Genomic DNA, 1,153,433 nt, shown 5'->3' on the forward strand with positions numbered 1-1,153,433 from the left:
TCGACCAAGTTTCTATTTTTACGTTTTCTCGACTTTTCAAGACCCCTAGAGTACGAAGAAATAGGTCTCCCGTTTTATGTGTAGTCTGTAGTCACTTATTCCCATTTATTTTCACCTTAGAAACAAATATTTTTTCATAAAATGTAATGCGCACTCATAAGCGTTCAAATGCGCACTCTTGTGGAATGAACTGTCTAAGAGTGCGCATTTACACATCTTGACAAAAATTGAAATTACTCTTAAAATATAGTGGTCTTGGGACGTACAATTAAATATATCTGATCTCTAAACATGTATATAACGAACCCATATCATAAAATTTGTCTATCCAAAAAAATTAAAAAGTTGTTGACAGTTTTACACTAAGTGCGTACTGTTGTACACATTTACCCTACTACTTAATACTTTTTACGTAAATAATTTGTCTAAAATGTACAAATATCTTAAAAGATCTTGATATGTTTCTTGACTTTTAACCAACTTACTGCTGATTTTAACAACATTGTGTAATTGTATTATATAATTCCCCAAGCTCTTACCTTTTGTGTCTTTTGTTGTAGAGAACAAATTTTTACAACAATTTGTTAATTTAATGTAATCGTCACATTTTTTAGATATGTAAAACCTCTCAAAATAGTTCTCATTCAAGAGATTTATTTTTTCTGTGTTAACTTTGTAAAGTGTCTGTCACTGAATTAAATTGAATCGTGATTAGTAGATATTGAGTTTATAGGTAGAGTCTCCATTAAAGGGCGCTTGCGAGAAATAATTGCAAAATCAGCCCGTAAAGCTATGGTCGGCCCTGCTCTCAACTGGGTAAGCATATCGTTTTTACCTGGTTTCTCCGAGTTTCTGAGCGACTCCCACAATACGAACGCATTTCGAAGTGCGACAGTGATCTCCGATAAGTCTGTTTTACGTGTATTTTTTTCGTAATAACTGAATTCATTGCAATAATAGACCTCTGAAATTTGAAATGACAGCTTAAGATTAAGGATGATATAAAATAAAATCAGAACTCTCGTGAGAGTTGCTCTCCAGTGGACACGTACAATACTGACTGTTTTAGCCTTTCGAAGGCTCCAAATTTTTAGTTAAAATCTCTTTAGCAAAATGAATTTATTTTATTCGATTTCATCTTCATGATGTACAAAAAGAAATACGTTAGCCAAATTTATCGTCTTCTTTGAATATGAATATTATATATAGGAGACCATATAATAGAAGCGTACTCCATTCGCGACCTACAGTAGCTAAGATATAAAGTTTTTAATGTTTCAACATCATCAAACTTACGGCCATTGCGTGTAACAAAACCTAAGGATTTATAAGCTGCCGCTGAAATAAACTGAATATGATATGAAAATGAAAGTTTCGAGTCAAAAATTACACGGAGATCACATATCACTTCTGTTCTATTAAGCGTGGTACCATCAATATTATAATTAAACAATAGACTCAGTTTTTTTTTGTAAATGTCATAACATAACATTTAGATTTGTTGAGTTTTAAATTATTGTTTTCAGACCAATGATAGACTCTGTCTAGACATTTTTGTAATTGTAGTAGTTTACAGGAGTGTCTAATCTTTCACCATAACATGATTAGAACACTAAAACTAAACTCTCCCACTTACAAAATGTGCCCATAAAAACACGGGAATAACTTTGCATTCTGGAGTATTAGAGAATAATTCTCATTATAGACTACAAGTAGGTAATCAGACAACCTACAAAATAAACGTATTTTTGGTACCGTATAACTCGCGTCCTAGTCAATTAAAAAGCTATAAAAGGTACATGTCATTTTGATCTTAGGAAACAACGTATATATTTTCTTTTATTTTGTTTGTATTAGTTTGAGATGTCCATCGTGTTTCCCAAATTTTCAATTAAAATACAATCAAGAATAGCCGGTCAAAACATGCTCTCTCAGCCTCATTCACCAAGAACCATCTCCGTAGGCGGTATTGATTGTCGTCGTCTCGGAATATTTGAATGTATAATGAAAAAGTAAGCATAACAATATGTTCCGAGCATATAACACACATTCTTCTGGTTTTCTTTTCCCTTTACTACATAATAAGGCCCTTTTACTGAGCTGGATGGGTCGTACAGATCGTGTCTCGATCGTAGTTCGCTCAGCACCGGGATACGTTGAGCCACGTTAGGTTCCGAGAGAATAGACCATGCTGGGGCTAAATTGATCAATTCAATAACCACAATGTGCTACTAAAGTTTCTGCCTCCGCTGTTATATTTATAAGCTAGACTATTGCATACGCTATACGGGAAATATTACACACGTAATATGTCGACATTCTCTACTCTTCTATTTATGTCTTGTCGCAGTTTCTACTCCTTTGGTAATTGCTTTCCGATACCAGAAGTTGAGAAAGAGGTAGGTGAATTAGATTTTCAAAATATGACAATGTGGATATCGAACTTCCATATTCAGTCATGTTTACGGCTTTCGAATATCTTTAATTTGTTATTTTATTGTTGTGGCCTGAAAAACGCTGTAAATAATGCAGTTTGTGCTTTCAACACGAGCCGAGATAATCACTGCAATATTATCGAGCGCTGTATTGTCACCACGGTGTTGAAACTTTCACGGGGCGCTTCTGCGTTTTATGAAATTTGAGCGATCCTGCTGAAATTACAATATGTAAAGATCGTAAGGTGACAGTATCGTAAGTTAATCTTCGTTGTAAACTGAATATTTTTAGTTGAGGATGCTTTTTTAAAAATTAACATAAAAGCAAAATCATAAATTTTTGCCTCGATGAGACAGCTTTATTAAAAATTTTTGTGAAACTTGACGAAGTGAAAACTGAAAAACAGTCATGTCTGTATAGCGCATGTTTACAACTGTGTCTAGAGGAGGAGTGGAAAAGTGGGAGTAAATTATGTTGTGTTGTCTAATGTCTCAAAATCGATAACAAAGAAATTTAATATATACTTTATTGTTGCCCCATTCGTAAGTAGACAAATAAAACTTCTGCAGAAGTTGAGAGCTGGATCTGTAAAGTTATTAACACCGAACTTCCTTCGCCTCTGAAACACAGTACTGTTTTTTTTTAATCAATAAAATAAATTGGCCCATACATTTATTTTTAAGATATCCCGGGTAAGTACGACATAAATTATGTCAGTAAAACAAAAATAATACGCTGTAGCATGTAATATTCAGTTCAGTACAATTTTGAATATTTTTGTTTTTTAAATAAACAACATATGAGCGATAACAGACAAACAAAGAAATGGCGCGAAAGGAACTCTTCATTTTCGTATTATACCGACTGTGAAACGCCCGAAAACACGCAAGAAAACATTTACTAAAATGACTCTTAGCTTAGCTATCTATCGCTTTGGAAGTGAAAATGTTAACGTTCCTTGAATTTGTTAGTTTATTAGCCGACATACGACTAAGTAGCACATATTTATAAACGCTTGCTACCTTATTTATTTATTATGGCAAACTGGTATCAGTTATGGACGACACTGGCGACTGACTCACTTACACTAAAAAATCGTGTTACAAATGAATTTAAAATTTTATACTCTAAACACGAAAAGTCGCACGTTTTTTTAATAATACTACCGATTGAGATAAGATCGCGTAGGCGTTGTTGCATATTTGAGAATTAATTACTACTACTTATACTTCCAACTAAATTTCATTGGTAACTAATTCATTGCTCAGTAAAACTATATTCCTAATAAAACAAACTGCTTTTCCATTTTAAATTAAAGTTTCCCCTATAGTACCCAAATTGTAGAAACCATGTGTCTGCAACAGTTGCTACATTTTTGCGTAAACTGAAAATAATAGTTAAAAACGAAAACAAGAATTAAAATAAATTGTTTCGATTTAGACCAGATTTTTTCTCAACTTTGGTAAAATTGCAAGCGAGAATATGCGAAGTGTCATTTGGGCTATTAAGAAGAATTTTATTTTGTATTAGATTCGAAAAATAACAATAAGGTGGACGGGGTAGTTAAAGTTACAACGAAAATGTGTAGTGGTAATGGACAATGCACCATACTATTCGGTGCAGTTAGACAGACCACTCGCATTTTCTAGCAGAAAAAGTCAAATGGAGTATACTAAACTCACTTGACATACACCATGTAAAATTTTTATAACTTAAACGGCTAAAGCCAAAGTACCCTTATAAGTCAAACTGGCTATTGTATAACTTAACTCAGCACAGCTCCATTATGACAACAATGGACAGTAATAATCCTTGCTGTTCGGGTCCATAAAGCTTACAAGTTTGACTTATAAGGATGGTTTGGCTTAAGCCGCTTAAATCATAAAAGTTTTACAAGGTGTATGTCAAGTGAGTTTAGTATAGTTGGGGTAATAACAGTATTGAATTTGATCAAATTTTTCGAAAAAACAACTGTGGGATTTAAATCAGTTTTTTAAAATTGATCGAAAAAAATTGTATTTGGCAGACGAGATTTTACGGAGAAATTGTAATGAGGCACTTAGATTCCCCATTCCAGTAAGGTCTACACTACAGTTTAGTTATTTTAATTATTTCAGCTAATTGGGAAAAACACATGGGAAATTTGTTGTTTGAGAACATACCTTGATTAATTATTTCATTGGAGGAATCTGATTCAGCATCAGAATTAGGCAATAGTAAACAGAATTAAATTATTAGTAAGTGAAAATAACTAAAACTGCTAATACTTCTTATTAAGATTTACCATCCGGGAAAGACTTTTTACTTGTACAATACACATGAAGAAAAAAAGCACGATTTTTTGTGAAAATGTGCTAGAAAAATATAGAATGTGACTGAATCAATAATTTGAGTTCGCTGTTTTGAGGCTACGAGCTCATTAAAATGAAAACAAATTTCTACGTGACATTCTTCCGATGTATAAACAAGCAATTTCAGGTTGAAGCTTGTTATTACTGCTGGGAGACCGTTGGTTGTCTGCTTTAAATATGTTTCACATTGTCCGTACTTGTGAAATTTGCACAATCCCTTGCAATTTGTGCCCCCACGGTGCAAAGGCTGCGAGAGTCTTATTTGTGACACCGGTTTTTACTTTATAGAGGTTATGACAAAATAAACATAGCAAAATAAAATTTTATAATTTTTCAAAGAAGCGCGAAAAGTTCTGTCAAAGTAAACTAAAGTGTTTTAACTCACTAGTTTAATAGAATACAATAATAATAATTAAAAGTAAAGCTAAGCTACTGCATTTTAAATCTGAAGATTTGAATGAGGCATATTCATAAAATTGTGCCAGTTTCATTTCTACCTGCCAGTACCACTAAGAAAATTGTTTACTCTGTTGATAACAAGTGTGGGTTTCATGTAGACAAGCGTCTTTTAGCTTGTATCCATGGTTTTGCCAGGATGAAATTATTATTTGGGTATTATGAAATTATTCTTGGTAAATCTTCTAAACGCTAGGCAGCTACTGAAGTGTACTGTGCCTTTCGGGACAGAATTTTTTAGCAAGATCTTCTGAAATTATAAGTTTCCTTTCCTTATTTTTTCTAGAAATTTTTATCCTTTTCTATACCACATGGCCTACCCCAGTATATCACTCATTTGAATAGGCGGAATTTCGTAATTTAGGACCGTTTTTTTATTAACACAAGAGAAACTATACAGCGTCTTCTTGAAAGGTACGTACAAAATAAAATTGGCAATTGGTCTCGAAGTATGAGTGCTAAAAGTAAAAAAAAGTTCAGGTAAAAGTGTTCAATATCATCTTTTGTTTCTATAGCAACATTTACTCTTGACAAAAGTTTTATTGTTACAGTTGCTGGGATTTACTAAAATAAATTAATTTTACCTATTTATCCTTCGGTAGCGTCTAAAAGGTTAGATAAGGGTTAATTTTCCACTTATAATTTTGATAACACAAAATAAGTTTTTCCTACTTCTTAGACTTCGCGAATAACTGTCAATTTTGTTGTACGTACCTTTCAATAACACCCTGTTTAATGAATACATATACTATTAATATTATATAGTCTTTGGGAAATTAATCCACTTTTTCTATTCAAATAAAATAAATTACATTTTCGAAATGAGTTAAATATAACGCTTTCTTAATTTTTTTAGTGGTGGACTACTTGGTAAGTAACTCATTTCGTTCACTGCTTAAAAAAAATGTAAATTACGACATTTCTGCTCTACTCTAATATATCTCAATTATTTGAAGTAGTTTGGTTATCTAAAATAGTAATTGATAGGTATACTTTTTTCTACAGAAATATCATTTTTTTTATTTCAAGTGAAATAGGATATTTTTTTAACGTTGAATTTTTCAACAGTGATGTAACACTATAAAGTATTACATCGATCGGTGAAAAAAGAAAAATGTATACCGTTTAAAAGTCATATTCCATTTCATTATCGGAAATTCCAGCATCAGTGTAATGTTATAACTTATAACACATTTTACAATCTTTTCCAGTATTGATGGTAAGTACTAAATTATAAAAATTCAAATAATTGAAATACTTAATACAATGTAACAAGTAAAATTAGATGCCACAAGTCAAAAATGTTGAAAGAATTTTATAAAACAAATTCGTACCAAGTGTTAGATTACCGAAAAAAATAGAAACATATTTTATTTACTCTACTACAGTCAATTGAGAAAAAAAAAATGACAAAACTAATATAACATTCAAACTACACCTGTTTTATACCTTTCTTTGTGTTGATTTACCGTTCGAAATGTTGTATTTGTACCTTTTCAAATGATACGAGTTTGGCGTGGAATATGTAAACTGAGTCATTTAAAATCATTCAAACGAAACGAGTTATTTGTTGTCACGTGCTACACCACTGAAAAATTAAAATTATCGTTGGAAATAATTGATGACAGTGGAACAGGCACACTGGAACACACGGTATAGTTTTTTTTGACAGGAAAACTGTTTATTTGTTTCACTCTGCGAAATTGGTTTATCTTCACTTATGGTCATCAGTTTTTTTTTTCTATTTTTTTAGCGGGATGTACCAATGTTAATTGTGTAAATATCGCCATAACATGCATCATTAACAAACTGTAATTTTTTTCATATGAAGTTTTATCAGTTTTGTAAAGTATAACTTTTATAATTTTAATTGTTTTTTTGTAGTTTATAATATTCGTAATTTTTAACGAGTACATTGTTTTACTTTGTCGCCATAACCCAAGCTTTCCCTTTAGAGATTCGACCGAAGTAAAAATGTCTGTTTGGTCTTTGCCATGAACGACGTGTTCGCACGTCCTTCATCCGATATTTTTCGCAGACAATACATCGCCATCTCAAGTGACCCGTAAATTTGAAATTATATTGTTATTGATGATGACATCACATTTCGGAAGATAAGTTTTTTATATTTTATTGAACTTAATAAATCCCTATTTTCATATTCCCAATTCACAGTGCTCCGAGATTGCCCTTAGCATTAGGGAGTCACAAATTACATTTCTCCTGTCAAACGCAGGTTCTGCAACGCAAGAATGTTTTATAACTTTTGTCACGGCCTTTTATTTTAGTACCCACTCCCACCGCTATTCCCCGCCGATGTATATGCAACTATTTATGTTTCATTGAAATATATTCAAAAAAACAGACCCGCCGATCGTAAATTACGGATTTTGGAAAATATAATTCATTTTGATAAAGCTATAAATTACATGCTAAGGTTCGATTCCGGGTTTTATTGCTTTTCTATGGCGTTAGACTCTGAAAAGAAATATTTATTGCACATTTTTTTACGATCTCGTTTGAAATTATTATTTTACGTCGAGAAAAGCAGTTTCGATTGATAAGGTTAATAGTATGCAAACCCAATATTATGCAACGACTTTTTAATGGCCCGAACCAGATTGCAATGCTTATTACTGCCAGACTTCATTTGAATAATGGACTCTTGCTCTTGTTACGTGCACCCTGGAGTGCACGCATTTTTATTGAGCTGCAACAAAATTTGACGGGATTAAAACGCTACGTATTTTGATTTAATATCATCAAAAAGTGCTAATTAGGGTTAGCTTAGAATTTTCTGTTGCTGGAATGGATAAAAATCATCTGCTATATGTACATACAGTACAAGATAAGATAATCTGACACTTGTAAGGTGTGTCCTGATAATGCAAAATAAGTTCAATAAAAATAAGAGTGAAATTTGAGAAACACTTTCAACTAGGTGAAAGCATTCTTCAAAAGCATTCAAGAACAAAATAATGTTAGTATTTTTTACTTAACATTGTCAACATCTTTATTAAATCGTAACTTAATTCTTTATATTTAATTTAATTAAAAACAGGATACATTTCTTTGCATATACAGTTCTAAACAGCTCGATTTAATTGGGAATGTAAAAGAGGTGAGGAAATATTAGGTAAAAAAAAGTATGCGCATTGAAATATTTAAGACTACAAAAAAAAAACAAATTTATATATAATTGTTGGAGAAATTTTATAATAAAATGCAACAACAAAACTAAATTGTCTTGAAACTGGGAAACGTGTTAAAAATTCTAATAAGGATTACTAAATAATGTTCATATTAATTTTAACACTCCCATTATTAATTCCATTTATTGTTATTTAATTTTAATATGATCTCATATTTCTGTGGCAACTTTTAAAAACTAGCTTCCTGTAACACCACCCAAATTAATAATTTCTGCAATTTAATACTCGATTAATTTTCTCACTTGCTTATTCCATCTTAATTATAGTGGACATAAAAAAGTTATAAAAATATATGTGCATTTAATTGTCATTTAAAAAACATATTTATATTATGATTCTTAACAACTTTTGACTTAACTTAAAATGTTCACATAAGTTCCAAAAATATAAGTAATGTGTTACTGATTTTTTTGTCTGGTTGAAATGTTTTGCATGTACTTTATTTAATGAAATATAGATTTTTTTTAAAATAAGTTATTTAATTATTCCATTCTTTTTTAAATATGCACCATAAGGTGGAATTACCTTTTAAATAATTATGCAACTTTAATAGGTGCTTGTCTTTCACTTTTCTAAAATAACGTAAAATAAAAAAGTTTGCCAAGAATTTGCCACAAATTCGTTCGTCCCAGTGTTTACGGGTCACGTGATATTCTTTGAGCTAGTCGTTTGCACTGAGAAAATATCGCCCTCAATTACAGAGTTATAAAATTGGACATTTCTACTTTCCGAGCTAAGGAAGTATTGTAATCAGGTGAAGTTCGAAAACATAAGTCTCCCATTTACGTCCGTCTGTCTCTCTGTCTTTCTATTGGTCTGTCAGTCTATCCGTCGCCTTTGTCGATTTTTGTTAGACAGATAATCTCCGAAACTACGAATCTATTGTTGTCATATTTTATATCTGTGTTATGAATATCATGTAAACTTGTTCTAATCATCCTCACCAACAATGTGATCACCTCAAAATTGTACATAAATGTGTTTTCACTTTGATAAAATAACATACTCTTACACGTGTAGTTTATGATTCCGTGTTGAGTTTTTAACCGAGACATCCAAATTTTAAAAAAGAATCAAAAATGTATACCTAACAACATTTTGCAATTTAATTTTGGAGCTGCAAAACCGATTGCTCTGATATCTTGCATCTGTTTTAAAATTATCGTAAGCATAGGAAATTTTTCATCAAAATGTAGTGGTTTTTTCAACCCAAAAAATTGATAGTAACATCTCAAAATGTTGCCGAGTAAATCCTATCTAAAATGTGCAAATTATGATGAGTCTATTCTTGTGATTTATCATTGCATTCATATTTTTTAGAATTGCTTATATAGAATGACTAAAAAAAAATAATGAATGAGTCAATTTATTTTATGGATTACATCAGTAATGGCTCACCCCACTTTTTCGAAAGTTTATGAATAAAATACTGTTATTATTATTAGTTTAACAGTGCAGATATCCAAACTGATACTACGTGTAGAAACGTCGATGACGTCATTAGATTTTTTAATGCAAACACTCTCTAGAAACATACAGATAGCGTGCTCATTTGCCTTTACTTTAAAATTTCATGCATAACTTTTTTTAACTTATTGATGCTATCGTCAAAAAACTGCATTTGTTGTATTAAATATACTTCAGGAGCAAGGGAAGTTATGTCTAAATAACCTTAGATCAATTTTTTGAACTAACTTTCATTATGGCGGCATGTCACATTAATAGACAGCGGATTTCTGTCGGGCTACGTCACGATTATAGGTGGGGACGCGCTGGATCGCCGGGACTCAGTAGCGGGTGATAGATAATCACTGAATTTAATTGTCACTTATTCCATAAATACAATTAACGATTTATTAATCAAGCGGCTAAGTAAATGATAACGGGAATTAACAGCAGAGTGCAACGAAGCAGGGTTATTCTAATCTCAAATAAACGAAGTGCAGCCCGTAACTGCAATGAATTCCCATCCCGTACGAGCCGTACCGAGTTTGGCCTTGTCTAGCCCGACAGAAATCCGCTCTCTACACATTAAACATTGTACACAGTGTAAACTAACAAAACTAATTTTTTGTATGTAAATCGATAACTGTAAAATTTATTCTCCTATACATGGTAAGTGTAATTAAAAAACTACAATTTTAAAAATTATAAAACATCTATGGAATCCGTATTTTCGATTTTAGTTAGTTAATTTTATTGGTACAAATTATTATTAAGCTATTAAGCCTGTAGGAAAGTTTCGCAATCTATGTACTCGAAAAAAATTGTTAAAACAAATCCTCGAATCAAACTTTTGAAAATATTGATTTGTTTTCATGAACTGTATATCTAATAGACAGTTAAATAATTACTTATTAATAATTTAATAATAATTTGCTAGAATACGATCCATAAATGTCATTTTTACTGTTGACAGATGTCATTTTTGACAATTAAATTTACATTAAAACATATCAGAATTATGAAGTGAATTCTGCGACTTTGAAGTTTAATATTTTAAAAAATTTGGTTCCAGGTCTTTTTAATCATTTTTTCGAGTTCTTCAGAGCCTTCTTAACAATGTTCCATTAAGCTTATATGTCATTTTTTCATCACCATGTATATTCACATTAATTTTATCTCCACTTAACTTGTACTGTCCTGTAAAGCTAAAAGCTGTAATTACTGTGTAAATAAGCCGCAGATGAATACCAGTAGTGGGTAGAATCCCGTGCCAGGAACGCATTTTTCAGATTTAAAAAATATTTTCAAGAGCAGGACATACGAGTATTCATAAAAAAAAGAAACATAGGTTTTATGTTTTACTACTTTGTCATATTTTTTGCCACGCGTTCTTTTACAATCGTCACTAACCCCTATTATTGGGGCTATCCAAGTCTTACAATCACGTTATAATTTTTTTGTAGTTGTAAGAATAACGTCCTGAGTATAATTAAATTCTTAAGATTTTAAACATTTTTAAAATTCGTCAAAAATCGAAAAATGTGTTAAAATATGCAAAAATATGTACATATTAAACTAATTACGTACAGAAAAATTTAGTTCAAAACAAACGAAACCTTAAATATCTGAAAAATTGTCTTTCTTTATTCTAGTTCGCGCAAATCCATTAATAAGTATAATCGATATGTAAATTAAATATACATATTCCGGAACTGCTATTAATAAGACAAGTCTGTAATTATTCATGTCGTAAAGATACAGGAGCAGTTAAAATGTGTCAGCATTAGTAAAAAATTTTAAATAATATTTGTTTATAGTACTTGTCATTTCCTCGTCGTTAAAGCCATATAAAATTTCTAGAAATGGCTTTATTTTTTGTCCGGATATTTAAGTGTATTATTTTCCGGCGTTTTTATTGTCATTTGATGATATCTAGAAATAACAATTAAAATAAAATGTTTAGGCACCGTACAAAATTTGTTAGTATCTGAATGATCACAGACGTCTAACCACAATTCCGATAGGTGCAATTTATGTCTTCGCCTATCTTCAGGTTCAGACTGTTTATGTGTTGCACAATCCAGTACATTTTATGGCCCGTGTCAAACATGGCAGGTAATTTTTCAATCGTGCAGGAAATTTTTTATCCGTTTTCAATTGCTCATTAGCACATAAAAGAGATCAAGCCGCCGTAAAAGCCATACCCAAGTGTCATCTCCATGGTATATTGAGAAATCCGGACCCCCCGTCAATAAATATTCCGATTTTCTATTGGACTCTTCAGGCAACTTCTAATTTCATGGTCCGACACCGGCGCGTTCTTTACCCCTCTTTCCAATTTTCGAACCCCTGTATCTAATTACAGTATTTCTCTTTGAAGGTTAAACGATCCAAAGAGATTGGATCTGTTTCTGGGCCTGTTCGCTCTGCACCGACTCGCTATTTTGCTCGGATACCTGGCTCTTTTTAGCTTTCTTTTTCTCTTTAATTAGAGAACCTTGGCGAACTGTACGTTATCTGACATTGCAACGTTTGTTCCACCCACCCAAGATGCCGGGAGAATATTTTACCGGAATGGCCACACACAATATATTATACCTTTTTTTCTCGTCTGTGAAACTAATTTACTTCGCCTTTTATCGGACAAAATTTAACTTTACCTGGAAGAACTGTTCCGCCAATCTTCGGACCGTTTTAATAATGGACGATTTCCAAAAATGGGACGGGAAGAAGGCAGATTTGGTTCCAGCCGCCGTATTAATTTGTTTAGAGGTTGGAAAAAGGAAAAGCTGAAATAACTTTTCGACACTTGCTAATAATGGATGCCAAATTAAATTCTGCTGTACACATAAACGTGAATACCTGCACAAACAGGAGATCAACGCAAGGTTATCATGCGACCACGTGTCTGTTTACAACCCTGTCTAAATGAAAAAGAGGAAGAATATAATCTGCATAGCATTAGCAAATTGTTTTAATACAGATTTTTGATAGTTGATGCAATTACATATTATTTAATTCTCAAATATCTCGTTGCCGTTTTAAACTACAATTACCGACCCCATCTGAATTTATTTTTATGACTAGAATGGAAAAGATATAAATATAGCTATTTCTTTATCTCCGATCTTACATGAAAATCGATGAGACTTTATTAACAGATTTATTCCTTTTTATTTTTTTTTTCAATTTTGCAATAATTTGCCACATATTTTTTCGTATAATATAAAATTGACTTTTGAGTGGGAATGAGTATCTATCTAAGCATTCTAAACAAATTTGAATCACTGTTCGGTAAACTCCGGATCAATATTAATGCATTTCTAAAATATTTATTGAATGTCTAAAATTATGTACATACCCCCTGTAATGAATTACTTTAGCATTAACACCAATTTAATTATCTGAGATAACCTGTATGCATAATTTAAGCAAGGAGACAAATTTTTAAACCATGGTAAATAAGTAGGTACTTAAGCCTTAAGAAAATCATGATCCACTTTTAAGGTTCGATTTATTTAATAGTATTTGAAGATGATGACACTTGTATTTGGACGGGAGGAGTAGAAAATTTTGATCAACGTTTTCTCATGCAGACGATAATCTTTTTTTTGGATTTGGATGGGTAGCATTGAACACAATTTCATCTCATAAAACAAAGTAACTTGTATTTTCATACATATTTTAGAATTTGTTAGTCTCTAGAGAAATCAGACACTTTTTAAATGACCCTATCACAATACTAACTTATTTATTTATACACATATGTCGTATTGTCAATACCTAGATAAGTTCGTATTAAAAATATGGCAAACTTGAATATCAGATGATTATATTATTATAGTATATAGGAGTAATTAATAATTATAATTAATATTTTCTCACCAACAATCCAACGTAATACAACTTGTATTTTTTTAGCGTTACTATTGCGCATAACATATTGTGTTTTAATGGAGATGTGAAACAACCCTGTATTGTCCTAAAATATTGTGAGATCTTAAAAAAGTCATGTGAAGTTCGCTATGATCTTGGAATTCAACAAAATTCAGCTTTGTGAGAATTACTTAATTTAGATCAGAGTTTTGCCGGCCAAAATTACGGTTGACTGTAATTTATGTTTGATCAACATAGTACCTATTTTCTCACCATATTAGAAGAAAATAAATATATAATACTTGCAAAAATGTATTAGCTGAAACATACATTTGATTAATTTCATATTTGTGACAGAAAAAAGTGAAATTTTATGGTTTTTCACAATTTGAAAAATGTTTGATTATATAAAATTAAAAAAAAAATCTCATTAAAAAACCAAAACAGGGTATTTATAGTTTTGGAAATTTCTTTGTACCCTATAAAATTTTATTGACAATAACGAGACGAACAGTAGTACAATGATAAGAAATATTTATGGCTTACACCAGTGCATCCGAATTTGTCGGAGAACATTTAGCAAGTAGTTGTACTCATGAAATAATGGTCATTTTCGTTCGTGAGTAACGGTGGTCCCTGTTCGGACCTGGATTATTTTGCTTTCTAACATCTGGGGATTGCCGGCACACGACAAATTTAAGTTGTAAATATCTTTTGCTATTGTACTGCTGTCCGCTTCGTTATCGCCAATAACATTTTATAGGGCAGAAAGAAATTTCCAAAACTATACTAAACATGCGTCAAATATTCCCTGGATTATTATTTTAAGATTTTTTTGCTCTTTAATGATTTTTGGAAAGACGCTTTCGAAGATTTTATTAGAAATCGGACCATTGAGAAGTTCAAAAAAGAAACATCCCGGTATTTTTGAAAAAATTCGGCAGTAAACGAGGAGAAGACTGAATCCTTGCTGATGACAGTCATTTTCACCAGTTTTTGTAAATTAAGAATCCTTACCTACGTGTAATATGAATTAATAAATTATTGTTTTTTTCTTTAGAAAAGCTTTTACCGCCTGTATCTTCGAAAAAAAACGTCTCTCCGAAAATCATCTAAGCATAAAAAAATAGGTGCAAAGTCATTTCGAAGGAACTTTCCTCACCCCTAAAGTAGAATACAAACCCTCCTTGGAAAAATTATATAATTTGATTTTGAGATTTTTTTTGATAACCTCCCTAAAGTAAAAATTGGTGGCGTAAATAACACCCCCGAAGCCCTTGCGCTGCGAGGGCGCATATTCCAAGGGGATGTAGTCTTTAGTCCGCACAAGTGCAGACAGTATGAAATATATTTAAAGCAGATAACCAAAGGGAAAAAAATGTATTCCCAGTACACACTTAACTTCAAGGAGAGGACTAACTAATTCATTAAGCTACAATGGAACAAAATGTTCCAAATATTATTTTGGGTGTGTAGTTGTTATGACTATTATGAGAATTTGGTTTTGCAATTTCGCATTTAAATTGTAAAATGTTATACAATTTTGATTTCAATGCAGCTTTACAAGTCACACAAGTAGGAATATGCTATTTATTAGAAGAAATTTTAAGATGACATCATTTTTTGAATAAATTTTGATTGAAGATGTACCATGCTTACTATAATAACCTTAGAACGTTTGCAGATTTCAGAATATTCGATGTTCTAGATTCAAAGTTATATTGCAAAATTTTGACTTTTTTTTTCCAAAACTCTGCATGTCTGGGGAATAACACAAGATGGATTTATAAATCACACATATTTTATAAAATTTAAATAACATTTATTCGGCAAAATTGTAAGACGATTTTTCGTACTCTAGGGATCATGAAACACCGAGAAAAGTGGCCTATTCGTCGGGTTGTCCCTAATACAATACTTCATTAGCATACATTGGGGAAGCAAAAATCTCAAAATAATTCAAGGAATAGGTAACCCCTGCATTTTTGCCGCATATCCTGCATATTTTCTACGTTTTACAATAAATCAATTAGGAAAATTGGTATGCCCCATGTATTCAGTATTCGGAGATTTTTGACACATTACATAATATGACATTTTCAGTTTGTTTACAAATACTCCCAAATTTTAATTTACATATTTTTCACATTCGGACTTTTATAAAAATAGAAATTTTTGATGTTAAAGTTTCTGTTTTGTAGACATCCAGATCTTCTGGTATTTATTTCTCTTTTTGAACAACCATCATTAAATAATAAAACCAAAAATAGTCGCCGCTTAAATTCCGTAAGTTATAACAGAACTCAAAGAAAGCCAGTTAATTTCACAACTTTAGAACTTGATAAAATGAACCAATTTTTGTAGGGGGAAGAGTAAAATTTTTAAATAAACATGTTTTGATCATCAAAAGCCAAAATTGGGGAACAATAAGTTCTACTTTTGTTCTAACTAGATTCAAACATCTAGAAGTGCAAGGCGTTCCATTAATAGAACTACAGCAGGGTGCATCTTTGACAAAATCAATAGTCACAGAGCACCGGATGGAATGCTAGAATTCTCAGAATATTCGCTTTTTTACAATTGGTAAATACGATTAAAAAAAATAAAGTTCACAATAATATAGAAACATCAAAAACTAGAAAAAATAATAGGTATTTCCGGGTATTCCTATGGTACATTTCGAATACTAAAATCTTAGTTACATGTACTTTGAAATATTTTGAATCCAGTTTTAAAATGTTTGAAAAAGTCGAAATTCGTCTTTGTAAGTAGATTTCGAAAGACTACGCTTAAAACTCTAAAAGAAAAAATTGAACCTCAAGAAAATATGTTTGTCTAAAATTATTAATTATTTATGTACACAACGATTTGTTTAGTGAAATTATGAGCTAGAGTCATCCCTTTTAGGGATTTTGTTTCAACTCTGTTGTACTTGTGGTACTCAACAACGCAACATTTTTCTTATCAAGACAAACTACATTTTTTAAAAGTTAAACAAACGGACAACGAAATAAGTTTTTGATAGCAGTTTGTGGTAATTTTTAATGTTTAATTCTGTCGACATGTAGCAACTCAAAAAAAAAATTGGTCGACGATTATTTCGACGAAACTTCCCTCGCCCCTGACGTAAAATAAAATATCCAATTTTTAAAAAAAATACAAAATTTGATTTGGCGAATTTATATCATGTATCTAAATGTTAAAGTAAACGTAAAGCAGCATGCTATGCATAAGTTCCAAATGAGTTTTTCCTTTATACAAGTTTTTGATAACGCATCAACATTTTTACAAGAACAGATATATCAATATGGATAGGTGCAGTGTAATAATAATAACAGTAATGTATTCCCAAATTTTCGGGAAAATGGATTTAATATAAAAAAAATACTCATTCATTAAGTCATTTTTTTGAGTCATATTTTGCGCATTTTCGCTAGGATTTATTCGAAAAAAAATTTGTGAAGACGTCAACAGTTTTTTCGAGGGTCGTAATCGGATAATTTTGGTTAGCTTTTTATCTCTACACGTGGAAAATTTGACAACAATCGGCGGATAGTTTATAATACAAGGAAAATTTTTTAATGAAAGGAAATATGCTCCACAAACGGGCCAACGTTATATCGCGTTACACTGATACCTGGAGTGTCTTAATTCCTCGCCGGTCCAAACTGATCAACTGAAAGGCACCTATTGCAAATTTTGCATAAATTTAGCTGTCCCTTTTTAAATTGCAATTTTCAAATCTATGCCAATAGAAAATAAACGTGAAACTAAGTGAGAAAGTAAACGTGTCATAAGCAAAGAAATCAGGCAAGGGTAGAAATTTTTCTCACAAAATTTTTTTCAATATTATGAAAACCGTGTTTTTAGATACAATTAATACAAAAACATAACTCTATTATGTTGTAATTTATAACAAATTTAAAATTAAAATTAGGTATGGCAAAAAATATTTAGATTTTATATTTTTTGAGCAGTTGAATTTTGTATTTGTTATAAAATCAGATGCCCAAATTTTTAAAAACGTAATTTTTATACTTATTTCAGAATTCAGAATATCGTAGTTGTGTAAAGCAATTAATATAAGAAAAAAGTGGGAATAAAATTGGCCTTTATATTTTAAATTTTAAATTAGAACAATTTGAACTGCATTTAAATTAACGATAAATCTATAACAAGACTAAATCGTCTTAAAATATATAAAAATGATCGTAAAACAAAAACAAAATGCCTAGAAACGGCGTCACTATTAACGACACGAAATCCCCTTTTTTGTGTTTTCTGTTATCTAAACTCGTTTACTTACCACATCTAGTACAAGTTCTCCACTTTTTCCACAAACTGGACTTATTTATTTACAAATCAGGTCTATTAAGTAAATGGCCGTATTTTTCCTTTCTGCAGCCACTTCGTGTGACGACGGCTTAACAGCAGCGTTGACAATCCAGTATCTCCAATAAATCCGGATAATGGGATCATTCCCTCCTAAACATCGATAAGACAATCGATTATTCCCTTATGATCCCGCAAGCCGACCATAACCATTTGTAACTCGTTTCAAAAATTTACATTGAAATGTTTTGAATTGATAAAAAGATAAAAACTGCGATAAACAACAATAATGTTGTCTTTAGAGCAATAGAAAGTTTATTTAAGTGCGAATAAAACGGTGGCTATTAACACTTAGAAAAATGTAGGCGATATTTCACCTGGCAATGACCCACAAATTATACTTTTTCGAATTCAGACTCTATTTCTTTCGGTGATGCATGTCTCAACGCGTGAAAAAATGCGAATAATTATGTAAGTCACAATTATGCAATTTGCCGCAGTAATGGACTTCCTTATTGTTTATTACTTAGAACTTCGCGTCGTTATGGATGGAAATGAAACACAAAGACGTGCGCATCACAGAAACAATGTTGACTAATGACCAATTCCACTTTGACTGATTTATAAATACATGAGTTATTACATCGTAAATCAGAAAATGACTTATTTATATCCTGCTTTGTCCTCGTACGCGCGAGCAGGACTTTTTTTCATGAAACGTGAAACCGAACGCGATTTAAACCTGCATTTGCCATTTTTAAAGGATCAAAATCACGTGGAACAACGGATGGCCACATTTTTGTATTTTATAAGTTTAAATATAAGTATAAAGACCTTTTCTTCCGTTCTAATTATCTAATTTATTCAGATGGTGTTATTTTTTGTAGGTATTGTTTCAACTATAACCTAAATAGTTGTAGTAGGTACTACTTAATAGTATTTTCAAGCGTTTTCTTCTGTCGAAATTTTGTTTTTAATTTGTTAGAAGATGTAGATGTGCAAAGGTTTTAACAAATTCCTGGACGCGAATTTCCTTAGAATTACGCATTTTTAGAAGCTGATTAATTCTAATTAAAAAAAATCGCTCATTATGCTAAATGTTGTTGATTGCTGAGAGGGCATTAAAAAATTTTAAGTACCAAGTTTTAGATAAAAATTTTCATCGTTGGCTACAGCTGAAGTCTTTAAAATTTTCAACCTTTTCAAAACAGAGTAGGTACTTCATTTTTTTGAATGGAGACATTGGTTCATATTTTATTTCCCTTTTAAACTTCGATGTTTTAACCTTATTGTAATTAGCTCTGATTTCTTTTTACTTCCCGAGTGTAGGCTAAGGAAGTATTGTAATCGAGTCCTTCTGGTGACTGGTTACTTTCATATTTTCTCAATAGGTCATCACCTCTAGAGTACGAAAAAAATAGGTCTCCGGTTCCCGTCTCTCTGACTGACCGTCCGCCGTCCGTGTGGATTTTTGATAGACATAATCTCCGAAACTACCGGACCGATTGGTGTCCGGTTTTATCTGTATATTATGAATATCTCGTGGATGGTAAAACGATAACTTTTTCTATGCATCAACCCCAACAGTGTAAAATTATACATAGTAAATGGGTTTTAAATTGTATAAAATAACGTACTCCTACACGTGTAGTTTATGAATATATGTATTGAGTTGTTACCCAAGGCATTCAGATTTTTGGAAAAAAAAAAAAATCAAAATCGTATAAAAACATATTACAGTTTAATTTTGAAACTACAAAATCGAATGTTTTGAAATTTTGCAGACGATTCAAGGTTATTGTAAACATGGTAATTTTTTATTCAGAATATACCTGTTTATCCCCTTTCAAAAAACTGATGACGTCATCTCAAAATTTTGCCGATTAAATGCTATCTAAAATGTGCAAAATATGATGAGTGTGCACTTGCGATTTATCAGTGGATTCATATTTTTCGAATGCAGGATGACCTAAAAAAATAATAATAAATTTATGTTACCGATTAAATCAGGAACTGTAAAATCGAATGTTTTGAAATCTGGGAGACGTTTCAAAGTTATCGTAAGCATGGTAACTTTTTATTCAGAATATATCTGTTTATTCCCCTTCAAAAAACTGATGACGTCATCTCAAAATTTTGCCGATTAAATCGTATCTAAAATGTGCAAAATATGATGAGTCTGCACTTGTGATTTATCAGTGCATTCATATTTTTCGAATGCAGGATGACCTAAAAAAATAATAGGGGAGTAATAAATTTATTTTAAGGATTAAATCAGGAACTGTAAAATCGAATGTTTTGAAATCATGCATTGTTTCAAGGTTATAGCAAGCATGGTAAATTTTTCATCAAAATGCAAAATATATCTGTCTAACCATCCTACCACCTTTTTTCATTAGATAAAATAAATTTAATAAAACTAATCATTCTCTAATTTTTTATCGATCAAACCAAGAACGAGTCACCAGATTTTCTAGGAAATGTGAGAATACGCACATCTTTATTTAATAATCATTAAATAAGAATAATAATAAAAATAATCAGAACATTTTGTTAGATTGTGGCTTAATTAATAATTTTAGTCTGTTTTGAGACGACAAGCTCATTCAAATCAAACAAATTTCTACGTGACATTCTTCCCGTGCATAAACATGAACACTGCAAGTTGTTATTTTTGCTGAGAGGCCATTTTTACTTATTGACCCTAAGCTAAGGAAGTATAGTAAATTTCAGCTTTCAGCTTTTCAGTTCAGTTGCACCTCTGCTAACACACATTGCGGACGTGATTAAATTGTACCGTTATTATTAGTATTACACTAATGCTTGCAATAAAATATTGATGACTTCATCACAAAATTTTGTAATGGAAAAACTCACTTGAAACAAACGCATAGCACGCTTCTTTACCTTTAGTTGAACATTACATATATAGTTTTCTTCTATCTTAGAATGGTTATCACAAAAAAAAAAATTGGCAAAATCAAATCTTATAATTTTTCGAAACAGCTGGATTTGATGTGGTTATGGGCGAGAGATCTGTCGAAATAATCTTTGTCTAACCAGACGATTTGATTAAAAATAAAAAAAATTACAGTTTTGGCAATACACTAATATAGCTGTAAAGATCACGGAACAATAAAATTTTACAGTTTATCATAAAATCTACGAAGTGAATTTTTTGGAAAATTTGGCAAAATACGAACATCATTTTAAGTACTACAAAACAACGACCTATTTACTCATTCTCCACCGAATTTTAATGACGTTGTGGCAAAATTTATGAAATAAGTAAGTAGCTATCTTTTAAAAGATGTAGCTCGAGTTGTAACGTTGTTTGCGTTTTTAATATACCTAAGTATATTTTTATTTATTAGTATCATTTATATTTAAAAACATTAATGAATCAATCAATTAATTTTATAGAATAAATATGAAATGGTTTACCTATATATTTTTCTAAAAATAGTCATGTTTTCTACTTTAATGTATATAATGTTGTTGTTATACCTATAAAATAAAATTTGGAGAATCAACACTTAAAATTTAAATAGGAAACTAAATCATTTTGACTGCAGGCTGTCTAAATAACTTTGGACAATTTTTTGTGTATGGGCTGGATTAAAAAGATTGTCTCATGTAGGTACATCTTATTAAATGTGCGTCGTCATGTGGTTCAAAAAATATTTGTCATTGGCGCATGTTATACAAGATAAATTTTGTTTTATACATACAATAGGTTTCTGTATGTATTGGTGAACACAAAGTCAAACAACCCAGTTTACGGACGTACTGACCAGCATACTAAGGATATGGCTTCAAAATAATGTAGAGGTAATAGAACCCGTTTTACTTTCTAATATCTAACGCATTTTTCTGACTTTCTTTGCGACATACTAAAAATAATTTTATGTAATGTGCACTTGTATTTTTTTGAAAATCAGTGCAAAACATATTCTTATGCAATATACTTCCTGAAATATAATTTTTAAGTCTCACGTTATTCTTTTTATTTCACTTGCCATGTGCTGACATAAAAATATTAACATTCGCTTTTAAATCATAATTTTTTATTTGATGTAATTATATCATTTTTCTTTCTTAGCTTAGTAGGTCATAATTTTTGTTGGCACCGTTACAAATAAAAATAAAAATAAAAAACAAGAATATTTAGATATTGTATAGCTATAAATTTCAAAATTATTTATCTTTGATTTCAAAGACTTAAATTAACAGCAGAATAAGTGAAAGTTTTACAATAAATTCTCATACGCATTATGAAAAGTAAAATTGTCAGATATTTCCTCACCTTGTTAAAAAAATATTTTAGTGGTTCTAAGCATTTTTCAATTTTAAACTGAAACCAATTCTGGAGGTTAATCCCATCATTTTTGTCCATCCACCGAAAGCATTCTATAATAAGTCAGACTTCCTTAATCGATTTTAAAATAGCCCCGCCAATAAAATAATTACTAATTATTACCAATTACAGGAGTCGTAAATTCATAACAAACGACGTATTGATCAGTTCAACTCGTTGTAATTGGGTATATATTTTAAGTAAGTATACGGAAAATGATAATGCGTGTTACCCATTGAGTTATGGATATCTTGCAGGCATAAATTACAGTAAACAATCGTTTACAATCAATTAGAAAATTAATTACTGCGCGATAACGTTGCAAAAACGTGGTAATTGAGTCGTTATCGTTCTGCAAAGCGAACGTTTTATGAATTTTGTAATAAGATTTATAACCTATCAATCTCGGCGACCATAACTTGAACAAGGCTAAAACCGTTAAGTAAGATTTAACATCGAGGTACTGCTGTGTGATGGACAAAACAGTGATTAATTTATCTATATGGTTTTAAAATTAGTTAGAAAGTAAAAGAATTATCGACTACCATTAGAGTGAATATAACTTCATTGTGTGGTGGCCATTATTTTTGGGAAGAGAGGTTAGTCCGGTACCTGTAGTGGACATACTGGTTATAGCCCCGCTACTATGGGTTCGGCCATATTTTTCTAATTCGTGAGATCTGAAGGCCGTTAAAAATGTGACTGGGTGTTGTTCTCATAATAAATTATAGGTTAAGATATATTGCGGCTCTAGTGTAGTTTATTTTTATTTATTATAAAAAGATATGTGTTTAGATTTGTTGTAAAGAAATTTATAAATTTGCAGTTCCTTGTGAAAGTCATGTTCGAGAATGTTTCTCTAACAGTTAAAATGAAATTTTATATACATATTGGTTACACATAGGTACAAGTTCGCCAAATTCTTAACATTCTCGCTAGTTTTTAAAAAAAGTTTGCACATAAGTACATTGATCTACGGATCTTATTAAAAAATAAATTTCAAAATTTCTAGATCTGTTATCTATTATAGCTAACAGTGACGAAGTAGTGGCTAGGTGACGCAAAAGTATATGACCTATCAGACGCCCTTGGTGATATAAAATAAAAACGGTAATAATTAAATAGGCTTTTTAATTTTAGGGCTTTCTTTACGGTGCAATTATATCAAAAATATAAAAATGAAAGAAATGTTTTGTTGTAGTTAAAATTAATACATAAAATGCACGAATTAGAAACAAATTGTATAATAATGTTATTCGTTGGTACAATGAAATAAATTTTAAATTAAAATAAAAATATTTAAATAAAGCACCTTTCATCTGTAGCTTGGAAAAGCCCCTCTCTTCTCATATTTTCATTATATCCACTGACACATAACTATACAGAAAATTTCCTGAATTTTGTATACCAAGTATACACCTACAGGTGAAATAAAAGTAAGTTGTCTCATAACCCTCGAACGGAACGCTCTGCATAAAAATGAAGTACACAGTAAACCAGACCTATACATTTTTTAATAAAAAATATGTAGTTAGTAAATTTATGCCATAAAACTCTGAAACTAAAAACAATTTAATTTTTAATTGTGTTCATTCACATGGAGAATCATTACTGTAATTAATTTTGACACTTGATGAATTATTGTTTTATGTTAATAATACAAATTAAAAATTGGGATAATTAATCCGACTAATTGTAAAAGTTACCATCTTCTTATTTAAAAGGTGTCAATAAATTAATCACGATTTGCAAACATTTGTTAAGCAAACTGTCACGCTTTATCGTTTCAACTATTAAATACGTGGTACTTTTTAATAACGTCAGAAAAGTAAACGAAAAATAAATGTTTCCTCTGTAAGCCAACTTCCATAAAATAAACAAGGCCACGCACCGCTTCTTAAATATTACATATAATAATATTTTTTAAATATGTGAAAGCAACACTCATAAATTAAGCAAACGATCCCTACACAGTCCTAAAATTTAAAAATAAATCGGCCAAACAATGACGTTTAAGTTTTAAATTATAAGTACAGAGGATTTCTTTCCGCCGGATAAAGAAAGTCGGGCGATTAGAAATGTAGCTCAAGTTCAAGACCATCTATAGTTTTTAAAGTAGCAAAAATAGAATTATTCATGATCAGGAGTGTGTTTCTTTTTGCTTGAACTCAAACTGAAAAAATGCATAATTGCAGAGATAAAGTTACAATTTATTGGCAAGTTTTCACTCCTTGACTGAAACATGTTTGTTTTCTTATCACGCCTGACACAACATAAACAAAACAACAAGTTGTTAATTTTATGATTATTTATAAGCAAGAATATGTATAAATAAGAAATGCGATTGTGATGCCTTCCGTGAGCTGAAACAGGCACGTCTTCACTCGTAAAAATTACGGAAGGTAACTGGAGATTTTAAGTTATATTTTTGCGGCATAATCCTGAGCTCGATGGCCAATATTCCGCAGAGTAAAGTTTCTGAAGTGACAATTTTAACGAAATCCATTTACTAAAAATGACTTCATGTAGAACGATTGAACGAACGATTGCCTATAGGCGGTGAAACGAGCCAAGTTGATGTAGAATTTCCATGTTTTCCTTGTTACAACGCCTTCGTGTGAATAAATACATTCGGAATAATTCGCCCTCTTCCCCAACCGGCGGATTTTTTAATTCCAACAATTAGGCTAATGGCACATTTACATACATGCTTATTAATTTTTTTACCGCGCGTTAAAAAATCCCGCAATTTGGACAGTTCTCCAAGAGTGCGACCGTGAGGGCCATAAACCTGGAGCTCGCATTAAAATATAGTCCGTGTCAGAAAGTAAATAAATCCGCGTTTACAATACCGAACACGAAAAAGCCATAAAAATAAATTTTACAACTTCACGCACTAATAAATCGGCATTAAAAATTTTTCGCCGCCGGCAATTAAACGAAAATTTCAAACAAATCGAATTTCTCATCTCGGGAAAATAGTTGGTTCATATTTTAGGTGGGGGCCTTGAAGAAGTGACGTCACAAAGCTGGTACCGCCTTTACAGGGGCAATGGGCGGGAAATAAATAAAATTTACGATGTGCTATTTAACTGCTATCTGGCGGCAGAGTAACGAAGCGTGCGGAGGCCATTACGACTCTGCTATTGGCTGGAAGCCGTCGTGGACAAGCGACCGTCTCTCCCCCTCCCTGTCGGCGTGCCCCAGAGCGAAACGGAGGCGCGACGCTTGTCGTTGATTGACCCGAGAATCGATTCCGAACCGCTTTAGAGGCAGAAGTTACGACACACGTTCCGAGTTCTATTTCGTTTTAACGCGACGAAAAAACAATGATGGCGACATAAACAAGGGTGGAAGGTTGTGTTTTATTGCAGCAGCTGCGTTTCGCGGGATATTTGAGATTATTATTGCCGCTCAGGTTAAGCCGGAATTTGTTCCTAAAAAATTAGGGATTAAGCGAGGTGTGAAGGGGTAATTGCGCGGGGTGAGTTACAGGGCCGGCTTTATGGGAAATCGGGAAGGGTTAATCAGGGCGAATCGATAATGCGATGGCCCTAAGACCCGTGCTTCCCTCTACTTTGCAGACTGTAAAATAGGCGCTGGCGTAACCGCAAGGGTTGAAAATGTTCCATCAAACGCGCTGTTAGACTGTCTCCATTGCTTTGCGTCAATTTCCACCCTATCCCTGTGTTTGTTTACGTACGCGAACAAAGACGGAGGCTGGCAGGTCGGGGGTGTCTTATCTGGAGCTCTGGGTCCGTCCGATAACGGCTTATTGTTTCGTCCGATGCAAAAAGAGGAGATTTTTATTGGGCGCTTAGAGCAGTAAAGCATTCTACCAGTCTGAGTAGGTAGTTGCAATAAAAAGGTCGTTAAAGCGACTTTTACTGCAGTTAAAACTGTAAAAGTGCGTCCGAATAGCCGAATAAAATACGAGCTTCTCTAGGCACGCGCCACAATCATCAAACCACTGTTTATGAGATGATAATAATAATAAAGGCCAGATTAAACCGATCGTTAAAATAAGTTTAGAGCCGTATAAACGCCAATTTTATACTTGTTGTGTTTTATGGTTCAATTCATTGATAATATACCTGCCTTTTTAAATTAACAGCATTCTTTATTTACGCCAATAACTTTATTATTGTGCTTTATTTTTTTACGATTGTGTTAATGTGTGTTTTACAGCATTCTAAACATGATTTATCTTTCACACGCTCTCTGCCATCTGCTGGTCAGAAGCTGCACTGATTGAACCGCCGCTTGCAGTAATCGCCGGCAGAGGGTAAACTATTGTAAAACATTATTCTCAAAGATGGCACTCCCAATTCCACACGAGGGATTTCTTGGGGGTTTCTACTTCCCCAACCCCTCGCAACAATCGGCGGATTCACATCAAATGGAGATTTTTAAAGTCCTCGTAAAAACGGCGTACAAGCTGATTGCAGATAGCGCTACCATGAAAGAGATTCTTATCTTTTGGCTAATTTACTAGACCCATTAACATAATATTCATAATTACAACGAAGCATCATGCACCGGTCACATTAAGCTGATTTACGGCCTCAAACTTTAGTTTTAAATTTAATTAATTAATTTGCGCTTTACATTTAACTTTTACTAAACTATACAAGGCGTTAGAATAGTATAAAAATAACACTAACCACAGGATTAATTGGACTTTCTATACCTTCGAGGCAGGCAAGTGATTCCAATTCTGTAGTATTTAAGTATAATTCTAATTACCTACTATTACGACCTGTTAGTAATTATTATTAATTTAATTAATTAGCATTTTGCAACATACGGTAGATATGTAGGGTTCAGTATTGTAAATTGATCATATTTTACGAAAAATGACTGTAAACAAGATATTGAAAATGAAAAAATTGTAACGGGACATATCAGAAAAGAGAAATTTATTAAATTGAACGTTACTGCTTCTGCATAAACTACTTGTCCGAAATTACGTCGTGCGATAAACAGATGTTTTATCACACAAGTGTCGAAAGGAGAAACATATGATAAATTGATAAATCAGAATGTGGGGTGAGATCGAGGTCGAAAGTCCAGCGATCCATATAGTGAGTTGTTATTATTACCTATTACTATGCTGCATACATTTGGTAAGTAGTAGGTATACAATAATTTGTATGCTACTAGAAAAATCTCATTTTAGTATTATATTGGCACCCGATAAATAGGTATGTTTCGGCTAATCATTTGTAACTAAATTTAACTTCAAGGATGTAAGTTAAGCAAGTGTGAAAGCAGTTTTTTTTTTAGGTATTGTAACGAAATTTTTCGATCCACAAAATGGGAAACAAGTTCTTTTTAATACTTAATAGTTCATTTTGGAAGGAGAATTTACTTTAGATTTGTGGCAAGTATGAGCTTTCTATTTTCAGATATTTTTTTTAATTGCAGCTTTAAGGTCAAAAGGTTCTAGTTTTGTTGTGTAGGTACGTAAGTATCTATTATGGAATGTGTTAGGTTAAATATAAGCATATACAAAGTTATTAAATTAAGCAAAATATAAAAACTGAATATATATCCGAATAGTTTCTACAGGACCCACAGTAGATTTGTAATTGATTAAAACTACTTAGAATAGAAAGACGAAAAAAATATAAGCAGATAGTTGCAGAAAAGAGTGCACTTCGTTTATATCACGAAAACAGAAAGAACAGTTATTCGTGTATCAAGGCCATAAAGAAGATCTTTTTTGGCCGATCTGAAATCTGAGGCCGAGATGTAACCGAGACCTACAAAACAGATGAGGCCGAAAAAGTTCTCTTTGGCTGAGGTACACACAACTTTTTTAGGTGACTATAGAGAAAAATAATTTGTTATGTAGGTAAATGGTTTTGAGCTTAGAAAATATTTTTTTACGGTGTTGGAGGAAAATCCCTGCAGATTTGATAAAAACCAAAGTGCTATCTATTTTAGCCTCTACTAAGAAAAAAATGGTACCGTCATTTTTCATAATGTTATTCAATAAAGGTGGAGTTCAAATAACAGCGCTTTTGGCTATATACTAAACAAAAATGACGCAAAAGTAAGTTTTTGTCATACATGTGACTACAAAAAAGTGACAAGTTAATCCAAAAACGTGACAAGTGGCTCCAAAAAATTTAATAATTTTTGACATTTCAGTACAAAAAAGTGACATTTCGTGGACGTGACTGGAGACGTAAAGCGTCTATATTTGTAATTGTCGCGTAAAAAAAATCTTATTGTGTATCATTTTACAAAGAAAGAAAAATATACGAAATTAACGTGTCGAAAAATTTAGAAAAATTACCTAAGTCCTGTGTAAGAAAGAGAATGAAAGAAAAAAAAATTATCGAAAACATAACTTAATTTAATAAAGGATATTTCATACAATTATCAAAAAATGTGCCGATTATTGAGGAAAACCTATTATGGACAGTGTTTGGAAAGAACTTTGATGTCATTAAAATCGGTTAGTTATTTAGCTGATATACCTAGTACTTTATAACAGTGTAACATCTTTGTTATTTCATTGTTTCAACATTTAATTAAAAAATAATACATATTTTCAAATGTACCTACGGCTATTAACTGGACACCTGTTTAACAAACACACATTTTTTCATTAATTGTACGTATTGGTATGTTTAAAATAAATTCGAGATATAACCTTTAATATTGACATTTGTTCTATATACATGTTGTCTATTTTGTATAGGAATTTTCTGATATTCAACAACTAGTATAAAATAACGAACAACTTTGCTTGAGTTCTCCTCATTTTTTAATCTGTCTGAATGATAAGCGAAAAATGACTATGAACCCAACGTTTAAATGTTTTCAAAATTTTTCTGTATATTTCGTCATGACACGTAATTAATTTAATGAGAATTTACTGAAAATCTCGATTTCCGTGACGTACCTAGCAGTATTTTCAAAATGAGTATTCCTCATTTCGTCGCATCCTAATTGTTGACGTCGGTTTGCTTCATTATCCAGTTATCACTCCACTCACCACACTTTACTCTCGTTCGTCCACTACTAACATTTGCTACATTTCGGGGTAGAAACTTTCCTTATTTTTACCTACCTTTATAACTCTTTTCGGGGAAAAAATGCACCGAGTCCAACTTTCTACTTTTCTCAAGCTGCAATCCTTTTTTTATTGCTTTATTGTATTCCTCCATCTAATTCAAGTTGTTCCGTTATTGGAAAGGGTTCGTGTTATTTGTAGCTGTATTTACAGTCTGCTTTATGGTCTATTGTTACACTTTTTTTGTTGCCCAACCCATTTTATGGTGTCGTTTTCTCCAAAATAGGGGAAGAGGGCCCAAAGCGGGCACCATAAGGAAAAATATTAAAAAAAGTAGTTTATGGATAATCTAGATCCTTTAAATTTTTATATTATAATGCTTGGTTTAACCCTTTTCAATGATGCATAACTAAAATTGAAGAAAGTTTATTAAAAAAAAAGTTATAAGCAGAAAACTAAATCTTTACAACTGCCCGCTTTGCCCTACGGGGAGGCCTAAAGCGGGCATTCAGCTAGGGCAAACCAGGCAATGGTTAAGGTTGGCGTCTGGTTCGGTTTCGCTCTATACTAAATACATTGAAAACATTGTCGGGGTTTCCGGAATTGCATTTTAGAAATACTGAAGTCTGCAACCAAACCAGAAGTTAAGTAAGCTCATTTTAATAGATTTTGACTTTTCGAGAGTTATTTACCTCAGTCATGGATTTTTTTAGGATTATAAATGGTATCAAAAGAAAGCTGACACTTTTCCCCAGAGGACCTTCTATCTCAAAATGCAAACCTCTTCAGCACTTCGTCAAAAAATGCATCAATGTGCCGATTAAAGTGTGATGTAAAAGTTGCTCAACTTTATAATTTTTTTTTTTGTAAAAACTGTAGACTAGATATGAATATAAATATGAAGGTCCCCTGGACTGAAGTTTGGTAATTCGAAATATAATTTTTTTAAAGCGATATATCTCGTATTTTTCTTTTTGGTTTTTTCACTTCTTAGACTTCGTTTTATCTTCAGCAAGTTCTTCTTTTATAATTTGTTTCACAGACTCCACATTGCCTTTGTTCTTCTTTTCGAAACAACTATAGATATTTAGTAAATACACTAGAAGGACAAACCGGACAAGTGCCCGCTTTGCCCTGCCCGCTTTGCCCATTTCGACAATTAAAATTGCAAACAACATCTAAACTCAAAATGATGCGACGAGTGGCAGTTAACTGCTACCTTATGGTAGCCGAATAAACACAAATTGATTAACGAATTTCATTTTTAACTTAAAAATCACAAACATAGAAAAAACAGATGTGACACACTTTGCAATATTTTTCAAAATCATGTGAAAATTATTTATTTATTACAGCACATAATTGGGTACTCGCAGGAGACCCGGGCGACTGATGTGAAGTATGCGGGGGGGGATGCACTATGTCCGCGCTGTTAGGGCGCACCATCTTTTGAAACGCCAAAACTAAAGAGAGTGCCCGCTTTAGGCTCTATGTCCGCTTTAGGCCCCCTTCCCCTAAATACTGTACTGGAATCTATTCGGAAGTATGGATTTACTGTTATGGAATTACGAGCTGTAAACCGCGTTTACGGCTTTCGTTATTATTTAATATTTATTAATAGGTTATTTATTTCTTGTAGCTGTGAAGTTAGGAACAATAAATAACAACAATAACGGCGTCTATTTAGAGAAATTATGAACATTTTATTGTTGCATTATGAAATATTCATGATGAGAAATGTTTGCGCGGGGATTCTACATAATTAATTGTAGCTTGTATGTTCGGATGGAACTTTGGCCAATTTTTCACTTGTTGGAAATAACGTTAATTTTTGTTTATAATTGGAGGATTTTTTATCTTTTCATCTGTTATCTAAACAAAGCCGGATACAACAACACAGCTAATTATATCTTACCTAATTAGTCTAGTTTATGAAATATTTTGCAATTAGTTGTCATAAACGTCTAAGAAGAGTTCACCTGCCGTGAGGTAATTGTACACATCTTCCTCTCAAAAAATTCAAAAGCACCGCTCTTGTTCTAAAAAAAAGCTCTCAATTAATTTTAATGACTTTGTGCAATTTCAACAAACTCTATTGAGTAAATGGATTTATATTGCTTTATAGATTAAATGGGAAAGTTTGCCGGAGAGTTTATTTGCCTTTGGAGAGAAACTTGCAGTAAAATAGATTAAATCAAGTTTTAATTGAGAATTGGCTGAAACTACTTTCATCACTCAAGATTAGAACATGCGGAAAATTAATATAACGGAAAAAACGGTCTTCGCTGGTTTCTTCTTATCGCTTTAAATTAACAATATTTTTGCTAATTAAATTGTTTCATTTCAACGACACTTTAGCTAGATATGCTGAATACAGTAAGTAATTGGGCATTTTAGTCAAATTTGCATTTAGTTTAGATAAGCAGAGAGTGTCTTTTATTATAAATTATTATAGTGTTAAAGGCAACGAAACATCAGATGTCTACAAGTAAACTAATTTGGAAAAGAACAGATGCTAAATATGTACTTTAAAACTAAAAAAGAAAGTAAAACGACTTTTAAAAATACAGTTTTATCTTATAATATTTATAAAAAACTGTTCAATAACAATTAAACTTAAAATCATTTTAAAAATAAAATAACGAGGGGTACCTACTGTGTTGTTTTTCAATAAAGAAATCTTGGCTCCAAAAACTTTCTGATTGAAGTAATTACACCATTTAAAAATTTTTCTGTGATTTATATATATAGTCATGCTTAAACGATTTCGAATGCAGAATAGCAATCAAAATAATGTCACTTAGTAAGTAAATTTTTGTAATACGTGATAAAGCCAGATTCCCGAAAACGTCACGTTTATTTTTTATTTTGAAACTTAAAGCTAAAAAAATATTTCTCCATTTGTATTAAAATTAGCATAACAAAATAAGTATTTATGATAATAGTAAGTAGGTATATGAAAAAGTAGGTCTCCCGTTTTCGTCTGTCCGCCATCTGTTGGCTGGTGATGATTCTATTAGACATAGATAATCTTCGGCATTATTGGAGTACCTACCTAAGTGTTGAGAATTTTTAAGGGTATATAAAAAATATCTTGTAGATGGTAACAAGCTAATCAAAATTTATGTTAGAGAACCCGGAGCTCTGTACAACTATTGTCAAAATTTATCTATATGATTGTTCGCACCAAAAATTTTGTTATTTCAATCTTTTGCAAAATGTTCAAAACATTGTGTCTATTCTTGTGATTCATCAGTATAACCAAATTTTTTATAATTGCTTGTGTAGGATGTCTCAAAATATTAATAAATTGAGCAATTTATTTTATCAATCAAATAAGCAATAGTTTTCCTACAGTTCGGGCATAGGTACAGTACTGATACATTATTAACTAGTATTACATTATTTGTCTCCATTAAAAGGTTAATGATGTACTTATTAAAAAAAAACTCATTTGGAACATACGCACAGCATACTACTGGTTTAATAGTCCACACCTAATTTTAGGAGTTACCATAAAAAAATCGCAGAACCAAATTTTATTATTTATCAAGATAACTGTAGGTATATACCTAATGTGTTTGACTGTACTTAGAAGGTGAGGGAAGTTCTCTGCTAATAACCTTAGACCCATTTTTTATTACTGACGTCAAACATGTTTATATGAGATAAATATTTTTTAAAGGATAATTAAAATATTTTAGATTTAACAACATTCATTGGTAAGTATACAGGTACTTACCAGTTTCTTCCCTTTCAGTGAAGAAACCAATATTGATAAAGCTTGATACATAATTGTAAGTATGATTTGATAAATCTGCTTATGGAAATGTTATTTTTATTTATTGTTTAGGTCTGCATTGAAAAGGTAAAGAACGAAAAGAAAATGAAATGCATCTTAAGGAAACTAACACAATTTTTTTCAATGTCATAGTTATTTGTGTAACTAGTGCGCGAAAATAAAGTTTTTTTATGAGGCGTCTGCCGTGTTAAAATATTTATTCCAGGAAGATAAACACGTTTTGGGAACACACTTTTTTTCTTTGTATTTTAACAAAAGATAATTTGGTCTGCTCTTTATTTATGTCATCTTCCTTTTTTTAATATAGACATTATAGAGATGTGTCAGATAAAACTCTACACTCTTATCTGAGAACGGATACCTAGAGATATTGAAGTTCCTTAAACGGCATTGTTTTCAGCCTGAAGAGGGATGCTTAATTTAATTTATTGCAAATATGGCGTCGTGACGTAAACCTATGTTTTTTTAAATTACAACGTAAGTATAGGTATATTTTTTAATTTTTTTGGTAAAATAAACCTGTAGTATACTTGTCCAAAAGGTATAAGGTTATATGACCATCATAAAAGTAGTTGACCGCAAATAAACACCCCCTTTGTGTGTTTCGCACTAAGCTTACCGGTTGGCAATAAATCGTCTTCTAAACATTTCTTGCTCACATTTAACAGGGCCGGGTTTCAAAGCGAGTGGTTATTTCGGAACCCTCAGCGGCTGCAGGCAGTAAGCAAATAGTGGAGTGGTGGATTTTCATATTTAGTGAAAGCCGCTCCTGAACGAAACCACAACAGCCGGTCGAGCTGCAGTGGACACGTTATTTACGACCCTAAAATCTTTTATATTGTAAACAACTTAACTTCGACACAATGGGATGATTTTATTATGGCCATATAACCTTATAGCTCTTGGTCCACTATACCTATTTTATTTCACTCAGCTGAAATTTTTTTATGTTACTCTTAATAGATTTTTTTTTTCTTTATATCATTCCAATCATAATTTAATTATCTATCAAAATCCGTTATAAAATATAACTATATTTAGTAATTTAATAAAAGTATGATGCATAGCTGCATCATATTTGCAGTATACTAGTTAAGCTTGAAAGCTAAAAACAATGGCGTTTTGGTTACTAAATAAAATAAATAAATATACTCTGAACTGTACGCGAAAATATAAAAGGAATCGTTAACTAATTACATATCTAAACATATATTTTAAGACCACATTATAAATTAATAAAAAACGTTAAATCCTAACTAAATTTGAAACTATTAAATAATAAATACCATTCCGAAATACACTTTATTACGTACCTATGTCTAGCAGGTGATTGTGGACCAAGCCCATAATAAGTAATTGTTTTTTAAACTGATTTAAAAGCTTAAGTAAATTTTTAATACAGACATTATTTCACAAATTTATTACATACCTATTGGTATAGATTATTTTTTGCTTGTGTAATTTTTATTTATATAAAAATGTATCCGAAGTACTTTGTGTGTTTTGTCTAATTATACCTAATAAACGAAGAGTGAACCTAATATTTGCTGGTAGATTTCCTTAGAATAAGTGTTAAAATAAAAAAATCGTTAAAGTTAGGCAAGACGACGAGTTTCTTTTGTGCATTATCATATAAAGCAAATTAGGTACGTAATATTTGTGAAGGTTTCGAATTTTATTAAACTCGTGAAAATGTTACCTGAAATAAAATCGTTTTTAAGAGCAAACTGCGCTTATAACTCGGCCGTTTTCAGTGAAAACATCCACTCAGCGATTCCAAGTATGTTGTTTCTCCTCCATCTCATAAAAAGTAGATCACCACGAATCAATACTCCTCGATAGCCATTAAACTTATTCAAGACACATTTCTAGCGTACATCTCCTCTCTGCGGCGATCCCAAAAATCCAAACGATTTTTAACGAGAATAGCAATACATTAGAGACACTTTCCCAAATGAACAAGGGCAACATTAACAAACTCATTAACGGCCAAACGTTCCTTAATTATATGCCGGAATGTTCTTTAATCAACGGCACAGTAAACAAAAAGTGGATCTTCCAATTTCCATCCCAATTTAAATTGTTATTTTTAAAATTTATATCTCGGAGCGGCTAGCCGCCCAAAAATTCGGTAACAAAATTTTCAAACAAAACATATTATTAAGATTCCTCGAAAACACATAATGTACGTTTTTTAGTCACCGGCTGCCCCACCTTGACTTGCTCGAAATATTTATGAGAGGAGATAATGAGATTCTAACAGCAGCCCGACAATACCTGGTCGGCACGACAACCATCTGATTCATCAGCCACTGTCAAGACGGCCATTTTGAATAATAAAAGTAATTTTTAATGTGCCATGAATAAATTTGCTTTAATAACTTTCCGATTTGATGTACGCTGCACGAGACAAGCTTTTAATGAAAATGGGATATTTTATTGGGGCCTTTTGCCGTTTTCTCAGCGGAGTTATGCTAAACGATTAATTAGACCGCTGATTAAACTCTCTATTAGGCGTTTCATTGGTCTACTTGCCATAAAAAAATTAGGAACTCGTGATTGGGAGACAATAAACAAGCCAACAAATTTTAATGACTTTTATTATTCAAACATAACATTTTGAGGATTAATTTATGCGTTTTATGGTGGGTGTTTGAAAATAAACTTATGTAATTCCTCTCTTATGTAGGCTCATGCTGTTTACAATTTATCTGTTTTAAATCTAGTGGAAACGATTTGAACTTGGACGGAGTTTGTGTGTTGGCTGAATGGATAGATAATCATCCGACAGGATTAAAATATCCGCAGTTACTTGCGTTAATTAACTTATTTATAAAACATAGGAACGAGTTTTTTGTGAAGATTGAAGGTGGGAAGTTAATGATATAATTAAAATTTCTTAATATTTCTGGTTTCAGCTGAAAGTTACAAAAGTAGGTCATTAACAAAGAAATAGCCTGCTTTGTATTTGAAATTGAATGTTTTTATTAAATCAGCCAGTTTATACAGACTTCTCTTATTTTACAATACTAGTTCAGTTGGTTGCTTTGTTTTTATTATTTAATTAATTGATTAATGTTGGTTATTGTCGAATATATGGATGTTACGAATTTATTTAGATTTGATATGAATGAACAGTTAAAGCCGTTCTTTTTCTTGAATTTATTTTTACATCCTTTCTAATACAAAACAAATAAACAAAGTACCTATGTGTATGTGCTATAATAACTTTTCATCTCGTCCCTCTGATCCAGATTTTATGATCCGCGTATCCAAGAGAAACTTTGCATAATACCTACTCATTAATATGGAAATATTTTTTCTTTATATTAACACATATTTCTGGGGTATTAAACTTGCTTTTCTCTGTTTGTGCAATTGGTTTTTTGTAATGTTAATCTAAAAGATAATTCTTCCGGTTATCCTAGTAACACATTTCTTTAGCTTTTTCCTTTTATAAACAATTATACATACTTTCATATTCAATATCAGATTTTATTTTTTTTTGATGTGTAAATCATGAACTGCCAAGTAAAATATTATGTACCTAATCTAAATTTTGTCCTAACTTAAGTGTACTTAAAAGTATCTTATTATTTAAAAGGGAAATCTTCATTCTGGTTTTAATATAGTCTGACAAAATTACGGCGTTTGTGTATTAAGACAAATTAGGCACAAATTTACCTAGGTATAGACTTCTGTTTATTATATGAAATAGAATAACAAAATATTTTATTTACGTTTTACAGTTAAATAGATTTTTTTAAATTTAATTCCATCTTTATAATAAGTAAAAATAATAAAATTAATTGGTTGCGGTATAAAATAGTCCGGTTGATAGGTTTCTCTCAAAATCATAGCGAATAAGCTTTAGCTATGGTATTATGAACATAAAATGAGGAAATTTTTGTCAGTTTTTTAGAAATGAAAACTTAGTTCGAGGGCTACATGTTGGGCAAAAACAAGTAAATAAACAGTTTACTCAAGTTGTGCCCTTTTTATTTTTTACCACATTTTTTGAAGCTTACCTACTCACTAACACTAATTAATTTTGACTGAAACATTATCATGATAACGTTTTTTTACACCACCGTTTCTTTCAAGGAAGTACAGATTGATGGAACTAGGTACAGTTTTTAGTTTTTAAATTATACAAATAGGCACTCTAATTTTTGCAAAATTTAGTCGTCTAAATTTATGTTGCATAAAAAAATAAATTAACCTATAGAAAAAAATTAGAGGTAACAGTAGGTATTTAAGAACAATGAATGATTAAAAGTAAAAAAACTAATATTATCTAACTAATAATCTAAAGCTATGAATTAATCTTGATTTACATGCTCTTTGATATATGAATTTCTAAAACATTTTTCTGCTTATACAGATTTCATTACAATTATGAAAAATCTAGTGCTCTCCAAAACTACAAAGTCTACAAACACAATGGATATACCTAACAAAATAATAATTTTCAATATTTAAAAAATTATCCGGAAAAATTTTGTCATAATTATCAAAACTATTTTTTTTATCTCACTCCATTTGTATCAAATGTAACTTACATCTAAAGATGTTGTGATATAGGTGAGGTCTCGATAAAAGCGCAGACCCAATCATGACTTAGGGGTCTATTTTGTAATTTATCGCTCCAGAACGATCTCGCTCCCAAACGATAATCGTTAGAAGCAATCGTAAAATCAGGTTAGCGAGATTGTACAAATTTCCAATTTTATAAACACTATCGTAATCGTAAAGCTTTGAAATCGTTAGCGGAACGATGAATCAAATGTTTTTAGAATCGGTAGTATTTAAATTTGTGTAGCGTCTAGATTACGTTGTTCTCTGTTGTGACATGTGACATTTGTTTTGCTACTGATTGAAGTTTGGACAAATTTGTGAACTTATAACATGTAAGTAAACAATAATTATAAAAGAAAAACATCAAAATAATCACACTAACACGAAATTCAGTTTACAATACGTTCACGGGAGCAATGGAAAAACGTAAAAGGGCCCAGCGTATTACCCAAGAGTAACATGAGTTGTATGTGGAGGAGTTAGAAGGTAATGCAGATTTTAGGGCCCAAAAGTTCGTAGCGGACAAGCCAGATCTTTTAGAAAAGATATGGGAAGGGTTGGTAGGAAAACTAAATTCTGTGGGAGGACCACAAAAAAGTGTTCAGCAGTTCAGAGAGGTATGTGTAATTAATGAATCTCCCGAACACTCTTTTTAAAAATGTGTACTTTACTATAATTTATCGTACAACTATTAGCAATTATTCTGCTTACATCAACACTTTGGTTATGACAAAGTGAACATCTTGTTTAGTCATGACCAATCAATTATGAGAACTGAGATGTTTAATCTTTATAAATACTGTTACACAATAAACCATAACCTCTGTGTTTTTTAGTACACCAAGAATATAACATAGGGCACTCTAATTACAATGTACTGCCTGGTAAGTAAATGTCACTGTGTGTTCCAGAGATTTGTAGATTGGAAATTCAATGTTTGAAAGAAGACCAGAAATTTAAGACTATGTGAAAGAGGAACTGTTTAAAATAATTTCATTATGTTGTAAAAAGATAATAAATACATTATTGAAAATGCTGTATTATTAAATTATTTCTTGTGATATGCCATTCATGTAGTAAATTGTGTTCTTCGTATTCAAGTTCTTCATTATTATCGTTCTCCTTGTCATAGACAATATTGATCTCGTCATTTTCGATATTTCTTATGCGTAAGATTGTGTGAAACAGCACATGAGTATGTAATTTTTCCTGCAACATCTGGTGAATAATACAGAACTCTGCGGCAGTATTTCTGGAAATGTATCTCTCGCCGCTTCCCATTACAGTTGGTAGGTCTTCCTAAAGGTTTCTTCTTGAACGATCAAGGGGTCGTTACATCTCTTAAGACCCGAGACAAATTTCTGATTCTGTCTCTGCAGTAAAAAAAATATATAATAAGTTATCAACCTAATCCAAACATACATTAATTACTTACATTTACCTTCTCTACCCATATTTGCACCAAAACGTTCCTCTTCATTGTATAAATACTTTTCTAACGTGTTCTGACACTTCTAACGGTGAGCTGAAACCTATCGTTCCGGAACGATGACATTCTAACGATACGATCGCTATGTAACGAGACGATAGATGTTACAAAATCGCTATCAGTCCCAAAATCGTTATGGGAACGATTATCGTAAGTTAACGATGCTCTAACGAGATCGTTAAGAGTTACAAAATAGACCTCTTATTTAGACTTTTTGTTTATACCATTGCATTGGCATGGAAACCGCGGCTCTACTCGCTGTATTTGGCTGGAATCGGGTTACATTTGAAACAGTGACTAGCAGCAGCTAGCAGTAATTATACTACGGGAGTTCATTTTCATTCTGCACGAGTGAAACTGATTTTAAATAAAAAGAGTGAATTCAGTTGAATATTTAATAAAAAATCATCCTCTTTATATCTTTATATTTAAGTCATCCATCACATCGTGTCCCCCCATTTCAAAAGGTCCACTGCCTTGTAATAGAAACAATATTTTAGTTTTTTAAAACTACAAAAGTGATTTAATGATTAAGTCGTTTGAATATTGCACACTTGCACAGTAAGATGTGTCGATACATCGCTACGTAAAAAATTGCATTAGTATGTAGTCGAGGTTCAGTAAGAATAAAAATTCACTTAATACACTGACAATAAAGTCTTTAACATATTATTAATGGACGTATACGACGATACGATCTGCATTGAAAAACATTTGTTTACACTCAGACGGCATGTCTCATGTCCTTCCATTACTTTGAAACATTGTCTGACACATGGAATGCTTAAACATTTTCGGCTGACTGATTCACAAAGAATAAAAATTTGGAAACAACTGATTTATGGTTTGTTTACTGAAAAAATAAATAAACAGTACAGCCTTGTTTGCTGCCAAGTTTTTGCTACAAATGTATTTAAAAACTGGCACATTAACTTCTTGATAAAAAAAAAAAGTGACAGATATTAGACGGAAAATGAACAGTTTTATTTGTTTTATTTATACCCCACTAATTGAATGTGGTACTGCATTGGAATGTACTTTCAATAATTCAAAACAACTTTCAACTAAGCAACAAATTTACTAATTTAATAAAACTCTAAAACCACTTTAAATTGGATGCGGTATATTCGGATATTATTTACCTAGAATAGGTACTGGATTTAATTTGAATTAATTTAGGGCACTAGGATATGTCTATTTAATTAAAATTTATATTTTTCTATCTAAGGTAAAAACAAATATTTTACTGACCGTCGTTGTTAGATTGACTTTTAAAACTGATTCGTCAAGAATTAAATCTACAAGGCAAGGTTTAATTTCATGTTTTCGGTGTTTGTACAGCTCGTAATGTACAAAAATTTAGATTCTTCGTTTCGTTCTGCTGGTCTGTCTTTAGGTACCTATATAGTATTTTAAAGATGTAATCGCTAAAAGTATAGCACGGATTAATCTGAAATTTTAAGTTTTCTTTAAGGTTATCAAATTTCGTCTGTTCATCCTCTCCAAAAATTAATTACGTCAAAATTACTTAACATAACATTATCATTTTTCTATAATTTAATACCTCATAAGTATTTATTTTAATTTTAGGTATAGGTACAGCTAAAAAATAATATTTAACAACAAATTAACATGACAAATTGTTGATGCCATCACAAAAATTTATTGATTAAATAATATATGTAAAATAATATACACTGGGAGTGCTTTTTTAGTAATGTATAATGATATTTTCAGAATATAGGTATGTGGCAAAAGTAACATGCTTATCTTCCCCAAAATTCTGCTGACGTCAGTTTAAACTTATATTAAAGAAATTTTCACTGAAAAATTTGATCTGAGGTGCAGTACCTACGTATTACGTTTATTTGTAGTTTAGTACTAGTATTTTTATCAGTTGTTTACGGATAGATGACATTTAAAAAGAAAATATGAATCGATCTACTTATGCAACAATGTATACATTTAATATTTTTTATTTATTTATGTACTTTATACGATATACATGTATCATCATCAAGCTTCTGATGACGTCATCTGGAAGATTAACAAAATAAATAAATCAAAATATAGGTACGACCTAAGATAATAACTTTTATGGATGGTATATAGTTTTTTCACCGATTTTTGGTGATAACGAGTTTTCTAAAAATTAAAATTGCCGCGGTCCTCGATGTCTCTTTAATTATTGGGGATAGAAAAAAAGTCAAGAGACGAAAAGTTGTACGGCTCTTTGAGTAGCGTACGTTAAAATTATTTTCGACTCTACAGAGTGTTTTGTTTCGACAACTTGTTTTTTTTTTAATAGAATAGGTATTCTACTTCTATATTTTTACATATTCTTATTAACCTCTTCCTTAGCTTAGTAGCCATTGTTCAGTTTTGCAATTCCGTTGAGGCGTTGTGGAGTTATTCCTTTTTTTATTTTTTTTTAATCATGCAAGAGTACACAAAAAACTCAAAATTCAAACAGAGATACGCGGTTTCATGGTATCAATTAAATAAAATTTTAACATGTACCTAGTGTTTATAAAAAATTAAAGTTTACAATTTTGAATATCGATTTTTTTGTTTTATTCAAATAGAACACCTATATGCTTTTAATGCATTTTACTGTATTTTTTGTTTTATTTCTTACGTAACAAAAACGAAAGAGAGCAAAAAAAAACAGGAGAACATACAGTAATAAAATACATGGTGTTCCATTTGGAAAAAATGAAATATTGTTTTAATTTAATTTTTTATAACCGCCCTACATATTGAAACCAAATTTTATATCTAGCACAATAAGGCGCGCATCTTTATTTATCTCTCCAAAAAATATTGTAATCCAGATTTTGAAAATACATAATTCTATTACAGTTTTTTTGTGAAACCTAAAATATGACAAAGAAATTGGAATAACTTTAGCATCGTCGTATCGGAATTTCGAAAATAACCAATGGTTATAGGTAAAGCCTAATAACAGGCCAATCAGAATATATAAAAATATATAGGGTATTCTATTGGAAAAAACGAAGTTGTGTGTTACGCCTTAAAAACAGAACACTCTGTATAGTTTAAAATAATTTTAGTATGTGTCCTCAAATTATTGTATAACTTTAGTTTTGAAGTTTTTTCTATTTCTAATAATTATCTAATGAGAAATAGAGAAGCGCATATAGTGACTCATCCTGTAATATATTCTATTCTCATAGTCCTACAACAAAATTCCCTTCTTAAGCTTAAATAATACAAGAATGAACATTCTAGGTGGGCTTTATATTTTTTAGAAAATAACAAGTCGGTGGCCAGCGTACTTCTAATTTTTTTCAGAGATCGTTAAATTTTGTCTATCTAACTGTCTAAACTGTCTATTAGGTACATCTTTCTAGACGTTAAAGAGCAAAATTTGATTACTGGAAAAAACTGATGTTACAACAAATAAATTTGGCCATTGTGGCAGATATTTTATTTTATAATATTCAATAGTTCAATTGTTTAGTTGTTCAATAAAAACCTTAATTTTTTAATAATAATTATACTTAACTAGAATCTCTAAAATTAACAGAGAAAATGAGGCTGAATGGGTTTGATGACATCATAACATAGCTATCCTAGCCATCATATACCTATGTAACTGTTTTTGTCTTTCAGTATTGTTGCACATATTGATAATACTGTAGATGATAATGATTCTACATGCGGCAGATTTTAATTCTTCGTTAGTTCTGATTGTGGCATAAATGTAACAAACTCTAGTTTAACAAAAATGTGAAAAATTGGCTAGCAGATACTAATCTCCCAATTAAGCTTCCACAGAATACAACATTCGCGAAATCGAATACACCCGTACAACAGGTTTGGAATTTATAATTAGATATTAATCTAAGTTTTTATAGCATTTGCCGGTCTCTTTGTCGTGATGATGACATTTAAAAAAAAAAACTTTACGAACATCTCAACGCGTCACTAAATAATCATAAACTTGTCGTACGACGACGTGAAAATTTCGTTAATATTTCCAACATCTACATCATCGACGTAGGCAGATCCGACCTCGTGCAAATCCCAATAACTTCATTCCACCAAATCCGTACGATCGAACCGTTCCTCTTTGTCGCAATTGCTCATGTGGCCATTTTTATTTTCAACAACAACAACCAGCAGAACGCAACGTCTGGGCAATTCTTCTATCTCCATCGTAAACAAGATGGTATCGAATCCTGGCGTGGCATGTTTGTCCTGCGTCGGTAGGACAACGTCGGAGGCATCCAGACCAATTTAAAAGAGATACGATCCGGCGGAATTTTAATCTTATAAAATATTCGAAACCATTAATTTGAATAAAGGCAACATTAAAACATCTCAAGGTGGCGATGAATCAAGCTGGTGCAGCCGAAGGTCTCCAGCATGTTCCTCCTCGTTGCCAAGGCAACGGGAGGATCTCCGCCAATCCGCGAGCTGCAGGAGGCGGCCGCGGATGCTTTAAGACCCAGATACGCATTCTTCTTATTTCCAGCATTCCCATTACTGCGGAATCCCCTGCGATGCATCGCTCCTGCTCGGGGTATTGTTCTTGTTTCCTTAACGGCTTTTTCGGACAGTGACGTAATGCCGCTACGCGAACGCAGGATGTTCCCCGAAGTCCTGGAAATATATTTTTTTACTCTTTCATACATAAATTCATAGTGGGAAAGGATAAGGCGGCGGAGGCAGTTTATACGAATTATTGGAGCGGAAACCAGGGAATAACTGATTGCGTATGATCACTGTTACTAAGGAAACTGCTGACGACTGACAAAGGTAGCACTCAATGTAATATGGTGAAGAAAACTTATTATCTAGGTACCTTCTGATCATCGGTTACTTGAACTACATTTATGAACTATCCATCAAAAAAAGGATACTGACGTTACGCAGAAAATAAGTGGTGCTATTATATTCAGTGATGTGTAATTTATTACGTGTGTTGTATTAATTACAGAAATCACAATAATTTTTTCTGACTGTATTTTTTCTGTAACTAATATTAGACATTTTTGCAGTTTCCAGCTTATCTTCGAGCGACTTTTCCAACTAACCCTCTTTTATAGGATTAGATCGGCACCCTCCTCTCGCTTTAAATTCATGGTGTGCATGTCCTCCCAAATCTACTCCAGTGTACTCATTATGGTTTGGAAGTTGTAGGTTACTCAGTTGCTTCCCTTATTCCAAGGAAGTGAACTGAATGTTAATAATAATAATTAACAAACTGTGCAGTAGCTTCTTCCACTAAAACTACCTACAACAAATGAAAAAGTCGTGACTTTATATAGATAGGTACATATACAGAGTCGCTAAAAAGTATGGAAGCAGTTGAATATCGCGGAACGGTTTCTTAGATCTTTTTGAAATTTGGGCTGTCCCTAGGAATAGTCAAGTTCTATTTTAGGCAATTTTTTCAAATTTTATACTTCATTTGTCTTTGAGATGCAGGGCTAACTTGATTTTTTTTTTGATATAAATAGTAGTCACATGTTTCGGTTTTAAATTGTGCATTTTTTTCTAATTTCAGAAATGTATTTGTAGTTTATTAATCAAATCATATTTGTGATATTGTAATATTAGCTTTATGCACTTTTCTTTTTTTTATTTTTTTATACAAGTGTCTCAAAAGAATTAACGATTGAAATAATTTATTTAATTTATTAAATAAAAACCAGTTTACGTAATTTTCCAGAAATTTTGGATACATAGTAGGTACTCACTAAAAAGTTGTAGAAGTTCTAAAAAAATTAAATTCCTTTATCGTACCTCTTAGAAACTTGATTTATAATTCTTCTTAAAATAACTTTACCCCACGCAACTCACATCCTTTTGTTATTATTTTAAGAGGGCTGTTGCTTTTGAACACTTGCTTATGTCCTACGAAGAGTTCATTGTGTTAAATAAAATACGCTGAAGGTCACTTTGTGACCGAGATTTCGGTAAAAAAATGTATTCCTTCTCGTACTTTACCGATCACTTTTTCGGTAATAGTTGTAAAACAGCAAACCCCGTTATTTCACTTGGTTTACCTTCATTGCTGAGTTCATCGCTTTCCAGGACCGGATTTCAGGAGACGCGGGTGTGTGGGGCCCGAATCTTTGAGCGGTCCGCACTACGGAACTTAAAAGCATGTATTAAATTTCTAAGAATTTCTTTATTGCATTCTTGGCCAGAAAGATCCACGTGTTTGCACATCAGTCACTAACGTTTGGCTTATGGTCTTTTCTGGACCTCACTTGTTGCAGCTAGTTGTAAACAGTATATAATCCATTCGAATTTTGAATAACATTTGATATCATTTTCGGAGATAAATAATGTGTTATTGTCTAACTGTTGAAAATATTTTGCTACTTTTAGATGCACCTTGGAAAAATATTCAGCAACATTTTCTACATAACTATTTTACTGTGAATCATAATTACTATATGTCATGAATGGGCTGTGATTTTTGTTTACTGTGCATAGCAGATAACAGATGATTATCTTTCAAAGAATAGGAATACATGCGTACTAATTTCTTTGTAGCAGTAAAATTTAATGTTCTGTAACACTATTTTTAGAGAAACAGTTTACTCAAACAATGCTTGTTAAACTATTAAATAACTGAGTAGTTTTTTTTAATGTTGTTGCAGTTCTGTGAAGGATAAAGGCATCTAGAAATAGCAGTTCAATTTTAATTTCCTTTTTAATTCCCGAACGTAAGCTAAGGAAGTATTCTAATCGGGTCCATGGGACGACTGCCTACTTTCATATTTTCTCGATGGGTCCCTTAGATTACAAAAAAATAGGTCTCCCGTTTCCGTCTGTCTGTCTGACTGTGTATTCGCCGTCTGTGTCAATTTTTGTTAGACAGATCATTTCCGATAGGTAGCTACTACAGACCGAATGTTGTCAAATTTTAATGTGTATTATAAATCTCCTGTCGATGGTAAAACGCTAACAAATTCTGTCTAATCATCCCCGCAAATAATGTGATGACGTCAGCTCAAAATTGTACATAGTAAATGGATTTTAATTTTTATAAAATAACATAGGTAGGTACATGTTTCATTTTTACCTGAGATATCTTAGTTTTTTTTTTTTTGTATTATTGTAAAGGCTACAAATTTTAAGAGAAAATATATTACAACTTAAAATAGATCCATTAATTGGGCTAAGTTATAAGATGTTTTCAAGTTCATTTGCACATATTTAATTAATTATTTTTTGTAGGTATTTTTCAAGCAAATTATCTAAAATTAGAGGTTTCTATTTGTCTGTCTGTTATCCGAATAATCACCGAATGTGCCAAACTGATTACTTTGGAATTTAAAAAATACGATACAGCAAATTTAGCTTTCTGTATTTCATACCATTTAAGGAGTAGGTATTAATATTATTAATAATTCTGAATAATATCGATAATAAAAATGATTTTATTTTGTACTTCAACTATCTGATAAATTTTACTTTTAAAGTTATTTAGAAATACCTAATTAACAGTAATAAAAATAATAATAGCAAACTTATAAAAAAAATATATCCCTGGTGGCCTGATTACACTTGTCTTTTCGAAAATATTTATCTAATATAGTGAAAAGACGATTTATGGCAGCGACCACGATAATTCAAGGATTTTTTCCCCCGAACGATCACCCAAGTAGCAGTAATTTCGCAATTAGAGGCAGTCAAAAAGTCAATCAAGCATGACCCCTCAAATGCCTCCATCTCCATAGCCAGAGATCAGCCTAACCGAGCGTGTGACCTCAAAACAGGTAAAACCTCTTTCAACGCAATACATAATCAACTAGATTAACACATTTCATTCCCATGGCAGCGTACGCAGAAGGCATCTCTAATAGAAACATTAATCTATGAAACCAGTTCTTGTAAACAAACCTGGTCGGCCATAGCTGGATATCTTAATCTCTTTGTTGGAGCAGGCCATTATTCATTTCGGGGGGTCCAGCAAGAAAAATTCCAAAGCAGCGAGAACGTACATCATTTCTTTTATTTAGTTTCTTTCGGTGGGGAGATTTAGGTGGTACTGTTTTGGACGCGATATTAGAATGATCCATTAAAACGGCGTCGTGTGGTGTTTTGCTGGAGTTGTCTGAGGGGCGGTTCACAGTCTAAGCGATGAAAATGCTGCCAGCTATAAGAAAACTGATAAATCAGCCAGAACTCAATTTAGTGAAACGAAAGTTACGGCTTTTTCAAATGATGAAGTCGGCCGATTTAGAAATGGTGTTTTGCAATTTGTGAGAAATACAAAACGGAGAGTTCCAATCCACAGGTGCATTTTTGCTAATTTATTGGCACTTTTCGAAGGGATTTGCATAAAGATTGCGGTCTGCATTTTTATTGTGTGTTTAAGTAGGAATGGAGTTAAACTGACGTTTACGACAATAACAGACATTATCATAAACGTATTCAAATAAACATCACGTGGCAAGAGGTCTTAACAAGCATCCTCTTCAAACTGATCGTTTGAATAATTGTGAATCTCACACGCACTTTTTTAGACTTGCAGCAACTTCAGTCCCCAGAGTGCGAAAAATAAAATGTTCAATAATAAGGAATTTGTAAATTTAAAAATTAGGACGAATTAGTAGGCACATTTTTTACATTCTTAAACGATATAAGGGGTAAAGGCACGGATATGCGATACAAGGGTACTGGATTTTGTAGGTATATTTATTATTAATTATTGAAACTGTATTTAGATTTCCCAAACGTAAGGCAAATGTTGTAATCAGTTATTTTGAAGAATATCTCATTTATAAATGTGTGGAAAATCTTACCCGGTGAAAAAGGACCAGAACACAACGTCAAAAGTCGACAACTAGTTTATTTCGTTTATTATACCATAAACATCCTCAGGTCTATAAATTTAAAATTCAACGTATCAGGAGAATAACATACAATAGTTCCTTACGTAGACTTTTTTCATACTACAATTATTCGAAGTGGAACATAATTAAAAATTATATTAAATCTTGATAACTTATTCATAGTGAATTATTGTTTTGAATTGAATATATGTTTTGTCCACGTTTTGTGACACCCAGAATACCAAAAAGTAGGCCTCGCGTTTCTGTATGGCTGTCGTCGGTCTGTCGTCTGTCTGTCGTCTGTGTTAATTTTTATTAGATAGATAATCTCCGAAACTACTAGACCCATTGTCTAATTTTGTATGTATATTAGAAATATCATGTAGATGGTAGTTCAGTATTATAATTAGCTAACCAAAATTTATCTGATTATTCCTCACTGACAACACGCCATTGAAATTTGATAAAATAACGTATTTCTATATTTGTGTTTTATGAATCTGACTCTATTTTTTCCAAGGCATCCAGATTTTCGCAAAAGAAAACCAAGTTTCAACATGACATTTTATGTCAATAAGAGCGCTGACGTATGATGAACTCTGTGATCATGTCATAAAAATGTTAAATTATTAAGCAAACGACGCTGGTTACGGAACCGTTAACGAAAGGTCAACGAAAGGTTAACGGTAACCTTCGGTTCACAGTTTTTTTCTCACAGTAACTTATTATCAACACTAGAAACAGGCACAGCCTAAAGCCTTATCAATGCCTTCACCCTTTCGGAGCAATTGTGCATCCGATTTCCGCGCACTCCGTGCCAGACCAAATATAAACAAGTGGACACAGTGTGCTTTCACAACATAATCTGTTCGAATCAAAGGTCGTGGCTGAGTATGGGTGAGTAAAATATGATGCATTATTGAATTCAGAAAAACAATCTCTACAAGAATATCCAAAAAAATACAAACAATCACATTTTTACTCCCCGAGTTTTCTTTTAATGTGTACAGGTTATCACAAATAAAATTTCGCAATATCAAATTTTATAGTTGTTAAAAAAAATGGGATTTGTTGGCCTGTACCTACTTCAGGGGCGAGGGAAGTACTCTGGAAATAATCTTAAACCAATTTCTTTTAGAATCACTTAATCGACCTGATGTCTTAGAAAATTTAACGAATGAAGGAATTTGTATTATAAAAATAATTGAAACAAAAACAGTTTATTTAGTTTTTGTTACAGTTTAGGAACACACTGGTACTGGTAGTTTTATTATTACCGTTAGATTGTACATATTGAAAAAAATAAAATTAGAAGGTATCCTAATGATCTGGCAGCAGCAAATTACTCATTCCTCGTGCATTGTGGAAAAAATTCTCTACTCAAACTGCAACCCATTCTGATAGAATGGGTTGCAGTTTGAAATTATTTTCAAATATACAGAGTGTTTCGTTTGAAATGTAGACGCCATAGTTGTATTTTATTTACGTATCACCCTGTATATTTTAAAAAATGTAGATTTCTATTAAAAAAGAAGAAAAATGATACAGAGGTTTTTTCAGTAACGGTTTTGCGTTTTTGTGTAAAAAATATGACATTTATAAGTTCTTAAGTTTTAGTTACCTTATCTCTTGTCTAATAATAAAATAAAAATTGAAGAGTGTTTTAATTCAAGACAAGGTGATTAAATAGTTATTTACATAATTAGTTATGAAAAGTGGGATATTGTTTGACGAGTCCTAACAGTTTGCCAAAACGACCGAAGGGAGTTTTGCAAGTTAGGCGAGTCAAACAATACCCATTTCATAACGTATTATGTACAAAATTTTATCCGATTTTGTTGAATTTGACCATTTGAATGCGTTTTTAATTTTGTTATCACAAACCTGTATAAATATGACAATTGGGTAAGTAGGCAGTCGTCTGAAAAACAAGTGAATCATTGTTTTGAACCAAAAGTCAAAAGTGACAATTGGCTTTGTAAAGTGAGCGATTCTGACTGTGAATTGCCTTCGGACGTTGAAGAAAGTGCTAATGTAGCATTCAATTCCTTAATATTAGTAAATTAAAAGGCAGGTAAGACGGAGCATACAAAAATTTGAAGAGTGGTGCCAACAATTGCCACAATTAATGAAAAGGTAATGTTGGCCTATTTTGAAAGCACCAAAAGAGCCAGGCCAAATTGTTTTTAAGAATTGTACTTGCACTAATCAATCTTGTGTTTAATTTAAATAATAAACCATAAACACGTATTGCTTTTGAGTTTTTAACTTCCCCGGAGAACCTCCGGGAAGTTATTTCATATCAATTAAACGAGTTATGAAATGAATTCTCATTACGTAACTGAGTTATGAAATGAAGTGACAGTCATGAAAAAATTGACTTTTGACAACTGTCAACAATTTTGAAATAACCTAGCTTTCATAACGAAATTGGATAAAAGTTTTGTACACAACTTCCAACTTCCTTTTTTAAAAATGGTGGAGCTAAATATGATTACATTTTTCAATAAAATAACAAGGGAATACTGCTATTAATTTATCCATCTTGAAATTATGTTTAGTAAAAGCTGATTCAAAAATTTGTTTGGAATGTAGCCTGCTTAAACTCTACTATAGTTATAATTTTCCACTATGGTTCAAAACAACACGTTTTCATAATCCACAGGTGTAGGAGTATATTAATTTATAAAATTCAAATAAAATTTATTTGGCAAAATTGTGAGATGACATCATCTGTTTGGTGGAGGATAAACGCAAAAATTTTGGTCAACGATTTACCATGCTTACGATAACCTTAAATCATTCTCAAGATTTCACACTTTTCGATTTTGAAGTTTTAAAGTTAACTGAGTGAAACACATGAGAATAAAATTTCAGGATATTAATCAATGGACGAGGGCGTATTCGGTAAGAAAATCGTACAAGACACAAACCGCCCTAATTTGAGTCATTTTATTCAAATCCATGTGCCTAACCGATCTAGACCCAAAATATAATAATTTTAGTAACTATAATAATTGTGTATTTTATTTAAATCAACAATAAATTTTATCCAAATTGTGATTATGTCAAAAAATTTCCACTTATTAATTTCTGTTGGGTTAGTAAGGCGACAAAAATTTCCAGGAAATTTTTGGTTGCTGTGCAAACAGTCCTAAATTCTATTTTCTTATTGGCCTGTATTTTCGTAAAAATATTTATCCGTAAATAAAACACAATTTCCTGCTCCATTATTTAAAAAATTAAAGCAGGGTATAAAAAAAACTAATTTTGAAACATGTACATATATTTAAAAAAATTAAGTTCCAGGGGTTCTATTTTTTTTTAACAACAAATTGTTTTGTTTAGATATTCCTTACTTCTGTGTTACGTGTTGTGTATACAACAATACCGAATTCAAAAATTAATCTTAATTAAAAATAGTACTGGAACAAATTATTATGACTTCATTATTTAATACCTTTGGTTTCAAACTCTGCTTTTTTTTGTAAAATGTCTTACAAACATGTATACTTTATGAACCACTATGTTGTTTGTTGTGAGATATGTTTTATACTCATAAATTTAAACGTAGGTATATGATATATTCGAATTTTATCTAAAGATCTAATACTACCACCCATTGGCACAACAGTGGTGACCGCAGCATACCTTGTCAAAAATTAAAACTTAAAATGATGTGTTTTTCAGGATTCATAGGGAGAACCTACATTCTGTGACTGAAAATAAATGTGTAACTTTAATTAATATACTGCACGTGCTGTAAACAAAATCTTACAGTTTTCTTGATCGACATTACCGTCGCTTGAAAACCTACATATTTATTTACAACGGTTAACACACACTAAAGATTTACACTTATTATATAACATTCTAGACCATATGGACCAAAAGACACTCAATTTCAAGATTATACATTTTAATATGTTTTCCTATTATTAATATCACTTTTTAACGTTATTGTCAAATATAGTGTCTATCTAAGTATTTACATTTTTTTTTAAAGCCCAGCAACACAACTTGCTTGATGTAATTAAATAAGAATTTGTATTCAGATAGTGAGAACGAAAATGAACTAAAGAGGCGATGAGTTTAAAACAATAGTCCAGAACAATGATTTTTTAAGACTTACTTAAATACTGCAATTTTGTTCATTTATTGATAATTATTAAAAATGATCTAAACCCAACATAACAATGTTTACTACTTACATAAGGTGCAAAGAGAAATTTGTGTTGAACATCACCATGAATTATTGCTGTACAGTTGTAATTAATTACAATTTCTCTGCTTGTTAAGTAATTTAATAATTTAAATCGATAGAGTAATGTTTCCAATAACTGCCGGGACGCTGAGGTGAAATGTCATAAAAACGCAGAGAAAGCTACTTATTTAAATTATGTATACGAAAGAATTTAATTAAAAAAATCAGGCACTAATTAATATTTGAATTTTAATATGAATATTTAAGAACTATATAAGGTCAAATTTAAAAAAGACTCCCGACGATGTGTTACAAACGAAATTTAAACTTCCCATTAATTAAAATGAACGATAACAATAACAATAATTTCCATTAAACAGCATTTTAAAAAATCCTCAGTGAATTGTTATTGGTTCCTTCCCATCCGTTAAATTGTTATGAAGACAAAACGTGAATGCCTCCTTAACAAGAAAGCAACAAGCAAACAATGTGAAGGTATTCCAGCACATTTGAAGGTGTTTTATATTTATGTTAACTGCAGCAGTAAAATGATACACCCATAATAAAATCCCCGACTACCGAAACCACTTGCACACTGAAGATATTAAAAATTACGAGCAGTAAAGCTAATTTCGCGCAATAAAATATATGTTATGGGTTTTAGAGCATAAAACATCACGCCTTCTGTTTTTGAAAAATGTGTCAACAGCAATCAATTTTACGACTGATACTTATTAACAGTTACGACCGTTTTACGATCAGTAAAAGTCATGGTTTTGTCAGTGGCCGTTTATGGGCGCCTTTATCGCTTGTCCCTCAACACCCGGTGGCCCAACGGAGGCCCTTCGACCATTAAAGGGAGATTTAGGGGAAAGGTGACTGAGCTCAGATAATGTGCTAATTTCGGCTAGACGACACTCAAAATTACCTTTCTTAATGGAGTTTTACTTTGATTTTAGCTCGGAAGGAAATGTAGTGTGTCCAGTCTGTGCATTCGTAAATCATAATGTTTAGTGATAAGAAAATAAGTATGTGTAATTTTGAAATGTGTTCTTAATTGTTGTATATACGAGCAAGACAATGACTGTTTATTGATAACAGATTAAGAACTTGTTTATGCGAATTATATTCAACTTTAAAAAATTAATTAAAAATAAAGATTGTGTGCTAACTGGAATACACAAATAAAATTAATAATGATTTCCATCTATATTTTTCTCCACTTTAGGAAAATTCAGGACGCATGGAGACTTAGGTACATAATTCTTACAACTGTAATAATTAGAAGGTAAGAGAAAAATCATGTTAATTCAGAATAAATTTAAAATTCTGACATTTCTACTAGAAATACAAAACAAAGGAAAGGGCAAGAAGTTCGTTTGATATTGAAACAAGAAATTAACGAAATCAAAACATAAGAAATATGAGTTGTCATTGGAAGAAAAATAGAAGAAATAAATGAAAACAACAGGAAAATTACGAATACCAAAATAGTGCTTGAAAGGACAGCGGTTGAGAAAGGTACATCTTAAGAAGAAAGAGCAAGAACAGTCGAGTATAAGCTAGAAAAATTAAAAACCGATGACAAAGACTACAAAATAGTAAATGAAAATGCGAAGCGTTTTAGTAATAAAATTAATTACACAGATAGAACTTTCTTCGCCTTTGACGTACAGTACAACATCTCTAGTTTTTTCGAAAAATTATAAAGTTTTTCCTATTGCGAATTAAATTTGCTATGCGTATGTTTCAAGTTGGTTTTTCCGTTACAAAATGTTGTAATGACGTGATCAACATTTTAGCAAGATATACATATCAACTTGGCTAGTTGCATCGGTGTAATACCGCTAATAACAGCAGTATTATATTTCCAAAATTTGTGAAAAATAGGGTGGGCCATTCTTAATTTGATCAATAAAGTAATTTGCTTGATTTATTAGTTTTTTTTTAGTCACCCTGTATAAGCACCGCTAAAAAAGTATGAAATTTTGAGATGGCGTCATCAACTTTTGGGGGGCGTAAAGAGATGAATTTTTGATTAATGATTCACTATGCTTACGACAACTTGAACACGTTTCCAAAATTTCGGGGCATTGGTTTTTTTAGATTTAAAGTTAAATTGTGAAATGTTACAAAATTTGGATTTTTCATCAAAAATTTGTATGCCTAAGGTAGAAAATCAAAACGGATGCATAAACCACAAGTGTAATAGTATATTAAGTATTAAGAACGGTAAGGGGTGTTTACTGGTCGAAGGGAAAAGTTTGGAGACGGAGCGAAGCGACGTCTCCAATTTGTCTGAGACCAGTAAACCCCCTTAACGTTCGTGATGCTTATACTATTTTTTGTACGACCATCAAAAGATTTGCGTCTTTTTATCAAATTCATAAATTAAAAGAATTTATATCAAACATCAACAAGGTCGTTTTTTAATTTAAAATTTGTTACTATGGTTTCGATTAATATAAACAACAATTTTAAAAATCAGTTTCCATTTTGACCGCTGTCGATTTAGATTTGATCTGGCTTGATTTCGAGTTAATTTTCTTTCCGCGACTATTAGTGAGTGATTTATTTGCTTAAAATATCAATCATGAGTGATTCTGAAAGCGAAAATGTCGAAGTCGAACACGCATGGAATTTAAAATAAAAAAAATCTTGAATGCATGAACGGTAAGTAATTTACTTACCGTTCGCCTCTTAGTTGTTAGTCGTAGCAACCCGTAAACTGAACTTACTGCTATGGAAACCTATACGGTAAATGATCGAAAAAGCAATGGTCGTACAAAAAAGTATGTTATTTTATAGAATTTAAATATAATTTACTCTGGGAAATTTTGAGGTGGTGTTGCCACATTATTGGTGGGGATGATTAGACAAATTTTGGTGAGCGTTTAACCATTCTATATTACTTTATTTATATTGAATTTTGTTCAGATAGATTAATGTAATGGACACTTTTCGTAAATAAATTATTATTATTTGATAACAATCGGTAGAGTAGTTTGAAAAATTATTTGTCTAATAAAAAACGACAAAGACGACAGACAGATAAATGACAGATAGACGACAGAGACAGACGACAGAGACAGACCACAGACGGAGGTCCATTTTTTTTTACTTTATGGGTTATAAAACGTCGAGAAAACATGAAAGTAACCATTCTAAACAAATAGAAGAAGATAGTTCAATACATCAATAAAACAGGAATAAGAAAATAATACAAGAACTAAATAACGCTTTAAAAATAAATGCAAAGGAAGTAAAGGTAAAGTGCTTCTAAAGATATTTGGAAACAGAGTTAAATATTTTTATTGCACTCTCAGATATAAATGCCTCTAACATAAATGTTTCAAAGCCCCGCGCCCTAGGTCAGAATTCTACACTCCATTGCATGAGAGCCGAATTGTACCTGGGTATTTTTATCGGGATTAAGCTCAAGTCGGTTCCAGCTTGACCAGGAAGTAATGACACTCACAAAGTGATAAATTCTGTTTCCAAATATCTTTAGAAATATTGTATTTGCCAAGAAATGAGGCAGGAATAGTGTTCATAGTTTGCTAAATTGGGAAATCAAGAAGAGATAGAAAGAGATTACTAAAAAACCGTTAAAGATGGAGGCAGATAAAACAGGAAAAAAACAGCAATCAGCTAGACTGACCTGTAAATCCTTTAAAAACAGTTAAAAAGGCAGAAGAGGTCTGAATCACGGTTCATGAGTGAACCATCCAACAAAGAACAGAAAACGTTATTGGGAAGATGAACTGGATTTAGGACTTATAAGCCAAAGTAAATACTACAAAAAATTAACAAATATCATAGAGGTGTTATGCTATGGAATGATTTTTCCAGAAAGACGTACCTACTGTTTGATTTGCAGCTATTTTCGAAAGTCGAAAGGGACAATGAATTTGATATTTTGAATTAGCTGGATAAAATTACAGGCTGATTTCAATTGTATGTAATTTTGAAAAATTATACTTATTTGAAATTGTGTTGTATAACTATAAGCCAGAAAGGTTTTTTAATCAATTTATTAAAAATATAAAGCTCAATTTGTGTCCGAAGCGGTACTGACGTCCTCCCATTCCCCCGCATCGTCACCCAAGGCGGTGATATCATTACCACCATCTCGGAGTTCGGGGAACTACCGGCATCAGCTAAAACAGTTGCCGCTTACATAACCGGATTTATTTTCAAATGAAGAGTATAATTTTCACCACTTAGCATGGGTTCATAAAAGGTTAAGTTGTTACTATTTACTAACTACATTAGTAATCGCAAACGATAGGTGGATCTGGTGTACCTCAGGGAAGTATCTCGGGTCCCTTACTTTTCTTGGTTTTTGTTGATGATTTAAATCTCATACATGTAATCTGTAATTTATTTAATAAGATAGCTAGCGAGTGTGATAATAAGAATAACAAGATAAAATGTTTCTTAAATCATCCCGTTAGAAAATAAAAAGATTATAGTACTAAAATAAGTCTAGTAATAAGCTAAACAATTACAAGGTACTTATAATACCAACGAGAGAAATATAGTCAGAACGTAAATGAAAGAATTGTTTTAAAAATGAAATTTAGATTGTAACTTAGGGATCGAGTTTGAGTAACGAATTGTTTGAAAGAACTGTGAAAAGAAGTCTAACATTATTCTAAAATAGATTAAAAGATGTTTAAAAGATCTTTTGCTATACACATCCGACATATGAGAATAGAAACATGGAATAGAATAGAATAAAAATTGTTCGAAGTTTATTTCGACAGACCTTCCTTCGCCCTTAAGTTATAATCCGACAATTCCAATTCTTTAAAAAATTATAAAATTTAACTTTGCGATTTTCGTTTTATCATAACCTCTATAAAGTAAAAACCAGGGGCAGAAATAACACCTCCGCAGATCCTGCGCAATAAGAGCGCAAATTCATTCTTGGAATTTGCGCACCCAACTACGGACACTGTAAACTATACCTATAAGCAGATAACAAATGGGATAAAATGTACTCTCAACACTAATAACAAACGTAACTCAAGTGTTTCTGCTTATAGATCGAAAGAATGTCACGGATAAATTAGTTTGATTTGAATGAGTTTGTGTCTTCAAAATAGAGGAATATAATAATTATTAATTAAATATTCTGAATATATAATTCTTATTTTATCATTATTAAATAAAGACGTGTGTATCTTCACATTTTCGAGAAAATGGGGGTGACTCGTTCTTAATTTGGTCAAACTAAAAATCCTAATACTAGTCAGAACAGGTTGACGTTCTCCGATAAATACAATGTACCATAAATCCTTATAGTCCGTGTTGGTAGTATAATGTTATTATAATATCTTGCAACTGTTTTTACGAAAATTTGAAAGTTTAGAGACAAAACTCAAAGCGGATTTGTACATCACAAATATAGGAGTATATTGTTGCATCATATTTAAATCATTGTAAAATAGAGTTCATGGAAATGACGTCATCAAATTGTTGGTGGGGATGATTGGCTGAATTTTCGTTAGCGTTTTACCATCTACATGATATTCTTAATATACCTACATACCAAATTTGACAACAATCGGTCCGATATTTTTGGAGATTACGTGTCTCATAAAAAAGGATACAGACGACAGACAGACGAAAACGGAAGAATACTTTTCCGTACTGTAGAGGTCATGACATGTCATGAAAAAATGAAAGTGGCAATTCGAATGATGGACTCAATTACTATACCTACTTCCTTAGCTTAAGCTCCGCAATTAAAAATACTTTTTAGTTTAAACTGATTTATTTTGAGAGATATTCTTTTACCTTCAAGTTTAGTTATCTGCATAAATTTAACACGTGTTGAAAAGTTTTATTACAATGTAAAACAAAGTGCATAAACTTGCAGTCTACTTGAATCTATTTTACTTTTTTACCGCTGTAGATTTCAGTGCTTTACATTTCAAATTAAACTTATAAAATACAACAATATTAGTGTAATTAAAACGACCATGTAGTTGTATAATTGTATATATTTTTTTAAACTATTACTGAGATCTCGTTATGATTGTGTATTTGAGTACATACTATGGAACACTTTTTTTTATTATTTTAAATTTTAATTAAACTGTATATCTGATACCTTCGTTTCAAATTTCATACAAAAAAAAGTTGTTTTAACATTGAAGGAATGCCCGTGATAGGTTACATATTGATTTTTACACTTTTAGATTTGAGAGATATCATGATGAAATATTGTTTCGTTCAAATTATCAATTTTCGACTAATTTTGCAGCGAAAATATAATTCTTGAGATTTTAAGTTAGTCATATGATAGCTAGATGCCGACACTTTGAGCGTTTTGATCCGCAAGATTTGTATCATATACGAGTAGAATTAACTTTACTACGTTGAAATGTAAAATGTTTTATTTGACAATGAACGTCTGTAATTATAATTGCGTCATTTGTATTATATTTACATCACAACTTACGAAAAATAAATTTATTGTAAAATTAAAATGATTTTTATCTTTATCGTACTGTTTCGATTATAACTTTTTTAAATTTTATACCTAAAAGTTATTTAACATTTGTGGTGCTACAAATTAACTTCTCATTTGATCCCCAGCCGATAATTTAGGAATATTATTCAAACAGTTACAGAATTTATCAGCGGTTAGCTTGCCTGGATAAACACAATTCTTTTTTTTATATTTCAGAAAACATCATCGGCACTTAATTATGAAAAAGCACATAATTACTTCGTATAATTAATTTAATAATGTGAAATGCATATTTCAAATGGTTAATTTAGAAATTCATTTGTTGCCCAAATAGATAGCTATTTGCAGCTATCCAGGGTCTTAAAGGTAAGACTCCAGTCTCGACTAAACTATACACACAAAAACGCTTGTGTGGATGAAGTTTTGTTTTGATTTTCCTTCGCGAAGGAAGTGAAATGTGAGCAATCTGTCGAATCGTCGTAAGCTTCCGAAGTCTGAAGAGTTTAATAAAGACTTGTAAAAAATTTGCGATGCCATTGGGCTTAGCATTGACGGATATATTGGTTGGTGAAATGTTCGAAATTAAATTTTCCCCTCGCCTTTTAAAGTATAATCTATCTGAAACGCTTAATATTCCTCAGACTGGCAAGATTGCTTTAAACGGCCAATAACAATAGACCTAATTTAAAAAGGGGGCATAAAACTTAAGCACAGCTTTTGGCGCGTACACCGCGCGTTTCATACCCGCTCAACTGCCTCAACTTCCATTAAAATCAGAAATTTAGTGGCAAGATAAGCGGCAAAGTAAAACGAAAAGAAACGCTTTAACTCACACATATAACTGTCTGCCGAAATGAGCTTACTTGCCCGTTTTCGCGAAATATTCCTAACTCGGATATTATATGACGCTTTTCTACAGTTTTTCCGGGCGCCCGACGACTTGTGCAAACTGCAATGAGAAACGAAAACAAAACGATAAACCATCTGATATACGATTTTCAGTTCATTTTCTCAGCTTTTATCCAAACAAAGCGTCTGCACTTTCAGACGGACGAACGACCTTGCATCTTGCACGCGATGGACGTTTCAACTTTTTCGAAATTGCGCATAACATAAAGAAGGGGGAAATATCAGACAACGATAGTTGTGTTCTGAAAACTCTTTTCCACAATGAATGTCATAACTTGCTGCTGATCAACTACTTCAAGGCTTCACAGTTCTGATGGTATCAAGTGCAAAAATAAGAAACGAGACGTCTTTATTAACAATAGAAATCTTGGCTTAAAAAGACTGCAGGATTCCAAAATTAGTTTCAGAAACAACTTGGTTGAGATGTTGATTGTTTTCTAATAATGAGACAGAACTTTAGAAGTCGAAAGGTCAGGGGCATCAAGATTTAAAAAACAGACCACTCTAGTAGATCCAAGGGATCTCGGAACTGAATAATAATTAATAAACAGTAATTAAGAAAAAAATCAAATTTCTTAATAATGTTAATAAATGTTTCAATACATTTTTGAAATGATGTCATGTTCGAGGACTGTTATGTATTTTATTATGAAAACATTTGGCTCACTTTAATTTTGTTCACGTAGAACTGGCTAACAAAAGAAATTTCATATATTTCATATTTTCTTGCCATTTTACAGTTTGTAGAATACGAAAATGATAATTTTTATATACATAGGTAATAAAACAGGTGATGAGATATTAAACAACTTGGTTTTTTAGAAAGTAAACCGATAGCCACAATCCTATATGAATTCGCTTAGTACATAGTTAACACAGACAGTGAAGTGGCAAAAGCATTCAATATTACAATCGGTATTCTACTTATGTCTAGAAAGTATTTAGTATATAGTAGGGTTATTCAGGGGTCGTCTAGGTTCTAGGTCCAATCTATTCATTTCTTTTTTCAACGACAACTTCGATATTTTTCATTACTCAGCTCTGTGTAGATAGACGATAAGTTTTAATCGTATTAGCTCCAGCGAAGTTTACATTCAATTATCTACAGCTGGAGATTAACAGATTTAAGGACTGTTTTGTTTTTAATAGGAAACTAAATAATGTGCTGTTCAGTTAGGTAAGGTAGGTATTAGATGGCCCGATTATTGAAAAGAACAAATAAGATAAATGATTTAGCTATTCTTGATCAGCCACTGTTTTTTCTACTCCACACTTAGGCACTGGGTATTTTAAAATGATTCGTTTCATTAAGTGCAATGCAATACAGATGGTTCGTTATCACTTTATAATTGAATAACACAGTAATAGTAACTGCCAGCATCACATGGAATCTTTTACGCTTATCAATTATCATTATCAATCACATAAGTTACTAGATGATCGTCTTTTTTCCTAGGTCCTAGAGAATCATCATCATCACATATCCACAGATTTATTGTCACTAACGTCTGTCGTTTAGATTTCCGTGTTTCGTTCAGTTGATTGTACATTAAAAAGCGAGTCACAGGAAATGTTTAGAAGCCGTCAATATTTATTAATTAAATAAACACTCTAATAAACGAAATTAATTTTAATTCGCTTCGCTAGTATAACCCCGTTTTTTGATATATCATGTTGGTGTAAATGGAGGCATCCGTTTTAGTGACAAAAAATTATTAACTCGTAGCTAGAGAGTTTTTTATCGCTCGTTATTATTATTATTACTGAAACGCATACAAAGAAAATGTTGTCTTTTTTTTTACTTAAAGTGATGATGATTATATAGAAAAATTGTATGAAATTTGTTTTTATTTAAACTAATTCACGGTAATCTAAACTGCAGTACCTATATGCAATAATATGCATGTGTTATAATGAGATTTACCAGAGAGTTAATATATTTGTGAATAATAAAAACATACTTATTTCTTAATAAAATAAGGTGGCCTTATATTTGTAAGCCACTGCATAAATATTATGTTTTTTACTTATCGAGGGTAGACTAAGGAGGTATTGTCATAAGATTTATCTGTCTATCTGTGTCCGAAACTACCCGATTCATTGTTGTCAAATTGTATATGTATATTAGGAATATCACGTAGATGTTAACACGTTAATCAAAATTTTTCTGATCATCCCCACTAACAATGTAATGATGTCACCTCAAAATTTTACATAGTAAGTGTTATTTAAATTGTATAAAATAACATACTCCTACACGTGTAGTTTATAAATCTGTCTTGATTTTTTTGCCATAGACATTCACATTTTTTGAAAAAAAGATCAAAATTGTATAACATTGTTTCACAATTTGACTTTGAAACTACAAAACCGATTGCTTTGATATTTTGCCATCGTTTTAAGGTTATCGTAAGCATTGTAAATTATTCATCAAAATTTATCCGTAGTCTATATTTGAGGTTTAACAGTGCGTTAATATTTTTTAGGACTATTACTATTATTACTCTCGTCCACCATATTTTTTCAATTAGATTATCTGTTTTTTTTTTCGGGACACGTGGACTTTAAAAAAGGTAGATACATTCTACGTCGACGGTTCTGCCGTTTATTTACAGCTTCTTCAGGACATTCTAAAAACCCAAAATTTTTTGGAGCGAACTACAACTACGTCTTAAAATTAACATTAAAAATCAGTCAAGTGACATGTGATGGTACAGCTGTATGAACTGTTGCGCCGTCATGCCGAAAATATCCATTCTGCAATTCTTCAGGATCAAGCTAATCAAAAAATTCCTGCAGCGTGTTCTGCTATCTCTTAGCTTTAGCTACGTCCACGTAGAAAATGGGTGCAAATAGTCGTCTTTGATAAATGGCACAGCAAACTCCAATTTTTTGGGGGTGTAATGGCTCATATTTTCCGAATTTATATACCCTGACAGATGAAACCAGGCTTCATCATTAAAAATTAAGATCATGGTTCATTGCTAGATTAAACCAGTTTGCAATAAATTATTGTTTTCACATAATCTGGTGGTTTAAGTATGAAAATGAAAACAAAGCACAATTTACGTTGTTAAATCGAGAAATTATACATAGGTAACCCACCTCAACACAAGTTGTATGTTCTAAAAAACACCTACGTAATTTGGAAATAAAAAAAAACACACACTAGAGCAAAGGTTGGATTTGTTATCGAATTGAAACAAATTATTATTATTAAGTACGGAAATTCAAAGTCTTCTGAATCACCAAATTTTGTTATGAGATGTAAAGATGTAGAAAATACAAGCTGTTCGAAGGAATTCGACAACATCCTGCAGGAAAAAAAAGTATAAAAATAATAATGTAGCACTTACTAGTTGGAACAGCTCGTAAAAATTAATATTTGCAAAAAAGTTATGAAAAGAAATTATTTTATGTTTATTTAACAGAAGCCCTGAAGTACAGTCAAACACATCTAATGTTTTAGAAAAGAATGTATGAAAAGTACAGTACAGTAACGTTATTTTTAATTAAAGTAGCATTTACCACGCAAAATTTTGAGGTAACATCATCAAATTGTTGGTGGAGATGATTTGGTAAGCGTTTTACCACTTACACAACATCCCTACCTACCATATTCATAAAAATTGGCAACCGGCTTCTTTCTTTATATGCTAGGGGCGTTGAAACAGACGTGGAGAAAACATGAAAGTAGCCATTCACCGGATGGATCGTATTACAATAGCTTCTAAACTTACGCTCGAGACATAAAAAGAATAACAAAGTTTGTAAAATGTATAATATTAACATTGTAAAGGATGCATTTTTTCCAGTGCTTAGGTATGTATTGCTGCAAAATGCTCCGGTTACAACCGACGAAATCTAATTGATTGTAGCTATCTTGTTTCTACTAACAAATGTTTTCTGCATAGATTACAAAGGGGGATAAGACCTAAGTCAAACATCTTGTACACTTAAAAATAAATATGTATACGTATATAATAAAATAAAGCTATAGATAAGGAGAATCTCATACATATTATGATAGAAATCCATTAAGGAGTATTGAAACAAGGAAAATGATCATGTAATTAAAACAAATAATACAATACATAAAACCAACGTGGAAACTAGAAAATAGGGAATGGGGTTATATTTGAAGGAATTGATTAAAATTGTATCATTATAGACACATCAAAATGTGATATAATTTATTTATAAAATAACAAATAAAATCTGGAGAAATAAGTAAGTGTGGGCGAAGTACGTAACTGATGCAGAAGAAGTAGACAAAACGAAATCTGAAATTGGGCATATCGAGTAATAAAAATGAATGGAAATAGGGTTGACTGTGGTGTGAATGTCTGGCAATGTTGATGTAAACGTCACAGATGTGTGTTGTGATATCGACGTACTCCTAATTTTAACTTAAAAACACAATGAAATCATGAGAATATTGATGAAACAAGATGTCAGTAATTATATATCAACCAGGGTTTTAAAATACAATCAACGCTTTTAACCTTATTTTCTATTTTACAGTGCGAAAATTTTGTTACCAAATTTACGAAAAATTTAAAAAATCTACCTATGTTTGAGATCACACTTGACACGGAACTTCATATCTACTAAATAAGTTGACAGAATGTTGCCCATTAAGAGCTCATGTCTTTAATTTTTTTCCTAGAGCATACTTAGATATTTGTTAAAGTAACCATTAACTTTAATTTTTTAATTCACAACTATTTACTGCATATATGTACGAAATTGAAACAAAAATAACAATAGTAATAATAAAAGTAAAACCTTGCAGATCTTAAAATATTGGAAACCAAATGGTACATAATTTGACTTTTGAAATTCAACGAACAAATTGATTTTTAATTTAAAATTTCGTGAAATTCTGCCACTTACTCTTAAACATGTTAGAGCCCAAAAACTGATTCATATGAACACCTTTTCCTAATTTGAAACGATTTTTACGTATATTTGGGAATTACCTAAAGAATCTTAGTGTTGAGCACTGATAATTCGCTGGTGTACTAGTCAACTGTAAATTGAAAAAGTTATTTTTGTAATTAAAATAGGACTTTACATGCCTGGAGTTGTAAGGATCATCATTGTAATTAGAGAAAACTTTAGTCAATTTTCATAATTTCAGAGTCTCTTTCGTGGCTCGTAGAATATGAAAATTTTGTCAATTTATTAAATAGATCATTTCTCATGTGAGTGAAACATTAATTTTGCCATTTTACTAATTTAAGATTATGCATCTCCACCACAAAAAATATACGTGCTATTAAAATATTCTTAAACAAATCTCAGTTACAGTGCCGTCGTGACTTGTTCCTTTACCTGTATCTACCTATGTGAATAATTTACCCCCATTTTTAATTTTCTTTAGGGTTTGTTCTAAAGTCATATAAGTTTGGGTTGTCAGATGTTACAATGTTATCTCGCAGACTACATAGAGGATTTTTTATTACAAATTTTGGTAAGACACTATTATCTTCTACGGAAAATCGATGATATCATTTCAAAAAAATAGTTAAATAAATCGTTATCGAAAAATGCGCCCTAAGGTGCGAGATCGCTTTAGCTTCAGTAACATTTTTTCATTTTTATGGAATTAGGATGTCTCAAAAGCTTCGTGTGGATTGAACGTCTCATCTAATTTCTCTGAAATAGTGGGAACAGTTTTTATGTGTACCGTATTTTATACTATTTATTATTATTTTTCTAGGTATAGAGATGCCGTATTATTTGTTTCCGACAAACGAAGAAAGTTGTGTACATAAATTTACTAAATTTTTAAAACATATCTTTAGATTTAATTTGTTATTTGCATAAAATCCTCTCAATTTCCAACTAAATCCCGCTAAGTGCAATTAATCCAACCGTACTCCGCCCTCTCCTCCTTTCCTCGATGATGAAATTTAATCATAATTTTTTAAAGAGCCTAGTATCTACTACGTACAACAATGACCGTGAGCCCGAACCCTCCTTTAAAATGGCTCCAGTAAATTTAAACGCTTTACTCACCCTGTAAATTAAAATTCAAATTGGGTAGAATCCTCCCCTTGCGTAATCCAACGTCCAATCTTCGGCGATATATGATTATATGCGAGGTTCCGGTCGATCTCTCACACAAGGCCCTCTGGATGTGTGGTTATGTGAGGACATACCCGTCCATCACCCTTTATCGCTTCAACAAATACAACCCTCGCATAAACGCTGGACGATCTAGTTGTCTGCGTCCGTGTCCACCTCCCCCTTTTCGTGATTATGGAGTGAAGCCTTTCGACTGGAAACAATATTTTCCTATTAATTGGTGAGGGCTGCGGGTGGACTGCGGGGGTGGGGAATGGAATGGAATGACTCTTTTCGGGGGCGACGATGTGGACGCTGGACGAAAGGGACATTTTTCGCTAATGAAACAAGGGTTGTTTATTTTAATGCCAAGTTTAACTCAGGTTTTGCGATTCTGTTTTTATGTCAAAGTTCAACTTTCACGTAGGTAATATTTTGTTTTTGGAATTTTCAGTTTTTATTACTATCAGAACATGGTGTAACGCTGAATTTTTTTTGTGTTAATAGATACATATTTTATATATGCATAGATGGTTAAGGGCAGTACATATGTTATACTGTAACATTTCAAGGATTTTTTTTTTCAGTCAACAGCTGGTTGTGACACGGCTTTTACAAATATTTTCAGATACTATTAAAAATTGTTTCTTTCCGCAAATGTCTCGCAAACACTCGAGACTTGAGTTTGATACAACGAAAATTCCATCAACAGAAAGTATAATTATATTTAACAGTTGACAGTTTTACCATACTACACTACTGTACTACGTTTCACTCTTTGTACACAATTTTGTTATACCTACTAATATAGTTTACAGTAATTTAGGTTAGTAATGCTCGAACAACCGTCCTAGTAAAGATCCTCGTTACTAAGGGACAAACGACACGTGCTGTTTTGAAATGTTGATGCAGGGTTCTATGAAGCAAAATATTTCTTGGTCACTCCCAGCTAAATGCTGAGATAAAAAATTTGTCCAAGGTTATTTAAACAGAACTTCCCTCTCCCCTGACGGTACAGTCGAAGAAATGCAGCTTAGAAAAATTATAAAATTTAATTTTGCTTGCGAATTTAATTTTTTATGATGACCCCTATAAGTTAAAATAGAGCTATCTGTGGATTTTTAAACTACAGCTAAAGAAGCATGTTATGCGTATGTTTCAAGTGAGTTTTTCCTAACAAAATTTTGTGACGACGTAGGAAGGACACTTGTATCCATTGAATAAGTGTAGTAATATTAATTACAACAGAACTCTCAAATTATCGGGAAAATGGGATGAACGATTCTTGATTGCTTATCGTGTCTAAAGAACAAGACGATTTAAACACTAAAAATAATTAAAAATATATGTTATTTTATAAATTTTAATGACCTTTACTAAAAAACATTTTGCGTGGACGTTATCAAAGTGTGATTAGCATTTTACAAACTGCATGACACTCCGAAAATATTTATACGTCATATAAAAATTTTACGGCAATCGGTTCAGCAGTTTCGGGGATTATCTGTCCAATAAAATTCGGCACAGACGACGGACATGCGGAAACGGGGAACAGGCGGGAACGGGAGAACCCTTTTTTCGTACTCTAGGAGCCATTAAATGTCGAAAAAATATTAAAGTAGCCAGTCGCCCGATGGATCTTATTTCAATACTTCCTTCGCTTACGCTCATAGTGCTGAAAGTCAAGTACGTAAATATGTTTGTACTTGACTTGAGATACAATAACTTAAAAAATTCACAAAAAAAATGTGATACTTCTTGACGCAAATTAACTCTCTTAGATATATTATTTATATAACTTACGTTCGAAAAGTAAAAACTAACAGATGCTGTCAACTGTGTACGAGTTTCTCGACCCTGTATTAATTCAATCATATGAATTTATTATCAGTGGTATCATTCGTTTAAATCGTTTAATTCATTAACGGTGTGTTCACCATTTCCATTTCATACACATTTTGGTATGGTAATAATATATAATATTTAATTTCAACGAACCAAAACGCCTATCCAGAATAACAAAAAAAAGAAAAAATATATTAGGGGTAAATGATTAATATAAATTAGATAGAACTATGCAATTAAACATGCAAACTAAATTATAATGATTCTATTTGAATCTATCTAATATTCTTTTAATAAAACAACTACAAACATGTCCAGCATGCGGCACAAAAGAAAGCTTATTATCTAATAGTACTTAATAGTACTCTTGAATCTCTAATTTCATGCACTCTTCCAACAAGCTGATTGTTTATGTTGTAATTATAAATTATATCCTCTGTTTTTTTTAGAAAATATTATTAATTTATGTTGAATTTCCGGAAGCGGCCCTTGACCCTTTTGGGTATTTTACCTGGTTTTGTAAATATCACTGTAATTTTAGTACTTCTGTAACCGTCCTATATTAAACATCAAAACCGAACGCTGTCCATTATTTCAATTATAACAAACAAAGGTCCTTCGAGCAATATCAAGGTACAATTCGGAAGACTATACATGGTCGTATCAACCGGATTACAAAAAACGTTAGTACTACGATTCGGATTGTACGAAACACTGGCACTTCAAGCCGGAACAATTTACATTTTTACTTCCCGAGCGTAAGCTAAGGAAGTATAGCAATCGGCCGAAATGATACATTTTCTCGGCGTGTGACCTCTAGAATACGAAAAAATAGTGTCTCGTTTCTGTCTGTCTGTCTGTCTTTATCCATTTTTGTTAGACAAGTAATCTCCAAAACGACTGGACCGATTGTTGTCACATTTTGTATGTATATTCGGAATATTATGTACATGGTTAAATTTAGCTAGTCATCCTCACCACCAATAGGATGACGTCATCTCCAAAATTTATAATAAAAAGTTGTATTCAATTGTATACAACATAATACTCCTGCACTTGTGGTGTATGAATCCGTGTCAAATTCTCACTCTAGACATCTAGAATTTTTGGAAAAAATTCAAAATTGAATAACAATATTTCCCAATATAACTCTGAAACTGCAAAACGGATTGCTCGGAAATCTTGTAAATATTTTAACTTTATCGTAATCATGATAAATCGTTAGGTAGGTAAGTAAAATTTATTCGTTTTTCTCCTCCCAAAAAAAAAAAATGTTATCACACTAAAATTGTATAAACCACACAGATTAGTATCGTAAATACTATCACAAGAAAATACATTATCATGACACCCACTCTCACCAAAAGCGCTCTTAAAATACGAAGCGATGCCTTCCGCTATTTTTTCCGGTGTATTAAGAGATGTATTATTTTATACAAAGTTACTGGGGATACTGGACACGTTTTTCTTAGTGTTGACAAAATTCCAAAATTTTGTTGGATTATCTTACAAGTGGTCTGCGACAGATTTAATGCACCGTACATATTGAGCTTTAACTTCCTTTTTAATTCGTTTACTTAGTGCATTTACATGACCAAAGATGATATCTACTTTGAACTTGTACTTTATCCAGAGGTTTTTTTCCGCTTAAACCATAGTGGATAACACGAACCACACAGTGGCGTTTTCGAAACATGTTGGTCCAATAATTGTTGATATAAAATTTGGTACAATTTTTAACGCCTTCCGTTGACATTATTAGTGAGAAAAATTGAATTCCAACTCCAATGTAGAAGGGATTGGTACAAACCGATATAATCCGCTCTTCGAATTCATATTCTTGACCTTAGTGTTTGATGATGTAGGTATCATTTATGCTTCTTCATATTAATGAGTAAAGACGGACAATGATTTTCTTCCTTAAGTAACGAATTCTCACAATGAAGTCGCCTATTATGATAGTGTTTTCAAACAAGGAGCAATGATATTCAGTGTTGTTGCGGGTGAAATATAGACATCAATTATAATATTTAGATTTTTGAACTCATTAGAAATTTTAACACATAAAACACCACCATTGGGAATAGGAAAAATAAGTTCCATATTTCAGTCACCGTGTATTGACGTATACTCACTTTATTTGAAGTAGTAAGACAAAATACGAATTGCTTTTCTCTTTTTGTAAAAATTGGTAACCATGTTTTACTTGTTTGACAAAACGGATCCGTTTGTCTTTAATCTATGTAATTTTAATAAATATATACATATATTATAATTTATTACACTAGTTTGCAAATTTTTAATCGTCGAATTTTCCAAACTTGCTTCCGTTACCCGAATTCGCCCACTTTAAGGTATAACACACATAAATCTTCTCGCTATTCCAGTAAGCCAAAAATTCCTGTTGCACCAGCAATTCCCACCCCTTGCTCACTTAACTAAACACATGAAAGGGGCAATGCATGAATATTTAAGCCTCAGGCGGGTTAATTTTTCGCCTTAATACCGTCATCACATAAAACCGGAAGTTAAATCTAAATGACCGTAGACGTTGTTGTGTTATTTTGATCTTCATTATCGCCAGCTAAATTCGCACGCACTCTGCGATCAACATTTCGCGTGACAATTGCTGGTGTGATGGGACGAACCGGGGGCCGAGACGGCAGTTATCTGTGTTAAATGAAGTGTACGGTGGAGGTGTATCCGCGGGCTAAGCCCTTTGCTAGAGCTGCAATTCCCAGCTCGCGCGGATAAGGCCCAGGATTGGGAAGTGAAGCGAAACTCGATCCGCTAAGAGATATTGTCTGTGCCTGCGAGATAGCAGCTTTGCAGGGCCGAATCCAGACGGGTTTAGACTTGTCTAACTCCGAACTTTCCGGATTAGGGCTGAGGTTCACCGGAGTTTCGGGGAGCGATGGAAGTTGGACCAGAGAAAATTGGTGGATGCGCCGGGTTAATTAAGCTGCAAGTGGTATGTCGAATTTAAAGCTTCAAAACAATTGTTTAAATTACACTTTTGGGGAACGTTAAACAGATGGTTGTAATGGTGTGGTCGATTCTATTATTCTTGCAGTGAAAAGTGTTGTTTTACAATGAACGGTATCCTGTTTGTGTTGTTTGTTCCGGTTGTTTATTTTCACGTGTCTTTATTTAGTTTCAGGTTTGGAACTGACTCTGCATCGCTGAATTTATGTAATGTTCTAATGTTATTGTAATATTAAATTAATACTGACACGGATTTAAAACTTTATTTGTGGCAAAAAAGAACAAGCTTAAAGAAGACAACAACAGCTAAAGCAAGCAAGATTTAATGGGTACAAACAGAAGCTCCAAGATAAAATATAACGTGAATATAATGTAGTATAAACCGTAATTTTAAATTTTATTGACAATGTATATTTCTTTCGTCTTTACTGTGGTAACGATGTATTTGTGAAGGGTCTTGTTATGTACTTTTATATACTTTTATTTTACGACTATTTATATTTTATAGAATACACCTCTACATAATTTTAAATGACTTTATTTATTTATATTGTTATTATTATTATGTAATGCGATCAGGCCGAGGACCGTTGCCTGTTATGCCCGGGTTTTATCGGCGGTTTTCTTTTCAATTAGGGATCAAATCTGATACGTGCCACTCTTACGGACAAATGTATCATAATTAATTTTAAACGAGCATGTGTTCGAACTAAGTACGAGTAAGTACTAAGTACTTAATTTGGCAGGGACTTCCAAATTTAAAAACCCTGTTAGTGATAACGAATTGCCTAATATTAAAATAGAAATTGTCTTTCGTAAGCTTGTAAGAATGCCCTCTGGTTCGAATGTCGGTATGAAGGGGCAATAAATGTTTTATAGGATTCTAGCCCATAAGAGTATAAAATAATGTTATAATATCCCCTCTCTTACGTCGTTTTGCTGATGTCGGAAGCTTTGAAAATATTGAGATCTATTATAGTACCCAAAACGAGTCCTAGTGGCTCACCGATGGACTGATTCAAGTTGATGAGAAGTCTAACATAAATTTTGTTGATCTTTGCAAACACTTTACTCAAAAGATAGAGTATTTTATTAGCTCTTTCAATAACCCTATTAATGTGTTTTGACCACGTACCACGTCAATGTAGGTTATTTTTACACCTAAATCTAGACATATTTCCAACTTGACAAGTTCAACTACAGCGATGTAATATGAATAGATTGGATTGTGATTTCCGAGATGTAATGCACTACACTTCTTATTATTGAGACCAATCGTCTGACCATTTATAAACTGTGCTAATGTCATTTGATAAAGTTCTATGGTGACCAGTTATATTACAAATTTTCAAGTCATCCGTAAACATCGCAAAAGGAGACTTTATTAACATCCCCAAATCAGTCGTATAAGCAATAAACAAAAATGGGCCACCGACTGATCCTTGAGGAAGAGAACTAGTTACCGAGCCATAAGCCTCGCCTACTTTGACGTTACAATTACCGTCTATAAAGAATTTATCAATCCACGACAAAAACTTCCCCCGTTTTCCAGATGTTGTAATTTATATAAGAGCCGTCTTTTGGGCACACGATGAAACGCTTTTGAGAAATCCATATATACTACATCAACTGGGACGTCTGACAGAGAGACAAAGTTTATCGCCTTTTATGAAAATGTGTTTGATAATGGTTGGTAAGCTAAGAGGAATTAAAAGACTGTGTGAACAACATAGAAATCGGTTTACATAGAAGGCCGGCAAATTGCGTAAAATTAAGCTCAACAAGGTGAACAGAACTCAGCTTAGAATGAATATTAGCAAAATTAACATCAGTTTCAATTGTAAAATTTTGAGAAAACTGTCGGCAAAATGGTCCGCTACAACTTGACAGTCCTTTTGAACAAAACCATCCTGGTCTTTCAGTTGTGGAATCTTAACAGGACTTGATAATTTAGAACGAATATATTTATATAAACTTTTAGGATTTATACACTCCGCTATTCGTTTTTCGTACGTAGTTCTAGCTTAGTCTCTAATCATTATAATCATAAATATAAATTTGATTTAAAAATTGTAGAAATAACCAAAAATCACTAGTTGCTTCAGTGAAATTAACCTTGAAAGTGTCATAATTTTAAATTCTTCAACATTGCGGCCAGTAATTTATTTAGATAACGGGTGTTCAATTGAAGAAGTCATCAAGTTGACCATGATTTTTCATAAACGTTATGAAATATGTGTACAATTAACCTAAAATTTAATCGGTGATAGCTGACAAGACGGAAATGGCAATTATACATAACAGTATGAATTAATAAAACACATGCGTTTTTGGCTATCTTTTCCTCTATTACAAAAGCAACTCCAACTTGATGACTCTTTGAACTGAACACCCTTTATGTCTGTGAATGAAGTATTTTATTTATTTTAATTCGACTAAAAATCTAGGCGTAAAATTCGTTAAACTTGCGGATTTTAAAATATGATAACTAATAGTTTTCGTTCAATGTACCGTGTAATCGAAAATAAAATGAATCAAAATTGGCACTGCCTGTCAAGCTTTGGATGGTACCACTGTCCTCACTTTGACGTAAATCGGTCTCAACATAACTTTTATTTAATCAGTAATTACTTTTTATCACTGGATGTTGACAATGTTTTGAATTTCTTAAAGAATTGTTTTTATGTTATTCTGTTCGATGTGTTAAATTTTTTACCGAGATGTGTTCTCTAAACTTAATACACAATATATTATAGGTTTTTAGGAAATCTAGCCACTAAAAGACGGAGTTAAAAATAAATGAAGTAAATATTACAGCATATTATATATGATTTAGTTGTTCTTATTGAAATTTAAGGAGCAGTTTGCATAGGGATAGAAAGGATGCTCATAAAAAGGTTTGAGAAACATTTTGGCATTCAAGAGTTGCAGTTAAATTCTGTCTGAAACTGAGGGCAACTTGAGTGTTGCAAAAACGACCATAAAAATCGTCCTCAAGTTGTCTGTGAATACTAAACTCATTCTCATTCCCTGTTACGAATAGTAAACGACGAGAAAACAGCTAACTCGTCCAGTGCAAATTTGACGCCGTTTTTTGTTGATTACCGGTAAAGGTTGTGTACAATTAATTATTAATTAACTAAAATAATTCAGTTTTTCATATCAGAGTTCTTGGAACAGCTAAATTTTAAAATGAACTTTCACATTATTTTTATTACTAACTTATTAGTTGCCTCCTGACAAAACATAAAAGTACAGTTTTTAATAATTTATAAATAAACCATACTTAACAAGCATTTGGATGCAAGTGTAAGGTTATCAGAATTAAAGCTATTTGGTGGAATGAAACTATAGTGAGAAAATCCAAAAAAAGGAAATAATATTTTGTATCACAAAGTAATGTGATATAAGAATTTAAAGAAACATTGACATCTAGTTTTCCTTTTTGGCCCTTTATAGAGGTGCTAAACACCTGAAAGCATCGTCAGTATTTAACATAATTTCTGATCGACATCCGGCTGGAGAAGGTGGAGGTCGTTTCTAAAAAATAAAAGCAAACGAATATCAATTTTTGACGAAAATCTGAAGTTACCTTACAATCTTATTGTAAATAATTTCTAAAGTCTTTTTCTGACTCATGCTGATCCGACTGGTTGAACAAATCGTCAAGACCGTTTTTTTTTCGGTTTTTTCATTTAGTTCAACTTTGTGACTGCGTCTAGCGACGTTGTTACTTCGGCGTCGCTGCATATTTGCTTTGTTTTCTGTTGTACGCGCTTTTAATTAGGAACTACGTCTGCGAAAAATAGAACGCAGCTTAAGCAAATGTTCAGAGAAAAAACGCGAAATTATGAAGGGAGAAGTCTAACGTGTTGTAAACGCCATGGGTTCCACTTTGTTCGGGCGAGAATTTTTTTGTGGAGAGAAAAATTATCGCCACGATTATTAATACAAAAGTAAACCTCAGGACCAGTGAAAGTACACTTACCGAAGGCGGACACTGAAAGCACATATTTTATTAATTTCTAATAACACGTGTTTCAGCTCGGCAGTTCAGCGTAAGGCACGAACTTCTTGTCAAGTAGGTGCAAATTTGCACTGAATGGAACAAACCTTAAATAAAAAATGTTCAACAGAAAAAGGTGGCCATGTGTTTAATTCTCGATGCACCGTTATTCAGTGATTTTTTTTTAATAAAAGCTTAAATTCTCGATTCCTTGGCATATCTGAATTTAACGGTGATTAGAAACTTGAAGCGTATTAAACTAGACAAACATAGCAGGTTATTAAAAATGGAAATTTTTTCTGTGTTAGAAATACCAATATTTCAAATTTTAATTTAACGTAAGTAATTGTAAATGAAATGAGTAAAGGAATTAATGAATCGGCAAGAATTTGTTAAAAGGATAAAAGTTCTCAAAGCAAAAAGTCAGCAAAAGCGTAATGCAAATGAACACTTATTGTTAATATAATAAAGGGCGTCCAAATACGTGTGTAGGTGAGTTTTAACTCTTTGGGCAAAGCAATTTGCTTAAAATTATTAATTTTAAACGACTGCTGAAACAATATCTGATTTGAATGCAAAAGGTATAAGAAATTAAGAATATATAAATAACAGTGATTCCGTATCTTTATAAACTACAACATCAGAGTTTCTGTAATATTCTCTAAGTGGTTGTTAAATTATTATGTTAATTTGTAGAACTATAATAGGAATTTCTATTTGCAAATCAAGTTCTTTATTTGAATCTCTTTCATCTCGTATCAGTCAGTAACTTGTAATATTTAGGTTTTCAATTTTGTATGTCTTAGTAGTTGAAGAGATGGATTTGGGAAGACAGATCTTAAAAAGTTTAATATCGATTTCACCGTTCATTGCAAATTCACTATAGGACTCATCTTTTGTTAAACGTTTTTCTTCCTTTTGCCGTTTTTGGGTTGGATGCATATCTGTGCGAAATCATCATGGTTACTCTTACAACATTGACGACCCAGTTACGTTTTACCATATCGATTTGGAAGATGTTCAAATAACTGCATATCTCACAAATTAAATTTCTGTTATTATTGTTTCTGGGGAAAGCTATTCGAAAAATTGCATTTTGTTACGACAATTGTGGGTTTTAACGGAAATCCCTATCTATATTTTACACTCTACGTAGCTGAACTGCACTGCACCAGTAGATATTTCTATTGACGCTAGGACTTCTACTTTTTTGTGGTTAAAACTTTCATTTTCAGCAGACAGCAATGAATTGTTTCGGTTTTCAATTAAAAAATAATAAATTTAATGAAAACAATATATCTCAAATCACGAAGATGCAAGAAGTTAGAATTTTTTATATAGGTGGTATGTGTTTTTCTTCTGTCTAACTGTGACACTCTTGTCATTGTTGAAATTTGCAGTTCTCTGTTATTTCCAAAGAAGATGGACTGGTCAGATGGTAACAAATTTTTTATTGCAGGTTGGACTGGTGTTATTTTGTAGGCTGGAGGACCCATGTATTGAAATAGGTACATTATAAAGAAAACACTAATGATATTTTCTAGTAAATTTGAATTTCGTTTTTAAATATTTAAGTAGAATTCAAATAGAATAAGATTTTTCGGTAATAAATAATATTTTGTACATGTTTTATAATCTTCAGCTGATTCTAGAATTTACTTTTAATTAGATTATTATTAAATACCTACTGTTTTCACAAGGCGTCACATGGATTTTGATATACTGTAAATACACTGCCAGACAAAAAAACCCTGACACTTTTTCAATTTTTTGTGATGACCTGCAATTGGTCGAACTTTTGTAAAAATATTTCAAAACACAAAACATTCATTAACAGAAAACATAACTTTCTTCCAAAAGTTGTGGGAACAGAAAGAAGGTAAAACAAGTTATACCGGGTGTCTGGAAAGTGGCGGATTAACTCTTCGCTACGCTCTTAACAATCAACTGGTGAGTCTGGAAAAAATAGTAAAACAAATCCTTCTCACATTTTGGTGGAGAATGGTTTTAAAATAGGTTCGTTTGCTACGTTTAACAACTAAACAACTCATTAATTCTCACAATAACTAGTAATAAAGCTTTTAGTTAATATTTTTCTCGCCGATGGCTATGTTTAATTACCATTTCAGTTAGAATGCACAAAGATATGGTTGTGTTGTTTTTGTAAGTAATAATTTGATAAAATTCCATTTGACAACAATGTTTGCCTGATATAAAACGAAGGTGGATTACAGTTACCATCGTTACTAAGAAATCAGAAAGTAAGCCGGAGGTATTCACGCAATAGATTTGTCCAGTGTTGCTAATTTTACTTTTATAAAATTACGTTTCTTTCGTAATCTACATCATAAAGAATTTTTTTCTTATTTTTTTCGGACGCCCGAAGAGTTAATCCGCCATTTTCCAGACACACAGTATAACACCAAACATTAGTGTAAAGTTACAAAAATTCAAGTGTCTGGGTTTTCTTGTCTGGCAGTGTATAATGTACAGTTCCACGAAAGTTTTAGTGTGTACTCAACTTGCAGGAATTTTTACAAATATGTTACAGTGGGGTGCAGTAAACCTGCTTACCTAGGATAACCTCTCCTATTGTAAAAATTAAGCCTAAAAATGATTTCAATAGGGCACTTGGCGTACTCAACCGTCTGTATAAAGTAACCTCATTTGACATACACCTGTTAAAACTTTTATGACTTAAGCGGCTTAAGCCAAAGCAGCCTTATAAGTCAAACTGGTTATTGTAAGCTTTGTGGACCCGAACCGCAAGATAATCACTGTCCATTGTTGGCATAATGTAGCTGTGAACTGAGTTAAGTAATGCAATAGCCAGTTTGACTTATAAGGGTGGTTTGGCTTAAGCCGCTTAAGTCATAAAAGTTTTAACAGGTGTATGTCAAATGAGGTTACTTTAACGTGCTATTGCTTGCATTTTTTGAATTTTGTGAGGGATCCGCTACGAAGTCAAAGTCGTAAACGCACTAAAACTGTCTGCGTACTTTATTTAGATTTATAGAATTTAGTTTTTGTTTACGCTGAGCATTATTTTTTTTTTATAATAAATAAATAAAATTTATGACAAAAATTGAAATCGGAAGAAAAAAATAACGCAAACACTTCTAAATTATGAAGACAAAGAAAAACCCATAGGAACAGTGGGTTTTTAAAAGACTGCTATTTCCAAGTATGAAAGAATATTTACAAATGATCATATGTAACAAATCAAAATGATAACTAAAAACACATTTATAGTTACATCTCTAAAAAAAAAATTTCAAGAATGACAAAATATGTATACCTACTTGCGAGTTATTACATTTACTTAATTAAGATTTTTTTACGTTCTGTCTACATAAAATAATTATTTATGTAAAGCCATAAAGGAAAACTTTTTCGACCGATATGAAGTTTGAGGCCGAGGCATAGCCGACACAACTCTTTTCAAGCGACGAAGTTAGGAAAATTCGTACCGTCCTGTTTCATAACGATATTCAGTAAAGGCGGAGTTCAAATATCAGAAAGATTATCTTTGTCAACGGAGCTTGTTTGAGTACAAAAGTCAGTCCAAAAAACCGACATTTCATGGGCCTGATTGCCAAATTTAGAAATTTCGACCTTCTTCTCAAAGTGGCCATATTTATCCATATTAAATGTAAACGGTGGATATACTTAATTAGGTCGACACCATATTAATAATAAGTTTTTATTAAAAAAGTTTTGTGATAAGTTTGATAAAGTAATGAGAAAATTTTCTCACCGCTCCGAAATTTTTATATTTACGTAAATTTTTTGTTTTTCCTAAGGTAAGTTTATCTTTATCAATGTTTTTGTAATCTAATTCACCTTTTCTTTAGCTCTAATGACCGTACTAATGGGTATCGAAACTTTTCAGCCAACTTTTTTAATAAAAAACTTAATATTAATGTGGTGTCGACTTAGTTTTATCCACCGTTTCTATTTGACTAGATTTGTAATGATCGCCTAAATAAGAAATTATACTTACAAAAACATATTCTTAGAAGATCCATAATTATACCATTTTGAGTTTTAAGATGAAATATACATACCTAATTGTTGTTAATATTTTTCGACAATCAAAAAGCTGTGATACTTCTCATCAGTGTCGATTATTTTGAACATCAGGTAAAACTTTTTCTCTTTCTATCTTGTACAAAATTACCAAATTTTGAGTATGTCGTAGAAATTTAATATCAAATTTTGAAATTTGTCATAAGAATTATTTGTCAAATAGAATCTTTGCTTTATTAACGTTTTACTACTCTACTTAATTCTGAACAACGATACGATTTAGTGATCAAACAAAACAAGTTATATTAAATGTGTTGGAATATCTAGAAAGAAACCATGATATTGTGTAATTTAAAAAAAAAAGAAAAATAGAACTGGCGGCCGAAATGTTAAAAATTTACTGAAAAATATTTAGATAATTTACAAAAAAATACAGATTCAAGTGATATGAAATACAAAGAGAATATCTCCACTACTATTGGAAATACAAAAACTCAAGTAGGTAAATATTCCAGAATCGTCTCTTATTACAATGGATAATGCAACTTACCAAAGTAGACTTACGGTGTTTATTTTAGTTTTGATAAGTACACAATACTTTTCTGCTTTGTTTGTAGGAAGAAATTACTCGAAAGAATTGGACAAAGAAAAAAATGGTGGCGTGGTTAAACATAAAAAGGACAGATGATTTTGGAAAATTGTATCATTTAGATCACTATGCTCAAGAACATGGACATTGTGTCCTAAGACTTCCGCCATACTACTGCCACTTTATTGTAGTTGCAATGGTATGGTCGGAATGTAAACGAAAGTAAGTACAATAAAACTATTCCAAAAACTAATCCTTCTTCTGTTGATATACTGAAAACGTCGGAAAATGTAATAAACCAAGTTCCCAATATACCTACACTGGGAGAATTATATTAAGCACACGCAAAAATCATAGATTCGACATGGCAAAACGGAAAGATTCTGGACAATTGTAAAACAAATCAAGTCATTATCAATTTTAATTTTGTTTGAGATGATAGTGATAGTAAAGATCATGACAGTAATGAAGATGATTTAGGAAGATTCGACTTCACAAACAATTTTGGGAAAACAAAGTTTTTATTGAACTAGTAAGAATTACAAAATAAAAAAAAACACATTTTCATTAAACCCAAAGAATCTAAAGAAGTACTGAAATATAAAATATCTTTATAAGAAATATGATAAAAACCTATATAATTGGAAAATAATCAATATACTACAGTAAAATGTGACGGTGAGGTTATGCCGCATTTCTAGTTTAGTCTAAATCAAAATTTCCATCTAAAATTACTTTCCGGTTGTTTCGGAATTTTGCAGAGTCCTCCCCTGTCGAAAAAAGTATACGATGGTACAGCACAGGAAAAGGGAAGAGAAGGAAAACTAGTCTGCTCAGCTATGCGAGCCTGAAGTTAGGTTAATGGCCAACTGGAATTGCGCTTTCCATCTTGTCCCATCCCGCCTATTCCTTGCACGTAAGGAACTCAACTCATGCGACTTGTAATATTTGTTCTCGACTGTTCGCCATTCATATGAGTTTTATCTGCCGTTACGAGGCGCCGCAAGCACGTGGGGATTAGAGCCGCCTTATGACGAACATGATTGCAGAAAAACCATCTGCGAAATCCTTACATTTTTATTACTAATCATGGATGTTGGCTGGGAGCGGGAAAAGATACAGAAATCTGACCCCAATGTTCATGTAGCTGGAAAATTATTTCTGGAGGAGTGTTTCAGAAGATTCGTACTCATATAAAGAAGTTTATGTGTTGTAAATGGATTTTGATGAGGGCCACAACTACATACAAATATGTGTCAAGGAATGCTAAAATAATTCGTGCTCACAGTTCTAACAGCGCTTGACAAATTTTTCCGTTTGTGGAACTGAATTGATGAATTAATAAATATCATATGTTATTTAGCCCAGATTTAGACTTTTTGAAAAAGCTAGCTGGGTCGAGAATGTTAGATGGTGCTGTAGGCGAAATACCGAAAGTTTATATTTTACGTTAGACACTGCATTCACATAAGATTTCCAATCAAATGAGTGGGAATGTAAGTGTTTTATAACAACGGAGTATTATTTTACTCGTGCGATTACACATCTCGGCTCACGCCTCGTCGTGAACAAATTTTACATTTAATGTCTGTTTTTAAACGATACATTTTTTAGTGATTAAATATTCTGAGTATGTCGGCCCAAGCGAATGTTTAAAATTTTGTTTTCTTTGGAGTTTCATTCGAATGGTATTTTTCCGTTTTTAATGTGTTTGCTTTCGTATTGGTGGAAATTTTTCTAGATTTACGGCGTGGATGAAACGTCGTTTAAACAAATAGTTGCGTTATGGCGGCTCCGCTATCGATAAATATGTTTTAATGGCGGCTGAAGCTGGAACCGCCATCATCTAGTGCCCAAATGGAGTGTTAATCCTGCTTAAACTGAACACTTTAACGGGATTTTCTGACTAATAAATTTACAGCTTTATATAAGCTTTCAAAACGTGAGACGAGCCTTTCTATGGAAATTCTACAATCCTTGTCCCTCTCAAGTTTGCGGAGATTTGCATATTTGAATTTCAATTTTATTGCTACCTTCGCATCTTCAGGCCCATAATTCAAATAAGTTTAATAAAGATTTAGCCCAAGTAATATCCCTCGGGAGTTTTCTAATTAAAGTTGCCCCCATCGTCGCGCATACTTACACAATGGTATCAAAAGCATTGTTGTCGTTTTTTCATAATGCGGAGGGATGATTGTAAAATTTTCCACTATCTAAATATGGCTTGTTGATATTGCAAGTTATTACTTTAAATTGGTTATATATTTAGTAACAATGGGTTTTATGAGCTATCAGCGCCGTACTGATGCCATTACTGATGTAAAATCTGCCCACAAACGGTTATAAAACACGTTTTGATATCTCGTTTATCGATTATATTGATCCCCTCCAGTATATCGAATGAGCCGTTCTTTTTTATAGGCCATTCCAGACCTCATCGGTGTCACATCTCTCCACATGCGACCCCAGGTTACATTCATAAATGTTAAAAAAGTTCCCATAGGTACTCTAGGAAAATGTCATCATACGGCGCGTATTTAAATTTATGGCACCGCAAACCAAAACCGCAACACTGCCATGAAGAGAGATGAATTATTTGTGTTGACAATGAGCTTAGAGATTGCTTGCTGTTCAATGATTTTAGAGTGACAGTGGTAAAATACATTACGACGACCATACCGAAAAAAACGTTAAAATAAACTCATGTTTATTCGAATTAAGGTCAAAATCCGTTGGAGTTGTATTGGAAATTCGAATCCTCACCACTGTCTACCTACCCTTCTTATTTAGAATTTTAGAAAGCTAACACAGAGGAGCCATCGTAGGAAACGTATTAGGCACTTATAAGCTATTAAAACAATGCCACCATTATACGATAATTCCCATTTTCTACTGACTTTTTAACTGACTTTTTGCATTAAATTTGCATTTCGTCTGAAATACAGTGCGTTTTTTTACGAATGCATCATAAGGATTTACATGGTATAAATTTGAAGTAATGTTAATGGTTTTTCTACGGCCAATCTCTAAATTCTTTTTGATAGACGCTTTGTTTATATAATTTTTTACACGTTCTGACAGTTTTTGAAGCCCAAGAAGAACACTTTTCTAAAAAAAAAGAATTATAAAATTACTCCGGTTTCTAAAGCGTTTGTTAAAGTTAGTCGATTGCCTAATTACAGAAAATACTTAATTGTCATCAAAGGTTGTCACAATAAAATGATAATACTGGCCCCTAACCATTTGATCCTTTTCTTGAATTGTATAAATGGACATTTATTTTATTTATGTGTAAGTGTCAGGCACACGTCATCAAAAACAAATATTAAACTGATATTTAGTATTTTTGATGATCTGACCTGACTTGACCTGATGGTAAAATGATTAAAGTAATGGAATTATTTTAATTTTTAACTGAAGCATGTTTACTTTTTCGATTCCAAAAATTATCAGAATTTGTAAAAAGTGAACTAGGCGTGTACCAAAAAGAATTAACACCATTAACACGACTCACAGTTTACACCATGTAAATCCCTGTGATGCATTCCTTAAAAACCTGCTGTATATTTGAAATGAGAATAAAAGATTAATATTTCTTTTCTGGTTCATCGTACTGAGTTATTGTTATAAACAAATTCCTTCATTTAATGAAAAAAAGGTTCAACCTTTTTATTTGCTCTTGAAAATTGCTGTTTCCGCGTGTGAGTGCGCCTTTAGCTACAAGTAGGTATGATAAATGATTTGAAAATGAACTATACTTGGAACTAAAACTGTTAAATATGCGTTTGTTATTTTCTTACTTGCAAATGGGAAGAGTGTTGTTGTACATTGCTATGAAACCTTCAGCTCTACAACGCCATTTAAACATCTTCATAGAGTATTTAATGTGGTTTTAAGTTTAGTTTATTCCATTTCGTAAAAAGGAGGGTATTTATAATCTGTTCAAGAAGTGTTGAAGTATACTTCCCCACAAAATGAACGCACCATTCGTATTTTACCATGTTTTTTCATATTTGTTGTATTGTTTTAAAGAATATTTATTTAAACAATTGACAATGTAATGTTCGTACATAATAAATCACTTTTTTCCTTTCAACAGTTTTATTTTTAAGTAAGCCTTTAGAAATGTGACAATGCAAAAGTTCAAAAAAATTCAATTTTCAAAGTGGTATGTTAATTTTGTGAGTAAGTGGATATTAAACCTACTACATAAAGAGCGACTCAGAAAAAAGTAGGAGACTTTGAATTCGTAAAACAAAATATTAAAGTGTCCAAAAATAAATATCTGTCATTCTATATCTCATTTCCGACAAAAAAGTCAATAATGTTTCTTGCGTAGTGTGTAGGGTAAACAGAAAACAGTGGAGAAATCTGTGTTCCAAAATTTTACCAAAATTTAAAAAATACCAATACTAAAAAAATAATATGATGGTAAACTGTTTTTTAAAAAACTGCCTTTGTGTCATATAGAGAAATTTGTGGACAAGCTATTTTATTTATTAAATATAGGCGGGCGCAACATTACTGTTTGTCAAATTTTCGAGAAATTGGGGTAAATCTTTCTTGATTTAATCAATAAAAAATATTGTGACCCATGAGTCAACCGAACTACTGACCTTCGGGTTAGTAATTCGATATTTTACCGCACAACCACAATCACACATCAGTGCAATACTATTCTTGCGAAAATAAGAATGACAATGTTAAAGAATCAAGGCGGATTCATAAACCGCAAGTATAGGAGATTGTTATTTTATAAAATTTAATGGCGTTTACTAAAAACAAGTTTGAGGGTACGTCATCAAATTGTTGGTGTGGACGATTAGCCAAATTTTGGTTAGGGTTTTACTATCTACACGATATTCCCCGATAATATGTATTTATCTGTCAAATAAAAATGGAGACAGACTACAGCCGGTAGTCTCCAAACAGACGGACAGACAAAGAAACAGATAGACAGACATACGGAAACGGAAGACCCATTTTGTCATACCCCGTGGGGTCATGAAATGTTTGAAAAAACATGAAAGTAACCAGTGGCTCGATGGATTCTATTACAATACTTTCTTAACTTATCCTCGCGAAGTATTAACATAATAATATTCTTACAAAAATTGAGCTTAAATCGAACGTAAGTAGAACATTATACGTAGATCAATCTATTTGTTTCGAGGAATTGCGTTGAAGTATTTGGATTTTCGATACCTGTAGGCTGGTTTATTGAATCTTACCTCACTGGAATAGAATACCTTCAGTTAAATACTGGAATTTCATCTCAAAATCTTGGCATTGTGATATACATACACCAGGGATTGATCCAATTACCGTTATCTTTTGTGTTATTTATTAATACCGTTTCATTTATTATGTCAGACACTATTTTCGTGGATGATTTAGTGCTATTTTTCGTAATAGAATGTCAACACTAATTAGGAGAATCTCTAAAAATATGTGAAGACAGTAGATGTTTAAAATGAAATTAATAAACTTTCTCTTGACAAAAATGAATAACGCGTGTTAAATTGAAAAAGTCATCAAATTTGCGTTGCCTCTTTGATAGAAGAAAACATAATGTGTTTTATTAATCCAGACTGTCGTTTTTCAATTTCCGTGTAGTTCGTTATTGTCGATTAAATTTTAGGTTAATTGTAGACATACTTCACATTGTGTATAAAAAATGAGAGCCAATTGATGACTTTTTCACTTGAACAGCCGATACCTTATCTTGTCATATAACTCACGAACTGAATGTTGTAAAGTTTCTAGCACCTTTAGATTTAGAAAAGTCCTTAATAAATTCAATTTAGACACTGGTTCATACAAAATATTCATCAGTTAAAACTGAAATGTTTAAATCAAGGTTATCATCAATATTTAACGAAAACGTCTCAGTGGCGATGGCGTTCTGACAAGAATTACTTACTGGCTCATGGATTCTGTAGGAAATTATAATAATTTTAAGGTGTTTCCCGATTCATTCAACAGTCGGAACCTGAGATCGACATTGCAATAATATTTCCTACAGTATTTGATTTTTTCTGTAAATGAACACCCTTAAGAGTTAAGGGGTGAAATATTGTCGCAACAATTTGATAATAATTATTGTGTATTTAATTTCAAATTTTCTTGATATTTCACAATTCGTAGAACATGGAAATACAGTTTTTCCGCTGTCCTCTGCCCGGGTGTCAGTTCCTCTGTGTAAGAATTGTCAATCAAAATTATATTATTTATTTCTTCCAAGAAAAAACGATGCCATGCCAAAATGTTGTTAAATCTCTTATTCAAAAATGTATGAACTCATATAAGTTTTTATCGACTTTCTTTGCAGAACTAATTTTGTCCTAGAATATGTCCATCTCTCTGTCAGTCATATGATATTGTCATCTGTCGTCTGTCGTCTGATATCGATTTCATTAGACGAAAAATGTATGCACGTCATCTCAAACTTTTGCTAAGTAAATTCTATATAAAATGTGCAAAAGATATGTGCTTGTATTTTTCTACAAAATTACAGTTTAGCTTAGAAATCATATTATTGTGGTAGACCGCTAAACAGGGTTGGTAAAAAAATAAATAAATAAGTATTAATCCGATTGATTGAAAAGTCTAATTTTTCCAAAGTGCCAGGAACGCAGTCCTAGTATGCATTAGAACATACAGGTCTTTTGTAATCCTTCTAGATTTATTTGGTGGTGCTTCAAACGAGAGGGAAATTCTGTCTAAATAACTTTAGATCAGTTTCTTTATATAGATTATTCTTTTGGAAAAAGAAAAACAAACACAAGATGCTTGTAATTTATTGATTTATTTTAAATCGTCAGTCTGTCAAGAATTCAAAACTGAATACGGATACAATTGTTGTTGATAACTGGTTATTCGAAATACTCTTGGACAAAAATATGGGAAATACTTTGAAATTTTAATAAACTTTTGAAATCAACTTACACATTTTTTGTAAGCCTTACAAAATCTGTATTTATAGAACAGAATTATAACCAGATCCATCATACTCTAACTTTAGTAAATATTACTCCTATTTATTATTTTCAAGTAACTATGTTAACAAAAAATATTCCATATTTTTACCCGTGAGTATACTTACATATATTACACTAAAAATTTTCTGAAAAACATTAGGTTGAAAATTTTCGTTACCCATATTGTATTTTCATTTTTAAATAAAAAATTGAAAACACAAAACTGGTGTCACCTTTAATGCTTACCGAGTCAAACTAATATTTTCAAAGCGTAAAATATGAGATATGATCGAAAAAAAGTGCTCTGATGGGCCATGAAATCTATTTTGCGGTCAAATACCTGTCAAAGAAAGTGTCTACATCTTAAACATTTTAAAAATAAATTTCATGACCTACTAGAGGAGTTTTATTTCGATCAAATGGTATTTGTTTTCAAATATACATATTTAAACAAATAAGAATTTGAAAATATTGAAAAGTTAATTATGGAGAATTTTGAAAATTATAACATATTTATAACACAGAAAAAAGAAAACAGGAAGTTTGACATGACACACTGTATATGTCATATACCAAAATAATAGAATCAATTAATGTAAGTATGTACTCTGAAAAAAGAAAAGTTTTTACTGCAATAAAAAAAACGACGAACCAAAATGTACGCACATTTTGACGTTATATGCTGTTAAATTTATTTTATTTTAATTTTTGATAATATAGCTACTTATGTTGCGTACTGACTAGAATTGGTGGAGGTGTGAATAAGAATAGTGTCGTTCTGAAATTAATTTAGGAAACGGTTCTTCTAATAAAATTTTTCGAACGAGCTTTTCAAATCTCCTATTCTCGCGTCGTTCACGGCCGATAAATCAGAAAAGCTTGGATAATTTTCGTTGAACTTCACACCTAGTTTTATCGGCAGTCGATGGAAATATAGCTTCGAATTCCAATTTCACTCGGAAGAATCCGAGTGGGCTATTTTCACGTGCTGGCGATCTATCTGATGAGTTTTTCGCTCACGTTTTAAAAATTCCCTCGAATTTATCGTTAGTTTTGTTTGCGCGAAGTTCTCCTCGAAAAATCGGGATTTTGAGCGCGGAAATGACGAACGAGTCGCGTTAAAATTTTTCGGAACAAACACAAAAGCAATCCAATGAATTTAAAAGTTTGCGAATGAGATCTCCGAGTGGAATTTGTTGTCAGAAAGTTTGTACCTACTCTAAATGCAAATACAACTGTCGACAAAACAAACAACAAAATACTTCCAGGACGCCTACAATCCCCCATAACTCGAGAGGAGGACTTTCCTAGTGAAATTTCAGACAATCAGGAACGGCCGCATTTAAATATTCATGAAAAATAAATTAAATGTAAATATCCGAAAGTTCCCGACGGAGCGGAATTGTTGAACTTTCCCTGCAGACACATCTGCAATTTACATCCCTCGAAACTAATTCCATCCGAACCGCTGATTTACTGTCGCGTAAAACGTTTTATAAAAGTTATTTCAATCGAGATTCCAGCTCTAATATCATCTTAATGCGAAGAAGGGGGAGCTTTACTCCTTCGGCGTAGTAACACATGTCGGATAGGGCCGTAAGGAAACAAATCCGAATTTGAGTAAAGAAACTCCCCTTGGGATGGAAGTAGAGGCGTCAAATCCGCAAAATCATTTTGCAGATCTGGAAGTGTAAATAAAATAAACAGTTCGCTTTGCAGCCGCCATAAAATTTATCACGAAATTATTTCACGTTCGCGAAAGCCGCAATAAAACCTTTAAAAATAACGAGAAAACAACATTTATGGGGTTGTAGAAGAATAACAAATACTGGTGCGATATAAAAGTAATCGTGCGATTATCACTTTAGGCAAGGTCACAAAATGGCATTACCATATCATATTGATCTTCTCCGATAGATTCTAAATTATTAAAAATAAATATGCAATCGACATCTCAAATAAATTTGGTCACACCACACCATAAACTCCGTCGGTGATAGCCTTGAAAGTACAAGTAAATACATTTTTCAGCCAATATTTTATTTATAAATTAGCCTACAATATGCCAGCTCTGCATAATTCAGTGGCATACGATCGTTAACTGAACTCTTAGAAGGAGATTAGTGATTTTAAATCTCGTAATTAAGCAAATAGATAAAATTAACAAACTTCGGCAGCTTTTTGAAAATTATAATTCAAGTATTATATTTAAAGTTTTAATTTTATGAAGAGAAAAGTTGAATAATGTGCGTTTAAGGCGTTCTGTTTGGAAACTAGAAAAGAAAATTACACTTCATCACCAGATTAAGTTTGAACGAAGATGTTAACTGCTTAGTATGAAATGAAAAAAGTGCCAGAAGAATTCTATTCGAAAACGGAAAGAGCTTGAAGAATCTAGTCTGGAGTTGGGAAGAAAGTAAGTGGGAGAATAGGGTAAATACAGAACAACATAGCTTCTAGAAAATGTTCAAAAAAGAAAATTTTGTCATGGTTTTAAAATATCTGGAAACTAAAGTAACAGTCAAGAATTAATTTTAAAATGAATACAGAGAGTAGTTGCAAAAGAGTGTATTTTGCCGAATGGAGAAAAATTTTCAAAAAATTCCAGTCTAAAACAAGATTAACGTGGGAAATTTCGATGGCGTAGGACAAATCCACTATCAAAAGGAGTAAATACAGAAATGTTAGGAACAGTCGAAAATTACGAGAACAAGAATTCTTAAAAGCTACGAAAGCGTACCGAAAGTAAAATTTCGGTAAAGGTTAAAGTGGTGGACGAGAGAAGTTAATTAAAAAATCCAGAATATTGTACAACAATCCACTGAATGAATCCTGAAAGGGTCGAACAAGTCGCCAAATAAAAAATCAAAGGCAGATTCTATTCAAATTTTTAGAATAGAACAGAAAGAAGATCCATGGAGTTATTAGGTGTGTTCTTATTTAGAGAGTGATACATAGAACATAACAAAAAATACCAATGACGAACATTCTTGATATACTTAGAACAAGTATTGCCTAAGTTCAGGAAATTTGTGTTTGCAAGTACAAGGATAAGGGGACAATATATTGTTGTCGAGACTATAAAGAGTAAAAGAACAAATAAAGCAATCGGCGTTCACGATACAAAGAGTGAGAATACGGTCCTAAAATAAAGAAACAATATTGAAGACAAAAATAAATGAGTAAGAAGAAATACGGAAATACAAATAAATGTAGCACCACGGTAACTGGTTTACAAATCTGAACATTTGTTAAACTGCTCAATAACCCACAATACGAATCAAAACTGAGAAATAAGATACTGAAAATGAACCTGATTTGAAAATGAAAACATACCACGGAAAGCAAAGGGAAACACATGTAAAAAGAAGAGTGATCCTTCTTTGTTTGGAAATGACAAACTTTTGTTAGATCAGACTTAAATTTACTTAAATAAAGTAAAGAAGAAGAAGGAGAAGTAGAAGTCGATGGTAGTTGTTCTACGTTGATGAAAAAGTTTAAGAGGAAAGACAAAAAAAATTGAAACGTCATGTTCGATTGAAAGAGTCTTCTAAGAAGAAACAAAAGAGTATATGAGGCGCAGCCAGATGGAAGCAGTATGTTGAGAAGTTCTGAAGAAGAAGACATAAACCTCATTCACTTAGCATACCTAACATAACATAAACTACATTAAATACAAAATTTCTGAAATACATTAATTAATTAATTAATTTTTATGTACGTGTTCACCTAATATTTTAAATTCATCCGGCAGTCTAGTGTTCTTCAGGGATCTGTATTAGGGCCATTGTTCTTTATTATTTGTATTAATGACATTATAGACTCCTTTACTGTGCACTATTTGCTTTATTCTGGTGACTTTACCTATTAAATGATTCCTACCTATTAAATGCACGAATGATTGCCTTATTCTACAACAGGATATCGACAAAATTTACAACAGAAGTTCTGAAAATAACCTTATTCTTAATAGAGATAAATGTTGTGTAGTATCATTTACTAAAATAGTCATTAATAATATTAAGTACAATTACGTAATTCATAATCAAGTCATAAAAAGATTCAATACATTCAAAGACCTCGGTGTTATCTTCGACATTAAACTTTCCTTTAAATGTCGCATTGAAGCAATTGCTTAAATAGCGTAAAAAATGCTAGGCTTTGTTTTACGTAACTTTAAATATTTTAATAATCCCAGTATGCTTCTTGTCTTATAAAACACTGGTAAGAACTAAACTTGAATATGCTAGTGTTGCATAGTCTCCTATTTATAAAATTCATATAGATGCACTTGAAAAAATTCAAAGACATTTTAGCAAAAATGTTTTATTTATAATAATTAAATCCTCCTCTAGGGTATCCTCAAAATATTATCTTAGAAAGCGTTCAGCTTCCGACTCTGGCTAGGAGGCGCAGACATTTTTCCTTTAAATTTCTGTATCTATTGTATTGATTGTCCTGAACTGATAACAAATATTTATTTTAGGGTATCCAGTTTCAATTCTAGAAAAAATTGTCTTTTGTACCGAAAACAAAATATTCTGATACTGTCACCATTGCACCAAATCATCAACATTGTAATAGGATCTATCCGACAAATGTCTACTTTTATGTTTTCTCGACGTTTCATGATATCTAGAAAAAAAAATAGATTTTCTATTTCCAGTTGTCTCTCTTCGTCTATCTAATATGTCTATTTTTATTAGGCAGATAATCCCTGAAACTAAGGGACTGATTGTCGTCAGATTTTAGGTATACATATTAGTAATCATGTACATGGGAAAATGATAACCAAAATTTGTCCGGTCATCCCCTCCAACAATGTAGTGATGTCACCTCAAAATTTTAAATAGCGAATGTTGTTTAAATTGTATAAAATAACAAACTCCTACAGGTGTAATTTATGAATCCGTCTTAATTTTTTACCCTAGATATCCAGATTTATAGAAGAAGTTAAAATTGTATAACATCATTTACAATTTATCATTGAAACTGAAAAACCGCAAACTTTGAAATCTTGCCAACATTTTAAGATTATCGTAATTATCGTATACCGTTAATAAAATTTATCCGTTTTCGCTTCACATAAACTGATGACGTTATCTCAAAATTTTTGCCGAGTTAATCTAAAATGTGCAAAATATTTTATACTTGTTTATCAATGCTTTCATATTTTTTAAAAGTGCTTATACTCACAAAAAAAAAAGAATTTTCCACTCCATTTTCTGGGAAATTTGGGAATACAGTACTGTTATTAGTGTTATTACTAATATTACATTGCACTTATCCAAACTGTTCTATGTGTCCATGCTAAAATATTGATGATGTCACCACGAAATTTTGTAATGGAAACTCGAAACATACGCATTCTTTACTTTTACTGTAACACTACACGCAAACCTTTATTTTAAGTCATAGGGATTATTGTAAAAAGAAAGGTAAAATTCGCAAAATCACATTTTATATGTAATTTTTCGAAAAAATTGGATATGTTGTACTGTACTTCAGAAGTCAGGGAAGTTCTGTTTTAAATAACCTTAAACTAAATTTATGGTGAAAATAAACATACTAATTTTAATACATTACAATGTAACACTAAACACTAAAATCTTATAACCTTATTACAAACTCAAAAAATTGGTCTAAAGAGTTTAGACAGTACTTCCCTCGCTGTCGGAAACCTGACGACTGCATGCCTATTATGTTTTTTTTTGCATTAGATTTCAAAGCATTCGGTTTTGTAGTTATTGATTAAATCAATTTGCGCATTCATTAAATTTTTTGGGTCACCTGTATATCCAAATCCAAAAAATATGATTGAGATGATAAATTACAAGACGAAACTCGTCATATTTTGTACATTTTAGATAGGATTATTCGGCAAAATTTTGAGCTGACGTCATCAATTTTTTGGAGGGATAAACAAATATATTTTTACTAAAAATTTATTATGCTCTTTATAACCTTAAAATATGTGGAAGATTTCAAAGCATTCGGTTCTGTAGTTCCTGATTAAATTAATAAAATAAATTTACCCATTCATTAATTTTTTGGGTCACCCTGTATATGCAAATCCAAAAAATATGAATGGAATGATAAATCACAAGAAGAGACTCATCATATTTTGTACATTTTAGATAGGATTTATACAGCAAAATTTTGGGGTAGCGTCGTCCATTTTTTAGGGGGGATGAGCAAATATATTTTGATCAAAAATTTACCATGCTGATGATAAATTTAAAACATTTCCACGATTTCAAACCATTCGGTTTTGTAGTTCCTGATTAAATCAATAAAATAAATATGCGGATTCATTAAATTTTTTGAGTCACCCTGTATATGCAAATCCAAAAAGTATGAATGGAATGATAAATTACAAGAAGAGGCTCATCATATTTTGTACATTTTAGATAGGATTATTCAGCAATCTTTTGAGCTGACGTCATCAATTTTTTGGAGGGGACAAGCAAATATATTTTGACTAAAAATTTATTATGTTATTTATAACCTTAAAACATTTGCAAAACTTCAAAGCATTCGATTCTGTAGTTCCTGATTAAATCAATAAAATAAATTCACGCATTCATTAATTTTTTTGGGTCACTTGTATACGCATATCCAAAAAACATGAATGGATTGATAAATCACAAGAAGAGACACATCATATTTTGTACATTTTAGATAGGATTTATTCAGTAAAATTTTGGGGTGACGTCATCAATTTTTTGGAGGGGATAACTAAATATATTGTGATTAAAATTTTATCATGCTTATCATAAATACACACCATCTGCAAGATTTCAAAGCATTCGGTTTTGTAGATTCCAAATTAAATGTTAAAATGTTGCTTCCTAATTTTGATTTTTTTCCAAAAATCTGGACTTTTCGGGTAAAATCTCGATCCGGAATCATAAACTACATGTGTAAGACTATGTTATTTGATACAATTTAAAACCCAATTACTATGTACAATTTTGAAGTGACGTCATCACATTAGTGGTGGGGATGATTAGACAAATTTTGGTTAGCGTTTTACCATCTACATGATATACCTAATATAAATACAAAATTTGACAACAATCGGCAACTTTCGGAGATTATCTGTCTAATAAAAATCCGGGACGGCAGACAGACGGACAGACGGACAGACAGATGGAAACGGGAGACCTATTTCTTCGTCCTCTAGGGGTCATGAAACGCCGAGAAAACGTAAAAGTAGAGAGTCGGCCGACGGACTCGATTACAATACTTCCTTTGCTTACGCTCGGGAAGTAAAATTGGTCGAAAGTTGTTTCGACAGAACTTCCCTCGCTCCTGAAATACAATGATAATTATTTTGAGTCATCCTGAATACGCAAATCCAAAAAGTATGAATGGAATGATAAATCACAAATACAGATTAATCATATTTTGTACATTTTAGATAGGTTTTATCCAGCAAAATTTTGGGGTGACACGTCATCAATTTTTTAGGGGGCGATGAGCAAATACATTTTGATCAAAAATTTTCTATTCTTATGATTACTTGAAAACATCTCCAAGATTGAAAGCAATCGGTTATGTACTTCCTGATTAAATAAATAGAATAAATACACGCATTCATTAATTTTTTGAGTCACTCTGTATATGCAAAACCAAAAACTTTGAACGGAATGATTAATTGCAAATACATACCTACTCATCATGTTTTCTACATTTTATAGAGAGTTTTTTCGGCAAAATTTTGAGCTGACGTCATCAATTTTTTGGAGGGGATAAGCAAAAATATTTAGATGAAAAATTTATCATGCCTATTATAACTTTAAAATATCTGCAAGATTTCAACGCATTCGGTTTAGCAGATTCAGGATGAAATCACAAAATGTTGTTTTGTGGTTTTGATTTTTTTTCCAAAAATTTGAACGTTATTAGACTATTTTTGGTTAGCGTTTTACCATCCACATGATATTCTTAATATAAGTAGAGTATAAAATTTGACAACAATCGGTGTAGTACTTTCGGAGATTATCTGTCTAATAAAAATCCGGGACGGAGACGGAGGGACAGACAGACAGACAGACGGAAACGGGATACCTATTTCTTCGTACTATAGGGGTCATGAAAGGTTGAGAAAACGTAAAAGGACAGAGTCGGCAGACGGACTCGATTACAATACTTCCTTTGCTTACGCCTGGGAAGTAAAAAAGTTTCTGGATAAAGCTTAAACAAAGTCCGCATTTTAGAGGACACTTTTTAATACATTGTACCTATGTACCTATGTATAACACCATATTTTGATTTAACCCTCCAAATTTTGTGTTTAATTTTTTCAGTTTATCAGTTCCTGTTCTATGAAATAAGCAGGAAATGTGAAATATTAAAAAAAAAACAAAAGTTGCCATTAATCAAAATTTGAATGAATTATTATTATCAATGCAATGATAAAATGATACAAGTTCCCAATTTTATATATGTTGTGGACTCTGTTGCCGACTTGTTATAGGAGATGTGTAATTTAATTAATTATCAAGATTTATAGTAATAAAACTTAAACTTATGAGAATAAATCGACTTGATATCTTCAAATATACGACAAATATCACTTTAAAACGTCATTTGAGTCAGGTATACATTAAGATGATTCCAGTGCCACTTGTTAGTTACGCTTATCTAAAATCTACATCAAACAAAGCCTTCTAATTAAATCTGTAAATGATATTGTGCCCCTTACTACATCTAAACGCATAATCCGGAAATATACCTTCGAATCTTCCAGATGACTCTGAAAATCTGTGACCATCAGCGTGTTTCTTCCTCCCCCGGACAAAGTTTTAGAACGTCTGGTTTAATAACGCCAACAAGACATCTCTCCCCCAAACCGCAGCCAGCTCGTCTCAAATTACATTTACACAGCATGGAATGGATACAATTATTTTATACTCTGATTCGATGTTCTTAATTGCTACTTGAAACATTTAAGGGCATGTGTTTCGTCTCGCAATCTTGTTCATTATTACTCCACACGATTCTACGTAGATAACCCCATTTCGATATTTAGACACAAATATTCATGGACAGGGAGGACATAATAAAATGTCAAGTATAACGACGACTTCTCTACTATAAATTTCGTTATCTTTCCAATCTCGACAGTGTACCAGAGCTTTGTTCGGAGCCGTCGAGTTTTACATTAATTAAAATACCATCGTTGCGACGTACAGTTCGCTGAAAGGTTTCGGATGAATAAAATTAATACAAATAACCGTTTTAATGGTGCCGTAAATTAATTTTATTGAAGAACATGTGGAGATGGTTATTATTGTGGTTACAAAGATGTATTAGTCAACTGTCACTGGTGCAAATTTAATGATTCAATAAAACAGGTCTTCCTCAAAAAAAAGGTTAGTTAGGTACGTATGATCTTCTCCTGGACATACACGCTCTTATAACATTTAAAAGATTTACTATTAATCACTAATCCAGAGTATTACACGATTTTTTTAATTTGAAATATTCGAATATACATTTAAATTATTTACATACATAGATTCTTTGTACTTATTAAAATGTCACACGACATTCAGGACTTTTTATACAAAACTTAAACTATGAATATTTGAGATTTTAATATGAAGTTAGTTACTAAACTTTTTAAAAGTTAGTAATTACAAACAATTTGTGAGATACAGGAAAAACATATAATTTGTTGTCACATTTAATGTCACTATTATCGAACTCCGGACTACCAAAATCGAATGATACTTTTTACGAGATTTAGATTGTTATTGTTACTTTATTTATTATTTTTACTAACAAATATTTCATTAATTGTGCAAGTTGTACTCATCCCTTCATAGAATAGTTTCTATAATGCATCAATATTTTAGAATTTTTAGAAATACCTAACGTTGGACTTAAAAAAATTCCGATATGGGTTTATTACTTCCTGAACGTAAGCTGAGGAAGTATTGTCATCGAGTCCACCGGCCGACGCCCTTTCGCTACCTTTCATGCGCCCTAGACTATCCGAAGAAATAAGTTTTCTGTCTGTCTGTCTGTCTGTCTGCAGTCTGTCCGGATTTATATTAGGCAGATAATCTTATAAGATACTTCTGCACTTATGGTGTATGAATCTGTGTTGAGTTTTCACCGTAGACATTCAGATTTTTGGAAAAAAAATCAAAATTGTATGACAACATTTTGTAATTTAACTTTGAAACTGCAAAACCGAATGCTCTGAAATCTAGTAAACATAAGGTCATCTTAATCATGGTAAATAGTTACTCGTTTTTCCCCTCTCAAAAAATTGACATCTCAAAATTTTGACCCTCTTTGAAATGTGCAAAAATATCATGACTTTATACTTGCGGTTTATCAATGCACTCATACTTTAAAATTACTTATACAAGCTGACTCAAAGAAATTAATAGAGATAATTTCTTGTATTGATTAAATCGAAATCAAGAACGACTCACTCAATTTTCACGAAAATTTGGGAATATTGCACGGTTATTATTAATATTACACAGCATTTATCAAAACTGAGAAACGTGTCCTTGCAAAAATATTGATGACGTCATCACAAAATTTTGTAATGGAAAAAAAATCATAAAAAATAAAATTCGCACAATCAAATCTTATAATTTTTTGAAATCTAGATCTATTTATTTACGACCAATTTTTTGCTATCAAAATTTTTTGTTTTGGTTTCATAGTTTTTCGTTTTTACAGCTTTAATTTTTAATTTTTCAATTTCTCGACTTCCAGATTTTTTAATTTTTAGTTTCTTTAAATTTTTGATTTGCAATTTTTCAATTTTGCGATTTTTCGATCTTACAATTCTTCAAATTTTTCAATCTGTGATTTTTCATTTCCTCGTTTTTCCAATTTTGAATTTTTTCAATTTTGCAATTCTTGGAATTCTCAATTATCCGATTTTCCGATTTCTTTAATTTGCAATATTATTTTCGATTTCAAAATAAGTATTACGTTTTTTCAATTTTGCAGTTTCCCACTTTTTAATCTTTCGATTTTTCAATGTTTCGTTTCTCCAATTTTTCAAATTCCATGTTTCCAGTTTTTAGATTTTTCAAAGTTTTCGTTGTATACTTTTTCGTTTTTTGATTTTCTATTTTTCAATTTTACAATTTTGCCATTTTTCCATTTTTTTTAACTCCAAAAGTATAGGCGAATAAATTAGGGTTTTAAATTCCTTGTGCAGAGATGGGGTGATTTTTATTCATAATGTTTAAATCATTTATATTTATTATTAGTATTTTTTTTTATTGAATTACGTTCCCCTACAGACTGGAGGCCCAATTGCAGGGGAACGGGGGACATACACAACATCCAGAGCAGGACGGGAATCGAATCCACGACCCAAGGTGTAGCGGGCAAGCACGTTGCTTCCTAATCCACCCTTATTTAATTATATTAAAAAAAAACGGAAAAAATTTGAAAAGTCGAAAAAGTGGAAAAACGAAAAATTGCAAAATCGACAACGTGGAAAATCTAAAAATTGCAAATCAAAGAAACTTAAAAGTCGAAAAACTGTAAGAGTGAAAGATCGAAAAATTGAAAAAATTAAATATGTACCGAGAAACTGAAAAATTAACAATCAAGAAAAAGTTTTAATATCTAAGAATTGAAAAATTGAAATTTTCTAAAACCGTAAAACTGAAAATGTAAAACATTTTTAAATTTATAGAAGTAATTATGATTATTAGATACATATTTAAAATGAAAATTAGAAAAATTGCAAATCAAAAATTGAAGAAATGAAAAATTGCGAATCCAAAAATTGAAAAATTAAAAAGTGAAAAGTCGTGAAATTGCAAATCGAAAGATTGCTAAATTTAAAAACAGATATATCCTAAAGTTGGAAAATCCGAAAAATGAAAAATTAAAAAACGAAAACTCAAGTAGATGCAACAGAAATAATGAAAAATTGAAAAACACTAAATTGAAAAATTGAAGAAACGAAAAATTAAACAAATTGAAATTGAAAAAATAAAATTATAAAATCATTGAAAATTCTAAAATTTTTAAAAATTAAGAAAATAGAAAACCGAAAGGAAAAATTGCAAATCGAAAATTTGAATAAATGAAAGACTAAAGCATTGAAACATTAACAAATTAAACATAGAAAAGTCTAGAAATTTTAAATCCAAAAATTGCAAAATTTAGAAATTGAAGAAACAAGAAAAATGAAAAATTGAAAAATCGCATATCGAAAAACTAAAGGAACGAATAATTGAAAAAATTAAAACTGAAACAACGTAAAATTATAAAATCGAAACATTAAAAAATCGAATAATTGAAAAAATAAAGAAAATAAAAATTCGAAACGAATAATTGCGAATTAAAATGTTGAAAACTAGAGAAACTCAAATCGAAACAATGCAAAATCTAAAAATTGAAAAATTCAAAAATTCAAACATTCAAAAAATTGGAAAACTTGAAAAATTGCAAATTGAAGAACTGAAGAAAAAAAAAATTGAAGAACTGAAAAATTCAAGTCCAAAAAGCTGCGGGAGTATTATTTACGCCACTGATTTCTACTCTATAGAGGTTATCAGAAAACAAAAATCCCAAATTTTTTTTATAATTCTTCAAAAAAGCTACATTTATTGGGTTGTACTTCAGGGCTGAAGTGAGGGAAATTCTATCGAAACAACCTTCGATCATTTTTTTTTAATTTCTATAGTAAGTAGTTGTAGGGTAAGAAACATTCGGTTATACATATAAAAAAACAATATAGGCACAAATATTTTTAAATTACCCGATTCAGGATCAAAGAAAATAAGGAAACTTCTCCTAATATTGGAGTTTAAAAAAAATATTTGTTATTATTAAAAATGAATGGAGTTTTTAGTTTTAACGTCGTCAGTGTGACTGTGATGCTATTAGAATTTAAAGAACTAGAATTATGCTAAATCCCATATACCTATAATGCTATAAAATTGAGATTGTTAAAAAGTTAAGTAGAATAATTTCTTTTGATATATTCTCAGAAGTCTTGAAAGGTGATTAAGATAAAATAAGTTTCAACAAAAATACGAAAGTTTAAATTTGCATCCGGTTTCCCTTGCCCCGATGAGGATTGTTAAATACTGCTAATAACCAATCCAGTAGTTTTGAAGATTACCTGTCTAATAAAATTACAAATGACCGACGCTGAACGACAGCCAGACCGAAGTGGGGACAATTTTTACAGATCCTACAAGCTATGAGACGTTGAGACCATATGCTGTTCGTCAAATGGAATCATCTACCAAGCTTACGTTTGGCATATAAAAAATAGATAGTACTACCAAATGTAGAGTTTTTTTTAATAATATAAAATTTCGATAAAACCGCAGCTAATTAATAATTTCACACAAAGCAATTGTACGCTACTGCTTTGAAATTTGGTTGATGGATGTTGGTAGAAATATAGTACCTATATATAGTCTGGATAAAAATCTATGTCTGCCGCAAGACCGCAAGAGTCTGCTGGAAGACTCACTATGGAAACAAACTCGTCGCAATTAAATGAATTTAAATCGGAGAAAAAAATGAGCAGAGTGATTTTTTGGTTCCATGATCAGATGGCTAAATATTTTATCTAATATTAAGAATCATAGGAACAAAAAATGAAATGTGGTAGTCTTATGATATAATATATTTTCGGTTACAAAATTATTTTTAACAATTTTAAAAGAAATTGTAAAAATATCTCCATTAGAAATTCACAGCACTAATAAAACTTAGTGCATATGTCAGAGCGTTTGACTGACAAGTTGGCACCAGTAAGAAAGTTGTGAGTTTTAAATGTAGCAACTGACGATCTAAAATCGTTACACTGGATTTCACTTTTTGTAAAACACGGTATATTCTTAACGACAGCCCAAGAGAGCTAATAAATGTCATTTTTGGCAATGAATTGTAGGCCAAGTTTTATAAACACCCTGTTTATATTTTTCCAAACGCTTGCTTTCGCAGCAAGTGTATCCTCGCACCATGGGAGCTTAATATCGGGGCAAGATTAGATAAGTTCGCGTTGGAGTTTGGAGATAAACGATACTGGAATTTCATTTAAGATATAATTTAGTGTGTTAATTAAAACGGTTGTTTAATTAGAGTCGGCTGGTTGAAACATGGCGTGGGTGCGCCTGCATACAGCTGATATAAGTTTGCAAACTTCGGTTAGCTCAAGGATCTTGTTCTCGCTATATTGCTGTGGTTTAGAAAATGTATGGCAACGATCTAATGGCGCGTATGCCGCATACTCTACACGCTTAATGAATGCGAAAACGACTCACTTATCATAAACAATAACCCAACATTACATTATAACAATGTAGAACAAAGCACTAATGTGCCTTTTAGAGTGAAATTGGACTTAGACTTGTACGTTCATCGTCCGACGATTTTCGAAATTTATTCCATGGGAAAAATTTTTCTTTTTGTTGAGTCTAGTGTTAGTAGTACTTGTGCCTCATTAATTGTACATACTAACCCAACACTTCGTTATGACCACAGTCAGGAACAAAAAATGTGCATTGTTATGCTCCGATGATGTTCGAAAAGTTTTAATAGAACAAGTTTTAATGTTTCTATTGTTTTGGAATTATTGCATGTTTCGAATTATAATAAAAATACTCACGAGTCTGGGGCTAGCAGATACTTGCGAACACTGGATTTATGGCAGCAATTTCCCCTTGCCACGTCCTTCTGCCCTCCAGGGTTTGTGTTCCTTCCAGTTTCCTGCTTCCTTATTTCGCCGATGTACAGTCAAGAGGAAAAGGTTACGGGATACAGTAATGATAAGAAGTTGCAAGGGCGAGAAAATTTCGATGCCCGAGAACCAGGAATGGATTTTATGTATCCTTATTACAGTCGTGATGTTGTTAACTGAAAAAGAAAAACGGAGGAAATGAAGTTTGACTGTATGAACAAGGTGTGATTGAGTAAGATGTACATAAATTGCAACATATCTTGTCTTATATATTTTTTTAACCTTAAGGGATTGTTAAAAGATAGGTATGTATTTTTTCGAGAATAATTTCAAAAAATATCTGTAACAAATTTTGTACAGTTACATATATTTTTTTTTTAAATCAATCAAATTAAAAATGTAATTTTAACATTAATAATGACAACGTTTATTTTTTTTAGTTACCTATGCTATATAAGCAGTTCTAAATAATATGAATGCATTGACGTCATCAACTTTTTTGGTGAGACAAACATAAACATTTTAAGTAATAATTTAGTTAAACGTTTACAAGGTTTCAGAGGATTTGGTGTTGCAGTTTGTAAAATAAATTGTTAAATGCTGTTAAATAATTTTGATTTTTTTCCAAGAATCTGGAGTCCAAAATAAAAAAAATCAAGTGGATTCCTAAAGCACAAGTATAAAAGTATATATGTTATTTTATAAAATTTAAACAGCAGAATACTGAGATGACATCATGAAATTGATGGTGGGGATGATCAATCAAATTTTAGTTAGCGCTTTACTATGAACACAGAATTCCTAAAATATAAGTAGGTATATAAAGTTCCACAACAATCAGTTCAGTATTTTCGGAGATCGTATCTCTAATAAAATTGCCAATAAACTATAGGCAGATAGACGGAAACGAAAACGTATTTTTTCAAACTCTAGAGGTCATAAAACGTTGAGAAAAAATTAATTTAGTTGTTCGTCGAATGGACTCTATTAGATATCCATAAGTTTACGTTCGGGAAGTATAAATTACTCTTAATGCACCGGAAAATACCTATATATTAATTTTCCTATCTTGAATCGTAAGTTGCATCTTAATGTCTAATCTTGTTTATTTGTTGATAATAGGAACAAGTATAGGGGTGTTAACAATGGAAAAGAAGCGACAAAATTGCATTAGCAACAGGATAACAAAAAACTCCGCACATTTCTTTTTATTGTAACATTTTTTATCTTTACGTCTTGTTGTTTGTCGTTTCTCTGTCATGCAGAATTTATATTCAAATTTTTGCCTCTCGTTCCGTCATTAGATACTCATTCAATTGGAAAATTATGGCCAAACCGAATACCTTGAAGATTATCTTACAAACTAAGAAAATAAAACAAGCCAAAAAGAAATAGAACCTCTCCATGTAATCTCCTTTATGGCTTTATCCACCGTTAAACGAATTTCCCGAGGATATTTGAAGCGTTTATTTATTATTCCAATGAAAATAATTTTAAAAGAAAGTTTGCAAATACATGTTTCATTTCACCCGGAGACGACTTTTAGAATAGACGTAAGAAAGATCAACATAAATCTGAAATGCGTTCAGAAAGGATTTAGAAGATGTATCGAAATAAGGTAATAAAGAAGGGTTATACGAAACTGAGCTTAAATTTAGATGTTATACCCTGCTCGGGGAAACGTTACATAAATATGAGACTTTATGTAGAAAGTTTAAAAATTATGGATATTTATTTTACGGAACGAACCAAGTTTTAAACTTATTCTTCCACACGTCGTTGTGAATCAGAAACGTCGATTAATTTAGTGCGTGCATGTTACGTGTCCATAAACGAAAAATAAAAGACCAATTCATTAGGAAACGTCATACAAATTGTGGCTATAAAAATCAAAAGAGCGGCGCTGCAAGTCTATTAATATATTTTTAAATTTTCTAATGTACCGTTCGCATGGCATTCTCCCATCTACCAAACGGCTTAATTTTTTCTTTCCACCGTGCCGCAAATACGCTCCGAATACAATCCATTATACTATTAACAAAACATTCTAAATGAAAAGCACTCGGGCCAACAATGGCCGATTATGGCCATTATTCGTAATCTAAATTATCTTTAACGTCTGTTGTAACAGCGTGGAGAACAGCAATAAGCAATAACTTTATCCAGGTAGGTGAGCGAGGGGTAAATCTTACCTCCACTCAAATTTATTGCCTCCTTCTGCTTGACTTATTCTCCAACATGGCCGTTCTCGAGCCGGGCTTTAAAAATATGAATAATTACCTAATTATTATTCGTGCTTGCGTTCGAAACACATGCTGTAATATTTTTTCTCGGAGACTAATTAACGTAGCGTTTATGTTGATACGTTTGCGATAAACCTAATTTAGTGCAGAGCGGCTTCACGAAATAACTTGCGAAAAAATGGGGATATGGACGTCGGTTCGATGGGGATAACAGATGGCTTTTGGGCTACCGAATAACTCTCTTAATTTCTATCAAATAGCTATTGAATGCGACAAACAAGAGTATAAATATAGCCGAGAAAGAAACGTCACCGTTTTGGAGTTTGTATCAAGTTTCCGACACGGGCTAAAGCAGTAAAACACTCCATTATGGTGACATTTCAATGAGTCGCACCTTCTGAGCTGTCACTTTTATTGCCAGGGAGACATCAAGTAGCCTCCAGTCATGAACATAAACAACTGAACATCAAACGCACCTGAGTTTCCCACAATGGTCCATTCGGAAGGAAAATACTACTTTTATAGTATGTTGTGTAGTGGAAAAAATGGTGACACTTGAGGGGACAATAGAGTTATGAAGTTGTTTGTATAAGTTAACTAATAATAATTTATATTAATAATTTGTGTCTAGGAAGGCAGTTCTTTTCCAGAATCCGAAAACTTTGTGTTTTATTTATAAGCAGAGTGTCATCTAGCACATAATTTTATTTTAATTAAGCCGTATACATATAAATTTAGTACTTTTTTTTTATTTAGTGAAGATTTGCATTAACGATCAATTTATTAGTGTTATTGCTGAAATTATCAATATCGTATGCATTTTTGTGTGCACATATCTCCTATTTTATGAACTCGCATGTCATCTCACATATCTTTTCTAAAATCTGGTTCGTTAAAAAATTACATACCGGCTAGTTAGTTACTGTCATAAAGCTTTTCGAATATTAAATTAACATATCAATTTATCTTTTTTCATCAGGACATTACTAAATTTAATTAAGAAACAACGTTCATCACTGTAATTTAATTAAAATATTTTTGCTTTGTACTTATTTATGGATTAATGGTATGAGGAAAAAACCCGTGGGTGCTTGTTTGACATTACATGAAATACAACAACTGTTTGAGAGAATAATTTTCCAGCATTTAGAAGTTGTTATTATACGAATAATACAAAACAAGATAAATTTCATGGATATACCTATTGGTACATATGAGATATTTAATTTTATACGCTCTATTAGGTATTATTAAAGCATACCATTTTTGTTAATAATTATCATGTAATTAGCAGAATTCAGCGTTGAAGAATTATCATTAATTTCTATTCTAGTATATATCTATTACACTTGTGCATTTTTTAATTTTGATTTTTAGGTCCTTAGGAGCGGCTCTAAACATAGACGCGATGTCAGTTTCTTCTGATCTAAAACGAATGACTATTATCAGTAGTAATATTTGATGGAATAACATAATATTAATAATAATAATTTAATAAAATTTGTATTTAACGTCATGAATTTACTTCTCGAGGGTAAGCTAAGCAAATATTGCCACTTTTACATTTTCTCAACGTTTCATGACCCCTAAAAGACGAAAACCTGGTCTCTAATTTCCGTCTGTCTGTCTGCTGTTTGCCGTCTTTCCGCGTCTCTGTCGATTTTTATTAGACATATAATGTAGATGGTAAAACGCTGACCAAAATTTGTCTGATTTTACAACAGGAAATGTAAATAACATTTCCTATTGTAAATTTAAATAAAATTTTACAAAATAACGTACTCCTCCATTTGTAGTTTATGAGTTCGTGTTGAGTTTTCATACTTTTTATTTTAGGCAACCAGATTTTTGTAAAAAAAAAACCAAATTGTATAACAACTCTTTACAATTTAACTTTGAAATTGCAAAACCGAATGTTTTGAAACCTTCCAAACGTTTTAAGGTTATGGGAAACATGGTAAATCAAAATTTCTGCGTTTATCCCAAAAGAAGTTGATAACATCATGACAAAATTTTACCGAATAAATCTAAAATATGCATATTATTACGAGGATACTTGCGGTTTATCAAAGCAGTCATATTTTTACTTCCTATTTAGTTAAATTTTGAAAATCGTCGAGAATAGGCCGAAATTTGGATAATAGAGGTAATAACATGGAAAATTTCATTTTTGAAAAATTCATCAAAAATTCTGAAAAAATTCAGGGAATAAATCTCAGCGTGTTGACTTCAAAAGGATAGCGTGTTTATGGTCAGGGAGTAATATTTTTTTAGAATGTATCTATTATTTATCCATTGTTGCGTAAGAATTCTTTAATTTTGTTTAATAAAATCAAGGTTTATTTCTTGAAGTTTGTTTTCAACTGTGTATGAAGTTGTTATTCAATTCCCTTTCAAATTTTTGAGAAAATCGCTGATCCGAACAAATCGTTAATCCGAACACACCTTTTTGCTGATTAATTCGGATTATCGAGGTTCTACTGTACACTATAATACGTGTAACGAAAACATCCCAATGTTACCCATGTTATGTGAAAAAGAGTATACTAGATTGCCCCCCCCTAAACGAAATCCTGTATCCGCGCCTGTGTAGATGGTCAAATGCTAGCTAAAAATTGACTAATCATTTCCACCATCACCAATAAGATGACGTCATCTCCAAAATTTATAATAGTAAGTTTTTTTAACTGCACTTATGATGTGCGAATCCGTGTCGAATTTTCGCCCTAGATATTCAAAATTTTAAGGTTACTTGTTTATCCCCTCCCGTAAAATAGATGACGTCATCTCAATGTTTTGCCGAATAAATCTTCTCTGAAATATGCAAATATTATGACTGTATAGGTACTTGTGGTTTATCAACGCACTCATAGTTTTTAGAATTACTTATACAGGCTGACTCAAAAAATTAATTAATGAGTTTATTTTATTGATTAAATCAGGAACTGCACAACCGAATGCTGTGAAATCTGGCACACGTTTTAAACTTCTCGTAAGCATGGTAAATGTCAAAAGATATCTGTTTATCCCCTTCAAAAAATTGATGACGTCATCTCACAATATTGTCGAATAAATCCTATCTAAAATGTGCAAAATATGATTGAGTCCATACTTGTGAATTATCATTTCATTAAAAGTTTTAAATTCTTACACAGGGTGACTCATAAAAATTAATTAATGGGGCAATTTACATACAATACTGTTATCATTAGTATTCGACTGCACCTATCCAAAATGATGATATACGTGTCTTTGCAAAAATCTTAAGGACGTTATCACAAAATTTTGCTAAGGGGGCTGTTTTACATTTTTTTTAAGGTTATATCTTTATTTTCACTTGTAAGTGTTCTCACAAAAAAGTTAAATTCGTGTAATAAAATTTTATAAGTTTTCGTAAACGCTTGATTTGTTTTACTGTACCTACTTCACGGGCGAGGTAAATTCTGTCAAAATAACCTTCGAATAATTTTTTTATTGCTTATACTACGTGATTAAAAAAAGTGGACATTCGTCCGATGAACTCGATTACAATATTTCCTTCGCTTACGCTCGGGAAGTAAAAATTAATGAATGAGGCAACATGTTTTATTGCCCATCCCATTTTCCTGAAGATTTGAAAGTTCAGTTCTGTTATTGATGGTATTAAATAAACCTGCGCCTATTCAAATTGATATACGTGTCCTTTCTAAAATAAAAATTTTTGTAATAACTCACTAGAAAGATATGTATACGATGCCTCTTTACCTGTACTTTCATCCACGCATATCCCAATTACTGTACTACAATCTACGCATATCTTATTAATTTTAGCTCAGGGATCATCATCAAAAAGAGTAAACTTCTTAAATTTAGATTTGATAATTTTTTGAAGCTGTATTTTTTCACTGCGATGGAAGTGCTATAGAAATAACCTTCGACCATTTTTTTTACTTCCCGAATGTAACTTAAAGAAATAATGTAATAGGGTCCATCCAACGAATGCTTACTTTAATGTTTTCTCAACGTGTCATGACTCGTAAAGTACGAAAAAATTGATCTCCCGTTTTCGTCTGTCTGTCTGTGTCGATTTTTATTATGCAAATAATCTCCGAAACTACTGGACCGATTGTTCTCAAAGTTTTTATATGTATTTTTGGAATATCATAGATATTAATGGAAAAACACTGACCAAAATGTGTCTAATCGTCCACATCAGCAATGTGACGAAATCCCCTCCAATTTTTTGTAGCAAATAGGAATTAAATTTCATCAAATAACATACTCCTGTACTTATGGTTTATGAATCGGCCTTGAGGTTTGTGTAATAATCATTTATACTAATCAGCGGAGTTCGCGTGAGGATATTTGATAGCGCCGTGTTTACAGTTGGCCACTTCGAACCTGTGAAACGAAGGTCCCGTGTTCAATTCTCTCTTGAACCTTTTTTTTCGTACAGTGTTACTATTATCTATATTTTTAACATATAGAGGTTATCACAAATAAATTTTCTCAAAAACCAGATTATAAATTTTTTCCAAGAAGCAGAATGTGTTGGATTATACTTGATGGGCGAGGGAAGTTCTTTCGAAATAACTTTCGATCAATTTTTCTACAGTGTTATCTGGGGGAATACCATGTTTTGTGTGTAATGTTACACCCTAAGTAATTTACTGTTTTTGTCTTATTTAAGACAGGAAAACTTGATATTTATTTTGTGTTTCTTAAAATTTTGATGCAAATATAACCCCTTTATTGTATTGTATTGTCCCGCACCTGTTTGTTGTACATTTTTTATATAAATCATATTTTGGGTTACAACGTGTACCACTTCAGATTTCAACGATGTAGGAGTTTATTTCTTTCTTTTAACTGATATTTCCAAACATTATAGACAATTTGTTCTAAAGTTATTTAGACAGAACTTTCCTCGCCCCTGAAGTACTAACAAATCTCGCTTCTTCGAAAAATGATAAAATTTCAATTTGCAATTTTTATTTTTTATAATAACGCCTATAAGTTACAAAATATAGAAAATACCAGTCACAGTGTAAGAAAAAAAATGGCGCCCCAAAGGTGACTAAACCCCCGACCTTTGTGTTACGTGCACCATCACTATTTTATAAAATTTAATTACTATATCAGGAAAAACTTTGAGGTGATTAGCTAAATTTATTATCTATTTAATAAAAATAGACATAGACGAGAGGCCGGCGGTATGTATATAAAGTACAAAGGTATCTTCTTTATGAACGAATGGCCAAATTGGAATGTTTGTTGTTCTTTATGTTTACGGTCTGAGATATAGAGAGCCAATGTGTATTGGAAAGAAATAGGACAAGCTTATGTAATTTAACTACAGCCTACCCTACATAACCATTTTATCAACAACATGATATATTTAATTTATTAAATTATTATTCTTCTCATCATTAAAGTAATATGCTGTATTTTCTTATGTCCTAATATTTTTTCGGAGAAGATTGTTTTATTACATCTATCTATCCGCTCATTCTAATAATAAATATAAGTATTTGCCAATATTTTCGGTGCATTTTTTCATTTGCTTTTAAATATCTAAACAAATAGGAAATTTATAGAACATTGTATTGAAAGAAATGAAAATTCAGGGTTTGCGTTACAACCGGAACGCTCTATTTATGCATATAATAATGATGAGGAAATAATACCATATAATAAAAATAAAATACATGGCTTACTAGAGGACATTTTTTCGATAGTATGCTGTATATTATACCAAAATATTTCTTTAATCACTAATTGGAACATCCTGTATATATATATTTAAAAATATCTTCACACAGTATATACATTTTAATAACTAAACTTTAATGATATGCACGCTTAAAACACGAATAGTACAAAATCTTTGACAGATTTCAGTTTTCGTACAAGTAAAGTGCGTAAAATTTTGCAATAAATTATTTTTGTTGAATTACTTCCTTGGTTTTTATTATACTAATAGTATACTTGATAAATAATTATAAGTAGTAGATGATTATTTTTTGTAGAATTTTGCTGCATTAAATTAATAAAAAATGCCAAGTAATTAATTTTATTTATTCTTTTAGGAATGTTGCAGTAATTCAAAATATGTAGAATCACAAAAATCATTTATTTTAAATATTTTAATATGAAACACAAACTACATTCGCAGAGTTTAAAATATTAATTCCATTAATTGGTAAGGAGAAACAACAGGTGTTAGGCGTGCTTATTTATCAGTATTTAACAAAAAGTACTCATATTTAAAAACTGTAATTTAAAATATAGGTGGTAGTTAAGAAGTTAAAAAAGTTGTTGAGTGTTTATGGGTTATAATATTTGAAGGAAATATTTAATAAAGGGAAACATTTCTGTTAACCGTTGTTGTTTCTCGGATAAAATAAAGAATAAAAAACTGTATAATGAATGTGCCTTTTTAAGTTGATAAAAGTTAAGTACGAATATGTGTTTAAAATATGTAAGTTCCGCTCGAGTGAGTGTCGCCGGCGTTATTAATCGTTAATAAAGGGCACAATGCACTAGAAAGCCCAGGGTAAATTATAGTCAATTTAATGACAATTTACAAGCAGTCAAGTGCCTATATCTGTCAGCAAGCCCGCGATTTGGTCTACTTTATAGCCCCGCCCATTGGAAATGTCCATCAGGACTATTTCGTTCCTCATTAAAGGCTTTGTAAATCGTTATCTTCGTCCTTGTTTATAACATCACATACAAACTGACGAACTCTTTCTGACTCGTTAACTTGTCCTCGATGTTTTTATTGTTTTGCTCCCTTTTTCGTATCTTTCGAGCTGGGCCATAATCACGACTCAACTCGAACCGAAAACAAACAGACCGCTGTTGTCGAAAGAAGACAGATAAAAGAAATCCAGTCGTATGTGATCTTTAGATGGGTCCAAATTGCCATCAGTAAATGGTCCGTACTTAATGATTAAAAAAGAAGGAAACATTATCCACGAAGTGCACAAACTGAAAGGACAGACCGAAGAAGAGGGAACACAAGGGAAAATTAAAGTCCACACTGTGAGGACGATAACACACTGCCTCCTGCATAGACGAAAGTCATTTGCCAAAGCTCGGCGACGACGTTACATCTTATCTTCTCGCTAAATAAAAGTGAACTTTAGATAAATATAAAGATAAAGGAATGAGCCAGATCACTTCAAGTGTCTCAGAATTGATTAAAATGGTACTACAAACAGAGGGGTTAAGCTCTTTTACTACGCCAGACTTTTATTAAACAAGGGGCATTTCTCCGCACCCGATCGGACCTAACCGGATTCCTCCCCAACTCGTCACAAAAATTTTAAGACACACATGTTGCGTAGCTGTTTTGCATGAACAGATGAGTGAATTTGATCGAGACTGAATTTTTATAAAATTGTATTACTATTACCATTTACGATAACCGAATATATTACAGAGATATACAGTATACAGTAACGCAGCTCTAAATGCAGTAATTTCGTTTTAATCGTAATATATCTAAATACATACATACAGGTGGAATGAGAATTAAAGAAATATTAAAATACGGAAGCTAAATATGAAGATAAAATAATACATTTGTCAATCAACATTAAATTCCGTTTTAATATCTGACCGATCCTGCAAAATTTATGAGAATTTGTGTCAAACAATGCATATTATTTTAAAGTTTATATTCATTAAATGTTAAATGGTTTTGTTTTTATTGTTTTTAAAGCCATACCCTCTCACAATTTGTGTGAAAATTCTAGAAAAACATGACAGAATTAACTTAACTGACGGTACTATATTTTACTGTAATTAAATTTGCAATTATATGATAATTATACTTCATGATAAAAAGGACATCATACTCCTTGTGTCGTTATTCAACAAAGTTGCAGAAATGGAAATAATTAAATTAAACATAGATGTTGATTTATGATAACTTAGATTATTATACAAAATTATTAAATTTTGAATCATAACAGTTGTCAAAAAAAGCCAAATTATCAAAGTTAGGTCATTATTATATACACAAAATATATTCAATGTTAACAAGGCATTATTTTTTATACTACTCAAGCTACAGCTAAAGAACGACTGTACACATCGTGTCATTTCCACGACTATTTAATAATGTGTTTTATTGTAATTTTATAGCTCACAAGCTACAAAAATGCAGTTTTCCTATTTCCATCTGTTTGTGTTTGTCTGTACGTGTTTCTGCTTATTTATACTTTTAGTTTTCAGCTAATTTTACGAATTAATACATATCGAGCATGCATAATCTTTTAAGTTTATTTTTTTAAACCCTTCCACAAACTAATGATGACTCTAAAAATGATTTAAATATTTAGGTACTAAAAAATTAAAAAATATAACCTAAAATGCCATACTATTTGTACTTTAGTTATAACGTTCTTTACATGTTTAGAATTTCTTGCAGGAAAATGTCAAAACTATCAGTGTGCGGGCGCGTTTTGTTTTATCAGTTATTTTATGAAATGTATATAATTCTCCTACAATGGGAATACAGTCACCTTATGATTAGCTTTACATTGCGTATACTTAACCTTACATTTGTAATGAACAATATGCTATTAGATATATGGGCTATTATACTTGTGTAGCACTAAAAGGGGAAGTTAATAGCTTTATAGATTGTTTAAGTAATACATTTTTTAAGTTATGAGGTGCTTTTGCCTTTTATTTTATGAAGGCTAACGTAACAGATAATTTGGAAGCTCAGTTTGTGTCTTAAGTGTAAAATCAATAAATATTTTTCCGACGGAATTTAAATCTAATTTTCTTTTATAGGTTTAATGCCCTGTGAATTGGCATTTGTTTGCGCAGATATTTTTCTACGAGAAGTTCACTAAAAACAATCTTAAAAGCATTTTCCTTTTTCTTTTTTTAATCGTAAAATTATTTTTTAGCAGTATCCTATTTCGAGAAAATCTGTTTTTGCCACTTTTCAGAATCCATTCACGTTTTTATATTTGTAGTACCTACATTCAATAATGCATCAATGCATAATCCACGATATCACAACTGTTCCGTCTTTATTCTAGACGTGAGTCTAGAAAAAAGTACGTACCTACTAAAAAATTCTATGTTCATACCATATCACGAAGGATTTTTCGGTGCTAGTGTTATTTTTCCATAATTTTGATGCACGAGCGTAAGCTGTAATAGGCTCTATCTGATGAATGGTTACTTTCATGTTATCTCAGTGTATCCCTAGAGTACAAAAAAGTATTTCTCGTGTTTCCGTCTGTCTGTTGCTTGTCGCTTGTCTGTCTGATGACGTCATATCCAAAATTTACAATAGGAAATGTTATTTAAATTTTATATAATAGGATAGAGGGAGCAGTACGGCTCAGATAGCCCCTAAGCGCGGCACAGCGATAGTGCTCATGAAGCAACGCTGTCCGCAGTCACTTTGTGGATGGGTGGCTAAGATCGCCATACCTATCTGAGCGGCTCGGTGCGTCTCCCCCCTCGACACCCAATGGGTAAAAGAGGGTAACAGATTATATAATAATAGGATACTCCTACATTTCTGGTTTATGAATCCGTTTTTGGAAAAAATCAACATTTTGCAATTTCACTTTGAAGCTGTTAAGCGGATCGTAAGCATTGGAAATCGTTAATCAAAATTTATTCGTTTATCCCTGCTATCCTAAAAAAGAACGTCATATCAAAATTTTGCCGAATAAATCCTGTCTAATATATAAATATAATAAATCTATACTTGTGGCTTGTGAATGCATTCATATATTACAGAATTACTTAAATAGAGTGCTTCAAAAAATTAATGAATGAGGCAATTTTTTTTTATTGAACAAATTAAAAACGGCATACCCCGTTTTTAATTTGTTTATAATAAAAATAAAATAATAAAATTTGACTATATAGTGCTGTTATTGTTGGTATTACACTGTGATAAAGTGTTGACGACGTCAGCACAAAATTTTGTTATGGAAAAACTCACTTGAAACGTACGAATAACATGCTCCTTTACCTATACTTTAACAGTGAATACATATTTTTACTTTAACTTACAGGGGTTATCATAAAAATCCAAATTCTCAAAATTAAATTTTATCATTTTTCGAAGAATCGCTGTTTGTTCGCCTGCAATTCAGAAGTTGTGTCTAAATAATTTTTGACCAATTTTTTTTTTATTTCCCTAATGTAAACCAGGGAAGTATTATAATAGGGATCATCCAAAGAATAGTTTTATGTTTTCATGACTCCCACAGTACGTAACAATTGTTTCCCGTTTCCGTCTGTCTGTCTACCGTTTGTCTTCTGTCTGCCTTCTGTGTCGATAAATCCTGTCTCAAATATCCAAAATATTTTGATGGGTTATCGATGCATTACAGATTTAATATTACTTATAAGCTAATGGGGCAATGTATTTTATTAACTTTGTGAATATAAAGTTCGCTTACTATTAGTATTAATTACACTGCATCTATTCAAATTCAAATTGATATATGTGACTTGTTGATAACGTCATTACATTATCACAAAATTTTATTACGGAAAACTCATTTGAAACATAGTCATAGCATGCTTTGTTACCTTTATTTTAACACTACATGCATATCTTTATTTTATCTTACAAGGGTTATCATAAAAGAAAAATTCGAAAATCAAAAATTTTATAATACTTACATGTACTTTAGTTCAGGGGAGAGGGAAGTTCTATCTAAGTAATCTTAGACCAATTTTTATTGTTATGGATTACTGTATGCAGTCCACCATATGTTACATTAAGACCTGAGAGCTTTATTGTTCATAACACGATTAATATTTCTTTAGTATTGGTTTAAATGGAGTAACTCCAAGTTACATTAAACTTGGACATTTCAAAAAATTTGCTTAAAAGATATGTTATTGATAAATGCTTTGTAATACAATCCTCTTCATACGGAAGAGAACACAGGAATAGAATTGTTGCTAAACTTTTGTATACTGAAAAATTAATTATGGCAAATTATAGACCCAGTAGAAATACGACAATTTCCAAATGTCCTGTATTATTCTTTCATGGAATGAAATCAGGTTTGTTAAAAAGTGTACGTCATTAATTTTGGTTAATCAGTTAGCCACCATGCGATATTTGTTGCTACAATATGACTGACTCTAAACTAGTCCATTGAACTGTGGATAAACTTTTTTCCAAAGGAAGACAATAGTCCAAAAATTATTCGTTGAGATTCTGCTAAGATGACTTAAAAGTTGGAAGCTCTGTACAAGCAATGAAGGATAACAATAGGAAATGTGCAAAAATGTTGAAGTTCTAGATCTTGAAGACTATCGAGGCACATTTCGTTTATCGTATTTGAGTTAAAAATTTTTGAAAAAAAGCGATTGGAAGATTTTACAGAATAAACTGCGAATGTGCATAATTTCGGCACAATGACCAGAGTTTGCAACCACAATTTGATTGTGTAGAGGCAGATTCTGGCTTTTTTTCTAGAGGAGACACTGCTGACAATACTTGGATATATCACGGGTAACTTGGCAGCAAACTAGAGATCAAGCAATTGTTTTATAAGAAAGTTTCCACCTCTCAGGTATGTCGGACTCGCTCTTCAGCAGGAAAGTTAATAAGAACAATGTCGAAAGATAATTGTCGATAGGGTACTTGCTCCAAGGATTGCCGATTACTACAGATACTGCTATAAATGTCTTGAAAAATCTGAGAGCAGCCATAATTAATAGAAGGCGATATTTGTTTGGAAAAAATATTGGTGTTGCACCACAATCCCAAAAAAAGTAGTAACTGTTAACAGCCAGTTCCAGAACCTGGATAACTTCTCCTACCAACCTGATTAAGCTTCCTCCGGTTAGTCACTACCTATCCATTTAGTGAATTGCTAACTAACAGCGATTGTGGAATGAGGAGCTATAAACATCAATTAGTATCATTTTATTACTTGTGAATTAATCATTGCAGCTATTATTCTAATTTAAAAATATTGTATTCACGTTGTCATTATCATTTACTTAAATGCAAATATATCCAAAATTGCTACAAAGTAAGAATCACCATCGCATAGCGTAACGTGAGTATCATGAAACCATGCGAAGAAGATCAAAAAATCTAGCGAATTAGTGCCCAGCAATATCCGTGGCAATTGAAAACAGTTTAAAAAACTAGGATAAGGGGGACAAATTTCAAGGAATCTTGATAGATTTTAATGTTTTTTCAGCCACAGGTGAAGGAGCTTCGAGCAGAGTCAAGAACAGAGCTTGACGAAATGCTAACCATGACCAACCAATCATAACTTATGGTTACAATGATTTTTGTCCTTCATCATACTAATATTTCCTTGAATTTGCCTTATTCTCTATTTTGAAGACTAAACCAGAGTTTTTTTTCAGTCTGTTTTCATTGAAATTATACGAACATTTTACATCAATTTCTTTCAGCAATACATCATTTTGACAAGAAAGATCCACAAAGTTATAAATGTAACAAAATTACGAAAAATTATGTACGTTAAAAAATATAGATAATACCAGTCACAATGTAAGAAAATAGTTGCTCATAAGGGGATCGAACGGCAAGTTTCACGTTCGATCCGATGCTTCTCCAACCAAACCAAGCGATTATTTGGAAAGCGTTTCTTTTACACTGGTAAAGATGTTGTTAGGTATGCAATTTGGACTTCTTTTTTGAGACAGTCTGGGAATCCAGCGTCAAAAATCAAGGCGAATCCATAAACCACAAATACAAAAACTTTAAACACCATTAACTTTGCAAAATTTTGAAGTGACGCCATCAAATTGTTAGTGGGGATGATTAGACAAATTTTGGTTGGCGCATTATCATCCACACGATATCGTCTACAATTTTACAAACATCGCTCCGGTAGTTTCGAAGATTACTTGTCTAATAAAAATCGACACAGACAGGCGACAGATCGATGACTGTTTTTTGGAAAAAGGCCGCAGTTTTCAGCAAAGCCGTACCTCGCCTTAAAAGATTGCAAATGAGACTAAATAAATTTCACATTATTGCCATAAAACCAGCTCTTCTTTACTGTGTATTGATTAGTGCATCAACTTTGTGCCGTAATTCCCAAAGTGTGCACTTTAAGAGATAACAACGAGCGATAAATAAAAATTTACACGGTTTTATGGAGCACTTAGTAATAAGTTCGTGCATTTACGATGTGGTATATTTGGTAGGAACGGCGCACGACTTTATGCAAAATAATTATATCTGATGTATAAATGGTTGTTTGAAAATTCAATGCATGTAAAACAGGCATGTTACTCGGTCGACACGAAGGAACGAACAAAGAAAATGTATTCATAGAGTAACACAGACGGGAAGTCGTTACTAAGACGCATTGTCGTTCGCCGGGTAAACGGTACCCGAGGGACATCTTAAGACATTTTCATTTTAGTTTTCTCTATATCTCACCCAAACGCAATATTCAACACTTGAAGTTTATAAAAGAAGGCAATATATGTAGGTAATACGGGCAACATGATTATCATTTTATTTGGGTACCTTATACGAAGTAGATGTGGCAAAGCGACCTGCTGGTTTAATGCTATTCTGAAATAAATTGAAAACAGTGCCGCCCAAGAAACACACTTCATTTTATATTAAAATGCTCTTATACACCGCAACGCCCTGTTTTTTAATCGAATGCCTCATATATACACTTAAAAAAAGATGATGTTTTAGTGGAAGCTTTGTTCGGTATTTTATAAAGAGTAGGTATACAGGCAAATGATGTCGGATAAATCTACGAACCTACACGCGGTAGATTTGTTGATGAACATTTGTTATTGTTATCTGTTATTACGTAAGTCATGCAACGGTAATTTTCAAAAGGGTCAATTAATGCAAGTTCCTAAAATTTAAACATTTAATTTCTAATTATTTTTTAAATTTAGAGCTTTTGCTACAATGGAAAAAAAATCTGTTTTGCAACCGATACACTAACTTGTCAATGAACGAGTGTAAATCCGGTAACATGAATTTTTGCCGAAATAATATAGCTCAAAATTTTCGAAAAATTAGTTGTGTATTTTTGTTTAATTTACTCTGAGACAAGCTTAATATATATTGTGACATATTTTTCCCCTTTGCTTTCTTTAGATAAAAAAAAAATAAAGCAGCCACTTTTCGGACCTTTGTGGATACATAGCAGCAAGCTTTTCGTCAAATTAAAAATACTCTCTTCTTCTCCGAATAAAAACAAAGTTTAGTCATAAATATCTAAGCTGAAGATGTTTAGATGTTATCAATTTACTTGAAATTAGTTTTTGCTCCTTTTGCTAAAAACCTCACGAACTCAAAAACCAAATTTAAACAAAATGTTACTAGACAGTTGAAAATTTGTACTTATTGCCGAATACTAGATCCACGTGCCGATTTGGGGCAAGTGTCTTTTACACTGTAAACATAATCTTCTTCTTTATAGTGTCATAAAATTTTATTGGATATGTTTGAAACGTTTTTATTTTTATGCATGAGTTTTTTATATTTAAACACTGGTGTGATATTTGATATATAGCTGGTGAAATATTAATTCGCAATTTCAGAATAGTAATATTCTAAGTGATTTCTAGGCTTATTTCCGATTGTTTGTTACTGGGATTTTCATTGCATATAATAAGTATTGTGTTTGGTCCTAAGTGACATTTTTTCAAATATGGAGGGTGCTGAAAAAATGGCGAACCAACTCTATGACACGTTGTTGACAACTGTTTAAAGAACCGAAAAATAAAAAAAGAAAATAATTTATAAAATTCTTGAGCCCCAAATGTACATAGACAGTTAGACTTATTCAAAATAATTTTGGAGGTATCTTGTTTTCATCCACAGTTTTCTTCATTTTATAATTTAACAAAAAACATAAAAATTGTTTAGGATGATTTGGACAAGTGTGGCTAATTTTTAGAGTGTTTTTATTTATCGGTCTAAATCGATATTTTGTTTCTGTAAGTGAACGTCAAATTGACGTAAGGAATTTTTTAATAATTTTTCCCAAACTTACACTTGTGAACTTAATAATGTACCGTTGATTTGATGCGGCATTTTTTCAGCACCCTGTAGAAGAAGAAACTAAACTTAAATGAATATTATAGGTATCAAAACGCTATTATCTATAATTATAACTCACTGATTAAATGTATTTGATTTACATTTGTAAGAAAAGATCCGAAAATATCCCGAGAGCAACAGAAAACACCATCAAACACGGGCATTGATTTTTGAACTCAAACTTTGAAATTGACGGTAATTTGACAAGACAAAACTTCTATCAAAGACAAATCATCAAAAATCCATTACTGTCTTTGATCGTGTTTTCTCTCGGTATATTTAATGCTATGTTGCAAGTAAATTGCTTTTGTAAGGCTATAAATATGTTCAAGACATATTTACCCACCGTAAAATCCTCATTACCAGTCTGGAACCGCAAAATATAGCAGACTTGTTGGGTTAAATTTATTACAGGATAACTCAAATGTAAAAACGTTTTTATATCCATCATTCCATCTGACCTTGCAATTAACCGTCTGATGAACAAAATTCGTATTTTGAATATGTTATGATATTTTTAATATTTACATATAAAATATAACCTGTAGAAAAAAAATTGTTTGTTTTTCTTTTTATAGTGCTTTTCATAGATACTTGAACTTAAAAACTTATTACCACAAGGGAGATATACATATATCTAAATACTAGTATAGATATTACTTAAACTGAAAATTAGAATTGTTAAGTTACGATAACATTATTAGTATAGTTCCCTCAAACATATTTGGCGTTTATGACTTTACACCAATTTGACTCCCATTATAATTCAATAGGCCGTCAGAACCGGATGTCTTAAATCCGCTCACCGATACCTACCTGAAAAGACCTTTTCTGGTAAAAGCGCAGGGCAGGACTGAGTTTTGCATTTACCGACAACTGCGCCTTTTGCGCAGTTTTCTATGATTGCGATCGTACTTATTAAAGATTTTATGTTTTTTGCTTTCATTATCTTAATAATATTTTCAAATGTGCAGAATAATGATTAAATAATTAAGGTACGGAAGAAACAAAATTACTCTTAGTCCGGTCCTTCGTGTCTCGGCCGTCCCTGGCACGTGGCATGGTTTACATTTACTAAGCTTTATGAAGGGTCGGCTGTAAAGTACTTTAAACGTCAAAGCCATAAACGCCGTATAGGTTTGAGGAAACTATACTACACCGTAATTAAACACGTAACTATCGAAATATGAAAATTGTAATAATTTATTTTTTGTATAATTAGTCTTAATTTTATTTATACCAAAACAAAGTGCATCCGTTATTTATCTCTCCACAAAATATTGTACCACAGATTTTAAAAATTATTATCGCAATTTTTTGTGAAACATTTCAAGAGAACTGGAATAACGTGGCAACGTCGCAATGGAATTTCAAAAATAAATTCTGGTTATAAAGCTTACAACTTTCGTTTTTCACTTTTTTTTTTCGATTTCTAATAATTAATTATCGAGAGGAGGGCGCTTAGCGACTCACCCTGTATGGAGAATTAAAACAGGACGTAGAAAAAATTTAGTGATTAAAACGACCAGATTGAACCAGTGTAAAGTAATTTATAAAATGTTTTAGTTAAATAAAAGTAAAGAACATTTTTTATTTGCCCGTTATATTTATGGAAAAAGATAAATAACTTTTGCATAAGGGACTATTTAAAAACCCTGAATTAATTTCCAATTTTTTTCCAAAAATGCGTTTTGCATTAATCATTATTGAATTTGTTTACAAATTCGGGGTGAATTGTTTGCGTCACTCTTGTCAAGATTTTATTAATGATAAAATTTCATATACTGTGGCCACAATTAATGAAAAAAATAAATGAATAATCACAGACTGAAATATATTTTTGCGTTTAAAACTGTAAGAACTGTAAGGTGGAATATGTTTTTTCACTATCACTGAGTGATTTCACACCGAGGGAAAACTAGAACTAGACAATAGGAAAGGTTTAGCATAGAAGACTGCGCTGGCACTGAATAAAAACGTTTCAGGTATAGCTGAAAATATTACAATCGGTTTTAATATACAAATTCTTATATATTTTTAAGGAAGCTTAAAGAAAATGTCGCTCTTATGATTTGAATTTATGTTGCTGTAAATGAAATTGCCATAATAGGACATGACGTTAAAAGAAGAATTGAGGAATATTTCTCGTTTCTTAATATCTGAAATCCACTTCATACAAATTATTGTTATTTCTGAAACATTCACATTTTCTTACTCCTGAATTACTGCTAGTGGATTTGTAACATCAGTCATAGTTAATGAAATCAAATATGTACTTCTACAGTATATCATTGTGTACATAAACCTGGATGGAAGTTAGACTACTTGCCATTTTGGCAGGATATACAAGGTGTCCCATCAACTATGGCTTATGTAACAAAATTTTAGCATATAATTTGTAATTTTTCAGGGCAAATACTTATTACAAACAAAAATCTACAAAGAGCTAGTAATTAAGTTTTTATATGTTCTGTATTTGTACAATTATTATTTTTTCTTATTTTATCATATTCCATATTCGTAATTAGCTTTAGTCAAATAAATTAATTAAGAACATATTAAATACGTAATTTTATTTTTTTTAAATCTTGACTATTTTACAGCCAATATTTCCGATAACCACAGACACAATGTCAAAGGCCGGTAATGTGAGTTTGAATTGGATGAACATATTTCAACTATTTTGTCCACTAATTTCTTGTAGCCTAAATTCAATTCAAGTTTTTTACAAAATCTTCGGTTTTTAAAACAATTTGAAAAACAGGGTAATTTTTTTGAGAAGCATATAGTGATTTTACCACGTGCGCACGTATATATGGACATGTGCGATATGAAAATATTTAAAACTATGGCCACCTCTTAAATTAGTGTCGATAATATTAATTATGAAAATTAAAATTTCTATATTAAAAAAAATATTGTTTTATCGGTACCCGCAACTGATGATGGAATATCTTTGTAACTTGTAAGTTAAGACGTGGTAAATATAGAAATACACTTCCCATTGTTTCAACATCTTTCAGCTATTAGTATAGATATACTGCAAAAATCCATAAATAAAATAGTACACATTTATTATTTTTTTTTTAATAAACCATGTATCTAAATTAAATAAATATACTTACTTTAATTACTAAGTTAAAAAATGATTTTTAGCATTATGTGCGACACCTACCAAATAATTTTCATTATTTTTTAATGAAATATCTTTTTGTAATACATAATTTAAGACTTGTCCCCTAACCGAAACACAAATCAATAGATCACTTCAAGGTTTAAAATGTAACCGACATTGATATTTAAATTTTTCCCAAAAAGTAGATTTTGACAAAAATCAACATTCCACCAGCTTCCTAAACCATTTATTTAAAATGCAAATTAAAATGTTCCTTAACTGCTTGTAATTACCGAAAAACATGCTTTCAACAATTTCAGACAGAATGAAATAAAACCACGCAACATCTTGCACGTAAATTTAGGAACACCTACCCGAAATATAATCAATTTTTTGGCCAAAAAAACCTCCACGTTCCAGCATCTCGCATAACGACTTGTGTTGCTTGGAAGCCATCCTTTAATTTTTAACACTTAATTATTGCATTTCCCTGTCTTCCTCATTACAATAATGTCTTGAAAAAACCGAAATAATTATTATAAGCATTAAGTTCAGCAAAAACCTAAATTAATTCCGTGTATTCAGATGCGAACGTTCCATTTGAACTTTTTTCGCTTTTGAATAGAGAGCTTCTGAGTTTTCTCGTCGACTTTTATGGGCCATTTCGGAGAGTTATGTAGATTAAAAGTTGCAACTGTAATTGCTATTTAAAACTGGGAAACGAATTCAGTTTCGAATATAGAAAATTCATGAATAACTTAAACCATTTTATTCGAAACTTTGCGAATTGAGACAAATTAAAAAGCAAATTTCGAAGCCATTGCTGTCGCCTATTTTAAAAATAGTAGAAGTTTAATGAATGAACTAATATGTAGATACAGATTGTTAAAAGAAATTCCTTAATTTTAATATTTCGTATTTAAAAATTAACTGTTCGTACGTGAGGTACAGTTCTTCGATTCAAAACTGTTACACATCATTTGCATAATTCACACTTTCATTTTCTTCATAACTCCCTCCTCCCGACTTTAATTTCCTCCCTCTCAACCCCATTTTTTCACTCCGTCTTATTTCATCATGATATAATATAAAGCAGCGCATGAGCACATCGTAGTTATGTGTTTGATGGTTTTCTCTAAAGTGAACTAAAACCTTTATCTTTATTGTTTCACATTTGTGAAAGCGTATAAGGAAAGAAATGTATAGCGCACGTTGTGGAAAAAACAACAAGATAGAAAACGCTTTTATTGATTTCAGTAGCGCATAACTGGGTTTGCGTGCAGACTGTGAAGGCTGATTTCCCTGCGTAGAAGGAAAAGTCACATTCTGGACGGCACGGTATGAGGGGAGACGAAATGGCCGCTTCAAGCAAGTCGTGTGGGGTGACTGGTGGGTGGTGATGAAGGAAAAAGGAAATATTAAAGATGTTGAAAGGCCGGTTCTTAATGCGAGGTTTAATGTATATCAAGCCATTGGCAGGCCTGAAATTTAGACGAGATTCGAGACGGAGATTTGCATACGGGAAAGGTGGTAATGATGTAAGAAGCGATATGGAAGGAGGAGTGAAATTAGCGGTAAAAGTACCACGCAAATATGAAGTCGAGTAGCTTTGGGCTCATTAAGGAGCTGTTCCTTGCATATGGTATTTTAATTATTACGAAACTTAAGTGTTTATTATTATTGCATTGTAGAGAATAGACTTCCAGACATATTTAAGCGTTATTTGTTTTTGATTGCGATTTTATTTAATTATATTGCTTGATTTTAATTTATCGGTAACCTGTCATACGACTACATAATTTAAAAAATCTAATACTGTAATAAGATATTAATATTAACATTAACATTAAATACTGGTTTTCGATATCGATTCAAAAACATAACTTATAGCCCGTTGGTCCAGAAAATGTCAGCATATATTGCAACGACAGAAAACGTACTTGCTGGGTGACTCACATTTTCGAACAATCCATTTGTTATAAAATTAAGTTATAAGTAGATCCTCTGAGATGTACATTTTTGAGAATTGAAATGATTAGAAGAAAAATTCAAGGCACTAACTGCGTACTTGTTGCATATTTAATTTGTTTTATAAGTGGAAAAGCATCACCTATTTCGATTTCATAAGAATTACTAACAAACATTTTGCTTAGTCACCATGTATAAATTTTAAATTTATACAGTTACAAGATTAATTAAAACCACAGAAATAATCTACAACCAAGATATATACTTAGGTGCATATTTCCAATTTTCAATTATTCAATTTTTTGTATCAACAGGATTTAGAGATTTTTTATTTTTTGCTTTTTACATTGTTATTTAAAACATAATTATACATTGTATTAATTATTATCAATTTCTTTAACTGGGTTTTGAAAACAGGGTTCCATATGTAGTTTAGTTTATGAAATAAACGGCAAAGGAAAGTATTTTACTAACTATATTATATATACCGTGTGATTTTTTTTATTTCTGCTCTAGTTAGCCATGACACGTATACTGATATAACCCGACATTATAGCTTAACGTTCTAGGAATAGATACATTTATGAATCTTTTCAACATTGTAATATAAATTTAAGTGAGTAAAAAAGTTTAGGTATTGAATAAAAATGTTGAACCTGTTTTACTTTGACATAACTGCAGAAACATTTCTTGAAGAAAAGGACAACTTTTTGTACAAATATTAAAATATTACAAAAATTGAAATTTAAGACATTTTACAGGAACATTCACACAATTAAATCCTCAGATTCACAAGTTAAGCATATATGAAATTTTAATTCGAATTAAATATTTAAGTGTTTTTATTACTAATTACGATCGTTTATTTTGTTTCAGATTAACCTGAAATATATGCTGTCAACTGTTAATAAGGTAAGTTCTTTAGATATAATATAGGTACAGGCAGAGCGTCTCAGATAAAACGCTTGAGAACGAACAGAAACATATTGTACCTATTAAAAGTCTGTAAGCGTCATTGTTTTTAGTTAAGGGAAGCCTAATTTAGTACTTTCCAAATATAATACATGGTACTGTCGTCGAGACGTAAACTTATCTTTTTTTAAATAGCAATGTTTGATATAGGTATTATTAAATTACGATTAGAATGATAGATATAAAATACTTAGGTGTCTATTTCATTGTCACTTGTTAAATAAATATGTAATATAAAAATTTGTTGAAGGTTATTTTGACAGAACTTCCCTCGCCTTTAAAGTCAACAAATACGGCTTCATAGGAAATTATAAAATTAGATTTTGCAAATTTAATTTTTTAATGATAAACCCTACAAATTAAAATAAAGATATGTGTAGACTGTTGAAGCACAGGTACAGGAGCATGCTAAGCGTATTTTTCAAGTGAGTTTTTCTGCAACATTTTATGAAGGACAGGTATGTTAATTTGAATAGGTGCATTATAGTGCTAATCACAACTACTCACTATAATATAAACACAAAAATATTATGAATCCGTTAATAAACCATTAGTAAAGAGTCATAATATTTTAAGTATTTTAGTTAGGATTTATTAAAAAATCTTGAAATGACGTCATCAATTTTTTGGGAGGGGATAAACGGATAAATTCCGATTACTAATTCACCATACTTACGATAACCGTAACATGTTTGTAAGATTTCATAGCGTCCGGCTTTGCAATTTCAAATTAAAATTATTGCAAAATGCTGTTGTACAAATGTATTTTTTTTCTAAACCTGCATGTCTAGGATAATACCTCAACACGGAGTCAGAAACTGCACATGTACCTAGGTGTATGTTGTTGCATACAATTTAGGTAACATTTATTCCACAAAATTGCAAGATCATCATTTTTGCGAGGTGAATGGTTTTTATTTTATAAAGGTTATCACAAAACAAAAATCGCAAAATCAAATTTCATAATTTTTCAAAGAAGCGGGAATTGTTTCAGGGGCGAGGTAAGTTAAGCCAAAATAAAATACGACCAGTTTTTTTTATATTCTGGGAGTGATTATTAAACGTCGATTAAACATGAAAGCAGCTAAATTGATTCTATTACAATACTTTAACTTATGCTCCGAAAGTAAACATTCAGCTTTTTTGCATAAGTTAACTGGAACACTCTATATGCTTGAAAATAATTTTAAATTATAGCTCCATTAGGCTGCGTTGAAGAATTTTTTCTCTAATCTATAGCGAATGTTTAATGTTGTGCCCTTTGACCGTTGGAACACCCCGTATGAAGCATTTTACATGAGTATTTTCACAGAAATGGTGAAAAAATTTTAATTCTGTGTTGTGTTATTAATTGTCGAAAAATAAAATATTTTCGAAAGACGTATTTTAATCGTGTTTTCTAACTTGTTTTTGACGTTTTGTATGTAAAATTGGTAATTTATTATTCATCCACACAAGCGAAAATCATGCTCTGCTAATGAACGATGTTGCAGTATTTCAATTAAAATTCATTTAGTGTCCGATGCGTCGATGAATAAAAACGTTGCAAAAAATATCTGATATGGTGTCCGTTTGACTTTGTTGAGGGCATGTATGGTGTGTAAATTAGTTTGTATAAATTAAAAATAATTTGGATTCGGGCTTAAAGTGAAATATGAGTGTTATGATGTGGTCTTGAGAAAGGAGTCTGCAAGGATCGGCGGGTAGGAAAGGAAATCAGGATTTAAAAGGTAAGTGTGCTTGCTATTAGGCTTTATATATCGGTCTATTATTCAATGTATAGTGCCTTATTTCTTCAGTTCTTTTATTCTAAATTCATATAAAAATACGAGCATTAAGGGAGAGGTTGTTGTATTATAGAAATCGTTCCTTAACGTCTTAATAAAATATGTTTGTATCAATAAGAACTCAAACGTTAATATCTAGGCAGATATTAATTCTTTAAAACTGGTCTTTTAGGCCTTTAGGTTTTTATCAATGTTAATTATTTAAATTAAACCCAATTTTGATTTTTATCTCATTACGGGCCGTTTTTACGTTTTACGCATCACTGCAATTAACAATATTATTCATTGCTATTATCTTATTCTTTTGTGAAACATTTAAATTTCAGAATTGTTTTGAAAACATTTTTGTATTCGGTACATACTTAACATGAATTAAAAGAGTTTCAGGGGTAAGTTAACTGAAGGAATTTATTATTATCTATTTTTTCCTCTCTCTTATTATTATTCCCTCTCCCTGAAGTAGGTACAAAGCTCTTTCGAAAAAAATATTTTGTGAATTTTATTTTTTTATAAGAACACCTATTAGTTAAACAAAGATATGTAGGTATGCAGTGATCAAGTAAATGTAAAAAATGTGCTACGTATATGTTTTAAGTTTTTTCATTACAAAAGTTTGTGATGATGTCATCAACATTTTTGCAAGAACACAAATGTCAATTTGGATAGATGCAGTTCAATACCAATGTGTTTCCAAAATTTCGAGAAAATGGAGTAAGTTGTTCTTGATTTAATAAATAAAATAAATGGCCTTGTTTGGTTAAGAATATCATGCTAACAAAAATTAATCTAATCATCTTCGCCAACAATTAAATGCCGTAAACTTTTTTTTCAAAGTAACTCATATTTACACTTTATAACATAACATACTCCTATATTTGTGGTTTATGAGTTTGCCTTGATTTTTATCACAATGACTTTACAGACATTTTTGTTCACAAAGCTGATATTTGTTCGTTAGTTCGATCCCATCCTTGTCGACATTTTCTTTTCTAGCACATTTAATTTGTTTGAATGACTTTAGACGAATTTTTTCTCGTGTGATCATTTTATTTAATAAACAAAAAACCTTAATAGACGTGGCAGTAGGACGAGTTCTCCAGTATATCATTTAATATTTCTTGACCAGTATATGTATGTACAGTATACACTCATTACAGATATTAGTTGTGTCAGAGACGAAGGAACACACATTTTTGAAAAACAATAACATTAATTCAACTGGAGAAAGTTTTAAATAAATATTTTAAAAATTTGGTTTTTCAATAATCGTGTGTAGGCAAATTTGTTTGACACCCGCCATAAAAAATATTTTTTTTATTTGAATGTTTTATTATCACTTCTTAAAAATGTGGTATTATTTCTTTGCAGAATCGACAATGTTTCAAGAAAATAAGGTAAAAAAAAACTTTCCTTGTAAGACACAAAAATCGTTTTCCTTTTTGGAGAAATTGTTACGATCAGTTTTTTATACCTTTGAACAGATTTTATTCCGTAGAATCACTCCTAATACGTCGTTTAATTCATGTATAGGATTAGTTGAACCAGAAGACTTATGTGGAGTTTTTTATTAAATATATGAAAATTATTCCGTATACAAAAATTAGTTTTCCATTTTCCATTTTCTTTCGTAATTTATGTAATGTAAATACGACTTATAATCCACCTGTTTGGCAACTCATCAATAAACGTTATGCTAAAAACAAAAATTTATTATTATTATTAGAGATTTTTTAGAGGTTTGAGTATCCATCGTTGTTGTCACTGTCCACTCACCTCTTATATGCATTACATATTAAAACTACTGGGTATGACAAAAAGATTAGCCCACTACACACTTTTGTGAAAATGTCTACTTAATTCCTGTGCAGTCCATAGTTTATCGGTTTATCATTTATTCGCCCATTTCGCCACCCATCTCACGTTTTAATTGCCAAACGCTTTCAGACCTCCACCGAAACAAAACAAAAAAAAATCTCCCGATAACCCGTCCAGTCGTATCTGTATTTTCGCCTCTGCATTAACATACGAGTAAAATTAAAACGGGATGATTCGAGAAGGGCAAAATATTTAATGGGGCTTAAACCGGAATGAATCCCAAACGGGGTCTGAATCGAAACGCTCCGTATATCCAGATAATTGGATCGCTGCAAAGCCTCGGATCAAGTCAGCTAGATAACTAACCCGCTAGCACTATGAAAACAGGATAGACTGTGACAGGGCTCAACGGGGTAATGATGCGTTCGTTCACATTCTGAAAGTGTTGCCGCGGAAATGATACTCATATATTTGAGGCGGCGGTCCGAAAACAATCCACGATCTGGAGAATAAAGAGGATCGCGCGTTATTAGTTCAGGTGCGAGAGAGACGGAGCGATGATGAGTTGTTCATTTGGCGAAGTGCGGGCATATCGCAATGCGGCCTGGGTGCCGGGCAATTCAAACGGCCCATTATCACCTGAGTTATGACAGCACTGTGTCGACAGAGTTGTTCTAGACGACGACATCGGATTTACCATTCATCTGTATTGATTGGATTGTGTTGGCTTTCTTGCGCTTCGCACCTGCCGCAAACAAACTGCATGCGAGATTCAGGTGTAGATGGATGCGTCGCCTGTCAAGAGAGCTTTTCCAAAGATAGGGATCTGTGCTTGTAGTGGACAAATGGGATACATTTAAAACGGGAATTTCTGGCTCAAAAAAATCCACACATTATTCGTGGGTAATCTTATGTGACTTGAATTATTGAAAGCTGTCAATTAACACTGTCAAAACAGTTTTGACTATGAGCATAGGTCACGTAAAGAATCTGGTACGATGATCTATATTTGACTGTTCGGTGTCACAGAAAACCACAGTTCTTTACAACCTTCTACAAGGTAAACTCGTTAACTTTATAAAAATTAAATTTATTAACAAAAACTTTTAGTTGGTAATAATCTTATACATTCTAGTACTCCATATTTAATAGATGTGAGTGTTAAATTAAACATTAAAATATGTACCTATATAGAGTTGCAATAAATTATACCTATATTTTTTTAATTAATGTTATAAAAACTGTAAATTAAAGTTCTACTTTTTTGCGTATACAGCAACAAACTATTGTGTTAACTGAAAAGTCAGTTGGATGCTCCCTACACAGTAGAAAGAATTTCTAAATTAATGGCTTCGGAACCATAGTCGATCCAAGATCTATTAATCTTAATTTAGAAAATGATTGCTTGGTAAAAACAAACAACACAATACAGGGTCGCTAAAAAGTATGAAAACAGTTAATATCGAATATTGAAATTTTATACCTCCTTTGTTTTTGAGGTGCAGGGCTAACTTGATTTTTTTTAAATAGCACTAGTAGTCAAATGTTCCGTTTTTAAATATGTATTCCATTTTTTTCTGAATTTAGAAATGTAACGCATGCATTATTTTATGTTTTCCCAGCATGGTAAAATAAATTGTCAAAATAAACATACAGTATTCCAGTTTAACTAGCATTCTGAAGAAGTCAGTACAGGATTTTTGGAGCCAAGTTCGTTATCACACGTCTCACAGCGCTACTTGGCGGAGTAGAGCTAGCCTGAAAAAACCATAAGATGCATTCAACATACTTGCTATAGTCAGGGCTATATGATATATACTATAGTATTGTTACGATTTATTGGTGAATAAAATCGGCGTACACGACTGACTATTACAGCGATTATGTACAAAATAATTCTGGCGCAATTTCACTGGACTGGCTGAATTGGCTGCATAATAATCGTTCCCGACGATGGCCTCTATTTAAACCTACGTATATGTTTCTCTCCATACATCGAGAATGCCGCTTCGAGGGTTTTCTCGGCCCGTTACGACATCCGCTTCCAAGCTTTCCGTTAGCGAGCGCCGGGCCGCTCGGCCGATGAGTCATACTACATACTAGAAAAAACACATACATAGTAGAAGACCCACAGGCGTCGTACCGGGGCGGCGTATTGTGTATTTACAAGCCGCACAATAAAGTAATTGTTATAAATAAATATTTTAATAAGTAAATATTAATAGACTATGGATTGTGAAAGTGATTTACTAAAAGTTGAGGATAGTGATAATAAACTCAGGTAAGTATATGTTTTTAAGTGACAATAAGGGAATAGTGAAAAGTAAGAATGAGTTCTTTTTGATGAACTATAGAACTATAGATGCAGTCTTCTCGAGGTATTTGAACAAAATTTAATCTCAGACGAATGTATCATACTTCATTTGTTATAAAGTTATAATTCCTATGATGGAATGTACAGATTTTGTTTGTAATTATAGTAAATATTTTTGTAATAATTAATACAAAAATGTTCATTTTCATTTATTTTTCGATTATTATTACAATTTTATTACCATTCCTTCATTTATTTTATTGTACTATTTCAACTTCGTTCCATACGGGTACCCCACGACACCTCACATCTTTTTTATGCCAGTTATATGATTAGTCTTTACTACATATTTCACATTTATTGTTGTAAAATTCTTGTTAACAAATAGTATATTGTTATAGAATAAGAAAGTTTCGTCATTTACTCGAGAGTGAGGTTTAAGGAACACGAGCCGAAAGTGAGCGTGTATCATAGGTAAAACGATCAATTCTCACTATAATTTTTCTACTGTTATAAAATTAGGACAAAAAAAATCTAGTTTTGTTTACTTAAATTTTTGATTTTTTTAAAGAAATTTTAAATTTAAATTAAAATTTTTATTTGTGCTAGAACTGATAGAGTTGCTCACTGTCGTAACACCACCGCTTGAAGACTGCACTCCTTCATGGATATTCTGAGCAGAATCCACTTTACTCTTCAAGTAGGGTAAATGTGTACAAGAGTCCGCACTTAGTGTAAAATTGTCAACAACTTTTTAATTTTTTTGGATAGACAAATTTTATGACATGGGTTCGTCACATACATGTTTAGAGATCAGATATATTTAATTGTACGTCCCAAGACCACTATATTTTAAGAGTGATTTCAACTTTTGTCAAGATGTGTAAATGCGCACTCTTAGACAGTTCATTGCACAAGAGTGCGCATTTGAACGCTTAGGAGTGCGCATTACATTTTATGAAAAAATCTTTGTTTCTAAGCTAAAAATAAATGGGAATAAGTGACTACAGACTACACATAAAACGGGAGACCTATTTCTCCGTACGCTAGAAGTCTTGAAAAGTCGAGAAAACGTAAAAGTAGAGAGTCGGTCGACGGACTCGATTACAACACGCTCAGGAAGTAAAAATTAAAAAAAAATTCACCATAACCACCACCACACAACTTGAGAAGCAGTACAAAGTAGTAGAGTTAAATAATTCATTATCGTATGATATGTATCTACAAGACTATTAGACTACGTATCGCGCACTCTTATACAATACCTCGCTGCGCACTCTTGTACATTTGTACATAACCTAATGTTTTCAAAGTTAAAAGCTTTTGATTGATAGAAAATATAAAACTGCTAGTGTATAACGACACCTTAAAAGTTACAGCTTATGAAAATTATTACTGTAAAATAAAAGAACTGGTACGTACCTTACAAAAAACTAAAACTATGAGCGGTAAAAATTACATCCACACAACGTGTGAACATAAAATCGTCAGTACGATCAAACTATAAACTATATACAGGTCACTTTTGGACCTTTATCTCAGGTTTAGCATTAGATTCTGAATGGTATAACTTCATCTTACCCAGATGGCACTAATAAGCAGAAATCATCAGTGCGTACTCTTATACATATTCGCACTCTTGTACACATTTACCCTAGGTGTTTATGTAACTTTCAGCCACGAAGGTATCGCTTGCTCTACGGAAAGCTGTGGCCTGTGTGGCCGGTGTATTTCTCTACTTCTGTTAGTTTAAAAAAATTAAAAATGAGTCTTGTCTCGTCCCATTCCAGAAATTGTATTTACTCGTATAAGTAGCCCAAAATTAAACATTTTGTTATACAAAGGATATTTGTTTACAACCTCTTGAAATATTATAATGACTGCTACATAATCGGATAATCTGTATTCAAGAAACCAAAAATAATGATGAATAGTTTTTATAAGTAGTTGGTCGCTTTTTAGATAATGAAGACACTTCCGGTAACAATTAGGTTCGGAGCATAATATGTCAACGGGCGCAGTATAATTACATTAAGGAGGACATTTCTCAGGACGTCATTCGGATGATGATTAAGATGAATAGTAGGTAAACGGGTGTCTGACATCATACTAAGAATACTGATTTTTCGATAAATATGTTTAAGATGGATTTTATTTTTGTTTTCACTAAGGCATAAAGTAAATACTGAAGACAATTTTCTATTTATAAAAAAAAAATCGTTTATGATATGAAAAGCATAAATAATGGTTCTATTTATATAACGATCAAAATATCTTTTGTTTTTTTTTGTTGAATCAATAAATAATGATTTATGAACATGTACTCGTATACTCAACTCCCTGTTCAGCGGCCTTACCAAAATGCTCATAAAATTATTATTATGTATTTTATTGACTGACCAGTTTTACATCGATATCAAAGTCCTAAGTTAGATTTTACGTTGGTTTTTATCCCCAAATAAACGGGGAAAATTTGTAAATAAAAATACTCTTCAGCAATTTCAATTTCTGTAGAACTACCCGTCTCCCTGGAAATGAATTAGAAGCCTGATCGACTAATGTGTGCCTTATATATTTTAATGCTGTTTATCTACAATATATTCATTTTCTCCTTCATATTCAAACAATTGTATAGAAATGAAGATGATTTTTCCTTTGTAATTGTAATTTGAAATTTCTGTCAAAATTAGGACATCTACTCCCTACAGTGGTGCTAATTCAAGCATATAAAGTATTTTAAATATACTCGCACTATCACAATATGCAGAGCAATGAAAATAACCTCTGGAATTTTGATCAAAATTAGTTTTTGTAAACTCATTCTGTTCTTTGCATATTTGTTATGGTCGACGTATTTGGTAATTACTTGTTTTGATTTTTAACTGAGTAATATTTCTGCTCATATACACGTCATCCAATCTAGACAACATTTCTATCAAATTTTGTCAATTTTTTCCTTCAAAATTTCTAGATCGTAATCGGATTCATTTGAACTTTGTCGGTTCTTGTGCGAAGAGTTTCTACTGATTATTTCCTGGCATTTTTTTTCAGTTTTGTTTTTTTAATTGTGGATCGGAGAAGCCCTTTGTTTTTCGTGTGAAATCTTCATAAAACTGGTATTAAAAGTTGATAATACGGTAAAAAATAAATTATTATGGCATATAGGACAATAGGAATATATTTTTTTTATTTTGCTTCGCATAGATAGGTAGATAGTATATTATACCCCGAGGTAGTGAAGACAATCATTATAGACCGAACGCAGATTAGAGCCCGAGACGCGAAGCGTCCAAAGTTAAAGTGTGAAGTGTATAATGTTCTTCACTACCGTGGCGTATATACTTTTTTTTCACTAGTAGCGCACTATAAAACACAGATTTGAAAAATTTTCAATTTATTAAAAGTACAAAAAATCCGGACATTTGAATTTTCTGTGGTTACCTGCAATTGGTCGAACTTTTGTAAAAAATATTCCAAAAAGCAAAACATTAATGTATTAATTAACAGGAAACATAACTTTATTCTAGAACATGTGGTAACAGAAATAAGTAAAAAAAAGTTATAACACTAAACATTAGCATAAATTTACAAATATTCAACTGTCCGGCTTTTTTTTGTCTGGCAGTAACATCACAGACATCACCTAACTAGGTTTTGATGTTTTCCGTCATTATTTTTCGACGTTTGAAAAGTTCGTTTCTTGGTCAAACTTAATTATTATTATTGACTTTGGTCGAGAAAAACGAATTCACTACTCACAGACAAGCACGATAATGCATTTCTAGGCTACTAGTGAAAAAATGGTTTTAAAACTAATTAAATCAATATTTAAATAATTAAACATTTTTTGCTTATCTCTAGATATGTTTTGAGTTTATACCAAGTTTGATTAGTTTACCGAAATAAAATCACATGTTTGTTATCGTGCTTCCGAAAAATTCGACCGCCACATTAGTGTTTGTTATTTTTATTGAACAATTTACGTTTTTGTTTATTTTAACTTGGTTATTACAACACAATTACTTGAGCTCTTGTAAAGTACTACCTAATGATACCGTTGAAGAAGCATATCCTTATTACAAACATGAACTTCAAGAGTGACCCAGTATCGTTGACATTAAATTGCATGTTTATATCTGGTAAGTGGTAATTGTGCAAAGTAGGTTTTGACCACTCTGCCACACCATTCGCACACCTGCTAGGACTGCTCCTGTAAAGAATTCAAAGTGGCCGCAGATTACGCCGTGACATTATTGTGAAAACCCGGGAATGTTATCGTGGCATATGAAGAGTTATAATAAGTATCACGTAGCAATGTAACTCGTCAGAGATGAGTCTAATAAGGAAACAAAGAGTTGTTTAGTGCAGATTTGTAGGTGGTAGTAACCATAAGGAAGTGAAAATGTGGAGTCAAAACGGGTATTAAACAGACGTCCAGTTAAGATGTCCAGACTGTGTCTACCAACAATTTTACTGAACATACGACAAATATTATCTACATTTTATAGCAGACACCTCAAGTAGCAACAAATATAACCATAATGAAAATAAACTCAATGTAAGCGTACACGTCGAGTTTACAAAAGATTTCAGTTTCTATTTACCCGTATGTTGGTGTATCACAATGAAAATAAACTAGCTAAGTAGATTTGGAAATTAAGTATTGATTGTTGACGAACGTTTTCAGATTGTAAAGGTATAGTTATAGACGCCCTAGATGTGCCTAGTGCAGGTCGTTGTCAAATTGTAATTTAAAATAAAATATTTTCCTGGAAAACACACGAAGTTGTCTGAAGAAATGTTTAAAATATTAAGTCCGATATTGCCCCATGTTAGGAGCGCCAAGATCAAATAATGAAGACCATGTCAATTTCAGTTTTACTTGTGACAGGGGCGCAATGGCTACCTTTGATCGTAAAACGTGTCCATAGAACAATTAATTAAACTTCTGTGACTGAAACTGTCAATTATAGTGTGAAATGGTGCATGTACTAGCTACTACACAAGCTTTTATTGTGATATATCGAATTACCCTATGCTTCTTTACAATGTTATTTGGAAAACCAGAAGCTTATGTATTACACTTATAACTAAAGTGCACTTATTTTCGTAAATTGGGATTATAACTCATAATATTTAAATGTGTAATACATAAAAACTAATATTGTAGCTCGATTAAGTATGCTAAATATATCAAAACAGATAAAAACTATAACATTGACGTACATTAATTACCACACTTTAAATCAAACGTCATTTTATAAAAAAATATCCGTTTCTCTAATAAGACTTTTTTACACAGTAACTGCAGCGCATTTTATGTATTTCAGTGGGAATTACGTATTTAACCTACAAACGACGTTCTCATTGCATTTTGCACTTCTGGCACACTGTTCAGGGCAATAACTCGTGGCACTCCATGTTTGTCTAGGCAAACGAAGCTGCACTGTGTTATTGTATAATATTATCAATTTAAACTCACTTACATGTACCAGTTATAATCATGTTGACAGTAACGTTGTAAATATATTTTGCCGATACACCTACTTTGGATGTCATCTAATTTCAGTTATCTTTTTTTACGGATAAAAGCCGGAGGCATGTTGCAAAATTAAATCAGTGGGCAACGTCATTGGTAAACCATACAACTAAAAAAACTTAAAAATACTAGAACAAAAGCAACCAGTTGTATTGTACATACCTATACTACCTACTAAGTATAATATAGGAGTTTGATAGTTAAAATTCTGCAGCCTAATACATGTCTTGAGAACGGATAGAGATATCGAAATTCTGTAAACGCCATTGTTTTTAGCTTGAAGCACTTGCATTTTATTTTATAATCAACAAGATCTGTTCTAAAAGTAGTTATTTTAGCATATGTTGGAACTGCCGTAAAATAGTGGTATAGTTCTTTATTTCACTCAAGTTTCATTTTTTTATTTTTATTTTTATCAACTGAAAATGAAATAAATATCTTAGTGTTCTATATCATTCTAATAGCAATTTAACGGTTTACCAGAATCCGTTAAAAATATGTATATACCTTGCAATTTAAAAAATATAATTATACGTTTGGGTCGCGACTCCAACGCCATGTATGTGTTAAATTTGCAATGTACTAAATTAAGCTTCCTCCCTGAAGCTAAAAACAATGTCGTTTACAGAAGTATAGCTGAAACACCTGTATATTAGCACTTACGACCAGCTTACTGACTTTTTAGCAGTTTTGTTTAAGTTAAAAATTGTATGATTTTTTTCTTCAATAGGTGTTTGGAGGGCAGTTTGAACGAGATTGTCAGCAGAAGCTGATGAAATTTTTTTTAAAAACTTTATAGAAAGCACTATTTTTTTATTTATAAATTTTATTACCACGATACTTGTTGTTTGAACGTGTTTTATACATATCCGAACTCTGCAAATGTTTTTTTTTTTGCTAACGTCATCTGTTGATTTCAAGTTCGTTTAACAAAAAGAGTTATTATTAATCGCATTCTAGTGTTAATCTCGAAGCATCTGATAATGTAAAAATTACTTAGTACCGTTTATATGAAATAAAATTTCCACTTGTGTTTGCATAAAAAATCATTTTAATATCAATATTCTACATTTACATGTCCATCATTCTAAACAATGTCCTCAACAATATATCTTACATAAGAAGTTCACGAAAATAACGTAGGCTTGAAATATTTACGGTTCTGAAACTGAGAATAATTGAAAAGATTAAGGACTGGTTTATCTTAGGTGAATTAAAAATTTAATTCGAATTAAAATTTAATGTGCGATTAATCCGTGAATCTAAGCAGTAATTGGGTGAATTTTATCATGTAATCAAGTAACTGCGTGATTAAATTTATGGCCTGATTAAGTACTTCTGTAAACCGGGTCGTAATATCTTAAAAGTCGTAAAGTTAAAATAGGATACCTATGCATATCGCCATAAGAAAAAAAAATGTGGCGAGGGTTTATAGGAATTAGTTTCCGAAAACTTCCCACCACCGGAGTATTTGAATCTAGCTTAAGATGATTATCTCGATAGCATGTGTAAAAAAACTAAGACAACTGAATCCATAAACAGCGTCGAAGATGAACCTACAACTGTTTGACCTGTGAGTTGTTTTTTAAAGTTGGTACTTGGTGAATTAACGTTAAAATCGGACCTTAAACACAATTATAAGATACTATTTTCAAACACATTGAAGAAATCTCTAGTAATACATAAGAAGAAGAGATTACCGTCATTGTTTTTCTCTGAAAAAAAATCTGAATCACTATTTGCATCTAAAACATTTGCATTTTCTTCGTGGGATGCAAATTCTCGCCGGGAAAGGACAATTAACATGCAGTTTCCCAGATAAATGGTAATAATTTAGTTCTACAACACTATTTTTTCGAATAACTCGCGTAGGTTAAGTTGAAACTAGAGAGGATTGTTATCAGGTATGCAAGTGTCTCAGATAAAACTCCGCCGCCTAATATCTTGAGAACGGGTAGAGATATTGAAATTCTGTAAACAACATTGTCTTTAGCTTGATTTCCCTTTTAATTTAGCTCGTTGCAAATATGACGCTTATATGGAGTCTATGTCGCGACGGCTACCCATGTTTTTTTAAATTTGCAATGTATTAAGTTAGACTTCCTCTTTCAAGCCAAAAACAATGACATTTACAGAAGCATAAGACGACGGAATTTTATCATGAACACTCTGTGTATACATACTTAACTATATATGTAAATTTCATGTAATAAATTATTCTTTCTATGATAATTGTTATATTTAAAATTTCACAATTTACTAAGAAAAAGTTAAGCAATTTCGAAATTATATGTGTAATAAAACAACACAAATGGAAAAAACCCTGCATTTTCATTTTCTGTAACCTGTAAAACAGAATGGGCAGAATGGGACAATGCAGTCTCATATTTAGTCGATTAACACTCATAGAATAAGCATCAGGTATGGATTTTATGAATTAAGTAATACTTTTCTGTTAAGATTACTTAAAATGTGATAAGTACAATTTCACTCTAATAACACTTGATACCTAAGTGTTAAGGAACTCTGGTTGATATAGTGACTAACTGTGCAACAATAGGTAATATTTTTTATAAATATCCATCCACTACGAGTCTACTATCCATTTTAACTAAGTACTTAAAAACTACTCAAAAAATGCTTTGAAAAGTATTCTCAAAAATTAGGCTCAAAAATTTCTTCTGGTAAAAATAGGAAAAATATGTCTTCACACAGCATAAGATATTAAAATGTGAAAACATCAGTACTAGAGATGTACCGACTGCAGTCGGCCGACTGTTTATAAATGCAACAGACAGTGGGTTTTTTTTTCTATTTCTCTGACTACCTTAAAAACTTGTTTTATTTTAATAAAAGGATTAACTGAAGTTTCTTTTTTTTCCAAAAAATGTGTTAAATTTTTTTGGATAATTTTAACATTTAATTTTTTGTAGTAACTCAGTACAAAAATAAAGAATAACACAATTTAGGGCAGTTTATACAATACTTAACCAATTTTAACCACTTTTTTGGAAATTTTGAATTCGCTTTGCGTGTTTATTGGACCATATATCGTGACGGCGATTTCAGAATCGTAACTAGCGGAAGATTATCTACACTTTGACACCAATTTTGGGTCGATTAAACTAATTTTAACCGGTTTTGACAAAGCCGACTAGTCGGCCGACTGTAGTCGGTACATCTCTAATCAGTACAAAATGTGCAGGAACAAAACTATTTCTAAGGAAGTTTGAGACACACTCTGGGTGGCGCTAATTTCAATAACAACATTTTTTTAAATATGGTAATAAAAAAATCGAATATTTCTTAAATTGATAGTTGAATTTGCAAGTTTTGCTGCTCTTTTACGCTGACAATTTTAAACAATATGTATTTGTAAAATATCGACTACACTTTTTGGAATATAAATAGAGAACAAATTTACTTCGCAATTTACCTCCATCGTTCGTATGTATAACTCTAGTACTGTATAAAACTATACAGCTGGAATCCTGTTGATTTCAGGAATTTAATCACTGAAACAAACGCAATCAGAGATTCTGTGAGCAATCAATAACAAATGCTGCCATCGTGCCAGTCAGATGACTTTTTTATTATTAAACATCACAAAACGTATTTCAACCTACAAACGAAAACTTGATTAATTTTTAATAAATTTATCACCCCGTTATTCACAGTTTCCCCTTCGGATAGCAGAAATAAGGATAATTTATTGTATCTTTATAATATGGTTTTCATTGTAAGAATAACAAATAATGCTTTACAGACAGCGGAAACCATAAATTTTGCAATGAAATTTTTATAAAATAAGTGTTTATGCTCATTCTCATTATAAAACTAAACTAACTCACAACGACAGAGTTAAAGTTCAACTTACAGAACATGTTTTTTACTTCGTTGCAAAACTGATCGATTTAATACACAATGTAAAATGATTTGTCTTCCATTTATTTCTATCATAAACCCACAGTTTGCGTGAGAATTCCTCCGGAGTGTTTCTTTTTTTAAATAGCAAGGGTTGGAATTTTCGGCATGCAATTTCCAACTGCCATTACCCTCAAGGTGCTTCATTCTGAACAGATTCTACATTCTACGTAAGGAAATTACAACTGGAATGTGGGGATAATCTAAATGTCGTCCTTAGAATTGCACTTAAATTCCCAAGTCACACGTTAACAAATAATGCACCCTCTACACAGAACTAAACATAAACCGAATCAATCCCGTACAAAAACCTTGACCTGACTAATTTAATTTATTTAATTTCGTCGAGTCAAATTGCCTAGGTCAAAAAGGAGAAACATCAGCACTACAGCAAATTAGTTTCATGAAACATAATTTTCCCATCGTTGTCCCTTATCTAATCAAAACGTCACTCCGCAACTCTCCATTACATCCGCTTGTCTGGAGCTTTTATCATCGACGAGTGCTGTGTTTTTTCTTCTTCAAGGCTAAAGGAGATAGGTATAATGGAAATTAAAACAAATTTTCACAACTGATGGTTCTTAAAATTATCTAATACTCGGAGGTTTAGTAGTTTGATAATCTTTTCAAAAAGTTGCTAACTTTATTAAATTACACCAAAAACAAAACAGTTTTATGAAAAGTTGATAATGCTAAATTGACCCCGTCAATATTTCATTCACAAAAGGAAAAATTTAAACATAACGACCACATTTATAAATTAGAATAATTTAGTTAAAATAAATATATAAATAAATAAATAAATACAAAACTAAATTAACTAGTTCTCTGATTTAACTTTCAGCAACTGTTAGACCTAGAAATTATAAATAAATAATTAATTAATCATATCTAAGAAACAAAGTCTATTTCGTTTAAACTAATCCTTGGGTAACTTTAGATCGCACTATACTAAATTTAAAATTCAAAAAATTTTGACTGTTCAGTAGTATTGTATTAGGTAGGAATTATAATGTGATTCTGCATATCACGTGCTTTCTCAAAATGCCTTGTACATATCTATTTTGTTTGTTCCAAATGTTGCTGAATTTCAGAAACAAAATCGATAATAGATATCAATGATACTGACATCTGATTACAAAAACCACTTATTATAAAGTCGAAATTTTCTTATAAATATAGATATTATTTTCAATCCTAGATTTATATTTATTTAACAATATTACTGCGACGATACAGAGTGTTGAATCTGAACCAGGACAAACACCCACAGAATGTCATAAGTACTCATAAGTCATGTCATTACATAAAGTTTTTGCTAACAAAATTGTACTTTGAACATGCGACCTAACATATTGTTCTCCAAGTTTTATAAATATGATAATACATAGGTACATAGGATTTTTCCTAAAAAAGTTAACGGAATCAAAGTTGTTATTTATCTAATAAACTATGTAATGAACTTCTTTAAAATGTTTAATAAACATGAACTGGCTTTGACTACGTGATTACAGAATATTAATAAAAATTTACTGAGTATACACATTATTTTAAAAAAATTATGGGATTTTAAGCATTATGATTGGTGTTGCTATGTCGTTAATTCAGTCTGCGGCGACGTACAGTCAACTGCAAAAAGCTTTCTAAATTAGTCAATTTAATCAATAAAGAAAACATTTACCTATGCTAAAATAAAAAGGTAAAATCAAGTAACCTTAGCAGAAACTTACTTTTATTTGACAATGGATGCCCCAAGGTAATAATGAAGGCGTTGCCTAAATAAGAATATTGGAGATCTTAGATTCTAAGACAGAAACTTTGTTAATTAAAGTTATATTGGCCACAAAAAATTGGTCTAAGGTTAGGCAAAACTTCTTTCATCCCTGTAGTATACTCAAACATACCCAGTTCTTTCGAAAAATTACAAAATTTGTTTTTTATTTTTATATAATATAAGTTGAAGTAAAAATATGTGTGGATTGTTAAAGTACGCATGCTACGTTTATGTTTCAAGTGAGTTTTTCCATAAAAATTTGTGATTACATTATCGACACGTACTTATATCAACTTAATAGGGGCAGTGTATAATATTCAAAATAAAGTATTGTAGTCCTAAGTTTTCGGAAGACTGGAGTGAATTGTTTGATCAATAAAATTAATTGCTTCGTTAATTATTTTTTTAATCACCCTGTAAAAGCAATTTAAAAAAAAATATGAATCCACTGATAAACCACAAGTATAGTCACAATATTTTCTACATTTAAATGACTAATCTAGCAAAATTTTGATATGAGGTCATCACGTTTTTGTGGGCGGATAAACCAATAAATTTTTATTAGCGATTTATATCGTAAAACGTTTGAAAAATTTCAGTACGATCGATTTTGCAGTGTCAAAGTTATACATTGTTGTTACACAGTTTTTTTCCAAAAATTTGGATGTCTAAATTAAAAATCAAGACAGATTCATAATTCGCAAGTGGGTATGCTGTTTTATAAAATTTAATCATTTTTAAATAAAGTTTTACCCCGTCGTCATCAACTTTTTCGATAGAAAAAAGGTGTAGGTATAATATAATAAAATAAACTTGTGTGTCCACTCAGTTGTTTGAGGCACATTACCGCAAATAAAAGAGCTTGTCACACTATCTCCATAATTTAATTTAAACTCATTTTAAAGCGAGATTTATTTACTTAACACAATTTTGGGACGACGTCATCAAGATTTTAAAGGGTTCAGTAAGTCACTTCTGATTACTGATCGACCACGCCCCATGATAATCATAGAGCGTATGAAAAGCTCCAGGATAATAATTTTTGTAAAATTGAATTTTAAAATTTTATTGACGTACCTATTTAATTTTTTTTTAAAGTTTAATAAGTTCGAAATGAGTTCATAATCATAAGTTTAAAACATAGGTGAAAATAACTCACATATATGGTAGCATACTATTTTGCAAGTGTTAAATAGGATTTACTAGCAAAATTTTTAGATGACGTCATCAACTTTTTAGGGATGATCAGACAAATTGTGGTTTGAATTTCACCATCTACATGATTTCTTAAAATACATCTAAAATTTAGCAGTTGCCGAAAATCCCTTTAATAAAATCGCTAATACGACGACAGATAGACCTTCAAGAAGTAAACTTTGGTTCAGCTTTTTTTCACAAGGATATATTTGTCAGGAAAATGTATGACAGAATTGCTGTACAAATGCTTTGGGCCAATTTTATGCATGATGATATTACTCTCTGACTATTTTTGACAAATCTTAACACGACCTTATATAGGGAAAATTCAGATATGATACTATATATGGAACAGTTATCAGTTAAATGTCCAAATTTTATGTTTTTGTTTTGATAATTTTTATAAAGACAGTACTGTAATTTTGAATTTCAAAATTGTTTATTAGAGACACATCTAGGTATATCTTTAACTTAAAAGTTCGCTGAGAGGTGTCGCTCCCAAATTTGCCACATACCTCAAATTAGATATAGAATTATTGTTCTTTATCTATACTACATACTTCTGTTTGCAAAAATATTATCCACATTCCTATTTAAAAGAAAGGAGGGAGACTTATCATCATATTTTGTTTTATATGTGTTACATATCAGCAAGAAGTAACTGTATTAGCTCTAAACACAGGTACTCACTAAACGTCTCGAAATTATTTAGTAGCAGGATTTCATAACTTTTGAATAATTTTTAATCGGAACGTAAGCGAAGGAAATATTATATTAGAATCTATTTGGTGAATGGGTGCTTTAATGTTTTCTTGACGTTTCATGGCCCCTTCAGTGTGAAAAATAGGTCGCCCGTTTCCGCCTGTCTCTGATCTGTGCCTATATTTTATTAGACAGATAATCTTCAAAACTATACTGGATAGATTCTTGATTTGGTATGTACTTTAGGAATATCGTGTAGATGGTAAAACGCTAACTAAAGTTTGTCTGATCATCCCCACCAAAAATTTAATTACGAAATTTCAAAATTTTGCACAGTAAATGTTATTTAAGTTTTATTAAATAACATACTCCTGTATTTGCTTTGCATATGAAAGATCCCGGCTTCGATTCCCGCGAGTTTAAATTTTTTTTATTGATGAAATCAACTGAGGTAAGTGTCCTTACTAAAATGTTGATAACGTCATTGGAAAATTTTGTTATTGAAAAACTCAGATAAACATTTGCGTGGCATGCTTCTTTAATGTATTTTCATAGTACACACTTATCTTTATTTTAACTTTTAGATGGATTACCATAAAAAAAAAATCGCAAAATTAAATTGTATAAATTTTCGAAGAAACTGGATACCAAGAGCGAGAGAAGTTTTGTCTAAATAATCTTAGACCAATTTTTAGGAGAACGAATCTTGTATAAAACAAAAATTTTATAAATAAGTAGATAGTTTCGAAAGCAGAAGGATGTAAAACCTTACAATCAAGACGATCGAACACTGTAGTAGTTCTAAAGTTTGAGTGTCCATGTAATTCCATTGATGTGTTCCTAGTTTAGTAAAAATTGGTTTAATGAATTAAATATTTGTACAAATAAGATGCCTACAAATTGTAAGTAATTAGTAAAATCATAAAATTCCCATATTAGAATTAATTTCATAATTTATAAAAAGATTTGGTCCTGCCTATTTCTTTAAAAAAATTAAGTAGATAAAAAAATAAAAATAAAAATATGTTATTGATTTTTATTATTATTAATCGATTAAATCTGTTTCTTTTTATTCAAAATGAAATCGATAGTCCATTATTATAATTGGAGGTAGGTTCAGGATTTACTGCCGATAAGGAGTGGCGGTCACGAGGATTTCGTGTCGACGAAGTTTACGACGTCATCAGCGTCTTCCTCCAGTGTATGAATAACATTTGAGACCATCATGTTTTCAATAACGAGACTAAATATTCAATGGGGCACTCGGAGCGCTACTTGCGAGAAGATGGGCCATTCTCGAGCGCATTGCCCATTCCGGTCTCGGGAGGGCCCATTTCAGCCGTTACAATGGTCGTTGCGTTCAGCACTATGGGTTCTCCATGAGCGGAGAATGCGGGTTCTCCACAAAATTATGATGATTTTATTCAAATTCCGTTTTAAATTGCAGGTAAAGGAAAATATTTTCATAATATTAAATGTTCCTTGCGTTATCCCGGTGCATCCGCAATTTTTTCATTGAGTTATTGCCCGGATTTTCGGCGATTTTCGGCCGCTGCCGAGTCGTACTGGATACTGCATGATTATGTTATGAGTTGATCATAAAAGTTAAATGATTATTTTATCGTGTTTTAAGTAATTACGGGGGATTTTTATTCAACTTGTTGCTGCTTTGATTTCCAGAAAACACATACTTACGCTCATTTTGTCGATTTATGACACGATACAATCTGTTACTTTAAAAAAATTGCAGCAATCGCTCTTAATTTAGAAGAAGGGGAGAAAAACACGAACGCCGTAGCAGTAACCAATTTTTGTTGAACATATATATGAGTTATTATTATTAGATACCGTAACAAAAGCATTTTGTCCGAACAGCCATGAGAACCTTAGGAACTTGGTAGATCCCATCTATCACTTGGTCCCTCCCTTAACATCTCAATGTGCGCTTTCTTACAATGCCCCTGTCATTAATCTTGAAAAGATATTTGTGCGCACGCTTTATAAAACTCCCTTGAACCGTAGAAAGGAAACTATTTAAATTGTAATTATAGGTTAGATTCTCTTAGCGGAGGTATGGCTTTATGATATAAAGAAATGGGAGAACATTTAAAATGGTCCTCTAGATGACTTATTTACTAGTTCAGAGACATTATGTTTTATTCAGCATGAATTTTCACATCACAGGTAGGGAGCGGCAAAATGGTCCTTTGGTGTTTTTTTTTGCTTGAGGTTTTAACCCTCATTAAATTAATTAAAGCTTGTTCCGGAACTGAAATACCAAGGGCGCACTAGCGACTATGGGTTTTGTCTCGACTTTCCAAATTAATACGTGGTCGAACGTGTGACGTTATGGTTTTTTTGTCATATTACATTGTAGATTATGATTTTCTTAATTTTGCTGTAATTTTAGAAAATTTAATTATTAATCACAGGAACATTAATAACGTAACGACCCACCTTTTTAGTCGTTATTTATTTTAAAAAGTAATTATTTTTATTTTAAATTCTATACATTAAAATCAGTTATTGTTAAATATATATTTCACCTTTTTGAATGAAAAAAATACTTTCCGAAATATTCACATCTTTGGCATTCATAATTACATCTACTGGGCGTTTTGCTTCGACTGATAAAAATAAAAACGTAAAACCTTAACTATACTCAAATGTTTTTTATGGACATCGTTGTTTTGAAGCTGATTTTAAAACGAGCCAATGATAAAACTTTATATGTGGATACTGAGTAAGTATCACACTACATGGCAATTTGTAGGATCAATAAGTAAGCGAGTACCATAAATTGATTATATATTTTTGTTCCAAATTTAAATCCACTTACTTAGTTGATGGTATCAGAATTGTGGCATTTACAATATTGTTTTCTTAAATACAAAATATTTTAATTATTGCAAAAAACGGTATTTATCCAGGTCACGGTTTTCTACCTGAGATCTGGATTCAAGAACCTGCAAAAGAATTCTGGATTCCGTGTTAATGAGAAAAAAAAAATATTTGGTGCGTTTTAACACCACCTGTCCACAGTTACTTTAGTCGAACATCTACATCACATTTAAGAACTGCAAATAAATTTGAAGTTGATGTTTTTTCTTGCAGTGTTTCACATATTAAAAATTAAATATGTAGGTACATAGAATTTATGTACCTATTAGATTATTTTTGTCTAGGTATTTATCTATTTTATTCTAATTTTTTTATGTAAGTAATCCACTAAGTGGGCATATGTCTGTTAGATTACACTGTTATTATTATTATTACAAATAGTTATGACTACGATTTCTCCAAAGGTCGCAGAAGGTAGATGATTGATTAAAAAGAACTAATTTTTTTTGGAAAATTATTGTCAATTACGGGAACGAAAATCTATAATAGCTTTATTCCATTGCTTGTAATTTTTAGGAAACTCATTTTATTTGTTTTCGACAAACGGGCATACCAACACACACATACACATACACATCAAAGCAGCATCGAGGTGAATCCTGTCATAAACGACGGAAATAAAAAAATAAAATAAAACAGTTACCGCATTCTACAGGGCCTTTATAAATGATTCTAAGGGCGTAGTTGGCCATGGATTTCGAAAATTCCGCTTCGTTGAAATTATGCCTCACTATCACAGTTCTCACTTGTCATTAATGACGTTTGTAACCTGTCATTTAAAGTTGTCTTTTTTATTGTTTTAACGTTTTTCAGTGTGAATTACAGTAATTCTCGTTGATCGAAACTCAAAACAACAAAACAGTCGTTTTCAAAGTACTTGGTGGTTGCGTACGAAAATTTTGTTTTGGTGCTAGGAAGCGAACACCGTGAAAATGGTTTATTTTGTTGAACAAGACATTTTCATTGTTATGTCTTGTTAACGCAATGGGACTTTGTAAACGAAAAGTTTGTGTATTCTATAACCGCTTGTAAGCAAGAATATCTGGCCAAATACCGTGATTTATTAATTTAAGAAACATCATTAAAGGCTCATCATTAAAGATGTAATCAACAGATTTGTTCGAACTGGCAGTGTCAACAAAGAGACATCTCAGGGAAGACGTTGAGTATCTGAAGAAGTTGTTGATGATTTGAGACGACTTGCGCAGAATCTATAAACATCTTTGACATAACTTCCTCTGCAGTCAGGAGTTTCTATTGCAACATGAAATTGAACAATGAGCCTTGAACAAAATGGTGAACATTTTCAACATTTACTGTGATATTTAACTGCAATAAATTTGGTTCTTTTCATTGTAATGAATTTGCTTTATTTTTTAAAAAGATATGAAGCATTTAGGCAACCAATTATATAGATGCGTCTGGTCTTTGTCATACGTCCTTGGGCATTTAGTACGGTTCGAATCGAAGAGGCGGCACGTTTACATGACCTACTGCGACCCTATAATCATTTATAGGAACCCTGCATAAAGTTTTTAGAACTGTAAAAATGCAGTAAAGTTATTGCCTAACTATTTACATAGAACCTTCTTTGCATCCGAAATACGAAAGAAATATTTCATGGATGAACATCTTTTCAGAAAAAGTTTGAATACTTAATGTGTGAGACGATGTCACCAATTTTGGTAAAGAAAAATATAGTAGCTTTAATGTGTATCTATGTAGTATGAGTCTGGCCATGGGTTAGTTGCACGCCACGTTCAAAAAAATCTGCAAGTTATCCTGATCCCACTAGATAGTTGCCCACAAACTACCTGAAAGGTAAGGGACAGTTGTCAGAAAAATTTGCATATAATTTTAAGTAGTTTAACAGTTGTTGACTGTCGTAATAAATTATGTGGGCGTTAGTCACATTAAAATAAATAAGTTTTCAGAGAAATTGTTTAACTTCCACACAATTACACACGTATTTATTAATAATTGAATAACTATAAATAGAGCTGAAAACATTTTTATTGTTCTTAAATTTTCTACCAATAGGTTCACCTCATAAAAAATTATATAATTATACGGTTAGTTGAGAAATTACTTATTTTTTTTTACAAATCTGTAAAGAACATTTTTTACAAAAGCAAATCTACTGATGTTTTTATCCCTGTACTGCTAGACTTACCATGAAAATCAGAACTATAAGCAATGACAACCCTTATATGTAATCCGCTATTTGCGTGCAAGTGTCTTATGATATTTTTGGGGATTGGACCTGCCACATGGGATAAAGTAACCGCGGCGCACAAGTGACCAACACACAATGGGTTTCTGTGATAATAAAAAAAAAACTTAATTCTGACGTACAATATGTACATACTCTATGATTTGCAAAACTTTTATTTAGTAAGTTTTAATAATTTTTATTGTGTAAGAAGAAATCATGTAAATCCTACAACATAACCTCAAATTTGCAGTGTTACTATATCGCCTAAAGAAGGCTTTAAATTATATAGTAAAACCCAAAACATGTAGCGGAAAATGAAACAATAAAAGTTGAATTGACGGAAAAAGGAAAAACCTTTTATTTAATTTTTATTAGGATATGATCAGCATACGTCGAACATGATAGACAGGAAGTTAATGTTTATTGGAAAGAAATAGTTTATTAATCACAACCTTTGCGAAATAAAAATTGTCTGGATTATATTGTACGGAGAAAGCAAAATAAAGCACGATCAAAGGCAGCCATGGATTTTTGAAAAGTACCTCACCATGTTTGTTAGTTTTTCATTCTGGGCCGGGGCTTTTTTGGATTGATAGAAAAATAAAAACACTTGTTCCCATTGTTTTTTTGATCAAAAAAATTTTAATGTCAAATTTGAGTTTTGGGCACTGTCCAATTTAGTGGACAGCGGTCTGTGGTGACAAAATTTATATTTTAGAACCGACGTCCAGTTAAGTAGACGTGGTTTTTTTGATAAATTTCGAAGTCTTTCGATCAGTTATGTGATTATTTACGAGTATATCCGAAAGTAAAAGCATACCAAACTGCACAGATGGCATTTTCTCATTTTTTTCTAAAAATTTGACCATATACAAATGGTTATGAGAAGCATCTGTATCGCCATCTACGCAAAATACATAAATTTGTTTTTACAGAAATCTGCCAATTTTGAATTATCTACACTTTTGAACTGGTAGAAAATCATGGAACAGTTCCCCAGACCGTACAAACAACCGTTCCTTGAGAATTAAATATAAATTTGCGTCCAGTATACTGGATGCGGTCTGTGAGTAAAAATCACTGTGTCCAATAAACTGGACGGCGGTACTTAAAGTGTTAATTTACAAAATGCCGTTTTATTATATTTTTACTATTTTGAAGCCGTTTTAAAATTTTAGAGCGATGGATTTGGTAGTTTCAAAAATGAAATATTTGCTTTGTACCAAGAGAGCAATAAAAACCACGATCAAAGATAGCCATGCATTTTTGAAGATTTGTCTTTGATAGAATTTTCGTCTTGTCAGATTACTGTCAATTTAAATGTTTGAGTTAAGAATCAACGACAAATCTTAAAAAAATTATGGCCGTGTCTGATCGTGTTTTTTATTGTAATTAATTTCATTCACCGAGTAGACTCTACGTCCAGTCCTTATCTTAATTAGTGCTTGTCTTCACACTTTAAAGAATTATTAACTCGTAAGGTTTCATCAGTACAGCACATTTCAGTAGTTCTCTAGCATTTGAAAGTAGGTATTTATAAGTAAATACCTTATATGCTTAAGGGTAACAATTTTGTAGTAGATATTAGGACTTAGTTACCGAATCAAACTAATGCAGTGGGGAGAAACAGCTACTTCCCGGACAACAGCCCCGACGGACTCTAGATTACATCTGCGCTTTTAGCGTCACCCCTTTCTTACGGAAAACTACCGTTTGGTTTATACTGGGCTCAATTAAAATAAATGCGAAATATTTGTGACAAAAATGTAACCCATCAAGTCACTACCGGTACCTTATATCTCGTTCATGCTGTCCTTTGTAATCATAATTTGAAAGATATTTTGCAATTGTTGTTAGAACCTAAACAACACTGTATGCAACACCTTTGATATGAAATTATTATATTTTTTAGATTTTGTGGAACCTCCGTGTGGACGATTTGCTCACCTAAAAAGTTCTTTTTTTTTGGATGTATCTTTGTATTAAATTAGCAGTTTGTCTTAAAGATATTGACTGTCAAAAAAGGAATATCAATATTTTTAACCGACGTGAAATTTCCTTCTTTGATTCGCAAATGTTTCTTTTGCCCTTTTTCCTTGCGCCTACTTCTCGATTATCACAAAACATAATTCAAGGCTAACGCCTAGTTATTAGAAGCAGATAAGCCCTCACCCCATCCAGCCCACTCCGTCCGCCCCGACCCGACTCTCCGTCCATCGAATTCGTTACTTGGTCCCTTAATTTTCACGGTCCATGATGTCTTTATCCTCCGCCGTTCGAAAAAACAAAGGCCGTCCGTTTTCTTAGCGGCGAGGTCCAAGGGTTGTGCAAAGAGGGGCGAAGGCGCGGCGCGGCGCGGCGGCAGGCAGCCGACATTGTATGGGGTTCAAAGCGTGACAGCCGGCCATTACTTCTTGTAACACAAGACTTATAGCAGGGGAGCGCGCAGCAGGGAACCATTAAGTAAATTACTGAAGAAGCAACCAATGGGGGCGCGCTAAGATTTAGACTTGGCGGAATTGATTACCAGCTCAGGTGCCGCTCCGGTAACGCGCATTGGAAACTATGAAACTTGTCAGGATTAGATCTATGGCGATTACCCACTATCATTTCCAGAGAGAAACCCGCTGCGTTTTTATATCTCAATTTAGATAATGTTTTATTTATGCTCCGCACATGATCGGGACGATACGCACGAAATACAAACGCGCTTTTATTGCCGACTTCAGATGGGATTCTTATTTTAATGCGAATTTAATTTATTGAGATGAGATTTCAATGACGACGGAGACGTGCGGGTTTGGCGTGATTTTTTTATGGAAGTGGACGGGTACGCAGACGGATTAGCAAAGATTTTGCCAAAGACGAAATTCTCATAGGTCTGTGCTCCGTTACATAATGAATTTTTTCTACTCCCACATAGTAATCCATGAATTACGAACTGTCTAGCCTCATAGTAAAACCATAGTTACACCCACTGGCATGTAATGAATGAACAGGCACGTAATATATATATATTACGTGCCTGTTTGGGTAGTTTCCATAGCAACTATAAATATTTGCTTTCCCAAAAAAAATTCTTCTGAAAGTGATTCTTCATTATAGATCGTAGAAAAAGTATATGACACAACTCTGGTGGTAAGCTAATTACGAACTCATATTACATCACTCGCTCGCTACGCTCGCTCGTGTGTAAACTTCGTTCGTAATTAGCTTCTTACCACCCTCGATATGTAATATACTATAGATATATCATTAGCTGTAGGAAAAATACTGCTTTTACACACAGTAAAATTAATGCAATTTATCAGTGATAATATCATATTACACAATATCATTTATTACAATTTATTTTGTATTTATTCCACTACGGTACGAAGGGTCGAGTAAATTCTGTGCTGTCTAAATTTTCTGTAACAATGATTTCTTAATGATATTTTTTTAGTCATAGGTAAATTATAGTTAGTTAACAGACATTTGCGTCACTGCGCATGAGTTTTTATAAATTATTAACAAATAAAATATACTGCTTAGTATACAGGGTTAGTATACCTAAAGCCCCGGAATGATCGAATAACTTTGTTATTTGAAAAACGTTTTTTGGAAATTTGGTGTTGATATATAGTTAAACATGGCGATTTGATTACAATATTTTTTCTTGTTTATCGCTTACGGTTTGAGACACAAGATGTAGAATAAAAAACTAATGTTAGAAATTATTAACATGTTTATTTCTAGTGATACAAAAAATAAAAAAAAAATCACAAATAAACAAATATTGTAAAATCACGTCATCTATGTAAATAATAGATAATAAATAATAAACTCTGAGTGGGACTACAATAAATGTTCAAAGTGTTCTCGGTTTACAATTTAGCAGTGATGTAATCGATCAACAAAATGTCTTAATGAATTATGTAAGATTTTACAATATTACTAGCTGTTTTTTTGTGAATTTTTTATTCAATTTTTTTATCAGTAGAAATAAACACGTTGCTAATTTCTGAAAGCAGTTTTTTATTCTGCTTCAGAAAATGTAAAAAAAATCTGGGTGTTCCATTAAAAAAAAATAGGCAGTCCTCTGTCAAACCGAGAGCGATACAAAAAGGAAAAATATTGTCGTCAAGTCGCCATGTTTAACTGTATAGGTATCTAAAGGAAATTTCAGAAAAAAAACTTCAAATAACAATATTATTCGACCGTTCCGGGACTTTATACTAACCCTGTATAATATTTAAACAGGTTTTTGAAGAATATTGTGTTTAGACACGAAAGAAATTTTTGACTGTTGATTCTATGAATTGTTAATTTTTTTCTAGTTTATTTCATCATAGTTAATGATGCAATAAATTGTAACACATCACACAGGTTATGAGAAACGAATGATAGTTTTTAAGTTCCCCTGCATATACTTATACAAAAAAGCAAAATAAAAACGTCATTAAAATTTGTAAATCTGATATAATTAATCAAACACAAATTAATTAGCTAATTTGGGTAGGCAAACATGATGTGTGAATAATAAAAGTTGTCTAAATTTAGTTAACCATAAACTAAGATATTAACATATGTAGATACCTATACAAACCTTAAATTTAAAATACATGCACAAACAAATATGATAAAAAAGTTAAAGTAAGATGGGGGTGCAAATGAAAGGCAGTACCTACCTCAGGTTACGTGCACATGTGAGTAGAAGATTTTGCACTTGTATCGTGCAAATAAAAAAAAAACTATTTTATAGTTACTTTAACTTAAAATAATAGTTTTATGTTAAAGTGTACCCAGATTTTGGAGTTGTGTTCTTTTATTGTATTTTTAAATTTTTCTTTATAAAGGGAAATATGTAGAATAATTGATCTTCTCCAAGACGAAAATGGGGCATTTTACGTTTTAAAAGTGAAAAGTCATCAAGTAGGCATTGTTTTTTTTTGCTAAAAGAAAGCGTAGCGAAAAACGCACGTGCTTTATTCGTCCATGCTGTCGTGTATAACTGACATTGGGCAGAGTTGCTGAAAGCAACTTAATTTTATTAAACACCCTACATACAAGTGTCCAACGCCTTGTACCTTGAAAACGAATAAATATATTGAGATTCGGTAAGTGCCATTTTTTAGCTTGAAGGGGGCGGCTTACTTTAATGCATTACGTACCTATATGGCGTTGGTGTCGCAATGCAAATCAATTTTTTTCATTCAAACGTATATATCGGGTGATTTCTTAAATTTCTGTTCTAGTTGCCCATGCAGACGTTTAAACGTATTTTGGCAGATCATTAAATTACGATTAAAATAGTGTATAACACTTATTATTTAGTGTTAATTGCAAAAAATATAAATTATCGAAATGAAGGCTACTGTTAATTTTTGCCGCCAGAAATCTTGGATTATTGCAATGTTTCTTACTGCCCATTGAAAATGGTTAAAAGTTTCTTAATTCTAAAAAACATTTATTATGAAAACTTATGAAAAGAAGTTCTATGTTCATGGTGAAGAATATATACTTAAATGACTGTTTTTGAAACAGATTTTATTAATTTTTAACTACTAGCAAGTACTTTGTCACTTAATTTTTTTTATACCTATGTATAACTTTTATTTTTTTTATCGAGTGAAAATGAAATAAACACCCAAGTGGTGTGATCGTAATTTAATGATTTAAATGATGTATCAAAATCCGTTAAAATATAGGTATACGTTGCAGTTTAAGTAAGCATAGATCTGCATCATATTTGCAATGCACTAACTTAAGCTACTTTCTTCAAGCTAAAAACAATGGCGGCTACAGAATTTCAATATCGCTATCAGTTCTCAAGATATTTTGCTCTGGAGCACCTGTACATAAATATTAGTTCTCATTCTCAAGATATTATGCTACGGAATTTTCTCTGGAGCACCTGTATATAAACATTTATTTAGGTATGCCCTGTTATGAAGATGTCTACGTTCATTCCAACTTCCAACCATACATATCTATCTAGATCTTGATACAATCAAATTTCTGAATTTTTAACGTAAATCGGATCATTTAACAGCATAAAATAACAAAACAAACACAACTGGAACTTTAAAGAGATAATTGGTTTGATAAAATTTTCAAAGTATCTACCTAATTGTTATTAAAAGTCAGGTTCAATTGGTAAAAATAACTTAAAAAATAACGTTTTTTAAGACAGAGGAAGCTACATTATACTGAATTTAGTTAAATTATGAATTGATTAAAATTCGTTTTTTTTTAATTCACTCGTAAAGGCTGAAATAAATAGGCCTCAAGTAATGCAATTTATTTGATTATATACCCACTATTACCAATTAAAAAAATTATCGTTTACCTATAACAGAATTTTGAAGAACTGAAGGTAGGTCTTTTGAAAAATAAGATATTCGTGTATGTGGAAAAGAGTTTTGTACAATCTTACAAGAAATAAAGATGTCTTTGATTAATTATTTTCCAGCTGAAAAAATTTATCTAAGGTTATTCAAACAGAACTTCCTTCGCCTCTGCAGAACAATACATTAAACAACAGGATATTACTTCATTGACATCGTGTATAAATAATTCTATAACTATAAATTTACTTTGAAACTGGGTGGTAACGTTATTAAATTTTTGGAAGGGATGAATATGTGATTAATATCTATTACCAATTCATGGTGATAACCTTAAAATGTTTGCAAAATTTCAGTGCAATTATCTTTGTACTTTATAAATAAAAATTGTAAAATTTTGTTGTGTTAGTTTTGTTATTGAATTTTTGGTGGAGATCCTAGACAAATTTTAGTTGATCTACGCTATTTTCCTTTAAAATTTTATAATGATTCTCAATATTGCGCGCTTTAGTCTCAACTCTTGCTCTTATATAATAGGTGAAGACGCCTTATCAGTTCAACCAATGTTTTTAGCACTACTTTTCGATTTTAAAATGGCGTTTATTTTATGAGTCGGGAGTTCTGAAGTGACATACCAGATTTCGAGGTCTCTTCGGCATCTACATAGTTCATTTGAAGTATTACGATAAAAATAAATAATCTATTTTAAACTGGAACTTATTCGTAGCTATGAACTTCGTCAAAGCCGTGAACAGATTTTTAACGATGTATCTATAATAGAAAATTAACAATTTAGTATAAGCCGATGAAAAAATGAAGTGAAAAATGTAAACAATTTAAAATGTTGTTAATGATGTCGGATATTATTTTAACTCGGGTAGTACTATAATATTTAAAACTAACTCCTTTCGGTGAAAAAAAGAATTTTTATTTTATTGCTGAAAATTTGTTAACTTAATATAATACTATAATTGTTTAGATGTGCACTAGTAATAATAAAAATAATCGGAAATAAAAAACAACATACAAATAAATAAATTTGTTTTCACATCTGCAATTTTTTTTCAAAGTGATCCAAAGTGATATGGATTTGAAGTTATGGCAAGACGAAAAAAATGTGATTTTCACTTTATAAAAAAACGTCGAAAAAGTAGAACAAAGCTGTTTCAAGGAAAAATCTCCTAATATTCACACTGTACTAACAAGAAGAGTGAAAATGGCTGTTTTAGCGATGGTTATTTGCAAACAGGTATTGCAACTCTGCCATCGCTATTCAACAATGTTTTATTAAAACGCAATTAAAACTGTGTTACATAACGATACGCAAATACTTTTTCGAAATATTAATCAATAGCCATTTATCATTGTAATTTTGCATAACCGCAAATTTTAATGGTTTATATAAAATTAATATCTCCAAACTAAGTCGGCACGCCGCTCATTAAATCAACTTTACAACCACACAAAACTAAAAAACCTCACAACAATTTTAATTACCTCATAACTCTAAGCCTCCTTCCAACAAATTCGTCTCTTCATCTGCGGTTTACCATAATTTTGTCAACGGCCATTTCCCCTACTTTCAACAACAGTCTCATCTCTAATAAAGTACACGTGCAATAAATAAAAATAACACACCTTTTCGTTGACTACTTTATTTCGTTTCACAAGGTAGGTGGTCTCGGATAAACACCATATCTCGCCCCCGATCTGAGGAAGACCTGTGCTCTTCATTATTGCTTCATAATTCCTTTAGGAATGCGTATGAACCGTGAGTGGAATGGCAATATCCCTTAATAGCGTAACTTCCCTTCCAAATATTTAAGACAGCCTCGATTACCTGTCTTTGCGAGAGTTGTTGTTATGGTTTTACCCCATAAAGTCACTCGCTGGAATTTATTTTAAAGGATAAAGGGAATTTGCAAAGTTAACACTCGATTTGTGGTCGTCCAGCTGGGATGTCTTCGTAAAAAAGCGCGACAAAGAGGATAAGGTTTTGTTATTTTAATGTGGTACCAATAAATTGGATTTGCGACAAAGCAACATGAAGTAAGAGCGTGAAATATTAATTTTTAACTTCTTAGAGATGTAGCTGTTATATAGGGGATCTTGTACGTATTTTTATTTGTAGAAATCTAAAATCCGACAAATCGGAAAGGAGCTGGTAGCTTTTTATAATACTTTCTTTGATTTATTATTTTATCAGAATTGTGGATAGTAAATTGTTCTGTCTAGGCAGATATTTTTTGCGTTTTATGAATGTAAGTGTGGTATTAGTTTTAATACAGAATTAATATAATATACAGGTTTGTTAAATATTTAGAAAACTGTTTATCAGAACTCATTGAAATTTGGTACACAAGTAAAAGTACTCGAACTCTTTCCCCTGAAATATTATTCAAATTTCCATTAACATTTAGTTTGGAGATACATCCGTTTTTTTTAATATTTATCATTTTGTCAGCCAATTCTACTACTTAGAAAATGTCCAAAGAATTATCATTAATAAACAAACGGGTCAATTTGTTTTCGTAACGTGGCTAAATTTATTGTTTGCGAACTCAGAAAAAAAAACGAGAAAGGAATTAAAAGACATTCTGCTTTTAAAATATTCGTGATAAGACGAGATAAAATAATCACAGCATAGCTTAAAAACTTAAGTATAAGTAAACGTGCGGAAAAGATGGAAATGAATGGAGACAAGAAAAACGAATAAAAACTGTACAACATTAGAAGCTTCAAAATATAAAAATCAGTCGATAAAATTAATAATACATATTGATGTAATTTGAAACAAACAAGGAAAAACACAAAAAATCAAGCAAATAAGGTATATAGAACACACAAAAATGATAAGAAGAAATAAACGGTTGCAGAGTGTGATGAAATAAAATAAGACACAGTGGTAAAAAGAAAATAGATAAGAAACATGTTACAATTTTTAGTTGGAAAGATTAAAAAAATATTTAAATCATCGTTCTTTGAGAAATACATTTGTAACCAAACATTCGCAATTCTCCTTTATTAAATAAAAAAGCAAGGTATTCATGAAAAATGATAAAATTAAGCCCTAGCTAAAAATCAGTGTGAATTGAAACTGACAAAGACACAATTATATACTTCGTTAGTTATCTTGCTGATTCTGTAGTAAATCCATTTATTCAATTTTAATGTATTATTTGAACTATCAAAAAAATTCCTAGGAAATTTAGTTGTAACAGCTAGTATTCGTTTGTTATCCAAACTTCTAACGACGCTAACTTTGACTAATTTCGGATCAGGGAGAGAGAGAGAGAGACAAAACAACACGAAACATAACAGAAAACTTTCCGATTAGAGAAATTAAATCAAAGCTTAATAGATTCTCAAGTTTTAATTAGCTGGATGGGGTCTCCTCTTATCGGGTTCGCACATTAGAACTTGCGAAATTAATATCACATAACCATTAATTAAAAATTAATGGAAAGTGAACACTATTACGGTTGCAGTTTTTCTTTTCTTTTTACTATCGATAAATAATGTGAGTCAACATTTCCTGTTTGAATAGTTGGTTATTTCGACATCCTGCTCTAGAAAACAAATGAAAGAGAACTTTTTTTAATTCAAGTTTATCTTAATTTATATTGTTTTGCTTGAAATGAAGGTAGACTTTATCTTCACGACAGCGTAAATGTGAAGGTAGATAATATATTCCTAATTAAGACCAAACAAATACCTAGTTTATTTATTTTTTATAAAAGTAAAAATGTTTACTCTAAGCACTTACCACTCGCAGTATTTCGGCAGCGACCAAACACGACTAAACTTACAGGAATTTGTGAATTCTGAAAACTCCAACCTTGTATAACGTAATAAGAAACCCTTTGTTAAAAAAGGTAAAGGACAAATTTTGGGTAGGGTTGTAAAGAATTACGGATGTCCTAAAAACGTGGAAGGTCATTCTGCGAACACTATAAACCCATCAATTTTTCACCGTTACCTTCAGATTTTTTTAGTTTTGTGACCTTGCAAACAGTCACAATAGTAACCCGTCGGACAACCGCCGCGTACCCTTTTTACCCAAAAAAAAACAAAATTGTCTGGTCTAGATTTATCTTTGTTCTGTTCATTTTTACCCAGACGACAATATCTTAATACCTTAAGCCCCATAAAACACCTCCCGACGGTTGATACAGTTGATACCTCAGAAATAATGGGCGCATTAGGGGTCTCCGTATACCGTGCACTTAAACATTTTTATCTTTAAGAGGGTGTAAAATATACCAATTGAAACCCGCTCTAAAATTAAACGAATGAGCCATAAGACATCCAAACCCCTAAACACGACATCAGCTAAATTGAAAATGGCTTCATAGCGATAAATAAATTACCCTTGAAGGTGTTCAAAATCACACTTGTCGAAACATCGCTAATATTAATGTTTCCTCTGCAACCCTGTGCACCTACGATATAGAAAATGCTGGTTTAATGGATTTATTTTATGCGATCGTAAAAGGAAATGTCTTTGCGAAGCAACAACAGCTGAGATAACAAGTAATGACGATTGACAGAGTTTGGTGTAGGGTGTTTCTGTGATAAAATTATATTTGCAGGTATCGAATTTGTATGTGCGTACGGGGCGGTGCTGGGATTTATGGAACGATCATAACCATAATTCACAATGGGGGCTGCGTTGGGGCTAACACGGGTCCATAGCTCTGCATTCTCATTAGTCTCATTAGACTTACACGTAAATGCGCTTATACTCCCTGGATACGATGTATTAGACCCCTAATAGTACAGTGTGTGTTTCCCGTTGACATGAACTGCTTCCCGGTTGTAATTAGCGGGGTTCGAAATTGCGCAAGCCTTAAATTGATTCCATCTATAAATATTTTAACGTAATTTTAATTTACTTTGATTTTTACGGAAAATGGAGTGAAGAAAAGTATTATATTAGAATTTTGATTTTTTGTGTTCTGAATTAACCATTGCTACGAAAATAACTTTCCGACCCTATCTTCTCTTGTGGTTTTATTATACCTAGCTGTCAAAATTTTTTCGTTTTGTCACCATTCTTTAAAGTGGGTTACTGCATGAATTTTTTTTTTTTTTTGTATAGTTTAGACGATTATTTTTTCATTTCATATTTTTTTAGTAGAAAACTCCTCACGGTCAGTGTCTTTCTTCCTTTTCACACAATAAGTCCAGTTTTTTAAGTAAGTTTTGGGAAATACTGCTTCTACATATTATATAACTTGTATTGTCAACCAATGTTTAACTTTAAAATTAGGTGCATACTCAAATATTTCCGGCTTGTTAGCTTAGGACAAAATCTGTTAAAACTGAAAGTAATTAATTTTATCAATTTTGTTGTTGTTTTGAAAGAATTTTAAGTGATATTGTATAAAATATTAGTCCAAAGAGTTTATAGAGTACTTCCACCTTCTTCTGAAGTACGCTTTGGTACGTGTGAGGGTTTTCATTGTTCCTTGAAAAATATACATCCATAAATTTTAAAATATGGGTGGATTAATAAACCACACATATAGACGCAACTGATTCAAATTTTTGAAGGCAGTAAATGGATAAATTTTGTTTAGTGATTTACCATGTTTACGATAATCTTAAAGAGTTTTCAGGATGCAAGAATAGCCTAAGATGAATTTTTAAATTTTCTTATCCAGTTTTGACTTTTTTCTAAAAATCTAAATGTTTAACGTAAAAGAAATATATAGAATTTATCTACCTACATTTTGAAATAATGTTATCAAATTCTTGTGGCAACAAACAAACAAATTTTGGTTAGGTTTTAAAAATTTACACAATCGTTTTAAAAACTACAGTAATCAACCTAGTAGTTTCAGAGATTACAACAGTCATCTTACACTCGGGAAGTAAAAGTAGTCTTAATATTTCCTGAGAAATTAAAATAATTGTTAAAGTTCTTGCTGTAAAATTTTTACGAAAAAATTTAAGTGATAGATACTGATATAGAATGATTGCTACCATCTTGATTCTTAATGTAACTAACAGCCACAGAAAACAAATTAGGAGTTTCAATTCCGTTAACTAAAACTCTCATAGTTGTTGCTGTGATGAAAATTATTTCTTTGTCAGATTCGTTTATAATTCTGGGGTTTATAGTTTAACGTCTAAAATATAGCTATTAGTGAGATTTTACTTTCGTTTTAAAACCATTATCTGAAAAATAGGTGGACAAAATCACGAACATTTCAGTCTTTAATCAATTTATCAGTTTCAGAGTTGATCTATCTAATAAAATTGCTGTTGAACAAATGAATTAGTAGAAAAAAAATGTTTTTTAATGTTTACTTAAATGGTTCCAACTATACATTTAGACACAGTTTGTGTCTTTTACATGTTTCTAAGCCAAGAGCAAAATATTGACAACCGATTAACTATAAGAACTAAAAATTGCTCTAAAGTTATTGAGACAGAAATTTCCACGGCCCAGTCGTGCAAATCCAGTATTTTCGAAAAATTACAAAATTTGATTTTGCAAAACATAGATAATACCAGTCACAGTGTAAAAAAAACATTCGATAAGGATGGAGTTCGAACCGCCCACGGGAGATTTGATGCATGAACTAGAAATCGGGTACATGAACCACGTGGAAAATAATACACACATTTTTTTTAAGTAATTGTGATAAGAATCAAGGCGGATTTATGGACTATGGGTACAGGTGCATACTATTTTATAAAATTTAGATAACGATGGGACGACCTTAAAAATTTTGGTCAGAATTAACCATATACACGATATTCTTAAATAAGTAGGTACATATAAACTTTGACAATAATGGGTCCAGTAATTTAATATAAATCTACACACACACGGAAACGGGGGACCTATTTTTTCATAATCTATGAGTCATGAAACGTCAAGAAAAAATGTAAGTAGCCATTCGCCGGATGGACTTCCTAAGTTTGCGCTCGGGAAATAAAAATATACCGTTCGATTATAAAATTCAAATTATGTTAAATTTTAAAGCTTTTTAATATATTTGTCAATGGAATGAATACAATTTTTTACTGTGTTTTTGAAATTTGTTTGTGGAAGGATTCTGGTAGATTTAAAAAAACGTGCGAATTTTTAGTCCCACCAATTGTTTTTAACATTAACAACATAACATTGTAATGAAAATATATACGTAGAATACCACTCCTCTAAATTTCATTGTCATTTCAAATATGGATTTAACAGCACACCTAAAAGTTTTACGTTATTAGTTGTCATCCTGCTGACAAAAGGAAATTATCATTTTCTGAGTTTTATCACAGTTCATCTTAAGTTTATTACCACTAAACCACTATTCACTTAATTTTAACGTAACATTGATTTTACGACCAGGATCATCAGTTCCTTTTTTATGGACATTACTGATATTAGTTAGTCGTGTCGTTCGCAAGATCGATCGAGCAGAGACCGTTTACTCATTAAAATTATTAATATAAATAATAAATAAGAGCGTTGTAAATCCCATTTCTGGGACACGTCGACACTTGATTCTCTGAAAGAGAAATTCAGTTTTATATGCTGGTTTATATGCGATTAATAAGGATCTTAGAAGATGACTAATTCCACAAGATTGTTAATTTCCTAAGAGAATACAACGGAAAATCCAAGTGAAATCATAAAGCGACAGTTCTCAATTGCATCTTCGACTAGAGTATTTATTTTTATTGTGTTATCTATTACAATATTGTAGATACACGAAACATGTTTATTTAGTCTGGGGATAGTTCATTATTAATCATCATTAAAATCAGTGCACATGTAGGTATGTGTTTAAATATGTTTCAAAATTATTATTATTAAATATCATTAGTCAAGAGGAAATGATACAGTATGAAAATTACAACTTCTGGAGTTTTTTAAAAGACCATGGAGAGTAGCTTATGTGGCGTAGTGGCGTAGTCATTAGAAACTAGATCGACATTTGCGACATATTGAACAGTACAACGAACAAATTATGAGTGTTTCGCGCCAAAAGATAATTTTTGCACGTATATTAGTTGGTCCGGACAGACCCGTTATACAAATACATAGGTATCTATTTTTTCGTGACTACTTTCAAATTACTTGTTAGTGTCACGACCATTTTAATATTTAATTACGTATACCTATGTGTGAAATTATGTAGACATAGTGTTCATGTTTTTTTAAGCACACAAATATTTCAAAACAATCTTATGAGTAACAAAAAAACACTATGCGAAAATCTTTTACTGATTTTTCAATATTACTGTAATTTACTAATGACCCAAAATTGTACGAACGCACTTGTCGTTTCGTCGGTGTCTTTCACAGTAAAACTAGCTGCGTTAACACACATGCATTGTTACAATTATTTTCATACTAAATAACTGTCACGTAAATTTCACTGTAAGCACTGAAAATGGCCCATAGATAAGTGTTACGTGCACTAAGGTCAGGGAGCGGTAAAATATTTGTTTATGCAGCTGAGCCACGAAAAAGTTATACGAACGAGCTTGTTCAATTATTTCAATCAAATTGTGAATCATGATGACGTGACAATTACTTTCTTAAAATAGTGGATCATTAATATTTTTTACAGTAAATGTCGGTATGTTCTTTGTTCTGTATATACTCGTGAGATTTATGTTATTATCTATTTAATTAAATCGTTTTCCGTCTTAATTTAAACAAAAACAAAGTATACTACTTAGTTTTTAAAAAATTAATCATTAATAAAAAATTATGAGGTATTAATTATTCTTAGGCACTACCACCTTGTCTCTCTCTGGCGCATAAATTAAAAACTCATACATGGCACACAACTCCCAAATTATTAACTGAATTGAAACCCCTTCGACTGTTGTTCGGTTAAGTTCCCTAAAGCGTTCCAGATAAAAATAGCAGGTAAGAGTTTTTTAAGCCTTGAACTTCCGCAATAATACCAAAGTGAAGAGCGTCAAATGTCATAGTGAGAGCTTTAGAGCCATGTCGGGGAGCAAATAACCATCATGTGTATTACCCCGTAACAGGCTTTTTTCTAGCTGCAGACGGATCCATTCGACGTGCGTGTTACGTCCCTTACGAAAACACGTACGAAACCTCTTGCCAAGATTTACAACGTCGGAAATAACCACGTCTTATAATAATTACAAGAAGATTTTGATTTCCGTGAACACACAAAAAAACGGAAAATGCAAAAATATATTTGTTGCACAACATTTTAATTTAGAGTTATAAACTTGACGACGATGAAGCACGTTATGCAATAAAATCTACACAAGTAATACAGTGTCTATGTAAAAAAAAAAGTTTCGTTCGAACCTTGACATCCCAGCAGGGCTTGTACTGAACTAACCAAAGCATCAAATATGGCATATGTCTGGGATTGTTTTATCCAATGTAATATGTCTATTAAGTCTCAACCTAGATTTTCAAACGAAAGATTAGTTTGAGTGTAGAATTTATTTATAATGTATTTCTGTCAGAAATGTTGAGAGGCTGTACGTACTTTGAATCTTTACTGACCTGTGTCGCTGTATAGTTCATTTCTTGATAATGTGGACACGGTCATGACCTAAGTTATGGTTCAAAACAATTAACTGGGCTAATAAAATCATTAACTCATTATTATTGTGTAATTATTTATTAACTGTGTAATATAATAGGTTTTTGTTTTAAATAAATAATTTGTACCAGTTTAAAAAAACTTTTGGTAGTGTAATATGATAAGTAGTGCGAATGTGGTGCTAGACGCAGACTTGAAAATGAACAAGTCAATTATACTTATATTTATTTTCAGGATGCACATATTATTATTTATTATTACAATTGAAACCGGATCTATTACTGATTAGTTACAAATTTTTGCAAATGTTTTATACTTATCTAACACAAAAAGTGTATTTTCGTATATTTTCTACAATACAGATAATGTGTTAACAGTTCTTCTGTGAATTGATCTACAAAATTCCAAATACAAAAATCACTAAATAACGGCCATTTTTCGAAAAATAATTTGTACCTATAAATTGGATATCTTCTTATGCATACTGAGGAGTTCTGATGATGTTAAGATACGAGTATTACATATGTTTTCTAAATAAATTCCACAGGATTCATGTTTTCAAACTTCTTCAACATACCGTGTGATATGTTTTTAGGCAATAAAGACATCTGATGGAGTGTTGAGTTCGTTTATATTTCATCAGAAACATAACAACTAATTCAGTTTCATTTTCAAAAAACAATTCTGTGTTAAGTTTGCGTTAGATATGATTTATTGATCTTCAAACATTTATTGAGTTTTTCTAAATTCGAGATCGCTTTTAGTTATAATATGTAACTAGTTCGAATACAACAAATCAGCATCGTCTTAAATGGTCCATTACTTTCTTATATTCAATTCCTGCTGTGAAAAAATATGGTCCTGGGAGTTTTTTTTAAGTATACCTTTGAATACACAGCAGTTTCAGGACGGTGAAAACTAGAGTGGAAGTTCTTCATGCTCAAAATGGAATTGGTACTTTAAACAATCAGTAGAGTGAAAATGACTCCAAGTCTGTTCCATATATATTTTTATTTTCAACACATGTTTCGAGAGGTTGCTGTTCGCATCTTCAGTTGAAAAATTAAAATTTCACACACATCGTGACCTAACTAAATGATATTCAAACAGAATGTTGTTCAGTTACTGTGAAAATTAGTAATTTGAAAGGGGAATAGATTTCTTTTGCAACTTCAATAACGTTTCATTTTTGCTCCTGTCCACTCTAATTGGTGATATCAATTAAAAATTTCGGTTTAACTCAGGTCTTACTTAATCTTACTAATTCGTTGGGACTGTCAGCCTACATTCGATGGTCTATTTACAAACTGGCATGTTGATTAACCTATCAATGATGCCAAAAATTATGTATTTAGCTTCTTAGCTTCTTTATGTCAATAATAATAATACATGGCGTTACATTCTATGGAATTGCAGCTCCCTTGAGTTCTCAGAGACTTATTTAGTCGTCCATTATTTTTCTTCATTCGTTACAATCGCCTGTTCCCTTTAGCTCTGGTGTTTTTTCCCACTGTTTCCGATCTATTTTTTTTTCCTACAGTCTCCATCCATTCTCACTATGTCTTCTCCTCTGAGGATGTCTATTACTTTATGATTTATTAATCTTCTATATTCTTCGTCTGTTAATTTTTCAATCCTATTATTTTTCGAATTATTTTTCTTTCGGATCTACTCAAATTCTTTTGCTGCTCTTCATGATGTTATGATACTATTTGAAATATACCTTGTTTCCTACTTGTTTTCTTCGTGGTATTTACATTTGGTGTTTATTTTCACTGTCAATGATTGTTCCCAAGTACCTAAAACTTTTTCATTACTTTAACTTCTTAATTGCTGCTTATTTTGCCTTTTCCACATTAATGACAATGATCTATCCTCTTTCATTTGGTTCATCTGCAATTAAGTATGGATGATTTGTTTATGGTTGTTCCTTCCGTACTACCAGTGCCAGTGCATTATTAATAACGGCGCTGACATACCATCACCTTGTCTGACCCCGGGTTTGATAATAAATTTTTCAGACTTTCCATCCTTTGTTGCTATCATCGCTTATGAATTTTCATAGATATTCTGATTAAATTTATTAACTTTTTGTGTATTCCTACCTTTTCCGTGTCTTGCATAAGCGTGTCTGGATTCAGGTTATCAAAGGCTTGCTTAAAGTCGACGAAGAATATCTTGTTGTATACATTATATGTCAATGTTATGTTCATAGCATTTTTCAGTTATTAGTTTCATACTATGGATAGCATCGACCGTTGATCTTCTATATCTGAATCCATATAGTCTTCCAATGAGTAGGCTGGTTAGAGAAATTCTCTATGATTTTTACATATTATGTCTGGGTTTTCTTTTTTCAGAACTGGTATTATCATTCCCATATCCCATTTCGTTGACATCTTTACAATACTCCATATTTTAGTAATTATCTCGTAAATCTTCTCTTTTAATGCTTCACCACCATATTCGATCATTTTATTTATTATTGTACTCCAAGTTTAAAGTGGTTTTTATGGCAAGATAATAAACATTATCACCTCATTATTACCCCACGACGGACAATATGAGTTGAATAACAACGTACGGCCCTTGCAAGGAACCGACTATTTTCTTATTTATGGCTAGGGATTTACTCCATTGTCCCCACCATCAACTTCGACACAATGGACCTATCATAAAAACCACTTTAAACTGGGAGTACAATACCTCATCTTTGCTTGCTGTTTTCGTTCATCTTCATTTGCGACAATTATGCCATAATCTCTTCTCAGCAGCTTCTGAAAGAGTTCTTCTCACTTTTTGATATTAAATTTACTCTTATCTCTTTTATATTCTGCTTCCTGATGTACTGATATATCTTCACACTGGTCTTATTGTCTTTTTCTGATGCGTCAATTATCTTTTCAATCAATTTCGTCCTTTCATTTGTTAGTAAATCTGATGTAGATACGTTTTTTCTCATGTTCTTGTTCTCATATTCATTTTGTTTACCTGTTTTAGCCATTTAATTTTCGCGCTTTTCTTCTTCTTTAGGCTTCATTCACACTCCCCATTGAACCATTTCTTGAACTTCCTATTGTACTTTCGGCATATTACTTTTTCCGACGTAATTAATAAAATAAAAAAAAAAAAAAAAAATAAAATTACTTTTTCTGTTGTGTTTATCATACTGTTCTCTACATAATCCCATTCCTGGTCAAAATCAGATTCCGTTCTTTTTAATATCAACTGTATTCTCAATTCATTTTCATATTCATCTTTTTTCTCTTTTAATCCATCTGAGTTCCATGTTCTGCCTCTGTCTACTCTTTTTTTCTTAAGTGCATCATGCTTTGCGGGTTTTTCACATATTCTCTCTAATTGATCATAGAAATCATTTTTATCGTCCTCATTTGCTTGTTTAGTAGTTATGATATTAGCTACTTTATCTGTAATTCTTATATAAAATATCCTATCATTGATTTTTTATATTCCAATCCAATACTTCTTCTCTGAATTTTTTGCTGAGTAAATCCTATTCCGTTTCTTCCTTGCTTATCTTCCTCCCAATTTCATAGAGTGAAATCTTCCTTGTCAATTCTTCTTCATCATAGCTAGTATTCCTACTACCTAGTCGATTTGGAGTAATTTGGATACGTCCATTAGCATTGCGTCAATACCTACTCGTCAAAATTTTAGAAATTTTTGTTAAACAGAAACTCGAAAACTATTTTGAACGATTTCAGTTGCTCAGTTCTCCGCCCAATTTATATTTCGAAATGAAAATCCCGCCTATCCTGTAGATTTTCATTGATTTTTTCTTTAAATCGCAATATTCCAGGAATATTCACTAGTCACTTACAAAAAAGCACATTTAAGTCATTTTATCTTAACTTATTCACAACCCATTTCTTTAGAACGCAGATATATTGTTTTCCTTCTTAGAAAAAGTCATGTTATGTCAAATGCATTAACTCTTAGTTTTCCAACACCTAGAACAAACATGCATAACTGTGTACCACAAAGCTGTGATTTAACTGATTATATATTTTGTGAACTTTGCTTACATTCATTAATGATCTGTATAGGTATAATTTTCGTTAAACACATTGTCCTGTAACTGGAAATAAAGACTGTGCAGTAGAACTTTTATAATAATAATAAATAAACAAAACACGCGCTGAAACTATTTTCAGTTTCTGAAACATAAATTTATCATCTTTATTTCTGTTTTCGCCAAAGCGAGAATTGTAACACCCTTGTTCTGCCTGGAGATGAGAGCATCAGATTTTACCATTTTACCTATTCTTTCGGTTCATTGCACACTACGAGTTTAAGGACAAAACAATCGCCAAAGCATTACGAATTCTGGGTTTCCACATCGACCTTCCTACCTTTTTCTAATTTATAAGTGTGCATGAGCAAATGACTACCAAAGCGATTTTGTTTTACATAAATTACCTAAATAAAAATAAAGGCTTACTTCAGGGAGGTACCTTATAATCGTTCCGGATGCATCGACTGTGTGCTATAATTTGAAAGTATTTTAAAGCAGCCATCCAGTTCTTTCGTGAGTCGGATAAAAGTTCAATTTTCCCCCGAAACTTTTCAACATTGTGCTGTATCACGGAAAGCTAATTAAAATTCGGACCCCATTTCATAATAATTACAAGGCGATTTTCATTTTTCGCGCCCAGAAAATATTCACGCTTTCGGCAAAGGGGATTTTGCAGATTCCTCTCCTGATATAAACACGTCCAATAACTTGAAAATAATGCGATGGTACAAGAAAATAAACACAGTCAGTTTTCGCGCGCCGTTCCAAACAAGTATAATTCAGTTTATGGCCCTTCAGAGCGTCATATATGAGTCTTCCTTAGGGAAACACTGAATCGCCCGGAATAGGAGACAGACTGTGACTCGAACCGTGGCTTTTTTTCAAGTTACGTACATTCTAACAGTGATTTTGGAGCCGGGACGGTAGCGAAGGATCAGAATGTGATAGTAGATTTGGGGAAAATGGTGGAAGCGTCACAGTCGTCGTTTCATGCAAATTGCCGAACGGACCGTATCGTATGACTTTGCTTCGCTATTTTGTTTGAGTTTGGACGAGAGGATCATGATTGATAACATAATTAAATTGTGATGATCACTGCTCTTTTATTGCTTCGCCAGGGTTTTATTTCTGGAGATTTGGGTTTCTGGGCGTCGGCAGTTGTGCAGAATAAATGATTTACATACGAAGGTCGGGAATATGACAAACTTTAGTTGCTTTTCTATTTATAAATGTAGATATGTCGGTTCGATAGCAACTTTGATGGAAGTGTATAAGGTAACAATTAAACCATTAGATAAAACTGCGTTTGGTGAATTTAAAAAACTAATCATATCTCTGTGATCTATCAAATGTGCAATATCATATTGTTTATTTAATATTTCAGTACCTTTGCTTTTAAAATCAACCTTTTTTTTAACTAAATAGTCGTTCAAAGGTGAAGGTTTAGATTAGCTTTTTAGTTAACGAATTTCAAAAATAAAAAATTAATTACTTATGTGTAGGTATGGCAAATATTGAAATAAAAAATAAATAAATAAATAAATAAATAAATAAATTGGTCCTAAAATCAGAAAATTCTATTTTAGAAGTATAAAATTAATGAATGCAGAAAAAACAAAATGCAACGAAGACCATGATAGTATACCTTTCGACTTCTTCATTTCAAAGATGTTTTTCATTTTTTTGTTGATGATAAATTCAATGTTCGTTGCTAGTGGTAATTTAAATCACTTCAAATATCGGTTAAAATGAATATGCAAAAAAAAAACATCTAACTTATTGTTCCCTAAACATGAGAATGAGGGTAAAACTTGGCTCTTAGCACGGACGACATTAAAAGTTTTAGTTTTCGGCAGTTTTCTCTTGACACTGGACTTGTTGTGAATTATCTATGCGTTAGTCCTTTTTTCTTAATGTTTGTCTTAAATTTCGATTAAGAATGCTGCACAGTTAAAGGTTATATACCTATAGATTACAATTAAGAATCTAATATTTATGTAGTGTCTGTGGATATAATGATGCTTTTAAGAAGTAATTAAATGCCACTTTTGTTTTGTAGACTGTAAAAACCTAGTGCAATCAGATTAACAGTTTTCAGATTTAAGCTACGTTTGGTGGATATGTAAGATTATTTCTGTTAAAAAGCTCATTAGAACGACTTTACGCCATACTTATTTCACACTATTTAATAAATGTTAAAAAAATCGAGTTTTTTAATGTGGATAAATAGAAATTTTGAATGTTTGAAAACATTTCTTAAAGTTGAAGAGTAAACTAGAATTAAGTTTAGCCCAAATGGTATTGTGTCAAGTGTTTAATAATGTTACACATAATGTAGGTATATTTTTAAAAATATAAAAAGATACCCAAGAGGCTGCTCATTTTTTATATTGATTTTTTTTCAGTTAATTTAATTAAATCATTTTTTAGCTATGATTTGCATATTAAAATTATCTGTAACAGAGAGAACATTCTTTCTGATAGTTTTCAAAAAAATTAAACTACTGTTTTAAAATATAACTACAGTCAAAATTTCATAGTTCGATTCATCCTATAAAAATTAGATAATTTTCCAAACATAGTTGTGAAAATTTGGACGTTTAGGAAAAAACTCAAAGCGGATTCGTACATCACAAGCATAGAAGTATATTGTTGTATAACATTAAATCATTCCAAATAGATCCTAACCACCAACAATTTGAGATGACGTCATGATTAGCCACATTTTGATTAGCGTTTAACCATCTACATGATAATACTAATACACAAAAAAATTTGACAAAAATCAGTCTAGTAGCTTCGGAAATTACGTGTCTAATAAAAATTGACAGACAGACAGTCGGAAACAAGAGATCACTTTTTTACTCTAGGGATCACGAGTCGTCGAGAAAACATGAAACCGGAAAGTCGTCCGATGGACTCGAGTACTATACTTCCTCAGCTTTCGCTCGGGAAGTAAAAATACATATTAATAAATATTTTCCCTAAAAATTAAAATATATACCTACTAGATTAAAAGATACGCTAATATACAGTTGTTCCAGATAAAATTCCGCTGCCTAATATCTTGGAACGGGTAGAGATTGAAATTCTGTAAACGTCATTGTTTGAAGGGGAAGCTTAAATATGTATTATAAATATGGCGCCAACCCATGTTTTTCAAAATACAATGTAGGTATCTATATTTTTTAGCGGATTTTGGTAGGTCATTTAATTACGATTATAAAAATATAAAATACTTGAATTTTCAACCGACAGAAAAAATAAATTCATATACTAAAAAAAAAAACGATTGAAATAAAATACTACCAGTTTATTTTACAAAAAAAAAATTATAAAATCTGTTTCAAAACATAGTAATTTAAGCCTCCGTTCGAACTATGGTCCTTCATAGTCAACACAAAACTTCTCATTAGTTCGCGATTAATAACGTATCACGTGCTAAAAAAAAATCATTCTCAATTTAGTTTTTTTAATTTTTTAATTGCGGCCAGGGTTACAAATGCGCCAAATTTTTGTATGTATCTATCGCTACAACAATAAATCTAAGAGCCTTAAATCTGGGCAGCGAGCTGTTCATGTAGTGGGGCCTCTATTACCGATGGAATTTTCATAACATGATATGTTTTTTATAATTTAAAAATTTAACCACTTTCGACAGATAGCAACATTGCACATCTGTTCCCATGACAATATATGTCAATTCAATATATTTCTTCATTTAAAAAAAATATATTTTCTAAAGTTAAAACTAGTACTGTTTTACATCATTGTGATAATAATTGAATGATCAATCAAAATCTGTTAAAAAATGTAAACGTTGCAATTTAAAAAACAAGAGTTTGCGTCGTACTTGCAATGTACTAAATTGATCTCCCCTCTTTAAGCTAAAAACAATGGCGTTTACAAGAATTCAATGTCTCTATTTATTCTCAAAATATAAGGCCGCGGCGTTTTATCTGGGACACTTGTATAACATATAAGACGTGTAAATACTTTACTTTTTGTCCTTTAATTTTTTATATGTCGGACAGGGAAAAGTGACAAAAAGTTTTTCTCAAGATTGACCAATGCATTAAGAAAATGCGTTAAGAGAAGTAAAACTTGGATATATTTTTTTAATATTTTCTAAATGATAACGTTAATCAAAAAAGTTGTTTAGCTAAATTAGCTTCTACTAGATTTTGGCAACTCAACTTTCACAAACATTTCCACTCCACGCATTTCAGATATGTTGATGCGTAAATTTATCTAAGTTAATGAATGACTAAAAGTTAATTTAGCTTTGTTAGATTTTAATGTTTTCTAATTAAGGAAAATTACGCATCAGTCAGTTTTCTGTCGAAATCAAACTGCGATTATATCAGTGATAATAAGTCTTCGTCCATGACAGTGGAGGCCAATAACAATTGAATCTACAAGCCAGATTTAATCTTTTATTCCTTATCTCCCAGTCTTCCAAAATTCGTGACAATTTTCCATTTCGAACCATTCTCTTCGATGACAAAATTCCCGCAGATTTACAGCCGATTTTGCGAAGTCAACCGCCTTAAAAACTCATCTCCCCATTACCACCTCCACAAAGTTAAACAAAACGGCCGATAAAAACTAAACGCTAATTACAGGTAAAAGGCCCGATCTCAACCCGAGCACAGTTCCCGAATAATCTCACAGATGGCTGCAGCATTTTAAAACAAAGCTCACCAAGATACCTGCTTCGATCGAGCTCTTCAGCTTGATTGCCGTAACGACCAACAGAGTGAACTGCTATGGGGTCATTTAGCTCCCAACTTCCCATCTTATCCTCCATTTTCACATGCTTCGTTAAATTTATTCGGCAAAAAAACGCGAAAAAAACTTGTATATTAATGTTTAATTGTAGATGAGATGTGGGGTCATACGGGTACCGGCGTGCTCATAAATCTGAAGCAGCCATTGACCAAATCCTCGTAGTCGTAGTGAGCGTAATTAGGAGATAGTAGGATTACGTGTTCATTAGGATAGTGGATATTTATTGCAATTTCGGCAGGATTAGGGTGTCGACAGCGGTGCGGACAAATGCGTCAAGTTTAATTGCTCTTGCGGGGTCTGTGCAATGGCGTAACGATAAGAAAATGGAATGAAAATTTTCTTGGGGATTAGAGAAATAGCGTACATAATTTATACAACTCAGTCGCTTCTGGTATATGTTTTATTATTGTTTGTTGATCTACACAATTTCCGCTTCTTACGTGTTATGGACTTGGCAAACGACTTCGTTCGAGATAACAATTTATTTTTAATACGTAGGTACTTTTAAAATTCATTAAGATATTATTATTCCGCATTATATGAATCCAATTTTCACTAAAAATACTTTCTAGTAAAATCTAAACTTTACCAATTAGGTATACATAACCTGGGTTTTTTATTATACGATACTGTCACACTATGAAATTTATTTTTGTGTGAAAAGATTGATTACATAACTTATGTTTATTGGAAATATCTCCAATTCTGATTAAAAACAAGATCTTCCATAATAATTAATACATGATTAGTGATCCCCTATTTACAACGATAATGAGGCTTTATTGATATCAATGTGTCCTGGGATTTCTGCGATGAGGGGACGGAAAGTTCTGCAACAATAAAATAATGTAATGTAAGCACTTTTGTGTGGGGCTAATAAAGCTTGTATTTAATTTCGATATAGATATTTATGCTTTCAAGTTTCTTTTGCTCTGAGATTCGAGATTATGAAATTATCCTCAAGATGCTAATTTTCTTATAAATATAGGTATCTGTAGCTGGGAATATATCTCCTAACTAATATATGTTACATTTATGCGAAAATTTGCAGCGAATTGTTAGTTCACCCTAAATTTCAGAGATCAGTAGGTACTACATGAATTCTGCGCAATTTAGTACAAATTTTTTATCTCTCCACATCCATTAGATCTGATTTTCGTTTATTAAGTACTTAGGTATTAAATATAATTTATTATTTCTCCTAAATTTCTTTTTTTAGATACAGTTCAACTAAACACTATTTAGATGTGTGTATGCTGTATTTTTCATTGCACTAACATGATTCAACACGAATTATCTGAATTAGCATTAGTTTGTACAAAAGATATATTTTTTATTTGACAAAAATAAAAGAATTTGCACTCATAACAACACCAAATTTAGCAGAAAAAACACTTTTCAATGAAGTGAAATTTATCTTCTGGTTCTATTAAAAAAGTAGTCCAAAGTTCAGTTTCTTAGAAAAAGTATAAATTTTGATTCTACAAATTTGATTTTTTTATGCAAGTAGGGATAGAGAAGCAAAGAAGCATTCTATGCGTATAATTATATGACATCAGTGTCAAATTAATAACATTATTGTGTTCTCATACTTCATTTACTAATTTTTTGGGAGAACTTGTAGCAACAATGCTAAAAAAGGAAAAACGTATCACAAAAACACATATACATTTTTTCGCTTCATTAGATTTTTAGGGTAGGATGAATTCTGATGAAGGAATAGGTTTAACAAGTGTCCAAAATTTTAGAGCAATCGGTTTCGTAGTTCCCAACATAAATTGTAAAACAGGTCTGAATTTTCTCCAATTACCTATCTATTTGCCCATGATTAGAAATATAGCTGCATTAATGAACCACAGGTGTGGAAACATGGTGTTTACATTGTATTTATTTTGCAAAATTTTGAGACAGTCATCAAATTTTGATGGAGATGAACAGAATTTTTTTAGCGTTTTACGATCTAGATAACATTTTCTAAAATAATCTAAAAATTCACTGCAGACAATCAAGTGGTTTCGGAAAATACACATCTAATAAAACGCTAATACGCAACAAGCAATTAAAAAACGGAAGACTTATTTTTTCATACTCTAGGAATTATGAAAGCATGCCTACGCCCGAAAAGTAAAAATAGCATTGACTTTGAACCTCTAAAATTGGATTGGGTAAGAAACTGAAAATATTACTTATGTGTTATGAATCTTACACAATGCAAACAAATTCTGTGCAAAAGTGTATAGGTACAGTTGCGATAAATGGTTTTCGTAATTCCGATACTGGGCCTTTATTAAAATTCATTCATATATAGTGTAGTTTTGTCATTTACAAATTTCAAATAAGACATCCTCGAAAAAATTTGAAATGATGTCACCAAATTTTTGAAGGAGATGAATAGAAGAATTAACATTAGTCTATGTTTTACTAAGATTTAAAATATATATATATATATGTTATGTGCTTACTTAAACAAATCGTAAATCTTATTGCCTATGGTAAAGTAGAATAGAAGTGTATTAGTAACTCACAGCTAACTCAGCATGTGGTGGATATTTAAAAAGACGTTTTTTGATTAAAATTACTTTTTATCATTTTCTTTTTATGAAGCAAAAGATTTTTATGAAGAGAAATAATCTCGTCAAAATTTTGGTGAGGATAAACAGACAAGTTTTTTTAGCGCTAATCGATATCAACCATATTCTTACAGGATATATTGTGAAACGTTAAGAAACATAATACGGAATCAGACGTTTGCTAAATGATCTAGTATTCCATAGCTTACGGTTGGGAAGTAAACATTCTTGTCTTTCATTTGCAACTCAAATAAATCGTCACCAAAAATAAATTATGCAGGACTCAGGTACCGACCTCTTTGACACTTTTAGGTGTTTTGACTTGAAGCCACCACACGTACCTTCACATAAAATATATGGCTTACGAACCTTAGATATTGTAAGCTAACGTGAACTAGATAACAGTTGCGACACATCGATGTAAAACTAACTACGCAACAAGCAGACAATTTAACGAGCATTTTACCATCTTCACGATACTTGTAGGAACCACTTGTCATTTCTAGTTTAGTTGCTGAACTGAATTTTTTTAGAAAAGTACTGTAAAATACTTATTCAGTTTTTACAGATTATTTCAAGGTTGCAACAAGTCTAATAATTTTTGGCTAATAGCCTCCCTGTAGTGGTTAAAATTTTAGTAAATATATTATACATATAATCAATGAAGTCATTACCTGTAAAATAACAAATTACTTATAGGATCTCAATTTGGCTTTAGAAAAGGCTACTCAACAACAGCCGCAATTGAGCACCCGTAAATTTGCTCACGACAAGCTTCGAAGAAGGACAAATAGCTTCGGTATCATTTCTAGGCTTATCTAAGCCCTTGATTATGTAGCACACCTATAGCATAACTCTTATAACATCATATTTAAATAATAGAATACAGTTAATAAAATTCAATAACGGAAAATCTAGTCCTGGTGTTCCACAGGGATCGATTTTAGGTCTTCTTTTGCTTATACATTTTATAAATGATCTTCCTTATAATATTCAAGCAGAAACTATATTATTTACAGTTGACACGACCATTTCTGACAAAGCAACTAGTTTTCAATCAGCAGTTGGTACGAGTGATCAATGGTCATTCACAATCGAAGGCTCTGGACTGATTTAACAAAAATCAACTTATATTGAATTTGAAAGAATCGACTAAAATCATGTTTACTATATAAAAATGCGAACAGCCGCTAGACTTCGTAACATCTGCTAAATTTCTAGGTGTTCATCTAGATTCTGTTATGTTTGAATGTCCATCTAGAAAAAGTTACTTTAAAAATAGGTAAAAATATATTTCTGTTACGAAACTTAACATATCCGCTACCACTGAATGCTCTACAAACAGCTAATTCTGCGCTGTGTGAATCACCTGTCACATCTCACTATTAATTTGGGGGCATGCCAACATAAAACAGATTATTGCAATTACTACTAAGGGCGATCAGAATTTTAGCCGGATTAACCTACAGGGAGGACTGTAGATGGTAAATATATGTTGATCTCAAAATACTTACATTTCCATCTTTATATACATTAACATCTTTAGTTTACACTAAAAAAAATCTGAGTCACTACTATTGCCATAAAGAGCTCCATAATTCCAATATAAAAATTAACTCGCATAGGTAGGTATGTGTCAAAAAATTAAGATTAATAAACCACAAAGCGGAGCGAACTTTTTTAGTATTAAATTTTATAATAAACTACCAGCTTCAGTAAAAAATTTAACTAATATTGCCTACAAACGAATCATAAAACAGTATTTAGGCCTTTTACACTATTAAAGAATATTTTGCGGAGCGAATTTTTAAACTGTGTTAATTATGATGACTATATACAAATTTATGTTACTGTAATTGTTGCGATTTTGTTGTTATTTGTATTTAGTTTTTACTAAATGACGTGTGCTAAACCTCTGTACATATGCATGAATAAATTATTATTATTATTAATCAAATCAAAAATGATAACTCCAACACTTCTATCTTTGTTTGCCTTATATACCTAATGTTCCATTTAAAATGCAAGATTTCATTGTGTGAAATACACATAAAATTGGTTTTGTCAAATTCTGACATATGTTTTAAGAACCAAGAGTTAAAATAGAAACAGAAAAATATATGTTCTAGCAAAAGTTATTCATTCTTCAACACTAAAGACAACCAAAACACCGCAGTGTTGATGTTTAATGGGCCTCAAATACTTATCATATTATGCTCAAAAGTAACTACGAGGAAGAATTAACGAACAAGATAATTTTCTGAAAAAAAAATTTTTCTGTAGATATGTGTAGTAAGAATTAAAAGAAAAACGTGTTTTCATTAAGACTCACTAAAATTGTAAGCTTTAAGAATTTTATAACGCGATAGTACAAGGAATTCGCCAACCAAGATTGTAGTTAACAAAGAAATTCCGGAAAAGGAGTTGCTTGGCATGTTATGTAATTGTACTTACATCGTGCGGAAAGTGAAGAGTGAAGGGTAGATACAAGAAAGGTAGCGCAAAGAAATACCATGGAATTTTAGTTGCAAACACACCCTGCATAGATAGTGGAAGTAGGTTAGCTGAATTATTGGTTCTTTGGAGCTTTTGGGTTATATTTCATGCAACAACATATGTACGAATTTCTAATGAAAGATTTGTGCAAGCAGCTTTGACTGGCTTGGAACATATAAAACGGGTGACTGAAAATTATAAACAATATCGTCAGCAGTTCAGCAACATTGCTATAGGGGGTATCTTTTGCAATTGAGCACTGGTCATAATTCATCATGAAAAGTTCTGAAATTTTTCAAGTGAAGGCGAACGTGGAAGTGGGCACCAGCTGGTTGAAAATATTTTTCTTAGTTCTTTATCTTTCAAGTCTATTTCGACTGTTAACGTTATATACGACAGTTGAACTTACCTAATATACATACTAGGGTGATTCAAAAAAAAAAAAATAATTTTTTTTTTCGTGCAAAGAGGTTCAAAAGTTTCTTTTCAACGTAAAAAAATACCAGTTAAAATTTGAGCTCTTAATATTAATATTAAGACCGTCCGCATCGCGTTTTTCTATTTCCCATAAGAATAACATGGGAAAATTTTTGTTTGCACCTTCTGATTTTTATTGCTAGCCCGTCGTGTGTCGTGAAAAAAATTCAATCACATATTTTTATAGAAAATTGAACGCTCTACAAAAAGTGTCTCCTATGATTGTGCGAGAAACCTGATAGTTGAAGAGTTATTTTAGGCTAAAGTTAAATTTATCCAAATTTTGACGTTTTTGATGCATTACAATAAATTTGATGGTCTTATTGGAATAAATCACCACAAAAATTTATACACATTTTAAATTTAGTTTTTTAAACAGTAATTGTTTATAATTTTATGCTATAATAAGGCCAGTAAAACTCTTTCCGAACATTTTCAGCATCAGTGGGTTAAAAAATCATAGTCAGGTTTCTCGCAAAATCATAGGAGACACTTTTTGTAGAGCGTTCAATTCTCTATAAAAATATGTGATTGAATTTTTTTCACGACACACGACGGGCTAGCAATAAAAATCAGAAGGTGCAAACAAAAATTTTCCCATGTTATTCTTATGGGAAATAGAAAAACGCGATGCGGACGGTCTTAATATTAATATTAAGAGCTCAACTTTTAACTGGTATTTTTTTACGTTGAAAAGAAACTTTTGAACCTCTTTGACACGAAAAAAAAAATTATTTTTTTTTTTTTGAATCACCCTAATACATACATATTTTAAAACAGCTAATTTGCTTCTCTTAGAACCACCACTAGACTATACTATCAATTTAGAGTGCAGGTAAATATATAGTTATACATACAATAAATGAATTTTTTCTGTGAATAAATATCACAATTTCATATTGATGATAAAGGAAAGTAATTTTATATAAAAATCTTACGAAAAATTTGGTGGAAATATTAGTGACTATGGTACTAAAAGGTCCAAATGTATAATTTTGGTTTGAATTATGAAGCGTCATACAATGCTACTACTAGTGAAGTGTATCATCTGCTCATTTGCCTCGAGTAAGTCGAGATCAAACCGAAAAGTAGGAAAACACTCTAACAAACAAGCTAACGAAAACTTATTCGTTTTCTACTTCTTTTTTAATCTTTTAGCGTTATTATGCGTTAAATTTTCTAAAGTATTGTCGCTGGAAATGTTGCAAAAAAGTAGTTGTAATAAAACAGATCGCTCATTATTGTAAGTAAACAATACAAATATATACCTCGAACTTAAATAAACACTGGGGTGGACTGGTCGGTTTTGGTCGATCCATTTATAGTTACAATATTACTTTAATATGAAGAAAAGCTGATATCGTTATGGTCATTGGCACCCACCTTGTATTGACTTTATGTCATCTAAGGTTATCCTTTTTTTTAATAAAATGGTAATAAATTATAGTCTAAGAAGTAAGACAAGAACATGATCGGCGAAGGTTGCGGAAAATACCACTTGAACTGTTTTGGCCCCAGAAACAGGTTATTATTTACCTTTGACAGCATCTGCTTTATTTTACGCCCGCTCCCCCTAGTTTTTTTAGCGAAATCGAAAACGGACTCTGCAACGATGAAAAAAATTCACCACTTCCATCTCCTCCCGCTGTAATCTTTCCAACCTCGAGGAGCGCCATTAATTTTCGCATTATCGAAGTTCGCATGATTTATATCCGGCTGAAATGTTCATGAATAAATAAACCGCCCCCATGCCCCCATCCTGGGAAAAAAGCACCCTCCTCCGATCCGGAACCGGCGCAAACATATAAATATCTTCCAGTGGAATGACCTCTTTGACATCCGGTTGTCTTCCATTGGCTCCGGCGTCTCTTTTCCGCTTCCGTCGGGTTGTTTGTTCTGGATGAGGTAGAGGACGCGAGATTTGGGGGAATTCGGGATCCCCTGCAGCTTTGTCTGCAGATGAATGATAACGAGAGGCTACGACACTATTGTCGCTGCGCGGCCATACTGTTCTATCTATATGAAAGTCCATTGTTATAACGGCACACTAAATCTGCGCCATAGATTTGAATAAAGCCGCAGGAAATGCGAAATTGTAACCATAATGGAACGTCTAATGGACTACTATGTACTTGATGATGCCTGGAGGATGTTTTTTTAAATTATGGAAGCGCTCTCTGCTCCGTATCTGTCTGGGAATCTACATCACATTTGCCTTTCTAATCAATTCTTCTTCCCTACGTTAAATAAAACATAAACAAATATTTATTCAGGAGACTCGGGTTTATTTATGGTAAAAACTACGACGCGGAGATCAGCAAAAAACTCGACTCAGCTAGGAGCAAGATGAAAATGTTTTATTTATGCCAGTTACCAATAAATGGCGACTAATACGTGATTGTTACAACGTAGATTTACATTTCAAAGGAACTTTTCGACCGATGTACTCATTTTTCACGACGTGGCGGCCATAAAATTCCGCCAGAATACAGATTCGGAATATTCGCTTTCATTGGGAAGGTCGCTCGGGCAAATATTTATTTATGCTAGTAGAACATAGAGATACCGTATCTCGATTTGGAATTTTATTGAATCGGTCCAACTCAATCGAAAAATCGTAATTATGACATTAGTCGCTTCAACCAGCGACGTGGAATTTATTTTATAAAAACTTTGACAACCACTGAAACACAGAAGCCACAAAGTTGAATTTATAACTATTGACTCAAAAAGTAAAATGTACGTATTTAAAAGCTGTTATAAATTTATGCTCTTTAGAATGTGGTGGGATGAATAATATAAAAAGTGTGAGGAACACGTTGTCAAATAAAAATTGGCAGTTAGCCATGAATTTAAAACAGGTTAATGATATAGTGGTGGAGAATTTTTCAGTAAAGAAAGTTTTGTGAAACTAGTGAAAATGAAAAATTAAATGGATTAGCTAAATATAATATCATCATTAAAAAAATAAATAAATAAAAATTTTATAAATTTGTAACAAGAATAATATTTTCAAATAATAAATGGAAACTCTTTTTATATTATTTCTGGAGTGTGACTGAACAAAATCCGAGGACAGCTTTAGTTTATGGCAAGCAAAAAATTAATGTTTTATTGATATTTAATAGGGCAATAAGGCGTCATGTTAAGAATTTAATTGATTTGAACATAGAGTGTGGAAGGTCAGACCACAATATTTTTGGGACAACCCGTCATGTAGGTAGGGTGGTGATGCTATTGAATGGGTTGAATAGACAAATCATTTTGTTGGAAGTACACTTAAAATATATCAAAGTAATCTAAGTATTCGACAGTTTCACCATCTCAGTTTCATGTTATCCGGGATGTGAAGGAAAACATTAAATTTCATCTTCGTCAATTCATGGCCTCATTACATTGTTTCTATCTCTCTAGAAGTATTAACGTTTAACTGACCATGTATAAGTGTTGTGAATTCTATAAATAACTCTTAGTGAAAAGACAATTTTGTCTCAAATTATCAACTTCCTCTAATACTGAAAGTCCTTCAGGAGATTTCCCTTTGTTGACACTACCAGTTCGAACAAATCTGTTGATGACATCTCTAATGTGAGCCTCTAACGATGTTTCTTGAATTATTAGATCACGGTATTTGGCCAGATATTCTTGCTTACAAGCGGTTATAGAATACATCTACTCTTCGTTTCCGAACGTCTTAGTGCGATAACAAGACATAACAATGAAAGTGTCTTGTTCAACAGAATAAACCATTTTCACGATCTTCGCTTCCTAAAACAAAAGGAAAATTTGCGTACGCAAGCACCAAGAGTTTTGAAAACGATTGTTTTGTTGTTTTGAGCCTGGATCAACGAGAATTACTGTAGGCAGGTTAAAAATGACATTAGTGACAAGTGAGAACTGTCAAAATGAGGCATAATTTCAACGAAGCGGAATTTTTGAAACCCATGGCAAAGTACGTCCTTAGAATTATTTATAAAAACCCTGGACTAATAGTGATTATTACCATGGTGATAATTTCATCAGTGCGTGTGATTAACGGGTAAATCTTACCTGAATAATGGTAATGATATTTAGTATAAAAATAACCTAACTATCAACATCATTTTATTAAAAGTGACATTGCAAGTCAAAGTAAATATGCATAAAAATAATAACATCAACTGTCACCAAATTGTCAATACTGTGTACTGTCAGTTGTCAGAAGCATCCATCATTGCAATATAAACACAAACTCGGTAAATCACATGGCGGGCTGGTCAATGATTTTTGAAATAATAATAAGCTAACTTGAAAAATCATGTAATTTAATCACATAATTTAAAGGCGCCTTAAGTTAGTGATATTAATAAAAACAGGTCTACATCCTGGTATAAAGCCGAAACTAAACGTCAACAACATATTCTAACATAGATGTATGTATATATAGCTACTCATATATCTTATACACTATTATTAAGCAAACATGATTCTATTTACAGTGGCAAACATTTTATTCAAATGGAACATTGTTTTTTGGTAAACAGACCAACGATGGCAGTTTTAGAAAAATAATTCTTTGGAATTACATATAATCCGAATCATCTAGGTACAAAATAAGTAGTATATTTTTCAGTGTTCAGCGGAACAACTATTATGGTACTTATAATCTTCAACAAATTCTTAACCGTCCAAGTATCACTTTAATCCTTATACAGTTTCGTGCAATCAGCGAGTAATCTTCAAGAAAATTGTGATCTGTCATACGATGTTAGAAGTAAACACCGTCGATTTGGATGGAACTCCGTTTACATTAAGGGAACCCTATGAAACGCTAACCTTAAATAAATATAACAGCAGTAAGAAAACTAAATATGTAAGCAAATTAATTAAAGGACGACATCTGGGTTTCAAAGGCTACATAACAATTTGGAATAAACTCGTGCTGACTCTAAGGAGATTATAAATATTTGAATAGACATACCCGAAAGTTTAGTCAACAAATTTTAACAGTTTTTCAAGAGATTAATGATATCATTGTCAGAGGACATTATCGATTATTATCGATTATGGCTTAGTCAGTTCACCGTAAATTATCTCTTCAGAAAAGTCTGTTCCTAGTTTCGGTGGGATTGTTACTTATATAAAGGAAACAACCATTCTAATCCCTCCCGGAAACTATTTTGATCAGCAATTCACTCCTCGTATTTTATGGTAGCTGTTCTAATGATAATAATTAATTTGAGCTTGTATGAGAAGGCCCTTCAGTTGCGTAATCGACCCCTGTACCTGAACGTTAAATACCCTCATAGACTTCGTTTGGCTCGAATTAATTCAGACAAAGTTTGTCTTGTAACAATAAAGCAGTTTCGTTTAGCTAACTATGAGACCGTAATAAAAGAAAGAACTGAATCAGAAGTGCATAAAATGTAGGTCTTATTGAAACTGCCAAACAGGAATAATAGAATAATAGTAATCCTAGTTAGCTTCCAATGACTAAATCACCGAAAATAAGTAGATTTTTATGGTATACATACGTACACGTTGAAAACACAAAATTAATATTTTTACTTCCTGAACATAACAACTAAGGAACTATAGTACTCGAATCTATCGGACCAATTGCCACGTTGATGTTTTCTGGACGTTTCAAGAGTTAAAGTACGAGAAAAGTAGTACCCTGTTTCCGTCTATCTGTGTGTCTGGGGTCTGTGTCGATTTTTATTAGACGTGTAATTTCCGAAACTACTGAACGGATTGTTGTCAAATTTTGTACGAATGTTAGGAATATCACGTAGATGGTTAAACGTTAACCAAAATTTGGTTAATCATCCCCACCAACAACTTGATGGTCTCATTTCAAGGAATTTTATTTTAAAATGATTTAAATGTTATACAATAATATACTCCTATACTTTTGGTGTGCGAATCCGCTTTGAGTTTTTTCCCTAAACGGCCCAAATGTTCACAATATACGTTTTACCATTAACATCTGCCACTATGGTTAAGTGGTTAAAGCGTCAAGATGCGGACCGCGTATCAATGCCAAATTTCGCCGTTTCTTCTTTTCTCTTTTTTTCTCACATTGTGTAATTATTCATGTTTATAACGTCATAACAAATTTTTTATGATCAAATAAGAATAATAAGTAATAGGTAATCTAAATCAAAACATTTTGTTCCATTGTGGCTTAATTAATAATTTTAGTCCTCTGTTCTGAGGAGACAACTCATTCAAATGAAACAAATTTCTACATGACATTCTTTCGATGTATAAACATAAACAATCGAAGTTCAGCATGTCGACTGATTATAATACACTCTTTTCCGTTGGTTATTTGCTTTTACTTGTCCGTATGTCTGTGGACGGCACCTATTTGGAATTTGCGCCCCCGCACCGCAGGGGGTTCGAGGTGTTTTTATAATATAAAGGTTATCAGAAAACATTTTTTTATTAATTTTCCAAAGAAGCCGAATTTATTGGACCGTACTTCAAGGGCGACGGAAGTTCGGTCGAAGTAACCTTGGACCATTTTTTTTTACTTGCGATTTTGAAATAATGATACATTGACCTGAAGCTGCTTAAAATTTTGGTACTAGTAAACATTAAAAAAAATTAATCATAACATTTTAAAGTGCATTTTTTTAGTTCTAAAAAACACTGCTTTCGGGTTTGTATAAATGAGGTGACGTGATCTGACATTCATTTTGTCGATGTCTCGCCTTCTGTTTGATTAAATATTTGTCCGCATAGAAAAAAAATTACCCTTTGTTCCTCTTTAATACCACATTTAACGTAAATTTCGCGCCCAGTGCGAATGTGTAAAAACAGCGCCATTTACAAAAAAGTTATTTGTTCAGTGTCAAAAAAACAGAACAAGCTTCTATTAAAAGTGCTTCTAAATTAGTCTCAGTGCGCTTTTGAAGGGTATACGAGGTCGTGAATCACATCAATCCCTAATAAATTTCGAGAGCTCTGGGTTCACTCTCTCCATATACCTGCCAAAAGTCCGACAGAGATAAAAACGTCCTGCGTTGCAGCATTTTTTCACGCATAATCACACATATTTGCATCAACTTACGACTTTGAACAAGGAGACCACGGAGTGGCCAATTTCCATGCTCTTCTTCGCGAATAAATTACGAAGAGTGTCTGATGGTTAAAATCGGACACGCACTTCATATACCATGTCAGAATGGTATTTATTCGACGAGGCGAGCATTAATTCCGAGACCGAGATGTATTTTTCTCCAGACTTCTAGAAAGTTTCCCTGTGCGTTCGGAAAATTTATCGCGTTGTTCCTTGGCCTCCGCCTGCATCAGACAGATTATAAATTAATTTATTCCGAACGATTAAGCTTCAATCAGCTGCGCTAGAAGACAATAAAAATGTCTTCGCCACTTGCTCGCAATTAAATACAAGTTCGCTGGAATCGATAACGTCGATTGCACGTGAAATTGTATATATTTTATTTTTGAGTTATTTGACAGTGGCAGACAGTCGAGCTTCACGCACCATTTGCCTTTCCGTGTTTTTAACGAATATTGGCGTCGGCGTCGATGCGACGTCAGCGACGGCACAGATTTCAACGTAGCATGACGCAGAATGGCCGGGACTGCAAAATGGAACTTCCGGTAAAACACTAATGCCGGCCCATTCGGAACCCTTATTCAGCTAGGAGCTGACTCGATAAAAACTTGCTGAATGGTAGATACGGACGAAAGGAGAATGTCAAAACAAAGAGTCATGGTCAACATTCTTTTGTGTTGACTTTGGACACAGATAAACGCGGTGTTAAATGGCTTATGCTGATGCTTTAAGTGCAATGAAATCGCGACCTACAAGGATTTAGCCTCGTTGGAATTTCATCAAGATCAAAAAGTTCAACTGTCTTTAATAAAAACAAATAAGGTTTTTACGAGTGTATGATGTTGTCAAACATGGTGACGACAGCCGGAGGGAATTTTCGTTATTTAGCCATGAGTGACGACGATGCAGCAATTTTCATTTGTGTGCAGAGGTCGTGATTTCCTAGACTCACAAAAAATGAAAATTTACGCTAACGTTTGCTGGCTTCCATTTTTCATTTCGTGGACTTCTTGGATATTGGAACAATAACGATTTGGCAAATTTTCAGATATTTAAGAGCTTTTTGTCATTTGTTGTGTAATATTTTAATGTTGTTGGTGACTGGTTTCTTTTGTTTCTAAAAGTGAATGATTGAACAGCGGCTGCAAAGATGTATTTCCTATAAATTTATTTATGTTGTCAGGGACGGACTACGTGATCCAGAGACGCAAAAGGGGCTTAAGGCTCGTTTTGATTTACAAAATTATTACAGTTTAATTTAGCTCAATTTGAGGATGACTTTCATTTAATAAACAAAATAGAAATTAGGTAGTAGTCAGGTGGCAAATGATGTACAGAATTGCAATGAAAATTATGATTTCAGTTTTTGTCTGTGAATGAGGAGTGTTAAGCTTTTCCGCACCAACCATTTTAAAATTTGCTATAAAAGTATTTGCATTTGCACTTCCAGCGAAACTATCACACTCTTATCTGATTCTCACTTTTAGGTCTTCAATTATTGCATCCACTGACTGTTTAAAACTAGTGTTTTTCAAAGTCGGGAACAGGAAATAATCTAAGGGCGCCAAATCAGGTGATCGAGATAGATATGGTCTGTGTGCTAATTAAACGGTCATCATAAAATTTACCTAGAAAGTTCAAACTTGTTATGAATTATGTTGCGCCGTCATACTGAAAGAAACCATTCTGAAATTCTTCAGGATTAAACCGGTCAATGAACGTTCTGATATCTCACAGTTCTAACCGAATCCTCGAAGAAAATAGGTCCAAACAGTCATCTTCGAGAAATGGCAATTGTAGGTGTAGCGGTCTTGCTTCAAAATAATGAGCATTTTCTGTACTCCACATCCTCATATTTTGCGAGTTTACATACCCTAATAGACGACACCAGCTTTCATTTTTTATTGTTTGATTAAACCAGTTACGATAAATCATTCTTTTTTCATAATAATCAGCAGCTGGTTTACATTTTTGCAACATCTACATTTTGTAGGGAAACAGCATCAGATCCGTTTTAACAGTTTTGTGAGAAATTGAATATGACAAGTTAATGTGCGACTTCCTTTACATAACTGAGGGCCCTTAAATAATTACCTTCAAGAACAGCAATATCAACAAGCAATTTTTCACGACATTCCTGAAAACAGTGTCAGGTTTCAAACACCTATTGATTTGCTGACCGCTACGGAAAAAATATGATTCAGTGCCAAAGTACACCTGAATCAATTTACTCTCAGATAAAGATGTAGCCTTAAAAAAACTGATTTTTGTCGAAAATTGGAAAAGCAATAAGCAAAACTAATTTGCGAACGGAAAACAAAGCATAATTTACGTTGTTACTCCCCAAGACTATAGATAACCCACAATAACAAAAGTTACATGCTCTAAGAAGCGATCTACGTAATTTGATGACATAGGGTAAATGTGTACAAGAGTGCGAATATGTATAAGAGTACGCACTGATGATTTCTGCTTATTAGTGCCATCTGGGTAAGATGAAGTTATACCATTCAGAATTTAATGCTAAACCTGAGATAAAGGTGCAAAAGTGACCTGAATATAGTTTATAGTTTGGTCGTACTGACGATTTTATGTTCACACGTTGTGTGGATGTAATTTTTACCGCTCATAGTTTTAGTTTTTTGTAAGGTACGTACCAGTTCTTTTATTTTACAGTAATAATTTTCATTAGTTGTAACTTTTAAGGTCTCGTTATACACTAACAGTTTTATACTTTCTATCCATCAAAAGCTTTTAACTTTGAAAACATTAGGTTATGTACAAATGTACAAGAGTGCGCAGCGAGGTATTGTATAAGAGTGCCCATTGCTTGCAATACGTAGTCTAATAGTCTTGGAGATACATATCATACGATAATGAATTATTTAACTGTACTACTTTGTACTGTTTCTCAAGTTGTGTGGTGGTGGTTATGATGATTTTTTTTTTATTTCTGCTTCCTGAGCGAGTTGTAATCGAGTCCGTCGACCGACTCTCTATTTTTACGTTTTCTCGACTTTTCAAGACCCCTAGAGTACGAAGAAATAGGTCTCCCGTTTTATGTGTACTCTGTAGTCACCTATTCCCATTTATTTTCACCTTAGAAACAAATATTTTTTCATAAAATGTAATGCGCACTCATAAGCGTTCAAATGCGCACTCTTGTGCAATGAACTGTTTAAGAGTACGCATTTACACATGTTGACAAAAATTAAAATTACTCTTAAAATATAATGGTCTTGGGACGTACAATTAAATATATCTGATCTCTAAACATGTATATAACGAACCCATATCATAAAATTTGTCTATCCAAAAAAATTAAAAAGTTGTTGACAGTTTTACACTAAGTGCGTACTCTTGTACACATTTACCCTAATGGGTAGCGAAAACTATATCACAGCTCAAAAAAATCACACGGTATAAACATTTTATTTGCTTGTTTTAGGGAAAGACTTAATTGCTGGATTTCAAATAGTTGTTGATAGGTTTGCTAATTTCATTTGGTCTTTGTCAAAATATAGATAATAAATAGTTAAACAATAAACACAGTCAGAATTTATTCGTTACTTTTTTCTTAAAGTTTTTAAGTTTGTTCGTGTTATGGCTAATATCAAAATAAACCGTTATTTCCTTAACATCTTCCACAGCTCTAAAACAACTTGACCATTTAGTTCAGATTATTCTACCGTTTCATAATTTAGAATATTTTTGGTGCATCACTTCTGTTATATAAAATCAAGTCATAAAGTTCCTCGCTCTCTATCTAAAATAGACACCTTGAAACCTCACGTTTTATGTCCATTTCTTTTATTATCGATAAAATCATATGCGTCAATGTAAGGTGTTATCGTTTCATCTACTTAAATTTCTTCTGGTTGTATGGTATTTTAAATTTTTTTCCAAAACTGTCATATTTTAAAAGAGCATCTGTCATTCATTCTTCATAATTATTTATAAAATGTAGATATAATTACTACTCACCATTCATTACCCAACACTTGTTGTTCCTGTTGAGTTCCTGAACTGAATTTTTGTATGTAGAAGTTGGATTTTTCCACTGTATTATAAAATTGTTGTCATATTTTGTAAAATATTCATTTTTTTTTTCTAGTCCAGTGCAACTGGTCTTGTAAGTCCCACAACCAAACATACTGGAGTATCGTCTGCCTAGTAAATGTTCTTTTGGTAGTGAGTTTTCAATTAACGCTCTTATTTCTTCAACATCGTCTCTTTTATGTTTCATTTTCGAGTATAAAGTTGCCAGATCTCGTTCAGGATTTAATTTCTCCCATTCGATTAGTGTAAATTTCACCTTCCTCTTGAATTTTTAGTTCTATTTCACGGTTAATAGAAAAATATACTCTGGTACGCTGTCTTTTTATTCCCCAAGCGTAAGCTAAGGAAATATCAATCAAGTCACTACTACTTTCATATTTTCTCGACGTTTCTTGTCCCCTAGAGTACGAAAAAAATGATCTCACGTTTCCGTTTGTCTGTATGTCCGTCGTCTACATCAATTTTTAATAGACACGTAATCTCAGAAACTACTGGACCGATTGTTGTTAAACTTGGACAATCAACCCCATTAACAATTTGATAACGTCATCTCAAAGAATTCATCCAAATTTTTAAAACTCTGTTTTGAGGAGACAAATTCATTCAAGTCAAACAGATTTCTACGTGACATTCTTTGATTAAATAAATACTTGAAGTTAAGCACGTTGTTATTACTGAGAAAACATTGTTTCCCATTGACTATATACTTTAAATAACGAGCGATCCACCTGTAGTTACATCTCGAAGCTTAAATGTCGAACAATAATTTGAGGTTAGATCGACAATTCGGATAGCTAGGTGTAATTATTTTGGGGAATAAACAACACACTTTCATTATTTGATTGTTTATTTAAATACAACAAATGTTGAAAATGCCCGCCACCACCTTCTAGGTATTTTCTAACTCCTCGCTTCGTTCCATCGAATACATTTCGAAGCATATCTGGAGTGTTATTGATTTCATTGATTTTTTCAGCAATTCTTGCCTGAAGTTCCTCCAAATTGCCAATTCTCTGGCGAAATATGGAATTCTTTAGATATAAGGCCACAGAAAAAATCACAAGGTGTTAAGTCACATGATCTAGCAGGGTACTTCGACTAATAATTCGTTCCAAAAAAAATTGCGCAAGGAGCTCTAGATTTTCTCGCGTACAATGAATTGTTGCGCCATAATCATTTTTAAGTTCAGAATCGTCAAGTTCATTCATGAAAGGCAGCAAAATTTCTTGTTGGTACCTGTTTACATTAAAGTTCGCGGAACAACTTCACCCAGTGTGTTAAGAGTTGTTCGAAATTGATCGTACTGAAAAACAGCTCCCGGAAATTCATTTCTAAACTCTTCAAGGCAATCTGGAATGTTGGACTGTCAGACGTCATCAATTTTCCTACCATTTCGAAAATATGATTCCATCATAAATGTTTTCTGTTCTTGTGAAAACGGCATGGTTCAACACAAAACAACTTTTTGTGAAAAGCACTTCTAGTAACCCAAACAAAAGAGCAGTAACTAGGGGTGTTTTATTTTTGATCGCACGTTAAAAATTAAACATTGTCCGTAGATGTACGGAGCAGGTCTCTTTGATTTGCGCCACGTGACACAAAGGCTGCAGGAGTGGTATTTATGCTTTCTTCGACTGGTGATGCTCTGTGACACAAGTGTTTTCTATGTTGATGACGTCATAACAAAATTTTGTTATGGAAAAACTAACTAAAAAATTTCATAGCATGCTTCTTTGTTTGAAGGCAATCGCATGCGACAGCTGATGCTTGGTATTTGATCGTGCTAGTCGTTCAGTTCCACTATAAACATAAACACTCGATGTTATTATTACTGAGAGGTCATTTTTCCCCTTGGTTATCTGCCTTAACTATATTGTACATTGTCCGTAGTGTTATTTATGCCGCTGGTTTCTGCTTTATAGAGATTGTAACAAAACAAAAATCTCAAAATCACTGGGTATTTTAACATGTTCAGTTTGTGGTCATGTAGCTCTATCAATATGCGAAGATATTGTAAAGAGATCATCTTATTACTTTATTTAAAGCAATTAAAATACTTAATTAAAATGCATTATTTTATTCTAAAAATTTTGATACCTATAGGTACAGTTGGAATTCTCTTCAATTTACAAAATGCTTATATTTAGCATAGTGTTTAATTATGCGGCTAACGTACTACGTACGTGCTAGAGTTTGCAATATTTAAATAAAACATCTTTTTTTAGTTTTTTATCGGAAAGAATGCGGACACCCTTCTTAGATCTAAGATGTGCGATAATTACCTACCTCACCTTAAAGTGCAATTACCGTTCGCCATCCCAAGAAGTTACAGCTTCCACCACGTGTTAGCCGCTCCCGTAATGTAGACATAACCGTTGATAAAAGCAAAAAATTTCTATCTTCAATCTCGAAATTTATAACTGCGTAATTACGTAATCCTATTACGACAAGCGCCATTTGTTAAATTGCGATAATGAACCATCCAAATTTGATAACGCAAACGAGATATCATATTTACGGATTATATAAAGTAGTAATGTCTAACTTTACCCTTGCTGCACTGGTGCCCCGGGGTTTTACTTAATTGAGAACGAAATTTATTTAGCCTTAAGGCTAGGCTGAAAATCCCTTTAGAATGTGCATCTAATATTAGAGCGAACGAGGTCCCGAGACGGCACACTCACAGTCTGAGCTTCCATGCTTTACTTTGAGTTTGTATAAGAGCCGCTCGCGATGGTGGCACGTGAAGTGCATTCTCAATAGACGCCATTAAAAATAACACGACGAAGTTGCGAGTATTTATAACTCCCTCGTGCGACTTTTTAAAATTTTACCTTGTTTATTGCCTTTGGAAACGCTTGCCTCACCTTCGGAGCAAAATGGGCGAATGCATAAAAGAGAACTTCTATTGTCTTATGTTCGATTCGATTCTCCTTATTTTATTCTTTTTAGTTTAATCTAGACGAAGAAATAAACGCAGTGCTTGAAGCTCGTATTAATGTAGTCGTAGCTGAATAAGTAGGGTAAATGTGTACAAGAGTACGCACTTAGTGTAAAACTGTCAACAACTTTTTTATTTTTTTGGATAGACAAATTTTATGATATGGGTTCGTTATATACATGTTTAGAGATCAGATATATTTAATTGTACGCCCCAACACCACTATATTTTAAGAGTAATTTCAATATTTGTCAAGATGTGTAAATGCGCACTCTTAGACAGTTCATTGCACAAGAGTGCGCATTTGAACGCTTATGAGTACGCATTACATTTTATGAAAAAATATTTGTTTCTAAGGTGAAAATAAATGGGAATAAGTGACTACAGACTACACATAAAACGGGAGACCTATTTCTTCGTACTCTAGGGGTCTTGAAAAGACGAGAAAACGTAAAAATAGAGAGTCGGTCGACGGACTCGATTACAACACGCTCAGGAAGTAAAAATAAAAAAAAAATCACCATAACCACCACCCCACAACTCGAGAAGCAGTACAAAGTAGTAGAGTTAAATAATTCATTATCGTATGATATGTATCTCCAAGACTATTAGACTACGTATTGCAAGCAATGCGCACTCTTATACAATACCTCGCTGCGCACTCTTGTACATTTGTACATAACCTAATGTTTTCAAAGTTAAAAGCTTTTGATGGACAGAAAGTGTAAAACTGTTAGTGTATAACGACACCTTAAAAGTTACAACTAATAGAAATTATTACTGTAAAATAAAAGAACTGGTACGTACCTTACAAAAAACTAAAACTATGAGTGGTAAAAATTACATCCACACAACGTGTGAACATAAAATCGTCAGTACGACCAAACTATAAACTATATTCAGGTCACTTTTGCACCTTTATCTCAGGTTTAACATTAAATTCTGAATGGTATAACTTCATCTTACCCAGATGGCACTAATAAGCAGAAATCATCAGTGCGTACTCTTATACATATGCGCACTCTTGTACACATTTACCCTATGTATTTAGATTAATAGAATAGGTATTAATTTTTGCCATTTTGTAGAATTGGGTATTCTAAATAAATTGTCAGACTAATTAATGATGTGTGATACTAATTTATTCCATGGAACTGTTACTGCAGAGGTGGCGGCGACATCAGAAAATAAAAACTGTAAATTGTAACTCCACATAAGAAACGAAATCTCATTTAAAATAAATTGGTTGAAGAATATTCAAAAACATAGTGGGAAATTTATTTGTATGATAATCTGAGTTTAAATAATTATTCTAACGTTCTCTAATGGTAGCTTCCAACCGATTAGGAGCGTTTCCTAACATACTACTAATAGTGAAGAGTAGTAAAAGCTTGAATGTAAAAAATTCTTGGTGTTGCATGTTAAACACCCATAATTTAATTCCACCACAACCACTAACTTTTTCTAAACTTCTCAACTTTTAAAATAAAACAAATCCCCCTGCTTTAATCTGGCCAGTGAATATTCTCCTTTATTAAGAGACTAAAGGGAGATGCTCGAGTCTGAGTCATGTTGAGTGTGTTTGAGATCTTGAACCTTAGTATATGTCCCACAATGTTAAAAACGAAAATAAAGGAACGTGACATTTAAATCAGTCGTAAGTTACAAACAAAATATATGTATAAACTTATATATATTTGTAAGGAAAATACGGCTGCATACAATACGTCCAAAAATTATACAACAAAAATAAAAAATTAGAAATGACATTTGACGCAAACACGGGTCACATTTTAAAAGTAAACTTAAAATTTTTTTATGGGTATTTTTAAATTGAAAGAGTTACTAAAGTGCTTATAATATAACGACATTAACTGATACGACGTAATTAAAATTACATATTAGATTAAAATCAATTAATAGTATATTACATTGTAAGGAAAGTAAATAGGATTTGGAAATCGAGGGAGCTTGCTCGCGAGATTGAAAATTGAGACAGGATTAATCCGTTACTTCCCGAATAATGTAAGTAGATATATTATTTTTTCCCGAACCAATCGCTAAACCAACAAATAATTAATTCAATATTGCCTAAATGCATAATATCGAATGAAAATAGTTGGCCTCCTTTGTATTGCTAAGGGTATCAATTAAAGGTAATTTCAAAAACACATTTTGTTAATTTTTGTTACAAAAATCATAAAATTAAACGGTGTTGTTGTTTTGAGTCCTCTCATTTCACTTAGTTCTCTAGCGAGGTAAGTAGCCCTTACGAAGGTAAGTGACACTATTTCACTATTTTCTAGGCAACCAGAATACGATTAGTAATTTGAATTTACATCAAATGTGACTTTGTAAAAGCGACTTACGAGAAGGGTCGGGAAAAAAAATATTAACAGATGTATAAGTTAAGAATTTGTTTCCAAACGCATGTAACAAAAACATTTGTTGTTAAATTTGGTTCCTAATTTGGCTTCGATATTCGCTGTATTAAGATATTTTATTAAATTTTACTGCCCTTTTTATATGCGTAAAAATATGCTTTTCTTGTCTTATTTAAATATGAGATTTTAAACTTACTTTTTTCAGATGGAATATTCTATATATTTTTGCATATCGTGATTGACCTCTTAGGTTTTATAACCACAGTTTCTGCTTTAAATACCGATGCGACATTATTCCAATTTTCGTGAATTTTTTTACCAATGGAACGATTTACAAAAAAAAAAAAATTCAGTAGGGTTGTTTTTAAAATGCGTGGTAATTCGTAAAATAAAATTGAGTTTTAATATTCAGAATGTAAAAATAATGCATGCAATAAATTATTGGAATTTTCAATTATCGATTTCAGTTTTTTCAAATAGAACAGCCTGTGATTTATAACTGGTGTTGTTTGTTCTCAAGGTGTCCTATTAGAAAAAAGTATCGATACCTATTTGAAAATTGCAACGTTCTACAAAGTTGTCACAAACCCGCAGTATAGTAGTCCAAAAGCTATAAGGTTATATGACTATTATAAAAGTAGTTGACCGCAAATAAATACCCCCTTTGTGTGGTTCGCAGTAAGCTTACCAGTTGGCAATAAATCGTCTTCTAAACATTTCTTGCTCACGTTTAACAGGGCCGGTTTTCAAAGCGAGTGGTTATTTCGGAACCCTCAGCGGCTGCAGGTAGTAAAGAAATAATGGAGTGGTGGATTTACATATTTAGTGAAAGCCGCTCCTAAACGAAACGACAACAGCCGCTCGAGCTGCAGTGGACACGTTATTTACAACCCTAAAACCTTTTCTATTGTAAACAACTTAACTTCGACACAATGGGATAATTTTATGATGGCCATATAACCTTATAGCTTTTGGACAACTATACCTACATCCTACATATACTGAAATTTTATTTATTGGATACGAAATTACAGCGCATACCTCAGTTAATCTCTACATAAAATATTGCAATAGAGAGCTTAAAAATAATATTGCTAAAAAAACTCCAGAAAATTATCCGTGCAAACTATAGTCCTAGAGCCTAAGACGAGGTTAATAAGAATATGTAAAAATATGTAGGGTGTTCTCTTTAAAAAAACTTTTTAGTTTATATGCTGTCTCGAATATAAAACACTCTGTATAGTCAAAAATCATTTTAATGTATGCTACTCACGGTACTTTAGTCTCCAACTCTTTTTCTGTTTTTAATAATTATATTTTATGTATCTACTTTATGTATTAATGTACCATATATGTAAAAAATAAAAAAATTATGACGTAAGGCTTGATTGTGCCAGATTTAAAATCTGCATTTACATTTTCAAAGTTATCAGTGCAAAATCATAGAATTTCAACGATTTTAAATCATAATTTAAACGTCACGTGTTCTCCAAAATATTTTAAAATCATGGCTGAATTTATAATACTGTTTGGGGATGGCTAAATCGAAATGTTCTGATTTCTAGACATCATAATATTTCGAAAAATATAGCTCATATTAAGATTAACTGATTTGCAAATTGATCTAAAGTTATTTAGACAGAATTTTCCTTGCCCTTGAAGTACAGGCGAACAAAAATTGCTTCTTTGAAAAATTATAAAATTTAATTTTGTGAATTTTATTTTTTCATGATAACTCCTATAAGCTGAAATAAAGCTATGTATGGAGTTTTAAAGTACAGGTAATGAAGCATGCTATGCGTATGTTTCAAATGAGTTTATCTATAAAAAATGTTATGACGTCATCAAAATTCTAGTAAGGATGTGTAATACTAATAATAAGAGTAATTTGCGTTAAAATGGGGTAAACCGTTCTTGATTTGGTCGGTAAAAGAGATTTCTTCAACCATTTTTTTTTGAGTCGCCCCATACAAATAATTGGAAAAATATAAATGCATTGATAAATCATTCATAACATTTTGCATATTTTAGATAGGGATTATTTGGCAAAATTTTGAGATGACATCAATTACTTTGGAGGGGGATTCACAAGTAAATTTTTGATTAAAACGATTTACCATGCTCATGCTAACCTTAAAATATTTGCAAGATTTCAAAGCATTCGGTTTCGCAGTTTCAAAGCTAATTTGTAAAATGTTTACAGTTTTTTTTTGCAGAAATCTGTATGTCTCGAGTAAAAACAAAGCACAGATTCGTAAACCACAAGTGTAGGAATATGTTATTTTATATAATTTAAATAACATTTACTATTGTAATTTTTGGAGATGACGTCATCCCATCGTTAGTGGGGGTAACTAAACAAATTTTGGTTAGCGTTTTACCATATGCACGATATTCATAATCATGATATTTATCTCTGAAATTTTACAACGATCGATCCCGTAGTTTCAGAAATTAACTGTCTGATAAAAATCCGGCCACACGGCAGACGACAGACAGGCAGATAAAAACAGGAAACCTATTGTTTCGTACTATGAGCATCATCACACGTCCAGAAAACATGAAACTAGCCATTTGTCGAGAATGTACCCTATTCCAGCTTACACTTGGAAAGTTAAATGAATAGGTGAGAATATATTGGAGTTTTATAATCTTTTGCTACCAGGAAGAGTGGTTGTTTCAGTTTATTTCTAATTGTTGATAATCATTTATCCCCGCTTCGGTACGTAAGTTCCACTTAATCGCTTAATGGAAGATGCCGTCAAAATTTAAGTGGTTCTGTAGTTATGCACTAGATTTTATTTCAAGTTGATATATAATCTCCTTGTAGAAATAAAATTTGGAGTAAATTTACACTTAAAATACAATCCCAATACCTATATATATTATCAAAGAAAATGCCACAAGAACCATAAAGTATTTATTAAATAGAACAATTTCCCAAAGCCATTACGTTTGTGGCATGACCTCGAATGTAACTGTAATTTTAAAAAATGACGAAATTTTTTTTATAATCCACGTATACATATCTTGAATGAATTGTGAACAATTGAATCCCTCCATCTCTTTTTGACAATTATCTTTCTACCGAAGTAAAAAGCGATAAATCCGTATTTTCAAGCGACTATATCCTGTAAAATAACTCGGCGACCTGGCCGTAAAATATTTAAAATACTTGCTTTTCCTGTTCACTTAACTCTTTGTATCCTGACAACCCGCAGTGAATTGCTGCAGAGTCACGAGATAATTTTTATTCCAGCTCGCAAATACGCAAACTATTTGTACTTGTGCTTCCATGATTTGTTTGTCTCAACTTACTTTACATAATTTCCTACATGAATTCTAAACATCCACTATCGGTACATCGTAAACAACCGGCGCAATTTTTCTTCCTGTGAAACCTGAGAAGTGTAAACTTGCGCTCAATACACGAGCAATTATTCTGATCAAGCCGAAATTTATGGCTAGTAAACTTGTGGCTTGTAGTTCTATGATGTTATGCCAGGGTCAAAGCAGAGGTCCTCATATTGAAATTCCCGAGGAAATTCCTCGACCGTCTGATCCCTTATCTTTTTTGTAACAGAAAAAGCATGGCGGATTTAAAGGAAATGCGTATATCTTTTAACAAAATTGAGTGTTAAAGGCGTGCGTCTTTTCAATGCAGTAATGAAGTGTAAGTTGACACAACCCCGACTGATAAATCTCAGCCACTTAACATTTCTTTACAACCACTTGAAATGTCTTGAACAAATCATTATTAAAAAGATTTAAAGTGCAGACAAGACATTGTTGCTGGTACGTAGGAGCGGAATGAAATTGATTTAAATATTTACTGGAACATACCGTGTTGGACTTTTTCCAGCAATGGATGCTTGTGGGTCTGATTGTTATGCATGCTATCGAATTATCCACAAAAGCTCATAACTAATGTGAACTGAGAAGTGATGAAGGTAGTAGATAACGATGTACACAAAAACGGTTTCTTTGCTTTTTTTTAATCAAAATGTACACACCATCCAAGTTTGATCATGGTGGTCATTCATCCTAAAGAAACAGTTAAAGGATTTTTTAAAACTAGTCGTGTACCAATTTCTCCAAGTAATGGCTATATTCTTCGTATACTGCATACGACTTTTTGTCCTATTTCTATCAGTTTTTTAGGTTATATTACCACCTAATGTTACAAGTTTTCCCCACAAAAGTTGTGTTGATATTTTCCAAATAATTAAATTTTAATAAGCTTTTACTGCGATACGACTACACTGAACAACACTACTGAACCGTAACTGGAAAATAGGGTTCACGTCATTTTCACACACATGTTATTCGATAAGGAAAGTTCCATACGATAGTTCCATTTGCTGCGCTAAATATCGTTCCAATATTTTCTGGAGTTCTCTTATTTTTTATATATCTTTAGACTTGCCAATTCCTCTTTTCTTTGTAGAGATGACGTCACTCGGAATTTTGTCTCACATCGTTGTAATGCGTTGCAAAAATGGGCATAGTCAGCGATGTTGTTGGAAAATTTTTCCCGGAATTTTTCCCAAGCCAGTAGAATCGAGTACTCTTACACACCGTTTATCTTTTGCTTCAATGGAAATGCAATTTTTCGGTGAATACACAAAGTTCTGAAAAGAACTATTTTAAATGTAAAAATTATTTCTCCAGGAAGCAACAACTAGCAAGGAAACAAGGAAAATAAGGTTAGAAGGGACGTTTAGTAAAAATTAATAGTAAAAAATGAGTTTATAACCTTCTTAGTTTTTTTAGGTGTCAAAAATTTGGTTCATAAAATTATTATCGGCAATTAAAATTAATTTGATTAAAAAGTTTTCTATGACGTAGCTTTAGACGAAGCGTTAAACGAGTCATTTCAGAACAGATATACGGATTCAGTGCCAAGGATAACGCGATTACGAATTATGTTGCTCACTATTATAAAAAAAAATGTATCCAAAAAGTATACAGTTGTCGCTTACAAATAATTAATTGTACGATTTTCTTTTATATAAAATAAAAACTATCCCATTTTAAATAAATAGGTAATAATCTATTTGTAAATGGATTTCTTCATTCATGTTTTTCAGAAAATATCAGCCAAACAGTACTTTGTTATGTGAAAAATATCGACGATCGTGTTCTTGGATTAGCCATGAAAAATTAAAATGTCAAAGTGAATGTAGAAATTATTCCTCGATGATCATTCAGAAATAAGAATCACTGAACAACTCAAATTGAACTATTTTATCCAGTGCTGGTTATTGTAGGTCAAATTAAAGTGAATGAATGCACTAACTCCTGATCGTAATGCCATCTCCGACTACACCTAGGCTGTATCCAAGAAGCTCGTGATGAAGCCCTTCGAGCAGCTCCTCTTCCTAAACGTCTCTGTCGACACCGTCATGGACACGTCTTGCTAGATTATTTTATTCGGTGTGATGATTATTGCAACACAAATTAAACGGAATAAATGTAGAAATTGCAATAAATATTTTAAGATTATATTGCTAGTACCAGTCAATTTTAATAGCTTTTTGTCACTAAAATCTCATGAAAACGCTATGTTCTACTGCGATTAGATGAAAAAGCGAGGGCCTGTTTGTTCTTTAATGGCTACTTTAATTAGTAAGTACCTAATAACTTTCATGACAATGTTGTAAGATGCATCTACATACACGTTTGTTCGCATTTGCTAGGTATCTTAAACAGATGGGATACAAGAGTTTCAAAAAGCATCATGCCCAAAAATTGAGGATTACTTCTCACGTGCGGCGTTTTGCAAAAGGTATGCTTGAGAGATTCAGGGCTGCCGAATGTTCATTTGGTCTTACGGGAGGTTCCATTTGTCAGAACGATCGAATTTGGGCATTATAGAACCCTCACATGATCATCGAGATCAGTGGCATGCAACTATCAATACGTGGCTGTGGCTTTTAAGGCATCATGTTATTGGAACTATTTTCATTAAATGCTCATGCTCAGAAATAACAACATGCTAGTTGAGCAAATACTTTTTGGGATTCGAAGGGTTTTACATGCAGGGCGGAGTCTCCAGTTCACATAAATGTTGCTTATTTGAAAGTTTGGACCGACCCATTGACCTATGCATTTGCCGGATTTCAATCCCTGTGCTTGTTACTTCCTAAGCGTAAGCTAAGGAAGTATAGTAATCGAGTCTATAGGACCAAGTGCCACATTTATGTTTTCTCGATGTTTCATGGCCCCTATAGTACGAAAAAAGTAGTCTCCCGTTTCCGTCTGTCTGTCTATCTGTATGTCTGTCTGTCTGTCTGTCTGTCTGGTGTCTGTATCCATTTTTGTTAGACAAGTACCTAATCTCCGAAACTGCTGGACCGATTGTTGTCAAATTTTTTACGTATATTAGAAATATAGGGTAAATGTGTACAAGAGTGCGCATATGTATAAGAGTACGCACTGATGATTTCTGCTTATTAGTGCCATCTGGGTAAGATGAAGTTATACCATTCAGAATTTAATGTTAAACCTGAGATAAAGGTGCAAAAGTGACCTGAATATAGTTTATAGTTTGGTTTTACTGACGATTTTATGTTCACACGTTGTGTGGATGTAATTTTTACCGCTCATAGTTTTAGTTTTTTGTAAGGTACGTACCAGTTGTTTTATTTTACAGTAATAATTTTCATTAGTTGTAACTTTTAAGGTGTCGTTATACACTAACAGTTTTACACTTTCTGTCCATCAAAAGCTTTTAACTTTGAGAACATTAGGTTATGTACAAATGTACAAGAGTGCGCAGCGAGGTATTGTATAAGAGTGCGCATTGCTTGCAATACGTAGTCTAATAGTCTTGGAGATACATATCATACGATAATGAATTATTTAACTCTACTACTTTGTACTGCGTCTGAAGTTGTGTGGTGGCGGTTATGGTGATTTTTTTTTTATTTTTACTTCCTGAGCGTGTTGTAATCGAGTCCGTCGACCGACTCTCTATTTTTACGTTTTCTCGTCTTTTCAAGACCCCTAGAGTACGAAGAAATAGGTCTCCCGTTTTATGTGTAGTCTGTACTCACTTATTCCCATTTATCTTCACCTTAGAAACAAATATTTTTTCATAAAATGTAATGCGTACTCATAAGCGTTCAAATGCGCACTCTTGTGCAATGAACTGTCTAAGAGTGCGCATTTACACATCTTGACAAAAATTGAAATTACTCTTAAAATATAGTGGTGTTGGGGCGTACAATTAAATATATCTGATCTCTAAACATGTATATAACGAATCCATATCATAAAATTTGTCCATCCAAAAAAATTAAAAAGTTGTTGACAGTTTTACACTAAGTGCGTACTCTTGTACACATTTACCCTAATGTAGATGGTTAAATACTACCCAAAATTTGGATAATCACCCCCACCAACAATTTGATTGAATTGTATTTTAAAATAATTTTAATGTTATATAAAAATATACTACTATATTTGTAGCGTACGAATCCGCTTTCAATTTTTTCGCTAAACGTTCAAATTTTCGCAAAAATATTTCAAAGGTTCAATACGCGTATATTGCCAACACCGGGGAGGAGTCCCCATGGCGTAGCGGCAAGTCGAGACCTCGGAAACGGCCAGCGAATCCGTACGACATTGCGGTAGTGATTCGATGCCGAACTTGGCCGTTTACTTTTTTTTCCTTGCATTGGTCATACGCTGCGACTACTTTTCTTTTGTACTGTGACTAGTATTATCGATGTCGATGACTTCATTACCTATTTCTCATCTTTATAATATTAATAAAATAAGAATTATAATATTCAGATCATTTGGTCGACTGTGGTTTAATTCAAATCAAACTAATTTCTACGTGACATTCTTTCGATGTATTAAGATAAATAAACACTCGAGAATGGTGGATATGTTTCAGTACTTTAGGAGCGAGGGAAGTTCTGTCGAAACTGTAGGAACAATAGGGAAGGACTTGAAATGCAATATCTTAATACACGTCAGTCGAGAGTATATTTTTTACATCAATTATTATATCAACAAAAATGTGTCTCTATGCATACTAAGTTGACAACCTTAAAGTATGAGGGATGAAATAAATGTACACACATTACCAACACTACCCCTCAAACCTCAACTACTTTATACGTAAACACTTCACTATTGTTCCTATAGTTCTGTCGAAACTGTAGGAACAGTAGGGAAGGAATTGAAATGCAATATCTTAATACACGTCAGTCGAGAGTATATTTTTTACATCAATTATTATATCAACAAAAATGTGTCTCTATGCCTACTAAGTTGACAACTTTAAAGTATGAGGGATGAAATAAATGTACACACATTACCAACACTTCCCCTCAAACTTCAACTACTTTATACGTAAACACTTCACTACATCGCGTCTCATCCCAAGACCTTGTATGCACTTCTCATGCTTAGCTTTGGAAAGTCCTTTGGTTAGAATGTCCGCTGTCATCTCCTCAGTAGCGACGTGCTCAATTACAATCCCCCTTCTTCTTCACACAGTCTCGAACAAAATGGTGTCGTATATCTATGTGCTTCGAACGAGCGTGAAAAACTGGGTTTCCCGATAACTTTTCAGCACCAATGTTATCATTCTTCAAAATTATCGTCTCGAGGTTAACACCCAGACTCTTCAGTAATTTCTTCATATAAATGGCCTCTTTTGCCGCATCACTTAGCGCCATATACTCAGCCTCTGTCGATGAAAAAGCCACAGACCGCTGTTTCCTTGATCCCCAGCTCAATGCTGTACCCCCGATTAGGAAAACATATCCTGTATAAGACTTCCTATCAACCAGACAACTGCCCCAGTCAGCATCAGTATACATTACTGGAGATTCGCTTGCGCTGCCTCGTGAGTACACTAGATTCAGATCTCTAGTCCCTTTAAGATAACGTAATACCCTTTTTGCTGCCTTCCAATGAGACTCTCTAAAACAACTGCTAAATTGACTGAGGTAGCTTACTGCATTTGTTATATCTGGTCTAGTTCCCATAGATAAATACATGAGTCCACCGATGAGTTCTTGATAGGGGATATTCTTCGGGCAAGCGTCTTCTCCTTCGTCTATCGTCAAATTAATCTCCAACTCTAATGGCGTAGAGACCGGATTGCAATGACTCATATCAAATTTCTGAAGTAAATCGTCTATGTATCCCCTCTGGCTAATACCTAGATAATTGTCCATTCTTTCAAATTCAACACCTAGACAGTACTTAAGATCTCCCAAATCTTTGACTTCAAACTTTTCACAAAGACAACTCTTCAATCGTTCGATTTCGACTTCACTGCTCGACATAATCAATATATCGTCAACGTAAATGACTATAAAACTTGTGACGTTCGATGCCTGGACGACGTATACACAAGGATCTGCATCGGATGGAACCGCTCCAAGACTTCGGAGTTCTTCATCTAATCGATCGTTCCAGGCTCTGCCAGTTTGTGGTAGACCGTAAAGACCCTTGTTCAGTAAACAAACCATGTCGCCTTTACGCATTCGCTCCATCATTTTTCTTGCTTCTTCTCTGATTGTCTTTTCCTTCTTTTCGGTTCGCACGATGTGGTCAAGTATTTCTTCTAAATATTTCGGAGTCTCCATAAAGATCTTCTCTTTGATAATTGACCCTTTTCCTGTAAGATCGTAAAACTTCCATAGTGACTTTCCGTGCGCACGCATCTTCAAAACCACGTTGGAAATAGTATCCGGCACTCCGGCAGCAGAGAAAAGGCCTGTGACAACAAACCGCTTTAACAGAATGCAACCAGAAACACATGCGTAATCTGTCGCTCATTGGTTAATTTTAACTTGGCGCTCCAAAAATCTGACTTCGCCTGCGCGATGTTGTCTCACTCTGTATCATTGGAATTTATATAATGTCTACTCACTTTGCTTACAGGAAAAGGGTCAATTCCATTCAGGTAAGCTGTAGTTATATCGAGTTGCCAAATCTTCATGTCTTTAGAGAAAGCTACTGCAACCGCAGCACGTATAGAAGCCAATCTTGCCACGGGAGCAAACGTTTCGTGAAAGTCTATTTCAGGTTTCATACCAAACCCTTGAGCCACCACGCCAGCCTTGCGCTTGTCTATCGTGTCGTCTGACTTATACTTGTTCCGTAGAACAAATCTACTTCCAATGATCCGCTGACCCCCTGGCCTGTCTACCAAATACCAAGTATTGTTTTCAATAGGGCGGCGCTAGTAAAACCCTAGGTCCGCAGGACGTGCCCTTATGCGACCGATGAATGTGTTGGGGAAAACGAGCTGGTCGAAGGGCTTCTTGGATACAGCCTGGTTGTAGTCGGAGATGACCAGGAGTTTCGTGGAAGTATTCTTGTATTGCATCCAGCATCAATAAATAAGTAAATGGACCAATTTGTGCATTTATTCCGTTTAATTTGTCCTACAATAATCATCACCACACTGGGTAAAATATTCAATTTGAGTTGTTCACTGATTTCTGAGTGAGAATCGAGGAATTATTTTTAAATTCACTTTGACATTTCGATTTTCCATGGCTAATGTAAGGAAGGAATCGCCGAATTGAGACCGAACGTTTCGCGACAAATCGGACCGAGCGCTAATTTCAAAAAACGATTTTTAAAGTCTTTTTACAGTGAATGCAACGATTTGAAAAAAATATTGGTTGGTAGCCTTCCTTTACTTCCACAAATTCATCACTTAATAGTAGCTTTAAAGTGATCTGGGAAGATATTATAAAATAAAAATCAATTTCCCATGTTAACTCCCTATGTCCAAACTTGGATACGGTACCTTGTATTAGAAAAGGACATGATATCAAAAAAAGGAGCTTTATTACAGTAGTACAGCTGCTCTGTGATTTTGAAAAAGATTCGATAGAAAGGGAAACAGAAAATTCTAAAAATATACAGTGTATCTCATTTAAAAACATTCATCAGAAATTTTTACTACTTATACATGTCTGATCTTAGAAAACTGAATGGGCACACAGGCTTAAAATAGAAACTGATTAAATTGCAAAAAATGTAAATATACAGAATAATATACTTAATAGAAAGTAAAAGGTGATGACAAGGTTAAACCTCAAGCATATTTATATGCGATGGAACAAGCAATTTTGTACCATATATTTCAAGCCTTTAATGTTAATTTGCCTTCACTTGAAGTTTAATTTACAACTTCATCTCCATATTTCTGTAAAATTAATAACACTAGTTGTCAACGTAACACCACGTAGCTTATCCACTAATTAAATTAAAACATAGAAAGGTAGTTTCTTGTAAAACCACAATATAATGTGCAATATTTTATTCTAAAATATATATAAGTAAGTGAAACGGGACGAGAAATATTTATTAATGCTATTGACAATTAATACTCCTAAATGTAGGTATATTTGTGAGAGACAAAAATTAAAGGAAGAAGAGAACAAACAGTTGTTGTTTTAGATGACAGTGAAGACAATATTTGGATTATAAATAACTAATACAATCTGTCAAAATTTGTTGATTAATTTTTAATACGACCTATGACTAACAAGAAAAAACTTGGGAAAAGTGATAATGTGAATAGCAATGAAGATGAAAACAAGAACTCATGACAATATTTTTGACAGATGGTGAATAATGAGTTCGTGTATATTTTATATTGACGCAAAATTCCATAAAACTAAATAAATAAAAATGTTTGCTTTGCCTGTGACGGAAGACAATGTCAAATTGAGTAAAAGAAGTTAAAATCAATGATAATGCCACTAATTTTTTAACGAGCATGAAATCTTAGAGCTGAAGGTAAGTAGGATGTTACAAGTATCCCTTAGGCAGGAAAATAAAACAGTTAAATTAATTTTGTCTTTCAGTTCGCCTGAATTTTTGACCCGTAAAACTTTAGTGATTCTCGTTGCTGGCAAATCACTTCAAGACTGGTTGGGCGAATAGAAGATATGAAACTTTTATTTCTAATTTAGCTGCCACGATTAAAAAATGGGATCCTTACTTAAATCACTTCAGGGAATTATATATGCTTTAGTATGTGTGAAACAGAGACATTTTCGGCTGCAAACATATTTACTCGTATCATTTTCATCATCAAAATATTGGAAAAAATGTTTTCAAGGACACTGCAAAATTGCAGAAGATCAAAAAAAAAAAAGTTCAAAAGTAAAAACGTTGGGGAGTATTAAATTAACATAAATATTGTTAACAAAAATATATTGAACAAACTAAAGGTCTGTAGTAAATGGCACATGTAAAATTTAATAGAATTAAAATATCATCAATATTCCCATCTAATTTAGAAAATGACCACAGGTCATAACGGTTAAAATTGTAAAGCGTCTAAAAATTGTAAATTTCTCGGTGATTTAGAATTTTTCATCCCTCATCATATTTTTCTATCTAGTCTCACGAAAGCCCGTTGGGGGGCGGGGGCGGGGGACGTTTAGTTAGTCTTTAAATATCGCGACGATATTAGCAAAAATTGTTAAAATTTTGTGTGTAAACCTGTATAAAATATTAATTTTTTGTAACGATTTCCTCATTTGCCTCATTAACGAAAAATAGTTCCACTTTTTAAAAGAACACATGTAGATTTGTATACGATACAAAAATTTATCTTTATGGCCCCATTATATCTAAGATAGTCCGATCACATCGAGCCCCATCAATATTTACGACTTCTGACCAAGCAAATCCGCCCATAACTCGTCACCAACTTATGATTTTCTCTTAATTATTCAGCAGCAGATTCCGATCCAATCACTCCTCCATTCCCAAGATCTATGTCTTAATCCATCCCAAAACTCCACTCTCCCTATCCCGATAAATAAAAACCTGAATAAAGACATTAAAACAAAGCCTCGCAATAAGCATAATGTAAATGCAGGCAAAGAATGGTCTCCATCGTGCGTTCTTGCGGCCCACCTCCGACCACCTGAGCGAGGTGCCGTGTCCGAAGATGTAGCTTGCCGAGAGGCGAGCATGATTTAAAGTAGAGCTTATTTACGAGTCTTCTTTACATAAAACATAGACACAACCCGTCTGAGTGCAGCGCCCTCGGATCCCACCAGTGGCGTGCAGATATCACTGCACTGCGCCAAGCACGCAACGATTATAGCGTGCGAAGTGGCAGGTGCTTTGCCGAAATTTTTCGAATAAATCGCGCATCGCCTGAGTTATGGTTATGAGGGGAGGCATGCATGCGGAGGCAGGGATAAATGAAATAAAAGTGCAGAAGATGAAGAGATGGAATGTAATGGTGGGTATGTGTGGAGGGGAAGTGTGGGAAGGAAGCGGGACTAGGATTTTCATTAAGATGGGTGTTTTCATGTCTTAAGTCTACAAGAAATATAAATAAGGGATGTGTTGTGGACGTAAGAATTTGAAAAATTTGGCATATTACGAAGTCGTTTAATTTGTAAAAACTAATAAATATTTGTATGTTTGGACGAGAAAATTAATTTAATAAGTAACATAATTATTCATTAAATTAATTAAGATCACAAAGATACAAGTTGAAGTATAGTTGAAGTAAGCAACTAAGTATAAAATAAGAACAAGACCTTTCCGAAAGCTTTCTTCTGGAGGTTTATGAAGTCAGAACACCCTCTCCTAGATTTGCGAAAACGTCAAAATTAACAATTTGGAGCAAAATTTGTGGCCAGAAGGGGTCACTTCTCGTTTCATCGGGAGTTGTTGTACCTATCTAGTTTTTTATCCTGAATGGTACATTGTGTATTCTGCCCATAAACAGACGTCGTGAAACATTACCTGCGATATGAAATTTGATAGTCTACATTAAATAATAACATAGGTTCAGAAAAAAAGTTATAAAACCAGAAATTAAGACCAGGACCGGGATGTCATGTTGCGCAAAGAGTGCCCTATGTTTTTTTTTGTTCTTTAGAAATATAGAAAATACGTTGTTTATTTTTTAAGCCAGTTAACATAATAATTGTTACATTCTGTTATACTAGACGCAAACATTTAGTGAGTTTATGGCTTTGACGTTTAAAGTACTTTACAACCGACCCTTCATAAAACTTTGCAAATGGAAACCATACCGCGTGTCAGGGACGGCCGAGACAGTATACAAAACTCACTTGACATTCACCTTGTAAAACTTTTATGCTTAAGCCAAAGCATCCTTATAAGTCAAACTGGTTATTGTATAACTTAACCCATTCACATATACCTAGTAAAATTTTACAGCTCCATTGTGGCTACAATGGACAGTAGTAATTCTTGCTGTTCGGGTCCATTATAAGGGTGGTTTGGCTTAAGCCGCTTAAGTCGCTTAAGTCATAAAAGTTTTACAAGGTATATGTCAAGTGAGTTTTGTATATACTGCCCTGTGCTTTTATCAGAAAAGGTCATTTCAGGTAGGTTATCAGTAAGCGGGTTTAAGACATCCGGCTGTGACGGTCCACTGAATTATAATGGGAATTAAATTGGTGCCTGTAGTATAACCGGAAAGTCTATTTTGCAACTCAGTTTTAACCCTTTCAAATGTTTCTAGAGCGTGGTACCAAATTCTAATACACCAGGATATAGCAGGCAGAGTGGCCATTCCGTCCACTCCCGTTGAACTATATTGCGATGAAGTTCCACCATACGCCTACAGCATATTCATCCTCGTTTTTTTCACTATGTGCCTCAGTTTTAGTATAATTATGTTTTCTAACGTGACCAGATATATTTCGAAATTTTTTTGTAAAAATCTGAGACCAAAGTGTGATCTAATGTACCTACATAGTTATAGCTACATATGTGTTCAATATTTGAGAAAATTGACTGTGTCTTGCACAAATCTATAATTTTTGGCTACTTCAACATTATTAAATTTATCTTTAAAAATAAAAATCAAATTATATTTGTTCCACGTTCACAAAAATCACAACGTTATTTCACCTAGGAATTTTTTCTAGTTGACAGATAACAATCACATTCGGTCTAGATTTCTAGTCTGACCAAAAATATCTCCTTTATTAAAGAGGCAGTGAACCAAAATTTCAACTTTTTATCAAAGCAGTTAAGATGGCAATTTTCTACCACTTTCTTACATTTTGTTTGATCTCAATTAACTAAAGCATATCTAGTAGTTGACGACTTTTGTGAAAAAAAAAACGATTTCCTTTGAATTTTAAATGTTATACAATATTCTAAGTGGGATTATGTTAATCACGCATTTAACGAGGCGTTTAGCGACGTCTGATTGGCGTAGAGTCGGCCACGTGATACTTTGACGCCCTATTAAAAATTTAATCGCAATTAAATAAATATTTAAATGAGCTTCTGTAAAAGGATCCAAGCGTTCATTCAAATAACTATACGAAAAGATACCTATACTATAGTACGCAGCACAAACGTTATGAATTTTCAAAAATTTGCCGAATTTATTTCTTCTTAAATTTGAAGATAGAAAACTCCAGTGTACAGCTACAAAAATTTCTTTTTTGATCGTTTATTAAATTTTGCTCAACAGTGCACTTGACCTCTGCGGCGATACAAAATGCAGTAAATAGTTTTATTTGTATATATGTGTCCGTATAGGTACCTCATTCCCGAAACACAATAAATCAATCCAGTCTTTTTAGAAAAAAAAAAATTGATAACAACATTCACAGTGTAAAAAAAAAGTGGACCATGAGTTAATCGAACCCGCGACGTTTGCATTATTAGCACGCGCCCTATCTATCGGTTCTTCAAACCGCAAGTACAGGAGTGTATTACTGTATAAAAGTGCAATAACATTACTATATAAAAGTATACAAGTTTAATTATTTTTTTTTAATCTCTATGCCTGGTGTAAAAAATTGGTCTGAATTTATTTAGACTACCCTCTACAGCTTCTTTAAAAAAATTATAAAATTTAATTTTGCCAATTCTATTTTATGTGATAACCCCTATGAATTAAAATAATGATATGACTGGATTGTTAAACTGCAGGTAAAGAAGCATGCGATGCGTTGTTTCAAGTGAGTTTGTGTATAACTAAATTTTGTAATGACGTCAGCAACGTTTTTGAATAGGTGCAGCGTAATACTAATAATAACAATACTCGATACCCAAATTTTTGGGAAAATAAGGTGAGTCGTTGCTAATTTGATCAATAAAATAGATTGCTTCATTCAATGTATAATTAATTCTAAAAACTATGAATATATTGATAGACCACAAGTTAACACTTTGCATATTTTAGGTAGAATTTATTTGGCAAAATTTTGTGAGGATGTCACAAAATGTTTATTATTATGTCGGGGGACAAAAACGGATCAATATTCAATAATATTCCTCAACAAGTTATCCTGATTTCCATAACCTTATAACGTTTGCGGCATTTCAGAGGATTCGATTCTGCATTTTCAAAATTAAATTGTAGGTATAGGTAGGTACAATTTTTGATTATTTTTTAAAAAATCTGCTTGTCTAGAGTAAAAACTCAACACTGATTCATAACTCACAAGTGCAGGAGTGTGATGTTTTTATAAAATTTAGTTAACAATCACTACTGTCAGTTTTAGAAATGACGTCATCCCATTGTTGGTGACTAAACAAATTTTAGTTAGCGTTTGACCATTTACGTTCTGCATGATATTCCTAACGTAAACGTAAGCATAGACAATAAAGAGACAGACAGAAACGGGATACACATTTTTTCGTGCTCTGGAGGTTATGAGATGTCGAGAAAGCAGAAATGTAGTTAGCCACCCGATGAGCCCTATTACAACAGGTATTTCCTTAGTTTGCTCTCGGAAACAAAAATCAAGGCGAATTTATAAATCACAAGTACAGGAGTATATTACTGTATAAAACTGCAATAACATTCACCATGTAAAATTATGAGGTGATGTCATTAAGTTGTTCGTGAGGATGATTAGACAAATTTTGATTAGCGTTTTATTACCTTCACAATATTCCTAACATACCTATATAGTATAAAAGTTGACAACAGCCTGTCGTCCGGTAGTTTCGGAGATTATACCTACCTATTATGTCTAATAAAGGATAATTAAATAAGTGATGCTGCATTACAAAAAATCCTGTGTATTTTATTTGCATTTACTAGGTATGTCTTTCATAATTTCCGCTAGAGCTATTCAAAATACCTTTTATGTAGGAGTATTTTTTAGGAAAACCGTGGATTTGCATCCTAGTTAAACACACAAGTTTTTTTTTCTATGTACTTTGTTACCTGAACAAAAACGTTTTTAAACGCAAAATAGCAAATTTGGAGGAACTAGGGAAGGAAATTGTGAATCATTGTAATAATATACATAGATAAACAAATGATTCAAAATATTTTTGAAAACAAAAGGAGGAGAGTTAGAATGTGTTTGAAGCAAAGCCGATAGAATTTTCAAGTTTTTATGTGAGAAAATTTAGATCAAAATTTTAGTTGCCTCCTTTCGAACTAACACTGAAACTATCATTGCAGTCATACATATCCATGGGCGCCCATAGTAACCCCCCCCCCCCTTCTTGAAATTTTTGTGTCAATTTCCTAATAAGGATGAGGCAATGAATCAATGGGGACACATCAGCAATAAGGTCGTTTCTTTACTAACAGTAAATCAGCAATGCCGGGCAAAAATCAGCCTTTGCAGCTAATATTAAATTAGTGTTTTGTAACATTACAACACTGATCATAAACCTATGCTACCATGTACAATCAGTGGACATATAAAACTGGTACAAAACTGTCAAAAGAAAATATGGTATCCTATGTAAATTTCTTTTTTTATACCAAGGTTGTATATCATTACAGATGGATAACGCATGAGCAAAATAAACGTCAGAGCAGGTATGGAACGAGTTCACGATCTTCATCTTCGGTAACAAGTTTTTGACGGCCTGCGCTTGGTTTCCGTATTGCGGACCCAAAATTTTCAATTTTTTTCTTCGCCAATAAAACTGTACCTACCTTTGCTGACATGCAGTTCGTCAGCAATAGCTTTTAGAAGCACACCATCGTCAAGTTTCTGTTAAATTATATGCTTCTGAAAACCAGTTAAATGTATTTTTAGATTTCTATTGCAAAACTTGAAATTATCAAGAAAACAAATTAAATTTTTGATCGACAGTTGATTGACAATTAAGCAGATTGTTACACACTGATAATATTTTAGGTGTACCTACAAGGTTTATATATCCACCTGTATCAATTTGCGCACTTGACTGTAAAGTTGTTATTGTTAATTTTTCAAACACAGAAAGTTAACCCGAAACATTTGTACACCTGTATTTTTCGTGAAAAAAAATTACAAACTGTGTTTTTGTGTAATAGCAGGATTGCATTTAGACGAAATTGAGAATTTAGAGAACTTTAAAATCCAAAAAGAACTGACACTGTAAAGTCAAAAAGAAAGAAAAATGACGTCCACATATCACTACAAAATTGAAAAAGGAGAATCATAAATAATGTGCACAAATAAGTTGGAGGTGTGTTAACCATATCTTTCATCAGGTGATAATTTGAGAGGGGACTAATAAATACGTTTTTCGCTCTAATAATATATATGCTTGTGGAGTTACAAGAATGCGACAAGGTACGTCTATTTACGTCTAAACATTACACATATGGTTTTGAAAATAATCACCTTCTTGGGTTTTATATTGTGCGATCAATACAATTTATGTATTGTATTGATTTTAATGCCTTGAAACTTTTTATTACACCTAACATTTATTTCATCAATACCAAGTTCAGTTCCGTGGAGAAGTGACTATTCGACTGAACTGAAAGTACATACATAAAAAATAATTACTTCCCTAGAATGAGCGAATATACCTGTGACGGAATGAACTGATAGGTAAGTTTTCCAGCGCAAAATACTTTTAAATATTGAAACTCTTGACACAACCAAAAATATTGCCAGAGCTATTCAAGGAACTTAAATTAGTAATCCAAAATATATATATTAGAAAAATTTGAATTAACCTGCTAAAAGTTTGTATGTAGTAAAATTACATTCAGTTATCTTCAGATTATAAATGCAAAACCAAAACATGTCACATTTTCGTGAAGATGGCATGCAAACAGACGGTTGAACCTGGAGTTATAATTTGAACTGTTTTTGTAAAACAATTAAAAGTTCGTTAACATTCCATCTCTGCGATAATCGCCATAAATAAGGATTATCTAGACATTTCAGCTCGTGACTTTTTTGAAATCAGCCCTGTTTGCTCCCGTTCCGAATTTATTTTCGCTGAAAATGTGTGCATGGGTTAACCGCCAACGGTAATGTAGGAAAAATAATCAAAATACCCGCAACGGAACGGTACAATGCTTCCTCAGTATCTATACACGGACGATGTGTTTTGAATTGCCATGATAAAATGTCGCAAATGTCCATAACGCCGATCATTGCAGGTGGAAACGGCCTGGAAGATAATACAAAAGAGAAATATGAACGTAGTTGAATAAAAAGGACGCGATGTGTAGGATCAACTCGAAATTCAAATATATCACGAATGTAATCATATGTGTTCGCTACGTATACTTGAAAAGGAAATTACCAAACAAAACGTTTGTTTTGTTCTCGTTTCCTCTTGTTCATAATTTACATTTTGCGCCAACTTTTGCACACTTTTTACCTCTCGCGTCGCGATAAATTATAGATTATCGAGAATAATTTTGTCCGCGGTTTATTTGCATTTTATTAAAAAAGATTGACTGCTGATGGGTCGTGGCGCACGCATCCATTATTAAAATAATTGTTTTCATTCATGAAAGCGCATCCAAGGATGAAATTACTGGTTTAAACTTGATAATGAACGACAGAAAACCGCACTCACAAATCGAATTTCGTTTTAATTAAGTACTTCCGAAGCTTGTTCAATTATTTTCAAATAATTACCAGGAATTATGCTATAGGTACAACCATATAAGTGCATTAAAAGCTTTTTCTTGCAAATTTTATATTTACACAATAAAACTTAATAGCTATTTAAGTCAAATTATAAATTATAAAGAGATAAAATCTTTTAATGAACGCTACTCCATTATTTCTTCTTTAAAGACATTTATATATTATTATTACCATTTAGGATTTCGTTTCAATTTTTTTCTATACCTATATTTTACAAAAAATTGAATTAAGGACACTGCTCCAACTACTACAAAGGAATAAAGTTGATATAAATCAAAGAACATGCGAAATTTATGACCAGCGTAAATCAAACCACATGTAGATTTGTCTTTCTGTTCATTTTGTTTGTATTTAAGTATCACGAAACCATAAATCAAAAAATCACACAGCAAAATTGGAATAAATTTTAAATATCAGTCAATGATCTAATGATCCTATCTTTATCTACAAATCTACACCCTCGTATTATTTTTGCAATAAATTCCGAGTAATTACCTCCGAGTTCCCAAACTGCACTTCCATTGCATACCCAAAGGCCACATTTTGAATTTTTACAGACACAACATGATTATTCAAACTACTTTATTAATTGCGAATATATGTGTCAGATGACACTATAAATCGGAATAGGGTTTCTTGAGAACGTCGTAACTGCGGAATTTATCACTTTATAATGGATATTTACAGCTAGGGGAACATTACTTTAGCCTTTACACTTAAAATCTCGGAATCTATACCTTACGTATCGAAATAATTTATACATACGTGAACATAATTCTAATACCACACGCGCACCCAACTTTCAAGACGATAATTTATCTTAAATAATTACTTTTGGGGAAGTGTGTGATCGTAAAAAGTATTGTGAGGGTTTTCATACAAATCACGGTATGAGGTTAAAAAGAATTAACATAACAATTACGAAGCAGATAGGAGATTGTGATGTCTTGTTGAGTGTGGAGATATTAACGGTTTATACAAAGATTTATTAATAATTTAATAAACACGCACTACTAATAGTGATTATTATTATTTTTCACACCGAATCTTCTATGCAACTATTTATTTACATACGAATGTGGCCATTACGATGACGATATTATTGACACAGCAATCGACAAAGTGTCAGCGACAATGTTGACCACTCAGGTTAACATTAACATAAACTGTACACACAATAAAATAGTGTAAAATAAGATGTGGCATGCGTAACACAAGTAATTAATAACATCTTTAAATGTTTTTCATAAACAAGTGGGTGTGAAGGAGAGAGCGTTCATGCAGCTATTTAGCTTGTTAATTTTTCACAAGAACCACATAAAATTAATACTTAACTGCAAAGGTAAGAATTTTCCCGGTAAAGTCTCCCGTAAACAATTTACGTAAAATAAATTATTTGAAAGGTCGCTCGACTTAACATTGTATCCTGTGTTAATATGAAATTTACATCTGAAGATAAAGAAGTATCTTTTACTATTTATTCAGCGCGGTATCTAGTTTCCTAGTTTTAATTACTAGCAAGTAGTTATTTATGCATAGTGTGCTTTACATTTACCATATTAAAACATGCACCACATGGCTATAAATTCTAACGTGCAATTTCGCTGTGGTTTTCTCATTGCGAAATTTACAGCATCACACGCGGTATAATATCAGCGCAATAATTAAAAGAGCACAGACTTGCACATTGTTGGACATTGTGGGTCTTTTTAACAGAAAAAGGTATTTTTTAATAGTATACACAAGTTGATGAAGCTATCAAATTTGCATATTCAAGTCTGATTTCACAATGTTTTCTTTTATGGACAACGTCTTGACACGAAACAACTTTATATTTAAAAGTAAATTTGGATAATTCAACTGTTATCATGTCAAAAGTATTTCAGTGTTAACCCTTATGTTCTATCAAATTTTCATACTTTTAGCACGTAATGTAATTAAACAACAAAATGAGCTGATTTTTTTTTATTGGACTGGACCCAAGATAAACCGTCTTGGGTCTATTGCTATTCTCCGTTTACGTTACTGATCTTCCTAGTGAATCGTCTTCCACGATTTTAGTATGCACTGAAGACACTAAACCTTACCGTAAACTGTTTCTCAGTCATCGGCAACTCCGCAGTACCCTTATAAAAATAAGCAGGTGGTTTAATTTCAGCAAGTGCACAATATTACATTTCAGTAACAACACAACTCCTTATGTGTTTTATCAATATTATTAACGTTACAAGTGTTAACGTGTAACACGATCTAGACACTTAACGTTGTACCATATCTAAAAAGGAAATATCATATCATATTTGTTATAAAACAAACGAGCTGCATACTATTTTTAATTAAACGTGCATTGTTTCCAAAGACATAACCGCTGGAAAAATGCAACGGCTGAAGATCTCTCAAGCTGTGAGGAACCTCGACTACGATGAGCGGTTACATAAAATGAAACTGCTCACCCTTTACAAACGACGTATTCGTGGCAATTTAATACTTATTTTCACATCATTCAGGGATCTACAAATAATAAATTTCTTCGAGTTAAGTGAGAACATCCGGCTACGTGGACACTCCTTCAAACTCAAAAAGAATCCTCACACCCCCGCTCTCTAGCATAACATCTCATGTCGTCTGAAGTAGTCATGGCACAAATCGTTAGCTACATATTTTTCAGAAATGTTCTAGCTAGATTGCCTTGTCAATTTTTTATTGTACCTGTGTCTTTTGTTTCTGATTGGGATTAATTTTATATAGATTCATAAACCTCACGAATTTAGTTAATTGTTTAATAATAACAATTAAAAGTGTACCAACATTACAATGTTGGAAAATATCTGAAAACACCAGTTTCAGTTCATAAATCTTAAGTTTGTACAAACTAATCGTACTTGGTGCAACTAAAATTGTTTATATCACATGTGTAGGTATGTAGTTTTGTAGAGGCTTTAGCATTTATTATAATCAAAATTATTTGCAGTTACCTTTTTTTAAATTTCATTCTAAAGCGAAAAAAGGTTAGTTAATTTTTCCCTCTTTGATATAAAAAATTATTACCTTTGCGATATAATGCCATATTTTGAATCAAAATAGTATATTTTACACAAAGAGACGAAAGTTACGCTTTTTTTTACGGTTTTGCAGTTCCTGATTTATTCAATGAAGTAAATTGACTTATTCATTTTTTTTAATGAAGTATAAACTCATCATATTTGGTACATTTAAAAGATATGATTTATGCGGGAAAATTTTGAGATGACGTCATCAGTTTTCATTCAAGATTCAAAATTAAATTTCAAAATGTTGTTACATATTTTTTTTTTCCAAAAATCTGGACGTTTCGGATAAAAACGTAACACGGATTCATAAATTACACGTGTAGGACTATTAGGTATATATTTATTATATACAATTTCGAGATGACGTCATCAGTCATCACATTGTCGGTGGGGATGATTAGATAAAGTTTGGTTAGTAATTTACCATCTACACGATATTCATATCACACATATAAAATTTGACAATAATTGGTCCGGTAGTTTTGGAGATTATCTGTTTAAAAAAGATTGACATAGACAGGAGGACATTTTTTCATATTCTAGTCATGACCCTTCGAGAAAATATGAAAGCAACCGACTCGATTACAATACTTCCTTAGCTTACTCTCGGGAAGTAAATACTTACATACCTAATAAATGTTTAAAAAAAAATTATACTTAATATGACAACCATTAATAAAGATGGTTTGTAAAATCTGTTCCAAGTGGCGACTAGACAATACAACAAAATTCTTGGAAAACGAACTCTGGGTTTATTTTGGTTTTTTAGTTATATTTTTCTATTAGAGAATAAAATTTATTATGGTTGTTTTGCACGAAAATAAAAAAGAATAAAAAGAAAAAAATATAACGTTACAACTAGGTGCCTATATCGATCCGCTCGGTGGTTAATTTTATATTTTCTCGACGTTTCGCGATCCTTAGTGGAGTACGAAAAAATAGGTCTCTCGTTTCCGTCTGTATGTCTGTCGCATGGTAGAAGGAGACATGGTATAGGCATACGCATCGGGTGTGACGTCAAGTGGGGTGAAATTAGCGCGAAATTTAAAATACAAACTTTCGTTATCCGACAACTAGTAATTGACGTATTGGACAGAACAATGACAACTTAAGCTGAAATTCCCTAGACTTCCCTAGCGAAGCTCACAAGAGTCACAAGGTCGTTGATGCCACCTAACGTCACAAATGGATGCGCAGACCATTTTTAAATTGGTACATCGGATGCCTATACCATGTCTCCTTCTACCATGGTCTGTCGTTTGTCTGTCTGTGTCGATTTTTATTCGATAGATAAACCCCGAAACTACTGGACTGATTACTGACAAACTTTATATATATTTTAGAAAAATAGTGTAGATCATCCCCACCAACAATGTGGAGATGTAACCTCAAAATATGGTAGAGCAAATGTTATTTAAACTTTATAAAATAACACATTGTGATTTATGAGACCGTCTTTATTTTGTATCGTAGATATCCAGATTTGTGGAAAAAAATTATAATTATACTTATAATAAAATTTTACAGTCCAATTTTGAAACTGAAAAACCAAATGATCTAAAATCTTGCAAACGTTTTAAAGGGTTTACCCCTCCCTCAATTGATGACGGTATCTCCAAATTTTGCCCAATAAATCCCATCTAAAATGTGTAAAATTCATATTTTTTGAAAATATTGAATTTGAAAAATTTCTGAACAAGGCAATGTATTTTATCGATCAAATCAAGAACTTCTCGCCCCATTGTCCAGAAAATTTGGGGAAAAAGTATTATTATTATTACTACACTGTACCTATCCAAATTGATACACGTGTCCATGCCAAAATGTTAATAAAGCCTTCACAAAATTTTTTATCGGTAAAACTTATGCATAGCATGCTTCTTACTTTTACTTAAACTTAAACTACACCCATATCTTTATTTGAACTTGTAAAGGTTATTTATCATAAAAAAATATCGCAAAATAAAATTTTATAATTTTTCGACAGCGCTAGATATGTTGGACTGTATTTCTATTACCTTATTAAGAAGTTCAATTTCTGTTACAAATTCAAAATTTTTTGCATGTTTTTGTACATTTTTTTTATACCGTCTGATACAAAAGTTAATTGTTTTTTTTTCAATAAACCTTAGGTTCCTATTGATCATCTCCTACGTGCGCTGATCACAGCCTCACTTTATATGAAAACTTTTCGATCATGTGGTAGTTTAGTACACAGATAAAATACATTCAAATATGGTGTCTGTCATACACAGATAAAATATACTTATTCAAATATGTTGTCTGTGTTTTAAGAACGAAATAAATTTTTTAGGCAACTAATACAAATACATACATATGTTTTACGTTTCCAATCACGTCCATGAAGTGTCACTTTTTTTGTACTAAAATGTCAAAATGACGTTTTTGGACTCACTTGGCACTTTTTTATACTCAGATGTCGAAATCTTACTTTTGCGTCCTTGGCTTTGTGTTTTTGACTAACATTTTCACAAATAAAAAGGCAAACGTGCCATTATTTCAACTCCACATTTAGTGAAGATCGTTATGAAACATGGCGCTACCAATTTTTGTCTTAGTAGAGGACCAAAGTAGTATTTTGGTTTTTAACAAATATGCAAGACTTTTCCTTCAACAACTGAAAAACATTTTTTTAACTCAAAACCACTTACATAACCAAATATTTTTCTGTATGGTTGCTTAAAAAACGTTGTGTCTGCCTCGGCCAAAGAGAACTTTTTTGGCCTCAACTGATGTGTATAGATAGGTCTTGGCTACGGCTCAACCCCAACCTTCAGATCCGCGTAAAAAGTTCTTCTTTATGGCCATGGTATACAAATAACTATTTAAATTCGTTACTTCCTTTGCAAAAAAGAAAACATAGTGGCTATAAAAAGCAACGTGGTCAATAGTTCTTATATTTAATGTGGTTTAACTGTGATCAGTATCTGGTCAATTTTAAAACTAGAGGAAGATATTGTTGTTAAAATGTTATCTGACTTTGTGAAAACTGACAAATTTCGGTTAACCAAAAACCAACAACAGTGCAAAATATTTGTGTTCTCACAATAAATAATAAATTTAATGTTCATTGTAAAAAATGTGTCAAATTCAAATTTTACTCTAATTTGCAACTAAGTAAATAAGTTTTAAGTGGTAATGATAGAATTTTGTATTGTGGAGAAAAATTTAAAACGGAATTGATTACTGTTCAAACAATGCCGAGTATTTCCAGTACTCCAAATTCGAACTTCTGGATCAAAACTAGTCAACGCAAGTGAAAAAGTGACTTTTCCTTTGTCTATATATTGCATGTGTTTGTATTTCAAGTATTTCTTTTTTCTCCTGTACCTGCCCAGCATATCAAACCCTCCTTCCCGTATTTTGCCCATGTGTTGCTCATTGTTGCAGGATCGCGACTTAAATCCATATACAATTCTCTGAAGTGAAGCCGGTACATTAGCAAGCAAACGCCCGAGACAAGATTTACAACGACCATTTTCCTGAAATACGAGCTATTGTTCCCATCAACCCACGGGATATTTTACAAACAACGACACCAAATTTGGCCACTCCATAAACAAATTTCAAAATGGCTTCATTTGTGATCGGCTTCTGCGCCTAATTTAGATACACGCCGATATTTAACATAACTAATTCGATCGTCGGCTGTTACTACCCGTGTTAAAAAGAAAAAGACTCGAACACTTCCTCTACCAATAACGACGAGACGCATTTATCAGAGGAGCTGCAAAAGTAGGTGTCTTGAGAACAGCACGCTGTTAGCGTGTTTGATATTAAGAATTTTTTCGTGGTGCACATAAACGTTGTCCTTGTGTACGAGATACAGTCTGTGCCTAGTACGTACCTGACAGATAGAATTATTGCCGGAGATAAACTTTGCTGAGATGTTATGTAAAGATGCATGGTATCTAACCCACGTTCTTTTCCATCAACTGGGCTCTGCGAGGTTTATTTACAGCGGGGACAGTACCGGAGACCTTCGGTGCATGTGAATGGACGACAAAGCGAATATCCGATGCAAACTTCAATTGAGCACATTTGGGATGAATACATACGTGGGTTACACATGTAGCAGGAGCTAAACAATATTTTTTTAAACGACTTACTTATGACATGAACATTAGTAATATATCTGTAATTTTTTGCAAACTAAATGCAGGTTGCCAACGTGTTGGACGAGTAGAAATTAACATTATTTAAAACTAAGTTTTGGATTATATCTGTCAATAATATATAATTAATAATAATCATCAGAGACCGGACTAGTGCGAGTAACCTTAAAAATTTTACTCAAAAGCTAGCGCAGCACTTAAAAAGTTAACACTTAGATACTATCTAATTATTGAAGTAAAAGCCTTTTGTTTGGAGGGAGGGAATTACAAATTAGCAAGGAAAACTAACCCTTTTTTGTAAAGTACAGTTAACCAGCTGATGGCTAACCACTCCAACAGGAGGTTCAACTGCACCATTGCGCTGGCGGTTTGTCTTGTTATACCCACTACGATCGGGTCTATCATCATCATGGACCATTTTTGACTAGACTTTAATTTTCTTAAACTTCTGGTAGTAGATTATGATCAGAAATACAGTGGACGCCGCTTAATGTGATCACTTTGGGACTCAGATAAATTGATCACACTAACCGACTGATAATAATAAGCGAAAACCACAATCAGAGACAGTAAAATTCGAAACAAAACAAAATCGTGAACAAGACAGTGTTTATTACGCTGGTAGATGAAGGTACATAAACATTAGAATTTATTTTAAATTTTGGTTACCATTCTGAGAAAGGAACTCTCGATTTCCTTTGGTTGTTGTAGAAATTTGTTAAGTAAGGGCTGAATTTTTTTTTTTCTCTGATAAACTGAGATTTCGTCGTTCGCGACGTGTTAATTGTTACATAAGTCTACTCAGATTTAAAACAGAAAAAATTCGTTCGTTCAAAAGTCGAAAACGCACTGATTTTAAGTCTGTTTTTGACCACTGATTGTGGTTGTATAAAATGAGTAGTACCTTTTGAGAGCAATAAATGTTCATTAAAACACAATACTAGTTTCAGTCGTCTCGCTTCTCCAAAAAAGCAATTTCCGTTTGTTTAAGAATTGCGAGATTGATCACAATAAGCGAAATATTGATCACAATAAACGGAAAAACTGTAATGCATAGGTATTGCGTGGGCCCGTTCCAAGCCATTTTGATCACACTAAGAGGTTGATAACATTAACCGTGATCATATTAAGCGGCGTCTACTGTAAATGAAAATTACTGTAATACTCTACGTATATGTATTAACTTTTAGGACCCTTCACAATGTGGGTGACTGCAAACCCAAATAAAAGGTTGTATATCTATATCTACATTGCGGAACATGCATAGTTAAAAGGTACTACTTTTGAATTTTTATAACATTCTACCCAGTTGAATCGATATTATCGCATGGACATCTACTCTTTAGGATACCCTAAATCATTTCTATCGCGTGAAAATCGCAATGGCACGATTGCAAACGAAAATTTCATTGACATAGTTTTCGTGTTTCTTGTTCGACTATATAATTGTTGACGTAATCTCCATAACCGCTGGTGTTCCTTTTGTTTGCCTGTAGATAAAATCTTAACTGAAATGAATTTGTTATCGACATTGATGTACTGACGAATTTAATTTTTGGTTGAATCTAACGATTTTTGCTTTCCTTTTATTTTTTTTTATATACCTTCCTTTTTGTCTTTTTGTATTACACAGTCGGTGATCAGTGATCACCTTTTTTTCAGCACTTTTATTAAGGTAAGAACAGCGTACATTGATACATTAATCGACTGAAACTTAATGCAGAAATTTCCAGTACAGGAATCAAACTAACTTATGGAAACAATGCATAAGGCTGTAAATTGAAGTTTTCTGAGGAAAGAATTTTAGTTTGTCTAACTCTAACATCTAGACCAAAAATATAAAATTGAATCAAACTACATTAAAGAAACCATAAAAGTAATTTTAATAAATCAAAAAAACAACTACAAAAAATGAAATCAAAATTTCAAAACGGCATTCCCCATTTGCCAGACAAGTCTCCGCTCACCTAATTAAAGAATATCCGGATTTTATTTAACTGATGCACTAACAAGCTCAAGTCCATTTGTTAAAATTCTTCTACAGTACTGACAGGGATTTGGTATATGAATTGCTTGATGCGGCTCCACAAAAAAAATCGCACGCATTCAAATCAGGAGAACGAGGCGGCCACGGCACTGGGGCATTTCTTTCAATCTACGTCCTTGGGTAGTTGTGGTTAAACCATCTCTGTATTTCACGAGTGTAATGTACCGGAGCTAGGGATATCCTCTAGTGGGTTTCTTAAATTTGTATTTAAACATTCCAAATCAGCTGCAGTTTTCACGCGAGGTGGTAAAATGTATGGACCTACTAAATTTTCACAAATTATTCCTGCCCATACATTCACGCTAAATCGTTTCTAAGAAGGTGTCTCTTGATTTGTATCTGACCAAATATGGGTATTATGGACGTCGAAAAGCCCGTTTCGGTTAAAAGTCACTTCATCTGTGGATCAGATCTTTTCTACAAAAGACCACTGGAGAAGAAAACTGAATGTCCTCTGGTAGTACTGTCCCCGGGAATACTTCATTGCAGAGACATTGCGCCTCACAAAGATTCCCCTACCGATTTTTTATGTATCTACATCAAAAACAAGCTACGTATTATGTACCATCTTTTCTGGCTTTGACAACGATTAGACAGAGATACATTTTCTGGACTAAATTAATTAGAAAAACAGTGCAAAGTTTAAATTTTATCAGTAGCTCTATGAAAATTGCTCAAATTATCAGTTTTCGCGGCTTTACTGGTGTTTTGGTCAGTCATTAATTCTAAATAAGAATGCCATCAAAGAGAAAAGATAGTGTAGTTAGAAAACTAACAGGTTTAGGTGTCATTGGGTCGGTTTTTCAGTCGATGGTAAACTCAAAACTAATAGTTTACTAGAGGTTTTTTCATTATTGTAACAATGGTTTCTATAGCGACATACCAAAACTTTAGTTTACCATCGATTGAAAAACCGGCCCATTAAGAAATATAAACTCAACTAAAAATATATTCTCAACTTTTAGTGAAAACAAAGTTTCTGACAAAGAGCAAACCTCGAAAGAATTTTAGACAAAGTCTTCTGGCTTACCTAAAAACGACAGAGCATGGACGTATGACAGATCTTCGTTATTTGCTGTGTGGAAATGTTATGCCATGGTAAAGAATTAAAAGTAACAGTTAATATTTTTTAACGTCGAACGAGATCAGAAGGGGGAACAGAAAAAAATCGATGAAGATGATTTTGAAGTTTTCGGCATAATCGAGAACGCTTCCCCTTTACTAAGTGGGTTGGGTGTCTGAATCTGGTGAAGGAGCAGATAATGAAAAGTTTGTTTGTTTTTTTCCTGAAGACCATATCATTATTTATTAAGCAATTTCCAATAATCTAAACTGAGTGTGATGAGCTAAATATTATAGACCAACTTTCAAGACAAAAGAAAAACCACATATTATTACTATTCCTTCTTCCGTCATCTACTGAAGAAAGCACACAAAAAAAGAAGGTATGAAATAACTTCAAGCTCTTAAGTTTGAGCAAGAACTAAGTCTAAAATAACACAGAAACTGGTTTGTTCTTCTTTTTGTTGGAGGATCAATCTCTTGATTATTTTCTTTATCTTCAACATTCGCGTTATCGTCTATTTGGTCTTCCTCTGCTTACTATCTTCAAACGAAATGAGATTCTGGTCCTTCTCTCTGTCAACGGAGACATTATGTAAAGTCGCACAGGCTCTGTAATACAGCTTTTGCATCTTTCTGCAGCTTCATTCAACAACGGTCAACGTAAACTATTTCGTGGTCGGTGGAACTATCCACATTTATTAAAGTCCTATCAATGCATCCACAGACACATGAAAATCCGCTCTTTCGTAAAAACTCAATTGCAATTTCCTGTGCATTTATTGGTTATTCGATTGTTAAATATACTTATGGTGAATAATTCCATTAACAATTTTATTATTGACTCTGCAGACTGTCGATTTTCTGACACCATACACACCTACTGTTTCGTATATTTGTACTCTGTTACCCCACCAATGGAACGTTAAAAGAATCTGTTGCACTACTGTCCAAGGATAAATTTCTGCTACCCTTGGGATTTAGGCCACCTCAATTCTTTTCGCAATATGTTCTACTTGTAATTTATTCATTCTAAATGCTTCCTTGAAAGTCAAAATCGCTTTCCAAATTAAAATTAATTCTTTCTTGATATTTTTTCTGTTTTGGAATCCTTGAAGGTTCGTCTTCACTAATATCATCGCTTTAAAATATCATTCTTCTAATCATTTTTCTGCTACTTTGAAATAGCAGAATACGGGGTACTGATTCAATTGATTCGCTGTTTTTCTTCTTTGCGATCAGTTACATAGGTTTATTAAATGATTAATAGTGTTGCGGACTTTTGCCAATCTGTGCACGGATGATCTCTAGGAAAAGATTACGTAGACGCAGAATCTCGTTCAAGATAGTATACCATTTATGTAAAACGTATAAGGTATGAATAGTGGCGAAACTGAACAAATGACTTAACATGTGCTTCAAAGAAAATCAATTATTTTCTGTTTTAGAATTTGTTTTTCTGTAGAACTTTCTTCGTTACAATATTGCTTAACATGACATTTTATACCGACCCAATTAAAAAAATCAAGTGAACACAATATGTCCAGCACCAAAGAAAAAAAAAGATAAAAATGAAACAGATTTTTTAAGCACCATAAAACTCACAGACTCAGGCATCTTTAAATTAGATCTAACAAGTATACCACCAAGCAAAAATTTATAACAACTGCAAAATTAAAAAAAAAAGTACTCAAAAACAAAAGATACCACAATTTAATGATGAAATAATAATTTTGATTTCACTTTTATTATCCCTATATTTCACTCTTAACAATTTTGTTGAATTTTTCAGTTGTCCTTGATTAACAGCCACCAATTTACTACGTGACAACCATAAACCTGGTGGCAACAAAGGAAAACATGTTTTATGGCGAAAATAGTGAAGTATAGGTGCTGACCTGTGACACCGCTAGTGTATAAATTTATGGCCACGGATCCACTAGTTCTAGTCCGCCATGTACGTGCGTCATAACAGAAGCAACTGTTACATTCTATCACATAAACATGATGAATGTAAATATTATTCTCTGTAGCTAAAGCAATAAATAAAATTAAATAGGATTCGCAAACACGCCGTAAAGGTTACGTTTACGTTAGCTCCATTTTTGTAAATCCGTGCCTAACATTTTTGATTCGCGGTGGTTGTTTATCTGTTTGATCTAAAGAAATAAAATACGCGGAGACCGTGCATAAATAATTTTTCCTTCTCTTCGTTCCAAAAGTTACGCTTTTTATTTCCATTTTCGTAGCTATTTTAAATTCACAAATTTATGCGGTCACGACTGACCAATTTTTGTAAACATGCCGATCTATCAAAATTGATAAAGCTAAAAGTTTTGCGTTGTAGAGTTAGTGATTTATCACGGATCAATTTAAATTCTTTCGAATACGTATTTTTATCAGTGTATTAGTGACAGGTGTTTGGAACTTGGTGATCAATTGATTACGAACAGCAGCAACTTCGCTGCTAAGGTTTATTATGGTTATGTCTGCGGCGTTAATTTGTAACACGCGCTATAAATTTATAAACTTAATTATTCATCTGGTGGACTTAATGTTGAGAACTAACGCAAACCTCATAAGGAATTTACTTTCCGTGCATCAAAAATGAAAAATAAAATCGCGTGGTAAAGAAGCTTAAGATAACCACTGAGTCTCTCACCTAACGACTTCGAAGTGACGCCTCTGTATAATTTAACGCTGGCTATAAATTATAGAATTCGGCGAGAAAAGGAGTATTGTATTTAATAAATAGCTAGCTCGTTTTTCGATTATTTGATTGATCTTTGGACCATTGACATTCACGAAACTTAGATAAACGTGATTTATTCTTTCCTATTTCAAGAATGTTGTCAAAAGAAATCTTTTAGCCGATAAATAACACGAACACTAAAATATACACCTCACTGAAAATATAAATAATTGAAATTCTAATTCATTCCACATAATTCAACAATCACGTCATTGGGAAAAATTAGGTGTTGTAATGGTTGTAGGTTGGGGATTAGGAACTAGTAAATGTGATTCAAAAATATTTGATGATGTTTTACGTTATGTTTTCGTAATCTGATGATATATGATGTCCGTCCAATCGAATTGAACAACGGCCATAACAGCTTCTCCCATGAAGAATTCATAGTGCATAACATGTTTCCATCTTCCACTTTGAGATCAAATTGACTGATAAAGATGAATATTTTATTTTCCTGCCTACTGTAAGTACAATTTTTTTATCTACTGTAAAGTGTCAACGCGGAGAACATTAAACTCAATTCTTATTCGCTCGTTCAGTTTAGAAACAAATAATTCCTAATAACAATTAAATGGTAACTACTTTTTAATTTACGCTTTTCCATTCTCCCTTAAGAGAATGACAAACATGTACTAGATAATTTCTTAAACTATTTTTGATTCATATAAACGTCTGAACATGTGAAAAATTATTACAAATAGAGGTAGTGGGTTTAGGTTTACCCAAAAAATATTCGAAAGCGGTGAAAAGTATGTCATTCCACTAAAGAAAATCATATGACGTGAACAAGTGAAATTTTAATGACTTCACCTCTAAATCAATGCCGTCAAAACTTACTTCTTGAACGTTTTCGCAAAATACTGATGATAGGATAAATCTGTAACAGTACACGCTGATTTCAGATTATAATTGTTTCAACAGTACTGAAGAACTGTAAAATATCTGTTAAGGCTAATTGATTATTACAACGAATTATAACAGTCCTTGTCTTACACATTTCAATCTAATTATAGTTTTTCAGAGAGTCGTTAGTGTTATTGAACTAGTAACATAGTATCACAATGAATTGTTGCCACATTACAAACTCTAATTAGAATAGACAATATTTCATTCTTCAGGAAGCAGTCGCAATTAAGCCATTAATTTTATACTCGTAAAGATAACATTTTACGATCGAGATCAAAAGTTCATAGTAATAATAACAACAATAAATCATAACACTCAAGATGATAGATATTTATTAAAGTCAATCAACTGCTCACTACAACTACTTTCACATATTCAAACCAATCAGACCACGATCCTCTGTAACGAATCACGAATTATCTCAGACATTTCCGTTGGTTATACCTAAACCTTCTCAAACTCTACCATCTTATGTACGATTTCAACAATGCGTCTCTATAAATCACTCACGCTTTTCTTTTAAGAACTTTCCAAATATTTATGTTAGCGCTTTCGAGCTACAAGTGAAAGATTAATCATCATTTGTTGAAAATAAAAGCAGTGAAGACGAAATGAGCCCAACCCTTTGCCTGTATTTACGTCGTTGTGATTAATTGTGATTAAAAATAATTCCTGAGGGACCGTCAAGATGATCGTAATTCTTGAATCGAGAAGAAAAATTCATCGCTGGAACAGATGTGTGGGAGAAGTGTTGATTTTCTTTATCTTGTTGCCGGAGGCCATTCGTGTCAAGACCTGATTTTGAATTATCGTTTTGATTCTATTGTGTAACTACAACTAACAAATAATAATTAATAAAAGTGTTTCTTTATGGTTGTAACTTTTGGACAAATTATCTTCTTAATTATATGTATATTCTTTTATTTGTTTATAGAGTGGGCGAGATCTGTTCAAAATCGATGTCTTTTTCTCAGAGGTAGGTATACGTACATTTGCATGTTGAAGATTATTTTTGCAGAAACACATGGTTTAAAAGTGTGTTCACGCTGAAAGCTACTGCTAATATGGTTGCCATTATAATGTCATAATGATGTTTATTTTATGACTAATCAGAATGACTTAAACACATAAAACGCGAGTTTTATCACCAAAATAATGCAACGTTAAAACTAACATCGAAAGGCTTTAATTTTTAACAAAAAAATTCTGTGTGCAACACTAAAGAGATTTGTTTTTTATCGTAGGTATAACATCGCACATCACGCTTAGTGAAAAAAAAGAAATAGGACTTCTTAATGATGGACAGATAGTCGTTATGTGCTTCCGGCGCAAAAAGTCAAATATCTTTCTATGTATTTTGGCATCAAAGTGTTCATAATTAGAACTGCAAAAAACATTTATCATAGGAGTATAAATGTAACCAAAAACTTGGCACAGCAATATTTATTTTCAACTAAAATTCACTTAGATATTAGCAACACACAGCTACTGTCACGTGTTGTGCATAACATAATCGTTGACTTAGAAGTAATATCTGACTACTTTTTTTTTCAGAGCACATTTAAGCTTACAAATTTAAATCATTTACATTTGAAATGATTATTATAAATCTTAAATGTTTTAATTCCAGTTGATTCGACACAGAAAAATTTCCATCAATGATTTGACAATTGTTTTTATCATTGTCAATGCGCAGTTGTTATCACTATAATAAGCTAGTTTTAAGTTTTAAAAGTGCTAAAATCAAAGCTAAGAGAAATTAAAAAATAGATAAAATCTACGTCTCAATACAGAATCTACGAGTATTAATTATTATTAGACGCTTTTAAGAATTTCACTATACTTAAAAATTCTTAGAAATAAGGACATTTTTAATACAAAAAAGTAATATAGATCAACAATTTACTTTTAGTTTTAGGTGGTTGTTGGTTGCTCAATTTTAATTCAGTATTATTTTTTCTGTAAAACTCATATAACCCCGTTGTCTAAATAATGACTTATGATTTTGGCAACTATAATATTATTTATATTTGTGAATTGTTCAATAATCAAGAACATCAGAATGTTTAAAAAGGCTTTAAATGTATAAAATTTTGTACTTTTTGAAATGCACATACCATATAGTTATTATAGCAACTACCAATATTTTAATGTCAAGCTCTACATGGCGAGGGTGTAAATTCCACGAAGATAAGTATGCAATCTGGAATATATTTATTTCAAGCAGATAACTAGCACGAAAAATGTAGATATTCACAATCTCCCAGTACATGCTTAACTTCGACTGTTTATGTTCATACTTCAAAAAAATTCAACTATTAGCAGGTTTCAGATTACAAGCATCAGCGGTAAAAAAAAATAAATTTGATTGATTTTACTTCCTCAGGGTAAAGGAGAAGACTTTTCCCAAAAACACTCATAAATTTGAAAAATTTGCCAAAACAGTAAAATGACCCACAACTTTTGATTAACGATTTACAATGCTTCCAATAAGCCAGCAATCGGTTTTTGAAGACGTCATCATTTTTAAGGGGGTCATAAACGAATAAATTTTTATCAAGATTTATCATTTTCCTAAAACCTTAAAACGGTTACAAAATTTCAGAGCATTCGAGTTTACAATTTCAAACTGAAACTGCCGATATAGTTTTGATTTTTTTCCTATAAATTGAGATGTTTGGGTAAAAACTCAACACGGATTCTTAAATCACACATGTAGGAGTATGTAATTCTATAAAATTTAAGGAATATTTATCCCATAAAGTTGTAAAATGACGTCATCATTTTTTAGGGGAGGCATAAATGAAAAAAAATCTTTAGCGATTTACCATACTTGCGATAACCATAAAACGCTTGCAAGTTTTCAGAGCACTAGGTTTTGCAATTGTAAAGTTACATTGTAAAATGTTGTTATAAAATTTAGTTTTTTTCCCGAAAATCTGGAACTCTAGGGTAAAATCTCGACACGAATTCATAAATCACATATGCGGGATGCTGTAATTCTATAAAATTTAAAAAACTTTTATGCAGCAAATTTCTAAAATGACATCATCACTTTTTTAGGGAGTCATATACGAAAAAATTGTTATGAACAATTTACCATGCTTACCATAACTTTAAAACGATTGCAAGCTTTCAGAGCATTAGGTTTTTCAGTTTCAAAGTTAAATTGGAAAATGTTCTTATACAATTTTTTTTCCAAAAATCTTGATATCTAAGGATTGATAACCACATGTGAATCTAAGGAGTATCTTACCTATTTTATAAATTTTAAATAATATTTCCTAATGTAAATTTCGGAGATGACGTCATTCAAATTTTGGTTAGCGCTTTACCATCTACACTACACGATATCACTAACAAACATAGGTAGGTATACAATTTCATAACAACCGGTCTAATCTGTCTAATAAAAATACGGACAGACGGCAAATAGACAGACGGACAAACGGAAACAGGAGACGTATTTGTCGTACTCTAGGGGTCATCAAACGTCGAGCATCCAATCCAATAGATTCGATTACAATACTTCCTAAGCGTAAGCTAAAAAAATTATGAAAGTATGTAACAATAACATCACACTCAAAAATTATTTAGATGATTTCTGCTAAAATTTGAAAAGTATAAAGGTTTCCAAAATTTATAAATATTTTATTTTTCATACCTTGTCAGCTCTAAATACCAAAGTTTTCTAAATATGTGGGTATATCAGTGCAAAGTTGTTTTGGAATAAATTTTTAATGACATCTAAATTATAATCATTTTCAAATTGCTACAAAGCATTGTCATATTGTCAAAATTCGAACATTTTTTTCGAATTGTAAGAAATTTTTTACACAGCAGAACATCCTACGGTCGACTGCCAACTTGTTTATCTTGCTTTACAAAATTTTTAACCTTGTGACAGATGTTAATTCCTCTAAATCCAAAGATTAAATGAGCACTGCTCGTTGACCTTATTTGTCGTTTCTTGTATGTATTTTTCACTTCAGAGGACAAAATGAAAAATGAAATCTTGTCCTATTTTTGTCTTCAAATTATTATTTCTTTATCACTTCACTGAAAAGTAATTAAAACGGTATGATTTTTTTTAAATGGCATGAAATCAAAAAAAAATTCTAAAACTCGCCATTTTGAAATTACAAGAATTAAGGAACGAATAACAAATTAATAAGAAAGAAACTTCTACTAAATCTATAGAGAAATTTATTATTTCGATGACCTTTCTTATTAGTTGTCACCAATCGCAAAACTGCAACTGACATACTGTTCATAGTGCTAGCATATAACAAATGTCATATAATGTTCAAAGAAAAGAGTCTCCGAAAAAATAGCAGTTCTCTGACGTGCATTATTCATCCGGATGATTTACTACACTCATCTGCACTGCAACAAATCATCCTCATGAATAAAATCACTATCATTATATTACTGACGACCTAATGTGTTTATTGTGTGTGATGTATTCCTGACTTTAGTGTAGGGTGCTTTTCATTTCGTACAGATTGAATACTAATCGAAGGAAATGGGTTCGTTACGGACAAACGCAGTTCGAGTGTCTTCGATCACGGAAGAAGATAATTATATGATACACATTTTTTAGTAAGAGTAAATCTCGTATTGTAGATTGTAGATTAATTTCGATTTAAGTTTCCGGTCTGTTTGTTAATAGAAGGCTTGTAAACAATTAATATACTTCACATATTTTCTACGAACATAACCTACGGTGTGTGTAATAATTCCCTCCAGACCAAAGAGCGAGTTTTAAATATCTTCTAGTTTCATTCCAGAGCCGTTTCAGTACAACCTGCCAATTCATAACCACCCAACCCAGTGCACTAGTTCAAAAAATCACAAACTCGTAATGAGAAAACCATGTGTGTTGTTTCATTGAATGGCGCGAGATGTCTGAAATATTTACTGCGGCCGGTGAACCTGGCCAACCAGCCAAGCCTGGAGCATTCGAAGGAAATAAACCAGTCTTTCTGGCTCCTGCCAAGAGAGGGAAAAAACAACTCAAAACTGAACTGATATTTTTTTGTTCTTAAGCTGATCGATTACGCATAGTTTAATTTTTTTCCTCGCTTGCGATAAATGAGTACAAGCGATAAATTCAGTCCCAGCTCGCTGCGAGATTGCGTGCGAGAAATAAATGATGGCTGCGAATCGCTAATATATTTCTCGCCGTAATTTACATGCTTGACATACATACATTACCAGGTAGCTAAGTACAAGTTTCATGTGCATTTATATTATTTATTTTGTGATTCTTTCAGATGCGATATTCCAGCACCCGCCTATGAATAAAACCGGAATATGGAGGGGCTCTAAGCTGGATGAGATTAAGTTTCAAGAAGATGGCGAACTGATGGCACTTTCACGGCTATATATTGTTGCACTTATCTGCATCCATACACCTCGCGGTTCGACAACGGTTTAATCTAAGGACTAGATAAAGCTCGAGTTTTACAATTCTGTATACAGAGAAGGAGATGCATTCGTGTCTGGTAGAAGCGATGATTTATAGTCCTAACTTTCTTTTTGTTTTTGTTACTGAATTGTCCTTGTGGCCACATATTACTTCTATACTACTAGGTATATGCTGTATCATTAAGAGAGAAATAAGGGGTCTATTTACGAGTATAAGTATACCTACAGTTTAGCTGATTATAGGTATTACTTACTAGGGCTTTGCAGCCGTTTTAAAAAAGATGCTTCTAACTTTTTGGACCATATAGTAACTATAGAAAAAAGATTTATCCACTATGATTCGGAAGCCAAAGAACGGCAAACGAAAAAAACATTCGTTCTCAAAAGGCGACCGGAAAACCCCTCATATGATTTTTTGGGGAGAACAATAATAATGGAAAAAAACTTTGTAAAAAGCAGAACAATTAAAAAAAATATTTTTATTTGGATTACTAATATATAATACCGATCACGTGATAAGTTAAAAAGTACACCCTCAGATCTTGAATAGTACGTATATAAGTACTTATTTAACAATACGTAATCAAAAAAATATATAACCATAACAGAAGCGGGTAACTACTGGAACAGGTGGTCGATTTTTCAAGACATGATTCCAAAGAATGTGAAAACCAAGGATAAGAGTAAATATAAAATTAATTATGTGTTCTAACCCCTTTGACAAGAATAGTTCCTTACATGAATTGACAGTGTACCTGTTCCCAAATCTACTAATATCTAGTGTTAGAATACTATGTTAAATCTACCTTTCCTTCTTTTTTTTTTTCTTCTTTTGCATGTCTCCCTCTCTCCTGTCATTTTCCTGATTTGTTATTTTTTCTTTACCGAGTTTACCTATTGAATTTGTTTAATTCATCTCTTGCGTGGTCTACCCCTTTTTCTTATGTCGTCTCTGCCGGTGTCTATTATTATTTTTCTCAGTATTGATAATTCTTCTGTCTTATTATGAGACCATACTATTTGAGTTCTTCGCTACGAAGTTCGTTCTTGTTTGTTACTTTCCTTATATCTTCATTCGTTTCTCTACCCTATTTTGGTTCCTTGACGATTTTCTTCAAGAAGGAACCTGCTGTTCTTAAGTTTTATTTATGGTCCACGTTGGCTTGCTGTGCTGTTGTATACTTTTATTTCCATTTTTTGACTATTTCATCTTTCTCTAACATCGGTTTGTATTACTACATTGTAAATACTTATTTATCGTTTTTCTCGATCTGTTTTCATTTTTAGTTACTTCCTCTATCTCTTCCCCGTTTATTAGTATTTTATCGCCGGTACTCCTTACTTTTTACTTTCCGAGCGAAAGTATTGTTGTTGTTTGGGCGAATGGCTACTTTTATGTTTTCTAGATCTGTCATAACCCCTATATTAAAAAAATGTATGTCTCGCGTCTTCGTCGTCTGTCATTTGTTATCTCTGGTTTATTTGTTTGAGTCGATGTATAACAATATTTTAACTTTGAAATTGCAAAACAAATTCTCATAAAACTACTACTCACCACAAATAATATTCGGAACATTTGACTCCATTGTAACTTGATTAATTAATTAGTCCTTTCCTTTGTTTTAACGAAACAAAAATCAATCTCAGTGCCTTGTATATGCTGCGGCTAATGCTTGGTATCTGAACGTGCTAATAATCGAATTTTTTCGAAGTATAAACATAAACAGTCGAAGTTAAACAAGTAGAAAGCGAGAACACATTTTTTTTTCGTTGGTTTACATATATTTCAAATTGCTTTTTTTGTGCCACTGCTTTTTATTTTATAGAGGTTACCACAAAACAAAAAACGCAAAAAATCTAATTTTATTTGTGGATTGTATTTCGGGGGCGAGGAAAGTTCTGTCTAACTAACCTTCGAAAATTTTTAAAGATTATTATTATTAACTTACATTTTTTTCATTTTAACTTCAATGCCCACATTTTCAATTATACTTTAGTATCCATTCATGTTTTCTTCATTTTATTAGGATTGTCGGCAAACAAAACTATACCTATCATTGGTATTCAGAAGACTAACGATTTTGACTGCTTTAATTGGTTATGTAAATCCTATTAATACTTAGTTGTTCGTGTTCCGTCTCTTTTAGTGTTTTCTTTCTCCATTACTATTATGATGAAAAAGGCATTCAGACTGTTCCTTTGTTTAATCCCCTTTTCCGTCCTAAAGGTTTCGTATTTTTGCCCTGCCATTTGAATGTTACTGTAGGTATACATTTTGGTACGTGTTTCTCATAACTGTGTCTAATGTCGTTGGAGTTTCTTTCTCTTCTAAAGTCTAAAGATTCCATACCTTCGTCCTGTTTATTGACTCAAAACCTGCGCTCAAGTAGGTATATTCAGTTTTTTCAATCTTCTTCTGCCTGTTCTCTTTTCTTGTCATGCTTTATATAAAATTTCCATTAGCCATAATTCTCCCTTAATCCTAGTCCTTTAATCATTTCTGGTTTCATTTGGTCATCTTCGCATTCTTTCCCTGTTTTTTGTTGGCAACCTCAACTTCCAATTCTTCTATTGTTATCTTCTATTTGTTCTGTATTGTAACACTCTTCGAGGTTTTTCAATTCCTTTCCTATGTCTTCCTTTTTCTTTTACTGAAATTTTATAGTGGTGTAATTTCATCCATTCCTTGTTCGAATTCCGTTTAGGACTTCTTTTATTTTCAGTCTGTTAGTTGTATTCTTTTTATCCGCATTATATTTAGTTTCAAAAGATGTTTACCGCATTAGTTTATTTTTCTTAATTTCCTATTTCACTTCTTCATCTCACAGTCGAGTCGCTTTTATATGTTTTCCGTATTTTTTGATTCCCCATATATATTTCTGTTCTTTATCTCTTTGAAAAATTTCCATTTTTCTTCTAAAGTTTTCTTGTCCTTTTAGTTCTTTGTACTTTTCGTGGAATATCTCTTCGCGTCTTCTACCATCAGTTAAAGTTCTATTATATTATTTTTTCTGTTTCTTCGTCTATTTGCATGTTGTTAATTATTAATGCTTTTCTTTTATTGTCCTCACTTCTTCTATTTTGGTCTGGAGACTTTTTGTGTATGTGATGTAGTAGGGGAACGAGGGGCTTGTTGTAACAGTTTTTAGGAAAACGAATATAATTTGGTATCTATTAGCTGTTTGACCATTATAAAAGTATCTATCGGTAGTCTCACTATTCCCCTATTGGACTGAACAGGCAAAAGGTCAAAATTGTTCATCTTCACTTCACACCAGGCATTTTTTTAAAAAAAGTGCAGTGTTACAACTTGCCCCGTGGTTGGGGCTAGTTGTAACAGCCATAAGACAAGTAGTAACAGTAAAAATAAAGCTGATGTTGATACATATTTAGACTTTATTTTTCAAAAATCAACACAACACTTCATTATATACAATTTTTTTTCAATAAAACTTAACTAAACTTTTAGAAGAAGAGTCAACATTAAAGATTTGAGTTTTGTCTTCCTTTTTCTTAATATATCTGGAAAGCAATATATGGCATAGGTCAAAATTTTGGCTCGCTTTTCGTATGCTAGGTAAGAGATTTGTAGAAGTGAATTTGGGATAAGTTGTAACATGTTACAACTTGCCCCAAGCGTATTGTTACAACATGCCCCGTAGTACAATTTTCTACATTTAATTACATTTCGACAAAATTATGTGGCTTAGCGTTAAAATGTGTAAGGAATATTAAAGCTGAGTAATTTTTGAGCTACATGCAAAACTAAACGTTTTAAATTAATTAATAATTGATACGAAAAATCAAATTTTACTAAAGCAATATTTTACATTACTTGGCCAAAACGAGACACGTGCACACATCCACTCATTGCGTTGGCTGAAGGAACAGTGGTTGTGATGACATGATGTCTTATGGTGGAAGAATTAAATTCAGTAAAAAACCTGACGTTAAAAAGTTTAAATTCTGGGTAAAAATTTAGTGTTACAACTTACCCCTGTTACAACAAGCCCCTGGTTCCCCTATATTATACTCTTGCCATCTCGTTCTTTTGTAATGGAAGTGTATTTATCGTCTTGTAATTAGTTCCATAAAAATTTAGATAGTGATTGTAATTTTCTTTCCATTCCTATTCATAGTTTGGTCTCCGTATGGCTCCATCCTACTTAATCCGTCACTTCTGTCTTTCCAGTCTCCGATTATTATGAATATTTTATTACTCTATTCTCTGATTTTATCTATTACTGCCTGTAGTTCTTCGTAAAAAATCCAACATCTTTTCTTCTTCCATATTTTCAACCCGGGTATATATGTTTATAACAACACCTACTTCTAGTTATATTCCCAAGATTTTGGGGCTTTTTTGTTTATTCATTTCGATTGGATTATTATTATTGTTATTCTCTCCCCAGGTGTTGGTCCTGAGAAATATAGTGTATATTCGTTCGCCAATTTCTTTTGGCTAGCATTTTCGTCTCGCTGATGCCTAGCATAATATTTAACTTCCAATTTCTGATTTGTTCTACCATATCTACTTCTTTGCCTGTTAGTGAGTTGACGTTTTAAATGCCTATGTTAATCTATTCTTCTTTAGTTTCCTTTTTTTTATCGGCCATTTTTAGTTCTCCGTTCGATGTTCTTGTTTTTATTCACCATCGTGTTTTGGAAGCGTTCCGGTGTATGTTGTATTATCCGATCTACTTGGAGAAGTTAATTCATTGTAGGTTCTACTTCCCTGGTTTTTCAGTCCTCTTTGTTGTGTTTTTATGAGTTCTTTGTTCCTCTTCCTAATTCTTCGTAAGACCTATGGTCTTCACTGTGTATGTATCTCCTTTAATGATTATCCACATCTTGCGTTTTTCATGTTTTATCTTAAAATTTTTCTTTCGTCGAGATTCGCTTTGAGTACCTAATGTTCATTTATGAAAACTGTTGCTCCTTTCGAGATCTTGGATGCTCTCGGTATTTCATTTCTCAGGCTTACTGATCTTAACTCCACTGCCTGTGTTCTTGGTGTATTTGTGTCATTGAGCCATCTCTTCCGAGCCTTTTTTGCTTCAATTAGGTGTGTCCCCGAATTTTTGTGATGGTATGCAGAAATTTCCATATTTTGGGAACAAATGAGGTGTCCAATATCACTCAAATTCAGTTTCGGCATAGATTTTTCCCAGAAGAATGAAACCATCAACAAGGTGATTTTCATCAATACATCAAGCAGTGGAAGGTCTGTGGATATTCATTTCTTGATTCATTTTTTACTAAGTCGGTGCTAAACGTGAAGAGTTCGCAGATATGTTTCGTAAATATAATGATATTCAGCTCATTTTCAACAAGGATCTAGTCGGTTGTATTATTTTTTTAGTTTATTTAGATATTTTTATTTTCTGATGGTTTGTTGACTAGTGATGACGAATCAGATTGTTGAAAAACGTGGTTGTCTAATGTCAGTTTTAAAACAGTAACGATAGTCTCGACAACAACACACACCAAATACAATTTAATCGAATTTTATAAATTCACTAAACTTTTCCAAAAATGTTTACAGCAAAGTGAACATCTACTAACAACGTTTGGTTTCATTTGTTTTAAGTAAGTATGTAGTAAGCCAATTTCAGGAGACTGCAATTGCAATATATCAATTACGCATAATCTCGATTTGGAACGAAGGCAAAGACGGTCATGAAATATCTGCTGCAAAATTAGGGTCATTTCTCGTATACGTATTACTACAAATTTACAATTCGTTATGAAAACCACATGTGCTGTCTAATCTCTGAAAACCTAGAAACAAGCTCTGTGCTAAATTTACAGGGAGTTGTTTCCAATGAAGTCAACTCGTACAAATATCTGCATGACCTCAATGTTTGTGTTTTACTTTTTTGACTTGCGTTCAGTGTATTATTAATGATACCCAGATGTCAATAAAATAATTGTTCCTTAATTTCAACAGAAATTCACGTTTTGGGGAGTTTTGTGGAAAATATATTCAGTGTTTCTGAATGCAGATTTTTTTGTTCACAGATAGTTTAAAAACACAAAGGCAATGGCAGCCAATACATAAACGTAAGTTTTGACAACAATATTACAATATGTTTAAAAAATGTGCTAATATGAAGATATAAATTTCTTACGTAAACAAGTTGGATTCTTGACAGTGCATTTTAAAATTTTAAAAAAGGTGATGGATATATAGACTCATTTTCTAAGAAATCTATTGTTGATCCAGTTCTTTCCATAGTAATTAGACAGATATTACCTCGATGACAATAGTTATCAAATGTTGGACAATAACGTACGTAGTATCCTGTTGTTATTATGGCAGCACTTCAGAATTGAAAATGTGTACAAAATAGTACATACGTTGCCTAATTAGTGACAATCATACCCATTACGTACCAAAAGTTAGTTTTCGTTTTTTATTTTTAGGTAGCTATTTTTTACTTTTATATTTCTCCATCCTCTACATTCCTGTTTGTCTCATGTAGTTTTGTCTTTAAGCTTATGACATTAATGAATAAAATAACAAAATCCAATTTCCTGTCGGCCTCACAACCGGATGAAATGAATTTTTTATGTATATTCTTCTTGTTTCACATTATTCACTTTTAATCTATTAATTATAATCTTTAATGGGTATCATTCCCTTATTTCATCCTTTTTAAATTTTTTGCTCTGTGAACAGCAATTTTGAGCTTTGTTAACTCCTTTTGCATTTTATTCAATTCAGTTTTATTATCTAGTCAATGGTTTAATTTCTTTTTTTTTATCATATGTTAATCTCGGGCGTTTTCCATTTAAACCATTATAAAACCAGATTTACAAATTCACTTAATGATGTCATTACCGATTGCCCAGATGCGTGGGTTGTCATATGTTAATAGTTAATTGGAATTAAATCTTTAATTTACCTTTCATTAACTGACCCTTAATCAATTCATTGCTTAATACTGTATAAACTTGCATGTTTACCTTTTCTTTTCTCAGAGTTAGTATCTACTTCATTAATATTATATATTCACACTTTTAAAATTTATATATTTCTATTTTCTCACACAACAGTATAACGATATTCTATTTTGCGCTTATTAAATATATATATTAGTCTCCACATGTCACGCAATACTTACTTGTTACTGTATAAAAATATCTCGTTATAAACTAGAAACTTAACAAATTAGTTTTGGTTTTACAGAAAATAAGGCTGTTTTCTGTTTTAATTATTTTGAAAAAAAAATGTGCAGGTTATATGACAAAATTTGGAGTAAATTCAGATAGAATTTTTTTAACTCTCTAAGATATCCCGACACTTACCTTCTAGAAACAACTACACGTGCGATCGTAATTTATCTTGTACATTTAATAACCATCAACCGAAGTATAACGAAATAAATCATTAAAATTAACGTAGGATAATATCAGTTGTATCTAGGTATTACTTGTAACTTCACTTCTTCTGCTAGTCGTTATAAATCACAGCTCACTTTTTTCTCTTCAGTGCTAATGTCCTTGCCTTTTAAAAAGAACTTACCTCTTCTCTGCCTACCTGTCCAGGTATTTTTTAAGAAGGTAATTGAACCTTGTGCTAATAGCTGGCAGTAAATCAATAACAAAACCATTTTCCGATTCGGCCCAAGTTGTATTTATGAGTGCATAAATGGGAAAGCAAATATTTGGTACCTAAACCGATTGAAATAGGAGTGCAATTAAAGTAAACAACCTCAGTTAATTGACGTGAACAGGTATTGGCCAGTATCCGAGTTAATATTTAATGATAAGTGATGTCAATACGGGGGTTAACTGGTATTTAACAGGTGCTATTGCTTTGGTGCTTGAAATATTTACTGGCCTTTCGTGAATGCTACGTAATTTGAACAACAATTTAATACAAATCTACGACAATAATAACTACTATTTTATCTATATTTTTTCGTTAAACAGATACATGCTTATTAAAAGGGATAATTGTTTAATAAATTACTCTCTGAAAGAACTATGCCAAACGGCGCTGAGAAAATAAACATTTTATTACGTCCTTGGTCGTTAACATTCATGAAGTGTTTTGAATGCTATTAGCAATTTTATGTGTACCTTTTTGCAATCAACCGCTACCGAAGCTTCATTATAAAAACATTTTGCATAATTACAAAAGATAACAAACATGATACATTCCAAAATAAATAAGTGTAATCAAAGTAATCATGTTTGCGATAATCTCGTATGCGTTATTTTTCCGAAATTTTTTTGCAATAGTCTGTATTTTATTTTTATTCTTTGTTACTACTGCAATAACTCTAATTAACTGTAAAAAAATAACATAAGTAACAAACTTAGATTAAAAACTTTGCGCATAATGGGTGGTCTCCTGCATGATGACATTGTTTTTTGAAATTTTGGTTCTTATCTTAAGTATCTATAAAGAAGCTCCCAAATTGTGAAAATGTAGGTCTCCTGTTTCCGTCTCTCTGCCGTCAAAAAGTTGTCTGTCGTTTGTCTGTCGTCTGTTGGCAATCTTACTGGATTAACTGTTTTGAAACTTTAGGTGACCCTTTATAAAATGCGCAAAATATTATGTATCTACGCTTTTGTTTTATCACTCTAACCACATTTTTTCGAACATCTCGTATAAGCAACTCAAGATGTTTAAAAAATTAGAGAATGAAGCAATTTATTTTATTGATTAAACTAAAAACGACTTATCTCATTTTTCTAAAAATTTAGAAGTGCTTTATTATTAGTATTACAGTGTACCTATCCAACTCGATATATTTGGCCCAACTAAAAAGGTGAGATACATGGCGTCATTACAAAATTGTATTAACAAAAACTCACTTTAAATATAAGTACTTAGATATCCACCATATAGCATTTCTTTTCCCGTGGTTGTGGGTTTTGTTATCAAGACTAGCATTATCAACATTAGTGACGCAAGGCAAGGAAAAATAACTTTCAGTATTCGTTTGCATTTTCTCACAACTTATTTTAAGTTACAACTTCATTTACACTTTTAGTTTAATAATATGAAACAATTAAAATAAAATAGAATCAAAAATAAATAAAAATAACATTTACTAGATAATTATTGTTATTTAAGTACCTGTGGAACCGCCTGTGTAATCGAGCCCATTGGACGACTGGCTGCTTTTATGTTTTCTCGACGTTTCATGGCCCTTAGGGTACGAAAAAATAGATTCCCCGTTTCCGTTTAAGACAAACAGACCTCTGTCTGTCTGCCTGTCTACCTGTCTGTCTGTCTGTCTGTCTGTCTGTCTGTCTGCCGTGTGTCCGAATTTTTATTAGACACATAATTTCCGAACTACTGGACCGAACGTTGTCAAATTGTTCATGTTTATTGGTGATACCGTGTAGATGGTAAACCGCTAACCAAAATTTGGCTAATCATCCCCGTCACCAATGGGATGACAAGATACTCCTGTACATGTGGATTATAAATCCGTATTGAGTTTTTACTCCTGAAATCAAGATTTAAAAAAAAAAAATGTATGACAATATTTCGCAATTTATATTTAAAATTGCAAAACCGAATGCTTTGAAATCTTGCAATCGTTTAAGGTTATCGTAAGCATAGCAAATCGTTAAACACATTTTTTTCATTTATGCCCGCCTAAAAAATGATGACGTCATTTTACAATTTTGCCGAATTCCTAAAATTTTATAGAATAATCCTGCATGTGTGATTTAAGGATCCCTATTAAGTTTGTATACTCAAGACATCCAGATTTTTGGGAAAATAATCAAAATTATATTTTACAATTTAACTTTGAAATTGCAAAACCGAATACTCTGAAATTTTGCAAACGTTTTAAGGTTTTAAGAAAGATGATAAATCGTAATCAAAATTTATTCGTTTATGGCCTCCCCAAAAATGATGACGTCATTTTAACAAATTCTTTAAATTGTATAAAGTAACATACTCCTGCAAATGTGATTTATGAATCGGTTTTGAGTTTTTACACTTGGCATCCAGATTGTATAACAACATTTTACAGTTTAAGCTTGAATTTGCAAGAACCGAATACTGTCAAATCTTGCAAATATTTTAAGGTTATTGGAAGTATGGTAAATCGTTAATTAAAATTTGTCCGTCATCTTAGAGTTTTGCGGAATTCTTCAAATTTATGAGTGTTTTTGGGAAAAAACTGAGTGTGGTTAATTAAATTAGTCAGTTTTTCCTTTGCGTTCAGAAGGCAAAACCAGTCAAATTTTATTTTCTTTTAACCTCTTGTGCTTGTAATCTGAATGTGCTAATAGTGGAATTCTTTTGAAGTATAAACATAAACAGTCGAAGTTAAGACATTTAAAATATCTACAATTTTACCCGTTAGTTATTTGCTTTACATATATTTCATAGTGTCCACATGCAACTTCTCTCTTTTGTACTTACATTAGGCGTAAATAATGTAGATTTGGTTTATTTCTCCACATCTGTGTTAACTAAAAGTATATTTTGTATTTTAATGCAAAAATATATCTGTTTCATCTAAAAAACCTTATGGAAATGAAGGTTTAAAAAGTATATAACTTATTGGTAGTATTATTTTTGTGTAATAAATTAATAGCGGCAGTAATATTGCTGGTTGATAACTTGAGTGACAGATCATTATATAATATATAAATAAGAGCGACTAAATTGTGGACCCTTGTGTCACGTCATATGATATATCAATAATTCAATATACAAAGAAATATTGCTCTAGAGTATTCTATGATTTTTGTAATGAAATGAAGTAAGACAACACTACTACCGTCGAAGGCAATATTGTTACGAAAGAAACCCTTACGCCGCCCCGGTACGACGCCTATGGGTTCTAGTGTGTACGGCGATGATGACTCATCGTCCGAAACGATGACCGGGCAGCGTTCGCTAAAGAAAAGCCTGGAAGCGGAACTCGCGATGGGTATTCCAGAAAGATCCCGATCGTCGAACATTTAGAAGGAAGTATGGATTTAAATAGATGCCACCTTCGGGACCAGTCAACTTGCGTCGGAATTATTTTGTAGATAATCTCTCGGTAATTAGTTGTGTAAATCCGAGTTACTAAGAAATATTTTGTTGAGTTTAACCCACGCCGATTTTAAACACCCATACAACATAACAATATTTAAAAGCTACACCTCGTGGACAAACTCGCTTTCTTGTATGTACTTCAAAGTACGAAAACTAAGGAAACAAATTACATAGTAGTGTCCAACCGTTACTAGTTTTTACAATCGAAGCCGAAACTTTCTTTTGTGATAATTCCTCATTGACATTTCTTAGTCTGAGACTACTTTTTTATCAATTTTAGCTGCAGATACGATGATTAAAAAAAATCTAATTTGTAGTACACACTCTATACTTGCATAGAGTAAAACTTTGTCCTCTTTTGGGATTTAACTTGACCAAATTAGATTTTTCTGAGCACGTACATATATCTACAGCTAAAATTGACAGAAACGTAGTCTCATATTAAAAAATGACAGTAAGGAAATACGATACAAGGAGCTCTAGATTTCGGCCATAGTTTCGGTCGAAATTTAACTTCACCCGAAATTTGAATTTTAGCCTGGAACTAGCCGAAACCGCAACCAAACCTTAGACAAATTGTTGAGATGACGCCATTAACTTTTTGGTTATCGTTTTACGATTTACACGTCTTCCTAAAATTCCTATAGAATTTAACAACAGTTAATCCAGTAGTTCGGAAATTAGATATATGTCTAATAAAACTCGACACAGACGCCAGACGACAGGCAGATAGATGGAAACGGAAAACCTATTTTCTCGTACTCTAGGAGTAAAAATATTAACAATCTACATAAGGATAAACCTTTTTTTTTGGTAATATTTGGTTTTTACATTATGCATAGTGATTTGCTCGTTTGAAAATTAAGTGTAGTATGTATGTACATAATTTTGTATAAACAAAATAAACCAGTTGCTTCTACTGTTTCTTTTTATTTAGAGGCAAATGTTTTTCAGACTTTTCAACATTATCATTTGGTGTTATCTTTAATATTTACTTAAAGTCTATAAAAATTCAACACGTTTCAGTCACTTTATTTTATGTTTTGCTACAAATAAATGAAATATTTTATAAACTCGGTATTATTCGATACTGACTCACCACAAGTTTACAAAACCAAACAATTCTCAGCATCCCAATACAGCTTCGGTCCTTTCCTCTCGACCGTTATTCGGCTCGCATCCCAGGTATCCAAAGACAAACATAACATTCATTGTACGAAACGATCAAAAGTTTAATTAACCCAAGAGAAAACGAAGAGGCGGTGGAGTAGATTGCTTTTGCTGTTGGGGAAAAGAGATAAGAGCAACGGTATGAAATGTGGCGCAAGTCGGAGGGGAGACGTTAGTTAAATTTATCACTGCAATTTGATGGCGCTGCCCGGCAAAGTAAGGAGCCAAGTGGGATATACGAACACTGCGGAATAAGCCATTCCAGAGACGTATCGCCAGAGAAATGGTAAACAGTATAAAATTACTAAAATGGTTTAGGTAGCCCAAAATTACGCTCTCCCTGTTCACACTTGCCCGTTAAGCATTACGTATTATTATCGTGGACCCTCTTTTTATACCGCCATGGCGCTCGAGGATAAGGCCGACTTTTTGGTGGGCCTTTGTGGTAAGGGTAATGCACAGGGCGAATCGATAAGAGCATAATGGATGCTTATGGAGTCACGGAAATGGGAAGTCAAAACACTGCACTTGGTTTTCCGTATAAGCTTCCGCGGTTTAATTTCAAGTGGTGTCGTAGCTAAAAGAAATAAAATTTTATTAGTTTCATGAAAGTGTGAGAAATCGTCACTTGTTGGAAGAACAAGCGAGTGGGAGAATGTTCCCCCTTTATTGCCAATAAAAATAAAAATTTACCTAAGATTTTGTAGCGAAAAGTAAACATGAAGATTTTGTTTTGAAAACTTTTCGTTAGTATGCAGTGACTAATAATTATAAGATTATCATCTGATAAATTGTTTAGAAGATGGTACAACATTCTGTGCAGTTAACATATGTTTTCTTTTTAGACACAATCTAGTGTAATTTGATATTAGTTACGATACGCAAAACAACATTAAAGAATTCGTTGAAATTTATCTAAACGAAATTTTGAATTTGGCATTTATTTTAAATTTATAACACAAACAAGTAGCCTGGAATTAAGTATTACAGACAGAATATGACACGATATTGTAAAAAGGAGTACCAGTCATAAATCAGAATTAAAAAATATGTTCTAATTTTTAACAACGAATATTTCCTAAACACTCAACTCATACTTTGAGGTGCCCTAAATAAATAAGTTGGTATAAATGCAAAGCTGGCTGTAGGACGAATGGATAAGTACGGTACAATGTACCATCGTAGATGTGCTCTCCGTAGGGATAGGACAGTAAAAATCGTATGTGTAAGCAAAATAAACTATTGTGGTAGTGATGTTAATAATACAGGCACCGTAACTCCGGAAGGAGACGTATTGTAAACGAAAATCTATTTCCCAACATGCATAATTCAGCAAAAGTACGTAGTGATAGAAAAACTTCGTGGCAAGTTGATGTTATAGGAAAATATACCTAGTGCTACGAAAATTAGTCAAATAAAATTTCTTTTAGGAAATAATACGTAAAAGTAGTAGCAGGTAAGCCCAGCGAAAACAAAAATTATTAAGAAAACTTAAAAAAAGACCCTCAGTACCGCTTTCTTCTGGTCTTAAAGACTTCCACGACTTTTTGTGATATCTGGAATTACTAAAAGTTCTTCTACGACTGAAGAGGTTTGCGTATAGAAAGGAAGCAAAACAAAAAAATACAAATTAACGAAAACACTTCAGCAAGTTAAGCAAAGGAAACAAAGTCGTAGATGATACCTGCAAAAATTGGTGTGTAGGTACTACGTAGGTACAATAAATAGAACTAACATCACATTTGGGTATATTTATGTTACTGATACTGACGGATGTTGATTAAGTTCAACACCAGGAGGACCATTCTTTTTGATCTTCTGAAGATACCAACAGAGTTATTATATTTTAAGAATTCTGCAATATGAGACTTCAGTAAGTAGTAAACACAAATTAAATGAGTGAATAAACCTATCGAACCCGAATTTTACAACAGAGAAAACGAGACAAGAATATAAATGTTGTTATCAAACACTTGAAAAATCGCTCATTGTCGCAAAGATGCTTTGAAAAAATAAATATTTAAGAAAAGGAATTTGTAACCCAAAAAAAACAAACCTTTATATTCACTTTACGTATTCTACGCTATAAATTCATTTCCCAACGGTTGATTGTGTATAGAAGGGTGTTATTGGAGAGTTTGAAATTTTCTTTCATTGAAGTCATCAATTATCAGTTGCATTGTAATTCTATTATAATTACAAGCAGCATTATTCAGAGAAGCACCTGCACATTTTAGTTGCCTTATTATCGTAATATAACATAAACATAACATAATATGGTACACTAATGATTTTATACCCGCACTTTGCACATCTTCACAATTTTGTTTATTTTACTTGAAATTAGTTTATTGCAGCATATTTGTAGTCTAGAATGGCTACAAAAGTAGTAATAGTCAACGTGCAAAAAACGTAAATTGTAAATAAGGTGTAAGATAATAAGTTTCTATAAATTTATTTAAATTACACTAATTAATAATATAATTATATCACAGTCATATTTCCTGTGATTTTGTACTAAATATTTATGTATCTGTTTGTGAAAATGCCGATTTTTACCCAAGATAGATATGCACGAGTGAATAGGTAATAATATAAAAATTCAAATACCTTATTTATCCGAATCTATGTGTCACTAAAGATAAAATAAACTAAAGAAGAAAATACTCCGCATTGCCGCTGTAACAGAATTAAAATAGAAATAGAAGAATAACAATGAGCAAAAAGGAGTGTCGAATATATTTGCATGACGCGAAAATTTTTAATTCACGTAGTTAAAGCTGCTTAATCAAGATGAAATGAGAAAATAAATTGCAGAAAAATTCACCACTGTTATCCTCTAAATCCTTAAATAATTATATTAAATGCAAATGCTAGGACAAACGATAAAAGGGTAGATAATGTTTCACTTTATCTAAACAGGGAAAAACTGGGTTAAGATAAACAATAATGAATTGAACCTCATTGTGAACAATTCGATCCAAAAAATAAACTTAAATTATCTAGAGAAGAACAGTTTGACAAAAATGTTTTATACGCTTTTAACGTGACCAGTCAATATTTACAACAGGTTCGCGTAGATCGTTATTGCAGAATTATAATTTATACACCAATTTATACACCATTATGCTGTGTTATATAGTCGTTAATAATAATAATTAATTCATCGTCGCAAATGAATATCTACCCTCAGGACAGTTTAACGTGATTCGGAATATTCGTCCGAAATTTCACTTTTCAACCTTATTTATGTATTTCTAATTAACTAAGACTGCGATTAGTCTAAAAATAACCAAATTCTTAATTTACACTTTTTTGCAAAATCATTATGAGCCATTTCACATTTTTAATGGCAATATTTAAAATTTATAGTGAAAGAAAGCCATTATAATTTGAAAGGCAGTTACAAAAAACCGATGACAACCGCAACATTAACAAAACCGAATAAAATTTTTGTGTAATTCTCTGGAACGTGAAAAGGATCAAGAAACTGTTTTTCGCAGTCCAGACATGAGATACCATTACATTATAGAACTGTGAGTCAGATATTATGATCACGTGATGTGAATTCGTAGATAAGAACTTCAACGGTTCTTAACCTTTGAATATTTGTCGGCCTGCAATGCAAACATTTTATCACGATTCTTTCCCACTCATCAGCAATAATTCTCCGAACTTACTACAATCACCGTTTTTACTACAACTTCCTCCACCCACCAATCCATTCTCTGCCCCTTATTTCGACACCCCTCGAAGCCCCGACAAGATCTCATCGTCTTTTTATTGACTCCAATAAATTTGCGTCAAGCATAAACAGCTCCGAAAAAATAACGAAAATAGGTAGAGTACACTTTTATAACCGCTCAATTTGGGTCAAGCAAAAAACGCGCAGACCTTGTATTCGCCCATTGTGTAAAAAACCGTAACAAAGGCTTAGGGACTTCCCAGAATGCCATAACCTTCCATAACCCATTTCGTCTCGGTTTATGGCCTGCATCCCTTTGATTTTTTTCAGCTTGTCTCAAAAATGCAAGGACCTTCGCCGCTATTGCGGCTATCGACATGCGGTCGATGCCGACCTCCAAAAGGCTATTTAGAAATTGTAAACCAGATATTAGGGTTGTGTGTAATGCTGGAAGTAGGGGGTGAAGCACCCCGAGTGGTCATCCGCAGGTTTTTGTCAAACAGTGGTCTAGCAAACACCCAAACTGCTAAACTTTGTGCCGTTTCTGAAAGAAGATAATTTCTCGTGTCTGTTATGTGAGTTGTTAAGTTACATGTAAGTGGTGCGTTTAATTGCAAATGCGTCTGTCAAACGCTCAAAATTCATATTTAATTCTCAGTGTTTGTGTGCACGCAAAACCATTATTTTTGCCGCTAATTGGATATAAATTGTGGCGTTTTCTTTTTTCGATGTTTGCATTCAGAGGATATAAATCGCACGTGAGATATATTGCTACTTGCACTACGTGGAAGAATCGCAATTATTGTTTGGAACCTGTGGCGACTCGTCAAGGGAGGCAGCTCATGTACTGCCTACCAAAGGTAAAATAAATCAAATTTCGTTCTTATTAATTAACGAATTTAAACCCCAATTCTTCTAAACATCCGAAAATTTTTATTTTGTTCTACACAGTCTTAAATTTTGGGTTACCTATTTATATTCCTAAATTAATTATAAACACTTGTTTTTGTCTGAGTTATAGATTGTCAACTACTTTTTGTTTTTATCACATATCGATATTTTTGTTAGTCAAAATGTATATTAGTAATTTCTACACGGACCGTATTAAATGCAGTCTTAACACATATTTCCTAAATAATAACATAGTATAGTAATAAACTGTAAACGCATATTTTTCCTTAAAAAAATATAACCACCCAGTAAATACATATTTAAATAATTTTTAATCTAAAAAATATAACCGTTCGATTAAAAATAAAGAAAAGTTCCGACTTCAAAATGATTTACAAAGTAAGAGGGATTTTGCAGAAAGAGTGATTAAATTACTTTTAAATTCACTCAATTTGAACTCTCTCATTAAATTAAATGAATAGATAATTACACCCACCCTAAATTAATGTCAAATTTATTATTAATATTATTTGCTGTGCAATAAAATTTAAAGAGTGAGAACAATCACTGTACTACCACAAAAACGTATACAATCAATACATAATAATAATAACAATATAAGTAGTATTCTTTTGTGTCCCCGACATAAACGGACCCAGCCGCCATTGTTGGTATCTGTGAATGAGAGATGGGACAGGTTCAGGACTACCATTTGCATGACTGAAATGTGCTATTTTTAGATTAGTAAAAATAAAAACGAGTAAATTACACAGTGAGTTTAAACTAAAGTTAGATTTAACCCCTGAAACGGTCTGTTAGCACGGTTTCAGGCGCGTTCTCGAAGCGACGGAAAACGACTTGCAGACGTGAGAGAGCGTTATATACTGTATAAAATCTTGAAGATTACAAGTCTTGATTGTTCTGGTGCAGATTCACTTTCTACGACTTTTTGTTGAATGTCGATTGCATTTTATGTTGCGCTTATTGAATAAAACTGAGATAACAAAAGTTCGTGGGTGTTCGGTTCTCATAATATTATAATTAATTATTTTATTATTTCAATTTGTTTATTTCTTGGAAGATACATTAATCTTTACCGGGAATTGAGCAGTGAGGCGTTCAATATTACGCCGATTGTTTTTGCATTATCGTTTCGAATTATAACTGCAGTCGATACACTTGAGTTGTGGGTAGATGACTTTTTTGACTTTTGTTTCTCTTTATAAATTTTTTTAATGTTGTTTTATTATTGATAAAAATGTGTTTATTATTAACATCCCATTTCGTAGATTGTTTATTACTGTACGGATCTGAAAAACTGATAAATGCGGTGTCTTTAAAAGTTCGAAAACGACATCTAGTCAAAATACGTACTAAAAGGGTTAATGTGATACTAACTTTGGCTGTCGCATATTCACAAAAGTGATCAATTGTGATTGTGTAAAAATTCCAAAAGGTTTTTAGCGGTTGCTTGTTTCTAAAACACTTTGTTTTATGTGGCTGTGTAAGCACTTAAAATTTAATGAACCGTTAAAATACTGGAAACGCAAAATCCGTAATGGCTACTTATTGCACTCGGTCCTATAAAGAAGATATTAACCTTTGTGTTAAGTCTTACAAATAATTATCGCTCATTACTGATGAGTGGGTTATTGTCCTTTGTTTTCGGATGAATAAAGTTTAGAAATGCATTCACCTAATCACCTAATGCATAATATTATCATTTGAATAAATCGATTTATCAAAATTACCTCTTTACTTAGTCTCATGAATATATGTAAAAGCGGAATTCTAAATGATTTCTGCTTATTGTGATTTTAGTGACTATGTGGAAAAAACTAAAACGATGAGTAACACACTGTGGTCATATGTACTTTACTACTTTTATAGATTCCCACACAATAAAATTGTAAAATTAGTAGATTCATACAAGTGCAAGAGGTAATACATTAATAACATAATAACCATTAGTGGTTATGGTGATCCATGTTTGAGGTTATGATTATTATTCTATCACTACCGGTTTTCACCGCTGATCATTTTCTTTCTTATACCTAACGTACGTAAGTAGGTACGTGGAAAATGATTTTTTTTTTCCAGCACACTAATAAGAGATTCTAAATCTATATTTTCACCTACCTACACTAAAACGTTTAAGATGTTACTAAGCTGAAGACCGAATTTATGTAAGCTTTACATTTCAAACACGGTATACAAAGCTGAGAGCACTAACAAATTTAGCACGTATTTGTATACACCTTAAAAAGAATTACAACGTAATGTGCCACTTTTAGTAAATGCCGATTTTTTGTAAAGCTATAGTTCATTTAACTGTTTATATATTTGTTGTTACTAAAATTAGAGTCTTTTACGATAATGTTTATGCACGTTATAGTTAACTTACGTAATCTTTTTCTAAGAAAAATCGAACCCGTATTTCTATGCGCTCAAAGCAAAGTTATTCTCGCCTGCTGATATTGTTTTCTGTTATTTGTATCTTGTCTTATTTATATCATTTCTTGTAATCAATAACTTCTTTGTTTAAGATTTTCATCATTTCGACACGTTCTTCCACACCTTGTTTCTATCTTTCAGTATATCTACTATCATAATAAATAACATAATAATATAAAAATAAAAAAAAAAGGTTCAGATGACAAAAAGTACGAGTATATTTACGATCAAAAGGTGACGTGTACCATACATCATAATTCTAAAAAATATTTAGGATGTAGACTTTGCCTCCTGAGTGGTAAATCTTTTTTTTGTGCTAAAAAAAGGTACAAAATTTGTGAAAACTGAATGTGCTTTTAACGTAAATAGTTATTAAGCAAGTACTAGGTAGTTACCTAAGTATATATAACTTAATTTCCTCAAAATTAAAAAAAACTGACATTTTTTGACGTAGGTATTCATGATATTGTACATTATTGAAAAAATGTTTTGACACAGCCTAAAATAACTCATTTTTAAATGGAATGTTGTAAGTATACATTTGCACCGATTTATATCCCTTATGAAAAACAGTAATGTCAGATATTTACAAAGGGTTTTTGACCAGCAGTTTTCAAGATAATTTCACTTTTCCAAAATTTGATATTAAAAGGAAGCTTCCTTAGAGATAAGCCACAATAAGTCATAAAATGATACAAGTGTCCTATTTAAAAAAGATAACTAAAAAATTCCATACACACCTCCATTTCTATCTTGAAATATTGTGGAGTTGGGAATTTTTATATGACCTTTTTGTATTAAAAGCAAAAATTTTTGACAATTCTATTGATGTGTGATGTATTTTTTTCTAAATCTGTAAAATTATATTAGCTAACGCGTACAAACGAGTACAAGTACAACTGTACTGTGTAACATTCAAACAAAACACGCTGTGTATTTAAAAAATATAGTAAATTGTAGTTCTAAATCAGTTCGATGACACTAAAGGTATGTCAAAGATTTTTTTAGATAATTCCCAGGAAATGCGTGATCTTCCGCTGCTATACTGGAACACCCAGTATAGGTATATTTAACATAAAATATCTGAAGTAACCCTGAAGTGACGAGTACAACTAACGTTCTTGTCCGGTGAGCCTTTTTTGACAGGAAATTAGAAATATCCAACATGAAAGAAATCTGATACCTATCAGTTTTGTCATGATTGTTACTTTATCATTAGATATAAACTTATGTACATACCTATATATTTATGGTGTTTTCTTTCTTTGGAAGAAGAGAATTGGTATCGATTATATAACTAAGTCCATCGTACTTGGAAGACTATTTATTTTACAGAAAAAACCCAAATTTTGAATTCAGTACCTACTACATTAAACAAAATACATATGTAATTCTCTAAAAACAAATTGTGTAATACCTCTAAAGTTATCGATGCAATAAGAAAAATTAACAAAAATAACATAAGTAGATATCTACCGCAATTATAAAAATTAATTGATTCGAAGTTTGTACATTTTGAAACAAGTTTTTATTATTGCTAACTGAGCAGGTCTGGTATAATTTGAAACAGTGATATTGACATCTTTATTAACATTTTTGCTCTCTAAAGATCGCACATCTGCAGATTTCAATCGAAATTTAGAACATTTTAAAATTTATAAAGCCATTTTTAGCTCAGCAGAAATAGTGTCGAATTTATTACCTAAAACTGGAAAAAGCACGTTTTCCGACGCTCCAGAAAAAATGAATACTTTTCATTATAGCAAGCCAACAGCAATGTTAATAGATTTTTTTTTTAAGAAATAGATATATTTTCGCAAGAATTTATGTATCCGAATTTCTAAACACCGGAAAATTATTGTCGTTTAGGAAAATAAATAGCCATATTTACTCTAAACACTTGTAAAAATATATATAAACCACGTGGTTGTTAAACTGCCACTAAATTATTGATGTGGCATGCTCCCCTTATCTGAGCTCATAAATGTCGTGTATTATCAGGGTAGTAAAGTACCCACTTTGTGACACTCCATATTTTGCCAAGTTTAGATACTTAATAGCCTGAAAGAAGCAATAAAACGAAAATCCCAATTTACACCAGCCTAATGAGCCCAAAATATTCACGTCTGCATAACGGCGTGCAGGCAGTGGCTCCTCGATTATGCAAGTAGTCCGTCGGAATTTAGCGCCAAATTAACATCAACATATACAATAATAAAAAGACCGTAAAATAATAATTTCATTCAATTTACAAGGTGGAATAATAAACAGACCATCAAACGCGTCAATAAAGCCGACATTGATGCGAATGAGAGTGGCGAGTAACCGCCTCTAGGTTGGCATAGGTCTGGGTGCATTGTAACTAAATCCTACATTTATTACCACTAAACAGTAGTAAACATAAACAAGCCATAACTTAGATTTTTACGACCAGTAAAAATGATCGTAAAATCAATGGGAGCAAATGTTTTCTTAACAGCTCCTAAACGTTATGCGGCCGGTATTTAAGGATCAATTTTCTGAGTTGGAGCAGTTCCGCATTACGCCGTGACTCGATTTCCATGTGATTCAATTATCACGATTTGATCCACGATCATTTTCGTTTTTTCACGATGACCTCTCACCTCGGTAAAGGGGACACCGAGCCGGTACGTTGCAACGTTTAAAAATCGATTTTTATTGGACGTCTTTGACAAATGTCAAGTTTTAAAACGTGATTATTTGCGTCCTGCTGACTTGCCACGTCGTTTAAAATAACTCAGTGTGAGGTTTTATCTTTTGCGGATTTCTCATGGTAATTAGCCGATAATAAAAGGTTGGATCATATTTTTCGGATTTTATTGCCGGTTTTTACACAATGGTGCAGAAGCAGTGGCGTGCCAGGTTTCCCTACGAATCATAGAAAATAAAGAACTTACTACTATAAACTGTAATTTAGTGGTATTAGCTGCGGCACAAATTTAAGTGTCTTTCTTGGCTGATGATCACTTAGAGCCAAATTTTTTTCTTACGGGGTCAAAACATGTTTACCGCATTGAATGAAATGGAAGTTCACCTCAAAGTCCTTCGAAGCATTGGCGGATTTCCACCGTTTGTTTTAAAACAGTTCATAAAGCGCTGGAAGATATATTACAAAAGATATGAGAAAAACTGTATCCAAGTTTTTTCTAAATACTTAACTTCATAAAAAATACAGTATAGTAAATACAAAAATCAATCCTCACTCTTTTTGAATTTGGTTATCGTACAAGTTATGAGCCACTTTTTAAAAAACCAAAAATTCATCATTGGCCTCTTTGTAAATAAGTATATACTTTTAATTGTCTGCTCATAAAAACTCAAATTTATGTCAATATAGCTAGAATTGTTGTAAACTGATCAATTCGGCAGCACTGTTTTTCAAGTAAAGAGTTCAGGGCTAAAGAAGGTCACAGTTAAAACCAAATTAACCCTAGACAAATGAAATATTGCACAAGTCTAGCAGACCATTCACCTAAAAATTTCATGCTGTGATATTTGCACTTAACTGTAGGTAAGGGATTTGGATGGCATTGGCTTCAGTCTTCCTGGAAAGTTCCTTGTAATTTCATGAAACAGGTGTGGATTCTTGTTTTAAGATACTGTGCTTTGTTTAGTCATGACGGCGTAAAATTATCGAGGAAGTACAAAAGTGGCAAACATTTTTTTATAGTTGCGAAAGTTATTATTTTACATGCATTACTTACCAAATAGAATAAAAACATTCTGAACCTTTTTCTGAAAAAAAAAAAATGAAAAGCGTTACTTACTCAATTAAATTGCCATTTTACATGCGCTGTACATGCACATCACTGCAACACTAGCATAGGTAGGTAGGTATGAAATCCTACTTTTCAGTAGCTGATTTTAATATAAGATTGTTTAATATAAAATTTTTTCACTGGTCGACTATTTTTGTACAGTAATAAAATTTTACACCTTACTATCATTTAGGCCAAGCAAGCTCCAACAACTTCACCGATTAAGATCCTTGTCAATAGGTGACAGGCACCATATAGATAAGGAGATAAAATAATGTCATTATGTTGAAAGTCAACTAGTTAAGTATCTATATACAAATATAAACAATAGGTGAATATTTCAACACTGTGCACAACCGCTGCATATACCTCAGTAATATTCACCGCAGAATATTCCAGATACGGTCATGTTCAGGGTTTGAGTACAGCCATGTTTAGACTGAAGGTTTTTATAATTTATAACATTATAACTTGGACTCTTTTAGATTGCATTGTTTTTAATATACCTAATTATCTAAAAATAATCAGTGAGTAGATCTATTTAAAAAAACGTTATAAAACAGATGTAGCTACTTAATTTTATATTCAAAAGTGGGTAGGTAGTTCCGTCAACAAAAAAAAAAAACAATAAAATATTGTAGTAACGACTATTCCTCCAGTTCTTGTTTCAAATCGAACCTATTGGTTAGTAATTTAGTATACAAGTTGTTATTCTTAATGTCTGATATACAGGGTACTCTAGTAGAAATTTTTAATTACTTAATACGAGTATTTTAGGATCACTTTAAATGCATCGTAATAAAATTTTATGACATAATTAGGATTAGGTATCTGCTCGACTTTTCGCAGTAGGGTCCTTGTAAACTTGTAAGCCGTGTCGCGTGCCTACAGAATTTCCGTTCGTTACAAATACGGCCCTGTATTGCCCCAAGCAGACGGTCTTTGGTGGTCGTACCTGTAAATTTATGGGTTTGGAGTTTTGCGGGTTGGGTTCTTTGACTAAAGTTATAAAATATTATTAGTATGTATTTAAAGTGATCTTAAATTTTGGTTGCTGTTGAACCATATGCAACGGCCTATTTTCTGAATTTATAAATATCATCGTTTTACTACGTTTATTACATCTTAATGCAGATTTGTTTAATGACGTTTTGGAATGACGCATCCATTTTTTGGAAGGGAAGAATAAATAATTCTTGTAAATAACAATAAAAAAATAGGTAAATTTTGTTTTTCCCCTCCTGACATGTAAACAAGACATTCACACACGTTTGACACGGCGCGTAACAATGACTTTACGCACCAAACATCAATTTACCGGTGCTTTACCGCTTTGGGTGCCAAAGAAACTCAATATGCATTAGCCTCTAGAAGCTATAATAAAAAAATAAAAGAAAACATACTTCCAGTACTTTACATCATGTTTTGTTCAATCAAAACTTTTGAATTAGAAAAAATAAATTATATACACAAATTTTACATGACACCATCTCGTGGCCGTCGGTATTATAGATTCCTTCAGTACACGTCAAATCTCGAAACTGTCACTTCATTTATTTCCATTTCAGAGAATATTTTTAAAAATAAGTATTTTTTAAAATAAACTCAATGTCGGGGAAAAAATTGAATACAATTTTCGTGCGTTAGGCATTCTGCAGGTTTCGGTCCCATGCCACCCTCCGCTTCGCGTAGGGTGGCAAATTAGGACCTCAACCTGCAAAATGCTACCTACCGCACTCATAATGTAAATAACAATTAACGTTTTAGATCTTCGCGATAATATTCAAGCACAATTAAAATTTTAAGGCGATAGGTTCGCTAGTTTGGAATGTTGTCTGTACGAAAAAATGTCCAGAAAATCAACACTATAGTCATCAATGTGACCCCATCTTTCCTCATTTTTCAAATAAGACTGAAATTACCAGAAATTTCGTAACAGGTAGATATAGATATTTGTTTTTTTTTTTTTTAATAATGTGTTTCAACTACAGAATGTATTTTTGTGGATATTAATGAAGATGTGCCGTAATTCAGGTGAGACGAATTTCCTGTGCATTTTTTATCTTCTCTGGAATATTTTTACTTTCTGAAACTACAGGAATTGTGGGTATATTTTAAATTATCATGTACATACTACCCGAAATTTGTTTGCTCATGCCCACCAATGATTTGATGACGTCAGCTTAAACTTTTGCTAATCCTACATGGTGAGTCACGAAATTCCTCGATATCTCATTAATTGTTACCTATTAGAGAGAAGTTGTACGGTTCTCTGTACTATACCAGACTAAATTATTTTTAACTACACAGAGTATTCTGTTTTTGAATTGTAATACAGAACTTGTTTTTTTTTTAATTAAACACCCTATATATTTCTACATATTGTCATTAACCTTTTGTTAGACTTTAGAATCACAGTTTTTATTTATTTATTTTCTTGAACTTTTTTGGCAATGTAAAGATTCACAAAAAATTGCAATGGGGTATTTTTAAAATCTGTGTTACGATATTTTGTGGACGGATAAATAAAGCTATGCGCCTTGTTGTGGTACCAATTAAATCAAATTTTGACGTCAGCTTTTTCGAACAGAACACTATGTATTTAATTATTGTATCTTACTCTATCTTTTTGTCCTCATTCTTCGAAGATGTCGATGTGTGTCTTAAAAAAATAAAAAACCGTGGCAACTATCAACTTTAAATATAGAAAATACTTAACAAAAAATATATATATAGAGAACAAAAAGTCGAATAAGGTGCAGCAATAAAATACATTTCAAAAAACTGAAATTGTGATATGTAATTAAAAACATTTTTATAAACACTATATATGAAGCTTGAATTTTATTTATACCACAAAATATTGTAAAAATTAATTAATGAAGCGAACTGTTTTATTGGTCAATTCAAAAATGGCTTATCCAAAAATTTTAGTATCTAATTATAATATAACTGTAATGTAGGTACTGTTATTAGTATTACACTGCATCTACTTAAATTGATATAGCTATGTATAGTAGTCCAAAAGCTATAAGGTTATATGACCATTATAAAAGTAGTTGACCGCAAATAAATACCCCCTTTGTGTGGTTCGCAGTAAGCTTACCAGTTGGCAATAAATCGTCTTCTAAACATTTCTTGCTCACGTTTAACAGGGCCGGTTTTCAAAGCGAGTGGTTATTTCGGAACCCTCAGCGGCTGCAGGTAGTAAAGAAATAATGGAGTGGTGGATTTACATATTTAGTGAAAGCCGCTCCTAAACGAAACGACAACAGCCGCTCGAGCTGCAGTGGACACGTTATTTACAACCCTAAAACCTTTTCTATTGTAAACAACTTAACTTCGACACAATGGGATAATTTTATGATGGCCATATAACCTTATAGCTTTTGGACAACTATACGTGCCCTTTTGTTAACCTTGGCACGTTTCTTTCACTTTAGCAGTCCACACATATTTTTATTTTAACTCATAGGGGTTATCATAAAAAAAGAAACTTCGCAAAATTTAATTTTATAATTTTTCCAAAAATCTGTCTCTGTTCGCTTGTACTTCAGAAGCAAGGGAAGTCTGTCTGTCTGACTAAATGAATTGAGACCAATTTTTTGTTACCAGCAGTACCTATAGAATGTCTTATAAACGTACCTACATTAAGCAGGTTTTATTGGTAACTTATCCTACAATTAACGAGCTCGGCTTGAGGTTTTCAATTAAAATGTAGATTATTTTGAACATTTATTACGAATATAGCATAAATTTATTGCTATTTAGTTGTAATTTGAATTGATTTAAACACAAAGTTGAATCCACTTGAAATATAACATCTTTTCGCACTTATTCCGTTAGTACCTACACATTACAAAAATAACCAATTCAGATATTCAGGATTCAACATTTTGTGGGCTTGTTTGGCCACAATATAAAATTTTAACCCATCATCAGAAATACGTGATTTAGTAACTACACACAGATTTAATATTTCCACCTGACTGCAGGTCTAAAGCGTTTACGTCTACAATGCCAGAAGCATGTCGGTTAAGATGACACAATAATATTTTTTACCTCATACTTTATGAAAGTTTTGGGTCAGGTGTCGATAACACACATAATTTCTACCTTGGAATATTCGAACTTTTCAAAAAACTATAAAGGGCATATTTCTTATAACGATGACTGAAATATGCCAACCTTGTAATTAAAACTCGCATAATTTAACAATATTAATATTACAATACATTATATACGACCGCACTCATATGTCTAATAAATAGTACATAGTAATAGTTAATCGTTTTCAAGCATTTTGGTGGTATTTGTAGAAATATAATTATACCTGCGGCATATAAAAATGTCCTTAATCCGTCGAGTTCAAGGCTACCTTACGTTCTTTTCTAAACCGTTCCAGTTCCACCTTACTAAAATATTCATGACTTTGTCTCAACATTTCATCAAAATTTCGATACTTTCGCACACAACAGCCGGCTCGCCTGATTTTCACCCCGCTAATCACCTCCTTCCCTAAAATTGACCCATTTTCGGTCTTCTCGAGTCCATGATGCGGTACGTAATCGATACAATCAAGCTGCCACAATCCCTCTGTTTAGTAAGGAACGAAATAGATAATAATAATACACGAAATGAAAACGAGGCCCTTTGCGCTTCGGCACAGGTTTATAAACGCGCTATTCTGGTCTATAAACGGAACATAACATGGAGCAGAGCGCAGTAAAATGGCGGCCAACCGGTCCCTTGCGGCCCAGACACCCTTTCGATTTCGGTGGCTCGTTTTCACGACCGTTCCTACGCCCAAGTTGACCATTCCGGTTACTTTTTACTCTTCGACGAGAATTTTTACAATCACGTCCTTAATTGAGTCGATTTATTCCGGGGTAGTTGATGCTTTGCTCGCAAGGCCGATTTTTAGATATACCTGCATAGGGTCACGTGGACAGTTTCAACGTCAGTACGTTGTCAGCATAATTCCAGTTATACTTACTAGTCGTTAGAAAACTGGCCAGTGGTAAAAGGGTTCTTATTAGCTACAGCGTGATGATAGGCGCCTCTAAACTGACGGCATGGTATAATTACTTCCGTGTCCCCCACTCCGTAAGAAAACGTATAATCGCTAGCGTAGTATATTCGCCTGTGTTTGTGCTTCTTCATTATTATCAGAATTTACTGTATTGATACATTCCGTACAATATTTAAAAAAAAGTAATTTCCTATATGCATATTTTAAAGCGAATTTACCTATATATCTTGCGTACCTGGTAGTATATAATTATTATTATTTAATTATTTTGAAAAATGTTTCAGATAAAATAAAATAACTCGGGACCCTTATTATTGACCTTATTGACTATTTTATAATTGTTTAATTTTATTTTGTTACACATGAACAAACTCCTATCGGATTTCCAAAAAAAACACTATTTTTCGGTACCTTTCAACCGGCGTTACCAAAAATAGGAAAAATATTTTGAAATACAATCAGCAGCATTTCCACTCAAATCCAGTTTTTCAGATGGTTGTGACTTCGTAATAGTCACAACCATCACACTATAAATGCGCTTATAAAAAACTGGTCGAAAGTTATTTCGACAGAACTTCCCTCGCCCCTGAAAACAATTCCAGTTTTTTCGAAAAATTATAAAATTTGATTAAGCGAATTTTATTTTTATGAGAACTCTTATAAGTTCAAATAAAGGTATACGTTAAAGTAAATGTAAAGAAGCTTAACAAAATTTTGTGATGACGTCATCAACAATTTTGCAAAGACACGTAGGTATATCACTTTGGATAGGTGGAATATAATACTATTAACGCTAATAATACCGTATTCCCAAATTTTCTGGAAAATGGAGTGAGCCGCTCCTGATTTAATTAACAAAATAAATCGACTCATTCATTATTTTTATAAGTCACCTTGTATAAGAAATTCAAAAACTTTCAATGCTATGATAAATTACGAGTACAGACTCATCATAATTTGCACACTTTACATAGGATTTATTCGCCAAGATTTTAACGTGACGTCATCAATTTTTTGGGGGGACAAATAGGTAGATATATGAATTTTGATTAAAAATTTAACACACTTACAATAATTTTAAAACGTCTGTAAAATTTCAAAGCATTCGGTTGTGCAATCCCTGATTTAATCAATAAAATAAATTGACTCATTCATTATTTTTTTATTCACCCTGTATAAGTAATTGTAAAAACTGTGAGTGCGCTGATAAACCACAAGTATTGAGTCATAATATTTTGCACACTTCAGACAAGATTTATTCGGTAAAATTTTGAGATAAGGTCATCAAATTTTTCTTAACGATTTACGATGATTACGGTAACTTCAAAATGTTTGCAAGATTTCGGAACATTCGATTTTGAAGTTTCAAAGTTAAATTGCAAAATATTGTTGTAAGTACAGTTTTTAATTTTTTTCTAAAAATTTGGATGTCTATGGCGAAAATTCGACACGCATTCACACACCACAAATGCAGGAGTATTTTATTTTATAAAATTAAAAAAATACTAAGTAGGTATAATAAATTTTGATTATGACATCATTGATGGTGGGAATGATTAGCCAAATTTTAGTTAGCGTTTACCAATCTACATGATATTCCTAAAAAATTTGACAATAACTGATCTGGTAGTTTCGGAGATGACTTGCCTAATAAAAATGAATTCAGACGCCAGACAGACAGACAGACAGACAAACGGAAACGGGAGACTACTTTTTTCGTATTCACGTCGAGAAAATATGAAAGCAGCAATTCACCCGCTGGACTCGATTATTATAGGTACTTCCTTAATTTACGCTAGAGGAGTAAAAATGGTGTGAAACACATTTTTGATGTTTTTTTTCTCCCGATTTACAAAGTATTAAATATCTCCATCTACCTAAGTATTTAAAAATTTTCGCTTTATTTAAACGTGATATAATCCGAAAATAAAACAAATTACTTCAAATTTTAAAAAGTTTAAATGAAATAAACTTAATCGACATTTGCATGACCAAAATGTGTTGTTCACTAGCGCCAATATAAAAATGTGTGTTAAGAAAAGAAAAGGATAAATTTAAAGATTAAATCAACTACATACGAAATGGGAGTTCATGTTTTCTGCTTTTATGCTTCCATAAACTGACGTTTCATTAATTTTATATTTTCATAAAGTGACGTTTCATTAATTCAACGCACGATAATTAATTATATACAAAGTCCATGATTCTGATTTACGAGATTAATTTAAGCTTTTAGCACACTTAATCGACGTATTATAAAAGCTCCTATGGAAATTCATAAAATTGTAATAAGTAGTAGGTCCGAATTTAAAATTTACAAACGCCAACTTATCAAACGACAACTTTGCATATGAATATACCCTATATCTGGTAGTATATTTTATTTGCTGAATTATAATTAGTTATAATCAGCTTATAGAGCACAGCAACCGAAATTGACCTTTACAGAATCGTGCAATTAAGCAATGTATCTTTTCAAAACGGTCAGCTTTCTTCTTCGACACATATAACACCCACATGCACGTTTTTTTAATTTTCGCTATTTTTTTCATATCTCATATGTATTAAAATTGTAATTATGTAATATATGTATAACTTTTCTCTCCGTTTGCGTGAGCAGAGACCACACTCGCATCTGGGCAGGAAAACGCGTTTTATGATGGAGGTATAAATTAGGGAAAACGAATTTTAAAACTCTTGTTTATGCCGAAAATTTTAAGTGTAGCCAAAGATAAAGAATGGAGAATGAACATTTTACGAAAAATAAATCCAGTTTGACCTTTACCATCTCAAACTTCTATAGTGTGGTGTCTGATGATTTTCTAAAATTCTTTGGGGGTGGGTATTTAGCTTTATTTAGCAATCAGTGACTACGAAAATCTTAACATAACATTTTCAACACCAGTTGACTAATTCCAAGGTGTCTTCGGGTACCAAATTGTAAGTTGCGATGGACTGTTATCTTGAAAAATATTTGGCTGACCTAGGTCACACCAAGCGATACATTTTGCATAAATTGCGCTTACACAAATTAAATCATAAATTTTAATTTTTTATTAATATTCTCTTCTTTTGATTTAGTCATTTTTAAAAATCACACGCAAAACGTTTTATGTTAAAATAAGCAAGGATGAGATTCAAAATTTTAAGTTCAATTTTTGGCACAATTTGACCTCCATAAAAAATTATCACACATTCAAAATTTTCCAACAATTATGCAGTTCTGGTGGGTACAACTAAATTAACCTGACGTAATGTAATGCATGTACATATTTTGGTCATAATGTATATGTGTAGTAGGTGCAAAGCATATAGTTTTTCACGTGAATTCCAGTTTCTCCACTTTTTGAAATAAAAGTGCAAAAGATCGCCTTCTTTTTGTCATAATGCTCCAAAAACCGATCATAAATTCCGATTTTTATTTGCCCACATTGGGCTTATAAGAAATCGACGTTTTCTGTTTTCTGCATAATTTCGAATGTTAATTAGGGAACCCTGGCGGTTAAATGTTGTCTCTATTTTATAGGCTTGATTGTCGAGGTAATTAATTCCTACTTAAATATCCGTTGCTTAATTTCTTACTTAACCGTTTCGATTTTTAATAGCTGATGCAAATCCCACAAAAATGTAAATTAGGAAAAATCACGGAATAGCTCAGCGTGGAGTCGGTTACATGTTATATTCGGCAGTGGCGTCACAGGTGGACGTCAAGTGGGGGCGGATTGCGCAAACTGAAGCTGAGGACAGATAACATTTACCTTAGTCTTCGTGCTCTTAAGAAGAAAAACATGTTAGTCATACTTAATCTGTGTAAGCTAAGCATAATGTTGCTGAAATATTTCTATACAAATGTACCATTACTTATGTATTTGATGAGAAAGATATAGTTTGGCGCTGATATTATTATGTAAGTAGTTGCAAAAATCCCGTAGTTAAAACAGAACAAATTATCTCTTTTAATAAGTAACACAACTAAATTTATTTACTCAAAATATATATTCCTTTTACTGAGTATAATATGTTTTCCTGGATCATAACTCTCAGAATATTACAAGACGATATATTTAATTACATTTTTTAAATTTGATAACCCCGTTCACATAAAGAAAACATAGGTATGGCTCAGCACATTTCGTGCTAAAACCGGCAAGTAAGTTACGTTGGAAGTGAATCAATTACGCACGCTATCTTTTTCCTTAGGGGGTACTTAACTTAATAACATTGAATATTATAAAATATACAGGCACCTACCAGATATTATGAAAATTATACAACGGCCAAGTGTAGTCGTTGATAGTCCGCGTATATTCTATGCATACTAATTTTAAATTTTCGTGAACATCATCGAGCGTAAAATCTCAAAAAACAAGAGGTAATTACTGTAAATAATAGTTTATTAAAATTATAAGATGCGGCTTATTTTATTCTCGCTCCGCTCAACTTGCTTATTATTTTTTAGTCCGTTTAGCTGAAGATAGTGCGTGATTTACCATTTTATTATCTCAGACGGTTATCATGATTAAAAATTTGGAGCGATGAGGATTACACTTAGGAAAGATTATATAGAGGTTTACTATTTTTTCGTATTATGTATGAACTCTGTTTACAAGTTTACGAGTTGTAAACAGAGTACACGGCGCAAAAAAAGATAAATGTTGCAAGTAAGATTAACATTCCTTTCGACTGGCGCCTCCTTGTATTTCTACAAAAAATACTCTTAAATTTGAATAATTAATCGCTTGTGATGATAAAAATAAAGTTCATTTTTAATAAATTAGGGTTTTAATTGAAGCGAAAATATAAGCATGACTAAGAAATATATACAAAGCGGAAGGTGCAGTATTGGAGGAAGTATTATTCAGACTGTTTCTGTGGTAGCGTATAAATTTAGTAGCCGAGGCCAAGGATAGGTTTATTGTTTATAGAAAATGTAACCGTTGAAATATTTAAAGCTAAATAAAAATAAAGAAAATTTATTGTGTGCAAGGAAAATAAATACTGAATCAAACGGTTTGGATTTTAAAGAAGGAACAAAGAAAATTAAACTAACACTAAAGATCGCTACTGACGTAAGAATTATGTTCGTTTTGAGTGAAAAATGGAGCTGGAAGTCTTGTCACAAGAAGGTAAAACGTATATCTAGCTTTAACTGAATTTATAGCTAGGTTGTGGTTAGGTACACGTTCTACAATAATTTTTGCAAAAATAAAAGGGCGACGAAGGAGGAATTTAAAAATATACCTACGCACCTATACAATCGAAATTCTATTCAAAACATAATTATGAAACTTTAACAATTATTACCAAAACATTGTTTTTGTTACAAGTAGATGAATTTTTTTTACACCGTTCATTTGTAAATAATTTTACAAATATGTACGGTATATTATTGTTATTTTACATTGACGAAGATGTCTAGGTTGGATGTAAGTTAGAAAATTGATGAATAAATAATAATGTAAGATAATAAATAAAATATTCTGTCAAACGTAGTTCAGTAAACCAGAGAGTTTTTTATTACACGGGAAACAGATTTTAGACTTTTATGTCGTAGAATTTATAGTCACATCTGCTAATTTTTTATCGGCAGTTATATCAATTGATTACATATTTTAACAGAGATTAAAAGCTATGCGCCACAAAAAAAAAATATGAAACAAAGTGATGAAAGCAAAATTCGAAATAAACATAATAAAATTGCTAGCGATGTCAGATTTACGATATCATTTATTTTTCTATTCAGTGCTAAATCATATCTATAAAGATAGGTCCTAGAAAATAGTGACGTTTGTTCTATTCCATAATCTTATAATCAGATTATTATTTACAACTAATTTTTCTCATACGGGAAACACAGTCGACTACAAATGCTATTTTGGAGCGAATGTTTCAAACACATCTATTTATTTATTAAGTAATTCTGACTAAAACTAATAATGATGTAAACGGTTCCAGTATAGTCGTAAAATGTATTATTTGCTCATAATTTTTAACATCTTGTGTAGACACTTGTAAAATACAACAACAATGACTAAAACAAAAATAATTCCCATGTATGAGAGTATTTTATTTGTTTTGAGATTATGTCATCAGTTTTCAAGAAGGGATCGGTAAATAATTGTTCTGTAATGATTAATGTCTTACCGAAATTTTGAAATAGTGCCTTATGTATAGTTTCTAAATTAAGTTGTTTTGTCTATTAAATTGACTCTCGGTGTGCATTTCAACTGGGATTTAATTATCCAGATTTTAAGATGACGTCATTAATTTTTCGGATGGAATATATAGAAAAATTATAGTTTCAGAGATTACCGCTTCCAATGTTTTCAAAAATGGAAACGGAAAATCATTTTTACATTAGAAAAGTGAAGTTTAAGTAAGTTGTTACATGTATGTCAATAACGTTGCTAAATCATGCTAATTTTATTTTCACTACTTGCCTTTGAAAATTGTATTTCTATATTTATAAATTTTTGTTTGAAGCAATAATATGAAAATATCGAAATTATTCCTAAAAAGGAGCTAAAAATTAATTAATGTGCTGCAAGACTTTTCCGGATTTCATTTTTTTGTTATTTAGGACTTACTTATCTTCTTCTCTATCTACCTTCAGTTTAGGATTGTTATTCATTTACTTGTTTAGATTTTGTAGAGTATGATCACTGTAGGCTCCATATTCTGAACTTTCTCGTCATGGCGTGTGCATTTTTTTCTATTTTTTGTAAAGCATTTAATGTAATAATTTTATTTTGTTGTTATTAGTACTTTTTGGGGGCTTTTACTAGAAAAGGGTGTGCCTTTTTAAGAGAATCAGAACGTAAACAGTTGGTTTTGTTACAGATTTTGGCATCTTTGAAACTTGTGAAAAATGAATATTCATTCTTCAACTTCAAGTATAAGGTAAGTGGTTTAATTTTTGTCCTTCCAAAAAAAGAGGATTTTTTTTAAGTATTTAATCTACAAAGCAACCAATAAATTAACTCCAAATAGTTTCCTGTACAAGTAATATTATTATCAAATAAACATCATTAATTAAGTAATTGAAGAATTCATTTGTGACAGGGTACCTAATACGGGTATATAAATCCATATATTTGATTCAGATTTCTCAACTTATTTGAATTTTTAGAGCGAGTGTAGGTTAAACTAATTTAAGCTAATCACTTATTGCTTCTTCACATGTGAGGATGTCGTCGCACTAGTAAAATTTAAAAAAGAAATCATAAATATTTATAAGAGTAGTCGTAGGATGTATAATTCTTAATAATAAAAATTATATTTTGTAGGAAGTAGCTCGCAAGAGATCGGAAAAGTTTAAGAGAACGCAAGCACCAGAATAAATTGCATGAATTAAACAGCACGATTACTTCCTTTACAACCCCCCGGAGCACCCATCTGGGCGCAAAATTGCGAATAAATTATTTTTACGATTCATCGGATTTTCCACATTTTCCCAGGCAATATCTTAAACTTGCACGAGCTCAATCAAAAAAACAACATTTCTACATCTCAAAGAAAGCTAGTTTACAAAGAACTTCATGCACGTCGCCATATTGTCAACAACAACGAAAAATTCACTACGTTTACGTCACAGAGCCTACAGCTTAGCCTCTACAGTTCCAACTTTCAAAAATCGTGTTCACTTACCGAAAAAAATTAACAAAAAAGCTCAACCGAAAACGAAAACTAGCAAAAATGCGCCAACATAGGAAAAGAAATGTGGATGTCCTTTAGCTTGCTGCACGCCGACGGGAAGGGGAAAGCATCCAATATGGCCGCCCAGGCTAGACATTCTGAGTTTGTGACCGACCCGGATTTCGTGGATTCCGGAATTTTTTCACTTTTTTCCCGGATTTTCCGCAAGGAAATGGCTTTTTGTAGAACGTTGTTGACGTTGTCGGGCTCGGACTGCTTTCGGTGAGTCTTTAACAACGTTTCTTACTGAATTTTTGGCGGTGTGGGCCCGGTGCGAGGCTACGGCAAGCCACGCCTCTTCAGCATGTTTTCGTTCTGACAAAAGACAGGCGGCCATTAAGCCGACTTCAATGCATTCTGGGTACAAGAATGGAAGTTGGATTAGGGAATTCGATAAGTGTGGAAATAATTCGGATATTAGGAGTTTGTGGCTTAATTAACACGGTTGTAAAGGAGAGAAGACGAGCATGCAAGCCTTGACGGAGGCTCGTAAACAATACCGTAAAAGAAAGGCTGAGTTGATTGCCGTAATACTGGATAATTAAGAGCGCTAGGAAAGGAGTGGGCGGCGATTATGTGACTTTTTATGTACGGCTGTGTAATTATCACACACTTAAATTTGATTGATTTTATGCAGATAAGCAGCGTTTGTCGCACCTTGATTTCGTATTGTCTTTGTTCTTTAATTTGACGACGTGTTAATTGAAATATACGAATAAACTGCGTTTCGATGTAAATAACTGACGTTTTTTTTTCACTATTCTTTTAAGAAACAATATTTTTATCAAAGAAAATTTAGACTCACGATTTATTAATGAAAGCAAATACCTTATGTCCTTTGATATCTTTGACTCGTTCAAGTTATGATTTATTTGTTACTTTTAATGACCATTTTTCGTTTTCTTTTTTTATCATGGAATCTGATTATTTTATACCTTACCTTGAATCAAATAAGCTTGTTGTACATATTTTAACCATTTGTTGTTTTCAGTTGACAGTTTCTTTTTTTTTTAGATAATGTATCCACTATCTATTATTATTTTTTGACAGATAGGTACTTTATTCATACATCTAATGGAACAAATATTTTTCCCGTAAAACCGTTATCAACAACTCATAATAAAAAACATCAAGAAAAAAGTAGGTACTTAAAAGTAATATTATAAATAGTCTAAACGGTACTAACGAATTCTTTACCTCAAGGGCATGTAGTTCAGGTGAGTAATTCTTTCGTACCGTTAGTGGCCACTGCTGTTTTACAACAATTTATGTAACGCGAAATACTATAATTTTCAATGTAAGATATTTAAAAGCTTTATAACGTTTTTCATTTGATTTTCTATTATTTGAAAATACACAACATTTTTTTTTAAATGATTTTCGCCTAATTATGGTTATCGTGATCCATGCAGTAGATGTTTCCTGATTTACTTGAATTTATACATATTATACCTACCTATCAATTTAAAATTTCAATAAGATTTATTAATACTATTTTTTGTAAAAAAAAGCATATTGTTAATAAAACCATTCGAAAAACAAAGGGGTTATTTATTTATTATTTTAAACGCATTTAGGATTTGTTTTGTCTTTTGGCATACAAAGTGTTTAAGAATTTGTAAAATATTTAGGACATTAATGATCCTGATTTATTCAGAAAATTTTAGAAATTATCGCTCTTGTCAAATTCAGAATATATACCTACAATTTTTGGACAAATCAAAATTTATAAATTTTAACCTTTTTTGTAAACAAGGTAAAGTACGCCAAATTCTCAGCGTGCTTTTTCAGTTAGCCACAACATACCTTCTAATTTATTTCCAGTTAATTTTTTTTAAACACCTACGATATAAGAAACATTATTACATTGTATGTAGGTATAGGTATGTTTTATTTTTTCTAGTACATAGGTATGTCCTTAACATTATATAAAGTAGCTATTTTAAAATTTAGAAAAATATCTACATTTTGATATTTGCTTTAATCACGCAGATTTAATCGTATTTAATAATATTTAATATCTTGTCTAGTAAATAAAATTGTATGACTTTCTTTTGCCAACGCCATGTTCAACCATTGCACCCACAATTGAGGTACAAATGAAACAAACAGAGTTTACCTACTTACTATGTCAATTATTCTTAATCAATAAAAACAAATCTGTGAAAATAGATGTAGGTACTTACTTAGTTTTTGAAAAATAAACGCAAGAAATTAATGCAATTTTTTTTTTAAACAAATTTTATTTTCGAGAGAAGGCGGATTTTTTTGTTATAAAGAGGAAATGCGAGAGACGACAGATAGAAAAATTATTGTTATAATAGTTCAACTGAAGTCACTCGTCCATCTACTTATAAAATAAAGTCGGAGAAACTACATCTAGCGACATCGCAAAATCTTTACCCATGAGAGAAGTAATTATTATCTATAGGTGAAATTAACATATTTCATATGTTATATATATCCACTAACATACTGCGATTAAGTACCAATAATACTATAAAATAAATATGAATCCATATTTCTATATAGGTACCTAGTTAAATGAAATAACATTAGTACCTATACGTTATACCTACCTACCTTCTTAGGTTTAAATATTTTCATGTCGTAATTTTTACTCATGAAATTATTTTGGTTGGCAATTATCGCTACATTGTAAAAGAAAACTATTTTTTATGTGGTTTTTGATATAACAGTAGTAGGTATGTTAAATTAAATCGTTATCTCTGTTTTTTTGTTAGAACTAGAAAATATTTCAAAAACTTATAGAAAACGCAAAATACTAATAATAATCTTTATGACTGATGATTGATACTCTTCTTAGAAGGAGCAGTCACGAAGCATAAGTAAGTAAAGTGTTTCTAAAAATATTTGGAAACAGAGTTAAATACTTTCATTTCACTCTCAGCGGGATATAAATGCCCCTACTATAAATGTTCCCGCTGCAGGTTAGAATTCTGCACTTCGTTGCATGCGGGTCGGATTGTACTCGGGTACTTTGATGAAGATTAAGCTCAGCAGCAGGCAATTGAAAGTTGACCAGAGACCAGTGACACTCATAAAGTAATTAACTGTGTTTCCAAATATCTTTGGAAATACTGTAGATATATTTGATTTCGTGGTTGTCTATTAGATCTGAAACCTTTTAGTATCTAATAGTCCCTATATTATAATTTTGACATTTCAAGGTCACAACGCATCACTGTGGCATGAATGAGCATCATTTGATTACTTATCCAGTAAGTTTTAAATTTCAAACCTATATCTGAGCGATTCCAAAGTTATAGGAGGGAGGGTGGGGGTGTAAACTAACTTTACAATCGCACTGTATAATTGTCAGCATAGCACTACTTAACTTTTAAAAAAATATATAAAATGTTAAGCCAATTTGGTGGCGAAAAACAAAGATTATGGCGAATGAAATTATTTCAGTAAAAAATTAATTATTATTTAGGTATGTAGGTATAAATATTAATCTCTCGAGATCATCGTACGCTCTACCTACTCTACGAAAACGAATCCTTTGTAGAAATTAAATTTTTACACATTTACATATTTTAAGTTAATGTTTCAATAAAAAAAAATGTAATAACTTACACGTAATCTGCAGAAACTACCTAAATAGTGGTATTTAATAATACCAATCTGTACTACAGTAGGCACAATATTTTTTTTTATTTATGTGGAAATATAGTTCTTAGAATTGGGTAGACAATGTTACTTTGTTTAATAATACATAGAAAACAAACAAAAGAGATAATAACTATATCTGTAGAACAAATGAATTCTTCTTTATTTTTAGCAAAAACGAAACATAATTATTAGCCATCAAAATACATGAGTTTTTAATTGATAGTGATCATATGTCATGGTTGGTAAAATCATGGTGATTATTGGTTTGATTTTTACCCTAAGCACTTACCTATTTTTCAGTTTAATAAACTTTTAGGAGATATATTGTGATTTTGCTGCTTTTTTTGAAAACCTCTTTAAAATTAATTTAAGGACGTAGGTACTGTTATTATGGAGTGCTTTTATTTTAGTTCCAGGAAATGTCATGCTTCAAAAATGAGATCCGAATTTTGTTCAAAAAATTAATTTTGACAGACTCAGACCCATAATTATGTAGGTATACCTACTTATATTTACCTACCTAGTTATTTAATTGGCTCAATGTAATGTAAAATATCGGACAAGGATGTACCACGAATAAATTAAATATTCTCAGTTTGTGCAAAATTAAAGTGATAGAATACAATAAACGTAGAATTTTAACAGCAAACAAATGAATAAAAAAATACAAAATTTATTTAAAAACGTATTAGCGTGAAACTATTTTCCCATCAAAACTTTAATCGGCTTTTGAGATTTCACGACAAAATTTTGTTATTCAGTTGTATTGATTTGCAATTGAAGCAAATTGTAATATTTGATTTCTTTAGAGAAAGAGTCTAATAACTAACTGCATGGAAAATATTCTATTTGTTGAGAAAGATGTAAAATTTTAACTAAGTTCACATAAAAGCAAGACACAACGGCATTCATAAAGTAAAGCAATAAAAAATATAAAACGAAAATAAAACAATAAAATGAAACAACCATCAAAAAACATCCGGCATCTGCATCTATTTTATTATTGTCTTCTTTCCTTGAATTTTTAAATACCACAGCGGGTTAATTGACTGCAACAGCTTTTTCCTTTTAAACCACAAACATTATATCTAAAATTAATATACGGCGTGCTGCGACGTGACCAGTTTGAATAAGCTTTGATTTCGCCGCACAAACAGTCGAATGGCAACTTTTTCATCTATAAACAACCTTCAGACGAAAGCCCTTGTATAGAGCAGTGTTTGTTTAACTTTTCAGCCACTGAAACAGTCGTAATCTTTATCCAGTTCGTAATATGGGTTTATTTGTTTTTAAAATAACCCAGCAGCAATGTTATAATGCAGCTTTTCATTTAAGTAGTAATTTTATACAGCGGTTTGTTTATTGTGTCACTTCTTACAATATTTTCTGTTTATTTGCGAATCGTAACCGCCGCTGTAATTTATAGATTTCGATAGCTAAGTAAATGTTAACGAGTTTCTGAGACTAATTAAATGGATATTTAATTAAGAACGGTTACATTTTCGTACTGAATAACATGAACGCGATTAATTTTTTGTTGGGTGCTAATTATAAAGTTTATAAGCAGAATTTGAATAATTTATGGGGATTATTTTTCAAGAAATTAAACCGTTTTGGATAGCTGGTAACTTGAGCACCTTATGAGCATAACTTACCCAAAGCGAATTTGTTTTTATTGGGTTTTATTCAGGCGAAATGTGATACACCGCCGAGATTCTTTCATTGCTTGATTTTCTGTGTCTGCTACACTGAGAGAAATATTCTTAGAGGCATTTTATTGGTGCCTGAACTCTTGTTGTTTTTTATTGTTTTTGTTTCTCCATAAGTAATGAACGGAATTATGAAATTTTGCTGAAGTGAAATAAACGTATGACAAAAACTTAGGCGTAAGGATATCTAAATACATTGTAAGAATGAATATTAGTTCATTTAATACATCAAAGTTGATTTTGAACAAGTTTATAACTACAAAAGTCACAATTATTAACGAACCTAATTTCACTTTGACGAACACTAAAAATAAGTACATATGTAACAGTTTTATCGTACATATACTTTAAAGGGGAAAAATAGGAAAAAACGGGCTTAAATAATTGTATATACCTACTTAAATCACTGAAAAACATTCTGTGATGCAATCTGATAAAATTCAGTTAAAGTTACAATTTAACATTATTTTCAGATATACAGGATGTTTCGTTTGAAAATGCAGACAATGGTTAATTTTTATTTAATGAAACACCATATACCTATTTATGTATGTTTTACAGATTTATTTTTCTTCTTAAAAAATGGAGGTAAACATCAGACATAGGTAACCTTTCTTAGAACAGCGAAAATTTTATAATATGGTAATCCAAACAATTTTTCAATAGTTCAGAAAAAATGCGTATTCTTCAGCTATCAGATCGTTGGAACACCCTGTAGATACTGTTTATTGAGAAAATTAAAAAAATCCGAACGCCCAAATGTACAAGACAGAAAAAACTTGAGACTAGTTCAAAATGAATCTGACAACAAGCGACTAATTCTTTTCTTTTTTTAATATATCTAAATCGATATTTTGCTTTTGTAGGTGAACCTAAAATTGACGTAAGGAACTTTTTAATGATTTTTTCCAACTTAGACTTGTAAACATAATGGGGTTCCGTTGAGTTAGTGCGCCATTTTTTAATTACCTTGTATGTACACATATATTAGCATGTTTTCTTAAAATTTTTTTGTATGATTGTTTTTGGGTTTTGTTCAGAATGACGCAGTGCGACAGTAAGAAATTGTCTTTGGGATTTTGTAGCCATCCATGATTTGGAAGTATTTTTTCTTGAGCAGCAATTTTCTATTAAAAATTTCACGTGTTTTCAGTACTACTACTACAAGAAAAATTAAAATAATAATTGTATTTATTTAGAATATAATTTGCACTAAAATCATTACATACTTATAATTATTAAGTAGGTATGTACATACATATTATACACATTATTAACGATGATAATTTAATAAAAGTTAACAATTTCCCTAATGGCTTTGTTCATCATTGTCCTTAATTTATGTGTATCATTTTTTCTAATATAGTTTATCCCACGATTTTAATGATAAAACTAAAAAACTCTCCCTAGGCGTAGTAAAATGAAAAATCTGTTGGTCAGTGCGGTCCCTGTGGTGCTCTGTCGCTTAAAAACCAGCCCCTAATACACACAACGTATTATTGGCCGTAAAACAGGCATAAAAAGACAATAATTGTTTACGTGCCATAGTGCCAAATCAGACATCTGCACGAACCAAGTCTTTAACAGCTATAAGAACCTCTCGACCTTACAGGAACTTTACGGCTAATAAAAAGCCGCTTTACGACATTTTAACGCGCCGTTACCACTTTTACTAACTACTAACAAGCCTCATTACGATACTGCGATGGGTGCTTTACGTAGTAGATATTATACCCACCCTATAGGTGCGATTTATCCCCTCTTCGGAAACGCGGCTTAAACTCTTTAATATCCATCCAAGGTAAACACTTGACAATTTCATTTTTATTAAACTACACTTTTATCGTCAAGTGCTGGAGAAAATGTTCTTTAATCTGGAGAGGATGCGTGCATATGGGCGGTTATTTATTGCTCGTGGTCACGACATTTGTGCTGATTTATAGTACAGAGAATAATTGTTACTAATCAATGCGGACAAAAAAATAAATAAGCTTTAAATCATACCTTATCGCGGCGAACTCGTGGAAGATATTAAAATGTTACATTTATAAGACGAGAAATTGTTTTTTTGCCAGTTTTTTTTTTGCTTTAATGAGTATAATGAATACACCTACGTATCGATTTCACTAATTAATTTTTGATGTTGTGGCTTCTTTAGTGTGCTCATTAACATTTATAAATAATTATTAAGATATTTTCGGGTCTATTGAGTGCTAAAGTTATTCTTCGTTTCGTTTTGAAGGTTGAGAATTATTTTGTGTTCATTTACAGATCGAAAACCTCTGCGGTTAAAAATACAGGCGTTCCAAAATTGCATTTATTTTTAGCGGTTTTAAGAGAGTGTAAATAAGAAGGCTTGTAATCCACTTGCTAGCGACCGATCTGTTTAATTTGCTATGATATAATAAATATGTACCTACATTAAACTATAAAGAGTTTTTAGAAATTAAAGGAAAACAAATAAAATTAGTAATTAGAAAACAAAAATAAGTACTTACTTTCCAAAAGTTTTTTTATATAATACAATAATGAGTTACTTGTAAAACAAAACATTTCATAATTTATTTGTCAATGTAAATTTATTGTTAGTAGGTACTCACACCTGTTATTGAAAAATGAATCAGAGCTTAAAATCTGTTGTTGGATAACCTTCTAACGTGGTTTACGTTTTAACTTTCCCAGATAAGTAATGTTGAATGAATCATGTTAACTAATAGCCAAAAGGTTCCAATCTTTATTTAAAGCATCAATAAATTGTCCATATATTAGGTATATTATGCAATATAGTCATTAGTACTCTGGCTTCTTTAATTTTTCATGTTTTTCTCTTCTTGGCCTTAATTTCTTTTGTATCTTCCATATTCTCCAGTATATATTAAATGTTCTTGCATAGTCTTCATTTGTTATCCGAGATGTAGGTATGTGATCTTTTTAGTTTTCCATGTTTTTTAAGAACTGAAAATAAAAAACAATTTTTAAACCCAAATAACCATAACAAAAGTGGTAATAAAGTACGCTATTCCAGTTTTAATTTGTTTTCAATCTATGATCAATTTTGTGGTAATGAATTTCTAATTACAAATAAATATGTATTTATATACATACATTTAGTTATAACCTATACATTTCGAATCTGAAGTGTCTGACACATTTTACATAAAGCAGTGAGGATCCATATTTTTTGTTCTTGTAGGATCTAGTGATTGGTTTTAGATGTATGTTGTGTTGCATTCAAAGGACGTCCGAGTCGTCCTCTAAAGAGACTCACCCTGTATAGTTATTGTTACAGTTATTAATTAATATAACAGATTATATTATTAGAACAAATTCACAGTGGTAAATAACTGAAGTATATAACCATATACTTACTACACTAATCAGACTAAGAAATAGTAATTCTACATGACGTTATTCTAAAGGTAAATCGCTTTGTCCGATTTACCTTTACAATACAATTACAATTATTATCAGTGTTAAGGCACATTTACGCATCATAAGTTTGCCAAGTTAACCTTAGCAATTAATTAAACAAATAAACCACAATTAAGATGTTTTATTATGTTGTCAATACCAATGTTTAAAAAATTTATCTGGTCGTCTTTAACTCGCTTTGTTTATGTTGAAATTGTTCATTTTATGTTGCTAGTGCCTTCGACGGCATTTTTTACCCAAAGCGTAAGTAAGAAAATGATGTTCCGACATTATACTTGCATTGTTTTGGGATAGATGGCGCCGCAAACACTTGAACTTATTATGTCTAATTAATAAAATTATGCTGTAATACTTCGATAGTCACATTTTTTAAAAGAATGAGATGTAAATGGGGTCATAGTGAAGTCAGCTACTTTGAAGTGAACGAATCAAATCCTAACGTGAGCAGCGTATTAAAAGATGCTCAGTGTCATACTGCCATCAGTGCCATCCCGAACGCAATGTAATTTCTATATTAAGTCTGATAGGTATAAATTCAAGCTTGTTTTGCTTCTATGTAGTTGTATAAGCGGCACTCTAGCGGTACTTGAATTGTTTTTCGGAGTAAACCACACAAATTTGTAGTAGGTACGTATATGCAAATAATAATTATCTAATTGAAATTAAAAACTTATTATCCACTAGTTCGCGTACCTATTCTTATTTAATTGCTCTAGCTACAATATGGTGTAATTAATTTTTAGATGGAACCGCACTGTTTTGTTGATTTAAATGTAGCAAAACAGAATGGGGGTTGCTTTGTTCTAAAATCAAACATACATTTTTCGTTAATGTACAATAGTATATACAGGGTTATGATAAAATAAGGAGAAAATTAATAACAAACGAAATAAACATAATATGAACATGAAACAAAGTGAAATCCAAATAACTAAAGTTTAAAACAAAAATCTGTCAAAGAGAATCGCTTTTGTCAGTTTCTTAAGTTGGTTTAATAAAATAAAGAATACTTTTTGGCTATAATCCGGTAGTTTGTGACTTGTAAACAAATATGTTTTTTGTTTGTTTATACTTTTGCCAAAGTCGTATAATAATGGCTCGTTTAACCGAAAAAGAACGTTAAAGAATCATCCTAGTGATGATTATGGTAGGTTATGGCGATAGGCTTTGAAGTCACGAAGAAGTGTGTGCTTTGTTCAACGAAGTACATTTTGAACGACCTCCAATCGCTAGAAGCACAGTTAGCAGAATTGTTGCAAAATTTAATCAAACAAGAAACGTGAGTGATGTTCCAAGATTCGGAAAACCACAAATAAATGATAACATCATGTTGAATCTTTTCATGAACATGAACTATCAGAAGGTGATCCTGCCAGACGATGGGAATTTTGTGAAACCTTCATGAGACATTGTGACAACAAACCCAATTTTTTAAATAGTGTTGTATTTTCGGATGAAGCAGCATTTTATTGTCAATTGTCGTTACTGGGCTCGAGAACAACCTTATTGGGTTCAAGCGACACACACCCAACGTCTCCAAAAAATTAATGTTTGGGTGGGAATAATAAACAGAAGATTTAGTCCTTAGTTTTTTCACGGAAATCTAGTAGCAGGTCGATATTTAGATCCTCTTAGAACCGTAGTGCTTTCGGATCTAGTAATTGCTGCGTTTCCTGATTCAGATATTCCACAAAATTTAGATCGCAGGATTTGGTTCCAACGGGATGGGGCACCACCATATCACGGCGTAAATGTAAAGGCTTTTTTTTGGTCAATCAATTTGATGGAAAGTGAATTGGAAGGCGTGGACCAATAGAATGGCCACCTAGGTCTCCGGATCTGACGCCCCATGAGTTTTTTTTTATGGGGACATTTAAAAAGTCGTGTTTACATGAACAGACCCGATAATTTAGACGAATTGAAAGCACGAATTCGTCATGAAATGACTCGTATAAGTCACCAGAGTATTGAGAATTCTGTCAGTCAGGTCTACCATCGTCTGGGTTTCTGTCAGATAGTGAATGGGGAACACTTTAACCAATTTCTATAGCATAAATTTTGACTTCAAGGTATTGTTCTATTTATCTAATATTTATCATTAAAATCAAGTTTACTTTGTTTGTTATTAGTTTACTCAATTTTTTTGTTATGCAACCCCACCATCGAGCTACATTTTCGTATGCAGAAAAATAAGCTTTATTAAATAAATAATGCAATCAAAATTATACCTTCCTATTTAAAAAAATCATAGCATAACTTTTACAAACTTTTACAAATTTGACATGAATTTTTTTGACATATGTCAAAACATAGAGTAAAATAAAAACTTAAAAAGTTTGTCATGTTTTTGCATTTTTTTTTTTTTTTTAAACAAATGCTGAATTTTGTGCTTTACTTTATCATAACCCTGTGTAAATAAAAAACGTTATAAAAACCACAAAAATTCATTTCTTTTGATAGATTCTGGTTTTAATTTTAAATGCAATTTGATGTTGACTAAGATACAACCTCTTTTTTTTGGTTCATTTGAAAATAGTTTAACTGGAAAAATTGTCCATCATCTAAAATATAGCCCATTTTTAGGTTAAAAACGGCTTGAACTGACCTCTTTATAGCCTTATTTATATTAATATTGTTGTACTATTAAGTAGAACACTACTTAATGGTAGTTTCGTATTTTATCTCACACTATTTAAAATTATATTGCAAGACTTAAGATGCCTCATTGCATTAAAGAAAGATTCCAGCACAATGCATGCTTAATTTATAAGTTGTTGATTTTGTTTAAAAGCACTCTGATCCGTTGAAAATAATTCTATAATTTGTTCCACAATCTTACTTACAATCACTTCATTTATTTACTCATGCTGTTTTTCAGGTACAATTCTGTGAAGTTTTAAAAATGATTTTTATGAATCTAAAGTTTAATTTAAAAAATATGATCGTTTCTCTGTGAAGTACTAATTTTGCCGTTAAAAAATGTCAGAATGTAATGACGTTTGAATATCGCAAAAGAATAAATAATTGAAAAAATGATACTCCTATGTAGGTATATTGGAACATCAGTTTGATTGCAATGTTACATTATTTTTGTATAATGATTTCTGACTTGTGTTTTCTTTTTTTAAATTAACTCATTTAAGAAATAAAATATTGAAATAGGTTTGATTTTTACTGTTTTTACTTTGTTGTTATTATGAATGCTATTATATGGCTAGCGAGCGAATGAAGACGAATATAATAAATATGGTTAGGTCTTGTGAACTTATTTTTTATATAGGTATGATAAGTTGGGAAGACCTACCTGACCATACTTATTTATTAAATATTACTGAACAACAACAATGGATCTCAACACAGTATCTACAAATGAAGACGAAGGTTATATGACCCTTTGGATGTGTAAGCGACAAAAGCATCACAGCTTGAGATTTTTGGGCAAGTAGACACATCTATAGAACATTGTAAGGGCATTCTCCTCAATTTCTCTTAAAGTCTTACTTAGTATATATTTTGATAAAAAATATAGGTAAAGAATTATCTATACATTTTCTGAACAAACGGTATATTTTTTGCATTTTGTAAGTTTTTAAATTATATAAAAATATAAGTATAATTCTACATAACACAATAATATTTTCATAGATACCTACAATTTGTTTAAGTTGTGGTTGGCGTATGAATTATAATGTCACTCTATTTTGCCCTTTTGTTTAGTTGTGTGTCACAAAACTCAACTATTCATAATTTATTTTTATCTCTGGCAAAAGTGCAAGATATGCATATAATTAAGTAAATATATCGAGATAAACATGTTGACATTTGTTATTAAACCCAAAACACGTTCCCATTCATGTTTCTTAATTCAGATCAACTTGTCAATAGAAAAAGTCCACTAATACGCCAGAATTATGATGTTAAAACACCCACATTAACATGTCCAAACCCATTCTTCACAAAAACAAAAAGAAAGTGAAATGTCACTTCAGTCAGATGAAACAAATTACTGTCTGCACACATAAATTGAATAATGTCTGTGTTTATATTAAATCCATATTTTTCAATTGGGTTGATAATTGGTAGGTCGTGACCTTTCCTTTGTTTTCGTTTATGAAGCCTTGTTGTGACATTCGATACACATCCAAACCATATATGCACATGAATATTTTATTTTCGCATTATAATCGCATTTTTTTCCAACAGCTTTATTTCTTTAATTTATAATTGGTAATCAAGTCAGCAGGTTTTGTAGTTAATATGCTAATCCTGTAAATAGATACATCTATTATTTCTCCAGAATGACGTACAAATTAGGTATATATTCTCGCGAGCATTTATAATTGCATAATGTATTTATATTGCCCATAGTTCGACTACAGTAACACTCATTAACTAATCTCTTAACTATAAACGCGACTATTGCCAGCTAATTAACCTTTAAGCGCCAGATCCACTTCAAAGAGTTGAAGTGTTAAACCGTGAATACCGTGCAGAGAGTAGGTGGTGAAAGTGCTCTTTAATAATAAGTAAGTTCTTTAGGGCGAGTAAACAACATAACTGGAGCTTATTTCGTAACCTTATCGCAAGTAGAAACATTTGTGCCTCATTTTACAAGCCGTTCCGTGCAGCAACGACTTCTTATAGACCATAAAACTCCCATCGTATTGATTGTAAATGTTTTCGGAATATGGTAACTGCGCCTTAGCCACTTAGTTCCGCTACTGTCTGGTAGAGAGCGTCCGCTTTTTACTCCATCAGGTTCTTCGCATTTCAACCGGACGGCCTTCATTCCGAATTTTTCTTGCAGGTAGAGCTGCATCATCGCAGGAGGATGCTGCTGCAAAAACAAAAAGGTCCATTTAGCTACTCCTGTTCGACACTATAATTAAGTTAAACTCAAAATGAAATGATGGCAGTTAAAGTGTTATGGGTAATGTAATCGGGTTTATCGGAGGACGATCACAGAGATCTGGGATTTATTTTAGAATGATGTTGGATTGATGGCGCTATTATTTTTGAAATTGTACGTAGTAATGGCACTTTTATTAATTTGACCGAGGATTGCTGGAGTTCATTATCTGATAATGCTTTCATTAATGAAGTTTAATTATTGTGGTCAATTGCTCAAATGAAATACGCGGGCTGGCGCTTATTTTTTTTATTAAAAATGTATTGAAGTGCTGTTCATTGTGTAGATTTAAAATTATGAGCGAATGTCTGAAAAATATTAACTCAGATTCTAGTTTAACGATTAAGATTGTAACATGAGATCTAGGAGTTAGATGAATATCTATCTATTTTACTTGGTTATAGTCCGTGCCAGTAAGATAAATAATTCATTTTAACTTTGAAGATTTGTTTAATCTTGGGACAAGATAGACCATGTGTTTTAGTTGGATTAGAGATTTGTAACAATCTTGGTACAAAAATTGCAAAAAAATTAAGATACGTGCGTTTTCTTGTGTAACCAAGTATACAAAAAATTATGAAGTATTTAATCGTTAAAAAAAAATAATAAAAACAGATATATTTAAAACTGCTATTAGAAATAAATATTATTATTGAACTAAATATGCCAATTTATATGCCAAGCAAACATGGAGATGTATGTAAGTACCTATGTAATTTAAAACAAGATAAATCTCTGTCGTCGTATACGATCTTATTCTTTAGTTACTGTCTCTACATCAGATGTTAAAAACATTTTAAACACTCCTATTTATACATCTAGTTTCTCAGTAAGTTTTAGAATTAGAAAATGTGGCACAAAGTGTGTAATATTTTGTGCGTTTATGTTTAAATTAAATTTCTTTGGTCATAGACTTTGCATTACGACGAATAAATTTTCTGTAAGTTTTAGTTTTCTTAATGTAATGAAAATAATGCGAAATTATGCCCATTAACCTTTTGTGTAAAATTAAATTATTATTGTATCTTTGTATATATTACTCTTCTTGTGGATGGTTTCATTATGGCAGGTTAAAAAGGCATTAATACAACTCCTTGTCGATAAATTTTTAAAAGCCAGTTCCGGAAATAAGGAACTGGCTTTGTTTTGTTCCATTGGCAGCAAACACAATTACAGAGAACTCATGTAAAACTTTATGTACTTGTGTTTTGCTTTATTTAGCATTTGTCTGAAATTAGGTTAAAGCCTAAAACCAGAACCCAAAACTCAACACTTTTTTGTACTAAATTTTGTTTACTTATCTTACTAAAATAATTCGTAAAAATGGTATTAAAAATTAATGTATTAAATCTAGAACAATTAATAAAAAAGCTTCATTTTCAAATTATCTTAGGTACTGTTTGTTCAAAACATAACACATAGAAGTCGCTAACTCGTTACTCTTTAAAAATGGTTTATTATTGACTTTTGTTAATTTTTATATTTGCTCCTGTTGCTAATTTTCGTTTCAGTATTAAAAATACTTCCAATATGTAGATCCGGCTCGAAGGACCAAATATTCGAGAGCTGAGAGACCGAACGTTAATTGCTTCGAAGGGTCATATAATAAATTGAAATAATTTAAGGATGAACTACTTGCACCATTTATTTGCTACTATCTATTTATACGGGGATCCTAGATACTTACTAACTAGTATGTTCAAATACAACTTGTTACCTGTTATTTACGTTCACAAAGCTAATATGAAAAGTGGAGTGGGGGGGGGGGTTGTCGTAGCTATCAATCTTCTTTAATAAAGCATAAAAAATAAATCTGACAAAAATTAGAAAAATACGCTTCATAATATCTGTATTGCGTTTCATTACTCGATTACAGAGTTTCGTATCAAATTTTAGGTCCCGTGAAAATTAATCATCTTTTGAAAGCAAATGTATTGTTAAAATCACCTATTATGTTAATTACTTTTCAATTAAAATTAAGCGTAGTGATTATTTTCAGGGTTGAAGTTTTTGTCTTTCACGTTTAAATATTTTACCAGACGTTTCACTTTTCAAGCAACCTGTCAAATGAATGTCGAATTTTATTATATTTCAGGAGTTGTAAAATACGAAAAAGCAGGTTCACCACTTCGTTTAAAGTTGGTGATAAAACTTAACAAAACAGATTCGAAATATTGAAACTTCAGCCACTATATTTGAGTAAGTACCGGAATAAAATGTAAAAATTTTGAAAAATATTGGGCACAACGAACGATTCATTAAAAACTGCGATTTACTAGAAATTAGTTTCAACGATTTCATGCATAACGCAATGATTCTGTCGCCGTAAAATTAAAATAAATTTATAATAAGCGACGCTGCATTTAAATTAATCGATGTTTAAGATGAATCAGCTCCATCATATTAGCATATTATAGCATTGAATAAAAAGAAAAGAGTTCTAATAAATCTTTATAAACCAGTTGTATATGAAGTCGCGAGTATAACATAATAGGACTTTATTGAAAAAACGACCCAACATGTGAGATAGTACTAAATGCCTGGACCCCAAATATTATAATCCTAATTTAGTCAAACATATTAACATTATCGTTTTACGAAATAAACTACCCTCCTAGGAATAATGCAACAAGGTGGAACATTAACTTCACTGACTTTTTGGACGAGGTTGTTACTTGCCATTTTTATTAGAGACACCTATTATTTTTATATGAAACTCTACACAAGTATTTCAACTCTTCCCTAACCTGTTGTATTGTTAGGGATATTTGATACATTTCACAGAATTTAATCATTCGACTTGACAATTCGATCTAAATTGTGGTTAAAACGCACGCCCCTGAGTGTAATTTATAATATACAATTCCCCCGAAAATCTTGACATAAATGATCCTCCTATTTATTTGTCACTAAGGTTCTCTGTTGAAAGTTTAGACAAATCAGTATTTCTGTAACTACCGACCGAATCGACCGAATTATCGTAAGAATAATGACGAACACTAATCAAAATTTGTTTTTTACTTTCCGAGCCCGAGCTAAGAAAGTACTTATTATAATCGAGTCCATCCGGCGTTTTCCGTTGGTGTCTGTCTGTCTGCCTGTCTGCCGGTCTGTTTGACAGTCTGTCTGTCCGCCGCCTGTGTCAATTTTTATTAGACAAATATTATCCGAAACTACCGGACCGATTGTTCTAAAATTTTATGTGTATGTTACGAATATCATGCAGATGGTAAAACTCTAACCAAAATTTGTCTAATCATCTTCACCAACAATGTGATGACGTCACCTCAAAACTGTACACAGTACATGGGTTTTAAATTGTATAAAATGACATACTCTTTCCTACGCGAGTAGTTTACAAATCCGTGTTGAGTTCCTACACAAAACATCCATATTTTTGGAAAAAAAAATCAAAATTATATAACAACATTTTGCCATTTAAGTTTGAATCCCCAAAACCGAATGCTTTTAAAATCCTGTAGACGCGCGTTTAAAGCGTCGTATTGTGGTAAATTATTATTAATCAAAATATATATCCCCAAACATTGATAACGCCATTTTAAAATCTTGCCGAATCCTATCTAAAACGTGCAAAATATGATGAGTCTACACTTGTGATTTATCATTGCATTCACATTTTTAGAATTGCTTATACAGGATCAGTCAAAATTAATGAATGAGTTAACCGAATGCTATGAAATATTGCAGATGTTTTAAAGCTATCGCAAGCATGGTAAATTTGTACTCAAAATATATCTGTTTAACCCCTTCAAAAATGAATGACATCATATCAAATTTTAGGGAATAAATGCTATCGAAAATGTACAAAACATGATGAGTCTATACCTACTTGTTATTTAACATTCCATTTATTTTTTTTTAATTTCCTAATAGAAGATGCAAAACCGAATGTTTTGAAATTCTGCAGACCTGTTAAAGTTATCGTAAGCATGGTAAATTTTAACAAAAATGTATCTGTTTATCCCCTCCAAAAATTTGATGACGTCATCTCAACAATTTTGCGAAATAACTCGTATCGAAAATATGCAAAATATGATGAGTCTATACTTGTGATTTAACATTATATTAAAATTTTTTAGAAATGCTTCTAGAGAGTGAGTCAAAAAAATTAATGAATGAGTCAATTTATTTTATTGATTAAATCAGGAACGGCTCACTCAATTTTCCTGAAAATTTGGGAATACAATACTGTTATTAGTATTACACTACATCTATCGAAATTGATACAAGTGTCCGCAAAATCAAATTTTATAATTTTAAGGAAAGTTCTGACGAAATAACATTCGACCATTTTTTTTTTAGTTTGAATGTTTAGAACTGCGTACTTCTTTGGTTAAGTTTACTTAAACAATCAAATTTTACAGTAACTAAAATTTATGTGAATAGTGGAAAGTTGATGACTTTAGAACATTCTGCAATAAATGTTTGTTCACAATACGCTTTACGAGTATGGGCAGCAGTGATTCTGTGTATCTAAATAACTTTAGAGATTTTCTTGTTTCATATGGGAAAAACTTTAAGATTATTTTAAGGTATGAGATTATATGAAAGTTTGGGTTTTATTTCTGTAGCGTCTGAGCATGCGATAAATTTAATATTAATTATTTAAAAATATCACAAAAGATAATATGAAAACGAATCGTTATATAATTTAACTAAGTAACCATTTTCTGAGGTCATAATAAGATAAATATTACTTACCAGTAAGGCCCAGACTAATTGGTTGGGAATACTCGTGGTTGGTTCCTGTTTATAGGCAGCATTGCAGCAACCACTGTTTGGCATGTAATTTTTTACGTTGTAATAGCATGAAATAAAATTCCAAAAATTCTACGATTTAATAAAGTTGAAAAAATGTGATAAACTGGTATCAATAATAATTAGCAAATATAAAACAGTGGGGTAGATGCATGGTACTGGAATATAAAAATATGCTACTGAAATTAAAATTGATTTGACATAATTTGGTCACTTTTAAGTTGTTCGCGGTTTGGAACTATGTTTTTACATTCTACCTGACAGAAAACTGTCCGAAAAGCTTTGTTATTTTAAAATAATAAAATCATATTTTTTTACTTTTCAGAGATGTTGTTTTGTTCGTAACAGTCAAAATCTCTTATGAACAAAATTTTAAAAACATTTTGTCATTCTTGTGAACATCAATGTATAATGATGTTTGTTTTTCTTGCGTTTGAATAATAAATATTCTGAAATTCTGCGTATATTGAGGTATCACAAAATTCGAACGATAGCGTAATAATGGCGGTATTGGCTGCACTATTTCTAACATATTGATTTAAAAAGCGTTTTAGTTGTAAGTGGTGTAATTTTCTTCCCCGATAACAACGTCGTAATTATTTTTAATCTAAAATCGTCCGTGTCAGTAATGATATGCCCCGGCATCACGAATTTTTTTGAATTTTTAGGGAGGTGATAATCTCCACCGAATATCTTTGAACTGAGAATAATCCTGCCTTTGGATATTCACTATTCGAACTTCGTGAGTTATGATTTAATATCTACAAAAGCAATCACCACAAGGCAGTAATTGACTACAATTAGATGAAATAGTTTGATTGTATAAAATTTTGTGTAATGTCTAGAGGAACTAAATGATTATTTATCAACGTCTCCGATAAACTTAGCTCCGTTATCAATGATAAATGTAATTAACAAAATCAATGAAGGTGGATATAAATTTCTTTAATGCTCTTGAAGTATCTCTATCTAGTTGAACTTTCTCCACATAATAAAGCACTGTTATGAATATAATAATTCATTATTATGTAACAAAGTCAAGGATAACTAAAGTAGTAAAAGCAGAAAGAACACGAAAAACCTTAGTTATGGATCAAAGTTGTAAAGTTGCGGAATGGTTCATCCGCGTTAGAACTATTTGTGGGACTTTTCTAGCAGTGATCTCAACTATCGGAATAATTTAAGACAACATTTTGGAAAAATTTTAGACAAAAAAAGTGGAAAAATTAAATGAATTCTTATTAATGTTGATGCTATAGTTGCTTCATAAAACAAGTCTTTTTGAAATATTTAATGTATTATATTGTTGTTATATTTCTTGTAAAAAGTAACCGCTACTATAGAAAATATATATATATATATATATATATTTTTTGAGGAAATTAAACACATGTTGGCGGTACCGAAGAGGAAGTGTTAAATTCTGTTGAAAATTGTTATAAAAAATACTTCTTTTAAAAAAGGGTCGATTTTGATATTTTCATTCATGTGCATAAGTATGGATGTACCGAAATAAACTGTTTCCGTAACCAGTAAATACGTTGACGATAACTTTAATAAAGTGATGTACAGTTATCGTAACATCAGGTTAATAATAATTTGCAAAACAAGATTGATTGCTACCGCAACGGTTTGTCAAATTTCCCTTTCGAGAGCGTTAACTCGGACCATTGTGCGACATTTAAAATACATAAAGCACGGAATTAGGGCCGTGCCGAAACATAAACCTAATTATCATTGTTTATAGCGTTCTAATGGTATGTAGATTGCTTTTATTGCTACATAAAAGTTGTGCTTAAGCAGGCAGCAAAAAGTATCAAATTATAAAATTATCACCCAAGAATTACTTATCTTAAACATAAAACACATAGAACAAACCTACCGGCTATTTGGGTGTCATTATAGTAGCTATTATGCGGTCGTAAAAATACAATAAAATTTGGTCCGGCCAAATTCATCCTTATGTCGACCGTCAACAAGAAACCGGGGTGGGAAAGTGTCAAGTTCGGCACTTTCAATATGCACAGAGGTAAGACAGCAATAAAAGTTGATTTTATTAGGATTTGAGTGATCGTAAATGTCACCTACGACCATGGCAGAATTATGGAGCTGGCACTCCATAAACTAAAAGAAGTCACACCCAAAAGCGTGCCAGCGCAATAAAATTTTTACTACCAAAACGATCGGTTTGTGTAAAGTGTGTAAGTTTTATCGCGTATAATTTTTATTAGATTTTTTTTCTTTCTTCCTCTTCTCCCTGGGGCCCGCGTTTACGAGTTGCGACGGCCCGTTTACGGTCCCGGTTTTATTTTGAATGAATTTTATCTTTTACGAGTTGAAGTGGCAATTTGATGTTGCTCGTTTCAATGCCGGAAAGTGTCTGGTTTCGTCGGGTTGAGCAATTGCCCGACAGCTGGCGCCACGCGCCTTCGCCGCTGCACGCGGTGGTGGGGCGGCTCTCTCGTTAGGGGCCACTTGCGCAATGCTTGAAGTGGGCGCCAAGGCTGTGACGAATTCAATTGCTATTGGCTCATGTATGATCCCTTCCATTAGTTGCGCCTTCCGTCTCGAGCACGTGCTCGATCGGAAAAATCGCGAAAATCGGGCCGGAAGGGCCGGAAGCGGGCCGGGGGGCCGTGGCGCTGGGGCCAATTAGGCGCGACCGTGTCCGATCCGGGCGGCAAGACAGGTAGCGCTTTCGCGGGCCGTGCGGCGGCCGCGTGCTGCCCCGGGTAGGGGGGGGAGGGGCAATGGGCCGGGATGTGTGGGCCGGAGCAGACTCCGGAGCTCCAGTGGGTTCCCATCCGCGACAAAAGCAGCTAACGCGCGCATTCCGGAGCGAGCTGCCGCGACGTGTGCTCGTGCGAACTCGATCTCGTACTCGTAGCCCACTTGGTCGCGATTGCAATTATCACCCATAATCGCCGCAACAATCATCCCATATCGTGACGTCATTGATTTAGTATGTCGCTGAGCCGCGTGTCGGCCCGGTGTGTCCGCAGCTTCTTGGTGCAGTGACATTCCAGTGAGCGCCATGAATTCGTACTTCGAGCAGAGCGGCTTCTACGGGAGCCACCACCACCAGAGCGGCTCCGTCGGCGGCGCCCACCACCACGAGCAGAGCGCGGCGGCGGCGGCCGCCTACCGCTCTTTCCCGCTCAGCCTCGGCATGTCGCCGTACGCCTCCAGCCAGCACCACCACCACCACTCGCTCCACCAGGCGCGGCCGCCCCAGGACTCCCCGTACGACGCGTCGGTGGCGGCGGCATGCAAGCTCTACTCCTCGTCCGCGGACGGCCAGCAGAACTCCGTCAACTACAGCACGTCCAACTCGAAGCCGGACTGCTCCAAGGGCAACGCCGACCAGAACGGTTACGCCTCCGTGGTGGCGGCGGCCGCCGTCAAGGACGTTTGGCAAAGTGCGACTTCTGGCGGTGGCGCTAACTTGACGAACAGTTTGACGGGGCCGGTGCGGCCGGCGGCGTGCACGCCGGACTCCAGGGTGGGATACGGGTCGGCGGTGGGACTCGTCGGCGGCGACCCGGCGTCGAGCCCGGGGGCGGCGGCTGGCAGGACCGCCAACTCGCTCTCGTGGAATAACCCCTGCTCCATCAACTCTAGCTCGTCCCAGCCGGTCGGCACGCAGATCCACCAGCAGACGAATCACACGTTTTACCCCTGGATGGCCATTGCAGGTGGGTGGCGAGGTTAGTACGCTGCTAAGGGCATGGACACGCGGGAGCGTTACGGGATTGTGGTGCGCGACGTCGGTTTCAAAACTTCGACGAAACTGCCGTTTCTCAAGTGAAAACGAGACGAAACACATTCAATCGGTTTTCATACATAGAATTTGCAATAATTGTTGCCGAAGTAATATCGATAATAATAATACTATAATGTGTATACGAGGCATATTTACAAATTGTCGAGGATTTATTTTCATTACAAATAGAAAACTGAACCGACATCATTTATTTAACTGATTTATAGTAAAATATTTTTGATCGTAAATCAAAGTAGCAGTAAAATAAATTCAGTAATTTGAATCGTTAATTTTGACCAAGTTTTGAATAGCGTGGTTGTAGAAGTTTCGACTTAGTATGTTTGGCTCCTGCGAGTTCGACCGAGGGTCATGTAATGCTGTAAACTCATTTTTTCACCCAAGTGGATATCTCTGTGTCAAAGATATTTTCTATAGTTTCTTGACGTAAATAATAGTCGCGTGAAGAGATTTAATTAATTGTAAGATTTGAACTTGATAAACATACTAAGCTGTGGTAGATTAAAATTTTATTTTTAGTTCAACGTTCGCACTATAGAAACGTTGAAAAAAATCAGTGTAATTAGTTTTTACACTCTCAGCAAATTCCCTGTTTAGAAATTTTAGCTCTCTGAAAAATAATTAAAATTTTTATTTTTGTACAGTTTCTTTTTTTTTTCATAATAATGTAAAGTAGTGTCCCTAGCCAATTTGTTTCTTTTTCAGTTCCCTTTTTAATTGAACTAGTTTTCGTATTATAAATATCTATATATTATATTTCTGTTGTATTAATTTGAAATTTGAAAAAAAAAAAAATTCTTCAACTTATCTATGTACTTAAATATTACATTTATTCTTAAACTGTTTACCTGAATTAACTTCATCACTATTTTTCTATTTTCTCAAAAATCGAGAGCTATAATTTGAAGTGATTGCTTTCTTGCCAGTGTGCAAATGAGTAAAGGATTTTATGATTTCTTCGGTAATATAATTTTTCCAAATAAAAAGGCGCGAAATCACTAAATGATCACCAAATCTACCTCTATGGAGAGAAAAATTATGTGATCTGTCAAGGTCTGTTTTGCATTTCATTTTTAGTAGTTTAAAAATAAATTTCAAAAAAAAAAAAAAATTAAATCGTCAAAGTTTTTTCCATAAAATTTATTCAGTTTTAAAAATAAAGCAATTTGTTTCCATGTGGAAACATCTTTCACAATTTAATAATTTAGAAAATTAGGGGAAAATCATTCAAATAATAGTCGAACATTGAAAAATACACAAACATATTTTAATAAAATTTAAATGATGAAGCTAAACAATTTCGCCCCCTCAAAATTTTATTCCCATAATATTTTTGTACATCGAAGGCGTCTTTCCAAAAATACAAAAAAATTGTATCTACAGATTTTGTCACTTATTTGCGTGTATGCAGTCTTGATATGAATCAACAGGAGACGAACTGATGATTTATTATTGTTCATTTTTAGAACAAATACACAAGTATTTTACATTCATTTTATTTTCGTATTTTTCGCCATCATTCTGCGACTTCAAAATTTTTTTTTGTTTGCGATGCAAATTCAAATTTATGCCTCAATTTTTACCTACCGATTTTTTAAAATACAACTGAAACAATCGAGACAGCAAAGATGTTATTTCACTAAAGTCGACTTCCTATTGTAGGGAAGAATTTTTGGCTGAATTTTCCTTCTTATATGGTACTTCATTTTGTTATTTTTGGTTAGATAATCATATATTTAAATGTAATTATCTAATTGTAGAAAATTTTGTCTGAATGTAAAGCTTTGGCTGATAACGAAAGAGAAAAAATATATCAGTTTTAATTTAATATATACCTATACATTTTTTGAAGTTGAATTTTAAGCGTTTTTAAAATTTTGTAATTGATGCCATAACAATAATGTAATAAAAAAAATGTAAATAGGCGTTAATTAAATGAAACAAAATAAAGAAACACTTTTAAAAAGATACTTTCACTGTAGTTAGGTAAGGTACCCTTATCGGAAAATTAAAATGCGAATGGTTTAGCAGCATACCCATTATTAAATATAAATAAGGAATACACACTTTACTTGGTACAGTTTTTGGGAATTTTTGGCGATTGTGTGCGCGTGGCGCCCCGGAGTAGCGGCACCTTAACCCGGAAAGTTATGTAAATGTTGAACCTGCACCCGGCCGAAGTCAAGTGCGTGTAAAATCAGGGTTGAATGTGTCCGATTGTCTCTGTCGCGCCCTCGGCTTCACCCTTGGCGTTCTCTGTCCGACAAAGCGGCTCTTCTGGTCCTTGTCATTACGCGAGGGGCGATCAGCTGTTCGGTAGCCCATTTCCAGCGGGGTCGTCTAGACGGTGTCGAAATTAGCGCATTTATGTGTGCCACCGTCCACGCGAAAAAGAAAAACTCGAAAGCTTGACCAAAATAATCCCTGTTTTGAGAGCGCGGCAAGTGTGTTTGTTTTCGTTAGTCCGTGAACCTCGTAATTCTCTCGTGCTTGGAAATAATAGAGTCGAAGCGTCTTGGGTCAATGGAATATAATTTGGTTAAGGTCGTTTCACATTTTCGGATATCGCTAACGAGCGCGAGAGCGAAAAATGCCTTTTGCTCGTTATTGCGGGGAGGGTATTCAGCGGAGTAAAATATTATTACCAGATACGGACCACTAAAGTATAATGAGTTTGATGTGCTTTAGGCTGCAGCTCTAATGTTGCTAGGTATCTTTTTAAAATTACTCTTTCGTTCTCAACAACGTCGCTGAAGAGTTATTGATTAAAGAAGCGGCTGTGGTTTCACGGGCCGCCGATTGCTTAAATTGTTTTTATTTATAGGTTGATTTATTAACGGCATTGCCGAGAACGCTAGCTAAATTCCACGAGGATTAGACCAAAATATCCAGAACCGGGCGAGGGGTATCAAAACATCGTTACTATTCGTCAAGTCGTTTTCGCGCCATCTGCGAAGAAGAATAACGCTAACTCCTATTTCTGAGACGCGAAAAAAATGTTACGAGAAAGTTTTGTCAGCCCATTTCAGTTTTTCGGTAAATGCTTATATAATAATAATAATAATAATAAACGGTACTTAACTTTATCGGTAAGTCAAAAACAGTGTATTAAATAAAGTACACATTCCATTAGTGGATAACAAAAAAAAAAAAAAAACACTCAGGTAGCAACGCAATTTGCAGAGAATGAAAAATCAGAAAAGACACAAAAACATCGTAAAATAAGAAAAAAAAAAAACGTAAATATGATGGAGCAAGACAACCAAATGCAATATTAATTTTCAGAAGGAACGTAGTCCGTTTGGTCTCCAATACTTAAATACAGGCTACAGAAGTAATGCTTTCGAGAATTACATTCAAGACAAATGTTAGCAGAATAATGTTAATGATTAAAGTAAAGTCAGTCCTAAATAGATTAGCTATTTTTAAATATTAAAATTTTTTTCCTTATTTTATTCTTTTTGTTTATCATTTAAACTAAAAAGAAAAAATTCAAGTGTAAACTAAGTATACCTACCTACGTAGTTAATATTTTAAATCTTGAAAATAAATTATGCATAAAAATTGGTTTTAAAACATAAGCTTGAAATGAAATGTTTTCCAAGAATATGGGGTCATATTGGTACAATTTTCGCTATACTGTTGTGTAACATATACATGCTTTGTACTTACTACGGGAATCACAAACAGATAATTTGCTACAATTTATAAAAAAAGTTTTACCCTCATATCCTCCTTTTTTGTTGATGCGAATTTCGCCCATATCGACTCATAATTAAAGTAATAAGAAATAAGTATTAACTCTTTAAGCCATTAATGTGACAAATTATCGGAAACCATATCATGTATTCAGTTATTCTTTAATGGCATACATCCGTTGCATGCGAGTTTTTAGATTATTTCTGTAATATAATTAGTATAAAGGAATTCTTTTTCTGCACGCGCCTAGCAGAAAATGGTGGAACTCAGCCTAAAACATACCCACATCAAGACTACGTACTTGGTTAAAACTTAGCATGTCTTTATATGAACAGTAGTACCATCTTGTTTAAAAAAAAACTCCATTCTAAATAGAAGCAACTGGTGATTTCTAATTTTTAGATATTTTCGTCAGAGTAGAAAAATACAGTTATTAATTTAGTCTGCAGCCAGGACATTTTCATCTGAAAAATCAAAATTAATGCAAAATTATAGTCCTATATTAGGTATCAATTAAAAATGCAGCAAAGAAAAATAAAACACACTATCAACACAACACGATAAGTTTTTATTACATCTTGATTAAATATAAAATAAAATAACAAAATATAAAATTAACAAAAAAATAATACATAAAGTTAACTGTGGTTAATATAGGGTGTATTTTATCTGAATTTATTACCACAACTTTGCCACATTTTTTGTTTTGACTGAAACGAACCCATGTAATCTTGCTAAGCAAAAGAATCATCGTTTTACTTGAAAATGAAAATTTTAATAAAAAAAGGACACTGATAAGTTTTCCTTCTTAAAACGACTGTTAATGATTTTGACGTTGAATACCTTTTTACAAGTTACAATTTTGACAAAAACCGAGTAAAATATATCAGTCAATTGTTTTAAACTTCTGAACACCCCCTGTGTCAAGCACTTAATTTTTGTCTACCGCTAAACATCTATCAATCCAGAGGAGCAGCGACGGTTGTTAACGCCGCTGATAATTACCCTTTAACTCTTCACCCCTAAGACGCTCATTCAAATTCAAATCTCTTCTCATAGACAACAGTGCAAACCAGTGCAGTGCCCCGGAGCCCCGGACTTCTCCCGAATTGTGCCGGACTCAGTCCGGATGAGCGATGACGTATTACCGTGGCCCAGTCAGTTACACCCCCTTTGTATTTTACTCGCTACGGTCCGCACCAAAAACATTTGCTTGTCTTTGTCGACCAAGGTGTTATGGTAGGTCAGGTGTCGCAGTCCGGCCGATGGGTCCGTTTTTCGGTTGCGTTACCGCCGCGAAAATGGTATGAATCTGAAACATACAAACACTGAACCATAAATAATTCATATGTTGGTAGAGTGCGTTAGGACGTTTCACTTTCGGACGAACGCGCCTTGTTCGTGCCAACATGAAAGTGTAGAATTGATTTTTAGCCGTTTACGGAAATGGTCGTCAAAAAAGCGAGGGGGTTGTGGGAAGGGGGAGGTGGCCTAAAGTTGGGAAGTGACGTCAAAGACTTTTAATTAGGGAAAAATGAGTAATGGAGTGGTTGTTTTAGTAGGTAGGGTTGAAAACGTCTTTTCGTAGATAAAAAGTTTTGGTTAAAGATGGTAGGAGATTTAAGAAATTTAATTATTTCATTTGCCCTTTCACATAAATCGAAAAGGGAAAAATTTATGAACGGTGACTTGTTCTTGTTTTGTTTAGAAAGTAGTACCAAGTCTGGTACTAACGAAGAGTGTCTTAAAGCCCATATTTTATTGTGGTCATCTCCCCAATTTTTTCAACAGATGACTTCGAACTATGGGACCTATTACTATGGGTTCGTAATTGTGGCTTAAGACTAGCTATTGTTAAGATTACCATAGGTCAATCAAGGTGTGTGGTTCAGTGATTACTCATCCAGAAGCAACTTTTACATTTTATTTTATAGATTAGATGTACCTACAAGATTTTTTTTAATTTTGGAAAAATATTGACTTACGCATTACAGATATTAATTCAAATTTATTTACTAGTCTTCATCTTAAATGTGATGACGTGACCACAATAAATTATTACTGATTTTTTTGTGACGCAGGTGTCTTAAAATTGAATAACCGGTATATTCTATCCATTACCTATTATTTCCTGTTTCAGTTCTCTTGAAGTTTTGCTAACACAATAGAATCACATTTTAGATTTCCAAATTTGTATATAACCTCTCCCCTCTTCACATTTTTTCGAGAAAGTTATTTCAAATGTCTATTCTAATGTGCATATCACTCGTCATTTAATGTTCTATGCTTTAAAATAATAAAATTTGTGTCCGAATACTACACATGCAAGGAACCTTCAGTGTAAATTATGCAGATTTATTTTAAACTTAAATTTAAAACAAAATTTAGAAATCCAACAAATAGGTACTATAGTTTTGGATAGGTTTTTAGCGAAGCTGGTAGGGGATGTTTTGGCTATTAGTTTGTCTACTTGCGAACAGAGGGCGTCACATTGATCCAAAGAAACGTTTTTATGTAGAGCACTGAGGGGATCACTGTGAATACAAATGGAGGGTTGCAGAGTGCAATGTTGTTGCGTGTTCATCCACAACGTAACCCACTTAGTTGTAAGGTTGGACAGTGATTTACAAAATTTTAGTTTTGTATCTGCATAATTTTGTTTAATGTTTTACCGACTACATACACAAAAAACAGAACATTAATAAATAATAGGTGTCGGCGATATTATGCATGCAAAAGTTTCTAAGGATAATTAATCCTAATCAATTATGCTGTAATTAATTAATGATGACTTCATGCATCTATAATAATAATTTATTGGAAGTTGTGTGCAAATTAAAGAAAAATGGGGCAATCAAATTTATGTGGCAACCATCAATCGAATCTTTTGGAGACAGGTGTTTTCACAGTTAGGTACGTTTTTTCAAGTAGCGAATTTAGAAAGTTTTGTTAAAACAGCGAAAAAAAAATAGATAGTTTTCCATATTAAACAAGTACTGCGTGTGTTATTAAAAGAGATTCTTGTTTTGTGTTGGTTGTGGTCATAGTTTTTCTCAAATTAAACTTAAAAACTACTAACCTAAAATGTGTTGGGGTACGGTTAGAACTGGACAAATTATAGCAGCTAGGTTTATAAAAACAGTGTGTGTGGTTACAGAAACAACCATTTATACCTATGTACCTACCGTTTCAAATTTTTTAATAATTTTTATCTAATTTGAGTAATTTGTAACAGTCGATTGTTAAAATTTTCTAAATTTTATTAAAAATATTTACCATGTTTTCAGTTCTTCGACCTTGCTGCATAGTGTCATTTGAATAGGTAACTTTGGATCCTATGCTTGAGGTCTTTTTTGTTCACTTTGAATACAAAGCACCTTTTACAATGTATTTTAAAAGGTGGTCCGTTAAAGAATACGAAAAAAAATCAGGACCTTCCTACAAGTGATAATAAAAAAAACTAATTCCTGTTGTGTCAGATTTTAAATAGAAAAGAACACAACCTTTTCTGCCCCAGCACAAATTTTAAGACTAATTCCACAGACATAGTCACTGAAATATCGTTTCTACGGCTGTTAGGTCCTGCTTTGTAAATAATCGATTAAAAAACCCGTAAACAATACATCCCACGAAGAAATACACCAAAGATATGTTAATGAAGAACGCGTAGGTCGGCCGAAAATTCGATTACTCCTCTGTGAAAATCCCTCAGCTTAAACGAACTCGTAACAAATCCCGAATCTGTCGAAACAGAAGCAGAAGCGGCGAATCGAAGTGGAATAATAAAATTACTGTCCGGTAATGGAGCAGGTATCATAACAAAGCTATTACTCCGCCTTTATGGCATAACAGTGAAGAGTTGAATGAAGATAGTACGACTTGAGGTCACGGTGATCTCTCATCAACTGCAATTATCAAATCTACACAAGCAAAACACAAATCTGTTTGCTCGTAACTTATCCAACGCAGCAATGAATAACAACTTTGAGGTTCACAGTGGCAACTGCGCCAACTATTTTAATATTTTCGTCTAGTAATTAAGCCATTAATCAATGGTTTTTGTGTCGGGGATGATTTACGTCTTACAATAGAATTTCATCTTTGGGAGAGCCTAAATCATGCTTTAATACTATTAATTTTTTCGGGGGGAAACTGAGAGATAATTATGTTGTGGCCTGGAATGAAGACGCTGGAATGGGTGTAACGGGGCTGTGACACGATTTTAGGTTGTCTGAAAACATTTGCTCGTAATCTCGGTGTTTAAAAAATGTTAAAAGTTATTAACCAATTGTCCAAGATTTTTTTGTGAAACTACACTAGACGACGCCAGTTATGACACAGTTTGTTTTAGTCAATACGGTAACGTGTCATTGATTTTACGTATAATCGTTATCTTTACAAAAAATAAAGCCGCGATTTCTCTGAATTTTCTTAAAATTTCTGCTTATTATTCTAAAAGTCTCTTTCGTTGTTAGATCACTTAAAATCGGGTTTTGACTTATTAATACAATGTAAAAGATGCTTTTGTTTATTACTTCCCGAGCGTAAGCTAAGGAAGCATAGTAATCGAGTTCATCTGTAGAATTGCTACTTTCAGCGTTTTATGATCCCTACAGTAAGAAAAAGTGATCTCCCCTTGCTGTCTGTCTGTCTGCTGTCTGTATAGAGGGTCCAAATTTTCGCAAAAAAATCGAAATTGGACTGCAAACTTTTATACTAGTATAAGTTAGGAATCCAATCATGGCGAGTGTTTAATTTCAAACATATTCGTATGTCTGTTGTTTTTTATCTTATTACTGCCCTCCCCTAGGTATATTTTTTATTGATCAAATTTCAAGAACTGTACATTCTTGTGTTTTATTATTGCACTTATAGACTCTACCTTTATCAACGCATTCATATTTTTGGAACAATTGTTAATCCGTTTTCTGTCGTGGTCACTCCAGAGAAAATATAAACAAAAGTGTTTTCGTAACATAATGCACTCGAATGCGAAGTGGCAGGATATAGGTAATTAAAGTAAAATACATCAATGAATTCGGAATAACAAGCTCTACAAAAATCTGGAAAAAATTTATAGAGTATCATTAAAAAAGTAGGATGTTTTAGACAAACCAAAACAAGTAGAATGTCAAAAGATGTCATTTAGCTTTTTATGTATTTAATGTATAGAGGTTATCATAAATAAATGTTTGGAAATTCAATTTTTTTTATTTTTCAAAGTAACGGGATGTGTTGGGGTGTACTTCAGGGGAGATGGAAGTTCAGTCGAAATAACCTTTGAATAATTTTTTTTTTAAGATTTATTTAGTTAAATTTTGTTAAGAACACAATTTATACTGGTTGTGTTCAAAAGTAATATTTTAATTAAATTCACAACAAATACGACTTGGGCTCATAAAATCATTGCTTTTCCCTGTATTGTACAATTAAATTTAGATTTCTCATGTTCCATGTCAAACCAGGACCAACGAAAGTTTTCGATGTTATTTTTTATTTTTTGTATATTTTTTTAGCAGAACATTAAATATTTCCACTTTTTATTTGATTTTGTTATAACAGATTGGTTTGTGTCGTGACAAAAATTGTCCCAAGTTTGATAATTAATATACGTTTCTTGTTAATGAAGTATTTTCTCTACCTTCACCTATCAAAAAAAAATAAATAAATTATAGGTACGATTGGGAGTACTTATACACAGAAATTATTTACGACCGTAATACAGTCCATAAAACTGACCAAGGTGCCAAAATAGCCACAGTAATAATTTATTAACGTGCAAAATATTTTTGAATGGACTGATGATACGTGAGATGTTTGAACGGACATTTGCATACAAAAGGGGTTTATAGGGGTACTTTTATATGCGTTGATGGGGTTCCGTGACCCACTGTACACACGTACTTCCAGTTTTACCCGAAGTGGGACGTTGGAGGACGTCTTTTTCTAAACAAATTAAGCTGCGTTTTTGAAAAATTTGTTGCTATTTCTAGACAGCAATACATGTATAAGAGATCATATAACAACATTTTATTTTCTATGTGTTGTTAAGGGTAGTTGAGATGAAATATCGATTCTTTTATTCGCGTGCATTACAAGTTACGTAGGCCACAGTACCGTAAAATGCGACCTGTTCCGCCAACTCTTTTGACCTCATCTCCAGACAAGATCGAATGGACCACCCTGTATATGATATATAGACTTCTGTAATAATTCACTTGTGTGTGTGTATTTAGTTTTTAATGTCTATCTTTAATCTTTGGAAAATTAGGAATAATTGTTTTTGAACGTACAACAACGTCGCATTACTTACAAGAAAGTATATTTAATATTCAAAACGACTTAAGTGGATAAAATTACGTTCAAGTTTAGCATACCCGCAGCCATAGCAACAGACATTAATTTTTGGTGCAGAAAACAGAGATAATTATGTTGTGGCGTCCAAATAAAGACATTAGGATGATCCTAACGGTTGCTGTTTTACTAGGACGCCATAAATTTTCCCTCTTCGTTCACCTATACTCTACCTGAAAGATCGACTTCTTTGTTTGTGCGATTATCGGTGAGAAACCGATTCCATCCGGGTCTGCGCGAAAGGGTAATTTGATTAACATTTCCAGGTTCGGATTTATGTCCCCTTTAATTATTATAGACGTGTCGTCGAAGCTTAAAAGTGGCCCTCCATGGACCCGCTCCTCCGAGAGCAACTTTTCGAAATTCGTGAACTGGCCTAGGCGGTAATAATAGGTCTGAATTGCCGGTAGACCTGGTATTACAAAAGCGAGTTTTTAATGGCGACCCTGAGTCAAAGCCCTATACTTACACAGGGGAGAGTCGGATTGTCGTTAGTCCTCCTCTGCAGGCCAAAATGTTAACACCGCAATTTTTTTTGTGCTCGTGATGCAGTGAACCTGTGCAGTGTGCAATTTCGCAAAAATCGCCATATTGACCCATCTCAATTAATACGTTGCCGCCGCCGCATACTAATGTCCACGATGGTATGCAAAGGGCGTTTGCGTCGACATGTGCGGATTAGTTAATCTGGATTCGAAAAACGGCCATTGTGGCATAAACAGAATGAGTTATCACCGCGACTCTGACAAGTAGAATGCCGTAAATCATGGTAGTCTTAAAGGAAATGTTCCGAATGTCTTCGAGACAAGATGTATTATGTTTTCTCTTGAGCTCTTTTCTCTCTCTGGGTTTTAATGTTACATAATTTGGACGCGACTAGGTACGAATTACACAAGTCAAAATTGGGCCGTGGATTTATCTACCAGCTAATAACAAGTTCGTGCCTAACTTGAATTCAGGGACGATACTAATAGTCGTTACAAGTGAAGCATGGCGCCGTTTCATTTATACAAACACCGCGCGGTTTAGATATCGGGTATCTGGTCTGTTTATATTTTACACATTATTGCCTTAATTATTAGGGGAGGAAAAAAAACGAAGGTGCGAGAGATAGTACAACGAAAAATACATAAAAAGCCCGAGTCGGGAGATTTAATAGTTAAGGAACGAGAGTCGCTGCTGGACTCGCGGATATCAAAAGTGAACGTTTTGTTCAAAATTTTACGAAATTATGCAGCAACAAGAAAAAACTGAAATGTTATTCCACTTTCATTTTTTCTACAACCAATGAAAACTATAGGTAATGGAATAGTAGTTTTATTAAGACTTTGTAAAAGTCATAGACTGTGCTAAACTGACAGGAAGCACTAGAATTTCATTAATGTAATCACAACTTGTTTATTTTAAAATGCAAATGAATAATTATAGAAAAATTTAATAATATACCTACTCGTATGTTGAAAATCCTGTCAAATTACCATCTTAAAACCGTACCTACTCCGCTTGATCCACTGGTTTAAATCCGTCGGATTTTGTAACCGAGAAAGAAAGTCATTTTTGTAATTTTACAGTGGAATAGTCGTATTTTCGACTTTTCATTCTTCATGGTGAATTATTTGATTATATGATGTGTTGGCACGTGTCACACGTACATGTAGACTGTACAAAATCAGTAATCACTGTTTTCAAGTGCAGTAACCGCAAAGCGAATAACCTTTCCATAATAATTGTTCCCAAAATTTAGTACGTAAATGCACTTTGTAACAGATATTTAAACATAATGCAATAAGATCTTTTCAAATTGCTTTTAAACTTTCGAAAATTATAAGATACATGTATAAGTGCATAAAATAAAAATATTAATCCGTTTAGATGCATAATGATAAGCGCAAAAAATTCAGTTTACGAAATTCTTCTTTTACATCAACTAATGTAATTAAGTGAATAAAGTAATTTTCTGAAATTCTATTTCTGGCAGGCCATATCGGGACAAATTTGATAGAGGTAACGATTTAATTGTTATACAAACCATCCATTTTCGTATTTATAAAAATGTCTGGCAATCTAAAAATCGTTCATTTCACAATATTTCCTTAAAATCGTGTCTACGTTAGCTTACGTAAAATCGAAAAGATTATCTCATGACACCTAGAGCGTAGTACATTAAAAACATCGAAAAACACTACTTATCTACCGCTAGAAATTAAAAATTGTTGATCTTTAAAATTTATGACGATTGTATAAGCCACCAGAACATTTTTTATATATTTTTTTAGATAATTGGGAATTCACTACGACATCATTTTTGCAGTTTTGATATCTTATCTAAGGCTCACGAGCCTTTGGTCACGAGTACGAGGACTTGCAATAAATTCAGGCAGCGTCTTCATCACTGTCTTCATTACTTTGATCAGTTTGTTTATCATCTCCGTCGTGTCCGGCATATATTTTCTTCGTGGTCCTATTAGATTTTCTTATTTCAGGCGTAACCTGACTGATTTTTTTCTGTGGCTACAATTTTTGAGTGCATTGTTCAAAATTATCAAATTCGTTGCATTTTTTTACAACTGACTTAATTTTTTACCCACTGTTTGTCTAGGTCCTGCTTTGCACAGGGCCATTCTTCTAGAGCTTTTATTGAATTGCTCTTGGGGCTACGGGTTCAACAAATCCAAAAGCAATTGATGGTAAATTGTAGCTATTAGCTGTTGCATCATCTATAATATCTTCGTGAAGATGATTAACGCTGTTGAGGGCGATTAGTAACTTCAAAACTAGAAAAATTAATTTTTTAAGTTTTTATAGGTTAGAAGCGAAAAATCAGAGGTGGAGAAACCGATAGTCACGAATATTTTTTTTAGAATTATGTATACATTTATACCGACCTGGTGGTGGTAGTGTTATATGATCATCGCTTCTGTATACATCTACTATACTTTAAAAGCGTAGAACTTAAGAGTTACTGAACTCAGTAGAGCATCTGGCGTCATATAATATTGGATGAATTGGAACAAAAAATCGATTTCAGTAGTCACTTTTTTGCTTGTTAGTCAGTTTTGTCCGCACTATATATAGATTCAGATGCAAAACTTTCCCCTTCAAACACAATACAAATGTTGTGGCATAATTTTACATTTTGAACATTAATAGCTGTACTGAATTTGTTGCTTCCGTGTTTTCGTGACTAATGATGACGTGACATGAAACCTCTTGACCAGAGTTTTTAGGTGCAGATGCTTTTTTCATTCAGTTCCGAAGATTTTTGTTTATTATTTTCGCTGATAACAGGAATCACGTTACGGATTAGTAAGTTTCTTCTTTACCTTTGTGGCAGTTTGACAGATATAGAAACCAGGAAGAAAATCAGGAAATGAAAATTTATTTTTATATACTCGAATGTATTTTTCATTTTTCCTCACTGGTTTTTGATTTTTCTGGGAACTGGGAAACGACCAGTTATGTAAAACGGAAAATGAGTGAATGAATACTCGTAATCTATTGCCAATTTTGGCACACATTTTACTTCCCGAAACTAGGAAAGTTTCATGTTTCCTTGACGATTCGTAACATGTAGATAAGAAAAAGTAAGACTTCCATTTCCTTCTGTGGCGATTTTATTGGACAGTTAACAATAATTAGTTCATTGGACTTTTTAAATTTCAAATGTATTTGAAGAATGCAGCTTAATCCCCACCAAAAATGTGATCACGTCATCTTAAAATTTTGCCAAGTACCTACCTACTTAAATCTCATTTTGTGCTTATTTTTCTTTTGAGTAATACACCGTTTTGTCAGTATTTTGATTATGTCTTTTGTTAAACACTTCCTATTTTTAAGCATGTATAAGTAGATTTTTGGGAAAAAATTCAAAAAACGCACCACAAAATTTTACAATTTAAACTAGAATCTGCAAAAACCGAGGACTTGGAAATTTTGTATGCGCTTTAAAGTTATCGTGAACATGACAAATCACTAAAAGAATTCATCTGTTCATCCTTATTTGTGGTTTAATGCTTATTTTCGATTATGTAGGAGTTGTTGTAAAAAACATAAAATATTGTATACAAATTTGTCATGGATTTTTTTTTTGCAAACTGCCAACACTGATTTAAGGATTATAAAGCAACGGTTAAAATTTATTTTTTCGTCTCCTCTAGAAAGTTAATAACGCCATAGTAGAATTTACTAAAGATCTAAATGTTTAAAAAAAATGTATATCGAGATATAGGTACGTAATGCTATATTATTTTTTAATTTTAATACGTAGACGTTCTATTAATAAAAAAATAAATTTGTAAATCAACGTGTCAAATTTATTTAAGAAATTGATAGAGAAAATCTCTTTATAAATAATTGTTTTCAATTTTTGAGTATAATATGTATCTGTTTAATGTCTCTAACCTCCCTTTTCATGTTTAGGAATGTTAGAATATTCAGATTTTTTTTAAAATTAGTGGAAATAATCAAACTTGCAAATTTTCGTTAACTTCCAAGATAAACCATTCCAGGACATCAACCTTTAAAAGTGATGAAGATTTTATTTTTATAAGTGTTGAAATTTATGAAAACGTTGAATCGATCGATAATATGTAGGTACCTACCTATTGTAATTCAGATTTTGAAATCTTATTTATTTTCTCTAATTATTGGCAAATCTAGCAGTCAGTTCAAAAATAATATAGGTATAGGGACACAGTATGTATTATTTTTATTTATACGAAGTGTTTGATAAAATAAATAATAGAAATACTAACAAGACCGAAAATAATTGTTTTCTCCGTTGTTTTCTATTTCTTTCTTTCTTGTTTTGTTTTATTGTTTTTCTCCTATGTTCTTTTTGTTCAAGTTTCATTTCGAATGGTTAAATATCTAAGTTTAGAATTTCAAAACTGAATTACCTCTATAACTAAATTTTTTTATTCCTTTTAAGCACAAAAGATTAAAGGGAGCGATAATATATAAACAAAACACACTATACACCTCATTTGAATGGATAAAATCTGACTGAAAAATTTATCATGCGACCTACCAATTACGGCGCTACTAAATTAATGTGTATAATGAGAATTAAGCATTTTAAATTTGACGCCGAAAGAAAAATAGGTCTACAGACCCATCGTGAACAATATTTCAATCTATTTTAACATTCGCAGTAAGAAAATGAAGTTGTTCTGATTTTATTCTTAAATTAAGTAATATAATAATAATTTCAAGTCACATCGAAAGAAAAAATGACTTTATTGTTGCTAATAACCTTTGATAACTGATTATATTAATTTTCGTTTTAGTGAGGCCTGGAGATGTTTTATAAAATTTTGAGAAAAACGAAACTTAAGTTTCACGTACGTGGAAAAGCCAGTTTTTTATTTCATTGTAAAGAATTAAGTATAGCTCTACCATTACTAAATCGATGCGATTTCGGCCAGTTTACATCAGATATTTCGAAGCTCATGTACCCAAAAAAGATAGTACATCCTGCCTGAACCATTCATCTTAGTTGGTTCACCCCACATGCCCCAAAGCCCTCGAAATTACACCATAATCGAACCGCCTAACATTTTTAACCGTTAGTTTTAAGAACAAAGCCCGATTAGCGTTGATCAAAAATAACCTGACCGTTGACTTACTACTTCTCAAGCAAGCGTTTGTTTTCAGTTTGTAAATCACGTTTAAAATATAAAGTCCTTTTGTTGTTCTCGTTAACATGTCTCAAATGTAAACTTCACTTTTTACTTGTGTCGTGTTATTGTTCCGAAAGTAAAAAACTCGTTAAAGAATGACGCTCTTAGCCTTCGATTAAATTACATTCGAAGGACATAGTATAATTAGACGACCTTTTTCACCAAACGCTCTTTTTGAAATATGTTTTTACTTTACGCCCATAATTGGGATCTTTGCATATAAAGTCGCTGTCCGTCAAGTTTTAGAGATTACGTTGTTATTAACGGCGGTATCTAAATTAGATCAGAGTTTGTACGAAAAATGTACGCCTATTCTCACGTCATGAAGAAATTTCGGCTCCGAGTGCTAAAAACAGTTGAACGTGATCAATTTAGGATTAAGATGTGTGCATGGATTCACAAAAATTACGTAAATTAGCGTGACTGATGACGTCACTCATTTACATTTACATCAATTATGTATTGATTCGTAACTTACAAGTAAATAATTATGTTAAAATATGTGGCGTTTGACTAATGTGCTAATAAATAATTACACATTAAGCCTTGCAATTAACTCCTGAATTAATTCGGATTGTTTTGATAATAAATATCCGCAATGGCATAATTAGGCACGTCTTGCCAAAAATGTTTAATCTATGATTAATGTCGTTGAGTAATAGTTCAAACTAAAATCGTAATAAACAAGCACTCATTCAGGTGATTAATTAATTCATCGTAACACCAAGACTTTGATAGTCTCAATAAAATGAAGCTGACTATTTCACAACGTCTTTCGAATTTTACAGGAAATATTGGTTCCCTTTAAATAAAAAAAAAAAATAATATATTTTTTATTTCTGCAAATTTTTATAAGGTATTTGAAAAGTTGTTTTTAATTTTATAGGCATATTAATAATAAAAACGATAAATTATTTTTATATTTGTGAATATGTAGTAAAATAGGCTGTTAAATCAATCAAAACAGTAGGAATACGCAATTACCCTATTTACAAAGCTGCTGATATCTACTGCATATCCACATTAACTTTATCCGAATACAATGACGTAAAGAAATCTAAATAATAGGTTAAACTGAATAAGTTAATGACTCCCCAATAACACAGTTATATAAAAATAAACTAAATTTATATTTTGCAAAAGTGAAGTTCGGATTGTTTTGACAATAAATATTCGCAATGGCAATTAAGCAAATCTTGCCAAAAATATTTTAAACTATAATTAATTTAGTTAAGTAATTCATCGAATATCATAGTAAACAAGTTCTCGTTTATTTAATGAAGCCATTCGTCGTGATTTTAAGATTTTGAAATCGCCGAAACGCGCAGTAGTGATTTAATAGTGACCGAGCGTAAAACCCCGAGTGAGATTTTTTAGCTTGATTGTTTTTACCTGATCCATATTTCACAACGTCATTCGAATTTTAGTAGAACTTTCGGGATTTCGTCCATCCAGGGCTGGTCGAGGGGGAGAAGGAGAAAGGAGCTCCATTACAGCGCGCGGCGACAGGTCATGAATCAACCCCAGTCAGCTTGCTCTAGGATGTGTTCCGCCGGGGTTGCTTCTAGTTGAACTGATAGATGTAAACCATAAGAGCTATAAGCAACATAAAGAATTAATCGATGTTATTTTCGCAGTCGGGATTTTTTTTCACAGATTTATTTTGCCAAATTTTTTCAACGGAGTATCAAAAACAACATTAAAACCCTTATAAGTGAAAACACGATGTTATGCCTAAAAATACTTTTTTCTTTCAGACACATCACAGACCCACGTGGTACCCATAAGTTATTCTAAATTGGATTTGAAAGCAGTCCAAGATAGTGTCTTTAATGTCGGTAGATAATAGATACATCAAACCCAAAAAAAGCTTACCGTTGGTTTTAATGTCAAAAGAGGTGATAATAAATTTGTTTTGCGTTTCAATAGCAGTTGACAGCCAAAGAGGAAGTGTTTTACAATTTGTACAATTAGTGCTGTTAAATGATGTCTTCATACTTTGAAGGTTGATGCACTTTTACGTCAAATAATAAAAATTAGTAAATTTGACCTTAGATGCTTATCAGATGACCTTGGCTGCTATTCGCCACGAATTGTCTACGCGATAATGAATGCATTTTACACGGAAATTGTTCCACTGTGTTAAATATTGTACAGACTATGCGAGCTTCCACGTTTTTTTGTTATAAACAAGATTAAAAGTTAAAAAAAATATTTTTCAAGAGATGAAGATCTTACAGTCTATATACTTAATTAATGTTTTTCCCTTCCAATATATGTAATAGATAATGTTATAAAAAAAGAATTTTAAAATCGAAATTTGTAGATTGTATAAAAAGATTTTCAAAATTTTCAAGATTCTAAATGTTATATGGGCTCTAAAATCTTTAAAGAGGAAGATTCAAGTATCTTCAGACGCTGCATGTAATATTGACAATGTTTGAGTACATTAATTTTCTGTTTCCACTTTTCACTTCCTATGCAGGATACTTGAATTAACAAAAAAATATATTTAGTTGAACAAATGGTGACGCAAAATATCATTTATAAATAGTTGAAACTTAATACATATTAAGGCTTTATTTTTTCTATTGTTTTTTAATATTCTTCGACGTATTTGCAGCGGTACCGAAGTAATTAATAACCTCCATAGAACGATACTTGCAAAACTTTCAACAAACGTTCTTTTATAAGAACGTAAGAATTGACCTGATTGCATTTGTGCATATTCCATTTGTAATGTTGTCTTCATGGTCGTTTTTATTATAAGCTGTAATTCTGTATTGTCTCGAATTATGTTCTTTTTTCCCCCTATTTTTTTAAAGTCTATTGTGTAGTTAGCTTACGAATAATGCCGTATCCATTTTCCTAGCCACGATTCGTGCTCTACCTTGAACTTCTCCTCCACCAATCAAACAATGCATTCTCCTATCCTCCAAATTCGTAAAAACTTGCCCATCACCGAAACTTCGTTCTCCTCACGTTCCTCTCCAGACCAACAAATACGCCGGTCAAAATTACAAATTCCTGCGGTTTGAGCAAGACAACATAGCTTGTAATGGCAGATTCCCATTTTTCCTCGCATTACACAACACTAAATTAACCTAAGAAATTATTAAACGCATCCATCATAAATTATTTTATTTTCATTCTTACACCGCGTTTCTGCATGCCACGCAAATCCTTCATGTTACGCAAACTACCATTTTTACGCTGCAGACAGCTAAATTACACGGTGTGAGCCTCAATTTTTGAATTTTATCGAACCATCGCGGACATTTGTTAATGCTGAATTAATGACCGTTCATGGGCAAATCGTGAGGTGTTTTTGACCGATTGCGCGAGGAAGATAATTTAGGAGTTGCAAAATTGTAAATTTCGGCTAGAAGTGAATTAAATATAACTAGAGGCTGAGTCAGCTAAGAGCTTAAACATAAATATTTCGGCGGCTGAAAAAATTGGCACGACGGGACAATAGTTCTTGTCTGGTTTGTGTTTATTGGGGAATATAAATAGAATGCGTTGTATGAATTTGCGCTTTCAGTTATAAAAAACATTTTTGTCTTAATTGTAAAATACGGCTGGGATATGTTGTTAAAATTTTTGCTAGACGTTTGGTAGGCTTATATGTTCTCGACAAAATATTTGACTTGGAGGTATTTAGGACAAAATTTCTAAAACAAAGTTAATTCATTTGAATGGCGGAACCGCCAAATGGCCACACGAGAATCTAAGACATTATCTTTGCCAATTGAATTAACCGTCTATATTTGATATATTATATTATTATTAAACTACTAGTGTTGCTACTATTAAATTATCATTTAATGTTAATCAAGAAGACGACTTTACTTTGTTTTTGTTTAATTTTTGACTTTTTCATGTTTTTAAAACTAACATTTGTCGAATCGTCTTATCCAAATATATCAAAACCTTTAAATAATACTTAATTAAACCCTCTGTAACAAAACTATGTAAATTTTAAATTTATGTTTAATTAATTTGTTGTTGTCGACACTGTAAAACCAATTATGCAGAAATATTGAATAATATATTTTTTTGGAGTATTATTTGTACATGTTTGCCTTCATGGTCATTAATTTAATGATCCATATATAAATTATAAAGTACCAAAAAACATATCTAAAATAATATTATTGCCCTTTTACAAAACGAGACAAAATTAATTTCCTTTATTTTTAACCAATATCCCGTGTTCGTTGATCTCCCAAGATAATGTCACAAACACTTACAACCGCGAACAATAGAATTAAAAGTCCAAAAAATTAAAGAGTTTTTTATTAAATACCGTTCTTTACTTCTCGAGCGTAAGCTGAGAAAATATTTAAATAGATTCATTTGACAAATGGCTCATTTCATCTCAACGCCTCATAGCCCCAAAAATATGAAAAAGTACATCTGTTGGCGATTTTGTTAAACAAATGCATACTTTCTAAAACTGGTATACTGATCTTTGTGGAATTTTAGATGTATTTTATGAATTTTGGTGGAAATGGTAAATCGCGAACCAAATTGTGATTAGGTATTCATACTGAAAATTTGATGAGGTTATTTCACAATTTTACTAAGTAAATCACATTTAAAATGCACAATATACCTCTAATACTTGTGATTTATTAATCCAATCTTGTTTTTAACCTTATGCATGTAGGTAATTGAACAAGGTAAATCGCTAATCAAAATTCACCTATTCATCCCTTTCAATAACTTGATGACATCATCTCAAAATTTTGTGAAGTAAATTTGGTTTGAAATTTAATGTATAGTGTCACTCTACAGTTGTTTATTTTATTGCTTAAACAAAAATGTTTATATACTGAGTTTTCGTGAAACTCTACGGACACAGTGCTGGTGCAATTATTACTGCTACTGTATCTCTAGGTGTGGTAATCCACCTCTATATTTTAATTGTAATATACCATACAGGGGATATTGTAGAAAAAAATGTTTTTAAGTTCCACAGTGTAATTTTCATTTTCTTCATATTCATATACTGAGAAAGATTTTTTACTTTCAAGTAGAGATGTACCGACTGTAGGTCTGGCCGACTAACCGACTAGCCGATTGTTCGGCCAGTAAAAACCGACTAGTCGGCCGACTGCTCGGCTTTGCTAAAACCGGTTTATAAATGCAACAAACAGTGTGTTTTTTTTATATTTCTCTGGCTACCTTAAAGGTTTGTTCTATTTTAATAAAAGGAATAACTAAAGTTCCTTTGTTTTTCAAAAAATGTGTTAAATTTGTTTAGATAATTTTAACATTTAATTTTTTTTAGTAACTCAGTACAAAAATAAAGAATAACACAATTTAGGGCCAGTTTATACAATATTTTAACTGAGTTTAAGTTGATCGCGCATTTAACAAGGCCATTAGCGACGTCTGATTGGCGTAGAGTCGGTCACATGATACTTTAACGCGGGGCTAAAAATTAAATCGCAATTAAATATTTAATTGAGGTTCTGTAAACCGGGTTTAATTGTTTTATATACTATTTTAATTTTAATAAAAAAAGCCGACCGATCGGCTGTTTAGCCGACTAGTCGCCGACTGCAGCCGACGATGAAAAACGGCCGAATAGTCGGCTTATCCGACCGGTCGGCCACTAGTCGGTACATCCCTACTTTCAAGGCAAGTAATAACGTGGAATTTTTTGAAATATTTTCAGTAATGTCAGAACTATCCCGAAACTCATACTGTTATTTTCGAAAAAATTGTGTAAATTTTAACCATCAAGTAAATCACTTCCTGTTAATTCTATAGATGCATTTTTTTTTGTCAATTTTTGACTTTGCATACGAAGGTGGAGCAAGACGGAATATGTACACAGCTGCTAAATTACGTATTTGAATGTTAGTTTCCATTTTGTGAATGAAGAGCCTTTGATAATTTTTACCATCTTATTAAAGAAAAAAGGACAAACTTCAGTGGCATATTCATAAAACTTGCCTTTTAGGTATACAAAATGAGTGATTAAGCGTGCGATCCTCAATAGGTATCTCATTAATTATTGCAAATAGGAAAAAAGTTAAAGATTGAAGTTATATGGATCTTTGAATACCTTACACTCAAAATATGCTTAATTATACAAAGTGTTCTGTTTTGGAAGCGTAACATACAACTATTTTTTTTTAATGAAACACCCTATATATTTTCACATACTCTGATTGGCCTCGCTTTGTAAGTATAGTCTATTTTTGTAATTCGTTATCAAAATTTTCTTGATTCAATTCTTGTTAACAGTGCAAGGGTTCACAAAAAAATAGAATAGGTTTATTTTTATAATCTGTTTTACAACATTTCAGGGAGAGATAAACAGAGATATGTGCTTTGTTATAGTATCAATTAAATTTTATTTTATGAATAATAATAAAATAATATATAAAACAATAAATTTTCAAATAAACTTTGGTACATATTTTACTTTCACATAGGACACCCTGCATTTTATTACTGCATCTTACTATATTTTTTGTCCTTTTTTTGGATATCTTGGTGTTTCTAGATGAACTATAAATTTTAGATGTAGAAAATACTTACCATAGAAGAAAAAAAAAGTAAACAGAATAAGATGCAGTAATAAAATACAGGGTGTTCTATTTGAAAAACTTGAAATATTGTTATTTAAAAATTGTAATCTTTTACTGTATAAGATGCAATATTGTAACACAGATTTTCAAAATTTCAACAGTGCTAAAAAATTTTGAGAAATATAAAAATTTAAATACAATAACGTGGCAATGTCGCGTCATATCTTCATAAAATATACACGATTTTAAAGTGTAGAAAGAGGCCTATGAGACAATTTAAAAAAAATATATAGTGTGTTTTATAAAAAAAAAACAAAGTTATGTCTCGAAAACAACATTCTGTGTAGCTAAAAATAATTTTAATGCATGTTACTCCAAGAACCGTACAGTACTTTCTTGACTTCTTTATTTTCAATAATCAATGAGATATCGAGGAATTTATTAGCTCACCCTATATAAGTAAAACCAAAAGCATATAAAGTGAAACAGTACATTTTCTTAGCAAAATTCACTTCACTGTATTTAAAAAAAAATCGTAAACCTTTGCCGACGTTTAATGCTTATACTAGATCATACAACTAACAAAAATTTAACATTCAAAAAGGGGCATTTTATTAGTTAAATTAATTGCAAATCATAGGTTTTACCTTTCTTTAGAAAATTGAACTCTTGTGTTGGTTTGAATGTAATTATTTCATCCAATATCTAATTAAAAGATTAGCCTTGTTGAATGATATCTCACACAAGTCACAACAATTTGGAGGGTTTTTTTTTTAATTCAGAAGGTCTAAGAGTGAAAAACCAGAATTGTTAAGAATGTAAAATAATTGTCAATTTGACAAATTTTAATGTACTAGGATTCATCTGAGAAGTGGCTAATTTCGTTTTCGGAACTTTTCATAGGTGGTAGAATATCAAAAATAGATTTCCTGTTTCCGTCTGTTGTTCATATTTTCCAAAAATTTTATGATGTCATCTCAAAATTTTGCAAAGGCAATCTCATTTGAAATATTCAAAAAAGCATGTGCTGTTTGGTACATGTAGTTTCTTCATAGTTTCATACTTTTTTATAATTGTTTAATTAAGTAGAGATAATTAGGTGATTAGTCAAAAACGGCTTATCTCATTTTCTCAAAATTCTAGTAACAGTGCTATTCTCGTTAGTATTACATTGTATCTTTCTATACAAACTGGCATATTTGTCTGTGCTACAAAATTAAACATAAAATATATGTAGACTTATTAGACTTGTTTGGTGGTGCTTGAATGGCGAGATAATAATGCTCCTCGTAATAACCTCCAGAACGGTGATACAAAATATCATGTATTAGAATAATGATGCACTAGTTGTATATTTACACTACACCTCGTTTATTTATTTTTAAAAGCTAACGTGTCACGAATTCAAAGCACGATAGTTACTTGCACACATACAATTTACAATTGCCATGATTTACTAATCCCATTTAAGCCTTCAGCATGTATAGTTGATGTAATAGGTTTTATCGAAATTCGCTACAATTTTTTACCCCTTGCGAATTTAATAACTACGAAAATTAATTCATCATAGTAAATGGGGTGTTAATGAATATTAGATTTGTCTAATTATGAATACTTTTTGTCATAAAACGCACATCGTCGCCAGACACAGACATCGCTACAACTGTTAGTGTAAATCAGTTCTATAAAGTAGGTACCCCGTTAGAATTAATGTCCAATAGATATAACTACATTTTTATTGTGTTTTATTTAGAAAAAAATTAGTGGTATAACGACTTGAGTGATGCGAGAAAAAGAAAAAGCGACCGCTTGCTCCTTGTATTCTTCATGTTTTCGTGCGTACTTTTATTTTGTAAACCACCCGGGTCGGCAAGACCGCCCTGTATTTAATTAGTAACGTTATTGGATTTTAATCGCGCGATTTATGTGCATCATAAATCGCGTAAATAAACGAAAAGTATTAGGTACCGATGTTACAATTGCCATCGAAGGAACAAAAAGTAAAAGCCAACCATCAGAGGAAATCTTGGTTTTAGTTTCTCCCAACTTTAATGATTCCGCGCGACCAATAAATAATACCGAAACGTTTCATTAACGTGCTACAGTTTCAATTATGTGGGTAAAAATGCGCGATCTACAATTTCGATACAACGCCAGAGATAAATGCAGCGACTTCGTGCAAGCATATGAGTGCAGCAAAACAATCCACCCACCGTTTTAAATCAATAAATAAACGACCTAATGCATTTTTAATAAGGCAAAGTGTTATTAATATAATAGGCATATACACGACCACCAACGTCGCTGGATTATACCAGGCTATTCTATTAGGCTCAATCTGAATTCGCGATACCATCGCTTGCTCGGCCGGTAAATCAAAATTTCTCACACAACGTTTTGCATCTCCTTCTCGGAAGCTCGCCAAACGTTTGCCCTCTTGTTCCAGCGGGATACGTGCAAGACTTCGTTCCACGAAAATGTTCAGATAAGTCAACTAGCACGCCGTTATATTGTTGCACAAGATTAGGGATATTTCACCCCGGATCGTTTCAATTGCGCAGGACGTAATTTGCAATGATTACTTGCTCGTTTGCACGATCTTGACTTTTTTTGGCGGCATGTAAGGTGCTCTTGGCTTGATGAGCTTAAACCATTCAACGTACGAGGTGTAACTGGATTATAATGTGCCACTGGACGCACGCAGGTTACTAAACGGATTTTACGCCATCAGCTTCCCGACATGCTAATGCCTCTATGGCGTATGCGTAAGTAGTCGCTACCATATAATTTTTGAATGAAATCATTTTGTTTGCTATCCACGAGCATGGAAAAGGCGTCGAAGCAGACGTCCGCCGACGATTGAAGCACGTAAAACTTGTCGTCGTTGAACTTCTATTGACATTTAATCGAAAATCATGTTAGAGCTGTTGCACAGTGCTATGAAAATCGTGTTCATTTTAACCTTACATACAAGTTGTATGTAGTGCCAACTGAATCGGACTAAGAAAATAACATATGTCACACGTTTTAACTATCTGAACTATACTATACTATACTAAGTTAGAGATACCAAGGTTCTTCAGATACAGAGTTTATTTCGAGTAATATACGTATACTTATTATGGTATCTATATAAAACTGTCTATTGTGATTTGTTTAATCTCTACGTATTTTTCAGTTCCTTTTACGTAATTAGGTTTTGTGATACAATATTACAACATTGAAAAGAAGATTTTTTATTCCAGAGTATAAGTATTGTAGTAAGGTCCATTTGACGAAAAGATAATTTCATGTTTTCTCCATTTTTCATAATCATCAGAGTATGAAAGAGTAGGTCTCCAGTTTTGGTGTATCTGTCGCCTGTTAGTGATATTATTAGATAAATACCTAATCTCCAAAATTATTGGACTGATTTAAAACTTTAGGTATACCTATTCAACATTTTTTGTAAAATTAAAAAAAAATGTCTAAAAAAGAACTTAATGAATGAAGCAATTGATAACGTTGTGGTTATTAGTGATACACTGTACCTATCCCAATTGATATACTTATCATCTCCTACCAAACAGTTGATGACGACATCACAAGATTTATGAATGCACACTCACTTGAAACACACGCATGATATGTCATTTTACACCTATTTCTATTTTAACTGAAAAGGGATTATCATCAGAAATGAAAATTCACAGAATCAAACTTTTTTAAGGATTGAAAGAGTCGTGGGAGCTGCTATTCTATTTTTGAAAGAATTTGGAAAAATTTCCGGTAACTCCAGTGAAACAGTTTGTCTTTCTTTTTAAATAGGTGAAAGAGTTTTAGGCGTCTCGTTTGCTTCGTTTTTGAAAGAATTTGAATTTGGTGTTCTTTTCTCAAAGAATTTTAGGTGTCACTTTTTCATATTACGAAGAAAGAAAATTCGCACAATTAATTTTATTATTTTATCTAATAAACGAACCTTGTTTTATTGCCTGCTGCAAGGGCGAGGGAGGTTCTGTCTAAATAACCTTAAAACCAGTTTTCTTACTAAAAATTGTAGTAAACAAAATTTGACTTTGTTCTTAAAACAATAGAAGAAAATTATCAAAAAACAAAAACGTCATAGCAACATTCAACCGATTCGGGGATTCAAAAGCAAAATTAAAAAAAATATTTCAAATTTGAACTTAGAAGTATCCTATCCACTATGGCATTTTTTTTTTAATAAAAACCTATAAAATATTTTTTGATAATGAGATGCAGTTAAAAACAGCTTCTTTGTTATAACCGGCATCCCCTTTTTGAAAAAAAAGTCGACAATGTTTTTAATGTGATTTACCGAGTTTTGTAAGTTAAAAACAGTGGCGAATACCGCGTTCCGAAATTGAGAAAAATATAGATTTTTTAAACATGCGTGATGAAAAATTTCACCAAAATAAAAACAGAAACAGACCAAGTACGATATTTTCTTAAAAAAAAAAAAAACAATAAAGGAGGTTGTTGTTATGTGCTGTGTTTTTAATAGTTTGATTATAAATTATAAGGTTTGGCAATTAATAAACGTTTTCACGCGAAAACAATTCCATTAACTCTTACGGACGTCTCTCAAATTGTCGCTCTGTTTCTGTTATTTTGTTAAATTAAATTTAATTCTGCGTTTATTTGTCTTCTTTTTTTTGCTAATTTATACATCATGTGTCAATAGTGAATGGTTCTTTAATAAAATAACAATCACTAGTTAAATTAATAATTTTTAAAGTTCGGTTTTGCAAACTTTTTCAGGGTGGCCGGTTTTTTTGCCGGTCAGTGTATGTAAGTAACTGCTAAACATTTTTTCTTCCCAACGTAAGCAAAGTACATACATGTAATAGAATCCATCCGAGGAACGGCTACTTCAATATTTTTTAGACGTTTCATTACCACTAGAGTACGGAACTACCTGATCGATTGTTGTCAAATTTTATACAGGGTGTTCAAAAAATGACGCATCAACTCAACGGTACATTATTACGTTCACAAGTCGAAGTTCGCAAAAACTCATTAAAAAAATTCCTTACGTCAATTTGACTTACAAAACAAAATATCGATTTTAATTGATCAAAAAACTTAATGATTGTTGTCAGATTCATCCTAAACAATTTTTAAGTTTTTTGTTACATTATAAAATGAAGAATACGGTGGTTAAAAACAAGATATTTCCAAAATTATTTTAAATAATGAAAGTCCCATCGATTTCAGGTACTCAACATAAATTAGTGAATCAAAATATAATGAAATTTCGAATTTCGAAACGAAAAATTAAACTTTATCTTCGACATTTGGACAAAAGAAAGTTATAACTTTTTTCTGCTCCATAAACAGTCGTGAACAACATGTTATAGGATTGGTGTTCAATTTTTTTAACACTCTGTATGTGCGTCAGTAATATCGTGTAGATGCTAAATTTGTCTGATCATCCCCACCAACAATATGATGACGTCATCTCAACATGTTTAATAGCAAATGTTATTTAATATATGATCGTTTTCATGGTTGGGACAGTGTTAATTGAGTTTTTGAGCCCAACTGACTCCGACCGTGGAATCCTCCGAAATTAAATGTTATTTAAATTTGATGAAATAACATACTTGTACAAGTGTGGTTTATGAATCCGTTCCCACATCCAGATTTTTGAGAAAAGAATCAATTTTATAAAAACAGTTTGCATTTCACTTAGAAACGGTAAAACCGAATGCTCTAAAATCTTGGACGTTTATATTTTTGAAAAAAAAAAACAAAATTTTGAAACAGTTTACAATTTAACTCGGAAACTATATAACCGACTGTTTTTTAAGTTTATAATAAACACGGTAAAACGTTAATAAAAAATAAAACATTATATTCCTTTATTTCCTCCAAAAAATTGAAAAAGCTCTTTTAAAATTTTACTCTAAAATAATTCACATCTAAAACGTGCAAAATTTTATATGTTGACACTTGTGTTTTTGTCAGTATACATATTTATGTATATCTTTTAGAATTGCTTATAAAGAATGTCTCAAGAAATTAATATGAAGCAATTAATTAATTAATTAATTAATTAATTTAGTGTTTTTTTTAATAGATAAACTAATAGGAATCTTGAGGGTTTCTTGTGTTTTGTTTTTGAAAAAATTCGAAAACAATACTTTGGGGATTCATAGTTTTTTAAGAATTTTGGGGTCCCATTTTTACATTAACATAAAATTAAATTTTTTGTTCTCTAAGAAACTGTAATTGTTTTATTGCCTATGCTGCCGGTGCACTGGAGATTTTGTCTAAACATTTGATTTGAGAACAAAATTTTTTAATTCTTATGTACCTACTTACTACCTGAATAATTTTTCCATTACATATACTAAACTCACTTGACATACACCTAGTAAAACTTTTATGACTTAAGCGGCTTAAGCTAAACCACCCTTATAAGTCAAATTGGCTATTCTATAACTTAACTCAGTTGCCATATGCCTAGTAAAACTTTACAGCTCCATTGTGGCAACAATGAACAGTAATAATCCTTGCGGTTTGGATCCATAAAGCTTACAATAGCCAGTTTGACTTATAAGGATGGTTTGGCTTAAGCCGTTTAAGTCAAAAGTTTTACTAGGTGTATGTCAAGTGAGTCTAGTATACATATAAGCAAATAAGGATAGGTGAATGCGCCAACCAACATTTTTACAACAACCTGTTATGCGTTATTATTTCTCGTTAATAAGTACTTAGTTACTGACTATCTCGTAACTACTTGTTCCTCCATGAACAAAAATTTATAACTTGTTTTTGCTCGAATTGGTTTTAATGTCCAATAGATTAAATCTTATTGTGTTGTACTGGGCGCATATCACAACTTTTAAGAGAAAACCTAGGCATAAAAGTGGAGTTAAGTATAACTTATAAATTATATTTCAGAAAAATTTTAATTCACAATATTATGGTTGGCATTTCTTCAACTTCACCATCATTACGAATTTTGAAAGTTCCAAATTCGTTGTTGTTGTTCTCATTTTGAAAAATAACTTATTTTATCTTAAATTATTCTTTACAGCGCAAAAAATTTTGACTGTGTGTGATTTTCCGATAGTCAAAATTTAAAATTCTACGATTTATAGATTACACGTACATCTAATGTTATTGATATTTAGACGTTTAAGCTACATAGAATTATGTATTGTTTCAGAATTTCTGTTTCTTAATAGTAAGGCCATTTGTTTCATTTCATACTTAATTTTAAGAATTATAATTTTCATCAATCTTTCATTTTAGTGTCGGCAACTTCGTCTATCTAAACGCAAAGCAGAATTCACAAAATTCAAAAATTTGAAACTTAACATCTTTTATCTTCCCAGAAATTTTTCAAAACATTCCACCTTTCAAATATGTGACATTTAAATATTTTTTAAATTCGTACCAATTACTAAAACATTTTAGAGTACGAAGGGAAGCCTAAATTTTTGTTTTCAACAGAATTTATTTTAGAAGATATTTTGTTCCGAATTACTTACTGAAAAAAAGTAATACAGACTTTTGTAATATGATTTCTTCAGCTTTGTCACTATGACATGTCAAAAATGTTGATTTTTACTACATCCGAGATCCTAATTTACACTTTAACCTACACTAATGCAGGCTGATCATTTACCAAGCCATTGCACTGCATAATTGGCCGATTGAAACCGTCCATAAATTATTTGCCATTATTTAGTTCACGTGATGGACTCCTATAATGAAATACGGCACAAAAGTCCGTGAGAAGTAAATTCTTGATATCGTGGAAAGATAGAGCTAACGGCAAAAAAATCCCCGCTTATCCGGCTCTGGCTCGAGTTTAGAAAAAAAATAATTATCTTGGATCTCGAGTGGTCTTTAACTGTGGAACGTAATAATTGTGCCAATGAAAACCAGATAAAGTGCTCTGGGCGATAAAATATCTCTCCGTTGCCGAAAATAAATAACAGGTAAACTATCCTCTGTTTTAATTGTAACGAAACGACGTCCACAATTATTACAAATACAAAATCTTAATAACGGTTGCGTCTATCAACAGCAGATGGCGATCAAACAAAGTGAGGTGTTGCCAAATAAAAATATATGGTGTGTACTCAACGTTTTATTGTCAGACGTGTCAACGCCGTAATTTAGAATTTTACTTTTGCCATCAAAACATCTGTTAGATTGTAAATTTAGCATAAGGAGCAGGTTGATTTTGTTGTGGTTTTCAATGTCAGTGAGAATGCAGTTTTGTCATTCCTTTTATTTCGAGCGCGGAAAGTTTTTGCAAAGTGACGAAATTTTTAGGGCTGGTCGATTGTCATTTTGAAAATAACTAAGGAATAAACATATCTGAACTAATTTTTATTTATTAACAAAGACAGTTTTTATTTCGCAAATTTCGGTAGAATAATGAAACAGATGTAAAGGGTTCGCGTTTCCGGGGTCGAATCACTTAACACGTACGGGTTCTTTTGTCGTTTTTAAACAAACTCACATTTAAATACTCAAGATGATTTTTATTCACAAGTCACGGTTCTCGATTTCTACCGCATTACAGTTCTATTATTAATATTGTTCTGTTCTTACAATGAGTTTGGGGATATATATATATATAACGGTTGCTATCAGTACAAATATTAGGGTACTGGATCATCACATGATGTCCAAGGGTTGAAATCATCACATGATGTTCAAAAGTTTCCCATAATTACTAATTAGTTTAACAAAAGATAAATGCTAATGTGTATAGAACTACTATTAGAAATAATGTTGATGCAGTGTACATAACATTCCCTCCCCCCTTAGAGAAAGGTAACAAGCTCAATTAAAATGCGCTCGAAGATTTGCACCAAGTTGCACAAAATCACTTTGATTAACACGCGCACTAGCACTAGCACTTGTTGATGACGGTTGTGGAACAACCATCATTGGTGTTGATGCAGTTGTAGTTGTAGCAGTTGCAGCTACTGGGGTTGGAGATGTTGCTGGAGCAGTCATCGGCTGATTTAAGACGTTTAAACACACGTCTCGACCTGCATTATTTTTGCGCATACACATTATGTATTTACAAAGAAAACTTCGTTTCTGATAACATTTTACAAAGATGTAGCAACAAATTATTACACAAATTAAGTACGTTATGATTTGTGTGAACCAAGAATGATGAATGAGGTGCGGAGATATTTGAGAACTAATAATTTCCTTATGTACAACATCTAAACGCTGAGACAAAGAGTTGATTACATCGAAATTAACATTTTCAGTGTGTAATTCCTTAATAGGGTATCTGTCAATAGCATTTTTAATTTGTTGGGAAGTACAACATGTATCATTTAATAAACTTAACCTAGGTGAAAATGATTCATATTCGGAAATAAATGATTTTGATGGTACAAGGGTTACCGATTTACTATACGCTTTACATGAATTATTATCTAATGAAAAAATTCCAATGCCTAATAACTTTATGTTTAGATTTCGTATATCATCATTACATATTATATTCAAAGTTTGTTCTTCTGATAACACAAATAACCATTTATTTAAATGCTGTAGCTTATACCAAGTGTTAATATTACCTCTAATGAGATGGATAATACAAGATTTTGGAATGGTTCTAGTGTTTAACATTAACTGAGTTTCGCACATGGGATGATTATGAGTTTGATAAAGAATGTTATTTTGTTTACAAATCCTAACATTACCAGTGATGATTTTGCAAAATTCTAGATCCGACATTACCAAATATTGTAACCTGTTATTCGACATCGCAATATATTTATTTTGCGGTTGGATAAAAACATAGGTTGTGTTACTGTCGTGGTCTTTGTCGTGTGGTACTGGCAAAGGGATTAAATGGTATATAGTAAAGGTGATATCCATAACTAATGGAACTGAAATAATATAGATTAATTCCGAATGGGAGTAAAATAGTTTTAATTCTGTAAGTTTTAGAAGATCGTGAGCATTTCCAGATATTAAGGGTAAAGGATATTTTTTTGAACTGGGGACATAAGAAAGTGTGCTCTTTAATTCTCTAAGAAATTGTTCAGGAGTGATAATAAATGGATGTACTTGATTCCTTTGAGCAAATAAGACAACGGATATTAAATTGTCAAAATCTTTATCAAGTGAATGCGTTAATTGTAATAACAACGTCATATGCTCTGTGACTAGTTGACTTACTTTAATGCCATCTGTAAAATTCTCAATAAAGTTTGTAAAATTATTAAAAACTGCAATATTTTCGTTTAGTTTTTGCTTATATCTCTCAAAGTTAGTGAAAGTTTTATTAAAAGTAGTGAGGCTTTCTTGAACAATTTGTGTTTGTTTTTCTAATAAATCTTTAATATGAGCATTGTTTGAAATAACTTTGTTTATTGCATCAGTATAATATTGAGCATCTGCATCGTCCATGGTACCAAATAATGTTTTAAGAACACTGCCGACGCCATTTATGATTCCCCGCTTTTTGCGTGATTTATGACCAATTAGCTCACTGAAAGATGAATATTTGACGTGAATATGGTTGATATCATGTTGAATAAGTGATAAGGATTGCTTACATAAAGTTTTTTCAAGATGAAAGGGAACGATTAAACATATGTTCTGGGTTGAATGGAACGTATTATTAACAAAATTAAATTTTTCTAAGACCGTGGAGACGTTGAAATGGACTACCAAATTCCAAGTTTCCGAGTAAAAACTTGCCGGTCCTAAATTTTCAAAGAAAATCCCAGACGATGAATTGATGTTCAAGACATGATAGGTTGCAATCACTGGTGTGATGCACCTGGAACAATAGAATCTTGATAGTGCTTGAGCCTATTTACATGGACATTATGATTTTTGTTTTTGATACGGATGGTGAAATTTGTAGGAGAGTTTTGTTTTATGATTTCATATGGACCTGTGTATTTGGATGTTAGTTTTTTTGATTTGTTGGGTTTTGATGCGTCATTGGAAAGTAAGACCTTGTCACCAAGATCATAAGAGATGTCCCTTGCTTTTCTGTCGTAGTTCTGTTTCGATTTTACCTTAGAATCTACGAGATTGTCTCGAGCTATTTGATGACTTCTATTTAGTTTCAATTTAAGTTGGTCAACATATGAATCGTAGGTATATTTAAATTCGGGAGTTTGAGTTATTGACGATGGTAATTCAGGTTTATTTCCAAAGACGAGTTCATGAGGGGTATATTTAGTGGAAGTATGGACCGAAGTGTTGTAAGAAAACATGGCGAAATTTAACCATTGGTCCCAATCGGTCTGTTTATCGGAAACATAATGTTTGAGATAATCGGCTAGGGTTGCATGACTTCTCTCCAAGGCGCCATTTGTTTGGGGATGATAAGCGGATGTTTGTATTTGCTTAATACGGAAGAGACGTGCAACTTCTTTTAATAATAATGACGAAAAGTCTTGACCTCTATCAGTTAGTATTTGCTTTGGAATACCGAATTTACAAATGAAATGATTTACGAGTTTATTAGCAATAGTTGTTGCCTCATGATTTTTGATAGGAAAGGCTAAGGAATATTTCGTTAGATCATCCTGAAGGGTGAGAATATATTTTTTCCCTGTTTCGGTGATAGGTAATGGTCCCACAATGTCAAGAGCTATGCGCTCGAAAGGTAACGTTGACGTAGTTGTGATTTCCATTGGATGCCTACGAACTTTGCGTTCTGTCTTATTTCGTTGACATAAATCACATTGTTTAACATATCGTTTAATGTCATCTTTCATGTTTTTCCATTTATACTTGTATTTAATTTTATTTAATGTACGTTGATAACCGGGATGTCCTGCCGACGGATTATCATGATACTCTTTAAGAATAACAGGAATCTGGTCACGAGGTGGATCAACGATTTTATTGTGACAAATTTTTAGGACTGATTTGCGTTCTTCACTATTAAGATGACTCGTGTCAATAGCCTTATTCAAAATCTCATTACGACTGATGTCAATATTAATTGCCTTATCGTTTCTTGGACAATCTATTAAGAATACATTATCTTGATCAAACTTTTCCTGTGTGCGATCTAATTTGTTTATTTGGACTAGTCTATCGTTCGTATTTAGAATGGTACTTAATGCTTTGTTATTCGCATTGACAGTTGTTATACTGTGGGATAGGTAAACACCATCTACGATTTCTACATTGGGTGTTATTCCTTCTTTGATTTCCGGATTTAGGACATTGAACTCGATAAGAGTTTGAGTACGTGGTTGGATAATGTATGATTGCGAATTTTCGCATTCTGGATTTTGAGATATTTCTTGTGTTTCAGAACTTTTTATGTCGTTGGTTCGGAATTGTAATGGGATTCGTACATTGCGAAAAATCAAGGTATTAGATCCGTAATCGACAATAGCTTTTGCATTACATAGGAAATCATTGCCTAGAAGTCCGTCAAGGGGTATATTGGTTTCATGAGCAAGCACGTGAAATTTGTGTTCGTATTGTAAACGATCGAAATGTAAATTAAGAAAACTGTAACCAACACTCTGAACTGGATTTTTGTTTTTATTAATACCGTTTAATTTAAGAGTTTCATCGGTATAAAAAGGAGTTTCTCCATCAAGTGCGTTCGATTTGACTAAACTGATATTAGCTCCGCCGTCTAGCAACAGCTTTAGTGTACGTTTCCGCGATTCATCTGCAGGAATTTCGATAAACGCAGTTGTTTCGTTAATGTTTAAAATTGTTGCGTTGATGTTTTTTATTAGAGAAGGTGGTGCATTTCGGTTTGCTTGATTTCCGATTTGGCCAGAATTCGATTGAGAAGAATTTGGGAACGAAGAAGATTGTTGTGATGAGATGTTCGATTTTTTACTGTTATTGTAAGCACGTTTTCTGCATTCGTGGATTAAATGACCTTTCTTTTTACAGTAATTGCAAAATTTATTGGAGTTAGGGTTATGTGATCCATTTTGCGATGATGACGAAACCTGATTAACGAGCTCGGGTTTAGCCCTGGAATTAGATTTGTCGAAACTAGAAGAGTTATTAGAGTATTTGGAATTACGAAAACAGTTTGATGATGTATGACCGCTCTTATGACAGACGGTACAGAATGGTTTCGATTTAGAAGAATTTTCAGCCATAAACAACAATGTTTGCTCCTCGTGCAAAGCGACTTGATAAGCGTCTGGAAGAGTCGTTACGCCACGGGATCTTAATATTAGACTGATATCGGGTTTAACACCTATCAAAAATGTTTGTAGAGCAATTTGCTCGATTGTCGCAAATCTACCTTTAATTTCGGAATTGTCTTCTGCCATGCTGCGTGCAGCTTGTAAAAGACGAGTGGTGCAAGTTTCTAATCTTTGTATGTAATTAGCGATAGATTCCTTACTGAATTGTTTACATGATTGCAATTCTAACAAAAGATGTCCGTAATGTTTGTGATCGGAATACGAATTGATTAAAAATTCTTTTAATTGTCGCCAAGACGTGAGATTGTGATTGTTTACTGCAAGTTCGGCTTTATCTCTTAATTGAGAACAAATATATGCATAGAGAATAGGACGTTGAACTGATGATGCTAAGTCATGTGCATTTTGACAATTTCTGATAAAGCTTTGTAATGATTCCCGATCTCCTGAATAGGGTGAAATAAATTTTAATAAAATTGATAAGGGAACTTCTTCTCTGACAGAAGGTGTTGTTGTAGGGTTAAAACGATTGGAGTTGCTTGTATTAGCTTGATGCGGTAACGGAACAGAGTTTGTCGTTAGATTTCGATTTGGAAATAATGAGAACTGATCGACTTGTGATGTCGTAAAAAGGGTTTGCATTGGGACATTTGGTTGTGAGATAAGATTTTCTTGAGACGAGGACGACTGTTGGGAAACGGTAGAGGATTGGTTGTCAGTACTTTGTTGTCCTGTCATTTGTGTCCTTAGTTGTGATAAAGGTAAATTGTCTTCGTTAGTATCTTTCATGATTAAGGATTTGGAACTTTTGACTCTTGTAAAAATTTCTTTACAACCCGAAATTCGGTACGATTTTGTCGAATAATAGAGTTAGAATATTAGGTACTTACAAAATGAGAAAACGAATCTTCATTCCTTCCTCGGATGTGGATCTCGATGAGAGCGACCTAAATGAACTGATAAAATGAAACCGCGTGTTATTTTCGTATAATTCACTTTCCGGATTAGCTTTTACTTTTAACACTGGTACTACACTATGTTCGCGACGGGTTGGATTTTTGTCGATCCTCCGTGTTGATTTTATTATTTTGCGCAATTTCTTACACAACGATTTTGTGCAGTATCCCGCTTCTGACACCAATTTGTAAAGGGTTCGCGTTTCCGGGGTCGAATCACTTAACACGTACGGGTTCTTTTGTCGTTTTTAAACAAACTCACATTTAAATACTCAAGATGATTTTTATTCACAAGTCACGGTTCTCGATTTCTACCGCATTACAGTTCTATTATTAATATTGTTCTGTTCTTACAATGAGTTTGGGGATATATATATATATAACGGTTGCTATCAGTACAAATATTAGGGTACTGGATCATCACATGATGTCCAAGGGTTGAAATCATCACATGATGTTCAAAAGTTTCCCATAATTACTAATTAGTTTAACAAAAGATAAATGCTAATGTGTATAGAACTACTATTAGAAATAATGTTGATGCAGTGTACATAACACAGATGTAAAGTTTTAAATAATAACTCTCGTAACACATTTCGTCTGAGATAAATGTTGTTTTTAGGTTTACGGTAATAAGTAACGCTGAACTATGTTTGCATAATTTAGTAGAATTTAAATGGCTGGTTCGGCGACAATTCATAGAGAAAATCAGTCCATGTTTTTTTTTAACATCCTGTAGAGCAATCTTAAAAAATACGAAACTACTTATTATTGAAGAACAAGTGGTACCATGTGTTTTTTTTTTAAATAAAGATTTATTTAATAATTTTTTAGTGGTGCACTCCCTATTTCAAAGAGATTTATTTAATGATAATTGGATATGACGTCATAATTCTTCTGAAAAGGAGGAGGAATAGATGAATTTTAATTACTTATTTATCGCCTTCACGATAATCTTACGGTACAAAAATTTTAAATTAATCATTAAAGGGAAACCTGCGTGTTCGTGATCTATGAGCTGTACAACGGAACGAAGCATGAAGTTTGACGTTGGTTAAAATAACGCTGCTATAATACTTTCCCTTTCTTTCTCTCGGGAAGTAAAAATCATAAATCTGTCTTACCAAGAGGATCACGTGGTCACTTCTCCCGGAACTACCATATCAATTACACTGCAGACCCCGGAGACCACCTCAGCCCGTTTACATATACTGTAGTCATAATCACTAACTTTAGCAAGTGCCCACCTCTAATTAAACCTCGCAAAAGTGTAAATTATGAATGAAAACAATCGCCGTTTGCACTGCCGCCTTGATACCCTTATTCCGTGTCCGTTATTAGAGGTGTGCGCGGCGAGAGGGGTTACCACACTCTAATGGCCGCTCCAACCCTATGTCCGTCATGGAGGGGGGAAAGATAGATCATCAATCTGAGTTATGTCCGGCGTTGCCAGATTTCCGTCGTCACCTCGTAAACAAGACTCGTACACGAATAAAAGACAGCAATTAAATTTGCATTTAAGTGTGCGTCTCAATTTGAGGCCGTCTTTTATCAAACAGATTCCTTCTGTCGTATACAATCACAATGCATCAGGTTTTATTGTCTTACACCCATTTGCCGCTGAGAAAACCTAAGAAAGTGCCGATTGAATGAGCAATAAAACTTCGCGACGATTGTTTCCACAGCCATATATTAACACCAGAAGAGTTACTTTAATTCGCAATATCATTTTGCCAAATAGAGGGCGTTGATTGGTTTTTTAATTAGTTCGCGGTTTTGCGTAAGAAACGGCGTTGCCGCGTCTAGCGCAATTATGGTAATTGACAGGAAATTCATTTTTAATTTGTACAGTAATTCAATTAGATGGTGTCGCCAATTTATCAGCATGTCAGAAAGGATGAATGCACTTTTACAGACGGGTTAGCCATAAATTTTCGGAGGTTGTGATGCCTATGGCGCTATCGAGAAATATCTACTTGATAAGCATAAATATGTAAGTTAAGTGCAACAAAAATTTCGATTTTAAACTCGACTATATTCATTACGCATGCTAATAAATTTTTCGGTGATAACAGGTTTGTGATAACGTTGACGCAAATCTTGATATATTCCACCTAAATGCAGCGTAAACATTTATCGCTATTTTATACAATTTATTGTTTTAAGAGTTAATATATTTTAGATTAATTTATGGACAGTCCGTCTATTTTCCTTTTTCAATTTTTGTAATATACAGGGAAAGTGTAGGTAATGTAAATTCTGTTATCAACACAAATTCGGAACTGGACACTATATAACACTTGAAAGTCAATTTTACTGTTATCATAAGGTATGTTAATTCTGCTACGGAAAACTATGAAAAATAGTCTTATCAATGGATAAATAAAATAATAGCACATTTGATAACAAGTTGTAAAAATCACGTGATTTCTATTTTAACAAATTGTCAATGCCAGAAAAAAGAAGAGAATGTTTTATTATATTTTTAACTACTATAATGATAAATTGTCTTGATAAAATCAGTAATATAGACATTAGAAAGCCTTGGCCAAAAAGCTAAATTTTATTGCCTACACTACAATTATTTATCATAATTGACTAGCCAGCAACGAATGAATGTAAAATATACACGGTGTTCTATCGCAACTAAATAAAAATGAACATTCATATGCGAGTCAATTTGTGAAAAAATCATATGAAATGTACATTTATTAAGTGATACTAAAATTTTTAAATAAATAAAAATAAACAACAAAAAAAAAACACGGTAAAAAATGTTTTTGAACAATGCTCGCCATGCCGTTGTCATGTAAATTGATGAACGAAAAAGTAGTAGTAACTATTACACTTATGGTTTTATTTATAATTTCAATTTAATTTAATCTAAACTCTTGTTATGAATCTTGGTACAAAAAAACAATTTTTTTGCTATTTTCCTATCAACTGCAACCGTTTGTTCGTTCATTCGTATATCATAATTATGGGACATTATATTTTGAATCATAAATTATAAAAACTATGTTATTAATTTTCAGTCTCCAAATCAAATCAAAGTGTATAGTATTCGCTTTATACTACTCTATTTCATTTTTTATCGCCTTATTTTCAGCAAGTTTTTGTGCTTCTTCCACGCAACAAATTGGACAAATTGTAAATTTGATTCCATGATTGGATCCGTGCGTGTTTTTGTTCTTCTTCCAGCATTTCATATTCGAGCAATGTTTGAATTCTGTACCTGCCCCCATAATTTATGTAATTTCGAGCAACAGTAATCACAGACAAGGTCTTACGATTGATTTATGACTATATAAATTTCGCCTTATTATTTGTCTCTCTCTTGACACAATCGGTTGGAAACAAATATCCACTCACTTTAAGGTTTTAGTGTAAGTAATTTGTACGTTTTACTAATGCTCATGACTGCTAATAATACAGTTTTACCTTTTGTTACTTCTCTTTAAATTCCGACCGAAATAATTTCGTTTGATCTGATCAGATAGCCCGGACTCGGCCATATGCCAGACATTTATCAAGTAGCGACGGAATACCTAATACGCCGTGGAAAAATTACTTAAAATTTAATAATAAACGTATTACGAAACTTGTCCGAATAATGTTAATAGGCCGGAACTCGTCGGTCCAATTTTGGGTGGGGCCATCATCATATTAAAAAAAGTCTTGGAGAAAATTGCTTCAGGAATCTAAGATCTAACCGGTTCACCGCTCCGTAGACATTTCAATAAACCATCCATTTTAACCGTTTTTAATTTGTCTCTTTGATGAACATACAAAAATCGTTTTCATCTCGACGGGATTTGTTCATTAATTAAATAAAAATACATTTTTATAGCTAGTCCGCTTGTCGGCGGCAATGCCATCATTTATGCGTTTGTCCTGTTGTTGAAAGTGGTTACGATCGTGGATTTACATAATTGAGAATTAAAAAACAATGAAACGTGGTGATGAAAACAAAAGTGCGGTCCCGTTCCGGCTGTCGACCGGTCGTGATGAACTTATCTCTTTAAAAAGTGTAAAATTCGCCGACGGTGGACGCACCTTTATGGGTGTACGTTTTTTTGAAGCTTTCAGACTCTACCTGAAAGGCGGCGACCAGCGAAAAACGCCACTATCGACGAACGCATCATATAAATTTTAAAATCAGTTTATGCTCGAGCGGCACTTCCAACAACCAACGTTTCAGTTTTCAAATATTATTAACATAGCAGGAAAGAGGGTTCTACAAGGTGACGTTTTAAACCCACCGCTGTGCGTTGAAAATAAGGAATGATCAAGGAATGGACAAATAAATCACACATCACTCACTACTTTCAAGGAGACGGGAGAGTTATAGAATCATTTATTTTAAAATTGCATAACAAAAGTTACTTCCTGACTTGTGGTGAATTATGATCCACAGGTATAAATTAAACAAGTTTTTTTTCCAAAAAAGGAAACTCAACCCACATAAATATGTTGACAACTGTTCAGGGAAAATAAAATGTTGTAGTATTACATGTCGGATTGTTAACCGATGAGTATTAAACTGCATAAAGTTAGATCCTGTTAACAGGACGCAATTCACTTGAAATCTGGTATTTCGATTTAGATATTTTTTGTAAAGGTACGAAATTGTACCTTTACCTATATGTATAGGAAGAAAAAAATTAAGAGAAAGATTCTCGTAATATTTTTGGAAAGATTTCTCCATTACGGCAATTCTAAATTTATATTGAAAATCTAAAAAATTAAAAGAAAATTTTATGTGAAACATGTTTTTCACAAGGTATGGTTTGGCTGACCATTTTTGAGGAGGCATGAACAAGTACAAAATTTAAATTAACTTATAATTTATTAAGTAAAATAATTTTTTTTCCACCAGGTTGGTATATTAATGGTGATACATTGTACAGTTTTTCTTCTATTTCTGTTTGTCATTCTTCCGAATTATGCTCTGCTTATTTGTTGGCAAGCCTGTAAAATTATCATAACTAATCCCTATGTGAGGTCCTGTCCTGTGTTAATACAGACCTCGGAGGCCATTCAATCAAAGGACTATTACGGCTTATCCAACTTTAAGGAAAGGGTTGATTTAGCAACTGTTAATCGTTCTTGAGGCATTGTTTTCTAACACAACAAGTGCGCCTACAATATCTGATATTTGAAATTACATTTGTTTTTATCCTTCGCTTATTAAATGAAAAATATATTTTGAGTTCCAAATCAAAATTGTAAAAATATCTATGAAAACATCAAGATCTGTAATACAGTTCAACATTTGGGAGTATTTTTAATTTTTAAACGTAAAAAAATTTAAAAAATTTTGCGCAACAGGTATTCTTGGTCTACATGCCGTAGAACTTTCAGAGCGGCTTGTCAGGCAAAGTGGAATTAATGGGGTGTTCCCACTTTATGTACTGTATGATCGAACGTGAATTTAATGTTCGTGTATACAGGAAACATTTTTTCCAAAAAATATTAAAAGTAAGGATAGTCCAATTTCGAAAAAGAGAGAGAAAAGTTTTCTTCACTTGTTGCGACAATTGAGGCGCTAAAATCAATTTTGAATACCTGAATACCTAATATGTATTCGGTTTCTATGGTTACTGCTTGTTTGATTTTTTTTTGTGACATTTTCAGTAATTAAAAAACTAAAATTTCTCATTTTACAGAATTTTAAATATTTGCTTTTATTTAAGAGAACAAATTATGTTTGCAAGTAAGATGACATCACGGATTTCAAACCGCCAATAACCTAGCTTGCTAGATTTCGGAGCTATGAATGCTGTATTATTTTATATACCTATTTTTGTAAAAAAATGCAAATATCTATTTGAATATGGTACGCTACGGTGGTAACATATTATAAGATTTTCCTTCATATTTAGGCTTGTAGTGATCAGACGATACTCAGTTGAAGCATAATGCGTTAAAATTTTTGATGCAAAGTTAAACGTAGGTATCCAAAAAAAAATTTGAACGTTATTCAGTTTTCAGAAAAAAGAAAACAGTATGAAGTCATCATAAAATTAATTTGCGCGTCTTTACATTACGACGTTACATACAGATCTTTATTTTAATTTACAAGGGTTCCCATAAAAAAATAAAATTCGCATAATCAAATTTTATAATTTTTCGAAAAAAACTGGATTTGTTGTATGTATTGTAGTTCAGGGGCTAGGAAAATTCTGTCGAAATTACCTTCTATCAATTTCTTTTCGAGTTCTTCAGTAGTTTATCAATAATATACCATCGAGCTTATACGTAATTTTTTGATCATCCCCTGTATATTTAAAAAAAAATAGATCGTTAATAATAATAATCATAAAATGCGTTTTTTTTTAATTACTACTCCATACCTATTATACCTATATGTATAGAGCGATACATTACGGGATCAGACTTGTAGGCTACATAGGCTAGCTATGATTCACCGTCTGTAGGTAGATCTTTCGCAACTAATTTTGATGATTTTGTTTAGAACTGGTGTTATCCAGAACAAGTCAAAACTGGTATTTAACAAGTAGGTACGTAGTTAAATAGGGTAAATGTGTACAAGAGTACGCACTTAGTGTAAAACTGTCAATAACTTTTTAATTTTTTTGGATAGACAAATTTTATGATATGGGTTCGTCATATACATGTTTAGAGACCAGATATATTTAATTGTACGTCCCAAGACCACTATATTTTAAGAGTAATTTCAATTTTTGTCAAGATGTGTAAATGCGCACTCTTAGACAGTCCACTGCACAAGAGTGCGCATTTGAACGCTTATGAGTGCGCATTACATTTTATGAAAAAAATCTTTATTTCTAAGGTGAAAATAAATCGGGACAAGTGACTACAGACTACACATACAACGGATCCATATTTCTTCGTACTCTAGGAGTCTTGAAATTCGAGAAAACCTAAAAGTAGAGAGTCGGTCGACGGACTCGATCACAATACTTCATTCGCTTACGCTCAGGAAGTAAAAATTAAAAAACAAACATCACCATAACCACCACCACACAACTTGAGAAGCAGTACAAAGTAGTAGAGTTAAATAATTCATTATAGTATCATATGTATTTATAAGACTACGTATCGCAAGTATTGCGCACTCTTGTACATTTGTACATAACCTAATGTTTTCAAAGTTAAAAGCTTTTGATGTATAGAAAGTATAAAACTGCTAGTGTATAACGACACCTTAAAAGTTACAGCTAATGAACATTATTACTGTAAAATAAAAGAACTGGTACGTACCTTACAAAAAACTAAAACTATGAGCGGTAAAAATTACATCCACACAACGCGTAAACATAAAATCGTCAGTACGATCAAACTATAAACTATATACAGGTCACTGTTGCACCTTTATCTCAAGTTTAGCATTCGATTGTGAATGGTATAACTTCATCTTACCCAGATGGCACTAATAAGCAGAAATCATCAGTGCGTACTCTTATACATATGCGCACTCTTGTACACATTTACCCTATTTGTTATTTTTAGTTCAAATAAATGTAACACATATATTTGAATTATAATAACATATTCTGTGACAAGAAATTATTAATTTTTTTAGTAAACGCAAAATGTAAATAAAAAAAATCTACAACTATGTTCCTCTACGGTAGTTTCCTTTCGCAAACTCCAAGATTGAGGCTGCACTTGGAAATTTTGGTTAATAACTCAGAATACAGTGAAATCAGTAAAATAAATTTTGTGAACGTAGAAATATTACCTAGGACAAAATATTCCCTAGTGTGTTTAAAATTTCGGACAGATTTAAGAAAAATTGCCAATCTGAAAAATTACCGATCCATCTCACTTGCTAGAAACGATTTTAAAAATACAAAGAAAAAACAAGTGTAACAATATTTACGTGTTAATAAATATTATTTTCTCACAACGTCAACATTGTTGTGGAAATAATTCCGTCTACCACTCTCGTAGTGACGATACTACTGATCTTCTGAGAAATATCACAGCTTGTTATTATGATCTCCCAAAAGTGTTTGACTGCTTCACTCATGATATTTGGTTTTATTTATAAACTTTACGTTTTTGATGTTGGTAATAAAATTACTAATAGTAGTTAAGTAGGGAATAATTTGTGATTCTTGATGAGATATTTAATATCATAAAAGTCACCGTTTAAGTCCTTTGTTATTTATTATTTACATCAGTGATTTACCTTGTTTTGCATGTATTTCACGCGGTTTGTTGATACTAGTATTTCTGTTGCGAATAATAGTTTACCATAATTAATTCTTGAAAAACAAGATGTACAAGATATAATTTTTTTGTATCTTGAGCCAGTAATTAGTGCTAATAAAGACACTATATTCAGTTGACGTAGATCTGTGCAAATGTGACGCACTATTCAGTTAATTAGTGTTAAATGCATACTTTGTTTGCAATAACACTACCTGCTAAACTTGCAAAGGACACTACATGTGGTAAAACTGTAAACACTTGACACATGTAAATCCACTTCCTAAATAAATACGTTTCCTAAAACATCTACCTAAAATGAATTTAAGATTGCTTTAATTTTTTTAAAATAACCAACCCAAAGAGATTATTACTCTTGATGTATTTACGCCTTTGTATCATTTTAAGATATTGAATAAAAGCTTTTAACCACTAAATTCCGCTGTTTTGTCGTATACCTATAATAAACAAGTACGATTAGCTGCAGTTTTATTTTGAAGTGTTTTATTACGATATGCAGTGAATAATTTTTTGCGTTTTAATGACACTCGTATTCAAATTAATGTAACTTTCTATGTATTGGCATTGTTTAGTGCTCATATAAAGTTTTGTATAAGTAATACACTAGACGTCAAAATTTGTTTTTGTTTTTTTAAAGGCCGATGAAAAATGTAGTGCTGAAAACAAAAGTGCGTTCCGCCTGTCGACCGGTTGTGATGAACTTATCTCTTTAAAAAGTGTAAAATTCGCCGACGGTACACCTCCTCCGCGGGTGTACATTTTTAAAAGCCCTGAGATTTTTACCTGAAAAGTCGTCGACCGGCGAAAAAACGCCAATTTGGACAAACTCATTGTATGCACGGTGCTCTTTTACTATAACGGCTCTTCTGACCTTGCTGTTTTACGATTTGTTTTTCGCTCTCATTGAAAAGTTCGCATGCAAAAAGTTTGGCCTAGGTCGGCGCATTCGCTTCGGCTATTGTAGGCGAAATTTTTGCACGAAAACGGCCCTGAAAAACGGATTTATGGGGTAGCAGAGGGAAAACGGAGCGATTATCAGGAAATTTCAAATTATATCAATTCAATTATTAGTGCTGCAGTTTGAATGGGGCTAAGGATGCGAAACGATTTGGGAAGCGGTTAGTTGGGAGTCCACACCGCGACAAGGATAGTATTAATTACTCGAGGATTAATGTGATATTGATCGAGGTGGGACTATGCAGGCTGGATTCGGGTCTGGATTAAAATTCTTTGCTTTGGAAACCGGAGGGATCCTCTTTCGCCCAAACTAAAGCGGAATTTTCCGACAAAAATACAAAGAATGTTTTACCGCGCCGAACTTGGTACGCCGAAATCTTGAAATCGTTATCGTTTTCTGTGATAACGGCTAATGTGACCCGTGGTCAGCGGGTTTATCAGAAATTCACTGCACTCGGTGCAGTTCTTATGAACGTCGTCGAGAATAAGGTTTAATGCGTAGGTATTAAGCGTTGTTTTTTTCAGACATTTTTGTCACCCGCACGAGATGAAAGTCAAAACAATATTTCGAGTTTATAGAAAGTACTTGGGATTTGTAGTTTCTTGAACCAACTGTGACAGATTCCAAAGGCTCGGTTCGGCATTCTTTTATAAAAGAAAAAAGAGTCTATTGCATTTCTGCCATTAACCCAATTTCTGGAGCAAAATGTTTCGATAAATTCGCTATATTTTATAGTGGCAGCAAACGAAATATTTATGGATATCGCCGGAAAAATGTTCAGTGCATATTCTTCACTTATAGCCTGTAATTTCTCAAAATTTTGTTTTTGAAAGTAAGAATACACTTTCTCAGTGTGATTCACTCGCAAGAAAGTACCATTTACTGGTTGTTTTAATGCGGAGCTGAATTGGACTAATAATTTAATTTCGTGTGTTCGTGATGAAAAAATTTACAATCACATTGAATGTAATTCGTTTTTGTTGCGATTGGAAACTTTCTTGTCCTTTTCTTTTTCGTTCAACGGTAAATTAAAGTAATAACCTTTCTCTTAAAGTTCATGATTGGTCAAAATCTATCATTTTGGAACTGGCCGAATCAGTAGTACCTAATGTTTATTTATATATATACTGAATTTGTTTTTTGTTATTTATGTAATAAACTTTAAAGATCAACAGCTTCTGGTTGTATATTTATGTTAACATTTATTCATCAATGTATAAATGTCAATGAAAATTATACCCGGTAAAAATAAAAACAATAAAAAATAAAATAAAAATTTAAAAAATTTACAGAAACTCTTTGTAATATTTTTGGCGTTTTTAACTATTGTCATACCTATTTATTACATCTAATTTTTGTTTTTCAACAGCTGGTTTTAAAATCAATTAATTTTACACTGTGTACTATCAATTTTAAGTATGAGATATCCAGTACAAAATATTTCCATCTTACTGTTACATATTTCTTTATTTTTATATTAATACCAAAACTCAGGAACAAAACGAGCAAGAGAGGTCAGAATTTAAAATAACTAAAAGTAACACTTCGAAATTCTTTTTAATGTGTAAAAATTTGCTGGTTATAAAAACGCAAATTTTTATGCTTTTTACTTTACTTAGTCCATCCTGTGTTGAAGAAATATATTATAGGTACATATAATAAAAAATTCAAAACATAGTTCAACAAAATATCTAGAAGGAATCAATTACATTTTTAAAACGTTTTGATAATTACTTTAATTGATTTAATACTTTTGTATGATTTAAGTGACAAAAAAAATGAATGTACTCTAAGAAAGTGTATTCTAAATTTCCAAGTAGAACAGTGCTGAAAAAAGACAGTACAATAACATCACAAATTACATTAAAAAAATTGAAGTTTGGCATCTCAAAGATCTATCTATCTAAAAACAATTTGAAAAAGTTTTTGTTGCTCTTTTCAAAAGTTATTACGTCATAAAAATTTATAAAACTGATTGTCAAGTAGAAAAGTTGCAATGTGTGTTAGAATGTAGTTTGTGTGGCAAATCATTTTCTTTCAAACATTAACAATATAAGTTTTATACACGATTCATTTAACTAAGTATAAAACCTTTAAAAAATGTACTCCACATTTGGTGGGCATACTGTAGGATTTAGTAGACATTGATTTTTATACTACAAACAAATGTATTTCCACATTTACATTATAGGACCTAAGGTTGGGGACATCATACTGTATATCTTACGACATAGAAAGCTGATAACTGATTTACCCGTGAAGTGGCATTTTGTGTTGCTACTAATTTCAATTTATAACTGTCTAATTATATTTAAGGTGCGATAAGTTTAGACACACAATTTCACGTACCACGATCCCTCGATAACGAGTTTTCTTGATCACGCAACATTAAGCGGGACACCGTTCATATGAAGGTATTGCAGAAAAATATTGTGATTTAAAAATTAAATATTCTGAATGTTTAGTCTATAACAATTAATAATACACTTATTAGCCATCGTTTAAACCATGGGGGCTAAATATTACGCCGATGAGGGCGCTAATAAAGATGAATATCTTAATCTTCACCGACTGAAGTATCTTTGTCACCTGTTATATATTAAGCTTTTCTAACCATCACCTGTTCCATTGCTACAAATAAGTACTTTTACTGTGAAATTAAAATCATTCCTATTCTATTTTAAAGCTACTTAGGTAATTTTCCTTTTAATAATTATGCTTAATCTCAAGAGAGAGCAATAAAACATACCCCAGCACTTAACCAACCAGCATTACCTGCTTATGGAACATACGTCGTGAAATCTTCAACAAATACATCATTCTAGTACTTTAAAGAACTCACAGAACATAGTGCGTTCTTCCTTGTAAACTCACTTACATACTACTAAAAAGAGCAGTGTACTCAAAGCCATGGTAGATTTAAATGTCCTTCACAACCTAACGGAACCATCCTGTGCGTGTCAAAATTATCTAAAAGGTGGTACTCGCAGCGGACTCGTACCTCCTATCCGCTTTATCCATCTTCTACCAATAATAAACCTCCATTTAATTGGCGAAGTTCTAAACACTTTATTTTTACGCTCGACCGAACAATTAGGACTGTATTAAAGCCGTGATCGTACGAATTCACCTCGGTTTCGGTGGAATCGAAAAAAAATCTTACTTCGCCGGATGCGGTCGGCAGAAGAAATGAAGTACGTTGCTGGCTACCGGTATGTGGGGATTACTGAAATCTATAAGGTTTGTTCGGGTGGTCCATGCATCATCTCTGCAGGCGCCGATGTAGGATGTCTTTGAGGATCCTCGAATCGATTAGCATGCCATATGGGATAACCAGTGGTCTATGATTAATCTGCATACAGGTTTAAGCGGCTCTGGTGTGTGAAAATCTTAAGAAAAATGCACCGATTTGGGCCATTTAACTATTGATTTTAAGGGAAAGCGAGGGTCATTTGCCCCGAATTACACTCATTTGGGTCTTATACTAATGTTAGAAAACAGCTGGAGGAAAGCGCTGGTAAGAGTTGCAAACAGAAGGGCTGGAAGTGGATCAGGGTCTTTTTTTATTTCGTATGTTTGATATAAGTGGCTACGATAACGGAACGCGTAAAGCGTTTGTGGTGCGGGACTATTCCAAGTATTTTTGGGTATTTTCAGATAACAAGGTCATTAATATATTACACTAAACTAGTGAAACAAAAAGGATGAGGAACACCCATAAATTTATTTTTGGTATGTTAATTTGCATAAATATTCAATTTACGAATTTAAAAACGTCGGCGCAGTAAAACCGTTGAGGTATTGTTTGAAATTCGATAGGTAAAATGAAACCAACTTGTTTTGTAGTGAAGCTAAAATATTATTACATTTGCAAAAGCTGCGGTCGTCGTTTGGTGCCTACTTTTATTACAAACACGTTGTTTCTCTAGTGATAATGTTGTTCTGATTTGCAGAATAGAAACAAAGATTGAGACAATGAGACAATTTGTTGTGAAAATGAACAAAGGGAAGTTTTTAACACACTTATCATCGTTGCATCAGTTGCAGTCTCGTATAGTTTATTTAATATTGTCTTTTGTTAGTTTTCTTGATACTCAGGTCATTACCATTAAAGCTGCAGTGTGAATTACCGTATTTTTTCTACTTTCAAATTTCTTTCTTTGCATTCTTCCTTCGCATTGGGTGTATATAATTTTGTTAACTGTTCAATGTCACTGACCGTCAAAATCAAATAATAATAGACACGTCAGTTATTTAAATGCTGTTCTTAGGTTATGCAGCTAAATACTATGCGTGCTGTGGTTAATAATCAGTAATTTTCTTATGAATTTTGAACATGGTTCTGCATCTGTTACTTAGCACGAAAGGTTTGAAAAAGAAGTAATACGTGTAGATCAGCTTCGGATTAAACCTAGTTGTGTGTATCGTTTAAGATTTTATTATGTATATAAGGAGAGCACCTTGGTGTAAAACATCTTTTATTCGTTTACTGGAATGGATAAAACGTATTCCGACACAATCAAATTATCATAAATTTAGTCTGACACTTGTGTCTTTTTATAAATCAAGTAAAAATGTGGTCAAAATCATAATGAAGTATTTGTAGGTGGAGTGGTGAAAAGTTCTGCTTAGGTATTAGATATTTAAATTATGTATGCAGAGTATCTACTGATAAGTAAATAAAATTATGCAGTCTTTATTCGCAAAACATACGAAAGTACTAACCGAACTGGTTAAATGTTTATTGCTCTATGATATAGACAAACAACCTACATACAGTTTCTCACAAACAGGACTATTGAGTAATTTTTTATTTTCACAATTAGGGTTGTTGGCTCTTAAGAGCATCAGCCAGCTTCAGTCCCTAAATCTTTATTTCTCTGCCTAGATTTATAGCACTTGTGAGTAGTGAGCTTCAGCAATTTCATAAAAACTTCCAGAAAGTTAAGAGCTTTCAAAATTAACAGAAACCGATTCTCCATTTGCCTTTTACGTTCTATTTGTAAGTAAGCCTGTAGGTGGTATCGATCTCCAGTTTTTTTTTTTTTTTAATAAAACGCTTGAACCAAAATATTAGTTTTATTGATTTACCGCAAATTTCTGCTAGCAGAAGGGTAGTGAATGTTATTCCGCGAACCACCGTCCTGTTCGAACAAATTGGTCGAGTTCTGAACATGTTAACAATTTTCTCGAAAAATTAATTTTAGAGGGATTTGCACTTTCCATGACCTTCCTACGCACGAAATCGATGGACAATTTCCACGTTGTTCATAAACTCGGCCATCCTGACCGGTTATGCAGATTTAAAAGCAATACATCGTGTGCAGTGTTTCCAGTGGTTAAAAGGCTGCAGCAGTGGCGCACTCAAGGGGAGGACATTTGGCCAGGAACACTCTCTAGCGCGACTTCAAAAACAAAGCATATGAGTAAATTGGAAAACAGTGATTTCTGCATACGAAAACACAGATTTAGATACGTTAAGGCCACGGTTTTTCTGTTACGCAATTATGACTACAATGGCAGTTCTGTCAGATCTGGCAGTTGCATTAAAAAAATTGCATAAAAGCTGACCCATCGTCGCAAATTTGGAACTCGTCCTACTCGTTTTTAGATCATCTAGCTATAATTGTATTGGAATTAAAGCGATGAATGACCCTAATTGCGGTAAAATTTTGTGTTGACAACTTCCAATAAACAAAAAAAAAAAATAATACAAGTTATATCTTAGTATCATCCATCAGCTTAGTGTTATTTTATTACTGTGATAAACGCATCGGGTGATCCCATGGACTTTGGAAAAAAAGTAGTTTTGACCCCTACGATTTGACGGCGCTTGTATGGACACACAAGAACCAATAACAGATCGAGCTAAGCTTCTAGCATCAAAAAAGTTCTGTTTTTGTGCCCCTCCCAGCAGCGGTGGATTTTCACGCAGGCGCAAGAGCAGTGCATCGGCGTCTATAATCAGAGTTCCCCAAAATGACTACAAAAACAGATTGCTAAAGATTTTATTTTAGAACCTTTCATTTGCACGAAATTCAATTCAGGGTAATTGTGTCCTAAAAACCTTCCACTGTGAAAAATTGGTAGTATATACCTACTTACTCAATAATTATTTAACTATTTTAATATGTTTGTTATCCTTTAAAAATATGCACTTTAATTTTCTTGTTAATTGTGGACATAATATTTATTTTATCTTATTTTATTAAACGTGTACAGATTAATTGTGCCGTTTTTTGGAAGAACCACAAATAGAGCACGTAAAAACTAGGATGAAAATTTCGCAAAATAATGTGTGTTTCCGGGCCCTGAATTTAGGTAACAGATTTCAAGACTTAAAGATCACTGCACAATTTTGTCAAGATAAAATAGTTTTAGGTAGCGGCAGGTGTAATACTATTTAGAAGCCGAACTGTTACATAAAAAAGTAGTAGGTACTTTAAAAAAGCGAGAATATTTAGAGCGAACGGTGTACTGTCGTTGACACAGGCACGTTATTATCCCCATGACGAAGCATTTCAGCAGCTACGCTGTCGTCTTCCCGGAGTAAGCAAATTATAATACGAGCGCTACAAAAAAAAAAAAAATGAGTATCAGCTGCAACTATGGCTGTCACCTAATAGTGTAAATGTTGTGATTGTAACATTTGTTACGTAGTTAATTTCATCGCATACTGTTATTTCTGTCGCTCAAAATAAATAAAGGTATTTGTAACTATTCAAATTGACAATTCATTATGGGTGTAATTTGCGTGATATGCATAATTTGAAGTAAACAAGAGTTGCCACAAGGTATTTTTAACTTTAAATGTCTGTTCACACTTCATCCGTACAGGAAAGTTTTTCGTTAATTTTTGTTACACATTGCAGTCTTAACTCCCATGTTGTTGTTCATTGTATTTTTCGGATTGCTATTAATATTACCTAATTAAAGTTGTGTCCACGTATCTACTAACGTAACTCCACCCGTAGTGAATTTGTGCAGTTTAAATTGTGTCATGCAAGAGCATTATTCTTTTGTTCCGAGAAAATTATTTTACCTGTGTCTGCGGTCACAATAGTAAATGAAGGAAAGTTAATGCTCGCGTAAGTGGTCACTGTGTCTCCGAAATGAATCCTGGGTGCGCCTCTGGGCTGCAGCCATAGGCGGTGGATATCGGGATCCAAGGGGAACTCTGAAACAGGGTCACGAGCGGAAAGCAAGTCTCCAATTCGGTGATGTATTGCCGGTTATACATCCACTGGTTTTCCTAGCCTTTGTTTTGGAGCCGTTTTGTGTATTCTTCACCAAAAAGCGCACTTCCACTTTAAAAACGAGCGACTCCGACGTCCTAATAACTTGTTTTGATCGTATCTCCGTAAACTGATGAAAATAAAGCGACGTTTTTACTCCCGACATGGTTTTATTGAGGACTCCTTCCTTATGGTGGATGCCCTGATTTATGCCGTGACGATGTGAATTTTTTGAGCCCGAACTGGTGCGTACAGCCCCTGTTGAGAATCATCTTGTCATATCTCTGTAGAACACGCACAGCGTGTTTTATGTTCTTCCCTGACATTAATGCTCTTTTTATTAGCCGTTAAGTCGGACAGCCTGAAATCGGATCTATAAACTAATTTTGTTTTATGGATTTATTCGGCAATATAATTTATTTTATTACTCTGTCTTTATTTATACAAAACGCGCTTCAACTTCGCGGGATTAGGCCCATTATGACCTAAATGAATTTTATGTGTTCTTTGCGCGGATGTTCAACCTGGGCTTTGCTGAAAGCTACATTCGCATAAAAAGGACCTGGATTACCCCGTTGTGTTCGGTATGGGATGAATTATTGCCATCAGAAACATTTGCTGGAGGTGGGAGCACGTCTGCACGGGATGGACACTGCCTTTATTTTATATTATCACCTGTCGCGATTATTCCACAATTATGCAGAGTAGGTACTTGCATTGCAACCTGCGCTTGTTATTAATTGGACATGGAGCCATGTAACCGCGCGAAACGTCCAGTAACGCCCAAAGGGACCTTATTTTATTTAGCTAAATAAATAAAACCCGCCGCCAACTTTTAGCCCAATTCGGAGTTCCTCGAATCAAATTAGGCCGAGTGCGTAAATGCCATAAGGTAAGGCGGGGTGTTCGGGCAAAATTTTATACTTCACACAGTTTCATTTAAAATAATAAATTGTGTCAAAACTAAATTAATTATTGAGTTATGTCTACAGCTCATTGCTACCCTACTTTAATAATCACGTTCAATCTCATGAAAGTTTGAGAATTGAGAGATATCTGTACTTTTACTCAAAAATTTCAGACTTTAACGATATAGAGGTACCTACATTTTTTACTAAGCAAAAAAACATGTGTATTAAAAATTACGGAAAGATATCTGATCCAGGTATCTACTGCTTAATGTCTATTTACCGACTGTTACCGACACTCTTAAATTTTATATCCCCGGGATATAATTTTGTAATTCAAACTACTGACAAAAAATAAACTGAAATAGATTTGAAATTTATGAAACCTGGTTTATAATTTGAAAAAATCACGACAGCCAGTTTTACTTTTAGTGGCCCGTGGATAAATTTATATTATTGTTAATAATTTAAAAGTTCGATTTTACTTTTTTAACTAGCATTTATTTATTGTGCATGATAAAACGTGATTAACAACTAAGCTGCTTTTCACACCTTGCAGTGGGCAATGCTAATCTGCGCCGATATACCTACTTAGGCTTAATCCCATTTACAGTGTGGGTATCCCATTTAGTCCGATCACCCTATTTGGAGGGGCGCCTAAACGTCAAATTAAGGTGTTTTCCTCATGTACTTAACACATGACGATACAAGTATAGTAGTCAATGTAAAACTCCTCACTACGGGAAATTTTACCAGGGTGATCCTTCCTAGTAGGTAGAGAAATTGTTAAAAGTACACTGACTGTAGTTTTTAATGACACTAAAGATTGAATTTGTCGAAGAAAATTTAATGCCGTTTACCTTTGTCAAAAAAAAAATTATATCGTAATTGACAAAAATTACTGAAACGTCGGACAGTTTTTGTTAATTATTATTTTGATATAAAATTTTTAAGTTGATTGCACGAAATACTTACATAGTTGAAATCGTTTTATTTATCGAAACTTGCAATACGTGTTTAGAGGTAGGTGCACGTGAATCCACTAATATTTTTTGGCCACTTTTGTATTGTTAAAAAATGTCAGGAATAAAATTGCTATTAGGGCCTAAGAATAGAACTCAAGACGTGTAAAAATATATGGGTGTTCCAATAAATACTAAATTGTATGTTGTGTCTCAAAAATACAACACTGGTTGAAAATAATTTTAGATTATAAAGTTCAAAAATAGTATGGTTTATTAAATTCTATTTGTACTTATTTTATTGCGAGACTCATACCAAGGGTAGACTTCCGTGTTTTTTATTGATTTATTTATTTATTTTTTTTTTAAATACATTAGACACCTGATAAATTTTAGCATTAGCTTTATTAGGTGGATCGACAGTTATGAACCATAAAATTCATGATGACGCAATTTAGGTAGTCCTGGTTTTCAGGTAAAAGATTTTATCGGCGCAGTTTGGATACACCGTAGAGAATAACGGCAAATGACATCAGAACAGTAAGCTCTGAAGTCCAACTGTTGCTATTCTGAAATAGCTGTGATAAGAAGTTTTGTGAAGAGTTTCGAAATCAGGTTTTTCATTAATCATTACACAGACGTGTCTACTTTTCAGATGTCGAAAACCAAAACGAGGTTTGTTTACTGTATATGTACAAGTACCCATGGATACAATTAATAATTTTCTCCTAATCTACCTGAAAGAAACGTACAAAATCTACCAAGATTACAAATGCTAAATTATTTTCTCACATATCAATGACTGAACTTCTTATGGATTTTTTTTTTTCTACACAAATAAAACTATGAAACCTTTATTGAGAAGGCTTTTCGGGTAATATTTTTGAATAGATTCAGAAAAAAATGGAAAGAATATGTAATTCAGTCAGGTCAGGTTAGAATTCATTTTTTCAAAGCCGAAAGTAAATATAGTCTTTGAAATACTACAAAGTTATATGGCTGTTGTAAAATTAGGGTATTGTAAAAACGAGCAGTTAATAAGGCAAACTCACAATTGTAAATCTTTGCGACTGTTTAAGCGGATTACCCAGCAGTAGATATTGAGGTGGCAAGACAACTCCTTGATCATCGCACAAATGGAATTATAACACCCGATTATTAAGTCTAGTGGGGCCATATAACCTTGTAGTATTTCGGAGACTATACATATCGTCGTGGTATAAGAATTACATATTATACTTGACGTATTTTTGTACAACTAAGTGTTTTCTAGATTTTGTTTCTCAGGCAAAAGTTTGCTTATTTCTTAGCAAAGATATCGACTTTTAGTTAAAACCAAATTTAATGAACTGCTGTGTAGTAAATAAAAAAAGGAAGATTTAAAACTGTTTCTTAACTTAGTGGAATTAAAACTGTTAAAAGTGAAGGATATATAAGTATTTACCTTTTTTTAATGTGTTTGTAACAGCTATATTAATTGATATACCTAAACATTTTTTTTTTAAATCAAAGTATGTATGAGTAATTAATGAGTATACTTACTACACTCATTAATTTGTTAAAAAAATCCTGTTGGATCTTAAAAAGGGGATGGTGGACCAGCAGAAGGGTTACTGTCTTAAGACTTTTTACTCTGCTTTCATATATGTATTAGTCAACTTTTCATTAAGGATCCATATATCTGTTAATAACTAACTTTTACCAGAGGAATAAGATTTGGAACACCTCATATATTCGAGTTAATAAGCAGTTTTAATTTTGTGATTTAAGTAGGTATGAGTAAGATCAATACCAGATTTATCAAGACACCGCAAAATGAAAGTGTTTAGTAAAAAAAATATATCCAAACTTTGACATAAAACTACAAAGGTAAAAAGGAAAACTATCTTTAATGAAAAATTTTCTACCTGATTCTCAAACGCCAAAAAAGTATCGCAATTAATTCAAAAATACTGTTTACCTTTAAAAATAATGTCTCTCTTTGACCTTTTATGAAAAGAGAAAAGATATATTTAACGGCACTGGTAGACATAAAATATCATTTTGATTCTTTTTATTGTATCTGTCTTTTAATTTTCTTTCAATGGATAGATAGTGTGGTCGTTCCTTCCTAACAATAAATTCTTCTTCAGATCTGCATTAGATTAAATGCCTCTCTCCCCTTGCCATTATCATTCGAGTGGTGTTCCACCGACCCAAATAAAGCAGCTGACCACCCGTTCGGTTATTCCCTTGCACGAAATGTCAGATTTGTACGTCGAAGCGTCGAAAGCATGAATTTGGAAATATGTTTGTGAACCTGCGTTCCAGAGAGTGAAAAACGATCCGGTTCAAACCTATTCATCGTAGACGAAAAAACGCTGAATAAAATAGCTACAACATAAACACCGGTAGCAATATTAAATTAGCATTTTACAGGATTTATGGAGCAAAAACAAAATAAAAAGCGAATGCGTTGCGAATGCATCAAGGAAACAATTATTGAAATTTATCGTTTCTGAAAGTTTGGAAAAAAATCTTTCTGGAAGGATATGCACATTGACATAGTTGATATGCATAAAAATGCGTTTGTTGGATGCATTTTTTCGCGATCGGAGAAACGAGTCGAAACGTCATTAAGGAAATTTTTTCGCGTCATGTGCATTGTTCGCGGCCCGAGATTTTCTTAAATACATAAATTTATTCCTTTACCATGTTATCTCTTTTCCTGTTACATTGCCTTAACTGAAAATTGCGCCATAAATAAGCCGCAGAGAAAGCTTTTACATTTGTAATGAATTAATTTTTTTGCCTTGCATAATGAACGCAAGATGACACAAGCTGCGACATCGCGTGTCCTCTGACCAATATCCGTTCGGCTATAAATAAAATAGCTAATGGACAAATTTACCTGCAGGGGTGTGTAAAAAAGCCCCGACCAAATTAAAATCTGTGTTTAATTAAAACCTACAGTTTCTATAGCCGTGATCGATACAAAAGACATTTAAACACGCGCCCTGCGAAGTGTCGACTGAACTGCCATCTAGCATGCCACGCTCATGGCACACTAGACCCGAACAATAAAAATACATCACTCGCCAAACACACCTGACAAATGAAACACTGCATCTTTGATTTATAAGCTCGTAAATTTCCGCCATATATTAAAGGTGTACACACGAAAATATTAAAACGAATGTATTTTTAGTTACGTGATAATATTAAATAACTCTTCCGGAACACTGGCTTTGGAGACAACTTCAATTCATTTTAATTATGCGCACTTTCAACAACTTCACTCGGATTTTCGGACGCGCGGTGTATACCTCCGACAGGACCGTACTCGGAGAAAGAGGCCCGTCGTAACGACTATAAAAATTGATTAATCAAAAGTGCAAAATTTTTCTGCGGCGTTGCCTCGTTTGATGGGTCCTAAGCAATTTTTTTTCCACGAATCAAGACTGACCACCCAGCCTTTCAATGGCAACACACGTCACATCCATCATGTTCACACACACGCATTTTCCTCTTTCGATTTTTATTTATTAGACTCCTCTTTGCCCAAACGCCGACTGTTACGAAATAGACAATGAACGTGAATTATGTTGTGAACAACTTCTAATTAATTATTAGAGTACGTATAGCCAGTCCGAACACCTCGGGGGGTGCACTACACGATCGTAAAAACTATGGAAACTACCCTACAACTTCTTCAACAAAGAAATTGAAAGAAGAAAAAAAAGTGCCAGCCCGTCTCGGAAGTTGATTTATATATTCATTTATTAATATGTATGTGCTTAATAATTACCCAAAATAACAAGAACCAAATTACACACATAATTACTGTAAGCTAATTCATAAGCAATAATCAGCGCTATAATAATTAATTTTAGACCAGATCGACCGCAAGTACTAAAACTTTAATCACCATTAGTCAGCCTGGAAGTAATTTATCTACTACAACAAAATAAGCCAATAAATCAAAAATTGAACAAAAAATCGTTCCACTTAAATCATTCTCCGATTTTTGCCCTCGTACGTTTCTAAGTAATTATGTAACATCGAAATATTCCTTCTACCTTCAATACATCGAGGCGTCAGCATAATAATTTCGTCGACAAATGGGCTTGGCATTGACCTTGGCTTAAAATTTCTTTCTTGCACTTCGTTATTTCGTACACAGATCAGCTATTTGTTCGAAATAAAAGCATCGCGTGATGGTTTTTCTTCCTTATGGGATGGCAGGAACTCGCATTTGTGTGACCATTATCTAATGGTAATTAAATGGGCTAATTGTGTCGCATTACTTAAAATTGTTGTTTAATTGAAAGGGGGAATCAATATGAAATGTGATACAAACAACCTGAAAGTTTATATACTTTCAAGAAGGAAATTATTATTCCGAGATTGTTTGCGGTGTTGCTGGAACTACACAATGCAATCATTTTTCGGCAGGATGGCACTGCTTTATGCGTGCCATATATTGCTTATTAAGTGTTATAGCTCTATTAAAGACATTTTAGTTCCTATATACAGAGTGTTTCACATCAGAACCATTTCTTGTTCTCTTTAATAGCAGAAAAACAGTTTGGTCGTCCGGCGCCAGCTTGAGGATATTTGTGTCGATCAAACCCTTTGTTTAATCAGAAATATTTTACAATAGTGTCAGATAGTTCGCTTGTTAAGATAAGTAACTGATGATTTTTCGATATACTTACTGTAATAAGACTTTTTAAATGTAGCAAATTAACATTAAAAAGTCAATTTATTGGAAAAAAATGTCCAAATAAAATGCTTTAAAATATATACAATGTTTCGAATTTCATCCTTGTATAGAAAATTTGGAACGGTGTAATTATTACGTGAAGCACTAATAATTTTAATCAAATTACTACCCAGCCCCATTAAAAACATGAGTTACTGACGGAAATTTTATCAGATTCATCAGGCAGAAAATAAGAAGATAAAAACCACAACATCATTCCCATTGTAAATATTAAAACCTCAACAACAGGAAAAAATATTAATTACTTTCAATTACGAACGTCTTTCAATAAACGTGCAGCGATTATTACTCCGGCACTCTTTACCACTATAACTGTTATTATATCAAATTACCCGAAGATTAATTACTTACAATAAATTAAACGTTACTACACACCATACATCAGCGGTGTAATCATAACGGACGAATCAAATTATTTTAAGTGGCCAAATTTAATTTTAATTTTATTTAATTAATTCACGGCTTTATTTAATCCCGAAGCGTAAATCCTGTACCCACCCATCACCTTGTCGTTAATTACATCAGTCCTACCATTTACGAATGCATAAATAATTTTTTAGAGGTGCGTATTAAATTTGCGCGCGCTCGAGAACAGAATCGAATAGTTGGCGGGCGTCGACAGCAGCGCCAGCGGGAATTACTCGCAACTGAAACAGAATTGACCGTTGCTGCCATCTGTGACAAACGCTCTCAACTAGCAACTATGTGGTGGGGGAATCATGTGCTTCTGGAACGTGGTGGGGACTCTCGGGAGGTGAATACACAAAGGGGCGTTTAACAGCGTGTGGATAATAAACGAAGTAAACAAACAATTGACGGCGTGACTGAAAAAAGACGATCGGCCGGCTTGATTTTGATGCCTGTTCAATTTAGAACGATTGCGCACAAATGGTTTTTTTAATAAACGTGTTGACACTTTTATTTATGCATTAACGATAGACTAGTGCGTATCTAGTGGTAGAGTTTGATGACATATTGTATTTTTTATTTACATATTTATTTTTCGAATCAACTCGTGTGTATGTAACGAGAAACTGCATTTTTGTTTAAGCGGAGGGTTAGCGAATGCATTTGCAAATCGCATAAATCCGTGGAGGATTTGGCGTAATTGATTGCATCAGATATGCTAATGGCGCATAATTTTTATCGCTGCTCATCGATTTAGAGGTGTATTCAGCAAATAAATAAGTACGGAGTTAAATATTTTTGTGAATAATCATGGCATCCGATCTCGCTTATAAATCATTTGTCATATCTAACACGAGCCAGGTAGGTGTTTTGCCAATATGGCACGCGGTGTTCTAAGGAAAAGTCATCCTTATGGGTACCTTACCCTCGATGGGTTTTTGTTTGCACCTGAGCGATTTTTCATGGTAGGCTCCTTACGCCGAACACCCTCTTGGAGCGTGCGATAAATCAGGAGGAGGGACAACCCTCGGTGCAATATGTCAGTGGTTGGCACCCGGAGTGATACAAAGTGGGTGGTAATATGGCCGATCTGTAAAAAAGAAAACACACGAATTGTAGAATTATTGTTCATAAATTTGCTTAAATTCTGGGTTCGGGCAAAGATTAGCAGAGACATGGCTTTTAGCCGTTTTTACATGCGCCACTAATTGAGTACACGGCGAATAAGAAAAAAAGCGCTTTTGTTTTGGTACATGAAGTCATTTGCATTTTAATTAATAACTTGGATGAGTTATAGCTTGCACTCATTTCATATTGCTCGTTTTTGACATGTTTTTGCCCGGCTGTAATCGAATGTTTACAGAATTTTATTTAGTTTTAATGAATTATATAATTGGGAAATTAAGCGTTTCGTCTAGCTTATCGCTCTACTTAAGCAGCTATTTTGATTGATTTCGTCAATAATGACTTACTTAAGGAAAGGTTATCACCGATACATTTTATTATCAAAATACCACAACAAAACGAACGTTATTTATGAGGTTACAACCCACGTTGATGTATGTTTGTATTGAAATAAAATATTGAGAATTTGTGTAGGTGTTGTGCGATTTTTCTTCTGTTAACATTTTCCCTTTAGTCTTGATAGTATGCAAATGTAATTTTAAAGTCATCATTTAGACTTGCTGCAGGCTAATGGCGTTTTACCAAACCAACTGCATTAATGAACTCTTCTAGAGTCCAGACAGACATGTTTATACCCACACGAAGTTGCACGCGCTCCGGACCATATCGCTTATTTATTATTACAAGTACTTGTACAGAACGTGACCTAGACGATGGAAGAAATCACTAAATTATTGCATTTTAGTTACGCCTAGGTAGGAAAACGTTGGAAATTTACTTACGGTTATTATCTCCACCATCACATATTGAAGTTCTAGCTTTCTAACAGAAAAACTCATTTACGAGGAATAATTTGTGATTTTGCATACAACAGTGTTAATCAGTTTCACTATCATACCTTAACTTACAACATAAGGAAATATATCATAGTAGTTTACTTCTTTTTCTTAAAATTTGTCCCACTAAATAGCGTACATTTCTTCCCCGTAATAACAATACCGTTACCACACTTATCACTTATACTTCAGTTACTTAAAACGAAAGAAATTATTATGTATAGATAGATAAATTCTCCCAAAAAATCATTCAAGTTTCAAATAAAATAATCACTCCACAGTAAATGACGATAAATTTTGGGTTACGACCTGTATAACTTCACTAGCTCACAATAAATAGTTTACTATAAAAAATAACATTTGCAGGTTGGAGAGGTTTACTGTTAAGTAAATACATGTGATAGTCGATTTGAATTTAAAATTGACTTTAAATTTATCAAAAGCTTTCGTGGAATGATACGTAGAAATGAAGTAAAAACGTTCTCCATCGGTTCAATTTCTAATATTTACAATTTTACAGGACGTAGTAAACAAATTTTATTTGAAAAATAAAATTAATAACAATATTGTAATAATAACCGTCAATAACTGTTGCCCAACGAAATTGAGTAATAAATTAGTCATTATTTACAAAAAAAATATATACAATGAACGACAATCTACACAAAATATCTAAAGGAACATCATAACTTTGATCGTCGCAATCTGATATTGTTGGAGTAAAGAAAACTTTCTTCGTTATTAAACGACGTTGGCGATTTTTCACTATATTTTTTTAAGTACAGGGAGGTTTATTCTTACTAAGTAATATTAATGAGTACAATTTGACACAATCGGTTTATTTTCTAAAAGTGTACCTACATTGTGAATGTTGATGATGTTTTCATTTATAATTAATTTTACGTGTAATTTTTTGTCATTTCCGGCATTTGCCACAGGATCTCAACTTAGATTTTTTTTACAAATGACATTGCTGCTAGTTTTGAACGTTTAGTGGTATTGAAGGAAGTTTCAGTGGAAAAATGACAAATTTTTCCAGTAAATTCGGTTTAAAAAACGTTTTTGACAATCAGTGAATAAATAAATAATTCCCTTAGATGTAGAACTCTTTTAGAGCTTAATCTGTTTTAGAAAATAAAATTTAAAAAAGTGCCCATTCATCCGATGGACTCGATTATTATTATTATACTTCCTTAGCGTACGCTCAGGAAATAAAAATCGCTAGAGACAACTGGGTGATCCATCTTTTTTTATCGCACTAGTGTTTAAAGCTCATTCTATTTGTAACTTCATAATACCTATGTGAAAGTCGCTTATTTAATGTTTGGTTATTTTTATATAACCCTGAACATCGATTCCTAGCCTATAATTTCTCAAGCACATTTTGTAATGCAGTAATGGTGTGACATCACTTAGACTTCTGATGTCAAACGTTGAAGAAAAAAAAAATGTCCAATATTATCACTAGGACTGTTTAATAAAATTGTTCACACCTCCACCAATTGTCCCGCTGATGCATGTTGGATTAACAGTTGTGTACCGTGAGGATAAACTGCTACCTACATTATAACTTGGTTAGAAACAACCTGGAAAAACCGCAGTGATTGCAGATTTGTCGTTAATTATAGTTAAACAAACATCATACATTAAGTACCTGTTTACATTTGCGGTTTTGAAAATACATATTACTGTTCCTCTGTAATTTACAACATTGTAAATGTGCAATTTGTATACACTGCGGCAATAGTCAAACGTGCAACCGCAAACCGAAGTAAGTTTTTATATCTATCATCACGAAAATCCTAAGCTACAAGGTACGTAAAACAGAAGAATTAAAATCACATCGTTATTTATAACATTTTTGTCCAGACAATATACTGCATGCAGTACTTTCCTGCTCACTCAGTCGTAGCGTAGTACTGTTACCATGCATCTGTTAATAAATTATTGCCTGTCTTTATCCGCGATTTTATACAACTTTCGATTAACACCACACACGATCACTTCCTCTTTTTTGAAATGAATGTAAGTACCATTAAATACTGTTAACCTACTGGTACATTTCTAATAGCTACTTCTAAACCATAAAACGGATGCGGTTTTCACAAAACGTCCCATCACAGAATAAAATCGCACTTTATGATCGGCATTCAACGTTAATTTCTCCAAGTGGCTTGTAACGACACGGTTTAAAATACCAGCGGATGCAAAAATGAATTTGCAACGTTATTACTTAAATAACGAGGTTGTACGACGTAATGCGCTTCGTTATTGGGCTAATCGGATAGTTGTTTATTCTAATGGGTTTCACACAGAGGAAAATTATGGATGTAAATCCGAAAATAAACACGTGTTTCGCTCTTGTCATGAGTAGAATTTGAATAATATGACCAAACGGACAAACTACCTCTAAAGCTTTAGTGGAAGCGTAAAACATATCCCAACAGACACAACATTCCGGTTATGCATCATAAACATTCGAAATATTTATAGAAAAACCAGTGGGAGTGAGGTCTATTTTCAAGTTTTCGGCGAATTTATTGTAGACGAAGGAAAGTGAATGAGAACCGCTATCTCTTGTTATCGAGACGAAAGACCCGATGACGCACTTTTTTAATCCGAATCGAAAGTATGGAAACAAATTGGCTGTCGGTTCATTATCTCAAAGTTCCGCGATCTGCCTCGTAAGTACGAGATAAATAAAATATGCGATAAATCGTCTGGCAAACTAGACATATTTTTGCCGAGATCAGCAGCACACAACCGGATTAATATAAGTTTTTGTAAGTTTTGCTGTATTCCTCGTCCTTCTGCCTCCGTATAATACGTAAAGTAAGACGAAAACAACAGGCTATCTTTTCAGATAGCAGCACGCCATACAATCGAGTTGATTAAATAAGCTCGTTGAATTCAATCTCAACCCAAGCAATCTATCCAATTTTCTACTAGTCTTATCTTTTCAACCCTCCCTTATGATGTTAGCCAATCAGGGGTCATATATAAGTCACGTGAACGACCTTTTGTACTAGATTTATTCAAATAGTTGTAAATTAGGTAAAAGTCGTCCTGTTTATATTTAGATGTGAGGGTGTGTTATAAATAAATTTCTAATAAGACTCTTCTACAGCTGCGTGCAGTAAACAACAATAATTATGAACCAAGGTGGAAAAAGGGTACCGTGGACGCCAGAGACGTACTTGAACATTTTTAATTTCATTTCCAAAAGTCTCTTTGTCTCCACACTGTAAAATATACCTACACTTCCAATGCATATTTATATGTACGTATATGTTTAATGCATTTAATTGGAGTGAAAGTACAACATGTCAAAAATTAAAGAATTAATTTCATTTCAAAAATGACATTTTAAAATGAACTGGACAGTTGGTTAATGTAATACTGTCTTCTTTTCTATGTACCTACTGTACACATTTTAAATTATATTTGTATTCCCGAAATAGCTGTTTACACGATATTGCGAGTGGTACATCACTAATCAATTAATCATCATTGCAATTGTTGACCTGACGCATTTAATAAATTAAACTATCCCGAGAGGGTTTACGATAAAAGTTCATAAGAGCCCTGAATATAACAATGGTGATATAATATAAACCCGAGTAACAATATATGGACTAGTATTTTATTACTTTGTTTATTTGACGGTGCCGTCTGAGGTATATGTTTTAATTTGCGGAAGCGTTGCTTCATCACGAATTGAAATTCAAGTTGAATCGTCATTTAAAAGTGCATGGTGTTTTTTAATAAAATAAAAAATTTCATCAGTTTTTGGTGTAAAATAGACAAAATCAAAATTAACTCTGGAAGTGGAAATGTAACAGATATAATGGCGCAAATTTCTTCTTCTGGGCTGGCTCAAGTCCGGCCCTCGCAGCACCCACCAGTGAAACGTGTCGATTACGAGCGAACGATTTACATAATTAACAGTTGCAATTTATGCATACATGCCTCTAATTTAATTATTCATAATTCGCATGCTTTTCCGAACTCACATTCCCACGTTTTGTGCAGAAGCAAAGGTGAGGGGTCGTTTGCATTAAATGCCACCCTGTCTGCTGTCACTTAGCATTAACTGGCGGAATTCGCAGGATAATGTCACAGGATTTGGTATTAGAAAGAGCAATTAAAGCATCGGTCGTATCGACCTCACACCGCGAACATATTTGAAATGGTTCAGATTTCAGCAAAAATGACGTGTAAACAATGTCAGCATTTCCTTTTTTGTATTTCTAGGTACGGATAGTTTCTTTGTTAGGATCAGCGTGCCATACCGTTAGCGACAATTGTAATCAAGTTGAATCTTAATTAGTGACCACCCAAGAGAATAGTCTTGAAAAGAAATCAGTCTTGCTGCAACACCTAGACCATTAGCACGAGCTAATGGTCGCTATTTTCAGCCAGCACGCAAAAAAACTCTTCGCAGAAGAGCGTAGAAGTTCCCTTTGCGTTAATAAGCCATAAATCAAGAAACGCTCAGATGAGATAAATCGCATGAGCCAACAAGGTGTTTATCTGATGGCGCTGGTCGCGAAAAAATCGGTAACGAAGTCTGTAATTGAAAATGTGGTTAATTAACTAGGATTCTTCAGCTTCCGAAGAGCTATTCCCACGTTGAAAAATAAACAACACGAGCAATGCATCAGGATCGTCTTTGAAGTTATAAATTATGACTACCGCAGTATTAAATTCTGATATTCTGGCCTTTATATGGTATCATTTCCCCCGTAATGAGAAGGAGTGAGACGGTTTCGAATCCGATTGGTAAAAATTAACAGAAATGCAGTATAGAATGGAATTCTCTTCGCATGCAGGGAAACAAAAACAAGCCGAGTTTGCGATCGAAAAATCAAAATAAAAGAGATGAGTAATGGCGTCAGACCTGCTGAACCTGTATTTCATGCTCCACGTCGACTTCATTTAAGGTCGTCACATGCTTAATTTTCAGATGCTCCGAGTACTTACATTTTTTTAATTGCTTTCTTTGCATTCAGGCCCATCTCGGCGAAGGCAAATTAAGCTATTAAACCTTAATGAGATTCACGAACAACTACAAAGAATTTTCGACAGGGGCGTCCTTTATCATTTTCAGCACATCGCGGCTGCTGCCGGATCGTGAACAGAAGCTCTCGGACTTTTTACGGGGGCGTTGCACTGATAAACCTAAAAACGCAATTAATAAGACGTCGAATGTTCGAGAAGATCGGACGGAAAAACAGAAAAAGGCGCTTTTTAGATTTAGATCACTTGCGGTTTTACAGAGGATGGGTAACAGTTTTTAACTTATCTTTTATCTTGTTCGACTCGCTATGGTCATAATAACGAAGTGTTAAAAAATGCAATAAGATAGTCTCGAAAAGGATGTACGAGTCTTTAGTTTTCGCTGCGGTGTGTAACACGTAAAATAGTAGATTGTTTTATTAGGATTAAAAGTGCCATTTTTTGCGACGAGCAAATTTTGCATTTGCGAGGCGGAGCGAAGCGAAGCCGAGCGGATGCAAAATTGCGAGTCAAAAACTGACTTTTAATCCGAATGAAACATACTACTTTTTCGCCAGCCAAAAAGTAAATCTCAAAAATACAAAATATTGATAACAATAATATCGAGCAGAAATGAATCAATCTGCAAAGTAGTCTGGTATCCACGTCGTCAAGGCTTTTTTTGTTTGCTTACATACCATTGTTTTGTGAAAACGTTTGCAGTGTTAATAATGAATCCTGAAGAAGAGTTACCTCCCGATGTGCTAGAAGAAGCACAAAACGTGGTACTGAACTTGTTACCAACAAAATCGCGCGAAGTGTATGAGTGCGCGTATACCCGCTTCATCAAATGGTGCGAAGGGAAAAAGATTCAAACTTATTCTGAGAACGTCCTATTGGTATATTTTTCCGAATTGGCTACAAAAATGAAGTCATCCACACTGTGGTCGCAGTATTCCATGGTGAAAGCAACTTTAAATATAAAAAATGGCATAGAAATCGGAAAGTATTCAAAATTAAAAGCGTTTATAAAGAAACAAGGAGAAGGATACGTTCCAAAGAAATCAAGGGTTTTAACTAATGAACAAATAGAAGTTTTCTTAGACACGGCTCCGGATTTCAAATTCCTGATGATGAAAGTATGTTTATAACCTAATGAAGAGCTTATATTTATTTTACGAATTTTTTTCAGATTGTTGTAATCTTTGGCGTTAGCGGAGCTTGCCGGTGTCACGAACTATTACAAATAAAAACTGAAGATATTGAAAATATTAAAGCAGGTTTATTGGTAAAAATTCCTGATACCAAAACGAAAAAACCCAGATCATTTACGGTTATGGGGGAAAAGTATTTGAAATTTTACGAAAAGTATGTTGCGCTTCGTCCAAAAATGTTTAATGAAGGTCGGTTTTTTATTAAATATGTCGACGGAATGTGCCATCGACAAGTAGTTGGCATTCATAAAATTAGTGGTGTACCCCAAGAAGTAGCCAAATATTTAAAGCTAGAAAACTTTAAAGAATACAGCGGACATTGCCTACGTCGGACTTCTGCCACGCTTTTTGTGGATTCTGGCGGTGATATTACGTCCCTCAAGAGGCACGGTGGGTGGAAATCTGACAGTGTAGCCGAAGGTTACATAGAAGAGTCTCTTAAACACAAAAAAGATGTAGCAAAAAAAATTTTTCGTTTGGAAGAACCAGGTACAAGTAGTGAAACCACAAGTAAAATACATGAAGACGCAACGAATAGGAATGTGAGCGAAGTAAACCTAGAAGAATCAGGTACAAGTAGTGGAACTACGAATAGAATGATCACACGTGAAGACGGAATAAGTAGGAATGTGGGAGCAGTAAACCTGAATTTTGACACTGTGACCAACCAGACAGCAGGAGCGGTAGAAGTGTTAGCGCAAAATATTATTACTGACCGCATGAAAAATGATAATAGTGACGGAAAATCTTTAATCCAAATCAATCGCAGTTGTTCTTATTGTACATTCAATATTAATTTTAAAATTTAAATAATTAATAACAATGTAAGTTAATAATAAAATTGGAAAATATTAATAGCATTTCATTCTCAAAATAAAACAATTGGAAACTTTTTAAGGCTAGGATTAAAAAAAAAAATTAATGCTAGGATTAAAAAGGCAAAAATGACGTTGTTACTTTAGTAACGCAACTTTTTTTTACTCTCACAAAAACGTCAAGTTTTCCGTCCAAAATTGACGTTAAAAGTGACATCTTTTAAGACGGCTGGCGAAAAAGAATATTAGAATTCATTTTATCAGTTGTCTATATATTTTTCTGTAGCTATTTATTTAAAGTTTGAGTTACTCCTGGTTTCACTGTTGTTTCTCTCATTGGTCAAATGCGCACTTTGTACTTTGAGCACGAAGTTCTGTATTAATTGTGTTTGCCCTACTTGCAAACTTTTGACCAATCCTGGTGCTATGTACTTATTTTTATTTTCGACATTTCGTGTTTGCCAAGTAACTGTAGGCAAAAGATATCGGATGATTTTTTAAATTTATGTCCTTACGCTTACATCAGTAGTTTCAATTTCACTGCTGACGTAAGCGTCATGGGTAACTAGAGTAGAAATTAAAAAAATCACCCCATATAGTGTAAAAATGTAATTTTTTTCCAGAGTTAGATATTATTAATAGAACATTAAACAATTTAAAACAGTTTTTTTAATCAAATACACCACCGGGTGATTTCTTTAAATTTCTGCTCTAGTTACTCATGATGCAGTGAAATTGAAATTGTTGACGTAAGCGTCTTGGGTAATTAGAGCAGAATCATTAAAAATATACTTTTTTCCGGGCCTTAAATTATTGCAGTACTGAAATGGCACTTTTTTGGTTTCCAGGCTTTTATTGTGTTGTTCAGTAAATATACTTCTAGTAAAAAAAAATTTGTGTGAATTGGTGAACTTCATAAAAATAAGTAGTTACTGTTTTCATGAAATCTGAATATCTTCCAAAATTGAATTGATTTAAAGAATTTGATAAAGTTTAGGAATGGGTCGTCGAATTTTTATTTTTTCTTACTTTATTGTCAGAATTTTCGTAAACTCTATTAGTAAACATATTTTTCTCTGTAAGTAGAAATACATACTTAAGAAGATGTTTTTCTTTAATTTATTCTACGTCAAAATTTTCTGCCAAGAAGATGAATAGAGTTTTTAAATTGAGCAATTATTTGTCACTGTTATTTCCACTAAAATCTATAGAATTTGAAGAATTGTTCGGGACTAAACTATACAGGATTTGGGTGATTGAGTTAGAAGTTAAACTGAAAATTAGAGACAACGAAATAAATAATGAAAATAGTGGTTATGTGTTTGAAGAACAACACGGATAGATACATGTAGAAGGTTCAAAATTTACGATAAGTCATCAACGTTTTGAATACGGCACTGGCAAGTACTGTAAGCATGTTCATAAACTAACTTTTGAACTCAAAGATGACAAAAATAACCGTAAAAGACTGCGTGAGCTAAGAAAGTATAGTAATCGTGTCCATGGGGCGACTTGACCACTTTCATGTTTTTTCGACGTTTCATGCCCCCTAGAATAAGAAAAAAGTGTTCTCTCTTTTTCCCTATTAGACAGAGAATCTCCGAAACTACCAGATCTATTGTTGTCAAATTTTGTGTGAATGTTAGGAATGTAATGTGTTTGGCTAATCATCCCTACAATGGGATGATGTTATCTCCTCTTATAAAATAAGATGCCCCTGCACTTGTCATGTATGAATTAGTGTTGACTTTTCATCCTAAATATCCAGATTTTTGGAGAAAAATACAAAAATGTGTAACATTTTGCAATTTAACTTTGAAACTTCAAAACCGAATGCTCTAAAACCTTGCAAACGTTTTCGGGTTATCGTAATCGTGGAAAATAATTAATCAAAATGTATTTGTTTATCCCTTTCGAAAAAATTGATGACGTCATCTCAACGTTTTGCAGAATAAATCCTCTCTGAAATATGCAGAATATTATGTATGATGCTATACTTGTGGTTTATGAATATAGGTACTTATTGCATATACCAGTGACTCAAAAAAATTATTGATTAAATCAACGACTTACTTACTACATTTTCTCGAAAATTTGGGAATATAGTACTGTTATTATAAGTACTACAGTGCATCTATCCAAATAGGTATATGTGTTTTTGCAAAAAGTTCATGATGTCATCACAAAATTTGTAAAAGAAAAATTCACTTGAAACAAACGCATAGCATGCTTCTTTACCTTTACTTTAACATTACATACATAGCTTTATTTTAGCTTATAACGGTTATCATAAAAAAATAAAATTCGCAAAATCAAATCTTACAATTTTTCGAAAAATGTGGATTTATTGTACTGTACTTCAGGGGCGAGGGAGGTTCTATCGAAATAACTTTTGACCTTTTTTAATATAGACTCATTGTATATGGACGAAAACGACAAAAACAACGGGAATGAGAATAGAGGCGGCGAAAATGATAAAAATACATACCGATAATGAAAATAAAGACGAAGACGATAAGAATCGATCTGAAGAAGATAAAGAAAAAAAAATCTAAATCTGAAGAAATTTGGTAACCAAAATTATCTTGAATTACCAATGTTTATTACGAGTAGGAGGGTACAAGACGATTAAGAAGTTTTATCGCACAACCGAAAAATGGATACAAGAAATTTGAAGTTACTAGAAAGTGTTTTATACAAACAAAAAATATTAAAACCTAAGAAGACTTAAAGAAAGAGGAATTCTCAATGGAAACGAGTAACATGTATTTTCATGAAGAATATTAAAAGAAAATTAAAAAACACAGTCGTTGGAAGAGTTCAGTCGGGAATGTATTTTCTTAATGTGAATTTAGAAGAAAAGATAAAACGTACCTATATATGTGTAACTCGTAACCGGTAGTAATTTTCAGAAATCGTCAAATATGTTTCAGAGCTAATGTATATCACTACACTCATTATGTATTTCATCATTATTCACAGATTGACTAACTTTACTATACATAGATGATAGCAATACCAGTAATACATGAAAGAAATTCTGTGTGTTGACGGAAAAATTGCTTTCCAAATTCAATCTTGAAGCAAATGACTGTTTTGTAAGAAGCGAGTAGAGTTTTTAGAACAACTGGCTGAAAATGTAAATTATTTCCATCGACGACATCAGCAGTAAGAGGTTTTCTTCAGATGAAGCTGTTAGAAGTTCAGAAAGTACCAAAAGCACTATTAACACATTTCGTTGTTCTACAAAATTTGTTTGGTTGTGCTACACGGAATTAAACTCTGTTCGAGAAGGTATTGAAAAGTATCCACTGGAAAAAAAACGGTTTTGAAATTTATCGAGTAGGTACATAGCAGATTATTTATTCTTAATTAAGAGACAATTTAAGTAGGTACATGGTGGGGTGTATCTGATACGACTGGCTGACTATCAACTAACTACTAAGGGGTGCTTAGGGTCGGAATACTGTCTTCCCTTCTCTAAACAATTCATAACAGTTCCGTTGAAAGATCTAATAAAATCAGTATTTCCGTCTTGGAAATTGTTGTCAAGAACAGAACCCTTTAAACTATGTAGTATGAATAGGTAGATAATTCTGAGCTAAGACTCACATTTACTTATCAACGAAGTGTCAATATTACACCTTCTCTGTTTTCTGTGCAAGAAGAGATTATAAATTCTTCAAAAACAAAGAATGATGCCAAAGCACAAAATAAAAAAACAAGAGTGTGATACAATGTTCAAGGACCAGTCGGTAGTGAACACAAGTTAATGTATTTTTGTAATAAAAAAGGATAATCAAAGACAATGATGCTGACAATTATATCTTGAAGTGTTGCTGTTATAATTTGTTTCGATTACTCCTCTGGAATTATTGTTGCTGGATTTCGTTTCGATGTTGTAAATTAATTTTTTCGCTAAGAATTTCGCAGAAAGGGTTAAAAATCTCTCCCCCTCGGTTTTCCACAGCAACCGTCCATCGACAAGGCAACTTTTAGGCATACGGGGGTAATTTACACAAAACAGTAACACATTGGGGTTCTCATATTCATAATCACGTTACCCCGAGCGTAATAAGCGCAGTTGTAGGTACAAATGAGAAATTGCGCCCGGCCGCAAACATAACTCGGCGCAGCCGGCAAGTATATCACAACCCTGCTGAATTATGGGTAATGAACATTGTGTTTATTTAATCTAAAACGTAATACTGTCCATAAAATAGATGTCCGCTTGTATCCTGAAAAATTGCCGTTTTGTTGGCATTTGATGGTGAGCATTTTGCTTTTTTACCGACCGATACTATCGAATAATGCACTCTGAACGAAGCAAATTTATTACTTTTAGGACGCGTTTCAATGAAAAATTGAGCGAAAGAAGGGCGCAGCAACTGGACAAGTCTATTATTGTGGGCAGTACTCGTGAAAAAATAATTTACAACAAAAGCTGTCATCAGCGTTGCGCTAATTGTTAAATAATGAAATTTATGAGGCTGTACGACTAGCAAATTCAATGTTCAAGTAGGTATACGGCTTTATTAATGCAGATTTATGTTGGCTGTCATTTTGTTAATCAAATAGGAAACCTGTACTACGCGAAGTATGTTCTAGTGCATACAATAACGCATTCCGGAAAGATTTCGCATCGATAATATTGAGTACATGCATTCAGTGAACGTCCGAGGCTGCTTACTACTTACACGTTGGAAGTGGTGCAATTTTTACCTCGTTACGAGTGAAAAGCGATAATTCAATATCCATTACATAAATTGTTATTTAGGCAGCCGTAATCTGTATTAATGGTAATTGCATATTTGACCCTCTCTAAGTGTAAAATGCCGCAATCTCTCCTCCCCAGTAAGTGCGAAGTAAGAACTCGAAATGGAGAATTAGAAGTTAGAAGAGCTTTAGGGTTGGGCTGACACTAATTTGAAATTTAAACTAGCCATAAATTAGTTTGTATGAATTTTAGTGAGGCAGCTTTGAATTATCGTCGCTTATGGTGGCTCGAACTTTAAAACTTGCTGGTGATTCGTTTCTAATAACTTGCCCGGATTTGCAAAGCGGTTTGGGGGTTTGACCCGAAACTGTAAGAAGAAGCGAAGCGGCATAAAAAATTACAGAGAGGATAACACTGGGAGGGACTTTCCGTAATCGTATCGAATCAGTTGATCCGTTGAAAATAGGTGCAGTTTTGAGATTATAAAATTAGATGAAGAGTAGTTATTGTGGACCAATGAGTTTTTAGTCCAAATTTTAAATCAACCCCCACATCGCCGCCGAAGTGTCACGTAATTTTTATAGCTGTTTAGAAAAAATAGTTAACTTATTAATTAATTTTCTACTGTATTATAAATGTTTGTTTCAGTCACAAATATTTGTTTCATTGACAAAAAAGCTTCACTTTAAAGGGCAATCATCAACTCCGGTCCAAAGTCTTGTGTCGTTACAGTGGTAACTGGAGTGCTTTCATCCCTCGTCTTAACTCCGGTTCAAACCGTAAAGAGTACCTACTCATTAAACTTTGCATAAATTTTAGGTTCTCTTTTTAAATTCCAGTTTTAAAATCCATGCAAATAGAAAGAAACGTGAAATTAAATAAGGCAGAAACTAAACGTATAATAAATAAAGAAGTTTGACAACAGCAGAATTTTATATCGAAGAAATGTGTGCAGTATTATGAAAACCGCATTTCTAGATACGATTTTGAAAAGTGTCTCATATATAACATTATTATATGTTATAACTTATAACAAATTTTGTAACTCAATGAATACATTCTTTAATTAAACAATAATTATTAAAATAAATTTTAAGGTACTTCGCTTAAACGTAATTAGAGTCAGGTAGATATTGACCGGACCGGAGTTATTGCCATGCTCAAGGAGCGAGATGACTGGATGAAGGTATCGGATTAATAAACGCCCGACCTAGACCGGAGTTGAGGTTCTCCGACTTTAAACAGGGAGAGAGAGAAAAAAAGAGAAACAATTTATGAATACCCACATGTTAGGTACCAGAAAAAAAAGTACTCCAGATCATGTATTTTTTTTGTTCACAGTAGGTATACTATCACAAAATTATTTCTGTATTGTATATTTGCAGCAGATCTAATAGTACTCGGTTTTTAAAGGAAAACATATTCCGAACGTAAACTAAAAGAAAGTATTGTAATAGGTTCCATCCGGCGAATGGCTACTTTATTGACCCTTAGTGTCCATCGTCTGCTGTCTATCGTATAGATGGTAAGGCGCTAATCATTCCTAAATTTCTCCACCAACGATTTGATCACGTCACTTCAAAATTTGCATAGTAAATGTTATTTAAATTTTATAAATTAAGACTCCTGTGCTTGTGCTTTATGAATCCGCCTTCATTTTGTTTATTATTATTGTAACCTTGGTTGTTTAATGCTCCTTGTTTAGATACATAATATGAAACTACGCAAGCGTGCCTAGTAGAGCTGTGGTACGCTTTGCATCTGAAAGGCCCTGGCATTACCATTTTTCATATGAAATCAAGAACCGCACACTGTCCTACATTTGAAAATGCAGTTATCTCGCGTTTGCCTATAATAGGAAAATAATAATTTTCATAATAACAGCTGTACTTACACAAAATAATATTCAAAACGTTTTGCTTTATTATAGCTTAATTAACATTAGTCTTTTCATGTGTTTTGAGGAGACAAAATCAAATTTGATTTTTTTTTTAACATAGATTCTATTTACCGCCGCTTATTCTGGTCAACTAGCATCTATGGGTACATACTTAATAGTCGAATTAATTTAGGAGGCTTCCACGGTCGGAATCAATACATGATCGTTTTCCGGGTTGGAACCGTGTAAATTGAGTTTTTGGACTCAACGTTTCGCACACTTTCGTAAGTGGCATCTTCAGGAGCAGGGTTAAGAATAAGGCAAAAGGGTACGGTAACTCAGTATGTCAACCATACCAGAGGCGAAACTCTTTTTGAAAGTGTGCGAAACGTTGAGCCCAAAAACTCAATTTACACGGTTCCAACCCGGAAAACGATCATGTAATAGACGAATTGTTGCGATTGTTACAACAGTTTAGTTTATCTGTAGCCCTGAAAATGAATAATAATTTTTATGAGATTGCAATGTTGGCGGTAACGAGTTTATTACTTCATATCCTCTGTTCGAAGACGCATTTAATTATTCAAAATATGTTCCCAAGGACGTATGTAGGATGAGAAACATAATCTATATGAAAATCTTCTTATTAGATATCTCCTTCTACAAAAATTCTTTCGTGACAGATTTTAAATTGATTTAATATCAGATGTTTTAAGGGAACATGGAATAATATTTTGACGTTTTATTATAAAGCTAACCATTACTACAATTTTTTAAAGTTGTGCAGAAATAATAATTTGTTTTGATTATTATTAGATATTCAACTAAGAGTTATCATGAAATAAGCTCTTCGAGGAAAATAGAAATACAAATATTCAGGCTATGACTATGTCTTAATGTTGAGATTTCATTTGATATAAAAAATACGTCCGAATGACGTCACAGAAAGATTCAGTGTTTAGTAGGTGCTTGCTCGACAAAATAGCTACTCACACACATCATTGACCACAAGTGGTTGGCATTCCTTTTTGAAAGCTTTTATTCCAACATACAAGGTTAGCGGCGAATAGCTATTATGAATTTTGAAAACTAGAACGGCCCACAATTTTAGATTTGTTACAGAGCCATGTTTATTAAAAGGCTTTTAATTGAAAAAAGTTGAAAAAACATCTTGGCGAAAAAATACTCAACATTTAAAATGTGTATTTTGCCTATTATTATTATTATTAATGATATTATTATTGTAGTGTGTAAGCCAATGTTGATAAGTATTATCCAAAATGAACTGTAGTTTACTTTAGCTAAAGACTTAAACATGTTCGACATTGTACCAAATTAATTAAGTACATAATAGTCATTTAGTTGTAAATAAAACCGGCGATAATGTTGTTCTCCCTTGTGTCATATGTTATACCGGTTTTACAACATTGGCTGTTCAGTTTAAAGCCTTTTAGTTCTGTTTATAGGATATCCGGCAATTATAAAACTTGATTTTCATGTATAATCCATTAAGAGATTATTTTGATTTCCGTTATTCTAGACTAGACTATCAAGTACCTATTGTTTTTTATTTTAGTAGCAGGGGAGCTGGGCACTCCTAGGGTGGTCCTCACAACAAATTAAAATCATTACCAAAATGAGATCTATTAGAAAAATTCACATTATATCAGTTTTAGACAAACAGATACATACAAAATTTCATAAGTGTTGAAAAGAAGAGGTCGGTATGTGATCCTTATAAATCGCCACTACTGCAGGACGATTCAAATTTATAGAATATGGATTTGAAAATAAATAAATAAGGTAAACATAAATTCTTTAATATCGTTCATAATAACTAGGTACTTGACAAATTAATTTTTACGTCAATGATGTACAATTCTACAGATTGCGATTCCATTTTAAATCCCTTTTAGTAGACATTTTTTTGTTTTTTCAAGATTTAAGACTACAACAGATCGTTTCCCCATTTTCAAATCTCAAACCTCCTCTTCATTCAAAGAATCCTCTTTTGTTTGTAATAACTCTCCGGTCATTTGGACTCTGTTGCCCGGATTTCGGAATCAATGAACCCCCGACCGTCGAGCTCGCAAAAAGCAAAAGCAAAACCTCTGGCAAAAACCAACACAAATACAAGATCCAACGCGAAGGCATCATGCATGCGCTTCTCCGCTATTTACCATGGGGGCTTAGTTGGCCGATTTAATTCCCCGCCGAGCTTTACATCAGACAGTTCGGTTTGCACTTGCCTAAAGCGATAGAACATGCATACACTTAAATTATCGAAAGTCCCAGGCAATTTCGAAACGATGTATTGCCCGTCTCTTTCCACACCGCAACTCGGCTCCCGGTCCGACGAAGATGATAGAGCACGAGTTGGAAATTGGTGTAACGGGGCTTACAATACGCCGCCGCCGCCACCACAGAAGGCCGCGGAGGCGGGGAGAGAGATTAAACACCAGCATAAATGAACGGCCAATAAACACTACACTACACCCGGACCCGTAACCCGGAACATATTGCATCCGATTTTATTATAAACGGCCATTCATACGTGCGGACCGAACGAGCGCATCGCCTTCTGCCGATTGCAAATATGCAGTTCGTGCGGGGAAAGCCGGAAAATGCTGAACAAACTCAGGAACAAGAAGCGTTTTCGGCAGTTGTTGCGTTTTATTGTTTGAACAAACGCGAGGTTCAGATGCTTCGGATTTTGGATCACCGGCTATAACGCTATAACAGAAGTGTACCTACTATTTTGAAAAGTGGAAATATTTGAAGTTTATTCTTGATAATTTCACTCCAATTAATCATTAGAAATGTCAAATTTGTTACTTTGCATTCACACAAAAAGGAAGGTTATTTTTAACGGCGGATAAAAGTTGGAGTTCCTTTTTATTTATGAATCTAATCATCTTTGGAAAAAGTTTCCATGGTATTTTTTCAACTACAAAAAATTAATCATTTTAGTAATGTTTCCAATGAAGGTATTATAGAAAAAATAATTAGTACATACCATTCCAAAAACCCAAGATCTACGAAAAACAGTATCTGGAGACAATTTGAGGGGTTCTGCAAGGAAAGAAATTATGAACTTGTTCAATCTACTAAGACGTTCGTCACTCAGTTAGCAATCATCTTGAGAGATTGGGCATTCAATATGAAAAAGTTAACGGGGAAGGCTATAAAGCGTATGTCATCAAAACCATGTGGATTTTTTCACATCGTATCCTTTATGCTGAACTGGAGAGGTGGCGAAGGTGTGGATTGTATGACGTAGGTATTATTTTAAACATGAGAAGATAATTAATGGGGAGTTAACCGGGGGGATTGAGTGTAATCCAATTTTTGCTAAAACTGCACAAGGTGGGATGAAGAAATATTCAGACAGTAGGTAAATGGTTGGCGTAAAACAAAAATGATGAAATTATTTCATAAGATACAAAAAATATAACAACAGATCGTCTATTCCAAACCCCAAATCTGTTGTGGAAAAACGATTACTCTAAAGGCTGGTACAAGAATGTGCCATTTGGTATAAATATAATTTCAAAGTGGACCCAAAAGTCGGCAAAGCTGATTTGACTTGATATCGGGCAAGTGCGGTAACTCAGTTAAGCTAGAGCGTGTGACCAGGACCTTATAAAAATAACAGGACAGTAAACTCTTCTTCAACTAGCCCTTATCTCCAACTTGACTCTACATATCACAATAATTTAATATCAAATTTAAGATACGAGGGATCCTCTAGTTCATCACAAACTAATATTTTAACAATTCCTTTTAATTCCTGTTCAAGTCCTAAAATAATTTATAGTAATTGTGTTTTCAATGATTTTTTTTAATTGTTAAAAACATTTTTGTGTGTGATTAAAACGATTCTTTTGACTTTCGTATTTTTCATATCAGTTGTCATGAAATTATCTTATTGAATTACACTCGAGCTGTTCATTTCTAGCTAGGTAAATTTTTATTTTACAAACTCAATCAACTTTTCTTTGAACTCGAAAATATACCAAAATCTTTCGACCCCTGGAAGACTTTGACCGCAGCTTTTCTCGTCAAATTGCTAGAAAATGGATTTTATTGAAAATAAAAATTTACCCGGCTAAATGAATAGCTCTTGTGTAATTACAATAACATATTTCTTAATATAAACAATATTTCCCCATTTCCATCTTACGATAGATCTTTGCGTGTGCGGTAATAGCTTCCTTATTAGTTGAAATATTCAAGGACGGTAAAAGCTAAGTTTAGTGACAAGTTGCGTATTATATAAAAATAAAGTCTAAATGATAGGTATATTAACATAACAAAGTTATGTTAGTTCCTAGTGAATGACTACTTTCATGATTTCTAAACGTTTCATGACCCTTGAGTATAAAAATAGGTCTCCCGTTTCCGTCTATCTGTCTGAAACTATCAGACCAATTATTATTAAATTTTATATGTATTTTAGGAATAGCGTGTGGATGACAAAATGTTAATCAAAATTTGTCTAATCATCCCCACCAACAATGTGATGACGTCACCTCAACATTTGAATAGTAAATGTTATTCAAATTTTATAAAACAATATACCTTTCCGCTTGCGAGTTCTGAACCCACTTTAAATTTTTACGGTAGAAAAAAAAAATTTTAGAAAAAACAATCAGGAGTATACAGAGTGTGTCAGCTAAAAGGGACACATCGAATAAATTTGTTACACAACTTCATTAACATGAAATAATTGATATAAAGTACAATAATAATTTAAAAAATCGTCAGTATATATTTTTTTTATTTCTGTAAATTTTTATTTTACTATAAAATTGAAAAACAAATCTGCAAAGTTCAATTAAATTTCTTTGGTATGTTTTATTTGTTTTTGTAAAATAATATTTTCTTAAGGCATTTTTTTACACTTATTATGCTTTTCTGAATAATATAATCGAACATTTTACCAATTTTTACCTTCAGTTACAACTGGCGAACAATGTTGGTCACAAAATTAACAATTTTTTTTAGAGAAATGACAATAATTTATGAATACTTTCAATAGTGAAGATAATACAGGTATTTTTTACATTGTTTTTAATAAAAAAAACTGAAAAATTGAAAGACAAAAAAAGTTAAATGATAACGTTTTTTGTTGCTTTTTTTTAAAACAGTGAATTTACATATGCACGAGGGCTACTAGTCTCCATTTGTTCCTTTATCTCCCCCTCTCCTCCCCTTCTTAAATGATGTCATGTTAGAATTTTAAGTCCATACTTATAATTTATCTACGCGTTCATATTTTTTAGAATTGCTTATATTGGGTTGTTCTATTGATCAAATCAAGAACGATTCATTCCATTTTTCGGAAAATTTGGGAATACAGTATTAGCATTACATTACGTGTCTTTGCTAAAATATTATTACAAAAAAACTCTATTGGAACATACGCGTAGCATTCTTTTTTATTTGTACTTTAACAGTTTACCCTTATCTTTATTTTTTAGCGAGAGTTATAAGGGTAATAATGAACATAATCTAAGACTATACTGATTTAATTTCGTTTTTGGTGTTTTACGATGGTAATTTTTTTTCAAATAAATGGGAAGTACCACCATTTAAAATGCATCAAGATCTGCATTTCAAGTAGGTACTCCAGTACAAAAAAAAAAAAAAACTCTATTTAATGTACTTAAAAACACACTGTACACTATTTGAGAAGAAAAATCAACGGTGATATGACGCTATGTACCTATTCATATTATGGATTTCTTTATGGTACTTATTCTATATTTTGAGTCTGCCATATATTGTCCGCAAATAAGATAGGTATTTAAATAGAGTCGACCAAATTGTGAAAATAGATTTTCTGTTTCCAAAAACAGGAAGCACCTAATATACACATATGAACGTGTTTTTTTTTAATTTACTATACTTAACTTTCAAGTATGAACGTTAAACAGAGTGCTCGTTTATTTATTTTTTTCTTTGAAGTATGTAATTTAGAACATTTCCTATTTGTCCAAAAAAATGGACAAAAAAGCTCAGTTAAACATAATATGCCGAAACCAGAACAGAAAATGTGGGAACTCGATCGAGTTATGGAAACTGAAATAGAGCTGTTAATATAATAATTAATTTAAATAGTGAATAGGAGTTGTCAGACTCAGGATTTTTATGTACTATTGTTATCAATGAAAACTTTTCAAAAAAGTGTAGTAACTTTCACGATCTCGCAAAATATTAAATGAGTTACATTTATTCGATTAACAGAAATCTATTTAAATGTAACTTTTTGTCATCATTCAGCTAATAATTTAAATGTCATATTTCAATTAAAATTTTTTGATTTTAATTGGCACTCGTCTAAAACCATTTAAATGGAGAATAGAATAAAATTATAAATAATTAAAGCATTTAGTCACGAGGTTTGACATCTAGTTGGTTAATTATAAATGAATTATAATTATTATTATCCCCAGAAAAAAAGCAGTTATAACAAATATGAGTCCAATAACATGACATATTTTACTGTTGTATAATTTTGCTAGTATGAATTAAACATCCATTTAAAGGCTTTACACACATTATTTTTTCAACTTTCACGTAATCACCGTTCATAGACCAATTTGGGTATAATGACCACAATGCAGGTAACCTAACTTTTTCGTTTATGGTATTATTATTGTCGATTTAATAAGTAACAGAAATAAAAGTTCTACATAAAACTGCGAAAATAAGATACTCCAACGCAAAACAGGCTGAACCAGATACACACTATCGACACCACTACAACATACCAAATAAACCAACTGGCAGGATTACAATGCGAATTTCACTACCTTAGTATAAATTTACATTAATTTTAAAAGTAGCGCCGAAAACACCTATGATGTAGTAAAATTAAAACAAATTCAATCTGTCAGCATACATATAGACTTAATGATTATTTACCTCAAAGTAACACAATTCTGTCAATTTGACACATGTACAATTTTATGTAATGGAACCGAAATCAATTTAAATAAATTGCAAAACAAGAGCAGTTATCCAGTCGAAGGTTTTTGAAATACCGATTATGTCGCTAAATATAATCCACTCAGGCTCCCCGATGTTTATTTTATTTGGATGTGTATTGGTGATGTATTCACCCATTCTCTCCCCTTTCTGATTTTCGGGTCTTTTGTTGCAGGTGAGTGAGCAGCGCATACCCAGTGGCGGCGAAGGCGTACCCTATTATCCTGTAAGTGAACGTATCAGTTCTCGTAATTTAATTCCGAACACATTCTCGATTTTCTTGAATTGCTCACATTTATTTGCGGCCTGCATTTATTCGTATGTGACATGCAGAGAGAGGTATGTGCATTTTGATTTTCTTTTATGACGGCCGTCCGTCATCTTAATGGCTACAGGTTTTCTTACAGGGAATTATTGAGAAAGCAGTTTTTGCTAAAATTGCATTGTTCGCGTGATTCTTTAATGATCGTGTTTTAAAACTATTACGCCGAGCTGCTTAAAGAAATGAGAGCTGCATGCACATGCTATTATGGTGGCCATTTAAAAATTCCGAACGTTATAAAATGGAATAGTAAGGTACTTCTGATACAGATCTCATATACAAATGCGCGGAGAGCGTGGAGAAGAATCATACTTCACGGCGTAATTGCCAAGACATAAATATTTTCAGCTTAAAGTACTGTTCCCTGAAAATGGGAATCGACGTTTTGACGTTCCGATTTGAAGTTTCCTACTTGCTTTTTCAAGTTTTCACTACATTCAACCATTATCAAACAGTACCTGAATTGTACCTTTTTATGCTACTCTAATTTTTTTACTGTAGAACATTCTTTTCCAAAAAAATGTGGCTTGGCTGTTGCTAATTAGGTATCAAAGCCTCGCACACGCGTATCAGGATCTGTATCTCCGGCATTTCATGATTTCATTCACCTTATGCGGCTCGCGTAATTGGATCCAGTAATCCGATAGGTAGGTTGATAAGTAAGAAACCTTCGTACTTATCAACTGTGGGAAATTGGCTTCGTTTAAGAAAAATCTGGTAGCTCCACTTCAAGTCGAACGATCAAGTAAATATTAAATTGAATTATTTGATGGCACTGACAGGACAAGAACAGTCGGTGACGAGAATCGAGCTGAAGTCCACTATTTATCTTGCGGCCTGTCAGACTTGAAGGGAACAGAAAGAGTTGAGATTCTTCGACTCGAGAGTAAAACGAAAGAGGTATTCGTGCGATCAGGATGCGGTTTTGAAATTTAAATGTTGCGAGAAATTTTTGGAGCTGAATTAAATATATAATTAAAATAGTGTTGTAGTTAAAACCTGATAATCGACTTACATTGTGAAACAAACGAGAACCACTTAACATATTTATTAAACGAAAAAATAATTACCTTTTTAATTATTATCTTAGTGATAAATATTAGTGGTTGTATATATTTTAATGAATAATTATAAATGAATAAGTTTCAATTTTAAATATCTAATGACTTTTCAGTTTTAAAAAGCTTGAGGGGATTTTAATGATTTCTTAAAAACAGGATGAAACAAGCATATGTGAAACCTTTGTTTGCTTATGTATGGCAAAAAGATCTTCTCACTGCTTTAGTTACGAAGGAAACATTTCTACATATCATATATAATAATTCTAGAAACAATTATGTTACCGTCTACAGTCGGTTCTGGAGTTTGAAAATTCACTGCACGAGAATAGTTTCAGTATTCTTTAATCTCGAAAAGGACATAACCTGATTCGCACACCTATTCGAGAAATTTTCATGCAATTCACAAAATGAAAATTTTCAGATATTACCTAGGTCCTTTTTCTGTTGATCGCTTTTTGAAATTGTATTCATAATGAATGCAAATGCCACATCAAGGGTCGCTACAATGCTTCTCTTTTCTTACAAAAATTCATGATACCTACGTGTTTTGGAAAATCTTAGCCTTTCTGTTCAAGCCTAGCTTTATCGAACAGGAAGACATTAGATCTATCAAAACCCCCGTTCCAAGCAACAATTTTTCATAAATTACAAAATACTTATGATCCGTGTGCATTGGACTTGGATTTTCTACTAAGTTCATGAATTTTTAATTCGTGATAAACCTGTCTTAAGTGTGTAGTTTTATTATACTTATAAGTAATCACTATTTTAGTGTAATATTTGGTTTGAAGTGTGAAAAATTTTGCTCACGGCTTCGTGAATTTCCGAAGATGTTGGTAACTGTTAATGGGAAACGGATCGACTAATTTTAATCTCGAATTGAATTATGTCCAAAAAGGTTTACTTTGGTTCGTTTGGTTCTCGAAGTCGTATAGGTTTTGCAGTTGATCTTGTTTGTAGTATTTTTATTTACACCACCTCACAAATCAACAACAAATTGCACTAAATTTTGCACGAGCTCTAACGTTCCATTCAGATATTGAAATTATCTTTAAGATTATCATACTCTTGCCCTAAACTAAATTTTTCCTTTTCGAAACGTGTTTCTTTTTACTTTTTCATACTTCTAGTAGATTCAGTAACATTAGACATGGGAATTTTCTAAATGATCATATGCTATTTCTGTTATGTCACTCGATTGTCCCTTTTTTTCATTATCTTAAAAATTTTATTCATTTTATGCTTTGTGCCACAGTCACAAATGTATACCTAAATATTTAATTTCTATCTCCAAGCAGAATATCTATGAAGAGTTTGAAAACCCCTCTTTAACAATTCTCGCAATAGTAGGTAGTAGAGTACATAACTTTGCCAACGTTTCGGCTACAAGTTATATTCTTCGTGTGGCTAAAATATGAAAGCAGGTTGTTAGTTTTTTATTTTCGGAGCGTAAGTTAAAGAAGTATTGCAGTATTGTCCATCGGGTGAATGACTATTTTCATGTTTTCTGGATGTTTTATACCCCAAGTGTACGAAAGATATGCCACCAACGGAAACGTCCGTGTGTGTCTATTCTGTCGTCTGTCAACTGCTGTTTGTCTTGATTTTTATTAGGCATATAATCTGTGAAACTATTGGACCGATTGTTGTCAAAATTTACATCTTTCTTGGGATTATTGTATAGATGATAAAACGCTAACTAAAATTTGTGTGATCATGCCTACCAACAGCATGTGTAATTTATGAATGGACCTTGATTTTTTACCCTAGACATCCAGATTTTTAGAAAATAAAAATCAAAATTATATAACAATTTACAGTTGCATCCAAATTCCGGTGGAAATTTTGCTCAGATATCAGGCAGTTAGTTAGTTGGATACTTCTGTCCGCATTACGGTCGATTTTCGGAACGTAGAAGTTCAGGGGATTAATGCATTGTCCTTAAAGCAATCAATTCGAGGATTGAAATATTACGTAGTGTTAGAAATTCAAACATTTGGAAGAATTAAGTTCTTTGATACTCAAATAGTAAAAAAAGTCGAAACAATGACAACCACCAACCAACACAAAAACACGATCATGACAGCCATAGATTTTTGAAAATGTCTTTGATAGAATACGTTTTGTTAGAGTAGTGATTGCTATCAATTTCAAAGTTTCACTGAACGATGATGATATAGATACCTATAGTTTCTTAAAATTCGACTAGAATGTTGCTATATAAAAAGTCGTTTTGTGCGATTTGAAAAAAAAATGGAAAATTTTAAAATTTACAGGTGTATCTGTATACATGAGAATCCTTAAAAAATATATGTTTGGAAACGATACGATTTTATCTCAAACATTTTGTTTTTTGAGGAGGAATGAAAATATTGATCTTTTTTTTTGAGGACAGAAAGAAACACCTAGACAAAATACAACTGTAGAAATAACATTAAGCACACAATATGGGAAAAAGTTGTAGTTTTTAAAATTACGTTCTAAAGAATGGTGGATTATACAGTATTTTAATGAGTGACATTTTTGTAAATCGTCTAAGCGTTTGAACGTTTAAGAAATTAATCTCTATTAGTCGGCCCTCTTCCTACATTTATTTGTTGGGTTATAGAATGATAAAAAAAATCATATACCTATTGTTGATCTAAAATTAAAACTTATAAATACTATCTATCGATCAAAATTCTAATTTCTTGTTAAAAATGAACTAGAACGCAGAAATGCAAACAATATTCCAAAATTTTATCCACAACGATGAGCATTCAATTTGTCCCAAACGAACCCGCAAGGTGACCGACATAAACATACACGACATCATTACATTACCTGTCATAATGTGTCCTAGTAGAGATGTTAAAATATTATCCATTTCCACGGTACCTACCCTGTATTCCATGTTTTGCCATAATCACTTCATAAGCGATATTAAGGCATGTCGTTAAAGACAGTGTCTTTTCAACTCTCCTATTCTCTTCAACACAGTTTGTCTTAGCAACCTTCGGAATAACCGACAAAGAGAAACGTCAATTTATTCGCTGATAAATTCCAAGTGTTAGCTAGCACTCTTGGTTTTATATATTTTTCCAGTCAGTCCCACCGTATTAGGAAATTTGCTTCGTCAGCATAATTTTCTAAGTCGGTGGTCTTTCATTAATGTTTCATGAAAAGTAGCCCACATATTCTACGCTTCCATAATCAAGACGAATTTGTTTTTCCTGTCTTCGCACAGTTTAATGAAACGAAAAATCATCTTGTTTCAACGCACAAAAGATTCCTTTCCCGCAGCACAAAAAATTAAAGATTACTGTGTGATAATAATAGATAAATTAATGTGTGCTTAGTAGTCATTAATCGAAACACCTGTGAGGTGTCAGCGTTCTAATTTTATTGTTCTTGGTTTTACATTTTATCTCTAAGGTAGTGTATATATTATTTTCTAGTGAGTATTCGCGTTTAATTTTGAAACTTGTCCATGTTTGGCTTTCAAGGCTGGCAGATGTCCTTCCCGCTGTCCCGATGTGTAGCGATTGCGCCGATGGAGCGGCTGCAAATAAGAAATGAGGGCGGAGTTCGTAATGAAGTTTCTTTCTTCAGATGACAATTTAAGGCGGTGGACGCGGCGGCGGTGGCGGCGGCAAGTGTCTCATTCTGGGGGACGAGCGCCTGGGGACCAGGAGGCTTCGGCCCCGGCCTCAGGTTCCTTCCTTCCTATATAATACCCCGTCTACTCTGTCTGGCACGTCCCGCCGGAGATATATTGCTCCCAATGCCTCGTACATAATTTCTCTCGAGCTCGGGGCCGCCGCTCCCCAAACCCTCCCCCAGTCTTAGATGCGAGTTTCAGATGTTGCCCCGCAAACCACGACCAATATCCGCGCAGAACAGATATCAATGCCCTTTGCTCCTCGTTCGCGACCAAATGGCATTTTTGTCACCGGGTAGTACCGGTGCGTCCTTCACTGTCTCCTTTCCTTCTGCCCTTCTTTATCGCGGCAATTAAGTCGCAAACCAATTTATTAATTCCGCCAACGGGCCCCGATAAACTTCCGGGGGGCGAACAATTTCGATCTAAAATGGAAATTGGACTGTCACATCCTTTTGTCTTTTCTTTACGAAGGAGTTTTTGTGCCTGTGGCGTTGCGATGTAGTGCCAACCAGAGATAACCGAAGATTGATGGCGGCAGTCAACGTGCTTGAACAAGAAAAATATTTCGTTCCTAACTTTTCTTTGTCTTCCCCTTCAAGATTTCGGTTTAATGCCGATATATGGGCGTTATAACGTGTCATTTGACTGCTATTTCAAGAATTTTCCAATATGCCATGATATATGATTCTATATGCTTCGATAACGACTTCCACTTTTTCAGAATTGACTAATTCTGGTGACTTACGCAACGAATTGATGTGATTTAAAGAGTTTATTTACTAAAATCGCATTATTTTTACACCTGGAATGCTGGGTTGTCTTGTGAACTCACACCTAAATATTTAGATAAATTATTTAATTATCTAATTAAAAAATGTTTTAATGCTAAGACCGATGGACCAGTGGAATGAAATTAAATTTGTAGTAATTTACATCAATGTTACATGTGTTAAAACGGAGCAAAAACTTTCATTTTCGCGTTAGTTGTGAATTTTGGAGTGCAATGTAAAAGTTTTGTGTAGTTTATATATATTTTTTTTTCTAGATAAATAATGCACTTCATGACTAATAAATTTTAACGTCATTAATAAATGAAGGCATTTTTGACTTTTCATTGCTACAGTTCATGTAGTTGGACAGAAATATTGTTTGGAAGTTATAGCATATACGGATCCCAAAGTCTATATTGCAAAATATTTTTAATGAAAGTGAAGAAAAGTGTTAAAAAAAAGCTTGCTAAAAGAATGTTGTATCAGTTATTCTAATGAAAAAAAGAAGAAAAATAACTGATCGAAACTAAAATACTTTCAAACATGATGCTGCGTGCAATCTTGAAAGTTGTTTCCAGTGATTTACAAAAATACCATAGTTATATTTTGTTTTTGTCTTTTATATTGTTTTTCGTAAAAAGGTATCGAGATGTAAATTTCAGTCAAGTTTTCTTTTAAGAATAAGTGCTAGAAAATATTAAAATATGTACATAAAAAATGTTGGATAAAAAAGCTGTGGTTAAAATTTTTCCTGATTCTTGATGGAACTCCGTTATGATTTTTTTAAATAATTTTTGAACACAATTTAGGATATAAAATATCTTGTGAATATTACACTGCTGTAGGTGTTTCAGTGACATCAAGCTTTTCTTTTCAAATAGAGTGGAGTATGTTTTTGAAGTGTGTTAACAGAATATTTATCTTTTCAGTTTTGATACATAGTCTGTTTGGTTTAATGTTTTAAAAAATATTTGTATGACAGGGTCATTTAAAAGGAATATATTTTTGATGCTGGATTACTGTCGGTCTTTTCGGAAATGATTTTGATATTGTCTTTCAACCAAAATCTGGTATGTTTTAAGGATGCGTTGAATTTGTTTTTTTTTATTAGTACATAGGTATAATAGGAGTTTAATTCATCAAATGTTGTACAAATTAAATTGCAGGATCCCATTTCACTTGATCCATTGTAATATTTTATTTATTTCAAAAAGTTAAGATTATCAAAAAACACGGCCTTAGAAAAAAGTTGTTCGTGTTTTGGAAACGCTTAATTTGAAAAATATGTTCCAAAATTAATAATAATAAATTTCCCGGCCAAGTTCCCAAAATTGAAGCAAAATCGAGTATATTATATACTTATTTTTTTTTAAATTTGAAAAGAATTTTAAAACATTTTTATAAACAAAAGATACCTATATCATTTTTAAAACACTTCAAAAATATATCTCTTCCTATTTCAAAAAAAAGTTATCTGGCAAAAGCAACGGTATTTCTTTTTTTTTTTAATACAGGACTATATTATTATCACTGTATCTTATATTGTATTTTTTGTTCTTTTTCTTTCAATATGTGTGCGGGTCTCTCAAAAAAATAGAAAATCATAATAACTGTCAACTTTAAATGTAAAAAATACCTAATAAAAAAACAGAAACCGGAATAAGATGGAATACTAAAATACAAGGTGTTTATTTGAAAACAAAAAAAACTAAATATGTATATTTGAAAACTGTATTAATTTATACCGCAACAAAGCGTGTATTTTTTTTAACTCCCCACAAAATATTGTAACAGATTTTAAAAATATGTAATCCCATTGCGATTTTTTTATTAATCTTTCCATTGCTAAAAAATTTCAAGACAATGGAACAACGGGGCAACGTCGCATTGTAATTTAAAAAATAAACCGTGTGGTTCTAGCCTAAACTTTGGTCTTTGAGGTTTTTCTGTTTGTAAGATATGGAAGAGCGCACACTGTGTATTAAAATAATAGAGCCTTGACGATAAATTTAACGTAGGTAAAATTTACAGCTGTTAATTATTAAGTTAAAAAACAATTTTGGCCGTCTTACAGTTGGACGGATTTTGGATGTCATACCTACATGTAAAGATAAAATTATTGCCTAGGATCATGTATATTATTGTATATACATTGTTTCTTTGTTGTTTAGTCATGTTGAGGCTGATACACTCATGTCAGAGAAACTTGTCCTTATGGTTAAATAAATATTTACAGACATATATGATGTTTACCAATTTTTTGATCACTTTAATGCGGTTCAATAAAAACATGATAACCTGGCGCCCGAATGATGACTAAACAATGCGGTACTACGCTTTATAAAAAAAGTCGATGTGATTAACGTAGGAATTTCTTTTTCCTTGAGCGCAAACGATAAATGAACACTCATTGTATATACTTTGAAGATGTCGTCAGATTTTTCTGTATAATTGGTTTCGGTTCAGTTAAGATTATCAATTTTCTTCAAACGCGGAAAGTTTCACCACTGTTGCAATAGCGCACAACTTTCGAACTTTGGAATTGATCACCATTTAAAATTTTTTGGATAAAAAACATCAACATCCCTATTTTCTGCTTCACTATAATCTTGAAACATATACTGATATACCTAAGTATATTAATTGTTACCTAATAATAAAATTTTGGCGCTTTGTGAAAAATCGTGATATCGTTAAATGTGGACTATACTTATCCTATTCTGTGGTGCCAAGGTAACCGGGAATTTTATGCAGAGAAAATAGAAAGGATTCCAAGCTATTAAATTGAAACGCAAATCGAAATTGGAAAATGTAATTTTAGCACGGTGTGGTATGTCTCCTTTAGTGGTTTCTTGCAATTGCCAGCAATTGAGACAAGTTAAGACAAAATGAATTCCAGCGTTTATCTGTCTCTAATTGTTTAGTAACATTTCGTAATATACATACCTACGTATTTAATTATTAAGAAGTACCTTATCAACGGTTTCAACGTGTAGATCGTAAACACCTTTTTTCAGAAAGTTTTGTTCCGCACGTTACCTACTTTCACGAGAGTGATGCCCCAGCATGATTTATCTTGCTTTGCTGTTGTCCGGATCCCAAGCTAAAGATGATGTTATTAAAATTATGAAGTGTCCGCATTCGTCCCCGCGTCGTGGCGGATTCTGGCGAAACTCCGCGGTAAAAAAGGCACATAATTGGCTGACATTAAGATGTATCTGAAGATGTTTTTAGAATGCCTTGGCCTGGCGCGGATGCCTGAATAAGCGGCAAACTTCGGAAAGCTCTTATAAATAAAAATGTACGGAGCCAATCAGATCGCTGAGTAAAAAGTACGTCTTTTCTTACACCAGAGGATCGCAGCTGCCGCAGAATCCGGTCGCGGATAAGAAATAAGAAGTGCTGCATAAATGCATTGATCATTCGCCGGGTCTCCGTCTGCCTGTTCCTCAGCGAGAAAACGGGTTTAAGTCTGGATACTTTTGGCCCTGGAAAGCGCTTTTTGCATTAAGCTGCCTGCAGAGAATAAAGACGTTTGCGGTGTCGACCGTTGACCAATGTTGCTTGCCGTTGTGCGTAGTGGTTTAAATCTTCCACTTTGCAAGTAAATCGAGACGAACACTGAATATTTTAGAGGATGACTGTTTTATAACTAAAGGCTGAGTTTTTCCGAGCGTTCGTCACGCCAAATCTTGAGCGGCGCCCATAAAGAAATTCAACTAGAAGGCGTAAATTCTGGGAGCTTTTGCGAAAAACGACAGCCACTGAAGGCGAAAGTCTTGGAATACATTTCCGGAAAGCTGCAGCGATGGCTTTTGCACACAGAGAGGGAACAGGAAAAAGACAAGAGAAGTGTTTGTGAAATTAACAAAGAAAACGGATGATTTTCACGGGTCCGCTACCATTACAAGTCAAGTTTTCAAAGCATGTATATATGCATTAATGTGACTTTTAACTTTAATTAGGGTTATAGCCTCAAATGAGTATAGTTATTGTCGTCATAATAGTAGACATAAATGTGTCACTTGCAGCAGTTCCTGCGTCAGCGACTTATCGCTTTAGGCTACTCAAAGTTTCTTACAACAGGTTCAGATGAAAATACAGTGCCTGTTAAATTTTGTAAGTGATTCGTAATTTATTTTCTTTACTTCCTCATGTTACGTATTGTATAAGAAACTTCGATGGTGTGTTTTTACAAGGCATCCGTTTTAAGATAACCCGAAATCGGTGAGTGAAATATTATTCTCGAACGTACTGTATAGGTATCAACATGTCATGGAATAAATTTCATAAAGTTCATGAATGAAATGTATTATTAACAAAAATAGGATTCAAGAGCAAATTTGAATTTGAGTTGGTCCTTTCAAAGTGAGAACAATTTGCTGTAAATAACTTTCTTAAAATGACAACTGTAAAAGAAGACAAAAACTACTCACGTACAATTTTTGGTGACTGATTTTATTATCTTAAGTTAGCAATTTAAATTTAAAAATTGGTCAAGATAACACGCCATATAGTATTGAACGTAATTTGCGTACCGCTTTAGAATAATTATGTCTTAATATTTTGAAAATACCTAAAAATTATTTGGAACCAGTTATAGGTACTATACAAACAGAAAACCAAGTTGTTGAAATGAAATTTACGAATTAAAATATAGTTTACATTGTACATAATAGGACAATAGAAGATTTTTGGTTAACACTTCGTGGTCACGTAGTATTGTTTGAAATTATAGCTTTAGTTTTCCGGATACATAAAACTTGCAATTTTTTTTGCTACTCTCATGAAAAATTGCTGATTAACATGATAACTTTGAAAGTTTGATTCCATACTACTTAATAATGGAAAAAATTTTGACAAAACACGGTAAAAAGGCTCAAACTGATGCAGATGTATGTCTGTCAGTCAGATATTTGTCTAAATTGGTGATCTACAGCTTTTAACTAAAAAACCTCCATTTATTGTCAAAATTTTTTGTTCATGGTAGCCTACACAAAGAATGTAGCTTCAGTTTATTTATTGTCTTACAAGAAATGCAGTCTCACATGAGCTCTTTTTGTAAACAATAATTTATATATGAAGGTATATTTTTCAAATTAACAGCAAAAAAAAAAAATTAAAACTTCTACATTTCGGATTACTTCTAACTTCACAACTTCACTACAAAACAGGGGAGTGGTTTTTTAAAAAAACGAAGCTCATTAATTCCTCTACGGATGAAAGTGTTCATTTTTAAAGAATAATCTGACAATAGTCAGTCAATATTTACCTACTTATTTCCGTATAATATTTTTTCATTAATACAAAAAACATCGTTTAGATATTTGAGAATATTATTTTTAATTCACTACTTAGTGTAGGGTATATGAAATCGATCGGACTTTAATAATTCAAAATAATTTTGGAGGTATCATGTCTATCCATGGTTTTCTTCATTTTAAAATATGTAGATATTACAAAAAACTTAAAAGTTGTTCAGAATGAATCTGACAACAATGGCTAATTTTATTTAAGGAAGTATTGTAGTCGAATCCATCGGGCGACTTGTTTCTTTCATGTTTTCTCGACGCTCCATGACCCTAGCGCACGAGAAAAGTGGTCTTCCGTTTCCGTCTGTCTGTCGTCTATATCAGTTTTTATTAGACAGACAATCTTCGAAACTACTAGACCGATTGCCGTCAAATTTTGTATGGAATATATTTTAGGAATATCATGTAGATAGTATAACGCTAACCAAAATGCTAATAATCTTCACAATTTAGACGCAGTGAACATTTTTTAACAAAATTTATGGAAAAATTGATCGAAATATTGTAAAGGAAATGAAGCGAATGATTAACAGAAATTAAGGTAAATCTTTTCCGAAGTCCTTGATATTATAATTAATCAAACACAAATTAGATTTTTGGCATTGAAATTACATATTTTTGTCTCACTTAATATTTCTAAGATTTAATTTTTTTGCGAAAAAATTCCCATGTCAACTTATAAAAACGCAAATGCGATAATTTAATAATTTTTACGATATCTCGATAGATATTGGAGTATATTATGCCTTGCCCCGTCACCTTCTCATTTGATAAGCCACCCCTGTTCTTTTCCTAAGGACAAGTGCACTCCAAACCAAATACAAACAAATGTGACATAAAACGTTCGAATCATACATACATACAGTAGCGGAGTATGAAAATGCAGTGTCATTAAAAAAAAGTTGGATGTGGTGGACAAACTAAAAATTACAAGTTGTGAAAGCACATTCATACGATATCGTTTAGCTTCTTACACGCTTGCTGGAATTCCTTATCTAGATTTGTTTCAATGCATAGTGATTCACAAAAAAATAATAGTTGGCAAAATCAAATTTTTTAAGATTGTCAAAGAAGCGGGATTTGTTGAACTGTACTTAATGGTTTTTTTTTAACTTCAACTGAACGTAATAAGTAAACTAAATTCGGTTGAGTTAATGTGTCATTTGTGAATCAGCCTGTACATTTAAAAAAAATCACATAAAAGAATAATGACATTTTATTTGAAGATTAATGTCTATAAAAATTGTGTGGAAGAACATAATATAAATTCTCCTTTTTATCTACTTACATATGTTTTATATACACAATATAATTCTATCAATAATTTATGATGATATTGGATAAACCGAATTTTATGAAAGAGGATCAACAATTTTAATATAAAAAAATCCGTATTAATTTAATGAAATAAAGGTCTGATACGTCAATGACCTGGAAAGAGCGTACTATTTGCAAATTTGTCTTTATTAGATCCTAAAGTAGATAATTAAAAGTAGATAAGAAATTGATTTTGCTACCAGCGATTTAAATTTTTACTTTTCAAGCGTAGGCTAGTTATTTAGGTAGGTATAGTGTAGGTAATTGCCGTCCTGAAGCATTTCTTTCCGTTTGCTACATCGATCAAATTAATCCACATTGTTTTAATAGAGTTCATTTGACGAATGGGTAATTTCATGTTTTCTAAAGGTTTCATAACCTCCAGTGTATTAAAAGTAGATCTCCCGTTTTCGTTTTTCTGTGTATTTAGGAAAATATTTAATGACGTCATCTCAAATTTTGCAAAATAAATCGTACTTAAATGCTATAAAATAACATGGTTAATGTACGTGTGGTCTCTTAATCCGGCCGTATTTTTATCCTTGATGTTTGGATATTTGTAAAAAAAAAAAATTAAAACTGTAAAAAAAACAGTTTGCAATTTGAGTTAGAAACGATAAAACCGACTGCTCTGAAACCTTGCAAATGTTTTAAGATTATAGTAAATCGGCAATCATTTTTTTTATTTATCTGCTCCAGAAACTTGATCACCGTATTTTAAAATGTTGCTTAATCAATATTGTCTAATAGGTGGATTGTTAGTGTATTCTTATTTTTTAAAATTGTGTATAGAGGGTGTCGCAAAAAATGCACTACAGTGTTGTTATTAGCGTTTGTAGCGTACATATCCGAATGACATATTATATAATTTAGCCAAGAAACTGGATTTCTTTGATTGTAGGTACTTTAAGAGCTAGTGAAGTTCTTCTCCCAAAATAACTTTAGATTATTTTTCATATGCGTAAAAATCATTAAGGTTTGGACGGAGAAGAAAATGTGATGGAAAAAGAACCACCGAGAGAAAAACAACTAGACTAACTTCTAATGGGCAAGTTTTGCTTTTGTGGTTTGAATTTTGTATGCTTTTACGCCCGTTGTAGATGATACGTAAAAAGCTCCACTTATTCCTTAGCTTACCATTTCATGTAGAGGAAACAGTTTTTATCATTAACCACAGTAGAGAAAGAAATTTACCTTTTTACATAATATATAAATTATGTATAAATTAAAATAGGAAGTCTATGGTGTACAAATTGTATATTTAAACTAATACGACACTGTCTCAAATCACCACAGATGTCAGAGTTAACAATTTAGAACCAATTTATAATTACGGCGACATGTAAATGATGAAACAAAACAACAGGATAACGTCGATGTTATTAAGTCTATTATCATCGTAACTCGAAAATAACGAAGTCATATTCTGCTGGAATGTAAAGTACTTAATGATTCATTGTATTATCAGAACTTGCCATAAATGAAGAAAATATCGAACAGTAGGTTTTTTCAACTTGCAACATTTGTAATCAAGCAAAAATTGCAATCACTTTCATGTGTTTAATATAACGGCGTATATTTTACTCGTAACTGGAACAATCTTAAGTATAAGCCGGCAGTTTATTGCTGTAGATTAGTCCAACTCCTTATGTCTTCGCCCTCTGGCCCTTCGGTCACTTCATTACGAATTCACCAAATTTCCTATCCCTTTTTCACCCTCCGTCTAAAGAAATCCGACAGGCCAAATTAACGACGAGGTGCGTTTCAAGCTGATTAAATTACAGAGGTAATTTGTAAATGCAACAGAAGAAGAGGTAGAGATAAGATGGCGAAGATAAAGGATAAAGGCCTAAATATGCGGAACGGGGCGCAAGAAGAAATCCGCGGGAGTTCGGATCGGTCGACACACACGCTACAGACGCATGCAAATGTGTTTCCATGGCTACAAACTGCAAGACATAAATTTTACTCTGCACTCAGCTCGCGCGAATATTTCATTTCGAAAATAAAAACGTTATCAGACAATTATTTGACCTTGCCATTGTGAACCCGCTTATTTGCTCCTCGCGGTCATCTGATTCGATGCGGTGGGCGCCAATTTCAATCAATTCGGTGCTGATGGAGTTGGTGGTGGAGGTGGGAGGAAATGTACTACAAAAAGAGAAAATTTTATGTAAGAAATAAATCATTTTGATCAGGAATTCCAAGTGCCGCATGAGTCATGATGGTCTAAGTGAACCTCGTTAATGTGTTAAATTTCTAGAGATTGTAGGGCGTTTTTTTAAAACTTTTTTTCAGATTTTTTTATTATGTAGCGTGGAAATTGATCTTATTACCGATGGCCATTCCAAGTAAAATTCTGACATTAATTCAGGTATTAGGTAATCATATAAATATGTATATGCATAATGTACCCATTTCAACTTTTGTGTTTCAAAGATTTTTTTGTCATAATATAGAAAGTACCTAATGATTGCAAAAAATGAAGAAGTGCATCACAAAAATTCATTATCAAAAATTGTTATTATCGCGGGAGAAATTTGACAGAAACTCTTTAATAATTTTTCAAGCGTTTCAAACATTTTTTCTCGTAATATTATAACTATTACGTAGATAATTTATTCTCCCAAAATATCCATGAACTATAACATTAATTAAAAATATGTCTAAAAAAACGAAACACAAGAAAAAAGTATTTATAGGACAAACGACAAAATACGGTTTTCATTTTCCACTAACAAGAATGTTCAAAAAAGTTGGAATACGGTGCTGTACGAATGAATAAATAATTGCCATAAAATTTACACTTTGAAAGAATTTTATGATGACACGTGACCTATTGTGTTGTAACTTGTTATGTGTTTCTACTTTTTATTGCGTTGCGTTTGTTTGTTAATTTATTTAGTATAATGTCTTCATATTTACATTTATCTGTTTCTTTAACAGTGTTACTGTCTTAGAAGTGATTAATAAATTGTTACTATTGATAATTTGCATGAGTTAAGTAATTCTGCATATAACATGCAAATATTCTGAGCAAATACGAATCGAACTTGAATGGAGCATATGGTGTATTGCAAGCCTTATTACTGAGAAAATTTACGCAAATGATTTTTTTTATTTCATGTGAAATTATATTGAAGTTCAAATAGATGTGAATAAAGTAATGTATTTTAAAATTTATTCGTAGACAAATATTGAAAATTAAAACTGTTCCATGAGTCATCATTATTTCAGAGTAATGAAAATTTGTCAAATATTATAGTTGTCCCAACAAATATACAACTGTATATCAGTGAACACTCTGATAGTATTGTAATTGATGAGCCAAATTATTATTCACTTTGATGATTAGGAACCACGACAAAATCGTTTGTCGCAATATGATTCCCCGGAGAGCACCTAAAGACATTATTTATCATCGCCAAAAAAGCTTTGTCTGATTAAACCACGACAAACTGGGTATTTTTTAAATGCCACTAGTTTCCAAAAAAAAATGCTTTCGGTAACAAAGTGAGATATATTAATGTTCATCATAGCAAAGACTCGAACACATTTAATTAACGGGAAATAACGCTTCTAAGTTGTCCTACAGAATTGCTTTTGATTTTATTACTATCTCTACCATAATAGATTACGAATTTATGGATTGCGTTTTCAACACTTCGAAGTAGTTTCTATTAATTATGATTCTTTGTGTGATTATTTATTATAATTTTATATATAACGATATAAATAATTTTTAAATGTTACTGTTCTCGGTGAACTGATATTAAATCACATTAGTTCTTGATAATTATAGTAATATTTTAGTTAACGTTGTATTGTTTGCGATAAATTTCTCTGTTGTAGCACAGCTCAGTGAACTTTTAGAATTACTTGTAAAAATACTTTACATCGCTAAAGAATCGTGTTGTTTTTTTTCTAAGCTTTTCACCATTTTTTGCTAACCCGGTATACTGAAGTCAAGTGAAAGCTGTAATGCACATATGCCAATAAATCTCCCAGTTCTCCTTTTGGATTTTGGACGTATAAGAGAAATGTCAGTCTTTTATGTGTTTGTTCAGCAACTGAGACGAGTTTTTTCATATTTGTTTACTAAAGAAGTATCCCCTTTTTCCAAGTTCTTGTGAGAAATTATAGTTTCAGAATTAAATTTCAGCGGGGTCACCAGTTACGCTTAGTTTTTTGAGTCTTTAGCAACTGTAAATATAACAATTTTTTCATTCGTTAAACTTTTCAAATGAATTAGTTCTGGTCCATTAAATATAATTTCGATTTTTCAGTTGGCCAATTCCCGCATAAAATACGAGTCAATTAAAAATCGCTCTTAATTCTCCCATATTTGCATATAATTCATTAATTTGCATTACCGCCACCCATAAACCAAAAAATTTGAATTACACTGCATATTAATACCCAAGCTGACTGTAATTTATGACAGATACACGCGTTGTTAGACACGATTTTATTAATTTACGACTACAAACGGCAAATCTACTTAAACGACCACGATGATTAGTGGTAGTCAACCGACCAATTTTTAACCTCGTTTATATACTTAATTGGACTTTTCTGGCCCGAATAATTTATCGTGTATACCTTCGACGCAAAGTAAAGGCCCATCTTCGCCGTTCAAATATAATAATTTTCATTTAGTGGCGATATAATATAACGAGGTAGTAATGTGTCAAGCGTAATATTGCGCTATTCATTGCGGTGTCGAGGATTGTGCTAATCTGACGGAATTACACAGGCCGTAATTTGAACGGGCAAGTTAAAACCCCTTTTAATACGATCCATTGTCTAGAAAACGCACCAATCTCTATTAACTGGATAGTGGCGCATTTTTACCGTAGTGGTGAGCAGGTTCGAAATAATTACACGTTCGATCAAAACAATAATCATGTTGAGTTTTTATTAGTTTCATCTCTAAATATGCGGCTCGTAATGACATTGTCGTCAACTAATCGACTAGATAAAGATCGAAGTACCGCAATTAAGGTGAATTATTGCCATTATCAAGGTTTAATTGCGTGCCTGTCATACACGTGAGCATTTTTTCGCCAAGGTCCGTGGCTTGTGCGGGAAAAAGCGGTAGGACCGGAACCTCTAAGTTACTCCCCTTTGCTTTTAAATTCAATTAAATCGAAACTTCCCAGCATTTGGAACTGTCTCGTTAGAGAAGCTTAGATCTGCGGGTGACGTCACGATATTCGACCAATTCGGGATGTGAAGGCCCGTTTTGTCCATCACCAAATTCCATAATTTTTCAAAGCATTTTTAAAAATTTATTTTAATAAAATCAGTTCTTCACATCCATCCTGTGCAAGCAGTTTTTTGAAAAAAAAAAAATTGATAATTTCTTGAGACGACGTTATCAAGTTTCCGAAGAAAATGATTAAATAAATATCGCTGTTGTTCTATAATCTACAATACAGCAATGTTGGTATCGCATCGAAATTTCTAAGAAATCCACTATCTAATCTAATCTCTGGAACAAATTGTAGATTTCATAATTGAAGCTGGATTTGCTTAAAATAACACATTTAGAACCTCAGGGGCTACTTCATGGACTAGGATAGAGCCTTAGACAGTCCGCCAGACAGAAGTCTTTAATTATATGTGAAACCCGCAGTTGTTCCGTCCAATTTCAATTAATTTGCATCAGCCTCTTTGCTTTTATTTCGTCTAAGTAAAATTTAAAGTGCGCAAATGTATGCGCGAACATCCACCTGAATAAATTGACTCGAGATACGCGTGGTAGTCTATAGAGGTATGTAAATGCGGAATCAGTAGCTGTTGTAATCTAGATCTGGAAGTAAATACAGGTATAGGTGGATTCGCCCTCTTTTTGTCGGAGGCTAGTTCTTGATTCTCGCTTTTCTAGCCGAGTGCATAAGAAAATGCAACGTTCCGCATAATTTATTGGAAGAATTCGCGAGTTTGGAGAGGTAGAAAGCGCCGGGAAACTTGCAGGACGGAGAAAATACGATGACGGCTACTTTACGAATTGCTCCACGTTAAAAAGAATAAAACTTGCCAGAGAATCTTATTTATATTTTTATCTGGAAGGACGATGTGGAATAATAATAAGAAGAAAATCATTTTGTGCGAGGGTTCGGTATGAACTTGTTTTCGTTCCGCAAATCGACACTTTGCGAAATTTCTTTACAGCCACTTTCCATAAATAGAGACGATATTTGCTGGTGGCGGTTGTGACGAAGTTTATAGGGGGCGGGTTGTCACGTGCTCGAAGAGTTTTGTGGAACGGAAGAGGTTTTGGTAAGATGGTGAAATGTAAATAGAACAGTGATCAGAATCGAATAAACTCTTAGTTCGATTTTCTACATTTGATAACTGTAAGATTTTATAAGATTTTTAGAATTAATTGTGGTTTGAGTTCGAAAACTAGGTTCTTTTCGAAATTTCACGAGGTACCTAGAGATTTTTTTTTTTGAAAATTTTCAAAACATTGGTTTTAGAAACTAACTTTTTTTCATAACAAAAACATTAAAGTATTTTATATTAAGTATCTTATAACGATGTGTTCATTGGGGCCTAGATTTCGTTTTTCAAAATTTGTGCCGTTTTCAGCATTTCCGGAATTGTTGAACTTTTGAATTTCTCTTCTTGTTTTTTGGAAAGGAAAGTTTTAGAAGAGAATTCTGTATACAGTTTGGTACACAGATTTTTTTGACAGGTCGATCACTCGTTTACAAATTTTAATCTAGTTTTGTTTCTAGATGTGAAAATAGCATTTCGTTTTTTTGACCTGAACTCAAATTCATTAACTAAAAAAATCCACCACGTCCAACTTCTGAGATAAAATTATACCCTACACTAACTATAAGAGAACTGATCTTTTTCTAGTTGCATTATATATTTGTATTTGTTAATTGTTACATATGTACCTATATTATTGAGTGTTGACCATAATTTCACTAATAATTTTTACTTCCCAAGCGTAAGCTAGGGAAATATTGTAATATGGTTTGTCGGGCGAATGGGTACTTTTATGTGTTCTTAGCGTTTCATGACCCTAGACAGATAATCTCCTAAACTACATACATGCTGGAGACCAACAGTGTAATGATGTCACATTAAAATTTTGTATAGTCTGGTACATTCTATAGAATAATATACTACTTGTGGTTCATGAATCGGCGTTGACTTTTGGGAAAAAATCGAAATTGTATAACATTTTACAATTTAACTTCAAAACTGCAAAAATTTTGCAAACGTTTTCGGGTTATCGTAAGCATGGTAAATCGTTAACCAAAATGTATGCCTTTATCTCCTCCTAGAAAATTTATGACGTCATCTCAAAATTATGCCGAATAAATCCCATCCAAAATATGCAAATGTGATGAGTCTGTACTAATAGTTTTATCAGTGCACTTATAGTTTATTAGAATTATTTATACAGGGTGACTCAAAAAACTATGAATGAAGAAATCTATTTTATTCATCAAATCAGGAATTGCGCACCCCATTTGCCTGAAAATGTGGGCACAATATTATGATTGTTAGTATTACACTATTCCACGCTAAAATGTTTATGATGTCATTACAAATTGACTTGAGTTATCATGAAAAAAATTTATAATTTTTCGAAGAAGCTGTATTTGTTCAATTGTATTTCAGGGGCAAGGGTTCTTCTGTCTAAATAACCTTGGACTAACGTTTTTATCTAAATGAGAGTTGAATAACTTCACTTAGATTTTGTTAAAACTGAACAGTTTTTATTTGATTGGAAAACTATGTGTTGAGTAAGTCTTTTTAGTTAGAAATAATATACTGATGGGCAGAAAAAAAAAATAAAACCTTAATTAATGCGATATACCTACGACCAAATAATAAATAAAACGTTTCTCAATACACGTATGATTCAGCATACAAAATTCCTGTATGTATTCGTTGCATAGGGGCAAAGTTTTGTAATCTAGTGTCTACAGATAAGTAATGAAACACATCTTATTGGCAAACTCCGTAGTAACGAAATACTTATATGGTTTCCCTGGTTGTGCAGTTTTGCTTGTGTACCTGATTAAAAATTCCCGAATAAGAGGAAGAATCATATTATTTTTGAAACACTTGAAAACTTTTTAATTTTAGTTAAGTTTTATTTAAAAGTAAGATGATATCTACAATTTTCGTTAAAATCAGTCTTAAATTTGATCTTTTTTCTTGAAATATTTTTGGAAAACTTTTTTGATTATACATATACCTAATTATTATCCCCCAATTGGCAAACAGCATAAAAATAAAAAAAAACTTAATAAAAAAAAATTAAATTTGTAAAACCTCAAGTCAAAGTATAATTTTGGTTATATGCTGAAGAATGATAGAATAACGCAAAATAAAAATACCCATCAGGTCCAATGAAGAAATCTCGTAAGGACCTACATACAGCGGGATCATGTAATCTAACTATTAATTTGGAAAAAAAAAATACATAAATAGGTAAATGAATAAATAAATAAATGAATAATTAAATGAATAAATAAATAAATAAATAAATAAATAATACAAGAAAATAAATAAATGAATAAAGATCTAGAATAGTTTAATTTTTTTTTAATGTCCTGTTGTATTAAATTATAATTTTTCACAACTAATCGGTGTCACAGTTTTCAAAATTTGCTTATTTTTCAAGAATATTCCGTATTTCAGGTTTATTTCAAATTTTGTAGTAGGTTTTAAAGTTTTTCAATTTTTATTTTATTCTTCTATTTAATTTAATGTTTTTAAATAGAAGTGGTCATTCGTTCGATGGACTCGATTAATTATCATACTTCCTTAGCTTACGCTCAGGAAGTAAAAGTTCAAATAAGAATTTTGTAATTAAGTAATTTTACAGCTGTAGGCCTCTTAACTGTACCTAGACACAATTTTTATAGAAAAATGTCTGGCTGAATATTTAAGTTAATCTGTTGAATAACACACCTGCGGACGATATTATTAGAACGGTAAATTTTTGTTGAAAGAAAAAGCCTAATGGACCCTCACTTTCTCTCACTTGTCCCTTTCCTAGAAAACTTTCACGACCCCCTCAACAGTACTTTTTAAAATCTCACGCCGGGTTAACATCCACCTTTTTTACGGTGCCGGCTAACGGTAAAACTTTCTCTTCTTTTCAGCCACAATATTTCACCACTTTGAAGAAACGTATGGTAAAAAGAAACATTAAAACATGTGTCTTGTGAGATTTCGTGCAATAAGGGTAGTTTGAAAAGTCGTTAGAACCAAGTGTGGCCAATTTCTTGTCTGCTGACTTCGTTCAACTTAAATCCATACTGGATATTCTGACGGCTCGGAATGAGATCCGAAGGCCGTATTTTTCCTACTTCAAAAATTGCATGCTGGAAATGGCGTGCTCTAAACTTTTCGATGATTGTTCTCGAGAAATTAATGCAGGGACGCACGAAATAAATTACCTTCGCATAAATAAACTGTGATAAAAGGGCACGTTAAGTCCAAGTAGGAGACATATTTTAATTTAGAGCACGCACGGTGGGAAGAATTCGGAGGGAAATATATCCATCCGGGTTGGTAGACACAACATGACATTTTTTCAGGGAGTTATTGGTATTTTTGTAGAACATGACGGGCTGGATTGAAGGGTTGTGTTGCGCGCTAATTGGATCCCGGGAGAGGGGGCGGCGCCGGATTTGTAATTATTTTTTATGAGGAATGCCTAAAACACTCGAAATACGATAAAATAATAAGGTCTTTTACGTAGACATGTGCTATTTTTGAGTATTGAGGACTGCATCGAAGGGTTGCATTTGCGGTTTAATTAGTCGAGAGGAGCAGAGGGGTGCAGACGTTGGCCTTGTAATTATTTTCTTTGTGATTAACTCGTTTGTTGATTTATATTTGCGCGAGGGTTATTTATTACTCCGACCACTTGACATGTTGCATGCATGTAGGCTCAAAGCATGTCTGTTGCATGTTAATTTGGTATAGAGTTTAGGTTTAAGCAGAGGTCACTAAAACGCTTCCTTTCAACACTTTTATAATTTAATCTTTGTTTATTGTTATTATTTCTTTTATTGTGGTTTATCATGCGCGGACCTGTTTGATTTATCTCATGTATAATTGAAGTCAGCAGCCACTTGTATTGCATATGTGCATTCTATAATAGTGATATCTGTTTTTTGTTGACATAAATTCCGCTTTATTATACGCCAAGGTTGGAAAAAAATTCTACATTCTAAATTTATGTCGAGATAAATTATCTAAAATCGAATGGTAAATAGAATGTATATAAAAGCATAATTTTTATTGCCCATTTAGTATCGACAGTGCTATATTTTACTTTTTTGCAGAGCTATTAAAAACAATCACCTAATTTTACTCGGTTGTAAATTATTCCAAACAAGGAAGTGCATCTACTGTAAGGTTTTATTTATTCTTGAATCTATCGCTGGAAATAAATTTATTTAATAGTAGGACGGATATGGTGTAAAAAAATTTGAATTGAAATGCAAAACTCGCGTTTTTAATTGAAACAAAACGTTGAAATACTGTCAGCTATTAATTTCCTAAGTAATTTACTACCATATTTTGAAATATTCCATTGTTTTTTAATTTTAATTGATGTTTACATTATTATCTTTCCGTAGCGCCGTGTTACAACTTGCTGAAATTACAACATTCCATACTTAATTACTTGCTAGAACACGAGCACGGATAATCATAGAATTTTTTTCTCGAACCTAATAATTAAGGTTTTCCTGATACAGGTCCATCGACACGTTTTCAAGGATGAGTAACAACATCGCGTGAAGGTCGAAATGTCAAAAACTTTTTCAGAGATGTGGATTTTGAGATAAGTCATGCGATGTTTATTTTTCCCCTTATCTGCCGATTCTAATTGAGCTCCTCTGAAGTAGCGGTTTTTCCAGTTCTCTCAATCAGCATTCACATCTTTGTCTCCATTAAAAAAAAAAACTGTCAGCAGCTTAGACTTTCCGTATTTATCAATCAGCCTTAGGTCACACGCTTCAAGTAATTTTCATTATTAAGTTTTTTGATTTATCGAAGTCCGAAAAATATCACTGAGTAAATTGGGTGTAATTATTTGTTTATGATTTATGATTTCGTAGATATAGATAGGCATTAGAGTGGCCCGTAAGTGTTTTGAGTCTTCTTTTTTAATTAACAAAGAGGTGTAAGTTTTATTTTAGACCTGTTCTGGAAATACAAAAAGAGTTGACATTTTCACTAAAAGAATTGCCGTATATCATTTCGAGTAGGTAAATACCTGCAGGTATCTTGCTGGGATCATTATAAAATATGCAAATTATGTTCCCTTTCGTTTTGTGGCCTCATAAATTATATTCATTTTGTTAAAAATGAAGAATATTGTGGTTTTGATATTTTTCAAGTCAGGTAATGGCAACAAAAAGCGCCATTTTCTGAATAACAACACATGGCATGTGATCTGATATGAAATTTTAAAATATTGTGCTTGGGGAGTGCATCAGATTTACCATCAAATTAATTAATAAGTGCTGCACACCACAGGCGTTAAATTATAAATACTTTGCTCAGATTTATGTATACTACACTATTTCAAAAAGTCACACCACATGTAGCTTTAACACGATGATGTACAGCTGCTTTAGACCAAGTATTTTCTTATATTGTGGTTGAAAAATTTGATATTACTTTATTGTGTGAAAAAAACATGTTTTTTCACAATGGGTACCTACTTTACAAATATGGAAGTTATGCTGCATAAAAACTACTATCAGTAGAAAAAACTAAAAGTTATCATGAAAAATTTTTAAGGGTTATACTTTCGAAACAAGTTTTCTTAGCTGTCCCGACATTAGTTTTTGAATTTTTTCAATAGCATCTGTGTTATATAAATATATTATGTGAAATGAAATAGTGAATGAAAAAGAAATCTAGAATGTTTTAACTTTGACTCTACAAACTCTTCCAAATTTTATTTATTTCCTCATATATTTTTTAAATATTGTTTCGTAACTTCCCAACGGTCGCAGTGTGGTGATAACCTAAACGTTAAATGCAAATAAGTATACGGTAATTTAGGCAATAAAATTTTGAAAAATACTGTCTCCGCAGTGAATTAATTTATAGAACTAAATTTACATCTAAATTTAGGTTTAAATGTAACGTCATGTTAAACGGGCTATAACAAAAATAAAAAAAAAAGCAGTTACAATGATTAAGTAATTAAATAAACCTCCAACGCATGTTTAACAAACTAATTTATTGTAAACCATGCTTGAATTTACATAAACTTTTGTAAGACAATATTTTAATTTTGACTGGTTTAATGATCATTTTAAGTGCATTTTTTAAAAAGATAACACCGTAAATAGGCATCATTAACACATTATTCTAAAAGAACGCAATTAGCTGAACGATACTGTAGTGTCAATGAAATATTAAAAGAAAAACATCAAAATAGTCAATGGTGCTAATTCAAGACATGTTTCCTTCACTAATTTACTTTTTTATCGCACAATATTTCACTGGCGCAGCTTTTTACCGTGACAGCCCCCATTTTACAAAGCGAAAATTCCATTTCATCCAAAAATACCATAAATTTCTCTCTAAATTTTCATTTTTCCAATTCCAGCTTCCCACCATCACGCCAACAAAAAGCTAAAAATCACCTCAAGTGCGTTCCACTCATCTTGCAGTCCACAAAAAGCCCACAGTCACTCGAGTACGACCACTCAACTCCTTGATTAAATAAAATCAGTCCAAAGTGTTTTTACGCGCGCAAATAGCGTATAAAAGGCATATAAAAATCCAATGAAATGAAGTGTAAATGGTGTCGTATCATAAAGGTGAAATGGCCGTCGCTGAGCGCGCAAATACCGGGTTGGGACCGGTTACGATCCCGCCGGTGAGTTTAGGCCTCACATCTAGTGAGCGCATGCCGAACAAGCGCCTGCTCGTAGCATGGCTGACTGCGATTGCCTTATTCACGCATTTGTTTTGAAGTTTTATGGGCGATAACGCAATCAAAATACACCGAAAAAGCGAAATTTGGAAAAAATGGAGTATGCTGAATTTTTTTTCGATAATAACGCGTTATTTACCTTTTTTGGTTGAAAGTTTTGTGGACTTTATTGTTCGGACTATATCTACACGAAAAACAAAATGTGTGTTCCGTATTATAACCTAACTTTCTGTTGACAGGTGTCCTTCGAAAATTATAATTGTAAAACGACATCTTTTATTCAAATTTGATGCTTTTTGTATTTATGGAAAATTAAACTTCTGTCTATATTAACATGAAATTAAATACTCGCACATTATTGTTGCCAATATCTCACTGTATATTATAAAATCGCTGTAGGTACATATATGGTAACGAAAACAAAAATGTCACAAACCTAAACCGCACTTTGATATGATAAATTAGTGTAATAAGTTGCACCATTTTAATTTTTCATAAATATATTTCTTCAATAATCAATGCAATTATTTTATCGCCCAATAGTGTATATTTGTTCCGAAGTTGTAGAGTTAAAAACTTTTTTTTGTATCATTCTAATTTTATATAGGTACCTAGTTACTATTCTTATGTTAGTTAGAAATTAACTTGTCTGCAAAAGTTATTTGCTCTTATCGTTTTACAATTTGTTTTTTTAAGTCTCGAAATGACTGTGAATGTTATTACAACTTCCTATATTTCATTGATTAAAAGGAATGAAAGTTTGCCAAAAAAATCACTTTCAAAATGATAGGTATAAAAGAGATGCACTGTTTTTTATTTATATAAAAAAAGCCGCATTTTTTTATAGATAATATTTGTACCATTTAACTGAATTTATATTGTTTGTTTTATTTTTCCAACAATTGTAAATCATTGACAAAACTAGAAAAAAGAACGTAGTTGTAGATAAAAAAATCGTGATCTGATGTAAAATGTAGGTATAACAAAACAATATTGTTATAATCAACTAAACTAGGAGAAAATGGACAGCCAAAGAAATAAACATGTTTAGAGATATAAAATTTTCAAAAATGTTTATAGGTATCTAATTAGATTTAAGCACAAAATCTTAGGGCTTTGTAATTAAATATAAAATCACGGTAAATTATCTAAAAAAAAACCAATGTTTAAAATACATTCCTGATTTTGAAATGAATAAGAATTGAATGATTTGTAAGCCAAACGTTTTGAAATAAAAAAAATATATATATAAATTTGATTATTATTATTATTATTAATGTATATTTTTCTAATAAATGATAATTTATTCGGTACATATGTGCACATTTTAACGGAACTCGATATTAACACCTTTAGCAGACAATAATGCGATCATTTACTAGTCAGTACACTTGAAATCATGTTGTTTTCGGTAAATTAAACATGGTTTTTGTTAACTATGCGGCATAGCTCAATAAAACGAATATTTTCCGCTTAATAAAGCAATGCACTGACATTTCGTTGTGTAATCAGAAACCATAAAACCGGTGAATTGTAGAAGAAGTGCACCAAGATAAATAAAATTTGTTGGTTGTGGAAGTACCGGTCATGGATGCTCCTGACGTCACACATACCTCATTTTGGAAAACCGAAGCGTTATCAATTCTTTCTTTGATAATAAAGCGCTACGCGCAATTTATTTCCATGGACTGGAATTATAATATAAATATGGTCATAATTCTTTTAATTAATTAATCATTTAAATTAGATTTATATTTTATGAGCGAGATAACAGTCGGTCCGGGCATAAATCAAATGTTTGTTCAGCATGCCGATCTTAAATTTAATTTCGCTAATGTTTAAGAACGGTTCATGAACTTTAACATTGTCGTTTAATGTTGTCCGTCTAACCGTAATTGAAAGCGGTATCTATAATTTGATCTTAATGTGCGTTATGCATACGCGACCGGAAAAATTATGACTAACCTGATCATTTTCACCTTACGATCACAACACACCACCACGACAAAGATCACAACAACAAACTGAGTACCTGCGTAAAAAAGCGACTGCCTAGACTACCCAAAACTTTCTACTAAAAAACATCAAAGGGACAACTTTCTATTTTACAACCTACTTGGCCAATGATTTTTTATTTGCTTATCTTCACGTACACGAGGTGAAACAAAGACAAAGTAAGTACCGCAAGATTGCATCTAACCTGTGAACTTTCCACATGCAAATATCCCACTTGCAACTTTGTAAGATAACCTGTAATGTATACTCCAGCTGGCACATAATCTATTATGACAACTTTATTCGATTCGCTTCTATTTAGAACACCACAAACCTAAAAACCAACAGAATTAGCAACCACCCGGAAAAAAGCATGCAGAAATCGTTTTAATTAGAACCGCGCGTAAACCCGTCAGCGGATGCACTCAACATCTTTTAAATAAACAAGCTTATTTTAGAAAAACATCGACTTTTTAATTTGCAAAGTCGCATTTACCTAAAAAATAAAACGCGTTTCATGCGCATCCTGTGAAAGACGCTCTGCTATCGCAGCAGGCCATGTTTTTGTGTGCCGGCCATTGCGCAAGTTGGTGCTTCGATTGTTTCGCTTAGCCGCCTACTCGATGCGAAGAGAATGCACAAAACCAACACAACATCACTGCAAGACATGGAGGTAATTAGAGAACACTCGATTTTCGAAAAAAATTTTCAAAATTTATTATTTTTGGCGAAAACACTGACAAGAGAGCAGCACTGTCGGGAATTCAACATGGCTGACGTGAGCCGGCGCGATCACATGTGGTAGGGGAGACTCCGGAATGCTGCGCCGCGGTCCGGGCGAATTCAAACTTTGGGTATTTTTCGGGAATTTTTTTTAATTCTTCCTCATTTTTTCGTTTGGTTAGTTTGGTTGCGCAACCTTTGGCGTGCTTTAAAGGACGTCGGCGATTTCCTGGAGAACTCGTGTACGTCATGTACGTGTCATTTTATGAATGAATAATGTTCGCATGCACGGCGATTTTATCTTTCTAGTCTCTGGTGGAGGATAGCGGATAATTTGCATATACATAATAATTCACTTAATCCGCTTTTCGCGCACATTTTCGGAACGGCTAATACACAACTATTTTAAAAAGGTTAAGTGTTGGGTTGAGCGAGGGTCCCATAATAATAAGGACTACCTCTGGCCCATCCGAGGCGGCACCCAGTCATTTCATAAAACGCGTTAAAAACGGACGCTTTCTTTTTTCTCTTGTTGTTCTGCTGTGTTTTCTCTTCTTCCAGGTATGTTTTTTGATTTTTCGTGCGATATCCGGGATGATTGCTTAGTTTTATTTGTGTTAGAGCGCCGGCAAGTATTGATTTAGTTGGGAAAAAATAAGTCCATGCGCCATAAAGCTGTGAATCCGAAGCTGCATAAAACGAGGCTCTTCCGTTGCGTTTGAGCGCGTTAGGAATTATGGAAATTGCATGTTTCGCACTCTGCAAACACTTGTTTTTTTATTAGTTTAATTAGCGGGTAAGCGACGATTCATATCGTCGCGTTGTGGTAATGAGATACGAGGTTTTGCACGTCGATATGTTTTCTTGCCGGTTTTGTTAATTATTCATCTTTGCTGTTGCATACAAAGGGCTCGGGTTTGTTTAAATTACGCCGGCGGTGGTATATTTCAACGAGGTCCTTTGTACACTGTAAACATAAGTTTCAGGATGAGTGCAGATTATTATGGAAATGGCTTAGTGAACTCTCACTAGCGGATATATGTATGCAGGTTTTAGTTTGAAAATAAACGGTTTGAGGTGATTTGGTGCTTGGCTAAATTTAGGAGGGCTGTAAATTTAGAGCGTGTTTTTGCGAAAACCGAACCACTCACAATATATTAAATATTTGTGCTTCATTGTATGCACTTGCAGAAAGGCGAGACGTGTTATTTTATTGCATCGATTTTGTAAATGTGCTCTTGCTTGTTCATTTAGTGCAAGATTGCACTAGTAGTACTCATGGCTACGATCTTCCTGGAATTTATTAACTTGAAACTGACAAACCTATATTAATGTCGAATTTATTAATAATTGCGGGGATGTGATGCATTTTATTTGTTCTCAGGTATCTCTTTGTCTATTTTCTTCTAGCTAAACTTGAAAAACAGACTTTTCTAAAAACTACAAAAACAGTAAAATTTCGGGTTAAGTTATATTTAGATTTTGTGTAGAAGTAAAAAAAAATACAACAGTACTCTCTTACAGATTTTATAGCATAAACGCAGTGGTTATTTCACTTTCGTTGTAACTTTTATTTTTTGAAATTTTCGATATACAATACCGAATTTTCTTGTTGAACAAATTTCATAAATTTGATTTAAATTAATGGAGCCAACCTAAATAAAAAAATAGTTATACATTAACTTGACTTTCGTTGAACTTTTTGTTGCTTAATTTATGCATAATCATTACATTTTTGAAATAAGTTATTTCTGGAAATTCTGCCTGCCAAAATAGAAGTGTAGGTAACTGTCAGGTGAGCGGATTCTTTGTCTTATGTTCTTAGTGGCATTAAACTGTATAGACAGCACCATTCCCATTGTTAATAGTTATTTAAAACAGAATTTAGATATTTTGTTTTAGAATATTATTACTCTTTTCTATCTTTCCTAAAAGAGGTCGTAGGGATTCCCATGTTAATTTTTATATTCCATGTTAACTTACGTTTGACTAAAGATTCAGAGTTGAATTTTTTACTGAATGTACTTTGGGTCATCTTTTGTCGATTTTATTAAAAGTTATGCTTTAAATTAATGAATATTTCTTTAAAAAAATTAAATTATTGAATATTTTTGACAACCATGTAAAAACAGACATTTACCTGATGGTACTAAAATTTGATTACTTGTTACATTACTGTTTTTAGTGACCGAAATTCGCCAACATGCCACAATACGCAATTAAAAAATGGAAATATTATCCTCTCATGCCTCATACTCAAAATAATAAGTCAAAATCTATGACATACCAAAATTTTTTAAATCACAAATTAACAATTTACTGGAAAAAGTGGTAGTAGAAATTAAAGTAGAACCCTAAATAAATCATCTCTGGGTTTTCACCCTAACAGAAGCTAACATGGGGTTTAAAATTTAAATTAGGAATTCCTATGGCACTTTTAAAAAAGATGTAGGTATAGTACCTATCCAACATAGGTATAAGATAAGAGTTATTTGAAAATTGTCCATGGTATTAGGTATTTATGTTCATTCGCAGAACGAATTAATCAACATTTAACTTCAGCAATAAATGAGTATTGATAAAAAAAAATACTGTATAGAATAAAGTCTAATAAAAATTGCGTTCATTAGCTATTTAATAACACTTTTTAGTGTTACAGGTCGAGTATGAAACATATAATTTGTTTTTTTTATTGAAATTTTCTTTTTACCAGTTAGTACACGTATTAATTATGAAAATTAACTTTTATGAAGACATTATACATTTGTAAATAATCGCTATAATTTATATGGTAGCATGACGTCGAATATATAAACGGATCAGAAGGAAAATGGTGCCTGCTTTTTTAGAAGCTATGTACCTACCTAATAATGATATCGAAACTTAATAAAAAACTACTAAAGGTAGATACATTTTAAAATGACAAAAAACTATGTTTTGTTCATTATTTTTATTAACAGAAATTCTGTTTTTGTTGTCGCTTGTTTAGTCATTTATTGTTCACACACAGGTTGTATCTTTAAGCGCACATTAATTAATACTAGAGATAAAAAAAAGTTGGACGGTTCTTCCGAGGCAACCGTGCCACGTTATTCCAATTTTCTTGATATTTTTTTGGCAATGGAAGGATTCACAAAAAATCACAATAGGCCTCTTTTTAAAGTTTGCTTTACAATATTTTGTGGAAGGATAAACAAAGATACGCGTTGTGTCGTGGTATCAACTAAAACAAATATTAATGTACAGAGAGTTTATAAAAACTAAAACTTTACAATATTCAAATATCGATATTTCATTTTTTTCAGATAGAATACCTTGTATTTTGTTATTGTTTCGTACTCTGTTTTTAATTTTTTTGTCCTCATTCTTCTAATATGGCGACGTGTCCCTTAAAAAAATAAAAAAATCGCAGGAACTATTAACTTTAAATATAGAAAATACCCAGCAAAAAAAAAAACAAAATAAAATGCAGTTTAATAAAATATAGGGTGTTGTATTTAGAAAAACTGAAATATCGATATTTGAAAATTGTAATAATTAAAACATTTTTTATGAATTTTGTGTATATGAAAATTTAATCTCATTTATATCACAACAGAGCTCGTATCTTTCTTTATGTCTGTACAAAATGATGTAAAACAGATTTTAAAAATAACTCTACTGTGATTTTTTGTTTTTCCAAAAAATTTCAACAACACCGGAATGACGTAGTGACGTCGCATCGTATTTTCAACTGTGGTTGTAAAGCCTAAGCGAAGGTCAATTACAATTTGTAAAGATATATAGGGTGCTTGTTTAAAAAACAACTAAGTTTTGTGTTACGCCTTAAAAACAAAACACTGCGTATTGTTAAAAATAATTTTAGAGTACCTATATTTCTCAAAGAACTGTACAACATTGGTGTTTATTTTTCAATTTCTAATAATTAATGAGGTATCCAGGAACACGGGCTTAGTGACACACCTGTATATTAAATCGATTAATAAATTAGTTATCTAACAGGTGAACAGCCCGAAGTATTAAACTTAATTTTGGTTTTTATACAATTACAATTTAATTACACTTTTAACATCAAACAAATTAATTCGTGGATATTTAAATTGTTATTGCATAATAACAAGAAATAAGTTTACGTATTAAAAAAATATTCGTTTTTAATAAGAGTTTTCTAATGATTATTTTATTTACACTTTGACTGTCGTCTTTAAATCTTGCTAGGTAAATGCTATATAAATTTGATAAAATAAAATGTTTCTAAAATTGCAAAATAATAACCCGACTGTCCTGAAATTTCGAACGTTAAGTTACTATAAATATGATGAAACCCCAGTCAAATTTCCCCTTCAAAAACTCCATGACGTCATATCAAAACGTTGCCAAATAAATCCTATGTAAAATATGCGTCTGCACTTGTCAGTTAACAATGCATCCATACTTGAATTTTAATATCAAGATCATGAAAAAATATAAGTTATATTATGTCTGTTACAGAATAAATTCATTTAAATCAGAATGAGTAATCTTCAAAAACTCTGGACCTTTCAATGCAGATAATGTGAAATAGCAAAAAAAGAACACATACTGGCGTACTTGATTGTTTAAAAAAAAATGGAATGTGACTATTAAAAATCAGTCAAAAAAATTCATTATAGGAACAGAACAACAACAACAACAGTAATTTGGGATCAACGGTAGAATGTGTACTAAAAAAATTGACCTCAAGTGCTTTTGAAAAATTTCTTGTATTTTTTTAAGTCGTTAAGTTTACATAAGTTTATTTTACAACGCCACAACATCCAAACAATGGTAGAGAAAGAACTCCCACAACACATTTCTGTTATCTCGCCAGAAGGATGTTTTAAATAAAAATAATAAGAGTAAAATAAGACCACCTGAATCGCTTTTTAGTAACACCTAATTAAACGCATCAAGATCTGTTATTAAAAAATAATTCCAACTTGCCTCGAGTTGCTTCCTGCGCTTATATTATGTAGATTAATGCAAAAATTTCCGTAACACGCACAATTCTGCGCCAAGTATAAGCAATTTTTACATTAGGGTAATTGCTGCCACTAGAAATTAGTAATAATTAACAATAAAATAAAAATTCCGCTAATTAGCTGCGTTTTCAAAATTTTGTTATTCAAGTATAGGAGTGTGTTTCTGATAACACAATCTCAAAAGATCCAGGCCATGCACCTTCTGGTCCGATGTGTGACGCGGATATCTCAATGCTATTGAATTCTGAAAATCGCGTCTTGATACAGTTTGTTATAATTTACTGTTATCATGTTGGCATCACTCCACAGCATGTATGGTTTATGTCTTGACCAGACATGGATTGTAAGAACTCCGCCTTATGAAAAACTGGCATATTGCAGTCTTGAACTCGTTTCAATTTCAAAATGGCAACTTCAATAGAGAAATGGATTTTATTTGTAACGTAACGTCTAATATATCGCAGTGTTTCACTCCTAAATCAACCTAATATAATGCTTACATTAGTGCGCTCTATTGGAAATTTATGGTAAATCTCCCTCACATGTGTCCGCTTCTTATGTATTATTTATTTTAAACTTTGATGAAATGGGCCTCGCCTTTTCTCCTTTTCCTCCGATATTAAATCCGGGAGCGAAAATGAAAACATGGGATATTTCGAATCGAATAATGAGAACGTTTAAAACACTTTAACCAGGGCCATACATCATGTTCGAGGATCTTCTTCAAACGACTTGGAAGTTGGTTAAAAATGCGGTACACCACTCCCACTTTCTTAGCTTCTTAAGCAAGACCCGTGTTTATACATATTTTTTTTATGTTGGGTCCAGATTTATTGCTGGTGATTTCATTCCGTTGATACGTTCTACAAAAGGTGGGTTATTTAGGACTGGTCAAAATAGAAAAAAGGGGATTTAAATATTCTTTATTTTCATAACGGCCGTAAATATTCGGCTGTCCCAGACCCAAATTGTTTTTCTTTGCTTAAGCGGAAGTGTACCGCTTTTCGGATACGTCATTTCGTAAATGAACAAGTTTGATGCGTGTGGGTGAAGAACATACAAACATATGTCGATTATTATGTGTAAAAACACAGCCGAAAGTATCACGTGACGTAATAGCTGCCGGAGTCGATGTGGTGAATCATTTTCTAATTTAAATTCGGATCAACTTCTTATCAAAATGATGTATACGGTAGATAGAAGTTTTTATTTATGGAGGTGAGTAGGTTCGCTGAATTCGAATTTGAATATTATTTGTTTTGTATTGCAAATTTGAAAAACGATTCGTGGAGGGTTTAGTCCACTAAAACTAATTCTCTTTGGTAATATTGGGGTCCGAAACGTTTCCTAAACCTGTTACCGACTTTCATATGACGTTCTTCTTCCGTTTGCAACACATGTTGCAGGAATGCACGCGCGATGTCTTTATGTCTACCGCAGATTCCTATGGAGATATCATACTTGTCCGACGAATGTCAACAGTAGAAACACTAAATCACTCGTTGTCCAACTTGTCAGTGCAAGTGTTCCATTCTCTGTTAGATTTTAATTGGTAGAGTCAGGGTGTCGAGAACCAACCATTCTCTTCCTCCGTAACCTTTAAAGAGAACGTCATTTTTTATGGGAATTGCGGCACGACCATGCATCTAGTTGTCAATGCAGTTGCACAAGCTTGTAGCAGAAAATCTCATGTTTTCATTCTCCTTTCAGGAAATGTTCATTATGTACGCGCACAATCAAGTAAATTATGATGCAAGAAGCGTTCTTCGGTGGTCTCAATCTCGTTTTAAATATCGATATTAGAGACTCCCCATAAAACACATCAAGCGAATAACTATAAAGCCCTTTTAGGCTTCTTTACGACTTTCTAAAGTATGGGATTTCGAGAAATATTGCCCTTATAGACAAAGCTTTATTGCGTTGTCGGCTATATCAGTGCGTCCAAATGGTGACAAACTACGCTCATAGCTTCTCGTAACGGACAGAGCCCATGCCGGACATATTGCGAAAAAATGCTCATTTACATTTTCACAAACAATGCCGGTAGATTAATAACTCTTATTAAAAATATATTCACGCATGTAGGCGCGTTTATCCGGCTTGTATTAAAATTTTCCCTTCACTGCACAATATTGATACTGGTAAAATTTGCATTAAAAAGCTTCACTTCACTATCTGTTTCTTTGTGGTGTCTAACTAAGTGTTACTACACTTCGATACTAGTTTTCTGAAAGGTTTTCGTTCTTATTTAAATTCCTCAACCGAGCAATCTTATTCTATCTAAGTGTATTACAATCTTAATTTAAAATAATTCGTTGCCAGTAATTAACGCTTTTCAAAAAAAGTGGACTGTCGTTGTTCTATTAAAAGCATTTAATGAGGTTTGTTTATTTACTAACTCGGGCGGAATATTTTGCACCACTTTAATTTTACAGGATTTTTCTAGAGCGCTTGTCACACTTGATGACAATTTACTGTATGCTTTCGTACTTTGGTCTTAATGCTATTGCATCCATTTTGTTCCAATTCCACTGAGGTGAGCTAAATATTGTCGGAAGTAGAACTTTACTAGTACTCTTCCGAGCAGTTTCTGCTGCTAGCGTCTTTTTGCAAATATACATACAGTGTGTTCGTCTCAACTGATTTAATAAAAGTACTTCAAAAGTGTTTCCACTGTAGAAAACGTATTTGGTAATACTGAATCTACAAAATATTTACAGACATTATATAGCGAATTCTATTGATCTATCTATTTATTTATTAGGTTTTTGTTAGGTTTGAAAGAATAAGGAGATTTTTCAACATTTCCGCATAAATTTAAATTCAAAATAGTTTTAGAAATATCTGGATCTGTCCAACTGTGTTTTTAAGTTTTGTTAATCCCAAAACCCCTGTTGTAAAAGATGATATCAATTTCGTATTTTTATACTTACTTAAAATTTCATAAACGTTTCAATAAAAATAAAGATGTGCTTTGCCACTTCCATAGAGGAGCAGTTTTAAGTAACAGATAAAAATATAAGTATCTGTTGTTTTTTGATGTTTTTCGTATTAAAAAAAAGTTTTAAAACTATTTTACTTCTAAATTTTTGACTTGTTCATTTCTGTTTGCTATCATTTCCAAGATCATCAACTCCGGTCCAAAGTCATATCTCGTTACACTGGTACCTGGAGTGCCTTAATCCCTCGCCGTACTGTAGTCCAGATTGATAGGTAAGAGCAGCGATAGTAAACTTTATATAAATTTTAGCTGCCCCTTTTTAAATTCCAATTTTAAAGTCCAGAGAAACAGGTACAAATGTGAAACTAAATAGGACAAAAAGTGGACATATATAGACACATAGTAAATAAGGAAGAACTTTATATCGCACACATTTTTGAAGTAAAATGAAAAGTAGATACGATTTTATAAAATCATAATAAGTAGTATTATGTTATAATTTATAACAAATTTTGTAACTCCATGAACAACTATTAGATACAATAATTTTTACTTCGATTCTTAATCTAAAATGAATTGAATGTGTTCCCGCCTACCTCCATGGTTCCGCACTAAATAAGCGTAATTAAAGGAGCGAAAATGATCGTTTAAGGTGTCGGATTAGTAAACGCCCAACCTGGATTGGAGTTGAGCTTTCCCGATCATTTTCTTTCAGGATTTCGCTCATTGCTTTCACCTGGTGTTCATTTTGTTTGGAATTTTTGGAAATTTTATTACACTGATTTTTTTTCTTTGTTAGCTTGAATATTTGGCCCAAAATGTATTACTTAGTTGAATTACGAGTGTATATTATGTATAAAGCTTCAAGAATACGATTTGTTGAAGTTAATACCTCTGGTAATAATCAGTTAGGTATGGATAGAATTTTTCAAATACCGGCCATCGTGAAATATTTTGCAAATTTTGAAAATTATATTTTAACAAGGGATTTTATTTATTTGTCTGTTTCTTTTTTCAGCTAATTTGTATATCCTGTGTCTACAGTGAATAGTTCTCTAAATCAAATGAGAGTCACTAGATAAATTATCTGATAATTTTTATAGCGATTTTGCGAAATATTTCAGGGTGGTCGGTTTTTTTTGCCAGTCAGAAGGTATATTTTTTGTATTTTCAGAATTTTCTTGAAAAAAAATCGGCTTTGTTGATTTTTAAATACCACATTTTAAGCACTTCTTAGGAGTGGCGTATTACTGTTTCACATTTTTATCAAGATACTAATTGTTAAAAAAAAATTCTGTTTAAAAAAAAAATTATTGCAAGCCTATAAGAAGCTGTGCAAAATATGTTTTATTCACACGGCATTTTGATTTCATGATTTGTGTAAAAGTCTATTAAACCGTAAAAAATGCAAAAAATCTCTTTATAATGCAACGCAGTGCACATACAAAACAACACCCCGTTGGCGATGATCAGGCTATCTTACAGCTTATCGTAGTAAATTTAGCGCGTTTTTATTATTTAAGCTTTTAATGTGTTGCATTGCAGTCATCACACAACACACACTACATAGTAAGAATAATTCACGCAAAAATGATCTAATCAAATGTTTGGAGCGAGTGTAAGATCATACTGACTCACATTATAACTGCATGGTTTTAATGCAAAATCTGTCCACAAACAACGTCCATTAAGATATTTTTGCAACATTCACATAGTGTGGTGCGTGTTGGAAATCTTAAAAATATTCAAATGAAATGAGAATTACATATATACATATATATTTGAAGTCTCAAGTATAGGGGAAGAAGTGCTTCCGTTGCTTCCACTGAGTGTGATACGTTTGATTGTCCAAGTAAAAAAATGGAACAATGTTTTTCTATCCCAAAATTGAATTTAAATTGAATTCATTTAAAATTTTACCTATCACACGAGGACAGTTCCGAATTTTAACTTGTCACCTTGAAATGTAGAAATATACCCGGTAGTACCTATACCGAAAAAGTAATAGTTGCTTTATTTTGTATTATTTTGTTTGTTTAAAGTTTAACAATGGTTGTGAAAAAATGTGCCATATAAATTTCGTTTGATCCTTCTTTTTTTAAGTTGATTAAATCTTAAGTAAAGAAGCAATATTTTTTTTTTACATTTAATATTGAGAAAAGTAAATATCGGGTGATTTTTTAAATTTCTGCTCTAGTTGTCCATAGCGCTTACATCAACCGTTTGAATTGCAGTGCTTAGGTACGCGTCATGGCCAACATGACTGTGTAAGGAAAACAAAGTTTTAGTTGACAAATTTAAAAACACGTTTTCACAAAGCCACTAATTGCTCGCAAAATTGATAGAACATGGATGGGACCGTTTAACTTGTGGTTTTGCAGACGCAATCAGCCCACAGAAATAATTGTTATGTAACAAGCATAAAACAGTAAAGGTTATCACGTAGTAATTCTACGGTATTACGGTAATTACCATTGTGGATGTTTCTAAGTATTAGGTATGTTTATACGAGTCGTACAATTTACGTAGCTACTAATTCGTATCGACGAAACGCATTAATGGCGGTGCCATTTTAAGTAAAGTTAAAAGACTGGTCATTATCTTTACGTGAGTTCCCATTGAGAAGATTTGCGGCAAAAATGAGAAGTTGGCTAGATTCTTTTGTGTTTTATATCATAGACAATTAAAATGTGGCATAACAGCGAGCAGTTTATGAAAACCCCATAACAAACTGTTTGTGGGAATTACTAAGTTTTCACTGTTAGCACATGTTGCTGATGGTTTAAGTTAGCGACAAATCAATAAAACTTGGTGTTCAAATTACAGTAGCAAGTTACATGACGCTGTGTTTGTCGAATTAGATGAAGAAGAAGAAGAAAGAAGATAGTAGAATTTTTGTCATACAGATTTTCAAGCTCTGCAATATTGCTACTATTCTCGCCCTACGTGACGTCGGTTTTTTCGTCGACGGTCTTAAATCCACAAGCTATCACTCGATATTTTCATAAGTTTGGAAACTGGGTTGAAATACATGTGGAACGCGATGACACACATCTAGAGTTTCTTTCGTATTTGACGAATAGGATCAAATATGACTTTTTTTGACAACGTGCAACTAGAAATTCTAAACTAAAATCGTCCTCTGAATATATTCCTGATTGTAAGCTGCTCTGGTGCATCTAGAATTTATTTAGCACATACTTTTTTTTAATTTTTTGTTTTTACTTTTCCTTTAATTTAATGTTCTAGTTAGAGCAGTAGCACCAAATTGTATCTACACCCTGCAGTTTCCTTAGCAAACCCGTTCTTAATATTCTTATTATCATTAAGTCGTTTTTAATGTCATGGAAATTTAATATTGATTTTTTGGTAGACGGTGTCACTATCACAGTCGTTTTTCTCAGTGTAGCTTAGGAAGGTATAAGGTATTTGACATCGCTACCAAATACTTATTACATTTCGTATTTCACCCAAGTATTTATCTTTGCGGTCACGTTCCATTCCTCAAACCACGTCTCTCCTCCCATCCACACTCTACTTATTGCTGTTGGGGTTGCCACACCCCGCCGAATCGCCCTGATGATGCAGTAGAAGAACATCATCTGTCGCGCCAAAATTGAAAGATTATTGCAGCGAGAAAATGAAATTTTTATCAGTTTAATAATGGAACCATGTATTCGGTCTACTTTATCATTAGAAACCCGACTCACTAAATTAACAACAAAGCGTATTTAACAACATGCTTAGTTCTTGCTGGCGTTGAACGCGAGTCTGCGGTGCATCATTAGTCTGCAGTGCCGGTATATATCATGCCTTAGAACCGCAATGTGAGTAACTGCAAGCTTAATAATGTCGAGAACGCTGGATACATTACTTCTTGCGAATATGGCCCTTGTAGGGTGCTCGGTACCTGTCTTTGTGGTTTCTATCAAACGGCTCTCGAAAACTTAAACTGGTTTATTAATTGTCGGTACAAGTTCTACTTCTTGTATGATGGCTGGGAGGTCGTTTAATGAGGCGGCGATGGTCTTGGAGGGGTCTTCGGGTTGTGGATGATGAACTGACAATAGATGGACTCTAATTAAACTATTGACCTAATACATGGGTTAGCTACACTCAATTTACTGCCTCCATTTACCACAATTAGAGAGTCTAGTTGCTCCAAATGAGTTATTGAGCAACCGAATGATTTACTGGGAGGATGGAGCCGTGTGTTTGTTTACAGAGAATAATAAACTTTTCATTTTTGTGCTTTATCATTCGGTTCAAAGTTATAACTGACCACGTGTTAAAAAGACGCTCGTCATTCGCACATCGCAAATTCACCGCATAACGCAACAAAGAGACTCACATGAACAGAAATTCGCGTCAACGATCTCAGAGCAAAATTAGCATCACTGGTGGTTCTAAGTTTCCTTTAAATTTAATTTTTAACAACCGCCAATACAAGAAAAACAAATACCTATAAAACCATAAAAAAAGCTATATAAAAGTGGTGACGTCCAGTAATGTAAATATAGAATTTACACATGAACAGTTTTAAATTAGGTTTTTTTTAATTGTAAAACTTATGCTGCGATTTCTGGAAACGCGTTATACCGTTACGATATTTCTGATATTCCACTTATTTTTATTATAAGAGCGAAGAGCTTCCAGTCGTATCGATCATTAGATAAAACTGGCCAAGTTAATTCATCACGATTACCTGATAATCATATTAATATTCAATGCTAAACGGGAAACGTAAAACGTCATAAATTTGCATTATGTCTACGCCCGGTAAATGCAATATGTCAATAGATAATTGAAGTACCTCTACCCAACCACCGGTCATAAATCTCAGGTACCTCACCCAGGCCGTTATTGAGAAAGCGATTCATTTCGCCCTAAAAAATAATAAGAAAACGACCATTTGCCCCATAAAAAAGAGAAATCGTAAACCTTTTCTCGACACTTTGGGGTGCAACAATCGACATTTTTCCAGAGAAAGTTTTACGGCGGGGTTTACTGTATGTTCTTAAAAAACGCCTGCATTTTTTTAAACCATTATTAAGTTGGAACGAGGGTATAAATCATGGAAGATGCTTTCGGGTGGTTCCCTTTTTTCTTAATGGAAATACAGGATGCGGAGACGCGAAGTGATAATATATTTAGCAATTAATTTTGGTAGCAAAGCATGCGAGAGATTTATTTTTAAATTTAAAATACTACCAAGTTTCAAACTAATTCACGATGAAAGATATATAAATGTGAGACCGGCAAGCGCGCTATCATAAATAAGACAAGTGTGTAAAGCATAAATTCTTTACGTCTCGATTAAACAGTACCGTATTTCGCTAAAATTAAACCTAGAGGCTGCGAGGGCCCGAGTGTTTACAACATAATCGACTCTTGCATCTTTTTAAATAAAGTTGTCGCAGGATTGATAAAACGACGCGATCCGTTGAATTTATTCAAATTTGGTGATTTGAGCGGTGGCAGCAAATGCCTTCGAACTTGGTTAGTTAGCGCATAAATAAGAAGTGAGTGAACGATAATTTTGTAAACATCCATAAAGCGCGGAATTTACGAGCAATTTTTGGTCCATTTTCGACTTTCGGGAGCCGAGTTATGGCCCTGATAACAGATAAAATCTCCGTAAACATTCCTGCAGAAGTAAAATTTGATGATTTGCAGGTGAGTGGTCATAAGGAGGAGTCGTCGAGATCGTAAAGTGCGTTTCGGTAGCTAATGACTGTTGAGTTTTGAAAGTGGCATTCGAGATATGTGATTTTGCTAATTGTGCCATTATATTACTCAATAACGGTTGTTAAAGGCTCTGGGCCGGCACCTAAAGAGCAAAGATAACCTTATCGAATAGCTGCGAAGAACAGCAGGATTGGTCGAGTAATAAGAATCTGCATCGTGGAGCAACCGGTTCTATATAAGGTCCCTACACGACAAGCCTTTGCTGCTGTCACCGGCATTTCCTTCGCTAATGAGATGGAATTGGACGGACAAGCTTTTGCTGTTGGCCACTTTTCTGCGCTTCGGCGAAAAAACGGAATAACATCAGTTCTAATAATATTCGAAGCACAGCAACTTCTAACGGCGATGCCCTATTAAACGAGTCCATTCGTATAAAACAAGAGAATGCCCGCGGATTCCTGACAAGCCCACTATATGAAAAATGTATCACTGCGGGCACAAAAACTGATTGGTTCGTTCGGGTTGCTTTTTGTCCTTTAGACTTGCTGATGGCGGCCTACCCTTTGTGCCGCAATGGACTGTGATGGAATACCTAACAGTAATAACAAGGACTTTATTGAATAGTTGTACACTAATTAACCACTAAGGCCAAATCTTTTCGAGAAACTTTTTTACAACTTCTATGACAAAGTGAAGAATCAAGTACATAGTCATATTCATACATATGAAAGGTGAAGGACAGCGGATCCTAAAACGAGTAGGTGTTTTACAATACACTTTAAGTACGTAATCCTTTCGAACTCATCTTGATGCCTGAATTTTATAATGTTACTTAAGCCTTGTTTATGTTCGAAATGTTGGGTACAAACGAACATACGGAATCTGGAAAAATTAATAATATTTTAATGAACAATAGTAACAATTGTATAATGCTGGATCATCCTTATCTAACGCGTAGGCATTCCTTTTTGATTTCATTCTTTTTTAGTCGATTTGGTTTTATGTATGTGCTGTGTACTATGCTGTGTAAATTGAAACTCGTGTAAGAATATTTGTTATCCTGTGTCTCTTAACAAATTGTTGTGGGATGGTGTGATAAATTGGATGATACATGACTGCCACAATTTTTTTTGCAGACCCCGTACCCTGACGTTCGTATACTCACAGCTTTATTTCGGTCTCCACTAAAATTTTATGACCTGATTATGAGGGGCGGGATGGCACAGTAGCTGGGTTAGTGACGATTACAATATGATTCGTGTCGGGTAGCCTTCGAAGATAATGTAAATGTTGAAATTAAGAGATCCACAGAAAAATTTTAAAAATTATTTACAAAGCGGCTCATTAACTTGGATCGCTAAAACTGGATGACTGAAGAAAGAGTTTCCAGCGTTTTTACAGTAATGTGCAATCAACTTCAGATGCACGGCTGAAGTTGAATCTGAATCTTGCGCCACCCCTCGTTATAGACCGATCGCCGTATGCACGGAATATCGAATGACCACATTGCCACAGCGCTGAATGGAGGGTTATAACTCATGAATAAATAAATAAAATCAAAGTTGCGTTGCGGGAAATACTCTTGTATTCCGTACGATTTATGGAAGTTCGTTAGCTCGTAAACACTCGACGACCATCCAATGTTATGGACTGCAACATCGCACCCCGTAACTAAGCGAGCGGCTCCAAAGATTTGTTGCACAATACGAACCAGCAGTCTCAATTAGCTGGATCGAGTTCATACATCATACGGGACAAATTCTTCAATATTTTGGCAGAGAAAAATACCGAGCTGTGATCAACGAGGACACTCAACCGGGAATCGTACAAAAAACCAATTTACAAGAAACTAGTTAGTGTACGCCTCGAAATAATTATTTCGGTAATTTCATATAATAATCCACTTGGATGTTGTGAGTAGTAATTTTCTGTCTTCTTGGAGGTCCGGACATGGTATTTTGTAAAGAAACTTAGCACATATATAATTTTAGGTTGAGCCAATTGCTCTTATCCTGTCGTAATTTATAAGATGGATGCTCTTTTATCAAACTTTCTAGCTGGAGTGTTTATTCTCGGAAATTTCGGGCCATGGAATTTGTGTCATTCGACGTTATTTGAACAAAATAGGAATTTTGTATATGATGTGCTAGAAATGGCAAAATAACCGGGCCGTTAAAAATGTAATAAAATGCCGAGACCGTTTTATGTTGATGTTTTATATTCTGAAATGGTCCATACGTTATATCTAAAATTTTAATCATAAAATTCCACCACGCGCCTTCTGCATGTTATTGGGAAGAAGAGAAATGCCGACATTGAGGTTGACAAAGGTACATTTTTTAATTTACGACCAGAAATAAAAATTAACGTGACGGTTTCGTTTATGAATGCTTTGCATGTTTTTTAAATGACGATATCAACGTATGAAATACTTTCAAGTTCATAATATTTTAAAAACTGTCCAAATAACCCCAGGAGGAAATAATGTTGCATTTGTTACAAATCTGTTTGATATCAAAACGATATCTGTTCAACAGTGACCAATGGTATTTTAGAGATTTCCTATTAAAAAAATTGTCACAATTAATGTGATTTAAGACAACAACGAACATGTTCATTTCCGATATAATTCTGGAAGAGTTCGTTGTAGATGTGAAGTTTTTACTTTTGAATGCTGTTTTTGCCGAGGATTTCAAAATTTATGTAAAATACTCAGTAATAATCAATTATATATGTGCATTAGTCAAGTTAAAGCTGTAAGACATTAGCATCAGAAAATGCCACTCCTATTAAATATGAAGCGGTGTTTCGTTTTTGTATCTTACGCGATTTTTTTTTTCTAACAATTCGTAATAGGTAACTGATTTCATGGACTTCATTTAATTTTTTATCAAAATATAAAATTTGAAAATATACTTTGTTTGCATCAGTTTTTTAATTAAGCTTAATTTTTTATTTGTGTGAGATTTTGTCATTCTCTTAGAAATACATATAAGTATTATTGGCTGAAGTTCAGATAGAATAAAAAAAAAATATGTGTTCTAGAATTATAGAAACGTTTGTGTAAATTTTGGATTGATAATATTGTATTAAACTGTACCACTTTACAAATTTATAGGTATTTCAAACTTATTTCATGAAGCCAACTTTTTTCGGAAATTACAGTCAGCATAAAAAATACTGGGTGATTGTTAAGGATTGAAGAAAATTTTGTGTTGGTAATTCTGAATTATGGCAGCAATGTCAATTCCTAGTTGCCATTTTGACATGAGCGCCCCTAAAAAAACGTGTTGAGAAGACGGAAACTATTAACTGATGTCATAAATATCAATTTGACAAGCATGTACGCCATCATAAAATTTTAAATATATTGCCATCCTGGCAAAAAAAATCGCAAACATTAACTAACAGTCATATACATATATAAAAAAAAAAAATACAAAATTTGAAGTAAAATTCACGCCCACTATGTAATAAGAACTATTTCGAAAATAATAATCTTCCCAAGTTATTATGTCAGTGGCAAAAAAAAAAACGATTGCAACCTATATACATAGAAGTAACACTATTACGCTGAGTTTTAAATTTTTTAAATAAGGGTATACAATAAGATCTACAATTCAGAAAATTTCCATAACGGTACAAGTTTTATACCGCGAATTAAAAAAAAAAAAATTCGAAATACATTTAACTTTAAAAAAAACTTGTCAAGTGTGCTTTGGAATTTAGTTTATTCAAATCGGTCAGTTTGACATTACGTTTGACACGGAGTGAGTTATCATTGACATGGTTTACATAGCCCCAAAAAATAAATGTGACACTTCTCATACGAAAATGACAGAAATCGCTAGTGTTGGCAATACAATATTTTTATCCATTTTTCTATAACCTGCGAATCAGGCGTTTATCGTTCACATCAAAATAAAACTTTTAAATGTTAAAACATAAGACGTAACCTTGTTCCAGTTAAAATTCAAAGAAAAAATTTTCATGTTTATTTTTTGTATGGAATTAAAGTAAATTATTTATTTAGTTTTTTTTTGTTTGCCAATTGGACGTTATGAATAGATTTCTTGCATTGATTTTAAGATACAACGATTAGTGCAGATTATTGATTCTCAAATTGCAGTCGGGACAGTTTGGTATCGCCCTTTTATGTTTCCCGACCACTTCGTAAGGACAGTAAATCAGTATATACACTTTCGAAATTTGCTACACTTTGTTGTTTTTGTTCTAACTTTTGTATTCGTTTCCAAATATGCACATGTCTCTTGACTGCATTGATCAATTAATTTTTTAGATAATAACAAATGGTTAAAACATACTTTTAACGAGTGCTGCATGTAAATAAATTCATCACTTCTTATATTGATAGTTAATCGTGTAAAGATGATCTCTTGACAAGCTTGATATCAACCTAATCTAACGTTTTACCTTCTACAAGTAACATGAAAAGAAGAGCACGACTAATTTAGTTCTCAGAGTGAAAATTGAGAGGGCTGATTAACCCCGTAAAACAGAGACCAGTAAGTTTTCCCAGTAGGGTAAACCTTTATTAGAGCAATTTGGTCAAATATTTTCTTAAACGGTTAATGTAAGTAATACTATTTACTTTTCTTACGAAAAAGAGTTATTTGGTACATGGAAGTTATGAAACGTGGATTTTGATTAAAATAGTAGTTTGTAGTAAAACTGTTTTAATTTATTAGTTGCCAAAAAAAAACCACGGAAATGGAAATCGTTGTTTGTACTTTTGTATTTTTATCAGAAAACAGCAAAAATTTAACTCGATCCACACACCATCAGCAGTTTTTATTGTGTGGCAATTTGTCTCTATGTATCCCCATCATTTCCCTCCATAAATTCCCGTAGTATTAATGCAGTTCGTTTATTTCCAGGTGAGGAGCATAGCATGTTTGGAAGTTTATCACTAGACACCCCGTTAACTGGTAATTAACCGCTACAATGGCAACCGTGAGTACATATCATGATCCATCTCGTTCGCAAGCACAGAGCCTCTCGTTTTCAAGACCCCATCTCTCTCTCCCTAAGAGATCGCGCATTGTATTCGTGCTAGGGCTGATCCATCCGCCCGTGATATTATATTACCCTCGACTATTGGATCGTGTAATAATCCGATATACAAGGGAAGAATAAACTTGATGCAATTATACCGGGCATAGATGATGACCTCTCGTTAAAAGTTGCCTCTTATCTAAACTTGGTAGATAAAGCGGTTCTCTCCCCGCGGCAATCCGTTAATCGCCTTCCATCAACTCCGTCTCCGACTATTCTTTCGGTTTATCGTCGGCCCAAACATGTTTTTTGGGATTATTAAATGTTTTCGGAAATTATTTATCGGGAGAAGTTCTGTAGTGTCTTTTCGTTATTTCGGGCACGATCGAAGCAGAGGGATTCGGGGAATGGCGCGAAGGGCAATTTGTTGTCGAAAATTTTAAGGTGGTGTTAAACAGATCGGAACGGATCAAGGAGATTTGTGGGGTAGTTGAGATAAGGCGATAAGGGGTCATCGTTTTTATGACGGCGGTGTGTGGAAAAGAAATACGGAAATTATGTACAGTGTGGATGTAAAGGTAGACCAGCAAATTCTCCAATATGTGGAGATAAAACGAGCGTAGATAATGGATTGAAGAGGCCATTTACGAAGGGTATATTTTTTTCAAACTGTTTAAAAATGAAGTCGTGTGTTATAGTTCTGCCTCAAGGGTAAGACTGAAATTCAAATTGAAACTGAATTTTAAACCACAGAGAAGGGTTAACTACAAAGATATTTGTATTACACGGCAGACAAATAAAGAATGGTCGCATTTGAAAGTTCACAATGAGTTAAGTTTGTCAAACTTTTTTACATTTTTTTTCGCTCTTAAACAGATATAAATCATCCAAACTTTCTGTTGCTATTGGAGCTAGCAGTCAAAACAAGTTTTTTTATTTAGTAGTAATACGTATCTTTTAATAAAACCGGTATTTCAAAAATTTCGATTGGATTTTTTCACTGGACCAATACTGTCTAAAATACCACAGTTGTTAGGATATTAAAATTTAAGAATTCTTCTTAAACTCGTAATTTTGGTTTACATCAGATTTTCAAAAATATAGGTAACTATTTTGAAGTTTATGTTAAATAGTTACGACTCTTTAAGATTTTTACAATAACACACAAACTTACGCGACCATTTCTGAAATTTTCGAGACAAAAATTACTGAATATCTAAAATCCCAGAGAAAATTATTTTCGAAAAAATTATTTTTGTTAGTGGGTAATTAAATCTCAGCAAAGTATGAATGAGTTAAAAAAAAATACAATGAGTTGTCTGGTCGAAATTAACTATTTGAGGAAACATAGCTTTCTGGAATGTTATTTTTGTGGTCCGGTTTTTTCGCAAACTAAATTACCAATTTAAGTACAATACCCAATTTAGCAAAATGATTTTCGTAATTGTCATAAGCTTCTCTTTTCTTAAAAATTTCAAATCTATATAAATTTAATTCTTTGACAGCCCTATCATTTAAACAGTTAAATTATTTATTTAAATTACAAAAAATCGTGGTTAGTAATTTATCATTTTGATGTAAAATCATTAATAATTTTGAGATGAAAAAAATGCGAAATTATTGTATAGTGTTGATGAGTCCAATGCAAAAAACAAAAAAAAAATACTGAAAGCATCCACAACCAACTCCATGGAATATTCACCAATGACTTTTGAATTAAAAAAATATTAATAAACATATATGTATATGTAATTTCATTTTTGTGAGTTTTTTTATTTTCAGATTTCGCTTTGAGTATACTTTTTCCTATGTCTTGTCAATTTATTTTTTAGTATAGTTGATTCAATAATCAAACAAGTTTATTTCTTGGGTTATATGTAGCCTTTAACGTATTGATGTTTTATAAAGCCTATAGAATTTTCCCAATTGTCCAACACCTAATTACAAGTCGCGTATATTGTGCGAGCACTTTTATTAATAGAATGCTTTTTAAATTTCAATAATTTTTTATATACTTTTGATGCCGTTTGCTGAAACGAATATTAAATTTGTAAAATTTTTAACGATGGAAATAATTTTCTTCAGGTGTTGGGGCTCATCTACATTCGTATAAATATATTTGTCACACTTGCAAAAATATATAAATTATTTTAATTAAATCAAGAGAGAATTCTTAGTTTATTTTTGACCCCCGCTTGTGGTGTATTCCTAATTTTTTTGGTCAAACCATTTTTTACTGTTGTAGTTTAAATACTGTCCGTTTTTTCTTTTTTAAATTTGCTCTATATTAATACATAAAACGCTATATTAATATATTGATATGCCTACATCTACACAAACAAAAAGATCATTGAAATTTAACTTAAATATGAACATAGGTACTTCAAATGGACTTTGCACTATTTTGATATTTTTATTAGACAGAATTAAATCTTTTGTAAGATACTATTTTAAGCAATGTTACACCTCATCAAAACTAATGGCTCCTTCAGAATAATAAAATTTAATGTTTTTTTTTTTTTTAGTATATACCTACTAATAATAAAAAAACTGAAAAAATGCGAATCTGGCACAACTAACTCTTTCTGAAACTAAAATTTGTAACATTTGATTTTCGAGTTAATTTTCGTACAATCCACACATTCGACTTTTGAGCCAGCGTATAATACAGCTTAAAAGTAGTACCGTTGTAAAGACTTCGCTTAATGATATAGCATTCTGAAATCCCCACAAAGAAAATTGAATAGAATAATGACCATAATGCTTGATTTTAAGTGTGAGCTTGACCTCGACCTCCTCCAATACGTATCATTTGTTGGAACACGGTTCCTTCATTGTTATTAACCATACCTGCAACTTTAGAACCCAATGGACCGAACCTGTAATAAAGTCTCACCAGAAACCGTCTTCGAATCACCACTGGCACTTTTTCTCGTCATTTCCTCCCACTCCCACTATCGTTAGTTATAATTAATTACAATTATTAGATAACGTCATAGCTAATAATAAGAACTCCATGATTTATTTCCCAAGTTGTGAAGGTCGCTATTCGAATTTTTTTTGCTTCTCGTCGACCGTACATCTAATTAATTTGCATACGTCGGCTGGAACTTATTGCATGTGCTGTCTAAACTCATTAGCGGAAAACATAGTGACCGGAAGTGGGTATAAAGTAAAGGATTAAGGCACAATATATTATTTTCAATCCTTGCTCTTTATATTAATGAAGTGCAAATGTTGGCGATATGCACGCTAGAAATGATTGAGGTTAGTACCTGTGAGGTACCCACATTGACGTCCATGCCCATAGACGTGGAACCTAGCAGTTGTCAATCTGTGATTGATTCGCGTTATCGATATGCGGCGCATTCTATGTAGATTGAGACATATAAACTCTCTCTGGCATATTTTATGTCCATGATACAAGGGAAAAGTTGCGATTAGTTGTTATGATCGGACTAATCCGTTTTGGAAACGTAACTTTTACATCATAGGATTACGGTCACCCCAATTTCCATAATAGAGTCATACACTGGCGTTCTTCTACTCTCATATATCACAAAATTAACGTGGGTTTATGAAGTGACTCACGCGTAAGGGAAAAGTAACGTAGACATATTGCATTCCCTGTCACGTATCGACATTTATTGCTTATTGATGGGTTCGAGGGACCCCCGATTGGTCATGAAATGCCCAATAGGACAGATGCAATTTTTATTATTCGATATATTTTAAATTAGCAAAAGGCGTGCGGTATTGTCAGAAGAGGGCCTAAATCATGTTTGACAGTTTTTAAGTGGTGACCTTTGTCCGACTGATCGTTTGATTGTCTAACAACAGATGTTTGATTTATTCTTGCACGTTTTGCACCTCACCGTTCCAACGGAAATCTATTAAAGTGTGAAATTGAAGAATTCTTTCTCGGTCGATAGCAATTACGAAGTTTTTGCTCGGTTTGCTGAAAATTTATTTTGAGGATTTATAGCTGCTAAAATACATTCAGAAGTACAATGGGATTAAAAAACACCCGATTCAAAAATGGGCGCTCCCATCATGGTGGTAAGAGAACGGCAACCATCACTTATTGTTAATAAGGAGACAAAAGCAATAGTAAAATGAAGGAGCATTTTGTTTAATAGAAGAGGTATTTTTTTTGTAATTTAAAAAGACTCTTGCGGCTATAAAGTTCTTTTAGTAGGTGAAGGTTTATGCAGCATATCTTAAACGATTCGACCAAGATGGGCGATAATGTAGGATGTTAGCCATTTTCAACTCCACACAACTTGTCTAAAAGACCAGATATGCTCTTAATAAATGATCCTTTTAGATACGCTTCAGTCGTCAGAACAGGTCTTTAATGTGATAGCTACATAAAAGATTCATGGCTGAAAATTACACTTGAAGAGTGAAACTGTCATAAGACGTAATAGTGCCATCGGCAGGTGATATTAACGCCCATTTAATGTAACATCGGTAGCAGTAACACTAGATTTATCGCACCGTAATTGCAAGATTATTGAAAATCATGTAGCAGATATTACTTAAGAAGGAAAATTATTGATTGTAATTTTTGCGAATTGCGGAGATTTAATTGAAACTGGCGGTATCGGTAGAAGTTCGCAGCCGCGTTAGTTTTGTGCAGTCTTATCTAAGAATTTCAGAAGAATGTAACGCGTTCATTTGCTTCGAAATATTGCTTCCTGCCAGTTAGTACAAGTAAAACCTTAATTGATCTGGCTTTGCCCCGGTGCAATTCCCAGCTTAATTGGCATAGTCACCCCTGCTGAGAAAGATTATCGCTGTCGTAAACCAGGTTTTCGGTTTGGTTTTCCGATCTTTCGTCTCCCACAAAGCGAACGTGTTTATCTATGAAAAGTCGTCACGAAGTAGATCAACCCATAAACAACCCATGGGAAAATTAGAAACTCGTTACGCCACCACACCACATTCCAAATGTATAATTCTATAAAAGGCACCACCACACCGTCCGGCATAATTTAATCTGGATCGGCAAGGTTGTTAATGTTCGCATTAAAAAATTGCAGTTAATTAAATAATGCAGCCGTTGCACAAATACTGCAGTCTGGAAGGCACCGGCTGAGACCGCAAGAACTTGCACCTGTCTTGCAACTGGTGTTCCGGTCTTTTTGCCATTGCAAATATTTTAATAATATTAAATAATTCCCGTTCGCGGACCATTTCTCGATGATAAATCGAAAGCCGCGACTCGACCAAAAAAGGACTCGGCCAATTAAAATTTTCTAAGTGTTCGTTATAAAGAATAAGCCGACCTTTATCGCCATTCTGAATGCGTCGGAAATGAGAATCCAATTACAAGTAAAACGAAGCAAGCGTCAGGCATGTCCCGACTTCGTGCCGCTGGAACAACACAGCGACAGCCGACAGACTTTCCAAGCAAATAAAATTCCGAGACCAAACAAAGAATTAAAATTCTTGACGGTTGTAAAACGACGCGAAACTCGACGAAGGACTTAGATGCACCAGCGCTGAGGGATTGGGTTTGATTAAGCGCACTTGCTGATTTATGGACGCTTTCCTTTGGAAATGCGGGGGCGGAGAGCCTCGGTCTTAAGGTAAAACCGCTAACTTTGCCGTTGAGACGTTTTCAGAGAAGTTCGAGTTCTTAAGGAGAGCTGTTGTTGGAAGTGAGCAAGTTTCCAAATTAACCAACTGCGATGCTCCGTAATAGTACAATTTTTCAAGCACGCGGGAAACGTGAAGGAACAAAATTTTAATTTTGAAGTTTTTGCACGAAGATGCAAGTTTAGATGATCTCACTACGCATGCGTTTATTTTCATCTTTGATTGGCCGCTGTAAGCTCCACCTTCCCGATCCCCACTATTCCGCAGGTTTTATGCGCCACCTTGTGTTTCCATTGGATTGTTTAAATAGGCCGCTCATTTTATTATTCCAAACAAAGCGCTTTACTCACTTTGCTCAAACTTACTGGTTAAAATTAATAATTATCGTAATTATTGTGTTAAAATCGAATAATTCTGCAAAATTTTATTTCCCTAACTAGCTTTAGCTAATCTCAACTGTTGTTATGTTTACATTCATTCGTTTCGTGTCGGTGTGGACAATTTAACATGGATATCTTTTTAACTAATTTACTTGAAAATTTTATGTTTTGTATCTACTAATATTCCAATTATAGGGATGTACCGACTAGTGGCCGACCGGTCGGCCGTTTTTCATCGTCGGCTGGCAGTCGGCGACTAGTCGGCTAAACAGCCGATCGGTCGGCTTTTTTTATTAAAATTAAAATAGTATATAAAACAATTAAACCCGGTTTACAGAACCTCAATTAAATATTTAATTGCGATTTTTTAATTTTTAACCCCGCGTTAAGTACCATGTAACGGACCCTACGCCAATCAGACGTCGCTAATGGCCTTGCTAAATGCGCGATCAACTTAATCTCAGTTAAAATATTGTATAAACTGGCCCTAAATTGTGTTATTCTTTATTTTTGTACTGAGTTACTAAAAAAAATTAAATGTTAAAATTATCCAAACAAATTTAACACATTTTTTTGGAAAACGAAGGAACTTTAGTTATTCCTTTTATTAAAATAAAAAACAAATTTTTAAGATAGTCAGAGAAATAGAAAAAAAAACACACTGTCTGTTGCATTTATAAACCGGTTTTAGCAAAGCCGAACAGTCGGCCGACTAGTCGGTTTTTAATGGCCGAATAATCGGCTAGTCGGTTAGTGGGCCAGACCTACAGTCGGTACATCTCTATCCAATTATTTTTGATCAGTCTACAACGGTTCGCCAAATGCAGATCAATTTTTCTGTCTACTATCTCTACTTAAGTTCAGAAATTTGCTATACCTAACTTTTATCTGAAGGACATACTCATATATGCCAGATGCAAAAATTTGCACAGGATAAAGATTTACAGTATTTTTCACTTTTATTGTTTTAATTCTGGAGGACGAATGGATAAACAATATGGAATTTAGTTACGAATATTTTGGAACGTTAGACGTACTATGATTAACTGCATCAAAATTCATTTGAAGAAGTATAAAGGTGACAAACGTTTGCAAAATTCAGTGACATATTTTTGTAAACAGACATGATATGTTGATATTTCTGTTGACAGATAAATAATATTGCTATGTAAATGGAAAAATTCTTAACGAAAGGTTGCTGAAAGCACTAAAATCCAAAACAAAAATTATCCGGATTATTTGGACACAACTTCGCTTGCTCCTAAAGTATAGGCAAACAAATAGATTGGTACAGCTCCTTCTAAAAATTATAAAATTAAATTTTATTTTTCTTATGACAACCGCTACAAGCTAAAATAAGAGATATTGTGGAATGTTAATGTTCCTTAAAAAAAAAAAAAAAAACATCATGATGTTATTAATACTTTAAGCACACTTAGGTACATATAGATATCAATTTGAATAGATGCAGTTTAATACTAATAATAACAGTATTAGATAGGTACTCTAATTTTGAAGAAAATGAGGTGACCCGACCTTGATTTAATAAAAAAATAAAGTGTCTCCTTCAATTTTTTGAGCCACCCCATATAAGTAATTCCAAAACCACGATGTATGATAAACCACAAGTATAGAGGGTTTTATTGAAAGGTACGTACAACAAAATTGACAGTTCTTCGCGAAGTCCAAGGAACCTGAAAAACTTATTTTGTGTTATCAAAATTATAAGGGGAAAATTAACCCTTATCCAACCTTTTCAGACGCTACTGAAGGATAAATAGCTAAAATTAATTTATTTTAGTAAATACTAGCAACTGTAACAATAATAAAAAAATAAGACAGCCTTTTGTTTCTATAGAAACAAAAAATGACATGTTTATCAGAGGCGTACAACAAATTTGGACATAAATTTTAATAATTTTTATCTCTAAAAGGAGAACACTTTTACCTGAACTTTTTTTTAAATTTAGCACCCATACTTCGAGATTAATTGCCGATTTTATTTTATACGTACCTTTCAATAACACTCTGTAGATATTGTACTCTACTGCATATTTTATACAGGATTTATTCGGCAAAATTTTGAAATGACTGATGGTGATTAATTTTTTTGGGATAAATTTTACTTAACGGTTTATCGTGCTTACGATAACTTTAAAATGTTAAAACATTTAAGAGCATTAGGTTTTGCAACTAAATTTCAAAATGTTATTATAAGTACAATTTTGAATTTTTTCCCAAGAATCTGGATGTTTAATGTAAATACTTAACATTGATTCATAAAACAAGTGCAAGAGTATTATTATTATTAACATTTACTATTGTAAATTTTGACATGACTTCATCCCATTTGGTAGAATGATCAAACAAATTTTGAAAGTATCGATTCGTCAGATGGACCCTATTACAATACTTCCTCAGCTTGCTGGGGAAGTAAAAGTACGCAGTAGAAGTAAAAGGCCAATTTTAAAAAAATGTGTCACCTTATAAGTATATCAACATATTTATAAATTAAAACTTTGAATATTTAGGAATAATAGAACTTATTAAAAACAAAAAAAAAATAGTTAATTCTTCAACATGTGATCAAATTTGTTATGCGGAAAAGTTTCGGCTGATTAAAAATATTCACCACTTCAGTCAACACTCCCACAAGTGTGTGGTACACACTACTTTTTCCAAGAACATCAAAAACCTGTAAAAATCACGTTTTCAATGTCAATATGTTCGTTTCTAGTGGAAAAAATCACGTTTTTCACAGATTCTGATTTTCTTTAGGTTTGAGAATTTTATATTTTTGCTTTATACCTAATCATAATTGGATTTGAAATGAAGTTCTTTTCAACAGTGTTGTAAAATATATCTAACAACTAGTTCAGTTGGTTTCAGCTTTGCTCTACGTAACTTATTAAATCATGAAAAATGATAATACAGATACAAAAGGACGGCAAAGCGGACCTGCACATGCGTGCACATAAACTGCGCGATACGGTATCGATCAGTTAGTTGGCCGACTGTATTTCATTGGATCGAGTTGTTATCGCGTGTTTGCACATGTCGAAAATCTTGAGCGACCACCTGTCGTATATGCAAACGTGCGACCTTGATTACCGTTCGCATAGTTGTGCATGCATATGAATTAAGACGGCGTCACCGCTGTTTAGTTATGGCTGAAAAGTTGAAAGAAGTGTGCAATTATATAATGAATCATAATTACACTAAACACATCAAGACCGACGATGATTTTTTAGAAAAGATGATCATTATGATAAGGAATACGGTGGTAATGGAACGAAACTGCACTGCAAGAAACAACATGCAATAGTTCGTTTGTAAAAGAATTAACAAAGAAAAGACTGGTACACTTCACTGACCAGAAAAAATTGATGATAATTTAAATTTGATAATAAATGAAAAACCTTCACAAAGAACAACAATATTCAGAAAAAAAAAACAAATGAAGTTATTAAAACCAGATACGATGTCAAAAACATAAACTTCCAGTTAGATAAAAAGTAAGATAAATAGGTATACCTACTTGGATTAGCGCTCCAAAATTTATAAGACAGATAAAAATAAAACTACTATATATTGGTAGATAATCGAGTCATCCTGGACTTTCAAGGTGCATGTCTCTGATAAACTGGTTGTTGATATGTCAAATAAAATGATAAATCTAAACAAAAAATGGCGAATATGAAGATGGTGATTCTTTATCCTGTGAGGTTCACCCATATTCATACACAAAAATCCGTTTCATGTTGGAAAAATTGACTTTTTTATTATTAATGTTTTCACATGATTTAGAACAACGAAATAAATATGTGACGTTTGAGAAATGTATGCAATAAAAAACGAAAACGTATTTTATAACAAGCTACAGTACCTAAATGTTGAAAATGTTGGCCATTTTATTTCAGGCCTGAATAGCATAGCATGTAAAGATTTTCCGCCCATTTTGTTAATTAAGCATTTTAATTCTTTTATTTTGCCCATGAGGGAATGATAAATTGAGTTCTTCAGATATGACCATAATATATGTAAATTCTACCTGCATAAGATGATAAGACGTGGTGGCCAGAGCTTTTCTGTGTTTCGACTGAAGAGACGATTTGCAAGAAACTCTAGTAATCAATCGCCATGATCCATGATCATGGATCATGGCGATTGATTAAAGGCGTTACAATTATTGGGAAACTGTTCACGGAAGTCCCGAAAGTAGAACTGCCAAACACTTTTCACTTTTTAGCCACTGCGAAAGTACGCCTCAACCAACTCAACGGTTTAACTTTCAACGAAAATGTCATTTTTCAACAGGAGCGTAACGAATACGGCGGAGGTTATATGCCCATTTTCAAGTGTCATTTATAAAGTTGAATTGTTAACAAAAATTAAGCATCAAGGCTGCAGCAAACTTGACGTGTAGACACCAATTACGATAAATATTACAATTTGATTTATTTAAATTTACTTATATCCTACGTCTGCCTGACTTATAAAAAGTGCCGTTGTGTTGTTAGACACTACAATTATCCATAGAGTTAACCTAGTTTAAGGATGCTTCGACTACAATCAATATCGATCACTCCATAGAATTTGGTAGCATGACATAAACGCAATCACAGAGATAAATTTTGGCCTCAAAGGAAGCTTTTGCACCGAGAACAAATACAAAGACTTTTTTCAAGTAGATATGTAAAAGAATTACAAGAATGATTGTTTTTAGATTCTATAAAGATCATGTTTTTGTGTACGCCACTGTTAAACAACTTTTTTCTCCAACGCGACCTTGATGTAAACAAATAAATAATTTATAGACCCACTCTTAAAAAAATTCAACAATATACCATCACCTCATTAGCCTCCACAGCTAATATTTCACACAAAGCACTTCTGACATTTTTCCATTCAACTTTTTCACCTCCACCGTGTATGTTTTCCAACTCCGTCAGTTTTCATACGAAATGAATAGAAGATGAGGCAATCAATCACTCAGAGCTTACCTAAAGGATAAAGAAGCCATTCACACCGCTCGCTTGCTTCATTAGATGCTATAACCGTAGTTAATATGAGATATTGTCAACGCTCACTACGATGGCTTAGCGGTTAGTCACGTGGTCATTGCTCCGCCCTTCATTGTTTATAATTATGGGTTGTGTGTACATTTGCTAATGTACGCAATTACGCTACCGTAAATTACACTGTAATTAATCGCTCCGTGATTTTCCTTGAATCCTGCAGCTCTCCATACTGATGCACATTCTGCGGATTTAACGGATTCTTTCTTTTCATCGCCTTGTCTAATTGCATTCTTGCTTCATATATTTAACTAGTTTGTGGAAAATGGGAATGGCGGGTTTTTGTGGACGGTGCGGTTTGTATACATAGTGTGTTTGAAAGAATACTCCATAGATTATTTCTTTTCAGATTCAATGAGTAAGTGTAGCGAGACATTTGCTTTTAAGGTATGTGATCATTCATTTTGGGGATCAAATCTTGCAACGAAATTGTTTTCTTCGGTTTTGCCGGAGAGAAAGAGGTGACCAAGCATGGAAAGGAGACGCTTGACCGAAGAAAAGTTTTGTTGCAATTTTTTGATTCTAAGTTTATCCTGTACTACTAACTCCACCAAATTAGAAATGAGTCGTTTGATGAAATGGTGACATAGCGCGTGCGGGGTAGGTTTTTTGAATTTCAGTAAGTAGTATAATGTGACGACGAACTGATTGAAACATGTTTTTTACTTTCGCTCATTAGGTTGCATTTTAGTTGTTTCAAAATTTCAAACAAACGTATTTGAAGTAATTATCTTTTGAATTTTGAATTTCAAATTTTTTGCTTAATTTTAATTTGTGTTTTCTTTTTGGAATATTTTTAAGCTTGAAAAGAAAATTTGAAAATGTTGAAGGTTTTGATAAGACTGTGCCTCTGTTAAAAAACACTGTTTGTTTTTTTTTTATCAACATACTCGCAAGAAATATTCCATTTTTGTTATCATTTTGAATTCTATTAGATTTGAATACATTTAAACATTAAAACCATTGAAGATCAAAGGATTCAATTTTACAGATATTTGGAATGTTTGTAAAAGTGTTTGTATATTTATTTTCTTGTTGTTTGTGTTTTTGAGGTGTTTACATTCAGTTTAGTGATTATATGATCTGCTATAAATTTACATTTGCAAAGCTTCTTTACCTGTATGTCGATACATACCTACATATTTTATTTTATCGTTATCGGTTTTATTACTGACTGATGGAAATTTATTGGACATAATTTGTTGATCGTATCAATTAATCAGCTTAAAAATTTTAAATCTGATTTACTGAAGCACGTATCAGTCATTAATTTAATCACGCAGTTAATCGACCACGTGACCAAACTTAATCATTTCATGATTTGTCTACTGATTCCTCGTACAGACTGATGACGTCATCTTAAAATATTTTGCTAAACTAAATCCGACACTTACATAAATTAGTATAAGTTTGAAAATAAATTTTGGATTTTCAAATATTAGAATTTTTCAAAGATAGCATCGATACACCAACTAGAATTTATTTACTGTCACTTTTAGAAAGCGCATAACGTCATTTTAGAAAATTATCAAACTTAAGGTGCTAGAAATATGGTACACACAATAGATTGTGTCTTTGTGGCAAAGGAATTTCGGTTTAAATAACTTTGTTCAACAAATTCTCTTGAAGTGGATCATTGATTTAGAAGATTAGAAGAAAGGATCAGTGAAGAAATGGATGGTTGAAAAAAGCACACTTAATGAAAAATACTAGGTATGTGGTTCTAGAAAATACATTTTTCTTAAACGAAAAGATTCATTTTAATCAGGTAGATTGAATGAGGAGGTGTTTACACAGTGTGTTTAGAAATTTTTAAATCTTTTAGTGTTTGTTTTACGTTTTCGACATGCACTTTTCAAGCGAATGTTCGTTGTTTTCTTGTCAAAATACTCTAGTTCAATTAAATTTTCAGTCATATTAATAAATCAGAAAGGTTTTTGTGCTCACTTTTTTAAAGACTTTTTATAGGTGTTGAAAAAAAAAATTGTAGGTACTATTCAGAACTGTGCAAAAATGTGAAGCCAAGATTTTGAAAATACTTTCTCGTGAGATATAAAACTAATTTTGAGTCACGTAGACCTAGTCATGGGTCATAATTTTTATTTGTGACGATAAATTCTGTCTGGAAAAGTTATGGATGAATGAGTTTTTGGTGACAATGATAAATAAGTAGACATATTTTTTTCTAAATTGAAAGACATTATTAATAAGTTGGTATAGATAATTAGTGCTAGATTCATTGCGACTTAGCTTTAAAGATTTTGACACAAAGGATGCAGTACCTAGTCCAATTTTGCTAAACTCTTTTTTCAATATTAGATATCTACATTATGATCGAGAAGAATAATAATAAACCTACAAACAGAAAACAATTGTATCAATCATTAAAAAAGACACCAGAACTGAAAAAGGTTATGACAAAGTAAATTCGATAAATTTTTGTAATGTGAGAATCTAATTAACAAATGGAACGAAATTGAGAAAGACGTTCAAAAATATGATAACCTTGTTTTAACCGTTTACGAATATCGATAAGCCCCGCAAGCATATATTTTGATAATTTTAATGTTGCCATATTTGTTTTTAGTAGCTTACGAATGAAAAGAAAACGCATGAAGTGAAGGGTAAATTTTTCTATTATGCACAATATTTTGTCCAAAAAATATTTTTTCTTATGGTGTTATCAAACGTTAAATTAAAAGTTAGGAACGAATCTCATAGATGCAAGAAAAATTGTCCTTTAATGACATTTAGTTTGTTTTTCCAGTTGAAATAACATTAACGGTTTTCAAAGAATTTAACTGCTATATTGGAATCTCATTTTCTTACGTTAAAATTATCACTACATTGATAACAATACCTTGAAAGTCACAAAAACAGTAATCATAATCGCGTTTACTATAAAAGAACACTAAAGTTATCGGGCAACCTTCAAAGATAAAATTAAACATCAAACAACTATTTATTACTTTTTTTCAAATAAAAATATATACTTGGGTACATATAATTATACTTAATAACCCTGTTGAAGCATTTGTAGTCGGTGCTCAACTTAAAACACCTACATACCTCGTACGCGATTTGTCGCCTTTTTATACAAAAAGACCGAACATAGTCACTCTTTCATCAACACAGTTGCACTTTCAAAATTGTCTCTCACCCAATATAGCCCCATTTATAGGACTATATTGTCACATCTCTGTAAAATATAGCCCCACCTCGTCGACACGCACCCTATTTACAATAACCATTTAAAAAATAAGAAATATCATTTATGGAGGACATTAGCAAGCACTTTGGAACATTAGGGGTGAATTCATTTCTTGCAATACATCTTCTCGCATTCCCACTTTTTAAAGCCGGATTTTAAAATCGTCTAAACGGCCATAAATACGGATCTATTCCGCCACCATCGAGCATTAATTATGGAATAACAAAACCCAAACGATCATTTCACGTGCTCGAAAGCTAATTTAATAACCGCGCGCATAATGCAGTAGTTTTTGTAAAGGGCGTCGCGACGCACCAATTCCCTGTGTAGCGTCTGCAAAAATGGCCATGCATCACTACGCTGCTGCCATTGGCCGCCAAATGACTTCTACAATTGCAATATAAGTTATCTGGGAAATGATCTACCCTACGATGAATAATGGAAAAGAGCGTTTGTCTCGAAGATGTCGTTCGTGCGGGGTGTTTTTATGCCCATGACGGCTGCCACCTATATCCTTGTTGCCATTTGCATTAAAATAAACGCGCGGAGGGAAGTTTTAAGCTAGCAGATTTCGCGAGTTTTGGAAATGAGGCAAAGTCGGATTTCAGTTTCCGCATTTAGAGTCGTGTCAGTTTCGGCGGGGCTTGGAACTAAGCGGATCTGCATGTGGAATGGGTGGGCTGCGGATATGGGCGATGGGGTGATATGACGGAGTCAGCCAAACGGTTTTATTGGGTTAGTTGAGTTGCGGGAAGTGAATTAATTTTTAGTTTCTGACTGAACTGAGAATAGTGTTGGAAGAGGACAATAACGTCGTCTCATATTGACTGGAAATGCAAATTTCTTAAAAACATATAAGGCTGAATCATATCCCTGTACTTTTTTAACGTTGTGCCTTTCTTTTTTTGTAAAAATATTTTGAAAATCTATTCCTCAAACTAAAAGGAGATCATCAAAGAGAGTTAGCAAATGCTGTGAGGTATTTTAAAATAAAAATATATGTTTCATATCTCAAGCTATAGTTAGGTGCAGTTCAGAAAAAAATTAAAAGAGAGATAATTGGATTTTTAAATTTTGTTAAAACACTCGCGTCTATTTAGGACGTTTAGAAAATTCATCACATCATTGCATTAAGTATAAAGTGAGTCATCCATTTTTTGTCGTATTAAATAAAAATAAAATTACTTTTCGTACTACTGGTAGTCTACATTCCTTGAAAATCAACAATAAAAAAATTATAGTATGCCCTAACTTTACAACTTTGGATTCACTGCAGGTACAGTTTCGAAATTTAAAATTAATGGATGAATAATCAAATGATGCTAAAGGCCCTCATAGTGACGCATTGTAACCTTTAAACGTCAAAACTTTGGGGAAAAATATTTAACTGGAGTGGAGAGTCGAGTGATCCCTCTTTTATTGTTTATTTGGAAACAAAAAGTCAATTTTCACTATTTCGCGGACTCTACTGTACCTGGAGCGGTTCCAAAGTTGAACTGACTTTAAAACAAGTAATAGTCTAGCAGTATATTGTAATGGCAGGAGTAATTAAAAAAGAAGATCCAACCCTATCTACACTGAACTTCCCTCTTCTCTGGAATACAGTATAACATAGACAACTTTTTCGAAAAATTATAAAATTTGATTTTGAGAATTTAGTTTTGTTATGATAATCCCTACAAATTAAAATAAATATATGTGTGTGGTATTAAAGCAATAGTAACGAAGTGCATTATACGTATGTTTTAAATAAGGGTTTCAACAATATTTTGTGATTATGCCATCAATATTGAACAAGGACACGCATATCAGTTTGGATAGCTGCAGTTTTAATACCATAACAATAGTGTATTCCCAAATTTTCTGAAAAATAGGGTGAATCGTTCATGATTTTTATCAGTAAAATATATTACTTCATTCATTAATATTATGAGTCACCCTATATAAGCAATTCTAAAATTATGAATGCATTATTATAGAATCATATTTTGCAAATTTTACATAAGATTTGTTGGGCAAAAATTTAAGAATAATCTAGCAATTTTGAGCGGTGGGAGGGGGATGAACGGAAATATTATGATATATATAATTAACAATTTACCATGCTTATGATAACTTTAAAAAATTTGCAAGATTTCAGAGCATTCAGTTTTGCCGTTTCAAAATTGAATTGTAAAATTTCATACAATTTTGATTTTTGTTTTCAAAAAATTTGGATGTCTAGAATAAAATAATGGAAACAAATCCATGGACTTTAATGGTAGGAATATGTTATTTTAAAAATTTAAATCAAATTTTCTTTGCACAATTTTAAGATGACGTCATCACATTGTTGGTGGGACTGATTGGATAAGTTTTGGTTAGCGTCTTACCATCTACACGATATTCCTAAAATATACATATAGGTACATCTGTGTACATCTGTGTAATAAATATCGACAAGGCGACACGGTGACGGAATCGCGGGACCTACTTTTTCCACCCTAGGAGTGATGAAACGTCGAGAAAACGTGAAAGTAGCCATTCACCAGATGGACCCGATTACAATACTACCTTAGCTTACGCTCGGGAAGTATTTCTACAATTTTTATTATTTTCATCATTTTCAAAATAGGTGTTGGACAGAATATTATTTTTTGATAAAAATTAATTTGAAAATTGAGCTTACCTAATAATATAGGTAATTATCAAAAATTATGAGGAACAAAAGTCATAACATTAAGAAATCTACTGCAAATATACCGAAATATGTTTTCAAATGCTGCAGTCTGGATATTTTCTGAGTACCTACCTATATTTTTATAATATTTGGAAAGTGTCTGTTTTCGGTTTTTACACTTCCTGAAGTAAATGATTTCAGACCAGAATCTTAAAAATATTATAAAGATTGAAAATTATTTACACTTTTGTTATTCCACATCATTTTTATTGGAAGGAGTATTAATTGTGCCCAAAATGTTATAAACCTATAAACCAGACCAGAACTAACCGTCAGATAACCAGGTTGAAGTTAAATAAAATTGTATGAAAATCCTGGTATCAATTTCGAAAAAAACTGATAAGATTCAATATAGTGACATTTATTTAAGGCAATATTATTTTTTCAAGTGTCAAAAGAGAACAAATTTGAAATATTGTTGTTCTTTCATAAAACCATATCTTTGTTAAGAAAAACAAACAAAGAATGATTATGTTTGGGGTGGGCATATTTTATTTTAATTGAATTTAAAAAGGTATTTAAGTAGATAGTAGTATAAAATTTCCAAAATTTGTGTTAACTTATGGAAATAAAAATTGTGGTAATACGACTCAAAACCGCAAACAATTTTGACTAATGTTACGAATACATATTTGGTTTTTAGACCGACACTGGTCAGAAAAAGAACTTATATTTTATCAACAAGAATTCTCAGATATTAAACATTATTTCATTGTTGTATATTATACATATAGAGTAAAAAAGAGTATGTATCAGAAATTTGAAGTAAAAATATGCAATAAATTTCGTTTTAGAAAATATAGAACGTAGAGATTTTGTTCCGTGTAAATCCCGGTTATTATTCCTTTAGTTTACGCTTTTTAGGTTTATCGTTTTTGTAATTTTTATCAGCGATTGATTTTAAATTGACATCCAAACTTTATTTTTAAAACTTGATAAAAATGTTTAAAACTTTTTCGAAAGAGAAGCATATATTTCTGAAATATCTACAAAAAACGATTGTCAGTTCGGAAAAAGTGATGTCATTAGAATTTGAAAATTCCGTATAATTATATTTGAGTGTATAATGTACCTAGTGCTATTGTATGGAAACTTGAAGTTTCATTTTCCAACATGAAAGAAAAATATTTGGAGGTTGTAGATGCTAAAAGCTGTAATATAAATAAATAAAATTTAAGTCAAAACTTCCTGAAACCGCGAAATTTTAAACTCTTCGCACGGAAATGTACACCTCTCTGGAAATAAAGAATCAAGTGGCGAAAAGTGATATTTTTCACACAGCGTTAAAACGCGTAATGATGGTTGCCCCCCAGTGGTAGTTTCATTTGGAATTCTTGCAACGCGTCGTTTCTCTTACGGTCTGGTGAAGTTGTTATAAACAATAAAAATGTTTGCGGTCGTAAATCGTCACCTGGGAGGTGGGTGTGAAGTTGCAAAACAGCGGCCGTATGCAAAGCAAAGCGCTGAGTTTTATGAACATCTATATACTTTCCAGCGTTTGTCCTGCAAATTGTGTGCAAAATCGCACCTTTTGGAATAATACCCAATTACAATATCGAACTTGAGGCTACTGCACTGGTCTTTGATTAAAATTACATGTAAACTCCGTTTCAGCTTGTTTTACATTCCATTGTTTGCAGCCGAGAACAAAGAGATTTCGTGCGGCGTTTCTCTTACTGCCGTTGTAAGTCTCAATTTTTATCCACCTTCTCTCCTGATTATTTATTGCAATAATGCATTATGCATTTTACATCATTATTTAGCGCATGAATTTTAATAGGCTTCGCCAAATTACATGAGCGGGCTTAGACTTGCGCATATCTTACAGTAAGAATTACCATAATAGCTTCATCCAATATGTGACTTATCAAAATTGAAAGTAGCACCACAAATCTAGTCGAAATCTTCTCATATTTGCCAAGTCGTTTATCCCTGTCGTGTAATAATGAAGAATTATCGCTACGACTATCTTCTGAATGTCCGTAGAGTTTGAAATCCCAAAGTTGCGTAAGCGAATTTGTCGAATCCTCACAATTCGGGTTCTCCTGAGAGAAATAACGCCCCGCCTCTAAGTCGGTAGATCGGGGGTGAAATATTTCGAAAAGAATGTTTCCCTATCGTGATAGTTTTACAAATAATATTCTTTTAAATGCCGGATTCGATAAATCAATAAGGACGGAGGATCAGATGTAAAGATACCATGCACTAGTATTTCTTCTTTTCAGGCATTTCTGAATTTATTGGCATTGTTTGTGGTTTATCTGCTGTGGTTGATCAGACTTCGCCGGTTTTGAAATTAAAATAAGGGGCTCGTATGTCGCAGGAAGGGAGAGAAATTTGTTTACGAACTTTCACAAGTAGTGGATTTGAGATTGTCATTTAGCTTAAAAGGGACGAGTCAAATAATCGAACAGTTGAATGTTTCTCAACTAATTAAGTATTAGTTGTAGAATATAATTACTTACTGAAGTTTTCTGAAATTAAAAAAAAAAAAATATAGACGTGTTTGTTGAGGCGATTTTTCAAGTGGTGTATGATCAGTATAATTTCTAAAGCCTGCACCCGATAAGAACAGTTGAATTGGATCGTATGTACATTCGTTTACACTATTGGAAGAGCATCATATTCCAAACCAGTGTAACAAGGATAAGTTTCCAACGTTGTCAAAGGATCTATTGTATGTACAGCTTCCTCGTTCAAAATTTAAACGACATACACACACGAAAAAGTATAATTTAAAAAAATTCAAAGAAAAAAAAACAGATCAGGGTTTGTCTAGAATTTTTTTCAAAGAAACGGCGAGAAATGAAAAAGCTGTATATCACTTTATTATTACTAACTCCAGTCTTAGACCGAGTTAAGCATTTTGATTTATTAGTCTTACAAACTTTCACTATGGACAAAATGAGATGCAGAAAGTTTACAAGTAGGGAGCAAAATGATGAATTTAGTTTAATAATTATTTCTTCTGGACAAAAGTTAAAAACGCGTTTGTGACATTGACATTCATTTGGAATTTAGTATTCATCGTACGATTATAATTCTACATAGGTACTTTGTTTTTGGGACCATTTGGAAAATTAAAATTGTTGTAGCTTTGTTTAAATAAACTTACGTAAAACTTCTATTTTTAGACACTGTTATGTAAGGCAATTTGCAACAGGATTTTCCATGTGTTGCTAAATTTTATGAAGTAAAATTTCATGTAAACCTGAAAACAAGTTTACCAGAAAAACATCAAAAATTATAGTAGTGTGTGTGGTTATTTTAATGACAGAAAAATTGCTCTTCCTGGACTCTTTATTATTAGGTTGTAAGGTGTAAAATAGTCAAAATTTTCTTCGAACATGGAAAATCAGTGAGATGTATTAGAGAGAAATGCGTTATTTATGACGTGCGGTAATTCTTGTTATAAAGCAGAGATCAGATTTTATATGTGATTTATATGGAATTTCCAACGTTTTTCTGTGAATTCAAGATGAAATTGACGTCACTGGATAGTGTTAAAAGCGCTGTTAATTGACCGGGTTTTATATTTCTTTGAGTTAATACCAATTGCATGTTTTGAAATAACATTTAAGCTTCATCAATTAATCTTGCATGTCTCTCTGTGATTAATTCATCGGTGTGTTGGATTATTTATTTTCTGTTAGTGTGGTGTTTTCGGTAAAAAAGAGACCTCAAATTCTCTCAATAAATATCAAACAAGTTAAAATGTCGGTCTGAATTCTGTGATGTCTGCGTCCTCGAATTTCTGTATCCCCTGATGTCACCCTTATGCACCCTTGTACTGCGTGGTGTAACATATTTTATAACCGTTTATTTTCCAAAGCCATTATTTCCATGTAAACTTACTGTTCATTCTTGATTACACTAAGTGTAGTTTTCAATTTGAAAAGTAAGTAACTAACGAAAATCGACATCTACAAACAGTATTACTTATATTCTTAAATTAATTCAAACGAGTTCGTTCACTCTGTTAACATTAAGTATCATTTTCTTATCGCGTCTACATAAAAAGGTTAAAAATTCAGCCACAATAATTCTGAAGAGAATTTTATACATATAAAAATATGTGGAACGTAGAGCCACATGAATATAAGCTAAATGTGGACCCAAAGATAACTATTACAATTTACTATTTTAACCATTTGCATATATTCTGAGAAGAAGTTCAAAAATTAGGTGTGTCAGATTTTTTTTGCAAACGTAGGTACAGCTATAAATGGCAGATAATAAAAATTTCAAAATTTTGATTTATGACGCTTAGATATGTTTTAACTCTACTTTGAAGACTGATCACTAGCCAGACTAAAAATAGCTCTTTTTTTTCGGATGGACGGAAATGTGTCAGACTTACATCTGCAGATGAGAAAACTATAAAGTGTCCTTTGTGCACTGATAGCAGTGTTACTCGATCATTTTACTAATAAAGTTCGGTTAAGATATAGTGTGGTTATGTCTTTTTACGAGTTTGTCACAGTGGCCTGCAGTAAATCCGCTTGCCTGGAAAGACCCTCCCACATTGTAATAGTAAAATGCTTATGAAATCATGTAAACGCATCGTAATTTTTTTGGTACACTAGCATACAGTTGGAAAATTACCAAGCAGGAGCAGTTCTGCCTTATTTTAGTAAGATCAAATCATCTTAAAGATGATAATCAAACAAACTTTAGTGAAGCTTGTATGGTTTTGGAAATTTCATTGTACCTATAAAATTTTATTGGCAATAACGAGACGGACAGTAGTACAATAGCACGAGATATTTACAACTTAAGTTGTCGCGTGCCGGTAATCCCCAGATGTTAGAAAGTAGAATAATCCAAGTCCGGACAAGGACCATCGTTACTCCTGAACGGAAATGACAATAATTTAATGAGTACAACTACCTGCTAAATATTCTCAGACAAATTCGAGTGAACTGGTGCGAGCCATAAATATTTCTTACCATTGTACTACTGTCCGTCTCGTTATCGTCAATAAAATTTTATAGGGTAGAATGAAATTTCCAAAACTATACCATGGACATGGACATGATATCTTTAAAAAAATTCTCGGATATTATCTAACAAAATCGTCAACAACTGACACATAGGCGGAAACGGGAGGTCTACTTTTTCATGTTCTAGGAGATATGAAATTTATTGATCCAACGGGATTAATTTGATCGATGAGAAAGCAAATGGCGAAAAAAGCTTGAGAACGGCAATTATACCCAGTTTACAATACTTGCAAAATCCACGCTTACCAAGATCTCTTTATGGAAGTGGCAGTCCAATTTAAAAGTACAAGCTAGAAAAGAATGTATGTTATTTCAAATATGGTCGACAATGCAGTAGAAGACGCTTGTTTATTTTTTTGTAAACAAAAATGTTGAACTAACAGACTTGGAATGAAACATTACTCTGAAGAAACAACCAAAATAAAGTTCTCCAGTATACGTGAGAGAAAGTGAATTAGTAGATAATAGAACTGGGAGTGGAAAGTGTGAACATACAAAAAACAAATTTCATTCATTGAAAAACCTTTTTGAACGGGATGATGTACTTAAAAAATACGTATCCATCATTTTAAATTGCTTTTCACAGTTCACATAAACAGTAGGTCTGTATTGTTGCATCGTACACAGTTCCAAAATTCTATCGAACCAAATACTCGTTAAAACAGTCTATATTGTATGTTATTTAAAGTTTTGATATTTTGAAACTAATAACAATTTTGTTTTGAGTCATTAAAAGCCTAACTAAGTATTATTCAAAAAATTTTTAACCAACTTTTACTAGACATTTACTAATTAAATCTCCCATCTGGTAAGCACGGCCGCTCCACTTCGTTTTCTTTTTCCAAGGCTGGTAGAACGCTCAAAACGCATTAGCACTACCCATTCAGCGAGTAAATTACCGGCCTGCAGAGACCCGTGATCGATGGTAAATTCGTAATTACGCCAATGTATTACACTGCTTAATTAGAAGCGCGATTGTCCTCTAATTTGAATGATCATGTAGCTCGCCTGCAAATAAAATAACACCGTCCGGTCAGTCGCCCCAAAGAGAGCAAGTCGCGAGGTTAAGATCTCTTTTAGACGGCCCATATAACAAAAAGATGGAGTTATTCATTTGGAGGGTATGTTCAATCTATGATGTATATGGTTGCTAAAAAGTATAAAACGTTTATAAGAAATGTAGCTGCAGACCTCCCAAGTTGAGATCACTTGGTCCGACCAACCAGCTCAGTGTTATACGCGAAGATTGGTAATCATGCGGCCATCAACTTTTCGCGAGAGATATAATGGAGATGTTCGCTGGATCTTCTTTTTACATATATTATTCATGAAAATTGAGAAATTCAGATCCTCGAATTGTATATTATTATTCAAATTATTTAATCTCTTGGCGGTGCGTAAGCGTACCGACGTATAATCACTGTAAAATCCTAAACGATATTATTTTATTAAGCGGACAAGTGTGGAAATTACGTTGATTTTATGGCACGTAATGTCTACGAAAACCCCTCAAATTTAAACATTTCTAAATCAAAATTTTAGACGAATAAAGTACTAACGCGGTTTGAACACGAAAGCCGGCCGCTTGATTCAAATCACGATAAAACAGAATTATTAACTTGAACAACGTCAACACCTCAAAGAAGATAAGAAGAATAGAAAAAAATCGAATTTAGTTTTAAATTAAACACTACAGGTGTCCGGTTTATGCAAATGTGGTTACTGTTTAAAAAGCGTATAGGTATTTTTTATTAAGTCATTTATTAACCTTATCTAAGCTCATACAATAACTCACCGGTTTAATGGAAACAAGGAAAAAAGATTTGTTATAGGAGTAATTCTCCAAGTGTGATCGCAACTGTGAGCGTTATCTTATAGTGTTTTAAGATAAATAGTGAAAATTTAAGGCCGTCTTATAAAATTTTGGCAAAAACTTGTGTTTCCGTTGAGTAATACACATTTGAAACAGATTTTCACCTTTATCTTAATTTTAAGCAAACGTCTCGGTTTTTTTTACAATCTTGGCAATTAAATCTTAGCAACGTTGATAATTAACACACAAAAAATACATAAAGATAACTAATTATAGTTTTTTTTTTTTTGTATAAATAAAATTTCACACTAACCACAACAGACCCACTCTTATCTATCAAATGAGACGCTTTGAATAATTTATGAAGTTCTTAATTAAATAGGACATTTGAAAAAAACATATAAGGCGTTCAGGATACTTGGGTGTTTTTTTATGATATACCTACTACTCCTGATGCTTTTTCTGAAGCCCAAAGGAATTTGTTATATTTATGTTTATCAGTGATTCCAAAATGGCTTCAGTATCTTGATTTGTATAATGGCTAGCTTATACATATTTGACAACAGTAAAGTAGTTTAAAACAAAATAATTATTCTAAGATTACGCAACTAAAGGAAAATAATAAATACATCTTTAGTTTGATAGTTATACAAAACGTGAATCACTTTACTGTATACTAAGTATCTTAAGTATTTGGAAAGATAATATGCTGGTTAACTTCATTAGAAACAAGTATACATCAGGGAAAAATGTCTAGTATAAAGTGTTAATTTTGGTATTTCTTCTGAGAAAAGTCAATTCTTCGTAAATCTAAGGAACAAATCATGAATCAGCTTTTCGTTTTAAAATGTTGTATTGTGTAGAAAATGGAAATTTTGGTGTGCTATTACTTATTAAAACCTTATTTCAAAAAATCTACGCCCACTCAACAGTTGCCCAGCAAAGCTTCATACTTACCACACTCCATTATTGTTGTTAAACGGTTGGTTCTTGTCAAGCGACTAAAAAAGTAAAACATGTTCATTGTGTCTGATTTCATTAATGCAAAAAATTCTCATCGACTAGTGTAAAATTTCAAGCATTTGGAACAATTTTGGTGTAGTAAAACTAGTAATTTTTCCTCCTTGTTAAAAATGTTTTAAATTTACAGACTACATGGCCATATCTAGTTAATGAAAAATACAAAATATCAAATTTATACGAGTAGAAAAATTAATAAACGAGAATTATCATATTTCAATGTTAAATGCTATTTTAAAAAATATTTATTTAAGTTTAGTTGACTTTGGGATATGCAAGTGTCAGAATTTCTCTCAAATTTTCAAATGAAGTCAAAAATAACTATATAAAAAGTCCACTCAAAATACTGACGACTCCATTATATTTGTATAACCTGAAGTGCCTTTAAGTCTTGATTTTAAACTTTGCACAATTTTTAGCTGTCTCTTTTCAAATTTCAATTTTAGAATCCAGGCAAATTGATAATGACGGAAAACTAAATAAAGCAAAGAAGTAGACGTGTAATAAATAAGTAAGTTAGACAACGGCAAAACTTTATACCGCAAAAAATTTTGCAATACTGGTAGTGAAAACTAAATACGATTTTGTAAAATGTGTCTCATAAAAATATAACAGTATTTGATATGTTACAATTTATGACAAATTTTGTAACTCCATGAATGCTAACATTTGTTTAAATAAACAATTATAGTTAATTAATTTTTACTTCGCTTTTTTAATGTGCTCCCGGATTAGCGTAATTAGTTAACTATCTACGTAACTAGAGTTAGGTAGATATTTGCCGGAGCGGAGTAAATGCCATTGCGAAAGGACGAAAGTGACCAGAGACCGGACTTAATATGTTGGATTAGTAAACGCTCGACCTAGACCAGAGTTGAGGTTCCCTGGTGCGTACATAGATCTCAAAAACCGATAGTTTTGTCCAAAATCATGAATATTGCTGCGAAAAAAATTGATTATATTGCTATTTGTTAAAATTAAAATTCATAATTGTTGCAATTGTGTACATTCTGATAATAAGTAAATATGAAATAATGATAAATTTGGCAACACACGAATTCTTTTGTCGACAAATTTGGACAACAGCTTTATTAAAAAATAGTACAACCAAAAATATTAACCTGATTTGTTTGTGGTGACAAAAAGTACTAAGTATAGAGTGTCTCATATAAAAATCCAGGGTCATATAATATATTTTGAGGATGGATGGATATAACTATCGAAATTCTGTAAACTCTATTGTTTTTAGTTTGAAGGGGGAAGCTTTAATTTCAAATATGACGCATATATGGCGTCAGCGTTGCGACCCAAACATACCTATTTTTTTAAATGGCAACGTATATTTGTTTTAATAGATTTTGATAAATAAATTAAATTACAAATTAATTGCAATTTATTTTTAAAATAATGTGGACATTGCAGCTAATTGACCCTTTATTAAAGAATTATTTGACAGTAATCGTATAATAGAGGAGTTTTTTCTTGAACATATGATATTAAGAAACCTGAAATCTTACAGCTTTACACAACTATTACTCTATCTTAGGTTAAAGAAATCACTTCAAAAATAACAAAAACTAACGTCAAATATTGCAATAAAAAAGACACAAACTCGTGCTAATAGATATAGCATGCACAAAGTGATTGTAAAATATTGTACATCTGGTTGGCTTTGAAATTTCCTGGATTTTGCCGCTTCATTGTGATGATTGAACACTACTTGTTGCTGCCTGTTAAATAACGTCAATCCTAACCTAACTTTCCTAAGCTTTTTTAGTGATTTGCTGCTTAATTGGTAGTAGACAACCAATAAAGTGGCATGATAAATGCTCCATGGAAGCGGCAAATTCAAATTTTTATTAGAAATACACCACTTTGGTTCATACTGGAAATATATTTGTAAAGTTCTTAAATATAGGTTACAGTGATGGCTTTTCTCTGTAAGAAAGAACTGTACTGGTATAGTTCGGGTTCTCAAGTGTGAACATTTAGTATAGTGCATCTGATGAGTACAACATTAAATATTTTAGAAATCTGATCAGAGTAAAAGTAAAAGTTCCCGATTTATTAGGTACGTGTTTTGTGGTTTACTTGCGGAATTTAAGGTTATTTGGATATCTAATATTAAAAAATTCGTAAGGATCTGCAAATAAACTATTAAAAGTTATATGGTCAATGTTCACTTTTTCATAAATGGAAGTGTAAACATCACATCAGAAAGTTGCACAAGTTCTAGAACTCATGGCGCACCCCTCTATTTCATAGATGACGTTTATTACAGGATGAATAAATAAGAATAAGTATCTTTATTTCTATAAATTGTAATCGTATGAAATTATTTTCCTTAATTAAACTTTGCTAAAAAAGTGTTTTAGAAATATGCTTTTTAACTGACATTTTTCGTAACGACATGTATTTTGACAAATAACTTACGCTGATCACTAGCACAAGCTAGGTCATATTTTAAAATAGAATAATAAACTTTGTGGTTAGAGAAGAATTTTTCTATTCTTTATTCTATATTTAGAATATTTTTATTTAAAATTGAGGACGATATTTCCGTTGAGCTCTTCAATTATCTTTTCCCATTTCCTGATTATAATGCTTAAAACTGATCGGTCTAATTTTCCAATTACACCGCCAAAGAATTCCTACCCTGGAATTCACAGCGGGGTAAATCTTTCACATATTTTCTAAATGTAGACGTTTTTAATTTGCATGCGCAAAATGCAGGCGAACATTATGAGAATTTAATAATCTAACATCTAGCAGTTAATTTGAAAATTAATATTCTGCTAAACTTCATCTCTGACATGTGTTGTACACAAATTGGGCAGTAGACAACAGGAGAGAACATTTTTGCAAGTGTTAACAGCATAGCTTCACAGTTCATTAAAAGTTTACACTGTAGAGATGTGAAAAAATCTAAAATGTAAGGATTCACTCTGGATATATCTATTCCTTTCTATTTTGTGTAACTTTGACACATAATTTAGAAAATGTATGATATTTCTGTGATTGGTGGATTTTTTTTAATTATTGAAAATATTAGAATAATTATAACTGCCACATACTGTCATTTTTTTTCTGATTTTACGAAGATGTATGCACCTCTTATAATTTCCTATACTACAAAAGCGAAGAAAATAGTCAGGCATTTTGTACAGGTTTGTATAGACATATAAAAACCGAAAATAAAAGAAAACAAACAATAGTAGTACTTCTCTACTTCTGAATCAGGGAAGATAATATCTTTTTGGATACTTTTTGTGGAACATCTTTCAGTTTTCGTTTCATGCATTTTCAAATGGTTGGGTTAAGTTAGTTTGAAGGTAAACTATTAGGAGTATTTTTTTTTGCATTTGATGCAATGATTTCCGGAGGTAAAACTAAAAACTTTTGAGAGCATTATACGTAAGTACTAATAAGGAATAAAACGAAACCGTGTACTGATGGGCATGGTCGCTGACCACTTTGGGGCCTCAACCGTGCTACCGCTTTCCGTTTAAAAAATTCATCTTTCCTGTCGGAGAGTGGGGCGAAGTTTAGTGCCGGTAGTTCCCCATTTACCATATTTTAATTTTTAACTCACCTGCACCCTCCCGCGCAAATTTGCTCTCCTCCCTATAAATTAGTTTGTTGTATGTGGCGCAACGTTTTAGAGCGTGAACGTGTGAGTTCGGTCCAAACGTGTCTGTGAAGAAGTGGCTGTTATGATGCCTCCTTACTAATTTCGCGAAAGATGGTGGCTGGCTTAAGTTCAAGACATGTTTACAGCCCCGGGACTTAGGTAAACTTGTAAAGTTATGCGCAACACGTAAATACCGCGCTAGTAAACTACCATTTGGCTTTCATTATGGGCACCCCCCTTCCACCACTAAATCTTTGTTTTAATTGCGGCTATTAATTACGATCACAGTTTATCTTGTGCGAGTGTTGGTTGCGTATGAATTAGTTTTCAGGAGCGAACTAATTAGAAGAAAGTCGATGTATCACCGGGGGGCCCTCCGCTCAAAATGGCTGGCGTTCTGACATGGGAGCTGCCCGCTGTTCCAACAAGAACTGTGATTTATTGCACCACTCATTTCTTTCTTGGACTTCACCCCGTCCATGCCGAGCCGTTTTACATACACCCACTTGGAGGCGCTCTCACGCCAGAACAACGAACCGACTTTAGAGATTTTCTACATGTGTCGCCTTTTTGTGAGAGCCGAAGTCACTTATTATGATGGATAGTCATTGTCGGTTCCTCTAAACGCCTGTTTATGCTCATTAATGGCCCTTCTACCCGGACGGAGAACATAAATTTTCGAATAATAGAACAGACGATTCCGATCATAACGAGCCGATATGCTGGATTTTCACGAAATTGCCTGCCTTAGCGCCACACAAGGAAGGCACGTCTAGCCAAAACTCATTTTTTAATTTGGTGGATTTTCTACTTTCTGAGGTCAACAAAAAACTAATTATAAAATTTACACACCTGCATTTTTTCTTTGTAGTTCTTTTTTCTTCTTCTTTAAATGGATATTTTAATCATCTACTGTCTTCTTGTATTTTTTTGATATTCTGAGATTGTTCTACGTTCATGACGAGTAATAGCAATCACGGTTTTTCCCCAAACGTCAAAAAAGTCCCTGTTTTTTTTTATTGTTTTTAGACAAAAAAAATAGTCAATTTTGTTATACCTAAATAATGAAAAGCAATTTAATGAAAATGTTAGAAATCTTCAAAGAACCGGAAGACCAAAAAGTGTTACAAATGGCGAGAACTCCTTTAATATTATGTTAGACTTCACTGCAGCAATTGGTATTGATTAAACCACAATATGAGTATAGAGGCTCAGTTCAAAAAATACTCAAACGGGAAAAATATCACCCATACAAAATCTAATTTTGCGAAATGATGACAAACTGACTAGGTCAGGATGCCAACTTTATAAACCAATTATTATTTTCTGATGTGTCTACTTTTTGTTTGAATGGGCATGTTAATCGCCATTACTGTAGATAGTGGTCCAATACAAATCTACACTGGATGGAGGAGGTTCAGTTATCCCCAAAAAAATAAATGTTTGCTACGGTATTACTGGTCGCCTAATTGTAAACCCCTTCTTCATTAACAGAAATTAAGACAAATACCTTCAGCTTTTGCAACAAAGTATTATTCCTTGACTTATTAGACTAATATTTCCCAACTATGAAAACCAAAATTTACCTGCAGAGTCCATCTGGTTCCAACAAGATGGGGCACCGCCTTATTTCGGACGTTAAGTACGGCATTAATTGAATGAAACTTTTTCTGGGAGGCGGATAGGACGAAGGAGAGCAGTTGAGTGGTTGGCTAGGTCACCCGATTTAATCCCACTTGACTTTTTTCTGTGGGGTTATGTAAAAATCGAGTTTATGTTAATAGACTACAAAGCATCGAAGAACTCCAAGAAGAATATTAAATGTGATTGCTGATATCCCTCCTAATATTCTAACAGATTCATGTGAACACTTTGTGCAACGTACGTATTTACTATTGCCAGGAAGTAGGAAGTAGGAGAACATTTCGAACATTTGTTGTAAATTTTTTTCAATAATGTAATTTTTTATTTAAATTTTTCAAACAGTTTTCATAACAGTGCATTCGCTATTTAGAATCATTAAATCCAAGTATTGTTATTTCTAGAATATTTTGTAAATTATTTGGAAATTTAAGTGGTTACTTTATATTTTCAAACATCTCAGCAGAAATTGACAATAAATTAATCAGTCGATAGTTTGTTTACCATCAGATTTAAATACTGGAATTACATCAGCGATATTCTAATTATCACAAAAAGAAACTGAATTCGTTGAAGCAGGAAATAAACGTGTTGAAAATGCAATAGGTGTTTATCACAGAGTTTTTAAAGATTGTAGGTAGATTATCTGGTCCAGCACCTACACTACAATTAAATTTAACAAACATTGCAAACTAGTGCAAACCATATTACAAGTAATGTGTACGTTATTCATGTAAACAACAAAAATAATGTCATGGCCATCTGATAAGTCACAAGTTGTTTTGGTATGAAAAACAAAAAAAAAAGTAGCAAAAACGTTAATATTATTAGTGTATCCACTAATATTACAGTATCATTAAAAATCATGACATCAGATAAATGATCAGATTTTCTAAATTGATCTAATATAATTCCAGAAGCTCCTACAGATAATTGTGGAAAACGTACTTAAATTGAGTTCATGGCAAGAGTTCTAAGTATTTGCAGGGGTAGTGAAACACAACCCTATTTCACTTGACACAATACCGAATAATACTGATTTTACTACAAACTTGTTTTTATAAGTGAGTTGTAATTATGTAAATGTGGCTTAATCGTATCATTTTTTGCTCCAAGTCCTTCACATGGACGTTGACCGCCACGTGTAACTTTCCCTTAGACCCAACTACCTCTCCATAAATCTGTCCCATTCCTCCGAATGCGCGTTAGATTAACTCACCGCTGGCACCAGACAATCCTAAGTACTTTTCGTAGTACAAAGCCTACACAGTAAAAAATGTAGAGTTGATCCAACTACAAAATGTTGCTCAAATAGGTCCACTACATCTTTTTAGTTAATTTGACCACATGGCTTAAAGCAGTTTTTTACTAAATTAATTTCGTAAAATTTAGCAATGCCTTTAGTTCAAAATCAGTTGTTTTATTGTTAAGTATTCTACTTACCGTTGTTTAAATTAACATTATCGTAGTATGAATACAACTACATTAGCCTATGGATTAGAAACATTTTTGATTGTATTGCACGTTTATATTGTTGCTCGTACCATTTGTTTTTGCAAACATATCTGCCACTAACTGAATTTTTAACAACATAAGCTGTTGATTTTGCAAGAATTATCGTGTTCGTTTGTTTTTGCTTATAGTTAATAACCATCTAGTTTGTGGTCTTTTGACAAGCTCGAAAGTGATACATTATCAAATTTGCTAGTTATTTTAACCAGTGAACTTGGTTCTTCTAACAAAATAAACTGGTTGTACTACACTTATTCTGATGTCTTGGATGTATTTTGGCATTATCATTTTGTTAACTTAACAGTTATTTTGTTACTTTTACATTTTATTGTAGTTAATGTTCATGCCCCTTGTTGGTTACTTAACTAAGTAATTTTGTTCTTCTGACCAAATTGTATCGCCAAATTACCCACCCTTGAAGTCCCAATGATTTAATAATAAAACTCATTTATTTATATTTTTTTATTTTCATATAAATACAATATACATTCATAGAAAACAAATAGATTTCCCGAATTAGGTTTTACACAGATAACAAATTATTGTACATTTACATTTATGATAATATAGAATACTTAGGAACAATTGCATTAATATTGCTACCAAAAGGATGATGTAACTCATATGAGACAAAGTGATTTACACTTTTCAAGTCAACAATTTCAAATATTGTGTTATTAGGGCTGCGTATAATGTAAGCTTGATAAATCTCGTTAAATGTAATTGTATCCCAAGTCGTACAAATTAAATATGGACTATTATTAATAATAAGTAACTCAATTATCTCGGAAAAAAGTGGGTATTTTTCATCGTGTTCTAATGTAACAAACATTTTCTTTTGGAAGAAAGTACTGAAGGCAGTTACCGAATTTGTAACAGTTACGGAATAATTGTCTTCAACACCAAGTATTGAATCAACAAAATGTTTTCATGAAACAGAATATAATTTATTTTTGTAATTAATTTGACTGCATTTTCCGTATAATGTTTGATAACCTAAATTTATGTTGTTCCATTGGTGCCATATGTGCTCCTGATGTCGAAAGCTCAGAGTTTTGCATAAAGATTTGTAGTTTTTTAACTTGGTCACGAGATTTTTAAAATATCCATGTTTGGCTTCAAAACGCATGCAACACAAGCCTATTAGAGGTCCCATTTTTAAGATTATGTAAGGATAATGTATCATGAAATGATGTTTGGGTGTTAAATTAATATTGTACTCTTTTATAACTAATTCATGATGTTGCCTAATTAATTCCTTTAGTTCAGAAACACTTGCTTTTGTATTCACTGTAGAAAATACTATGTTAACAATTTTTAGAATTAATTGAATAACTTGGTATTTTCTCAGGTGTTGTTCGGATAACGATAGTATTTTATCCGAAAAAATTAAAGGTATGAACTTCAATAAACAGAAAGTCTGTGCGGCACGTTGGCCTATAGAATTACCTAGTTTATCAAGACTTATGGGGCTTGGTTTAGTACACTGATAATTATGTCCAAAATTGAAAGATTTTATTCTGTCATTAATATCTTCGAGGGTTATGATTTTTTCTGAAATAAGAAATTTGAAAAATAATTTAAGTTCCAGTTGTATAACACCTTCTAATAAGTCATGCATAATGTCTACAGACTGATTATTACATAACTTAAATTGAGTAAGATTATTTAAGGAACTTCGGAATTTAATGCCACAGACCGTATTATTAGATCTTTTCGAAAGATCGGTTTCCTGTTTTAGCGATCTACAATGTTGTTCATACATAAAATCACTTCTTAATAAACTTTCATCTTGAATGGCTCTACTTTGTGCGTCTGTTTTATTAGCAATGCAAATGCGGCAATAGTTAGTTGAGGAAAAAGATTCTACCATGCCAAAAATTTGATTAGCACCCAGATTGTCATGACTAAGTGAGACAACTGTGCCTTTTAAAAATGTCTTTGCAACGTCATCATAAACTCCTTGCTCTTCTAAAATTTTAATATCTTTAACAATGATATCTAGAACTGAGTTCATGCCAAATTTCTTTATGTCATTGGAATAGAATAAAGCAACTAAATGAATATTCTCCAAAACTGAATTTAACTGAGCGGGTAAGTTCTTTATCATCATATAAATTGCTCCAATTTTGTGTCCTCCCGTTTTGGATCCTAATGGATTTACCGTATCAAATTCATCGAAGTAGAGCTGCAGCTGAAACGCATGAGGGTTTTCTTTAAAAAATGCACTCTTTCGGAAAATACTTCCATGTGAAAATTCAGAAAGAATGTTGGGGTGACTTTCTTTGGGTTTTTGAAATAATAATTTTCGAAAAGAGTCATTTTTTAAAAGGAATTGTAATGTTTTTAAAATTGGAACATACATAAAATGACATGACATCAGGATTTGTTCGTAGACAAACTTTTCCTTATTCCATATTTGGTCGTATCTTATGCCTATTGGAAGTTCAATAGGTTCAACTATATGTTTTTTAAAATACAACTCTCTTTTATATTTTGTGTTAATATCTGAAAATGCATTCTGAACAGCTATGGTGCTACTGATTCGTGTATCCGAAATTATTTTTAGTAATTTTTCATTCATTTCTAGGATATTTTGAATGGTCGAGTCTGGTAAACCCAGAGAGTATAAACTCGAAACATATGACGCACAGTAATCACTTAACAATTTCTGATTAGTATTTGATGTTAGGTTACATCCAAAATCAAAATGTTCGTTAGTAGATGCAAATATTAACTCAGTTTGAGTTTTACAACATTAGAGATTGAAGAACGATCCTTATTAATTTTGTGTGTGTTACATTTTTGTATGTGTCTCCTATATCCACTAAAAGTTTCATATATGTTGGTACAACTAAAGCATTTTAATCTTAATTTTTCGTTATCGTACAAAGCATGCACCTGTCGTAAATGTTTCAAAAATTTACCTAACGCTAACTTACTAAAGTACATAAAAAACAAGAAAACATGTTTAAAACTAATATAAAAACTAAAAAATACTTCTAAAATGTTAACACAACAGTGTAAAAATGATATTTAGGTATTTCTTTATTCAGATTCATCGCTTGATGGCGACATCAAGTGATCCATTTTAGTTCTCAACCAACGAATTCTATCGGATATTGTCTTTACTTCTAAATTATAAAACGCATTTTGAACAAATTTATAAAAATACTCTAGAGATTTCTCAAAATCTAAATTAAATACAAAATGTACTTTAAAACAAAGATCAAACGCAGTTATTACATTTTGTTCAGGAGAAGGGATTATGTGTTCGTCAAATACTACGTAATATTTACTTATTGCAGCTTTGGATGTTCCAATTGCCAGTATGAACGGTTGTTTGGATGGTCTTTCCTTCAAAATAGTAGTGAAAGGTATTTGCATATCTTTAAATATTATAAGTTTGTTTGCAGCTGTAGCGGCACTTTGTTTTCTTGCATTTTTAGAGCTAGTTGGGGGTAACAAGTAAACCAACATTAAAATTGCATTGGTACTTGCATTCCAATCTGAAAATAAAATATGTTAGATACATACCTCTAAAAGATAAAATCTTTTAATTAATCTGGTACCTTGGGGGTCCTTATTTTCTTCGTGTAAAAACTTTGTGTTTATATTTGTTGCTGTTGTTGTGTATAGTTTTTTAATTATGGAAATATTTTTTGAAAAAGTTTTATGAAATATATCATTTTCAGGAAACATTAGAGAAAATTCCAAACTTATCTAGAAAACAAAATTTCAAATAAATTAACAAAAAGTATTTTCACCCTTACTAAGCCAGGCGTATCAAAAAACCTGGGAAATAATTTATCGATATCTTGTCTGTGACTGTTTCTAAAGTCAAATGTCTGTCTTGTACGTTCAAAAATATCTTTTATCTGTTCCTGCGTTGCTGCCTTCAAAAACTCTATGGTTTCTTGAACACTCTCATCATACTCATCACTACTGACTGTGGAATTCTCTTGAATTGTAGAATTTCCTTTTTTCACTTTTTTATCTCTAAAAACAGTTCGTAAGCGGCCAACGATGAATCCCCTAAATGCTTCCTAAAATATTGTTAATAACATGGAACAATTTATTATCTGTAAGGACCCAATTTAAAGTCGGATTTGCGATAATCACAAGTCGCATTGTATCGTAACTACTGTCATCGTATCTCCCATGGTAACGGAGACTTGCAACTATCGCAAAATTCAACTTGAAATTGGCTATACTAAATAGACGGTTATACTAAAGCTACTGCACTAGATCGGCAGTACAAGTTGATGTGGTGACCTTAGAATGTACAAGGTATCTTTTTTATTGATAAATATGTGTAGTTTGAATAATTTGTCATGCATTTTGAAATGTGAAGCTCGTCGTTTAAACTTAAATAAATATAAAAAGACACCCTGTATCCTAACATTTTAAAATACGCACGATGAAGGCATACTTACATATCCTTCGTCAGTATGTACATCTTTCAATTTTGGGAACAGTGTTACTATGCATTTAGCATATTGTGTTCTCGTTTCAGCAGAAGGTAAAGTATTGGGGGGCATAAATTGTAACATATGATCAACTGCGATATGCACCAATCGTATCCTATGTTTGTCATCTAATGTTCTATTTTCTTTATAGTAGCTGATTAGTTGTTTGCCCCAAGCATCAGATAACAAATAGTTTTTGAATTCCTAAAACGTATCATTGGTGATACATATATAGTAACTTGTTACCATTATAACGACATACGTGATCAGTTAAATTGTGGTATGAAATTGATGATGTCTTTAGTCGCTTCTTACCAGTAGGGGAAACTATTAATGAATAAGAATCATCATCTTCATCGAAATTTGAGCAGATATCGGATGGTGCCGGGGACGTAGGCAAGGACTGCAAAGTTTCCGTACTGGCACTACTAACTCCTCCGGTATATGCCAATGAATAGGTTGAAAAGGCAGGAGAATTTATATTTCTCTCCGTAGGCAATTGTTCTAAAATTTTAATTTTGATGATTAATGGAATTATTAAGAGTGCAAAAACGAGCAAGCACTATTTTTCCTACTATCGATTAAAAAATACTGCCAGTAATTTTAAACATTGACTATTATTTATGATCTGACAACTTTCTAAACTATATCTACTATACTGATATATCTTTTTGAGTAAAATATTGCAATTTTAAAAGTTTTAAATGTTTACCACCATAAACTCTTTGTCTCTGATATTTTTTTAAATGACTGAAATTGCCTCAGTTTTACGTGTTTTTTGAGCAGAACACTATTTTGTATTTCCATATAGGTACATATATAGTGCAAAGGCAAATGGACCAAATACTCTCAAAGCAATTGTAAACTCGCTAAGCGATTGGAGTGGTACCTTTCAGTATTGTTATTTAACACGTTCAATAGTTTACCTTATATAATGTCTAATAGTTTTTAAATAATTAAAATACCTAAGACTTCATCGTCCTTTACAAAACTCAGTATTACCCCTTTGTTGGAAATGTTTAAAAAGTCGTTTATAAAATCCTCGTTTATTATAGCTCCATCCGAATCACGTATGTTGAAAGAGGATCCCAATAATTCTGGGAAACACTGAGAAGCTGAAGTGTATTAAATTAGGTATATATGCATTACTTTTTTAACGCAGATCATACAAACCTTTAAGTTTAATAGATTCATAATTGCCGCTAACTGAAGCCCATACCAGTGTTTCTTTATAACGTAATCTTACATAATACGTTGTGGATGTGGAAGGGCACGCGTTTATGAAGGTATTTGTAAAGTCGATTTCGTAATTGTTATCAGTCTAAAGAAAATATTTTCATATGAGATTGAAAGAGAGGGTACTTTGGTATAACACAATTTCAAGGTTAACGTATTGGTCCAAACCCAAATATCGCAGCTTCAAGAAACAAAGGAGCAAAGTGGTGCGTAGTTTATCGTTCATATGTCACGTAGCATACAGATTACACTAAAACATGCAATATTTGGCTTTGGCACCGATTAAGCAATTGATAAAAAGGATCCCCATTTAGTTATAAAATAAAACATTGTTAATACTTACCATTGTGCAATCTTTTTGGAAACGAAACTCCACGCAGAGCCCAACAATGCACACACAATGCACCGAATGCTGACGCTGGAGCGGGAAACACACATACCTAACTCATTCGTGTAGTCGAATTAACCCGAATACAGTTGCAAGTATTAATTTTTACAACATAAATGGGTAGTTCAGCACTTCCCGAAGTCAGCGGCACTTTTGTATGTGCAAGTTGACAATATCCAAGTTGTTGATTTCACTTGGCTTAGTTGTGAGGTTGGTTGATGCATTTTGTTAAAAACAGAAACAAAATGTGGTTCGAATCAACAAGTAGGATATTTAAACTATCCCGATTGGGACATCTATGAACCGGAGTAATTGTATGTCCACTTAATTTGCGAATGATTGAACACATGCAAGTTGTTGGTTTCATCACTTGGGTTCTGTTAAAATAGCAGTGGTATGTTATTGCATTATCAAAAATATCTGCATTCAATGAACAACAAAAGAGTGAAATGTAGCCTTTACCAAATGAAATTGTACCATGTTGCTTGTGATCTAAAATTCTTGGTCGTCCATTTACCAAGATTAAACAGTTAATTTAGTCATAAATATTAGTTGTGGGAGCTGTTCCCTTAACAAAACACAACAAAAAGTTAGTTTCACTATTACTAACAATAATGTCCAATTTACATTCAGAAGGGCAGAAATGTACCGTATCAGTTGCGAATTAGTACAAACTTTTTCGTTATATGAGCAGCTCAAAAAGGACAAAAATATAATTGTTAAAACAACAGAATGTAACGGGAAGTCAACAATATTCCGATCAAGCAAATTTTTGAATTCTAAATTTTGCTGTTCCGACAGCAATTTAGTGTTAAATTTAACTGCGAATTATTAACTAAAACTGTTGTTGTAGAAATTAACAAATCATTTTTTACTGTGTACGTTCAAGTTCGGTTGATATCAGATACATGCTTTAAATATATCGTTAAGAATAGCACATTCATCTCTGTCACGGGGGTAAAGCGGCGGAGCCCAAAGACGCGCCGGGGTGAGTTATGGTATCCGAGCTCTTGGAATGGTTGGGGTGAAGGTGCGTAGGGGGTGGGTGGTGCACGTCGGGATGGCAACGGAAACAGAAGCGTATTATGGCTGCCAGGTCAGCATGGCCCATGAGGGATTTTCGCACAGGGTAAAAGCCATTATGGATTCTGACGGGCTTCTGATGAACTCGCTGCTCTCACGCCGTGTTTACATGTAGATGCGGAACGCTATATAGTTAATTAAACAAATCAAATCAAGTTTTACTTGCTTTCTGCAGGAGGGTTTTAACAAAAAGAGGCAGTTTGGAGTATCTGTATAATGTCTACATATAACAGATGCAGAATTAACAAAAATATTTACTAATTAAAGAATTATGAATACATATTTTTAAATTCGCTGTTCGCTACCCCAGTAAAAACGAACAAAGGAGCAGGACCAGATTAATACATTACTAACAACTGTTGTTTTAGTTTGTTAAGAAAGTTATTAACTTTGTTACCACAAAACAAAAAAAGCACAACTTTGAACATATTAAAACATGAAAAATTGAAAATTGTGTAGCATAAAGTACTGTCTAAACTCTTTAGACCAATTTTTTAATTATTAAAATAGCATTTGTTTGGGTGCAAGACATTTTTAAAAAAACATTTTTGGTCGCTTTGCCAGTTCTTCTCAGTTTAAAATTGATAAAATTTTGAAGTTGTGGGCTGAATATTAAACAATTCAATTTTAACCCTGCATTATTTTTGTTTTTGCTATAGTTTTATGGCACTTTTTTGGTTTAATTTTTTTCTGTGGTAGTTCTTTCAAGAACCGCTTTTAATTTCTATTCAACTCCTTCATTGCCTACCTCGCCTGTCACTATTATCGTTCTGTTCCAGCCCTTTCTCCCCGTTCTTATTTTTCTTTCATTTCGTGATTTTTTGTATCGAATTCATCTCCCCCCATTGTTGTTCTACATTTTCGGCTTGAACCTTTTACAATTTTGAACATTTTCCCAAAAATATGGATGCCAAGGGTAAAACGTATATATAACACGGATATATTTTAATCAATGATTTATCATGCTGCGTATAACCTTAAAACGTTTACAAAATGTTGTTATGTTTGATTTTTTTCCAAAAATCTGGATGTCTGGGGTAAAAATTCAACACGGATTCATAAATCATACGTGCAGGAGTTTCTTATTTTATAAAATTTAACTAATATTTCCTAATGTAAATTTTTGGGATGACGTCATCCTATTATTCCTAGGGATGATTAGCCAAATTTTGGTTTTACTATCTACACAATTGGTTTAGTAGTTTCGGAAATTATCTGTTTAATAAACTTCCGGACAAACGGCAGACGGACGGAAACGGAAGACCTATTTTTTCGCACTTTCGGGGTTAAGAAAACATGAAAGTAACCACTCGTCCAATGGACCCGATTACAATACTTCCTTAGCTTATACTTGGTAAGTAATATTATTCCTAAAAGCAAATTTCACAATTTGGTTTTGGAATTGGCGAAACGGACTGTTTTGGAAGTTTGACAAAACATTGATGGTGACGGTTACAAAACAACTATTAAAATTTATTAATTCACCCCCTCTAGGAAATTAGTGATATCATGGGAGAAATTTTTAAATGTTTGCTTCGAAATGCAACGTTGTTGGCGCATTAGCAGCACGTACATTTCTGTTTTTTAGAATTATTATCCATAGAGGACCAATCAAAAATTGTTTGTCTAGTTTTAAGCTCTGTTACACATTTTTTACTTATCGGTCGTTTTGTTCTTGTTTTTAACAACTTCATTGTTAAAATAAAAAATAATTTGAGTTGGCTTTACTTTGATATTTTCAGTTTGTATGACTGGTTTGTGAACGCGGCTATCGTGTTTGCTCTAAAGCTAAAATTAAGTAGCACTCTCGGAGTGAATGTCGACGTGACGATTAATTTCAATTCGAAAACATGATACAGCATGTACGGACGTTTACAAGCACAATACAGTCAACTTGAACTCCGTTTTTATTTGCTCGCACAGTGTTTGCAATATACCGATTCCGGTGTATCGGAACGTAAGTAAATAAACGCTCTTTAATTAAACAAAATCTGGTGCGAATCGTTCGTTTTTTGCGCTCGGGGGTGTTGTTCTGCAATTAACCAGCACACGTTTATGAGGGTCAGGGCGTGACCGGACGGAAGCAATAGATGGTCAATAACTCAGCGATTCCGTGTGTGAAGGGAAGCACCGCAAAATGCGTAGTGCACCCCAGATGTTTCTAGTTTCGGTGGTGTAAACCAGTGCCGATGGCAAATACATGATTTACGTTTGTTGTTTTACAACCATAAAAGTCTTTCCTAAATTATCGCGTTGAAATATGTCTAATTTGGAAGCGGGCTGATCTACGCCGTACAGATGTATAGGGCGCTGGGCACACATGTGCTGCCGCGTATTTATGATGGTGGCACCCACCGAACCGCAACGTAACTCACCGTGTGAAAGCTCATCTCTTGCCATGAGCTAATGAGATCCAAGTGATGTTATTAGTTCAAGTCTGAAATCTATTTGAGGTTCGAAGGAGTCGGCCAAAGGCGTTCGTTCAACCAATTAGGCGAATGCATTGCAGATAAAACTAACCAGTTTAATGCTTTTGCTTACTAATTAGAAATATAACGAGAAACAGACATCGTTCGGACGCACGCTCTTTCATTTTTCTCCTCTGTACTTTTACTTCTCCCTCACCGACTATATCAAGATTACAACTTTTTTATTTTTATCTCACCATTGAGGTTTTTCCAATTAAAAGGAGGGCCCCCTGTCCCATGTGGCCCAAACAACTATATAAATGCATTATGCGTCCCTAAAATAAAGAAATGCTGACGGAGCACTTATAGCTTAGACGTATATCACGCTATCTCCAGAGACGTGAATCTTCCACCAACTTTTAAGTATTTTTGCCACTGCAGTTTCCCTTATCCCTATGACGATCTCAGAACTGTTTGTCCGCATTGAGCTTCAAAACTTGTAAATTTCGATTTTTTGATCCGCGCAATTTCGCCGTAACCCACCAGAACAACAATCACGTTGATTATTGCGTCAGTCCGTTGTATCTCATTATAATGGGGTTAGTATATTGCCGCAAATGTATAACACATTTAGTTGTAGTTAGTCTCGTGTAAACATGCCCAATTCACGAACAATACAAAATTATGGAGCATCCCTGCAGTCACATTGATTCGGTAATTGTGTTTACATCACGCCACCAGTCTATTCGTTGTCGGGTCCGCAAACTTTACTGTCCCCCATATAAACTGCCAATTCTAGGGTTAGTTTGCGAAGTGGCTGGTAGTAAATAAAATTACCCGCCAATTAACCGACCGCCATGTCTCAGTCAATCTCACTTTATTAGCTTTGATATAATTGATTTTCTTGGGAGCTCTGCAAGAACGGTCCAACTTCTAATGGTCGTGATGCTTTTTTTGATAGTAGAGTCTATCGAATAACGTTTCAGGCGTTAATTTATGAAAGTGTTGAAAGTACCGACGAATTAAGACGTTTGATAAGACGAGTTAATTAAAAATCATCTGACAGTTGATACGATGAAGACCATCTTTCACTTCTAACAAGTGTCCAAGAGAAACTTGTTTTCACCGCGTTTAAAGAAACGTGGATCATATCACTGCACTTAAGATGCCTGTTTTTACTAATAAGAAAGCATTTATTTTAAAGTTCGTAACGACTAAACTTTTTTTGTGTGTAGCTAAATCAAGTCGAAGTTTCTACAACTTCAGTTATTCACCCCTACTAAAGGGAAAAACGAAAACACGAGAGATGAAATTTTTGTTTATTGTTTTTAAAATTGTCCCAATTTTTGTCGTTTATTGACCTTCAATTACCTGCACGTACACTTAAGTTTGAAAAAAAAATAGTTACTTTACGACAGAAAAGATCATGTTTAGAAAAAAAAGTAGTTTTTGTATGCTGTTTAATTCATTTTCAATTAAAATCTAAATAGCAAAATTAAAAGAAAAACTTTTCCACTAAAATAATGATGCCCACTCACGTTTAAATCAAAGTCAGTACATAAATCGTTTTCTAAAGTATTACGTGGCTTGAATGTTAATAAAGTATTGAGTAATTTTCCCTCAGAAAGGAAATAAACCACTTACAATCACACAGTTTCAAAGAAATACCTACCGTTATTGTCGTAGAATAATAATTGTTAAATGCCGAAGAATTAGTAGTCAGAATTGTTTCAAATACCTAGAATTTAAGAAGCACCTTACAAACAGGAGTATTTTTATGAAATGAACTAAAACTTTTTGTGTTTTTCCTAAAAGCATAAAATTTGAGTTCATATTACTAAAGTGAGCCAGAAAAAAATGCTGGATTTACATTTGACAAAATGTCCCAGCAAATAAGTTCTACAGCAATATTCGGTAATAAGATAACAAGTTTATTAAAATTTCTAGTATAAAATTAACACTTCAACGGTTTTTACATTATAGATAAGGGTTTTAGCTTCTAAACCAAAAATTAATGAGGAATTAGATATAACAGGATTATTTGGAGGAACTACTAAATTCACCTTTTCTTATGTGTTTTTGATGTTTCAAAGTACGCAGAATACGAGAAACTGGTGACGCTTTTCCATTTTTCTATCTTCTGATTTTTTTTTTCCGGAACCACAATACCGTTTATCCTGAAATTTTCAGTAAAGTTAATTATTATCATAATGGTGGTAGCTAGAACAATGACAGTAATATGTTAATACACTTTGTTGCTGAACAGAAAACCCCTTTTAGCAGTGGCGGCTCGTGACCTTTTGAAATGGGGGGGGGATACAATTTGATTGATGAATTAAATATGAAGATATAAAACAGGCTGTTACCAATTAATAGACGAAATTGTGTGACGGAATAAATACAAAAATACATTCAAGAAAAGTAAAAAAAGTACTTGTCACGATACCTTTGGTTTTAAATGATTACTGAGGAGACACAAAAAACAAAACAATTTATTATTTTTTTCACAACCGCACATCCACAAAAATGTACCATGCTTGTTATGTCTATTAAATAGTTATCTATGAAAGTGTCTCGTTTTGTCATGAACATTTTTTTTTTATTAATAAGTCGGAAGTGGGTCTCCCTAAATTTTTTAATAAAATTTTACGGTCGTAAGACGATTTTTTATTAAATATTCAGCTGAATTCATTATTTTTATTTAAAATCAAACAATTTCACTCACGCAGAATGAAACGGTAATCCCGCAGTTGAGTTATTGGTAGTGGTCACTGTTCGAGCAGGACCCGATTCCAGCTGAATACAGCGACTAGACGCATGGTTTCCATGCATTGCAACGGTGTAAACAAAACGTCTAAATGGGGCATGTCTCATATATCCAAGACACAACATCTTTAGATTAAGTTTTGATTCATTTTATACAAATGAAGCGTGACAAAAAAATTAGTTTTGATAATAATTATGTCGAGTGTGTTTGTAGACGTTGTAATTTGGGGAGGGGGGCATGTGCCCTTGTACTTCCGGCACCGCCGCCCCTGCCTTTTAGAGCACAAAATAAAAAGTATACATATTATTGTATTCTGTTAACATGTTAACAGCCTACCTACTCATAAAGGTCAAAAACAAAATAAATTATTCCATAATTACAAAAATTAAAAAAAGGCTTGTGGTAAATCGGAAGCAGATATTATTCAATCGAAAACTAGTGTTTGTGTTATAGAATCTATGATGATCAATAGAGTTAACATTACCGTGGCTGCTCTCATCTAATTCTCTTGATGTATACTAGGTAATTACGGCTAAATTGGTAGCTATCAAGCGACACGGCAAAAAAGTCTGAAACATGGTGTTCAATGTTCTGGAAAATGTTGTTTCTGTAAGCGAGTATGTTTCAAGCATTTTAGCGAAAAGTATGTAACACTTCATCAGAGAACGATTATTGTTTTCAGTAAAGTTGTAGTAGTTTTTCCTGTTTTCACAGTATTTGGAAAGGTATGTCATCTAAAAGCTAGCAGCCTGTAGCAAAGGCAATTCAGTTTTTCAGGAACTTATAGTAGGTACATTTTGAAAAAGAGAATTTGTGGATACTAGTATAAGTAATAATTTCGGAGGCTTCCACGGTCGGAATCAATACATCAGCGTTTTCCGGGTTGGAACCGTGTTAATTGAGCCCAAAAACTCAATTAACATGGTTCCAACCCGGAAAACGATATTGTACTTGTATAATAAGTATTTGCAGATTTTAACAATCACAAGGAAAATGGGATGAATGGGCAACTTCTGGGTTATGAGTGTTTAATGTACATTTAAGATTTACGTTGGAAACACTGTTCAAAAATAGTGTTTTAATCCCTCGCCTCAAATCTGGTCAAAACTGATAAGAGCACCAATTGTAAACATTGCATAAATTTTAGCTGTCCCTTTTCCAATTTTAAAATCCATGTACCTAAGTAAAAACAAACATAAAAATAAAGAAGTCAGAAAGTAAACGTGTAATAATAAAGAAGTTACACAACGACAGAATTTTATGTCGCAAAAACTTTGCAATATTACGAAAAACCGTATTTCTAGATATTATTTTGTAAATGTGTCTCAGATATAACACTGTTATGTTATATGTTTAACTCCATGAATTCTAATGTTGTAAATAATTATTGAAATAATTTTTAAGGTAGTTCGTTTCCTAATTCATAGTGAATCGGATGTATTTCCGCATTAAATAAGCATACATCGGGTCATCGACCATGCCCAAGGAGCGAAGATGACCGCGGCACGGTTATGGTGTCCTATTAGTGAACGCCCGACCTGGATCGGAGTTGAGGTTCTCCGTTTTGTTAATTTTTTTTTTGTAAGAATACTGATGAAACTATCCCAAAAAAAAATAACGTAATAATAATAGAACATTTGAAGTGGTTCCAAAAATTTTCTGAAAATTTTTATCAAAAAATGTTCTCCCAATGCTGTATTTTTTAGTTTACGAATTGAAAATAGATTTTACATAGAACAACAGAACACTTCTGAAACCAGTTTGTCAACTTTGTCATTCTAAAAATGCCTACATTTTGGTATAACTAAAATGCATAAAGTTTTCTGTGAGTAGGTACTATTTAAAAAGCTAATATACCTATTTGAATTTCAGTTTGAATGATCAGATATTTGTGCTCCCAAGATTTATTTGTAGGTTTGAAAATAAAAAGTAGATGTAATGAATCAGAAATTAGAATAGAAAAAAAAAATTCATATTTTACAACGACGAAAGAATGAGCCGAAACCAGCTTGATAATTCTACATCAATTTTGTAGCCACTTGTCTAGTTGCAAATTTCTTATAATGAACTCGTTTATTCGTCTTAGGGAAAGAGACATTCCGCCCTCCGGGCGATCGTCTGGGGTGGCGTGGTGCCCTTCCATATATTTTTATGAACATACGCGGCATTATATAGGGGTGCGTAGGCCCGTTATCCAATTTAACACAAACGCGCACCCCAAATTTACCGTGCTGTAAATAACTTAGGCATGTCGTGGAAGTAATATTACTTCCACTTACTGTTGCATGGCGAATAAGAAGAAGGGTAGAGGATCCGTCCGAATGATTTGTCGTCGTATTTTTGCGACTGCATGCAGGTTCTCCGGGACGAATTGCGAGGGCCGTTGGAAAGAGTGGCGGCTCCCAATTAAACCGGGGGCATAAATCGTGGAGCGAACGCGCGCTCGCAAAGATGGACGGCATCTGCCGAATAAGCGAATAAACAGATGAGGTTAAATAAGTTCCGGAATATCGGGATTATATAACTTCCGAGGCAAAAAGTTTGCTGCCCTGGGGCTAAGGCGGAAATTTACTGCTTCTGTTAAAAGTTCGGATGAATTGGATGCGAACAAAAACAATGACGCAGAAGATCGAGACGGACTTACGAAATTACCGATGGACAGACCGACCACCAAATGACGCGTGATAGATTCGGTATTCCGAAAACGCCAAGATTGGTAACAGTTTTGCGCTAGTAGAAGTTTTTGGAATAATAATGCCCGGTGACACTTTAATGGACCGTGGATAATGGCGGACAGAACGGCCTTTATGAAGGGTCCGGCATAGGTAAACAGATAAGGGAACTCTTTACCTTTGATGGACTTTATCTTTTCATTGCACGATACATCGTGTGCCTGTGAAACTTATCTCTTCAGTAGTTGGGTTCCAAGTTCTTAATTATTGTAATAGATGGCTTTTTTGTAGGTGGTGGACGGACACTCCTTTGTGCTCTTTTGTTATATCGATAATTTACGACGTTTTGTCTTCTATTTTGTCGTAGATGAACCGGATTCTGACCAGAACTAGGTTAGATCTACACCGTAAATGTAAATCCATAATCTTGCTTAATCATTCATCAACAGTTTAATCGCTGAGTACGTCGGGGTAATTACACGCCTTGCTCTTAATGTTTCGCTAACCACTTCGTTCTTTCATTCCCATTCATTTGAAACTAATTTTCTTGCTTTTACATGGCGGCTAATTCTGGAGATGCGAGATAGGATTCATCTTAAAATTATTCGGAAAGTGCTTGACCAATTACGGATAAAATTCTAAACGAACACTGTTATTACAAGAATGTAATTATACTAGAGAACCTAGAAGTAATTATATACACTAGTGTTAAGACTTTCATATATGAAACCGGTTGGCTGCTTATTTTTAATGAACTTCGAACCTTCTAAAATTTGGTTGAATCTATGAGGATATTCCTGTTTTCCGCCATAGCGTTGATTAGAAAAGAAACTCGAGTTGTTGTCCTAAACATATAAGTTAATCAGGTCAGCATGCAATCTTGTTTTTCATTAAAGAAGGTAAGTTTCGGTTTCATAATATTCAAAAACCACCTAACGAAAAAGACAGATTTTTGCATGGCGACTTAATTTAAAAGGAAGTCTGTGAAGACATGGCAACTACAACATTGTGTTAAAATTCCTTTTGAAATCTGCATAAAGTTTGAAATGTTTAATGGCACAGTATATAATAGCCATTCTTGGATAAATGGGTGGTCCCTCTAGATGACACCCTTTCCCATAAAATTCTTCGGTATTTGCAAATATTTACCCAGGTAATCCTCGGCAGAATAAGTGGCTTCGTCGACCATCCCTTAGCCTAAACCAATAGCACGCAAGCATTTGTGGAGGAGGTTGCGGTCACGTGCATCTCATTATCCAATTACGTTTATGGCTCATTTCAAGTCTGAAGCACCGGGCAAACTTGGGAGTGATTTGTGATCGCTTCGGAAAAAGTGCGGCTCGTTGAAAAAAGTTGAACGATGGGATGTTGCAACCTGTAGGTTGATTATCCGGTATCTTGCAAATAATAATTATTGATTCTCGTGCAGTGTTAGATATTTGCGATGTTGATGGTATCTCGGCCGATAGATATTGATGGACCAGCGAGCACCCGTCGATACCGTCTTCATTACCTTCGCCGCATGTTCTCGTTTTACATATCTCGATGCACGAAGATTACTAAACGACTTTTAATGCGTTAACTCATGCTATTAACGAAATATGCTCCGCCATGGCAATAAAACGTATTCAAGTAGCCCCAGCGTCTAGGGAAATATCTCAATCAGCCTCCGTGCACGCAATTATCGATTGCCTCGTAAACATCGCCAATTCTATGCAAAAGCTCCCGATAAATTAATACCATTCTTATTAATATACGAGCATACGCGTTCGTTTATCCAGACAAATACACCCATAAATAACCCACGGCTTCCAAACCCAGGAGATTAATCGTCGAGACTTTTTGAGTTATTTCGTTGTCGGATGAGTTATCGGAGGCGTGACCTTGGATGATAAGCCTTTCTAGAGATTCTTTCTACCTGGTGTTCCATCTTCTTGAATGACGGATTTTTAAGAGGAAACCGCGGGGCGTCTACCTGTACGCCAATGGCGAGCACTGGACGGACTCTCTTCCACTGGGACGACTTCCAACCGAACTAAGTTAGTCGGGTTAATATCGTGCAGAATGCCGACACGCCATCCGGGGTTAATTAATGGCCAAGAAAAAGAAATAGGGTACGAGTTGTTGCTTGGATTTGCTAGTTTTGGCGAGATGCGGTGAGTCTTGTCTTGATAGATTAGAGCGTTGAAATCTCCGGATTCGCGGGATGAAAGCCAACTCGTGACGACATGGCGTGATTTTGGGTTGGAAATTTTCACTTGTGAGTCGTCTTAAATTAATATCATTAATATTATTATTAGATATAATCTACACGTGCAAGATTTTTTAGATTTCGTGCCAGAATTTAGGTTATACGATTTTCATGGCGAATACATTTTGATTTAAAGAGAAATGTAGAGACGGTAAAATTAACGCTAAAAAATTCACGAATCCTACCTAAATAGTTGTGGGCTATACAATTATGCATTTTTGGAAAATTTTATTTGTAAATAAACAGATGCTTCTATTAAGTATAAGCTTGATAGAAAAACTATTTATACTTACTTATTAGGAAATATGTTGTTATTCTTATTTTCTTGTTAAGAATTTTTTGTTTTGTTTCAATAATTAATTTATAGTCGACTGTCTTATTTTGTTTTTTTTTTTTCAAAGTTTGCAAGAATTTTGATTGATTTCGTAACCAATTTACATGGTATTAAAATGCCTTACTTAATTGAGTAGATAATAATCGATCAAAATGAACACATCAAACTGTGGGTATACCTACACCCAGGATGTTTCATATTAATACTGTGATCGTCAGCATTTCTCATTTCTTTTAGAAAATTAAGACAACTTTTTTCCATTAATTATTATTATTTTTTTTTTAATTACAATAAAGTATTTATTTCGTGTAACAGATTATGTGAAGAAAAATTCGGGTAAATAGTATCTGAAAGGTCTTCAACAACGTTCGAATCTTTTGCCATAGACCTAAATTGATTATCCTTAAGAAAAATCTTACTTAAATAACAAAGTAACAAAGGATACCACCATACATTTTTTAGTAACTCTAGACAGATTTTTTGTTACCAAATTTATTTTGTATTTTTATTTATGAAACGACAAAAATAACTAATAATAATAATGTAATATTTGTCCATAGTGGGAAACTAATCATAAATAAACTTTACAAGATAACATCAACAAAATGTATTCTATTATCAAATATTCTTCATTATTACACTACTGGAACTACATAACTGTCTGTGTAACTTACTAATACTTACATTTATTGAATTTTATGAAGAATCCATTGTCAAATGCTTATGAAGTCAAAGTCGTACACAGACTGAAGCTTTCGGTGTACTATATATAAATATTAATTCTGGCAAACACAGTGTAAAACCTATGTGAATTTCTTAAATTGGGACAGCGAACATGAAAATACATTTCATATAATAAGTTTGGACATTTAGTTATTCCGTGTATTAATTTATGTAGAGAAATAATTGTAATATATTGACGCTTAAGATATAAATTTGGTAAATTAAATTCATGAAATAATAACAGATTTTGGGGACAATCTATATCTATGGATAATATCTGCACTTTGTATAAAACAAATATTTACAAAATTTTCTATGAAGCTAGCTTTTCTAGTGCACTTATGTGAGTACCATAAGATCTCCTAAGTACACAAAGATAATTTAGGTAATTTTGATTGTTTATACATGTTAAAAATAGTTAACAAAGGCTCAGTGCTATGAAAATCCCTACTACCACTTATACGATACATGACAAATGTAATTTAAGTGTATTACGAAAAACGGTAATAATAATAATTCAGGATTCTTAACAATTCTAAATTCTAGAAATTCACAATCTCTCAATTTACATACACTTTGAGCTATTTTTAAGTCATCAGCATATAAATTGTAATATATTGTAATTTGAGAATCATGAAAACTGCTTTGATTTGTCAAAATTAAATAAATCCATGCCGATGTAGTTGATTCTTGAAAAACTTGAAATGTAACTCGAAATTATTACTTACTAGCATTATCGCATCAAAGTGAGCGCTGACTTTGCCGCCTCGTCGAAATAAAAATTATAATTAGACTATCAAACTAATTGTTATTCAATGGTGTCGTAGGGCGAGCGGCAAAATTAGTTTTTAATGTTTCTATTTATATTATTATTATTGTTATTATTATATGTACGAGTACGAAAACATAGGTGTCCCGTTTCCGTCCGTCCGTCTGTCTGTTTGTCGCCGTCTGTACGAATTTGTCTTAACATATAATCTCTGAAACTACTTGACCGATTGTTGTGAAATTTTGCATGTATATTAGGAGTTGCATCTAGATAGTAAAACGCTTACCATCTAGTCATCCCCACCAACAGTGTGATGACGTCACCTCAAAATTGTACACAGTAAATGGGTTTTAAATTATGTAAAATAACATATTCCTCCACGTGTAGTTTATGAATCCGTATTGAATTTTTATCTGAGGCATCCAGATTTTTGAATTTTTTTCTTAATATACATTGTATTATTTGAACAACACGATACTCTAAACATGTTTTAATTTCTTGTAAAGAAATAAGAATTTTGCAGTTAAGCTTGGTTCACGGCGAATAAAAAGAAACCATCACAATAGAAACAGGGCGCGTGGGCGGGGCTTATATTTTGCCTTTTTGTTTTAATATGTGCAGACTTCTTTTCACAACATGTTTAAAATGGAAAATTTGTGTAAGGATGACATCCAAAAATGTTTTCAAGCATTTTCCACCAAATCTTTCTGTTTCTTTATTCCATCTTTGTTTCAGTGGTCAAAATTTTCGTAGGAATCATAAAAGAAGAGAACATCGCGATTTAGTCACCAATATCCTGGACAAACACAATTAAGAATTAACATGAGCATTAAAATTCATCATTTGTTGCGTAGCCATTTTGATCGATTTTCTCACAATTTTGGCGATTACAGCGAACAGCGGGGAAAATGTTCTCACAAAGACATAAGGGTAATGGAAGAAAGGTACCAATGCCGGTGGAATCGCAATGTGATGGCAGATTGCAGTTGAATTTTACAAAGAGATTGTCCTGATCAGAAATATTGTAGAATATCCCGCAAAAAAACGTTTTTCTTGTTTTTTTTTAATCATTAATTAATAATAATGTATGCCTAACACATATTAGCAGTTTGATTTAAAAATAAGTCTTAAAATAAACAAGGTGCATTTTTCTAGAACAAGAGTCAATTCGGCAAATATAATATTTTTTTCGTATTCAGCAGACTTAAAATATCCTGAATCGACTCTCAAAGTAGTTGCCGCAAGACCAGTGTTCCCGGTGAATCGATCATATCGTTGATAAATGTAACGACCATAAGTGGTCTCAAATTGCAACCTTCAGCTACACCGCAAGATGATTGAAAAGTTATCCATCTAAAACCTTTATGCTCTACATATTTACTCCTATCAACGATAATTGTATAAACAACTGAATACAAACCCTATGAGTGTAATTTATTAAGTAAAATGTACAGATGAGGGATTCCGTGATCTTTAGATCATGACGTGAACAGTGATCGTTCTCTCTCAGTCACGGTGATTTGTAGATCACGTTTTCGACAACCCACTTTACATGACAAGCGGTATGATATGAAAATAGTGATTGGCTTTTTTGACTACGGAAGATCGAGGATCACTTACTTACCTATTAGCTGAAAATGCCGATGCATCGTGAATAGTTATCACTACCTAGATGTTATCCCGAATTTTAGAGCAAATTGTTGAAAAGAACATAAAACCATAATTTTCTATTCTTAGTTTGTCAAAACGTGTCACTGTTAGGTACCAACAGTGAAAAACAGATCACGGTGAAATATCATTCATCTTTAGGAAAATTTTGTTTTAGAATGTTCCAAAGAATAGTTTCAAAAAAGTTGCAGAAATTTTGGGTCTGCGGTTCGCGATTTTTGATTTATTCTAAAGACTGTTCTATAAGAACAGGACAGACTTTTGAAAACTTTCACTTTTGTGAACTGAAATGACAATATTAATTTTGGAACTGTGAAGATTTTTCAGTTTTCAGTCATCAACACATTACACCTCAAGAGTTCTTCTTTTCTTCTTTTTTTACAGAAAGTATCTACTATAGGATGATGAGAGAACAAAACATTTTTCTAAATATCAGTTCATACTGACCCTAGTATTAATTTTTTTGTTTTCGTTTCAGGTGCGAATGGCCTTAGAAGGAGAGGCCGTCAGACGTATACCCGGTACCAGACCCTGGAACTGGAAAAAGAATTCCACACAAACCACTACCTGACCCGGCGGCGGCGGATAGAAATGGCGCACGCCCTCTGTTTAACAGAACGACAAATAAAAATATGGTTCCAGAATCGGCGAATGAAATTAAAGAAGGAAATTCAAGCCATCAAAGAACTAAACGAACAAGAAAAACAAGCACAAGCTCAAAAAGCGGCGGCAGCGGCAGCTGCGGCGGTGGCTTCTCAAGTGGACCAGAATTAGTGGATTACTTCGGTGTTGTTGGCGGATCAACATAATTCTTAAAACAAGGTAAGTTCTTAGCAGCTCGTTTGCAGATATCTAAATATATCCGGTGTAGCTCTATTCAAATACGGGATTTGTGGCTTCCACTTGCGGTGGACTATTGAAACGTGCGAATGGGATAAGAAACCGCAACGTTGTGTAATAATAATAAAGGAGGGTGGTTGTGTCAATAATGGATTACCTTCAATAGGAGACCATCGAATGACTTTGTTTACAACGAGCTGGGGAGAGGAGAAAGCAAGATGGCAATCAAACCCGTTGTGGCCCCGGTTTACGACTTGACAAAGAGATGATAATTCTCGGGGGTGTTTTCATATGAACGGCTTCGTTTTTTGGGGAAATTAGTTAAAGTCGGAATCATCACGAATAACCACACAGTAAAAAATATCTACAAATTTTCGTCCAAGACTTTCAAATTATTGTTGCTAATTGCTAACCAACCAATTTGAATAAGTAGGACACAAGTAATTAATGCAAGTTTAAACTTGAGTTCAAATTAACACAAACGTTTCAAAGACCGTTTTTCTCTTAATTTTGACTGCCCATACATAGTTCCATGATTTTCTTCTCAAAAATATTCTATGTACCCCAATATACCTATAAGAAACGCGAACTTAAAAGTAGGTACCTATAGTTTCCTACACAAAAAAACAGTTGTTTTATTCAAGTTTAGATGTGGGTTTCCTTATACTAAAACAAGAAATAACGGGTAGACACCAAGTTTTATTTAATTTGAACAAGCCCTCCGCAACCCATGTGTTGATAGTGTCCATAGTTTCACTACTTTTATTTAGACTCTTTCCAAGTGATCGAACGAAAACGTGGTCAAATTTTCACGCGTAAATGGCACTTTAGTTGAGTTACTGGGGTTAACTTGCGGTTTATATAACATATTCGCCACCATACTTTTTTGCTGTGTGGGGGTTGTTTGGGGGAAAAATCAATACTCCATTGCCGATGTACTCGAACGCACCTAATTATCATTATGGACCGGCCCTCTTTCTCTTTAAATATTCAAAAATAAGACCAGTAAATATTATAAAAATTATCTCCCCTCAAGAAATGCCGGCAAAAAGAAAATTAAGATAATTGTGTTTCCATTCGGCTATTTGTAATGCCTCTGAATTTATGTACGGAATTTTAGTGTTTAATCTTCGAGTGGAGAAAATCCCCTTGCGTAATTACTTGGCGTGAGAGATGGCGCCCCGGTTGCATTCTGGCAAGCGTTCCGTTCTGCCATAGAGTACACCCCTCCAATGTTTCATAATTGATCAATTTAATTGCATTTCTTACACTATAGAAAATCTAACTTGGGGCATTCATTTGTTGGGACCTCCAGAATTGTAATTAAGAGAGAGACCGAATCAAATAATTAAGCTCTCGGCTGGGAACGGGGTGACGAATTGGAGCTTTATTTGGGTTTTTAAACCGTATTTTTTATTATTATTTAAAACTGAATGGGGGAGCTAATCTAGTGTTTCTGTAAACAGCTTATATACCTAGTTTTTTTTAAACAAAATTTTTTAACCCTTTAAATCTAACGACGAATACTTACACAATTTTTGTATTATTTACAGCTTAAAAGATCATAGTTAATTGGGCTACAGGGGACCGAAGAATAGTGTTTGTTGTTTTTAGTAAAGCACAACAAAATTTCATAATATTATATCATGTTTCTTTTGTCTTATCTTAAATTATCATAAATTTTGATTGTTCTTTGTTAATACATAGTTAAAAGTTTGCAATATTAAAAGCGTGTAACGTATGTTTTTGTCCATTTTTTTCTGTGTAACTAGCAAGCGTTTTTGCTAAGTTTAAAATTTAATAATAAACAAATAAAATATGCCTATGTATTTTTTTACTGAGTAAACGAAAGCTGTGAGTTTTGTAGATTTAAAATTATTTTTTTAAATCTCGTTGAATGAGTTGAATGTAATTTATAACTTTTAGTTTCATAAATAAATATTTTACTAAATCTCTAACGCTGAAATAAATTCGATAAACAATTTTGGAATAAAATATAACAATAAAAGTCGCAAAATGGGTTTAGTTTTTACACGGTACTACCTATGTACCTATATTGTTGAAAATGCTATACAATCAGCAAATAAATGTTTGAAAGTCTGGTTTTAACAGGAATAATAATGATTAAAATAAAGAGAAAAAAATTATATATTTCGAAAAAAAATTAGACGTTGCTTCTAATGAATAATGAGAGAATGGGTTCATAGAGCACTCACAAGAATATAATTATACTTAAAACGCTGTACGTACAAGATTATAATGACATTACATCAATTATACGCTGTTATAGATCTGCATAAATCGTGCTGATAAGATCTAAATTACATACTGTAAATTTTGTTCTTTTTTGTTTACACTGTGGAATATGTTTTTAATTAATAACACGAGTACCTAGGTGCGAGATAAAAAGAATGTACTATGTAATTTATTTAACGGTATTTAATGTGGAGCAAACAAATTAAATTTTGGTCCATTTTTTAAGCTTTTTATTATATTTTGACACTTCTTTAGTGGCCAGTTTCGCTATTAAATTTAAGTTATTTTTACGACAAAGTAAATTTATTTATATAAATAAAAATATCACATCATTTAAAACACTCTGCCTTAGATACAAGCGAAATTCAAAATATCAAACTTTGCAAAAAAAAAATATTTTCATTATTCACTAGTAAGTGAGTATTTTTATTTTGCCTACATACCAACAGTTAAAATTCGAAAAGTATTAATTAATTATTTATGTCTTAAGCATACATGAAAAATACTTGTTTATGGAAGAATAAGAACAAATCAGATGTTGTGTAACAAATAAACTACATATTCATTTTTTTTATTGTAGTTTAAAATATTATGAATGGAAAAGAACATGTATCTAATAAATAACATATATATTAATAACTTTAATTTAATGAGCTAATATAGAAAAAACTGAATAATGTAGTAATAAATTAGATCGCTTTGTTAGAAGATTTATGCGACTTGTAAGTTTGAGGTAACTAGATATAAACAATTTATAATTTATGACTTGCATATATTTTATTTTAATTATCGTAGTACAAGTTTAGCGTAATATTCCAGCTAATTATAACTTCATCATAGAAAATCGCTCCCATAATTATTTATGTCTTGCTATGTCATGAATTTCAATGAGGTATGCAGTATCGATAGAAATCTGATTAGTCATAGATAGTTAAATCCTAATTAATTATGTAGGCAGAGAAGAAACATGTTGCTGCGTAACGCAAATTAAAAAATAAAGAAAAATTTCGGTTTACTCCGGTGCGGCTTAATTAAAAATCATAGAATGTGAGATAACACATCGTGCTCGATTTTTTAGTCTATTAAAATTAAGTTTTTTGTTAAAAGTGCAAATATTAAATAAATCAAAATTGCGTATCGTTGTTTGTACCTATAATATAGATGTTATGGTGGCAACCAGTAATACACAAATTTATGACTTCTAACCTAATACTTTATCCACACTGTATGAACTTCCGTAAATTTTTCGGCATCAACACGATCATGTTTAATTTTCAACATTTGCCAAAATGTTATTTAAATAATTGATTAATGTATTAAACTTGCTCCTGATTTTATTATTCTAAATCCTCAGTGATAATAAATTAACAACTCTAATCAAATTATAAACACGCCAATAGCCATCTAATAAATAAACAACGTGGGAGAAGCTTTCAACACGCGAATTCTCTAAACAATTTCGGAACACAGTTGTATTTGGCCCCGTAGTGCCCTCTGTCGTCGTTTACATTAACACACTCCTAATTGAGCACAACAACACGAACGATAAATCTGTCCAAATTAGTCAAAAATTGCCCAACTCGAAAATAACACAATTATGAAAACAATGAACAAAACCGTTCCGACTTGCGCAAAAAAAATCGTTTTAAAACAAATGTCGGTGATAAAACGAAAGCGCGTCGTAACTCGTAGGCTTTATAGCAACCATTAAATTGGTTCTGGAGCAGGCTAGAATAGTGTGCGAGTCGTTAAACTGTTTATATGGCGTATAGTTCGGCTACTAGGGGCTAGGTGGCACTGCTGCGGTCAAGGCTCGCTGCGATATTGAAAGCCGATATTTTATGGCTCAAAAGTAAACAGTCGAGAATTGTTCGTGAAGGTTTTTCAGAGATGCGAATGTGTTTTTTTCTTGCGCAAACGTTGCTAGCTTTTAATGAATGTTTTATTGGTAAAATAACTTGTGTTTGAAATAAATTTCGAAGGTGGCGTCAGTCTAGTTGTTGGAAGGTGTAGGTAGACTTTCCCGGAATGGAAATCGCTTAATTAAAATTTTCTTTTCCGTTCTTTGTAATGGTATGCAAGGTGGGCGTGTCTGTATGGAAGTGACTGTTTTACAGTTCCGATTGAATTTGTTCCCATAAGTCCAGATTCAAACCCTTCGGGGACAGACGACCCTAAACGGTCGTTTTCCTTCTCTTCTATCGGCCGTTTTATTACAAATCTCTAACAAGTGCCTTTGAAATCTACCAGAGGGGATTGGCAACGTAGCAAACGGTCCTGAATAAATATGGCGCCCATTTTTTATTTATCGACGTTTCGGATGTGCAGTCTGATGAAGAAAAAACGGAATATAGACGTCGGTTAATAAAGAGCGGCAATTATGATAATTTTATGAGAGTTATAAAAGTTGGGTACGAAGAAAGGCGCTTGACGTCGAGGATCATTCACAAATAAACTAAATATGAGTAACGACCAATAAAAGCTGAGTATTTGTTGATTCAACTAACTGATGTAGTAAAGCATGTAAACATGCAACCGTAATACGAGGGACATTACGACTTTACGACCACGTTTACAGGTCATAAAAATCAGTTTAACTACCGAGAAGTGTGTTAGGCTTTTATTACATGTTACTTCTTCATTCTGGAGGTTTATGGCGTGTCACTTTTGAGTGCTCTTTAATGGCTTTTTAAGTGGTACATTAGATTAGCCATTGATGCTTTATCTTATCAGACCGCGCCATTCATCAGCCAATAATTAAAACACCATAAAATTTTCGGGAGTTTTACATAAACAGATGTACCTCGATTTTATTACTTCATTTACATTAATGTCTTTGTTACACGATTTTACGACCGGTTCTTCCTTTAGCGACGCCCAGTGGATATTTTATGACTGATTTTTCACCTTTTACAATGTTCTGACATGTTTTTGCCGGTTTATGGCTTTTAATCTTTATGGACTCGAAGTGATCATTTCGGATAATGAACTAACACTTCATCACGGTTCTACATCATTGGACTTTTGACAAATGGCTTTTAATTTTTAACCTGTGTCCTTACGTTGATGCCTTTTCTTGTTCTATTTACTTGTACAATTAAATACAAACTACTTAATTGTTTTTATGATCTGCAATAATACACAATTAACAACATTGTCATCTACCTATTGTATAATAGGAATTTAATTATAATAAAGTTTTTCTTATTTCTTTGCTTGCAGGACAATTTAAGTATAAAATGTTATTAAATGTTGTTTACGTAATGTATAAATATACAACATGAAAGGCGCACAACTGCATTTAGATGATTAACAAAAAAGCTAGGTAGGTTTTAAAATGACCAATAATTCTTTTCAAAAGCTTATCAGTTCTCCGAAGAAGGATGGGTTTAAAAGGGGTGGTAATATTTTAAGTAAACGGTAGTGGTAAATTTATTTGACAGTTTCTCTCTTTTAACAAACAAACTTGGACAACCAATGAGAGTCTGTGGTGTTGTTAGTGAACCCTCCCACTTAAATGTAAACAAATCCTAAATGGTATAGGCACTATAGACGTTACAGAACCAGCAGACCAGAATACTAGGACCAACCCTTAAAAAAAAAACTAAAATTGTTATCAGCATGTAGATAGTATGGTTGGCATAAATATTATTGACAAACAGTCTACGACATACATATCTGTATGTAAATTTGGATGAATTTAAAAATCGAAGTTTGGTCATTCTAATTCATGATTAATTGCGAACCTTGGACACAAATCGGTCCACTGACGATTAATTATTATTATTAAAAACAAAATATTTTACAACAAATAGATGTTGATTGAAGAAACTGTACGATAAATATGTTACATGTTATTCCATAGGTACATGTAAGTATTTTATTATTATTATTAATATTATTATTATTTTATTAGTTAATATACGATCGGGCAGAGGCAGCCGCCTGTTATCCCCGCGTACAACTACTACTATGTTTTTACCACTCCTCTTGTATTTTTTACTACTTTATTTTTAACCTTTTTCATTGTTTGTTTTCGTAGAAACTGTTTTGCTTCTAGTTGATAATCGTTGTCGATTTTAACTTACAACGGTTTTATTTTAATATTTTTGTTTATTTTTGAAACACATAATTAATTTTTTGGTGATGTTTTAACTTTGTGGGTTTCTATTCTGAAAAACAACAATTTAACGCACATTGTGAAGTAACTAGAGGTGTTTTTTATTTGATCGCTCGTTACTTTCAATTTTTGACCCCATTGGCATAAAGCGACACTTTTAGCGTTTCATGACAGTGCTTTTACCTAAACCTTGACGTAAATTGTCCATTGAGACCACTGGAATTAAAAAAAACGAGCAAAGCGGTTTATCTTAAATTTTGTTAGAAAACCAGTATTTGACGTATTGATGCTAAAATAATTTGTCTGCTCATCCTTACCAAAATTGTGATGACGTCATGCCAGTTTTTTCGTGTTAATCGCTATTAAAATGTGTAAAATGATGTGTTTCTATATGTGTGATTTATTAGCTTGGATTTATATTCAACAATGCGTATGTAGGTACGTTTTTGGAAAAAAAAGTTGTATAACGAAATTTTGCAATTTGTTTTAGAAATTGCATAACCAATTACACTGAAATATTGTATGGGCTTTAAAGTTACCGAGGAATACATGGTAAATGGATGATTAGAATTGATCGGTTTACCTCTTCCAGGTATTTGATGACGTCATCTCAGAATTCTGCAATCAAATGTCATTCGTGTTTCCGAACATACATTTTCTTCATAAAGCTTATTTTTTCGATTGCTTATACAGTATAGGATATCGAAAAAAAAAAGGAACTTTTTTTGTTAAATCAAAAAAGACTTATCTTTGCTGTTGTTATTAACACTACACTTATATTCAAATTGTTATGATTTACCAGTACTAAAAAGGTGCGCGGGCGGTTTAATAATCCACACCTATGTATATTTGGCCATCTTAAAAAATAAAATTCTTAACTAACTGGACTTCCGTTCCTGGAAGTTCCGTCTAAATCATTTTAGATCATTGTTTTAAATAGAAAGTTGTTTCCATCAGGTCAGGTCAGGTCAGGTCAGGTCAGACCTACAGTTCGTGTCAACATTATTCATATCTAAAACTAAAGAAAATTGAATATCTTTATTTTGTTTAAATTAGTTAATAGTGTACATTTTTTTTATCAAAAAAGTTTTTTTAAATTTTTCGTATCTACATATAATTTTCAAAATGTTGAAGTATAATTCCTTATGTACTTTCGGGTCCTGTATATGCTCCTACCTCGAGATTTTTTTTAAGAAGTCCTAACTGTAAACAAATTACATTACAATTACATACTCTGGTATTTTTAGGTACTCGTCATATGCCATATATTTTTGGTAGTACTAATATTGTGTCAAAATTATGTTTAGTATAGCTCAAGTTTTGTTTGATTCTCTAACCTTCTTGCAAAAACAGGTCTCGTAAATGTAAATAGGACAGAGTCAAATAATTGTCCGTACCTAAATAACATTGTAGAGTACGACGAAAACTTTTGTGCATACAGGGTATTATTGAAAGGTACATACAACAGAATTAACAGTTATTCGCAAAGTCTAAAAGTCTGAAAAACTTATTTTGTGTTATCAAAATTATAAGGGGAAAATTAACCTTTATCCAACCTTTATAGACGCTACTGAAGAAGGATAAATAGGTAAAATTAATTTATTTTAGTAAATCCTAGCAACTGTAACAATAAAACTTTTGTCAAGACTAAATGTTGCTATAGAAACGAAAGATGATTTTTTTATTAGAGGCGTACAACGAATTTTGACATAAATTTTAATAATTTTTATCTCTAAAAGGAGAACACTTTTACCTGAACTTTTTTTTACTTTTAGTACTCATACTTCGAGACCAATTGTCGATTGTATTTTGTACGTACTTTTCAATAACACGCTGTATATACCTTTGACTTCATAAGCGATTAACCGAGGCCTAATGCCGTATTGAAAGAATTTCTAATTTTTACTCTGACAATAATATTCCTAGGTAAGCGGATTTACTGCACCCCACTGTGACGGACTTCAAGAAAACACTTGTAAGTTTCGAATACTTAGAACAAAAGTTTAATTTGTTACTGAAAGTACTAAATATACCTTTTGCCATTGGTGTTAAGCTTAAGCTATTCTGAGTACATGCTTTACAAAATTTTGCTTTTTTTTTTTTAATTTGTTTCAGTTGTACTGTGACATTACACATAGTTACACAAAAATACCTGTATATATTCAAAATAATTCTAGAAACTCCAGATTGAGACAGACTATAGATATAATAACAATTCTTATAGGTATAACGATTTTAGAAACCTTGATGTACCACAACCATAGAGAACGAATATTGTTGAATTCAATTTAATAATAAAAATATTTTTTTAAGTTGCTTTCTGTTCAAACAATTATTGTTAAGAAGCAATAGGATATGTTGATACATTTTTACTAATTTTTATTATTTGACCAATAAAGCTAGATTTTCAAATTTTTGCCAAAGATATGATTAAATTCACTACCATTGATTTTTTTTTATTGAATTATATTTTTTATTTCAGCTATTTTCATATATTACATGCAATAATCTATCTTATCGAATTCATGTACTTTTTCTAAATTTTCATATTTTGTACTTAATTAGGTACATTAATTTTTAATAATATAATAATAATTAATAAGTTGTACTCCTTGTGATTTGCAGCAATTTTTTTTAATAACATGTGTCTGTGCAGATTAAACAAACAAAAATCACGTGATCGTGTCCAGAAGCGAGCGAACTTTCAAATAAATTGTTACTTGACCCCCGTTGCCACTTAATTTTTTCATCAAAATCTTCGTCACTACATTTTAAGTTGTAAATATTTACTGTCCTCTAGGGTGAAATATTTTTCAGTTGACTGGTGTTTTAAATTTCGTGCAAAATATTCAGCTTCTTAAAAATTAGTTGAGAGAAGGGGGAATACTAGAAAGCTGACTCCACCACCGTAAGAAAAGTTATCTATTGTCAATTGATTTTTGCAGTGTTTTTATTTTTTCCGTGAAGAAAGCCAGTTTTAGTCTATCTAGTACCTCGAAGTTCACCTCGGAACGGTCCTCACTAAGAAACGCGAAACGACAAAAATGGATTTAGAGCAGGTTGATAAAACTAATTGTATGTATCACGTTGTTAACATGTTGTGGCGATTAGATTATTAAATGTACATTTTCACAGAAACCTAATAGATGATGTATATTATAATGCGGACGGTTAAGTGTGTGTGAACAGCTCCATTTTGGCGAGTGTCAACATCCTCTGAACATCCGTCGCCGACTACCATTTTTCGAACCTTAGGGGTGCATGGTCAGGTAAGACGGACATATATCAAAAATATCATCCATTGTATTATGGCCTCAGCCAGATGTGTTTGCAGATAGCGCATCTGACACCATTGGCGTCCCGCTAAGCGCAATATTTATACCCGATTCCTATATGCGAAGAACGGAATTTCTGCAAATGACTTAACAGCGTTTTAATAGGTAAAGCCCAAACAAGCGAGATATAAACAAATGTTTGGAACACAGGAGGTCCTGTGTCAACTAAACCGAGGTGAAGGTCTTAGTCTTTTTTGGATGTACAAAAACCGGATTCTTGTTACATTGTTACATATTCATAGCACTGTCAGTTGCTGTGCTTCACGGCTCATGAAAGAATTTGATGTACCTACGTAGTTTCGGACCACCATGTGTCTAATAATAGTTACGAAATTCCATCTACATGGCGGCCGCAAAGTGAAGTTCGTTGGTATTTTGAAAATTATTTTTCCCTTAAAACGCATTACGCAACTTTAAGGAATTCTTAGACACGCATTTATTAGATTCTTCACAAGTAACGATTTTCTTTCTGTGGATGTGGGGGTGGGTGACGTAGGGGAGATGTTTTATTGATCAACCCCCTCCTTGGTCACGTGTTGTGTTAGGGGCATAACTCAAGCTAGACATTCTCCCGCACTTTTTCACGACGAAGTACGTGGATTTAATTAAATAACGCAGAAGAATCCCAGAAATTGTTGTAAACATCTGCTATTAATTACGTTATTTATTTTAAATGGCCGATTCGGTATATTAATATCTGGATTTGTTTTTCTTGACGCACGTATTCCTTCCTTTTCGCTCAGCGGCTCATAAATTCATGATTAGAACAAGATAAAACATTCAAGGCGCACACACCTATTGTTGTTTAGGCGCTGGCAAACCTCAATCTACTAAATTAAAAAAATGTTTTATGTTTCTGCGTAACTGTTATCGTCTAATAATAATAAAAATCTTATGATTACCACACTATTAATATAGGTTATAATTTTCATGGAATAATAAATTAACAGGGTTCTGGAAAAAGAAAATGTATTGTTGTGATAAAATTACAAAATGTCAAAAACAGGAAATTATACTTACATTTTTTAATTTCTTTTAATAGTGTTATTAAAAGTTTTTTTGGCACTGTCAAATGACACATATTCGTTAAAATACTTTTTAAATATTGACTCAAATTTATTTACAAACATTGTCCTGTGCCATTTGGAGGTTTATTGTTGTAAGACACTTCATTAATCATTGTTGGTTACGCCTCTATATCTTTTAAATTTTCAATCTCTATCTTATTAAAATTATTTAAACTTCCGGTAAGCTAGTTTTTTTAATTCAGCAATGATTGTATGAAAAATAATAGTGATAGGTACACGTGTTTAATGCTCCTTGATTTGGAAATTTTCCTACAATTTTACCCATTGTGTCACAAATATAAATTTGTTTCAATTTCCTACAGCTGTTATACCTACCTAATTGCGAACATCATTACCTAATTAAAGTTTATATAATAGCCCACATACCTACTAAGCATTTATTTCCAGTTTCGATATGACAAGATCAAAATCTGTCCCAACTTAAACTTAAGTGGTATGACAACTGTATTTTTCCTCTGTTATTTATTTAAATGCCAATTAACTAAAAAATATGTTGTGAAATAAGATACTGTGTAAATCTAGATCTGTAAGGTTGTTAAACAAACGTGGATTTCAAATGACATTACAATTATTGTTTGCCTACTCCATATGTGCTCTTTAACATAATAACGAAATTATATCACGACGTCCAGTCCTCTTTATACTGATAGAGTTTAAAGATTTCATTCTCCCCTTCTCCAGGTACCACCCGACCCAAATTTGAAATCATTGTATTACATTGAATAGAACAAAGTATCAGGGAACATTAACTTTTTGTTTATTGAAAACTATCAATAGCCTACGATTATGGTTATGATAATTTACAGCGCTTACCTCGTCTCCAATTGTTTGCTTAAAAGGAACACAGATTCTATGAATCAGATGTGAATGAACACATTGTTTTCAATAAACATTTCAGAAACCGAAAGTCAATGTTCACTATTTGGTGGACCCTACTTTACTTACCCTAAAACGATTTGGTAATCTCAGGTTTATCTGTTTTTTCGAATAGTTTAAACACACTAAACCATTTGCGATAGGGGGAGAGGTTAGAGTTAAAGCATTATTATCAGACTTAAAATCCCAACAATCGCTTGCTTTATTAGTGGAGCAAGACATGTAGAAATGATTTGGTAATATTTTTTTGTCATAAAATTTATTTTGTTGCAATTTCATAATTAATTTGGAAATTAAATATTAAAAACTGAATACCTAAGTATTAAAAGTTATTTAACAATTTTGTTTTGTTCGTAAGAAAACCGTTTATCCATTATTTTATTTCATTTGGTGAGAATTCATATTTTTTTACCAATGAGTTTAAACGTGCTAAAGAGATAATTCAAATATACAATATAAAAGTATTAAGCGTACAATAAAATGGACGATAGTCGTTTCAAAAGAGGTGACTTGAAATTTAAATTGTTGAAGATTATTAACATTTTATTACGTATGTTTACCTAAATTGTTTTGGTATACCTACATCGGTATTTTGTGTATTTTTTTTTAAATAAATTTGATTTAGTGTACAGTTTTCGTAATGTCTTATTTTGAATACATCACGTATTGTTATAAGTAGGTATTGGGAAAATTTCCTATGGAGTATCCAGTCTTAGTTTGAAAGAAATAGTTTATAACATTTTAAAACTACAATTTACAAAAAAAATCATACAAATATTCACAAGCGTCTGTAAACTAGATCAGAAAATTAAATTAAAATCTGTAAATTATGTAACAGTAAAGTTTGTTGGAAAAAAACGACATGTGGAGCGAAACAATGGGTAAGAATAAAATCCAGTTTTGTCTTATAAATGGAAACAGGAAGTGTCAATGGATCTACAATAATATGTAAACTCAAATTATGCTCCAAACGAAAACGTTACTAACATACTTACTTGTCGTTTTTATTTATTTCTTTTGGTATCAGAAACGTCACAAAAATTAGGTAACTGCTTTAATTAGATATTGTGGTTTAGATGATGTAATTTATTCAGTTATATGTGTGCAGTAATATGGTAGGTATTTCTAGTTTGTTTTTTTGTAAAATACCTTCAGTCGTAAAAGTATTTGTGGAATGTATTCTACATGTATGTGATAACCAATACATCATGTTCACATGTCGAATATTTTCAGAGAACGAGTTGAAATTCTTTCTTTGTAAATTTTTGTTGACTAATCTTGATTTTTTTCTTCGTTATTAGTTAGTAACTTTTATACAAATTCTCATTATTCGGGATTAGAAGAAATAAAAGGGGCGACGAATTGAGTCAGATATAAAATTCCAAAGAAAGACACTGAAATTAGAGATATTTTAAGTTGAACTATGTGATGTAGGTAATGATAACAATGCACTTATAGAACTGTTTATTATTACAAAATAGAGTAAAGCAGATGTTTTATTCAATGGATTTCAGCGATACCATTAATATTTGAAAATGTAATCAATGAAATCCAGTTTACTCAATAACAGTAAAAATTAAGTTTAGTATCTGCAATTCTGTAACGACATTAAATATTTTATTTTGAAAAATGTTGCCCCGGTCGATTCCCGGCGACAGCGAAATGAATTTAGTTATTTTTTTCTCAAATAAAAAATTAATATATTGATGTAAATATAAGCGCGCTTTCAGCAAACATGCCAAACCCGGTAATAAACGTAACAAATTATAAAACTCAATTTATCTGACTGCAAAAGAGTCTGCAAACTTCGAACATAATTTTTACAGCAATATCCTGGCCACTGATTTATACGAACTATCAATTCAAAGAGAGTACTCAGCAAATTTCATTCATCCATAAATTCTAGGACTAACCCAAAACTGCTTTTATGTTTGTATAGAAAGTGGATACTGCAATTCGACATCTACAGAGTATAATGCATAATCAGCCGCCATAACTCTCCTCAACTTGGCCCAAACATTGAAAATAAAGGTGAGAGGAAAGAAAATGGCATCCACTTCGAATTGACTCGTCACAAGTTCCCCGAATTCTCAGCTCATGAAGAGGAGTCATAAATTTTCACTTGCTATCAGATAAAAGTGACACAATAGTTTCTAAAACTTAAAAAGGTACTCAATTGCGTCCAACCAACCGGGAAATGAGAAGACCACAGATAAAGAACGGTACGGAGAAGGGGATGGTGAACTTTTAAACCGGGCCGCTATAAATTGCTGAATACAGATGGCAGTGCTGTCGCAAAGAGGCAGCGGCATCTGCAGATAAAGTTGTTTTAGTTGCAATACGACATTTTAATTCTGACATTTGTTTACTAAGGCAAAAACGTCAGAGATGCACCGATAAGTTTTTCCGAGATTTGGACTTACAAGCCAGACAAGACGGATCGTTTAATTATGACTTATGGGTTTAATGCTGGATTACAACTGCGTGATTGCGTCTCGTACTAAATTTACAGATTTGTCAATTTAATATGGGGTTATGTAATTATTTATTGCGCCACCTGAGGCTAGGCCAGTTCATGACGTGTGTATTAAGACGTAAGTTTCGAGCGCTGGCGGCCATGGAATATCGAAGATGCAACAAAATTGTAGACTCGCCAGGGCCGTATTATCTAAAAAGTGCTAAAGTGACCATCACACATACTTCTGTTTTTTTAATATAGATAACAATAATAATAATATTAATAATATCTGATCGTATTATATATTAACAGTATTGATTATGTACAACAGAAAATAATGACACATGCTGTAACAATGAATATACATCAGTCAAAATAGTAAATGACAACATTAATTCCATATAAATTTCCAAAATGAAGTAGAAGACAAATTTGAATTGGTTTTTAAACATATTTCGGATTAAAACCCATTCACTTCTACGCCAACGTTATCCTAAACAATTTCTAGCAAATTTTGAGATAATGAACTCTTACATTTTTTCAAAATATCACTTGGGAAATAAGACTAAACTATAAAATTAATATCTGACATTAGAAAACAACTAGGTGAACTCACACAATACCTTAGAGGAGTTAAAACACTACCTACATGCATGCGTTCAATATTCAGCAAAAATAATTTACCCAACTCATTAGGATGAATAGGTATAACACAACACAATTTCAAATTAAAGATACTTTATTTCAGAAACTTAGCCTATAGCAAAAGACTTAAAACTTACAAACACATCTCAGAAAAATTCATAACACACTGTTTTTTAACAATGAAAAATTATTCTATTGAAGTTTCACTAACACAGACAAAACTTAATACAACTGTTTGTACAATTTAAAAAAAAAACATTCTGTTAAAGACGAAAATATTTTTGGCAAATAAAAAAAGTTCACTCGCAGCATGAAACTTCAAAGATATGTCTACATAATATAAAATGTAATAATAAAATAATATGGTTATATTAGGTACTAATGCTGTTGGTAGATATTTAACCGTGACGCAGACCTTGACATTCAAGACGTGTTGTCCACAAAATAAAGATTTCCAGCACAGAAATATGTCTTTTTGGGTTGTGTATTTCTATAAAAAAAATACATTAATACCTTCTACGGATAATTTTATTTAATAAATTAAATAATTTCAATGATTTTCAAATTCACTTTTTATAATTGTAATAACTTTAAAGCCAGACACAAAAAAATCATGTCTTGTTCATTTCCATGATGGAGTTGCATTCGCCCTAAAATTAGTTTAAATTGAATGTCGTACTAAACCAGCTTAATCGCTTTGGACAATGCTAATCCAATCGAAGTAACAGATTAATATAAATTAAACCTAAAATTATTTGTTTCTATGTCAACTCTTGAAGATATTTTTAATGGTAAAAATTTCACAACTCTTTTTCACTTTTTTTTTTGTTGTAATATGTGCACTGTTTTGGATAATAAAAGTTATGTTACCCGTTGTAGAGTGTTACATTCCGGATAGGATTTGTACGTTAAAAAATGCGGATACGGCCCTGCCTCTGACCAACCTTTCGTGCGTTTGTATCGGGAAAGCGTGTATGAGAATAACTGGTTTTAAGAGAGTTCCGGTGCGACATGCCAGGTAATTAAGAAATGAGGTGGTTATTGTCGTCCGGAATTCAAGAGAGATAATGAGCGTTCCGGGCGCGATCCGGTGCGCGCGGAAAGCTGGAAGATATCACCACAAATTGAAAAACGTTATTATAAATGCGGGTGCAATAAAAATGTAAAACAAAACCATATTTCAAAATAACGCGCACCCCATTTGTGAAGATTAGCATTTTAAACCAGACACCTTGGCTTTAAGGAGACGTAATGTAGCGGGAACAAGGGTATCGAGTCCCGGAACTTGGGGGGAAAAACCTGGAGAGCGAGTTTCCGGTCGACGTCAAGTCGGGACCAGTTGTCAGTATCACCTTTCTGAGACAATACTACATATAGTGTTTTTCATTTTCTTTATATTACCCTTGATAGCCATAAAAGCATTTGCCGTGACCAAACTTCTACAGTAGTTTAGATTGTGACTTGGTAAGAGTTGTCGCTGGTGAAATATCACAGTCTAAAAGCAGCCCGATATGAAGCCTATCGCTCTAGTTTGTTGGAATACTTTTCAAGTACAATTTCTTTGTTTCGATACACGGCATGCCACAACTGATTGAGTGGGGAGTTTGGGACCACTATCTTCCACTTTGGCTCCCGGAAGACCCACAATTCTAATTGCCGATATTTATCCTCGCTCGAAACGCTTTAAAATTATGTTTTTCAGCTTCGGCAGCGCATGTGTTCGATTCCAATTATCCCATCCATTAACAGGTCCTCAGATATTCGCAAACTAATTAGTTATCATAATTAACAATATTTAGATTACACTCTTTTATTTGTTTCTTGTACATCAAAATTCATGACAATACGTTTTTAACTAAAGGGAAAAAATCTCATTTTTTCATAACTTTAGGTGTTTGTGCTTTACTTATTTTCAGAAATTATAATCGTGATCTAAAATTTGACCTAGCTGAACCTTGGAAATATTAAAAGATTTGTAAAAGAAATCAAGACAAGAAAATATATGGTTCTATTAAAAAACCGTTAAATGACGTTACATCGTTACCTTGGCAACAAATATAGGTCGCTCAGTCAGTGGAAGATGAAGTTATTTATATCAAAACAAAAACAAAATAAAAAAAAAGATTCGTTTGTTCTATTCCAAGTTGTGTGTTTGATTAAAAAATAAATTTTTAATGTAAGGGCTTCCCTAATTATAGATGCAGCATTAGTATTTTTTGTGGTATAAATGCGCGCCCTCCCTAAAGCTACCCTATTGCGTTTGCAATTAGCATATAGCGTGAAATTAAGTTCTCTTCGCATACCTTTTTCGCAGTTGCTGTCCCTTCATTTCTTAAGATGCACCGTTTCGAGACCGCTCCTTGCGAAATTGTTAGTCGAGGCACATCTTTTGATTTATGTGTCTGTGAAATATGCATTATCTAAATTTGTGCTCTATCTTTTTTATTATACTTTCGGCCGACCACAAATCATTCCGATCAGGACATTATGTGTATAGAATACACGCGCCATATTCCGTTTCGTATGTGCACATTACAATAACTCAAGTCCTTGTGGTAACCTTTTTTAAATATATTTCAATTAAAACTATCGAGTCTCGTCTGGAAAATAATGTTATAAATTACGTAAACATTGCCAAGGCGCTGGGGATGTATCCATTCACTGAGCACTTTATCATCTAATATGTCTTCCGGTTGGCATCGGAATATTCACATTTTAGAACTTTTTTGTTTATGTGCTTTTCATGCTAATCGTACATTTGGCTGATATATGCGTTTGTCGGGCGGTTTTTGTTAATGAATAAATATAATTTTTATAGCCTGTTGATATCGGTATTTTTGCTCTTTTATTAATTTTATTATCGGTACTGGAAGCAAACAAATTCACAGGAAACGTCAGCTATAAACAACCGACATAGTCATAAGTTGTGACATAATGCGATTTGAAAATAGACGAGGGACGCAAATGATAAATAACAAAAAGCGCTAATGTCATTTAGTACTATAATTATTGTTATTAACTGGCGCGGTACCGCCAAAATGTTACAATGCTGCTAAGACTGGAGAAGATATTGGAAATAATAATCTCATGCATCCGCATTATTTATGGATAGAGCTAGTTCCTGAGAAAATAAAGTGTTTGAAATAGATGGAAAGATAGGGCGCCTAGCTGGTACTACTACAAGGTACAATCGTTGACCGCAATATATAACTCTGCAAAGCAGCAGGGTGTTTCTCAGTACTGATACAAGAAATACGAGAGCTGTCCAACGGCGTTATATGAAGATATCGCCATGTTATACATGCTCTACCCGCACAAGTTATGGCTGTGCTGTTCAACACTCGGATATTTCATTTAAAACAATAGCTCAAACCTTTCCGTTCATAATTCAATAATCACGCCAGTGAATAATTTCTTCGAAGGCAAAGCGAGCAACAAAAAGCGCAGAATTATCGAGTTGATGAGGATAGATCGTTATTTATTAAATATTATAATTTATTCAAGCACAAAAAGCCAAGGAGTAAATCTAAGTCCGCTCTTGACGTACAACAGCGCACATTTTAAATCTTGATTTATCGAGCGTAAGGTAAAAAACAAACCGTTTATAAAAAATCGCGTGTTACACACAAAAAGCTCTAATTCGTGGAGACATCAACGCTACAAATTGTTGCCTGCATTACAAACTAATCTGGTGTGTTAGCCATAAATTAATAATTATACAAAATAACACTCTAACAGCGCTCTCCCACAGATGTCAACTTAATCTAAATAAATATCTCTTCTTTCCCCACTATGCTTTAAATTCTCGACAATTCTACCTACATACTTCCAAGTTTAAAATGAAGATGTAAAACTCCTCTAGACTTATTGTGCACACTATGACACTACCCTCAAGGTCTACACCTCTACATCTTCCCTTCGCACAAATTTCCGGAATATTCCGTTTTTAATTGATTCTGTATGAGATAAACCTGCGATAAATTAGACAAAGTAAATAGGCTAATGGAGGGAGTTTTGTTGGTTCAGGCTCTTTACCTAAAATAAGGGGCAAGGTTTTCGTGAATGTGAAATTGTCGAATGTTAAGCCTGATTTATAACGTCAATAATACATTCTAAAAATAAGGACGGAGAATCTAACGAGTGTAAATAGAAAGAAACACTTGTAAGCGTGCTCAGGTTGATTGTGAAACTTCGAAATTTATTCATTTAATTTATTCATGCGTTTTTAATTTATCTGCCACTCTCTTCTTCCTCAAGATGAAGGATGCCCATCTGCCATGCCATGCTAGGATAGGAACCTTAAATAGACAAACAAAAACCTTTTATTAATATACATTTTTTAATTGTCATCGATTGCTAAATAAATCAGTTCCCCCCCCCCCCCCCCCCCCCCATTACAAATGTCAGCTTTCCATTAGTCCGACGTTCATTTTCACACTAAGTGGGAGAAATAGTGTCAAACTTGGCGACATTGAAGTCAAGCTAATTTTTGTGAACAAAATAGTAAATTCAAAAGCTGAAAAGAAAAAATCAACATGACGCGTAGGAGTAGAGGTATTTATTTATTTAACGCAGGGAATGTATGACGACCTCTTGTAAAACATGTGTTTTGGTGTGTGTTAAACGCGTGATGTGTGTCGTATTAGTAACAAAATTGTGAGGTTATGTCTATTGGTTAATTTTTCAAATTTAATTTAAATATTTTTATTAAGAGTTTTCAGAATAAATATGTAACTCAAGAATACATATTTTATATTACAATAGCCAATTCTTCAATAATCAACATCGTAAATTAATAATTACGAACATTATCTGTCAGTAAAATTGCTGCAAGTCAGTTATTTTGTACAGGAGAAGAACACGTTTTTTTAAATAAATTTTTGACATTTTAAGAGCCTTGATCATCCTACAAGGCGTTGCAAAAGTTTGGAACACATTTTTTTTTTTATGAGACAATGTACTTTAGAATTCAAGAATATTCTACACGTTGAAGTTTTATTTGCATTCATTTTTGAATTTAGCAATTTTTAGTATATTTTTCTAACCCTAGACCCACTTGTGGTACATCAGGTTTCTATCAAATGTCTAACAAATCTTGGCAGAAAAAGACAATCCTTTGATTTGTAATCACTTATTTTATTCTCCGTTACGAAGTACCTATTAATTTCTCGGTTCTAAGTAGCAGTATTTTGTAACAAATTAAAATTTCCAAAAATCAATTTTTCCTCCTTTACGTTTTTTTACGGGTGCCAAAATCATATAGGTATATATAGTTGAAATGGGTTATGCTTTTAGGAATAATTCTGATTAGTAATAAATTAGTGTACCTAATTGATACGGTCAAATACCTACATTAATTCTTATTTCTTCCTTACTTCCCGAATTTACTCAATTATTCTTAAATAAGGTTTCATTTGACGAATGATTAATTTCACGTTTTCTCGACGTTTCGTCGGACCGATTGAGGGTCAAATTAACCAAAATTTGTTTGCTCAACCTCACCAACAATTTTATAACGCATTTAAAGTGGGTAAATATGATTCTATATATATATATATACACCTGTCAGTACCCTATGTTTGGCTCATATGGCGATGTCAATACATGTTCAGAATGTAATATCTCCATTATTGTTATTCAATTTTAAATATAACCTCCCCACAACTTTCATTATATAATGCGAGGGCCGTTTAAAAAAAAAACAGTTTATTTATATATCTGTTTTTTGAATTTTGTTGAAATTTTTGCATTACGTATATTTTAAAATCAATATTTCAATTGTTTATGGAAATTTCGGAACGCGGTTTGCACAACTGTTTTTAGCTTACAAAACTCTAGAAATCAATCAGATAGACTGTCGAATTTGTTTGTTGGAAGTGACATACAGTCAACAGAAATTTCTAGTGGCTTCTACGACACAAGTTTCTTTTTACTGTATTTCATTTTCAACAAAAAAAGTTGACAAAGTATCTCGTACATAGTTTTAATCGTGCATGTGCTGACTTTGGAAACAATTTGTACAACAAAATTTTACAATTCACATTAGAATCCACCAATTGTCCTGACATTTAGTATATGCTTGGATAATCTTTGATATTCTACCCGTACCCACATAAATTTGCAGGCGTTAACTCAAAACTTTGTAAATACTGAATATTTAAAATTTATAAGACAATTTCTATGCATATTTTTAAATGTCTACATCTAAATTTTAGGAAAAAAGCACCATTCCTTTGCAATTTTACAATTTTCACTTTTCAAACTGACTTTGTAGTCTGCTATGTGCCTTTTATTTTGTAAATACAAAGCATATTAAATTGAACAGAACTTCTAAGAACCTTGCACTTTATTTTTAATTTTCGTTCCACCAGCACGCATTGTCGCAAAGTGAATTGAAAAATAAAAGCTGCATATTGCAAAGTTCCAAAGCGAATGTTAGAATAGGGCCAAGATTTTTAAAATGGAAAAAGACGTAAGTAACTGTTGAATAATTTTTGGACAACAATTATTCAAAAATCATCAAGTTGTGGCCTACAATAAATTTTACACAACAAATAATAATAATCACAAAAATGCATTTCAGTCACTGTTTGGCGGTTAAATGAATGAAAAAGTATAGGTAGGTACACAGCATTGTTTTTGTACTTATTTTATGAACATTAGGTAATGATTTAGACTTTCGATTTTGGATTCGGTAAATAACAGCTGCTATAAAAACGAACAAAAAAAGGTGTAATTGTTGTTTATTATTATGTGTAATTTATTACAGAAAAATGTTAAATTGGCTGTTCTACAATTGTTAATCTTTGGTTGAAACATGCAGGAATTAGCAATGCTATCATTGTCGGTAGAACTATTGTGTACGGGGTTTCTCTCTTGTAGCGCCGTCATCATCACCAGCGTAACATGCAGAAATATGTGCCCGAGGTTGTAGAAGAGGAAGTTGTAAATTTGTAGTATGGATTTTTTATTTTAACACTTATTATAAATAAAATAACCTTGGCTTTAGTGACTGAAAGAAACATCTTTAGAACGGTGGTGACATTTGCCGTGCTTCGCTGGATGAAAATAGCTCCTTGACGGGATCGTCGAAAGAATCCCCTTTTTAAGCCTTCCCTGTTTAGGGGTCCGCCTCCGTGTGCAACAAAAACAGAAGTAGACTTATTAAATTTGCATTTGGTGGAATTTGTGTTCCAAATGAAGTCAGTTAATCATGTTGCCGCTTGGCGGCGTGCGGAGAACTGCAGACAAAGCCAGTTCAGTTTTCTGCGTTACCCACTCAGCAGCGCCAGCAGTAAATTATTGCATATTAATCTCTTTGCTGCAGTATTAGTTACGTTAATTATACTCCGCCATATTGAGAGCAGCAGTCGAGATGAAGGCGGACCACAGTGAGGCAAGGTCGATTTATAAAACCAACTGCAATAATTAATACGTATTGAAAAGCAATGACTTATGAAAATTTGTTGTCTTGTAATCTCGTACCTGTGTAATTTTCAAAATTAATTCCAACAACAAATTGATATTTGCTGTAACGGATGGGTTATTAAAAGCGTAATAACACGTGCTTAATGCATATTGTAATTCAATTAATTGAGAAATATTAAGAGCACTCTGCTGTAAATTCATTTGCATGAGCTGCAAACTTTCATCATTTCGACTGAACGAGCGCGCGACGGGTTATCGAAATGGGCGCAATCAGAAAAATGGGCGTTTTTTTTTCTCCTGTTGATCTTTAGTTGCGATAAATCCCCGATGACAGCCTTCGTTTTTGCACAAAGGCTCGATTCTGAGCCGTCCGAAATTCAATTAGCGCGCGTTACCTGTTTCGTCCGCCCATCTTCTCGTAACGTCCTTCGGACATGCGACTCCACCATCCCAACATACTTTATTTCCCTTATAATGCATTATCACCTCGTTGTTCGGACCAACAAAGGGTTTCTCTTCCGTACGAGGGGTTGGGGCAAGTGAAGTTTTTCTGTAGTGCGGGCGTAGGAGGACCTTTTGTTTGTCCATAAACATGCGGACATATCTTATTGTAATTTTATAGGGGGTTGATACATTTTAAAATGTGCTGAGTGCGCAAAGAATGAGCAATGTGACGTTCGCCGCCATGCTGTCGCACCCCTTCCACTTACGCGACCCGCATACACATCGCATCCGTCTCTTATCTCTCTCTTCAAACTCAATAAATAGGAAACTGCACAACTCCTTTATCCATCTCTCAAGTTTTCCACCCAACTTTTTCATTTTCCGAGGGTTCGATCAGATTTGGCTTTTGGATACGATGGAGAGACGAGACAGGAAGCTCAAAGTGCCGACACGTGACTCACAATAAATGCGAACGTCCAAGAACTTATTCGAGACTCAAAAATGGATAAGGGTTTTGCAGGATAACACCTCCAGATAGACAGCGATCTGAATTTCAAATACAAAAATGGCAAGTGCCCATTAAAAAGTGGAAAAATACTTTCAAAGTTGATACTGTACGAGGTAAGGTATAGAAATCTTTGGTTTAACTTGGACCATATAGTGGCATTTTTGCTAGGACAAGGATCGTCCAGGTAAAAATACTGGAATTGTTATTATAAGTTTCCTCGAATTCTTATTGCAATATATTCAGGGTTTATCATTTTTTTATAGTTTCCAAGACTCAATTCGTCCAAGCATCTAAGGGTAAAGCATGTTCTTAGTAACGTACTAATTGCACGACTGAAAAATAAGTAAAGGGCCGTTTCAATAATCATCATTGGGTAGGCCTGACCTTAAACCATAAACAAGAATATATGTTTTTAATAAATATGTTGATCAAATAGAAGAAGCAGCTCTAAATTGTATTAACAGGTGACTACGATTTTACTATTAGCACCTCCTAAATGTTATTTTCGACTCAGTTATTTTTGTTTATAGTGGGAACCATCTGTCTATAAAGTTCTAATGCATAAATAAATTTTTATATGTATCACATTTTCCGTTAAAAATAAACATGCGTGCGATGTGTTTACAGTGTATCGTTACATATTATTTATTAGATTCTAACCAATTCGAATATGTATTTAGAACCAAGATGGAAAAACGTTCTTGATTTGATGCGGTACATCAATTTTTCGTTCCTTAGAATTTGCACAAGTGACAACAATGCATCTGCAGAATTGGAGACTCGAAGCGATTACTGTCGGGAAAATTCTGTAGTATCAGTTGTGACTACTTGGTTTTTCAAAAATCTATGGCATATTAAAAATAGATTTGACTTCAAAGAATTTAAAAGGACAATAGTGCCATAGGGAAGAAGGACTTTGGATTTGCAAAATGTTGTATGTTTACATGCACACCATGAAAACGGTTTGTTCTTGATAGTTTACTAAACTCAACCCACCTGTTATTTGGTATAAAAGATGAATTACGTCATACAAAATACAACGAAGATACTTTCTATGGATACAAATTACAGAACTATTCAAATGGAAAACGAAGTTTAAAATCTAATCGCTGCGATTAGAAAACTTTTTAAACTTAAAGAAAATTGAGAAGTAGCAAAAAGGTTGATCTTTCTAGGTTAAAATCAGACTTCGAAGATAAACTATTGAAGTAGTTTGCACAACTGTGGGGAAAATAAAAAATGCGACGTCCAAAATGGAAAACACTACAGTTTTACACTATAACAGTGCTTTTTGTGCTCTTTAAAAGCATTAAATTTAGTATACAATGGTTAATTGGTCCAGCTGCTTGTAATTACTTGAATCCTGTTTTTGTAGTGAAACAGCAATTAGAATTTCCACCTGTCTAGTTTTTTACATTTGTAACTAGTTGTATTGAAGTTGAATAATGAATATTACGAAAATTGAAAAATGAATATGTTAGAGTAGGTACTCACAAAAATCGTCAGCGTCTATAGGTTTCTGTAGAACAAAATGTTATATTTATTAAAAAATTAACGCGACTTTTGTGTTAAATGGGATTATGAAAAGACTAGTGTAATTTTATTTTGAAACTTCTGTTATTATATTGCATATTTTTCAGAGAAGCTTTTTGTATTGAGTTCTGAAATTGTAGTGAGAATTGACAAATGGATTCCGCTGCCTTTATTGTGAAACCTCCACAAACCACTGATAGGAATTGAGTTGTAATAATTTACACTTACAGGCAATGCATCTAAATATTTAGATGAAGGACATATCAGAAATCATTTGGTAATGTTACCATTTCAGAACTGCGATCTGTCGACTTTATGTAGGTACTGTAAATTTTGTATCGATGTTAATATCATTCAGCAATTTAAGAAGTATTGCTAAATATTGTCACTGAGCACAAGTAGGTACAGTCGAAATCACAAAGTTGAACAGTTAATTCCGACCAACATGTTGAAGTTAACGTTACTAAATTTAAGTATTTTCTTGATGGATGCCATAGTGTGATCAACAGTCAAATGTAGCTTATGTTGCTTGGGATCATATTTTTTTACGCAATGGATTCGTAGTGGAATTGGGACACATTCTACCTTGTAATTTTTTAAATTTTTGCTCTAGTTGGCCATTACGCGTACGTCAGCAGTGCAATTGAAACGGCTGACGTAAGTCTCATTTCCAACTAGAGCAGAAATTTAAAAAATCATTCGATCCATTAGAAATCAGAACGTTGTAATCACACAGAGTATTGTAGCTTAGTTTAGTATGTTTAGTATTTAATCTAAATTCGGAATAGAAGGCGCAGAAGCAATATGTAAGTTTAGTTTTATCATTCTGGAAGTAGAAGTAAATTAAATGTCATTACTTTAACCCCATAGATCATGGTTAACAAAACAGTTGAGCTTAAAATATTTTAACCAGCAGACTGTTACATGTATGTACGTGTTTCGGTACGCAGCACCTAGACTAGACAAATTAAATTAGTGAATTTAAAATTCGCAAGCGAAGTAAAAATTACAGATTTTTTTACGCTCATTGTAATTATACACACCATGGCTGAGATACTGGTTTAATTTTTTCGAACATCGTACTGTGAATATCTTGTGAATTTCCAAATTCTTCACGGTCCCTTCTTTCCAAGCATTTGGTGCCTGTTGCATCTCATTAATTGTTCAATACATCATCGTCTAGTGAAATTTCTTTTGTAAAGTCTTGAAATTTTGCTTCCTCCATTTTGAAAGTATTGCTTGGTTTGTAGATAACATTATTTTCAAACAAAGTGGTTTAAATTCATTCCCTTCCAATAAATTGTAGCAATGTTGTTACTTCTCAAATGTCAAATAGAAAGTGAACTTCCATTAACACTTTCAAGGTGTTTAATAGTAAGCTCCTTTGCCATGTGATGGGACAGGTCAGTTTTTTTAAGCTTCTTATTATGTTATACAGTCAAGTGTCTGTGCTTACAAGTTGCCTTTTAAGGTATTGATATTTCTAAGTTTTTGAAATTTTTCCAATTCCTAACGGTCGCAACCAGAGAAGTATACATCCTTATTGGAGTAGACAGTAAGTATTTAGTCGTGTACATGTTTTGTCCACTGTAGATGATATCTCGTTGAAACTTGACCTGACCTGATTTGACTGGACCTGACTTGGATTACCCTGGCCTGACCTGGCCTGACTTGACCTACACACAAATAACCTTATAGAACGAAAATATACAAAAATTAGTAAAACAACGGAAAACCTAACCTAATGGTTTACTTTTCTCGCTGGAAAAGCGAAAATTGACTTTTAATTCAGGCTGTAAACTGTGGACCCTAGATACATATTCTTATATTATTAGTTTAACTGTTGTTTTCTCTATGGAGTTTAAATCTTATGTTATTTCTCTATTTTTTGTTTATTTTGTTCTTCGGCTTTTAATAACAAGACAAGTAGATATCAAGGACCAATTCTAAATTTGTTATCTGGTGAAACCGCAATAAGAAAAATCGATTTTAGAAGTTTTGCAGACGAGCGGCTAACAAAAACAAATTTCTAATAAACAACTAATCTAAAATTCCTTACAAAGTTATCAACGGCTCCAGCTTTTAATCTCTTTAATGACTGTAAGTCGTGTTATTGTTGTGTATATAATTGTGCTTTGACAAGCGTGCGCCCCCTTCCGTTTTATTTGTCGCTTTTTGTGCGCCATCGATTTCAAAGTCTCTGCTATCATTTCTCGTCTATTCCGTCCGATTGTCGCAATCGACATCCGGCCTTCCTGTCTAGCCCTGAAAGAGGGAAATTTGTGTTTATGCCGAGACGAAGAGCATGCAGAGGCCAGCAGAACTCACTGGGTTGGTTCCAATCTTGATCTATTTGTTTTGTGATCCTTGCCGGCGGGGCAACAATCCGTCGCTCCTTATCGCTCCCCGGCACTACCCAACTTCGGAGGATTTATCGCGTTCTCGAAATTATATTTCAAGGTATAATAATGCATCAAATTTCGAGGATGTATGGCCAAATATAAATCCAGAATTAAATATAGAATGGAAGCGCCGGTAGATATATCGAGCTGCAAACGCGAACCGACGCGGCATTACTCAACTGTAAGCCGGAACAATCCCCCAATTTATCCTAGGCTTGGAAGGTAGCGGATCTCATTGGGATTTGATGAAACTGTGCGCGTTTGCTAATCTGGCGGTTAACAAGCTTTGCAAAATAGATGCAGCGCAAAAACTTCCGCTGCAAGCCGATCGGCGACGCTCCGAGGGGAGCCGTTACCTGAAACCCTTTCATTTTAACGTTATTACGGAAAACGCGACGAACTGCATTTTTTAGAGGCTTGTTGCATGACGAGCGAGAGCCCGAATTGTCATGAATCATCAACTGACCTCACCGACTCTCTGTAATTCTGTTTTTATTTTAACACAGGTGCTTGGGAATTTTAAGTAGCCGCGATTCCGTCGCCCAAGATTTTCCCGTTGCACCGTTTAATTCGGATTTATAAATTTAAAATGAAATGGATCCAGCGACCATTGTTCCATTGAACGGCCCCTGACAGTAATTAGTGGTCTCGAAAGAGAGAGTAATAAGTCCGCATCCGGGAATTCAATAACAAAAATGCGGAAAAATGGAACCATAAGTATAGAGGAGTAGATAATAAGTCAAACAACATCTGTTGCAGATTCACGATCGCACAAAAACTGGAATTACAACAGACTAATCTAATTGCTGTGAAATAACCATAAAGCTATCCTCTCGACGATAGAGACATCTTGCGGCCGCAAAACGAGTTCTACAAAATAGCCATAAAGCAACTTGCTAAAGACATAAATTTCGCGGGCCCGCTAAGAGGGATACAACACATACAAATTCTCAATTAGCCTCAAAGCTACTCCCATGGATTTTTATTAGCCGTTCGTCAAGCCTCTCCGGAAAAAATTCCAACGTCACTTATTTTAAATTAATTAAACGGAAGGCCACCGGGGCTCTACCTCACTGTCAGAGGATGGAACTCGCGAAGATCCGCTTCTTGTATTTACATTTATCTCTAATGAGAACAAGATCGCATTTGCATGATAGCGATCGGGTCACCGGTTCGTCATTTTGGGAAATCGCTAAAAATGCACGAAAAGAGTCGAATTGAACACACATCTCCCACTCTAATTGATAATCGTGCTTAAAGCAGGTTTGCAGGATCAAAGTGGGATAATACATTAGTTCGTTTATCGTCTGAGCAATCGACGGACTCCGCGACGTTCTGATCTGAAAAATACTAGCCATGCACATAAACATGGACCGTCTTTATCTGCTCGTGTATCCCAGTGCATACAAGAAGGCTAGCATGTGCTTTACTGCCGCAACTTTGAGGAAATCTGTACCCTGTATTGAGATGTTACCTCGAGAATCTTGATCAGATTTCTTCTTCATTCAATTCGCGGCCGCCAACGCTGTGATTTCACATACGATCAAGACATGAGCACGAACTGGTTAATTAGAGATAACGTGATAACTGGCACCCCACGATGGAACGGAAAATTGTGAGAAGTGGGAAACATCGTGACGGCGGAACGGACACATGCGTCAATAAATTTACTTCTCCGATGAAAGTATTATAGATTCTTAATTGAAATGTAAATCGTGCGAAGGCTTAAGGGTACGGGTGTTGGGTAAAAATGAGATTTATGAGAAATCATTATTTCCATATTACAATTTCAATTTGCCGGGGCTAATTTATGTGGTGGTTACCATACGTGGATGAATTGGAAGGGAAAACACAGCAACCTGATCCTCACAGCAAATAGTGAAAAAATTTAAACACTCATTTAATTTATATTAATGCTTATTAAAATGTACGTAATAAAATGTTTGTATTTTTTAGTTTTAACAGGTCATTACTTTTGTCGTTATGTATTCAACATACGCGTTTGCCTCCTTAGAAACATTTTATTTTCTTTACGAAGCCACACCCTGTATCTGCACCTCCTCGAAATAAATAATGCAAAAACAACATTTTGTTTGGAGAAGAATGAATGTAATATCACCGATCCTCCGTTGCTCCTGCCATCATTTTGCGCAAAAATACCGCCTATCCGAACCGATAAATTATAAAAATATATAGAAGGAAGAAGAGAAACGCCAATGACGGATGTGCGTGCAAAAACCGATTTTTCATGATTTCACCTAGTTTGTTAATTCGAAAGCCGTTATAGACGTCAAAAGACACCCCGTCTTAAAAACGGTCGTCCCTCCCAATTCCTCGAAATTTAAAGTACACTTATCGGTCAGACAATCTGTATTTCCCATTCTCCCTCGCTACTTATATCTCTGGTCCTTTTCCCTGCAACCCTCGCCAGCCATGTGACCGGCAATCCTTCACCAGGAGACAGCTAACTCGTTGCTATGGTGATAAATCTTCAATCTTGCCACTTCTAATTGGCTCTCTTTTAGGCGAGTTTAATTTCATGTTAGCTTGGTATGCCTGAACAATTTACTAAGGTAATGGCGTACACTCTATTTGGGTTATTTAGATGAAGGAGAATATTCATGTTTACAACTTAAATATGGGAGTTATAGGAGGGAGAATGAGTTATGGAGGAATTATGTAATGGCTCTTCGTCACCTGTGTTTTTAATTTATCGTCCCATTACTTTTGTTCATTAAAGCGGGGACGTCTTTACTGAGAGATGGGCTTCCAGGGGTTTATTATTACACTTTTATGTAGGTACCGAAGGCACTGACCTTAACCATGAAAATTAGAAAGAATCTTTTTTTTAATGCAACCTTCAAACGAGATTTTTACCTGTGACGAATTTATACAGGGGTGTGACGCAAACGGTGCAAAGTCAAGGTTGTTAAACCAAACTACAATATAGGAATTTTTTGTATCAGGGCCACTTCTCGGCCACAAAAGAATACTTAACGTTGAATTTTTCTCCTCGTTTTCGCACCTTTTTTAAATCACTACTACGTTCATTCTCGCTTTGATTTTAATTCTAGGACGCACTATGAGGACCTCATAAATTTTGCATCGGAGCACTTACAGCCCAGGTGTCTTCCCTACCGTACACGGTTTTAATTAGAATACCAAGATACAATATAAAAATTTTACGATCGCATGACGCTGAGAATAAATCAAGAATTTATTAGCCGGCATCGCGGTTAGTAAACAATATCGCACTCAAAAAGCACGTAGTATCAATACAAAGATAGGTACGTGATTCTATTTTTATCACACAGTAAAGTTGCGTATCAGACAAAGATCGAATAACAAGGATGTCAACAAAAGGCAAAATCATACGTGGTTTGCAATTTGCCTGCGGGTGGCGCTCATCGTAGTGTGTGGCGAATTCTAAACGGATCTTCCGGTGGAATACTTAAACTTGACCTAGGGTAATGGTCAAGGAAAAAGTTGATATGTGTCTAGTTTTAGTTATACCGGGAGCGAGATCGGTTGACAAGGTAAAACGCATTTACATATCGACTACATGTTCAGTATTGGAGTTTTGGAAGTTTTATAGTTTAAATGCTTTAGTGGCCAAATGCTTCCTGTTTCTAGACTATATTTTGATGTCGACATTTATATTAATCACTCTGTGGTTGAGTGGCTAACAACTATTTTGTTTTAATTACAAGAAGAATTCAAATTATGTCGAGGGTGTAAGGTATATATTTTCCATTATCCAGTGAAAATTAAAAAATATTGTAGCTTATATATCTCATTGTTAATTTTTGTAGCCGTTTAAAAAGGAGCAAACAAAAAATGTTACGTATGTTTTAATTTATTGTTGGTTGATTACTTGTATTTTATAGACCAAAATCTTGGTCTTAATAGCAAAATTTAAAAAGAGATCACAGAAAATAGATTGTGTACTAATTGTAGGTATATTAGGTATACGTTTTAAAATAATGAAATCAAGCTCTTTTTGATATGGCCAAATTTAGTCTGTACTAGTTACATTTTTGTTTTGCTTTCGTCTGTAATTTTCAGGCCTTCAAAAATACTAATGATCAAAATTTAAAAAACTATAATTTTCTTTAAAATAAAAAATGTTACTAAATTTAATTTGGAAAAACGGTAAATAGAGACCCGTCCGTGTTTACATTTTATGTAAATTTATTTTCATTTAAATTATCCGGCAAACAAGTTGTATTCGCGAATTTTTTAACAGTTTAAATATGCTAAAAATTGATGATCTTTTTGAACCGCACTTTAAAAATTGAAAAACCTAAAAAACACGTCTTTAGAATTATTGCATCTATTGTTATAATTATAACAGTTTCTGTTGTTTTTGAAGATTATTACTATTTTTCAACTCTAAAGATTTAAGTCAGAATTTGCCTTAAAAAATTTTGAAAAAATTACGTGGGTTGTTTGATTTAAAAAATCTTCTCAACTTCATCGGGCCTCTTTTAGACTTCCAGAAAATTGGGAGAGAAAAGTCTCTTTTTCCAAGATTTTCTTTGTAATTTTTTTAAGGCAACGATAGATTTTTAAAACTGTAATTAAAATTTCATTTACCTACTTACCTAGAATATCAGTGGCAGTTTTAAATTTTTTTGAATATGCATATGTGAGAAAATCATTTTTCTGCAAAAAAAGTACAGGTATTAATTAAATTAGTAAAAACGAGTCAAAGTCCTAATTCTTGAAACAATAAATCTTGTTGAAAAAAGTTCCAAAATACTCAGTAGAAAAATTTTCTGAGAAATTTTTAAACGGGACGATGGATTTTTTAAAACTGTAATTAAAATTTCATTTACTTACCTGGAATATCCCATTGGCAGTTTTTTTGAATATGCACATGTGAGAAAATCGCCTTTCTGCAAATAAATCTTCCAAAAAGTTCCGAAATACTCCATGGAAAAATTAGAATAAAATTTATTACCATACACCATTTACGACTACTTTGAAAATTTATTTAAACAACAATTTGTACTTCTAACAATGTGTATAAAGGGTTTTAGCTTTCATTTTTCTATGTTTATAAATTTTATTTTTTAATCAACTGAAAATGAAATATGTAAATATCGGAAGAAGTTGTATATCATTGTAATTGCAATTAAAGGTATATCAAAATCTGTTAAAAATTTACATTGTAATTTAAAAAAAAATCAGGTTCGCGACGCCGATGCCATGTGTGTGTCATATTTGTAATATACAAAATTAAGCTTTCTCCTTTAAGCTAAAAACAATGAAGTTTGTAGAATTTCAGTGTGTGTGTGTTTCCAAGATATAAGGCCGTGGAATTTTAACTGGGACATCCTGTATACAGTATTCGGATATTATCCAAAGGCGCTTTTGATTTCCATTTAATTCATATTTTTGTACATACATCTGGACTGTTGTGAATTTTATTTCAGCTACTTCATACATTCAGTGTGGAAATTCCTTATAGAATAAATTCAGCCATTGAAAAGCTAATGATATATTTTTAAGTTCTTCACTTGTTCATGACATCATCCACATTTGCTATATTTTTTGCTTTAGTTTTGTGTAGTACACGTAAGGACTTTTTTTATAAATCCAACATGTATGTTTTTCACTAGTGTTAAACTTTCTTAAATAATAACAATATTGAGATTGGTTACTAATGTGGTAGCAACTTTTGACACATTTTAAATTTATAATTTTTTAGATTATGTAAACCAAAAAGGGAGTAACAAGTGTGAGTTCCTTAGAAAGGCCTCTGAAAGTACTGCCTACAAATAACATAAAAAGTATAGCATTCCATTAAAAAAATGCATATGGTGCCATTGTTCGAAAGGCGAAGAACAAATCTGTATCCTTGGTTTTGCAATTTCTGAATTTATTCCAAAAATAATTTCCACACTGTATATTCTTTTTTTTTCGTTATACATATGTAACATTTACGTATTTTGTTATATATGCGCTTTGTTTATGTTTTGAGGTATGGGAAAGTACTGAGTCAAATGGGGTTCTTGGGCGGATGTACCAATTACAGTGCACTGTGTGCGTTAGACTCGTCATTCATGTTATTTTTCAAGCCCATATGTGCTGTCAGACCAGGTGGCCATTTTGCTTCATAGGACTGAAAAATTGCATTCATTTATTACATGCTACAAGATTTTTTTTTAATGTAGATGGTAACGTAAATTTGAGGTAGAATTTTATCCACTTATTTAATTAATTACATTAGTTGTTACAAGTGATATTGCAGTTTAAATTTGCTTTATTGACATAGAAGTATGAGATGTTCTCATTAAGTGTTTCCAAATTTTATTCTTGTGGGGCTAAATCACTTGAGTTTACTTCTTGTTCTGTTAAAATGGTAACAAATGATGTTCGGAAAACTGTATTTAGAACATATGAAGATAGCATTCTATCTATAGGTACGTAAACAATTAGAAAAATTTGATCAGATTAGAGTAAGGCTAAATCTTACTGGGTTAGAAGATTTATTAATGCTTTGTACCTACGAGAGTTAACTAGAATTTGGAGAATTTGACCATTGTTAGACATATACAGGCAATAGGCCGTTATCACGTAACGCTGATTGATATTCTAATTATTATCTGCTGAAAGAATCATATTTTATTTTGACTTTTTGTAATTTTGTAATCTATATTAAAAAAAAACACTTTGTTTTCTACTTCAACAATCTTGATTTACTATTATAAATGCCATAGGGTAAATGTGTACAAGAGTGCGCATATGTATAAGAGTACGCACTGATGATTTCTGGTTATTAGTGCCATCTGGGTAAGATGTAGTTATACCATTCAGAATTTAATGCTAAACCTGAGATAAAGGTGCAAAAGTGACCTGAATATAGTTTATAGTTTGGTCGTACTGACGATTTTATGTTCACACGTTGTGTGGATGTAATTTTTACCGCTCATAGTTTTAGTTTTTTGTAAGGTACGTACCAGTTCTTTTATTTTACAGTAATAATTTTCATTAGTTGTAACTTTTAACGTGTCGTTATACACTAACAGTTTTACACTTTCTGTCCATCAAAAGCTTTTAACTTTGAAAACATTAGGTTATGTACAAATGTACAAGAGTGCGCAGCGAGGTATTGTATAAGAGTGAGCATTGCTTGCAATACGTAGTCTAATAGTCTTGGAGATACATATCATACGATAATGAATTATTTAACTCTACTACTTTGTGCTGCTTCTCAAGTTGTGTGGTGGTGGTTATGGTGATTTTTTTTTTATTTTTACTTCCTGAGCGTGTTGTAATCGAGTCCGTCGACCGACTCTCTATTTTTACGTTTTCTCGTCTTTTCAAGACCCCTAAAGTACGAAGAAATAGGTCTCCCGTTTTATGTGTAGTCTGTAGTCACTTATTCCCATTTATTTTCACCTTAGAAACAAATATTTTTTCATAAAATGTAATGCGTACTCATAAGCGTTCAAATGCGCACTCTTGTGCAATGAACTGTCTAAGAGTGCGCATTTACACATCTTGACAAAAATTGAAATTACTCTTAAAATATAGTGGTGTTGGGGCGTACAATAAAATATATCTGATCTCTAAACATGTATATGTTACAGCTAATATCCGAAATCCGTTATTATGCATAATAACTAGATATTTTAGGAATTATGCGTAATAACTAAACTTGTCAGTTATTATGCATAATAACCGGAAAGATTAGGAATTATGCATAATAACTGAAATTTTCAGTTATTATGCATAATAACGCAAACGTTTAGGCAATACTGATAATAACTAATAGAGGAACAGGAATTATGCATAATATTTTCAAAAAAGCTACCCACCCTGCCTCGCTTTCCCCTACATATCACATGTACAGTTGATTTAAAAAAAAAATTGGTCTAAATAGTTTAGACAGTACTTCCCTCGCTGTCGGAAACGTGACGACTGCATGCCTATTATGTTTTTTTCGTATTACATTTTGGTAGCGGGACATTTTAAAATAAAAATTGAGTAAGTATTATTTTTTTCAATTTTATCATTATTTGCCATTGACATCTTTGTCATTTTTTTTGTGATTCCTATGATTGCTTATTAAAAAACGAAGTCGTCTCTGGGGTGTATAATATGTCGCCTATACAAAAATTGTCAGGCGTGAACAGATAAAAGGAACATCCTGTATAGTACTTGTAATTTAAGACAAATAACCATAACACTTATCAACCTGTAGACGTGACGGTGGAACATAAACTAAACTAAAACATGTTTTCCACGAATTGGAATAACCGGATGACAATGCCGAGGGACCAGACTTTTTTATTGCTCTGATTTCCGTTTATTGAATAAAACACTACATTTTATTCGGTTTTTGGATGCTGTAATTCACATTTGGTTAATTATAACTTGTCTAGATCTAGGGGAGCATCCCCTAACCTCCCCCTAGCTACGGCCTTGTCTAAGGGTTATGAAATGTCGAGAAAATTTGAAAGTAACAAATTGCCCAATGGACTCCATTACTGAACGTCCTTAGGTTATCCTTGATAAGAAAAACAACTTGAAAGTGTTTATGTTTATGCATCGAAAAAATGTCACTTAGAAATTAGTTTGATTTGAATGAGTTCGTCCCCTCAAAACAGAGGATGGAAACAATTATCTAGTAAGCTACAATCGACATAATTTTGGGTAGAATTTATTCGGCAAAATTTTGAGATAACGTCATCAATTTTGTGGGGGAATTAAACAGATTTATTTTGATTAATAATAATTTGCCAAGTATGTAGTATTTCAAAGTATTCAGTTTTGTAATTCTTGATTTAATCCATAAAATTAATTGATTGAGACACCCCGTATAAGCAAATATCTAAAAAATATTAATGCAGTGATAAATCACAAGTATAGAGTCATCATTCGTTACACATTTAGGATAGGATTTGTTCGGTTAAATTTTAAGGTGACGTCATCAACTTTAGAAAGCAAATATATTTTGATTAAAAATCCTACCATACTTATGATAAATTTAAAACATCTCCAAAATTTCAAAATAATCGGTTTAATTAATAAAATAAATTCACGCACTCATTAATTTTTTAGATTCACCTTGTATATGCAAATCCAAAAAATATGAATGTAATGATAAATCACAAATACAGTTTCATCATATTTTGCACATTTGAAATAGGATTTATTCAGCAAAATTTACAATGCCTATGATAACTTTAAAATATCTTCAAGATTTTAAGGTATTCTGTTTTGTAGTTCCTGATTAAATCAATAAAATAAATTCACGCATTCATTAATTTTTTGAGTCACCCTGTATATGCAAATCAAAAAAATATGAATGGAATGATAAACCACAAGTACAGACTCTTCATAGTTTGTACATTTTAGATAGGATTTATTTGGCAAACTTTTGAGCTGACGTCATCAATTTTTTGGAGGGGACAAGTAAATATATTTTGACTAAAAATTTACCATGCTTATCATAACTGTAAACCATCTGCAAGATTTCAAAGCATTCGGTTTTGCAGATGTAAAATTTAATTGCAAAATGTTGCTTTATATTTTTGATTTTTTTTCCAAAAATCTGGACGTTTCGGGTAAAAACTCAATTCGGAGTCGTAAACTACATGTGTAGGACTATGTTATTTTATATAATTTAAAACCCATTTACTGAAAGTTTCAGTTATTACGCATAATTCCTAATCTTTCCGGTTATTATGCATAATAACTGACAAGTTTAGTTATTATGCATAATTCCTAAAGTGTCTAGTTATTATGCATAATAACGTATTTCGGATATTAGCTGTAACATATATAACGAACCTATATCATAAAATTTGTCTATCCAAAAAAATTAAAAAGTTGTTGACAGTTTTACACTAAGTGCGTACTCTTGTACACATTTACCCTACTTCTCTAAGGACTAAAAACAATTCCGATTTTTTTTGGGTTCGAAGATGTGATAAATCATGATTTTTTTCTGAATTGGATAACAGATTTTTTAATAGCAAACAACAGTTTTATATAAACAATTTGTTTGAATATTTGAGTAATAATGAGAATTTAATTTACTCCTTAAAAGTAATGTGGCACATCCGTTCAGTATAATTTTCTACGGCCTTTATAAATTAAATTACTCTTCAAACATCGCATATGTTTCCCCATTGTTGTTAAACTTGTTGGCTCGCATCCTGTTCAAACAGCCCGAAAAATGCAGTACTTGCACAACTCATTAATATATCATTTTTAACATTGGGGTGTTTTCGTGTTTTTATCAGAGCTGAATGCGAAATGAGTTATGGACTGGAATTGGCGGAGATCACAGGTCGCAGGGTTGTCACTGGTCAGTGTATTTGTGTATTATGTGATTGTGTTTTGTTAAATGCTTTATGATCGCATTGTTTCGCCCATAATTCGCATATTTCAACCATTTGCTTGTTGTTTCCGATCCCGAAAGTTTATTCATAGAATGGGAGTTAATCTTGTCTTTTTTTAATGAGAGAATCTGTAAAAATGTTCATGTAAACAACGTCTCCGCCCTTGATGTTTATCAGCTCCCACGGTTCTTCAACAATGCGTGATGTACTGCCACCGAACAATTATTCACATGAATCAAAAGTTAATAATTCATCAGGAGGGATATTAATCATCCATTTGACAATCACCTTAATGTATCAAATCACGGCATAATTGATTTATAGGTGGTCGGTAGCATAAGCAATTGATTTGCATTAACAATGTGTAAACTTGTTCGGAATCTCATATTTCAATATATTGCGTGGTCGGAAATCTTTCCGAGATCTCCACCGTCTCTCGGAAATTTATGGAAAAATCCGCCATGATCGATCGCTGTTAATTAGCGCCATTGTTAAGCAAGCAACTTTTTCATAAATCACGGCTCGCGCACATTAAATCAATTTATTTAAAAAATTTCCCCACCGAATGGTTCCGCGAAAGCAAATAAAAAATTCTTCTCTGTCGGAACGCGCCCAACCAACAGTACGGTGTTTATTTTAATATAAAAAGCGAGGGTGAAAGCAGAGATGAATATCTGCGAATAAAGCACTTTAATTTTAAATAACAAGTGTAAATGACATCCTGCTAATTATGGTTTATCTTTTGCGCTCCCCTCGCGTTAATCTTCATATAGTTGAAAATTTCATAAGCATACACTTATCGCACTTTCTTTCGACTTTGGAGAGGACACCGGTTTTGTTAATTTATAATAAATGTATAATCAACAGTTGCTGATACGATCACGAACGTCGACCCTAATTAATTCCATCATTTCAATAAAGTCATAATGGTTTTAGGTCGGGTAATTATAAAACCCGCCGAAAATACGCTGGGCTCAGAAATTAGTAGATTAGATCAAACGCAAGCAATTTTAGACTGGCACGTCATCGGATTTGGGGAATATTATTTCGGGTTATTGCGGCACGGACTCGTTTAAGATTGCTAAATACAGGGGAGCCATAAAGAAGACAAGCACATCATATATCACTTGTTATATTATTTTTCATGTGGATGTGTAAAGCTGAAAAGGGTAATCTAAAATGCTGTTATAATTGTGATTTTACCTTATTTTGATAAATGTTTTGTTCTTCACAGGCATCGATTTGCAAAATTTATACTAACTTATTTATTTATTTATTTATTTATTTATTATGTATTGTACTGAAGATGACTTACTTATACGTGAGGTCAAAAGTGTACTTCGCACAATAAGTTATTTCAGCACGTGGGTTTGACTTTAATAGAATTTTTCCTTTCCCTGTGAGAATTAATTAACTTAATTTTTGATTTATTGCGATTCCATTTCCATTTTTCTAATTTTGGGTTACATCACGTGCTTTCCAATTTTAACATCCTGTTCTTATTTTTTATTTCGTATTAAATAAATAGATGGCAATATGTCACGGTCGTCGTCTAGTCTGTAGTGTATGTTCCACGGTTCCATATCCATTCGCTTGATTTTTTTTATAATCGTTGTTATTATTGTTGTAAAAATTACGAACATCAAGAACAAATATTACTATTGTTTTAATCTATTAGATTAGGCAATAGTCTTTAAAATTGGTTAGTATGCAAAATTATACTTTAATGTCACACGTAGAAATGTAGTCCTGTCCATGAATAAACTGTTACAGTGGACAAAAATTTTAAAGTTGAAGAAACCAAGACGGTGTAGTAAATATTTTTGATGACAGCGCTGTCAAAATAGGTAAGACCAATTTGGTCCCCTAAAAACTTCTCAAATATTTGAAAGATTTTTTTTAGAGAGACTGTTTTCTTTAATTGACCCTTGCCGCAAAATACGTAACAAGGTTTTAATAAACATGACCATTTAAAACAGTCTAGAAAGTAGAAAACAAACATTTTCCAAAAATTTATTAAATTTTTCGGAAAAGGCTTACTAATAAAAAAACTGTCAATACAATAATTAGTACAGATTACATATTGTTTCTTCCCGAGTGTAAGCAAAGGAAGTATTTAACCGAGTCCACCGGCTGACTTGATACTTTCATGTTTTCTCGACGTTGCATTACCCCTAGAATAGGAAAAAATGATCTCCGGTTTCCGTTTGTCTGTCATTTGTTTCAATTTTTATTAGACATATAATCTCTGAAACTAATAGTTTGTATGTTGTTAGAATGTCTTGTGGATGGTAAAACGCTAATCAAAATGTTACTAATCATCCCCACCAAGAATTTGGTGACATCATCTCAAAAGATTCTACGTTAAAAAGATTTAAACGTCATACAAAAGTCCTTCACTTGTGATGTACGAATCCGCTTTGAGTTTTTCTCTTAGACATCCAGATTTTCGCAAAAAAAATCAAAATTGTATTTTGTACTAGTATAAGACAAGTCCAATTACGTATCAAAGGTAAATTCGTCTCCGCCGTATAACTTGAAGGTCTCAGGTCAAGGAAGCGTTGGCTTGGCTTATTTTTGATCTTAAACTGTGACTCTTATTATCTTTTTTTTTTATTAAATCAAGAATGGTTCATGGTACGTATTTTATTGACTAAATTACTACACTGCACGTGTCGGAATTAACATACGTGGCCTTGCTGAAATTATGTTGATCGGAATTAAACTTGCTAGAAATACAGGCATAACCTTGTTTTCTATCAATGAATTCATATTTTTGAAGTAATTGTTAATCCGTTCTCTCCTAGAGACAAGTGCACTCCAGACCAAATATAAACAAGTGTGTTTTCGTAAGATAAGGCTTTCGAATCATAAACACTGTCGGAGTGTGGGTGATCAAATTTTCATACATTCAAAAAAACAAGCTCTACAAGAATTCTAAAAAGTATATAGTGTCATTATATAAAAAATTGAATGTCCTAACCTAGACAAACACAAAAAATGTATACGTTGTCAAAACACATTTATAGGATATCATTTAGTTTCTTACACTTTTGCTTACATTACTCATCTATGACTGCTAAGCTTTTTTTTAAACTCAAACGAATTTATTACAAAGTTACTTCAGATGAAAATTTTTCAACAGGCTAAAAAACTGGTAAAATATGATTACCTACACAAAATTATAATGGAATTTTTATTGGCGAAGCAACATAATATTTTGGGAGTAGCAAACTACAAAACAAAAAATTTCAGACACAAAATATAACTATCACAAAATCAAAATAGTTGTAAGAATTTTATCTAGAAGATAAAATTGAGAAAACATTAAAGCAAATATTGAAATGCTAACTAACGCGCTACAACTTTGACAAGAAATTCTAAATTGGAACAAAGTGGAAACAGGAAAGTAAAGAAAAAGTCAATAAAAAAGAAATTTGTACTTAAACATACGAACATAAAAAGTCTGCACTTTCAAAGAAAATTTAAAACAGCGTAATTTCTAACTAATGGAACTTACTTCTCCAATTTGGAAGAATTACTCAAATAGCTGAAAACAATATTTAGACACTATTCCTTTTTGCGTTTTATACGTTTTAGTAACTTTTTCTCTAGTTACTACGTCTTTACGCATCGTCCGCTAATCTAAATGGATACGGTTGCGAAAGTTAAGTTTCAGTAAAGAGTGGAGAAAAAGATCAATTCTTGTCTGTGATCGGGATCAAGAGTTAAAAGAATAATCGTTCAATTTTGTCAGATATTGATATGAAATAGGTCCACAAATATAAGTAGATATATATTTATCATTCTAACGGTTTTGTTACAATGAAGTGAAATGTCAAAAAAAACTAAATAGGAAACTTTGCCGCCTTTCTTAATGTAGGTAAGCACTGTATGTACACGTACCTCTTACAGGATGTTATACTAGTCGTATTTATGGCAATAATTACAGTTTTTATACAATTCAAATAATGATTTAAATGTCCTGATGTTTTTTGTTAAGAAATGTTGGACATAGAATAAAAAAAAATGAGTAGTATGGTTTCATCATATTTACGTTTTATTACAGGATGGAAATAATCAAAGTTTGAAACATGAAGGCAAACTACATAGAATAAATTTGATGAAAAAAACTTTAATTAGTAATTGATCATAACGTTGTAATGACTACTTCATTATTGTGAGTATTAGTGCTATGTGATAAAACGACTTAGAATACATAGGGGAGTACCATTTAGACGGAAACACGAGCACCTGTTAGAATCTAATAACTTTTTGTTGAGGAAGTTAAAAGTAAAAAAGATAAAGTAGGTTTAAGATATACACACTCAAAGAGTTTGGTTTAGTGCAAATTTTCACTCAAATGATGCTGGATTTACACGTCCCTCGTAAAACATATTTCTGGAGAGTTATTATGAGTAAATGCGTTCTTGATATCGAATTGTATACAAAACTCACTTGACATACACCTTGTAAAACTTTTATGACTTAAGCGGCTTAAGCCAAAGCACCCTTATAAGTCAAACTGGCTATTGTATAACTTAACTCAGTTCACATATACCTACTAAAACTTTACAGCTTGAGTATGGCAACAATGGACAGTAATAATCCTTGCGGTTCGAGTCCAATATATAAAGGTGGTTTGGCGTAAGCCGCTTAAGTCATAAAAGTTTTACAAAGTGTATGTCAAGTGGGTTTTGTATACGTTTCTACTTTACTAGAATTGAAATTGAGAGTTGTCTAGAAATATCTTAGTTTTTCTTTAGAACTTAATGTAATCATAACCATACATATTACCAACTTCATGTATTAATGTGTAACGTTAAACTTAATACGAGCACAAATTCTCTAATTATATTGGTAATTATCATCTATTGAATCAATTCAAATTTTTAACATGCTTAGCCGATGTTCAATACATATTAAATAATTAATAAAGTAGAGATTTATATATATGTACCAGTTTATTAGTGTAAACGAACTGTGGTTAAGAGAATTAGAACAATGAAGTCTTTCTGAAATAGTTTCAACTTATCTACTTCGAATGGGAAGTAGGGATTATGTAAAGCACTATTTTAGCTATACATAGGTTTTAGAACTGCAAGTAGTTGAATCAAGGACATTTGAATATTTTTCATTTATTTAATGCCCCCACTGATCACTGCTGAACACATTTTTTTTTAATTATGACGAATTTTTGTTATCTTTTTGAATAATAAATGCGATTAAGATATATAAACTTACATAATGTGGGAAGCTCTTGTATAGCGGATTTCAAGTCACGGTTTTGTTTTGGAATATTTGGGCTTCCCTCAAGTTTAAATACTTATTATAAAAAAAGAAAATAGAAAAAATATTGTATTGCTCTTTTCTTTTTGTATTGCTAATTGGGTCAAGCAACACTAATTACATTTAAAAGTAGAATATAGTGGTGTCAATATTTTGTTTTTGCCAAAATCGATAACTTGATATACAACTTTAAAGAATGATTATTAATCGGTCAACTAATTTGAAAACTCAAAAATATCGCTAAACAACTTAAGAAAACTTGTTGAAAAGCTCGCTTTGAAAAATGCGAATATCTCTGTCCAATATTAAGCTTCTTAACGGTCTCAATTACTTTAAAAATGAAGTAGACGCTACAGTGTTAATGTAGTACAGTGTAATGGCGCAATATATCCTCAGCACACTATAGACGAAATTTAATTGCATAGCCAACTCTGACTTTCAGTCCGTCGAGACTTGGATCCTTTTAAAAATCACAGTAGAAGCTTGAACCAAAAGCAACATATACATGAGTGTTTAATGGTGCGACAAATTTCATACAGCAGCGTATTATATGTCAGGATAAATATCCTCAGACATGGTCTCTGAGATACGGCCAGAGCCAACTAAGTGAAGCGGTTCAAGAAGAATAGAACCCAGATAAATTTATAAACGCTGATTTATTGCCGCTTGTATCGTCTGCACTGTAAATCGCAAATAAAATTTATTCCAAGAATACGTTCTCAGACACATTTTTATATCGTTTTTGTTTACAAAATCTCTGGCATGCTCGACGGAAAAATCCTCATTTGAATATATCTCGAGTCATTCGTTCTTGACGGATTAGATTTTAGAGCGTACGTACATTCAAGGAGGTCAATCAGCGCTTTATCCTTATATCTGCAACGACGTATTCCAAACACGAATGGGGTCGTAGAAATACAAAACTAAATCTAAACTCTGCACTACCGACTTTACTCAAATACATTTTATCAAAATATATCGTCATGGCATGAGTTGCTTTTGTTAGGCGGACGCCGGGCCAGGTCCATCAATAATTTATCGACTTTTGTTTTATTTTCTGACAAGTTGTATGGCAATATTTTTCAAATAAAACTTTCAAATATAAATGGCCCGTGTGCGTATATATCTGGTTGCGTTGTATCTGCCGAAGTCATCCTATCGAAAAATGCACGGTTTATTGTACAGGAAATATTTTCGAACACTTTCAAAATTTATCTAGCGTAATATTTAAATCACTCTTGTTGTAGATTTAGGTTTGTTCACGGCGAATTTTACATATTTACAGGGAATGGTATTTACTGTCACATTTCTAGATCTATAAATGGTAAGGAGCTTAATGGGTCTTCCTTTATACGCACGAGATTTTAATAAGTTGATAATCTCAGGAAGGTTGGTTCGGGCGCAGTATGGTACGCAAATGAGCTGAAGGAATTTTAAATTAACTAAGGCAAGGTGAAGTAGATTCAACTATTTAAGGTTGGCTGTACAGGATATCGTGATATCGACGTCCTTTATACTGGAATTAAAAACATAAATATTTATTTTAGAAAAAATCTTCATTTTTTTATTTTTATTAATCTTGAAAGCCGAATTGTTTATTGCTAACGAACAAAAATAGATATCCTTGTGTTGTGAACCCTAACATCAATGAGTTTCCACCTACATTTTTTTAACTGGAAAAATAATGTTTAGTATTTTTCTAAAGAAAATAGCTCATAAAAATTTGTATAGTTTTTTCTATGTTGTTTACGACTTTGGATCTCATTGAATAAAATACCAAGTTTTCTTTTGTCGTAAAAGTAATATTTGATCATTTTTTATTCAAATACTGTTTGTTTATTCTGAAAGTAAATAGTTTTTCTTACTCCTAAGAGGAACTTTCTGAATATCATTACTTTTGACCTTCGTTTTTGAAACAAAAAACAAAACAGTGTTTTTAATGTCGCACTGTTTTGTTTTGATCTAAATTAAACTTTATTTTGCTACCTTTCGTGATGACGCAAATAACATAACCATTGGATTTTCCTAATAGCTAACTACATTATAAACGCATTTCATTACAGATCGAGTTACAATATTATTTTTTAATAGAACAGGTGTAGTTTATGTTTTCAAGATTGGTAGTCATTACAAATGTCAAATAAATGAAATACACGGCAAAAGAACGAAGTGACATTTTTAATTAGAATTCAGGTAAAGTGATTCATAATATTTTCTGAAAATTACTTTCAACTCCCGCCGTGATTCATCTAACTGCACCTGTGCTATAGAGCTCTGGAGTATCCAGATAAGTGGAGCTTTAGCACTGCTGGATCCAAACATATCGGGTGTTATTTTAGGCAGTTTCATGTATTTCAGCGTGCGTAAAATTTTCTTCAGATTCACACATTTAATAATGGCTTACAACTGACATTTGTCATACCAACCACTACAAAATTGTCGAAAATTTTAAAACTTCCAATTTTTACTTTAAAATGGAAAAAAAGGTGTGAAGTAGAATAGTTCCATAAGATGATGTGGAGTTTTCATCCCTTAGAAATTTCAATTCAATTCAATTTTGAAACATTTTTTGTAATCCAGGCTCAAGTGGAATCGGTATTATGGGTTGCCTATTTTAAAAACACAAACGAGTCATCTTCGCTGAATAACTCTGTATTTTTACAAACCAATATCTTAATTATTTCTGGAAATTTTGGAGCGCAGTTTTCATCGCTATTTTGAACTTGCAATACTCTAGACATCGTACCAGATATATTGTCGACTTTTTTTGTTGGAAATGATATACAGTAAAAAGAAGCTTGTTGCAGCTTCTACAAACACAGCGTCTTTTTATTGTTGTATCTCATTTCTCAGAAAAAAAAGTCAACAATGTGTGGTACGATTTTTAAAGTTTTGTAAACTGAAAATGGTGCTAAAAGCCACGTTTTGAAATTTGCATAAATAATAATTGAGTTAGTCGTTTTTACACGTGACGCTAACATTTTATTAAAATAAAAAAAAAATCAAACACTTATTAGAAAATAAAAGTAAATACACACACAATGTATGAATTATTCCGTCATAAAAATAAAACATAAATTTGAAACGTAATGTCATAAAAATTATATTAGAATACATAAGACATCTATACTATTACTATACGTACTAATTGCATGAAAAATATTGATGGTTTCTAAAACTAATAGATACAATAAAAGTTTTATGAATAATGAATGATGTTTTATCGACGTTTCATACCGTTCAGAATAATTGTAAAATATCTGACATCGGTTTACCGTCTGTGTGTCCTCTGTGCTTGGTTTGTCGCCTATTCACGAATTTCTTAGATAAATAATCTCCGAAACTACCTTTGAGATTGTGAAATTTGATATACATTTTTAGGTTATCGTGGACACGGTAAAACTTTAACCTAAATTTGTGTGTTCATCCCTATCAAGAATGTGATGATGTCATCTCAAAATTTTGCAAAATAATTCACATTTAAAATGTAAAAAAAATATGCTTCTCTGCGTGTAATTGATTAATCTGGCTTTATATTTAATCGTACGCATATATACTTTTCTGGAAAAAAATTAAACATTGTACAACAGAATTCTAACATTTATCTTTGAAACTACAAAACCGGTGCCTTTGATGAAATTTTATTTATTCACTTATTCCAACAATATTGTAAAATTAATCATATTTGAAGTATTCAAAATATCACGATCATCCAGAATCCAGAATCTTGTCCGCCCTCATTTTATTTTAACTTACGGGGTTATCATAGAAAAAAAATTAAATTCCAAGAATCGAACCTGTACCTATATTTTAATTTAAAAACTGGACTTATTTCATTCACTAGAGGAAATTTTTATAAATTGTGTAACGTTTTGTCTCTTCAAAAATAAAAAAAAATTAAAATGCTGTTCCATCCCATTTACTCAAAAACTCGGAAGATTTTGGATATTTTGTGTGGTAGTTTTATATGTTACTGTTTGATGAATGTGGAACAGATGAAGTCTTCTCCCATCAGTGCCCGAAAATGCAGTTGTTTTGTTCCATTAATGATGGCCAGCCATTCATCTCTCCATTAATCATAGTTTGGTTATCATAAATATTATTTGGAAACACATCCCATGACGTGCTAAGTTATCGGCGTCCAGTCAACAAAACCGCGCAGGATAGAAGCGTTTGAAGTCGAAAAGTCATGCAGCGCGTTGTGCAACCGATCAGAGCTAGCTATTCATCCGATATGTTTATTTAAAATGCAAGCGCTTCTATCCTGTTTTTTTCTGATCGTTTCGTAACGTTCGGGTCAACTTTCTCGAAAGCTTGAGGCTTGTACGTCGATTAAAAATAGCTGAATGTGTGTTTTTTTGAATTGGCCTTACTAAATGACTGAAATTATTGCAGAGTCCTGACACGGCAATGCCTCAGGCCTTCGTTGACCAGGAAGTTGGCGCCAACCTCTACCGGATTCATCGACTAAATCGGACCACAATGTGAGAACACTACTACATACGTACTACGCCAAAATGGACCCGTCATGTGACATGTGTATACTTTTAGTGGTTAGTGTAAAAATTATTTATAATCCAAAGTAATTAATGTTAACAGTGACGAGATATTTTTCGAACTGTACTTTTGTTTTATAAAACTATTGTAAAGAAACATGTGCGAATGATTACTTATATACGTAATTGGGTTTATGTGCCATAATTCAGAAAAAGTTAACGATATACGTAAATTATAATCCTAGTAGATGTAAGAACTAAATTATGAGGAAATATAAGTAAGTGACTGAGTATTTTTTCTATTAGTGAAGATTTTTATTCTGTACATATTGTTCAGTAGTGGTCCCACAAGATCACAAAAATGTGTATTAATAAAAATTGTTCAAAACCAGTCGAAACTGTTTTTGTGGTCTTGGAACCTGTTTGTCGAATGTCCACTTGCAATTCTTCATGGATCTCTTAATTTTGTTATTTTACATTATAAATATAGGCATAATTGTGTAAACTGTAAGGGAATTTTCGAATGGCTGCTGCAGTTTATCGATGTTGTCGAATACTATGCTGAAAACGCCCAGCCACATTGGAAAATTGCGACCTGTAAATATAGAACTCTGTTTGCTATTTTTCTAGAGCACCGCTTGTACTAATTTAAATTTTGTTTCCTGTATATGCTGTAAATAACAAAAATTAAAACCTCTTTAAGAATTTATGCATCTGTGCGTATCGTACCTAAAATAGCTTAAGAAAATATACATTTTATATTTTAAGATGTATGACTTTAGTTTAATTGTTTGAAACGAAAGTACAAGAAATGTATACGTAAATGTACTAATTACGCAGAGGAACTCTGTACCTTGCAAACCAGTGTGTTTGGGCTGAAGCTACATCTTCGTAATCCTAAAACTTTGTACATAAGCTGTAAAATTTTCATAGGGTAAGGATAAAATGTATACTGTTCATCTAGAGTATTGTTTGTTTTTCTTTCTCGTTTTTTATCGACATTTTGTTGCTTATTTGTTGCTCAAGATTTAATTTTTCATGTAATATACGCTCCCTATCTTCTCTGTCGTCTATGTGTGACTGTAATTTATTTTAATAAAAGTCATGTTCTAAACTTCTCTTTTATTTTTATAACCAACCGGCGACCGACACTTACAAATTGTTACAAAACACCTGAAACATAAACTGTTATGTCTACGTAAACACCGCACACCTAGAAAGTTGAACAGAGATGATTCCCACCTCTTGTGCTCACACATTTAATTTTACGTAGTTTTAGTACAAGTTAGTTTAAGTCACAACTACAAATTGCACTATCGATTCTTAAAAACCAATTTATTATGCTTACTTTTCAACACCCACCTTCACTCCTAAATTAACCACGAAAGAGTATTAATTTTAAATACAACACTTAGGTACACATTTTGAGAAACGATAATTGCGTATATCACAATCGATCGTCCAATTAAAAAAGTCATCAAGTGGACCTTAATTTTTGTGAACCTTGTCTGTGATTAACATAAAATTTAATCGATGATAACTGACAATGAGGAAATAGTGTACCTAACCGTCACTTCTTCATGCAATAAAATTAACATTTTTTAACGTTTTCTGTCAAACTGAATACATAACAGTGTGAATTAGTAAATACGTGGGTTTTTGTCAACTTGATGACTTTTTCAATTGATTAGATTGTTATCAGATTATCACATTTATCGAAGCAAAAAATTATTTTAGTTAGCACTGGTTGCAAAAAAAAATATTGAAATTTATGCTAACAATAATGATGTTATGGCACTTCAGAACATAATGTTACATTTGCAATAATTGTTTTAAATAATCATTGATAGCTTGTCATATTTTTTATCCCCGGTGGCACATGTGGGTTGACCAAACAAAATTAAGCTCTCGACGAGCCATGGAACAAAGTTACTGCATTAACATTACGATACTAGACTGTAAATACTAAACCAATTATTGTCGCTGTAACAAACTTAATTACAATGATTGAGGTTTCTGTTGGAATTATATATAATCATTAGATTTCTAAAATGTTGGAAGATTATTAAATATAAAGCAGGATACAGTAGGGTTTTTCCACAGTATCCAGAATCTACTGATTTATTGATTCCACCGGAAATATGCGGTTAAATTTAAATTCGATTTATCCTCATAGTCTGAAAAAGATCAACCAAAAGATTTAATGAATGAAAAATCTTGAAAAATTATTAACTGGGTGTCTATTAACAGAAAACCATTTTGTCCACTGGTCCGTCGATATTAGAATTGTTTGATTAATTTATTTATTATAAAATCATTTTGTTAAAAGAAAAAATGAAGAACGTAACTAGATATTTAAAAACAAAAATTACCCTTATCCATCTTTCGTTAAATCCTAAATTTTCAAGTAATTCTAAAATGTTTTAAAATATTTTTTTTTAACAGGTTTATATTTATTTTCAATGTAATACCTCTTGAGGCGATTGATCGTTTAGTAAACTTTCAAATTTAAAAATCAATGAAAAAAAAAATGAATCGGCTGAAACTGTAGGTAAGGCATTAATGTCAAAAAAAAACTGTAGAGTGGAAGTAAAATAAGCAAAGATGTACCTTAACCAAATATAAAGTAGAAACTAAAACGTGATACTGGCTTGAGGGAAGGCATATAGTTAAAATGTAATACAAAGTATAAATGATTAGTGTGAAAAACTAAAAAAAAGTATTTAAAAAAAATGGTGTAGGTACAGTCGAATAAATAAAAGTTATAAAATTTAATTTTACAAAATTTGTTTAAATTTTTATGATAACCTCTTTAAGTTAAAGTAAAAAAGTGTGTGTCCTGTTAAAATGCAGGCAAAGAAGCAAACTATGCGTATATTTCAAATGAGTTCGTCCATTACAAAATTTTGTGATAACGCCATCAACATTTTAACAAGACAAGCGTATCAATTTGAATAGGCGCAGTATAATTGTAATAATAACAGTACCTACTCTATTTTCAAATTGTCGGGAAAATGGGGTGAACCATCCTTGATTTAATCAAGAAAAAAAAGTTGGAGATACGGGCAGTGGTGTAGCTAACTTCAACTGCGTCCCCCCGCATTTATAATAAGCGCCCCCATACACCAAATTTAAAAAATAATCTTAAATATGTACTTACTCGTTTGCACATTTTAAGAAAATATATCGGTTACGTTACGGTCTGCGCCCCTTTTGGCGCTGCGGGGTCTGCGGGGGTGCTATTTACGCCACTGGAGACGGGGGCTCTACTACAGCCACAGCCCACATTTCACATTGCTTTGTAAAATATATCTAAAGAACAGTTTCACTATTAGAAGGATTAAGTACAGAAGTATACCTTATTTCATAAAATTTGAATAGGATTTACCATTCAAAATTTGGAGGTGACGTTATCAGACAAATTTTGGTTAACGTTTTATCATTTATACGATATTCCTAACATACATATAAAATTTCACAAGAATTAGTCCAGCAGTTTCGGGGATTACCTGCCTAATCAAATATCAATGCAGACTACAAACGACAAACAAACGGCAACACTAGATCTATTTTTTTAGATTTTAGGGATCATGAAAGTAATTATTCGCCGGGTTACAATAATATTGCTTCAGCGTACGTTCGTGTGGATGCGGAATATAATAAAAGACATAACCATATGAACGTGCACATAAAACACACAAAAATAAACATTAGTAAAAACAATATTTTAAAAATGGTTGAATGTAGACCAAAGTATAATTTGACGGAAAAAATGAAGGGATGTGATTGGTTATATAACCAATATAATACCTATACAAGCAAATTCCAGGGTAAATAAAATATTTTTTTTATAATTGTGTTGTAAGTTGTACCATATAAAATCAACAAGGGGAGATCAAATTTTGCAAAAATTTATAATGAGAATCGATTAAAAGCAGTTCATTTCTCGGAGTGTACGTTTGCGAAGTGTCGTGTGACTGGAGCTACTTTTATGGAAGTATGTTACGGGCATAATAATTCTAAACAAGAACAGGAAAATGCAGCACTTTCCAAATTTCCTCTGTTTGTGAAGTAGCCAGGAAAGCAATCAGCTTCAGTAAATAATAATTTTCAGCGAGGTGCATGCTGAAGCCGAACATATATTAGAGCTGCAATGAATCAGAGTTTCAGTTAAATCCACCTTGATGAATGTTTTTGGCTTCATGCCTGTATAAATCCTCAATGCATACCAATGAAGTACGCTCTATTCCGATTTAAGTAGCGACACATAAATATCCTTTTTCTCTTTCTAGCCACCACTGTACGATATAAGAATCACAAAAGGCGAGAAAGGCATCAACCGATATTTCCACTTCTTATATATAAGGACATTCTTCAGCGCTTTCTATTCTCTAGGAGATTTTAATTTGTGAAACATTTGCTTTAATTTTCCGAGATAGCGTTTCGTCTAATGGTGTCCATATTTTCAGCAGCAAGTGTGACAACAAAGGCCCAAAAATGTGTTCTTGTTTCGCGAAACGCATGAGCATGCATGCAACACCTGGTAACGCCATCCCTCATCGCTGTCAGGCGGCTGATTGCCTCATACCGCAAATCTACCCTACACAGAGGGGATGCTTCCACCCGCTCTCATCCTGCAGGGGCAGACCGGACTAAATTCGTATACGTTCATTTCACAGTTTAATCCTTGTGGATTATTACAACCTGCATGCAATTTGATAGAGTGTTGTGCGGTTTCTTGCGTAGAAATGGATGACCCCACATATCATAATGACCAGAGGTGCGCTGCTGTAGAAGCGGATGCTGTAAAATGTTGTTTATTGGAAGGTTGATGATTTATTTCTGGTTTTATTGTATTTTATTTGGGACGAGTTTAATAATTAATGTGTATTGTTTTGTTTTCTATTTAGCGCGATCGGTTGCTGAATTTGGAGATTTGAATAATTGCAGGCAGAATCCGAATTTTTGTAAACTATGTTGTGCATACATAATTGACCCTTGTGCTTTGTATTTACGAGCGTTTATTTTAGTGGGTACTATGGTTACTGAGAAGCCACATATATATTTTCAGAATTTTTTTCTTATGTGAAAGTCAAAATTTTAGGGAAGTACTTAAATTTTAGATAAGATTTTAATTGAAAATTATAACAAAAACTGTAGCAGCAGCAATCAACGAGTGTATTTGTGTTGTAACTTGAAAAAACAAAACTACTTGTATTATAAGTTTACATTTGCCTTTTACTTTCCCAAGTGTTTGGTCTTACTGCTGTGTTCAAAAACAGGAAAGTGTTACGCTCCGGAATTTTTAAAATCAGTTATAAAAGCTGATTTAAATATATCGAACAATTAAAATTCAAGGAGCACATGTTTGTTGTAAACTTAGCTCCATCTTAACATAACATAACGACAGAAGGGCGCATATTTACACTACTACTGGTGCTGTTCCGTGCTCCGATTTACTCGGTTTAGTAGAGCGTAGACGAGGGGACGTAGTGATAATGTGACTCGATCTTGAAATGTGTGGCAATTAGTAACTTTTATGAAATAGAAATATATCTGTGTCCTTGTTATGCTCCGTCTTTTCGACAGCAGGTATTTTTTGCTTCCAGTATGGCGATCCTGTTACTGTCAATTGGCCGTCAATTGCCTTGGTGGTAACACGTCTTCCACGACTGTTTGCTGGTTACCGGTGACACTTTCTCGTTGAATAGGGCTGGAGTTACTTTGGGACTGGAATAGTGTTCTTTCCGGTCCGTTAACTCAATAATTCTAGTACAGTCTGTCGTAACCTCAAATCGTAAACACATCAAACTTTCGTTGACAGATAGCGAAAATTACTAGCCTCGCGCTATCTTTGTTTAACACATAGGTTAGGTTCCTCTCTGTCGAATTCCGACCACAGGCAGTTTGCCGTACTTTCTAAAAGTAATAGTAGATCTAGTGACTTTACGTAGTGAGGAATACTAGGTAAATATATGGGTTGGATACTCAGGCAATATGGAAGGTTAATTGTGAAATTTGGTGATAATGTTAATCTAATTAGTAAAATATGTTGTTATTTTGTGTTAAGCTAGTGTTTTTGGGTGTTATCTTATTGGTGTGACAAACACACCAATTAATGATCAAATATTTGTTGGACAAGATTTGGTTCATAAAAGAAAATTTGATATAATTTGATATGGACCAAGCTATTAAAATTATTTGGTTCTATTGTTATTAATAACTGAAATTTATGAAAACATAATTTTTCAATATAAATCTAAGAAGAGACCTGTTTCTACAGTTATTACGCAAAGAACATTTTTAAACCTTCTTGAATAACTCATTTTACAGTTTTAAAATAAGTATGTTATAATGGTGTACGCATGCGTGTAGTGGGGTCATGAAACATTTGTGCTTCACACTATAATCATGACCATGACCATGACTCATTTGTTCTAAACATGACAGCGTAGCTGCTGAAACACGGGACAGTTTGTTGATATTTTCGGTTTTTGATATATAATAATATGTTTGTAATTTTGTTTAGTTTTTTGCAAAATTTGAATATTTCTGTCACGTAGTGTTGATCACTCTGACATCATTTAATAATAGATGAGTATAGAAAAACTGGAGGAAATCGAAAACACGTTAGTCAGCATCACTTACTTCAAAGCGATGATGTTGACCACTGAAGCCTTTTTGTTTACTTGATGGTAGCCGTTTTTTAATTAAATTATTTCAACACTGTTAAGAGGTCCTAAATGAAAATTTTTTAAAGTCCCGGATACCTACTTTGAAATGAGCAAGAAGTGGCGTCAGGCGGTTTGTTTTAAAGAACAATGGTAAAATCACGGTTTGTAGTAACGGTTAGATTCGTTGGTCAAAATATTTCCCATATTGAAAATTAATATAAGTACATAAAGAATTGTGCTGTATCTTTGTCTTTATTCTTTCGAGAATGTCAAATGGATAGAACTTACTTGAACTTGGTCTTCACCTCTTTTACCCATTTGAGCGTCGAGGTTTTAAGGCTTCTCTTGGTCGAATGTTTTCCATATCTTCCTATTTTTTTCCATTGCAGTCGGCGCAGTCCATTTCATTCCTACTCTCTAAGGTAACCGTTACACTGCTCTTCCAGGTCTTTTTTGGTCTTGCCTTTGATCTTCTTCTGTAGATTCCCATTTTCCAGATTATTTTCAGAACTCTACTGTCGGACATTCGAACTAAATGACCCAACCACCTTAACTGGTTTTTCTCGGTAGATTTTAAAATCTAATTTATCCCGTGCCTGCGACACACTTCACCGTTTCTTATCTTGCATCTGCGCCGTAACACTTTCATTTCGAAGGAACTATTTTGGACTTGTGTCTAATACCCAAAGAGGTTCTTTTCAATAAGCGTTTGTAACAGTGCTTACTCTACTATTAAGTACCCCTCCTCTTTTAATTAGGCCCCCAGATAGTTGAAACCATCGACTTGTTTTATTTTTATACCATTTACCTCGATATTCATGTTTCTTGACTTTTTAGAGTCAGCCATTAATTCAATTCTCTCTGCTTTAATTTTTAGGTCGTACTCTGTTCAAAACGCCCTTTCTGGCCCTGTTTTTCCTTTTCGCCTAAACTCACTATATTATCTGTGTACATTAGTTCTCTTGTTATGACAAGTTCCAGATTATATAGTCCTATCCTATACGTGCACCATCCACTAATTTGTCTACCTCTCTCACTAGGTCATCTATCACTGCAACAAATAACAATGGACTCAGTATTTCACCTTGCCTCACATCTTTGGTTGCTGTGAATTTTCTTGAGTTTATGTTATTGGTTATTACATAATATCTGCAGTTGAGATACTTACATCGCCTTTATGACCTGAGTCAGGTTTTGGCTTAAACCATTATTGAAAAGAGCTTACTATATTTTGTCTCAGGGAATACTATCAAAAGCTTTGTGTAGATCTACAAAAAACACATACAGTTCCTTATTACGTCCTGTATTTTTGCAAGGAATTGTCGAAAAACAAAAATTAATCCCCACTGGGTCTGAAACGGTGCTAGTTGTCGTCTATTTCTTTCTCTAACTCAGCTCGCTATCTTTCTCTTCACATTTCTCTACAATTATCACGTCTTCCACAGTCACCTTTTTTTTAAATCGGTATTATTATTATTGCATACGCTTCTCCATCTGAGCTTCTCTCTAACGGTATTCTTCCGAATGTATCTGTAGTATCTACATCCTATAATATAATAGTACTTTAAAATGATCTGCCCGTAATTGTATTCTTCTGTATATATTTCTTCATACTTTGTCCTGATGTACCTTATTTTGTTTCTGTTCTTTCTTCATTTTTTTAGCATCTTGTAAAATAATTTCTGGTTTCTCTTGAGATCCGTCTCTATTTTTATACTAAAATCCTCCCATTGTTTCTTTTTACTTCCCGAGCGTTAGCTAAGGAAGTATTGTAATCGAGTCCATCGGGCAACTGGCTACTTTCATACTTTCTCGAAGTTTCATGACACCTGGAATACGAAAAAAATACTCTCTCTTTTCCGTCTGTCTGTCTGTCTTTCGTCTGTCCGGATTTTTTATGACAGATAGGTAAAATCTACAAAACGACCGGATCGATTGTACATCTTGGCAGTTTGTGTTACGGCGCCAGATATGAGTAATTTAAGATTTCCGAGCGTTCGAATAAGGTGTGCAGGAGTGAATTGGAATCACACATCCTCGCTGACATTTTTTTAATCATATCAAAAACGGTTCATCCATTGCCGCACTCACCTACATTTGATAATTATCGTAATAACAGCTCCTCACCCAATGTGAAACTCGGAGCGCTTGCTCCTTTGAGGGTTAATTAATTAATCAATGCTCGACTCTGTTTTAAGGAGAGAAAATCAATCAAATGTATGCGGCCGCCGATGCTTATAGTGTGAACGCAATGATAGTCGAATTCTTTCGAGGTATAAACATAAACACTCGAAGTTAAGTATGTAATTACTAAGAGTTCATTTTTCCAGTTGTTTATCTGGTTTAAATATATTTTATATCGTACCCTTGCAATTTACGCCCTTGCGGCGCAGGTTTTGCGGTAGAGGTCACCACAAAACAAGAAACGCACGACCTTACTCTCTCTTTATTTCTCGTATGTGTCTGTATTTGCTTTTTGACTTAACAAGCAGATTTATTCAGATCACCATGATTTTTACTTCCCAAGCATAAGCAAAGGAAGTATTGTAATCGAGTCCGTCGGCCGACTCTCTACTTTTACATTTTCTCGATATTTCATGACCCCTAGAAGACGAAGAAATAGGTCTCCCGTTTCCGTCTGTCTGTCCGTCTGTCCGTCTGTCTGCCGTCCCGGATTTTTATTAGATAAATAATCTCCGAAAGTACTGGACCGATTATTGTGAAATTTTGTATTTATATTAGGAATATCATGTAGGTAGATGGTAAAACGCTAACCAAAATTTGCCTAATCATCCCCACCAATAATGTGATGACGTCACTTCAAAATTGTACATAGTAAATGGGTTTTAAATTGTATCAAATAACATAGTCCTACACATGTAGTTTATGACTCCGAATTGAGTTTTTACTCGAAACGTCCAGATTTTTTGAAAAAAAATCAAAATTATGAAACAACATTTTGCAATTTAATTTGGAATCTGCAAAACCGAATGATTTGAAATCTTGCAGGTGATTTTCAGTTATAATAGGCATAATAAATTTTTATTCAAAATATATTTTCTTGTCCCCTCTAAATTGATGACGTCACCTCAAAACTTTGGCGAATAAATCCTATCTAAAATATACAAAATATGATGAGTCTGTACTTGTGATTTATCATTCCACTCATATTTTTTGGATTTGCATATACAGGATGACTCAAAAAAATTAATGAATGGGTGAATTTATTTAAATGATTTAATCAGGAACTAGAAAACCGAATGCTTTGAAATCTTGGAGATGTTTTACAGTTATCATAGGCATGGTAAATTTTTGGTCAAAATATATTTTCTCGTCCCCCCCTAAAAAATTGATGACGTCACCTGAAAATTTTGCTGAATAAATCCTATCTTAAATGTGAAAGGTATGATGAGTCTGTACTTGTGATTTATCATTCAATTCATATTTTTTGGATTTGCATATACAGGGTGTCTCAAAAAAATTAATGAATGCGTGAATTTATTAAATTGATTTAATCAGGAACTACAAAACCGAATGCTTTGAAATCTTGGAGATATTCTACGGTTATCATGGGCATGATAAATTTTTAGTCAAAATATATTTCTTCATACCCCGTTAAAAAATTGATGACGTCACCTCAAAATTTTGCTGAATAAATCCTGTCTTAAATGGGCAAAGTATGATGAGACAATACATACTTGTGATTTATCATTCCATTCATATTTTTTGGATTTGCATATACAGGGTGTCTCAAAAAAATTAATGAAGACGTGAATTTATTTTATTTATTTAATCAGGAACTACAAAACCGAATGTTTTGAAATCTTGGAGATGTTTTACAGTTATCATAAGCATGGTAAATTTTTAATCAAAATGTGTTTGTTCATCCCCCCTAAAAAATTGATGACGTTACCCCAAAATGTACATAATATGATGAGTCTGTACTTGTGACGTATCATTCCATTCATATTTTTTAGATTTGCTCAACAGGTCGCTCAAAAAAATTAATGCATGAGTCAATTTATTTAATTGATTAAATCAGGAATAGTTCACTCCATTTTCCCGATATTGCATGTAATAAAATAAATGTAATAAAAAAAAAAAATAGGCATGCAGTCGTCATGTTTCCGACAGCGAGGGAACTACTCTCTAAACTCTTTGGACCAATTTTTTCTTCTTTGTAGTGATCTTTACTTACATACTTCTCCGTCGGTGTACGACGTACTTCTTTGAAGAGGTCTCATAATTTCTCTGGTTCTTTATTTTCAACAGGACTTCAACTTTATATATTTTTGTTGAATATTTTTTTGGAAATAATCTTTAGATTTTGCAGATTTTAATTTTGAAAAGTTATAACACCTATTTGTTTAGTTTTTTCTATATTTGGTTTACCCTTTATTCTTTTTTCGAAAGTCACCACCAATAGGAAGTGGCCTCACTACCGATTTTGTATCTTCTTTTGAGTCGTATGTCCTTTACCAACTTGAACTCATCAACCTCAATAAATTCTAAATCGATTATAGATTTTTCGTTTTTGGTTTTTTCTGGTACATTTCTCTATGTTGGATGAACGAATTACCAATCACTAGATTGTTCATCAGACAAAGTTGTGTTATTTTCTTTCCAGTAGTATTTTTACGCCGTTCACTGAATTTTGCCAATGTTTCTCCATGTTTTACTCCAACTCTATCGTTGAAATTCTCAACTACGGCAACTTTTCTCTTTTCCGTGGATTTAGACTATAATCTAAAATTAAAAGTAACGATTTTAATTTTTTTATGTCAATCATATGTAAATTTTATAAAATAACATACTTCTGTACTTGTGGTTTATTATTTTTTACCTTAGACGTCTACATTTTTGAAGGAAAATCAATAAATCGACTGTTGTAAAATTTTGAAAACTTTTTGGAGTTATTGTAAACATCTTAATTTTATGTTTATCTCCTGTAAAGACTTGAAGACGTTATCTCAAAATTTTGTTAAATTAAATCTAAAATGTAGAAAGTATTGTGGGTCTACCTTTGTGTTTTGTCAGTGTATTGATTAAATAAAAAATTCAGGAACTACAGTGATGTTGTTAGTATTACACTGCTTATTTAAACTCATATATTCGTCCCCACTAAAGAGTTGATGACGTCATAAAAAAGTTTTATTATAAAAACTCACTTGAAATATACGTATAGGCACTTAGTTTTATTTTAACTTATATTCGTGATATTATAACCACTAGATAACAGTAAAAAAAGAACTACTAAATTAACAAAGACAACGTTCAGTTTTAGAAGTTAACTACTATTTTTAGTGATATTTGCAATGTTGAGGTGCTTTAGTTGCTTAATATCTATAATAAAATATTTTTTAATTCAACCATAATTGTCATATTTTGAGTAGCGGAACAACCTTAAAATGTAAGCAGTTCTTAAATCACAAACCTAGGAGAATATAGATGGGTTAGTAGGTAATATAAATTTTACTCCAAAATGTTGTTTCAGTATCAGTAACTCTTAATTTGGGTTCTTTGAGAAAAATCATTTTATGTAAGTAGTAAACTTTTAGTAGTCGGATTGTAAGGGAACACTCATGGATGCTACAGTTTTTACTGTATCTTAATTTTTAAGTTACAAACATACGTAGGCTGTATTTTTTTAGGTCTTTGAATAATAGAACTAGGATGGACAAAGGCATAATACTATTTGATTTAAAAAAAAAAAAAAAACTGGATAAAATGAGTAAATCAGATTTCCATAGATCAATGAAAAGCAATAGGATGTTTATGATACTGGCGTTTGTCCAGTTTTTTTTACAAATTAGTACATGTTGAAGCTATTGGGATTACCTTCCCTTTAAAGAGTTTAGGCTGTAAAGGCAGTATACAGGCGATACTTACTTATACTTTATAAATCTGACTTGCACAATCTGAAAATTTGCAACAAAAATTAATCACCACACGGTATGTAGTAAAACTAAGTAGAAAAAGCGAAGTTGTCGTTTTGGCTATAAGTGACCAAATCTGGCAGCACTGAAGAATTCAAAATTCATTTGTGGAATCTTTAATCTCTGTTTACACTTTCAACGACGGATTGCAGTTATTTTGCTTCATCCTTGTCCATGCTCAGTAATTCACATTTAACAGCTAATATCATGTATACCACAAATTGTCGCTCCTGTTAACATCAGTTCATCTACAGATTGTGAAATTATTGCAGCACCAACATAGCTGGAAATTCTGTGTGAGTGAGCAATCGACGTAATTGCTATCTTGACGCGAACTAAATAGTAACTTGTCATTTAGATTCTTATGTTCGACTGTTTAAACTGAGTAATGAAGCTACACAATAATTCAGATGACGCGGGGGATTGCGCGTCGTATTCCACACCGCACACCGGTAGGTGTAAATGTTGTTTACTTTGTAATACTCTAATTTTATAAATATCTACCACGTAACTTTAGAAAATAAGTATATAAGTAACTTGTAAAATTCCGTCCGAATAAAAATTTACATTAACCAAAATTCTCCTCCTAAGTTCCTCAATTGTCATTTCCAAAATTTGCAAGAATTTTTTGATTGCACATCGTTCAACAAGTTTTTTATTGCACTAGGTTCTATTTATAGAGTTATTAGATCTAGATTAGATTATTTTATGTGTCTAATCAAATCATTTTGTTCTTGTTTAGTTTATTCATCTAGAATCACTTGTGTGATCCACCGCCTGACACGATTCAATTTAGACTTGTCTTTAAAAATGTTGGTTCTCTTTTTACATAATACTTAACCTTTCAACATCACGTGATACCGCCACATTATATGAAAAAATTACTGGTGTGGTTTTGCGTGAGTGCCAATTTGATGGTATGTTGACAGTAGTGCTATGAAATTTATTGTAAGTATACTTCGAAATAATTTTCAGATACGGGGTGTAGTTCAAAAGTTGTTGCAAGAGAAAAATAAAAAAAGAGATGCTAAAATGTTTCGTAAAGAAATAATAGTAAAACAATAATAAAAACTCAAAAAAAGGTTAAGAACTAAGCTGTTTTGATAATACCGATCAAATTATGAATACATATAGAAAGTGAGATTGGTTGCAGGTATAAATATAATATTAATTGTAGACCTACAATAAAGTTGTGATTACATTAAGATGTGCGAATTTTAGCCGACGACCTTAAAAAATTTAAGTCAATGTAAAAATCAGAAAGTGAAGAATGTATAAAAAACATAATACTTATTCAAAATTAAAAACTATATAAAGAGAAAGATAAATGTGAAACACGAAAAAAATACTGTTCAGCTTAGTTTCTGAGTGATCATTATAAGAGTGAAAATGGAACCACTGCCCCTGTTGGTCATGAATTGATGATGAGAGGGAACACTCTCTCGAGCAGAATCAGAATCCACAACGTGCTGTCAGAAATCATTTTCCCGAACCGCCAGCAATCCAAAAAAGAAATGATTGATGTAAATCCCTTCCAAATCACATCATCCGAACAGATGGCAATAAACAGCGCATATTGATGAGAGCATAACCCGTCGGTCAGGTCTCTATGAAAATATTTGAATATCCAAATAGCTGATTACAATCAATATTAGAATGCAATTACAACGTTAAATTACGATCTTGATTAGCTTATGCATTTGTAACTACCTGTCCGCATAGTGCATCCCATTAAATAATAACGATGCAATATTCATCAAACGTCCTATACGCTATCTATGGCTTTCATTTCCCGAAATCGTAATCAATCTCTGGGAATCGTCATCGATTTCATTGTATCTAGTGGGGGCAGTCCATAAATTTCCATAAGAAGCGTATGCATATTCATCATCGATGGCCGCTTAGGCGGTGAGTTTGAGAATGTGGCTCACGCATGCAGCTACGTGTGCAGGTCTACTACCTACCATCCCCTCGCTGACTCCATCCCCGAGCGTGACTCCGCATACGCAATGAGCACGCACCCTGAAAAATGTCAATTTGTTCTTCATTAATACGGGATATTAGTTCTGACAACGTCGTAAATTCACTAAATGCCGTAATGAGTTTTAAGGTATCTCACGACGCCATTTCTATTTTACCATTTACAGATTCCCGACCACCACCATATCGCGTTTATTAAAACGGTACGTCATTGCACCCCACCGACTATTTTGTGAAAAAATATTTCGTCTTCGCGTTGTCTTTAAGGTGATATTCATCCACCGAATTTAGTAGTTAGGGACGCATCACCAAACAACAACCCCTTCTTCCATAGTTGTAATATAGAGCTTATACTAGGAAAATTTTTATAGGACATAAAAAGGGGACGTTGTTTTTAGCGAATTTTTAGTTAATGTTTTCGAGCCCCTCGTGCAGTTAGGTACTGTGCCTGCCCTTAATTCGGCTCTGTCTGAATCCGATGCAGAGTTCCTCTAACTTGCCTAATGAATATGATAAACGGCGCAGTTTTCGACTTACCATGACCTATACAGAGTAGTGCGGCTACTACAACTAAAACATGGTTATTCTGGTTTTCATGCCATTAAAAGTCGAATAACTAGAAATCAGTTCTAAACAATGCGGGACGAGAATTTTAGTGATATTGAACTTAACTTTTGTTTGAAAAATATGCAAATGTAAAGTTTCTGTACTGAAATTTGTTCCTGTACGGTCAAAGTATCCGATATAGATATTTTGTCGGGTGTTAAAAAAATATTTGGAATTACCTAAAGTGAAGAACTCCGAATTTTTTTTCGTTCAGTTGTAACTAGATAAAAAATTTTTTATTATGTGTTTATTCCAAAAATTTGTTGCGCAGTTTCGAGTTTTATCCACAAGGTCTACGACGTGGTCCTTTGTAGATTTTTCCTTATTTCATAACCCAGTTATTAAAGCACCCAGATTGAATGCTTTAATAAAACTGGTACTGGGCTTTAATACCTAATTTATGTTTCAGGATTGGGGTCATTACAATAATTGTCACTATCAGATAACAAAAAGAATAAAAAAAATTTTGTCATGAAATTTGTCTTGCATGCATACTTAGGATTAATACCAGGTAAGATATTTGTTAATATTTTGCTGAAAATTACTTTCACTGCTACTCACTTTTCTGCCACGTGAATCTTCTAAGTGCTCCTGTGGAGCCCTGGAGCATCCAGATAAGTTTAAATTTAGACATTGCTGAACCCAAACACATCGGGTGCTACTTTGGGCAGTTTCTCGTATTTTGGAGGGCGTAAAATTGTATTCAGCTTCACACATTGTTAATATTACCTGCTCAAAAATTAAAAGATCACTCAAACGGCAACATAGTACAAAAACTCATCCGAGAACATCGTCTAGGGAGACTTTTGGTGCCAAAATATGCTGTCAAAAAAAATTGAGGTTAGGGCATGTGGTTTTTATTCATTTTGTTTTGACATCTTTGTCAGAAAATTTCAAATTTGAAGTTTAATTGCTACCAATTTATCAGGCTTAAAAATAAGCGCTAAAGGAGTTTTATTTGGTACCAACCTAATTCAACAGGTTGTGTTTTTTTAATTTTTGAATCAACAATAATAATAATTTCTTGTAGTGAAAATTTAACCTTCAAATATTACACTAACCACGACAAAATTGCCCAAAAATTTCAATTTGCATTTTAAAATGGAAAAAAAACTTGTCAAGTACTTAGAAAAGAATAGTATAAAATAGGGTAAATGTGTACAAGAGTACGCACTTAGTGTAAAACTGTCAATAACTTTTTAATTTTTTTGGATAGACAAATTTTATGATATGGGTTCGTTATATACATGTTTAGAGATCAGATATATTTAATTGTACGTCTCAAGACCGCTATATTTTAAGAGTAATTTCAATTTTTGTCAAGATGTGTAAATGCGCACTCTTAGACAGTTCATCGCACAAGAGTGCGCATTTGAATGCTTATGAGTGCGCATTACATTTTATAAAAAAATATTTGTTTCTAAGGTGAAAATAAATGGAAATAAGTGACTACAGACTACACATAAAACGGGAGACCTATTTCTTCGTACTCTAGGTGTCTTGAAAAGTCGAGAAAACGTAAAAATAGAGAGTCGGTCGACGGACTCGATTACAACACGCTCAGGAAGTAAAAATTAAAAAAAAAAAGCCATAACCACCACCACACAACTTCAGAAGCAGTACAAAGTAGTATAGTTAAATAATTCATTATCGTATGATATGTATCTCCAAGACTATTAGACTACGTATTGCAGGCAATGCGCACTCTTATATAATACCTCGCTGCGCACTCTTGTACATTTGTACATAACCTAATGTTTTCAAAGTTAAAAGCTTTTGATGGATAGAAAGTATAAAAATGTTAGTGTATAACGAGACCTTAAAAGTTACAACTAATGAAAATTATTACTGTAAAATAAAAGAACTGGTACGTACCTTACAAAAAACTAAAACTATGAGCGGTAAAAATTACATCCACACATCGTATGAACATAAAATCGTCAGTACGACCAAACTATAAACTATATTCAGGTCACTTTTGCACCTTTATCTCAGGTTTAACATTAAATTCTGATTGGTATAACTTCATCTTACCCAGATGGCACTAATAAGCAGAAATCATGAGTGCGTACTCTTATACATATCCGCACTCTTGTACACATTTACCCTACACGTTTCATAAGACATTTTTAAGCACTTATCCCTTAAAATAATTTTGGAAACTATATGTATACATGAATTTAAAATTTTTATTTTAGAATTTCAGTTAAAATCTCTAGAGCGCTACGTTTGCTAGAGTTTATTTGAAGTCAGAAGTACATCGAGTGGGAGGGATGAATGCGCGAAGCGCGAAGATGGGCGAAGACTATGGACTAGTCAGTGGCGGACCATTAGTGTTGTTATTGGGGTTTGCACGATGCACGCGTTAGGAGCAGAACGTTCCAAACAGGTACAAAAAGTAAAGGAAATTCGTTCTCGACGCCGCTGATTTTGTGAAAGTACTGCTCATGCGCATTGAATTGTGTTTCAAATACTGGTATCTGTGCTCTTTTATTGATGTGTACTTCTGATTTCAAATAAGCTCTACCAAGCAAATTCCACTGTTTGCCGAAGAGTTTACAACTCTGTCACCTCGAGTCTTAAATTTAATCTACTTATAGCCATTATAGACGGTTCTCCAATTAACTCAGTAGCTTACGTCTACTGTTAAAATGTTAGCCACCCGTAATCTAACTTAACGCAATATGAATTTAAAACGACTTGAAAAAATTGGTAGAAGATTGTTCCGACAGAATTCCTCCGCCTCTGAAGTACAGTCCAACAAATTCTGGTTATTTGATAAAATTTCGATTTTTATTTTGTGATAACAAAATAAAAATCGCCAAATAAAAACAGATTACTAACGGGAAAAAAGTATTATCAGTATATTCTTAACTTCAAATGTTTAATTTATGCTATGACTAAGCCCGCAGTAATCTGCCTGATGTAAACGATTTACTCTAGGCATAATTTTCCATGTCTTCGAAAGCTGTAAAACTGAATCCAGTGTATAAAAGTCAGCGACCACACATTCCGGAAAAGCGGCATTAGTTAAATAACATTGTACCTGTCGCACGCTATCTGCCAAGGGATGAAGTTTTTTTTTCATTGTAAGTATTAAATTTGTAACCTTTTTAAAATAAATATCCCCAATTTTTTTGTCAGTGTCAGACAAGAAGAATGCCACTGTAAATTACTTTATTATAAGTAATTAAAATTATACTGCTTAGAAAAATGATCTGTTGTAATTAGTACCTAGGTAATATTACCAAGTTTAAATGTAAAACTGATCTTCAAATCTTGCTTCTCCAAAACATCCATATCAAATAAACACTTTTTGAACCATTCCTTTTTCACTTACTTGCCTCTTGCCTCTTTTGTCATTCTAGGTTCCGAAAAAGTTTTAGGCAACTCGACATATTTACCTAAATGTTTTTAGATATTCTGTTGACAAGTGAAGAAAGAGGTCTCTAAACCTTTTGGTTTTTAAAGAGAACAATCAGCTGTTCTAGGACAGAAAAAACAATTTCGGCCATAATACCACATACCTACCCTCGAGATATCAAACCTACTTGGGCACGCCTTCGTAGGTTATTATACTTCTGGTAATATCTAAAATAACCCACTTAAACCACAAATAACCATTACATGGGCTGTTTTCTCTTCTCCAGGCGAGTACAAAAAAATTACAACTGTTCGTGTAGCTTCTGGGAAGTGTGTTCCTTTCATACGACCACCATTTTTCCATATTTTTTTTACTGGTATTGAACTATTAATTTTTTTCCGAATAAAACTGCAATAGTTTTAGCTTCAAACTAATTGGTTGATGGGTAGATAGTAGTTATTATTCCGGGGGGGTTTGTTCAGGTATTTTGTTATTGTTTTCTTAATTTAGGAGTAATTACTCTTTTGTGTTAATGTGTTGTTCAAAAGGTGGAAGGCAATTTTATCGAAGCTTCACAGAATATCATTTCAATTGAGTTTTGTTATTTGTTAATAATATATTCAGATTTTATTGTAGTAGTACGGGATTAAAATAAATGAGAACCGTATATTTATGTTGTAGGTATATTGGTTATTGCTCAAATTAAAACAGTTACTTTAAAAAGTAAAATTTTTGTTAAATTATACTATAATTCATACTACTGATTAAATTATAGCTTTTACGGGAATGCCTTCAAAATCAACTTAGAAGTTGATTGATGGCGGTTTTAGAAGCTTTTTTGAGATGCGTCAAACAACATGAATTTAATACCAACACGATTTGTAGAAAACATAATCTATAGTTATATTACTCTGTGAATAATTAAATCCTACATTACTCATCGGAAGTTGATTTTGAAGTAATGTAGAAGGGAAAACCGAAGAGGAAGAAGACAGAAAAACTATTGACATACCTCCGTACATAAAGTTAACCAATAATAATACCTTTCTGGAGACAACTGACACCTTGAATTTTTGTTAAAAACTACCTAAATTATGGAAAGATTATTCTTTTATCTTTAAGTGAAAACATAGTTTAGTCTCTAAATTTGTTACAAAATGTTATAATTTGACGATAAACAAACACACTTTGGTAAACATTGAAACTTGTATTCACGAAAGAAACAACACTGTTTGTGTAATAAGAAATAAAGCTTCTAGATATTACAACAGGATTAAGAAATAAAAAAAGAAAGTTTATCACATTTATTAAATCTCCAAAGATAGCAGTTTGAGTTTTACAATTGCCGTATTATGAATGTCTGTGCTTAATGCTACCCATTTAAAGCATTTTATTTTAATGCCGGAGCGGACGTTTTATGCAGTGGATAGTTAAATAACATTGGTACTGGAGCAGATATCTAATACTCAGCATATATCACGAGTGTTTCAATTCAGCTGTCTATAGGAAAGAGAAATGTTCACCTTAATTTTCTCCTGGACAAAACGTGGTCTGATTTAAGAGCAGCAAAGTTCAACTGGCACAAGTCCTAGTCTGGATTCGTAGGTATAACGGACAATTTGTTCTGGTCAGATTAATGGTGGAAAATATATTCGCTGTAAAATGCTCCTTTCACCTAAATCACATTACAACAAACGATTTTGAAACAGCTCTTCCGCAGAACTCAGTCCACATGTAAGAAACTGGTGGTGTTCACCTAACGTTGATGAGACCAAGTTGTGGTATTTATTACAGCAGTCGTTGAATAGTAAATTCCTGGAAGGCGTTGGCATATTTCGCAAGTTCCGTAATGCGACTAGGAAGCTACATTTGATGGAATGCGCTCAGACGGGCGACATTCCTCGGTTCCTGCTAGCGTGATGTGCCCCGGGGCTCAAACTAGACAACATTATTATCTTTATAGTGTTCTGGATTCGCAAATGCTTCTTACGTGTTGCTGCCAACAATTTTTGCCATTCTTGCCGAAATTAACAGCAGAAAACACTTATCTTTGACAATGAACTGATAACGAAGGAAAAGTGACGGCTTGTCAAGCGAGCGAAAATAAGTAGCGCCTAGACAGGGGATTCTAACCCAAAAACCTTATAGAATCAATAATCATAAATAAATAAATAAACAAAACAAAAATGCTCGTTTTTCCTCTATATTACATACAACATTGACTTAGCTTGTGTTTAAAAAGTACCCAGTCAAATACATTAAAATTTAGAATTACTAGAAAGAGGGGTATGATTAAATATCTGGGAAAAGTATAAAAGATGTAATGGCATTTTATAAAAAAAGGATACCTAAGCATTTTTACTTCCTGTATAGTATATTAATCGAATCCATCGGACGACTTACCACTTTCATGTTTTCTCGACGTTTCATGATCCCTAGAGTACTTACTCATTGATAGATACACTTGAAACATACCCACAGCATGCTTGTTTACCTGCAGTTTAACAGTCCACACATATCTTTCTTTTAACTTATTTATCATAAGAGAATAAAATTTTATAGTAGTAGTCATTGATCTAAGAAATTCTGTCTATATAACCACGATTGCCTGTTTGTCTATCTGTCTGTCGTCTCTGTCGATTTTTAATAGACATATATTCTCCGAAACCACCGGACCGTTATCTAGGATACTAGGCTCATAGTCTTGTGGCTTAGGTGTCACCAAGCAGACTGACGGTCCCATGTTCGATGCCAAAATTGGCCGTTTCTTTCTCTTCTTTTCTTTTCAATAACAACCAGTTTTTGACGTGACTCTACTTTCTAACAAAGCCGCAAACAACTGAATTTTCACCACCTGTTCCAAATATATATTTTATTTTACACCCATTATTAATTAATTACTTGAAAAAAATAATAAATGCGATTCCTTCATTGCAAATAGTACTTTATTGATCCAAATTAGATAATGTATTATAAAATTTTATAACTTTGTATATTTTATATTCAGTCTCATGACCACTGTCCATATCTAATTCAGATATTTTTCCAAAAAATTATTAAAAACAAAATTGTGCTTGAAAAAAAGTATATAACCGTTGGTAGAAAGTTAAATTCCATCAAACTTCATGTTTAAGAAGACGGAGAGGAAACTGAGGTTTCTAGACAAAAATTGAAATAGTGGGTGAAGCAAGTGGTCATAGGGATGATAATTATGTTTTTTTTTTTAAAGCAGATAAACTACATGTGTATTTATTTTTAACATTTTCTTGATTACTTTTTTATTTTTTGCACAAGTTAGGGCAATATTGTATATATGTAATGAGGATGATAGGGTTTATGCAGCAAACAGCTAGCTTCATGTTTTGTCGACGTTTCATGACCCGTGGACTATGAAAAAATAGATATCCCGCTTCCGTCTGTCTATTTGTAGTCTGTTAGTAATTTTATTAGACAATCTCTGAAACTACTGGACTGGTTGTGGTAACATCTTGCATGTATATTTTAGGAATATGGAGTAGATGGTAAAACGCTAACCAAAATTTGTCTAAACATCTTCAGCAGCAATTGACGACGTCATCACAAAATATTGAATAGTAAATGCTATTTAAATTTTATAAAACAACATATCTACTTCTTAACTTTTTGGAAAAAATAACAAAATTGTATAAAATATTTTACAATTTAACTTTTAACGGCAAAACTGAATGTTTTAAATTCTTGTAAGTATCTTAAGGTTATCGTTAACATGAGAAATCACTAATTAAAATTTATCTCTTTAACCTCTCCACAAACTTGATGACGGCATCTCAAAATTTTGCTGGATAAATCCTATCAAATTATCTAAAATATTATCAGTGTATATCTACTTGTGGTTCACCAATACAGTAACATTTTTTAGAATTGCCAATACAGGGTTTTTAAAAAAAATTAATGAATGAAACAGTTTATTTGGTTTAGTCAAAACAACGGTTCACCCTATTCCCGAAAATTTTGGGAATGCACTTATTCATTGATATATACGTTTGAAATATACCCACAGCATGCTTGTTTACCTGCAGTTTAACAGTCCACACATATCTTTCTTGTAACTTATAGGGGCTATTATAAGAGAATAAAATTTTATAGGAGTAGTCATTGATCTAAGAAACTGAATTTATTTTATTTATTTTCTTCAGACGTCAGGGAAATTCTGTCTATATAACCAATTTTTACTTCCCTAGCGTAAGCCAAGGAAGTATTGTAATCGAGTCCATCGGCCGAATTGCTATTTTCATATTTTCTCGACGTGTCATGACCTCTAGAAGTCTAGAGTACGAAAAGTGATCTCATGATACAATAAGGTTTAGAGGTATGATACTCATGCGACGCAGTCTCGTCCGCTGCGCGCAGTGACGCGAAGTGGTGACCACTTCTCACAGATTTGTAGGGGAATACTATTGTAAAACAAAAATTTGTCGGTATTTTTAGAAAACTGTGGGTGATAAAGTGTTCTAATAAAGAATTATGTACGTATTGATCAAATTTCAACACAATGTACATATGTACAACACCTTTTGAGGTTTCTCTAAACGTATTGCAATAAAAAAACAACCAAATATTTTTGTGGAGAGTCCTTATGTCGGAAATAATTAACAAATAACTTTCAAAATTGATTAGTCCAAAGGCTTTTTCGTAGTAAAACATTCAACATACATTATTTATTTACTTATTATGAAAAATAAATAATATCCACACACTTATAAAAATACATTTAGAATGAGAATGCATGATTGAAATGATAAAAAAATAAACGGACATGCTAAAATAAAATAAAAATAGTTCACTCTATTATTATAATATAAAATAATAAAAAATAAAATAAGTGTTACAACCGACAGGAATATTACTGTAATTTATGTAAAAAAATATGAAACAAAAAAATGTAGTGCTTACTTACAAATTTTAGATTTTTTTTATTTATTTCACCCCAATTACATCCTTTAACGAGCGATTAAGTTGTTTAATTCTAAAATATATTCTTAATCGGAAAAATATTTTTTTTTTTTACATTCTTGCTACATTTGATGATCGTAGATTTTTGTAACAACTGTTTCATATAATTATTGGTAATTTTGAGTATATCTTGCTTTCGTAGAAATTTCTTTGCCTTTAGGCAGAAACAATGAAGGAATCCCAGTTGACTTAAATTTTCTTGCATTTTTGGGAAAATAATTTTGTAGTTCGTGTTTAAGGTTTCTTTCATAATCGTCGACCACAAAATTTTTGAAACAATTTGTGCCTAGTTTGTACTTATTTTTTAGCGCTACAACAGGCAATAACCCACAATTTTTGTATTTCGGCATTTTTGGGAAACCGATAAAAGTGGATACCTTGTTCAAATGTTGTGTAACGACTATTGTTGTTGCCTCCAAACCTTGTACAACGCATTGTAGATGAAATTCTCTCAGAAAAAAGCGGAAAAACAGTAACAGAACGCGCAAACATGCTCGATCTACGTCTGATGGTGATCGAAGTGGTCACCAGGGTGCCCAGATCAGTTGTCACAGCAATCGCCAATAGAGGGACTCGAAAGCCGCCAAAATCGCCAACCCAAAACCATATATTAAATATAGGGACTATAGCCCCTAGAAATACCAGAGATATAGAGAAATACATAGTACCGTTATCCATTGTTGTACGAGTGGAGCAAACGGAGTTGGTAACGCAAAAAATTTCCCTGGTTTAGAACCAAATTGTGTCAGCAGAGAGTTGACAGCGCGTAAACCGTTGTTGTCACGTGGTCTTGGCGTGGTCTTTTTGTTTAAAGTCAATTAATTGTCAATTAATATAACTAATAATTATTAAATAAGATTTTATTGATTAAATTTTATATTTTATTCAAATTAAAAATCCATATTTTGTACATAAACTACAAACTTTAAATCCAACATAAAACCATTTTAAATTTCGCGATCTGTCAAATGGTGTTAATAACTTTTGTTTTTGTTAAGTTTCCGCCAGGTTTGCTCCACGGTGACGATACTATGTGTTTTCTAGAGGCTATAATAGGGACTTTGCCAACAAAATATATTGTTGAAATCTAATGAAAGCACTTATCCTTTTTTTAATATTTATTTTAATTAAAAAATGCATTGACCCTTTCAGTGTGATGAACTGACGAGTGATGACTAATGACTGACGAGCGACTGTGAGGGGATGAGAGTGAGAGTGATAGTTGATTGTTGACTTTTTCGATTTTTTTCATTACTTAACTGTACACAAAAATGGAAAAATAATAGAGTCCCCAAAATTCGCCAAAATCGCCAACTGGCGCCGACATTAAAAAACAGCGCTAATCTTGGGCGCCAAGTCGCCAAAATGGCGATAAATCGCCAAATCTGGGCACCCTGGTGGTCACCACTCGGCGTCATTGCGTGGCCTTGGACCTGCGCAATATCATTCCTTTAAGATATTTATTCCATGAGTGATCTCCCGTTTCTGTCCGTCTGTCTATCTGTCTGTCTGTCTGTCTGTCTGGTGTCTGTATCGATTTTTATTAGACAAGTAATCTCCGAAACTACTGGACTGATTGTTGTCAAATTTTGTATGTGTATTAGGAATATCATGTAAATGGTTAAATACTAACTAAAATTTGGCTAATAGTCCCCACCACCAATGGGATGACGTCATCACCAAAAGTTATAATAAAAAAAAATTTTAATTGTATAAAATAAGATACTTCTGCACTTGTGGTGTGTAAATCCATGTTGAATTTTCACCCTAGGCTTTCAGAATTTTTGGAAAAAATTCAAAACTGAATAACAATATTTTGCAATATAACTTTGAAACTGCAAAACCGAATGCTCTGAATTAGTGTAAATAATTTAGGGTTATCGTAATCATGGTAAATCATTAAGCAAAATTTATTCGTTTATCCCCTTCCAAAAAATTGATGATGTCATCTCAAAATTTTGCCCAATAAATCCTATCCAAAATGTGCAAAAATCTATACCTACTTGTGATTTATCACTGCATCAAAAGTTTTTAAATTTCTTATACAGGATGACTTATAAAAATCAATGATAGAATCAGTTTATTTTATTGATTAAATCTGAATCGGCTCACTCCGTTTTTCCGAAATTTTGGGAATACAATATGGCTCACTGCACCTATCCAAAGTGATATACGTCATGTTTTTGCAAAATTGTTGATGACAAAATTTTATTAAGGGAAAACTCATTTCGAACGTACGACCAGCACGCTTCTTCACATTTACTTTAATGTTACATACATACCTATCTATATTTTAACTTATAAGGGTCTTCATAAAAAAAAATAAAATTCGCATAATCAAATTTTATAATTTTTGAAAAAACTGGACTAGTTTTATTGTATTTCAGGGAAGTTCTGTCGAAATAACCTTCGACCAATTTTTTTATAGATTGTGCGTAACTCTTGGCATCACAGGGATTTCGTTTGTTGATGTCTGACATTTGATTAATCACAAGTTATGAAATAGACTAAAATATTAGGTATGGACTCATTTCTCCACGCGTATAAATTATATTTTGATTTCCACAAGTAGGTATGCATAAATTTTCTATAGTGCGGCTTAAAGTCTTTCGTACTTTACAAATCTTTTAATTAATGAAATAAACGTGTTAATATTTTGGTTAGTCTCAAAAATGCCGAATCGATTTTTTTTAATGTGGAAAGTACAAAAACATAATCATTAGTATTCCTTTGAACCTACCTGTGTACTGCCCGCTCGAAGCAGTTAGTTAACATGGTTTCAAAAATATATAATAAATAATTATTCTTTCTTGATGTAGGTATATTCGAAAAAAATGGAAAAAATGCCCTGCTCATCTCAGAAATGATTATCTAATTTTTCGAACATTCTGGAATAAGAGTTATGGCTATGATTGTTTTTTCATTGAAGATATTAAAATTAATATATTTATCTTCGAACAGATTGTGACAGCATCTCAAAAGGCATTAAATCAATCGTTGAAAAATTCAAGCTTAATCTTCTTTTTAAGCTTATAAACATATTATTCGAGTCAGGTTACAGATCTGACATTCGGTACACTGCAACTAATCCAGCTCATTTTCAGAAAGGAGCAAAGCGTGCATGGTCAAATTCTCTGGTCAAGCGTTGATATATAAACTACTCCAATTTATTAATTATAACGATAACCGTAATAATAGTAGCGATATTAGAACCCAAACTCACCTGCAAGGTGGATATAAAATACGACCAACCGCCACTGTATTTTCGTACCGTTCAATTAACGCAACGAAATATGGCGCGAATGAGCGAACAAGCCAATGAAATGTAGCCGAGTCATGATCGCATGCGATCGAGCAAGTTTTTCGGCGAGTCGTCGCCACACATATGACATAATTTCCCGTTACCTGATTGGTCATTATTTTCGGGTAACTGCCAGCCCACGCATTATAAGACATTATTATGTACAATCATGCAAACGATAAATCATGCAAGCTTTACCAATGCTTGAAAAGTTAAATTTGAAGGAACTTGTAATTATTATTCTGAGGTCGAAATTACCGGCCATTTTTCCATAGTTTTCGGCACGAATTAGAAACGGTAACGTTAGATAAGAAACTTTCTATCGAGTTTATGACTTGACAATTTATGTACTTGCGAACCCTGTGGTGTGCTACACACTCTGAACCAGCATTTTCCAAACAAATCCCCCGTAATCTGAGATTTTCCCTAAACCTATAAAAATAAAATGTTTATTTTTTTCTTGACCGGGTCTTAAGAAAACCGGCTCATATATCTCTATTAGATTGTTAAATTGTCCATGGTATGTCGTGTAGCAATCAAACATTAAGTATTCAAGCAAGACCACGCGGGACATTTATCACTCCTGCCCTGATGCACGCTATCCGACTATCCGGCGACTCCACCATTTCTCTTCATCAATGTCTTATAGTTCTGCGTGATCGTACTATGTCCTTATTGGTTTCTTTCTCTAAATCCTAAATTAGAAAATATAACTTCAACTACTGGCCTCTACCGAATTACGAAAAGTACGAATGTAATACATAGTTATACCTTTGGTTAAAGAAAAACACTTAGCTAAGGTTTATTACTACATTTCGGGTCCTAATTTTTGTGATAGGTATCAGATAATTATTACACGATTCTCGCTCTTATTTATAATATACACTAATTTTTCTAAATAAGTAGGTATATAAGTATACATATTAAAGAATAAGCATGACATCTGTTTGAAAAGTATCAACAGGATTTTTGGTTTAGTGGGTATTTAATTTGTCAAAGTCTGAAAAAAGTTGTGTCAATGAATTTTAGAGTTTATTAAAAAAAAAAAAAAAATAATAAAAATTTAACTAACAACGAAGAATAAGGATTTTTGAAACTTTATAACTAAATACAATGAGTCGAGTGCAAAGTGTGGGGAAATAGAAATAATAAGCTCACTAACATGAATATTAAAATTCTAAGAGTCGATACCCATATGTTTACAAACATAAAAATATCGCGTGATTAACATAATTTATAGTCGAGTCATCCTTGGAAATGAACATCGGTGATTAAATTACACTGACAAATGTCAATAAATGACAAATGTGAAAACTAAAATGGTATAGATTTTTTAAAAAGCGTTTTAATAAAATAGGTGTAAAATTGATGAAAGATTAATTTCATTAAATAAATGAAATTAAATTATAGTAAGAGCTGAATTTTTTTTTTTAGATATGGAAGAGCTCTTCGTTTAACTCTGTCGATTACATGCCTCAGCATTTCTGCATTGTTGTTTATGTCGTCAATTATTTTTGTTATTTTTAACCTTAATTCCTCCAAATTAGTGACAGGTGTTCATTCTTTAAATAAGGCCACCACAGAAGTCTGGAGGAGTAAGATCTCAAGGTCGTGGGGGCCAGCTATTCTGTGTATTTCGAATAACAATTCTCCTAACATTGCTATTGGTCCTAGGCGAATGAGCTGTAACCCCATCTTGTTGAAAATAATCTACTTACTTCCACTTCATCATCGTGAGGTTATGCTATAACATTTGCCAAACATTTCTGATATGTAACAACGGTTACGTTACCTTTAAGAGGATTACTTTGAAGAAGACAGTTAATTACATGATTATTATTACCATGATTGCCTTCAAAAAATAAGGACCTTATTGTCCGTGGTTGACTAACTGCAGTCCAAACACCAATTTTTGGAGAAAAAAGAGATTTTCGGTTCCCTGTATTCTCATATTTTGAAAAATAATGAAGCCACTCAAATGAAACTAGGCTTCGTCTCTAAAAAAGGTTTTCACCAACAGCCGGTAATCAAATATCTCTAAAAACCATTGGTAATAGCAAACCATAGCTGATAAGGAGCGAATGCCAAATCTTTTTGCGATACGTCGTATGGATGTTATAGGGGTTTGCTCCACTACATGTCTAACATTTCTATTATTACTGGATTTCTCTTATTTCTCACACATAGGTAGTTGTTAATGAGTGGGGCATACTTGACGAAGTTGTTGGAAAATTCTTCCCGGAATTCAGACCAATCCGCTGGAACCGAGTACTCCACACATCTTTTACCTTCTAGGTATCCATTTCAAAAATGCGGATCGATCATAAACACTTTCTGCTCTAATGGAAATGTAAATACTTAACTTTGTTCATATACTGAACTTTTTGAGAATTGTTTACGTACATAAGTACGATAACTCAACAAAAAGTGAATGAAGTAATTTATTAAACTTTATCGGTTTAACAACATTTTTATTTATTAATTTTAACTAAATTTGTATAAAAAAATTGAAGTAAGTATGTATACATTTTAAAGAAAAAATATTACTTAATAAATTAACATGGAATACATTCTTTCAAGGGTAATGAACATAAAAAAAATTGGACATAAAATATCAATTATTTGATTTATAGGTCCAGGTTTCATGACTTTTCCGAGATGTTTTGCAATCCCTAGCTTAGAACTAACTCTTTCCAATTTTTTTTTTTCTATTGACCTATTTTTTGGACTTCTTCCACTATAAATTTTACCATTTTTGAAAATGTTTGTAGATTTTGCCGCGTTCTAAAAAACATCATCACAAGTTTTAGGCCTCAGGAAACATCAGAACTAGTTTGGAATCATGTATATTGTATACTATCCTCAAACATATTTGGCGTTTATGACTTCACACCAATTTGACTCCCATTATAATTCAATAGGCCGTCACAACCGGATGTCTTAAACCCGCTCACCGATACCTACCTGAAAAGACCTTTTCGACGTGCCAGGGACGGTCGAGACGCGAAGGACCGGACTCAGAGTAATTTTGTTTGTTAAAATTTTCAAATTTCAAAATTTCCTTACAGAACATGATTTATACTTTGAAGAAAATCACACAAAGACACAATTATTAGAAGTGTTACACACTCGAAAATTTGAGAAACAATATAAAATAGATGCTATGGCGCGAGATCGTGGATTTAGGGTGATTAGACTTCCGCCGTACCATTGTATATTTAACCCCATCGAACTAATCTGGTCGCAAATGAAAAATAATATAAGAAGGAATAATACGGCACCAAAATTTAGTAGTGCAACAATTGACATAATTAGGGAAGAAGCTTCCAAAATAACTGCCGAAATGTGGGCCAATTGTGTACGACATTCCACAAAAGAAGAAGACCAGTACAGGGCACGGTTGATAACACCGTTAATTATTAATTTAGAAGAGTCGAGTGATGATGACAGTGACTATTTCGATCAATAAATAAGCAGTAGTAGTTAATAAGTAAATAGTTGTGCTGTAATAAAAAATGATTGAGTACAAAGTTACTTTGTTTTTACTTAAAATAAAAAACTCGTAAGGCGCAGTTGTCGGTAAATGCAAAACTCAGTCCTGCCCTGTGCTTTTACCAGAAAAGGTCTTTTCAGGTAGGAATCGGTGAGCGGGTTTAAGACATCCGGTTGTGACGGCCTATTGAATTATAATGGGAGTCAAATTGGTGTGAAGTCATAAACGCCAAATATGTTTGAGGATAGTATAACTGATGTTATTGCTGATAGCTGCTTTCATATAGTAGTCTCTGGATTTTACTCTATTAGAATTTTGTAGGTGGGAATGGAATATAACAAAAGAACTTAAATGTCTCTTTCAACTAGACCACCACAAAATTACGAGCTATTTCCACGCAATGCAATAGTTGAAGTTCTTCACTCATTAAAATAATTTAGAAAACATGATGCTTTGTTATGCTCAGAATGTTTGATCTTAGTTCACTGTCGAGAACGTGTTGTAAAATATTTCCACTTTCCACAGCGAAATATCCCAGGGTCTTTGGAGTGTTTCTCGCTCTAGAATTAAGTAGATATGTGTCCCATATAAATATATAATAAGTACTTTTGTTACTTTTTTATTACTTATACATAAAAGAAATTGAAAAACCAACACACAGGTAAAAAACTGTCACAGTTTAGTGACTCAGTGGCTGTTCTTTAATGCAATAAGTCATTACTACATATAGGTCTTGTATCAAATGTCAAAATTGTTCCGCTGACAATCAACAAAAATAATTTTACGTTTACCTCTCTTTGAACTTGTACACTAATTCGTTCAGAATCAAATTTGACTTAATACGGGTATTTTGATTTTTTAGGCTTTTGAACATGGGCAATGGTAGTATCATAAAAATTAACCTTATTCGTCATTCTTATATTTACTGTTCCTTTCAAAAATTGAACCAAGAGCAAATGTTAAGAAGATCCACAAACTGAGGTAACATTTTGTATAAAATTACATCAGTTGAAATCATTGGAAATATCATGAAATACTGCACATTAGGCGACAAATTTATTTTTTAAAGACTAGAACCTTCTGGTGGATTCTTATTTTTGCAACCAACAGGAAATATTGTGATACCTATATATGAACAAGCGACAAAAAGATGTTTGAAGTACCAATATAATGAATAGAACCGATAAAAAATTTTTTGAACGCCGAAAGGTGACAATCAACGACAAGAAAATATTTGCCAGGACAAAAATATGTACCTATTGCACTGAAAAAAAAAAAATAGTAACGACAACATGTAAAGTATAGAAAAGTTGAAAAGTACAAATTAACGATAGTATTAACCCTACAGTAGTCATGCTCTCTTTTGAAATGTGGGAATATTTTTAGGTGCGGACTCTGTGCCCACAAGGAGGGTTGATTTCCAGCAAAATAACTGATGCACCATGCATCAACTTTAGAGAACATATTTATTTTCAGTCTCGATTACCACCAATTTGGTTTAGTAGTATTACACAAATTTAGGTGTACCACTGTACCAGATAAATATAAAAAAATCTTATCATTTAACTAACTAAAATTAAAAAAAAATAAAAGTAGTTTTACTATACAAAGAAAGCTTTTTTGGCTTTAGCTAGATGTCGGCGTTTACGCTTTTAGCCCAAGGGTGTTAATTTTGCCTCATCACCATTAGGTACATCAACCAGTTTTGGTCGTATTTACCTTCGCCCCAAGACATCACAGAAGTTTTAAATTTGCATTCATTTAAGTCCTTACAAACAATAGTTAACTATGATCCATCCGCCGTAGGGTAAATGTGTACAAGAGTACGCACTTAGTGTAAAACTGTCAATAACTTTTTAATTTTTTTGGTTAGACAAATTTTATGATATGGGTTCGTCATTTACATGTTTAGAGATCAGATGTATTTAATTGTACGTCCCAAGCCACTATATTTTAAGAGTAATTTCAAGTTTTGTCAAGATGTGTAAATGCGCACTCTTAGACAGTTCATTGCACAAGAGTGCGCATTTGAACGCTTATGAGTGCGTATTGCATTTTATGAAAAAATCTTTGTCTCTAAAGTGAAAATAAATGGGAATAAGTGACTACAGACTACACATAAAACGGGAGACCTAGTTTTTTTTACACTAGGGTTCTTGAAAAGTCGAGAAAACATAAAAGTAGAGAGCCGATCGACGGACTCAATTACAACACGCTCAGGAAGTAAAAATTAAAAAAAAATAACCATAACCACCACCACACAACTTGAGAACCAGTACAAAGTAGTAGAGTTAAATAATTCATTATCGTATGATATGTATCTACAAGACTATTAAACTACGTATCGCAAACAACGCGCACTCTTATACAATACCTCGCTGCGCACTCTTGTACATTTATACATAACCTAATGTTTTCAAAGTTAAAAGCTTTTGATGGATAGAAAGTATAAAACTGTTAGTGTATAACGACACCTTAAAAGCTACAGCTAATGAAAATTATTACTGTAAAATAAAAGAACTGATACGTACCTTACAAAAAACTAAAACTATGAGCGGTAAAAATTACATCCACACAACGTGTGAACATAAAATCGTCAGTACGACCAAACTATAAACTATATTCAGGTCACTTTTGCACCTTTATCTCAGGTTTAGTATTAGATTCTGAATGGTATAACTTCATCTTATCCAGATGGCACTAATAAGCAGAAATCATCAGTGCGTACTCTTATACATATTCGCACTCTTGTACACATTTACCCTAATTATATTTGTTTTGGATTCATGGACAGTTTTCTACTTTACCTCTTTTTCTTTGTATACCTATTTATCGAAAGCAATTGTGTATATATTATCTGATTCGTTGATTTTGAAAACACATAAAAGAGTTTACAATTTGTGCTAATTTCTTCTTGTAAGACTTTCTTGTTCATGATTGTCCTCTGATAAGCAAAGGTCCACAAATACACTTCTGTAACTTCACTATATTTTTTACAATTCGAGGACTCAAGATCTCTGCCTTTTGACCATTTTAATAATAAAACCTGAACATTATTCCAAAATAGGTCCGCTGGAAATGTTTCTCGAAGCGTTCGTTCCTTTTTAATACTGGTTTCTGTTGATTCGAGTCCATTATTTTTACTGGAGTAACGAGGAGCACCTGCAAGATACCAGTTTGAAGTTTTAGCTTTCGTTGCAACTTAAAATAATCACGAAAATCTGTAACTCGGTGATCACTTGTCGTGTTCCATTTCTTTAAGAAAAGTTGATTGCTTTGGAATACGTACCTACTTTCGTTTTTAAATGTCTGTGAAGCATAGATATCTTTAGCGGCATTGATTTTTTTAAGTTTTTTTTTTCAATTTTTCAAAACATGGAAGAAGCACACTATGCTTACTTCAGGTGTGCCAAAAATGTTTGTAGAATAATGAATTCGCTGGCCTCGGCAAGGAGTATTAAAGGTTTCTAAGATAAATCAAAATTATGCGAAGTTTCAAAAATAAAGCTAAAGTCAGCTGCTTTTTCACTCTTGCAGATAGCGATAGCAAATGGATGAAACACTTCATATTTGTCATTTGTTCCCACGATCATTACGGCATATCACTGCCATATAATTTTATGAGGTATCAATGTGAACCTTTTTTGATTATTTTGAATTTTCCATTAGCTTTAGAGTCGACAATACACTTTTTATATCTTGTTCACCTTATCAAATGATTCACAATAAACAGTAGGTATAGTTCAGGATAAAAAGCGCGTCCTTAAAATTAGGAATTTTTCTCTTTGTTGTACAACACATACCTATTAATTTCAGCTCCAGATACGGTTGGCTGATGATACTTCTCAAGTCTTAACTGTTTTAAATAAGCGATTAACTTTTTTTTTCTGCCTCATAATAGCTTGAAAACCTTCTTCATATTTTTCTTTAATAAGATTTTTGACTTCTTGACTTAAACCTCTTCTAGGTAGGGGAACTAGGGGCTTGTTGTAACAGGGGTAAGTTGTAACACTAAATTTTTACCCACAATTTAAACTCTTTAACGTCAGGTATTTTACTGAATTTAATTCTTGCACCATAAGACATCATGTCATCACAACCACTGTTCCTTGAGCCAGCGCAGTAAGTGGATGTGTGCACGTGTCTCGTTTTGGCCAAGTAATGTAAAATATTGCTTTAGTAAAATTTGGTTTTTCGTATCAGTTATTAATTAATTTAAAACTTTTAGTTTTGCATGTAGCTCAAAAATTACTCAGCTTTGATATTCCTTAGACATTTTGACGCTAAGCCGCATAATTTTGTCGAAATGTAATTAAATGTAGAAAATTGTGCTACGGGGCATGTTGTAACAATAGCTTTGGGGCAAGTTGTAACATGTTACAACTTATCCCAAATTCACTTCTACAAATCTCGTACCTAGCATACGAAAAGCGAGCCAAAATTTTGACCTATGCCATATATCGCTTTCCAGATATATTAAGAAAAAGGAAGAATAACTCAAATTTTTAATGTTAACTCTTTTTCTAAAAGTTTATTTCAGTTTTACTGAAAAAAAATTGTATATAATGAAGTGTTGTGTTGATTTTTCAAAAATAAAGTCTAAATATGTATCAACATCAGCTTTATTTTTACTGGTACTACCTGTCTCATGGCTGTTACAACTAGCCCCAACCACGGGGCAAGTTGTAACAATGCACTTTTTTTAAGAAAATGCCTGGTGTGAAGTGAGGATGAACAATTTTGACCTTTTGCCTGTTCAGTCCAATAGGGGAATAGTTAGACTACCGATAGATACTTTTATAATGGTCAAACAGCTAATAGATACCAAATTACACTGCGTTTCAAATAAAATGCACCACCTAGAAGGAGTAGGCGTAGAATGTTGAAATTTGGTGTAGAAGACTACTGCACGTAGACAAACATTTGATTAAAATTTCAAAGAAAAAATTAAATATCTAACACAAGAAATGTTAATAATGTGTTAAAATTCCACGTGCACGAATACAAGACTGTATTCTTCTAGGCATGCTTAAAATGAGATGATCTATTGCCTGCTGGGGCATCTCATTCCAGGCATTTTGAATTTGTTGTAGACATTCTTCCAAAGTCTTTGGAGGATGTGGTAAATTGCGCAGCCTTCTATGCATTAAATCCTAAACATTTTCGATTATTGATAAATCTGGTGATCGGGCAGGCCAGGGTAAGAAGTTGACGTTATTTTCGTCAAACACTCTTTAAGTTAATATGGCCACATGAGGCCACGCATTATCTTGTTCAAAAGATGTTCTTCGACGGTTCTAGAGGTAAGAAAAAAGAAATTGATTTAACACGTTAACGATGTAACGCCGGGCATTTAACGTGCATGAAATGAACAATAAGGGGTACTTCAACAGATGTGTATACCATCCCATATCATCACTCCAGGTGTTAGAGCGATGTGACGTCTCTGTACAAATTCCAGATTTTACCTTTGGCCTCGAGGCCTTCGAACACGTATGCGTCCATCAGAGTGCCACAAACAAGACCTAGACTCGTTCCTAAACATTATGACATTCCACTGTTACAGCCATTGCTGCCTGTCTTGGTACCAGTGAAGCCTGGTAGTTTTGTGTTCTTGTGGTAAGGGAAGTTTGCAATTTGGACGATAAGATCTCAAGCCAAAGGAACGAATTTGGCGGTAGATGGTACTCCTCGGATTCTGTGCCCAATTGCTGTCATCCAGTCCATCCCGACTGATCGTTATGGTTACCAAGGGTATTGAATAACACTTCTTCTTAGCAAATGATCTTCGCGTTCTTGGGTGATTCTGAAACGGTCGGTACCCCTGAGACGCATTTGTAGCTCTTCGTTGTTCCATTCTCGACTTGTTCTTAATATCATAGAATGCGTTGGGCTTAGTCTTCTGGTGATTTTCCGAAATGGAAAATCAGCCTCATGCATCCCAATAATTCGCCCTCTTTCAATAGGTGTTATCTGTTGAAAATTACCTCGTGTGCGAACTCGTAGCATTTTTGCAAGCACAATAATGACAAATGTCAAGTAAAATTGCAAAAAAATCTTACTCAAGTGTCTTTAAAACATAATCAAAAAATTAATAAAAATGGAACAACACCCGGTATATTACCTAGACAAATTGTAGTTTTTCTTTCAAATTTTAATCAAATGTTTGTCCATATGCAACAGTCTTCTCCACCAAATTTCAACATTCTACGCCTACTCCTTCTAGGTGGTGCATTTTATTTGAAACGCAGTGTATATTCGTTTTCCTAAAAACTGTTACAACAAGCCCCTCGTTCCCCTACTTATTTCCGTATTATCATCATGCTTATAACCACATTGTGTTATATAAAGCGAAACTTTTTCACTAGCAGAATGCTATAACAAGCGTATTCCGGCTGGACGCTTTTTAACTTTGTATTTTTCTGCAGAACGACACTCGATTTTGCATCCATTTAATGTATTTTTACTTCCCAAGCGTAAGCTAAGTGCCAGTTTCATGTTTTCTCGACGATCCATGACCCCTACAGTACGAAAAAAGTGATCACCCGTTTTCGTCTGTCCGTCTCTCTGGCGTCTGTGTCGATTTTTATTAGACACATAATCTCCGAACCTACTGGACCGATTGTTGTCAATTTTGTATGTAAGTATATTAGTAATATCACGTAGATGGTTAAACGCTGACCAAATTTTGGCTAATCATCCCCACCAACAATTTGATGACGTCATCTCAAAGAATTATATTTTGAAATGATTTAAATATTATACAACAATATACTCCTATGCGTATGGTGTACGAATCTACTTTGAGGTTTTTCCTAACGTCCAAATTTTCGCAAAAAAATTAACACAGTATAACCGCATTTTACCACTAACTGAGGATATAATCATTCGTCGGGTAGCTAATATTATCTGTGTCAATGACGTCCTCACAAATTTTTTATTGATCAAATTAAGAACGATTCACCGCGTTTTCTCGAAAATATTAGAATACGTACGTCTTTATTTAATAATGATAAATTAAGAATTATAATATTCACAATATTTTGTTCGGTTGTGCCGTAAATAATAATTGTAGTTCTATCTTTTGAGGAGACAAACTCATCAAATCAAATTAATTTCTACATGACATTCTTTCAATGTATAAACATAAACACTTGAATCGAAGCTTGTTATTAGTGCTGAGAGAATATTTTTTCCAGTTGGTTTTTTGCTTTAAATGGATTTTACATTGTCCATACTTGGGCGTGCACATTCTTGGCACGGGGGTTGCGGGGATGCTTTTTATGTCGCTAGTTTTTACTTTATTGAAATTATCACAAAAATTGGTCGAAGGTTGCTTCACCAGAACTTCTACTACTTCAATAAAATTACTGGGTTTATCAATTGGTACAAACCTATCCTGGTGTGACCATATCAAATGTCTGGCCAGTAAACTTTCCTCCACTATATTTCTTTTAAGAAGGATGAAAGAAATTGTCAATTTCAGAGCACTTAAGTCTATCTAAGTATTATGCGCTCTTCCATTCAAATATGTCTTCTGCCATTGTTTTATGGGGAAACTCGCCATTATCTATTACTGTCTTCCGCTTACAAAAGGGGGCCCTTCGAGTTATACTGTGTCTGGGTTGTCGCGAGCACTGTCGTCTTTTTTTTTTATTGAGAACAATATATTGACCCTTCCATGCATTTTTATATACTTCACGGTAATAGAAATTCACCCAAATCGTAGTGACCTGATTCACCAGTATCATATTCATAAATTTAATATAATACCCGAACAGCTGATTTGGTAAGAACAAGAAGTTTTAGATTGATAACAACAAAAAATTTATTCATAAACATATTCTTATACAATCACCTATTTTATGTGAGTCTGCTTTTAAAACAAATTTAAAGAAACTTCTCCTCCGTCATGTTTTTTATAGCACAAACGAATTCCTAGAGCATAAGTTTTAATATGAACTTCGTGAGTAATTTATGTTACCAGTCCATGGACTGGCGAGGGAAGTCCTGCCGAAATAAACTTCGACCAATTTTTTTCATGTGCTATTTTCTATATATTCTTTGACAAAACTACATCCTGCGCTTCTTCTGATCAAGAAGGATTTGGTTTCCGCTTTATTTTAGGTTCTAGAACCCTTTCTTCATCATTTGTTCCTCGAAATCTTCGTCATACGTTAATTCTGCCATTGCGTAATTCTGCTAAAAGATATAATAAAAAACAGAAAAATTATAACAAATAACTAATTACGTTTACCTTCATTAACATGAACACAAGTTCATAACTAATTTTTTTTTTTAGGTACTTACATTGCAACTGTTCGCAACCGAAGATTTTGTACGCAAGTGCAGTACAAATCGAAAATTTTTACTGTCGTGTATTGACTTAATCTGTCGTGCATTCTCCTTTTCTTATGTTCGGAAATATTTTATTTATCGTTGGTTTAAAACTACTTTTGGTGTGTGAACACTGACGTGAACAGAATTATTTCTGTCGTGAATTTATATTAAGATTTTATGTGATTTGTTGTCTTGCATAAAAACTATTCTGACGTGCTAACATATATTCCCTATCTTAATTTGGACTCGAAGAAAATTGCAATATCGGCATTGATTTTACCACCAGGAGTTTTATACATCAGTGTGGTTCCTGATTTTTGTTTCTTATATGGCATAAAATTGTTGAGAAAAGTTCTGATAAAAAATAGAACATTATTGCAGCTCTAGTAACTAAAGAAATTGGTTACTACATTTTCACGTTAGTACAGCAAAATTAATAGTATAACATGGTTTTCTCTAAATCAAAGGTAATGTAAAAAAGTTCTACGGTCTTATTATTATTTTTACACGATGACCCAGCTTTTGTCTGGATTACCCATTTTCAAACATAATATGTGGGATACACGTCTTCCACAACCTGTTTTCTTTCTTTATTCTTTCTTGTCGACAAAAGTCCTCACAGATGTAACAAAATGTGTTTGATAACTATAATTTATTTACGTTGGATACAATAATATATAAATAATGAGCGATAGCTCATTTAACTAAATGCTTGAATATATCGACTATTAATGTTTGTATTTTTTTGTTAGGTTGGCAACCTATTTAAAATTTTATTATGGCATGGTTAACTGTCAAAGTCACATTTATGACAGCTGCCATCATCTCAACCAGTCACCACGTTTGTTAGACGCGCTCAAGTCAAAATTGACAACTGGAACTGACGTACTAGCAATTAGTACGTAATTAGTAATTCGGAATTGCCAACACAAAAATTTGCTTCAGTTATTAATAGTCACCCAGTATTAATAAGTAGGTAATTAAAGCTGTTTTTTGATCAGCAATGTTAGTTAAGTAAGATAAGTATCAAAAATGAAATTTGCAAATTTGTGGTGTTGCTTATAATTTTGTGACATCATTTGTATTTTTAGATGGAAAGAACAAGAAGAATTGAGTTCGATACTTACGAACCTATTTCCTGCCTTAAAAAACTTTAAAATGTGGATTTCCAAGTTAATATGTCTGAAAAATTGTTCTAAGAGCTCTGACTCTTTTATTGATCTAAACTTTTGCCTTTCAGTATTATTTGATTAGAATTCGCCAAGTGTTCTTGTTTTCTCGAGTCATTTCTTGAATTTCTATTAGTTCCATCACTTCCTGATGAGATCTCCTGCAATATACCATCTATGGTTGAGTAAGACTTATAGGGTCGAAATTTCACGGGAGGAAAACTCTAGTAGAGACAGGAGAGAAATGATGGCGAGCGAAATCGTTTGCTGAATATCAAGCAGTCTTAGGGACAACGTCTTTGATATAAACCGGGCATCGCGGTCTCAAAAGAATTTATTGGATGAGCATAAAAATTTCTAGATTGCATACCTACATTTAAATGATTTCAGCTGGGAGCTTTTAAAGAAGAAAAAATTCTCTATAGTGTAAAAGACTTTATTTATTAGCGGAAGGATGTCGCCAGTGCGTACTTTTGCACTGTGTAATGTAGGTGGGCCGGTTGAAAAGCATTAGAAAACTATCCACGTAGTTCCCATTTTATTAGTTTATTTGCGTAACACCGTTATATCTTATTTGTACATTGAGTGGGGTAAGAGAAAAGTTAGGAAATTTCATTCAGTGTCCTTTGTAAATGCGTGGGAAACAAGTGGTAAATTATATTTCAATTGGCGATCGTGAGTTTATTCGAACGCGTTTTTAACGATCGTGGCGGGTCTTCCCGAATCGTAAAAATCGTCTTTAGTGAGTGAGACAATTCGTTTTCTTTAGATGTTCTTAGTGAATTCTAATTAACGTTTTAACTACTGTTGAGCACGTAAAAACAATTAATGTTTAGGAATTTGTGAACGTACGCTGGATAAATCGTGGAGACCATTACGGTAAGATTTTATTTTCTTATAGTTAAGCAGAGATTTCCAGTCGGGCTGTAATGTGAAGTTATAGCTGCTTTTCTGATAAAGTGGAACGCGCTGTAAATATCCAGGATTGATAAGTGAGGAAGAACCATAAATATTTCATCCCTTTCATAACTACTACATTATCCAACAATCCATCCAATAGACGCTCGATTGGTCCGTAAATCGTTCCAGGGATCTTGAGATAAACAACAATGATCTCCGGTGATATACTGGCGCGAAAGGTTAAGCCCGAATGGACGTCATTTTGGAAATGTTGGCTATTTACTGAGAAAAATCGAGAATAAATACGCCGTTTGCTTGACCGACACGGAAGTCTTGAGCATCTGCAACATTTTTATCACATTTGGAAGTACGCCGTGAACGATGTATATTAACATATCACACTAAAATGCTAAGAATATAATTCAAATAATACTGTTACAAGTTGTTCTAAAATATAGAAGTCTAATGACAGTTTAAAATTATTTTTTCTTTTTCTATTGTAAATTTCTGCGATTCTTAACTTTGTTTGATGTATATATATATTTGAAGCTTCATTAGTAAAAAACGTCCGTTTGTATTAGTCTACAATTATTGAAACCGAAAGAAATGTAACGTTTTATAATCAATAAATTTTATAACTTGAAAACACAATAAATAACAATGATCCAGATCTGAAAAATAATAACAGTAAACTTTGTTGTTGAAAGAAGAGCGTATCTACAAAAATATTTCCTATTAATTCCACATTTGCAACTAACTGTAAAGTTATTCAGAGATGGTTATAAATCATATTTATTGTAAAATATACTGTGTATGAACAACACAATTTTAGATAAAGGGACACTGTGATCACTGCATGTAGCGCATGACAGATAAAGAGCTAATGTTTATTGAAAGAAATAGGATAGGCTAAAATTGTAGATATAATAAATGATATCACAAAATTAAGCATCCCGTGAAAATATAAAATAGGACTACTTTGTTCGTTTCGAGCACTCAGTAGTAATCCCGTGGCATATTTTAAATGCAAAAAATTTTCTATAGACTATTCTGTAAGCCAGTTAACCACAGATGCATTTTTTTGTTAATTTATATGCAACAAAAATCTAACCTTTGCTTTTATATATATTTAAATTCCACATAATGCTTATAATTGCGATCTAACTAGAGCATTACATGGTGCTTTTATTTGATCATATTCCGAATATCTGTTACTGTTAGATTGTTTTAAGGAGGAATACTATAACGTGAGTTTTCAGATTAGGATAGGCTGTGGAAAGATTTTTAATTAAACAGGTAAATTTCCAAGTATCAGCGTCAACAATTCGAAGATGTTAAATTCAGAATGGAAAGCTACCATTCAAATGATCTATTTTTGGAAAAATTTACCTTCTTTACATGTTTATGTATCTATAAAGTATGTATGTAATAACTTGGACCACTGTACGACTGTAAATGGTATCCAAAACTGCATAACTCGTCAATGTGATGATATTTCTCTATATTTTGGTCTAAAATTTCTCCTATTGGGTTCAAATTATTATTAGTCACTCTGCAAGAAATTAAAAAAATTATTTGCTTAAATCTTCATTCTATTCGCTTGACGGATTTTTAAATTTTTAAGTTTATGTGTAGACATGTAGCGACGAATATATAATGTGATTTATGTAAATAACTGTCATAATGTTATACCTTAGTGTATGTGTAAATTGAAGCAAATCAAGCCTTCATAAAATTCACTTTATTTTATTTTACAATAAGTGTTCCTCGAGTACCAAATAAAAGGATAACGGTAATTGTTATTAACCGTAGTTTTCTTCACGTTACTTATTAAGCAACACACAGCTAAGCTCTTAATATGACTTCAGGCAGTGTTTTTTCCTATCTAATGTGTTATCCACATGCAAACTCATAACTGGTCCAGTTTTATAATATTCTCATTATGAACTTTGGTTATAAGATTTACTTCTGACGGGTTGGGATGTGTGTGGGGTCTAATAAAGTCAGATTGTTTTATTTAGTTATTATGTAAAATTGCTTCCTGTAAGACATTTTGGTTTGAATTTGATTTGTATGTGTTGATTGCTATGGATACAGTATTATTAGCAGAAATAATAGAAGAAATATTACAGTCTACATAGGCATTGATATTATTTAGCCATTTACGTATATTATAATTAAACAGGTTATCTCCAGGATTCGTAAGTAAACAAATAAGTATAAATAAAAGATGACCCAGAGGGATACATAAATTTTTGTTGTTAATCCTATAACATATTGAGAACGCTCTACGCAGTTGCTAAGACTGCCAATTTAAAGTTTGTTTGCTTGTTTAATGTTGTTTAACTTACAACCACACAAGATATTCATGATTGACACTATCAAATGCTTCGCCAAATTCACAAAATATTATTTTCATCATACTTTTCTAAATAATTAATAATTTATTGATAAAACTATTTATGTGGTGTTACAGAATCTATGTTAGTTGCACAACAGAATTTAATTTTTTTTTAATTTTCTACAATCATGTTAATAAAATAAAACATCTAAATAAACAGAGATGATGGAACTTTGTTTTAATCTACTGGTAAATAATCCTTCAGTAGAAAACAAAAAATGAAACAAAATTTCACTACATACAACGAATGACGCTATCTCAAGAGTATTTTTTTATTGTGATGATTATACTTAAGAATAGTAATATTCATCAAGGTTATTATTGTCAAAATTCTTGTTGAATAGACTAATTTTGTTTTCTTAAAATTTTTTTGAAGACATTTTTGAATAGTAACTTCAAACTTTCATAAAAATATAGGTAGCTTAACAACAATTATTAACAGGGTACGTAAGATTTTAAATTAAGAGCCACAAAATATTTTAAAATCAACCTCACGAGATCTGTAAAAGCCCAAATTAAAACCTTAGGACTACTAAGTAGACATAATAAATATACCTACACATCATTTTAAATCGCAAGATTTGAAATGCTTTTCCCTGCAAAACTCAGAAATTACTGAAGAGATGGACGAAAGTTGGTTCATATCTCTTCACATCATTGATGTTTTCTGACTATTATGTGTTTTGGTCAGAAAGTTGTGAATTTCTAGGTAAAATGAAGTTTACTTTCCATCATATGAACTTGGACATTTCGAATTTGTTATTGTATCTACCTAATATAGACAAGGTTTCCTCGCTTTCTTTGTAAATAAGTATTTTCATTTTAATGTCCCACTTCATGTTCATTTTTTTTGGTCGACAGCTTGTTTCTGCTCTTTTGAGATTTTTTTACTTTTTGAGTTTTCTCTGTCACAGCTTCATTTAAATTTTCACTGTAGTTTCTGTTTTCTGGAAAAACATGTGATGTTGTTTTTTGTTTATAAAATTTACGTTGGCGCGGACTTTGCGAAATGAAATTTCATCACTTGTCATTTCCTTTTTGAAATTCATCACACTTTTTTTATTAAACATTTTTATGTTTTAGAAAAATAGTCTTTTTAGTTTACTTAAATAAAATTATTCGTGCTTACGAAGTTATCGAAAACGTTTCCAACATTCGTGTTTAAAGATTTTGGACTTTTATTATCCATTGTTGATTAATATTTTAGTCAATTAATTTTTAAGAGACCGGACAAACAGATACCTTACTCGTTCAAACCCTTTCAACAATAATTTCCAATTCAGGCCTGAAGGGATACCCTTAAAAGAGGACAATGAGAATTGAGAAGTGTAAAAGCGGTAAAGAAGGAAATCTGGGCTTAATATTATTGTCGTTATTTCTACATCGTTCGCTTGATGAAAACCAAAATTTCCAACCAATACTTTCCCAATTAATTGGGTGAGATTTATAACTACTTCAGGAATTACGATTTAGAGAAAATTAAAATTGGTGAAAAGATTTTTTAAGAAACATGCCTGGAGAGGGCTTTCGTCTAAATTTAACTTTGTAGAAGGCAAAAAATATGACTTTTTTGTACCACTGAAGATTCACTAGAAATTGTTAAAGTCAAATGGCTAGGTATGTTCATAATATACAGAATTAATCAATAAGCGCGCTTCCCTTGATATCTTACTCGTATTATTTAATAAAATGGTATTATTATTCGAGACACAAATAAAGTTAAGAATCGAGACCTTCCTATACGGCTGTTTGAGAATCGTATTGTTAAAATATGTATTTTCAACCACACAAGTGTTCTGATTTTAAGGATCAACATTAAATTTAAATTTTTTAATACAATATATAAACATTTTACCTGCCCGTTTTTAACAGTGCAAAGGTTCACAAAAAATCGCAATAGGCTTATATGTATATTTTTAAATTCTATGTTCTAGTTTTACAGACAAGCACATTTGCGTCACTTTCAGCACCAATAAAATCATTATATATTATTTTTTTCAAATAGAACAACCGTGTCTTTACACATTTTAATTTCACATTTTCCTCTGTTTTTGGTCTGAACTATTTCGGTGTCTTTAAAAATACTGACAACTCAATCAACCTTAAGTATACAAATTACAAGAAGAGAATAAAAAGGAGAATGAGATATCACAATGACATACAGTCTGTCTAATTATAATAAACCGGAGGTGTGACTGTTTTAAAATTATAGCGTTATTAAGATTTTTACTTTCTGAACCTAAGCTATGGAAATATTCTAATCAAGTCCACCGGACGACTGGATATATTTCTTTCGTTTCATGACCCCTAGAGTGCGAAAAATAGATTTCTCGTTTCCGTCTGTCTAACTGTCTGTTGTCTGTCCGGATTTTTATTAGACAGATAATTTCTGAAAGTTCTGATCCGATTGTTTTTAATTTTCGCCGTGTGTGGATAAATAAAAAATTACGAATGTTACATACAGTTCGCCAAATTAGAAATCTCGATTTAAACACATTTTTCGAGAATATTATTATTTTTCGACAGTTAATGGCACAATACAGAATTCAAATTTTTTCACCATTTCTGTCAAAATACTCATGTACAATAGATTGACACGTGGTGTTCCAACGGTCAAAGGGCGGAAAATTAAACATTCGCTGTAAATTGTAGGAAAAATTGTTCAACGCATTCTAATAGAGGTATAATTTAGAAGTATTTTCAAACATATAGACTGTTCCATTTAACTTATACGACAAAGCTGTATTGTAATAGAATCCAATTGGCTACTTTCATGTTTTATCGACGGTTCACAATCATAACTCCTAGAATATAAAAAAATTGGCGAAGTTTATTTCGGCAGAACTTACCTTGCCCCTGAAACAAATCCCAACTCTTTGAAAAATTATGAAAATTGATTTTGCCATTTTGTTTTGTGATAATCTCTATAAAGTCAAAACCAATGGTGTAAATAACATCCCCCGCAGCCCCTGTGTGCGTTCGATAGGAAATATACTTATTTAAACGAGATAACCAACGGGAAAATGAACTCTTAGTACTTTCAATTACATGGTTAACTTCGAGTAAAATATATGTTTATACATATTTCGAAAGAATTCGAATATAATCACATACGAGCATCAGAGGCCTCTAAAAGAAAATGAAACTTGATTGATTTTGTCTCCTTAAACCAGAGTGGACTAATTAATAGAGCAAAACGGTCCGAAAATTATTTTGGGTTAGGAGCTACTACTTATTTAACAATATATATAGGTATTTACGGTATCACTACTGTAGTTTTCGATTGAACGGGGTGAACCGTTCTTAATTTGATTTAAAAAAAGATGTAACGAGGATGAGAATGAGATACGAACTCACTAGTACAAGCCTTATTCGAACGCTTAGGAAGCAGAAATTAGTCACCTCTTGTCGCACGCGCACCTGAGGTATCGCTATATACAACACACAGCGAATATTACAGAAACATTTTTGTAAAATAATTGTGGTTAAAACTACATGCGGATTCCTAAACTACAATTATACGTATAAAATATTTGTTGTTAAAAATTTTGAGTGGAACCATCGCGTTGTTGGTGGGGATGATTAGACAAATTTTGGTTAGGGTTTAATCATCTACATGATATTCCTAACATACATACAAAATGGAGAACAATCGGTCCGGTAGTTTCGAAGATTACGTGTGTAATAAAAATGGATACAGACGCCAGACAGACAGGCAGACGGAAAAGGGAAACTACTTTTTTCGCATTCTAGAGGTTATGAAACGTCGAGAAAACATAAAAGTGGCCATTCGTCTGATGGATTCGATTGCTATATATCCCAAGCTTATGCTCAGGAAGTAAAAATGCAAGAACACTGAAACAACTTGGCAACATCGCGTCAACATTTCAAAAATATAAGCTAAAAAGAGGTCAATCAGCTCATGTAAAAATATTATCTAGGATGTTCCATTTAATAAAACTAAGTCGTTTGTTACACAACATAAATAAAACACTCCATTTTAATATTTAGTTGAAAGCAGTTTTAGGTTGTTACCCAAACTTTTAATTGAAACTTTTTTTATATCTCTAATAATATAATTTATGAGATATCGAGGGCCACTTGCTTCTTGGCTCATCCTGTATATTTATTTTAATTCTATCTGTATATGAAGGAATATATCACCCCTTGTCTTCAAAAAAAAAAGAACTAACGAGAGAGAGAGCGAAGTATCTATTAGAGATACTCAGAAAACAAAATACGGTACTACAGCTGCTTCTAACCGTTCTGACAATAAGCAGTCAATATCATCAAACGGTGATCTGACACTATTGTGGCACAAGAGATATAGTGGTTTCACAACTTTGAATCTTTTACTATCCTTTCAAAGAATAATGCTTATTTGTTGTAAATTTATGACACCACCCGATTTGTTTGTGTTTGACTGGCACACTTCTCTTAAACAGGACCGGCTTTTCTTTGACGGTGTTAGTTTAAGGGGACTCGCTAGAGGAGGCATAACATTTTTTTGGTTTTTTGTATGAAAAAATGATATTAATATAGATGTATCATACATCAAACTGCAGATTTTTTCATATTCTAGACCATAGAGATCAGTTCAATAAATTAAAAAACTATGGCTGAGAAATATCGATAAAAAAACACCATTGTATGTTTTATTTTCAAGTTTTTTGAGTCATAACCAACATAGAATCGCTTGAAAATTCTCACATTAACAAAGCATCACTTTTTACAGGCCGCAGAATCATTAAATGTTTGTTAGTGATACAATTTATTTAAATAATAATGTATTTATTAAAATCAAAATATACCACAAATTAATGCAAAATACGTCGAATAATTTTAACAGGAATATCAGAGGAAAATTAATGATATATTGCTTGGCAGAGTTTTTAACAAAAACTAACAATTATTGAAAAAAATGGGTTTTACTTGGAAAGTCACTTCCGTAAATTGTAGTGGCGCTCCTGTCGGCAAGGTCCTGAACTAACGGTTCAAATTCTGTCGAATTGATACCCATTTTTTTCAATAATTGTTACTTTTTACTGCTAAGCAATATATCATTAATTTTCCTCTAATATTCCTGTTAAAATTATTATTCAACGTATTTTGCATTAATTTGTGGTATATTTTGATTTTAATAAATACATTATTATTTAAATAAATTGTACCACTAACAAACATTTAATGGCTCTGCGGCCTGTAAAAAGTGATGCTTTGTCAAAGTGAGAATTTTCAAGCGATTCTATGATGGTTGTGAGTCAAAAAACTTGAAAAGAAAACATACAATCGTGCTTTTTTTGCGATATTTCTCAGCCATATTTTTTTAATTTATTGAACTGATCTCTGTGGTCTAGAATATGAAAAAATCTGCGGTTTGATGTATGATACATCTATATTAATATTATTCTTTCATATAAAAAACCAAAAAAATGTTATACCTCTTATACCTCGTCTAGCGAGTCCCCTTAAGATGCTCTTTCTTCACAAACAAGGGGGTTGAAAAGTCAAAGCTATAAAATCGCTATTTCCGTTGGTACCTTAAATTATAGCAATAAGGAAATAGTAAATAAAGATGGAACGAAAAGCTCACTAATCAATGAATGAACATATTTGTTGCAAAACTTTACAGAAAACATAAAAATAATACGACAGAATTTACATTAAAATGCAAGAACATCAATTTCTGTTGATATGTTTGAAAAAACTTAGGTAATATGTAAGAAGATTTACTGTAAATTAAACTAATAAATTTTATAACCTAAAATTTCAAGAACCAAAATCCCCAATCCGTAAAAATTACAAGTTGAATCCAAACTTTGCGGTTGTCAAACGGAAGACAGAGACGTATTTGTATTTGTTTTACTTTGTAATGAATTTAATTAATATGTCTGTAAAAATATGTAGAAGGAATATTAATTTGTTGTTTGTATCTGTATGTTTAGCCTGTACTTGACTTTTAGCATTATGAAATTATTATATGTTAGCATCTAACCAAAAGAAACCGATGGACTATTTTCTGAATAGAAATTTCCGCAAACTTCGATGCGATGCTCACCAGCCAGGCTGTAAAATTTGATTAGTATACAAAATAATAAACTATAATTTAACGTCAGACCTAAGACGAAGGGAGAGAATACAGTACATACAAAAAAAAAGAAATAAAAGATAGAACAACATATGAAGTGTCTGCACGTTCTAGCATACAACAATTTTATGAGATTTTGAAAATGTAAATGTACTTAAAATTTTAATGTCATGATGACGATAAAAGTCGACGACCTTATTTCTTTGAGGATAACAATTTTAAATTGTATGTAGGTACGTAGTGCCGACACATATACATCTAACCGAATGAAGTGTCTGAAATAACAAAATTGACTTTGTTGTACTTGTCTTTGAACTAACATAATGACATCTTATGCATTTTTAATACTTTTTATCTTACTAACGTCACAACTCAGGTAGAAAATGTCATTAATTAAAGATATTAGTCTGAGAATTTTTTCCATAGCTTGCTTTAATTCTTTTTTTTTTATTGAAGGCTCTTACCGCGTGGTTTTTAAAAATGTTTACTCTAGTTGGCCATGACGCGGCTGGCGTAAACGCCATGGCCAACTAGAGTAGAAATTTGAAAAATCACCTGATGTAATGTCGAGCGGATTTCGTGGCTTAAATTTAATATTACTGACACGTGGCATCTTATTTTTAATTAAAATATTGTTTGTTTTCGTTTTAACTGTTTTACATTTATGATGTAGGTTTACAATTAACGGTTTATCTAAATTGTCGGTAAGTATTGTCAGTTCATCATCCAGTTTTTGTGTGGTGTTTTTTTTGTGGGGGGGGGGGGATAACAGGATAAGAGGAAATCCTGTTTCTCTTGCTGCCAGTGCCTATGGTTTATTTTCGACCTAGGGAAAGGGGCTACTTTCGAATGACGTTGGAGAACTGTGACTGATGAAGTATTAACGTTACGGAGATCGTTTAATCGTTCTTGTGCAAGTGCATCCAGGAGCCGCCAATCGGGGCCGCCCCTCTTCACTTTGGGAGTAATCAAACTTCTCTGGATCAGATTACTGTCTTTGATAAGGCCGTTATTTATATCGTCTGGAATTCACGTTGTTCTCGAAAATGTTTATATCTTCATTCGTCGTGTTGACGATAACTCATTTCAAAGTGAGATTACAATTTCCATTCCACTGTTTCTTACAGCAAACTCTAGGAAGACAATAAGAAAAAACAAAAAGAACGGACGGCTCGTGAGTTATTGTGTGTAAGATAAACGGGTCCGCTCCAGCTCGAAATGAAGTCTGGCGGGAAATTTATACGCGGCCCTGCTGCAATATCTCCAGTAGAACAGAATTGGACTAGCTTCGAGGAAAATAGGCTACTGCGGGAGACGCATTTTAAATTAGCTTTTTATTGGGGCTGTTTAAGGGCCTCAACTTACCGATCTAAATGGTGCCGCTTTTTATTGATGCTGAATAAATAGATCTCCACATTTCACCCTTAAGACCATCTTCTGACCAGAATTATCGTGCATCGTTATCCCCGTCATAAATCCTCCACGAAAGAAGTACACAAAAGGCGTAGTCCGGATTTGGAACGCTTTCTAATTGTATCTTGATTTGGCATTATATCTTAAGTTATTGTACTTGTCGTAAGCAGCGTGGTCGAGAGCGCAGGTGATGGGATCATAGGCCGACCTCGTAAATCTAGGAGGCCCTGGGCGGGACCAGAACAAGTGCTATCCAGATAACCTCTTTGATCCACACTCACTCATTCTTGCAGTGGACATGTTAAGATCTTGTCACGAGTCCAGACCAAAATTTTGTTCAACGTTTACGGTTTTCGTGCATTCTTAGATCGGCTTATCTCGCAGGGTATTCATCCTTCTTCGTTAGCTTCATCTTGATTAAAATTTTACTTAATTGTGGCTATATTAAACACGTGATTAACAACACTTAGGTGCACTATGTTGCGTTCGGTTAATAAACTATCTAATTTTAGATAAAGCATTCGCGTTTGTCCAGTTTCCCATAAATAACCACAAAATGATAATTAATTGGACACGATGTATAAATCCGTCTGAAATAATTGTGAAGAACTGCTTTAAACTTGTATATAGTTAGCATAATTTCGTGAACGCGATGAAAGCTTTCTGGATATTATAACAAATGACTGTTCTCGTATTCTGTTCGCAAAAACCAAATTTATTTTAAAATTTATTATTAAAGATAACCGATATTTATTATACAAGGCTATAAAAAACTAATTATTTTTTAGGCTGGATTTGTGAACCACACAACGTCGAGGAAACAATTACCGAAGCCTTAGTGAGACAACTAATCCAGTTAAGTATTTAGTGTGTTGCACTGAGCTTTCGGTCTTCGACGTAAAAGTGGAAGCCTTTTGTATATGTTCACGATCACTGTAACAGATTTTATTTCATCCAATATAATTATCTTTGTGATCCCACATTGGTTGTCTTATTGATAAAGCTGTGAATCATTCTGATTTATGCTTTTTATTGTCAAGAATAGGCACGCAACTTTTACTTTATGAAAAGTTTGTTTTCCAAAAGTTCGAGCACTGAATTATGACATCTAAGTATATTGAGATGGAAAGTCTGAAGTTTTATTTTTTTCAGATCATTTTCTTTGATTGATTGTACATTTCCTTATACTAAGTCTTAACAAGATGTCGGAAAATCGCCAGTGTAAATAAATTAACGCAGTGTATAAATACGTAATCATTGAAGGTATAATTATGACATATTTTAAACGAGTCTTGTTAGTGGTGGTATCATTATGAGCCTGAGCAAAAATGTAAGATCATCTGGTAATGAGTTACCCTGTGCATAAATAAGTACCCTTATTATAGCTGTTAGTAAAAACGTTAGTGTCGTTTTTACGACAGGTAATTACTCAATTATGTACTTGCTTTTTACTAGTAATTAGAAGACGGATCAGACTGATATCTGCTGTGTACATTTTTGTCTTCCCGAGCGTAAGCTAAGGAGGTATTACAAAGGGTCCTCCTGACGAATGACTACTTTCATGTTTTCTGGATGTGATCCCCTATACTACGAAACAATGGGTCTCGGGTTTCCGTTTGTCTGTCTGCCTGCCGTCTGCATCGTTTTTTATTAGACATATAATTTCCAAATATCGTATAGATGGTAAAACACTAACCAAACTTTATTTAATCACCTCACCAACAATATGATGACGTCAGTTCAAAATTGTACACGTAAATCTAATTTAAATTTTATAAAACAACATACTCCTACGCGTGTAGTTTACGAATCCGTCTTGATTGTTATATGCATTCAGATTTTTAGAAGAAAATTAAAACTGTTTAACGCCATTTTAGAATTTTTGAGAACTGCTATTACATGAGTCAAATTTATTTTACTGATTAAATCAAGAACGACCCACTCCACTTTCCGGAAAATTTGGGAATACAAAAGTGTTATTATTAATATTAGAAGTACTGTACTTGTCTAAATTGATGAATGTGTCCTTACAAAAGTGTTAATGACGTCATCACAAAATGTCTATATTTTAACTTACAACGGTTACAAAAAAAAATCACAAAATCAAATCTTAAAATTTTTCGAAAACTCTGGATATGTTGTATTGTACTTCAGGAGCGCTGCAAGTTCCGTCTAAATATCGTTACACCAATTTTTTACTCTATGCATCCAGATTTTTGCAAGAAGATCCAAATTACATCGTAACATTGTAAGAGCACCGCGGTGTTTTAATCTACGTGGTTCTAACATCTAAGTCGCTGCTGCTATTAACTTGTGGATCACTGTTTTTTTATTGATCAAATCAAGAACGATTCACCCCATTTTCTAGAAAATTTGAAAACATAGTAATGTTGGGCTCGTCTATATTTAATAATAATAAAATAAAAATTGTCATAATAAGAAGTACTTACCCAAAATAATATTCAAAACGTTTTGCTCCATTTCAGTTTAGTTAACAATTTTAATCGCATCCTCTGTTTTGAAGTTGTTACGTGCATTCTTTCAAAGTACAGTAATGTTCGGTTATAACGAACCTCATGGGACTGGTAAAAGTAGTTCGTTATATCCGAAGTTCGTTATAAATGATCTCAAAAAAATCAATATATACTTTCATAAACTTAACTATGTATTTCGGTATACAACATTTAAAAGTATTACAAAAATATAAACATGTTAAGATAATAATACAGTAGTACATATAAGAAAAAAAACTTGATTAATAAAAAGTTGATTAAAAATAAAAGTTGTTACTGAGAATAATCTCAAATTTTACGTTGCTTCTTGTGAGAAAAATTAATTTCATTCATATACAATTCTATTTCGCCTAATTTATTTAAAATACCGTGTGGAGTGTTTCGCGCCTGAAGAAAATGACGAACGGCCCTAATGTATTAAACCGCTTGGGAGGGTTTTGGGATCGTTTCCTCTTTTTCTTCTTCTTCGTTATCTTCTTCGTCTTCAGTCTCATCTTCTGTTTGAATGTTGCATTGAACTGATTTAACAATATCATCATCCAAAATTTCAGACTTCACTAAAATGTCGTCAAAATGGACGTATTCTTCGAAGTCGATATCAAATCCATCGTCAGAATTACTTTCATGTTTTCTGAGCCATTCAGCCAATAGTAGTTCGTCTTCTGGTTCAAATTTTTCATCTGTAGAAACCCAGCATGTCGAAAACAGTTAGCAATTGTTTGTTCTGATACTTTTTGCCATGCCATACTGATAAAATTGACAGCATCTAATAGATCCACACACAAGTGTTCCTAACCGTTGTCGATAGAATCAATCATTTTCGAAAGAAGAAGTCGTCGATAATTGTTCTTTAGACTATCTATTATACCCTAATCCATAGGCTGTAATTTTGTAGTGCAGATAAAGCTGACTGGTGAAAAAGTTCGTTGTAATAGATATTTATTTTATTAGGAGTTTAAGTGATACTTTATGTGTCGAGTATGGACGATTAAACGCCGAGCGATAGCGAGGCGAATTAAGTCCATACGAGTCACATGAAGTCACTTAAACTCCGAATGAAATACAATATTTTATTTTCAAACGATTAATCTTCTTTTGAAATGATTGTTTCCTATCTTCTTGCTTCATTAAGGAATTGCCTTGATTTCATTTACCATGGTTACTATGGTTGACAACCACTATGATTTTCACATATTTATACTCCGGCGGAGTATAAATGTTGTATTTATACGCCGGCGGAGTATAAGTAGTACTTATACGCCGCTCAAACACGGTGTCATAGAAATGACACTTAAACCCCGGTAAGAGCGTCATATAAGTGTCAGTTATATGACGTTTGAAAATAAACGATTTTTTTTTCTTCAATATTAAAAATTCGGTTCGTTTTATCCGAAAGTTCGCTATAAGCGGATTCGTTATAACCGGAAAAAAATAACACGTATCTTATGGGACTTCAGTTCGTACTTTGCAAGTTGGTTCATTATATCAGGAAGTTCACTTTAACCGGGTTCGGTATCATCAACTTTGGTGTGTCGGTGTCGGAGAACGTGTCTCAAATAATTTCCTTAGTTTCCCAAATTTAAATTATAAAATATGCCTGTAACCAAGACTCGCTCAAAAAGTGGTGCTAGTGAATGTGTTATGATCAATGTTCAAGATCTTGAAACATTAATAAAAAATGCAGTAACAGAATCGGTGCAACCTTTAATAAACAAGATTCAAAATCTTGAAAAACAGATCGAGGAGCTAAATCAAAATCCATGTCACAAAAACCAAAAGATCAGATTAGGAGTTAAATCCGGCATTAAAAGGGATGACCAGATCGACGAAATCGATGAATTAAATTCGAGTACCGAAACCGTTATCAGCTTGGTCTCGTTATCTGAAGAGAAAGTAAATCCCAAAAAAACACATGAAGAGACTAATCAGGAAAATGACTGGACCCCAGCAAGGAGCAGAAGAAGTAATAGATCAAAGGGAGCAATTGGAATGAAAAAATTGGAAAACTTCCCCACTATTAAAATGGTGTTCAGAGTTGCAGGTGTTCGTTGGCGGCGAACTCTTTGTCCCCCGGCGAATGATGATTGCTTCCGTTGGCGGTTGGTCTCTTTCATAAGACCGACCGACCGACTAAGGCAGCCGCCAGTCACACCGCCAACACCAAACGTGTAAGACCAAGTCGGTCAGCTACTTCCTTAAAAATAAAGCCTTGATTGTGATAAAAGCTGTTTAATTAATTCAGGTCCTTCGAAGCAACAAAATCGAATAGCCATAACACATTGGTTGTACGATACGAAACATTGGTCCATACGAACCGGATGTGAATCAGTTTTAGTGTAGTGATCCGTGATCGCTTACTAGTTTCAAATTCATCAGTGGAGTATAGTGGTTGCAGTGATTGCATTGCTAGTTCGCAAAAGAATATCCAGCATCATCAGTTATCACCACGCCTATTCATCCACGAAGTACAGCATCAATTTCGATCAGGGCTTATTTCATCAATCAGCATCAGCAACACGTTTCTTCATCCACACCAGACGACGGCAGCAGTGGGCAGCATTCTTCTTAGCATTAAGGGATCACCACCACGTCCAATCAATCAACAGTACCCGTGGGTGAAGCTAACAGGCAAGGTCAAGATCCACCCGGGTCCAGGAAGCAGCGAAGAAACTCAACAAAAAACCTGCAGTCGAGGACAGCATCCACAAGAGCGACGCATACCCTCACCAGGACAACAAAGCCAAGGTCAGAGCTATCTGCTTCCTTCCTAATTTCACCCTTTCTTATTAAGGAGTATACATTTCAATATATATATTTAATTTCGGTCACAACATTGAGCGTGAGCAACCTCATAAGGTAACAGTCGCGATTCTTATTTCGATTCTTAAGTCGTAATAATCATTATTTATCATTATGCCTTCGTCAGAAGCATTAATTCGCTCACGCGGCGTAATTAAGGGAAAATTGACAAGAGTAGAAGGTTTCGTAAGGGATTTTAACCCAGATACGCAAAACATAAATGAACTTGAAACACGCTTAGATTACTTAGAAGCTGCGTTTAGAGACTTTGAAAATACGCAATTACAAATCGAACTCGCAGCCGATGATAATTCGGAAGATCAAACCGAAGAACGCGATAAGTTTGAGTCGCGGTATTTCGCGGTCGTATCAACTATCAAAACTCTGATACAAGAACTAAATGAGCGTAAAGGTTCGAAGGCAGGTAAACCCACATCTACAAATTCAAACGAAAACAACTCGTCAAACGAATTAAACATAAAACTACCTGTGTATAATCTACCCACGTTTGCGGGATCCTACAAAGAATGGTTGTCGTTTTCTGATCAATTTATATCCGTAATCCACAATAATGACAAATTAGACAAGTGCAACAAATTCCACTACTTGAAATCGTGTTTAAAAGGCGAAGCCCTTAAGGCAATAGAGGCATTATCAATATCAAACAATAATTACCAGATCGCTTGGGACCTTTTAGAAAAACGGTACGCGAACGAGAGACTTATTGCCCAAGAGCATGTTTATTCTATTTTAAGCTTCCCAGTAATTACCAAACCGTCGCATACCTGTTTACGCGAATTAATTGATAATTTAACAACAAATATAGAGGCACTTAAAACTTTAAAGGTACCGGTAGAAAGCTGGGACGCTATCTTAATACCAATTATTATTGAAAAATTAGACTTCGTCTCGAAAAGAGATTGGCAAGCTCAATTAACTTCGGCAATCCCAACATATTGGGAATTCTTAAAATTTCTAGAAAAACGACATCAAATCTTAGAATCGCTATTTCATACTAGCAAACAAACAGCTGTTCTAAAAACGCCGAGCGCAAACTTTACTCGAGCCCAAAATTTAAGATCAAATAATTACGCGACTACATCGACCTCTAATAGTGGTAGTAAACAAAAATTTTGTGTCTATTGCAAGAAAAATGAACATTACATAAATCAATGTTCAGAATTTCTCAAACTTAACGCGGGCGAACGACGTAGAGCCGTGGATCGAGTACGTTTATGCAAAAATTGCCTGAGAAACAATCACACATTAGAAAATTGCAGATCAAATTCAAAATGCCGAGTCTGTAATCAGACTCATAACACTTTACTGCATGCAATCGACAATCAAGTAAGCTCACCGGAACAATCGGAAACAGTATCTTTGAATTCATATTCTCAAATTAATACATCTAAATCGGGAATTCTCTCCACAGCCATAATTTTGATAAAAGACAAAAACAATAAGTTTCATGAATGTCGTGCGTTTCTAGATTCGGGTTCAATGAATCATTTCATAACTTTAAGGATGTGCAAAAAACTAGGCCTTCCGTGTCAAAAAATAGAGATGCAAATCGGCGGTATCAATCAGTCAGTTAGCAGCGTGAATCAATCAACACAAGTATCAGTGAAATCGAGATATAACCAATACAATCAGAATATTAGGTGCTTAGTTTTAAGTAACATAACAGAAAACCTTCCTATTAATCCGATGGATATGTCAACCATAAGTGTTCCCAAAAATATAAAGCTTGCGGATCCAGACTTTCATCGGCCCGGGCCGATTGATCTATTAATCGGTGCCGAATTGTTTTTGCCTTTAATGTGCATTGGACAAATTCATGTTGCCCCGGGGCAACCACATTTCCAAAAAACCCAGTTGGGATGGATTGTTGGAGGAAACATAAACGCATCCGGTAATAAACCTAGAGCCTTGTGTCATTTTACACGTTCAGATCAGAAATTACACGACCAAGTAAGTAAACTGTTTGAGCTTGAGGACACTAAAATTGTCGCCGACAAAGTTACTCCGGAAGAACGACAATGCGAAATCCATTTTTCACAAACCATTAAGCGGGATGTACACGGGCGGTTCGTGGCGCGCCTACCTTTCAAGTGCACCCCGCCTGACTTGGGAAATTCCCAGCAAGGCGCCCTCAGTCGGTTTCGATCTTTAGAAAATAAAATGCAGAGACAATCGGGTTTTAAGGAGCAGTACTCGGAATTTATGGCGGAATACCTGGAAATGAATCACATGGAACTAATACCGGATCCGAATATAAATTTAGAAAACTCGTACTATCTGCCGCACCACGCCGTGTTTAAATTATCTAGTACGACAACCAAATTGCGGACGGTTTTTGATGCGTCCTTTAAAACTACAACCGGTAAAAGTCTCAATGACAATTTAATGATCGGACCGGTAATTCAAGAAGATCTTTTTTCCATCTTGACGAGGTTTCGAATTCATCCGTTTGTGGTGACGGCCGATATCGCGAAAATGTACAGACAAATCCGAATCGACCCGCGCGACGCGGATTATCAGCGAATACTATGGCGTAAGGAACCCGACGAAGAATTACTAACGTACAGATTGACCACCTTGACATACGGTACGAAACCGGCCAGCTTCATCGCGACTCGTTGTTTGTCCGAGTTAGCCACGCGAAATCAAGATCTGCACCCCACAGCGAGTACTATAATCAAAAGGGATTTTTACATGGATGACCTGTTGACGGGTGCCCAAACGATTTCGGAATTAATTACCCTTCGCGAGGAGATGTCCGCGATCTTAAAACAGGGAGGTTTCGAATTACGCAAATGGGCTTCAAACGTAGCAGCCGTGCTTCCGACCGCCGATAATAGTCATGGCTCTTTAGTAAAATTGGACGATGGCGAATTAACAAAAATCTTGGGTTTACTTTGGGACCCCAAAACCGATGTTCTTAGGTACGACGTAAAACCAATCAACGTCAAATCAAAGGTGACCAAACGAATTATTTTATCAACCATTGCACAGATATTCGACCCATTAGGTCTGATCGGGGCGGTGATGTTAAAGGCGAAATTGATATTGCAGAAACTATGGTCGTTAAAGATCGAATGGGATGAATCTGTGCCACAAGATATCTACTATGTGTGGAGTGAATTTATTAAGGAATTGTTGTATCTTCGCGAATTACACATTCCTAGAAGAATTTCCGATCTCAACGAGATAATTGGGTTTGAACTGCACGGTTTTTGCGACGCCAGTATGAAGGGGTACGGAGCGGTCGTATATGTACGGACGTATGACAAATGCGGCAATTATTCGGTGCGTCTACTTGGTACAAAATCACGCGTCGCACCTCTAAAAACAGTAACCTTGCCGAGATTAGAATTATGCGGTGCATTACTCGTATCAAAACTTATTTGTGCCGTTAAAAAGGCGTTAAATGTAAATATTACGAAACAGTATTTGTGGTCAGACTCTAAAGTCGTTATAGCCTGGCTAAATAATAGTCCACACATGTGGCAAACGTTCGTAGCTAATCGGGTAGCCGAAATTCAAGATCTTACTGATATAGCAGACTGGCGACATGTCAAGGGTGAAGAAAACCCCGCGGACCTAGTTAGTCGTGGTCTTCTACCGCAAGAATTGATCAATAACGATTTATGGTTTAAGGGTCCGACGTGGCTTTGTTCAAACTTCGAAGTAAGATTACCAGAGAGTTCTAGCATCACCGTCGTTCACGTTGACGAAATGCCCGAAAAACGCAAACATGTTGCAGGCGTAATCGCAATAGAAATCAGTACGTCACTACCTATAATGACAAAAATGTCGTCCTTTCACAAATTGAATCGTGTCATTGCGTATTGCTTGCGTTGGTCGGACAGACACAGAAAATCAAAGCAGCAGTTACCAGCGGAAACTGGGCCCTTAAAGGTCCACGAATTACGAAAGGCCAAATTGTCAATTATTCGTTGGGTACAAAAATACGCATTTCCGGACGAATTAAAAACTCTGGAAAGGGGAGAGCCGATTAGCAATAGAAGTCCAATTCTATCATTAAACCCGTTCCTATCAAAGGACAACTTGATCAGAGTCGGCGGGCGCTTAAGAAATGCCAGATTGCAATTTGACACCAGGCACCCGATACTAATGCCAAGTAATCATCATATAAGTAGACTGCTTATTACCCAATATCACCTTGAAAATTTGCATTGCGGGACAGAAGGTACACTAGCGGCTCTAAGGCAAAATTTTTGGATCATATCGGCCCGTAGCGTTATCAGGCAGATTATACACAGGTGTATTCCCTGCTACCGCTATAACCCGAAAAGAATTATTCAAATGATGGGAGATTTACCTGCCCATCGGCTGGAACCCAACAGACCCTTTCTCATTTCGGGTGTGGATTACATAGGTCCCATTTTAATCAGGGAAGCTGCCGGTCGCGGAAAAAAAACAGTAAAGGCTTACATCGCCATATTTATTTGCTTCTCGACTAAGGCGGTTCACTTAGAATTAGTCGGCAACCTGACGTCGGAATCATTTTTAGGGGCATTACACAAACTGGTTTCCAGAAGGGGGCATGTACGACATTTATATTCTGATAACGGTTCAAATTTCGTGGGGGCAGCGAACCAAGAAATGCAAAAACTTAAGCAGTTCCTAAATTCATCCGATTTCCAGTCGAGTGTAATAGATGAGTTGGCCAAAAAGAGCATCGAATTTCACTTTATTCCGGCGCGATCACCACATATGGGCGGGTTATGGGAAGTTAATGTGAAATCAGTTAAAATGTTAATGAAAAGAACGATAGGACTTGCGACCTTAACTTATGAAGAATTGTATACGCTCCTTACACGTATAGAGGCAATTTTGAACTCCCGTCCTCTCACCCCTATTAGCAACGACCCAAACGACCTTGAACCTTTAACCCCCGCACATTTTCTCGCAGGTGAAGCTCTGACCGCGGTCTTTGAGGGAGACGTTACGGACGTCAAGACAGGCCGTCTCTCTAGATGGCAACATGTCGAGCAACTACGTCAAAACTTCTGGCGAAGATGGACCCGAGAATATGTCCTCCAGCTGCAGAGGAGGTCCAAGTGGCAACAACCGGGCAACATCCCAACCATCGGGTCGCTTGTTCTTATCGCAGATGACGAGCTACCTCCATTGCGGTGGCACCTAGGGCGCGTCGCTGAATTACACTACGGCAAGGACGGTCTTCCCAGAGTGGCCTCGTTAAACACTAACGGGGGAATGATAAAACGTGCCGTCCACAAACTATGTCGTCTGCCCGTGGACAATGACGACACGAAAGTAGTTGTGACTGATTTTGAATGAGTTAGTAGTGCCGTTCTTCGCGGTGCATAGACTATCCTGGACTCAAATATCGCAATGAACTTCGGCAACGTACAAAGTGGCGAGTTCCAAAGAACCAGTTCAACGTGAAGCACTCGTAGTCCTAGAAGAGGATAATCTTCCACCATCACTGCGGAAGATGGGACGCATCCAGGACCTTCATCCCGATAGTGATGGTTGTGTTCGCGTAATAAGTGTGAAAACAAATAATGGTGTAGTGAAGCGTACGCTTAATAAAATATGTGTTTTACCGGTCGAATAATGGAGTAACAAGACTTAATAACGGACATGAGTACCTGTTATTTCTAACCATTTTCTGCCTATAATAATTTTTTCGTTTCATGTTTTCTTATATGTTATATGTTTGTGTTTATTCTGTATGTTAATTTAATCAAATCTTTTGTGCAGGATGCGCGCTATCTTTTCTCGTTCTGCAGTTTCGTTTATTTGGATTTATGTTTCCGTTTTGTTTATCCATGTGCATTTATTTATGTTCTACTGATTGTACAGTTGTTGTACAGTGCATGTTTGTTATCTTTATTTGTTTTGTCATGTACATGTTAACTCATTACCCAAGTTGTCATTTGAAAGTTACATCTTTCAACGGGGGGAGTATGTTCAGAGTTGCAGGTGTTCGTTGGCGGCGAACTCTTTGTCCCCCGGCGAATGATGATTGCTTCCGTTGGCGGTTGGTCTCTTTCATAAGACCGACCGACCGACTAAGGCAGCCGCCAGTCACACCGCCAACACCAAACGTGTAAGACCAAGTCGGTCAGCTACTTCCTTAAAAATAAAGCCTTGATTGTGATAAAAGCTGTTTAATTAATTCAGGTCCTTCGAAGCAACAAAATCGAATAGCCATAACACATTGGTTGTACGATACGAAACAAATGGCCCAACGAAAAAGTTCCCTTTTTGTGTCAAGATTTGCACCTGACATATCTGAGGAAACAATTTTAAATATAGTGAAAGAAGTGGCTCCGGAGGCTGTTTGTGAGAAACAAATAAGCAAATTTCCCGAATCATATTCATCTTTTAGAATCGATGTAAATCAGTCTAACTATGTAGTTGTAAGCAATCCTGAATTGTGGCCTGAAGGAACCTTCATCAGTAGGTTTTTTCGAAAAAACACTAATCAACCAAAGTAAGATGACATATCAAATAAATTTTCTATTCCTAAACATACAATCACTGCGTAATAAATGTGATGAGCTAGAAGTTTTTGTCAATGACACTAGTGGCAGTAACCTATTTTCAGTAATTGGTATTACTGAACACTGGCTAAGATCCTTTGAGATGGAGCACTGCAATATAGATAATTATATGATTCCATCATACTTCTGTCGACAAGGCCTCGGTTATGGAGGTTCACTTATTATGGCACATCAGTCTCTTGAATGCCGAATTCTTACTCAAATAACGGATCTTTCAATGGAAAAAATTTGTGAATTGTCTGCTATCCTCATCCCTCAAATCAAGTTAGTTGTAATTACCCTGTATCATGCGCCAAGTGGTGACTTTCAGGAGTTTCTCAACATTTTATCAGAATCCTTGACCTTGGTGGATACCGTCAACATGAACGTACTAGTTGGAGGTGACTTTAATGTGTTGTTCAATCCATGTGATAAAATTGTCAACTTCTTTGTAATTTAATGTTAAGTTTTGGCTTAATCCAGATGGTTCATTTTCCAACTCGACAAAATAACTGCATTGACAATGTTTTCTCTAATATCGACGTCTCTCTGTGTTCGGCATCACCAATAAATGTCACTACATCCGATCACCAAGGTATAAACTTCAGTTATGTGTCATCATATTGCAATCGGCAATCCTATTCTGCAGTATTAAAAACATATAGACCGATAACACAAGCGGGTAAAAGCAGGTTCTACCACCTATTAGAGAATGCTGATTGGACGTTTATCGATGATTTGAACACAGATTTGAATGTCAAATTTTCCACATTTACACAGATTATAGAAAAAAAATATGTTTATGCTTTTCCAGAAAAATGTATACAAAAAAACGGAAATAATCATGTCAAAATTAAATGGTTTACTGAAGAATTGTATGTAATGCGGGATAGACTAAAATATATAGACGATCTCTACAAATCTACAAATAACACTGATCGCGAATTAAGAGAGAAACGAAATATCTTAAGGTCGCACTATAGGCAGGCAATACAACAGGCTAAAACTGCTGCAAATAACAAATTTATTAATTGTGCTGTAAACAAAAACAAAGCTATGTGGAATGTTATCAATTCAAAAAATAAGCGTAGTGTTAGCAATAGATCCAACTGTGATATTGATGTGAATCATTTTAATGATCATTTTATTAATATAGCCTGTGATATTATAAATAGTTTACCACCTCCTACAGGTGATCCTTTAATGTTTATGTCTCAAAACATGTGTGATACTGACAAGAATTGTGATTATTTTACCTTTAGTGAGGTATCCATTTGCCACGTAAGAGATATCCTTCGTAGTTTAAAATCAAAAAAAGTTAAGGACATCTATGGCATGAGTGTAGAACTGTTGAAAGTAATAACTGATGTAATAATTAGCCCGTTAACTAAACTCATGAACATGTGCTTAAGAACAAATGTATTTCCAAACTGTCTGAAACGAAGCCTAGTTATCCCGATATATAAAAAGGGTGAAGCCAATGACAAAAACAACTATAGACCTATCTCGATATTACCAGTCTTCTCTAAAGTCTTGGAGAAAATTATGACCATACAACTTACTGCGTATTTTGAAGATAAAAAAGTTTTTACAGATAACCAATTTGGCTTTAGATCAGGTCGTTCTACTACCGAAGCACTCTTATCCTTTACCAACAATATATTGGGGGCATTTGACAGGGGCGAAGTAGTGATGGCAGAATTCCTTGACTTGTCGAAGGCCTTCGACTGTGTCAATTATACAACTCTACTACGAAAATTATTTTTCTACAACGTCCATCCAAACGGCTGTAAGCTTATAACTTCATTTTTGACCAACCGTACTCAAAGAGTTGTAGCCAATGGTAAATCATCTACTGATCTACCCCTACAAATAGGAGTACCCCAAGGTTCTATCATAGGTCCTTTACTTTTCTTTATCTTCATAAATGATTTTCCCGCGTATATAGGAAATGCAAATGTGGTATTATTTGCTGATGATACCACAATTACAACGGAAGGAGAAGATATAGGAAAAGTGCTGAGCTGTGGCCGGGAGACTCGACTGAGGGCCTCCGACTGGTTCAACAGTAATAGCCTAAAGGTAAACAAAAAAAAAAGCGTCGAGATGTTGTTCACCCTGAAGGATTATCCAAACGATTACGCCACCGAAACTAGCTTCCTGGGCCTAAAAATTGACTCCAAACTACTTTGGCATTACCATGGAGACTATCTCGAAAAAATGCTGAACAAAAAATTGTTTTTATTGAGAAATCTCAGCAAACATGTCTCTCGTGACACGCTGAAAACAGCATATTTCGGGTTAGTTCACTCAAGTCTAACTTATGGACTCGCTGTGTGGGGACATGCTTCGTGCCGCCACCGCGTTTTTGCTCTCCAGAGACGCGCTATTCGTATAGTCGCAAACCTGGGTTTTAGAGAGGACTGTAGAAATGCTTTTAAAGACTTAAAAATATTAACGCTTCCCTCTTTGTATATCCTTACTTGTGTAAATTATATTAAATCTAATTTAAGTTACTTCTCTTCGCATACTGACATACATGGTCACAATACAAGAAATAGGGATAAGCTATATAAGCAGAATATAAGACTCCGAAGAACGCAAACGGCATCCAGATTTTTTGGAGTGAAATTTTATAATATTTTGCCTACCGACATTAAATCACTGCCCCAAAAACTGTTTATAAATAAAGTTAAACAACATCTATTCAACGGTGCATTTTATGACACTGATGAATACCTTCAGTATTTCCTTCAATTCCAATAATTGTCGTGTATGATTGACCATTGCTTTATTGTAAGTTGATATGTGTTCTGTTATGTTTTGTTAACTTGACTTGTGTAAGACTATATTGTTAAAGCACCAATAAAGATTATTATTATTATTATTATAAGCGATCATCACTGTATATGCATAAGTAATCAAAGTTAAACATATACTGATAATATATTTTTGCCACTACTTTGTTTCGTTACCTTACTTCAGTCCACATATATCTTTATTTTAACTTACAGGATTAGGATTTATCATAAAAAAAATAATAAAATTAGCACAATTATATTGTGTTATGTTTCGAAGAAGTTGTATTTGTTCGACTGTACTTCAAGGGTGAGGAAATTTTTATTTATATGTATTTTGTTTAAATGTATTTTTGAAGACTTCTTTAAACGAAGTATTATTTCATCTTCCGAGTTCCTACGATTTTAGATATTTACACCTTTCTGCAAATTAATACAAATAATACAAATAAAAATAGAATAAAATAGAATAATTTTTCTAATGACCAATGAAAATCTTCAGTTTTATCATTTTTCCAGAAATCTTAGAAGTTACCATATACATAGCGATTTTTAACTTTTTACTTTCCGAGATTAAGCTAAAGAAGTATCTATATCTAGTAATCGAGTCCACCGCTGACCAAAATATGTCTGATGATTCCCACCACCACGTCATCCGCAAAATTTACTATAGTAAATGTTATTTAAATTTTATAAAATAACTTACTCCTCCACTTGTAGTTTATAAATCCGTGTTGCGTTTTTGCCCTAGGCATCCAGATTTTTGTAAAAAAAATCAAAATCGTATAACACTTTACAATGTAACTTTGAAATTGCAGAACTGAATGCTCTAAAAACGTTTGAAGATTATCGGAAACATGGTAAATCGTTAATCAAAATTTATCCGTTTACGACCCCCCTAAAAAATGATGACGTCATAATAAAATTTTGCCAAATTAATCGTATCTAAAAAGTGCAAAATATAATGAGTCTATAGTTGTGCAAAGTGATTAATCACACCGTTCCATTCATATTGTTACGTTGCACGGATCTTTAAAATCGGCGTGGGTAAAACTCAACAATTTATTTCTCAATTATACTAATTTACACGATTAACTATACAGCGATTATGTACAGAATAATTCTGACTCGACTGGAATGGATTTGAATAGGCTCAACTTCTCCCATTGTCTGGACGTCACTTGTTGATTGAGACCCACCTCGTTTCCGAAGGTGACCTCTATTTTAAACCCATACATAAATTTCTAGATGTTTTGCGATGGAGGTCTTTCTGGAATATCCATCGCGACTTCCGCTTCCAGGCTTTTCTTTAGCGAACGCCGCTCAGCCGTCTTTGCGGACGATGAGTCACCCATCATTGCCGTGTATACTAGAAAGCTCTCGACGGCCCATAGGCGTCGTACCGGGGTGGCGTTTCTTTCGTAACAATATTTTTACTTGCCGAGCGTAAGCTAAGGAAGTATAGTAATTGAATCCATCTGACGAATTGCTACTTTCGCTACTTTCACCTTTCATGACCCTTAGAGTCCGAAAAAAGTAATCTCCCTTTTCCGTTTGTCTGTCTGTCTATCTGTCTGTCTGTCTGTCTGTCTGGTGCCTGCATACAATTGTGTATAAATATAATAATGTGAAAAAATTTAAAGGTTGTTAAAAATAAACAGCCAATCAGATTTACGATTTAACTCATTACTGAAAATTTGCAATTTAACACTCTTTAAATTTAACAAGTTTTTGCAGAATTGCGCCTATAGACCTTTATTAACGCATTCACAGTGTTAGGCAATTGTTAATCCGTTTCCTGTTTTGGTCACTCGAGACGAAATATAAACAAGTGTGTTTTCGTAACATAAGGCTCTCGAATTCGAAGTGGTAGGCCATGGGTAATTAAAGTATAATGCATTAATGAATTCAGAAAAACAAGAATCTGAAAAAAAATGTAAGGAATATCATTAAAAAAGTTGCGAATCTTAGACAAAAAAAAATTATACAATCTCAAAACACATTAATAGGATCTCATTTGTTTTTAGGCTGTTACTGGTATTACTTATCTACTTATCTATTATACTTATTTGTTTTTATGTATGGAGATTATCATAAATAAATGTTTGGAACATCTTTTTTTTTATTTTCGAAGTAATGGGATTTGTTGGTCAGCGGCAACGGAAGTCCTGTCGAAATAACCTTCGACAAATTTTTTAAAATTGTTTATACAGGGTCACTCAAAACAATTAATGAAGGAATTACTTCAGTCTATTGATCAAATCAGACACTGCAAAACCGAATGCTTTCAGATCTTACAGACGTTTTGAAGTTATTGTAAGCATGGTCAATTTGTAATCACAATATATCTATTTATCCCCTCCAAAAAAATTGATGACGTCATTACAAAATTTTGCCGAATAAATCTGATGCGCAAAATATTGATCTATATCATTCCATTCATATTTTTCAGAAATGTTTATACAGCTTGACTCTCAAAAATTAATGGATAAGTCAATTTAATTTATTGATTAAATTAAAAACCGCTTTGAAATCTTGTAGACGTTTTAAAGTTATGGTACGCATGGTAAATTTATAATGAAAATATGTCTGTTGTCCCCTCAAAAAAATTGATTACGTCATCCCAAAACTTTGCCGAATATAGAAAAATTGCAAAATATCACGGAGGTAGAATAGACGACACCTTCCTTCCGGTCTATTCTACCTCCGTGCAAAATATAATGTGTCTATAAGTGTGATTTATCATTACATTCATATTTTTTAGAATTGCTTATATATACAAAAAATTAATGAATGAATCAATTTATTTTATTAGTTAAGATGTCGGATAGTGTTATTAATTAGTATTCCCTGGATAAATTATTATTCTGTGCCAAGACCGGGGGTTAAGAAATACCGTTGTTTATCCCAAACTTTATCTATACTGTAAATATCCTATGATTGTAAAATCGCTATGAAACGTTTATTCAAGGAATAGGGTTATATCCCTAGTTGGTAAATGAGAACCCTAAATTTATAATGAATGAGATAATTTAAACCTTTTGTAGACTTCACGGTCATTAGTCACGGATTACTTTTATCTTTTTGAATTTTTTACAGTTTTTTACAAGCGAAAGGAACCATATAAAAATGTAAATATTTTGCAAACTGTTAAAGATAAAGGTACTAAAGGTATATTTACTGAATGACAACAAGGACATCTACATTTCATTTCAAAGTACTATTGCGCCCCCCCAAAAGTGCACGATTTTTGGTTGTCATCGACTTTTTTTAATTTTTAAGTTAATGTAAGCCTGGCTATTACCAGTGGCATAGCATTTTTGAATAAACAAAATGTCAAATTTGACAAAATTTGTTATTCGGACCCTCGTGATTTGAACATACATTTACAATAGAGAAAATTGTAGTATACTGTGACTGTACATACTTACGTACAGTGAGCGGCAAAAAAAATCGATATCACCTAACTCTCGATTTAGAAAATTGTTGTTTTTTTACATTATAAGGACAAAAACTAAGGTTTTTCGAATACGAGTGAATTTACCAGGCCGAGTGTTAGTGAGGTGGCAATTTGTGAGTATTCGCAAAAACAGTTTCTGGCAGAGTGATCTACACTGTTTTTTGGGTAAATGTATTATTTATTAAAAACTAGCTGACCCGGCGAACTTCGTACCACCTTAGAACTATTGCGACTTCATCTATTGTCGGAGCGTTGAATTGTCGTTCGTGTGTTCCAGCGGGTCGTTTATCTGCTCTGATCACGGCTTTATAGTCATCACTTGGCATACGATCCAACGTAGTTTTGAACAACCGAATCAATGCATGATGTTCATGAAGTATTTGCTGCAAATCTTGAATAATTTCTCTTTCCATTGCGTTATTGATCGTTTGACGCCGATCAAGTTAGTCCTACATATTGCTCATGAAGTAAATTTGTAAGAATTTATGCTGTCAGTCTTCAACCGGTTACAATGATCCAATTCTACGGTGAATTTGTTCTTGGATTTGTAAAGTCGAAACCGAAGTGGTCATTGATGATCTGATCTATGATCACCAAAACAAAATTACCTTAAATGTCGGATTGAATCCGCATTCTTCGATAATATTTGCTCGAAATGAAGTCATTTGGAAACATAAGTTGTACCTTGGAGCGTTCGAAAGAAAATGTCGTGATTCTTGAGTTTCGCCACAAAGCAATGAATGTAATGGTTCAGGTGGCGAAGGCAACAATGGCAATTTAACCTTTCCACTGAGACTGCACAATCCAGGTGTCTCTCCAGCGAACTTCAAGGCACCGCAATGGACGCACACAACCTCCATAGAACCAATACGAACGAAAGGGTGCGAGCTGTAGTCAATGGTGCAATCGTATTGAAATGATACTCGATTCAAATTAACACTTGAAGCATTTCTTCTTGTGACTCGACATTGTTGATCTCTGTGTTCTTTCTCATTGCCAACCATTCCGTTTTACGTTTGGCGTTTGTTTGTTCTTGCGTTTTTGAAGCATGAAGTCGGGCTATACTAACACAGCGCCCCTCTCTTGCGATTTCTTCTTCATCTCCAGTGGATTGAATCGCAATATTCCGCAGTCTGCTTGCATTATGGCTTCGTTGTGAAAGATAATTTTATTTAATCTTTAATCTCTTCATTTTTTAAATATTTTAATAGTTATTCTGCTATTCCGGACGGAGACAAACCCAACAAATCAAAAATCATGAAAATCGGTCCAGCTGTTCAATAATAATAATAATGATTTATTTACCCAACAGAAAATCCACTTATAGGGTAAAACAATAAACAAATGATAAACATAAAGCATGTGCGTGTGTTATAACCATGAATGTTAAATCATAGGTAAGTAATAAGAAAACAACAAGACGATTTCACAAAATGATATAATAAATTAAATTGAACTAAACAACCGAAGTAGGACTTAAACTAAGTGTTGCTAACCACTTAGGTAATCTATCATGAAATAAATCACAATCCACCGACAAAGTATTTACAATTGCACTTAACCTATAGACAGGAGACTTTAATTGCAGATTTGTCTTACAACGCGGGTAACAAAATAGAGTTACGTTCCTTGTCCCAGTTAAAGGTATACGAACACTTAGAGATCCTAACATAAAACTGCTGTCACAAATATTACGCATAAACTAAATCTAATAACCTACCCCGTGAGTTTAATATTTTATTATATTGAACAATTTTTAAGAATTCAGCAAGTTTTCTCCATTGGCATTTCGTTCATTCATTTCTTTACGAATATCATTGAAATATTGATGTTGCTTCGGCGTCTTATCGGCAAAGATGAAGATATTCTTAAATTTGGAAGTTTTCAACATTTGCTTTTTCCCTAGCCATATCCGGATTTTTGAATTTGAGTCGCAATAAACGAGGGCGACCTTTAATTTTTCTACCTATACGAGACACCTTCTCCAGAGATTCAAGGGCAGCTGGTTCAATCAACTCCAAAATATCATTAGCTACCTCCTCGTCAAGTACATCTTTTACTTCAGGCACATTCGCTAATAATATATTCCCAATTCTTAAAGTTCTGTCAACGGATTCTTGTATGATTTCTTCTTCCTGTAATGGTGAAAGCTGCCTTGTCGACACCACTTTCTCTATTGCCATAAGACGATCATCTATAGTCTTCTTCATATCCATAACTTTACTAGATTACTCTGTTATGGAAGATAAATTCCCTTTTGCATATTTTACACAAAATAATTATATGTGTTGACGTCGGAGAGGACATTTGCAGCATCCACAAGTAGTATTGGCATCCATTCTCACATCTTTGAAGCATTGACAACATTTCGACGCCATCTCGCGATGAAAACACTCCCCCAAAAGCGGGTCTTAGTAGAATCGAAGTGTCAAGGCGAATTTTGAGGAAAGAACTATTCACAAATACATGATAAGCCGCGATATGGTTTTATACTCTCTTTTTGTGTCTCTAAAGGGAAAAAACTGACAGGCACCTGAAGATTTTCTGAAATTATGACGCAATACAGCGTACGATCCAAATTCTATACTGGAAACCGAGACGGGTAGATAAGTCCACATCGATTGGTACCCAATTCTGGTAGAGAAATTGGGTACCAATTGAAATTGAAATTGGAAATCTTGGAGAAATTTACTAACCGTTTTCACTAATAAATTGTCACAACGCAAAACACACACACCTTGATCAATTATTAGCTGTTCTTGAGTTATAAACGGTGTAACCAACACGAGTTTGTTTTATATATATAGATTTTAAAAATGCATATTTCTTGATATAACAGATTGACAGTAAGAACCAAAAGTGACAGACAGTGCGGACTTTCCTTGGCAGAGAGACCAAAGATAACGTGCGATCAAAAATAAAACACCTCTAGTTACTACTCGATGCGCAAATGTTTTTTGAACGTATGGCGTAGCTAACATCGTACAATAACCATCTGTCAGTGTCAAACTCGTTTTGTTACTTCTATTATTGCTCTAATCTGTCACTATTTGATCTATGGATTTAACCTCAAATTATTGTTAACGACGGTAGGTAGCTACCCCATACGTTCAGAAAACATTTGAGCATCGAGAAGTAACTAGAGGTGTTTTTTATTTGATCGCTCGTTATAGTTAGTGTCATTTTCTAAGGTCTAGGCCGGACTGCTTGGATACAAATATTTAGAGAATGGTGGCCCAAAAAATCTTGATTTGTCTATTTAGTAAAGTCGCTTAACTCTCAAGTGTAGTTTCCCCTTTTGTTTAATCCTAGAGTTGTATTGAAGTACAGTAGTTTTAACTAACAACTCCTAAGAAAGTATTAACTTTGTCACTTTTGTAGAGTTTTTAGGAGACTTAAATTCAGATTGGTATCAATAAAAAATGTGGTAAAATATGTTTAGTCCACTGGTAGGTAATGACGACCAACTTGAAAATGCTTACTTTCAACAAGATGGAGCAACAGCTCACTATGCACGTGATAAGATTTAAATATTCTTTCAGAATTTTTTGGGCGAACGAGTTATACCTAAGTCGAAATGTGCTTGTCAGTTATCCACCTATCTTCATGTGATTTAATTCCTCGTAATTTCTTTTTGTGGTAGTATTTCGATTGAAAATTTGAAGTAACTTCGACAGAGAATATCTAATTCAAAAAAATTATTGAAATTATAACACTCTACCATTGCTTCAGAATGTTTTTAGTGGCATTTGCTCTAAACGTATTAATGTAATAATTAAATAAACACATTAACCAACTAAATTAATGTTAATTCAAGATAGCATTACATCATTTCATTATAACCTTACTTTTTTAACATATCGTGGCGATGCAAATCCAAGCGTACATTTTATTGACAAAACACGCTCAACAAGTAAGTAGAGGGCTTTTTTATCGCCCGTTACGTGATATGAGGACTTTATTTTTCAAAAATAATTCAAAAGTTTTCAGATGAAATGTGACAGAACAGATAGTGCCAGATGAAGCAAATAATATGATTAGTATAACTAACGAATTTTTATATTTCTTTAAAAAATTACTTTGTTACAAAAATATTCGTATGAAATCTTCTGCTAAGAAAACCGAGTATTTTCTTTTTGTATTAAAGGAAAGTATAGAGTTATGATTTTAAATATTATTAGTTTACTATATGGAAAGTACCTACGTATATTCGTAAACCACACCTTACATTTGGATTTTTTTATTTGCGACGAAAATACTACTCATCGCCTTTTACTTAGTTTGTTATGAATTTTTTTGCATTAATTTTTCTATCACATTATACAATATTATTATTTTTTGTTTGCTTACCTTTAAAAGCGCACCTGTGATGTGAAGAAACGTAATAAGGTTACCCTTTGTTACAGGCTTATCACCACCACAACTGCCCTTCTCACGTCAACATATTTTATACTCACGCCCAAAAAAGGGTACTTATCTTTAAAAAGGGCTCGGTTCTTGAAGTGGCCGGTTTTACTTACCCTTATTTATAGCACACACTCCGGAATGCTATTGACACATCTGCGTATAAAGATTTATGCTAAAAGCCATTATCACATAGGCATTTTTCCATTAATCACGGCATCGGTGGTTGTCCCCCATCATTTATGCATAAAACTCTCTTCCAAACTATGATTCGCCACTTCTATCGGAATTTTTTATGTAAATCATTTTTTCTACGAGTTTTATTTGAATGATAAAACCTCATCACTCTTTCTTTTACAATAGTGATAGAAACTGTCGGGATTTCAACGGTAATAAATAATCATTTGTCATTCAGATCTAGAACGCACAATAACACACCGTATCCCCGATATATCATAAATCCCCACAAAGCTGCGAAATGTAATATGAGTTGTATTTCTCTCCTCCCTCCGTTGTCCACCGAGGAGATATTGGTTTTTTTGCCGTTTCTGGCCGCTGCTGTTGGTGCCATCTTGAGCGCTGCAGCCTGCAGCAATTCATCTCCTTTTTCGCTCATATTTTCTTGCATCGTCAGTTGAAAGCCTCTGCAAAACCGTTTTATTAAAATACAAGATACTAAGTCATCGATTTCGAAGGAAATGGCTGGTGCAGGAGATTTTTTAATTGATTTGTGCTCAAAAATACCGAGTTTTTAAGACGTAACACTTATAAGAATATTGAGATTGCGGGAGCAGCAACACAAATTGTACGCTGATGCTTTGATTTTGCTTAGTTTATTTTATTTAGTTAATATTTGCATTTTTCACAATATCAACATTTTGTTTGATGTCTGACTAGTGGAATATGTATTTGTACCAATTTTTTTATGCACTCTAAACTTGTCACTTCTTATTTTCAGTATTTTTTTTTCCCTTCCACATATCGGGTGTTCAGTTTAGGAAAAGTCATCACGTTGTCCTTCTAAAATTCTAAAGGCTACAATAAACCTAAAATTTAATGTCAATAAGACACAATAGCTGAATCAATAAAACAGATGCCTTTTTCGCTACCTTTTTTTTCTGTTAAAAACTGACGCCAACTTAATGACTTTTTCAATAAATTGTATGTCCATTATATAATTAGTGCAGCATGCTATGATTGTTTTAAATTTTTTGTCTAAACATGTCATTTTCACCTTAGATTCTTTTATTTGTCTTTTTAGTAATTTATTTTTATTGCGCTGTATTTTTCAGAAGTAACTATATTTCTGAGTTACAAGTGCTACCATATTGAAAACAAAAGTATAAATTATATCTACTTTATTGTAATACTCTGAATAATTTATATCTAATTTTATTCTGTTGTTTTAATGTAGGTAATATGGATTGCATGCTACTTTTTTGAAATCTTCAATAACATAAAAAGATAAAACCTACATTTTCTAAACCAGGTATAAACATGGTTTAATAGTGTTGATATACACATTCATGTATACCATTTTCGTATTTTCAAAACAGGACAGTCATCAGAACTTCCATGCGCTGAACTTGATGCTGTAAAGTGCGAACTACTACTAAGTATTCCATGTTTTGTCTCAAAAAGTCAAAAAAATGTTGTATATAATTTTTGGTGTTTTATTGGTGTTTCATGAAACAGACAATTTTTATTCTTCTTCTGTCTAACATCTGCTGTTTGTTGTTTGTTTTTAATAAAGATGTAATTACCGAAACTGTAAACTGATTAAAATAATATGTGTACAACATTATTTTGAAATTTGAAGTGGTTTTACTATGGTGGAAAAAGTAAATTGATAATCAAAATTTGGCAAGGTACTTCAACAATGCACAGTCACAATAGTCAATTAGGCAACGACTACTCCTGCTTGTATCACCAAGTGAACGAAAATAGCCGACGGGCTAGCGACTGCTACTATTGAGAACTTGGAGGAGGAATCAAGATGAACTACTGGATCTTACGACTACCTACATATGTTATAAAAAAACAACGGCATCCTAAATTTAGGTACTATGCAGGCCAGCGTTAGCGTGCACATGAACAATGCGGTACGGTATCGATCAATTAGTTAGCCGATTGTATTGCACTGGATCAAGTTGTTATTGCTTGTTTTTTAGATGCAATAAGCACTTAACCTAAATGTTAAAAATTTCGAGCGACCAGTTGTCGTGTATGAAAACGTGCGACCTTGATTACCGTTTCAACAGTTGTGCACGCTGTGGATTAAAACCGACTCGACGTTGTTTAGTTATAAAACATTTCGACCGAAGGATCTACTTAATATACATGTATACATTGATGACAAATTGACCCAATGAGGGGTGGGTGTATTTTGTAAACTACTGCCGTGCGTCAAGTTACGCAATGATTAAGAACTATGCATTTGCCTAGTACACAATACGCAGAACAAAATATGTTTCAGCTGCCTAAGTTGATTTGTTAATTTTATGAAGGTATTTTTATTGTTTCCAAATGATGTTTGAGTTTGTGGCAAGTTATTTGGTTATTGAAAAAATGAATCCACTAGAAATGGACATCACAGACGATGACGTTTTAGAAGTACTGAACTTGATCCTTCAAGCTCTATGGCTTTCCAAGACAGAGCGTACGATAGAATTGTTTTGATCAAATATAGAGGCGATATACTTTATATACATATTTCAGTACTCATGAGAATCAGTGGATGAAGTCTTGTATACCTACTGAATAAGAACACCCATGTTAGCAACTGGTACCGGCCGGAAAAGGTTGTATATATTTTTTGATATTTGTGTTATTTCAAATTGAAAATCCTGCGAGTCAGAAGCTCCCGTCTGACCCGCTCGAACCTTCTAAGGTTTTTCTCGAAGGAACGACCACTACTAAGAAGCTTTTCACTACCCCCTCGAGTCTAACAACAGTGTGAGTCAACACCTAAGGACGGCACTTGGGGGCCCACCCTGAGGTTCCAGGTTATGTATGCCGAGGAGGTATATACCTCGAACAAATAGGTCTGGTGGGCTTTCACCATATCTTCTCTGCCTTGCTCGCTCTGAGTCGCCCAAGGCCCCCGCCAACGTGGCTTCCCTCTATTCGCTACCCAGTCTATACCATAGGAGGTGAGGTTGGCCGGCTTCTTAGATACAAGATAAAATTCGCGTAACTTCGTGGTGGGCCCCAACCCCACAACTGGTGAGATAATTCTCTCTAATCAACATACTATCTGAATAGCTCCCTAAGCAAGCAACTGGAGCCTTACCAGAACACAAATGCTGTGTTTTGGGTCGGACCTTTCGAAGGGTACTGATACCTTCAAGGTTTAGTAAGTCTCAAGGTCCGTGACCCACCGTAGCAGATAAATGTGTTGACCGATTACATAAAATTTGGTCCTCTAGAGTTACACCCAAAGAGTGCCTTCTTTTGGAGGGTACCGTCCCCTCGCCTTTCATACGGGTAAGATTTACTCAGAACATTAAGAGCCAAGCCAGTTCGAAGAACTGCACCTTAGTGGACAATGTAGGTGCCACAACTAGTTGTGGGAGTCCGTGCCACTCTACATTTGGCTCGGGTCATTCAAAAAGGACACCCAGGGACCGGGTGCCGGCGGAGCTGACTTTGTAGCTAGCTTGCCGCTTTTTCCAGGCCATCAAATGCCCTAGCCGTCCCACAGTCTCTCAGCGAACGGATAATTTATTGTTACTCCCTCGGGACCGGAGTCCCTAGGTTGGCCACAGCTCCGGTAACTCTTCATCGGTAGGCGTCTTGGGTTCGTTTTTTCTTTTTTGTTTTCTCGAGTGGTCGCTGCACTGGAATGGGGAGGGCGCCACCACGACAATAAGGGCTAAGGCGAGTGCCGTGGACCTCTACCCTTAAGCCTTATAACTTCGAAAATTAAAATACGTAGGCGTAGGTATATTAAATCAATTGTAAAATGTGTAAACTAAAGAAAATTAAATGAGACACGAAACTAAAGTTTAAACGGACTTGCGGTGATACATCACTGAGCCTTATAAAAAACTATTGCTATCCAAATTAACTAAGTCGCATTAATAATAATGGGGGTCTATGTTTTCTAATTATGAATATTTGTCCGCTACTAAGCTGGCAAGAACAGGTGGGCGCTAGGCGCGGTATAGGTGGGATAGTGCTTGTTGGGGTCCTGCTACAGGGCGAAGTGAAGTTGGGGCTTTGAAGAAAGAAGACGGACGACGGACCTGGGGGCGCTTGCTAACGGTCAAGCTCCAAGTCAGTGGGGCGAGCGACCACACTGAGCGTTAAGCCGGGAGCTAGAACCCTAAAAACGAGCTACAACATCTGGAAGGACAGCACGGTTTAGGTTTTGGATTACCAGGGTGGAGGCGGAAGCGACGAAGAAAACTGCGAATCCTCAAAAATTACAAGATGGCGTCGAATGGGGGATGAGTATTATGAATGATGAGGGACGACTTATTGTCAAACTGAAGAAACAGGCCTGTGTCGGTCGATGAAACGGTACTCCTCGATTCAGAGGTAAAAGAGCAAGGGGACACCTTCAAAGGGCAGGAAGAAAATCGCCTTTTTCCCAAAAGAAAGATCGAGCAAATTCTTCCAGCCATCGATCGCCTAACACGGCTGCACCACGACGGAAAACCGACGCAAGAGTGGAGGGAGCAAAGCAAAGAATAGCGAGAAGCGTGGAGGATACAAGCACCAATACACCAAATAATGTGGAATAACCAAAATAGGAAATTCAACCATTACAACCAATGCGGTTGAATACCCGGTACCAAATTACCAGCCCTCTTATGAGGAACTAAAGGTTTTACTGGGCTTCCTCCAAAGCTCCCGTCTGTAAAAACAGCTATCCCCGATACAGAGGTAACGCTTACCGGTCCCGATTTTCCGGTTTCGAAGGGGCCACGTCTGTTGCTTCAACAGTACTGAAATTTAAAGACTTAATATAGTTAAAAGTAAATTGATCTAAATCCCAGAATAAAATTTTACCTCCCACACGGGTAGGTATAATTAAGAGTCATAATCCAAGCAAGTTTGTCAAGTTTGAAGGACCGAACCTTGTAGGTTCCATCCGCCCGACGAGAGAGTCCGTACCACTCCACATCTGATTTCGGATCCATCAAGAAGGCTACGTGGCTACAGCTACCGACACAAATTGAGGTGGTAACCACCCCGAGCCCTCAAAGATACTCTACGTCGGGTAAGGTAACTTTCTACCCTCACAACCACCTAACTTTCTCGTATTAGCTAATTACCAATTGCGACAGAAATACAAAGTCAAATTTTGTAGATCTTGCATTAAGAGCTGATGGCTTTGGTCGGCGTCTGCCAGATTATGTTTATGAAAATAGCCTGCAACATAGAGTTATGTTCTATCCGTGGCTGTACCGGAGAGGATCCATACGGAAATATCACTTATCAGTCCCGGTTTCCCGGTTTCGATGGCACCAAGGCGTTATAAGTAGTTATTATATTTAATTAAGTGTATATATTTCATTTCCCAGAATTTCTGTTTCTTTCTATTAACAAAAATAATGTTACAATAATTTCAATTTTACCAAACTTGTACGAAGAGTTAGCATGTCGAAATCGAGGTGAGATGTTTAATTACAACATTTTCATCGTTTGTTCCCCTTCTACGTTACTACAGTATCTTGATGACATTTCTATCAGATGATGTTAAATAATAAAAATTATGAATGACAAAATAGATATACAAATATTTCTTCATATATTTCACATATTTGCCAACATAAACATTGGTCCTTCGAGCCGGATCTTAACCATCCGTAAAAGCACGGGTAACTGGGAATCAATTAACATATTCCCCAACGTAAACATTGGTCCTTCAAGCCGGATCTTAACCTCAATCGTGTTATCCGAAAAAGCAGGAAGAACTAGGAACCAACATATTTTCCAACAGGATGAATTCAATAAAGGCTGTTTATGTGCATGTCGCATACTGACATTTATATCAAATTACTTCCCAAAATTCATATAGCTAAGAGCCATTCCAATTGAACCAGCTTTAAAAAAAATCTATTGAAATCCGTTCATCTGTTTAGAAGCTACACAGGCAGACAAAGGAGTCAAAGTTAACACCCCTTTTCTGCACGGGGACTAATAAACCAGTTTTCATACATAAAAAAAGGCACTGAAATCGGTTCATCCGTTTATAAGAGGGGGGGATCCCGTCGAAAAAGGGGAGGGGGAGCTTAAAAATAATAACTGGACATGTAATTTAGAGACAGAAGTTGACTACTGCCATTCTCCATGAACCTCTTGCCCAGACCGAACATAGGCTTGGATATTAAATTTAGTTTCTTCAAGAGTCCCACATTTTTTCATAGGTACATGGTTATTCACCTAAGATGACCCATTTATGTTTTTAAAATAGGCAACCCAAAATACCGATTCCACCTGAACCTGGATTACAAAAAATGTTTCAAAATTGAATTGTTTCAAAGTTTGCTAAATGTATAGGTAGAAAAAGTGTCAGAAAAATGCCTATGCATCCATACGATAATAGCGAGAAAACCGACCAATCTTTGTGGTTGGTTTGTGGGTCGAAGTGCCTGCTCCAGGTGCAGATGGTTAGAGCGGTTAGGATGAAATTTATTTATTTGTCTAGCAATAGCAATTTGTCCCATAACTCCCATATGAGGATACTCATTAACTTGTGCAAGAAGTTATACTTAATTTTCCAAGCTAGTCGCAGTCTGGTTCCGTTTCCTCTTGTTAGCAGGCCGCTTTCTTACGCAATGAATTTTCTAGCCTCTTGAAAATTTTGGGTGTTGGGGCCACACGCTCAGGGTATCATCTTCGGGCATACAATGGTGCTGTACGCCAAGCCTTTTTGTGTCATTCTCCATAACTAAGGATCATGTCGGTTTTCTCGTTACTGAATGCATAGGCCTTTTTCTGACACTGACGTTGACTGACGTTTGTATGCATTTAGCAAACTTTGATACAATTTAAATTTGAAACATTTTTTGTAATCCAGGTTCAGGTGGAATCGGTATTTTGGGTTGCCTATTTTAACAAAATAAATGGGTCATCTTAGCTGAATAACCCTGTATACTTTGTGATTTAAAAAAATAAACGTTAAAATTTGATTCGACTGACAACAAATTGACATTATTGATTGATTAATTAATTTGGCAAAAAATCAAACGAAGCGGCGCATTAATAAATCAATTTCATAGTCCACTAGATGTAAATCAATTAACACTCTGTAGTAAATTCTTATAAAAAAATATAAAAATGAACCAGTAAGCAGAACAAAAGAATAAATAAGAATGGATAATGAAACAAGTAAAAAGAAAGAAAAAATATTACTTTAAGGTGCTAGAACAGAGACATGAAGAGCCAAAAGAATATTATGATCACAAAATTGAACATCAACTAGCTTTATTGTAAAAGAGTACTAACTTCGATGATTGAGATAAAAAACTACCACATGTTTAAAAGAAGTTGGAGTTGTATAAAATAGAAGCCAACTTCGGAAACGATTAGTTCAGTGAATGAGAGAATCCAGGAGGGAAAAATTATGGAAGGAACAAGGAGGTTGTATCTAGCAACAGAAACAAGAAAGGAAAATCTGTGAAAGCAGAAAGGAAGAAGGCAATAGGTCAAGAGAGAATTATTTTTTCATCTGTGCAGATTTCCAAGAAAAGGGGCATTGAAAGTGTAAGATGACTACTGTTTGGTCTTTTATCATGTACCAGATTGATCTATATGAACTCACTATAAATATAAATTTATATTTTATGAAGTATGTAGGTACTACTCTGTCAATAATTTTTTGCCACTTCTGTTCTGTGGGCGTCAGTTCTCCTACTTAGAGCCCCAATATTTTTACCAAAGGGTAACTCCCAGGGGTCATTTTACAGCTGTGACTGTTATACCGTCAATAACCACGGTATAAAACTTTAGTTTACCCAAAAATAAGGTTCTCAGTATATCATGTGTAATCTTAAAATTATGTAAGGCATGTGCCAGAATGTATTAAAAAATCTAATAAACTTTCAAAATACTGTATTTCTGAAGGTACTATTTACTAATAAAGGTACCGTTATATCTACTATTAATGAATCATGCAAACATTACTCTCCGCAAGCACAACTACTCCTTTACAACGGCATCGGCATGCTATAGGTATATTAGTATTAAAAACAACCAAGAGTTTTTATATAATAATGGTAATCATAGTAGTTTATTTGTTAAAACAAATTGAGATCTACTCATCCAGTTTTACCCTTTAATGTTGTACGTTATACGTATTTTTGTTATTTTAATTTTTAGCAACCGATAGGATATAACATAAAATTCGTACCTTTAGTACTAGATATACAATACTGGTTACACCACCATCAAAAATTAAAATCTGTCCTGTTTCTATTTCTTAAACATTACAATTAACAACCACAACTTTAGGAACAGTACTTTCTCTACTTTTCAGTTAATATAAAACATACCTAAATGGCTAAATGAAGGTACGGTCGGATCTTTCTTCATCTTCACAAAACATATTTTTTTTAAACTCGTTTTGTATTTGTAAGATAAAATATTTCTTGCTCAGGCAACAAAAAAAAAAAACTATTCGCAACAGTTTTTATTAAGATGTACAGAATGTGTATTGATCCTCTTTAAGTTCAAGAAAGTGTGCACCCAGTATCAGTTTAATTTACTGGAGGCATGCACTTTGCACTCATTTAAATACTTTCTCGGTGTTAATACTGCCTAAGCTCTGCTTGCATTCGGCATAGCCATGAAGGAGTTCTAGGAATCTCCATACCGAAACAACTCTGTTGATGTAGCTAGGAATGTTTTCCTTTTTTTATCAAAAATAGCCGACGACCAAATAAATATGGTAATTTCGTCGGATAGTGGTAGAAGAGTGGAAAGCGGCCATAGTCCGGGGTTTTGAAGCTCGGCACTCGCGAGCCCGCCATTCGGCAGCGATAAATCATGGGTTACCACATTGTAGCCCGGTAAATCATGCGGGGCTGTCGGGAGCGGGGCGGGAGGCCCAGCGTGAAATGAAACCCATTCGTCTCTGTCATGCCGAAGTCTCTCTCTTGCGCGAGGCGAGGAGCTCCTTTGCTGCTGCCTCCCTGTACACTTTGTGTTGGAAATAATGCTCCTGCGCCAAACCCCCAATTCACCACTTGACTTTAATTTAAGGGCTAATTTAAAACGTGCGGAAAAACGTGAAGAGCCTCCGAAGGAGGTTTTACATATTGGTCAATTATGAATTGTTGCGTCACCGAATTGTCGAATATTCGATTCGCAGATGTTGCAATTGAATTATGACGAAATTAGTAGGTTGTTTGCGACAAGATAATCATGCAGGTTAAACTAACAAAAGATTTGCATTTAAAAAAATGTAGGCGATGATTGAGTAATTCTTTATAAACTGATTTCCAATTTACTGCACCACAACAGAGTTTTTCACAAATCGACAGTTTCGAATATTTTCTTAAAGGAGATTAGTTCAAAGCTTTCTAAAAGAACAAAAATATTTTTTTTTTGTTGTTGGTTTGGAGCAAACTATACCTCCTTAGACTTCCTTGGCCGTTTATTGTTTCATTTGTGAAATCCTTCGAAGCATCCATTTCATTTGTATTTCATTTTCTTTCTTTTTATACCGTGAGGAAACTTTTAAAGTTATTAATAAAGGCATTTTTAAAGCTGTTCCAAGGCTTTCATTCAAATGTTTCATTAGGTGCTGTTTCAAATTATCTCCAACATAGTTTTTAGAATCTGCAACTTTTTTTTCTTAAAAATGACAGAAAACACCAGGTGCATTTAAACGACATTTGTTTATATTTACTGCTTGAACAGTTTGTAACACTACTCCAGGAGTAGAGCTAATAAAATGTTTTGGATTGTAAGAGGTTCTTCCTTGATTGATCCTCGTGGAAAAGATGCGTTTGGTGTCCAGTCTCTTTTTTACCTATATTCAGTCCGAGCTTTGTCATTCGTTTCACATAAAAGCTGGACATTTTTGTGTATCCATGCAGTTGCGCTCTTTAGAATCACTGTATACCTACCTATACCTTTTCGTTGTCATGTGATTTTGAAGAATAATTTTGGGTGTAAATCTCTTGTAAATGCGCCGGGCAATAGAAATACGGACCAATTTCTTGTAACAGAGAACTCTACAATTGAAGAAATTTTGTAACGATATACCAACTAATCATACAAAGATGAACCTTACATGGAAGTGGTTCCACTTGATCACTTGGTGCACTCGTTGCAACTATGAGACAAAATTCCCAAAAACACCAAACTTGACACTAAATCTCAGTGTGTTATCCTAACCAAATTAACAGCATCAGGTCAGTTAAGGATCAGCATCTGAGACTGAGTTGCTGATCACGCCCCTTCTGTCTACTCTTCATCTGATTGTATCAATGAGCGTAGAATAAAATCAGTTTTAAGGTTTAACCCATTATTTTTAGAAATTTCTGTAAATTTTAAGATATAAAAAAATTCACAGTTTTTACCAGACTTAACTAAGTCTGATACTTATAAGAGTTGGAAAACAGAACGTGGAGAGTTTCTTTTTCTTCGTTTATTATTATTTTTATTTCTGATTAGATTTCTTATATCAGAAGTGATGCATCTACTGACTTTGATCTTACTTCACCTAGGAGAAAAGTGAGAAGTTTGTTAACCAAAAAATTGCGGAACTCAACTTTTGTCTTGGTTATCTACTTTGGAACCAAAATATCCGACACATACGTACCTCGGTGACAAGCTGAGTAGTTACTTTTTGTCTTTATTTTTACTCAAAAAAATCATCTTACATGTAGCAAAACATATTTGGGTTATTTACACAACCATGTCATATGTAGAAATGATCTTCTAGAAAAACAGTGAATCTGACGAGATAGTTATATTGCGAATTGTACACTAAAACAGAAAGAATCTTCAAAACCAAATTTACCCTGAAAGCATATAACCTTGATCACACCACTAATGCCATTTCTACAATTTTTTAGAATTAATCCTTGTTAGATGCAGAAAACTAGATAAGGTTGAGAAACAATTATTGAGTTTAGGATGTTTCCGAATTAATTTAATATGTGAATTCATGTTTCTTGAATATATAGATATAGATAAATGTTGTAGCCTCGAAGTAATTGTCATAGACCAGTTGAGATGGCACATTATACTCGTACATAGATTCGACAAATACCGCCGGTTAACAGTTTGTGATTTAACATCTTACTCATTTTCCGTAGGCTGAAACCAATTCTGTTAGAAAGGAAACTGATCTCGGATCGTCAGTTTGGTTTCCGTAGTCAGCAATCCACAATAGACCAGGTCCATGGAATAACGGACTTGATTGAGAGGACCGTAATGACAAACAGTATTGTTCAGTGATCATCTTTGATGTGGATTAGGCTTTTGACAGGATATGTCATCAATGATTGTTTTATAAGGTAAAGTTACAACTCCTGAAATCCTACCTGTCTGGACGAGTCTTCATATAAGTCAAAAAGCTGAGTATTCGTACTTCAAGGAGATCAACGTAGGTCTCCCACGTAACGTCCTAAGGCGTACCTAATCTATGCGTGCAATATAGACAGGATTCATCATGTGACTATCGCAACGTTCGCTGGGACACTGCAACACTTGTCATCGAACGAACGATACACTTACAAACCTCGTATAGCCAGCGATAAGATCCACAAAATGGAAAACACGACTTATTGGTTCAAGTCAGTACATATAAACTTCATGTACCGAAGACCAGAAGAAATGCCACCACGGTTACTAAACTAATTTATAGAAACATAGGCCAATATGGCAAAATACCTCAGGATGACCTTAGATGTAAAATTGAAGTGTAAGAAGGAACTTACTGATGAAGAAGCGTAAAGAGCTGCTATGAAATTGATGTAAGTATAACCAGATTCTCAAACCGACCTGGACTTACGATATCCGACTGTGGGGATGCACGAGTGACAGCAATGTCAAGAGTATTCAGAAGTGACAAAATAAGATACTACCATTGTTGATGTCCTTTTTTACGTGAGAAATTCTGACCTTCCCAGAAGTCTGGGGTATTACATCTCCTTAACCAACGCTAACCTACATCACTATCTGAAGACGACCTAGTGATTCAAACTAGTGTAGTCCACTAGTTAGTGACCGTAAGTGTAGTGAAAAGGGCAATATTGTATATTGTATAGTGTATTTTAGAACTCCGTTCGCCTAAGCCATAACCCCGGGTGATTTCAACAACTATCACCCAGTAAGTAGGCTTTTATCGCCCTTTTTTTGTTAAAGAACAAGCTGTTCCCTTCTTTTCGCAGGTGAGCGTTAAATCTAAGGGTGTCCTTGTCTTTTAGTATAGGGTAAACGGGTTGATGCAAGAAAAGTATAGTCCACTTTCAGCATGGTTGTATGATATAGCGATTGACGCAGCGGTTAAAGCAGTGACGTTAAAAATGTTGAAGCACTGCATTTACATGCACAAGAGGAATTGAAATAGCAATTTTTTTAAGTAATCTATTTCTTTATTATTTACAATTAATAAAAAAAAAAACGAATCGTTTGCTCCATTGTGGCAGTGATTTTTGAGAATTACCATCTCTCAACCGACTGATGGTTGAGAAACCCTGGAATCTGTCAATGTTTGGGACGATTTATGGCTTAGGCGAACGGAGTTCTGAAATATACTTTACACTGAGACCTTAGTGCGATGAAATCTTGTGAACGTTAGTGGACGAAGATTAGTAATTTTAAGCAGTAGACTTAAGAGTTATCAGAAACAAACTGTTGGCTGTTCATGTTTGAACGGTTCAACTAGAAATGAAGGAAAATATCTAATGTACACTTGCGTAGTACTATGTCCTTCTTACATGTACTCGTAGTTAGAACGTCACTTCTGTATCCACTAAAATTTTATGAGCGTACCTAATTATAAAGCCTGCGACGGCACAGTAGTAGGATTAGTGACAATTAAAGAAACCTGGGTCGGTTAGCCTTGAGAAAAAGACCGAAAATAAATAAAAAAAAATTAGTCGAAAGTTGTTTCGACTGAACTTCCCTCGCTTCTGAAGTACAATGAAACATATCCAGCATTTTTGGAAAACTATAAAATTTTATTTTGGAAATGTTATTTTTTTATGAGAACCCCTATAAGTTGAAATAAACATTCGTAAATATGTAGTGTTAAAATAAACATAAAGAAGGGTGCTAGGCGTATATTTCAAATGAGTTTTTACTTTACAAAATTTTGTGATGGCGCCATCAATATTTTTGCAAGGACACGTTGTATTGGTGCAGTGTAATACTACTCTTAATAATAACAGTATTGTATTCCCAAATTTTCGTTCTTTATTTGATCAATAAAATAAATTGAGTCATTCATTATTTTATTCATTCACCCTGTATAAGCAAAAAAAAAATATGAATACAATGATAAATCAAAACTATAAACTCATCACAGTTTGCACATTTTAGACCGCATTAATCCGGTAAAATTTTGAGGTGACGTCATCCATTTTTTGGGGGATTCGCAAATATACCTTGATCCAAAATTTACCATGCTCGTAATAACTTTAAAACGTCTGCAAAATTTCAAAGCATTCGGTTTTGAAAATTCAAATTTAAATTGCAAAATGTTGATATACTTATAATTTTAATTTTTTTTCAAAAAATCTGGACGGGTTCGAGTAAAAATTCAGTACAGATTCGTAAACTGTACGTGTAGAACTATGTTATTCAATACAATTGAAACCCATCTACTATGTACAATTTTGAGGTGACATCATTACATTGTTGGGGAGAATGATTAGACAAAGTTTGGTTCGTCTTTTAGCTTACGCTCAGGAAGTAAAAGAATTTAATCATACTTTGTTTTTTACTTCCCGAGCGCAAGCCATCGGGAGACTGGCTAGTTTCATATTTTCTCGACGTTTCATGTCATCTAGAGTATGAAAAAAGAAGGTTTTTCATTTCCACCTGTCTGATAGGCGGCAAACGACGTCTGTCGTCTGTCGTTTGCCGCCTATCCGTGTCTGTGTCGATTTTAATTAGACAGATATTCTGCTAAACCATTTGCCCAATTATTGTTAAATTTTGCATGTACATTAGGAATATCTTATGGATGGTAAAACACTAACCAAGATTTGTCTTATCATCTTCACCACCGATAATATGACGTCACCTTCAACTTTTACAATAATAAATGTTAACATAAATTTTATAAAAGAACATATTCCTCCATTTATAGTTTATGAATCCATGATGATTTTTGAAAATTGTATAACAACATGTTATACTGGCTTCAAAAAAATATAGTGCATCGACTTTGACTTATTAAGTAGGTACTTATTTTACGGTCATTCATAAAACTCGACAGCTGCAAATCCCGCCAAATGACACCTACCAATGCTACTTTTACCGTCTTCTCAGGCAAGTGGATTTGTGGCAGCACCCAGCTATAAAAGTTAAACTGCAATTAAGTCATAAAAACACTATATTTGACTATGAAATTGGATAACCGAATGCTATGAAATCTTCTGAACGTTTTAAGGTTATCTGAAGCATGGTAAATGGTTAATCAAAATTTGTCCGTTATGCCTCCCCTAAGAAGTGATGACGTCATCGTTCAGTTTTGCCGAATAAATGATATTTAAATTTATAAAATAACATACTCCTGCATAATTTATAATTTATGAATCCATCTTGAGTTATTAGTATTACCACTGACCTGCACAAAATATACCTTGAAGGGCGTTGAGCAGTCGCCCAGGTCAATACATCGCAGTGTATACGCGCGATGTCGATCATGCCACTCACATAAGTGACACGCCACGATTCAGTGGCTCTCCTTAAATTTACACAAATAATAATTATCAAAAATCGGCTGTTGTGAACACAACAAATTGATTTTGTTAACAAAACGAGTATACACTGAAACCTGAATAGAAATAGCTGAAGCTACGCCGCCAAATACCAAGCACAGCTGAGTGCTTTGCAACGTGCCGAGCCATCACTGGAAAGGTATACAATCCCGTCAATGGTAATTACCCTAGACATTAAAAAAAATCAAAACTGTGTAACAACATTTTGCAATTTAACTTTGAAACCACAAAATTGAATGATTTGAAATCTTGCAAACGTTTTATGGTCATCGGAATAGTAAATCGTTAATCATATGCACAGTATTAAGACTTTGTGGTTTATCAAAGCATTCATAGTGTTACTTATAAAACATATTTTATTGCCCTTTCTATTTTCCCGAGAATTTGAGGATACAGCATTTTATTATTACGTATTAGTGTTACACTGCACCTATTCAACTTGACTGCTTCTTTACCTGTTTTTTAACAACCCACAAATTGGAGTATATTAATTTTAGGTCGTAAGAATCATCATACAAAAATAAAAATTTCGAAATTAAATTTTTATAATTTTTCGAAGCTGTATTTTTCGCCTGTACTTTAGGGGCGAGGAAAATTCCATTCGAAACTGTTGAATTGATTCTTGTGAAATTTTATAGCTATGTTGAGAATGTCGTGCAGATGGTAAAACCCTAACCAAAATTTATCTGAACATCCCTACCAACAATTTGTTGACGTCAACTCAATATTTTACGTAGTAAATGCTATTTAAATTTTACAAAATACCATACTCCTGTATTATGATTTATGAATCAACCTTGATTTTGTTTATTATTATAATTTTTATTGTTTAATCCTTCTAGTAGTAAAGCTGTTCCTTAGGTGCATAATAAGTACGAAGCTACTTTTTTATTGATTAAATCATGTACCTACGGTTCACCCCGTTTTCCCAAAAAAAATTTTAGAACACAATAGTGTTACTATTATTATTATTATTATTATTATTACACTGCGTTTGTTCTTCACCTGTACTCTAACAATCCATACATATCTTTATCTTAATTTACAAGAGTTATCATAAAAAAATTATAAATTTTATAATTTTTCGAAGGAAGCTGTATCTGTTCACCTGTACTTCAGAGGCGAGGGAAAATCTGTCTAAATAACCGTAGACCAATTTTTACTTCCCGAGCGTAAACTCAGCAAGTATTGTAATAAGATCCATCACGCGAAAGGCTACTTGTCTCTATAGTAGTGCTTTTATAAAATTGCAATAAGACCATTACGCATGTGTGTTTTGAACCAGATAAGAAGAAATGGTTTTCCGTCGACATAGAAAATATATCTATAGAATAGACGGTCTAATGAATGCAAGAAGTGAAACTTCTGATTTGTTCCATAAATGTACTTTTTTTTTATTCATAAATTCTATGTTAGTTAGTAGTACATTACTTTATCATTATTATCACTCATTTATATGTATTTTTTTGCAACGTTCGTTTTCGCTGGAAGTGTAGAATTTAGTGCACCACTAATAATTTCTCAGATACAGTTTCACAACACAACAACATACACCATAATGGCGATGTTAAATAAACTCGACCTGACCACGTTCAATTTACGTTACAGTGTGTAATCACTAATAATATTGTTCGAGAGCAGCTAAACACCATGTAATTGTTGCCGTCTTTCTTATACAACCTGACTGTGCAGTACCAACCGATCTCTCTTACGATAAAAAAAGAAATCTCTCTACTATAATGACAATTTAATATTAATATTGTCCAGGTGATTTATGGGATACACTTAATGAGCAGGTTGTAAAATTTATGAGGTGGATTTTTCCTGTCTCGTGAATCTGATTTAATTGAGATGATTATTGTGATAATAAATTATGTCTGATTATTTTAGCCGTCTCGTTTTTTTGCCTGCGAGTTTATTTAAATAAAAAGAATCATGTATTCTAGATTTGAAAGTTGGTTGCTAATTAAGAGATATACTCGACGGATGGACGTTTCCTCAATTTTTCAATTAGCTCGAGATAAGAGATAAGTAGAAGATTAATAAGTACAAGGTGCTAGTAAAAAATTCGAAGTTCGATAAAATTTTAATGCAGTAATTTCTCCCTGCCGACTGTTCGGCCAAATTTCCATTTTCTCCCTCGAGGGTGTTCGAGAAATCCATCTTCCGCGAAAATGTTGACTTGGTGCACGTGCACAGGCTAGTACAGTTCGATTTAGGGCTTATATTAATGCGCAGCCACGACGGAGACGACATCCAGGCAGCCATGATTCAAAGTGAACGATGTTCGGACTTAGCCCAAGTTTGTGCAACTTTGGAGCCCCGCGCTAAAGAAAGAAGGATTTATGAGAGGGTTTTTTTTCTTATTCGAGCCTGCTTGCTTCCTTCCTTCCATACATCGATTTGTCTTCTTTTTGTCGTTTAGCATTTAACAATGATTTATTGGTTAAGACAACGAAAGGATCACCTGCACTCTCGGATCGAAGATGTGGATCGCAAGGGAGAAGGAGAAATGGAAAAAGGGATTGGAAGTTGGTGGACCCAGATAAGATGACTTGAATTCAATTATTATTATTAAATCACTATCTTTAGACCCCGCTTTGACTACTTTCTACTTGAACTGCTAAGCACTAAGCTAAATCACAGTGTAAATTATGCCTTTTACAAAGCAAGAAAAAGTTTAAGTTGGGTCGACGCTCTGTATACGCATCAGTAGAATTCGCAGAATTAATGTTCCCCGCTTTTTCCACAACAAAAAGCTTATATACTTTAAAAGCTGTTTTGCGAAAACGGAAGCTTAGATTTGTACCATTTTTTTCTGCTAACGACTTAGTGCAAAAACCTTCTACTAAGTGAGCCGTTTTTGCATAATTAACTGTAATCAGAATATAGACACAAAAGCCTACGATTTGTGTTCATGTATTCATGGGTAATATTGAAAGCTGTTTAGGGGAAAGTGGGTTAAACTGAGATAGTAGGGTCCACTACACTAAAATTTTATTTATTATGCCATTTGCGTCCGTATTTATTTATTAATTAATTTATTTTAACTTTGATATTCGTCTGAATCAAATAAAAAACAAAGAAACAAGAAGAAACATTAGAATGTTGTAGAATAATTTTTTTTTTAATATTACCAGAATTTGTTCATTTTCCATCGCTAGTCTCTTTGTGAGATAGATTTCACAAACTACCGAAGCAATTTCTTTAAAATCATAATTTGATCGTGCAAATTTCCTAACAACTTAAATTTATAGATATCAAATGTTACCTTTTATGTCAAAAATTAAACAAAGAATTCGTGGAATTTTTTCTGAGACTCACATTTACTGAAATTTATAAATATATTTATTATCACCAAATCTTTTATGAAGTTATTCCCAAAATCTATTAAATAAATGTGTTTGAAAAATTACAAAGAACATTTTATAGACATTTTTTTTTTCTCTTGGTATTATCAATATACAACTTTAAGATGACCATTTTTAAGAAGTTTCTAAAACACCTGAACGGTTGCAGTCCATCGGGTGACTCGCTAGACACTTTTATGTTTTCTCCGCGTTTCGTAACCGAAGTACGAAAACATACATATACATCATCTGTCTGTCTGTTTGTCTCTCTTTCTGTCTATCTGTCGGTCCGTTCGTCCGTCCGCCCAGCTGTGCCGTCTTCATCTGTGTCAAATTTTATTAATCTAATAAAAATCTCCGAAACTACTAGACGGATTGTGTATAATCATACGCTTCAACAATTTGTTGTTGTCACCTCCAAATTTTACAACTGTATCTCATTTAAATTTAATAAAATAACATACTCCTTGTACTTGTGGTTTATGAATTAGTGTTGAGTTTTTACCCTAGACATTTCGTTTTTGTGTAAAAAAAATCAAAATTGTGTAACAACATTTTATGACTGTACTTTGAAATTGGGAAACCGATTGCTGTGAAATTTTACCAATGTTCTAAGGTCGTCGTAAGCATGATAGATAAAAACTCAAAATTAATTACGTCATCTTATAATTTTAGGGAAGTATTGTATAAACCCCTCAAACCAATTATTTCAATGGTGTAGCACTTCATGTGTGGTTTAGTTTAATACTTAAAAAAAATGTAAATGGCGCCTGTCAGTTTACATACTCCCATTATAATACCTCAATTGTTTAAAAAGATAGAAATTTGAAATTTGAAATGATAAATTAACTCAAAAACGGTATAGAATCATTATATCCAGGGTGAGTCGCTTAGCACGCGCTCCTCGATATCTCATTAAATATTAGACTTAAAAAAAAAGTTGTACAGTTCTTTCAGGACCATATACTGAAACGTCAACCTTACAGTGTGCTATTATTAAGGTGTAACACACAACTTAGTTTCATCAAATCTCTATATACCTACTTTGATATATTCTGATTCACTCTTTTTTCTTAGGCTTTACAACCATGGTTTAGTTTCGAAATTGTGACACTGTGACGTTGCCAAGTTATTCCAATTTTCTTGAAATTTTTTAGCTTTGGAAAGATTCACAGAGAAAATCGCAACAGGGTTATTCTTAAAATCTGGGTTACAATATTTTGTGGGCAGGTAAATAAAAATATGCGCCTTATTTTGGTAGAAATAAAATTGGAGTTTATAAAAAAAGTTGGTCGAAGGTTATTTGGACAGAACTTTCCTCGCTCCTGAGGTACAGTAGAACAAATCCAGCTTATTCAAAAATTATAAGATTTGATTTTGCGAATTTTATTTTTTATAACTCTTATAAGTCGAAATAAAAATATATTTGTGTCAGGTGAATTTTTCGATTACAAAATTTTGTGATGGCGTCATCAACATTTTTTGCAAAGACACGTATATCAATTTGGACAGATGCAGTCTAATACTAATAATAGCAGTACTGCATTCCCAAATTTTGTGGAAAATGGAGTGATTTTCATTATTTTTTTGGAGCCACCCTGTATAAGTAATTGTAAGAACTGTGAGTACATTACAAGTATAGAGTCATCATATTTTGCATATTTCAGAGCGGATTTAGTAGTTTAGTAGTAATTTTGAGATGACGTCATCAACTTTTTGGGAGGGGATAAACGAATACATTTTGATTAATGGTTTACCATAACTACGATGACCTTAAAATGTTTGCAAAATTTCGGAGCATTTGGTTTTGCAGTTCCAAAGTTAAATTGGAAAATATTGTTATATGACTTTGATTTTTTTTCCAAAACTCTGGATGTCTATATTGAAAATTCAACACGGATGCATAAATCACAAGTGAACGAGTATCTTATTAAAAAAATATGTAAATATATTATAATAAATTTAAAGATGATGTCATCCTGTTGGTGGTGGGGATGTTTAGTCAAATTTTGGTTAGCATTTTACCATCTACATGATATTCCTAATATGCATACAAAATTTTACAACTATCGTATCAAATAAAATCGACATGGACGCCAGACAGGCAAACGGGAACGGAAAACCACTGTTTTCGTACTCTTGAAGTCATGAAACGTCGCGAAAAAGTGAAAGTGGCAAGTCGCCCGATGGACTGATTAATAAATGATAACAGTTTTCAAATATCGATATTTCAGTTTTTTCAAATAGAACACCTTATATATTATTACTGCATCCCATTCTATTTTTTCTTGTCTTTTTTTTTTATTAAGTAGTTTCTGTACTGAAAGTTGATATTGAAATTTTTTACTTTTTTAAACGACACACTGACATATTGAAAGAAATAAAAACAGTACCTAATAAAATAATTTTTGAAAGTGTAAAGTTATTTTTTTTTTAAATACTCTGTGCATTAAAATTTTATTTAACTGATACTATAACAAAGCGCGTACCTCTCTTTGCCAATCAGTTAAATATTGAAACACAGATCTTAAAAATAAGTTGGCGATTTTTTTTTGTGTTACTAATAAACTTCCAAAAATATGTGTAAAAATGGCATGTAAAAATATATAGTATTTAAAAAAACTAAGTTGTGTGCTACGCCTCGAAAACAAAACAATCTGTATAGTCGAAAATAATTTTAATGTACGCCACTCACCATACAACTTTAGTCCCCGACATTTTCTATATCTAATAATAATAATAATAATAATAATTAATAAGATTTCGAAGACCGCTCACTTAATGCCTCACCCTGTATATATTACCTTTGTTTTTTCTAGAGATAGCATCGTCTTCTTGTTTAAATTGTTTACTACGTTTCCAAAGTGGTATAAATCAATTTGTCTTATTTTTGTAGTGGTGTACTTAAAATTTATTTTTTTGAAAATATTACTTTCAGAACATGTGTACAATCTATGTACAACAATGAGTAGACCCTTCCAGGTAGAAGGGTCGTAAGCTCCACCCCCATCATTTTGTCAGTCGGTCCAAGTACCTAAAACGACCATTACGAACACACATTCCGACATCACAAGTTCAAGTTCGTACTGTAAGCGTAAGAGAAGTAAAGTGTTATTTGTTAACAAGGTGTTTTTAATTCAATCTATCAACATTCGACTTTAACGAGTCAAAACATGGTCCTTCGAGCCGGATTGCAGCGGTTATAACTCTTGCAAAATCGGTGCCGTAATCAGAAGCAGAATCAAGAATCGACGACGTCTTCATTATCAGGTTAGTGGCTCTCATTCTTATCCTATTCAATCCCGTTCCACTAATCTCGAATTTGGGCGTGCCTTGGTTCGCGTTGTGCGGTATCTAAGTATTTATTCTAATTCAAATTACGCCTTATATAATAATACGCGTCATTTCTCTTATATTCTAATTCTATTCATCTCCCAAAGTCGCTAGATGAATTTATAAATCGCATCACATATTCAATAAGTCATATCGTGGTTTTTGTAAAATCTCAGAAAGTCCTTAATTCATTCTATAAGCTAAATCTAAATAATTCGTATTTTTCAATTATAATTACGCTTTGGATCAGTCGTAATCTCGATCGAATTCTAATTCTTTATTCATAATTACGGTGGTAATTAGGCTCAAACTTTATCAAATCGTTAACTCGTCTGCCCACTCTCATTATTGCAAGTTAATTCGTAGATAGTGAGAAATCAAATCTTGAAAACATAGCCAACCTCTATATCTCATTCAGTCATATTATTATAGTTACACAGTACGTGCGTTAAGCAATTTATTCGTTAAAGTTTTTAACTTATTATATATTTCTTTAGTGCGTTTCTCATCGTGATTCAAATTCTAAACAGAAAGTCGGAAGTTGCATATAGCAAATAAATTTTCTGTAGTTCCCTATTGTTAATATAAACATAATCACTTATTCTTAAATCCTTCTTAACGTTAATTTATCAATCTCGTAAAATGACAAAAGCCGACGAAGCTAGAAGCGTTCAAAGCACAATTCTGGAAAAGTTATCTCGTATAGAAGACTACCTACAAAGGTTTAATACGCAAAATGACAATATCAGCCGTTTAAAAGCGCGTCGAAACATTCTTGAAAGTCTCAGGGTAGAATTTGAAGAAAACCAGTATGAGCTAGAAAAATTAGACTCTAAAACAGAAGAATCTAAAGCGCAACACCGTAGCGTTCGAATTAATTTCGAAAATAAATATTGTGATCTTATGGGGGAAATAATCGAGATTATTGAGAAAAGCGAAAGCTCAAATTCGTATCAGTCTTCGACGTCCACTTTGCAGACGAATCAAAACAATAAAGAATGTATTCTAAATTTACCGGCGTTAAACTTAAAAACATTTTCAGGTAGTTACAAAGACTGGACAAACTTTGAAAATTGTTTCAAATCCGTAATAGACGAGAATAAATCATTAAATCATAGACAAAAGCTTCAATATTTAAAATCGTGCCTACGCGAAGAAGCCCTAAGAGCGATTGAATCCTTATCCATTAGCGATGAAAATTATTCTAAATCGTGGGAAATTCTAGAAAAACGGTTCAAAAACACTAGATTAATCGTTCAGGATCACGTTATGTCAATTTTAAATACTCCGCTATTACTCAAATCTTCCCCGGCCGCACTTCGTGAATTACTAGACAACGTCATTACTAATATGGCTGCCTTAAAAACATTAAAAATTCCAGTAGAATCTTGGGACGCGTTAGTAATTCCGATAATCGCGGAAAAATTAGATTTTAATTCAAAACGGGAATGGCAAACGTCCTTAGATACCAGGGTTCCTACTTACGAACAATTTATAAGTTTCCTAGAAAAGCGTGTTACGGTTTTAGAAGCTCTAAACAGTTGCGGAAATTCGGGCAATCAAAATAATACTCATTCGAAGAGCAATCAAATTACAAAACGCACTACAACACATTTAGCGACTACCAAACCAAAACGAAGCTCCTGTTCATATTGTAAGTCTAATGAACATATGATTCATCAATGCCCTGAGTTTATTAATCTATCAGTACAAAGTAGACTTGAAAAGGTCAAGCTTATAAAACTGTGCATCAATTGTTTGAGAAATAATCATTTTGTCGAAAATTGCAGAGTAACCACTAAATGCCGCAATTGTAATAAAAAACATCATTCGTTACTCCACGTTGACACCTCAAGTCAACAGGGTAATACAACTACGCTTAATAATGTCTCAACGCACGCTAACCACTCTACCTATTCAAATCAATCTAATACAGTATTGTTAGCTACAGCGATAGTACTAATCAAAAATTCAAAAAATCAAAATCAGCCACGCAGAATATTCCTAGATCCGGGATCAATGTCGAATTGTATCACGAAAAAGGCGTGCAAGGAATTAGGTTTACGGAGCTTTAAAGAAAATTTTGAAATTAAAGGCGTAAATGGTACCACCAGTAATACGACTCAAGCGGTGTTCATCAATATAAAGTCCCGTTATAATGCTTATTCAGCCGGAAATGTAAAATGCATTGTCGTTGACAAAATTACGGAAAGTTTGCCGCTGGTACCATTAAACCCAGACGATTTGGAAATTCCGAAAGATGTGCAATTGGCGGACCCTCATTTCTATGAAAGCTCCAAGGTAGACGTACTAATAGGCGGCGGGCTCTTCTGGTCATTGTTATGCGTAGGCCAATTCTCTCTACCTACTGGATTAGTGTTTCAAAAAACCCATTTCGGTTTTATTGCGGGCGGCCCGTACTGTAGTAAATCTAATGCACATCCTGCAATAAATCGTCATAATACTTCCGCAATAAATACGGCTTATTGTAATCTGGCTGTAACCGCTCAAGATTCAATGGAAGAACGAGTTGCTAAATTTTTTGAAGTCGAGGGCGGTAGCACAGGTTTTCATGATAAGCAAACCCTATCTGATGAAGAGCTGAAATGTGAAAAACATTTCAAAACAACAACAATACGCGATACAAAGGGCCGTTTCATAATTAAACTCCCGACAAAGGGTAATAACATAAACGTGGGGGAGTCAAAAAAATTAGCAATGAAGCGTTTTTTTAGTCTCGAGAAAAAATTTGCTAAGGACGAAAATCTTAAGACGGCCTATTCAAAATTTATGCATGAATATCTCGCGCTAGGGCATATGCAGTTGACGTCGAATAATCCAAAGACTAACACATTATACTTACCTCATCATGCGGTACATAAAGAGTCCAGCACCACCACCAAATTAAGAGTCGTTTTTGACGCTTCCGCAACGACTGCAAACGGAACAAGTCTAAATGATAATCTTATGCGCGGTCCAGTTATTCAACGTGATCTATTCTCGATAATCTTACAATTCCGAACTTTTCGATTTGCATTAAACGCGGATATTGCAAAAATGTACCGCCAAATTCGCGTTAACGATGAAGATGCTAATTACCAATTAATCCTATGGCGCGACGACCCTAATAAACCGTTACAAACCTATAAGTTGTTAACATTAACATATGGTACCAAGCCTGCAAGTTTTATAGCGACGCGATGTTTAGCGGAATTAGCAACAATCAACGAAGAAAAGTTTCCCACTGCCTGTCGCGTAATAAAAAACAATTTTTACATGGACGACCTGCTAACAGGTGCCGACTCGATTCCTGAATTAATTCAAATACGAGACCAGGTAATTAATATTCTAAAACAAGGGCAGTTCGAGATAAGAAAATTTCACTCGAACGACGATTCAATTTTGCCTAATTGTGAGGGCAATAATTCAAGAGGTCAGGTAGATTTAAATAAAAATGAACAAACGAAAATCTTAGGTTTATCTTGGGAATCCAAATACGACACGCTGGGATATGATTTTTGTTTAGGAAACACACCCAAAAGGGTAACGAAGCGCGTAATCCTATCACTCTCGTCTCAAATTTTTGATCCGCTGGGTCTCATCGGCCCGGTAATAATGAAGGCTAAGATCATTTTACAACAGTTATGGTCGTTAAAATTGGGATGGGACGAATCGGTACCATTATCCATACATAGCGCATGGACAACGTTTTTGGCCGAATTACACAATTTAAAGAACATAAAAATCCCACGTAAAACTATATCGGACTCGCTCGTGATAAGCGCGGAACTCCACGGCTTTTCGGACGCATCCCAACAGGGCTATGGAGCAGCCGTCTATCTGAGGGTGCTGAATGAATTTGGTGCGTACGAAATAAAACTCATGTGTGCGAGATCGCGCGTCGCGCCCTTGAAGACGATGACCATACCGCGACTCGAGTTATGCGGAGCGTTGCTGCTGGCGCAGCTAATGTCGAAAGTACGGCAAAACATTTCTATCAAAATCATTAGAGAAATCTTCTGGACTGACTCGAGCATCGTACTGGCATGGATCCACACTCCCGCGAATTCGTTAAACATTTTTGTAGGAAATCGCATTTCGGAAATCACTGCTCTGACAAAGCCAACCGCTTGGCGCCATATTAACTCCGAGAACAATGCGGCAGATATCCTAAGTAGAGGCGCATACCCATCAGAAATCATCCAAAATTCAATCTGGTTCAGCGGACCAGAATTTCTAAAACTCCCTGAAGATCAATGGCCACGATCTCACTTAAATGTTAATCACGATAATGTACCAGAGAAAAAGGATCCGGTGATCGTATGCAGCGCAGGTACGATATCAGAGGCATTGTTGCACCAATACTCCACCTTCAATAAATTGCAAAGAGTCATGGCGTGGATTCTTAGATTCGTTAATAATTGCAAAAATACTAACAAAATACGTAATTCCAATCTCTCTACTAAAGAGCTTAACGAAGCACTATTTGGCATAATCCGCATAGTCCAACAGGTAGAATTTACCGGTGATTGGAATAATCTAAACCAAAATAAGGCGCTCTCGAATAACTCTAAAATACTTTCATTAAATCCATTTATGGATGAAAACAAACTCATACGGGTTGGGGGCAGGCTGAAAAACTCAGCACTCGATAGAGACGTAAAACACCCTATTTTATTGCCCAAAAATAGCGTGGTCACTAAGTTACTAGTAAGACAAGAGCATGAACGCCTTCTTCATGCCGGCCCCCAGGCCACCTTGGCGTCCATCCGCCAACGTTTTTGGATCATTTCCGCAAGAAGTGTCATTCGACAAATACTTCACAAATGCCATCCGTGTTTTAAAATTAATCCGACACGCCCAAAGTTCAAAATGGGAGATCTTCCCGCGCCCAGAGTGCAACCGGCGCGACCATTCTTAACGTCAGGAGTAGATTATGCGGGACCAATCCTAATTAAAGAATCGCGAGGACGAGGTAAACGTTTAATAAAGGCCTACATCGTACTATTCATCTGTTTCGCGACAAAGGCGGTGCATATTGAAATAGTTAGCGACTTATCCAAAGACGAATTTCTTGCTGCGTTACGTCGGTTCATGAGCAGACGTGGCCACCCTCGCGATATTCATAGCGACAACGGCACTAACTTCATCGGCGCAAAAAATGAATTGAGGGAGATAGCTGAATTTTTGCGAAAACACGAGGGTCAAATCAGCCGTGAACTCTCAAATATCAATGTCAATTGGCATCTAATTCCACCGAAATCTCCCCACATGGGAGGACTCTGGGAGGCGAATATAAAGAGTATGAAGAAGCACTTAAAAAAAACGGTCGGTAATTCTCATTTAACAATGAATGAAATGTACACACTACTCGTACGTATCGAGGCTTGTTTAAATTCGAGACCGCTCATACCCTTAACCAATGACCCTAACGACCTCCAAGTCCTTACTCCCGGCCATTTCCTGATTGGAGAGCCACTAACCGCGCTTCCAGAGTACGACCTCCAGGAAATCCCACTCAATCGGCTGTCCAGGTGGCAGCTAGTGGAGAGGCTTCGAAATCATTATTGGACCCGGTGGACACGGGAATATTTGACGACTTTACAGAGCCGCGGCAAGTGGTTCCAGAACAATAATAATCCGGATCTAGTAGGATCTATGGTGGTCCTTGTGGAAGACAACCTCCCTCCCCTATCCTGGAGGATGGGGCGAATATGCGACGTGCACCCAGGAGACGATGGCCAGATACGAGTCGTCAGTGTAAAAACGACCAACGGGATCGTCCAACGTACTGTGAAGAAAGTGTGCTTGCTTCCGACAGAAAATATCAGTGACGCGCAGTGAAATAATCATATGGCCTGTCATTAGTGATGTGCAGTGATGATTCGCTTAGTGCATATAAGTGAAAGTTATTGCTATTGTTTACGATATATATGTATTAAGTCTTGATGCCCTTTGTATATATGTTACACATTTATTCCTACTGTACATTTTATTAAGTCTTTGATGCCTTTGTGTTTATGCATCATGTAATTCCCAAATGTTTTGTCATTGTTATACTAGTATTAAGGCATATATACCTTAAGGGGGCAGTATGTACAATCTATGTACAACAATGAGTAGACCCTTCCAGGTAGAAGGGTCGTAAGCTCCACCCCCATCATTTTGTCAGTCGGTCCAAGTACCTAAAACGACCATTACGAACCCACATTCCGACATCACAAGTTCAAGTTCGTACTGTAAGCGTAAGAGAAGTAAAGTGTTATTTGTTAACAAGGTGTTTTTAATTCAATCTATCAACATTCGACTTTAACGAGTCAAAACAACATGTAAAGTGCAGAATCCTTCTTTACTTGTCCTTTGTAATATTATAATATCTGAAAAATAAAACTTGTTTTGTTCTCAAGAGTTGACGCAAAAATTATATTGTAAAATATTGATTTTTTCATTTTTTAACAATCAAATAGTAGGTATATATTATGTATTTTGTTTTTCAGTGATATAACATTTAATGTAGGTATGTAGATACTACTTTAAAATGGGGCAAGTTTAAATTTAAAAGTACTTAGAAGACAGCTGACGTTTTTACTTAGCGACTGTAAGCTAAGGAAGTATTGTGATTGGGCGACTGGCCACTTTCATGGTTTGCATATTTCTAGAGTTCGAAAATGTAGGTTTCGCGTTTCCATTTGTCTATCGTTTGTTGTCTGTCTGTGTCGATTTTAATTAGACGGATAATCCACGAAATTACCAGATAGATTCTTGTAAAATTTTATAAGTATGTTAGGAATATCGTGCAGATGGTAAAATCCTAACCAAAATTTGTCCAATCCTGCCCACCAAAAATTTGATGACGTCCACTCATCATATTGAGTAGTAATAGTTACATTAATTTTATAACATAATATACACTCATACGTTACTCTTACATATTGTTTGTATTTTTCGTTTAAGAAATAAAATGCAGCATTTCATAATCTTATTTTTTAATTTTAACAAATTAATAAGGTACTTTTAAAAATTTTTGAAAATTGTGTAATTATCTAGAAAAAAAATTTAAAGACAGTAAAATTAAGTTTTAAATGTATAGTAAAAAACATTTTTATTTTAAGTTAAAGTTTCTTTATCATGGCCAATGTTTATCGTAAACTGAATGATCATTTCCTATATATCTTCAAGTAATAATTTGTCACACTGGTATATGCTAAACCTTTTTAACTTGATGTGTTTGAATTAAATTAATTTAAAGTTCATTACCACATGAGCAAATTTTTCCTCACTAGAACAATCTTACGATTGTTATAAACTATTAACATCAATCCATATCAATTCACTTGCTTTAAATTGATAGATCTTTATTTGGAAGGCTCATCAACCGTTTACTTGTAACCGTTAATTTGTTATCTACATACTATTTGGTTTTTTAGGGTAAATTTTTTTAATCTGAAAAAAGATCATCGGTTCTGCTACATGCGTTAAGCTATTTTCTTACATAACCTTTTTTGCAAAAACGAGCAGTTCAATGTTTAATCTGCAACAGTATGGTGCCTACAGTTCAACTTTATAATTAGTTTTTCAACATCTAATAAATATTTTAATATTTATTTTGCCACGATAGTCCATTAAATTAAATTTTTATATAAATAGCGTCAATCCATATGTTTATATTTACCAACAGTATTGATGTTTTAACATGCCTCTAAGACATTTTATTTTCTTTAGTTTTATCAAACAGTACTAATTGTGATCAAGGTCAGTTTTAGCTTTAGTTTCTGTTTATTAGTAGTGGAGATTTTTACTTCTTAGTGAACTACATATTTCAAAGCATTTCTGTACAACTAATCTGTAAATTTTAGCACAACAAATTTGAAATTAATTGAGATCTATCTAATCAGTTCATCGCAATTAATTTTTCTAGAGTATACACACCCACATATTTCTTCGTGTTTAATTTTACGATCATCACCTTTATAGGAAGCAACAAATCATCCGACGCTATTTCTGCCATCAGCACTTTCGCCTTATTTTGCATAATATAAAATATGACAAAGCGTCGGTCATTAACGAATTCCTTTCATAAAATTTAAAAGTCGCAACAATTCGGCGTCCCCTTGGACCACCTCCAGCGCCGCTAACGTCGAAATAATCCCAATTAAAAAATCCCGTCCTGAAATTAGTTCTGCGTTGATTGATGTTGAAAATTCGTCCCACTTTCAGCAGTTCATTCGTTCTGCCGTTAAGGGAAGAGCACCCCGCTCGGATAAAGCGATATTTAACCGAAACACATAAAATCAAATCACTCGTCTTTACGGCACCATAACAGCCCTCTTCTGTAACCTAAGATTTCAACCTCGGAAGCTCGCGTGCGCCTCTAGTTTATGAAGTACTAAACTCGATTCCCGAGATCGTCGAGAGTGCAATAGAGCTTTCGGTGTTTTACTTTACCTAAACAAGGACGAGGATAGATCCCACAGGCACGAAGCTCTCTGGTGAACAACAAGTGTGCCCTTAACATAACTGTTACTATAAACATAATTTCAGCGTGAACACTTTTATTTCATGGCGGATTCTTAACACCGTTCGAATATTGACCGAAATTGAAATGTTAATGAGGTGCTGCGGTTTGGACGAAACAAGGGAGATGACGTATTGAAGGTTTTATGGGTTTGGAGATTAGGAGGCAGAAGCGAATAAGTCATCTTGAAAGTTTGTGAATAGATTCGGGGGAGATCAACTAAATTGGGAACGGGAAATGGTGTACAGGATTGTGACAAGACTGCTCAAAACGTAATGAAACCGGCTTTTGGCGAACTGCTGGTTTGGACCGAAAATACAAGGACAACACAAGGTCATTTGTGTAATTTGCAGAAAACGTGGCGTTATTTTGAAATTTTAATTTCAACGAAAATCATTAAGTATCTATTTATTTATATTATTTAACCTGATTTCACCTAACAATTAGTTTTAACATTGCGCGCATTTTGTCGCATGTTATTTTCCTACTAAAAATCTACTTAACAATTTTCCAGAAGTCTACTTAAAATAATTTACGAGCCTGTTTTATTTGATTATTACAAGCACAGCAGCTTTGGGGATATTAGTGGTTAATTAAATTTGTATGTATTTATAATTAACGTACAAATTCTGTATTTTAAAAATTTATGTGGGGAATTAATTCTAGCAAATTCATAATGTAATTACAGAGGATTATAGATCACGAAATTGTATTACAGCTACGGTAAAAATTTTATATATCATCAAAAATATTCTTTTAAAAATGAATTTTTCAATTTTTAAACACCTTCAGTAAAATAAGAACAATGCATCATTAATTTTCATGTTTTTTTTTTAATGAAATATTTTAATTATTACAAATTCATTTAAAACCGCTGACGATTTGAGCAAACCTCAAATTTTTTGCACAGCATTATTATAAACATTTTGTATTTGTTAGCAAATTTTTTATTCTTTTTTTAAGTTCCGAACATATATCATAACTTTGACAACGTTATTAATTGTTCGAAACGTCATTAATGTAAACTATCAGCTCTAACATTCCTGCGAACAACATGTTTTAATTTACTCTATATTTTTGGGACAAACATAAATATATGACAGCGCAATCTCTAAATAAATCAAGGTAAATATAATTATCAAAAATTATTCAGTTTATCAGATAACAAAAAATAATTTCATAGTTAATCGTAACAAAGTAAAATCCGACTTTATTTATTTACATACCTATAGGTACCTACATACTTATTTATAACAATACCACATTATAACAAACAAAACGCAACTCGCAATTTTTACATAAATTCAAAAAACACAAAACAAAAGGATTGTTGTAATAAATCAGTATGCCAAAATAAAAAAAAAGTTGTCTTTTCTAAACCTATGTGCGAAAATGCCACAGTTATTGATATTTATGTATTGCATCTCAAATTCTAATTCCAAAAATATACGTTAATACTATCTTTTTTCTCTCTATTTCTCTCATATTAGAGGTGAAAAGTGTTTTGTTGTTTCATATTGAGGACACATATAAACAAAATCACAATTTTTTTAGGAATATTGTAACTGTTTTGATTAACTAGCACTGCTTCGGCTGTTAGTTTTACTTTTAAATTTATTTGTGTTTAAATGGAAATAACAAAAAATCTGACATGTCACGCTGTTATCACCGCTTACATTGTTTGTGCTGATAGTAGTTAAAATATGTAAATATATAACCTAATAATAGGTTAACACAAAATACGAAATGTGTTTTAACTTGTCAATTTTTGTACGTATTTGTTATAAGTGTTGTTTATTACAGTGGCTGAAGTTTTTTTTTTTCATTTTTTATTTTTATTGTTACGATAAGTTTATCTATGGTTAGTTAACCAGGATCCTTGAAAAATATAAAAACAGTAGAAAAAATATTACTTTTGCTAGAGTTGCATCAAAATATAAACGTGAAAAAAATAATAGACAGGGAACGTTTCTCGTGGAATCAGATTTGTAGGTGAACAAAATCAAATGTGATTTTTTAGGTGAGCAACACAAATTTAGTCACTTTACTCCCAATCACGACCATGAAGTGTCACTTTTTTGTCCTGGAATGTCATACTTACTTTTTTGGACTCACTTGTCACTTTTGTGTACTAGATATCGAAAACTTACGGTTGCATCGTTAACCGTATATTTTTGAATACAATTTTTTTTAATGAGAAAGCCAAAAGCACCTTTATTTGAACCCCATCGTTGTGAAACATGACGGTGCCAATTTTCTTCACAGTAGAGGTGTAAAGACGCACTTTGGTTTTTATCAAATCTGCAGGACTTTTCCTCCTACAAGGTAAACAGATTTTCTAACCTCAAAACTACTGACATAACCAATGGAATATCTGCATATATTGCCCTACATTGTTAATAAATGTTCAAACTGTATATTTTCTTGAGTTGTTCCTTTATTTCTGTAAAAAAAGTATCTTACACGAATTTCGAATTTTTTGCAATTTTTTTAAACATGAAAAAATATTGAAGTAGCATAAAAAATTTAGTTGAAAACTTTGGAAACAAAATATAAAGCTAATCTGTTAAAAAATATGAAAGATAAAAATGGTTTATCTCGTACCTACTAATGAAAGAAGACGATATTATGAACAGATGGTAACAGCATTTTGAATACACAAAAAATATAGAAATGGTGTAGTTATAGAAAATGGCAGTGAAAGTGGAATAAATAAGGAAAAACAGGGAAAGAAAGAAACGTCAGAACTGAAAGAAGCAAATTAAAAATGAAATTTGAAAAAGCAATGCAATAGATAATGGACATGTTTAAATATTGAAATGAAAACGATAATGAAAATCTACGAGATATAATAAGTTTAATAAAAAGAGAGAAAAAAACTTCATTGCAGGGTTGGTCAAAAACGGATTTTTAATTTTTTTTATTACGATTGTTTTGATTTTTTTGATTCGTTTAGTTTTTTAATTATTATATTGCAGTTAAAATTCTGTAACTAATAAGAAAAATAAAAAGTGTTTTAATTATGATAATACATATTCAGTTTTTGAAAGAGGCTTATATTTTATTTATTTGTCGTAAGTTTCATTTCTCACGTACGTATCTTAACATTAACACACATTTACAAGTAGGTGCGTCTCCATGTTATTTATTTTTCTAAATAACTTTATTGGTGTTTACGAATATTTTTAATTAAAGGTCTGTTGTATACCTGTTCTTAAGACAAAAAAAAAATCCCTAGCCTTGAAACAGTTCAACGAATACAGCTTCTCTGGAAAATTATAATATTTCATATTGCGAATTTCTTTGTATAATAACCCCCATAAGTTAAAAAAATTAAGGTGGATTCATGAAGCACAAGTTTAGCAGTATGTTATTTTATGAAACTGAAGTAGCACTTACTATGCAAAATTTTCAGTTGACGTGATCAAATCGTTAGAGAGGATGATCAAACAAATTTTGGTTAATGTTTTACGATCTACACAATATTACTAAAAAGCAAATAAAACTTGACAACAATCAGTCCGACGGAGTTTATCTGTTTAATAAAATCATCGATTTTTTTTCATACTTTAAACAAAGAATCTAAATCGAATCGAAAAAACAAGAAAGTAACCGTTTGCGGGATGAACCGTATTATAATAGTTTCCTAGCTTACACATAGTTAAGGCCCCCGACTGAATTAAGATGAAAAGAGAGGCCATAGGTCTAACTCTTAAGAAACAGGAAAAACTATCCACGTTTAAGAAATGGAAGAACGGAAATAAATGAACTAGAACTGAAATAAGCATATATCTCGTGTCCCCTCCTGTTTAATCTGATACTAGATGAAACGATAAAGAAAACGAAAAACAAAGTAAAAGTGTGTATACTACTATATGCGGAATTTTGAAAAATGGAACTGAGAATAACCATGCTATAGTCTTGTGCATAGGATTTGGTAGTTTGCTGGTTTGCTTAAAATGAAAAACAGTGATAGTTGGGAAAGTAAATAAGAAGCACAACATGAAAATAAAGGGGTAGAAATATGGAACAGTCAACAAAATTCAAATATTTCGGAAATATACCTTTATATTTTTACCTAAGTTTGAACGATGTTTTAATTTATTTTTGAAATTCAAATTATTTAAATGCGGCTTCGCGGAGTTGTTTTTTTCTCTCAGCGCGAAATTTTGTTTCAAACTGGGACACCGCAGGCTAGATAAACCACGTGGAAAAGTACTGTACAAAATACTGTAAAATAATTCACAGTGTGTCTCAATTGAAAACATGTTTAAAAAAAATGACGCCAGAAACAGCTGCCACCTTCAGTTAGGATTGTAAATAGAGATTTAAAATTTATCAAATTTTAAATCTTACGTGATCCTTTTTTCTTTAAAAATTTAAAAATTGTAATTGTTGAATCTTTCATTTTTTTAATAGGTATAAATAAACACAGGATTCAGTCAATGAAACAAATTTAATTAACAATGTAATAATATAGGGATTAGATATGATCAGCAGAAAAATCTACAACTGCCTTTTTCAATCTGTGCCCATAATTATCGTCATCTAGAAGTTTAATTTTATAACGTTTCCAGTAATGAAGAAACTATCTGTGTATAGATTCTCCAGCTTGCTCTGACCACAGTCCAAGGCCCGTATTACCTAAAAAGTGTAAACCATGTTTAAGATGAGAAATGGCAACATGAATTTTTAAAGTCTCTGATGTGCAAGTAGCCTTTACAATCTTCTTAAGGTGCGTTAAATACTTTTCTAATTTGGGCCACTCTATTTTCTTATTCGAAAAAGAAACTTTATGCATTGCTTGAAAAGCAAAAATAAAAGGTGTAACTTGTAAAGGGGCTACTGTGTGGAGGATATCGGAATCTTTTAATTGTTCGGCATCTTGTAAAAGCTTTCTGCAAGCATTGCCTTTTAAGAAGACTAATCGCTATATTATTATATTGTTAAAGTTTGTCTAGAATTATAAGAACTTTATGGACTCCCAAAGCCCTGTTGTCAATTTTATTGTACAGCTGAAGAGCGTGGCGAACTCAGGTACAGAAAACAGCGGCTTTCTCCTGACAGGCTTTTTACCTGTACAATAGAATTGACGACAGGGTTGTAAAACGGATTAACGTTCGGAGTCCATAAAATTGTTATAATTCTGGACAAACTTTAATTAAATTTCTTTCATTGACTGAATCCTGTGTTTATTTATATTAAAAAAATGAAAGATTCAACAATTACAATTTTTAAATTTTTAAAGAAAAAAGGATCAGGTAAGATTTAAAATTTGATAAATTTTAAATCTCTATTTACAATGCTAACTGAAGATGGCAGCTGTTTCTGGCGTCATTTTTTTAAACATGTTTTCAATTGAGACACACTGTGAATTCTGACCCAACTCAAGGTAGATTCTTAAACCATGATCACACTCAGGAAAAAAAAATTTGGAAAGAAGATGAGGAGAGAAAAAGTAACACAAGCTGCTAAAAATAAAGGGAAGCAGTTGAATGGACATATCGAAACTAGCACATGATAGGAAGGAATGGAAGAAAATTTTACATCAACTTCTAAAGTTGACCTCATTCCTTATTTTTCTCTGTCCCTGTGTTTACTAGTACGTATTTCGGTCATGATTCACACTTTCAAAATGTGACATTTTGATTTATGTCCACTGCAATAAAAGTTGTTATTTTACCCATATTTGTTAAGTCATGTGGAGATATCTCACACCTTACGCAAAGGCATTGATATTAGCCGGACTTCACGCCTTTGCTAATGCACTTATAGTCTGCGGTTTCATTGATAAGTGTGAACAATAAACCAATCAAGTAATTAGTAGTCAATTAAGTTCCTTCCTGACGATCACACAATCGTTTGAATGTAAGTCAGTAGGCAGATAGAAGTCGTATTATTACCGAATAAGTTACTGTAGCCTGTTGGCATTCAGCACACTATTTAAATACCTAATGGTTCCCACCCAATGCTAACTACTTTAAAAGTTATTGCCACGAGTGGAGTAGCCAACCACCGAAACAGTGGCGTAGAGGGAAAAATCGCCCCTGGGACACTTAACCTACTTCCAAATGGTACACGCGAAAAAATCGAACAAAAGCACCTTACAACGTTTTTGACTACACTTAAATTATTTACAGTGTGAAGAGCAAGAAATATTGGTTATACATGTTGTAAACGCACCTACGTCGCAAAATGGATGTTAGATGTATTTTTTATTTGGTTGCAAAGCTGATTTATGTCGTCTTTCGCTCCGTATCATGCCGATATACGCGTGTATATAAAAACAGTGGCGCCGCCACTGGACGCATAAACTTTCGCAAGCTGCAAGTGCGAACATGCGATGCACCAACACACATATATCTACCAGTATTGAGATATCAGGACTCAAAGGCAAAGCGGCCAAAAAAATACTGCACTACTTTTTGTCGGGATTAATGATTGTGGTTTTCATTCATGCTTCGTTGGAGCTTCAGTTGGATTTATTACTATTTTTACTTTATTTATTTTTCTTTCTTGATCTATTTTTTATTATTATTTATTGTTGATGCTTTGTTTTTTCGTACCACGATTTATGTTGCGACGTTCAAAGTGATTGGCGTCATTTTCCGCGGTGTGTTGACAATGAAATAATAACTTACAATGCTAGATGTTATCAGTGAGAATGCAGAATGATAATAGCGGTTATTCTGTGCAATAGTAAACAAGCACTTGTTGATAAATGTCGGATAATAAGTATATGCAAATTGTGGACATTATAATCCCGTAGCGTTAAAATTATAGTACGTTATCTCCGCGTAAGATTAGTTCGTTAGAAAACTGATACTACTGTTTCTGTGCATTAAGTTCTATTAATTAACGAGACCATTAACATGAGATTAATAACTTCACATTACATTGATTGATCAGTTGTCCATTAAAACAGAACAAATCGATTCTCTCAACAGTTTTATTACAAGGTATGACGGTATTATTATCTTCACGCTTATGCAAAAAGTAATGCTACCGGGTAAATCTAATTGGTGGGTGGGACTACGATAATTAATCACTTAATCAGTAACCAACTACACCAACAGTGATACGAAGTGTAGATAACATGTGAAGCGAATATGACATTTAAAAAATCAACTATTACTTTCTAGTGGACGTTTTATCGTACATTTATTTAGAAAAAAAAAACATGGTAAAGTAGGTTTTTATGGGTTACTAGTTGTACTGTTTCGTTCCCCATTGGGTCAAAGATAATAAAACTGGGTATTGCTTTGCCTATCCAATTGGCTGTTTTATTACTAAATGTAAATATTTTCAAATAATACAATCGTACTGCTTTTAAATTGTGGGATTATGTTTTCAAGGTTGAATCGGTTACGTGGTAAAATGTCTATATGTTTAACTCCATAAAAACGAATGTAGATTATTATACTACTTATTAGCCCCTTAAATTTATATTGGATGTAAGCACCATTTTTTTTCCTTTATTGTTATACTTAATACATAGTTATTTTTTATTCTTCTTATTATAAGTTTATATTAGTAAATTACCAAAAAATCTACAATATAAATATTTTTATTTTTATTACCATTATAACGCATCCGTATAGTTAAATGAATAACAATTTTAGTCTTTCTAAATCATAAATATTTTATTCTTTGAGATGAGTATCGTCGTTATAGAATGACAATAAAATTTTTCAGTTAATGCTAAATATATAAGTATAAAGAATCGACTTGTTCACCTGTTTAAGAGAAAAGAATTACTACTTAGTCAACTTCAATGAATAGGTGTATTCCATCATTTTGCATATCTGTGTGCCTGTAAAGTTATATTTGGCAAAATCTAACATACCGTTGACAAAAATTGTGCAAAACCGGGAGTTCGTTTAGTTGTTTAGGTTTAATTTGTAGTTTAATTAGTAAATAGATAATCAGCTGAATTTAATAAAATATAGGACTATATTGCCGTCATTATTATATGTGTTAATTCCAAAATTTAATAAAAGTGAATTTCTATAGAGATAGCAAATCAGGAATGAAATTTAGGTTAGGATTAGTAGAAACATTGTGCAAGTTTGAAAGTTCATAGGACCTGAAAATGATATAGGGAAAGTTTGTCCAGAATTATAAGAATTTTATGGATTCCCAAGGTTAATTCGTTTTACAGCCCAGGCGTCAATTCTATTGTACAGGTAAAGAGCCTGTCAGGGGAAAGCCGATGTTTTCTGTACCTGAGTTCGCCCCGCTCTTCAGCTGTACAATAAAATTGACAACAGAGCTGTAAAACGAATTAACTTTGGGAGTCCATAAAATTCTTATAATTCTAGACAAACTTTAAGTATAGTGCAATTTGTGTGAAACAAAAAATTATCAAATTTTGTGTATGTTGTAGAAATTTTATGTGAAATTTTGAAATTTGTCATCAGAATTATTTGTCAAATAGAGTCTTTGGTTTATTGAACGTTTTACCACTCTGCTTAATCCTGAACAATGATTTAGTGATCAAACAAAAAAGTTATAATAAATGTGTTGGATTATCTAGCAAGAAACCATGATGTTGTGCAATTTAAGAAAAAAAAAACAGAATTGGCGGCCGAAATGATAAAAATTTCTAAAAAATCTTTATACCTATAGTTTACAAAAAAATACAGGTTCAAGTGATACGAAGAACAAAGATCATATGTCCACTACTATTAGAAATATAAAAACTCAAGTAAATCATGTAAATTTAATATCAGTCAGGCAAATTATGTATAAAATGATTGCATCTAACGAACGCGTAACTATTAAGTCGCTGCATACTAGAGTTATTATGGAAGAGATGCGGGACTTTAAAGCTGGACTCAGGACACTAAACACATGGATTATAAAAGTTGGTTCGAAATTTTATCAAAAGAATAATCGATTGATTCTAATGGAGAGACCTTCGATTACAGTAAGAAGAACAAAATTTTTGCTTGAATATCAGCACCACAAAAAAACAAGATTATACAAACCTGTTTTTTTTATGAAACATGGATATTTCGTAAAGGTAGTATATGTAAAAACATGGCAGTGTAGTTCACGCTCGCAATAAACACGGATTTACTGAAGGAGCGTCTCTAATTTTTAAGACAAAAACAAAATCTAGCGATTATCATGATAACATGAACCAGAAAAATTGTGAAAAGTGGTTTAAAGAGCATTGAATCTTCCGGAGCCGTTTCTTATAGTGGATACTGCAAATTACCACAGTATAGCCTTATGGTGTTTATTTTAGTTTTGAGTACACTAGGTATACCTACTTATATTTCTGCTTTATTTGAAGAAATTGAAAGAGTTGGACAAAGAAAAAAATTGTGGTATGATTAAACACGAAACCGAAAAATTGTATCATTACAATCACTATACTCAAGAACATAGACATTGTGTCCTAAGACTTCCGTCATACCACTGTCATTTTAATGCAATTTGAATGGTATGCTTGGAATATAAACGAAAGTACGATAAAAGTGTTTCAAAAATTAATATACACTGGCAAAATTATATTAAGCAGACGGAAAAAGTCGTAGATTCGGCATGGCAAACGGAAAAGATTCTGGACAGTTGTGAAACAAATCAAAGCTATGTCATTATCAATATTAATTCGGTTTCAGATGATAGTGGTAGTGAAGATGATGGCAGTAGTGTTGATGATTTAGAGTTGTGTTAAAAATTAATAGCTAATGAAAGAATAAAACTTATAATTATTCAATTAATTTTGAACTTCTGCAATTTACACTGATAGGTAGGTATATTATAATAGCAACTTAGCAAGTTATCCGTAACATACAAGAAAGAACATACTTTTGGCACTAAAAAAAGTCACAGCCTAAGTGTTTTTAACAGGGATATTTCCACGACTTTAGTTTAATATACTATAGCAAAAAATGTGCTTTAAGATTCACCTTCAGTAATAATATTGAAGACTTGTGTGGGTAAAAATGTAACAGAAGCAGCAAAAACTTACTCTTAACGAATATAAAAAAAATGAATAAACTAAGAAATATCGTGCTTTTAATAACAAACGAATTCACATGAACATATGGACATAGATTTTTAAGTTCCGAAAAGGCAACTCACTTAGAATGCTATCAAATGATGTTATTTTGTAGTCACAGTTCAAAATGCTAATGTAATCCTTCAAACACAATTTCGAATTCCCCTCTTTCGGTCCTCAAATACCATAATTGACGTGTAATCGAATTAGATGTCCCCGAGTTAGTTCCCTTCTTTAACAGCATGAATTTAAACAGATAATAAAAAAGCAATAAAAGCGCGAAAGGATTTAGTAAATGTTAACGAATGGAAAAAATACGATTGTTTGATTCAGGACTAAATTTCACTCAAGTTTTTATGTTGTCACAGTGTACCTAATAAAGAAGTGAAGCCAAATACGTATAAAATTTTGCCCAAATCAAAATGATTTCGATACAGTGAAGTTTTAGATCGTCGCAAAAACTGTACACTTTTCAGTGTTCGTGCTAAATGTCCCAACGAAAAAACCGAACCAATTATTCATAACATACATTTCCAAATTCTCGCTTTTTACCGATATCGCGAGAAAGCAATAAATCTTAAACACATTTTATATTTTGATCACAATCACAGCTTCCGTAACTCATGTTTGGATGACAATATCATTTTACATGTCCTGTATTTTTAAGGTAGTCCACTATAAACGACGACTGTGCCTGCAGCTTGGCCCATTCAAATAAGCTCTAGGCTTTTTTAAACAATTTAAGGTTGTTTTTCTCATTTTACACACGTACTTAAACTTAGAAAAAGCGTGAAAATGTTAGTTTAAGCTGTCTTCTGTAAAATTTTGTTTGTGTTACGCTACCATTATTTCAGGAATTTACTACTAATGTAGTCACACCTGCTTATGGGTACATATTACATTTTGTATTAGGATACCTATACAAAGTAAAAACGGATTAAATTGAATTAAGTAATACGTTTTGCTAATTTTATTAGCCATATTTAATCAATATATGATGTAGTGTTTTGCCCTTAGTTTGACAAAGAAAAAGTATAAAGTAGTCTCTTTAGGAACGCCATATAGGTAAGTGCATACCTAAGTGGTTGTAGGCGAACATAATAACAAATTTTGTTTTTAAATAGGAATAACCCTTTAGTCAGTTTTTTTAATATTATTTTCCAAATAGAGGATATAGGTACTTACAAATTACCTACTAAATTTATGCGGTTGACTTCACAACAAATTTTTCCAGTAGTAGGTACCTAGGTAAGTTTGTATAGGTCTATCTATAATTTTTAATATTCTGGGGCGTTACTAATATTCGATAATCGGTTATCAATTAAAGTGAAAAAATAACTTTTACAAATATTTTTTAAATGCCATTGTTCCGGACATTTTTGAAATTGAATTAAAATCTAAATTTACCTATTACAAAATATTTATATAACCAACGAGTGATGTGTATCTGAAACAATATTCTTCCCATAAAATTACATTTAAAGACGAAGTTGTGTTCACATAAAGTGAAAAGAGAAGTGCTGTGATTCATTTTGATATGTCTCTAAATCACCTCATTTGTGACGAAAAAGCCTTTGCATTGAATATTGAAATAACATATCTGTTTATTTAGTTCTTTCTATGTAGATAGTAACTATGTATATATTTTTGCAAAGGATACCCTACATTTAAAGTAAATATGGTGCTGTGCTGATAACGAATAAATTTATATTTATTTAGTAGCTTTTGTTATGGATGCATAATTATATGTAACCCTTAAGTGTAGGTACGAATATACCAATTATATATTTTTTTCGTACAAAGGAATTCTTTGCAAAAAGCATTTTGCGCGTTTATTGTAAACAGCAAACATGTAGCGAACGACTTGCTTATTTGACACTACTATATCTTATCGGTATAAAATTTAACCTGAAGAGGTGGAGTATGTGACCTCTGCACGCGCTAGTCCAAATAAATTACACCATTTTCGTTTCTTGCCACAAATTTTAAAAAGCTTTCATACGAGACAAATTTACTCAAAATTAAATCAAAAAATAAACTCTTAGAATTAGATCGCGCCGCCTAGAATGTTAATGTACAAATTTATCATTCCATTAGACCCAGTAAAACGTCACAACTACTTGTTTTCCTCCACATTTTTGCCTTTTATATTTCCGTTTTCACATATATATTTCCTGAAATAACATCGAAATTTAGGACAGAGCAAACAGTATGTAAATGTGTTCATTAATTATTGGAATTGTATGATTACAATAAGGTGGGGGAGCAGTCAAAGTCGTTATTAACGTCTATATAAATTTTCTTATCCTGTTCAACATCTATAACTATTACTATCACTATTATTACGTGTTATAATAAGTTTCATATAACAACTATTTTTATCTGATCGAAAGGAACAAGACCGGACTTAATAATTATTTAATAATTAAATGATATGATTACATGTGTAAGACATAGTATCTTTATTATGGCTGACATGTTCATGTGTAATAATGATGATGGTTTTATTATTTGTCTTTGTTGTGCGATTTTTTTTTTTGGTACAAGTGTCATCATTAATATTATATTTTTTCTCGGCGTTCAGAAGCAAGGTGCAAAGCATAAAATTATCGCGTGGTACGCTTCGCAATCCCATTAATCGATTCGCGCCACCTCCGCCGCCCCCAGCCCCAAAACTTAACCCTTTCTCGTCGTGCGTTCTCTTAGATCCCCAATCACGCTCCGTCTCATGCGTGTTATTTTCGAACATTTCCATACCCTTGAACCAAAAAAGGCCTAATGGCCAATTACTCCTTAAAGCGCATAATGAAGTGTTAAAATGCACGTCCGTCCGATGTAAACGCTGTAATTTCGCAACAATCGATGTGGCGCTGCATTCGAGTTGGCGCCGAACGCGGCGATTGGCGTCTCCGCGGTCACGTGGCCTAATTACGTCACTGGACTCGGGCGACACGCGTCGGAGCGAGAACGTGAACCCATAAATCCGCTGAGAACGAGAGAGACGTGCATAAAGCATGGTTAGCGGGGAGCGTCAACCATTATCTTGCGTCCCCTGCGCGTGCCGTCTCTGTCTAGCGCGCAAGGAGCACCGTTAGCGGGACGGAGACGGCGAACGTCGGTCCGCCCATAAAGTGTTGTCGCCCCCCGCCCCCGGCCGGGCGGAGCGCGGCGTGCGGCCGTAAAGCATTCCCTAACACTTAACTCACGTAAAGCAATCGGACAAGTCTGTCCGCGGTATCAATGATATCATATGTACACACCTGATCTTAAAGTCACGCGAGTTGCACGTTCTGCACACGTTTCCTTGTAGTGACCGATGGACCTCCGCTTCCGGGGCTCTTCCGGGTCCTCGTAGACCTCCGGACTTCAGGTCAGTGCCTGCTTATTACTTCCTTTGACGCGGTTCGAAGTTCCCGCCAAAACGTGGCAGTAAGAGACTAGACGTGACAATGGGGGGCCAAACGTGACAATAAGGAAAAGCGCGGCATTTTTGCGTGGCTCCAAGCGCCTTCCCGTAATTATAATATAGGCCATAAATTTGCCGCCGTGAGTTCGCGGCCTGCCGATGTTACGGGAGGTATCTGCATGAATGGCTTCATTTTCTCGTTATAAATGCATTGAAATTATTGGACAAACCTGTATTTAATTTCTACTCGTCTTGTTTTCGAAAATGACTAGAGTTATGGTTTCTTTACAATGGAAATTTAGTTATTATACGAGTAATTTTCGATCTGATAGGCGCGACTCGTATATAATTTTGTTTTGGACCATTTTCTTTTTTGTGTGCGGTTATTCATTGCAAAGCAAATGTTAAGCTGAGGTCATGCTAAATTATAGGCTACTTACATCGAGATGGGTCTATCTGGACTTGCATAAATCTTGTTCCATCTGATATAAGTAGTGTAGGACTGGGTTTAATAACCGACGCTGGGAGAAAAACTGGACAAGTTTCAAAGAGCGCCAACCGACATCCGAAAAGCGCCGGAATTTTTTTTACTCTTTTTTAAAACTGTCACTTTAAAGATCTCACATATTGGCTACTCTAAATTTTCAATGTTTATCAAATTATTTTGTCTTAAGAAATTATATTAACACGTTTCTTTATGAAGATAATTCTTCTTTATTACGTTCTTCTACATTTAAAGTACTTAATTTACATTATGGGATATACAACTCTTTGAGGTAACTTTCTGATGTTTTTAGACAAATAAACATTTTAAACTTTACTACTGGTCTAATAAAATTATCCAAACAGTTTAACTGTTTCTTTGATTCTGGTTGGCATGTGTTGCCGGTTTTTTTTTTGAAAAATAATATTGTTTTTTTAGTTTTTATTTTGTACAGTGCCTTAATTGCCCTAGTAACGTATATGGGAAGATCTAAAAATACTTGTCAGACATGCCACTACAAATTCGCCGTTATAGTACATATTTGAAATTAACAATATCAAAAAAAAAATTAACCAGTGCGAATTATACGTTACAAAATCGACAAAATTAAAAGCAAAATCTACAACATATTAAATATCGGAGAAAATTGTTTTCCACACTGTATACATTTAAGTATTTTTCTCGTTGCAAATTTTACCAAGTTATCAATAGCTGCTTTATTAATCTTATTTGCACTGAGAGAGCAATAAAAAATACGACTAAAGACAGCTATGGATTTTTGAAGATTCGTTCTTGTCATGTTACGGTAAACCTAAAAGATTAAGGTTAAAACGCCAGGATCAAAGGCAAATTTTCTGAAATTCATGATTGTCTTTGATCGTGTTTTTTTTTGCTGTCCCGCTAGTTTATTTATTTATTATTTTTTTCTTCTAATGAAGATGTTTGGGTAACCAATGAATTAAAAATTGAAGCTTCACATTATTGTAACGATCCATGACAAATATACCGTATGTCCCAGAATTTACAATGCCTTAAATATATCTGATAACTCTATTTTATCAAGTTCAATAGTTCACATAATGTAGCCATAAAAACCACCGTCACGTGGTAATATAATTTTAGATACTTGTTTCAAAATTTGTTTTTGAATTTATTTTAGATATACATATATACCTACATTCGGATTGAGTTGCCATTAAACAATAAAAACGTTAAGTTAAAAGTAGAGAATTTTGTTAAATAACTTTATTTTCTCAGTCAGAATTATAGTTTCAATTGTAGTTTTTATATTGTTTATTTTTAAATATTTTTTTTCTTTCTTCATAAATTTTTTTACAAAAATTTTCAAGTATAAAAAACTTCTGTGAAGGTTTTCTAGAGAGCCAACTGTGTAAAACTATGTAGAACGTTTTATTAAAAGAATAATAATAAAATTATACATCGTTAACAATAAAATAGGGGTGTGACTGATTCGTATTGGGAGACGCATAAAATACTATATTGTAAAACAAAATTTGTATGTCACCCTTTTTAAGTTTATAAATTATTATAATAGACCTGAAGAAAACAAAATCATAAAAATAAGACATTAAAGTTTTTTCTTTAATTCCACACAGTAGGTATATAGTAATAACGTGAAAAATCACACGAAAAAAATGCAAAAGTTGTTTACCGCACATATAGAATTTTGTATCTAATAAATAAATAAACTTATAATATTTGCTTCTATTCACTTTCAACTAAAAATGTAGTACCATCAGCAAAATTTAAGCTTCTTTGTTAGAGATTTCAAGATGATTGTCAAAGCCCAAGATTTATAAAACTTATTAATTTTATCAGGTGAATAACAGTTTGTCGTTAAAGTTGGCTTAGTACCAATGTTTTGTATACCCAAGTTACTTAAAAACTTTTCATTAAAGTTCTTTGTAGTTTTAAAATAAATTTTCGCTTTTTCAAAATTAGAGTTTTTTCGGACGAGTCCGCTTTATGATTTCCGAAGCACTCAAAAGATTATGTAACGTGTCTTTGTTTTGTAGAATGTTGTGCAACAATGGAAACGCCCACATAATGGCTAGATATAAAATGGCGAGACGTTTCGCCAACAAGCTGGGCACTCAAAACAACTAAAGACGGAATTTTGTGTAACCACCACATCGAGTGATTGAGTGAATTCTATAGTGTTCGTTATATTTCAAACAAAGCGATTTTTATAAATAAATAAACTAAAGTGTACCTAATTGTGCAAAAATGTGGACATAAATCAATATGTTGAAATTTCCACGCGCACTTAATAAATGAAACCATGTAATTTTCATGTTGCCCCATTTAGAAGACAAAATATGGTTTACGTACTTAATAATTAAACCTAAAAATCTCATATAACAACGAACTGAGAAGAGAAAAACAGTTAGAATGTAGAATTTTATCAGTAGTTGATGTCACACCAAATTACCAACCAGTGCATGCCCACTTATAGCCACGGAACTGCTTCCGAACAAAATAATTTTACAAAGAAATATATCATGATTATCGCAAGAGATAAATTACGCAAAAATATGAAGGCTATAAATCATTGCATGTAATGACTACCGCGATAAATTAATCAAATTAATAATTACAAAAATTGTTGTAATTCGTCATTGCGTATCTATACTTAACACAAAATGTGGAAAGTTATAAATTTTGTTGTAGATATGTATAGAGAATCAATATCAGTAAATTATTGGTCATAGAACTAGGTCAAAACAAAACTAGTGAATGATTACAAATAATAAACTACAGGTAGCGACTTTTGATTAAATGTGTTAAAAAAATAACAAATTACTGACACGTAGTGAAGAACACATCAATCTTCATTGGTCGGTTTAACTACTTGGTTTTGCTCAAATATGATTATTGCGAGCATGAAGTGAGTGTAGAAAAATGCGTTTTTAATGGAGCTCCGCGCTTCATATTTCCTTAAAAGTAATAATAACGTTAAAGTAACTGTTATCACCGATAAATCTAAATTTACATTCATGAAAAATAAATTTCAGCTCTTACGGATAGCAGGTAATTTAATTGATTAATATTTCAATATTAATGATTATGTAAAACGCTTTATAATTAATTATAAGCCGACGGGAATTTGCTGCACTACTGTAGTAATTTAACAATAAAAATTTAAATAAATTACTATGCAAATGGCATAAATGATTCGTAATAGAAATTACCGAACGGAATCAGATACCTCAGAAAATCTATATTTGCGGTAACTAACTTTGACCTGATTGTTCTAAAAGACTTTATACGAAAAAACAACGTTCTCATTTACACGTTATTATGTTGTAGTAGCTATGTTTACCCGTTCTAGATCAGAAATATCCACACCATTATAAGGATTGAATTTTCACCGACCTTAATCACTCACGAGCACAATAATTTAATTTAGATACAGAAAAGTAATTTGTCGAGGACAACCCCGAGAAAACAAATCGCCACAAATAGCTTCGCTATTTCCGATTTCTAGTTTCAGTCTTAAACTCACAACAATAAATCTCGGCGTGTTTTCTATTTCTGAGGTGAACAAGTTTTTTCAGGGTTATTTAGTAGGTACGATCTGAAATTCTTATCTTTCTCTCGTTTCTTCGTTTATTTACATTGGCGCGCATACTGCTACTAACCAGTGATATGCTGATGATTGCACTTGTCCACAATGATCTTATTGTCTTACTTCCAGTAGGTAGAAAAAGACCAAACAATTTCTCAACAACAGATTCGCCTTTATATTTTAATGGCAGTGTTAGAAATTCCAAAATAATGTTTTTTTTTTTTTAATTTTGTGCAACGAAACTTTACAACGTTTACGTAGCATTCGTATCCGGTGAAAAATATAAGTCACTAATGTTTTGTTAACAGATTAGGATCAGTTCTGAAATTCTGTGATAAAAAATACGATGCATACCTACGAGACCTGTTTCGCATATTAGGCAAATTTGCTTTTTGAGACTGCAAAACTCCTAGTCCACAAACTTTGCACACACATAAATATGAATGGGAAATAGGAGTATAAAACACAGTACATCGTAGCCCCAACTGATTTATTATGTATGCACACAATTATATTCATTGTGCAACAATTTCCTTTCGTATAATCTAAAGCAGTCACATCACTTTTTACACCTGACCCAAACACACTCGTAATTTACCAGGCTCCGTTGAGAGATTCTCGATAAAGCGAACTTTTACATAAACATAATGCTAAAAACGCAACTATAACACCAGTAAACACCTCCTCATTATATCTTATCTAATATTATTATTTCCGATACGCCCGCCGAGCCACTGACCTAAAAACATGCCAGATCAGAAGCATCCTCGAAACTGACCACGAGTCGAATCCCATCTTTAAATGAAATGTTATTGAAACATAAATTACGAGTTGACCCCTACAAAGCACGCCAAACTATTGTCCGGCGAAAATATTTCAAAGAAGTTTTTGGGGCGCTGCGCCCGTAAAAAGCGCTTTTGGGTCGGAAGTGCCCTTGAAAGAAAAAATTGTTGGGTAAAAAAGCAACGTGCTGAGCTAACGGTATACAGGCAATAACTGGAACAAATAGATCCGACCTTCGTCAAATATTACAGCAACCGTGCTGAATGTTGGCCTTAAAAAATTTGGGCCAATTCTGGGGCCAATTTATCTTGGAGCACGACGGAATCATAGTGGTCGTTAAATTGGGAGAACTTTAACTTTTACAGATTTCTATACGAATGTAACAAGTATAATACGCACACAATATTAATACGTTTGAAATTAAGAAATACATATTTATATAAAATAAATCACTTATACTTAGGTATATCAAGTTAGATCAACGTGCAGTGAATGATTGGTTGTCTTTCTCATTTATCGTTGTACATAAAAGGGTGCGAAAAAGACAGTTTGCTATTTCAACGTCAACTAGAGAACCATATTTGTTGATCACACCTTATTGTTGATGATGATGATTATTTATTGTAGGTAAGGTGTGTATAATTAGCTCGTTTCCTTACTTTATCTTTTTTTAATAATCTAGCTATTAAAATATCTAACAATCACAAGAAATATCTAAGTATAAATAAAATGACTTATTTCACATTATATAATATTTTCGCGCCCATCAATTATCCGACTTAAAACAAAGAAGTGTTACAAAAATTTTTGCTTAACCTATTTCCCTCTAGCTGTCAAAATTTGAGTTTAAACGTCAAGACTTTAACAATTGACTGATTTTCTGCACAATCGTGTTGATCAAGTATAGAGTCAAAATTTTGTTTCCCCAACCCTTCTACGATTACGATATAATTATCTTGCTCCCCGTTATAAAAAATTTAACTTTTGTTTGATTTTAAGTGACTTTGGCGCTTTAACAAAAAATAAACTCAGTATAATCTTTACGATTTTTGTGTAAATTATTATGCGATAATTTTTTAATAAATTACCTAAGAAATAATTACTTTCTCGCCTATTAGATAGAATGAAATCAAACACATGCTTGTTACGTCGCATATTATAAAAGGATTCACGAGTTGCTATTATCTTAACATTGTAATTTTGTTTTTTTTTACAACGATGGATTTCGTGACCTGTATGTAAGTTATAAACTATCTTTTTCAATTTTTTTAATGACTTATTGTTTGAAGGTAGACATATATTTATCCATATTAGACTCACCACTGACCCGGAAATGACCGGCATTCAGGCAAGACTTCTATCATTACGGGTACTAAAACAACTAATGATATGCATTGATTAGATTAATTAAATAACTTTCGAGATTCTAAAATTGTAGCACATAAATTCGTCGGCTATTATTCTCTAATCTCAACGTTATTATTTATGTCATTTTTGTTTCTATTATTATTGTTAAATTACAATTTCAGCGCCACTTTTTATCGATGAACATTCTGCGTAACTGTGTTTAAAGAGCAGATTCAAAAGTTTGTGGACGAACTTTATTTTTTTTCTGTGGATATTAACAATAAAGACATTAGAATTCCATGCAGAGAGAGCAAAAAACTGATTTTTTTGTTAAATAGATAAAAAAAGAAACTTGCAAATATGCAAATACATAATTAGTTGGTACCTACTATGGTACAATTTATAAAAAAATTAATAGTTATTGTCTTCTTTTGCGCAAAATTGCACCTAATTATACATTAAAATAAAAATTGTAATAGTCTCAAAAATTGCCCCAAATTATTTCCTAATTTGAAATTTATTATTAAGTTTTTCTGAGATAAAACAATTAAATATCCTTCTGTTTTCAAGATCAGAATCGTGATTTTTTTATGATTAAGTACTTTATTTCTAAAATCATCTTGAAAATTTATAATAATCTAGTTAACTATGTAATTAGTTTTTTGCAATACCCGATGAAATTTTTGTAAATACCATTTGACTAAAAAAAGTCCTCACGAAAGCTTTCAAGTTTAACTTAAAAAAAAAAAGTTCTTTGTTCAATTTTATCTTTATGTTGTTATTTAAAAAAAATCATCGCCTACTAAAGGACTTTTTTTAGATCATTTGGTATAACATAGTTAATAACGAGCGTTCAAATAAAAGCGACGTCAAGTTGACTTTGGAAATGTGAACGAATCATTCACTAAGCCGTAAATTCACATTTACAAAGCCACCTTGACGTCGTTTTTATTTGAACGCTCGTTATATACAAAATAATCAAAAATAATTGAGGAAAAAATTAAAATATTAATTCGTTACCTTCATCTTATATTTTTTGAACTGATTCAGTCCTTGCTGGTTCATCTTGTTACTAGTATTATTTCTTAGCTTCAACCAGCCAAGTACTCTGTTTCTGTTTCTTCTGAAATAATTTCCAGATCCTTACCGATTGTAAGACAACCCTGTTAAAATTTTTTTTGTTTATATATTTTTTATTTATCTTTGCTAAACTGATTTCTCTTGTTCCACGCTTACGTTTTTCCAGTTTTATTATAGTGTCAATCAAGGTTTCAGAGTGACATTTTACAACTAAAAGGAATATTAAACTTCTAAAATCTTGACAATAGACTTCGGTAAAATAAATGTTCTGCATTTTAGTTAGATTGCTATTTTTAGAATATAATTTGTAGAATGCTTATTGAGGCGTTAAAATAATCCATATGATACCCAGTGTACAGTAAAAATAAAAAAAATTAACAAAAATCGATTTATTATTTAAATAGAACAGTCGACAGAATTATAAAATTTGCCAGGCATTATGTTTTAATTTTCGTATATATCTGGTAAACACAATGTAGTACTTTACTGATTATAATAATAATAAATAACACCCGGTATCTTGATAATGTAAAATTAATCTCACTTATATTCAGCATAAAAATAATTTTTTACGACCATTGTAATAAACATTCTTCTGATCCCATCAGTAAGTAAATTATAAAATATTTTGTTAAAGCTGTCGCGCTTTTCTCATAGATAACGTATTACTTGCAATATTTTTTAAAGTTCGCAATTTTTCAACCGAGAGAATATTTTCTCGTTATACATCATCCCGAGTTCGTGGGTGGCAGAACGACCATGAAGCCCAATCCGTTGTCAAGGAACAGGTGGAAAGCCATCAAGAAATCAGTGAAACATCTAGATCTCATAAAGACCACGGTGTTGAAGTAATAGCGCATTTACCCCTCGTAAAATCTACTAGAAGTGTGTAATACAGCAGACGTCTCATAAACTTAGCCGTACGACTCGACAGAGACGGCAACTTTTCCCCAACGAGCAGTTTTTCGAGTGCGAGAAGGAGAGAGCGCATCATAAGCGTCAAACCGTGGTGTCATAAAGTTGAAGCCAAAAAGCTGTGGAAGATACCGTCCGGAATGATCTACGACGTGCGCATTAGGATAGGTGGTGTCCTGGAGAGATAAGGAACTCCTAATTACTCGTCCGAGGGAGGTCTATTCTTGCGTCGAAAGAGTTCTGATAATGCAATTGTCCCGCAAGTAAGGGAATTGGCTCGTAATAGAGTGTTTACCAGCGCGCAGTGGGTCGTAATTTCAACTCATTTGTGTAGAAACGGTCGCGTTATTATAACGGTTATGGTTATTGGCCACCTGTTTAGTGACTTCTGATGAACGGACGTTTCGTATCGAATGCACGGAGCTGTGACGGGGCAAATGCGATTTGGGGAATTTGGGGATTTGGGGGGTGGGGCACCTCTAATAGAATTGCTCAATAACTTTAATGGTGGAACACGGAGAGAATAAAGCTCCAATTCAATTAGGTAAAAGGGGTGGTTTCCGAAACTACTTCCAAAAGTTGCTCTGGAATTTACCTGTTTCGTGTTATATACATCTTCGATTTTTTTATCAACAAAGACGGATACAGCGAAGTGGAGTTTTTTCATTCAATATAATGATATCTGAAATTTTAAGACTTAACCATCATTTTGTAGGTTATATAATTTTTTCTAATCGTTGAAATCCATTGTCGTTTAAATTTTTTAAGAGTGCTAGACTGAAAAAAATCAATTTTTAACAATTTTGGCACGATTAGGTATGTATCTTTTCAAACAGAATTTCAACAAACCTTTCAACCTGCTTTTACATGCAGTATTTTTTGAATATCGGCCATTATTTTCGGTGCTGTGTATAAGCTCAAGGTTGACATATGTATCCAATATAGAAAGGCTATTAAACTAATCGTATAAATCAAAACATATTTCTTCCATTTAAAAATTTAGAGTTGATGTAGTAACATGTGAATTTGTGTCATTTAATTTTTTTTTATAAATACAGATGGTAAAACATTATTAAGAATTAACCCCTCCAAAAATCTGATGACGTAATTTTAAAATTTATTTTTTCAAATGTTTAATTTTACGTTTAATGATTTATGAAAATAGTAATAAAATTTGTAGTAGATACCGGTGTGACCAATATGAGTATATTAACTATAAGCTCTAGAGATTGGGTACTTCCTTTGTTTGCAGGTGGAATAACTCCGCCTTCCCCCATTTGGCAGCACCACAGCAATATGCGACGATACAGTGGAAGATTTGCATTTGCATTATGAAGTGAATAATAATGCATTGAGAGAATTATAAGTTACTAAAACAAAAGAATTATATGTGGTGAATTACAGGCTAACCGAGAGACTTCTTCAGAAGTTATAAGAATTTCAACAGCAATTTACCATTCATGTAAACTCCCAACTTCTTGTCATAACAAAGGGAAAATCATCGATTTCTAATCTCCGGTCCACTCCAATAAACTAATCTCCTCTATGGTTTAGTGTCTGATTCGGATTCTGTTTCATTTTCTTTTTGTACACAAAGAAATAATTTTACCGATCTTCCGTCTTCCGAATGAGGAAAAAGTCAAAACCGTGGCCATATATTATTTAAATTATAAAAATTCCGCGTGCCCCGTAAAGATTTGAATTTATGCATGGCATGGTGGCTGGCTCTTGTTATTCAAATGGCACACTTCTTGTTCTATATTGATGCCATAATAAAATAAACTCTACTACCAAACTCGCAGTAAAACAAAATTAGATGTCATTGTTGGGAGAATTTAATTAAAAATTCTTTTACTATTGTGAGCCTTTGTTTGCGAATTCCCTTTCTATTGTTCTCTTAAGATTCCAATAAATATCCACATTTCTGGGGTGAGTGTGCGTATTATGAATTACGGCCAAACGTTTTTATGTCAACTCATATTTCAATACAGTCTTTGTGTCGATGTAGTTTATTTTTTCAAAATTAAATTGTCTTGTTTTTCTAGTTTACCGCTATCACGTCGTATACTTCTCTTTCAAGACGTTATTGACATAAAAACCCCAACATACTCGTACTTCGTATCTAATTTGAACAGTAGAAAAAATTTTTAATAATAAATAAATTAGTTATGTGATAAGTCATGGTGAATTTTTGTATTGTTTGGAAACAGATTTTCTTTAAACTAAGCCATGATGACGAAGACGCTTCTTCAAAAAATAATGAAAATTAGGCAATTTGTCTCATTGTCCTGCAAAGAAATTTTGATAAAACAATGTACGAATACTTTTCGATTGCTGGTATGTTCTAAGTATAATAGACGTATTTATAATATTATGTTATTGGACTCGGATATTATATCATAATCTCTTTATTAATAAGCAAAACTTACATTAAAACATAAAAATTAGACAGCTATGTGTAGATTTTGTTAATTTAAACAAAATTCAAAATTTTGAAAAATGACTTTCAACCTATTAGGTATATCGACAAGAAGTACTTATGTTGCAAATGTGTTGTTTTTTCTTTTTGTTTCAACACCCTCTACAGGCTTATTCTTGAGTATTAAAAAACACAAGTGGTTTTGCAACACTCGTTTTCAATAAAAAATAAAATCCGAAATATGTACAGTGTGAAAGGAATATAAAAATATTAATATCATATTAACATCGACTGCAATGGATACAAGAGGTATACAGTATAGAAAAATATAGAACTGTTGATGAAGTTTTTTTAAATTTCACAAATTTGGAAAAGTACGTTTTTGACCTAGGTTACCTATGTTTGTAAAATAAACGAATGATTTCATGAAACATATTAAGAACACGTGAATTACGTGGAATAAGTTGCACAAAAAGAAAATAAATATTAGGTATAAAATAATTAATATAAATTAATCGTCATTAAAAATAGTGTTAATAAAGTCATAATTTTGAAAAACAAAACCAAAATTCTCTAGAACTGATATTCACTTAAAACTTGTATAAAAATTATTCAGTCCTTCTACTCATATTATCATTAGCATTTAAATTTAAAGGTTTTGTGGAATATTTTCCTATTTTCTAAAATATTTACTGACAAGTAATATTACCATGTAGGTATAGTCTTGCAAGTTCTGTACCGGTTTTATGATCTCTTAAAGTTATTATGGAGTGTTGAACTTTGCGATAAGAGGATTCACTCTTTCTCGGTAAATTCGTTCTGTACTACCTGCGCAGTTTTTGTTACGGGCAAAGTTCAAAAATAGCCAGAACTGAAAAACTGGTGTTATTAATATTTTATACCAAATATTTTAAAGAAAAGGTAACAATACTTTGTTAAAATTATACTACTTATTATTAGCAGAATTCGACTGTTCAATTGTTATATTAAATATATATACAAAAATATTTAATATGCACTCAAAATTCTTCACTTTCACCAGCGAATGTGGTAGAGGTAGGTAGGACTATAAAGCCGGTACTGAATTTTCAGGACCATAAAATATATTTACCTTGATGTCATAACTTGAGAACATCATGAAAAAATTTCAAATCTGTTACAGAAATATACCTACCTATGTGATATTATTTTATCTTTTTAAGATTAGGTATCTTCTAATATTATTAGTGATTTTTTCTAAATTTGCTCTCGGATACTGACATATTTACAGCATCCCAGATAAAACTGATATTCTGTAAATACCATAGTTTTCAGCTTGACAGAGGAAGCTTAATTTAGTAGGTTCATCGCAAATGTAACGCATATATGGTGTCGGTGTTGCGACGTTAACCTGTATCTTTTTAAATTACAACGTACAATTTTAACTATAATTAATACAAATTATCTGAATGAGAAAATATATCTAGTAGCTATATTGCTGTAGAAATACATTTATTATGAAAATTGGAAGAGCAATAGAGGGCCTAATCAATCGCCAGCTCGCAGTCCAGATTTCACGCCCCAAATAAAAGGGTAGGTCTTCATTGTATTCAACTTTATTTTTTTATGCTATTTAAATATTTTTCTATCGACTGAAAATAAAATACACACATACGTGTTTTATATTCTTGGCATTTTATTTTAATGATCTATCAAAATCCGTTAAAATAAGTACACGTTGCAATTTAAAAAAATATGTCTTCGTCGAATTGTACTAAACTGAGCTTTTTCCTTCAAGCTAAAAGCAATGGCGTTTACCGAATTCCAATATTTCCATCCGTTCTCAAGATATAAGGCCGTGGAATTTTAAGTGGGCCACCTGTAAACATCACTGTATATGATATTTATAACTGTAAACAAAACGCATGAACATATCTACGTAGTGATGGTTTTCTTCCAAGGTTATCTGATAGCAATAAAATCCAGTCCATAGAAGAAGAATGGCCCTGCATTGAAGACAAACCACATTAGTTGACTTGTCTCATGCTACCTGTCAAAAAATGGGAAAAGCGATAAATGAAATTCTTGTAAAGATTTTTTGTGTTTAAATTTTTTTTTATTATCTTTAGATGTATTAAATTTCTAACTATTTAAAACAACTTTGCTTAAATTTACAAATGTTTGTATTCTTGTTATCAAGTCAGATGGACATTTGAAGAAATTTAAAATCGAATCTTGACCTATAAAGTTTCAACACGAACAAGTGATTTATTAAAGTACCGGATGCTTCTCTAATCCAGCCCCCATTTAGTTGTGGTGAAAAACTATATCACTGACATATAACCTTAGGCCAAATGCATCAATATACCTACAAAATATGTGTTAGTTCTGAATCTCTGCAATTAACCTAAATCTTAAGCGTATTTAATTTTCTGAACTTCCGTTAAAATCTTTTTGGTTTCAAAATGTTTACTTGAAACTAAAAAAATGGGTATCACAAGTTCCGCGTAAACGATCAAATATTTGTTAAATTAACGTATGCATTAAACATAAATCAAATTAATTTATTAATCTGCAACAAAAATCAAGGGAGAATTGCTAAAGAAGTCCTAATTGCTACACATACGGTATCTTGTCAAAATTTTTAAAGCCATATTTCTTTGCTCTCGTATCTCGATTTGTCCTACTCTCCTCTACTACTACGCCTATAACTGCCGTGTTACGTAAATGCGATAAAAAATATTGCATTAATTGCCCAGAAATCTGACTAAAACTCATTCATTATTATTAAGTTAAAAAAATAATCGTGTGTTTTGTGGAAGACTGCAACAAAATTTAGATTGCGTGCCGCGTTACGGCAAGGCAAACATTTTCGAAGGCGAATTGCCAAATCAGACTACCGAGTCCTTGAAAGCAACCTATCTTCTATCCACAAAATAAATTCTGAATCGCGCACAGATAAAAAACACGAACGTTTTTTCTGTCGACAATCCCCAACTGCTTATTAATCAAACAATCGAATTTTTCAAAAGCGCGTAATTACAGGCACAAATCTGCCATGCTTCCACCGGCCGTCAGTCACGTTTTGCTCAAAATTTATCCACAGAGCCACGTTTCCCACTAATCGATACCCAAATGGCCCCGATTAAAAATTCCTCTTCTTTCGGACCGTTCCCATTGCTTTTAATTTGGGGTCTAAGCTCCGCTTGGGCGGTTCTAATCCGAGTCCATTCCGACCAATGCATCGTCCACACGGCATCACCGTCGCTAAACACGCTCGTTCATCTTCCGAAATTCTGAGCTTCAGACAAGGACGAAAAAATACGTGGAAAAAGAATTTTTTCGGCTATAAAAACCGACCGTCCGTTTCTTTCCTAGCCGATAGTTCGCTAGCACAAGCTACTCATTTCCCTATATTTAAATGTTGATAGCGTGTTGATCAAGAATGTTATGACTCAGTTCATAGTTGATTGTGAATGTGAACGGATCGTTATGTGTGTTCGCTCACAAATTGAGCTATTTGTTGATTTGTTGAGGTTATTTTGTGGTTGTTATGCAAGAGGTTGGCCCATTTTGGAACTGAGACTACCAGTGCGGATGTACCCAGGTTCAAGGTAAAGTGGATTGGGCTTCAGGGCCGGAGCGGCGCCGCCGGATAATTTAAGGTTTTTGCTTAAATCGTGCGCTTAGTCCTAGTCCTCTTCTGCACGGGAATTTTTTCATTTGCAAATTTACACGCTCGCTCTTCAGGGGTTAAAGGTGTTGTCTGACCGTAATCAAAAGTCGACCTAAGCGATTGTGAATTAATTGAGTAAATTATGACACTCTAAATTACTTAATCTAAGTCACTATTGGGATTAAACAGACTGACCTACTTGCTCAGATTCGAAAATTGGAAGACACGTTTACACCTAAAACAAATCGTGTAATATTAAGGTTAATATATTTTCAAGAATTATTTTAGCCCTTGACTTTGACTTATTTATATCGTTGTTTTTAACTTTGTCGTCACGTTATTTAATGATACATTATTCTTCATTATTTTATATAGATAAAATAATGGGCGCAAATGAAATTTCTGTGTTTCTGTTTGTGTATAAAATCGTACATTTAAATGTCGTTTGAAAGCAAAAAATGAATTCTTAAGTTTAAATTATTTTGATACAACAAACCGTAGTTTTAAATTTTTTGTGCTTAGATCTGACGTTGCGGCAGAATATTTCTTTAATTCCTCACTCCGGAACATGTGTTTTCACTGTGTCCCCTCTGTTCGAATAATACAAGATCTGTACCATATTTAGAATAATTTGTTCGTACAAGTTTGACTTCATGTTGTACTAAAGCTTTAAATTTTTATATTTGTCCACATGATAGGTATGTCAAACTCAAAATATGCGCGGTCACCAGAAGTAGCTAAAATAATCTTCAAATTTTATACATCGGTAATACAAATGTGAAATTTAATAGACACTAGTGTGACATTTTTGCAAATATTGGACATTGTAACAATTAAAATAGTTTTATTTCTAAGATGAAACAGATGCAAATTATCCGAAACTGTAGAATCAGTCAGGTACCATTTTCAAATTTTAAATGTATAAATTGTTGACGGGGTTAATTATTATTATAAATGTATTTTGCCTATATTTCACAATACTATACCTACTATTCTTCATTAATTGATAAAATTTCAGAAAAAAAAAATGTCTACAATTATAACAGACATTCTGTGTGATCAGATGTGTATTTTGCTACATTCTTGTTACAATTAACTAAAAAATAATAAATATGCTACAGTTACAGAATAATGTCAATATAAATCTGTTTTTTTTTAATGATTTTGATGACCGGTTTTGGGTTTAGCGTACCTACGTACTCTTCAACCTAAAATTAGTTTTGTACAAAACCGTAGTAATAATGAATAAATAAAATATAAATTTTACATTACATTTATGTGAAATGTTCATGTTGCTTTATAGATGTGGTCCCCTGATAATATACATATAACAACTTTTATTTCGGTTAGTGAAACTTAATTACTTATTTATTATGACTTACGCAGCAGCAGGTACATATTCCCATAATTAAGGTTCTGATAAAATGCTTTAAACATCTTAATAATAATAATGTTAATTATTTTTAAGAAACGGATTATTAGTGTTAGTTAGCACAGCACTAATTTTAAAATAAATCCTGTCAGTAATTTCATAATATTTTCTTATTGTATCGTACTATAATAAAATAAATCAGAAGTACGGATTTTTTTTGTTTTCGGGTGAACATTATTTTGTGAAATCTAATTTCCATAACATAGCGCGAAAAAAAATTATGCTAAATTGATCCAGGGACATATTTTAGGTGGAACTTTGTACAATTTTGTTTTCGCTATCAACAAAAAAATCTTCTGCAATTGGTAATTAGTTCACCACAACCCTCTGTGATAATTTGTGTAGCATACTAAAACGCTAAATCCAAAGGGTCATAATCCAAATCTTCCAGTGTTTTTTGCATACTAAAATTTGTAAAATACCGTTTTCTTTATTAATTATTGAATAATTTTATCACTGATTTAGAACTTTAAACAAAAAAAAGTACGTAATGGTGATTTAAAATTAAGATCTAGAATAGTATTTAGTGGTATTTTATTATTCCGTCAACAATATCATAAAAATAAGTCAATTCTGTTTTGCTGTGTTGCTGATGATTAATATACATAGTTTTAAAAAAATATATTTTAGTAAAACATTTTTCTGTTGCAACATTCAGTAGTTTGTATAATTTTCATTTTATTATAGGTATATCACGTGATTTTTTAAATTTCTGCTGTTGTTGGCCTTGACGCTTACGTCAGCCGTTTCAGTTGTACGCGTCATGGCCAACTAGAGCAGAAATTTAAAAAAATCACACGATATTTTAATAACACTTAATATTTTTGTTTATGATAAATATTTTGGGGCAATTATTTTTAATCATTATTACAGATTATTTTTTGATACATATACCTTCATTATATCATTAATAAGTTGCAACCAAAATTCACCGAGATATTTTTTCTCATGTGGAATTTATTTTTCTAGTCAAATAAAGCCCAAGAGTAATGAAATATATTCACTTTTGTAACCATAAAATGTATATTCTCTTTAAAACAAATATTTGTCTTAAACCATTTCGTCAACTTTTCGTTATATGTAATGTGAAATGTTCTTTAATCTGCTTCTAACAATGATTATTTTTATGCGTTACTAGATTGGAAAACACAATTTTCGTTCTTCAAAAATTGTCACAAAAATATTTTGGCTCATTTTTTCACTAAATAATACATTTCTGTGAATAAAATTTTAAATGAAACACCCTGTACAATTATAAAAAGTTGTTCGTGGGATTTTCTCGTCAATACCTACCGACTAAATTATGTGGGTGTTTTGCATCATTGCTTTTATATACATATTTAAATTAAGCAAAGTGAATTCAATTTCAGAAGATTCAAATGTTTATATTCGTGTTAAAACTTATATTACAGTTATTGTATCAGTCACATTTTATTAAAATTTATGACAATTTTTTTCTCTTTGTCGATATGTGGAATTTTCACTAATAAAGAGGTTAAACTAATTTTTCTGTGCTAAACAAAAATTTTTTTTTCTATGAAAAAATTACAGAACGACCAGCACAACCTAAATTTTTTTGGAAACTTAAAGCTAAAAAATCTTGGCGATATTTTATATTCAGTTTAATCTCGTTTTTGTTTTAAATTTCAAAACTTTCGGTTTTACTAATCTCTATTAATTATGTTAATGGCACTCATAAAATTTATATTATCATTCAGCGGTGCATAAATCTGAGGTTATTTTTCTTTTTTATTAGTAGTTTAATAAAATGTTATTGGTGGCAGTTACTATAATGGTCAGTGTTTGGGTATAAAAAAAATGTATCACACTTTTTTGTACACTTAAAATACACCCACTGCTGTACTTTTTCAAGTATTTCTCTTGGTCTAATTGTCACTATTTTTTTACCAGATAAATTAAAAAAAAATGTATTTGGTATACTGGTACCAAATTTACCATCTGTGTTTAGTTGACTCATATTTGTTATTTTTGTAAATTGGCAATCGTGGCGATTTTCCTTGCACGGTTACTTTATTTTTTCGACGTCACATTTTTTTTTAACCTGGTGTTCTATTTTATGGTGTCCATGAATTATACAAGAAATTCAAGAAGACATCATCTACAGCTTCACCACAACGCCTTTTAATCCTCACCGCATCAACGCCGTCCATTCACATTCATTCTCCACGCAGTTGCGTAATTTAATTGGGGTTTAGTGAACTTGCGGTTTGTGGCATCCTCCTGCCAGATTTGCGGTCGAAAAAATCCATACACGATTGATGTTATTTTTCCAAGCACAAAATCCTGTCTGGCGATTGATTTGAGGTATATCTAAAAGACATAACCGTTAAATCATGTCCGAGTCGGTGTTAAAGTCGATAATAAACCTCCGATATATCGTCGATATTTCTCACTTAGATAAATATTCCGCGACAAATCTCGCAATAAATTCGGCAGTTAGTAAAATCCTCGTAGCCATCGTAATGAATGTAAAGCAAATAGTCTAATTGAGGGCCACGTGAGGGCCCATATGTGTAGACCGAGGGCGGTAAATTTACGGCCCGGGCATCCGACCGGACTAGAGCTGTTATTGCAGCGGCAAACGATGTGTTTTATATGCCATGCTTTATAAATACGATCACCTACAATTCTTTGGATTTATCCACTTGGGGTTTAGCTGCTGGATTCGAATACCTGGACCAAAAGAGTGATGATCGATTTCGACGGCTGAGTTTTATACTTAAATACGTTCGTAGACGGGATGGTAGAATTTTTCATATGACAGCATGCAATGACTGACAATAACAAGAGACAAAATTGTTTTAATTTTCGGTGTCTTTTTTGATTATCGTTATCATTTTCTTTAGTCTGTGTTTATTTTTTCTTTTCAGTATAAAAGTTTATTCCCTTTTTACTGCTTCCTTACCATAAGTTAAGTCTATTTAATAAGCTCAAGAAAGTAATTAAGGTTTTATTATGTTACAATAGTGGTAGTCTGCTTATGCTGCCAATTTTTTAAGAAATACTCGTACACTTTTCAAATTTCAGAGAAGAGGTCAAAAACTGTTACAAAAATGTTTTTTCAACAGAAATTACAATTGTGGACTCGTTGGGTATACGTAAATGTTTTTAGGTCGTGTGAGTTATGGAAGAATTGTCAAAAGTCACGCGATCAAACTCTGCCACTTATTAAAAATGAATTCTTTTAAGAAACATTGAATTACTAGTTGTCTAACTCGCAGGCGCCATTTACTACAATTAATTAATTTAAGTATTTGTTAAAAGAACAGGACCAAAGCCTCAGTCCAGGACTAGCGAAGTACCTACACATGCTCACACTTAATAAACATGAAAGGAACGTTAATACATACATACTAGGCTAAATGATGAAAGCACCGACAATTGACTCGTAACCAGTGCTATTAACTACAATAACATAACATAAACTAAATTTAATTTACATATGTTAATTACAGAATTGTTGAAGCATTCTGTTTTAATTCAGTATTTGTTTTTATGTTCAAACTGAGTTTGATATTTATTTCTAAACTTTAACCCCATATTCAAAGCACGTTTGTATTTTTTTTGTTCAGTGAATACGAATGATGAACTTATTTATGCAGCGAAAATTTACATTTACCATCGCTTTTCCTTAAAATGCATCATACAATTAGTTATTGATCAATGTTTATTCAATACATTGTAGGTATAACACTATCATTCGATAAAGTAATTCTATGTTCAAGTTTTAAAATTATAGCATGGTGATATTAAATTCAAATCTTAAACAGGAAATGTGTTAATATTTATTACCTCGATTTGTGTCATTAAAAAAATAAAATATACCTACTAATTATCACTGTAATCAATATTGTTTAAAATGAACTCACTGTTTAAGATCTAAAAGTTTTGTAACTATAGATGCATGCAACCTTTTTCTTCCCATTATTGGAAGGAATATACATCGTAATTTTTTTATTTTTTTTTTATTTTTTTTTTTTATTTTATTGATTAACGTTGATTGATTCCCTTACCAATGTAATGTTTTTCAAAATATACCTGCCTAGTTTTGGATTAAATACGTAGCGTTTCACTAGTGCAAAATATAAAAGTGTCTGAGAAGGTTGTTTACAGTAGCTTTGAAAGTTTTACATTTTTTTAAAAACTCAAAAAAATTTGGTATCTTGTGTATTTATCCATTTAAATTTTTTGTACTTTTCGATTCAATGTTGTGTTCTACATTGTTAAAATAAGGTATTTAAAAACTAATAAGTTGTCAAGAATCAAAAATATACTGAAAACATCTTAAATTGCACTACAATGAACCTAAAAACGCCCCTCGTGTTCAAAAATTTTCGATAAGATCTGGTTCCTTTCGCTTAATTGTTCTCCTGTTTTAATTTTACATATCTTTTACAGTTTTCCAAGCTTTATTTCGTGTTATAGACTCTTACTATTGCAATTTTACTTTTTTCTCTCATTTCTAATTATTATAGTTCGACTAAAGATATAGTGCGGTCTTGGTTGAGTTGCTATTCAACGAGTTCGTCACAATAAATTCCCTTACCATTTCACGATCCTCTTCTATTGTAAAAGCAGCAAATAAGAGCTACTTTTTTTCTTTAAACATTCTTTGTACGCATACTATTTTCATTACATGAGTGGTGGCAGAATTTTGTGACAAGGTCACTTTATGTTCATGTTTTCTGGACTTTTCACAGCTGGTAACCCACAAAAATATAAGTTTGTCGAGTTTATCGTATGTAGGTGTCTGTGCTCTATCTGTTGGTGATTTTACTAAGCAAATCTGGTGATGTAATAATTGTTTGTATTCTTTTTATATTGGCTTATATAACATTAATTATTTTTATTTATTTGCCTGTGAGACTTGTTAAAAAAAATAGAAAAAATTGTTTTATATCTTTACTTTATATTTTTTTTTAAACGACTGTTCACTAAAATACAGAACAATGGTAATATCATGTTTAGTGGTAGACAGTTTATTTTATTTGCGAAGTGAGAAAATCATTTCGAAAATGTATTTGTTAATTGTTTCCCGAATATACTTTTGTCAAGTTCTACTGTGGAAATATTCTGTGATCTGCTGTTACTGTGATGTAATTATTTCTTCTTCTAATTTTTGTTTTAGTTTCCGTTTTATTGCTCTTCAAAATGTTCATATAACTTCTTTTAAAAGGTTTTTTTATGGACTTTTCTATCTTTCTTCATCCATTATATATTTCTGGCAGTCATGAATTTTTGTATATAACGATATCTAGTAAAGATTAGGATTTTTCTTTTCTCAATTTGCAAATATTGGAAAAAATAAGTTCAACATGAAATTTGTATTGCGTCTTTCTGCTTTTCCAGTTCTTGATTCTATTTTGAATTTTCTGGTTTAAGTCCTTCGCCTTTTCTTTGTTGTCCGAAACTAAGCAGGTATATTTTTTGTGAACACCAATATTATCTTTTCTATTAGTCGCTGCTTGTTTTCATCTGTGATGAAAATAAATTGCGCATTTAACTTAACTGATTTTCTGTTTTTTAGTTAGTTTTTATTTTCATGATTCCTGTTTAACTCATTTTTTTTTTTTTGGAATTGATTGTTGTTATTTCCTCTGTTTTTTATTCATTTCATCGCATCATTTTTTTAAACCTAATTTCTCTCCTTGTCTTCTACCCAAACATCGGATTAGTTAGTTTTATATTCTTTCTCGTTATTTTTATATATATTTGTAATGATATGTTAAGTCGATTGTTTTAACTTCTTATTTAGATTTCTTACTCTTTCAATTCCACACTACCAATCAGTAGCTCCTTAGAAAATTTCCAGTAATGGTATATTGTAGATGTCCTGTGTAGTTTCCAGAATTGTGTTTTCACTTTTTTTGTGTGCGTCAGCTGAGATCGTTTTTGATTTACCCTTTTTCCATTTCTTTCATTTTAATCTCTTTATGTATTTATTCTTTACTTAAATTAGCTTTTTACCATTAAGAAATATCTTTCAATAAAACTGTTAATCAATTTGTTTTCTACTTTTTTTTGTACATTCTCTAGTTTCTCTGTTAAATCGTTGCACGCATAAATTTTCTGATTATTCAGTGAGTAAAATTTGACGCTTTTTCCACTTTTGTAAAGTAACCAATTTCTGATGGATGTATTTAAAAATACTAAAAAAACTAAATTAAGTGTGCGTTTTATATACCAAGACTGAACTCTTAATTGTAACATTTACTTGAGAGAACAACTGAGACAGGAAGTTCCTAATGTAACAATAGTAGATAAGTATTCATTATTTTTTTTTTTTTTTTTTTTTAATAGTATTTGATTTAATGGTGTTTCACCTAGTGCTAGCAATATTTACTTACATTATTTGCCATTTTTTTTAATAGACCGTTGCACGCAATTATAATAACAAAATGTACTTGTGTAGGTTAAAAATAGCTCTTTGCATCTCAATATGTTTAAATTTGGAAAATTTATAATTTGCACAAGATGCTGTATTTGTGGTCAAGCACAAATAAATCTTAATACTGGACTGAAAACATCATCTTTGGTTTTTGGGAATGAAATATTCTCATAGGCCGTAATTTGTTAAATTTTCCTTTATAAAATATTTACCTTTGTTTTTTTTTAAATTCATCACAGTGGAGAGAAAGAAAACGTAAATCGTTATATTTATAAACGAATAGTTGGTACCAAAACAAAATATTTTTTTCATTATAATTACAATGATTTGAGGTAGTGTGCCAAATGTAAACTTTAAGAACTTCATGAAAATAGTGTTCAACTTATTTTAACTCTTGTAGAAAATATCAATAAGATTTTGTACAACCGTGTCAATGGTACTCTTTGAACGCTGTATTATTTAGCTCATTCTTTGTTCTAGTGATTCTTTTATCCGTCCTTGTCAGACGTAGGTGTCACTGACTTCGTTTGCATTTGCATAGCTAAAATCCATACATGTCAAAAATTCAAAAATTGTTTAGACAAAAGTGAATTTTACCACTTTTCAAAGGCCATAAATTACGGTGATCCTCACATAAACGGCTGTCCGTTAGGGACCGCTTATAAATCACGTATTTTTCGTTTTAATATGTGGGGTTAAGTCTAGAATATAATATTTCACTATAGCTGTTGGCACATGTATATAGCCGTACAAGAAACATAAATTCTACACCTACGTCCAAACAACGTTTTTAAATATTTTATAAATGCATTTGTAAGTGTTAAAATCTCGTGTATTTAGGCACCGGATCGCTCGATAAATTACGTTTTTGGTGCCCTTCTGACTTAAGTACGATGGCTCCAATTTGGTTCCTACATGTTTCAATCCATTAGACAGTTAATTAGTTTCACATTCGTCTTCAGTAACACAACGGTTTCACATCACACTACAAAACATAAAAAGCTAACGAATGGAAACCTGATTGTTAAGTTCCGTCGGAAAGTCGCGTCCAGACAGAGAATCTCCTGTTTCAACGAAATTTTGTCATTCCCTATAAATATCACCAAACCAAAATGAACACGTTTCCATTAAAAATAATGAAATGCATTTTTAAAAAAACAAACTCTCCCAAAACTACGCTTTAATTCTAAGTCAAAAAGTGAACAGGTGGTGCTATTTTTAGAAATAAATTAGTAACATGACAACTCGGAAAAAATATGCATTTTCTACCTCTTTATGTTTATCTCCAGCATAAATATTCTGTCTGATACCGATCTGAAACTAAATGTTGTCTGTCAAGTGAACACAAACTTTACCAAATTTCGCAATTTACAGACAAATGGCAGCGTGAAAGTTTTTTTTATTTCTAGTTCTGTTTTATATTTGGGTATCTGCTTAGTTGTCATTGACCTAAAAATGGCACGATATTTCATGTGCACTTATACGTATAATTTTTTCTTGGGAGATTAAGATAAGATTTATGGGCTGCAGAATCAGGAATTACTTTCTCCAGAAAATCGTGGTCATGTCCGCAGAGATTTTTTGGATTTTTGCAACGAGTCGCTAATAAATTAAAAAATCAATTAATCAATAAAAAGTAGTGCTCGAGTAAGCCTTTCGTCTGGATTCTTGTGACAAGTGTAACTTGATTATCATTCAGTGATAGTGGCATAATCGGCAAGTTTTTCAACGCCATATCTGCTAAATATGAAATGCTAAAATCATTAAGTTAATTAAGTCGTCGTGCTAATCAATTTAATTATGGTTCTTTAATCAAGGAACAAGATTTTTCTTTATTAATTGACTTACATTTGTGCAGTCCGTTTTGTGAAGAATGCTAACAATTCGAAACTGGTGTCAACTGAGATTTTATTGTGTCTTAAAATCATATTTATTTAAACAATCGTGTAGAATAAATTAATTATGGTAATTTTATCTCAATGGATTTAGTTGTTTATATTTACATAGTGCTTAGAATGTATTGGCAGTTCAAGATCATAACTTACATAATTTACGTTTGCTGTGACACTAAAAATTTTTGAATTTTTATGAAACCACAGGTATTTTGTTTATTTTAAAAATTTTGATCAAGGTTATTATCAAAAATTTATATACCTAACCGTGGAATCAAATACAGAAGGCCAATTTTGTACGAAATTGAAACGTAACGTATATGCAAATTAAAGCAAATTACTTTTAATTTCGCTTAATGAATTAGAAGTAGAATGCAATAATTTTCTAATATTATTGCTTCTCAAATTTCGGTAAACATTCAAAGATCCGCTAATGGGTAATAATGTTTGTCATGTGGCTAACAAGTTTGTCTAACAGCTCATAAATAAAATGAACGTCTGATGTGTCTAATGACATTGATGAGAGTAATATTTTGCACATTTTTACTGGAGATAATTATCGTAGAACGTGAGAAAAGAGCGGAATACATTTTTAATTGAGATAAGTTTCCATAATAAGATAAAAGAAAATATTTCAATATGTGTCGTTTAAATACAAGATTTCACTTGTACCAATTGGTTATTTGGACCGTTCACTGTTAAAAATGCTCTAGTATTCTAACCTTAAAAGAAAATATCTAGGTACTTCGCTAGCCCAAGCAACTAACATTTAATCAGTTTTAAGTATATTGTGTCGTGTTTTATTTCCAAATTTTCTTTTCTCTACAGGTTCGTCTTGGTTTGTAATACAAATCTCCTTTTGCAGTATTTTTCATATAAACAGATTTTGAATGTCGTTTATAAGCTGGCAAATGTGTTACAATAACATAATTGTACACTAAACTTCCTCGTCTCTTGGTTATAGGGATAAGAATAGACCACTAATAAATATTGAAAAAAAAAAATACAAAAATTGTAAAATAAAAATGAAAATTGTCAAGTGAGAGGAAATAATAAAATCTTGAAACAAATCTTTCAATCAAAAAAGAAATATAAAGTAAGACGCTTCTTAATTCAAGAAATATTGCGTATTCGATAATTCTAGAAAAAGGGGAAGTTATCGCAAAGAAGAGTAATAAGTAAATATATATAAAAACAGTTGTAACAGAAACATTAGAAATAACATAAAATACTCTTTGTCCGTCCTTCAACCGTTTAAAAGAAAACGAGTTGCTGCAGCTCTTAAGGAAGAAGAAATAAATTTTACCCTACGTGTAATTTAAATCAGAAATTTAACTGTTGAATGTTTTTGTACTTTTTACAATTGCCGCTGGTGAGATAGATTTATCAGAGTTTTAAGTTTAGCCCAGTTCTAACTTCATGTTTATGATCACTTCGTTTTTTTCGCTCCGTATTCCATTAATCTATCCCATTTTTCCCCTGAGCCTGATACGCTATCAGTGTTAATGTAATCAAATTCAATTAATTAGTTGTTTGGTTGTGTGAAAGCTTATTTATTTGAGTGACCTGCAAGTTATCTCCGTCATGTTTGAACTCCGAAGTTTAGTTAAAAATCAAACATTCTCTCACTGGAAATAACCAAACATAAACCATTTGCAATATACATTTATTCATTCATTGTATATTCAAATTAATAACCGCCGCTAAACGTGGAACGCCAAGTATTCTTCTGCATAAAACAAAGTAATTCTGTTATAAATGAGCTGTCGCGGATTAAATTGCAGCATTTCAGTCTTACATTCATATTTTCAGTCAATTAAATTCATTTCAATTATTTCACTTAACGTCGATTGGAAATAGAAAAGCGTCACACATTTCCGCTGGATGCTAATTAAAATGCTAAGGGTAATTATTTAGAACGTCCATCATAAACCGGACAAAATTGTGGCATGGGCTACTTTTCGCGTTTTATCTGGGCTAAATCAGAATCAGTATCCGCTTTCGTTTTTTCTCTGTGCAATGAAAAGGCATATAGTTGGAGAAGTTGACTTTGTAGTGTAAGGTCGTGAAAAGGGGAGGAATTTCGAACGATACTTGTTCCCCTCGGGTTAATCGACTATGTGCGAGTTGGAATATGGATTTTTCCAAGTTTCGAACTCATTTATTATAAAATGTGTAAGGATAACAGAGAAAGCGTCATTCTACGGCAGTATATTAGCAAATGAGCTTCGCCGCGGTCTGAGAATATGACATTAAGCACAACGAACTTTATTTTAATTACAAAGACATATTGCAACATTATACACATTTCGCAAAGTTTGTACTAAATAAATCAGGGCATAAATCAGGTCTGGTAATGAAATACCTATATGACATAGCTGAGGCGCGATAAGTTATAAGGAAGTTAGTGAATATGCTCGTGTATAGCGTGGAACTTCTCGCCTGTACTTGCTCAAGCCAGAAACTTGAAGCCTCGCCATAATTGCACGCTATAAATACGTATCAGATATGAGCAATTAGAAACTAGAAACATGTTGGTAGCTGCTCACTATACGGCGAAGAGGGATTTCTTTAATGGACCGAAAATTTGCCTAGGTAGCGTGTTCCTCAAGGTTAAAAATCTAATTATTTAATAACTTCCTGGCGAACTGATAATTATCGGGGATTGAGAAAATTGGGGTTTTTTAGGCTGGCTGTAATTAAGAGTGGTCGAAAATAATAGACCAAAAATAATTGGTATTTTGTTATTATTTGAGTAAACATGCCATGCCGCAATAAGCCACACTCATGCGCTGTGGTTCAAATACACACAATTGGCTAAAATTTTATTGAAGCTTTATTCTTGTATTCAATACATAATGACTATATTTTGGGAATTGCTTTGAATTTATACGATGCTTTTGCACTTTGGTTTCTTGAATTTTGTTTTTACAGATTCTATATTAAAAAAAATCTCTTTTTTCATTCATTAGCAAATAAGAGTTTCTAATGAACGTTACGCTTCTTTAATTTGTGTGTAGATTTTATTTAAGACGATTCGAAAAATTCTTTTGCTTATTTATTTTTTTAGAGCTTGAATACGATACGATATAAACGATAAGGAAGGGGACTTATTTTACTTTTTTTTTTCTACAAAAATTGATGACATTTTTCATAGGACTATTTTATACTTCAAAAACGTCAAAGAATGGAAAATCAAGCTTTTTTTATTAAATTGAGATTGAGAAAAATCTTATTCAGGTACATCAGGAAGAAAAAATAGTTGTTAAGTCTATATGTTACCCACACTATTGGAATAATTAAACATAGAGATTGTAATTCGTAAGATTAAAGGCTGTAGTAGCACAACATAAGAATTTTTTGTGTTGGAGAGGACAAATTGCTAAATTAAAAACATGGACATAGTAACAGCTATAGTAGGTACTACTCACTGTTGTTTGTAGACGTCCGGATTTATCTGTTTCCAGTTTTTTTGAACAAATAATTTCGGAAATTAGCGAACCAGTTATTCTGAAATTTTAAATGCACTCGAAAATTAATACAGAGTTGGTAAAACGATAACGAAAAATTCATTATTCCGTCCAAAAATTAATGACAGCAGTTTTTTTAATGATTACTTATTATTTCAATAAACTGTTGTGACATGCGGGTTCTTATTAATGTATTCAATAAATTATATTCATTATTACTGTTATTATTATAATATATCATTTTATCTGTAACATACGACAGTACCATTTTTAGTAAAACTAGATTTGAAAATAAAAGTCTAGCCTGTAGCTTTTTTTGATATCAGATATTTCTCTGGTGAAGATTTTAAAGTGTTGGTGTTTGTAGTTTTTCCTTAACTTTATTTAAAAACGGCATTAAATTAGTTGTAACTTTTACGGCTAGGAAGTCAAAAATCATACGAATATTTAATTTCATGATTAAAAAAAAAGAATTGTACTTTTTTGTGTTGTAAAAAATTTGGAATAATTTTTTATTTAATTATGAAAATTTGCATATTGGATATTATAATTTTAGCAAATTTGTTATCCATTGTGGCGTCGCGTGTTTAGGTTTTTTTAAATTTAATTATTTTAGGGCGTAGTATCTGTTAAAAATTTACACAAAGAACATGCGTTTTTTGGTAAAATGGAATAGGTGCAGTACCTAATCTATTTTAATCCTGATTTTATCAAATTGTTTGCTACTTTCGATAATCAACAGTTTGAACATTTTTGCTGCTGAAAATTAGTGGTTATTGGTGGCTAATTCTCTGCGTTGATTTCGAATCTGAAACCATTTGTTTTACCTTGTAGAATTTTTTCTTTAGATAGAAACTTTTTAGGAACATTGATCAAATAAATCGCTATGCATAACTTACGTAAGCTTAAATTAATCTTTCGGCAAATTAGATTCATCATTTTCACAATAATGACGTGAAACGATTAAAAAAGTTAACAAATTTCTGTTTTTGTGTATGAATTTCAAGATAAACATAAACATATCTCACAATCAGAGTGCAAAAAATTTGTACAATTTAGCATAAACATCTGATCAGCAGTGACTATGGAATTTGTAAAAACACAAAAAGCTTTTTGGTAGCAAAAACTACGATCACTAATGTTACTGTTCTGGAAAGTTAAGATTTTTTACTAAGAATTCAGAACAGTCATAATGATCACTGTTTTTACAATACAAAACTTCACAAACACGCGATCACTAGGTACCTACTATTGAAAGAAAACTTTCATATTAGGTATATACAATTATTATTCCTAGAACAGAACACTGAAATTGTTCTAAAATAAAAGTATGTGCTATATCTTTGCATATTTACTTTAAAACATTGTAGGTATTCTTATAAACAAAAAAAAAATATGCAATTACAGATCTTTTATTTTAAAATAAAACGTAGGTACTCTTTAAGGTGACTTATAGGTAGAAGTTGATTTTTTCGTGTTTATATGCGCCAGCGCATAAATTATCTAAAAGAAAAACGACAACTTCGGAAGATGCGCGAATTATCATGACACAAAAGCTCCATTCTTTAATTTTATTTTTGTTCACTGTTTTTTCGTCGTTGGAGTCTTTTAAAATAAATGCCAGTGACATCCTCACTGTCAAGTAAACCCACGTTATTCGGTTTAAAAGGTCGCTTGTTTTTGTAAGAAGCATTCTCCCCAAAGTCACCTTTACGGGCACGGTTACGAAATTCGTTCTTCGGAATGTAACGGCAACGGATGCACCGGCTCTCATGCTGCCACAAAAGCATTTTTAAACGCAACAGGTCAAGAAAGTTGCGCCAAAAAAAGCGCCGGTAATTGCACATATCACAATTATTCCCTAGCGGAATAATTTTCCCTCGATAAAATTTTTCATAGAAACTTGTTTGTTTCAGGTAAGAAGCTCGACTCTATCATCGGCTAATTGTTCTTGTTTGGCGAGTTGACTTGTAACTGTAAGTACAATTTTGCAAGAACTTTATTAGTGGTAGTAAATCTCTGGTGGTTCGAAACCCGAAGCGTCGATTATATTTTTCCTTCTTGTTCTTTCGCTGGTCGAGAGTAGCGAAGAAGTTCTGACGTTTATGCAGATTTCCCCAGATGGACGTTATCAGCGCGCATGATGTATAGAGTTCAATTATACAGCAACATGGCATTGTTTTAAAGGTTGACAGTAACATTGATTGATGGAATATCGGCTCTCCGGTGCATGTAGCTGAATTATCTGAAGATAGTGTAGCTGGAGCAGTTTTTATGACGGTGTCACCTGTTTTATTGAGAAATCACAGAAAACGGTACTTCATGAATTAAGGATTCTTTCGAAATTAATAACGGATGAAAAACTCGGATTATTTGTTCCGACTGATTGAGAAACAATAGAGACCTCAGTTTTTAAAGTACTGGTTTGAGAGTTCAGACGGAGATAATTTACCTCCTGGTAATTGTATGGCTAAACATCTATATTTTGTTTTAATAAGTCTGCTGGCATACAGACTATAATTTAGCTCCACATTTTTATCAGTTTTTATGGGCATGCTTATGTAACAGGTCTACTAATGAATTCAGTTATTAAGAAAATGCTAGATTGCCCGCTGAGATTTTACATAGTCGAGTCGTTTGGAGTAGACAAATTGGGCAGAGCTCCCATCCACTCTCTTGTAACTAAACTCATTATAGCACTTTTTTGGATGTTTATTGTCTGTGCCGTCATACACACAACAAAAATAAAACACAAGCCTGACTACTTTCTAGACCAAATAACATAATTTACATCTGAGTCACCAATATTTGGAAAATCAGAACCGTTAGTAAAAATTCCAGCTTGTTACTCACAAATTTTAAAAATTTTATACAGAATTATTCCATTAGCAGTCATTTCTAGAGAAAAAGTCTCCTCGTACCGGTGGTCCAAACTAATTTTGTTAAATTTATTTTGATTCCACATTAAGTTTGATCATGTCACCGAATCGTTTTATCTTGCCAATCTTCTGATTAATATGCAGCAAGTACTCACCATACATTATACAGCTTTGTTTTTTGATTAGACTCGTATCTGTTTATCACACTGATTTTCTGTGTATATTAAGTGATCCAGAAAGTTTAGTTTTTCTGATCTTGTAGATCGTAGATAAGGGCCCGTTAAATAAACACGTTATAAATTGCCACCATACCCTTCGCAATAATTATTACGTTCGACATTTAGAAAATGACTCAATCTAAAAGGATGACGTAATTAATTAAAAATTTGATTTATTATTTATTACATTGTTGTAAGAACGAATAGTAGCGTGTTTATAATGCTGTTTTTATTGCTACAAAAAATTAATGTAGGTTTAGACGTGTAAAAGAATTAGTGAGGTTTGTTTATTTATAGCCGTGAAGATTTAATGTTTTATTGCGAAATTTGTTTAATTATTTTGTAAGCTTTTACGATGACCGTTCCTGTTGTTTAACTTATAATACTTGTTTTATAAATTCGGTACACAACTTTGTAATACCTACGTTTTTTCTTTACCAGTGTGTATGCAGATATGCTGGAGGCATATAATTATTTTTTAAGACATCCTGTGTAATAAAAACAAAGAATATTATAAAATCATAGGCAGTACCGTCACTTAAAACTTACATCTCTTATTTTTCGATTAAAATGTGTTCAATAATTTTTTGAGGTGATGTCATCAATATTCTGGAGGGCACGAATAAATAATTAATTATTTATGTTCTGTAATCCCTAAATTAGTAATAGTGACTCATCGATTTTTACAAAATCAAAGAATGTAGATTTAGATAAAGTGTACCTACGCATTGTTTATGCAAAATTAGAATCACAGGTGGATGTAATGCATAATAACACCTATACCGTTGCACACTTCATCCAAGTTTCGCTTAACCAAATTTTTAAGAATTTTTGGAACCGTTGAACAGACAAATTGGGTGCGTTTTATTATCTTTACGGTAATTTTAACATACGTTTAAAATTTGCAATTAATTGGTTGACTACTTTCGGAAATTAATTGTCTAATAAATTTCCGTGTGACAGACAGACGACAAATGACAAGCAGCTGACGAGAATTGAAAGATAAACGGAAACGAACAATCTATAAACGTGAAAGTAGACATTCATCAAATAATCCGTGTTGGGTCGGTTTTGTTGTCGTATTTTTGATTTTTGTCACACGTATAGTGGGATCGTAAATAAAGAAGAAGCTTACAATAGAAAAAAAAGTTGCAATTTATCAGTGATCAATTCATACCTTCTGAAAGTAAAAAATTGTGTTTAATAACGATTTTTACGGTTTTGGGACTCATAAAAAAATACAACTTTACTTGTTATATGCAAATGGAAAATTTCTAGCGAGCGATAAGTAATGAAACACGCATTGCGACAACTGGAGTTTAATGTTTTTAATTTTTACTACAATTCAAAAATTCTCACTATTGACGATTTAGTTTATGTTTGACCGTTGGATAACAGACTGTGGTAAGCATCCATGAAAGTGATGATTAATAAAATGTCATAACATAGATATAATTTTTTTATTAACAAAGGTGTACAAATTTTGTTTAATAGTTAATGCCAGACAAGGTGCCAGAAGTAGAAAAGAAGGAGAAATTTTGGTTATGTCACATTGTCATTATGAAATAGGTGGTGCATTTAGGTTATCTTATATAAAATTTTTGTTAGTTTAGTGGAAACAGTAATTTGTTTTGTTTGTTTTAAGCTAAAATAAGAAAAAGTGCTAACTCTAATTTTTTAATTTCGCTATATCTACTCTTGAAAAATTTCCTTTGCTGTCGAAAGGTAGGCGTTAGTAAATATCAGGAAACGTGTTATTAGTTCATAGCATAACAATAATTTAGAAGCGATAATAAAAAGGACCACAATATTTTCAACGTGAATTATAGTTTTATCATAATAGCTTTTTAGGCTTTAATTCTCAAACATTCTACGATATCGTTCTTATGGGCTTTGTTCTTTCGCAATTTATAGTTCCGCAGATACCATATTAAATTTAAAATTTCTCTCTCTGAACTGAAATTGCATTTATTATTTCAATGAACTAAATATTCTACAGATCAAAGGACATTGTGATTTGCTCCATAATATTTTGACCGACATATTTTGAATTTCTTGTTTATGTATGAAAGATCTGAGACACTTTCCACAAACAAGCGGTCATAAATGCCATAGCTTTGGTAAACTTTGTCGATTTTTTCAAGATATTTATGAATGCATTTATTATTATAATTTGGTATTTCTGCGCTACTTGAAACATTTAAAACACGTTAAACAGGATATCGCCAGGTTTTGAAATTATAGTCCTGCCACGTCTATGACAACCTTACCGCCAATAAAAATCACCAATATAGTTACATTCACCAATAGTAGGTGGCGCTGAGAGCATACGAGATTGCAGTTGCCTTAATAAACTGATTTAGATACCTACTTTACCCACACTAGACCGGTAAAAAACAGATCAGCAAATTTTAAACTATTCGAAAATTTCAGTTTAAAAAATTCTTCGTGCGATACTAGAGATAGAATAGTGAATTTAAGAGTTGATTTTTAGTAGAAAAACTTTTATGATAGTGTTGAGAATTAGATGATAGTGTTGACAATTAGAACTAGAGTGTTATTAGAACTTTAATTTGTGAATTATTTAGTGCAGTGCATTTTATTAAGAATTTAAGGTAAGTGAATTTTTTTCAAATGGTTCAGAAAAAGAATAATCAAATACACAAAATTAAGCTTGCAGAAATGCTGTGAGACTTATTCTCCTCTTACTGGCTAACATTTTAAAAAATAAGTTGAATCCTATTTAAATAAAATGATGTATTTCACTGTAAATATTAAAGCATGATTATAAAATTGTGTTATATTGTAGGTCACAATGAGCTATAAAAAGTGTGCAGTGCCCTTATGCAACAACTCTTATCACAATAATCCCAAAGTGGGATATTTTATGTTCCCTCGAAATAAACCACTACGAGATGTGTGGTTGAAAACAATTGGCAATCCACTACTGCAGGGCGTGTCATATGAAAATATAAGGTACAAGTACTGTGTGTGTGGGATTCATTTCGACACAAGTCAGTTCCAAACAATGGAGAGAGCAAAATTAAACCGAGGAGCTATCCCATCCTTACAAATAATTCACTCCCCAGATGTTACTTCTGAAGTAAAGGATACAGTTTCAACGCATAATTTTCAAGGTAATGACATTTAATTAATAACTTCACATTCACTTATGATTTTTATCACCAGATGTATCATCAGTGGCTTCAACTTCATCCACTTCATCTACTGGGAATATTCATCATTTCATTCCAGACGAAATTCCAACTGATGCAGCTGTATTGATGGACACAGAACATATATCTCCGGTTGCTTCAACATCATTTACTCAACAGTCCCATCAGGTCTGTCCGAAGCAAATCCATCTTGATGGCGTGTCTTCTACAACTGATGGAAGAAATTTGCAGCCCATTGCCTCTCTTCCTGAAACATCATCACCGACAATAAGACTGCAGGACCTTGGGGCAACTAGAACAACCCAACTTACTCCAAAGAAACAACGGTTGTATAAAAATTTGAAAAAATATGAAAGGTTGGCAGGTAATTTGAAAAAAAAATTAAAGTGTCGAAAAAAACTAATTTTGTCACCTGAAAAAGCAAAACTGATTCTACAAGATCCAGAATTCACTTTGTTGGATAAACTATCACCTGCTGCAAAAATATTTGTAGCGTCTCAACTGAAACATTGCGCCAAACCAAAAAGGTCAGTTATGTGGTCCAAAGAGGAAAAAGCACTTGCACTAGCCATGTATAAATCAGGTCCTAGATCTTACCGGTTCTTGCGTAAAATCTTCAAATTACCTTCTCAGAGGACACTGCAGCGTGAATTAGGTAATATAGAAATTGTGCCAGGTTTAAATGAAAGCATTTTTTCATACTTGGCCACTAAATCAAAACAAATGCAACAAATGCAAAAATTTTGTGTTCTTTTGTTTGATGAAGTATACCTTACACCACATATAGCACTTAATATGAAAACAAAATCGATTAGTGGTCTGGAGAATTTGGGCACTGGTTTTAACAAAAATATTGCTAATCATGCACTTGTTTTTATGTTGCGTGGCATTAATCAGCGGTGGAAACAACCAATAGCTTTTTATTTTGTGAAGAGTGCAACTAAAACATATGACTTAAAACATCTTATTAGAACAGTTATTAGTAAACTTCATGAACAAACCGACTTCCGCGTATTGGCGACTATATGCGATCAGGGTTCAGCAAACGTTGCGGCAATTCATTCCTTAAGTGAAGAATGTGGTTTTAGGGATGACTTTGTTTATACCATTGGTGAACAAAAAATTGTACACATTTTTGATCCCCCTCACCTGGTAAAATGTTTCAGGAATCATTTCCTAGTTAAAGATATTTATTTTGATAATAAATGTGCAAAGTGGAGTACTTTAACTAAATTATTTGAATTAGATGGTGTAAACCCAGACAGTAAAATATGTAGAAAACTTACCGAAAATCACATTCGTCCAGAAGGACGGCAAAAAATGAAAGTGAAGCTTGCAACGCAAATTTTTAGCAGAGATGTCTACGCATCACTTATGTTTGCAGTTAGATGTGGCGCCATAGAAGATGACGGAACAGCAGATGTCATTTTGTTCATGGACCGTTTATTCGACACATTGAACAGTGCGAGACGTTCTACCAAGACTTTAAATAGACCTCTAACAGAAAATTCTCCCCATAACGATTTTTGGAATGATGCAAAATTGTTTTTAAATAAGCTGAAATTTAAAAAAGGGAACCAATTAGTGAAAGCGCCCCCTTCAATCAAAAATTTTATAATCACAATAAGAAACGTACAAGCATTGTGGAAGACAATGAAGGGTCTTGGATTTAAATATTTGGTCACTAGATCTTTAAACCAAGACCCTTTAGAAAATTTTTTTGGCATTATTAGGGGTTTATGTGGACAGAACTTTCGACCAAATTGTTCGCAATTTGTTGCAGCATACAAAACATCACTAATTAATAACTTGGTTGCAAATTCTAATAGTACAAATTGCGAACATGATGATACAGATTTTCTACTAACGTTCCTTAGTTTTCCACAAAATGAAACACACAATGTTAACACCACTCAAATGCAATCTTCAAATAACAATTTCAATTATTTAAATGTACCATTGCTTACCGATGATGATGAAGATGAACACATTTCTACCAATGCTTTTACAATGCGATATCACACATCATCATATATTGCTGGCTTTATCTGTAAAAAATTAAAAACACAGTGCAACAGATGTGTAAAGTGTACAGAGTATTTCTTGTCAGAAGAGTGTACTGACAACCACGCACTTATTAAATTAAAAGAATATGGTACACTGCATTATCCATCTCAAGATTTCATTCATCTCATTGATGATTGCAAAAGCCAAATTTTCCACTTGTTTTTTGTTCATATTAATGCCACGAACATTTTTGCAGCTGTTAGTGAACACCTAAAAATTGATATAAAATATTGTCCACAACATGACCAAACCAATAACTCTTTCATCAGTAAGAGTATAATGTTTGTCATGTTTCGATACATCATAACGTTGGTAAATAGAAAACTTGCTTTAAAAGACAAAAGACCAAATCCATTAGTAGATCAGTTTCTAAAGGTCCATGGTTCTTTACCGTTTCACCATAAAGGATAATTTAAAAAATCATCCAACAAAATTGCTGAAATGTCAATATTTCTTTTGTGCACAAATGGTACGCAAAAAATTCTTACCTCAATATTATCTCAAATACATTTCCTCAATGATTCATCACGATATGCCACAGAGCTAACAGGGTATCAGGGAAGCACTAGTAATCTTCCTGATAATCACAAGTTTTGTAACACCACAATCTCTTGCCTTAATCGTAATTTTATTTTTCACAATTTCATGCATTGCATTGAATGCGCGAATTCGCAGAACTGGAGAACTGCAAATATCAGACAAATTTGGTAACTTGTCCTCCAAAGACCTTTAAATGTTAAATGTCCCTAAATTTATTGTTATTTGTTGGTTATTTTACTACGTTATTATTAGCCACTTACCGACAATAATTATTTATCGGTTTCCATGCTGTTGGCTATAACATGTGAAATTTGGATGTATTTTCAAATATTAGCATTAATAAAACTAATTGTAACACCATTTAACACTACTGACGATAATGTTGTCCAATACACCCAATAATGGCACAATGTTGTTTGCGGTACAGTACACGTACAGCTCTTTAATTTTTAAATAGCTTGTAGGTCTCGATCGTCTCGATTTATATTCCATTGGTCGTGATTCCAACTATTACAGGGACCTGTTAATCGTCGTTTCCTTTATTTTTAAAGTATACTTTAAGCAGAAAGAAAGGGAGCGATTTGTTATTCGAATATTTTTGTATTAAATAATGTTGGAAAAATTGTGTAAAATGAATTAGCTGCGTTTTGATAATGATACAAATATAATCGATAGTATGTTTATTTTTGTGCATTTATTAGTTACTCACATTTAGTTTAGGAAAATGTGTATTTTTTTTATTAATGATATTTTTACAACTGGTCAATAATTCAACATCTTATATGATAAGATTTAATACACATTGTATAGAAAATTATTGTCTCTTATTTTCCGCCCTTACACTGACATATATATGACAAACATATATGTTTGTCATACAGAGTACAAATGTTTTGCTCCACTGTTCAACGGTGATAGTGGAGCAAATACATTAAAGGCTTTTGGTAAAAAACAATTGTCATAATAAAGTATGTTCAAATTTACCGCATTAGCTTCAACTAGTTCCCATCACCATTCATAGAGGGCGCAAAAACTCGTTCCTATTTTTTTTAACGTCTTGTCGCTTCTTCTTGTAGTCTGTTCTGTGAGTCCTGCTCAGAATCCGAGTCCGTTAATTCCGATAAACTGTGGCACCAGTTTGCTGTGAGAATATCCTCCGTGTATGTAATACATACGGATTTACGTTCATTTTACCTTTCTTCTGTGCATGTCGATCAAATTACACAGGCGCCTTCGTAAATGAAGGCCGTTTAATTCGGTGAAATTCTTAATTAATAATCTCGACAAAATATTAACGCGAATTCCTCTTCGTCTCATTTGCTCGGACAAACAATTCCGCTCCTCCGATAACAGGCCAGATAAAATTTCCCAATCTCTCGTTTTTTCCAACTACATTTGTTTATCACAAGTTCGAAATCGTTTTAATTGTGATTATGAGAAGCGCACCGCAAGTCGCCTCGAACATGAGGTTCACGGTGAACAAGAACCAGTTCCAAAGTGTTTCGCCACTTGCGACTCTGTGTGAAAGCTTATCTTTGGCTAAACCACTGCCCACATACCAGAAATGTTACATAACTGCATCCCGTAGGTACCGAATTTCGGCAACATGGCCGACGGAGATAAGTAGGACGAAAAACAACTTTTTATCATTCGACGTTCACCGAATTGATTAGAAGGCGCTTCCTACAGCTTTGGTTTTTTTGTAATTACGGAAGTAATAACTTTGAGGCTCTAAGCCCGCCTCTGAATAATAAATTAGAGTTTCTTCTAACTTAATAGATGGAGCGGGCAAGCGTTCCGGTCACTTCTTCCAAGTGGTGAGTGGAGGGTTTTATAAGATGGCAAAGTTGGCGAAGGCTTTTGGGGAAGTGGGAATTTTTTCGGGGCGAAGAACTCGGTCTAATCGTGAACTTGTGAATGGACGCGGTGCTAAAACGGGCACAAGGTGATGGCTGAGTGCAGGTTTCATAGGTTTCTAGTATCGAATGCAAGGTCAAGATGGCGATCAAATAATGTCGGAGGGAAGAGATTGTTTAAAAATATTAATCTGTTAAAAATATGTAGCCCATTTTGATACTTTGTCACACGGTTACGGTTGTATCGTTTAAATACAACCGCGATTTTGTATGTTTAATGTTTTGACGTAAATGAACTCCTGTATTAGTTTTACAATATATGAAAATATACGTGACTGTAGGTTCTAAATTAATGAAGCAAATATTTAGACATAAAATCGCACCTTTCAAGAAGCACGCGTTTTTAATTCCACGTGGGAACGTTGAAAAGATTGCATAATACGCATGTATGTAGGTAGGTAGCGATGCTTCAGTAACTGTTATTTTTGGTCCATTTTTTGCAAGTTTTAACAAAATTTTGAAATAGGTAGTTAAAAAAATATAACTAAGTACTATTCAAAAAAATCAAATAAAAAAATCTTAAATCAATACATTTTTTTTTGTAATTGTCGATTTCTCTGTATATAGCTTAGGAAATGAAAATATACCTCACGAAATTTTATTGCCGATATGAGGCGCACAGTAGTACAGTGGTAATAAGTATACTTATATGCTTTACACTAGTTCACCCGAATTTGTCGGAGAACATTAAGTAAGTAGTTGTCTGCACAAAATTTAAAAATACCGTGTGGATAATGAAGATTCACCTGAATCGGAATCAAAGTGATATTGGTTTATGTGTACTATTAAATATGTGCATTTATTTTCTATATTTTGCATGTATGTACTTATTTCTAATAGATATTAGAAATACTAACTTGGGAGATTTATTCATAAAATTTAATCCCGCATAGATGATCATTTTTATTCATTTTATGCATAAAATTACGCTCATTTTCGTTGGTGAGTGAGGATGGATCCAGTCTAGACCTAGACTGTTCTATTTTCAAAGATCTGGTGACTATCGGCACACGACAGATTCTGTCCGTCTCGTTATTGGCAACAAAATTTTATAAGGTATACTTTTATTTCTTAAACTATACCTATTATACGTAGACCAAGTTTAAACCGGAACAAACGGATATCACTAGTCACTTGACACTGAACATTAGGAATGTAAACGCTTTGAACACAGTGATGGCGCCAGAATAAAATTTACTTGTTATAATGTATGCATATCAAATATATCTACAGATAGCCATCTATGCAAACTTATTCTCAACGTAATGAAATATATAGGTATAGTGTTTATAAATATTGTTTGAAATGTACAGGTAGAATTTGTGTGCTTAGAAGTGCCCCAAAAAGTACGCAAAATTTTAAATATTATTCACTATTTAAACTGTTATAATAATTACGGTCAGTTACATTTGTTTTATGAAATTACGATCTTATTCTTTAGACACAGTCCAAACTGAATCACTTGAAGACTGAAAATTAAAATTGAAGAACCTGAGTATTTAATTTAGAAATGAATAAAATACAAATAGGTTTGTTTTATAATGCAACAAAGGCTTAATTATACATCACTGAAAAAACGGCAGTAGACGATGCAAGATGTTTATTTTGTTTTTGGTGGGAAGAAATGTATTAATTTCAATATACATACTTAATATGAAACTAAGCACATTTGAGAAATAAATCGGCTCCTGGGTCAGTTTTTTCAAATTATCTTTTTGTCAACTAGATTTGGGAAAACCGTTTCTGAAACTGAGAAAATATATCTAACATTTCACCAGTTTCAAGATGAATCAAAACGAATAAATTAATTACTGATATCCTTAAGTTTCTAAATCCACCTAGTATTTGCCAAAATTTTACTGTTTCTGTCATTTTCGAAATAAACTTTAAAATTTGAGGAGGCCGTTTTTTTTTAATAAGCTGTAGATGTGAAGCTGAAGTTACATAACACTAAATCACAAGTGAGGGATCAGGTTACATTGCGCATTTAAAGTAAGATTTATTTAAAGGAGTAATATTTTAAAATGACGTCATCAATTTTTACATGTGATGAGTAAACACATTTTTATTATCACCATGGTAATGTAAGAAGAGCTTAAAATTTCATCGGAATGAAAGAACAAAGAAAGTTACCTTTTTATATTTTCTTGTGAGCTATAAAACGTCAGTAGACAGTAAAGCGAAATCAGTTTATGTTAACGGACCTGAAAACCCAACCCTGTTTGACGACACATCTTTCAACAAATATTGTATAAAGTATCTATCTAGTGCTTCGTTAAAAAGCAGTTTTTCAAAAAAAGCACATATCCAATTGTTCCCAAAGCACTGATAAGCGAAAGTTTGCAGTAAATTTATTTATTTTTTGAAAACTGAAGACTCTAACATAAAAATTTGTGCTTTGTCTTGTAATTTTGTTTTGTGAAAAAATATCAAAAATATAACAAAATATTGATTTTCTTGGAATGACAGAAAGAAGACTACCTGCAATAACAGCCGTATAAATTTATTGAAACGTGTTTTTCCGTAAACTAACACGACCAGAAACAATCGCTTCCCGAGTGTTTGAACGTGACTCATCTTTATTCTTCAATCAGCCATGTAGATTTATGGAGTCAGTTTTAAAAGGTTGTGCGTCAGTTCAAACAGTATAGTATTGGTGTGCGAGCCTTAGAAATCATATTGACTTTAAATCGTTTGTTTAAGATAGTTGTTACAATTGCTTGTAGAATTTGACTGTACAAAATACTGTTTTGCTGATATAATAAAACATATTTTTACATTTGACTTACTTGTAGATACCCGAATTTTATCGGGCCAAATGGTGTCCGAAAATCTAAATTTTAAAACGGAGTGTGTCGTCTTTAATTTATGTTCACATTTCTCTTTATCGCTGTCGTCATTTTACGACACACGGACGAACAATAGACCTTACATATTTAGCACCAAAAAAGGCAGTGAAACTAATTTCCACGTTTCAGACTTATAAACAAGTGGCGAATTTTAAGCGTCAGCGATTCAGAACTTCATTATTTGTCGCGTAATGCTACAATCGTCTCGTAAAATTCTCGTTCTTTATTTCCTTGTTTTCTGATTCTATTTTCAATCAATTCACGTTTTTTAGTATCGCTGAATTATGTATTAGACTTCTAACGGTCAGCTATTGAAAATGAAGGAGCTGTAACTGAAGGAGGATGTAGCTTTTTTAAAAACACAAACATAATTAGACATATCAGTAATTCCATTAGTAGGTACTTTTATTTTAATTAGTATTCATGCTAAAGGATAATAAATCATAGATACCCACTGATTCTACACAGGAAGCAAATTTTTCTGCCGCAAACTTTTATTACACTTTGCTACAGGAATGTTCAATAGAGTTAGAGTTAATGACATTCAGTTAGCATAATCGTGTCGCTAATTTTATGTAATTTCTTTATTTTTTCGTATGCATGGCATGCCACCAAATAACTGCTCCTACGACTGTTATTATAATAAAGTAGTAACGTTATCTACGAAAAAATCGGGTCTTATTTTATTTCTCTTGACTCGAAGGAATGCGAGATATATGCGAAAACATCTACCGTCAATAAGAGATCTAAAGGTTATCTATCTTTTTTTTTTTGTTTAACAAAATACACTTTTTCAGAGTTCGTTGATACAAATGGGTGATGTAATTTGTGAGGATTTTTACTTATTTGTTGTGGGGGATTGATTTACTCGGTAAATGTGAGAATAATGAGCTTGTCGCCTTGGAAATTTATTGCTTATAATTTACATAATCTTTTAAGAAAATTGCCTCTTATTGTTGAGTTACATCTCATTTCTTGGTTTGATTAATTTTACTAACTGCAATTGCGGACTCTATTTATTATTCGTTTTTGAAATTTTCAAATTTACTGTTTTGACACTGCCGCAAATCAAAAGAGGAAGAAAGTGTTAACTATTATTTCAGGTTTTAGTAACCGAATTCTTGAGTTTCTCCGTGGCAGGTGGTAGTAGACACCATATGATTAAAGATGGTAAAGTAGTCCTCACCAACTTTGCCTGCGGCTTTGTGCTCTTCTTGTGGCTTGTGGCTAAACAAGTAAACTGAAAACTTTAGTTATGGGGACCGAGATAATTATGTTACTTTTAATTCAAGCAATTTAAATTAATTAACTCTTAACTTTGTTAACTTTCCTTTAGAAATATATCTTCTGTACTTTTGCTGTCGAATAATTTTATTGTATCCATGCATTAAAGATAGTTGTAAGCAACTAGAGTAGTTATCTTCTTGGTCTTGAATGAAAATGAAGCTATTAAGTAACATCAGCTAATTTAATTTAAATTACATAATTATATATTCCAAGAACTGCCTCTACATACAAAGGTGTGTTTTCGACAACTCAATTAAACTTATTCAGAGTGCAACAGTCGCTCACAAAAACTAGTTTAGACCGTCGGTACAAGGTCTACTTTTTCTCATTTTTTTTTATTACTTCGTGTAGCAGAAATGTAGAATGTCTTCTGTTCAAACAATGGAGTAGGATTATTATACCCAGAACTGAATGTCGCCGGAAAGACAATTTATAGCTAACGGTCTCTTTATTATTGATACTGTTTTATATTATATTCACGTCTAGAGAATTTTTATAAAAAAGTGCCAATGATGTCATCAAAGTCTTGCATGTTCGTCTCGTTCGCTTGTTTTGCATCTTTCAAACGTGATTTACACAGCTAAAGTGGTTCTTGTTTATTTTCCTTGTTGTTGGCACTGGGTGTAGCCATTCACTCCCAAATATAATACCTATACATAAAAAACAATTATAATTATTAATGTTGTATTTTTTATTAGTGATGGTATCGTGTGTAAAAATATCTGTTCGGTTAAGACTGTGATAAACAACTTATCTCAAAAATTCAAAGATCATTTAAGTAAACCTTAAAAGTGAGACTTTAGATTTTCTTTTTTTCATACATTGTCTTGAAAATTGTATTTAGCAATTTAATCCAAAAATCTTTCAAGCTTTAAGCAAACTGTTCTTCCGTAAAACCATCCTCCCTACTATATCATTGTTTATCGAGAGTTAGTAATGCATTTGTGGAAAGACGGTTCAATTCTTGTAAATGATGTTCCATTAATTGAAAATGAGTGAATGAAAATTAATAGTTCCCAAACTGTATGATCCTTGCAATCTCTGTTATTCTCGTAATCGATGTACAACATTAGCTCTTCCGGAAATTTAATAAAATATTTGTGTCGTGAATTTAAACTTTAAAAGCGCCAATACATCAAACTAAATGAGCTTTGAATAAAAGTACTATGGGAGCTTAAAGTAGTGTTAAAGTAGGTGTTATTAGCATCTGGAATACCTTTAAACCAGATGTTTAGAACTAAGTAGCTGAATAAAGGAAGTTTTGTACATTTTAGTGCTTCCATTGATTATTATTTATAAGGTATTTTTTTTAACCATAACGAACCTTTATTAGTGTATTAAATATTAATTACAGTATTACAATATTAAAAAAGTAATAAATTTTCGTATCGTACGACCCAACTAGAAATAAGTCTAGGTTATATAAAAATTTAAAATAATAGAGTACTTGGACGGTTGTGCGACGGAATTCGGGTCTTGGTATTGCCTTAACATTTCAAAACTCAAAATTAAATAGCTGCTGAAAAGTAAGTTTAAAAGTGTGGTGACAATATAATATATATTGCTCTCGTATATGATATTAAAATTACCTTAAAAGATTAAAACGTAGGTATCTGCTAGGCAAGTTTCAGTTTTGAACATTAACCAAAAGGTTTCTGGCGGGTTTATTTGAAAGCTCAATAAACTGTTCGGGATTTTTCACTACAAATTTTGGAATTATTTGGTGATGACATAATGAAATAAACTCTTATACATTTTTGTAAACATGAACGTAGATTGAGGAGGTTTCCAAGTTGGCAATCGATCCTGTATCGGTAATAGATTTAAATACAACCAATTAGTTAAAACAAGAATTAAAAGTTTGATTACAAAAGGTTTCTCAAACATGGTGAAGGAGAAAGCAAAAATTGATGTAAGGTATTAGACAGAATTTCTCTGGTTCCTGAAGTACAGTTGAACAAATCCAATTTCTTCGAAAAATTATAAAATTTGTTTTTTTTTTATAACAACCCCTATGTGGACTGTTAAAGTAAGGTAAGGAAGCATGTTATGCTAATAGTTCAAGTGAGTTTTTTTTATAACAACATTTTAGCAAGGGCATCTATCTATATCAATGTGAATATGTCCACTGTAATACTGATAACACCGGTACTGTATTCTTAAATTTTCAGGAAAATGGAATGACCCGTTGTTGATTTGATCAATAAAATAATTTGCTTCATTAATTAATAATTAAGTATAAGTAATTCTAAATTAAATGCTCTCTAGAATTTACAAACAGTTAAGCCTTCTTGGTTTATTAAGTAGGACATTTATAGAGTATGGCATTCAAAATTTATAAAATACAGCGTCTGTCGTTTATAAAGTATGGCGCTGAAGTACAGCGTTAATTGTTTATAAAGTACGGCGTTCATCTTTTATAAAAGCCTTCGTTTGCTCACATTGTTGATATAAAATTTTAGAAAATCTAACGGTCTAACCACATTTTACTATTTACTATGCAAAATTTTCATGGGACGTCATCAAATTTTTGGTAGTATTGAATAGCTAAATTTGGATTAGCGTTTTACCACCTGCACAAGATTCCTAAAATACATATAAAGTTTCACAATAAATCATTCCAGCAGTTTCGGAGGTTACCTATTTTTTAAAATCGTCAGCAAATCAGACGGACGACAGGTAGACCGAAACAGAAGACCTATTTTTTTCACATGTTAAGGGCCATGGAACGTCAAGAAAACATGAAAGCAACCTTTCGCCGGATGTTACCTCCTTAGCTTATGCACGGACAGTAAAAATGAGTGGTCATGATGGATAAAAATAAGTTATAATAAACTTTTTATAGTTTGTAGGTTGAAAGCGTATAAATTTGGCTACACTTCCATTACAACATCAATTAGTATGTGGTTTCTTTAGATTAAATAAAAGAAAAATTTTGACAAGAATGAATATAGGCGGAATTTACCTAAATTGGACGGTCTGTCTGGAACTCTTGATCTCATAACAAACTGATAAGAAATATTGAGATGGCAATGTCATTGTCAGAAGGGGCTCTACCTTTTTTGTTATACAGGCTGTTCAAAATTGTCGCACTAACTCGATGACACGGTTTTTAAAAAAAGAAAAATAATTTAAAAAATTCTTGGGTCCAAATGCAAAAGTTCAATTTTTGTTTTAGATATTTGAAAAGGGAAAAAATGCAAATCGGAACACTTTCTGGTCTGCTCTGTACATTTTCCACCAATTATTATATCTTTAAAAGAAATAGAATATCTAACTATATGGTATACCTAAATTTGGTGCTCCAGCTGGAAGTTTGGTATAATTTAAGAAAATCAGTAGTTCAATTCATAAGTATATTTCTCTCTGTAATAACTGTAGAGAGGATACGTAAAGAATTGCTTGGTGATTACGCCATTCACAGCAAGAATTTAGATCGTTAAACTACTACTTGAGTATGGAGCAATTTTATTGCATCTACTGGGACCTACAAAGTAAAACAAGATCTCATTTCAAATCTCTCGAGATATAAGTTTAGACAGACGTATTACGTCACTTACTTAGAATATTGAAGGTATAAAAGAGCAGTTAATAATCCATCCAGGTAAAGAATACAATTAACACAACTATGGAGTAAAATATTTACTCCAGAGTCAACCACACACCTGCAACTGTAGAAGGAATATGGATTGTTGCAAGAAATATTGCCGATGATATGAATCTTGCCTGAATGGAAGCTAATATTAGTTTAGATGTAGAAATGTATCATTTGACAAAAACACCGACTTAATAAAATAAAAATATATTTTTCTTTTGTTTTTGCACCTCATGACTCTGACCACTCTGTTAGAGCCGTTTGACACGGGACTAATTTTTGCACTAACTTGTATGCGAGAAATTAGAACCAGTTCTAAATTCTTGTATACAAGCAGACGCGCGCATTCTAGCGCATACAGTTTAGCACGAAAATTAGTCCCGTGTCAAACGGCTCTTAGTAAATATTACAACTTTCATTTAACGAGTCTGTATTAGCTACAATATCGGTTATAACGTCGCCAAACAATTGAAAGCAAAATGAATTGCTAAATTAAAAACAATTGGACAGAAAAATGTTATTAAAGAAACTAAACGAGAAAAACACGTTTACCGCTTGCCGGGCGGGTGCCCTTACCACTAGACTACGGAGGAGCTTATCTTTCTTCGCTTACTGCTACGTATTATTGTGCCGCCAAAAGTTAAAGAAAGTTGATATACTACATAATCCGGAAAGTTGTTTAGTTAAAAGATTTATTTTTTTGCGTTTCAAAACGATTACAATAATGTTTACCACATAGAGAGATTGTTATTCGTTTTCTCTGCGCATGCGTCGAGAAATACCTACTTAATTGCAGCATGGATTATTTCAACAAAGAAAGAAATTCCCAGATCAAATTCAAGCCAAGTTTGCTGCCTTCTACCCCACAAGATGGATAGTTAGTTTAGCGACAATTCGGCCAGTCATTGAATATTTTCAATCAGTTAATAAATTATGTAAATGTCAAAAAATTCAACCACAAATGTTTGTTACGAAGAATAAAAATGTTTCATTTCAACAAAATGAACAAAATTGGGGAATACATCATATAACATTTTTGAAAGAAGAACTACAATGAAAAATATCAGCAAATATTTGACGAAAATAAAGGAAACAAGATGGAGTTATGTGAAATTAAAATGGAACCTGTAAATATTAATTTACATTTTATTGGTCATTTTTTAAGTAATAAGTATTTACAGATTGATCTAAATTTTCGTTAGCTCGTGAGGCCAAAACACAAAATTCTCGGTACTGCAGTAATGATGGTCAACATGTGGTCTCAGACAAAAACATACTCAGTTCTAAAGAAATTTCTTCAGTGTGTAGGCTGGAAAATTTGATCACCGGATTACTGGATAATTTTTTTAAATATACTATATCACTCGAATCAGTAGGTGCCGTCTATTTAAATTTATTTGAAGAAATAAGTATTGGATCAGCAGTTGAAAAGCCTGTGTTGAAAATGAAATTCGGTACCAACATGAAGGTCGCTAGCATATTTTATTTAGGAAGTTCGAGAACATTTCGGCACTACATCCTCAAATGATTGGATAGATCGTGATGGCCTGCAGGATCGCCAGATTTGGCTCCAAATGTTTTTACTTTTCGAGCGTAAGTTAAGAACGGATTGTAATAGGGCCCATGCGACGAATGGCTACTTTAATGTTTTATCGACGTTTCATATCCCCTAGTACGAAAAAGTAGGTAGATCTCGCCTTTCCGTCTGTCTGTGGTCTATGCCAAGCAAAATTTGTCTAGTCGTACCCACCAAGAGAGATAAAAAATTTATAGTAAATGATATTTAAATTTTATAGAATAAAATACTGCTGCATTTGTAATTTATGAATCTGTGTTGAGTTTTTATCCTAGACATTTATATTTAAAAAAAAGAATTAGAATTGCATAAGAACATTTTCCAAGTTAATTTTAAAATTGTTAAACCGAATACTTTGAATTCTCGGGTATATCGTAATAAACATTTTTCGCTCCCAAAAAATTGATCACGTCATCTCAAAATGTTGCTGAATAAATCCCATTTAAAATATGTAAAATATTATGAATAGGTATACCTGCTATTTATGAATGCTTTCATATTTTTTAGAATTAAATAATGAAAGGCAATCTATTTTATTGATCAAGTCATGAACGGTTCACCTCGTTTTCTCGAAAATTTGAATATACAGTACTGTTATTATTAGTATTACACTTCAACACTTCAATTATTCAAATTGGTATATTTATAAACGCCATTGCTAAAACACAACTCATTTGAAACATACGCAAAGCATACTTCTTTACTTACTTATGTACTATAGTGTAGTGCAATATGTATATAGGGATCACTTATTCATCATTATATTATATTATCATAAAAAATTAAATTTTATAATACTTGGAAGAGTCTGCATTTGTTCGCCTGTATTGGAGGGGCGAGGGAATTTCTGTCTAAATAACTTTAGAGTAATTTTTTTCACTGGCAGTTATTTCCAAGACTTTCAGCAGTCAGTTAGAATCTATAGAGATTTGTAACTTCGAACGCTCCGATAATTGGAAGCATATTAGTTAATTTGAAGAACCAAAAGCGATTTCTCTGATAAATTAGGTTTTTGTTCGACAATCAACTATTTAAGCATCTCTTGAATTTTTGTTTTTCACAAGTTTTAATACTTACATTATAGAAACTAAACGGAAAAGTCTCCTTAATTTATCTTTTAATAAATTTCAGCTGAAGAGTTTTGTTGCATGATCATAAGCAAAAAGCTTAAAATAATTTGTTGAGTTAAATTGGCGATTTAAATGCCATTTCACGTTACTTATACTTAACTATTAATAATGAATTCTCTCCAAATTTTTGCTTCACGAATGAGCTCTAAAATCATCGGAAAAATGTGAGCGGTTAAAGAATAGGTACCATAATATCGGCCCCAGACAGTGAAGTTCAATTTTTGTTACCAAGCCGAATTTATTGGTTCCATGTTAGAATAAACAAATCTATTTATACTTCGATAACGAGGTGTTGCACATTTAAATTTTATCAAGGTTGTATAACAACAATACGAGAAATAGAACTATATATATTTAAGAAACAGTAATGTCGAACTTACATTTTTTTTTTCATTTTACCAAAGATAAAAAAAAAGGATTTTGAATAAAAGTATTAAGCTTGATTTACGTTCTTTTACAACAAATTTAATAACCCTTTCTAAAGCATAGGTCTAGCTTTAACTCTTTTAATCCGTCTCGTTGCAGTTGTCGGCAATCCACTATAATACAGATATTAACTTCGCATTTGTTATCGCATTAATCGAACTTTTTGCCTTGATTATGCACCAAGGAAGTGCCACATAATGCCACGCTATGTAAACCATGTATGTCCATATAACGCCATACAATTGACTTGCCAGTCTATAAATCTTGGCCACTGTGTTCACATTAGCCGCTACATTGATTACATGCATCGTCTCCACACCGCAGACGAAGTGAATTGTGCACAATTTGTTGTAAATAAAGAATACACTTTATTTATCAGTTCTTTATTTTTACGACTTCCCCTTCAGCTTTTTTATGCCTCCTAAAGCCGCGAAAAATTCTAATCATGGCGATAATTACTTTATCTATGCCGGGCGTCCATAAAACCGCGCACCTAAATTCTTTATTGGTGTAGCTCAGCTTGAAGAATTTATGTATGTTGGTAATTTATGTATTTAGGGGCGGTCTGGGAAATCATTTAACAGTAGCGGATATTTCATTACCCATCGAATAGATGGCGAAGCGATAGTGCAAGTAATTAAGCCCACTTTTTGTGTTATTGCTGTATACTTTGCGTTGTTGGCGATTATGGCTTGTTGGAGGCTAGGTACTTATAATGTGCCGTTAATTTATCTGTTCGGCTCTTCAAGCACTCCACTTAAATAAAACATTAAAGGCCCTCTTTGACTCAATCCGAAAGCAGGATGAACGTGTACTTGCTACAATAATTCCATCAACCGAACAAATAACTTAAAACCTCAGCTACATAAATAAAATTACACTTAAATATAAGCCCATAATTAATGGCTCCTTATAATTTAATAACTGGCTACTGCATAAATCTCGACATCAAGCGTCAAGATGGCTGCATGCGCTGCTTCTTTGTTTTTCGTGGATCATGGCCAAGATATTCTGCACTTCTTTGCCGGCTGAGGCGACGCATGGCGTACAGAAATATCGGCCATGCAGACACATCACCTGTCGGCATCTCTTCAAAGGAAATCGGACGCATCTCATTAACCTACAGCGGGAACAGTCCATCATTTGGATAATTACATTCGCAAGGAAATAAAAAAAGATTAGAGATGGAAATGAATTTATTAGGAAAATATTCCAGAATACACACTATCAAGATATTTAAAGATGACGTCATATATTTTAGGTATTTGATTCTTACAGTGTGGGACCTATGTTGTGTCATCTACGGACTAACCCAACCCTAGAATGGTTGAAGGGGCGATAGCAAACGCACCGTTTTAGTTGACTTAAGATTTTAGCAGCAGTGCAGGAAAATGGAATTTTGATTATTTGATCTCGCAATGGGTTAACCCATACGATGGGATTATGATATTTAAATAAGATTTATAACTCCGATGTTTTTTTTTTTTTTTTTATAACATGATTAGTCTTTATTAGCTGCGTTTTCTGTGAACGAAATGCTGACAGCAGAACAGAATTATTAATCTTATTTAAACATCATAACTCAGTAGTAAGCGCTAACTCGTTACAGAGTCGCTACACAGCAGTATACTGAGTTTTAAGAACTTTGTATAACTTGAATAAATGATCACGTTATAGAATACTTATTAAAAGAGAAAATATGGGAAAGTAGTATGTATATTATAAAATAAATTAAGTTCACTGCCTTTGTTAAATCTACTACAAAAGTGGATAAAAATAAATAAAAATTTCGTAGGCTGAGATAACCACATTATGATTCAGCGAGTTTTTTTTTATTATAGCATAAACTGTTTATTGTTTACGCTAAAATAGGCAAATAAATAAAATGTGAAATCTGATATAACAATATATCAAATATATTTATATTAAAAATATGCATATGTAATGGTGCGTTAATTATAGATAAAGAGAAATAATGCTAAATAGCAAAAAAAGTTTGAAATAATTAATATTTGACAAAAATGCTCCGATAAGTTACAAATTTTATTTTTTCATATAAAGTTATCCACTGAGTGTCGATAATGTGCTACCTATGATAATTTTTTTAACTTTATTTTCTAAGCTTGCTTTAACGGAATACATAAAACTGAGTTGCATTATCAAAAATTGTGTTGATGATTCAAAACAGATGTAATACCTACTCCAATAGAAAGGTGTTTCAAATGTTTGAGCTCTGCTCTAATTTGAGCCTTAGGTTTTAAACCAAATTTTTCTGTTTTCGGACGTCTTTTGATCCTACTTATGATCACATTTTATAGGTATTTTAAAAACTTGTTATGCAGAAATGTATCGATAACATTTAAATTTCCCAGAGCTAGGAAAAAAATTTATAATTTGTTTTTAAAAAATAATTTAGGTATATAAAAATTAAAATATTTTATTCACATGGGTCAGTAACGTGATACTTTCAAACTTTTTAAAGTTTGGAAGTAAGCTATTACATACTCCACTTCCATCTCAACGTTAGAAAGTGACATATGTCCCTTATCTATCACTTTCCACTGAAGTAAGAGATGGAAGTAAATGTCACTTTCTACCCTAAAATGTAAAAACTACAATGCTTGTCAAGTCATAAACGTTAATTTTTGATTAATTTTTTAATAGCTAAGTATTTAAAGCGATTGTGAATAAAGTAGTATACAAACCTCGGGGAAACTTTCATCCGTTTCTCGGGGCTGCGCCCCTCGGTAAACTATTTTTTCTCATGGAAGTAATGGGACACTTTCCACCTGGGTATGTAATATACCTACTATTTCCTAATTTATATTTGGAGCTTATTATTATGCATTATTTTCCACAAAGTCATTGCACTTATTGGTAAATTTGTAAGAATAAATGAAAAACCAGTGGGATGCAGCACAGCCAGAGTCCAAGATTATAAATCATAAACTCATGGTGGCGTAGTTTAGTTCTTGTTTGGAGGTGAAAGGCTTTAATTGGCACAGATGGGATATATCCGGGTATGATTTCTTATTTCCTCTGCGCAATAGAAAAAAACTTTTGACACAGTCCAATGAATCTAATTTATCTCTAGAAATTGATTTAAGTATTTATGATTATTCAAGTTGTTCCATTTACAAGTTACACATTCAATTTTTTTGATATGATACGCGTCCTATATTTTAAATGGTTGAAAGGTTTTTATAAGAAAAAAAGAAGTGATGTAAGACGCTAAGATTTGCTACTAGCAACTGTAAAAATAACTGTACCTTCATTCAGAGAAAATTTTCCTATTTAAAAATTCGTTTTCCTTCAGTTCTTAATAATGAAATACTTAGGTAGTACAACTTTTTCGAAGAACTTACTAGTCTCCTTGCCTTCACAGTTTACAAAAATTTGAAAAAAAAAAATACAAATTATTATTTATAATTTGTATTTTTTTATTCCACGTTTATTGTATTTTTCCATTTTTTATTTATTAGCAAAGCTCAGTCTGTTTTCTACTAATGTAGCTGACATACGAGTACCTAAGCAATGCTTGTTATGCACAATATGTGTATAATTTTCTATTGTTTTAAACTATTGATTATTCTCGAGTAATTAATTGATGTTGCCTGTAAAAATAAATTTATTTGTTGTTGTTTAAAATGATAATTGAACTACTACATTCTTCAGTGGTTTTTTTTTAATTCCATGTTTGTTACTTTTATTTATTGTCTTGTTATTTGCTCATTTAACTGATTTAAGCTTGAATGTAGCTGTTTATAAAACCTCTTTGTAAGGTCACAATTTTCATATCTATTTTTAGAAAAATTTATCCTTGTTTGTAAAAAATACTTTGACGTCTTGGTGTTTTCGAAATTTCATCTCTGAAGTTTCGTTCTATTACTTTAAATTTTTATATTTTTCAAAATATTATATTTAATTATTTTTAACGTGTTGTTAATGCCGTTTTTTTTTTCATGAAATCTCGATCAGGTATTTTAGCTTTTTTTTTGAGATACGTTGTGATCACTGATCATTATTTTAGGAACTATCTATATGGGTTGTTTGTAGACCGCCAAAAACTCAAGTCTTTATTGGCTTAAAAAAAAAGTGTGTATTTTTAAATGAGAAAATAATGATGAGGTGAACGTTAAATGTTTTTATTGTACATAAAGTAGTCAAGTAGCAATAAAATTTAAGATAAAATAAAAAAGGTGATTGTCCCATAAATAAAATTCTTACTAAAGTTACAGTTCTAATGGTGTGTACATCTACACCAACGTGAAAAATTTTTTTAGAACGTAGGAAGAGTTTCAGTTACTTCATCAAACCAAACAAAAATATTATTTCATATCCTTAATTAAGAAATATCGTATTATGTAATATTTTTAAATATTAATTTAAAATTTAAAATTATTAAGAAATAATTAGTAATATAAATCTTAGATATTAATTTAAGACATTTCTTCCATTAGAGAGCATTTTAAGTTTTTGAATTTTTTCAGATTCATATAAGTTATATTTTTCCCTATAACAAGACATAAAATTAACAAAACGATCAAGAATAATCGAAACTGTATTAGTGTTATCAGATCACTGTGAACACCATGTCACGGTTCGCACTATCAAGCTAAAATATTATCTTGTCTTTGTAATTATTGTTGCCGGAGAACCTACAGTGCTTTATAAAGTGTCAAAATCTGATAACTGAGATGTGTTCAAAACGCAGCTAGTTGTTTAGTGTTGTGTTACACACACGAACATTAATTTTGATAGCATTTCACGCCAGTGCTTAATTGGCACCGGTGTGGGATGCAAAGATAATGAAGCAATCAGAGCTATGGACAGATTAACAGGAAAAGTTATCTACTCAACAAGGTACAAAGCCCAAACGTCAGCCTAATTTTCTCAACTCTTTGTCGTGTGTTTCTTAGGCTGACTATGAGTCGATGTGGGCGCCATGGTACGTACAGTCGACAAGCCACCAGCATGCGAGCTTTCGTTAGTTAACATTGAAGTGACGTTTTGTACATTCGAATGTGGGGTAGTTTACAAGGTAATTTTTTTACAAATTTGACATGCGCGTACTAACAACAGTGTGTGGTCCGTAATCAATAAATGATGTGCTGTATGAAGCAATAAATTAAATTAACGCTAAATTTAATTTTGGAATCAAGCGCGAGTTAATTTACAACTCAGTTATTGATATATTTGTTTTATTTTAAATTCGAACAATTGTTTCACTTTGGACTCATTCATCATTTTCTTTTTGTTTGAATGCTTTTGTTTGCAGCGGCATAGATTCGATAGATATTTCTTCTATGCGGGCGGGAATACATCACACATCAGTTATGAACATGATAAAGAGACATTCTGTTTTCCAAAAAAGTGTTTTTGTACAAACATTACCTATAAAAAAATAAAATATCTTCTGGATTTTTTATCGATGTAATTAAATAGCGCAGGTACTTTTAATATAATTTGAATTCGGAATTTTGTGTTAACGGAACCTTTTCATATCGCAAAGCTTTAGTCGATTAAGAACAGTTTTGAAGACTCAGCAGACTACCCTCTATTTTTTGAATCTCACTTTACAATATTTGAACAAAGTGATTCTGATTTTATTAGGTAGAAATCGTAAGTACTTTATTAACACTTTCAAAAAATTTTCCTAATTGATAAATGCATGATCCGATTAAAAAAGTTCAGTGTTACTCAAAGAAACCTTATAATCATATATACCTAACTCCTCAATAAAAGTGCTCCTCTTTCGTTTTTCGTGGTTTATTTTATTAAATTGTAGCATGGCCAGTATTACTTTATTTATTTATTTATTTATTTATTTATTTATTTATTTATTTATTTATTTATTTATTTATTTATTTATTTATTTATTTATTTATTTATTTATTTATTTATTTATTTATTTATTTATTTATTTATTTATTTATTTATTTATTTATTTATTTATTTATTTATTTATTTATTTATTTATTTATTTATTTATTTATTTATTTATTTATTTTTTTTGAATAGAAACTACATTGCCTTTGGCGGTTTTTTTGATTTTACAGTAGTAAAAGCATGAATCTATTTGTGACAGACATGTACCTTTAAAACACTAATTTCATATAAAATGGTCACCTTTACTTACATTTAACTAACTAGCAAATCATCTATTTTATATACTTTTTTTATTATATTTAAGTGCATCAACTTGAACACGTTATTATCCTCGCAACACTCACAATTTCAGCACCCTGTGTACGCCTTTCAACAGTCACACTATTGTCTTCCAGAACTAAAACTCAGTTACAACGCTCGTTTTTCATAGAAAAACTCCCAAACCTTAAAACAAACTAAGATGCCTAAAAAATGTTCGTTGACAGTATAAACGTCCTTTTTTTCTGATATTTCCAGCATAAAATTAACATTATACCTAAAAAAAAGTATTTGTTACGTGGTCTAATTTAGCAATTCAAATAGAAGGAGATTATTTCAAAGCATCCGAGCTCCGTTCTTATAGATTCCGATAGATAAATCCTGCAAAAAAATGAGGGTGGTTGTTGATGACTTCTCGGGGGCGCTCGAGCGACGACGATAAGAGAACTAAAGATAAACAAATGAAAGATGGTCGCAGAAAAATATAGGACCATTAATGTGGATCGGAATGAAATATTCGCAAACGTTCTTCCGTTATACTGATTAGGCAACTCATGCAGGGTTATTTAATGCAGAAAACTTTGCTACATAAACATTACCATGTTTATTCATCGTTTTCTTTATTTGTGTTTCCTTCGCTAATGTAACTAAGCATGGAGAGCAATTCGTTACACAGTTCCTTTACTTTCCTTCTACTAAATTAAGTAAACAGCGAGCTCTTGCGACCTCCCTTAATTGCGTCCAATTAAAAACAACACACATGCATCGAGGTAATTACTACCATTCATAAATGCAGGGAAGATTTTTAATCCTGATATTGATGGCTTATTTGTCTAGTAGCTAAAGTGTTAGTATTAATATGTAGATATGTTTGAATTTAATATACAATTTTATTCTTTTTAATTCAATTTGTTCAACATTTTAATGACATTCACAAATAAATGCAACCAGTAATATGTTTATTAATATTATTCTGTTACATTAATTTGGATTATAACTAAACAAACAGCCCCGCTATGGATGTAAAAGCATACCTACTTTTTTAACGTTTCAGACTCATTATGTTTATGTATTCATTAGTTCCAGTCTTCTTTTTCTACTGCATTTTTTTATTTATGGTTAGTTGGTTTATGTATCGAAACATTTCACTTGGTGTATTTTTCTGGAGCTGTATCTAACTAAGGGAAATATCGTAATAAAGCCAGCCACTTGACGTTTTTAGATGTAGATTACGCAAAGCACGATTGTTGTTTACCATTAGTGGAAATTTTGCTAAAAGACTACGTAACGATAACTTAATTGTTTTCAGTTAATTTACAAAACGTCACTTACAAAGAAATTTATAAAGTCAGCCAACGATTAACTTATACCGGTTTTAGTGTGTTTGTAAATGACATACATTTTTTCTTCAAATAGAATAGAATATGTAGTTTCTATGTGTAATTCGGTTGACAAAGTTTATAAAAAATTACCTCTTCCACTCTAATTTGTCGATTATTATTTAAAATCACAAAAGTTTGACATTTGGAACAGATAAATTTTAAAATAAACTATAAAAGGGGTGCAGTATTCATATTATATACCTGCTAGTCTTTCCACAAATGCCATTTTTTTCGGATATAATTTCTTGTTCTTGTAAATGACAAGACATTTTTGTAATAAGTCAAAAAATTTAAAACATTTTACGTAATAATTAATACAATGTGTACCTGAAAATTAAAGAACGTCATCTTGGAACATACACTCTATTCTACATGTAAAAAAATGTTACAAGTGATTAGAAACACTATCGTATAATTTTAATGCTGAATTATATGGCAAAAAGTAAGTAAATATTGTTAATAAAAGCATGGCCAATTCTTTAAAATATAGCTACCAGAGAATCTAATCTAAATCTAAAATTAACAGTGGTGGAAAGAAGTTTTGATAATGTAGAAAATTAAAAAATTTGATACATTCTCTATATTTCTGAGAAACGATCATAGCTGTACAACAACTTTTTACTTATTTTCACCCTGTATATGTTATTTTTTGTAGCTTTTTTGTATCACCTATTGACAATAGGTTTCAAAATTTTATTTTTTGAAATTATTCCCGGAAAAATAAAAACAAAACACTTAAAAAGTATATCTGATTCCATTAAAAATACTTAATCTTATTTTCGGAAAGACAAAAGTGATATATGTACTGCCAGTAAGGCACTAATTTTATGTTTCTTGCGTTAATTAACAGTTCTAAGTTTTACACGTCTTTGCATATAGAGATACGTCATCTAAAAATATTTGAGGCATTGAACTAAATGAATTTTACTATAAAGTAACCAATCATGGAATTAATAAAAAACATTGTAATTACCTAACACACTTAAAAACATTAGCCATTCTATTCGAAAAGAAAAACTTTCGTTTGTGAAAAAGTCAAAGGCGATATAATGTTCTACACTTGTATTATACACCTAATAGAGTTCTTTGTGTTCTAAGTTCAGACTGTCTTTTCAGACAATATTAAAATGAAACAAAGAAACTGCGACATCTGGTATGTAGCGATCACGAAAGGGCTAGATTTTGTATAATGATTTTAAGGTGGAATATCTTTGAAAGATTGAAAGTATACTAGAAATATGTAAAAACGCAAAACACGTCCAATATTTGTTCACGCGCAAGTCCTACATTTTTTTAATAGTTACATTAATTTTTTAAGCATATATATCTTACTGTTTCTTGATTTTGTCATTCATGTATAGTGCACCAACGAGAATAGACGATTTTACGGTTTGACCTCTTCACCACCGCTGTCAACGAATAATGCCGCTTGCTACCGGCTTGTCTTTAGCGGTATTAGTTTAAGATCCTCTTTGTTTTCAAACGAAGGACTTGGAATAGTCAAATTCATAAAAACCATTATTTTCGTTGGAACGCTATAAACGGTCCATGTTATTTGAACTAACATCTACTAATTATGTCACTGATTGATTTTTGTTCATTCAGATGTTCTTCGCCTAGTTTTAAAGCCAAATTTTTTAGTAATAATCTTGTTTTAACATGTATTCCCCAAACACCGAAACCACACGAAATATTTGTCAACGCTTTTCACCAACCAAGTTGGCACTATTAATGACGTCATTTATTTACCAATAGTAAATCGGCACTGCATTAAGTAAGTGTTTTGTGACATTACATTGGCTCTATTGATCGTAAAACCTATGCCACCATGTACTGGTTTGTATATATAACAGTTACGATGTTGTTGTTATTTTTCGAAACATAGGGGCTAATTGTATAGTGAACCAAGAGTTATAAGGTTATATGGCCATCATAAAATCATCCCATTGTGTCGAAGTTAAGTTGTTTACAATAGAAAAGGTTTTAGGGTCGTAAATAACGTGTCCACTGCAGCTCGACCGGCTCTTGTGGTTTCGTTCAGGGACGGCTTTCACTAAATATGAAAATCCACCACTCCACTATTTCTTTACTACCTGCAGCCGCTGAAGGTTCCGAAATAACCACTCGCTTTGAAAACCGGCCCTGTTAAATATGAGCAAGAAATGTTTAGAAGATGATTTATTGCCAACCGGTAAGCTTAGTGCGAACCACACAAAGGGGGTATTTATTTGCGGTCAACTACTTTTATGATGGCCATATAACCTTATAGGTCTTGGTTCACTATAAGTTGATTTAGCCATGTGATGTCGCAAAACGTCGTTGCTATGATGATGTCGCAAAATTCTTAATATATACAATCCATTACATTTTTGGGACGTTACCATAGTAACGCAGTTTCGCTATATCAACTCGAAATTGGCCCCACAGAAACGAATTAACGCTGATGGAAAATTTGGTGGTAGAGTAATTGGCGATTTCGAGCAAGAAAAAAGGAACTTGCAGATTAATTTTATAACTTTCTGAATGATAGTAAAACGCATATTTCTATTAATGTACTAAATTCACTTGACTTGTATCTGGTAAAACTTTACAGCCCCATTAGCGGACAATAGAGGACAATTGTCTTCTATTGTTCGTTAATGGTACACTAAAGTTTTATGAAGTCAAGTGAATTTACTATACTTTACACTGTGTTTTATTCATGTTGTTGTAGGATTATTTGTGAGTAGTTTTGATTATGCAGTTGACGATTAAAATACCGAGTGGCTATTAATGTTTGTGATTTTTTTTTTGTCACGTTGAGAACCTAAGTATTTAAAATTTTATGATGGCATAACTGATTTTGAAACTGACATTTATGACAGCTGCCGTCATCTCAACCAATGAACACGTTTGTTAGGTGTACTTATGTCAAACTTGACAACTGTGAACTGACGTTCTAGTACGGATGCCAATACTTCAGAAGTGCCAACACAAAAATTTGCTTCAATCACTGATAGTAATAATCACGTATATACAGGGTGTCCCATCTAAAACCCACGGCTTAATAACTTGGGAAGGGATTTTGGCAGACCGTTAAATTACGATTGCAATGATATACATTTAGATATTTGTTTCATTTTCAGTTGATAAAAAATAAAATTTATAAACATAAAAAAATTAAACTTAGGGCCGGTTTATAGAACATCGAGTTAAATATTTAATCCTCGATTAGTTTAACAGAGAATTAAAATGTGGAATATGAGCCCGTGATTGGTTAAAATATGTGCGTTGCTTGGCAACGGACCTCAGTTAAAAGTTAATCGCGAATTAACTTTAACTTCGCTTTCTATAAATCGGGTCTTAGTGAAATAAAGAACTACCACTATTTTACGACTACTTTTGAATTAGATCTGGTTGATTATAAAATAAAGTGCAAGTGCTTCGTTTCACTTCACTGTAATTTTTTTATATTTATACATTTTATTTTTATTGTTTTTTTTTAATGAAAACGCAATAAATATCCAAGAGCCGATTTACGTAACCTTAATTAAATATTTGATTGCGACTAAAATTTTAATGCAGCATTAAAAGCACGTGACCGACTCTCCACCAGATGTCTCTAATCTGCCGTGATTAATCTTAATTAAAATATTCTATAAACTGGCCCTTAATGTTATATATCACTGTAATCGTAATTTAATGATATCTTAAAATCCGTTAAAAACTATATGTAATTTAGAAAAATATAAGCTTGTGTCGCGACGTCGATGCCATATATGCGTTATATTTGCACTGTTCTAAATTAAGTTTCCCCTTTCAATCTAAAAACAATGGCGTTTACAGAATTTCAATATCTTTACTCAATCTCAAGATATTAGGCAGCGCAATTTTAGTTGAGACACTCATATATTGTATAAGTACAGAGAATATTATAAAAATTCCTTCCCCCCTCTCTGAGAAAGATGTCTATCGGCGCCAAGGGACGTCATAGTATTATAACGCACCGAGTGATCCAAAAATATCCTAATAGTCTTATGTATACTTTATCTGTCTTTATATAAAATTCCTATTACTTTTAGGTTTAGATTTCGTTATTGCTTTTCCTCATTTAGCTTTTAACATGGATAAATGTACGACCTGAACTTGTTTAGAAGATCTTCCTTGTCAACAGTTTCTATCATGAAAAATTCAGAGTTAAAATAGGTTCGAGTATTTTTGAAAGATCTGAAGAACCACCATTAGATATCCCTTAATTTGGAAAAATATGAAATTTCCTAATGGTTTATTGTTTCAAATGTCAATAAAAATTGTTTTTATTGTATGCCAAAAGTGCTACAAGTTATAATTTGTGGAACTAATGGAAAATGGATATATACCTACTTACTCGGATGATTTTGAACAACGTGTTTTAATGTTATATATTTACAAAATAAGAAATTCGAGTGGAACCCAGGACACTCTTTATGCTCTTAAAAAGACATTAAAGTGGTAAAAAACCTTAGGTACCTCATTCTTGAAATGTAAACAACTTTCTTTCGTAAGGTACATGATCCTCAGCTTCCAGAACCTCTTTCAGGGTTATATAGGATACGTACAAAACTAATTCTGGTATTCATGAATATCCTTAGGCGTTAGAGTTATCAATGATTTAGCATTTTCTTAGAATTGATGTGTGATGCAGCATATGAGCATATGACGTTTTCAAAAAAAGATCTTCCAGAGTCTGCCAATGTAGTGCCAATACTGACTTCAGTATTCGTCCAACTTCAAGAGAAAAAATCAATTTCCAACTCAGTTGTTGCACACCATCATACATACATATCTTAAGGAAGCAAGAATTGTACGATATCTAAGTTTTGACATATGTTACTTTATTGTCTTGAACACCTACATTCGTTATATGCTTTAATTTATTGCTTACAATTTCGCTTCTCAAAATATCTGAGCATTTAGTTACATCAGGAAAGTATATCTTGGCGTCAGAGTTAAACAGGAAATTATCAATAATCCAGTAAGGAAAAATAACCTGATTTGACAATAATTTCAAGTAGAAATTTTTGAAACTAATAATTTTTAGCCGTTGAGTTCCCACCATTTGAGTTGTTGACAATAATTTTTTATACGATCGTCACCTGGCGTCGGTTGTCTAGGACCTCTGGGACGCCAATAACAATCTGTTTTTTCTATCTTTTTATATCCTCTCCAATGTTATAATATGATGGGCACACTACATTTCATAAAATGGACAGTTTTAGAAATGAAAATACCTATTGTTTTTTTCTTTTCGTCGGAGAGTGTATGAAAACCACCCGTTTGTTGAAGGATAGCTACATAATTGCAATTTGTTATTAGAAAAAATATTTTGAAACTTAACAAACCAATATTCACGGCACCAAGTATAAAACTACTAAAGAGATTTTTCCACGAAAATCCGAACAAAAACAAAAAATTAAACGAGCAGCAGTGAATGAAAAATTACATTACTTTAATTTTTAAATAACTAGAATACTATGAATAATTAAATTTCTGCCACTAGAAGTAATTTTGATGGTCGCACGTTTGAAAATATTTACGAAACCATGTATTTGAAAATTTGACATCTATGTCTGTCCAAGTTAGGACTGCAACTATTTCTTCAGCCATTTAATGTGTATTAAGAAAAATATAAACTGTTTACTTTATATTGAATAACAATATCTTTTACCCATGTTGACGCCCTCAAAAACCCTCAAAACTCCTCAAAACTCCATCGGCACACTCGACTTGTCCGCTTACGATTCTTGCAAATAAGTTACGAAACACGGCGGGTCCAATGATTTAGGGAAGTTAGAAGTCGCGCTCGACTGTAATGGTGTTCCATCGATTTTACATTAGGGGTTTCTTTGTACATTATACTTTATACAATCTAAAGTTGGATATGCACCCGGTTGGAGAGTTATGTCCCTAAAAAACTCGGAAACTTCGGAGATGGAGAGCGGGAAAAAAACAGATAATGGGAAATAAATTTGCAGGAGTTCGTGTTGTGATATTTTTCACATTATAATTAGGTGGGGGATATTCTTGCACAGGGTGAATATTGAACTTGGCACTAATATATTATGTCAATTAAGGCAGATAAGCTTTTCCCCCTTCCGCGGTTCTGGTAAATCGGACCATGAGAGCGGAAGTTCTACGAATAAGATCTACACAAGGCTCTACCGAGTTTGTAATAGTTTCTGTTTCTTTGCAGGTAGGAGACCATTCACGTTGCACTGATTTTCCACCAACATGCGTGCGGAAACGCTAGGAAGTAAGTTTTAGTCCTCGATAAACGGGAAAACTTAATGAATGATCTAAATGGAAACGTTACCCTTTAAACGATTTTATAGTCTTTTCTGTCTTTCTCCCTTTTCTTTAATTACAATTTATACGTGTGTAAAAAATGCCGATTCCTAAGAAGTAGAAATTCTAAAAAGTGTGACTGTTCTGGCTGTAAAACTGGATAATGTAAATTTATGTTGAATGGATAATTTAGAAATAAATAAAATTTTTAAAAGAAAAGAAATAATTCTGAGCACTTTAAGTACAAATATATAATATATTACCCGTAAATGGCAGTTGATGAATGTACAAATTGTCTTTGTACACTCGAAAGTCAATAATACGAGCACATATTCAAAGTAGAGTAGGTATTCATTCGAATTTAAACAGCCATTCCACATTTCTAACTAAACGTACTGGGGTTGTTGCTAGGGAGAAAACCAACGAGCATTTTGAGTGTAACAAGAAAACGATAAATTGTCATTTTTGTGCGATAATTAAAAAGATTAGTGAAAATACGGAAAAGTGTACTAGGACGCAGGATTTGGAATTCAGTATTTGAATAAAATTAGACAGAACGGATTTAGCAACGAATTTGTTTTTTTGTAACTCTGTGACCACACGATTTTCGGTCACCTTGAGTTGACGTGGACTTAATATCGGAAAGATTTTGGCAGAAAATTGCTTAGACAAAGCACTTTTCGGCTAGATCGCTCTTTTGGAGAATTTTCCACTTCCTCATAAGCCCGTGCACAGTTTATCAAACCAAGATTTGGCAATAAATTTGGCATTTCGTCTATTGCCCACTTTCGCTGATGATCCTCCATCGGCATTTCCCCAGTGGCTGCGAATTTTCCATAAACTATCCAAATCGAATCTGTTTGTCGGCGAATGGTTTTCTTGGCAAGGGTTTTTCAAACAGCAGACAAGAGACTCGGTTGTGATAGAACAGTTTAATATATAATCGGTATATAACAAAAACCGCATTTCTCCCTCAGGCCAATACATTACGGACGCAGAAGGTCGGAAAATTTAATATCACCAGCTTGTATACCGCTGTTCTCGCAATTCTCTAACTTTCGGTATTTTTCCATTACATCACATTCTCGACGAGCGTTGTCTGCACTTATGAAACGCGTGTTGTGCGTCTACCGTTGACGGGAAATTTATGTCATCGCGAAAATTTTCTTTCTTACAATTAAACGTAATAAGGGAAATTCAGCAGACTGTTTTTCTCATCTCCTCCGGTAGATAAATTCCGGTTTTTCAGGCGCCGGAGGCCGCGCAACTGCTTCCACGTCCAACGAGGTATTGTATTTAAATTTATTGCAATTAACATCAAATTTGAAAGTTGACGTTGCGGAGTAACACCCTTCAGAAGCGATAAATCACGGAACTAATCGGTTTTCGAGTGGAGAAGAGCTGGATGTTTTGAAAACATTTTTGCTCGAAAAAATGCTGCGAGACGTATAAGCGGTAAATCATCATTTCTATGCAAGTAATTTCCAACGCTTCATTGCATACCTGGAATAGTCAGTGGAGCCTGAAACACAATTTAGTAAAACCAAAATATCAATGGCGAACCCTTTGTTGCGTACTCTGTACGCGACATGCATAATGTGTAAGCAATCAGGGCATTGGGGGGTTGCACGGCAAAATCCGACAGCACTGAAATGGAACAGCTGTGCTCAAAGGGGTTGCTTCAATTTGTCATTGTTTCATTCCAACTAAATATTAAACTAGGAATTAGGCTGCCTTCAGAGGCAATCGAACGTTTCATTTACCCGCTTTTTCGTTCTACTGTATTGATCCTGGTCGATAAATCTAAATTTTTTTAACCACACTGAAAATATGTGATTTTTATAATCTTGTACTTATTTAATTTAAATTTAAACTTATGCTTTACATTACGCTTGCGTAATGCCTACATAAACTTCAAAAACACCCAAGGGTGTTCTTGAAGTTTATGTAGGTATGAAATATCGAAGCCAGTATAATTGTTTATGTGAACGATTTTTTTTTTAGTCGAAACATTAAATTGCAAGCAAGATCATTGACTTTATAGTGGTAATCCGTAATTTTTTTCAGTTCCAGATGTTTTCCGAACAATGCATTGTACAACACTTTAAAAAAAATGAACACTTTTTTATTTTAAATGCTCTTTTAAAGCATAAATATTAGATCATAGGTATCAAAATAAACAAAAACTTATGAGAGTGAACTATGAAATCATTAAATGTTTGAACAACAAAAATGTTTAACTTAAAGTGTTTCTTATCATATAAGAGAGCCCACAAGATATTAATAATAATCTTTGACTTTTTTCCAAATTTGAGCAAACTTAATAGATACAGTTGTCTGTCTGTAAAATTCGAGATTACAACTGCATTAATATGTAGGTATATTAGCTAATGTCTCTATTATTTTAAGCGTTTATTTTAATTCTATATAAATATACAAAAAATCCAAAAAACTGCAATATAATTTAGTTGGAAATAGCGAGAGTTCGTACAAGTCTAAACAATTTCAAAATTCATTTACTTGTCAGTCTGTAAAGTTTTCACTTTTCAAAAAGAGACTAATTTTGGATATTTACGACAATTTCCTCAGCAAAATATATAATGGTTTCGCATCGTCGGAATAAATAGCAATAACCATCAATATTTTGACATTTTAAGTAAGAATTAGTTATTTATGTTACAAGTCGAACAAGTGTAATTTTTAGAAAACAGCCTGGAGAGGCCATGCGTATCCGTTAGGCCTAGCGCACACTGACACGCATGCGACATGCGTGTGTAACGCAGGGAACTATGGCACCATTTTTTGTTATGTAGATTTTTAACCTTCATATGTATATTAGAATAGTGTCTATCGCTTTATAAAATGCTGCAATTTTGTTCAGTTTTCATATGTCTTGTGTCAAAAGTTATTATTTTAATGTGTAATAAAATATTATTTACTAGAAAAGGCTGGTTCTCAAAAATGTTGCTTAACGTACTGCCATTAAACTTTGTCGTTTTTTTTTATGTAGAATATTTTATTACGAGTGTTTTAAAGAAATATTGCAGCTGTTAAACTTAAAAAAAATAGGAACTTTAGCTATTTTGTCTGTTTTTTATTGTTGTTCACTAATTTACAAATTATTAAAATTTTTATATTTTGTGTAACAAATAGTGTGTACCTATGTAGTAACATTACAAGCATTAAAAATTAATGACATTATTTTATGAAAATACATTTCGAGTGATTCACGAAAAGTATTTCCCTTAACCCATTTGGGGAAAAGTACACAATTTATTACATTTTTAATGTACACGAAGGACAACCGACATGATTATTTAACAAATGAGTTGTGATTAAATTCTTTAACTAAGTTTTTAAGTGAATTTTGACGCACGCGAAGCTATAATCTTTACATGACCGTAAAAATGAAAAATCACACTGTTGCACATATCCAACTTAATCATAAATGGACTTCATTCATTTGATGAAGGAATCGAATTTTTTGTGTGTTAGAAGTCCTGTAACACTATTTTTCGATTTTAATATCACATCACATCAGTGCTTGCTTTATTAATAAAAAATATTTTTTTATTATGTTCCTTTTGTGTCACCTTTGCAAAAAATTTGTGAAATATATTGTACTAATAAATTGTTTATTAGGAGTATTATTTATAGATAGGTACATTTTTTTTTAAATAACTTCAAATATTTTTAGAAAACAAAATTTGTTTAAAATGTTAAATTTAGATGCGACAGAAACTTTGGAGATTTCGTAGTCCGCCAAAAAGGAGAAGTTCTAGTGGCGGTCGTAAATATATTTAGGTACGTCTTTTGCTCCAGAAACACCACTAACTGCCAACGCAATACTTGCAGTTAATTTACGTAGTGTTCGTTTGTCATATTATAATTAAAGTAGATTATGTATACTCATTTTGTATAGTGCATCTTCTATTTTCTTTGACCATTTCCGACGTTTTTACACACTTTTACTATTAATAATAAAGGGATGGTAGACATGAGTCCATTAAGTGTGGATTCAAATAATAGATATAACCTAATACATATACAATTGACTTGCTCTTTTCAGTTTTCCACGCTTAGCTCAAAATCAGTTTTTTTCTATCGTCAAAAAACAACAATACTGGAAATTCTTTAAAGAAAGACACTAATAAAATAATAATTTTGGATTTTCCGTGGCAAATGAAGGGAACCCCACGATTTTTGGAGCAAGCACACATTTTCTAAAAGATTTTCGTTTTCTTTAAAATGTTGAAAATTATTTTGACTCAGAAACTGATGAGGTTCTAAAGTTAATTTTAAAAAGCTGCCTCACGTTTTCACCGTCACACTAGAAACTTCTCTTTTTTCTATAAAAAGGACGATTTGTTTGATTCTCAAAAAAATGATAGGTGATGACGTTCATATTCATCGTCAGTTTCTTGTTACGTAAGTATATTAAATTTTACATGTATATGCAGGGATCAAACTTCCTTAGTCAAAAAACGGTTTGTCACAATAACTAACGTACTTAAAGATGGTTCCGAAACCTAGCGAAAAATATGTGATTTGTACAGTTGCCTTCTTGAACCTGTGTATGTAAATCACATCCATTAGCTATGCACCATTCTGTTCAATAAGGTTGTGTATTAGTTTGTTAAACAAATTGATAACTGGTTTGCCGAACTATAAAAGTCGTCAGTTTCACATTCACAAAATACGAAAAAATTTATAAGGCGATCTATTTTGTAACTATAGCTCGAAAGAGGTACCAAATATATCTCTTGATAAAATTTTATCCAAGTTATATAGTAACTAAATTTCTTCTATTTCTTTTTTCTTTTTATATAGTAATAAAATTTGGAAAACTACTTAGTCAACTTTGTCTAAACCTACCAGTCGTCAAACACTCGACAGAGGCGTGTATAGGGATAGAATAATAACTTGTTTGTGAATGAATTTATCATGAACAAGTCTTAGATTTACGTAAATTTCAAAGCCACACTAACATTTGTTCCAAATCAGCAAGGATCTTTACTGGGGACGTTGTTCCAGTATTGTTAGCATAAATAACACCCAAAAGCATTGCAATTTTCCTAATGTACAAAAATGGTATGCGTATATTACATTCAAACAACAACTCTGCAACATGTTACTTCAATTTCCATAAAAATGATCTCTTATGCGAATTACCTCTCTATTTAATTTATACAAGAATTTTAACAAAACGCCGTATTGACAACCATAAAATATTTTAATGAACTGGAAAAATGTTGGGTAATTACGCAATTGTATTTTATATATTAATTATTATTAAACATAGCTGAACATTATGTTAATTTATTTTGAGTTATTTTTAAGCAGAGATCTGCTGATTAAATATTTCGGTACCTAATTACGGAACCTCTATCTAACCTAAATAATGCAGTAAAACACTATTGTCAGAATTTGTGTAGTTATATGGGTGTGTATATTAAGTTGTAAGAGAATTCACAATGTTCTAATCAAAATAGCTTTTCATTTTCTAATTCTACACTTACAACGTTATTACATGATAAGTTTAAATGTTCGAGGTGCACGAAATTACAGTCGTTAAAATGTTTGTGCAATATACTGTGTTCAAAAGTGCGATTATTTTCCCTCTTTGATTACTTCTTTTAATTGCGTCCGATTTTTCGTTCGCGTGACTCTTCCTCCGCCTCGTATAAATTGTGTGCGATATCGAAATCTAATATGGAACTGGAATTGAACAATAGGTTATTTTCGCTCACTTGAGAGACAAATTCTAGGGGTTTTATCTTATTTTTCTACCCTCGTCTTCCCCAACAAAGATAGATTACTCCGCCATTCTTGCAATTTCCCTGTCGTATCTGAGCTCATAAATTGCGGGTGAAATATCACCAGTTGGTGACTGGGGTGAGGAGTACACGAGATGGAGGGCCGGAGGGCGGTCTAAAATAAAGAAATATGCGATCAAATCGATGTTTAATACGCTCCGGGAGATAATGTCTCGCTATTTAAATAGTTGTTGTATATTAGCCCAGCAAAAAGTAAAAAGAACTTTACGCTACTAAATTCTAAAAGCAATAACGATGTAAATTTAGCTGTTGAAATCGCCGGCATGCCGCATTATATTTCTAACAGGAAATTTATGGCTACGTTCATTCAAATTAAAATTTGAGTGGAGTTTTACACTCCGCAATATGGATGCTGCTTTATAAGCAAATTATGTTTTTAAAAAGTTTGTTAGCGCCCTATTGTTTTTTCGACACCCTGTGAGGTAGGGCTCCCGGAAGGGTCGTTCGGGATGGGACGGGTTGGATGGATCATAAAACGATTAGTTACATGCTTGGGTTGGGCATTGTGCATTTTGGATGTTCGGAATGGTGACTATTTTCGGTAGTTTTAAAATAGCGTGATTAATTGCGGTGGCAAAATTGATGCACTCCATTCCGAACGTTGTTGACTCACGTACCTTGATTTATCGGTGGTGTTTTGCTTTGGTACTCTTTCATTAGCAAAATAAAAGCGCGGTTCAAACAAACGCGGTTTTGTTGATTTTATACGATAATCGGTAATGCACAGGATAAAAGACGTCCTGTTTTTCAAACAAATATTTATATGCGTGGATACTTACACGGCAGATGGAGTCGAACATTGGCGTAATTTGTTATAATCAGTATACAGATTTCAAACAGTTTATATAAAAATCATGTACCTAAAAATCCGAATAAGTGATATTTATGTACAAGTTTTTCAAAAATTGTTAAATTCAAGTGTTTATCTTTATTTTTTTTTTTTTGACCGACAACAGCATTAGGAAAATTACACGTCCTCGTGTAGAGTAGGTATATCAAATTTGTTGTATATTTATATTTTTGTATCCACTCAAATTTATCAGAAGTTGTTTAGCGACTGCAGTTGTTCAATTTTAATTTTAACTACAATGTATCGGTTTCTGTATATATCGAACCAAATCCCTGTTTTTGGTAGTAACATTTCGGGATAAATCTTATCCTTTCCAAGTAATTTCAAATTCCTAAGTATAAAACACTTTCAAATTGGATCTTATAGCTTTTATCGTACCAAGAAACTTCTAAAGCAATTTTTATACTTTCATCTTAGTTTTAGTGATAATCTCTTTATAAATTCACGTGAGGTGCATTGTAAAAATAATGACGACTAATAAGGATCGTATTAAAAATGATTAGTCAAGGAGTAGTTCCATGAATACTCTTATATGTCTTTGCTTATGGTGAGATGAGATTGTATAGTCGCCAAATAGGAAATTCTTATTTGGGAAGGGTTCATCAGATTGTTTCGACGAAGACTCTCTTGTTTAGAAATGGCCCTATTATGATTCATAGCTATGACTAATGTGAAATGAAATACTTTACAAAGAAGGATAATCTCACTTGTTTTTATCTTCTTTGCTAAATAAGAATTTTGATAACAAAAGGCCAGGCTTGATTTAGAAATTCTTGTTATATGTTAAAAGTTGCAGGGTAATTTTCCACCAAATATTAAACATTAACAAAATTATTAAAGTTATGGCACAAACTTTTGATGTTTTTTAGGTCCTTCTCATCAGGTTTTGAATTAGACTGGCGAGTTTGTGTTTTCAAGAAATCCTATACAGTCTTATACACTAAGGGCCTATGGTTTTAGAAAAACGTTAATAAAACTTTATTATTTTGAACTATTCAACTAGTTTGTGGTTTCTGTCGGAGCCTTTTGACTTTGAAAACCAATACTAATAAAACTTTAAGTACCTACCTATACGTCCTACGATGAAAGATATTTTTATCAAAATCACTGAACTATTTATTTATTTGACATTTTCACAGAACTTTAACTTCTGACACTGATCAAACACTTGAATAAAAAATTGGCCTAAGGTCATTTAGACAGAACTTCCCTCGCCCACATTGGAACAATTCCATTTTTTTCAAAAAAGTATAAAATTTGATTTTGACAAATTTTATTAATTTTAACATGGCCCCTATGAGTAAGGATGGGATTCAAACCCATGCGGAGCAAAGCATTAATCCAAGAATTAATCATCACTTCTCTCGGACTACGAAGCATTCAATGCAGAAGCGAGATATCACCTAAAGATTAACCACCTGGAAAATATTGCATAAAAAATTACAAAATATTTGCGTAAAAATCAAGGCGGATTCATAAACCACTGGTACAGGAGTATATTATTTCATAAAATTTAGATAACCTTAACTATACAAAATGATGAGGGAACGTCATCAAAGATTGGTGGGGATGATTACACAAATTTTGGTTAGCGCTTTACTATCTACACGATATTCCTAACAATTTGACAACAATCGGATCGATGGTTTCACAGATTATCTGTTTAATAAAAATCGACACGAGGACAGACACACGGAAATGCAAAACCTACTTACTTTTCATGATCCTAAGAGTATGAAGGGTCATGAAACGTGCAGAAAACATAACAGTAGCCATTCTCCCGATGAACCCTATTACAATATTTCCTTAACTACGTGCGAGAAGTAAAAATATATGGGAGTATTAAATAAAGATGTTACCCAGGCGCATGATTTAAATATATATTTTTGGAAAATTTTGGAAGGTAGTGAGAATGTTTCTGGAATCTGCATCGGGTGTTGGGACTTGTTTGGGAACAATTGAAGCAATGATATTAGGTAGACACTTGTTTGAAAACTCCTGACTTCGTCTCAGGATCTGCTGAAATTTTTTGAAGAACTCCTGTATTGTCGAGCGTTCAAGCATCAGCGGCGGCACATCAAAGTATGCATTTGCGAAAGTGGTATCTTATTGATTTTGTTTACTCAAAAGAGAAGACCATTCATTAACTGAGCTTCAATGGAACAAAACGGCCTGAAAATAGTTTTAGGTGAGTAGCTGTTATTGTGACAGTTATTATTTTATTATTATTAAATATAGGCTAGTGTGACTATTATATTCTTACATTTTCGAGTTGAACCATTCTTGATTACATCAATAAGACAGACGCGCTGATGAACTGCGTATTAGTTATCTAAAGTACAGAAAGAATTAACAATACAAAAAATAATAGAATAAATAAAATCAAGGTAGATTCATAAACCACAAGCATAGGAATACATTGAACAGACTATTGAACTGACGTCATAAATTTGTTGGTGGGAGTAATTAGTTAACTTTTGGTTAGAGTTTTGCCATCTATGTACATGATATCACTAATACACCTACATATCTATAAAATTTGACAGCAATCGGTCCGGTAGTTTCGAAGATTGTCTGTCTAATAAAAGTGACCTAGACAGACAGACAGAAACAGGAGACTTATTTTTTTTGTAATCTAGGGGTCATCAAACGTGAAGAATACATGAAAATAGGCAGACGGACCCTATTGCACCGGCCCCTTAGCTTAAGCTGGGGAAGTAATAATCATTTTTGCACAATAGATCTAATACCTATTCAGTTATATAATTACTATTAAATTCTAGTAAATAACACACTGACCGTACTAAATGTTAAATATTTACATCCGTCCTTAAAATTTGTTTAAATTAAGTACTAAAATTTAGCTTAACTGAGATCCTATTAAATATTATACGATTCTACATCCACAGGTGGTTTTATAATAAAGTTAGTTCTAACGTACTAAATCCAAGTTACACCTAGAATTATATTACATTACACTAAAACTAAACACAATAAAAGCAGTAATTTCGACTATTTCTACTTCCTAAGCATAAGCTAAGAAAGTACTGCATCCGACCAATAGTTACATGTTTTCTCGACGTTACATGACACCTTGCGTACGAAAACTGTCTGCCGTCTGTGTCAATTATTATTAAACACGTAATCTTCGAAACTACTGTACCGATTGTTTTCAAATTTTATATGTACTCGTATTAAGAACAGCGTGTAAAGGGTAATGGCATAATCAAAACTTGGCTTATAAATGATAAATAATAAAATGTGAGGTACATTTTTTGACGTTTCAAAGGCGCCATTGTTACCGGCATCACTTATGAACACGCTTTACTTGCAGTGTGAGTATCAAATGATAATTTTTTATCAGAAATGATTCCGAGGCCCCAATCGTGTTGCAATAACAATTTATACTAAATGATTTGAAGCTAAACTCAGAATTTTTCATTTATAAGTAGTGTTAATTTGTATCTGTTAAGATAGTACCACCTCTGACTATTATTTATTTATGAAGGCTTGTAAACGCAGTCGTTTAAATTCTTAATTGAGCTGAAAATCTTTAAATTGTCGGCTAATAACATGCTAAAGTCTTATCAAATACCTTTAGAAATTCCAACAACTTTCTGAAACAGTTTAATAGTGGGTTCAGTATTAAGTTAAAAAAAGCTCTTGGCAGTTTCGCTTACGACATCTATAGTAACTGAAGCTGATTTTTCATTTAGAACATTTATGGAAATACTATTTCGAACTGTAAAAAATTCAAGAAGGCAAGGGTGTCTTATTAAATACCTTTCCCTAGTTTGCTAAAAACGATAATCAAAACAAAATATATTGAAAATTTTCATTAGGATTATTATTAACAGTAGTTTTATTATTTTTTTCAACATAGGTTGTTTTCAAAATTATGAGTAAATGGGCATATAATTAACGTTGTTGTTTTAGAACACTGTGAACAAAATTAATAAAATTGTAACACGAAGAACATGACACAAAATAACACATTTTTTCCCTCTGCTTTTAAAATTTTAATCAGATTGGTCTGAATTGAAATATGTAGATAGGACAAAGTAGCCAATTATTCTTGTTGCTTTTTGAGGATGAACATCCTAGCTAAGATAGTTAGCAATAGTGTTGGTAAAGAAACGAATTATCTGTGTAATGAATGTGGCCCGCAGCTTAAAGAAGCTGTAGAACGACCTTTTCAACTATTTTAAAACGTACTGTTTTATATCTTATGTTTTGGCTTTTGAAGGAACCGCTTACCATGTTTTTGTGTATCACGTAAAAACAAATGGAGTGCGAATGTAAATGAATAATTTCCTTATCAAATATTTATATTTATGTGCAACCTATTTTTGAAAAGTGAGCTCGTAAACAACTCCGCAAAAAGTACTGCTATACACATGCTATTGGATGTTATCTATATTAGTATTTTAACCTCATGTAAAATTTTGTTAAAAAATAAGAAGATTTATTATCATTTCTAACAGTAAATCAACTACTTGCATAGGGTCGCAGTAAGGGGAAAAACATATGTTTTTGTCGTATGCATGGAAACATTAATGAAGCATTTTTAGTTATGGGTGTATTCCCTTCTTCAGCATAATCTTCCTTACCATCTAGGAAACCTGACACACGTCGTCGTCGTCGTCGTCGCTAGAAATGGAAGTAAAATCTCATGTAAGTATTTCATCACGGCGTAACTGTAGGTCTTGATTAAAAACCCGCATGTGCTGAAGTTTGCAAATTACGTGTTTCATAAGGGAATTCATTTCACACCGTAATTTTTGTGTCCGCATGCAGCCACAAGCTGAAATTAGTAACGAATTGTATAAAAGCTCGATGGTCGACTTCTTCATTTCCTGCCCACGACATGTCAAGGCACTCACCCTTAACAGAAGTGGGCCATCCCCCTTTCGGAAAAAGCTGCAGTTCGTTGCTTCCACGTTGTAAAATGTTTATGGAGGAATTGTTTCGGGGTTATTCATCTTCGGCGAGCGCATTGCAAGACCCAGAGGTAATCAGCTCCATGATTCAGTCGGTGGCGTATCACGAGATTCTCCTCGGCGCACTTCTGTGATGAATCCATTCCCTAATGAATATGTGCAATAAATATCTGCAGACCCTCGGTGTGGTCTAAGTCCTAGCACTATTTCATTACGAAACTGGCGACCGATTAATGCGTACATTTTTAATACGGCGGGGTGTTTTATGGGGTGTCGAGTGCTTAGGTGCATTCGCTCGATTTCATTATCTCTTCTTTTGAGCGCGCCCGAAATTAACATGGCTGTCTGGACTATCTTTATCGGAAGACTCGAGCACTGCTTCTTATCTGTTTATGATTTGTTGGCTGGAGGCAGGGGCTGAAAAAATGCAAGCCTCACAGATAGCAGAACACTTCTTGTAACCGTAAATGGCAAAAAGTCGACAAGGGATTTATGGGCGCGGGTATAAATATTCACGCAGCGATTTCTGCACGCATCCATCCGGCCGATGCTGATTATGTTTTCTGGGTTGGCTGGGGTGATGGGACGCAGAGGGCCCATTCGCCAATTCTGGAATTGCTATTAATGTGATATCATTTATTATGGTACAAGATGGTGAAATTCCCGGCTCCGGAGGGTCACAGAGCATAAATCGCCCAAAAGGCGGCATCTTAATTAATTCCTAATTAGCTCAGTTCTAGCCGAGGAGCTCTTTCTTATTGGGCCTCAGACTTTCAAAGACAAGAGTCAGAGACGGCCTAAAACGAATGTTTGAAACACCCTCTATAATTGCATTGTCTATAATGTAAGCGAAACAAATTATATTAATCGCGGAGTATTAAGTATAACGAGAAAAATCAAACGACTTTTAAAAATACAGTAAAAAATTTTATCAAAGAATTTTTACATGGCGACTGTATAGAAAGATTTATCATAGCTTTCTTCGGACGAATTGCTAATTTCATATGTTCTTGACATTTCCTAATCACCTGTCGTCGCCTGTTGACGATTTTACTAAGTAGATAATCTCCCAAACTAGTGGATTGATTGATGTGAAATTTTAGACGTAGGTACTTTTTTTTTTTAGATGGTGAAATACTAACAAAAATTTCTCCGATCATTCTTGCAAACGCGTTGAGGTTATCAGAGGCATGGTAAACCGCTAATCAAAGTTTAACTGTTTACACCTCCCAAAAAATGTATGACGGCGTTTCAAAATTTTGTTGGATAAATTCTATCTAAAATATTTTACAAAATATTATAAGTGTATATTTGTGTTTTATCAGTGAACACTTTTTTATTGCTGACACAGGTAACTCAAAAATATTAGTGAATTAATCAATCCTTTTGTTCAATAAATCAAAGTTTTTGGTAAAATGTTGATAATGTTATCCCAAATTTGATCATGAAAAACTTACTTGAAATATAAGCATATCATGTTGCTTTACCTATAGCATCCATACTTATCTTTATTTTAATTTACAGACCTTAACGTAAGAAAAATTTGCAAAATAAGATTCTGTAAATAATCCAAGAAACGAAATTTGTTTGATTGTATTTTAGGATTCGATTAGAAGGATTAGAAGCACACTCAATTAAAAAAAATCCAATTTTTTAGATAAATTATGAAACCTTGATTCTATGAATTTTATTTTATTTTATTTTATTAGCCTCTACAAGTTAAGACAAACCATTGAGGAATGATTAAACTACAGGAAGTGAGGAAGTCTACTAGGTGAAATGTCTCAATTTGGTATAGTAGAGTAGTAAGTAAGTAGCATTCATGATTTTTTTGAGATATCCTTTATAAACTATTGTAACAAATGATTTTTGGTTAGGGCTTAAATAATAAACCTCAGATATATGTTATTATGCACATTTAAATAGGATTTACGTTGCAAAATTTTGAGTTGGTATCATCTCGTTATTAGTGTAGGTGAACATAAAAATTTTGGTTACTGTTTTGCCTTCTAGATGATATTCTCAAAATAAATCCAGAGTTTATGAGATTATTTGTGTAATAAAGGCAGACAGACAAAAATGGGAAACCTACTTACTCATACTCTAGGAGCCATGAAAACTCGAGTGAATATGATATTAATTCTTAGTCTGATGGACTCCATCACAGTACCTACTCTCTACCAGTAACGTACACGTTTTTATTTTTTACTTCCCGAACGTAAGTTAAGGAAGCATTGCAATGAGGTCCATCAGGGGAATGGCTACTTTCATGTTTGGCCTATGTTTCATTACCCCGAGAGTATGAAAAACAGGTGTCCCATTTTCGTCTGTCTGTCGCCTGTCATCTGTCTAGCGTCTATGCCGATATTTTATTAGCCAGGTGATCTTCGAAACTACGAGACTCATTCTTGTAAAATTTTTATGTTAGGAATATTATCTAGATGGTAAAAGCTAACTAAAATTTGTCTGATCATCCCCGCTAACAGTTCGATGACGTCATCTCAAAATTTTACATACTAAATGCTGTTTAAATTGAAAAAAAACATACTCCCAGATTTGTGATTTATTAACCCGCCTTGATTTTGTTTATTGTTATTATTATTATAATTTCTATTGGTTAAACTATGTAAAAGTTCCTACTTAGAGAGTCCCTGGACTCCCGACATTTCCAACCTTTTTTGTTGATCAAATCAAAAATGATTCACTCCATTTTCTAGAAAATTAGAAAACACAGTAGGTACTATTATTTTTAGTATAGCAGTCTCAGAGTGACTTTATTTTTATGGCCTGCAAACTCAAGTATCGCAAGCATTAGGAGCTCTATCGAAAGTGTAAATAACCATGCCATAAATCATCTTAAAGTTTTCAAAAGTTTGAAATGCAGGGCTGAATCCGTTTTCATTCACTGAAGAAATGCCACAATAGGATGCAATCGTAAAAGCGAAGTCACTCTGGGACTACTATATTACACTGCATCTATTGAAATTGATATACCTGTTCTTGCTAAAATGTTGATTACGTCATATGGAAAAACTCACTTGAAACATACGCCTAGCATACTTTTTTACCTTTACTTTAGTGCACAGATTTTTATTTTTAACTTATAGGGTTTCATAAAATAAAATTCACAAAATTAAATTTTATAACTTACCAAAGCTGCATTTGTTCGACTGTACTTTGGGGACGTGGGAAATTCTGTCCATATAACTCTAGACCAATTTTTTGTATTTGCTGACCAATCTGGAACATAGTATGACGATGTTTGCTTTCATGTTTTCTCGACATTTTACAGCTCGAAAGATACAAAAAATGGTCTTCCGTTTCCGTCTGTCTGGCGTTTGTCGGCGTCTGTCTGTCTAGTGACGATTTTCTTAGACAAAGGGATGTTTGAAATTACTACGATTATTGTGAAAGTTTAAGTATATACTGTAAGATTGTAGGTAGTAAAACGTTAATCAAAGGTTGTTTGTTGATTTCGACAAAAAAATTTTATGACATATCAAAATTTTACAAAGTAAATTTCGCTCAAAATTTATATTGTGAGATACTTCTTTATTTATCGTTTTATACCAATGATAATTGTATGAAATGATTCTTCCCTTATCCTTGAGAAGATAAGGGAAGTACTGTCTAAATTTCTTCTACCAACTTTTACGTAAAAAACACTGTAGATAAAATATAGTAAACCATTCTCAAGTTATCATTAAACTTAGCTGTACTTCATTTACGGAAATCTACATATAAGTAAGAGTTTATTTAATATCGAAACTACGTAAGTATCTTAATTTTAGCGCCGTTTTTTAGTTTTACAAGTAATACGTCAACACTTACATAAAAATAAACGAATTTAAATGAAGTATAAATTATCTGTTCGTTATATAAAAATGTTACATATTTCTTTTTTGTTCATTTTTTGTAGAAAACGTAAGTTTCAGATAATTAGAACATCTCATTAAATTCAGTACCTATGGTTTGATCAATAAAAATAGTGACATAATTAATATTGTTACGTGAAGTGTGTAGTGTTATGTCATCAATGCTACTTTATATGGCTGCATTGTTCTGTTATTTTAGGTGGTGTTGTACAAATTACAAGTAAACATTTTTGCAAAACTTCGTGTTCGTCTTGATAACCGCGTTCTAAGATCCTAAATGTAGATATATTTCGTTTACATAAAAAAGTTTGATGTGGGGTTTATTATTATTAAACCTTCCGAAATTATTTTTCATTACAAAATTATAATTCCTATCTTGTCCAAATACTTGCCCATTCCGAACCTGTATATTTCGCACCTGGTCTGTTCTTATCACCGGTGCGTGATTTATGCGTCGTCGTCCTTATTTAGGAAACGAAAACGCGTTTTTCCGGCCTAAATTGCCTCTCCCAATTATTATGGATGTAAATGCAGACATTGCGTGCCAGTTTCCAAATGAAAACATGTAAACCAGAAAGTTTCCCAGTCTACAAACATGTCAAAATTTTCCCCACTTAATTATTGTTGTCGTAAAGTTGCAGCAAGGAGCGGCCACAGACGAAACTATTCAACTAAGTCACTGTTGTAGAGCAGAACTTTGACAGGATGCTTCTGGTGAAGTTTCGTCTTGGGAACGAGCCGGAGGGTTAAACCAAATAAACAGACGCGAAGGAAGCGTGTTTTAAAAGCGGAATACATAGCGGCACGACAAAGCTAATCAAATCAACGACATACCTAATTACTTCCAACGGCAAAACGGATCAAAGCGCGACAAATTATGCCATATTTGTTAACACAGGTATCATAATTTTTCATTGCCCACTATATCCTTACATTTATAAGAAAAACCTTGAAAACTGAGATTCACAAGGAATTCAAGATTTCACGATTCCACAGAAAAAGACGTGTTTGCGGCATTTAAAAGAACACGTTGCATTAGTTTTATGTTGGCGGACATTTCATTACTTCTTTCTACTGTCGGAGAAAAAATTGTCGGTCGTGTATTCTATTATTTTGTTGTGAATGTCACCTAATTTGGTGTGTGGAATATCGTCTTGCGAGCAATTCCCGTCGGTTTTAAAATTTGCTATAGTGAAAATCTCCGAGCAGGTATAAATGCAATGCAGTAGACCTTGACTCGTATTATTTTCATATCCGTGTCCCATCTTTTACCAGCGACGACCAGCTGGAATCACTCAGGGTGACGCAAGAAGACCGTGTGTCCTCAAGGCCACACAATTATTCTTGTCTCAACACCAGTTCATTGGTATGGCCAACGTTGCGGTGTGGTGATTGTATTGTGATTTAGAATAATGACAGTTATCTGTTATCTATCGGAATTTTTAACGAAGTTAGCAGTATGACATATTTTACCGTTTGCCTCCCCTTGCTGATTTATGGGTGGTTCGATAAAGGGTGGATCTACCCACCGGTTTATTGCACTTTGAATTTGAATATTTGAGCCTTATTCGATAAATCCATCTTTAATAACGTTCATATACGGCGTGTTTGTGCATAAATTAGCACAGAAGGTAGCACAATACGAAAATTCATGAATATGACTTGTTATTTTTTTGGAAAAATTTTATTCAGCATTAGTCTATTACAAATTATTTTCTTATTCGAGTTTCTTATAAAACGTTTACCGTAAAAATGGCATGAATATGTATAGTCAACTGTATATAACAGGGGGAAAGCAAAAACGCACCTTTTCTTGGTATGTGAGTTGAAAGTAGTAACTAGTTTAGAAAGCAAAGTACGTCTTTTGCTAAAGTTGTACATTTTACGGTTTGAATTTTTCGACAAAATTTAAAATATCAAATTTTGGATTTTTTTTCGGATTGGAGTTCATGTCAAAAATGTTAGAAACAATTTTTTCGTTTCATATGGGAATATTGATTTTCATTTTTTATTGGCTAAATTTAATGAGTGAATCCAAACTTTAAAACAGAATCTGTGTGACAGTGAAACTAGTTATTGTATCTGTATAACTATGAAAATAACATTAGTCATTGCATTTTAAATGTGGACCAGTGGCGTATCATTTATGTTCTGAAACGGGAACATTTTAAAAAATGTATGTTCGTTTATACTTTTGTATAAAATACTGAGCTACTTTCTGTTTCCTTCTCCTAAATTCGCAAATTAACCTGTCTAAACGCTTTACTTCTACTGGCTTGTTATGTTGGTGTGTTTCTCTTAAAATATTTTCACTGCAATAATTACCACATTCATTGTATTATCCATCATTTTCCAATAATTTAATAATGGATAACTTACATAATTATTAATATTTTAATTGAATCTCGGAAAGTTTAAGTAACAGAATATGAAAATACGTTGTAGTAAAATTTAGAGAATCATAATGGATCTCGATTACCCCGCTCTATGTAGATACTCTCACAGAATCCAATATATACATACGAAAATACGCACGAATCATTTGCTCTTTAATATTAAACCACAAATATTTTTGAATGGACCGACGATGTGGGAGGTTCATGGGCAGATCTTTGTATACAATTGCCAATGATAAAGCATAACCACAACGAAAAGCGGTTCATTGGAGGGAAGTTTTCGAGTTTTATGGAGTTTCCATTGCCAACTTTAAGATCTGCTGCATCAAATTGAATGTTTAAGAATTATGTTGGAGGGATTTTCATGTTTTAAAATTAAATCTATCACGCCACTAATAAAAAATACTACTTATATTGAGCAGGTCTATGTAATTACCCCACTTTTCTCTCTAGATATAAACTTAAAATAGGAAAACTTTTTTTTAATTAATAGTTGGATGCGCCATCCAACAAGTAAAGCTACATAGGAACAACATATTCAAATCAGTAATTTTATCACGTGTTTTTTTGTAGTCATTTTCAACGTAACATTCAAACTGATACGTTCTACTATATTTGTAATAAAACATTTGCTGATGTTGAAAAACACACTGTCGTTTATCTGAATTATGTTGCAGAAATAAATAAATACCAGTCGTTTGTATTGTGAACTATAGTGAAGAATTTGGAATCAACAATCTCTCGTAACTATTGTACGCCAAACTTTTAACGGAAAAAGTTTGTAAGAATTGCACCGTACTTTTAAAATCACTTTTGTTTTATTTATCTTCATTTGACTCTTAAATATGAAGGGAAAGACGTTTCAAAACGTTAACTAAGTGTGTGAGACCCTGCAAGGTTACAAACTTATAATTCATTGTCAGATTAATGCTGCGACGTTATTTGATCATTATGTGTAATTATGGATTATTATTATACACAGAATTCATCTGTTAATTCAACAATTAGCCGACTTATTTCTGCGATTTTCGAGATAGAAAGCAGGAATTATTACTTTGCACAGGACAGTCAAATTATAATTCCACTTTTTTGTGCTCTGTGACTACAAATGCAAATTTAAACAGACGGTGAAAATAAAGATAAACAAAGAACTGTTTTGAAAGTGTATTTATGTGTTCCTTGACAAATTTGACGTAAAATAATTAGTGGAAAAATGATTCCAGTTGTGTATGTGGATGACTATTACTTTTGCATTAAAAGCTGTTGATAGCAGATAAAAAAAAACTTATTGTTGGGTAACTTGTGTGACAAATTCCAAACTGATAGTTGCTACAACACAACAGGATATTTTAAAGAACACATTTTATAAATGAGCTTTTATTAAGATTATCACTTAACGAAAGAAAAAAAAGTGTCATGACTATATACCTACTAATCCTGTTATAACATCTTTTTCGTTGAATTAATTTCATCAGTACAAGCCAATTGGTTTTTACATAAATAATTAATTTAGGAGGATTATTATTACTACTAAAAGAGTAAACAACTGCTTCTAGATGTTTTGCAATAATTGTGTTAAATTTGTTTTATCATGTATATTTTTATGTATTATCTACATTGATGTGTGTTATTTAGTACTAAGAGGTATGTTATGACCATTTGTAATTATAGTTGCATCGAAAAACTTTTATCATGATTACCTATATATATTTTCAAATAGTTCAATATTTATTACATCAAATTTATGCCTCCCAAATTCGTTATAATATCAGCTTTGATGGGTGTTGGTCACTTGCGCGCGATGGTCAGTTTACCTTCTGTGACTAGTCTAATTCTCAAAAAAGTGATATGACACTTGAGCGCAAATAAGTGTTATTACCTGTAGGTACTCAGTTGAGAGGAAATCTGCACAGTTCTAACTTTCAGCGTTTTTATAGACGTTAAAGCTCGACCAATTTTTTTACAATAAATTTAAGAACAATAAAAACACTTCCAGTTTTATGTATATGCATATTTTTCTAAGTACACCGCCCAACTAATCCTTGCCTCTCATGCAGTTTCTACGCAAGTGTCTTGTGCGGTTAAGACCACCTGCAGATTTAAACTAAAAAAGCGGACAGAACAAGATAATAAAAACAGTGTAATCAACCAAAGCAAAGAAAACATGAAGTTATGGGGCAAAAGCACATGTTTAAGTTAAAGTAGAAGAAAAAGAGAAAAAAAGTAACCTAAAAACCTGAATATTTCATGAAAATGTAGATGATATGCTGAAAATGATGATACTACATTATGAAATTCAAAAACCGCTACGAAAAAAAAATGGGCAAGGAAAAAATATTAGAAATCAGAAAACATATGACAGAAGTCAGAATCATAGATGGGTGTGTGAATATGAAAAATCTATGAAAAGTTAAGTGATGTATTGAATGATGTGTGAACCCACAGACAAGCCAATATAAAACAAGATACCTATATTTTATGCGTCTTCACAAAAACAGAAACCAAATGCTGGCAAAAAACTGCTCTATGAAATACCGCATTAAATTTTACTGAATTAGTTAGTTCTACAAGAAAGAACGATGTGTAAAATTACAAGGAAGGTTTAGTACTGATTTGTAGTCAAATTTATGGAAGACAATAAATATTTTAACACCTAACAACAAACTATAAGACACAGTGGCGGCGTAAAGAGGGTGCGGTGGGAGCGCTCAGCCCCGGGTACAAAACACCAAGGGGTGACAACGACAACTCACTTGCACAACCACAGAATACTTACAGACGAATCAGCTGCAAAAATATTTAAAAAATCGGGACCGCAGACAGGCGGATGGACAGACAGACAGACGGAAACGATAGACCCATTTCTTCATACTCTTGGGATCATGAAAGGTCGAGAAATTGTAAAAGTAGAAAGTCGGCCGACGGACTTCATTACAATACTTCCTAATATTTTGCCTTTTTTTTTCGTAATATATATAGCCATCTTTTCATAACAAGAAACTTAAAACATGATTAAAATGGTTTATGCAAGGAAATATGGGTTTTGCAATTATGGGGCGGAGCCTATTTGCAAAATCGATTTTTCCTTATACAAATTTTCCATTTTAAACATGTTTTAAGTTTCATGTTGTGAATGAAAAGAAGTCTACACATATTAAAACAAAAAGGCAAAATGTAAGACCAACCAACCGCCCTATCTCAATTGTGATGATTCATCCTGAACCAAGAGGACTCAGCTTAACTGCAAAATACTTATTTCTTTGCAAGAAATTAAAAACATGTTTTGAGCATCGTATTGTACAAAGAATACTATGTATATTAAAAAAAAAGGCAAAATATAAACCCCGCCCACTCACCCCATCTCAATTGCAATTATTTTTTTTGTTTTTGAAACTTAAAACACGTTTAAAATGGTAAATTTTTGTAAGGAAATATGGATTTTGCAATTACGCTCCGCCCTTAAGTCTGCCAACGAATGAAAACTTCATTACTATTTAGATCAGGGCAGTTATGTGTGGCGCTTAATCTCTGGCTTTAATTTTTTCTTAATATACATAGTATCCTTTGAATAACACGATACTCAAAAAAATGTCTTACATGGTAATTTCTTGTAGAAAGAGATATTAAGAATTTTGCATTTAAATTCCACTCCTTTGGCTCTCGACGATTATAAAAAAATCATCACAATTGAGATAGGGCGGGTGGGTGGGGCTTATATTTTGCCTTTTTTCTTAATATACGTAGCTGTCTTTTCAAAACAATAAACTTAAAACATGTTTAAAATGGTAAATTCTTGTAGACAAATATCGATCTTGCACTTAAGCCCCGCCCCTCGATCTGACAATGAATGAAAAATACATCACAATTGAGAATTGAGATCGGGGCGGGTATGGGTGGGGCCTAATTTTCGGTTTTATTTTTTCCTAATATACATAGTATTCTTTGAACAACACGATACTCAAAAACATGTTTTTAATTTCTCGTAGAGTTTTGCAGTTTGCAGTTAAGCTTCGTCCCCTTGGCTCACGACGAATAAAAAAAAATCATCACAATTGAGATGGGGCGGGTGGGCGGGGCTACATTTTGCCTTTTTTTCTTAGTATATGTAGACTTATTTCGACAACAAGAAACTTAAAATATGTTTAAAATACTTGGTAAATTTTTATAGTAATCAACTTAAATCCTGCACTTTTCATCTACAACCCCTTTAAATACGGTAAACGTTGAGCATCAACGGCAACTTGAGTTTATAAATGACAACTTTCAGCTCTAAAAACAACGGCGGCGGGAACAGCAACTGCAACGGTAAGTTTATAAATCCTACTGCTAACGTCATCAAAAAAAAAGATGTTCATGGAGTAGTTCCTAATCTGACAAAAATCTACGATGAATCTTCTGCAGAGGACATAATTTTGGAAATTTTACGACTGAGGCGCCACTTGGAAGCCGCAAACATTTCTTCCGAAGAAGCGGTTCAGTGGACTACATTGGAGCTTTTCCATTCATCATAAGATGGGACTATTCTGAGTGTGTTCGGAGTCTAGCGCTTAGCCTAAGATTTTTTTAACCATTTGTTTCGGTAGCTTCATGTGAAAGAAGCTTTTCAAAATTGGAATTGATAAAATCGTGCTTAGGGTCCACAATGAGCTAAGCGCGATTAAACAATCTTTCCATTTTATCAATTGAAAAAGAGAGGAAAGCAAATTTTGATAACGTCATAGAATATTTTGCCAAAATAAGACACGTAAGCACGTTTGGTATTTGTTGTTTTATTATATGGAGGGTGCTCGGGGTGCCAAACCACTCTACGCCGCCACTGATAAGACCAATCAAAAATAAGAGCGTAAAGAAGAAATATTATCGCTTTAAAAATGGGGCTCGTGGACTAAACAGAAATGAAAATGGAGTGGAACAAATTAAAAATTTAATCGCAATCAAATATTTAATTGAGTTTCAGTAAATCGGCTCTCAAAAGAATCAGATTACCAACTCCAAAAATACGTCATGATTAACAGATACTCTCTGAGTAGGTAATAAAATTAGGTAACTAATTTTGAGAAATTTTTCTTGTACTTCAATTGCCAAATAATAATCATCCATAAATTTTGATTGAAATTAACTTCACTTTTAACCATGTCAATTTTGATAACAGGAAGTTAAGGCAGGGTGCAGTTCTAGTAATTTCAAGCAAAATTTGTTCTTAACAGCTGACTTTTTATATTTTTTAGTGAAATTCAAATATAAGTAGTTAGAAGCACTGTGACTCACTGTGGTGGACATTCAATTCCAGTCGGCCCAACATAATTTTTTTAAGACTTAAAAGTGTAAAATATAATTAAACTTTTTTTTTAATATACATATTTACAATTCTGATTGTGATATTCCTACTGGATGTGTGAAAGGAAATGCAGTAAATGTTAATAATATAAAAGTAGAAACAATTGTTATTTAAACATGGTATTAAGCAACAAAGCAGTAGTAACAATTACAGTTGGCTAGAAAATTACAGACATTTAGAGAGTATGATTCTCCGGAGGTCTGCTCGGATAATGCACGTCCACAAATTGTTTGCACCCAAGGAACATTGCACATTGTAATCATAACTTCGGTCCAAAGATACCACTTATAAAGCTATAAAACAATTTTCACATCAATAAAAGAAGTGTATTTAGAACGTCACAATAATAAAAAAAAAACAAGAAATTTATGGTTTACAGATGATAAACATTTAAAAATTTAAAAAATTTTACCCATCAAGAAATGGAATCTATCCCACCATGTAACATTCATTTTGAACAACTAGTAGTACAGTGACCAACTGACTTGCCGCTCAAACACCCTGTGTATACTAACATTAACTAACGAACACTAGACGAACGTTCTTCAGATTGTTAGATCTTTAACATGCGTTAAAGAAATTTTAATGGCTGATGCGTGCTCTCGCGTGATTTACGGTTCTGATCTAGGCGGGCCTTTAAATGTAGATTACAAGATTTTGATGAAAACATTAAGCTTCGCTCGTATCAAACTTCACGTTCAAACACCTACATGGTAGCGGAAGTGGTTTAAGTCTGGTTCAGATAAGTCTCGCGAATTCTTCATTCCTGGTATCGCTTTTCCGGTTAAAAATCGTGTGATGTATTTTATATGGCGTCTTTAACTTCTGAATCCAAGCGGAACAACAAGAGCAATTTAAAACACATCACGTGGACAATCTGCAGGGGAAATAAGAAAAACGTACGAGTTTTTGATTGAGAATTCTGCACGAACACGGTTTGGGAACTACAATGTCTGGGGCGGAGTGGAGTACACAGCAAGTGCACGGAGTCATAAATCGTCATTGTTATCATTATCGCACGTTGGATCATGGGGCAATTCGTAATGGGCAGTTTTGGGCGGAAACTTTAACGAGCGAACGAAGGATAAAAATGACATTTTCGAACAAATGCGGGTAGATATTCATAACAGGAACGGTGTATGACAATGTTGACAGAATAAGTGTTATAAATTTGAAGGGAGTAACAAGTGGGCACATGTGCGGGGAACATTACCGCTAGTCATAAAAAAATAAATAAATTGCGAGTATTGTTTCAACGACAACTGCTGTTGCGGGTTCTAGATATGAGTAAAAGAAGTATATAAATTATAATTGTGTTAGTGTATGAAAGGTGTTTCTGTGTTGCCACGTGATGAAAAATGGAATTCCGGGAAGTAATAATTTTAATAAAATTAAAAAAAGAGAAAATACTGAACCGGGTCGTACATCTGTTTCTTGTTTTGTTGTTTTTTTTGAACTGCTTTATTGCCTTTAAAAATTACACGAAACGTTGCAACCTGACTTTACAAATTACACAATTAAAAAGTTTTAAAAATTGCACTGGTTATATGGTTATAAAAGTAGCTATTGTGGTCACTTCAATCGAGTTTTGTAAGATACAAAAAAATATGGAAAATTCTTTTTTTTAACAAATGAGTATGTGGTTTAAATTCAATACATGGCTTTCTTAAAAGTTTAAATATGCTTCGAGATATGTCTTAAATTAACATTTAAATTTTTTTACAAAAGATCTAAATTTATTATTGATAAGAGCTGAATTTTAAATTGTAGTGAGGTAGATAAAAGTCCAAAAATGATAGGATCTTTTATTGTTTTAGTATCGAGATATCGAAAACAGTAGAAATGTTGATATTGAAGTTTTGCAAAAACTCGCCAATAAAAAGTCAGATTTAATTTATCCAACAACGCTGTTGCTGCTGCTTAAAATATTTATGACAATGTAATTGGAACTGACTTAAAAGACAATTTCGTCGTGTACTATTATAATTTAACCCACATGATAGGTAGACCATTGTTTTATTCATTAGAGCAGTGAGAGACCCGTCGTAGTCTGTAAGTTAATTTGTTTTCCACAAGAAATATAATCTCTTTTCTACAAAATTAGGATGCTGAGAATTAGAGAAATCACTCATCATGAGCTAAAATATATATAAAATTACTTAACCCTTATTTATAACCTATGAAGTACTTGGTCTTAAAAGAATCATAGATTAATTCAATGTTGGTGTTCTTCTTTGATTCAAATTTTCAAAATTTCCACCCTTATACGATGTACAAGAAAAACTTACTTACTTTAAGTCAGGCCACCAAAAATACGGAGCGTTAAGATTTGACCACGGTCTCATATAAATCGCTCTGAGTAATACACATTTACCTACTTATTAGAGATGTACCGACTGTAGGTCTGGCCGACTAACCGACTAGCCGATTGTTCGGCCAGTAAAAACCGACTAGTTGGCCGACTGTTCGGCTTTGCTAAAACCGGTTTATAAATGCGACAGACAGTGTGTTTTTTTTTTCTATTTCTCTGACTACCTTAAAAATTTGTTTTATTTTAAGAAAAGGAATAACTAAAGTTCCTTTGTTTTCCAAAAAATGTATTAAATTTGTTTGGATAATTTTAACATTTATTTTTTTTATAGTAACTCAGTACAAAAATAAAGAATAACACAATTTAGGGCCAGTTTATGCAATATTTTAACTGAGATTAAGTTGATCGCGCATTTAACAAGGCCATTAGCGACGTCTGATTGGCGTAGAGTCGGTCAGGTCAGGTCAGGTCAGGTCAGGTCATTTAACAAGGCCATTAGCGACGTCTGATTGGCGTAGAGTCGGTCACATGATACTTTAACGCGGTGTTAAAAATTAAATCGCAAATAAATATTTAATTGAGGTTCTGTAAACCGGGTTTAATTGTTTTATATACTATTTTAATTGTAATAAAAAAAGCCGACCGATCGGCTGTTTTGCCGACTAGTCGCCGACTGCCAGCCGACGATGAAAAACGGCCGAATAGTCGGCTTATCCGACCGGTCGGCCACTAGTCGCTACATCCCTACTACTTATTATAGTTTGTATTTGGTGCCTTGCAAGATCTTCAGATCTTACACCACGTAATCCCTTTTGGTGTTAAAAGAGGTAATGTGTTTTTTCATATTTTACGAACAAGATATCGTCAAAATTTGGTAGAAATTTTATTAACACTTTGGTGCTTAAAATTAAATATTCTGTTAAATATTATATTTTATGTACATTTTTGCCGTTAATTAATGTAATAAATTCTCTCATGCTCAGGTTCTGTTTTGTTTTTTTTTTTTTTTAATTTATTGCATAGAATATCAACACAATCACATATGTAGATATATTATATACACATAAAATATGTAGGGTGTTTACTAAACATGCGCCAAAATTTCAGGGGGTTATTTCTTAAATTATTTTTAGATTTTTTTTCCTCGAATGATTTTCGGAAAGGAGTTTTGTTTGGAAGATACGAGGCAATAAAAGTAAAAGATTTGAAAACTTTAGTATAAACCTACTACTCCAGTGGGAAAAAATAGAAGACTCGAGAAATCAGATAATTGAGGGGTGTATTGCAATAAGAAACAACCCTGGTATTTTTGAAAAAGTTCGACGGGCAATGAGGTGAAGATTTAATGTATGTGTCCTAGCTGGTGGTAGTCATTTTCAGCAATTTTTGTAGCATCCTGTATCTCCGAAAATGATCCAAGGAAAAAAAACTTAAATAAACCAAGCAATAGAAGTCCCTGAATTTTACCTCATGCTTCGTAAACACCCTCGTATATCATTCTTTAAAAAAGCTAACAGTTTCTTCCGGACAAATTTGATAAGTTCGGAAATTTTTGCATTAAAATATATATTTTTTCAAATCATTTAATGCAATGTGATACCAAGTCATAAGGAATTTTCAGTGAATATTATAAAAACTACTTACAAATTGATTATTATTTTAAATTTTCCATGCTGCGAACCTTGCCTCTACGTACATGAGAAACTTTTCCATAGAAAAATTTCTAATAAATGTTTTTAATTCATCATAAAGCACCATCACGTTCATAGACTGATGGTTTACAAGATTCTTCAGCGGTTTTGACGGCAAGATTGTCTGTTCACCAAATGAATGAGTTCCACGTATGCATCACTTAGATAAAATAATTGATAGAAAAATTACTCTGCAAATTTTAATATTTATTACTTTTGATAGGTTTTATTTGCTTTTTCTTAAAATCTTTTCTGTGCTTTGTTTTCTAAATACGTTTTTACGGAAGTAGTGAACCATCTATTTTTGAAACTGATATTATTGCATTTATTATGCTTTTCTGAACAATCCAGTACAACATTTTACCAAATTTTACATCAAGTTGCACTAACGAATAACCTGAGAAAATTATTTTTTTTTTTAAGAAAAATTGCAAAAATTTACGAATATTAAACAGTGAAGCTAAAAAAGCTACTTTTTACTTTTAGCTAGTATAAATAAAAAAATTATTCGAAATGTTCCCTTGTAGTAACAGCTTTAAATTGGTGATCGTTTCGAGAATACTCATTATTTACTAGCTTGTTGACAAGAGGTACAAACGACTTCTGTCAACGTGTCAACAGAATTTAATTATCTACTGTCCTCAAAAGAAAGCTCTTAAAAAATAATCAAGATTTAGTTTATGAATAGGAATAAAATTTGTTTTGCACTAAATTTATTAAAGAGTCAATAGGGATGAATTATATTCACACATTCATAAAAACAGCAATAAGGCAAAAATTCTACATTAAATAAGTACTTTATACATCAGTTCTCAAACGTTGAACGAAAGTGCAACAAACACACTTTTTCAACAAGAAATAGTACCACATCATTGTGTACGTTTTCATCAATATGAAGTTTATTTTTCAGAGATCGTATTTTTTAATTTGGCCAATTTTTTATATTTGCAATTTTCTTGGGGATTCCCATTTTTATAACCTAAAGAGAATCACCATTTTTATGGCATTTCGCTAATCTGCGGGTTGCTTTATTAAATTGTCTCATAATAGTTCTCCGCTGTTATTACCTAGAAAAAAATGTTTTCTCCGCACGCCATGTTACTAAATCGCCATTTTTTGTAATATCTCCGGTTTGCGGTTTACGTAACAAGAACAAACAGTGGCGTTCGGGTTATAATCTATTATGACCAGTCGATAGTCGCCTCGTGTTTCTAATTAGAACTACAATTTATGACACGATTTTTATTAAAGGAAGTTTTTGACAAGCTTCCAGAAAATAATTAGATATATACCTTAATAAACAGGTTCTAATTTATAACTTCGTCTTGAAGTGGATTTTTCTATTAACGAGATGGTTAAATTTGGGCACTATTATTCATCCAGTCAGGAGTTTATCTAGGAAAATAAATCATTTTATCGAATACACACTGATTTAATTCTTTTGGTAAGAGCATGTGGGCGCGTTGATAGACATACCCACACCAAAAATTACAATACGTGCAAGTATTCTCTGGTTTCTTTGAAACCCACAGGAAATAGTTAGGCAAACTGTGTGGCGCCACATTTCCAAAAAATTTTCAATGCTGTCATTTATATTCGATGGGATTGCGTGCAATAAACAAGCGCGTGAGTCCAGGTACAACAAGACAGAAACCTTTGTATAGTGGTAATTTGGCTGCTTCGAAAATTGGAGCTTTCAATGATTTATATTCTGCGGAGACCTAAAAAATTGTGATGGTAATTAGTTCATTATTACTCCATTAAAAGCAGGTAAAATATTCTGTGAGGGGGCTATTATGTCCGACGTCGGCTTTTTCCAAACATACCCCAGGGCGACCCGATAATCACCAACAAAAGTTCGAAAATCCCTTTAGCCATTGGTCGGGTCCCCTCTCTGCGATATCTTGTCCTATCGGCTACCCTCAATGGCCTTCAGACGGGCCCCAAAGCCTGCTTTATCAGACCCCCATGGTGCAACCCCCTCTATTTTACATCTTGTGCGCGGTGCAACAAAGGCAAATTAGTCTTGCAGCGATCAAAGGCCAATAAAGTCGCGAATTGTGCAGTGTTTTGAGTTGTTTGAAAGTGTACTGTGGTTCAGTGCAAGATGCGTGCAGTTCGACGTCGCCGTGAGTAATGAGTATTACAGAAGCCGTAAAAATTTACAAAACGATAGAACGAGCCAAATGGATTTTTATGAAGGTTATAAAAAACTCATTTTTAATACTTGTCGAACCGTTTACACAAAAAGTAGAAATATGTAACCTCACTGTTAAAAAAAAAAAAACTGCAACAAACTTTGAGAAAGATGCGTGGACGTGTTAACACGAGCTACATTTTATGAATAAATTTAAACGTTTTTTTGGTTGACGTGTTCTAAATTGTGATGTAATCGCTCTTTTTTAAGGTAATCTCAATTTTTATATTTATTTTAAGAATGAGGTAAGACTGGACATAATGGTGGCACATGTAGACCTTCGATATTTTTTGTATCTAATATTATTTTCAATATTTAAAGCATGTCCATGACGTAATAGTTCTTGTGAAAGGCCGTTTGAAATGCAATTGAAACTGGGTTCCTTTTTATTGATGACTTTAATTTTGAGAGCGTCAAGCAAATATTTATTTATTAGTTTGTTTTTAAATGTAATACGTAACCTGTTTAATATATCTTGCTAAATTGCACTTATTTTTGTATAGAAATTGTTAATTTCAACGGCTGAAAACAATTTAAATTTTTGTTTACTACTTCCAACAATATTGACACTTTTGTATTTTTTTTTATAAAAAGTCTCCGCAGCTTATATTAACTAATTCAACGTCGATGTTACACAGAAAACAAATTAAGAACATAATGTTCAAACCTGATTTAGTTTGACAGTGGTATTAGAAAATTTAATTTACTCAGTAATAAACTGCAGCCATTTCATGATCTCAGCTCAGTGATAGTGGAAAGTCTCCTTTACTGGACTAGATTGAATCCTATTTCACATATACCACCTCTGCTTTAATTCATAGGTACTTAAATCTAGCACACATTTTTTAATTTTTATTTTTGGGGTACAAATCTTACAGCTACAAACCTGTTGCTAAAACGGCATGCAGATTTAAGTGGTAGAAGAAACACTATAAACACTATAATATAAATTTTAAGCATTCTCGTGAAGGTTCTCGTATTGATTTCTAAGGTGTTATTTTCGAATTACAATGTTCACTAGAGACTTTGTCAAGCGAGCTTATGTCCAATTTCTAATTTGCTTTAAGAGTTACTTTTAATCTATTATTGAAACTGTCCTACCAATTTATTTGTTGGAATATTTTATGATAAATTACTTGCATATTGTTTGAAAAAAACAAAGTTATCTTGAAATAATTAAGAATGGAAAATGCATGTCTTAAAGAACAATTATTTCAACTCAAAGAAATCTACACTTTTGGTTTTTAAATCAACCCTGAAGGCGTTTAAGCGATAAAATAAGTTTGGTTAAGTAATAAAAGTTTAAAGGAAGAATAACATTGGCGCTATTTCTGAGTAATTCTCAAAAATCAGATGATACGTTTTAATCCACATTTTTAATTACATCAAACTTATATTAGGCGCTACAATTTAAGAACATTTAGTATATTTTGTACTTAATTTTATACATTAACATTTTAAATTATTATTACAAATCGAAACCCACGTAGAACTTTCAAAAAATACTATAAAAATGTAAAAAAAATTATCACATTTAGTATACATCTAAAACCAGTTGAAAACTTGCTCAAGATTGCCTCTGACAGCAAAATAAACTCCAAAATAAGAATTTTAGAAAGACCATTACCTACACTTGCAATAAAACACAGATTTTAAACCCTTTACAATACCAACTCTTCTACAAATTCACTGGGGTAAATAGATAATCTCAGTGCCAGAATGACACGATTTTTGACAAAATCAGAAATTTGTCAGAATGTCATCGTATGCAGCAGGTAACTTTGAAAAACATTTGTTGTCCTTTTAAGAGAGAGTTCAGAGTTACAGCAGATCAAATCAATATAAGTATGTATCAAATATGAACTAAATTATGTCCACGTTATAGGTATACTGGACGCAAACTTTTAGTGCATTTATGGCTTCACATTAATTTAACTCCCATTATAATTCAGTAGGTCGTCACAGCCGGATGTTTTAAACCCGCTTATGGATAACCTAATAATAAAGCACAGGGTAGTACTGTCTCCCCCGGCCCTGACACGTAGTATGGTTTGCATTTGCTAAGTTTTATGAAGGGTCATCTGTAAAGTACTTTCAACGTCAAAGTCATAAACGCACTAAATGTTTGCATATAGTATACCTAAAATCCAGAGTATGGTAATAAAGGGTGTTTCGAAATGATTTTCATCTAGTTAGCATCAACTCCTATCTTTCCCTTGATGAAAATGTGCAGCCATAGGCGATTAGATGAAAATCATGTTGAAACACGTTGTATAATACGCTGTAAATATTTATAAATAAAAAAAATCACCCGCGTAATTAAAATCGTGTTTAAGTTGTTAATGGTACCCAGTTATACCTACATTACATTTATTACATCTTATTCTGTTTTTTTGTTCACTTATTTTTTTTTATTTTATTGTCGCTGTTAAAAAAAAAAAGAGAAACTGCAAAAACTGTTTATTTTAGATACAAAGCATTCAGTAATAGAACACAGGATGTTGGTGGGAAAATCTGATGACGCAAAATTAGCATGTTTTAGATTTTTTTCAAATACTCTGTATATTCAAGTTGTACTCTAAGCACTACATAAAGCTTCTTTGATTAGATATCTATCTATCTATCTATCTATCTATCTATCTATCTATATTGTATGTGGCAACACGGGTATTAAAAACAACCCTACATTTTTTTTGTGAAAACATTTTTGGAAAATGAAAAAACTTTGCAACATTGCATCAGATTTTCAAAATTAGCTCTCTGCTTGCAAAGCCTAAAAAGAGACAAATCAGTAAATGCAGAAACATATAGTTTTCCTTCTTAAAACTATAGAGTGTATGCTGCATCTCAAAAACAAAATACTCCGTTAGTTGAAAATAATTTTATGTTAGAATGTTCAAAAATCCGTACAGCTTTGGTCATTTTTTCTATGATTGGTGATTAATGCGATATCGAGGAGCGCACGCTTATTTAATCACTCTGTATATTTAAAATTTGAAAAACTTAGTTCACTGTCAACGATTGTATGTAGTAAGATATGAATTAGTAGAATACAACATGGAAAATTTAAATGCATAAGCGTTTTGAATGATCATCATTGCCAGAGCTGAACCTTTAAATTTATCCTCTCTGCTGTGTTTAAAAGTCGAATTTTTCGGTGTCATAAATTGGTCCCTAGTACACTACTTACAACCGTTAACTTAAAAATCCTACCCTACTAGTTCAGTTTCTAGACTATAAAATTGTGTACTTGTTGCATCAGTCAAATCTATATATTGGTTTTTTCTAGAGTATTAAAAAAAAGTATAACTCAGTATTTGAGTTTCCAGTTGTTCTACAGAGTTTAACAATGAAACGAATTGATGTAGTGATAATAATTCAATTCAAAGATCTGGAGCATGTCTAGGAGCTAATTCGTAATTTAATAAATTCATAATAACCGCCCTTTTACATTTTTTGAGAATAAAAATAAACACCGTTTTAGACACGTTTTTCACTAGTAAGTATTCTGAAAATTTTAAATATATTTATGTTATTGTAAATTTTAAGAAAATAGAACTTTTCAAATTAACGTAATAGGACATAACAGATTGAAAAATATGTAAAAAGCTAAAATATGCAAGGTTTGCCGAAGTAAATTAGTTTCATTCGGTTTTAACTACCCCATACAAATCCCAAAGGATTTGGTTATCATATTCATGGTACATCTATTTCGGATTCTACGAGATAATGAATTACTTGTCACACTTTAAGCATATTACATGAAATGCCCAACCGTTCCCTTTCAAGCGATCACCAGTTTATGTTATAATATAATTAATTATTATTAATTCGTAGGTATATGACATGTGAAAGCATTTTTTAGAAAATTTAGCTGTTAACATCAGAATAAATACTCTTCCGAAGGTTGTAAACTTGTAGAATGAGCTTATATTTCAGAAATAAATTTACGATATGAACTATTTATTGTTGCTCTCTGTATGTGTAGAATTTCGTAATCGCGTAATAGGAAAATACAGTTGCAGTCAATACTTATTAATTACATCTTCACGAAATACTAATTATACATCGACTGCGGTAACAGCTGCAACGAAATTTAAAAATCTAAAAGAATAATGAATACTTCCGTTCGGTTTTTAACTACAAATACCCACGTACATGCGCGTGTTTTTTATTTCAACTAAAATCAAGCTCAATTGCATCAAGATTGCTGCAACACTTTTTGCTTCACGCACTTTCGGGTCTTTGCTGCCTTCGATTACGTCGGGCAGGTGCATTGGTTTGATAAAAATTTAATTTTAAAACTGTCACTGACTTCCCCGTATACTTTCGCGTAATTTATTGCGGCTTGAGGAAGGTACAAAAATTCATCTATGCGCTGGAAGTCCTGAAAATTCCTGCTATAAATTAACTAGGAAACTTTACTTTTAAATTTTGTTAAGAACTTTATTATAGTTGGACGTATTTGAGAGTGTTTAAATCATTATAATCTGTTTATCTTCCTTTATCTAAACTTTGCTATTTCGCTGCGAGTATCGCTTCCCAGAGGACTAGCCCCTTCCTGGCTTTTGGACTCCATTTAGGCAAATGTCTTCCGCGGTACATGCCATTAGACAAAGGAAAAATAAATTTGTCAAAATGAAACTTTCTTGCATTATAACACATTCACGTGACATGCGTCATGACTGCAGTGAATGTTAACTCATTCTTTTAAGATAGCTTTACGCATTTCTGTGTTTCCATGTGGTACATTCTTTAAGACAAAATAGACACTTCTTGTAATTGATACTTTAACCATAATTAATGTTAAAAACTTGCATTTATATTCACCGGTTACATAAGCATCAAGACGTAAAATAATAGTACTTGCTAATTTGGTAAAACAACAACTTCTCGTATTAATCAAATTACGGGAAAAAAGCAAAAGTACAGTCTCGGAAAACAAACAATGGAGCAGATATGATCAAACACACGAGTTTCAATGGCGCAAAATTGTTGGTCCGAAAATTCCAAACACCCACCTCCTTAAGTAACAATTAAGTTTTTTTATTGCTATTGAACTTTAATGTCTTAATTATGAAGAGCTCGACTAAAAAAACTTAATCGATAATCAAGATCATAAATAAATCAGGCGGCTCTCGATCAATTTATTCGAAACGGTTACGACCAACTTAAACCGCGTTGTTTCTTAATAATTGGGTATTAAATCCATCGTGCTACCACAGGACATTTTCTTAATTTTTATTAATGTCGATACCTGATGCAAACGAGTTTTTTTATTATGCGGATACCCAATCGAACGAAAAGCAACCAATTATAATGAGTTTTATCAACATTCTCGCCTCGTCGCAGTGTACCCATATTATTCAAAACTTTGTAATACAATTTAGCCGTGATTTATGCTCAATTTCTCGCCTTTGCCCAACTTTTTCGGGTAACTCTTAATTGTGTCCCTTCGGAATAGAGCAGATTTAAATTTACACGTAATTTTTCTTTGTAGAAGGAGAACACTCTGTAGGTACAAATACCTACATGTCTCCGACCGAAAAAACCGTCTATTGTTTAGCTGCAATAAAACGACCAAAAAAATTCTTTGTATTTTTGTTATTCTTTTCGGAGTGAATGAGTCTGACCTCGAATCCACTTTTGAAGGTTTGGACTGTGGCTATTTCCCTGTGCTAAGGTGCTCGGAATCCTGCGGTGCGTTGGACTTTAAATAGCCAAAAAAATCTCATGTTTCTGGAAATAACTGTAACTGACCTATTTGGAGATAGGGATGATTTATGAGGGTGCAAACTAACTTGAGTTTATTATAGTTGTTATCTGAACAACCTGTTGCGGGGCTGTGCATTTTTTTAATACTTTCCCGTTTTATAAAAATTGGTTGAGATACGGATTTATAAAAATTGTAATTTTAAAACTGAAGAAAGAACGATTCAGTAATTGAAAAACCCGAGTCAACGTACAGTTTGTATTTAATAAACGGTTTAATTCTCGAAGTGTAAACATCTTGGGAAGAGCGTATGAAATATTTTAAATATCTCTACGACAATGCTCCATTAATAGATACATGATATAAATCAGCATCTAAATATAGAAACAGTTAAAAGGTTCACAAATCAGCCAACACAACAAAGTGAACTCATTTCTTTCACTGCTCGAGAATTTAAATTTTTCATTTGCAGCTAGAGGTGTCAGACATTGGCAGCAGTGCGAACGGAAACTGATGCAAAAAACAAAATTGAAAGCAAATGGTCAATAAATTATCAACATTTTTTCTCCTCGAACAAGCTGCAACAGTTTGTTTTTCATGATCATAACTGCATACATGATGAGGGCGCTATTACATACATATAAAAAATCTGTAGTCTAGCGGCGCAGACACGACCGTTACGTAGATCTATTTCTACGTTTACTGTTCGTCTAATGATTCGGTGCAAAATTTTTCACATTCGTGAAAAAATAAATAATTCATATACGCGCAACTAGTTTTATCCGAGTGATGCTAAACTTGATTCGTGGTTATGTTTCCGATGCATTGACAGAGCAGCAATTAAGTGTAATCAATTACGTCCCAATTACACCGGTTAACCTCTGTGTAATTTCTCTTGAATTACAGTAATTTCTGAAAGCTTTAACAAATGAATTATCGGCGGTTTAACTTTTACATGAAGACTGCTAAGGTGGGGTCGATTGAATGCTGACGTTTTTGTAAACTGGCGTACTTTTTCTCCGAGCGCGTTTAGTTGCATGCTATTATTTATGTTTAGTTTCTCACTTATGGGTCAGTTCAACTGTGATTAATTAATTGCACTCTTGTCACCTACTTTGAGTATGAAAATGTAGACGTTCATTTCCATACGTCTAGATAAGTTTTCCGGTTGTATTAGATAAAGAATAATATGCAATTTAAATAAGACAGTGATCTTATTTACGTTCTAAGTGAAACCTGAGTAAAGATTGCAATAGAATTAGAATATGTATGTAAATATTAACTAACGTGTTTTGTAGAATGTGAGTGAGTTATGTCGTTGAAAGATACCTACTAGATTTGTTTATTTTAAAATGTATCTCTAATAGTGACATTTAAAATCTGGAGTCGTTCCCTTTTATTGTGATTTTTAACATTTTATTCTCGAGCTGTTTAAGAATTAAGTTTTTAAAAAAGGTAAGGGTGGTTTTGAAAATCATTTTCAATTGTCCTCAGTTTTTGCCTTTTAACTTTCCTATAGAATAATTAAAGGAGAAAATATTGCCCTTTATTAAAATTTAGGTGAAATTTGTTTTATCACTTATAAATATATATGTATGTATTTCTTATTTTATTTTTTATCTCATTAATTCTGATAATGATTTAATACTTTAATTTCAGTCTCGTATCTTGAAACTCTGTTGGGTTTAAGACTGAAATGATTCTGCTGAAAACAATACATCGAGTCGGTATGAGATATTTCGAGTAGGTACATAGGTAAACACAGCACCGATAAATTAAAGCATAAAGTTAATGAGATCTTTGTTTAGTAAGTCGCTGCTGTATAAGATATAGATATATTTCGCGTTTAAACACAATGGGTTGGTGATAATAATTATTTTAAATCGAAAATTGAATTTCTTGCATTAGAAATATCAACATTGTATGTCGCCCCCTCAAACATCGTAGTAAAAAAAAGTGATGCAGAAAGTTAGCATCAGATAGTTTTTTTTTTATCAATGATAGAATTGCAAATTTAAAAAAGGGAAAATCGTGCTGCTATTAAAAAAACAATGCCGACGGTAGGCATAAATTAGGTATGTGATTTTTTTTTCTATTGCCTTGTGGGCGTGTAAATACCGAATATCGTTCAGTTTTGGTTTAGCCCGTCAAAACAGGGGCTATGATCCAAGCTTTAAATTAACGTCACACGGTAATAAAGAAATAGGTTGTTGACTTTCACTGCTAGGACGTTGATTCGGTAAACACCCCTGTATAATCGGTTATTTTCAGCACTTTCTCCAAACTTAGTATGGCGGACTATTATTTTTATGTAAATACCAGCATTCAACGTTGGTTTACATTTCATTTTGCATGCACTCATAATATAAATTTTTATTTTATCATGTGGGCTAAGCTTTGTAATTTTATCATGATTTACAGCTGTCGTTTTATTTAAAAAGTAATTGAATAGTCTTTTGCTTATACAAATAAGAATTTCGTAGAACACTGATACATGCAAAACGAATAAATTTAAATTACAAATAACACCCACAGTTTAAAAAATTATATTTGTTTCGTATTTGTAATTTTGTTGTCTCACCAGTCACTTCAAGTATTAGGGTAAATGTGTACAAGAGTACGCACTTAGTGTAAAACTGTCAATAACTTTTTAATTATTTTGGATAGACAAATTTTATGACATGGGTTCGTCATATACATGTTTAGAGATCAGATATATTTAATTGTACGTCCCAAGACCACTATATTTTAAGAGTAATTTCAATTTTTGTCAAGATGTGTAAATCCGCACTCTTAGACAGTCCACTGCACAAGAGTGCGCACTTGAACGCTTATGAGTGCGCATTACATTTTATGAAAAAAATCTTTATTTCTAAGGTGAAAATAAATAGGGACAAGTGACTACAGACTACACATACAACGGGATCCATATTTCTTCGTACTCTACGGGTCTTGAAATTCGAGAAAACGTAAAAGTAGAGAGTCGGTCGACGGACTCGATCACAATACTTCATTCGCTTACGCTCAGGAAGTAAAAATTAAAAAACAAACATCACCATAACCACCACCACACAACTTGAGAAGCAGTACAAAGTAGTAGAGTTAAATAATTCATTATAGTAGATATCATATGTATCTATAAGACTACGTATCGCAAGTATTGCGCACTCTTGTACATTTGTACATAACCTAATGTTTTCAAAGTTAAAAGCTTTTGATGTATAGAAAGTATAAAACTGCTAGTGTATAACGACACCTTAAAAGTTACAGCTAATGAACATTATTACTGTAAAATAAAAGAACTGGTACGTACCTTACAAAAAACTAAAACTATGAGCTGTAAAAATTACATCCACACAACGCGTAAACATAAAATCGTCAGTACGATCAAACTATAAACTATATACAGGTCACTGTTGCACCTTTATCTCAAGTTTAGCATTTGATTGTGAATGGTATAACTTCATCTTACCCAGATGGCACTAATAAGGAGAAATCATCAGTGCGTACTCTTATACATATGCGCACTCTTGTACACATTTACCCTATATTATTAGATTTATTAAAGGAAGAAAATGCGACAAACAAGGTAACGAAACAAAAATAAATCACTTCGCCTGACGTTGTCGCAAACAAAACTAATTACATACAAAATTTAACACCAAATTTGTGCTTATGTACTACGTTATGACGTCAATGATTAAATTATTGTTATAACGGTACACCAAAAACGTGTAAAAAATAACTGTCGGTAGTACACACGACAAAAGGTTTTAAATTGATCCGTGTGCAAACATATATTAATTTGAAATAAAATTATCCTTTAAATGAGATTAAAGTAGTATTAAAATACAGCCAACATCGATCATGCAGAGACGGAAGTTCATCACTCTATGATCACAAATTAACCATCTTATCTTTTGAAATTAATCATTTTCTAACCTAAGCATTTTATCATCACGTCTAGGTCACTAAACCATATTTCTTTCCGCTATATTTAACAAACATCACATAAAAAAATCACCACTCGTCTTCTAATTTTCCTATTATGTAGGTAATAAAAATTCTCGAAACAGTTTAATTGCAGATTTGTCCTGTTAAACTAACAACAAATCGGACTTTATTTTGAAATGATGAAATAAAATAAAATTTTTAAATTTTCGTGGCAAATTTTGTATTTCTTATATAGCCAGCTCGAATAGAAACTTTCCAGCTAACGCAATATGATCTTTGATCTGCCCGAACTTCGGAAAATGCCTTAGGAAATATGTGCATGTTAATTATGCAAAATCCCTTTTAAATAACTAAAGTTTGAGGGGCGTAACACGACTTCAACTTTAACGTGTCGAAACAAGCGCACAGCGATAGGATCTAAAGACCCACGAGACGCCACTGCCGGTCAAGGCCCACAAAAAGTCAAACTCTACTCGAAATGCCGACCCTGAAGTCCAGCGTTATTGACTAACGACCAGGGATAAGTCGTCTTGTCAGATCCAACCGATGCGTTTTATTAACTAAAGCACCCCCACAACACATGAATTCTTTGCGGTCTGCAATTATGTATGCCCATTAATTACATAGCAATTAACCAGAGGGACAGAGCCGGCCTTTGCTGGCTGTTTGTCTCTCACTCCTACCGTAGGGTCACGAAAATAAATCATAAGTTTAATTTTATCTCCTGTAAACAGAGAATACCGTATCGGCAAAAAAATCCCCGGCTATTAGCATTTATTTTTTCAGATAATCTGTTAATAGAGTGTTCCTGAAGTGACGTATTTTATCACAAAAGCTTTTCGATGTTCGGACTGCCCAATCCCTGTTTTACATATCGCTTTTTGACACTAAACTGATCTGGGATTTGGGTTCGTGGAGAGCAAAGTAAAATTAAATAAAAGAGTGTTGGAAGTGTCACTAAACTTTTTGTGCAATAATTAAAATCAATGTCGGGGTCAAACAGATAGCAGAAATTATGCGAACACACAGAAGCTTGACAACATACCACATAAATTCGATAAACACTACTCTACGAAATTGAACATTGAAAACTAAAACTGCCGTTTATACTTTATATTTTTGGTATCATTGAATAAAGCTTTGGGAGCATGAAGCTCTGTAATTTTCTTCAATTAAGCTTGTGATTACTCAATTTCGTTGTGGAAGCTGAGGCATTAACATGATGAATGTCTTTAACTTTCATGAAGAAGTCTTGTTTAATTTTTTATTGTTTTTTAATACTTAGTTTTAATTTTCTAAAATTAAGTAGTAATTTTGTTAGATGGGATTGTTTCATGCTCTAAATAGGATAAATAATGAGCTGAATTATTTTTTCTCAATATACAATATATTGGTTAGTACCTACCTACTTGTAGTTTAGCTATAGTCCGTTACCTTTTTGCGTGTGGTTTGCACAGTTTATCGAATTAAGTTGTTTTTCGATTCCATTCTTCTTATAAAACACTTACAACATCTTTAGGAGCTTCATTGACAATTTTGGGATATCAAGTCAATTCATTTAACAATAAAAACAACTTAAAGCATACTTTTGTTAAATAAATACATAGTTATTTGTACAACTACTTTTGGAAGTGATATTTTTTTAGTGAAATAAAGAAACTTTCAAAATCAGTTGTACGCGTAATTTTTTTTTGCATGCCAAAAGTAAAAAGAATCTGTTATTGACATTTCGCGATTTTGCTGTCACTCAAAAATTGTTGCTATATTTACAGAAAAAAAAAACTGGTAGACAATAAGCCTAGACGCCAGGACCCATCATTGAATAAAATTGTTAAAAAAATGTAAAAATCAAAGTAAAAGTAATGAAAAAGGTACGATCAAAAAATACGATTTTTTGACAAAAAAGTCCGGTAATTTGATCACTATGCAAAAAAAGTTGTTGTCCTATCAATTGCCACTACTTAGTAAATAATAAATGGTACTCGGTCAACCAAATTAAAAATTAAGAATTTAATTTTAATTTCATTACTAATCTTAGTAGGCACTTACGGCTCGCTTTAGAAAGTTTTGCACGATTTTTAAATAGATAGGGTAAAACAGGGACACATGACGCGGCGGGTTAGATGACGCACCGTTTAAATTTCGCGCCAGGTAACTTTAATATGTGAAACAATGCACTGCATATGATAGCGTGATTATTACTTCAACGGTGTTCACGTTAAATCAGCAATATTACAAGTGGTAAGTACTACATTAATTAATTTGTACTTTGTGCGCAGTCTGAAGTTTCACAGCATGTTTAATTCCACAACGATTTTGACACAAATATAACTGCTGAGTAAAATTCAAACTAGTCGATGAAAATAGGTTAGTTTCTAGTGTCTTTGTGAGTTAATTCAATGCAACTTTCTTTGCTGGTGCATTACTATGAACGTGCGTCGTCTATCCCATACATTTGGTAGAGACGCCGCACGCTGTTTGGGGATACATGACGCATATCAATTTAAAACTATAAATCAATTATAATCCTGTTTCATTTAATGTTTAGATCAAAATGCCTACAATGTACGGTCCCCGGAAAAGCAGTAGGGGCCAATGGTCAGAAGAACAGCTAAGAGCTGCTGTGGAAGCTGTTCGAAATCAAAACTGGTCAATTAGACAAGCCGCTAAAGACCATAATATTCCTGAAAAAACACTACGCACTCGGCTGAAAACCGGAAATTTGAAAAAAGGATCTTTGGGAGGTGCGTCCTTCTTGGGAGAAGAGGCAGAGAAGAAACTGGTAGCCCATATTCGAACTTTGCAATCAGCGGGATTTGCACCATCTAGAAAAACCCTTCGTCAACTTGCTTATAATTTGGCAAAGTCGATGGGACTACAAGGTCGTTTTAACAATACCAAAAAAATTGCCGGAAATGATTGGCTGAAATTATTTATGCGAAGAAATCCTACTCTAAGTATCCGACAATCAGAAGGCGTCTCCTTAGCTCGAGCTGAAGGTATGAACAAAGAAGAAGTGCAACAATACTTTCAGTTACTTACAAAGACACTCACTGATCATGACTTACTTAGTAAACCTTTATCCATATTTAATATGGATGAGACTGGATTACAGCTCAATAATGAACCTGGAAAAGTAGTTGCAATTAAAGGTAGTAAAGTTGTTCAAAGTATTAAATCAACCGAAAGGGGAGAAACCATAACGCTAGTAGCATGTTGCAATGCGGAGGGTAATTTTTTACCACCTTATTGCATCTTCAAAGGAGTCAATAAGCAACTTGCCTGGGAAGAAGCCATGCCACCAGGGTCTGTAATAAAAATGCGAAGAGAATCCGCTTACATCAACGAAGAATTGTTTATGGATTGGCTTACAAATCATTTTATACCTCGAAAACCCCCAGGAAAATGTATTCTAATTTTAGATGGACATGGTTCGCACATGAATTCGTATGAAATGCTGGAGACAGCAGTTGAAAATGATGTAATTCTTTTGTGTTTACCTAGCCACACAACTCATTACCTTCAACCCCTAGACCGGTCCTTTTTTAAATCACTGAAGGCTTTTTTTAAAAATCAATGCGACGAATTTGTCAGAGCAAATCCACAAACAAAAATTCACCGTCGTCATTTTGGAATGCTCCTTAGCAGCGCTTGGGCTAATGCCGCTACGAGTAAAAATGGAACTTCAGGATTTGCTGCTACAGGAATATTTCCGTTGAAGCCTTCTGTTATTCCCGAATACGCGTTTTTAGTTGCTGATCCTACTCAGCGTGTACCTTCCGAAGATAATGAAAGATTGAGTGAGGCTCAAGTTTGCCCCGAAGAACCTGTTGTGACCAATCTTGCAGTTCCTGGAACGTCAAGCAGTTCTGATTGGACGCCTACAAAAATTTTGTGTGAAATTTCTCCTGTTCCAACCATTTATGTTCCCACTAAACGTCCAAGAAGAAAACAGTCTGCCCAGAACTTGACGGAATTATCTTACATGGAAGAAAGAAAAGAAAAACGCCTGAAAAAAGAGGAATCTGTCAAAAAGAAAAAAGAAAAGCAACAGAAAATGAGTCAAAGTTCTAAAACTGTTAAAACAGTGAAAAAACGAATATTTTGTCAAGAAAGTTCTTCAGATGAGGCAGATGATTTTATTGTTAATGATACCACAGATGACGAAGACCTGGATGAAAATGAGTGTGTCGAATGTCTTGACAGATACGAAACGACGTCTTCGAATTCTGATTGGATACGTTGCAACAGATGTATGAGATGGCTGCATGAAACATGCAGCAATTACGAAAATACATGCATGAGATGTGGCTGCATGGAACAAAAGAAACAAAAATAGAATTCCTTTCACCTATCTAGAGACTATACCAAATATTTACAAATAAAAAATGTTATGTTGTTACAAGGCATCTCTCCCATAGCTGCTGCGTCAACTAACCCATATGGTGCGGGAGAGATGGCAAAAAACACTTTCTTTGTTTTTATTTTATTAAAGAAATATTTTATATTTTTTTACTTAATCGACATGTTATTCATAAAATATAAGCTTTTCTCTATAGCCAGACATAATTTTTAATCTGTTCCAGTACTAAATGCGAATGTTACAAATTATTTTCAAAACGTGCGTCATGTATCCCGGTTTTACCCTACTGATTTTACCAAAAGACATATGAGAAAGAGTCTTTAAAAATATTAATTTTAAGAGTTGGTTTTGACTTAATAAATGATAATGATTGTTGTTTACTGTCACTATTTGTAACAATGGAATTCGATCGAAAACTTTGCACAATTAGTTAGAGAATATAAAACAAAATCTCAATCTTTAGTTACAAAAAAAAAGGATGGTACAAACCGCTTCAGGATTCAGAGAACGATTGCAAAATTTTTGGAAGATCTTACCATCGAAGAAAAGTCGAGGAGTGTAAAACCGCAAGGTACACCTACACCAGATAAAAACTTGGAAAGGAAAACGATCAAGGAAGCATCCATCAACTTCATTAAGAGATGTGGCACAAAAGAATAAGTGAAATAAAAAAAGAAATAGTACAAGATCGAGGAAGTACTACTTTAGCAGGACGTCAATATTGTGTTATCAGTCCAAACAATGTTGCTGATTCAGAAAAGTGTGTTTTTATTGAAAAATTTCGACCAAAATTTCTTGTATGACAGACAATTTTTGCAATGCGTTGAGAGAAGTGGAACATTTTTCATTGAAGGGTCAATTAATGCTGAAAGATATGTCAAAGAGGGTTTACAAAAACGATTGTTGCCGTTAATAAGAAAATATAAAGGTCCCATAGTAGCCATAGTATTTTGGCCCGATCTAACGACTTGTTTTATGGAAATACTGATTTAACACCCATGGAGTCCCAATGCCTTTGAACAGCGGGCAATAGAGCGTTATTTGGCAAATAAGTATTAAGAATCCTCAAAAATATAGGAAATGTCCTGAAAACTTGAGGATTTAAAAAATTATGGCTACAAGGAAGCAAAAAAAACTCGAAGAAAAATTTAATGCACTACATAAGAGCAAAAGTACGAATACTGATTGTTCAGTAAATGAATATAAACTTTTGATTGAAGAGCGGATTTTAGGCTAAGAAAGCCAAAATAGACTCTAAAATAGGCGATAAAAACGGATTTGACCCGAAAAATGGCAAGTTTTGGGAAAATGAAATTTTACACAACGTCTGGTTTTCTTTAGATTATATTTATTTTATTATTTTACATCAGCCATCCTAATCTTTAATAAAATTTGCATAACAAATTAACTTCCTTTCTAAATTTTCGCCAGAAAAATATTTCCTTTTGTTTGTTAAGACATTTTTAAATCTAGAAAAGGATCTCTCAACATCACACTATGTTAAAGGAGAATATTTAAAATTAGAAATTTCAGTGGGTTTTGTTTTTAAATCTTTTTCTACATTTTTTCCTTGTAATAATTTGCTGACAATCTTGGTGGCCGGTATTGCTCTACTATATCTACAGACTGATGTAAGATTAGCGCAATGGTCTCTAATCTAGTTATAGTTGTTTTTAAGAAGGTACAATCGGTTTTTATATAAACCAAATTATGATTGAGACTGTGGAATCAAATTCCATAGGTATAACCTAAAATGTTTCGTTTAATTTTGAATTATACAACAATGTTATGAACCTTTTTTATATCAAAATAATCACAACAGTATATTTTCCCTTCAATCCAGGAACCCTCTCGTGTCAGAACAGGTTCTGGAGGCAAAAATTTTAAGAAATATTTTCTTTAGTTTGGAAATGAAACTATTGGCATCTTCATATTGTCTCCGGATGACTTCAGCTACTAAACTTTAGCCGTGTGACAAACATGTTACATGAATTAAGTTGGGATAAAATATGTTTCCAGATTTTCACATTTAACCGTTAGTAGCCGTTTTAGTTTTTCGTATACGATCCCCATTGGCCATAAAGTTCCTGAATTATTATATTTGAATTAACATTATTATTTCAGAAATTGGATCACAGACCAAATTGGCATTCGATTTATATCAGATTACTTACCATACCACATAGCAAAGTTGCAAATTTACCATAATTGTGCAACAATATTAACGCATCTTTGCAACCGTAAATATAACCAATCTGATTGACGTTACTAAGATACAATTTGAACACTAATGCAAGTCGAAATTAATTTAAATCGGTCCGATAAAATTATATAAAATGGATTTTTTTATATAATTTATAGAATTACCTAACGACTCATGGATAAAACGTATCATTGTTGCATTATCGGTTTTTTCCAATATTTCCGATGTCAGTAAATGTGGTGTATGTAGGTACTAGCTGCCTATACAGATGATTTTCTCACTACAATAGTTGCAACGTATTGCCCATTAGAATTTGTAGTTTCATTTATTGCTATCCAAATATCCTGAACTGCAAAATCTGTTCTAACTCTTTTAGTCACCTACAAAAGTACAATATAAAATCACGAAATAAATAAAATATTACTCCTAATAAATTAGGATGTCCGATCCTAAGTTTCTATGCAGTCATAAAACACTTACGTCATCGTAAACTTGAGACAAGTAGTTCTTCCTTAAAGTTGATTCCTCAGTAATATTATTTTTGCAGTTTCTCTCTAAAAATAAGCACAATGTTTTGTTGTTAAGTTTCTTCAATGGTATATTTGCTGCAACAAATGCACTGCATAATTCATAGTAAAATTTTTTCTTATGGTCTTCATTAAGTAATGAGGAAATTAAAATTTGCCTGGTATCTTCAGCTAGATTTGTTTCGTGTTTTTGACTATTTTCATGTTGAAGAACTTTTGGCATTAAATCTACAACACATTTTATTTATTTATTTTTGAAAAATTGATAGTTATGTTATTTTGTGAATTTATGAAATTAATTTCCCAACCAGTTTTCTCATTTGAGTTGGGCAATATTATTAATTTATACTTACAATTTTCCCACAGGTTTTAGAGAACAATTCGTCGTTTTCTATTTGAAAAACGTTTTCGTTTTTAGTCCATTTCCTTAAGTTGTCTTTTAAAGAAGATTTGACTTTGGGTATTTTTAAAAATGGCACAAACTACTAGATCATAAACAATTTTTTAACACTTACACTTTTGAACTTTTCTTTACGAAAAAGCCAACACAAACTATTGATACGAGAAGAGAACTCGAAAAGAAAGTTGTAGGAGGGCTTGATGTATTTAACACATCAAAGCTCTTCATAGAAAAGAAAGAGACAACTTGTGTCAAGATCTCTAAATGGGTGTGTTAATTAATCCAAAACCTTCTTACGTACTGAGCTGTGCAATAAAATTTGTTTTTTAATGGTTTACGCAGAAAAATAGATTTGGGTTACTGAGTTCTCGGCATTTTGCTAACGAAATTCCCACGACACTTTTACCCAAAACTCGGGTTGGATTATCTTTCTCTATAATACCGGAAATATTAAATGCGACCTTCGCAAGAAACATGTGCTTAGGGATAGATATAGAAAGTTCAGATTTTACAACAAAATAGGCGGAAAAAAGTAAAATAGGTAGAAAAAATGCAAAAAAGGCACTCATGATCAAAAATAAGCAAATAGTAAAAACAAGCAGGGATCAAATAAAATGACTTTCTCGATACCCATTTAGGTATATAGGTACAACTTTCATGAATGTATTTTAATTTTAATTTTACAAAAAATCTTTTCAGTTCGTGTTTTCCACATTAATTTTTTACTTTTAGAAACCGCACAGAAGTTTAGGTATGGGACAAGTGTTATATTAAAAACTGAAAAAAAAATTAATGAATATGGCCCGGCCGTCAAATACCACATATTTATGAGTTTGAAGCTATACACATGACTGACAAGTGTACCTATCCACTGCATGTATCGACTACCAGTGGTCTGTTTGAATTACGAAAAATTGAGGGTATAAACAGTTTTACCCCATTTTCCTACACATACCCAGTTGATTTCTAAATCTACTAATTTTTTAGTTACCTTTATTATACATTTCTTGTTTAAGTTTTTTTTTTTTTTAATTAACGAATGAGGCAGTCTTGGTCTTAACTTCAACCGTAAGCGAGATATTGTTAAAAAAAAACATTGAGAGCCATTCTACATGTCGTTAATATTTTTGGCCGGCAACTTAGCCGCCTTAACCCTTCCGAGCACTCATCCATCCTCCAAAGCTAGTGCTCGCGTTAAGCCTCTTCGACGACGCGACGAGCCCAAACCACGAACCGGTAATTAATTACTCGCTAACCCTAGACCCTAAATTCCCTTCCGGTTGGCGTTTTTCGGTTAAACCCGCGTCTTGTTACTCGGAACGCGTTTACGGAAATCTTATTTAGTAAATTTAAAAGTCTGCTTCTAGCTCTAAATTTTGAAAGTTAAGCCGCTGCTGCCATAATGGATTAGGGTTGAGCCTAGCCTAAGTGCGAGACGAATCCACGGCCCGCTGGATCTGACAGTCGCCTCCCCCGCCCCCCAGCCCCCGGCGCTCCCCGTCTGACCCTAATCTGGCGGCTGACAGCTCGCCAGCTGCTTTCGGATAAAGCTTGCCGTAGACGTTGCCGTTTTCTTTATTATTTATTGCCGTTTCCAATGGACGCTGCCCAAATTAATTACACATAAATCACGATCTGTTTAATTATTTCGTGGCGGATCGGGGGCGGCTCGTCGTGGCAATCTTGATGGGTTCGCATGCGTGTTTTTCTAGTCGGGGCTTTAGACCGGCTTATTTATCGTACACAAGCGCACTTCTCGCTGGATACGCGCTTAAAACTATGGGTTATTCTTGTGTATTGGAGGCCGCTGCCCTTTTCGGCATGGCCTCCACATATATCATGGCTTCCTAGGATTTATGGATTTTAATTGGGAAGGTCGGAGGAACCGGGCCGGACTGGTAAACAAGGAAACAATAAAATTATCTCGTGGTGGTTTCTTTGTGCTGCTGATGTAGGTGGAATCAAATGGAGTTGCTTCTATAAACGTAATTAATTAGGAACATGACAAATTCACGGCAAAATACTGAAAAAAAAAACACATACATAAAATATTAGTCTTATTTTTACAAGGCAAAAAAAAATTAATTCAGGCTCAGTAGGAAGTGATTAACAAAATTATTAAAATTGAGATTTTGTCAATTTGATGATTTTTTTGGTTTGATAGATTATTATCAAATTTATATCTTTTTTTATCTCTAGCGGTGTTAAAAATTACAACTTATGTTTATTAAATTTTTTGTGTCTCGTAATTATAACAATCACTTTTTCCTGTGGAAGTTGTTTTTTGAACGACCGACTCAATGCGCAGTGACACTAACTTAAACACAACATTCTTTTATACTTATTTTTTATATTTTGGTATAATTTGGAAAGAATTCTAATGTAAGTAAACTAAATTTTAATCGATCATTTTGGATGTAGACCTTATCTATTTATTCTTATCATCTATTTGGGCAGCTCTTGTACAATTTTATTAATTAATAATCATTTACAATTGTAAAAAAACTTGAGGACTAAAATCATTCAGACAAAACTTCCCTCGTCTCTGAAAGACAAGCAAACAAATACAATTTCTCAGATAAATTATAAAAATTAATTCTGAAAGTTTTATTTTAATGAAGACGCCTGTGAATTAAAATAAAAAAATTGAATTCTATTTTTAGAATTCTGGGAAAATCAAATAAACAGTTTTTGATTTTAGGGGAAATTGAGTTATTTAGGTAGGTACTAATTTTCTACACATATCCCATTAATATCTAATTCTAAAAAATAAAAATGTATTACAAAAACACAAATAACTTTTCATCTAGAAGCACACTTTTTAGGTAATACTTATTTATTTAGTACATTTTTGCGTCATTAACTTTGTACAGAGATGAACAAATTTTAATAGTTTTTCTGTAATAATTAAATTAATACTACATTATGTGATCTTAACTCGCCTACATAGTTTTCAAAATAGGAATAGATATAGCTAAACTATAATCAAAAAAGCATGTCATTCTAGAAATTTCAAGTCAAATTCACATAATAAAATTTTCTAATTTAGGTATCATATTTTTAAAATATATCTGTATATCCACAGTTCCATAACAGTCAGCTCAGACAACAGATGACAGACAGAAGGAAATAAGTGTCCTATTTTTTTCACATTCTAGCAGCCATAAAACGTCGAAAAATACTTCCCTAGCTTACTCTCAGATCCAATGACTAAAAGAGTTCGAATGTTTGACATTTTTTTATTACATTTTTATTTTATTGTTTGAGATCTGTACAAAAATGTGAAAATTCCAAAGTTTAAGCTTAAATAATTTAAAAACGGAAGCTTATGTAAATGTAAGGTTCCAAATAGTTTTCATTATTTATTCCTAGCCATTCGTGCTTACAATGAACAATATTAAATCCAACATCGACAAAAATATCTACCGGTCAATATACTGACATCTAAATGTGAAGTACCTACCCTGTATATTGATTTGGTTTTGGAAATGTGTAAGGTATATTAAACTAGATAAATAATACAAGTAAAAATATTATGAAACAAAAATTCTCATTTTGTTATCTTTGATTATAATAATTTTTAGGATGCTAATATTGAGAAAACCAGAACTCGATAGTCGCGTGATTGAAACGTTATTTTCAGACTAATCAACTCTTGTTTCCTCGACATTACCATAATATTAATTAGTAGTAATTAATTAGTAGCTTTCAAAATAAGGCGCAGATTAACCGTAATGACAAATGAGATTTACTCCAAGGCACTTCCTTATGCAATGTACAATTTAAAAACGATTCTTTCAATATTGTAAAACCACAAAATATTTGAATTTCCTTTAACTTTATTGGTTTAAAAAAACGTTTACAATTATTTATTTAAAAGGCTATTAATGTTCAAACGTAACCTTACCAAACTTTGAAACATCACAAGGAGAATCTTATCTAAAATCTTAACAAATGACAAAAAATCCGAACTTGATAAAGCTTAATGGTAACTAATTTACTTTTTATTTGTTTTTGTAGTTAATTAAGAGAGTGGAGCTTTATTTAAAGAACTATTACAGATAAGAATCTTAAATGGGAGTTTACAGTAAAAGTCGTTCAAATCCCGTATATAAAATACGAAAAAATACATAGTATCCATTTTAAAATAGGTCTTATGACGTCAGTAAAATGCTACAATGAAAACAATGTACACTATGTGACTCAAACCAACCGTATTTTAACCACCAAATAAAACAGTAAAATTGCTGCGAGGATACAAAGATCGCCTTTAACCACCGCAACAAATTCTTGAGGGTGAAAACAGGTCGATAATTTTTAATTTACCTATAAGTTACGTTCCGCACAACAGTTTCAAACATGGGGACAAATAACCAAGCCATAAACAAAGTTTGTTGGTGTGTATACTTGGTTTTAGTGCTTAAAAGACAAGTTTTATTACTTCTTTATTGGTAGCTAAAATCTCTTCTGGTTAAATTATACACACCGACTAAGTTCAGTGAAACTGCTTTTACTTTTGCTACGATTAAAATTACTTAGTTAATACACTGAAACACACGCAAATTGGACATCCAAGGCATGAAATTTAATTCATACTCTGACGCACATTAAAAAACTACTTTGCAACATCCTTCTGTGTTTAAACTGTAAGTACGTGAAAAATACAAAAAAATTAAAATTATTTTTTTCAGAGTTTGTTACGTTAGATTTTTTCACATTATTACCTAAAAGTTTCGTTGAAAACCCGATATAGAAAACTTCGCTTTAGATATAATGTGTGTTAAAGTTTGAGCTTAAGAAAATAATATAAAAATAAAATATTCATAATTTCATTATTCATCATGAAATATGGGTAAGAATATTTGTTTGTAATCCACTGAATGAAGTTCTGATCTTTCAGTGTCATCTAAACGTCATCGTTACTGAGTGATGCATGCATAAAATCTCAACCTTGTTTCGATTATTTGTCAAGGTCAAGTATATTTTTAAGAATTCGAAAAAGTTTATTTTTTCAAATTTTACAATTCGTGTTTTTAAATTCCTCTAAATAATGCAACCGTAATATTTCGATGTATTTAAGTAATAATCTTAAAATATACTTTTTTTAAATAATACATGATATTCTGAATTTCGACAGTTGATTTTCGAACATTAAAAAATTATAAGGGAAAAACCCGCAAAAATGCAGGCCATCATGATTCTCCTTAGTTAATACCAAGTACTTAACAGAGGGATGATTTATAAGAATAATAATAAAAACATAAACATTTATTGAAACATGAATATGTACTATATACATGATGTTCAGATGGTAAGATACAGTTAACTAATTTCAAATCTGACTCTAAAAAAGAGAAAGAAAAACAATCGTAACATAATCTCAATAAGTGTAAACTATGAAAGTAAAATAAACTCAAATTTATAACGAGATTATTATTTAAGAAATGTAGCGTAGATCTAAAAATTAGAGTATTTTAAATGTGAATAAAAAAAATTGTTAAAAATAGTATATTATTAGCCAAGGTTGCAGAGCCAAGCATTCTAGACCGAGCGCAAATTAGAACCCGAGACGCGCAGCGTCGAGGGCTCTGAAGCGCGAGGTCTAGAAGTGGCTTTGCAACCGTGGTTAATATACTATTTTTTTCATTAGTAGAAACCATAAGACAATAAACTGAAAAAATAAACGTTCAATTTTTTGACGCAACATGATTTTGTTTTGATTTCTAATCAAACTTAATCTAAATCTTCAACACAAAGAAAACCATTTATACTTGTCGCTGAGTTAATCATTTTATCTTCTACCGTCTACCAACTACCATGCGTATATTCAAGTAATGTTTGTAGCACACATTTGTTCATTTTTTAAGAAATAATCCCATCAAACATTGCGTACATAACCTCAATTTTTCTTTTTGAACCGGTGGTCGCAAAAGTTGAATTTGCTACCACTAAATGAGTCGACATTTGCATGCGTCCAGGCTGCTAGTGAAAAAAATATATTTTACAAGCGCCGTGTTTTCTTATACTGAAACGTTTGATTATTATACTAGGCTCATGTGCTGCGTTGCTTACACTAAGCATTGACGCAAACAAGTAGATATAGCTTTCAATTTACAGTGGGCTATATCTCCGTTGGTAGTATTGAATTAGAAATGACATTACAAACACTGTCATGATTTTGGCTGACGACAAACATTTTTGGAATTTACATAAAGAAATAAAAGAAAAATAAATGAAGTCTGATGGTAAATAAAAGGTACTTTATGTTTCGAAAAAAGTAACTTCAAAATCGATATTTACAAATGATACGTACCAAATGACCGCATAAAGTATTGATCACGCAACCCAAAATACATGTACCTGCAGCAAAAAACTTTTCAGATGCGATTATTTAATTAAGAAATTAGTAATTACATAAAAATTAATATTAAAAGGAATATACAGCCAGAACTGGTGTTCTTACGTAACCAAGCCTATCTTCATCTGAATTAAAAAAAAGTTCTGTTCAGTATTTTATATTACCTTGTGTTTTTCCGCTGGTATTCATTAGTTGGCTTTTATATGTGTTGTTTTTTTCGTTATAAAATGAATTGTTTACATGAGTTAATCCAGTGCTTGAAATAAACAATAGAAATATTAATGCTGCATTTTTTAAACGCACTGTTATTTTCTCTTGACAATGAATGAGCTTCTGTTTCCCAACTTCGCTTCAAGATAGATTTTATTACTAATTAAAATAAGTAACTTTGAGATTATCAATGTTTTTGTTAGACTAATGTTATAATAAACAGCATTTTATACAAAAATTTCACAGTAAGATAACCGCCGAGGTGTTAACTTTGTCATCTTATAATTCACAAACCGATATTGGGAAAGAGAATATAGTACTGAGATTTTCTTTCACACAGGTCACTGATGTTATATGAAAATACATTAGTTAATTGTGAACTGGAAAATAGGAATATTGGATGCTGTGCTATGTCTGCACATATAAATCTTGCATTTGTTGTCAAAAACATGTTTCACGAGGTATAGAGAGAGATAGAAATTGATTATAATTAATCACATCAGAAGTATCATTTCTTTAAGCCAGGTTGTTACAAACAAGTTGCAGAATACTAAATAAGCTAACCAAAAAGAGTTTCTGTAGTTTCTCAAACCTCAGAACTCTTCAAGCGTGACACATCTTTCAAAGAAATTATTCTAATTCCAAACATGAAATTTATGTCAGTGCTACAACCTCTCAACTCAAAATGTTCGTCCTAATCAGTTTCATAATTCCGGAAGTCACGAGTCAATCTAATGGATGTTGTCGCATGTGTTTAATATTTAACATTAATAAAAATCCAAGACTGAACGAATAACTTTAGATTAATCTTACGGTTTTATTTATGACTCTTGGTTCCATAAAATTACACGAACATTACCTGCAATCAAGATTAGCGCTCATTAGCAGAAATCTCTGCGATGTCGACAAAAATGCCGAAAAACTCGTGAAAAAGCGATTCTTCTATTTGAACTGGTCGAAAACAAGCGATTATAAATAGCTGTTTAATTTGGCTAAACGTTTATTCAGTCATAAAGTAGATGATTATCTGACATAATGTATATCCCAATATATATTTTACTCACGTCCTTTGCACGCGAGGGTCGGTTCTTGTACATATGAATTTTTCGGCGTTGGATATTCAAATCCACAGTGTTGTTCAATCAAGAAACGGTAATTACCAAATTATTGATTTCCGGTAATTATTCACTTATTATTCTAATTACTTAACAATAGCGTAGAAAAGTCTAATTTATTCAGCAGGGACGAACGCTCACATGAAATTTGAATTGTTTAATTATAGCTTTCGCGGTGTGTCGATTTTATCTGCCCATCTTTATATGAAGTCATTATCTTGTTTTTGTTATAATTATAAGAAATTTCCGTTTTGTAAAATGATTTATTTTTTCGTCGTGCGCGTGGTTTGGAGTGTTAATGAGTGGGGATCAATAAATCACGGCCTTCCACAATGTAATCTTTTGGGGGATTATAGTTGCTAGATAAACTCTTAAATGTCAATAAAAATATCAACGCTAATATAGTTATAAATCATACACAAACAAACAAACCAGAACCGATATCTAGCTGTGGTTAAGCCATTATAAAAAGTAAATGTTATAGCTTAACCTTTTTAATCTATCAATTTCCAGCCTCAAAGTGTGTACTGCACTTTATTTATGTTCGGAATTTATGAGCCGTGAAACAGTTTTCTCGTTCAATTTGAATTTTACCACGTTATGGGCGAATATCGGCAATGTCTACATTCCTCGGATTTTTCGCTCAAAGGGGTCAAGTTTACTTCCTCAAATTACGCAACACTTATTGTCTAATTCTCTAATACAGGTCAGCTTCAAATTCGAAAGGCCACCTAAGTGATACTTATTTAATTACAATTTATTCACGTTCTTAACCTACCGCATCGACCTACACGAACAGAATACACAAGCGGATTTGTTGTTGATTTGATTTGTATAATTATTGCAATTTTTATGCAACGCACATTGCCACAATAATCGTAAATCCTCTACGTTACTAGGAGCCTCTCCATTGTGTGGTCTAATAAAACAATTTATTATCCAGCTAACGTATCGTTACGTTATATTTTTTAGATACCGTATGCGGCCTAAATGCTTAGACGTAGACTTTCTAAGAATTTTGTAAGAGTAGCTTTCAAATTAGACCGGCTTTGCGGAAACGCTTGCCAATTTATGCACGCGTGTGGCCGCCTTTATGCGTGGCGCTCAAATTAGCCAAGCGCCGACCCAACCTGTAACGTTGACAAAGCCGGAAAGATTCCTGTAGCCGACATTTTTACGAGCAGTTGAGCTATCGGCCACTAGGGGAAGCTCCACGTTTTGTGCGCCCTCGCTGGCACGAGCGGTGAACTACACTTTATCGAGGGATCAATAAAAACGCGCTTTTTTGGCGCGGACTTTGAAACCGTGTCATATTCTTACTTCATTGTTGCTGCCCGTCTCCACACCTAGTACAGCTTGAAACCGTAAACTCGTCTTATTTATTTCTTCCTATGCCGCTTCGCAGTTTTCCACGTCGGTGAGAGACAAAAAACTGTAGGAGCAAGAAGGCCATGTGGTGGCCTCTGACCAATCACGTTTCAGAACGAACCGCTTGCGTGCATGTTTGGCTAGTTACAATTCATCTATGACCTACCTACTCATATTTTAGTGCTATTTGGTTCCCTATTAAAACCGATCACTGTCCTGAAGCTGTCTTTCATTTTTTCTATTTCGTTCTTTTTGCGAATGTTTACCGAATTTCTCCGTTGTTGTTAACAATGCAATTTCTTGTTTCTGCTGCATTCCTAACTGGTTACAGTTCAGTGGTGCGTCGATTTAATTCACGGAAAAGTTTGATAAGAATTCAGGTAAATTTTTATAAAATTCATGTACCGTTTGTAACTGTACACTCGCATTTTGCGCACATAGTGTTCATAAATTATGAGCAACTTCACATCCAATTCATCATTCTGTGACATTCTTACAACATTTCCTGTTAAGTTATTACTTTCCCTGTTTTATAGACACCTAACGATAAAAATTATGATTTTTTTTTGACATCTGGTGAATATACATAAAAATAATATAAAACCAGTTTTTGTTGTTTATTTATGTTGCTTATATTTGTGTCATACAGATGGTTAAAAGTGGTTCTCGTTTCACGACTGACGTCCGTAAAAAATAAGGAAGGAATTTTTATTGGGTCATTCTGAATTCACTGTTTTGTATTTTTTTTTTATGTTTTTGTTCGTTTCTAAATATTAATATAATCGCAATTGTTATTAATTTTGATTTAATGATTTTTTTAGGATTTTAAAGTTCAAAAGAACACTTCGGTGTGTTTTGTCGTGAAATACTAATTGGTGACCAAAATTATAGGTCAAAGTTTTGTGTTTAATATATATAGTATACTACATGTAGTAGCATCTAGTATTTATGTCAACTACGAAAGGATAAAAATTTGTGCTTATTGGTAACATAGTGTGGGCAGTTATTTATTACTTTATTAATATTAGACGTGCAGTGTTGTATTATTTTTAATGTTATCGACACTATAATTAATGATTGTAAATATGCATTGAAGTATAGAATTATGGAATTAATTTAATGACTCGACAATTTCTGAATTGCGAATAAGTGGTTCGTGTGTTATTATTAATACTTTTTCTAACACTAATCGAACTGATTTAATTAAAAAAAGTGAGGACACACAAAATGTGATAAAACTTTTAAAAATTTCAAACATTACCCACGAATTTTTCAGTTAGTTAAATACTGTTGGAAAAAAATGCGAAAATAGAAATTTTAAATATGACACAGTATCCCGCTTGTTAGCAAAGATTTTGGAATGTAATAAAAACTCTGTTTAATGACAAGTTGGATAACACACAAAGGGGGCTTCATAAGTAATGTATAGCTGCAACCAGCAAACCAACTACGCGTACAAGTTCTAGCTATTGAAGTCGTTTCCAACACCCAAAACTTTTATAGATACGTAAGTATTTAATCATTTCAAAAAATTGGTCAAAGGTTATTTCGACAGAACTTCTGCTGGTCCTGCAGTACCATAAAACATATTCAGCTCTTCCGAAAAAGTATGGAACTGTTTTTGAAAATTTTATTTTTTTATGAGAACCACTATAAGTTAAAGATGTGTATGTAATGTTAAAATAAATGCAAAGAAGCGTGCTACGTGCATGTTTTAAATGAGTTTTTCCTTTGTAAAATTTTGTGATGACTTCATCAACATTTTTGGAAAGACACGTATCAATTTGTGAGTGAGCCGTTCCTGATTTATTCAGTAAATTAAATTGACTCATTCATTAATTTTTTTAATTACCCTGTATAAGCAATTCTAACAAATATGAATGAAATGATAAATCACAGGTGTAGTTTTATCATATTTTGTACTTTCTAGATAAGATTTATTCGGCAAAATTTTGTCATGACATCAATTTTTAGAAGGTTCGTAAACGGATAAATTTTGACTAACGATGTACCTTGTTTCCGATAAGCTTTAAACGTTTAAAAGGTTCCAGGGCATTCAATTTTGCAATTTCGAAGTTAAATTGTATACAGTTTTAATTTCTTTTTTTACAAATACATATCTGGGTGTCAAGGGTAAAAACCCAACACGGATTCATAAGGTACAAGTGGAGAAGAATGTTATTTTATAAAATTTAAATAACATTTGATATTATAAATTTTGGGGATGACGTCATCGCATTAGTGGTGATGGGAATGGACAGAGAAATTTTGGTCGGCATTTGATTATCTACACGATATTCCTAATAGGTATACCTACATACAAGATTTAACAACAATCGATCCGGTAGTTTAGAAGATTTTCTGTTTAATAAAAATCAACACAGGCTCATACAGACGGCAGACCGCGGACGACAGACAGACCGAGAGACGGAAAGAAGAGACCTATGTTTTCGTATTTTAGGGGTCATGAAATGTCGTGACAAGCAGCGAGTTGTGATGGACTGGATTACAATACTTCCTTAGCTTATATATCGGGAAGTAAAAATAAAACTTCGATTCACTATGTCGTCTTTATTTTACAGGCTTCATTAATTTTTCTAAGCACTCTAAATGTGAACCCCAAAGTGATTTTTTGAATACAATGAGAATTTCTTTTCCCGAAATAAGACTACTTACATACGTGACTATAGATAGCTGTTATCTTAACGCGATTTATTAACTAATGTGTCATGGTGTTCTGGTGACTACAACGAATTGTTACGAATTTTCTTGTACAACTGGGAAAATTTGGTACTTTTGACGCCAATGGCTAAAGTAATCCTGAATTAGGCTAACGGCTAAATGTTTTCTTGTTGCCGTGGTGTTTCGTAACTCACAGAGTGCAAAAATTTTCATCTGTCTGTTTGTTTTTTTGTTGGCGATTTTAATAGATAGATACTCTCTGACAATACTTAACTGATTGATCCAAAGTTTTTGAAGCACAATATGTTCCACAGTAGCGCATAAAGGCATTATTTACTTTGAAAATCAATCATTTTTACACTAAGATTGTATACAAAGTAAGTTTTTAAAATCTGACCTCTTGGTTTAAAAAATTTCATTAGGAGGATAACAAATAGTACAATACAGAAATAAAAAATAATGGAAAATTCATAACATGAGAGTAGGGAATGCAACTCATTACCAGAAGTAAAAAAGGTCCATTAAATATTTATGATATTTATGTGGGAACATAAATAGGAAGAGAAAAAGTACGTTCTAGAGAAAGCTAACAGAAACAAGTGCAAAATAAATTTAGTGGAAACAACACAAACTTGTGTAAGTAAAGTGAATGTTTTTTTACTGCAGTATTAATACAAGATAATAATTGGGTATACAATAAGTAGGGCCAAATTAGCCCCAAAATTAAATGGAATGAATAATGGTGTCCGCATATTGAAAGTTTCAACTGAAATTTTACTATTTTTACGACATAGTTTCACTGATCTGTTACAAAGTAAAATACGAAAGAAAATATTTCTGTTAACAATAGCAACATTTGAATGTGTTGTAAAAAAAAGTGGTAAATAAAAAATTCAACTTTCACTCGCATATATATACATAGATACGTTTTATTAGTCCAATAATATAAAACTATTGCTCGGCGTGGGCAAAGCGCAAAAAATATAGTCAAGTAGCAAAAAAAGGAGCAAAAGCTCAATATTTACAAAAGACATAAATTAGATATGCTTGGCTGACGGCATAAAAAAAATTGCGGTCGTGTTGTTTCCTAGTGGGCGAATAGAAATAACGGCAATTACGTTAATAACATAAATTAAACGTCTATAAAACCATTGAATAATAAACAATTATAGTAATAGTAAAAGTAATAGAGAGCCGATGAAGTTAATTCAATATCAGCAACAGTTTAATGACTTGACGTTGTTTTACGGCATTTTAAGTGGCCATTGAGATCGCGGACTTTTGGTGGCAGCTTATCGGCACATGCGCTCTGTTCAACTTGTTTACGATCCCATAAAACCAATTCCGTGACTGTTATGCGCATTAAACACATCGTAAAACTCGTAAAAGTCAACAGCAATATCATAATCATTCTGTGTATGTTGTGAATCGAATATCTGATTAATGTCTTCATTGGATATTGCCGCATCTTCGGCTGTTCGGCACTGGCGAACAATTGGCGCGTGCGGGACGATGAAATTTACATTTTTCATGCTGTGACACAAGGAATGGTGTTTATCTTGTTCGAACAACTTTTCCGTGTATGAATGTTGATTCTAATCAGAGAAAAATTACCGCACACTGCGGAAAGCTCGTACGAAACGTGGAAATTCTGCCGCTCATACTCGGATTTATTCAAGATAAATACGTTAGATCTGCCCTGTTTTACATTGTTTTTTTACACTCAGAAGCCCGTAATAAAAAGGTTTGATTTATTTTAGTTGGCTCTCCAGCGTGAAGAACGGTACTTCAACAGTACCAATAGGCGATAAATAAAGATAATGGTACTTTACTTACCTAGCCAACGGGCACAGATTTCAAATAAAAATATCACTGTATTAACATTAGTTTAACTGTAATGTTTTGAATACTTTTATTTTTGAGTTTAAGCATTTTTATTGTTAATTAGTAATACTGTTTTTTTTATTTAATATATTTTTTATCATTATTTGTATTATTATTATTATTATTGACAGTCAGAACCAGTTTTTTTCATAAGTAATATTATTTTAGCAATGTTAAATATTGTAGTCATGAAAAATATGTGAATAATTGAATGGATATTTTGTTTATGTTTATCTCAAGACTTGATATAAAGGAAGAAGTCCAGTAACAGTTAGTGCAGAAAAAAATTAGTTTCCATTGTATTTTAAAACCTAAACGTTTAAAATTTTTGTTAAAAAAAAACATCTTCTTTCTGCACGTAAAGGGTGAAACATAATATACTGTTGCATATATCCTGAAAGCTTTTATGTCACTTCTATTTTTATAAACATGTATTTCACATAAGTCATTAGAACTCGATTTAGCTATTGGTACTTACAACATATTTTTCAAACCATCTAATCTTCTATCCGGACTCGTGAGGGCAACCTTCAAGTCGCCCTTAGGCTCGCGTCCTTGCTGCATTTATTGGGGGAGCAACTACGTATCTACAATAACAATTATTATTGCTCTCTCAATATTTTTCTCCATGAAACTGAGTTTGTAATGCGATGACAATGTATAGTATCAACGCCGCTGGATTTGAAGAAAAAACTGACCTTTTTGGCACCTTACATTTAACCACCTATCAAGGTTAATCGCTCCGACGCGAGGATCAGAAGCTTTATCGCACGGGTGGTTTTCCGCCTTATCCACAAGAACATGCTCTCTGATCAAAACCTATACTGATGTATTTCTTTGAGGGTTATATGACGTATATGGTAGCAGTAAAAGCAGATCTGTTGTATAAAAACCAATGACTATTGCACTGAAAATGAAACCGCATGATAACACTGGACTTAGGACTCCTCACGTTGCTTCTAAAGGGATGAAGAGTGTACATAGAAATCTTGGAATTTTCTATAAAAATAGAATGGGCAAACAGGAACGCTTGCAACTATTTCTTGTTTTTAGTTAAAAGTTCTTAGTTCTATGTTAAATTACTAACCTTTTAAAACTATACTTAAAGGATACTTACATTGACACATCTTTACTTCATTAGTGTCAGGTAAGAAGGGCATTTGAAAAAATTTGAAGCCGAATATGTTGGCCTTCAAAATTTTTACAGGTTAAAATGATTTACTGAGGTATCGGATGCTTTTGTGAAGCATCTCATTACTACCACATACACACGCACAATTTGATCCATCGTTTTTCGCCTTTAACTATCTATTTTTTACATTTTTCTATATCATTCAGCTAAAATTTATTCCCATTTGATTCTTTTCCATGAGGCAACTTGCCATCGCTTGTTTTTGTTCCATCTTTTGCTCTTATTTTGGAAATTCTTGGATCGCAATTTTTTATACAATTCATTATTTGGTACTTTGTTTTCCTACCTGTTGCTATGTCTTTATCACTTATACCCACCTACACTATCTTGTTCACTTCTCCATCAATTATTCCTTTTACATCAAATTACAAATATCCATTCCGTCCTTTATAAGGTAGATACCTAGATACTTGTTTTTATTTCCCGAGCGTAAGCTAAGGGAGTATACTAGTCGAGTCAATCAGCCGAATTGCCATTTTCATATTTTCTCGACATGTCATGAATTCTAGAGTACGGAAAAAATGGCCTCCCGTTTCCGCCCGTCTGTCTGTCTGGTGGCTGTATCCACTTTTATTAGACAAGTAATTTCCGAAACTACTGGACCGATTGTTGTCACATTTTGTATGTATGTTAGGAAGATCATGTAGATAGTTAAACGCTAACTAGAATTTGACTAGTCATTCCCACCACCAATCGGATGACGTCATCTCCAAAATTTATAATAAAAAGTGTTTTTAAATTTTATAAAATAAGATACTACTGCACCTCAGTACTCTCTGAATTCGTGTCGAATTTTCACCTTAGACATCCAGAATTTTTGGAAAAATTTATTCGTTTATCCCCTCCCAAAAAATTGATGACGTCATCTCAAAATTTTGCCGAATAAATCCTATTCAAGATGTACAAAATATGATGAGTCTACACTTGTGATTTATCATTGCATTAAAAGTTTTTAAATTTCTTATAAAGAGTGACTCATAAAGATTAAGAAATGAGTCAATTTATTTTATTGATTAAGTCAGGAACGCCACACTCCGTTTTCTCGAAAATTTGGGAATACAGTACTGTTGTCATTAGTATTGCACTGCACCTATCCAAAGTGATATACGTGTCTTTGCAAAAACGTTGATGACCTCATCACAAAATTTTGTTAAAGGAAAACTCACTTGGAACGTACGTTCGTCACCATTCTTTACATTTATTTTAACGTTCCATACATTTCTTTAGTTTAACTTCTAAGGGTTTTCGAAAAAAAAATAAAAATCACATAATCAAATTTTATAATTTTTCGAAAAAGCTGGATTTGTTTTATTGGATTTCAGGCGCGAGGGAAGTAGGTACTGTTGAAATAACCTTCGACCAATTTTTTTTACTGTTTTCTTTCAGTATCCCCATTGATTGCTCTGTTATCAGCTTCGGTTTGTAATTTTTGTACACGCACATTCTTTCAGGATTGTCATGTTCTTTCCATTTCTACACTTCTCTGGATACAACAACGCATTTTTAATTAAATTACTAGCATAATTCTACGTTTTTAATATGGCATTCGAAGTAATTTAATAGTCATTACTTTATTCTTTATCTCCTTTATTTTGTATTTCCCTAATGACACTTTATCAAATTATACTATACTACTATACCAATTAAGCTTCACTGGGTACTTAGTTAAGCCGACAGTTTATATATATTTTTTTAAAAACAGTTTCATTTTATCCAATTACCACTTTCAGATATACTTATAAAAATATATACAGTCACACTCCCCAAATGTTTTTGTATGTGGCATATTGTCAATCGATGACTTCCCTTTTCCAAAACCCACTTTCATAAAAACGCCTGTTTCTACAAACACTATGGCCTACACTTTATATAACGTGTTTATAAGGGTTAGTTACTGAACATAGAACTGGACATGTGTCCTTCCTTATGAATGGGATATATTTCGCCTGTAATTGGGCCTCCGTGTCTGTTGGGGGACGTAATTGAATAAAAAAAAAAAATTATATCGTCCACCCAGTTCGGGCGGAAATCCTCTTCTCACCATATTGGGTTCAATGTTTCCACAATTCTATCAATTATATTTTCTGTAGCAGATAATCATTTCTCATTCTCATTCCTGTAGGGCTTCCACTTTCTTCAATTTCTGTATGTGGTTATTGGCCCCTTATTTCCATTTTTCGTTTTCTCAGTGCCTCTTCGGTTTCTTCTATTACATTCAAATATTTCTCATTCAGTGCAATTGTAGCAATGTATTTGGTTGCATTTCCTTCCTTTCTTTTTAATGTAGCGCCGCCCCTCTTTCCTTTGTTATAATAGGTAAGTTTTATATTTTTCTCTTCCGTTAACTTTTATTACGCATCTTTATCTTTCGCTTTGTGGTATTCCTCCTTTATTTTTTTTGGTCTTCTATTTCCGAACACTTTTTCTTGCCTTTTTTTTTAATTCTTACATGTAGCATTCACCAGTCGTTTCTTTTGTGTGTTATTTTTGTACTTTTTATTTTTCTTAAGTGCTTCTCGATGTACTTATAACCTTTTCAGTTTTTCTGTTTTGTCGTTCACTGTCTTTTTTTCAGATTTCACCACTCACTTTTGTTCTATAATATTCTGGTAAATTTGTTTATAATTCTTACCTTTGTTTCTTTATTAACACTGATGAATCGGTCACAGATTGACCATCTTTTTCTAGTAATATTTTTTCTCCTCATTTTCCTCTCTAACGGTTTATATTCCATTTTACAGTTTACATTCCGCAGAATTTGTCTTTGCTGTCTAATAAGTGGCTAAAGAGTGAGATTTGTTGCCACTCCTGTACGTGAAATTAATGAATTAAACTAAGTAGATTTTTTAATATTGGTCTAAAACAATCCTACGATTAGTTCTAGTTTAAGAGGTTACAAGTTACAACTTATACAGCGTGATCAACAAATACTGTTCGAGTTGGCACTGCAATTAACCAATTCTGTGAAATTTTTCTTGCGCTGCTATTGCCGAACCTGATTCAAATGCTTGGCGACATGTTACTTTGAAGCACTTAAGTAAATTAGGTTGGCGGTCAATAACAAATTTTAATTTAAATTAAATTAAATATCACTGTCAATCACGTCCATTTTGGTAACAGGAAGTAAGGTAGGGTGAAGTTCTACTAATTCCAAGGACGATTTAGTGATACAACTGAAAGAGTAATTGTTGACTACGTTGAACATCTTTGGAGTATACTCATATTTGAAAAACTGCACTATAAAGTCAAATATCAAGTATATTAGACGAAGTTTTTGAAATAAAGACGTATATTCTTTAAACAACAGCTCTCGGTTTCACATCAGACAATTATACTACATCTGGAAGTTATGACTACAATCTATTATCATTTTCTTCCACAAAACTGAGTTTGTGATGCGGTGATCTTTGTGTTTTATATTTAATGTGTAGTATGAACGCCGCTAGATCTGTGTAAATTAAAAAAAAAAGGAACTCTTGTACCGTACAGGTGGTCATATGAAGGCTAAAGCGCTCCGACGCGAGGTTCAGATGCACTTACGGTTTGCCGCCTTAACCGCAAGAGCCGATCACTGCTAATGACGTACTGATTAAAGTTAATGAAGCCTTTCAAAACGCCGATTTTTTACCGACAGCTAGGTCACAGTCTAAAATATTTGTAACAAGTTTTTCTAAATATTGATCATTATTTATTATATTTTTTGTTTTTACAGCTACAAACAAATTTATCAATGGAATTCCGTAATAATAGCTTACCTAAAAATAATAAAAAATAGAAGAGCACAAGAATTGAAACCTTTCAATGAGGCAATAGCCGTGTAAAAATTCATGTATAGAACTGTTATCCTACAAACAATTACATTAAATTTGTTGGGGTACTTAGAAATCGGCCCTTGTAACGTTTGGTATATTACAAAACCAAAATTACGTTTTATGTGCATATTTTGAAAAGATTTTGAGCTTTTAAAATTTGAACTTGTTGGAATAAATTAAAACCAGCTATTTTACTAAAACGTTCCCTTTTGTTACAGGTAAGACCATGGTGTTCCCAGAAAGGTCTCGTAAGTATACCCCCGAAAAAGAGTCCTAATTAAAATTTAATTAAAAGTACAGCTCTTGTTTAAAACACGGGCACACGGTAAAATAAAATAGTGAAGGGTCATAAATTGCGGCAATCTCCTGAAAATCAATCTGGTCTTATGTTTCGTAAAATAATTGTTGCGTGTATAGCCCACTAGCCATCTTGCTTTTTTCCGTGCGGCTTGGTGGTGAGAGGGAGATGGGGAAAAAGTCGGGACAAAATTACCGGAGATGGAGAAGCATGACTTCGGGCAAGGTATCAAAAAGCGTTGTTATTATAATAATAATCACATGCGCGAGTGGCGGGTCGGCAATAAATCATTTTGCGATCCGCCTGCTCGGACGGTCACTCAGTTGACTGATTTATCGATCGAAGTGTCGGCTTTCTTTTCCAGCGGTGTGGTTGTTGTTTTTCTCCGGGTTTATGTTTTGCAAATCTTGGCGCGGCGGGAAAAAAGGAACGACTTTAAATAGGATTAAATTGTTGATGGGGGGAGGGGCGGGGAGAAAGCTGGTCGTGGTGATGACCTTTTGTAACTTTCAAGAAAATGTGGTGAGCGGAGTGAAGTCCTGTAGGTTAGTGTTCGCGTAAAGTGCCTACATGAGAGTCCTTTGTTTGAAAATTGTTCCGAATTACTTCTAGCTATTTTTGGTTTCTCACCATTCTGTCACTATATTTTTTTTACTACCCGAGCGTAAGTTATACTAAAGAAAGTTGACTTTGGGTCTATCTATCAAAGAGGTTGTCGAGTTGCATTTAAAATTTTCAACTCGTCGGAGGTCTTTATAGCAACTCGTTTATCATAAGAGCCGAGTTTGTTCGAAAGGTTTAGCAGTAGGCGATCGCTACTCGTTTTAGTTTCTAGTTCGGTCGAGAAAGCGGTACTCATAGAACGAACAAGTACTTTGCTACTGATTGATCTGTGGAGACTAAAATTCCGCTTTCGTTTAATACTGGGAAGTATTATAACCATACTAATGAATGGTTCATGTCAAGAAGGGCCAAAGTCAAAAGTATAGGGTTCAGATGACGAATGGTTACTTCCATGTTTTCTCGACGTTAAGTAGCTCCCAGAATATAAAAGCAAGCCACTTGTTTCCATCTGCTTGGCGTCACCGGGCGACAATTTTATTAGGACAGTAAACTGCTAAACTATTGGCCAAAATGATTCAAAATTTTAGAAGACCGTGTAGATGGTTAAGCGCTGACCGAAATTTGTCTCTTCATCCTCCCCAAAAATGTGATGGCGTGATCACAAAATTTGGGGGCAGAGCTGTTACCAGTGTCTGTTTCATATTTCCTATTCTGGGGCCACGTAGACAAATAATTAGGCATTATAGAGGGAATATGTGTCTGCCATGGCATGGGCAAATTTGGTCCCACAGTTGATCTGTTGGTTGCATACTTCAGATTAATTTTATAGCGTGTGTCCGCTATGTGTCTGCTGGTATAAGCATCACTTTCAAACAATGCATGATTGAAGTTGCATCAGATGAGATTAAAATTTAAACAGGAATCAACGGGCCCGCCGCACACAAAGTGTCCGCTATTGTGACCGCCGTGGCCTCTTCATAACGTAGAATTGTGTCTGCTCTATTATACCGCTGTGGCCCAGTTGTGTGAAAACATAAAATAGCATAAAATATAATCAAGGGTCAAAGCAGACACCGGTGTCCGTTTTGGTTTTTTGAATAATATGTGTCAAAATTTTCGAATTTCAACAAATAACCTATGTAACTATATATAAAATTTAATGTAGAATACGTACAGCCTATCAATGGCCCTATGACTGTAACTGCATGATTTTGGGTTGGCGCTTAACGTGCTAGGTATCATTGATGAGTCGGAAAACAAATATAACCTCATTCGAAATTTAATTTTACAAATTTGAATTCTAACACGTACCGTTATCAAAGAAATGAAAAATATTTTCCTAGAGCACCCTAATCTGAAAACTTTTTGATCATCTTTTATAGTCATTAACACCTTTAACGATGCATCATTAAAATTTGTTTCCCTTTGTGATTTATTCCATTTTTATCTAACTTTTCTGTTGTCATTTTAATAATTTTATTGTTGCTATTTTCTTATTCATATACTTATGTGCATGTTTTTTTTTAAGATGAAACAGCTTTCGTAATATTATTTTAGGTCTTAACTATACGAAAAATGTTTATAGTTCAAATGTTCTCTTTACGTATTTACCGCATGGTTGCAAAGACCGGAGAACTTCAACTGCAGTCCAGGTCGGGCGTTCACTAATTCGACATCTTAACTCCGGTCCAAAGTCATATTCACTCCAAAAGCATGGCATTAATTCCGGTCCGGTAAATACCTACATGACTCGAACTGTGCTTATTTAATGCCGAAACAGATTCGCTTTAATTTGGATTAGGAAGCGAAGTAATTTAAAAATTATTTTAATAATTGTTAGACAGTATTAGAATTCAAGGAAACTTGTTACTAATTATGAAATCTATACTTAATATTGTTATAAGAGACACATTTTGTAAAGTCATATCTAAAAATGCGGTTTTCATAATATTCCAAAATATTTTGCTACGTAAAATTGTGCTGATATCTAACTTTTTTACTTATTACACGTCTACTTTTTGACTTATTTAGTTTCACGTTTTGTTTACTTTTGCACGCATTTTAAAATTGAAATTTGAAAAAGGACAGCTAAAATTTTTACAAAGTTTAGAATAGGTGCTTTTGTCAGTTTGAATCGGAGTTAAGACGAGGAATTAAGGCACTCCAAGTACCATTGTAACGACCTTGGACCAGAGTTGATGATCGCCCCAAAAATTTGATGACGTTACCTCAGAATTTTGTTAAGTAATGTGGTCGTTTAATTGTGGTTGAATGTTTTAATTTTACACATACGGTTTGTTCTAAAACATCAAATTGGTAAAATTTGTCTTAGAAACTCTCCCAACGGAGTTCTTTGACACCTCGATCAAAAATTTACGATTTTTTGAAAAATTACATAATGAATTTCTTAGAATTGTTAGTTAAACTTAATTAACATTCATTTAGTGATTGCAGAATATTAACAAAATTGTAATTACTCATCCCCTCCAAAATTAATGACTTCAGCAGAAAATATTGTTGAGTAAATCTCACTTGAAAATATATAGGATGACAGGCTCATTTGTCTATAGTTTAGTATCCTGAGCCTATTATTAATTTTACTTAGATAGATATATTGTTAAAAGAAATCAGAGTTGAAAAAAATGCAATTTATCTAATGAAATAGTTGAAACTAGCTTCTTTCATTCAATATTGGTCGTCTGAATAAACTTTAGTGAATGCTTTTACTTTAATTAGAAAAATGACGGTGAGTGCTGAGGCAAATTATGGAACCGGTAAATTGTTTCTGAAACCATTTTATGTATCTTTAGAAAATTTTGTAGATCGTACAATTTAATTTGTCTACATAATGTACACTTTTCATGTTGTTTTTTTTAAGTAACTGTATAGATTAAATATAACCTTATTGAAAAGTCCACTTTTTTCTGTATTCGGTGGTGTGTCATATACATATAATTCCTTATACATATTTTTGTGGAATAAAAAACACATGTTGACAATCAACCAATTATTCAAATTCAAGTCGTTAAGTCGCAAATTTGCGACAGCCGTTATAATTATAAGCAATCTGAGTGTTGGAGCTATCCGGTAAATTCGACATGTGGCGACCCAAAGTTCCCTTAAAATTGTACTGTAGACTAATACATGTAGTCTATGAGTAAAAAAGTTAATTATGCTGCTAATTAATCATATAAATAATAATTAATATGAAACGATCCATTTTAAAAATAATGGGCTTGTTGCCATTTACTTCGCGAAAATAATGAAGGCGTTGAATAAATAAGTTTTTTGGGGATCTCAAATTCTAGAGAAAAAAATACGCCCTCACATGCACGAGCGTTGGTCGATTTCAAACAGCGACGGAAGTACCATTTCAAATTTTTCGACATTTTTTTTTTAATTTTTGTTTATTTACAGTTAGGCGTATTGTGTATTGTTAACTCGGATTAATAGAGCCGATGACCAATTTCGTGTGATCCGTCAAACGTCAAAACAAAACCAGAGCAGGCAAGTCCGTGTCATCAATCCAACGATTATGACCCCCATCCAACGATCCGGTAGCAAAAAATCTCCGCTAAACACCTATAATGAACATTACGGCACGCTTCATCAGGAAATGAGGAATTTAAACCGCTGGTGGGTAAATGAAGTCCGACTATTTTCGAAGTGCTGATAATTTATCAACGTCTGAAACAGCCTGTGAGCGACCATTACTCTTACGGCCTCACACAAACGTGCTGATTGCTGCAAGAAACGATGTGGGAACATGGACGTCTGGACCAATTCCTTTCATTAGCGAATTTTTGCCCAAATGCTCCCTGCTTAACACTACCACAAAAAACAAACAAGAAACACAATCGAGAGCAATTTTCTTTCAGTTAACTCGAACCACTGGAATGATTTGTGTTGTCGCTGGCGTATTTGTCATGGAACAATTATGGCAAATGTGGGTAATATTTATGGATGGCTTATTTGCCGCAATGGGACAAATGGGACGCGGAGCTGAGTCTTCAATTACAAGTGCGCCTCGGCAGGAATTTGCTTTTTTTATCTTGGCTGCTTGAAGAAATTGCATTTTCGTATCGAAATCACCAACGCAGGAATCGAAGCCTCCGGCCGACGTTCCCCTTGAGCTTAGAAAGGTCATTCCTGCTATCTCGTCCGTTCCTGCCGACATTTGGACAAGTGGAAGGCATATGCAAACAGCGATGTGGATCTTTTATTTGCGCCTGAGCGAGACTTGTTCTCGGCTATTCTTTCATGCTCCCATATCATCTACAAATTCTTGATATGGCGGACAGCACAATGGACAGCGCGGTGTTCTAACGACACCCTGTAAAACGATATCTGATTGCCCATATCGCGATATGCATTTCGCGAAACATCCGTTCCGCTAAGCGCAAACCAAGCGCATTTTTATTGCTGGATAATTTCGCTCGACCCTGAGTCCCTCCAATTACACAAGAACTGTGCGACCCTGACGATTTTTCTCCAATCTGAGTTATTGCCTATAATGAGAGTTGAAATTAAAATGGTTTTGATTTATGGCATACCTGTGCCATTTGACGTTTAATTAATTATAAATGGTTAAATGGTACGTAGTTGCAATTTATAAATTAACTAATTTTGGAACGAAAGCAGGTTTTCTCAGGAAGTGATTGTTAATTGAAAATTTACCTCACATCTGTCTTTAATTTCCTCCAAATTTTAAGTATGAGGGCCTGTTGCATTGTCCACAGTATGCCTTAAAACTGGACTAACGGGTTTTTATTATACACACCATTTGATATCACTTGACTTAATTCTTATTCTCCAAATTTTGCATTGCAAAAAATAAGCAAAAGCAAAAGTCAAATCGTTGTCATATAATTTACGTGGTTTTAGCGATATCATGTTTTAGTAAACTGCCAATAACATTAATTTAGTTTCAAGTATTTTTCATTTGTGAACTATGACTTTCGATTCAAATTACAAAAATGTTTTAATCATTTAGAAGACTACTATTAAATAACACAACACAAACTGTTAGTTGTCACCTTCACTTGAATTCTACTATATTCTTCATAAAACTAGAGGAAAAAGCAAATTTGCAAACGACACTTGAACTTGTTACTTGAAAAATTTTCTGCCTCTGGATAAAGTCCACATTTTTTTAATTTTCTTTGATAAATATATTGCTGTCTGAATACAACAGCACTAACAACAGTTTACTATACATTAATTTTTTTTTGTCTACCTTAGTGGAACTTTCAAAAATTTTTAGTATTCCTTAACCAGAGGGGGCTCTGAAAGTTTTTACGTAGAGAGGGGGCATTACAGGATCGCACTTCAATTATTATTATTGATTGTTTTGAACTGTATAATTTGTTAAAAAGCTAAATAAATTCGAAGCTTTCCAAAGTCTTCATTGCGATATAATCCTTCCATCTACTGCCACCATTATTGAGCTTTACTTTTTTCTCTCTAAGCCATTTACAGTTAGAACAGTAATCACACCATAATTTTAATTGACTTTATAGTACGGCAAAAGTTTTAGTGCAAAATTTTACAACAGATCCTCCAAGTGCCATATTGAAATAATTTTTATTTATTGCTCGTATGTACAATAGGAGAGTTGGTGGGGAGATATTTCGAGGCAAGAAGGATTTTCTGCACCCCGTTGTAACGAACTCCTAAAAATTACTGATGCAAGCTGAGTAGCAATCAAGGGCGGCTAGTGCCAGGGGCCGCAAGGGCACGTCGCCCCCAAAATTACAACGTCTACAAACACATTGAACATAGCAAAATATAATAAAATAACATTTCAATATTTAAAAAATTATCCGGAAATTTGTGTCATAATTATCAAAACTAATTTTTTTATGTCGCTCCACTTGTATCAAAACTTACATCTAAAGATGTTGTGTCATGGTTATATGACATGTTATTGCTGATGAAGTGCTGGCTGATAAAAGCGGAGACGGAGACCAAATCATGGTTCATTTAGACGTTTTGTTTACACCGTTGCCATAGAAACCGTGCGTCTAGTCGCGGTATTGGGCTGAAGTCGGATCCTGTTCCGACAGTGCCCACCAGCAGTAATTCAATTACGACAAAATAATTAATTCGGTTGAATATTTAATAAAAAATCTTCCTGTGTGTCACGGCGGTAAAATTTTAGTGAAAAATTTTGGGGAGAGTCACCCCAGAGTGTTAATAAAAAAAGTGTTCATGGCAAAACGAGAGACTTTCATAGATATTTTAATAGACGTACGCGTAGGACCTAATAAATATTTGTGGATGTGCGGTTGTTTTGTGTGTCTCCTCAGTAATGAGTTAAAACCATCGCCCTGGATTAATACAGGCGTGGATGATCTATGACACGAAGGTATGTGGACAAATACTTTTTTATTTTTAATGAGTGTATTTTTGTATTTATTTCCGTTACACAATTGTGTCCATTAATTGGTAATAACAACCTGTTTTATATCTTTATATTTAAATCATCAATCGAATTGTGCCCCCCCCCCCCCATTTCAGAAGGTCACGAGCCGCCACTGGTAGCATTAAGGCATAACCGCACTAAACCTTTCGACGAACTATACACAAGTATGTGTAGATCGTTTCATATTTGACCAGAAAACTATCTAAAAAAATAACTCTGCTGTTTGTAGTTTTGTTGGAAGGTTCTTGTGACGATGACTTTATTGGTTTTGTTCTAGTATCAAAATTTAAATTTTATTCATTAAGTTTGCTAACATTAATAAAAGTGCTAATAATTATTAATTTTATCACTCCATCACGGATATATAAGTATACAGGTTGAGCGCGTTTTTTGATATCTCATTAATTATTGGAAATGGAAAAAATGTAATGAGCAAAGTTGCGCGGTTCTTTGAGGATTAAAATTATTTTTAACTATATAGGGCATTTTGTACATTTCTTTCTTTTTTGCTGATTATTTTCAATATTTAAAGTTGATAGTTACCGCCATTTTTTTATTTTTTAAGAGACACATCGACATATTAGAAGAATGAGGATCTAAAATAGAGTAAGATACAGTAATAAAATACAGGTGTTCTATTTGAATAAAATGAAGTATGTATACTTATTTGAAAATTTGATTTAGTTGATACCGCGTACCTTTCTTTGTCGCTCTACAAAATGTTGTAACATAGTTTTTAAAAGTAACCCTACTGTTATTTTTTTTGTGAATCCTTTCATTGCTAAAAAATTTCAAGAAACTGGAATAACATGGCAACGTCGCATCGTAATTTCAAAAATAAGCTATGGTTGTAAAACCTAAGAAAGGTCATCAAAATATTGAAAAATAAGTATATACTTGGAGTATTTTATTAAAACAAAAAACTAAGTTATGACCCCCTTTATAAGCAATTCTAAAAAAAATGTGTCTGTTGATAATCCACAAGTGTAGATCCATAATATTGTGCACAAATTTGAGATGACATCAAGTTTTGACATTTTTCCAAAAATCTAGATATTAAAAATAAGGACGAATTAAGAAACCAAATGTATGGAAGCATATTATTTTCTAAAATTTAGATAGAATTTACTTGGGCAAAATTTGAAATGACATTACAAAATCAGGCACTCAATTTATGCAGTGAAAAATTACTATCTGATCTAAGTTTGCCAGACAAACGGTATTGATTCCATCACTTTCAACCTACTATCCACTGTCTGTTCGACACACTAAAGAACTGATTTCCATGAACAAAGGATTTCCGCTACTGAAGAGAATATATTTTTGGTTGATGCGTGTTCAGGGCTGTTTCAAAGTCAGTATTATAAATACATATTAGAAGCACATCTTTTAATCCAGACTAATTTTTACTAGTAATATTAGAGAGACTGCATCTTAGTATGTAGTTTTATACGTTCCATATTGTTTTTATTAGTGTCTCTCAAACCATGGATTAGAGTTTAGATTACATTTGCCCAAAGTTCGTCCTTCCAGGTGGAGTGTTGAAGCCCCACCTGCAGCGCCAATGGGTCACAGTCCTGGAAATAATGGGGTTCTTGTCCCATAAAGCACCGCCATGCCGACGAGCACCTGGTTTGTGCTCCTGTTCGATTGTAACGAGCAATAAGGCATTTGTACAAGAGTCAGCAATTTATTATGTTAGCCCACGCATCTACAGTATTATTATGATAATAATATGGAAGAACCTGCGCCGCTCTATCTTGAATCAGTCCATACAACTGTCTTCGGAGTGTCTCTCGAACGCCGCTCGATCTGCTCTCAAATCTTGAAAAACTTCTTCATCTATCGCGCCAAAAATCTGCAAAAATACAAGTTGTTTATTCGATTTTTATGCAGATCCGCTTAAATATTAATTAGGTGAAATTTTACACAATGTAGAATCCCGCTGTGCAATTGTTAGGGTAATTGCAGTATGTTAATTTTGTTTACCGGATAATTACACCGAGGAAGTATTTTGCATTCTTGCGTCCTGGATTATTTATGAATTTGTCGGAGGCGATGAGGAATGATTAATTCTTTTAGTTCACACGATTTTCTTCTAATGACTGTTATTCAGATCCGAATTGAGTAATTTGGAGCTGGTGTGGGCTGCTGTCAGTGAAATTGTGTCTTATTCTGTGTGCTCAGGAAACATGGCTGCCCACGACTAATCGGCTTAATGTATGGCAGGTAGATAAACCCTAGAGTCCCTGCGGGTGGTCCAACGGGTGGAAACAAAATTTGACCAATGTTGGCTGCGAACTGGAAGGTCGTGAGAGATGGTACGGAATTTGTGGGGAATTCATTGTTCTTTGTTGGTTTTTATTTTTAATTGGGTGGGTGATCATAATAGTCATATGTAATTTATACAAGCAACGCAAACATAACAACTTTCAGGGAGAATTAAATGATTTTATATTTTTCTGTTAGATCATTTCGTAACGTTGTGATTAATAGATATTTCTCTAATAAATAAAAACTAAATAAAATAAATACACGCAATACTGATGAATTTTACACTTTTTTGGAAAATCACTCAACATTTTTTTTTGTACCTATCTATTATTTTTATTTTATAATCTTAAATAAAAGTTTACTTTATAATGGACATTTTTTCCTTAATTGCACATTTTTTATCGGCATCGAAGTATATTTTTTCTTTAATAACTATATAATTACATGTGCTGGAGAGTTTTGTCCGTGTTATAATAATACATACTTATGCAATTTAGTATAATGCTATAATTTTAGTACCGAGAAAAACTAGATATATGTTTAGTATAATTAGGTCAATAAAAAAGTAGATATTAATAAAAGTAAGTTGATTTAATTATCTACATAGCAACTTTATTGTTGGACAACCACTGATTTTGAATTTGGTGTTAAGTTTATTTTTGCATAGGTACAGAAAATCTTGACCCATTTGGTAAACGAAAAAAAGTTGCTGAATGACTGAAGAAAATCTTCAGTGCTTGGGTGTTTCAGTTCTTCAAAGTCATTCATTTCTATATTTTTTTTATTTAATATATGTAGATAAAAAAATCATAATGAATAGGCAGGTAAGTATTACAAAAAAGTGTGAATGAGTATTTGTTCTTAAATAAATTACAAGGTCTCTTTTATTTATATAAAATAACAAAATGTTTCATTATTTTAGGATTAATTAGAACTAAATCATTTACTTTTTAGGAGTTTATTTTATATTCTGTCTTCCATAGCACTTTATACACAAATTTATGACAACTTCTTGTTATTCATACATTAACTACGTGCGCTAAACTTCAAATTAGCACAAACTAGACAACTTTTACTTAAAACGTTCCAGTTGACATAAAAAAATAGCAGCAACTAAAAAAGTACAAATAATTTCTCGCGAACTTTTAACACTGAATAATTTAAGCGTTATGCCATTGCTTTGTTTGATTGTTTTACCAGTCGTTAGCAGTCACTTGCAATGATTTATATGCAGAAATACATAAATAAATATTAAGTTGTTTGGTGACCAAGTTTGACGTGCGATTACAGTGATTTCGAATGGGTTTTACGTGTGGAACATATTCTTTTGTACATAAACATATGTTCCCACGTCTAAGAAAGAACTCCAAATTTTCTACTTAATGTTAATAAAAATTTGCGCGAGTAGGATAGTTTATTCACATACAAAATTGCATTAATTTCGGCACCAAAAAATTAATCACCAATTTAATTGACATTACAAGAAATGACTCTTGCACTTTGTTTTTTAAGAAATAGTATTTTTCTGAACTAACCATGAATTTAATTAATTATTTCTAGGAAGATAACTGATCTTTAATTTTGAATATTAACGAACCTCTATAAATTTAGTTCGAAGCCGTAGTCAATATTGCCGTTAACTATGCTTTAAATATGGATCTCATTAATTATGCAGATACTGAATTAAAAAATATATACGAGTATAATTGGGCGAATAATTAAAAATAATCTTTTTATGTGGAAAAAACATGTATTATTAAGAATCAAAATCGTTGTTTGTCTCATAGTGCTGACAAGTTTTGTATACTTAATTTACGTTATCCTTTTTTCATTAACGGGTACTTTTTCAAAATTGCAAAAATATATAGACATTTCAGAATTTAAGGCAAGGGGTAAATTTAATTCGTTTTGAGAATAAGTATTGTTGAAAAAAAGACAAATTTAGATTGGTTTTTTCAAATCAGAAAAAAATATTCTGACAACCTTGGTCAAAAACAAAAAAATGTGGAACTTGAGTAAGAAAATTAATTAGTTGTAGGTATGTTAAAGTTATCAATTTTTTTTTCTTTCATTTGAAAAAGAAATATATATCTAGTGGTTATTTTATTTGATACTTAAATCCCTCACTTTTAAATTTTTATTTAAGAAAAGGAACAACTGAAAAAGGAAACACCTGTTGACTATGTAACAAACAATGTTTATTTTAAATAATACCAAACAAAATTTAAATATCCAAAGCACTATTTCGACTAGGGATGTTTTGAAAAACGTTTTAAATAGTAGGTGCGAAACAATCAAATCATTTTTTGCATTTTTTCAGATAAAACAATAAAAACAAAATTAAAAAATATATGTGAGAGCCAATTACTTAGAAGCTTATAAACAAATTTTTAGTTTTAACTGTTTCGAGAATTGTTTAGAAAATATTGCTGGCAGCACATTTTAAGCAGATATGTAGATATATACCATATTGTGACAAACTCGGAAATAGCAGCAGATGTTGTCTCTTTTATTAGGAATTGAAACCAGACACCTGTTCTAAAATATTTAATGCTGATTTTCGTTAGGCAGTACATTATTTTATATAAAATTAATTAATTAATGTAATACTTTCCACATGAAACCTTAAATCTTGCATCTTAACCTTTTTCATAATTAATAGTTCCACAAATTTCTTCGTTCATTGTTCCAAAAATTGATCTATTTTCATCAATAACAATCGACCCAAACTCCACAAAACCATCATTAAGCATCTCTTTTAAAGATAAGCCCTAATTCGCCATAACCCGGCAATTTTCCATTGTAAATGCAAGCCCAATTTAGGAATTTCGTATCCACTTCTACTAATAACACGTTTCGAACATAATTTACGACCATCCTTCCATCGGCTCCCAAAACCGGAAACGCACTCTTACACTTACATAATAATTAGAAAAATTGAACAAACAATCCTCTGGACGTGCCGACATAATTAATGGATCGCGTCGCAGCATTTTGTGTTTTATACAAAAGCCGAGGATAAACTCAACTTAAAAAATCCAACGAAAATAAATGTATTTCCGACGAGGCTGGCAGCAATTTCATGAATTATGATACCATAATTCAAGAAAAGAAAAGAACAGTTGGCAGGCCTAGTAGGTGGTTGTCCGGACGGACGTCGGGACGCTGCGATGACGCCGGGATGCGTTTTCATCCCGACATGCGATTGCGTCAATGCTCCCCATGTGACGCGTTTTCGAATTTTGGCGCGAACGTGCGGCCCCTGGCGGCCACTCGCTTGAACTAAGCAATGTGAGGAGTGGCCGGCAGATGGCGCATGCTACGGGGGTGAGTTTAATCGGCGGATGTTTTATTGTTGGAGCGGTTCCGTGGGGAGGGAACATGAATGCGAACCAGTCGGTGCATTTTTGTGCAGTTGGGATGATTTAATGGCGAAAATGGGGGTGAAATGGGGTGGTAATAATTTTTGTTTGGAGAGGGGGTGGGTAGGTTTGGTTTACAAAATTGGGGAGTTTAATGTTTTAAAACAATGAGGGAGAATGCTTTCAAATCTTCGTCGTAAAAGCTGAAGGAATAGTTGGAGCAGCTTGAAGGTAAGGAACGGTGGGGTAAAATGGGGTACTAAGTTTTAACGTAAATAAGGGTTATCAGAAGTAAATAAAAATTATCCAGTGTTAAACATTGTTTGAAAATCTAACTTCCATGAGTAAATTGTGAAATTACATGTTACTTTTTTTATGAAATGGTTTGGCAAGAAGAATGTTTTCGCATCAGTGCAGAACTCAGACAGTATTCTTGAGGTTCCCAAATATTGTTCAATTTTCAGTTATTCTATTATCATTTTTGCCACCGAAATAACACTAAAAAACAGTAATAACAAACTTAATTAAAATTTACTTTATTATTTGTAAAAAATATATCGATGTTTGATTTTTATCACGTAACAGTAAAACTTTTAACGAACAGACGGATAATGCTTTTTTGTTATATACTAACAGGCATCTCTAGTATAGTTTTTTATGTGTGGTTAATGATGGATATGACTTGAATTACAAAGCATTGAGAGCACCCTTGCACCAGTATCCCCATCTCGCCCCACCTTCCTCTACACCAAGTATTCAATGAATGGTCAGTGACGGTGTACACGCATGCACCATAAAAAAGGCACGAAATCAGGCGCTTAAGTCTATTGTAATTTAGTTGCTTCTATACAAACAGTAAAATATATCTCTTTTATGAAATTTTTGGAATGGTATTCTAATTTTCTAGTGGAAAGATATAAATTAATTATGATCTAAACAAAGCGATACTAATTATATTGGTAGTATGTTCGTACAATGACTATTTTTAATGCTTTTTGTTATGCAAATATGTATCTTTTCAAATTTTTTTTGACAATTGGGTAAACAGTTTTAACAAATAATGCGGATGAAGTATAAACGATACCACATGGTGTGGTTTTTGTGACAATACTAAATATTAACTTTATATGTGTCATGTATTTCGAATAATAATGCGGGGGTTTTCCAAAATTTTAATTTTGAAATAACTTGTATAAACAACTACAAAAATAAGTATTTTACCAAAAATTTAAGTGGTACTACGTCTCAAGTTATATTTTTTCACTTTTATTGATAAAGAATGTAAAAAAAGGCGTGCACATTTTTTCTAGAGTGATTAATAATTTCATTTTAGTTAACGTAACAATAACTGTCGGACATTACTCTATCAAAATTTCATAGCATTTTGTACGCGGTTTCGGAGATAAATTCTAGGGGATAGTTTAATCATAATTCTTTAAGACAAGTTAATAAATGGTTTTGAAGGTGAATTATTGAAGTATTGATCCAAATATTATCTGCACTTTGGCAATGAGATTAAAAAAAATATATCTATACTTCCCAAGCGTAAGCTAAGGCAACTAAGCAAAAGGAAAACGAATGGCCACTTTAATGTTTTCTAGGTTTTAAACTTCGAGAGTACGAAAAAAGTGGTCTCCCGTTTCCGTTTGTCTGTCGTCTTTCGTCTGTGTTGATTTATATTCGACACATAATCTCCGAATTACTGCTGAAACTATTATTATCAGATTTTGTATGTATATTAGGAATATCATGTAGATGGCAAAACGCCAACCAAAATTTGCCTAATCCTCACCAACAATATTAAAATTTGATAAAAAGAGATACTCCTGCATTTGTCGTTTATGAATCCGTTTTTATCCGTGACATCCAGATTTTTTGAAAAAAAAATCTAAATTGCAATTTAAAATTGAAACTGCAAAAGCCAATCCTCTAAAATCTTGTAGTCGTTTTGAGGTTATCGCAATCATGGTAAGTCAAAATTTATTCGTTTAACCCTTCCAAAAAAATCATGATGTCATTTCAAAATTTTGAGAAATAAATCTTGTCTGGAATATGCAAATTATGATTAGTTTATCCTTGTTTATCATTCCATTAATAGTTTTTAGAAAAACAAAGTTTTACAATTTAATTTAGGTAATCTGTTCCTCTCTTTCCAAGCCTTGATATCTCAAAATTGGATGAAATAAATATGGTTTAAAATTTATAGTGCGGTATGTTCTTTTGTTAATTGTTTAATAATAATGTACGTATTCATATTTACGACGATATATTATGATCAACGAAAATAAAAAATTGATCTAAGCTATTAGATAGAACTTCCCCGCCCCTGATGTGCAGTTAAAAAGTATAAAATTTGATGTTGCAAAATTAATTTTTTTTAGTGATAACAGTGTGGACTACTTAACTATAGGTAAAGAAACATGCTAAGCGCATTTTTCGAGTGAGTTTTTTTATAACAATACTTTCTGGAGTACAATGTGACATTACTAATACTACATTCTCAAATTTTCCGGAAAATGGAGCGAACTGATCTTGATTTATTCAATAATAATAATATCGAATAACCACAACTATAGACTCATACTATTGTTAGAGAAAATTTATCGAGCAGAAGTTTGAGATGACGTCATCAATTTTTTGGAGGGAATAAACACAGAATTTTGCTTACAAAGGTTGCTGTACAACTTTGATTTTTTTACAAAAATGTGCATGCCAAGGCTAAAAAATTAAGGTGAATATTTTATGCTATACCATACTCCTAAATTTTGCATAATAAATGCTACTACATTTGCTATGCAAATTTTTGGGATGACGTCATCCAATTCATGGTGGAGACGATCAGACAAATTTTGGTTAGTGCTTTAGCATCTCGACGATATTCCGAAAATTCCTACATATAAAATTTTGATAACAATCTTTCTAATAAAAATTAACAAAGATGACAGACAACAAATAGACGGAAATGGGATACCTATTTTTTCAACTTTAATGATCATAAACCGTCAAGACAACTTGAAAGTAGTTGTTCGCCGGATGAACCCTTTCACAATACTTCCCTAATACAGCAAGAAAATAGCATCTTTTAAATAAACATCTAGGAAATGAAGCTATAAAAACGTAATAGAAATGGAATAGATCACCTACTGCAGAAACAAGCAAAAGGCAATAAAATTCAAAAGAAGATGCTTGATTACTGAATCTTTTGAGGAAGTTATATATATTACAACTGTTTAATGTGTTTGTATCATTGTTTATACATATTCTTTAATCTCTGCTCTCATTTATACAATTGTGCGTCTAACAGAAAATCGTCCTCAAGATGGTTCTGAACGCGTAAGCTGTTTTGGTCACAATGATGAATGAGAAAAACAAGTAAAAATCCAACGCCAACTAGAAAGCGATTTTTGAAAGTTTTATCTATACATATTAAAATAATAGTTATTACCCAAAACTGTATATTTAGTCGCAATGCGTTGTTTCGGAAATAATTATTAATGCAAAACAAAACTTTATGTGATGAAAAAGTTGCATATTTCGAAAATTTTGTCGAACGATCATTTGTGTACTAAAATTAGTAACAGACATTCCAGAAGTATTAAAGATTAGGTAACTTCATTAGTGAAGTACGACCTAATGTTTTTGGAAGAAAAGTGAAATCAACATTTCCGTATTTTCCAAGCTGTGAAACGCATGAAGTCATGGATTAATCGTCATCAAAAACAATTTTAGATATCTACATAGAATACCTACTCTGCATGGCTTTCGTTCGAAAAATGAAAAACCAAACAAAATTTTTGTAATATCGGTCTAAAAACTTCGATCATACAACTGTTAAATCTGGTTATGATTATTAATATTTTTTAAAGACTTCTTTCCTTTTTTTTAATTTCTTGGTTTTAATTTGCAGATAGCTACATTTCCGTGGATACTTAATTTCAGCTCGTCGGAAGATCACACAAAGCCAATGGTGAGTTGTTTAGACCTAACACAACATTTCCATAACGGCCCAAATGTGATGTGCGCGTCGTCTCTCTGGGACGTGGTGGAGTGCGTCGGTCGGTAATTAAGAACCCCCAGACGAGGGGCGGCTAACACGAAAGCTTTTGGCAATTAGGCGTTTCAGTCCATAGTTTGATGGAAGCATTAGGACACGGTCTGCCGGTGTAAATTGCAGCGATAACATACAAGCTTTGTCGTTTATTTGGTCCATTATTTATTGCCAGCTGGGATCCGACACTCACTTTTATTCCACCTTTAAAATATGTATCGAATTAACGCGTGATTATGATAAGGGATGATTATTTATCAGCGCGAATTCCCGCTTCCGACAAACACGAGAATTTACTCCCTTTTATGTGTGTTTTCGTCATTATTTTCGGCCAATTCCTCCCTTCGAGTTCATACTGGGGACAATTTGAGTTACGTGTTTTCTTCTAACGAGGTCCGCCTTTTCCTTGTACGTACCCCACCATTTTCAGATACTTATACATTATATTATAATTGTAAATTGGCGGATTGATTTTGCAAATGAAGAAGTGTTTTATTGAAATGTGGAGTTTTGAAATTTAAATTCGGTGGACCCGGTGAGTTGTATTATAAATTTTGCATGTCGGAGGAATCACTTTTTTATTTCAGAACCTTCTAATGTGGTCCAGAGTGGCCGGCATTTTCCTTCCGGGATTCTGGCGATTCGACTCCGACTAGGTTCTAAATATCAAGCGGCGAAATATCCCCCTTGGGGTTTTACCGCGATTTCATGCCGAAACTAATCGCCGATAACTTCTATGCGATTTATTCACTATTTCATAAATTTTAACGCCATTGAATTAACTCCGAACGTGAACGGTTTGTTTTATTGGTCGTGTACAAGTGCTGCGTTGTTTTTGATCTTTATTTTCATCGTATATCTAGGGAGTTTATCCATTTGAAGAGCAGGAAACTCAGAATCAAATGCAGACATTCTGCGTCTTTTAAATAATGCTAAAATTGTCTTTATCTTGAGTAGTTTAATTCAAACAAAATAAAATAAAATTTTTATAGAGGTTTAGGACTTTTTCGCTCATAATGTAATTGCTGAATTTATTTTATTTTACACGCCTTACGTATTATATTGTGGACTGGTATTTTAGCTTTAGTTAATACATTATGTATATAAACTTGCCGACCAGTTCGCTGAAAGACACATCAGGTTTTTATTGTACGCAGAACCAATTACGCATAATATTATAAGGCAAGTTTAACCTTAAGAACACCGTCTGTCATTAAATACAAACGATGACAAATTTTCTGATGTTAACGGCTCTTTTTACGAAACGAGTGATTTTTTTGTGGCTGTTTAACAACGATGTAATAAAAATTATAGATACATTGTTATAGCCTCTTAAGTATGCGGGTGATCCTAATCCCACAGGAAAGTTGTGCGCAAACCATATAGGAGCCAAGGGTCAGTTGCGCGCAGCGGTGAAAAAGATTGCATATAATTTGAAGGATCAATACCCTCAATTGTGTAATCTAATATTTTACGTGGGTGTTAGTCATTTAAAAATAACTGAGTTTTAGAACAAATAATTGACCAACAAAATCTATTTTATCGTAAACATAATTACATAATACATAGTACTGAATATCTCTCCTAAATGTCTATTCACCAAAAGCTTTCTTAATTAAATATTTTCTTATTGCAAACAAACATTTTTTTTGGTTGAAGTGTGGTAAGGCGAGGGATCTTATGGGGTTTTTAGTACATTTTCAGAATGTAACATTTGCATAACTAACAGACGTTTTTATGAAATTTTAAATATAACCTGCCCACAACGTTCTCTATAAATACAGTCGTTTTTTAAAAACGATTTATCGTCATCTTTAAACAAAAACCATGTTTGTGTAGAAAAAGCTTTTCGGCATTTTCATTTCTCACAAAAAAAGTCGACAATGTTTCCTATTAAATTTACAGAGCTTTGCAACCTGAAAACACTGGTGATAACCGCGTTCCAAAATTTCCATAAATAGCTGAGATATTGATTTTTAAATATTAGCAATGAAAAATTTTACCTAAATTTTAAGAACATGATTATAAACTGTTTGAAAAAACTGCCATTGCTTTATGTAGAGAAAGTTGTGGACAAGTTATATTTAAAATTTCGTAACAATAATAATGATATTACATTAAAGTAGCGATTCGCCTTAACATCTCAAACAACACATTGAGTAAGTTATGTGATTAATTAATTATAAACCCCATCGTGACTTTTTACTACTTTTAAGTTCTTAAAGAAAAAGTTTACTGTTCTAGTATTATGTGAATCAAATGAGTTGAAAGACGGATAGAAGTTACCATGTTTTTTAATATCAAGTTATTCGAAAATATCTAAGCATGCTGGAGTAAATGCATTGCTAGTAATATAAACAGGTCATTATCCTCGCAACACCAAAAATTTCACAACACTGCCAAACTAAACTCAACCAAACTAGTTTGCTGCGAGAAAATGACAACGTAGCAGTTGAAAAAAGACAAGTGGTTTTAACAAAATTGCTAAAATTAATTTTGGAATGTTTCTGTATATTTTGACTGAGTCGGTCTTCAATTTTTATTTGATTATCTATTATAAAAGATTATTGAGATTGTCAAAAGAGGTTTTCAAATATTATACTGTTAACTTCAGCACTGTTTGTTACATTATTGTTATAATGTAAGACAAAATTTCAACTAAATTTTGAAATATGTATGACGTTATAAAAAAAATAAAAAAAAGCAGAAACGTAGACTATGTTAAGTTAATTTTGGAGGATTCATGTACTTTTTCAGAAAATCGATGTGTTTTTAAAAACTACACAGCACCATTAGAAAATCTCTCATAATAATGGAATGCCATAAACAATTTTTTGAAATAGAAAAAATTTCAATGAGATTGTACTGAATTGTTTAGAATTCATTATATTTTTGAAACACAGTTTGAAAAAACTAGAAAATAATTGAAACAAATTTTTAGAATAATCATATACTTATTTTTTTTTTAATAGTCAAAAATCAGGTGATATATCTGTGGTAACTTCTCACAAATGACTCGTATATTTATATACTACGTGTTTCTTTTATTTGATACAACCCCTATAATTTTTTTATTTTTAAAGATAAACATATAGTTTTTTTAGCAAATTTGTATCATTTTAAAAGATCACTTATGTGAATAAATGACATGAGTGTCAATTTTTCAAGCTACTAGATTGTCATCAACAGATACGAATTTTCGTTTATTTTATTGAATAACTTTTCAAGTATTGATTTTAAAATATTGCTTGCTTTATATTTTTTACAAAAAATCAATCTTTCCGTCTATGAAAAAATATACCAAGTGTTTCATAAAAAAAAATGAAGTTGACGTCATTTTCGGTTCTACCGGAAGTGATAATAAAACTGTGAGGTTGCCATCACATAGATCTTTTAAAATGATACAAATTTGCTCAAAGAACCACACGTTTATCTTTAAGAACAAAAAAGTTACAGGGGTTGTATAAAATAAAAGAAACACCCGGTATATTTGTGAAATTCTGCCACTGTATTACTTCTAAAATGAAATATTAAATTAAATAATGTGTTATTTTGGAAAGTACTTATATCTTAATTATTAAATTCAGAAAAAACTAAATTTCATAATTTTCAGAAAAGGTAACTTGTAACACACCCGGTATATTTTTAGAGTATCAGTTTTTCCACTTAAATTTTAAACAAATTCTGTTAGCGAAAAATAAATAACTCATTCAATTTGTTGAATTTTTTTTTCGTACAAAAACAGGACGCACCCCTTTAAAAAAAATTGTACTTTATTCCGGCGTCACCCTACCCGCCTATGTTTTAATAATTCGCCTTCACCCCTCTTGGACCTTTGCTTTCCGTCCCACAAAGTTCAAACTCCCATGGTGGTCTGCTCGAACGTGACGAAGTCAAAAAAGTCATGCTAAAAATAATAATTTACTCTCATAATAAGCTAAGTAAACAAAGCAGCTGTAATTATGAAATACGCTTTGCAGTAAATTAACAGATAGTATCTTGCAAATTGTAATAACAACTAGTGAGTCTACAAACACAACTCCTTCAGTGTAGGTGTAGGCAAACAAATAAATTCAGCATTCGAAGCTGCTTGTAATTAGTCTTGGTAGCTACACGTTTACATGTCCCCGATATCAGATTGTGTAAATGATGCATTTACAATTATCTGCATACGTGATACTCGTAATCGACTGCCTTTGTACACGCAATCGCCGCACTAAATTAATAGAACACAATTCCACCGACTTGCACAGAATTAGTCCGACACAAACCAGTCTGCACTTTTCACAACACAAAAGCTCATCTTGTGCAATTCAGACCCCAGTCAAACGCCACACAAATGATTTTTACGACACTGTAAAAACTTTCTCTTCTATTTTTTCACCGTTTCTTGGGATTTTATTGTTTAGAGATTTTCGGGGGTTCGAACCGTAAATGTCGATGTTATAAAATAGGAGGGCGACTTTCACTTCGTTTGCCGAAGACGTCTTTGTGTCGATCTTAGTATTCTGATGTGGCGAGGAAATACAATTTTTTCGGATTTTTAAATTCTGGTTGCGTGATATGTACGTTGTCTATTATGTATTTATTAGTTGGATGGATGGCTTTTTAAAACATGACTGCATTTAAATATGGATGGTGCTGTAAACGACGTTGCAGTGAATCGATAAATTTTTCACGGGATATGCAAATCCCTAATAAACTTAATTGTACAAGTGTAGTGAAATTTGAATTGTCGGCACAGTGTCTGTAATTACGTAAGTATTATTAGGTATTTAAATTTTTTAACAACCCTAAATTTTGACTTTGAAAAACCTTTATATAAATGTTAAATATGCTGACAGTAAATTGAAAATTTTTAGTAAATCCTATTCCAAAGAAACAAAAACGATGTTTATTTATATAATCAGAATAAGTTACAAAAGAAAGATTTTCCAAAATTATGAAATAAAAATATGTTGGTGGGCAGATAATTAAAAATTATTCCCAAATGTTGAATAAGTAATATAAACATTTACGTAATTTAAAATTGAAATGTAACAAATTTCAATCCAGTTTTTAAGAACAAACTTGTTTTTTCTTCTTAATTAAGTGTTTTGTTCCCAAGTAGAACAAATACAGTAAATTAGTGAAATGGGTTTTTATTTTACAGGTGCGAGTAATAATAAATGAGACACAGCCAAAGCTGTATTTTTTGTCACAATGTAGCTGTATGTTTAGGTTAAACTAATAATTTTGCTAGCAACGGAATAGACCGTCTCGAGTTTTAAAACAAGTTTATAGTGCGACGTAACTTCCAGTTTTAAGGCTGTTGCTACGCTAAAATGACGAAGAAATGGCACCGACCGGTCCACCAGGTGAAATAATGACTTGTAATCATCCCTAAAAAACAGACTGCTGATGGCAGCAGCAGATTTTAATTTATTTCTGTGTGTCTGTATGACGTTAGTTTTATAACAACGATAGAAATTGGTCAAAATATTTTCCGAAAATTTGACGCTGAATTACAAACTTTAAATTGGTTTATCCCTCTTCTTACGTATTTAGGCAGTTAAATAATAGTTATTAAAAGGCGATTATTTTTTTATTTAGTTTCTGCAACTTATTGTTTCACTGTTGATTTTTATAGATTTCAGGTGGCGTTACTTCTTATTCATTTCGACGTAGCAACAGTCTTAAGACCTAAAATTTTTTTGATACAGTAAGTCTTTGTAAAACAATATTAAATTACTATTTCTACTTGAATTCCTTTCCAACTAATCCACTACTAAACACAAAGAAAATTATAAGCGTTCGTAATAAGAGTCCAAAAGTACTCAATTGACACCATTTTTGTTGAAAGTATGTTATCAACTTCACAAGTTAGTGATACTGCAAACTTAAAACCGATCAGCCTTGGAAAGTTTGATATAACGAAACAAAATCGACGTCGTCCAATAAAAGTTAAGTTACAACGCGAACATTCTGTGATTCAAGGTGTTTTTCACAAAATAAAAACTTATAAGATACTGTCAGGATGTTAAAGCAAATTTTTTTAACAAATTATCTAATTAAAATTAAATTGCAGTTGTTCTATGCATCTGAGTGTCTTTTAAACAAATCTTTATAAAATTCTTAAGCACTAAAATCATGACACAGATGGTCTTTCCTTTAAAACTTATGCAAAGATATAGTTCTTTATATGATGCTTACTACTCTTACTTATCACTTATGTAAAAGAACCCACATTTCCATCTCGTTAAAATCTGCTATAATAACTTCAGAAAAACTAACTACATTAACCCACAAGTACATAATGATTTTCTTCTTACTTACTGGGCCTTTCTAAACTTAATCAATAATGTTAAGACTTGCGTTGACCTTTTCAATAGAACATTATATCGCATGTTGCGCTCTTTTGTTCCGCAGTGTCTACTACAAAGTTTAACAACTCCTTTGTGCTTAAAAAAGCTTTAATTTATACTTGAAACTAAGATTGTTACAGAAAAAATTGAAAAATACTTCGTCTGAATATTACTGTCATGAATTTAAAAGTGTGAAAGTAAATAATAATAAATCACTTTAACGAAGTTGAAACATACCCAGTCACTGTTTTAAGAATTTTTAGAAAATATGTCCGAGAAAAGTTATACCTAAGTTGCATTACAAAAAAATGGATAACAGTCCTCAGGTATTAGTTCACATGTTCATTGAAAAATTTTGATTTCTGTTTAAACATAGAACCATTAAGTACTTATCTCTGGTGTGGCCATTTTCTGTTTATTGATAAGAATGAATTATTAAACAATTTAAATTATTTTACATTCTTTTCACCTTTTTGGACGTTTTGGAATCCAATTTTGACAAATGTGCAAGTTATGTTTTTTATGGTTTCTCAACGAAAAAAAATCTATAGTGTCGGTGTGAGGCAGGGATCTATTTCGGGTAACTTACTTTTTACATTATTCCTTAATGATTTTTTGGACTCGTTTGATTGCAGAATATAGGAATAATACAAATTTGCTTTCTTTAGTAAATATTTCTAAATACTCTGTACAATAACTGATTGATGCAAATAATTTGATGTAACATTAAAAAATGAGAATTGTTAATATGGTGTTTGCAAATAAATTAAAGCTCATCGGCCATTTTTTTTAAGTTTAAAGACTATAGTACCTGAAGTGTACATACCTATATTGTTTTAAAAAATTGCACGATTAGTTTATGTGATTGTGGAAAGATAACATTAAGCCCATTCGTGTTTTTTTTTTTTGTTAATGAAGAACCATACATGATAATAACTTGGAAAATCATATAAAGAAAAACCAACAAAATCGATGGGCATGGATATATTTCGTTTGTATTCATTGGGTACCGAAGGTTGATAAGAAAATCGCTCTTGAATTAGAAAAATTGGATTCTACAGCTGGGAAGAAATCTATACAATATTTCAAAACAAAATATTTATTGATCATTTTCTCTGTTAAAAAAATGTATTAATTTCCAGCGTTTTTTAAGTGTCTGGCTTTGGTTATTATGTGTTAAATTATTTCCACTGTGTTGGTAATATTTTGTGGTGAACTTTCTTGAATAATGAACTTTTTGACATTAAAAATTACAAATCATTCATTTTCGTCGACGAAGCAAAGTTTAGAAATTCTTTAGTGGTAAATAGGTCCCTAGTTATCAAACTCTGAGGACTAAATATTTGAAAAATAAAATAATTAAGCAATCTGCAAGTCGTTAACCTTTAAATTCGTAAAAATTAATGACTGCAATTTTTACTAGCAATGGAGAGCGAGTGAAAGACAGAGAGACAACTAATAATTTCTTTCTAACGTCAATGGTATATTAAATTCCGCCTGGATTACATGAGATGAAACTTCTAAAATTCTCGTTTAATAGCTAGACATCACTAAACAAACACTATATTATGTCAAACATATTGAAATCACGTGAATTATGTAAAAAAATTACACAAGACGAGTATGTTATTGTTGATAAAATTATGATCTTATATGTCGAGTCAATTTTTGTAAGGAAAAATGATTCAGGTTCATTGGACAAAGATTATTTTTTGTGCATTTGTCAGTATTTATATAGGCTACTAATTTAGTGTTTCATAATCAAAACAGTTCGTTAAGATCAGTCCACATACCAATCTTCCAAAAGACAATTGTAAAATTCTTCTACAGCATAACTTCGAGTCATTGTTAAAATGCCAGAATGTGTTTATATAATTATAAGCCGACTAATTGCATTTTTTAAAATAATTAATTGGGTAGTGTAAAGCACATATCAAACGGTAAATTTTTTTAAAACGCTTCATTTACATCACGTAATTAATAACAATTAAAAAGCGAATCAGTTGAGCGAAACTGACGTAGGTCTAACATAACAGAGCAAAGGAGATAAATTGTATCAAAATTTTTTAGTAACCGTTAGCGCTAATTAATGTCACTTGTTATAGTCGAGTTAATTAATTTACCGGAATATTTCTTAATGGCGGTTTTCTTTTTAGAAAAAACGAAATACGAAATATACAAATCTCGCCACTCATTCATAATGATTTATGCATTTCCAAAGATATTAATTTCCTTTTTCATGATAATTTAATATCTCGTTAGCAACCGGTTTATTATTTATTATCGTCAACTTTTAATTACTTATTTATACAAAATAGAGAAGCCATGCATCATCGGTAGCTAATATCGGCTCTATAAAGGAGCCGTTTTCATGCATTTATTCACGGAAAAGCGCACCTGGCGGGGAAATTTGAAAATGTACACGAGATGATTGATCCGCACCGATGAAAAGTGTAATGGCCCCAAATCATTGCAACAATTTGTGTCCGCTATATTAAACGAATTAAGTTGATCCGAAACGAAAACACGCGAAATTTATGGAAAACTTAATTTATGGTGTGTGGACAGAAGCGTGTTTATCGACATCATTTATATTATCGTCTATACAGAGTAATTGATTTTGTGCGATGATATATAAATGCACGGTGCACAGCCCTGATTTATTCGCAAAGACATTCGTTTTGTGCAAAACTAGATGCTGTATTTTTGGAGGGTTGGCTGAAGGGTAAGATCTGATGGATCCCCTTTTGTGTTTGGCCACTGGCCCGTGCATGCAGACCGGATCTGAAGCCAGTAAATCAAATGTATGGTGGACAACGGGACCCTTGACCGAATATCCCGTTTTCCCACAATTAGGCATTGTCTTAATACGTTACTTCATTGCAGGCATCCCCGCGGTTAATACGAAATGCATATTTTACAGATATTCGCGTATTTAGCGCATCGATAGTTCGCAAAACATAATGCACATTTTTCTTTTAATAAGCGCTTAAAAAATGCACATTATGCATTTTGCCCTGGAATAAATTTAAAACTACATTTACGAATTAAATGTCAGAGGTTATTAACACCGAAAATCCGTATAGTCCGCACCAGCTGCATCCGTCTTAGAGAAATTCAGGAACATTGTTGAAAATGTCACTGTTTTTTTACATTGGTTAAATAGTGGAAAATAATATTTTTAGCGTCCTATAGTTTGCACTCAACTTTCAAAAAATATGTGAACGCATGATTTGCATAGGTAGGTACTTGTGTGAATATCGATATTCCCGTCTGAGCATATACGGATTAAATCTAGTGCACATACATTTTGTATATTTTTCGATGCACACATCCGAGCCTTCGTTATTTATGGCCGTTACTTTCCCCACTTTTCCGACAATCATAGTTTTCCTTCCTCGCTGCTTTATCATTAAACCGCCCCCAGGCTTTCGCAGAATCGGACCACTTATTGGATGAATTGGGAATAAGAGAAAACAGTTTCGCTTAAACGCATACGGGAGGTTATGGATGGCAGTTGGCAAGACTTGGGGGATGTCGAAAAATAGGGTTTGGGGTTTTGAGGTTGAGGCTAGTTATGTGACGTTAGTTGTGTTATTTCCAATTTTGTTTTGCCAGAAGGAATATTGGGCGATCGCTGACCCGTGCGTCATCTCAAGGGAAACGACATTTCGTCCAGCTATAATAAATTCTGTATAAAATATAGATTGCGAATCGTCACCCCCAAGAAAAACATGACTCATGCGTTGAGCTTTTCTGAAACCTTATTTTTATGCTTGCGCAAGCTGGAAAAGTTTCTCGAGTTTAGTTTGTGTGGGGTTAAAAATGGACAAGAAGGACGCGCCAAAGGGCTTAATAAATGTTAAGATAGAGTTCTTATGGAATATTTTATTGATATTACTTACCATTTCCTTTGTGTAGATTTCAAAAATATACTCTGAATTCCTTTTGTCTTTGTACTCACATATTACTATTTTTAGTTTTCCGCAACAATTTTTTTTTGTACTTACATAGAATGTGGAATTGCAATTGCCTGAAAACCGTTACTTATGTAGGACATGAATCATGAACAGAAAGCCTACAAAAAGAGTTTATATCGCATTACCATAAAGATGGATGTAGTGATAACTTTTGTTTTCAAATGGAACTAACCCATTTTACAGTTTAATATGATACATTCTTCCTTTCTTTCTACAAAAATAGTGATTATGTCAAGTCAAAAGCAAAAGAAGCAAATATATTGGTATTAAATATGTTTTCATGTAATAATAGTTAAAAGTCAATTTAATTCACAATATTATTTCGAACATTGTCGGAAATGAATATTTGAATCATATTAATCACAAATCGTATTATATCTGCACGATTTCCAAAGTTTATTAGTTAATTGTTAATATTAAATATTCTGCCTATCAGCTCATATTTTGTTGCCATTTTGAGCACTTGTTAAATTTTTCCTGAACTGTCTTTATGATATGAAGACTTTTTTTCTCCTGTACTCATTGAACTTTTTTTGAATGAAATACTTTCCTTTCTATTACCAATTTGTCGTGTTTTATTATTTTGTTTTGTTTTCAATTTTGCGGTAATAATTTACCCTTAGTGAAGGCCTTTTTGTTGCAGCGGGCATGACTCGAAAATCGCTGTCACACATTAGCATCAAAAAATTAGAAAAACTGATAAACGCAATTTAAGAATAAATTTAAATTTGCAAAAGCCATCAATAAAGTAGATAGGGGTACAACAACAGAAGAAGCAAATAAAGTAAGTGAATTCACGAGACGGACAATCATCATAACTTCCTATATATAAAAGTTGAGAAGAAAAGTGAGAAAATGAAACATAAATATGTATATAGAAAACGCTTATCTAATTATTGTAACTAATGAAAAATGAAAAATTTGAAGCACTTTTTTTACGAGACCAGGTGCAAAGTACATGCAGGAAAAAAGAGAAGAAGGAATAAGAAGCAATAAGCAACGGTTTCACAGAAAACTAGCGAATGAAATAGCAAGAGAGGTAGAAAAAAAAAGAGAAAGAAAAAATACCTTTACTGGAACATAAGATATCGGAAGGGGGTTATATTTTTGAGGCAAATGTTGCGCATCAATAAAATGAACCCAACCAGTTTGTGAAAACAGCTACTTTTCGGATAAGAACTCCGCCACTCGCTGGATTACACTTACCATCACTGGCGGCACCATAAGAAAGACAACACAATTTGTAAACTATAGAGCTTAGACAGGAAAGACAAACTAGAATAGTCTTAAAAAATTTGAACTGAAAACAGCAATAATGGATTAAAACAAATTGAAAGATAATATTGTCACTTCTAAAGACACGAAAGAAAGACTAGGAGTTTATTTATGAATTACGATGTAAAAACTGCACATAGGGGAAGCAGTGAGAAAATGAAACGGAGGATAAAAGAACGCTTTACTCCAAGCAGAGTGATAGTGTTGGGAAGGAACTTAATTGATGTTCAAATTTTCTAGTCTGGTGCCTCCTTATATTTTTATTTATATTTATTGATCTTGTGTATCTGTTTCAATATATAAGTATTAGAGGCTAAGTTATCTTGATTCTCCACTTTTGGAGTTGCATTATTTTGCATTTTCATTATTGACATAAAATTTTGATATTTTATTTTGCATTTGTCGTTGGATCTGTAATTTTCTTAATTAATTTTTGTTACTTTCTACATCCTTTTGAAATTGTTTTCTCACATTACCGTGAGTTCTGTTTGTTAATATAATTTTGCATTCTTTATCATTTTGTATTATTTTATGTTCTTAGGTCTATATTTTTTCATTGTTTACCTAGTATTTCTTTTTTATTTTATTTTTAAAATTCTGTTCGATATTATCAAAACACGTAATTGACGTTAATGTAATTTATCTACCTAAAGATTATTCAACTAAAACTTTGAAAACAGTTTTATATTTCATATCATTTTATCAACAACGTGTGCTGAAATGTCCCTGAAATGATTGATAAATTCGCAATTCGATGTATTACTTAAAAAAAGAAAGTGTTAACAATATCAATATGTGCCAAAATGGGATATAAAAAGCCCAAAAACTATTTTTTACAGTTTTCCATTTTCAAGAAGTGTATTAATTGCATATATTTTTTGTAGCTACTGAAGGTTGAAATTATTCAGTAATTGTTTAATATCAGATTTATAGATGTTGTTAACCCCGCTCTTAATTGTCAGTAAACCACTTCGTGACAAATACACGTAATGGCTAATACGATTATGCCAATCAGTGCCATTTATCCCTTGTCGCACGTTTCGTTAATGTATTTTATTTGTCTGATATGCATTCTCTTTCCATTAATACCTCAGCGCCACCATTATAATTAATTTACTACACGACAGAGCTAAAACGCGGCAAAACCCTCCACCTATTCATTTTTCAGTGAAATCGTCGTCCCTAATCGTCCTTCCGAAACCCACCAACTAAAATATGTTGTCATGCCAAAATCGTAATTGCCTGCCAGGTAATTTCTTTCATAAATAACATATCACAAAATAACTTCAATTTTCGCAGTCGGTAATTTTCCGGTAGACGTGCTATCGTGTCACAGAACCATTAGTCGCCTTTCTGTGCCGCCTGTGTCTCGGTAAGAGACACCCTGTGGTACCGGAATTACCAAGCTGATTACCAAATCAAACTCGTGTTCTGTGCCTGATACACAACCCGATACACAATCTCCCTTTTGTAATTGTCTATCTAACTTTCACTTTCCTTCGTAAAAATCACGATATCTTCCAGGTTTCGGCGGCCTCCATTTTCGTTGTTGACGAACATGTGAACCCTCAATAATGCTCATGAAGAATGGCTTCTGTGCGAAGTTTGTGTTTATTTTGTCCCCTTCTCTCGCTAATGCCGGCTCCGAAAGGAATGTGGGGATGCTTTTGTCTCCTTCTAGCAAATGGAAAGTAGCCAAATCGGTCTGGTCGGATTGCTACCCTCAAAGAGCAACACTCGTCACCCCGAAACTGTCACGTGATCGTGCGCAGCTGTTCGGGTCGTCATATATTGTGTTTTGCTTACCTATGCGCTGGGAAGACACAGAACCGTGTCTGGGTCGATATTGATAGTGACTACGATACTAATAAAAAATATCATTATCACTTCACCGTTAGCTAACAAAATAGTTATACGAAAACTGCAGTACTCGCAAGTGGCTCATGTGGCAAAATTTATCCCCATAAGTAAACCCTTCATTGCATATGTATTCTTAAGTACTACAGTCTAATGATTTTATTTTTCTTATTACCCACGTTTTGTCCCAGTTTAAAAAATACGATGTCAAGGTTTCTGCTCAACGTTTAATTTGCCAGATGTTGGTGTCCAACAGTTTACGGCCGCCACATATCATCAAAATCCCTAATAGCCACAAAACTTTTTTTTTATATCCAGAAGTAATTAATTACGATTTTCAAAGTGTAAACAGATTTATCATAACATCAGCCCGAGAAAAATAAATTTATGTATATTGATGTGGAACCGTACAAAACTACAAACTTACTCCTCGTGCTCAGTTGCCAACACCAACTTCGAAAACGTAGCAGTCAACATAATTTATTTTCGGGGGAGATTATAATAATGAATTTATTTTAAAAGTGAAGTATAAATCTTCTACCAATAAAACGAATTATTTTTATCGGATTTTGATTTCGGCTCCACAAGTTTTTTGAATTCGTTATCTTTAGCAGCATATCTATTGCGTGTTTTATTTATATTGTGTGTTTTTCCTAGTCAGGGCCGGATTAGGGTTTTTGGGTTCTAAAACGTCGGATTAATAAAAATGCAATGTAATTAGACCACCATGGTAGAGATTTAGAATTGTAAAGAATACCATTGAAATTTCACTTGCTTTCAATAAAAATATAAAATTTAAATAATTTTTCTATATTGCATATTGTTCTAAATGCAGGAAGATTTTAATCTTATGGCGAATCATGATTCGTCGACCTGGTTGACTCTACTTTCCTATATTTTCATTAACTTTTTAACTAAGTAAATAAGTATATTGAATACCAACTACGTTTAGTTACTGTTGGATGTCACGTCTGACGTGTATTCGCCAAAATGGCGGAATTGAATCTAAAAATGTAGATATCAATCGTGATAGAAATATTTTACCTAGGTTTTTTATAGGACTAGTGTCAGAGTAAAGTAAAATATGTAGCGAAATTTTGACAACTTTTGTTAGGCAGATTCAGATATTTTATTTGTTATTTATTTAAAAAAATTAAATATATTAATATTAACAAAAATCAAAAATGTAAATGTATTCAATTAGTCATTCCATGTTTGAAGTTGCTTTTAATAAATTTAAAAATTAAATCGAATAATTTATAGGGGAGTATTTCGTTGCTCGGCGAGGAAAAAAGTGGAAGCACTCAAGCTTTTTTTTTATACAATCGAATGTTTAAAATAATGAAATTTCTTTTTACACGATATAAGATAATAATCTTATTCGATCACTTTGCAAATTTTGCGATAAAAATTAAACACTTTTTTTTTAATTTAATTAAAAATAAGACAAACATAATTTACTTCATCGTCACTTTAATGGGGAGTTGATCGAGCCGAGCACATGCCGTTTTAAGCACGACCACTTATTGCCTTCATTTGAATAATAAATTATACACACAACCAACAGAGATACAAATTTCCTCATAATTATATCGGGTGTGTTTATCAGCCACTGATGAGGCATTAATAATTCAGAGGCGTCTCCGGCATAAATATTTCAAAACATTTCCAAAGTTTCATTGGATCATCTTTTAAAGTACCCTCAAAGTTTAAGTTTGAGAGAAAACAGAGCGCCGTAACATTTTTTCCTGCTTGTTTCGCTGTAATTCCTCCACAAAGCTTTTAATTTAATGACATTGCTTATGATGGAGTAACAGATCGTTTTTCATAACGTAATGGGGGTGAGCGCTTGAAACCCTAAACAGTTTTATTTTTTCTCGTTCTTGTTCATTATCTAAAAAAGGGCCAGTGATGCGAGACAATAAGATGACAGGGATTAATAAACAATTTAATGCACCTACCTGGTAGAAAATAACTTACCTGTCATGTAACCTAAATTTAGTTAGACGCAATTAAAACTCCAAAGCTACCTATTCACACGATGACATTTTAAAATATTCGTGAGTGTACCCAACTTAACAAAATATAAATCGTCAATATAAAAAAGCTTTAAAAACATACCCAAGGAGTATGTTTACCTTTGCTTATTTTGGCTTAAAATATATTTTTTGATGCCAAAAATTTCAGGGATACTGGAGACTGGTCTGGAATAGATTTGGAAGAGTGTTTTCTTTTTTTTCATATTTATTAATTCTTTTTGATAATAATTATTAATATAAAATGCATGTTACTAATCTTTGGATTATGATTGCAGTTGATTTTAGTCGTAGACTGACAAGTTTCTTAGAGCTGGTGAAATTTCCAAGGTCTGTTAGATCTGGAATTGCTGCTGTACCATAGTGACCCCACTTAGCTCCCGTAAGACGTGATCGTCGTTCCCACAGAAAGTAGTTTGCTACACACTCTGCTAGCACTTCCTCGAGTTATTGATAGGTGTAGACCTCTCTTTAGTTTTGTTGTTGTAGCGATCTTTTCTTAGTTACCTTCGTTAGCTCTCGATTAATTTAGAACTTCAACCTTCAGCGATTCCGTGTGGAAGAACCCAATAATTATTTTCGTTTGCATTTCGGAATAAGTTCCGAGGCCCAGCTGTCTTTTTCACATCAGGCAGCGTTCCCTTGCGAGCTGCTGCTTCTCCCAAACACACATGGCATTCCACTCAGTGGCGTGGGAGGAAATCGCATTGTCTCTCTCAGCAAAGTTCGTCTCCACCGCCATATATAATGCGTCATGCCTGCCTGTCTATCTGCTACCAAAGCCTTAGAACGCCCGCCAGCTACTAAATCAATACCCAACCGAGATCGTCCCACTTCGCCCCTCTTCATAAAGCCCAACAGCTCATCTTCACCCAGCACATTTGGAAAATTGAAAATTTACACCGCTTCTCAAGACACAGATTGTCTCACAATCCCACTCATCTCATAACCTCGTGTCATTTGCCCTTTTTTAGATAATGAACAAGAATGAGAAAAAATAAAACTGTTTTAGGGGTTCAAGCGCGGTTAAATTTCGAGTTTACGTTCGCGTTACTTAAATCTGGTAGGGACCAGTCGATGCTGTCTCAGGGATTATACAGGGCGGTGGAATTTTTTGTGCTATTTTAACGGTTATTTCGTTTTAGTTTCAGTATTCAGTACAAAAAAAAAACTGTCGTCTTCAACTTTTTTTGGGTACGTTAATAGATTGATTGTAAAATAATCTCGATTTAAAATTGAACATATTTATATAAACGAAATCGATCCTCGCATTTTTATTTTACTCGACAAAAATTGATTGATAATAAAGTTGTTACTTTAAATCAATCATAGTTCTTACATTTAGAACTACTGAAACAATCACCTATTTTGCCATATGACATTGTTCACATTATAGCACGATTTTTATTCTCTTAAAAGGAATAGATATTTCAGTTAGAAGGATGTTTCATATATTTTAAGAGGCAAAGCTTATTTAATAACATGTTTGACAATTCTTGACAAACAATTTCCACAGCTCAGTCCCACAATTCAATTAATCCTGATGTGTCCTAAGTCGTTATAATTTCCTGACTTTTCTGTTGCTTTGTCACTACATTCATTTTCTTCACGTCAAAATTTTTTGTTGAAAAAAACTCTCACGTTAGTGCATTTTGTATAGATGTTACAACTATTGAAACAATGACAAACCAACATCTTACGTTCTTGGAAAAACCACTAAACATTCTCTACGAAGAAATTACCTGAGTCACCTCACGATTTTCATTAAACTCGATTCATGTTTTTTAATCGGTAGTAGATAAAATTCGTGTTTCTTTTTGTGTCTTCAATATAAGATAGCTTATTGTTCTTGACTAGGATTAGCTTCAACAGTTGCTTGAACAGTTACTTTGGTAAGAAAATATTTTCTTTGGTGTTTTTAAACTTTCGCTAATTTTAAATTTTGTTTCTGTGTATTACAGTAATGTTTTCGCAAACAGATTAATAAATTTCTTGCAAAATTCATGTTAATAGACTTTTTTCTAGTACTTTTAGAGTTTTTCCATTTAAATCAGGAAATGATTGTCTAAATAGTGATCACTGATGATTTCTTCTTCGTTTTTATTTCCCGTGTGTATTCTAAGGAAGTAAGTATTATAATAGGATCCATCGGGCGACTGGCTATTTTCATGCTTTCTGGACGTTCCATGATCCCTATAATACGAAAAGTAGGTCTCCCGTTTCTGCCTGTCTGTCATTTGTGTTGATTTTTATTAAATAGTTCATCTCCGAAACTACCGAACCGAATGTTGGCAGATTGTAGATAGTATGTCAGGAATACCGTACAGACTGCAAAACGCTAACCAAAATATGTCTAATTATCTCCACGAACAATTTGATGACGTCACGTCAAATTTCTGCTTAGTAAATCTATTCAAATTTTATAAAACAACATATTCCTGTACTTGTGGTATATGAATCTGCCTTGATTTTTACTTCAGTCATTCAGATTTTTACAGAAAACCCAAATTGCATAATTCAACTTTATACGAGTATCAGTGATGGCTGGGCTCAATTAGAGAAGCGTAGCACTAATAAATAACTTGAAGGTCGCGTGTTCGATTTCTTCATCGGCCAGTTTTTTACACTGTGACTGGTAATATCTATATTTTTAGCCTATGAAGATTATCATAAAATAAATAAAACTTCGAAAAAGCAAATCGTATAATTTTTCGAAGAAGCTCGATTTTTTGGGTTGTAAATACTTCAGGGACAAGGAAAGTATTAATCTAAAGGAAAATAGGGATCTAAATAAACCTAGAGCAATTTTTTAGCGTTAATTTAATTATGTATAATTCTGCATTGTTTCCTCTAATTCTTCTTTCGCGTACTTAACTGACTTGCAAAACTTGGTAATTTTTTGTGCAAATATTAATTTCTGATTAATTTTAGATTCAATATTTGTGATAGAAATAAATCTTCAGCCGTCTAAAGTACGGCTTGTACATTCTTAAACATAACAAGTTTTAGTAATTCCACAGATTTTGGATTTTTTTGACGTCTTCGTTCATCGATTTATTTGTTCGTCGTATTGTCTTTGCTATTGCTTTTTTTTATTCTCATCTCTTGGATACCTGATTAGAATTTGTTGTTTACCTTTTACAATTTAAAGGAAGAAAATAATTTTAATTGAATCTAAGTAAATTTCCAACAAAATTATGCCTTACTATTTTAAATATAGGTAGTGGTAACATTTTATCATATTTTTGGTATAAAAAGCATGTACTGATACACCCGTAAGATTTTTTCTTGTATTTCCTCTTTTTGGGTAATTTGTCAAAATAATCAACAAATAAACCTGTCATTATCACAACTTTTTTTGTATGTTATTAGATGTATACCTATCTACTTCCAGAGTTTTGAAAAATTAGATCAACGACTTTTAATTAATTAATGAAGTAATTTAATTCATTTATTATTTATTATTTTTAAATGCTCTGGGTTCATTGATAAACCACAAGTGTATTCCCATCAAATTTTATTATCTAGATATTTTTAAAAAGTTTCAGGTGATGTCATCAAGTTTTTGGAGGAGAGAAGGGAATACATTTTAAATCAAAATTTAGAAGAAGTCGATTTTGTATGCTTTAAGACAAATTTTCACATTTTGGCGTAAAATTTGAATTTGTTTTCAAAAATATACATGTTTAAAGTAAAAATAAACTCGAATTAATAAACCGTAAATTTTGGTTAAACGAAAGTCTTAAGGTACATCTAAAATTCCAAAACAATTGGTACAATAATTAAAGAAAAATAGTCGAAGGTTACAAATTTTTTTTTTTTTTGAAAATTCAAAAAAATTTATTTTACGAACTTTTTTTTATGATAACCTCCACACATTAAAACGAATATAATAGATAAGTAATATTAGTAACACTGTGAAAGGGTAAATGACATCCTGTAAACGTGTTCTGACATCCTATAATTTTTTTGCTTGTCTATGACATCAAACTTTTTTTAATGGCACAACATATATTTTTCGGATTCTTGTAAATTTGTTTTTTCTGAATTCATTAATGTATTATACTTTAAATCACCTATGCCCCGCCACTGTCTGATTCGAACGCATTATGTTCCGAAAACACACTTGTTTATATTTGGTCTGAAGTGATCATGACAAGACTCGGATTAAGATTTGCTCCAAAAATATGAATACATTGATAAAGAGCAACGCTATGTCTGTGCTATAGCGTCTTGTACCATCTGAGAATGTTCCAATTAATATTATTTCAGTAAAAAAATGTCTGTCAGTTCCGATACGTTCAGTGTAATACTAATAATAAAACACTGGGGTGAACCGTTCTTGTGATCAATAAAAAAATAGAATAGATAATAGCAGTAACTGCATAAATAACAAAAAATCCTATCCGAACGTCTGCGATTTTCGCGTTACATGTTTGAAACCGAACACTTGACGTGCCAACAAACGCAGCAATTTTGCAGAAATTCCGCTTATACTTAGTATAAAAGTTTTGACTTTCGACAAGTATAGGAGTAGGTATGTCATTTCACAAAATTTAAATCGTGCTTATTATGAAAAACTTTCAGGGGACGTCATCACATTGGTGGCAGGGATGATTAGGTAAATTTTGGTTAGAGTTTTATCATCTACATGATTAATGCAATACCAAATTTGACAAAAATCGGTTCAGTAGTTTCAGAGATTTTCTGCCTAATAAAAATCCGTACAGACCGCAAACAGACAGACAGACAGACGGAAACGGGAGATCCACTTTTTCCTACTCTTGGGGTCACGGTACATTAAGAAAATCTGAAAGTAGCCAGTCGTCCCATGGACTCGATTACAATACGTCCTTAGTGGTAACGTCTGGAAGTAAAAATCACCAACAAACAGACAGACGGGAACGGAAAGCCGACATGAGTACTAGGAGCAGACTCTGAGAGAGTCAGCTTGAGATAATTAGGCGCCACTCTTAAAGAGGGTGAAAATTATATGATACGGCAGCAGTGATACATAAACCCTGACAAAATGCATAAAATAATAAGAAATGTAAGTGAGAAAATATTACTTTGATATTTGAATAATAGAGGAAATTAATAATTTTTGTAAAACTTTGTATACATTGCTTCCATAAACTAATATACTTACTTATTTAGAAAACGTGTGAACATACATCACGTAGAAGTCCTTACAGATCCAGTAAAGTGAGACAGCACACAATTGTCGATAACCACGATTTAAATTAATTGATCGATCCCCACTGTAAGTTCCCCAGTCGGCTTTAAAAAGCCGGTAAACGTAATTATTACGTCTACCTTGCCTACAGTCTTGCCTTCGCCTATCTAATTGTTTACAAGATTACAAGTAGTGGGTATTTATGTAAATCTCAGTTAATAAATTATTAAAACGAGGGGCTGTTGTTAAGGTAGTAATAAAACGCAGCAACACATTGCTCTAAGCCGCCGGATAACATTTTAACCTTCCCCCGTGAAACTGTTTAAGATAATTTATAGCGTCATCTCGCGATGATTCCTTCATCGAAAAGTGTGAATTCGATGACGGCCCCTTTGGAATTTTTCGCGCCGACATTGTTTTCCGAACGGAAGACTCGGCGTGAGAAATATTTCTTCCTTTGACCTCCGCTCTGCAGAATCGGGTGAAAACAAAAACAAGACTTCACCCGAAGTCTCCGTATTCTACCATCAACATGTTTTGATGCTCCCCGAAAGTTTTTAATTACAATAAAATGCAATCTAACTAATTACACGGTAGTTTCTGCGCCGACAGAGATTTTAAATTTAGATAAAACGCTGCCAAAATTTCGTTTTCCTGTGAGCAATAAATTAGAGTGTTTGGCTGACATGGAGTTCGGATTAATTCATCTCTTTCAGATTAACTGTAGTGAACTGACGTTGGCGTGAGGGTTTTTCATGAACGGAGAAAGCGGGAGAAGCCTTCGCTAGAACATGAATCTCCAAATGAAATTATTATCACTGCTTTCAGCTGCTTTTAAATATTTTCGACGGCGGCGGCTCTTCCGCCTCTCTCGTGCCTAATTAACCCGAATCTAATGCAAATTTCGGTGCAGACAACACGGAACTACGCTGAGCGCAAAAAGCTAAGGCCCTGACAAAAAATCAATGTATCCGCCAACTACAGACTTATCTGTTCATTTAGCGACTGTGTGTCTTATTTTTAAGGTTATTTCTCCCTGACCCAAAATTTTAAGTGTGTGGGACACTGTTATTTTGGAAAGTCGTCTCTAATTGACGTTGAGTCGACTGTAAATGTCACTGTGATAAAATACTGTCTAAATTCATAGTACTTATTTATCATACGTAAAATGCTTTCGTTAGTGTTTCTTTGCTTTAAATGCAACTGGTTTCATTGTTTGCATCATTCTCTTGTACTCAAGAATTCAAACTACTTGTAATAAAACTTGATATTAATGTGGCACGGAATTTACACACTATTAACCCATATGCAGCTGCCATATTTGTTAAGCAATGATTGCAGTCATGCGATCTTGATGACGAACAATTGTCTTTTTTACACTAGTTTGATAAAAATAAAGATGGACTTCGTTTCATACGTTGTAATCTAAATTTAGTAATCAACATTTATGTTATAAACTTCAAACATTTGTCTTTTTGAACATTAACTTTGTGAGTGGTTATGTAACAGAAATTACAATTTCCTTCAGGATACTAACGGGTGTTAAACTGAAAAATCACTCAGAGTAGGCGTTTGACAGAAACGACATATCTGTTCTTATAACATCTACTTGGCAGAAACATAACCTGTTGTATGTTATATATTATAAGAACAGACATGCCGTTAGTGTCAAATGATATTCCAAAGCCTACTCTGAGTGATTTTTCAATTGAACACCCGTTACATTAACTTTTCATGTAAAGCAAGTCTCCTCTTCGTAAAAGTTAATTAACTCTTTTGTTAATTTAAAATATCCTTTGTTGCTACCTTTCAAGTTTTCAAGTCTTTTATCACTGTCCAATGAAACTTTTGTTTGTTTAACTGTGAAGTGTTAAACTTTTTTCATACTGTTTCTAGGAATATTGTCAGTTTTTTTCCTCTACATCCGAATTTTGAAAACATTTGGATAATACTTTTCTCCTCAAATCTAACAATTCGTTGCTGCAGTTAACCATATTTTATGTTCCTTATTAAACTTTTAGAGAATTTCTCATATGGAGACATTTGAACAAATTTCGACATGTTCCGCATGCCATAAATAATACTCCTTAATAGACGCTTGCTTCTCTTTCTTTTTAAACCAATCACTTGAAGAAAGCTATAGATATGCGATTGTGAGAAAAATGCAAAAGGATCATTTTAAATTACATTTAGTCAGTTTGTGCGCAGGGCCGGCTTAACACGGTAAGCGAAAGATGCACCGCATCGGGGCGCCCGTGACAAAGGGCGCCGGGCGGCGGGCGCCGCCTATGCTATTATATTAACTCTATAAAAAAAATAATATTAGTTTTGCATTGAATCACTACCAATAAAATATTATAGCAGTAACAGACCAAGGCGCCCATCGAAAACTTTTCAGAAAAAGCTACATTTTAACATTCCACTATGACCACCAAAACAGATCCCAAGAAGTCAATTCCTGGCACTTTCAAACTGTGCGCTTTTGGGTTGGGTGATGGGACCTTTAGATCAATACCGACAAAAAATAACCAGATTTAGGATGCATTATCTGGGTAACAATTTGACGAGACAGCGGTATGACCACACCCAGATGTTTTCCTAATATTTGTCACGTTTGTTTTTACCATAAAAGTCCATGTCGGCATACTTAAAAATTTTATTTTCCAAGTCTAGTCGATTGGTTTTAGTTGTGGTGGTTGTTCAACAGTTTTGTTATATTTTTCACTGTTCCTGTTTGTAGCCGAAATTGGTTGTGTGTATCATTTCGTGGCTTTTTGTCATCATTAATTTTAAATTTAAATTTCGATTAACATTGAGGTAAGTCTAAATTAAAAATAACTTTGAAATCGTATCAATTTTACAATATTAAAAATTGAAAAACGTTTGCAATATAAATATTTTTATATTTATACTATATATAGTTTAGGAAATATCGGTGTACCCTATAAAATTTTATTGACAATAACGAGGCGGACAGTAGTACAGTGGTAAGAAATATGTATGGTTCACACCATTCCCTCGAATTTGTAGAAGAACATTTAGCAGGTAATTGTACGCATAGGATCGGACTTCCGCTGCTTTAGAAATTTAAGGTCTGCGGATTAGCGCCATGCGACAACTTTAAGTTGTAAATATCTCTTGCTATTGTACTACTGTCCGTCTCGTTATTGGCAAGAAAATTTTATAGGGTACAACGATATTTCCTAAACTATAGAAAAGTTGTTGCCCGCAGCTCCGTTTGCGTGGAATTCGCAATTAGGACTCATCATTTTTCATACATGATCGTTTTCCGGGTTGGAACCGTGTAAATTGGGTTTTTGGGCTCAACGTTTCGCACACTTTCGTAAGTGGCATCTTCAGGAGCAGGGTTAAGAATAAGGCAAAAGAGCACGGTAACTCAGTATGTCAACCATACCAGAGGCGAAACTCTTTTGAGAAATTACACGGTTCCAACCCGGAAAACGATCATGTATTGATTCCGACCGTGGAAGCCTCCGAAATTATCATTTTTCATCTAGTTCACTCCTCCCTCCCCAGTGAACCCGTCTGACTTAAAAACTCACGGCATTTCTGCACAAAGCTTCATCCCCTATTTTGTCCCCGTAGGGGCGGAATTTCCAGAAATCTTTTCTTAATGGGTGCTTATGACACAAAAGTAACCTACTGTCCAAATTTCATGTTTGTAGCTTCAGTAGTTTAGGCTTTGCGTTGATGAATCAGTCAGTCTGTCAGTTAAGACAAACATTTTTATATATTAAGATTGATTCATCATAATTTTATGCATGTTTGTTAATAAAAAGTATCTCTCTACAAAAGTATGTGATTACAAAATTTTGTTTTTTTTTTTACAAAATTTTTTTTAAGGGCGTTGAACAGTAAGTTTGCATCGGGGCGCCTGGTCCCTTAGAGCCGGCCCTGTTTGTGCGTTATGTATTGGTAATGCCTAGTAAGTAGATAAATAAATCCGAACAGTTGTTGTTGTTTGCGGAGAATTAACTATTAACCTGCGTTTAAACTCTTTCGCTCTTCCTCTGAAAAACTGATTGAATACCAAGTAAGAGCTCCGCTATGCCGTTTGCATTTTCTATGTTTTGACGTGAGCAAAACTAACAAAAATGAATTTGTTACTTTTCCTATATTAAAACAGTAGGATTTTTTCTCAAAAACTAGATGAAAATTGTCCATCCCAGTTTGCTTTTTGGTAGACGTTCGGTACCTAATTGGAAGACTTTGCTTGTACCAACATGTTTTAACATTTTTGAGGCACATATTGAAATAAAGAAACAAAAGGAGCACCTGCAGAACTGTCCAATAGCAATGATTATGAAGTAGGAGTTCCTCATTTAATAAGTCGAGTAAAACTAAATAGCATGGTACGAATTGTAGATTTCTCAAGAACGCAGGATGCAGAAGAACAACTAATCAGACAAAGAAAACTTATAGAAATAAAAAAAATCTTCTTAATAAAACTAATTACAGAAAATATTTTCTAGGATTTGGTTTTATTTTTGAGTAAGACATCCAAGCAAGAAATTATCAATACTTTTGTCTCTAGTACAAATTGTTATTAGACAATAGGAGAGAACGTTTTGGCAGACTATTTTCTGAGAAAAGTTTAAATGGTAATGTCTCAAAATTGATTGATTGAATCTACGTGATTTATAACAAAATTTTGTTTTACGAAAAAATATATTCAAAATGTGTTCACTTTTTGGGCAGAGTCCCTCGCATGGATAAACTAAATTTACTGAACACGAAAAAATCTAAAGAAACACATTTTGAATAAGGAAACTTCCGCCTCACAGCTGGCCCTAATTCTAGAAGATTTTGCTTTCAATATAGTAGAGAAGAATATCAAAAACGGGTTGTCAAAACACTGTGGAATATAACAGCGAAAATTTTGCAAAAAAAAATATTATGCAAAATAATACCATTTTCGAACTTTTCATTATCTTCAAATACAGCCTGTCATGTAAATGACGGGACAACTCGTAACTAGTAATCGAGATGACTAAAAGAAGTACCTGAAAATGTGAATTTTTCAATTTTCTAAACTCATTCTTTTAACATATCCTCAAAAATAATAATCTAAAGCATTAATATTTGGACTGCTTGGTGGCCAAGGAAAGAGACCGTTTCTTTCAATTTAAGTGGGCATCCCGTTAAGAATGCTGCAGAGCTCCCCATCTTGTATAAACCAAATAATCTTGGTCATTTAATCGATTCACTAAAATAGTAGTCGACACGAAAAGTTATGCTGAGGCTGAATTATTTGAGTTATGTTTGTTGGAGTTAGTAAATTTCTGCAGTTTGTTATACCACCTAATAACGATGCAAATTTCCTTTCTCAAAGTAGTAAATGTCGATGTACTACTTTGACGACTAATATGGTAAATAGTAAGACATGGATCTTCAATAGCCATTTCTAAAATTTGTGCATCCCTTTCCGCAGCCTTTGTGGATCTTCATTTATCCGAAATGTTGAATCCAAGATTTCCAAACTCCCACAATCTTTTAGTAACAGTGGCAAAAGCTTTTGTATTTAGAACACACCAAAAACGCTGCCTATAGCGTCTTACTGCTTCCCTACCATTTTGTCGAGTTTCCCCATAGAATGCATGTGTGCGAGGGTAAAATTTACCGCCTGTTCGGACATATTAAAAAAACGTGACTGGTTAAAGCGTGAGTTTTGATAATTTCAAGGAATTTTTATCAAATTTCGCCAATGGTCTTTGATTGGATATCTTAAGATTCCTCCAGTTCTTAATAGAAGAGTTATGTAAGAAAAACGACGAAAGAATGTTATATAGTTTTAGAAATTTCATTCTACCCTATAAAATTTTATTGACAATAACGAGACGAACAGTTGTACAATGGTAATTTTTTTTTAGTGCTAATTTTCGTTCGCGAGTAACGATATGCCCTGGATTATTTTGCTTTCTAACATCGGGGGATTACTGGCATGCACCAACTTTAAGTTGTAAATATTTGTTGCTGTGATACTACTGTCCGTCTCGTTATTGCCAATAAAATTTTATGGGCTAGAATGAAATTTCCAAAACTATACTAAATTCACTATTTTTGAGTCCTAATAAAGATCTCCATATATTATTTAAGATTGTTACGGCATTGTTCGAACAACAGAGTTTAAATGTCATAAAATTTTATTAGTATCCAACAATAATGAATTTCGTATGCTTATTTTAGTCATTACCACAAGCTACCCCCCCTCATTTACATAGCAGTTTGTGCAACATTAAAATTTTAAGGGGTTCTAATTATTAAGACTAGAGGAAAATTTTGCACCAATACAAAGTGTTCATAATTGTATCAATACTATATTATTTTTAAAACATGGCCCCTACTGATTGAGGTACTGGGCATAAGATGCAAAAATAATTTACAATAGAAAAACAGTAGCAGTAAAATTTACAATAAATATATTATTTCATTCCATAATTAAGCAAATAGTATAAGACGTTTTTACTACCGATAACTCTACCGTCATTTTACATTCATATTAGAAACAAAATAACATCTACTATATTCCGTTACAGAATTAAGATACAACAAAGTGTTTTAAAAAAAACCTGCTACTACGTTTGTAGTAGAATAAAGGAGATAAAAAGATAAAGACAAGCAAATAAATTCTTATAGGAAATCAAAATTTAAAGCAGTTCGTGAATTGTTGATTTACATTCTATACACGTGCTAAATCTCTTAGTATAACATCCACAACAGCACACTTTTTGTTGCCTTGACTTCGGACAGCATCAAAAACCAACAACGTAAGTCGAAGCAATAAATTTTGGTACGAATCCCCGTGTGATGAGATCGTTGCGACTAATTAAACCATTCAATTTCTCCGCAATAAATCAATAAAGTAAACAACATCATAAGCAAGTACAATATGTACGCCTATCCAGAACGTTGTTTAATTCATGAACCTCGGTGGAAATGTGGATTGGCATCATCCAAGCTGCAACTTCAATCTGGCGAAGTCTCTGCTCTGAACGGAATGCTAATTCGACGTTTCTGAACCATGCCGCTTCACCGGAACCGACGTATACACGTTTGCTTTTGTTTATTTTTATCGCGATTTCTCATATTGCCATTTGCAGGATTCCTCTGCATACATACACTCCCTCATGCAGAAGCAATAATTAGTAGGCAAGGGACAAACCGTGCACTTAACCTACAAACTGAAGGAAAAAAGTGTGAACATTTAGAGAATGTTGAACCAGATGGTAATTACTTAATTTCAATAATTATCGCTGGAAAAGATAAACTATTTTTAAAGTTAATTAGCATGTATTACAATGATGTACGGGCCGCGAGGCTATTTCCCGCCTAATTTACATTTTACTTGTAGTTGTGCAACGTATTAAATATTCCGTTCTAGTTCTGTTTTCTTCGCACAGAAGTGGTGCACTTGGAGTGAAGATTCGATCGATGCACAAGCGTCAATTTCAGATTTCACGGCCAAATTTGTACGCACTTTTTAAAATATGCGCATACTAAGTAGGGGCTTCTTTCAGCGTTCTTCATCGAGCCATTAATCATTTTTCTTAAATTTAAATTAAATGTAAGATCGAGATAAGGGTATTAATAAAAGTATTTGTTTCTCTTTCCTAATTAGACGTAATTAATGGAATTTTAGGCAAATCTTACGGTATTTGGCTTGTACGAGTTCCAGCACGGTAGCATTGACACTGACGATGATAAATAGGATCAACGTATGATAAAAGTTGCACTTCGAGTGCATGTTTTACACATCAAGCGTGGAACCCGTTAAATATGCATATCGGAATAAAACACTTCGCTATGAGTCTACAATAACAAAATTTTATTCACCGGAGGGTCGATCACCTGCAGTCGCCATCAAAATCTCTTCGACTGAATTCCATAAATCACCTCGATCTACAAATATTGGCATTTGAACTAGACACAAACATTCAGTAACTGCATACCTTTCGTCCTAAAATTAATTTCAGAAATGCCGAATATTTTCTAAACTTCTGAAAATGTTATTCGCCATATGGTCGTCTTAATTTATGCCATCGTTTAACTAAATGATTCTTATTCCTATTTTGGAATTTTATCGACAAACTTGTCATTTTCCGCCGACAGGTTAATTTTTTCCCAAGCTGAATTTACACTAATTGATAGTTACAGCTTGTACAGAAAAACGTTATGTAGATCATGCAGATACATACAAACTGCTCACTCTAAACCGTTATTTAATTAAATCGTCTACTTTATTTTATCGACTTTGAGGAAACGTTTTCATGGTCTATTAATCTCGGGATGTGGTAAGAAATCGTGCGCAAATAAGCACGTCGTAATTTTCAAACGACATGTCATTTCGGTCTCCGAATGTGTGGTATCAATTAGAGCAGGTAGGCAGGATCGAATTTAATATTTTTACCTTGTTAATTAAAACAGTAGGTAGATGCAATAAATTTAACAACTTCCGGCTACAAAATAAAACAGTTATTGCAGTCATTCCTGTTAATTTACTGTCATAAGTCATAACAATTTGTGTATCCGCCGTAGTCGATTTATGTGATAAGCGTGGAGCGTGTTTGGGACGCGATGCGCTACAAATTTGCACTAATCATTTTCAAATAATAAATATTTTCGCTGGGTTTGTCTTCCGTGGCTTTACGGAGTTGAAGCGGATCCTTGGATGAAAGGTTTACGAGCGGGTTTACGATTGACGGAGACAATTTTAAACATCTTTACTGTGGGGTTTATGAGCCGCCGATACAAATCGACGAGCGGAACAACCGCAGATAACACAATAACCACGAATTTATCACTAGTGAAGTGTTGTCTGTATTTAGGAAAATTTACCCAATCATAAATAATAGTTTAATCTGTATTTTTAACTAAAATCAAATCTGCGATTTTTCGTTGAGAAAAAAATCCAAACTGTTATCATTTTCGAAGGGAAACGGCGGTAAGTTGTCGACTAATTGAAGTGACATAAAGTCTACAAAGGTTTGATTTGAATCCAAGTTGTTCTAGACAGAATACGAGTAACAGGTATTAAATTAAAGTGCGAAGACCAATCATAATTTCATAAACAAAAAACAGTCTCCTTTTACTTTCTCATTCATCTCTTTTTGAATTCATATTTCATTTTTAAAAGCTTGTTATCTTTCAGATTTTTCTGAAATCTGTGTTATATTTAATTTGGTTTTCATTCTTACTTGTTTTCTTTTTCATTAGCAAAGTTCTGTGAGTTATTTTGACGAACGTCTACCATTATGTTTTCTCGATGTTGGGATGTTGTAGAATACGAAAATGTAGATCTCTCTTGCTCGTCTGTTTGTTTTATTAGATTTTAGTTTATTATTGTATTAATAATTCACAAACTACTGAACTGGTTATTATGAAATATTTTGGTGTTTTTTTTAAGAATTCATGCAGATAGTAACATGTTAATTACAAATAACATTTGGAACCTCAGTTTTACAATGTGTCTTAAAACCTGCAATAATTTCTAGGTTTGTTCTAATTATTAAAAAATTGGTCAAAAGTAAATTAGATACAACTTTCCTCGCCACTGTAGTAAAGTAAGTCAAACAAATCCAGTTTTTTATAAAAAAAATATTTTTTTCTGATAGCCCCTATGACTTACAGCTTGCCCTGGATTCTTAAACTACAGATAAAAAAATGGTCATAAGTTATTTCGACAGAACTTCCCTCGCTCGTAAGTATAGTTCGACAAATCCCGCTTCTTTAAAAAATTATAAAATATATATATAACAGTGGCGTAATTGATACCCCGGCATCCCCTTACGAATCGGGGGCGCAAATTTTTTCGGGAAAAAAATGTAGATATTCTCATTTTCTCTATACCTACATTCAACTTCGACTGTTTATGACTACGCTTCGAAAGAAATCGACTATTAGTACGTTCAGATTACTGCCCATTCACAATGGACATAAGACATAAGAACAAGCGCATAACATAATTTACGTTTTTGGTCTGTGTCTGGCTTATGCTTATCTACGTTCACAGTGGACAGAGTGAACTCTGTAAGAATTGTTAAACTGCGCAAACGCAGAACGGAATAACTCCCGGCCAAACATAGAAACGGCTAACCTCAAACTGAGTCAAAAAAAATATCTAACCTACAATTTCATACGATATTCGAACTTAACAACTCGCAGTGTGAAGCTTTGATTATAATTTATATAATATAATCAAAGGTGTGAAGTGCCAAGTACCAACTGTCAAAGGGAATTCAATAGCAGCATTCAAAAGTCCCTAGATTTTAACATAATTCGTGCACAAAGTTGAACTTATTTCAACTTTGTGTACGCACACAAGGATTACATAAAACGTTCATAAGCATAAGAATTACGTTCGTCCACTGTGAACAGGGGTACACGTTTTCCATCGTTTCAACTTTACGTATTTATGTAAGCTTTATGTACTTGTTATGCCTTATGTCCATTGTGAATGGGCAGTTAGATACAAGCATCAGCGGTTCAAAGAAAATTAAATTTGATTAATTTTATGTTCTCAGTGTAGAGGAAAGGGCTCATTGATTAATTAAGCACACTTGGTTTTTTCCCAAAAACACTCAAATTTGAAGAACATTTATTCGGCGAATTGTAAAAAAGGACGGACGAATTAACCTTAAAATATTTGCTAGATTTCACAGCATTTTTCTTTGCACATTCAAAATTAAGTTGCAAAATATTGTTATAATATATTGATTTTTTTCCCCAAAAATCTGGATGCCAAGGGTAAAAACTCTACACGGATTGCCAAAGGATGTCATTTCATCATTTTTTGGGAGGCCATAAATTGATATATTTTAAAATTTATCCTTTTATGTTACCTTAAGATGTTTGCAAGGTTTCAGGGCATTCGGTTGTGCATTTTCAAAGTGAAATTCTAAAATACAATTTTGATTTTTTTCCAAAAATCTGGATGTCTAAAGTCAACAGCCCAACACGGGTTTTAAAATCACACATGCAGGCGTTCTATATTCTATAAAATTTAAAGAGCATTTATTTGGCGAAATTATAAAATGACGTCATCGTTTTTTAGGAGGACACGAAAAAATTTTGATGAACTATTTACCATGATTACGATAACCATGAAATCCTTACATGTTTTCAGAGTATTCGGTTTTGTAATTTCAAAGTTAAATAATTGTCTAGGGTAAACACTTGACACGGATTCATAAATCACATATGCAGGGGTATCTTATTTTATAAATTTAAATAATATTTACAGTAGTTTTGTATCTGTCTAATAAAAATCCGGACAGACGGCAGATGGAAACGGGAGACTTACTTTTTCGTAGTTTAGGAGTCATAAAATGTCGAGAAAATATAGAAGTAACCCGCCGTCCAATAGACTCGATTACGACGATACTTCCTCAGCTTATGTTCAGGGACTAAAAAGCCCTACATAATTACGTAAAATACCTTTGTATTACTACCACGAATAAACATATTCCAAAAATTTTTAGGAAATGTGATAAGTTGTTTTTTATTTAGTTAGATGACGTCATAACTGTTTGAACGGGATAAAGAAGAAGAAAAGTGTTGTTATACGACAGCTTTATTTTTTTTGTTAAAAATCTAGATCTCCAAGATAAAAAATAAAAGCTGATTCATAGACCACAGGTAAGAGATGTGTTATTTTGTGTAGGTGTAAATTTAAGTAGGATCTACATTGAAAGATTTTGAGAGAACACCATCAAATTTTTTCTTATTAAGATCGGACAAATTTTGATTAGCGTTTTATATTTACGTGATAATCCTAACATACATCCAAAATTTCATAACACTTAGTTCGTTAGTTTCGGAGATGATCTGTCTAATAAAATTCGTAACATACGATGGACAGATGGAAACGGTGAAACTAATTTATTTCTACAGGTTATAAAACGTCGAAAAAAATGCGCATAATACTGGTGAATGTTTTTACTTAAGTAAGAAAAAAGCAGACACACACACTTCGTGAAATTTAAGATCCGTAATTTTCTGGCAAATTCTTAGTTTGGCTAATTTTTTAGAATCATCAACGTCATTTTCTTTAAAAGCAATATGGAGTAACGTTAATGTCATTGAAAAATATATTTTCTTACGAGGCCAGTTATATATTATGTCACCGATGAAAATTTTCTTTTATTTTTGTTGACCAAAAAATGTGTAATGTTAATCTATCAACAAAGAGAACGTTTAATTTTGCTTAATAATTAAAATCAAACAATCAATATTTAAACAAAAAACAAAATTTTATTTTGCATTTTTGCATTTAAATTGAATTTTGAAACAATAATGTTTTGAGTGGTGTTTAGATTATAAAAATTAACATTATTTAAAGTTTACAAAAAATTATTATTATTATCAGTCACGCTTCAGAGGGCGATGGGAACACCTTTTAAAATTTTTAGATGCTTTTTTTATGAAACGAAGTGAAGATTCCGAAACCCAAAAGAAGAATGCGTACTTGAAAAATTGTTTATAACTTTAATAATAATTGAGTTGAGGTTTTTTATTCTTACGAATTTCTGTTATTATTACATACTTTAAAACTTAGTGGAGTTATGTATAGTTCGAAAGTCGTTCAACAGCGACTGTTGTTGACGACTCATATCTGAAAACCGCCCGCGTCTGTACTCTTCCTCCTCCTCCTCCTCCCAGTTGACATCTCCAAGACGGTCGGTCGGTTTTGGTGCACTCTCAACTTCGCAGAACAAGTTCATGTTTATCTCCCGCCTTGGGTCAAGTTTTGTTTTCCTCATTCCGTGCGGCAAATTCGCGCTAATAACCTCCAACCTCCTCCACATCGCTCTTCCCAATTTGAGGAAGTCGAAACGAATCCCAGGTTGAAAGGTTTACGATTGCCGCTGACAGCTTTAGCATCGTTCCCGCTAAGGATGCGCGCCGCGGTGTGAATTTGCTCAAAAAGAGTATCGCTCTCTAAAAATATGGGTGTCATTCGGTGCCAAGATTAGCGTTCGTTCCGTTCGGCGTGTCCGCATCGAAAAGTTTATTTGCACGCGAATGTAATTCAATGTAAGTTTCGCAGTCACGGGCCGACAGCTTGGTAGATACGTTCAGGGAATAAACACAAACGCCTCCGATATTCCTAATGCCTTTGTTGTAGGGGGCGGGGGACGCATGAGCACAGCGTCGCGGCGCTTCAACACAAGTGCGGGATTACCGGCGTCGGTCCAGCAGCTTCATTCTAGTGCCGCGTCCGCTTCTCGCCGTTTTGTTAACATTTGCTTGCGTCTGCTTCGTCGTGGAGAAGTGGTCGTAGAGAGGCGATTGCCATTCGGGACGCGTCCGCGCGGATTGATGCCTTGGCCGAAAAACTGGCCCGCGAGATGAAGACGTCATCCCGTGTCTCCTCTTAATGAGCTGTCCGCGATCCGTCACGCGAGATCGTGGTGCGCGTCAGGGGGCGGCTCGCGGTCCTCCGCTCTTCACCGGCATGACGGCTCGGGATCTCTTCGCCCTTTGGACTTTCCTGCGAGACCCAGACCGGTGATACAAAACCACCATCCGACTTCCCGTTTCCGCATGGTCTGAACATGTGTCGACCGAAGAGCCGACTTGGATGGTGATCGTCCGACGATAAACAGACGTTTTTCTTTCGTTCTATGATTTCGTTACGATGGTGCGCAGGAAGAGGAAAGTCCGCTTTCTTTTGTAAGAATAACAATCACGGTGAGTTTTTTGAATTTATAGTGGGGGTGACAAAATTTTAATTAAATCAATTCTGAACATCGTCGCCTCGAAACACATAAATCTTTATGAATCCGTTGTCCGCATGTTTTAATTAAATATTCGAGATTGATAAATGGCCGCCCATTGTCTGACAAAATATAAAACATTAATTACGCTCTATCCTCACCTACAGCGACCCGTGTTATTGCAAATTTCGGATGTTTCAGCTGCATGCCACGATGCGCGATGACCAGTGCAGTTATCCGTTCGGTGCCTACAACAAAGGTTTGCCAAATTCTAATCCTACCTTTAGTCTAATCACTTTCTAATCGAACCACCCTAAAACATTCTTTGGCATTTTTTGTCACATAGATACAAACAAATATAGTGGCTTCCCCTCAGTACCACACAAACTCTATTGCGTTTTGTTGTCCAGCTGTTGTTGTCATGCATTAGTTGGCACGCTGTTCTCATAAAAATTTTATGAATTCACGATTTTTAAATCGCATTCTTCCAGTTTCTAGATCTCAGAGCATCAAACCTTGCCGTTTTCTAGAGTGCTATCTAAATATTTACTTATTTCCTCGAAACAGATTTAAGCTTAAGCGATAAACGAATCATCTGATCAATTTTTCGTTTTTTGTCTTCTTCACGAGATTGCTGCTACCGACTTTTCTAGTATTGTTTTCTGATATCTCCTTTTCTATAAACATTTCAGAGCTAATGCTAAACTTTTTTTATATTCCGGGTCTTCCAGATTGTGTCCCGCAGGAAACAGCTTCCTTTTGTTAGAGATATCGACATGTAGTAAAAGTCGGATTTAGCGACAAGTTGAGTGGTATACAAAGATAAAACCCTTACGTTATTTTTTTCAAAATCGGGAAATTGAATTTCTAAAAACCGCGACAGAGACTTGCGTAGATAAGCATTTACGTATGTCCCCGTTATCTAAACCAATCATAATTGACTATTCAAGCATAAGACAATAAAACATCGTCACTTATTTATAGCAACTTTTTCAGAAATTTCATGTTCATTACTACATACTTTATTGATGAAGAAATAACAAACTACGAATGTTGACATTGTTTTTATATTATAACAAAATTTATTTTAAAGGAAATGAAAATTCTTAACACATTAGAAAATTTTGTTGAATTATCAAACAAAAGTTAAAAACATATATTGTCAAATTTAAACTCTCTTTTTGTCTTTTGAAAATCTAGAAGGGAAAACGTTTAGTTTTGACGAAGTTTGGAATGTCCGTTTTCTGCTTATTGACAAAAGTAATAACCAACAATCATCATTTAATCAAAAACACAACTAAGTTTGTTTTGAAATATCAAAGCATCAAAGTAAATATCAAGTCATGACACATTTATTGCTTGCAATTAAAAAGAAAACTGAATAGCTACAGAGTAACAATATTACTTTGCTTTGGATGCATCTTTCTGTTTACATGTTCGTTTTGTAAATATTTTCTGAAAATGCAATCCAGCTGAAGGAGAAATGACAGTTTTCTGTTTTCATTCAATACATACAAACAGTGTTTTGCCATAATATCTAAAGTAGAGTACGCCAAATAGTGAACATTGATTTTGATTTTCCAAAAGTGCTTATTGGAAGCCCGCGAGAAACTGGGCAGCCTAGTACGTGTTTGACGTGTGTTCATAGATATATGATTCATAAGACTTTTATACCTTGCAGGTAAGCAGCTAGAAAGGAGGTCAGGGCTGTAATCATTATTACCGTAAATTTTAACCGGTGTATTGGTGACTTCCAATAAACAGAAAATCAGTGTTCACTATTAGGCGGACTCCACTTTAAACCATACGTATAACTCAAGTGAAAATATATAATATACGAAACGTAGAAAAAAATTAATTTATTTGTTTTGTAATTCTGGCTCATTTTTTTGTAATAGCCTTATATTCTAATGCTTTGATTTTTTCCACAGCTAGCGCTTTTTGCAGTGTTTAGTTATCATTATTTCCATATTAAAAACTTGTGTTATCCGAAAATTATGATTTTATTAACTTTCTTGTTTGAGAAAATATAAAAGCTTTTTTTAGAGCTTTCTGTTAGTCAAAACTGGAACGAAACGCATAATAATTATTTTCCATGGTAAGAAAGAAGTCTTGCTTATTAAAAATTTCCACGAAATTAACAGAAATTTTTTAAATATGTTACCAACACGTAAATGTACGATTAAGTTTAAAATTAAATCTAGCTTTAACGACTTTGGTTAAATTTGAAGCAGAACATATTTCTGTGCATAAAATAAGAAAACTGTTACAAAATTAACTTTAGTGTAACACTACTTAGCAAAATATTTTCTTCTCGAAGGCAACAAATTTCGGATCTAATAATAAACGAGCGTCATAGCTGCCAGCATCAGATGGATGGATTTCATCATATTGCATATTTTTGTTGAATAAATTCGTCAGGACACTCAGTAATTAATTTCGTTTCAACTCACAATCGAATCCGATGATTTATGGCCATTTTCAACATAATGTGCAATTAGTAACTTTCGGTGCAGCTAAACCCAGTTGCACAACAAGACTGTGTTATGTAAATTAGACGTGAAAAAGCTTCAAGGCTATTGAACCATCGGTGTTATCCATTCTGTAAAGTTTGGCTCGTAAATCAAAATTTGCAAAGTACACTTTTTCAACTTTCACTTTGAGTGCGAGATAAGAAGAGCATTTTAATGTGGCGTCTTTTTACCCTCGTTTAAAATGCCCTATTGTAAACAAGAGATTTTAACGTGTAATGCGTAACGGGGGGTGGTCGACTAACTTTCCTTCTTTAGAAAATTCCGCTCTATTATGACACTTAGTAAAGAAACGAAAGTTTTGCCGGTCGCGCTTATTAAAAATTCTAAACGGAATTGGGCACGAAAGTGTGGCATTGTGTGCTGCGGGCTGCTGGTGATTTGTGATATCAGATTTCTGGTGTAGTGGTGACCGTTTAGTGGTTAGGAAGTAAAAGATTTATAGATTTGTATCGTTTAGGCGATTTATTTCGAATTTGGGCAGTGGTTATAAATTCGAAGGTTTCGTGGACTTGTCGTGGCTAATAAAAATCATGCTATATTGACTGCCGGTTTATTATGTTTGCGCTGACAATATTAGGTTACACGGGAATAAATAATATTAAATTATTTTAGTTGCGGTTAATAAAATTTGTAACCTTACTCAACTGTCATAAAGTTTGGGAATTTCGATCAATCTCTTTATTTATAAAATATGTACGGTGGAAAGTTGCTATTACAACACCGATTTTCTGGGAGTTTTGTATGGATGTTATATTTACATGGATATTATTTTATCAAATTCATATAAAAATTTGGCTTATCTGAATTATCATATTCCGTAAACAGTTGATCAGAATGGCATTTTCATTGAGAGAATTTGAAATTTCTTAACGTGTTTTTGCGATAACTCACATTTGTAATTTATTAGAATTAGTCATAATGGTAACGGAATATTTGCATGAGATCAAAGAGATCGAGTCGGTGAGATATTACACAAACTTTCTCAAGGAAAATGATAACGAAATATTTTTATTGCATGTTTGAATACAGTAGAGTAAAATTTATTATGTGCTTTCTTTGAATATTTTTAGTTGTCTTTATTTTTTTTTTAGAGTAAGGTGAAAGCCATCTTGTTAATTTATTGTTTTTATTTAAAAAGTAATTGTAATGGTAGAAAGTTCTAGTATCTAGGCAAATGAACTAGGTATATTTACAAGCATATAAGTTTTCAACTATGTAATCAAGTAATCTACTAAGGAAACAAAAAAAATTTGATTGATGCTTTTATATTGTTCAACTTTATTCTTCATTTCATAGTTTGAATAATTAAATATGATTGGGTGTACTAGCGTTATTTTTGTATGTTTTAAATACAGATTATTTTAATTTTGATAAATGAAACGCGTCTGAATTATTTATTACGAATGCCCAAAATGTTGAGTAAAGTTTGTTTGAAAAGTTCAACTAGCTTTCTAAGTTCCAAGTTTATAATTTTGTTAATTTTTGTAAGAATTGGCTTCACTTATGTACTTTAAAAGTTTTATACTAATATACCGAGTTTTTCCTTTTTACAGTATTCTTAAACAGTGGCATAGCAAGCTGGAAAAACATACCAGTTATACCTATTCCCCCAATTTTATAATTCGACTGTTGCTTATGGAATTTAGTATTAATTAAGCGCACTAGAAACTTATTTTTTATAATTAAATGCGAATTAATTATAAATACAATAAAATAATCCAGTTCAACACATACCTAAATGTTACTTTAAAAATTGGAAATAATTTTTTTAAAAGGATAATCAAGGAATCTCTTGACCCAAAAGTTGTTTTGTTTTACAAATAACATGTTTTTTGTTCCGCATTTTGCTTTGCATATGTTATAACCTTAACTTCTCGAAAATCAACATTTGCTGACTGACGTAACGAATTATTTTCTTTTCGTTTCATAGTTGATATAAACCGCTATTGTTTACTTCGGTTTCCACTACAAAATTTTTTGCCCCTCTTTTGACATTGTAAGTTTTTTTCAGATTGAAAGCTGTGCTGAAGTCTTTTTTCTAGAAAGGTCACAATTTTGTTTATTCTCCCAGTTCTGACCATAGAAGCTGCATAGACTTTTAGAGCTCTTCCTTGTGGTTACAGTTTTTCCTGATTTTCTTCAGTTCGTTTCTCTTAACCCCTCTTGGTCACAGCTTTTTTTGATTTTATTTAGTTCCTTTCTCTTAACTCTTCTGTTTGGCTTTTTTGTCTTTCTCAGCTCCTTAGTCTTTGTTGCTCACTCTTACATATATATGATTCCTGTCGATGTTTCCATCATCTTAATTTCTTTTTGCTGATGTTTAGCCATTTTTAATTTATTTTAACATATTATCGTCGTCAGTGATTTCGATATTTCTTTGACACATTTCACATACCATTTTGCCTAAATTTTCTCAATTTTCAAAACTAGATATCAATAATGAAGCTCCAACCATATTCCGAACGTCTTGAGTTCCCGTTCTATATACCTAGTGTTATTAAACCAGTGGTTTTTGATTCAAATAAAAAAAAACAACAACAAATTATTACATACAACTATATCCTTCTACTATACTCAAGTCTTCTTGCTGTACGTTTTTGTAGTTTTTATTAAATTGATCTCAAGGATCTGAGCGATATATTTTTTATGATTAATATTAATTTACTTATATTGTTGTCACATCAGGAATATTTTACATTCTGGAACATCATTAAAGGTTCTTAAACAACTTCAAGTCATCTAAGTGTGATCAGATGAAAGATTTTCGGACGATGATATTCCGTAGATTTTTTATAAAATGTTGTTTTTTCATATTTTGTCTATTATACAAATTCACAGTATATTTTTTCACTTCTGTATTATGCTTTGAAGAAATTATTTTCTTAAGATCCCTGACAAAACGTTCTTTTGAGCGCAACATGTGCTCCACTGTCGTCAGCCATTTTTGTCAGTTGATGAGATGCTGCGCATGTTCGAAACTCCTACAAAATAAGGACCAACTTTATCGAGGGAGATATTTTGCTGTTTTATGCGATTATTCGCAGTACGTTTATACGTAGGTATTTAAAGTCTTTATTCCTGATGCTAGTGGTAATATATACATTTGTAAAGATTTATTTTGTATCTGTAAAAATAGGTTGTGTAATAAGTATAGGTATAGCTTGTCCAGAGGTATTCTGTTTTTATGGCTCTGACGTTCTCAGTGGTAACCATCAACATACAATAAGACTTAAATAGTAAAATAGGTTTAGATAGTAGATAGTTCCGTACTGTTGACGGTAGGTAAACATGTTTTAAAGAGCGGGTGGTTATTAGGGGTCAGACAAGTTAGGTACCAATAAAGCTAACATGGAATATAGGGTAAATGTGTACAAGAGTACGCACTTAGTGTAAAACTGTCAATAACTTTTTAATTTTTTTGGATAGACAAATTTTATGATATGGGTTCGTCATATACATGTTTAGAGATCAGATATATTTAATTGTACGTCCCAAGACCACTATATTTTAAGAGTAATTACAATTTTTGTCAAGATGTGTAAATGCGCACTCTTAGACAGTCCACTGCACAAGAGTGCGCATTTGAACGCTTATGAGTGCGCATTACATTTTATGAAAAAATCTTTGTTTCTAAGGTGAAAATAAATAGGGACAAGTGACTACAGACTACACATACAACGGGATCCATATTTCTTCGTACTCTAGGAGTCTTGAAATTCGAGAAAACGTAAAAGTAGAGAGTCGGTCGACGGACTCGATTACAATACTTCATTCGCTTACGCTCAGGAAGTAAAAATTAAAAAACAAACATCACCATAACCACCACCACACAACTTGAGAAGCAGTACAAAGTAGTAGAGTTAAATAATTCATTATAGTATCATATGTATCTATAAGACTACGTACCGCAAGTATTGCGCACTCTTGTACATTTGTACATAACCTAATGTTTTCAAAGTTAAAAGCTTTTGATGTATAGAAAGTATAAAACTGCTAGTGTATAACGACACCTTAAAGGTTACAGCTAATGAACATTATTACTGTAAAATAAAAGAACTGGTACGTACCTTACAAAAAACTAAAACTATGAGCGGTAAAAATTACATCCACACAACGCGTAAACATAAAATCGACAGTACGATCAAACTATAAACTATATACAGGTCACTGTTGCACCTTTATCTCAAGTTTAGCATTGGATTGTGAATAGTATAACTTCATCTTACCCAGATGGCACTAATAAGCAGAAATCATCAGTGCGTACTCTTATACATATGCGCACTCTTGTACACATTTACCCTAGTTGGTCCCACTATACACACTAAACTGCTCTTATGTAATTAATTTTAATGAACTATACCCAGTTGGAATATCTATAGAAATATACCAAGAAAGAAAATTTTGAAAATATATTTTTTGTGAAAAATTTTATACTAAATTGTTTGTGTTTGATTTAAAAATGCTGTAGGTCAAAATATTCTTGGAAAATATATATCAAATTATTTTAAAATGTGAGAAATTCAAAACTCGTAGCTGGCGGTTCCTAAAAAGAAATTCAATTCAAAGAATATTTTGTTTAAGTTTTAACAACATTAATACTTTTCTTCCGTGCATTTTTCTTAAATTATGTTATTGGCTTGCGTAAATTCCAACTACATTTATCTCTTCAATTAGTGTTCTCTACTGTCAAAAAAGTGGTATAATATACAATTTGTCGGACTGGTCGTGAAATTATGTAAAAAGTTTACTGAAACGTTCGAACACAAAATCAGTGGGAATTACTAAAAATTCGCCGATCTGACTTGTTATTAGATTTACTTTGATTGTTTATGGCCGTCAAGTTTCAGTTTTTTATGAATTATTTATCAGATTGTCATTTAAACGTTGTTATTTATTATTTTTGTTCTTATCGCATTAGTGATAATTTGTTGAATGTTTAAAGTATTTTTTGAACCTGAAGTTTTTTCCCTAACACCTGCGTAATTTAATTTTTCTAAGGTAATTTTTTTAGATTATGTTTTCAGAGTAGTCGAGATTTAACGAGGCTGTTTTTTTAGTTGTGACTGCTTCAAATTTCAGTACTTTATATGTATAAACAGAGACGTTAAAAGAGAGTGTAGTAAATCTTAAATGAACATGTGTAAGTGTCATGAAAAACACATAAGATGCTCTCTACTGGACTACCAATGTTTGATATTAACATCATTTTTATAAAGAGTGTTCACATTTAAAACAAATAATTAACATTTCAAAAATTTTGAAATACTTACAACCCGTTGTTAATTTGTCATCCATATGGTGAACCATAGCAAAGTATGGCGATGTGGTGTGGTGAAGTAGCTTTCTAAAACAAAATCTTATAAAAAGCTCGCGTTACGCTGACTAATAAGAAAGAACGATAAATTCTGTCCCCCTTATCCATTGTTGATTTGCTTTTAAAACTACAAAGGCTTTGTCGTCCAATTAGTTCGTTCCTAAAATTAGTACCCCCGAAAAAAGGACAACCGCCGTCTTAAGCAAACAAACACCAAGTACATATCGTTCACTGGTTGTTTCAGTTGTTTATGCCTTAAGTTCTGCCTCGTGTTAATTTAAGTTTCGTTGTTCCGCGTATAAATCACCGCATGTTAAAACCGTGATGTTATTGAATTCGTTCGATAAATTGTTGTCTCCTCCGTTGTCGTTTATCTCTCTCGGTGCAAACAAGTTTTTCGTTAGAATTTGGCAGTATCGCGTCCCAGTTGTTAACCTGGTCGCCGGTAACGTGACAGGCCGCAAAAAGTTGGGCCGAAGCGAGCACAATAAAAGGGCAAGAATAGTGAAAAGTAGAGCCACAAATCATGCGTTAGACGGCAATATATGACTGCAAACCCGATATAGTGAAAGGCTTTGTGTTTACGAACACTACATTATATTCACAAGTCCACGGAATGGCGAGGGATGATGCACTCGGATGACTAATGTATTTTAAAACGCCCTACACTCCCGCGAATTATGCTAGTGCGGTCGAGACTATGTAAAACGCATAAAGGCTAGTTTACATAATGTGGAAGCAGGGCCGCATCAAATCGTTCGAATCGGTGATGGCACGGTTAATGCAACAATAGTGTCGGTCCGACGCATAAATCAAAATTCGACGCGATATCAGTGCTCGTTATACTGATATTTTTACGGTAACCCGTTCCGTTACGATTGACTATCGTTAGGCCAATCACACGTGCTGATATGGATGCATCTGCTGTTTAAAATAAATACTTGATTTATCGACAGCCGATAATTTTATAAAGCGATTATTTTATTAAACAATGCCAACGGCGCGTTTTATTTATTGGCGTCAGGAGTGGGATGCGCTGTCCGATACGCATTAGATATACGAGAAATTTCCGTTGACAAGGACAAAATTTGGGAACACGTATTTGGTTTTTACGTGAGCATAATACCAGAAAAAAGCATGTGATCCTACTTTGCTCGTTCGTACTTTTCATGTTACTGCAGTTTTCAACTTACCACAACGGCTGACGGTTTCGATGCCGTAGTGGAAAAAAAAATCATACCTCGTGTGTGCAATTAAGTTACATATTTTTTTTTCATTAATGGAAAAATTACATAATAACAGACCAATTTCATTTACAGGTTAGTAAGTTGCTTCTCAATTTCCTAAACATGTCAACACTGTAATTTCTTGCAAAATATCGAAACGAATGAAATGAGAAAAGAAACCACAAAGTGACATGTGGTTAATAAATTCGTCAAAATAATTAACCCATGCAATTATTGTCAAAAACAGTAATTTTATAGCCGATGTATTAATATACAGGGTGACGAATGGCTACTTGTCACTGGATTGGTTCCGCTCTCCAAGCGTGGGGGTAGCTTCTACTGAAAGCCGTAATGATAGTAAACTGACAGCAAATGAGAAAGCACAGCTGCCTGATTATAGGGTACTCGATGCTCATGACCCACCCTTTTCACAGTGAGTGTTCTTTGTGCAAATGTCTCCCTTTATAACCACCAGTCGCCAACTAAATGAATTTCACTGGGAATAAGCAACAAATGAATTAAACCCTTACACAAAAATTAATCCAAAAAGGATCAAAAATCATATCAAGAACCGGTGCTTCGAACAATGGCATAGTAAGTGCATCTGCCTCTATAAAATGCCAAATGAATTCCACTTCAACCTCTTCGGTAATAAAGAGCGACGTCCTCTTATTGTCCTAAGTTTTTTCGTGCCATTTTATTGAAATTAAAATTCCGTTTAAAATTCCGGGAGGCACTGCTGCAAGTGAATTAGAGAATGGGACGCGATGACATTTTCTGATAAAAACGTATCTGAAGCGTCTCGATTAATTCTCGAAACGTCGAAAATACATCTTCACACTTCAGCAAGTATCGGTAATGTATTATGGGAGCACGGGTGAACTAAGTGATAACGCTTATAGGCTTCCTCGAGACCATAAAGTGCACAGAATCCGTGCCTCTTGGAGCGAACGAGTGAAGCTAAAGGCCAAGTCGCGGGGAGGATTCGCAAAATACTGCGGCATAACTTTCATTGTTCCGGTTGGGGTGAAAGTGAGATATTCGTCTTCTGGAGACGAAATTCCTAGCTTTGCTAAGTGCCGTTTCTATTTGTCTCCGCTTTGTTTCTAGTTAAATGCCAACTATTTACGGGAGGGGATTACTCATGATGTCTTTAGCCGCATTCGCAATAATTTCCGAAATGTTCATATTCTCAGTGACATTGGCTGCGTCCTGCATATGCAAAAAATTCCGAGGATTTAAAGTCAAGACAAAAAGGAAAACTATTTCTGTGGTATACAGTTTTTCAACATCCAGTTGAGAAATGTACTGCACTACTATAAACAAAACTTTATTTTACAGTAGTTGAATTGTTAATTTTCGTTAATATGATGGTGATCTATAAATCTGCAAGATTTTTAGTGCTTGTGTTGCAAAATCACTAGTTTTCTAAAAATATGCATATGCAAAACGACTAGTTAATATTGTGGTTTATACTTGTATTAGCTTTGTTATAAAGTCCGACACAGAACTTGAAACGGTTGATTTTTGTCTCGTACTTGTTTAACAGTTTGTACAGTTGATTCAAGTTTTAATAACTGAGGTGAATATCATTAACAGATGATATTTTAGTTTTATCATGACGTAAAGTGTTATTTTCGTTCTACTAATTTGCTTCTGTTTCATTATTTTTAATGAAATAGAATAAAATAACGTTTTACGTCTTCTCGACGTCATTTCAATTTATTGACCAGTCTAATAGATGAACACATAATGAGTGTATTAATTTTGCTTTACGTATGAAAAAAAATGCTTGACGCATTCTTATTGAACTCATTCATTTATTGAAAGAATCTACAACTATTTTCAAACATATACGTTTCAAAGTTTCACGCAATATTTGCATTATTTTAACTAAAACACTCTGGAGCTTTAAGTTATTATTAAAAAGGAGAAAAATGCATCCAGATTTTGGCATTTTTATGTAAAAAAATGGTCATTTTTAAAAATTCTCAACTTCACCATGTTTGAATATGAAGGTCGTTCATGAGAAACACAAAAAACAAGAGTAATTAAATTTTCAGGTTGTTAATTTTCTCATGTATTTTATAACATTTTGTTTTGAGATTACATTTGTTGAGGTTTATCACAAAAGTTTTTTGAAACTATTTTTCGAATAAACCCCAACAAACCTGGTATAAAAAAAAACCTCTAGGAGATTAATATGTAAAAAATACTATTTTAGTGTCTACCTTGTAAATGTGAAATTTGGATAATTTTTTTTAATAGCCTACATCAAATGCATAATTTTTCGTCGCGTTGTATAGGTATATACAGGATGTTTCAGCTGCGTAGAAGAAAGATCTTAAGATTCTAGAAATATAATAGTCCTTCTAGGATCATTATAAAACTTTTCACCGCGTTTCCATTTTTACCAGACATGAGTACAATTTTTGTTATTTTAATAACACTTTTCCACTTTAGTAATATTTTCTCACTATGGCAACATGGAATTTACCCCGGTTGACGAATGTCACCTTGCCCTCTAGTTAATTTAAATAAATTAGAAATTAGAACTTGGCACTCATGTTCTGTGAACTCGTTTATATTACATTTAATACTAAAAATATCACCGTAGGTTTATTTACATTTGCAACTTTATAATAATTATGATATAATATAAATGATTACATGACATGATCTAATTGTTTATTTTACACACACCGATTTTACTGTAACTAGAATAAAATATGAATTTCCAATTCCTTATTTTTGTTTTGTTTGGATGTGAGAATTGAAATAATACTTATATAATATACGTGAATTCAATTTTAAATGAGCATGTATACCTATATATATATTTGTATTTTTGAAAAAAAAGTTGGGACGACAATTAATGCTGAGTCGCTAACACTTTTAAAACCATGACTAAGCGGTTTCTGTTGGAAAAAAAAAATTTTGCTGTTTTTATAGTTTTTTTTTTTTTAATAATGTTTATCGGAAACTGTAATTTCACGGTTTATAAACTGAAGATTAATTGTCAAAGATTATATAGCAGTAACATAAGTACCCTGTTTCGCCCCACATTCCTCAGCTTTGATTAAATTATTTTAATTAATTTACGTTCCTTAAGCGTAACTAATAGAATAAAGGGGCACACGCAAATTCAATATTCGTAGTTTAGAAAGCGCAGTTCTTGTTATTGCATTTGATATATTTGGGGAAAAATAAAATGTAGGTCGATTCGTAGCTGCGAGAAAGCAGACATGCATGTTTTGCTGTATGATTTGTGGGGAGAAAAATATTTCGCGTTTACATTCCAATGCATACTCTCAAAATAAAACGGATTTTCCATAAATACTAAACTGCAACTACTCTTATTCCGACGTGAATTTATCAAACTAGTTGTTTTAGTTAATCCGTTGGAACCGAACGCCTTGACTTCATCGCCAAAATAATACTCACTGTTTGAATTGTGCCAAGTTAATGTGATAAAAGGAAATCGTGACTCATTTTAATCCACGCAACTAATGAAGAAAGTTATTTTTTAAAACAGTGGCGATTTATTATTGTCGTAAAGGTCACATCGTGCCAATAACTAAAAGTGACTAGGGGAGAACGGGCGTGACTTCAAACAGGGGATAGTTTGGACATCTTTCACTGTTACATTTAAAAGCAATGATTCGAATAGCAGTGGGTTGAAGTGATGATTTTGCTGGTGTCTTTTTTTTTCAAAAATTATTTAAAATTTGAGTGTAGATTAAATAGTGACATAATGTTATTCTATCGGGTGATCAGAAATTACTGTCATCGAGTATTCCTTGAAAGTTAATCTGCATGTCTTTGATAGATTGGTACTAACATGTCAAATAAAATGACAAATATAAACACGAAAATGGCGTATATGGACGTAGAATGTCAAGATGAGTCTCCTGTATGACGTTTACTCATGATGAAGCAAAAATCATTCTATTCTAAATATAGATTGCTTCCAATTTGGTGTCAAGTTGGAAAAAATCTCTTTTTGTGAATCTTGCTTTTACATGATTCAGGACAACGGAATACACACATGATGTTTGAGAAAATTTCTTTTATTAACATGCTACAATAAATGTTAAAAATGTTATCTTTCTTTTTAACAATTTTCTCGACTTATATGACGATTTGCAAAAAATTCTTAGAACAATCCAATTGTGGTTCCTGCTGTGGCACCATGTGGTTAAATATATCTCATCGCCAATTCATCGTAATGGAGTTGACTTGTAAAAGGTGTTAAGATAGATATCAAGATTGTTGATATCATGTAGCTGTGAGGTTACCTTAACATTGACGGGATAGATGAACTAATTACATATTTCAAAAAAAAAAAAAAAAATGCCCCATTACCCTGCGTCGCCAAATTTCTGTCCAAACTCCAAATTTCTCTGCGTACGATAAAGTGTCTATTTTCAGTGATTCAAATTTGCCTATTTTGTAAGTTACCTAACCTACTGACTTGAAATCCTATATTTTTTTTATAATTTCTTATCAAATGTGTTCAAAAACCAATTCAAGCGGAAAATCTTTTTTTGTAATTCCTGGATATTAGTCTATGCGGATAGAGGTCTAAATCATTTTTAAGCATTTCTTGACAAATGGCACAAGATAGATGTTGATGTCTCTTCCACTACTATTCTCATATTCCCAATGTTTTCGAGATTTCTCTTGGATTTCGGTCTACCACTTGATTTTTTTTCTAAGCTTCCATTTTCACGAAACTGATTCACATAACATTTTAGGACATTGGGGATATGCATAATCTATAAGATTATTAGGAATTTGTTCATAGAATTCATCCCAAGTGTCCTAAATAAAATATAACTGCCAAACACTTTAACCATGGCAGAAGTACACCTAAACAGTAAAAATAAAACAAGCCGGAGAAACAAGGGTCAGAACTTGAAGTTAGGTTGGATTACGGCCGTTGCTACATGCACATTTTTTAAATGTCATTCATCAAGTTAAATTGATAACAAATCATTATTAAGGCTGGAGTAGAACTTTTTACGTTTGCCTATTAATGAGCAAAAATATTACAATTTCAGTTATATAAATTTAGATCTACAACGTCCGATTCATTAAAAGTTAGGTATATATAAATTATCCAGAAGTTCCCAAACTTTTTATTTTATGACCAAACAGGGAAAGTGCAGTGACCATTTTTGTGTTTTTTTTTTCTTTGCAGGGTGATTTAAAAATGGCCTACCAACTCTATCACCCCGTTGTTAAGGACTGTTTAATAATTTAAAAAATCCTTTATTTGTAATATTACAAAAAAGTTAAGAATTGTTCAGAATGAATCTGATAAAAGTGGCTAATTTCTCAACTTTTTTAATTTCCACCTAATTAAAAATTGATATTTTGTTTTTGTAAGTGAAAGTCAAATTGACGTCGTAAAAAATTTTTTTCATGATTTTCTTCGAACTTAGATTTGTGAACCTAATAATAATAATAACAACATACAGTTGAGTTAGTATGCCATTTTTGAATCACTCTGTGTACTGAATTTAAGGATATGAAAGATTTTGTTGTAAGTAAGATATCTTAAGGCATGAAATACAATTATCTAATAAAATCAACATAGAATTACAAAATTAATATAAAATTATAAATAAGAAAATAGAATTTTAATTCTACATGTATTGCTAAACTGAAAATTATCCTAATGAAAAGGATGAACTTGATGCAGGTATATTACTCTACGAATATTCAGCTCTATTTTTGTTAGCAAAATCTTAAGTCTTAAATTCCACTATTTGCAACTGTTTTTTTTTTTAACATACACTAAATCCAAATTCCACAAAATAAGATAATAGTAACGTTATTAATGATTTTTTACTATGTCACTTGCAGTACATTCCAAAGAATCTTTTTGAAATTTTAGAAGTTCTTCTATATTTGTAGTTGAAAATGAATCCAACATCCAGCTACAGGCTGTCCGGAATGTTGCGAACAGCCTTAAGTGTAAGAAAATTATTGAAAAAATTCCTTATCGATACTGTACAGTTTTGGTGCAAATATAGAAACTGAATTTTTTTTTTTATTAAATTCAGTTTAACATTTTGGAGCTATGTGACTTTTTGAATAAATCAAATTGGCTCGTAAACCATTATCTTCTCTTTCTAAGGATTGTAACACCAAATTGAAAAATGCACAAAATCGAGTTAAACAGGTACTTATTGACAAGCAAAAATATCCATTTACAACAATAGCGATTATTTTCACACCTGACAAAGTTGCTAAGCAATCTGCCACTTTACTAATAGCGTTTGTTGACCGCTTTACTCACACATGATTTATTCAGTCGTTCATTAAAATTTTTAACAACTAAAACTTTTCCAAAGTTTTCTTATATTTTTATTGTATACTTTCGCCGCCTTCTTGTTATTGTAGACGGGCCTCTAAGCTCAGCTTTCTAGCGCCCCCCAAAATCGTTTCAGCATCCCTAGGGGAGTTAGTGGTCTACATTTTCAAGAATGACTCCCTTACAACCAATTCTGATCACCCGATACCTATATGTATAATTTAGGATCACTCATGTATCTGTTTAGGGTATTTTGAAAAAAATCCATGCAAAATTTAATTTTTCAATCTTCATATGTTTCCCATAATGGAACTAAAAATCTTCTGTCTCAATTTTTTTATTGTTATATTGGTTTTCGTTTTTTCGTAATTTTTAATAAAATATGTCAAATATTTAAAAGTTAAACGTCTAAAAGTGTCATAAAATACTTATACAAATGCATATACGTGATTGATTTTAAAATTTTCTGTACTTGGAGATATCACTCTCCAATATTCACCTCTTTGTCCTGTTACCAAGGATAACAATGCACATATATAGTGTTTCGTTGCTTTTATCTTTTATTCTGATATGGACAACAACCGAATCCACTTAATTTTTCATTTGACCTCGACCTATAAAAATCTCTCTTTCGAAAAAGTGTCCACGCCGCCCCGCCCTCCCCTACGCCGCAAATATCAGTTTTCCATCAACCTAATTCGTACTTTAGCGACTCCTCCATCTAATTTTACGGCGCCATAAATCTGAGGTGATTCCCCATGTTTACACCGCAATGCCATCGCGATTCTCTTATTTTCGTGTGCGCTACGCGTTTAGTGATTCTTGTTTTTTCTGGATGATGGTTCGCTATAGCAATAGCGCGGCTGTCTGCCAGTCCTGCTCTTCATTTCTCGCATTTTCCATCGCCATAAATCAAGGGACAGGAGACAGCCTAGCGGAGAGCACTCCGTTGCTATGGTTCCGGGGCATCCCGACAGTTTTGCGGGACGAGGGGCGCGCGGGGCGCAGATCAGAACCGGGGATTTAATCCTGTCGGGGATGTCTGAGAGACGGGGAAAGTTAATAAGAGTTTGGGGGGATTAAAAATAATCCTACTGTTTTGCAATATTGCTTGCTGCGCACACCGTTAAATTTCTATAGTCGATTCCGCTTGTTAACTGATCTGTTTTTGTTTCAGGTAAGGCGGCATGCTCGGGGTCGAACCCTCACCTCGCCGGTTTGGTCTTTGGTGTAGTAGATGTATGTGCGTAGAGGAGCTTTTTCCGAGGGCTACAAGCGGTACGGCGATAGATAAATTTAATTTTGAAATATATACTGAATTGTGAGTTTAAAGATGGATCTGTTGAACTGATTGGACATTAAATGAGTAATTGGCGTTTTTCTTCAGTTGTTTTCAATTATGTAGTAGAACGCAGTGATGGAAGTGCGAAGCAAAGTTGTCGGTGCGAGCTGTAACAAAGGAGATAAAACCCTTAGTGTATCACTCGACAAATATTGCTTCCACAACTGTGAATATCATCCTATAATAAATATTTTTCGTAAAAATCACAATTCAGTGATGGACTTAAAGTATCTATAACATGAACTTGATCTGTTAGGACGAACGAACTGAATTAGTTGCAGCTTCTTATAAGAATTAGGGACGAGTTTTCTGTAAATGTTAGACGTTAACTGACATTGGTTCTTGAGTTGTAATCAAGATTGCTATGCATATGTCCAAATGTTTCCTGGCGGGTGTAATGGTACCGAAATTCTGTGGCAGATTTTATGTCCCATTTTATAAGCATTAAAACTAATAACTAAAATTGCAATTAATATCTAGAGGTAACAGTTTTCGTGGCTACCTTTTGATAATAAAGTGGTTATTAAACGACATTTTCGTTATACGCCAGAGTTGTTCACCGGGCTTACGTAGCGTTTGTCGGTTGAACAAAAGCCCATTCAATCGATTTCCGATATTAACGAAAAAATAATTCGAAACAGAAAAATGAATTCATTGATGTAGTAAAGAAAGTAGGTATATCTACAGTTGTTAATGTTTTCGATAAATTTTGTGGTAGGTAAAATGGCGTGGAAGCAAAAGAGCACTCGTATTGAAGAAAGTCCTATAAAAAAAAATTAAATGACTTTTAGAATGTATTTTAATAACGAGGTGATGTTAAGTGTTGCCTCACTTTTCGGATTACTTTAACACATTTGTCATATGTTTTCGGCAGTACTCCAGACACTTATTAGTACAAATTAGGTTTGAAAGGAATTTGCTACGGATTAAGTTTTTGTTGCAAAGATTCTAATTTTTAAAAGTTTCATATGATATTTTAGGTCTCAAGACCATACTTTGAGATTCTTGTAATTTTGTACTCACACAAAAACTAATTTATATTTAATACAAAATTTCGAATATGGCTTATAGCGATTATGAACTTTTTGAAAAATAGGTATAATCTTTTTTGTTTAGATAATTCAGATTATCTACAGACGAAGTAAAATTTTACAGACTATTACAGATGTGTAATGTAAAGTTACACATTGTTATCACTGCAGTCTTCACCCAATTCCATTGGAATATTTGTTGGTATAGTGGGGTAGCGGGTTTGGAACGAGTCGAATTCTGAAATAAAACTTTATAAGGTGCAACTGAAACGGACAAAGTGTATGTATCTGTTCGCAAGATTTCTAGAAAACATTCAATTAAGCGCTGGTTTTACTACAAATATAGATGTGCCGAGTAAGTCTGGCGAAGTAATAAAAAATTCTATAGGCAGGCTTCTCAGAAATTTATAGTTTCGTTAACCACCGACATTTTAAAATGGAGAACTTAATATTAAAACTGATTTAAAGACACGAGTGATGGTTGACGAAATTATAACATATGGCAAGCGTGAGGCACCTTCAAGCCTGATTAATCTACGGCTGTGTAACTATACCTTTACCGTTGCTACCCACTACAACTTGGGTCTTGTTGTTTGTTTAAACCGTTTTTCAATTTTAATAATTTTAAGAAAATTTCAATTAATAATTAATTTAGACTAATTGTAAGAGAAATAATTTTCAACTGTTTCAAATTTGCCATTATTTTCGTTATAATTAGATCTCAGTTTGAATTTTTAAATGTTAACTAAATATTAGTTTAATAAACATTTAAAATGACCCATGAGTTGCGAATTGTTTGTTTGTGTGTATGTTTTTAATTTTTATAATTTGTAACTCCCTTCATCTTTGAAAGAACTACTCTATTCTCAACGTTCAATTTAAGTAATAAAAAATTTCATTAAAGTCATAAGCCACCCGTTTTCAAATGTTCCAAGAAAGGAATGAACACATACACAATTAAATATTTATTAATTATATTGTCATTACAGAACTGCGTTAAATATGAGTGATAGTTGTTAAATAACGATAAAAAGAACCTTTTGTATTGCACGTTTCATGTAACTAGAATCGAAATGCATGAAAGGAGACATCTAAAAATTCTAAAGTGTGCAAACAACACTGAATTAAAAAATCTACTAGGCACAGAATGATTAATTATTCAGAAAGTGCTGTCTGAAAATTTTACCTCGCACTATGCAAATTTCATTTATTGATCTGATATGCATATATATTATTGTCAATATGGAAAACAAAATGCGCACTGACACTGAGATTACAGATTATTTAATTAAAATTTAATTAACAACTTTACAACTAATTCCGTACCTGTTTTTTAATTTTGTTGGATGAATCTAAAATGATAAAATTTCAGATCATTTTATTTCACATTTCACATTATTAAACGTAGTGACCCGCTTTCAACACATTTTGAATATAAATATTTGCACTTTCCTTCCGAAAGGGACCATATTTAGCATGCATCCCTCTTTTAAAATAAACGGCACATGGAAGTGATCACTTTGTACATAATATATAGCTAACTTCTAGATTTTTATGATCGAAATAAAATAAAGAATACTTTTCAAAATACACATTAAATTATTAAATGGTTGTTGAAACTGCCATCATAGTCAATCAGTTCGTCCATGAATTACTGTAGCATTATCTACAATATGTTATCCATATACAAAATTCGGAAAATCTGGTACCTATACCTTCTTTGAGTCATATTCTCACCAAGTTTTTCTTGAAATATAATAATTGTAAGACTTTTACATAACTTTGGACTGGCGTGGAATGAAATTACGGCAAAATTGAAGTGCACGCATTTTTCGTATTCGTCAGCTCCTTCCCTTCTTTTCTTTGTGGTGATGTAACGGTATTGCCACTTTGGTTGTCGCTTCTAGTATGGTGAAGTTATAAACATTGTTGCATCCCATTACAGCAATCTTCTGACACTTTAAAATGTGTGTAATCTATGTTAAGCTCATGTTGTCAGTGAACCGAGCAGGTGTCGTTAAATATCCGGCTCGCTTCTCTCTATCTCTATGCCAGCTATTCTAAATGTTTTCTAATTATGTGCGGACTACCAAATAGTTATGTGATTTTATCTTGGCTCATTTTGATTCCACGTTTTCGATATAATGTCTTACGTGTCCAATTAGGAGATTTCTCCTAGTACTCGCTTGATTTATTTAGACGACAACGTCGTTGTGAGTATATCATGAAAATGTGATGTATGTGCTAGGGGCGATCGCAATTAAAAAACTGCTGTATTTGAATGTAGGGTGCGAGAAAGCGTGAAAAACAGCACTATAAGTAGTTTCAAATTTCCAAGTTTATATCTGACTCTTGGGAGCATTTCTGAACCGAGCAACCCTTATTGGAGATTCTTGAATAAATTTTACTTTTCGTTTTAATACAGTTTTACTAATTTGACCTTTTTGCAAGTTTAAAAGTACATTGACGTGTCGCATGTGTTTAGTTGTTTACACTATTTCAAAGTGGTAAATGAAATATATTTATTACGTAGGAAAATACTTGTTTTTACGTGAGCGACTTTCATGTAATAAACTAATTTTTTTTTCTGTTTAAAAAATGATTTACGGGTCGTCAGTTTGATAACGAAAGATTTAGCGACTTTTGTACATTTGTTGCTAATTTAGATAAATAACATACACAAATATGGGTTTATTTGTATACTGCACACACAAAATGCACTAAAATTACACACACTTTTTTCATTTAAACAAATATTATGCCTTTATTAGCGATGAAAACATGTTTCATTTTGGTTTTAAATCCACAACTGCTCCCGTTCCGTTGTGAACGCCCTAGGCTCGACTAAAAAAAGCCACCAAATTGAGCAATTTGGATTTGCACCGTTTGTTATCGTTTAAATCTAGAACTCAGGAAACGTGTTAAACTCACCTATATAACTTCGATCGAAATTGACTCTCTTAACAAACACGTATTGGAAACTCTAAAAATTATTTTGAGTGATAATGCAGCGGAAAAAATTTTCTTGAATAAACACTAACACCGTTTCGTTTTTCCGGTATCTAGACAGAGAGGGTACATTTAGATGTGTATTTTTGATCTCTCTTTGTTTAACTTTTAAAAGTAGGTGAGCAAGCCTTGCCAACAAACACACGGTGAATCACTTAAACCTGACGTAACGTTTTCTTTTGTATCTATCTTTGAATTATTAGGATTTGTCGTCCTCTGTAGATAATTCCCACAGACGGACCCGAAAACTTACAAATGACGTCGCCTAATCTGAGAATTATTTATCTATTGTGTAAAATCATCCAAATCCTTAAGTTGCTCGACGACATCCCGATAAAATTAATATGGTGCAAATGAAGCAAAGACGCTTTTATTTTGGTCCACCATAAATCATAAATAATCACTTTATAATTGGCATTTTAGGTTTGCTTCTGGTTAAGCACCTAATATTACACATGAACGTGTGTACGATCGTATATCATTCGAAAATATTCTCGGGTAAATCGCATTCATCTAAATACGTAACTGTAAAACCGATCTAAAGATTAATGAATAACAACATCGACTAGTTTATACAGTTATTTAATTATTTTAGAACGGGACAGCTTTAAAAATAAACCGCGATTGCAGCCAATATTACGCATTATCACTGGAACGCCTAGACGGACATAAATTAGTTTAAATTTACGGCGTTCCGACTGGGCTAAAAACAGAAGAAATTTAAGAATCTGACAGTTCGGGGGAGTGATTGGGACGCTGTTGGGCCAACAGAAGACATAGTTAATTTTAGATCACTTTGAGGATGCTTGTCTTGAAACAAGGGTACGTAAAATTATTCACGATTGCGAGTACTTTCTTTGAACTATAGGCGATGAAAAAATGCGTTTCCCCTTTATATACTGGTTAAAAAAGGGCGCAGACCACCAATAGCTTGTTAGCAAAGTACCTTCCCTTGCACCTTTCTTAGTACTAATTGACACCATTCTTCTCGCGTTTCAAAGGACACAAATCATTTTTTACGGTGTGTTGCTAGACGCATCAAGTTCTTGATTTATCGAATGGAAACCCTTGACGGTGTGCCGTATGGGCTGAATTCCGTCAGAATCGACAGATGCTGTACGGGGGCTAGAACCAAATTGGGTACGAAGGCATGCGGAGCTCCGTAACCTGTTCTGGTGTTTATTTTGGGCAATTTGTTACATTGAGGCACTGATTAGCATAGTTCGAGCCCGCGTAGAAGAAAATATTCTATATTCTTTGACCTCGTCTGTCTGCGTCGATTTATCAAAAGTGTACGGTTATAATTAAGATGTCGGTTGAGTGAGGTGTTCTTTAATGTCCGTGAAGAGTCGGCGAAGGTGACCGTTGTATTCAAATGATATTTAAATCCTGCGTCATATTTTACAGGGGTTGCGTTCGGCATATTTCGAATACTACCACTAGACCACAATGACTCCCAATTTGAATACCGTGTCCGTGCAAATGTTGTAGAGAATGCCATACATGCGTAATGAAACTAACCCTTCCATGTGTAACAGCATTCGGCCCGGAATGGCTGTTGTACATCACAATTGTACACGGGATTAATCCGGACCAAAAATAATTAATTTTTTATCGGCGCTTAAGTAAAAATTTTCCAATTCGAATGGGTCAGGGGCTGCAGAACGTTCTGACTGGTTCAATCAGCGTTGTTTTTGCTCCAGCGAAATTTACGTTTCCTGTAGACTGAGCAATTTTTACCAGCTTGATAAATGGCCGCTGCCGATGACACCTATGAAATACGTCAGGCGGGGGTGGGTTGACTGAGAGATTTCAATTAAAACCCATGTTAGCGGAATAATGTGATCCTGAAGCAAACTTTTCCACCCAAAAACTCACTGAACTTATGCCAACACCAGCAAAACCTTTGGAATTACTCAGCCGGCGCTACGCTACAGAAAACTTGATCGCCGCCGCTTTAATAAATAAAATAACTTTTTTGGATGGCTGTAACTCGAACGAGAAAAAATGTCTTGCTGGCTTGCTTTATAGGGGATGTTTCGGCCGGATTGGAACCGACTCTCTCACAAAAACAAACTGAATGCTGCGTTTAGGGATGCTTTTTGCCAGGTTATAACTATTGTCAGATAAATATTTTGCTTTTTGTCGCGGACAAAGAGACAAGACTTTCTTACGATGCATTGTGGAACTCGGCCTGCACCTGCTCGACGTAACAACTTTCTTGCACAAACTGTTACAAGTTGTTAAATTTTGCTAATGCCGCCTTATGAAGTCTCGGGATGGTTTGCTTTCGTGGGTAGCATGGTTCGTTAAAGAAAAATTTGTTCGTGACTTTGCCGCTGCACGCTTTTGACCCACAAATCAGTTTTTTACATCAGTTAGTCGGATTTTTACAAGCTATAGACGAGTGTTTCATCAATAACCGTCCACCTACTATAAGGTTTGGCTCGATTCGACTTTCAGTTGCCGAGATCTAAATTTTCTTCGGTTAGCTATAACAACACATACAGTTAAAATACACGTGTAGCAATTTATAAATAATAGTAAACAATTACGTTGTTTTATATCAATTTTGGCATTTCAGAAGTATTGGAAATGTTGGGTTTGTGTACTATTAGGTACACATCAAATATGACGAAAAATTAACTTCATTGTTAAAATTGTTTATTTTAATGTCACGATTTTCACTTCCCGAGCGAAAGCTAAGGTTGTACATAACGTAATAGGTAGGGGAAGAGGGCCCAAAGCGGGCACCATAAGGAAAAATATTAAAAAAAATAGTTTATGGATAATCTAGATCCTTTAAATTTTTATATTATAATGCTTGATTTAACCCTTTTCAATGATGCATAACTAAAATTGAAGAAAGTTTATTAAAAAAAAAGTTAGAAGCAGATAACTAAATCTTTACAACTGCCCACTTTGCCCTACGGGGAGGCCTAAAGCGGGCATTCAGCTAGGGCAAACCAGGCAATGGTTAAGTTTGGCGTCTGGTTAGGTTTCGCTCTATACTAAATACATTGAAAACATTGTCGGGGTTTCCGGAATTGCATTTTAGAAATACTGAAGTCTGCAACCAAACCAGAAGTTAAGTAAGCTCATTTTAATAGATTTTGACTTTTCGAGAGTTATTTACCTCAGTCATGATTTTTTTAGGATTATAAATGGTATCAAAAGAAAGCTGACACTTTTCCCCAGAGGACCTTCTATCTCAAAATGCAAACCTCTTCAGCACTTCGTCAAAAAATGCATCAATGTGCCGATTAAAGTGTGATGTAAAAGTTGCTCAACTTTATATTTTTTTTTTTGTAAAAACTGTAGACTAGATATGAATATAAATATGAAGGTCCCCTGGACTGAAGTTTGGTAATTCGAAATATAATTTTTTTAAAGCGATATATCTCGTATTTTTCTTTTTGGTTTTTTCATTTCTTAGACTTCGTTTTATCTTCAGCAAGTTCTTCTTTTATAATTTGTTTCACAGACTCCACATTGCCTTTGTTCTTCTTTTCGAAACAACTATAGATATTTAGTAAATACACTAGAAGAACATACCGGACAAGTGCCCGCTTTGCCCTGCCCGCTTTGCCCATTTCGACAATTAAAATTGCAAACAACATCTAAACTCAAAATGATGCGACAAGTGGCAGTTAACTGCTACCTTATGGTAGCCGAATAAACACAAATTGACTAACGAATTTCATTTTTAGCTTAAAAATCACAAACATAGAAAAAACAGATGTGACACACTTTGCAATATTTTTCAAAACCATGTGAAAATTATTTATTTATTACAGCACATAATTGGGTACTCGCAGGAGACCCGGGCGACTGATGTGAAGTATGCGGGGGGGGATGCACTATGTCCGCGCGGTTAGGGCGCACCATCTTTTGAAACGCCAAAACTAAAGAGAGTGCCCGCTTTAGGCTCTATGCCCGCTTTAGGCCCCCTTCCCCTAATGTTATTTTGACGAATGTCTGGTTTTATACAGGTTTCCATTTTCTCTCCATGACTTCGTCTACCGTCTGTTTATTATAGGCCTGACGGTTTTTAAAATCATAATTACTATGTGAAAAATGATCGGTAACGAAGTTAAAGATACCTCTAAATATTATCACAATTACCTAACCTTGGACTGTAGAAGTTTGTAGCCTATTTTAATGATTGGGCAAGAATTTTTGTCGAAATTGTGACTAATATTAAATCCGGGATTACAAAACGACAACTAAGATGTAGGTACTCATTCCTTCCAGAACTTTGATGATGTCATCAACATTAATGATCATTAAAAATAAATTTATTGAGAAACTCACCCTATTATACGATATTGTTATTTTAGTCTTTCACATTTTAGAACTGTTTGTATAGAGTGTGGCAGAAAAATAATGGATGTAAATCTAATTTCCTTAAAATTTATTTGTCGTCGTCAAAAAATCATTAAATATATACAGAATGTCCCTGATAAAACTGCGCAGCCTTATATCTTGAAAACGGGCAGAAATTGTGTCAACGCCGTTGTTGTTACCTTAGTGTAATCTTCATTTAACGATCTATCAAAATCCATTAAAAAATATTTTCAATATACTGAATTAAGCTCCTCCAAACTAAAAACAATGGCGCCTACAAAGTTTAAATATTTTTATCCGTTCTCAAGATATAAGGCCGCGGAATTTTATCTGAGAAGAACTGATCCCTATGTTTGATCCATTTATGATATTATGATGCCTCTATTACCACTTTACCTGAATAAATTATAAGTATGTAATTTGCTTCGGATATTAAATTCATTTATTTTTCATATACCTACGTACTTGTTTTTAATACATTATTAGTTCCTGAACGTAAGCTAAGCATGAATTGTAATCGAGTCCCTTGGATGATTGGGTACTTTTATGTTTTTCGACGTTTCATGACCCCTAGAGTACCAAAAAATAAATATGCTGTTTCTGTCTGGATTTCTATTAGACAGATTGATAACAAAATTTATAAGTGTATTCGGTATATCATGTAGATGATAAAAAGCTCACTAAAATTTGGATAATCATCCCGACCAACAATAAGATGATGTCATCATCAAAATTTACATTAGTAAATATGATTTAAATTTTATAAAATAAGATAGGTACTCTGGTACATGTGATTTATAAATCCGTGTTGAGTTTTTACCCTAAACATCCAGATTTTTGAAAAAAAAATCAAAATTTTAAAATTTAACTTTGAAACTGCACAACTGAATGCTTTGAAATTTTACAAAAGTTTTAAGGTTATCTTAAGCATGACAAATCGTTTACCAAAATTTTTTCGTTTAAATTTTTTAGAATTTCATACTCTTGAATATGTGGTTTATGACAACCAGATTTTTGTAGATATAATCAAAACTGCAAAACCGAATGCCTTGAAAATTTCCAAGCGTTTTAAGGTTATCGTAAGTATGGTAACTCGTTAATTAAAATTTATTCGTTTATGGCCTCTCAAAAAATGATGACGTCATCTTACAATTCCGCTGAATATTTTTAACTTTATAAAATAACAATGCGTTTGCATGTGTGAGTTATGAATCCGTGTTGAATTTTTATCCTTGGCATCCAGATTTTTGGAAAAAATTTGAAATTGCAAAGACCTAATGCTGTGATATCTTGCATGGTAATTGGAAGCATCAAAAATAAATCAAAGTTAGTTTTCTTTTAACCGCTGATGCTTGTAATCAGAACATCCTAATAGTCGAATGCTTTCGAAGTATAAACATAAACATTCGAAGTTAAGCATAAACTGAGAAATTGGAGATATCTACATTTTTTCTGCTTGGTTATCTGCCTAAAATATATTTCATCTTATCCACGTGTTAATTGCGCCCCTGGTTTTTATTTTACTTCAATTTATTTACCACAAAACGAAAACCGTAAAATCAAATTTTATAATTTTTGAAAGGAGAGATATTTAACTAAGTATACGAGGGATGATATGTCGAAATAACTTTCGACCATTTTTTTTTATTCTAGATTGTTTAGAGTGGGCAAAAACATGAGTAGATTTTATGCAGCTTTTAATTCTTTCGTTTTTATATAGTGAAACCTTGATTTTTCATTTTTTGGATTTGTCTACTGTTAGAAACACATCAAATGTGACGAATAAATAACTTCATTGTTAAAAATGTTTATTTTAATGTCACGATTTTCACTTTCCGATAGGAAAACACAGAACTCTTAGGGCCGGTTGCATAAACGCAAATCAAATTTAATCTCTGATTAACTCCTTAGTAACGATTGTTATTATCATAGTTACAATTGTTTTTAATCAGAGATTAAATTTGATTTGCGTTTATGCAACCGGCCCTTAATATAACAAGTATACTTAAAGTTTGTCCAGAATTATAAGAATTTTATGGACTCCCAACGTTAATTGGTTTTATATCCCTGTCGTTAATTCTATTGTACAGGTAAAGAGCCTGTCAGGAGAAAGCCGATGTTTTCTGTACCTGAGTTTGCCACGCTCTTCAGCTGTACAATAAAATTGACAACAGGGCTGTAAAACGAATTAACTTTGGGAGTCCATAAAATTCTTATAATTCTAGACAAACTTTACTTGCAAACACACTTAAAAGCTATTCCACCACTTTCATGATTTAAATCATTATCTACAATGAAAAATTAATTTTTATTTTCTATACCCTATCATCAAAATTACAAATTCTGATATACGTGCGAAAGGATTTTTGAATCTAAGTAAAAAAATAAATAAATAAGCGAAGTGAATATCTCCCTAAAAAAATTATAGAATTTGTGGCAAAACTATGTATAATATTGACAACTGTCACATATTTATTATTTGCTGTACCTATTGTGCCTGATTCAAGTCAATCTGATTGCACAGAAAAGTTCAGTTAATGGACAACACTCGAAATAAATAACTTAAACAGTTATTTCCCTTATAAATCACCGAAAAATGAGCAGTTAGTTGTATGTATTTGAAAAAAATAAATTGAAATAGCTATTTTCCAAAATCATTCGCAGTGTCAGAAATAAATCGTGTTTCCAGCCACTGACTGTTTTAACGCCTAACATGTTCTGCGTGAAAATGTATGAGCTTTGAAATTATTTCTAAACTATATATTTAGACAGTGCATAAATTATTATTTATAATTTACGACTCGATATAAATTGCGGGTGCTGCACCAGTCACTATTTTTCTATAGAGCAAAATTTACGTTCAGTAAAATATTGATTTATTGCAAGAAAAGTGGAAATAATAGTCTAACATTTTAAAATGTCACTGTTGTTTACCAAGGGAACTTCATGATTAAATATGATGAAGAAAAGATCATACCTTACATAGAATACAGATTGGAACTAGGAGCATGGACGTGATTAGTAGTCTAATAATAATACGTTCCATTCTGACCAAATCCTTGACAGTTACAGTAATGTTGTAATTTTATAGTGCACGTCGTATCGTCTTCACCAAATGTCAGATTTCATCACCCACGAACTTTAATAGCACGTCCTTATGGCCGAAATTCGCATATTTCCGAGTTATTAATTATCTTACGCGCTTACGCTTGACATTGCCTACTTTCTTCTTGATCCGAGCGTCCTTATAAACTCATAAATTAAGCAAACATCAAATTAATTAGTGATTAGGTTGTCGTTCGTGCTGATCGAGAAGAGGAAATAATAGTAATAAATTCCGTAGAAGCTTATGAATATAAATTCGAAAAACCGTTGCAGATACGGATCTAATTTGGACCTACACATTTTAATTATAAATAATAAGTCTATTATCTCAGTGGAACAATAAATTGTGGGACCTGAGACCATCAAGTTATGCGTTATAAATCAAAAATATCTGGCACAATTTGGAAGACTCAATTAATAATAACATGTTCCCTAGCATGGCCGACGCATAGGGGCGGACTGGACGGCATTACCATTGTGCGTTACGCATAGCAGGGGGCCCAGCCATCCTGCGAAACCCACCAAAAAACGGGGATGACTAATATTTGTGTCAGAAACGTTACGGACTACCATCAAGAATTGTAATGAATCTATTATGTTAGGAAATGAGGTCCCATCCATTCGGGTTTCTTTCACGACATGGACCTTTTTCATAATTAAGTGCTTGGGATCCTTCCACAGAAAGAATCGCAGCTAATTCCGACAAAAGCGGACGCTAAACTTGCGATCAAATACTGTCAAGATAATGTGTGCCAGTTATCACAATGTTTACAATCTTACACTGCAAATGAACCGAAGCGAGAAGCAAACCGTTTCATCGACTTACTGTATGAAATCAAACGTCATGTAACATACTCCGACTTTCATAAAAACGGGTAGTTCCAGTTATAAGTCTGATTTGTTTATTGCCTCAATATTTTAGCTCAACGGAAATTAATTAAATGCATAGTCGAAGTGTCATTGGAATTGTTCGATTGACCCGTTTTCTCTACGGTTTCTACCTAGAACCTTGTGGTGGTAATTGATTGCGGGAGTCCAGAGAATGCACCACTGGAAGCCCGCTTCTTTATCCGACACACGGTGGTGGCAAAAAAAATCATTTGTCACCTGTCAAGGCTTGAAAGAGTCTTGTGATGGCTGGTCAGAAAAAACGCCATTTTAGGAATGTGGAATATCATGGAAAAAATTAAACTGACAGTAAAATGTCTGCTACAAAGGAGGTGATACGCATCAGTTTCAACCTCCCAAGTTTGAAAGTAACGTGTACAATTTAATTTTAGAAAAGGTAAATACGTTTTGTTGTACAAAAAGTAGCGATTTAAAAAATCCTTTCTATCATGGAAATCTTGGTCTTGGATTCGTTGTCATTCATAATTATATGCAACTTGAAAAACGTTTGACTTGAAATTTTTTGGACCGGACATTAATTTGTATCAGTCTGTATATCGTAATAAGTCGTATCTTAATTTTTGTAGCAAAGCAAATAAGTTAGCAGCTGTTGCGGTGAAAACGCCCACCGATTATGTTGACCGTCAAAACCAACTATTTGTTTTTCATAAAATTCTTATTAACCTTAGTGCTTGCAAGGCAGTTGCCATCAATTGTTTGACATGTGTTTAATCTGAAAGAACGAAACTGTTATACAAGAATTAAAGAGTGCGTTACATACGTATATGTGAAATGTTAGAATCGAATGCGTCATGAGTTAAAATTTTAACAATTATACAGATTTTGTTGTTTTGCTTAAAAACAGTTTCAATGTTTCTTTGTCACTGTCAGTTTCCTGAATTTAGACTGAATTTCTTGGATTATCTACTCCTGAGAAAATTAATTACGTCTCCGTTGATAGTACACTATAGTTTTTTTTTTTGTAGCTGGAATCATATATTTTTTATATTTAAATTTTTCGCTTATAATTCAATGAAAATCATCGTCATTATGACGTTTGGAGATTTTTGTTTTGCTAAAAGAATTAAAAGTTCTGTGGACAAGAAGTTTGCACTTTTAACTTCACAGTTTCATGGCTATCTCTAAATAAACTCATTGACATTATTTGATGAATGCTCGTGATTTCAGGACAATACATACAATTCCGTATTTTTTTGTAACTACTTGCCTAATTAATTTACCATTAATTTGACATTCACTTTATAACTGTTCTATAACGAAGTTATCTCCTGTCAAATATAAATCTGATGAATGAAGATAAAAATTGTAAAATCAAATTAATTTTGATCCATTTTTTTTATGGAAAGTTAAATTTCTGTGAGATTTTTTAAAATTTTGCGGTGACAAAAACTGTTCCAAATCTTGGCGCTTATAGCATTTGAGACGATCCTGTAATTTATCAACGAATTGATCTGCAGTAATTTACATAAAATAAACTTGTGATGAGATAATGCTTCAAGGTACTTACATTGGATTAGTTTAAATTTATAAATGCATTTATTGTTAAGACCTTTAATAGGAATTTTAAATGAGGCATTATACTTTACAATCAGATTGAAATTCGTATGACACTAAGACGACAGACCTTCAAGAATGAATACTCAGAAACAAATGAAACTTACTAAGCTCACAGTATTATATTGTTCGTATGTTTTATTGGAGATGGAAGTGCATTGCTAAGTAACAAAACTGTTAATAGTTGATGACGTAAATGGGTAGGTATCAAGACCAACTGTTTTTACAGGAGAAAATTAAAGGTAACTATTTAATGGATATGAAATTGCCCTGTCAATGACAGGGTTCCGAAAGATTTACGGTATGTTGTGTATTATTCATTATTTATGTTAACGATCTACACTATTCGACAATATACAAAAGATAAAATGTTCACACGGTATAATAATAATAACTTAGCCCTAAATTAAAACCTAGAATATAATTTTTAGCCAAGTTTACTCTAAAGAAAGAGGGTTTACAGTTCTAGGCTTTATAGATTCAGAAGTGTTAAAGGCTATTAGGAGGCTCAAAGATTCTCAGATTTCAGGAGTTGATCAAATACTAAGTTTAATTATGAAAGACTGTTGCTCTGTATTTAATAAACTGTTGGCTTTGATATTTAATCTGATCATAAGAAATTCTTGCATTTGTGACAGGTGAAAAATCTCAAAAGTTGTTCCAGTCTTCAAAAAGGGTGACTCTGCAGACATTTGCAATTACAGACCCATATCTTTACTTTGTAACTTTTCAAAGGTATTGGAACCAATCATTTTCAGACAACTACGTTTTCAACTTAAAGACATAGTGACAAATGGACAGCTTGGTTTCATATCAGGCAGATCAACTTTGACGAACCTAACTTGTATGTCAGAAGTGATAGTTAACACCCTTGAGAATGGAAGTCAACTTGATGCCATTTATTTAGACTAAGGCTTTTGACATGGTTAGTCATGAATTGCAGGTTTTGAAACCATCAAGCTTAGGTTTTTCTAAATGTTTTACTAAATTTTTTGTTTTCTGCTTGCGCCAGAGAACTAATTTTGTAATGATCAATGGTCTGAATAATTTCGGGTGTTCCCCAGGGTTCAACTCTGGGACACTTATTATTTTCGATTTTGCTCGACGACATCGCTGAGAGCCTCAATTACTCTGAAGTTCTGAAAGATTTATCGTAGGATTAATAATTATAATGAGAATCTGCTACTGCAAGAAGTTTTTTGTTAGTCACTGATTTTTTAGTATATTAGTTGTCCTATAAATGGAATTTTTTGTTGGGCATAAATCCTATTTTATTCTTTTTTATTTATAGATTTTTTCTTCACATTAAAATAATATTATTAAAGCTGTTTCTAGTTACACTAGTACATTTAATTCTAACCGAAATTCAATTTTAATCTTAGCTGTAATAAAAAGTCATGTAGTGCATCGTCAGTCTATATTAGAAGTTGAAACTTTGTGATAGATATATTTAACATAATTTATTCGTCCTTGGCCTATTTTGCCTTAAGTATAACCCACTTGAGTCGTGAATTAGATTTGATTAGCCAGTTGATTAATTTTGTCGTGTTGTTATATACTTCCCCCTTTATTATATCTATACCTAGATATATAGTGTATGTATTTTTTAGTGTAAAGTGCGAGTTAAGTGTAAGTGTGCTTTCTAGTATTTCTTATTTTTAGTGTTATTTAGAATAGAGCACTAACCAGGAAGGCCAGACGAACATCTTAGCAAACGTTAGTCAAATTAGAAAACGATCGTGAGTTACCGCCACCGAACACGCACCAACTCACCGCCAGACAATTTAGCAATTGGCGCTATTTTCTGTACTGCTTACGCCATCGGCAAAGGCCACGTCTGCCCTTATCGATCAAAGCCTTCATTTCAGCTGATTTGATTGGTAGTATTTTGGAAGGGCGGTTAACCCGTTGGTGAAATCCGAGTAAAATTAATGACTTTCGGTGTGTTATTTCGGTGTTCCGAACTCCGTAGCATTTTATGTAATGGAAATTCGATTGTTTTCTGTGCTTCCACCGTCGAGGGGTCGCAGCGGTGGCGAGCGTCGGGGGCGTCCTGCTAGCTGGGGGTGTGTGCAGCCGAGCGCGCGGACTATTGTTGCGAGACCTTGCACGCTTTGATAGTTGATACAATGACCCAAGTGATTAATGGGCTAATCCCCGCGCGGCATACACAATGCGCTAAGATCGCGAACATTCCGGATATTAGGAATCCTCGCCCTCACAATGCCTGCCCCCGGCTCGGCGTTCTGCCTTCTGCTTGTTACATCCATGGGGGAGGTCAGTTACATCATTTTTATCTATGACCCGACGGCGGAGACGTCTTCCGGGTGGCGGGGTCGTGACTAATATGGCTGAGCCCATCATGCTGCGGAATGTGAAGGGTTTAATCAATCGGAAAATGCGGCTGTTAATCTAGCTTCGTAGTGGCTGCACTAGACTTATGTATTTCTATAAAATATAAAGACCTTTGTTCTATTGCGCAAAAGTAAACCATGATTGACACCACTGTGCTCTGATTTTGGTAACTACTTACTAGTTATGAAAGTGTACGCTTTTACGGAAATTAAAGAATCGATTAGGTAAACATATCAGAGTTGATTTGATCATGAATAAAAGAATATACAAGATGGCATCGAATATCACAAAAAATTGATGATGCTGTGGTATACCTATGTATAAATATTTTTAAAATTGGTGTTAAGTTTAAAAATTTGTTCTATACTGATAAATACAATTTATAGCTGGTAATTTAATTTTTATAAACGTTTCTTTAAACACGATGTATTTAAGCACGAGCGGAGCGAATGTTTAAAAAACGAGCGCCTAGAATATTTTATAAACGTGTTACACACTATGCTTTTCCTACGACTTCCAATTAAAACCATAATTATCAAAACTCTGAAATTTAGTACCCTACAAACAAATTAAATAATAACATGAATCTCACAAAAGATTTATTAAAGTGTTAAGCTTCTATCTACACAGGTTAGCATTAATGATTCAAAAAAGCCAAACATACCATTACCGCAATTTAGTCTGCAGCGATTCTGGTACTGCGTCATATTCTATGTTGTTTAAGTAAAAAACAAAGATCACAATCTTAGAACTTGCGAACTGTCCATTTGACAAGAAGCAAGTTCAGGCAGTGACTAACAGCAGGGCGACTAACTTCAGCTTGTGGCTTAGTTGGCTGTTTAGTCACAATCTAAAACCTAAGTTAGTGGCGTCAAGATGTCAACTTAAAATGACATTTTAAATACGAGAGTAGAAAAAAGGATTTATTTGTTATATTTTAATAAAAAGAAACTTGACTTGAACGTCAAAATTAGTGATTTTATTAGTTGGTTTTGATACAATTCAGATTAAATTACGTAACCATCCATTGCAAATTCAAATATAAAAAAATGGCATTACTAAGTGATGAATGATATTATTGCATTTCGTTAGTAAAAACTGGAACTTCTAATTTCTCCTGTAAGACTTTTTTTGGGTGTTGGTCACTTGCGCGCCGCGGTTAATTTACCCCATGTGGCAGGTCTAATCCCCATAAAGGTCATAGGATACTTGCTCGCAAATAAGGGTAATTTCATGAGTTTCGTAGTAAGTCTAGCAGTACAGGGATAAAAAAAAAACAGTAGATCTGTTTTGTAAATAAGTTTCGTAATTGATTTATAAAAAAAATAAATAATTTCTCAACTAACTGTTTTATTTTTTATAAGATGAACCTATTAGGAGAAAATTTAAGAGCAATAAAAATATTTTCAACTCTATATACATATGTGATAATTAATAAATACATGTGTAATTGTGTAAAAGTGAAGTTACTCCTCCAAATGCTTATTTATTTTAATGTGATTAACATCCACGCAAATTACTACGACATATAACAATTGCCGTGGTTTTAACCTTTAAAATTAATAAAAAAAATTCCTGACAGTTGCGCACAACTGTCCCTTCTCTCTCAGGGTTTACGCACAAATGTCCGGTGGGATTAGGACACTTGCAAATTTTTCTGACTGTGGCCCGCAACTGACCCATACCCGGCTATTTTATAGTTCTGGTGTTTTGTTTTTAATTATCTTTATGTACAGAAATTCTGTAACTATAGCATTATTTTATTACTAAGCTTCCCCCTTCATGCTGAAAATAATGACATTTAGAGAGTTTCAATACATATTTCTAATCGTCCTCAAGTTATAAGGCGGCGGATTTTTTTCCGAGACACCTGTGTAGGTGATAGGTACTAGGTAATTAAAGCAAATAGTTACTTATAAAATTTACTAATACTTTCTGTTTCTGTGTAATTATGGATTCTTATGACATTTTGAAAATAAATAGTACTAGGAATTTACAATTTTCATACTTACAGAACCTTTAAGTACTTCAGGCAAATTAGTAAAGCAGTAGTAAATTCCTACAAAGTATCCAAATAAAGCAGTTATAGGTGGTTTAGTTAATATTCACTGTTTCATAACCAAAACGATACCACTGAAAAGTACTGATTACAAAGGAGTTGGCATCAAAAATTGGTTGATATGATTATAGATTCACTTAAAAAAATTTAAAGTAACACAAGTTTTGTGAATTTTTTCGGTTTCGGCTTCGAAATACTAACGCTCATGAAATGACGTCTGATCACTTTATTTAGGTACTAAAATTACGAATTTGTTAGATGCTTTCTAGTTTGTAGATGTTGAAACTTCTATAAATAAGAAGCATTAGTACCATTTCTAGTAATCTAAATAACCCTATCACATGTCAGTTAACCCATCCCTCAGTATTTTAATTTATATATGAATCTAAAAAGTTAGTGAATTTGCACGAATATTTCAAAAAAGGTTTAGTTCTTTTACAAAAGTTGGTTTTACAAGGGAGAATTTAAAAATAATTAAATGCTTAAAGTAAAATTACTCTATCTAATACCTCAAGGATTCGTATTTTATCGTTTATTATTCATTATGTATACCAACGATCTACCATATTTAGCAACATCCATAAGATACACATTTTTTATGATTGATAAATATGTATAAAGCTTAGATTAAGGAAACTGGGTATTTAGTTGCAAATCTTTATTGATAATGATAAGCTACTGTAAAAAAAAAGTGTGAAGGAAAGAAGGTTTATATCTCAATTTTAGTAGACTTTTTCGTAATATTATCATAATATTACTTCTAAAAACCTGATTTAATGCTAATTTAAGTGTAGGTTTAGATTTAAAACTGCCCTAAAAATACAACGTGCACTAAATTGTAAAAATACATATTTAATTAAACAGCTGCGCAAAAACACATTATACTTTTGTTCACAAGAATATTACTCAGGTTATATAAGGCATGTAGCCAATGTTTTCAAGCAGCAATGTATTCATACTACTTACATGTGGGCTGAACTATGGGGAGGGCTGCAAATGTACATTCATTAACTTAAAAACGTTAAAAATTCCTTGCGTGCCTATAGGTTTTTATAAACTTTTTTATATATAGGTAGAATATAAAAATTTAATAAACCGATTATTATTTAAAAATCACGTGAGCTTTCCATTGCCACACGATATCCTCACTTTTGCCGTTTTGGTAACTTGGGACTTAACATGTTTACAAATTTATTGTTTGTTGTTCCTTATCATTTTAAAATTCGAACATTATAGTTCATTTTGCAATCCTTGGAAGAAATTATTGTTGCCGCTATTTTTTTATCCGTTTGAAAAATTCTTAGATTTCTTTTGAATTTCGTGGTATTTATTTTCTGTAGTGACGAGTGTGGTACTTAATGAAAACGATGATCTTAGATTAACTGTGTTAATCTTTTTTATTTATGAAGCTGTTATTATCATAGTACCTACTAAATAATTTAATAGGCGATGTTCTCTACCGTTCGTTACTATGGGGTGGGTGATACATCTTTATCATTTTTCACTTTTGCCATTTTGTATCAGACAACACTAATATTTATTTTTCTTATTCTTTCTATATACTGTTTGTCTTGGGTCTATACGTATCGTATATTAACCAAAATAAGTAATTAAAAAATGGGTTGGCCGATTTGTTTTAAAGTGTTTTGCTGGTTGGAGCAGGCAATAGAATTTTGTAATACGACTTTTTTCAAAATTTGAAGATAATAAACCCTCTATTCTGATAATTCTATTTGTGCGGTGTACTAAAAAATTTTTAATCCCCAAAGCGCACTAAGAATTTGTTACAAATTCATGGGAATAGATATCAATTTTTAAAATTAGTTTATCCACTAAAATATCCGTAAAAAAAACCTAAATAAACTATCATCTTTACGACCAACGAACTTTGATCCATCCGACAAAAAATTCTCATCAGCCAAGTGGCCACTTAACCGGAAACGGCTGGAATACCATAATCCTCACCGTCACCAGCTGGTGCCCATCTAATCAGAGCCCCACCCCCGTGTCCTTCACACGTCGTCAACCAACTGCAATTCGCACGACCATAAACCCCCAGTGACCTCCCATGCACAATCCAAGAATAGCCGCGCACTTTCCGCGACTGCTTTAGTACCAATTACCCGTGTCGCGGAATGGTATGGGCTGCACATCGCCGTTGGGCAATTTGTCCGCGAAATCGGCGAAATCGTGTGTGGTCCACCGTGTACGCAAGTGGTGTAAGAACGATGACGCTGCCGGGGTAGGAGGTTGGCTTCTTCGAGTGAGACAACCTCGCCATCGGTGATGGAAGGCGAGCGAGGGAGGTTGGTGTGATGCTTGATGACAGGTGGCCCAGCACTAGAATAATAAATTAAGTCATTTAGTTAATTTATACAGTACATCATTCAAAAACTAAACATCTAGTTTTGTTTTTAGAGAGTAGATCTGGTCTGCAGTTATTTACAAGATATTTTGTTCCAAATTTTAGAGGCACAAATTTTACCTTTGTGAAAATTATGTTTTTTGAGTAATTGTCAATTTAGTCGGAAATTTTGTATTAATAGCGGAGGAGAAAATGAGTGAGCCTTCATTACTGTCCTGAAGCAGTCTCTACTTAATACATCAATTTTTTGTCTCTAGAGGTTACCATTAATTCTTATTAACAGTTTAAACCGTTTAAACAATAAGTGATCCGTGCTAGAAAAATACACTGAGACTCTATTGCTCTGGTTTAATCAAAGTGTGTCTAGTTAACTCGAATCAACATTTTACAGATGCCCCTACGCAATATATGTAGTGGGTGGACCTACTTGTCAACTCAGTAACATATATTATAGTGCAACAATTTTCAAGCTATGATGCACAATCGCATAAAGGGCACATAGTACCCATAGTATCTAGAGGCGGAAGATGAACAAAAAAATCAAAAGAGTGAAAATCATTTAAAGACTATTTTGGCAAAAAAAAAACAATATGTAGCAACTCTACGGCTCAGTGTGCAATAATATGGAAATTCCGCTTCAGTTGTTAGTTGTTGTATGCCTATCTAATTAACTAATAATATTTATACTTTGCTTTCATTATAGAAACAGTCTTATTAAACTAACTATAACTGAGATTTTGCTTTAGTCGTGCATTTTGATTTACAAGCAATAAACACTTTGCTAAATAGTAATAGGAAACATCATATATTGTACAACAGGCATCGAGTGTTACACATTTCTCACGAGTTTGAAAGTTTTGGCTTACGTGGCAATTCATGTGAATGCGAAATGAGTACTTACGTGAGCGGGGTATATTTTTCGTACCACTATTACTGCAGTTCTGTTATTCGTGGGAAAAACTCTTCTTTAATCATGCTTGAACAGTTTGCATGATTTTAAAATGTCAAAAATGACAAATCACGATATCATTATTAATGAGATACTTAAGTTTGCATAACTGGATCTCAGTATTGAATATCTGACTGAATTCAGCTTACTTTAGCTTTAACCGTTCCTGCACAGGCATTTTGTTCCTGTATTTGTTTCTGCGCAGAAAGCCTTAGCTTGTTTGTTTTACAAAATACAATAAAAAGTTGACAGTCTTCTCAGTGTGTGCGGGTTAGCCACAAAGCATTCTTTTTTAAAAAATAACAATTATCAACAATGTGTTTCAGTATCTTCTCAAAATTTCTAAATGAAAAAGTGAATTCTGATCTATGTAGTCGACAACATCAAGATTTTTCAACAGATAAGCAATGTTCTTTTTCACTCTTCTTACTTTGGATAACACCTTATGTAAGTAGATATGTACCACGAATTTAAGATCTGTTATTTTATTTTTGTTGTTGTGCAGTTTATCTAAATGTCCTAACTTGCTTAGTTAAAATACGCAATGAAAGAATTATGCGAAAAAGTGAGAACAAAATTCAAATTTACGAAAAGTCTACCTGTAAAAAATATATCAAACTAAGAGAATTTCAACGTTTTGTCCACTTTCATAAGGGGCTTCCTCAGGAATTTAGAGACAAGAAGAATTCGAAATAGCACAAATTCTCCCTCTTCTCTCGTGAACTTCATGCGCTTTAGGCGCTTTTTTGTGGTGTAAATCAAGTTGGAGTGTTTACAAAAAATCTTAAATTAACTATATGAACTTTCAAATATATAGAAAGGGAACAAAAATAGAGTATACCTAATGCACAAATAAAGTACAGGGTTTTCTATAAAAAAAATAAAAATTAAAATACCAATGTTTGAAAATTGTAAAGTTTTTTTTTAATTTTCTCTAGGTATATTAAAATTGTATTTAATTGATAGTATAACTAAGCGCTTCTGATATTAAAAATAACGTTATTGCGTTTTTTTTGTGAACCCTTGTATTGGTAAAAAAAAATAAACAAAAATTGGAATAACGTGGCAACGTTTTATGTAAATTTCAAAAATGAATTGTCATTATAATAAAGTCTAGAAAGACTCTAATAAGATTATGTAAAAATATGTGTAGGTATACCTAGGTATTCGATTTCAAAAAACGAAGTTGTATGTTGTACCTCAAAAACAAAACACTCTGTACAGTCAAAAAGAATTTAGTGTATGCTACTCACAGAGTGATATAACTTTAAACTTTTTTTCCACCTTTAACATATAATGAGATATCGAGGACCGCGCGCTTAGTGACCCACCCTGTGTACCAAAATTTCAAGTCTTCCGAGATAATCATCATTTTCTATTTTTCTGTACATGATCGTAATAAGTAATAAGCATTTAAAAATGTTTGAAATGACATCATCGTTTACAGAAATATGACAAAAATATGAATTTTACACAATTACTGTAAAATATTACCTTAAAAAGACAAAACTTTTAGAGAAGTCCACGATGTAAATTTTTAGCTAAAGTATACAAATTTTGTTTTAATAGAAAGTATAATAAATTTTTGAATGGGCAAATAAAAAATCTTCCAAAGACTCCGTTATGTAATTTTTTTAAATAAATTAATACATTTCACAAAATAATACTCCTAATAATTAGCATTTTGACATCACCTCGAAGTTTTAACGGACCTGAAAATTTCAAACTAATCGGTTTATTATTAAAAAAATCTGTAAAACCATTAATTCGCAACAGATGGCCAGACGGAAAAATCATATGCATTTTCGTAGAATTGCGACCACCGAAATATTAAGGAAATATGAAATTAAAACTTTCGCCAAAACAACAACATTAGTTACACCTTGGAAAATAAAATAAATAAACGGAGTTATATAAATAAGTAGGTTCTCTTTCCTCAGAGCTCTCGGCTTTCGTGGATTTCTCCCGTTTTAAATCCTCTTCAATCAAAGTGTTTACTGATTACGTTAGTGATGATCGACAAGGTAAATTCTGATAAAGTTCTTTAGGTAGGTAACTAGTGGACGAAATAGTAGTTTGGGACAGGAGAATGAAGTATTGTTTTGAGGCGTAGCCGAGGTTTGTACACTACTGCATTTTAATACTAATAAAATATTTTTGTACAATTAGTTTCTGCTTTATTAATAAGTTTTTTCTTAACAACAGTAGGTACAAGTCGTTTTATGTAAGAGTGTTTTTTTATACATTTTTGTAAATACATATATATTTATTAAAATTTGGAAGTGGGACAAATTTAATTAACAATGTTGTTTTAATGCTTCTAGCTAATAAATTCAATTATCTGACTTGCAATAACGTGACAGGTATCATCAATATTTATTCAAATCATCTAATTAAATTTTAAATGGTTGCTACTTTCAATCAAAACTCAGCTTTGGTTTGTTCCCAATAATAACATAATTTATGTTCAAAAAGCCCCTAGAAAATGTAGTTAGAACAATGTTTGATAAATTTTATTTCCTAAGGATTATAAAGAACATTTCAACGTGCTTGCTGCTGATTAGATACATTTCTGGTACGCTAAAACGATCATTCACAGAAACCAGCAATCTTAAATATTTTTTAGTACATAATTTTGGCCGAAAAATCGTCGCTCGGCGTCCGCTTTTCCTTTAGGCTTTTAAAACTTTCGTCTGCGTACGCCGCGACGTAATAGATTCAGAAAGTCCACCGACCGTTGACACAATCCGTGCATACGCAAAGTGGTGCAAGAACGACGACGCTCCGGGGTAGGAGGTTAGGTTTTCCAAGCGTGACAGCCTCACCATTGATAGAAGGAGAGCGACGGGAGGTTCGTGTGCGTGCGCTCTTATAGTGATGTTTGAAACGCTGACAGCTTGCCAGCACTAATACGAGCGCGTCCACCAATCCCGTGCGAGTCCGCGGTGCAAACTGACTGTCGCGCGCCCCTCTCGATTTTGACAGATCAGTCGAGCACGCGGTGCATGAATCACCCATTTGACAGTTGAGTGCGGCGTGCGGACACGATAGTGCGACTGTGTGATGCGGGCCGGGGACGGCGTCGGGGACGGCAACGCGAAAACCAAACACCGCCGCGGCATGGGTGGTCCGCTCCATCTCTGGAATCTTAATGTCCCTAATTGACATGTTAAGGCTCGCACTAAACCGATTTTAAATGGAACCAAACGGACACGGTGCGTACACGGGGGGAACGAGGACTCTGCTCAAACCAGTTTACCATTTTCAACGAGAGATTATCATAATGTACTTTTCGCGCGTCGATGAATCGGTTCCGATTGAATTTTAATAGGTGCTGGAACCCGTTCGGAAATTGTGTCATTCCGATACTGGATAACCTTCGGAGCTTATTGGGATGCGGCAAGTGCGGACTTACTGTGTTTCTGCGAGTACGCCGCCGAAAAACTTCCGAAACAGGTAGATGATAGTTTTATGGGTGGCTATTAGATGGTAATGACAATATTTATAAACAAATTGTCGGTTAATGGTGCGCGCGAGTAGGCTAGTGAGTAAGTGCGGCCATGGTCATAAATAATGGCTGCCGTTATGTGGTTAAGGTTTTTTTTAAACAAGTGCATAAAGAACTTGTTAACTCGCGTGTTTAGGGCAGCACTGGCTATAATTTAGCGCCTAAAGTGTTGTTTAACATTAATTGGTACATTATTGGAAGATCGTGGGGAAGACACCGGCTTTGATTCGTTGCAAAAACATGAGGATGTTTAGTCTCGTTTTGTCCAACAAGTCTACTTACTATGAAATTGATTATTTTATTATTTTATGTAAATAATTAATCTGAAATATTACTTCATGCGATGATATGTTGTAAAGCTTTACCTGATTTTCCTGTTGATTAGTCACAACTAAAACATGGATTGCTAATTACAACTAATTTTAGAAAACATCGAACACATCAGGCGGTAAAATTATATGTATGTAATATCTTGTAATTGCATCATTTAATTCATCCATCATTTACTTGTCTAATGACTTAATAATTCATAAATTATAGATACATCTATAATTTATTATACCTGATATTCTTAACATACTTTACCCGCATTTTTTTTTTAAGTATTTACTAATAATTATTTTTTTTTATTTTTATTGTTTTAACAGTCCTTAAATCAGATATCAGATGTTACAAGGAATAACCGATACACATTTTTTGTGTATGAACATCCAAGTCATGTTAAGAGTCTTATATGCAATAGGAAGTTTATTTAATTAGTATTAAACAATCACTTTAAAGAATTAAATATAATTTTTTATAAAAAATTAATACTAATCACGCAATAATAATTTTGATATTATAAAGTGTAAAAATTGTAAAATTGTTAACCAAAGTGTGATTTACTCCGCTGAACTTCATTTGAATATTCTTCTTTTGTCTTTCCATTCGCAACTCCAACTAGTGCGCAGACGTTACACCCACTTGTTACACTAGTTGTTTTGGGAATATTATACGTTAAAAAATCTTTGTTCTCTTCATCCAATAATAACTTATTATTAATTATATAATTTTTTAAACCATCATGTCATTTGAATAGATAAAAAAGAGTTTCATCTACCGTAACATATAGATATTTAGGTACTATGCTGCATATTGAAAACAACTAAATACCGTTTTTATAAGAATGCGAAGAACGAATTAAAAAAATCCCGTTTTTATTAAGTTCATTTATTGTTCAAATAATGTGCAAATTAGATATGCTTTTCAGTAATTTTTATTGTAAAATTGATCATCAACCGATATTGGATCATATTTAAAGAATTAATTAGGACATCCACTTTCAAGTTAATTTGTTTTTAAAATTTCAACCTAAAATTCTCCATATAAGTATATTTGCTACAACAATTTAAAACGTATTTTTTCTGTAGATAAATAATAAAAATAGTCTATTTATTAGTTCTCCAGTTTTTCCATTGTTCTATCCATGGTTTGTCATGATGAGATATTTTTCTAAACTAGCTAACGTCTTGAAATGATATAGTTTTCTCTTTTTCAAAATATAAAATTAACTCTTTTATGATCTGAAAAATTTCAGCATAAAACAGGCAACTTTTAGTCGTGTTTACTTTGATTACTAATATCAATGGCAAAGAAATATGGACATTCTTATAGCAAACGATTTAAAAATATTTTTACCAAAATTGAGTTTTAAGAAAATATGATTTTCAAAAGTATCACAGAAATGATAACATAAATAAGAACAAAAATAGGTGTAAGAATATAAAAAAATGCAAAATTATTTCAACCTTGCATTAGTAGTCAAAATATGAGAAATATGTAAACGTGAATTAAATAGGTACCTAGGGTTTGCAAATTATATTTACTTCTATGGCTCTAAAATGATCTTGATGTCGAAACTGCAACGTTGTTACTATAATTTTACATCTTTTGTAATTGTGTAATACAGGTTGGCAGACCATTAACATCTAAAGTCTTAATTTTTTTTCAACAAAATTTTTGCCGTATCTTTTTTGGTGATATTCGAAGTTATTAAAGTTTATAAAATATTACGTACATATATATGTAAGCACATAAAATAAAATCTTAAATTTAAAATTGACATTGAATTTAGGTGTTTCCAGTTAAAATGGTTTGCCAGTTTTCGAAAATAATCAGACGAATTCCACACATATCAAATAATTGTATGCAAACCTAGCACCTACTATTCCATAAAGGTGAATGACATAATGAGTAATTCATTTACTCATCAACTCCCATCGCAACCCTCCCATCATACATGTTTCTCGTCAAACAGAAAAAACATGTCCACAAATGAATACAAATACCAAGCAATGCTCAAACACATCCTAAGATAAACATTTTTTCCAGTATAATCAATAGCAGTTACGCATTGTTCCACGGGTCGTTCAAGGGATTCAATTTGAATAATAATTATTTTAATTTGAATATTGTGTAAGCTGAGGTAGGGTATAAATCAGAGGGCAATTAGACCAGACTGACAGCAGGCCCTTCTTACTACCACTTGATATCTAGCATACATATGCATGTCTCATTATACCGAGAAGCTTGCGTTATGTCTAATCAGGTTCGATTCCCTTTGGCAACATAAATCATCCCCTGTTAACGGGGATTCGAATATTTAGATATTCGCCCTGATTCAATTATCCGATGCAACTTTGGCTGAACAAAAAGGAAAAAGGCAGGTGCGCATAATTTTGCGAACGAGAGTTCTCGAAACTTCTATTTAATTTCCGCGTGCCTTTGGGACACAAAAAATGTTGCGATTAGACCATAACTACGTCACGGGGATTAAATTATATATAACTAAGAATAAAATTGGAGTCGTTTTTTAAAAACCAATTTGAAAAGTTCTTCTAATTTATAATTACTGACCCTAACTTCGTTTCTAAAAAGTGCAAAACATTTCCTACTCCGAGCGTTTTTTTTTCTACGATTGCACATGCCATCAAGAAATCCTCTTATTAGCTGTAATGACCGAGTAATAACATCTGACATCATCCTCAATTTCTTCATCAACCATCTTTTCTAGTCTGTCATTAACAAATAAGCGAATCGTTGCCCCCGAAAAGCCAGAAAAACTCCAAAATAGTAGGCACAATTAATTTAAATCCGGCCTACACATAATAGAGTTACAAAAACGTTATGAGTCTATCTCCATCTTACTAATTTCGTTCCAGCACCATAAATTATTACCTAGCAGTTGCCTCTAGATCTCTTGATTAGCAGGGTCTAAACCTGCATTCTTTCCAAATGACCCTTATGCTTATTGGGGTTAAGGGTGAGTTTTTGGGTGAATGTCGATAGCGAATGGAGAAAAACCATCTGTCTAATAATTGCATATCGCATGTACGGTTGCGTGCGATGTTTTTGTTATTGCTAGTACAAGCTTCACAAATTGATTGTGTACGTCCTTTGAGAATAGAATGCGAACCCACTGTTTTACATTGCGATAAATGCAGGCGATAATTTGTAATTGTATTATTAAATAGTAGCTGTAATCAACTGCTGCGTACGCTTACACCGACCCTAGTGTTAAGTTTTCCTTCGTTGTGGACATTGGTTTAGGTTTTAGATTTTTTTGCGAATTAAATCCACTCGGTGTGTGGTAATGTGGACAATTAAACCAACAAGTAGAGGCGAAAAAGTCAATTGCCCATGGAGACTTGTTTTTCCTAAGATGGAATGTGAAGCGGTTTTACTTAACACAAAATAAATGTTAGAATGATGATTCTCTTTAACGTTAAAGGATTTAAACATACTTGGATTGTTTTTATTTAGAATCATCCGAAGAGAAATTATTTTGAACCAAAAATAATAATAGTTAAATATGATGAGAATTACGTTTTGCGTTGTTTTGGCACACTTGAAACGAAAACTAAAGTTGACTAAAAATAAACGTCTCAGTTGAGGATTTGCGAATCAAAAAAAGCGAAAGAAAAATAAAAAACCCATAGGAAAGATTCAGGTGCCTAGAATCCTTTATAAAAAAGATATTGGCATAGAAATTAAGAGAAAATCCCGAAGAGAATGTTTCTTAATTAATTTATCAGTTTCACTATTTTAACAAATGCGTTTCTCAAAACGAAAAAACGTGACTTTTAAAACAGTCTCACCGCTGTACGTCCAAGCTGACATTCACACAACTTGTTACGTCATTATAATTCCAGGGTTCCATTACATTTTTTTCTTACACATATTTGAGATAGTGAACATGTGAAGTGTCCAAGAAAAAATATGAATAATATGGTAGTGACAGTTTTATGTCGGTTGACTTAAAACATGATTCCGTAACTTTGATATGGAGTGTAAGATAAAATAAAAATACCCATGTACTACAAAGTCGTTACATTTTCTCTGAAACCAGTTTACCAACTATGAAGTTAGATTAATGTTAGATAACCTAGAGTTAAAATATCTAAAAAATGCCTCCGGCATTATAAAATTTTTCAGATATTTGTAACTTGTTTTTGTAATTATAATAAGTTTTTAATTGGCAAAAAACAACGCTTTCGTATTTCTGGAAAAAAGAACAAAGTATCAACGTACACCTGGTTGGTGAATGTTGCTCACAGCTTGCAACATATCTATCATAATTTATGAAATTTAAAAACCCTGATAGTTCCACACCACCAAAATGTCAAGCCGACTTCTTTCAGCACAGCAGGAATCTTAGTTTATCGCACCATCACATATTTCAACGCAGGAAAATGCGTATTTTTCTATACGGGAGGTGAAGCGGGAACTTTTAAACAATGTGACAATAAAAATTTTTACTGCTACCAGATGTATGTAGACTTATCAGATTGAAAACTAAACGCAGGAAGTGCCTAAATATAATTAAGTCAAAAAAACAACCAAATCAGCTTTCCAATTAAAACGACGCATATTTGGCCAAGGAGCCAGAAAAATAACAGGCGACATTTCTGGTTGTTTTTTCAAATAAAATGTAACGAATTAGAATAATTTATAAAGGAAATTTATTACAGTTCGAAGCGAACTTGTATCTTGTCTAATTAAGAAATTAACATTTTAAAGACAGTGAAACATAAATTGGCGGATTCTGCTACGGTTTTACATAACTTTTGGTAATTAACACGCGTGAATTTGGGCCGAGCAGCGGTCAACGAATGCGCACATTCGAAATCGGGAAGACTTTGTCATGATTAGTTGTGTGTGGTTTTGATTGAGGGAAAGTGGACGTTTGTGATTGATTGTGGGATGTAATTTATTGATAGAAGCATTCGTTGTGTTCTCAATGGCGAAGTACAAGGAGAACTGCGGAGACATGACGCGCTTGGCAAGATAACAATCGCTGGAGCGATTGTGGAAATTAACTGGTAAAACTACCACAGTTTGCGTAGTAAGAATCTTGGAATAAGTTTTTTCGGAGAAACTCTACCCACTGGAATTTATTTAAGAATGCGCTTAATTATCGGTATTTTTTTATTTTGCAAAATTATAATTTGTAGATCTAATTTATGATATTAAGGGTTCGGTTATCGAAGAAAAATGAAAAATGACATCCTGCTGTTAAATATTTAACAACTCATTAATAAGCTTGTTCTTGAGTTAAATTAGGGCATGATCGATTAAGCACATGATTAATGTAACTACGTCTGTATAATTTGGGACCAAGTTTGCACATGTTCATACAATGATACTTTTGAAAGTAAAATCAATAATTTCTAAATTTTTGTTTGTTTATAGCCGCTGAAGCTCAGTTTAAAAGAACAATTGTTATGTACAAACATTAATTCCAGTCTACTGCAGAACTAAAAAAAATATTAAATATTAAATTATAGTGGAACCCGATACATGTCTATGTTCATAAGGTGTGAAGTTTCGACCTCTTTTTCTCTCAATAATGTCTCAAAATAATAGGCGCAAAATCTGTTTGTTACCCATTCTAATTAGTCCATTGAAATGTTACAATTTAAGGACCGAATATTGCATTTTTTAGAGGACGCAATTTTATTTTTGGGACATGTGTGGGGGGTCAATAGAAGCTTAACCTCAAGCAAAGTTTTCACTCCTCTAGCTTTCACAGTTCGAACTTTAATGTCCCCAAAAGGTTTTTTACATATAAAACAATCACTCATGATTTACGCTTTAAAAAAGTCGCAACGTTTATAACTAAATGTACGTAAGTACGTCATGAAGGTACAAAAAAAAGCATTTTGGACCTTGTTCTCAAACGTTCTGATGACAAAGTAAAGAGCAATTATTATAAAGATTTTCTTACTTTTTTGCTTATAACTTCTTTAATTTTTAATGTAGGGCAAAAAGTTATATAAACATATTTGTAGGCAAAACAATTTGCTACAAATTATGACTTAACAAATTTTTTGTAAGACGCATAGTTTCCGAGATATCGCGAAAAAAGTGTTTTCACCCCTTTTTCCAAGATGGCGGCCGGTGGACAAGGGTGGCGACCCCACAAACTTAAGGTTAAGCTTCTATTGACCCCCCACACATGTCCCAAAAATAAAATTGCGTCCTTTAAAAAATGCAAAGCTCATGTAACATTTCAATGGACTAAATAAAGTACTGATAGTTCAGGCGAAGAAAATTGTTTATCGCATTGTTTACATTTATAAACAAAAAATTTCGGATATTTTAAATCGCACACAATTGGATACTTGGAAAAACCATATAATACTCGAACTTATAAACAGTTATGACGTTTAATAATGATAGTTATTACATAAGACATTAAAACCAATTTAAACCACGCGTACTTACCTACTTCATTACAGACTTGATAATCATTCTGGTGGGTTTTCAAATCATGGTTATCTACTTCTCCGGTATAAGCGACCAAAATATTGTTATAGTCATCGGATGAATGGTTACTTTCATGTTTTCCTAATGGTTCATGACCCCTGGAGTACGAAAAATAGGTTTCCCGTTTCCGTCTATTTGCTGTGTGTCGATTTCTATTAGACAACCACTACACCGATTGTCGTCCAATTTAATATGTACTTTAGGAAAATAGGTAAAATGCTAAACAAAATGTGTCTAATCAATCCCGCCAACAATGTGATGAAGTTATCGGAAAATTTTGCGTAATAAATTAAAATAAAAAAAATATATAAAATAATATACCTACTTCTGTACCTACTTGTAGTTTATGAATGTGACTTGAGTTTTTCCCCTAGGCATTTTGGTTTTCGCAAAAGAAAAATAAATGCGATAAAGTCATCCTCAAAATTCACAATAGTAAATGTTATGTAAATTGTATAAAATAACATATTTCTCCACTTGTAGTTCATGAATCCGTGTTGAGTTTTTACCGTAGGCATCCAGAGTTAACTTTGAAATTGCAGAACCGAATGCTCTGAAACCTTGCAAACGTTTTAAGGTTATCGGAAACCTGGTAATCAAAATGTATGTTGGCAAAACCAATTTTATATTTTTTTCGAAAAAGCTGGATGTGTTTTATTGTACGAGGGAACGTATCTTTCGATAATCTTAGACTAATTTATTTATGCCTGTACCAATCCTTCTGATTTTCCAACGTAATCTAAACCAGATTTTCTTAAGATTCGTTCTCATATATAGACACTTATTGCTACCTATATGTTTTTATAATTATTATTGTTAGGGTTTAGTTCAAATTAATTTAGTTGATCTGGTATGTATTCTGTCAATTTTTCATACTTCCTTAACAAGTGCAGCATCTAATATTTATAGATCTATTTATAGATCACATTCGCTTGAACCGTTCGTTGATGTCAAGATTAGTTCAATTGTTTTTCAACACTTTAGTAGGTAGCATTGTTATTGTAAATCGTGAAGGTGTCTTCAAATTGAACACAAAATTTTCCATACATATTTAATAAACATTTTTTCATTAAGGCGAAGAATTTGTCTTTATTTTCGATAAATTCTAAATTGCTACCAGCATGTAAATTAAGCGCTCACCGTTATCATAACCTGATAGTCTTCTAACATTCATTTTGTCTCCATCCGATCAAGATTTCATTGAATTTCATTTAAGAAATGATGGACGTCAGGTGAAAAATGTAAAAAATTCAAAATAAAAAATATACTTTTACTTTTGCCAGTAATTTTTTTTATTACTTTCGTATTTTTCAAAAACAATAATTTAATGAACTTTCTATAAATATCTAATCAAAAAAGTAGGATTCAATTAGAAACATACATTTATATAATCACGTAAATTAAAGCACAAAGTTTCAAAATTGCCCGTAGAAGTAGGTATCTCTTGTAAAACTTATTGTTCCACTGTTTTTGTAGTTTTGATACTTTGCCAACACTCCGTACAGTGAATTTGTTACTTATATGTTCAGTCCATCTCAACATTCTTTGTTCATTTTAGTGCTTAAAATGTTTCAAACTGGCATATACTGCATCAGCCACTCTCTGAAATTGCAAAAAATTTGAAACACAACGCACTGAAAACATTCATGCTTCCTTACCTGTTCAACAGCATTTAATTATAGCAAAAGACCATGACCTTTTCTTTTCCATGTAGAACTCGGTTAGATTAACCAACATGGTTTAAGCATGGGAGCGTAGGGCTTGTTAGGCATAATAATAGACTCAATTACTGTAACAACAAATAAACATTAAACAGAAACAAACAGAACGTGCGAGTGCAATAGAATATAGATTTGTTACTTTTGAAAAAAAAAGCATTTGTAACAGTAATGAAATGATCGAATACGCTAGTTAGACACATAAATTAAACAGAAAACTCAAAGTAACGAGGCAGAATATATTAACATGAACTGTTCTTTTTGCTACTGTGTCTTGCTAACTCAAATTGTTTGCGGTAACCAAGTTTATGTCTTCTAACTAGCAAACATATTTCTATTAACTTTAGTTTTGTTTGTGTATTAACCAGTGAAACTGATGGTGCCTCTGGTGTTTTGACCATAGTGCATAAGCCAATATTAATCTTGCAATAGTTAAGTTATTTAATAATTATTTTCTTATCTGTCAGAGTGTTGTTACGTATAATATAATAACATAAATTAGAACAGCTATTATAATTTTGTAGGCCTTGAAGTTAGTAAACTATTGATCAACGAAAGGTAGGACTTTAAGTGAAGGTCCATCAATCTCTCGATTAATCTTTAGTAACTTTAGTCATCAAAATCAGGTTTATAACTGCAGCACCTTCCACTGCGTACACAGTACGCATTAATGAGATAATTAAATTTAATTATTGACCTTAACCGACAGTTACTTAGACGCAATGTATCCGTCATAGTACCTGCCAAAAAAATCTACACCAACATAATGAACATATTTTGTATTCTAAAATTTTCATAAATATTCAAACCCATCCATCATTCTCTTTGGTTCCAGTGCTTGAACAATTATCATTTGTTTATTTTTAGTACCGATTATGTAATAGCCTCACTACATGCTGAAAACCCTAACTGAACGATAAATCCTCTCGCCGTGATTTAGATTTAGACAAACACCGCGCCACGTGATGAACTATCACTCCTGCCCGAATTACTCGAGAGCGACACTTCCAAAAATCCGAAAAAGTCCTTACAAACCGGTTGCCGAGTACGTACAAGGTGTCGCGCGAATTCCTCTCCAGACAAACCGAATGAAAAAAAGCCGCAATTATCGACACATGTCTTCGAGCTTCCTGGTGGAAAACAAATGGCGTCGGTTAATTCAAAACGAAAATAATCACTTTACAAAGGTGAAATTAAGATAATAAGATTAGCGGTGGGCATGTGTCTGTGTTCCTGCGATGACGGGGCTTGCATGTTAAGCTGCCGTTACCGAGATCAGGTGGGTTCGTCCTGAGCTTTACACGATAGAGGGGCGAAAGGGAATTTGGCGGCGGGGATCTTGTAATACTCGCAAAGGTAGGACTGTGGCACGCATAGATTTTGCCGCCACCGGTTTCACTCGGCCACATTGTTTAACGTTTACGCCGCAATTCATTAAATATGTTAAATTATTCCGTTTATAAATAGAGGAGGTAATTTATGCCCGTTTTGCCGTGAAAACTCTTAACACGCTGCAAATTGGTTTAATGACACATTTTTCAAATTTCGGCAAATTAAATAATCGAAACTGGAAAATTTTACAATGCCGGTTCCTTTTTATGGGCGTCGACACGAACGGAAGCTATTCTGCAGTTTCTAACAAATATTGATCAAAGCTCAAACGCCTTTATGCGATGTAGGAAGTTTTATTGATTAATAGCTTTCTTCTTTTTGCATTTCACATTAAATTGGATGTTTTTCTAGGAACTAAATGTAAGCACGTTGGAATGCAATTTAATGAAAAAAATCAAGTAACTCTAATGAAATGCTAAATTTCTGAATTTTTTAATGGAGTAGTAATATATTATAACTACAACTGTACGGCAGTTAAAAAAAAGCACTAAAACAAAATTTTTGAGGAAAATTACATCAAAAATAATAGTTAACTTTTCTATTCCTATTGCCTATTGTTAATGTAAATTAAACGTAATATTAATTGCTCTTAAGCAAGATTCATCAACGGATTTACATACACGCAGTAATAAGTAATACAATTGTTGGGTAAAACTCACCACCGTAATATTACATAAATAAGGGATCTATTTACCATAGTGAATTTTAACCCCAGAAATGTAATTCTACGTCACAACAACTTAAAATTATAATTCATGTGCAATTGGATTAGTAAATTTTACCGATCGATTGCACGTACATACCTATTCCCTACATCGTCAAATAAAACTTTCAAGTGAAGTTACAAACAATAGAAAAAGAAAAGTTGTCTTCTATTTTTTTCCATACTTATTTCTTTTTGTCAATAGAGTACGAAGAAATAGGTCTCCTGATTCCATCCGTCTGTCTATCTGTCTGTCTGTCTGTCTGCCGTGTGTTCGGATTTAATTAGACAACCAATCGTTGTCAAGATAAATGTTCTAGGTAAATGTAAATGGTGAACTGCCAACCAAAAATTGGCTAATCATCCCCACAAGAATTTGATGACGTTATCTCCAAAATCTACAATCGTAAATTTGTTTCTATTTTTATAAAATAAAATACCTACTCCTGCAGTTTTCACCGTAGACATATAGATTTTTTGAAAAAATGTGCCGCATAAATCCTCTCTGAAATATGCAAAATATTGTGACTTTATGCTTGTGGTTTATCAATGCACTCACAGTTTTCAGAATTACTTATACAAGGTGACTCAAAAAAATTAATGAATGAGGCAGTTTATTGTATTGAATAAATCAAGAACGACCCATTCCATTTTTCTAAAAATTTGGAAATACAGTACTGTTATAATTAGTATTACATTGTATCTATCCAAATTGATATACTTACGTGTCCTTGCAAAAATGTGAGTGATGTCATAATAAAATTTTGTAATGGGAAACTCACTTGAAACAAACGCGTAGCACGCTTCTTTACATTTACTTGCTACTACTTATACATTACATGCATATTTTAAGTTTTAGTTTAAGTAAGGGTTATCATAAAAAACATGAAGTCGCAAAATCAAATCTTTTATATTTTTCGAAAAATCTGGATTTATTTACAATTTTTTGTTTTTTTTTTCATTTTCTTTAATTTTTCAATTTTGCCATTTTTTGATAATCGAATTGTTCATTTTCTGAGTTTTCTGTTTGTCAATTTTTAATTTTCCTCTTTTCCAGATTTTTGTTTCTTAAATTGTTCTTAATTTTTAGTTTTCATTTTCCCTATTTTTTTATTTCATTTTCCCGATTTTGTACCACAGCTTTTTGTTTTTTTATTTTCTTTATTTTTTTTTACTTTCTTTCGATTTTATAATTTTTTGTTTATTCAGTTCCTCGATTTTCCAGTTTTGAATTTTTTTCTATTTTGCAATTTTTGAATTTCTCAATCACCTGATTTTCCGATTTCTTTAATTTTCAATATTTCGATTTTACAATTTGTCATTTTTCCGATTTGGTATTTTTCCGATTTTTAAGGTTCTCAATTTTTAATCTTTCGATATCTCAATTTTTCATTTCTTCAATTTTTCAAGTTCTTGATTTTCAATTTTTTGAGTTTTCAAAGTTTTCATTTTTACTTGTTTGTCTTTTCATTTTTGTTTTTTCAATTTTACAGTTTTACAATTTTTTAATTTTTTTTATTCGAACAGTTGAAAAATCGACATATTGAATAATCGAAACATTAAATATCGAAAAACTAAAAAATTGGAAAAATTAAAAAATTGTAAAAACGAAAAACTACAAAATCGAAAAATTACAAACGAGAACTGAAGAAACGCAAAAAAAAAGATTAAAAACTAAAAATCTAGACAAATTTAAAAATCGAAAAAAATTAATGAATCAAAAAATTGGAAAGGAGAAAATTAATCTAATTAGACTGGAGAAAATGAAAAACCCAAAAACCGTAAAATCAAAAAAGTATAAAATCGTCAAAATTGTAACATTTAAAATATGTAATATTGTAAGATCGAAAAATTGAAAAATTAATTATTGAGAAGTTGAAAAATTAAAACTCGAAAAATTGAAAAATCGAATAAATGAAAAACAAAAATTCTAAATTCATAAAATTGAAAAAGTGAAAAATATTAAAACTCGGAATTCTTATTATAAGTATAAATACTTATCTTTGAAATGAAAACTAGAAAAAATGCAATCCAAAAACTGAGAAACCGAAAAATTAACAAATCTAGATATTGGAAAATTTTGAACTGAAAAAAAAATAAAAAATTTAAAAGTTGAAAAATTGATAAATTTCGCATTGAAAAAACAAAAACTATAAAGTCGGAACATTAAAAAATTGTAAAAATAAACAACATAAAAAACCGAAACGAAAATTTGCAAATCGAAAATTTCAAAAAATAAAAATTGAAGGATTCAAAAACGGAAAAATTATAAACTAACAAGTCGAGAAATTTTAAATCTAAAAATTGCAAAATTCAAAAGTTGAAAAAATTCAAACTTGAATATTCGAAAAATTGAAAAAAATTGAAGAAACAAAAAAAAATGAAATATTGAAGAATTCAAAAATTAAGTCAAAAAAGTTGTATCAGAAATCAAAAATTGCAAACATTTTCACAATTTTCCAAAGAAACGGGGTTTGTTGGGTTCTACTTGCTTCTATCGAAATAACTTTCGACCAATTTTTTTTTGAGATACCTACTAATTGGAATAATAATTATTGACTGTAAAATTTTTCCCGTTGTGGAAATTTATGATTACGATGTAATTTTTGCCACCTAAACGAAAATTCAACCGTAAAAAGTGAATTTATCTCTTTATTTTTTACAAGTTGTGGTTCTTGGTTGCTATGAAATAACGTCAACACAGATTTGTTATTAATTTTGTCGGAAAAAGACAGCGGATTTTAATATATTCTCAGACGGATGTGAAGCAATGTTCGTTGACTTTATCTCATCCATATCAGTAGATAGCGTATCATTACGGGAGATTAGAACCTGTTGAACGATTTTCACATAATACTTACACGTATAGACAGCAAGTCAATTCTCATATTTAATAAACCATAATATTTGCTACACGCTATGCAATTATCCCGACATAAAAGCAATGAACACATAAATTTGTAAAAATTGTAGATATATAATTTAATAGCTGCAACAGCCAAGTATCCATAATTAATTACACGACTTGTAAGTGGAAGGTGGTTTTAATTATAAATAATTCCAGCGATTACACTACTTGCTTTTTTGGATTCTTGAGATTGTCCAACGTCCACTCTGCATTCTTTAAATGAAAATAATTATTTTTTCACTGCTGACCTAAAAATGTAGCATACAATAAAAAAGCACCGTTTGTCGATGAATATTTATACACTTTTAATTAATTGTGCGTTTTTTACTTTCACACTACAAATAAACCAATCTTTTCGTTACTTCCTGGAATTAATTTCCTGCACTAATCGTGCGCTTTTCTTGCAGCAATATCCTGTCAAATATTTTTCTGTATCCACTTAACCACAGCTGTTATTTTAGTTGTCGGAGCCAAGTTATTCCATGCAAGCAACGTATTATTATTTTGGTTCGATGGAAACGTGAAAGTAAAAAATTTCCTTCCGTTGCTTTATAAACACAGTGGAAGAAAATATTCAAACGCCTTCAGCTGCAAGCGAATAAAAATAACGAAACAATAAAGGGCTACCTAGAACGTCGGCAGATGTGCCTGGACTAGTATACATTACTCAAGAGTAAGTACCCTCATGTGGTGGAAGTAATCTAATTTATCAACTTTTTCGCAAAAATCATAATCCTGGACCCATATGTGGGTGACTGTGATGCTACTTTATGTTATGACCCATATGTGGGTACGAATGGAACTGTGGAGTAATTTGTTACATTCTGATGTTCGTAAAAAGTAAGAGGGATAAAATGTAACAGATATAATAAAGATTTTCTAGCTTTTTACGTTGGTTAAAGAATAATTTGTGTTCTCGCTATAGTATAAATCGAAGTTCATTCTACGAAAAAACCTTGATAATAATTTGTTCATGTACAACACTTAGTAACAAATTTACTTGCAACAAACGTATATTTTTGATATTAATAATATATTATTTATATAAGTTGATAAAGCGAGTTTACATGCTACCATTGTGTTTTAGTAAGGTAATGACAGTAATTACCACACTAGAACGGTCATGAATTGTGTTGTAATGCCCATGGCGGCAAAATCGCATTTCTTACATAGGTACTTATTTCTCCAGTCCGAATGATTATTTTTCTAATTTACAACAAAAAAAAAATAACAATTGATATATTTACTTAATATATTGCAAAAGTGTGCATAATATTCTATTTATGTTTAAAATAATGAAAGATGAGAAAAACAACTACCAATAGTGACAAGTTTTTTGTTTCTGTTAACTGTGCGCCAACTTTTGTTGGTGTTACTGTGTCGCGTACGTTTCATCACTTTGTTTCTCCCATTCGTTATTATGTCATTTAATTATGAAAGTTCGTAGTCTTGCGAGTAGTTGCCAACTCCTACCTAATTACTATATTCTCCATTTCAACGCACACAATAAGTCCTCTATTTTACGACTCCCCCGTTTTATTCATTCCTCAAAATATTTTTAGTTCGACTGCCAAGTCGTCCTAAAAAATACGCGTAATTTTTGAAATTCTTTCAGCGCTCATTTATCACCGAACCATGATAAAACTTATTGTTCAGACGCTCGACAGCGTATGATGTAGCCGCCACTAAAAGTAATGAAAGTCTGTTTTTTATGGCCAAAAAGCACGCACCCAATTTTATTTAAATATAACATTTGTACGAAAATTTAATCTACTTAATAATAGTGTCTGTCGCACGCAGAACCTTTTCCACCGTGGAAAATAAATAAATAATTTCGTGTTTCCCGAGCCGAATCATTACGTTGCGGTTACGCTAATTCCAACAATTAATTCGCCGGTGCATGTTGAATGGTTATTATTGACATGATTTATCGCTACATTTGCAATTTGCGGTTAGAGCAGGTACTTAGATATTTTCAATTAAACGCGGCCAACGTTTTTATTGAGTTATTGTTCCACCATCAGGCACTACCATGGCAGATTGGGAAGGTCCGCTCTTCCCCGTTTGTACGTCCCGGTTATTCTGATAGGTTGTTTCGGCCGACGTCATTTGTCTCTGACACATCACTCATCCATCTTCTTGACATAACTTGTTCGCATATCGTTTGTCTAGCGTTCAGTTCTCGAGATTAAGACATTTTTATAAATTTGTTGTTTATGTTTCTGTCTTTGATTACAACTCGGTTGAGACGTTTGTGCCCCATTTGCTTTTTAAATATGTTTTTTCGTGTATATGTTATTTTTCCTTCGCCTACGTGGTCTATTTTAAATGATACTCCGAGTCAGTAATGAGTGGTTAAATTAATTTCTTAGCTAGCTCACGTTTCTCTGTGTTTATTGTCGGCGTATGATGGCTAATTAATGTGAGAATGTGGTTTTTTAAAATTGACCAACAATGGGCGTGTGGGAGTTCGCATTGTAAATAAGAAGAAAATAGCTTAATCTGTAGGATCATATTTTTGGGATTAATGAGATTCTCGTTTTAATAAATTGGGCAGCAATTTAAAATTTTAATTCTTGTTTGTATTGTCGGCTAATATTTTAACTTCGACTTTATAAAGTGTGACTACCAACCGATTAGAGGTAATTTACACACATACAAAATTTATTGCGTTGTTGATATTTCTTCACGATAGATCTTCATTACCACTCAAAGCGTCAGAATGATTTGTGGTTAATTCTCCGTAATTCTTTTTGAAAAAGTGTGATTTCCTGAAGGTTAGACATTGCGTCTAGTAAGGTGCTGTTCGATCACTTATAAGAAATAATTAATTACAAAACAACAATTAAGTAGGTTAGTTAAAATGTCAAATTTGTATTGTAATTACGTCAGAGATAATTTATTGGATATTGATAAATTATTGTCACAATATTGTGTTTTAATGTTAGTGTAGGTAATTTAGATTCTTATCAATATTGCTAAAAACGCAAGAGTAATGAGGAGGTTGTGTAATGGGCAAAGCAGGAGTCGCACGTTACATAATTAGATGTAGATAATAACTTTTTGGTTGAAAAAATTTGACGTTCTTGGGGATCCATCTGAAAACAAAATATTAAAAATATCTAATTATCTCAAAATGTTTGAAAATTAATAATTTGAAAATCTAAAGTTAAAAACCAAAGTTATGTTGTAAAGACTCCGAGTTTTAATCCGCCAATTTCTGGGCAGTGAAAAAATTAAAACGGAAAAATCCGGTAAAACTGCCCGAGTACTGCTGATACAGGAATTTTCAAAGTTTTGCTGTAATCTTTTAGTAGATCTATAAAATTAAATTTTTGTAATACTTATTTTGAATAGACAAAATTTATAACTTATTAATTAGGTTGAAAAATTTATTTTTACAGTGAAATTGCTATAGAAAAATGTTTCATTGCACCGTGAGGTAGAAGAACAGTTATTGTAATTATTAGTCCAAAAGAAATGGAAACCGAAATTTGACATGCGCTAAAAGTAGATAGGAGATGTGGAAGCAGTACTGAGTTAGAGATATTCAAATAGAACTGTGAGTAATTGATTTAAGCTGTGGTAATCATCAGATGTGGGTGTTTAATAAATTTTTAATAAAACCGTTTTCATTAGAGAAAGAATTTTTCTTTAAATGTTTGTGTGCACTTGCATATATAGCATACGAAAATTCTAAATAATTAATTTAAATTAGGAATGATCTTTATTCATTTTCCCATCATCTTAAAAAAAAAGTTATTTTTTTATGAATCATGCTATCATTTAAATTAAAGGTCGGCTCAAATGCTTTTAATACATATTGTCTATGAAATTTTCATGTGGCCATTGTATTTGTTGGCTGGTTTCAAAATATAGCCACTGCAACATACCTAACCTAAGTTTTGCGTTTATGATATTATATTTGTTTAATAACAAGTACCAGAAATAACAATTCTACTTGATTAGTCTTGATTCTATTTTGCCCTCTGAGCTTGAAAGGATTCCATAGAATTTACATAATGTGTATAAACATATGAATAAGCAATATTCTCTGCCTACTTGTTTTCCCTACGTCTTCTTTTAATGCTTCTTTTATAGAGCTCTATTCCATCTTCATTCAGATGTCTCCTCTACTTTTCTCCATTTCTTTCATATCCTCACAATCCCTCAACAAATGATTAGTATTCTCACTTTCACTACCAATACTTATTCTCCATACTCTGTGTCCTATTTCTATCAAAAAATTCTCTCTCCTTATTCCTACACGTTAACCTTGCTATTATTCTTTTTTGTTTTATATTAACTCTGTCTAAGAAACGACACCCAATGGTATCACTTGTGTCATACAATTATGAAGGAACCAAGACAAAATTTGTCGACTGTCTATGATTAAAACAAGTACATTTTTTTGCTGCACACTTGTTGAATTAATTGTTAGTTCAGCTGTATAGCTTTGAGCTACAAAGTTAATTGGTTTGCTCATTAGAGATTAACATTACTTGAATATTAAATAAAGCTCTAGAGGAAAGATACGCTAAGATGTGTCGCTCCAGCATGACAATGCATCGTCTCACACTTGTCTTGCTTCAACTGAAAAAGCGTTTGAATTAGGGTTCCAAATATTCCGGCATCCTCCATATTTCCCCGAGTTGACACCCTCTGATTTCTATTTAAGTATTTCACAATTTAAAATATGGTTTACGTAGTAGGTATACATTTCAAGGACGATGAGGAGGTGAAGAACGTAGTAGTGGATTGGATGAATGAAATGACGAAGGCATTTTTAAATCGAAACACCAGTGGAGAAAATGAGAAATTTCGGGTAGACTATATGGAAAAAGTAAAGATTTAGGTACATAAAGGTTGAAATCAATAGTTGAAATAGATTTTGATGGCGGCAAATTTTCTCCTAGTCCCCCTTTTCTTTCTTTTATTTTCTCATGACCTTCTTATCTCTCGCAGCCTTTATCACTGTGCATTTTGGTCTGAGATGTCGACTAATCTTCCAATGACTTTCTTTTGTACACGGAAGAATCTAATGGTGCGAGTAGAATTTCTCCATAATATCTTTTTTTTTATTTTAAGCGTATTAGCTTTCAACTACATTTCGCAGCTCTTCCTGGCGTTCTCCTCTAATGTTGAGTTCTGTTATACTTTTGCTCTGACTAATGATGGTCGTGTCATCACCCAATAATAATAGTGCTCAGGGTATTCAGAGCACAAAAATAGGATGGTACATACGTCATTTATGAAGGCGAGGAAACGAATTGGTCCCAGAATAGAGCCTTGGGGGATGCCTACAGTGAAATGCCTTTGTTAGACCAATTAAAGTGATGTTTGTAATTTTACCTTCTTCAAAACCTTTGAATATGTTTTCTACTGCATTTAGTATTATTACATGGATTGTTGACTTGTTTTTTCTGAAACTAAACTGTGCAGCAACAAAGAGTAGATATAGGTACTATTTTTCAAAAATGTAACTAAACGTTCTTTTAGTAGTGATTCGAATATTTTCCACAAAATTGGAAGAATCACAATTGATCACGGTATTTGTTAATGTCACTTGGATGGCCTTCCTTGTGGATAGCTACACCTTTTACTATTTTTAAATATATAGGGAACACTTTTTATCAATGTATTTATTGATGAAAAATGCCATTTAATTATTCTACCGTTGAAGTCATATATATCGTAGCTTATTAATGATATTGAATATTTCAATTCAATCATTAATGGATTCAACAAATATGGTTTTAAAATGTGTAACATTAGCATTATTTGACAGTGTCTGACCTCATTCTCAAAAATTCTCTTACTATATACCTACTACAAGCAGTTTCGCCTGCTTTATTTGCGTTTTTACTTCTTGAGCTGACTTAATTTTTATAATTTTCTGTCCTTAAAAGAGTTTACTTTCACTTTGGATGTTTTTACATCCCGAACATAAGCTAAGGAAGTATTGTCCATTTGGCGAATGGTTTCTGTCTGTCTGTCTGTCTGTCTGTTGTTTGTCGTGTGCCGTTTGTGTTGATATTTATGTATGTGGGAAATATCTTGTAGATATAGATAACGTCACCTCAAACTTGTGCATAAAATTGTGTATGATATTTAAATTCTGTAAAATAACATACTCCTTGTACTTGTGGTTTTTGAATCCGTTTTGATTGTTTACCTTACATTGTATAATTTTTTTTTATAACAGTATAAGAGGAACGCTGAGTAATAACGCGAATATCGCAGATTCGATACTCTCACTCCACTCACTTCCAACTTTTTTGCTACATAGGGATACCTTTTTAAACAACGCATTGCTTCTTTCATTTTTCTTTCATCCTTTTATACAACTTATAAAAGGTCGTCTATGTCCCCTGAAGGTCTTACTTATTCCCTTTACTCTAAAACATTTCAACCACCCTAAATTACATTTAGATCCACAAATAATGCGTAGACACGTTCTTCGTCTTCACTTGAAACATTGGTTAAATACCACGTATCGGGTGTTTAATTAAAAAAGTCATCAAGCTGGCCTGAATTTTTGTAAATTTTTTAAAGTATTTCTACAATAAACCTAAAATTTAATAATAAAAACGAAAAGATGAGTCTGATTACAAAGAAATTGTTGTGAAAACTATATGGAATATAGGTGTTTTAAACTTATTCAAGAAAAATACTTTAAAGAGCACAATCGGAAAATGGACCCGTTCAAAGATTTAGTATTTAAAGAGTTTGTAAAGCCCGCACAACTAAGAAAAAATAACTTCAGCCATTAACAGAAAAAAGAAAAAATAGTTCTGCAGCTTTGACAAGTGTCGAAAAATAAATTCCCCGAAGATTTGCAAAGAAAATTTTTCCAAATTGCAGCTGTAGAGTTGACCTGGCATGGGAATGAAGCAACATCATGTGTAGTTGAATTTTTGGAAAAATAACCCAATAAGATGAGCAAAATTTGGCTGAAAGCAAGTGGTTGACACCAAACAAAGGAAATGAAGATTTATGTTCGGTGAGGGTGTTTGAAAAGATGATGGCTAAACGAACTTCGAATGTGAAGACGAATCGCTTATTTTTGACGCCAAATAAGGACTGGAAAGCAACAAATGTTTGGTACAAAAACTGTCCCGTTGGTTTGAATCAAATTAGTAAGTGGACGGATTTAGGTACAGAAAATGTTGGAATAAACACTAAAAAGGCAAGAATTTGCAAGAAATATTTAAAGTAACGAGCCATCCCACGCGAAATTCGTTGAAGCCTTACTTTAAACTTAGCAAAGAACATCATGCTAAAATCATAAATCAGATTCGAAACAATTCAGATACTCTGTCATCATCACCTTTGAAATGTTTTTCTCAATATACTTAAGATCAAGTTGTGAACATCCATTGTTTTGGACAACAATTTGTGTCAATTTATATAACTGTAACAGCTTTCTTGTCGATGAAGTTAATTACTTTAATAATGAGATATTCATACTTACGAGTTACCTACTACTTAAAGATGATAAAGATCGTAGATAATATCCATTCTCCGTGGCAACGACTGCATACACTCACCGAAAATTCAGCAGTAGCATAATGACATAAAAAACACAACAATAAATCACCACATGAACGGAACACCGAACATCTTCCATGAACACAGCAGACAATATTTGCTACTTTTTCTACCTTTTCTTGTCCAAGTGTTGAAAAACCACAATTGCGATAGTTTCAACTGGTTCCAACCGCCCGCCAAGCCCCACAAGTGTGCATCGATCCGCCAGCATTTTGTTCTAGTGCACAATAATAAATTCCAGCTTTCCGCTGAATCATTTTATGATTTACACCAAATACCGCCAGTTTATAAAAATTGACACGAAATCCCACCCCTTGAGATAAATTTCCACTGGCATATTTATAGTTTCCGCTAAAATGTGAAATGATTTTATGGTTCCAGTCAACTAGCAAACGTGTTTTCGAGTTATCTGCGATCGCAAAATCGCATGCAAACGTATTAATCTAGAAAATGCAGGATCGACGCGACGCGTTACGTCAAAAATTAGCGTCGGCGAAGCTGGTTTCGGGGAGGCGTTAATTGCCGCAAAAATATTACTCTTTCTCAGTTATTGGTCGGGTTTTGTGGCCATTCTCGGATAGCTGGAGGCATTTCGACTGATTTTCATCGCGCTCGCATCCACCGCAGACCGTTCAATTTATCAATTTCAGTTTTCGCTACCGCGACATTTCGGTGTTATATGGCGCTTTTATGTTTGCTGTAGTTTTGTACGGCAACATTAGCAGAAATGTAATATATGAAGAGGCCCTATTGTTTGCCGGTTTATTTTATGAAGCGCATTAGAAGATGATATAGAGCGTTTTTTATTTTTTCAGCAGCAACAATTATTACTGTCTTAGCGCCGTTCTGAAGCTTTATGAAACACATAGTATTTTAATGAAAGCACTAAATTTATTTTTATTGCAGGGTGCAGGACAAGGTTATTGCATTAAATAAATATTTGTTTTATACAGTGATTCATATTTTAGAGTTCCGACGGTTTTTGTTAGAATAATTATTCAGTATTCTGCTTTAATTGGAAACAAATTTGTTGGTACTGTCTTAAATACTTTTGACGATTTTGTCATTTACTTTAACGATAAATGAGCAAGTGGTGTGCCTGGGATACGAAAAAAAAATCTGGAAACGTTATCGTACTTTATTTTAGACAATGCGAGTTATACTTAGCAACTTTCAAACAACGAAAAACACTAAATTAAAGTAAAAAATGCTGTGTGTAAAGCTGAATTCAATTAGGTGTATAACCTAAACATAATCCGCTGCACAAGGCGCTCGCTCTATTTATAAAGTTGCATATTAAATAAACTTTTACTTTTTATTAGAATATATTTTCACATATTTTGATTCTTAATAGCAAAAAAAGAAAGTAATACAGAATACTTATAGTTCCGAATATGTAGTTCAGAAGATATTTCAGATTTATTTAAACAAAGTTACGAAGTATTAAAAAAATGGTTTAAGGTTGTTTAGACAGAGCTTCCCTCGCCCTTTAAATCTAGCCCGGCTTCTGCGAAAAATCATAAAACTGGATTTTGCGAATTTTATTTTTGAAGTGAAAACTTCGTTAGGCAGATGATAGTCTGAATCGTCAGGCTTTGGGTGAAACGCTCAATCGGGTAAACTGGGATTAGGAGCCGAGCGAGTCACAGTAAAGCAAACAGTCAGCTGTGCACGTGAATATGCATGCTATGCGATATTTCAAGTGAGTTTTCTCATAACTAAATTTTAGCAAGGACATAGGTATATCAATTTGAATAGGCGCATTGTACTACTAATAATAACAGTACTGTAGCGTCAACGGTTCTTGAATTGAACAATAAAATAAATTGCTTCCTTCATTAATTTTTGTTCGAGTCACTCTTTATAAGTAAAAAACAGGAATGCATATTTTGTAAATTTTGAGATGAGGTCATCAAATTTTGAAGAGGGGTAAAAGGTTACATTATAATTAACGATGTACTATGCTTACGATAATCTAAAAACGTTTTTTGATTTGTTTCCAAAAATCTGGGTATCTAGGTAAAAAATAAAGGCGGATTCATAATTCACAACTATAGAAGTATATTATTTTATGAGATTGAAGTAATTGACTATATGAAATTTTGAGATGACGTCATCAAATTGTAGCTGGGAATGACTATACAAATTTTGGGCAGCGTTTACTCTATGTGGTATTGATAAAATACATGCACAATTTCACAAGAATGAATTCAGTAGTTTCGGAAACTATCTGCCTAATAAAATCGCCAACAGACCACAAACGGACAGACCACAGATCGACAGACTAGAAACGACAGACAGACGGAAATTTTTAATACTCTTCGGGTAATGAGACATCGAAAAAACATTAAAGTAAACGGTCGCCGGAAAACTAGGAAAAAATTTTAGTTTTATTTCATATATATGGAAAACAATTTAATATGCAAATTAATACCTATACACTATCATCTTGCACATAGTAAACCCTTTTCTGAGGCATTGATTCGTTCCGCCTCTTTCGTGGTGTAATAAATTATAATAACAACGACAGTTGATATACTACCTACATATATCAAGTAAAATTTTAAAAAGGTCTATCATTATTAAGTGGCAAATATGTAGCACTTTTAAATTTCACAGGTTACTGGATGTAAGAAACGTTTATGAAAGCATGTTTAGAATTGCTGAAATAGTGTTAAGAGCTATTAGTGAGAAGACCCCACTAAGTTAGAAAAGTATTATGATAGAGTCCATTTGACGAATTGTTAATTTCATCTTTTCTAGACGTTTCGTAACTCTTAAAATGAGCTGGTCGCCCGTTTCCATTGATCCTATAAAATAGCCAATATTTTACTAGACAAATAATTTTTCAAATTATTGGATAGATTATTGTGAAATTTCACATCTTATAAAGTTCAATACAGATTGCACTCAAATTATTTGTACACGCTTTATGCTCATCGTTAACGTAGTAATTAGAATTTATCTGTTCATCCCTCCCAAGAACTTGATAACGTCGTGCCAGAATTTCGTAAAAGTAAATCTCATTTGAAATTTTCAGAAAAATATGCTTCTGGACACGTTCCTAAGTTATTGGTAAGTTCTTTTTTTTTTTTAGAATGGTTTATATTCTTTGTTTTATCATATCTTCTTTTAGTAACACCGTTTTTTTGTCAATTGTATTACACGGTGCTGTTTACATTATTGAATTTGTCCCTATTAGAAAATTGACGTCAACACAAAATTTTATTAAGAAAGTGTCACTTGAAGCATATGCATAACATGCCCCTTTACTTTTATCTAATTTATAGTTTGTCTAAAAACCTGGACTTCTTTATATTCGAGTTTCATTACTGTCCGAACAACTTGAAAATACTTTTTTCTTTTTTATTATGGACTTGTGTGACTTTTATCATAATTGAATTCAATTCAATAACCTTTATTAACTAATTTTTTGTGGCGGCGTTCAGTCAAGCTGCTCTTCCATGTCTCGATTTATTTTTTGCTTAAATACAGGTGTTTACTAAAGATGCGGAAAAAAATCGGGGTTATTCCTTGGGTTGTTTTAAGAGTTTGTTTCAAAATTGCATTGTGTCAAAATTTGAAAATAAACTCTACGTTTCGCACAGTGCATCTTCGAGAGATTAGGATGGATGAAATTAAAACAACAGTTTCGGGATAGATTTGAAAATGGTTCAATATCCTGAAGATGCGGTCTAGTTCTGGAAAGCGTATTTCTGACAATCCGTATGTAGTGAAATCTAAATAATATAAACAATACTGCCTGTTACTTTTTTTAAAGGACGACTAAATTTGTAATTTTAATCCTGACTATAACAATAAAACATACATTTGAGTAGGTATTTTACCTAAATACCTACTTTTCTATTTGCATCTCTTAGTAGTTAACTTAGTAAAATACGTTTGTATACGTCGCTTTACAAACGCTCTCGCAACAACTGTAGAACCACAGGTGTGTTATTTTGTTTTGGAACATCTTTATTTTTTGTTGGATTTACTACATAAACACTTTATATTAGTTTTTGCTGATTCATAAAATACACAAAAGCTTTTTTACGTTTCATGAAATCATAAATTTTCATTTTATGACTTTGAAATAACTCTGAAATTCAACTAACTATTATTACAGAAATAAATTTTGCGATAATAAATTTTAATCCGTGTATTGTATATTTCATTTTCGTTATTTTTTTTTGTCGCGAAAAAATAATGATTTAAAACCGTGCTGTGCAAAATCGCTGAAGTCACATACAGATGAAGTTATCTGAAATAATGATAGCACTCCATTTAAACTATCATCTTGTCCATTCCACCACCCTCAATCCACCGCCACTAAAACAAGATTACCACAACCAGAACCAGGGGCTGAAAACGAAGAAAAACTTTCCGTAGTTAGGGAACTAATGGTCAGTTATCCTCTCCTCGGAGCATTGCCACTCTATTCCCAGCAGCACCTCCACTCGCAACCCCAATCCCACCGCAAATCGCGTTTGAATTTTTCGCTGTTGGGACGGTCGATGCTTCCGAACACCCATATTGTTTAATACCGAGGGTAAAATTGATAAATATACCGAGTGTCGAAGCACCTACTTTTTCCGTAAACATGTTTTAATGAGTGTTCAATCCAAAAACGCAGAAAGTTGTAGAAATCTGAAAGTTTTTAGATCTCTTGAAGTTAATAATATTTAGATGCATTCTTACATTCCAAAGACTTACTTAAGACTTATTCCAACGTATGAACAACGTAAGCAACTTTATTCGGCTAGTGATTTTTAAAACTATATGGCTATTAATGTTGCAGCTAAAGTGAAGCTTCCGTCTTGGATACGAAGATTTAAAAGTACTTTTACCTATTAAACTTTTGTCTATTCTCTATAAAATAGATGAGATGCTAGTGTCAGAATGTGTCGAAGACGTGAAAACCTTCCCCGAACTTTTTTCACAAAAAACTATCTCTAAAGTTTAAAAAGTCACCCATTTTGTGGACGTCAAATTTTTGAAATATAACCTATTTGATTGTTGTAGTCTTAATGCCTACTTTTTATTGTGTCTACCCACAAGAGTTTAAGAAAGAGTTTCTACCGTTTATGTGTGCCTTATTTCTATTAAAAATGAACATTATTTTCATACAGAATTTTCATCAGTTCCACTCGCAACCCCACCGCGTATGAATTTTACGCCGTAGGGCGGTCGATGCGATTTCCGTCCGAGTGAAATAGTAAATAAATATTTTTTAAAGCAGATATGTGTTGATCAGCACTGTATAACGGGAAGCGCACCCACCGGTGGCGTCCCATCCGGCTGATTATCACCCAGAGCACACATGAGTGGAGTGTTGCGGAATCAGCAGCAGGGCGTACAGCCAGAACCAACTCGATAAAGCGAGGCCATAACTCACATACAACGACACCCTCACACCTTCACATACCTTCGCTTCAAGTTTCATTCATGCGCCAAACGTACAAGTACTTCCAAACGAATTCACAACTCGTCCTCATTACATGATTATTTATGCGGATTCCCACATCGACAATGGCCGATGATTTGCATGCGAAAATGTCATGTTGAATGGGTGGGTGGTGGGTGGCCATGTGGAGAGTTACAAGGGATACAGATGGAAAGGATAGATTTTGCGGTATAACGTTTTGGTAGTCGTGAAAGGATAGGTAACTATATTTGATGCCATAAAAGACGCTCAGTTTTTTGAAATACTGTTATTTGTAGATGTTACTATGCAAACGTGATGTAAAAATTAGTCTTCGTCTAATATCAGGTACAATGGACGTTTTTCTGTCAATTTTGTTTATTCCAAATGAAAGTTGAAGTTGATGAAATAAATTTCAGGCTTCGGGAATGCAAATGTCGGAAATCGACACACAAAGGTAAACCATTGGGAAGAAAAGTGTTCAATTCAAAACAAACTGTATGAAAGAAGAATCATACAAACACTCAATATCTAAACTGTTTAACATAATCGCAGAAAAAGAAACAAAATTGGACGACGGAATATTATGCGAATAGCAACAAGAAATGGAAGATTAGATGGGTACACATTGCAGAAGTCACCATAGTATATGCAACTGACAAAATTGGGGCAAAAAAACAATATCAAGAATATCATCTATATACCATTAGTTTACGTTTATGCTTACAATCCATCAGGGTTCAAAAACCAGAGGTGGCAGAAACTATTATTGTATTAAATTTTTTAAGTAACATTTCCATATCACTTAAAGCAAAAGTTTGTTAACTAAAATCCGTTGTTTTTTGTTCAAAAGGGCATTCTATTCATTCGATGATTGCCAGAATGAGAGATCAACATTTCGGTTCCAATACTAAGTATTTTATCTTTATTACATGGTTCATTTTTCTTTAGCGTTTTCTTTCATTTTTCTTAACACCGTTACTGTTATTTACTATTAATACTATCCATCTCTACTATTCTAGGACAATTGATATAATTTTGTTTAAATTATGTTTATTTTAAGATCTGCAAATTAATGTATTTTGTATCTATCTTACAAACGTAGTGGAAATTTATTAGAATAACTCCAGTTCACAAGAAAAAACGTTCATGCACAACTTTCAAATTGTCAACTGGGATCTTGATTCATAGATCTACAACAAATCTCTTACATGAGTTTTTGAACTCGCAGACTTCAGTAGTGCCTTTGAAACTGTCAATCACAGACTGTAATTTAAGTCCTTTGTTGTTTTTGCGATATGTAGACAAAATTATTTTCGTGGTTTTTTTCATCACACTTTGAAGCTCAAAAAATCAGGGACAAAAGTTATTACGAACGTATCTGATTTTTATGTCTTGCAGGTTTGGATTTCACTTTTCCAATTACAGATCTGTAACCATAATAAATAATTTTGGGAAAATCTTTGAGCAAATAATGCATATTTACATTAACCTTCATATATTAGGAATGATCTCTAGATGCCAACTTGAATTTGTGAAGGGAAGATCTATTATCGCAAATTTAGCCGTAAAAACTGGACAAGTTAATTGTATTTACACCGACTTTTCTAGGGCGTTCGGTGCAATAAATCAGATTCTTCTTATAAACAAACTTCCAAATTTTGGATTTTCATCTTGTGTTGTAAACGTGAATATATTTTTTTTTAGAAAATCGTCCTCTATTTTTGGTTTTTATTCAAGATCTTTCATTGTCATGTGGAGTTCCTCAAGATTCAGTGTTGGGACCACTCTTCTTTAACTTATTTGTTAGCCACATTACGTACGTAAATATGGAAATGTTTAATGTACGCAGATGACTTAAAGATACTCTTAGAAATTAAAACTGATGTCAGTGTGTGGAACTCCAAAACAACTTCCTAAAATTATCAAATGGTTCGTTAATAATAATAATTGAAATTTTACCACCGTAAGTGTTTTGCTATATCGTACACAAGGAAGCTAAAAACTACAGACTTCCAGAATAATATTTCCAATCCTATTTTAGTAAATCCAGAAACTAGTTTCTTCTGTCTAGAATTTTGCTTGTTGGGATTTGTTATTCCGAACACTAAAGATATAGAAGATCTAGATGCATTGAAGGTGTATAGTATTTTTTTGTAAGATCACAACTAGAGTATGCCTCAGTAATTTGGAGTTCTATTGACGATGTCTATATTTGTAAACTTGAGATTTCTGAAGTAAATAGTTTTCCTTATCTATGGTCCATATCCTTGTTAGGATCATTCTCAGAAGCTTCTGTTGAAAAGATTTTCTTACGAATTCTGTATATTAGACAAGTGAAGGAAAATCAACACACACACATCAATTCTAACTCAGACTCAAAAATCCACCCTTAGAAGATATCACCATAGATGAAGAATAATTGAAAAAAAGCTATTACTTAAAACAAACGAGGCAGAGAATAATATATATAATAATAGAATCGACAACAAAAAAACAGTATAAAAATGACTGTAGAAAACAAATCAACAGCACGCACGGTCTTCCATGGAGATGAGCGGACATGCCAAAAGAATTCAAAAGAATGTTGATAAAATGAAAAAAAAATTATTAGTGAATCTTAAAATACCAAACCTATAGGGGATGGCTAAGATAGGTAAAGACGAAAAAGCAATTAGATCAGTGACAACAATGTGAATAAGTCACTAAACAAATTAACAAAAAAAAACTCATCTTATGTTATGGTTGGCGTGTTACCATCTACACGATAGTTTTAACATATTTATAAAAATTGCCAACAATCTGTCCGGTAGTTTCGGTGATTATTTCTCTAATAAAAATCGACACAGACGACAGACAGACAGACAGACAGACGGAAATTGGTGACCTATTTTTTCATACTCCCGCCGGATGAACATTATGTACAGTACTTTCTTAGCTTACGCTTGAGAAGTAAAAATACTGCTTAGTTGATCGGTTATTACAGCTTAAAGTCCACTAGTAGAAATATAAAACAGTATTGTTGTATTATCATGTACTGTTAACGAACACTACATCAGTATCTTTGAAATGAGGAATTCAAATGCACCATTAAAGAAAACAATGAACATAGTAACGAAAAACCGATGCAGCAGCTTATATTATAGTCCTAGAAAAAGGGAAAAAAGTTATTATAAGTACACAGTAGTGGACTAAATTTCTTTGAATTCAGAGAAAAGCTTTATTCATAGAGGAAAACAACGGAACTAGTAAGTAGGTACGTCCCGTTTTAGTAAAAAATTACAACCTCTTAGAAAACAATATATTCAAAATCAAGGGCATACAGAAAAAGGTATGAAGTAAAATGGTTAGCGACGTCATCTGAAGAATTTTTAAGTCGATGGTTTCTTGCAGTTTTTAAATAACAAACGTGAGAATATTAACATGAAAAGAGACAGATATAATACATTTAAATTCTTAGATACATAGAAATGACCTTGGACTGAATAAAACATCCAACTTAGACAGAAAGTTAAATTTATTAAACAAAAACTATTAAAAAAAAATACAACGTAAATTATATAGACAGACAATTTGAAAACCTTGGAAAAATGCCAGTAACAAGTAGGAACAATCTAAAAATAGGTACTTAATATAATGTCCACTTCTGAAGACACAGAAAAGAAGGAATAAATTAATAGATACTGATTTTATTAATTAGGATGTATAAACTGTACGACGAATAGATATAAAAGAACAGAAAGGCAAGGAAAATAGCATAAAACAAAAACCAAACCAAATGTCTATTTTGGAACTTGAATTAACGAAAATCACAGTCTGAAAAAGGAAAATATACAAATTTTTAAAAGCTATTTAAATTTACAAATTATTAAATATAACAAGGAGAATAAATATTTAAACAAAGAAATTTCGTAAAAACCAAGTTCGAAACATTAATGCATCTACGAATTAAGAAACGGGAACAACACGCACACAAGATGGGAAAAATTTGCAAAATTGTTAACATACTCGAAAAATCAAAAAATTGTTGTTTATGACCAAATTGTTACGATTAGAGCTTGTAATGCATAAAATTAATAGTTTGGTAAAAAATATTATAGTTGAAAGTTGAAACTGATACTCAACAAATGATAAAAGGAAAAATGTTTCATTCCAAACAGGCTTTTATTTCACCAAGGTCAAATCAACTATGTTTTCTAAGTTATCATTTCTCCGAGGCAGGTAAATAATCCTCTATGATTCGCTGTGGTTTCTGACCACTTTATTTAAACTGGCTAGACGCTAGCCGAAAATATCTGTGTATAATTATGATTGTTCATAACATTAAAAAAGTACTTTTTGCTATATTATATGTATATCAATTAATACAACCTAAGAAAATTTAAATTATGCAAAATAATCACCAATTAATTTGGTTTTACTCATTTGATTTTGAAACAGAAATTAACAATTAATAAAAAAGAAATAGTCCACTTTGCGTATTTTCAACTATAACTGAAATTACATGTTGCTGAGGTTACTTCTTAAACTATATTAAACAAGTGAAAAATTACAAGAATCTAAATATTTCAATAAACTTTATTCAGATTGGCATCAATGTCTGACATTTCCTGTATAGGTCTGAACCCATAAAATACACGCAACCATAAAGAAATGTCGAGGAATTGATATTAAACAGTAATGTCTGAGTTTGAGCAAGGTTTCACAGTTTGCTCTGATTGTATAAAACTATAATTAGAACAAATAAATAATTGTATTTATTTTGCATGTAATTATAAAACTACTTACCGGAAAATAGTTTCATGCAGGTAATATGGAAGCATCATTCCGTAACGCAAAAGAATAACTTTTTCAAAATCAAAAAGTCGTCAATGTTACTTGCTTAAAATATTTAAAAGTAAAATAAATAATTTATTACAGTGTACTCTCCAAAGGTCTCTTTAGTTTTGCTATCAACTGAAGTGTGTGCTGCCCTCTGAATATGCCAGTTAGAACATAGATATATGACTTGTTTTTCCATATGTATATTATGTATGGGGCTCCTTAATAGCTGTTTCTTTCCATATATTTAACATTAATGCCTACCTTTAGAATAGAAATTGCAGAAGATTAGATGTGCAAATATTTTTGTTAAAATTTAAATTTTTAGATTATAATAGTACATGTGGCATATTTATTTATGTCTCCCTCATTTGCTATGTATTTTGTGATATTATTCTAGGTCGATAGGTACTAAGTTTTACCTAAATATGTATTCTATTGGCGCAAACAGTATTAAAGCCTGGAGTTATCAGTTAAAATGTAAAACCGTTTTTTATAGGTAATTTATTTTCATTTTAATTTACTTTAGTCACCTTGTTAGCTGTTAAACTTGAAGAGCCGCTTTAGTATGTTCTAAGTGTGTAGTGATTAAAGCATAGTTTTCTTCATAGAGTGTTTGAAATTGTAAGTAACGTTAGTGTATGTTCCGACGCTGGATCTAATATGATATATGTAACACATTTTAAAATTTGCACAGTACTTAATATTTTATAAAGTGTTGATGAGGTGATAACTGCTTTTTTGGCATAATATTTAGTCACGGCCTGTTGTTATTGCGATAGTGTGTTATAACAGTCATTTATCGCATCGTTTTATTCAGTTAAATTTACAACTGTATCTCTGTTATGTAACCACTACCTCAACAATTATTCTGTATAATTATAAACTAAGACTACTTATTATTGTTGACAAAATTGAACCTAGAAATGTCAGATACACAAAACCGCAAAACCGTGCGTCATATTGGAAACATCTATTTTCTATATTTAAATTATTCATTCAGATTTGCATATAATTATTTGGTACGGCCTGCGAAAACTAATTCTTAAAAACACTTTTTTTCTGCAAGAATCTTGTTAAATATCTGCTTAAATTTTTAAATAAAAAAACTTAAATCATTATTCATAAAACAGACTGACTGTTTCCTTTATGAATAACAAATTTAAGTAGAGGGAAGTCGAGAGGAATGAAAGATATCTTTAATTTGCCGACGCTTGGGTTAATTTATACCTGTCTACCTATATTGAGGGCTCCTTTCGGTAGAAAATTAGTTACATGGGCACATTATAATCAGGTGAATAGACAACTTTTTTTAGTCCCGGCGTTGAAATCGAAGTTTTATTTTCAAACAAGAAAAATCCACCGGCTACACTGACTGTGGTATTTTGACAACAGGAATTAATCAGTATTATATTAATTTGAAAGTAATTATAGCTTTTAATTTGTAATATAATTAGCAAAATTATGGGTATTAACCACTTTCAAAAATTAATTAACGTCGCTTTTTGTCACGATTTTTATCGGTTCTTAATTTATTTACGATCGAGTAGGTATTTACAAGGCCGCGAGAAAAAAGACAATTTTTCAGCTTCCTTTTGTGTTTAATTAAATGTTAATTAGTGTGGATTAGGCAAGTCACTTTTAAAATAGTTTCCAACTTTTTCCCTCGTGGTTTTTTCCCAAACTAATAACTTTCACTGCAGTTGGTAAAAATATTGTGATTGTGCAATAATTGTCATTGCACTGACGGGAATTTGAGGAATGCTAGCTTTTTACAAAAAACTGAAATAATATTAAGATTATTTATGAATGTACTAAACTTCACGGTTCAAGTCATTGGCCGTTTGTGCAATGTAGCTCGTAAATTGTGGTAAAATATGATTCACAAAATACAGTAGTATATCATCTTGTTTATGACTATTTCCAAATATAGTCTTTATTTGAATTTATAAACAACACACATGCTTGTTTTGTTTTGCATTAGTGTTATGTACTTTTGAGTGCTGTTAAAGTTGCATGATTTAATAGAAAATAAAAAATATATTTCAAAATATGAGAATCCATCGAAAACGTCAAGAGCAGCCAGATCTCAAGGTTCCTGATCGATTGATTTTATACGGTTAAGATCAGATTTCCAAAACAACAACTGCAACAAAAATTGTGATTTTTTTTAAACAGGCACCGTTACTGCCACTGTAAGTAGCGTAGGCCTAAAGTTTAACTCTATCAGAAAGGAAGTTTTCTTGAAATTATTAAAGTGTTGAAATAAAAATAAAGAAATTTATCAAGCTCAGATTTGTTGTCGGATTTTTCATCAGCAAAAAACTTTCTTCTAATGACCTACCCACTTACATTCACGGTGTCTAAGATGTCATTTATGAGAAAAAAAAGGAGACATCACCATATATAACACTGATCTATGTTTTCAGGTGACAGTTTTCTATAAACAGTATGTATACCTATTACCTATATAGCGATGTGGTTCTGACAATACTATAACAAATGTTACTTAACCTACATATTCTAAAACTTACCAAAACGCTTGATATAAATACCTATAAAAATATCGATCACGTTATATTTTCGACAAGTTTATACAACTGATTTTATATTGTGTCTGATATTATTCACTGTTACTGTTACAACACAATGGATCTACAACGTTTGATAAAAGCTATAAATTGCTAAAGATTATTTTTTCACATTTATTATAATCTTCTGTTGAATTTAATTATTTAGGGTAGAGTTACTAAGTTATCTTCATCACAAAAATTACTGTAACAAGATCTGTTTTTCGTAATTAATTATTTGCTACTTCCTCCGCGCGTCGCAGGTAGATTTTCCCGAACGATTTCAGTCGCAATCTGCAATTCCGGGTTCAAATCGCCGATTCTCACTCTAAAATCAATTAACCGAACTCACCGTCCATAAATAAATCGAAGAAACACAGTTAAGTGCAGCGCTCCAACTAAAACCCGACAAAAATCTCCGAGATAATCTCAGCTTAGCCCGTAATGTATTCAGTGGCCATCATTTTCCCCCTTAATAGCAGCCATGTTGATGGATAGCAGCCATGATTGTTTTGAATTTTTCCCGTTCCCCTCCGGGGTGACTCCACCCTTCACTCAATCACTCCGGGTGGCAGCACCCTCCGCCCCTCCCAAGATCACCATGTAAAGAGCCTTTTACTGCCATCTATACGTTATTTGTGAGATTTCTTGACCCCAGCCTGTTGAGCTCGTAACCGCACTAAATAGTTTATCACCTTGCACCTAGAGGGTACGACGAGCGTCAAAGTCGTTTCCTGGAAAAAGTGACATTCCGTCAACGGACAATCGTGGTCGCAAATACTTAGGACGAGTTTTCGGTTCGAAGAAAAATTGCGACAAATTTTTTCTTGTAATTTATGGCTAAAATAAATTGCTTGGCCCGTTATGCAAACGTGTTTTGTAATAGAGGCAAATTGTATATTTAGAAAATATTTTTATTCTGAACATTTTTCTTTTCTTTACTATTGTTTGCGTGGCAAGGGGCCAATTCTACAACTGAGTGTAAATTATCTAAAGGTATTCAACTAAATTTAAGAAAATTTATAGTTTATTTGAAATAGTTCCGTGTCATCATTAATCGGGGGAGCACTTTGTATTTTCTTCTTTTCTTTTTCCAAACATTTAGTCACCGGGTTGGGTTCCTTGACGCTACAGACTATACACAATGTGAGGTTTTGTTTAAAACTGAGAGTTCAACCCATGCATTTGTGTACACAGTAAGTTACGTGGTGTGTGCACAAAGTAATAACCATATTTGCAATTTTTACCAAATTTGGAATTTTTTCTCTTGTTTGTGTTGTCTTTTAAGTCTAGTTCTAGTACTATATTTTTGTCGTATTGTATTTTTTGCAACAACAAATATTTTATTTATACACAAATTGGGCCAGAAATTGAAAAACTAAGCATTTTTTTAAATCCACTGATTTTTTTTTAGAAAAAACATAGTATTGGTACATTAATATTAATTAGATACGTAAATTTGTGAAATTTCTTATTTGTTATTGTTATTGTTGTGTTGTTGTAGCCTCAAGTTTGTCTTTACAACTTCAAAAAATAATTTTTACATTTTTTCACGCATTAATTTGTTGTGTCATATAAACGTGTCATTTGTTGGAAACATAATATATACAGAGTAACTTCTTCAATGTTCATTTTTATAATTTCAGAAAGAATAATTTTTTGCTGTTATCATTCACGATTGGAGCTACTAACACGAAATCTCAAAATGTCAACACGTTTACCGACATCGTAAATCTTCTAAAGTCGCCTTCAGCACCTACTTCTCTACATATTTTGTTAGATGTCTAGTCTATTAAGAATGACCTTTCAAAAGCATAATCAAAATTTCTGTGTACATATAGAAAAAAACTGATTTGAAATGAAATTATTTTTCCAAATTTTGCCATTTCTATTAAGTACACATTTCTGTAATACTCTTAATGAACCGACTGCCTTAATTGCAACCATGCTGTTGTAAAAGCAAAAATGTACAAGTGTAATTACAGTTGAAAGTCGATGGCCAGAGACTGTTGGCTAGTATCGGACCACCTGTAAATTAATCACTCGTAATACTTATTACTGTAAGAGCTCTTAATCCTTGACGAATCGAAGTGGTTGCCTCCATTTGCAGCTGATATCTACATTAAGTCAGAAACAGTGTATTTGAATAATCTGACATGAAGCGGACACCCTATTGCACCTATCTGACTAGTTGATAGTGTCCTGTGATTTAGTGCTATGCATATCAAGGGACTATTGAAAAGGCAATTGAAATGGAGCAGCGTAATCGCACATGATGAAAACAATTCATCAATGCTGGCTGGAATCGATAGAATTCGTGTTGTAACTCCATGAAAATGCAAACGGTCGACAAAGGACAAAGCAAGCGGCCCTCACCGATACTCTGCACTAGGAATTTTAATCGAGCTAAAACAATCTGCGCCCAACTCCCGAACGGAACCAGATAAATCCCATTTCACTGCATTTCTCCCTGTAGTTCCGGTTTGTCGAATGCCGGCGATTAAACGGAACTGCAAAGAGCCTTAGTTATTGGAAAGGGGAAGGGTGCAAAAAGTACACGTCATGGATGTCTCGTAGGGCAGTTCAGGGAGGAGTAGTAAGCGTTCTCTTGAATACTCGCTTTGTTTCTGCAAATTTGAATACTAAACTAACTAGTTGGTATTTCAGTCGTGCTTACTTGACTGAGAAAAAATAAACTAAATAAAGTCTTGTCTCAGCAAAAATGAGCACAACGGAAGACGTGTTTAGGGGCTTAGACTTCATCGCACTGTTACTAACTGCAGAATGGTCTTGAAAGTTGGTATTGATTTGAAGACAGCAAAATAGTAACATGTATTTTAGCGGTATTTTTGTTCGTAGCGCTTTTTATTTGAACGTGGCTTTTCTTTTGTGGTAATTTTTTCGCCAGGTTTCTGTTTCGACTTCAAACGAAACTTTTGGACGTTTATAGTCAAACCTCGCATGAATACTACAAAGAAGCAGTTGTTATTAATCTTAGAAACGACCAAAATTGTCGTTGAAGTCAAAATAAAATTTTTCATTGACAAAGAGGTTATATTTTCAACTGTATATACGTAAATTTTAACTATGACTCTCTAAGTTTGGTTTACAAAAATACTTGTTAACGATAATTTTTATAATTTAAACATTTCAAGTGAATTACACCGTCATTTTATTAACTTTTCTAGTCAGTTGTTACTAATTAGAAAAGTTTTTAATATTGGTCGATATTGTAGTTACTTTCTAAAGTTACCTTTTTCAATTAAATTTAGGTTCTCAGGTTGGAGGTTGGAGGTTTCAATTCTTTTATAACTACAATGAACTTACTTTTATGACAATAAAGAGAAAAGAGATTTGTATTCAGTACTGTTCCGACCTTTATCAGGTACACTCTCCTTATAGCAATTTACAAATAGATGATAGAGCTAAGAGAACAAAGAAACTACGTACTGTTCTCCTATACTTATAAGTATGTAAATCGTTGTCACAGTGTAAACAAGGACAAACAATGTTCAAGCATTACTACAACTTATTAGTAAGATATTTTTATTTCTCGAACGAAACTGGGGAAGTAATAGTGTCCATTCCTATTTTCTCGACGTTTCAACACCTAGAGTATGAAAAAGTGGGTCTCCCGTTTGTGGCTACTGTCGTCTGTATTATTCTATTAACCATATTATTTTCGAAACTACTGGAGTGAGTGTTGTGAAACATCGAATCAGTTTTAGGAATAGGTATAGAAACGTCATGGTGTCATCTACACATTTTGGGCAGTACGTTTTACGTTTTATAAAAGAACATACTTCTATATAGGTACCTATGGTTTATGAATCCTTCTTCACTTTTATTTTAGACATTCAGATTTTTGGAAAAAGAGAGAACATTTAGAAGAACATTTTACAGCTTGACTTAGAAATCGGATGTTCTGAAATTCTGCAAACGTTCCAAACTGATGAGACTTCAGTTGAAAAACTCATCAAGTTGGAGTTGTTTGATGGAAGGAAAAGTAGCGAAAAAATTTAACACAGTTGTTGAAAAACGGTAATTTTATTATACAAAGAGGTGAGGGTAGATACCATTCCGCGTTGTCAGTTGTCATTATTAAATTTTTGGTTTATTGCAGACATACTTCATAATGTATACAAAAAATCAGCGGCAATATAGAACCGGCTGTCTTAAACATCGTAAATGAATGAATCAAGTGTAAAAAATATAATGTATTGATAAACGACAACTGTAGTAATATTTTGTACATTTTGGATTTATCGCATTTGACTTTTTGTAATTTTTGGCGCCCATTTTGATGCAAAATCTATTTTCAAATTTATTTTAAATCATTTTCAATATGTAAAGCGGTGCTTTCTGGAACAGGTTCGATCACTGACCAATCAGAAAACAAAAATCAAAATTTTAAGTACGATACACAAGAAAGGAAATTAAAACTAATCTGATAAGCGTATTAAATTCAATCCCAGTAGTTATTTGTGTATTAAGGCCATAAAGAAGAACTTTTATCGGCTGATCTGAAGTTTTACAAATCCGATGAGACCGAAAACGTTTTCTTTGGCCGAGGTACATACAACGTTTCTTAGGCGACCACACAGAAAAATAATTGGTTGGGTAAATGATTTTGAGGTTAGAAAATCTATTTCCGTTGTTGGAGGAAAGGTCCTGCTAATTTGATAAAAACCAAAATGCTACTTTGCTTCTCTACTAAGGCAATAAGTTGGTTCCGTCTTGTTTATAACGATATTCAGTCGAAAAGGTACGACTAGATTTGTAATGGTCGCCTAAAAATATTTTAGGTGATATTGTTTTTATCACAGTATTTCCACATCCATATATATGTAAAATAGTCACTAATGGAGCAATGGAATATATTAACTAAGAAATATGCGTAGAACGTCAATACATATGCATAATACATTGTATATTTTTGGAATATAAAAAATGTGGGTTTTGTGAAAATAAACCATGTTTTTTTTTAATTTATTGTTTTAGTCATACAGAAATAGATAGCTTCAATAGTTGTTCATTATCGTTTTCGTACTTAGTTATTCAATTTTATTATAAAGTCGCAGACAAAATCTAAAGACCATAAAACGTCATTTGCGTAAAACTTTTGTAATTATATTATAACCTATACACAGAGGTGGGTTTAGAACATTTCAATGTGGTCAAAAATTAAGTTAACACCATAGTGTCATTTATATGTGAAGTAAATCTAAATTCCACATCATATCAGTCACTAAAGCTCCAAAATTTTGACAAATCAAACGTAGGCTATTGTTGCGAATCCCTTTGCTGCTAAGTTTTGTTAGCAACTTTACGTTATGTTTAAGCTTGAATTGTACGACTATTTTAACTATTTTTCTCTCCAGTGCTTAAGAAATTTCTTTTATTACTTTATCATTTTTTGGCATTATTTAGGCAGTTCAGTTATTTGCTACTAAGCATAAACTGTATATTACATATTATTATTATTGGTAGTATTTCTAAAACTGTATACCTACATATTGTTTGTATCTATTTCGGATTACAAAGGTATTTGTTATGCCACTGAACACAGATGTATACATACCTACTGTACACATTTTTAAAATACGAATTATTAATATGTATTTTTGACAATGTTCAGCTCCCAAACGAGCCGCTACTGTGTGTGTGTTACACTATGTTAATGGCAATAAACAGTACGACTTTTGCTAATGTATGCGTTCTCGATAAGATTTACGAGCGAATAAACAGGTACCGATTTTGCATTAATTTTAATAAAAATTAACTATTGACGATAATTAATTAATTATACATTAGGCTGCGCAACAAGTTTGTTTATCACATGTAGATGTGACGCCACTAATTTAATTAGGTGTGGTTTTTACTATTACGTAAACAAAAGTGAATAAAATATGAAGTAACTAATTACTACTATTATTACTATTGTAATTTTTCTTATCTGCCAGCGCTTGCAAGGACATCTATTTATTGCCCCGCGTATTCATTTTAAACCTAACAATGCACCGAAACGCTGTCGCCGGCATGAAGTTAGATATTTATGTTTCCAACTCCAACCAACAAAACCGTGTTTGAATTACGAGTTTTCATTAGCCGCCGCCGCGTCAACACAACTTCACATCTAAATCCCGCCCCCGAATAAGCCGAATTAAAATTTCCTGTTTAATTCACGTTAACTGCATTACCGGCATCAATCGCGGAGACAAAAACTTCGGCTGTTAACCGACAGAGGCGTACGCATCGGTTGATCGGCGCCCATTTCAAAGCCATAAATCTTGCGCCAGAAGCCGGTTTATCAGCCTTGGTGCGCCCCTTTATTAAAAAATTTCCAATTATTTGCGGTTTGCTGTTGTGTACAATAATTGTAGATCTAGGGTCGCGCGAAGGGTTGCGAATATTAATTGGCCCAAAGCGTAGGCAGGTTGCAGCACCCTCACCGCTAAAACCGAGACATTTACACCTCATGCATTAACGTCTCACCCCGCTTTTCATCCTCACATAACCGTTCCATCCAAAAACACCCTGGAGTGTCAACTTCTTTGATTAAATTAAAAGTTGGCTCCGGGAGGACCGCCGCCACCATTTACATGCAAATCTCATTTAAACATTTAGCCAATTACATTTTTGGGACGGTTTGAGAGTTGATAAGAGGTATCACTTACCGGAGACGGTGTACTCGTCGGGGGTGATGGGGCACTACTGGGATCAAAGAAAATGGGGTTGGTGAAAGTTGAGACGACGGTTTTGTTATGTAACTTTCTATTTTTTATTAGGGGTTCGACGAAATTGGTTGACAACAGGTAAAATCTTACGCTGAAATAGTTGTATTCTCGAAAAGAAAGTGGAAATATTCAGTATGGTCAAACCACTGAAGGTGTCTACGCTTTAGGTAGGTAACTTTGCGCACAAATTTTGAGGTATTGTTCTCTTATAACGCTTTCCACCATACTTCAGATTTTTTGTAATAAGAGGCATTAAATCCAGATCAAAAGTTTATTATATTGAGTAATATAATATATAACTTGCCGGTTACGAGTCTTTAAAAATTATATTAAAATGAAATAAGTACTTTCAAGATTTTTTTTGTAGGTAAAGTACCTATTTATTAGGCTACTTAGATTTATGTCAGAATGAAATGGGAAATATTCGCTATACTTGAAGCTTATCCTGAAGATGGCAAAATACTAACAAAAATTTTTGTCTTCAACCCCATCAAAACTTTCATGAGGTCGTCTCAAAATTTCGTTGAGTAGTTTTTACTCAAAAGTAATATTGTAACAATTTACTGTATCTGGGTTTAATAGTACCTACTTATGTTTTTAACCTTCTACATCGGGGTTATCAGTAAACACACAACACCAACTAAAATGTATCTGTTTATCCCCTCGAGTAAATTTCAAAAATATTTCCTTAGATTCTGTGTAAATGAAGCAATTTCGCTACTAAATTATATTGAAAACAGCGTACTTATCTATTTTTTCTGAAATTCTAGTATTACAGAAGCCTTGTTACTAATATTATGTCAGTAATAAAATACAGGATGTTCTGTTTGAAAAAATGTCGATGTTTGAAAGTTATGTGTTCAAAAATTTTATAAACACTCGGTATATTAAAATTTAATTTAATTTAATTGATACCGCATCAAAGCGCGTGGCTCTATTTGTCTCTGTATAAATCTTACAACGTTAATGTCAAAAGTAACATTACTGCAATTTTTTGCGCATTGCTAAAGAATTTCAAGGAAATTGGAATAAGGTAGTAACATCGTATCAGAATTTCAATATAGACTAGAGTTTTAAATAATAATAATAATATTTATTACAAAAGGCGTATAGAAATAAAATAAAGCCTAAGTAATGACCAACCAGAGTATGTAAAAAATATACAGGGTGAGTCGACTAAATCCTCGAATAACTTTTTTACTTATTAGCTAAAAGTAATGATATTAAATTTGCAATGGAAAAAACTATATTCCAGAAATATCATTTAAGGTTTTTTTATTTCTCAGATTTTGCAGTTTTTTTATTTCAAAAAAATTTAAAAACGTTGCTTTATTAAATTCACTATTTAATATTCGTAAATTATTGCAATTTTTCTTAGGAAAAATTTTTTTTAGAAAACAAAGTCCACAAAATGCTTTGAGAAAATATTATTTTACAAAAACAAATAAAACTTATCAAAATAAATACTGAATTTTGCTAAGTAATTTTTCTCAATTTTGTAGTAAAATAAAAATTCAAATGGATTAAAAAACAATTTTTTTTGACGATTTTTTATTATTACTTATTTTGTTTTCATATTCGCATACTCGCCCTGTATATCTAATAATCATCTCCACAAAATAAACGATAAGGGCATCATAAAACTAAATAAATTAAATATCTCTTTAAACATGTAACTCAACATGTTATTTTGTCTGTCGTTTAATCTACCACTATTTTATTTTAATATCTAAGGGTTATCCTAAAAATTTAAGTCAACAGAATCTAATTCTATAATTTATTGAAGAAACTACAATGTGAATATTTTTAACGACTAGCAGTGAATATTTACAAAAATTTATAGGTGTTAATCTCATCCAAATAATTGGTGAGGTCGCCTCGTCTCAAAATTTTATTCCCGAATGTTCTCAGTTGAACTGCTTAGACTGACAAGTTTCTTTATCTTCGGCTCATTGATTTAGTCATATTTATGGATATGAGTAATTACAAAAAGAAAAGAAATTTTACAAAAATTTTTAGGACTAAAAAATACTCAGTGAAGTGTTTGAAATTTTCGTTATCACTTGGTAGTCTCAATAAACTTTGGTATCTGTCTTTATTTAAATAAAAAAAGACAGCAATATACGGTCAAGCATCCTGAAAACCAACCATTTAGCAGCTGTGATGTGTCATGCGCATATAATTTCTTTTATTTCTGTTGAATAATAAAATGTGCCTTTATTATCAACCTACGGCCCAGTTTTAACTTGTTGCGTTAATTGAAATTTGCGACCGTAGCTGAGTTATAAATAATCTGATTTGTGTTACTATGAGGCAAATTCAATTGCGGCGACGCAAAGTCCATTCGATTTTGACCTCAAGCCAATAAATTTAGTCTATGAATAAAGATATCTGTTAGTTGTGTTTTTAATTAATTAAAATAAATAATTAAACTCAAATACGTCCTGCGTATTGGTCACGCTCCAGAGGACAAGGGAAGTACTGTTTAAGCTGTTTAAAACATTTTTTTTTTGTTTTCGTTACTCATGATATTTTAAAGTGCGAAAAACACATGTCTTAGGGATTAGAATAAATGTTTTGCTTATGTATTAATTTTTTTAGATTTAAGTTAAAAAATTAATTGGTTGCTTGTTTTTATATTTTTTGAAATCTGTCACTGTTAGTAATTTGACATTTATTTATAGTTTTAATATTGTTGTTATTCAATTTTAAGGGATACGTTCCACGTAATACCTTTTTTTTATTTGTTTAATTTGATTTCCAAAATTCTATGAGTCCAGAATAAATCTAAAATGTTCAAATTGTGATTACGACAGTGCCGACAATATAAAAGACGTTGACGTAATTCTTACATGACGTAATAATCATAAGAGGAGCTTTCTGTTTTTCGATTTGCGTTAGTTTCCCCTTGAATGGAACATGTGGAAAAATATGTATTAAAAAGTGTCTCCGGGTCTGGTTGTATCGCGCTTTGTGTCTGAAATTACAGCGAGCATGGTAATAGGTTTGGAATAAAACAACGAGATCGTGGTTGAAATCTCATTTGCACATCCACTTACCAAGCATTTTCTCTCTCAGAACCAACTCATAAATCTGTGACATTAAAAAACAAAGGCAGGGAGTACATCAAAACATGTCTGTGGTAAAAAATGTAGCTTTCGCAAAAAGCAAAGCTTCATGGCGGCGTCACGTTGGCTGGCTGCGGTTAACGAATTGCATGTGTGCGGAACCTTTCAACTTGACAAATCGTATGTCGGAGACGAGACCTTCATTCTGTGGGTGGAGGCAATTAGTTTTCCTATTAAACCCTCTACCTTTCCATAAACATGGATGGCTGGATTCCAAGCTAAGAATAACCGCGTAAAGTGACCCTTTTTGACGCGTTCTCATATTGATAAGATTGCTAATGAGCCCGAACGCAATTAAGCATGTGTGATACTCAACACATCGGCTTGAGGAGGTAATTAATCTGCAGTAATTAAGTGTATCGGGCGATTTTTAAGAGCATCCGAGTAAATGGATTAGCACACGCAAAATCTCCAGATGCCAATTACGCCATACAATTACCTCATTTGTTGCTATTAGTCCAATTACTAAAACACATCCGAGATGCTCCGCTGAACCTGGAGAATTTGAATATGGTAGATCTAATTACCTGTTCCTCGAGGTATGCAGAAAATATTTTCGAGGCGGTCATTAGTTGCGTTTTTAACGACAACTCTTTTTTGGGTTGTTATTCAGGAGTTTTCTCATCCGTTACGACTCTACTTCTTAGAATGAGAATATCCAGATCTCGTTTAGATTTGAGCCGGTTTATAGAGCGACTACGACTTGGCCTTTGACACGACCGCATTAAACAAGTTGAGTTACCGAAACATCTACACCTAGTTAGCTGCTCATGGGGTGTACTTCAAACACGTGTTACTGACATGTCACGTACCTCAAGTTTCTTTTCTGGTTTCACAGCGACCGCATGAAATGGCCGTGATGAATTGTTTATCGGCTGTTGGGAAGACAATGATGACTGATGCGAGAAAACTTTAACGGTAGTTGGACGACCAACTTTGTTGCGACATACTCTTGACGCGGAATGACTTAGACTTACTCGCAAAAGTATAGCGATGACGGGGTTAAGGGTCATATGAGGCGGCAGTTGCGGAATGCAACCTACTAAAACTTACGTAGTTTGAACAGATGACATCAACTTTTCCGCATAACGTACACTCGGAGGGGGCGTCGATGTGCAGTAGAGTTTAACGTGTACAACTAGATACTGCGATTTTTATAACAAATCTAATTTGTAACGACAAGAGCAGTTAGTTTAATTTACTTTCATTATAAAATTACAAGCTAACTGTTTTTTTTTATATTCCTTTTTCGGAAAAATAAATCAAGTAATATAGACACCTTTCATGGAAGCTTTAGTTAAGACCAACCTGTCGCGATTTTTTTAGATGTGCACTTCTAGAATACATTGGATGATAAACTATAACAATATGAACAATTGTTTGAAACATTCATTTTCCCTTTTAATATAACTGGGGAGTGTTTCCATCATGACCATGTAAGTGTCACGGATGCAAAATATCAAGGATAATGGGGTTGGGTAATAATGATAGGAGACTTCTTTTGATTCTTTCATTGGGAAGGTTAGAGCACTAAAAAAGGGCATTTATCGATTTATAATTAATCGTAACACCTATTTCTCTGCAGGTAGATCTAGATGTGGGACAATTGTTCCGGAAGTTTCCGTTGTATTACTTATTACTTAAATATTTTACAACAAATATAATCGAATACCTACATGTGGCCATTTTATTCATTTTTAACAAAATTTGTTTATAGTCACTTTTTTAAAAAACATGGAACACATTTTTTCCATAAAAAAATCTTACAGTTACCTAGTTCTTATGAAAAACAAGTAATAATTTAATCCATCATATTTAATAATAATAACGTACAATAACAGGGCAACTACTTTTAGTAATGCAAATAAAGCATTTTGGCATATTAAAATGTCATAATTATTTCAAGAAGTTTGATGCTTGAAAGGTATCTCTTAGAAGATTTTCGTTCCACATCGTTCCTTTGCTTACATGTTTTTGCATACTTTCCGCGATAGTTTGTTTCTTTAGCGGTATGTTTATTTACTCGAGTGTGTCGATGCTTCTGTATGAAAATTAAATAAATATCTGCAACAAAGCTTATCAGGTAGACAATTTTTGAAGGTTCCGTCAAAATTCCGTAACGCAGTTAACTAGCTGCAAGTGTCGCATTCCGCGGACACGTGTTTACATGAAGCGTGGAACCCAAATGATGATCCGTCTCAGCTTACATGTGTCACTCATTTGAAGTCCGTACTTTGCTCAAAATATTTAGTCATTTGCCATTTGAACCCCGATCGACATGAAGGTCCCGAAATGTCCACACTAACACCGTTCCTTCTTCCAGGGCCCTATGACGGTCGTTCTCGCCATCCAATGAGGAAGTCAGCAGTGGCCGCCATCTACACCGTGACCTCGTGAAGCCATCCCAAGTGAGCGAAAACTAGTGTAATTGTGTAAAAAAAGTGGCGATGATACAATGTCCTTAGTGCTTTAGTGCGGTTTAACTGTGTCTAGAGTGCCCATTCTGTGATCAAAGAATTATGAGTTCTTACTTCGCCAATTCCTACATGCCGGACATGCGAAATGGGGGTGTAGTTTCCGCGGAGCACCCGCACCAACACCAGCACTACGGCGCCGCCGTCCAGGTGCCCCAGGGCGGAGCGGCCGTCCAGTCCGACCCCAACACCTGCGGCGGCGATCCGTCCGTCGTGGGCCTCCGTCAAGGCATCCCCCCGCACCACTATGGCGGCCCTCCATCCGGGGGCCAGCCGCCCCAGGGCATGCCCTACCCGCGCTTCCCGCCCTACGACCGGATGGACATCCGGGCGGCGGGCTACTACGGCGCGCAGCAGCAGCACATGGACGGGAACCAGGAGTACCGGCCGGACAGCCCCAGCAGCATGCACATGGGGAGCAACGCCGCCCCCAATGGACACCAGACGCCCGTGGTCTACGCCAGTTGTAAGCTGCAGGCGGCGGCGGTGACCCAGAACGGTGTGCTGGGACCTACGGGGAGTCCGCCCCTGCAGACGTCGCAGTCGATGAACAACCACCACATGGGCCACCATATGCAGGAGCAGCATCCGCAGCACCACCAGCAGCACCACCAACAGCAGCACATGATGTACGGTGGCCAGCAGGGCGCGAACATGCACCAGCAGGGCCCGCCGCATCAGCAGGCGCCCATGCAGCAGCAACCGACGCAGGGGCAGCAACCGCCGGGCAACACGGCGGCGGCGTTACCTAGTCCTTTGTATCCCTGGATGAGGAGTCAGTTTGGTGAGTCTCGGCAGAACCAGCCTGGGCTGTTACCTTGAAATAAAAAAAAAGTACAGTCGCTATATGCAAAAATGTGAAAGACGGAAGTTTCACAAAGCTCCGTATTAGGTCTTGTGTTTTTTACTGACTTTATTAACGATTTTCTGTTAAATATTATCGTAAAAGTAATAATTAAACTATTTTTTTAATATCACCAAAATAAAAAATATTAAATTTAAAACATAAAAACTTGATAAATGTTTTCTGTATCTCCACAATTATGTTAATATGAAGGTTATAAAATGGAGACCAGATGACGGTACAATATTCCAGATCCGAACGAATTAAATATTTATTATTTATATTATTTTTTTCTTATTTATTATTTGCTAACGTCCGAATACTTTTAAAAATGATACATGGGGAGAAAGTTCGTGGATAATTAAGAATGATATAAAGACTATGAGAATTATATTTTGTAATTTATTATCGGAAAAAAAAAACAGCTAATAATCTTGTTATAGTTAAATCTTAAGAATATTCAAGTCAGTATTACATTATCCACATCGAAAACACCAAACAATTACTGCATCGTCTACAATCTACATAAAATTAGAACTTCTAGTTTAGAATACTTCGTAAATAATTTTAAATCGTCTGTAAATAAGAACAGTTTAAAATTTTTTTGTTACATTTACTAATATCATGTTCGAAACAAAAATGGTCCGAGCTTGTAGCCCTGAGGCATACCTGATAAAACGTGAATTGAGATTAATTTAATTCCAGTGATATCTGCAAACTGTTTTCTACTAGTTAGGTACGACTTGACCATACTAAAAGGGGATTTCAATACCCAACTTAAATTCAAAATCATTCCGTCGTTTTATTCACTTGGTCACACACCTTCGACAGATCAGTATAAGCGTAATCCGCTTTACGACCACTTTGTTTCCAAGCTAGTTAACACATAACCAGTCAACACAAAAAGATTTGTTTATAAAACCATGTCGTTCGTCAATTATAAAATTCAACACTTTAGCAACAGGTGACGACAGCGAAACACTTCTACTTACTTATAATTTAGATTTTTATTTGTAGACAGGCTTAATATACGAAATTTTCCACAGATTTGGAACAACTCCTATCTGTAAAAATTTATTGCACAAAATTCTTAACGGATAACTCAATGTCCAGGACATTCCTTAAATCCGCTTTATTAATGTTATTGTGAAACATTGTATTGGAGATATTGTTTGTATTAGATCTTTTGGGCTTCACAAATTTCCAAAAATATTTACATAAATTTATAACATTTGGTTCACGCTTAATATATTTTTCTTAAAGAACTAAACGCTAGGTAATTCGAAATTTTATATGTTCTTTAGTGTAACATGTGACCACTTTTATTATTTAATATAACGACCTTGTATCCTTATCAAACCACTGAAGAAACTAATCATTACAAACATAAGTTTTTTATACTAAGTACATAATCGGCAATTAATTATTGAATTAATTTTGTCGCAGTCTGAAACAGAATTAAACTATTTAAAAGATGATTGCATTCAACCGTATAATAAAACTAAATTCTTTCAGTTTTCTCAATCACGAATAATTCAGTTTTAGCACAGAAAATTCCTTTTCCATTTCGTGGAATCTACCGCACACAGAATTATGCAAACTTGACTGACGTTTCTTTTCGAGCCAAAGATAAAATTCTTGCTACTTTTGTGACCTTCTTTGTGATGTCGAAACAAAAACCAGTGCAAAAATCCTCCAGGTCCGACTTTTTCATTTCAAGTCTGTGACAATGCGGTGCACCCAAATTGCACAATGCCGACATTTATTGTACCTAAGTTACTGATTTATGGCCGGCTTTACGTTTGATGCAATTTTGCATGAAGAGACCTGCCGGACATCTCAATCCTCACCACAGGGGACTGGTAGACAGTCGCTCAAGCGGACAATAAATTTGCGGCTGGGACATTTAAAAAGTCATTAATTTTACGCTGCATTAACATCTTAATTTCATCGTATATGTAGCTGAATGATTAATGGAAAAGCGGTGATGAAATTTGTTAAACAAGTGATCACTTTATTTATTTGAGTTTAATGGGGTTATTGTACTTTTGTGGGTTAGGGCTTGAAATGGCCTTTCAGGTTTGAGCCATAAATTTTAAAGTACTGAAAAATAGTGCTTCAGTTTAGTTTACTTTGTACTTCTTGCTAGAGTAGTTGAGATAAGGTGGAAGCAGTGGAAGTGCTACATTGGACCTAGAAAACGACTTTCAAAGTGTATGTTATTTTTTAATATTGTTGCGTACGTACGATTACAACTTTAGAGTTCAAAATTCTGAGTCAGTAGGCAAGTTTTATTTTTGAATGTTGGAAAAAATGTTAATTAAAAGCTTTAAGAATTAACATAACTAACAGTTTCAAAGGTCGTAAAATGTTGTTGAAGCACATAATTTCTTCAAAATTGCAAAACTTATCATAATCCGTCGGAACTAAATTTTTCCCACCCTATTTTAAAATTATCAGTACAAAGGTTTAGATTTACCTAATATTGTCTTTGCCATTTCTATTGAAACACCACCTGTTGATTTTGATTAAAATTTAGCAATTGTAACAGGTTTCGGTTGACTGACATCGGCTTTTAGTTAGAAAATTGTCTGAATATGAACGTTGCCAAATTTGCTATTAACAAGAAGTGGTGTTTCAATGGAAATGGCAGACTATAGTAATAATAATGATGTTCTATTTTTAAATAGGATGAATCCAAATACAGGAAAACCTAAAAAAATGTTATACATACCTATATAAAAAAAATATGTTTCAAATTTAAATTAGTTGTTACATATACTTAGTTGTACAGTTTAAATACTTCCTAAATAGTAACTGCATAAAAGCACAAATAGAACGAACGATAAATTAAATACTCAAATAGTATAGGTCAAAAAAACAATAGAATAATAATCAGTTATTGCACAAAAATTATTTAATAGTCCTACTAAAACTATCGGAGAACAAATTTATATAGCCGCAGTGCAAATTCGAGTTTTTACATAATACGTTAATCGTTAATTGGCAATTTTGTGAATATATTAGTTCTTGGCTTGCCTAAATAAAAGGTTCGTGAATGACTAGTAACATTTATGTTCATTATCAGTGTACAGTCCATAAAAATGTGAAAGAGATCATATAAAATTCTAACTGTTGAGAATGTTCCTAGAATAAATAGGTACTGAAATTCTTCCAAAAGTACCATTAGTATGTGATGGGATACCAAATCAGTGAATCATATTCGAGTTGTGTTATATTGCCACCCGTGGTGTACCTATTATTGCCAGTGGTAATAAATTGGAAGAATCATGGTAATAGTAGGAACGGTGAAAAAAATATTGAACTGCTTATTTGAAATAAAAACGTAAAGTATAAAAAAAATTAGTCTCTAACAACAATAATTTTAACGAAAACATAAACTTAATTAAAAAAATGGTGGAAGGTTGTTTCTCTCGCCCCTGAAGTACATAGAAATATATCCAGCATTTGCGAAAAATTGTAAAATATGATTTTGGGAGTTTTACTTTTTTAAAACCCTCATAAATTGAAATAATCATATGTACCTACATATGTAATGTTAAAGTAGATCTAAAGAAATGTGCTATGCGATGTTTCAAATGAGTTACAAAATTTTGTGATGACGTCATTAACATCAACAATGACACGTATATCAACTTGGATTGGTGCAGTGTAATAGTAATAATGACAATGTTGTATTTCCAAATTTGCGAGAAAATGGAGTGAGTCGTTTCTGATTTAATCGATCAAATAAACTGACTCATTTATTTTTTTTTGAGCCACCTGTATAAGCAAATTTTAGCTAGGATTTATTCGGCAAAATTTGTTTGATGAGTTGACGTCATCAATTTTTTGGGGAAATAAACAGATATGTATACCTACGTTTCGATTAAACATTTGCCATTTTTATAATAATTTTCAAACGTCTGCAAGATTTCAAAGCTTACGGTTTTGCAGTTCCTCATTTAATTAAATTAAATAAATTGAGTCATTCACTAATTTTTTTGAGTCACCCTATAGAAGCTAATCTAAAAATCATGAATGCAATTATAAATCACAAGTACAGACTCTTCATATTTTGCACATTTTAAATAGGATTTATTTGACAAAATTTTGAGGTGACGTCATTAATTTTTTTGGGGGATAAGCAAATATCTTATTTAAAAAAAATAAAAAATAAAAATTTACCACCCGTATGATATCTGCAAGATATCAAAGCATTCGGTTATGCAGACTTAAAATTAAAGTGCAAAACGTCGATAATAAAATTTTGATTTCTGGACGTTTCTGGTAAAAACTCAACACGGATTCATAAAGTACAGTGTAGGACTATATTATTTTATACAATTTAAAACCATTTTACCATTTTATACAATTTTAAGATGACGTCATCTTTAACCATCTACATGATATTCCTAATACACATATAAAATTTGACAACAATCGGTCCGGTGGTTTCAGAGATTGAATGCCTAACAAAAATTGATACAGACAGACAGACAGACAGACGAAAACAGACAGACCCATTTTTTCGTACTCTACTTATAGGGGTTATGACCCATGGAGAAAATATGAAAGTAGCCAGTCACCGGATGGACTGGACAATACTTCCTTAGGTTACGCTCGGGAAATAAAAATAAAAATTTCTTTAATTTTTATTTTATTATTCAGTAAAAGGTAAAAATGATTTATAACTATATAAAATTTTTATCAATTTCATTTTTATTTAAAGAAAGAACACTTAGGTATCTACTAATTAATCTATGGACGAAATTTTAGCTTTCAAGTTCTAAAACTAAATTTTCAAAAAAATTTTAAACCTTAAGGTGGCAATATTTGGCTAGCTACCTTATGTTACCTATAGCGCACTTTCTTGTAAAAGTCATAGTCAAGCATTTGGTGATATTTAGTTATAACAGGTTAGCTCTACACACAAAACAAAACAGTCATCTACGTATGTATTGATTTACTGAAAAATCTTCAGAATGTCAGCAGATAAATCGTTGATAAAAATGAGGAAACGCAAGGGACCTAAGTTAAAGCCTTGCGGAATGACTTAGGTATTGTTTATTTAATGACAATAGATAGTCGAATTAAAGCATCACTGAATTCAAAAAACCGAAGTTTGTGTAAAAAACATAATGATTATGCAAACATCGATCGCTTCATGAAACTGTAATACTTTTATGAAGAACTGATTCGAACCTTTTTGAGATAAAATTGAAACAAGGCATGCATACATTATACGAGTTTGTTTTCATATTTTCAAAAACGAGCTATTTTTTAATTCAGATAGAAAAGGACGAATACTGATTATACACAGCTGATCGAGTAATTCAGGCTCCGCCAAAAACGAAACAGATTTAAATTTATTTTCTTAAAGTACCTCTTTTTTTAAACTGTTTTTTCGACAAAGATAAAATTTACAACGAGTTATTTTTCAACAGATGCTAAAACATTTGTCTCTATAGAAAAGTTGCTCGAATAAAATTTTTTTGTTTAACAGTAGTAAGTAATCATTTTATGTTACTTGATTTAGAAAATAATAAATAACCATTTCAGCAGGTAGTAAAAAGCTGGGTAGGTATTTCAACTCAAAAAACAAGCTGTTTTTATTTCAACGAAAGTAGAAGTTTATGTTGTTTCAAAGAGGCTTTTCTCCAATTTATAAAAATCTTTGTATTCATTATAATTTGAAGGTGCATAAAAATGTAACTAACGACCTTGCACTAAGAAAAATGACCTAATTGAAAATATAGCGCACTTTACTGGTGCGAATTTTTTAATGTTAATTTTAAATATTATGGTGTAAATTTTTTACGCATTAGATGCAGCTGTCAATGCGAGACTCGCCAAACATAACCCGAAGTGTAACGATCCTCGGACAACAAATTCCTCGCCTCCTCTGTATTTATTTTTCTCATGACACCGGTGCTAGATTATAGGAAATAAACCAACAAAAAATGGTCTATGTGCAGGTGCCCATATTTCTTCCAACATTTGACACAAGTTCTTAATATTAATAAGCTCCCGCGGTCCGGTCCAGACTGCAATATATCATGTCAAAGATTCACACTCGGCTTGGAAATAAGGTCACAAGAACATGACTTTTGGCCGACGTGTACCAGTGGCCAAATTTTAATTACCTCGAAGGACCAAAGTGACAGTTAAAAAGTGTTCCTGAAGAACTTCCGTCTCCTTTTGTTCTTAAAGAAGCAACGTCTCTCTTTGTTCGCCTGTAGAGCGGCGATTAAACTAATAGAGATGGAATTTACATCTGTTGGCAACCATAAGCACGGTAATAACAATATAACCGCTACGGTATATAGGCTACTTGTTGAGTGCAATTTATGAAGCAAGGATGTGTTCGGGCCACGTTCGTGCAGATCCGCGCCGCGTCGACACTATTAAATAAGCATTCTGGTGATAAATTGTGACGGGATGAGATTTGATAGTGCTGTAAATTATTTAACCCTTTTCATAGGGTAATTATTATTAGGTTACGCGGCCATAATGTTCTGAATTGTTTATTTTATTATCTCTTAATTTGTTTCACTCGTGTTCTCGAAATTTATGACACCATCTAACAAGTCGTAAAATACGTGTTTACGAACTGTAAACATTCACTCGTTATGACCAAGTGCTTCTTTATGATCGGACTATTTTTCATATAGTATTGCCGCAAAAATTACGAGCATTTGTTCGCGGTCCGCCACCGCCGGCTGTAATCATTTTCAAAACAAATCGCTACTCCAAACAATGTTTCTCACACATTATTCAGTTTTGTTATTGTGTGCGTCGAATGTGTCAAAGTGTGGAGCGATGTTTGGGAACAGGACTTGATTGACTACCGGAATTTTATTTGAGAGCTTGTCAAATAAAAGGATGCGTTAGTTCACTCATGAGTGAAAAAAGGCTTTGAAGGTTTCGATGGTTCTTCACACGCGGATCTTGTTCAAGCGTTAATGTCATTCGTTGCGTAAAAACTTACAACTGCAACACATATTTTTCTGCAGAGAAAAGAATAACGTATTATTTCTAAGCACTGACAGGAATTTATAGAAGTAGTCTGTATTGCATCTGTACTTGTTACGCCGAAGAATTTGTTAAAGTCGAATTTTCTCTAAAATCCTTTATATTTGATCAATGTTAGCGAACATAGTTTTGTGCGAAAAACGATTTAGTACTTGCATTTGGTTGTTTATTTATGTATTTTTCAAACACGATTTATTATTTGCTTTTATAATGTTGAAACCACTCTTCCCAGTAATAAATAATATGTGCGTGACAAAAATAAATTCTTATTTCAGTTGTCATTAGTTATTACATGCATATTTTATTATATATTAAAATACGTTATATTTAGTTAGCATTGTTACAACGTATCTACGTGAATAGCCATTAATAATTATTTATTGTTTAACATTTCTAAGATTTATTAAGTCTTTTTACTGGATTGAGCTCTTACTGCATAAGTTATACCTATACGTATTTAGATAGTAGATATATGGGTGAATCACCTGGGCATTCGCCTCAATTTATGATAGGAACTAAGTACTAGGCCAAATATGATTTCGGATATTTTTATTAATATTAAAAATTTAATTAAAATTGTCGGTGCCAAATTTTTTATAATTTTGTTCGCTGTACTAGGCTTTCAGATAATTTTTGTCGTACTATACACTAAATCTAGTTACATTGTTTGATAAAAGTACTTTTAAGGTTATTTTAATTTTAACCGTCGTTTAAATTCAGTTCACATTTTTTAAATTGTGTCAAAAACCACGTGGACATTTTGTGCCTTTCATAAAAAGTCAAATAATATTGTAATTTTAACGTTTAAAGAAGATCATTTTAAAAATACATATTCAAGGAATCATAAGTAAGACGCAGTTCTGTCGAAAACTCATACAGATTGATGATTTATGATCCAGTAATATTCATCAGTTTCATTTTTACTTCCCAAGCGTAAGCTAAGGATTATCAGGGATGGATGGCTACTTTCATGTTTTCCCTATGTTTGAAATGAGATTCCAGGTTTCCGTCTGTCTGTTTGTGCGTCGTCTGAATTGATTTTGATTAGATAGATAATCTCTGAAACTACCGAATCAATTGTTGTCAAATTTTATGTGTATATTACGAATATCATGTAGGTAGACGGTAAAACGCTAATTAAGCTTTGTCTAACCGCCCTCACCAACAATGTGATATCACCTTATAATTGTATATCGTAAATGCTCTTTAAATTTTATAAAACAATATACTCCTACATATGTAATTTATGCATACGTCTTGAGAAAAAAGAAATTGTATAACGAAAGTGTACAATTTAACATCGAAACTCCAAAATTGAATGCTCTGAATTCTTGCAAACGTTTTAAGGTTATAGTAACCATGGTAAATCGTTATTCAAAGTATATTCGTTTCTCCCCCCCCTTACATTTGATGACGTCATTTTTAAATTTTTAAATCCTATTTAAACTGTGTAAAATATTATGAAGCTATATTTACGGTTTGTTTTTTGCTTTTTCTTGGAGTTGATTATACGGGTGACTCAAAAAAAATTAATGAACGAGTCAATTTATTTTATTGAATAAATCCATAACGGCTCACTCCGTTTTTCCGAACATTTAAGAATACAGTACTGTTATTATTAGTATTATATTGTACACATAGAAATTTACATAGGATGTTTCAACATTATATAGGTAGGTACATATCTTTATTTTAACTTACAGGGATTGCCATAAAAATAAAATAAAATTCGCAAAATAAAATCAAATAAAAAAATGTAGTGCTCGCCTGGGGTAGGCAGCTTAGCCAGTTTACGCACTATTGAAACTCACTATTTAACTACTACATATCTTTATTATTCTTCTCTCTTACACCGCTTGGTTGCCTACTCACTTACTGCTTACTTACTTACTAACTTCTTACTCTCTACTTAATACATTTCTTATTAGTCTTATTACATACATTATTGCTTACATCTACATTAATCCCTACTCTAATCATTCACTCTCTCTTTCACACATTACTTATTGATTACTCCACTACAAAAAAATGTCAATCCTCTTACGTTAATTTTTGATTTTCAAAATCTTCAAAATAACAAAGCAATGACATTGTTGTAAGAAGAAGAAACTACCACATAAACTAAAAAATATATAACATTGTATAAAAAAAGTTGATGCCTTTCTGGAAAAAACTGACAATTTAAAATATTCTTTATTTTATTATATTAGACAGCATATATTTCGAAATAACTGATTTTGTTGTGCCACAGTGTGTTGTTAATTGGTGAATAATCCGGTGTTAGTGAATGAACATACAGTAAAAAATTGAGTTTGTTAATAATATATGGTTTAATATTTTATGAAAGTCTATATAAATTTCTTAAAAAAAGAAGTAGGTATTTTTTAACATCTAATTAACTTCTACGTCTTTAATGAAGAATACTTGTTTTGTACATATCGCGATTTTTACAATTATAAATCTAGGTAGATGTCCTTAAAATTCTATAAATAAATTCAAAGTTTTTTTTAAGTTAAGTTATTTTTAAGTTAATTGATTTATATTTATGTACAAATAACTATTCCCAAGAAAATGGCAAATGTTCAACAATTTGTTATTAATGAGAGAACAGTTTTTAAGCAAAAAAGTAGGTAAATACTACTTATTTGGTTTCAGAAGCCTTATATTTTGGAAACTTTGGCGAACAAAGCTATTTGTAACTTTATTATTCAGTGGAGTGAACTAACTATAGTTTGTATGAATAAGTTTTAATTTGAAAGTAATTAAATTCTTATTATCTCATTTTATTGATAGCTTATTTCCTTATATTTTGTAATTTATCAATTTTTACTCTTATGTTATAAAATGAGTACAACCTACTTGACTTGTGACATCTATAGGCAAACCGAAAAACATTTGAGGACATGTATTTAAATATTTACTTGTTTAAATACTGTACCTAATTTTATATTTTAATGTTAATTAATTTACTACAAAAGTTCGTTTATATGTATATGTTTTACATACCGAGTGGATTTTTCACTTGAATGAATTTGTGATAAGTTAATTAAATATAATCTTCTCAGGTTTCAAGTTTAATTCTAATTTTAAAGGTAACCACTAATTTTGATGATAATGGATTAAATTATACATTTTTAAAATGTCGGCATTTTCCTCCAAATGGAACCAATTTTTTAATATACTTAATAATAATCGCTATTAAAATAGTCGCCATTAAAACAAGTGAATTTAGTTAGATAACCGCTTTTAATGAAAACATGTATTTTTCAAAAGTCAAGTGAATATGTTTTAGAAAATTTGTTTCTCTAATATATGGTAGTCTATGTTTTGAATGCGTTTTGTGTGCTTTTAGAAAGTATTTAGGCAATGTGGATACGTTTACCTAAACTCATTTTAAAGACACTGCTATTGCTTTTCACATATTATTAAATTTGGCTTTTATTCAACATATACATACCTGTAATTTTTTGCCATTGTGAGTGATATACCTAAACATCGGAATAATATAAAATTTACTTTTTTTTGCTTTAATTAATTTACAAGTTCTGACTTTTTTGGCTACATTGCGTAAAACGGTTTAAATGGGAACACCAGCAAGGATAATTCAAATGAATTTTTTGTCGATTTACATAATTATTAATTTACAGTTAAAACCACAACTGAGCGTGGGCGGCTTCTGGCCCCAAAAAGCCGCAGCGTCCAAACTTATCCATTTCATTAAAGTAAGTAGTGGTGATCTTGCACTGAAACAGGTTCCAAAGTCTCGATAAAAATCCAAAACGAAAAAGCCAAACCGTTCGTGCATAAAGCTTTAAAACCGTCGGCATTAAATTCATCGGTTCGCTTTTTCACCTAATTGATCTCGCGGCATCACTTATTACATGAAATTATTGCAAACCAATTATCGACTGACCAAAGGGACACGTTCCACACTCAATAATTGCAATTACCAATTTAAGTTCCACTGTCGGGAGAAAAACGGACTTTGACATTCCACATTTCGGGTTCGTTTTTCTGGATGTAATTAGTGTCAAGTTGGAGTTTTCACACAAAGGAGAGACGTTGAACCCACCTCCTCCCGAGTCGACAAAAACCTCCCATGTGGCGATGGGTCACATTTTTCCCGTAGCCTGGCAAGGATTTGTTTTTATGATTAAAGATCCGTCGTTGGAGGGCATTAATAAAAAGAGCAACGGATTTCTTTTAAAATTCTCCCGAATCCCAGAGGTTTTTCAGTTATCTAATTAACGATATTAGATTCGGATGCAGCTTCGTCGTGATGAACGCTACGCTACCCTGAACAAGACATGTAATTATTTTAACCCGACTGTTCTGAGTTTGATTTATTTCAACACAGACGTGAACTCTGATTAGTTCGATGCTTCTTTAATTAACGTAGCTTTTTATTCTTACTGAATACTTTTGCTCGAGTGGGAAGGCCATTTGAGATGAAAGCGATTTATCAAATGTCTACCTGCAATCTGCACACCTATCGCTGTTTCGGGTTTAATTGCTCCCAAAAACCATGGCTGACAGAGTTTTTTCGGAAAGCTAGATCCTAATTTTGTCGAGAACTGTGGAGGAAATAGTTAACGATCTTAATGCATGACCACAAGTTATAATTATAACGACAGTGATTTTAATATACAGTGGGAACACACAGTTTTTAACAGAATTAAAATTTAAAAAATCTTTCCGTTGCGTTTTGATATAATACCTATATTGCGAATTTAAACAACTTTGTAATGTAAGTAACGTAAAACTTATTTTTTTTTAATGACATTTTTTGTGTTCGTTTCATTCTCTAATGCCTGTTTTTTTTACGTAAATGCTATTGGCACAACTGCAAATAGGGTAAATGTGTACAAGAGTACGCACTTAGTGTAAAACTGTCAATAACTTTTTAATTTTTTTGAATAGACAAATTTTATGATATGGGTTCGTCATATACATGTTTAGAGATCAGATATATTTAATTGTACGTCCCAAGACCACTATATTTTAAGAGTAATTTCAATTTTTGTCAAGATGTGTAAATGCGCACTCTTAGACAGTCCACTGCACAAGAGTGCGCATTTGAACGCTTATGAGTGCGCATTACATTTTATGAAAAAAATCTTTATTTCTAAGGTGAAAATAAATAGGGACAAGTGACTACAGACTACACATACAACGAGATCCATATTTCTTCGTACTTTAGGCGTCTTGAAATTCGAGAAAACGTAAAAGTAGAGAGTCGGTCGACGGACTCGATTACAATACTTCATTCCCTTACGCTCAGGAAGTAAAAATTAAAAAACAAACATTACCATAACCACCACCACACAACTTGAGACGCAGTACAAAGTAGTAGAGTTTAAATAATTCATTATAGTATCATATGTATCTATAAGACTACGTATCGCAAGTATTGCGCACTCTTGTGCATTTGTACATAACCTAATGTTTTCAAAGTTAAAAGCTTTTGATGTATAGAAAGTATAAAACTGCTAGTGTATAACGACACCTTAAAAGTTACAGCTAATGAACACTATTACTGTAAAATAAAAGAACTGCTACGTACCTTACAAAAAACTAAAACTATGAGCGGTAAAAATTACATCCACACAACGCGTAAACATAAAATCGTCAGTACGATCAAACTATAAACTATATACAGGTCACTGTTGCACCTTTATCTCAGGTTTAGCATTGGATTGTGAATGGTATAACTTCATCTTACCCAGATGGCACTAATAAGCAGAAATCATCAGTGCGTACTCTTATACATATGCGCACTCTTGTACACATTTACCCTAGGTGGCTCATAATTCAACCCTTAATTGATTAGCTAGCTAACTATCGATCGGTATAATTTTATTTGGAAAAATGAGTTATTTTTTTGCTTATTTGGGTATTTATTGGGGTTATAACTTTCACTTCGTTAAAAAATATTGTTGGAACTATATCAGATATTTGTATCATGCCGTCGTTTTTTTATAGCTATTGCATTCTGGTACATCTGTATGCAACATTGCATACTAACAAAAATATTAATACAACACGAAAAACTTTTTATAATTTTTACAATATGTTTAAATAGCTCCAAAACAAATAATTAACTCATGCTAGATATTTCAGAAAATTTAATTGAAGTTACATAACGCACAAAAAGATTTGCAGTTTTGTTCTACAGACATTGATTCAAAATTTCTACACTGATATTGAAATAAAAATTTAGAATTCAAAAAATATGGATTTTTTGTTAAATACATCAAAATGGTATAGATTGCAAATGAATTATTAAGTGATAGATAATAATAACAATAATAATAAACTTTTTCTATTCATCAAACCATTTTATGTGAGCAAACACATCATGTGTCTTGTTTTAAATAGTTCAAAATCCTTTACCTTCAAAGTAACTAAAATTTTCTTATTTCACTGTTTTTGGTCGGGACTGGTTTACAATTTTTTAAGTTTTAAAAAATAATCGTGATTTCACCGACTTCTGTATATATAGTTAATTATCTACTTACACTTTGCCACTACATTAATTTTTTGTTATCCTAGAACACTAGGTAAGGAATTGGGCTAGTCAAAATTTTAAAATTTTGCACGCTTTTTTAGCTTTACCGTAACATTACATACATATATTTATTTTGACTTATATAAGGGTGATCATAACAAAAAAAAATCGCAAAATCAAATCTTATAATTTTTCGAAAAAATTGTAGGTACCTACTTATTTGTTTTACTATACATATTTCAGGAGCGAGGGAAGTTCAAAATAACCTTCACACCATAAATTTAATATGAAGAAGTCGTTGAATAAATATATTGATCTACCTGCAAACCGTATTATGAATTCCTGACTATTGTAGCCAAAGGCAATATTGACTGGTATGGACAGAATTTACAGGGATCGGTGTTTTTTTTTTTACATAAATCGTGCCTAGAGCATATCGTATGCAGTATTGAATCCGACTCTTAAATTTATGTACCTACCTACTGAAAAGGAGATGATTTGATATTCTAGTAAATATTTTGCTTACGAGTGAATACAATATCAAAAGTGTTATAAATATAGTTGCATGCTGTTCTATATTTAATTCTTTTTTACAACATATCAAGAATATATTAATCACTCAGCAACAATATTTCAGAAATCCGTATTTGAATATGATTTTTGTTGTTTTGTATTATTTTTCGCTTTACTGCTTATTTTCCAGTAAATATTAATAAATAATAATAGGTAATATTCATATAGCTAAGTGTGTAATATAATGAAAGTACCGTAGTCGTAAACTGTAAAACCGTTATTTAGCTATGGTTATGATGAAACACCTTGTATAAATATTTTTTTAATTTCTGAGTACTTCCTCGTATAGGCGGCGTTTTAATTGTACGTTTCAGTTGTCCCTCGTAAAAAGCCGATTACAAATGGCGGCCCACCATGAAAAATCGAAAATTTCCGTTAAAATCCGCCATGATCGAAACAAGCGAGTGTTTCTCCTATAATTAAAGGAGCTGTCCGTTTGCATGAGCGATGTCGCCGTCTGCGACCCTCCGATCACTAGACTGTGACTTATCTGATAAGCCGGACCAGCACTTTTCCCCATTCTGAACGTCCCGACGTTACGTCAGACCCATATCAACTACCCATGACTGGCCGTCAAAAAACCGAGCCGACGTTAGACCGCGTCGTCAAAGAGCAAAAGCTAATGCGCTCGTTCACAGTCTAATTCACCGACGAATTCCATCCCCATGGACCACCGACTGAACAGGAATAAATGAATTCCAAAATGGAAAATACGAGAGCGGTTCTATTATGCCGTAGATTATGCAATTGTATGTCGACGCACAATAAAAACGCATTATTCTTTGTCGCTTCTCATTGTAGGAGTGTGATATCTCTGTTAGCGCGTTATAAATGAAATGCAAAATGAAATACTACAGACTTTGTGGAAAAAAATACGTCGGAGTTTCGGATGTACGTAACAAAGAGGATGCGGGAGGTCATTAATTAACTTGGTGATTTGTAAAAGTTAGAAATGGACTGGATGGTAGAACAAAGTGGAGAATAGAAATAACAAATGGATAATTTATTGAAAGTAAATTGTGGAAAACCAACAGCTTTTAAAGCTGTCGCCGACAGAAACATGCGAAACTAGACATTTATTACTGTTTATTTAAGTGCGGATGTAGAAATTTAATATTTGTCAGCTTCCAGCGGTTTCAAAATATTTCTTCTTACAAGAGTTCGAAATTATCAGGTTTTCATACCTGTCTCCAATGAAAAGACTAGTCTTTATTTTAATGCAAGATAGATATTTATTTAGGTAGTGTGCATATCTTATTTATTTCACCGTTGTTTAATATATTTACATATCTAGGTATATTTAAAGATTAATTCATCGCTTATGTATAATTGCACCGTGGCAATTAAAAATATAGAATTTGAAAATACTTCAATTGAAAACACTTATAAAGCACTAAGAATAATTCCTAAAATCGTATTTTTTGGTTCCATTGTTAGTTGTAAATGTCATTTTTTTATTATCATCGCTGTTAAATATTTACTACTCAAAACAGTCAACAGATAACATCACTAAGGACAAAAAAATGAATGGTTGAATCACCATCACTGCATGCGTTGTCATTATTATTATTAGCGTTTAGTAATCCATGTGTGATTTTTTAAAAAACAATTTGTGGTCGTTTTATGGTATCGTTAATGTAATCGATGATTTTTGGTCCAACTATCTAAAAATTACCCCAAAAATTTAAATCGTACAGAATATATAAATTTTCTACACAAATTATTATTGTGCAGGTTTGTGCTTGTGTTTATATTGTAGTGTTGGTTAGTCGAGCAAACTAACGATTATGAAGTGATGATTGTTTACAAAGATATTGTTTTTTTTTTAGAACACCGCAACACCAAAATTTTATATGTACATAAAAATAAAAATGCAATAAGACAAAACAAAAGCAAAGGTGCATTAAAAAAAACAGATTTATGTAATTATTCTGTTGTAATAAGTCTCTCTATATATTTTTTTTTTTAATAAACAGTCTGTGTAAGTAAAATTAAAAGTTAAAGGTGGCTTGAGAAAACTACATTTACAAATAATTTAGGTATATTCTGTAAATTTAAATTGTTTTGTGTTAATTGTGTTTTGTAAATTTATAGTATTTTAGAGTTGTCATGAATTTTTTAAGTACCTAGTTGAATAGGTAAATAAATTTTAGTGTTTTATCATTCTCGCGATATTTCGTAGAGTTCACTTCAACTTTTTAAAAAAGAGGTTCTGAAATTCCGACAAATTATTCAGCTAAAGGAGGAAACAGGAAGCTTTTTTGTATTTTACAAGTTGTGAAACGTCAGGAAAATGTGGAGTTAAACATACGTCAAAGAAGCAAAAAAAGCTCCAAAGTAATTATTAAATATTATTTGAAATGATGTTAACGCTGTCATTTTATTTTAAAAACAATTATTTACCCATTGTAGTAGAAACACTAACTTGCATTAAAAACGTGTTTAAAGTCTTGTTAAACGCCCATAAGTAAATCGTTGAATGTGTCAAATTAGTTAATTAATAAGGATTATCTATTGAACGTCATATAGATCCTAAATATATTTTTTAATTACAAATTCAATGATGGAAATTTTATTATTAAGTGGTCCACAGAATGTGAATATTTTCATACAATTTGGTGTTAATCTGTCAGAAAGATATCGCCATTTATAATTAATTATAAACCTTTTTTCTAGGTTATTTAATTAATTGCACAACACTGTGATAAAATAGCAATGTAACAAAAAACGTTCGCATTAATAGTCTTACCTCCAGTTCATTTTGTTTTCTCAACATTTCAGCGCTACCAAACCATGAAAAAGTAGGTCCCCGTTTCCGTGTGTGTATCGTCTCTTGGCGATTTTGTTATACTATAAAGATAATCTGAATTTATTATTTTGGGCTTCACAAATGCTGGAAGGTTATAGCGAACAAGATAAATCGCTAAGCAAAATATGTCTATTTATTCTATGTAAAAACCTGATGGCGTCATCTCAAAATTTTGCGAAGTAAATCCTATCTAAAGTCTACATTATATTATGTGTCTACATTTATTGTTTTAGTAGTACCTATATAAATATATGTATCTACAAAAAAAATTGGTCTGAAGTGTAATATAACATATCCACCTTTTTCGAAAAATATAAAATTTGATTTTCCGAATTTTATTCTTTTTTATGATGGTCGCTATAAGCTAAAATAAATATATGTATGCAATGTTGAAGTAAAGGTAAAGAAGCATGCTATGCGTCTGTTTTAAATGACTTTTTCCATTACAAAATTTTGTGATGACGTCATCAACATTTTAGCAAGGATCCGTATATCAATGTGAATATGTGCAGTGTTATACTAATAATAAGTAATAACAGTACTCCAAATTTTTCGGGAAAATTGACTCGTTTATAAACTAACCCCGTAAAAGTAATTCTAAAAAGTATGAATGTATTAATACCTAAACCGTAAGTATAGATTCACAATACTTTGCATATTTTAGATACAATTTATTTGGCAAAATTTTGAAATGATGTTATCGATTTTTTGGGAAGGGATACACATCAGTTTATTTGAATTTTGAATAACGATTTATCGTGCATACGATAACCTTAAAACGTTTGCAAAATTTTAGAGCATTCGGCTTTGTAGTTTCAAAGTTAATTTGTAAAGTGTTATTTTATAATTTTGATAAAAAAATACAGATACAATTTGACAACAATCAGTAGTTTCGGAGATTATCCGTCCAACAAAAACGACAGACAGACAGACAGACGGAAACGCGCGATCGACTTTATCATGCACTAAGATTCCGATAGACCTTATTACAATACTTCATTAGCTTACCCACGAGAAGTAAAAATTAATGTCTGAAGAAATTATTTTGCTGTTTAAGTCAAAACAGTGTATGTCGTTTTCTTAAAATTCTGGGTACACACACTACTTTTGTTGTTAATATGTTCCTATTAACAAGTTGATGGTCTCATCACGAAATTTTATTATGAAAAACTCACTTGGACCATACGCGTAACATGATTTTTATTTGTAGTTTAGTAATCCACAGTCTCAAATTTTATACTTTATCAAAACTCTAGATTTGTCTGATAGTGCTTTAGGGATAAGGAAAGTTTTGGCTAAATATCCTTAATTCTAAATTATTTCATTGGCCATCTAGCTTCAGTAGAGTAAAACTCATTATTGTACGAACTTTACACTTTACTTGCAATAATGGCATCAAAATTATTAAGAAATTAGCATTGGCTAACAAAATTGAAAATGTGCTGTGTTTTTATTGTTATATTATTCCTTATATTACTGCTATAGATCTGAACTTGATGTTTTAATAAACAAATTAATTACTCATGGATCATCCTGTACATAAACAAAAATAGGAAAAAAATGAAATTGTTAACATAATTATAATTTCTGAAAATTAAAATGGCATGTGAAACCTGCAGTGAAAAATTCGACATAAATTTTGAACTTGAAATTAATTTTTAGCGAATTGTTTGACTACAGTTTATCCAATTTGTACGTGAGTGACAGTACATACATACATGCATGCGATAGGCATCTTGTCTACATAATCTATTGCTCACATGTATGAGTAGCACATGGTCAATTATAGCGCAAAAATTGTAAATGAGAATGAATTAATTTCTACTTTAGCGCCAGCGTGTATAATTGGAATTAATTATTTTATAGAAAATTTGTAGCTTTCAAATATACTTACTCGACTCAATAAAAATTAGTCTTCTCGCTGAGTTTAATTATACATATTCACTTAAACGCTCACTTGTGTATATTGCAGTGAAGGATTGAAGACGTTTTTGTACCTATAAACCCCTTATTTTGACGTAACGTCAATTACTTTTAATCTAGGTGTTGCTTTTTGTGAAAGATTGTATGGGAAACTCCGTACGTTTTATTAGTAAAATGTTCCACATAATCTTTCTTCCGCCACGTTTTATTTGCCCGATCGCATAAAAAGCAATCAATCTGCAACTTTTAGAGCAGTCTGATTTGCAGGTGTTTTATATTTTCCCGTTCTATAATTTTGATTTATGTGCGATAGTTGATTCATTATTCTCTGTTCGGATTATCTCGATTTTTCGCCTAGATTGCAGATACAATGTTGATACTATAAATTCCCCCCGTGATGGGAATTCCATTGCCTATTTGAGTTTGAGAGAGCTTGCAGCAGCAATTAATTATTCATAGCTGAGGGTGCATACCAACGCAAAAATGATACCTACGTATTAACAGTTGATTGGTGATTTATCCCTCCTGATAAAGAAAGTCCCCCGAAGCCAGCACAGGAAGTTGCGATTCAAAACCTGCAGTCTTTAATAAGTACGTAGCGAAACACCGTGGGATGCGATTTCATACGTGTTTTTTCCTGCGGTTTTTTCCCCTGCCGGGAAGGCGGTCATTTTTGGAATATGACAGTCATTTCGGAATTCCGTAGCTGTGAATATGTGAAACGGTTGTCAAATTTCGTCGACCCTCCGAAGGTTTCATTATAAAAATTATTACCTGGAGCCGAGACTAAGAAAGCAACAAAAATTGTATGAAGAAAATAATTATATACATCGGTTTGAAGGGAGGCTGAGCCGGCCTTGTGACGCCAATCAAACCTGGCTCTAGGCGGTTGAGCCTGCATCTGAGATAATGAGTTTATAAATGATGCATAAATCATTTCCATCTTTCAGGACTTGGCGGTCTTGCGAAACTTCAAAATACACACCACACAATAATTACGATTCGTTTCGCCATAATAAGATTCTTGTCAGACCGATTGATTATGACGAATCGATGTGGATTAGATGTCAAGAATAAATGCGAGCTTTACGCGTTATTTCGTAGGAGCTTTTTGCCGGAAATCCATTGTTTTAATATTGTTTTGTTTTTATAGGTGTATTGACATGACTGAACGTTCCTGTCATTTTCAAGGACTACGAGTTCAATAGGATATAAAATGGCTGCAACAATTCACTGTCTAAAAGTGGGATCTAAAAAATATCAGGATTTTTTAGTGGTCCAATTTGATACATTTTTTTAAAGCTAAAATTCTTGATTCACAACTATGGTTAACTGGACTGAAAAATGAAGTAATTTACTCCTATACCTTTTAAAATATATGCCTCCTTAAAAATAGTTATTACAGAAAGTTGAACACTGAAATTATTATTAATATCCTTAGTCGTAAATAATATCCTAATAAAGTGACTAAAAACCGCAGAAACTTTATTTTTCTCTAAATTGACCGTTGATCCATTTATTTCTTTATTTGATACTCGTCAATTTAAAGTCTCATGATGACTGATTTACCTACGTGTAATTTACTACAACCATCCAAATGTCATAATTCGTTGCACCACAAAATATTTAGGATAAATTAATGAGAGAAATGTAAAACTTAAAAAGGGCAGGACCCTGACTGAAGACAAAAGAAAAGATAATGGGCAAAAAGAGCCGAAAGGCAGAAAAATATTTCAGGGTCAAGATGAGTATGGCAGAGTTTATAAAATGACAGTTTGATGGCAAAGTAGACAAACATCAAGGGGTCTTGACGAAAGAAAAAATTACAAAAGCAGAAGAAGGAAGAAGAAAACTAAGTAGATCATGGCTGTGAAAGAAAACAAGGGTACAAGGACGAGTAGCAGAAAATCGAAGAGAAGTACAGAAAAAGAAGCAACATAGAAGAAAAAAGAGATATGGAAGTATTAGACTAAGGGCCGGTTTATCAATGCTCAGTTAAAAGTGTCTGTTAAGTAACTGTCAGATAAGGGTAACTAGCAGTTAACGGAGGTAAAGTGTTTATCAATGCACGATGTTTCTTCCAGTTTCGTAGCTCGAAGTTTAGCTGTTACTCTCTTAAGTTGGTAACGCTCACCCCACTGGAAATGAGTTGTGATTGGTCAGTTCAAAACTACCCCGACTTTGAAAGTTCCATCAGATTCGATCCGCATTCGGTATTCAACGATTGTATATCGCGTTTCACGTGATCAATCATGAAAAAGCAAAATTTAGCATTAGAAAAAAAGTATTGGAAATTAAAAACGAAACAAGTAGGTACACCTATAAATAAATACAGAGAGATCGAAAAAGAAATTAGTCAAAGTTGGCCATGCACGAAAAGGCGTTTGTCTTATTAGTTTAAAATATTTTTTTATTAATCGTCACGTTGACAAAAGTAATTTGCACTGTTATCAAACGAAATTAAAGCTTTTTTGTTATTAGAATCTTCAGAAATGGGATAAATTTTAGACAAAATTGGGAAACGGTGATTTTAATTCATTCTTATGTGTTTTAAAAGTAGGCGTCATAATTCTAATTTTAAACTGTCAATTTGACATTTAATAAAAAAAATGAAATTACCCTACCACCGTGATTACGACAAACGGCTTGTCGTGCATGGCCTACTTCGATTAATTTCTTTTTCGATCTCGCGGTATTATTAGATAGGTTTTTAATTTTTGGTACCTACATTAGACCTGGAAAATAATCAGCTAATAATACGTGTTTTTCTCATCTTTTCTCTGTCAATTTGTTGCACAACATAAGTCCTCATCAAAATATTGTTAAATTCATAACAGATTTATTTGGATTTGTTAGGTTATGTTGCCACTAACTGGTGGATAACGTTTTAACTGACAGTTTGAACTGTCAGTTAATTTATCAGGCACTTTGACCACCAGTTTTGAGCTAGCGGGTAATGATAAACAGGTTAACTCACAGACAAGCTTTAACGCCAGTTACTTTAACTTAACTGCGCATTGATAAACCGGCCCTAAGACTGAAGTATTAACCATTACCAAAGTCAACAAGGAAGTCGGAAACTCAAATAGGGTAAAATTATGGACAATACGAGAAGTGGTAAAGGGTATAGACTGAAATCCAGTAAGTTCCAATATGCAATATGCCGAGGTGGCTAGGGAACAGGCTGAAGTTGTGCCACTAGAATAGATCTTGGTATCTTTGGATGATTTAGTGGTTGTAACTAGGGATGAAAGAGAAATCGGAAAGGTAATTAAGAATCTACAAAAATATACAACCATGAAAAAATTGGAGGTGAACTTTAACAAATACAAATAGAAGAAGTGAAGGAAGGAAATTGTTGTAGGAATTGTAAAAAATTGTAAAGTACATAAAGTGAATATTCTATGGGGAGCAGGAAAAAAGTTTGAGCATGATGAGCGGGAGTATAAAGGCATATAACCACACAGAAAGAGTGTGAAAGAGATTTTTCAAGAAGTTATCGTTAATAATTACGTAGAGAGGTTGAAAGAAGAAGTGAATTTTGCGGAAATATGCAAAAGTCGAGTAAGTTTTGTTGGAGAGATAAAATTAGAACATGCAAAAAGAAGTGGGAACGTCCAGAGAAAAATGCTATTAGAAAAATGTATATGTATGAATTTAGGAAAAATGAACACAAAGAAAAATCAAGTATCAAAGAATGAAATATACTTACATTAAAAAAAATGCGATGAAATAGTTTTCAAAGCACCGAAAACAGAATGTGTGGAAGAAAGAAAAACAATATGATTTTATTGTGAAAACGAAACAAGAAATAAATAATAACAGATTTGGTTTAATTTATGCAAAAAGAAGTAGGTAGAATTATGGGTAGTCAAATGGTCATGCAACATGTGATTTGCGAATGTAGTGAAGTCAATACAAGAGAAAAAGTATGAGAAAATTAGTGGCGAAGATCAGGGAAAGGGTGGTTACTTGGAAGGTTAATTATTGAAGTGTCAGAAAATTGTTAAGTTATGCAAGTAGTATCACAAAAAGTTTAAATGTACACCACTGACTTTTTGACTATTATTATGTACAAATGCAAATATTATGAATGGATTATTCGAATCATTGACATCTAAACATTAGTTTCCTGGAGGATGGATGCTATCTGATGGAATGCCTAATATTCATTCGTTTTAAGTAGCTATTAATTTTTATTCGTTATAAAATTAGAATCTATTTATGTATTAACATAAAATAATTAGCTTTTGCTGTTGTCATTTTAAACCAATTTCGAAATTATTACTATCTACATTAGAAACATAAAGTAGTAGGTGTGGGTTCTGCTTTTCATATTTTCGTAAACTGTATTTCAAAAAAATTTTTTGTTTTGTTTTAGGTTTTACACGGCGAGAACCAAAATAGGTTATTTGTGGAATGGAAGTTAATCAACTTATTATAAACAAGTTAACAAACAGAAGCGAAATTTTTATACCTATGTACATACATTTTATGCTATACCCTTCAACGTTTTAGTCATATGTTCACTCTATTTCTGCTTTTATACTCCGAGAAGATTTCTTACCGTTTTTCTTTTTGATTTAAGAGGGCCAACTTAATAAAGATAACGCTAACCTAGCTACACTAAAAGTCTAAAATTTGAAAACTGAAGGAGGTCATTAACTATAATGTGAAGTGCTTCTAAAACGAGAGAGAGAGAAAACAGTTTGTTTTCCTTTTTTTGATAGGTATATGCACTCATGAATCATGTTATTTTTATTTAATAATTATTCTGATTGGCATGCTCGTTTTACAATTTAGTAACTTATTTAGAATTTTTTAATTTGTTTTGTTGTTTAATGGCTTATGGATCAGTCAACCAGTTTTCCAATTAAAACAAGGATGTACGTATGTATTACTCTGCAATATTCATTTTTTTTGGAAAACTCGCGCGTAATTTCTTTTTAAAAATATATCGAAAAATATAACTCAATTTTATATTCGAACTAAAACAAAATGCTACTGAAAAAGCCGTAATAGGAGAACCATCAAATTGGAACCATTTCTTTTACTTACTTTTGGTTGTTGTAAACATTCCAAATAAAACTCATCCTTGTGGTAGGTATATGCTGCAAAAAGGTGGAAGATATTATTTATTGATAACTAAACTTATGCCATTGGTCTATTTTCTGATAAGTAAAATTATTAATTACAATATTACTTAACAGAGTCGGTTCTTATAGTAGGGATAAGAAAACAGGCTTCAATGTGATCATTATTTGTAGCTCGAAGTATGAGAGAATAAACATGAAATATTAAATTGTCTTTTTTTATTGACGTGTTGTTCAAAAAGCATGGAAGAAATATTTGAAATGCGACCTTCAGTCACCCTATATCGAAAAAACCGTGTTGTCAATAAAAAATTATTGAGTATTCATTTGCGTCAAATGTGAACCTGATTCACTAGCTCACAAATAGAATTTTATTGAATCGTGATTGATGATGTAATGGCACAAGCAGAAAAACAACAAATTTCAAAGTTTTTGGTCCCTGTTTCTGAATGGTATTATTAGGTACAGACTGTTGCCTTACCATTATGCACATTAAGTAGATAACCATTATGCTTATTTTTGTTATAACTCTTAAAATAATATGGTGGATTATCGAAGTTATGCAACCAGTAATACATCTGCCATTCCAATTTTAAAATATTTCAAATAGATTCCACATTAATATGTATATTGCATCTATTTGGTGTTTATGGGTGAAGAGAATGCAGTAAAACCTTGGCCGTTTGTTAAAAATAATGATAATAATAATAAATTATTAGTGATGCGTCTATTATTGAATCACTCCCGATTGACATGAGACCATGTTTCTAATTTTCTGTCGGTATTTTCAGAGAGGAAACGGGGCCGCCAGACGTACACCCGATACCAAACGTTAGAGCTGGAGAAGGAGTTCCATTTCAACCGCTATTTGACGAGACGACGTCGCATCGAAATAGCCCACGCACTGTGTCTAACCGAAAGACAGATCAAGATCTGGTTTCAGAACCGTCGCATGAAATGGAAAAAGGAGAACAAGACCAAAGGGGAAGGCGGATCGGAAGGTGGCGGCGACGACATCAGCCCCCAGGGCTCCCCCCAGTGAACCACCTCACGATAACCATGTACCTAATAACACATTGTAGTCATTGCATTTTCTTTTTGCCGGATCTCCGACGAAAAGGTGCGCTCTTTCGGCAGGAACTCTCCAAATTCCCAAAACACAACCATAATGACCTCCACAAGTCCTTTGTGTATAACTCAAGTCGATAATTTAGTTCCGATGATCGCGATTCTCATTGATCGATTTTATAGTTTATTTATTTATATATTGTATAGATATTGATAGTTTTATTGCGCGAATTTATATTTGGACTCTCCACGGATGATTTTAGAGGCCAGTGCTACGTGCAATCCAGTGATGCAGACGAACTGCCCAGTGATGATTTTGTATAAATATTTTCTAATGTAATTTTAAAAATGAGTGGTTCGCTACGGTTCCGGGGGCGGCTGCAAGTTTTCGGAAATGAAGGTCAGTGGACGACTTTTTTTTGAGATGTGGCGCTAAGCGAGCTGACTGGAATTTTTCCGCAGTTTTTTTCACGTATTTTTTATGATGTACCTACTGAATTTCCAGTGAGTTTGTTGAATCTGTGTGAACATTAGACTTCTGAGATAGATCGAAAGTGTACGTTCGGCAACTAGAATTGTTTACTTATAAAATGTAGATATTTCGAATGAATGTATATTTGGTTCTACTAATAAGTTATACAAATGTGTAAATAAATCCGGTAAAGAAAAGGATATGAAATATACGATATTATTAAAATTACGCACTTTCATGCCAAAGGTAGAGTAACGTTATCCATGTAGGACGTTAACAATACTCAGATACGTAACACTTTGTATTTTTAAGGAATTTTGCTATCCAGCAATGTTTAACATTCGGAGTATCAAAAATTATTTGTTTGAGTTTCTTTTTCGAAAAATGAAGAGAAGAGAATATTTTATATACCATGTAATTGGAACCGCAATTGAAGACACAATTGCTAGTGATAATAGTAACGAAATACGTAACGCTGCTACAAATCGAGTATACGTAATTAATTATTTTAATATAAAATCAGAGCTATGTAAAAACGGTTAGGCAAATTAAATAGGTTTCAAAATTATTTATTGATAATTTAAACGTTCGTCCCTATTTAAGTTGGTTAACCATTTATATACGCAAATATTTATACTATAAATTAGGATTTGCAGTGGCATGCTGTATATTTGTACCTATATGGATAAATTAGAGTATAGTTCTTTGTGCTGTGGTGTAATATTTTAGATTAGAAGTACTAAGTTTGGCCGACACTTAATTTCGGACAAATTACCTTTAATTTTGTAAATGAACAAAAGAGATACTGTAATATAAATTATAATTTTAACCATCCTATATAAATTTTTATTTGATTTTAAACAAACTTTAAGTATAATACTTTAATACTTGGATTTCTGTCTTGTGGATTTCAACCTATATATACCGTACATATAATTAATATATGTATAAATAAAATATTATTGTAAATTTAGATCGCTTTTGTGTCAAATCCTCATCCTCGATCTGTAACGAGACAGAACCATGCTCACTTTTCGAAATATGCCAAGATGGCCTCTTTTAAAAGGGATTATTATTGGATAACATAGTGTGAAAGGCTCCGCCTCAGTTCTACTTTTGACTGGATGATAAATGATTTCTCATAGCTAGTGAGGGTCTAAGTTGCCATCAAACCTCCATCTACATTGATTACGAAACAATTCTTAAAACTTTACTCCGCTTTTGTTGTATCCAAAACCGGCGTAATCTAAAGTTCACAATGTTAACGATGTGTTTCGTGCTTCTTAACCTGTTATTACGTTGCACGTATCGCCCAGAACACCGAGATGCATGTTGCATGACATTCGCATGAAATTTTAATTAGTTAGAAAATTAGCTATTGTGTACCAACGCTAGGTATACTACCGACTTATTGTTTCCAACAAAAATATCTACGAACGCGATGTCTCCCTTAACATTAATCACCATTATAGTTTGCCCACCGCTTGATTTATACCAGCAATCAATTGAACTTGACACAGCATCTTAATGCCAGTGATTGACCCGAAATGCCCTTTTTTCACGTCTCAATCGCCTATTGTAATTCCACTATTTTAAATCGAATGAAGACAACACTCCGTGTCACTTCCCTCTTCTTCCGACAAACACTCCATCCTCTTCTATCCCGAGGTGCGTATGTGCACCGCCACTTGAATCAGAAGTTATGGGCAATAACAAGTGGTCTCTTAAAGTAATCTCCCACTAAATCATTCTGGGCACACGCGATACGCGTTTATCTTAGTTTACGCAACAGCTTGCACGAGAGCGAGAGAGAGGGACGAGTCGATGTGGCACACAATAGAATAGGAGATGAATACGGAACATCCATAAAATCGCAGATGATGATTTAAGATAGCTCTTGTCTTTTTCGCTACTTAGTGTTGTGTTTACAAGGTGTTTATGGGTGTTTTATGGCCAAGGGGGCAATTGCGGGGACGGGTCGGAGGGTCCCAACCGTTGACACACTTTCATTCTCATTATCATAAATATATTTTTTTAATTTCGATTAGGGTTAAATGGGATTCGAACCCACCCCGTCTTCACTTTGAGTTTATGGATGTTCTTTGTATGGTAAATTTTTTTGGGGGTCGTAACGAATGGAATAGGTTAATTGTTTCGGAAATAGACAAATAGTAAGTTTTTGCGTGAACGGGAGACCGCTGGCTTCACGAAAACGAAAAAAAAGTAAAATATTTTCCTCTGTTTCTGGCATCCGACAATTTAGGGAATAAATTAACGGCCCTTAGGTAATTGCCAGTCAGTCGATAAAGAGTTTAGTGAAAAGTGATCTCAAGATCTTCATACTAAACACTTATTTGGCCATATATTTCAGGACTGGTAGTCAAGACCGCAAACAGCTTTATGGAAAATGCTGGGGTGGCGGCACATAAATCAATAACGCTGTATTCTATGTCTCTCACTCCCTCCAACATCTCCTCTACTACTTTCTTTCTCCATATCATCCGAATTGCTAAAGTTAACCTCGATATTTTCCTAAGATATATTGCCGTTTCATTTCTATCATTTAATTCTTCTTCAAAGTACATTCTCGGATTTAAATCAACACCTTGACAAAAAATAAAATACGTGAAACAAAGGCAAAAATCCAGAATGTCCCCATCCTGTAATATAGATATAAAATTCCGATAAATTCCGCTGAATAATAGGAGCACGCTTTTATTTGTAGTGGCAATAATGGCTTATTTCCATTCCGCATTAATAAAATACGCCGTAATGTAATATTAAATTCATCCTAATTACCCTAATGCTAGATTATATGTTTAGATTAGTCCCCTCGATGGCCTAATGTGATTGTGTGTTTTTTCCGTTCTCGCCGCTTTTTTAAAATTGCCGCCTTTTAGGGGGCCATTCTGATTTGGGCCGATCTTGTATCGCTCCACCTCTAACACTTAGTTGCTGTCAAGCAACTGTCAAAGCTGCACGGCCCCTATATTTGTCAAGGCCCTGTGGCACCGCCTATATTCCTTAGCTCCGAAGCTGATTGGCGGACACAGGTGCTTTCCGGTATATGATTAGTCATTAAGCATATGAATAAACAAGATACCCTTGGATACTAGCGACTCTTTTACAACGAACGGTAAGTGCGTGAACTAAATAGTTTCGATTGTTGCTGCCGTCTGGTGAAGAGCTCCTCATTGGTATGTACGAACATGTAATCTTATTGAAACTCCTCACACTCTGAATATGTTACCTTGAGGATGTTGTTTTAATTAAATTATGGACTAGCAGGTGCATCCGGTTGGAATTTATGGCAAATGCGAGTTTGGATGGAGGTAATTTTAGTTACACATCACGTGATTCATTTCTGACATCGGATTATTTAATACACGGAAAATTATAGATCAGAAGCTGTCTCATACATTTATTACAATTTCCTTTTACTAAAATCTCGCCTATTTATTAGAGCGATTCTCGCAAACGCGCAATTGCTTTCTTAAGTCACCTATTTATTAATTGTCTCTAGATATAAATAAAAAATATTTACGCGGCCCCTTTTTTCCGACGGCAAATATTTACAACACGACTTTAAAAAATATTGAACTTGGCAAGAACTTGGAGACTGTTGTTATCGCACATTGTCGGTTAAATAATTATTATCTTATTTATTTTAACTGCTTGTTTGTACTATTATCTCACACTTTCTATCATCTTAAGGTTGCGGAGTTCATGATAAAACGGTCTTAATTGCATAAACAAACATTTATTTCAAATGTTTATGGTCGTTCTGACATTCTCATCGGTAAAATTTGATATTTGTTAATTGCGGTTGTAGTTTATTGGCGTTTAATTTGTTTTAATTTGTCACTGGAACACATTTACACAATGTTATACATTGTCGGGAGATATATTTTAATGTTATTAATTAAGTAAAATAAAATGTCATTTTTCTCTATCAGTAGGTGAAATATAGAGTAAAATTCATGGTCGTTGTTTAAATACTGCCAACAGTGATTACCGACCACCGAAACTAAGTTTTCTTAAGTATTTGCTTTGTTTTTGCCCTCGAAGAATATCGGAAAAATTCCAAAATTTCTTATTGGTTAGTCCAGCGACAAATTTTCTTTAGAAGAAAAAAATTGTAAATGGTCCTAATCTATTAACCGCATCAAATTTTCATTTCTTTTTTTCACTAGATTAGATAAAGTGCGGAATGACAAATAAGCTCCTTCACAAATCTGTGTAAATAAACGAAAACATCTTAATAAATGTTACAATTAATAAAACATGAATGCTACTTGGCAAAGCCGTACGGTATTTATTTATTATAATGAGTGTCAATTACTTGCCTCAAGTACTTTTTTACCTATATATTTACGGGCAAGTAAAAGTCTTTCCGGGCGACAGATGGCACCATTTTTTGCACTTCTTCTCCAAAGGTTTTGGTTTAAAAGTAGTAAGTATGCGGAAATTTTCAAATGGCAGTATAATACTACGGCATTATCTCTATATAAAAAATTGTCTTTACCTGCTTTCTTAACAATTGTAGTAATTTAGTAATTTTAGTGGATTTTCGAAGTTTGAAATATATGTTAGGGAATTTGGCAATGTTTTAATTTGTTTATTTTTTGAAGTTACTTTATCTGCCAAATACCATGTGTCGAGAAGATTATTTTTTATGCATAAGTATTTTTTTTTAGAACAAGATAAAAAAATCACAAAGCTACGTTTTCTTTTTCCGCTATGAAAATTTCATGTGGAAAATTATTAAAAAATTGATTAAAAAATAGGGAAAATATATGTAACTCAAAGATGTTGAACAAGACTTTTTTAATTATGTTGTTTACCTGCACTGACCAAGGTTTGTATCACATTAATAACAACTAAAATTGTGTTGTAATTTTAATAACTGTACGTATACAGGCGCTGGAGTTTTCAAGTGAATATGATTATTATACGTATATTTACCGACGTGAAAAGTTGTTGTAAAAGACAATATAACTTGTTTTCTGAAATCGGTAGATATTATGTAAAGTTTAAAAACATATAGGGTAAATGTGTACAAGAGTGCGCATATGTATAAGAGTACGCACTGATGATTTCTGCTTATTAGTGCCATCTGGGTAAGATGAAGTTATACCATTCAGAATTTAATGTTAAACCTGAGATAAAGGTGCAAAAGTGACCTGAATATAGTTTATAGTTTGGTCGTACTGACGATTTTATGTTCACACGTTGTGTGGATGTAATTTTTACCGCTCATAGTTTTAGTTTTTTGTAAGGTACGTACCAGTTCTTTTATTTTACAGTAATAATTTTCATTAGTTGTAACTTTTAAGGTGTCGTTATACACTAACAGTTTTACACTTTCTGTCCATCAAAAGCTTTTAACTTTGAAAACATTAGGTTGTGTACAAATGTACAAGAGTGCGTAGCGAGGTATTGTATAAGCGTGCGCATTGCTTGCAATACGTAGTCTAATAGTCTTGGAGATACATATCATACGGTAATGAATTATTTAACTCTACTACTTTGTACTGCTTCTCGAGTTGTGGGGTGGTGGTTATGGTGATTTTTTTTTTTATTTTTACTTCCTGAGCGTGTTGTAATCGAGTCCGTCGACCGACTCTCTATTTTTACGTTTTCTCGTCTTTTCAAGACCCCTAGAGTACGAAGAAATAAGTCTCCCGTTTTATGTGTAGTCTGTAGTCACTTATTCCCATTTATTTTCACCTTAGAAACAAATATTTTTTCATAAAATGTAATGCGTACTCATAAGCGTTCAAATGCGCACTCTTGTGCAATGAACTGTCTAACAGTGCGCATTTACACATCTTGACAAAAATTGAAATTACTCTTAAAATATAGTGGTGTTGGGGCGTACAATTAAATATATCTGATCCCTAAACATGTATATAACGAACCCATATCATAAAATTTGTCTATCCAAAAAAATTAAAAAGTTATTGACAGTTTTACACTAAGTGCGTACTCTTGTACACATTTACCCTAAGTCTTGGCTTCATCTGAATAAAGTCTTAAGTGTTCATATGATACACTCCGTATATTTTATTGTCTTATGGTTTCTAGAAGTTAATGATATTGTTTAAACTGATAAAATCTGATATTTTTTAATGATTTTTTTGTTTCTTCGGTGGATATGTTAAGCTTCGTCATCCACCAAAAACTAAGACTAATGATTAGTGTTACAAATCCTCCTAGTGTCCATGAAATAATATATTTTTCTTTCAGCAAAACATTTTAAAATCATTAAATAAATATCTATATTTCCGAGAATTGTCAATATACATGCGCAAGAATTAAACAAATCATATATTTTTATACGGGAACAAAATAACTGTGTCTTACATGCAACTATTTTGTGATATTTCAAGTTTTGGTTCAGTACTTTTAATATCAAATACATATCTTTACATGTGGTAATTTATTTGGCTATAAATTTTCACATATCATTATTACTTTCTAAGTTTATAATCATAACAGGTGTGTTTTTGAATATTTTTTGATTTTACATTCATTGATTTTGATAAATAACTGATTATGAAATGGTTATGATAAAGTGGTTTAAGGTAATATTTTATCACATATCTCGTTCTGCATTAGTTAAACACGGAATTGAATAGACTACTTACTTAATTAAAGTAAAAGTTGAATTTTTAAGAATTTAATATAATAATCGATTTTACTAATTAATCGTCATTCAGAAAAAGTTAAGGACTCGTGGCATGCTGCAATGCATTTAATTACCATTCTTCTCTAATCTCTGCTTCATAGATTATACGTTCTTAATGAAGAACATGCGATCTCGTCCACTTTATGTTGTAGGTGGACTTGCCACACTTGTTCCCTGCCGTTTCTATTATTTATTAGAGGGATTTACCGGAAGATCATTATTTTCATATAACTTTATAATTGCAGGCGCACCTACTAACGCTCTACCTATACCACAGTCCAGATTTTATCGCGGCGGTCATAATATCACTCTTCGTTTTCCCATTGGTTTTAATGGTACAAGGGTAGCCGCAACTGCACGTAACCATAATGGCGCGTAAAAATTATTATTAGATAAACCGAACTTGCGTCGTTTATCATCGGAGGATCCTTTCTGGCAACATTTGTTTTCCAATTTTTTTACTTCGAAAGTTTGCTGATTCGTTGTAATCTGTTCGGTGTTCATTTAAAGTTTCCAAGTTGCATAAGCAAATACTAGGAGGATCAGGGCGACACTGTGTTTATTTTAATATTTTTTAATTTATGAAATAGAGGTGTGGAAAATTTTAGTTTAACTCGGGGTTAGGTTAATCGTTACAAAAAAAAAAAAAACAAATTGAGTTAATCACAGCTTTAGGTTAAAGCCGATTGATGCCCTACTATCAGAGAGAATTTGATATCAATATAAGTGGTACTTACTTCTTCCGATTCCCATTTACAACTTCTTCTCATTTAAAGGATAAAATCAGCATTGTTACAGTTTATTTTTTCAACTACAATATAATACGATAATAAGGATGTATAAAGAAATCGATTCATTGTGATAGATGATTAAAATTACATTTGTATTACTACAAGTGATGTGGCATAAGAGATATTCATTTAATTCTTGAATTAGTGGTGTTGCGAAAAGCAACTTTGTGACAAATTTTGGACCAGATTTTACAAAAAAAAAGATTTAATAAAACAAATCGAGTTATTATTTAAAGTTTTTTATTTTTTACGGTAGTTACATAGGTATATGTTAACGTTTTGTTCATTTTACCGTACAAAATGCATTTGCAAGATACCTTTAATATGAAAATTATATACTTTTCTAGTTCTGGGTGGAAGAACTAAATTGCAACAGTCAAATAATGTACATACTTAATTCTCATTACTTGCATTTTGCTCATCTACATAAAATTCTTGAAATGAGATGTTAATTATTGCATTATAAAGATGTTTGCGTGCTACAAACATATGAATTGCTCTATCAGCGCAGTTTATTTTCACTCATTAACAAAAAACCACAAAGCCACAAAATTGTCCACTATTTTCTGTGTATTTTCGACATATACGTAAATCTGAGAATGTTCCCACAGAAAACTGTGTAGCTGTTTTTCATAAATGCTATTGTCGTATTGTATTTGGAAAAATAGTCTTACTAAAATTAAAGTATCTAAATAGTTGAAAACCTCGAACTAAGTATTTCTGAACCACAAGAAACAAACCAAAAAATTTAATTATCATGTTATTTGCTAAAAATTGACAACAATATTCTTAAATTTGTCAATTAAACGATGGTTAGATTTTCTGTTTTAACAAAAAAGTGTTATACTCAACACTTGAAGCAGCAGCCAAACTTCTTAAATTTTTGTGTAAAAAACTTATTTTCATTCATTTGCGATATTTATCATTTTTACTTACCGAGCGTAAGCTAAGGAAGTAGGCACAATTGCCACGTTCATATTTTCTCGACGTGTCGTGGCCTCTAGACTCCCGTTTCCGTCTGTCTGTCTGTCTGTCTGTCTGTCTGTTTGTCTGTATGTCTGTCTGTCTGTCTGGTGTCTGTATCCATTTTTATTAAACAAATAATCTCCGAAACTACTGGACCGATTGTTGTCAAATTTTGTATGTGTATTAGGACTACCATATAGATGGTTAAATACTAACTCAAATTTGGCTAATCATCCCCACCACTAATGGGATGACGTCATATTCAAAATTTATAATAAAAAGTTTTTTAAATTTTATAAAATAAAATACTCCTGCATTTGTGGTGTGTGAATCCATGTCGAATTTTCATTCCAAACGTCTCGAATTTTTGGAAAGAATTCAAAACCGAATAACAATATTGTGTAATATAACTTTGAAGCTGGAAAACCGAATGGTCTGAAATCTTGTAAATATTTCAAGGATATCCTAATCATGGTAAATCGTTAACCAAAATTTATTCGTTTATCCCCTCCCAAAAAATTGATGACGTCATCTCAAAATATGCAACATATGATGAGTCTATGTATATTTGTGACTTATCATTGCATTAAAAGTTTTTCAATTTCTTATACAGGATGACTCAGAAAAATTAATGAAAGAGTCAATTTATTTTATTCATTAAATCAGGAACGGCTCACTTTGTTTTCTCGAAAATTTGGGAGTCCAATACTAATAATACAAAAATGTTGATGACGTTATCACAAAGTTTTATTAAGGGAAAACTCATTTGGAACGTACGCCCCGCATGCTTCTTTACATTGCCTTTAACGTTAAATACATATCTTTATTTTAACTTATATGGGTTGTCAAAAAATAAAAATAAAATTCCATTAATCATACTTTATCATTTTTCGAAAAAGCTGGATCTAAGTTATTGTATTTCAGGAATGAGGGAAGTTCTGTCGAAATAACCTTCGACCAATTTTTGTATTTAACAATAAAATAAAAGTAAAAAAATGGTTGAAGGTTATTTCGACAGAACTTCCCGCGCCCCTGAAGTACAGTACCTACAACAAATCCGGCTATTTCGAAAAATTATGAAATTTGATGTTGCGAATTTCTTTTTTTTAATCCTTAAGGTAAAGAAGCGTGTTACGCGTTTGTCTCAACTACTTCCAATATTTTGTGATGAGGTCCTCAACATTTTTGCAAAGACACCTACATCACTTTGGATAAAATAAATGCTGTATAATAATAATAATAATAATAGTACTGCATTCCCAAATTTTTGGGAAAATGGAGTGGGTCGTTTTTTTTAATCAATAAAAATTGCTTCATTCATTAATTTTTTTGAATCACCCTGTATAAGCAATTCTAAAAACTATGATTGCATTTTGAAGCCACAAGTACTTACATATTTTGTACATTTTGGAGAAGTATCTTATTTTATAAAATTAAAAAAAAAACATTTAGGACCGGTTTATACAAAGCAAATTAAATATAATTTAGTTCTCGATTAATTTAACAGAGAATTAAAATGTAAAATACGAGCCAGTGATTGGTTAAAACATGCACGTTACCTAGCAACGGACCTCAATTAAAAGTTAATCGCGAATTAACTTTAATTCGCTTTCTATGAACTGTCATCGTCAGTCAGACAAATTTTAGTCTAAGTAGTTAGTGTTTTCCCATGTAGGTATAGATATGATACCTATTTCTCATATACCTACAAAAGTTGACAACAATCATCCGGTAGTTTCTAATATAATTCTGTCTAATAAAAATCTACATAGACGACAGATAGACAGACAGACAGACGACAGGCAGACAGGACCACTTTTTTCGTACTCTGCGGTCGAAAAAACATGATGATGGTAAGTCACCCCATGGATTCAATTACTATACTTCGTTACGCCGAGGAAGTAAAAAAACGTTTAAGGTAAAACAGAAAGTGTTTTTTCTGTTAATATTTTTTGTGAAATCATTTTGAGTTTTTAACAGTTTTAGAATAATATGTAAGTATATGAATATTTCGGTTCAATAAAGATTTAGAAACAAAGACATATGAAATGGTTTAGCGCTGTTGAGTAATGCTTTTGACATACAAAAAACAACCAAGTATAACAATTTTTTCTACTTTATTTGTAATCACTTTACTTACTTTTTCCTTCTTCCGTGAGGTCAAAATTAGCATGATGGACAAAAAATTACGATTGATTTCTTTCAACGGGACACACATGTGGTAGAAGTGTTTCAATATTGGCTAATCATTACTTGACTAAGATCAGGAAAAGTATTTGACTGGTAATTTATAGGTACTTGGCACGCAAGAGAAATTGTATCTAGAACAGTTTGCCATCGAAAATATTTTGATTTTGAGTTGGCTGAGATTCCGGATTGATTAGATGAAATAAGTAGGTATAATAAAAATAAATTAATAATTGTGACTTTGGACAATGAATAAAATAATTCGTTAATAGGTAATTATTTAGCAATTTACGCTCTTTTTGAACTGGTTTTATTCATCACAATTTTTATATTGTTGATAATAATTGAACAAAGGGGCTATTGTTATTTTAAAATGAGTGAATGATCTCGTTTTTATATGTTAGTTTTTTATAAACTATACATTAAACGTCGCTTTTAAACAGCAGTTAAAAGTTAATTTCTACCTTTTTCTGTTAATTTTCCTATACGTATTCGATATTTCCAATAAGTATGTACTATTGCCGCCTAGCCTAATTAAAAGTCAGAATAAGTAAGAAACTGTCATATGTCAACATACACCATTTTGGAAAAGAACACTGTTAAACAACATATAAATATTTAGCTAAGAGAGTTATTTTGACGAAAGTATAATTTTTGTTTCTTTCCCGTATCTGTCTCTCTCCTGTTTATTTGATAGAAATGTGTTGAATCAATAATTTAGAAATGTGGCAAACTGATTGCACCAAAATTTAAATTTTTTCTGATGGTTTTATCCCAAAATGTTTTTAGGTTAATTAGATTTAAAAGGTGCAGCCTAACATGTGATTTAATAATTCATCAAATTTTAAAGAAATAATTAAAAATGAACTAAAAGTATCTCGCCATATACATTAATGGTGTTATTTAATTATAGAGGGTGCCTGAGGTGGTCTTTAGTTCAAATAATACTTTCACCTAACTTCAAACCAATAAACCTCCCATTGTTTAGTATATTTTTGTTACTTTAATTTTGATTTAGGTGAAAGTTTTGGTCACGGTTGACGATGACCTTAATATTTTTAATTCTATGAAAGAATATCTAATTTGTATTTATTTATTTACAACAGAATGTCAGCCAAAATTCATGTAGTACTGTTGTCCCCGAAGTTACAGGCTTGCATTTTTTTAAAATGGTTTATTACGTATGATGTGTTAAAAAGTTTTTGAAGGGACCATATAAAGTTTGAGGAACACTTGAACATTAAGGTTGTTGAAGGGCATTCAAGGTAGGTAGATACAACTAACATCAAAAACAATGAAATCACTGGATTAATTAAGAGTAATACTTGGAAGGAAGCTTTATAGTAGTAGTATTATTTAATTTTCGCGAAAACATTGAGGCATAAAGATACAATTTTTGACTGAAGAAGTTCGTTCAAGTTTGCCGCTCATGTAATTCGTCGAGTCTGTTCGAAATTCAATGTAAGCGTTCGTCATTAGCCAAGTTTGCTCGTATAATATGTTATGAAAGTTCGGTGCGAAATCCACGTAAATCTCAGGGATATTTATCAGTTTTTGTCGCCCGCAGAACGATTTCTGATCTCCTTTTTATATTCTGGGCCTTTCTTCCGATCTCTCAATCACGTTGGAAGGCTTGTTTCTTTACAACGCCCGCTGTTACATTATTCATTACCGTCAGCTCGCCTGTTTAGTGCTATTTTGAGCAGGGAACTTCTCGACTGAGATATAGCGAGTATTTTCACTGCAAATATAACGAAAAACTTTACATTACTCCGCAGCAACTAGAACATTTAACATGCGTGCTACCTTCTGTGGAGCCTGAGGTGTACAAATGTCGCATACAGGTGCAATATCAAGGCACCGGGATGATTATTCATGTTATAATTAGACAGACTCTTTATATTCTGCTTCTGAATCGGCCGTCTTGTTTCCTCGACAGGAAATGCAAACGCTTCTTCGGTTTGCGACGCCACCATGCAAATATTTGCCTCACGTTAATTACGTGCTATTTTATTATGCCGTTTTTGTCGGTGATTAATATGTTGCTGACGAGCGTCTTCGACGGAGCGGTGCTACAACATCATTATTTCATCTTTGTTAAATGTTTTGTATTTTTTTCGATGAATCGATAAAAAAAACTTTCCGTGTGGACCGGTATTAATTTGGTAGCTTACTTGCATCACTTAACTGAATTTTTATTTTAGCCGATAATATCAATCAAAGACTGCGATGTTTTCGCCCATTGGTTTAAATTGTGTAAGCACCCAGTTGTATGTTCGAGGATTATGCACTAGTTGTTTTATCAGAAGATCTATGTTAAAAAAATTAATGTTAGCAAATTAAATTAAATAGAACTTCTTTAACTGAGTTAGTAAATTCTACCACTAAACTAAATTTGACAGAAAAACTTTATCTTGTCATTTTCTAGTTGTTTGAAAATACATATGTACCTATTAGTTTACTGTTGTTTGTTTTTGACATAAACTATTTCTTTAAACAGGAAATCTGCTTTAAAGAGAATTTAATAATTATTTTAAATAAGGTACGAGACAAAAAATTATCACGGTGCAATTTTTTACGAATTTTTTATTATGTAGTCCTTTGATTAAATAATACACCCAGTAGAAGTTAATTTAGTATACAAAAATGCTTTTTTCAGTGATATTTTTGCATCAAATAATTTCTGATCTGTGAAAACTCAATTGTGTCAAGGAATTTTGAGACAAAAAATTATCACGCATCACTTTTTGTATAAAAATTAATTAGAAAAACATGGTATGCGTAATTGTTGTTTATTTGTACGATACGCAATTGTTTGTTAGAACTGTTAAAGTGGCGAAATATATTTGGCTGAGCTACAATAATTGTCTTTCGTCATGTGCAAAGAAAACGATCTAACAAAACATGAAAAAGGACAGATTGAGGCATACTATGGCCAAGGTTTGACTTTTGCGAAAATAGGAAGAAAAATTGGAAGAGTTTGGACCACAATCTCCAAGTTTGTAAGGAAGAAATACAATGAAAATGAAGGACAAAATTGTGGAAGAAAAGAAAAACTCACTGCACGTGCCAAAAGATCCATTGTGACTCTGGCTACAAAGGATAACATGTCGTTCCAAGGGATAAAGACGACCCTAGGGCTTCCTGTTCACAAAAGAACAGTTTTGCGAGTACTGGCTAATGACAAAAATGTTAAATATGCCAAATATAAGAAACAACCAATATTAACAAAAGAGCATATTCAAAAACGTCGTGATTGGGCCAGAGAAATGCAGACGAAAAATGAAGAATGGTTCTAGACAGTTTTTTCAAATAAAAAGAAATTTAATCTTGATGGTCCTGATGGTTTTAGATATTATTGGCGGATTGGCGCGATTTACGGAAGAACCTAAATATTTGTCGAAACGAGTCCAAGGAGGTGGCAATATTATGGTCTGGGGTGCCTTTAGTAACTTAGGAAATACTAACTTAGCATTTATTTCAAATCGAATGGATTCTCTGGATTACCAAGATGTATTGGAAGTGTACCTCAAACCACATTTGAACCTATTTCAAGAGAGCAAAGTGATTTTTCAGCAAGATAATGCGTCGATTCATGTGTTTAATTCATCGAAAACGTGGTTTCAACGACAAAATATAGCTTTGCTACCATGGCCTGCGAAAAGCCCGGATCTCAACCCTATTGAGAATGTAGGGGGTTCTCTTGTACGAGAGGTTTATAAAGATGGGAAGCAGTACGCAACATTTAATGAATTGAAACATGGTATCTTGACGGCTTGGGAGAATTTGGACGTTAATTACTTTATCCATTTGGGCAATTCTATGAAGCAACGCGTCTACAATCTCATAGAAGTAGGTGGAAAATACATTGGGTATTAAATTAGTTTTTATTTAGTTAATTAGTTATTTCCCTTTTAAGCGTGATAATAATTTGTCACAATAAGTCTGTTAACAAAATTACTTATTTTCAATAAGTTTCGTTCAGTTTTGTGTTTTCTGTAAAAATGTTTTATTAAATTAATTAAAAATGGGATCGCTCTATCAACCAGGTATTTTCACTTTCTTTTAATACATTTAGGCAAAAATTCTGCACCGTGATAATTTTTTGTCTCGTACCTTATTGTACTGAGAAATATGTTGAGTATTAAATAACAGAACTATAAACATCAAAAAATGTTTCTTTGAATGATGAATGGTTTCTGTCAAGGCTTGATATATTTATCAAAAATGTAAAACAAACAAACAATTTTGACCTATAGTTTATAAAAGTGTATACCGAGGCAAGTATATCTACCTACAAAAATGTCAGCTTTCTAAATTTTTCAAAAAGTTCAAAATTTTCTCAAAATATTTACCTCATCATCTTTGAAGACGATATAACAATATTTGTCATAAAATCAGTTCTAATATTTGCCCATTTTTAACGACCATTACACCGTTAATAGGTATCTGGATTAGAAAAGCTTCTAATTTTGCTGTGCTTTTTTGGTAGTCCAGTTCATAACTTGTTGTCATTTTCACTTTCAATATGAGTTGAGTTTTGTATGTTATACCTACATATGTATTTAAATACACCCTGATTTCGAAATGTGTGCAATAAAAATGTGGGGAATAGTTCACAATAAGATCTATTGGACTGTGTAAAGTTCACGTTCCTAAATGGTAGCAGTGTCTATAAAAAATTATTTGAAATTAAATATAAATTGTTATATATGCTTTATGGTGTTGCTGATGGAACCGCCAGGTTGATCTGCGAATTGTGGATCGAGCGCTTTCCAAATCGCGCCATACCGTGTACGCGAACATTTACATCAGTGTTACAATATCTCCGAGATCATGGTACCTTCAGGCCTCAAGCTGAAGAACAAATTTTGGAACGCGTCGAAGAAAAGGCCGACATTAGCACTCCCCGACTTGTAACTGAAGTTCAAGTTTCACAGTTTGTAGTGCATCGTACATTAAACAAGGCCTACATCCATACCACGTTTAAAAAGTGCAAGCTTTGAGGCCCGCTAATTTTCCACGCCGTGTTGTTTACTGCGAATGGTTGTTACAGCAATGTTGTGGACGCCCTAACTTTTTAAATTACACTCTGTTTACGGATGAAGCAGGATTCACTCGCAATGCTGTTTTCAACAGCCACAACACTCACATTTGGTGCTATGAAAATTCACACACTCGTCAAGAAGTACGATTTCAACGACGGTTTTCCATAAATGTGTGGGCCGTCATTGTAAATCAGTGCTTGGTTAGACATTATGTTTTTTCAAGCAGACTAAACGCAGCACAGTGCCTTGAGTTTTTTAATAATGTGTTGGAAAAGCAGCTAGATGTGGAAATGTGTCTACGTGAACGAGTTCGCATTTAGTACTTACATGATGGAGCACCACCACATTTTGCTAGGCCAGTGATTGAATTGCTAAATAACCATTTTCCTAACCAGTGTGTTGGTAGAAAGGACCCAGTAGCTTGGCCTCCGCGTTCACCCGACCTCAATCCATGTGATTTTTGTCTATGGGGTTGGATGAAACAGTTAGTTTATGGAAAGAGCTTCAACAACGTGCAAACATGTTGCGACATGCTGCAGTCTGTATTGCTAGTCAAGGACAACATTTTCAACATTTATTGTAAAAAGGTAGTAGCATTCTAAGTTGCTCTTATTTTTGTTCTGGTAAACAATGTGGAATCTTGGTGGCAAGGACTTAACATTCACCAGAATAAAAAATCGATCACCATGAAGCATTATCAAAAATCGGTCCTTCTCAGGACCACCAACTGTTTCTACAACTAATAATCTTTCGCAGTGACCAACGATGAATGAACGACTGATAACCAGCAAAAAGTCAAGTTTACTTCAATTGAAACTGAAAGTGTCTACATCATTTTTATTCGAACGTTTTTCACCTACTGTTTAAAAGGTGGATCAGTGGTATCGCATCGAGGGAGGTTCATGGGGGTTTTGCCCCGTTCGATTTTCAATTTGTTTTTTCTATATTCCGACCTTACTACGGTGCGTGATACCGTGGTTACAATTCATGCATATATTTCGAAATCACCCTGTATAATACATTATACTTATAGTTTTTCCTCCAACATTTCTCTCACCAATTCGTTGTCTTTACGTTCATCAGATTTTTCTCTGTCCTCCGTTTCAATCACATTTTTGGCTAAATTTACGTCTTTTCCACCTGTTCAACTGCTGAATAGGTATCTAAATTTTTAACTACTCCATTGGAACTATTTTATAATATAGCATCAACAAACTAATTTTTTAAATGTAAATCATTTGTTAACACCCTGTATAAATATAATATTGTGTATGCCATAGAGTGAATCTAACCTTCTAGAACATTTTGATGTGCTTTATAAATTTTTGTTCTTCCTTTTTGATTTATAACAACATCATTTGGGGTTTTCACGTTCTTTTATGTACCTCATTTTTTTGGAAAATATGTGGTCATTAGTTAAGTGTTTGTGACTTTTTGCAAAATCCACTAGATACTTGCAATTCTTCTTGGTGATCTCATGCCTGTCACATCTCCTTGCTATATTATTACCCATTGGATTGAACTCTCTTTCGCTTCTTACTGACGCAATTTCAACTCGTACTTTTGTATCTTCTTCACCGTTTTTTAACAGTTATTTATTTTTAGATTGACTTTGTTTTGGTTTTCTCCCTCTCCGCCGAAAGTCCACATGATGACTGTTAATTCAGTCTTCGGGGGACAATAATTTGCTTTGAGGTTTGTACTATAGCCTGATAGTAATTTGACTTTAAGCATGGCACTTGTTAAATTAGGCCCAAAACATTTGTGTGTACCTACTTTCGTTTTCTTTAGTTTTAGAGTTATAGAAATAAAAACAGAGTTGACGTCAAAGTTCACTGCAAATTCTTGAAGCAGTAGTCATAGTTTTGGACAAAAAATACTTGTCAATCAATTAACATATTCATAATCGGTTAAATTAAATTCCTTCATTCAACAACTCTTTTGGAGCATACTGTGTAATCAGTTAAAAAAAATAAAAATATTTTAGCAAAGCCCATACTACTATGTTATATTGAGGATTTATCTTTATTTAATACATTGATGAAATGACGATATTAACTTTCTAGAGGTGATAAGTATAGGTACATACATTTTAGTTAATGTTCTGCGTTAAATAAATGTTAGTGTCTTGTTAAAATTTCAAAAATGCGCGTGTGTAAAGCATCTGGACGACCTATAAAATTTGCCGGTATACGCAAGAATATTAAGTATTATTAAATCATATGTAAAAGGGCATGCCGCGATATAAACGACATTTTTTTTTACTTACAAAACTTTCAGTTTACGTTGGTGTGGACAAACAAAAAAATTTTGGTAGATCTAAAACTAACGTTCTGTGTATATTTCTCTAGCTGACACTCCGGAAATAAAACCGTAAAGAATTTCGAAACTTCTGTTATTTGTAGCATTGTAAAAATTAGAAAAATTGTACTCACCCGAACGTAGCTTTTGGTTTTGAGCGTACCTAGGTTTTTTTTGTGAGTTCAAATATTTTAATAAATTTTTTTTGAAAAACAAGCACGAATGAAAATATTTTGGTGATGACCGTTCGATTAATGTTTATATTTTAAGCGTATAAATTTTCATGTAGTTACATTTACATACACAACATCAATAACTCTGATCACATGTAATAGTACAGGTTTATAAAAGAACTTGCACTTTTCCAAAACGAATTAACCACTTTTTACCGTGTTGGTAATTACAACACAATTACCATTATTACAAGTTAATTTGCGGTCATAAATACCGCAATCTTCCTGCATACTGTAATATAATCCTCGCGGACTTTTTGATTTTGCTAAAGAACCAAGCCCGACCCATCATCATCTGTTCCATTTATTGCAGTGTTACCCCACCGTGATAATTAATTTCAATTTTTCAAAGCAACACCTCGGATATGAGGTGCCGGTGGATAATGAATGTTGCCAAAGCATTAGAGACACAGTAGCTGCTAGTGGAAAGCCCGTATTATGCAGGCGGTCTTTCCCATCATTCTCCTGTTATGGGTGATGGATGAATTTTATTCTCAATTTCAATCATTAATTTTCATTTGTCTGCTTTCGTCGGTGATTCACAGATAGCTCTTAGGAGTTACATCATTAATTAGTTTTCGATCGGCTTGCCTATTGTCTGCGAACAGTGTGATGTTGATAAATTTTGATTAACTTCATGCTCTATTAACGATTTTCCTAATCCTTTTTTAGGCTCCCAACTTACTTATTAAAAATTATTGAAAGTAAAATACCGCGATCAATCATTTCCACTAAGTCGGAATGGAATAAGATAAACGAATGCTGAAGAGAGGTTCTTTACACGCACTAAACAAGACTCGGTATATAAATTAAGATCCTGTTGTGAGACCGGCAGGGCCTGAAATACAAGACTTTTATTACGAAAGGTTTCATTGATATTTTAAACTTTGTCGGTCGATCTCTATCTGAGTATGTTGTATCTACGTTATCAATTTTTACTTAAAATTTTTTGTGAAGTTACGTGTTTGAATATTATTTATTAATAGGCAACAAAACAATTTATTTAAAAACTATATTAAGTATTTGTGGAGGTAGGGAATATATTGTCCGTGAAAGTGTATAACCAGTACTACAGCAGAGTAGAACATTATTGATTTAATTAAGTTCACAATATCAGAAAGTAAACACTGCCCTTAAACATTGTTCCATAAAATTTTTGAAATTTGACGCGGTGAAGTCTCATACTTAATTGTCAGAATTATTTTCTAAATAATAACAAAATATGAATATCTATGTAGATATAAAGGAAAACAATGATTTCAATAAAATGGAAATAGGAATTTATCATAAATGTGGGTATCATTTTTTGAGAAAAAGCATAAATAGAATACAATCTGCAGTGTAAAAATGAAAATCAGTGACAAGGTGCATAATAATTTTTTTCTGAATTCTGCAGAAGAATTAATATCTCAATTATATGTATTTACTATGATGATAAGTTGCATAATTATTATTAAAATGTGTTTAGTTGGCTTAGTAATGAAATCAGTAAAATCAGTGACGGAAACTGTATAATTTTTTACTCTTCCAGGATCAAAACTCCTGTTGAATTTCCTATTTTTATGGACTGGAGTGAAATATTTGTTTATATATTAAAGTATACGTTTTTAAAAAAGCCACTAACTTTCGGTACTTGTTTCTGTCCAGGTTTGTTTTAATTTTCAGCATTGTGTTCAACATGGAGTATTTACCCCACATCGTAAAAGATTTGATCATTTTGGAGCTTCCAAAAAGTAAATGTTTTCAATTTCTTTTCAATGACACCATTTTACGAATTTGTTTAAATTTTTGTAGCACTAGCTCAGCAACTGCTTTATTCGCTATTACTCAGTTGATTTTGATGCCACAGTAGCAGTAAAAAAACGATCAAAGGTAGCTATGGGTTTTTGAAGATTTGTCTTTGACATATAATTTTTGCCTTAACCATATTACCGTCAATTTGCAAGTTTAAAGTTGAAAATGATAAGTCTTCAAAAATCCATGCCTTTGATCGTCTTTTTTATTGCTCTCTCCGTATCAAATAAACCACTGATGAATATTTGGGTAACGATTTTTTTTCAGTATGGCTACGAGATTATACTTTATTTTAATTAGGTACTTATTTTTTCACAAGCATTGACATAATGATAGTACCATTGTATCTTACTGAATATAAATTTTAAATGGTTCCAAGAGAACACAAATTTTATAATAATTATAACGTATGTCCATATATGTAGATAGATAACCGTTCTGTTAAACTGACAACAGATTTGTGGTTCTGGGACTTTTTTTTATTTAAAGGAGAAAGTTTTCTCGGTAACAAAAGTTGAGAAATTTTTGTGAAAATATTTAGTGGAAAATGTCGAAGTTACGTATTAAATCGATTAATTGCACTAATACAGCCTGTTATTGAAAGGTACGTACAAAATAAAATCGGCAATTGGTCTCGAAGTATAGGTGCTAAAAGTTAAAAAAAGTTCAGGTAAAAGTGTTCTCTTTTTAGAGATAAAAATGATTAAAGTTTATGTCCAAATTCGTTGTACGCCTCTGATAAAAAGATCATCTTTCGTTTCCGTAGCAACATTTAGTCTTGACAAAAGTTTTATTGTTACAGTTGCTAGGATTTACTAAAATAAATTAATTTTACCTATTTATCGTTCAGTAGCGTCTAAAGAGATTGGATAAGGGTTAATTTTCCCGTTATAATTTTGATAACATAAAATAAGTTTTTCCGACTTCTTAGACTTCGCGAAGAACTGTCCATTTTGTTGTACGTACCTTTCAATAACACCCTGTAGAGTTCAGACGTCAAAACCCAGAAAAGTCGCTAAGAACATCAAAATATCAGTAAACATTCTTTAGATATCTTAGAACGACGTAGTTTGCTTTAATGTGGAGATATTAAAAAAAGTAGAAGAATTTGTTTCAAAATCGATTCAAGAATTGGCATGGAAAGGTCCTGTGCCAGAAGATTAGAAGAAAGAATATATTATTCGAAATAAACTAAAGTTATCTGAAAATGACCACACAGAATTTCAACTGCATGATTTTATAAGGCTTTAGAAAAAACCCAAGAAAGTGTCATCTATACAAAGATAAAGAATTTCTCAGAGAGTCCACGCTTTTATTAATAAAAAGACTGACAGGAGTCGTTTAATCTGCTGCAACGGAAAAACACCGACCCTTTATAAGAATGTCAAAATATCAAATCTAATTCTGGGTTCTGGACATGCACTTAGAGTCAATGGACAACATTCATTGTTAAATTACGGTGAAGAAGAATCTAATAGGTAATTCAATACAACCCTCTGATAAACATTACCATAACTGCAGCTCAACACGCCACATTACGTGGGTGAAATCAAACCAAATTCTCTAAAATTCAATTTTTTCGTTATTAATGGACGTGGGAAAAATTAGTAAAATTTTTCATCAGGGGATACCTCAAATACGTTTGGCAGTCAGTTGCATAATTGCCTGAGTATCTAGTACAAACTGCTTTCCATTTTATACTTTGGCGAACATTGCGCAAAATTTACATAAGATTTGTACCATCGAAGGCGGGGAGAAATGGTACGTACCTCTTAAATTATGCGTGCCAAATAACGATTTCATTTCTCTATCAGTTCATCATTTTTGGAGTACCTATATTTTGGGAAATATACCTATATATGAGTGTCCTACAAAGTGCATGTTCTTTTTCTGTCACACGAGCTTTTCTATTTGATTTCAGTGGTATTTTATTTTCTTAAGACGAATACAGAATTTCACGCACATGAAGAGTTTCGCCTCTGGTATGGTTGACATACTAAGTTACCGTGATCTTTTGCCTTATTCTTAACCCTGCTCCTGAAGATGCCACTCAAGAAAGTGTGCAAAATGTTGAGCCCAAAAACTCAATTAACACGGTTCCAACCCGGAAAACGATCATGTATTGATTCCGAAATTGAATCCTGGAATGTATGTGTTGTAGGTATGCTGAGCAATTCTGTGGGGGGAAACTGATCTACGAAGTCATAGGTGCCAAGACCTAAAAGGTTTAAACTAAATCTTATCTATTCAAAACCTCGGAAATTAAGATCATCAGCGCCAAGATAATAATACTGACTTTATTTCCGGTGCACTATTTAAAGAAAAAGGAAAGATCCAGAAGAAACAATCAAAAACTTTATGAATCAGGAATAAAATAAGCAGCCACTTTAGACATAAATTAAACTAAAAACTGGAAGCAATTAATGATAGAGCGAACATGATACAGATATCCATAGATAAGGATAAATTAAAAGGCTATGTGTTGAGTGCACACAGGCTTGAAAAAAATTATTGACATCGCCGAGTCAGATGAAAATTACCATGCATTTCAATGCTACAGATTTACCGGTGCATAACGTCTACAAGACTTCAATAAATTATAATTTCTACAGCATATAAGTTACTATACATGCAACAACTTAATTTTATCACAATGAATGTTGTGAATTGTGCTCATTCGCAGAATGATGATGCAGAAACATAATTTTTCAGCACATATGCAGCTACGTTTTTTAAATAACAGTAGATGAAACATCAATTTATTTACCAAGAAGCAATGATCTACAATATTGTGAAAAAACCGGTTATTTCATGTTTCATTATTTCATCATGATAAAATGAATGATCAGGTAAAATGTGAAAACGGAAATAAGCTAGGATCTGTTGCTTTGGAATATGTAGCTTTGCACAGTAAAATTTTGATTATTCATTATTTTTGAAAAAATCAGAACAATTAGTTGCAATGGATTAAGTAAAAACGCTTTTTATTTTCACTTGAAAGTACGGTGTAATCATCATGAAGAATAAAATTTTAAACTGGATGCTGCAAATGTGTTCACGTACAGAAAAGTTTTAAAAGACCAGTAGACCAGGACCAGGAGATAAATTTCAACTTGTCAAACGAAAGCGTGGAATTGATTAATTCTGAAGAAACAGTTATAAAAATTACGTTATTGTGCATTATATGAGGGTCAAAGGTTATTAAACTGATATAGTAGTTGTTATGGACTTACATGCCATACCATGCAGATTCTAGGAATACAATTTTTCAATATGCGCACAAATTCTCCAGAAATGGCAGACTCACGAAGCCAATAATCTCCTTCCTAGTGCTAGCTCGAACTGTCAAGATTTTTAGTAAAATCAAACAGAACGTTTTAGGTACTACAAAATTATTAGTTGAACTGCTTATTCCGATGTTGTTGAAATCTGGTAGCATCTAATATTTCGTAATACTGTAATAATTTTGTACTGAAAGCAATAATAGCAGTAAGAATCTTGTAGACGGTTGTGTTTGGAATTTCAAATTTAAATTCAAAAAATTGTGCTAGAACCAAATTGCTGCTTAATATTTTTCATATTTTTTTTTCAAAAAATGCTTCTGTTTTCTTTCTCAGGTATTAATTACGAGATCTTGCCTTATCATTGTTTATGTATTCCCAGGTGAATCGTCCTATAATATTCCGTATTGTACCGCAATTATAATTAATCAGCTTCCTATTGAAGTAAATGATCCATTGAAATTCTGTAAATATAATTACAAGATAATTTCTGTTCCCGAGCGTAAGCTAAGGAAGTTGTTTGTAAAAAAGTCCATCTGGCGAATGATTACTTTTACGTTTGCTCGACGTTTCATGACATCTAGAGTACGAAAGAATAAGTGCCCGCTTCCGTCTATCTGTCGTCTACCTGTCATCTGTCGTCTGTCTGTCCTTTGTCTTCTGCTTCGATTTTTATGAGAGAGGCCATCTCCGATACTAACTGTTCTTAAATTTTATATGTATGTTATGATAATCATGCAGATAGTAAAACGCTAACCAAAATTTGTTAACTCATTTTCACCAATAAGAACTCAAAATTTTGCTTGGTAAATCCTATTTAAATTTTACAAAATAACATACCTTAATTTTTTACTTTAGGCTTACAGATTTTCGCAAAAAATCCAAATTTTATAACAACCTTTCATAATATAAGAGGAACGCAATGGGTCATAGGTGAGTTGGTTAGAACACGAAGGTGTCTTACCCTGCGATTGATATTGTCTATACTTTTTAAGCGCTGGATTTGTTTGATTGTTCAATTTTTTTTTGTATTGATTTTCTCTATGGTTGAGGAAGAAAATTAACGTTAACTTGGCGACTGTTTTCACACAACCTAATGCTTAATTCCGTCAGGATTAAAGAACATTGTCTAAAATTTGGGAGTTATTCCTTGCAGAAATATGATGACGCCACCTCAAATATTATTTAGTAAATCTCAACGAAAAATGCCTACGATTTGAAATATAAAAAAGATGTAGGTAATTGCTCACACGCTAATTATTATTATTGAATAGACTATATTCGCAAAAATATTTTCTGATTCGTTGCGTCTAGATTAACGATATTGTATATTATACAATGGTCTTTACAAAGATTAACCATTTCTCTGAAAACGTTATACATAGCATACTACATAGTGTTCAAAATTTTAAAAAACAAAATTGTTAAAGCGTTCATGAAAAGTAACCGTGACCTTTTCAGTGTCAACAATCGGAAAAATGGCGTGACCATAATGAGTGTTATTACAAGACCCTATTTTAAAAACAATTGCTTACCAGTACCATATCAGCAAATATCCTGTTATTATCATAAATTTTTTAATAAGTATATCTTGCAAAATAAAGAACAGTGATCGAATTCTCAATGCAAAGGTAGAAGGTTGCTAGAAGAATGTTTTTTGACAATGGAAACAAATATTTACGTCTTAATTTCCATTATTTACACAATCTAGGAAAATGAACGTCGGACAGTATTATGACACTCTCTATAAATAGAGAGTGTGTGGTATAAAACTGGAACTGACTTTAGAATGATAAATTTTTTGACCAAAAACATTGAGTTTAAAATTTTATTGGACAGTTTTTAACAACTTGATGAACACCGACACAATAGTCTGGCCCCCAAGAACAGAACTGTGAAAACGCATAAGGTATTAAATTTGGAATTTGGAAACTATTTCTTTAGGTAGAAGATACGGAAAAAATAAAATCGATCGTTTTTGTTTTACTTCAGTTATGGGAACAGCTTTAAAGTGCTGTTGATAATTTTTAGAGCTACAATATAGACACCGATTTGATAATATCGGAGAATAATAGATAATAAGATAACAATTAGAGACAATATGAAGAAATTTAAAGTTTGCAGCTGTAATATGAGGATATACGAAATTACTTTATGTGCACAATCATGTATATTATTACTTTTCCACTTTTCTGACAGTTTGGAGAAGGGTGCAAAACAGAATAAGAACACTGATGCTAAGTATTGGAAAACATTGTAGAAAAATCACCAGAATGGAATACGAAAATGATTTGTATTGCTACTCGATGCTAAAAAAAAAACATGAGCATCATTAGCTGTTGAGGACGCCTAACAAGATGAAATTTGTTTCGGAATAAGAATAATAAAGAATTTATGATTTTTATTCTTCTATAAAGTTCTACCGTTATCTTTTGTTTTAATAGATATAATTATAACATAATTTTTACTTCCCGAGCGTAAGCAAAGGAAGTATTGTAATCGAGTCCGTCGGCCGACTCTCTACTTTTACGTTTTCTCGATCTTTCATGACCCCTAGAAGACGAAGAAATAGGTCTCCCATTTCCGTCTGTCTGTCCGTCTGTCCGTCTGTCCGTCCGTCTGTCCGTCTGTCCGTCTGTCCGTCCGTCTGTCCGTCTGTCCGTCCGTCTGTCCGTCTGTCCGTCTGTTGTCCCGGATTTTTATTAGACAGATAATCTCCGAAAGTACTCGACCGATTGTTGTGAAATTTTGTACTTATATTAAGAATATCATGTAGATGGTAAAACGCTAACCAAAATTTGTCTAATCATCCCCACCACTAATGCGATGACGTCACTTCAAAATTGTACATAGTAAATGGGTTTTCAATTGTATAAAATAACATAGTCCTACACATGTAGTTTACAACTCTGAATCGACTTTTCACCCGAAACGTCCAGATTTTTGGAAAAAAAATCAAAATTATAAAACAACATTTTGAAATTTAATTTTTAATCTGCTAACCAGAATGCTTTGAAATGTTGCAGATGTTTTAAGGCTATAAAGAGCATCATAAATCTTTAGTCAAAAAATATTTGCTTATCCCCTCCAAAAACTTGATGACGTCAGCTCAAAAGTTTGTGGAATAAATCATATCTAAAATGTACAAAATATGATGAGTCTGTACTTGTGATCTATCACTCCATTAATATTTTTTGGATTTGCATATACAGGGTGACTCAAAAAAATTAATGAATGCGTAAATATATTTTACTGATTTACTCAGAAACTACAAAACCGAATGCTTTGAAATCTTGCAGATGTTTTAAGGTTATAAAGAGCATAATAAATGTTTAGTCAAAATATATTTGCTTATCCCCTCCAAAAAATTGATGACGTCAGCTCGAAAGTTTGCCGAATAAATCCTATCTAAACTGTAAAAATATGATGAGTCTGTACTTGTAATTTATCACTCCATTCATATTTTTTGGATTTGCATATACAGGGTGACTCAAAAAAATTAATGAATGCGTAAATATATTTTATTGATTTAATCAGGAACTACAAAACCGAATGCTCTGAAATCTTGCAGATGTTTTAAGGTCATAAAGAGCATAATAAATGTTTAGTCAAAATATATTTGCTTATCCCCTCCTAAAACTTGATGACGTCAGCTCGAAAGTTTGCCGAATAAATCATATCTAAAATGTACAAAATATGATCAGTCTGTACTTGTGATCTATCACTCCATCCATATTTTTTGGATTTGCAAATACAGGGTGATTCAAAAAAATTAATGAAAGCGTAAATTTATTTTACTGATTTACTCAGGAACTACAAAACCGAATGCTTTGAAATCTTGAAGATGTTTTAAGGTTATAAAGAGCATAATAAGTGTTTAGTCAAAATACATTTGCTTATCCCCTCCAAAAAATTGATGACGTCAGCTCAAAAGTTTGCCGAATAAATCCTATCTAAACTGTACAAAATATGATGAGTCTGTACTTGTAATTTATCACTCCATTCATATTTTTAGGATTTGCATATACAGGGTGACTCAAAAAAATTAATGAATGCGTAAATTAATTTTATTGATTTACTCAGGAACTATAAAACCGAATTCTTTGAAATCCATTGCGAAAAAAAAACATAATAGGCATGCAGTCGTCACGTTTCCGACAGCGAGGGAAGTACTGTCTAAACTCTTTAGACGAATTTTTAACTAAATGTATTTAGTTTATTCTGATACCCCAGAGTTTTGATAAATTATTTGCTTATTAGATTAGTCTTTGTGTGCCATTTATGACAGTGTTGCGTGTGACACAAATCTGGAAGTAACAATTTGCGACATCCGCATGTGTTCTTTTGGGTCAGTCGACGCCAAGTTTTCTTGTCTGCATGTAATCGACCTATTAATTCCACACAAACTGTATCTATTCGCGTCTTCCATAACTCATCGCACAATTGTTTTTAATAAGAGACTTAATTAAAATAGTATCGTCTTCAGATGTTGTTCAAGTGCCGCCGCAATCATGTCGGCATCTACAAACAAGCCAGCAGCAAGTTGGAGCCTCTTTTGTGCGCCGTGAAAAATCAACCCTCTTTCATTCCTCCCCACGACGAGGCGGAAATTGGATTGCACAATGTAATATTTGCATTTTGTGTAACGACCGAATTGTAATTAACACTAAACCGAAATTCGGGGAATGTGTAAACAAGTTTTCGGCGTTTTCGTGAGCATCATCATCATCGGCCCCCTTAAATTATTGATAAGGAACACGCTAATCATTTCGAAGGGCATGAGGATTATCAAGAGTGGAGAACGCACGACGTTAATTTGCGGTTAAACCTCAAGGTTGTTTCTAAATACATTCATCATTTAATAATTAAGCTGGAACGGTTCGAATGGTTTATTATTTGTAAGCTATTGTGGTTATTTGAACAAGATCATCAACGATGCACTGATGCACGGCGGTGCATGAATCGCTGTTGCGGCAGCATTGTCATTTATAAATGATTTTACAGAAGTTAAAAATAGGGGTTTTTGCCGGAACGCTCGGTTTTACAGATGTCTGGACGAGGCATAATTTATTGAGATGTAAGAAAAAATAGACTGGTAAAACACGCTTGTTTGAGAAGACATGTGATCTAAAAATAATAAATGCGGAACTAAAGGACTCTTGCAGACGTGGATTCGAATGTCTTACAGGCTTTTCTGATGGATAATTAGATAGTGCGTCTGAGTATTGCAAACCATCAGCAGCAAATTGGTTATTAGAAAACGAATATACTCAGATGAAATTTTTTGCCTGTTATAAGCGAAGTAATTATGACGAATTTACAACTATTTAAGATTCGAAATTTTAAATTAAAAAATTTAAGTAATGATACCAGTGGTAAATTAAGATTTACCCAGTAAATTAATTCTTGCAAAAGATATCTAAGTTTTTTCAATTGCTAAAGGTATATTTCGAACAAAAATTCTATTGCTCATATTACCCCGTATCCTTGAAAATTTTGTTTCGAAGAAACGTGTCTTTTGTTTTGGCACATCCTCACAGTAGCTATTTAAGTGTAGCATTTTTGCATATTCAATCGTCTGTGGAAATTTATTACTTAAAAGAAATGTACATATTTATCAACAGCCCATCGCTTCAGTAGAGTTCTGCGAAAAAAAGTTTATTAGTAGTCTTTCTGCTGACTATATTAACATACTTCAGAATTTTCAGAATTGACTCCAGTGTTGAAAACATAACAAACGGTTGAAGAAATTGGGATGGACTGAAAACTGGTGACAGTTTAAAAAAATAGCCGCTATGTTGTTAGTCGCTCCGGAAGAACATAATTAAAATCAATAAAAGTTCTTATCTAAAATGAAATGAAAGCATAATTCGAAATACATTTCAAGCAAAATTTGCATATCAAACCTTTCAGCAACTGTGGTAATAGCTATAAACGTACATATTGTTCCACATTCGAAGTAAATTTATTGCTATAACGAATTAATACGGCAGACATTAGTCTCAAGATACGTTTTGCTTTTTTCAATATTTACAAGATGTAGGTTTAGTGAATTTTTTCTTTTATTATCGCACAATTTTCTTATCTTCAATTTTAGAGTTAGTGTGGACAGAATCTGTTTTACGAAAGCAATAAATTTAGTTAATAAATTATACGTTTTTCAAGTGGGTTTGTTGCCTTAGAAAAATCTTGATCTAAATGTGTTTGCATGAATTCTACTTTAGTGGGAAGATCCAGGTGTCTGTTGTCCTGCGACACTCTCTTAAAGAAAATTCTTGGTAAAACAGCAAAAGTTACACACTAGTTCTGAAAAGAACTGATTTTTATAACGCAAATAAAACAAATGTCAATTATCTGTCACCCCGACTGTATTTAAGAGAGTAATGATGAAACCGTCCATGCCCTGTTATACATAAACAGCAAATAATAATTCCAAGGCCTGCTGCAAATATATATTTTTTATACACCTATTGGAAGATATAGTTAAGACCAAAATTAGAATTTATTTCAATTGGTATACAATATACAAAATCCCTTTGAGTCCCTGCAAAGGCTATTTCTGAAACATTTAGCGTGCCTATATGGATTTTATCTTGCATGCGATAGCGATCATATTGTTCTTTTAGAACAATTCGACAGAATGTACCAAAAAAGGTTTGCTTTTATTTTTTTGTAAATCAAGTTTAAAAAGTTCATTATTTATAATGTGCAGCAATATTTATCAAAACCCAAAAAAAACACAACGCATATTAAATAAATGTTTAGTTCATAATTCTCTGAGAGGTCACAACTACATCGAAGATATAATTACATTAGATACAGTTTTATCGATATAAGCATTAGATTAGGTTTACTGTCTCATGAGAATATCAAAAACATCATTATGTAGATTTTGAGATAAATTGTAATTTTATTTTTTACGATAAGCAGTATACGAAAGTTTAAAAATTAGAATACTTATTTAAACCACAGAAAAAGGAATATGTTATTATGCAAGCGAGATTTACTTAGCAAAATTTTGAGATGAAGTCATGAACTCTTTGGTGGAGTTGACAGGCAAATTTAGCACTTTTTCAGTATTTAAGCCAATAGTTCGGAATCTAGTAAAATCTCCGACAAAGTGGCGTCAAACACAGACAGGCAAAAATGAGAGAACTACATTTTCGTGTTCTATAAGCTGCGAAACGATCAGAACATATGAAATTACACACTCGTTAAAATGACCCGATTAGCATACGTCTTTCGCATACAATAAAATAATGAAATATATTGCTTCCTAACAAATTAAACCGCTTTAATTTTCTTAATGTGGTTTCAAAACAAAACTTGATAAATTAGTTAGTCCCTAAAAAATAAATTACTCGTATGAACAAACATTTTAAGCTGTCATACATATAGTGGTACCTATTGCTATAGGTACTGACAACATATTACAAAATAATATATTAAAAATTTTTTACTTAAAATGTCGTTATTCATCATCAAACAATAAATTTGTCGTGGAATATGATAAACCACATAACATTCGTGCAAAATTTTTCTGATAAAAATTTTAATAGTCTGTATTCCATGGCCTCCTCTAAACTGTAATTTACTGTTACGTTTTCTGTTCCATATATCTAAAGCAAAGACAAAACCAGCTTTGTTGCATATAAAAAGCAGCCTAATCGACTTGGCCACTAATTTTTGTTTTTTGTTCCTTACGCTTTATTAACATGGCATTAACACAACCAACGGTTCTCCATTGACCAAAGTACCGCTATTTTAAATCTAATTGACTTGATTGCATGTTTTACTTGAACAGATTTAAGTCGATACCCGACATTATTTCGTATGTTCTTAACTTTAATTGTCTGGTTATAACTCACACTCTAATTAGAGCATTCAATGCCCTTAAAAAATTTGAATAAACGAATACAATATGTAAACTATAACTATTATGTTGCACAATAAACAAGACTTTCATCAACAATTAAATTTAATTGTTATGCAAACCACAGAATATTTATTCAAAAAAACCCAACAAAAAAGATACTTAGCTCGTGTAATAAATGACTATGTATCGTCTGCTTGAACACGTTATTAAAGAAAGTGGAATTAGTTTTAAACGACATATTAACTAACTATAATGTTCCGCTCGACTGAACAATACCCTCAAGGAACAACAATAAAATAAAAACAATAATGTCTAAGAACAAAGCGAGTCGATTCCAACCGTCGATACTGCTTACTTTTCCCTTTTCGTACCTCTACAAGCCTTCCTCGAGATCCGACTGACAAAAGTACATTAGAAAAGCAGCAGAACCTTATGTAACGTAGATAAATAACAATAAAAAAATGAGCATAAAACAAGTTTGATGCGTCGGCGGGTGCCATTGTTGTAGGAATGTGAAACTCGAATGTGTTCTGGAAGGTTACAAATATGATTTCGGATGATGGAATGCTCGTGTTATGAATAGCTGGCCGTAGCTTATATTTCAGTGGGGTGCTGTGCTAAAGCCAGGTGTTGTGAAGCTCAAAATTTATTTATAATTGTCAATAAAACTCCCCAACCTGTTTGCAACACTTCATCAAAAATACATACGTGGAGAGGTTCTATTTTTGATAGTGGAGGATTGGGGGAGGAGAAAGTTTTAGAATGATGTCAGAATTTGACGGTTTGGCTATTTATTATGTCTTCGGAGTCTTCTGAAAAGGAAAGATTTTTATATTCTTGCTGTGGATTGTTGATACGCTTTAAGAAATTAAATTACATTATATGAAATGTTTACTTAGAGAGTGTAGTTTTACGTTTAATTTGGCATATTTGATAATCACATTTGTTTATTTCAACATTATCTAAACATTTTCTAAATTTTTTCACACACTGCATTAAATATTTTAAAACAAGATAATCATGTTCTAAAAAGCTTATTACATTCATTTCTTTCGCATCTGGAGTACAATCAAACAAATCCAGCTTTTTAGATAAGTTAGAAAATTCACGAAATCTATTTTTTCATTACCTATAACCATTAAAACAAAATGTATTGAATAAAATTTGCCTGTTTATTAAAAGTAAATATCTACATAAAGATTGAAACCATCTGTGAAACTTGCGAAAGCTAAGGAAGTATTGTAACTGAGTCCAACGGGCGATTCGCTACTTTTATGTTTTTTTGAAGTTTTATGACCCCTAGAATACGAAAACAGGTCTCTCGCTTCCGTCTGTCTATCTAAATCTGAGCTGATTTTTATTAGAGTAATAATCTTCTGAACTATCAGACTGATTGTTGTCAAATTTTGTATGTGCATGTAAAAGTTGACTGATCATCCCCACCAACAATGATCTGACGTCATCACCAACTTTCCTCTCCACTTGTAATTTGTGAACCTATGTTGAGCTTTTACCTTATCCAGATTTTTGTAAAAAATCAAAATTTTATAATAACATTTTACAATAAAATTTAACTTTGAAAATACAAAACCGCATGCTGTGAAATCTTGTAAACCTTTTAAATTTATTAGACGATAAATCGTTTGCGTTTACGACCCCCTAAAAACTAATGAGGTTTGCCAAATACCTATATTCTATCGAGAGTGTGGAAAATATGATGATCTTATATTTGTGATTTATCACTAGATTCATATTTTTTAGAATTGCTTATACAGGGTAAAAAAAAAAAAATAATGAGTCAATTTATTTTATTAAATGATTAAGTAAGATTACTTTCCCGCAAATTTCGGAAAACAATTCTGTTATTAATGGTATTACATTGCACCTATCCAAATTGATATATTTACATACCTATGTCCTTGCAAAAATGTTGATGACGTTATCACAAAATTTTGTAAAGGAAAACCTCAATTTCTTTAATATTACAGACGTATCTCAATTTTAACTTTACTTTAACTTTAATTTATATAGCGGTTCTCAACTTCTCATAAGAAAAATATATAAAATTCACAAAGCCCAATTTTGTAATTTTTCGAAAATGGTGGATGATGTGTTTTATTGTGCTTCAAGGGCGAAGGAAGCTCTGTCGAAATAACCTTGGGCCAATTTTTTAACTATGATAAAATTTTGAAACAATCTACAATTCAGTGCATTAGTTTTACATACCATTCTGATCAATCACCCGTAGCAATAACACTATAAAGGAGAATGAATAATAATGAATGAAATGAATGTTGTGGGGATAATAACGTGTTTATATTAATTTCAATACATTGTTGTCACAGATTACTTAAAGAGAGCAAAATTCTGTTTTTACAAATATACCCAGTTCTTTCAAAACGTAATAAAAATATTTAAGTCTTAAAGAGAATTGCAGAAATTTAGGGTAAAAACGACAAATTTAAACATTACAAACACAAATAACGGCATTTCACGAAACTTGTGTTTTTTCATAGTCAGTGTTACATTGTACATACTAAAATTAATATATGTATCTATAAAAATAAAAGCTTAAGCTTACGCAAATAGCTTAAAAAGATTATTGTTTTTCCAATAAAACATATACTTAATATGAAATTTGCAACAGATTAAAGAATCGTATTTTAAATTCAGCTGCAAAAACATAGAAATGGTCAATTTATATGTAATGACGTACAACTAGTAATCATCTCAAAAAATATGTAAAATGGGGTAGCTTAATATAAAAAAACTAAAGTTGTTTTCATTTACGATGAAACTATTGAGTTAATGACGTCTCTAAGTAGACTCATTCTTGTAACATCACCGTCATATAATTTGTTTTCTATACAGGTAGTAATTTTGAAGTAATTTGATCAATCAGTTGAAGTAAACCATTTTCGATTGCTTTCGACTTATTAGTGTTTTTCCTTTCTTTTTTTATTATTTTTTTTCAAACGAAACGTCTAAAAATATTGTTTCAGAAAGATTATTATTTAATTTTAATATTTGGAGGATTGAAATATTATATCTGTTACGTTTACAGATGTTTCAGTCTAGCGAAATAAAGATTAGTTGTGTCAATATTTCGGTTTTGAAAATCTGTGACATCATTGGCACAGTTGGCACCGTTGAAGACGAGAAGTCGACAGGTGTTCGAAAAATAGCGAAGTCAAGATTTGTTTAAGTTTGTCGGAGCGAGGACCTCTCGGTGGTAAAGCTCCACGAAGACAATACTTGCTCGGTTGATATTAATGATCTTTCTTAGACTTCATTGTGATTTGGAGTGTCTGAGATACAGATCTGGTGTAGTGAATATTAATCTTTGGTATGGTAAGGCTTGGACCGTCAGTAGTAGTTCCGCGCAATTAATAATTCGTACCCTCCGTATTAACAGAGGAAGAGATTGGCATGAAAACAATCTCGGTATAAAATAGGAACGTTTGAAAAGCGAATTCTAATTTCATGAATATATTAGCATAGGATAAAAGTCAGCGAGCGTTTGATTCGGATCCCCGAGCTAATATGCAAACAGGACGTATCCCAAACCGCAGTCGGTATTAAAAAAGTCCCTTTTGTATAGAAACAGTGCTGCCACCCCTTCAGATATCATATTGACATGACAGTGCCTTAATGACACTTCCCCTCGCGGGCGGTTAGACGGTGAGGGGCGCGTCTCTTCCCTCCGAGCGCGCTCACATTCAAAGATTTCGCCGATGCTGTTTTGTCCCACATGACACAGGCCCCGCCAACTGTGCCACAGACACTGACAAATGACGAACTGTCACCGAGAAGGAAGACTGATATGGCCGCGCCGTAGCTATTCCTCTATGCCGCTGAATTCCATGCGACACACGGCCATTTTCAAAAATATTTTCCCTTCTCTCATATTTTCACTGACACAATGATTTTTTTCTTTGTGGAAACGAGAATAAATATGAGGCATTTTTCGCTCTAATAATTATAATAGTAGCCTGCCTCTAATATATTTCAATTTTATTTTTATGATTAAGAGCCTCATATTTCAGCGCAGACGTTCTGCCGTAAAAAAGACGCCATTAAAAATTACTCGAACAATACACATGATTGCCAGTTTGCCACCTACACAGACCTACCCCAGAATGAAAAACGCAACTGACTTCCGAACAGGAATAATGAATGCTTCCATTACCACACCGCATTTATTTCATCACGTGTGTGTAATATTTAAATAAATTGTTGCAAATTATTAAACGTTTAAGGGATAAATTTCTAACTATTTATATTTGTTACACGTTACATTAAACTTTATTCGTAAAGGATAAAACCATAAAAGACGTTTGTGCATTTTCTTTAGATTGTTTCATATTTTCTAGCGGTGGTCTTCTTCAACAACAAATTCGCATGAGTTAGAACGGGTGATCAAAAAATTTTGAGACTAGAGTAGGCTATGGAAATATTGTTCATTGCAGTTCAGTTCAGTTACAAAAGTACACGTATAATGTAAACGTTTTTTTCTCCAAAGTTCTTATAGAGCATTCTAAATTTTGACATAAGCTTATTCGGAATTTAGTATGACCAGTTTGAATTTTACGCCTGAGGTTTAATCAAAGAAATGAAAAATATTTTCATAGCCTACCCCAAACTGAAAACTTTTTAATCGCTGGTTGAAACGTTTCAACGGTCGGTTTCTTGTTGAAATTATAATTTTGTCTGTTCCTTATTTTTGCTACATTTCATACTAAGTTACTATTTTTTAATTTTGATTTGTTGTCAATCGCTTTTTCTGTTCTCATACTATTGTGTATGCTTTACGTTGCAAAAAATGTTTAAATTTTACTTAGGAAAGTAATATTTTTTTACTATTAAATCAAAACAATAATTTTGTAAAAGTATAACTTAAGTACACTACAGTACACTAATAAAAGCACCATGTTCTTTCTAGTAAATATATTTTTTTTTATAAAATGTGTGTAAAGCTGGGGTGTGTAGCATTTCTGTGGTAGGTATTTGGGTAACATTTTTTGAGACGTAATATTACAGATCGTTTTCGTGTGTTTATAAAATGTATCTGTTTAATAATAATAAAATAATTTAGTTTGACAAATAGTTTTATATTTTTAAAAATTATAAGCTCTTGTAAAATTAGTTTTCAAATTATCACTGTCAAAATTTTCTGAAATTCGTTAAATACCTATCCACTTGCAATTAAAAATGCACTTTGACTAAACTGGCATTTACATATCACTTAAGATATAAAAATTATTAAAAATTATGTTGCGCGTTCCTTTGATCTATCGTTATTAATTCTTTGGCATACTGTTCTAGTGTTTGAAAAATTTTAAGATTTGAGGTGGAAACAAAAAATGGTGATTAATTACTAATGAAACAAGCAGGATAGCCAAGGCAATTTGTCAAGTTTGCAAGAAATTTGTCATAGCAGGGTTAATTTTTTTCTTTTTTTTATAAAATTACCAGCATACATCTATTATTAATACGGCATTGGTTTATTAATAGCAACTTTGGGTAGTGTTTTTTCTTTATAGGCAGGTTTTTTAGACCTGCGTTAGTTCCCACTTAATTTATATCTAGTTTCTTGATATTTTTTGTAGTAGAGTCTTTTACAAAGTTGTTGTTGCGTAAAAATGGACAAGAAATAGCTTCACTTGGGTTTCCTCCCATAAGAATCAATGGTAAAATGACGCCTTGCGGCCGTTACGGGAAAAACAAACTGATATTTTATTTTAGATTATGGCTCAAATTTAGGTGGTAATGACAGAGGAAGAATCAAATTCTGATTAGTGCATATTTTAATACTAAATTGTAGTAGGTAAATAGTAAAGTAGTCAAAATATTTATTTAAAATTTAATACTAAATTACAAAATTATTTACCTAATTTATGAATATTCTTGTTTGATTCCTCTTTTTACAAAAAGATTAAATATGTTTAACTAATAGATAATATAAAATAAAGAAGCAATCAATTTTATATTTAGTCACGGTAATCCATCATCTTCTTCGCTGTTTTTATAAAGTTCCGGCTGGCGCTATTTCTTATTAGTATAAGTTCCATTTATTCCAAATAATTACAAATTCTTAAAAAACAGGTAACTAGAAAAAACTATTGTCAACAGTTTTCGTAACATATTAAGGCAAACAAATCAAAATTAACACAAAAATAAAAAAAAAAATAAGTAGACACAAACTTTTTCAACTAAAAATTGTAGAAAATAAAAATTATGGAAACTTGTAAAATAGCAAAATAAAAAAGTGTTAAACATTTCTAGAAAAAAACTATTAGGTATACGGATAAAACATATTTTTGTTAGAACTCTTGTTATAAAAACAAATTTCATCTTCTCTCGATTTTATTAGGTATAAACAAAAACCTGTTCGATTAAAAGCAGTTTTTGCTTTTATTGGGCACAAAACATGTTATCATGCATTGTATTTAGGTATTTATTTTTGTGTATTTTTTTATTCTATTTTTTTTTTAGACAGATTATCCCGTTCTAGAACACGCATTTTCACGATACTTTTATCTAGTGCAGCAAAGTTTTAAGGTTTAAATAATTTATTTGTTGTACTAATTTATGTGACTCGAAGAACGTCATGGAACATTTTTAAAGGACTCCTGCAGCAATTCGTCCTTTTTTTAAAACTATTTTTCTATTTTATTGTAAATATTTTTATTCTATTTTAGAACCATAATCTTATTTATAAGCACCCAAATGCGGGCTTAAATTGGCCTTTTTAGCACAAATCTGTCAAAAATTGCTAAGCAACAATTGATTGTTCATTTACTCTAATCAATTAATTATTCAAACACGCTTCGATATTCAACGTTTTTCTTAAGTTGGAAAAACAATATTTTATCAAATCATTACCTGACCGACTTCAAATTCTTCTAAACTTTCGTTTGAATAAACGTTTTCCGCTTCTTTAATTTACATTTTGAAAAACGAATTATCAAATAATCAACGTGGTATCCATAACAACATCAAAATAATAGCCAGCTATGTATTAAAATTCGCATCGGCACAATTCACACAGTCTTGCCGAAAATACTCAATATTTCGTTAAAAATAGTTTATAAACTAAAATAGAATAAAACGTTGTATGTACCACGTGCATAATTGTCGATTGTGGCACTCAGGAAATTAAAAGCCCTCCTTCGTCGGGCTTTAAACATTCCCTCGTGCCACAATCTCCCTGATTATGCCCTTAATACATAAATAACTATTATAAACCGCTTATATAGCGGTTACATAGGTGCCTAAACTAAAAATACAGAATTGAAGATTTAAGGTTTGAAGACTGTAGACTGGGTACATTTTGTTTTCTTATTTTTTATGCTTTTTAAAACTTGTTTTAAATCTGTAGACTGGGTACATTTTGTTTTCTTATTTTTTATGCTTTTTAAAACTTGTTTTAAATCACATATTATCTGTTGAAATTTAGAAGCACAAGTGAGTGTTTATCTGACTTTAATAGGTAAAAATACACAAAAATAAATTATGATCATCAGTTCAGGACAATCTTAAGGCTACAATGGTGCGAAATAATTTCCTCCGAAACTCACTCTGTACATATATGGTGAGATAATTTGCAAACAAGTTATTCAATTATTTTTTAATTAAATTTTGTTTTCTGTTTTTATAGAAATTGTTTTATAAAATTTACTTTTTTATTTTTGTTTATTGCTACCAGTTTTCAAATTTGTATTGCATATGTAAGTAAAGTTAATTAAGTGAGTAAAAAATGAAAACGAGTAACAGGTACTTGACATAATTTCGTAAGCTTCTAAATCTTAACAAAAGTAAAGATTTTATTTTCTTGTCGGTAGGTAAATCCACCACTACGACTGCAAATTCAGAAATTTTATTGCATACTACGTTCTTCTTAATACCTAAGATTTGATTTAAGATTTTCACGTGTCCGTAACAAGATCCACACCCCTTTAAGTTTCTTTGTCGCCTTTGGATTATTCCTTCTACGAAAGAGTAATTTTATTTATAGCCATCTATCTGACTTGATTAAGTAAGTCTAGGTGAAATTAGCCTGAAAAAACAATTTGTGAATAAAACAAAAAACTTGATTGTAGTGTGTAACAAGTAATGAATATTTTTATTCAAGCCATTGGCGTAGAACAAATTAACAATGGTGCCATTAAATTCGTTAACGACCACATTAATTAAGTTACATTGAGCGATTAGTTTACTATATAAGTACAGAGTGAGCAGTGGATGAGTTTTCAACTGAAACGTGTGTTGTCGGTACTAACAGGATTAGCAGAAAAAAGCGAAACCAAAAGCAGCGGAAGACTTAGTGAACATGAAACTAGGCAAGAAATTACGTCTTGAGAAGTTTAGAAATTGCGTCATTGTAAAGGTGTCCTCAAGCCTTGACATTTTCGATTTTTCATGTACACAAACCTACTCGCAAAAGTCAGGAACCATTTGTTTGTGTGCTTTTTTGCAAGGCGATTAAATTAAAAGGAGTAAAATGATGCATTTTTGAAGCCAAGGAACTGCAATTACTGTATATTTTGCGGTAAGCTTAACAAGCGGGTAGGACGTATTCGAAGACTTGTAGGCGGATTAATGTAATCGCATCCACATTAAAAGCGAATAAAAACAGTTATCAAAACGAAGCTTTTGAAGTTGTGTTAGTTAATCAGGACTGAAAAGTTAGCGTATTGGCACTGCGCAGATTTAATGCGGTTTTAATCGTGTGTACTTCAGTTAGTTTTGAAAATAAAAGCTGGGTCATTAATTCATTATATTTTGGTTTGAAAAGATCCAATTCGTCATAGTAGCTACCGGATTGAATGTTAATGATAACCTTCCAATTAACAAATTGAGCATATTATCACCCAAATGAAACTTTCGGCAAACTATTAATTTTGTTGAAATGTGATCTTTACACCCACACTTTTCGCCAACGATTTTATATTAACAAAACAAACCTCATACATATCAAAAAAACGATCCGCTCGGCGAACAATCTTCGTATAATTTCGTTACATTCGAACGTTATTATTTAAACAAATAGGAGCACCGGCTGGAGAACTTCAAAAATTGGTATGTCGTAATACTTCGTGACGTTCATAAAGAACATGTTTCGTGTAAAATAAAAATAAGTATAGTAATGACGATACCTACACATATCTTGCAATCGTGTACTGAAAATGATTGATGACTTATGCAATGCACAATAGGTAGCAAAAGAAATTTATCTGTGCGCTTGGCGCGATAACTTGATGGGTGATTTGTTCGTGGGCTTGTCATGGTTGAACCAGAAAAATTATAAAGCAACATCATTATGATTAAGGCGCAGTTTAGACTTGCGCGGGGTTAAACTGCCATTTGTCAGAGAGATAGCGATCAAATCTGCTACTAATTTTTTCAATGGGGTATTTAAATAGCCATTAGAGTTTCTCGTGCAAATTGAAAGGTATTTTAGAAAACCGTACAAATTTTAACAGGTGCGTTTTTTGTAGTTTTTTTATAGTGGGAATGTTACGCTTGTATCACTTTCTTACAAAGAAGACGTACACGTGCGCAAACGTGGTTTCGAAAATTGCAAGAGATAAAGAATCTACTAAAGTAGAGAAAGTTATTTCGCTTAAACTTCTAATGTCGAATATTGTCGCAATATTAGCGAATAAATATATGAGACGCGATTTTTATCACCACTGAAATAATATTTTCGAGGTAGTTTTTCATTGGAGAGATTTGGATAGAACTATTTAAACTAAACGGTAAACTTAATGATGACGGTAATTTCGGAGGTTATTTTTTTTCAGATGTGCTTATGATATAAGTACGATAGTTAGACGAAAATGGTAACCCTGTGTTTTCGTATTTTACGAATTGTGGAATGCGAAAAAAGCCTTAGTCAAGGTGATTTTGTTACATTTTTTTGTAATTGTGTTACCTTTTAAATGAAAGTTACAAGTAAAAATTGTCAAATAACATTTATTACTAAATTGAAACGTTTAAAACCTTTGATAGTGAACTAGAGTAAGTATGCCTTATCTAAAACGAAACTAAAATAATGTTCAGGTTTTCGTTTTAAAATAACAATTAGTTTACAGGCCATAGTCTTTAGGAAAATTAATAGTGGCACAAATTACCGTTATATTAATTATTGTAAAATGCGCTAGACCTTTCTTTTGTCCACTGTGCAATAATTGACAAGATTTTACAATTTCCTTATGTTGCTATATTTGGTTGATGGCCATCGCAGCATAAATTAGTTTCTTAAGTAAGGTATAATAATTTTAAACCCATTTCTTTCCAAAAGGATTTCCACGGAAGCAGTCGTTATTTTATATTAATCAAAAATTATAAATAAAAATTTATAGCCCCTACAACTTACTACAATTTATTATAACGACAATACGGCAATATTATAAAAGTGCTTCAGATTTATTGCTATCACAATAATTTTATGACTATGTTATTTTATGACCCGTATTAATTTTTTTATGATTAACTCTGTATTTTTTCTGGGTGAAATGTTAATGCATTCTTAAAAAAAATCCAATTAAGTAGTTAGTTATTGTTTTCACACATGCTACAGATAAACGTTACATTGCATTAAAGTTTAGTGACTTTTTTCGCATAAGATAGATTGTAATAATAATTTTTATGGAAAGCGCAACGACTTGTGATCGCTTCCGACGGAACTTGAGAGGTACTTAGATTACGATTTCTCTGAAGCTCGCCCATGTTTATGCTTAACGTAAATTTAATTCAACCACATTACGTTTAAAGTGTACTTGCTAAATACCACTTACGTCTCCGCCAAACTGTTTTTTCGGAAACGGATTTCCCGATTGCTCTCCCCAATTCAACTTTGGTTATTAAATCCAGCAGCCATCATCTGCGAAAAGGGAAGTTCTTTACATGAGCAATGTTAATTTGAAACTAAAGTTTGAAACACAATCCCAAAATCCCCAGTAAATTTGTGGTCAATTATCTTTTGGCCAAGTATAAATGAGTTTATGGCAGGAAAGTCGAGCAGTGACCGAAAGGCAAAATTACCGTCATATATCAGGCCCGTCCTTCGATTCAGATCCGCAAACCTTTACAAAAGAGGAGCTTTTCAAGGTATTTGCATATTGCAAAACGGCTAAACGCCTCAACCCATTGATTCTCTCTCGAGTCAAAGAGTTTATTTTTAGGTACGCTATTTACTCGAACTCGCATTTATCAGTTCGTCCTTCGAAACTATTGTAAATCGTAATTGCAGGTGAGTTAATTTATGGATTTCAAATTGTTCACTTGGAGGAATCATCTTCAGTTTGTGCCGGGTGTCTGCGGAGGCTGCACGAATATGAACAATGGAACATTCATCCACCGTCTGATGGACCCAATAATCATCCTGAATATATTACCAATGGGCCAACTCCTGGGTATCCGAACGAGATTTTACGCGCCGCACTTAAGAAGTTCTTCAAACAATGAAATCGCTGACCCATTTTAGCATATGGTGGACCGTTTTGCCATTTTTGAATATAATAAGCAAATTTTGCATGAACCGGACAATGGAGGTGGGAGCTACCATGCTGGGTGGCGTCTCGGGGTGAGTTGTAAATTATGTTATGCAAAATGTCGAGGTCTGGTTTTCTCCAAACCCCCGCGATGATTGTGGTCACTTTCACGATTATTTGCAGGAAAGCTTTCAAAAGCTGTGCTAGACTCGATGCTGTAACATCGACGGTAAGTCTTTTAACATATACTTAATTTTTTTTCTGACCGATTCTACTATCATTTGTGCTGAATGAAGCTGCCTATTACGTGAGCCACATTTTGTTTAATAGACGATGCCGTGAAAGTAATAAGTAGAATCACGTGCATGCCATGCTTAAAAAGATCTTTGATAAAGTTGTATATTGTGAAATTGTTCGACGAATAACGTTACAGAGTGGGGTAATGATAAAGCATTATGTAGTTCGTTGTGTTGGAGAAATTACATATTGGAATTGTAGGTATAGTTCAGATTTTTACAAGGATATAATTGTGTAGTAGAAAATGTTGATAAACAGGTGACATAATATGTGCCTTACGCGGCTGATGTTATAAATTTTAAGTAAACATAAATTATTATCGTTTAAAAAGCGTACTACGGATATTTGTAGCCTCAAAGAAAACCGGTCAAAATGTGGGTAAATACAATTTCAAATAATCAGAAAATTATGCGTTCTGTGGAGTTTTAAATTTCATAACATTTTATAGTTAGCTGCTTAAATTAAGCACTAATTTCACGATTTTTTTTTAATATGCAATAAAATTCAGAAAATAGTACAGAACATATTTCCCAAATGTAAGTCATGTTATGCTAATCACACAATCTTGCGAACAAATTAGAAACATGGAATTTATAGGCATTTATTACTGCTTTGTTTCCTCTCTAGAGAATTCATGATTCATTTTTCTTCACTCGAGGGTTACCAAAATAATTTAAAATCAATCATTACGTTTTCGATTTTTGACTTATTGTTTGATAACTACTATGGAATCAATTGCTTGTCACACTTAATTTTTTTGTAAATGGTTGGCAGTTGGTTGCCAATCTTAAAATTGCTAATTTAGATATCATCATCATCATTTAACGGCTTCATTTATATTATTTATAACCAAATTTCGTAAAATTTTAGGAATGCGGTTTGACAGAAACGCTCGAACAAGTTAATTTGTATTTCAAACTGACCATGTTTGAAGCAGCAGTTTAAAAATTTGTAGTTGACGCTAGCAAATTATGGCGCCAATTTTTAAATTTTATTATTAGTTTTGCAGAACAAGGTGTAAAGAAACTGGAACAGTCTGTATAATTTTTAATACCAAATGAAACAAATTATTTCGAATTATTTGTTTAAATTTTTTTAATACACCACACGTTAACTATCAAAATTTTATCAGTTCAATTTTAAAGTACAAACAACTTAAAAAGTTGGATTGAATTAATGTTCTATTTTATTTAACGGAAGACATTCTAATAAGGTTCAGTTTAAAATAGCCAAACGTTAGAAGAGGTAAAGGAACTCAGTCAAAAACCGTAAATTACGACCTTGATGTTAAATTGTAGGTTGTTTTCAGTGGCAAAAAATTCTCATTTTTAATAACACTTAAGAACTTGAGAAGCTTAGATTTTCTCTTGTGGAATTTTTCTGAGAATTTATAAAATCGGTTGTACTAAGGGCTTAAAAGCTTAGCAGCAAATTTTAGTAGGATGTAGATACAATTTGAGCTCTTTATTATTTTATAAAAGGGCCAATAGTTAATAAATTTCAAGATAGATATTTATTAACTTGTTCCATACCTTTTAACGAACCAGTTTTATTTACGATGACGTGTATTAACAGTTTTTTGTTAATTTATTTTTCTTTTCTTAATACCAAAGAGCGAAAAATAAAATAAATTAATTATTGCAATAAATCTACCACTTCTATAAGTAATAATCCTTTCATTAAAATTGGAAGTGTACTAGGTGTATCTTATCTTCTTATTAATCTTTCAGTGTATGGCAACTAATAAAATAAACACCAAAAACTCAATGTCGGTGTAAGTTTCCCATAATTTTAAAACATCTCTTCATACTTGCCTCATTATGCACTCAACTATATGTATTGCGTTCGCAAAAAATGTTGGCGCGTCGTACATAATAAAATAACACGAAAACACCTTTTACTTTTATGACAAATAAGCAGCATAACAAATGAAGTCGAATAAGAAACGTTAGATCAGGTTGAAATTCTCTAATTTTAGATTTGGGGTTAAACAGTTGCACTTAATTTACTGTTACACATGTCTGAGCTATGTTTATTTTCAAACGTATCAAAGCACATTTCACAAAACATTAATTTCCAGGTTATGACTCCGTTCAAGGGCATGTTCAAATAATGAAGTTATTAGCCATTGCCCAAACGCACGGTAATTACGGAAATAAGAGTGCATACGAAGTGGGCAAGTTTTTAGGAATAATCGCAAAAAAAGTGCAAGCAATTAGCGTAATTTGCGGATGATGGTGATTACGGGGACAGCTTTCAGTATTTAATAGAGTTAATAAAGTAATTTTCTAGCGTTGTAACCGGTACTTCGATAACTTGTTAGGACGTGAACTCGAAGGAACAAACTGCTCAAGTCTCGTGTGACTAAACACTGATTATAGTAATCTCACACTCGCCATCTTAGATAGGTTATAGATTAATGGCAACATGGCGGCATGCATTATGTATTTTTTTAGGGCAAGATGGACGATTTTCGTGTTACGACTTGGCCGCGCCACTTCCTATGAAATAACTCGTGTTTACAATTAAATTTAATTCAAACAAATTAGAGCTTAATAACCAGAAGTCTAGTGGGTTATTAATGCTGCCAACATGATGCTCCAAGATGACCATTCTTAATTACCATGGAACGAATTAACACGATTATTACCAAGGTACAATTATACGACTGAGCTAATTTAAATTCAAATTCATTTTTTTGGAGGGCTTTAACTAATTAAGTCGGTCATGTAATGACTTTATTCACCGATCGGGATCTGACCGTGGATCTAAATTATACTTCATTTGGGGCAATTTCGCTCTTTCTTTTAATATTCTTACATAAAATTGCCACGATTATGATTATGGAAGTGAATCGACCACCCTAAAAGTGGAAAGCTCAATTTGGGTTTTAATTTATGAAAGTTTAGAGGATTTAGGAAGCAAAGATATGTTAAAATGTGGAAATATGTGATGAGTTGATGACAGTCGAGTTTAAATTTTCGAGATAATTTTACGGGTGGTGAGTATATGACTTTAATTAGACCAAATTACATACTTTGAAATTAGACTGACCACAAAATAATTGTTTCGTAATTGTAAGGTGGAGGCAGGTGGAATTTAGGCGGTGCGCGCAAAGGTCCAATGAGACTATTATTTAAATTAAAGTAAGGAAATAGCGTGTATTTCGTTACAAACAAAAGAAAGTAGACTGTTTTACTGCTGTGTCGTTATCGTCCAAACCGCCATAATTGTGTGAATTATGATTTGTTTACGTCTGTAATTTTTTGCATTATTGATTGCTGGTGTAGTCAATACATGATTTTATTTTATTGCGAGAGAGGTTAGTAAGTTTGATTGCTTAATCTAAAACAAAACGGATTTTTAATTTAGTGTAACTGGATATTTGTTTGCGCGCATAGTAAGCGACGGACGCGGATCGGAAAAATACGTATAGAAATTTAGTTTCTGTTTTGATTTTATAGAACCGATCAGAAGTATATTTTTAATTTAGCATGAAAACTTTTATCAAGATTTTGTACTTCTTTTTTTGTATTACTCACTAGCTTTATTTCTAATCGGGCGAAAAACCTATTATTGCATAAAAAGGTGTAAGAACAACGTTCGGTGTATGAGTTACGTAAAAATAAATTTTACGAATAATTCAAGACGTTTAAAATAATGAAAACATCTAATTAGAACTCATGTTGTAAGAATTTTTCGCAAGAATAGTCTTCAGTACAGATGTTTTTCCATGTGCATATTTCTATAATAGGGTAAATGTGTACAAGAGTACGCACTTAGTGTAAAACTGTCAATAACTTTTTAATTTTTTTGGATAGACAAATTTTATGATATGGATTCGTTATATACATGTTTAGAGATCAGATATATTTAATTGTACGTCTCAAGACCACTATATTTTAAGAGTAATTTCAATTTTTGTCAAGGTGTGTAAATGCGCACTCTTAGACAGTTCATTGCACAAGAGTGCGCATTACATTTTATAAAAAAAATATTTGTTTCTAAGGTGAAAATAAATGGGAATAAGTGACTACAGACTACACATAAAACGGGAGACCTATTTCTTCGTACTCTAGGGGTCTTGAAAAGTCGAGAAAACGTAAAAATAGAGAGTCGGTCGACGGACTCGATTACAACACGCTCGGGAAGTAAAAATAAAAAAAAATCACCATAACCACCACCACACAACTTGAGAAGCAGTACAAAATAGTATAGTTAAATAATTCATTATCGTATGATATGTATCTCCAAGACTATTAGACTACGTATTGCAAGCAATGCGCACTCTTATACAATACCTCGCTGCGCACTCTTGTACATTTGTACATAACCTAATGTTTTCAAAGTTAAAAGCTTTTGATGGATAGAAAGTATAAAACTGTTAGTGTATAACGAGACCTTAAAAGTTACAACTAATGAAAATTATTACTGTAAAATAAAAGAACTGGTACGTACCTTACAAAAAACTAAAACTATGAGCGGTAAAAATTACATCCACACAACGTGTGAACATAAAATCGTCGGTACGACCAAACTATGTACTATATTCAGGTCACTTTTGCACCTTTATGTCAGGTTTAGCATTAAATTCTGAATGGTATAACTTGATCTTACCCAGATGGCACTAATAAGCAGAAATCATCACTGCGTACTCTTATACATATTCGCACTCTTGTACACATTTACCCTAATAATATAGAGGTTTGAACTTTAGCTGATTTTTACAACACCGGCTATTTATAACAACTTTTTTTTCTCCTACAAATGTTTGCAGCTTAGACAGACTTTTTGTTTCTACAAAAAATTTTAAAGGGTTTTTGTAATTTAAAAGATATTATACCATTTGATAACTGAGGATGTTTGAAGCAATATTGTATTATCAATCGGTAAAAGCTACCTTGAATTTTCTTTCGTTCATGGGACTGATTTCAATATCAAAGAGCCATTTTAGATTTTAATGCAGGATTTGAAAATGTCAATCAGTTTTGAAACATCATGAACATTGTTCTGTTAAATCAAACTGTGAATAATTTTAGACCTTTATATTTTAATTTGATACATAAAAAAAGTATCCTACAACTAGTTAATAAAAAAATGAAATTCTAGAGAAAAATGTACAGTTTTGAATTGAAAATTTGAAAATGCTGAATTTGATTAAAAAGAGAATGTAATCACTAATGAGTGATTTATTAAATTACGCACTAGTATAAATTTATGTTACTAAACTGGACGACAAAATTTCCCAAGAGAAAATATTGAAATGTGATTAATCGTAAGGTGGTTTTACTGTAAAGTGAATCCAACAATTTAACTTTTAATTAACTACGTTATTTACGTTACGTTTATACACATATACAAGGTGAAACAGATTGCCTGAAGTTTAGGTGAGAATTGTTGTTTTTTTTGTATATGTCGTCCTGTTTTTAAGATACAAATACACAGAATCATCAACAAGTAAAATTAACAATGATGAACATACACTGTTTCCATCGTAACAACTCATTAATTATTTACAAGTCTTCTGCAAAATGAACGCAAATCAAACAATAATACGAACAAAAAGTAAACAAGCATTAGATTGAAGTAAATGTTCAGATGTACATCTTCAAGCACTGCAGGAATTTTTTCTCTAATTTTTGGTAATGAATCTGAATCTGAAATGCGTTTTTCTATGTCGCGGCGTAAGCTTTGACATTTCAAGTATAATTTATGATGCTCTTTTAAAACATATTTTTATAAACTAAACTATTTCGGTTGTTTTTTATGTGAATTGTACTAAAGGTATAAGTTTTCTACATACCTACAGATTTAATTCTTTTGTAACTTAATATTTTAATACAGAAAAAAGTGGTGGTAACTCTCATTATTACGATGGTTACTAACGGTTTTCGTCTTTGTATTTAAACTGTAGATATATTGTAATGTTGAAAAAAATCATAAACTGTAAAAATACGCAAATCCTGTTACGTGTGCTCAAAACCTTATCGACGATAATCTCATAGAATTTACTAGTAACATTTTATTAATTAGCCTCCTTAAAACACTTCAGATATTCAGTGTCCATTATTTACTTCTTTATTTAACTAACCTCACATTCCTATATCCGTTCACATACCAATCGGTCTCCATTCCTTACATGTTCCGAATGAAATATCGGAGTTCTCCTAGTTTTGAATGGCTATTTGTCAAACGAAATAAATTAAATTTGTGCTTAAGCAAATGAATTCATTTGGAACCATAAAAAATGTAACTGTGTGTATATGAACATGAATTGTACGAGATAAATTATCATTAGCAACGCGTTAAGAGAATAGAATGTCTTCATTTAATAAACGCCGCCTCATTTATCAGCCATGCGTTCTTTTGCTGTAGTTCCTTTCTTGTTAGGTTGTGTGTCCCTAAAAAAAGTTCACCTTTATATTTTGAACAAAAAGGTCGTACATTTTAATATCCGGTAGTCAATGGGGTTCCAAGATTAATTCGTGTAAGGTGTTTTTACCCCAAAGGCGCTTCTCGGGGCTCATTAACCTGATTTGAAAGGTGTACACAGAGAAAAATATTCTTGGAAAAAATAACGCGAGTCACAGCTAGTCATCAGCATATCGCCTGCGGTCGTAGTAATAAAAATTATCGATAATTATCATTTAGACGTTTGAGAAAGCTCCCGACACGTTTAATCTTATCTTATCTTAAGAACTCTAGACACAATTCCCGTTTATTTTCATTAGATCATATTTAACGAAATTACAAAGATATAAAAAAACAAATTTCACAATGTTGATGTATTAGGTGTCATTTTTAATCAAGCTACTTTATCAAATTTTACAGAAATTAATAATTTTAACTGCGACCATAAAATTTACCAATATTGCTCCATTATATAGTTAACCGGTTATGCACAGCATTAATAAATTTCAGCTTCAAACATCTTTCTTCTTGGTGTCAAATTATCTTGGAAAAAAGTATCTCTTGCCAATTATTTTGGTAGTTATACGTCTCATATCGTTTTTTCGTTTTGTCTCTTTTTCTGTGAAGAAGAGTAACTGGCCGCCGTTGATGGCGTGTAATTTTTCAGCCAGCGATCTACATTAAGTAGATGTTTATGTATATGCGGAATTAGCATAATCTAGGTACATTAATATGGCGAGTCGCGAGAAGCACGCAGACTAAACGAGACTTTAACCACAGCCTTGCCAAGTCCAACATGTAAGCTTTCGAGCCAATCTTGTAATGAAATTTCCATGGTTTTCAGAAGATGCATCTGAGTGATTATCGCCTTTATTAATATTTATATGCGGATGATTGATTTTAAATATTTAACTTTGTAATTTGATTTTAATTGCAATGTGTTTAAGTGCAACAGGTTCTGAGGAATTGTTGAGTTAGCCGATAAGCCTGTATTGGAATTAATTTTTGTGTGGGGGGAAAATTTTTTCAAATTTTGGAAGTAGTAATGCGAAAATGCTGCAATTTTAATTCCTCCTTAGTTGCAAAAAACTATGTTTTTATTTAATGTACATTATTGTGGATAAAAATAATTATTGTTTCGCGATTTGTGAGTTATTTTGTTTTCGTCGTTTGGTCATTAGTCTGTTTTCTTTCCAACTTGATGTGTTGTCCCTGTTTCGTAATTGATTGTTCTGTCTCGACCATTTTGTCCCCAAATATCTAAGATATTTGGATTTTATTGTAACGTAATAAAAAAATAAAAATGTAGAAACATTTTACGGAGTAGCATCAAATCTAAGATCAAATATATCAAACGTACAAATTCCTGCTCTGCAAAAGAACTAAAAAAAAAAAATGTCTAGAAATGGTTTTGTTTGTTTTTTCATATTTTACTTTTAATGCCTTCGTTTCTTTCTTTAGACTTTTGCATCTACATACAGTATGACGTAAATAGTTTCGAATGTATCCTTTCAATTTTTAGTCAAAATATATTTGCTTATCCCTTCCAAAAAATTGATGACGTCAGCTCAAAATTTTACCGAATTCTATCTAAAATTTTTTTTCTAATTAAAATTCAACGTAATCCATTTAATAGTTAAATTTCTAAGAGACAGACAATCAATAATTATTACAAATGAAGAGACAAAAATATGGAATCCTCGTTTTTCGTATTCTTCAAATGTTATAGCTTGACAAAGCCTGGAATCTTTGTCCAGAAATAATAAAAAGTAAAAAAAAATAAAGTGGTACACTTCCGGTGTTATAGTTTAAGAAATTTAAAAAATCTTTCACAATTAATTTAAAATTTAAGGGGTTTGTATATTTTTTTACCAATGTTGGTACTGTTGCACCCAAATATTTGGCATTTTACTTATTTATTCTTCATGAAGCTCGACTGCTTTTGTCAGCCCAGCAGCTGTAAATAAAGCCGGTTGTTTTGCAAATTTGCAAGTTTAAAATTATGGAAATCGTGGATAAATTATGACTAAACCGGACAAATACAAAAATATGAATATTTATTGACAGAAGATAAGCGAGATAAATAACTGCATCATTTTTATTTCATCGTAGTAATTTTGCAGCGAAGCAATAAATCATCTCTGAATGCTGGTTAAGACATAATAGTCACTGTAGAAATAGCTTGTGGAACAAATTTAGTGCTTTCTAAGTTTAAATTTTACTAAACTACTTAAACACGTTTTTCAATTCCGATGTGTTTGTAGGTACGTCATTAAATTTAAAATTATTTTATACAACATTTGAGAAAATTTTTTTCATTCAGATGGGGCAGATTTTGATATAAACCTTCAATCTTTTTAATATTTTGCTAATATCTAAGAGTTTAAAAAAATAAATGTAATCTGGGCATCATTGAAAATTTTTATGTACCTAATTGGGCGAGTATTTGCAAAATTAATTTAAATTGTATTATTATAAGTTTTTACAACGTAAAATTTAATAATGCTGTAGAAAAATAAATGCAACCAGGTAAAGGAAAAAATGAGCAGACAAACTTAGAAAACTTTGTAGTAAGAAAATTTTTATTGTGGGTGCAGCAAAAAAAATTCTGAGCTTTTTTATAGAGCACACACTAATAATAGGTAATAAATTTTAGTTTAATCTATTTACTTGCTATGCGGTTTGTTTTTATCGATTTGTCAGTGTTGCTAAGGAAAGTAAGTATTTTGCGTTTTAGAAAGCTGGCTGGCGGGAAGATTTTAACTTCTATAAGTAATAGAACTAATAGAATTTAGAATAAAACAAATTTAAATTCTAAACTTTATAAAATGTGAAATCTTCAAAGAAATTTAATTTCAAAAATATGTTTATCTATAGACAACGTACGTGAAATTTTCAGTTAAAGTTTCACTTCTCCTAAATTTAGAAACTTTAAATTGTCCAAAATTCAATTTTGAATCCTAGATAAATTTTCAAAAATAGATATTCATAATACGACAAGACTAAATCAAAGATGAGAATTTCTAGAACTTTGAACATATATGTACAACGTAAAATATGTATCTAATCTAGAAAATTATATGTTGTAATAGGGCCATCGAGCGACTGGCTACTTTCATAGAATTTCGAATAAAACAAATTTAAATTCTAAAATTTATAAAATGTGGAATCTTCAAAGAAATTTAATTTCAAAAATATATTTATCTATAGACAACGTACGTGAAATTTTCAGTTAAAGTTTCACTTCTCCTAAATTTAGAAACTTTAAATTGTCGAATTTCTAGAACTTTGAATATATATGTACAACGTAAAATATGTATCTAATCTACAAAATTATATGTTCTAATAGGGACATCGAGCGACTGGCTACTTTCATATTTTCTCGATGTTTCCGTCTGTGAACTACTGGACCTATTGTGGTCAAATTTGATGTGTATTTTAGGAGTATTAGGTGGATGTTAAAACGCCGACTAAAATTTGTCTAATCATCCCACAAACAATTTGATGACGTTTGCTGCTTATATTATGTATAATTAAGGATATCTAAATTTTATGAAATAATATATTCTTGTACTTGTGGTTTATGAATCTACGTGGTTTTGTTTATTATTATGTTTTTTTATTGTAAGTCCATATATAACTTACAGGGGTTGTCAAAAAAAAATCGCAAAGCTGCGTTTGTTAGGCTTTTATTCAGGAGCGAAGGAAATTTTGTCTAAATAACCTTAGACCAATTTTTACAGCAAAATTTATAATTTGGGTTTCTTAAATCGTAGAATATACGAAAATTTAGAAAGAATGTAAACAATGTAGGTTTCAATTTTAAATGCTGTAATTCTAAACTTCACAAAATATCATCGAAACCAACAAATCTGTATAGTTTGAAACAATTGAAATAGGTATAGTACCTATAAATAGGAAGTGTAAACTTTTGAGTGGACCAGGGTTAATACCCCTGATAACTACCTATTTCTCTATTTCTCTATAGATTACGTAAAAATGAATGTTCAACATTTCACAATATCCAAAATTAGAAATTAAAAGTGTGTCAAAATGCAAATTCATTTTCACACATAAGTTTTACATATTAAGAATTTTTGAACGTTTTAATGTTACAAAATTACCATATTTATAAAAATTGTGAAATCAGAAAAATCCATTTTGAAAAAGTAATTAGGTATATGATGGGGATGTTTACATGCACAGTCTGGTGTTTTTCCTTTTAATTATTGTATACCTACCTACTAATTTGTATGAATTACTATAAAAGTTAACATTTTCTTAGTAGCATTATATGCAATTAAGTGCTTCTTTTATCGTAAAAAAGATCTATTTTATTATGTGCTTTGTTCGCTCTTACAGAGTCAACCATAGTTCGCCCATTAATCTTATATCCAGTAGTAATAACCCATTTTTTTGTAGGTCTGAAAAACAATAGTTTTCTAATATTTTTATGCTGATAACTTTTTCATTATTAATGTCACGGCAAAAAGTTATTGATAAAAGTTTGTAGATAAATCCATTGTTTACACAAACGTTTCTTACAAAATTTTTATCAGACGTACCCTTACGGAAACAATTGAAAAACCAATTGTTATTTTATTATCAACATGGAGGACGAGTGGTAGTACTCTCACTTTATAAAACTCAGTGTTACATAGTTTATTATCACATAGGGCCGTAAATTATTTTCAGACATATTAAATACAAGTAATAAATAAGTGATTAATTAGGAAAACTTATGTAGCCTTAAAAGCAAGTTTCTAAATCTAAAGACAAAGAACGTTAGTAGTTCTAAATTAATATCTCGTTACAGAAGAAAACAGTACCGATACCATAAAAACAGCTATTACATTAAGCTTAATTCCAGTCCTAGGTTTAATTATTATGTAAAAATGAAACAAATAACTCGACGGCTGAGCATAACCAAGCACCTACTTTTAGAATCATCTACTTACTTCACACAGTTTAATGACTCTGTTAAAACCTACGTGTGTGTACATACCTTGCAAATTTTGTTGACAAGCTTAAACAGTGTCAAAAACTTTTGTTCCGCTCGCAAGAACCGTAGAACCGGTGATTATATAGTCATCATGTTAAAGTGAGCCCCGTAATGATGCATCCTGATAATTTCTCATCATTAAGACCGGTTCCCGCTACATTAAATATTATAAAACATTCGATTCCATGATACAGATCATTCTGACTCACGGTTGTTTTTCAACTAAGGCGTTACAGAATTCTATTAGAATTCATTAGAGTTCCACTTTCACGAGTCGAGTCTCCTGTCTTCGTAATTAAACATCATCATTGAAAATCGCACATGTCGCATTAATCTTCGTACACATTCTATTTTCGAATATTGTTTAGTTGAACAAAAAAAGCAACTGTTAGAAAACATCGCACTGAACCTTGGCATTATATCCTGTAGGCTTTCTCACCAGGAGTCGACACAGAGAGACGTTGATTAAATGATTCGATCTTGGATTTAAGTCCTGGAATATTTTGATTCATGCAGTGTGTGGTTATAATAAAAGAACAGGCTTCTGTTGGTTGAAGCATGACGCGCCTCACAGCCCAAATAAAAGAAAAAAATGCTGCTTAGCATTCCTCCATGCCTAACGAGATGTACAAAGTTTACGTTGTTCCGGTAGTTTTAAATGATTTAATAGACACAATTTTGGTCCCATTTTGACGGCGGTGTGCTGCATGCCAAAAACTCTGCCGTATTGGCAACGTTACGTGGTAAGGTTTTTTAATAAATACATTGTAATATTGTACACCGAAATAGTTTAATTTATTATGTACTTAATTAAATCAACTTCAAAAGCACAAGGGCGTTGCAAGCAGTGGAGCACATTTTTTGGCATACCTACTATACATTGTATGAAATTTTAATGTTAAATATTGCACTATGTTATTATCGCTTTCATTTGTGCTTGTTACCAGTGTCTAACAAATAGTTGTGAAGAAAAATAAACTTTTAAATATTTATCAACTAACTTTTTTCTCACCCAAGTAGTAGATTTCACGTATTTTTTTTAATTGATTCAACCGGTTTATATGCAGATTTGTTTCATGTTATTTAAAGCTTTGCTGATTAAGTTAATTTTTTTCTATTTTTCGGTATTTTCTATAGCAACTTTTGAAGATAAACAAGAATCACTTTTTCATATCGATATAATTATGTTTTTTAACACTTCTTTAACGTTAAAAAGTATAAATTTGCCCACATTTTAAAGTGTGTTTCTTTAGCTGTTGTATTAAAAATGACAAACTTCAGGAATCAAGTAATTAATGAGTTAGTTATTAAATAATTAATTACTCGACTCGAAATTGTCTCCAAAATATTTATTCAAAATGTCCAATATTGCGATGAAGTACATGGCGAGCCCTTTAAGCACCTGTACCTAATAACGTAAAATTTGTTCTTCGTTTTAATATTGATTATTTGTTTCAGTATTGTAAGACACAAGAGGTTTTATTGCTTTACTATGTACCAATAAAATATATAGAAACTAAATAATAGTAATATTTCCACAACTAATCTTACTTTCTTTTTTACTGTTTTCGGTAGTCAAAGCTACTTTAAGCAAAATTCAAGTTTTTCTTCTTTTGCTACACATAACACAAAAAAATTTCGGACGCCCATAAACAATAATCGTATTGATCCCAGCGAACGTTCCAATTTTTACTTTCCAATTTCACAGTTTATAAAATACGAAAATGCTGTCTATCGTCTCACTGTCTGTCTATGTCTATCTTTACGACTCGGTAAAATACTTACTTAGATTTCTTTGGAATAAACTGGTACCTTTGTATCCTTAAAGTAAAGATATTTATCTGTTGATGAAAATGATCATGTTTAAAGAACAGTAACGAAGGTTCAGCAAATTCAGGTTTATATTTTGAGTCAAGTATACCTATATTAGAAGATCTCATAGGTTATTGGTATACCTATACACCCCTATCACGATACACTTTACCACGTGTTGATATTTATACTAAAAAATGTAAAAAATAGAAAATGTAAATTCAATTTCCATAATTTGACAGTTCATCCATTCAGCTAGTTGTTATTTATATCAGATATATTAATTAGGCCAGTAGAAGACAGCATTGTAGCTAGAAGCAAATACACTATATCAAAAATAAATCTAGACGTAACAAAAAAAACCCACTTAGTAAATCATTAAAATTAGTGAATTAAAATTGAATTGAATTTAATACAACATTAGTTACATTATTATTAAAATATAAACATTTGTAAAAAAATTGTGGGTATTCATTTGCAAAACATCCTTCACGCTCTCGAATAATTTGCTAACTCGATTTACATCTGGTCCAGAAAACTTATTCTCATCAGCCAAAGAACCATTTCGCGCATTATTTCACAAGTAAATCGTTTTTTTAATTTGAGGAATTCGTCTGACATGTTGATGAATTTTATGTAAATTTGTAAGCTGTGAAAAATACAATCACGGTCACTTGGTTTTTGTAATTGATTGGTTCTTTTTATTTCAACATATACAGAACGTATTTTAAAAAGTCAGGTTCATGGATTGTCAAACTTTAAAATGGTGCACTAGTGTCTGCAGTTTTAAATAAATACTGATTAACTAAATAGCAATAAATGGAACGACATGTTACTTAAAAAACCGTTGTTTCAATTAACTTCTAAACGTATGGCGCAAAATTTCAATTTGATATGTATCTTTTAAATGCTTTTTTAATTTGGCTAATGTGTATCTCATCTTTTGATAAACATCGGTATGAGATGTATCCTAACATAAATCAACGTCTACACCTATATTTTAATTATTTTTCCACTATAAATTTTATGAAAAAAAGGTGTAGGTATTATCTGTATTTACCAATTTATGCCATTTTCTGATTGTGCGATTTTGTCTGTAATTCCTAAGTTTGTCTTCGTTTTTTGGTTCTACCTTCATGATCATATATACCTAACTTTTTTTAAGATGAAAAGCTGAGTGAGGTCACATTTACATCTAGCAGCTAAGTCAAGCAAATGTTCCAATTCACAGAATCGACAAAATATGGTCACAAACTTTTGGCTATCTTCAAAGTAACGATTTCAGTAAGAGAAGAACTTTTTTGGATCATGGTATTTTCAATATATTTTTAGAAAGTAATATCTCCGTTATTAACATTATTGTTAACAAATTTTAAATATAATTTTTAAATTTTTATTTTTTTTATCATCTTTTTTTTAGCATTTTGGTGAAATTTTTCATCACTATGTTTTAAAACTTAATATTTTTATTATTTAGGGAAATTTCGTAAAGCAGTTTTCACCACTGTTTTCAGCTTACAGAACTTTACACGTTACCAGGAAAATCTTGGGCTTTGTCAGCTGAAAACACAAGGCAGTGTATTCTCAAGCGATATAATTATGTAATAGCAAAAACCTTAACCCAACTTAATTCAGTACAGAAGAAGGCACATTTTCCTTTGTACAGCTGTAGGTTGTGATAAATGATTTTCAGGGTTCTAGAGTAAATTAGTTAATATTCCAACTGACACAAACCTTCAAAACTGTCGCGATAGTCTATTTATTTTTCTTCAAGTAGGTAAGGTATAAACATCTTTCTTAGATATGTAGGTACTGTAAATAAAAATGTGATGTTTTAGTAGACGGCACCATTTTTAAAATTTTGTTTAATTTAAAATTAAGCATTTTAGGGATTTTAAATGTTGAAACTGAGTTTAAAAAAAACCTAAAAAATGAAAAAATGCTTCCAGTCTTAAATAATTGTTAAATAAAATTTGATGGCGAATTTACCTGTAGTATTTAGGAGCGTTCTTTAAAAAATTCTTTGGAAGAATAACTGACAATACAAGCCCATACACGTCTTTGTAATTATGTTAGGATGTCAATAACATTTTTTATATACTTATAAAAAGAACGATGAGAAGTTATAAAAAACAAGGGATTTTTCTTTGTTTTTTTCTATTAGATAATATAATATTACTATTACGTACCTACCTGTGATAAGGCATGTATTTTTCACGTATATTCATAGCTAAGTAATTCAAATATCTAGATTTTAGAGACAAATTAGATTTCATTAAGACAACTGCAAGCATTTAGCTACTGTTCCTTAAGAAATTAGGGTATTTAGAAACATTTAAGTAGCTCTTCTAGTAATCAAGCGAAGGAATTAATAGGTGCGTGTTTACTTAAAATAAACAACAAATCAGGGAAGAGTGCTAGTTTAATGGACTAATGGAATGACAGGTCAGTGGATACTTGATGTCTCGTTTAAGCCAACTGCAAATATTTTCACAGAAAAAAAACCGTGGGAAAAAATCGTTAACATTCCGAGTATAAGAAACTTTCCTGAGTTTGTAACAAAATACCCTTGTCTAGAAAACGAGGAACTCTCTACAATTTTTTAAATCCGTGTCGCAAACTTCTAAGAAACAAGATATGCTTATTTGTACATGTTCAACGGAAACCACGATAATGACAATTCAATCTAAAGCCTAACGTTTCCTCTCACTCACTTTTACAAGATTAACGATCCAGCGGTCTCGATAGTATCTTTTATCGAATTAATTCGTTTTATCCTCCGGTTTAGAAAAAGCGACACTCGAATGTTTAGATTTTTTTCAGCCGTCCCGTAATTTATGTTAAAATGGTAAACAGGTCTATGATTTATTCGAATGCACCATTCGGTAAACAATTGAGCTGAGTACGAGTGCAGCAGATCCAGATAGATGGTCCAATTTGTTGTATGCGACCATTTAAATTCATGTGCTCAACTCATTCTCGTTAGTTTTATTCGATATGAGTGACGTGTGCGAAATGTGTTGCTTAGGTAATTTCGGTGGAGGCCCTCCTTGGAGCAACATGTCTGAAATAGCAAACGTTGGTGGGTCGATGATGGAATTAACATTCAGAGTTGTAGCCGTGTCCCATCCGCCGCGCCTCTGAAATATGACTCGATCACGCTCTGGGATAAGATGAACCGAATCCATCATTTTGATGTCTTTGTTCGCTTTGTGCGTCCGTCTAGCTCAGGCTCCCTCGGCGACTAAAAAACCTGAAAGGAAACGAAAAATGTAGAAATCCCTAGTGCACTGGGGCCGGTCTACCGAATCCATCAAACGTCATTCCCTAATGGTGTCTCTCGGAGCTGTGATACAGCGATACTACCGCCAAATAGTTTCGACCATTTTCAACTTTCTATCAGGATACACTTAACAAATGACGCACGGATTTTGGGGACCTGCCGATGACGCCCCCTTTAAATATTGACGACACGCTGGGATATGCGAAAGGAGCAGCCATGTGAAGGTGACAACGAGGTTTTAATGGATGTGGTCATAGTGACGCAAGAGTTTGGAATCCTTGTAACGCTTCCTTTTATCAAACAAGAAAAATGAATTGCAGAAGATGTGATGATTTAAGATGACGTCAACATATTAAAAAAAAATCAAAATATTAATTTGATCTTATAATGTACTTACTTTCTTCAGCATAACCGATACAAACTTCTGTTTCTCCAAACATAGAATTTATGAAATTAATTTTATCGCCAGAAATATAGATGTACCTGCTTACTGTAAACACTGAACTAAAAATAAAAACAATAGAAAAAAAAACAAAATGTTTCGTTAACTACTAAATAACGAATCCATGAAATGGCACTTTGTCAAACTTGTTTAGTATAGTTATGAAAATAGAAAAATAGAATTTAAAAAGAATAACAATAACAATTCATTACGAGAAACTCCATTTTTACTAAACAGAATCAATAATCATGTATGTTGTAGTACAAAATAAAGCAAATAAAAACGTAAATAATTGTAAAAGAAGAGAGAAAGAGAAACTAATTATGCAATAACATTTCTAATACCAAATTTAAACATTTAAATTTTATATTTACAGCGTAACATAAGCAAACATATTGCTAAAGATATTATTATTTTTGATAACGTACCTATATCAGATACGTAAACATTATCGTTTGCTTAACGAAACAAGTGTAATTTAAAAAATTTAGAACTATTGTCTACAATACTATTCAAATTATTTAAATTAAATGTTACAAACATTCAAATTACCTCTGTCACTATTTTATAAGAATGTATTTAAATAAGCTGAGCGAGTGTTTAAATTTGTTTTAAACATACATACATTTCTTCCTATCTTTAATTGACAATTTTCATATGTGCTGCTTCTTATAAAAAATTGCTCTAAAATTATTTAGGTAGAGCCTCCCTCGCCCCAGAAGTGCAGTTCAACAAATCTACTTTGTTCAGAAAATTATAAAATTAGATTTTTCGCAATTTTATTTATTTTATGATAACTACTATAAGTTGAAAAATTAACGATAATACCAGTCACAGTGTAAGAAAGAAAAGTGGTTCATGAGGGAATTGAACCCGCGACCGTTGCTCTTCAATGAAATGAGGCCTGACTGGTTCTATGTTAGTACAAATCGTTATTATACAACTGTGATTATTTTTGGGAAAATCTGGATGTCTAAGGCAAAAACTCAAGATGGATTTGTAAACCATTCACATGTAAAATTTTTAGGAGTTCAAATTGTTAGGGGGGATGATTAGATAAATTTTGTTAGTGTAATAAATAAATAAATAAATAATAAATTATCTAATTAACAAAAATTTAAAATTTAGCAACAATTGGTCTGTAGTTTTGGTGATTATCTTAAAAATCGGCAAACGGCAGACGATAGAAACGGGAGACCTATTTTTTCATACTCCAGGGGTCTTGAAACGTCGAGAAAACATGAAAGTGGCCTTTTGCCGGATGAATCCTATTTAAATTGCTTCCCTAGCTTACGCTCTGGGACTAGAAGTGTTTTCTGTTCAAAGTTGCAACTTTCATAAAATAACAAAAATAACATAAAACAAAAACAAATAAGTAGTTAAATAAAAAAACAACAATAATAAATTTGATATTAATTGTTTTCAAACAGTTTCTACTTCCAGGACGTAAGGGATCTTATGCCTTATCTTTGTCTGTTGCCTATCTGTTAACTAGTTTACTATTTCCTAAAATGCTGAACGATTGCTATGGAATTTTGACTAAATTTTAAAATTTTCGTGTATATCCACTATCAACAAATTAATGCCATAATTTTGCTGAGTAAATTCTATTGAAATTTACAAAATAATAATTTGTCATTTATAAAACAGTCTGTGTTTTTACTTTAGCCATCTAGATTTTTGGAAACGAAGTCAAAATTATATACAAAAATTGTAAAATTTATTTTCGAATGTTCAAAGCCGATGGCTATGAAATCTTGTAAAGACTTCATAAGCGTGAATTACCAAACCAAATTTATTTTTTTATTCTTTCCATAAACTTGATCACGTCAGGTCCAAAATTTGCTAAATAATGCACTGCCTAAAATATGCAAAGCAATTATGTGTGTGAACTTGTGGTTTTTAGAATTGCCTGTGCCGGATATTTCAAAAATTATCTAATAAATTAATTATTCTAATTCTATTTGTCTATAATAATTCTATTTGTTAAATCATGGCCGACTAGTATAAAGATTATGGCCTGTCCAAAGGAATGTCAAAGGTACATTACGTGCTGCCATCTATTAATAATTCAAAAACGACAAAAGAATTATTAACACCTTTTGAAAGGCACAAAGGCATTCATACCGAAACAAACCACCATTACACGTTATGAAGTCCCATAATGTCAAGTCAAATTAAAATTTTGCTAAACTATTAAGTGTAATTATTAATAGATGGCAACACGTACCGTACCTCTTGGACAGGCCATAATCTTTATACTAGTCGGCCATGGTTAAATGAAAAATAACGCACTTATTTAAATTTCTATCTGTCTGTTGTCTGTCGTCTGTCGTGTGTCGTCTGTCGTCTGTCTTCTGTCTATCTGTCTAGATTTGTATTTTTTCCAAAACTACCCGACCAATTGTTGTCAAATTATATAGAAGGTAATACGCTGACCAAAATTTGGCTAATCATCCCCACCAACAATGGGATGACGTCATTTTCAAAATTTACAACAGAAAATCTTTTTTAAATTTTATAAAATAAGACACTCCTACATTTGTGGTTTATTAATCCTTGTTGACTTTTTACTCCGGACACTCAAATTTTTGGAAAAAGGATCAAAACTGTATGATAATATTTTGCAATTTAACTTTGGAACTGCAGGACCAAATGCTTTGAAATCTTGCAAAAGTTTTAAGGGTATCGTAAGCATGGTAAGTCGTTAATCAAAATTTGTGGGTTTATCGTCCCAAAAGAATCGATGAGTTCATCTTAAAATTTTGACGAACAAATCCTATCTAAAACATATAAAATATTATGAGCTTATTCTTGTGGTTTTTCAATGTATTCATATTTATTAGAATTGTTAATAAGGGGTGACTCAAACAAATTAATGAATGAGGCAATTTATTTGATTAATCAAATCAAGAACGGCCCACTCTATTTTTTGGAAAATTTGCGTGTACAGTAGTACCTACTGTTATTACTAGTACCTATTACAATACACTGGCCAGTTTACAGAATTTTTTAATTGAGATTAAGTTAATTACGCATTTAATGAGGCGTTTAGCGACGTCTGATTGACGTAGAATTGGTCACGTGGCACTTTAATGCCTCATAAAAAGTTAATCTATTTACATTCTTACATGTACCCTTTCTAAAATGTTGATCCGTCATGACAAAATTTCGTAACTTAAAAAGTCACTTGAAACTTAGCGTCACATGTTTGTTGATCTGTACTTTAACAGTCCACACATATTTTTATTTTAACTTACTTATGATTAAAACATAAAATTCCCAAAATTTAATTTTATAGTCCCTTATTATATTTTTCGAAAAATTTGTATTTGTTCACCTGTATTTCAGGAACGAAGGAAGCCCTGTCTGAATAACTTTAGATCAATTTCTCAGTTTACTTTAAGGGCAAAAAATGTGTTTTCCTGAGTTTACTTGTTTTTATGGTTAATTAAGACACAAGACAAATATGTTGTCATTGTTTCAAAATAATTATTTAATTGTATAAATAGGGCTTTGATTAAGGATCCCAAGATCTAAGTAAGCACTGATTTGTTCCATCTCTTTAGGAGTGTGTTATTACTAATTACTTATAATGACAACGACAGTTCAAATATCATAATTATTAACTGTGTTAATTAAAACTATAAAAGTGCATGTCATTGCTAACAAGCGGCAAAACATTTATGAAGGCCCTATAGTTAATCGAATGGTCCAAAAGATACAATCTTGCATTTTTTCAAAAAACCCGTGTTCTGTGTATGTATAAAAAGGAAAATTCTTTTCAATTGTGTGTTTAGATAATTCCTCAGTACCTACCTATATATACTATTTTCACTGTATAATCCAGAAATTTTAATAACAACTTTTCTGCAATAACGCGATTAAAAAAATAAGGAATAGTTCTAGCGAAGGATACATAAGTATTTAATTAATCCCTGCTGGTAATATCTTAATTAAAATAAAATAAAAACCATCACAATTAAATAACAAATAAAATGAGACGTTACAGAGAAATTTCATCAGAAACCTGCTGTAATGTTAATTATTTTCTGTAAAATATGTCCTCCAGTATGAATTAATTATTCACTATAAATTGTTAAGCTTATCCTGACAGTTTCGTTCTGAATATTTCAAACTGAATTTATTAAGAATTTTATTTAGAATAAAAATAAGTAGGTAGGTATATGAGAAAAAGTTGTTTTGTTGCGTTTATTGGACATCTCTAACAAACAAAGCTATTAGATATTTATTGAATCATAGGCTTCGTCGCCGCATACACCTCTTATATTTTTACATTTTTTATAACTATAAAATTATTAACACTTTCAGTGGTTAGCAAAATTCACTACATCTAATGTACGCTTAATGTAAGTAGATAGCCAGATGAATCGATACGTAGTGTTGTTGCACCTAAGCTGATTAATGTCTAAGTTATGAACGTATTCAGTACAGAAGCAGGGATGAAATGCCTGTTTTGACTGAGACAAGTTAAGTGCAGATAGATATATAGTAAGTAAATGTTGAGGGTATTTTCTCCTGTTGAGGCCGTATTTTTAAAACTGACACAGGAAGTTACTTAGAATTTTATCCACTAACGCCGCCATCATGTACATAATTCCGCCTCATTAATTAAATTTTTAAACGAAAGCAAATCCACGGCAAAATATCTTTAAAGAGAAGTTTAAAACCTCCTTTTACGGCAACTATCAAACGTGATGTATGTTCCCTAAAACAAAAACCCAAGTTATTTCGGTTTTAATGTCTAAAATTAAACACACGAAATTTATTTGCGTCCTCTCTCACTTTTTACATTTTCTACTTCAGATGTTTTAATTTATCTCTGTTTCCCTGATGAAAAACCATAGAAAAAGCTCCGCTCTTATTTTATGATAAACGATTTTGTACAAAAGAAAAATTTCGAAGTAAATGAGTCGTAAACAAAAAAGCCGGTCATCAAGAAAGCAGATTACAGTTCAGACCGCTTATTGATGACCTCCATGTTCAAAGACACAAAGGTCTTATCACTTGGAAAGGAACAAATACCACGGGTCCTAAAAAATCATCACCAATCTATATTTCCTAGAAAACGTTTCCGTGACTGATAAACCGATTGGTGACTCCACTCTATTTTTCCACACACTAAATAGCCTCATACAATTTCTTCAGACCCAATTAAACTCAAGAAAAAAGCAATTCGTCACGACTTGACGCGCCTCGGACGCAACAATGTGTTCATCTTGTTTGTTCACAACAATAACCATCATCATTAGAAACAAATTTTTTAGGAGCTTCCATTTTTTATAATCGAGGCACAATCCGCCTTATTTATTTTTCAGGCAGTTGTCACTTTTAATAAGAAGGATCGATCATCTGGGCAAGTGCAACCACCATCAATTTAAGTTGCGAGGGTGAGAAATCCGATATAATAACGAATGAACATCCCTGTAGGGAACTTTTCCATTTCTTAATATCGTGTTGTGCTGCGGGCATGGGATTATTGCACCACAGCTTCGTGGGTTGTAAGTGTATTTTAATTGCGCTCGATTTTGGGAGGTTGCACAAGATGGAATGTTACCATTTAGATTGTGTTTTGGGAAAGGTCGACACCTTAAACCTTTAAGAAATTTAATTTTGACCGGTAATTTTAGACGTGGGTGGGTGGAGTACCATGATTCTGTAAAGATGATGCCATGTTTAGAATTGCCTAAATGGGTAATTGAACTCTGGGCAGGTCGTGATTCGTCCGCTCTCTTTTCACCTCCTTCTTGACCAGTCATTGTGAGTAGCGTATAGTAAATAAAAAGTCACTCATGTTGGTATTTTTACACTTTTAATTACACTTTTATTAGTAAACAACAAGACAACCTCAACGTCTAAACAGATGAAATAAACATCAGGTGATTTTATTTCAAACTTTTCGACGTATATTGTACATCCCTGTCTTGATAGTTAAGTAATTTCCGAGCTTTTCTTGTAATAAATGTTTCACTCACATATAAAAGAAAATAAATTATAATTTGTTTTTTCTGCAAATGATTAAAGTTAACGTACGTGACTGCTAACGTAATTAAAATCATTCGACAACGACAATGAAAGTGATTAAAATACTTGTAAAACTTGATTGATTTATTTGTTTTTAATATCTTAACAAAAAAATACAGATTACAATCGTTTTCCTTTCTACTTCCCAAGCGTAACCAACCTACTTTCATGTTTTCTCGTTTTTCGTACAGTATGATAAAGTAGATATCCTCCTTTTGTTTGTCTATCATCTATCTGTTGTCTCTGTGTCGTCTATAGTTTCTCTATCGTCTATCGTCTGTGTCAAATTTTATTAAACAGATAATTTCCTAAACTACTGGATTCATTGTTGTCAAATTTTTTAGGAGTTTTAGGAATATTGTTGAGATGGTAAAATGCTAACCAAAAATTGTCTAATCGTCCCCACTAACAATTCAATGAGTTCACCTAAAAATTTTGTGTGATAAATGATAGGAGTAGTTAAATTGTATAGAATAACATACTTCTGTATATTATCCTCAAACATATTTGGCGTTTATGACTTCACACCAATTTGACTCCCATTATAATTCAATAGGCCGTCACAACCGGATGTCTTAAACCCGCTCACCGATACCTACCTGAAAAGACCTTTTCTGGTAAAAGCACAGGGCAGGACTGAGTTTTGCATTTACCGACAACTGCGCCTTTCGAGTTTTTTATTTTAAGTAAAAACAAAGTAACTTTGTACTCAATCATTTTTTATTACAGCACAACTATTTACTTTTTAACTACTACTGCTTATTTATTGATCGAAATAGTCACTGTCATCATCACTCGACTCTTCTAAATTAATAATTAACGGTGTTATCAACCGTGCCCTGTACTGGTCTTCTTCTTTTGTGGAATGTCGTACACAATTGGCCCACATTTCGGCAGTTATTTTGGAAGCTTCTTCCCTAATTATGTCAATTGTTGCACTACTAAATTTTGGTGCCGTATTATTCCTTCTTATATTATTTTTCATTTGCGACCAGATTAGTTCGATGGGGTTAAATATACAATGGTACGGTGGAAGTCTAATCACCCTAAATCCACGATCTCACGCCATAGCATCTATTTTATATTGTTTCTCAAATTTTCGAGTGTGTAACACTTCTAATAATTGTGTCTTTGTGTAATTTTCTTCAAAGTATAAATCATGTTTTGTAAGGAAATTTTGAAATTTGAAAATTTTAACAAACAAAATTACTCTGAGTCCGGTCCTTCGCGTCTCGACCGTCCCTGGCACGTCGAAAAGGTCTTTTCAGGTAGGTATCGGTGAGCGGGTTTAAGACATCCGGTTGTGACGGCCTATTGAATTATAATGGGAGTCAAATTGGTGTGAAGTCATAAACGCCAAATATGTTTGAGGATAGTATACTTGTGCTTCAATCCATTCACCAACTACTCACCTCAGTTGGTTAGAGCGACAATTTCTTTATGGGCCATTTTTTTTCTTACACTGTAATTGGTATTATGTATAATTTTTTTCTAAAAACTGGATTTGTTTGATTGTCCTTTGGGGGAGGAAAATCCTGTTTAATATATGAGGCCATTTTTTTTCTCTTTGTATCACTTTAAATTTCAAAACTATTAATGTTATTCGACGTATTTTACAGTCATCCTGGACTCTAGCAAATCCTCTGCTGTATTCCAATATGGCTTATTTTGAAAATAAAAAATTGGTTGAAGGTTATTTCGACAGAACTTCCCTCGCTCCAGTGGCGTAAAGAACACCCCGCAGCCCCTGCGCCGTGATGGTGCAAATTCCAAAGAAACGCAGTTCGCACAAATGGGGACAATATTATGAGATATCTTTAAAGCAGGCAACCAACAGGAAACAATGTATTCTTAATTTCTAATGCTTGCTTAACTTCGACTGTGTATGTTTATACTTCAAAATAATTCATTTCGTATCAACATCGGGTTTAGACTATGAATTTGTGTTAAAAATAATAAAATTTGAATGATTTTGATTAGGCACACTCATTTTTTGTCCCAAAAAAATACAGATAACAGTAGGAACAGTACTAGAAACAAAAAAAATCTATTTGACATTTGAACGCCCGCTATTTGTGTGTTACATATCTGAACGCAAATACGACCAGCCATGCGCCACGGTAACCTTGCTTATACTCGTAGAATGGGAGACCCATACTCTTGAGGTCATGACACGTCGAGAAAATATGAAAGCAATCAGTCGCCCGATGGACTCGATTACAATACTTCCTTAGCTTACGCCCGGAAAGTAAAAATTGGTCAAAAGTTATCGACAGAAGTTTCCTGGCAATTTTCGAGCAAATGTAAAATTGATAAAATTTAATTTTGCGAATTTTATTTTTTAATGGTAGATATCCTCTATTACTTAAAATAAAGATTTGTGTGTACAGCTCATACTATGCGTATGTTTCAAGTGAGTTTTCCTTGACAACTAGCTGCCGTAGTTGTAAATGACGCTTACGTCAGCAAAGAAATTGAAATGTCTGCCGTAAGAGTCCTGGATAACTAGAGCAGATATTTAAAAAATCACTCAGTATAAATCTATATAAAAGTTTGTTTTTAACTTGGATTTTTTTTCGAAAATATTTATTTTATAAAATTTCGGTAACAGTTACTCCACATAATTTTGAGGTGACGTCATCAAAGTGTTGGTGGGGATGCTTAAAGAAATACAAAAAGAATCGGTCCAGTCATTTCAGAGATTATCTCTCTAATAAAAATTGACCTAAACAGACGACAGACGATAGACGACAGACTGATAAAGACGGGTCTCGTACTCTAGGTGTCATCAAATGTCGAAAAAACATGAAAGTAGCCGTTCGTTCATATCCAAATCGACCGCTCTACTACTACACAAAAGCCCGTTTTACGTTTCTTCATACTGTGTATTTAAAGGACAGTTTCACTGTTTAGAGGGATTAAGGAATAAAAATTACAATAATGATAAACAAAATCGTGGTGGATTCATAAACCACAAATACAGGACTATGTTATATTATAATATTTATAGATATTTACCATGAAAAATTTTGAAGTGACGCTATCAAATTGTTGGGGGAGGATTAGACAAGTTTTGGTTAGCATTTTACCATATACACGATATTCTTAACATACATATATAATATTTCACGAGAATCAGTCCATTAGTTTCGAAAATTATCTTATTCCCTCTAAGAAAATTTTGACACAAACAGACGGAAACGGGGGCCTAGAGAAGTAAAAAAAAAAATAAACATGTTCCAAAAATTTGGAACATTTTCCTGACGCTGTTAAAGTTAGGTCGCTGATGCCTTACTAGGTGGTAACCATATCCTATAGTGTCGAAAATCTGGATTTCCTTTTGTAAAATAATTAAAGGTTAATTAAAGTAAAATTAGAGTAAACGGATTGAAAGGTACCAAAATATACTACCATAAGTGGAAATTTAATAAGAGAAATAAATCGCAATCAACAAAAAATGCCTAGCGTGGCTCAGTTAGACGAAGCTCATTTTAAAATCACCAGTTGCAAAGTGGTTATCTTATGTAAAATATATGTTTTTAATGACAGAAATTATACTTTTTCTATAGTGGACGAAGAAAACTATAAACAGAAATATTTGCCGTTATGGAAATTTTTATTATTTTTATTTTCAGACGGATGTGGAGGGAAGTGTCATATACATAGTAGGCTGTTTAGATATATGTTCAGTTTTTTCTATTCCGTGGTTTATAAGAAACAAAGAAATAAAATTTGTCGTTTGATCAGCCATTTCAAAAGAGCTTCGACCCGGCATTGATCCGCAGACCGTTCATCTACGATGCGGGTGAGCTATCGCTAGACTAAAGCTTCGTATAATGTGAAGGAACGAGATGCATTAAACAATAAACAAAAATAATGATAATAAATAAAATCAAAGTGGATTCATAAACTACAGGTATGTTATTTTATAAAATTTAATTGGTTTCTACTAAAAAACATTTTGCAACAGTTTCGTATATTACCTGTCTAATAAAAATCAAGGCAGACGGAAACGAGAGACCTATATTTCCGTACTTTAGGGATTGTGAAACGTCGCGAAAACATGGAAGTAGCTAGTCGCCCGATGGCCTTAATTTTTGTTCGGGAAATAAAAATACAAAAGCCAGAATTAACACAAAATCAACACATGTTCGAACGCACCGATGATGTAAATTTAGGCCATAATAAATTTTCAAAATGTGCTCCAATAATACAGTACTGTATTAATAAAATGTGAACCGTGATTTATATATCGTGCGAACTTCCTCGTGAGAGTGTTGTAAGATTTACCGGCATGATGAAATTTGTTAGCAATAAATAACAATCACTTCCAATAAACTGACAGGATTAGATTACATGTTCAAAAGTATCTCGATTTTGTGTTTATTGTTGCGATTCAAGGTTTTTATTAAAATGTTATTGCAAAACACCTTGACATCGTATTTCTTATTGAAGTTTTCGTATTTTCATTCAAATATGGAAATAGTGGGGGGTTCTATTTAAAAGCAAGGAAAAGTTACGAACATTTCAGACTAAACCAAAAGTGCACAAACCCTGAAAATATTATCAACAAAATCTTCATTTCATATTACATGAAAAAGGAACGCTTTGATACTTGACTGGTTCAGAAGTTTTAACTAATCGACCCTGTATCTTAAATGTGTGAGTAATCTTTATATGAGTATTACGAAGTTTAAATTATTTTCTAACTTACGGATAAAAAAATAAAATTGCTTGCATATCCCTTGATGCTTTAATACTCTCCACAGTATGCATATTTAAAATGACATTTTATATAACAAGAAGATGTCATTAGTTTTTTGGGAGTATACATTTTTAGGTCCTACAAGCTGTTTAACACCAAGAAATGTTAGTTAACCATGGTCAAAATTTTCCGTACTAGCTTTTCTGGTTGTTATTAAAGAGTGATTTTGGTTTTGGCGAAACTAATTATTATACCTATCTTGATACCAAAAAAAGTAAAATATTTATACTGAGATGGGAACAAAATATAAGTTTGTTTCTAATTTGAATGTTTGATTGTGCTACACTTCTGTGGTACGTGATATTATAAACAAGTATTTTGCCTGGAAAATTTCCTTGTCTTGAATAATACAGGTGCAAGATCATTACGATACAAAACTGCCAAAAAGGAGAACAGTGTTTCCGCAAAAGAATATGCTTTTTAGGAAACTCTGACACAGCAGCCGTTATTTTTATCAATTTATACTGAGTTTTGTAATTACTTCGCAGCATTGTCTTTATAATACCAAAATTTTTCCCACAAACAAAGAGCAAGTACTATACAATTACAATCTTGATAACACTTATTCAGTATCAGCTGGCAACCTTTTAACCATTATTTCATTAATTTGTTAAATTTATTATGTTGATGTACCTTTTATATCTTTGTGATTTATTCTATTAAAAAGTATCTCAAGTAGTTTTAATTTTTAAGGAAATGATCAGTGAAGCTCGCAGTCGAAAATAAAAAGTATGGATGCTGCGGACGGTTGTCAATGTAATACTGTTAAAATAATACGAGCTTCTGCCAAACAGGTCAGCGGAAACCAGCTTAGTGCATTCCACTATATCTACTGAACTATAAGTGAAATATGGCTTTAAAAATTTGAGACATTAAGTACAAGAATTCAATTAAGCTATACTGTCGTAGTGACGCTTGCTAAGTTGTGAAAAAGCACACATTGCATGATAAATAAAATATTTAAGAAAAAATTGATTTTCCAAGTAAATACCCACTTAACAATATTTTTTGCAAGATTTACTTTCAATGCAATATTTTTAACCTAAATAGAAATTTTTATTAGTAGACAATTAATAAATGATATATATGTTGTACATCGTGTGGAAACCCGGTTAATAATTACTTGCAAACTGCTTTTTTCCGCGTGTTCTGGGGCACATTTTGGTGTTTAGCAACAGTCGTCATTTTTTATCGTCGAATAACGAATTTGCGATTTTTTGCTTGTCCCCCTGGATTGCGAAGTACGTTTCCCGCGATATTTTCGCCATTGTTTCGTCTTGAAATATTCGCCATCGTCTTGGTTTTTGCTGGTTGGTTGGCTTGATGGATTCAAGATGCATTAGTCAGTCTGATGCATGACATACGTCACAGCTGAAACTAGAAAAGATGAAAAATGCGATGGAAAGACGCTGGGGAAGGTTGAGCGAAAAATACAAAGTACAAAAACTGAGGAAGTGGGGATCAGAACTCACAAACAGCTAAAGTTTTTGGGTCTCCTGTGGGAAGCAGCGCATTGATACTCGCAGTGATGAATGTTGGTGATAATGCCCTCTCGTCAATCCCCGTCCGCAACACCGGCCGAACAATGCCAAGCGCCCGGTAATTCACTGCTACCCCTATCTATTCATTTCTGTTCTGCCCTGCGATCTGGTTTTGTTGGTTCTACATCTTTAATAAATGCTTCCAAATTATTACATAATAACGCCGTATTTTTCACTGTTGTTACATTCAACAACATTCTTCCACATCCATCTACGACACCCTCTGCACCCCCCGACCGACGAAAATGCGTCTTGCGATTTCCGATCGATGGAACATCGGAGTAATCAGTCACTTTGGTCTTGTATAACACTGTCCTTCTCTGTCTCAAAACTCGTCTTAAAGTCTCATTAACATTTTTCTGTTACGAATGAGTGCTAAATTTAAAAAAATCGAGCATGTTAAATGCAAATATGTTTTATTGCTATACAGGATGTTTCTTCTTTCGTACCCTATTTTGCTACAGGTGTCTAAGATAAAATTCTGCGACGTTGTATCTCCAAAATCGAAAGAAATCGGAATTTTCTTAAAATTATTGTTTTTAGCTTGAAAGGAGAAGTTTAAATTAGTACACTGCAAATATGATGCAAATATTAAGCATAGTACCTTATATTTTTAACGGATCGTGGTATATTATAAAATTGCGATTACAATGGTATAAAATACTTAGGTGTTTATTTATCTATAAATATAAAAAATTGGTTGAAAGTTGTTTCGTAAGAACTTTCCTCGCCCGGAAATGTAATGAACCATACCTAGTATTTTACAAAAATTATAAAATGTGATATATTGAAACTATTCAAAGTATTCAAAATTAAACTGTAAACTGTTGTTATATAATTTTTAATTTATTTCCAAACTACACGTATGTTATTTGATACAATTCAAAAACCCATTTACTGTGTATCATTTTGAGGTGACGTCATCACACTGTTGGTGCGAATGGTTAGACAAAGTTTGGTTAGTGTTTTAGCATCTACATGATTTTCGTATCACACATATAAAATTTGACAAAAATCGGTCCGGTAGTTTCGGAAATTATCTGTCTAAAAAAAATCGTTACGTATCTACGGGGGACAGACAGACACACAGACAAACGGGAACGGAAGATCTATTTTTTCATACTCTAGAGGCCATGATCCATCGAGAAAATATGAAAACAGCCACTCGTGCAATGGATTTGATTACAATACTTCCTTAGTTTACGCTGAAGAAGTAAAAATGAAAATTGTGTGAAATATAGATATTTTTAGAAAAAGGTAGTAAGATCTGTTTCAAAAACCACGTTGTCCCAACTGTCGTCGTTCATGCACACTGAATATAAAATTTCTCATTACATATTAACTAATTTGCAGCTTGTTGCATTTTTTTTTGTATTTTAAATCACTCATAAATCGCAACCACGTCATATCTTTTGTGTATCACCCGAAAAAGAAATTTAAGGGTCTTAAATCAGGGCTGAGAGCTGGCCGTGGAGAGAGCTCTCTATTGCAGATCCAATTTTCATCATAAATGTTTTTCAGAATTAAAAAATTGAACCATTTTACACTAGAAATAAAGGAACATGCAAGGATCAGATAAGTATAGGGTAAATGTGTACAAGAGTACGCACTTAGTGTAAAACTGTCAATAACTTTTTAATTTTTTTGGATAGACAAATTTTGTGATATAGGTTCGTTATATACATGTTTAGAGATCAGATATATTTAATTGTACGCCCCAACACCACTATATTTTAAGAGTAATTTCAATTTTTGTCAAGATGTGTAAATGCGCACTCTTAGACAGTTCATTGCACAAGAGTGCGCATTTGAACTCTTATGAGTACGCATTACATTTTATGAAAAAATATTTGTTTCTAGGGTGAAAATAAATGGGAATAAGTGACTACAGACTACACATAAAACGGGAGACCTAATTCTTCGTACTCTAGGGGTCTTGAAAAGACGAGAAAACGTAAACATAGAGAGTCGGTCGACGGACTCGATTACAACACGCTCAGGAAGTAAAAATAAAAAAAAAATCACCATAACCACCACCACACAACTTGACAAGCAGTACGAAGTAGTAGAGTTAAATAATTCATTATCGTATGATATGTATCTCCAAGACTATTAGACTACGTATTGCAAGCAATGCGCACTCTTATACAATACCTCGCTGCGCACTCTTGTACATTTGTACATAACCTAATGTTTTCAAATTTAAAAGCTTTTGATGGACAGAAAGTGTAAAACTGTTAGTGTATAACGACACCTTAAAAGTTACAACTAATGAAAATTATTACTGTAAAATAAAAGAACTGGTACGTACCTTACAAAAAACTAAAACTATGAGCGGTAAAAATTACATCCACACAACGTGTGAACATAAAATCGTCAGTACGACCAAATTATAAACTATATTCAGGTCACTTTTGCACCTTTATCTCAGGTTTAACATTAAATTCTGAATGGTATAACTTCATCTTACCCAGATGGCACTAATAAGCAGAAATCATCAGTGCGTACTCTTATACATATGCGCACTCTTGTACACATTTACCCTACTTTGATTGGCGTTTTATCGTCTATATGATATCTTCTAATATTAAAATTTGAATTCGCAACAACCAATCCAGTATTGTTTTATCTAATAAAATCGCCAACAGGCGATATACCGAAACGGTGGACCTATTTTTTCACATTCTAGGGTCTATGTAATGTCAATAAATGAAACTTACCGTTCGTCCGTCCAATGGACCCTATATTACAGTACTTCCCAAGTGTAAGAGAAACGATGAATTAATCTAAAATTTATGAGTATCTACCTCGGTATGATTTACGACTTAGTGATCAACACAAAATACCATAGTAGCTTTTTTTAGTACTATCTCATACAAAATGTGTAGGCAACCCCGTATGTTCATAACAAATCTTTCCTTTATAAGTAATACAGGGTTAGTATAAAGTCCCAGAGCTATTGAATAACTTTGTTATTTGAAGAGCTTTTTTGTAAATTTTGTGTGGATATATAGTTAAACAGAGCGACTTGCTTACATTATTTTTCCTTTTTTTATCGCTTTCGGTTTGACACAAAAGGCCGCCTACTTTTCTTTTCATGCAACACCCAGATTTTTTTTTGACATTATCTGACACAGAATGAAAAACTAAATTCAGAAATTTTCAACATTATGTTTATTTCTACTACAAAAATTAGAAAAAGATTCACAAAAAACACGAAATATTGTAAAATTACGTCATCTTTAAAAATACTAGTAAATAATAAACAATGAGTGAGACTATAATAGATGTTCAAAGTGTTTTCCGTTTACAATTTGGCAGTGATGTAAACGATCAACAAAATGTATCAATGAATTATAATTAGTGATTTTATTTAGATATTTTTTTGTGATTTTTTTCTCTTTTTTGTATCAGTAGAAATAAACATGTTGATAATATCTGAAAGTACTTTTTTATTCTGCTTCAGAAAATGTCAAAAAAATCTGGGTGTTCCATTAAAAAAAAAATAGGTGGCTCTGTCTATCAAACCTAGAGCGATAAAAAAAGGAAAATGTTGTAATCAAGTCGCCATGTTTAACTATATATCCAAAGCAAATTTCAGAAAAAAACTTTTTCAAATAACAAAGTTATTCGACCGACTTTATACTAACCCTGTATAATGATGTTCTCAGTTTATGTGTTTATTATTAGATTTATACCACTGGATTAAAGTACCAAATTTTCTTCGCAATATTTTCCTAGTAAAATTAACTCGAAAGTCCATAAAAATCAATTTTTCGGCAACATAAATGTTAAATATTCAAACATTACTATTAATCAAACTATCATTTCATATATTTTGGAGTCGTAATTTTTTGAATCTTTAACAATTGTTTTTACCTGTTGGTCATTTTTGCTATATTTTTTTAAACAAGGACTGGTTTAAAAGTGGTTAAATTGGTGTTTATTTATTTTTCAGTTTATTAACATATTATACTGCATTAAAAAGTAAAAAATTTTGTGATAAGGATATGATTGTTACGATTTTGAACCAATTGTCGCATGTATCAAAAATTGTTTGTACATTTACTATCGTACAATTTGGGACTTGCGTTGTCTCTTGTACAATTTTAACAAAATTTTCATGAACTGTACCCACCAGGACAAATTTGTGTAAGTGTTGGTGGTAGTGTGACTAGTTGAGGTAAAGATAAGTCATTTCTGATCTGAGACGCAATATATTTACAAAACAATGCTAAATTTATCAGTATTTTATTATTGGGCATGAAATTAGTTTTACATACTTCATTTTGACGTTGTTTAATTACCGTTGATCACCTTGCTTTAATAACTGTGGGTTGTATTTATAAAACTGTCGCTGCTGTTCTAGGAGAAGTCTTGTTTAATTAACTATCAACACTGAGCTCCAGAGTTATTATTCTGGGGCGTTATTTTGCAGAAATTATTTAACTAATTTCTGTCTTCTGTAAAAAGATCAAATCTTGATTGATAGACACTCATTAGGTATATATAATAAAATGTGCACCACCTGTAGTACTATATTTACCTTCGGTTAGATGTCATTAAAATTTTCGAAAAGCTCCTTTGATGAACAGAAATTTTACAGAAGAGGTATAGTTAAATCCGGTCATTGGTAAAAATATTGTAGTTAGTTTGTGAAATTAGTCCTTGGTACGCATATGATCAAATTGAGGCGTAATTTCAGATGCTAGAGAGATCTATGTCAACTGCTCAAGTGCTGTTTATTAAAATTAACAATAAAACTACCTTCGACTACGACGTAATTAGTAAACAAATTTGATATCTTTATGACCTTATTTAGTCCATATTTACAATGTCTAAATGTATTCCCGAGATGGAAAGTGATATACAAATGTACCTTATAAAAATATCATAATCAGGAAGAAAAACACTAGCTACGTTTTGGTAGAGATTACAGTCAAAATTATGATTATATTATTATAACATTATGTTGTCAGAACATGGTTTTCTTGCAATTTTTCTGAATTAAAGATATGTAAAAGTTTTAACAAAACGACATTTACTTCATAATCAAAACACATCATCGAATCTGTGTTAAGTAGTGTTACTACCTTACATTTCGCAAGGATCTTTTTTACTTGTTTTGAAAAATATTTTGGAATTGGAATTAAGTCGTTGAAATTTGTATTGACACAAACGACGAGGTGCATGTTTTAATTTATTTCATATAGAATTTTTATCATATAGTCAACTCATTTTTTTAGTTTCGATACATAATGTATTACCGCTATTAGTTACTAAAACAATAAAAATGCGGAGTAATTGGTGCTACATTATTTAATGTTTTTGTAGACAGGTTATAGACATAATGATTCAACTACCTGATTATTTATTATCTTATTGAGGTATTACTTGTTTTCAAGAAAGTTGACTCCTATTAAATACCATTAAATTACAAGACCTTCTACAGTTCTACATTGTATCTTTAAATATCAACTGGCTTGTTATTTTGTTAATATACATAATATTCGTTTTTAAAGGTGAAATGCAATATTCTTTTCAGGTATTTTGGCAAAATAAAAGAATGTAATCTAAAAAACCGTATAGTAATTAATAAAACCTTTATGCAGCGACGTATTCGCTATACACTCCCTCACCAAAAGGAGAGTTGCCGGTATGCCATCCAAATAGCTTAAATAATACGAACTTCTTAAAAACCCCAAATATAGAAGCTCACAGAGGTGAATAGGAACTACACGTGCGTATAACAGATAACTGAGAGATTTTTGGACATTTGACTAATTTCATCCCATTAATCTGTTTCAACCTTAGCTGCAGTTACTTATTATCTTCACCTTTATTGGGGGTAACGTACCTATAGTTTGCGGAAACCTAGTTAAGCGTTTTATTAAATTACAAAGAAAGGCCTTGCCTTCGACTCAGGTATTCTATTATATTGGCACTGAAATATTCTTCTTGTAACCTTGCAATTACCCGTACAAATAAAAGGATTTTTCGGGTTAGTCAGAGCCGGTTACGGATATTCGCAAACACGAAAAACAACTCTTTGGGATCTTTCTTTTTCTATGTTGCGTCATGCAGAAGGATGGTATGATGGATGACAACAAAATAATAGCAACAATCTTCTATGAACAAGTCCTTGACCTATACGTACATTTACAATTTACGCAAAGGTTTTCCTGTTAATGGGTTTGGAAAAATTGAAAAGGAAAAGTGCGAATCTGGGATTGCCGTAAATAATACCATCAGTTTAGATTGCGTGATGTACGTTTATTCGACTCTGTGAAGTGCCGACAGCTGTTTGTATCTATCAATCTGTACATGCATCACATATAAGAGGAAAGCTGGTATTTAATTTTAAAGCAAAAAATTAGTAGTACCTATTAAATGACTTGTTGATACTGTTTTGAACGACCTACGAGCTCTATCTATCGTTAACAGTGACAGAATAGTGGCGTGGATGGTTTTTACGAGTTGGGGTGTGATTTAGTATGAGCTACAAAATGTGTTAGTGTGACAATTTTAAGAATAACAATTTCTAATTTTAACGTATTTTTGTCTATTTTACTTGAGAATGTAAAAGTAGACTTCCCGTTTTCATCTCTTCATCATCTGTCGGTCATCTGTTGCAATTTTAGTTGACGAATAATCTTCAAAACTACTGAATTGATCATTGGGAAATCTTAGATATACTTATTTGAAGAATATTGTGTAGACGGTAAAATACCAACGTTCAAAAAGTTTGTATTATTATTAAGTATCTTTGTACAGAAAATGACGTCACAAAAACATGTGCGTCATATTATTTTTTACCATACTGATTTTTAGACTCTTGCAAATTGCAAACTCTATGATACGTTGTTCAGGACCGTATATGGAACAGAGAAAAAATAATTATTTAAAAAAATAATTTTGCATGCATCTTGTCTTTATCCATAGATTTCTTTATTTTATAAGATTATAAAAAACTTAAAATTTTTTTAGGATGAATTTGACGACAGTGGCTAAGTTTTCACGGTTTTTGATTTATCTGTCTAAATCGATATTTTGTTTTTGTAACGTAAAATTGACGTGAAGAATTTTTTAATGACTTTTTTCGAACTTAGGCTTGTGAATTTAATTATGTTTATTTAATTAATCAGTTTGTGCGTCATTTTTTGAACACTCTGTATTTAGTTTTTTTTTGTGGAGCTTCTCACGTGAATGTGTACTTATTACTTTGTAGACAGTATTGGATGGATGTAATTTTTGTTAGTTTTCTTAAACAATTTTTCTTTAATGTTTTATAAAAAAATCGAGATTTTGTATATTTTAGAAAAGTATGTTCCTTATCATTATATTATATCGTACAAAATTTAAAAAGTATGATCCTGTATTTTACATATACTTATTTGTACACAGTAGGTATCAAAGACATAATTATACTTTCATAAATATTGTAATTTACTTCTTCCTGCTCACGCACTCTAGATGAATGGCTCTAAAAACTTGTCAGAAGTGAATATTGTCATGTAATATAACACAAATAACAATAATAATAATAATTTATTAGTGTCTGTTAATAAATCAAGTCTTTTACACGCGTCCAATATTAACTCGTTACAGTTGGACACAAAACTACTTATTATCAGCAATGATTTGGACCATTTTTTGATTTATGTACCTACATACTTGACAATAGCTGGAATAATTATTGTTATTTTTTAATGGATAATTACGTTGCCTGCTTAAAAAGTTAAAAAGTCTATGTGTTTAACGTGTAATGTATAAAAAAAATGGAACGATGTTTAAAATTTTGAAATATTTACTTCATTTATAATTGCAATTATAACTTATAATTTTAAAACTACTATTTTCAGACTGTTAATAAATGCGCTGCCATTTAAAATATATTTAAAGCATTAAGCCAAATGAATTATATATCAGGTGTTACATCACAGAAAAGATATACCTATCTAATTTACTGCACTTAAATTTGAAAAGAAGAAGTTTACCTCATTTCCACAAAAATCAAACGTGATACAATAATTCTAGTTTTTATAGATTCCCTTGTGTTAATTAACCGTTCTAAGTTCCAAATTTAATGTTTTTTAAATAACTGAGTTGTTATAGAGTGGAGCCGGTAAACTGGAACACTCGGTATATTACATCACTGGGCATAAATAAATAATACGGGTATGTTTTGATCTTTGAATTGTTACTAATAAGCTAGTTTTATTTTTTCTTATCACAATAGCTACGCAGATTTCACTGAACATCCAGCATATAAAATATAAATATAAATGCAAAAACCAACAGATTCACGATTATAATCGAAAAAAGTGACATGCTGAGATTTACGAGTAAAACGAAATGAGACTCAAATCTGAAATTCCATAAAATGCAAAAAAAAACTATAAGTCAACAGCAGCTCCCCTAACCCCAATACGTCATTTTAAAAATGATGAATACTTTTATTTTAAAAGCTAATAAATAATAACTTAAAAAAATGTACAAAATAATTTATCGCAGATGACACTTGTAATCGATAAAGTGCGTTAAATACTATTTTATAGATTTATAACTTATTTAAATATAATTAGCCACTTTTGTGTGTATTTTGAACGCCGCTGATGGCTGTGTCAACATCAGAATATTTTAAACAAATAAACAATTTACATAATTTAGTTTCCACATGTAGGTGCGAGTTATTTGTTCACACTCCGATATTTGTCTTAACCTTTTAGACGCACATACATTTTTAATAAGATAGCGTCCATTACAAGAATGGAAATATGTCATAATGTGTATTGGTTATTGATTTTATGATATGTCAGCTGCTAAATAATGAAGGAACACATTACCTCTATTGGTTTTATGTGAAAGCATGAACAAATTTTTCATGTTCCACCCCCTGAATAAACAACTTTTCGGCTTCATGAATAATGAAAATAAAAATTCAGGTCGCTGTTATTAATCAAAAATTCAAGTGTTTATATTCCGAATCAATAATGTAAATGTATCAATAATTGAAACAAAAGTTGGTCGAAAAAAGGTGAACGGAAATTTCAAAACAAACCATAAATCAGGGATGAATTTCTGGATAGGGCGATCAGTGATTCAATCGTAGGAATTCTAATTGGTATGAGGGAAACGTGTGTCGCAGCCCTCCCCCTCCCCCAGAGGCTCTAATCCATCAAGGCCGAGCAACCCCGGTCAGACTCACCCTCTCGCTCCCTCCCTCCGCCCCTCTTTCTCCTTCCTGACACGATCATTTTTCTCCGAGGTTCGTTCCATCATCGCGTCAGATCCGCCCCACCCTCCACGCGACGTTGCCAAATGGAATGTCGAATTTTATTTATGGCCTCTCGGATCTCTTTCTGTAATTAATGACTGCATGGATATCATAGCAGCTTCTGTTCCTAAATCGTAATCGAATATGACGCGGCCATGGTATGGCTGCTAATTGAGACATTGCCGGTCTTGGCCATCTTTACCATGGCGCGTTTTACTTTTATTTAGCTTATGAGCGCTTATTACGATGGGACTGCGAGCGGTAATTCACCGAACACTCATTATTGTGCCCGTAGTTTCTGTTTTGTTTATTGCACTGTATAAAAAAATGTCTGGGCGAATTAAAATTAACAAGAAAACGTAACTTTTGCAAGTCCACGAACTTGGTAGGAGAGTTCTTAACGTAAATTATGCTAGTTAACTAAAAACTTGGTAGGGGAAGTGGAGTAAGACGGTACACTTCAGTTCTAATGTAAAATAAAATTAATTTTTCTAGGTAAATAAAGATCCTTCGTATTTTTGTTTTCTGCTTATAAAGTTACAAACCAATTAAAGGGAAAAAATGATGAAGTTCTATTATGGAAAAATTTCGGTTGTGCTATATGTCCCTATAATTGTGGTCTCATGATGACATTATTATTTTATTTATTATTTTTTTAATAGTCTGAGCGATAAAAATATCCGTATTTATGTAACAGATTATTTTTCCTTGAACTGCCAATTTATTACTGCATTGAAATAAAAATTTAAGTTACTTACACAAATGTCTTTCGTTTCCAGACACACGACAAATATATACAGCATAAATTATTTTTTTTTGTTCGACGTCATCAATATACCGACTTATTTTCCAACAAAAATTTGCATTAAGTAAAGAAATAAATTTGAACTGTGGCGAAATATTTCTGTCAAATACAAAATAACTATTAGTCAAATCTTTTTCTTTTTTGTCAGATTATAACGCGTAGGTAAAGTTTAAACTACAACTGGAATTTGCTTTAAAATGTTATATTGCGATTAATCAAGTTCATTTTCAAAATTTTCACACACTTAGTTTTCCAAGATTTGACAAAAATTACTTCAAAAATTCAACTCTTTAATTCCATTCCATTTAATGAACAATTGGCGATGAAAACCATTATACCTAAGTATTTTCTGCGCTATGTATAATTTCAGAAAATTAAGATTTTAAGAGATATGTGTAATTTTCCCGATCGTTTAGAATTACCATTTACTTCTTATTAAATATCAAGAAGAAAATTTTCCGTGTTCCATTTTTGAGCACGATGAAATAAAACTTTAAATTTCACTTACCGGCAACTTTTTTTCAAAATTTAAAAAAGGTCGATGCACATTTTTTTATATAACCTAAGAGTTTTTGTCTACAATTGCTGTTTATTTTGGATAGCTTCTAATCTCAAGTTAAAAAATTAATAGGTATAATGTCATTTAGACAGAATTTCCCTCACCCCTGAAGTACAACCGAACAAATACAGCTTCTTCGGAATATAAAAAAAATTAATTTTGGAATATTTTGATAACCCTACAAGTTAAAATAAAGATACCTATATGTGGACTGTTAAAGTATAGTTAAAGAAGCATGTGATGCGTAACTTTCGAGTGAGTTTTTCCATAACAAAATTTTGTATGACGTGATCAGATTTTAGATAGGATTTATGCGGCAAAACTCTGAGAATTTTTTTATGGCGATAAACGAAGAAATTTTGATTAACGATTTGCCACGTTTAACGATTCGGTTCTGCAGTTTCAAAGTTAAACTGCGAAATGTTGCAATGAAATATTGATTTTTTTCCAAAAACTGAATGTCTAGGGTAAAAACTCAATACGGTTTCATAAACCACAAATGTAGAAGAATGTTATTTAATAAAATTTAATTAACATTTATTGGTAACATTTTGAGGTGAGGTCGTTGCAGGGTTGGTGGGGACGATTAGAAACATTTTGGTTAGTGTTTTACCATCCATATCATATTGCTAAAATGCATATAAAATTTAACAACAATGCGGCCAGTGGTTTCGGAGATTATCTGCTTAGATGTCTAATAAAATCGCCAACAGAGCACAGACAAACAGACTACAGACAAGTGGGTCACGAAACGTCAAGAAAACATGAAAATAGCCGGTGGATCCTACTACAATACTTCCTTAGTCGGGAAGTAAGAATGACTAAAACCAAATAAGTGAGCATATTACGTGAGTTGGACTGATCTAACAAAATCTTTAGATATTATTAGATATTTGGAGAAAATGAACAAACAAATCACCTTTACGTTATTTCAAGTTTCGAAAGTAAACGATACGTTAGTTCTGGAAAATATATTATAGGAGGGGAAAAGTGTAATATATTATACTGTGGAGTATATCGACAAACATGTAACCAGAGACATGAGTTAAGGTGGTAAGTAACAATGATTAATGTGTTATAGTTACGTATAAAAAAATAGTGCAAAAAAGAACTCTGTATAATATTTATCTTCCAAAGACAAGCAGCGCATTATCGTTTCTCATCGAACGTACCTTATTTGAATCGGATAAGGAATTGTCAGAGGGGAAATTATAGTCAGTGAGAAATTGTAGCCACAGACAACAAGTTCTGCCATCGCGCAAACTTATTCAAAAAGTTGGGTTGTTTCGTCAACAAAAATTTCAGTAAATAAGTAAATGTCATAGTGTCAAACTTTAATTGAAAATTTGGTTAATCATTCTCTCTAGCAGTCATTTATTTTAGATAATTCATATTTTAACTTTGTAACAACGAAGGAAATTTTGATGTTGTATATTAAACCCAAATAAAACGTTATCAGTCGTTACGACTAGCAGTTTTAATAAGTTTTACAATATTGTTTAGTTTGAAACATTACAGCACGTTTAAGAATGCCATTTTACAAATGCCAGAAGCATCGATTGTTGTTTACAGTTATAAATTTGATGATGGTATTTGAATTGTGTATATTTGTATTTCATCGGTGGAAGGATTTCCCAAGGAATTTATTGGATTACAGAGAATATATAAAAACGTTTTACGAAATTCAGGAAAGGAACAGTTCCAGATTTATATTGGGAACTTTCTCTGCATCATTTGGGCAATTTTCATTATTTTATTAAGGACCTACCCGAAATGAATCTTCACGAAAATGTGTAACAATTTTTTTATTATTTTTTTTTATGAAATATTTTAAAAAATGAAAGGTTCTTTAACGGCTATTTGATGAGAAAAAATATGAAAGATGTATGTATTATAATTTGGGCAGTCTAGCAGGGAGTTAATGAAGCAATTGTTTTTTTGTATACCTACACAAAAAAGTAGTGATACATTCTAATCAAGAAAAATCAGAAAAAAAAAACTCATAAGTTCAAGTTTCAGTTTATTAAAAGATCGAGACTGAAACCTCACTGTTACCGCAAGGATTGTCGAACTTTATTGATGACCTTCCGAAACTTTTTTTATAATTAATGACCGCATGTATAGCGTAGCAGCTTCTGTTCCCAAATCGTAATCGAATGTGACGTCACCATGGTATGGCTGCTAATTGAGATATTGTCGGTCTTAGCCATCTTCCTTTACCATGGCGCTTTTTGCTTTTGTTTCACTTATGACCGCTTATTAGGTTGGTATTACTGGGCGGGAATTCACCGACGCACTCTCTGCTTTCAAACTGGCTTCGCCTAATGGTACAATTACTGAATTGCCGCTAAGTAAAGAATCTACTTTGGAAACGTACACACTTTATTAAAAGAATTCCCACAATCTCATTATGGGAGTAATTTTATTGTTGGAAGGCGTGATGATATTACAGACCGCTTATTCCACTGTCGAGGGTATATGTATCATTCCGTATGATACTTGATTAATGCAATTTTTAATAAAAATAAGTATAATTATCTAAACATATTATTTAATGAATACCTACATAACTAAGGGCTGCTTTATAGAAAGCGAATTAAATATTTAATCCTGGATTAATTTAACTGAGGATTAAAATGAGCCCGTGATTAAAATATGCACGTTGCCTAGCAACGGACCTCAATTCTTAATCGCGAATTAACTTTAATTTCGCTTTCTATAAACCGGGGGTCAATATTGTTAATTTAATCATGAGATAAAAATCGAAAAATATAATATAAATTAAATTTAATGCAGCCAAAAGGAAAGCGAGTTTTAGTAACTTAACTTTTTAAAGTTAATGTGTTCGTTTACAATAACTGTGAAATTTGATCTTAATTTTTATACTATCTATATACTTGCTTTAAACTACTTATTTTGGATGAAATATTTCTTAATTAAATTTCATTAAGTTTTTACGATTGTTTAGGGAAAAATGTACACCTAAAACAGTGTGAGAAAATTTAAAATAATGATATTTACTCACAAAATTTAAGAACTTTTTAGTAAATAAAATAAAGATTATCATTACGGTTACGGAAGACACTACGTTGTTATGTTGATATATTTCTATAATTAGAAATGTGGAAGACACATTCTACGCTTTTAAGGTGTATAAAAATGTATCAAAATAAGATAAACCAATTTCTTGTTTGAAAAGTGAAACAAGATCTCAAATTCTATAATTTTTGGAATGAGAACGTTTGAAGACTTTTTTGAATGAGGTGTTATTTAATTTTTCTTAAATTTCTAAGTCACATTAACAGTGGACATATGTAAGTATCGGATGCGTATTCCTTTGATCAAATAACTTAGGTACTTGGTAGATCGTGATGCAGAATATAGAAAAAATATGTTTCCATACCCAACACAAAAATGAATGTACAAAAAGTTTTACAGAATTTTTGACAAACGTTTCTGAACTTTGCATAGGTGCCTTCGAGATCAAAAATCTTTTATTTCGTAGATTTTTTTCTTAATAATTGTAAGAAAAAAGGGCACTTTCCAATACATTGCAACTGTCACCTTGTCTAACATATCTCAGGAAGTTCAGGATACAGTCTGAGACGTTCATCAGTAACTCTTTTGATAATGTAACAATAAAACGTCACAGTGTTCCATCGTAATGGAGGGTTATAGACAAGATTCAGTTTCCAACAAGTATGAGATAACGAGAAGATACAGGGTCCGGTCAAGCAAATATCAGATTATTCTTTGGCCTCGATTTCTACTCATCAGATGGGGGAACACGTTTCTAGTAGGATTCTCCAAATGAACTCATATGATTCATCTAAAATAGTCATCCCTTTGGTTCTTATCTATAAAAACTAACAGCTAAATGAATAATATCTGAGTACAAGTATAAATCTTTAAAATTTTTCAAAAAATGGTAGTTAAAACGTTAAAAATCACCATAGGTAGTTAAGTTTTTACTTAATGATTATATGCAAACAGTGACATATTTTTCTAATTTAGCTCTTAATATAATTTGTAAACTGGTAATTATTTAGAAAAACAAAAAAAAAAATTATATGTTTGACGTTCTGATGAAACTAGAATACCTACATTCTTAACACTAAATTCGCTAAATAGTGGCAATTGGATTCTCGTTTAAAGAATTTTGTGCTTACCTAATAAAAGAAAAAAGTTTTTATTTAGAAAATAAACATAATATTTATTGTTGAATAAGTGCAGGAACATTTAGTTTTTATAAATTCCTCATGAACTTTTATGACGTATTCAAACAATTTCTAATTGTGAGTTAGTATTAAGAGAATAATAACGGTTGCCATTAGTGTAACTACTGTTTACTATCAGCAATAAACTCGATAGACATAAATGTGGCAGATGATAAAATATTGACAAGAAGCCATTATAAAAATTGTCATAAAAAGAACACGGCGTCATTAAGAACATAGCTCGAATACCGTCCTCCATTATAGTAATTAACATGTTTAGTTATCATTTGGTAGCGATGTCTGCTTATAGCTCCCATTAATAATGCAGTAATCACCAAGTAATGGAAAAATAAAACTGAACCAGTAGCGGAGGACTGTTTAACAAATGACCGTCAACCCCGTACAGAAAAAAGATAAAATTAAAATTAATAGACGCTTAGACAAATGGCAGTCCTCTGTGAGTACGGCCCGAAATATTGTGTGAACATTATTTACAACCACACCTTTTGTAGTGTTTCCATGATGAGAATAATAAATTATTCCCATTCTCGACCGCCTAATACTTATTAACTGCAAAAATTCGGCTGCTTAAGTACACCTACCGCTTTTTCACTGATATCATAATTACAAATCCACGCCCATTCTCCTCATCCAATCATTTTTTCTTCCGCGTTCCTCAACAATGACTTTATTTATCTCTTATCAAAGCTCCATCGACTCCATTCAAAATAAAACAAGATCGATCGTCTCGAGGCGAAATCTTCTGCTGCAGAATTTCGCATTATTACAAAAAGCAATAGTGGCCTGACATGATATCGCAACAATAAAGCTTTCATTGCAGCGAAGTCTGGGATAATTAATGGTTCCTTTGTAGCGTCAAAATATGCACTGGTGATAAAATGGAGTCTTTATTCAAACCCGATGCGGCATCTCTGTGAAACAATAAAATATAATTACATTTCACTTATCACTCATTCATCTGTCGGTGAAGCGGTGGCGAATAAAGCATTTCACTGTTTAGCCATTTCCTATTCATTACTATTCATTTCGTTCGCATTTTCTCATTTGGGAAGCATTTATCTTGTGTTTTCTGGGGTCCCCCATTTATAATTCCTCTTTGTAAACAGAACTCGGCCGCTGTGCTTATTTCAAGTTCATATTACATGATTGTGTGTTGCTGGTTTTTAAATAAGTTCGGGAAACGTTTCATATTTCTTTCTCGAGCTGGGGTGAATTTTTAAGTGGGTGCAGCGTTAACACATTTTTAATTGCTATATTTCGCCCCTAACATACGTTATTGTTTCGAAGTCACGTCGCGTGAAACAAAGACGAGGGAGAGAAATTACGAAGTCTAAAATTTTCGTATATTACTTACTTAGTTTTAGAATTATTCCAAACACGAAATTAAGATACGCCAGATTATACAATTTTGGACATCTTTGATGTTTTTAAATGTAGGTACTTGGTGTTCTGGTGCTATACCTATTACATAATTCGTAGTAATAAAAAATGCGATTAGTGTATTAGATTTTTACGACAAGAAAAAAATTCTTTAAAAATATAAAAATTACACGGCAAACAAAATTCCTGATATGCGTTTTGTGAACCCATGTGTCCGAAATATAATTAATATTTTAAAAACAACAGATAGGTAAAATATTTGAAGTTCGGAGATCTTATTGATTTTACTAGTTTCTTGGTTGTAATGAAATAGTTTAAAATCAATCTAATACTATGTAGGTACTTATAGGTATACCTTTTGCTTACACTTTTCAAGTTTTCATTTTTCAATCGTTTATTGTAAAATTCGCCACAGGTGTTATACCTACTTATTATACCTAATTATAAGGTTTTCCTATGCTTTATTTATTATTAATGTTTTTTGATACCTACTATATTACAATAGACGCAAAATTTAAGATGTGCTAATTTTAACACACTTATTTTCAAAATTAAAATTAAGAAAGTCGTATTCTTAACTTATAAAATATTTATAATCAGTTTGTTCCAGTGTTGTGTCTATATTGATTTTTTTACGTCATTTTTAAACCTTCTGAAAATCTATTAGGTATTCAAAAAATGAATTTAGCCCTAATTTTATGACACGAAATTGATGTTAATCTTATAAATATTTTACAATTTATTTCTTATACGAGTAGCGTCATGTTTCCTAAAGTGAGTTCTTATGTATAATTTTATTAAATTAAGTTGCCACAAAATTCGGAAACTGTAGATTGTGCATAACAGTTGTGTTTCTTTCTTAATAAAGCACCATTTTTTCTCTATATCCGTGACTCGAATTGATTAATTACTTGTCATTAAGCTGACATTTATCTCTAATGTTGAAGAACTTCCTATAAATTACCCCTATAAATTCATTTGAAACTGTAGGCGAAAATGTCTCTTGGCACAAATGCAACGGTCGGAGTTCAGGAAGCTCTCTAAGATACAGTTAACACTTTGAAGGTCAATGGATTTCTGATAAGAGTGTGGATCCTTTCAATTAAATTTACTATAGCTCAGAAATTTATGGCCTAATTAATTATATACAGCGTGTTATTGAAAGGTACCTACAAAATAAAATCGGCAATTGGTCTCGAAGTATGGGAGCTAAAAGTTAAAAAAAGTTCAGGTAAAAGTGTTCTCCTTTTAGAGATAAAAATTATGTATTAAAATGTATGCCAAATTCGTTGTACACTTCTGACAAAAGATCAGTTTTCGTTTCTATAGCAACATTTAGTCTTGACAAAAGTTTTATTATTACAGTTGCTAGGATTTACTAAAATAAATTAATTTTACCTATTTAACGGTTAATTTTCCCCTTATAATTTTGATAACACAAAATAAGTTTTTTAGACTTCTTAAACTTCGCGAAGAACTGTCCATCTTGTTGTACGTACCTTTCAATAACACCCTGTAAATATTCTTCTTACCGAAAAAAAAAAAGATTTTAAACGCATTTTCCGGCAAACTAAAAGTGCTTTCCTTTTTGTGATATACGTGAATGACTACAACAAAAAATTGGAAGGGGTTAATTTTTTTAAAATATATTTTAAATTAAATGTATCCCTGTTTCTAATTAAAATATATATTTGCAATGCACCTATTGCGGTACTAAGTTGTTTAAAGTAAATAAGTACGCACATACCTAAATTTGACAGAAAAAAGAACTGTGAAAGAAGATTAAAATAAATTGAAATTTGACTTTAGCGGGAAAAGTTAATGAGAAATTACATTTTCTGGTTTTTATTACTTTTATTTCGTAAAGAAAAAATAGAATTTGCAACTTTATGGTGCAGGAACAGACGTTAGAAAAATAGATTATGACTTACCTATTATTAGTTTATGAATTATCATTGCCCTTTTTCTTCGCAGATTTTTAATACTCTGTTAATAATCCTATCTAGGATGATTCCATTAATTGTATTGTTACATAAAATAAAAGATTTAAAGGCAGGTAAAGCCACTGATTTCTTTAAGTTTTCTGGGTAAGTACCCTTTTTAGTACATTCATGATACGAGAAAGGGCATTCATAAACTTAAAATCATCGGCAAATAGAAATTTTTTCCATTTTAAGATGTTTGATGAATAATAAAAATTTAGGAATCCCCTCAATTTGAACACTCCAGAACTAACTACCTGATAACTTTAAAAAAACCGGTCCAGATGACGTTGACTTACTCTTCCGAGACGAACTCTGAAAATCACGCCAAATTTATAATTGCCTACTTTGATTTGATTATACATCTGTTTATCTTTTTGCAAAACTTAGTCGATAACACAAGATAAATTATTATTTAGAAAAATAAAATTGAAAAAAAAACAGACATAACATAAAGTAATGGAAACTACCAGTGCATAATTTCACCCCTATTTTAAATAACCACCAGTGTCTCGCAGCGTAAAATCATTTCATATAAGTATGCTGTAACTTTTGTTTTAATTCTTGCACAGATTTGACAGGACTTTTCCGCATTTTTTTCGCATTTTTTTTTTAATTTTGGGATTCTAAAATAACGTCGTATGAAACTTGTTTTTTAAGACACAATTTTGGGTGCTCCTGTAGCATGTAGATCTTGTAACATTTTTTCCAGTTTTTGCAATTCATTCAGTGGTTCATAATTGCGAGTAATAACTAACTTTCTGACAATATCTATAATTTTACTTTTATGGATATATTTACAGGAGTTTCAAGACTGTGGAACCATTTGATTTGTATAGTCGCCCATTTCGAACACTGTGGCCTGATAAGATTACTAATTTCTCATTTTGTGTATTGGATTTTCCACTTTTTGCTAAGTTTCCCATTTATCGTCTTTTCTGAACTCATTTTAACAAATAAAATAGTTTTTAATGTTGTTGCTACATTAGTATAGGCAAACAACAACTGTTTCGAAATTATTTTTTTTGCAATTAGGTACGAAGTAATTTTTGAAATTTTGGAACCAAAACTGTACTTAACTCCGTAAAATACAAAATCTCACTAGTTAAGTTGTAGTTTCGTTTTTATTTTTTTAATATCGTAGTGAGCTGTGTAAATAACGTCTCCAAATTCAGAAAGCTCTTTAAAAACTGAGTAAAAATAGTCTAAGCAAACAGCAAATAGAGGTATGTATTTTTTGTAGTTTATGTTTTATTCTTTAGCGTTCTTCGTACTTGAACTTATTTTAATAGTGTTTCAATTTTAAAATATTTCAGGTGTTTAAAAAGTAAATCTAGTAATCAAATTGCTACGTAAAAAAGATTTTTTCTGCAATTATACATAATTCACAACATCAGCAGATTAAAAGATTATTATGTATAGGCTGCCATAAAACAATCAGTCTAGAAGATTCCTGAAATATTTATTTAATAATAATAAATAGCTGTTCCGTTGAAAAATAAATAAAATAATAATTTCACAAATTGGTCAATAAATTAATGACTTATTCCTGTTTGTTAACAAATTCTTTCAATAATAAATTCTTACAGTTACCTATGTTTCTAACGATGTGGTTTAGCAGTCCGATGTGTTATCTCATTCAGAGCTAAAACCATGGAAATATCCCTATTCAAAATGCTTAGACTGTGACGCTTTTTAATGACCAAAAGTATACTTGTACATCTTACGGCTAACTTGCCATGATAATAATAATCAATGCAAATTGCATAAGTTCAAAATTAATTGAATAAAAGGTAATTATAAGTTTCATTCTTTAATTACATATTAATTTTTAACACAACTCTAAATCATCAAGGCTACTGTTATCATCTTCACTATCACTATCATTTGAAATGGAATTAACATTGATAATGACTTGATTTGTTTCACAATTGTTTGTTGCCATGCCATGATCTTTTTACATGTGTGTAATATAACTTCCCTAGTGTATACTGGGAACTTGGTTTATTACATTTTCCCAAGTTTTCAGTAGGTACATCAACAGGAGAAACATTAGTTTTTGGAATGCTTTTAGCGTACTTTCGTTCACAGTGCGACCATACGATTTCAATTGCATTAAAATGTCAGTGGTATGGCGGAAGTCTTAGGATATGTTGGTCTTGAGCATAGTGGTCATCGTTTTTCAGGATAATCTATCTTTTTTGTGTTTACCAATGCCACGATTTTTTTCTTTGTCTAACTCTTTCGAGGAATTTCTTGCTACAAATGAAGCAGAAATATAAGTATAGTGTACTTATCGAAACTAAAATAAACACCATAAGTTTACTGTGATAAGTTGCATTATCCATTATAATAAAATACGGTTCCGGAAGATTGGATATTAATTGCTCTTTAAATCACTTTTCAAAATATTCCTCTTGCCATAGTTTTTTACATATACTACATTTACTAAATATCCATATTTCATCCGGGAAAAGGGGTTTGTATAATTTTGGTTTTTTGTGGTGGTGATATTCATGCAAAAATTTTGTTCGTCTTAGCTTCTCCCAATTAGAAACGATTATTATTTTTATAAAGGTTAAAACCAATTTTTCTAAGGCATGTGTTTAGTGTCCTAGGTCCAACTTTAAAGTCCGTTCTATAACTCTAGCATGAAGTGTAGTTACGTGTTCGTTAGATGCAATCATTTTATACATAATTTGCCTAACTGACATTAAATCTACAGGATTTACTTGAGTTTTTATATTTCTAATGGTAGTGGACATATTCTCTTTGTACCCTGTATCATTTGAACCTGTATTTTTTGTAAATTAATAAAGATTTTTCAGAAATTTTTAACCATTCAGCCGCCACTTCTGTTTTTCTTTTTTTCTTAAATCATTATTTTTTTCAAGATAATCCAAGACATTTAATATAACTTGTTTTGTTTGACGACTAAATTGTTTCATTGTTTAGAATTAAGTAGAACGTTAAATAAACGAAAGATTCTGTTTAACAAATAATTTTGATGGCAAATTTCAAATTTCACATACAATTTCTGCGACATACCTACTCAAAATTTGGTAATATTTTTTAAAAAGTTTTATACGTTTGTGTGATTCATGTGAGACTTCGGAATTTTCAAAATTTAGCTCAAATTAAGTATTCTTACAAAATGTCACTAAGTTACAATCAGGAGGTACAACAAGCCCATGGTAGTTGATGTTGTTTAAAACGAGTATAAAAATAAAAATTAAAAAATTATTTCTTTCAAACAAGAATAAACTTCCTCGAAAAGTAAAATTAAATAAATCTGATGTTATGTTCTCATTATGGCTACAGTTTTATGTGGATCTGTAAGTTAAAAGAACGAAATTATTTAGCTGAAATTTTTTTAATGGAATAATCAAATTACAAAATTTAGCGAATCCGCCGCAAACCAGAGAGGTGTTTCGTATTTATTGAATATTAAAACTTTTAGTTGTTTCAACGTAATATGTAACAGTGATTCTTTGTAAATATTTATTGATTAAAGTTACAAAATGTTTATAAAACTGGATCTCGGTATCAATTTTAATTTATTCTTAAGCTGCTAGAACTTAAGAGTTGTAAATTTTATTGAACAATTTTGTACTTTTCACGGTTCATGAAAATTTTGGCAAATTAGTATTTCAGTAGCCACGGTTGTTTAATTTATTGTGCTAATAAATGCTCTCACATAACGAACATTCTTTCTGTCATTTACAAATGTGTTTTGACCAGTAAAGAGTACATACGTTCAAGCAAACCATATTTAACCCCATTGGATTTATTTGTCTGCGCCATAGTTGAAAAGATCTTGTTGAATTGCCGCAGCGTTTATTCTCCCTTGTATTTTTCGGTCACTGTTCGACGATGACTAAGTGGACTTACTTGTTCGCAGGACGAAGAAAAATGATGATTCCGCATTGAGGAGTTCCCTTGGTCTCTCAGCAATCCCTCTCACACCCTGCTGAAACTGGGGATTCTTCAAGTTTGTATTTTATTCTTTTGTATTCGAATGTCGCCTCTCAAGCGAACGCGATTAACTACAATCATTTTTTACCTAATGGGCTCTTCCAGGATCCAAAGAGGACATAAATATTTATAGAAATTATGCCACCCTTGAAATATCCCCCTTCCGTCAAATCGAATTTGCTGATTAATACGCTGTTAGCGTTCGAAAGTCGAAATAAATTTGACAAACTTAAAAATGTGTGTTATTTTTTAATAAATCCTGAAAAATCGCCAGTCCGTTTTTGCAGAGTTCAGTAGCGCCACGCGGCGTGTGTCCGAACTAGAGATATTAGTCTCGGTCCATACTGCCATGCCATCTTCATCAATCTCTTCTTTAATTTATTGTCTTATTTCCCATTGTCATTTTTCATCAGCGGCCTAACTACATCTTCATTTTAAATTAAACATGAACGTATAAAATTACTACAAGGACTACATGAAAATTATGTAGATTAATACCAGCTACACGCTCCAAAGCTTTGAATTGAGTGTGTTTATGTGTTTCTCGTGTTTTACTTCTAAATTACACGAATTATTTTTGTCGTTTTCGAGGTGTTTTCATTAGTTTGACACCGACATTTTGTTTCGGTGCGTCTAAAAATAATGGCAGGTGAAATAATTGGCACGAGTCATTGATCTGAGGTAAACTTGTTGTCTTTGAGATATTGTTGAAGGTTTTTTTGCTAAAGTCGGGGATTTTGCCAGGGTAATAATACCGTGTAAACTTGGAGTATCATCAAAATTTACGGTAAATTAAATCAAGGTGTGCATTATTAAATCTAAGTAATGAGCAAATTCTGAACAACTCGACCGTTGTGGTATTACTTGCAAGTGGTGTTTTGAAGGTAAGAACAAAATACGTAAAGTTTTCGTTGAGGTGGCTTGATTTAACATGCTTAACCCCGGAAGTAGCAGGAATAACATGCAATTTACGTCTTCGCTTAAGTTTGTAGAAGTCTCCACAATGTTTCGGAGTTTATGAAGGTGTGAATCTTCAATGCTTTTTGTTATGACGCTCAGAAACTGCATGTATCAATAACATTTTATCAAGTTTTAGCAACGTATTTACAATGAGTTTGTTATTAATACTTCTGATAACTTTCAGTAGTGACAACAAAAATGAAACTAAATACTCTTAGATTAAAACGTCCCAAATAAAATAAGAATCAAATAAAATTGTAAGGTAATATACCAAATAATATGATTTGATCCTACGTCTTCGTAGCTTCGAGATTCTTATTTTAATTTCAATAATAAAACATAACTAAAAGCAGTATTTTTGGAATATTTTCCTTTTTGTAAAACGTTTCGGAGCATTTTTATGTAGGAAATAATTTTATTCTACAGTCAAATGTGATGTGTATTTTAAGAATGTCATTAAAACCACAATTTGTCTATTTATTCTCATAAAAAATTTGATGACGTCATATCAACATTTTGCTGAGTAATGGGTACCGAAGTTTCTATTAGGTTATATAAATATTTATTTATCAATGTTATTAATCTTATGTAGACTCGGTACCTTAAAGTGAAAAATAAAGTTCATAGAATGAAATGTTACAATTTTTCTTCGAACACTAAGAACGTTTGGTAACACATTGTTGTCATGAGTATAGAATCGATTAAAAGTTCACTCCTCCCTTCTACGAAGTTGATGACGTCTCCTCAAATATTTATATTGGGATATTTTTAATTGTCACGTCTTGGATTAAGCACCTCCTTTATGCTATGCATATATAAAATTGGACCGTTTGTATCGTACGATAAACTTTTAATCAACTGGGTTACGGCATGATGAAGGTACGTATCTATTAAATTTCGTTACACCGCACCGTATGAAAAACAAAATTTTAAATAAAAAATACTCTAAAAATTGAAATTCCACAACAGCTAGCTGTGTAAAGAACAAAATTGAATCGATGACGCTATGCAAAGTTCATCTTTTATGTCTAGTTAACTATTTTACCACTTTTTATCAATTTCTTCTAATATTTATTTTAAGAATAACAACTTTTTTTATTATTAATAAAAAAACAAGAAAATAATTTAATTATTACCTAATCTCTTATTGTAATTATTATACTATTAATAACAATAATTGTGCTTTTCCAAATAGATTCATGTATTTACAAACTACAAATTAGTTGTCACTCGGTTGGGAGATGAACTATTGCGCATTAACTGCCACGTAAAATGATAAATTACTTAAGTTAATACCTTGAAATTACAAAGTTAATTTGATCCAATAAAGAAAAAGGAACTGTTATTTTTATTAAACTGTTTCTTAAAATCCCAATGTTTCATGAACAAAACTCTATAGGAGCAAATAAATTTAACAGTTCATAAAAATAAAAAACCTTTTCGAATATGGGAGTTTTTTTTTTTTAACAATGTCTTCTTTAGATTAAAGGAATAAATATGTTACAATTATCAAACGTAAAATGACTTTGTTTTCTGATGATGATATTTTTATTCAACTTTTTCCAAAAAACAAAAACCTGCTCAAAAATGCTTCATACATATGCGATTAAATTTTAATTTTTCCCGTTGGACAGATTTTGGCAGTAGGAGTTGAGGAGGTGTGTCAGCAGAAAAATGAAAATTATAAGTAGCAATGTTCACAAACCCTTGGCGTTCACATTTTAGAAAATCATTTCGTATTGTATTTGGTATAATCTAGTTTTCTAAAACGAATTACAACAAATGTCTGCATAACACCAAACTTTAACATGTCTGCATGCTTTTAAGAGTTTTAAGATTTTTGGGTAGTGGAAAATAATTTGACCAACAAGTTGGGTCTAATGTAATTTTATCATTAGGTAGGCTATTTCAAAACTAGAACTACTATCTTGGAGGATAGTCTATGAGATCCACAGTTGTATTCAATGAGTCATATATCCGTGCTACACAATAATTTGGGAGTACACGAAAAAATCTTCAGAATATTTTTATAAATCTCGTAATGATTAAAGCTTCAAAGTGATGGTTGACTGTTGAAATTCTTATTAAGTGCGGTGTAGAAGTTGTTTGAAATTTTTGAAAGTAGCTTGGAACTAAACATCAACTCTGTGATCCTAAAAATAAAGAAGAGTATTACTTCCGGTACAATATAATCATGTGACAAAGTGGGAAATTTAGACAATGTCGAAAATGTTCAGACAATGCAAGCGCTTCCTCCAGGATAGACTTATGAAACTTTAATAAAATCAGATCAAGTACATCTAAATGCACTAAATCCTCTTAGAATGTATCCGTCACGAGAAGAACAATATTTAAAGTTTGCAAATATTTTAAAATACGTTTTTATTTGTTCATGTAGATGTAACAAGATTTAACTTTCATTCTTGAAGAAATTTCGATATGTTAACAGAAGGCCGATAACATACGAAAGATTCAAACAAAGTTCAAATTAGTAGGTAAAGTTTTGGCATATAGTGCTTATGATGAGCGAAAGGGGCAGACATTAAAATTAAAGCAGTAAAAGAAAGAAAAATGTTTCATTCAAAAGTAAAGTGTATTCATACAATTCTCCAGGGCTGAACATCTATATTTCTATGTTAATATAGTGGCTACTTTTGAAAGTCATACAAAAAAGAAACGGGAAATTGGACATGAGAAGCACATGCCATCAACTCAGTATAACCTTAATAAAAGCTCTTTCGTTTTCAAAATAAAATTCGTTAAAAAATTGATCAAAATTTGGTGTGCGTCATTGATTTACGGCAATTCATTGGTTGTTAACCAAAATTTGCGGCGGGCTAACTTTACTTTCGGCGAATAAAAAATAATAATCGTACGAGTGGTTCAATAACAGAAAGTTTCAGGTAAAGTACTTATTTGTCACGTTTTTTCAGCAATGTACTTTCAAAGAGGTTTTTGCTAAAAAATGAAAGGTTATATAAATGTTGAAATGATCGACATGGTCAGGTCAGCAGAGCATTTGGAAATGGACTTGAAGCTCGACATCTCTACGGTCAAGCTTTCTCCAGTTGGAATTTACCAGACTATAGAACTTTCAATGCCGTTGTTAAGCGTTTCTGATAAAATGGAAGATTTCTTCCAATTACCTCGGACTGGAGTTATCAAAGAACCGAACACTAAATGGGAAACCCTAAGTATAGTGCCAGAAAATGTGTGTAGTCTGGGGGAATTTAAATAAGCAGGGCCTCCCCCGTATCATGTGTAAGATTGCGTTGTGCTTCAAAAAAATGGGGAAGATCTACATTTTTCTGAAAAATTATTTTCAACAGATGAGACAACATTAAGTTAACAGAGATGGTATTTTTAATTCCTATAACATTAATGTTTGGTCTGACGAGAATCAATGTTTGGGTACGATTGGTTAGAAATTTCCTAATAGGTCCATGGATTTGACCACCTCGATTAACATCTACCGTTTATTTATAGTTTTTAAAAAACATATTGGGCAACCACTTCGACGTGATATCTCCATGATGGGGACGGGTCTTCTCCGTGAAGTACATACGTGGTTTAACGAAAATTTTCTAGAACGGTGAATAGATATAAATGGGCTAATCTTATGGCCTCCTCAGTCTCCCGTCCTCAATCCTTGCGATTTCTTTTTGTGGGAATACAAGAAGCAGTTGGTATATTAGGCTCCGTTGGGCACAATTGAACAACTAAAAAATTATCATTAACGTTCACGTAATGCTCTATAAAAAAAGTCCAAAAACGGGCTACAGGCAATCAAAAATCTGAGATTAATATGTACCTGCCTACTAATATCTAAATATTCTCTCAGTACAGCTGTTTTAAATACTTAACAATTTGTTTCCAACCCCCGCTGCTAATTTCGTTGTAATATTGCCACGTATCGTGTATCGGCGATTTCGTTTGTGCTGTATACCTACCGGTAGTATAAATGTATATTTATGTCTCGTCTCAAGCCTTGGTACAACACGACAAATTGTCTGCAGAATTTCAGAACTAAAGATGCTACCACGAATAAAGTTTATACGCTGTGTGCTATTCTTCTAAATGTCAATGAATTAATATTGAATCTACCTAGTAAACCCTTTCTTCTATACCTTGTAGACGATATATTATTTAATTTTTGAAATATAAATATAGATTTCAAAAACAGCCTTTGTATCTTTTATTGGATATAATAAAGAATCCAGACCTAGGAACAATATTCGAATTTAAGGTAATTCTGGGAGAGATGCCCTACTTAAACGTTTAAAATCAATAATAAATTAAAATTGACGATTTTTTATATTTAAAAATAGGTAACTGATACAAAATAAACTAAGGAGTCATAAAAATTATACACATCAACAAAAATAAAACTCTTCATATTGCCAAAAAAATAAAGTTCATATTTCTCCATGTGGCCATCTATCCCTAACTACCAGGTTTAGATGCGCCTCTCCATTCGTAGAGATGCCTCATCAATATTTTACTCGGTAAGTTTAGTTTCTAAATGCACTTTCTCTTTTTGTGCTTTTTTTTTCTTTCCGTCCACAATTGTTACGCTTGTTTCCATACATAGAATAAGTTTCGTGGTACCATCTTTCACACTGAACACATTGCACCCAGTGGACAGACAGTCTCTTTGGTTTCAAAATAGTTTTCTAAACATTTTACGCACTGTCCTTCGTTTGTCTGTCTGGCTGGAATTCTTCTCAAATAGTTGTCTTTTTTTCTCGCTTTTATGTCTTTTTGGTAATTTGACCTGACCTTGCCAAGGGCAGGTGATCCGAAGTCTTCGTCATTGTTAGCTCCTTCCTTCTGTTTTCTGTTTTCTGTTCTAACTTTTTTTATGAGTATTTCTCCGGATTGCTTTCTTCTTTTGTTATTTTCATTGTATTGTTGGTATCGGGCTTACCTTTACCGAAGGTGTCTGTTCGCTTGCTGTTTTCTTGCTTGTGTTTGCCTTGTTCTCACTTTGAAACCCAGACCGTCCGGGAACGGGCGAGTGAGGTGGCTGAACAGTACTAGAAGCAGATGTTGTTGCGGTTCGAACAGAAGGGATTTCAACTGAAGAAGCAGCAGCGATTGCATAAAAATGATCGGAAATTACATCTGGGTCTAGAGGAAATATGTCGGTAGCTCTAAATTTAGACAATGCAGTTTCAACAGAAGCTGCCTATTATTCCACGCTTTTACTATCAGTTCGCCCGCTTGAAGTCGCCCGAGCTTCCAACCTGGGTGATGGATAGTCCACTGTCTTGGTCCCTTTTTGAGATTGTGTTTTAAAGACTTGAAAAATGCTCTATCCAGCGCTTTCAATGGTAATAAAAAATTATTTGAAATTAAGTATAAACTGTTATACACGCCACTGGTAGTGTTGCTTGACCTACTACTTATAACTACCATCCAATGAATCAGACAGAACGACTAGGACTAAGAATCAAAAACTGATAAGCAACGTGCAAAAATACGATAAGGGCCAGTCATGTATCAGTTGCTTGCCGGTTGTTTGGTTAACGTCCTTGACAATGGTGAATTTTTCCGATTCAGAGCGTATCGACATGGCAATGCTTGATGGTGTGGTTGATGCAAACGCCAGGTTGGCCCGCGAAGTGTGGATTATTATTATTATTATTTATTATTAATACAAAAATACGGATAGAGATAAAACCTATGCATCCAAATATAACTGAGATATTTTCAATAACAAAAGAAAAAAAGCTGCATTCCTAAATAATACAAATAATTGGATATACTAAACTGATAAATTGAATGTGTCGAATCTATTCTTGAAGCAATTAACACTAGGGGAATTGACAATTGTAACGCTTGAGCGCTTTCCAAATTGCACCTTCGATGTCATGGTACCTTCAAGCCTCAAACTCTAGACTAAAAGAAAACTGCAAGCTGGAGAACAAATTTTGAAACGCATTGAAAAGAACCCGAGATCAGCATTCGTCGGCTTTCGGCTTGCAGTTGAAGTTGGAGTTTCACAGCTTGTAGTAGGTCGTACATTAAAAGAACAAGGCATAGATCCATACCACGTTCAAAAAGTGCAAGCTTTGGAGCCCGCTGATTTTCCACGTCGTGTAATTTACTTCGAATGGTTGTGACAGAAATATAGTGAACGCCCTAACGTTTTAAATTGCATTCTGTTTTCAACAGCCACAACACTCACATTTGATGCGATGAAAATCCATACGCTCGTCAAGAAGTATGATTTCAACGACGGTTTTCCATAAATGTGTGGGCCGGTATCGTAAATGACTGCTTAGTTGGACTATTTGGCCGGGTTGTATAAAAGCATGTCAAGTTGGATGTCAGCTAACACTCTGTCAAATTTAGCAGCTTGTTAACATTGGATTATTTGTGACACCGTTGTAATTATAAACAATTTGCGGACGCTAGTTAACTGATACTAGAAATTTTATCGTTTAGAAATTGATGTTGGTACGAGTTCACGCGTTGTTGACGTTTTCTCTAACGTAACTTCAATTTTTGATTTTGTTGTGACTTGTATTGTGTGGTGTGGTAGTTTTTGGTGGGTAACATGCAAGATAAACCCATTATTGAACATAAAGGTACGTCATCTGTTACGACAAAAAGAACAGATCGTGGTAATGATTCTACCCATCAAAGATTTATGAATGTCAAGATTGTCCGATTGTCCCCGAGGACTTGCTGAAAAGATGCATTTGCCAGATATCGTAATGTATGAAGAAGTTGCAGTTTTGCAGAAATAAAGTGATTTCTTTCTTGCGGATTCTAGGTGATGACCGATTAGATTGAGCAACTGGATCAAGGTGTTTTTTTTGATCCTGTACCTTTTCGTAAAATCCACATCATCATACAGCTCAAATGGATTCTTACGAATGAAAATACGTCTTGGATGGCGCATTATTACTGCTTGCAATCTCGTTTCTTCATCACTGTTTTCACTCATCGAAGACGAACTAGATAGTGATATCTTCTAAGATTTGCATGAACAATTATAGTAAATACAACCATTAGGTACTACCCAATTACGTTTCCTTTATTTCAAAAACCTAAGAAATCTTCTCCTTAAAGCTTTATACAAACACGAAATCGAAACTTAATTGATGGCGGATGACTGATTAGCTGACAGAAAGTTAACTAGGGTTTGACATATGTTAACTCTGACGATAGCTTTGTACAATCCAAATCCAGAGTTAACACAGGTTTGACATATTGTTAGTTAACACGTTGTTAATCGATTGTCAACTGCTTTATACAACACTTGACATTAGCAAACGAATTTAACATTGGTTTAACAATTTGTTACAGTTAACAAAGACTTTATACAACCGGGCCCCAGAGTTTTTTACGTATCCATGCAAATATGTTACGACGTGTTGAAGCCTGTATTGTTAGTCAAGGATAACATTTTCTACATTTATTATGAAAATGTAGTAGGATTTTTAAATTCTTATTTTTGTTCTAATAAACAGTGTGGAATCATTGTGGTAAGGGCCGAACATCCGTCACAATAAAAAGTCGCTCACTATAAACCATTACCAAAAATAAGTCCCTCTCAGGACCACCATTTGTTTCTAGAACTAATAATCTTTCGCACTGACCTTTAACGATGAACAAATACATGAATGAACGAATGATAACCACCAAAAGGTCGGTTTTACTTTTAAATTAAACTCAAATGTTTAGTCGTTTTTATTCGAACGTTTTTTCATCTGCTGTTTAAAAGGTGAATCAGTGGCATCGGATCGAGGGTGTGCATGGGAGTTTTGCCCCATTCGACTCTTAATTTGTTTTTTATATTGCTACATTCCGTGATGCCGCGGTTACAATCGTTGCATCTATTTCGAAATCATCCTGTATTTACTATTTCACTGCCATTTTTGTCAAATTGATGTCTCCCGCCTTGGTGATTAATTTCTGCTAATATTGATTTTGGAAAAGCAGTGCATTATTATAATGTTGACAAAAATAACAATAAGTTTGTCATTTAAAAAGCTTTTAAATGAGTTAACGCACGATCGGTACTCAAATTTGAAAAAATAATTGTGCTGGGATAATTAAAAAATGAACGCAAATAACACCGCAGTTACAAAGTAAATATATTCTAGAGACGGTTTTTACACCTTCAGTAAGATTATGCTACGACAAAATATGTTCAACAGTTTTTTGTAGAACATTTTATATAAAGAAACACCCATATAAAACTTTTTCTTTGTCTAATTGACAAGCGCTCGATTTTGAGTGAGCGTTTGTTCATGTTCGGCCCGAACACGTCTGCTGTAAAATATGGTGCAAATCTATTATATCCACATTTCGTCTGATGGCATGATAAAAATGTGTTTGGTATAAAGGCGAAGTTGCAATCAATAATATGCCAGTCGGTACCAATCGACAAAACAAATCCGGCACACTGCACTAAACTTAGAATCATGTTATGTCTTCATCCCATCCGACAAACGCACGCAGGTTCGAGTCCATTTCCAGCAGTTTATCACTTAGTTGTTTTCACTTGACGCCCGATTAATATTGTGGCATGCCCAACCTTGAATCGACCAGTGTTGATATCTTAGAAAGATCAATCTTTTATTTCCCAGCCTAGGAATCACGTTGTTTTTGGGTTACGTGGTACGTGTTTCCTGGGATTAGGTATTTCTGAACACCGGACCGACAAAGAGGGATTTACGTGTTCTTGGCATACGAAAATGCAGATGTGGAATGTGTGGGTGTCACTGAAGGAAATTTTCACTTACTCGTACTTTACGCTTGCAGAGTGCATTTGCAAGATATGGTGTGTGGAGCTTTGAGGCGATGACAAAAGCGGCAGGGGTGGACTCAGCAAATCCTCGGTTACCGATCTTTCTACCATTTCCTGTGTTGGAAAAAGGAGAGTGTGAACTGATAATAACAATAATAAAAGTTTATTCGTTTCAACTGTATGATGAATAAGTGAATGTTTTTATTTGATTTAATGCACTTTTTAATTAACATTGTTTAAATCAAGTGAAAACAGCTTTATTGGTCAAACGTCAGGTTAGGATTTTTTTGATATGTAAGATATAGTTATTATAATTTTATATTACTACAGGTGTATGCAACAAAATTAATCAAATTAATTTAAAACAAAATGGTTTATAATAGGTGATAATCTTTTAAAAATTAATATTCTAAAAAGCAAGAAAAGGTTAATAGGTATATAATGCGAACATACCGGTCTTCTATTATTTTTAATTAAAATGAAAATAAAATTTGGACAACTTTTCCTTTCGTTAAATTAATAAAAATGCAATTTAATTTCCCTGCGTGAAGTCAGTAAAAATATTATGGGGTCATCCGACATTGACAAAGTAAGAATTATTTATTTCAAATACAGGCCGCATGCAACATTTGAAAACCTCCTACACTTGATATAATTCCCACCTTTCGACAAAAAAACTTATGTAAATCATACATTAGTAATTATTTTTATAATTATATAATATATATAACAAGTATTTATTTGCTAATCAAGTTTATTGTAAAAGGATAACTTTGAGTAGTATTTAATTTCATATTTTTTCACTCGAAAGATCGTCTTTAAAACCTAATACAGCAATGTACTCTTATTTTGAAAAATAATCTGATTTAGCGTTTATAGAAAATTAACTTAACATTTAATAAAAAAATGGTCGAAAGTTGTTTGGAGAGAACTTCCCCGCACCTGAAGTACGATGGCATAGATCCAGCATTTTCGAAAAACTATAAAATTTTAGGTAACGAATTTTTTTATGAGAACCTCTATAAGTTGAAATAAACATATGTGTGTAATGTTTCAGGAAATGTAAAGAAGCGTACTACACGTATGTTTCAAATGAGTTTTTACTTTACAAAATTCTGTAATGATGCCATCGATTTTTTGAGGGGAATCAACAGATATATTTCGATTAACAATTTACAATGCTTACACTAACTTTAAACCATCTGCAAGATTGCAAAAGCATTCGGTTTTGCAGCTCCTGATTTATTCAATAAAATAAATTTACTCATACATTATTTTTTTTTGTGTCACACTATATATACGCAAATCTAAAAAATATTAATGAAATGATAAATCAAAAATTTGAGATGGGGCCACCAATTTAGATGTGTAGGAGGATAAGAAAACATATTTTGATTAAAAATTTACAGTGCTTATGTAACTTTAAAATATCCGCAAAAATTTTAAAACATTCGGACATAACAGTACCGAGTCATTAACAGCCAATGATGATTTAATTAAAGTGCATATAAGTTTTACATATCATATCACACATTACTTAGATATCAGTTACCACCTAATGCCCTGTTCAAACGAAAGTTATAAAAGTAAATTGACATTCTTGTTTTTTTTTTAATTATAATATTGTAAAAATTTAAAATAAAATTAACCCTAAGTTTAGGTATTATGTTGTAGGTAATATTTGCTCTTAACTGTCTTAAAAAATAATAGCTGGTTACGTTGTGCTTTACATTTATTTATAAACAATAAGTAGCTGTATGCAAATAGAACTACTATCAATAATTCGTCTATGAATTATTAACTCTAAGTTAATGGAACTTATAAGCAAAAAGGACGACATCATAAACCCATTTGTTTTATCGATTACTTTAGAGACGGTTCATTTAGGTACGTTCCCTAGAATTCTGAAAACATGATCACATAATTAATTGTTTTGGCTGCAAGTTTGATGATGTTATTGTAACACGTTGTTTAATAAACCATATTTGAATTTTAGTTGTTGTTTAATTAAATTCTGCCGTTACTCTTGCTCACTACGTACTAAAATTTTCAAGACACAACCAAACTGTCTTAAGCAATAATTAATTAAAGGAAAATTTAAACGTCTTTACTAATTTCCTTGAAAAAAGTAAAGAGGCTATTTTCTGCAAAAACATTATACGAATTAACTTTTCGTTACTGTGTCCAATAAAGTTTAAATCGAAACAATTCTCTTAAAAAAGAAGGCAAAAACATTCACTCCGTGGTGAATTGATTTTGATTCACAATCAATTCATTGCATTAGATAATGTCAACAAACAATTCCAATATAAAATGCATATTACATATATATGTAACTAGTGGCTAATACAATAGGTATTTTCAAATTAAAAAATCTACCATTTAACCAACATATAAAAATACGGAACATTTTTTTGAACTAAGAATACACGAGGAGAAAAACAAAACGAGGACATTCAATGAATCGATGTTTCTATCTAGTAATAAGGTGTACGAAATCGTGAAAATGAAGTTATTGTTGTTAAACGCCCTACATTAACAGCAATAGCAAAATCTGTGTTTAAGTACTTGTAAACATGTCGACATTTTGTTAATTTCAAAACACTCAAATACATGAGTCGACGTTTAATTCAATTGGCACGCATAAAATAAATGGGCATATATTAAGTCGGTTATATACATCCATTCAAATTAAAGACCTGGCATTACCTCGAGCACCAAGTTATAAAATAAAATACACAATTAAAGCGGTTGGTTATACGCACGACGTTAGGGCTTGCAGCTTAATAAGCGTAGGTACTATTAAAATCGCATCACTATCAGACCGCCATTAGTTCAAATAAACCAAGTCCTACCATTGGGGAGAAGGGGCTTTAATGTCTAATGGTATTAAACCGCTTGGCCACGAATGAGATTATAATAGGTGTTTGTTGACTTATTTTGGCCATTTTCTATGGACGAACTAACCGATAATCGGCATTGTTTTCTTGTTTATGAATAAATTATTCAAATTGCTTTTCTATGGCAAACATCATTACGCGCCAATAGAAATGAAATGAAGGGTAAATGGGTACAAGTTTTGGAAAATTTACGATAACAATGATATTTGTCGGTGGATCTAACCAAACGAATTAGCTCATTTCATGGATTCCATGCAACATTATGCCTCATAACTACACACAATGGAAGTTTTTTTAACTCCAGTTCATAGGTGTCGTGAAGGCTACTTGAAAAGGCAATTTTAGAAATATGTGTGTGCACTTTTATGCGAAAAATGGATTGATTCTCACAAAAAATATGCATAATCTAAAGTGGCTAACATTTATTATTTTTAAACGAACCATTTAAATATTACTACTATATGAAAACAAACCACAAAGTAATCAATTCAAACACTGTCATTAAATGTATTCTATAAAATAAAATTCCAACACTATAAAAAACCGTGTTTTAAAGGATCATATTCTGAAAGTCAAAACAACAATTCTAAAAACTATATAGAAAATTGTATGTTACATAAATAATAATTAGATGTTACGAGAATGTTATTCCAATAGTTTGTCTGTGGAAAGTTTCTAATTTCCCTTGTAGCCATCAAAATAAAAAAAAAACGCAGTCTGTTACAACTAGGTACTTTAAAATGACGACTTGGAATTGTTTTCAAATCTATAGGTGTTTCGTTTGAAAGTTGCACACTATAATTGCATTTTTTTTAACGTAACGTCCTGCATATTGTGTTAAAGAAAAATATGATATGAGATAGAAAAGTTGTTTAATCAATATATTTTTGTAGGTGAAAATAATGAGGTCATATTTCAAAATTCCTATACAGGTGTCAGTTAAAACTCAGCAGCATATTATCTTGAGAACGGATAATGATATTGAAATTCTGTAAGCCCCATTATGTTTAGTTTGAAGGGGAAAGCTTAATTCAGTACATCGTAAATATGAGGCATAGGTATGTGGCGTCGGCGTTACGACACAAATTTATATTTTTGCAACATATATTTTTTTAAAGGATTTTGGAAGACGTTAATTTAAGTTGTAAAAAATTATGAACAAAAAAAAATTGGATGAAATAACGCATTTGATTTTTTTTTAACAAAATCGCTTATAAATGTAGTTTATTTATTAATTGTAATTGTAATTTAATGATCTATCAGCATCCGTTAAGAAACACATACCTACGTTGCAATTTAAAAAAATGTAAAATTGCGTTGCAACAGCGGCGTCACTCAGTCTAAAAACAATGGCGTTTACAGAATTTCAATATCTCTATCCGTTCTCACGATATTGGGTCACGGATATCTCTGTGACACACCCTGCATAGAGATGGAAGTCTGGAATTTTTCACAAAATTATTTCGTTACTTTGCTTCCACAAAGTGTTGAATTTATTTATACGAGTACAAGCTGATTAAATCTGTAAATTGTCAATTTTCTCATATTATTTAAATGGGATAGCTTGTATTATATAACATTTTCTAGCCCATCTCAAGTTTGATACGATTTGTCCTAGCAATTTTCTTGAAATTGTTATTAAACTAGTCATTCAACAGACCTGCCATAAAAAAAGCTGGAAAATGTTGTAAAATGAACTTTCCATTTGAAAAATGTGGGAAAACTGACAATTTGCAAATTTTGGCACTACGCTAAGACAAGGGAGCTAAAAAGTTTTTTGTACTCTTAATTCACTTGACACGTACCTAGTAAAATTTTTATGACTTAAGCCCATTGTTGTCAAAATGGAGTTGTAATGTTTTACTAGGTATATGTCAACTGAGTTAAGTTATATAACAGCCAGTTTGACTTATAAGGGAGGTTTGGCTTAAGTCGCGGAACTCATAAAAGTTTTTTAAGTGTATGTCAAGTGAATTAAGTATGCTCCTAAGTCTCCATTTTTAAAAATAGCACAGACGTGAATTTTTAGATACTTATGTCTAATTTTTTAATTGAAGTGCAAATATTTTAAATTGATTAAAAAATTCATAGGTCTTATATTATTTATAATCTTATTTTTTAATAAAGAATCTAAATCTGTAAAAATGAATAGAATGTTCCATTCAAAAAATGAAACTTTGAGATAAAGTTTTAGTTACAAGACTTGTATTTAAAAATATATAACTGTAAACTGTAACCCTGAAGGAGTTCCACCGACTGTCATTTTCTTTTTAATTTAATAATTTGCGTGATCTTACATCATCAGACGTAAGTAAACTGTTCTGAGTCAGAAACTGGAAGTGCTAAAAAAATTACGGGTTTCAAAATTGTACATATCACCCCTAAATTTTGAGCAGTCCTTTAAAAAAAATATACATACAAAAATATATCCAACGAACGTTTTTTATTTTGTATAAATTTATAGAACAGGTTTTTCAAATAATTTCAGATAACACAAAAAACATAAAAAAAATTTTGATGTCACCATGTCTTTGATTTCTTAAATTTTCATTTAATAGAAACACCTGAAATTTACAAATTTTTCATTTATACTTCCCAAGCCCAGGCAAAGGAAGTATTGCAATGGGTTCCAACCAAAATTTGGCCAATTCAGCCAGAATTTGAGGACGTCTCCTCAACTTTTTTTGGTAAACGCCATTCAAATTTAATAAAATAATATACTCCTATAATATAATATATATTTTTGTTTATGAATTCGTTTTGATTTTGACATCCAGATTTTCGCAACAAAAAAAATGCAAATTGCATCTACACGTTTTATATCAGAATAACAGTACCTACTAAGATGTGGTGAAGTCCATGATCGTGCCGTAAAACTGTTGAATTGGTGGAGAATCCTGGTTTGATTGATTCATGGGCCACATTTGTTTTATTGACCAAGTCAAGAATGATTAACCCCATTTTCTGGAAAATTTGAGAATACAGTAATGTTGTGCCTGCCTATAAAAATTTTTATTTTTCACTCGTATATAATGTTTGTTTTATATCCATGATTTGATAAACGTAAGGCGACATTTTATATCCGGGGCACAATGAGCGGGCATAAAGAGTTATTACGCCCTCTCATTATGCCCTATTTTGCTAAACCGAATTAAACAAAAATTTAAAAAAATTATTTATTTTTAACTACTTATTTATTTTTTGACAATTTATTTAATAACGAAGATACAAATTACAATTTACAAACTTGCTATTCATACCAAACTATTCAGGTAAACTTAAACTTTTCGGAGGTGCCTCTATTGGAATTATTTCTGCCACTGCTTCCATTCTGCTAGCACCGAATAACGTATTATATAAAAATCTTGAATTGTGTTCACTCATCCTCCAACTACCTTTACAGCATAAAACATTCGTATTTAAATTAATTACAATCATCAAAAAATAACTTAGTTTACCTTCTGAAGTAAATATCTGTTGTCGGAAGCATCTTTTAGAAATTGCATGAATTGTTCGCCAGCCAAAACTCGGGATTTTTTTGCCACATAACTTTTCGGGTTTTTTATAGAAATATGTCAAACGATGATAATTAGAAATGTCTATGTTGTCGTTTACTCTTAAAGTTGTCTTGACCATCGAGTATTTTCACCATAAGGAACTGGGTGAATATTTTTCTGGCTAAAAATGAAGAACACAGTTAAATAATTATTTTATAAACAGAATAACTCACCAATTCTTGGAAGTAAGCCACTTCTTAATCTTCCAATTAAGGAAAATTTTGTATTCTTTTTCATATATGAATCCTGATGTTCCAGGTAACACATTTTCATTGGCTTTTTGCGCTTTCTTCACAATGTTTTCTGGAATTTCACAATTTTCCTCATTCATTTCCGCGGTCGAAAATATACGTGTTGACACCGTGAATAGACGCCGTGTTTGCAATAAACATAGAATCTCCTTGACAACAAAATCAACGCCACGTAATTTTTTTTTTACGAATTAATTATATAAATTAGTCTTTTTTTTAGATTTTCTCGTGAAAAATAAAAGTTTGTATGCACCACGGGCACAACTTGATGTTTATAAATCTCGGGCAACTTACAAAATCTCGGGCCAGAGGCCCTCGATTTTGTAAACGTTGCCCTCGAATATAAACATCTTCTTTGTGCCCTTGGTACATAAATAACTATTATATCGTTACAAAAGCCATTTTATGATTAGGGTGAATTTTATTTTTTAGAAAATAGGTAATTTTGTATTCGATTTCTGTTACGACACCTCTAAATATCTTATACATGTGTAGGGTAAATGTGTACAAGAGTGCGAATATGTATAAGAGTACGCAGTGATGATTTCTGCTTATTAGTGCCATCTGGGTAAGATGAAGTTATACCATTCAGAATTTAATGCTAAACCCGAGATAAAGGTGCAAAAATGACCTGAATATAGTTTATAGTTTGGTCGTAATGACGATTTTATGTTCACACGTTGTGTGGATGTAATTTTTACTGCTCATAGTTTTAGTTTTTTGTAAGGTACGTACCAGTTCTTTTATTTTACAGTAATAATTTTCATTAGTTGTAACTTTCAAGGTCTCGTTATACACTAACAGTTTTATACTTTCTATCTATCAAAAGCTTTTAACTTTGAAAACCTTAGGTTATGTACAAATGTACAAGAGTGCGCAGCGAGGTATTGTATAAGAGTGCGCGTTGCTTGTAATACGTAGTCTAATAGTCTTGGAGATAGATATCATACGATAATGAATTATTTAACTCTACTACTTTGTACTGCTTCTCAAGTTGTGTGGTGGTGGTTATGGTGATTTTTTTTTTATTTTTACATCCTGAGCGTGTTGTAATCGAGTCCGTCGACCGACCCTCTATTTTTACGTTTTCTCGACTTTTCAAGACCCCTAGAGTAAGAAGAAATAGGTCTCCCGTTTTATGTGTAGTCTGTAGTCACTTATTCCCATTTATTTTCACCTTAGAAACAAATATTTTTTCATAAAATGTAATGCGCACTCATAAGCGTTCAAATGCGCACTCTTGTGCAATGAACTGTCTAAGAGTGCGCATTTACACATCTTGACAAAAATTGAAATTACTCTTAAAATATAGTGGTCTTGGGACGTACAATTAAATATATCTGATCTCTAAACATGTATATAACGAACCCATATCATAAAATTTGTCTATCCAAAAAAATTAAAAAGTTGTTGACAGTTTTACACTAAGTGCGTACTCTTGTACACATTTACCCTATATATGGCAAGGAATTTGATGGGTTTGGATTATGCTAAATTGCTAGAATATCCGTTATTATACATTTTAAAATAAAATACAGGTGAATTATTATTAAACTACTGGCACTAGCATGTTGAACGTTGTTGTATTTTGTAATAAACCTTTGTCCTGATAACAACATTTTTGTGGAGGCATAGGTACACACATTTTTATATTTTGCGGGTAACACTAATAATGACATTGTGTTCATTGAATTGCAGAAAAATTAGATACGCCGTTGTTAGCAATAAAAATTCGTTTAATTAATTTTATCCACCCAGTGAAAGTACCAAATTCCTAAAACGTACTAATACAAATATCACGATCAAGTAATAACACGATTACAGCATATTTTTTATTAACCATCTATTTAAAAAACAATATGTAGACGTTATTCAATTTCTAAAGTAAAATTTTAGTCGATATTCTGTATTAATTAAGTAGATGAAAATTAATATCTTACGAATACGAAGATTAAACTTGTATATTAGGTAGGTAAGTTCCAAGACTATAAAGTTTCGTTTTATACATTTTACGAACTTACTTAGCAAAATCTAAAACAACGACATAAAATTTTTAGATAGGAAGACGAGATAAATTTTGCCTTAATACTCTACTCTCTAAAATTGTCAGCAGAGACACCAGATAGACGAAACGGAGTCTTACATTTTCCTGTTCTAAAGTTCTGAAACGTCGAGAAAACACTACAATATTTCCCTATCTTGTACGATCTAAAAATAAAATTCAAACTTGAAGAAATCATAATAAATGAAAACCAAAACCGTTATTAAAAGCAACATAACTGAGACGAGTTTAGTTGAACATCTCCGTGAAGACTCCGTGGTGATAAAGCTTACAGTTTGGTTTGTCATTTATAAACTATTTTTGTCCTTACCCTTCTAATAAAATATGGCCTCCTCCTCTCCGTCGGCTCGTTCCGTCCTCTCCAGATTAGAACAGATAAACTCTAACCGCATTTAATTAAGCCAGCAATTGAAACAGTTAATTAATTAACGAAAATTTGGACTTCCGTCCCTGGCGGTAAAGAAATCCGTGATAATTACATGCGTACGTACGAATTAAACATTCAAAATCGCTTAATCACTCGCACAATTGTGGCGAGGGTTGGGCTTTAAATATTTAATTAAGCCATAGACTTCATTTGCATGTCTGAGTTTCGGTTGTTACCGATGTGTGCTTCCATTAATCAGATTTTGAAAGTCCCTTAATTGAGGGAAAAATGTATCACATGGGTTTTGGTGAGCTGGGTCGGTCGGTTTGGTGTGATGGATCCTGCTGATAAGGAAGCTTACGATACACGACGCTTTCGATCGAGCTTGAATCCATTTGGAAATTGTCTCCGCATCATGGCGTTGATGGAGTGCTGACTCCCTCCTAATATAATCGAATTGAAAATTCTGCGGGTTTTGCGATGGCTGACGTGGGGATGGCATAGGGAGATTTGGGTATTTTAGAGTTTATTCGGTTTAGGAAAATTTTATGCTTTTAAGATGATGTTGTTTTCGGTTTTAGTACATCCATTAAAATGCAGTTTTGATAAAAATTTGCAGTTATAATATTTGCTTTCAAGAATGTGTTTATTTAATAATTAATTCTTATCACTGTTAATTGACGAAGCTTACCAAATTTTTTTGTTTTTGTAGATGTCATTTCTGAGTAGACAAATACATAGTAAACAGGTGAGTATACTCATTTTGGAAAAGAAAGAAAATCGTTACACTCAATATGTCATTATATAAAGTTTATTTGTTAGGTAAATACACTCAGGAAGCTTTTGCAATAAAGTTGCACAGTAAAATAGGAACTTTTACTAATAATATTATACAAGGATTATTGGAAAAAAACAGATTCTTTTATATGTGAAAAATGTTATGAACGATATGATTATGACGTTTCCGGATAAGGAAGCAGTCCAAGTAGCGTTTCTTCAATTTCAGGATTCCGTTACACTGATTTGTACAAAATAAAAAACAAGTTTTTCGTTTTATTTAAAGAGTACAAAATTGACATTAAAACATGTAATATTATTTATGTCAGAGATGTTGAACATAAATAACTGTGAATTCATTTTCAATTTTAGAAACCTAATTTGAATGTCAGAAAATTTTTACTCAAGTAATAATGAACACCATACATTGTGTCTATAAAAATTTCTGGTATCAAGAGTGGCTCTGGAATTCCTTATATTAATTACTGTGCCAGTGTATGAATTAATTTACTCTAATTATGTGACCAGTTATATAACTGAGTTGGGAGTTGACCCCATGTCGGTTGCAAAAAGTTCATAACATAAGTAGTTGTATCTAAAGGATGGTCCATAATTTTTGAAATTTCAAAGCCGCCATTGATACTACCATGATTTGTTGTACTAAGAAAGCAATGAAAACACCATCAAAGGCAGCCATGAATTTTTGCAAAATTGTCTTTGATTCGTCTGTCAAATTACCGTCAGCTTAAAATGCTTTCGGTTGAACAAAAAACATTTTTACTGGAGTTATCGCAACCTTCCTCGATCAAAAAAATTGTTATTCGTTAGGTAAAATACTTGAAACCTGCTAATCCTAAAATTGCATTTTTTCATATGGTTTTCAGTAAAATAATGTCATCCATTTTTGGCCTAAAAAATAACTACCTTTTAATTTACATCCGCTATTACATAAAATAATTATTTTTTATATTTTTCATCAATTATTTATATATATATATATAATTTGTTATATCATTATTTATAAACGTATTTATAATTTCAGTAGTTATAGTAATTAGTTTCTAAAAAATCTAGAGCTGCTAACATCAGAATTAACTACTTACAAGAAAACGAAAAATTGAATTTTTGAATTGGCCTCTGATCTTTGCATTTTCAACAAAACCTTTCAATTGACGATAATTAGACAAGTCGAAAATTCTATCAAAGATAAATATAAAAAAATCTATGCTTGTCTGTGATAGTGTTTACATATTACTCTCTCGGTAGTGTTTTAAACTTCGAAAAATAAATTTCAATAAAATTCATCAAACTGATCTATTAATGATTACAATTAACTTTCTCCTAATTTCATAATATTCCCCGAATTTTCTGTCTCATTTCCACTTATGATGGCACACTATAATAGCTCTTCAAAGCTCAATATGTTCAAAAGCTTTCTTTCTTTCCTCCTGTTCCGTATTTTAAAAGTTGTTCGGCACATCTTTTTTTCACATTCGGTTATGACCCAACCACCTAACCTTTGGTGCTCATATATACTGAATGACAAGTAAAAGAACACCAAGAAGGAGTCGTGATTTTGTAATCAAATTTTATACACAGCGTAAGGGTTGTCAGAGTAAGAATTGATTAGAATTTCAGTGTTATCGGTCCAGCAATTTTAAGAAAAAAATTTTTTTTCTTTTGCACTGAAGAAAAACGTATCAGGATCTGTATGGCTCTTTTGATCATTTCTAGCACGTTATTGTGTTTGACGTGTTTGTCACAAGGCCTAGAGTGAGTCGCCGTCTAAATTTTAGCCAACCCGCGCCTCTGAGAGAGGTCGAATAGTGGGTCTTCGGGAAGAGGAATTATCGTTTCGCCAAATTGTAGCCCGATTAAATGGGCCCTTATCATTTGTAGCAAACTGTTATCGGGTTTGGTTCCAAGAAGGAGCAGCACGACGAGCCAGACATCCAGGGCGTCCCCTATGAGCAACAGCACGTCAGCAGCGTCATCTAAGGCTGTTAGCTGTGAGGGGTCCTTTTTAGACTACGTGTTAGATTGTAGACAAACGGTTTACAAAAGAAGGAAGATTGGTGACAATCAAGACCATCAATAGCTATAAAAAGTCTTTCGTATTCATGTCGTACCGGCTACAGTTTGGTGTTACCACTCACCACTACTCACAAACGTCAGCACTTAGAATGGTGTCGAGAAAGGTTAAGCTGTAATGAAGACGGACACCAGGTCGTCTTTACTGACGAATCCTGATTTGGTTTGGGCATGAGCGATGTGGGGGGCAATTGGATACGACAGAAGATCACCCTGATCTTCGTTAGAGGAACTATAGATTTACGGCAATACATCGTGGATAATGTAGAGTCCCTTCTTTTTCCATATCGTCACGTCCTGCAAAACGCTGTTTTTCAACAAGACAATGCTCAACCACGTAATACTAGGGTCACTTTAGACCGCGTTGAAGAAGTCGAAGTCAATCTTAATCTTTGCCATCCAAAAGCTTCTGACATATCCCTAATCGAAAATGTTTGGGGTGTGATAGGCAGGAACCTACCCAATTTACCCCACCCTTCAGAGCCTTTGGAAGGATTTCGGCACCAAGTATAGGTGGTATAGGATGAAATACCCCAGAATTGTGTTGATCACATTGTGGTTGAAGGGTCGTGAATGTAATTGAAGGAGCTTTAGGAAGGGAAAACTTTATTTCTTTTTTTTGAATCGAAAAACATGAAGACTTAAAAATTATTGTTTTATCGTCACCATAGAGGCGATGACTTTTTTGACCGCAGCCCTGGTGATGCGACGCTACAGTACCCCCTCCTAGTGAGAGGCGCGAACGAAAACTAAGAAAACTCATTAACAATGTGATAACGAGACAAACAATATGTTGAAAATTAAGTATTTGTGATTACGGTTCCGAAACGGACAGGAGACCGAACCACACGTCCACAACGCGTTGTCGACGGTGACTTCACGGGTGCAGGATCTCGATGTGAAGTATTCTCTGGAGTGATGTCCGCTTGCGTAGGATACTTGTTATCTGGTTCGATGTAGGCGACTTTGAGCTGATCTATAGAGACGGTACTTGATTTACCATTGATAAGAAGCTTAAAGAACTTGTCCTTTTTATCTAACACTCTAAACGGACCATCGTACGGTGGTTCGAGAGGCCGTTTAACACGATCAACGCGCACAAAAACGAAATTTGCAGTTTCTAAGTCTTTTGGCAAGTAAACGTCTTGTTCGAGGTTGTGAGTGGTTCTACTGTAGGCTATCTTCTGCATAACATTTCTGATCTTATCGGCGAATGTTGAATCCGCAAACGGTTGTGAAGTCTGTATCAGTCGCGGGTCTGTGAGGTCGCCAGGCATTCTTAATGTTGTACCGTAAAGAAGTTCTGATGGTGTTGCTTCTATATTTTCCTTCACTTCGTTTCGAATTGCAAGTAACACAAGAGGGAGTGCTCGTACCCACTGAGCGTCATGACACTTTAGAGCTGTCTTAAGCCTCCTGTGAAATGTTTCTACAAGACCGTTCGACATAGGGTGAAAGGCGATCGTTCGAAGTCTGTTAACTCCAATTAAGTTCCGAAACTCCGAGAAGAGGATTGACTCGAACTGTGTACCACGATCAGTTGTTATTTGTGAGGGCATTCCGTAGCGAGAAACCCAACGGTTGAGAAGTGTTCTGGCACAAGTTTTAGCCGTTATGTTAGTGATGGGGATGGCTTCCGGCCATCTCCTGAAGCGATCAATAGCTGTAAACAGGTACTCAAAACCTTCTGAATGTGGAAGTCGACCAACTACACTCCCCCCAAAAATTATCGCACCACCTCCAGTTCTAGCGAACCGGACTACATGTGGTTACCATATACATAGTAGTGATAAATGTGTGCAAGACAATGCCAAAAAATGACAATATTTAAAAAATATACATATTTTGGGCCTGATTTGGAGACTGTCTTAATGTAGGTACATAAGTTTATAAGCGTTAATTAAATTAATATCGTGTATTTCCACCCCTGGCTTAAATAACGGCTTCCATCCGTCGCTGCATATCTTCGTAAAAGTGCACAATATTGTCTTGAGGAATATTTTCCCATTCTTCCATAAGAACTGCTTCTAGCTCTTGGAGAGTTCTAAAAGCAATTCTACGGCCCGCAACACGACATTGCAGATCATCCCACACATGTTCGATGGGATTCATATCAGGGCTTCGAGCTGGCTGTTCCATAACAGGCGTATCTGTTTCTCTGAAATAAGCTTGTACAACGCGCACTATGTGCGGCCGAGCGTTATCATGCATATAAACAAAATTTGGACCAATAAATGGTCCGCATGGAATGGCATGTGGTTCCAAAATGTCTGATATGTAACGTACAGCCACCAAACGAGCTCCAGGTAATGTTACTAAGTCTGTACGACCTTGCAAAGATATGCCAGCCCAAACCATAGTGGAACCTCCACCGAACTGTACACTTGGTTGAAGTTACATTGAAAATACCGCACTCTAGGCCTTCTATACACCGGTATTCGTCTGTCATTTGAGCAAAGAGAGAATCTAGACTCATCAGAGAACATCACATTTTCCCAATCTTCAATTCCCCAATTCACATGCTCCCTTGCGAATTCTAGCCGGACTACTCGGTGAGCTCTAGTGAGTAATGGTCCTTTTGCAGGAACACGAGCTAGAAGATTATCTTCGCGAAGACGATTTCTTACTGTCTCTACAGAAATATCCACATCTCGAGCACCAAACAACTAGATTTGAAGTAATCGATCAGAGCAATGCCCCGTACGAAGCGCTGTTAAGTGCACAAAACGATCATCCCATAGCGAAGTCACCCTTCGACGACCTTGTCCTGGTCTTCTGGCAACACTTCCTGTTTCATGGTACCTTTGTGCAAGTCTAACTATTGTGGAATGATTAACTCCTAAAACTCTTCCTACGTCTCGTTGACTACGACCATCTTCCAACAGAGTCAATGCTCGTACAATTTCGTCGTGGCTCAAATGCAAGGTTAAGCATTGAGGGACCTCCATAATGTCGAATATGTATGACAGTAGCGCTAGATGTCTACATAAATCCTTCGCAAATCAAAAGGACGAAATTCGTATATGTGCATATTTATCCGAAGAACTAGAAACCACCGTCTTAATCCTCATATTGGTTTTTATTCTGGCAAATAAATAAATAAAAATATGTTTGGATATGATTTAGCCCCATATGTGTCTTCTACAAATTTTCAAATTGGAAATAACCAAAATTTTGAGGGTGGTGCGATAATTTTTGGGGGGAGTGTATATCTACGTGGACATGCGAAGTCTTGTGTCGGGATCCAAGAAAGTTCCAATCGGCGATTTGATGTGCTGATGTATTTTGTTTTTCTGACACTGAAGACAGGTCTTAACCCAATTCGATGTGTTTTTTCTCATACTTGGCCAGAAAAAGTTTCTGGAAATTAATTTAATGGAGCTTTTTATACCAGGATATGCGATATTATGCGTAGATTCAAAGATGCGACGACGGTGCGGAAGCGGAATGTATAGACGATTTCTTCCTAGCGTTGTTTCATGCCAGAGATGCTGAGCTGACAAAGGATCTTGAATTTCTTGAAAGGTGAATTTGCCTTCTTGTTTCAAGCGTTGGAGATCGGGATCATCAGCTTGCGCTCTAGCTAGCACTGAAGAGGCTAGAGCTTTGCAAGAGATTGTAGCAATTCTCGAAAGCATGTCGGCAGGCACGTTATTGATACCATTGATATACTGATTAATGTCGGTAGAATATTGCGATATTAAATCAAGCCGTCGTGCTTGGCGAGGGCTGGATTTTTCTGTTTTTTTTTTGAAACGCATATATCAAAGGTTTGTGGTCGCAGAAAATTGTAAAAATACGACCTTCCAGGAAATGTTGAAAGTGGAGAATTCTTTTGTAAATAGCAAGCAACTCTCTGTCGTAAGTGCTATAGCGTCTTTCTGTGCCGGTGAGTTTTTTTGAGAAGAAAGCAATGGGTTGTTGTTCGTTGTCCACGAGTTGTTGCAAAACACCGCCAACAGCAGTATCGGAGGCATCAGTTGCAATACTCAACTTACTGTGAGGTGCTGGATACGTTAAACGAGCCACATTCAGCAAAGAAGATTTGCATTTGTCGAATGCTTCAACTACTTCTGGAGTACTGATAATTGGTCGGTCTTTACAAGTGCAGTCATTTAGTAAACAGTTCAATGGAGATTGTAATTCGGCAGCATTCGGGATCCAACGCCGGTAGTAGTTAATTGTTCCCAAAAATCTTTGTAGAGCCTTTGAAGTTTTCGGAAATTCCATGTCTTGTACAGCCTGAACTTTTTCTGCTAGAGGTTTGATGCCATCTGACGAAACTTGAATACCTAAGAATTTAAGAGTGTCTACGCCAAAAACACATTTCTTTGGATTAATGACTAGATCGTGTTGACTAAGTCGTCTTAACGCCGTCTCTAGATGCTGGAGATGTTCTCCAGGAGTCGAGGATGCTATTAGGATGTCATCTAAGTAGGCATAAGGAAAGTCTAAACCGTGCAAGACTTGATCGATGAAGGGTTGAAAAGATTGTGCAGCATTCCTCAGGCCAAATGGTGTTCGCAGAAATTCGAAGAGACCCAATGGTGTAATTACAGCTGTTTTGGGTCGATCTGCCGCCGCAACTGGTATCTGGTGATAAGCTTTAACAAGATCAAGAGATGAAAAAACTTTCTTGCCGTAGAGGCAATGACTGAATTCCTAAATATGTGGAATATGATACTTATCCGGTATCATTACCGCGTTCAATGATCGAAAGTCTCCACATGGCCTCCAACTGTTATCTTGTTTGGGCACAAGGTGTAGAGGACTTGCCCACGGGGATGAGGACGGTTGTATTATCCCCAGTTTTAGCATCTCGTCAAATTCTTTTTTAGCGATTTTCAGCTTCTCAGGAGGAAGTTTTCGAGCTCTGTGAGAAACTGGCTGGTCTTTCGTCTGAATATGGTGAAGAACGGTATGCTTCGGCTCTCGAAAAATGTTGAGGGGGCGGATAACTTCGGGAAATTTACGCAGGAGGTCCTGATATACTTTTTCGGTGTTCTGGAACAGCGCATGTATATCAATTTAGTTGGACTCCTTTGCGAAACATGATACTGAAACTGAAGTTAATGTGTCTATAAACTTTTTGCCACTAACATCAACTAAGAGTTTATAATGTCCAAGAAAATCAGCGCCTAAAATAGCGTTTGTAATATTGGCTACTAGGAAGGTCCACCGAAAACTACGCCTTAAACCTAAATTCACGTTGATAGTCTTTCCACCAAAAAGTTTAATGTTTCAACCACTAGCTGTTTGTAACGCGAATCGCGGAAAATATGCACAATGTTTATCGCTTCGGGTAAAATGGAAAAGTCTGCTCCAGTGTCTATTAGGTATGGCACCTTGGAGGTTTTGTCGCTTATGTACAACCGATGGGTGGCGCTCTCAACGGCAGAAATTACCCTAATTCCTGCCGGGAATCGGCGTTTTTTGAAAACTGACAATCTAGGCCGTGACATTTTCGAGCTTTGTCACCGAATTTGACATGATACCAACAAACATTGACGTTTTGGTCTCCTTTGGTGATTGACCGACTAGCACTACGCGTTCGTTTGTAGTTGTTCTCATGCCGGCGTCTGCTGTAATCGCTGGTAGGTTCTCGTTGCAACCGAATTAACTCGTCCATTTTCTTAACCAAGATGCTGAATGGACTGTTCGCATCGACTGTAGGTGCATCATCTCCACGAGTGGTGATTGTTGAAACAACAAAATTTTGTGAGCTACTTCCGCGAGCTTGCCTAAATTAGTGCCACCAAGCGATATTAGGACTGGGTTTAATATGTTGTGGTATTTGTTGCATAAAAAGCTCCCGTAATACTTGTTCGTTCACGCACTTGTTTGAACCTTCTCCCAGCAGGGTTATCATTTGCCGATACAGTTGTGACGGCTTTCTAGAACCAAGCTCCAGTCCTGACAATAGTTGTTGCACTTTTTGTGTCTCTGACAACGTGAGACGTGCAAGTATGGCTCTTCTTAATTTACTGTACGGCTCCTTCTCCTCCAGCTTCAGGACTGTAATTATGTCTGCTACCTCGCTAGCGATTTCGGGAGGAAGAGCACCAAGAGTATGGTTATATTTTGTCTTCTCAGTGGTGACGTTTGCCAAATCAAACTTTGCCTCGATAATGGCGAACCATAATTCCGGTTTGTGGTTCCAGAATGGAGGTAGTGATCCCACTGCGGCGTTTACCTGTTGGCTCTCGGCAGTTTCAGACGATTGGGAAAGTTCGATTGGAGAAGTCATTTCTTCTATTTGATATTGCAAAATCTTGGTTTCAAAATACTTCTATCACGTCGGGGTCACCAATGTGGTTGAAGGGTCGTGAATGTAACTGAAGGAGCTTTAGGAAGGGAAAACTTTATTTCTTTTCTTTTGAATCCAAAAACATGAAGACTTAAAAATTATTGTTTTATCGTCACCATAGAGGCGATGACTTTTTTGACCGCAGCCCTGGTGATGCGACGCTACAACATAATTAGGTTAATGCCTGGACCTGTCAGGGAATGTAATTCTACTTCTTCAGTGGACAAGAAAAAAAAAGTGTTGTCTTAAAATTACTGGACCGATAACACTGAAATTCTAATCAAGTCTTATTCTGACAACTCTTACCCTGTGTATAAAATTTCAATACAAAATCACGACTCCTTCTTGGTGTTCTTTTGCTTTTGTCATCCCAGTATATTTTTTTGCTCTTCCTCGCTACTCCCCATCTTTTCTTTTAATTCTTCTAAAAACTTTTTGCAAGAATTTTCTTTCTCATTTTGTTTTTTTTTTCTTAGTTGCAACTCATATTTTGTTTGCATCTAGCACGGCTGGTCATATAATCTTTTCATTATGCTTATCCGTTAGTGGTTCTACTTGTCTGATTCTTTTTAAATTTTTACTTCCCCATCGTAAGCTAAGGAAGTACTGTAATAGGATCCTTCCGACGAATAGCTACTTTCAGGTTTTCTCGACGTTTCATGATCTCTATAGTATGAAAAGGTAGGTTTTGCTTTCCCGTCTGTCTATCGTCTATCTGGCGTCTGTCTGTATGATAAGAATATGAATATCATATAAATGGTAAAACGCTGACCAAAATTTGTTTAATCATCCCCACCAACAATTTGATGACGACTTCTCAAATTTTTTCAAGTTAACACTATTTACATTTTATAAAATAACATACTTGTTTATGAATTCGCCTTGATTTACCCTAGGCGTCCAGATTTTCACAAGAAAAAATCCAAATTTCATCATCACATTTTATATCAGTATGACAACGTGACGCGTGGTAAACTCGGTGGTTGTGCCGTTGTTTTTAATTTGCAATATTTCTTTAACAGAAGCTTTTTATATAGTTAAACCTTTAGTAACAGGAAGATAATTCAACAGTCTTTATCGCCTGTAGTATGAACTAGTTAAGATTTCTACCTATGCGGCGTATTGTCTGTAAAATCAAGCTCCCATAAGAAACCCATAGTAGAATTTTTGAACTATATATGAACTGCCGCGCATCCTAAATTTTAACCTTACTTGAGTGGTCAATTGCCGCAGAACATCTTTGAGTATAACTTCTTTATAAGTTTTTAAAAAGCCTTCTGTTATTGCAATTACATCGTTAGTTTTTTTTTTTTTTAATAGTTCTTGATAGACACAACACACACTGGGTGGTTTTACAGCCAGTTTTCACTGCCCTAAATAATTACAAAAAAAAGAAAAAAATAATTAATAAAACAACAAGGCCGTACATTGAGATTCATTTGAAAAGTGAGTCAAACACTTTAGAGCTTTTCTTGCTGTAAGCTTAGACCATGTTATCTATCAATATAGTTAATATTAACTCATTAATAAAATGTTTATTAATGAATGAATAATTATCAGAAATAAAAAATTAAAATATTAAATAGAATGTTTCGTTTCGTTTAATTAATTATTTGTTATTAACAATAACAGTGTTGAGAATTACGAAATTTTAGCCAAGTAGGTTACTGTTTCCCTACATAACAATTGCATATCTCGTGTTTTAATAGTAAATCTTGTTTTGAGTGTGCAAGTCATAAATTCAGCACAAATGTACCTTTAATTACGAAATATTAATTTCCATTCCAGCTCAGTTATATTTGCAAAAAATGCAGATTTGCGATAAGGGTTCATTAAGTGTTCCATCAAAATGCACGTCAACCTTTTTTCTCGAAAAAAAGCGAATAAATATTTTCGTAATACGTACGAAGGTATATTAGTGTCATTTATTCTGCATTTTTATAACGTATATAAATGTTCCCGAGGCTAGGTACATTAGTCGATGGCAATTATCATGTTTTTCAACAACACGGTAAAAACATGAAATATTAAACGGTAGATTAAAGATGCCGCATCATGGGAAGACGTTTGTCCTCCGGCAACTTGAAAAATACCTCCACCAAACATAAAAGCATATAGGAAATACTGGGAACGTATATGGATGACGCTTTTTCCGCTTCAGCCTTTTCCATGTAACGAACAATCCTAAAGAGCCGAGCTCTTAATGATGATTCTTCAGTGTAATGTGCTCTTTGGGGAGTTTTCAATAGCGGACGTTATAACTAATCTTAAAAGTCTTTTACATGCTTTTTCACAATAAACGTTCCAAATCTTCTAGAAATTAAAGAAGAATCAGACGGATGAGCCATCTCTCGTGTAGTAAAAGACATCAGTTCTTTGCACGTAAATATTATGTACTCACATTTACACGAACACAAATTAAGAAAAAAAGTAAATTAATGTGAAGAGCTTTCCTCACTTCGAAACGTAGTAAAAACCGTAGGTATGTTAGTAGTTTTTATAGTAGCAAATACTTGTTTATAATTTTTATGAATGATCAAGTAAATATGTTGCGTTTGATATTAGTATTAAGTATGTGTTGCAAATTATAAACAAATAAAATGAACCATTCTCTTGAACTATAGTAATCGTGAGCGAGAAAGTTGTTATTAAAGCAACATAAAAAGTACGAAAATATAATATCAAAATAATTATAACATTTGAATTTTACAAAATTAGTCAGAAATTATATATGTACTATAATTAAAATGGTAAGCTATAATGTATGTTTCAAGTAAGATTTTCTTAATAATTATTGTACTGGGTATTTAGAATTTTGGAAAAGGTTTGTATGAACTAATAAAATAAGTTGTAACTTCCTATTACTCCGTAAACAATTTTAAAAAGTATGATTACAAGTTTAAACTAAGTGAAGGAACAGTCACATAAATTTGGAGCGATAAGTGCTACCTATTTATTGAACAAAATTTTGGGATGAAGACGAGTTTTTACAAGATATGGGAAGATAAATTCCTACCAGCAATTTACCACGTTCGTTGTAAAATTTTGTTATAATTTTTTGAATTGTTTTTCAAAAATCTACGTGAACGAAATAAAGTGGTATAGGGAATTAATAAATAGTAGGTATTCGTTTTCACATTTTAACTACAATTTATTTTGTAAAATTTTGAGATGGTGTCATTAGATTTTGTTAGGGATGATCAGAAAAACAAATTGATTTGCTAAATCAAATCACCAAAAAAGACAAGCAGACGACGACGGACAGACAACAGACATACGGAAACAAGAGTTCAGTGTTCATATAGAATGTGATTTGGGAGTTACAATGATTTGCCACCTAAGCATTAAGATAATAAAATCTGTTTCAAGGTACATCTACGAAAAGAAAATTGGAAATAATATAGGTGTTTAAATAACAGGGTGTTTAAAAAAGTTTGCATTAATTAACAGATCATGAAACTAGAAGTTAACATAAGTCAAAATATTTCAAATTTTACCGTCAATTTAAAAGAAAATGTACACCACAGAAATTTTAAACTTCAGTAACAAAAACTGAAACTGTACAATATTTTACCCTAATAATTAAAATACAAAGAGGTTAATAACGTAAAAAAAAACAATTAAAAATAACACAAAAAACACGAATTGACAATCCACCTTCAGTCTTCTTGGCAGTTTCAGATTTTAACGAAATAACACATGTAACGATAACGAACGACATACAATGGTTTAAATAATTCTCAAAAGACGAAGGATGAATAGAGGATAAATGATGTCTGAGACTGCGTTGTTGAAAGCAAGCTCATTTTAGTCAAAATGATGTCTTTTTAAATGTAGTTCGCATATTTTCCAGAGTTTTTTTAAGTTTAGTAGCAGTGTATATATCCCCGAATCGATTATAATATCAAATTTTCCTCCACAATTTGAAGATCTCCGTTTCAATTTTTTAAAATATTTATGTGAACTACACGATATATCAAAATAACTAACCAACAAAAGATTGTCTACTATTCCAGCCCAAACGTTACCTGAAAATTTTCATTGGTCATGGCTTTGGCGCTTAATATGTGTCGATTAAAATTTGGAACTTCTTAAATTTTTGGTAACAACTAGGTACAATAACTAACCCTTCTCACGTACTCATCTTTTCTTAACGTATGCACTCGAATATAATGATAAGGTAATTGTTACGTTTCAATACCAAATGGACTAACATAGGATCAATATCTAACGCATGATTTTCCGGATACCTCCGGTGTTTTTTAATTATTAGAAGATTTCCAAACGTAGTAATTGGTAAGCGAATACTTTTATTTAGACGCAATGGTGTGTGGTATCTTTAAGGCTGTATCTTTAAAATGGAACCATGGCGAACTTGGAACACCTGTATTAGGGAATAGTTTTTAGGTACTGATGCACGTATTGACCAATTTATACGACCTGTACGTACAGTATTATTGTTAGTTTTTTGTTGAGAGACCATGGAAAATCGTTCTTGTCAAAAAGGATCATCTCTCTAAAATACGTATCTTCAGAAATATTGTTGCTTGGTTTACAATACGCCCATTATACTTATAAGATACTGAACATCATCTGAAATGATTTCAAGTAAATTCAATTGCATACACTCATGTGATCAAAATTTCGTCAGTGTCAGCAAAATCTTTAATATACGGACAAATTTAGCAGCGTATATAATTCAAGATATCAAAATACATAGGTTTTATTTATAAACAAATTAAAGGAAATTTATGTAAGTAAAACTTGTCGACTTTTGACGTTATGTTCTAGTCCTTTTTCAACAGTTAAGGTTTTCCACGGAGAAAAATATTTCCTCACATGAAAGAGAAGACGAATAATATGGAAATAAAAATTATGAACCTTTTGACCGACTGTAAAAAGGGGCAGTTACTAAGAAAAAAGGGACAAGGTAAAAATTAACAGATTCGTTTGGACTCTCAAAACATTCCAATATTAAAAATTGGAAGGAGTTGACGAATTTTATTGAAACTTTAACCACGTGTGTATCAAACCAACCTTACAAAATAATTACCATTTGGACCATATCAGCCAACACATAAATTAACAAACTTAATAGTGAGTGAGATCCCTACCATTATTAATACAATCTGTAACTCGTCGAGCCATGCTGGAAGTTAAGTGTTCAATATCTGCTTCCAGACTATTTGCATCTGTTGTCAAAGTTCCTCCAACGTATTCGTTGGACGACCGATCCAACGCAGATCTACCTCAAGCATATCCTATATGTTCGATGGGTCTTAAATCTGGAGATCGAGGCGGCCAAGGAGTATATTGACGTTATTGTATGTCAGAAATCTTATTGTTACACGGGGAATAAGTATATGGTCGCGCGTTATTTTGTTCTTCTTGAAGATAAGGTACCACACAGGCTCTAGCACGTGGTCAAAGTAACGATGGGCATTTAAAGTTCCTGGGATTATCATTAGAAAGGGTGTAAAGGGTGTTCAATTCAAAAATCACTCAGAGTAGGCGTTGGAATTTTATTTGACACAAACGGCATGTCTATTCTTATTACATCCATTTGGCAGAAACATAACCTATTATATGTTATAAGAACAAACGTCCCGCTGGTGTCAAATGATATTCCCATGATTACTCTGACTTTTCAATTCAACACCCGTTAGTACATATTGTACCCCATCACTTCTCTGGTGTGAATTCTGTATGGTGCCTTTAGATGAAGTCCGGCTTACCTTGTTCTCCTATAGCTCTTCTCACACAGTGCTGTCTGTCGTCACATCATTGTCGTCTGGTGCCTTATTTTCCGCCGTCAATGGGAGCCGAAAATACGGCCGGTAGAAATGAAGCCGCCAAGACGCAATCAGACAATAAATCGTGCTTCTAAAGATAGGACATTCAAGTGCCCTCACCCAATTCATTCCAGCTATCTGGGAGGGTCCTAATGGATCTTCTATTGCCAAGGATGCGATTTCACGTAGTTGTGAGACTCTAGGGCGGCCACTCCCTTGGTGGCGTGTTTCTTGGTGTTCATCAGATCATGCCTGCCAAGTTCTAGCCAAAGTAGTCACGATTCATCCTCTCTCAAAGGGGGCTAATTGTAGCTACTCTGGATTTCGACACCTTCTAGACATTGTCTACAGTTTTTTCACGCTATAGCAATCACAAAAAGTGAAGCTAGAATCTTCTAAACAAGCAACATAAAAAATCTGCTGTTTACGTAAAAAATATAAGATATAGGTACACTTCTGTTTGCAACCACTTGATGATTTTTCATATAAAACCTGTAATAAAAATTATTCCTTTTGGGTGTTGCAATTTTTTTAGGATGCAGTGTGTTTATAATAATAGATCTCACATTTTAAAACCAAGTCGTTTCAATGCGTTGTAAAAACTAAATAACGTTGCTTTTAAATCTGAAGCATACAAGCGTATGCATGAACTACGTGAAACAGAAACATTATTGGCAAGACGAGTTGAACGAGGTCGACAACGTCCACATCGAATAATTAATATCGAGTAAGAAGTTTTGGAGACTGTCGAAGAGCAATCGGAAATTCTTCTGCGACGCTTTGCACAATGATTCCACGTGTCACACTGGACGATTTGGAGAACTCTTCGGGAACAGTTGTTCTACCCCTACCATGTACAGCCTGTGCAGGCTTTGCGTCCTGCTGATTACCCACGCAGAATTGCATATTGCACTTGGTTCCTGAGCCAAGTACAACAAAATGCCGACTTTCCGCGAAATATTTTAGCAGCTGACGAAGCAGGATTTACACGTGGAGGCATTTTTAACTATCACAATACGCATGTCATCTAATAGAACCATTTGAATTACCCGACAGACTGAGGGGGGGCTAATTATCTTCAGTTCTGCGGCATGAGTTGCCACAACTGCTAGTAGATGTACCTCTAGATCGTCGTGGTAGAATATGGTTTTTGCACGACGGAGCTCCAGCTCGTTTTAGTCGTATGGTGTGCCTATTTTTTAGATGCCAATTATCCATGTCCGTGGATTGGACGAGGAGGACAGAATATATGGCCTGTTTGATCACCTGACTTAATTCCGTTGGATTTTGACTTGTGAGTTCGTGTAAAGGAGTTGGTCTATGTAGAAGAAATAAGATCCGAAGAGCATCTTCGCCAACGTATCCATGGAACTGTTAACACGATACGTGCGAACGCAGGCAATTTAGAACGTGTGCGACAGCAGTATGTTCAAAGTACTGAAGCCTGTGTAGAAATGAATGCTCGTCACTTTGAACACTTCGTGTAAAAGTGTAATTACCTCATCTTTTGTTTTTATTATATCATTAGTTCATTATATCGTTAGTTAATTACATCAGCTTAGCCTTTAGAAGAAGATGACTTGGTGCTAGATTTATTTGGAAGATTATACATGGTAGGTTGGACTGTACTGGCATCGTTAATTCGTTAAGGTTTCATGTCCCTCGTTCAAATCCTTGTCATGCTGTTACATTTAGATTTCCAACTGCGAGGACGAATTTACTCAGAAAAGCACCCCTAACAACCATGTATCGAGAGGCTAATAAATTTTACTTGGATATTTTTCACTAGCAGCGAGTAATTTTATTAAATATTATTAGTATTATTTTATATTTATGAATTTTTTCACTTTCCATGTACATTTTATTATGTACTTAGTTAGTTATTAGTATTGTACCCAATATTAATTTATGTATATGTGTATTTTTTTATAATTGTCCTGTAAGTGGGTGAAGAACTTGTTGGGCAATAAAGTCATTATTATTATTATCAGCATTTTTTTAAACCTGTCACCTGTTATTGGTTTGCAAGAGCATTGCTCTTGATCATTTCGTGCGACGTTTGATGTGGACCACGCACGGATCAGAAAGTTGCAATTTCCATGGTAGCGTCCAACAAAACAAAAAAAGAAACAATGGTTACTAATAGAAATTTGATTTTGCACTTACCTTACGCATACGCCATATTAAAAGTAAAGGCATTGGCTCTCAAATGGAGACACATCCAAATATTGTCGCTTAACCGTACGTGTTAGGCATTATATTATTAAGGTTTTTGGTTCAGAATATTGTAAATTACCATTCCTGAAAATTTGACAACTTAAACCCCTACCACCCCGTATATGTTTAAAAAAATGTTCTCCCCGATGTTCATTTCCTTTCCACAAAATCCAGTGCCATGAAAACTCTTTTTAGTTCTGTCAGCTTTTACTGATTCTCTATCACATTTGATTTAATTTCAATAAGGATTAATTATATTGATTTTACATACTGTGGGGTGCTACATTTAGGTCTTGATACCAGATTATTTCAAGCTTCTAAATCACTACTACAACTCATCCTGTTAATATGTATGTTTGATTCGCTTATTTGCAAATTTCGTTTTCTCTTCACCCCAGATGTAAAAATAATTCTCCCGACTCTTTATCATTAAAGCCCACATCCCCGTTTTCATTTCGCCGCGATGAAACTAAGTACGGTCAACAATAATTCCAACTTTCAGCCCAGTGTTTCCCAGGCAAAAAATCCTTTTATATAAAGACGAAAGAAAAATCGCATTTGTTTTGAGGCGGCACGACGCTTTGATTAAGTGCGTTCTTGGTAGGGCTCGAACTCCGGGCGCCGTGCAGGAAGATGGATTTGCACGCGAGCTCATTCCCTGTGCTTCATTTAACATATGGATATATCGAGACTGATGCTCATTGTGAGCTTGCTGATGTTTACATAACCGTTACACTATTTAATTCGATCATAACGTCGGAGAGTCCGCTAACAAAATGTTGATTGTATTCCGGAGTCCGTCACTACGAGAAGGACAAATAACTAATTGTTTTACAACGGTACGAAATTAACACTTTGGTTTATTCATAGGGCTTAATTGCGTTTTCGCACGCCATTATGCTAGATTTTCATAATAATGTTGTTACAACACACACCTATATAATATGGAAGGCAAATGAGCGAGGAACTTTTGTGTGAGGAGTTTAATCGATGCAGGTGCTTAGCGGTGAGGGAAAATTGCGTTATGCTAATTTTTCATTTTTATTCGGCTGAAAAAATAGAAACCAACCTTATGCAGGGTGGAGTCGGATATTTTTTCACACTATGATTTTTACAACTTTACATAATACACAATACGAGGTAAGTACTCTATTTTAAGTTAATATAAGGCCCAACAAATAAAAATAAATCATTTTATCTGTTTTTGGTAGTTCATTAAACAGTTTCGGTAATATTCTGAGTTACTATACCAGTTAAACTTTGTGTTCTCTTGACTATGACACACTCTTGAACAGCAGAGAAAACAATTAATAATATGTGTGTTTTATATTATTTGGTAAAAGCAAAATAGTGCCTATACTGTTTGCACTTTTTTCTTTTTTGCTTTATTAAAATACACTGAAACTAAACCAACTGTTTCAAACGACCACAAAGATTATTTAGTTTAGTCACCGCATAGAAGCTAGTATTTTATCTTTGTAAACCTTTTTATCTTCACATTAGACATTACATACCTCTTACTCAAGGTGTGTCACAAGGTTTGACAGTAGCTCCTGCTTTATTCATGTATTTTTATTGATATTGGAATGGCTTAGGTATATATATAATGTATATTTGGTAATTTACTGATAGGCGACAGAGGTAGTGAACAGAACTACGAGTACACCCATAGAGTCATCGATCGTATCTAACACAGTGGTAGATCTAGAAGAACTGGAATGTTTAGAAACAAATTAATTTTGCCCCAATATAAAAATTCTATAAGGTAGAACTGAAACAGACAAAGTACCTAAATGGCACCATGATTTGACAAACGTGCTAGAATAAGTGTAACCGTCTTATTTCTATTAGAAAAAATCGGGTAGAGAAAAAATTTCATGAGGTAAAATAAAGGAATAAATATATTAATTTCGACATTTACTGTATAAAGCTTATTTTAAAGTTACTGCGTTCCTAGAATTTAAATAAAATAAAAAAATTAACGTTTCAAATCACAGTAAAAATATTTGAAGTGATAAACTCATGTGAAAAATCATGTGATTTAATCACATAATATAAAGGCCCTTTTAATATAACCGCCAACGAACACAACTGACCACAGATGGAACGAACGGAAATGGGAATGTTCTGCATATTGGCAATACATGCCAAGCAAACATAACATTAAGACATTTATCAAAATAAATAGGAGGGATCAATCAACTTCAATAATACGTTTCGATATCGCATACAATTTTTATATTTTTCCCATTAAGACATTGTGTATGTATGATTCTTCTTTAGTAGGATGTGGATCATCGTGTTTCTTACGCAATATGATTCCACGTCAAATATCTTACCATTTCTGAATTTGGCCGAGTAAGCTGTTTCAAAATCATATCTATTGGGTAGCTTGTCTGTTTAGAGTTGTATTCTTGCTGTGTTCAGGCTTTAGTTCAAATTTCTGTCTTGTGAGTACAATATAAGGACAGTCATCCTGACTGTAAGGTACTTCATATAAATGACATCATTTTTTCAGCTTTCTTTATACCTAGGATGTTTTGTTTTTAAGAGGCTATGATTTCTGAACTACCCTGTAGAGACGGGTAAAAAATCTCGTACCATAAAAGTAATTATGTCTATATTGGTGAAATAAGACAAGCCCTACAATCTGAGGAATTAGAGTGTGCACATAAAAATATGTTTACAAAGTCTTTTTAAGATCAATAATTACATGCAAACATCAAATTTTACAGTTACGTGGTTTGCAGTGTAGGTGCCTAGCGACATACATATAGTAAACCATGCGGTATATGTATTGTGTAATGTGGTTTCATATAACTGGGCTCCGTACATTTTGACATATTACGCAGCATTCGTTTTCATAGTAATTTCCTTGTTTCCATTGTTTTTACACAAATACCTTATAAGCTTTTTCTAAATTTTCCCAAAAATAAACCAAATGTTTCAATTTCATTTAACTGTGACTTTGGTGTATGGGGTTACGTAAATTTAACAGTCTAAAAACAATCGTACTCTAAAATCGTACACTTCTCTGAGAGTGGTGTCAAGTTTTGATCTGTTCTTAATGCCCGTTGCACCAAGTGACATTTATTTCGAACCTGATTGAAGATACACTCTTTACCTTATTGTGAGTAAGCTGTGAACGCTAGTAATTATTAAAAATATGTAGTACCATTTGCGCAAATACTTAATTATTAATGACTTAACAGTTGTAAAAAAACATGTCTGAACGATATCACCTCTTTCTTATTGTTTTTAGAAATAAGTTGCCTACTACAAAAACTGTAAAACTAAGGAAAAATTTACAATATTGAACCTCTGTCTGTTATCTGCAGTGCGCGCACATTTATCTTACGGCTGCAGTTCCCCAGTTGAAGTAAGGTGTGTTTTACGCCGAGTACCGGGGACGCTTTGACCTGGTCCACAAGGTCGTAGCCAGTGCGTCTCAAGGAGTGTTTACAGCTAGTAAAAAAACTACTTCTATATTACTATATTACTTCAAATAATAATACTCGGTGCCCTTATTAATTTTTCAACCACAGGACCACAGATTTGTGATTCTGAAATGTGATATTATGTTGATATAGTCCAAAAGAAAAATATATTTGTAGTCAAAGTATCCACGCGGCAGCACTGGTACGAACGTCTGAGATATTATTCCGCCCGTTGTTTATTATCTGTCTGTCGTATATGTCAACTTTTATTAATTTTATATGTGTGTTGAGAATATCGTGCAGATCGTGGAACGCTAATCAAAATTTGGCTAATAATCCCACCAAAAGTAGGATGATGACATCTCCAAAATTTGCATTAGTAAATTTAATTTAAATCTGAGTTTTTACCTTAGTCATCCACAATTTTGGAAAAAAATTAAAATTGTATAACAACATTTTACAATTTAACTTTGAAATTGCAAAACCAAATACTCTGCAGACTTGCAAGCGTTTTAAGGTTATCGTAAGCATAGTTGTTCAAAATTTGTTCCTTAATGCCCACATACACATGATGACGTCATTTTACAATTTTGCCGAATAAATATTCCTTAAATTTTATAGAATTGCATACTGCTGCATGTGTGACCTAAGTATCTGTATTGAGTTTTTACCCTAGACATTCAGATTTTTGGGAAACAATTCAAAATTTTATTTTACTATTTAGGTAATTTCGAAATTGCAAAACTGAATGCATCGTAAACTTATTAAAGGCTAATTATTTCAAGGCTATTGGAAGCACAATAAATCGTTAATCAAAATTTGTACATTATCTTACAATTTTGCGGAATAACTCTTCCTCAAATTTATAGGGGTTCTTGGGAAAAAACTGAGTGTGGTTAATTAATTAATCAGTCCTTTCCTCTGTATTGAGGGGACAAAATTTATCAAATTTCATTTTCTTTTAATCGCTACTGCTCGTATAATCTAAACGTGCTAATAGTCGCATCCTTTGGTAATATAAATATAAATAGTAGAAGTTAAGCATATACTGAGAAACTGAGAATGTGTACATTTTTCCCGTTGTTGATCTGCTTCAAATATATATTTCATATTGTCCACACTTGTGCGGACCGTTTGAATTTACCCACTCGCGGTGCACAGGTTGTGGGGGTGTTAATTACGCCACTGGTTTTTACTTTATAAGGGTTATCGCAAAATGAAAACCGCAAAATCAAATTTTATATTTCAAGGGCAAAGAAAGTTCTGTCGAATTCGGCCAATTTTTTACTTAAAATTTTGACTCTTACTGTCTATATTTTTTATTCGTCAAATCTCAAGAACGGGTAGGTGGCCGGGGCTTATATTTTTCCTTTTTTTTTCTTAATATACATAGCCATCTTTTCACAATAAGAAAGTTAATACATGGTTAATGTGATACATTTTTGCAAGGAAATATCGATTTTGCAATTATGGAGCGAAGTCTAATTGCAAAATCGATATTTCCTTATACAAATTTTCCATTTTAAACATGTTTTAAATTTCATGTTCTGAAAAGTAGTCTACACATATTAAAACAAAAAGGCAAAATGTAAGACGACCCACCCGCCCTATCTCAATTATGATGATTTTTTTTATTTGCCGTGAACCAAGCGAGCTTAACAGCAAAACACTTATTTCTTTACAAGAAATTAAAAACATGTTTTTGAGTATCACGTTGTTCAAGGAATACTATGTATATGTATTAAAAAAAGAGCCAAAATATAAACGATACCCAAAAACATGTTTTTGATTTCTCGTAGAGAAATAAGGATTTAGCAGTTGGTTCACGATGTATAAAAAAAAGTCATCAACTTAAATCCTCCACTTTTCTTCTACAACCTCTTTAAATGCAGCAAAAGTTGAACATCAAAGTTACTATCGACGGCAACTTAGCAAACGGAGTTTATAAATGACATTTTCAGCTCTAAAAGCAACGTCAGCGGGAACAGGAACTGCAACGGGAACTTCAACGTCAACAGCAAGTTCGTAAATCCCACTATAGGGTAAATGTGTACAAGAGTGCGAATATGTATAAGAGTACGCACTGATGATTTCTGCTTATTAGTGCCATTTGGGTAAGATGAAGTTAGACCATTCACAATCCATTGCTAAACTTGAGATAAAGGTGCAAAAGTGACCTGTATATAATTTATAGTTTAATCGTACTGACGATTTTATGTTTACGCGTTGTGTGGATGTAATTTTTACCGCTCATAGTTTTAGTTTTTTGTAAGGTACGTATCAGTTCTTTTATTTTACAGTAATAATTTTCATTAGCTGTAACTTTTAAGGTGTCGTTATACACTAGCAGTTTTATACTTTCTATCCATCAAAAGCTTTTAACTTTGAAAACATTAGGTTATGTACAAATGTACAAGAGTGCGCAGTGAGGTATTGTATAAGAATGCGCAATACTTGCGATACGTAGTCTTGTAGATACATATGATACTCGGTCTAGGACAATTCGGCGCGGCCGACTTGGCGCGGCCGACTTGGCGCGGCCAACTTGGCGCGGCCGATTTGGCGCGAGACATTTTGGCGCAGGGACACTTTGGCGCAGGGACACTTTGGCGCAAGCCATCTTGGCGCGAGCCATCTTGGCGCGAATGAACTTGCACCAAGAAAAATAGATATAAATATACAAAAATTGCACCCGTTGTTAGCATAACCTAATTTTTATAGTCTCCAACGCGGGGAGGGGTAATGTCGACTTTTTAATGGACACACGGGCGCTTCGCGCCCTGCACCCCATTATAAACATACTCCTAAACGTGGAACTTCTTGCTCCGTGGATCATTTAGTTATTGGAATTTGTGCGAATGAAAATGTGTATTTGGTTGCCTACACTTAGCATAAATAACAGGATGCCAACCAAAGTACGAACAATAAATATTTTTTATATTATATACCGGCGTACTCGCGCCAAGATGGCTCGCGCCAAGATGGCTTGCGCCAAAGTGTCCCTGCGCCAAGTTGGCTTTGCGCCAAAATGGCTCGCGCCAAGTCGGCCGCGCCAAGTTGGCCGCGCCAAGTCGGCCGCGCCAAATAGTCCCATTCCGTATGATACTATAATGAATTATTTAACTCTACTACTTTGTACTGCTTCTCAAGTTGTGTGGTGGTGGTTATGGTGACGTTAATTTTTTAATTTTTACTTCCTGAGCGTAAGCGAATGAAGCATTGTAATCGAGTCCGTCGACCGACTCTCTACTTTTACGTTTTCTCGAATTTCAAGACCCCTAGAGTACGAAGAAATATGGATCCCGTTGTATATGTAGTCTGTAGTCACTTGTCCCCATTTTTTTTCACCTTAGAAACAAAAATTTTTTCATAAAATGTAATGCGCACTCATAAGCGTTCAAATGCGCACTCTTGTGCAGTGAACTGTCTAAGAGTGCGCATTTACACATCTTGACAAAAATTGAAATTACTCTTAAAATATAGTGGTCTTGGGACCTACAATTAAATATATATGATCTCTAAACATGTATATAACGTACCCATATCATAAAATTTGTCCATCCAAAAAAACTAAAAAGTTATTGACAGTTTTACACTAAGTGCGTACTCTTGTACACATTTACCCTACTGTTTTTTATGTTTTGCAAACTAAGTTCGTTTACAGGTAATTCTCAGAGCTAGGAATTTGTTCCAAAAAACTTAGGTAAATCGCACGAACTTATACGAATTTATAGAAAACTTGATACTGATCTTTTATCGTCGAAACGTTGTAAAGGAAGTGAAATGAATGATAAACAGCAGGAAAAAATTTCCTTGTGAATTCCTAAAAACGCAAACATGACAATATAATTTTTTCGATATTTAGGTGTTGCAGAATCTTGTCTCTTGCCTCATCAACTTCTCAACTCATGAGTCGCCCCTGCCTGTTTCCTAAGGACAAGTACATTCTAGACTAAATATAAGCAAGTGTGTTTTCGTAACATAATGTCATTGAATCATAGACAGTGGAGGACTATGGGTGATTAAAGTATGATACGTTGATGAATTCAGAGAAACAAGTTTTACAAGAATTCTAAACAGGATATCTATAGTGTCACAAAAAAAAATATATGTCGTAGACAAACACAAAAAATGTATACATATTTACGTTGTCGAAACATATTTATAGGATATCATTGAGCTTCTTACACTGTTACTGGTATTACTTATCTATATTTGTTTTAATAAGAAGTTATCAGGAATAACAGTTCGCAAAATCATTTTTTTTATTTTCCAAAGAAACGGGAGCGAGGGGAAATCTGTCGAAATAACCTTGGGCCAATTTTGTAACATGAAGTGTCGATGTAAATGCAGACGATCAAGAAGTCATTACAGTCACGCTGTCTTTTGGGTTTTAAATTTGCAACTATATTTTATTAAATATATTTTTGTAATAGTTAGTACTAGTTTATTTTTTTCTTTCGCTATTGTTTTGTGTACCTCTTTCATTCATATTATACTTCTTTCATGCTCATCCGGTACTTCTTCAGTACTTCCCATTTCTTTTATTACTTCATATTTTACTGGCACCTGTTCCACTCTCTTTCTTTCGATTCGAGTCAAGAATTTTCAGTCTTTTCATTCTCATATTTGAACTTTTGTTACATCTTTAAGTATACGCTAAATGGTGCCTAGATTTTTTTTAGTTCTTTCTTTCTCCAACTCTTTGCCTTATAGTCTCAGTCTCAAAACAAAAATAAAAAGAATTAGAATAATAGGCAGCATCTACCCACGTTAAGCTCTAGTAGTTATTTTAGTTTGAATCATGTCAGAGCTATTTTTAAAAAACTATAAAAGCAGAGGTTAAAAATTTTTTAAGTACGATTTTTAGTATACTGGTACAAGAGATAGGGTGGTTTTACGACTTTGACTTCTTCACTATACTTGTCTACGAATAATCCTACGGCTTATTAGGTGCATTATCTCAAATTCAAGTAGAGAGTCTTCCTTGTGTTTGCCTGGGGCGTTTCTCGTTAACTGGACCTAATGATCTTTAGTAGTATCCGTTTACAATGCTCCTTCTTCACGGACGAAGGAATTGGAGAAGTCAAAGTCATGAAACAACCATATCTCTTGTGCCAGTATATCTTTTGGATTGTTTTTTACCAGATAATACGTGCGTTGGTAAAATTTCGGTAAAAACTTGAAGTACCTACATATATTCTGTGTATAAAGTGTGACCAGAATTATTGTAATTATTGCAAATATGTTAATGGGTGAGGGCTATTAATTATTGATAATTTATTTAAATTTTGTATATATGTAACAATATTTTTCTTTAACTTAAAAAGAACTAATTACTTATTTGATTACATAATTATTTTCAATAAAGCTTCAATATTCTTCTCTTTTCTGAAGTGGATAAGCAAAATAATTATATAGCTAAGTTATAAGTTATCACAAGCATTTTTCGAGTTCAGTATTTTAATAATATATCAAAATTGTAAAATTTTGGTTTTGGAGAACACTTCAGTAAGACGGTGAACTAACAACAACTGAAACCACAAGTATTAACTTAGGATGTCAGTACTCTCCATACAACAGGTGTCCAGGTAAAATCGCAAACTTAATTGAAACAGTTTTAAAATTTTGTCAAATTTGATCCTGTTGAAATTGCGAACCACAGAAAGAAAAAATTCTAACTTGGAATATTTGGAACTTTACACTTATGTTCACAAAAGGGACAATAGGGAACCGCCGTTCCTAATTGGACATATTCGAAACCGAAAAGAATAGAGAGTTACGTAGATTCCGTAGCTTGATCCAACTCGGATAAACTAAGTAATCTGTTGATAAAAAAACACTAAACTATAAATTGAAAAAATCAGTAGCAACTAATGAAATTCCCAGTAGTGATCTCGCGTATTGAAAAATGCAATGGTTGTTTTGGAGCGTTATCTGGCGGATCCGTGAGGGTCTCCAGCGACCGCGGCGCGGCGGCTTCGGGAGCAGCTCGCTGGGGGCCAAAGGGGGCAGACAGCAGTGTGGCCGACCCGGGAGGATGACAAATATCCTTCAATCCGTCACTGCCAGGCCGCGGCCCGCTCGGAATTGGATGCGATGCAGACTCACAGAAAGCTTTGTAATATCGGTTACGTTTAGAATGCTTTTTCGTCGGAAACGTCTCCCACCGCACGGTCACCGTCTACGTGGCACCCCGACGGAGCGGTGCTGCGGGAAGCGAAGGGGCAAACTCTATAGGAAATTACATAAACTCGGCACAGACAAATACAAATGTCCTCTTTGTACAGTTCTGGGTACCCACTGTGCTCAGCGCACCAGAAGCGTTCAGTAGGTGCCATTGTAGCTGACGGAATCCGCGGAACATTCATTACCCATTCACTAACCAATGAAATAGATGATTACGAACGTCTCGGACTAACAGACAAATGAAGATGGATCTACTCAAATAATTACTAATTTGACCGAGCTTTCCATTACGAACTCGATCCACTCGGGCAACACTTATTAATTGGCGGAAATATCGACTTTGAGGGAGACACCGGATGGAATTTTTCTAGGAGATTCGACAGAAATCGCTTCGTTCATATGTAGACAACATTTTTTACAATCGAAATATGTACATAGTTACAAAAAAGAAAAGATGTTCTATGCATTCCATAACAAATCCTCTGAGTAATTACTGCCATAAATTTACATTCTTAGTAATATCTATATGTTAAGATTTAGCAAAAAAAGTGTATCACTTTTATGTGGTGTACCTACTTACGTCGTCTGTTACGTAGACAATATGCCAGAAGACTCGTTCTTATAATCTGAGTTACCTACACTTTTAAATTTCATTAAATTTTTATCGCATGTAATTATTTATTTACCTAGTTTACATATTTTAACGTAAAATATTAATCGAATTTAGTACCCAGTAATGCGGGCAGACCGACACGAACATTTTTTAATATTGTACTTTTTCATGACTTAGATAAATTATCCACCTGTATCTTTGGCAAAATATAATTCTATACTATTTTCATACGATACCTTCTTTTTTGATTATGAATTATAGACACCAGCGGCAATAAATTAATGTGCACGGATAAGCCATATCAAGCAAATGAGTTAAAATAACTTTTTAATTAAGACAACTAAGAAACAGGTTATCTCTGAAAATATATACCAAAGAAATTCTTTCTGATTTTAGTTCATGGCCTTTGTGACATCTTACTCTGGGATTATTCTCACGTAACTGACCTAATTCTTATATCGTACAGACGAGTAATCAGAATGAATTGTACCTATGTTGTTCACCTTGTGGACTCGAAGGTAGTGAAAGCTTTGAAAAAATGTAAAATATTTTTTGGAAATGCAGGTGTCTCAGATCAAATTCCGTGGACTTGAGAACGGATAGAAACATTGAAATTCTATAAACGCCATTGTTTTTAGCTTAAAGGGGAATGCTAATTTATTTTTGTATGAAAACAGAAAAAATGTATTTTCCTTTAAATGATGCTTTTAATTCTCTTCCGAAAAAGCAAGTGTATAGATAATACAAAAAAATTTGGCAAGTTTTTGAATTAACTAAGTCAATCCTGTTTTGTAATAAATCCACAGTTTAAGATACAACAAAGTAAATTTCGTGAATAGCTAACTAATTCTTGTTATTATTCCCAAATGTTTTACATTTGGGTCAGAAAACTTCTGTTTCAGAATCAGTTTTTTTTATTATTATTGTTGTCAAAATAGTTGATTTAATTTATATCTATATTCCACTGCAAAGTAATTTTTTGAAAGGTGAAATCAGAAAACGAAAATTAACTAAGTATGTAACTAAAACACAATCTTCAAGGGTACGAGTATGTGATTTACTACGAGTTGCGTTAAATTATTCTTAAAGTTTTTCTTGTTTTCTTTTTAATAAAATCGTTATTTCATTTTTTGATAAGAATAATTATTCGAAATTTCCACTAATATTCTAAAATTTTGCAACTGAAAAAATTTATTCTACGAAATATTGTTTGGGTATATTTAATAAACAATGGAAATAACGCTTACGTTTGTAAACTTAAAAAAAGACTTTAAGTACATCAAATGATAATGAATATCGACAAAAAAAACTAATATATGGTATAAATTTGGAACTTAAGGCGGCTTGACATTATAACAGTTTTTTCTCAAAATTTTACGAGAAAAAATTCTCAAATTTGTTTTCATAATATTCTTATGTGACAAACAGCGAAATTGTAGAAAAGATTTTTGCAAAAAAATTTGCAAACAATTTTTTAAGCATGATTTGGAGGTTAGTCCTGTCACAAATCTAGGTTAAAATAGTGTAAGCATGTCAGTTTGGTTGTCAGCTGTCAGTTATTCTTTACTAAGTGCAGAAATTCTCTGAATCATGTATAATTGATGTTTGATCCGAGCAATATTTTGAAAAATCTTATTTACCTACCTTTATGTAGTCGTAGTCTGTATAGTGTTTGCAGATATAACTAGAACCAGTCCTTTTAAATTTTTAAGATCTTTCTCTTTTAATGGATATTATTAAAGAAAGCATATGGTAAAAACCAACCATTTTTTACATTTGTGAAGAAAATTTTTAACTGAAAAGGTGTATTTAAGATTCATTTAATAAACGAGACTGTTGAATTAACCATTCCAGAAACAGTCTTGTTTATTAAATAAAGCCTAAATTAATTAAGAATTAACAACACTATTGTGTTGAATAAAATGTATAATTGCTGAAACATGCTAATTGTTACAGCGAAATTATCTTGATAATGTTATGGTCAGTATTAAAAAAGTCTCCAAACTCAACATATGCTAATAAAGCTTTAAGAAACACTGCAATCTGATTGCAACACTTTAACGTAATTAATAAAAGTTGAAGGAGAAACGTGGACTACAGAATACGTAGTGGCTTTCTCAAATATAACCAAATTTTCCCAGCACTGATGTCAATAGATGGAAAGGATGGGCTAAGTAGTTAAAAAAATTGAAATCCTCTACAAACACCATTAGTGTTTTGCAGCAAAAATCAAGTAGGAGTATATGTAAGTAATTATTAACGGTTTTTCACAAAATGCGTTACAACAAAAAAGTAATATTTATCATAATTAAAGAAACATTTTCATAAACGTTAAATTACAACCTACCAACTTAAAAAATAAAATCGCTTGTCTTAAAATTGTAATGAAGTCATATCGCTTGTAACTTTTAAGTTGTTCTACCGTGTTGCTTCTGTGCTTTATCGACAATATTAATCAACGAAAAACATTCATAATTTTATTCCCAGATTTCACGGAGCCGATGCTCACGGAAACTTATTATTTAACGAGAAGACAGGGTTATACGACAAAACCCTTTTTTCTCCGATGAATTATTGGGGTTCCTAATGGTGTAATTTGCAAATCATCGATAGATGACCACGATAACTATGGAAGCAGATGTCGTATTCACAAATTCTTTTCCCGCAGAACTTAGCCACATTCAACATTTGGCCTATTGAAGATTGGCAGCTTGCAACCATCTAATGTTAGTTCTAAATATTATTCGTATTTACCTAATATTTTAATAAGCAGGTTTCACTGGCTCCTTTATGCTCACGGAAATCATCGGCAAAAATAACCGTCAGTCTCTCCAAAAAAACTGTCCCCACAGTTAATTATTACCTATATTTTAATACATAGGTACCTTTAAGCGGCAGTCGAAAAGATTTTCCTAGAAACTGTAAAATTCTGCAAATCTGATAGTTTTACAACGTATAATTCTGTGTCGTTTAGGGACGGATGTATTTTTTTAATAATGATTAAACATATGATGTCTTTGGTCTATGTGACATGTGACAAAAAACCTTCCGGTATTAAGTATGAATGGGTCACTCGCGGTTAGGGGAAACTAATAATATATCATCAATTGGACAAGTGGATAATTTACATTTGTTTAATTAACGCTTTTCTTGGAGTGGTTGAGAATGACTTTACAATGTTAAACTATAAAATTTTTGTTCGTTAGGTGTTCATAAAATGATCAGTGTTTATCTTTAAAAAAAATTTTTTTATGAAAATGATTTATACACCGGTGGTGAAAATTAATTTATCCTGTCACTTTCACTTTTAAAGCATGAGGGTAAAGTAAACACTACCAGAATTTCTGCTTTTGACAAATTAATCATGAGTGCAATAATGTTTAAAGTGGACATTTTAACCCATTAAAATACTTGAGGTTAGGAAGTGGTTGATGTTAACTGGCGTGTCTCGAATTTAAACGCATTTTACTACATTATTATTAAAGTCTCATTGCGATATAAACAATAGCAATTACATAAACACCGTCTGGAGGTGAAGGCGATTATGTAACAGTTACAATTAAAGATTTTGAAAACATTGTCCGAAATACAGTGAGGAAATTTATCAAGCTGCTTCCAGAAATAGCTGATTTGTAAACGTAAATTTATGAATTGAGACGAATAAACAATAAAAATTGTTTCAAGAATACAGCTAAAGAAAACGATTTTCATGTAGAAAATAATGGATTGAATGATTCAGAGTCGACACAGTAGAAGCTACTTAAACAAAACGTTATCAACGACAGAAAGACATAAAGTCAACTAAAACCAAAAAATTGGTCAAAAGTTGTTTCGACAGAACTTCCCTCGCTTGCGAAGTACTGAAACATACCCAACATTTTAGACTTGAGTTTTTTCTTACACAATTTTGTGATGAGGTCATCAACATTTTTGTAAGGACACGTTTATCAACTTGGATTGGTGTATTGTAATACTAAAAATAACAGTGCTGTATTCCCAAAATTTTCAAGAAAAGTGGGGTGAGCCGTTCCTGATTTAATCAATAAAATAAATTGACTTATTCATTAATTTTTTTGAGCCACCTGTTTAAGCATATCTAAAAAATATGAATGCAGTGATAAATCACAAGCAAAAACTCTTCATATTTTGTACATTTTGGGTAGAATTTATTCGGCAATCAATTCTTTGGGGGGAATAAACTGACAAATTTTGAATAACCATGGTTACAATAACTTTAAAAAGTCTGCAAGATTTCAAAGTATTCAGTTTTGCAATTCTTGATTAATTCAATAAAATAAATTGACTGATTCATTAATTTTTTTGAGTGACCCTGTATAAGCAAATTTAAAAAAAATGAGGTTCTTAATTTGATCAATCTTTATATATAAAAGGCAATGTCCCGACTGACCTATCAACGCCCAGCCCAAACCGCTTACGCTAGAAAGTTGAAATTTGGAGAGAATGTGCATTTTATACTGGAGGCATCGTTTAAGAAGGGATTTCTCGAAATTCATCCCCTAAGGGGGTTAAAAAGGGATGATAAAATTTGTATATGTAGAACCAATATGTCCACTGTAAATTTACATCGTTACGTGAAACCTAGTACATTTTAATTCTCTTCATTACAAATAAGGAAATACGTATTTCAGTATTTTCGGAGATTCGATCCCTAAGGGGGTGAAAAATGGTGTCTAAGTTTGGGCGGCTAAGTTTGTATAGGAACAATATTTCTACTGTAAATTGAAATGTTTACGTGAAACTTGGTATTAATGCCCTTCGACACAAACTATGAAACACGTATTTAAACCTTTTTTGAGATTCAACCCCTAAGGGGGTAAAAAAAGGTGTCGTTAACTTTGTATGAGAATTTTTTTTTGTGGTGATGTGTACTTAAAACTTGGTATTAATGTTCCTCAGCACAAATAATCAAACACGTATTTAAGCATTTTTCCAGATTCAACCCCTAAGGGGGTGAAATGTGGTGGCTAGGTTTGTGTGTGAATATTTCGTTTGTAAATTTAAATTTTCACGGGAAACTTGGTATTAGTGCTTTTAAACACAAATAATGAAACACGTATTTAAGTATTTTCCGAGATTCAACCCCTAAGGGGACAAACTTTATTTGGGAAAAATTATTTCTATTTTAAATTTTTGACGTAGAATTTAGTTAATGCATAATGAAACACATATTTAAGCATTTTCCGAGATTCAACCACTAAGGGGGTGAAAAGCACTGGTTAAGTTTGTATGGGAAAAGTACTTCTATTGTAAATTTAAATTTTCACGTGAAACTTGATATTAAATTAATGCTCTTCAAAACAAAGAACGAAACCCGTATTTAAGCATTTTCCAAGATTTAACCCCTAAGGGAGTGAAATGTGGAGGCTGAGTTTGTATGGGAAAAATATTCCTATTGCAAATTTAAATTTTTACGTGAAACTTGGTATGAATGCTCTTCAATACAAATAATGAAATACGTATTTGAGCATTTTTCGAGATTCAACCCCTAAAAGGGTGAAAAGTGATAGAGAAGTTTGTATGGGAAAAATATTTCTCCTGTAAATTTAAATTTTTACGGGGAACTTGGTAGATATTAATTAATACTCTTCAATACAAGTAATGAAACACGTATTTCAGATTTCAGATTGTTTCGAGATTCCATCCCTAGGAAGATGAAAGGGGGTGACAAAGTTTTTATGAGCAAAAATATTTTTATGTCGATTTTTACTGGAAATTGTATTAATGCCCTTCAACACATTTTTTACTTGAATGTTGGTAATAATCTTCTTCAACACAACGAATCGTTTACGCGAGCGAAGCCGCGGGCGAAAAGCTAGTATAATATAAGTATAATCCGACAAATCCAGCTCTTTAAAAAATATATATAATTTGGTTTTACGATTTTCGTTTTGTGATAACCGCTGTAAAGTAAAAACCAGAGGCATAAATAACGTCCCTTGTCCTTCAGCACTAGGTAATAGCAATCTGAAACTCAAGGGTCTATTTATGTTTATACATCGAAAGAATGTCACGTAGAAATTAGTTTGATTTGAATAAGTTTGTCTTCTCCAAACAGAACTAAAATTATTAATTAAACCATGTGCGTATTCTTCACATCTTCAAGAAAATTGGGTGAGTCGTTCTTAATTTGACCAATAAAAAATTTATGATGACGTCATCAACATGGATAATTCTAGTCACAGCACAAAAGAAAAGTAGTCGTAGCATTATACCAATTCAAGAAAAAAAAAGAAAGGACCAAAAGTTCGGCATCGAATCCACAATCGCAGTACCGCAGGTCGCCGTTTTCTCAGATACACCCACTGCGCCACGGAGACGTATAGAGCGAGCGTGTTTAGAATAAAACGTTATTATACCATGCAAACGTTTTTGCGAAAGCGGATTCCTACACTAAAAGTATATGAGTATATTTTTATGTAACAATCAAACCATTTTAGAATACCATTTATTGAAATGATGTCTTCAAATTGTTGGTGGGGATGATTAGCCAAATTTTAGTTAGCATTTAATCATCTACATGATATTTCTAATATACATGCAAAATTTGACAACAATCGAACCAGTAGTTTCGGAGATTATGTGTCTAATAACAATGGATAGAGACACCAGACAGACGACCGGAAACGGCCGACTGCTTTTTTCGTACTGCAGGGGTCATGAAACGTCGAGAAAATATAAAAGTGCCCATTCGTCCGATGGACTCGATTACAATACCACCTTCGCTTACGCTCAGAAAGTAAAAATTGCAATGGACACAAGATGGCTCCAAGAATTTTTCAAACAGAAGAAGAAAAAAAATTCCCATATATGGTAATGAAAATCAAAACGGATGACTCTCATGTAATTCTTTTGCCGTAACAGTAGAACGTATTTGGATTTATGGTGATAAAAAAAATTGGAGCCTACGGCTAACCAAATTTAAAATTTTAAAGTAGAACCTTTGAATTTTTGAACCTAGAAGTTGCTACTTACTTGAACAGCTCTACCGCAGTTAGAATTGACGATATAATGTTTTGATCAAGTATTTTGTTTTTACTTCCTGCGCGTAAGCTAAGGAAGTATAATCGATTGCAACTGGCTATTTTCATGTTTTCTCGACGTTTTCGTTTGCTGTCCGTCCGCGTTTGTGTCGATTTTCATTATATAGATAATCTCCGAAACTACCAGACTGATTGTTGTCAAATTTTGTATGTAGGTATATTAGGAATATCGTATAAATGACAAAACGCTAACCAAAATTTGTCTAATCATCGCCACCAACATCAATGATATGACCTCATCTCCAACTTTTACAATAGTAAATGTTACTCAAATTTTATAAAATAGCATATTCCTCCATTTGTAGTTTATGAATTCGTGTTGACTGTTTACCCTAGGTATGTAGATTTTTGGAAAAAAATTCAAAATTTTATAATAACATATTACAATTTAACTATGAAATTACAAAAATGCTCTGAAATCTTGCAAACGTTTCAAGGTTATCGAAAGCATGGTAAATCGTTAATCAAAATTTATCCGTTTGTCCCCTCCCAAAAAATGTTGATGACGTCATCTCATTTAACCGAGTAAATCTTAAATTTGCACAGTGTAGAGACTATACTTATGGTTTACCAATGCGTTCATATTTTTCAGATTTGCCTGGCTCAAAAAAGTAATGAATGAACCGATGTTTTATTATCCATTTGATTTTTCTCAAGATTTGAGTATACAGGTGTGTTATTGATAGTATTACACTGTAGCTCTTCAAATTGAGTCTCCTCGCAAAAATGTTGATGACGCCAGCAAAAATGTTTATATAAAAAAACTCAACAGAAATATATGCATGCAATGCTTCTTTACCTACACTTTAATCATCCACACATATATTAATTTTAGCTCATAGGGATTATATAAAAAAGATTCTCAAAATTAAATTTTATAATTTTTCGAAATTGTACTTTAGGTGCGTGGGAAATTGTGTCAAAATAACCTTGGATCAGTTTTTTTTAATCCTGGTGAAATTTTTCATCCCGTATTTTTAAAAAACAATATCTCAGTTCTTTATGTAAATTTCGGAACACAGTTTGCGCCACTGTTTTCAGCTCGTAAAATTCTATACATTCCCACATTTGACTTCGTCGTCTAATTGCTTGAATAGCATTTTGTAGCATGTAAGGATTTGTGTTGATTCCGTTAATTTTGCAACAATTCTTAATTCGTCTACCTTGTTACTGGGGTTATGGCAACTCTGATTTTTCAGATATGGTCATAGAAAAAAAATCTGATGATGTAAGATACGAAGACCTTGGGGGCCAAAGGTTTTCTGTCTTTTGACTGACGAGATGATCTGTGGAAACTCTCATAACAAAGCAATTGAGGTTCCAGGTGCCAGTGCTGTGGCATCGTCTTGTTGAAAATTTTCCGTCGATTCATCATCATGGAGGTGGATTTACGAAAGTGTCAAAATGTTTTGTTGCTTCGCAATCGACTTACACAACATTTCAGAAAGTCAGAAAAAAGTGCATTATTTGGAAAATTGCTCACAACATTCACTTCAAGTCTTCTTGAAGATTTTTAATTTTTACAATACGATCATGAACGAAAATCAAAACCAAAACAGAGCAAATGTGAAAATTGAAATGTAAAGCTATACCTATAAAATTTAAATCATTTTAATATAGAATCTTTTGAGATGACGTTATTAAATTCTTGGTGGGTATGATTATTCAAATTTTGGATAGCGTTTTACCATCCACATAATATTCCTAACATACATACAAAATTTGACAACAATCGGTCTAGTAACTTCGGAGATTATCTGCCTAATAAAATTGACAAAGGCAAAGGAAACGGGAGATCACTTTTTTGGTACTTCAACGGTAATAAAACGTCGAGAAAATATGAAAATAGTAAAATGCCCGATGGACTCGATTACAATACTTCTTCGCTTAAGCTCGGAAGTAAAAATGTTACTTTTCATTTCGTTTCATTTATTTAAATTTGAAAATTGGCGTTGTTTTAGGCACCATAAATTTCCGTAGTCGTGGATGACTCAATTATAATCGGTACTGATCACTCGACATTTGTATGGTGTGAACTATGGTCTGATAAGTTGGTGACATTCTCCACAAAGTAAAATTATCTTTGGTTGGCAAAGAAGAGTAAATTCATGTATCAAAAATATTATGAAAGATAATGACAAACAAGTGAAATTACAAGTAAATGTAACATGTCTAAAACTCTTTACGACATGGCGCTGACTTTTAAAAGTTATAAAACTTCTTCTATATTTTATCGATTATGCAGATACTACTATTGTAATAAAAGTACAATTATTCGTTTCTCACTTTTTTTTAATTTTAATATGTTGTGCCAGTTTGACTTGTTAGTAGTGTATTTGGTGCTAATGTAGCACTTTTGTTTATTTATTATTCTGACATGTGCACAATTTCTCTATTGTTTTTGTACGAATAAACAAAAAAAAAAACAATACACACAAAATAACTAAAATGTGATCGATGCCTTAGGTGCCATCAAACAAAGAAACTGCATTTTAAATAATATTCAAAAAGATAGCAGACTAAATATAAATAGCTAAGTGATAAAGTGTTAAGAAAAAGCCGACAAATATGGAAATACTAGGTTTGAAACAAAATTGTTGGTTTAAAAGTATAACGAATTCTATCGTTTTTTTACAAACCCGAAAAGCGTAACATATGTTAAACTAGCATCATATAATTTCTTTGTCCTAAAGAACTGGTTCCGTTTTTTGCAGATATATTAGTACACAAAAAAGCTATTATATTATTCCCAGGATACTACTGAATATATCATATATTCTTATTATTTACGTTTAATATTTTGTTAATCACTAAAATAATTTTAGTTATCCAATATATTTAACGGAAACAACTTCACATTTAACAGGAAACCAACAATATACAACACAACCCTTTTGTCTTCGATGAATTGTTGAGTTTCCTAATGGTGTAATTTGCAAATCATCGATAGATGAGCACGATAACTGTGGAAGCAGATGTCGTAGTCACCAATTCTTTTCCCGCAGAATTCAGCCACCACCAACATTTGGCCTATTAGAGATCGGCAGCTTGCAACCATCTAATGTTAGCTCTACATATCTTTTCCTATTTATCTAATATTTTAATAAGCGGGTTTCATTGCCTCCTTCATGGCCACGGAAATTATCGACAAAAATAACCGTCAGTCTCTTCAAAAAGTCTGTCCCCACCGTCAATTATTGCATTTTAATGCATAGGTACCTTTCAACGACAACCAAAAAAGATTTTCCTAGAAATAGTAAAGTTCTGCAAGTCTCATAGTTTTGCAACGTATAATTCTGTGTCGTTTAGGGACGGATGTATTTTTTTAACAATTATTAAACACATGATGTCCTCGGCCCATTTCACATGTGACAAAAAAACCTTCCGTTATTAAATCTGAATGGGCAGCTCGCGGTTTAGGGGTAACTAATAATATATCATCAATTGGACAAGTGGGTAATTTACATTTGTGTGCAGTGCAAAGCAGCGTATTCTTTGACACCCTGGAACACAGTAATATGAAACATTAATTTCTTCCCTAATACCTGGCCATTATCATTAATTTTCCTCATTTTTGTCAAACACTTTTTTTGGACGACAGACGACATTTCAAGTTGGAGTGTCGCGACATTATAATTGCTAGATACTAACGATGCACCTGCAGTTTGTGACAAAAAAGGAAAGGAAATGCTGGTCTATAATGTTCTAATATGCACACGAGATTAGATTTACAAAAACCTTTGCTGCACAAAACTATATTATCTAGGTCAGGATGTTTTATAATTCCGTCTAGGAAATTCCCTATCAGTTTAAATTAGACTAACGACATTGACGATTTAAAACGCATTAGAATGTTAGACGTGTCATTAAGACAATGTACCAAGAATTAACATAAATTGAATTAAACCCAACACTTTTATAAGAAATTTAAAGTAGTCTAACATCTTTATTCTAATTGATTAAGAGTGCTTTCACACTTTTTGGGTGCAGTGACTAATGAATAGCTGGTAGTAACTTTTAATTATAAAAAAAAAATGATTTTCTGGTGATATGAAATTTTGGCCGGAAATAAGTCAAAGCAGTTACCTGTATCCTTTAGAAACAATATACTTATTTACAGCAATGTAAAATAATATCAGGACAGAGTTTTGTGCTCATTGCACAGTTGTCATACGAATAGAGACTAGATTATTTTCTTAAAAACTGTATTTGTTATTTCTATGATTACTTAATTTTTGGAATATTCCGAAAGACTAATTGCTGCATTAAGGCTTGAGACACAGCCGTTATTATTCCCACTCCAATAATTTTTTAATCTTACACCAAGAGACGCTTCGGCGGTTTATTGAAATTTTCATTATTTAAAAGAAAATAACGTATTTGTCTTGGATCAGTTTCATTAATAATAATAAATAATCTTCGGTAAAAAACGAGTAAAAATAATTTACTCTTAATTCATATAAAATGAAAAATCTTGCATTAATATCCATATCAACTTACCTTTATTTACGACATTTTTTTTTCATTGGCCACTATTACGTAATTTAAAATTTGAAAATTAACAGAAGATTTCAAGGTCAAAACAAGCACTCATTTTCAAATTTTACTGTTTTAAATATAAAGATACAAATATCGTCTCTGAAACCAGTTTTATCGCTGTATGTAAACCAACTTATAGAGCATAATAAAAACAAAGGTCAGTTGTGTATATCTGTATTGGCAAGAATCATTTTTCTATTTATTAAATTTTTGTGATTTGTATGTTTTGATATTGAATCTTATAAAGTTTATGTCTGCCTAATTACAACAGATTCACCAAGTTATTATATATGCGTAATATATCCTTATTTCAAAACCATTTTTGTTTGGGATGTGGAGGGGATGATTTTTTCCATTTGTTCCTATTTGACCATTTCTTTTTTTCGTCTTTGTCCACGTGATTTTAGTTTCCTTTAGTACTTTGGGTATTTCCTCATTCCATTTTGTTTCTGGTTAACTGGAGTGTTTATTTTAGAGTATGTATCGTTCTTGTTTCTCATACTGATTTAATTATTCTATCTTTTAAAGTTCTTCAGTTTCTACGTTCTTTAGTTTTTGCATTTTTTGTTGATTTATTGGCTACTTTTAATTAGTAGGTAATATTTATATGCGTATAATGGTCTAATAATTGTATATTCAGTTTTCGTTGGGTTCTACTACTATCTTTTCTCTTATTTCCCTTTATTTCCGTTAACACTAAATAATGTTCGCTTCCTATTTCGTAACCTCTTCTATGTTGTATCTTTTATTTTTGTTGGCCCTTTTTTGTGCACAAGCATTAAATCTGTTATTAATCTTTTTTCCTACTTACTACTTGACGAGTGTATTTATGAATATCTTTGTGTTGAAACTATGTATTTCTAATACCATATCGTTAAGGATACACCATTCCATCGCTTTTCCCCATGGTTTTCACTTGTAAACTCTCTCGACAGTCCCTTACTCTTACACTTAGATTTGCAATGGTTATTGGTGTCCTTTTTTGGGCTTCTATTTGTAGTTATTTCCCGAATTTTTCATTTCTGGCTTCTTCCTCCTTCGTTTGACCTGTCTGTGTTAATAAAATATGTTCTATTTCCTTTTCTATTTCAGCCTAAGAATTCTATTAGAATTTTGTATTCCTTTTATTTTTCCTTTACGGCTTGTACACTTTCACTCTGTAGTAGATCACTACATGACCCTCCCCAATTCAACACATCCCTTGCATTTTTTCTTTGTTTTTGTCAGTGGTCAGAATGTCTAGTTTTACTCTTCCACGGATTTCTCGCTTTGTATTCTTTACTATTTCCATATATTCCATTTGCTATTTTCTATGTTTGTCTATGTGTTTTTGTTTCTATGTTTCATTTTTCTTCGTCTCTTATCTTGCAAACCTCTGTTTCGTCTATTCGTCTTGTTTCAATTTGTTACCTTTCGTTTTGCAACCTTATCACTGTACTTTGCCCTCCCCCGTATTTTTTAATCTTCTAGCCCTAGGTAAGCTTCTTTTTCAATACTTCTGGTGTTTCTTATTGCACTTCTAGTTTGTTCAATTTATTATGATGAAAACTTATTCCTTTTCAACAGATTTAAGCGTACTTTTCTCCTTCTTTGCTTTATCCCTCACTATTATTTGCATATCTATTTCTACTAGAATGAGATGGCATTCAATATATGAGTAAATAATCGTCCCAAAATTATTAGAAAATTTACAGAGTTGCAGCAAAAAGCAACTGTGTTCAACTTTCAAGCCTTAATAGTTAATTTAATACCAAATGATTCGGAAAATATTGTTTAGGATTTTTTTTTTAATAATGATATTTGCATTGCAGCTATTTGACTCTTTATTTATCAGTTATTTGACCATAACAGTCAAACTGAACAAGGAACGCGTTGGTATTGCCACATCATTATTTTAAAAGCAAATTGCATGGCGTACTAGAGGTTTATTTTTCGATCATCAGGTACTATTGATGAAAAAAAAAAAAATAAAAATCTAAAGCTATGAAAGACTTAAAAGTAAACAGAAAAAACACTAAACTTGCAGCTCAACATTCTTATTAGTAACTGTGATTTTAACCTAATTAAAGATGACCTATCACAAATAATAAAAATTTCAACAAATAAGAATCTAGGAAGGAAAATAAGCAAAAAACTTAATGAAATTGGTGCGAAATTAAATATAATTATAATGCTGCAGAATTGTGCATAGAAATGCTATCTTCACAATGGAGAAAGAAATATATACAACAAGCAATGCATAAGGTAAATAGAAAACCATAACGAAACCAAGTTTCTGAATTAGAATCGACAAGGATGAAAACAACAGTTGAAAGTTATTTTACATTTATTTTGCAGATATTTGAAATAAATGAAAACAAACCAAAAAAGACCAAAAGGGAGTTTTGTAGAATTTCTTAGATGCTACTGAAGAATTGAAAAACAGAGCTGTCCATAGTGACTGCGTGAACCAACAGACAGAACAACTACCAGTATACGAAGAATGATCCAGATAGAAAAACTCAGGAATGCATCTTATAAAACGAAAGCAATAAAGAATCTAGAAGGAGAAGCCATACATATATTACAGACAACAATAAAGGTAGTGTGGAAGAAGAACAGAAAACGACACTTCATTTTTGCTATTGGAGAATAAATCCAGTAATAGCGGCAATATGCGTCCAACAAAAATACTTCTATGAAAAATACCACAAAGAAGACTGGGAGAATTAAAAGAATACTAACTTTAATTTTTTGAGGTATTCTGTGTTACTCTTCGGACGCTATCAACAACTTAATAAATAAAAAAGCAAATATATAGCATAAACGAAGAAAATATTAAAAATGTAGAGGACATGTCATTTTGATTCCTCTTATTCGACTAATTAATTAATATCCGATCAAATTCTCGATTTTTTCGAACTGTCTGAAGAAAGTCCTCATAGTCCCAATACATAAAAAAGAAAGTTCCAACGATATTGGAAACTACAGACCAATTCTAACCAATCTTCTCGAAGGTACTAAGTCTTCATAATACAACTTTTAGAGTATACTGAACTAAAGTGTGTTCACTAGTATGCTTCTGCGGTTGAAGCAAATTTCGACAAGAGTGATTTTCCTATAGGTAAAAAAGGATTCTTAGACCTCTCCATTGGATCTTTGGCAATGAACTCATTATTCCACTCATCTTGTGTTGAGGTCAAAACTTTGATATCACAATCGCTACCTCTATTTCGATTCACCTGTTGTCCGCGTCCACGAGATTTTCTAGCCTCTCTCCCCGGCTCCATCTTGCAGCTGTTGTATTTTGGGTGGCCATGTTATCGACGATGATAACGAAACCTTCATGAATACGGTGTGTGAATCGTTGTCCTCTTATCATTATTAGATGTCAACTTAATATGAGACTCTTCTAAGCATTGAAGTAGTTCTCCCGGTCGTAAAGCTCCAATGAATTTGAAGTTGAAGACAAAAAAGTGAAAGAAAAAAATTGTTGAAAGTTATTTATGCAGAACTTTCCTCGTCTCTGAAGTACAGTAAAACATATCTAGTTTTTTCGAACAATTATAAGATTTGATTTTGCGGATGGGCGGACAGACAGACAGACGAACAGACGTTCAGGTGACAGACTGATAGACAACCAGACAGACAGATAGATAGACTTGCAGACAGACATACGGAAACGGGAGACCTATTTTTGCGTATTCTAGGAATTGAAACATTGAAAAACTTGAAACTAACCATTCGTTTGTGTTCGTGTGTTAGAATTAAATATTATGGTTTTACAATTAGTGTCCATTGCAAAACAATAAGAAATGTCAAAGGATTTTCTAAATATTTTTGGATAGGGATCCCACTTCCTCGTGGCGGTCATGACTATTTTTTAATAGATAACCATTGGCAATAAACCATCTGTACTCTTATAGTAAACTTTATTTATGAAGAGATGGTAACACACCACGTTTATGTCATCATCACGTACAAGGGTACACCACCAAAGTTCAATTTCAAAATGAAGAATACATTCAGTTGGATACAGAAAGAATTTAGAGCAGACCACATATAGGTAAACATAGAGTAATTTAACCGAAAAATGGTCGAAATGTAATAAAGACCAAAGTTTCGAAGATATAGTAAAACTTTCCGAGTAGATAACTACGAAATGTGAAAATATGGGTAACTTTAGCAACACTTATGGATCTACGTTTTTCTCATTCACCTTCATACTTAATTATACAGTACATCTTTTTTAAAAGTGGCCATAGGGATTGCCATGTTAAATTTTATACCCCATGTTAACTTATGTTTGAGTGAAGATTCAGAGCTGAAATTTTTAGTTGATGTAATTTGGGTTATCTTTTGTCGCTTTTATTAAAAGTCATGTTTTAAATTAAAGGATATTTCTTTAAAAAAATTAAAATATTTGGATACTTTTGTCGCTAATATTGTAGGCAGCCATGTAAAAACAAACATTTACCTGACGATTCTAACTTTGATTACTCGTTCGATTAGGTAGTGGTTTTTAGTGACCGAAATTTGTCAACATGCCGCAGTACACAATTAAAGAAAAGGTAGAAATGGTCACTGATGGATATATTAAAGCCTTATCGACAACAGAGAAACGACGCAAAACTTTGCTGCAGCATTCCCACATCGTGCCTATACCCGGCAAGAGCACATTTTGAAAATTTTATGGCAGATTTATACACACAGGTGTTTTCGATCATGGACATTAAAAACGCAATTTTAGTGAAATTATCTTTTACTATCTTCATTTATGTTTAAATTCCTTCATTCCGTTTCTTTTCTAAAAACTGCAATAAAGGTATTCAATGATTAAATCAAAATTATGCTGTCAAAAATGACAAGTTAAAATGATAAGTCAAAACCATCTATGATGTACCAAACATTTTTAATCAAAATAATTTTTATTTTTTAAAGCACAAATTAACAAATTACTGCAAAATATGGTAGTGAAAATTAAAGTAGAACCCTACGGCTATTTTCTCCGCAAAAATCATCTCTGGGTTTTCACCCTAACAAAGGTTAACATGGGGTCTAAAATTTAACATGGGAATCCCTATGGCCACTTTTAAAAAAGATGCACTGTATGTAGAACTAGAACTATACAAACAACAACAACATTAAGAAAAAAGAAAAAAATCTTTCTAAACTCATTACAAAAAACATGATAAGAAATGTGCGAGAAATAAAAGAAACTAAACGACGGAAGTTTTATTTAGAACTTTAAAAATCAAGCTTACTATACAAATTATTTGGTGGATGTAATATCTAATGATACCAAATGAGAATTCATATAGTGATCTCAATAATATTTCTATTTTTATTTCCCGAGGGTAAACTAAGCAAGTATTGTAATCGAGTCCATCGGGGGACTGGCTACTTTCATTTTTTCTCGACGTTTCATGACCCCTCGAGTACGAAAAAATGGGTCTGCCGTCTGTCGTCTGTCGTCTGTCCATGTCTGTGCCGATTTTTATTAGACAGATAATCTCCGAAACTACCAGCTCGATTGTTGTCAAATTTTGTACGTATAGTATGAATAAAAAATAACAAAATTGTATAACAATATTCTACAATTTAACTTTGAAACTGCAAAACCGAATGCTTTGAAATCTTGCAAACATTTTAAGGTTATGGGAAGCATACTTAGTAAATCGTTGATCGAAATATATTCATTTACGGCTCAACTATCAATTGATGACGTCGTCTTACAATTTCGCGGAATAAATGTTATTTAAATTTTATAAAATGTCATCTTCCTGCATGACTCATGAATCCATTTTGAGTTATTACACTAGACATGCAGATTAAAAAAAAAAATAATAAAATTGTGTAACATTTTGCAATTTAATTTTGAAAAACTGCAAAACCGAGTACTCTAAAATTTTGCAACTGTTTTAGAGTTATCGTTTGCACAGAAAATCGTTAATCAAAATGTATATATTTATCCACTCCCAAAATAAGTTGATGACGTCACCTAACAAATTTTACTGAATAAATCTAAAATATGCACAACATTGAGTCTATACTTGTGGTTTATCAATGCTGTGGGTCATATTTGTTAGAATTGCTTATACAAGGTGACTCAAAAAAATTAATGAATGAAACATGTTTTATTGCGAATCCCATTTTTTTTTAGTGGGGAAATAGAGTACCTACTATTATTAATATAGTATTACAATGCACCAATTCAAATTGATAGACGTGTCCTTACTAAAATGTTGATCACGTCGTCAAAAACTTGTTACATGGAAAACTCACTAGAAACATATGGGTATGATGCTTCTTTACCTGTACACAGAATTTTATCTCATAGGGGTCATTATCAAAGAAAATAAAATTCTCAAAGTTAAATTTTATAATGTTTACTTCCCGAGCGTAAGCTAAGGAAGTATAGTAATCGACTCCATCGGACGATTGATCACTTTTATATTTTATCGACGTTTCATGATCCCTACAGTACGAAAAAAGTGGTCTCTTGTTTCTATCTGTCTGGTATTTGTATCCATTTTTATTAGACACGTGATCTCTGAAAGTGCTGGACCGATTTTTGTTAATTTTTTTATGTTCATTAGAAATATAACCAAAATTTTGCTAACTATCCCCCCAACAATTCGATGAGGTCATTTCGAAGAATTCTATGTTTATTTGATTTAACTGTTATACAACAATATGCTCCTATACGTGTGGTGTACGAATCCGCTTTGAGTTTTTTCTCTAATCGTCCAAATTTTCGCAAAAATACCTATAATACACAGTATCATAACAGTTTACAATTAACGCAATGTATGCCGGTCGTGTTATAGTGCATTGGGAACGAGGACCAAAGTTCCGGCGTTCGATGCCAAACTTGGGCTTTCGTTTTTTTTTTTTTTTGCTTTCTCATTCGCATTGTGCATTATCCATGTTTATGACGTCAACAAATTTTTTATTGATCAAATTAAGAACGAGTCACCACACTTGAAAAGAACAAAAAATAATAATAATAATATTCAGAAGATTCTGTCCGACTATGGCTGAATCAATAATTTTAATCCCCTGTTTTGAGGCGACAAACTCATTCATATCAAAACAAATTTCTACGTGAAATTCTTCAGAAGTATTTCAATACCATCGGAAGAAAACGTGTTATTACTGCTTGGTTTTCTGCTTTAAATATATTTTACATTGTTTGTAGGTACTTGTGCAATTTGTGCCCCCACGGTGCAGGGGCTGCCAGAGTATTATTTATGTCACCGGTTTTAACTTCGTAGAGGTTATAGGAAAACAAACATAACAAAATCTAGTTTTATAATTTTTCAAAGAAGCGAGGGATGTTCTGTTGAAATAAATTTCGACCAATTTTTCGAATCTGTATTTGTTCGACTGTACTTTAGGGGCGAGAGAAGTTTTGTCGATATGACCTGAGACCAATTTTTAAACTTAGTAGTTATTATCACTATGAATGAATTTAGGTATATTATATTTACAGTTCTGAAAGTTTGAAAAATTGTACTCATATTCTAAAAAAAGTTGTAATTCCCACTTCCAGCAGCGTTTATGCAAATAAGCTAAAAATAAGATCTAAAACATGTCATTGAGGTTTTATTAGTCTTAATTAATAGTTATTCTTAATAAACGTATTGAATATTTGTTTCTATAATTAACCTATGAGTAACAATGCATGAGTAGCTAATACAAATACCTTAACTTCATTGTAAGCCATTAGGTACAATAGTTGTTTGCTAAATTACGTAGAATTAAAATATATTTTATTTTAACAATTTTTTAAACAAATATTAAGTAATATTCTTTAATCACGTTCACTTCTATTTAAACTACCTTCCAGTAAAATTACGAATAGAATTATTATGATGAATGAAGTTAGTAAAGTAACGATGCAATTAGGTACCTTACGCCGATTTCAAAAAAATTAAACACAGAAAGAACGTTTTTAATTGCCGTGACAGCTTAAGTTATAGATTTCCAAAGCCAAGATAAAATCTATAATTTACACCTGATAACATCTTTTTATTACAGTCATTAACTAAATAGCGCAAACGACAAAAAATTGTCGCCATACCATTACTCAAAAACCCATTACTGCAAGAACTAGTAAATAACTCTTGATTATCGAGTAATCTTCAAATCAAAGCGAAGAAATTGCAGTGACCACCTTGATTACGTCCGTAATGATCTTTTTGTTCATTGAGTAAGTCGAATAATTCCTCGATCAGAATCAACTAATTCAGCGTCTGTTCTGCAAGCCACCACTAACCAAGACTTGATGTCCACGATCATTACCAGCAGATTCCACTTAATGAGCTTCAATGATAAATATTGTGGAAGCACGACGCGTCTGCGTCTTCGCCGCCGCCATCGCTCACCGAAGGTGCGTTTCTCAGCGGAGGCTCAAGATCCTGGCCCAGGATTATAAATCCATTAGGAATGTTCAGCAGTTATTGCGATGTTGCTGCTCTGATTAGGAACGACTGACGAGACGAGATCGCAGATTATGCGACTGTTACCTTGGGATATGAACTTGTGCGAGGTATGGAACTGTTGACAATTGCCAACTTGAGCATTTAATTCCAACTATTATCGGTGACTATCATTCTGACGTTTGATAATTTCTCAAATAAATGTCGCGATGAGAAGTGCAGCGGCGGTGTGGTGAATGGTATTTAAGCTTGATTGTCGGGTTGTGCTTTTATTTCTGTCGGTTTTGGGAATGTACTGCTTATTAACTTAATGACTGTCATTGTTACCTGAAGGTTACACACACTTACGAGATTGTCTGGTGTAGATTGAGAGATACGATTTACTTCCGTTGTTGACTTAAAAAGATAATGTGTGGGGAGTCTTCCGAAAGTGTATGAAATGACACGTAGATGGTGTAATAGTAAAAAAAATCACTACAGACTAAAAAACCACTAATAATAAAACTAAATCAAGTCAATAATTAAATTAATTAAAAAAATTAAAGTAGCAAAGATATTCAAGTAATTTCACGGTAGGTATAGAATTCTCCAGAATTCACCTAATAGAAATAATACAAACTCTGCAGATCATAACCTGTATCTCATAATACAAAAACATTTTAGCAAAAATTGACACGGTTTATTGGCATTCAAATATACATATTCTATAAACTAAAAAATCAATTAATGATCATCTAAGTCATAAAGGCTATGGAAATAGGGTTTTTATAATTGATTCTAAAGGCATAGTTGGCCATGGATTTCAAAAATCCCGTTTCGCTAAAATTATGCCTCATTATTACAGTTCTCATTTATTATTAAAGTCATCGCTTTTATTGTTCTAAAGTTTTGAAGTGTGAATTACAGTAATTCTCGTTGATTCAAGCTCAAAATAACAAAACAGTCCTTTTCGAAACTCTTGGTGCTTGAGTACGAAAATTTTGTTGTTATACTAGAAGACCGTGAAAATGGTTTATGCTGTTGAACAAGATATGTTCATTGTTATTTTATCGGAATGGGATATTCGTAAACGGAGAGTATGTGTATTCTGTAACCGCTTGTAGGAAAGAATATCTGGTCAAATACCCTAATTTAGCAAATTAAAAAAATATTGTTAGAGATGTAATCAACAGATTTGTTCGAACTGGCAGTGTCAACAAAAGAAAATCTCCTGGAAGACCTTCAGTATTTCAGGAAGTTCTTGATGATTTAAGACGACTCGAACAGAATCCGCAAACATCTTTGACAAGATTGTCTAAGCAGTAAGAAGTTTCTGTTGCAACATTAAATTGAACAATGGGTCCAAACCATTGACGAAATGATGTTACAGAACATTTTTGAAATTAAAAAGATATTTAACCACAATAAATTTGTTTCTTTGTATTGAAATAAATTAGTTTTATTTTTTAAGATATGGAAAATTGGACACACTGATATACAGATGCGTGTGGTAATTGTGGTGAGTCCTTGGACATTTAGTAAAGTCCATATAAAGTGATAGGCGGCACACTTCCATGGCCTACTTCGACCCTACAATCATTTATAGAACCCTGTAATTTTTTGTTTGTTTAAGGAATTTCAACTGTATGATTTTGTATAATGTATCTCTAAAAATGATCCAAAATTACACCAATTAAAGAGTGCCACGCTATTGAGGAATGTCATCATTAAAAACAAAACTACAGTTTCCAAATTATTTATCCGTAACAAATTTTCGTGACTGCACAACAAAAAAAAGTATATCTAAGATGGAACTAAATACTTAGTTATAAATATTAAAAACAAATTTAAAATATTAACAGGATATAACGTTTTAAAGGTAAAGATTATTTCCATTTAATGACAAAAAACGTTTTAATTTTTTTAAAAAAAGAAGACTGTCTATTCCAGAATTATATTTTTTGTATCTATTTTCTATACATGGTTTCGATTTATTGTGGTTAAGTTTTGCGGCATTATTTACTTAGTTTGAATGAATTGTTCGTTATTTTTCATAGATTAATTTTGAAATTTGAAAATTGGTTTATCAAAATTTTACATCTTGACGTAATGGTACTAATATATTTTGAAGTAGATTCTTTCTAGTAAATATCGGCAGGGTTTCCTGGATAAAATTCCGGGACTTGTCTTGAGAACGGTAGGTATAGTGGACCAAGAGCTACAAGGTTATATGGCCATCATAAAATCATCCCATTGTGTCGAAGTTAAATTGTTTACAATAGAAAAGGTTTTAGGATCGTAAATAACGTGTCCACTGCAGCTCGATCGGCTGTTGTGGTTTCATTCAGGGGCGGCTTTCACTAAATATGAAAATCCACCACTCCACTATTTCTTTACTACCTGCAGCCGCTGAGGGTTCCAAAATAACCACTTGCTTTGAAAGCCGTCCCTGTTAAATGCGAGCAAGAAATGTTTAGAAGACGATTTATTGCCAATCGATAAGCTTAGTGCGAACCACACAAAGGGGGCATTTATTTGCGGTCAACTACTTTTATCATGGTCATATAACCTTATACCTTTTGGACAAGTATATATTGTGTATATATCACTGTTTTCAACTTCACAGGTGAAGCTTATTTAGGTAGTAAATTAACATTACTATTGTTAATTTTTAACCTCAAAAATCTTGGAGCACTGTAATATTTCTTTGGTGGCTGTCGAAAATGGTTCAAATTTTTAATTTAAAAAAATTGGTCGAAGGTTCTTTCGACAGAACTTCCCTCGCCCTTGAAGTAAGTTCGACAAAACCCGCTTCTTCAAAAAATTATGAAATTTGATTTTTCGATTTTCTTTTTGTGATAATCTCTCTAAAGTAAGGACAGTGGCATAATTAACAGCCCCGCATTCTAATATTTAAAGCTGAGAACCAACGGGAAAAATGCAGATTATCAATGCATGTTTAACTTCGATTGTTTATGTTTTTACCTATTTTGAAAGAATTCGACTATTAGCACGTTGAGATTACAAGCATCAACGGTTAGAAGAAAATGAAATTTAATCAATTATCTCCTCAACGCAGTCAGATTTTTTTTCCGAAAACACCTTTAAATTTGAAATTCACCAAAATCGTAAGATGAGGAACAAATTTTGATTAACGATTTACACGCTTCCAATAACATTAAAATATTTATTAAATTTAAAGAACATTTACCTAAGTATTCGGTAGAATTGTAAGATGACGTCATTAATTTTTATTTTATTTATCGTGCTTCCTGTAACTTTAGAACTTTTGCAAGATTTTAGAACATTCGGTTTTGCAATTTCAAAGTTAAATTATAAAATAAAATTTTGAATTTTTTTCCAAAAACCTGGATGTCTATGGTAAAAACTCGACACGAATTCATGATTCACACATGCAACAGTACTTATCTAATTCTGCAGAATTTAAAGAAGATTTATTCAGAAAAATTGTCAAATGGCATTCACTTTTTTGAGGGACCTAAACTAAAAAATTTTGATTAACGATATTACCATACTTACGATAACCTTAAAACGTTTGGCAGATTTCAGAGCACTCGGTTTCTCAGTTCCAAAATTAAATTGAAAAATATTGTTATAGGTACAATTGAGACTTTTTTTTTACAAAAATCTGGATGTCTAGAGTAAAAACTGAAACGGATTCATAAAGGACATGTGCAAGAGTATCTTATTTTATAAAATTTAAGTAGTATTTACTAATGTGATTGTTAATAGGGGTGATTAGCTAAAGTTTGGTTAGAGTTTTACCATCTAGACGAGATTCCTAATACATCGTCCAATAGTTTCGGAGATTATCTGTCAAGTAAAAATCCGAAGAGACAGCAAACAGACAGACAGATAGAGAAAGACACGGAAACGGAGACCTAATTTTTCGTACTCTAGGGGGCATGAAACGTTGAGAAACCATAAAAATAGCTTACGATTAGAAAGTAAAAATATTTATTATGAAAATTGGATCGTTAATAGAGGCCCTAGTCGATGCCCAGCTCGCAACCCAAATTTAAGGTCCTTAGAATTATTATTGTTGTGTCGATACATAACATTTATTTGCAACCTTTGTCTGATTTAGGAGATTAAAAAAACTGAATTGGAAATGTTTGAGCCCTTTCTAAAGCCGTAGTGCCTTTATTAATCGCAAACTACTAATAACTTTTTTGTGTTCACTCTAAAGGCCGATAGTTCGAACACATAGTTAAATGACTGTTGTTGAAAAGATTTTCCTAATTTTTGTTTCAATAATCTGATTGTATTACCTTTTTCATTCAACTCAATTTTTTATATTTAGATTTTTTTATTAAATAAAAAGTAAGCAAACACCGAAGTGGTTTGTATCATTTGTAATCGTAATTTACTGATTTATCAAAATCCGTTAAGAAATATGAGTATATGACGAATTGAACTTTCATATTTTCTCGACGTTTCATGATCCCTAGAATACAAAAAAAGTGATCTCTCGTTTCCGTCTGTCTGTTGGTCCGTCTGTCTAACTGTCTGGTGTAGGTATGTAAGTATCTATCAATTTATATTAGACATGTAATCTCCGAAACTACTGGACTGACCGTTGCCAATTTTTGTATGTATATTAGGAATACCATGTAGATGGTAAAATGTTCACCAAAATTTTTCTAATCATCTTCACCAACAACGTGATGGCAACCCCTCAAAATTTTTCATAGTTCTAAGTAGAGTTTTAATTTTATAAAATAACATACTCCTGTACATGTTCTTTATGAATCCGTATTCAGATTTTCCCCAGAATGTCAAAATTTTCGCAAAAAGTCGAAATTGTACCGCAGACTTTTAAGCGGAGTGTTTTAGTTTAAAAAATGTCACGCGAAAATCGATTGATCAAATCTAAAATACGATACACTCCAGTGTTTTATTATTAGTATTACACTGCATCTCAGAATTAACAGATGTGTCTTTGCTGAAATAATGTTGATCATATAATTCTCAAATGGGAAAACTCACTAAACAGGCATAATTTATTGTGTATCAAAATTTAAAGGCTGTTAAAATAAACAGCTAATAACACCATTTAAATTTAACAAGTTTTTACAGAATTACACCTATAGACTCTACCCTTATCAACGTAATAATTTTCATTTTTGGAGGAATTGTTAATCCGTTTCCTGTCATGGTCACTTCGGACGAAATACAAACAAGTGTGTTTTCGTAGCGCAATGTTCTCGAATGTGAAGTGTCAGGGTATGAGTACTTAAAGTACTTATAATACAACAATGAATTCAGAAAAGCAAGCTCTACGAAAATCTAAGAAAAATGTATAAAGTATAATTAAAAAAAGCCTTGGACACATAAAAAAATAATAATAATAGAAGCGCAAAGCAGATGTAGAGTACGAGATTTAACCTTTTAAACTGTTACTGGTATTACTCGTCTATTATATTTGTTTTAATGTATAGAGGTTATCATAATACAAAAGTGTTCGGAAAATATTTTTTTTTAGTTTTCAAAGTAACGGTTTGTACTTCAGGGGCGAAATAACCTTCTACCAGTTTTTTCATATTACAAAACTTTTTAACGTTACAGTGTCGATTTTTATGATAGGTAGGTACATATTATTTGTTATAATGGAAACATTTCTATTTTTTTTTTATGCACAACTTTATTGTCTTGTGCTCATCTGATTAGCACAGGAGATCAAGTAGACAATCGGCGTGATTCTGTTTGTACTTTGTTATTACTTGACGATCTTTATTATAACAATTTGTTATAGTATAACGATTTTGGAAAAAATGTTATTCTGTTTGCCAAAATTTAAGGATACGAAATGTCACTTTAACAAACGTCTGTGAATTACTATTGTTAAAAGGTTCCGTTAAAATCATAACGACGGTTATTTTGCCAAAAACTTTTTGAAAGTTATTGAATTGGACACAGTTCTTTGAAAAAAAATCTTTATGAAATGTACTTCCACCCACCTTGGCGACAATCTAAGAAACATTGTGAATCATTAAGTAATTTCATGAGGAAATTCGGGTTCAAATAACCTTCTTCTATACACAGAAGACGTGAACATTTGAGATATAGCTAGACGCATCCGTGATGGATTACCAAAATCTGTTCGAGATACCGATAGATAGATTTTTACGATCGCTTTGGGCAAAAATCTAACTTCACTTGATTTAAATAAAGATATCGTTAATAATTTAAGGAATAACAAAATTGTTAAATCCGAGATTACTAGAATAGCAAAAATTGAAGGACCATCGTTACAACTAAAAAAATAACGATGTTGTTTAATATCAATCGTTATAACAAAATACAAACAGAATCGCACCGAATGTCTGTATATACATATACGTAGATGTCAGTTTTATCATAAAATCATACTTCTAAATAAAGAGATTTTTTTGTTGAATGTTTTCTTTGCTATATATCTCGTACAACATAATAATTTTGAAAAATTAATCATATAACAATAACAAAAAGGACAGATAATTTGTAAATACCGTGAAGAAAATAATACGGAATTAAACGAGAACGTGATAGAGAAATGATACAGGAATACGTCAAAATGTTATCAGACACATCAACGCTTGGATAATAGCCTTATAACCCTCACGAACTTGCGACATCTCCTCTTTTGATTACTGTTAGATAATGCTTGTTATTAATTTCTACCTTTAAATTATTCCTAAATTAGGCGACCTTTCAGTGGAAACCAACTTGACAAGCCAAGGGTATCGCTCGCCCTATAATGAATATCCATTAGCAGCTTATTTATCCAACAATAATGTAAATATTCCATGTTTTTACTAATAATAACGCCGCTGGCTCCTTAATAATCGACTTCGTTTCACATTCCGGCTAATTACAATTTAATTGTCCTCCTAATGAGTATTATTAAGTATTATCACGTTTTTAATTCACTCCGGTTTTAAAGAACAGGCGGAACGTAAAAGTTAAATGCTTGTGGAATTTTATTTACTGTGAATCGAGATATTTTGTGACACAATACCAAAGAAGATAATATCAAAAAATATATGGGATATAATAAAGATCTCAGTATGCTACTCATCAAGCTCGCAGCTTGCCAATCAGTCTATGCCAACTATGTCGGGCCCGTCACTGTTTCCTCAATCATTGGTTTTGTTACAAGCTATAACAAATGGGAACCATCGGGGGTGCTTTTCCAAATGATGAAGATGTTTGAATGATAATGTCTAAAACTGAGAGCAATTAATTGTTACAGTCGCTACAAAAACGTATGTCGAAAGTTATGAATGCACGTCTAAGTTTTGACAGAGGTTCGGTGTATTTTGATAATAAAAAGCAGACCGTTTATAATCACCTGCGTTTTATTATCATTTTAAAAAGTTAAACGTGAAACATTTAAATTTCATTAGATATTTTTACGTATCAACCAGGTACTGTAAAAATTTGCATACTGCTTAACATTTATTTAATTTTCGTTTAAGTTGCTATTGCAGTTAATGATTACAAAATTTAAGAATTATGATTTTGTAACTGACAATTTTTACAAGTCCACACATGAATTTATCATTTATAAAATCTTTGAAGAATTCAGATCACAACGCGGTTTTAAAAATTTGTAATTACCGCCTGTCAAGTATAAAACAGTTCGGTATTCATTAAAAGATATCTGATCGAAATATATTCGTTTTTTAAAAGAAAGCCGGTTGCAATCGGGATCATTATTTTATGTCGCTGTGTCGTGATATAATGAGAAGCAGCTTGGCGGTCTATTTAATCGAAAAGAAAACGACACTTTGGTTACGAATGCTTTTAAAATGGATACACCAATATTCAAATTATTCTATATTAAGACTCAACTTCAGATTATGTTGTTTTTTTTTATTGAGTTCATATCACATTTTTGTTAGCGGGAAATTTTTTATATTGTTTTTGTTTTTATTTTTAGAAAAGTCTTGGTCCTAACAAACCTTGATTTGGATTGCAAACATTGATTTAAGTACACAAAAATAAAGTAATTTCAATAAAATTCTGTTTGAAACGTCTTTTAAGGTACCTAGTGGTGGACAATGATTTTTTTCATTTTTAAGACTCCATCCAACTTTTGTTTAGAGTAGCACAATTTCAAAATAATTTTTATTAGTGTAATCGACTTTGGTTTTCCGCAAGGAAATATCCTTGGGCCGTTACTCTTAGTACTATATGCAGCTGGTTTATCAAGAGTCATTTAACACGCAAACAACATATCTTTAAATTTAGATAAGTCAACTGAAAGAGACGGTACGTCATTACTAAGTTTTGATTTGATAGCACTGTGTGACAAGGTAACGAGCATCTATGAAGTTATGACAAATCGTATGTTATGGTATAGAGTTCCTTCAGGTCCACAGTAGTCTTAAAAATGCAATAACTGTCCTAGTGGACGTTCAAGGTTTTCATTTGCCAAAATTCATTGTAAAAGAACTTACGATATACCACAATACTTGAAACTTCCAAATCTACAAAACAATTCAAGGAATTAGGCGAAAGGACAAGAAACAAGTTAGATATCTAGAACGTTATCATTATATGTTGAGATTTAATGATGACCTCAAGGATGAGACATTTGTAAATGAAATTTTGATCGAATACCTACATCAAGAATGATGAAGTATGTGTAAGGAAGAAATAAAGAACAGTATCTCATAGAAATGCTATGAAAAGACTGTCCCAAAATAATGAATCTGTAAGACATAGAGGCCTGTGTGAAATTGGCGAAAGAAATCCTAGCATAAATCTAATAAATAAATAAAACATGCTCCTATTCATTAAATAATTCTAAATACGTATATTGACAATTGGTTGTATTCAATATTTTCTCAACAAATAACACAACATTAAAATGTGTTTTATTTAAACATAAAACAAAATTTCCGAATTGCATTTTTCTAGCGGAAATGCAGTACTGCAAAACTGATGCTTCGCATTATTCATGGAAACGGAAATGCAGAATTATTGATCCAAGCAAAAACTGTCAGGTGTGGTATTCGAAACCACGCTCTCTTTCGAGAATCAGAGCTTGAAGCTGATGCCTTAGAGCGTTCGGCCAACCTGACTATACTTAAATGCATTATTTCTATATCTGTACCTTCCTATTCCTCTATCTGAAGCGAACTGACATCAGGCGACCTCACCTGAAGGGGTCAAATGAACCGAGCACAAGGCGATATCTAAATTCGATAAAAAATAGTGGGTCTTCTAGCTCAGGTCAAATGAGGTCAAACTGAATTAGAAGCCCCACTTTATAACTACTCCTAAGGTTTAAAATAATAAGCAACTATTTTGTTACAGCAGGTTACAAAACATGTTCATGGAGAGCAAATAGAGCAAAAATCTTTTTATAGTTCCAGAGAGGGTTTAAATGAACATCACTTAGGCTGTAACCAAAAGAATTCTTCCATTAAGATCCTTACAAAGGTCCAGTATAGAGGTTTTCAAATTTGAAATAATTTGTTTACTCTCAATCAAGAAAATATTGAAGAATTGGGAAATTCTTTAAATTTTTTGTCTAGTCATCCAACAATTTGTAAATCTTGACAAAACTCAATTTAGGTTTTGTTAAAAGCACAATACATCAATTATTGCATATTTGATATTTAAAGGCAGTTAAATCGTATTTCTATTGTTTTCGCAGATTGATCGAAACAATGTAGATACAGAACATTTAAAACTAAGTCATTATCATTATTAGTAATAGGGTAAATGTGTACAAGAGTGCGCATATGTATAAGAGTACGCACTGATGATTTCTGCTTATTAGTGCCATCTGGGTAAGATGAAGTTATACCATTCAGAATTTAATGTTAAACCTGAGATAAAGGTGCAAAAGTGACCTGAATATAGTTTATAGTTTGGTCGTACTGACGATTTTATGTTCACACGTTGTGTGGATGTAATTTTTACCGCTCATAGTTTTAGTTTTTTGTAAGGTACGTACCAGTTCTTTTATTTTACAGTAATAATTTTCATTAGTTGTAACTTTTAAGGTGTCGTTATACACTAACAGTTTTACACTTTCTGTCCATCAAAAGCTTTTAACTTTGAAAACATTAGGTTGTGTACAAATGTACAAGAGTGCGCAGCGAGGTATTGTATAAGCGTGCGCATTGCTTGCAATACGTAGTCTAATAGTCTTGGAGATACATATCATACGGTAATGAATTATTTAACTCTACTACTTTGTACTGCTTCTCGAGTTGTGGGGTGGTGGTTATGGTGATTTTTTTCTTATTTTTACTTCCTGAGCGTGTTGTAATCGAGTCCGTCGACCGACTCTCTATTTTTACGTTTTCTCGTCTTTTCAAGACCTCTAGAGTACGAAGAAATAGGTCTCCCGTTTTATGTGTAGTCTGTCGTCACTTATTCCCATTTATTTTCACCTTAGAAACAAATATTTTTTCATAAAATGTAATGCGTACTCATAAGCGTTCAAATGCGCACTCTTGTGCAATGAACTGTCTAACAGTGCGCATTTACACATCTTGACAAAAATTGAAATTACTCTTAAAATATAGTGGTGTTGGGGCGTACAATTAAATATATCTGATCCCTAAACATGTATATAACGAACCCATATCATAAAATTTGTCTATCCAAAAAAATTAAAAAGTTGTTGACAGTTTTACACTAAGTGCGTACTCTTGTACACATTTACCCTAATGTTATTAAATCGGCTCCTACAAAATTAAGTTCGGCGGCCTAAGTTCAGTTCAACAAAGTACAAACGAAATCAAAGAGTTCTTTCAAAATTTCAGTATGTGTACCTATAGATTCTTTAACATTGTCGCAATGGGCAAGTTGTCTAAAGAGTCAAACAAAACTGTACTGCAACTTCCACTTAGCGGGTACAGGATGAAACCATTAACCATCCTATGTACACATACAACCTAGAAGTAAATGTTATGAGAAGAACATTGCCATCACAATCTATCACTTACGCTTTAACTAGTCGCATATAATTTGAGGGTACTTCCCCCGCTTAGATTCGCAAACGGATCCACCCGGACGCTTTTACCCTATGTCACAAAATGTTAAGTTTATCACATTTATTGTATGTATCTTATTAAAAACAATAACATCAGACCATCGTCCCAACTGAATGTTAGTTCCCATTACCTTTCAGCTGTAGGTGTAATTTAAATCTAATGAATGATGATTTACATTATTAAGGTTGACTTTTTCCTCTCAGTAGCTCTCATCAAAAACCATAGAGAATATCATATATATTATTACTAACAATATTAGTATTATTATGTTAGTTGGACAACAGGTTTAGACCCGTTTATAGACTAACAAAAAAAAAATTAATAGCATAGATGACAGTAAAAAATAATTGTTTTTACATAGTTAAGCAGCTAAAAAAAATTGTTTTGTAATTTGCGTTCATTATTAGCAAATAATTAGGTATGTCAATTCATTCATTAATTTCATGGTATAGGCCATCCACGAAAAGAGTGGTTTTATGATTTGGTTTTTCGAAACCCCTCAGACATCTTAATTATACATTTAAACAGATAACCTGCATTAGTCGTCGACAAAGACGACGAAGGAGTCAAACGCTTAAAATCACTATTTTCGTGGATGGTCTATAATTGGTAACCATTTGTTGGATAGAAATCATCTGAAGTCTAGATATACTTACGTTTCTCCTAACCACGACTATCGATTTCAAATATTTTTAGTTTTTTACTCTTAAAGGCTGGTAAGTACATTAATGTGAAATTTTGATACGTACCTACCTAATAAGTAATATATGTGGATTGTTAGTTTTATTTTTATTTTCACCTTATCTTTATCATGTGACAATTAAGTATAGATCATTAAAGTACTAGGTAATTTCTCGAAAAAATTTCAATACGATTCTAAGATTTAAAAAAATTAGATTTTTTTTAAATATTCAATAGGTAAATATATTATATAAATTATAAAACATTTTATTGCCATTTTTGTATTGTATGAAATTTGGCAAGAAATATTAATAATATTTAGTTGCACTAATCCTAAATGAAATCTACTGGCACTCCTACTGGTATTACCTATCCTAAGTTGCACAGCAGCTGTCGCAGCAAGCTATGACTAATATAAAAACTAAGACAAATATATAGGTCGCATTTCTTTGTGTTCATTTCACGAGCATTATTGTCCAGTTAAATAAATATTAATACACCCAGTGGGACAAAGTGAGATTTGTCATGCTTAGAACAATTATTAATTAACATTCTTATTTATCAAAACATTGTTGAATACAATTATTATTTAATCAAATTACTACGCATTAAATAATAATAAAATAAACTTTTTGTTAAGATATGTCATCTTAATTTTCCGTATCTACAGATATTTGGTCAACCGATGTACCATTTTCCTTTATACATCCAACTTTCACGCTCGGTCACGGCAAATCGAAAACCAGCCCTTAAACACACAAAATCCATTAAGAACGTGAAAAGTGAACGGTAAAACCCATGTAAAAGAAGTGTCAAAAATCCAACAATAGAGGGCTCTAATGACCCTAATGGCCGTCGGTGTATCGAGAAGCGATTAGTGCCGATGCAGTGCGAAGCCCTTCGATCGGTCAACGGTTGGCCGGTGTAAATGATGTTGCCGCCACGCCCCTCGCTCATTACAGGTAGGGAGCTACCATCAATTTAAAAACCAATCAGAACTGCGCTCGTCAGCTGAACCTAGCGTGCTTTGCTAATGACAGGTAATTTTATGTAGAACAAAAACGACTCCTAGATTGTATCTTTTTCGAATAGGCGACCTGTTTTTCCTTTGCTTTTACGGTTAATTCGCGCTATACGCACTTCTCCACACGTGTGTCTACGACTGCAACCAACAAGAACAACACATTAGGGTTTTTGTCAAAGTGATGATTTTAATGGAGTTTCTGAAAAGGCGGCTTGGGGACGATTGCTTTGATGTTGTCTTTGGTGTTTTTCTGTTTATGCTTTTTTGATCGTCGTTTGGTCCACCTGGGAAATGGGAATCGACATAAAAAATATGTTCTCACTAAATTAAAGTCAAAAGAAACACTTGTACAAATAAGTTGAGGTAGTAACAAATGGATTTTCGCATTGTTATATTTTATAGTGTCGATTTTGTGTTACAGTAATAACGTAAATTATTGTAATTGGTCTTTAAATAGCTTAAAAGTGGAGTTTTTAAATTAATGTGACATACGTTTTTAATTGACCCACACCAATGTCTACAGATTGAAAATTCTTTAATCTCTTATTTCTTCTTTCTTGCGTGAGGTAGGAAATTATTAGATATAATGGAGTCAATTTGACAAGTGGCTAATATTTCCTAGGCTTTTCGTAGCTTCTGGAATACAAAAAAATAAGTATCTACCTCGTTTTTGTGCTTCATGTCGCCTATCGTCTGCTACGGATTTTATTAGATAGTTAATCCTCAAATTACTGTACTGATTGTGTGAAATTTTATACGTATTTAGAGCAACGTCTAGATGGTAAACACTAACCAAAATTTACTACTAAGAATCCCAATATAAAATACTTCTAAAAAAATTTGCTTTGAGATAAAAAAGTTGTTTGTGCTTTGTGTTTAACAACTTAACCAATGAATACATGAATTTTATTGTTTAATTAAAAATGGTTTATCTAATTTTTATAGCTATATGTAGATAATTCGAATTTTCGATCAAGTGTCTGAAATAAAGGGGGTATTGATTAATTGATTATTATGTTTCAGAAGGCGAGAAAAATACGTGTAAACTGTTTAGATCAACTTTTTAACTTCTTTTAAAATGTTCATAAAAATGGAGGGTAGAATTTAAAAAAGACAATGATTTTGACAATACGAACAGTAAAATCTCGAATTTGATAGCAAAGTTTCGGCTGTAAAGAAAATCATCTGACTTGTTCGAGCATTTTTCTCAAATTTTATCATCTTACCTTGATTCTATAATTTAGGGACGTACTGCAACAAACGACTTAATACATAATATAATTAGGTATACAGGGTCGCTAGAATATATGAAACGGTTAAGTATCTTAAAAAACAATTGTATAAATCACCTGAAATTAGGTATAGGGGTACAAGAAATTGTGCTGTAATTATTCGTCAAAAAAAGATTTTTTTTTGCTTCATTTGTTTTCGAGATGCAAGGCCAACTTGATTTTTTTTAAATGATGGGCACTACCATATTATTAATGCATTTTTGAATAGAGCTTTTTTTCTGAATTTACTTGCCTATAAGTATAGCACAATCGTACTTTCTTCCTCACTGAAATGGCAAAATAAATTATTAAAAAATAATTAAATTAGTTAATAATTATTATTATTTTTAATTAATATTAAACAATAAATAAATTATCCAATAACAACCGAAACCAAAATTAAACTTCTATTTTCTACAAAAGATTCTCAAAATGCTTTTCATTAACTTCCTGGCAGTAAAAAGACGCTAAATAAAATTTTGTAGTGAGTTAATGAGAATTTCTAGATGAATGGTAGCAATTTCTTTCCTGTAAGTATTCAATGTGAATCGGTAGGTAGGTATATTGATATAAACACGATTCTTCAAGTAGCCCCACAAAAAAAAATCAAGCACTCAATAGTACCCTCGCAGTCTATCCATTTACCACGAAAAGTTTCATTTAAGTACTGCCGCACTTGACGTCCAAAATGGGGTGGAAACCCAATAGTTTCTTTTGATAACTTCGGATTTTGATAACTGGGAAACAATTCTCTACACGTTTTCGCAGCAGCCGTAAATATCCCTCAGAATTTAAATTCCCATTAATAAAAAATTTGTCGAAAGTTATTTCGACAGAACTTCCCTTACTTTTGAAGTAGGTACAGTCCAACACATAGGACTGTGACTGAAAAATTATACAATTTGATTTTGCGGAATTTTACTTTTTCGTTATAACCTCCATGGAATAAAAAGAATAGGTATAGAAGGTATTAGTGACAGTGTAATAGAAGAAAAGAAGGTTTCACCTTCTTAAAAAAATAAGTAACTGGAGCCCCGAGAAGATTTAATATTCTTAAAAAATGACACTTGGTGCCCCCGAGAAGATTTTACATTTTTAAATAAATAGGGGCGTATTCTCAGCTTTCCGAGAAAGTGGGGTAATTTCATCAATAAAAAAATTGTTATGACGTCATAAACATAGATAATACACAATGCGAGAGAAAAAGAGAAAAAAAAAAGAAGAAAACGAAAGACCAAGTTGGGAATCGAACGTCCTGTCCGTATTCCTAACTCTGTGCGGTTAGCAAAATTTTGGTTTGCTTTTAACCATCTACCTACATGATATACCTATCTAATATAGGGTAAATGTGTACAAGAGTGCGCATATGTATAAGAGTAGGTACGCACTGATGATTTCTGCTTATTAGTGCCATCTGGGTAAGATGAAGTTATACCATTCAGAATTTAATGTTAAACCTGAGATAAAGGTGCAAAAGTGACCTGAATATAGTTTATAGTTTGGTCGTACTGACGATTTTATGTTCACACGTTGTGTGGATGTAATTTTTACCGCTCATAGTTTTAGTTTTTTGTAAGGTACGTACCAGTTCTTTTATTTTACAGTAATAATTTTCATTAGTTGTAACTTTTAAGGTGTCGTTATACACTAACAGTTTTACACTTTCTGTCCATCAAAAGCTTTTAAATTTGAAAACATTAGGTTATGTACAAATGTACAAGAGTGCGCAGCGAGGTATTGTATAAGAGTGCGCATTGCTTGCAATACGTAGTCTAATAGTCTTGGAGATACATATCATACGATAATGAATTATTTAACTCTACTACTTCGTACTGCTTGTCAAGTTGTGTGGTGGTGGTTATGGTGATTTTTTTTTATTTTTACTTCCTGAGCGTGTTGTAATCGAGTCCGTCGACCGACTCTCTATGTTTACGTTTTCTCGTCTTTTCAAGACCCCTAGAGTACGAAGAATTAGGTCTCCCGTTTTATGTGTAGTCTGTAGTCACTTATTCCCATTTATTTTCACCCTAGAAACAAATATTTTTTCATAAAATGTAATGCGTACTCATAAGAGTTCAAATGCGCACTCTTGTGCAATGAACTGTCTAAGAGTGCGCATTTACACATCTTGACAAAAATTGAAATTACTCTTAAAATATAGTGGTGTTGGGGCGTACAATTAAATATATCTGATCTCTAAACATGTATAGGGTAAATGTGTACAAGAGTACGCACTTAGTGGAAAACTGTCAATAACTTTTTATTTTTTTTGGATAGACAAATTTTATGATATAGGTTCGTTATAAACATGTTTAGATATCAGATATATTTAATTGTACGTCCCAACACCACTATATTTTAAGAGTAATTTCAATTTTTGTCAAGATGTGTAAATGCGCACTCTTAAACAGTTCATTGCAGAAGAGTGCGCATTTGAACGCTTATGAGTACGCATTACATTTTATGAAAAAATATTTGTTTCTAAGGTGAAAATAAATGGGAATAAGTGACTACAGACTACACATAAAACGGGAGACCTATTTCTTCGTACTCTAGGGGTCTTGAAAAGACGAGAAAACGTAAAAATAGAGAGTCGGTCGACGGACTCGATTACAACACGCTCAGGAAGTAAAAATAAAAAAAAAATCACCATAACCACCACCACACAACTTGAGAAGCAGTACAAAGTAGTAGAGTTAAATAATTCATTATCGTATGATATGTATCTCCAAGACTATTAGACTACGTATTGCAAGCAATGCGCACTCTAATACAATACCTCGCTGCGCACTCTTGTACATTTGTACATAACCTAATGTTTTCAAAGTTAAAAGCTTTTGATTGACAGAAAGTGTAAAACTGTTAGTGTATAACGACACCTTAAAAGTTACAACTAATGACAATTATTACTGTAAAATAAAAGAACTGGTACGTACCTTACAAAAAACTAAAACTATGAGCGGTAAAAATTACATCCACACAACGTGTGAACATAAAATCGTCAGTACGACCAAACTATAAACTATATTCACGCCACTTTTGCACCTTTATCTCAGGTTTAGCATTAAATTCTGAGTGGTATAACTTCATCTTACCCAGATGGCACTAATAAGCAGAAATCATCAGTGCGTACTCTTATACATATTCGCACTCTTGTACACATTTACCCTATAACGAACCTATATCACAAAATTTGTCTATCCAAAAAAATTAAAAAGTTATTGACAGTTTTACACTAAGTGCGTACTCTTGTACACATTTACCCTACCTACATATAGTGAACCAAGAGCTATAAGGTTATATGGCCATCATAAAAGTAGTTGACCGCAAATAAATACCCCCTTTGTGTGGTTCGCACTAAGCTTACCGGTTGGCAATAAATCATCTTCTAAACATTTCTTGCTCATATTTAACAGGGCCGGCTTTCAAAGGGAGTGGTTATTTCGGAACCCTCAGCGGCTGCAGGTAGTAAAGAAATAGTGGAGTGGTGGATTTTCATATTTAGTGAAAGCCGCCCCTGAACGAAACCACAAGAGCCGGTCGAGCTGCAGTGGACACGTTATTTACGACCCTAAAACCTTTTCTATTGTAAACAACTTGACTTTGACACAATGGGATGATTTTGTGATGGCCATATAACCTTATGACTCTTGGTTCACTATACAAAATTTGACAACAATCGGTCCAGGAGTTTCGGAGATTAAGTGTCTAACAAAAATGAATACAGGCACAAGACAGACAGACAGACACACGGAAACGGGACTCTTGGGGTCATGAAATGTCGAGAAAATATAAAAGTGGCCATTCGTGCGATGGACTCTTCGGTAAATTCAACTCTACAATCAAAGTTGGGAGCGGCTGGTGCCGGGGCGCACAAGGGCACGTGCCCCCAAAAATTACAACGTCTACAAACACACTGGACATAGCAAAATAGGAGTAGTAATTTTCATTTCCTACCCGCCTGATTCACCTGGATTGCGGTCCCGTTGCGACAGTGCTCGGCAGGATTGAGTTACTATCACGGGTTTTAATTTTCATTCTGCGCGAATACGTATGATTAGTATTTTTGGATAATCTTCTCGGTAATACAGACATTCGGAAACAACTATGTACCGTTTATATTAATAATATTCGGGCACATAAAGCAAGGGTCGACAAAAATCGCCATATATTACCCCGATTGATAATGTGGATAAAATTTTGTGAAGTGTTTGAATTTGCTTCACGTGGACATGACGAAAGTACGGAATCACAAAATCCAGGTATATTTCCCGGTCTGATTGATTTTATGGGTGAATTGGACTTTATTAGATCATTTGAAGGAACCAACGGTTTTTAAAGGAACGCCTACAGCTGTCCAAAATGAACTTTTAGATGTGATGAACATAAAATTTTGACCGAAGGCAGAAAGGTATGTGGAGAAATCCTTACTTATTTTTATTGAATGTCTTCGTATTTAACTCATCATTCAAATTGTGTCCCCCCATTTCAAGAGGTCACGAGCCGCCACTGATCGAAGTCATCTTCGTTTAGCTCTTGAACTAAACAGATTTTGGGTGAAACTTTTCCTTTTTCATTATTATTAGAACTGATTTTCTACTAACATTGAGATTCAGCGCTAATTGTTGCAGTGACGTTTTGGGATTTTCTGTTGTGTCTAAGAAGACATTAAGCATTAAGGTGATCTTCATCATTTGTAGTAGTTTTTGGCCTGTCAGGTTTTGAAAGTTCATTAACACTTCCATCATTTTTGCAAGAAACACCTTACCTACATGTGAAATTAAAATTATTTTCAAAGGTAACTATGTTACTTTTTTTTATTTATTCTTATTTCAAATAATTTATTTTCAATTCAAAAATGCATTAATTATATGGTATTGCCATTTAAAAACAAATGTATAGTAGCTGTCACAATAAGCTGAACGCCTCAAGCGCTCAATAAACCCCTAACCACAGTTTATAGATGCCATAAATTTGGGCCGAATGCCGCTTACCATTCAGTTAGTACTTAAATAAGAGGTATGCTGTGCCCAAACATTGGAGAGTTATAAAAACTACAAACATCCTAATCACTTCAATGACCGCGCCCCAGGCAGCATTCGGTATAATTTGACGACCACTTTACCTACTGCTACTTACCTAATTTCAGTTGATTTGTACAATTGGTTCTCAAGATATTTAACCGTTTCCATACATTCTAGCGATCGTGTATATGTAATCCCTGGAAAAGGGTAGACGAAACTTCCTGAAAATTTAAACGAAAATTATTATGTGAAATGGTAGACACATCCTTATTTGACGCCCTTGATTCAAACAAGGTGACACAAAAAAAAAATATATCAAAGCAGCCCTAGCAAATTTTAGTAGTAGTTGCTAAAGTACTTATTGTTTAATTAGTTACTCAGGATATCTCCCTGATTATAGCCAGTAGGACTACCTACTTTTGTTAGTTGAAATTTTCAATATTGATAGGTATATATTAACTATACAATACCTTCAAAAACTATCCATTGTTTTACTTACTGTGCAGGTTGTATTTATACAAACAGATATTATCTTCAGTTCAAAGCCATATTTTTTTGCGTAGTAAGTAGATAAGTCATACCTATCTATACTGTAATTGGGTAGTTTTTATGAATACCTAATTTCATGTTGTCTCAGCATTTGATAATTTGCTGAAGATAAAAATACACGTGTTATCTGTCGTTTGCTTCTCTATGGGAGATTTTATTCGATGAGTAATTTCAACAATAATTATTATTATAAAAGCGACTACAACAAAACTTTAGGTCCCTTTAAAAAGCAAGTACATATTTTAATAATCTATTTCTACTTTTTAACTTAATTCGTAGAAATTAAACTAGTTGATTATTGTCAAATTATCAAGCAAACTAGGTACACTACTAGATAGGTAGTAGTTCAGAAATTTAATTAAATTCTACTTATCTATTCATTTCTTCCGGAAACTGATGACGTCATCTAAAAACAAAATTAATTAGGTAGGTATGTGAAAAAAAAAACACGAAATGTAGTATAGCAAATATACCAGTATGGTAAAATTCTAGCTAGAATATTTTTTCAGAGGCTAGAAAAGTTTTGTGAAAACAACTTTACGATATTTTTAAGTTTTGAAAGTACCTACATAACCACCTAAATATACCCAGTTTATAATAAATACTCTCTGGCAACCGAATTTTTTATGCATAAAACAATTATTTTACTTTAATAAATTAAGAAAACTTAAAATTAAATCCTATCGCATAAGACCATCTGTTGTCACGTCTTAAATTCAGAAAAATAAATTAGAATCGACCAGTGTAGACTGAGTGTCCCTCTTTACTCTGCGGTTTCCAAGATGAACTTGGCAAATACTAAATCACAGACACAAGTCACACTGCAGAACGTATAATCAACAATGTTGTAGAAATTGGCACGAGTGCGGCTTTTCTTTTGCATCGAACACACTACTCACTTTGACGGTAGACAAAATTCTGTTAATTCTGTAAAAGCCATCAATGTATTAGATACAGGTATTGTTTGTTATACTTGTCTTTGTATCTTTAATCGCCTAAATTTATAAAAATCAAAATTTAATTCTTACTTATAATTACGTAGACAGCAACAAATGTAGCATTTAAAAAAATATATAAGTGACATATACGAGGGAGTATTGATAAATAGAGTTAGCCTTGGAGTTCTCTCATAAACAAAACCGAAAGTGGTTAGCATGACAGCGGGTTCCTTGTTTGACAAATAGTTCCTCCAGTTATGGAGACATAAGGTTTAGCCGATTCCACGCTGTGAATTTTGAAAGAAAACATATCAGAAAAAATAAGGCTTGATAAAACGGAATATCGGTCGGAGATTAATAAGTGGGCAAACATTTGTGGGTAAAGAGCAGATTTTAGGGTAAAAAAAGCCAAAATAGGCTCTAAAATAACGGGGATTTAGACTTGGCATAATAAATTAGGTATGTAGATATTTTTCGAAATTGTCGGCAGAAAAAAATTCCTTTTGTCTGTTAGGAAATTTTTATAAGTACTTAGAGAAGGATCTGTCAATATCACACGATGTTAAAGGAGCATATTTAAAATTAGAAATTTCAGTGGGTTTCATTTTTAAATCTTTTTCTACATTTTCGCCTTGTAATACTTTGCTGACAAGTTTAAGCTTTTGGTCCCCGGTATTTGTTTGTAAAATATCTGGTATATTCCAATTGTTTATACATATATGTAATTACCTTACTATATCCACAGACTGACCTAAGGTCTCTAATCTAGTTACCTATACTTGTTTTTAAGATGATAAAATGAGTTTAAGCCAAATTATGTTTGAGATGCTTCTTATATCGTCAAAATGAGCGCATTAATACGTATATTGCTGCTTCAATCTATGAACCCAATCTTGTGTCAGAACAGGTTGTGGAGGCAATTGACAATCCGGTAAGGCATCCTGGAAGACTTGGATGCTGAAATGAGCTTTCAGAATTACTTTCTTTACGTTGGAGATTAAACTATTGACATCTTCATATTGATTCCAGATAACTTCAGCTACTAAGCTTGTGACCCAAACATGCTACATGAATTACATTGGGATAAAATTCCAGATATCTACCCCATTTAACCTACGCAGCGCCATCCGTTAGAAACAGTTTTATTTTTTCATATTTGACTTTTGCTGGCCATAATATACCTACCTGAATGGGGTCACAGACCAAATTTAAGTTCGGCTTACATCAGATTACTTATCTTACTACATAGCAAAGTCATCCCATCTGAATTGTGTGACATTAATCTATTATACTTACTTCCTACAGGCTTTACTCCTTTCCCTTAAATTGTCCTTTAAAGACGATTTGACTTGGTCATTTTTTAAAATGGCACAAAATACTAGGTGATAAACAATTTTTAAAACACTTTTACACTTTTGAACTTCACTTTACGAAAAGCCAACACAACAACTAAATCATGCAGGAAAGATATTTAACACATCAAACCTCTTCCTAGAAAAGCAATACACATCTTGTGTTGGGGTCTGTAAATGGGTGTTTTCAATATTTTGAAACCTACGTACTTACTTTACCTAAAACTCGGGTTGTGTTATCTTTCTTTATATCTACTTACTTAGTACCGAAAATATTAAATGTGACCTTCCTAAGAAACATGTGCTTAGGGGTATACAAAATTCAGATTTAAGAACAAAATGGGCAGAAAAAAAGTAAAATAGGTCGAATATGTCCAAAAAGGCACTCATAGTCAAAAATAGGCTAATAGACAAAAACAAGTAGGATTCAAATAAAAGCATTTTCTCAGATACACATTTATATAGTGTTTTCAGAACTCCGTTCACCTAAGCCATAAACCATCCCAAACATTGAGAGATTCCAGGGTTTCTCAACCGTTGGTCGGTTGAGAGATGTAATTCTCAAAAATCACTGCCACAATGGAGTAAACTATTCGTTTTGTTTTATTAATTGTAAATAATAAAGAAATATGTTACTTCAAAAAAATTGCTATTTCAGTTCCTCGTCTACATGTAAATGCAGTGCTTCAATATTTTTAATGTCACTGCTTTAACCGCTGAGTCAATTGCTATATCATACAACCATGCTGAAAGTGCACTATAGTTTTCTTGCATCAACTCGTTTGCCCTAAACTAAAAGACAAGGACACCCTTAGATTCAACACTTACCTGCGAAAAGAAGGGAATAGCTTGTTCTTTAACAAAAGAAGGGCGGTAAAAGGCTACTTACTGGGTGATAATTGCTGATTTACAATCACATCGGTTTATGGCTTAGGCGAACGGAAAAGGCATTTGCCTTAAAATCCGCTCTTTCCTAAAATACATACAACGTCTAGAAAATATAAAAGTAGTGAGTCGCCCGATGGACTCGATTATAATACTTTCTTAATTTACACTCGGGAAATAAAAATGGGAAGGCAGTAGGAATTGATGATATAAAACCCAAAATGTTGAAGAAGATGGAAAAAGAAGGTGAAGTGGCGTTAAGAAAATACTGAACGAAGACAAAAAAAAATATCATAGAGATGCGAAACATTAATAATTCTACTTCCATTCGATAACAAAGGCGACAAATGAGCTGTCACTGGAAAACACTGGAAAACAAATAACCTCGTGAGAATATAGAAAAACGGCTCAAGGAAATTTTTAACAAAAAAAAAGAAAGGATAAAACAGGGGCGTATTCTAAGTCATCTCCTATTTATATTAATGATATAGTGAAATAGGAAAATAAGTTAAGACAAAGACAAAGGGAATGGTAGTGGTTTTGCGGAAAACTGAAGACTATGAGAATGGGGTGGTTAATTTTCGCAGACGATCTAATATCATGTGCACCAAGCAGAAAGATCCCAGAAAGCAATATCTCGAATTGGAGGATGAACTGAAGAAATATGGAATGAAATTAAATATCAAGTAAACGGAAATAATGATCATAGGGAAGGATGATATCCAGTTACGTAGCGTAGATACGAGAAACAAGCTGTACTGTTTTCTAAATCTTTCATAAGTAAGAAGAAAGTGTCTAGAAAGACCAAAATGAAGGTGTAAAGGTGTATTATCACAATTCTGTTATAGAGACCAAAGTCGCGCAGTCTACCAGCAAGTCAGAAGAGAATGCTGACGGCTTGTTAAATGAAATTTCTGAGAAAAATGGTAGGGGTTACTAAAAGCAATAAAATAAGAAACGAAAAAATTAGATAAATATTGAATATGGAGTCGTCAGAAAATGTGGCAGAAAGGGGTCAACTGGGAACACATGGTTAGAAGGCTTGAAAGAAGGGTAGCTAAGGTAATATGAAAAAAAAGTTAGAAAGAGTTTCTTAGAAACAGAGCAAGCTCAACTCAAACTCCCAATCCTTCTACACCTATTAGTAGAATAGGTTCGGATAAGTAACCAAGAAATCTCATGTTGATGTAGCAACATAGTTAACGAAAAGTGTAGCGTATTAAGAAAAAATAAAAATAATTAGTTTTATATGCTTACAAGAATATGTCTTATTAAAAAAACTTGACTTTAGTATTTTTATAACATCGCATTAAGTGGTCACATTTTTGTCAAAAAATGTAGTCAATTCCTAACTACGTAGTTGGAAATGAAGAAATTTATATTTTGAAACGACCACGAGGGGTATTTATTTTTCACGAGTGCGTTGTTCACATTTCACCTTGAAAATAAACGAAAGAACCACATGGAAAACTCTTATAGTCCTATATTTAAAAAAATGTTCTGCCGAATATGTTCTATGTTAGCACGTTAAATATTAATGTACAAAACTGTGTATATTTTAAAGTTAAAATTATAACTTGTCTTAATTGAAAGAAGACAAACAAATAAAAATTAATTCTCATGATATAATAACCCTATGTACAAAATATTTACGATTTATATTTCTAAACGACAAGTAAAGGTAAAGCTAAAATTTTTAGCTCTAGTTTTTAACATACTCATTTATTTTGAGAGACACAAGATTGATTACAGAAACACGGACTTATACTAAGTACTAGCTTACTTAATTCTAAGCGTGTTTACCCTTTGGGATGAGTTATTGACTTAGTTTCCATTGCCATGCTCCTTCTATCATTTTCTTTTTTGTGCTATATCGTTCCACTTGATGTCTCTCTTTTTTGCGGCCACTTTAACTTGTTCTCTCCATATTTTTCTTGGTCTTCCTCCTCGTTTTCTGTTGACTAATCCAAATTCGTATATTCTTTGTCTTCTTCAATTCTCATTACAGGTTCCATCCAATTTAGTTGTCCCTCTTCGATGAAAATTTGATAGCGTCGGTAGTTCTTATTCCTTCCCCGAATTTTCTGGGAAACCTCACCTTGGTGCATTGTGTCTTCCCTTTTCTGACAGTTTATTGTCGTCTAAGATTCACACCGTAATGTAAGTATTGGTGTCACTATTCCTTTAAATATCTGTTTTTATTTGCTTAGGTACATATGTCTTTATTACTTAAGAAGGAACTCTTTACACTGTTAAAGAGTCTGTTTATCTTTTTTGTCCTTATTTTAATTTCTTCTTCTAGTTTTCCATTTTGTTCTATTATGGTGCCTACGTTTTTTGGAAGTGGGTACTTATTCTAAAGAGTTATATACCTACCCTTCAGGTTTACTTCATGGTTTTTCTCAGTGTTGCTTATTATCATTGCCTTGGTTATCTCCGTATTGATTTTCATATAAATTTCTTTCTTTCCTTTATAGTTTTTCTTGTGGAGATCTTTACTTCTTCCATTGCTCAATATCTAACCTACTTTGTACTGTTTCATTTATCCCTTTGCATCTTTTATGCCTTCGTCTAAGATTGCTGTCACTCAAAATACTCTAATTTTTCGTTTATTTCTCTTTTCTGCAATAATTCTCATAATAATATATCGTTTCTGTCCACCCTGTCGGAGGCCTCGGTTTATGAAACATAGATTACTTCCCCGGGTGCTCTTAGGGTATGTTCACTTATCTGTCTTATAATAAAGAAGCCATCTACGACTCCTTTGTTCGGCCTAAATGCGAATTCTGAATCTTCTATAGTTCCTTTTTAGGCTTTTATCTACCTTTTTTCCAATATTCTGGAGTACAGTTTCGCTGTTGTGCTAAGCAAGATGATTTCTCTGTTTCTTTGAATTGGGCTTTGTTTCCCTGCCTTTATCATTTCTGTGGTGATATTGTCCGTTCCTGGAGCCTTGTCTTCTTATCCTAACGTTGACAGAACGACATAAAGTGAGAATAAAATAAAACATAGAATCTAAAAATTACTCGTGGTGAAAAAAAGCATTCAAAACGGTAACAATATATGGGATAAATAATGGTGAATGGAATTGATTGGACATGAAGTTTGGTAAATTAAAAATGACTTAGAAGTACAACTTATCTATAGGAATGGATTTACAATGTAGTACAGGAATGTCAAGTCTGTAACAGGTAATTAGGAAATCAGAAATCGAATAGGGTTACGAGATAGTGCTTTGGATACAACCGACCGTAGAAGATAGGTTATACGTATGATTTGGATACTTTGTCTTTCAAATAGAGAACACAATAAAATCACGACTACCTTTATGTTATATACTTACATAAAAATTTCATATAATCCTATCCGAAAAATTGATGAAGTTTTATTTTTATTAAAAATGACGTTTATTTTACATCGACTGTGCCTTTCTTAAGCGACTGAAATCAATAAACTACACTTTCCTGCTTTAAAAAAACGGAAAATAACACTATATGTTTTTTAAATATTTGCAAGAGCATCATGAAAATCTGAAACGTAGGTATAAATAGGTGACCTGTTCATATATCTCCTTAGAAGATTAGAACAACTGTACAAGAAAGTAAAAACAAAACTGCTGTTTGCACATTATAATAAAATTCTAATAAAATTCTGGAGGGTATTTGCAAACAATGCAAGTGTAGTTTGGTACCCTTTTTTCAAATAATAATAATTCAGTTTACATATTATCTTTTTAGCGCAAACACTAATAAAATTAATGATGTTATTGCTAAATAAGTTCTATAAATTTAGGTTTGGACACCTTGTGTGTCTTAACGTTCATTGAAATTAAATTTACGTCATCCAGTATTTCCATTCCGCCACATTTCTGAACAAAGAACCGGAAATTAGTAAAATATTTGATTCATCTCCAAAAAATTCGGTTTTGTAGATCCATTTTGCGATTAGACACAGCATTTAATCAAAGGTTCATTTACCCGAAACATTTAAAAACTCAAAGTTACTATTTTAGTTCTTAGTTTAGAAAGGATGCAAGACGAGCAAGAAAAATGGTGTTAAATTTATCAATGTTGCTTGCTCGAAGATTGAAACCCGGGGAGGAGGCGGAGAAGATACAGACACTTCGAGGGATAATGTGATTTTAGTTACCTACTCATTAGTTGAAAACTTATTAAAAACTAACTACGATATTTGTTAAATTGCCGATGTAATTAATTATATACTAACGATTTGAGATTGAAGATTTATGCGCAAAGAAATGATGAATATAATCGTAGAATTGTTAAAAGGTCATTAATAATAATTACTACTGTCTCTGCATTATTGTTGATTAATCCTTGTTTCTTTATGCTCTGTTTTAACGAGAAAATGGTAAAAAGTTTCCTGCAACGAAAAGCTTAATTCAAAAGTACATTATTGTCTAAGATGTCGCAGGATGATGAAAAATGTGCATCATAAGTTATTGTCACAAGGTAGTATTTGTACTGGAAAATGAAAGTTTATGATAAATGTGTTGTTGTAATGTTTTGCATATATAAATATTGTAGTTCCAGCAAGCAAACCATCTCTCCTTCTAGGGATATTACTCATTAATATTACGTTGTGGCGTATCTTTAGCATCTTATTATAATATCTAAACTTACAGATTTGTGCTTTTAAACAAACAATATACTATGTCACCAGAGACGTGAAATTACAACAGATTAGCCTTTTTTAAATAATTTTTTCATTATCTTCGTTTTTAGATTTAATGAAGGTGTTTAAAATTATATTTATATAAAAGCATAAAAAACGTTCAAAAATTACTCGTTTGTGATTATCGAGAACACGAGTAAGTACTTATTACACGCAAAATCTCCATTAGGGTTTCGGAACATACCACAAAACATCGATGTGAAACAATCCAGAGAGAGACAATACACTCTATCAAATATTTTAACATCAATATTTTACCACGTTTGATAAATTACGTTGATTTCGGACGCTTGTATGCATTAGTTGAATAGTAATTAAGGATTTTCAGATTTAGGTAATGTGCATGTTATCACAATGTTAATGTTTGGAATTTACCTTCTAACACAACATTACAGCTCTCATTGACAAATGGTCGACGTTATACAAATATGACACAAAAACGTTGTTTACATATTGTTTTGTCCGAGAATGATACATTAGTAAATAGGTATGTTTATATTTAAGTTTAAAATCGACATTACAGAACCAAAGTAAATAGGGGAACGTGGAATTAGAATGAGTACTTAAGCTTCACGTAAAATTACGCAGTTTTCAAAGATAATTATTTGTAAAATAATATTTCACAATGAATCCGTCAACGATACCTAATCTAAAACAAATTTTACTAAAACAGCTGCGGCCTGAATTTTTTTTCTAAAATAATGCAAACAGAATTTTTCGCAGCGATAACCAGTCATCCATTTATTTTGGCTTTTTAAGCACAATTTGTTGCGCTTTAAATATAGAAATTATAATATCAAAAAATAGTGGAATACAATATTTCTATACCCAGACTTGTTTCAGCCGTTATAAGTAAAATCGAACAGTTATCACTCAATATACTCTCTACGTTGCTTTCTATAAAAATATTTTTTGTGTTTTTATTCTAACTAAAATATTATCGATTTTATCACTCGCATACACTACATCTACATCCGATATTACGTATACAAAATTCTAAAATATTTCTCTTCCGTACAAAATGTTATCATCCTATTTATTTTTAAATTTTTCTAAGCTTCAGCGATTTCATTCTACAATTTAGAGTTAATTCTAGAAATACGTTTTTTCATGATAATAAGATTTTCGCCAAAATCCTGTACTCTCGTGTACTTATTAAAGAGAACAACGTTGATTTCAGATGACCACAATGGACAATCGTTTTTTTAATTCTGAGAAGTAGATATATTGCAAAGATTTTTCAAATTTCGTTTTGTCAGTGTGTAATGTTATTGTATTGAACTAAGGTTTAAAGTGCTTGATATTAAAACTTGTGCAGAAAATTGGTAATCTAGCTGTTTTTAACTATTGACTTAGTAAAAACTTTGATACTAAAATTTTTTATAATTACTCAATAGCACGTAGTAATGTCTGTTACTACTATGTCGTTTACGAAATTTCAGTATTTGCTTATTTAGTTGTTTTTAAATTTAATCAATTCAAAAATTTCTTTTTATGCTCATTTTTGAATGCAAACTACTCATTATTTGATGTGAGTCGACGAAAACTGTTTTATTTCATAACCTGGCGCATCCACCAAAAGTTTATTTGTTTTTGATTCATAACAAATCTTTTACAAAAACGAAAATTGTAGGTTTCTCACCTAAAAATTCCATCACAGCTTATTATGTAGCTAGTAACTCCGACATATTTCTTTTGATTTTTTTATTATTAATTTTTAATAAATTCAAGATCGCATAACATGTGATACGATATTTAAATTTAAAGTTTGTTGTGACAAATCTGGGTATACTTTTGGATTTACTTCTCTATAGATTCTATAGATCTGTTACACTTGACGATCCTTTATTGTGATGTGATGTTAATGAAATTTAACATGGGATAACGGAAATCTGCACTATTTTAGGTGGTATGTATGTATATGGTAGATCTAATAACAAAAAATTGGTAGACGGTTATTGGGACAGAACTTCCTTCGCTCCTGAAATTACAGTACCTACAACAAATACAGCTTTTTTGAAAAATTGTAAGATTTGATTTTGCTAATTTTATTTTTTTATAGTTCTTATAAATTAAAATAAAGATATGTATGTAGAGGTAAAGTAAAGGTAAAGAATCGTGCTACGCGTTTGTTTCGAGTGAGTTTTTGTACAACAATATTTTGTGATGACGTTATTAACAATTTGGTAGTGATACGCATGTCAATTTGAGTAGGTGCAGTGTATTACTAATAGTAACATTACTGTCTACTCAAATTTTCAAGGAAATAGGGCGAACCGTTGATTGATAAAATTTATTGCTTCATTCATATTTTTTGAGTTACCCTATATAAGTAATTCTAAAAATATTTTTTGGGGAGAGATAAATGCACAAATTTTGATTAACGATTTACCATGCTTACAATAGTTTTGCAGTTTCAAAGTTAAACTGCAAAATGTTATAGAATATAAGAACATGGATGTCTAGGGTAAAAACTTGAAACGGTTTCATAAACTACAAGTGTAATTCCCACTAGAGATTTCGTTTCCATGCTTTATGTTATATTCATCATGTTATTTTCTTATTAGTTTCAGCTTCCGTTTGTGAACGTAGGTACCAGAAATTACATTAGATATACTACAAGTTTTGATCTTTTTAATTACCCTTTTTCTCCAGAAATGCCTTTTCTTCATTCTTTACTTTATTATTTACCTATATCTACACATATTTATGTAGGTTTTTAAAGGTCTCTGAGCCATTTCACTCCATTTATCTGTACATTCATGTTTGTATTTCCCTTACTTATCACCATTATCTTAGTCTTATTTTGATCATTTTTTAATTTTTTCAGTGCTTTTCATTTTGTACGAAATTTAGATCCTACCGTTATTTTACCGGATTAAATAACATTGGATTGAGAAGCCTATGATAATTAACTTATTCCCTCATATCACCTTTAATATAGATTGTACAATTATCCCCACTTTCAATTCTTCGGCATTTTTCCTTTTTCCCATGTCTTATTTACCGTCTGTGTATCTACCAAATATTTTAAAATTTCTCCATTAGTGAGTTTGTCATGTCCAACAGATTTTCCTTTCTTTAGCTTGTTCATTACTGCGTCAACTTTTTCTACGTCTGTTGGTTTTCAGTGTCCTGCTGTTTATGACCTCCTTTCGTCATTCATACTATTACTTGCAGTTTGTAGTGCTTGGAAATATTCTTTCTAAAATTCCATTATTTTTTTGCCGTTGTTTACCTTGATTTGTTCAAATTTGCTTAATGTTTTTTAATCATTTTCCGATTTCATATTTTTATTGTTTTATAAAATAAATAAAACAATTCCTAAGTACGATGCTACTCCTTTTCCATTTCTTCTACAAAATATTCCCACAATTCTTTCTTATTTATTTTTACTATATTCTTCATCTTATTCCTTTACTCCTTACATTGTTTTTCACACTGAAGGAAAGATATCCCTTGGCACGAATTGACAACCACGATAGATCAACTGCAAGGGAAACTATATTTTACTACTTTAGATTTAACGTCAAGTTGCCGTCAGATACCTCTCATTGCAAAGTCAAAGCTACTGACCTCCGTTATTACTCCCAATGGACAGTATGAATATAATCGACTACTATTTGGAATGAGTAATTTTTCAAGCATTTCTTAACGACTGATGAATAAGGTCGTCCTACCGCATGGAGAACTATTACTATCCGTGGTATATAATGATGTCATAGTAGCAACTGAACGATCACTTTACTAAATTGGAAATAGTTTTGAAATTTCTTCCGGAAGAAGGTTTCTCTAACCTTAAATCATTAAAGTGTAATTTCTTCGCACAGTTCAAAATGTATCTTACATTCGAACCTACTCATCGTGGAGTCAAATCTGGAATTAACAAGTTAGCAGCTTGACTAATTTTGGAACTACTCAAAATGAAGGCAGATGTGAGAGTTCGTAGGGTGACCAGTTATTTCTACAAATTTATTTTAAGGATTTCAGTCGTACAGTCCAACTTCTTACCATACTAACGCATAAAAACGTAGCATGAATTTGGGGCAGAAAATAAGGCCTTTCTTAACTTGAATGAAAAACTGAGTCAATGACGGCTCTTACAAATACATGATCTTTTACCACCTACGGAAGTTCGTTGTGACGCCAATAAGGACGGAATTGCCGGAGTCGTATTGCAAAAAGCTAAGGGTCATATATCTGCCGGTTTCTGTCTTTAATTTGTCAGACACTTTTTAGTGTATGTACCATAGTATTATTGTCTATATGGTCAAGTGCTGAGCACACATCTGTTATTTAATAATAATAATTAATTATTTATAAGATAATAAAACTCATTTAAGGGTGACAAAAAATTACAGTATAAACCCATCCGGAACATCTATGACGTCATCCTAAAAAAACATTAAATATATTTTTGTGTACTGAAGAACGATTAATTAACTCTACTAAGTATAATATAATACGAACTAAATTCAAATTTTGCATGGAAAAGTAAATCGCTCCAACAAACATTCTTAAAAAAATAAATACTCTGGGATGAAAACAAATTATAACCGAATCCATCCTTCAAAATGACACTGAATAAGTGCATCCAATTTCAGTTATAATCTTAGCGTAACTTGGCAATTGTTAGCTGAATTTAGAACAAACGTGTAGGTATATAATAACAGCTCCTAGCATAATTTGATTATAAGTTTTTACCACACGATATGTGAACCTTCAATGATATCATATTGTTAATAAATCAATTAAATTCATATGCTTGAAAATTAAAGTGCATTTCAAACTAAATTTTTATTTAATGACTTAATTTAAGTCAGCAGGTGTAAATTAAATGTTACAGCCTGCCAGTTGCGGTCGATTTATACACTACTATTATTGTTAAAGATCACCTCAGTCACCCCAAAGAAAATTTATTTTTAACTATGGTCTGGGAGACGATAAACAACACTTAGAAGTCATGTTTGCCGTGAGATTTTAGCGACAATTTTGTTTAATTTTTTAGGAAAATAATGTCTTCTCAAGAAGACTCCGGGCCAGCAATTTTCGCGTTTTACACTTTTTTTTAAGTGAATGAGTCCTTGAAAAATGCTGCATTATAATTTTTTTATAATTCATGCAGTTTTTTACCGTTGTTTGCAATTTTATAACGTAACCTGAATGTGGGTTATCTGTAGCTAAACTTAGGAAGCTTGGTTATATTATGCCTATAAGAATTAACCCTTGTTGGATTTAAAATGATTTATTTATGATAAGTAGCATATTCGCACTCTTGTAGAATTTTCACTTTTAGGTCGCGGATTGTTTAAAAATAGTGTTTTTCAAAATCGGGAACCAAAAATAATCTAAAGGTGTCAAATCAGGTGATCGAGGTGAGTAGATATGGTCTCTGTTGGAGCTAATTAAAAGGTTGTTATAGTTAAAATTCCCGTAGGAAGTACAAATTTGTTTCGTCTGTATGAGCTGTTGCACCGTTATGTTGAAAATATCCATTCTGCAATTCTCCTCGGAGGAGTGAGGATTGTCTGCACTCCACATCCCTATACTTTGCGAGTTTACATACCCCGACAGATGGAACCAGGCGTCATCACTAAAATATGTATTATTGAGATCATTGTACATTGTTTAATTAAAACATTTAGAACAAATCATTCTCTTTTCATAATCAGGTGGTTTAAGTTCTTGAAACATATGTATTTTGTAGGAAAACAACATCAGTTACTTTTTAACAACTTTCTGACAAGTTGAATATGACAAGTTATTTAACTTGCTGCGAAAGCCTTCTTGGAGATGTGTGAGGATTATCGTCTACAACATGTCGGACATTTTCAACAGCCTCGGGAGATAGTTTTGTTAACGTGCAACTTCCTCATTTTCTCTTAATACTACCAGTCCCATTAAATAATTTTATCACATAACCGAGTGTCCTTAAAAAATTATATTCAAGAACAGCAACACCACGGAATTTTTCATGAGATGCCTAAAAACCGGGTCTTTGTTTCTTCACTTACCATTCACTTGCTGATCGTTATCGAAGTAAGAATCAATCTCAAATAAAGATAGCCTTTAGAAAGGTCCATTTTTCTCGAAAACTAGAAAAATAACAAGGCGAACTCTGCAAAAATAAAAACGAAGCAAAAAATTTACCTTCGATATCTATCTAACTGATCTCTCTTATTCTGGTAGCTGTCCTTATTTTTTCTTTTGAAATTTTTCATGGCCTCTCTTGTTTGTTTTTCTCAGTTCCTACTTCGTACTCTTGTTTTACCAGCCTACTATCTTCCATTTTTTGGATGTGTTTCACTTCTAATTTAATCACGTTTGGATTTTCTTTCTACTTTTTTAGGAAGCACGTTTCCTTCTTGTTTCGTTTTGATCGCTGTTTTTCGATCGTTCCACCTTCAAATATCAACAATTGTTTGACTATTCTTTTAATCACTTCTGCTTCCACCTCTTTTATGATTTTTGTGCAGTTAAATAACTTCCCTGTTTTTCTGCTCCCATTTATTTCATATTCCATATTGTCTTCACTGTTAACTGTTTTTCCCAAATACTTAAATCTTAAATTTTACTACTTGTTCCATATTTCTGCTTCATATTTTGTTGTCGTGCCTCTTATTTATGGTTTCAATTGTCACTTCTTTTGAGTTCAGTATTGATCGTTATATTTATCTTTTTGTCACTTCTCTATGGAGGATATTTACATTATGTCGTCGGATTAAACCCTTGATCGAGTATTCGCGGTCTTCGTTTCTACTCCGGTGTTGCTCCGATTGAAACGGTTATTTCGAAAGATTAGTTCTTGAATTTTCTCTTAGTTCTAGGTGTTTACTTCATTCAGTAAGACCAAAGGAGATTTTTTTGACTCAGATAAGTACCTCCTTGCATTGTTAATTATTTATTCTATTCTCACCTCGATTTTTTGTCTATAAGAATCCGATAATTTCTATATGCTAACTTGTGTTCATAATCTTGCTCACTGTTAAAACTAATCAAGAAAATCTTGACGATGATATGCTTCTTTTTACCAAAATTCAAAAACAACTCAGAACCTGTAAAACCAAATACCAAAAGTACGTCATATTTGGAAATTTCAATTATTCCTATATTGATTAGATACGTCATAATAAATTCTAAAAATTTAAATGAACTCCCTCTCCAGCTGATTACAAATCATATAGTCCATAATAATATGTATAATAGAATAAAACACAACAAACCCGACCTGCTTATGCATGATCTGAAGATCAACGAAATCATTATAACAGAAGTGGGAATAACGAATAAACGAATTATCCCGACCATGCACAGACCATTCGTAACGAAACACTTTAGAAGATACATGAATCAAATGGAGGTACTCGAGAAGATCCAAGCCTACATGCAAATACATACGCTGAAACGAACGTGTGACTGTATTCTGGTAGATTTAAAAACATACAACGTAGACGCACCCATGGATGGCGAGGAATTGGAAAGGTTGCTTGACAATTTGTGAAGATACGTAAAAAGATTTATTTTATCTTATGGTATTGTACTTAAATTTATTAACTCAACTACAATGTAATATCCAATGTGACTAAATAAATAATTCGACTTTCAAAAAAGTATTATTGCTAACCGTTTATATGAATTCGTTTTCTTTCATAGCACTAACTAACCTTCTGGTGTGCATCGGCAATTGGATTTATGCTGGACCGTGGTAATCTGGACTTTTCCCAGGCTTTTGATAAAGTTCTTCGCAGCGGTTTAACATTAAAATTTTAGCATTTCCGTATTGCTGATAATCTCTTGACTTGTCATGCTTTTCTAACCGAAAATTTTGCGTTCGTATTGGTAATTATAGTTCAGAACCAGTAAATGTGGTGAGTGGAGTTTCACAAGGATCGGTTCTTGGCCCGTTGTTGTTTCTATTTTATGTAGCTGATTAAGACATGGCTTGTACAACAATTCTTCATTTGCCGATGACACTTATATATCATGAAACACAAAAAGGTCTTAACAGATTTTTTTAATTGGTGCACAAACTGGTTTCTACCATTAAATGAGGGTAAGTATTATGTGCTTCATTCAGGAAAAAATAATCCTCGTCTTCCATATAAGTTCTAAATGAGTTATCAGCTTTAAAAATTGACAGTGCGCCGGGTCCTGATAATATTACTTGTAATGTTTTAAAGAGTTGTGCTCATGAGATTGTAAAACCGTCGCTTCACATAATGAAAAGCTCATTAATCGATTCACGTTTGCCATCAGATTGCCTCAAAGCGTCAGTTACAGATAGGGGACAAAACATTAGCTTCAAACTACCGTCTCATAAGTCTCACATCTGCGTGTTGCAAAATTCTGGAAAGAATGATCTGTAAGCAACTGAGAGGTTGGACACTCAACCTTAATTTAATTCCATATACTCAGGACGCCTTTGTTCCAGGTCGGTCAGTCACTTCATGTTTGTTAAAATGTTTAAATGACTGAAGTTCACAAATCGGTAACAAGAATCCTGTTGACGTGATCTACTTGGACTTTGAAAAAGCCTTCGATCGGGTACAGCATCTTCGTTTAATTACTAAATTAGATAATTTTGGAATTTGCGCCCCATTATTGAAATGTATCAGATCCTTTCTTTATGGTCGTAAGTTTTACGTCAGAGTGGACGATTCGGTATCCTGTGAACAGGTGGTGTGTCTGGTGTTCCGCAGGGTTCTGTATTGGGACCACTGTTTTTCACTCTCTACACTTACCTCATTTAATTTCGTCAAATCACGTTTTCTACCCTGACGACTGTAAACTGTATGCCCATTTTATTCTTAATTATCAAGAACTGCAAACGTATTTAAATACTATTTACCGCTGGTGCTTAGACTGGTTGATTCCGTTGAATAACGGCAAGTGTAAAGTATTGCACTTGAATTCTAACAACCCCAAAACCATTTACATGATATATAATGAGGCTATCAAGATGGTGGATAGTCAAAATGATTTAGGGATTATAATAACATCTGATCTATCTGGATCCAATCAACTTACGTTGCACGAAAAGCAAATTCTGCATCCTATATGTTATTCAATGCATTCAGACACCCTTCACAGGATACATTTCTTAAATTATTCAAATCGTATATACGTCTAATTTTGGAATATGCCACTGTTGTGTGGTCACCAATTTTACAGCGGGATAAGGCATTACTGGAAAAAGTTCAAAGAAGGGCTACAAGAAAGATTTTGGGCTATAGAACGCAAAATTATCAAGATTAAGACGTCTAAATCTTACATCTTTGGAACAACGACGAAAGAGAGGAGACTTGATATTGGTTCACAAGGTTTTTCACAATCTATATATGTACCTTCTCAAAACACTTTTTGAGTTAAATACTAACAAATTGCGAAGGCACGTTTACAAATTAAAAAAGCAACCATTTAGAACTATTGTTCGAAGGTTTTTCTTTCCTAATAGGGTGTTTGATGAATGGAATAGTTTGCATAGCGAAATCGTAAATGTGATAACTGTTAATATGTTTAAGAACAAATTCGATGAGTAACTCTACTTAGGGAAATCTATTTGAACGAACATAATAGGTCTCTGCTCCATATTTTTTTAATAATAAGAATAATAAAAATATTCTCTTAATTTAAAAACCCCTAATACTACCGAAACCCATCGTTATCTTGGTGACACACTTTCTCATGATTTGTCCTGGTCCACGCATATTTCATTGATTTGTATCAAAGCTAGATCCGTATTATTCTTTTTATCCAAAACTCTCAAGACATTGTCACCTTCTGCATTCATCAGTCTGTTCACTCAACACTGTAGACCAATCCCAGAAAAGAGAACGTTTGAAATGTTGTTTGGATAAAATCGTTCATTTGAAATTTGGAATAGCTTACCCGAAAGAATAATCAACGCAGCATCACTCTCGTGTTTCAAAAGACAATTGGAATTACATCTTTTCACTTTACTAGAAAAGTTGTCTTTTGTCTTTTTCCTCTTTTTTCCTTATTTAAGCGTGATAAAATTTTTCTTTTTTAATGTTGGGCCTATAGAAATTCATATCTCACTCAAACTTTCAGTTTATAATAATAATAAGAATAAGAAGAATAATAACAAACAGAAGAGGACTCACGATGCATTCGTGTTTCAAACCTATAATAAAATTGTCATTTGTTTCTTAAAGTACGTAGTTTGTGATGTCATATAAGCTTTTATACTGGTTAGTCCTTCTCCAGTGTTTCTGTTTATTAGACCTCTCTGCTCTCTGTTTATAATGTCGAAAACCTCCTCAATGTCATTGAAGTTTTGATGGATTTTTCTGTCTGCTCCAATGGACTTCGTATACGTATGATTTTGGATTTCCCTAATCTTTCTAAATTCACTTTATGTTTCTTACAGTATCGTTTTTAATAATGTTTCTCGAAGTGTTTTTTTAGAATCTTGAGATATATTTTCCTTGGTGTACTTATTTATTTATACCTCACTAGTTACATATTGCACTCATTGGTATCTACTTCAATAAAGAGCGGTGTAATGATTCCAGTTTTCCAATCTTTTGGAGTGATTTCCTCTCTTTTTATAGATATTTGAACATTTCCTTAGTAATTTTGCCTGCTCTAGATGCTTTTCAAAGCGTCAGTATTTCTCCCAGTTCTATCTTTGCAATTTCTTTTCTCACATTATCCTGGTTTTCTCTTCCTCTAGTTGGTCCATTTTCATTGACATTTGCTTTAGCTATCTCATTCCTATCTTCTTGTAATTATTCAAACTGCTGTTGCCAGCTTTTCAATATATCTTTTTCTTTTGTTGCTTTTGTGCTAATTTTTGATTTATTGTTGCAGTATAACAATCGATCATCTAGATTCGTACGATTTGCCTATTAATATGTATACACTACGGTGGAATTTTATAGTGTTAAGACCAGGTTTAAATTGTGTTTATTTTCTAATTTTCTCATAATGTGCGTATAACAGGCGAGATATTTTCGTTCAGCATTGGCATAAGATCTGACGATAACAATTATAAAAATTTTCTCTTACATTATAATCCCACACTTCAATCATACGCTTAAGACAAAGGTGTTAAACCATTTCGATCTTACATCAGCGTTAAATTTCCCGTAAATTTTACAAAGATGCCGGAGTCTGCAGGACTTAATGTATTTTTTACGAGGCGTGCTTTAAAACAATGTTGCGGCGTGTTAAAAGAGCGATCAATTTTAATAACGATATGAATCTGGTGCAGTTGTGAAAATTGATGACGTCGGTAACAGTAACGAGACTTGTAACGAGCAATGAGGGAAAACCTCTAAGACTAATCATGGTAATCTTTCTCATAATGCCTAGTGCTAACAACTTTTCAACCGTTTAAGAAAATCACGGGCTATTAAAACTGCGACAGGGCCTGGCGTGTTTCGCGGCTCTCGTATTCCTCTCCAATTACCGAGATGTTTACAAAGCCAAACGTTAATCACTCGCAAATCTTGCTTTTAATTGGTTCTTTAATTGACATTTATGTGGGCTTATTAATGCCGCTATCATTCAACACCGAACGAATAATATCGTATGGCTTGATGTTCACTTCAACATCCAGCATTCAAAGGATGACTGTTGCGGCTCAGACGCAAACAAATCAAGACGATTCACTCAAAAGGACATAATTATGGAGTAATAACACTTGAAGGAAAAAATAAACAGCTTTCAGCGGGTGAATTATATGGGCTTCTGGAAGCAACTTTTACAAACGAGCTCTTACACAAGATAAATTTGTGTTCGAAGAGATGGATTGCCAGATTTTTGTTAATAATATCGTCTTAGTTTTCGTTAAAAGTGTGCTTTTCTCAATTCTCGTATTATAGTTTCAAGTTCAAAGTTATGATTTAAGTTGTTAATTCTGACTTTTCTTTCTAGAAATTAAAATGATCCGGTGAATTCGATCTGACATGCTGTATATATTCTTACCTTTATTTCTACGTTGTTACCAATTATTGAGTCATAAAAATAGTAGTAAAATAACTAAAAAATTTACAAAAAAAATAAATAAAACAAACTTATCCTGGACTATGGATATACAGTAGTAGCAATGTTTTACAAATAAAAGTGTCTGTCTCATGAATTCCAATTACTTTCTACCTACAGGGTGATTTCGAAATGTGTGCAATAAAAAAATGAAGAACAGCTTACAATAACAATTACTGCACTGTGTAAAAATTAACGTTCCTAAGTGGTAGTAAAGTCTAGAAAAAAATATTTTAAATTAAATATAAATTGTTATACACGTCACTGGTAGTGTTTCTTCACCTACCATAAGTACCTACTATTCATCACAGAACGACTAGGATTAAGAATCAAAAAAGCGGACCACTGATAAGCAACGTGCAAAAACACGATAAGTGCCAGTCATGTATCAGTCGGTTAACGTCTTTGACAATGGTGAATTTTTCCAATTCAGAGTGTGCTGACATGGTAATGCTTTATGGTGTGGCTGATGGAAACGCTAGGTTGTCCCGCGAATTGTGGATCCAGCGCTTTCCAAGATGGTATAGCATCTGTACCTTCAAGCCTTAAACTCACGATTGTGCTCGTGATAGGACCAAAAAAATACTGCAAGCTGAAGAACAAATTTTGGAACTCATCGAAGAACAGCCCGTCATCAGCACTCGCCCACTGGCAGGTGAAGCTGGAGTGTCACAGTTTGTACATTACAAGAACAAGGCCTACATCTATATCTACCACGTTCAAAAAGTACAAGCTTTGGAGCCCACTGATTTTCCACGTAGTACAATTTACTACCAATGACTGTTACAGCAGTGTCGTGAACGCTCTAACTTTTTAAATCGCATTCTGTTTACGGACCAAGCAGGATTCACTCGCAATGCTGTATCGTAAATGACCGCTTAGTTGGACCTTTTGTTTTACTAATTAGACTAAATGTGGTACAGTATCTCGGGTTTTTAAACAATGTGTTGGAAGAGCAGCTAGAGGTGTAAGTGCTTCTAAGTAAACGAGTTCGTTGTGGTACTTGCTTGATGGAGCACCACCACATTTTGCTAGGCCAGTAACTAAATGTTAAAAAAACATTTTTCTAACCATTGGGTCGTTAGAAACGGTCCAGTAGCTTGGGCTTCGCGTTCACCCGATCTCAATACGTATAATTTTTGTCTGTGGGGTTGGATGAAACAGTTAGTTTATGGAAATCAACACTGTCCAGAAACTTTCAAAGAGCTTCAAAACCGAGTGGAAGTGGTACGCGCTACAGTTCGTGGAACTACCAGAGATTTTTTAAGTATCCGTGCAAACATGTTGCAACTTGCTGAACCCTGTATTGCTAGTCAAGGACAACATTTTCAACATTTATTGTAAAAAGGTAGTAGCATTATAAGTTGCTCTTATGTTTGTTCTAATAAACAATGTGGAATCGTTGTGGCAAGGACCAAACACCCGTTAGAATAAAATATCGATCGCCATGAAGCATTACTAAAAATCCGTCCTTCTCAGGACCACCACAACTAATAATCTTTCGAATAGATGTTGAACCATGAGTGAATACATGAATGAACGATTGATAACCAGCAAAGTCAGTTTTACTTTTAATTGAAACTGAAAGTCTTTACATCGTTTTTATTCGAACGTTTTTCCACCTACTTCTTAAAATGTGGATCAGTGGTATCGCATGGGTGTGGTGCAGGGAGATTTCGCCCCATTCGACTTTTAATTTGTTTTTTCTATATTTCTACATTATTATGGTACGCGATTCCGTGGTTACAATTATTGCATATATTTCGAAATCACCCTGTATTTGTATTCGTCTTTGTCTAGTAAGTTCTTCAAAAAGTCTTCAAAAATTAGGGGATGAATTTTGAGGAATAACTTGTGTGGAAACTGTAGTGATTATTAATTGTGGAACGACGTGCACTTTTAACAACGATTTATTGATTATTATGTACATGTCAATATATATATTATATGATGAAAGTATTTATGTGTTTTCGCGACGCGTGCCCGTTGACGGGTTGTTGGTGACTCTGCGTCCGCCACTCGTTCGTCCAGGAGGGCGGTCATAAATAAATTTGGGGGTGGTACCGAACACCCGACGAGAGCCGAGCAGCCGAGAACTCCGGGTGGTACCACACATGACTTCCCCTCTTGAAGGTGCGTCCTTCAACATATTACGACTGGCTGGCCTAGAAGGGTAGCCTGGAAAATTGAAAATTGTACCAAAATGTCTAAACGTGAAAAACACCTATAATAGTCAGTTCGCATCATAAGTAATGTCAATTGATCGCGCACTATGGGTAAAACGCACACTTTACGTAAGGCGCGTTTGGTGAGTCCATGAACAGTTTTGATTGTTACCACCCGCACTACACCGTCGTCGCCTGGATAAAAACCGTGATCCGTCCGGTTTTCCATGTGAGAGGTGGTACATTTTCTGCTGTAATGCTCTTGCTGTTTCTGCCATTTGCAATTTGCGTTAGGTACTCGCGACTCCAGCGTCGCCAAAAATGCGTGCGAATTTTTTCCACCAATTGACAGTTTATTAATCGGCACCTCCGTCACATCGTATTCTGGAAAGGAAGTTAATGGCTCTCCGATGAGGAAGTGACCGGGTGTTAGGATGCTCAGGTCGTTGGGATCGGACGATAAGGGGGTTAAACGTCTTGAATTTGAACATGCTTCAATGCGTATTAAGAGTGTGGACATTTCGCTAATGTCGGAAAATGCAACGGGTATAATTTTTCTTGGCACTTTAATTTGACGTATATGCTTCAAACTGCTTAAAAAGGTAATCCAAGACGTATATATATCGGGAGGTACTGATTCATCCCAACCCAGTTTCAGCGTCCATAAACGTTGCAAAATTAATTTAGCATGCATTATGATGGGTCCGAGCAACCCTAACGGATCAAATATTTGGGCCGTTACCGAAAGTATGGCGCGTTTGGTTACTTTATTAGGTATATTTTTCAGTATAATCTCGTAACTTAAATTATCGACGGTAGGGTTCCAATACAAACCTAAAATTTTTGTAAATTTATCCTTATGCAATTGTAGGTTCGAATCATGGAAATTATCATTATTAGATAAAACACTTATTAGTTCGTTTGACTGAAATTTTCGCAGTTCAAATTGACCCTGCTTCAATATGGCCGTTACATCATTTTTTATTTTAGTTAAATCTTCGATCGAGTCAGCTCCGGTTAAAAGGTCGTCCATATAAAAATCTCGACGAATGATTTCGCTCGCGACAGGGTACCTAGCTTGGTTTTGATCAGCTAACTCCTTCAAACACCGCGTAGCAATAAAACTTGCCGGTTTAGTACCATATGTTAGTGTCAAAAGACGATACGTATTTAGTGGTTCGGATGGATGATTCCGCCAAAGAACTAATTGATAATTCGTATCGTTGGGATGTATCTTAATCTGACGATACATTTTCGCTATATCAGCGTTTAACACGTACTGAAATGTTCTAAAGCGTACTATTATTGAAAATAGGTCTTGTTGTAATACCGCCCCAGCTAGCAAATTATCGTTTAGACTTTGTTTGTTTGAAGTTTTTGCCGACGCGTCAAAAACAACTCTTAATTTTGTTGTCGTACTAGACTCCTTTTGCACGGCGTGGTGAGGCAAATAAACGCAATTGTTGTCGTTGGGTGGTTGGCTTAAATATTCCATATGATTTAAATTTTGGTATTCTAACATGAAATCTACATAATTTGTTTTAACGTGTGGGTTTTTGATCAAATTCCTTTCAAGACTAAAAAAGCGTTTGAGAGCTGCATTTCGTGAATTACCAATATTTATTTTGTTATTGTTAATGGGCAACCGCACAATAAATCGCCCGTCATGGTCCCGTTGGACAGTTTCCCGGAAGTGGGTTTCACAAAGAATTTCGTCTTCGTTAGACGCATTCTTATCGTAATCCGCCGTAATTACTGGTTTTTCCAATTCCCAAATCTTTCTTGCCTGTATTTCTAAGCCGGGGTCGGGTCCGGATATGGAAATATTGCATGTTGTAAAATTTGTCGGTAAGTTTATGGTACCGAGGGGGCCTCCCACAATAAACCCTAAATGTGTTTTTTGAAATATTAACCCACTGCCCGGCGAGGACAATTGGCCTATGCAAAGTAAATTCCAAAAAAGGCCGGCTCCTATCAAAAGATCTATTGTACCCGATTCGAAAAACTTGGGATCTGCTAGTTTTATGGTTTTGGGAATTTCCAAAGATGAGGGGTTGATAGACACTAACGGAAGATTTTCGGTTATTTTGTTCACCACGATGCAATTTATTTTTGTTGAGTACGCATTATAAATAGATTTTATACCCACATCTAAAACTTGCTTTTGAGAAGAACTTGCCGCTCCATTTAAACCCTTAATTTGAATATTTATTTGTTCCGTATTCAATTTTAGTTTTTTAATCATCGGTTCAGTTATGTAATTGGACATAGAACCTGGATCCAACAAAGCTCTACAAATTTCATATTCATTTTTAGCATTTTTAATAAGAACTACAGCCGTTGATAGTAAAACGGAATCTGAGCATTTTAATAAACTAGAAGAATGATTACTTAAAGTTACTGAACTATTTTCATCGGCGTCAGCTTCGTCTGTATGTATTAACGTATTATGTTTTTTGTTACAAGCTTGACATTTATGACTGGTACGACATGTAGCAACCTGATGATTCTCTCGGAGACAATTGATGCATAATTTAAGACGTTTAACTTGCGCTATACGCTCGGGAATTGACATTTTCAAAAAATCTATACACTGAAAAATTAAATGAGATGATTTTTTACACATTGAACAAGATGCTTGTTTTTTATTAGTGGTTATGTGAGAAACAGTCTTTGATTTGTTGAAATAATTATTTTGTTTATAATAAACCTTTCCTTCATTTGATGTTTTATTATTCGACATATAACTTAATGATTCCAACATTAAACAACGTTTTTCTAGAAAGTCAATAAACTGTTTGTAAGTCGGTACATCTTTATCGAGGGAAAGTTGCCATTCACGTTTTGTACTATAATCCAACTTTTCTACAATGATAGGAATAAGTAATGCATCCCATTTGTCCACCGTTATTCCTAATGATTTTAGAGACGTTAAATTCGACACCACCGTATCGACAAGAGCCCGCAATAAGGATGGTGATTGCTTATTTATACTAGGAGCATTTAAAATGGACATTACGTGATCTTGCACTATTAAACGAGTATTTTTGAACCGATTAGCTAGTAATCTCCATGCCTCTTTATAATTTTCATCGTTAATAACTAAAGATTCAATGGTACGCAAGGCTTCGTCGCGCAAGGAAGACTTTAAATACTGAAATCGCTGACGGTTATTTAACGCCTTATTCTCATCTATCACCGATTTGAACGAATTTTCAAAATTTAACCATTCTTTGTAATCGCCACTAAATGATTTGATATTTAAAACAGGTAGATTCAACTGCATGCTGTCATTAGAATCTCGTGGATTTTTACCGTCCGTAGGGTTAAGCAATAAAGAAGTCGATGGAACCGAAACCGCGAGACTTTTTTCTATAATATCGTTTATAAGACACACAACATCGCAATAACGAATTTCAAATTCCGATCTGCAGCCTTCATAGGCTTCTGCGGCTCCCTTTTCAAGTTGCTCTATCTGGTATTGAGTTTCGTTAAAATCGTTTCTAATTCCGTCAAGAAGTGATAATCGTGCTTTTAATTGATTGATACTGACCCCAGGACTATATGACTGTACATATTCCTCTATTCGTTTCAATGTATCATCAATGGTTTTCAATTTGCTTTTTTGCTGATCTAATTTAGACATATTTTTGAATAATTAATGAACCTTAAAGCCAATTAAAAATGTCTAGATACACAAATACGCGTTGAAGCTAGCCGTGCGAATATGGTAAAAAAGGGAAATCTTAGGACAAAAGAGCCACTAACCTTTCTCCTCTCAATGGTTTATAAGAGTGTAGCTGAACGTGTGCTGACTCCCTCTTGTTGAAGCCCTAGTTCCGATGTTGAGATTTTTGCACGGGGTGGTGATTCCTCGTCGGAGATGCTGCCCACTGCTGCCGTGAAAATCGCTGAATGACGACTTCTTCCACGGGGTGGCGTTTCCTCGTCGGAGATGCTGCCCACTGCTGCCGCAGAAATCGCTGAATAAACCTCTTCCGCGGGGTGGTGTTTCCCTTGTCGGAAATGCTGCCCACTGCTGCCACGGAAATCGCTGAATGAACCTCTTCCACGGGGTGGTGTTTCCTTTGTCGGAAATGCTGCCCACTGCTGCCACGGAGATCGCTAAATGAACCTCTTCCACGGGGTGGTGTTTCCTTTGTCGGAAATGCTGCCCACTGCTGCCACGGAGATCGTTGAATGAACCTCTTCCACGGGGTGGTGTTTCCTTTTTTAGAAATGCTGCCCACTGCTTCCACGGAATTTGTTAGTTGAAAACTTCTTCCATGGGGTGGTGTTTCCTTTTTCAGAAATGCTGCCCACTGCTACCACGGAACGTCACTACCACGCGTCGCGTTTCAATTCCGAATAATACAGTCGCGGTATTAATATCCGGCTCGAAGGACCAATGTGGAAACTGTAGTGATTATTAATTGTGGAACGACGTGCACTTTTAACAACGATTTATTGATTATTATGTACATGTCAATATATATATTATATGATGAAAGTATTTATGTGTTTTCGCGACGCGTGCCCGTTGACGGGTTGTTGGTGACTCTGCGTCCGCCACTCGTTCGTCCAGGAGGGCGGTCATAAATAAATTTGGGGGTGGTACCGAACACCCGACGAGAGCCGAGCAGCCGAGAACTCCGGGTGGTACCACACAACTTGTATTAATTTAATTCTGAGATGGAGAAAGATAGTGGCAGATTTCCACAGATCATACAGAAACTTATGTTCGATTGGAGTGTAAAATTTTATTTTAGGATGCTATACCTTCAGAAGGTGCTTTACTACTCACCAGTCTCGGTTGAGGCAGATTGATTAAATGATTATATTTGACAAAATCTTCTCTTGTGAAAAATACTTTGCCTGTAATTTTCTATTGGCTTTTTAAGACACCTGTGATTATTCAGTAATAGGAAACGCATGGATTTAAACTGACTTCTAACGAAAAAATGAAGATAATTATTCTATAAAAACTACAATTACGAATAAAGTTAACGAAGTCATTAGAATAAAATATCCTTCACAGGTTGTGAAAAAGGACTAATCTACGACTATTGTCCATTGGGAAAACACAGATGATAGTATTTCAAAGAAGTAGTTGTCGATCAAGGATCATTTTGTGCACTCATGGTCTTTTTTGAACAATTTTTGGCGTGAAATTGAATGTTTGCACTCATGGTCTTTTTTGATGACTTTCGCGCATTCACCAGGGTGCGGGAGGTCGAACTTCCCGCACACGTGTATTTTAACTTTACGTTGCCATGGTAATCTTAAAATAGTCGGGTAGTGTCAACATCGTGACATGTTTAGGACGCTGTCAACACTGTTGTTTATAACTAACTCACAGTTAATCTCTTCAGTTTAAAGGTTTATTCGTAGCAAAAAATATTGTACACAACACGTTCGTGATCCTGCTTCCCGCATTCACGCAAATGCGGCGTTCATGCGGGAAGCAGGCATTCCCGAACATTTGTGTAAATTATTAGTCCACAAGTGTACGTAGGTTTTCCTGTAACTATACCTACGTTTTTTTACATTACATAGCACACTATAAAATATTAAGTTAAGTGTTTTATTATGGCTGCAGCTTTTGCCATTAAGTCTCTCTTGTCCGGACATCAAGACAACGCTCGTTAAACTGTTGCGATATAATACGTCAGGATATGTAACCATAATCAAAAATCAACATAACCCTCGACTGGGTTCCAAGAACATTAGTAGCTCTAGAAAATATTGACAAAATTGATCATGTATTAAATAGTCTTAAGCTTTAAAATTTCATAGTTTACTAGATTGAGTATAAATCGCACTCCAAAAATGATTGTCCTTGCATTAAGAGAGCCAAGGTTGAATCTATTTAACAAATCAGTCTGATCACAACCTCTTACTGGATATGCTCCATCTTCCCGGAATGACAGAAACTTCAAGAACATTCGTTGAATTGATTCTATATTTTTAACATGGACTTCACATAATGGATGCCACACAATTGATCCATACTCCCCAATCTAGACCTGACAAACGCAAAATATAATGTTTTTAAAGCACCTACGTATCTGTTTGAAATCTTTGCTATTCCTGTAGACAACTCCATAAGCTTTATACGCCTTAGCAACCATACTTTTAGTATGGGAAATAAACGTCAATACAGTGTCCAAAGTTATACCAAGATCCAAAACGGAATCTTTTCGTTTTATATATATTGCAGTATTTATATTGTACTGAAAATTAATAGGCGTTAATTTTATAGTAAAGGATACAACCAAACAGTTCGAAAAATTTAAATACACAACACTGATATATGTTGCCAAGATCTCCTTGAAGGGCAATGCAATCTGAGGTGGATTTTATAATTTTAAAAATCTTATAATCGTCTGTAAATAACAGATTTTCAGCTGAGACAAAGTTAGTGATGTCATTCATAAACAACAAGAATAACAGCGGTCCCAAATTCGAACCCTGAGGAACATCAGACGTGAGTGAAATTTTCTTGGATTTGTAACAGCGATAACTGACATACTCTGTTAAACAAGTATGACCGGAATAAATAGAGTAAAGATGTAGAGAATCCAAAATTGTTTAATTTATCTACAAGGAGGTAGTCATCAATCTGATGAAACGCCATAAAATTTTAAAAAACGGAAAAAATTAATTATGAGTACATATCTACTTTTCAACGGATGGACAATGTAAAAGCATTGCGAATAAATAGTACATGTAATAAACAAATCATGTTCTGTTATAGAAGGAGATGGTTCTGATGCTCGTTTGTCTACTGATGATTTTGTGCTTTTTTTACCCTATTTTTCAAAAAATCGTGTTATAATAATAATCAACCAAGAAATATTTTAAAGAAATTTCCAGAATATTTTACTCTAAACATGACCAAGCTGAATAAGTGCTATATGGAATCCTCAAATTCCTAAATTAGAATAAAAGGAAAATCTTACTTGAGGAGTTTTTAAAGTATTTTCACTAAATAGAATGACTGGTGTAGTAGGTATTTGTTAAGTCATTAAGATAAGCAAATTACTGGAGAATTATATACAGCAGTAATCAGATTTAGAATAAATATGGTATCACAAAAAAGGAACTAACGAAATAGTTTTATCTGTCCATTGTGTCATTAGCACTATATTTACAAACTGAACTTAAATATTGTAACAATATTTCGTGTGGAATGTGTTAGGACAGACCTGTTGTAGAAAATCGTGTGTATAAAAAAGTCCATTTTTCGCTATGTTGTCAGCGCTGTTGGATGAATGTAATACCAACGTGGTTAAAAGAAAAATGTTTGATTTAATCGAATCGTTTTTCCAACCGTCCCGTGAATTGCTCCCACGCATAAATGTTTTGAAACAGACTGGCGAAATGCCGATATTATCGAAATCTGAGTGCGTCGGATGCACCCCCTATACAGCAGAATCTACCCTTAATGGTTTTCAGAATTTCGAGATAGATGTCGCACCAACGCCGTGATAAATTCCGGTCATTATCTTTTCAAATTAATTCCAACTTCAAAGTTACGAAAAATTAATGTTCTCCAACAAACTCTGTTTAGCTACTTGTCTTAATATTTTCATGATCAAATCAAAACAAACACTAAAATAAATTAAGAGCTTGATGAAAATTAGGCGATAATGATTCCACTAAATGAACACGAAAACAAATTGGTTGTCTAAATAGCAATATTTTTTTAATTGAAGACATTTCGGGAGCAAAAAATAATGACCAGTACAATAAATAGACACTTATAGTCATTATAACTCGATTAAACTCATCTATTTAATCGGTGCCGGTGTCACAGAAAAATGACTAGTGCTACTTACAGACGCAACTGCTATTACCAACTAATTTGAAACAATTTACGATTACATAACATAATCCAGTGATTTATCGAAGGAAGCTCGAGCTTTTGCGGCGAGGTCACTGTCATATCTTCGAGTGTAAGTGTTAGCCGCTAGATGGCTGAACTTCTTCGTGGTGGTTGCAAGGCTAAAAGTACGCTCAGTGGCCGATGGTCGGAGCTGGTGTAGCCAGAAATTAGCACTTTTATGTGGGAAGCAAACCTGTCGGAAAATTTAATTAAGCGTCTTCAGTAATTATAACTTTATAAACAAATTTAAATTTATTTATGGGTAGATCGATTTAGTTTTTTTGTTAGGAGATTGATCGATATAAATCGTATTAAAAACACTAATGTTTTTGGTGATTGAAAAGTGAAAAAACTTTTATTTGACGGCCATTAGACTAATTTTCCAAAAAAACACCATCATTATTCTCGTTAAAAATAATGGATGGTTTTATAAATAGTGTAAACATGTCACGGTGAATGGACGTTGTTCTGTAATACGGAATAACAGATTTTATCTTCGCCGCTGCCATTGATACTTTAATTTTATTAAAACTTTGATTTTTTACTCAAGTGAGTCTAACTTACTGAAGACTGAATACACTTTAATTACTTATTCGCTTGAGAAAAATACGTTTAGTATTAGAAAATTATAGCAAAAGCTTTTCTTACATGGGTGCTTGCATGGGACCGACACCGTCCACTGAATTTCTTGCCTAAAAATAAAAGATCCATGGCACTACCTTATTGATTAAAATTCTGAGAATAATGATGAATCTTTCACGAGATGAGTAGCAGGAAATTCGTAATATTCACACTTTTTATCGATTAACTACCTACTTCGTTTAAGATAAAAAAACATCAAAGTTTTTAAGCAGTTAGGATCCGATGTAAGAGATGACTGATGATAGAACGCGACTTAAAAATCAGATTAATTTGTATCGTAACGTCGTGTAAGTTAAGCTCTCTCTATTTATAAATCCAACGCTCACGGTTAATTAATCAAAGTAAATTTAGTCTTTGGCACTTATTTAACAGGTAAAGTTACAAAATTGAAAGGGGTTTTTAAAACACACAATTGCGTAGGAATTAGGAATTCATTTTTGGAATGGATAGAGATTACACAAGTACACATACCTACCACGGAGACGTCTTATTGTTATCGTTGCAAGACATTATTCTGAGGCACGTTTTGACCTCACTTGACCGATGGGTATTATCTTCTATAATTGTTATTGTAACATAAATAAAAGTTGGGAATAAATCGACATTAAATGTCACTTGACATTTTTTTGATAAAAAATCACCGCCGATACAAAATTTTTCTGAAAAATGTTAAGCATAATCTTAGCTGATATGTTAAAATTACTGCTATCCGTATATGACATGAATATATATAATACGTGGCTGAAGGTGAAATTTCCAGTTTTAAATTTTCGTTTTCACTTTCATTTCTTGCAAAATCGCTACGAATTTTAGGAGTAATTTACAGTACATTTAAACAATTTCCCGAATTAAATTAAAAGAGAATAAATAAATAAACACAAATATTTTTCACATACTCTGGATATGTTAACAATTAATGCGAATGTGATGATAAAATAATGAGATCAGGTTTTTTGTCTGTCGAGAAATGAGTCTTCTGCGTGCAGAAGGAAAAATTACATGACCAGTTTTTAACTAAAATATACCCTTGTGTTTAGGAGAATAAGTGTGAACATTGTAAGATAAATTAATAACAAATCCATAATTTATGCATGGAAATGATATACCTACATAATCATTAATCTTAATTAGAAATTATACCAGTTCAAGTGGACACATGGGAATACAGTGTAGTACGATACCACACGTTTTTATGTTTTTCTTCAATTTTTTATATATTTATTTGTGAATTGTCTCCACTATACCAAAGAAGTGCGGATTTTTGTTATTTTATAATAATTTATTTATATATGTTATGTATGTTGTATATATTTGAAAATGAAGTTTTGTAAAAGGTTGTGGCTATAAATGATTTCTGTTAGAGTGACACATCATTTTTTTACATTCCTCAGGAAATGAATAATCTTGCACGATCAGACGGTTGGGACTATCTTTACCTAAGAGAGCGACATATTTAAATCTAAATCATTGTTGTGTGTAAATTTAAGATTCTTTTTAAATATATGCCTTACTCGATAAACGGAGTTTTAATGTCAAGTTCGTAACGAATTGAGTTTAAAATAATTTGTCTTGTAATTTTTGTTAAAAAGGATCTTCCATATACTTAGCTTAGTTCAAAACAACTTCAAAATCAAACCTGCATAGGAAATCAATTCGAGGGGAAAATATGCAAAATATAATTAATTTAATAAATATCAACAATGGATAAAAACATTTTTATCGATAGAAATCAACTTGCTTCCTACTTTTAAAATTTTAACAAAGGATTCTTATTTTTACAATAGGTACATTAATCTGAAATTTGCATTTACAAAATTCTGTTTCCATTACAGTTGCGACATCTGTACATACCCAGAGAAAAGACACTGAAATATCATTTCATTCAATATTAGCTAAGCAATATTCTCCGCACTATTAAAAAAGGCTTTTTGGAAATGAAGCTTTTGAAAAACATTGGATTTTCTACTATGTTTACGTAAATCCTTAGCTACTTCAAAATAATAAGACAATCAAGGCTTTTTTAAAAAATAGTCAATAAGCATCTTTTGACTCTCCTTAATTTGATAAAATTTCAGGAAATTATTTTTTATGAAAAGATAAATTAAAAATTCAGATCAGTTTCAAATATTTTAATTAGTAGAACACTGTATTTCAATGTACGATTTCACCAAACAGATTAACTTAAAGTTCAGAGAATTTAAATAAGACTTCGATTAACAAAACTTTTCTTCGTAAAAAAAATATAGATAATATAAGTCACAGAGGGCTTCGAAGCCATACGATGTGGTGCACAAGTCCGAAATCAGCCATTAATTTTATTAATTTATTTTATTGATCTGAAAGTCTATGGGAAAAATCCAGGCGGGTTCATAAAGCATAGGACAAGAGTATGTTATTTCATGAAATTTAAATAGCTTTTACCATGCAAAATTTTAAGGTGACGTCATCAAATTGATGATTAGACAAATTTTGTTTAGCGTAAAAAACTAGTATTTTTTTTTTATTTTAATTATATTTTATTTAAAAGTGATTGGGAAGAACGTAATTTTGTAAAATATTAAAATTTTCCCTTTAATGTAATGGTATATTTTTCGCTTTGCAACACTACTAAATATTTTCGTTTTTGTAATTTACTTCTTTTTGTTCGCCTACCCGGTGCTACCTAAATATATGACAACAATGTCGTTGTCATAAGTTGTGCATGTCCCAAATTTAAATGCAACTGAATAAATGCCCAGGGTAAACCACTGCCCTTTAAATTACTTTCACATCAGGAAATTAATTAACATTTTGTATAATTAATACTAGTATGAAAATATAATAAAACTACAAGTAAGTAATTAAAAGTGAAAATTATACAAAAAATTTAAAAATTGCCAGAGACTCCAATAATGACTTTCGTCAAGAGTGTACAAGTACTTCTAATAATTACTAAGACAGTGTTTAAGAGACATTTTGTAAAAAATCACCATGACAGAGTTGTATTTGGAACAAAACTCGCATATACGACGCATTTGTAAAAATATATTGCTTCAGCTTTACTAATTTATATGCGTATAACTATGTTTTTGTGTCTGTCATGCTTCTTCTAATTTAAATGTTTTGGTTATATTTGCTAATTTAGAGTCCATTTTGCAGTGTGATTTTTTATTTATTTTTAACACTGAAACATTTTAGTGTTACTTTATGTTGAAAACAACAATACTTACAGTATTACCTATAACCAAAATAAAGGAAAGTAACACACATCTTTGCTTTAATTTATTATAAAAAAAATCACAAAATTAAATTATATAGATTCTCTGAATCTGTATTTGTTTGCCTGTATTTCAGGGGCGCGGGAAGTTTGGTCTTTTTACTTTACACCAATTGTTTAAATATTTTTTTTACCCTCAAATTAAATCCAATATGTATTTGTCAATTTTAGCACTGTATTCAAACGATATTCGTACGCCAAGGAAGTATTATAATAGGCGAATGGCTACCTCATGTTTTTTCGACGCTTCGTGACAGCTACAATATGAAAGAATAGGTCTACCGTTTCCGTCTGCCCGTTGTCTGTTGTCTGTTTCCATTTTTAATAGACCGATAATCTCCGAAATTACTCAACTTATTGTTGCCAAATTTTATAGGTATTTTAGGAAAGTCATCAGTGAACAGTGAACGCTAATCAAAATTTGTCTGAGCATTCTTACAAACAATTTGACGAGATCACCTCAAAATTTTGCATGGTAAACGCTATTTGAATTTTATAAAATAGCATACTCCTGTACTTCCGCTTTATGAATCCGTCTCGATTTTTTACCCTAGATATTAAGATTGTCGTTAAAAAAAATCAAAATTTTATAACAACGTTTTACAATAATATGTACAAGAGAAACACTGACCAAGCATCCATTACCTGGTTAGTTAGAGCGTAATTGGTCACTTTTTTCTTACACTGTGACTCTCTTAGACTGTGTACTTCAAGGGCGAGAAAAGTTGTGTCTAAGAATATTCTACCAATTTTTGTTTTTTTGTTTTGTCAATGCGAATGGTGAATTTATTTATATTATATATCTAAAATTATAACATGTTATTGTATGTATCCTATAAGGTATGTTGAAAGCAAATGTGAAACAAGAATTTTATTAATATGTGCAATTTCTAAAGCTGCGTTTATACTTATGATTAGTTAAAATATACTATTATCATTACCACAGCAATATGTTGCTTAATACGAATGAATTACTTAATTGTCATTTAGTTCTCTGCAGTGCTTTGTATATATCGTTAAATTTAAAATATGTATCACAATTTTTTTTTATATTTAACTAAATTAAGTATTTTATCAAAATCATCAACTGACAGCAATATTTTTCATTTCACTATCTTGTCATCTTTCATAACTCACGTTAACGTTTGAAAATGTCCTCCATTTTACTACAAACAGATTCTAATACATCTTTTTTTACTTTCAAAAGTATTTTAAATTATTTCTTTATTTATATTACCATTAAAATTTGTAATTTCCTCCATTAATTTATTCACATTCTTCACTCCAAACTAGAAAATTGAGTTCTTCATATATGGAAATAATAGAGAAATCGAGAGGAACAAGATCTGGTGAACAAGCTGGGCATGGAACATCTTTTTCTTCTGATTACTCTCATCAAAGAAAAGTTTTTAGAATTGTAACATGTTGTTCAAAACTATTTTAATAAGCTGCTATTCTCGTTTTGGGACAAAAAAAGTTCTTATTTAACGATTACACAGCAAAACCCACAAAATAAATAATACAAAATTAAGAAGATAGAATTGGAAACAATGTAGCAAAATTTCTAGGTTAGCGTAGCTCTTAGTTGATTCAGAGATTTATTACTACCTAGATAATGTGACCGTATGCCGAAACAACATACGTTCTGGGGCAATATTTTTGCAATAAATTTTGCAGTTATTCTGCTGCAAGGTATCAAATTCAGTTAACTTTTTTATGTTTGACATCTTTATCTGTTATCTTTATCTGGATAAAAAACTAAAACAAAGATCTTTAATCTATGTCTAAATCGATCTTGTTTTTCAATTTTTATGTTTATCTGTATTTGGATAAATTCAAAATTATCTATTCTCAACACTGCTGTTAGGCAGCAGAGTTGTCACAACAATAATTCATTCCCTTACCAATTCAGATGTATCTATAAAAGGGTATTGGTAAGAAATCAAATAAGAGTGAGAAATGCTAATTATCGGCTTCAAGATGACACTGTTGTTATACATGTGGGCAGTGGTACATACAATAACTCATCACGATATATTAACTGAAGATTCTACCAGTCTATCAGAAAGGGACTAAAAATTTTTCTGTATTTATTGGCAATCTGTCGTCCTACAAAGAACATGTGATTGTTGAGCTTACAACGAGCAAGGAAAAGCTAGAAAACCGCTCCCTTACCCGAATCTAGGTTTACTAAAAGAAATTTGAGTTGACTGGATAGAATTGACAGATGTCAGTGTTTGAGTTGTCGAGTAGGCATCAGCGTAGTATACCTAACCATTTATAACACGAAGTAAAATTTGGAACGTGTAAATTGGATGTCGATGCTACAAATAGATACTTAGGATATTTATTATATTCGATTACGTGTTTCGATTCACCATCAAGTATCATCATCAGAACGTAATAAAAGAACAGTAATTAGGTGAGATTAAAGAATTATTGCAGACGAATTTGTATGCTGTATATCATTATTTGCTCTTAGTACTCGTAATGATAGAAGGCTTGCCTAAATGCCGGTCATTTCCGGGTCAGTGGTGGGTCCTGAATGATATGGAAACTTACCAGTGAATGAAAGAAATTAAATTTAGTACTAACATAATGAAAAATGGGAGAAAGCTACTGATGGCAGCTTTTCACATAGTGAACTAAAATGGATCGATTGTAGCGAGACGTCCTCTAGCGGAATTATTGGCAAATTATATTTAAGCAGGTCATCTAGCGGATAAGATTGGACCTTTTTCTTGAATGAGTATTATCTAGGGGTAGTTATGTGGACAAAACATTTGAATGTTTTATAGTGAGAAACTAAAGGGCAGGCGTATATATGATGGCAATAAGGTGGGATAAGATAGGGACGTTTGTTCATTTACATAGTGCTGTTACGTTGAACGGGTGAATTAAAATCGGCGTGGGTTAAACTCAACAATTTATTTCGTACTAACTCGAATTTACACGACTGCATTACAGCGATTATGTACAGAATAACTTCGTGGTGCAACTTGAATGAATTCGCGCACTTGCTGGACTCGACTTGTTGACTGAATAATCAATGAAATAATAATCGTTCCCGAAGGTGGCCTCTATTTAAACCCATTCTGCTTTCTAGATGTCGGCGATCGGGGTCTTCCTGGAATACCAGTCGCGAGTTCCGCTTCCAGGCTTTTTTGTAGCGAACGCCATCCGGCCGCATCATCGACGATGAGTCATCGCCGCCGTAGATCTAGAACCCATAGGCGTCGTACCGGGGCAGCGTGTAGGTTTATTTCGTAACAGTACATATATTTACACAGTTAAAATTTGGATTATTTACTGATTTATAAATTTCTAGAATTTCTAAGAAGTTAAAATAAGTACTTTTATTGAGGACATGTGAAACTTTGGTGTTTTTAACTGGATTCTAAAATCTCGTTAGCAAAAGCAGAGTTAGTGTTTGTTCTATCTGAGTTTAAGTACTGGGTGATTAGTCTATTAAGTTTTGTAATTCTCAAACTAATTTTTCTACCAGGTTGACCAACGTACACAGTAGGGCAATCATTATCATTACAGTTTAATTAGTGAACTCCTGAGTAAGAAAAAATTGGAATTAAGTCTGTTTTGGACTAAAAAAGAAGTAGGATTTGTTTTGGTTTTGAAAGAAATGTTGAATTCTATATTTTTGAAAATTCTTGAAATGGATAGAGAAGAGGTACCAATAACAGATAATGAAGGTAGGGTAAAAGTTGTTGTAAAACGTGGACTAGGGATTAAATTATGAGTAAGTTTGTACTTGTAGAGGGATTTGATAAAGATTTTCATAACTAAATGTCTAGGAAAATTGTTATACACCTTTGTTCGTTGGATGATGTCAAGTTTTCTTTTGAAGGCTTCTCGGGTTAAAAGAATGTGTAGTCATTTAAAGAAAGGGGAATTGAAAGCTGCAAATTTGTGAGAGCTGTGCTGGGAAGAAGACCAAGGTGTGATAGTGTCACTAGTGGTGGCTTTTCTAAAAATTTCATATGAAAAGGAAATCGTTAACGTGTTTTTAATGATAAGAAGATCTAGGAAAGGAATGGAACTGTTTTGTTCCATTTCGTAAGTGAAGTTAATACGAAAGAGATGAGATCCTCCAAAGAACCTTGAAATCATGTACCCACGTAACGAATTTGATTTTGTTTGAAAATTTGGTATATGAGAGAATTTCTGTTTCTATATTATTCATAAACATTTCCGCTGGAAAGGGTGATAAAGATTAAGTTTTGTTTATAAAGTGAACCACTGAATTTGAAAAAAAAAATGTTTTAAGACTGATTCCACTAATATGATTAAATTGAAAATATATGATACAGGTAATTCGGATTCAAATAAAAAATCACTGACTAACTTGAGACAATCTGAAGGGGCGACTGAGAGAAAGAGATTAGAAACCTCAAAAGAAGCCAAAAAAGAACCTGTTGGTACGATTACTTGTTTCAATTTATCAATAAGATCATAATTATATTTATTATAAAATTAAACAACTTTTAGAGTGATATTAAGTCACTTTGGTCATTGATGACATAGGGAATTGATAAAGGAAACTACTAGAAAAATAAGGCAATGAAGCTTATGGATTTTGGGAAGGCCATATAGTCTGGCAGTTGAAGGATTTATTGGTATGAGAAAGTATTTATTTGTCTCAAATAATGTTAATGTATTCGATGTGTCTTCTAAAATTTTGAATATAGAACTGCCTATAGGCCTTCCCAAGATCCACAAGCATCACTGCCTTATTAGACCAGTAGTTTCCTTTATCAATTCGCCATGTCATCAAATAACAATTTTTTTTAACCTAAACCTATCCAATACAATGTTCTAGTAACTTTTTAAATTTTAACACTATGTTTTTTACTGCGTATTATTAGAAACTAGACATAATGAATAAACATCTAGATCCACGTCAACGCATTCACAATACCTAAAAATGAAGAAATCTATCGAAATATTCATATCGAAAACGTTCCCTTAGTTCTACACGCAAATACCGGTCGACGTTCGGCATCCCAAATTCGTAATAAACAAATGATAATAAATCATGAAGACGCCGTTGAACAAAGCAATTTCCAAAATATTTAAAGTGTGTAAAGGCGAATAGTAAGTCGGAAAGTTTGACATCTGTAAAACGGGCAAGTATTTAATGAGTTGAGTGAATGCTTGCGTCGTTTCTATTTGCATGTCACTCGTGCTGAAGTGAACTGATCCGGAAGGTCGGGGTGTTCACCCTCTTGAGCTTCGTCTGGATAGTGAACGGAATGCTCGCTTGTGAGGAATAGTTACGTGGGCTCGAACGCTCACTTCTTCGGTGCGGAAGATTTATTACCCGGTAGGACTGAATGGTTGTAGAGGAAAATTTAGAGGTAACTATTTACCGCATAAATCGTTCTTTATTACTCGGCTGCACTGTCATATGGAGACGGTAAACAAACAAGAGTTAACTCGTGCCGGGTGTTAGCGGATCGGACCTTTTCGGTTATTTATTTTTGTGGGTCTTTTTGGGTAGGGAGATGAGTGATGTGTGCGGACGCATGTGAAAGAATGCAATATCGTGTAACAATTTCGCGTTTCAATTTGCATGGAACTGCCGGTTCCTGTCTGTCAGGTTGAACTGAATTCTCCTCGTCTGGGGAAGTCAGCAAGGCGATCAACGCATTTGAAGGGCGGTCGGCTTGTTCAAGCGAACAACACAAATCGACACGAGAAAATAACTCGGGACGTGACGACGAAATAACTTTTGTGTTTGTAACATTTGGGAGGAAATTTCCGGATAAAGAACAATTATAGAAAATTTTGTCTTACATTGATTAAATGCCTAGATTTATTCAAATGTCGACAATAATGAACCGCACGAATTTTAAAAGCAACCAGTAGACAGTTTATGTAAAAAAAATATCTAGTTAAATGGAGAAATTTAAGAAGTTCAACTGGATTTAAAGTAAGGATTTTTTTATTTAATTCATTGTAAAATGGGACAAACCGTGATTTAAAATGATTTAAAGAGTTTAGACACTTATTATTTCTCTTGCTCTTTGAAAGGTGCAAATACTTCATGTCAAGGTGTATATTTTTTTATAAAGATTTCCTGCTAAGGAAACATGAATTGCAAAAAAAAAATGGTCTAAGTTTATATAGACAGATCTTACCTCGCCCCTGAAGTAGAGTCCCATAAATCCAGCGAATTGTAAAAACCATACAGTTTTATTTGATAAAATTTTATTTATTTTATGATAACAATTCGTGTTGTTTCTATAACACTGTTCGACCGTTACGTTTCCGTTGGTCTTACAGTACTAAGTACTATAAAGTGTAGTATACTTAATTTAGATTTTTTCTTTAAACAATCTGGACGTCTACGGTAAAATTCAAGAAGGATTCATTAACCACAAGTAGAAGAGTATATTTTTATTTTGTAAAATTGAAATAACATTTACGAAGCAAAAAGTTGAGGCCATCTAAT

The 1,153,433-nt window shown here is 32.8% G+C and overlaps 8 protein-coding genes and 2 long non-coding RNA genes across 16 annotated transcripts; 7 read left to right on the top strand and 3 right to left on the bottom strand.

Moving 5' to 3' along the window:
* Positions 1–38,023: 38,023 nt before the first annotated feature.
* Positions 38,024–38,909, top strand: LOC135129036 (uncharacterized). The gene is made up of 2 exons (XR_010280499.1): positions 38,024–38,205; positions 38,267–38,909. It is a non-coding gene; the product is annotated as an uncharacterized LOC135129036 (long non-coding RNA).
* A 252,550-nt stretch (positions 38,910–291,459) lies between these two features.
* On the top strand, positions 291,460–835,088 carry LOC135129218 (homeotic protein ultrabithorax-like). 4 transcript variants are annotated; one of them, XR_010280528.1, is made up of 4 exons: positions 291,460–292,346; positions 474,456–474,799; positions 783,766–783,825; positions 834,884–835,088. XR_010280528.1 is itself a non-coding variant. In XM_064056358.1 (3 exons), the coding sequence occupies exons 1-2, from the start codon at positions 291,686–291,688 to the stop codon at positions 474,749–474,751; spliced, it is 957 nt and encodes a 318-aa protein (XP_063912428.1). In that variant the 5' UTR covers positions 291,460–291,685; the 3' UTR covers positions 474,752–474,799; positions 521,953–523,126. The 4 variants fall into 4 exon arrangements, 3 of the variants coding, with proteins under 3 accessions (XP_063912428.1, XP_063912429.1, XP_063912430.1); XM_064056358.1 differs by lacking the exons at positions 783,766–783,825; positions 834,884–835,088 and adding an exon at positions 521,953–523,126; XM_064056359.1 differs by lacking the exons at positions 783,766–783,825; positions 834,884–835,088 and adding an exon at positions 476,371–476,442.
* Positions 297,057–402,607, bottom strand: LOC135129219 (uncharacterized). The gene is made up of 4 exons (XR_010280529.1): positions 402,435–402,607; positions 353,229–353,370; positions 309,559–309,762; positions 297,057–297,443 (listed from the first exon to the last, which is right to left on the bottom strand). It is a non-coding gene; the product is annotated as an uncharacterized LOC135129219 (long non-coding RNA).
* LOC135129212 (uncharacterized) lies at positions 456,250–459,827 on the bottom strand. The gene is made up of 8 exons (XM_064056349.1): positions 459,258–459,827; positions 458,852–458,999; positions 458,644–458,793; positions 457,941–458,182; positions 457,646–457,882; positions 456,983–457,255; positions 456,782–456,932; positions 456,250–456,718 (listed from the first exon to the last, which is right to left on the bottom strand). Exons 1-8 carry the CDS (start codon positions 459,258–459,260, stop codon positions 456,258–456,260), a joined length of 1,665 nt encoding a protein of 554 aa, XP_063912419.1. The 5' UTR covers positions 459,261–459,827; the 3' UTR covers positions 456,250–456,257.
* On the top strand, positions 578,137–583,350 carry LOC135128773 (uncharacterized). The gene has a single exon (XM_064055851.1). It carries the CDS (start codon positions 578,137–578,139, stop codon positions 583,348–583,350), a length of 5,214 nt encoding a protein of 1,737 aa, XP_063911921.1.
* Positions 617,464–622,665, top strand: LOC135128774 (uncharacterized). Its single transcript, XM_064055853.1, has one exon. It carries the CDS (start codon positions 617,464–617,466, stop codon positions 622,663–622,665), a length of 5,202 nt encoding a protein of 1,733 aa, XP_063911923.1.
* LOC135129216 (homeotic protein antennapedia-like) lies at positions 638,564–933,652 on the top strand. 4 transcript variants are annotated; one of them, XM_064056354.1, is made up of 3 exons: positions 638,564–638,718; positions 906,323–907,257; positions 932,050–933,652. In XM_064056354.1, exons 2-3 carry the CDS (start codon positions 906,519–906,521, stop codon positions 932,298–932,300), a joined length of 990 nt encoding a protein of 329 aa, XP_063912424.1. In that variant the 5' UTR covers positions 638,564–638,718; positions 906,323–906,518; the 3' UTR covers positions 932,301–933,652. The 4 variants fall into 4 exon arrangements, with proteins under 4 accessions (XP_063912424.1, XP_063912423.1, XP_063912421.1 ...); XM_064056353.1 differs by lacking the exon at positions 638,564–638,718 and adding an exon at positions 652,783–652,964; XM_064056351.1 differs by lacking the exon at positions 638,564–638,718 and adding an exon at positions 817,582–818,284.
* LOC135128937 (uncharacterized) lies at positions 742,919–745,380 on the top strand. Its single transcript, XM_064056017.1, has 2 exons — positions 742,919–743,063; positions 743,371–745,380. The coding sequence occupies exon 2, from the start codon at positions 743,377–743,379 to the stop codon at positions 745,159–745,161; it is 1,785 nt and encodes a 594-aa protein (XP_063912087.1). The 5' UTR covers positions 742,919–743,063; positions 743,371–743,376; the 3' UTR covers positions 745,162–745,380.
* Positions 933,653–1,128,199: 194,547 nt separating the features above from the next.
* On the top strand, positions 1,128,200–1,128,505 carry LOC135128775 (uncharacterized). Its single transcript, XM_064055854.1, has one exon. The coding sequence runs from the start codon at positions 1,128,200–1,128,202 to the stop codon at positions 1,128,503–1,128,505; it is 306 nt and encodes a 101-aa protein (XP_063911924.1).
* A 6,468-nt stretch (positions 1,128,506–1,134,973) lies between these two features.
* On the bottom strand, positions 1,134,974–1,138,824 carry LOC135128776 (uncharacterized). The gene is made up of 2 exons (XM_064055856.1): positions 1,135,236–1,138,824; positions 1,134,974–1,135,191 (listed from the first exon to the last, which is right to left on the bottom strand). Exons 1-2 carry the CDS (start codon positions 1,138,822–1,138,824, stop codon positions 1,134,974–1,134,976), a joined length of 3,807 nt encoding a protein of 1,268 aa, XP_063911926.1.
* Positions 1,138,825–1,153,433: the final 14,609 nt, after the last annotated feature.

This window comes from Zophobas morio, unplaced genomic scaffold (assembly GCF_036711695.1).
Source record: "Zophobas morio isolate AGI-343-1 ecotype UQ-CSIRO unplaced genomic scaffold, CSIRO_AGI_Zmor_V1 ptg000014l, whole genome shotgun sequence".
Taxonomy (NCBI): domain Eukaryota; kingdom Metazoa; phylum Arthropoda; class Insecta; order Coleoptera; family Tenebrionidae; genus Zophobas; species Zophobas morio.

What these genes read in the sequence shown, in the direction of transcription:
- LOC135129218 (XM_064056358.1), top strand. Translation starts at nt 291,686, where the DNA reads ATGAATTCGTACTTCGAGCAGAGCGGCTTCTACGGGAGCCACCACCAC. An exon ending in CCCCTGGATGGCCATTGCAG is followed by an intron (nt 292,347 to 474,455) that starts GTGGGTGGCGAG and finishes TTTTCGTTTCAG; the next exon opens with GTGCGAATGGCCTTAGAAGG.
- LOC135129212 (XM_064056349.1), bottom strand. An exon ending in ACCACAATTTAACTGATCAC is followed by an intron (nt 457,883 to 457,940) that starts GTATGTCGTTAT and finishes GATACGTTTTAG; the next exon opens with GAATTCAAAAACTATTTGTT. An exon ending in TACATACTGACGAAGGATAT is followed by an intron (nt 457,256 to 457,645) that starts GTAAGTATGCCT and finishes ACAATATTTTAG; the next exon opens with GAAGCATTTAGGGGATTCAT.
- LOC135128773 (XM_064055851.1), top strand. Translation starts at nt 578,137, where the DNA reads ATGCCTTCGTCAGAAGCATTAATTCGCTCACGCGGCGTAATTAAGGGA.
- LOC135128774 (XM_064055853.1), top strand. Translation starts at nt 617,464, where the DNA reads ATGACAAAAGCCGACGAAGCTAGAAGCGTTCAAAGCACAATTCTGGAA.
- LOC135128937 (XM_064056017.1), top strand. Translation starts at nt 743,377, where the DNA reads ATGCCTACAATGTACGGTCCCCGGAAAAGCAGTAGGGGCCAATGGTCA.
- LOC135129216 (XM_064056354.1), top strand. Translation starts at nt 906,519, where the DNA reads ATGAGTTCTTACTTCGCCAATTCCTACATGCCGGACATGCGAAATGGG. An exon ending in CTGGATGAGGAGTCAGTTTG is followed by an intron (nt 907,258 to 932,049) that starts GTGAGTCTCGGC and finishes CGGTATTTTCAG; the next exon opens with AGAGGAAACGGGGCCGCCAG.
- LOC135128775 (XM_064055854.1), top strand. Translation starts at nt 1,128,200, where the DNA reads ATGTATAATAGAATAAAACACAACAAACCCGACCTGCTTATGCATGAT.
- LOC135128776 (XM_064055856.1), bottom strand. Translation starts at nt 1,138,824, where the DNA reads ATGTCTAAATTAGATCAGCAAAAAAGCAAATTGAAAACCATTGATGAT. An exon ending in GCGAACTGACTATTATAGGT is followed by an intron (nt 1,135,192 to 1,135,235) that starts GTTTTTCACGTT and finishes TCAATTTTCCAG; the next exon opens with GCTACCCTTCTAGGCCAGCC.